Here is a 1,153,433-nt window from a genome sequence, read left to right as displayed (position 1 = left end):
ATAGGAGGAAAGATTTAGTCACTGAGGAATGGAGAGTATGTTGGCCACACCAGTGTGATACCGAGGTCATAGACTATTTTCATTTAGCATTGGGGCATAGTGGGCCAAAGAAGTGTTTGGACAAATTGAATAATGTAGTAGTGATTGCTGGTAGTGTCAGTAGGAAGGTAAAGGAACGAATTAAGTCGTGCGATGTCTGTCAAAGGGCCAAAATACTGAACAGAACTAATAGAGGTCCAGTGCAAAGTACATTACCTGAAGACATCCTAGAATTATTATCGGTAGATTTATATGGTCCCCTCCCAAAGACTTCGGGAAATTGTGCATATATTTTAGTAATTTTGGAAGTATTCTCAAAGTTTGTGAAATTATACCCCTTGAAAAAAGCAACAGCAAAAGCTGTATTTAGTAGGATGGTTGAATACTTCAGAACCATTGGCAAACCCAAGGCAGTACTATCTGACAATGGTTCCCAGTTCATATCCAAAATTTGGAAAGAAGGGATGGAGCAAAATGAAGTAGAGGTTAAATATATCGCAGCCTATCATCCTGCTAGCAACCCGGTTGAAAGGTACATGCGAGAAATCGGAAGATTATGTAGAACGTACTGCAGTCATAACCATAGGGCCTGGGGCAAGTTTATAGCGGACTTTGAGACTGTCATGAACACCTTACATCATGAATCTACTGGATTCCCACCGGAAGAAATTTTGTTAGGCAGCAGAAGTAAAAGTGTAATTGAGGAAAAACTAGAGTTTCCACCTTGAACAAGCTTGGGGTTGAGTCAAAAGAAAGAATTAGTCAGAAAAGGGGCAAAGCAAAAAGCAGAATCTAGATCAAAAAGACACGATAAAAATCTGAAAGTTTCAAAATTTAAAATTGGGGATTATGTTCTTTTAAAAACCCACCAAAAGTCTAGTGAACTGAACCATGAAATTTCCAAATTTAAATATATTTATAAGGGACCATATATAATACAGAACATTCCACACGATAATGCTTACTACCTGACCTACCCAAAATCCAAAAGACCTTTAGGTGTAAGAAATGTTGTGGACCTGAAACTGTATGTTCCTAGAAATGAGTGACATAAGGATACTCAGAAAGCAAATTGCAGTAAATGTGCTGTACCCTATGCTGAAACTATTTTATTCAAAATGTAACTAATCTTTGTAAATGTATGTATACCACTGACAGTGTGCTAACGTAGTTATGCGAGTTTCAGATTACCAAATGGACTATAAATGTAAGAATGTATGGAGAAAAGGACTGAAAAGGAAAGGGTAAATGCCAAAAATCAAAGTGGACAGTATATGAGTCATAATATAAAGGACTGCCAAACACCAATGAGGGCAGATAAATAATCAATGGAGAATTGTAAGTGTGATACAGGAGATGTGACAATATGACGTGAAAAGGACTGCCCAAATCTGAATAATAGGCAGCAAATATGTGTAGTAAATTTTCTGAATATTATTGTGTGTGTTTGTTTTTTTAGTAAGTAAGGAAATGGACTGCCATTCAATGCAAGTGGCAACGAATTGTCTTATAGTGTATATAAATATTTGTGTTTGCTATTATAGTTAAGTGGTTGTGTTCCAGATTCTGAAATTATTTCTTTGAAAAATTTAGTAAAAATGAGTAATTTGCTATTTTAATAATGTTGTGATGGGAGGTTGGACTGTGCAAAAAAAAAAAAAAAAAAAAAAAAAAAAAAAAAACACTTAAGTAAATGACAAGTAAATGTTCTTGATATGTTAAATAATATAGACCTATATAATGTGAGTGAAAGGAAGTATGTGGTATAAATTTTTTTGGACATTCACATAAAGATTCAGAACAACTGTATAAATGTAAAATTAAGTGTTCCCATAAAATTTATACTTCGTGAAATTTTCTGGAAACAGGGGCATGTGTAACAACAACTACTGTACATATAATAATTTTTTCTTCGGATTTTTGATAAATTAGTGTAAGCAATGTTTTGATTTCATTTCTTTTTCTTTTCGTGTCATTATGTGAAAGAAAATGTAAGCAACTTTAGATGTGAATATTAATATTTATGTCAGATTTCAAGCAATGCTATAACAAAATTGAAGTGTAACCCCTGTTGAATCTATTGTAACATGTTTGAAATTGTAATTGTGCGCCTGGTCCATGCGTAGGCAATGTATTAGGATATGTGGAATGTAAAACCTTTGGTGAATACCCTATCTGTAGGGGAGCGGTAAAAGGTGGATGGCAGGCGAGCGCGGGAAAATGCACACGGGCGCGGCACGGCATAACGGGCTCAGCAGTAATATAGTCGGAGTTGGGCATCGGTCTGAGGAACACGTTCCGGATCGAGGAGGCTATCCTGGAAAAAGTGGTTTCATTAAGCCTCGGATGTACCGTTTCCGACGACTATACAGCATGGCTATATTCTATAGGCACTGGATTGAATAGGATTGCGACGCTAAGAAGAAGCAAAGTGCCGATACAGCAAGAGCCATAGCTGTAATTGTATGTGTGCTGTACGCCTCGCCATCTCGCCGCCCGCCAACCGCCGCATCGACTCGCACAGGTTGAATCTTTAGAATTGTATTCGGGTGGACCAGTGTTAATTTTGTTCCTGACTGTTCAATAATAACTTAACTTTTACCAGATTTGTCCTATCAATGAATTATCCTCATCACTAACCTAGACAGGGTCCTTTCCACATGTTGTGCAATCCGAGTGTCCCGAAATGAAGATTTAAAGTTTATGTTAATAAGAATTACCTGCAGACCTATTTATGCTAGAATGAATTTTAAGGAGCTTTATGGTTAATGAAAATATAAGTAAAGAGCAAAGGTCTGACAAAGTACTAAGATAATTTTGGAATTGGCTTAGTAAGGAAGCTTAATTAATTTGAGACAAAAATAATGGTAGTTAAATGAGGAAGTAATTGGACAATAAGAGTAATAATTCATATTTTGTAAATCTTGAGTATTTAATGTTTCCAATAGTTAATGGTTTCAACACCGTGATCATAACAGTTTCAGGCCCCCCCCCCCCCCCCCCCCTCGTTCACTCTTTTCTTTTCTATTCATTTAAATTCTGAAGTGACTGAACTGATTTGACCAGCAAAGTTAAAGTCAATATAAAACCTAAATTTATCAGTGTTTTACCATTATTAAAATTGACGTTGTATGTGTGTGTATCAAGAGTGCTATTTCTAGGGTGACCTATGTCCGATTTCAGTCGGATCAATAGACAAAACGCAGTTCGTAGTAATCATTGTAGTGTAATGTTGTGTATTTATAACTTGTTCAAATTAGTGCAGAAGGGGAAAATCTTAATTCAGTAGATTTTTCTGGTTCTAAAATTCACCATATAATACAGTATTACTACGTGTGGTTATGCTTGTACGTACATCCACTTGTACAAGGGAAAAACTCACTCAATGCCTAATTAGGCTGGCGACCGTATTATTAACCATTTGTAACATCTGCGGTGTATGTTTCTTACCCGTCCTAACGTGTAGTTGCACTTATACTTGCTTGACGTATCATTGTTGTTACTGACTGGGTATAAGTCCGGTTTTGCTTCCATGCAGGTACACGCGGTCAACATATTTACTAAAATCCTTTCCTATAAGGTGAAGCCCGTCAACTTATCATACTACAGGCTTTAAAGAGTTAACGTACGCCCGTGCGTGGACGTTACAACCTGTTTTTTGTAGCATGGGGGATCAGTTCCATCTCTTACCAATTTATGAGGTATGAATCTCTCAATTGCTGTTGCTACTATATCTTTGAATTTGAGCCACATCTCGTCTACATTTGCATAGTCAGTTCGGAAGGAATGGAGATTGTCTCTTAGGAAGGCTTCTAGTGACACTTTATCCGCTTTTTTAAATAAAATTATTTTGCGTTTGTTTCTGGTGGGTTTGGAAGAAACGGTATTGAGCCTAGCTATAACGACCTTGTGATCACTAATCCATGTATCAGTCATGATGCTCTCTATTAGCTCTGGACTGTTTGTGGCTAAGAGGTCAAGCGTGTTTTCGCAACCATTTACAATTCGCGTGGGTTCGTGGACTAACTGCTGGAAATAATTTTCGGAGAAAGGATTTAGGACAATCTCGGAAGATGTTTTCTGCCTACCACCGGTTTTGAACAAGTATTTTTCCCAACATATCGAGGGAAGTTTGAAGTCCCCACCAACTATAACCGTATGAGTGGGGTATTTATTTGTTACGAGACCCAAATTTTCTCTGAACTGTTCAGCAACTACATCATCGGAGCCTGGGGGTCGGTAGAAGGAGCCAATTATTAACTTAGTTCGGCTGTTAAGTATAACCTCCACCCATACCAATTCGCACGTAGTATCCACTTCGACTTCACTACAAGATAAACCACTACCGACAGACACAAACACTCCACCACCAATTCTGCCTAATCTATCTTTCCTGAACACCGTCTGAGTCTTCGTAAAAATTTAAGTTTGTGCCACCGTCAGGTGGTTTGCGGAGTATGGATGTAGATGTAGATCTATTAAATTCCTTACACACACTGGCTGAGTGAAGCACAGTGTAAATGATTCCTCCTTCTATTACTATAACTGTTGTTTTCAAACTACGATTAATTGCTGACAACGAACATCGTAAGAGAGTAAATGAGTGTGTTACATTTTAATGGTATTCACTTTCAAAAAGAAATTGGCTCTGATGACCTGACTGAGTCTAAAATGAAATTTATTCATCCAGTCATCCTTGCTTAACTTAATGACGTTTATCACGATAAATATTATGGGAAAGTCTAGTAACAATAAAAAATAATATTTAGCTTCGTACGTGACACAACCATCAACTAGAGACAGGCCGCGGGACAGGACTAAGGGTTATTTTTACGGAAACACAAACTCATTGGTAACTGAATAGAGGAGCTAGAATTACATGAAATAAAATTATTCAACCATCTTCCTGTGCATTCCAGATCCTACACTATAAGTTGAATAATTTTGTTCGACGAAAATTACCAAAACGATTTTTGATACCAAATGTTTGCCCTCTACGACCAACTCATGGTTCTATGCAGGATCGTTCCTAGAAACATTAACAACACTCAGTACTTATAGCAGGTTAGCTTGTGACTGCGCCATTAGACTCACGTTGGTTTCATCTGGTCTTGTTCTTAAAGCCCTCTTATTCCCAGATACTCTCCACGACCAATCATCGGTCTTATTCCCTAATCTAATCTATAGTCTTCTGCAACTTAGATATTATTATGATGATTCAACTGAGAAATGGGGACAGCCCAGTTACGCTTTCACCGTTACTGCGGCTGCTCAGAGTCATCAAATTCGGAATCAATATTGGACAGACGCTAGACGACTCATTATGGTGTGAAATATCTTTCGAAGTACTTGTCTAATAAAATAGTCTTAAAATTGTTCTGAAGCTTCAAATGTCTCCAGTTCGCATAATGATTAGCTCGTCGTGTATCAAGTCTGAAAATGAGTTTGTCATCATATTGTGGCATCTTATTTCACAGCTCCGTCTTAATCAAAGATGCTTTTACGCTTCACTACTGCCGATTTCGGCTATTGCCATTTTCAGACCTGTTAAAAAACGAAAACAAGGTGTAACTAACTAAGTTTAATTTGCTGATGCTAAATCTATAAGAGACTGGTGCTACATAAGAAAAATAAAAAGTATTTACACGATTAATAGTCATGTATACCAGACATACATACCATAAAATATTCTGATGTAGGTATTATCGTCAAATTATACATGTAGGTACAGAGTAAGTGACGATAAGGATGCGTCTGGTGTTTATACAAATAACTGAGGTCAGCAGAAGGCGCTACAGCTAGGGCAGATGAGGAACCAGTGCTGCAAATTTAACAGTTAAAATGCAGTAAGCGTAGTCATTAATTAAAATTGCTTCACGTGGCAAAATGAGCGTCTGACAATAAAACATGTACTGACATGCAATACCTGGAATTAGATCCATACTTAAAATCCACATAAAAAGTGGAAATACACTACTGGCCATTAAAATTGCTACACCAAGAAGAAATGCAGATGAGAAATGGGCATTCATTGTACAAATATACACTACAGGTCATTAAAATTGCTACACCAAGTAGAAATCCAGATGATAAATGGGTATCCATTGGACAAATATATCATACTAGAACTGATATGTGATTATATTTTCACGCAATTTGGATGCATAGATCCTGAGAAATCAGCACCCAGAACAACCACCTCTGGCCGTAATAAAGGCCTTGATACGCCTGGACATTGAGTCAAATAGAGGTTGGATGGCGTGTACAGGTACAGCTGCCCATGGAACTTCGACACGATACCACAGTTCGTCAAGAGTAGTGACTGGCGTATTGTGACGAGCCAGTTGCTCGGACACCATTGACCAGACGTTTTCAATTGGTGAGAGATCTGGAGAATGTGCTGGCCAGGCCAGCAGTCGAACATTTTCTGTATCCAGAAAGGCCCGTACAGGACCTGCAACATACGGTCGTGCATTATCCTGCTGAAATGTAGGGTTTCGCTGGGATCGAATGAAGGGTATAGACACGGGTCGTAACACATCTGAAATGTAATGTCCACTGTTCAATGTGCCGTCAATGCGAACAAGAGGTGACCGAGACGTGTAACCAATGACACCCCATACCATCACGCCGGGTGATACGCCAGTATGGCGAATACGAATACACGCTTCCAATGTGCGTTCACCGCGATGTCGCCAAACATCATGATGCTGTAAACACAACCTGGATTCATCCGAAAATATGACGTTTTGCCATTCGTGCACCCAGGTTCGTCGTTGAGTACACCATCGCAGGCGCTCCTGTCTGTGATGCAGCGTCAAGGGTAACCGCAGCCATGGTCTCCGAGCTGATAGTCCATGCTGCTGCAAACGTCGTCGAACTGTTCATGCAGATGGTTGTTGCCTTGCAAACGTCCCCGCCTGTTGACTCAGGGATCGAGACGTGGCTGCACGATCCGTTAAAGCCATGCGGATAAGATGCCTGTCATCTCGACTGCTAGTGATACGAAGCCGTTGGGATCCAGCACGGCGTCCCGTATTACCCTCCTGAACCCACCGATTCTATATTCTGCTAACAGTCATTGGATCTGGATCAACGCGAGCAGCAATGTCGCGATACCATAAACCGCAATCGCGATATGCTACAATCCGACCTTTATCAAAGTCGGAAACGTGATGGTACCCATTTCTCCTCCTTACACGAGGCATCACAACAATGTTTCACCTGGCAACGCTGGTGAACTGTCGTTTGTGTATGAGAAATCGGTTGGAAACTTTCCTCATGTCAGCACGTTGTAGGTGTCGCCACAGGCGCCAACCTTGTGTGAATGCTGTGAAAAGCTAATCATTTGCATATCACAGCATCTTCTTCCTGTCGGTTAAATCTCGCGTCTGTAGCACATCATATTCGTGGTGTAGCAGTTTTAATGGCCAGTAGTGGAATTTTATTTTTAAACTTTTTATACTGTCTTTTACACAATTGTATGTTTTACTTTGCCAGGCTAGGAGCTCCCCATTATTACTACCGTAAATCTATAAAACGAAATCTTCGAGCATGACAAAACAATTAAACCGCAACCGTAAGTGTAAGCTAATAAACGAAAAAGTGACTATTAATTAAAAAGTCGACAGTCGATAATACACCCGGAGTGGCTTCTCTGTATGACGTCCTTGTTTTCCTGCGGAGGAAGGCCCTGACGCCTCGTCGCTGGCCGCTGGCGCGCAGACCGCACACCAAGCTCCAGCGGCGCTCAAACTTGTAGATTTCTGAATGCATCAAAATAATCGTTCAGGTTAAACTCATTGCGTTCATTCAGCAGTAATTCCGGTTGCCGTTTTCTGTGTACATAAAACTCTATTTCCTCGAGTAGCCATCTGGAGATGGCAGTAGCCGAAATCGGTAATAGTGAAGCGTAAAAGTTTGTGTGAGCAGGACGGACCTGTAAAATAAAGTAGCTCGTCGGATTTCTGTTTGGGAGAAATCTCCGTTCGGATTTCCGTAGTTAAGGCTCTTGAGCCAAATTCCACTGCGGCTACTCATGCATGGCCATGGTAGATTTCTACCCCATACGTATCTTTCCTGAATTTGCGCTATGTTCATATTAATCGATCGTTGACTAGATAAAAAACTCTAACATTCCATCATTTCCAAGTGAGTTCCTGAGGCTATCGTACAGGGTCGATTTCTTACACTACATAAACGGCAAATCTTTCCAATGGGCTGGACTACCCGTAATCAGGGTAATTCTAGAAGGAAGGCCGAAAAGAAGACTTAAACTTTAACGTACTGTCGGCAACAATGGCATTAGAAATAGAGTATACACTCGCATTGTTTCTTCCTCAAGGGCGCCATCGTAACATTCGTCTTAAGTGATTCAGGAAAATCACAGAATACCTAAATCCTAGAAACCATGAAGCGACATGAACTTCGTTCAAACCAAACGCGAGTCCAATGTCTTGCGCCGCCTCGCTTTATTATCTGTTGATTTTTTGTCGTGTGTTATTAGTTGGCCAACAAAACAGTCTATGTCATCCCCTTTAAATGGAGACGCGCAATGAGATGGAGGACATGGTGAAATATTTCTCCTGTTAGGGAGTACAGTAGGTCGAAGCTACAAAAAAAATGTTTCAAATGGCTCTGAGCACTATGGGACTCAACTGCTGAGGTCATTAGTCCCCTAGAACTTAGAATTAGTTAAACCTAACTAACCTAAGGACATCACAAACATCCATGCCCAAGGCAGGATTCGAACCTGCGACCGTAGCGGTCTTGCGGTTCCAGACTGCAGCGCCTTTAACCGCACGGCCACTTCGGCCGGCGTCAAAGCTACAAAAAGGATGGTAACGTCCCAGAATTCTTCTGGATGACGTCAATGCCAATGAAGCACATTTTTGGTAATGTTTCGTTAAAGGGTCCGCTGAACACCCCTCTTCATCTCTTCGCCTTCATTTTTTTTCCACGAGTACAGTATTGCGAGAGTCTAAACTTCTGTTCCATGTCGGAAAGTACAACATTTTCCAGACTTGCTTGTACAGATTTTGCAGCGGAGGGGAGTGGGGCGCTCTATGATCTAACAGAATGGCCTCCATAACCACCTGGCCTACCTCTTAGCATTCCATTGTTGGTAATGTTATTATTGTAACATATCAGGTAAAACCTCTGTTACGTTCTGTTCATATCTTACAATAAAGATCATTACAGGGTGATGCATTGATCGTGACCGGGCCAAATATCTCACGAAATAAGTACCAAACGAAAAAACTACAAAGAACGAAACTTGTGTAGCTTGAAGGGGGAAACCAGATGACGCTATGGTTGGCCCGCTAGATGGGGCTGCCATAGGTCAAACGGATATCAACTGCGTTTTTTAAAATAGTAAACCCCATTTTTATTACATATTCGTGTAGTACTTAAAGAAATACGAATGTTTTAGTTGGACCACTTTTTTCGCTTTGTGATAGATGGCGCTGTAATAGTCACAAACATGTGGCTCACAATTTTAGACGAACAGTTGGTAACAGGTATGTTTTTTAAATTAAAATACATAACGTAGGTACGTTTGAACATTTTATTACGGTTGTTCCAATGTGATACATGTACCTTGGTGAACTTACCATTTCTGAGAACGCATGCTGTTACATCGTGATTACCTGTAAATACCACATTAATGCAATAAATGCTCAAAATGATATTCGCCAACCTAAATGCATTTGGCAATACGTGTAACGACATTCCTCTCAACAGCGAGTAGTACGCCTTCCGTAATGTTCGTACATGCATTGACAATGCGCTGCCGCATGTTGTCAGGCGTTGTCGGTGGATCACGATAGCAAATATCCTTCAACTTTCCCCACAGAAAGAAATCCGGGGACGTCAGATCTCGTGAACGTGCGGGTCATGGTATGGTGCTTTGACGACCAATGCACCTGTCATGCAATATGCTAGTCAATACCGTTTCAACCGCACGCGAGTTATATGCCGGACATCCGTCATGATGGAAGTACATCGTCATTCTGTCATGCAGTGAAACATATTGTAGTAACAACGGTAGAACATTACGTAGTAAATCAGCATACATTGCACAATTTAGATTGTCATCGATAAAATGGAGGCCAATTACCCTTTCTCCCATAATGCCGCACCATACATTAACCCGCCAAGGTCGCTGATGTTCCACTTGTCGCAGCCATCGTGGATTTTCCGTTGACCGTTGCCCGTTGCCGTTGCCCATTGTGCGTATTATGCCGGTTTACGTTATCGCTGTTGGTGAATGACGCTTCGTCGCTAAATAGAACGCGTGCAAAAAATCTGTCATCGTCCCGTAATTTCTCTTGTGCCCAGTGGCAGAATTGTGCACGACGTTCAAAGTCTTCGCCATGCAATTCCTGGTGCATAGAAATATTGTACGTGTGCAGTCGATGTTGATGTAGCATTCTCAACACCGACGTTTTTGGGATTCCCGATTCTCGCGCAATTTGTCTGCTATTAATGTGCGGATTAGCCGCGACAGCCGCTAAAACACCTGCTTGGGCATCATCATTTGTTGCAGGTCGTGACTGACGTTTCACATGTGGCTGAACACTTCCTGTTTCCTTAAATAACGTAACTATCCGGCGAACGGTCCGGACACTTGGATGGTGTCGTCCAGGATACCGAGCAGCATACATAGCACACGCCCGTTGGGCATTTTGATCACAATATCCATACATCAACATGATATCGACCTTTACCGCAATTGGTAAACGGTCCATTTTAACACGGGTAATGCATCACGAAGCAAATACCGTCCGCACTGGCGGAATGTTACGTGATACCACGTACTTATACGTTTGTGACTATTACAGCGCCATCTATCACAAAGTGGAAAAAGTGGTCCAACTAAAACATTCATATTTCTTTACGTACTACACGAAAATGTAATAAAAATGGGGGTTCCTATTTAAAAAAAACTGTGCTGATATCCGTTTAACCAATGGCAGCGCCATCTAGCGGGCCAACCATAGCGCCATCTGGTTTCTCCCTTCAAGCTAGACAAGTTTCGTTAGTTGCAGTTTTTTCGTTTGACGCATATTTCGTGAGATATTTGGCCCGGTCACTATCAATGGTCCACCCTGTATATATAAACATACAGACACTTTGTAATTCTATTCTATGAAATATCACAAATAATTCATTGACTTATGTTATAACAACTTTTTCCAAAATGTAAGGCTGATATTAATAACGTTAATTTGCAAAAGTATAACCTAACAAGTGTAACATCAGTAGCGAAAGGAATAGCAAGTTAAAACAGTGACGAAAATATACATATGGCAGCACGAAAGATGTGTGATGAAAGATAAACTGTCTAGAAAAAAGGAAGAAACTGAAACACAAGGAATACAAGTTAGGAGAAGAAGAGTAAAATGCGAGGAGAAACTGAGAATCGGGTCGCACGAAATTGCCCAACAGCCTTCCATGTAATAAACGATATCTCACAGTGACATTTTCCGTATCTAAAGCTCCAATGCGTAAATAACACAATCGCTCTTTCAGCTGCGAGAAAGCTTGGTAGCTGCTTCGTGTAGCGTGCAGGTCACTTAACCAACACTCTCTGATTGCTGTTTCTAATAGGTAGAGCAATATTATGATGAAATCAGAAATGTTCCATTTCCCTTTTTCGCACAGTGTGTTAAACTGAAATTAATTATACGTTCATATGCAAACAAATGTGAGCTCCCGGTTACAACTAAGGAGACTGCTCGATAGAGGAGAATGGTTCAAATGGTTCAAATGGCTCTGAGCACTATGGGACTTAACATCTTAGGTCATCAGTCCCCTAGAACTTAGAACTACTTAAACCTAACTATCCTAAGGACATCACACACATCCATGCCCGAGGAAGGATTCGAACCTGCGACCGTAGCAGTCCTGCGGTTCCGGACTGCAGCGCCTAGAACCGCACGGCCACCGCGGCCGGCCGAGGAAAAAGGAAGAAATGAGGAAGAGATCAGTGAACGTGGCAGACAGGCAGAGGCAGTCCTGTGAAGTGTTAGGAGCCCTGTTTGGAACGAAGACTTCCTACCGAAAACAGCAAATGAGTAATATATACAAGTTAAAACATCCCAGTTCTGACCTACGCATCTGAAACTTGGGTAATGAAGAAAAGAGATGTAAGCAGATTGCAGGCATGGGAAATGAAGTTCATCAGACGTAGGAAAGGAGTAACAAGAAGAAACAGGATGAGGAACGAAAGGATAAGGGAAATGATGAACGAGGGAGCCTCGCAGAGAAGGATAGAAACATCAAGACTAAGATGGTGTGGGCACTTAAAAATAATGGAACACAAGAGGATTTCCGAGAAGACACACGAAATGGAGATGCGAAAGAAACGACCAAGAGGAAGGCCGAGGGATAGATGGCTGAAAGGCGCGCAGTAGTGTGTTGAAACAAGAGACGAGGACTAGACCAGAGGCAACACAGAAAGGTGATGGAAAAACAGGAGTTGATGGTGACACTTCTATTCCAAACAGAGCCAGTCTGGATCTGGAAAGTGTTGAAGGTGATATTTATGAAGATGATGATCGTTTAAAAACAGAGCAGCAGTTTAGATGAACTGTCTCAACTGTTTTTCTTATTTCGAATATCACTGAGGAGTTTCTTGTCGTCGTTTCCGGTACAACGAAACATTTTAATTATGATGTTACCGTTCGTTTCCTGAAAGTAACAATAACAGTAGATAGAAGAAACAGACTGTAATGTACTTCTGTTTTGAGTTTCGTTTCTATTTTGTAGTCCAATCAATCTGTCACGCCCATGTCCTTAGTTTCTGAAAACTAAGCCAGCCGTTAAATACCAGTTACGAAACTGCTGAAAATTTTAGTTCCGATCTTCTTTCATAGCTGACAAAGACATTCAACTAGAGATTTCTATTTCTCATTAATTATTCTCAGCGCGGAGCGCAGCTTTTTGTAGAAGCCATTAGTGAAGTACGAAAGACACTCTTCTAATGGACGTTAACGGACCTCAAGCAGACCATACATTCCTATAAGTTTCTCTGAAAGACATTTTACGTTTCAAAATATTCGTGATCGTAATAAGAATACCTTCGTGAACGGTAACTGTCGAGTGCTGGTTTCATACTCTGCAAATTTCGTGCGCTTTTAATACAGTGTCTCCTACGTGACTATTTAATATCTAATGCGCCGGTGAGAGAACGCTTCGATGGGGTGTTAAACTGCAATATGTTGCACGGTGACGTTGCTCATGCGCCAGGAATTTTTTAATATGTAATTAACAGCCTCATTTACTGCTCAGCCTCGGAAAGGAACATTGCAACGCGTGGAGTATTTGTGTTTTATTGTGCAATACAGTTTGTTTAATAATATACATCACTGGCAACAAATCATTTCCTTAACCTTCGTTGAGATGAGTGATCAAGTGTTGGTTCGATAGTTCCCTTTTCAAGCTAAAGGTTTTTCAGTAAGGGTGGAATCAGTAACAGCTGCCATGTATATCTTTCTCACCTTCTATTCTCAGGATATTGTCCTGAAATCGCTACCACATTCAGCTGCAGGTTATACATTTGTCAAGCAATAGACTAGGTGATATTAACGAGAGTTACTTCTTTTGCTCTTTGTACCCATTTCTGAATAATATCTCTGTAAAATACATAGAGCTACAAATCACATATAAAACATTTCAGAACAGTCCAAGTGTATGTTGAGTATTACATATTTTCTCACAGAACGACATAGATACACACGATTTTGGTTTCGGAGATCTTGGAACACATTAGCTTACAACAATTTTCTTTTACAGATTTTCCGTCACACATCCGCATTTCCTCCCTTACTCCCTCCCCACCCCATCTCTTTCTCTCTCTCTCTCTCTCTCTCTCTCCTTCATATACACACACACACACACAAACATACACACACACACACACACACACACACACACACACACACACAATGCAGCTACCCTCTTTAAACAGGCCAAGTGACACAGAGAGAGATTACACCAATGGATACGTATTCGAGGGGAGTTAATACCAGCCCAGCATTCTTATTTTAGGTTGGTTGGTTGGTTTGTGGGATTAAAGGGACCAGACTGCTACGGTCATCGGTCCCTTAGGTTTTCTGTGGCATCCAATAACCAAAGGTGACCGTCTGGATGGTTTTTTTAAACAAGTCTGCAGTTAATTCTTGACTTCATCCCTACACAGCTGAACTTCCATTAATGTCTAATGAGATAGAGAAGGAAGTGTTAGCAGTATCACCATCACTTATGAAAAGTGAGAGAAAACTAAACAAAACGTCGGTTCAAAGAAATCAAAGGAATATTATTTAACGCACAAACGTGTATTATATCTTTCTAAATTCAATCTCTTCCACAGTATCTCCAGATTCACGGGATGTGGAAGATTCTTTTATTCTGCAATTGAAAATGTGTTATACTTACATAATAGCATTAGAAGTAGTTAGATATGCAAACAGTTTTGGAGCTAGCTGTAATGCAGCTGATATCACAGAATTCACTCGTCAACACAATGCAGAGCGTTATCCGTTACTAAACACATGCCAGTGAAGCTCATAATGCTACAGGCACTTCACGAAAAAAATACAGGGTGTAACGGACATAAGAGCAGATATTTTTATATGCGTGTTACCCAAAAATGTACATACGTCAGTGTATTGGTTGATTTTTCCCTGCTTAGAACAGTCTTCCCGCAAAAACGTCACAGACCTTACGACCTGATGTTTGCTTCATGGCTGTAATTGGACCAGAACATGGACAACTCCTGTCAGTACAGGCTTACTGTTTTGCGTCCTTGTGTCCACACTTCAACACCTGACTGCTGCCCAGGGGAAAATAAGCATTAATGGCGTTCCTTTACCACTAACCAACCTAAAAACATACTACTCCTAACAGCTTTAATTATTAGTCTGTAATTGAAGGAAATGCTGATGTAATGTTGTTCAGTACATCGTCCTCTGTCACCAACAGAAATATTTACACTTGTACCTGTTACACCCAGTACATTTGTCATTACAAAATGCTAAAACTTTCTAAATGGAGCAGTTTATGTTTTGAAAAACAGTGGTAGACTTACAATGTAAATAGCACAGACAAGTTTTGAGCTTGAAATTTAGACATATCGGTGGACCAAAACCGAACATGATTTCAAAGTATAATAAAAAGGATAATCTCAGGATCGCATCGATGTAGCACAAACTGTAGAACAATAAACAGAAAGTACGAATTTGTGAAGCTGTTGGGTAGTTTAGCCACAGTGCAGTCGAACTAGCTTACGGGTGCTGACTGTGGCAATATCAGCAAAACCTGGATCCGATTGGTGCAACACGAACTCCATAGCAGTGACTGCTCGTCATTACCAAACACTACCACAAATCCAGAAATACACACTAATGTGAACCACGAAATGATCATTGATCAGTTTGTAAATATAATACTATAAACTGTGAAACAAAAATAAGTTGATATATATTTGTCGAGTATATCAGGTGAATTACCTAAAACTTGCACCGCAGATGTTGCGAAATGGAAAAGTGCTTTTGACGTGCGGTTTTCACAGAATGGACTGGTAGTCAGAGGCTCATATTGTTAGCCAATCGCCGATCGCGGTGGTCGAACGATTCTAGGCGCTACAGTCTGGAACCGCGCGGCCGCTACGTTCGCAGGTTCGAACCCTGCCTCGAGCATGGATGTGTGTGATGTCCTTGGGTTAGTTATGTTTAAGTAGTTCTAAGTTCTAGGGGACTGATGACCTTAGAAGTTAAGTCCCATAGTGCTCAGAGCCATTTGAACCATTTTGTCAGGCAATCAACAAAGTATAATAATAGTTAGACAATATATTTTTGTGCAAACAACCCATTTTTTAAAAGGAACAACGTCTATTCACATAAACGAACTAAGTGTATGGTAAATTAGAATGTACGTCGTGTTTGTTGCAGGAAGCTAGTGCGAGTCATTTACGAAATACTGCAATTTGAAAAGCTCCCATACTGACACTCGTACAGGAATAACAGAAGTGCATACATTAAAAAAATGGTTCAAATGGCTCTCAGCACTATGGGACTTAACATCTGAGGTCATCAGTCCCCTAGAACTTAGAACTACTTAAACCTAACCAACCTACGGACATCACACACATCCATGCCCGAGGCAGGATTCGAACCTGCGACGTAGCGGTCGCGCGGTTCCAAACTGTAGCTCCTAGAACCGCCGGCCACACCGGCCGGCCGCATACATTAGCTATGTGGATTCTGAAAAGTAAAGAGACAATTGACCATCACAGAGTGTGTTCAAAATTACCACCGGCAGCGACAATAAATGCTTCCAGTCTGGTAAGGAACGGCTGCTGTACACGTGCTAGCATTTCAGCGGAGATGTCCGAGCAGGCTGCAGCAATACGCCGTTGCATATTATCGAGTGTTGTTGGTACGTGCTTGTAGACATCGTCTTCCAGCTTTCCCCACAGAAAAAAGGCTACAGGCGTCAAATCCGGGGAATCGGCCAGCCAAGGTACAGGTCCTCTGCGTCCAATCCAAGGATTTGGAAACAATGAGTGAAGACATGCTGTAGTACTTAGTGCGTCATGGGATGGACAACCATTATGTTCGTACTATAGATTCCGCTAGTCTTCACAGGAACGTGGTGTAGTTTCCGTGGAAGATGGTCTGCTGGAAGGCTGCTATACTTGCACGCGTTCAGTGTTCCATTTACAAAAATGGAGCCTATTCGCCGATGGTTCACTATGCCACGCCACACGTTTACACCCCATGGATGCTGACGCTCCACCTGAGGAAGCCAACAGGGATTGTCAATAGACCAACAGTGCATGTTTCGGCGGTTTACCAGGCCATGAGTGGTAAATGTGTATTCATCACTAAGCCAGATACATAGATACATGATAAGTCTGGAGCATCCTGTCTTAGTGCCCATGCACAGAGTTAACACGATTCTCATTATCGGTTCCACGCAGCTCATGATGGAGAGAGATGTGATAGGGAAGCAATATATGTCGATGGAGAATGCGTAGGACATTTGCCTAACTCATGCAACTTCCTCGCGCGATTGCGCGGGAGCTAATGGGCGGATCTACCGCAACAGCAGCAAGAACATTAATTTTCCCATCCTCTTTCGTCACTTGTTTACTACTGTTATTTTGTCTAGGTCTTTCACTACCGCTTTCGTATATCTCGTAGAAGAGGTTGATATATAATAGCCGAGATGGTTCTTGTCTATTGGGATATCTTGCTGCATACACTGTAGAAGAACGAACTGCATTCTGATTTTTCTCCATAGGTAAATCCCACCGTCCACTCAAGACCTACTTCTTTTACTGTCACACACTAACTGACTAGCAAGTCGCGAACACACAAACACAATGTGAGCAAACATAGTATCGTACCTAGCAACTGCCCAGGTTAAATGGCACAAGTAAGTGTCGGTGTGGAAGCTTTTCAAAATACAATATCTCGTAAACGACTCGCACTAGAATCCTACAACAAACACCACTGTACTTTTAGTTTAGTAATGTCAATAGGCACTGTTCCATTCAAAAAATGTATGTTTGCACAAGAAATGCACTTTGTAAACATTATTACAATCTGTTTATTGGCTAACAATACGAGCCCTTTACTACCAACCCATTCTGTGAAAACTGCACATCAATAGCATTTTCCATTTCCGCAACAATTGCGGTGCAAGGTTTAGGTGATTCACCCCATATAATGCGTGTTAAAAGATGTAATGATTTTCAGAAATTGTCGGTAGTAATATTAAGTGGAATGACAGATGGATGTACTCCACGGAAGAAACAGAATTGCTTCAGAATGAACAATAGCGCTAAAAAACTTAGCTGAACCTGAATTAAATGTTTCTTCTCGAAGATGAAATCTCATAAGAAAAGTTCGGAATGATGGCAGAGATGGTGTCAGTCTTTTGACAGGTTGACGACTTTTATTTCGTAGAGTCCTTCTGCATCTCCTGGCGACCGAGATCTACGTTGTTACTGGTGTAGCAGAGACAGGGACGCCAGAATTTTTCATTCTGCTGATCTTCTCGAACAAAAATAAGCATATGGTTATGGGTAAATGTTTTGAAGCAGTCGTCACTTCCATAATTACTGAGTGGAGATTTGTACTCTCGTCTACATGCGTTGGAGTATGATGTGAATGATACGTAATAAAACGCGACTGTTAGAATCTGTAGTTGATAAGAGTGAAAAAAATACTGAATAGCGGATCGCCAACAGTATCGGCAACGCCACTAAAGAGAACAGCCATTGATATTACTCTGCGCTTCCCTTTTGCCGGCTTAACGGATACGCTCGGCTCAGATCATTTTATAGCTGATATAAAACTCAATTTTTAGAGGGAAAATATGAGACAACATCGGTACAGAGGCAAATGGGAAAAAGTATCGGGGAAACATTTTAGGTTTAGTATACGTCAGCCATGAGAAAATTATTTAACCAAATAAAATTTATGTCGTCCCATATCACTGTTAGCCGTTATCGAATATAAGAAATATCTCTACAACATTTTCATTTTCATGGAACATAGAAAATTAACGACATTTCCCAACTACGGGGCACAACGAGGGATTTTCCAGGGCTGTGGCACGACAACATTCGAGAATTACTTGAAATACGATGCTTAAATGCCAAAGTTGAAATGGCTTTCGTTAAGGGAAGGAAGGTACGTTGTATAGTTCATTTTTCACCTCGTGACAACGAAATCAATATGACAGGAAGTGTAGACGAAACTAAAAAAATTTGGGTTTAAAAGTGAAGTGTAGCAATGAAACAAATGATCTTTCATGGCTGTAAACTTACGTAGGTAAAATGTTGTAAACGACAGTACCACGTAATTTGAGCTCAGTGCTACACGATGATGTAGACAGATTTAAGTTTCTCGTCATGCTATTCACAGAGAGGAGATGATAAATGCTATAGCCATCTTCACCAGGAAGCTAGTCCATTCTTATTAATTCAGATATGATGCCAGAAGAAGTTGAATTAAGAATGGCCACCACAGATTGTTAGTCCTGTATTCCAGACAAATAATAATCCCTCATTACCCGAATCTTATAGGCCGTAGCACTGCCATCTAGAATAGGAAGCTGGAACCGCAAGACCGCTACGGTCGCAGGTTCGAATCCTGCCTCGGGCATGGATGTTTGTGATGTCCTTAGGTTAGTTAGGTTTAACTAGTTCTAAGTTCTAGGGGACTAATGACCTCAGCAGTTGAGTCCCATAGTGCTCAGAGCCATTTGATTTAGAATAGGAAGACATCTAGACAAATCGATAAAGTCGAGATCGGAATGGTCACTGAAGTCAATACATGCTCTCACAGAGTTTCGTATCACTTTAAGAAAGTGAAACTAAGAACAGGTATCTTAACTCTATTGTGTGCTGATCTACTCAAAGCTTTTAAACAACAAGAAAACCAAGGAGAAATTCTGAAACGTTGAAGTTCAGGAAGAAGAAATAAAAACTTTGTGGTTTGTCGATGACACTGTAACACTGTCAGGAACAGCTAAGGACTTCAAAGATCAGCTGAATGGAATGGATAATTTCCTGAAAAGGGAATATAAAAGGAACATCGATAGAAGTTAAACAAGGGTGATGGGTGTAGTCGACTTAAATCAGGCGATTCTGAAGGAATTAAATTAGGAAGTAAGACGCTAAAAGTAGTAGATTACTTGGGAAACTAAATGACTGATGATGGCCGAAGTAGGGAAGATTTAAAATGCACATTGACAATAATTTTTGAGAAAGAGGAATTTGTTAACATCAAATATAAATTTAAGCGTCAGGAAGTCTTTTCTGAAGGTATTAGTTTGGAGTGTGAGGTAATACGAAAGTGAAACATGGACGATAATCAGTTCAGACAAGAAGAGAATAGATGTGGTGCTATTGAATAATGCTGAAGATTAAACGCGAAAACTAAACAACAAATGTGGAGGTACTGAACTAAATTGGAAAAAAATAAATTTTTGGTAGAACTTGACTAAAGAAAGGCACATCCTAGGGCAGCAAGGCATTCTCAGTTTGGTAATGGAGGGAATTGTGGGAAGTAAAATTTGTTGAGGGAGACCAAGAGATGAATACAGTAAGCAGGTTACAATGACGTAGTTTGCGTTAGTTATGCAGAGGTCAACAGGCTTCCACAGGGCAGACTAGTATGGAGAGCTGCATCAAAGCAATCTTCAAACTGAAACCACAACAACAATATCTTAACGGAGAAAATACTAATAGAACTTCTTTTATATAAAGCATATGACACACTAAAATAAACTTGTCATCTCAGACACTGGATTGGCTTGGTATGGCAATAAATTTCTTGCAAGGAATCTGCAGTTTCTTAGCAGATAGAATGTGATTAGTCAGATTAAAATACAGAATCTTTGGTCCGGGAGTATTCCTGTAGGATACAGGATGTCACACGTGCGAGGACCTCGATAGGATTATTCTCCCGCAATGAGTTGCGGACATCGTGTCAAAGTCGATAGTAGTGGTGTCCACAAGGTGACACATTAATTACAGACCAGCAAAACATGATTTAGATTCTCTGCTTAGCGACATTAAGTAATAAACTAAATTTTCAGAACAATTGGTGGATCCCCTTTTATCATGGACTTCTCACGTAAATGATTCAACTCTTCGAGAAAGTTGTAAATAAATTTTGAACAGTATCCCACCTACAGTGGGGAGTTTGTTCTAGAATATTAGTGCTATTCATTATCTATGGAGCACGTACAGTCAACTACAGCTTCTTTTCAGTGGATAGATTTTTCTGGTCACAAAGCTATGCAGTGATGTTTGTCTGGATCATTCGATAGTGAGTCTCCTGACCTTTCCTCCGTTTTAATGGTTGTTGGGTACCAGACCAAACCAGTCAACCAAGGAGGATCAAATTACACTGAGGTGGCAAAAAGTATGGGACACTTCCTATTACCGTGTCACCCCTCCTTCTGCCCGGCATAGGGCAGCAATTGGACGTGACATGGACTCAACAAGTCGTTGGAAGTACCGTGCAGAAATATTGAGCCATGTTGTCTCTATAGCCGTCCATAATAGCGAAAGTGTTGCCGGTGCACGATTTTGGCCACACTCGTTTCTAAATTCGCTCGAATTGTCCAGAATGTTCTTCAAACGTATTGTGAACATCTGTGGCACGATGACATGTCGCATCGTTGTTGGGAACATGAAGTCCACGAATGGCTGAAAATGATCTCCTTGCAGCCGTACATAACTATTTCCTCTCAATGACCAGTTCAGTTGTACCAGAGGACCCAGTCCATTCCGTGTAAACACAGCCCACAGCATTAAGGAGCCACTACCTGCTTGCACAGTACGTTTTGACAACTTAGGTCCATGGCTCCGTAGGTTCTGCGCCACACTTGTGCCCAAGCATCAGCTCTTAACAGCTGAAATCGGGACTCATTTGATCAGGCGGGGGTTTTCCAATTGTCTAGAGTCTATCCGATATGGTTACGAACGCTGGAGGGGGCGCTGCAATTGATGTCGTGCTGTTTAGCAAAGGCACTCGCGTCGATCGTCTGTTGTCATAGCCCATTAACGCCAATTTTCACCGCACTGTCCTAACAAATACGTTCGTCGTACCTCCCACATTGATTTCTGTGGTTACTTCACACAGCGTTGCTTGTCTGTTGGCATTGGCAACTGTACACAAAAGCCGCTGCTCTCGGTCGTTAAGTGAAGGCCGTCGGCCACTACGTTATCCGTGATGGGAGGTAATGCCTGAAATGGAATGTACCATGTTCCTAGCTCCAAACACCATTCCTCGTTCAAAGAGTGTTAATTCTCGTCGTGCCCCCATAACTACGCCGGAAAACTTTTTACATGAATCACCAAATAACAGTTCCGCCAATGCACTGCCCTTATACCTTGTGCACGAGATACTATCGCCCTCTGTATATTTACATATTCCTATGTCATGACTTTCGCCACCATGTGATGTAATCGATAGGTGTATTGCTGGCACCTGCTATCGACACCTCAAAGATGCTCCTTGCTATTGGAGCATTCCTGGCCACACCAGTGGGACGGAAGTAGCAAGACACGCCCACAGACGTTCTCCGCTCCCCCATCGGCAACCTGTCCTAGACGCCGACACGAGGTCAGTTCTATGCCAGGCTACGTTCCAGTGGACGCATAGTAGGGAGAAGAGTACCGTGTCCAGCGACAACAGAGTTAGAGACAATCAGTTAGACTCCTCGAATTAATCTGCAAGTCCTTGCAGATGATCGTGAACTTTGTCTTTGAACACTGCTATGAAAAAATGATTCAAATGGCTCTAAGCACAATGGGACTTAACTTCTGAGGTCATCAGTCCCCTAGACTTAGAACTGCTTAAACCTAACTAACCTAAGGACATCATACACATCCATACCGGAGGCAGGATTCGAGCCTGCGACCGTAGCGATCGCGCGGTTCCAGACTGAAGCGCTCAGAACCGCTGGGCCACACCGGCCGGCACGTGTTAGACTGGTCCTATCTACAGGGTAACAATTATTGAAATATATGAAATGAAATCGGCATAACTTCTGAACGGTTAGCGTTAGGGCGTTCAATCTGCACGGTTCACCGCAGGGCATCATGGGAATTATTATGCGGTTGTTGTTTGGTTTAACGATGAAGCCCACTTTTATTTGGATTGGTTCAATAAGCAAAATTGGCGCATTTGGGGGACTGAGAATCCGCATTTCCCGACAGAGAAGTCTCTTCACGCTCGACAGGTTACTGTGTGGTGTGCAATGTCCAGTCACGGAATAATCGGTGCAATACCCTTGATGGCACGGTGACTACCGAACTGTACGTGAAGGTTTTGGAAGATAATTTGATCCCTGTTATCCATCGTGACCCTGATTCCGACAAGATGCTGTACAAGCAAGACGGAGCTCGACCCCATCGAAGCAGTAGAGAACTTGATGTTCTGGAGGAGCACTTTGGGGACCGCATTCTGGTTCTGGGGTAGCAAGAGGCCACTGGCATGGACCTCGATTGGTCGCCATATTCTCCGGATCTGAACACATGCGACTCCTTTTTGTGGGGCTATATTAAAGACAATTGGTGAGCTGAAAACAGCCATTCAGGAGGTCATCGACAGCATCGATGTTCCGACACTTCAATGGGTCATGCAGAATTCCGCTATACGTCTGGGCCACATCAGCACCAATGATGGCAGGCATATCGTACATGTCATAAACGGTTCAAATGGCTCTAAGCACTATGGGACTTAACATCTGAGGTCATCAATTCCCCCCCCCCCCCCCTCTAGACTTAGAACTACTTAAACCTAGCTAACCTAAGGAAACCACGCAAAGCCATGCCCGAGGCAGGATTCGAACCTGCGACTGTAGCAGCAGCGCGGGTCCGGACTGAAGCGCCTAGAACCGCTCGGCCACACCGGCCGGCGTACATGTCATAACCAAAATCCGAATATTTGTAGTGACGTTTACGTGTTGAATAAAGTGTGTGCGCGCCATCTGTAGTTTGTAGCTGATTTAGGTTTTTTCCATATAGTTCAATAATTGTCAACGTGTATGTATATACATGTTCATGTATACTGTGACGCACAGTCACAGCAAAGAAGAAGTCATTTAACAAAGGTTTGGTGTTTGAGTGTATATATATTTCATTTCTTACATTTTACATGTGCAATAATCATGCCATTTATCACCTGTTCAGAACCCAAATCATCTGCTTCACTGCCATGACTAACGTCAGTGGTCGAGGATCACTTAATCACCTGGTACCTGTTCTACACCATCAAGAGCGCCCAAAAGTCATCAATGTTTTTTTTTTTAAATTAGTGTATAACATTTTGCCGGTGATATTGTATGGGCATAATGGTGTGTTGTTGGAGCCGATAGGGACCGTCGATGTTGGATCCGTTGGATTAAATTTCTCCTTATAATTGTAAGGGTACCAAGCGTGAGTTTATAGATTCTTGGCTAAAGTGATGATTGTATGAAAGACATTGTTGACAACGTTACACTTGGGTTTAGGCTCAGGAAAGTTCTACGTGGCATCTCTGTTGTTTAACGAGGACGCCATGAGTATTGAGGTTGTCTATCATTCGCGTAGATTCTGAAAATTCATGTACAAAGAATGTAGAACCAGAGTTGTTGTGAATGAGGGGTCCCTTTCAGGTCCAGGGTTTAAGGCTAGAGTTACAGCACCTCTCATTCTCCTCAGCTATGATCGCCCCTTGATCACTCCAGTGAGAATGGTTGGTGTTGTGAGAGATGAGGACGTCTGGAATGTAAGAGGCCAAGTGAAAGCAAGAATGCACGTTGTTGAAATTTTTGGAGGAGAGTTTGCGCAGTAGGATGGAATGGAAGTAATGAACTGACGACGTCAATATGTGGCATGAGTTGCGTAATTTTGAGGTTAGGGAGATATTTTATATTTATTTTAAAACATAGGGCCTAAGATTTATAAGCGTTTTGTCAGATTGTGCCAGCGAGGAAGCTTTGGAAAGTTTATTGAACAGTGGACTGGGACTTCTGACGACTAGATGCCTTATCTGAAGTGTAGTCCATCTGACGAAATGAAGTGGATTCAGATAACAAACGTACTGAGGCGACTGATGCGACTATGTCAGTTGCAGAGACTAGCTTGGTGGTACCTGGTGAAGACAATCTTTCAGTATTGGGACTACACCTATTGCAAGGCTGGGCGCGGGGGCTGCCCGCAGGCGCTGAGGACATTTCTATCTCCGTACGGGCATGATGTGCGCGCATTTTCTCGCGAACAGAACTGAAGACTGCCGATAAGGCACGATCGGCAGCTGACGCTAGTGTTTTTAATCATGTTCATATTCCTTACATTGACGTAATTACTACAGTACGACAATGAAATGAATACCTACGACCCAAACTAAGGTGCGCATAGTAAATTGAGGTGACAAAAGTCATCGGATAGCGAAATGCACATATAAGAAAGGTATAAAAGGGCAGTGCATTGACGGAGCTTTCACTTGTACTCAGGTGATTCATGTGAAAAGGTTTCCAACGTGATTATGGCTGCACGACGGGAATTAACAGACATTGACGCGAAATAACAGTTGGAGCTAGACGCGTGGAACACTCCATTTCGGAAATCGTTAGGGAGTTGAATATTCCGTGATCCACAGTGTTAAGTGTGTGCCGAGATTACCACATATCAGGTATTACCTCTCACCACGGACAACGCGGCAGGACATTGCGGCGAAATTTGACGTCAATGGCCTCTGGCAGCAGACAACCGATGCGAGTGCCTGTGCTAGCAGTACATCGCCTCCAGCGCCTCTCCTGGTCTCGTGACCATATCGGTTGGACCCTAGACGAATGGAAAACCGGGGCTGATCCGATGAGTCCCGATTTCAGTTGGTAAGAGCTGATAGGTTTCGAGTGTACTGCAGACCCGACGAGGGCACGAAGCCAAGTTGTCAACAAGGCACTGCGCATGCTGGTGGTGCCTCCATAATGGTATGTGCTGTGTTTACAGGGAATGAACCGATCATTTACTGGAAATTGTTATATTCGGCTACTTGGAGACGACTTGCAGCCATTCATAGGCTTCATGTTCCCAAAAAGCGATGGAGTTGTTATTGATGACAATGTGCCATGTCACGACTTGTTTGAAGAACATTCTGGGCAATTCCAGAGAATGGTTTGGCCTCCGTGATCGCCCTATGTGATTCCCATCGAGCATTATGTGACACAATCGAACGGCCAGGTCGTGCACAAATTCGTGCACCGGCAACGCTTTCGCAATTATGGACGGCTATAGAGGCAGCACGGCTCAATATTTCCGCAGGGGACTTCCAGCGACTTGTTGAGTCCATGCAAGGTCGTTCTGCTGCACTACGCTGGGAAAAAGGAGGTCAGACACGAATTTAGGAGGTATCCCATGGTTTTTGTCAGTGTATTTAACGAATACAGCAGGATTTCATCTCTTGCAGTCAACGAAAGTGTCCTTAAAGCCGGCCGGAGTGGCCGAGCGGTTCGAGGCGCTACAGTCTGGAACCACGCGACCGCTACGGTCGCAGGTTCGAATCCTGCCTCGGGCATGGATGTGTTTGACGTCCTTTGGTTGATTAGGTTTAAGTAGTTCTAAGTTCTAGGGGACTGATGATCTCAGAAGTTAAGTCCCATAGTGCTCAGAGCCATTTGACCATTTTTTGTCCTTAAAGGCCAAACTTGCATTAAATAAAAATGCCATCGCATGATGAAGTAATTATAGTTAGATTTCAGACAGTTCTGTTGTGAAGACCAGTAAATGAATTTACGCCAGTGTGCGTGCTTACATGAGCCATCTCATCACAAAAGGCTTTGCATGTCAATTATTACGTTGTAAAACAGCAAAGTTTTGATTGTTTTCTCTGTGCGACCAGCTCGTACTTCCTGTTCCACTTTCTTTTGAGCGTGTGTGTATCGTTCTACTTTCGTTCGAAAAACTAAAAGCAGGTACACACGTTCAGATTACACCAGCAGACGATAAAAAAGCAGTTGACCGTCTGCAGTTCGATAGAGGTATAACTCATCGACATAGAAAAAAATGAAGAATAATCTCCTTAGTGCATAATGTTCTCATGAGTACTGCGGCGCCGCATACATTGGATAGTTTGACAGCAATTACAAACAGTGTTAAACCTTCCAAATTCTGTCAAGTTCAGCAGAGAACGGGACAATGGACCGGCGGGGGAGGGGGTGGGGAGGTACAGTGATGAAGAAAAGAGAATACAATATGAAATTTTCTAGTAGCAAATACAACACAGACATAAAGTAATAAGCAAACAGCACGTGCTTTTTTATGAAACAACTACTGACTTAATACATTTAATTTTAATGGGAAGTGTTTAGTTCTATTTTCAGCTTGTGCCTTATCAAAGCAACGACACAAGACATTTGATCAATCATTGTAGTAGCTCCATCTGTTGCAATCAGCGAAAGTTTTTCCCAACAGATGACATTTTGTCAACAATATTTCCTAAGCTGGCCGCAGCTGTATAGTACATTGGCACTTAATCACGGAGTTTCTCCATCGAGCTGAACTCAACATCTCTCACAAACACAGCAATCCGAGCAAGAAACAAGACGTTTCTCGTTGCAGCGGGAACATTTCATGAAATTTCAATCACCTATTTTATCCGGCGAATGAGAAAATATGTGGTTGGTACCGACTTACATAGGGAGATATGATCATCATAATAAAATAAGGAAATCAGGGTTCGCACGGAAAAATATAGCTGTTCGTTTTTTCCTCACGCTGTTTAAAATGGAATAAAAGAAAATTATTTTGAAGGTGGTTCGATGAACCCTCTGCCAGGGACTTAATTGTAATTAGCAGAGTATCTATGTACACTCACGCTCAAAAATTAAGGATAATGCTGATACATGGTGAAACAACGCTCTGGTGGGCGGTTTGCGGGTTTAAATCACCTCGGGGTATGACATTTCGGTGCATTTGACCTGCGGTCGTCGCACGGTGGCGCTGGCAGCAGTCCACATAAGCACAGGTGTGTTTGGTGTATGTCAGACTACGGTGCAGCGAGTAAGTGTGCAGACGTGCTAATGGTGACCGTTTGTTGAAAATGGCTCAAAGAAAACATATTGATGACGTTGTGAGGGGTAGAATACTAGGGCGACTGGATGCTGGTCAAACACCGCAGGTCGTAGCACGGGTCCACCGTGAGCCACAGAGTGTGATCTCAGGGTTATGGGAACGATTCCAGCAGACAGGAAACGTGTCCAGGCGCCACAGTACAGGACGTCCACAGTATACAACACCATAAGAAGACCGATATCTCACCATTAGTGCCCGCAGAAGGCCACGGAGTACTGCAGGTTGCCTTGCTCGGGACCATACCACAGCTACTGGAACAGTTGTCTCCAGACACACAGTCCACAGACGACTGAACATACATGGTTTATTCCCCCGGAGACCTGTAAGGTGCATTCCACTGACCCCTGGTCACAGGAGAGCCCGTAAAGCCTCGTATCAAGAGCACAGTACATGGTCATTGGAACAGTGGTCCCCGGTTATGTTCACGGGTGAGTCCAGGTATAGTCTGAACAGTGAATCTCGCCGGGTTTTCATCTGGCGTGAACCAGGAACCAGATACTAACCCCTTAATGTCCTCGGAAGGGACCTGTACGGAGGTCGGTGGGGTGGGATTATGATTGGTGCACGTACATCCCTGCATGTCTTTGACACAGGAACTGTAACAGGTCAGGTGTATCGGGACGTCATTTTGCACCAGTATGTCGGCCTTTTCAAGGGTGCAGTGGGTCCCACCGAGCTGCCATCGTGGAGGAGTACCTTGAAACAGAAGATATCAGGCGAATGGCGTGATCTGCCTGTTCTCCAAACCTAAACCCCATCGAGCACTTCTAGGATGCTCTCGGTCGACGTATCGCTGCACCTCTTCAAACCCCTACGACACTTCAGGAGCGAATGAACTTTTTTTATTTATAACAAATTTAAAAACAAACTGAAGTGAAAAGATCTGAAGCTAAAGATATTACAAAAATAAACATATTCATCCTGTTTTATATATATATATATATATATATATATATATATATATATATATATATATATATATATATATATATATATTCAAGAAAAAACTGACAAATAAAAAACATTTTTATTCAACACGCATTTGGTAAAGTCTAAACTACAGAGAAAGAGCACACATTTACTTCTACATGAAAACTGTAAAATCTTGGCGACAGTGCAAACACGCATATAAAGAGAGACAATAATCAGGAGTCTTGTAGATGTGCATTGCACTGAACGCACAATTTCCGTCTTCTCTTACAGTAACCTGCAACTCATGTTAGTCAACAGATTCATCGCCACAAAGTTCAGTTGCTGATTCGCGATAAATTGGAATAACATTTCCGATGGTAATGTTTCCCTTGGGTTAACCAGCTTGTTCTGAACTGTCAGCACCATAGTCTCCCATCCATCTCCATCTCAGTAGACATTCCTCAAAGTTACGATCTGTAGCTCGTGAAACGTCTGAACATAGGATCGACAAAAGAAAGATGTGGAAGGGCCAACCCAGACTGAGCACATCATTTTTCCCTACGTAATTACAAATTTATTTCAAAATATGCCGACAATCAGAATGATAATTAAAACCACAATCTTCACTTGCACCTAACATATGATAATGAACAGGAAGTTTCTCTTACATAATCAATCTTAAAGATGAGAGAAATACAGCAAGCTACACTTACACAAGCAAATTTAAAACGGAAAAACAATAATTAAAGTAACTACTGTTTACCACAATAAGTAACCCGAAGCCACCCTTACTCGAAGAGGGTCCGCTCTTAAAACTTTGTAGAAAAATTAAAGTAACCCAAAATTTTAAACGGCCGTAAGAGCCTTAAGTAAAACCAACACAAGAATAACAGTGTTCCTAAGTTAAATTACACAACAACCAAGAACAAGAATCAATCACCGAGCGAGGTGGCGCAGTGGTTAGCACACTGGACAAGCATTCGGGAGGACGACAGTTCAATGCCGCGTCCGGCCATCCTGATTTAGGTTTTGCGTGATTTCCCTATATCGCTTCAGGCAAATGCCGGGATCGTTCATTTGGAAGGGCACGGCCGACTTCCTTCCCCATCCTTCCCTAAGCCGATGAGACCGATGACCTCGCAGTTTGGTCTCCTCACCCCCAAATCATCCCATCTCGGATACAAGAATCAGTTCTCCCAGAAAGAGGGTAATCTTCAAATGAGTTACAAGAAGTATGCAACCAAATTAGGTCAAACAATTAATTACAGATGTAATTTAAACGTTCAAAACCTAAGTACAGTAAATGTTCGTAAATTCAAGTACAGAAAATAGATTCTTTGGTTCGTTATGTCAGAGAACAAGGCAGGGCAAGTTCGAAAAGGTAGTTACTTAAAACCACCCATCAAATAGAATATCCGGAAAACTTAACTTGTTTAGCAGCTGCAGCTGGAATCAAAACTCCAGGGAGAGCTAACTGCCTTCGGAGAAACCGTTCGGGTACATGCACAGGCCGAAATGCAGGAGTACGTAGGCGCGGGCAAGCGCCGCATCAATTACAATGTCACAACTCAGAAGCCAAGCCTGTCAAGAAACAGCATACACATTATGGCAAGAGCTCCCACAATAAGGTCTTCAGGTCTTTTAAGTCTTAATAATTCCCTTAAAGCATCGCTAAGACTTAAACCTTTTAATTACAGGGTTATTACAAATGATTGAAGCGATTTCACAGCTCTACAATAACTTTATTATTTGAGATATTTTCACAATGCGTTGCACACACATGCAAAAACTCAAAAAGTTTTTTTAGGCATTCACAAATGTTCGATATGTGCCCCTTTACTGATTCGGCAGACATAAAGCCGATAATCAAGTTCCTCCCACACTCGGCGCAGCATGTCCCCATCAATGAGTTCGAAAGCATCGTTGATGCGAGCTCGCAGTTCTGGCACGTTTCTTGGTAGAGGAGGTTTAAACACTTCACCATTAAGAAAAAATGTTGCTTCATCACTGAAAACAAGTTTCGCACTGAACGCATCCTCTTCCATGAGCTGTTGCAACCGCGCCGAAAATTCAAAGCGTTTGACTTTGTCATCGGGTGTCAGGGCTTGTAGCAATTGTAAACGGTAAGGCTTCTGCTTTAGCCTTTTCCGTAAGATTTTCCAAACCGTCGGCTGTGGTACGTTTAGCTCCCTGCTTGCTTTATTCGTCGACTTCCGCGGGCTACGCGTGAAACTTGCCCGCACGCGTTCAACCGTTTCTTCGCTCACTGCAGGCCGCCCCGTTGATTTCCCCTTACAGAGGCATCCAGTAGCTTTAAACTGCGCATACCATCGCCGAATGGAGTTAGCAGTTGGTGGATCTTTGTTGAACTTCGTCCTGAAGTGTCGTTGCACTGTTATGACTGACTGATGTGAGTGCATTTCAAGCACGACATACGCTTTCTCGGCTCCTGTCGCCATTTTGTCTCACTGCGCTCTCGAGCGCTCTGGCGGCAGAAACCTGAAGTGCGGCTTCAGGCGAACAAAACTTTATGAGTTTTTCTACGTATCTGTAGTGTGTCGTGACCATATGTCAATGAATGGAGCTACAGCGAATTTATGAAATCGCTTCAATCATTTGTAATAGCCCTGTATAAGCATAAATTTCAATTACTCTCGAGCGCTCTGGCGGCAGAAACCTGAAGTGCGGCTTCAGGCGAACAAAACTTTATGAGTTTTTCTACGTATCTGTAGTGTGTCGTGACCATATGTCAATGAATGGAGCTAGAGTGAATTTATGAAATCGCTTCAATCATTTGTAATAGCCCTGTATAAGCATAATTTTCAATTACTGTACCAAAACTGCCATTATAAAAGGATAAGACACTTGTGATAACCAATAGCGGATTTACCAACATACATCTAATGTTCTTTTGAAACTACAGAATAGTAGATACAAGATTACCCGTGTGGTACGAACTTTAGGCTTAACATTTACAGATAAGATTGAGGTTGCACAATCTCAAGATTTAAGCCCATCTTAAAGAAATTTAAAAGAACATTAGTTTAAAACATCAAAAGTTAATTCAACATTGATTGGTTGCTTTTGGGGCAGGGGACCAAAGAGCGAGGTCATCGGTCTCAACATTGATCAATACTTACAACAAATAAGGAATGACTTAAAGCTGCGGAACAACAAATGGAAACACCAGTACAAAATCGGAGCAGAACAGTACAAAGATAATTTTACCTTTTCAGTCAGTGGCCCATCTAAGTAAACATTCATGTAACTCGAGACCAACTTGGAGATTCTAACAGACCAGCTGAGTGTACAACACTTCTTATACACACAAAAATAGAAATCACTAAGCAAATCAGCAAGGTTACACTCGTGGCTTCATGTAGGTTACAGCAATTGCAAGAAAACCTCATATTTCAAACATCGCAGGCGACGTTCACTGAGGAAATAAACACAATACGCACCGTAACTTCTTTAGTACTCCATATGCCATCATTCAATGCACTTTTCCTCCCGGTAACATTCAAACTGCACACGGTAAGAACATCCCAGAATGCAAATTGCTGATGCACGCTCTCTCCAAAACCCAGATATCAGCCACAGTTGTTGCTATCGTGCATACGGCTTCGAACACACCAAAGGTCCCAACAGCCACAGTGCCAACAGACTGGCCCATCAGTCCGTAACTACTGCCACCTCGTACCAACACCAAATCGCCAGCCGCGGCGCGGGTCCCACCCTTTCCTCACTCACAAACAGTGACAAACCGTGCGAATCAATGCGGCATTCGCGCCTCCTACCGGGACGCCAGCCAACCAGAGGATCCAAAGATAGCATAATGCCGCCTCGGCACAGCTTTAACTTTTTTTTTTTTTTAATTCGCTGACATATTCCCTAAATCAAAATATTACTCTAACTCCACCGCGGAGGTCCTGGGACTCTGTGTTCATTGCTTACCAGTCTTGTCTTGATAACAAACTGCAGTCCCCTGAGCACGCGACGTGTCTCCCCAACATTTATATAAATGATGTGCCTTCTAGTATTACGAGTAACTCTAAAATATTTATATTTCTATATTAGTAAATAATGTCGTGTGCAGCATTGGCTCGGTTTCAAATAGTGCAGTTCATGACATAAGTTCATGGCTTGTAGAAAGTAAACTAACGCTAAATCACAGTAAGACTAAGTTTTTACAGTTTCTAACACACAATTCAACAAAAACTGACGTTTTAGTTTCACGGAATTGGCATAAGATTAGTGAAACTGAACAGTTCAAATTTCTAGGTGTTCAGACAGATAGTAAACTGTCGTGGAAAGCCCACTTCCAAGATCTTGTTCAAAGACTTAAAGCTGCCATTTTTACTATTCGAACGGTATCTGACGTGAGTGATCGTACGACACGAAAATTAGTCTACTTTGCTTATTTTCATTCGCTTGTGTCCTATGATATTATATTTTGGGGTAGCTCTTCCCATTCTAAAAGGATATTTTTGGCTCAGAAACGAGCGGGTCGGGCAATAAGTAGTGTATGTTCGCGAACCTCTTGTCGACCCCTGTTCACGAGTCTTGATATTTTGACATTGGCCTCTCAATATATTTATATATATGCCTTACTGTCATTTCTTGTTAACAATATTAGCTTATTCCCAAGAATAAACAGCTTTCACTCAGTTAATGCTCAGCAGAAATCAAACATGCATTTGGATCGGACTTCCTTAACTCTTGTGCAGAAAGGTGTGCGGTATACTGCTGCATCCATTTTCAGTAAGTTACCACTATAATTCAAAAATATTAGCAGTAATGCACCCGCTTTCAAATGGAAACTGAAGAGTTTCCTCATGGGTCACTCCCTCTATTCTGTCGAGGAAATCCTTGAAAAATTAAGCTGATTCTTGTTGTATTGTTGATTGCGTTTACTTAAACTTATGGATTGACATTTTTCGGGTTCATAAACATTTTATTTTTACCTGTTATTACTTTTATGTTGTAATTTCATGTACTGACACGTTCCACGAACTTGGAGATTTGCTCCTCAATTTGGTCCTACGGAACTTCACGTGTAAATAAATAAAACATAGGCAGGTACAGAAAATGGTATGCTCCCTAATCAACAGATACAAAATTTACTACACTTCATACTTCCCTGGAGTCAGAGAGACTCTGCAACGCCAGTTAAGGGTTAATAGCGTTTTGTTCCACCTTTGGAACGCAATACAGCAACATTTTCTAAGTGACATGGATTTGATAAGTCTTTGATAGGTCTCCAGAAGCATGTGGCACCAAATATCTAAGTACAGGCCACTAGTTTGTGGGCACACAACTGGCACCCGGTAGCGTACCAGATGCGTCCCATCTCATTCGGATAGGAAGAATTTGGTGCCCAACACATCAATATTCGTTCACTGCCATGCTCCTTAAACGACAGTACTACGGTTCTGGCTTTGTGATGTTGACAGTGACCATCAAACCATTGTAACAAGAAACGTGATTCATCTCAACAAGCGACACGTTTCCACTGATCCGAGGTCTAACATTGAGGATCCCGTGGCCACTGAAATGTAATTGACTATGTCGTTGGATCGACGTTGGAATACGTAAGGGTCATCCTCTGAAGTTGGTTGGTTGCTCTATTTGGGGCGAGGGGACGAAACAGCGAGCTCATCGGTCCTATCGGATTAGGGAAGGATGGCGAAGGAAGTCGGCCGCACTCTTTTAAAGCAACAATCTCTGCATTTGTCTGAAGCGATTTAGGGAAATCAAGGAAAATATAAATCAGCTTGGGTTGGCGCGGGTCTGAACCGTCGTCGTCCAGAAAGCGAGTCCAGTGTGTTAGCCACTGCGCCACCTCGCTCGGTGGCCGTCTTCTGTGGAGCCCCATGTTCTCCAAGCTCCGCTAAATGGAGTGCTCCAAGACACTACTCTGCAGTCACATTTACTACAGATCACCGCCTTTCCTCCTCTACAGAGGCTCACCGTCCACCAACCACATTCCGTAGACACTCATGACAGGAGCACGCGAAGGGCCGACCAGCTTCATTGCTTCCGAGATGCTCTTCCTCAGGCGACGGGCCATAAAAATAAGACCTTTGGCTTGTCGAAGAAACAACTGCAAGAACCGGCCACTGTGGCCGAGCCGTTCTAGGCGCTTCAGTCCGAACCGCGCTGCTGCTGTGGTCGCACGCTCGAATCCTGCCTCGGGCATGGATATGTGTGATGTCCTTAGGTTAGTTAGATTTAAGTAGTTCTAAGTTCTAGGGGACTGATGACCTCAAATGTTGTCCCATAGTGCTTCAAGGCATTTGAACCAATTGCAAGAGCTGAAAACAAATCAGTCGCAAGGTCCGGATGGAATCCCTTTTCGATGTTGCAAAATATACTTTACGGCAATGGCTACTTACTCAGCTTTCATTTATCGTCAATCTTTTTCCCAGTGCAAAGTCCCAAGGGACTGCAAAAAAGCGCAGGTGACTCCTGTAATGAATGGTGAAAGAACGGACCCACAGAATTACAGATCAATATCCTTAGCATCGGTTTGATACTGTATTATTGAACATATTTTCAGTACGAATATAATATATTTCCTAGAGACCGAAAAGCTTATTTCCACGAATCAGGCCTAACTCGGGCGATACTCGGATTGTCCTTTTCTCACATGATATACTGGAAACTATGGATAAATAGCAAATAGGGATATTTCATACTTCTAGATTTCCGAAAAACAGTTGACACGGTGCCCCACTGCAGACTGTTAACAAAGGTAGAGCATATGGATTAGGTTCTCAGATATGTCCTCGGTTCGAAGGCTTCTTAAGTAACAGAAACCAGTATGTTGTCTTCGATAACAAGTGTTCATCAAAGACAAAGGTATCGTCAGAAGTGTCCCAGCGAAGTGTGATGGGACCACTATTATTCTCTATACACATAAATGATGTGGCGGACAAGATAGGTATCAATCTGCTGTTGGTTGCCAATGCTGTGGTTTACGTAGAGGTATCGAGGTTAAGTGACTGTAGGAGAATACAAGATTATTTAGACAAAGTTTCTAGTTGGTATTATGAATGGCAGTGTAGAAAAATGTAAGTTAATGCGGATGAGTAGGAAAAACAAACCCGTAACGTTCGTATACAGTATCAATAGTGTCCTGCTTGACACAGCCACGTCGTTTAAATGTCTGGACATAACGTTGCAAAGCGACATGAAACGGAACGAGCATGTGAGGACTGTGGTAGAGAAGGTGAGTGGTCGACGTCGGATTATTTGGAGAATTTAGGGAATGTGTGGCTCGTCTGTGAAAGAGACGCATGTAGGAAGCTGCTGCGACCTATTCTCGAGTATTGCTCACCTGTTTGGGATCCGCACCGCGTCGGATTGAAGGAAGACGTCAAAGCAGTTCAGAGCCGGTCTACTAGATTTGTTACTGGTAGTTTAGAACAACATGCAAGTATTACGGAGATGCTTCGGGAACTAAAATGGGAATCCCTGGAGGGAAGGTGACGTTCTTCCCGTGGAACATGAACAGGCACTTTAAGCTGACTACAGAAAGTTTCTAATGCCGCCAACATATATATCGCGTAAAGACTGCGAAGACACGAGAAATATGGGCTCTTATGGAGGCATATAGTCAATCGTTTTTTCCTCGATCTATTTACGAGTGCGACAGGAAAGGAAATGACTAGTAGTGGTACAGGGTACCCTCCGCCACGCACCGTACGGTGGCTTGCCGAGTATTTTTGTAGATGTATATGTAAATACTGTTTTATCGTTTTATATGGATTTGCTGTGAAATTATAGCTCCGGGGCAATATGAGTGCTGAGCTTTACGGGGAACCAGATATGTGGGGTTATTCGAAGAATCCTATTAAAACTTTCACGAGTCGCTATCAAATATTAAATAACTGCTATTTATCAGAGAAGTGTTTTGTATTTAGTTACCTTTGCAGGTATTATGACGTAAATCTGCCACTCCAGAGAGATTAGTTACTCCATATTCAAAATGTTCCAACGCGAATTACTTGCTCCTTTAACGTATAATCATGCGTTAAGTATTTATTTAATGAATGCTCAAATCTCTACGAAAACAATAGCGATTATACCAGTGAAATGTTAATTTTTTGATCATTGCTAGTTCATTCTCCATATTGAAAGAATTGGATATCTTCTTCTTTTGCTACGTATCACATTTCTTTGCAAACTTTTACGGGATACGACTGGCATCACAGCATATCATCTGTAACACTGGCGCTTCTAGTGACTGATATATACTGATCTAATTAAATTAGCTTCAAAGTAAAAAAAATGTAGTAGGATGTTTAGAGTAACATTACTGAAAAATACGATTGATTACTCTCGCAATTTTTTTATTTTTTGTGTCTTTGACAAATACGAATGACTTAACCCCAAATTCGGTTGTGTGTTTTGAACAACTGTGGACTAGCAATTGCCAGTTAGAAACTTACAGCGACGTGCTATCTGTATGAAATTTATTAAAACTGTTAAAGGTATTAAAACGTATCTGTCTTGTGTTTCGCTAGTGAATACACGGACACACAATGCTTGTTTTGGCTGACACGTTCACAAACGTAAGTTATCGATCTCTAATTGTTATACCATTTTCTTCTGGGATATTAATCGTGAAATACGAAAAACAAGGCGGCATTCTCGCGTGACTCTGATCAGCGGAGAGGAATAAAAGGCGATAACTCTCTTTTCCTTTTTTTTACCAAGGAAAACCTAAAACTGCTACACTGTTTCTTGCAGATGCAGTTAAGTCAGCAGAAGAACATGAAGTGTAATGTTAAAAGATAATAAAGTCTGATCTCCCGTCGACAAAGACTTCTTTAGAAATGAAGCACTAGCTAAATTTCAGAAGGGTGGACGAAGAATGCGCCTGTGGTCCTTTCGAGAAACCATCTGACATTTCAGACGTACTGATTTATGACAACCATGGAAAATATAATTCAGGGTTCCCAGACGTTCACTTCCACCCTGATACTCCCGAACACGAGTTCCAGTTCTGTAACCATTGCGCCAAGGCTCCCAACACTAATTTAAGTGACTCAGCGATAGAGGTAATGGCTTACAAAAGTGTTGTATTTGTATGCATAATATTTCATAAATGGTTCAAGATACGGAAAAACTTGGTGTACTTCTATAGATTTTGAAATGAGTAGAGGAGGATAATAACCCTAACTAGCTTCCACTGTCTCAAGGTAGCGTCGTTGTCTCTTATGACGTACCTCGGAGATTCCGGACACCCACCAGAAAGACAGGCCGTGGCGCGTGCGTCACAGCATGTGACACTACAGGTCTTACGAATGGCAGCGGCCGTCCCCGACGGGGTGTGAGTAACTGTTTCTGACGATTTTATTAATTCTGGAGTGCGTGTTTAAATGGTGCAAAATTGAGACCTTTAGTGGGTACCTTTTCAATTAAATATTGATTTTCAGTGGGCCCTCCAAGGAGCCGACCTTTCGCGAAGTGTGGCGGAAAAGGTGACTAGCGTGACGTCAGAATCTCGTTACGGGGGCAGTGTATCTCGTTGGCCCCAGGGATTCCACTATCACCTCAGGCATGAGTGTAGGCTTCCAACGCGTCATTACTCCACGTATCCTTGACAAGATGTCAATAGCAATGTTAAGCGATAAGTACAGAAATGAAAAGTAATAAGCAAATTTAGGAATTTAGAAATGAACAAGTTTGAAACCCAACAGCTGCTGTTCAATGATATGTACATAAGAAACTGCTAAGTTGCCACAAGTGAGTACACTGCTGGTCATTAAAACAACGCCAAGAGAAAAGAATAAAATTTTACTTATTGAAGTGCACAGTAAAGTAAGACGAAAAAAATGGCTCTGAGCACTATGGGACTTAACTACTGTGGTCATCAGTCCCCTAGAACTTAGAACTACCTAAACCTAACTAACCTAAGGACATCACACACATCCATGCCCGAGGCAGGATTCGAACCTGCGACCGTAGCAGTCGCGCGGTTCCGGACTGCGCGCCTAGAACCGCTAGACCACCGCGGCCGGAGTAAGACGAATATATGATTAAATTAGTAGGTGATTTGAGGGTATACAGAGGGCGAAATTTAGTAGATTGAGCTGTCTCCTCTAGCAGCTACAATGCGTCTAACTAGGTTGGGCCTCTAGTCGAACTGAGCTCGGATGACACATATGAGACCGATACGATACTGTGGTACCTGTTTTGTTATGAAGAATGATGTAATGTTTCTTCGGACATGCATGCATGTCCATAAGATCAGGCACTGCGTTATGAAACACATGAAAGGTATTCGTAGTTGTGGATACGAAAAACCGTGAGTTGTATAAGGGAATGACGACAGTAAAAATCTGTGGACTCGAACCCGGATTTGTCGCTTTACGCTAGCAGTCGCCTTAACAGCTTTGAGTATCCGCAGATGACTGACTTCTATGTCTCGTCGTTCCTACGTCACAACTTGCACTTTTACACACATTAAGTAGTTCCTGTACAGGCGAAAACATTCTAATTGAAAATCGACGCCTGATATCGGCAGATAAATACGATACTCCAGTGCCTATGTTGTTAAGAAAACCGATGCAATATTTCTCAAGACACGCACGCACATTCGAAGGAATAATCACTGAAGCGACTATAGCCGTTATGAAACACATGAAACGCATTCCCAGTTGCGGCCGGCCGCGGTGGTCTAGCGGTTCTAGGCGCTCAGTCCGGAGCCGCGCGACTGCTACGGTCGCAGGTTCGAATCCTGGAATCCTGCCTCGGGCATGGATGTGTGTGATGTCCTTAGGTTAGTTAGGTTTAAGTAGTTCTGAGTTCTAGGGGACTGATGACCACAGATGTTAAGTCCCATAGTGCTCAGAGCCATTTGAACCATTTAAACCCAGTTGCGAATACGATCAATCATCAGCTGTAAAAGAGAACGACAACAATGAAAGATTGTGCCGGATCGGGACTCAAACACGGATTTCTCGGTTTGAGGCTAGCGGGCGCCTTAACCGCTTTGACTACCTGCTCACGATTCACGGCCCCACCCAGTCTTCCATATCCTGTTGTTCCTACGACACAACCTGCACTCGTACACATATTATGTAATTCTAATGCGAGGGACAACATTTTAATTGAATGTCACTGCCTGGAATAGGCGGATATATACGACATTGTATTGCCTGTGTTGTTAACAAGAACTATGAAAAATCAGGTTTCGAGTCCTGGCCCGGAAGAAATTTTCATTATCGTCGTTCACTGATACAGCTGATGGTTTCTCGTATTCACAAGTGCGGATGCATTTCATGTATTTCATTACGAGTGGAGCCACCTGTTTCTTTGGACTTGCATGCATGTCCGAAGGAACATTGCTTCGTTCTTATTAACATAACGATACGAGCATGAAATATCGTATTTATCCACCGATACCAGGCAGCGATTTTCAGTTAAAATGACGACCGGTTTAAGGGAATTACATAACGTATGTACAACTACATATGATAGTTTGGTTCTGGTAGTGAGTTTTGCACGGATAGCCAAAGCTTTTAAGGGAACCGCCCCTGTAAAGCGGGAAATCCTGGTTCGAGTCCCAGTCCGGCACAAATTTGCGTTGTCGTTATTCCCTTGTACAGCTGATAGTTGATGGTACTCGCAACTGCGTATACATTTCGTGTACATATGTGGACAGCATTAAATGCTGCTTAAACTGGGCAGCAGAGTTCACGAATAGTAGTGGCTCATAAGGGTAGACTGCTAGTTTATCGGCAACCCATGGCAAATTGTTTTCAGGGGTTGAGAGCGTGCTTGCCAGGGCAACAGCCGAATAGCCTCGGTGTAGAGGATGGGATGACAGCGTAGGCAACATAAGTCTTGCGTTATCTTGTTGGAAGACAACGTTAGTGGCACACCGACGACAGGACACAGTCACCAGCGTGAACAAGTTGGAAACCCAACAGCTGCTGTTCAAATTACCAGCTATGCGTACCAGAGGTGACGGTGTTGTGAATAGTACCATGACGCCAGGTGCTGGACCCGTATGACAATGACGAATACAGTCTCGCAACGTAACTACATTTTTTTATTATTATCAAGATTTTTGCCATCATAATTGAATATAGATTATACGATGGACATTCAGTAAGTGTTGCAACACATTTTTTTTTATTAAACAGGTTGCTTATATTCAGAATTCCAGTACGTCATATTATTCCATACTCTTTGCGCTACAAAACTATTTTTCAACACAATCTCCGTGCAATGTGACGGCCTTAGGCCACTTTACTGGGAGGGTCTGTACACCCGTGTGGTACCACTCGACTGGTCGACGTCGGAGCCAACGTCTTTCTGCATCAGTAACCTTCCAGTCATCCACGTACTGCTACCCTCAGACCGCACCATTCATTGGGCCAAACAAGTGGAATTCGGATGGTTGGAGATCCGGGCTGTAAGGTGAATTAGGAAGAACAGTCCATTGAAGTTTACTGAGCTCCTCTCGGGTGCGCAGGATTGTGTGAGGCCTTGCGTTGTCACGGAGAAGTTCGTTTGCATTTTTGAGCAAGCTGAAGTCCAACATTGCAGGAGCCACAGCTCTGTGTGTTAGGTCGGCAAGCGAAAGATGAGACAGATTTACGTGACCTTGTTCTCTTCTTGGAACGCACCGCCGTTACAGATGCCATTCTGAAGTCTCTGTATGGCGACGCCACCTATCTAAACTTCATGAAACTATAGGGGCTGGAGCGGGAACATTCCACGATGTCACTCAAAAAATTCCGCACTTTTTCAGCCGAAACTGGCCGAGAAAGAAAAATGTGTTGCATTACCTATTGAAAATCGCTCATATTAACATGATCACCTATAACGTACGTTAGTATTACTTGAAAGCTTATTATTTCCGTTCTCCAATGTCATTATCAAAACTCAGATTATTAATTAGAAAGTATTTACATGCAGTACAATTGTTTGGACAGTAATGCTAATGTGACTTAGCAGAAATATTAGTGAAATGCCTTGAAGATACAGGAAAAATGGTTTGTTAATTTCTTATTGCAAATTGCTAATTTTTTTAAATTTTGAATTGAAACAGAAATAGTCACAGTTTGAAGATAAACCAAAGTTTTGCCTAGGTACTGGTTTACTCGCGATGCCAAACTGGATGGTTAATCTGACAATTAAAAACTTGAAAGATTAAGGTGCAACAACAAAATCAACTGACATAATTTCTGTTCAAATAAGGTCAATAATATTCGTGGAAAAACTAGCGAAGTAAATTTGTGCTTTATTCACTAAACTCAGGCAAAATTCCAAGAAAATTATGTCAATGATTTTTGAGTGCGGATAGAGAAACAATTTTCAGTTTTGCTCATTGCGGGCTGGCGACCGAATTGTTCGGGAAATAAAACTTTTTTTTATATTGAAAAGACACAAGTCAATATTTTTATGATTCTCATCCCACTATGAAATACAGGCACTGAAGTTTAGTGGATGTCTCAAAGTCCTTTTATTAATGACTAAGATAAGTGGAGCAGTGTGTGTTACTATAGAGTTTTATAGGACGACCCAACCAAGCATCTTTTAAATTCTTCAGGATAGCCGGTCAGTGTGGCCGAGCGGTTCTAGGTGCTTCAATCTGGAACCGCGCGATCGCTACGGTCGCAGGTTCGAATCCTGCCTCGGGCATTGATGTGTGTGATGTCCTTAGGTTAGTTAGGTTTAAGTAATTCTAAGTTCTAGGGGAAAGATGACTTAAGATGTTAAGTCCCATAGTACTCAGAGCCATTTGGGCCATTTTGTTTAGAATAGTACGACTGCCTTAATAATAACAGTGTAGTTAATTGTAGGTCATGGTTAAACAATTTTTAAATCCAAAGACATTAAAATCTTTGGTTTAGACTGACCGCTGCAGTGTGTAGTTGTAGCGTTATTAACCTATTCCTAATGCAGAGATAACGCGGGGTTCAAATGGCTCTGAGCACTATGGGACTTAACACCTGAGGTCATCAGTCCCCTAGAACTTAGACCTTCTTAAATCTAACTAACCTAAGGACATCACACACATCCATGCCCGAGGCAGGATTCGAATCTGCGACCGTAGCAGTCAATCGGTTCCAGACTGAAGCGCCTAGAACCGCTCGGTCACTCCGGCCGGTGCGTATGTAGTATTCACGTTAGTGTAGGTAGATCACCCGAGTGCAAAACCGCACCACGACACCCGGAAGTTTAAATGTCGTTTAAAATTCAATACCGTTTATATAGATAAAACTAAATTAAAAATAAATACATTATGATTTCAAGAAAGCGTGTAACATTTGGTTTCCTGCTGAAACATGAAGTTTAAATTTCCTTCAAAACTCAAAGGCTCGTGTTACACATTTCCTCGGAGCACGGATAAGGCCATCATAAGGCTGTGTGCATTTAGGGAACCGGCCTGACAAGACGACGTGTGCGGCAGACGTCGACGCATTGCACGTGTGAATACTTAGCTTGCTGCAAACAAGCTCATTTACTGCATGGCGTTATTATGCCAGTTAAACCTGAGTGTTAACACCGCTCAAATTAACCTGTTCCTAAAATAGCCCATTTTCGATTTTTATTCTCTTATTTATGCTCTTCTCAAAAGCAACTAGTATCCGAATGCAATTTCTGAATGATATACCCGTTACGTGACATTTTTTACATGCATAAAGTAGATGGCGTTATTCGTGCTTAATTTATGAGGTAACGTCGAAATGCTAATCATTTACATATCCAAGCACATAGTACATGTAGTGTCACCGCCAGACACCACACTTCCTAGGTGGTAGCCTTTAAATCGGCCGCGGTCCGTTAGTATACGTCGGACCCGCGTGTCGCCACTATCAGTGATTGCAGACCGAGCGCCGCCACACGACAGGTCTAGAGAGACTTCCTAGCACTCGCCCCAGTTGTACAACCGACTTTGCTAGCGATGGTTCACTGACAAAATACGCTCTCATTTGCAGAGACGATAGTTTAGCATAGCCTTCAGCTACGTCATTTGCTACGACCTAGCAAGGCGCCATGTTCAGTTACTATTGATATTGTGAATAATGTACAGTCAATTGCGACGCTCATCATTAATGGATTAAAGGTTTCCACCAGCTACGTCCGCTTTTCTGGAGTCAAGGCGCCATGTTCAGTTACTATTGATATTGTGAATAATGTACAGTCAAGAGCGACGCTCATCATTAATGGATTAAAGTTAAGTATTCCACCAGCTACGTCCGCTTTTCTGGAGTCTAATTTCCTTGTCCTGTTCCGGACCTCGCGCCGGCCTGCGTGAGCTGAGGCGCGTGCCTTTCGGCTTCCTCTGGTACCCGGTGTTGGCTCTCCTGCCAACCCACAACAGTACATGTCATGCTAATTTCGCGTATTTTTGGAAAAGTGCTAAACCTGAGGTCGAAGCCGCTCCTCTATGTGACATTTACTCTGAGGTGACGAAACGCATGGGATACCGCATAATACCGTGTCGGGCCTCCTTTTGTCCGGCGTAGTGCAGTAGTTAAACATGGTATAGACTCAACAAGTCGTTGGAAGGTCCCTGCATAAATACTGAGCCATGCTGTCTTTTTAGCCGTCCATAAGTGCGAAAGTCTCTGTCTGCTTAGCTGAGTTCCAGTCTGCCTTTGGCAGGGCAACAGTGTAGACGCGTCCGTGTTTTCCGTGTGCGGATCGTGAGCTCGCCTTCCTTACATTATGACGGCCGTTGCTTAAGTGCCGGTTTACCGTATACAATACATAGCGAACCGTTATCGTAAATCTACACTGCGATTTACTTCCTGCGACGGTTATTCCTGACCCAAAGCACTAGGGGTGGAGCGTTTCCGGCGAGAGGAAGTGAAGATCCCGGTGACCGATATTATCGTCATACATTTGTCGATCGTGAGCAGCACGGTCTATGTTAAAATCATTAACGACGCGGCGGGCGAACGCATCCTACGTGAGACCTAACAGGGCTCCGCATCCGTCATGCTGACGGCAATGTGGGGGCGGTAACCGTCGACCACGTGGGCTTAGGCATGCGTACGATACGCATTTTCGAACTGCCATTCGAACTTCCTGCAGAGGAAGTTGTCGCGGCACTCCGACCATACGGCACAGTCCACGACCATACTGCGGAGAAGTGTACACAGTTTCGGACATATTCTGTCCTAAGCGGCGTCCGACAGGTCACAATTGATCCGTCCCGTCCTACTTACAGATCGGCGGATGCCGTGCAATAATTATATACGACGGCCAGCCTCGGACCTGTTGCGGGTAAGGCAAAGAAGGCCACCTTAGGTCGGAATGCCTACAACGGCGTACTGCGCAGCTTCCATTGCCGAAGGACCACGCACGTCGCAACGTACGGTTCTACCGGTGACCTACGCCGCTGCTCTTGCTTTTCCTATCGCTTCGCAGCGCCGGCCAGACGTCACAAAAGACGCCGCAAACGAGCCCGACCAGACCCCGACGGAGAGCGCCTCGGTCGGCGCCGCCTCGGCCGGCCATCGACGCCGCTCCGACGATGCCGCCGCGACCGGCCGCTGACCCAACACGCCGCAACACGATGGAGATCGACTCGCTCATCGTCCCTATAGCATCCTTCTTGCCAGAGCGACGCGACTCCCTACCGTCGTCGGACACGAAGGGTCGCATAAGGAAACAACGTTCTCCGAAACGTCACAAGAGAAGGCGCCGCGTCGTTTCTGGCCAAGAGGAGACGTCGCAAGTCGAAGACGATGCAACCGTCGACCAGCACGACGCCCCAGAATCCGCTACTGCCGACGAAGACGTCATGAGTGCGGAGACATCCACCGGTGTGTCTACGCTCGTCCCCTCGACACCCCATGGGGACGCTGAACTATTTAATGGACGTATCACAGCCTACACCACTCCACGAACCATTACATCATCTTTTGCAGACCAAATGGACGAGACACCGGTACCCGCCTCCATGGCGTGGCACGAGGAGGAGGCCGAGGAGCAGGACCCGTAACAGGGCCCTGTGCCGTCGGGGCCGATAAATTAATCATACTCTCCCCAGAATCCCCTGCAGGCGAGAGGAATAACGCTCTACTGCGACCCCCCACGCCCTTGCGCTGACGCCAGAGTGGACCAGCCTCCAGCAGTCAGCCATCAGGCCTACCGGATAGCAACCAGAACACCAACAACATCCGTTCTAGGGTGAAAATCCGCCTTATGCAAGAGATGTTCTGGGCTTCTGATATTGATTTCGCCTTTCTGCAGGAAGTTCACTTGGCCAGTCTCCTGCATATCAATGGCTACACCGCCCACTTCTCTACGAGTAATGCTACGGGCCGTGGAGTGGCCACCTACGTTCGTCACGGGATATCTTCCACCGACGTCGCCTTCCTTCCATCAGTTCTGGGCATGGCACTCACCGCCATAGGGACGCGCATCATTAACGTCTACACTCCTTCAGGCAACAACCAACGACATGAATGGGCCCAGTTTCATTCAGAGGAAATCGCCCACCTGTTTTTAGGGCGATATGACCACTTTTTTTTGTGGTTTTAGGACTCACAACTTCAATGGTCATTAGCGCCCAGACTACGTTAGGAATGCACCGCGAGGCACAAGTTTAAAACAGCAACTAAAAGGGAAAACACGATAAAAGACAGATTGATAGGCATAGGATTAAAAAAAAACAGCATAATCAAATGTCCTTAGAGAGGTTTGTCAAGTTGATAAAACGAAGAACGCGAGCAGCTGCTCCTGGGTCATCCGCTAAAATGGCATCTAGAGTACATGGCAGGCCAAGGTCAAGACGCAGTGTATTAAAATCCAGACAGGACGTTAAAATGTGGCGGACCGTCAGCAATTGCCCACATGGGCAGAACGGCGCCGGCGCAGCCGTCAGGAGATGGCGATGGCTGAACCGGCAGTGTCCAATTCGTAACCGGGCCAAAACGACCTCCTCCCGCCGACAAGGGCGTGAGGAGGACGTCCAATCCGCGGGAAGAGGTTTCAAGGCCCGAAGCTTGTTGTCCGTAAGTGCAGCCCAATCGGCATGCCACAGCGATAAAATGCGCCGACAAATGACCCTGCTACAATCTGATAAAGGGACACAACAAGAAGCTGTCCGAGGCTGGAGGACCGCAGCCTTGGCCGCGGCATCTGCAGCTTCGTTCCCAGGGATACCGACATGGCCAGGAACCCACATAAAGCTAACCGGAGAACCGTCGTCCACCAGCTGCTGAAGAGAGCGTTGGATCCGGTGCACGAAAGGGTGAACCGGATACGGATCACTGAGGCTCTGGATGGCGCTCAGGGAATCGGAGCAGATGACATATGCAGAATGTCGGTGGCGGCAGATGTAAAGAACAGCCTCGTAGAGGGCAAAGAGCTCAGCTGTGAAGACCGAACAATGGCCATGGAGCCGGTATTTGATACTTTGTGCCCCGACAATAAAGGAACACCCGACCCCGTCTTTGGTCATATTAATGAACTTCGAACGAAGTTCGACAAACGGGAGTGGTATACCGAACCGGGGGTAACCTCCTTCGGGAGCGAGCTGGGTGAACGCGAACCTGAGACTGGAGCCAAGGTGGCGTTTGGCTCTCGCCCACTCGAAAGGCTGCAGGAAGTGAAAAATCAAGGTGTTGAAGGAGGCGACGAAAGCGAACTCCAGGGGGTAGCAGGGCAGAGACATACAACCCGTATTGACGGTCGAGAGAGTCGTCAAAAAAGGAACGATAAGACGGGTGGTCGGGCATTGACAGTAGCCGACAGGCATACCGACAAAGCAGTATTTCGCGCTGGTAGGTGAGTGGCAATTCACCGGCTTCAGCATGAAGACTCTCGACGGGACTAGTACAAAACGCTCCGATCGCAAGACGTAAACCCCGATGTTGTATGGAGTTGAGGCGGCGTAAGATGGACGGCCGTGCAGAGGAGTATACGAAGCTCCCATAATCCAGCTTGGAGCGGACGATCGACCGATATAGGCGAAGTAGGACGGTTCGATCCGCTCCCCACGACATACCACTGAGAACACGGAGGACATTTAGAGAACGGGTACAACGGGCAGCCAAATATGACACATGTGGAGACCAGCTAAGTTTCCTGTCAAATGTAAGACCTAAAAATTTGGTTGTTTCCACGAATGGGAGAGCCACGGGACCGAGTCGTAAGGACGGTGGGAGAAACTCTTTGTAGCGCCAGAAGTTAATACAGACCGTCTTCTCGGCAGAAAAACGGAAGCCATTGGCGACACTCCAGGAGTAAAGACTGTCAAGAGAACGCTGAAGACAGCGCTCCAGGAAACATGTACGCTGCGAGCTGCAATAGATGGTAAAATCGTCCACGAAAAGGGAGCCTGATACATCAGCTGGGAGGCAATCCATTATTGGATTGATCGCTATGGCGAAGAGAGCGACGCTCAAAACTGAGCCCTGTGGCACCACATTCTCCTGGCGAAAGGTGTCTGACAGGACAGAACCCACACGTACCCTGAACTGTCGATTCATTAAAAAGGAACGAATAAAAAGAGGGAGGCGACCGCGAAGGCCCCATGTATGCATGGTGCGGAGAATGCCCGCCCTCAAACAGGTGTTGTAAGCCTTCTCCAAATCAAAGAACACAGCCGCGGTCGGGCGCTTCCGCAAGAAGTTATTCATAATGAAGGTCGACACGGTAACCAGATGGTCAACAGCAGAGCGGCGCCTACGAAATCCACATTGTACATTGGTAAGTAGGCGTCGAGATTCGAGCAGCCAAACCAAACGAGAGTTAACCATTCGCTCCATCACCTTACAGACACAGCTGGTAAGCGAGATGGGTCGATAACTGGAAGGCAAGTGCTTGTCCTTCCCCGGCTTAGGAATCGGTACAACAATAGAATCGCGCCAGCATGCGGGAACATGTCCCTCAATCCAGATGCGATTATAAGTACGAAGAAGGAAACCTTTACCAGCAGGAGAAAGGTTCTTCAGCATCTGAATATGAATAGAATCAGGCCCTGGAGCGGAGGACCGTGACCGGGTAAGTGCGTTTTCGAGGAGCTTTCACGATTCGAGGAGCGGAAGTTAGGTGGCCTAGCCTCCTCTGCCTGTTTTCGGGGGAGGAAGGCAGGGTGGTAATGAGCGGAGCTCGAAACCTCTGCGAAAAAGCGGCCGAAGGCATTGGAGACATCCTCAGGGGCCACAAGGACGTCATTCGCGACCGTCAAGCCAGAAACTGGTGAGTGGACCTTAGTGCGAGATAGCCGGCGCAGGCTACCCCAGACAACAGAAGAAGGAGTAAAACTGTTGAAGGTGCTTGTGAAAGCAGCCCATCTGGCTTTCTTGCTTTCTTTAATAATACGACGACACTGGGCACGTAATCGTTTATAATTGATACAATTCGCCACTGTAGGGTGGCGTTTAAAGGTGCGTAAAGGACGTCGACGAGCACGTAAAGCGTCTCTACATGCTGCGGTCCACCAGGGGACCGGTACGCGACGTGGAGAAGAAGTAGTGTGAGGGATGGAATATTCAGCAACAGTGAGAATGACTTCCGTGAGGTGTGCGACCTGACTATCGCAGTTTGTGAAGGTTTGATCCTGAAAGGTCGCCCTGGAAGAGAAGAGCCCCCAGTCTGCTTTGGAGATGTTCCAACTAGTTGAGCATGGAGAGGGGGTATGATGCAGGAGATGGATAACACACGGGAAGTGGTCGCTCGAATATGTATCAGAAAGTGCATACCACTCAAACCGGCGTGCAGGTTGGGTAGTACATATAGAGAGGTCTAAATGGGAATAGGTGTGAGATGTGTCCGAAAGAAAAGTAGGGGCGCCAGTATTGAGGCAGACAAGATTGAGCTGGTTGAAAAGGTCTGCCAACAAGGAGCCCCTCGGGCAGGATGCTGGAGAGCCCCAAAGGGGATGGTGGGCATTGAAGTCTCCAGTTAACAAAAATGGTGCAGGTAGCTGAGCAATAATTTGCATCATGTCTGCCCTGGTAACGGCAGACGACGATGGAGTGTAAACGGTGCAAATGGAAAATGTAAAAATGGGGAGAGTAATTCGGATGGCAACTGCCTGCAGGCCGGTTCAAATGGTTCAAATGGCTCTGAGCGCTATGGGACTCAACTGCTGTGGTCATAAGTCCCCTAGAACTTAGAACTACTTACACCTAACTAACCTAAGGACAGCACACAACACCCAGCCATCACGAGGCAGAGAAAATCCCTGACCCTGCCGGGAATCGAACCCGGGAACCCGGGCGTGGGAAGCGAGAACGCTACCGCACGACCACGAGATGCGGGCCCTGCAGGCCGGTGTGCAATGTGATGGGATCGTAGTAAATATCATCCCGGACCAGCAACATAACCCCGCCATGAGCCGGAATACCTACCACAGGGGTTAGGTCAAAACGCACAGAGGTGTAGTGTGCCAAGGCAATTTGATCGCATGGGCTTCGTTTCCTGGAGGGCTACGACGAGCGGACGGTGCAAGCGGAGCAGCAACTTCAAGTCCTCTCGGTTGGAGCGAATGCTGCGAATATTCCAGTGAATAAGTGCCATCGTGAGAAGAAAAGGAAGATGAAAGAAGGGGTCACCTCGAAGGCCACTGAGGGCCTGGCTTCGAGCGAGCACTGCCGCCGCTATCAGTAGGAGGACAGTCATCGTCCATTGGTTCTATAGGTTCATCGGCCATCTTGTTAAGATGGCCGGGAGGGGGAGCTTCCTCTGCAGGTGAACGGCCAGATGTTCGGCTACCAGCGGTGCGTCCAGGCGAAACGGATGACGGCATGGGGCGGCAACCGCTGGGTGGCGCAGGAGAAGAAACGCGCCGTGGCGGAGAAGGAGAACCGTGCTTCCTATGAGCCTTCTTGGAAGGTCGTTTTGTGGAAGTACTGGTCGATGGCTGGGAGTTCGAGGTACGTAGGAAGTCTGCACGGGACGGGTCCTTCTTGTAGGCCCGTGTATCTGACTTCTGGGTCTTCGTCTTGGCAGAAGCTGATGGGAGTGCTTGTGTCTGAGGGGTGACGGGGGGAAGAGGAGACGTCGACCGCGCGATCTTAGCACTGGCCGAACGGACGACCGTGGTGCTGAAGGTCAGATCGCATGTCTGTGTCGCCACCTCCCTGGTAGTCCGAGGAGAGGCGAGGACAGTACTGTATTTCCCCACTGGGAGCAGCGTGGGCTTCCTACTAGCAAATATCCTGCGAGCAGGCGAGGTGGACACTTTCTCTTTTACCCGAATTTCTTGGCTACAGCGTTCTTCCATATAGATGGGACAGTCGCGGGAGGACGCTGCGTGGTCACCCTGACAGTTCACACAACGAGGAGACGGAGGTGGACAGTCACCCTCATGGGCATCCCTGCCACAAGTGACACATTTAGCCGCATTGGAACAAGACTGGCGAGTGTGATTAAAACGCTGACACTGGTAGCAGCGCGTAGGTGTCGGGACATAGGGGCGAACATAAATAACCTCATAGCCCGCTTTGATGCGCGACGGCAGTTGAACACTATCAAAGGTCAAGAAAAGTGTCCGGGTCGGTACAAGGTCATTGTTGACCTTTTTCATGACCCTACGGACAGCCGTCACGCCCTGCTCAGCGAGGAAAGACTGAATCTCCTCGTCAGTCAATCCGTCGAGTGACCTAGTATATACCACATCACGAGACGAATTCAAAGTACGGTGAGCCTCCACCCGGACAGGGAACGTGTACAGGAGTGTGGCCCGAAGCAGTTTTTGTGCCTGAAAGGCGCTCTCAGTTTCTATTAACAAGGTACCATTACGTAACCTGGTACAAGACTTTACAGTTCCGGGTATGGCATCCACGCCCTTCTGGATAACGAATGGGTTGACAGAGGAAAAATACTTTCCGTACTCAGATCGAGAAACGACGAGGAACTGTGGGGCAGGCGGTAGTACTTTTGTCACTGGTGGCTGGTCAAGTTTCCGTTTGAGGGCAGAAGTCGAGAGAGAAGAAGAAGAGAAATCCATTGCAGAGGAATCCCCCATGATTACCAGCGTCTCCGATGGCGCGCTCCTTCCTTGTGGGTATCCTCTCAGAGGGCACTCCCGCCTTAGGTGAATGTTTACACCTCAGGTCACACCTCCCGAGAAACAGACGGAGGGACCAATCGGCATGGTCAGAAGGTATCAGCTCAGGCAATCACCCCTCCCTGGGCCTGGCCTTTACCAGGGGGTACGTGCGTGCCTTACTTGTCTACCCAGGGCGGGGAATCACGCGTTACCCCGTCACCGGCTACGCGTGCGAACGCGTGGGTCGGCCTTCAGGAGCGCACAGGGAGGAAGGAAGAAAAGGAAAAAGAAGAGAGAGAGGACAGACTGTCTCAAACGCCGAGGTGGAGACCAGAGAAGGCAAGGAGAAGAAGGCAAGGAAAAAAAGGCAAGGAGAAGAAGGCAAGGAGAAGAAGGCAAGTGAAAGAGTAAGGAAGACAGTGAGATGGAGAAGAACAAAGAAAGGAACCAACCAAAGGAAGGAAGAAACGAGAAGAAGTGAAAAACCAAAATGACCGCAAATATAGGTCGTGGAACCGTCCGTCTCCGGACGCAGGCGCTAACTACCCCCTTGAGGGGGAGGGACTCCTTTTAGTCGCCTCTTATGACAGGCAGGAATACCTCGGGCCTATTCTAACCCCCGGACCCGCAGGGGGTGATATGACCACTGCCTACTAGGAGGTGATTTTAACTGCGTTCTGCACCCCAAAGAACAGGTTTCACGCTAGACTACATGCCAGGAACTACGTATAGCGGTGCGGAACCTCCCGCTTCACAATACCTTAGAAGTTCAACAAGGAGACTGTTCTGGCCATACGTTTCTTACCAGTCATTCCGCAAGCAGTCTGGACAGGACATATGCCTCCCAAACTCTTAGATCTGAGATATGGGACGCCAAACGCTGCCCACTGGCCTTTTCCGACCACTGCACTGTACGGTACTCCTTCCACCACAATCTCTATGGCGCAGCTGTGCGCTATGGAAACTAAATACTTCTCATCTGCATAAACTGACTTGTCGCCAACAAGTTACTGAGACATGGACAGCCTGCAAATGACGCCTTTCCTGCTACCGACATGGTGGATGGACTACACCAAACCAGCGATCCGTGGCACACTGATGAGCTATGGGAAGTACTTGGCCGACTGGCATTGCAACACTGTTGACTTCTATTATGCGATTCTCTGAGATCTGGACATTCAGCTGCCAACCCCAGACATGGAGTTGTAGTGGAAAGGAACTGACGCCAGGATAATTACGCTGACATGCCGAAATCTGCAAGGGGTGGTGATACGGACGCGGCGCCACGACCTTGCTGGTTAAGAAATTCCATCCATGTATCATATAGTGTCCGACGAACGACGGCGTCGTCGGCAGATCATTAACACTCTGACCACGCCTCATGGCACGCAGATGACCAATCAAAATGACATCGTCCACTCATTCGTCGAACACTACCGTCATATTTATAGGGAAGAAGATGCTGATACTGAAGCAGACGACTCCATTTTACATTACGTCACGCGCAACCTCCCCCACACGGAGCGGGATGCGTTGACAGTGGTGGTCACACGAGACGAAGTCGACAACGCAATCGACAAGGGTGCAGTCAATGGATCGCCTGACATTGACGGCTTACCGATTGACTTCTACCGTGCCTTCTGGGACCTCATGGCACCATGGTGGACGACTATGTATCAAGAACTAATGATATCTGACCAAGCAATCCGACCCGCATTTGTTGACGACATCATCGTTCTGGTCCACAAACCAGCCCGTGGTTTGACGGTCACGAGCTACAGACCGCTCCCCCTACTCAATGTGTATTACAGGATTTCCTGTTTTCGGTGGTGATCCGAATGGGGATCCCCCCTCCGTTCCTCGACGTCCTCCGGCGTCCTTACAACAGTGCCAGTTCACGTGTCCAAGTCAATGGGCATTTAGAAGGACCGGTACCCTTCTGCCGTTCCATATGGCAAGGGTGCCCCTCTCTACCCTCCAGTATACCATTGCCCTTGAGCCCCTCGTTGGGAGTTTGACAACCACGCTCTCTGAGCTCACCTTTCGCAAACACGCTTTTCGCTATGGGTCAAATGCTGATGACCTCCTCCTCTTCACTCGCTCCGGCTCTGAGATTCGAGCAGTCTTCGAATTGATCACACATTAGGAGTCTGCCCCCGGCAGTGTCACAAATGTCGCGAAATCATCTGCAATGTACATTGGACGAGGCCTCCAGGAAGGTGAAGTGGCATCCCTACCACTTGTACAGACTTTCTGGTACCTGGGTATTACCTTTACCCCCATGGTATCACGCACAGCTGCAACGAATTTCCGTCGCATTTTACATGTCATCTTCAACGATGTCCGCCAGAACCTCTTGCGGCGCCAGGACACACTTCAATGCGTTCAGTATCTTAATCGTTATGTAGCATCAAAATTAGGCCGCATAGCGCAAGTTGTCCCTCTGTCTGGCGTAGGGTCGAATGAGTTGAGCACGGGTGCAAGCCTGCAGTTCCTCAGTCACTTGACGGTGCGCTTGATGTGGGCCAGCCCGCCGCCGGCGCGCTGTAAGGCACGGAATCTCCCACCAGGGAGTATCGCTTGTGGTCGGGCATGCCCGCGACAGGCCTCACATGGGGAAGTGATGCGCCATACATAACCCCTCTTTCCGCTTTCCCGTGGTGCCAGACGGCAAGCTCGGCATTTCTTGGGCCCACCCGGATGTTGCCTTGCGTCAAAAGGGAGAGTTGGGACCCAACTGGATGCGAAAGAGAAGGGTACATGGCACAGAGGGAGCTGCGTCAATGGACGGAAGATCAGTCCCTTGGTGGGGAGGGTTTAGTGGGGCTGATAGGCTGCGGGAGGTGTTGCTCACTCTATGTGCGACCTGTCTGCACTGGGTGGTTGTTGCTCCTCTCCCTCTCTTTGTGCAGAGCACAGAACATCAGGTGCTCTGCATGCCGGCGACCTCGTTTGTCGGCGTGGGATCTTGGCGCGAGTCTGCAAGGACGCTTCGCCGAGCCCGTGGGTAACTGGGTTGTGTTCTGCCAAACTCAGGAGGTGATGGCATCGCCTGGGCCAGGTTTACTGGGTCCACACCGCCGAGCGACTGGGTGACCGGCCCACCCACCACCTGAGTAGGAGTGGGTCCCTGGCTGAGAGATGGGAGCTCGGGCCAGTAGGCGGCGAAGGACGAGGAGTGCATCCGCTTCTCCAGAGTGCGGGGTGTACTTGCCGAGGAGCGCCAGGTGAAATCACCAATGATGGGGCCACCGAGGGGACTAGTGCGTTGGCGATGGCGCGTTGAACCCAGCAGCTCAGGAGTGCCCTTAGCCTAGGGGGCCGAGGTCGGTGGGCGAGCTGCATCTGTCCCCCCCACCCCCTTATGCCAGAGAAGCTGATCCGGGGTAAGAGACAGGCTCCCAACCTTTTTATCACTCGTAATCAAGGTGGCTGAAACTGAAACGCCGGCCGCGGTGGCCGTGCGGTTCTAGGCACTACAGTCCGGCACCGCCGGACTGCTATGGTCGCAGGTTCGAATCCTGCCTCAGGCATGGATGTGTGTGATATCCTTAGGTTATTTAGGTTTAAGTAGTTCTAAGTTCTAGGGGACTGATAACCTAAGCTGTTAAGTCCCATAGTGCTCAGAGCCATTTGAACCAATTTTTTTTAAACTGAATCGAGTAATGTGAGTGCGCCTACACGGTCATCTATGATGACTGATCCCTCTCCACACGATGAGCTGGGACAGGAAAATGATGAAAACGTTACGCAGAGGCCTGCTAGAATTACGCTGCTGTTGGAGCAGAATATTGAGAATGGTAAGATTAGTCATGCACCTTGTCGAGTATCAAAAACGAGTTGGCTGCATGGGCTATTGCCAATGCTAAACTCAAAGGCCGCATTGAGGAGTTGGAAAAAGAAAACGAGAAATTGAGAAAGTACCAACTAGGACCTGGGCTGGAGTGGTCGAGCAAGTGCTACCTAAGCTGCAGACTACCAAAGACACAATAGCAAGGGTAACCAAGCGGCCGGACACGGCGGTCTTCCTTAGGCCCCTGCCTGGCCAAGACATCAAGAAGGTCCAAGAACTTTTTACAACAACTGTCAATCCTGTCAAAGATAAAATTAAGATAAATAAGGTGAAACCAGGCAAAAATGTGGTAATTGTAGATGTAGCTACTGAAGAAGATAAAGAAAAACTGTTAAATAATCAAAAGCTGAATACGGTGGTCAAGCGTGAGCCACCCATAAAGAGAAACCTCTTAGTCATTTTATACGATGTACCTACTATAATGACAAACCAACAACTGTATGAGACAATAAGAGGACAAAATTTGAAGAGATGAGTGATGAAGAATTCAAAAAGAGTTTCAAGTTAAGATTTATAACGTGGACTCGGGAGCGTGATGTCATCCATCATGTTGCTGAGCCCACATCAATGTGGAAGAAAATCATGACAATGGGCAAACTATATATAGAATTTCATGCGGTCAGTATAAGAGATTACCTCGTGGTACCTCGTTGCCACAATTGTGGTGACCTGGGCAGTGCACCAGGGGGTCGGCGTACTCCAAGTATGATGAGGATGGTCATACCCGGAAAGATTGCAGGGCAGCGAGCGTTTGTATCCCATGTAAAAGACGAGGCAAAAGATCATGCAGAGCTACTGGACGGAACTGCACTACCTACAGAATGCTCGAGCAAAGACTTATCTCAAGAATAGGTTACGGCTGAATACGGTAAAGGAAACAGGCTGCCAAAGCAAAAATCCCCGAGTAAAAGGAGGAAGGATGCTGTAAGGGCAAGTAAAGTTAAAGAATTTTGAGGTCGCTCTCAGGCACCCCCAAAATTGAAATGGTTGATATAGGGATATAAACAGAGCTTCCCATGATGATCACAGCTCCCAAATGAGATCGACAAGAGACCAACAGCGGCAAGGGCATACTGTGATAGTGGCCCCACCGGTGGCAGTTCAGAAAAACGAACTGCGCAGAGCAGAACAACAACCACTCCCACGCAGTACAACAACCATTACAAGTGCACATCTAACTGCAAAAGACACCCCTTTAGTGAGCTTACCGCCTGCTGACACAGTCAGGGTGTAACCTAACAATGAGTGTGCCATCCAATTGGCGAGGTTGGAGCAGCCGACTACTCTGACCGCTGCCTTGCGACATGTTGTCCGAGTGGGACATGTAAACGGTAGAAAGGTCACCTTCTCGGTGATGGAGGCTGTAGACAGAATACAGCTAAAGACAATGAATCTCCCCACCATCTTCGGAGCCCTGCGGGACTTGCTAAAGAAAGTTTTCGAATGATGAGGCGAAAAATCCGACCTTGATGACATTTACAATCAATCAGTCTTGGCAAATGGACGTATCGCGTTCGACTGAAAAAGAACTAGCCAGACGATCATATTCACACATATTTTCCGTAATGACTAAAATAATCATTGGTCAACTTAACACTCATAACAATAGACTAGTGATGCAGGAGCTGCGTAAGGAGGTGGAGGCGAAGAAAATGGACGTGCTCTGCCTGCAGGAGCCGTACTCTCAAGCTGGGAAAATAGCTTTTGCAGCCGCAACATGGCAGGTTGTCAGCACAGGGGATGACGAATAAAGTTTTGCGGTTAACAACTCTCTCGCAGTACACTAACAGTCACTGCAACTTCGTGGAATTGCAATCTCCCGTTGGAATAATTACTCTCGTAAATATGTACTTTCAATATGGAGATAACATCGAGCAACATCTGGACCATCTGACAAGAGTAATTACGGCGTTGCGGGGGCGAAAAGTGATCATAACTGCCGACATTAATGCAAAATCCCCACTATGATACAGTGGCTCAAGATATGCAAATGTAGAAAAAGTAGAAGTGTCAATTATGACTTAGCAACTTGTGGTGGCCAACAAGCCTGGCAACCCTCCTACCTATAGAGCGGGAGGGGGACAAGGCATAAATACAGACGTGACCTTAGTCACACCAAACGCCGTCATCATCATACAAAACTGGAATGTTGAAGATAATTCCACCACAAGTGATCATAATCTCATAACTTTCACATTAGGTGATAAGGAGTGCCACTGGACCATGGGGTGGGAGGTACAGATGAATTATAAAAGAGCTGGTTGCGTGCGCCTAGCGAGGGAGTGCGACATTCCTGCATTGCCAGAAGGTGACACACACCAGGACATAGATGTGGACGAGAGAGCCGATGAACTGGTGAGTGCGATAACCAGAGCGGTGAAGGCAGCCATACCAACTAGGACGAAGGCTATAGCAGCCTCTCTGTCACCATGGTCAGCCGAACTGGAGGATATGCGTCAGACTGTTAGAAGGCTAAGGATGCACAACCAGCGCAGTGTCGTCTGGTGGGAACGGCAAAGATGGTTGGTGCAATATCGGGAGGCAAAGCAGAGGATCCAAAGGGAACTACAGGCGGTAAAGGTATGGAGCTGGGAAAGCTATGTTTTGAATCAGCAAGCTATAGACCCATGGGGAGTACCTTATAAGTTAGTTAGGGAAAAAATCCGCTCTCCTATGGAGCTGTCAACAGTCAGGCATGGGGACAAGATGACAGAATCTTGGCAGGAGACTGCTGACGTCCTCCTCCAGTCCCTGCTGCCTGATGACAGTGCGGATGGGGAGACTGAAGGACAGCGCCAATTAGGAAATGAAGACCTTGGTAGATACATCAATGATACGGCAGTCTACCCCTTTTCTGAAGAGGAGGTGATTGCCCATATAAAATCGTTGAAGTGAGGGAAAGCGCTTGGGCCAGACGGCAATTGTGGCGGAAGTGGTGCAATTCTTGGCCCCCTGGCTAGTGGCACCACTCACTCATCTGTTCAATGACTGCCTCAGACAGAAAAAATTCCCAAAGATCTGGAAAATTGCAAATGTCGTGATCATTAAGAAGGGACTCAACAAAGGCCGAGCTGAAACAAAATCTTACAGGCCCATCTGCTTATTGGACTTATTTGGGAAGATACTAGAGAAACTGCTGGCTGACAGACTGGCAGCACACAGAGTGCTGTGTGGGATGAGTAGCAGCCAGCGGCTTCAGGCCTGGGTGGTCGGCATCTGATGCAATCGCCCTGGCGGCTGAGGTCTGTGGCTCAATCACATACAAATACATAGTTGACATCATGGTGGACATCAGTGGCGCCTTCGACCACCTGTGGTGGTCATCGCTCTTCTCCTGTTTGCGGGAGAAAGAGTGTCCACAGCCACTATACGGTTGTCTGAGATGCTGTTGCGAGGATCGGGAGTCCGGCTATCATCCCCTGGTGGAAGTGTGGGAAAAACAATAACAAAGGGATGCCCTCAGGGTTCCGTATTAGGCCCCCTATTCTTGCACATCCACATGGAGCCACTGTTGTACAACCTACAACAAAGTGAAGAAGTGCTGGAGGGTATAGCCTATGCGGATGACCTCCTCCTGTTGGTTGGCGGCCGAAGCCGAGAAGACATAGAGCCAAAAATAGGAAGTGCTATAGGAACATTACAACTAAGATGCCAAAATACAAAGGTGACAATTTCACTGGGCAAGTCTACAAATCTTTTTCTGAAAGGACAGCTGATAAAGAATACCACTGTGAGAATTGAGGGCTCACCAGTTCTTTGGTGACACGAGACACGCTACCTGGGAATCATCATTGGCGAAAGGTGGAATTTTGGAAAACACACTGAAATCATAACCCAGAGAGCCCTGCAAGTGCTTAACAATTTTATCTCCATGGGTCATAAAAGATTTCATTCATCTTCCAGCTCATCTCATAAAGCTATATCATAACAGCATCTTAACATCAATAGTAGGTGGGGGCCTACAGGACATCTCCAGTGGGGCCCTATTAGTTACAATGGGGCTCTGTCCTCTGGACATTAAAATTATAGAACAAGTAGCATGGTACTGGGCCAAAAAATGGGATAACATGAAAACAGGGGACATACTGGGCGTTATGGTTGAGGACAAGGGTGCAATAAGGAGAAGAGGTGAAGAGTTGTGTCAGGAATCGTGGGAAGCGGATGAAACTGGCCAAAGAACATTTGAATTTTTAACAGATGTGAAGAAACCCGGGGATTGTCCCATTTTCTCACTGGTCATGGGCCCTACCCGACATATCTGTGTCAGTTTGGGAAAAGGGCTACACCCACGCGTGACTGTGGAGCACGGAGGGTACTCCTGACCAAGTGGTTTACAAGCACTCCCTTTTCAATGATGTAGCAACCACACTACGAGACCAGTTACCTAACAATGACACCACTTACTGAGACGTGAAGATATTTTTAAAACTCTGAACAGTTTGGCAAACGAGGTATCATGGAAAGTGTTCACAGATTATCTGAGGGACATTAATTAATTATTAACCTGTGATTAATAACAAACACCAAATGTGCCCAGTACCCTAATCCTATACCGCCTGTGCATGGACAGTCCGACTTACATTATGGTTGGAATCCGCCACATGCAGGACTAGGGGGGCAATAATAACAAATCAGGATATGCACCGAACTTGACATAGAATAGAACTTTAGTTAGTAGGACTTAGAAATAGGAAATTAAAATAGGAACCTGCTACGATAGACATCCTTGGCCTGCCTAGTGTCAGGGGCACGCTCATCGGGGTCAGCTCGGTGAGCAAGGCTGCATAGTAGGTTTATATGCTTGCTGATACACTTGTGACGCTGCAGGCAATAGAGATTAGACATAAGTAGCCATTACAAAGTAGAGTATTAATAGTAATAAAGCAGCCCATTATAATTCTGTACTGGCTGTAGTTCACTTATAACAACTGTAAATTAGCTACAATTGTAATGATATGTAACATTTAAGGACCCACTAATCATGTAAGGTGGTGGGTTGCATATGTATAATTATAAAGATTTGTGAATAAACAATTTTTTTTAAACAAAAAAAAAAAAAGGTTCTCCATCTGCCGACGGCGATTGGGCGCAACCTTAAGGCGGCCTTTGGCTGTTATCTCACGGCTGGTTCCATGTCTAAAGTCCGTTATAAGACACTTACCCTGCCCCCAAGGGATGGTGACCTCGGGCTCGTCGTATCCGTATGCGAGCTGCGGCCTTGTATATGAGTACCATGAGAAGACAGAGGACCAGATAGGGCACATCTCTAGCGTGCAGCTTGCCTGAGGGCCTCCTGCCTGCTTCCACCTCACCACCAGTGTCTGTCGGCCACATCGTGCATCATTTGTCGCACATTTCGACCTTTTTCATCGACTACAGTTACACACATACCAGTCTCCCAGATATGCACCCACCCTGGACTAAGGATTTTTACAGCCTATTATTGCGCCGTGTTCCCCAGCATGTGATGGAGACCAAACATACCTCCATCCAATGGCCCATAGTGTGGACTACCATCCACTAGCCCTCCCTCCCTACGGATGTCCTGGCACTTTGGTATCATATAGTCAACAGAAAATTTGCCACGAAACAGCGATTGCACAACATTGGCTTGTCAGATTCCACTCTTTGTCTCTTTTGCCAGCAACTGGACACTGATGACCACCATCTGACATGCGCTTCTTCACAAGGTGGCTGGCGCTTCGTGCAGCAAATCATTGCCTGCTATCTCCGAGTGCCACCAGACACAATCGAACGCTAATGTTTCTATACCCGGAGGACAAACATTTTCCCTCCGCCAAATGTCATGCAGTTACATGGGACAACGGGCGAGCGGTCGCTTGTCTCTTTCATGAGGGACCTAAATCCCACCTCGACTTCTGGACCTATTTACTGACAGCCCATGCACCTATCGAAAACACGCCACGGTACCGAAAATAATTTGCTAACTATGTTCAAGCCGGCCTGAGTGGCCGAGCGGTTCTAGGCGCTACAGGTTCGAATCCTGCCTCGGGCATGGATGTGTGTGATGTCCTTAGGTTAGTTATGTTTAAGTAGTTCTAAGTTCTAGGGGACTGATGACCTGAGAAGTTAATTAAGTCCCATAGTGCTCAGAGCCATTTGAATCATTTTGAACTATCTTCGAGGGGTCTTTGTTAGGCCTCCACTAAGTGGGAGGGGGGGCGCCTGGAGCTGAGGGCACTTACCCCTCCCCCTTGGCCCACACCCCGGCGAGTCTGAGTATAAGCCGCCTGTGATCGATTCTACTTCTGATCTCCACGGATGAGAGAGCGCGTCGTGGATTGCGAGGATTTGATTTCTTTTTTCTTTTCCTTTTCTCTTTTCTTTTTCTTTACCCACCATTTCTATTTTTTTCTCTGTCGCTGATGTGTGTTCCACATAATTTCATAATAACAGTGAATATTACGAAACAAAGTGCAAATAAATAAACAATAACAACGCCTTCTACTTCTGTTGATTCCTGTATCTTTCACTTCCTTGTACCCCACAAGCTCGGTGGTGGTGATGGAGACACTGTGGCCTGGCCTCGTGTTTCGACTCCTGCACACTTTGCCCCTGGAGCCCCCACCGGTCCACTATCCCCAAAAAAAAAAAAAAAAAAAAAAAGTGGTAGCATGTTTGCTAACCACACTGCAGATCCGGGTTCGAATCCCGCCCCGGTTGGAGAGTTTTCTCCACTCGTGGACTGGATGTTGTGCTGTCCTCATCATCATCTCATAATCACCGACGCGCAAGCCGCCAATTGTGACGTGACCTGAAACAAGACTTGCACCTGGCGGCCAAACTCCTCCAGATGGGGTCTCCCGACCATCAATGCCAGACTACCATTTAATTTTTTCATTGCAAAAGTGTTGTCATTGTGCACGAACTGACCTGTCGAATACGTCCCGCCAGCCGGAGTGGCCGGGCGGTTCTAGGCGCTACAGTCTGGAAACGAGCGACCGCTACGGTCGCAGGTTTGAATCCTGCCTCGGGCATGGATGTGTGTGATGTCCTTAGGTTAGCTAGGTTTAATTAGTTCTAAGTTCTAGGCGACTGATGACCTCAGAAGTCGTATAGCGCTCAGAGCCATTTGATTATGTCCGATAAATATTCGATGGGATTCACTTCGGGCGATCTGGGTGGCGAAATAATTTGCTCGAATTACCCAGAATGTTCTTCAAACGAATCATGAGCAATTGTGGCAGAGTAACATGGCACATCATGGTTTGGAAATATGAAGTCCATGAAGGCTGCAAATGGTCTCTGGGTAGCCAAGCTTAACCATCTCCAGTGAATGATCGGTTCAGCTGGGCCAGAGGACCCAGTTCATTCACCGTAAACACAGCCCACCCCATTTTGGGGCCACCACCAGCTTGCGCAGTGCTTTGTTGACATCTTTGATCCATGGCTACATGGCGTCTGCGCCACATTCGAACCGTACCATCACCTCTTACCAACTGAAATCGGGATTCATCTGACCAGGTCAGTGTTTCCCAGTCGTCTAGGATCCAACCGATATGGTCACGAGCCAGAAGAGGCGATGCTGCAGGCGACGTCATGCTATTAGCAAGGCCACTCACGTCGGTCGTCTGCTGCAATAGTCCATTAACGAAAAAATTTGCCGCACTGTCCTCACGGATACGTTCGTCATGCGTCCCACTTTGATGTCTGTGGTTATTTCACGCGGTGTTGCTTGTCTGTTAGCATTGACGGCTTTATGCAAATTCCTCTGACCTCAGTCGTTAAAAAAGTCAATCGGCCATTGCGTAGGCCCGTAGAAAGAGGTAATGCCTGAAATTTGGTATTATCGACACACTCTTGACACTGTGGATCTCTTAATATTGAATTCCCTGACCACTTCCTCAACGGAATGTCCCATGCTTCTAGCTCCAACCACCATCCCACGTTAAGAGTCTGTTAATCCCCGCGTGCGGCCGCGATCACGTCGGCAAACTTTTCACATGAATCACCCGAGTACGAATGACAGCTCCGCCAATGCACTGCCCTTTTATACCATGCGTATGCGATACTACCGCCATCTATTTATGTACATATCGCTATCCCATGACTTTTGTAACCTAGGTGTACTTGACAGTTGAGATGAGACTGTTCTATCCTGGCCGCCTTCGTCTTCACATTTTGAATATTATCCTCATATTTTTTGTTTCTTCCGATCATGTACCCGGTTTATAACACTGTTCTTCTTGTATCAAAGGATATAGAATCTTATAACACGTTTTAAAGATTTAAAAAATTCTATAACTTGTACTAGGTTTTGCTTTTAAAAGAGCCATAGATGCTTCTGTTGGCCAGTGGATAAAAGAGTAGCGGTTGTGATTCATATAGATAAATAATCGCCACAATGTGTACTACCATACGTGAGAACTTCGATTCTGCATCGTAAACTGCTCGTAAAATAGAAAAGAGTCTTTGATGCACGTGACTCCATTTATACATACCGGAAAGTAGACGCAGAGATGAAAACGTTAAAAAAGTCCTCACGTGGCCGGCCTTTGTGATCGTAAGCCGACCGGCCAAGACCCATGTGCAGTACTAGCCCGATAAAAAGGGAGCTTTGATCCCCGGCTTAAGGAAAGTACGTCGCTACCGTCAAAAAACAAGCGGCTCAGAACGGGACGTTTAGGTGTCCTTTGCGGCTGGCACGCTCACCTGCCCCGGCTGCCGCGTGTTCCATGTGACGGAGCCAAACCCCTCAAAGTGATGCGAAGTCATCGGAAAGGCGCAGCCGCGCCGGTAGCCGCTCACACCGTTCCTAGTGAGTTTTCATAGCCGTTCTTGTGAATGTGGGAGTTTTTTTCACACTTCCGTTTCGCATACGTGACTCCCTTTACTGAGAGATCCAAAACCGACCGTACAAGAGGGAATTAGCACGGAAGATATTTCCTTCAGCGCGATTTTCACACAGTCTAACAGAAGATGTGATAACTTTTTTAATACTGGCAATAAGCGTTCCCATTTAGGTTTTGTTTTCATGTAGATATTAAACGGACTGGCTATGAAAACGACAACAACAACCTTAATCTTCATGGGAGTGAACTCTGGTTTTTTTCTGTATCTCCACATAAATTACCGACGTATCTGAGATGCCTCTTGGCTGTGCTAAATATAACTTTTCTGTCAATAAAACGTTCTTTATTAAATTTCGACTCCAGTTTTTGCTTGTGATTGAGTTTTAGTTACTAAGTTTTCGATATTTTCTGTTACTTTTTTATTATTTCGCATTTTCGAGCGTTGCTCCTTTTAGCAATGGGTACGCTCCCGCTAGCAATATCATCTACACTGATGATCCAAAACATTATGACTACTGCCCACCGTGACAATGGCTGCCACCTGGTGGCGCTCCGGGCATGTGATGCGGTAACAGAAGTATGTATGAAGAGAAGGAAGGACGGGGGACCACCCTAGCGAAGATATGGGCTGCAAATGGGGAAATCCGCTCAGACAAGCGATTTCGACAAAGGGCAGATTATTATCACGTAGAACCTGTAAAGAGGATCTCGGAAACGGCGAATCTGGTCCAATGTTCACGTCGCAAATTAGCGACCCATTATTTACGTGAATTACATGACCTGTGCGTAGACATCTAATGCCTTACAAGAAGCAGTAAAAGCAGGGTACATATTCCAAAGTGTAATAATATAGATAGGTTGAATCAATGTCTTGTGTTCAAGTATTGTAACTATAGATATTGTTGAAGTTGAATCAAATGTTTTATCAAGATCTATGACAGAATGGTATATCATACTCATTGTACCGTTACACTTTAAGTTGACGACCTGCAAGTCATCTATCATGCTAATCCATGTCTAGAAGAAACCTGTCCCTTTGTCTGGTAAAAATATGATTTTTTTTCCCGAAATGTTACTTTTAATGAGTGTCTCGCACATAGTGGAGAGGAGGCTGACAGGTCTATATTTCATGTCTTGTCTGCCCCCGAAAAGTCATGTCTCGAAGGGGTCTTAGTGTCTATTTAACAGTCTCGTCGTTTTTTGTTTGTTGCCTCAACGTTGCCTGTGTCAGCTGTGGTAAAATCTTCAACGTAACTATTAGCCTCGGATTGACTTAGGAAATGGAACAGTATTCTCCGTTCCAGATCGTTCTGATTCTCTCCACATACGTCCAAAGACAGAAATGTACGTTCGTTTAAAACGTTTGCAACGTCACTACTGTGTTTAGGCTCATTGTTTACATTCTATCATTAACTGGAACTGAATTAGTTTCAGCTGATGTTTATTACCAGTTCTCTACTTATTCGTGCTACGAAGTCAGAAAACAAAGGTTTCCGTTTAGTTAGGTTGAGCTCAAGAAGGAATTTCCGTCTGGGACAGTCCTGTTTAAAGTCGTCTGTTTCATTGCGTATGAAGAATGCTGGTGGTTGTCCTATGTATGTGATGTATGCTTCATACGCTCCAATAATCATTACGGACGGAAGCCAACTTCCATCTTGCTAGGTGTTATTCCATTTGGGACGGGGAACACACAAAAATCTACGCAGACTTCGTTCCGAATTTCCGGATGTTTCCATTTATTTTTTCGTTGGGATCTTCCACCGGGATGTTAAAGACACGCACATTTGTCAAGCTACCTTCGACTGGACTAACGGTAAACTTACAGACAGAACTTGTTGCTAATGTTAACTCGCGAATTATTCGCTCTAACACTAAATCAGACCAAAGCTGAAAAATTAAACTCACTGGTTAGTAATCTCTTGTTAGTTCGTAGGCAGTTACGCAATTCTGAATTTCGAGAGCTCGTTGTTCTTCCTTGCCGATTTTCAGTTTCACGGTGTTCTTCCGGGGTTAGGTTTCCATTATTGTTTATACTGTTCACACATTTGAGTAGATGTAAAGACTATCATTTATCGCGTAACGATGCTGTGTAACAGACGGTACGCCAGACGGTACGAATAGCACTTAACTTGTAAACTCTGGCCGTAGTGCACTGAGTGATCGACCGCTGCGACCATTGAACTGTGACAATGCCACTTGACTTCCATGTGAGATGTAGAATCTACGCAAGCATATTGGTCTCAGGAGTTTTAGGTAGATTTTTACATTACTGTTTCTCTTTCCAGATACCGTGTGTTCTGTGGCTGAGCAGCTTGTAGCTCCCATTATTGTCATGAGATGTCATTCCAAATGCCAATTAAGTATGTAACAAATAACAACAATACGTATGTTACACACTCATCATTACTTACCAGTAGTACATTCCTTGTGACTCAGTCTCTCAGTTAGTGAAGACCGAACAAAGCCTAAAGCAGTTTCTAAAATTAGCCTGAACATGCAGACAAAAACCACGAGGGGGAGGGGGGGGGGGGGACGACTTCAGTTTATATTATGTGCAGACGTAGATATAGAAGAAGAATATATGAGAAAAAAGCAACAGTAAGATATATTATGTAGAAACTTATATACCAGACAATCCCGCATTGTCATCAAGGACAGATTAAACGGGGACGGGGGTAGGCGGGGGGATCGGAAGGGGTGATACTCCCCTCCTAAGGTTTGAAAGGGTAACCCTAGTGGGAGTATACAAATTGATTGAGAATGTTGGCATTATTTTAGTGTTTTAATAACATTTATTCTTTCTTTAAAACAGGCATAAATTACTCTAAACAAGTTATTCATTGAATACTGTAAACAACTAAAAGGTGTCCGTCTCCGGTAGCTGAGTGGACAGCGCGAAGGAATGACAATTCTAAGGGCCCCTGTTCGATTCCCGGCTGGGTCGCAGATTTTCTCCTCTCAGGGACTGAGTGTTGTGTTGTCCTAATCATCATCATTTCATCCCCATCGACGCGCAAGTCGCCGAAGTGGTGTCAAATCGAAAGACTTGCACCTGGCGAACGGTCTCCCCAATGGGAGAGCCTAGTCACATGACATTTATTTACTGACAGGTAATTGAAGACTACACTGGACAAGGATCCTAGGTGGCACAGACTTTAAATGATCAAATATACTGTAGTTTCTCTACGTAGGTGCAGCTGAGAGCAAGTGGCGATTGAGATCTGTACGCCCTGACAATGCAGGAGCGTCAGTGTGTTAAGGCCGGTTCCCACTGCAGCGCGGCGTGTGGTAACGGCAGCGGCAAGCGTTTTCCGCTTTGACGCGGCGGCTCGCGGAATTGGCGTTCCTATATGGAAGCGGCAGACGTTAGCGGTAGCCAATGAAGGAGAGCCACTGAGGTACGGGGCGGGACCCACTGAAACGCCCGGTGCGTTTGATTAACTATATCTTACACCTACATGAAGGAAAGACGAAGTTGGGTGAAACCATACCAATTTTTCATTTTCTGTACAATGTACTCTTTCACATATTTCATTATTCATGTTTCCTCATTTCATCATAAACAGATTTCATGGATACCATCATGATTGTTCGCTATCTCCTAACACATTGAAACAATGTACGACAAAATAGATTATTCAGATAGTTAAGCGAGACAAAAATTTAATATGTGATACGGTAGCAGGTACACGAAAACAGAACACAAAGGCTAGGGGGAAGGGATGAAAGTGGAAGCTACCTAATATAATTTCCCACAGAGCATAATGTAATCATCGCCAGCACCTTGCTTAAGAATCATGAAAGGGCTAAGGCGCTGCAGTCATGGACTGTGCGGCTGGTCCCGGCGGAGGTTCGAGTCCTGTGTGTGTTTGTCCTTAGGATAATTTAGGTTAAGTAGTGTGTAAGCTTAGGGACTGATGACCTTAGCAGTTACGTCCCATAAGATTTCACACACATTTGAACATTTGAACCACGAAAGAATAATATATATTTGGAACAGAGTTTTCGAAACCAGATTTTAAATTATAAGACATTTCCCGGTGCAGACGCAAACCTACAATAATTTATTGGTTACGAGCTGCTGTTTGCAACTAAAGAGACAGTAAACGGTAGCAAATTAAGGAGATGGAACTTGACTAAGTCAAGACCCACAGTTTTTCGGTAATCTTAAAGTTACCGTAATGCAACGACTGACTGAAACAGAGGAAGGAATCCGCTAGAATACGAATGGATATCTTTGAGAGAAGAAGTGGTGAATGCAGCAGAGTATCTGAACGGGAAAAAGGTACAGTAGAAATCGTCAGATAAAACATGATATATTAAATTTGACAAGAGGGAAAAATATAAAAATGCAGCAAATAAAGTAGGCCATGGGAAATAGAAATGTCTGAACATGACGTTGACAGAAAGTCCAAAATCGCAACGCGATTTTGCACTTGGAAAACACAAGAGAATGAAAATGAGAAAGAAGAAAGAAAACTTTGCTCAAAGGGGAAGCAACTGTCAAGAACTCATCTGGCAAGCCAGAACTAAGCAAATAAGAGAAGGCTAGAAACTGGAATATGTAGAGAGGAGAGGGGGAGGGGTTGTACATACTAACATAAGCACAATGTTAGAGTCCTGTGAAATGTCTGAATACGCAAGGCAATACTGATCCTACCATTTAGCTAAGTAGACAGACTGAAAAACTGCGAAACTGTGTTTATAGCATTTGCATGTTTAGAGAAAGGTTTTGACAGTCTTAATTAAAACATTCTTTGAAGCTCTGGAGATGTCATCGATGAAACACCGGGAGACAAGATTATCTATAACTTTTACAGAAACCAAACTGCATTTCTAAGACTTCTATGACTTGAAAGGGAAGCAGTAATTGAGAAGGCAGAAGTAGAGAGCATATAAAATGAAGACTGTCAAGACCAAGAAAGCGTTCTGAAAAAGAATTCTAATGGTTGGGTACTATTTTACAAAGGTATTTGTGTTGAGTGCAGCCTTGTATGTAAGTGAAACGTGGACGATGAACACTACCGTCAAGAAGACAATGGACGCTTTCAAAACGTGGTGATCAATAAGAATGCTGAAGATTAGATACGAGGATCGTGTAACTAAAGAAGAGGTACGGAATTAAGTACGGGATTAAGATGAAATTACGACACAACTTTGACTACAAGAGGGGTTAGTTGACAGGACATATTATGAGGCGTCAAAGAGTGAGAACAAAGGGACTGTGTGATAGTATTCTCATAATAATCATCTGTTGAAATGCTATTCTACTATTTTATCTGTTAATGTAAGCAGTGAATTTACTCATCCTTGCACTCCTCCACAAAACATTTAAACCAAAACTGAAATCAGCTGAACACCAAATGTTTCAACCACTGTCTGACCAGTACTGCATTCACTTTCAACTTTCTGTAACTGTCACTGGCTTGCCACGTACACATACAGATAATAAACAAACCAAACATGAAGGGACATGAGGTAAACACACTGTAGTTACCACTTCAAATCAGAGTTTTCGGTAAAATGTCTACAGCTAGTGACAGAAGAAAAAAGAGCGAACATGAAAATGTGCTTATGTTCTATAATATAAGTTTTAGTTCAACCTCCAGCACGTGACCATGTGATGGGAAACGCAGATGTCCGCCAAAAACTCGATTCAGTGTAAGTAATCAGTTATTCACGTAAAAAAAGATGTGAACTGTTCTATAATCTGCAAGTATCACATATCAAAACAAAACTGAATCATTCTAGATTCCACCGAAGATGCCTAAAAGAAAAAGGCGAAATGCGTCTTGAACCAATAAAGTACACTGGATCAAGGAAAAAAAGGTTTGTTACTTACCTAAGGAAATAATCAATAGCTGTAGGTACTTAGCAAATTACATCTTATGACATACCAGCAAATTAGTTTTGGTTTAACTTCTCATTCCACATGCTATTAAATGCCGTTTAAAAAAGTTCATCTATCACTTCTGAAAAACTGTAGTGACTTTCATATCTCGGTAGATAAATAGATTTTGGATATTTATCATGTGATGAAATACATGACTTTTTACAAGTTACCGCTTGCAAAAAAAAAAAAAAACAGGTTTCGATTTCTTGAACCGCTTACGAAATTTGCGGTTGATACAACCACGTGGCTTACGACGAGCAGGACAAAGTATCGGTCGCATCGCGAGCGACCCGCGCGCCGTCATTCAATATGTCGAGAACAGAGATAGCTATCGTTCTGTTCTCAGCTTTAGAAACAATTTCGATATGTTGACTGAATTTCATACGCAGTAATGTATTACCTAAAGTGAACTGTACGCAAAGTCCACATGATGCGTTTCTACCTCTGCACACGCATTAAAATTTCGTGTAAAGGTTTACGTAAATGTGATACAGCAAGTAAGCAAGACGAATAACGAAAAGAAATTCGGTCTTTTATCGAGAGAAGATATCAGGCTGTAACATGCACAAGAATCAAATGTTTCTACCGAATAGTTCCCTCGGAATCGGATGAAAAGTATTTCATAGCTGCCGCCGCGTCCGCGCCAGCGGTTCGACGAAAGTTCGTGTGGCCCGGGTATCCGTAGCCGACGTCACGTTCAGCGCGTTCTGTGATTGCCGGCGCGGACCTGGAGCGCGGCACACGGCAGCGGTTCGTCATGGGCAAACCGCGACGCAGACCCCGCCGTGCCGCGCTGCGCCGCTGGCGGCGTTTCCATGGCAACCACGCCGCTGCCGCGCGGTTTTGACGCGCGGCATCCCTAGTGGGAGCCGGCCTTATTACTCTGTTTGCTTCATGCGGCGATGTAACTTGCAGCTGGCGAGATGTGTGCGGCGGAGGTTAGGCGTGGAGGCGGAACCTGTGAATCGATCGCCGGCCGAAGTGGCCGTGCGGTTAAAGGCGCTGCAGTCTGGAACCGCAGGACCGCTACGGTCGCAGGTTCGAATCCTGCCTCGGGCATGGGTAGTTCTAAGTTCTAGGGGACTAATGACCTCAGCAGTTGAGTCCCATAGTGCTCAGAGCCATTTGAACCATTTTTGTGAATCGATCGCGGCCATGAAAGAAATGCAAAAATCTCACGGTCTAGCATTCAGGCGAACGGATCGCAATTTACTCTCTACCAGAGCCCTGAAATCACGGTAGATTTCAGTGTGTGACACACCCATTCGCTGGTGGTACCAAGACCAATTTGGCACTCTTATACGACAGAGCGCGCAAGGGTACCAAACGTCGGGACCGGTAAACCAAAAACGAATAAGTGTGCCCTTGGCAAACGAGTAGTCTGAGACGTTTTAAGTCACACTGTCGGTACAGTAAGAAGTTTGCCACAGGCTCCCCAGTCCAAACTACTCGCAAATGAAGTCAGTCTCAGGACAGGTCCCAAGTACCAACCACACATGCCAGAGCTTCGGCCAACAAAGCTTACCAGACCAATGTCCTGCACCTGAGTGTCTCACATCATTCCCAGAAAAAAAATCCGTTTTCCCGCAAAGTGCACAAACGACACCGCCTTCACCCCATCTTGAGCCAATCACAGGACTCTAGAGGCGCTAAACCTCCCCTCCCACATGACAGGACAAACTCATCTCAAACCAGGACAAGAGTTAAGAAACCTGTGTCTATGGAAAAAAATGGAACTGCCAGTTACTCGCTTTTTATAGGCTTTCGCAGAGGGGGAAGAGACGATTTTCTCCGTAGTTGTGTTGCTTCCCACAGCAACAAGTGAGTAAATACAATCTTAAAGATCTTTATCTAAATCGCCTATGCCTTGGATCTTGTTAGTCCTAGCTATGAGATGTAATAAAGATTCTATCTCCAAACATTTCTCAGATGCCGGATTTTTTGTTATACAACCGAGGCGGCTGGGAAGTGGTTCACTGGCCTGTTTGCACTATCAGCAGGTATCGCAGCATTGTTCTGCTGGAAACCTGTCTCGACGAGGGGCTGCCCTGTCTGCCCTGTCTGCTCTGTATGGCTGTGGACCCGTCCGGCAAGATTTACTAAGGGATGGGCTCATCGCCAATTGCTTTCAGTTCCCAACATGTCATTTCTATGAGCAAAGAATCACAAAAATACCTCATACTTTTAGCGATCTACCAGGTTTGATGAACATCTGCTTAAGCCATTATCTTTCTGGAGTCTCGCTCGAGGAGCATCAGGTTGTAATGAAATGTTTCATAATTTTCCGTATGTGAAAAATAGGTGAGAGAGTAACGTGTCCTCTCTCAAGTTGAAACTGTATTATTATCAAATGGTAATTTTTGTAATCTGCACAAAAATTAAGTTCGAGAATTTAGAGTCTTGGTCAGGGGATTTAGTCATTTAATTCAGTATTGCCCAAGCTATCTCACTTTGTGTGCCCAAGAGAATGTACTACCTGTACTAGCGACTTGTGCTCTTGCTCCCGTTCGAATTGTGGATGCCAGATATTAGCAGGGATTCCTGCAGCCCACTTTACAATTATAATTTTCGATATATATTTATATAAATAAATGGGCAAAAATACAACTGTCAACAAATTGAAAGTATTTTATTCTAATTTCAGTGTTTTCCTTTTAATTTGATAATCAAGCTCAAGGCTCGTGAGCTTGTAGCTGTGTGTTAACAATTACATAATAAAAGTTACACAGAAAAAGTTTGTGAATGCTACACATTTCAAGAAATTAAAAACTTTTTTTGTCTAAAATAAAACACATTTTTGCTATTGTTCGATATTTTTAAGCATTGAAACAGCACAAAACATTAGTTTTTCGAGGTTTTTTCCTTAACTTTCAAAGAGAGTACTCCTAGGTCTTCTTCCTCTTCTAGGCAACCACCCCCAGCCGCAAAACTTCAGTAATCCGTCCCTGATTGTCATCAGGCTCAGTACTGAGTGTGAAGAAGTCACCTTTATAGTCTCGTAGGCTTCCACGGCCGTCGTCAGTAGACATAAAAGTTTTGAAAATACGGTACCCCGTCTCAATGTAGAAAAAACTGTACTGGAGAAACCAATGTTTCAGCCACGGTTAGAGTGACCTTGTTCTGGGTCAACTGGTGTGTTTTTGCTGTGCATAGTCACTTATATATTGTTATTATTAGTCATTGAGCATGACAATACGTCACGACTGGTCTCTTGAGGCGGAAGGAGAGTGAACTTTATTGTAACTGGTTACTACGGTGGAAGGACTGGAGATCTGCTATGTTTATTGCTTCTTGCATTGTGTATCATGATTGGTGGTCATCGCTGAATGAGACGTGTGCTCCTGTTTTCCCTCTGCTGGCCGCAGACCGTGTGGCGGCGTGCGCGCCTGCGGTTGTGGCCGGTAGCCAAGATGGACACGACTGTGTCCATCATCTCTGTTCATGGTGTTAGGGTCAGCGATCTTTTAAACAGTGACATCTGACATGTCCAGTAAGCAGCCCAGTAGATCCAACTGAAGGCCTAGTAACTATTACCGAAATGTTGGTCTCTTCAGTACAGATTTTTTCATATTATGAAGCGGTGCCATACTCAGAAAACTTTTATGTCAAATCAGCGTTAGGGTCCTTAAATAAATCTGAGAAAAAGCCGGTTATTAAGAAAGGTCGCTGACGATCATTTCGTTCGTTCTTTCTGCAATGATCTCGATGTTGGTGAACCTAAAAAGAAAACATGGTTCTCCATTTTCTTGCGGAAACATTTAATAGTGTTTCCTGTTTTATGCCACACTGCCGACGGTAATTATAACACAGGAATACAGACAGAAATACTCTGTAATAGAAGATACTTGCAGTTTTCATTCAAAACCGTAAAAAGTTTCAATACTCGTCAATATTTATGACAAGACATTTCGTTCAGTATCTTCAGGCACGTGCTAAAATATATAACACGCATACCTGCTATTTCTTCACGAGAGTTAGAAGAATACCTCACCGTTTTTTATTACTCCATGGAACATCCTGCTGTCTTAGTAACTCATTCAACTGATGTCCTCTCCTGGGTTTATGTTAGACGTTTCTGCTGTTGACCATCTCACATTCTATGTCTACTTTATTTGTTTGTTTGAAGTTGTTAGTAAGTCATTTAGTTGCCAGTCAGTATAAAATGAAAGATTAATACGTTGAAGCAGATTTCCCAAATCAATGCACTTTAATTCACATATATGAAAGATTTTATATCGTACAAGATATCAACTACGCTCAAGATATCTCGGATAAAAATGTCAATATCTTTTGTAACCTACTTTGGTTAATGTACAGGTCCTCAGTAGCTCGTACCGATGATCATAGAGGTACCAGATGTCAAATTTGGAGATACTGCTCCACGCGAGCACCATCTGTTCTCTCAGTGGGCCAAGAAGCATCGTCTATAACGCAGACCTTGAAACCTCCCCTTAAAAAAATTTAAGAATTACTGTGCCTGGATACCCCTTACGTTCTTTGATTTTCAAACAGCTGAGCAAAACTGAACGTACTCCGACATTTCGCTCTTTACTTATCCTGATCAACACTAAACTGACACACAATATTTTTAGCGCAACGCAGTCTGACTTTCAATAACCCCTACAAAAGAATGGCCCTGACTAACGATAACCTATACCTTTCATGAATCACTTACCTCACAAAAATCTTCGTTACTCGAACTACTGCAATACAGCGAGCGCCAATACTGCCAGCTAAATAAAAGATACTAACTACTGAAGGCACTAACTGCTGATAGGCATACTTAGCAAATGAAAGATTTTGATAGAGATCAAAAAATGTATTTACCTTAATAGTGTTCAAAAGTCATAAAATATATATATCAGTTCATGACATCCAGTCTTACAAATTTACTGTCTCTGATGGACACACGTCCAGATCATCCGCTCTCAAAACTCCGCCATCTCTCTCCCCACATCCACCACTGCTGGCGGCTCACCTCCAACTGCGCAATGCTACGCGCTGTTCACATCCAACTGTCCAACACTACAATAGCGAATATTCCAACAAGGCCAAGCAGCCACAGACTGCACACAACAACCTAAACAGCCTACTTACAACCTGAGCGTGCTGGAGAACTGCTGAGTAGAGACAAGGCTGAAAATAATGCCAGCAGTTTGGTAACAAGAGAAATGTGTCCACAAGCGGTGTTGCTGAAAAAGCAGCTCTCACTGATGTTCCAGTATCAGTAGCTGAAAGGGGTACGTAATGTTCTGGATCTATCTTACGCTATTCAGTGTCCACTCAAAAAACCACCAGACCTGTACGGTTACTGTTCCAACGACTCCTCTCGTCGTGATTTCCAGATCTGGTCCTGTATGACACTGTGTGATGCACTCCACAAGTTAGACGCAACTGGTCTACGTCGCAGTCATAAATGGCCACCACTAATGCCATTATAGTATCTACTCTACAATAATTACTTTGTGTTATTTGCCTGCTTAACTGAATGGTAACGTGCTTACCTCCCGTGCAGCTGTCCCGGGTTCGATTCCCGGCTGGGTTGGAGATTTCCTCCGATCGTGGACTTGGTGTTATCTTGTCTTCATCATCATTTCATCGTCATCACCGGCACGCACTTCGCTCAATGTGGCGTCTACTGATTTAAGACTCGGACTTGGCGGCCGAACTTCCCCGAATGGGGGCTCTCGGCCAACAATGCCACATGGTCATTTCATTTTTTCACTTTGTGTCGTTCATGCTCCAGGTTATGTCACCCTCTGCTCTGTCAGAGACGGGCCGCACGGTGACGTGGTATGAGAGGAAGCCTGTCGTGTTGCGATATTTCTCACAGTAAATGGCGGCAATGATCCTACCGTGTGCTTAGTTGCCGACAGATCAGAAATTGTTGACGACTCAGGTGTACGTTCATGTCAAGTCGACAATCATCTGCACGTTTCTTGCATCGATACTGGCACACAGCTGCCGCGTCACTTAGAACTTGTGGTACAGTCGTAAGAAGAATCGTTCACTATCCAGAAGGCCCTCACCAAAACTCTTCTCTGAAACACGTAATTGCACGAAATTCGACCGTCAGTACCTTCCTTGTATGTTTAGAATGTTCACCACACTAAGCCATTCAAGAGTAGTCTCTCGTTCAAGCAGAAACAATTTACTTAACGCATTAGAGTTTGGAGACCAGTAGAGTTGACCTACTGAGAACGCTATTTGTATGTTCACTTGTCAAATATTACACGGCCTTAATGAAACAGTCCCGCTTGGTATTTTTAATGATCACTGCAAGGCGTCTCATTGCGTAGATCATTCTACTCTCTTAGAAAAACTTAAATTTTATGGAACTTCTGCCTTTATACACAGCTCGTCTGAATTATACTTTACAAACCGAATGCAAAACTTTATGTAGAATAATTCAAGTGCTGTTAGAAGGGGAGGAAATTTTAGTGCCTGTGTAGAAATAACAAAGGGCGTCCCACAGGCCTCAGTTTCAGGCCCACTCTTATTCCTTAACATATCAATGCCCTTCCACTTAACTTTGTGTCATTTATACCCGAGGTTACATCTTTCTTTGCTCTGTCAGAGACGGGCTGCACAGTGAAGAATTGGTACTTTTGCTGACGATAGTAGTATTGCAATAAATCCCATTGGAGAGAAAACAATAGAACAAATTGTAACAATCTCTTACAACAAATTATTAACTGGTTTTCTGAAAATGGGCTCGCTCTAAATTTTGGGATAGTGCACGATGTTCAGTTCTCTAGAACAAGCAGTCATACCAACAATTGATGTGGCACATAAACAGAAGTCAGTAAGTAAGGTACAATGCTCCAAATTTTTGGGTGCGTATATCAGTGAAAAGCTGAAGAGGTAGAAGTGTATTGCTTAGCTGCCCAAACAATTCAGTTCAGCTGCGTTTACTTTGAATATAACTGCTATCCTTGGAAACAAACTGCAAGACGACACTGGTCTTGCGGTTTGACTTGATAGGCTACAGGTGACTGTTAGTTTATTCCCTGACAGCAATCACTTTAACTTGTTAGCATTCCACTTGTCTACTTGGCCATGCATCTGCTAAACTGATTTTGTCCTCTATCAGTGGTTGTTGTTGCTAGCCTGCGTTGGAGGTCATCACATTTATCAGAATCTTAAATAAAACTTGTATTCTGAAATGATAGGTAAATGGTGGCCCTTTCATTATTGTAGTCAATTATTGATGGTTGATTAATATATCAACACGGGATTAATCTTTCATACAAAATTATAGCAAAAGTATAATGACCATAAAATAGGATAAACAACACAAGTTAAGCGACATGACAAAGATATCATGAACTGTAAGCAAGACAAACAGATGCAACAAATAATCATCATTCCACTGGGTGGTGATTGGTTGGCAGAGACAAAGGTTTATCTGTTTAATCTGTTTACTCTCTCTCAAAACTAGAGTAAAGAAATCTGAAATTATCTGACGCTCAATACACTTTGATGGATTTATTCTACACAGAAGTTATACAACTTCGTTGCAGCTGAGAACAAGTGGCAAGACTGTGATTCTGTTCGCCCTAACATTCCAGAGCAGCGGTACTACACTCCTTTCTCGATGCATAGCGCCGTCTCAGGTGATGGTCATAGTGCAAGCATCTGCAGTGCAGCGACGTGCGGGACATGTAATTCATTATCATGGGCACGAAATAAGCAAAGCCGAGGGCTGGCAATCTGTTAGATGGATTGCAGTTACTCTCTGATGGCGCCCTGAAATCTCGGCAGATTCCAGCGTGTGATAGTCCAATTCACCAGTCGCACCATGAACCAATTTGACTCACTTATATGGCAATGCATACAAGGAGATACAATATCAAGGCGACAGACCTGATATGGATAAGTTTGCCCTCAGCACTGGGCTAAACTTATGGTGCAGCTAAGACTTCTCCGCCATTTCCATAAAACCTTGGTAAAAGCACTCACGCAACCACGTCCACAAGGTTTTCGTGCCAATCACAAGATTTCACGCGCGCCAAGTCTCCACTGTAACTCGTCTGCTCTACCCTTTGGCCCATGCTAAGCAAAGCAAATTATATTGTTTTCCCTGCTGGAGATATAGCCAATCCGTGACTCGTAATTTCCCGTGCATGGAGCCAAAGATGTTACGCTCTGGAACTATTTTCCCCACAGCCACCTTAGGCACCTTTTTTTCCATTTAGTTCTAAAGTGAACAACACATTTATCACAGAGATCATTATGTCGACGGGCCTCGGATAAAATAAGAGAAGTGCTTTTGTGTCCCAAATAAGACCATTTCAGAGCTGCCACAGATGTCGCATGCCATTCTAAAATACTTCTGCAGGCCTGAGGCTTTCCAAAACACTTGACAGGCACAGGGACGGCACCTCCTGATGGTTCCATCGATAGTGTCCGGTCCACAGTGAAACGACGGGAACCAGTGTTACCACTGCAGCAAGGCCGTTGGCCTCAAGTATACACCGAGGTAACGAAGGTCATGGGATAGCTCCTATTATACTGTCGGACCTTGTTTGGCCGAGCGTGGTACAGCAGTTGTGGCATGGATCAACAAGACGCTGGAAGAAATACTGAGCCGCGCTGCCTCTATAACCGCCCACAATTGCGAAAGTGTGCGGTGTAGGATTTTATGCATGAACTATCCTCTCGATCAGGCCCCATAAATCTTCGAAGGGATTCATGTTGGCCATGTGGGTGGCCAAATCATTTGCTCTAACTGTCCAGAAACCAATCACGTACAGTTGTGGCACGGTGACATGATGCATGTCAAATTTCGTATTCATTTGGGGACATGGTCTCCAAGAAGCCTAAAATAGCTATTTCCATTCAATTATCGATTCAGTTGGACCGGAAGACGCAGTCCATTCTATCTAAACACAACCCACACCATTACGGAGCCACCACCAGCTTGCACAGTGCCTTGCTGACAACTTGGGTCCATGGCTTGTGGAGTCTGAGCCACACTCGAACACCACCATCAGCTCTTACCTAGGGAAATCGGGTCTCATTTGGCCAGGCCGCGGTTTTCCAGTTGTCCAGGGTCCAATCGGCATGGCCACAATCCCAGGAGAGTCACTGCAGGCGACATCGTGCTGTTAGGTAAGGCACTGGTGTCGCTCATTCGCTGCCATAGCGCATTAGTGCCAAATTTCGCTGCACTATCCTGACGGATACGTTTGTCGTACGTCCCACATTGATTTCTGCGGTTATTTCATGCAGTGTTCCTTGTCTGTTACCACTGAAAACTGTACGCAAACGCCACTGTTCTCAGTCATTAAGTGATGATCGTCGGCCATTGTGTTGTCCATGGTGAGAGGTGATGCCTGAAATGTGACATTCTCGGCACACTCCTGACACTGTGGATCTCGGAATATTGACTTTCTTAATGATTTCCAAAACAGAATTCCCATGCTTCTAGCGCCAACACCATCCTGAGTTCAAAATCTGTTAATTCCTATTTTGCGGCCATAATCATGTCAGAAAGCTTTTCCCACGAATCTCCTGAGTATATACGATAGCTCTGTCAATGCAATGCCCTTTCGCTCCTTCCGTACGCGGTACTACCGCCATCTGTATATTTGCATATCGCTAGCCCATGTCTTCAGTCCGCTCAGTATGCAGTGGAAGTGTTACCCCACACGTTAAAGAGTCTGTTACCCCATGGAACCTCATTTCTGTCAACAGAACAGATTGTCTCGTATCTCGCTAGTTACAAGATCGATACACAATTGAGTCATGTGAGGAAGTCGCAACCGCTGAGGCAAATGTTTCGGCTGGTAACAGTGTACCATTAATGTCTTGCTAGTGCAAGCCGCACAGCAACCGCCACTTCCGTACTCTTACTTTGCCATAACCTGAGACAATCACTTCTGAGAGTCGGCATTCGAAAGTAGGGATTAGAAGATTTATACAAAATATGCGGTATGGTTCATGAATGCTTACGGGCAGGGAGCAATAGAGATGATGAAGAAATGGAAAGTTCATAGCACTTGCACAGAGTAACATTTGTAAGAAGAGGGAATGTGTTGATATTTGTACGGCGCTCAGGACACTGTAGGCAGCGTAAGGGTGTTCCAGAAGTAGGATACAGCTACCTGTCTACTGCTACATGCAGCAAAGAGGCGGGCAAACGAAACAGACGCTACAGTTTCAGCAGTTTTCTTTGAAGAAGCAGGGTAGATCTTTAATCGAAGCTATGAATTAGTAACGTAGTTACCACCACACAGAAGAGCGAAACAATCGCTACATCGAATTAAAAAAATATATATGGGAACTACACAAGATCCCACCGATTCTGGGGGAATATTTTTATAGAAAATGATTTACTGATTAATGACAGTAGTAATCTTTTACTTGTATATGATATCAGGGGACCGAATGACAGAATACTGCTGTTTGCAAGCGAAAAAGGAAAAGCGTGTACAACAGACTGCGAATCATTCTTTGTGCATGGAACGTTCAAGAGTTCGAGCAAGCAGTTTGGAGGTTGTTTATACTCCACGCCGACATTAATAGGGTTCGGGAGCAAATAAACACCACTCCAGATATTTACGCTTTGATACCAAATAAAAAGCGAGAAACATATTAACGTTTTTTAAAGTTATTGAAGCGAACGTTCTGCGCCGGCCGGTGTGGCCGAGCGGTTCTAGGCGCTTCAGTCGGGAACTGCGCGACCGCTACGATCGCAGGTTCGAATCCTGCCTCGGGCATGGATGTGTGTTATGTCCTTAGGTTAGTTAGGTTTAAGTAGTTCTAAGTTCGAGGGGACTAATGACCTCAGATGTTAAGTCTCATAGTGCTCAGAGCCATTTTTCGAACGCTCTGCACCTAACCTTGCATCTCTGATGATGAACCTCAAAATTGCCATCGTCCAAGCAGCTAACTGTTTGTTCCATGGAACAGAGATTACTGGTTGCAACTATCATTTTATCCAATTACTGTAGAAACTCGTTCAGTGTTGCGACCTCGTTCCAGCCCATAAGAAAAACAAGGAAATACGCTGTCAGATAAAAATGTGTTCTGCTTCAGCACATCTTCCCCTGGACATGTCGGATGATGGTTGGCTGTGTATCCAGGACAGCGTGCTTGAAAACTAAAAGCTTTAGGGCTTTTATGACTATTTTGTAGTTCAGTAGATTCATAACGAACATATTCCAAGAGGAATGTGGAACTGCGGTGGAAGGCGCCATCGCACTTACTCGTCTTAGAAGGATGGAACCGAAGAATAAATGCATTAATATAAAAAGTTCATCCGAATGTTTACTTATTAGTGAAAAATCTTCGAGAAGAAACAGAGTACCATGGCAACCAGTTTGACCTACTAATTTTAAACTTTGATGGAAAAAGAAGAAAAAGTCAACACTGAAGACTGACGAAACGATTGCAAATACATTAAAGAAACTCCAAACTGATGGGAACTTAAAATCGTTTCTGACTTTTGTGGCTTACACCGAGAAGCTATAATGACGAAGAAAAGATCAGAATCATTGAAAAATTTGTAAACTAAGAAAAGTAATTCAATGTAATCATTGGCAATCATATAAATATTGTAAATAAATTAAATGTGAGACGAAAAGAAACCACCTTCTCGTGGTGTTCTCTGGAAACTACACGAAATTGACTAAATGTCTCTTGAACTGTGTAAAATATCCCGTGCTGAAGATTATCTCAAAGGACAAGATTTTTCTAGGGTCTAATCGCAGCATTCGCCTTGAGATGTTCTTAGAATCAAAATATGTATGGGTGGACACCGAATACGAAATCTTTGCACCGAAAACTCAGGCAAATGAAATGCAATTAAATCAATACTTTCTCCCTCTGTTCTAAGGCGCTGCAGTCATGGACTGTGCGGCTGATCCCGGTGGAGGTTCGAGTCCTCCCTCGGGCATTGGTGTGTGTGTTTGTCCTTAGGATAATTTAGGTTAAGTAGTGTGTAAGCTTAGGGACTGATGACCTTAGCAGTTAAGTCCCACAAGATTTCACACGCATTTGAACATTTGAATCTCCCTCTGTTAGAATATGAGCAAACCATCATAAAACTGGTATACGCAAAATAAATTGTCATAAAAAAGTGACTGGTCGTAGTTTTGCAACCTTTCAACATATGTTAAAACTAATTTTTAGTAACACATGTCGTAGACTACAGCAGGCCTGGTGAGGATGCTGCTAGGTGAGCGAGAACGTTCAAGCTCGCTCGCTGCCTGGGTTGTGAGCGCTTGCGGTAAAATGTGACGATCAGTCGTCTTTACTTACCGCAGCACGCCGACTGGTAACGCAGGAGAAGTGCAAAAAATGTGCTGCCTTCAGAGCAATGACCACAATTAGATTCGGCGTGGCCTCACGTACGAACATTCAGTATACAGGGTGGTGCATCGATCGTGACCGGGCCAAATATCTCACGAAATAAGCGTCAAACGAAAAACTACAAAGAACGAAACTTGTTTAGCTTGAAGGGGGAAACTAGATGGCGCTATGGTTGGCCCGCTAGATGGCGCTGCCATAGCTCAAACGGATATAAACTGCGTTTTTTTAAAGATAGGAATCCCCATTTTTTATTACATATTTGTGTAGTCCGTAAAGAAATATGAATGCTTTAGTTGGACCACTTTTTCGCTTTGTGATAGATGGCGCTGTAATAGTCACAAACATATGGCTCACAATTTTAGATGAACAGTTGGTAATAGGTAGGTTTTTTAAATTAAAATACAGAACGTAGGTACGTTTGAACATTTTATTTCCGTTGTTCCAATGTGATACATGTACCTTTGTGAACTTATCATTTCTGAGAACGCATGCCGTTACAGCGTGACTACTTGTAAATACCACATTAATGCAATAAATGCTCAAAATGATGTCCGTCAACCTCAATGCATTTGGCAATACGTGTAACGACATTCCTCTCAACAGCGAGTAGTTCGCCTTCCGTAATGTTTGCACATGCATTGACAATGTGCTGACGCATGTTGTCAGGCGTTCTCAGTGGATCACGATAGCAAATATCCTTCAGCTTTCCTGACTGAAAGAACTCTGGGGACTTCAGATCCAGTGTACGTGCGGGCCATGGTTTGGTGCTTCGACGACCAATCCATCTGTCATGAAATATGCTATTCATATACCGCTTCAACCGCACTTGAGCTATGTGCTGGACATCCATCATGCTGGAAGTACATCACCATTTCGTCATCTTGTAGTAACATTGGCAGAACATTACGTAGGAAATCAGCATACATTGCACCATTTAGATTGCCATCGATAAAATGGGGGCCAATTATCCTTCGTCCCATAATGCCGCACCATACATTAACCCGCCAAGGTTGCTGATGTTCCACTTGTCGCAGCCATCGTGGATTTTCGGTTGTCCAATAGTTCATATTGTTGTGGATTGGCAAGAGAGCCAACCCGTTTTTGAGAGGAAGCCGAAAGACACGCGTTTTAGCTCACGCAGGCTGGCGTGAGGTCTGGAACAGGTCAAGGAAATTAGACTAGCAAAAAAGGACGTAGCTGTGGAATACTTAACTTTAATCCATAAATGGTGAACATCGCTCTTGACGGTACGTTATGCATAATCTCAATAGTAACAGGCAATGGCGCCTTGCTAGGTCGTAGCAAATGACGTAGCTGAAGGCTATGCTAACTATCGTCTCGGCAAATGAGAGTGTATTTTGTCAGTGAACCATCGCTAGCAAAGTCGGCTGTACAACTGGGGCGAGTGCTAGGAAGTCTCTCTAGACCTGCCGTGTGGCGGCACTCGGTCTGTAGTGGCGACATGTGGGTCCGACGAATACTAACGGACCGCGGCCGATTTAAAGGCTACCACCTAACAAGTGTGGTGTCTGGCGGTGACACCACATTCCTCCCCCTTAAATCGGCGGACGGTTGTGGCATAAGGCTTCCGCCCGCCGCGGGGAGGACCCCATGTTGACGTATGCGATGAGGTGGGGAGCCTAACAACAGGTAAGGCTGACCCACCCGCACCCTGCCATTCGGACCGAGGGGAGCTAGGAAACGCCTGAAGACCTGCTCCAGGGTGAACGCCAACATGCGGTGTATGCGCCCATAGAGAGACAGGAGGGGCCGAAGGGTCTACCTCCATTAGGCCGGGGCACCCGACGGGCGAAGACGACATATGGTCCGGAGCGGGCAAGAGGTCCATGGCGGAGGGCAACCGGTCACGGGAAGCGATCGGCGGCGCGTGGCCCAGGGAGGCGCCCGGCGGTTGCAACGACACATCCACTGCGGGCGTCGCCGGCGGGAGAACAGGCGGCGGCGGCGCGTCGCCAAGGGGCAAAATGGTAGGCAGCGTCGGTAACACCTGGGGCCGAGGCGAGCCAGTAGATGGGTCCCCAGGGCGCTGACCGGACGGCACCGTCGCTGAAAGCAGACGGGGAGCGACAGATCCCGTGCGACGACAGAGGCGCAGCTGATTGAGATGCCGACGCACCTCACCAGAGGCCCCCAAAACCATATACATAGCGCGGCCGAGGCAGCGAAGAATGCCCCTTCGACCCAACGCCATGAACAACGATAGTTGCAGTAGTAGACAACGTCGCCTGGGGCAAAAGCAGGTGTCTGTCGCTGCACAGGAACCTGATGCGACGGATGTAGCAAAGACATCAAGGTGCGATGAGGGCGACCGTGGGGCAACTCAGCCGGCGAGCGACCATCTCGGGGCTGAGAGCGATACGAGGACACAATGAGCAATAACGCGTCCTCCCGAGAATGCGACTCTTTCAACTTCAACATCTGGGACTTGAAAGTCCTGACCAATCGTTCAGCGGCACCGTTTGACTGTGGCGAAAACGGCGCGGACGTCAGATGTTGAATACCATTGGCCTTGCAGAATGACTGAAATTCTGCGGACATGAATTGTGGGCCATTGTCGGAAACAATAGTCTGTGGAAGACCTTCAATGCAAAATATAGCGGATAACGCTTGGATGGTGGCAGATGACGTCGTGGAAGACATCCGGACGACAAAAGGAAAATTACTGAATGAATCTACCACAACCAACCATCGAGCATTCCGGAATGGACCAGCAAAATCGATGTGTAAGTGTTGCCAAGGGGAAGTGGCTTTTGGCCACGCAAAGAATTTCCGCGGTGGTGCTGATTGTTGTTTGGCACACACTATGCAAGAAGAGCACAAATCGTATTCGCGGCATCGATTCCAAACCAAGTACAGTGCTGTTGAGCAAGTTGTTTCGTTCTCACTATATCCCAATGTCCTTGGTGGAGAAGCCATAAGACAGAGGACTGTAACGAACGTGGGACAACGACCCTGGACTGATCGTTATCAGAACGCAACAGCAAAACACCATGTCGTACAAAAAGTCTCTCCTTGTGAGCAAAAAATCGGCGAACCAACGGATCCCTGACCCGTGACTTTGACGAAGGCCATTGAGTAGCAACGAAACGCAGAACGGTAGCAAGGACAGGGTCGGCAGCTGTGGCTGTAGCTACATGACGAAAATCAATCGGAAACGATTCGACCACGTCATCGGTTTCCGAATCAATGAACATGCAAGCAAGGTTGGAGGAATCGAATGCTCTATCCTCAGCAACAGGCAAACGGGACAACGCATCAGCATTTCCGTGCTTAGCAGTGGACCGATATAAGATATCGTAGAGGTATTGCGAGAGGAAAATAGACCAGCGAATGAATTTCTGCGCTGTACATGGAGGTACAGGCTTGGTTGGATGAAAAAGCGATGTCAAAGGTTTGTGGTGTGTGATGATGGTAAAGTGACGACCATACAAGAAATCATGAAACTTTGTAACACCAAATACGAGAGCCAATGCTTCTTTCTCGATCTGTGAATAATTTCGTTGCGCAGACGAGAGCCATTTGGACGCAAAGGCAATAGGGCGATCGTGTGAACCATCTTTGTGCACAAGCACAGCACCGATCCCGACATCCGATGCATCCACCATCAACAAAAGGGGCTTCCGGGGATCGAATGGCGAAAGGCAAGTATTGGAAAGCAACGCCGATTTTAACTGGCGAAAGGCGCGTTCGCATTCCGTCGTCCAGAGGAACGGAACACCTTTATGGCGTATGCGATGAAGCGGAGCTGAAATGGAAGAGGCGTGTGGGATATAACGGTTATAATAATTAATTTTTCCCAGCACACTCTGTAGCAGCTTCAAATTCTGCGGCGAAGGCAAGTCTTGTATGGCACGGAGGTGCTCTGGACTGGGATGTATGCCTTGGGCATTGGGTACATGTCCCAGATAAGGTAAGTCACGAGCAAAAAACACACATTTGTCCTTCCGCAAGCGAAGACCATTTTGTCGCAAGACCTGAAATAACGTTCTGAGATTGGCTAAATGTTCTTCCTCCGTCTTTCCGGAGATCACAATATCGTCCAGATAGTTTGCTGCAGTAGGGACCGACGCACAAACAGTTCGTAGATATTGCTGAAACAATGCAGGGGCGGATGCACACCCGAATGGCAGTCGTTTGAATCGATACAAACCAAGATGCGTGTTAACCACCAAAACGCGCTGGGATTCTTCGTCCACCGGTATTTGCAAGTACGCATCTGCTAGGTCCAACTTCGAAAAATATTTACCCGGGCACAGTTTGTCAAAAAGATCTTCCTGGCGGGGTAAAGGAAAAGTTGCAGTCACTAGTTGTGGATTCACTGTTGCCTTGAAGTCCCCACAAAGTCTCAATTTTCCGGAAGGTTTTTTGGAAAATTACTAAGGGTGATACCCAGAGAGAAGCCTGCACACGTTCAATTACACCTTGTGATTCCAAATCGTGTAATGTTTTTGCGAGCTCATCACGCAATACGTGGGGAACATTGCGCGCTCTAAATAATTTCGGTTGCGTGTTTACTTTCAGTTCCAAATGTGCTTTATAGTTCTTAGCGCAACCGAGACCCGGTGCAAAAATGTCTGCAAATTCGGCACATAGACGAGAAACACTGTCTCAAGGCACACCCTGGTTCACTGATAGGACCTGATTTACTATAGACAAGTTAAACAACTGATATAAATCGAAACCAAACAAGTTGACTGCAGAAGAACGAAGGACGTAAAATGACACAAGCTTTGTTCGTCCCTTGTATGTTGCAAGAAGGCTGCACCGTCCTAACACAGGGATCTCTTTACCTAAATAGGTACTTAACGTAACATTTGCGGCACACAACGGAGGTGTGCCCAGCAGTTTGTAAGTGTCTTGATTGATCAATGAAATTGCAGCCCTGGTATCGAGCTGGAATGGTATCACTTTGCCGTTAATGTCCAAGTCTACAAAAAGTTTATTGTTCTGTTGATGACAAGAGTGACTGTCTCGTGCAGCGTGAACTGACACTGGTACAAAATCACTTGCGACTTGACTAGAGTTCCGGCGATGTCGACGCACACTATTTGTGGGACAAACACAGTCACTGTTAGAGAGAGTGGCACTGGGCGGAGTGGCATGAACTAGATGAATTTCCATGGGCGAAGTGTCGCGAGCCTGAGTATCCTTGGTTCAATTTCGATTCCGGCGCGAAGCAAAGGGCCTGGAATGGTTTTGAGCTTCCGATCGGAGCTTTTTCTGGCAAACACTTTGAACATGTCCTTTTTTATTACAGAAAAAGCAAATAGCTTGGCGTGATGGGCAATTCTCACGCGAATGGCTAGTAGCACACTGAGGGCATGATTTTAGCAGTGCATTTGCTTGCCGGCGCGGTACGCGTGGCTGAGAGCCTGGCGTCTTTGGCGCGGCCGGGCCCGAGGACTGTTTACTGTTCCGTGCAGCTCGCCCGGCGGGCCGGTTAACCTGACACACGGGTGGCGAAGTTTCAAATGATTCCTGAACAAAGTCAAGTGTGTTCTGCCGATCCAATATGTCCATCACTTGTTGAAGGGAGGGATTGACTAGTTTCAAAATCTGTTCCCTTATATGAATAACAGAAACGTTCTGTGCAATTGCATCACGCACCATAGTATCTGAATAAGGGAGTCCACATTGACACTCAAAAGCGGTTTTTTAGGTTAGATGGTCTTGGGCAAGTACAGAAAGGGCAACAGCCTCAACGGGTGTGGGGCAAAGTCAGGACATGCGGGGACCAAGCAGCAATCGGTATTGTAATTGTCAACTGTCGAAGCTGCGTTGGTAAAGTACCGGAACTTCAAGCGCTGATAGAAAGCACCGAAGCTGAAATCGTTATAGGTACAGAAAGCTGGCTTAAGCCAGAGATAAATTCTGCCGAAATTTTTACAAAGGTACAGACGGTGTTTAGAAAGGATAGATTGCATGCAACCGGTGGTGGAGTGTTCGTCGCTGTTAGTAGTAGTTTATCCTGTAGTGAAGTAGAAGTGGATAGTTCCTGTGAATTATTATGGGTGGAGGTTACACTAAACAACCAAACTAGGTTAATAATTGGCTCCTTTTACCGACCTCCCGACTCAGCAGCATTAGTGGCAGAACAACTGAGAGAAAATTTGGAAAACATTTCACATAAATTTTCTCAGCATGTTATAGTCTTAGGTGGAGATTTCAATTTACCAGATATAGACTGGGACACTCAGATGTTTAGGACGGGTGGTAGGGACAGAGCATTGAGTGACAATATACTGAGTGCACTATCCGAAAATTACCTCGAGCAATTAAACAGAGAACCGACTCGTGGAGATAACATCTTGGACCTACTGATAACAAACAGACCCGAACTTTTCGACTCTGTATGTACAGAACAGGGAATCAGTGATCATAAGGCCGTTGCAGCATCCCTGAATATGGAAGTTAATAGGAATATAAAAAAATGGGAGGAAGGTTTATCTGTTTAGCAAGAGTAATAGAAGGCAGATTTCAGACTACCTAACAGATCAAAACGAAAATTTCTGTTCCGACACTGACAATGTTGAGTGTTTATGGAAAAAGTTCAAGGAAATCGTAAAATGCGTTTTAGACAGGTACGTGCCGAGTAAAACTGTGAGGGACGGGAAAAACCCACCGTGGTACAACAACAAAGTTAGGAAACTACTGCGAAAGCAAAGAGAGCTCCACTCCAAGTTTAAACGCAGCCAAAACCTCTCAGACAAACAGAAGCTAAATGATGTCAAAGTTAGCGTAAGGAGGGCTATGCGTGAAGCGTTCATTGAATTCGAAAGTGAAATTCTATGTACCGACTTGACAGAAAATCCTAGGAAGTTCTGGTCTTACGTTAAATCAGTAAGTGACTCGAAACAGCATATCCAGACACTACGGGATGATGATGGCATTGAAACAGAGGATGACACGCGTAAAGCTGAAATACTAAACACCTTTTTCCAAAGCTGTTTCACAGAGGAAGACCGCACTGCAGTTCCTTCTCTAAATCCTCGCACAAACGAAAAAATGGCTGACATCGAAATAAGTGTCCAAGGAATAGAAAAGCAACTGGAATCACTCAATAGAGGAAAGTTCACTGGACCTGACGGGATACCAATTCGATTCTACACAGAGTACGCGAAAGAACTTGCCCCCCTTCTAACAGCCGTGTACCGCAAGTCTCTAGAGGAACGGAGGGTTCCAAATGATTGGAAAAGAGCACAGATAGTCCCAGTCTTCAAGAAGGGTCGTCGAGCAGATGCGCAAAACTATAGACCTATATCTCTTATGTCGATCTCTTGTAGAACATGTTTTTTGCTCGCGTATCATGTCATTTCTGGAAACCCAGAATCTACTATGTAGGAATCAACATGGATTCCGGAAACAGCGATCGTGTGAGACCCAACTCGCCTTATTTGTTCATGAGACCCAGAAAATATTAGATACAGGCTCCCAGGTAGATGCTATTTTTCTTGACTTCCGGAAGGCGTTCGATACAGTTCCGCACTGTCGCCTGATAAACAAAGTAAGAGCCTACGGAATATCAGACCAGCTGTGTGGCTGGATTGAAGAGTTTTTAGCAAACAGAACACAGCATGTTGTTACCAATGGAGAGACGTCTACAGACATTAAAGTAACCTCTGGCGTGCCACAGGAGAGTGTTATGGGACCATTGCTTTTCACAATATATATAAATGACTTCGTAGATAGTGTCGGAAGTTCCATGCGGCTTTTCGCGGATGATGCTGTAGTATACAGAGAAGTTGCAGCATTAGAAAATTGTAGCGAAATGCAGGAAGATCTGCAGCGGATAGGCACTTGGTGCAGGGAGTGGCAACTGACCCTTAACATAGACAAATGTAATGTATTGCGAATACATAGAAAGAAGGATCCTTTATTGTATGATTATATGATAGCGGAACAAACACTGGTAGCAGTTACTTCTGTAAAATATCTGGGAGTATGCGTGCGGAACGATTTGAAGTGGAATGATCATATAAAATTAATTGTTGGTAAGGCGGGTACCAGGTTGAGATTCATTGGGAGAGTGCTTAGAAAATGTAGTCCATCAACAAAGGAGGTGGCTTACAAAACACTCGTTCGACCTATACTTGAGTATTGCTCATCAGTGTGGGATCTGTACCAGATTGGTCTGACGGAGGAGATAGAGAAGATCCAAAGAAGAGCGGCGCGTTTCGTCACAGGGTTATTTGGTAACCGTGATAGCGTTACGGAGATGTTTAATAAACTCAAGTGGCAGACTCTGCAAGAGAGGCGCTCTGCATCGCGGTGTAGCTTGCTCGCCAGGTTTCGAGAGGGTGCGTTTCTGGATGAGGTATCGAATATATTGCTTCCCCCTACTCATACCTCCCGAGGAGATCACGAATGTAAAATTAAAGAGATTAGAGCGCGCACGGAGGCTTTCAGACAGTCGTTCTTCCCGCGAACCATACGCGACTGGAACAGGAAAGGGAGGTAATGACAGTGGCACGTAAAGTGCCCTCCGCCACACACCGTTGGGTGGCTTGCGGAGTATCAATGTAGATGTAGATGTAGAATCCCTAGTAAGGCCTTGCAAGGTTGCAACCCACTCCCTATTAGTCTGACCTTCCGTACATTTTGTACAAAAGAATGTATACCGTTTGGCAACTACATTGACTGATTCTTTGAAATATGCATCTAATGCAGACAAAATTTCGTCGTAGGACAGAGTTGCTATGTCGCGTCGGGGAAATAATTTGACTATCACACAGTACGTGGTCACCCCGACGGAAGATAATAAGAAATGCTGCCGCTCGTTACCTTGAATTCTGTAGGCGGCGAGATGGAATCCAAATTGGCGTGACCACTCCGTCCAGCTTTCCAGTGCAGCATCAAAAGGACGAAAAGTTGGTGCAATTGCGTGTTGTGGCTGTGTTAGCGGTGGAGCGGCGGCTGCCGCATCGTTTTGCATTGCACGTTGACCCTGGACGAGCTGTCCAATGGCATCCAGTAAGGCCTGCTTCTGCTGATTCTGTAAGCAATAAAATTCGGACAGTACATCTGGAGATTGTGGTGAAGCCATTACACAAGTAAAACAGGGCAATATCGATACGAACGCGCATTCCATCCTCTTCGCCAAATGTTGTGAATTGGCAAGAGAGCCAACCCGTTTTTGAGAGGAAGCCGAAAGGCACGCGTTTTAGCTCACGCAGGCTGGCGTGAGGTCTGGAACAGGTCAAGGAAATTAGACCAGCAAAAAAGGACTTAGCTGTGGAATACTTAACTTTAATCCATAAATGGTGAACATCGCTCTTGACGGTACGTTATTCATAATCTCAATAGTAACAGGCAATGGCGCCTTGCTAGGTCGTAGCAAATGACGTAGCTGAAGGCTATGCTAACTATCGTCTCGGAAAAGGAGAGCGTATTTTGTCAGTGAACCATCGCTAGCAAAGTCGGCTGTACAACTGGGGCGAGTGCTAGTAAGTCTCCCTAGACCAGCCGTGTGGCGGCGCTCGGTCTGCAATCACTGATAGTGGCGACATGTGGGTCCGACGAATACTAACGGACCGCGGCCGATTTAAAGGCTACCACCTAGCAAGTGTGGTGTCTGGCGGTGACACCACACATGTTATGCCGGTTTACGTTACCGCTGTTGGTGAATGACGCTTCGTCAGTAAATAGAACGCATGCAAAAAATCTGTCATCGTCCCGTAATTTCTCTTGTGCCCAGTGGCAGAACTGTACACGACGTTCAAAGTCGTCGCCATGCAATTCCTGGTGTATAGATATATGGTACGGGTACAATCTATGTCGATGTAGCATTCTCAACACCGACGTTTTTGAGATTCCCGATTCTCGCGCAATTTGTCTACTACTGATGTGTGAATTAGCCGCGACAGCAGCTAAAACACCTACTTGAGCATCATCATTTGTTGCAAGTCGAGGTTGACGTTTCACATGTGGATGAACACTTCCTGTTTCCTTAATGAAAGTTACTATCCGGCGAACGGTCCGGACACTTGGATGATGTCGTCCAGGATACCGAGTAGCATACATAGCACACGCACGTTGGGCATTTTGATCACAATAGCCATACATCAACACGATATCGATCTCTTCCGCAATTGGTAAACGGCCAATTTTAACAGGGGTAATGTATCACGAAGCAAATACCGTCCGCACTGGCGGAATGTTGCGTGATACCACGTACTTATACGTTTTGACTATTACAGCGCCACCTATCACAAAGCGAAAAAAGTTGTCCAACTAAAACATTCATATTTCTTTACGTACTACACGAATACGTAATGAAAAATGGGGGTTCCCATTTTAAAAAACGCAGTTGATATCCGTTTGACCTATGGCAGCGCCATCTAGCGGGCCAATCATAGCGCCATCTGGTTTCCCCCTTCAAGCTAGACGAGTTTCGTTCTTTGTAATTTTCTCGTTTGATGCTTATTTCGTGAGATTTTTGGCCCAGTCACTGTCAATGGACCACCCTGTATATGGCGCAATGCTCAAGGGAAGATTCCATCCAAAATTTAAGTTTTCTTCTGCATTGCTAATAGCAACGAAAATTTAAAATTGTGCCTATTATATTAAGATATAACAATACGCAAGTTTTCAGCTCCGTAAGTTCATTGTTTTTCGAGTTTTGAATTTTTTATATGATTTTAATGGTACTCTTGAAAACCAACTTTTGGCACTCACACCACAATTTTGACATGCCAGGTTTTGTAGGTACATTCACAAGTCATAGCTCAACTGTTCTGTGTATTCATTTTGTGAGAAATATTAATAATTTGTCCTCAGTGTTTATTTTAAATTTCAACATTAAATTGTCTTTAATTACCAATATACAAATGTAATGACAACATAAAATTACATTTTCGATAACATTATTGCACAGAAGTATGCAAATACATCAATATTACTTCCTTCAAAAATTTCATTGAAACTGGTTAGTATTTATGGTAAACCAGTTGGCACTGAGCTTAGAAAAACAAATATATGGTAAATGGGCTTCAACATTTTATTGAGAAATTAATGTCACTACAAGACAAATAGCCATTAAAATTCACCAGCACCATAACGTTTACCCTTTCAGTTGATATGAGGTTTCTTCTTGTAATTTCAGCATCAAGATAGCCTTTTTCTTGAATATTTACTCATGGTATTCTTGAGGAGTTGCAGTGATAGGGATGTCTTATTGTAAGCGAATGCGTATTTCCTTGGACCTTGTTGATTGTACTGAATAGGACTTCAGTGCATCCCCTAAATTTATATTTACACAGTCAGCTATTCACGCAGACTAAATTGACAGACGGCGCGGTAGCTGATGGAAGAGACCGTAAAGACATTTCCCATTTACAGTCACTCCCATTATCCACCGCGTCGGGTGTCAACTTAGATTGCGGGAATAATAATTGATTTCCAACGTCTGGCTACCTTCAGTTTTCCTGGAAATCTTGCAACTGGTTTTTCCCAGTTTGAGTTTGTACCAAATTCGGGGTAAAGATGGTTCTGTTTGATGGTGACAGAAACCATAAACTATCTTTAGCATCTTTCGGAGTGCCACGGCACATTACGCAGTCCGTATTTCAAACATTTGTTGAGATCTGAGAGTAAACGCTCCAAAGATGTGAAATAGCCGTTAACTTTTTTTTTGAAAAAATTGAAGTTTTAGGGTTGAGTTTCCCCGTAAAAATAGAGAGTAGCTGTTTCTAAAGGGATGAAAAGTAGCATGATGGTCGGGTTAGGAACTCCAAAGCGGTCAGACGCATCAGCGTCTACGTATGAGTGCAGGATGCCTAGTCTATATGTCTATTGTATGTGATGGTGTCTTGATACGCTAAGTGTTCTGTTGATGTGCTTCGACACTTTGAATACAACGAGAAAATTCAGGTTACAACAACATTACAATAGATTGCACACAAAAGATTATGGACACTTGGAAGGCGAACAGCGAGAAGCCGATGTGAAAAAAAAAAGTTTTTAAGCGATATGACTGAAGAAAGTATTATTACATGGGAGCAGAGAAATAAACGTCGCAATAATTTACCCAACATGTTCCTTACGAAAATATATTTTTGTTTTCAGGAGGAACACTCAAGGAATGAATGTGCAGTTAGATCAAATTACCATGCTGCTTTTCAGCTTGCAAAGGGTTGAGCAGTTTCACTGATTTTCGAGTTATGTTGACAATGTGGAACTCGGCTACAACTGAAACTTATACACCTACAGTGCGACCTTTGCATGGTTAGTTTCATAACAAAATTAGTCACGTGGACTTTTGTTTCCTCACTGTAAATTTTCACGGCTTTACAAGTGTGCAGCTACGATTATGTCGATGTTTAAACAAACATGTGCATGCTGCGTTTTTACGCAATGAAGAGCACGAAATACACCCTCAGAAGCTCCCTGGCGGACTTCAACTTAGAAGCTTGCCTTCCAATTAGCGTTACTCGAAAAGTGAAAGGCAAAATAAATAGTATTCATCGACATTCTGTGTTTTTATGTTTAATGTTTAAATAAAAGGGTAACCAAATATAAATTGGTCAATTTAAATTTCGTCCGATAACGACAGTCAGCATAAGGCTGCAACAGTCGTAAGAAATATTGTGTTGGTGCCTCTGTTCACTGCATCATTAAAATATTAAAAGAGTTAATGAAACCACTCTGAAGTGAAACATGGTTGCTCACTGCTGTGGTGTGAGCGCGAGCCAGCTCACACTGGCAGCTGTGCTGAACTGCTAGAATTCTTAGTGTGCCTGTACCTGCGAAAATCCGGTTAGTCCGGCAACAGCCCCAAACTGCGTGCAAGTGTCACTCCGTGAAAGTGTTCTAGCCCCGATATCGGTGCCAAGAAGAAACTCATTGGGGCAGGTGAGACTTAGAAAAGACTAATCCGTTTCCTTCGAACAATGCCCACTGCCGACGAGCAGCGGAACACCGATGACGAGGAGACTAACACACAGTACCAAAATTAGACACACCTGCAGACTGCAACAGTACAACCACCGAACAGACTTACAAGCTTTCTGGCTCCACTGGGTAGTGCGTACTCGATTTTCTCCCTCCAGGCAGATAACGTCAAGGAAAGACATTACTCCACCGATCTGCATTTTAAAAAGGTACTTTATTCATTATTCAGCGTTACCAGTTTCCGTGAACAACTGTTTTTTTTTTTTGTTTTTTTTTTTTTTTGCATCTACGCATCACGAGATCACGCTTTTTGACTACGTTCTACGCACTATTACGCATGGCATACGATTTTTGTATGATGAGACGAGGACGATGTATCCACATCTGTTATGGATACAGCCCAATGACCTCGGATACATCGAGGCTGCGGTGCCCACCAAGAAAAAAATGAAGATAACGTTGAAACTTCCTGCCAGATTAAAACTGTGTGCCGGACCGAAACTCGAACTCGAGACCTTTGCCTTTCTCCTGCAGGAGAACTTCTGTGAAGTTTGGAACGTCGGAGACGAGGGACTGGCGGAATTAAAGCTGTGAGGAGGGGTCGTGAGTCGTGCTTGGGTAGCTCAGTTGGTAGAGCACTTTCCCGCGAAATCCAAAGGTCCCTAGTTCGAGTCTCGGCCCGGCACACAGTTTTAATCTGCCAGGAAGTTTCATGTCAGCGCACACTCTGCTGTAGAGTGAAAATTTCATTCTAGGATGATAACGTTGTTTTGTGTCCTTAGTTTCGCTGTTACAGGGTGACCATTATTGAACTGTATGAAATAAAATCGTCATGACTTCTGAACACTTTGAGTTAGGACGTTGGTTGCCGCGCATTATGGGAATTAGAATGTGAATATGCTTTAGTTTAGCGAAGAAGCCCATTTTCATTTGGATGCGTTCGTCAATAAGCAATACTGCGGCATTTGGGGGACCGACAATCCGCATTTCGCCACCGAGAAGTCTCTTCACCCTCAACAGGTTACTGCGTTGTGTGCAATGTCCAGTCACAGAATAATCGGTGCGATATTCCATTATTTCGTGACTGCCGAACGGTACGTGAAAGTTTTGGAAGATGTTTCATCCCCATTATCCAAAGTGACAACGATTCTGACAAGATGTGGATCGTACAAGACGGAGTTCGAACCCCATCGAAGCAGATGAGTGTTTGATGTCTTGGAGACCGCATTCTGGCTCTGGGGTACCAAGAGGTCACTGTCATGGGCCTCGACTGGCCACCGTATTCTCCGCATCTGAACACATGCGACTCCTTTTTGTGGGGCTATATTAAAGACAATTGGTGAGCTGAAAACAGCCATTCAGGAGGTCATCGACAGCATCGATGTTCCGACACTTCATCGGGTCATGCAGAATTTTGCTATTCGTCTGTGCCACATCAGCACCAATGATAGCAGGCATATTGAACATGTCATAACCTAAATCTGAATATCTGCAATGACGTTTACGTGTTGGATACAGTGTGTGCCCTTCGTAGTTTGTAACTAATTTGCATTTTTTCATATAGTTCAATAATTGTAATCCTGTCTATCTGTCTTCTTAAGTAAATCAGTCGTGTCTAGTTCCACTTCTCATATCGTGTCTTAGGCTGTGAGTAGTATACATATCTGTTCACCCCGTAGTCGTCAGTGCATGACGGAAGAAATGAATTTCAAACCCCAAGTCTTCCTGTCACTACCCGCTCCCTATGCCTTCATGCACAGCAGTTAATGACTTCGCCGTAGACGGGAAGCTTAATTCTGCCCAAGCCTCTCTATTTCGCCTTGACAAAAGTCTGCCTAGAGCTGAGAGTGTACTAACTTACCACAGCTGTGTTTTTATTTACTACGAAGGTTTAACATACCGTGCAGTATTCAAAAGTGAAGACTTTTTCAAAAACTCGGTAAAAAAGATTCTCAAAAGCAGTATATGGCATATAGTACATGTAAAGCGGCATATAGTACGCCTCATTATCTGTAAGGCTATCCATGCATCAGAAGGATTGCTGTGTGCTTATTCCCTTTCACGACAAGTCTGGTAAACATAGGCCTAAAAGGAAGCCTAACCTAATGTTCCATAAAGAAACTGAAATTTTGGCTGTGCACTGGCTGGACATTTCACAACACAAGTTACCTGGTAAGCAGGACCCGATCACCTGCTTTGTTGAATCCATCGCTTGCTAAGCGTCCTTGACAGTCTATTATTCTCACTCCTGCTTTTAATTTTCAGTGATACATGCGTCCCACGTAACGTTTCAGAAGTAACTTTCAAGTTTTCATACAATTGTTTCACTTTAAATGTTTCCAGCAAAAAAAGTAACGCTGAAAGTAATCCTTTCCTTTTAACTGTGCTTACGGACGATCGTTTGGATCATGCCAATATGGACAGGTTCATTGTGTTTATAACAAAGAAACTATCAAACAAATCGAACTATAGTCGTTTTCTCAGCCGGTTTTACAACAGTAAGGGTAGCACAGTTATGCAAGGTGGAGTGTTATGATAAATCATTTTAAATATATTATCTTCAACCCTTATGACATCAGATGTATTCAATGTTTGTTAGCATTTAACTCACCAATAACTATCAGCTCATTGTTGATGAATGTGCAGCTTGTTTTTAGCCTGCTCGGGCATCACGGCACGGCAAGTATTTGTTACTGTTTCTACTAATTTCACGTCTTAAACGTACGTTCAACAAGCTCAGTATGTACTTTGATAGGTACTTCTGATTTCTAATTACTTTTGTTAATTGAATTAAAGTCTCTACGCTGTTTTGGAATGTCATTGTTACACAAGTCATAAATTACAGTATTGTGCTGTATAAAGCTATCCACTTTATTGTTTCATCGTAACTTTGTTTGTGCTCCATTTTCCCTACGCAGTGCACTTCAGACCTACCACAGGCAGGAAAAGGGTGGGCACGCGTCACCCAGATTTCTTTGTCTGAGGCCTCATCTCTTCTGCCCGTCGTAAACTTGTACCGTGACCTCGATTTCGCCAGACCTCGGGGAAGAATGTCGCTAGTATACCCTCCGGCCTATCGCCCCGACAGCCAACGCTCGATTCGTTGAGGCGGCGCTGAAAGAGCACTCCCAGTTTACTGCCAGAAGCGAGAGCTATCTCCTCTCAATCTCACTGGAACAGTTCCACGTTTCCACAAAAGCAGCTCCTGCGTCTCCTCGCCTCTTTGTCCTCACCACCTCGCAGCGTCACGCTTTTCTCACTTCCGCTGACTTCACATTTACATTTGAGTTCCGCAAGTTGAGGTTACGCGTAACGAAAGTACTTTCCGCCTTCTCTATTGAATTCTCAGAATGCACACGACAATTGGTACACATCATATTACCACGAATACTTTTAATTCTATCGTCGTGGTCATTACGTGAGATATATGTGACGTTCATAGCTCATGAAATTCAAGTGCATGTTTGGTCATTCGGCACTAATTCCACTTGTAAGTGCTGTTATTCTAGCTTTTTCACGGCATAAAGGTTTCATGTCCAGATATGGTATATAACCGCTGTAGGAGTAGGATTGTCAACACTGTTGAGCATGGAGGGAAGCAGTCTTTTGTTCAGAACACAGTGGGAACATGTCCGTTGTCACAGTTTGCATGGTTTGTTCTGTCAGTGTGTGGGATGTAATTAAAGCGGACTGATGATTATGAGTGATTTTTCTGAAGATATGGAAGATAACACGTAGTAATACCAGCGTCTAGCAAAGGAAAGCTAATAATTACTTTGTAAATTTAATGAATGAGAATTAACTAACGAGTCAATAACTAATAACAATATTATATGGTACTTTCGCCGGCCGCGGTGGCCGAGCGGAACCGCGTGACTGCTACGGTCGCAGGTTCAAATCCTGCCTCGGGCATGGATGTGTTGATGTCTGTAGGTTAGTTAGGTTTAAGTAGTTCTCAGTTCTAGGGGACTGATGATCCGATGTTAAGTCCCATAGTGCTCAGAACCATTTGAACCATTTTTTGGTGCTTTCGCAATCATTGCGTGCTGTATTGGCACATTTTTAGTTTAACGCAGAAGCAGAATAGGAAAATTATTGTTTATTATTGTAATGTCCTTGCATATTTGATTAATTATTGTCAATTACTACTTGTACACTCTTGCTTTTAGTATTTTGTTTCCTTTTCCGCCAACGTAGTTGTAGACCTGATGAGGATGATTTAATATTCGCGCAAACAAAGTTGACATTCGGCGCGGTGGCTGATGACAGCGGCTGTAAATGGGAAATACCTCTGCGGTCGCTCCGATCAGCCACCACGCCGAGTGTAAACTTTGTTTGCGCGTGGAGTATTCATTACATGGTCATCATTTTTATAATGTTTTAAAATTTTGTTCTTACACATTTAACATGCAACCAACTATTTAATCCTACTGATATACACAGACTACATTAGCGATGTTTTTTATTGGTTTTATTATAAGAAAAATTTCCTTCTTCCTAATTATTTATGAAAAACTTAAGAAAATCAGTTCCTGTGTGAATTCCTCCCAGGAAATAGTGTGATGAAAGGGACACATCTTTTCGTCAAGTTTAAGGTTGCGAATGTCGTCAGTTGTTGTTGTCTCTACTTCGTAGCTGAAGTTGTACAGATACTTGGGAAACGGACACAATGGAGCGGTTCTGCTTTATTTCGTTTGAGATCAGCAACCCCTTACTTTGTCGCTTACCACACCTGGAATGTCTGTCGGTAAAATATGGATGCATGGGTGAGTGTTTGTCGGATACATACAGCAAGGTAGATCGCAGAAGTTTCCTTGGTTCGGAGTGTAGTAATACCAACCCGAACATTTCCGTTCCATAGATGCTTGCTGCAAATCTGGAGTCTTCACGCTTTTTCGTGTCCATTCTATTGGCTAGCCAAATTCTGCCGTCCCATCCTTGCAAAAAGCGAGGCTCGTCGTCAACGGATGCCGGAAGATTGGTTTTTTGAGTCACTCTTGCGGCCGTCTTCCTGGTGTGTAAGTATGTCTGTTGCATGTTGCTTTGTGCAGGCTAGGATGTAGGTAGATGTGAGTAAATCATTGTTTTCATTTCGAGCTAGTAATCATTAATGCTTTTTGTGAGGTTCGCGCTTTCATTCTAATTAAATTCGTGTATTAGTGCGATTTTGCGTATATGCTTTGTCCCTTGTCCGTTACCGACCACATGGGCTTAGTATGTTCATTGTTGCTAAGAACTAATATTTCATGTTCCTTATCTATATAAACGACTTAGGAGATAATCTGAGCAGCCGTCTTAGGTTGTTTCCAGATGATGCTGTCCCTTATCGTCAAGTAAGCTCATCAAAAGATCAAAACAAATTGCAAAACGATCTAGAAAAGATATGTGTCTACTGCGTAAATTTAGCAACTGACCCTGAAAAATGAAAAGGTCATACACGCGAGTGCTAAAAGGAATCCGTTAAATTTCTTTTACACGATAAATCAGTTGAATCTAAAGACCGTAAATTCAACTAAATACCTACGAATTACAGTTACGAAAAATTTAAATTATAAAGAACACAGAAAATATTGTGGGAAAGGCAATCCAAGGACTGCGGTTTATTGGCAGAACACTTAGAAAATGTGACAGATCTATTAAAGCGACTGCCTACACTACGCTTGTCCGTCCTCTTTTGGAGTACTGCTGCGCGGTCTAGGATCCTTACCAGATAGGATTAACGGAGAACACCGAGAACGTTCAAACAAGGGCAGCACGTTTTGTACTATCGCGAAATAGGGGAGAGAGTGTCACTGATATGATACAGGATTCAGGGTGGACACCACAGAAACAAAGGCGTATTTCGCTGCATCAGAATCTTCTCATGATATTTCAGTCACCAGCATTCTCCTCCGAATGCGAAAATATTTTGTTGACGCCGACCTACATAGGGAGAAACGATCATCATAATAAAATAAGGGAAATCAGAGCTCGCACAGAAAGATTTAGGTTTTCGTTCGAATAGTCCACGGGTGTACTGCCGGTCCATAACGCCCAACGGGCACAATATTTCGGCGATCAGACATCTCGCCATCGTGACGATGGTGACATGTCTGATCGCCGAAATATTGTGCCCGTTGGACACTATGGACCGGCAGTCCACCCGTGGAATGTTCGAGCAAGAAATACACCGGGGGAAACTGAAGAATCACATAGGTGTTCGTTTTTTCCGCGCGGTGTTCGGGAATAATAAAGAATTTTAGTGAAGGTGGTTCGATGAACCCTGTGCCAGGCACTTACGTGTGATTTGCAGAGTATCGATGTAGATGTAGATGTAGATGTTACGATATAATTGTTCAATGCCAGGGTCTTTGCGAAGAGTTAATTTGTTGCGTGCAATATGAATGAATTTATTCCGATGAAGGTGGATATTTTTGTGAGCATCATGAGTGATGGTTCACCATACCGTTCTCTTGAAGACTTTTTGTGAACATCATGAGTGATGGTTCACCATACTGTTCTCTTGAAGTCCAAATTTCCTTTTGTTATTCTTTCGTCTAATCGCCTTCAATGATCTTCTCTCACAATATTCTAGCTTGGTCTTTTGGTTTCTTGTTTACATATTTTACACCTGCTAGTATGAATCCATTCTTTGTGTAGCACCATCCACCACATGTTTGCGAATGTACGTTTTACATTTAAAGATCACAGAGTGTAACGGTGCTAGTGGAATGTTACAAAGAGTAGAAGCCAATGTTTACGGCCCTCAAGGTATGTTTAAGCAAGTAGTAGTAAATGGGAAACTTTTCTCCGTCGCAGTCATCAACGACATCGCCTACGAAAAGTAACAGACCTCCTTTCGTGTATATTGTCAGTTCCTGGGTCACTACGTCTCACAAATAACATGGCTCTGTTTCATTCTGCAATAGTAACGCAAACGTTCAGGAGACTGTCTCCTTCCTTTTCTTCCTCGTGAATGGGTTATTCAACTGAGTATGGTGGCAAGAGTTTCAAGAAGTTATCGCTGATTACTTCGGAAGCGTTGTTCCAAGCTCTACGTATACACTTAGTTCGTTGACAGATGGTTGGGCTGGGTACATTTCTTTTAAGATTATTACAGACGTTTATCCATGTAGTTTTTTCCTTGTTTTTGAATAGTTACTTTACTTTCGCCTTTATTCTACTGAATTAATGTGATTTTCTTCCGAAGCGTGCTCTCTGTACAGTTTTAGAGCACTTCTTCGCTACAGTTATGTATCATTGCACTTCCCATCCCTTCACACTGATAATGACTTAGTTTCCAGAACATAGATTTTATTTTGTGGGATAGATGCCGTAGCGGTTTCTTCTATAATAGTGTAACACCCCACCCGTCACTTAGCTGGTTTTGGCGTGTGTTCACCCCAGGTAACTGACTAACAGATCAACAGAGAGTGCAAAACTGCCGCAATATCGGATAACGCAAAAAAGTAATATGGCCCTGTGACTCCTGATTGAACTGAGGTGGCAGTGTTGACATTAATTTATTCAGAATTGATCACTTTTAATTAAAAAGGGGTGCACATTGCTGTTATATTCAGCTATTGAACACCACATGCAAATGTTGGACATAAAATTAATTAAGAAAGTGACTTGGGATTTCAACTACTTGATTGAAAACAGATGCAGTCGATTAGCACAAATTTATTTTAACTCCCGACTTTCAATCATCACATTACAAGACTCTCCTATCAGGTAGTGGTAATAAATTGCGTTTGCATGGAGTGAAGCGCGATATCTCAAAAGTAATTCGTAACGACTGACCCAGGCATAATGTGAAGTGCGAGAATAATTCTACAATACATGGCCCATGAAACCCTCGTGGAAACTTTGCCGATGTGATCCAACAAATTAATCAGTGGCCAGAGCGGGCGCAATATCACCGAATACAGTGTGGCAGAGCGGCATCGTTGTGTGGACATCGGCCGACCTTGTGGTGGTGCAAGGCTGTGCTCGTCTATTCACTCCTAGCTGTCTTGCTCAGTACATAGCTGAACCAAAACTTCCTATCTCCAAGCTCAATCGTTCCATTTGCTAAGTCCTAAACTGCAGAGATGCTCACTCTTTCTCAGGCAAACTTAGTAAAGAACGCCACGTCCACACTCTAGGCAAGCTGGGAACGGAAGACCACTACGGAGACTTCTGCCAGTCTGCTCTTTGCCTCAGTTTCCCCTTCAGCAAAATCACTTATGCCAATTGCAGCGCAAGTCACGTTAATTATGCGTCGCTTCCCAGCGCCGACCAATGCCTGCTCTTGGAAGTGAACAAATTCCCACAAAATTTCCCTACCTCTCAACTTCTGCTATTTATCTCCTCCCAGGCCACCCATCAAGGTTAGTGCCTGCACAAACATAAATTTTTCCGGAATTCTAACTCCCAGGAAAGTACTTCAAATTCCTTGGTCCTACGTTCCCATCGGAGGCAGGCGTATTTCATTCTGTCGCTCTTCACCTGATTTACTTCAGGCTCTGCAGACCGTGAATTCAGCGTGAAGTTGCTATAGTCACAAACACGCATATTTTAAACCTATGTTGACCGCTCCACTGTAGCTTTGCGTGGCTTTCTAGCATGTTTCACGGAAAACGGGATGGCGGACATTTATCAACAGGCATACAAGTTCTCCGTCTGCTTCCCGGTACACCAGCATGGGGTCAACCACCGACTCACTGTCACTCATCTTAAGGCAGCTGGAGGCTGCGCCCCGTTTCCGCTTTCTCAGAGCTTGAGCCGCCCTAAGCTGCCTATTGTTGCTTCCCTTTGCCACTCCCCGCCGGCCGGCCACGGTCACTCTGTATACTTCCCTGGGATAAACTAGGCTCCAGTAAATCGACGCCTTTTGACAAAGTTTTTCATGTCGTGTGAATTACTTTAAAACCATCACCCAACATTAATTATTTCAATAAGTCCATACTATACCCTCTACAAGATGCATTGTGCCTTATCAGTCATTTTTTGTTCAGCCCTACTGTTCGCTCAATGTGAGTTAGGTGATCTTTAATGGCTTCATGTAAGGGGCATAGTTCTTGCCATCTTACATAGACCCTCTCTTCAAATCAATTTTGTAGTACAGGTGATGACTCCTATGGTGTTACCACCTGTTGTACAAAATTAATATCTCCATAGCTGGTATTTTTAATCCATTCACGTGATTAGTTTCGGGCGATTGATTACCACTGCCTCCTCTCTGATGCATACTCCCACTCATTCCTAGGGTACCTGCCTTCAATGACTGAATTTACTGGTAAAGACGTGGTCATTATTTAGTCTTAATTTTACTTTAATCTCTGCCGATTCCTGAGACAATTATTGGTCAGAGTACTCAAAAGAAAACTACAATTATATTACAAGGACATACGTCGCAAAGGGCAAATACACATGTTTAAGCACCTCTGTGCTTGTCATTTGAATGGTAAGATCCACAATTATAACTTAAGGTCCATTCACTCTCAGTTATCCATCCATACTCGACATAAATTACTAAATTACTAAAAACATAGATGAACAATATTCGTTTAACATTTTGTGAAGTTGATAGTGGTTGCTCTCATTCAATTATATGTGAACGCCCGTTTGACATTTTATAAATAAAGGTCTTTTTTGTGTCTCACTGCCTCTGGACGTTTATATTGTGCATGGTGTAAGTGTCATCTTTACACAATTCAACAAGGTCCGGCCCAGTCCAGTGTCTGGGATTGTGTACACACATGTACCTTTTTTTATATATATACATATCTATAAAACACAACCAAAATAACAAGAATCATTGCGCATTGAGCAACCACTGTTGTGTATTTGTAACAAGGTATAAGTATGAAATCTTATTCTAACACAAAGAGACATAGCATGACAAATATATGACGTTTTAACAAATGGCACATTTATAAAATCATAACCTTCTTATTACATAATTCATAAACAGAACAAATGAGTACTTTACGTTCGTTGAGGTGCATGTTATTCATTTGAATCCACACTGACACACTCACACACACAGCACAAGTTTCTTGCAGGAACGGAAGTGACATTAGTTCTGACTAGCAAGTTGAGGGATGGCTAACAGCTTAGAAGAGAGCAACGTCGATTACGGAGATGGCGCCACAGGCACCCGCATCTTCTTGAGGCAGGATGGCTCTCACCTAGGAGCTCGTTGACATCTCGTCCGACATGCACAAGACTCCATCGGTGCATCTATTATCGGTGACCTCTCGCGGCTCACCCACAGGTCGTTGCTCGTTCTATAGACGTTTTAGGGCAAAGGAGGGACTGTGATCAGACAAGAGTCTATTTTTGCTCAGGCCTTCAAAGTTGGTGTCATTAGGCACAAAAGGTCAGATGGGCTGTCGCTCCACCTGACGTGGCGAGCAACAAATATACAAACCTTCTTGGACCTCTTCATTGCTGCCCCCGATCTGTACCGTGTACAGAGACCAGGACCGACCTCTTTGTCGTACAGAGAGGTGCTGGATGTCACCTCTCCTTGGCTGCCGAGTTGACCACCGTCACCATCGATTCAGGGCGTGGTCTGCATGCCATCACCACCGTCAGCTGTGTGCTCCCTTCATTGCTGTCGTCCTCGTTCCTTGTCAGCTCGTGTGTGGTGTGCCAGGTGTCGTAGCTTCAACTCCCTTTTGCTCAGTTACGCCACCTTAACACACTAAGACAACTAATTTTAGTACATAGAAAGTGCTCAAGTTTAACCACCAGTGCCATACATTTATTTTTTTTAAGACAATGAACTTGTTTCATTACAAAAGGAATAATTTTACTTGTTTGTAAATCAACTTCAGGATCAATTAAAATAGAAGTGTAACAGAACTTTTTTATACATAAACATAAAAATGTACAAGACAACTTGCTTCACAGTCGTTCACACACACACACAACCAAGGGATAGGGAATCAAGATTATCTGGCCAGGATCCCATCACCATTTCTAACTACCAATTCCTACGACTAACACGGTGTTGGCCAACCCGACTACATATCTACTATTTACTACTTGTTATCTCTAATCTTGTTTTTTCTTCTGAATTCCCTATGTGGCAGACGTCCTTCTTATTGTGCCTGCGAACATGTATAAAACACAACAAACTTAGACATGTGTCAGTCTTACCAAGGTTTTTGTTGAAAGTTTGAATAGCGTCCTTTATTATGTTTTATTGCGACACTTCTTCTCCCCTCTATTTTCCTTCCGTTTTCTCCTTCTGTCACGAATGGTTTTGTAAGGCCTGTGAACATTTTTCGGATTAGCAATGTCACAATGGCACAACACAAATATAGCTCACTGCTCACACTCGCAGTTGTTACACTATCTTGGTATCAACAAGTATTTCTGGCGTATTAATGCTCCTGTTTGCTCTGTAGATGATTACATCCGGTTCTTTTTAATATGCACTGGGTGCGCTAATTCACGCAACTGCACATAGCTGTCCACCTCTTACGTATTCAGGGGCATACGAGATGCGTCGGTGCGTCCTAGTAACGACCTACGGGACTGGCCGCCTTAAATATGTTCTCCAATGACGGAGATACAATTACGGAGAACTTTTCTGTAATTTACAGAGTTCCTAATCTATCTTTTTCTAGGGGTACGCCCGGAAATACTTGTTTTCCATTTTTTAATCATATGTTTTTACAAAATACTCAGGTGCACTTCACTTTCACAACATCGAGAGGCGAGATATCATTATTAATAATAAAAAACGCAAAATATCGGCACATATAAACGAGACATTCTACCACTAAGATCAGTACATACACAAACAAACAAGACACTTTAGAAAAAATTCTTATTCTAAGCCTACATTTACTACGTCCGCGCTCTGATCTAGTCATTCGTAATCCTGCCGTTAAGGTGGGATGGACCAGGCTTCGGAGGGCGGACTTCGACCTCTTCCTGGTTGTTATTTTGGTAACCATTATTCCTGTTCCTTCCCGATTGCTGGTTACCGCCCCAAGTCCTTTGCAATTTATTATGTTCCACCGGAGAGTGTCGCTCTTCTTCCGTGTACCTTCTTTTCCAGTTTCCATAACTGTTATCTTGATTGTGGCCGCTGCAGTTCAGCACTGGCCTACTATCCCACTGAGGTCCATTGTTGAGACGGTTGTTATTTTGTTCACGCTGTCGGCGTTTCTCCCGCGTCTGTTCCTCTTGAAATGCGAATTCCAGTTCGCGTAAAATGCCCTTAAATACCTCAGTATCGCTACCACAACGACCGGAAAGTGATAGTTGATACGAGATGGGAAGTTTCAGGTAGCATAATCTGATGATTTCCGCACCGCTACATCGGTTGTCTACGTACTGGTTCCTTTTAGTCATATTTTCAAAAAATTTGACCAGACTCTGGTACCCTGCCCCTTCCATATCTCTGTACATCATAATTTCTTGTTTGATCCTTTCTTGGGTTTCTTTAGAGCAATACTTGCCCAAGAAGGCATTTTTGAATTCTTCGAACGAGACGCTCGTCTTCGCTACATTTCTCATGTACTCAGCGGTCGCGCCCTCCATATGAGAGCACACAAAATCCAGCTGGTACATCAATGGCCAGTGTGGGGGCAAAGATAACTCGAATTGTCCCATAAAAGTTTTTGGATGCAAGCTATTAGCTTCGTCTTTGTAGTGATGGAACTTTTGGACTGATACAAAATGCTTGTAGTCAAACCGGTCATCATTCCAGTTATCATTTCGCCCGTTCTTACGATTCGTATGAACTTCGGGAAGTGGACTAATTCGTTCCGACACGCTATCGTCATCTCTCCCCCTCTGTATTTTCGACAGTTGTTCGGTACATCTAATCAGCTGACAGCAATTGTGCTCACTTGACTGCTGCGCGCTGTCCGTATTTACCTCGGTCGTTGCCTCAGAGCTGTGAATGAAGGCGTGGCTCCCGTTGCTTATAGTGTCAACTTTGTCACACCGTGAAGCGGTTATCTGTGTTCCGGCAAGTGACGGTTCAGCCGACACAGTAATTACACCCTTCTTCTTTCCTAATGTCTCTATAATGAGACGTTTTACGTCGTCCTCTATATTTCTTTTTAATATCGCCACCTCCTCTTTCAACAACTCGTTAGGCCCTATGTCCGGTTGCTCTTGTTGCTTTTCTTCGACACGTTTTACCCGGCTTTGTAGCCTTGATAACATGACCTTTCCTACTTTTGCCGTGCTTTGCGTGGAGTCCCGAGTTTCTCTCGCTATTTTCCTTGCACCTTTCGCAATTAATTTGGCTTCAATTGCCGTTCGTTTGATGAAGGCAATCTCTTTCTCTATTTTGACGCCGAGATACTTTACCTCCTCTTTTACTTCCCTATGAACTTCTGTGAGCCTATAGTTCAGCTCCGAATTCACCTTTTTAATTCCGGAATTAAGGTTGGCGCTCTGCTCTAAGTTCACCGCTTGCATCTGTTGCAACAGGTCCGTAATGTTTTTGAGAGTAGCCGCATTTTGATCCTCGTCCTTTTGTGGTTGAAAATGCGACTCTTCTCCTCTGTTCCGAGAAACCCTTCGATATCTAGACAAGTACCGTCTCCGCGCCCCCGTCGGATCACTTCTGAATGAATCGTTTGATAATGGTCGGACACCGTTTTGTTCCAACACACTCTGGCTTCTTAGGCTGGATCTTCCATACTTATGGATTAATCCTGTACTCCCTGTGTCCCCCAATCCCTCAGTATCACTGTCTGAATCAACGTCCTTGCTATTCAGCGGACTAAACCAGTCGTGAGACGCAGTTTCAGGAAGTTGCAACTCGCGTTCGTCATGCTCATCGGTAGAGCTTTCCCTACTATCACCCATGTTCTCCCGAGTAACAGCCTGATTATATTCTGCCGTTGTCTTGGTTTTCCCCTCGTTATCATTTGCACTTTTATGTTACACGAAAACTCAAAACCCAAGTACCCCTTACACTCAATAATTAGACAACGGAAAACATATATCAGGACACAAATTGATATACTGGGTGTGACCAGTGACCCGACAAATAGTTCATGAAGCATTCCCCCAAAAGGGATAGTACCAATGATTGTGTTCTGTGTGCTCAGCATCGTCTGATTACGGCACTGCCCATCGTAAGTACTCCAACAAATCACAAATATAATGCATAGGCACCTATAAATGTCAATTTGAAAGGACAGCACATGAAGAAGACAATGTAACTTATTGTAACTAATGCTACCCGTTTTTCAATTAACAATGGCTAAGCAAGGCAAAAAGGCTAGTACCAATGATTGTGTTCTGTGTGCTCAGCATTGGCTGATTATGGCACTGCCCATCATAAGTACTCCAACAAATCACAAATATAATGCATAGGCACCTATAAACGTCAATTTGAAAGGACAGCACATGAAGAAGACAGTGTAACTTATTGTAACTAATGCTACCCGTTTTTCAATTAACAATGGCTAGCATATCCCGAAGTATCGTATCCTGGCATGGGTCAGCCATATGTAACACCCCACCCGTCACTTAGCTGGTTTTGGCGTGTGTTCACCCCAGGTAACTGACTAACAGATCAACAGAGAGTGCAAAACTGCCGCAATATCGGATAACGCAAGAAAAAAAAATAAAATAATATGGCCCTGTGACTCCTGATTGAACTGAGGTGGCAGCGTTGACATTAATTTATTCAGAATTGATCACTTTTAATTAAAAAGGGGTGCACGTTGCTGTTATATTCAGCTATTGAACACCACATGCAAATGTTGGTCATAAAATTAACTAAGAAAGTGACTTGGGATTTCAACTACTTGATTGAAAACAGACGCAGTCGATTAGTACAAATTTATTTTAACTCCCGACCTTCAATCATCACATTACAAGACTCTCCTATCAGGTAGTGGTAATAAATTGCGTTTGCGTGGAGTAAAGCGCGATAACTCAAAAGTAATTCGTATCGACTGACCCAGGCATAATGCGAAGTGCGAGAATAATTCTACAATACACGGCCCATGAAACCCTCGTGGAAACTTTGCCGACGTGGTCCAACAAATTAATCAGTGGCCAGAGCGGGCGCAATATCACCGAATACAGTGTGGCAGAGCGGCATCGTTGTGTGGACGTCGGCCGACCTTGTGGTGGTGCAAGGCTGTGCTCGTCTATTCACTCCTAGCTGTCTTGCTCAGTACATAGCTGAACCAAAACTTCCTATCTCCAAGCTCAATCGTTCCATTTGCTAAGTTCTAAACTGCAGAGATGCTCACTCTTTCTCAGGCAAGCTTAGTAAAGAATGCCACGTCCACACTCTAGGCAAGCTGGGAACGGAGGACAACTACGGAGACTTCTGCCAGTCTGCTCTTTGCCTCGGTTTCCCCTTCAGCAAAATCACTTACGCCAATTGCAGCGCAAGTCACGTTAATTATGCGTCGCTTCCCAGCGCCGACCAATGCCTGCTCTGGGAAGTGAACAAATTCCCACAAAATTTCCCTTCCTCTCAACTTCTGCTATTTATCTCCTCCCAGGCCACCCATCGAGGTTAGTGTCTGCACAAACAAAAATTTTTCCGGAATTCTAACTCCCAAGAGAGTACTTCAAATTCCTTGGTCCTACGTTCCCATCGGAGGCCGGCGTATTTCATTCTGTCGCTCTTCACCTGATTTACTTCAGGCTCTACGGACCGTGAATTCAGTGTGAAGTCGCTATAGTCACGAACACGCATATTTTGACCTCTGTTGACCGCTCCACTGTAGCTTTGCGCGACTTTCTCGCATGTTTCACTGAAAACGGGACGGCGGACATTTGTCAACAGGCATACAAGTTCTCCGTCTGCTTCCCGGTACACCAGCATGGGGTCAACCACCGACTCACTGTCACTCATCTTAAGGCAGCTGGAGGCCACGCCCTGTTACCGCTTTCTCAGAGCTTGAGCCGCCCTAAGCTGCCTATTGTCGCTTCCCTTCACCGCTCCTCCGCCGGCCGGCCACGGTCACTGTCTATACTTCGCTGGGATAAACTAACCTCCAGTAAATCGAGGCCTTTTGACAAAGTTTTTCATGTCGTGTGAATTACTTTAAAACCATCACCCGACGTTAATTATTTCAATAAGTCCATACTATACCCTCTACAAGATGCATTGTGCCTTGTCAGTCATTTTTTGTTCAGCGTTACTGTTCGCTCAACGTGAGTTAGGTGATCTTTAATGACTTCATGTAAGGGGCATAGTTCTTGCCACCTTACAATAGCAATGAAGTTTTCTTAGCCTGTTCTTGTCTCTTATTCCAGTCTTCGTTCAGTATGTTCCACTTCTAGGCTTGCCATATGACTCCACGTATAGCTCCTGCGTCACGTTTGAGAACGGTGGATGCATGATCAGCTCTACCTTCCATGTGAAGTCAAATGTTAAACTAGATGACGCCAAACACCTATCTACAGCGCTCAGTCGCTGGTGTGATCCATTTATCCTCATCGGGGAACCGTAATTTAAAACTATTCCATTATAATTGTCGACACTTTTCCTCTAGTAGTTCGCCGACACTGTTTTCTCGGTCTGAGTCCCAAGCAGGGTGATGAACATTGAAATTATCTAATATTATCTTCGGATGCACTACCAAATTAACCAATATATTAAGTGTTTTTTTCCTTAAAGTCTCCCTTTTTATATCATTCTTATTCATAAACAACCTAGCTGTAGAAGCTTGAAGTGATATCTCTCGTGTATCGCCTCTTTCAATTTTATATGTAAGTCGTTTTCTTATGAGGAGTGTACTACGATCGTCTCTGTCGGCTCAAATTGCATTAAACCCAGCAAACAAGAATATCGCATATACTGATGTTTGGTTGGAAAATAAAAAAAATAGCATGCTCTGTTTATTACATTTAATGGAACTAGCTTCCCAGTGCAGTTCTTAACGTATCCCCCCATTGTTGAGACCCATACTCAGTAGCAACTGTACTATGCATTCTTTTACGTTACTATAGAAATCCACATGTGGCATACAGCAAATCAGTGCTTAACAGTATTGTTTAAAAAAACAGTATTGGTTGCAATTTTATTTTTTTTTATTTTTCAACGACGCGTTTCGCCTTATTTAGGCATCTTCAGGTTATCTTTTCTAGATGGACGCGAGAAGCACAAAGATCTGCATAACGCGTTCCCCTTCACAGGAGCGAGTAGCAGAGTAAGGTGGGGCTCAGGTAGTAAGCATAATCTTATATAATATAATATAATAATACTATAATAATGATGCTTACTACTTGAGGCCCCATCTTACTCTGTTACTCGCTCCTGTAAACGGGAACGCGTTACGCAGATCTTGGTGCCTCTCGTGTCCATCTAGAAAAGATAACCTGAAGATGGCTAAATAAGGCGAGACGCGTCGTTGAAAAATAAAAAACTAAAATTGCAACCAAGACTGTTTTTAACCAATACTTTGACGTTACTGCTGTTCGACCTTGCATGTGGGCTACACGTCAGCTGTCTTCGTAACGGACATTCATTACTATATTATAAATTGCCTCGATTAAACCGTCCTGAACAATTTGGCCCTGCTGAACCCTGTAGGGTTGCAGTGGATACGAGTCGTTTCGTACCGCAGTTGTGTGAACAGTCTTTGGCATCCATAAGCTTTTGTACGTATTATCTGGCACCGAATGTGCTCTTTCTTGTACCATTCCCTGTTGTACTACTACTATCTCCTTTATATGAATGCGTGGTATTTGTTGTTACCATGAATTCATGTAATTGATACCTCTAGCTGGGCAATGGCTCCACCTTCTTCAGCGCGGATGCACAAATACGTCCGATCTCCTGTCGGAATCTGAGAGTAGCGAACGCGGAGTCAGTGGGCAGGGACTGCGGATAGGTGGCTATCGGTGGGAATGTGGGTCGTCTGTGAGGGGTGCCGAGATAGTCCGCGCAGTTGCGATAACGAAGTGTCCCGGATGGCACAGTGGTAAGCAGGTGATCTCAGGTTCGAATCCCGGTCCGCTACACATTTTCCATCGTCACCGCTGATTCCGAGTAATGTCCCGCTGCAGCTGACAGCAGTGGTCCCCTTCAATTTACGTACTACCGTCTCCGCCTGAGCCCTATTTTTTCATAATTGTCTCTTTAATTGTTAGATCGAGCGAGGTGGCGCAAAGGTTAGCACATTGGACTCGCATTCTGTACGACGACGGTTCAATCCCGCATCCAGCGATCCTTATTTAGGTTTTCCGTGATTTCCCTAAATCGCTCCAGGCAAATGCCGGGATGGTTTCTTTGAAAGGGCACGGCCGACTTCCTTCCCCGTCCTCCCCTAATCCAATGAGACCAATGACCTCGCTGTTTGGTCTCCATATGTTAGAAATGTGATGTCGTTGACTGGTATATGCAGGCGGTATTGGTAAATCACGTGATGTCTGTTGAAGCGACTGACTTGCGGAAGAACTGTGTCTTCCATTGTGTAGTTTCGTGTTGTCCGGATGTATTAGGCGACTGTCTGTACTAGACTGAGAGCGTACATTTTTCTGGGAAGGCGCCAAGTTCCTTCTGACTACGTCTACGTACGTCATGAAATTTACTTGTAAAGATCCTCGCCAGTGTGTTATGCCACCTAATAAAGAGCTTCACAGCAAATGTGCTCCGCGAGCAGATCTGAGCAGCGAGTACTGTATCCCTTCCATTGTGACAGGGAGTAGGGTGGGGAGACGTGTGGAAACTTGCCTAAACGACGAGATCGAACCTGAGGGAAATACCGTATAAAGTTAGAATGTCTTTATATTCCCTGCTGCATTGCAGATCAATTAATTCACGCTGCAGATCATCACGTATTTGGTACTGGAAGGTTTTTAATTTCCCCACTCAGTTTTACTGCGAATCCTGATTTATTTCCCAAAATGAATGGCGCTCCGCCTACAAACACACAAACTAATAAATTCCAAGACAAACTTACATTTACTACAAAATGTACAACTTAGCTTCCGCCGTTTTTCCCCCAAAATTTGAGGCTTTAATGAAACAAATTGGTTACACATGTATCATTCAAAGTATTTTCCATCGCTGGCCACTACTTTCTCTCATCTTTCGGGCAGTATACGAATCCCGCGTCGAAAAAATGTGAAGCGATCCACGAATCGATCGAATTTGTGACTTCTTCATGAGATCGGAAGTGTTGGTCAGCCAGGCCATGCACCATTGATCTAAACAGGTTATAGTCAAAGGGAGAAATGTCTGGAGAATACGACGGGTTGGGTAGGACTTCCCATTTTATCGTTTCCAAGTACGTTCTGACCTCTTTTGCAACGAGGGGTCGATCGTTGTCATGCTGCAAAATCACTTTATCGTGCCTCTCGCTGTATTGCAGGCGTTTGTCTTTTTAATGCTCTGCTGAAACGCATTCGATAACGAGCACCTGTGATTGTTTCACTTGGTTTTAACGCCTCATAGTACACGACGCCGAGCTGGTCCCACCAAATGCAGAGCATGATCTTGGAGCCGTGAATATTCGGTTTGGCTGTCGACATGGAAGCATGACCGGGATACCTCCATGATTTTTTGCGTTTACGGTTATCGTAATGAACCCATTTTTCGTCCCCGGTCACAATGCGATGCAGAAACCCCTTCCGTTTTTGCTTCTGAAGCAACTGTTCATAAATCCATCAGAGTACGAGAGGGTGGAGATCTCTTCTGAAAATCACGTTGCAAGGCATCCCAGATGTGCTCAATAGCCGGCCGGGGTGGTCGAGCGGTTCTAGGCGCTACAGTCTGGAACCGCGCGACCGCGACGGTCGCAGGTTCGAATACTGCCTCGGGCATGGATGTGTGTAATGTCCTTAGGTTAGTTAGGTTTAAGTAGTTCTAAGTTCTAGGGGGCTGATGACCTTAGAAGTTAAGTCCCATAGTGCTCAGAGCCATTTGAACCGTATGCTCAATAATGTTGATGTCTGGGGAGTTTGGTGGACAGCAGAAGTGTTTAAACTCAGAAGAGTGCGCCTGGAGCCACTCTGTAGCAATGCTGGACGTGTGGGGTGTCACATTGCCTTGCTATAATTTCTAAACTCCATTGAAATGCTCAATGAACATAAATGGATGCAGCTGATCAGACAGGATGCTTACGTACGTGTCACCTGTCAGAGTCGTATCTAGACGTATCTGGGCTTCTATTTCACTCCAATTGCACACGCGACGCACCATTACAAAGCTTCCACCAGCTTCAACAGACCCTGCTGACATGCATGGTCCATGGATTAATGAGGCTGTATCCACAATCGTACAAGTCCATCGACGCGATACAATTTTAAACGAGACTCGTCCGACTAGGCTACGTGTTTCCAGTCATCAACAGCCCAATGTCGATGTTGACAGGCCCAGGCGAGGTGTAAAGCTGTGTGTCGTGTAGTCATCAAGGGTACACAAGTAGGCCATCGGCTCCAAACGCCCATACTGATGATGTTTCATTGAATGGTTTACATGCTGACACTTGTTGATGTTAGAATTAGTAGGAAGGTCAGCGGTGGCGGTAATTTTGATGATTTATTAACATCAAAATCGATTTTCGATCACATAACGATCATCTTCAGTGCTTTAGCTTACAAATTAAAGCTCATAGGCACTGGTGTCTAGTTATTATCAGAAGCAGAAGCTATGAAATGATCAAAATAACAATAACTTGTTGATGTGTAAGGTTGCAACTTGAATGAATGTTAATTTCTCACCTTACATGAGGTTTTATATGTCTTAACAAGTATATGAACATGCCACCTGATATACTTCAGTGGCAGTGAGCAAATTTGCCTATCAAAATGTACAGTTTGTAAAGCCAGTCTGTCACTCGTGCTTTTGTGGTAGCGTTCTCGCTTCCCGAGCATGGGGTCCCGGGTTTGATTCCTGGTGGGGTCAGGGGTTTTCACCAGCCCCAAGATAACTGTGTATTGTTGTGTCGTCTTCATCATCGTAATTCATCCCCATTATGGTCGGGAGAAGGCAACGGCAAACCACCTCCATTAGGACCTTGCCTAGTATGGTAGTGCGGGTCTCCTGCATCGTTCTTCTACACTCTGTCTGTAAGCATGGGACTTAATTTCCACTCCATGTAATACCAAAAGGGATGACACTCGATTTGACGATATTAAAAGTGTTGTGGGTTGGCAGGAGAGCCAACACCGTGTTATTAGAGGAAGCCGAAAGGCACGCGTTTTATCTCACGCAGGCTGGCGTGAGGTCTGGAACAGGACAAGGAAATTAGAATTTAGAAAAACAGACGTAGCTGGCGGAATACTTAACTTTAATCCATTAATGATGAGCGTCGCTCTTGACTGTACATTATTCACAATATCAATAGTAACTGAACATGGCGCCTTGCTAGGTCGTAGCAAATGACGTAGCTGAAGGCTATGCTAAACTATCGTCTCGGCAAATGAGATCGTATTTTGTCAGTGAACCATCGCTAGCAAAGTCGGTTGTACAACTGGGCGAGTGCTAGGAAGTCTCGCTAGACCTGCCGTGTGGGGGCACTCGGTCTGCAATCACTGATAGTGGCGACACGCGGGTCCGACGTATACTAATGGACCGCGGCCGATTTAAAGGTTACCACGTAGCAAGTGTGGTGTCTGGCGGTGACACCACATTCCTCCCCCGCAAATCGGCGTACGGTTGTGGAATAAGGCTTCCGCCCGCCGTGGGGAGGACCCCATGTTGACGTGTGCGACGAGGTGGGGAGCCTAACAACAGGCGAGGCTGTGCCACCCGCACCCTGCCATTCGGACCGCGGGGAGCTAGGAAACGCCTGAAAACCTGCTCCAGGGTGCACGCCAACATGCGGTGTATGCGCCCGCAGAGAGAAAGGAGGGGCCAAAGGGTCGACCTCCATAGGGTCGGGGCACCCGACGGGCGAAGACGACATACGGTCCAGAGCGGGCAAGAGTTCCACGTCGGAGGACAACTGGTCACAGGAAGCGATCAGCGGCGCGTGACCCAGGGAGGCCCCCGGCGGTTGCAGGGATGCGTCCACTGCGGGCGTCGCCGGAGGGAGAACAGGCAGCGGCGGCGGCGGCGCGTCGCCATGGGGCAAAATGGAAGGCAGCGTCGGTAACACCGGGGCCTGAGGCGAGCCAGTAGATGGGTCCCCAGGGCGCTGACCGGACGGCACCGTCGCTGAAAGCAGACGGGGAGCGACAGATCCCGTGCGACGACAGAGGCGCAGCTGATTGAGATGCCATCGCACCTCACCAGAGGCCCCCAAAACCATATACATAGCGCGGCCGAGGCAGTGAAGATTGCACCCTTCGAGCCAACGCCGTGAACCTCGATAGTGGCGGTAGTAGACAACGTCACCTGGGGCAAAAGCAGGTGTCTGCCGCTGCACAGGAACCTGATGCGACGGATGTAGCAAAGACATCAAGGTTCAATGAGGGCGACCGCGAAGCAACTCAGCCGGCAAGCGACCATCTCGGGGCTGAGAGCGATACGAGGACAAAAAGAGCAATAACGCGTCCTTCCGAGAATGCGACTCTTTCAACTTCAACATCTGGGACCTGGAAGTCCTGACCACTCATTCAGCGGCACCGTTTGACTGTGGCGAAAACGGCGCGGACGTCAGATGTTGAATACCATTGGCCTTGCAGAATGACTGAAATTCTGCAGATATGAATTGTGGGCCATTGTCGGAAACAATTATCTGTGGAAGACCTTCAATGCAAAAGATAGTAGATAACGCTTGGATGGTGGCAGATGACGTCGTGGAAGACATCTGGACAACAAAAGGAAAATTACTGAATGAATATACCACAATCAACCATCGAGCATTCCAGAATAGACCAGCAAAATCGATGTGTAAGTGTTGCCAAGGGGAAGTGGCTTTTGGCCATGCAAAGAATTTCCGCGGTGGTGCTGATTGTTGTTCGGCACACACCATGCAAGAAGAGCACATATTCTTAATCGCAGCATCGATTCCGAACCAAGTACAGTGCTGACGAGCAAGTTGTTTCGTTCGCACTATACCCCAATGTCCTTGGTGGGTGAAGCTGTAAGACAGAGGACTGTAACGAACGTGGAACTACAACCCTGGACTGATCATTATCAGAACGCAACAGCAAAACACCACGTCGTACAAAAAGTCTTTCCTGGTGAGCAAAAAATCGGCTAACCAGCGGATCCCCGATTCGTTACTTTGACAAGGGCCATTGCGTAGCAACAAAACGCAGAATGGTAGCAAGGACAGGGTCGGCAGCTGTGGCTGTAGCTACACGACGAAAATCAATCGGAAACGATTCGACCACGTCATCGGTTTCCGAATCAATGAACATGCAAGCAAGTTCGGAGGAATCGAATGCTCTATCCTCAGCAACAGGCAAACGGGACAACGCATCGGCGTTTCCGTGCTTAGCAGTGGACCGATACAAGATATCGTAGCGTTACTGCGAGAGGAAAATAGACCAGCGAATGAATTTCTGCGCTGTACGTGGAGGTACAGGCTTGGTCGGATGAAAAAGCGATGTCAAAGGTTTGTGGTCTGTGATGATGGTAAAGTGACGACCATACAAGAAATCACGAAACCTTGTAACACCAAATGCGAGAGCCAATGCTTCTTTCTCGATTTGTGAATAATTTCTTTGTGCAGACGAGAGCCATTTGGACGCAAAGGCAATAGGGCGATCGTGCCATCCATCTTTGTGCGCAAGCACAGCACCGATCCCGAAATCCGATGCATCCACCATCAACAAAAGGGGCTTCTGGGGATCGAATGGCGTAAGGCAAGTATTGGAAAGCAACGCCGATTTCAACTGGCGAAAGGCGCGTTCGCATTCCGTCGTCCAGACGAACGGAACACCTTTACGGCGTAAGCGATGAAGCGGAGCTGAAATGGAAGACGCATGGGGAACATAGCGATGATAATAGTTAATTTTGCCCAGCACACTCTGTAGCAGCTTCAAATTCTGCGGCGAAGGCAAGTCTTGTATGGCACGGAGGTGCTCGGGACTGGGATGTACGCCTTGGGCATTGAGTACATGTCCCAGGTAGGGTAAGTCACGAGCAAAAAACACACATTTGTCCTTCCGCAAGCGAAGACCATTTTGTCGCAAGACCTGAAATAACGTTCTGAGATTGGCTAAATGCTCTTCGTCCGTCTTTCCGGAGATCACAATATCGTCCAGATAGTTTGCTGCAGTAGGGACCGACGCACAAACAGTTTGTAGACATTGCTGAAACAATGCAGGGGCGGATGCACACCCGAATGGCAGTCGTTTGAATCGATACAAACCAAGATGCATGTTAACCACCAAAACCCGCTGGGATTATTCGTCCACCGGTATTTGCAAGTACGCATCTGCTAGGTCCAACTTCGAAAAATATTTACCCGGGCACAGTTTGTCAAAAAGATCTTCCTGGCGGGGTAAAGGAAAAGTTGCAGTCACTAGTTGTGGATTCACTGTTGCCTTGAAGTCCACACAGAGTCTCAATTTTCCGGAAAGTTTTGGCAAAATTACTAAGGGTGATGCCCAGAGAGAAGCCTGCACACGTTCAATTACACCTTGTGATTGCAGATCGTGTAACGTTTTTGCGACCTCATCACGCAATGCGTGGGGAACATTGCACGCTCTAAATAATTTCGGTTGCGTGTTTACTTTCAGTTCCAAATGTGCTTTATAGTTCTTAGCGCAACCGATACCCGGTGCAAAAATGTCTGCAAATTCGGCACATAGACGAGAAACACTGTCTCAAGGCACACCCTGGTTCACTGATAGGACCTGATTTACTACAGAGAAGTTAAACAACTGAAATAAATCGAAATAAAACAAGTTCACTGCAGAAGAAGAACGAAGGACGTAAAATGACACAAGTTTTGTTTGTCCCCTGTATGGTTGCAAGAAGGCTGCACTGTTCTAACACAGGGATCTCGTGACCTGAATAGGTACTTAACTTAACAGTAGCGGCACACAACGGAGGTGTGCCCAGCAGTTTGTAAGTGTCTTGATTGATCAATGAAATTGCAGCCCTGGTATCGAGCTGGAATGGTATCACTTTGCCGTTAATGTCCAAGTCTACAAAAAGTTTATTGTTCTGTTGATGACAAGAGTGACTGTCTCGTGCAGCGTGAACTGACACTGGTACAAAATCACTTGCGACTTGACGGGAGTTCCGGCGATGTCGACGCACACTATTTGTGGGACGAACACAGTCACTGTTAGAGAGAGTGGCACTGGGCGGAGTGGAATGGACTATATGAATTTCCATGGGCGAAGTTTCGCGAGCCTGAGTATCCTTGGTTCGATTCCGATTCCGGCGCGAAGCAAAGGGCCTGGAATGGGTGCGAGTTGCCGTTCTGAGCTTTTTCTGGCAAACACTTTGAACATGTCCTTTTTTATTACAGTAAAAGCAAATAGCTGGGAGTGACCAGCTTCTTTGGCGCTTCAGTATATTTTGCGGTTAAATCTTTCAGTGTCAAGGAATAAGATCTTGGCACTGAAGATTGAAATTCGACGGCATTGTTGGAGTCACACAACGCTGAGTCACCATTGCTGCCGTTAGATGGCGCCGCTGTCAATACTGATCTTCCCCTACTTCACATTCGACGCTCCTTCGGTGTTGTCGCTATCACATAGTGCGCGCTCATTTCCCTCACTCCCCACCACGCGAGCAAGCGCTTGAGCAGACGCAAGTGCTCGCTCAAAATCAGCTAATATCATGAACTGGTTAATTTTCATCTGTCGAACGTACTTCCGGTACTCTCTACAATTAGTCGGATGCCCTCGTGAGCAGTGAACACAAAAGGGAACTGTGTGTTTGTCACATTTGTTAATGTTGTTGGCCTAGAGCAATGTGGGCAGCATTTCAGACTACGACATTGTTTACTGGGGCGACGGTACTGTGGACAATTAAAGCATTGCGTAACAACTCTCACGTACGGTTCAACAGAGCGACGCACATCCTGTATACATAAAAATCAGGCCGTTTCTGCACTTTAAATGTTACAAGGTATATAGGCCACGGTGTTTCCCTAATTCGTGAATTTCCCTAGACTTTCTTAGCATACGGTTTGAGTTGGAGTACGGGATATTGAGAGTCAGTGACAGCCATTATTTCTTCTTCCGATAACACAGTCATTAAATCTTTTATTATTCCCTGTTGTCCGGTGTGGAAAGCTGGTATATACAGGGTGATTCTTAACAACGTTTAAAAAACCAGAAGCGGAGTAAATGACTCTGAGGCAAGTAATTTAATATACGATACATGGAGTCGCAAGCGTCGGAAAATGTCCTGGAAGTGGATAAGTGGATGAAAAATGTCAAACATGTGACGTCACCAGATGACGAACATCACCTCACATGCAGCGATCGGGCTTTTCGATCCCGTCCCCCGCGCTAGTGAGGCAGTGCTACACATCACTCTGCTGGGCTGGGCTGTTTTCCAACACTTTTGTAAATCTGATCTGTTGTAAACGTAGAAGTTACTAAATTATTGTCTTCGTTGTGACATAGCAAAATCTACTCTAATTCACTGACTCTTCAGTCGGTTCTTGGTAGAACAACATTATAATACGCTAAAAGCGCTAGTTTGCTTTTGTTCTACGATATTGCTTTTATCGTGTCAACCGGTTTTCAGCTTACAAGGCCATCTTCAAACATTTACTGACTATAGTCGCCAAACAAGTTAGAATGTTTGTAAACAACGCTGCAAAAGAAGTAACACATCTAGATTGAAGCAGAAACGTAGAGAAGAGAACATCTTTTACAGTGTGGTGGTAATGCAATGTAAAAAGTTAGACAGTAAATAAATAGAAACGGAGTAAACAGAAGAAAACTGGAACAGCAAGCCTACATAGCAGTTCATTTTAATCAACAAAACCGATAATCAAAATAAAATTAGTACTTGACGAGGCTACTTGAGAAGGTATAAAACGTGGAGAGCGATACACAAACCAATCAACTAACTGAAGAAAGAATTATCAATGTAACTGCAGAATATATAAGGAACTTAAGTGGCTTGTGTATCACTCTCAATGTCTTATATCTCCTGAAGTAGCCTTGTCAAGCACTGATTTTATTTTATTTACTATTTTTGTTTATTAATATAAACTATTATGTAGGCTTACTGTTCTTGTTTTTTCCTGTTTACTCTGTTTATATTTATTTATTGTCCAACTTTTTAGTTTTTACATTGCATTACCACCACACTGTCAAAGATGCTCTTTACTGTATGTTTCTGCTTCAGTCTAGATGTGTAACTTCTTTTCCAGTGTCGTTTACAAACATTGTAACCTCTTTCGCGGCAATAGTCAGTAAATGTCTGAAGATGGCCTTGTAAGCCGAAAACCGGTTAAGTGGTTCAAGTGGCTCTGAGCACTATGGGACTTAACATCTATGGTCATCAGTCCCCTAGAACTTAGAACTACTTAAACCTAACTAACCTAAGGACATCACACAACACCCAGTCATCACGAGGCAGAGAAAAACCGGTTAACACAATAAAAGTAATACTGTAGAGCAAAACAGACTAGTGCTTTTCATCTATTCAAATGTTCTAATTTTGTGTTTCTTTTCTCTTTTTTTACAGACTTTATGTAATAAAGAACTCACAGGTCATTTATTGCCAACGATGCAGTTCGGACAGTTATACTTATTTACTCGTGACGCAATACCATGGGTTTCAAATGGCTCTGAGCGCTATGGGACTTAACATCTCAGGTCATCAGTCCCCTAGAACTTAGAACTACTTAAACCTAACTAACCTAAGGACGTCACACACATCCATGCCAGAGGCAGGATTCGAACCTGCGACCGTAGCGGTCCCGCGGTTCCAGACTGAAGCGCCTAGAACCGCTCGCCGACCAACGGCCGGCTACCATGGGTTTCTGAGGTTTTTGTTGTACTGTACTTTTCAGTTAACCAGCGGAGCGAGATTTTGGGGTATTTCCCGACATTTGCGGCCCATGTGTCTTACATTAAATTATTTGTCTTAGCGTCATCTACGTCGCTTCGGGGATTTTTAAACGTTAATAAAAATCCCCCTCTATAATACAAGACCCTCATGCGTGGAAACAGTACTTTGAACCATATAATTAGCAGCCGCTGCTGTCTTCATTTCGCTTCTAAAACGGTTAACAAACCGTTCACACAGATTTCAGCAGTGCTTCCTACCTCTTGCGGGGGATGTTTCTGATTTTCAGTGAGGCATGTAGCCATCGCTGTGATCGCTGCTTGTTATGAAACTCCCTCAGGACCATTTGATGTTTTTATGATTTTGTGACTGCTAATTCGGCCATCTCCACGAACCCTTGCAAATTTCAGCGTTAATGCTTTTGATGTAACTGTTTCGACGATATCCATACCTGATTGGATACTGTCTTCTTCTGCCATTTCGATGTTACCTTATTTCTGATATAATACATCGCTTAATGGTGAAGTATAATATTTATAAAACTAAAATACTGAAACATTAACACCTGGGTCGATTAACATAGGCGAACACAAAACTAAAAAGTTCAATGTGCGCGGTCTATCATAATCATAGGGAACCGGGACATCCCATTACTATGTACACCCTGACAGTACGATCAAGACACCTCAGAGTGCACCCGCCTCATTATTATGCTGACACACATAGCTACCTCCTCCCTCTTCCTCCCTCCGCAGTTCATCTTTCTTCTTGCATCTCTGGTGGTTGTGTGGGGAAAAATGCATCTGTGCAACTGGGAGGAAGTGCAGGTGAGTGGTTCTAATCCTTTCCAGCTCATGCAGGTATGCTTCATTCATGACTATCGTAGCTCATCCAAAAAATTGTCCGTGACTACGGCCACCAATACCCATACTCTCTGCGGCTACGTCTTGGTCCCTGCACTTCACACGGCCTCCTCTGTCTTAGTTGTTCAGATATAAATAATAAAACCCCGGTTCTGCCATTTTAACTGATCTGTTTTTGTTTTTTTTAAAATAACCATTTCAGATTTTTCTCGGCAACGCTGCATGAGGAAGAGAGTGAGAGACCGAGGGGAGAGAGAGGAGAGGGGAAGGGGAGGGGGACGATGAAACTATTTAATTGGGAACTCAGATACCATGCTCTGGACTATATTTCGGTATGCAAAGATAATTACATTGGTGGCATAAAAGATCTTGCATAAATAATTTTATTAAGAAGTAGTTGGTAGGAGGAGCCCAGACCTGAATTAATCAGCATACTGAGTAGTTTATAAATTTTAGCAGTGTTCAAGCCATGTTCCTGAGTAAAGACAAAGAGTACGTCGAAATTTTTCATTAGGATAGGCTACTTAGAAAGTTGGGAATGTTGACGGAAATTCCAGTCTGAAAAGAAAACTTTCAAAGTCATCGTAGTGGGATCGTATTAACTGTCCCAAAGACTGAGTAGTCCACCGCCATAGTTGACTGCCGTGCAAGGAAACCGCGTCTGATTCCCGGTACTACCAGGGATTTCTCCACGGTGGGGGAACTAGTATAGGGAGCATTCGGCCTCATAAGGCCAATTGAGGACCTATTCGATCCATTAGTGATGTTTTCAAAGTCAATAAGTCCGAAAAAAAACGGGGAGAGTGGTGTGCTGACTACATGCCCCTCAATACCACATTCGATGTCGTCACTGGCTGAGGATTACAAGGCGGTCTGACCCGCTCGTTGCCCGTCTAGCGTCAGAACCCAGAAATTTTAACTTTAATGTCTCAGTAGAAGAATTTCTGAATTTAGTGGACAATATCGATTGAGCCCAACGTTTCAATCCAAGACCGGCAGGACATGATGATGATACTATTGCAAATACGATGTCCAGTCCCATTAATATGGCCACCAGTCAGTAGCCTTAACAGCCACCTTTTGTAGAGCGGACCGCTGCGAGACGTGCAGGAACAGTCAATGAAGTTCTGAAAGGTACCGACAGGGATGTGAGGTCATGCCTACTCGAGTGCCATGGCCAGATGCCCTACGTTTCTTGGCCAAGGATCCACGGCGAAAACAGCCCGATTGGGTTTTAATCCGGGGAGTTTATGGCCAGGGGAGTACGAAAAATCATGCTGGTAGTCTTACAACCACACATGTAGTACAATGCGAGCTGTGTGAGACGTTGCATTGTCCTGCTGATGGATGCCATCCTGCCTAGGAAAAACAAGTGCACATAGGGGTGGACAAGGTACACAATGATAGATCCGTACTTATGTTGATTTTTTGTAACTTCCAGACTGACAAGTTCAACCAGGGAGTCACGAAAACATTTCCCAGAGTGTTTCCTTTCAGGCGTTTCACGCCGTACACACCAACGGCCATCGGTCTGATGGAGCATCTAAAAAATTTCACCTATGGCCATTCAGTGGACGTCGAGTTACGGTACAGGCGTGCAAATTCCAGGCTCCTTCGCCAATGAACAGCAGACAGCATGCGTGTACGAACCAGACTCCTGCGAAAACACAGCAACGTTTGCTGAACTGTCATTGGAGAGACACCATCCGTTGACCCTCGGTTCATTTGGGCAGCAGTTACTCAGCAGATGCACTTTTATTCTCTCGTGCACAACTCTCCAGCTGACATTCACTCCTGGCATCTATGGCCTCTAGCGCAGCACAGTTGCCTCGGCGCCTGTTTTGGATAGCGTCATTTTGCCATGCAGGGTGTAATTTAACCATGGTGGCACCCGAACAGTTGACAAACTTAGCCGTTCTGGGCAATGAGAAATTGTGGGGTAGTTGGGATATGTGTGACAGGTTGTGTGGAAACGATATTCATTTAAACATTCTTGGTGGCCCTTTCTTCTAGAGTTTCACGATGAGTATGCTCTGAAGACACCTTTTTTCCCAGATTAAAATAGTTGTGTTTCGAGGCTGCAAGCATACACTCTTGATTAGACGAATAGCACATATTCCACCTCAACTGGCCCGCTAAAGCAACCGACCTCAACCCAATAATAATTGTCTGCGGCTATTTGAAACAACGTACCAATCAACGCCTGAGAAATTTGGTAGCTCTACGTGAACCAGTCATCAGCAAGTGCCTTGAGTGGATATGGCACACCTGTATAAACTTGTGGACTCTCTTGCATGTCGAATTGAGACCATTATCCGGGCTAAAGGTGGACTGAACTTTATTAGCGTGATGTGTTATTTACTGTCCAGTATCCTTAAGAGCATAAAACACACTGAGGTGACAAAAGTCATGGTATACTTCCTCATATCGTGTCGGACCTCCTGCTGCCCGGAGTAGCGCAGCAGCTCGACGTGGCATGGACTAAATTCGTTGAAAGTCCCCTGCAGAAATAGTGAGCCATTCTGACTCTATAGCCATCCACAGCTGCGAAAGTGATGCCGGTGCAGGATGTAGTGTACGATGAGCGACGGGATTCATGTCGGGCGATCTGGGTTGCCAAGTCATTCCCTCGAATTATCCACAATATTCTTCAAACCAATCGCGAACACAGTTGTGGCCCTGTGACATGGCGGTTTGTCATCCACAAGAATTCCATCGTTGAGTGGCGGGAAATGGCCTCCAAGAAGCCGAACATAACCACTGCCAGTCAATCGTCGATTCAGTTGGACCAGAGGACCCCAGTCGTCAAGGGTCCAACCGATATGGTCATGAGCACATAAGAGGCGCTGCAATCGATGTCATTCTCTTAGCAAAGGCAGTCGCATCGGTAGTCTGCTAGCATAGCCCATTAACTCCATATTTCACCCTGCTGCCCCAACGCACACGTTCGCCATACGTCCCACATTGATTTCTGAGGTTATTTCATGGGATGCAGCATGTCTGTTATGCTGACAACTCTTTGCAAACGTCGCTGCTTCCGCTCGTTAAGTGAAGGTCCTCGGCCACTACATGGTCCAAAATGAGAGATAATGCCTGAAATTTGGTATCCTCGGCACACTCTTGACATTACGGATCTCGGAATACTGAATTTCCTAACATTTTTCGAAACGAAACGTTTCTTGTGTCTAGCTCGAAATACTTCTGCGTTCAAAGTCTCTTAATTGCCTTCGTGCGGCTATAATTACATCGGAAACCTTTTCACATGAATAACCTGAGTACAAATGACAGCTCCGCCAATGCATTAGCATTTGATACCTTGTGTACGCAATATTACCGCCATCTGAATATGTGCATATCGCCATCGTAAGACTTTTGTCACCTCAATGTATGTCACAGTTTTCCTTGAAATCCAGTTAGTTACACTAATAATTTGTTATATCTGATGAGCCAAAACATTATTTCTACCTATTTAAAAATGTGTTGGTCCACTTTTGGAACGCAGTCAGGCAGGGATTCCGCATCCCGTGGATCCGGCAAGCACTTGATAGGTTTCCAGAGGTTTGTGGCACCAGATGCCTACGTACAGATCACACACTTCCCGTAATTTACGAGCAATTGGTTGGTGGGTGCGGAACAGGCGCGCGATAGCGTCCCAGATGGGTTTCATCGGATACAGACAAATCAAATTTGATGGCCAAGACATCAATGTGAGTTCACTATCATGCTCCTCAAACCATTGCAGCACGTTTTCTGCTTTGCGACACGGGCAGTTATCTTGTTGGAAGATGTCATCGCTGTGGAATACATCAAGCATAAGGGATTTCAAGTGGCCACTAATAACGTGACGTGCTCAACAGTTGTCATTATGGCTTACATTACTACCGCAGGTCCCATGGAAGCCGAGAGAATGTCCCCCATAACATAATACTGCTGCCACCGACCTGCCTCCGTGGCGCGCTGGCTGTTTCTAGCAGCCTTTCGCCTGGATGACGCGACCAGCGACCTGGTTTAACAATAAACGGGATTAATCCGACCAGGCGACACGGTTCCACTGATCCGTGGTTCAATCTCTATGATCCCCCGCTCCTTATAACCATGATTGAAGGTGTTGTTGGGTCAACATGGGAAACGTACAGGTCGGAACACCACGTTCAACACTGTGCGCTGAACGGTGTTCTCCAGAACACTTGTGCCTACGCCAGCACTGTGCTCTGTCGTCAGATCTGCCACAGATCGCCGCCTATCACGCATTAGAGGGCGGGCAAGCTTCCGACCCCTATGTTCTATGATGAGGTGCGGACGTCCAACTTCTTGTCGCCTACTCGTGGTTGCAGCATTCTTCAACCACGTTCCACAGATGCGCACGACAGTAGCACACGAATAGCGGACCAGCTTCGCCGTTTCCGAGATGCTCGCTCCCAGGCACTAGGCCACAACAATCTGGCTTTTGTCAAAGTCACTAAAGTTGCCAGATTTCCGCACTTGCGCCACTTACTGTCGCAAGAATCGTACCCCATTCGTCTCTGCTCCGCTCACATTCTTCTCTTACCGCTTCACGTGCCCTCAGCGCCACCAGGCAGCATACAACTTCGCGGTGGCAGTGGTCATCATGTTTTGGCTTATCACTGTATAATCTCCGTAAGTATACTTCATACCAGTGTTAAAAACTGTTTGTTATACTCAAGTTGAGTAGGGAGCGAATAAAAAATTGTGGTTATATATATACGATCGAGACAGTATGATTGTCCTCTCAAATTGTGGTTTCCTAAATTTGTTCTGCAACGTTTCGCGCGGAGAAAATTGCTTTTATCCCACAGATACCCATTTACGTTCACCGCGAAGCTGTGATTAACTTTCGTGTGTGCTACGCAGCTCTGATAAGGTAATACCAATTCATTTCTGAATTCTTTCATTGTCTGCTGTCAGGCTTACTTAATAAAATCCCCAAATCTGAGCAGTTCTCTATAACTGGTTACATCTATGTCTTAGATGCAGATCCCTCATCAGATTTTCAACACATACCCAGAATTGACATAATAAATCTGTTTCCTATTTACCTTCCAAACTTACAATTTCATGTGTTCTTTCCATTACATATCGCTCCACGGTCTTATTCACTGGTGTTTAAACGACGGAACATATTCCAAAAGTACAAACGGACACTGCTAAGTTATTTCTGCATCTACATCTACATCCATACTCCGCAAGCCGGTGTGTGGCGGAGGGTACCTTGAGTACCTCTATCGGTTCTCCCTTCTATTCCAGTCTCGTATTGTTCGTGGAAAGAAGGATTGTCGGTATGCCTCTGCGTGGGCTCTAATCTCTCTGATTTTATCCTCATGGTCTCTTCGCGAGATATACGTAGGAGGGCGTAATGTACTGCTTGACTCCTCGGTGAAGGTATGTTCTCGAAACTTCAACAAAAGCCCGTACCGAGCTACTCAGCGTCTCTCCTGCAGAGTCTTCCACTGGAGTTTATCTATCATCTCCGTAACGCTTTCGCGATGACTAAATGATCCTGTAACGAAGCGCGCTGCTCTCCGTTGGATCTTCTCTATCTCTTCTATCAACCCGATCTGGTACGGATCCCACACTGCTGAGCGGTATTCAAGCAGTGGGCGAACAAGCGTGCTGTAACCTACTTCCTTTGTTTTCGGATTGCATTTCCTTAGGACTCTTCCAATGAATCTCAGTCTGGCATCTGCTTTACCGACGATCAACTTTATACGATCATTCCATTTTAAATCGCTCATAATGCGTACTCCCAGATAATTTATGGAATTAACTGCTTCCAGTTGCTGACCTGCTATATTGTAGCTAAATGATAAGGAATCTTTCTTTTTATGTATTCGCAGCACATTACACTTGTCTACATTGAGATCCAATTGCCATTCCCTGCACCATGCGTCAATTCGCTGCAGATCCTCCTGCATTTCAGTACAATTTTCCATTGTTACAACCTCTCGATATACCACAACATCATATGCAAAAAGCCTCAGTGAACTTCCGATGTCATCCACAAGGTCATTTATGTATATTGTGAATAGCAACGGTCCTACGACACTCCCATGCGGCACACCTGAAATCACTCTTACTTCGGAAGACTTCTCTCCATTGAGAATGACACACTGCGTTCTGTTATCTAGGAACTCTTCAATCCAATCATACAATTGGTCTGATAGTCCATATGCTCTTACTTTGTTCATTAAACGACTGTGGGGAACTGTATCGAACGCCTTGCGGAAGTCAAGAAACACGGCATCTACCTGGGAACCCGTGTCCATGGCCCACTGAGTCTCATGGACGAATAGCGCGAGCTGGGTTTCACACGATCGTCTTTTTCGAAACCCATACTGATTCCTACAGAGTAGATTTCTGGTCTCCAGAAAAGTATTGTTTCTGAACACTATCTTCCTTCTATATACAATATAATTAAAAATGTCCTTCAGTGTGCCCTGTATAACTGGCGTCTATGCTGTTGTACATTTCCTTTCAATTATCGAGCGATGATACCTTCAAGCAGAACGTATTATTGCCAGCAATAAATCTAAGACTGCTGCCCCTATCAGAAAAATATCTTATGTGCACTGAAAACACGGTTCTTTTACACTTCCGTTCACTACTCCAAATATTACTTTCACTTCTGGTGAGCATTTGTCACAAGCCAAAAATTCTTTAAACTGATTAAGTTTCTAACAAGACACTTTCCATCATCGTTTTTTGGTTATCAGACAATAGTATCGCACAGTGTCGACTACCGTACAGATGTCTACAAACATGGGAACTTTCCTGCGTCTACAATTTGCAAGATGTCTTGTGTGTGAAAAGCAAGCTGTATTCCAAACGAGAGGTCTTTTTTTCCTGGCGTATGATAATTCACCCACAAAAGTTTATCTCCCTGCAGGAATGTCGTAAGACTGAGAATTAGAGTATCCTTTGAGAAACGAGTAGCGACGAGCAGAATTTTTCTGTTATGTCGGAAAAGTTTTCGTCTAGTGTCGCAGACTGGCTTAGCCTCTAACAAAAGCACTGCCGATTCCATTATCGGAGCCCGTAAAGCCGACGAATTACTCCGCTTCCGCTGCGTACGTGACGGGAAAACAGGAGGCTACTGCGGCGCCACGTTGCCGCCTGCTGCTGTCCTCGCCTCCGAAGTCTCAGCAGTCTCCTGACTCACCAGTTTCTTTCCAAATGATACAAGCGTGTTTTAAACTACTTGTACTGCTTAAAAGCTTAACCACACAAAAAGCTTTTGTATGGCTACGATATTTTGAAAATTCAAATGCGTTCACACTCTTCGTCAACAGATTGTCCTTGGACGACATTGTTCTTCTTCCAGTAACACAACGTGAAAATGAAAAGTTGTCGGCATTATAAACGTGGCGTTGAAGCCAGTGACAGATTGTTTTCCTCGTCCCATTACGTGTTTCGTAATAACAAAGTGGACTATCAGCTCAATAGGTGAAATATTTTCAGCATTTGGCTTTTTAAAGTAGTAGTGGTTTAAATTTTTCAATCAAATCTGTTAAGTGGAATATCACATCATACGAAATAATTTGTTGTGGAAGATACACTGCCAGTGGTAATTTATCCATAGTGGGTGAAGGTTTATGTGTGTACTTTCTTCATTTCCACCCAGTTAAAAGACGAACGTCTGATTTCCTTTATGGAATGCTACTCTTGAATGTAATCCACATTAAGCAATTCTCAATGCAAACACAGATGAAAATGTCTGATCTTTACACTACGGTATGGGACGACTGACGATTATAAAGGTCCGATCTTGCTAATGTCAGCTGGCCGGAGTGGCCGTGCGGTTCTAGGCGCTACAATCTGGAACTGAGCGACCGGTACGGTTGCAGGTTCGAATCCTGCCTCGGGGATGGATGTGTGTGATGTCCTTAGGTTAGTTAGGTTTAAGTAGTTCTAAGTTCTAGGCGACTGATGACCTCAGAAGTTAAGTCGCATAGTGCTCAGAGCCATTTAAACCATTTTTGCTAATGTCATATGGATGTGAGAAAGAGAGTAGTTCATTTTATACAAAGAATTAACAATGAAAAGCTATGTATAAGATTAATACAGCACGTTTGGGTGCTTAGCGACGTTTGGTACAAATGTGAACTGTTCAGAAAAGTTTGGGCCCTTTTGAAAAGAATACAACTCATTTTTAACACCGATTTCTTAATCTGACTAAGACATGGGTCCACCAATTCCTATCAGAAACGAAACACAAATGAAGCCATTACTTTAGTCTTACCTCAGAGTAAAAGCAGGTTATCAATAATATTGCTTGAACACATTTATTGTCTATTGCAAGAAGTACCGTTTTGAGTCTAGTTTCATTTATGTTACCAAATATTGCAGAACAATTGTAGACAGAGCTGAACAGTTTGACGACACATTTGTGAATCATACGACATTAGGCTAAATGAAGAGCCCGAAGAGTTTCAGAGACGCGTAGCTAGAGCTATTCTGTAGGTACATATATGCTGTGGAAATTTAAAAGAAACACCGTTGGGAGAGACAAAATGTTTCTTTCACTGATCAAACCTAGAAATAAGCATGATATTGAAGTGCCTGTGTAATTTTGACTTACGATCCATGCACGTCCAAAGAAACTTTGCATCGTAATTCAGAATACATGGGTGTTCGAAGGAAATATGGATTGTAATTCAGAATAACACAGACACTGGAATATTTTTCGCCGACATCGGGCAAGCTACTTTCAAGTAAAATGTCTCATCTGTACGGGAATATACATAATGAACATACAAATATAGGTTGCAGGCGCATAGTTGATGACATGAGGAAGTTTGATACTGGCCGTGGGTCGTGCACGGATAACCAAATGGTATTGCGACCGCTGACGATAACCGGGAAATCCGCGTCTGAGTTCCGGTCCGGCACGAATTTTCATTCTCGTCATTCCATTCTACAGGTGATGGTTGTCCATATTTGCAGTTGCAAATACATTTAAACTAGAAACAAGTATTCGAAACAGCAAGTCGACCAGCTATATTCAATATCATGATCCGCGGGAATCCTGGGCGCATTCCCACCGAAAGTTGTTTGGCGAGCATTTTCAAAAGTTCTTACTGTTGTGGATTGGCAAGACAGCCAACCCACTATGAGAGGAAGCCGAAAGGCACGCGTTTTATCTCACGCAGGCTGGTGTGAGGTCTGGAACAGGACAAGGAAGTTAGACTTTAGCAAAAAAGGACGTAGCTGTTGGAATACTTAACTTTAATCCGTAAATGGTGAACATCGCTCTTGACGGTACATGTTTTACAGCATCAATAGTAACTGGTAATGGCGCCTTGCTAGGTCGTAGCTAATGACGTAGCTGAAAGCTATGCTAACTATCGTCTCTGCAAATGAGAGCGTAATTTGTCAGTGAACCATCGCTAGCAAAGTCGGCTGTACAACTGGGGCGAGTGCTAGGAAGTCTCTGTAGACCTGCCGTGTGGCGGCGCTCGGTCTGCAATCAATGATAGTGGCGACACGCGGGTCCGACGTATACTAACGGACCGCGGCCGATTTAAAGGCTACCACCTAGCAAGTGTGGTGTCTGGCGGTGACACCACACTTACCATAAATCTTGATTGTACTTTGTCACTATACAAAAATGCAGTAAAATATCTCTGAACTGAAAGGTACAAACTGTTACAACTCGTGAAAAATCTGTTTAATACACATACGGTATTCAGAAATTTAGGAAAATATTTCCACCTAAATTAAACCAAATACCAGTCCAGCTATTAGATCCAGCTAATAAATAATACTGCGACGTAGTTCAACATGGCACAAATAGTGAAAACTCCATGCTGCTTGAGCTAGCCAATAACTCCTGCGTAAGATATGCATGTAACAGTCAGTTACTTGATCACGTGAACCCTCTTACGCTCGGTAAGAGAAGATGTGAGTGGATAGAACACGAAATTTTCACACGCTCTGTTATCTTTATCAACTGCGTAGTTACCGGTGTCCTCAAAACGTCTCTTCGCGTGCCAAACACCTGTAACTGCAAGACAAGATCTGTCCCTACGCATAGCTCACGATCAGACGTCTCTTCAACAAATTCCTTAATCACCTTCGTCTGATCCCAAACCACGTTACCTTCAAGAGGAGGTTAAAGCTTTTCCTTTAATGATCGGTGTAGCTTCCCTCTCAGCAAATCCCAGCTGTGTTCCTCCTCCCTCTTAAGTGCACAAGTATGTCTGTCACACTGTCAATTTTCTCGCTGCTGGCTTCTTCTCCTTTTTCCAATTACATCTAATGTTATTCTATTACTCCTAGCCCAGTTAGCTTCGTCTCTGGTTTCATTCCTTCTGCATAGTTTCACTGCACTTGTTAGTATCTCATTTCCAGGGTTCCGGGCCTCACTCTGTACAAACAAAACCCTTATATGATCGCTTTGCTGTCTGCCCATCTGCCTGTCTGTCTATTAAGACACGTTTTTCAGAGGAACGAATAGACGTATCAAGTTTAAATTTATGTCACAGAGTAAGGCTTACGGTTTCTTGGCGGTGTAAGAAACTGAGGCTTCTAAGTCATTGCAGTCAAACGATACGGCCATTTAGGCTCACCAAAACCTATAGGGTACTTCCCGATGACGAAGAAACATGAAATTTGGCAAGGACCAAACTCTCACAGCACAAGTAAAAAAAAAAAAAAAAAATAGAAAATAGTTAATTTGTTATTACATGAAAAAATAATTTCTTTTGTCCTTTGTTATCCGATGTCAAACATGAGATTAAAACGTTCTCGATGGTCTTGGAATCCCTGGGATCGATATTTTGCAAGGATAAATGTCGATAACAGGCAAAAATTGTCGAGATTCTCTATTCTCAGAATAGATGAACTGTCTATATACATAATTAAGTTTGTACGGAACCCTTAGACCGCAAGTCCTATTAACACCTGGCCGATTTTTCCACCATAATTTACTTAACACAATGCGAATACCAGTCACATTACTGTATTCATCACTAAAACTATATTTATTACTAACATTAATATTATCAGCCCATTTACTCTACATATGCAGCCATTTACTCTACATAAGTAGATTCTCTGAGTATGTTTGATGTGATGAAAGAGAGGGCCTGAAGGCCATTGTCTTGTCCCGTAACAATGATGCATAAATATATCAAAAAATTGGGGAATGCATTTGTGGCTACGGTCGCAGGTTCGTTAGGTTAGTTAGGTTTAAGTAGTTCTAAGATCTAGGGGACTGATGACCTCAAATGTTAAGTCCCATAGTGCTCACAGCTATTTGATCCATTTGAATGCATTTGTGAAATCGTTAGATCGGCAGCGACACTGGATGAAGAATCTTGTGCTGAAGAAACATAGCATTTCAGAAGAAAACGAAAATTTTTACTACCCTTACGATTGTTAAGGTTTCACTGAGCTGTTTTGTCTAAATGACAAAAACTTAGTCTCTTACTCGAGATGCTTCAAGTCTCCCTCTACTCACGCAGATTCAAACTTTCCATTTTTTCTAAATTCAAGAATGGGCATTTGAATACTACTATGCTAAATACATTCTGTCGTCTTTGTTAAAAGTGAGGATCTCACTGCCTGAGGAATGTTAAACACTTTACACCAACTTATTGTCTCATCGCCATCTTTCCTCCAATGATGAGAAAATAGTGTTGTCTTAATAGCTACATTCGTCACTGCTGGTGGCACTGTAGCTGTCTCTGGCCTTTTATTTAAAATTATTCTGTGAAAGGAAAGGGATTGTTAGGGTTTAGCGTGCTTTCGGTAATGTGGTAGTGAGACATGGAGCATAACCTCAGATAGGACGAGGGTGCGAAAGGAAATCGCCGAAATCTATAACAAATGAATCATCCAAGAATTCGACTTAATCGATTTAGCGAAAACTTAAACTAGGGGGCTTTATGCAAGGAAAGCGTGTTCAGTTGGCTAACCACTGAGCTGCTTCGCTAGGAAACCCTAGTTTTCCAGCCGATGTTCCTCGTAATATACGAGTTCTACATGAGATGGTAGCGTGTTCTATAGATAAGACTAATAAACCGAAACGTGTAAACTGAATAAAAGGCTTACGAATCCCTTAAATAATACATATTTAGGCCTACGTGACTATTTGGGGGTAGTTTACAGGATTTTATTATTTATTTCCGTCTTTTTTTCCTTTGCTATTGTTTCATCCCCATAGGCCCATAGAGGTGGGGTTGGGGGGGAGGGGGGGGGGGGCGGAACAATATTCCGCTCTTCGGCCAAGAGCATTTTTAGAAATATAACAAAGACGAGGAAAAAAATACATTGGTACTGTTTTCTTTCTTAAATTAAAAATAAGAGACGGGCAGCTAAAAAAGAAAAAAAAATATATTTTAAAGACACGTTACAGAATGGTAGAATTCTTCTAAGAAAAAGCATTGAAGCACTGCACTTTCACATAAAATCTAAAGGACCTGCGCTGGGAGAGAAGTGTTCCAGGAGGACAGAATTTGTTCCGGAGGGTTGAGGTTTGTGGATAGGAAAAGGAGGGGTCTGCTGGGTAGGACAATTATGGAGACGAAGGTGGGTGTTGAGGTGGATAGTACGAAGACAGAAGGTGTAAAAGACATAGGTTGAGGAGGAGTTAGGTGTGTGGGTAGGGCAGTGGTAACAATAGGAAAGGGACAGGGATGGCTGCAGAGGGAAAGAGGGAGAGGAGCCCAGATCTGTATGTGGATAGGTGAGGAAGAGTTAATGTTGATGGGAGGGATAAATATCGGGGCAGATCTCATTATCTGGGAGACAGAGTTGGTTGTGGTTACATTCGGGAAGGGTACGCAGTGTGTGGTGTTGAAGGGATGGTGGGACATTTTTGTAAAGGTGTAGCAGTATGCTAGGGTTGGTGATCAAAGGAGATAGTGGTGTCAAGGGTTGCAAAAGTGACTAGAAAGGAGTGGGGGCATTCTTTGAGATGTTACTAGGTAATACAGACGTGACTGGGGGGATTTTGTGTTGTTTGTGGGGTACCTGTTTACGTCGTATGCTGTGATTCGTGTATTTAATACTGTTTGTGACGTGTTGTCCACGTTCTGGAAGCTCGGAGCTAGGGTGAGACAGCGGTTTTTGCGTATTCATGGATGGCAAGGAAGAGGAAGTAACCAAAATGTGGGTCTTCAGGGATTGAGGAGATGTTGTAGAAATAGGATACAAAGTGGTCAGCATATCTCTGGTTGTCAGATGGTTGTGGAGGATCAGGTAGTGAGGGATGGGGTAATTGCCAGTAAGTCGATGGAAAACTTTCCAATACTTGGAACAGTTAATGGTGAGTGTAGCATTGGGTCTCTAGCATGTCTGGCGCCAGTCCCGAAGTTTTTTGCATTTAATAAATTCCTGATACGTCTTTGTGTTTGTAGGTGGCGTTTGTGTGCATCCCGGTCACGAATCCACAAGAAGGAGCACTACAAGTGATGATATTATTGCAGAAGGAGTAGGGCTTGTGGAAGGAGGGTGGGGTGATAAGGATATATGGTCTTGGTAGGAAGGTGGGTGGATATAGCGGCTGACAAGGTCTGCTGCAGGAATGACGTGGCATGAGGGAAATCGTCAGGTTTCTGTAAGGCCAGGGGCTGGTTTTTAGTCTGGGTTTCTGTAGATTTCTAGTAGACATCCCATTTAGTATGGGGGTGGTCCTGGATAACTCTTGGACAGAGACTGGGATGGGGTGGATGAGGATGAGGTAGTGTGGAAGAGATGGTGAGGAAAACCGGTATGTGGTTACTTCCAATTGGATCAAGGCTTTTTGCAGTGAAGTGTCCAAGGAGATTGAGAGATTATAGGATGACATCTGGAGTGGTGTTTTCATCAAGACGTGTGGTATGGGACGGAGACTGTGTCAACATGTAAACTGACACCACCACTGGAGTTCTGGAGGGCATCTACTATAGATGTTGAGATCAGCGGCAATAGTATAGGCGGAAAAGGTATGATATGTATGGGTGAGAAGTCATAGGCGACAGGGTGATTAGGTCAGATGTAAATAGTGGCATAGGTACAGTAATATTTACGGTGTTGAAGAATAGGATAAGAACAAGGTATTCAGTAGGAGTACTGTATAAGCGTTGTGGCTGAACACGGATGTTCTTGTGGTGGCTAGTTGCAGCTCTACCTCTGTCCAGTGGAATGGGATTATCTGTATGGTGGAGGATCCAGGAAGAGGTTGGATGGTGTGACTGACTTGGAGGAATGTTTCATTAAGGATAACGATACAGGCATTGCCTTAGGACAGGGCACGAATTAAAAGATGTTTGTTGGTAGATAGGGAGTAGATGTTGTGGTACAGGTAAGGGATAAGCGTAGTGTGTGTGTGTTTGTTAGGGCAGAAGGTAGTTTAGACTGGGGTGTCGAGGTAGGTGAAGAGGAAGTGGACCTAGTTGTGAGAGTAGGTTGCTTGGTTGTTGGGACAGAAGATAGAGTGGGCAGTGAGGGAGATTTAATGGAGAGTATGTGGATGTTGGAATGAATGAATGGTTTGCTAGACGACTTTCATGAATTTCATGCTGTTTTCAGCAGTGGGGGTTGAGTGGAGGGAATTTTTGGGACGAATGAGAGTATGAGTGGGGCGGATTGGAGCAGTGAGTTCATGATTTGTTTGCTGCGGCTTGGCTTTGTATTTCACAGAATAGGTGGGGTGCAGGTGTTACAGCTGGGAGGGGAAACAAGGTTAGGGTACTGTGAATGTATGCTTTCCCGGCGTATACAGCTGGCGAAGAGTTCTCGGGCTTCCAGCCGGGTGGCGATGTCTTCAAACTGCGACGTTTCGACGAGTGACATACTCATCATCTTCTGGCGAAGTGCCGAGACTTTGCTGATGCCGGTCCCTTTATACCTGCGGTGTGCCTCCCACCACCTGGCCGCGGGAGGCTGGGTCCAGCGGAGCCGGCGGGCGGGGTGGAGGGGGAAGCGGGTGCGCCGTTCGTGTCTCCGTCAGAGCATTCTGATCGCGTCTCGTGAGCTGGACGGTTCTTGTTGCGTTCCTGGCGTACTGCGGCTAATGCTGGATTCCAGGCTGCGCTCAGTTGATAGCCTTCGTCCCTGTTCACAAGATTCTCGTGGACCCGTATTTCTATTGATTCTTTAATGACGCTATCCCAATAGCTCCCGGCTCGGCACAGCACCCTGGTGTTTTCGAAATCAAAGGTGTGGTTTTCTTTGATGCTATGTTCAGCTATAGCAGATTTCTCTATCTGTCCAAGTCGAACATGCCTGATGTGTTCCTCGCACCTTTTAGAGATGCAGCGCTGCGTTTGACCAATGTACTGCACATCACATTCGCAGGCAATGCTGTATATACCAGGTGTGTTTAGTTTGAGTGGGTCTTTAGCTGAGCCCAGCAGCTCTTTCGTCTTCGGCGATGGTCGGAAGACGGTATTTATGTTTGATTTTATTAATAGCCTCCCGATTTTGGCTGATGTGGGCCCCAAATATGGAAGAAAGGCGAGTCTCTTGTTAACTTCCTCTTCCTGAAATTTGTCAGCCTGTCTCCTCTTGAAGGCCCTGCCAATCTGTGTTTCACTGTACCCGTTTTTCCGAAATACCTCTCTTAAGTGGTGTAATTCTTCTGAGAGGCTTTCTTTGTCACAAATGACGTGCGCCCTATGTACCAAGGTGGTCAGTACTGACTGGCGTTGCGCCGGATGGTGGCAGCTGGTTGCATGGAGGTACAGGTCTGTGTGCGTCTTTTTTCTATATACTGAATGGCCCAGCGTGCCATCCGTTTCCTTCCTGATCAGTATGTCCGGGAATGGAATACAGCCATTCTCTTCTACTTCCATCGTGAAGGTGATATTTTCATGTATGCCGTTTAGGTGGTCCATAAACTCCTCCAGTGCCTGCCTGCCATGCTGCCATATCACGAAAGTGTCGTCCACATAGCGGAAGAAGTGCCTGGGTTTACGGTGAGCAGTTTGTAGTGCCACCTCCTCAAAGTGTTCCATATAGAGATTCGCGATACCTGGAGCAAGGGGAGATCCCATGGCCACTCCATCCACTTGTTCATAATGCTCTCCATTGCACTTGAAGTAGGTGGTAGTAAGTGCATATTCAAAGAGCTTCACTGTTTCAGGCTCGAAGTACTGATTAAGGAGCGTCACGGCGTCTTGTAGCGGTACTTTCGTGAATAAGGAGGTGACGTCGAAGCTCACGAGTAGGTCATCACTCTGTATTCGGATGTCCTTCAGTTTTCTAACGAAATCTGCGGAGTTTTTCACGTGATGACTGCAGTGTCCCACCAGTGGTTTCAATAGTGTCGCCAGGTATTTGGCCAGTCCATAACTGTGCGAGTTGATAGTGTCCAGAATCGGCCGTAGAGGCACCCCATCTTTGTGAATCTTGGGCAATCCATACAGGCGCGGTGTCGTTGGCGCTCTGGGATACAGCCGTTTCTGCACTGCCTCTGGTAGATCTGAGTCCTTCAGTAGCACCACGGTTTTCCTGGTCATCGTCGACGACCCAGGCATTTCTTCCGCTATGTGGACGACACTTTCGTGATATGGCAGCATGGCAGGCAGGCACTGGAGGAGTTTATGGACCACCTAAACGGCATACATGAAAATATCACCTTCACGATGGAAGCAGAAGAGAATGGCTGTATTCCATTCCTGGACATACTGATCAGGAAGGAAACAGATGGCACGCTGGGCCATTCAGTATATAGAAAAAAGACGCACACAGACCTGTACCTCCATGCAACCAACTGCCACCATCCGGCGCAACGCCAGTCAGTACTGACCACCTTGGTACATAGGGCGCACGTCATTTGTGACAAAGAAAGCCTCTCAGAAGAATTACACCACCTAAGAGAGGTATTTCGGAAAAACGGGTACAGTGAAACACAGATTGGCAGGGCCTTCAAGAGGAGACAGGCTGACAAATTTCAGGAAGAGGAAGTTAACAAGAGACTCGTCTTTCTTCCATATTTGGGGCCCACATCAGCCAAAATCGGGAGGCTATTAATAAAATCGAACATAAATACCGTCTTCCGACCACCGCCGAAGACGAAAGAGCTGCTGGGCTCAGCTAAAGACCCACTGAAACTAAACACACCTGGTATATACAGCATTGCCTGCGAATGTGGTGTGCAGTACATTGGTCAAACGCAGCGCTGCATCTCTAAAAGGTGCGAGGAACACATCAGACATGTTCGACTTGGACAGATAGAGAAATCTGCTATAGCTGAACATAGCATCAAAGAAAACCACACCTTTGATTTCGAAAACACCAGGGTGCTGTGCCGAGCCGGGAGCTATTGGGATAGCGTCATTAAAGAATCAATAGAAATACGGGTCCACGAGAATCTTGTGAACAGGGACGAAGGCTATCAACTGAGCGCGGCCTGGAATCCAGCATTAGCCGCAGTACGCCAGGAACGCAACAAGAACCGTCCAGCTCACGAGACGCGATCAGAATGCTCTGACGGAGACACGAACGGCGCACCCGCTTCCCCCTCCACCCCGCCCGCCGGCTCCGCTGGACCCAGCCTCCCGCGGCCAGGTGGTGGGAGGCACACCGCAGGTATAAAGGGACCGGCATCAGCAAAGTCTCGGCACTTCGCCAGAAGATGATGAGTATGTCACTCGTCGAAACGTCGCAGTTTGAAGACATCGCCACCGGGCTGGAAGCCCGTGAACTCTTCGCCAAGGTTAGGGTACTGTTTAAGAAATTGGAAGCCTTTGCAGTGTGGAAAAGTGAGTGTGATTTTACGATATGCAGTTAGGTGATCTTTGTAGCGAAGACACTTTCGACAGCATTAGGACGAAGGATGGAATTTGGAAGGTTTGACCTTGTGGCAATGGTGGTATATCAGGGCTTTCTCTTCAGATAGAAGGCCTATGGTGCAGGCAGATTCAGTAAAAACACAGACGAGGCGAGTGGGACCATGATCACTGTTGATCCGAATGGCTCTTTGAACTTCTAAATTCAGGCAGTTCTTCAGCTCGATTTTACTGATCACTCCAGTGAGGGTAGGAGGATGGCAAGGAGAGTGAGGTTGTTTGGCACAGGATATTGTGGTAAGAGGTGTTGAGGAGGCTTTGGTATCAAAGGTATCATGAGTAATTTCGGAGGGGATGTCAGTATGGCAGTTGAGGTACAGGGTCGGTAGTAATACAGAGTCTTCTCATGGGATGGTTTGTTAAATGTGGAGGCTAGGTAGGGGTTTTGATTTGTAGAGTGAGGAATTTGAGTTTGAGGGATTTTGTGTCTGAGTTGGAGAGGATGGTGGTGCAGATGTTAGGAGAAGACGTAGGAAGGGGAGGAGTTGTTTCCATATCCCGAGTGACGTCAGTTTCAGTTTGCAGTTTCTTTGTGTGGAGGTGGGAGAGATGTCAGTGTTTTGTTGATTTTTGATGGCTCTTTGAGGAAAGGATGCTTGTGGGATGGGGGTGGCGTGATGTGACATTGTTGAGGATTACCGATGAGTTGTGCATGTCCTTCATTGCAGCATCTGTTGCTTGGTGCGGTGAGGCTTGAGGAAGTGATGCTTTAGATATCATGTGTGGCAACTGTTGCTTGGCGGGCTGTTATGGGTGCGGCAGTGGTGGATGTTGCGGGTGGTGAGTTGTGGCTGAAAGAGAAAAAGTGGAGGGAGCAGGGGTTGAAAAGAGATGCATGTGTTTCTGTCATGGTGGAAGAGGATACTGTAGGTAATGGAGGATAGATGTAGGAGGGTGGACTAGAGATCACGCTCTATGTGTGACAGTGAGAGCAGGGAAAGGGGAAGTATAGATGATATAGGTTGTGAGACGAACCGCGATGGTGGACAGTGACGAGCGGCATTGATTGGTGTGAGCGGCTGCCGAAGCACTGCTGGGACTGCGTTGACGAACTATGGCGGAGTTGGGGACGATGAGAATGTCTCTGATGTGACAGTGATGGAAGCAGCTATGTCAGGGGTGGCAGCGATAAACAGATGAAGGTGGTGGCGGCATGGACGGCGGCGGCGCTAGTTAATGGGTGATGGATGATTGACGTCGTCGTCGGCAGCGGCGGCGGAGGCTGCAGTGGCGGCGAGATGGAGACGGCGTCAGTGACGATGACGCACAAAATAACGTGACGAACGCACCACACACACACACGAACGCAGATACCACGCTGAAGAAAGTCTCGACGGCACAAAGTATATAGACGAACAAGTACGGACGAAAAGCATAGGGGAGTGCTTCTACCAGGCTACACGATAAAGAGAGCAGCAATAAGCGAAATTATGTCAGAAAGTACCACAGTCCATCCAGCTGGTTGGAGCTTGGGAAGAATGGTTATTTCTGCCACGGGCCTGTTCGTATAGTGTAAAGGGCAACGCACTTGCTTGCGGAGACGGAGAAGTGAGCCAGACCCCGATTAAATTCTCACCGCAGATTAATGAAATTGCGCTGGTAGAACGCCCAGCCGTAATGTGGTTTCAGACCATTTCTCACGCTTCTATTAGGTTTCTCTGACGACTGTGGGGTCTGGATGCGCATCCGACTACGAAATTAAATAATGAAATAAAATTTTTCAAATACTAAACAGCGGACGCCGTACGAGACCGGTTAAACACTAGGGAAAAGAAGACTTACTCCTGTACATGAATATCTTTGTCGAATAGAAGCTGTTACGACGTAGAAAGAAATTATGATTTATTCTGTCAGTCAGATCAGTTATTTTGGCACGAAACACTTAAGCAAGCTTACTCTATGATATTTTCAGTTTATATACTCATCTGTTTATACACCTTAGAACATTTTACCCTGCTTGTCACAACCAGTTAATAAATTTCATAAACACTTCTGTTATTATTTTCTTAGCGAATGCTTCTTTCCTCTATTTTACAAAAATACTTTTAATATCTGCAGAAGTTAGTGATTCTGCTACCTAATGCAGATATAATGGTAGACAACAAACATAGCGTAAGAACAACAAAAGACGCATGATCTATCCTTCTGGATTGTACATGTAAAATCTCCCCATGCAGATGATGTGGTGTCCCCTATGTGAGTTCGAACACTAGACTCATACACAACAGACGATTCTCACAGGTATCCCTACAAAATTCAACTTGTAGAACAGAAACCAACAGGTTTTGTGTAACAGCAAGAATTTGCTGACCACGTTTTCTAAAAATGAAACCAAAATTTAATTGTTTCTTAAAGGTAAAATTATGAAAACTTCTCCTCATTAGAAGGTGTGTGAGTAAGGAGGAGGGAGGAGGGGTGCTCCGTTTCACTGGCTCTTTGAGTCTTAGTTACATTTCATTTGGAGATAGCCGTATTCGTAAGATTCTGGAAGCATGCTCAGATAGCTTGCCCGACTTAGAAGACTTTTTCGGATAGGCAGCAGATTCGAATTCCAACCAAAATTTTCGTATCGTGGTATGACACAAACTGTAAATTGTCATGGCAGATGAAGTAAGTCCAGGTAACTCCATTTGTGAACTCATTTCATTGGTTTCTTTGATTTCAAAGTGTCCTCGTACTATAAACTCTCGTTTCCATTACATGTTCTAAAAATTTTTTTATAATGGTCCTTTAAATGTACCATAGGCATTCTGTTTCACTGAACATCGTTTACAAATGTTTCTGATACATGCATACATAGAGACTGACTGCCTATCTCTCTCCCAGGCTCCTCAGTGGAAAGCAGAGGCTCCCGAAGTAGTCTATATCGCTTCCAGGGGTCGACTCCAATTTTCCACCACAAAAGAAAGCAATTGGAGGTGCATTAGATGTAAACGGCACGAGAGTTGATCCCATTTAGTCAGGTCCCAACAAAAATTCTGAATTCTCACAGATCTGAAGCTTCCTCTTTGTGCATCACTGTTCATCTCATCGGGTAACGGGAAGGATGGAGCAACTACTAATTTTTTCTCTTCTTGGTGCAACATTGAGCGTAGTGGAATAGAGGGTTCATGTCCAGAGGTAAGATAACTCTGTAACTGATAAGTAGTAATTTTACTTTGCGGCTACGAGGACGATCGTATCTCAAGGTCATTCGTAAGGACTTAAGCACCTGGGCGACGTACATTCAAGATCAGCCCCACTCCGCTCCTTCCCCCTCCCTCCCCAGCCCTCCCGGGGAACTGATCATTGTCATCCAAGCAAACGCCTGTCCTGCACATCTTACACAAGTGTGCGAGTTATATTGAAGGTCACGAAGGATAGCCCCCACACTAACCATGCTCCTTAAACAAGTGAACTAGGTCATGATATAATTCGATACTGATCACCTGATATAAAAATAGGGAGAAGCTCCTTGGATGAACGGGAGCACATTAAATTGGCGCAACACCCCTTTCTTCATGCATCAATAAGATTTGAGCCTAGCTCCCAATCCACTCCTTCATCACCCTATGTAACTAGCTCAATTACATAGGCCTCTGTATTCGAGGTCTGTGCATCATGGTAACACATTCAGATTCGTAATACAAAATTATTGTTAACAATAATTCTACAGTGGAGGGATTTGGAGGTAAAAACAATGATATAACAGTTTATTTAATTTTTTTACAATCGTATTGACCGGCTAGGATCACGTTAACAACTTCAGTTCCTCTCCTTCCTTTGTTGTTGTTTCCTATTTTTCCAGTATTCCCTCATTTTCTCCCCATGAAGTCTCTTCCTTTCTTCTGTCCGTGTTGTTCCCGATTTTTTATTTCTTATCCTTTGAAAGCCTTCCAAATTTAGTATTTTGTTTTTAAAACGTTTTTTAATGCTATTTCTGATTCCTTGATGTTGTTTCTTTCAAGATCTTTTCTTACTTCTGTAATCCATGCTATTGTCGATTTCTTCTTCCAGAAATATAGAAGTATTTGTTTTGTTAGTCTGTTTCCATCCATTCGGTAGAGATGTCCAAAAAACGTTAATCTTTGTTTGGCCATTACTTCAGATATTTTCTCTATATTTTTGTAGATCTCCTCATTAGTTTTTATTTTCCAACCATCTGCAGTTTTCATTGCACCCATCATTTTTCTAGTAATCCTTCTTTCCAGTACCTCTAGTTTGTCCATCTTATAGTTCATCGTTATGCATTCAGATACATATAAACATTCTGGTCGTACTACTGTGGTGTAGTGTTTTAGTTTTGTTTTTCTAGATATACATTTCTTGTTGTAAATATTTTTGGTCAAACCATATGCTCTTTCCATTTTGTTAATTCTTACATCTATCGCAGATTTTTCTAGTCCATTTTGTTGTATAGTTTCTCCAAGATATTTAAATTTATTTACTCTCTCTATTTTTCCTGTTTGTGTTTCTATTTATTTTGGTGCATTTTTTATATTTGTCATGAATTTTGTTTTTTCAGCTGAAATTTTGAGACCAGTTCTGTTCGCTAATTTTTCCAGAATGTTTATTTGAGTAACTGCTTCTGTCAGGTTTTCTGAAAGTATTGCGAAATCATCCGCAAAAGCCAATCAGTTTACCTTATTTCCATTTGTTTTCCTTCCCAGAGTTATTGGTTCAATTTTGTGATTTTTTTAGCTCCAAATTCCAGATCCTTACAATTTTTTTCTAGAACACAGTTAAATAGTAAAGGTGATAAACCATCACCTTGTCTAACACCAGTTTTTATTTCAAAAGGTTGAGATACTTCTCCCATAAATTTGACTTTAGATACTGTACCTGTTAGTGTTTCACGAATTATGTTTGCTAGTTTTGATTTAACACCAAATTCTCTAATGACCTTATCTATCGTTTCTCTGTCTATACAATCAATTGCTTTCTTGAAATCTATAAATGACATTAGTATGGGTTTGCTGGTTAACATTCTATGGTGAATTATTGACTTTAAGTTAAAAATTTGTTGTGCACAGGATCTTCCCTTTCGAAAACCACCCTGATATTCTCCTAGTTGTTTGTCTAAAGTATCTACCACTCTGTTGAGGAGAATTTTTGATAATATTTTGTATGCCACTGGCAGAACTGACACTCCTCTGTAATTACTGACATTTTGTTTGTCTCCCTTTTTATGTAGCGGGTGGATTAATGCTATTTTCCATTCAACTGGAATCTTTTCAGTTTTCCAAATATTCTCAAAAAGCAGCTGTACATCCTTTATGATTTTTGGTTCTGACCACTTCAATTATTCTGCTGTAATTGAGTCTTCACCACTTGCTTTATTGTTTTTGAGTGTTTTGATGGCTTCATGAATTTCCAGCTGTGTTGGCGGGAAATCTTCCTCTAGATTTTGAGATGTCACTGGAAATTCTAATTTATCTGTTGAAACTGGACAGTTTAACAACTTTTCAAAAATATTTGCTAAAATTTCACAATTTTCTTTATTATTAAATCCTATTTTGCCATTTTCATCTTTGAAACAAATACTTGGTGCCTGATATACTTTAAGTATGTGTTTAAAGGTTTGGTAAAAATTTCTAGAATTATTTTTGGTGAAATTTTCTTCTATTTCAATCAGCTGACAATTTTCGAAGTTCCTTTTGATTTTCCGGATTATTTTTGATTTTTCTTTTTTGTTGTCTGAATTGTTCAAGGTCTTCTTGTTTTTTCGGACATCTCCATTTTCTCCATTTTTGAGCTCTTTGTGTTAGTGCTTCTTCACACTCCTCATTCCACCATGTCTTCTTTTTATTCTTGGCTAATCCTAAAGTTTTCTCTGCTGCTTGGGTTATTTTCATCTGGAGTTCACGCCAATCACGTTCTTTACTTGTCTGAATTTCTTCTCTACATTTTTCTATATTTTCTTTTGTAATATTAGCTGTAGTGGTGTTGTATCTGATCACTTTCTTGGTCGCCATTTTTGGTTTAGATGGGAGAAATTTTATTTTAATCTTAGAGAGGTAATGATCTGAATCGAATTCCCCATTTCCGACTATTTTAACATTCATAATTTCCGTGATGTACCTTTTAGATATGGCTACGTGATCCAGTTGAAATTCCCCTAGGTGTGGATTTGGATGTCTCCAGGTTTTGGCTTTTCTTGGCAGTTTGCGGAAATGTGTGGACATGCGTTTTAACTGGAACATTTTACATTCAGCCTGGAACCGCGTGACCGCTACGGTCGCAGGTTCGAATACTGCCTCGGGCATGGATGTGTGTGATGTTCTTAGGTTAGTTAGGTTTAAGTAGTTCTAAGTTCTAGGGGACTGATGACCACTGATGTTAAGTCCCATAGTGCTCAGAGCCATTTGAACCACAATGGAGCCTCCGCACCAGGAATCAACCTGAGTTTTTCAGTGCTGGCAGTAGGCCTGCCGCCACAATGTTCTCCTGGCAGCCCTGCCAAACTAGTACCTCTGACAGTTGGAAACACAGCATCTTATGGCCATTCCCACACTAGTGACAGAGCTGCCATGCCCTGTGTGTTGCTCTCCCAATGCAGTTTTTTCTCGTTTCTGTGTGGGCTATGGGTTGTTTAAATACAAAGCTTTGTCGAAATTTTTGGAGAGAAAGAATCAACTCTGGAAGTCAAGAAATACCTGTGTAATTGTTTGACAAACATTTTACCGTTCTTCACCACAATTTAGTGAACATAAGTACTGTGCCACTTATGGGGATAATGTTTAACAAAATACTTTGCAAATCTGTCTCTCATTGCAAGTGGAAATTGTTGGGTATGACTTCGCACACAATAGTAAAGAGAGATGAGCTACATAGTAGTGCAGCAACTGTCGTTGTACGAAATGTGGACAGGAGCAGAAATGATTTGCGAAGAAGTTAGTGCAATAAACCGAAGATTTACTTAACCTTTGTTTTTCCAGCTGTATAAAGACTCATTACAAATAAGGCAGCACGACCAGCGTTTTGCGCATGTGTTGGAGGCGTTGGATATTATCAGGTTGTCTCCAGACTCATTGCCTGTGATTATCAGAATACAAGCACATCAGAGATGAATCCATAAACAACACCTAGCAGCCATCCTGAAACGTCCATTCTGCTTGATTCCTTGCCCCTCTGTAACAGAGTCTATGGTGTTGTGGTATATGACGTGGTGTTCGCCATGATCGTCGGGAATGGAGATTCGCACCATGCAGTCGTCACTCACAGTCTGATCCGATACATGACGTTCTGTAGCCTCTTCGAACGCCAAATTCACTTCAGCAGCTCTCAGACCACGGTTCCTTTGACTCAAGAGTCGTATAGATCGATTTTCGTGTACACCTGTCGAACGTGGACGGGCTGCATTGTGTTAGTCCTCAACGATACCTGTCAATAGGAACTGATTCCATGTCGGCGCCACATTCTTTGACTGTAGCGCACACGTCGAGCAACTTTGTTGGACAAGTCGTCTACGCATAACGCACCCAATTGATGGTCGCGATTGACCTTCGTGACATAACGGATGTTTCCAGAAGGTAGGAGACGAGGTACTGGCAGAAGTAAAGCTGTGAGTACCGGGCGTGAGTCGTGCTTCGGTAGCTCAGTTGGTAGAGCACTTGCCCGAGAAAGGCAAAGGTCCCGAGTTCGAGTCTCGGTCGGGCACACAGTTTTAATCTGCCAGGAAGTTTCATAACGGATGTTCATTCTGATGTTCCACAGACGTCTCGAATGCGTCTCTGCTTGTGCTTTACTGCCAACTGAAATGCTGCAATCCATTTTGGTGTGGCGTTCTATCCACACGTAGCCCTCATGGTAACTGGGCGTACGTTTACGAACGGTACAGGAACAGTCACAGTAGCAACACACCTGTACGACATATCATGGTGATGCAGCACTTCTGTTGACGTGTATAGTTAGGAACTATACAAGTTAAAGTGAATCAGTCTCATATTATTTAGGAGTCCCAGAGAAAGGTAGGTAATTGATATATTTTTTTAAAATTTTCTTTTTGCAGTTCCTTCCACTGTGTAAAGTTGTGTCCTCATGATAAGAGGTTGAGAGGCTTAATTCTGACTGCAATGTCTTCTCATATTTACCTAAATACCTTTTCTCCACCGATAAGTGATACTAAGCATGACCGACTTTAAATAGAAATGTAGGAGGTACAGTGTTGATTATTTGAAGTTTGGCTTCATTCGATAATTGTCGGACAAACGACTACCTGTGTGCCATTTTATGCAACACAGTCTTAAGCAATGACGCTATGAAACCATCCAAGCCGGAGGATCATCTTAGAAGGTATTATCCTGACAAAACAGGTACAGATTTGAAATACTTTCGAACAACACTTCAAGAAAACTTCTAGATATTCCCACGGTTGACAGTATGTTCACTTCTACGCCACAAAGAGATGATGATAGTTTGTGATCTTGTTGCAATATTTCTTTACCTATAGCAAAAACTGGACAACTGCATACCACCGGGCAGCAGTAAATTTTGCAGCCACTGAAGGGGTTCTAAAAATAGTTCTACATAAACCTGCTTATGATATACTCAAAAGAATTACTTTGAGCAATAACGCTGTTAAAGACATGTTGCTAAAATGAGTAACGATACTGAAAGCATGTTGTGTAATTATCTGCAAACGACCAATTTCTCCATACAACTGGATGATTCTACTTTACCTGGCAGTAAAGCTTTATTATTGCCATATGTTCGTTTTAGTACAGGCCAAGCAGTCCATGGAGGACCACTCTTTGCGAGAACTGTAACAGACACTAATATGAATCAAACATTATTTCGTGGAAAAACGATCCTTCTATCAAATACAATATCAGTGACTATCGTGGATTTATAAGTAATTTAAAAGAAAATTCCTCCCAGGGGGAGGGGTGGGGGGTGGTGAAGGGACGGGGTGAGGGAATTTACAATACATTGCGTCACCCATCGACAACATGTACTTGCCAAAAACCTGAGCAAAGCATTGAATTTTAGGTTATTTGCGGAGTTATATAGAAAAAATCACGTGAACTAGGATCGATTTCGTGATTTTTCCACATAACTGCGCAAATAACCTAGAGAACTATGATCGATTCTCTCTCTCTCCCCCCCCCCCCCCCCCCCCCCCCTTATGAACCATGGACCTTGCCCTTGGTGGGGAGGCTTGCGTGCCTCAGTGACACAGATAGCCGTACCGTAGGTGCAACCACCACAACGGAGGGGTATCTGTTGAGAGGCCAGACAAACGTGTGGTTCCGGAAGAGGGGCAGGAGCCTTTTCAGTAGTTGCAGGGGCAACAGTCTGGATGATTGACTGATCTGGCCTTGTAACATTAACCAAAAGTGCCTTGCTGTGCTGTTACTGCGAACGGCTGAAAGCAAGGGGAAATTAAAGCCGTAATTTTTCCCGAGGGCATGCAGCTTTGGTGTATGGTTAAATGATGATGGCGTCCTCTTGTGTAAAATATTCGGGAGGTAAAATAGTCACCCATTCGGATATCCGGGCGGGTCTACTCAGGAGGACGTCGTTATCAGGAGAAACAAAACTGGCGTTCTACGTATCGGAGCGTGGAATGTCAGATCCCTTAATCGGGCACGTAGGTTAGAAAATTTAAAAAGAGAAATGGGTAGGTTAAAGTTAGATATAGTGAGAATTAGTGAAGTTCGGTGGCAGGAGGAACAAGACTTCTGGTCAGGTGAATACAGGGCTATAAATACAAAATCAATTAGGGATACTGCAGGAGTAGATTTAAAATGAATAAAAACAAATAAGAGCAAGGGCAAGCTACTAAGAACAGCATAGTGAACGCAGTATTGTAGCCAAGATAGACACGAAGTCCACGCGTGCCACAGTGGTACAAGTTTGTATGCCAACTAGCTCCGCAGATGACGAAGGGACTGAGGAAATGTATGATGAGGTAAAAGAAATCATGCAGATAGTGAGGGGAGACGAAAATTTAATAGTCACAGGGGACTGGAATTCAGAATATAGAATGGGGGTAAGGAATGACAGAGGAAGCCGACTGGTAAAATTTTGCACTGAGTGTAACTTAATCATAGCTAACACTTGGTTTAAGAATCATGAAAGAACGTTGTATACGTGGAAGGGGCCTGGAGACACTGGACGGTTTCAGGTAGATTATATAATGGGAAGACAGATTTAGGAACCAGGTTTTGAATTGTAAGACATTTCTAGGGGCAGATGTGGACTCTGACAGCAATTTATTGGTTATGAACTGTAGATTAAAACTGAAGGAACTGCAAAAAGGCAGGAATTTAACGAGATGGAACCTGGATAAACTGAAAGAACCAGAGGTTGTAGAGAGTTTCAGAGAGTTCATTGGCGAACGATTGACAAGAACGGAAGAAAGAAATACAGTAGAAGAAGACTGGGAAGCTTTGAGAGATGATATAGTGGAGGCAGCCGAGGATCAAGTTGGTAGAAAGACGAGGGCTAGTAGAAATCCTAGGGTAACAGAAGAGATATTGAATTTAATTGATGAAATTGGAAATTTGTGGGAAGTTCTATGGGACCAAACTGATGAGGTCATCGCTCCCTAGGCTTACACACTACTTAATCTAACGATAACTTACGCTAAGGACAAAACACCCCCCCCCCCCCCACACACACACACACACATATGCCCCAAGGGAGGACCCGAACGTCCGACGGGGGGAGCCACGCGAACCATGGCAAGGCGCCGCAGACCACACGACTACCCTACGCGGTGAATTGATGAAAGTGGGAAATATAAAAATGCAGTGAATGAAGCAGGCGCAAAGGAGTACAAACGATTCAAAAATGAGATCGACAGGAAGTGCAAAATGGCTGAGCAAGGATGGCTAGAGGACTAATGTATGGATGTAGGGGCATATATCATTAGGGTTATGACAGATACTGCCTACACGAAAATTAAAGAGACCTTTGGAGAAAAGAGAACCACTTGCATGAATATCAAAAGCTCAGGTGGAAAACTAGTTCTAAGCAAAGAAGGCAAAGCAGAAAGGTGGAAGGAGTACGTAGAGGGTCTATACAAGGGTGATGTACTGGAGGATAATATTACGGAAATGGAAGGGGATATAGATGAATATGAAATGGGAGATATCAAACTGCGTGAAGAGTTTGACGGAGCACTGAAAGACCTGAGTCGAAACAAGGCCCCGGGAGTAGACAACATTCCACTAGAACTGCTGATAGCCTTGGGAGAACCAGCCCTGAAAAAACTCTACCATCTGGTGAGCAAGATGTATGAGACAGGCGAAATACCCTCAGACTTCAAGAAGAATATAATAATTCCAATCGCAAAGAAAGCATGTGTTGACAGGTGTGAAAATTACCGAACTATCAGTTTAATAAGTCACGGCTGCAAAATACTGACATGAATTCTTTACAGACGAATGGAAAAACTGGTAGAAGCCGACCTTGGGGAAGATCAGTTTCGATTCCGTACAGAAGGTGGGACACGTGAGGCAATACTGACCCTACGACATGTCTTAAAAGATAGATTAAGGAAAGGCAAACCCCCGTTTCTAGCATTTGTAGACTTAGAGAAAGCTTTTGAATATGTTGACTGTAATATTCTCTTTCAAATTCTGAAGGTGGTTGGGGTCTAATACAGGGAACTAAAGGGTATTTACAGCTTGTACAGAAACCAGATCACAGTTATGAGTCGATGGGCATGAAAGGGAAGCAGTGGTTGAGAAGCGAATGAGGCAGGGTTGTAGCCTATCCCCGATGTCATTCAATCTTTATATTGAGCAAGCAGTAAAGGAAACAAAAGAGAAATTTGGAGTAGGAATTAAAATCCATGGAGAAGAAATAAAAACTTTGATGTTTGCCGACGACATTGTAATTCTGTTAGAGACAGCAAAGGACCTGGAAGAGCAGTTGAACGGAATGGACAGAGTCTTGAAAGGAGAATATAAGATGAACATAAAAAAACCAAACGAGGATAACGGAATATAGCCGGATTAAATCAAGTGATGCCGAGGGAATTAGATTAGGAAATGAGACGCTTAAAGTAGTAGATGACTTTTGCTATTTGGGAAGCAAAATAACTGATGATGGTCGAAGTAGAGAGGCTATAACATATCGACTGGCAATGGCAAGGAAAGTGTTCCTGAAGATGAGAAATTTGTTAACATCGAGTATAGATTTATGTGTCAGGGAGGCTTTTCTGAAAGTGATACATGGACGATAAATAATTTAGAATAGGAGAGAATAGAGGCTTTCGAAATGTGGTGCTACAGAAGAGTGCTGAAGATTAGATGGATAGATCACGTAACTAATGCGGAGGTACTGAATAGGACTGGGGAGAAGAGGAATTTGTGGCACAACGTGACTAGAAAAAAAGATCGGTTTGTAGGACATATTCTGAGGCATCAAGGGATCACCAGCTTAGTATTGGAGGGCAGCGTGGAGGGTAAAAATCGTAGAGGGGGACCAAGAAATAAATACACTAAGCCACTAAGCAGATTCAGAAGGATGTAGGTTGCAGTAGGTACTGCATCAAACCAGTCTCTGGACTGAAGACCACAACAACAATGCATGATCGATTTCTTCTTCACACTGAAGTACGCCGGTTGTCAAAATTCTCATGTCTGAAAAGAGGTTTTTCGCTTTTTAAGACTGGTTTGGAGTTTTTGGATTCTAAAGATTCAGTTTCAAAAGAAAATTTAATCAAGAGGAAACCAGATGTTGCTCATTTAACAGATTTGTAAATTAGATTTAATTAGATTAGTTTTCAGTTACAAGGTAACAGTCTAAATTTGATAAAAACAAACACCATTGCTTCAGCTTTTCTTGCCAGAATTAAACCAGTCAAGCATAACACTGAATGGTGTGAATTTTCCCAGTTTCTCCATTTGTCACAGACAAACTGCCAGGATGATTACGTTTCGACCTACGTCCAACATATAAATGTCTGTCACACAGACTTTGAAACTAGGTTTAGGGATGTTTTGACTATGGAAATATCACAGTGATTTATCATCCAGGCTGGCCGGGGTGGCCGAGCGGTTCTAGGCGCTTCAGTCGCAGGTTCCAATCCTGCCTCGGGCATGGATGTGTGTGATGTCCTTAGGTTAGTTAGGTTTAAGTAGTTCTAAGTTCTAGGGGACTGATGACCTCAGAAGTTAAGTCCCATAGTGCTCAGAGCCAATTGAACCATTTTTTTATCAACCAGTATGGCGATATTATTACAAGAACTGCTCGGAATAAATAGTAACGAAGATCTTCAGAGAGACAGACCTGTTAATTGTTTTGTATTATGGACTACCGTGAGAGAGTTTTTGAAACCTTTTCCACCTCTATTCTTCGTCCAACGCCGTTGCCGGTCTTCTTAAAAAAACTGAATCCAACTATTTAAAAACTGCTAATAAAGCTTCTGGTTCATCTCTCCCATTGTGTATTAGTTTTAATAGATTTGCATTTTGTGTAGTTGATAATAATAAATGTAGAAAACTTAAAATGATTTTTTTCTAAATTTTTCACTCTACGCTTAAAGTTAAAAGTATCAATGTGTGTGGCAGCGTATCAGTTATCAAAAATACATTTGGAGTTCATGAATTTGTATAATACCGATATATGAAAGGGAAATGATCTATCCAAAACTAAAAAAAGTGGCACCTGATGTACGAGAAAAAGAAGTTTGGAAACCTTTGGTGTTGAGGCATTATAGAGTAGGTATTTATAGTATCTAAGCATTTACAATAACATGTGTATCACTTAAAAAACTCCAATATTTTCGTGTCAAAAGGCGTCCCATTCCTTTTGGATCCAAATAATTTTCGTTTTTTTATGTTGTTTCTGGCTCTTTAGATCGTTTCTCGCAACCTTGTATCCAAGATTCTGGATCCTTCTACATATAGTCTTTCAAATTTCTTCGTGGCATATTCTCGTCCACTCGATTTTTCCATTCTAGACAGGGTCATCCTCTTTTTCCTCTTGTATTGAGGTGGGCAACATTGTATTTTTCTCAGCCATCGTTCATCCCCTAACCTCATCACATGCCCATTCCATTTGAAACGCCGTTTTCTCATCTCTTCGGTTATATAAATGGGATTTTTGATTCGCTTCCTGATTTTTTTATGTAGTATGTTCTCTCACCTTGTAACTCTACGGCTCTTTATCAGAAAATCCATTACCAGAGACTCAAATCTTCTTCCATTTTAGTTTTTCATTTCCCACGATTCCGCTCTACATAAACAAATTCTTTCTATTATTGATTTGTATAGCCTTTTTTGTCTTTTTAATAATTTTATATGCCCAAAGCAAGGAATTCAGATTATCGATTGCTTGTTTCGTTCGTGTTGCGTTATTTCTCCTTTACTGGAACCCTGATCTGAGATTATAACTCCCAGATATGTATACTTTTGACATATGTCGATGGTTTCTCCTGCCACGATAATGTCACGTTTGCTTGCTATAGAGATATTTGTTTCAGAGAAATTTATTCCTACCTCGGCCTTATTTTATGTCTCTACAATTTTCTTCATCACGTGCTATATATCATAGTTATCTACATGTAATATTATTTGATCATCGGTGAATAGTAAACCAGACAGATAATTCCCACACGTTTTAACCATTCTTTAAGAACTTCGTTCAGATAATATTTAAACATAGAAGGTGTTATACGCCATCGGTATTTAATGCCTTTGATTGTTGGTCTTACTCGGGAGATTTCTTTTATTACTTTGATTTTCATGTCTAATCCCTCGTAACTTTTTTTTTACTTCCAGTAACATATATCTGATTTACTGTGATATTGATGTGCACTTGTGTGCAGAACGTAAGGACGAAAGTAAATTTCACATGATGCGTCACAGCCAAGTAACGCAGCTCAATGACACTTGGACCATACACAGAAAGAACTGCTACAATATAGTACACAAACCAGCTGAAAGAAATACGCAGTGAGACGAACAGAAATGACACTTTTATTCTAATACAGGAATTACACTGAAGTCACAACGGTCCCCTGGACATTACAAAAGGTAGGACGTGCTCCCATGCTAGTCCATTCCTTCAACAGCGCAGTTGATAACAGCTGGATGGTCGTTAGTGCATGTGGACACCGTCTCCCCAACGCATCCCACACGTGTTCCATTGAATTTAAGTCGAGGGAACGAGTAAGTCAGTCCATTCGCCGAATAGCCTCTACTGTGAAATGTGGTCGCACACTGTTGGCGATAAAAGTGCAAAAAGTTTTTGACACTGCTGAGCCCCAGTCACGCAGTATTTTTTAAAGAATAAACCACCATTTGATTGTGTATTACTATGTTTATCTTCTGTACTATCTAGATTTCCGCTGTTATACCGTTATCGAGTGCAGTGCGAAAAGTAAGTGAGTGAATATCTCGCAATTTTATATCAGTGAGAATCCAATACTATTTTGAAAATCTACTGTTTTCTTTTTCCTACGTGCCGTACTATTTGTACGTTCCAGCTTTAAGCATTGTACTCGATAATGGCATAAAAGCCGAAATCTAGATAGTACATAAGGTAAATACAGTAATTCACAGTCAAATGACGGTTTATTCTTTCAAACAAAGATAAAAATGTAATCAGGGCTGAATGCACCCCTGAAAAGACTGACATGGAGAAGGAGTAGAGTGTTACATTGACATTGACCGGTGAGTGTACCGTGTTGTAAGAAAACAAGTCACCTCTGTGTAGACCTATTGGAATGCAATTTGGTCGGGCGCGGCGATCGAATCACACACTCGCGTGGCATGCGAGGGAAGGGGGCACCTGCGCTGCCTCTGGCCGCTGGCAGAGGGCGTTTTCTGCTCTGCCGGAAGCCGCTATGAATGCGAGGCCGCATTGAAGCCACGGTTACGTAGTATAAACATATTGTTCGCGTTTGCAATCCGTACTATGTACAGAGACTCAAGAGGTGTCACGTGATAGAGGGTTTAAATACACCTCTAACGTTATAAAGACATCATACTTTATATAAAAGAGGTTAAGGAGGCAAATAGATTTACTTATAACGTATGCACTTGATAACTTACAACTTTTAATGTAATCAAGCCACTAAAGAGGTTGGGCAATCAAAGTACTGCTTTTGATGAGCTGCATTGAGTGTGATATTGATATGATCCGTAACTCTAATAACATTAGAGAATCAATTTAATTGGAAGTCAATTAAATTCGACATAACTTATATGCGAAGGCAGATACACTGATAGCGTGGCAGTATGTGTCGGCAGCGAATACTATTAACTACATACACCATTTAGGTTAAAAGTTTTGTGGACTGGCAAGACAGCCAATCCACTAGGACAGAAGGCCGAAGGGCACGCGTTTAAGCTCACGCAGGATGGCGTGAGGTCTGGAACAGGACAAGGTCTTTATAGCAGCAAAAATAGTACGTAGCTTCTGGAATACTTAACTTTAATCCATAATTGGTGAACATCGGTCTGACGGTATATGCATCACAAGATAAATAGCAATTGATAATGGCGCCTTGCTAGGTTGTAGCAAATGACGTAGCTGAAGGCTATGCTAACTATCGTCTCGGCAAATGAGAGCGTAATTTGACAGTGAACCATCGCTAGCAAAGTCGGCTGTACAACTGGGGCGAGTGCTAGGAAGTCTCTCTAGACCTGCCGTGTGGCGGCGCTCGGTCTGCAATCACTGATAGTGGCGACACGCGGGTCCGACGTATACTAACGGACCGCGGCCGATTTAAAGGCTACCACCTAGCAAGTGTGGTGTCTGGCGGTGACACCACAAAATGATTATTATTTTATTAATCATTTTGACTGTTTATTGTTAAATTTACCTAGTTTTGCCCATAGTTTGAATTTCATCAAAGATATATAAATTCTGAGTACAGAAATGAAAAGGGGAGACAAAATCTGATGCAAATGATATGCCATTCGTAATTTTAAACGGAATAACAAAGACACCACAGGCATGGAAGCTCAAATTGTGAATAATTAAACTCTAATTTATAGGCAAACTATCGTACTTATAAATTATTATGATATATTTTCTGAAGCAGAATTTTAGAGCGCATCTAATGGCGCAATATGAAATTTAGTTAAACGTATGTATAAGACTGTAAATTTATACTGGTGATCACATGAGGAACTTTTTTGACATCACTGTGTGCATTTTTGGCGGGTGGGAGACGCCGAGAGTTAGAAAAGCAGTTCGTTTTTAGGGGGGCTGATACGTGTTTGAAAATATTTCGATTTCCGTGTGGAGTCCGATAAATTTTGTGCAATATCTCGACTTAATCTCTGGCACAATCCCAGTACTTGGGCTCAGTTTGGACTCTGATAATTTTGCCGAGGGCCACAGCAGCTTCTAGATAACGTTATTTGAATTCCATATCTAATAGACCTATAGAACAATAGGTTGTTGTGTCTGTTAGATAGCTTTGAGTCAGGACATTTCTTTGTAATTTGTAGATGTGAACACAGTCTGGTGTTTTCGAGCTAGTTTATTAATTTATTAAAATTATGTTGCGTTGTTATCCACCACTGAGCGCTCGAGTCATATCATTTACCGCTACACAGTACTTTCTGTTGATCATCAAAAATCTATAACGTGTGTTGAGTGGACAATAAGTTTTATCTGTGAAAACTTAAATCACTTGTAGTTGCGTTAGTAGCTTAAAACCCGTGTCTATGTTTCGGTCTAGCAGTTACTGGAATTCTGACCACTTGTCAGTATCCATTCGACAGTTTTATTTTAAACTGAAGTTACGCAATTTAGGTAATAAATCCTGCCCATAGACGGAAAGAAAAAGAGCAGAGGTTTAAATTAAATTAGCGTAATTAATTTTTGCCACGATAGCGTCGCAGTATTCAAAGATTTGTTGGTAAGCAAGCCCATGCAGCATTATGGGTCTCCACACCATAAAACCTGGACCACCGAAACGATTCCTATTCGGCAACTTTCCTGGTGCATTAAGTGTTCCCACCCCTCTATTCAGACCGAATCTGCTCTCATCCGAGAAGAGCTCCTCGCTGGTCCAAATCCTATCCTCCTGGCACCATCACAAATGGTGCCGCCGCTGTGCAAGTATCAACGGAACACAACACCGCATTAGTCGTCGGTCAAAGAGACAACCCCATGCAGACGCCGTGTCATTGTGGATCGTGAGAATTGCGTGTGTTGCAGTTCTGTTAAATGTGGTTGCAACTGCACCTGTCGTTTGACAAGGGTCCCGTCTTGCCTGTTGCATACTGTAGCGGTCATCTGCTTTTGCCGAGGTGGGACAGTGGTTAGCACATTGGACTCGCATTCGGGAGGACGATGGTTCAAACCCACGTCCGGCCATCCTGATTTAGGATTTCCGTGATTTCCCTAAATCGCTTCAGGCAAATGCCGGGATGGTTTCTTTGAAAGGGTACGGCCGCCTTCTTTCCCTAATGCATTGCGACTGACTACCTCGCTGTTTAGTCCCCTGCCCCGAAGCAACCAATCTGCATTCGTATCTGGCTGTGGTCGACCACCTCCTGTCCTCCGGGCAGCAGTGCCTGCGATTCGGAACGCTTTCCTCCACGTAAGATAATGCTGTGAGCAATTCTAAACGCCTGATCTACTCTCGTCACACTTCGTCCTTCTTCCACTTTTCCCACGGTCCTTCCCCGTTTGAAGTCATCCAAATGTTGTCTCCGCGTCATATTGTAATGCAGATCACCGCCACCGTGCATCGTATCTGCTCGCTGATTGACATAAACTGTTTTTTCCCGTACCTTCGGCTGGCCGCTGCGGTTCTAGGCGCTTTAGTCTGGAACCGCGTGACCGCTACGGTCGCAGGTTCGAATCCTGCCTCGGGCATGGATGTGTGTAATGTCCTTAGATTAGTTAGGTTTAAGTAGTTCTAAGTTCTAGGGGACTGATGATCTCAGATATTAAGTCCCATAGCGCTCAGAGCCATTTTTGAATCCGTTCCTTCAGCTGCCTCGTATAAGCCACAACTGGCGCTTCGGTCATGCTGTCCATCTACATCTACATCTTCATCTACATCTACATCTACATCTACACTACATCTACATCTACGTCTACATCATACTCCGCAAGCCACCTAATGGTGTTTGGCGAAGGGTTCTTTCGGTACCACTACCTGGTCCCTCCAACCCTGTTCCACTCGCGAATAGTGCGTGGGAAGAATGATTGTCGGTAAGCCTCTGTATTGGCTCTAATTTCTCCAATTTTCTTCTTGTGGTCAATACACGAGATGTATGTGAGAGAAGTAATATGTTGTCCAACTCCTCCTGAAAAGTGCTGTCCCGAAATTTCAGTAGTAAATCTCTCCGTGAGGCCCGCATCTCGTGGTCGTGCGGTAGCGTTCTCGCTTCCCACGCCCGGGTTCGATTCCCGGCGGGGTCAGGGATTTTCTCTGCCTCGTGATGGCTGGGTGTTGTCTGCTGTCCTTAGGTTAGTTAGGTTTAAGTAGTTCTAAGTTCTAGGGGACTTATGACCACAGCAGTTGAGTCCCATAGTGCTCAGAGCCATTTGAACCATTTTTTTCTCTCCGTGATGCACAACGCCTCCCTTGTAAAGTTTGCCAGTGGAGTTTGTTTAACATCTCTGTGACGCTCTCTCGCCAGCTAAACGAAAGCGTGACGAAACGAGCCCCTCTTCGTTGGATCTTCTCTATCTCCTCTATCAGTCCTACCTGGTAGGGATCCCAGATAGATGAACAATACTCAAGAATGGGGCAAACAAGTGCCTTATAAGCCACTTCTTTCGTTGATGAGTTACATTTCCTTAAGATTCTTTCGATGAATCTGAGTCTGGTATCTGCTTATCCCACTATCTTATTTATGTAGACATTTACAGAAGTGGATTTCTTTTCCTATGTATTCGCAGTATGTTACATTTATTTACGTTCGAGGTCAACTGCCAGAGCCTGCACCATTCATCAATTCTGTGCAGGTCGTTCTGTAAATTCTTACTATCTTCTGGCGTTGCTACATTGGTATAGACAACTGAATCATCTGCGAATAGTCTTACAGAGCATCCGACGATTTCTACTAGATCATTTATATACGAGTGTTAGAACTTAAATAGTGGCAACTATTTATTCACAACCGATACAAAAGACTTGTAAATAATAGATTTCAGCTATCAGTCATCCTTTTGAAATTTTATTGGCAGATCTAGATTTCAGCTAAAATCTAGCCATTCTCAATGGACTATCATTTTTTATCAATGCATGTAATGCCTGTTGGTCGGGCTTCATTTACAGTTCATTGAATACTGAATTGAATTGAATACTGAATTGAATTGAGTACTAAATGAACTGTGAATGAAGGCCGACCAACAGCCATTAGATGCATTGATAAAAAATTATAGCGCATTGAGAATGGCTAGTTTCTGGCTGAAACCTATATCTGCCAATAAAATTTTAAAAGGATGACTGATAGCTGAAATCTATTATTTACAAGTCAATAACAGTCGCTGCGTGCAACAGCCTCTGAATGGAGGGCAGCCTGACGATACAAAAGAGTTACATGTTTCCACCTATTACTCTCCTTCAAAGTAGTCACCAGCGCTGTGTAGGACCCGTTGCCAGCGATGTAGAAGGCGTAGTATACCGTTAGCAGAGCCTGTTCTCTTGATGGTGCGAATGGAGTGGCCTAAAGCTATGGCGATTCTCGTGTACGACTGTGCATGGGGGCCTAATTATTATTAATTTGAAAATCATTTTTTTATTTTTGGTGGCTGTAGGTCCGATTACGCTGTGTCTCGTAAACGGTTGGCCCTGACTAGTATTATTACGCAATCTGACTGCATAGAACAACAACAAAGAATGAAATGAAAATTTTCGTTAACACAATTAATTAATTAAGTCCCCAGCAACTATAAAACCTACGAAACCAAAGCACAAGTGTAATTGTTCTGTGTGTGGGAGTGTGACTCAACGTACACATCTGGCACGGTTCTTCTTCAACAAGACAAGAAATTTTAAATACCATTTATACTGAAGTAACTAAAAAATAGAAATACTATAATTGCGTAAGGAAAGCAGAATTACACTCTAATACAAGAACACAAGCCAGATGCTTTGTTGACTGAACCTGTAATGGCGCATTATTTAAGACATTGAGATAATAAAAAGAAAAGGAAAATTTTTTTTTCTTTTACCTTCATATATTGACGAAAAGCACTCTAATCATTACAATATATCTCCACACCGACTCGCCACTACCACATCTCAACAAGAACTTTTCAGTATCACATCTCAGCAAGCACTCTTCACTAGCACATCTCAACAAACACTGACTACTACGAGTTCTCCCCAAGCACTCTCCACTAGCACATCTCAACAAGCACTGACTACTACGAGTTCTCCCCAAGCACTGCCAGTGGAGGCGGCTGAATAATACTCTTTGGCGCAATCTCTGGCGCAGTGGCTCAGTGTAGCCACCTTTCATATGCCCCTCCTCCACGGGCCAGAATTTGATGGTATTTTTGCCAGCATTGGTGGTGAAAATACCACCAAATTCGTCCACAAAAATACAGACAAAAATAAAAGATAATATTAATACCCTAATATCACATAATTAGTTAAAATTTTGGCTTTGCACTGACCTTTCAATAACCTAATATATAAAATACAGTAAGCAATACAAATTCTTTCATACATGTGACTTTACATAATAGTTTACACAATACACAAAAAATCAGTTTATGCAAATGTTCACAAAAAATGCTTTTAATTATACAAAAAAAGCAAGTAGTTGATAGTTCCAGCAGTAGCACCCAGCAATGGTCAACAGGTGCAAATACCAACAATTGACATCATTTTAGCAGAAGCAGTCCATCAGTGGCACCCAGCAATGTTGAACAGGTGCAGACACCAACAAGTGACATTATTTCAGTAGAAGCAGTTCATCAGTGGCACCCAGTAATGTGAACAGGTGCAGGCACCAACAAGTGACATTATTTCACTAGAAGTAGTTCCATTAGTGGCACCCAGCAATGTTGAGCAGGTGCAGACAGCAACAAGTGACATCATTTCAGTAGAAGCAGTTCATCAGTGGCACCCACTAATGTTGAGCAGGTGCAGACACCAACAAGTGACATCATTTCAGTAGAAGCAGTTCATCAGTGGCACCCAGTAATGTTCAGCAGGTGAAGACACCAACAAGTGACATTATTTCAGTAGAAGCAGTTCATCAGTGGCACCCAGTAATGTTCAGCAGGTGAAGACACCAACAAGTGACATTATTTCAGTAGAAGCAGTCCATCAGTTGCACCTAGCAATGATGAGCAGGTCCAGAGAGCAGTCCATAATATTCACTATCACTGATCACACTGTTCATCAGAGAAATTAATCATTTCTAAGTGGCACCCATTATGTTGAAAAAGTGCAGGTAACAGTCCATAATATTCACTATCACTAATCAGACAGTTCATCAGCAGAAATTAAACATTTCTAAGTGTCACACATCAATGTTGAACAAGTGCAGGTAACAGTTCATAATGTTCACTATCACTAATCAGACAATTCAGGCATGAAAAATAGTTTGAATCCACATACAAATGCTTTTACACTAAACATACAAATCATAACAAACACACAAATGATGTCAGATAATTGTCACATTAACTATTACAAATACACAAATATCAGTAAACCTATAATATTTATGGGTGTCAGTGCAAGCCACTACATACAAATAAAATATTATTTAGGAGATAGGTGGGTAAGATTAGGAAAGGAAAACACACAAAACACACTCACTCATCTTTCATCCACATTAAGTACTACTGTGTAATTGAATAGTGTTAACTGTGTAAATGCAATTTTGTCAAAATTTGATGTTCATCATGTGTATCAAGTAGTAGTGGCAGCAGTGTGTAACAGTCAATAATAGTTAAGTCAACGTCATAGTCATCATGTCAAGACCAATGTTTGCCAAGCCAGATCAAATGTACTGTTGCTGAACAACTGTCAGTGAGCCAAGATATGCAATTACTTCCTCTCTCCAAAAAAAAAGTATATACTGCTTAGTGATTTAACAAAGTGTGTGTAGACAATCTTGCTTCTACTTGAGTGTTCTAGTCTGCTACCTTCATCCTCCTTGTTCCATATAGACCAGCAAAAAAAAAAAAAAAAATATGCTCCTCACTTACTTTACCTCTTATCCACCAAAACTCCAGTAATCATCAGCATCATATAATCTCAATACTTCAATAATACCTCTTACGTCGATACATATAAATCTTATCATCAATATCATTTATCTTACCTCTTGTCCACAAAAACTCCAATAATCATCAACTTCACATAATCTCAATAAAACCTCAATAATACCTCTTCAATACGTCGATACATATAAACCTTATTACCAATATCATTTCACTTCCATAACAACTCTTTCCTCTAGTCAGTCTCCTCGAACAAGTACAGATAAAATCCTAATGCAAACCTCATCATCCCATCCAATCCGAAGACACACTGTCAACACACAACCTCTGTGTAATCCATCTGAGCCAAATCTTCTACTCATTATGAATTATAAACAAAAGAAATGCATACATGACCTCTAACAGACTTAGTTCGAATAACTCTCAGTAATTAAGTACGATTACGGAGTGTGAATGATCATAATATTTCACAGTGTATACACCACTTCAAGAATTATGGCAAACAGAAGCAAACATGTGGAGTATTTCTTGTGTCGAGTGTCACTTCTTATTTCAATTGCTCACGAAAAATGCAGTGTAATAACTGTCAATGGTCTAAACCTAGTTTTGGTATGTCATGTCGTTAGCTTCCTTCCTATTAGCATACATTTATACAGCTTTCATAAAACCTCCAGCTCATGTGACTTCTTTGAAGTTTCTTGTACTAATGTCGTTTATGTCGAATTATAGCAGTTCATTTTCCTATCTTAAAAATATAAGGCACTGAGCGTAAGCAAAACATGCAATAGCGAGTAAATATACCAGTAGTGAACAGAATGTCAACAAGTGGATGCAGCACAATTCTTACAACGAGGCTCTGCCAAGCGAACAATCTATAATTAATACAATAGTGTGACCTAAACTCTCTGTTCGTACACAGTACATCAGCATTTCTATATACCAAATTAAAGAGTAGTTATGACAACAAACAGAAATGTATAAATATGCAATCCATAAGCAAGGCAGCAAATATGTTATCTAACATAATAAACAGGTCATTAGCATCATATCAGCATAAGCAAATAAATGTTCATATGTAATCTTAATAAGTAAACATGAAGGCGCAAGCAGATAAATCACAAAGTATAACTTACATACATAATCACAGTCAGCACAATTAATCAGGTTACAATTATAATTTAAATAAATAAGCACAGCAGGCACATAATTAAAAAAATATGACATCAGTGGAAAAGCAGTGCAGCCAAGCGATGCATAATATAAACAAATAACAACCCTATTCAATCATCAATCATTGTCAAAATCAGTTAATGTACGCAAGCACGTCGCTTCACAAGTAAATTCATAGAACATGAAATTAGCACAAAGTATGAATCACATAATTGCGAGCAGCAAATTACGTCTAAAGTACGTACCTAAGTGGAACTATGTTACCTGAAAAATAAACTCAATTAATAGTTACCTTTTTAGTTTATTAGTTTCTTCTTGGAAATTACATTCTTTCTGAAATTTTCTCGATAGCAAGTCCTCTTAACGTCGGAAACACACAGAATTTACCTGAAGTTCTTAAATATTTTATACAACCGTATCCTGAAAAATACTGAACGTTAATAACATAATTCATCAAGTCACTATAGCTTTATACTGAATTTAGTCGGAGTAATTAGACTGTGTATTTGTTTACGGCTGTCAGTGCATTCGCACTGAGCGCTCGATCAGCTGTAGGCGCGTGACGTAGGAAGCAATTGTTTACGGTCAACGACTGCCTTGTGCGGCGCGCAGACTTGACTGTTGCTTTGAGTATATGCCGGCACCAAAACACAGCGCGGTATCCTTGTATTCTCTGCATGTTTACGTAAACTGTTGGTTCTCTCAAAAGTATGTCATTCCACAAAAATTTTAACGTTTGATATATGATGTATTCCCTTAGAGCGTCGTGATGTAAGAGTTTCTACTTCAACAGTGTTATCATGTATAATTTTGCGAATTCTATATGGACCGTTATAAAGCAGAAAAAATTTGAGACACAAGCCTTTTCCTTTGTGAGACAAACGATGAGACTTAATTAACACTTTTTGACCAATTGACAAGATTTTTAAACGACCAGGATGTTTAGCTGATTTCTCTCTTCTAGCAGCCGCAGATGAAATATTTTGCAGAGCCATGTTCACAACTTCAGAATGCCGCAGTTTCCATGTAGGCGGAAAAGGAACGATTTCAGATATGCGATTTGTCGGTGCTTTGTTTTTTAATATCAGTATTGGCGGTAAAGAAGTTGAGTCATTAGGAAGTTCATTCAGAATGTTTTGAAAAATATGAAGATACTGATCCCAAGTTCTGGGATTCTGATGACAATAAAGTCGACACAATTTATTGATTTCCTTCATCCATCTCTCTGAAGCGTTAGATTGAGGGTGAAAAAGTGAAATGAAGATTGGTTTAATTTTACGACGTCGTAGAGTACGAAGCCAAATTTTAGAGCGAAACTGTGATCCATTATCTGATATAACCTTATCAACATGACCAATTTCTTTAAGAAAATGGTTAATGAAAGCATTAGATACTGAACGAGCTGTTGCTTTGCGTAAAGGTGTAAAACACACATATTTTGATGTCATCTCCACTGCTACGAAAATGTACGCAAAACCATTAGTAGAACGAACCACTGGACCGAACAAATCGACTGCAGCCATGTCCTTTAATTTCGCTGGAATGATAGGAAACAACGGTGCTCTGTGAGAAATTGTTGGCGGCTTAGCCTTTTGACATAATTTGCATTTGGCCAGAACAGATCGAATACGTTTTTCCATATTACTGAAGTAGCAATTTTCCCGTAATTTATGAAAGCATTTTCTGGGACCAAAGTGTGCATAACTGAAATGCGTATACAAAATCAGCTTATTAACCCACTCATCAGGAATACAAACTAACCAAACAGAGTTGTCGACCGATTTTCGTTTAAAAAGAACTTTCCAGATAGTTTGCCAAAACGAGGTGTGGCCAAATTGTCCAATCTAACAAAGCGTCTAGGAAAATTAGAGACACCAAGGAAACTACGAACATCACGTTTTGTGGTAGGAACAGCATAATTACGAATAGCATCTAGTTTCTCTGGATCAGGAAGAATACCTTCTGTAGAAATAATGTGACCGAGAAATTTCACCTGAGAACGACCAAATTCAGATTTTTCCAAGTTCACAGTAATGCCAACTCTTGCAAAAATACGTAACAATGAATCCAAAATTTTGTTATGCTCACTCCAAGAACGTTTAGCAATAAGAATAACGTCAACATATGAAGTAATATTGTCACGAAGAAAAACAGGTAAAATTTCGTTTAAACTAGGAATGAATGCTGCTGAAGGTACAGTAAGTCCAAACGGTAATTTCCGAAATCACTTTTAGGTAAAATAGTCATATCAGGTTATTGTTTACTTACTCTCTAGATAGATTGATAGTCGAAGGGTTGTTTTGACAGATGCAAAGAATAGTAAAAGAGTAGGCAGCGGTGCAGAAAACTAAAAGGGAAATAGCACCACTACAGCTCGGGGCCCTATGCTCGCTATGGCACATATTCAGTAGTGAATCCCCTGAGGACTTTAATAGCCGCACATAATTTCCAGTTTGTGTCTTAGTGGCCAACTCGGTGGAAGTGCGTACATAAATTGATCTAACCATGAACATGGATGTATGTCATTCTTAGAATTACGAACGATCTTAAATTTCCGAACAGTCAAAAAGTGTTTATAGTCAAAGTTTTCGCCTCGTGGCGACAAAGACCTACCGCGCCTGTCCCTGTCCGAATGTCGATTATTGTCAAGTTCACGCGCCTCGCGCTCTCTTATTGCATCCCGTAAATGAAATAAATTACTTTCTTCAAACCCCTCTGCTAAACTAAGACTTGTCAATTTATCTGAGATCTTCTCAACTCTTTCCGATGAGTCCCTTAATTGTCCTTTCTGTTTATTTACGTCTTCCGTAAGTGTCGCGACTCGGGTTTCAGTATTGACACATTTGGTAGTTAACCGTTCATATTGTTGTGTTATGTTATTTAATCTGTCATTTGATACGGACTCCTCGATTCTCTCAAGTATTTCTTCCTTATCGTGTGCACATTGTAAATTTAACTCTGAAAATTTCTGTACTATCACGCAATCTTTTTCTTCCTGTTCCCTGCCCTGTTCCTCTTGTCTGATTTCTGTTGAAATTAAGCTATTATTGTGAGCCTTCAAAATCGGTTGTACTTCTTCTCTAATTTCTTTATTTGATTCGTCTTTCATGTATTTGAAACATGTCCCTGTTCGTGAGCCTAACTGTGTTTCCATTGTTCCCATATCAGTTTCTAATTCAGATCGTAACTGTGATCCCACTGCTTTCATTTCGGTTTTAATTGTTCCTATTTCTGTTTCAATTGTTCCTATTTTTGAGCATAACCGTGTTGTCATTGCTTTCATCTCAGTTCTAATTGTTCCTATTTCTGATCCCAAATTTAATATTGCACTCATTAACTGCTCCATTCCTTCTGTCGTTAACCACGTAATCTGTGAATTTTCTGATTGAGAAAAATTTTGAACTGTTTCCGGACTATTTTCCCTGCTTATTAAATTGTTTTCATCACCATTATTCATGATACTGTTTTCCTCTGTTGGCGAGTTCGCCATGTTAACAATTTCGTCATTCTCACTATCCATCATTTTTGCCTTTTTCATTGATCGCGTAATCATTAACAAAACATAAAAAATTTGTCACTGTACGAAAATTACACACAATGACTCCTCATCCTCAACAATACCATTCACACGAAATATTTCCCTCAAACACGATTAACGAACAATTGAAATAATTGCACTAAATTGTCAAACCCGTAGACAAGACAACACAAATTAAATTTTGAAAAATACCATTAGAAGAATGCCAATTACCAAATCTACACATGCAATATAGACTACAATTACTAAACTACAAATTACTACAACAATACTACTGTCTACTATTTTTACAGTCAGAAGATTCCAAGGGACGATCCGAAGCAGCGGTCGCCACGTGCATGGGGGCTTAATTATTATTAATTTGAAAATCATTTTTTTATTTTTGGTGGCTGTAGGTCCGATTACGCTGTGTCTCGTAATCGGTTTGCCCTGACTAGTATTATTACGCAATCTGACTGCATAGAACAACAACAAAGAATGAAACGAAAATTTTCGTTAACACAATTAATTAATTAAGTCCCCAGCAACTATAAAACCTACGAAACCAAAGCACAAGTGTAATTGTTCTGTGTGTGGGAGTGTGACTCAACGTACACATCTGGCACGGTTCTTCTTCAACAAGACAAGAAATTTTAAATACCATTTATACTGAAGTAACTAAAAAATAAAAATACTATAATTGCGTAAGGAAAGCAGAATTACACTCTAATACAAGAACACAAGCCAGATGCTTTGTTGACTGAACCTGTAATGGTGCATTATTTAAGACATTGAGATAATAAAAAGAAAAGGAAAATTTTTTTTTCTTTTACCTTCATATATTGACGAAAAGCACTCTAATCATTACAATATATCTCCACACCGACTCGCCACTACCACATCTCAACAAGAACTTTTCGGTATCACATCTCAGCAAGCACTCTTCACTAGCACATCTCAACAAACACTGACTACTACGAGTTCACCCCAAGCACTCTCCACTAGCACATCTCAACAAGCACTGACTACTACGAGTTCTCCCCAAGCACTGCCAGTGGAGGCGGCTGAATAATACTCTTTGGCGCAATCTCTGGCGCAGTGGCTGCTCTGTCCGGTCGATGGGACTGGGAAGTATTGTACCGGCCACCATAATCTCCGGACTTAAGTCCTTGTGACTTTAATTTGATTCCGAAGATGAAGGAATCACTTTGTGGCATTCGCTTCTGAACTGTTCCAGAGATTCGACAGGCAGTAGACCGCTCCATTCGCACCATCAACAGAATAAGCTCTGCTAACGGCATATTACGCCTTCCACATCGCTGGCAACGGGGTCTACGGAACGCTGGCGACTACTTTGAAGTACAGTAACAGGTGAAAACATGTAACTCTTTTGTGTCGGTTGTGAATAAATAGTTGCCACTGTTTAAGTTCTAACCCCCGTATATTATAAACAGGAACAGTCCTATCATACTTCCCTGTGGTGCTCCGGATATTACCTTTGCATCTGTCGATTTTGTTCCGTTAAGAGCGACGTGTTCAGTTCTATCTGCAAGAAAGTCTTGAATCCAATAGCAAGTCTGCTCCGATACTCCGTAAGCTCGCATTTTTTTCCATTAAACGGCAATGCGGAACGGTAGCAAATGCCTTTCTGAAATCAGGGAACACGGCATCAACCTGAGCGCCGTTGTCCACTGCGCTGTGGATCTCGTGGAGGAACAGAGCGAGCTGAGTTTCGCAGGATCCCTGTTTGTGGAATCCATGTTGATTTTTATAGAGGAGATTTTCATTTTCCAAAATCGTCATAATTCTTGAGCATGAAACATGTTCCATAATTCTGCAACAGATTGACGTCAATGATATAGGTCTATAACTGTGTGAGTCTGTCTTTCTTATACCGAGCGAGGTGGCGCAGTGGCTAGCACACTGGACTCGCATTCGGGAGGACGACGGTTCAATCGCGCGTCCGGCCATCCTGATTTAGGTTTACCGTGATTTCCCTAAATCGCTCCAGGCAAATGCCGGGATGGTTCCTTTGAAAGGGCGCGGCTGACTTCCTTCCCCGTCCTTCCCTAATCCGATGAGACCGATGACCACGCTGTCTGGTCTTCCCCAAACAACCCAACCCCCCCTGTCTTTCTTACAAACGGGAATGACCTGCTCTTTTTTCCAGTCGTTAGGTACCTTTCGTTGCTCAAACGGTCTACGATAGATTACTGCTGGAAGAAGAGCAAGTTCTTTCACATAATCTTTATAGAATCTTATATGTATCTCATCTGGTCCTGACGCCTTTTCACTACTAAGCGATTGTAGCTGCTTTTCAGTTCCGCAATCGGTGATCTCAATATCTGCCATTTCGACGTTCGTATTATGTTGATTGAAAGGAGATACAGTGTTACGATCTTCTGCGGTGATGCAACTGCGTAAGACCTAATTCAGAATTTCGGCCTTCCCTCTGTTATCTTCCGTTTCGGTGCCGTTGTGGCCGCTGAGAGAATGAATATATGATTTTGAACCACTTACTGATTTTACATACGACCAAACTCTCTTAGGCGTTTTACTCAGGTCGGTTGACAGCGTCTTACTTTCAAAATCATTGAACGCTTCTCTCATTGCTCTTCCTACGCCAGCTCAGCTTTTGTTGGTCAGCTAGGGTTTTTCTAGTCTTGAATCTGGGATGACGTGCTCTGTGTTTACGTAGCGCTTTTCTAGTACGGTGGATCTTTCCCATCGCTTAAAGCCTTACTCGAAACATACTTGTCTAGGGCATATTACGATGCCTTTGAATTTTTCCGTTTGTTCTCCACATGTTCGTCTTCATTATCGAATATTTGATGCCGACTGCTGAGATACTGTGAAATTTGTATCCTGTCACCCTTGCTGAGCAAATATATCTTCCTGCCTTTCTTAACATTCCTTGTAGGACTCGTCGTCATAGATGCTGTCACAGCCTTATGATCACTGATACCTTCCTCTATGTTAACTGATTCGACAAGTTCAGGTCTGTTTGTTGCCAGGAGGTCTAAGACGTTACCCTCACGAATTTGTTCTCTAACTATCTGCTCAATGTAATTTTCGGACAAGACATCCAGAACAATGTCACACGAATCCCTGTTGCTAGCACCAATTTTGATGGCATAACACTCACAATCTAAGTTGAAGTCCCCCCCTATTACTCCAGCATGATAAGGAAAATTACTAATGATATTCTGCAAGTTCTGTCTGAAGCGCTCTACAACTACAGATCCTGACTCCGGTGGTCTATAAAAGCATCCGATCATCATTTTTGACCGTTCCTTGATACCCAGTTTCACCCAGATTAATTCACATTAGGAATCCGTTACAACCTCGTTAGATTTTATCGAATTTTTACTGCAATAAACACGCCACCACCATTGGTGGCTAACCTGTCCTCACGATAAACATCCCAATTTGAACTTAGGATTTCGATTTCAATGACGTCTGATTTCAACCAGCTTTCTGTTCCCAATACTATCTGTGCATTATAACCTTCAGTAAGCGATACTAATTCTGGGACCTTTCCTTGGATGCTCCTCCAGTTTACTAAAATCATATTAATCTTTTCTATCTCTGATCTAAGAGCACCAAGATTCTCTGAGGTCACTGTGGCTGATTTAATAGGCAAATCGTTTTTGATCCAAAGGGAGGGGTTCTCTAACCTAAAAAAGCCCCATGTGCACGCCACACGTACTCCGCTACCCTAGTAGCCGCTTCCTGCGGGTAGTGCACGCCTGACCTATTAAGGGGAACCCTATAATTTTGCACCCGATAGCGGAGGACGAGAAGTTCGCATCTAGTACCGTCGCAGAGACGTCTGAGCCTCTGGTTTACACATTCCACTGTGCTCCAAACCGGAGAACCGCGATCAACTCTGCATATAATGCTACAAATAGACGGGTTAGCCTGCGCCCCGAGTGCAGTGCTAGTTGCCTTCACCAGATCAGTCATCCGCCGAAAGGAGCAGAGGATTCACTCTGGATTCAAGCGGCGGGCGTCATTCTTGGCGACATGTGCCACTATATGCTGTCAGTTGCACACAGTACCCTCGATAGCAGCCGGCAGGGCCTCCTCCACATCACGGATGAGAACTCCCTGCAAACATACCGAATGCACACTGGTATTCTTTCCCGCCTTGCCTACTATCTCCGTGAGGGGCTCCATCACCCGCCTAACGTTGGACCTCCAAGCATACTCACCCTCTGTACTTGTCCGGACTGGGCAGGAAAATCGACCGCTGGCCTAACAGGAGAGACATCCCGTGCTGCCTCAGAGTTACCATCAACACTGGGTAACCCCTTGCACTTGCTAAGACGTAGGGAGGCAGCCGCACGGCCTGCTCCCTCTTTCGCCTTCCGCCGAGTGACACGCGAACCCACCATTGTCTGCCAACCACTCTGGAGTGAGGATGGATCGGTCAGTTATTGCATATCAGAAGTCGCAGCGATGTCCGGGTCACCAGGGGATTCTAGTGGCACCAAACGTGTCGCAGGTCTCGTCGCTGGCGCCCCGACGTCACCGAAACTTTGAGCATTAGCTAGAAGCTAGCCAACGCAGCTTCCAGCTGTTTACGGAAAGCAGCCAACTCTCCTTGTCCACATGCCATGTGACGTCTAACTTGCCGTGCAAGACTGGTAGATTTTCGACAACACGCTTCCGCACTATCATTCATCTGCAGCTAGCAATTAACATGTTACGTAACTTTATCTATCTCGTACTACGTTTTGCACAGCACTGTAGATCATTTATCGATACGGTGTCATATGCTTTTTGTAAGTCTATAGTAATCATTGTTTCCTCCCTGGTTCTTCTTTTCTCAGTCGCCTTTTTTATAGCAAATTTATCTACATAGGAAGGGCCTGCGGTGTAGCCACTCTCGTCTTCGCCTGTCATAGTTTCATTCCCCAGACATTCGACCGTACAGCCTTCCCGCTGATGCAGTAATGCTAACGGCCTTATACTTGTTGCAATCGCTTTTAGCCTTTCTTATGAAATGGGATGAAGTATACTTTTTCTTATTGCAGAGATCAGTTTGACGTCGTAGTTAGTAAAATTCTTTTCAGGGTTAATTGCCTAGTTCCACTAGGCTACGGATATTGTACGACGACGGCGCCTGCTGCTGAGTAACTGGCCGCGGCCACGCTGCTCTTGGCATCCGCCGCGGGCTGTAGGCGTGATCCCACAATAGCGAGGCTACACGTGCATCGCTGCTCCGCCACGGTCTCACAATGGACGCGTAACTCAAACGCCGAGCAATAATCCAGCGTAGCAGGCAATTACGGATCGTTAGATACATTACCCATATCACATGGGTCTCCAGGAAGTGGAATGTAGTCAAGACGAAAATTTTCATTAAGTGGAATACAATGAAATTAAACATATTACTCTAAATTATTGCATTACAAAAAAATGGTTCAAATGGATCTGAGCACCATGCGACTTAACTTCTGAGGTTATCAGTCGCCTAGACCTTAAAACTAATTAAACCTAACTAACCTAAGGACATCACACACATCCATCCCCGAGGCAGGATTCGAACCTGCGACCGTAGCGGTCCCTCGGCTCCAGACTGTAGCGCCGAGAACCGCACGGCCACTTCGGCCGGCCATTGCATTACAGTGATAGTGTTAAAATTAAAATAACCTAAGACATTAATTTTAAGAATGTCTCTGAATATACTTCCAATGAAGTAGAAAGAGGTGTCCACTGAAGGATCAGAAAGTTCACAAAGCTCTCAGAAGCATCCTCACAAATGAACTCCCTAATTCGAGCCGTGCTTTTAACAAATACTATTCGTATCTCCGAAGGAATTTCGGAATTTATGTGTAGCGCTTACTAATCTGTGGTTGGCAGTTGTTTGGAAACCACAATAATCCGAGACAAATTAATCTTCGAACGAAACTTGCGTTTCAATCTAGGAAGGCGAAAATTTTATTTGCCAGAGCATAAATATTGTATCTTTGTGAGTCGAATGTGAAACGTAAATGCATCGTCGGCATCGAAACCTTCAGAGATGAAGTGTTAGATTAACGAAGTAAAATGACGCTATCAAATTACGTACAGATTATAGCTACACAAAAGGTAAAAAAAAAGCTCTTAATGTGAAAACTGTTTGTCAGTTAATTGAAATGAACACACGAAAACACTAGCAAAGAGTATGTCACCACTGAAATGCGCATTCTTACACTGTCCCCGCACGAGTTGTATCGTCAGTGTATAATAACCGGTGCCTCCCAGCTACATTCTACTCCTACAAACAGGCTGATTCAGCTACACAGTTCACCTCAATTGTTTCCTAGACTGTTTAAGATATCGTAAATCTGTTTCGACTCAAATTAATTGTGAAAAAGTCACCAGTAAATGATTTATAACCTTTTCTCATAACTATAGTAATTACTGAAATATCGGTTTTCCTTTTCTCATAACTATAGTAATTACTGAAATATCGGTTTTTCAAATAGGAGTACAGTAATTTGCACTGTTGCTACCGTAGTTCTGATAAATTCGAATACAATACCGTTTCACTCTTCAAGATCTGGCAAGTAATTTAGGAGTAATTACAGTATTTATAACTTATGATTTATCTGTTCTGAAAATGAAACAGATTGCTGTCTTATGCAGAAGTTTGTGCTGTTACACGAAACTGGGCTGACAGGGCTGATGAGGCGCTCCAGCTTGACACTGCTGGGTCTAGTTTCAAAAAGGGAATACTAAAGAAAACTTTAATTTAAAACTGATTTAATCAAATTTGGTTACTCGGATGGACACACCAAATTGTATAATCCAAGGATAATTCACCAGTTAAGTAGAGTAACAGGTTTTCTCCTGATTCTGCCAGAGCCTTGAAAGAAAGTTTCACGTTAGAACCAATAAGCAATTTTATCGGGGCAATAAGTGTAGCGAATGTAACGACTATCGCTGGCTACAGACAGTTACGTGAATCTGTACGTACCGATGGGAGGGATTATCACACGGGTCCACCAAGTATTTGAGAGAGCCTTGTAGAAGGTAGGCATCCCAATGTTTATGCATTTATTATTTCCCTGTACATTATGAGGAATGTATAGGGTGACAATTATTGAACTGTATGAAAAAACGTAAATTAGTTGCAAACAACGGAGTGGACACAGTTTATTCAACATGTAAACGTCACTACAGAAATGCAGATAGCTCAGATTTAGGTTATGACATGTTCGGTGTGCTTGTGGCGCAGGCGAATAGCGAAATTCTTCACGACCTGCTGAAGCGCCGGAACATCGAAGCTGTCGATGACCTCCTGAAGGGCTGTTTTCACCTCAGCAATGGTTTAGCGGTTATTGCTGTACACCTTGTCTTTAATATAGGAGTCACATGCATTCAGATCCGGAGAATATGGCGGCCAATCGAGGCCTATGCCACTGGCCTCTTGGTACCCCAGAGCCAGAATGGGGTCCCCAAAGTGCTCCTCCTGAACATCAAACACTCTTCTGCAAGGACTGGGTCGAGCTCCGTCTTGCATGTACCAAATCTTGTCGAAATCAGAGTCAGTTTGGATAATGGGGATGAAATCATCTTCCAAAACCTTCACGTACCATTCAGTAGTCACTGTGCCATAAAGGAATATCGCACCGATTATTCCGTGACTGGACGCTGCAAAGTCACCCGTCGAGGGTGAAGATACTTCTCAATCGCGAAACGCGGATTCTCAGTCCCCCAAATGCGTCAATTTTGCTTATTGACGAACCCATACGAATGAAAGTGGGCTTCGTCGCTCAAACCATACAATTCCCATAATGCCTCGCGGCCAACCGAGCAGTTTGAAAGTCCTAATGCAAACTGTACAGACGTTACGGCGATTTTATTTCATATAGTTCAGTAACTGTCACCCTGTATACTACCTTTTTACCTACGACTACTGTGATTCCTTCGTACCCATTTCCACTATTATATCTAATAAAATTGTAACGGTTGACCCCTTGATGAATATTTTCACTCAGTCAGGTTTCAGATCTCATTGCTCTTCACTGGTGTGCAAAACGTTAGGACGAATGTATCTTTTGCATGATGTGTCACTGTCAAGTAACATGGCTCTATGAAACTTGGACCATGCGTACAAATGCTATAGTATGTACAGAAAGTAAAAATGAGGAATTTCTGGAGCTGCCATTTTCCTTTCATTTTTTTAGTGTTTAATTGCACGATACACCTGCCTGTTGAGGATTTGGTTTGTTTCCGAAAACAACCGTTGGTTGAAAATCACGTGCTATACTGTAAGAGATACGTCGATGACGCAATAATTTTAATTCATGGGAGTGAGGAAAACATCAAGCAGCTAGCTAAGGAAATGTGTACCATGCATCATAAATTCAATTTACTACAGAAACAGCGAAACATGGTATCCTCTATTCCTTTACTTAACCATTTCAGAAGCTAATGGTAGCAGTCGTGCACTGATACTATTAACCATGCGAAATCATGGCCTCCTAAACGATACAAGAAAGTATGTTTTCACTCACTATCGTGTAGAAGTGACGCGACTGCATTTATTACGAGACGAAATAGATAACGAAATTGAAAGCTTTAAGCAAACTTCAGAAGCAAAATGGCTACCGCAGCTCTACCGTTGCACGTGTACGCATTAAAGCGCAAACAACACGGACCTTAATTAAGAAAGAAATGTGTTTTTCTCAGCATGACGTACCGTGGCGAACCTCTTATAAAACAGGAAATTTCCTGTGTAAACGTAACCTATAAGTTGCCTTAAGAACCGAAATACGTTGGGACACAGGGTTCGTCATAACACAGGTGTTTATAATATAACATGTGGTGACTGCCAAAATGACTATATTGGACGTAAGGGCCGAACATTTGGAATTTGCTTCAATGAACACACGCTTATCCAAAGTATGCACTATGTGCATATTTGACAACACATAACCATCAAATCTCTAGTGCTGACAATAGCATGGAGACTGCATAAAGCAAATAGCGGTCTGTATCTTGACGTGCTTGAAGAATTTGAAATTTATACTGCCAAAGAAAGGAACCTGTCGACAATTTTAACGAACAGAATGAATTTTTCTGTAACGCTTACTTTAATGTTTACGATGACGTGTTCCTCTGGAGTACAATGGTTGATGTCCCTTCTCGTTCCGCGAACATGAATGTGTATATCATGTTCGTTGTCCATGGTGGAAGCTGGTTGGCTCAGACTGCAGCCTGTGACTTGCCTAAACCCACTAATGCATCCCTCATCACTCACTCAAGTGGCCACTCTATTTTTCTAACTTCTGTCACCTAATATCGTCGTTAATACGTATTGCTGTTTTTGTAGCTATATTCCTTTTTCTTTTCTTCCTTTTTCTCCCATTGTTTACGCGACTGTAAGAATTCTAAGTGTACTTTTATTTTCACTTATTGAAATTCAATCAAATTCTTAAAGTTTTAATTTAACAGATGGAGGATCCAAGCTATGCAAATGGGACGTGTCTATTAATTTTTCATTGTCTTCTAAAATACATAATGAAGAACGAAAAACTATGATTCACAATTTACTGTGAGCCTGCTTATAACATTTTTTTCTTTTTCTATATTGTTTGACGCATCATACACTCTAAAATGTATTACATTAACGTGTCTTCCAATTTTTAATTTTTATTAATTATTTGATTTTGTTTTATGATGGAGGATTCTCTTTTATACAGTTTTAATGTACTCATCTGTGACTTATGCACATTTCAAGTGACTATACGAAATTTTTTCCTCATCACATTGATGAACTTTACGTTATTTTTACACAACTATGCACGAACTGCACTTTGCGGTGCCAGATGTGTGTTGGTCTACAACACTTTTTGTTGATAATTATTACTTTGGGACGTCTAACAAAGGTTGAAGATGACATGTTTTGTTATTTGTACAGCATTTGAGTGTAGTGTACGTAATGCCACTCTTTTGTAATTTTTTAAAATTTTTGTTGCATTTTTTCTGTTCAAATCTTAATCAGACTGAAACCGGTAGTCGGTAATACCAAGTTGTAATCCATACGGTGTTTAGTTTTTTATGATATCATATTTTTATCTCTGTACTGTATGTGTATTTCAGCACGTGTTTTATGAACATTAAACCTAGATTTATGATATTCATAAGATAAATTGGTGTCAGTACAAGTACATAAATGCATCGATAGAAGAACTTTAAATATACATAATATAGCATATTGACTTTGAAATATTCTACATTTATTTAGTATTTCTACATTAATCACACATTTATTTATCGCTTCTGTACCTTTAGAAGTGAGTGTAACATGTCAAAAGTGCCAAGGAAGGCCGGCCTCTGTGGACGAGCGGTTCTAGGCGCTTCAGTCCGGAACCGCGCTGCTGCTGCGGACGCAGGTTCGAATCCTGCATCGGGCATGGATGTATGTGATGTCCTTAGGTTAGTTAGGTTTAAGTAGTTCTAGGTCTACGGGACTGAGACCTCAGATGTTAAGTCCCATAGTCCTTAGAGCCATTTGAACCATTTTGCCAAGGAAGTTACTGTTGGATACCTTGTAACTGGCTTGTGTAAGTCAGTCGACAGGTCAGAACAGGGCGAGGGTATACTATACCACTTCCAATAGCATTAGAGTTTTAAAGCAATGTGGGCTTTGAACTAATCTCCGAGTTGAGGTCAGTTTTATCTTTCAATGTATTGTGAAAATGTAAAGCATTAAAAAGGAAAGAATTCGAACAGAGTGAATTTCAAATAAAAACCAAATATACCAGTTACAGAGCTACATATGGCTCTGTGATAAAGCCCAATAGAAGCGTCGGCGCAGTGGTATTTCGAATGAAATAAAGGCATGTAGCAGCGGGACTGGCTGCGTAATTGGCTAGGCACAATACCAGTTCGTATATGTCAGCTGTTCACTGTGAGATCTGTGAAGTTTCAGTAAGACAAAGTATTTAGAAATACGGAAAGGATAACCAGTTTCCAGAAACATGACGAGGGAAAGAGGATAGACATCACACTGAATAGGAGAAACACCAGAATAAAAGACAACAGGTCGTCATGTGATTTATTGTCACTCAAATCGTCGTTTTGGGGGGAGTATAGAACGAACTATTCCATCCAGAAGGAGTGTCAGAATTATCACCTTGTGGCAACCTAACTGAAGGATTATCATGCTAAAGGGGCTAAGTAACACACCTTACTTCATAGGTTGTTCAGAGTAAACTTTAATAACAAGAACATAAATATTCACTGACTCCACATTAACATTTGGTTATTGACTTTAAGAAAACAAGTTATCACTTGGCATGATCCCAAAGGAACAAATAAATACTGAGTTTTCAAAATAAATTTGCACTGAAATGATGAATAGACTAAGTCCACCAATGAAGATTTGTAATATTTCTACATCTAGCAATATTTGTACTGTTCAGTCTTGGCACGCTTCATAGTAAGACTGTTTTTGCAACCCAGGCAGGTAGTCCATCAAACTTTTGAGCTCTCTTTCTGCTATGAACACAATCCTTGTGCTCCAGCGACCTCACCGAATGCTATGTCCGCCCCGATAGCTGAGTGGTTAGCGTGACGGATTGCCATCCTAAGGGCCCGGGTTCGCTTCCCGACTGGGTCGGGGATTTTCTCGGCTCAGGGACTGGGTGTTGTGCTGTCTTGCAACGTACAGTTATCGATATATTGAAAAATATCTACTGGTAGTCTTAGTCGACCTTGAGCTGCTAGCTGACTTAACTTGGCTCTGTTTAAACGCGCGGTTATGCCCCATTATTGTTTGCATCGAAATTATCATTACACTCTAATTATTAAACAAAACTATGGTGATTGCTAGCTACGAAATCAATAATACGGTGATTAGCATGTGATACCAAATTAAGATTTATTCATAAAACAGGATGAGCAATATTTCTAGCATAACATGACAATTCAATACCCTCGCTAACCTAACTAGCCTATCATTGGCACAATGTATGCCCTTTCCCTAACTCCTTAAGTCAACACTGAGCCCGCAAGTGACACTAGTGAAGTTCTGCCTGAACGGACACAGACTCAGAGAGCGCCAGTCAAAGAGCTAGTGGAATACGAACTCATTTAGAATTACAGTGCCCTACTTCGGCTGCTAATATCACTGTAATTCTCCGTGATGATTACGACGGTCGGCCCAGCCAGAATCGTGATGCCGCCTTTCCCGTGAGCGAGCTTGGCTTTAATCTCAAAGGTAGACGTGATTTGCGTCCGTAAACTCCTGTACGTAAGGGTTCAATTGCGGAGTTCGTCACGAGTCAATACTCAAGCTACTTGCACATATGCCAAGAGTAGTTGGTCGACTCAAGTGCGCGGCAGCAAAGGTACACTTCAAATTGCATATGAACACCACAAGTTAGTACAAACCTGTTTCTCTTCTCAGAGGAACAGATAATGCTACGTGTGTGGAGTCATATGCTCTACACTATTCTGACTTGGAGAGTAATCACTGGACTCAGTGCCGGTAATTTCTCCAACCTACTTCTCTCCACGCTCTCCAAGCAGGGGAGGCAGACACCGCGACTGTTCCGGTCCAGTGCCGATCCCAGAGTCCTCATTCAGATTTTTGCAAACCTAGCCGTTCTTCGCCGCATGGATCTGTGCGCGTTGGTAGCCAATCACGACACAGACTTCCATGTATCAGTGCGCGTTTGTACCCAACCACGACACAGAATTCTGCCGCGGTTACTGTTGCCGCCAAACTCTACGCGCTCTGCGCCGATCCCGTCACAGTCTTCCGCAAAATTTTCCACAGTGGCACGAAATCGTCTTTCTCTCTTTCGCATACACCTCCTTGTCACTTCTTGTTGTGATGGCCCAGCCTCTCCCAACGTCTTTGGTGACCTGAAGTGCCAGCCGACAAAGGGGCCACCCGTGTTCCAGCCTCTGCGGCCATCTCGTTAGTTTGACATGACACACACAATTTCCTTTTCCGTGTCCATTCTCTCCTACAGGTGGGCCAATTATCTTGTTTTGTTAAATGGCTATCTCTGTGTATTCGGTGTATTAGTACTGATTTAGCATCATGTAAGGTGCAAAATCTGCTACCTTATATTCTTCATCATCATTTCATTCCCATACGGCGCGCAGGTCGCCCAATGTGACGTCGAATGTAATAAGACCTGCACCAAGGCGGCCGGACCTGCCCCGCAAGGGACCTCCCGGCCAATGACGCCAAACGCCCATTTCCATTTTACTGACTGCTGTGGTTCTGATATCGTCACATCGCCACACTTTTTCAAAACTATTATCAATTCATCATTTCCCATCCTTCTACTTCACCAAATGTCCTTTTTACCTGAATCACCCCAGATTCGGTGGTTTTAATCCATGAGGCAGACCTTATATTAACCTTAGTTGTGTTAATGATCATATCAGCTGCTTGCTGAAGGTGTATAAAATAACTGTCTCTTATCTGAACAACTTTAAATGGTTGCTTACTGCGAGCTGTTGCTATAGTGTTCATTAAAAGTGTGTGTGAAATCCTATGGGACTTAACTGCTAAGGTCATCAGTCCCTAATCTTACACACTACTTAACCTAAATTATCCTTAGAACAAACACACACACACCCATAGTCGAGGGAGGACTCGAACCTCCGCCGGGACCAGCCGCACAGTCCATGATTGCGAGCGCTAATCGCGCGCGGCAAGTGTTCATTACAATGTAACTGTTTTGCTTGTTTTGTTTTGTATACTGTTCTCCCATTCTTTACTTCCGTGTGTGCATGTATTGCACTGACAACGTTCTATTAACTGCAGAATGCAAGTCGTATGCTTACATAAACGCTATCTGATGAAATGAGTCGCCAAATCCAACGATAACTTTGTAGCTGTATCCCAATTAAGTCTTACCAAAATTAATTATAAAACTTTAAACTACATACTAAAGGAGATCTCACGTGAAGTTCTATACTGTGCAGTGCAGTACCAGTGCTACAATGTGTTAACCCACAGTACCTGTCTTGCACTTCCGACACACAAAAATGCCAGAGTAAAATTCCTCCATAAAATTCAAAACCGAATTTCGAAAGAATAAATGACCAAAATACTTATGTTAAAACGCCATGCAAATTTACACATCCAAACTGACTAGTATCCAAACTGACTAAGTAAAACTCCAAGTTTTGAATGATCCATGCTCCAAATGTAACACTGCACTGTAACAGTAAGAATGATGGACAAAAGAAATGTATTGATCCACGCGATAATTTTGAAATCCAGTACTTGACTGTAAATGATCTTATGTCCTAACAGTGATGTTAAACTGGCTCAAACAAACTTTCGTGATTTACCTTGTGGCAACGAAAACTCGGTACTGCTCGAAAGTGGTGAATGTTAAAATGCAGCACAGCAGGAAACTTCGCCCAACGGCAACGCAAGGAATAGCAGCTAATTTAAGCACATCATACTTTATGCTTCGAACAACTATGTTCCACTATGTACAACGCAGTAACACACGATTACAAAATAAAATTTTAGTATCTAAACCGTGGGAGAAACTGAACTTAATGAATTAAATAGAAGAGACTAACCGTTAAAAACTGTTTCATGAAACTGACTTTTATCAATTACGACAGTTTTTACAAAATTCACTTCATATATAAAAAAAAAAATATAATTCTTTCATGCAATTTGCTAACGAAATGGTAAAGGCGAGGTGGATCTACAACTCTGCGTCCAAGCCATGTGAGAAGATAATTTTGTCTGATCTCGTCTCAACAATCAAACTAACCGACCGGAACCAATAAAGGAAAGAATCACACTGAACATTTACATTTCTCAAACTCGTCACAAATTACGTGCGAGCAAGCAATGCAGCGACAACACTACTTGAATATCTGAACACTTCTAAAATCAGTCTTATAACACCATATTTCCAAAAATAAACATCTTCCGCGTTTGCATCTCTGTGTCCTGCTAATTATCCCCAGACCGCTCAGCAGTGTGACCATCTCCAAGCCCTCTTAAATGCTAAGCCCTCTAATGCTACACAGGCAACGACAGTACTACCGACAACCAAAGATCACACTGCTTGGACTCAGAACCTCTATGGTGTAACAGACCGGAGGTGTCTCGCGCCAGTAAAACGCCTGGATGCGTTGACGTTTCGGACCAGAGACCGGCATCGCGTGACTAGCTGCTGTAAAAGCCTGGTTGCAACGACAGATCAACAGCTGACGTCGAGCCCCATGCTCGAGCGGAATATGGCTGTATATTGGTAGCCATAAAATGCGTTTTTTTCTTTATTTTTGTCTCTCAGGTATCCGTATGCACTAAACAAATTGGTGAGTATACTAACGAGGGAAACTCCTCATCGCACCCCCGTCCCTCCGATTTAGTGGTATGACAGCCCAGTGGATAGTCCGCAGCTGTACACAGAACAAGCATGAAAACAAGAAGGTGAGCTGAACTGTGAAAAAAAGAAGCAAAATAAAAACAGTGAACGGTCCAAGCTCGAGAAGTGCAACATCGAGCGATCCACTGTAGCCGTGGCTTCGTGGTTATGTGGTCACGTTGTTGGACTGCGAGAAAGGGGATCCCTGTTCAAACTTTCTTCGTGCCCCACATATATTCACAAAATTATGAACTTTCTTTCCGGGCACTGACGTGTCACTTCGCTGTATTCAAATTTGTGTCTGTGTGGTGATAGTGTAACGTCCGTTTGCAACAGCGAGGTATAACGAAGAGACCTCCAGACGTACGTACCTTCTATTTCTTCTACATAAGTATTACATCTTAAGACTCTTCTGCTCCGTCTTTTAAGTTTTAATTCTTGAATTCCTTTGTTGTAACGTAGTTCACGCCCGATGATTTATTGTTTTCATTTCATCACACTTACTTGCGACGGTAATATATTCTTATCGCGTCATCACACCGCATCGTCACACCAATATTCAACAAAGGTAGTATGAGCAATCCACTACATTACAGACCCATATCGTTAACGTCGATATGTAGCAGGATTTTAGAACATATACTGTGTTCGAACATTATGAATTACCTCGAAGAAAACTGTCTATTGACACATAGTCAACATGGGTTTAGAAAATGTCGTTCCTGTGAAACACAACTAGCTCTTTATTCACATGAAGTGTTGAGTGCTATTGACAAGGGATTTCAGATCGATTCCGTATTTCTGGATTTCCGGAAGGCTTTTGACACTGTACCACACAAGCGACTCGAAGTGAAATTGCGTGCTTATGGAATATCGTCTCAGTTATGTGACTGGATTTGTGATTTCCTGTCAGAGAGGTCACAGTTCTCGTAGTAACTGACAGAAAGTCATCGAGTAAAACAGAAGTGATTTCTGGCGTTCCCCAAGGTAGTGTTATAGGCCCTTTGCTGTTCCTTATCTATATAAACGATTTGGGGGACAATCTGAGCAGCCATCTTCGGTTGTTTGCAGATGACGCTGTCGTTTATCGACTTATAAAGTCGTCAGAAGATCAAAACAAACTGCAAAACGATTTAGAAAAAATATCTGAATGGTGCGAAAAGTGGCAGTTGACCGTAAATAACGAAAAGTGTGAGGTTATCCACATGAGTGCTAAAAGGAACTCGTTAAACTTCGGTTACACGATAAATCAGTCTAATCTAAAATCCGTAAATTCAACTAAATACCTAAGTATTACAATTACGAACAACTTGCATTGGAAGTAACACATAGAAAATGTTGTGGAGAAGGCTAACCAAAGACTGCGTTTTATTGGCAGGACACTTAGAAAATGTAACAGACCTACTAAGGAGACTGCCTACACTACGCTTGTCCGTCCTATTTTAGAATACTGCTGCGCGTTGTGGGATCCTTACCAGATAGGACTGACGGAGTACATCGAAAAAGTTCAAAGAAAGGCAGCACGTTTTGTATTATTGCGAAATATGGGAGAGGGTGTCACAGAAATGATACAGGATTTGGCCTGGAAATCGTTAAAAGAAAGGCGTTTTTCGTTGCGACGGAATCTTATCACGAAATTCCAATCACCAACTTTCTCCTCCGAATGCGAAAATATTTTGTTGACACCGACCTACATAGGGAGGAACGATCACCACAATAAAATAACGGAAGTCAGAGCAAGCACGGAAAGTTATAGGTGTTCATTCTTTCCGCGTGCTATACGAGATTGGAATAATTGAGAATTGTAAAGGTGGTTCGATGAACGCTCTGTCAGGCACTTAAATGTGATTTGCAGAGTATCCATGCAGATGTAGATATAGATTCATTCCATAATCAGTGCAGAGTATGACAATAGACAAGACTAGAGAATGAGGACAGACACGTCAATGACCGGACGGAAATTTCATAATTTTCTGAAAAAAAACACAGTTTCTCTTTTGCTTATTTTTTAGCAGTTTATTACACCTTCTTCCTGTTTTCATGTTTGATTTGTGTTGAGTTTTTGACGGGCTATACTGGACCATTTTACCACTAAATATAAGAGGGGTACAACGGGGGGTGCCGGCCGTGGTGGCCGAGCGGTTCTAGGCGCTACAGTCTGGAACCGCGTGACCGCTACGGTCGCAGGTTCTAATCCTGCCTCGGGAGTGGATATGTGTGGTGTCCTTAGGTTAGTTAGGTTTAAGTATTTCTAACTTCTAGGGGATTGATGACCTCAGAAGTTAAGTCGCATAGAGCTCAGAGCCATTTTGCAACGGGGAGTTTCCCGTGTAAGATGGCTGGCTGCTATTAAAGCGAAAAATATGGTGCTAATTACAGTTCAGTTGTGCTTAAGAACTTTCACCTGGTAGAAAGAAAGAGTGTGATTGCCAGTCTTGTAACAGAAGCTTGCGACCCCATCGTAGAAGCAGATGCAAGTTTAAACCGTTGTCAACATTTGTTGTAACGTATGCGGGCAAGTTAATCGTTATTGGTTACTGTGCACTGAATACTGAGAAGTGTATTACGCTACTGAAGCTTCTCGCAAAATTAATTCAAGACCATAAGAACGCTGCTGGCACTCCAGGGGATTACTTTAATTACTTTATTAGAGATAATGAGGACGTGCACTTCATTCACCATTCAGTACTCGTATTTCATTTTTCTAATCCCATCATTCTGGTATTCGGTAATATAACAATTCAGGCACTGTTAATAATTTCTATGGGTTGCCTAATTTATTTGACGATGTTTACAGTTTGTCTCACACTGATCTGTGAGAGGAGCTTGGCGCTAAGAATTTTCTTTATTTATGGGCGAGGGCAGCAGTCTTCCTAGCAGCCTTGACGGCTTCCAGTTTCCCATCCTTTTTCCGATCGCCAATATAGCACGTGGTGTCGTTTGAACGTTCAGTAGTGGCCAAAGTTTCTCCTGTTCTCAGTTCTCCAACTTGGCTTACCAACCTTGTAACTGCTATTTCTGCTCGATTTTAACGTCGCGAGGTCGCCTCCCTGTGAGATTCCGGCCCTCTGGTTGGCCAGTTCAGCTGCGCGCCCACCGCAGGTGGATAGTGGACAAAAGGCCAGTGGGCAGTTCTGGTGTGACCGTGTCTGAGGCTGGAGGTGCTGCTTCCAGAAGATGAAGTTTCGGCAAGCATGAGCGCCGACGTGCGCTGTAGCTTCGCACCCTGCGGCCCAGAGGGAACCTTGTAGGTCATTTTACTGATGTGCGTTCCTTAAATTATGGTTTACGTAATTTTTACGGATTATAAGACTGTAGATTTTCCGTGTACAGTTGGGTATAACGTGCGCGATGTGCTGGTTAGTCACAGTAGCTTGCAGTTCGGCACTAAAGTGTATACTTTCATGCTCACTTTTCCGCTTCGTCTGGCAGTAGCTCTTTCAGTTCTCCCGTGCAAAATTTGACTCAGAATTTAGGTCTAGCTTGAAAACTTGTGCCCTTTTTCCTATGCCACGTGGTGAGTGTCTGGCGCCCCTTCATGTTTCGTTAACGTAGTCGGACCGCGAGCCAAAGTTATCTAGTATCGCCTGTACGAATAGTTTCGTGTCTTGCTGGTTAGTACAGGAGGCTACCTAGTGATTCAGCCCCAGTCGCAACTTTCTTAGTCTTTGGCTGATTCATGGTGGTGGTCGTTGCATGCCGGCAACCCCTTCCTTTAGTAAATTGAACTCCATTTGATAATACGGCGATCTTTCCTAAAATTCCTTTTCTACTGCCATCGTGGCTTATAATGAACGTACGTTGGGGCAGGCTGCTGAACTCAATTCTTTCTTCCCCCATCCCCCATTGGATTGTATAATTGTTCAATATTCAACTGATAAATAAATCTTTAATCTTTATATTCTCCCTTTCATTACGTGAAACCACCCTTAATGTCACAGTAGAATAATGCAGAAGTATTCTCACGATAACGGTTGCTACAAGGTCGTGCAGATCTCTCGCCTTCAGTGATAGGATAAAGATTCAATATCGCGCCTGGCACGACCATTGCACGCATGGTACCGATAATAGTAATAACGATTTTCAATTATTCCCCATTAATAAACAGGGAAGTGTTCACAGCTCAGTGTGAGTACGTGAGCACTAAATCCATTTGACGTGGCGGAAGTAGTGGCCTCTGTTTTACCTTGCTGGTTTAGAAAAAAATATCAAAATTACAGCCCCTACAGCAAGGGATAGTAACATGCAAAAAAATGAGCCACTGCTTTTAATATTTTAAGTGTAATTATTACTCTATGCCGATACATTACGTTAATGTTGTATAATTGTTTACCTAAACCAAGTAAACATTCTTCACACTTCATAAACCCTTTTCTGTCAGCGCTTGGTGTGTGAACGAAACTCCCATATTTTTCTATGTGTCTGTATCACTGGTAAAGGTAGTTAATTGACATCTTCGTCCCAACTAAGTTAAGACTGTTAAATCCTGCCTAGTCGTCGAATGTGGGATGTCTAGGAAACCTGCTTTCTCGGATCACTAGACAAAATTCAGACAAATCCTATTAATGAGTTTTATTACAAAAAACTAAACGACAATACTTAACTTTGACTAGTACACAGAAGTGTCGCAAGCAAAGGGCGACATACAAAATAATGAAGCTTCTTCAGTATAAGCGATTCCTGAGTCGCTGCTATACAAGTGCCTGATCTTGAAGTTGCTCTTCAATTCGCTAGTCTTCAAGCTGCTGTTCGACTGGGCTGTGATCAGTCTCTTCGCGTAGAGGCCGCTGCTGTCGCGTTGTCGTCCTGGAGAGAGGTCGGTCAGAGTGCAATTGGCAGACGTCTTCTTCTGAGCCCTCTCTGCTCTATCGTTCCCGACTGGCGTGCCGGCGCATCACTTTACGCCATAACAAGAGCTATTATGAGTTATTCAGGCTAAAAGCGAAGTCTATCGTGTGTGACACATGTCTATATTGATCACGTCTTTGCGATAATGAGGCACCTAACTTTTGTTTACTGTTGGAATAAGGCATCTTTTTAGCGTACAACGATAATACAATTAAAAGAGTGGCCTGTATGATTTAGTCACGTATTCAGTATTCCTTTGATAATACTGGTTGTTTCCTTTTGCCACAGTACACTACAGTGTCCACAGAGAGTAATACAATTAAAAAAAATTTAACAGAAGAAAGTGTAGCATATAAACAACTGTTTTCCATTTACAGTGGTTCCTAATTTACAAAGGATGAATTCACTTTTAATAGCTTGCTATATAACGCCAATCTGAGATCCAGTTCCATGACTAGACGTCTAACTGAGCTTACTTATTAACTCTGTCACTGAGTTTGTGATGGAAAATATAAATAGCGCCAGCTCCTATGTTAGTTAAAATATGGATGCCACGTGAGAAAACAATGAAGAGTTTTCTTATGCCTACTTTCTTTCGCACTTTAAATATGGGCTCATATTTAGGGGTAATTGGGCAGCAGTTACCCCTGTTTAGATAGTCTACCTTCTACCGCGTATTTGCTTTACAGAAACACTCGTTTTTTATAACTAACGTAATGGGCAAGGAACAGTATACAATTTAACCGTGAAAATCATGGCAATTTGGAAATTTTGGAAATTTGTGGAGAAGTCCTATGGGACCAAACTGCTGAGGTCCTCGATCCCTAGGCTTACATACTACTTAAGCTAACTTAAACTAATGGGAGTGAGCCGCGAGAACACGTCTAGCCCGTGTGGCAGAATATTGGCCATTCCAGTGTTGTTGTTATTATTCACGTGATCTTGAGTCCGAAGAATAGTTTGATGCAGCTCTCCACACTACTCTATCTGGTACGAGCCTCTTCATCTCCAAATAACTACTGCAATCTGTATCATTTTAACCTACTTACTGTATTCATCTCTTCAATAGCATAAACTATATAAAAATAAGTAAATCCCAGCAGCAAATTTAAAACAACAAATAAATATCAAAGAAGACAAGCAAAGTGAGTATAAGCAATCGATATGGAAGTAAGTATTCGTAATACTTGTCTTAGTAGCTACAGCTATGTTCAGAATGGCAGAACAAGCGCAGCCAGATTGTCTCTGAAGCCAGGTGGGTATGGTCACATGAATCCAATTTCCAGTCCACAACGACAGAGCAGCTAGGCATTTTTACTGGAGCAAGACACTTCCGTAACATATCGACTGTGAAAGACATCTATCTGAAAAAATATCTAGTGAACAAGAGTGATGTATGACTTATCGAATGTGTTGTGTACATAGTTCCGCGTAGTCAGCGCGTACACAACTTTCCCACTAGAGCGCGCCCCCCTAAGCACAACAGCGCAGGCGCAGCGCTCGTCCGTCTCCGCACTACGAGATGGCGCTGTCTTGGAGACGGACCAAATTCTGCTTCCGCCGATCCGCGTATTAATATGTAACGCAGCCAATGAAATTGCTGCTAACGTAGAACCTTTTGTCCTAGCGGATCACACTCGCGCAGTGATACCTGAACACACGAGGTATTATAACGAGTGTACAGACCTTCGATTGGTGAGTCTGCATTAGTCTGCATTTGTCTGTACCAGTCTGTAGTCAAGTTTCAATCTGCGCTTAAGAAGATTACCATATTCCTGTACATAGCCATGAAGAGAAATGTATAGACACTTTGTCAAGTATTAGAGATATGTGAGAATAAGATTAACGTACGAAGACGAAAGGAACTTCAGATTGTCAATTGTAAATAGCATCCAGAACCAAGTTAAGTTATTTTTACGCTTGTTATTATTTTAATAAATGTGTGTGAAAATTAATCCAGTTCTGTTTAAAGTTGGTCACCGTCAATCTGCTACTCTAAGCGTTCAAGTGGCATTTCTATCGTCTGACCTAACGGCAGAAGATAAACACGCAACGATAAGACCGCGAGACATATTGCTGACACGCCTACTTCCCTAGAGCGACAAGTCAAATAATCTGATGGTGTGTGTACCGAAGGTCTTACAGTACGCACACCACAGAATGAAAAGAGAACTCACATCACTCTCATCGAACACCAAAAATAAGTTAAAAACCTTGCAACACAATCAGGAACAAAATGCCTCCTCACCTTTGCTCACACGACGTTTTAGAGTTACCAGTTTTTTTCACTGTCCATTGCACCGCCAATGAAGCCCACAAGAGACAGTCTACAAAGAGGCAAGAGCAAGCGAAAGTGTGTCATCTCTATTTCCAGTACAGTCAGCTCGTGGAACATATTCTGTACTGACCTCATTTAGCTTGAACAAGTTGTAGGATGATTATTACAGAGAAGATAACAGCAACCAGCCACGTTTTATAATGCTATTTATTTATTTAAATAGCGCCGTTACCGGATCGAACCGACAGGTTCATCACCAGACGGCTTGTTCACGATAAGAAACATTTTACATTAGCTTTCACTTTCTGTTTTCCCAAATGATGAAGTTTCCTTGGGGAAGTGGTGCTCTACAACCAATTGCTTGTACGGCGCCACCACCCCAAGGAAATTTCATCATTTGGAAGAACAAAAAGTGAAAGCTACTGTAAAATATATCTTAACGTGAACTATCCGTCTCACAATGAACCTATCGGTTCAAAACCGGTAACGGCGCTATTTAAATAAATAAATAGCATTATAAAATGTGGCTGGTTGGTGTTATCTTCTCTGTAAGAGTCAACCGATATTTTGTACACAGTCACTGGCTCAGAATATCAGTTTTCGACAAAACAGCATACAAGAGTTATCTCTCACACTATCTACTGGCATTCGTAGCACCTACATCAGCTTTCCTAGGGGATAGTCCTTTCAGTATGTAAGAGCCCTGTTCACATACTACCTAACGAAGTGGAAAATACAGTTTACGCAAAACTGGCGCTTAACCCCATTAGAATGATAACCCTTCAGTTGTAGACACGGTGTTGAACCGCAGCGGTAGCGAAAACAAAAGAATTGAAACGCAAGCGGACGTAGAAGGTCAGTACCAAGGCTCATCCCCAGTTGCTTCCCACGAAGTCGTTAACGAGGTAGCTTCGCTCAGGCCGAGCGAACACGGCAGGAAACGCGTAAAGCGACTGTCTGGAAAACTGCAGCACAACGTGGGCGTCACTAACAAGCATCCTGTTTCACAAAGGAAACTACAGTTTCTCGACACGACATTATGGATGACCTCGCATCTGTCACTAGTTCTGTTGTATATAAACTGGGTGAAGCAGATGTTACAAAACTATTATTTCCTTGCTCTAGTATTCACGACTGTTGTTATTAAAACTTCTTGGCGGATTGAAATTATGTGGCGGACTGGGAATCGATTCCGGGAGCTTGGCTTTCACAGGCAGTGCTTTTACTGCCTTATATCCAGGCACTTCCAAGGACAGTAACTCTGACAGTAACTCTCTCGTACCTCCTAGTTCCTAGTAGAAAGGATACTGCGGAGAAATTTTTAGAGCAGTATCAGCATTAGTAATCGTTGTTGTTGTTTTGCTGTTATTGTACATTCCACATACCTGCTTTTAACAAACAGTTTAGATTTAGAGTCAAGACATCAGAGGAATTGGGAACTCAGAATTGTATACCAGTTAATGCAGAAATACTTAAGAAACACGAACAAACGTATTTTTAGAGATACGGACAATTTCGTTATCGAAGGAAGAAATGAAGATTAGAGTTTGTATCGTCGATCTCGAGGTCGTTGGAGACGGAAAACAAGCACATGTTGGGGAAGACGGGAATCAGCAGTTTAGGGACATCGAAGAAAAACTAAACGTAAGTGAAAATAAACAGAAAAACAGGGAGTTCAACCACCATCATTTTCAATGTCAAAACAGTGTTTTACCACTGAGCCACCTCCCGCGTTTACTTTATAGTGTATACAGAAGATATCTCATTGTTAAGAAAGACAAAACACACAGATGCGCCAATAACAATAAAGACTAGGAGGGCACTTCGTTTATTCAAATTTAAAATGGTTGCAGTCGAGAAAAATCTTGTCAGTACTGTATCTAATAGTCTATTATTACTCTACTACACACTAATAATAAGTATGTGAAATCTAATTAAGAAGGAGTATTATCAAAAACCTGTTACAATTTACAAATATTTTGAAATAGAAACTATTGACAACTAACACAAATTTACATTTTTAAGACAGGGAAAATTGTTTGGACATTAAAGAAACTCAGTTCATTTGTAGACATAATCTGTTCCATGTTAGAAAAAATCTTTCTGTTTGAAGGTACAAGACTATGCAAGACTGATGAAGTACAGCTTTAACAACCTTCCACCCGCTATGTAACTACTGTTAAAATATATAGAATTTTACTCAAGAGAAAACTCTTTAACAGAAGAATTATCAATATCTTGCTTTAATGTTTTATCAAGCACTTTAATATATAGAACTCGTAACATATTCGAACGCTGGACAAAACACATCATATCTCACAACATCAAAAACAGTAGAAAATGTCGGAAACTGCTTATGGCTGTATGTAGGGCACAGTACTTCTCGTGATCCTAAAATCAGGCAGTGGATTGAAACGCCGACCAGGAAACATCACGTGTTTTTTTAAAAAAATTACACAGCTGTATGTGGTGGTGACAGATGTCTGAGACTATTGATTTCTTATCAGCATGGCGTTCTTAATTCTGTTTTGGCACCATTTACTTCAAATTGGTTGGCTCTGTGCAAAAGCTATACCTATCGGCCCTTCCACGAAGCCACACAATTTGAAATAAACGGTGCCAAAACCTACAAGATACAACACTTTAGTAGTGGAGCAGAGCCATTTGTGGTGCAATTTGTTAGTGCAGATTGCTACATCAGGGCAAGATATGCACTCAGGAGCAAACCTATGGTTCTCCTTTGATTGACAGGTACTTAACATACTGTTCTCCTTTGATTGACAGGTATGTAACCTATTGTTTTGCTAAAAGGATCCTTCCTTTTGATTGACAGGCACTTAACCTATTGCTCCCCCACCCCCACCCCCCACTCTACTGGAAATCTTCCCCCTCACTGCTATAACCGCTCTCACTCTTATCAGTTTGATTGATTAATTAATTAAATTGATGAATTAATTAACCTCTCCTCTCTGGTAAACTCCCTAGTTTCCCAACCTCCCTCCCTGAAATTGGCAGGAAAAAGGGTCAGTGGGGCAGTCATTTGGAGGGAATTCGGTTGCTGTGTGTGGAATATTGTTTAAACACTTTAGACGATGTATAGAATATTATTTAATTATTTATGGCAGTGTATGGACTATAGTTTATTTATTTAGGTAAAGAATTTGTCCAGAAATCGATTTTTGTGTGTGGAATATTGCTTAAACAATTTAGACAATGTGTGGAATATTGTTTATTTAAACAGTTTAGGAGATTCAAGGCAGTGTATGGCATATATAGAAACTGGTCGCTCTTTGGTCGAGAGGAAGAAACTCATAACAAGAAATTCAACGGTATATTGTTTATTTATAAAAAAATCTGTTTGTGTGGATTGGATTTCTCTTGCTCATCATTGTCTGCTGTTTGGAAACATGTAGGACTTGTAAGAAGTAATTACATGGGGCAAACATGTAGCATAACCTAGTGTTTGCCACTGTACTCTGGGTGCCTTAACCTAATGTTCGGCCCTTTGGTGGCACTCAACCTATTGTTCTGTTAATTGGTTTTCCATGTCACCCCATTTCCTTAAACTATTGTACCGCCTTTGATACCAAATTAAGTATTTAGTTAAGTCCTCCCACCATTATCTGGTACATTTTTCGAATGTAACATGCTTTTGAACGCCATTTCCGGAGCATTTCTCTTTGTCACTTATCCTCTTAAAATATTGTACTGTATTTTACATAAAAATTATGGAAAGTAACGTAGTGTTCTGCATTTAACCTCATGTTCTGCTCCATATCACCCACTCATGCACACCCTCCCCTTAACTATTGTACCACTAACACCACATTGATATAAAAAATTTATGCAACTTAATGAAATCGATATTCTTCAGATGTATGGGGTAGTCTTCTTTAATTCACAGCACCCTATTGGTAGGTGAAATCGACAGAATATATTTTAAACAAAATATTGCTAATAAAAAACACATCTCGCCAATGGGCGCCCAACGCCGACGCCGCCGACTCCGCACGCACACCCAGAAGTCGGGTTGCACCGTCGACGCCCGCAAAGTGACGATTCGGCTGTCAGGTGCTGAACCATGCACAGTTGTCCATTCGGGTCCCGCAAGCATGAGGCGGCAGTATCCCTTTCATACTTGACTCCTGAGAAATTCCTGTCCAAATATATGTTCACTTAGGCATTATTGCTGGTGCGATACCTCTCTACCTGTAGATACTGATGTCATAGGCTGCACTGTAGAAATCAGTTCCAGTGCTTCCCAGAATAGCACAGGGTGCATTGTTTCTAGTTATCCTAATGGGACAGCCCGTTCGTCACTGAATTTACCCGTGAAACTGCTGCTGCTGCTGGTGTGGGAGCACCATGCGCCGTTGTTTTCCGCAGATGAGACTTTCCACAGCAAAACTATTTTGTACAGATCGCCACATTGCACTGACAGTTAAACCCCACAAAAGTTGTATACAGATCATCAAATACATACAAGACTCACAAGAATATTGGGAACAAGGAACATATTTACCAGTGTAACTACAATGAAATATTACGATTGCTGCTGCAGTCTGACACCAATCGATGTACAGGTAATGTCTCCTCTTGATCGCTGTGGTTCTGGTACGAATCTCAGTATCTATAGTGCACATAATTTTCCATGTAAAGATCTCTCTCATATCCTCACTGTTATCGATGTGCTGAAACTATACATCCCCCACGATAAGACACACACTCATTTTCTCTGGTCATGCCACAACATAAGCCACAGTAATGTTACACTGCAATATATACACATTTTACACAAACACTGCAGTTATCTTTTACATATGTACAGTGCATAAATAAATTATGGTATGCCTACACTCACACTGGCTATATGACTCCATTCTACTTAGTCCTAGGAAATTGTCTACAACGTCTTCGAATCAGTGTTTCTGGAAGCTGCTGCATCCTGTCAAGATTCTCTCAAACAAGTGTTATTAAGGACAGGCTCCTAGCACTATGGCTCTAAGCACTATGGGACTTAACATCTGAGGTCATCAGTCCCCTAGACTTAGAACTACTTAAACCTAACTAACCTAAGGACATCACACACATCCATGCCCGAGGCAGGATTCAAACCTGCATCTGTAGCAGCAGCGCACTTCCGGATTGTAGCGCCTAGAACCGCTCGGTCACAGCGGCCGGCTCCAGCCAACACATAGTGACTTCTTTATATATATATATAAAAATTCAGACCTCCAAGTCGGGATTTGTGTCAGTGCATTCCATGCATAGCTTCCACCACCCAGATCACACAATTTTCCCCTGACTAAGAAATCACTGTGAGTGCAAAATATACTAGAGTACATTCATTCGAAGCTATTTTCACAGGCAGAGCATGTCGGTGAAGAAACCGCTAAACTGTTGTAGTCTAAGCGCAGTTTTAAGTTCATGTTGCAAAGCACAATACCTGTTTAACACTTTGGAGCAGGATTAGGATCACCGCGAGATGGATCTGTTGTTTCAGGTGGCAAAACTGAGTCTGTTACGAGAAAATAAACGAGGCTGTTAGAGCCTCATGTCTAGAGAACCAGCAAACGTGTCTTCCACTCATCTTTCCCCTGCTAGATGTAGACAACACAATCGATGTCCCCCAACTAAACGAAGGCGCGAAATGTGCAGACACAACCAACCAGACAATTTACATGGGAAGGAATAATGGTCCAGTGCAAACACACGTCCATATTGAACCTTCTCAAATTGCCACGCAATCACGAAAGCTATCCAACATGTACTAAGTTTCAGTTCGCTATTCGGCCGTCTAGAGGACGATACTGTTAAATCAGCTACATTCCTGCGTCTTAACTGTCCTCTCCATTCGGACAGCTCTTACCGTTAGCCGGTAACATGAATAATTTCCGCCACAGGCCGCCGTCGCGCACCAAGCATTCATAGACAGAATCGTCCTAGCAAACTGCCCATATATATATATATATATATATATATATATATATATATATATATATATATATATATTATCTCTGTACTTACAATTAAATATTACGACCGCCGTCCCAATAGGACGACATTCTACAGTGAGTGAAGTATCAGAAATACAGAAATGCCTGTACCATTCTTGTGACCTAACGTACTCTTCTCTTTCTATTCCACGTGACATCCATACCTTCCTTAGGACTGGACATAGTCATTTCCTTTGCACATGTCAGAACACACGCACATACACACATCCAAACACTTTATAAGTCTGATGCTCAAGGCGAACCTACCACGTATCCCCTACTACGAAGTATACTAAGTATTATACTTCACCAATAACTGATTTCTGCTGATAAGAAAAAATATCGACTGGAAATCAGCGATGGATGGACATGTCTCATAAGATTTCTCTGCAAGTACTACCACTGTGTCTTAGAAAGAGAGGCGTAATCGTCTTACAAACCGCTATATATGTTTAAAAAAAGAACACGATCGCCACGGCCATATTACTATCACAGTCGGTCTTGATTCTACAGTTGCACACAAGTATTCTTGCTAAAAGCTATACTGGCTTTATAAACCAACGTATGGTATTACCTCCGAATGAATTGGTTTCTCCAGACAAATACCACGACACAATATAGACAGTGATCGTAGGAGTGTATATCATCAGACCAGCAGTACGGTTACACGTAGCCCACGATGCAACCTCTTGATAAAATCGCTGAATTTTGAAAGTGATTCGGCTAAGGCGCATGGTATGAAATCAATACTTGCAAGTCCCTCATGCCACCGGTAGATATTTGTCCAGTATTTGTTATGTATTCTGCTTCGCTGCCATGTCAGAGGTTTTGTGACATATCCACTGGATATGCATGTTGCAACTGCCCCTCAGACTCTGCACTACAATCCCTGCAGCTTTCCACATGTGATCGTTCCAATTTTAGTTGGAACTGAGTAGAAGTCGGAGAAAGCTATGTCTACAGCCTTCTGCAACCCGTGTAGAAACAGGCTAAGCCGAATTAGTGTGACAGGACTGTGTTTTGACCATTCGATGGAAACGGGAACGTGTTGTTGTAGCTCTGCGAACAATGTACAATATGTAAGGTCAGCGCCAAACGATGCCTGCTCCTGTCACACAAGGTAGTTTAAAAGACAGTACACGAACTGGGAGAAGGACGAGGATTTTGCTACTGCACTGTGCTGTGTCACCAAACTTCATACAGATACTGCAGTCCAAAGCAAGTTTGCGTCCCTCAGGGCCCATTCACGTCTCTCACCCCAACATGCTATCATCGTTATTCTGTACCATCCAACAGAGAAAAATTACGAACTATAAAAGCTACACCAGACAGCTTCACCAGGCAGAGAACTCCACAAGATTTGTACTGCATCTCTCTCCCCCCGCATATCGATATCAAATACCATCTGCATGCCAGCATTGAGAACACGTGACGATCCTATTTAATATACAGGTATTGATCCATTGTACAGACCAGTGTAAAGGTGCATCGCCTGTGATGTAGGAGGATGACTGTATCCCACAAACTATACAATAAGTCGCAAGAGACGCTCCCTTTGACCCTGTGCTGTTGTTTGAAACTTTGCTTTTCTGCTGTAACACTCTTTGTATACTGCCATAGATTTTGGTTTTCCTTCACGACTTTTTGGTCTGTGTCAGGTTCTAAACTGATATTAATACATTCTGATATATTGCTTCTCACTGAAAACTAGACGTTGCGGAGTGTAGATGTTCTTGTTACTGCTGCTGCCACAACATACCACACACACTGGATGATTTTAAATAAATGACAGTTACAACATGAGGAAACTGTAAGAGTTTGGCTGCGTTTTCAAACTACTCTTTGAAGGTGATTGACGACCTCTATATTTAAACTCATCTGCCACAGTGACAGAATAGTTTATGGCTCTGCGTCCCGTTTCGACTGATTCCTCATATTGCAATCATTTTCGCGATCACTGTTTCGGTGCTAGCCATTGTCAGAAGGTGTTGCCCCTCCACCAAATCTCTTTCTCCATCTCAAATATGCGATGTCAGTCAATCATACACAGTTGGCGGAGCTATGACGACATGTTCCTGTTACCATCGAATGGTCAAAACACAGTCCTGTCGCACTAACTTAGCGAGCACTTGCCCGCGAAAGGCAAAGGTCCCGAGTTCGAGTCTCGGTCGGGCACACAGTTTTAATCTGCCAGGAAGTTTCATATCAGCGCACACTCCGCTGCAGAGTGAAAATCTCATTCTGGAAACATCCCCCAGGCTGTGGCTAAGCCATGTCTCCGCTATATCCTTTCTTTCAGGAGTGCTAGTTCTGCATGGTTCGCAGAAGGGCTTCTGTAAAGTTTGGAAGGTAGGAGACGAGATACTGGCAGAAGTAAAGCTGTGGGTACCGGACGTGAGTCGTGCTTCGGTAGCTCAGTTGGTAGAGCACTTGCCCGCGAAAGGCAAAGGTCCCGAGTTCGAGTCTCGGTCGGGCACACAGCTTTAATCTGCCAGGAAGTTTCTTAGCTTAGCCTGTTTCTACATGGGTTGCAGAAGGTGGTGGACATAGCTTTCTCCAACGTCAACTCAGTTCCGACTTAAATTGGAACGATCACATGCGCAAAGCTGCAGGGATGGTAGCGCAGAGTCTGAGGAGCAGTTGCAAGATGCATAGGGACTACCTAAAACCACAATTTTACTGTAGCAGACAGTTTCGAGAAAGGTGATTCGTTTCGAGATATGAGAGTGCATGAAATATGATTCACCAGTGGCTGTAATCATTAAAGGAATTCTCCACAGGATCCAATGCAGGTATGTGATTGAATGGAAAGACTTGGTTCCAAATCCCAGGCAGCATTTCTAGTGGACAGAGTAACACTAGAGATCTGTGAAGCCTGTGTACATTTCTTATGACCTCAATCAACACACCAGCTACCTTCGCCTACAATCCAGTGGATATATTGCGGAACCTCTGTCTTGGTATTGAGACAGAATACTTTGCAAATACTGGAGAAATATCTAGCAGTGACATGAGGGAGTTGCAAATATTGGTTTCATACCATGTTCCTTAGCCGAATCACTTTCAAAATTCAGTGATTTTATCACGAGGTTGCATCGTGGGCTACGTGTAACCGCACTGCTGGTCTGATAATATACACTCCTACGATCACCATCTATATTCACGGTATTTGTCTGGAAAAATAAATTCATTCAGAGGTAATACCATACGTAAATTAATTAAGCCACTATAGCTTTTAACATGAATACTTGTGTGGACCTGTAGAACCAAGACCGAGTGTGATAGTAATATGGTTGTTGTGATCGTGTTTTTTTAAACATATATAGCGGTTTGTTAGACGATTACACCTCTCTATCAGACACAGTGGTAGTACTCGCAGGAAAAACTTATGAGATATGTCCACCCATAGCTGATTTTTGGTCAGTATTGTTTTGTATCACGAGCAATCAGTTATTGGTGGAGTATAATACTTAGTAGTAGGGGATGCATGATAGGTTCACCTTGAGCATGAGGCTTATAATGTGTGTGTGTGTGTGTGTGTGTGTGTATGTGTGTGTGTGTGTGTTGTGTGTGTGTGTGTGTTCTGAAATGTTCAAAGGAAATGATTATGTCCACTAGTAAGGAAGGTATGGATTTGACGCGTAATACTGTGACAGCAAGACGAAGAGTATGTCAAGTAGTAAGAATGGTATAGATATTTCTGTTTCCAGGGCCACAGCCGTCAGCAGGGTGTATTTCCCATACTTCATTCATTCTCAAATGTCATTCAGCTAAGACTGCAATTGTAACATTTAATTGTAAGCATAGTAACCAAATATATATGTGGCCAATTTCCTAGGATGATGATTCTGCCTATGCATGCTTGACATGCCTGTGGTGGGAATGATTCTCGTTTCCCATTAACGGCAGGAGCCATCCGAATGGAGAGGCCTGTTGGGATACAGGAATGTAGCTGTCTTAAACGTCTCATCCTCTAGACGGCTGAATAGCGAACTAATTCTTAGTATGTGTTGGGCAGCTTTCGTCTTCACGTGGAAATTTGGGAAGATTCAATATGGACATGTGTTTGCGCTGGACCGTTATTCCCTCAAACGTAAATTGTTTAATTGACTGCTTCTGCACGTTTAACACCCTTATTTAGTTGATGGAACATCGATTGTGGTGTGTGCATCTAGCAGGTGAAAGACAGGTGGAAGAAACGGTTCCTGGTTCTCTAGACATCAGATACACCTTACTTGTCTTTGTAAATTATAAGGATGATTTGGAATCCGTTAAATCACCGACATCGGTATTTGCATGTGGATATATCAGTTTCCTCAAATTCTTTTTTACGAGTTTTTATGTAAAGGTCTTCGCAGACAGGATAAGTTCCTAGTTACTCAGTGGTTTACAACACGATGCACCTCGTTAAAGTTACGGGTTTCTAGAGAAATAATCTCCCCTCTGTATCTTCAGAATTATGTTGCTCGAGAAATACTGCTGTGCAAGCGATATTGCTATGTGCTTCATATCGAGGAGTATCGCGAAAATGCCATGATATTCTGGCGAACCATGTGAAATTACATATGTTCTTGTAATCCCAGAGTCTGGACATGGGCGTAGAAAAGCAAGCAACCAAGCAAGGTCGGGGTCGGAAGCGGTAACGCTTTTGTGCCGAGGGGCGCCGACCCCGAATTTGTAGAACAGTTCTCAGAGTGACTTCAGTCCACTGAGGGCGCTCTGGTCACGTATCGGGAGTGGATGACTGCCCTACCTCGTGGGAAATATCTACTGCAGCAAGGGGTACACTTATGGTGCATGTGTTTATGCTGTCTGTCTTCTTGGTATATGTACGAGTGTCTGGCAGCCGATGGCTATACGAATGGGCGATTTTGTATGGCGCCAGATACGAATTGTATGTTTACTACATTGACGCGATATGCAGTGATATATTGCTGGCTGTCCTCAGTGGCAGAACAGTGTAATTGAGTAAGAGTCTTCGCGTGTTTGACGATATGTAGGTCACTTTGCAGGGTTTAATTGTCGGTGCAATATGGTGATCTGCACAAAATAGATTTTTTTGCCACTGAATGCCTCATCTGCAGAAAGAAAAAGAAAGGCGGACAGTGCATCCACATCGGCGGCATCAGTAACTCGGCAGCTAAATTTAATAAGAGCCAATCATAATGCTCCATTCATTCACAAGACATCCTTTGTGCCGGGATGTAGGAGCCTCTACATTGCGGTGAGAGCTTTTGCGTTTTGGAGATGTTTGTTGAAGGCAAGACTTAACGATTTCCTGGAAGAGTAACATGTGATATATGGTGTGCCACATTAGAACCATCAGGAGGAATGCATTCAGCGTTATTCTGCGCTGTTTTCGTAAACAGGTTCTGTTAGAACAAGTATTTCTATGTAGACAAGCTGAGAGATCACAAAAGCTCCTACAAAATCGACCATTAACTATTTCTGGGACACTATACAATTTCCGAGAGGTCGACTTGGCTCTTTTTTAACATAGCCATGTGACACCAGTATAACACTGAGAACCTTTTCGATGGTGAGTCGCCACACGTGCATTTCATGGTGATGCGTCAGCCATGCTGGGCGGGTAAGCATGCGTGCACAGCTAGATGCACCTCGCATGTCCCGGAAGGATTGCTAGGGAGAAAGCAGTCGATGTTATTATGGAACATATTTCTATAGTGCGACCTGTGGCGTCAGTAACCATAGGTAGAATGGTATCGTGCCAGCAATGGTAAAAACATATACCTTGAGGCGTGTCGTGTATAGTGCTGAAATGAGCGCGCCGCCCAGTGTGTGCGTCTTGGAGTTCTGTAGCAGAGCAGTTTGCTGATACATCGTGGTTGACAATAGTTCGAAAGCGTTTTTTTACGTGCCCTGAATGTTTGTGCAGTGTATTATTTTCTGCTGTTTAAGCGTTGTGAGCATGTTGGTAGAGTGTTATATATGCATTATTTCGGTGATTCACGAGTTGTCTTCGTGTCTGTCGCATTACTTTGTGAACAGGTCGGTAGGCTGCATGATTTCGACAGTTGACAAGTAGCAATCGTGTTTGCAGAGCCTTTCACATGCATTATTTTGACAATTTACGAGTTGTTTCCGTCTCTGCACATCAATGTACTGCATTATTTCGGTGATTTACGAGTAGTTTGCAGGTCTGTAGACTATTTAGTGCTACCTCAAGCACGCCAGGGAGAGTGTTTTCTATCAATGTAAAAAATAAAGTAGGTGAAATCCACCCCTAAATAAATTGTATGCATTATTTAGACAGTTTATAATTAGTGAATGTGTCTACACATCAGTGAACTGCATTATTTCGGTGATTTACGAGTAGTTTGCAGTTCTGCAGGCTGTTCAGTGCATTATTTCGACAGTTTACTATAAGCAAGCGCGTTTGCAGAGAATTATATATGCATTATTTTGACAATTTCCGAGTTCTTTGTGTGCTTGTACATCTGTGTACTACATTATTTCGATGATTTACGAGTAGATTGCAGGTGTGTAGGCTGTGAATCGCGACCTGAAGCACATCAGAGCATGTGTTTTGTATCAGAGTAATAAATTACGTGAAATCCGTCCATAAATAACCTGTTCCAAAATAAATACACTCCTTCCTCTCTCCAGCAGCCCAGCACAGGTTGGGTTGAGTCTTTTTCCCGCCATTTTTCTCCCAGACCGCCATGGGATGAAAGTGCACTCTGGTAGCAGTACTGTTTACTAGGTCAGTTGGACTCCGAACCTCATGGTGGATACACTGGATGGAGGTATGGCCTCAAATTGTTTAAATAAAGACTGAAAATAAAGACCCATGTCCATCCTATCCAGCACAGGCTGAGTCCTTCCCAGCCAATTCCTAGGAAGAGGTGGTGGTAGGATAACTTAGGTTAGTGGAGGTAGCCCAAGTGACCTATTTTTCCACTATTTTCTTAGGTTAATGGAGGTAGCCGTCTTTTTCCCGCCAATTTCTGGGAGGGAGAGTAGGAGGAGGGGGAGTTTACCATAGGGGGAAAGGTTAATTAATTGATTAATTTAATTAAGTTGTTGTTGTTGTGGTCTACAGTCCAGAGACTGGTTTGATGCAGCTCTCCAAGCTACTCTATTTTGTGCAAGCTTCTTCATTTCAAAGTACTTACTGCAACCTATATCCTTCTGAATCTGTTTAGTGTATTCATCTCCTTGTCTCCCTCTTCGATTTTTACCCTCCGCGCTGCCTTCCAATACTAAACGCGTGATCCCTTGATGCCTCAGAATATGTCCTACCAACCGATCCCTTCTTCCTGTCAAGTTGTGCCACAAACTCCTCTTCTCCCCAATTCTATTCAATACCTCCTCTTTAGTTATGTGATCTATCCATCTAATTTGCAGCATTCTTCTGTAGCACCACATTTCGAAAGCTTCTATTCTCTTCTTGTCTAAACTATTTATCGTCCACATTTCACTTCCATGCATGGCTACATTCCATACAAATACTTTCAGAAAAGACTTCCTGACACTTAAATCTATACTCGATGTTAACAAATTTCTTTTCTTCAGAAACGCTTTCCTTGCCATTGCCAGTCTACATTTTATATCGTCTCTACTTCGACCATCATCAGTTATTTGGCTCCCCAAATAGCAAAACTCATTTACTACTTCTAGCGTCTCATTTCCTAATATAATACCCTCAGAATCACCCGATTTAATTCGACTACATTCCATTATCATCGTTTTGCTTTTGTAGATGTTCAGCTTATATCCTCCTTTCAAGACACTATCCATTCCGTTCAGCTGCTCTTACAGGTCCTTTGCTGTCTCTCTTATCCATGGATTTTAGTTTCTACTCCGAATTTTTCTTTTGTTTCCTTCACTGCTTGCTCAATACAAAGATTGAATAACAACGGGGATAGGCTACAACCTTGTCTCACTCCCTTCCCAACCACTGCTTCCCTTTCATGCCCCTCGACTCTTATAACTGCCATCTGGTTTCTTTAAAAATTGTAAATATCCTTTCGCTCCCTGTATTTTACCAATGCCAATTTCAGAATTTGAAAGTAGTCACTCAAATTGATAAGAGTGAGAGGGCTATTTCAATATCTCAAACCTGAAAGTGTACCTGTAGCAGCATGGAGGGAGGTTTCCTGAGGGGGCAGGATGTGAAGGGGGTGTGGGAACAATAGATTATGGACCTGTCAATGAAAAGGAAGGATCCTTTTAACAGAACAATAGGTTAAGGACCCGTCAATCAAAAAAGAACAATAGGTTAATGACCTGTCAATGAAAGGAGAACACTAGGTTTGCCCCTGAGTGCATACCTGCCCCTGATGTATGCAAACTGCACTAACAGAATGCGCTGAAACGATGTTGCCCTGTTACTCTGACAGCCTTCACATAACGACAGAGAGCAGCAGCGGCGGCGTGGACCAGCCGGTTGTAACAGATAAGAAACACTGAGTGAAATAACTGCAGAATTTAATGTGGGGCGTATGACGAACGTATCCGTTAGGGCAATGCAGCGAAATACGGCGTTAATTTGCAGACGACCGACGCAAGTGTCTTTACTAACAACACGACACCGCCTGCAGCGCCTCTCCCAGGCTCGTGACCATGAGCTGGTCTGATGAATCCCGATTTCAGTTGGTAAGAGCTTATAGTATGGTTCGAATGTGGCGCAGAGTCCACGACGCCATAAAACCAAGTTGTCAACGAGACAGTATGCAATCTGATGGTGGTTTCATAGTTGTGTAGGCTGTGTTTACGTGGAATGGGCTGAGTCGTCTGGGCCAACTGAACGGATCATTGGCTGGAAATGCTTGTATTCCGCTACTTGGAGATTATCTGCAGCTTTTCAACGATAGCGGTAGCGTTCTCGCTTCCCACGCCCGGGTTCCCGGGTTCGATTCCCGGCGGGGTCAGGGATTTTCTCTGCCTCGTGATGGCTGGGTGTTGTGTGATGTCCTTAGGTTAGTTAGGTTTAAGTAGTTCTAAGTTCTAGGGGACTGATGACCATAGATGTTAAGTCCCATAGTGCTCAGAGCCATTTGACTTTTCAACGATAGAATATTTGTGGATGACAATGCGCCATGTCACCTGGCCACTATTTATCGCAATTGGTTCAAAGAACATTCTGGACAATTTGAGAAGATGATTTGGCCACCTACATCACCCACCGTGAATCTCATCGAATATTCATGAGACATGATCGAGAAATCAGTTCATGCAGCCGGCCGAAGTGGCCGTGCGGTTAAAGGCGCTGCAGTCTGGAACCGCAAGACCGCTACGGTCGCAGGTTCGAATCCTGCCTCGGGCATGGATGTTTGTGATGTCCTTAGGTTAGTTAGGTTTAACTAGTTCTAAGTTCTAGGGGACTAATAACCTCAGCAGTTGAGTCCCATAGTGCTCAGAGCCATTTGAACCATTTTCAGTTCATGCACAAATTTTGCACCGGCAATACTTTTGTTGTTATGGACAGGTATAGAGGCAGAATGGCTCAATATTTGTGCAGGGGACTTCCAACGACTTGTTGAGTCCATGCCACGTCCAGTGGGTGCACTACGCCATGCAAAAGGATGTGCAACACGATATCAGTAGGTATCCCACGATTTTTACTACCTCAGTCCTGAATAAAACAAACCTGCTTTCAGAAGGCGAATGTATTGCATTACTCATTGAACGCCCCTCGTAATTCTGTCAGAGACAGCAAAGTTCTTGGAAGAGTAGCTGAATGGAATTGACAGTGTCTTGAAAAGAATTTATAACATGAACATGAACGAAAATAAATGCAGACGAGTTACATAGGTGATACTGATAAAATTAGATTAGAAACCGACGCTCTAGAAGTAGTAGATCAGTTTTGATATTTTGGCAGCAAAACAACTGACGATGGCTGAAGTAGAGGGGCTATAAATGCAAACTGGCAATACGAGGAAAGAGTTTCTCAAAAAGAGTACTTTTTTAACATCGAATATAAATATAAATCTCAGGAAGGATATGTATATGGGGTGTAACCTTATACTGAAGTGAATTGCAGACGACAGACAGCGTGTACAAGAAGAGAAATATGGTGCTACAGGAGAGTGCTGAATATTACACGGGTTAATCGAGTAACTGCTGAGGAGGTACTGAATCGAATTGACTAAAAACAATTGCAACAAAGCTTGACTAAAAGAAGGGATCGGTTGGCAGGACATATTCTGAGGCGTGAGGAAATCTTAAGTTTGGCAGTGTAAGGAACTGTGAGTGCTAATAATTGTAGAGGGAGATAAGGTAGGTTCAAGTGCATGTGTGTTGCTGTAGTCATGCAAAGATGAAGGGGCCTGCACAGAACAGACTAGCGTGCAGAACTGCATCAAACCATCTTCGGACTGAAGACCACAACAACAACAAAATGAGCTACAGGTGCAAGACATTCGAACGAGCATTGTTGTATTCCTCCTGATTCATTACGTGACATTTTTCGAAAGTCTATTGTATGGCTCTGAGCACTATGGGACTTAACATCTGTGGTCATCAGTCCCCTAGAACTTAGAACTACTTAAACCTAACTAATCTAAGGACATCACACACATCCATGCCCGAGGCAGGATTCGAACCTGCGACCGTAGCAGTCGGGCGGTTCCGGACTGCGCGCTTAGAACCACTAGATCGCCGCGGCCGGCGTCTATTGTATACGACTGAGGGAATGATCGGAGAATTCCATCAACAGGCAGCTCTAGAGAAATTTTGTCTTAAATATCAAGTTTGGAAATTTCATGAGTGCCACACTAAGGGCGTAGCTAGGTGTCGTCTGGGTCCACAGCCTTCATGTAATTGTTAAACATGTCGTTTCCGCTTACGACTGACATACTTATTTTATGTTTTATTACAACGAGTAAAAATTATGATAATTTTACTGCCCGTAACGGCAACGACTATGCTTTGCATCTTTTTCTTGACCCAGACAGCACCGTTATAAAGAAGCGAAGTTTCCAATTTTTCGTTCATGGTTATGAGATCTGGTTAACTGAGTTAATGGCCCTGTGCGTTAAGACTGGTCGATCAGTAAGTATCGGGAATCCACAGTTAGGAAGTATGTAGTCCGCTTTCTTCAGGCCAAGCCGCTTTGTATGAATTTTTCATGGTTTGCAGGTGGGATGTGTACAGCATTTAATATACCGTGTTAATCAACCGTTCCTAAAATTAGATCAAGAAATCTCACTGTCATTGAAACGTGATGATAACTACAGCCTTTCCTGATGGAAATTTCATTGCGATTGATGCAGGATATCCGGAAAGAAACAGTGACGTGCAATTTTCAAAGCTTCAAACTGAATCGCAGCAAACAACTAGGAACTCTCGACTTGCCTGAACCTTATGCATTAACTCACGACATTACAAGATCAAGGTTCACATTTAATTTTGTTGCTGATGAAGCATTTCCTCTTAAGAAAAACCTCATGTGACCATAACCTCAAAAAAGATTGAACGACGCAACGTGGATTTTCAACTACAGATTGAGCAGGGATCGTGTGCATTCGGCGTGATAACCGAAAAGTTCCAAATTTTACATAATGCTGTAGCTTGAGAAAAATGTCGACAGTGACCAGAATCGTGAAAGCTGTGCGCGTGCTGCAAAACTTCAACAGAAACGGAGATGAAAAAGCATATTTAGTAACTGATTATGGCTTTCACTGGGATCGTATCAGACACATAATGCAAGTAGCTGACCTCACTCCCGTTGATGACACACATAATGCCCAACAATTATAGGAGGTGATCAGAAAGTTTCCATCTGAGAGCGTTGCTGCAGCGTATACGCAACGTAGCGCAACTCCGATGCGGATGACATTCGTGACTTTCCAACGTACGTGCGGTAAATCCGCAAATGTGAACTATGGCGACGTTATTACCAAATGCGTCCAAACAGGACAACGTGCTGTTACTGTTTTCTTGCCTGCTGAAGGACGAACATCGGTAGACATCCATCGGATAATGAAAAATGTGTAAAAATGTCTGTCGAAAGCCACGGTTATGGAAGGGTGCTGGTCACGATTCTACATAAGACGCCGGTGAATCTGAGAGAACAGCCTCATCCATTACGGACAACTCAAGTGAAATACACTCCAACAGCGCTATAGTCCTGATCTCTTACCATGCTATTGTCTCGCCTTTGGTCTCTTAAAAAAGGCCTTGAACGGTAGACGATTCCTGACGAACAAGAATGTGCAGCAGGCAGTTACGGACTTCTTCACGTATCAGGATATGGTGTTTTACCAAACGAAATTCTTCAACCTGGTGCGTCGATGGTGTGATTGCCTCAATGCTCCTGACATTTTGCCTGATTGGCATACCGATTCTGAACTGTACGGCCTTAGAACCGATACTTTTTGATTGCTTCGTATACAAAAACATTTATCACAGCATTTCTTGACACTGAATGTTAATTTACTTTGGCACTGGAGCTACTATGTTAGTGATAATTAAATGAAAATATAAACAGTTATTCACTGCGCAGGCACTTGATAGGGTTCTGAGCGGCGTGAGTGCTATTCTGTCATTCTGCGCAACGGATTAATCTGATATGTACCCTTTACCCTGTGGCTCCTGCAAGATGCAATTTCCACCCCCACAATACTACAGAAGTCAGACAGACGCTCCTAACGTTCAAAAGAGAAATGCCTGAAAAACTTTCAGCAATAAATATCTTCTGGAGTCGTCCGCTATAAGGAAATGACACAAAAATTCACAGAATTTCTTACGTAACTAGTGGGATACTTGTGTATTGGAGTAGTGCTAGGTAGTGTAAGAAAAACATTAAACTAACGAAAATTATTATTTATTTTGGAAAAATTCTGAGAAATCACAATGGCACTTTTAGTTATGAACTGAACAAATTATTTCCGGGTTCTTTTCGGAATGTGAAGTTCCCTCTCAAGGATAGGATTCGCTAACGCAATTTCTATACAAAGTTGAAGATTGTTATTGACTTGGCCGAATGGCTGAGGGCCACTCCTACTCAACTTGAATAATTATCTATTAGAATGTTGTTAGGTACGGTCGAGGCTGTCGAGTGTGAAATGCAGTGAAGTGTATTGTTGTGGAGGAAATAGGGGCTCGCAATAGCTGTAGCGCACAATACCGTAAGCTGCGGTGACTGCTGTCTGCGCCGCATGCCGCTGACAAATAAGATAACTCTCGTTCTATCTAGATTGACACGTATTCTGTCCCTGAATATGTGGCAAACAAACGCGTTTCCTGTGCTCGTTTCGCTTCAAATCTTTGACATTTCCTACGTGGGCTATCTATTTCTGGCTCAGAATGTGCCTTAACTGGGATTTCATATTCTGGAAATTCGATATTCTCGTCCCTTCGATTCCCATCTATCTGATCTGTCTTAATTTTATCCCAGTCTAACTGAGCCTGCTGATTCGGCAGCTCCCCGACTGTCCTATTCTCTGATTCACCGTCTGTCCTGTTCTCAGGTTCACTTTCTGTCCTATTCTCAATAAGCTTGTTTACTTGCTGTCTATCTGGTTGATTCTCCCCCATCTTGTCTACTTGCTGTTTCTCACATAACCTTTTGGCTTCTGCTCTCGTTAACATGGAAATTCTTTCAACACACCACAACCCTATCTACAAAACTATACGATCAGTTACCAGTTGTTTGAACCAACAACAACAACAACAACGTCGTGACGTCTTGGCTAATGTTCTGTCTGTTCTGCTACAGTCTCTGTGAGCTTGCAAAGGGATAAAAATGTTATTTCTTAATTCTAACTTATATGATGCTGCGTCACACTGCGTCTCTGCGTCACTCTGCGTCTGTGGCTATTACCTGAAAATCCTATGCCCTAACAGCTACCCAAAAATTGTAAAAAAATGCAAAATTTTCCAACACAATAACACACGCCCTTTTTCCTACAATTCTGCTTTCTTCATTACCTGTATCTATTCTGATCCCAATCTTTGCAAATAGCTATTTAATACATGAAAGAAAATTCTTCAAAGTGCTACTGATGCACCTAACTATCCTGACACTTTCCTATCCTGGTAGCTTACCTATTTTACCTATCCTGGCAGGGTCGCCATTTTCTGTGAGTGGCGTGAGTGCTATTCTGTCATTCTGCGCAACGGATTAATCTGAGATGTACCCTTTACCCTGTGGCTCCTGCAAGATGCAATTTCCACCCCCACACTACTGCAGAAGTCAGACAGACGCTCCTAATGTTCTAAAGAGAAATGCTTGTAAAACTTTCAGCAATAAATATCTTCTGGAGTCGTCCGCTGTACGGAAATGACACAAAAATTCACGAAATTTCTTATGTAACTAGTGGGATACTTGGGTACTGGAGTAGTGCTAGTTAGTGTAAGAAACACATTAAACTAACGAAAATTATTATTTATTTTGGAAAAATTCTGAGAAATCACAATGGCACTTTCAGTTATGAACTGAACAAATTATTTCTGGGTTCCTTTCGGAATGTGAAGTTACCTCTCAAGGATAGGATTCGCTAATGAAATTTCTATACAAAGTTTAAGATTGTTATTGACTTGGCAGAATGGCTGAGAGCTGCGCCTACTCAACTTGAATAACCATCCATTAGAATGTTGCTAGGTATGGTCGAGGCTGTTGCGTGTGAAATGCAGTGAAGTGTACTGTTGTGGAGGAAATACGGGACTCACAATAGCTGTAGCACACAATACAGTAAGCTGGGATGAATGCTGTCTGCAACGCTCGCTGCTGACAAATAAGATAAGTCTCGTTCTATCTGGATTGACCTTCGCCAATCAAACTCTCCCTACGCCTTGAAGTCAAGGACTCCTATTCTCCCCTAGTCTAACTATTCGCGTGGTACACCGGTAAGATAACCAGTCCACCGTGATGCAACCCAAAATTCGCTCGCAGGCGTTTAACTATAACTCTGTCCGTTCACACCGCACAATAAGTGTGGCGGCCAACAAAGGGTTGTTGTCGTTCTAATAAAGATCAGTTCATAGTGAACAATATTGTATCTAGAGATAAGTGAAAGCTGCTGTACATTTTCCAGGATTTCACATGAACAGTGACACTAATGAGATGACAATACACTTACTTTCCACTCATATCCGTTTCCTTACCTACAGCTTCCTATGCCTTTCCCTCAGCAATTTTGTTTGAATACTCTCTATACAACCACAAACCGTGGTTGTATAGACAGTGATGCTCCACTGCTTCAGTCACCTTTGCACAAACTGCTGGTCTGAATCTGACTTTATTAACTATGAACCAACACGCAGAGCGAGGTAAATCGCATCAGAGTCGCTTAAGAGCCGCAATGCAGCTACCATTCAAGGTGCATTGGAGTGTTTGTTTCACTTGTCCGACGTCTGGCTGGAATTTTGAGCAGTTTCTAGTCGAAAGATGACATTGTCAGAAGACATTTTTAGAAAGATGTAGTGATCGTTAGAAAATCAAGTGTCAACTACGATAGTAGAAACGAGTAATTGGTTATTAGGCGCAATTGCAACTCGCTATGGCAACGTGGCTACACCAGTTACAGTCAAAGAGTATACAACATAGAACGAGGGATGCGACAACACAGCATTTGCACTCTGCAGCAAAGCAAATCGATGCTTTATTCTCACTCTTCCATTTGCATTTTGGCTGTTGAAGAATAAGGAAGTGGAAAGTTAACAGTTAATTAGCAGTGCCGAAACGGAAATGAAAGCTCAGTGATGCATTGCCGTTAAAATACGTTTTCAAGGCAGGAAGAAGGGCACACGAAGCACAATGCCTTATTCGTTCTCCAGAAATAGTCTCTGTTACACACAAATGTATGGTTATATAATAGGTTATTTTTCTTCTTAATCATTTGTGTTTGACTTGGACCGGCATATTGCTATGTTTATTATTTAAAGAGTTTCAGTTTATACTGGATGCTTTTGGTTGATTAGCATTATGTTCATAAGAGGAACTTTTCTCTTGTGGTGCGCAAGATTTGTAAGTACACCTGTCTTCTAAGAAACATTAAACTTCCCAAAATTCTGCCGATGCTTCACATATTAAAGATTCCTTTGCTCAATCCACACAGTCAGAATATCGAGTTAGCGCTGCAGAATCATCGCTTACACTTTTTAGTTCTCTTCGTGCATCATAGAAATCCATGGACTGTATGTCTAAACTAAATAGAAAAGTATACAACGATTTTGATATTGCGAAGAAAGTTTCGTGCTGGAGAACAAACATCGAATTCAGCGTTAACAATGTGCTTCCACTACATCCTGCTGACGTGACGATACAATGTCTTGAAGAAATTTCTAGTTTTGAGGTTAGTACGGACAGCAATAATCATGGTTACCAAAAAGTCATTCCTATTTTAATACAATATTTTCACCTTAGAGGTGGCAGTATGCAGACAAAGGCAGTCGAAATTGAAACTATTTCAGAAGGAAGTGATGAAACAGTATCATATCATGTTCGAGATACGTACTTTAATAGGGTTAGGAGTACGAACACAAATTTTGGCAGCATAAGTCGACCAGAGGCTAAAAATGTATTCATCAAATTGAAATTGTATATTAATGAAATTTTAGTTGAAGTGGGTTGCCCAGTTCACATTCTTAACAATGCCATTAAGCGTGGGCAGATAGTTTAATTTCGAATTTATAGTGTGTTGTTTTAGGGGTGCACAATCACTTTTCTACATATACAGTAAGGACTAAAGAAATCAAGCATTAGTGTGAATTTGTAGAAATTATTGTCAAACACCTTCTTAATCACAGCAAACCCCGATGGTTATATCTGCTCCCTATACTTGACGGAATAAATGAAGTGTACAATGCAGTCTAGCTTTTTGACAATATCCAGTGCTCCTAATTTTCTAAACATGTTATTTGAAAACGTTTGAGTAGGGCTTATTTATATCATGAACATTCAATGACGTCTGTTGTTTGATCATGGCATAAAAAAGCTGAAAGTGAACAAATATCCATTGTAGAGATGACTGCAATATTAACTGATGTGTGTTATTTCCTTAAGAACAGATTGGAGATTAAATTCCTGTCACAAAAGACGAAGAAACATTGAAAAATTCTAGGGAGGAGTGCATTGGTACAGGAGTTCAGTTTTACGCAGGAGGCTGTATCGTTGCATGGTGAATATCTGGATTATTTAGATAAATGGTGTGTCCCATTTTCAGAACTCAAATGTCTTAGCTAGTTACATTTAAATAATAAAGTATACATGGATTATGTGCAAAAGTGAGTACAGTTTGTAACGCCGGAAATGCATATCCTCCTATTTCCATCTATTGTACTATTATTTTTTTCCTTGTTTTGTTACCGCAAGATATGACATTTCTGTCTCTTTATATATTGTAATTGCTTTACTGTTTGGATATATATATATTTATGCACTTATGTCGATATATAATTGGTTTGTTTCGTAAATATTATTTGTATTTTTACGCTGGGTCTTGCCTAGGGAAAACTGCTATCGAACGATTACGTCGATAGGTCGTGTGAAGAATCAAAGTGTGTAGGATCTTTGGTAGTGTTAACTCTGCCGCGTGGAGCGGGGGCAGAGAGAGTCTGGCGGGAGTAGCGAGTGGAGCAGGTGTTGTGTGACGCTCCCGCGAGTTGCCGCGCTTTCGGGGTTTGGCAGCATGTAATTGCGCTCGACTCGCGATGATAGTTTCTGACATGGTGTCGCGGACGGGAAGCATTAGCTGGCGCACATCAAGAGCCCGTTTCGCCTGGTGACCGTGTCGAGAAGAAGGCGCGCCAACATCCAGCTTCTGCAACAGCGACGGCCGACAATGAGTGACTGTCGCCACCTCCTCGATCGACGGCTTCAAACCTTCAATCAACCAACAAGGAAGACTAAAAGCACGTAAAGTTTCAGAACTGTATGGCAGACCTCAGCTTTTCAAATTGTTCCATTTGCCTCGCAAAATTACAGCAACTTAGCATGAACCTTTGTTGCTCATTGTCCCAATTGCATTGCCAAGCAGGGTCCCTTCCTTTTCCGAAATGAACCCGAGTGTCGTTGAAATTCAAACGCCAGCATTAAAATAATATAATTAGATTTCACTGCTTTAATTTCAAAGTTCAATTCAAGCATTAGCTGGCTACAATAGTTAGATTACACAAGCACAACTTAAGAGTGCGAGTTTTGTTACCGTATTTTAGCTTACCTGTGACTGCAGCTCAGCTTGGTACGTACTAAATTTTACTATTGTTAATTGTTCAGAATCGTTTAATTCAAGTTCAAAGTTAAATCTCTTATTTCTAAATTGCGTAGATTCAAGTAGTTTTTGAAATGATTGTTGAGGTAGTCCAAGACTAACCGTATTTTACTGAATTTCGATGTGCTTCAGAAAGAAAGCTCACTATTAACTTCAGTCACTAAATTAACTCTCGATTTTCCGGTCATTAATTCTTTTGCTAAATTAAGTCAGGGTGTAGCGAAATTTATTACTTCTGACAAACTTTCAGTTTTCACACTACACGTGTCAACCTTCAGTTGCCACGCTTCTAGTGTTAATTATATGTGTAATAACCTTTCTTTTTCAGTTACTATAGTAATTGTCCTTAGGACTGGCGACCGTGATTTCCCCCAAATCTCAAATATCTAATTACCGCTAGTTAATTGTTAACGTAACGGCCGCACATTTACTTTCTTTATTAACTTTACCCCTTTTCAAAATTAATTTCCACCAGTTTCATTTGCATTTTTCCTTTCATTAAGATGTAACCCTTTCCTCCCTCTTTACCGACAGGTTAACTTCGGTGACGATTGCTTTTCCAAAACTCCCATTAGGTACACGCGGTTTCATTTTTCACTGTCATTAAGGTCGGTAAGTGAGGGGGAGGTTACACGTGGCGACCTGGTGACAGGACAATCTTCGGTTTTGAGGTTGTTCTGGACACGAATTTGGCATTGTGCAAATCTCGTAACAAAGTACTGGTTACGTACAGGCCGTTACGTCAGCGAGAATAAGTAGTGGGAGTAATCCTAATTACATTTGAGATTTGTCATTTATATTGAAAATTATTAAAATGAGTGAAGGCAACAATTACCAAAATTTGGTAGACTTGGATACGGAACAATCGGTCGAACAGTGGGAAACGCGCACCGCGGTACCCATTGTTCAGGGGCAGGCGGCTAGCATGAAAGACGCGACCGCCGAAACGCAACAAAGAGCAGAAATGGAATTCCAAACTTTAGAAAATGTTTCGGAATCGGAAGCGAAAATCAAATCTGTACCCCTTGATGATGAATACGGGGGAACATGTATAGAGGAACCAGCTACGGAAGTAAAACCGGTAGTCTCCGGGAATTTAACTGATTTATTGAATGTTTTGATTAATGAAATCAAGAGTCAATCGGCAGAAATTATAGCTCTGTCTGCCAAGCAAGAAGCTCAGTATGAAAAAATTGAACGAAAGCTAGACAATCAGAACAAAGCTATTAATGTTGTTAACAACAATGTTGGAGTTGTTAATACAAAAGTTGATAAAATCAAAGAAGATATTGTTGTAATTAATACCGAAATCGGTAATCTTAAACAGGAAATGATAGGCGTTCAGGCGGAAATTGCGAGCATAAATACTCGCTTTGATTCCGAAATTAGCAGAATCGAGAAAAGTGTAGGAGAAGCAGTTGCTCCGATCATCGAGAATAAGGTGACGGAACAAATTCAATTAGTGAAAAAAGAGGATCAACAGAAGGTGGAAACTTTAAAGGCTTTAGTGTCCGAAGCAGACACTAAAGTGAGGGAGCAGGCTAATACCTGCGAAGAGAAAAAGAGGGAAGTGGAAACGCTTGCGACAACCACTTGCCAAGTAATTACGAGAGTGTCGGAATTAGAAAAGAAATTTGATGAAAAACAGAGCTATGTGCCAATCTGTGCACATAGTTCGGAATTGTTGACGAAAGAGGAGCGGTTCGACCCCTTGAAAAAAGGCGGTATACACGCGACGGATTTCATTAAGAATTGTGAAAGAGTTTTACCCAGATCATGGACTAATGAGAGAAAAATTAATGCGGTTATTGATGTGCTGGCTGGCGATGCCAAGCGTTGGGGCTTAAACCTCGACATTACGAACCTGACTTTTGACGAGTTTAAAAATTTGTTTCTGGCTGAATACTGGTCAGAGCAAAAACAGCAAAGTGTCTGGCGCGAATTTGTCGTATCGAGGCCTTTCGATGCGAATTCGCGCGGTTCGATGAGGGAGTTTTGTGAGGGCTGGATCCGCAAGTTGGAATATTTGCGTGATCGCCGCACGGAATCCGAAATAGTCTGGGAACTCTACAAGAAGCTTCCAGATGATACAAAACGCTACGTAGGAAGCAATTACAGGACAATCAATGACTTCCTGGAAAGAGTTGAGGACGAGGACAATTGGCGCAATAATCGCGACAGTGGTAGAGGCCGTGGTAACAACAACGGGTACCACCCCAACCATAACAACGATAACCATGGGAATAATGCATACCGCAGCAATGACAGTAATGGTTCGGACCGTAATAACAATCGGTACAATGCAAATAATAACCGGAATGACGGAAACCAGTATCATACTAGCGTGATACGGGCTGCGCAGAATAGTAATAACGCCAGAGGGTGTGACCAGCCGCCTCAGCAGTATCCGGGGAGCGTATCTGCTGGGACGAGACAGGGAAACCATTAGCCGCGCCGGTGAGGGGCCGACCGGGCGTGGAGAAATTTTGGCGGCCCAATAACAGGAGAAAACCCAGGTGTCGTCGTTATGAAAATTCCGTATGGAATAATCAACGGCGGGAGAGTGTGCCAGTGTTAGGAGAAAGGAGTGCGCCCACAAGTAGTAAATCAGCTGTATACATGGCAGCAGAAAATACTTTCACTGTCAGTGAGAACAATTTAAGTAGTGTTCCGGAAATCGATTATAAAGTGGCAGCTGTAATACCCACAGCGGAACTGGAGATTGAGTTTAAGAATGATTCGCAATTGTTGAGAGAAGATCAGATGTCGGATAACACGTCCGTCATTGAGCGAGGGGATGCAGAGAGGGATGAGGTCTGGTTACGGCAGTTCGGTCGCTTATACGACGAACTAAGAGATTATAGGGGCCTGTACGGGAGAAGTGTTTATAGGGAGCGCGGGCAGGATTTGCCGCGTCTCGTCCCACAGGAGGATAGTAGTTGTGAAGTGATAGAAAGTTCTGGCCCTAACCGGCAGACTTTACTAGAAATAGTTGATGTTAATGGGGAGCACGAGCAAGATGCGTCGTGTTTCGTCCCGCAGGAATTGAATGTTGAAGTAGTAACGGAAAGTTCTGGCCCTAACCGGCAGACTTTACCGAAAGTTGTAGTGGTAGAAGTAGCCGACCCATCCGACGCAAACCTCCAGTTTAAATATTGCGAGAGTATCAAGGAGAAAGATTACGAAAATTTTAGTGATAGCCGGACACGATTGGTAGAAAAGCACGTAGATTACAGCGTGTACGAGGTTAGAGCTGACGTTATACGGTCAGACGGTAGCAGTGTGGGTTGCGCAGATCCAGAGGAAGTAATTGCAGATACTACTGGGCACATTTCTCCAGGTAGATTGGCGGATGAGATTAATCTGACCAAAGTGGAATCAACGAAGGTGACGATTAGTGAATTGATAGCAAAGCAACACTCACTAGTTGACGAGTTACAGGAAAATGTTTCGGTATTGGAGGCGAAGCTACAGACTAAGCCTCAGGACAAACGTGTTGAAATTAAAACTGTATGTGAACAGAGGCTGAAAAAGCCGCCAGATAAATCGGATTTAGGATCAAAGCCGGATGGTTTTTTCTGGAATGACCTGGATATAGACGAGGATTTACTGTGGGAAAATAAAGAAACAGTCGAGGACAAGTGTAGACAGATAGTAGTGTCCGTTAATATGCACGACCTACAACTAAACGTGTTGATTGACACCGGGGCAGAATTGAGTGCTGTATCTGGGAAAATATTTGAGTTACTGAAAGACAGACCTGGCATCGTAGTTATGCCAGTAACAGGAGTGAAAATTATCGGTGCTACTGGGAAGGCCAGTAAACCGGTCACAAAACAGATTTTTGTCAACTTCGAGATATGTGGGGCACGATTTGAACAAGAGTTTGTCGTCGTGCCAGACTTAACTACGGAAGTAATTATCGGGTTAGATTGGCTATTAAAGTACCGTGCAGTGATTAACTGCGAAAGCAAAACTTTGACATGTATGTCACTAGATAAAACAATGGTAGTTGGTTTTGACGAGGCAGGAGACGGTGTGCATAGGCAATACCAGCCTATACACATTGTTAACTGGCCGGATGACATTGACGTAGGAATGAGTTTGAACTGCCATAACATGAGGAATTTCGGCATTGACAAAAGTGTAGAAAGTGAATTGGAAGAGATAATCAAATTCCCTCCACGGATTAACATTAGTATTGGTGTGAAAAAAGATCGTTTGCGAGAAGTAATGAAGCTAAAAGCCGATGCTCGCATACGTCGTCATGACGCTAAAGCGCGTTTTGCTAAGTTTGCAATCGGAGACTTAGTACTTGTAAAAGCTCATGAGAAATCGAGCGAGATAGACCATGAAACTCTAAATTTAAGTTTGTTTATAAAGGACCATATAAAGTCATTGGTATGCCTCACACAAATGCTTACGGAATATTGTAGACTTGAAATTGTACCAACCTAGGATCGATTAATACCACACAATGGGTAATTTATACAGTATGTAAAACAGAGTGTAAGATTTAACGATTTGCTAGATTGCCATTTTAATCAATTTAATCATGATCTAATCAACTGAAAAATCCAAGCTGCTAGTTTAAGTTTTCAGCTGAGTCACAGTAGATTAAGGAATGTAAATATGATTTTGTAAATAGCTGTAAGATTTCATAAATATGTGATTTACTAGTCATTGCCGATGTACTTAGACGCTGTTTTAAGTTTCAGGCTTGTACATGTGTGATGATGGACAGTGTTGAGTTATCCACTGTGATAGTATTAAGGGACTCCTTGAGATTACTCGGGAGTGAGTTTTTCCTAAAGAATTCAGTGAAACGGACGTTCTGGAAACGCCGTCACAAGGGCGAGTGAGATCAAGCGTGCCGCACACGCGGGCGCAACAATACTGGCGAGGCGAGCCGCTGTCGGCTCTTGTGTCGCTGTTGGCTCTTGGGCCGCTGTCGGCATTCTTTGTACTTGCGAGTACGGAAGGCGGAATTGTTTTTCTTCCTGGACAGCTGAAAGAATTCTACTGTCAATATTTATGTTTTTTTCGATCTGATGTGTGTTATTTTCTTGTTTAGCGTTTAATGGACTCCCATGACGAGAATATTAATTATGAAAGGGTTATGTAAAAATGTGTATTCTATGTAATTAATTATTAATTTGCGTATTTTGATCTACCTGTTTTTATGACCATGTACTCTGATTAATTTTGTAAATAGTATTCCATTTCTTGATACTGTTGGGAATTTTGACAATTTTAGAATAACTAAAACATTTTCTATGTTTTCTATGAATTTTAATATGTTGTCAACCTGTTTTATTTTGTGCAAGATGACAGAGTGGAATAAGATTAGGAGTGTCTCCACTCAATTATTATGGTCTAAAAAATTGATTTATGCTTAATTAGACGAATGCTAAATTTTGTTGATGTTTTGAGCATATGCATTCCCGCTGTTTCTTTTTTGGGACATTTTCTGAGTCTGTTTACGTTACACGAACATCCTCAGACAATGTGGGGCACGTGTAACGCCGGAAATGCATATCCTCCTATTTCCATCTATTGTACTATTATTTTTTTCCTTGTTTTGTTACCGCAAGATATGACATTTCTGTCTCTTTATATATTGTAATTGCTTTACTGTTTGGATATATATATATTTATGCACTTATGTCGATGTATAATTGGTTTGTTTCGTAAATATTATTTGTATTTTTACGCTGGGTCTTGCCTAGGGAAAACTGCTATCGAACGATTACGTCGATAGGTCGTGTGAAGAATCAAAGTGTGTAGGATCTTTGGTAGTGTTAACTCTGCCGCGTGGAGCGGGGGCAGAGAGAGTCTGGCGGGAGTAGCGAGTGGAGCAGGTGTTGTGTGACGCTCCCGCGAGTTGCCGCGCTTTCGGGGTTTGGCAGCATGTAATTGCGCTCGACTCGCGATGATAGTTTCTGACATGGTGTCGCGGACGGGAAGCATTAGCTGGCGCACATCAAGAGCCCGTTTCGCCTGGTGACCGTGTCGAGAAGAAGGCGCGCCAACATCCAGCTTCTGCAACAGCGACGGCCGACAATGAGTGACTGTCGCCACCTCCTCGATCGACGGCTTCAAACCTTCAATCAACCAACAAGGAAGACTAAAAGCACGTAAAGTTTCAGAACTGTATGGCAGACCTCAGCTTTTCAAATTGTTCCATTTGCCTCGCAAAATTACAGCAACTTAGCATGAACCTTTGTTGCTCATTGTCCCAATTGCATTGCCAAGCAGGGTCCCTTCCTTTTCCGAAATGAACCCGAGTGTCGTTGAAATTCAAACGCCAGCATTAAAATAATATAATTAGATTTCACTGCTTTAATTTCAAAGTTCAATTCAAGCATTAGCTGGCTACAATAGTTAGATTACACAAGCACAAATTAAGAGTGCGAGTTTTGTTACCGTATTTTAGCTTACCTGTGACTGCAGCTCAGCTTGGTACGTACTAAATTTTACTATTGTTAATTGTTCAGAATCGTTTAATTCAAGTTCAAAGTTAAATCTCTTATTTCTAAATTGCGTAGATTCAAGTAGTTTTTGAAATGATTGTTGAGGTAGTCCAAGACTAACCGTATTTTACTGAATTTCGATGTGCTTCAGAAAGAAAGCTCACTATTAACTTCAGTCACTAAATTAACTCTCGATTTTCCGGTCATTAATTCTTTTGCTAAATTAAGTCAGGGTGTAGCGAAATTTATTACTTCTGACAAACTTTCAGTTTTCACACTACACGTGTCAACCTTCAGTTGCCACGCTTCTAGTGTTAATTATATGTGTAATAACCTTTCTTTCTCAGTTACTATAGTAATTGTCCTTAGGACTGGCGACCGTGATTTCCCCCAAATCTCAAATATCTAATTACCGCTAGTTAATTGTTAACGTAACGGCCGCACATTTACTTTCTTTATTAACTTTACCCCTTTTCAAAATTAATTTCCACCAGTTTCATTTGCATTTTTCCTTTCATTTAGATGTAACCCTTTCCTCCCTCTTTACCGACAGGTTAACTTCGGTGACGATTGCTTTTCCAAAATTACCATTAGGTACACGCGGTTTAATTTTTCACTGTCATTAAGGTCGATAAGTGAGGGGGAGGTTACAAGCTCCTGAGCGATAAAGGAATTCTAATATGTTATGTTAAGTGCTATGACGAAGAATGTACGAGTAAATGTGAACAAGTTTTTGCAGAAGCATAGCTCTGAACTAGAGAAAGTGCCCTGTAATGATAGGTGGGTCAAATATTTTAGTGGTAGAAAGTAAGGGGACTGCCATTCTGAACTTCTGAAACTAGTTCAATATTTCTTTCCTGTTCCTGGATACAATACAAATAAGAAAGAGTATTTTCACTAATAAGAGTGCAGTGGACAGATGAAAGGAACAGATTATTTATTGATTCAGTCAAAGATGTTGTTTTTGTATAGAAACATTTCAAAAACTTGAGCTGTGTGGAATTTCTTGATTATATTTCAGACAAATTAAATGTTTTGTGGAAGGTTAGTTCTTCAGAGAAATAATACTGACTACTGTTGATGATCACACTTAACATCGTGTGTGTCACGATTTTAAGAAAATATAAATGTATGCGCCTGTGGGTATATAACGAAATCATGCCTAAGAGTGCGCAGTTAGGAATAACCGTAAATATCTGGGTTATTATCAATAGGAAAACAAAATTATTTTACGTTTATAATTATTAACACCAAATCTACATGTTCAGAAAACTACAGCAACACTTTTATCGAACTCAAAAATAGAAAATAAAACGGAAATGCACACTCTTTCTGCGGTTAAGAGTACGCAAAACATGCCCAAAGATTACGTATTTAGCAAATATCACAAATGAACGCAGTATCACCCTCAAAAGAAGAACACTATTCGTGCCACCATCTCTCACACTTAATGGACTGGATCCAGTCCTCTGGAAACGCCAAAATCTATGTTTTCTGCTCACAGCTTTCAGTCTTTTCCTTAAAGCAGACTCCTTCGAATCCAAAGCAGCGGCAACTTTTACTTGCTTTATCCATTTTCAGTTCGTTGTCTGCCCCACTGAACAGCTCCTAAGTTTAGGTGAGCGTCCTGTACGGTTTTCGTATTTAGTTTGAAGTCATTCAGGAACAAAACCTGTCTTTTGGACTCCACAACGCACTCAAGAAGTACAAATTTTCAGCTGTGCCTTAAAGAGAGACCGAGCGAGGTGGCGCAGTGGTTAGCACACTGGACTCCCAATCAGTAGCACAACAGTTCAAACCCACGTCCCGCCATCTCATTTCGATTTCCCGTGATCTCCCTAAATCACTTCAGGCAAATGCCGGGATGGTTCCTTTGAAAGGGCAAAGCCAACTTCCTTCCCCATTCATCCCTAATCCGATATGACTGATAACCTCGCTGTTTAGTCCCCTCCTCCAAATCAACGCAGCAACCCTAAGGAGAACGCACGTACTCTTTGGGGACGTTATATGCAGGTTCTTTCGTACAGAAACAATGATTCCAAGTGAAGTCAACAGATGACAGCGCACATCACATTTGCAAAATATCTGGATGCTGTATGGTACATTGCAAGCCAGCCTTTCAAAATCCAATGAAGAATTAAAGGCTATTGCGCGTGTATTCTGTGCATAACTTATGCAACAGAGTACCAGAACAACATCAAGAAAGCTGAAAAGGATTATTACCTGTTTCACTTCGGAAACACAGGATTTCTTCACACAACTTCTGCGAGGCGTTTCTGGTACCACTCTGAACACAGCTACGTCACTGGCAAGCAGTTCAATTTAGTCAGCTGTTAGGGACACAAGCTGCGCTCTCTCTGGGACTCTGCAAACCTTTGGTACATTTACACTGAAGCGCCAAAGAAACTGGTGCAGGCATGCGTATTCAAATACAGAGATATGTTAACAGGCAGGATACAGCGCTGCGGTCGGCAACGCCTTTGTAAGACAACAAGAATTCAAATGGTTCAAATGGCTCTGAGCACTATGAGACTCAACTTTTGAGGTCATCAGTCCCCTAGAACTTAGAACTACTTAAAACTAACATATGGATATCACATACATCCATGCCCGAGGCAGGATTCGAACCTGCGACCGTAGCGGTCACGCGGTTCCAGACTTTAGCGCCTAGAACCGCTCGGCCACCCCAGCCGGTAAGACAACAAGAGTCTGGCGCAGTTGTTAGATCGGTTACTGTTGCTACAATCGTAGGTTATCAAGATTTAGGTAAGTTTGAACGCTGTGTTATAGTCGGAGCACGAGCATGGGACACAGCATCTCTGAGGTAGCGATGAAATGGGGATTTTCCCGTACGACCATTTCACGAATATACCACGATTATTAGTAGTCCGGTACAACATCAGATCTTCGACATCGCTGCGGCTGGAAAAAGATCCTGCAAGAATGGGACCAACGACGATTGAAGAGAATTGTTCAACGTGACAGAAGTTATCCCTTCTGCAAAATGCTGCAGATTTCAATGCTGGCCCATCAACAAGTGTCAGCGTGCGAACCCTTCTACGAAACATCATCGATACGGGCTTTCGGAGCCGAAGGCTCATTCGTGTACCCTTGATAACTGCACGACTCAAAGCTTTACCCGACGTCGACATTGGACTGTTGATGACTGGAAACATGTTGCGTGGTCGGACAGTCACGTTTCAAATTGTATCGAACGGATGGACGTGTACGAGTATGGAGACAACCTCGTGAATCCATGGACTCTGCCCGTCAGAAGGGAACTGTTCAAGCTGGTAGAGGCTCTGTCTCCTGCAGCAGGAGTGATATGCGACCTCTCACACGTCTAGATACGACTGTGAGAGATGACACGTACGTAAGCATCTGTCTGATCATCTGCAATCATTCATGTCCATTGTTCAAATGGCTCTGAGTACTATGAGACTTAACATCTGAGGTCATGAGTCCCCTAGAACTTAGAACTACTTAAACCGAACTAACTTAAGGACATCACACACATCCATGCCCGAGGCAGGATTCGAACCTGCGACCGTAGCGGTCGCGCGTTTCCATGGGCTACAACACAGGCAATTTAAAAGCTTTCTTGAGTATGTAGAAAGCCAGTATGGTAGCCTGCCTTATTACAGCGAGATCCGCTGACTTAGTCGTGGCGAATTATTAAATCGATTTTTTCCCTAATAGATGAGCTAAATATGTTCATGGAAATAAATAACATGTGTGTTCAAATGGTTCAAATGGCTCTGAGCACTATGGGACTCAACTGCTGTGGTCATAAGTCCCCTAGAACTTAGAACTACTTAAACCTAACTAACCTAAGGACAGCACACAACACCCAGCCATCACGAGGCAGAGAAAATCCCTGACCCCGCCGGGAATCGAACCCGGGAACCCGGGCGTGGGAAGCGAGAACGCTACCGCACGACCACGAGATGCGGGCTAAAATGTGTGTTCCTGAATTGAAAGAGCCTTCATGGAACTGTGATCTCGCGTCCTTAGCAGATTTAACTAGCCATCTGAATGCTTTGAACATTTCATTACAAGGTAAAGATCTGCTAATTACTCATGTATACTCACGTATGTTTGTGAACAACTGTTCTCTGCAATGAAATGTAACAAGACGCGCCTGAGAAACGCATTGTCTGATCGAAATTTAAACTGCACGCTGCGCCTACAATGCGCAAGAACATTACTTCGAACATAGACGCAATTGTAAAGGGCAAAAAGTACAAGATAACCGAGAATCCCACACTTCAGTGACACCTTTTATTGTGTAACAGTTCACAAATTAATACGAATGTAGATGCATACACTAAGCTAATAAAATTATGTGGCACGTGTACATTCTCCTTTATTTGTTTCATTTGTCGCAGTAATAATTCGTGACTGATATCCCTGCGGGTGGCCGCGGATTTTCATTGACTGGCGGCAGCCGTTGTGTGCCCCAAGTGACTCTCCCCACTCTCCGCTCTAGTCCGGTAGTGGGGGTAGCGTGCTCGCGCTGCTCCGTGCTCGCGCCTTGCTGCTCACAGCTTGCACCGCGAGCACGTATTTTGTGAAGCCCTGACTTAAACCTAAGTAACCTAAGGACATCACACACCTCCATGCCCGAGGCAGGATTCGAACCTGCGACCGTAGCAGTCGCGCGGTTCCGGACTGAAGCTACTAGAACCGCTCGGCCACCGCGGCCGGCCATGTCCATTGTGCATTGGGCAATTCCAGTTGGACAATGCGACATCCCACACTTCCAGAATTGCTACATAGTAGCTCCAGGAACAGTCTTCTGAGATTAAACACTTCTGCTGGCTACCAAACTCCACAAACACGAAAATTATTGAGCATATCTGGGGTGCCTTGCTGTTCAGAAGAGATCTCCACCCCGTCGTACTCTTACGGATTTGCGGACAGCCCTGTAGGATTCATGATGTCAGTTCCCTCCAGCAGTACTTCAGACATAAGTCGAGTCCATGCCACGTCGTGTTGCGATGGGCCCTACACGATATGAGGCAGTTGTATCAGTTTCTTTGGCTCTTCAATGTATAAATTTACATTATTTCTGCACTGATCGGTAATGTCCTACATTTTTGTCAAATGTCCTCCACTTTTTACCATTATGTCATACATTTCGATAAGATATCTTGATAAGCTACTCGCAAGCGACTGGGACGACATTGCGTTGCGCCAGTGGAGGAACGGGTGGCCCTGTGCCCGTGTGAGCGGCGGCCAGCTGCCAACACGGCAGAGGAGCAGCGATCGACCCGCACGGGCCGGCCCGCGCCCGTCTGGGACGACCAAATCCCGGCGCCGCCTCACTCCACACAGCCCGGCCGCACTCAACTGCTGCGCCTCTAGAGGATTCACGGAACGTCCATTAATTACATGAGGCCTTTTTTTAAATCTGATCCCTGCGTCTCCCCTTACTGAGATTTGGTGAGATGTTGTGGGACCTCTCCCTACAATTTCTAAATAATTGCACATATTCGATACGTTCGTGATTTTGCTCCGTACCACTCAAAAATCCTATTTGGTTACTCGGAATTAATTTTATAAAACAAAACGTTATGCGTTCTACTAATGGATATTCTCTCAATATTCACTGCCATGTGGCAGCAATCGAGCCAATTAATTTGGTTAATTTCATTATAGTACACCTTAAAGTGGTTGTCATTTCACTTACAGTTTTACAGAAGAAATGCACCTAGATGTAGAAAGTGTATTAAACAGTGCTTTTAAATTCGTGATTACAACAGTGTTTTACATGCCCATCCTAAGTAGCATTCGGACAGACAGAGAGACACAGGCAGCCAGGCAGACAAAAAGGCTTCGCGAAAATAATACGAGCCTTTTCTACAGGTTCCTAAGAAATTGAGCTTATGTGGATATATTACATACGAGGAGCGTTCAATAAGTAATGCAACACTTTTTTCCTAGGTCAATTTCGCTTGAGAAAATCGGAATAAATTGTGGGATATCATGCAGTATTCCCCCTTCAGCTCTTGTAGTTTCATAAAATTCCGATACGTGGCCGACCTATACATACCCTTGAAAAGGACGTCTGCAACGAAGGTGTGTTCCAAGCAGAGATCTGTCATTGAGTTTCTTTTGGTGGAAAACTAGAGCATAACGGATATTCGTAGGCGTTTACGGAATGTCTACGGAGACCTGCCAGTGAACAAAAGCACAGCGAGTCGGGTGAGGCGTCTGTCATCGCCGCAACAAGCTCGCGCAAACCAATCGAATTTCCCACGCGCCAACAGCCCGCACACAGCTGTGACTCCTGCAGTGTTGGAAAGTGCAGACACTTTCATTTGAGATTATCGACGGATCACAATCAAACAACTCGTTGCTGAACTGGATGTATCTATTGCTAATGTTGACACGCAAGTCTGCGCACCAGAGAGGAGCTCACAAACCTTCATTGGACTGTTCTTCCTCATCCACCCTACAGCCCGGATCTCTCACCTTTCGAAGTCCATTTGCTTGACCAAATGAAGGATGCACTCCACTGGCCGGCCGAAGTGGCCGTGCGGTTAAAGGCGCTGCAGTCTGGAACCGCAGGACCGCTACGGTCGCAGGTTCGAATCCTGCCTCGGGCATGGATGTTTGTGATGTCCTTAGGTTAGTTAGGTTTAACTAGTTCTAAGTTCTAGGGGACTAATGACCTCAGCAGTTGAGTCCCATAGTGCTCAGAGCCATTTGAACCATTTTGCACTCCACTGGAAGCAGTACGTGGAGGTTGTTGAGGCAGCAAGACGTTGGCTCCGACGTCGCCCACTAGAATGTAACAATGCGGGCATACGGGCCCTCCCAACCTGGTGGCGTGAGCTCGTTGCATTGAACGGAGACAAAATAGGGTTCTGCAGCCAAAAGAGTGGGAAATAATGTGCTGCACTGGAATCCTGAATAAAACCAACCAGCTGTTGGAAAAATAATGTGTTGTATTACTTGCTGGAAGCCCCTAGTACATTAAAGGCAAAGTGTACCAACCTCGATTAAAAGTTAACTGCGGTTAGGCCGGCATTTAACGCTGCTCAACGCAAAATTATGGTGCAGTGACTTCCATCAGAGTTAGATGAGGGAACTGACCGCAGTCGAGTTTGACTGTGGCTCACGCCCGGTTCTTCTCGAGATGATTACAGTTTTACAAGTGTGCGGTATTAAGATGGCAATGCGTTTGATGTTATGGATGACACTGAGAAAGAATGTTATCACTTCACCATTTAAATTGTGACCGCAAACATACTAGAGCGATTGCGGAAAGGGAGATCGCTTTTGAAGATTATGGTGACGGAAAGTGTGAAGAGAAAGAAACAGTGTGGTGGTTGTTAAACCAAATTAATGATAGGCTAGAATTTCCTACTAATCGAAATAACTCTATTTCGACGATGACTTGACTTTTGAATACTTACAATTAACAGCCCCTCATGTCTACAGGAATAATTACCACTGCTAGACATAAGGTAAGGAGAATTTTTACATACAGAAAACACGAAAAACAACTTTGTGAGTCTGTACTGTAAATAATGGTAACAAACAACTGTTGACACTTGACCCAGCTATCCAGAAATATCACACATTTTACACACAACAAATTGTACCGGTGACAAAGAAACATCAACGAAACCATCTTTACAGTTACAAAGATAAAAAAATAAAATAAAAGAGAATTTAAAGCAGTCTTATAAAATGTGGTGTTCTGGGATTATGTCGTCCTCATTTACTAGATAAAAGAAAAGTTTATAATATTGCGGTTAAATAACAAGACTGTTGAAGTTTTCGACCGGCCGGAGTGGCCGAGCGGTTAAAGGCGCTACAGTCTGGAACCGCACGACCGCTACGGTCGCGGGTTCGAATCCTGCCTCGGGCATGGATGTGTGTGATGTCCTTAGGTTAGTTAGGTTTAAGTAGTTCTAAGTTCTAGGGGACTTATGACCACAGCAGTTGAGTCCCATAGTGCTCAGAGCCATTTGAACTGTTGAAGTTTCTGCATTTATAAGTTTCACTACTAAACCACTCGTTTGTGGTTGGCGAAATGAAAAACAAAACAGGAACACCAATTTTTTCGACGTACGGGATAGTCATAGTGGGACCAGCTCTTGAAAATAAAAGAACTGTAGTATAAAATAAGAACTATATACAGGCTCATTATTTGTTTGCGTTTTCTCCATTCAATTCGAATGCCTGTATCATTTAAACATAAAATTAATATAATATGTACTAATGATAACATCTATTAGTAATTTTCATGAAAATGCACGTTTCCTTGTTTCTAGTGCACAAAATATCCAGTTTTCATTGCAAACAAAAACTCTTAATTATCGATCTTTCATAAAAAATTGTTAATCAGGACTGTATAATTAAAAAACTACAAAATAATTTTTCTGATTTTTTTGTATTTTACTTTTCATGTAAACATTCATAGAACATTTACCTTTGTTTAAAAATTTGAATCCACCAGGAATTGAAACCAGGTCCCCCATGCAGCGAGCAAGCATGTTACCAGACAGCCAGACTGTTACTCGAAAAAAAATTTATGATGCCTTGAGTATGCCTCAGTAGATCGAAATGTGAATCCATCTACTGAACACTGTACCCTGGTCACCTCGTGAAAACTGGGCGTGAGCCACAGCAAAATTTAACCGCAGTCAACTCCCTGGTTTAACTTCGATCGAGTTTGGTGCACCAGAATTTTGCGTTGAACAGGCTTAAATGCCGACTTCTTCGCGATTAACTTCCAATGGATGCTGGTGCACTCACCCATTAGAGAGTTCTTGTCGGCGAACTTCATCTTAGCTATCTTCGACAAGCGAGTAACATCTTGCTGGTGCGCTTCCTTCGATTTGTCGGCATGCTGCTTAAGATACGCACTGTAAAAGTTCTGCTACAAATTCGTTTTGAACACAATAACATCGGCTTTACAAGCTCCGCAGAATGTCACGAGTGATTCACTGGCTGATACGCAGTGAAAAGAAAATGAAATGATCGTGTGGTATTGTTGGCCGGAAGCCCCCATCCGGCGTAGTTCGGCCGCCGGGTTGCAACTAATTGCAGGTGGAGCCACACTGGCCGACTCGGGCGTCGGTGATGAGGAAATGATGATGAGGACAACACAACACCCAGTTCACGAGCGGAGAAAATCTCCAACCCGTCCGGGTATCAAACCTGGGCTCGCTACACGGTAGGCAAACACGTTACCACTCAGCTAAGCAGGCTGACACTGATACGGAGTGATTCCTACCAGCGCGGCAGAGAACTACCCGTATGAACTGTGCAGCACTTCTTTCAAATCGGAGGCATCCCGGGCGTACACACTAGTGAAGCACACAGTTTAGAGAGACCATCAAGCTAGGTGGTCACTTGGTCAATGAAAATCTTTTAATTATAATAATTTATAATCTCTGAATAAAAACGTAGACGTGATATTTTCATTGCCCCGCTCCCTCTCCTCTTAAATGAGATTTGGTGAGATTTTGTAGGATCCCTCTCCCCTCCCAACATTTGAACTCACGTAATTAATGGACATCCCCTAGTAAAATGTAGAAGTATTTGTATAGATACGGTCACCCGGCCACCGGAAGACGTTGTGGTGACATGTGTGGTGCAGGGGACGCATAGCACGCGATAGTAAAATGGGCCATCTAGCGGATATATGTACACTACTGGCCATTAAAATTGCTACACCAAGAAGTAATGCAGATGATAAAAGGGTATTCATTGGACCCATATGTTATACTAGAACTGACATGTAATTACATTTTCACGCAATTTGGGTGCAAAGATCCTGAGAAATCAGTACCCAGAACAACCACCTCTGGTCGTAATAACGGCCTTGATACGCCTGGGCATTGAGTCAAACAGAGCTTGGATGGCGTGTACAGCTGCAGCTGCCCATGCAGCTTCAACACGGTACCACAGTTCATCAAGAGTAGTGATTGGCGTGTTGTGACGAGCCAGTTGCTCGGCCACCATTGACCAGACGTTTTCAATTGGTGAGAGATCTGGAGAATGTGCTGGCCAGGGCAGCACTCGAAAATTTTCTGTATCCAGAAAGGCCCGCACAGGACCTGCAACATGCGGTCGTGCATTATCCTGCTGAAATTTAGGGTTTCGCAGGGATCGAATGAAGGGTAGAGCCACGGGTCGTAACACATCTGAAATGTAACGTTCGCTGTTCAAAGTGCCCTCAATGCGAGGAAGAGGTGACCGAGACGCGTAATCAATGGCACCCCATACCATCACGCCGGGTAATACGCCAGTATGGCGACGACGAATACACGCTTCCGATGTGCGTTCACCGCGATGTCGCCAAACACGGATGCGACCATCATAAACACAACCTGGATTCATCCGAAAAAATGACGTTTTGCAATTCGTGCACCCAGGTTCATCGTTGGGTTCACCATCACAGGCGCTCCTGTCTGTGATGCAGCGTCAAGGGTAACCGCAGCCATAGTCTTCGAGCTGATAGTCCATGCTTAACAAACGTCGTCGAACTGTTCGTGCAGGTGGTTGTTGTCTTGCAAACGTCCCCATCTGTTGATTCAGGGATCGAGACGTGGCTGCACGATCCATTACAGCCATGCGGATACGATGGATGTCATCTCGACTGCTAGTGATGCGAGGCCGTTGGGATCCAGCACGGCGTTCCGTATTACCCTCATGAACCCACCGATTCCATATTTTGCTAACAGTCATTGGATCTCGACCAACGCGAGCAGCAATATCGCGATACGATAAACCGCAATCGCGATAGGCTACAATCCGACCTCTATCAAAGTCGGAAACGTGATGCTACGCATTTGTCCTCCTTACACGAGGCATGACAACAACGCTTCACCAGGCAACTCCGGTCAACTGTTGTTTGTGTATGAGAAATCGGTTGGAAAAATTCCTCATGTCAGCACGTTGTAGGTGTCGCCACCGGCGCCAACCTTGTGTGAATGCTCTGAAAAGTTAATCATTTGCATATCACAGCATGTACTTCCTATCGGTTAAATTTCGCGTCTGTAGCACTTCATCTTCGTGGTGTAGCAATTTTAATGGCCAGTAGTGTATATTGATGAGGCAAAATATTACGACCACATGCTTAATATGGTATTTATCCACCTTAGAACGCAATATAGCCGTGGTTCTCCATTGCATGAATACGACAGTTCCTTCGTAGGTTTCCAGAGGCACATAGCACGAAATACCTATATACAGATCACCCAGTTCCCGTGTAGCACAGACCGATGGTTTGTTCGATAGCGTCCCAGATGTGTTCTATCTGGCTCAGATTAGGCGAATTTGTTGGACAAGTCATCAACGTGAATTCATCATCATGTTTCTCATAGCCTTGTAGCACGGTTCTGGTCTTGTGACACAGCTGTTTTATAGGAAGATGTCATCGCCGCTGCGGTGGATTTCAATTATGGAGGGATGGAGGTGGTACACAATGACGCTCACAATGCCCGCAACTGTCATGGTGCTTTCGATTAGTACCACAGGTCCCATGGAACGGCCTCTGTCCGTGGCGTAGTGCATTTTTCAATCAGCCATCCGCTTACATGACGACGTACTAGACACGACCATTGACCTAGTGTAATAAGAAACGTGATTTATCCGACCAGGCAATTGATCTACTGTCCCAGTCTCGATGATCCAGTGCCCACTGCAAGTGCGACTGTTGATGGCGTTCGATCAACACGGGAACACGAAGGTGTCGTCTGGTGCGGAGCCCTTCGTGCGCTGAACGGTGTGCTCGAAATACTTTTACCTGGACCAGCATTCAGCCATGTCGTCATATCTGTCACAGATCTTGTCTTATCATGCTTTGCAGAATGAGAACTCCTCCGACAACTAAGTTTTGTGATGAGGCTTTGAGATTCAGCACACTGTCTCCTATTCGTGGGTTCACCGTCTTTCAGCCACATTGACAATAGAACCCGAACAGCCGATCAGCTTGCCCGTTTCTGAGATGCTCATTTCCAGAAACCTTGATATATCTCCCTTTTGTCGCGGTCGGTTAGGTCAGTGTGCATTCTCATTTGCGGCCAATACTTTTACCTGCACCAGCATTCAGCCATGTCGTCATATCTGTCACAGATCTTGTCTTATCATGCTTTGCAGAATGAGAACTCCTCCGACAACTAAGTTTAGAATTACTTTCCAATCGTCTCAGCTCTTTTTATGTACGAGGTGTGGTAAAAAAGTAACGGATTTTTTTTAATTTCACGGGTTTTATACATCTGATTTTCAAAAAAAAATTTTAAGTTGTTGATACACATGTTCCTGATATATGTTGGCGTTTTCAGCAGGTTTGAATATTGAGTTTATTGTTGGCAGTCGGAAAGATTATAGGTGTTTTCGAGTGCTCGGCGAGTTATTGCTTTCGAAACAGATGGATCAAAGAAACTGCATTAAATTTTGCTTAAAAAATAAAATAAATTGCAACACCGCATTCTAAACTGGGAATTTTGGCGAACCTACTATGAGTAAGACAAGCGTTTATGTATGAGTGGTATAAACTTTCAAAGAGGGTCGAGAAGGTGTTGAAGACGACGACCTCCCTGGATACCCTAGGACACCAATTACTGACTACGATGTGGGAGACGTAACGAAAATAGTTCTAGAAAATCGTCGAATCATCATCAGAGAGATTGCTGATGATGTTGGCGTATACTTTGGCTCATGGCAAGCAAGTTTTTCGATTGTTTGGGTATAAAACTGTAGCAGCAAAGTTCGTTCCTAAATTGTTAATTTCGGCCAAAATGACGTCACGTAGACATCGCCCGGGAATTGCTCAATGAATTAGACAGGGATCTACAACTTTTAAGGAAGGTATACAGGTGACGAAACATGGGTATACGGGTATGAGGTCGAAACCAAGACCCAGTCGTCCCAATGGAAACTGCCTCAAGAGCCAAGACAGAAAAATTTCGACAAGTTCGGTCACATGTGTATGTTTTTCTCACTGTTTTCTACCATTATAATCAGGTACTATGTCATTAGTTGCTGCCTTATGATCGTACGGTTAATATGGAATACTATCTGGAAATTAGGCGCTTTTTGCGTGAAGCAGTCCGAAGAAAATGACCAGAATTGTGGCAGAACCATTCGGGAATTTCCATCAAGATAACGCCCCCGATCACACCTCAATGCTTGTTCGTGATTCTGGCAAAAAACACAACAATTATTTCGACATAATGCTCCAACTCACACCTCAATGCTTGTTCGTGATTTTTTGAAAAAAAAAACACATACATTATGTTGCCACAGCCATCGTATTCGCTAGACATGGTCCCCTGTGACTTCTTTCTATTCCCGAGGCTGAAGACAAGCATGAAAGGCCATCGTTTTGCCACCATTGGTGAGATAAAAGGAGAATCGTTGAAGGAGCTGAACACCATAACGAAAAGTGAGTTCCAGAAGTGCTTGCAAGATTAGAAAAAGCCATGGCACAAGTGTATTACATCTGACAGTGGAAACTCCCCATCGCACCCACCCTCAGATTTCGTGGTAAAATAGCTCAGTGGATAGCTCGTCAGAAACTGAACACAGTCGAGCATGGAAACAAGAAGAATGTGTAATAAACTGTGAAAAAAGAAGAAAAATATAAACAGTGAACGGTCCAAGTTCAAGATGTGCAACGTCGAGCAACTCGCAAGAACCACGGCGTCGTGGTTCTTCGGTGACGGTGATGGACTGCAAAGCGGAAGATCCTTGTTCAAACCTCTCTCGTGCCCCCTTTTTTCCCCTCACTAATTTATTAATTTCCTTCCGGTTATTGACGTGTCTGTTCTCCTTCTGTTGCCTTGGCTGTTGTTATACTATACATTGGTTATAGAATATGAGTCATGTGGTAAGAATATATTATCGGGACAAGTAAACGTGATGAGTAGTCGGAGCAGGCGAGATACTACACAGACCTCTCAAAGAAATAAAAACAACAAATAAACAGGTGTGAACTATGTTACAACAAAGGAATTCAAGACTCGAAACTTCCAAAACGAAAAGGAAGAGTCATAACATGTGGTATCTGGGTAGAACAAATAGAAAGTACGTACGTTTGGAGTTCCCTTCGTTACACGTCGCTGTTGCAAACGGACGTTACACCACGATGCAGACAAATTTGAATACAGCGGACACACACGTCTATGACAGGACGGAAAACTCAGAACTTTGTGACAAAAAAGTGGGACATGAAAAAATTTGAACCATAACGCCACCGTGATTCAAAGTCGCTAAGTGCTGTACATGTTGATGTTGGACCGTTCAATGGTTCTATTTTGCTTCTGCTTTTCACAGTTCAGAACTCCTTCTTCCTGTTTTCGTACTTTATCTGTGTTGAGGTTTTGACGAGCTATCCGATGGGCCATCTAACCACTAAATCTGAGGGTGGTGTGATGGGGAGTTTCCCTTGTGAGGGAGATTACTTTGAAGGGAACAAAGTTGATGTTTATGAACTCGCTATGACAACTTGAACTCTGCTATGGACACTTTTATTGTGATACCTGTCTGTTGAGGAGTGGAACCCCATTTTTCCTGAAGAGCTGAAACCAGAGAAGGTTGTAATGTTGGACGTTTCGGTCTGGAACAAAGTCAACGTTCGAATTCATTCCAGACGTGTTTCGTTTGGTTCAGGTCGGGACTCCGGGCAGGCTAGTCCTTTTCAGGAATGTTAATGCCCACAGACCATTATCTCACAGATGCTGCTTCATGCAGGGTGCACTTCATGCAGATACGAATAATCATCGTCTCAGAGCTGTTCCTCTGTTGTACGCAGTACGCAAGACAGTGAAATGTTTTTTTAAACTTCCTTGGTTGGTTGATTTGGGGGAGGGGACCAAATATCGAGGTCATCGGTTCATTAGGGAAGGTTGGGGAAGGAAGTCGCCTATGGCCTTTCAAAGGAACCATCTCACCATTTGGCTGAAGCGTTTAAGGGAAATCATGGAAAACCTAAATCAGCATGGCCGGACGTGGGGTTTGAAGCGTCGTCCTCCCGCACTACCTCGCTCGGTCTTCCGCATTTAGTGCTTCCTTAAGCGCAGTAGGAGGGTCACACCCTCACATGCAACACCACCACCTCCTCCAAACGTCACGTTTGGCACTACACGTGATGGCAGGTAACCTTCGCCAGGCATTCGCCAAACCCAAACACTCCATGGGTTTGCCACAGGGTACAGCGTGACTCATCACCCCAAAACACTTACTTACAGTCATATCTACCAAAGATGTTCGAATGTGTGTGAAGTCTTATGGGACTTAACTGCTAAGGTCATCAGCCCCTAAGCTTACACACTACTTAACTTAAATTATCCTAAGGACAAACACACACACCCATGCCCGAGGGAGGACTCGAACCTCCGCCGGGACCAGCCGCACAGTAAATGACTGCAGCGCCTTAGACCGCTCGGCTAATCCCTCGCGGCTCATCTCTATCCAACGGCATCGCTCCTTGCGTCACCGCAAGCATCGTTTAGGACTCTACAGAAATGTGTGGCTTATGAGGAACTACTCCACCATCGTAACCCCTTCTTCTTAACTCGTTCTAGCTAGAGTGCAGGCAGCTGTTGTGGTGGACGAAAAACCGACTTGAGACAGCCTCGTTGGCATTTGTTGGGTGTCGCAGCAAGCCTAGATTTACTTCAGGAGAAGGTCTAGCGGTTACTACAACACACGTGAAATATTAGTTCATTTTACTATAAGTCTTTAATATAGGTCATGTAACTTAGATGCATTCCATGTCCACTTGAATGATAGTATATAGCATTTATGCCTGTCGCTGGGTACAGAAATACTGTTTATACTTGAATAGTAGTGAAAGACAGTCACGTATCAATGTACTCGTACTCTGGTACACACTTCTGACGAATAATACTAGCGCTGCTGGATCTGAACTATGTTGATGCTGCTCTCATAATCGGCGATCACAGGGTGGGGCTATCGGCGCTGCACTCTGACGTAAGTACAGGATGTCCGAAAAGACTTTCCCTGATTACATAAATTGATAACTCAGGCTAGAAGTAAGATACAAATATGAAACTTGTGACGAATTGTTTACAACTATCAAAGTTTTTTTCTGTTTTAGTTTCGCAGTACGTAAATAGTGGATGAGGTGCAGTGCCCAAGAAACCATGTTAACCAATCAGGAGGAGGCACAATGTGTAGTATGGTACCATGAGACACGATCACCAACCACGGTGCAGAGACACTTCCAGACAACATTTGGGAGGAATCCACCTGATGTCAAGAGCATTAAAGTCTGGTATGAGAAGTTCAAGAATACAGGATCGGTTGCTGATCTTCTGAGGTCTGGTCGACCAAGAACCTCAGCAGACAGGGTGGAAGCTGTAAGGTAGTCTTTTCTGCGAAGTCCGAAGAAATCGGTGTTACAGATGCCAAAAAGCCCTCTCCATGACATTTTACACAAACTTTTATTGTTTCGTGCATACAAAGTGCAAATCGTTCAGGCCTTGTTGCCCAATGACAGTACACGTCGATATGACTTTGCGGTCGAAATGCTATCACGTATTGAGGGCGACGATGGTTATCTCAGACGAATTGCCTTTTCCGACGAAGCGACCTTTTTTGTCAGTGGAGTAGTGAATCGCCATAATGTGCGCATTTGGGGTTCACAACCCCCTGGCGAGGTCATGGAGTGCATCAGAGGCAGTCCAAAGGTGAATCTTTGGTGCGCGCTATTGCACGATCGAATTATCGGGCCATTCTTCTTAGCTGAGGCTACCATCACATCTGCAGTGTATCTGGACATGTTGCAACTGTATGCTGTTCCTCAGCTGCTTCAGTATCACCCCGATGTCTTGTTTCAGCAAGACGGTGCACCGCCTCATTGGGGTTTGGACGTCCATGCCTATCTCGATATGACCTTTCGTGGGCGATAGACTGGTCGTGATGGCCAACAGTTTGGCCTCCACGCTCTCCTGCCATAACCCCAATAGACTTCTTTTTATGGGGTTATGTCAAGGACGAGGTCTACCGAACACGTGTACCAGATCTTGAAACCCTCCGGCAACGGATAACCACAGTCGAAGGACGAGGTCTACCGAACACGTGTACCAGCTCTTGAAACCCTCCGGCAACGGATAACCACAGTCGTTGAATCGATCCCTCCAGTGATGTTGGCTAATGTGCGGACGGAAATTGAATATCGCCTAGATGTGATACGTGCTACCAAGGCTGCTCATGTGGAAGTTTACTGATGTGTGAATTAACTTTGATAGTTTGTAAACAATTAGATACCAGTTTCATATTTGTATCTTACTTCTAGCCTGAGTTATCAATTTATGTAATCAGGGAAAGACTTTTCGGACACCCTGTAGATATCCAGCAGCTGTGGCGTGTGGAACGTCTTGAGGTCGTGCCTTCACCGATGTCTCTTACCAGTGACTGCGTCTGGCAGCGACTGTCTTTAGCTTGTGACGTTGTAGTGAGGTACCCACTGTAACCTGGGACTCACTCTACGGACGACACCACAGTACCACTTTGGAACGCACGGGAGAGTCCTTCCACTGATTTCATACGACACTTTATAAAGCACTCTACGCTGTCCATGACGGTATCTGTCCTTCAGTAGGCTACATGAGGTCTGTCTGGTCTGGGTGTAGCTGTGGTTGTTCCGTCGCGTTTAGTTTCACTGTGACATAACCACCAGTCGACTTGGCCAGCTTTAGAATGTTTGAAATGTCCCTGATGGATTTGTTTCTCAGGTGACATCCAATGACTAGTCCACGTCCGAAGTCAGTGAGCGCTCCTGACTGACCCATACTGCTTCTCTGCTGGCAACGTAATACTATCCACCTCCTCTTATACTAGTGGTTCCGCCTTTCCTGACATCTAGTGACCATTTTTTCATTGCATAGGGCTGTTTGGATTCTTTTCTGCGGATAGTGTACCTGACGTGCTCATATAGATAGGATATTACCGTGACATGTATTAAATAGACGCAAGATAAGCACTGCTCACCCAACATAAGCTAGAAACAAGTGCTAAACTAATGAAAACATTTAGGTTTAAAAACCATTCCTTACATGGCTTGACGAATATGATATTATACAATATTTCTCATGACTGTCAGCCAATTTAGTAAGTTCACGTTCATTATGCATTACATTGCAGGAAAATATCGACGTTCTCTGAAAGGCCTGTATAGTGTCGGCTGGAGCTCTGGGAAGCATGACTACCTGCTACCCTCCACCGTCATGTCACGCAGTAACACGACTGTGGGTCACGGTGCGAAGTTAGAAGAACTAAAAGCTGAAATTTCTATTTGCTGCTATGTAAAATGCAGTCATGGTTGAAGCAAATAATTAAGTCACATGTTAATTATAGCTTCATGTTTAACAGCCTTAATAGTTGATATTTGTAAGATACAGGGTGATTCCATGATGATGTTACAAACTTTCAGGCATGATGAAGTAAAGCAAACATGTAAATTTAAGGTAGGCAACCCTGGCACAAAAACAACCGAGAGGAAAGTTATAAGCGAAAATCGTTCTGATACCTCTAACAGTGTGCGATGTAGTGGGGAAATATTTTTGAATGTAAAATGAAAATGAATATTCACACTGCTCTTCCTGCTGCTTGCTATCGGAAACATAAACAACTACTGGTAACGTTAACCACTGTTGCTTCCACCAGAGGTCGACTTGTAAGCCCCCACATGCATCAGCACGAATAAAAGTTAAATAAAGCAAGAAAAACAGTGTTCGTAGGGTCTTCTAATGCGTGATTGAATTTCATAATATTGGCTACGTCACTCATCGTGGGACAACCAACCCATCCATTATTTAATAAATGCGCACACAGGAATTTGTGCTGAAATAATGCTCATTTCTCACGTTGATTTACTCTCTACACAAAGTGAGTTTAATGCAGAAAAAACAAAAGGAACATCTTTTCACACTTTTCACAATAGGTTATCATTAACATTATATTGTCAGTGGAAGAACCTTCTGAAAATGCACGAAAATTATTTAAAGTGTTTCAGTGCACTTCTAAATTGACTTTCTATGATCGCGAACTAACGATATTTTGACTGGAGATGACGATCACAGCTAACTGCAGAACAATTCATAGAGGTTTAGACTATTACGCCTAACCTGAAACTGTTCAGAGTGCTCACGTTGAAAAATGTTACCAAGTCTTTGCGGCTGACACATTCGAAATATTTACAAGTCCCTATCAACCAGCTCACGTGACGCGAATTTTTTAAGTACATACAAGCTAAAATCATTTAAGAGTGCCTCGGCATTGTCACATGCAAAATTTTTACAAGTCCACGGACAAATATCACCCCCCCCCCCCCCCCCCCCCACACACACACACATGAACCATGGACCTTGCCGTTGGTGGGGAGGCTTGCGTGCCTCAGCGATACAGATAGCCCTACCGTAGGTGCAACCACAACGGAGGGGTATCTGTTGAGAGGCCAGACAAACGTGTGGTTCCTGAAGAGGGGCAGCAACCTTCTCAGTAGTTGCATGGGCAACAGTCTGGATGATTGACTGATCTGGCCCTGTAACACTAACCAAAACAGCCATGCTGTTGTGGTACTGCGAGCGGCTGAAAGCAAGGGGAAACTGCAGCCGTAATTTTTCCCGAGGACATGTAGCTTTACTGTATGATTAAATGATAAAATAAATAATGGTGTGTGACGAGGGCCTCCCGTCGGGTAGACCGCTCGCCTGGTGCAAGTCTTTCGATTTGACGCCACTTCGGCGACTTGCGCGTCGATGGGGATGAAATGATGATGATTAGGACAACACAACACCCAGTCCCTGAGCTGAGAAAATCTCCGACCCAGCCGGGAATCAAACCCGGGCCCTTAGGATTGACAGTCCGTCGCGCTGACCACTCAGCTACCGGTGGCGGACGATTAAATGAAGATGGCGTCCTCTTGGGTAAAGTATTCCGAAAGTAAAATAGTTCCCCATTCGGATCTCCGGGCGGGGACTACTGAAGAGGACGTCGTTATTAGGAGAAAGAAAACTGGCGTTCTACGCATAGGAGCGTGGAATGTCAGATCCCTTAATCGGGCAGGTGGGTTAGAAAGTTTAAAAAGGGAAATGGATAGGTAAGTTAGATATAGTGGGAATTAGTGAAGTTCGGTGGTAGGAGGAACAAGACTTCTGGTCAGGTGAATACAGGGTTATAAATACAAAATCAAATAGAGGTAATGCAGGAGTAGGCTTAATAATGAATAAAAAAATAGAATTGCGGGTAAGCTACTACAAACAGCATAGTGAACGCATTATTGTGGCCAAGATAGACACGAAGCCACGCCTACTACAGTAGTACACGTTTATATGCCCACTAACTCTGCAGATGATGAAGAAATTGATGAAATGTATGATGAGATAAAAGAAATTATTCAGATAGTGAAGGAAGACGAAAACTTAATAGTCATGGGTGACTGGAATTCGACAGAAGGAAAAGGAAGAGAAGGAAACGTAGTAGGTGAATATGGATTGGGGCTAAGAAATGAAAGAGGAAGCCGCCTGGTAGAATTTTGCACAGAGCGTAATTTAATCATAGCTAACACTTGGTTCAAGAATCATAAAACAAGGTTGTATACATGGAAGAACCCTGGAGATACTAGAACGTTTCAGATAGATTATATAATGGTAAGACAGAGATTTAGGAAGCACGTTTTAAATTGTAAGATATTTCCAGGGGCAGATGTGGACTCCCTCTATTGGTTATGAACTTAGATTAAAACTGAAGAAACTGCAAAAAGATGGGAATTTGAGGAGATGGAACCTGGATTAACCGAAAGAACCAGAGGTTGTACAGAACTTCAGGGAGAGCATAAGGGAACAATTGACAGGAATGGGAGAAAGAAATACAGTAGAAGAAGAATGGGTAGCTTTGAGGAATGCAATAGTGAAGGCAGTAGAGGATCAAGTAGGTAAAAAGACGAGGGCTAGTAGAAATCCATGGGTAACAGAAGAGATACTGAATTTAATAAATGAAAGAATAAAATACAAAAATGCAGTAAGTGAAGCAGGTAAAAAGGAATACAAACGTCTCAAACATGAGATCGACAGGAAGTGCAAAATGGCTAAACAGGGGACAAATGTAAGGATGTAGAGGCTTATCTCACGGGGGGTAAGATAGATACTGCCTACAGGAAAATTAAAGAGACCTTTGGAGAAAAGAGAACCACTTGTATGAATATCGACAGCTCAGATGGAAACCCAGTTCTAAGCAAAGAAGGGAAAGCAGAAAGGTGGAAGGAGTATATAGAGGGACTATACAGGGGCGATGTTCTTGAGGACAATATAATGGAAATGGAAGAGGATGTAGATGAAGATGAAATGGGAGATATGATACTGCGTGAAAAGTTTGACAGAACACTGAAAGACCTAAGTGTAAACAAGGCCCAGGGAGTAGACAACATTTCATTAGAGCTACTGACAGCCTTGGGAGAGCCAGTCCTGACAAAACTCTACCATCTGGTGAGCGAGATGTATGAGACAGGCGAAATTCACTCAGACTTCAAGAAGAATATAATAATTCCAATCCCAAAGAAAGCAGGTGTTGACAGATGTGAAAATTACCGAACTATCAGTTTAATAAGTCACAGCTGCAAAATACTAACGCGAATTCTTTACAGAGGAATGGAAAAACTGGTAGAGCCCGACCTCGTGGAAGATCAGTTTGGATTCCGTAGAAATGTTGGAAAACGTGAGGCAATACTGACCCTACGACTTATCTTAGAAGAAAGATTAAGGAAAGGCAAACCTACGTTTCTAGCATTTGTAGACTTAGAGAAAGCTTTTGACAATGTTGACTGGAATACTCTCTTTCAAATTCTGAAGGTGGCAGGGGTAAAACACAGGGAGCGAAAGGCTATTTACAATTTGTACAGAAACCAGATGGCAGTTACAAGAGTCGAGGGACAAGAAATGGAAACAGTCGTTGGGAAGGGAGTGAGACAGGGTTGTAGCCTCTCTCCGATGTTATTTAATCTGTATATTGAGCAAGCAGCAAAGGAAACAAGAGAAAAATTGGGAGTAAGTATTAAAATCCATGGAGAAGAAATAAAAACTTTGAGGTTCGCCGATGACATTGTAATTCTGTCAGAGACGGCAAAGAACTTGGAAGAGCAGTTGAACGGAATGGACAGTGTCTTGAAAGGAGGGTATAAGATGAACATTAACAAAAGCAAAACGAGGATAATGGAAAGTAGTCGAATTAAGTCGGGTGATGCTGAGGGAATTGGATTAGGAAATGAGACACTTAAAGTAGTAAAGGAGTTTTGCTATTTGGGGAGCAAAAGAACTGATGATGGTCGAAGTAGAGACGATATAAAATGTAGACTGGCAATGGCAAAGAAAGCCTTTCTGAAGAAGAGAAATTTGTTAACATCGAGTATTGATTTAAGTGTCAGGAAGTCGTTTCTGAAAGTATTTGTATGGTGTGTAGCCATGTATGGAAGTGAAACATGGACGATAAATAGTTTAGACAAGAAGAGAATAGAAGCTTTCGAAATGTGGTGCTACAGAAGAATGCTGAAGATTAGATGTGTAGATCACATAACTAATGAGGAGGTCTTGAATAGAATTGGGGAGAAGAGGAGTTTGTGGCACAACTTGACTAGAAGAAGGGATCGGCTGGTAGGACATGTTCTGAGGCATCAAGGGATCACCAATTTAGTACTGGAGGACAGCGTGGAGGGTAAAAATCGTAGAGGGAGACCAAGAGATGAATACACTAAGCAGATTCAGAAGGATGTAGGCTGCAGTAGGTACTGGGAGATGAAGAATCTTGCACAGGATAGAGTAGCATGGAGAGCTGCATCAAACCAGTCTCAGGACTGAAGACCACAACAACAACAACGACCAAATACTTAGAAAATGTTTCTGATGCAGACGCGATGTGATGTCCAACCACTCACGCGTCCTATCGGTCTATGAATTCCGCTCCAGCTGCTGCTGAAATTCAAGTTCCCACGTGAAAATGGCTGCCGTTATTTATGCCCTCGCCCTGACGTGATCAAGCCAAGACTTCTAAAAGCATTCATAACCTATATATATATATATATATATATATATATATATAGCTAATAATATAGCTAAATCCCCATATATATATATATGGGGATTTAGCTGCCCCCATCGATGTCGTTTTAAGAAGCCCCCAATGTTACTTACCGCTTTCAGGAACTACGCATGAGATTTTCATATTCTCTTGCTCGCTACACATGAACAATTAGCCCATAGACAAAAATAAGCAGGACATTATTTGCGGGAAATGTAATGTAATTAAATTTTGTATTGGGATACGTTTTCGCTGGAGGCCATAGTTTTCGAGTTATTCAAGAAAAGCATACAAAAGCGACTTTTAATCGTATCCCCACTACCACTCTCAGTCACCACCTGTCAGCTTTTCTAGTAGGCTCCTCGTGGCACTCCTTCCTACCTCTGTACAGATATTTGCTATTACACGAATTATTTCGCCCATTCGACTTTTTTTGGTCTTCATTGACTGGACGTATTACACTACCGGCTTAGTCAAGTCAAACTGACGTTTGTGAAACTTTCATCTAACAATTCCGTGACTTTAGCAACAAAAAATAAGTAATTATATCATATCATTCGTAAAGCCGTCTGACTATGATACTTCTGTGCTTGTAAGGATTAAATTCTTATCGAACTGTCAACGTAATTAGTTTTAGCGTAACATTTACGAAAGTCGTTTTTCTTTCATTACCCTCATGTGCACGTCTAAATGAATAATTTTTACAAAAAAGCCAACAGTGATGTTGTGCAAATCAATAGGGATCCAAAAAGTTCGAATATAGGGAATAGTTCGTGTAGTCGGAAATTTTTGTTCAGTAGTAGGAACGAGTGCCAAGCACAACATACTAGAAATCCTGACAGGTGAAGGATGAATGTGGGGGTGGTGACGCGTTTGAATGTCACTTCAAACTTTTTTTCCTTGAGTAATTCGAAAATCTTCGCCTTCAGTGGAAACGTATCCCAGCACAAAATTTAACTGAAGGCTATCCACCGCCCGCATCAGTCGGCCGCCGCCGCCGCCGCGCCCTACTCTCGGACATTAGTCTGCCGGTGGTCGGCTGGGCGCGCGCATAAACAACGTTGTCATCTGATTAACTTAAGTTTACCTTTATTTGTAGTAGGAGCTCAAAATGAAGTCCCTCTGTGGTAAGAGCAGCCTCACAACTCCTAAACACATTAGCAAACACTCGACGAATTTAGTCTGCCGAAATCTGGGAAATGACTAGCCGAACCATGTCTTCCAACTCCTCGAGCGTGTAGGGATTGGTTACCTACACCTCGTCTTTTAACATTCCCCTAAGATAAAAATTACACGGATTTAGAACTGGAAAACGAGGAGGCCAGTCAACCGTTCTCTCATCAAAAACGCTTCGTACTGCTGTCATACACTGAAGCGCTTAAAGAAACTGGTATAGGCATGCGTATTAAAATACAGAGATACGTAAACAGGCAGAATACGGAGCTGTGGTCGTCAACGCCGATGTAAGACGAAACGTGTCGGGCGCACTTGTTAGATCGGTTACTGCTGCTACAATGGCAGGTTATCAAGATTTAAGTGAGTTTGAACATGGTGTTATAGTCGGCGCCCGAGCAATGGGATACAGCATCTCCGAAGTAGCGATGAAGTGGGGATTTTCCCGTACGACCATTTCACGAGAGTACCGTGAATATCAGGAATCATGTAAAACATCAAATCTCAGACATCGGTGCGGCCGGAAAAAGGTCCTGCAAGAACGGGACCAACGATGACTGAAGAGATTCTTTCAACGTGACAGAAGTGCAACACTTCCGCAAATTGCCGCAAATTTGAATGCTGGGCCAACAACGAGTGTCTGCGTGCGAACCATTCAACAAAACATTATCGATATGGGCTTCCGGAGCCGAAGACCCACTCGTGTACCCTTGATGACTGCACGACAAAAAGCCTTACGCCTCGCCTTGGCTCGTCAACTACAACATTGGACTGTTGATGACTGGAAACATGTTGTCTGGTCGGACGAGTCTAGTTTCAAATTGTATCGAGCGGATGGACGTGTACGTTTATCGAGACAACCTCATGAATCCATTGACTCTGCAAGTCAGCAGAGAACTGTACAAGCTAGTGGAGGCTCTGTAATGGTGTGGGGCGCGTGCGGTTGGAGTGATATGAGACCCCTAATACGTCTACATACGACTCTGACAGGTGATACGTACGTAAGCATTCTGTCTGATCACCTGCATCCATTCGTGTCCATTGTGAATTCCGACGGACTTGGACAATTGCAACAGGACAATGTGATATCCCACACGTCCAGAATTGCTACAGGTCGGCTCCGGGAGTCCTCTTCTGAGTTTTTTTTTTCCCAAGGGACCAAACTGCTGAGGTCATCGGTCCCTAGACTTACGCACTGCTTAAACTAACTTAAATTCACTTATGCCAAGGACAACACACACACCCATGCCCGAGGGAGGACTCGAACCTCCGGCGGGAGGGGCCGTACAGTCCGTGACATGACTCCTCAAACCGCGCGGCCACTCCGCGCGGCTCTTCTGAATTTAAACACTTCCGCTGGCCACCAGACATAAACGTTATTGAGCATATCTGGGATGCTTTGCAGAGTGCTGTTTAGAAGAGGTCTCCACGCCCCCGTTTTCTTAGGACTAATTAACAGCCCTGCAAGATTCAGTCGGCCGCGGTGGCCGAGCGGTTCTGGGCGCTTCAGTCCGGAACTGCGCGACTGCTACTGTCGCAGGTTGGAATCCTGTCTCGGGCATGGATGTGTGTGATGTCCTTAGGTTAGTTAGGTTTAAATGGTTCAAATGGCTCTGAGCACTATGCGACTTAACTGCTGAGGTCATCAGTCGCCTAGAGCCTAGAACTAATTAAACCTAACTAACCTAAGTACATCACACACATCCATGCCCGAGGCAGGATTCGAACCTGCGACCGTATCGGTAGCTCGGCTCCAGACTGTAGCGCCTAGAACCGCACGGCCACGCCGGCCGGCAGTTAGGTTTAAGTAGTTCTAAGTTCTAGGGCACTGATGACCTCAGATGTTAAGTCCCATAGTGCTCAGAGCCATTTGAACCATTTTTTTGCAAGATTCATGGCTTCAATTCCGTCCAGCACTACTTCAGACATTAGTCGAGTCCCTGCCACGTCGTGTTGCGGCACTTCTGCGTGCTTGAGGGGACTAAACGATATTAGGCAGGTGCACCAGTTTCTTTGGCTCTACGGTGTAGAAGCATTGGCGATGTGTGGTCTTGCATTGTCCTGCATGAAGTAACTGTTGCTCTTTTCGCTAAGTGTTAGTTCTAGCAACACAAGGACGCAGTATATTGTTCACATACTTGTCAGAACGTATTGCCTCGTGGAAAAAGATTGATCCAATAATTCGTCTTGCAGGAATTGCACACCACACTGCTGTTTTCAAATCATGCTGAGGTTGTTGATGTAATTAATGAGGATTTTTGGAGTTCCAACGTTGATTGTTCTGAAAATTTATGTACCCTGACAAGTGCAGCCATGCTTCATCAGAAAAAAAAGCATCTCAGGATCTACTTCCCCATCGTGCACAGAATGTAACAGCCAGTTGCAATAGCGACGTCTAGCAGTAGGATTTGAGTTCCTCAGTTGTAGCTCTACCTTTATTTTGTATGGTTTCAATTTCAGTTTGTTCACAGATCTGTGAGCAGATACTCTTAACACAATAGTCTGAAGTGCCAAATGGCGCAGGCATTTCCGCGGACTTCTTTCCAAGACTTCCCCTGTCTCGCCTAATTTATTTTCGGTTAAAACACTAGGTTCTCTCGGACTTCGTTTGTGTAACACAGATCCAATCTCTTGAAATTTCTTCACTAATCTGCGTATTGTCGAATCATTGGGAATATACACACCGGTAAATTTTCGTACGAATTCAAGCTTTTTTTTTGCGCAGTTCAGCACAAGAAACACTCACGGATCCTTCGTGTATACCATACCGAATGGAAACTGAACAGGAAACTCAAAACAAAACAACCGAACACTCCGTCGCACAGTGTAGAAGACACGCGCACGGTGTTTCTGTCTGAGGACCAGGCCCAGCAACGTGCGGGCAGGTCGTTATTTTGGTGTATCCATAATTGTTTTCTCACAAACAGTGTATTTTTTTTATATTTTTCATTCATTTCATTTATTCAGTATGCCCCATTACAATGTGTGTAACACTACATGTTTAGATACATAAAGAAGAAGTTTAATTATAACGAGCGACAACACTATGGATGAACAGTATTCACAATAGAAAACTTCGGTATGATCGATAGGTTTCCAATTAGAACATGATAAAATGTATACTAATAATTATATTCACAACAGCAAACTTCTATATGATCGATATAAGGTTTTCAGGTAGAACATGATTTTTTTAAACTTTCAGTAACATCAATATTCATATGCTGGGAAACGCTATTAAACTGCAAAATTTGTGAAATTCATTCATGTATTTTTTAGTTCATGCGCAGCAGTTTCTGCATGTGCTTTCGTCCATTCGAAATAATACGGCATTTCCTCTGATGCAATTCCCTAATCTTTTTCTCTGATGTCTTCTGATGATATTGAATAGATTATGTCGTGACTTTTGGTCTCTCCAGTTGCAACATAATCGCTGTCTACAATAAAACAGGATCCGCCTGTGCATAAAACGGATGTTCCAACTCACAATTAATGACCTATACAGTTAGCCTGTGCAAGTGTTACACAAACTACGGACTTCGGACCACTTTTGAATCTCTGAATACAGTGATATAAATAGCAACCTGAGTGCGTGTGTACAGTTAGCTGAATGGGATGCATCAAACAGGGCGGTGCAGTGGTGGGATACTGAACTTGTATTTGGGAGAGCAGCGGTTCAAATCCCCGTTTGGTTGTCCAGATTTAGGTTTCCCCTGGATTCCCTAAATCGTTTAAGGCAAATGGTGGGGTTGTTTCTTTACAAACGACAGGGCCGATTTCCTATTCCATCCTTCCCCAGTCGTCGACAGGGCTTTAAATCCTAACCACCCTTTCTTCTTAATGTGATACAGCAGTTTCTTCCATTGACAGACAGACTAGCGGATCTGGTGACACTGATAAAACGTACAGATAGCATTTACATATGCTGAGAGACCCAGAGATAAAAGAAAATGAGATAAATTTAATAACTTAAAAAGTACGGTCAAAAGTAGTGTGGCACCCATACAAACGCATGGAAAGAACGAAATTCTTTCACGATGAACAAAAATCCTACATTGGGAAGTTGTATATTTCATCGACACGGGATACTACATCAGTTCTAAAGTTACTCCTCCTCGTAATTTAAATAGATTTCCTGTGTGACAAAAGTAAGGATATTGCGGGCTGGTGATTAAAAGTCTAATGGGCGAACGAGTTACATTTTTCATGCAAAGCACACACATGGGACTATACTACACCGCTATAAAACTACTGACTCAACTCATCCCCTTTTTTTTAATTAATTTAGCGTAATTCGGCTGTTGTGCATATTACAGCTGCCATTCTAACATTTTTTCCTTGTAAGTTCTCTAGTTTCTCTAAGGCTCACAAGAATGCTAATTGTTCTGCTTGGTTAATGGTGTCATTCTTGCTTTAAATGATAGGCAGGTGTGCCATTAATGATTATTACCACTCCTGAACCTGTTTCATTCTCTGAATAACTCCAATCAGTATTAACCTCTATAGGATATTCCTTAAATTTGTAGTCTTCTTCTACAATTGCCGGCCGAAGTGGCCGTGCGGTTAAAGGCGCTGCAGTCTGGAACCGCAAGACCGCTACGGTCGCAGGTTCGAATCCTGCCTCGGGCATGGATGTTTGTGATGTCCTTAGGTTAGTTAGGTTTAACTAGTTCTAAGTTCTAGGGGACTAATGACCTCAGCAGTTGAGTCCCATAGTGCTCAGAGCCATTTGAACCATTTTTTCTTCTACAATTACTGCACTTGCTGGATGGGGCTGCTGTTTGTAATCTATAGAATAGGCCACATGTTAAAATTTTGTGATTCTGTGATTTTATTGGCGTAGGGCCTGTCAGAATTCACAATGCTAGTAGTGGGACTACAGGGTTATGGCCCCACTCTGCATTGTTGCCAAATTTATTAAAATGGGGCATCCAAGATGGCCATGATAGATGTGGCAATGCCGCAATGAAGTCATGGTGAGAAGTTCAAATTTTGGCAGGAAAATACACTCCTGGAAATTGAAATAAGAACACCGTGAATTCATTGTCCCAGGAAGGGGAAACTTTATTGACACATCCCTGGGGTCAGATACATCACATGATCACACTGACAGAACCACAGACACATAGACACAGGCAACAGAGCATGCACAATGTCGGCACTAGTACAGTGTATATCCACCTTTCGCAGCAATGCAGGCTGTTATTCTCCCATGGAGACGATCGTAGAGATGCTGGATGTAGTCCTGTGGAACGGCTTGCAATGCCATTTCCACCTGGCGCCTCAGTTGGACCAGCGTTCGTGCTGGACGTGCAGACCTCGTGAGACGACGCTTCATCCAGTCCCAAACATGCTCAATGGGGGACAGATCCGGAGATCTTGCTGGCCAGGGTAGTTGACTTACACCTTCTAGAGCACGTTGGGTGGCACGGGATACATGCGGACGTGCATTGTCCTGTTGGAACAGCAAGTTCCCTTGCCGGTCTAGGAATGGTAGAACGATGGGTTCGATGACGGTTTGGATGTACCGTGCACTATTCAGTGTCCCCTCGACGATCACCAGTGGTGTACGGCCAGTGTAGGAGATCGCTCCCCACACCATGATGCCGGGTGTTGGCCCTGTGTGCCTCGGTCGTATGCAGTCCTCATTGTGGCGCTCACCTGCACGGCGCCAAACACGCATACGACCATCATTGACACCAAGGCAGAAGCGACTCTCATCGCTGAAGACGACACGTCTCCATTCGTCCGTCCATTCACGCCTGTCGCGACACCACTGGAGGCGGGCTGCACGATGTTGGGGCGTGAGCGGAAGACGGCCTAACGGTGTGCGGGACCGTAGCCCAGCTTCATGGAGACGGTTGCGAATGGTCCTCGCCGATACCCCAGGAGCAACAGTGTCCCTAATTTGCTGGGAAGTGGCGGTGCGGTCCCGTACGGCACTGCGTAGGATCCTGCGGTCTTGGCGTGCATCCGTGCGTCGCTGCGGTCCGGTCCCAGGTCGACGGGCACGTGCACCTTCCGCCGACCACTGGCGACAACATCGATGTACTGTGGAGACCTCACGCCCCACGTGTTGAGCAATTCGGCGGTACGTCCACCCGACCTCCCGCATGCCCACTATACGCCCTCGCTCAAAGTCCGTCAACTGCACATACGGTTCACGTCCACGCTGTCGCGGCATGCTACCAGTGTTAAAGACTGCGATGGAGCTCCGTATGCCACGGCAAACTGGCTGACACTGACGGCGTCGGTGCACAAATGCTGCGCAGCTAGCGCCATTCGACGGCCAACACCGCGGTTCCTGGTGTGTCCGCTGTGCCGTGCGTGTGATCATTGCTTGTACAGCCCTCTCGCAGTGTCTGGAGCAAGTATGGTGGGTCTGACACACCGGTGTCAATGTGTTCTTTTTTCCATTTCCAGGAGTGTAGATCAATTGGCCTACCTCCACTAACATAACCTCCTTCCCTTCCCCCCCCCCCCCCCCCCCCCCCCTATAATTGCCCTCCTCCTGAAAATGGTGGGAAGTTGAAATTTTGGCAGGGAAAAAAGGGCGCTTGGGCCACCTCCACTAACCTGAACATCACCTCTTCCTTGGAATTGATGGGGAAAGGAGTCAACCTGTGCTAGCTGCTGAATAGGATCAACGTAAGTCTTTATTTTGCATACAGCGTTTATTTAAACAATTTGAGTTGTCATAGGCAGTAGCTCCATCCAGTGTGTTCACCATGAGGTCTGGAGTCCAACTCAACTAGTACACAGTACTGCCACCAGAGGGCGCTATCATCCCATGACAGTCTGGGGAAAATGGCAGGAAAAGGACTCAGCCTATACTGGGCTGCTGGAGAGGGGAAGGGGTGTACTTCATTCATTTTGGAACAGTTTATTTAGGGACGGATTTCATGCAGTTTATTTATTACACTGATAGAAAACACTCGCTCTGACGTGTTTGGGGTCACAATGCACAGCCTACAGACCTGCAAACTACTCGTTTGTCACTGAAATAATGCAGTACACTGATGTACAGACACGGAAACAACTGGTAAATTGTCAAAGTAAAGCATGTATGCAGTCCGGAACCGCGGGACTGCTACGGTCGCAGGTTCGAATCCTGCCTTGGGCATGGATGTGTGTGATGTCCTTAGGTTAGTTAGGTTTAAGTAGTTCTAAGTTCTAGGGGACTGATGACCACAGAAGTTAAGTCCCATAGTGCTCAGAGCCATTTCCAAAGCATGTATAATGCTCTGCAAACACGCTCACTAATTGTAAACTCTTGAAATAATGCATTGCACAGCCTACAGACCTGCAAACTACTCTTAACTTAGCTAAATAATGCAGTACACTGATCTACAGACACCGCAAACAACTCGCAAATTACCGAAATAATGCATAGCACAGCCTACAGACCTGTTCAATAAATAATGCAACAGACACAAATTGTCAAAATAATGCATATATAACAATCTGAGCCGGCCGGAGTGGCCGAGCGGTTCTAGGCGCTACAGTCTGGAGCCGAGCGACCGCTACGGTCGCAGGTTCGAATCCTGCCTCGGGAATGGATGTGTGTGATGTCCTTAGGTTAGTTACGTTTAAGTAGTTCTAAGTTCTAGGCGACTGATGACCTCAGCAGTTAAGTCCCATAGTGCTCAGAGCCATTTGAGCCCATCATAACAATCTGACAACACACCCCCAATGCTTAAACACCTGAAACGTAAAATCGGTTTCGAATTATCGTTATGAAATGCGACCACGACGTATCAGCGAACTGTTCCCTACAGAGGCTCCAATGCGCGCACGCGCCGACACCGTCGTCTCCGCACACAAGCTTTGCAGGGCCAGCTGGACAAGAGCCAGTGCCGGCAAGACGAACGCTGGGGCGCAAGCTATCGCTATGACGCCGATGCCGCCTGCAGCAAGCAGGTGAAAGTCGCCTCTATACAGTTAGAATTCTTCAAGTGTTATACTGACGTCACATGTCTATGTAAATAAGAGCCAAGTCTCCCCCTGGATGCGCACGTGCTCACCTAGCCACCATGGGTGATGCACAACTGCAGGTCCAGCACCGAGAGAAATGTTTGCATAATAGCTCACCATCGCAGGCGCACCTAGAAAGTTCTCAAAGTTATACTGACATCACATGTCTATGTAAATAACAGCCAAGTCTCCCCCGAAATTTTGCATAATATTGTCAAATAATTTCTTTAATTTCAATGTCTTGTTATCTGAAAATACTGTCATATATATATATATATATATATATATATATATATATATATATATTAAAAAATCTTGTAAAAACTGGGCCAATATAAAAGAGGAAGAAGAAGGGGAAGTCACCATAAGAAATAGGGATGTGAGAAGGGAAGTGTTATTGGTCTGCCACGCACTGCTCGCTGATGAACTACAGTAGATACGGTATAAACTGTACATGGGAATAAGAACATTGAAACTGCGTTGAAGAGGTCAAGGGTGGCTTTTTCATTCATTATGGCTATTTTTAGTTGAGTTGACACGCAGTACAAAACAAAAGGGCCATCACTCTACAGCAGTGCTACAGCTGCTACATCAATGAGATCGGCAGCACTTGTGAGTGCAGTCGACGGGGAGGCGCACGTAGCGGTGTAAAGAGCGCAGTGCGGTATTAATGAAGGATAAGGAAGGATGCGGTGAGAGACAGCAGTGCTGACACCTTCACCCATCATACCGATGTATTCCTATAATATATCCGCCCCGCTCAAAGTTTGCACTTGACAGAACCTGATACATAGCTTTTCGTTGGCGATATGACAGGTTCCGTTATACAATAGCTGAGAGATTTCCATTACCACTGGATAGTTCCGATTCGGTTAGCAAGGCCTAGATTTACAACTTGCTATCGTTAGTCTTTTTTGACAATTATATGCATTTATATTGAAGCTCTTTTATAAGCACCGAAAGTTTTAATTCGGTTCTGATTCATGAACACAATGGAAGCACTTCCTCATAAATCGCCACAAAAGCAAGTTGTTTATATTCTCGGTAGACAGCAACACAGTAATTGTAACGCCAATGCCAGCTGATTTTGCTATGCTGTATTTATTTTGGTTCAGACGGTGTTGGGGTTCGCGTTCGTTTCTTATATGTTAGTCTGGTATCGTAAAACTCTTAAGTGAAAACTATGGGTGCGGAAGTAACAAAGTTTTGAGAAAGAGCGTTATAGAGACATCTAGGTTCAAATGTGTAGCTAATTTATAGTAATGAATAAGCAAATGTATTAAGCCTGTTGTAACGCAATTATTCAATGATTTGTTACGGCTGGCGGTGTCCGTAAACAGAACACAAATGACACGACGGCTTCAGATTTCTATCGACAAGAGGAGTGAGGGGGAGTGGGGGCGGGGAGGGGAGGAGTGAAACTGGCAAGAAATACCTTACAGGTCACGCTGACTTGATTTACACTGACATGTACCGATCACAAGAATGAAACGAAACTGAGCATGACATTGACGAGTTAAAGGAAGAAACTTTTAATAAGGATGAAACTAATTCTTCGTGTATAATAAAGTGACAAGTCAATGGTATACCTTCATTCACGTTATTCTTCCATATGACGTTTGTAACACTAAAAAAAAAAAATACATTTTGTAAGAGCTTCCCCTGATTTATTTTTTGTGTCTTCTTATAGTTTTCAGATCAGTAAACGTTTAAGTGTGGTTTATCTGGCAACTCATATCTGCTGTCTAAGGCATAAACAAATTTTTTCAAACCTTAATGGTCGGAAGTTCTGAACCGCAGCATATCGATAGCAATTATTCGTGCATGAAGAGAATCAAGCACTTTTTTTTACTTTTGAAATGGAATCGTACAACTGACTTCTCTTAAAATAATTTTTATAGAGCTTCTCAGTTCTTTTGGTTGCACCTCTTGCACTTGATCTAGCTCACAAGTTGATCCCTCACATTTCAGTTCTATTACTAATTCGTGGTTGTTCCTAGTTTTTCGCCCGCATCTCGTGGTCGTGCGGTAGCGTTCTCGCTTCCCACGCCCGGGTTCCCATGTTCGATTCCCGGCGGGGTCAGGGATTTTGTCTGCCTCGTGATGGCTGGGTGTTGTGTGCTGTCCTTAGGTTAGTTAGGTTTAAGTAGTTCTAAGTTCTAGGGGACTGATGACCATAGATATTAAGTCCCATAGTGCTCAGAGCCATTTGAACCTAGTTTTTCACCGTGCTTTCCTTTAGTGGTCTCTTAAGTTAGTCCTGTACTCTATTCATGTTTATAATCTTTAAAGTCGATGGTACACTTTACAGATTGACTTTCTTGAAAAAATTCACGCAGATGATTGATTTTTACGGTTCATTTTTAAAACAATACCAAAAAAACTATTTACGCACCTCTTACATAAATCAACAAATCTTGGAGGCGCGGAATTTCCTCAGCCAACAGAGACTATTGGTGGCGTGTGGAAAGTACTGATAGTTTCATGTCGGCAGCACTCGGAACACTTCTTCGCTACACTGCTCTTTGTCTCACTGTTGCCAACGACAGCGATTCAACAGTTGTTGCTCTACAGTTGCGTGTTGAAGAATAATCCTGCTGTTATGTGGCGTTTAAATAAACAAATTAGTGACGAAGAAGCCATTGTTTTCTCATTGAGGTCACATTCTACGATACCCCATAGTGCCAGAAGCTGTAGGCGCGGGATTCTTCCTCGTGACGTTCCAAAAATTTTTGATCAGGTTGCAGAATGATGCAAACACGAAAAAATGAAAAAAAAAATGAAAATGGTAAGCTTATTCATTCGCTGCACAAGTTTCAAACGAGGAGTTCCAGCATTAATGGGCAAGAGCTTAAAAAATATGTACAGTACAGGATTTGGAGTTTTGCAAAAATACTCCTGGACATTCATAGTCAACTCTTCGCAAGAAGAGATTAGTTTTGTTTCACATCTACTGAATCGTTCACATCTCGCCCGACTTACTTATGAGTATGCAGTGCAATTCTGTGAAAGCAGATAGCATGTAAATACAGCTGTATATTTTGATGATTTTGTCCATCCGCCATATAAATAAAAAAACTTGACACTCGACGGGTTGTGCTTTTACTATATTCAGTTTTGCAGGAGCTGATGTGTTCTTGAAGGAACAAGCTCCGCTAATTGACCGCAACATGGGCAACCAACATATGAGTGATATTTGTGCTTCTGCAAAAGCAGAAGTGTCGCAGGGGCATTAGGATTGCGTCAGTGGTTTGTGGTTTCGAATCACTTCCCACATTAACATGTACAACTGAAAACACTTGTAAGTACCAGGTTTGGAACTGTAATAGTTGCAACTATTTATTTACAGCTAGTACAAAATAGATACGTGTTTCAAAGTTTTACTAACCTTCAAAGTAATCACCAGAATTGTGTATAAAGCGTTGGCAGCGATGTGGAAGTCGTAGGATACTCTTAGCAGTGCCAGTTGTGTTGACAGTTCGAGCGGCGCGGTCTATTGCCCGACGAATCTGTAGCAGTTCTGAAGCGAATGCCGTGAAGTGTTTCCTTCAGTTTAGAAATCGAGTTGAACTTACGAGGGCTTAAGTCAGGGGAGTGCGGTACGTGGTACAGCACTTAGCAGCCCCATCAGTCAAACAGATCAGTAACAGCTTTTCATTTTTGGAACAAAATCTACGACCAGCTGAGAGACAGAAGTGATGACACTTTCTGCAGGACCTGACCATCATTTTGCAGGACAATGCTCAAGCACGTACAGTGCAAGCTGTTACTCATGTATTTGACTGATGGAGCTGCTCAGTGCTGCCGGCCGCGGTGGTCTAGCGGTTCAGGCGCTCAGTCCGGAACCGCGCGACTGCTACGGTCGCAGGTTCGAATCCTGCCTCGGGCATGGATGTGTGTGATGTCCTTAGGTTAATTAGGTTTAAGTAGTTCTAAGTTCTAGGGGACTGATGACCACAGATGTTGAGTCCCATAGTGCTCAGAGCAATTTTTTTTTTTTTTTTTTGCTAAGTGCTGTACCACGTACTGCACTCCCCTGACTTAAGCCCTCGTAAGTTCAACTCGATTTCTAAATTGAAGGAAACACTTCACGGCATTCGCTTCAGAACCGCTTCAAATTCGTCGGGCACTAGTGCGCGCCGCTCGCACTGTCAACACAACTGGCACTGTTCAGAGCATCCTACGACTTCCACATCGCTGGCAACTGGTTATACACAATGCTGGTGACTACTTTGAAGGTCAGTAAGACTTTGAAACACATATCTATTTTGTACGAGCTGTATATAAATAGTTGCTGCCATTAAAGTTCCAACCCTCATACAATAAGGACTCGGAAACAAAAGAGGATAGTAGCAGGTGTGTTTAATTAATAATGAAAATAATTGTATTTACTTTAAAATGCATTATACCGTTCAATCAGAAACACTTAACAAATTTTGAAAATGTCATTTTTTGCTCTACTAACTTGCGTTGTATTACAACAGCCTTATTTACATTTCTATTTTTTGCTACAACTAAGTAAGCTCACATATTTGAAAATTAAAATTAGTATAATGCACGTTCACAAATCTATGTTATTTATGTTTGTAGTTTTACCATAAGCATCTGATCGGTACGAGATGAGCACGACCGTGAGTTGTCATCACTGGAAGACAAACAAGAAAATGCCCTCTTTCATGAGTCCTCTCACACTAGTCTATTAACAACATAGATTATAAGTAACTTAGACTGGCTAAGGCTCCACCATATTTGTTGTTGATTAGATACTTACCTCCACACCATCTACTTTCCCTCTGCACTCCAAACTCTATGGAGGTAATAGGAACTGACAATTTTTCAGGCGCCAATTCAAAAAGAATTACATTATAAACGATAGGACTATCAATAGGTAAACCAGACTACCGATAGTGACAACAGTGAAGGTACTATCGATTAATAGATAGTTTATCGGTGTTTAAGTAACACTATATATCAGACCCTCACAGAAATCGTGAAGTGTTGCAGAAATAGTTGACGGTCGCTTTTGTTGTTTATGTAGGAGCTTTCGTGATGTCCCAATTTGTCTGCATGGAATTTCTTGCCTTAACAGGAGCTGTTTACGAAAATAGCTCAGAATAACACCGAATGGTTTCCTAATGGAGCTGACGAGACATTCCGGCCTACCCTTCCAGGAAATCGTAATGTCCTGTTTTCAACATACGTCTCAGAAACGGTTAACGTTCTCGCCGCTATATAGAGGCTCCTACATCCCAGCACAAAGGATATCTTGTGAACGAATGAAGCATTCTAATTGGCTCTTGCCGGCTGCTGCCTGTGTAGGAACACTGTCCGCCATTTTTTCTGCAGGCGAGACTTTCAGCAGCAAAACTATTTTGTACACATCGCCATATAGCACTGACAGTTGAACCCTACAAAAGTGGTCTACAGATCGTCAAATATGGAAAGACCCTTGCTCAATTACATTGCTCTGCCACTGAGGACGGAAGCTTCAATATTACAGCTTGAAACTGATCACCAACGCAGCAATATATCACCACATACCGTGTCGATGTAGTAAACATTCATTTCGTATCCTGCGGCATAGTAAATCGCCCATTTTGCATCATGAATATAGCTGTCGACTGCCGGACTCTCGTACATATGCCGCGAAGACAGACAGCATAAACACATGCAGCGTATATACTCCTCGCGGCACTACATATTTTCGGTGAGATCGGGCAGTCATCCAGCGCAACCGACGGTCACAACTCATCCGCGCCCAATACGTGTCCAGAGCGCCTTCAGCGGACCGAAGTCACTCTCCAAACTGTTGTACAAAGTCGGGGTCTGTTCCCCTCGGCACAAAGGTGTTACAGTTTCTGGCCCCGGCCTGCTTCCTTTCTTGCTTTCTGCACCCATCTGCAGACTTTAGGATTACAAGAACATACGTAATTTCACATGGTTACGAGAATATCATACCATTTTCTCGATACTTCTTGATATGAAACACGTAGCAATATCGCTTGCGTAGCAGTATCGCTTGCGCAGTATAATTTTGATGATATAGACCGGATATTATTTCTCTAGAAATTCGAAAGTTTAGTGAGGTGGAGCGTGCTGTAAACCACTGAGTAACTAGAAACTGATATCGTCTGTAAAGACCTTTACATCAAACCTCAAATAAATAGAGGAAACTGATATTTTCACTCTCGAGTACCGACGTCGGTGATATAACAGATTAAAAATCATCCTTATAAATTTACAAAGTCAGCTAAGGTGTGTCTCATGTCTAGAGAATCAGCGAACGTGTCTTCCACCCGTCCTTCACCTGCTACATGCACACAACACACACCACAATCGATGTTCTCTCAACCAAATAAAGACGGGAAATGTGCAGAAGCAGCCAACCGGACAATTTCCATGGTAGGGAATAATGGACCATTGCAGTCACATGTCTATAATTGAATCTTTACAAATTTCCACCGAGAACACACGCATCACGAAGGCTGACTAACACATACTGATTATTAGTTCAGTATTCCGCCGGCTACAAGACGACACGGTTAGGTCGGCTACGTTCCTGTACCCCAACCAATCTTTCCATTAGGGCGGCTCCTGCCGTTAGCGGGAACGTGAATCATTCCCCCGCCGCGCGCCGCACGCCCCTAGACAGACTCGTCCTTGGAAACTGGCTACATATATATTTTATCACTGTACTTACAATTAAATATTACGATGACGGTCTCAATTGGACAACATTCGACAGTGAGTGAAGTATCGTTAATACACCTTGCTGACTGCTGTTGCTGTGGAAAAAGAAATATCTGCGTCATTCTTATGACTTGTCATACTTTTCCTTTTCCTATCACAGTACTCCACGTCAGATCCATACCTTCCTTACGATTGGACATAATCATTTCCTTTGCACATGTCGGAACACACACACACACACACACACACACACACACACACACATACACACACACAGACACATACTTCATAAGCCCGATACTCAAGGCGAACCTACCGCGCATCCCCTACCACTAAGTATAATACTTCCCCAATAACTGATTGCTGGCAATACGAAACAATACTGAGCCAAGATCAGCGATGGGTGGCCATGTCTCATAAGTTTTTCTTACGAGTGGCACCACTGTGTCTTAAAAAGAGTGGTGTAATCGTCTTACAAGCCGCCCGATGTAAAAAAAAAAAAAAAAAAAAAAAAAAAAAAAAACACGATAGCAACGACCATGTTAGTGTCACAAGCGGTCTTGATTCTACAGGTGCTCACAAGTATCCATGTTAAAAACTATACTGGCTTTATAAATTGAGGTATTGCATTACCTCCGAATGAAGTGGTTTTTTTCAGACAAATACCTCGACACTGAATATAGACGGTGATCGCCGAAGTGTATATTAACAGACCGAATGTGCAGTTACACGTTGCCGACGGTGTAAGCGTGTAATAAAGTTACCGAATTTTGAAAGTGATTCGGCTAAGGATCGCGGTATGATGCCAGTATTTGCAGCTCCCCCATGCTGCCGCTAGATATTCCTCTAGTATTGTAACGCATTCTGTCTCGATGCCATGTCAGAGTTTTCTGCGATATGTCGACTGGGTTAAAGGCAGTGGTTCATCGAGAATGGTCACAAACAGCACATGGTGTGCTGATTGAGGTCGTAAGAAATGTATACAGGCTTTTCAGTTCGCTAGTGCTACGCTTTCCAGTAGAAATGCTGTTTGCAGTTTGGAATGAAGTCTTTCTATTCAACAACATACCTGCGTTGGATCCTATGGAGAAGTCTTTAAATGATTACAACCACTAGTGAATCATATTTCTGGCACTCTTATATCTCGAAACGAGTCACTTTTTTCGAACTTAACTACTACAGTAAAATTTTAGGCAGTCCCTATCCCTCTTGCAACTGCTGCTATTTCTGCAGATTTGGGCATGTGATCGATCCAATTTAAGTCGAAACTGAGCAGAAGTCGGAAAGAGCTATATCTATCACCTTCTGCAACCTGTGCAGATACAGAGTGACCTGATTTAGTGCGACGGGACTGTGTTTTGACCATTAGGTGGAAATGGGAACAAGTTGTACGATGTGTAAGGTCAGTGGCAACCGAAGGCTGCTCCTGCAACATGAGGTAGTATAAAAAGACAGTACGGGAACTGAGAGAAAGATGAGGGCTTTGCTACTGCATTGTGATGCGTCCCCAAACTATATACAGGTACTGCTGTCCAAAGCAGATCCTCATCCCTCAGGGCCCATCACGTCTTTCATCCAGACCTGCTATCATTGTTGTTCTGTACCAACCAACAGAGAAAAATTACGAACTATAAAAGCACCACTAGCTTCATCCAATAGAGAACTCTGTAAGATTTTTACTGCATCTCTCTCCTCTCGTATATCAGAAACAAATACTGTCTGCATGCCGGCATCAAGCACATGTGACGATCCTATTATATATACAGGTATTGATCCATTGCGCAGATCAGTGTAAAGTTGTATCGCCTGTGCTCTAGGAGGATGACCGTATCCCACAAACTATGCAATTAAGTCGCAAGAGACGCTCCTTGTAACCCTTTGTCATTGTTTGAAACACTGATTTTTTTCTGCTGTAACACGCTTTGTACACTGCCATACATTTTGTTTCTTCCACCACGGCTTCCAGGTCTGTGTCAAGTTCTAAACTGACATTAATATATTCTAATCCGTTGCCTCTCACAGTAAACTAGACATCACACAGTGTAAATCATGTTGTTGCTGCTGCTACCATAACACACCACACATACTGGATGATTTTAAATAGAAGACATTTACAACATAAAGAAAATGGAAGAGTTTGGCTTCATTGCAGAGCGTTTCCAAACTGCTATCCGAAGCTGATTGAAAACCTATACATTTAAACTCATCTGTCACAAGGATGGAATGGCTGATGGCTCTGGGTTCCATTTCGAGTTATTCCTCATATTGCAGTCATGTACGCGATCACTGTTTCGGTGCTAGCCGTCCCCACTAGGTGTTGCCCCTCCACCAAAACTCTTTCTCCACCTCAAACAAGCGATGTCAGTCAGTCATTACGTGGTAACCAACAGTGTACCAGTGGACGGTTGGGATGGAAAAGACACCATCAATGTACTGTAATAATAAACATCACAGTTGATAGTGCGAACAATTTTAGCAATTTTACAGTAGCTTGAACACCGACCAATGATAAGAGAGCATGATTCCCAATTTCAGTATCATCGCTCAAGTGCTCCTTCTCTACTTTGCGAGTGTGATTGCGAATGTAGATGGATGACTACGCAGGATGTCCATTCATTGTTAATTGTCGAACATATACATCATCAAAGTATACCAGACAGCGGTCTGCATATTTCTAGCACCTAATGCATAGTTCATAATTTATTATCTGTCCCTTTGCAGATGAGAGTCACAGGGCATTCTTGCAGTCTTACGATAAAGTTAGAGACTGAAAGATTCCTTCGCAATGTCTTTGACCAACCTGCCCTGCACACTGTTACCGATTTAATCTGCAGCTGACCAGAAGTAGACCGCTAGATTCTGCGTCTCGTGAATGAATGGAGCTTGCCGAGTCGCGCCCATCCAAGTGCACAATATTTCTCCACATGCGTCCATGTGGTGGAGGTTAGCACCCCCTATCGGTGTATAGTAGTATATTTGAAAGTGTTGTGATGTAATAGCAGACGGTTAAGAAGAATAAGAAACGGGTGGTTTTCATGCATGATTGAGCTCCAGACGGATGGAGCTCGAGGCATTTTACGTAAATCCACCACGCAATCAATTTTTAAAATATTGTTCTAGTGTCTGGAATCAGTACCAGAAGGGTATTGCTTGGAGAGAACACAAACACATGCACTCCTAAGGCTACACGTTTCTGCACTTAAAGCAGGGTATAATGTTAGATCACTTCAGTTTCCGATCTGTTTTAATCGCATGGAATGCAACTCTGTAAATATTCCAATGTAAGAAACAGTGGGGATTTTCCCGTACGACCCCACTTCATCGCTACCTCGGGGATGCTGTGTCCCATCGCTCGTGCGCCGATTTTAACATCATGATAACATGGCATTGTAGCAGCAGTAATCTATCTAACAACTGTGCCAGACACTTTTTGTCGTATTATAGGCGTTGCCGACCGCAGCACTGTATTCTGCCTGTTTACATATCTCTATACTGGAATACGCGTGCTTATACCAGTTTCTTTGGCGGTTCAGTGTATAAAGCGGTAAGATAGTTGGGAAAACGCTATAGAATCACGACGTAACTTACTAATAACCCCATTTTCACCAGAAGTCTTGTCTGCAGGCATGTTTATTATTATTTCCTCTATTTCTGTCTGTGTAAAAGCTACATCACCAATCGTGCCGTTGGATCGTAGTGTTAGAGATATGTGTATGATATTCCGCGTTTGAAGTCTGATAGTTCTCAGGCATAAAATATTTGAGCTTATTGGAGGGAATTTCGATTAAATCCGTAACTGTCGTGTTATCACTTTTCCTTAGCGTTGTCATTTCTGATTTCCCTGATGCATTTCGATAGACTGCGTTCCAGGAGTTATTTGTTTGGGTCAAACTGCAGAATTGCTCCCGAGACTGTGTTTTTGCTTCGTGTATTGCTGTGCTATATTCCTTCTTCTCTTTACAATGTTGTTGCCCTCGTAGATCCCCCAGCTGTTCACTGTCCGTTGGCCTTTGATAAATTCACCTTAATGCGTTTTTTTCCGCATTGCGTTTAATTCAGATGTTCACCAGTGGACAGGTTTTCTTCCAGTTCTGTACTTCAGCAGGTTTAGTATCTTGAACATTTTATTGGATGAGGTATCTAGAACTTCTTCAAATTCTGTAATAAGAATTTCAGTACTTGTTTCTGCTTGAACTTTTACTGCGAAATTCTGGTCTATTTATTTTAAGTCCCTGTTTGGTAAATATTTGTGCTGAAGTTCTTCCAACAAGTACCCATCAAAGTCTCTCAGGTCTCATCTCTAACAACAAATTTTTTAGTTTGAATTATACTTCCAGTATATACTGTTGGGCGCACTCCTTTGCTAAAAGTAATAATCTTGCGGTCAGAGCACCTCTCTTCTTCACCACACGTCCATTGGCTTAGCATCAGCAGTAGGTGTGAGGCAGCCATAGTTATATCACCATTGCTCTTTCCTTTACGTAGACCACAATTCCCCTCGTTCAGTAGGTTCAGATTAGTGGAAGCCAGAAATTCTTCCATTTGCTTTTTTCTGGTGTTTGTTACTATATCATGTCACATGCTAGTTCCTGCATTACTATCCATAGAAATTAGTAAACCAACTCTTTTATTATAGGTTATCATTTCGTCAATTTTTCTCAGGTCATCTTTGATGGTTTTTGTGATATCTAATTACACACCAGATAAGAAAAATCGCAAATTTTCTTTTACTATTTCTACAAATACCGGATCTTCGTTGGACAAGAGGTCGATCATTACGGAATGAATATCTTTATTGGTTATCTGTATTGCTGCCCTTTTCCTTATGTGTCTTGTAGCCTGTAGTGACTCCACCTATGTTTTGACGGTAACAATATGGTTCTCATATGAAAGCAATTTCGATCTAATACTGCGCAATTAGGTTAGCCTGCATTAGATCAGCTGTTACAGGTCAGGAGCACTAAAAATTGTTTAGTTTGCACTTGATTTGTATTTGGAGAGACCAAGTTGTTTGGCTTGTATTTGGAAAATTGAATTTCGTTGTAAGCTTCTATGGGACCAAACAGCCAAGGTCATCAGTCCCTTGACTTACACACTACTTAATCTAACTTAAACTAACTTACGCTTAGGACAACACACTCATGCCCGAGGGAGGACTCGAACCTCGGACGGAGTGAGCCGCGCGAACCGTGCAAGACGCCTGAGACCGCGCGGCTACCCCGCGCAGCGGCTTCTATTTGGTGTTGCCATTAATCAATGTACTGTTTGAGTTGTGTACTATTTACTTTGGCCGTATCCACACTACTTCATTGTTCTTGCCCGAACACAGAGGTAACGAACACCTGTTTTACTTAGCGGCGGTTTCTTTTTTAATCCCACTTAACAATCGCTATAAGTGACGGCGCTCGTCGATTTCTTTGGTTTTTGTAGGTTGTTTAACACTTAATCGTTGCAAAGCTACAAAATCTTTAGTGTACTGTTTTGAAGGGCGGAAGTGTTATTTCCTGATTCCTTGTTGCTTTCAAAAAGGCTTGAATTTCTTGAAGAGATGAGGTGATCTTTATGGATATCTTTCGGCAGTGGCGCACATCTGATCGAGGATCTGATACTCACGAACCACATTCGGATCCTGATGTGCCGACAGAAGTGCCGACACAGTGTTATTTTGAGGGGCCGATAGGCACGCTATCTAACGCAGACGGGCGTGAATTCTGGAACAGGATAACTATTGAATGGTAGCAAGAAAAGTACGTAGCTGCTTTATACTTAACTTTAATGACTCCTTGTGATACATCTCTCTTGACTATACAAATGCGACTCGTAATATACATGCACTATTACAATTGGCGCCTTGCTAGGTCGTAGCCATGGACTTAGCAGAAGGCTATTCTAACTGACTCTCGGCAATTGAGAGGAAGGCTTCGTCCGTATTGTCGCTAGCAATGTCGTCCGTACAACTGGGGCGAGTGCTCTATCGTATCTCGAGACCTGCCTTGTGGTGGCGCTAGGTCTGCGATCACACAGTGGCGACACGCGGGTCCGACATGTACTAAATGGACCGCGGCCGATTTAAGCTACCACCTAGCAAGTGTGGTGTCTGGCGGTGACACCACAGATCCCATGTCTATATTGTCATTGTTTTGTTGTGTGTAGCACCAGGGGCCCTATTCTGTACCGTTTATATCGATCGGTGCGGTAAATTAGCCTCGGCAGTGACGTCATTTTCGGTTCTTTATCCGAAGTTGCTATTCTTCAAGCTTCTAGGGCCTGGTACCGATCTATACTGTCCCCGATTTTCCGACAACTGTACCGGGCAGTGGCTAGGTTTGAGTATTGCCACTCGTTGGATTCGGTGTGATTTATTTGCAGTTAAAATTTGTTATTTTGAAATTACTGAGTGGTTTTAGCTTCGATTTAGTGGTTATGTTTTACTGAAGTATCACCAGGATGCGTCTGAGTAGAAAGTGAGTTCATAATAGACTGTTTCCCTTTGTTAGAATATGGCTTGTATTGTTGTTCAATATGTAACTATACAATAGCAACGAGTGGCAGTTCCGATGACTTAATATGCAAAAGCTAAACTCAGTTATGTTGAACTTGTACTTCTTCTCAGTGTCTATGTAAGTAGACTGCATAGGTTTTTTAATTGGTAACGCCACATAGCGCTCTGTATGAAAATCACTGGCCGTGCTGTGTGCAGTCTGTGGCTGGTTTGCATTGTTGTTGGCTATTGTAGTGTTGGGCAGTTGGCTGTTAACAGCGCGTAGCGTTGCGCAGTTGGAGGTGAGCCGCCAGCAGTGGTGGATGTGGGGAGAGAAATGGCGGAGTTTTGAAATTTGTAAGACTGGATGTCATGAGCTGCTATATATATTATGACCTTTGAACACTATTAAGGTAAATACATTGTTTCTTCTCTATCAAAATCTTTCATTTGCTAACTATGCCTATCAGTAGTTAGTGCCTTCTGTAGTTTGAATCTTTTATTTAGCTGACAGTAGTGGCGCTCGCTGTATTGCAGTAGCTTGAGTAACGAAGATTTTTGTGAGGTAAGTGATTTGTGAAAGGTATAGGTTAATGTCAGTCAGGGCCATTCTTTTGTAGGGATTTCTGAAAGTCAGATTGCGTTGCGCTAGAAAAATATTGTGTGTCAGTTTAAGCACAGTCATGTATAATTTTTCTAAGGGGACGTTTCATCTAAAATCCGAAACATCATTTACAGCATACTTCTGTGTTTACAGGAGTGTCAAATCTACTAGGAAAGGGACCTTATTGCTTTTTTTTATCATGATCACGAAGCAAATAATGATGGAAATAAGTGGAGCGAATCTTTTCTCAGTTGTCATTGGTGAAGCAACCGACGATTGTCATTTCTCGCAGGCCTCCTTAGTACCTCACTATGTCGCAACTGTTGGTGAAATCCACAAAAGGCTAAGAAGTCTTTCGTGAGGGAGTCCTCGATTAAAAAGTTCTCAGTAACTTGCCGCGCTATTTTTGGAAAAAAATCCCAAGCCTTCGACGCTTATGTGGCGTCATTCGCTATCGATACCACACCAAGCCAGTCCACGTTTCGAAGTTCGCAGCAACGACGTAACTGCACCGCACCCGCGCGGCCTTCGCCACCACAGATCTGAGTTACAGGATGCCGCACGTCACATCTGTCAGTTCAATTCAGTCAGTTCATTTCTGTCCGTCTAGTCTAATCGTTGTGCCTCGACACAAAGCCTCTGTGACTATTGTCGATGTACGGACTCGGTCTGCTTCGTGCTCTTCCATAATTGCGAAAGTGTTGCCAGTGCAGGATTTTGTGCACAAACTGACCTCTTGATTGTGTCCCATAAATTTTCGATGGGATTCATGTCGGGCGATCTTGGTATCTAAACCATTCACTCGAATTGTCCAGAATGTTCTTCAAACAAATTGCAAACAATTGTGGCCCAGTGACATGGCGCATTGTCATACATAAAAATTCCATCCTAGTTTGAGAACATGAAGTCCATGAATGGTGCCAAATGGTCCCCAAGTAGCCGAACATAACCATTTCCACTCAATGATCGGTTCAGTTTGACCGGAGTACCCAGTCCACCCCGTTTAAACACAGTCCACGCCGTTATGGGGCCACCACCATCTTGCACAGTGCCTTGTTGACAACTTGGGCCCATGGCTTCGTGGGGTCTGCGTCACAATCCAACCCTACCATCAGCTCATACCAATTGAAATCGGGACTCATCTGACTGGCCAAGGTTTTCCAATCGTCTAGGATCCAACAGATATGGTCACTAGACCAGGAGAGGGGCTGCAGGCGATGTCACGCTGTTAACAAAGGCACTCGCGTCGATCGTCTGTGCCATAACCCATTAACGCCGAAATTCGACACACTGTCGTAACTGATACGTTCGTCGTACGTCCCACATTGATTTATGCTGTTATTTCACGCAGTGTCGCCTGTCTGTTAGCACGGGAAACTCTGCGCAAAAGCCGCTCCTCTCTGTCGTCAAGTGCAGGCCGTCGGCTACTGGGTCGAGTAGATTTTTGACACAGCAATCCCTTTGATCATCATTTTCCGACTCAAGCTGCAAGTGATGATTGAAGGGATTGCTGTGACAAAAATCTACGGATACCAGTCATTGAATGCTGGCCCCTATTTTTACTGGACCGGAGATGGAAATGTTGCTGCACATCGGTCAGGGGGCCTGAAGATGGCGTAATATATGGCCGAAAGTGGTTGCTCAATAAAATATCGATTTGGAAATTTAGACGTGTGAAAAGTGTTTTTATTCGACGTTCTGTACCGAACGGCTGAGGTCCCGCAACGATCTATATAAAGATGGACATACTGAGATTTCTGCTTACGGTGGACATAACATTCCTGTACAGGGTACTTGTAGCCTACCTTCCACATTTCGTATCGTTACAAAAAAGGTGTCTTTGTCGATTTTGTGCTCACGTAAAAGTGAAAAGATTTTTAGAATTGGTTCTTTTCATCTGTTTGGTTTACACATTCAAGGCAATGTCCTCTCTGTGAATACAGAAAGCGTAGCTCAACTATGTCCTGAATTTAGTAGCATTTTTCAATATATTGTAGGCAAAGCTAAAAAGTTCGAGGCTCACATTATCATGAAAGGAAATGTGCAACCAGGATTGTCCCAAGTACAGCCCATCCCTCACTGTATCTAAGATCGTATGGCACAGGACAATGGTGTGTTTTCCCTGGTAACAGCGAGTCACTGGGTGTCCCCTTCGGATATTACAAACAAACCTTTACGAAAATTACGCTTTTTTGCAGATTTCAAGACAGTGGTAAATCCATAGACTGCAACTGTCTCTTTTCCTTTGCCATAGCCTGAGGAATTTATGGACAAGCTTGATGCAGGTCGCTTCCATACCAAGACTGATGTCTGCGACGCCTATTTGCAGAGTTCCTTAGATGAACAGCCCGAATGAGTTTTGTGATCAACACTCACACGCAGTTATTTACGTTTTTGCAGTTTCCCTTTGGTAATGTGTCCGCACCTGAAACTTTTCAATGTTACTGAGAACAGTTAGCTGTTATCGTTTTTCCTTGCACGATCTACTTGGACAACGGTGTACCTTTGGGTCGTACTCCTGACAAACGTCTTTCTAATCTCAGGTAATTTATTGGAGTTGGTTGATTGGTTGGTTTGGGGAAGGAGACCAGACAGCGTGGTCATCGGTCTCATCGGATTAGGGAAGGATTGGGAAGTAAGTCGGCCGTGCCCTTTCAGAGGAACCATCCCGGCATTTGCCTGGAGTGATTTAGGGAAATCACGGAAAACCTAAATCAGGATAGCCGGACGCGGGATTGAACCGTCGTCCTCCCGAATGCGAGTCCAGTGTCTAACCACTGCGCCACCCCGCTCGGTCAATTTATTGAAGTGCTCTCAGATGCAAAGTTAGAGTGCAATAAAGCCACATGCTCGTTCTTCCAGACTGTGACGAATATTTGAGAAGCGTTATGAACAGCCAGGTATCCACCCTTTGCAGTCACACTTCCATCTGAGACCTCCCAGATCCTCAGAATGTCAGTGAGTGTCCTTCAGTCTGTGTTTGGTAAGCTCACTTATTACATTTCGTTCATCCCACATGCTGTGCAGATTGTCATTGTAGGTTCAAGGGTTTGTTCCAGCTTCAAAGACTACCATTCAGAAATGCCCCACTCCTTCTAATTTTGAACATTTCTTGGAACAATTAATAGCCAAAGTCCATTCCTGTACAAACTATTTGAAAGATATTGTTGTCGTTGATCATAAGCCTGTCGAACGTTAGGCAAATATGGAGAGGTTATTTAATGTGTTCACTGAACTTGGCTTGAAGTGTAACAAATGTCCTTGCACAAAGAACTTGAATATTTAAGACATGTCGTAAATGCACAGAGTATTCATCGTGCTAATTCGCACTTGTTACCCACTAAAAATTTGCTGGTGCCCTTAACATCAAGGAGTTACAGGCTGTCACATGAAAATTAACAGATTACATTAAGTTTATTGCAACACTGCGCAAATTGTTGCTACCATGAACCACCTGTGCCAGGAAGGTGTTCCTCTTGTGTGGTCTCAGGAATGGTCTAGATGCATTTCAGTGGTTAAAGGATGCACTGTTAATTCATTGTCGTCTGATTCATTTTCATACAGCTAAGACTGTTATGTTAGCTGTGGCTGCATCTTCGTACAGAACTGGAGCTGTGCTCTCCCACATAATTAGTTTGTCTGATTGACCTAACGCTTTTGCTTAGGAAACTATCATCAAAACACCATCACAAAAATCAGCTTGAAACAGAGGCTCTCGCAATTACCTATGGGGTTACCAAGTTCCACCAATAATTGTATAGGCGTAAGTGCTATTTGCTTACAGATCATCAGCCCTTAATGACTTTGTTCAACGTTTACAAGTCTGTCCCATCATGGGCAGAACACAAAATGTTCTGTTGGGCTCCTCTTTTGCCTAATTATCAATATGAGAGATTGTACAGGCCCACTGGACAACATTCGGTACCAAAAGAGTGTTTAATTTGTTTTAGAGATCATGTTATCAAAATAATACTCAGGATTTAGAAACTCTTTTAAATTTTCCTCCCAATTTCTGCTGTATTGTTGGAACAACTGCTTCAGACCCAGCTTTGTGGGTAATTTTGCAATATGTGCGCCATGAGTGAGCACGTGCTTTGGAAGAAATTCCCCACCCAGTAGCACATCGCTATTTTTCGCTAAGTAATTCGCTATCCGCAATCACGTGTTCTGCTGTTGCTTTCAGAGAATGACAATGCGCAGGTTGTGATTCCTCACTCTCTCCAGTATGAAGAATCGTCGTTGACGCATCAAGGTCACTGGGGCTTTGTTCGCACAAAGCAACTCACCTGACGTCATTGTACTTGTCGGGGAATGGACGCTCAGGTTCAGCAAATGATCTCTCATCGTAGTGTGCGTGCCGAGCATCATGTTCACTCCGCCACAACGGTTTTTTCAGTTCTCAAACCATCTGGATCTTGGCAACGAATCTATATTAATTTTGCGGGTCCATTCTGGCACATGATATGGTTGTTGGTGGAAGACACATACAGTAAGTTTAATTTTATAGTCCACATGACGTCCACAACTACTGCTCACACTGATTTGGCTTTGTCTTGTAGTTTCCATCTCGAAGGTCTTCCTGAGGTCCTTGTCTTGGACAATGGAACGCGTTTCATGTCAGCCCATTTTCAATAGCTTTGTGCGAGCAACGGCATACACATGTAACCACTGCACCTTTTCACCCTCAGTCTAATGGTGAAGCTGAACCCTTTGTATGAATGTTTGAAAGTCACATGAAGAAACTCCGTTCCTCTCACACACGGGGTCGATTCTTAAAGATTTTTCTTTCACCCTACTGGTCCTTGCCATGTGATGGGATGTCACCAGCAGAATTGTTAGAGGACCATAATCACTGTATCCGACTACATCTTCTACAGGTGCCACAGGAACAGTTCGTTCCACCTGGTCAGACAAAGTGTCAGCTTTAGGATTAAGTTTCCTTTAAAGTTTTTGGCGTGAAACAGATATGGGAGCACGGAGTCATCATACGAGATTGGAACGTCAATGAAGGTTCCTCTGGGTGCTGGGTGCATGTCGTCACCAGAACCAGCTGTGGTCCTCTTGTATCAGTGATCCTGCTTCAGAAATTTTATCTATATACCCAGCACGACGCTGGGCTCCACAACAGCAGACATCTCCGCCCATCGTGGTTGGTGACATCCAGAGTGGTGCTGATGGAGACAGACGTCGCGCCTCTATGGCCATCGCTGCCACCGCTGTCGGTCTGACTGGCAGAGCCGATGTCTGTGGAGGCGCTGCCCCTGGACAGCTGTCACGAAACCCCTGAAGTACCAGCAGGAGTCTCTCTGATCACAGTGTCTGCGTCACAAGATGCAGGCGTGCACGCTGAGGCTGGTTTTTTGCCCATAGTTACCAGTCACTCGCAAGGTGTATACCGAGGTGTGGACAAGGAAATACCATCTACTGTCGCTACTGTCCCTGTCTCCTCATCTACGTCCAATTGAGACCTCCCGCTCCCCAGCCAATGTCACATTTCATAGCGCTACACGATTGGTGTGCGCAGGTTTGGGGAGGAGAAATGTGATGTCGCCACAGAACTAGGTCCCATGTCAAAATTGCTACCTTACAACGAAACCACAGCTAAGGACAATCATTGCCTGACGCAGAAACGAATGGAGGACGTCAATGTATACGCCTCTCAAGACGTTCCACATGCCACTGCTGCTGGACTCTTATTAATGTCAGAGCACAGTGCCACTCATCGCAATCATTAATCATCGTTTACAAATGCAGCATCATCTTACTTCAAATCCAGCAGTGTGAGCTGTACTAGAAGTCAGAACTGTCTCTCAAAGTTTATAGTCAATTGTACATCGAGATATGACTACAATTATGTATCAAACAAAGTGACAAATTTTACTGTTCAGCTGTAGTAACATGTATCTAATGAGTTTGCTGTGGACATGGATTGTTTCGAAGTTAAGTACTCTATCTTGTTCAAGTTTTAATAAAGAGATATAATATTTTGTGTGTGTTGTAACATCTGCTTGGCCTCCACCAGAAGTAAATCTAGAATTACTGCAACGCCACCACACTTTGTTGGCGAAGCCACAACCTCCCCTTTGCTTTCACCGTTACATCACTATCAAGGTGAGATGTCCGAAGGCGTTATTTAAGTTTTAGAAATAGATGGAAGTCGGATGTGGCCAAATCGGGAGAGTATGGAGGATTATCTATGACAGTGAACTCAAGGCATCAGACAGTTGCTGATGTCACAGCACTTTTGTGTGGTCTGGCATCATAGTTCTGAAGGAGAGAGTGCTCCATGTGTGGACGAACACTTCGAATTCGAAGCTTGATTACAGCAAGCTGTTTCTCATGAATCATAGTTACACATCGTCATGCTGCATGCTACAATTCGGAGCTGTCTTGGGGCAGGGGGCTGTAAATATTTGGACATGAATAAAGACGTTTCACACACATCAAAAAAAGTTTTTCATCACACCAGTTCCCAGAACTGCTGAAGATAGACCTTGACTGTGGATATTGTATTACAGACACAATCCTTTTGACTGTTCAGATGTGTCACTAAACCCGTCCAAAGATGTGAACACCCATGTAAGAGCAGCGCCTATTAGACGGACGGGGTCCGACAGCCGATCAGTTCCAATCATTCCACCAGGAATGAGGTACACGGCTCGTGTTGTCTGTGGTTCAACCATGCCTAGACGGTCAATACCGCGGTTCGATCGCGTCCGCATTGTTACTTGGTGCCAGGAAGGGCTCTCAACAAGGGAAGTGTCCAGGCGATCTCAGAGTGAACCAAAGCGATGTTGTTCACACATGGAGCAGATACAGAGAGACTGGAACTGTCGATGACATGCCTCGCTCAGGCCGCCCAAGGGCTACTACTGCAGTGGATGACCGCTACCTACGGATTATGGCTCGGAGGAACAGTGACAGCAACGCCACCATCTTGCATAATGCTTTTCGTGCAGACACAGGGCATCGTGTTACGACTCAAACCGTGCGCAATTGACTGCATGATGGGAAACTTCACTTCCGATTTCCATGGCGAGATCCACCTCTGCAACCACGACACCATTCAGCGCGGTACAGACGGGCTCAACAACATGCCGAATCGACCGCTCAATATTGGTATCAAGGTCTCTTCACCAATGAGTGTCGCATGTGCCTTCAACTAGACAATCGTTGCAGACGTGTTTGTAGGTAACCCAGACAGGCTGAACGCCTTAGACACACTGACCGGAGAGTGCAGCAAGGTGGAGGTTCGCTGATGTTTTGGGGCGGCATTATATGGGGCCAACGTACGCCGCTGCTGGTCAAGGAAGGCCCCATAACAGCTGTACGATACGTGAACGCCATCCTCCGGCCAACAATGCAACCATATCGGCAGCATATTGGCGATGCATTCGTCTTCATGGACAACAATTCGCGCATCCATCGTGCACAGCTTGTGAATGACTTCAGGCTAACGACATCGCTCGACTAGAGTGGCCAGCTTGGTCTCCAGACATTAACCTTATCGAACATCCCTGGGATAGATTGAAAAGGGCTGTTTATGGACGACGTAACCCACCGACCATTCTGGGGGATGTACGCTGAATCGCCGTGAGTAGTGGGACAATCTGGATCAACAGTGCATTGATGAACTGGTGGATAGTATACCACGACGAATACAGGCATGCATCAATGCAAGAGGGCGTGCTACTGTCTATTAGGGGTACCGGTGTGTGCAGCAATCTGGACTACCATCTCTGAAGGTCTCGCTGTATGGTGGTACAACATGCAATGTGTGGTTTTCATTAACAATAAAAAGGGTGTCAATGATGTTCATGTTGATATCTGTTCCAATTTTCTCTACAGATTCCGGAACTCTCGGAACCAAAATGATAAAAAAATTATTTTGGTTTGCGCATTTAAAAAGTTTTGGGAGTTTTTCCATTAAAAATGTATTACTTTTCGACAAGTCCTCGTATTGGTGACAAACCGCAAGCGTCTCACCCTCCTGTTCACCCCTAGATAGCCATCGCTCCACATACAGTGCAAAAGTTGCAGCTTTGGTCTCCGCTCCTCTCCAACTATCAGAATGAAATTGCGTACAGGTCAATGGCTAAGCATTAGAAAATGGACACTCTTTCTCGCCTACCAGTCGGAACTGATTCGGTATTCTCAACTCAGAAGGTTCTTGCTTTCGTATTGATGTCCAAGACAATGAAACACTTTATGGTTTTCGCACTGACCACCGATGGATTGCTCAGGCGACAGCTGCGGATCCAAATCTCAAGATCGTGTTGTAGTTCCTTCGCACCAGTTGGCCACATACAGTTAAGCAGATTAGCGATCCAGTCGTACGCCATTAACTGGCGCTTCAGCACAGCTTATCGGTCCAGCAGGATTTTATCCTCTTACATACAGATAATAATCAGTACCATGTGGTCGTGCTATGGTTGATTCAGAAGAAAGTTCCTTGCCTTCTCAATAAAGGCCACTTGGGAAGAGTATGCGCTAAGCAGCTCGCTGTACGTCATTGCGCTTGGGTCAGCATGGACAATTAACATCATAACGTACGGGATGTGTGGTTGCTCCACCACAAAGATTTTTCGATCGGTCCAAGCGCAACACCTCTTGACAAATACTGCATATTGACATTCTGGGTGCCTGCTGTTACTTCCGTTGGCTCAATGTTGTCAGTGCCTTTAGCAAGTTTCTCTTCGTGTGCCCATGCACTCCGCCACAATGGCTAGCGCTTTCAAAATCTAACGTTGCGTAGATGGTTTGCCAGAAGTACTGCTTTTGGACAATGGAGCTGAGATCACATCTGTGGAATTTCAGAAGTTTTGTGACGCCTATGGAGTGAAGCCTGTTACAACCACACTGTTCTATCATAAATCCAATAGCAAGCAGAACGCTTCATCAAAATTTTCAGGCTACAGATGAACAAATTACGTTCCTCCCTTGGGATCAACTTTATTGATCTTTATCTCATTCTGTCGTTGCCAATTACGTAATGGCAAATCACCGCCAGAGCTCTTGCACAGACACTGCCACATGAACTGCTTCAGCTGGTGCATTCTCCACAGTGGTCGGCCCTTCCTCCACAGTGCTCTGTGTTTTGTGTGCATCATTTGGCTCTAAGTTTAGTGTGCATGATTTGGTATTTTTCAGAGTTCTTGGCAGAGACAGGTGCTGGGAATGGAGTGTTATCACCAGGGTGTTTGTTTGTTCACTGCATGTTGTGGAGGGCCCCAGTGGGCTGCTAAATTGCAATCAAAATCAGCTTCATTTTTGTGGTGCCAATGAGGACCCCCAGGCTTAGCTGCCTTCAGCTCCCTCAGGTCTCACGCTGTTGGAGCTGGACATGGAGCCTATGGACATCAATGTAGTACCATCGCTGTCACTGCAGCACCAGCAGCCCCTGACGTTGCACTTGGTCTCCTTTCGCCATACTGCCTTCCAGTGCGCTGTCATATAACAACCCCCCCCCCCCTCTCCCAGGGTCGCCATTTTGCCTCCGCCAGTGGAAAAAGATGCTCCATCCACAGGCTTAGGTGCACTCACTATGGCTGGTTTTTCAGCTGATGTTTGCAGCCATTCGCAAGACGATTGTCGGGTTGTGGGCAGGAGCTTGTCATCAACTGAAGTTTCGAGCTCCTGCCTCCTCAGCCGTACCTGCACCCAGATCTCTACGCCCCCCCCCCCCCCACCATCCCCCTGCTGTCGTTTCCATCAGCACCACTCATGGTGAGGAGGTTTATGTGGAAGGTTGTGGGATCGTTCGTGATCGACACTGCGCCATGCCAGTCCATGTTTAGTAGTTGACAGCAACCATGTAACTGCACCGTCAATTGGCGTCTGGATGTGAGGCACACCCTCCTCAGCCTGCGTGGCCAGCGCCACCACAGAGCTGAATTTAAGGACACCGCACGTCCCATCTGTGAGTTCATTTCAGTCAGTTCAGTTCTGTCTGTCTAGTCTAATCACTGTGTCTCGACACACAGCCTCCGTTACTGTTGTGTTTCTCTCTGTCTAGCCTAATCACTGTGTGTCGACACACAGCCTCCGTTACTGTTGTGGATTCGGTCTGTCTCACGGACTTGCACTGCTTATTGATCTGGATTTAGCCACTGGAATTCAAATTTAGTAAACGATATTTATTAAACACTACGTGTGCATCTTTTTATTTTTCTCTCTTTCACAGAACTCACCAACTGCTTGTTATCCACCAGTGGGGTGACCAAACAGTATACACCCACAATAAATATATGACAGTTATTATTTTATATACTAGTTTTGTATGTGTTATTGACTGCACTTGCATGACGGAAATTTGTTGTTATGTTTACACTATGATATGTATCTGTTTTTTTCTTTCTTCTTATATACAGTGACTTATTTCTTGCGAGTTCACGTAGATTTTTTTAATTTTGATTACTACTTCATTTGCTCTTTTATGCAGTCTTTATTTTATCCACTAATCTTTTTGTTTAACGTTGAAGAAATTTATACTGTTACACTGTGATATATGGTTTCGACTTCTTTCCATTTACATTAGTGAATTATATTTAGCATTGTATTGTTGTGGATTCTGTTCACTTTTGCTTTCATGAGTTCAAATTTTCTTCTATGCTTCATGCACTACAATTCATTACAGTAGTATCTAGTAACTTATATGTTTTTGATTCCATTAATTCATTTCATGATTCATTTCATGAATAAGTATAGCGATTTTCTTGAGCATCAAGGTGCTGTTCCGATAATTTTCAGTTCATTTTGTTGTACCTGGTGAAAGAATGTCATTTTCTGGAAATTTTTCATTTAAAATTTGTTTCAGATGACATGTGTTTATGCATTTTTTATGTTTTTGATCATTTTCAATGTATGAAATGTTTTTTTTATGTGTCTTATATTTTGTATATTTTATGTATGACTGATGTAAAAGAGTTAACAGTTGGAGCCTACATTCACAGCTCTATTTGATATACTTCTAAGATCGGTAACATTTGCATTATTTTAGAGGCACTGTGAAAGAAACATAAATATTTTTTTCTAAAATGTTTGAAACAAACCTTCCACTGCAGAGCTGGTTCCAGCATATTTTCTTTTCTCCAGTGTGGTGTGATGAGGTGGATCTGTCAGATCTATCTGATGTATTTTTCTGCTATTTGAAATCATTTCCGACTTTTATTACCAATCGCTATTTGTTTATGAACGTAGCTTGCCTCTCAAAGCGAAGTCAGTCAATTTTATCTCACTATTAACTTCGGTATTTGCACACCTGTGTCTTTCCCATATTCTTGTCCAATTACTTAGTCCACCGTAAATGACTGGAGTGAGTAAATAAGCATTTTTCTAAGAGTTTGTGGTGCAGTTGTGCCAATAGTGGTAGCTTCAGCAGATAGCCGTAGAGGTTTAGCGTTACTATAGGTCAGGTAAGTGAGCAGGTACACATATGAGTTCTTAAGGAGGGACATGGTCATCTCTGGCTACTGCATTGAAACTGGAAAGCGGAAAGAGGTTACTGTTCGCTGGTATAGTACTCTGCCACTGGGAATAGTTTCACTTAAGGATCTTTATTCCAGCATTTTGAATATTAGGGAAAATCATGTTAGTTATGGTAGAAGAATTTTGGATGTGGATTTATCATTATTTTTGTGGTTTTGGTATTGAATTCTTAGTGTGTGTGTGTGTGTGTGTGTGTGTGTGTGTGTGTGTGTGAGTTTTTCCTAATTTAAGCTGATTTTCTCTGGACATAGATCAGTTTCCTTTGTATGTGCTCAATCACGAGTCACTCAAAGTACAACAAAACTCAGTTCTTGGTTGATCATTGTGTAGATATAAATTAACAGAGTAGAGTAAATACCTACATTGGTGGATTATTTTTCATTATTTTGGAGCTGTGTAATTTCATGCTTTTTTGTGGTTTGTGGACTTGTTCAGCTTATGTGCAATCCTTCACTAGTTCTTTTAGTTCTTTGGTAAAGTGCATGCACCTTCAGTGCTCATGTGATATATGTGCGGTTTTCTAATCTGAAGTTGAATTTTCTTGTGGAAGACACGATGTCCCTTTGTATGTATACCAGTGAGTTCCACCCTCAGAGAACATCTAAATTCAGTTCTTGCTAGTCATTTGATAGATCTAATTTCACAGTTTAGAATGAATATCTACATCCAGGGATTATTTTTCACTATTTTTGGAGTGTTGAATTTAATAGATACTCCATTGTTTGGCACTTGCTCAGGGTTGAGCTTAGACTCCTCTGTTTATTACTCCGTAGGTTTTTTAGTGGCTATTGGGAGTGGTAAAATACTTTCATCTCCATTTCTTGATACATGACCGAGTGTGTGATTATGAGATTCCATCCTTTTATGAACATACCCAGGCTACCCCCTATCACTACTCAGTGACAATACGCTAATAAATTTAATTCAACTTTACTGTGAAGTAGTATCATGCTTGTATAGTGTGTTTATGAGTGCACTCTCATTGTGCATATTTGGTCCGTATTTAACTTGTTTCATCAATAAGTCATTGAGATAGAATGTTTAAAAGAGCTTATATATTACAGTCCAGTCTCATCCTTAATGTATTCATGAAGTAATAATTTCTACAAGTAAAATTTGGTGTGATATTCCAATCTTTGATTGTACATATGAGTCAAACGAAATAAGGTTATCTGTTGCATTTTATGAGAACCATTACCAGAGTCAAGTCTTATGTGAGCCAGTAAATTAAATAAGTCGTTAAAGAATTAGCCAAAGAAATTAAAGTTACCGTTAGGTGTATAACGTGACTGCAAAGTACATATATTTCGTATTGTCACCCATGCCAAAATCATAGAAATTCTTACATAACGGTCCAATCTAGAATAGTGAGGATAGTAACAGCAATCTCGTATTTTCTTACGCTCCCAGGATACATTATTTTATTCACAGTTGTTATCTCTTTCAGTGTTGGATGTCCTGAAAGTTGCACCTTAAATCAAGTAGTAAAACTACAAGACATGGAGCACAATGTCGTCAGCTCCAGAAAACATGGGGCTGGACAGGTAACGAAGAAGGATTATTTGCAGACAATGATTTTATTATAGCTGTCTTTTAGAAGACAGGTATCATGCTGTCTAGTCAGTCTAAAATTCGCTGGCGCTTCCTTCAACAATTGTACAGGCGATTCTACCCACTGCCTCTGAAATAACTGTGTGAATGCCTTTCGCGACTGGAACAGACGTGTGGTAATCTTCCTGAGACGAGATATTATAAGATCACACTATCTGTTATTAACTCTTTCCCAGACAACTGAGAGAAACCATCAGAAATGAAGACAGTGAACTTGGCAGTACGTTGACACAGTGTTGGTTTTTATACCTTCACGATTATTACTCTTCACGCTTCATCTTAAAAAAAACACCTCTAATTTCAGTGCATTTTGCGAATTATATAGACAGATGGCGTGCTCCTAATCGAAGCTGGTGTCTTCATTCTTCTTCAGTCTCCTCACAGACATTTGAAACCTGAACATATTAGACCAAAGAAGAGTTTATGTTCACGTTGCCGTAGCTGCCCATCTTGTTTACTTGTTTCCAATATTGAAATTGTTTTACAGTCATTCACAGTTTCCTGATGCACTTTCTACATCGAAAGAAACGAAAATTTCCATCTGCCATTCATACCAAAGAAGCATTCAGCTTTGCGTGTCATACTTCAAATATAAGGTGGAATAACGCTGTCAGTTTCGGGATTTGAAATTGTTTCAGATGACAATGAAAAACCAGAAAAGTTCGAGTAAGACACGCGCTATGAGGGTCCAGACAAACTTAATTGTATATAGGTAGTTCATCTATAGGTTCTGATGAGTAAGTTTGCGAGTTTAAATATATGGGAGATAAATGGCCGTATCTTCTGATTGCTTTGACTGAGAAGCTTCAATTTTTTACGCTACCGAGGAACCTTAGACCTCAGTATTTGGCCTAAATATCAACTTGATTCCACTACCTGTTCCTAAGAAAAACTGGTCTTAGCAGACGTACAGACTGACAGGCGGACAACAAATAGCAAAAATCTACTTTTATGTGGTAATTACAAACTGACAATTTTAGGATTTTTTGCTTTACTTGTTCTGCAAAACCTTGCTTCTTGCCACATCTCATGATTCTAGGTCAACAGGAAGTACCCTTTAATTTTTTATGTGTGAGTTTGCGAGTATCAAAACATATGACATCAATGGCCATATGTCAGTATCTTTTTACTGCATTGATTTAGAAGCTCAACTTTTCACATCGCCAGTGGACCGTGGATTTGATATAAATTTCAATTTGATACCTGTACCCATTCCTGAGAAAATGGTGTCTTCACAGACGGCAGCAACGTGATTCTATAAGGACTCCGATTTACTGTGTGAGGTACGGAACCATAAAAAGGGAAGCAGATGCAGGAATCATCACCTTCCACTGAACGTCGCAGTATAACTGTTCCTCCGGCATAAAAAACAGGGGCTCTAACATGTATTTCAGCCTGTGGTGTTTAAATTTAGTTTCTTCAGATTTCTTCTTCCACACAATAGCTTGAAGAACGGCGTCTACTAGAGCGATTCCCCACTCAGTTGTTTTCAGAAACCCAAATACAATGAAAATATAATGAGATACTGTTTTCGTAAAGGGCTGTGTAGACGAGCTAGAAAAAGCTGACACGCTAATGATCCTATACTGAAATAATACACAAAGGAACCTGCGTCTTTCGAAAAATTCCTGGAAGCGCTCTCTCATTAACTGCTATTTGTTCCTCTTCTGCAGCATCCACAAAAGCCGCGCGCTGAACAGCGCGTACCTCATACTTTCCAAGAGCTGTAACGATAGATAATATTCGACGAAACTCCTGTTATCCTTTTATCAGCCTATCAATTAACACTGTCCTTGTTTTGTTTGCTATACTCAACGCACATAAACTCTCCTACCGATTACTGTAATTTTAGGAATGTTCTCTCTTCGTCTGTTTTCTCGTCTTCACTCTGTGCTCCTCCTTCGGCAGTACTGATTGTGAATTGGGTTTAGACCAGGCAGCAGGTGTAAAATCCATGTAGGTATACGCAGGAGCCACATTGCTTGTCTCTTTTGACACATTGAAACGCGGCGTTTCATAAGGCATTTCCATTATTTTTATATCTACTACTCTGCAGCAAAGGTCGTATGATGGCTTGTCGAGGACATATTGAGAGGTAGATGACACTGGCTTTGTTAATAACCACAATGAATATTACCATTCATATTGTTGATGATTTATTTTATGCAACACCTCGAGAAATACGTTATGTTCAAAGTTTAGACGGTAAGAAAATAAACATGCAAAAGCCTCTTTCCTGTTTTATCATCAAAGAAAGACAAAACGTTTCTGTGTTTGCAGCAAAACACGAAAATTCTTATTCAGTTAGGAAGCTGAAAATGTTTCTGCTATTCCTATATAATCTATTTTAAATTCATAAATACTACTAAACAAACTGGAGAAGGCTATTAAAATCCTTTCGTAAAATAGAAGTGAGCTAAGTGCGTTCACGATGATACAGTACTGAGTTCAACTACGTGCCATCTATATTTGTTACCTAAAACCTGATCTCTTTGTTTTGGAGCTACGGGTGAAAGTAATAAAGATTCACAATGCCTTGTATGTTACTAACCATTCACTTAACTTCAGAAAGTTATCTTCTCGTTTAATACATGATATAGAGCCCTTGAATAATGAAGTCAATTTTGTGTGTAGTAGACACCATACGACAACAAAATGCCTTATGATGCAACTAAAATGAAACATGACGTTATCCGTTATTTGTATTTAGCTTATGGATGAGAATTTCTGTTGTCTGACGAGTAGTATGGTTAACCAAACGGTAAGGCTAAGCCACAGCGAACATGTGTCGCCATCACAGCTACATGTGTTCTGTTGAAGTAACAATGTAAAGCCAGACGTGGTGGCCGAGCGGTTCTGGGCGCTTCAGTCCGGAACCGCGCGACTGCTACGGTCGCAAGTTCGAATTCTGCCTCGGGCATGGATGTCTGTGTTGTCCTCAGGTTAGTTAGCTTTAAGTAGTTCTAAGTTTCAGGGTACTGATGACCTCTGATATTAAGTCCCATAGTGCTCAGAGCCATTTAAACATTTTTTGTGAATGTAACCCAATGCCGTTTGACTGGCGACTGGTCCAAGGTGTCTGCTGAAGTATGCTATGAAGGCAGCAGCACAAAAAGTGATGGTGTATAAAGGCCTGTGGTAGAACAGTCATGAATCAGTCACGGATCAAATGCGACAGTTTGCGGAAGTGAGTTTTTTTTCCAAAATTCATGCATCCAGAGAGCAGGTTAACAAGTTTTTTCTCTATGTAAGTCGAGCTCTGCAATTCTCTTAGGTCAGCTTTGGTTATGTGGACATTATTATAAAGATTTCATTTTGACATCTTAGAGAAAACTATTCCTAATGCCAATGGTTACCTTGGGTTACTCAGCTCCAAAACGTGAGTGACTCTCGTCAAAGGACGTTTTCATTTCTTCCGTCTCCCCACGAACACTGAGCAACCTGCTTTATACAAGACTTCTAGAAGTGTTGGCTTAATGCAAGCTGTTATGCCTCTATGTAAGTAATTCACACCAACGTCCACTTCCTGCATGTGGACTGATATTTTCCAAAAGTACATTCTTAAACCCCATAACAATGTCTGTATGGTGATATGAGTGCTGTTTTGTTAGAATATTCAATAGTGTAGCCGGCGTACTGTAAATTAAAAGTTGTGTGGTGTGATTAAAAGTTAGTTAGTGCCTAACCGTAGCACGACAAGAGGTTTACATCCTTCACTCACTGTTCGATGGTTGACATGGTGCCATCACTGTCCGCAGTGCAGCAGATCATAGCTGAAAATGCTACCTACATAAGCAGCTGGGCGAATTTTAGAATAACGTTTTACAGGTACTGAAATAATTTGAATGTATTCTGACAGTTCTTCAGAGAGATTAGCCAACTGCACAGCACATAGAGGGTGATTTTTTCCTCCGTGTATCAACTCTTGGAATTGATCGATGGGAGGATATGGAATAAAAAAGGTTTAATGAACTTATGCCCAGGACTACATGGATTTGATGCTAGAGACAGTTTATTCAATCATACAGTGTTACAGAGGTTGCTGTTTAATACGCGCTGCACCATGCAGCCACAGTTACAGTATGTGATGAAAATGGTTGCCATGGCCGTGTACGCGCCGTAGCATGTTCTGTCTCACACGTTCATATCGGCCAGGCTGCATCCGAACTGTGTCAAGAACATCATGAATATGCTACTCCAGTGTCTCCACATCTGGAATGGGCTCTGCATACACGATGCTTTTGAGATGACCTCATAACCCGAAATCGCACGAGTTGGGAACCGGTGAACGAGCAGGCCATGCAGCTGGACCCCGTTGTCCGATTCATTGACGAGGAGAGACACGATTGAGATGCTTCCGGACGTTAACGGCGAAATGGGCTGGAACACCATCATGTAGCAGCTACGAAGCCCTTCGAATCATCAGGCACTTCTTCCAGCAGGGGATGCCAAGCCAACAGCAAGAAACGCCGATAGTTCCGGCCTGTTAGGCGACGTGGAATGAAAACTGCTCACAAAATACGGTCGCCAATCATCCCGGCCCACACATTCCGGCTGCACCGATGATAATAATTCGCTGTCATCATACCATGTGGGTTTTGCATCCTATCCCACAGGTGACTGTTATGAAAGTTGGAGATACCACTTCTCGTAAAGGTGGGCTCATCTGTGAATGGGATGGATGATACAAATCGTGGTTGCCTTGTGACGAAACCAGTGACAAAACTGCTCCCAATATGAAAAGTCTGTCACTAGAAAGCACTGCACACGCTGTAAGTAATAAGGGTAGCATCAATTGTCATGGAGAATCTTCCACACGGTCATTTGGCTTACCCTGTACTGGCGGGCCAATTGCCCGGTATTGACACGGCAGTCACTTTCCACAGTGTTCATCACATTTTCCTCCAAGTCTGGTGTCCGAATACTTCGGGTACGTCCTTCATGGTTTCCTTGTTCCTGAAACGACCGTGTCTCAGACAAACGGCGAAACACTGTTGCAAATATTGAATGCTGTGGTCGTTGTCGGCGGGGATAAGTCTCTTTATACAACCTTGCTGCCTACCGCCCGTTACCATTTCCCTTTCCGTAAGTACACTCCATATCGGTAAGCTCTTGATTGGAATACGGAACTATTGTGTACAATGCTTTATCACATCCACTACAAGGTGAGTCAGCAAGGAAGTGAGTCGGTGAGTCGGGACACAACATTACCAATTACTATGGCAAGAGAGGGTACTAGGACACGCCGTACGAGGAACAGTACCACCCTCTAGGAGGAAACCATGCATATTGTAACCGTGACTGCATGGTACAGCGCGTACTAGACCGCAGTCTCGTAACAAAGTGTGATTGAATAAATGGTCCGCAGCATGGAAACCATACATTTCCGGACATAAGTTCATGAGACCTTTTTTGTTTCGTACCCTCTCATTGATCTATCCCTAGAGTTTGTACGGTGGAAAAAATCACTCTGTATAGAAATGATAATGATGATGAAGCCCATACTCCTCGACAGAGCGTAGGGGACTATGCGGGAGACCCGCACCGCCTACTACGCAAGGTCCTAGCTGAGGTGGTTTGCTATTGCCTTCCTCCGTCCGTAATGTGGAGGAATGATGACAATGAGGACGACACAACAACACCCAGTCATCTCGAGGCAGTTGAAAATCCCTGTCCCCGCCGGGAATCGAAAGCGGGATCCCGTGCTCGGGAAGCGAGAACGCTACCGCGAGAACACGACCTGTGGACATAGAAATGATAAAAGTTCCATTAAACAGTTAGTAACACATGTGTGGCTAGGATATATTATACAGGATTTTCAAAAGAAGGTGTCGAATTCTTTAAGAGGTGGTAGTACTCATCGAAACAAGAAAAATAAGTGCTAATCACTCCTGTAAGGGATTTCTATTTACTTTTCTGTTTAGAAGTTGTCTCCTCTAATATTAAGTACAAAATCTTCTTAGCATTTTTCTTTTCTTTTTACAATCAAATACATTGTGCAGCACAATTACAGCGTCACTTCTTTGAAACCCTATAACTGTCTCCCTTTGCAACGAGAAAGTTTGAAATTTGGTTCAAAGGTGCCTACAGCCTTCCTCTGTCACGGAGAAAAATCACGGCGCTCTGCGATATCACCCCTCTTGCACATATTTCATCCCTTCTTTTGACGCCTCTGTGACCAAGGTCAGAACCGCGACGCTCTCCACTGAAACGACGCGGTTTTCTTATGGGTGGCCGAGGAAAATTTCAGACACACCACCTCACAGAATCGAACGAAAGGTCTCAGGAGTTGGCGTAAAGGTCGTCGGTGAAACTGCAGGTGTGCAATGTGGGTAAGAGGGATTGTGACGATCTTTCCCTTTGTGTGACATGTCCACTGTGCATGGGCAGAATTGTGGTGAAATTTGGTGCCAATGTGACATCGTTAACCGAACTCATGCAGGAACTTTTGAATTCAACCTTCTTTTGCATGTGTGAACACCTTGCTGGTTGAAATGTCGCTGAGCCTGAGGGTGACGTTACAGGGAGCTATGCTCTTGCACCATTACAGAGTAAAGGTGTAGGCACCTTTGAGTCAAACTTCAAACTTGTGCATCGCAGTGGGAGACAATTATGGGGCTTCATAAAAGTGACCCTTTAATAGTGTTGCGCAGTGTACAGCTGGTGTGTTAAGATTTCTCTAGGGAAAATGAGTTTGAGTTAACTGTTGCAAATTTCTCCCAGCCACATGTAAATGCTAAATCGTTGCAGCAAAGAATACGATGTACAGTTTTATTCATGCGAGTGACAAAACAAATAGATGTGAAATAGAATGAGTTCTCGAACTTACCCCTTTAACGGGTATGTTTCAGTTTGTCATGTATGCCGAATTAAGGTACTTGGGAATCTAAGAAAGTGGAACACTTATTCGTACAAAGTTTCTTGTGTATTTTCCATTCGTGATGCAAAATCAGCACATTAAGAATAATTGTGTATACTATACTAACATTTGCGAAAATTGCAACATACGGGATGGTCGACAGAAGTGAATTCAAACTCAAGCTATATGTAGAACAGCACGCCAGCAATAAGCGATTAAGATTCCAGAGAGATGGCATATACACTGTGACCACAGTGACCACTGGACCACACAGTGCAGGGAGGCCGACTTCCATTCCCCATGGCCTTAACGGCCTGCATACACTGCCTGACCAAACGTGTGAAGCACTCAGGAGGGAAGGAGGAAACGAAATGAAACTTAACGAGTTGATAGGATACGTAATATTATTTCAGTGCTTACAAAATCGTTCCAACTTTACAAAAATCTTTGCAGTACGAGTCTGCTCATCAGTATGATTTTGCACTCCCTCTGACCTGGCCCAAATTTCGTTGAGGAGGCTGTCGTAAAGCCTTTTTATCCTCTCTTGAGGCAAACTGGTCCACAACTGGTGTAACTGCTCTTTGATATTCACGATAGTAGCACTGGGACGGAGTTGACGTCTGAGCTGAACCCACACTTACTGTCAGGAACACATTTGAATACCTAGGTGGCAACAGGAGTGCCGCGACACCACATAGACAGTTCATAGAGAAACGTTCCGTGTGTGGACGAGCATTGTCCTGTTTAAAAAATTCACCACGATACTGTGTAATGACAGGAAACACACACTGAAGAGCCAAAGAAACTGGTACACCTGCCTAAATCATGCTGGGCCCCCGCGAGCACACGGAAGTGCCGCAACACGACGTGGCATGCACTCGAATAATGTCTGAAGCGATGCTGGAGGGAATTCACATCATGAATCCTGAAGGGCTGTTCATAAATCCGTAGGAGTACGAGGGGGTGGAGATCTCTTAGAAATAGCACGTTACAAGGCATCCCAGATATGCTCAACAATGTTCATGTCTGGGAGTTTTGTGGCCAACAGAAGTGTTTAAACACGGAAGAGTGGTCCTGGAGCCACTCTGTAGCAATTCCGGACGTCTGGGGTGTCGTATTGTCCAACTGGAATTGCCCGATGCACAATGGACATGAATGGACGCAGGTGATCAAACAGGGTGTTTACGTATGTCACCTGTCAGAGTCGTATCTAGACTTATCAGGGGTCTAATATCACACCAACTGCACACGCCCCACACCATTACAGAGCATCCACCAGCTTCAACAGTCCCCTGCTAACATGCAGGGTCCATGGATTCATGAGGCTGTCTCCATACCCGTACACATCCATCCTCTCGATACAATTTGAAACGAGACTCGTTCGACCAGGCAACATGTTTCCAGTCATCAACAGTCCAATGTTGGTGTTGACAGGCCCAGGCGTGGCGTAAAGCTTTGTGTCGTGCAGTCATCAAGGGTACAGGAGTGGGTTTTTCGCACCCTTACTCTTGTTGATGGCCGAGCATTGAAATCTGCAGAAATTTGCTGGACTTCTGTCACGTTGAACGATTTTCTTCAGTTGTCGTTGGTCCCGTTCTTGCAGGATCTTTTTCCGGCCGCAGCGATGTCAGAGATCCGATGTTTTACCGAATGCCTGATATTGATGATAAACTCATGAAATGGTCGTACGGCAAAATTCCCTCTAAATCGCTATCTCGGAGATGCTGTGTCCCATCGCTTATGCGGCGACTGTAACACCATGTTCAAACACATCTTGATAACCTGCTACTGCAGCAGCAGTAACCGATCTAACAACTGCGCCAGACACTTGTCTTTTATAGGCGCCGCCGATTGCAGTGCCATATTCTGCTTGATTACATATCTCTGCGTTTGAATACGTATGCCTACACCAGTTTCTTTGGTGCTTCAGTGTCTTATAAGGATTCAGGATGTTCGTGACGTACCGGTTTGCTGTCATAGTTGCCTCAGTCACTATCAATGTTTATCGATGGCCACCCGCACCATGACGCGGAGAGTAACACCGCTGTGCTTCTCCATAGCACTGGAAGGATGCAACCTCTCCCCAGGTCACTGCTATACTCGCTCATCTGGTGTATAGCAGAACCGCTAAACACAATGCGACGCCATTCGTGCTTTGCGATGACGGCACCACTCCAAACGCAGTCGCTTATGTTGCGGTGCTAAAGGCAGCCTATGCGTGGGACGGTAATTCCCTAGTCCAACTGCTGCTAGTCCACGACCAATGATGCAGGATGAGACAGATTGTTTCGAGGAGTCCATTACTTGTTCTCGGATGACAGGCGCATATTTGAAGGGGTACGATGTGCTTCGGCACAATACGACAGACCTCCCTTGTGGTGGTCAGACGTGGCAGGCTCGTAAGTGACACATATGCCACTGCGTCGGCATTTTTATCCAGAAATTATAAATACGTAATACTAACTTTTCAGCTGATTGCGCCTTAATCCGTAATTGCTATATTACACTATTTCCCTGGCATCATGGGTCGCGAAACCAGTGTCACACCTATGCAAAATTTAACAAACCCTTTCACCTACCGTCAACAGCGCTATCACTTGACAACTGGCACTAGTTCTGTTTAAACAGAAAGAGGAAAGAATTCGAATCTGGCCTCTGACAAATTAATCATCTTGCAGTTTTCTTTTAGTGCCTTCACGACTTGAATAATGCTCCCTTGTAACAGCGGGGTCAGCGACTCTTCATTTCATGGCTCACTGTGCATCCAGGGAGGCTGCGGAGTAGTTATTTATTTATTTATTTAACCTGATCTGATTAGGGCCTTCAGACTCTCTCTTACGTCGGACCAGAGTTCACACAAACAGTATCTATTACATCATAGGTACCTAAGAAATAACAATTTTAATATGATAACAAATATTAAAATGATATGAGTGTCAGAAGAGGCAGTGTGAGCGAATTTCTGGCTAAGAATTAACAAAGTCCATACTGGTATTACGTGTACTGCTGCAGCTGCTGCCACTAATGGTGGTAATGATAATAACGACAGTACTTGTGACATTAATAACAATAAGATATAAGAAGAATTTATACGTCTACAAAATAGATGTTCTCCGATGCAATGAGTCAGAATTCTGAAATACCTACCTGAGAGAGCTGACTACAAATACCCATTCGTTCTTCCTAACGGAGCTCTCATGTAGTATCCCTACATCACTTGGGCGATGTTTTTCACGTGCTTCTGCAAAGAAGTGAACCACAGCTGTGTATTTTACTGTGTAGAATAGTGGTTAGCAAATTACTCTAAGTTTTGTTTTTACGTACGTCTTGGTGCAGAGCCACGCGGAGTGGCCGAGCGGTTAGAGGCGCCATGTCACTGACTGTGCGGCCCCTCCCGCCGGAGGTTCGAGTCCTCCCTCGGGCATGGGTGTGTGTGTTATTCTTAGCATAAGTTAGTTTAAGTAGTGTGTAAGTATAGGGACCGATGACCTAAGCAGTTTGGTCCCTTAGAAATTCATACACATTTGAACATTTTTCTTGGTGCATATCGTTGTGTAAGGCGGCTTACTGGTGCAATTTTCCCGCAGCCAGAAGCTCCACGTCACGCCTCTAAGTTTAAATCTCGTACTGAACGAAGCATATACTTCAGATCAGTGCATTCTAGTTTTCACACTCATCTCGTGCAGTAGCTTTTGGGTAAGCGGAGTTTATAGTGACAGGTAACTGTAGATGCATCCACATCGGTAGAGAAATTTATTTCTGTTTAGTAGTTTGCCGTCTCAGGGTACAGTGAGAAATCTGCAGAGCAGTTTTTAGTGTTTCTTTATTCTCCTCATTATATTCTGCGTACATTCCGAATTCAGCAGCGCCATTTGATATTTTACATCTATTTTTACACACTAAGACGTGGCTAGGGACTGTACTTGTGAGCGGACACAAGGAGAATTGGCTGAAGTCCGTAAAGAACTCGAAGCTCCATTGGCTACCGTCGACATGCTTCTGGCTAATGCTCAAAGTTGAGGCGTCATCGGGGCGCTGGTGACGAGACCTGCGACACCTTTGGTACTGTTGGAATCCTCTAGTGACCCGGGTGTCGATGCGCCTTCTGAAATGCAACATCTGGCCGTTCCGTCCTCTCTCTCTAGAGTGGGTGGCAGACAGTGGTGGGTTCGCGTGTCACTGGGAGGAAGCTGGGAGGAAGACGAAAGAGGGAGAGGTCGTGGGGCTGGCTCCCTACGCCTCAGCAATAGGTACGAGGTGCTTCCCAATCTTGGTGGTAACTCTGAGCCAGTACGGGTATATTTTTGCCTTGGGGGGGGGGGGGGGGGGGCACTTCCGTGATGTGGAGGAGGCCCTGCCGGCGGCTATCGAGGGTATTGGGTGTATCTGGCTGCATATAGTGGCACTTGTCGCCACGAATGACGCCCGCCGCTTGAGTCCTGAGTGCGTCCTCGGCTCCTTGCGGTGGATGGCTAATCTGGTGAAGGCAACCAGCACTGCACGCAGGGTGCAGGCTAACCTGTCTATTTGTAGCATCATACGCTGAGTTGATCGCGGTCCTCCGGTTTGGAGTACAGTGGAATGTCTAAACCAGAGGCTCAGACGACTCTGCGACGGTACTGGATGCGAATTTCACGACCTCCACTATCGGGTGCAGAATTGTGGTGTTCTCCTTAATAGGCCAGGCGTGCACTACCCGCAGAAAGCGGCTGCTAGGGTAGCGGAGTACGTGTGGCGTGCAGATGGGGCATTTTTTAGGTTAGAAATTCTCCCTTGGGAGCAAAGACGATTTACCTATTAAATCAGCCACAGTGACCTCAGAGAATCTTGGTCCTTGCAGACCATAGATACAAAAGATTAATATGATCTTAGTAAACTGCAGGAGCATCCAAGAAAAAGTTCCAGAAGTAGTATCACTTACTGAAGGTTATAATGTACAGATAGTATTGGGAACAGAAAGCTGGTTGGAACCAGACGCCGATGACAACGAAATCCTAAGTTTAGATTGGAATGTTTATCGTGAGGATAGGTTAGTCAGTAACGATGGCAGCGTGTTTATTGCAGTAAAGGATTCTACAACATCTAGCGACGTTATCACGGTTTCCGAATGTGAATTAATCTGGTTGACGTTAAGTATCAAAGATCGGTCCAAAATGGTAATCGGAAGTTTTGATAGACCACCTGAGTCAGGAATTTTAGCGGCAGAGCGCTTCCGACAGCACTTGCAGAATATCTTTAATAATTATCCTGCTCATACAGTTGTAATAGCGGTGACTTCAACTTGTCAAGTATAGATTGGGAGTGCCGTACTATCAAAATTAGTGCCAGAGAAAGGGACAATGATTTGGATATCTCGTCTGAAAATTACTTCTACATCTACATCTACATTTATACTCCGCAAGCCACCCAACGGTGTGTGGCGGAGGGCACTTTACGTGCCACTGTCATTACCTCCCTTTCCTGTTCCAGTCGCGTATGGTTCGCGGGAAGAACGACTGTCTGAAATCCTCCGTGCGCGCTCTAATCTCTCTAATTTTACATTCGTGATCTCCTCGGGAGGTATAAGTAGGGAGAAGCAATATATTCGATACCTCATCCAGAAACGCACCCTCTCGAAACCTGGCGAGCAAGCTACACCGCGATGCAGAGCGCCTCTCTTGCAGAGTCTGCCACTTGAGTTTATTAAACATCTCCGTAACGCTATCACGGTTACCAAATAACCCTGTGACGAAACGCGCCGCTCTTCTTTGGATCTTCTCTATCTCCTCCGTCAAACCGATCTGGTACGGATCCCACACTGATGAGCAATACTTAAGTATAGGTCGAACGAGTGTTTTGTAAGCCACCTCCTTTGTTGATGGACTACATTTTCTAAGCACTCTCCCAATGAATCTCAACCTGGTACCCGCCTTACGAACAATTAATTTTATATGATCATTCCACTTCAAATCGTTCCGCACGCATACTCCCAGATATTTTACCGAAGTAACTGCTACCAGTGTTTGTTCCGCTATCATATAATCATACAATAAAGGAGCCTTCTTTCTATGTATTCGCAATACATTACATTTGTCTATGTTAAGGGACAGTTGCCACTCCCTGCACCAAGTGCCTATCCGCTGCAGATCTTCCTGCATTTCGCTACAATTTTCTAATGCTGCAACTTCTCTGTATACTACAGCATCATCCGCAAAAAGCCGCGTGGAACTTTGAGTAGATGGTTAGAGAACCAACGTCTTAAACCTACTGGCAACAAACAGACATGAACTTATGGAATCAGTTAACGCAGAGGAAGCTATCAGTGATCATAAGGCTGTGATAGCATCTATGAGAATGGGTCTTACAAAGAATGTTAAGAAAGTAGGAAGACGTTTCTGCTTAGCAAGAGTGACAGGATACGAATTTCAGAGTATCTGAGTGGTCAGTATCCAGTATTCCGTGATGAGGACGAAGATGTGGTGAACAAATGGAAAAAAATTCAAAGGCATCGTGCAATATGCCCCAGATAAGTAGACGGTGACAATTATTGAACTATATGAAATAAAATCGCCATAACTTCTGAACGGTTTGCGTTAGGGCGTTCAAAATGCAGTGATGGCCGCAGGGCATCATAGGAATTAGTATGTGCATGCGTATAGCACATAGCGACGAAGCCCACTTTCATCTGGGTGGGTTCGTCAATAAGCAAAATTGGTGCATTTGGGGGACCGAGAATTCGCATTTCGCGATCGAGAAGTCTCTTCACCCTCCATGGGTGACTATGTGGTGTGCAATGTCCAGTCACGGAATAATCGGTGCGATATTCTTGATGGCACGGTGACTACGGAACGGTACGTCAAGGTTTTGGAAGTTGATTTCAACCCCATTAGCCACAGTCACCCTGATTTCGACAAGATGTGCTTCATGCAAATTGGAACTCAACCCATCGAAGCAGGAGAGTGCTTGATGTCCTGGAGGAGCACTTTAGGGACCGCATTCTGGCTCTGGGGTACCCAAAGGCCACTGGCATGGGCCAGATCTCCGGATCTGAACACATGCGACTCCTTTTTGTGGAGCTATATTAAAGACGATGTATACAGCAATAACACCAGAACAATTGCTGAGCTGAAAACAGCCATTTACGAGGTCATCAACAGCATCGATGTTCCGACACTTCAGCGGGTGATGCAGAATTTCGATATTCGTCTGCGCCACATCATCGCCAATGGTGGCAGGCATATCGAACATGTCATAACCTATATCTGGATATCTGTAGTGACTTTTACATTTTGAATAGAGTGTGTGCACGCCGTAGTTTGTAACTAATTTACATTTTTTCATATTATCTAATAATTATCACTTTGTATGTTCCGAGCAAGGTCCTAAGCAATGGGAAAGACACTATAATTTAATAGCCATGTTAGAATACTGCTGCGTGGACAAAGAGAACTTCGTCCCAGATTCAGGAGAAGTAAAAACCTATCTGACAAACAAAAGCTGAACGAAGGGAAAATGAGCGTAAGGAGAGCAATTAGAAAAGCGTTCAATGACTTTGAAAGCAAGACTTTGTCAGCCAAGCTGAGTAAAAACCCTAAGAGCTTTTGGTCGTATGTAAAATCAATAAGTAGGTCAAAATCACCTATTTATTCAGTCAGTGACCATACTGGCACCGAAACGGAAGACCATAGAGGGAAGGCCGAAATACTGAATTCGGTCTTCCGAAATTATGTCACCGCGGAAGACTGTGACATGGTCCCTCCTTTCAATCATCGAACGAATGTGGAAATGGCAGATCGTGAAATAGAAGAACAACTACAATTGCTTAGTAGTGGAAAGGCGTCAGGACCAGATGGGATACCTATAAGATTCTACAAAGAACGTGCTCCCCTTCTAGCAGTAATTTATCGTAGATCGCTTGAGCAACGAAGTGTATCTTGCGAGTGGAAGAAAGTGCAGGTCATTCCCGTTTTTAAGAAGGGACGTAGGACAGAGGCACACGATGATAGACCTATATCGTTGACGTCAATCTGTTGTAGAATTGGGGAACATCTTTTATGCTTAATAATTATAAAGTTTTTGGAGAAATAAATAAACATGGATTCTGCATTACAGAGATCCTGCGAAACTCAGCTCGTTCTTTTCCTCCATAATATCCACAGCTCCGTAGACAATGGTGCCTAAATGGCTGCCGTGTTCCTGGACTTCAGGAAGGCATTTTACACCGTCCCGCACTACTGTTTAGTGAAGAAATGAGCTTATCAAGCTTCTGAGGAGATTTGCACTTGGGTTCATGACTTTCTTGCAGACAGAACTCAGTACGCCGCTCTTAACGTAAAAATCGACAGAAGTAAGGATAATTTCCAGAGTACCCCAAGGAAGTGTGATAAGACCGTTACTGTTTACAATATATATAAACAAAGTCGTAGAAAGTGTCGGTTGCTCTTTAAGGCTGTTCGCATTTGATTTGTCTACAACAAAGTAACAACGGCATAAGATAGTGGCGATTTGCAGAATGATCTCCAGAGTTCATGTCTGGCAGTTGACTCTGAACATAAATAAATGTAACATACTGTAGATACATAGAAAAAGAAATCCACTGCTGTACAGCTACACTATTGATACCAAACAGCTGGAAACAGTAACTGCAGTAAAATATCTAGGAGTAACTATCCAGAGCGACTTCAGTGGAATGGCCACATAAAACAAACTGTGGGAAAAGCAGATGCCAGATTCAGATTCATGGGAAGAATCTCAAGGAAATGTAACTCATCCACTAAGGAAGTGACTTACAAGGCGCTTGTTCGATCCATTCTTGAGTATTCTTCATCTATCTGCGATCCCTATCAGGCAGGGCTGATAGAAGAGGTAGAGAAGATCCAACGAAGAGCGGCGCGTTTCATCACGGGATCGTTTAGCCGGGGAGAGAGCGTTACTGAGATGCTCAGCAAGCTCCATTGGCAGACGTTATAAGAGAGGCGTTGTGAATCACGTAGAGATTTGCTATTAAAATTTCGAGAGAGAACTTCCCGGGAAGAGTCGGACAACATATTGCTTCCCCCCACATAGTCTCGCGTAGTGACCCCGAGAAGAAATTCGAGAAACTAGAGCCAATACAGAGGCTTATCGACAGTCATTCTTCCCACGCGCTATTCTCAAGTGGAGCAGGGGTGGAGGGCTCAGTTAGCGGTTCAAAAAGTGCCCTCCACCAGATACCATTATGTGGCTTTCGGAGTGTGATGTAAATGTACACTCCTGGAAATGGAAAAAAGAACACATTGACACCGGTGTGTCAGACCCACCATACTTGCTCCGGACACTGCGAGAGGGCTGTACAAGCAATGATCACATGCACGGCACAGCGGACACACCAGGAACCGCGGTGTTGGCCGTCGAATGGCGCTAGCTGCGCAGCATTTGTGCACCGCCGCCGTCAGTGTCAGCCAGTTTGCCGTGGCATACGGAGCTCCATCGCAGTCTTTAACACTGGTAGCATGCCGCGACAGCGTGGACGTGAACCGTATGTGCAGTTGACGGACTTTGAGCGAGGGCGTATAGTGGGCATGCGGGAGGCCGGGTGGACGTACCGCCGAATTGCTCAACACGTGGGGCGTGAGGTCTCCACAGTACATCGATGTTGTCGCCAGTGGTCGGCGGAAGGTGCACGTGCCCGTCGACCTGGGACCGGACCGCAGCGACGCACGGATGCACGCCAAGACCGTAGGATCCTACGCAGTGCCGTAGGGGACCGCACCGCCACTTCCCAGCAAATTAGGGACACTGTTGCTCCTGGGGTATCGGCGAGGACCATTCGCAACCGTCTCCATGAAGCTGGGCTACGGTCCCGCACACCGTTAGGCCGTCTTCCGCTCACGCCCCATCATCGTGCAGCCCGCCTCCAGTGGTGTCGCGACAGGCGTGAATGGAGGGACGAATGGAGACGTGTCGTCTTCAGCGATGAGAGTCGCTTCTGCCTTGGTGCCAATGATGGTCGTATGCGTGTTTGGCGCCGTGCAGGTGAGCGCCACAATCAGGACTGCATACGACCGAGGCACACTGGGCCAACACCCGGCATCATGGTGTGGGGAGCGATCTCCTACACTGGCCGTACACCACTGGTGATCGTCGAGGGGACACTGAATAGTGCACGGTACATCCAAACCGTCATCGAACCCATCGTTCCACCATTCCTAGACCGGCAAGGGAACTTGCTGTTCCAACAGGACAATGCACGTCCGCATGTATCCCGTGCCACCCAACGTGCTCTAGAAGGTGTAAGTCAACTACCCTGGCCAGCAAGATCTTCGGATCTGTCCCCCATTGAGCATGTTTGGGACTGGATGAAGCGTCGTCTCACGCGGTCTGCACGTCCAGCACGAACGCTGGTCCAACTGAGGCGCCAGGTGGAAATGGCATGGCAAGCCGTTCCACAGGACTACATCCAGCATCTCTACGATCGTCTCCATGGGAGAATAGCAGCCTGCATTGCTGCGAAAGGTGGATATACACTGTACTAGTGCCGACATTGTGCATGCTCTGTTGCCTGTGTCTATGTGCCTGTGGTTCTGTCAGTGTGATCATGTGATGTATCTGACCCCAGGAATGTGTCAATAAAGTTTCCCCTTCCTGGGACAATGAATTCACGGTGTTCTTTTTTCCATTTCCAGGAGTGTATATTGCTAGGGTGGTTCCTATGAACAGGTCACTGCCTCCTTCCTACCAGTTATTTGTACTTACGGGACTGTATTCCGTCTCTAATAGTTTCACTGTCGGTAGGATCTCGAACTCTAATATTCCTTCCCTCTCTGCGAAGGCATTCTCCTTATTCGATCGTAAAAATTATAACACAGTAGAAATAAGACACCACTGAATATTAGATGTGTCGGGAGATCGAATTTAACGTAACAATATGCTTCATACAGATGTGTTCGTGCATAACTACTCGACAGTTGCCACGTACAGGCATGGCAGATGGCTCGTTGAACCACTTTCAGACCATTTCTCTCCCGTTCCGCTCTCGAATAACATGTATCAAACACCAATACCTAAATCTTTCCATGCGAACTGTGATTTCTCTTTTTTATGATTGTGGTATTTCTTATCTATATATGACGAAGTCGATAAAATGTTCTTGCATTCGGAGGAGAAAATTGTTGGTGAAATTTTTTGAAAAGATCTCGCCTCAACGAAAAATGCCTTTGTAAAATGATTACCACTCCAACTATCTTATCGTGCCCATGACTCTCTCCCCCCAGTTTCACGATAATACAAAACGAGACGACTTTCCATGAACTTTTTCGGTGTCCTCCTTCAATCCTAACCGTTGCAGAGTACTCCACAAGAGGCCGCACAAACTTAGTGCAGGCCGACTATTTAATACTTTTTGTTGCATCTTCTAAGTGTTCTGCCGATAAAATGTAGTCTTTGATTCGCCTTCCCCACTACAATTTCTATGCGACGGTTCCAATTTCAGTTGTTCGCAATTGTAATCCCTAGATATTTAGTTGTATCTACAACTTGAAATTTGTGTGATTTATCGTGTAATCGAAATTTAACGGAGTCTTTTTAGTGCTCATGTCGAGGATGTCACTCTTTTTATTGCTTAGTGTCAGGTACCACTTTTTATAGAATACAAATATCTTGTCTAAATCATATCGCAGTTGGTTTTGATCTTTCTAATGTCTTTACTAGAGGGTAAACGACAGCTTCATATGCAGACAATCTAAGAGGGCTGCTCAGATTGTCTCCCAAAGCGTTTATATAGTTTACGACAGTGAAAGAAAAGTGTATTGCAGTCAAACACTCGCGTAAAATCTTGGCTGGCTAACAGGTTTGGAATGGGTCATTTTCGATAGACCATTCTTGGCGTATGCCGAGACACGGCATTTCTGCTAGTATCCTATCAGAAATGATAGAATGCGGATGGTTGGCGTATTTTGAAGCAGTCTTAGGTTAAGTATTATCGATAGACTATTGGGAATGACTTATTAGTTCAAACTGATTAAGCCACTATAAATTTTATGCGGTTATTTGACTGCAAAAAATATTGTTGCTAAAAGAAATTAGCTCGCTACTGACTGCTCTCTGCTAATAACAAATGATTCAAATGGCTCTGAGCACTATGGGACTTAACTTCTAAGGCCATCAGTCCCCTAGAACTTAGAACTACTTCAACCTAACTAACCTAAGGACATCACACACATCCATGCCCGAGGCAGGATTCGAACCTGCGACCGTAGCGTCACGCTGCTAATAACATCTCGAACACAGAAAAACTACCTAGCGGTCGAACTAAGACAGTTTACCCCTATAACGAGATCGAAGAATGTTGCAGAATGACATGAAATCTTTATAAGGCTGAGTCCTATGGCACAGGCCACTGGGAGTTGTAGCCAGGGGAAAGTAAAATGGTAAATCTGCTGTTGATCCCTGGTCACTCAGGAATCAGTGGGGAACGAACAAACTGATAGCCTGGCCTGGTGACGGACGATGACTACATTTGTTAGACCGAAAACGAAGACAGCACGTATAACGCTCGACCAAAACCCAAAAAATAAAAATATTGTGCGCTAGTGATGCCAAAACCATGACTAAAGAGAAATTCCGTAATGTTGGAGTTGAACAGGAGGCAGGATAAACTCTAGGTAGATTTAATGATCGGACATGGAAATCTCAAGAAACACCAGCACATGATGAGGATAGCGACACAAGCAAAAGCGCAGACCATGTGGTAGGAAGATGAAATTGCACCACATGTAGTGTTACAGTGCTTCGCACTGGAGCCCAAAAGACACAAAATATTTTCGTTATTCATTCCTGATGAAACTGTGGCCAACAGAGATGTAGTAAATGGACTTCCACTACTTTTTACGAGTATTGGTCGTCTTCTCGAGAATGGGACGGAGAGATACCGTGCAAAAAACTTTCGGTGTGGACCACAGGGTGCTAAGTCACTGCTGTTTTGTCTGCTTGGTTAAATCAAATCAAACCACACCAAGACGGTTGATGTGATTCACGGCTTCAATCCGAAGCAACGTCATGCTTCATTGTATCATTGCACTGGTGCGGTCAATACGACTATTGTATACATGATTGTGTAATTTGCCACGAATGATATTTGTGATGTGTTATTGGTGTCTTAACTAATAGGTGTAGTAAAACACTGTAATAATGATACTGTGTAGAATTCCGCATACATGCCTAGATTGAAATGTGGAGCCCTCCTGTTATACTCGATCGGAAAAGCGCAGCTGAGTGGTATCAGACACGGGCCACGGGGAGCTGTAGCTCGCTACTGCAGCCACATTAGCATTTCACAGTAGCAGTGAGAGACATTTACGACCGACCGTAAAACGCAAGTATGTGGAAACGTGTCGGGATCTGTGGTACAGAGGATACAGAAGTTTCCTCTCAACAGCTTGGTATGGCAACTTAACGAGCGAGGCAGTGTATCAGAATGAGAGTAATACCGATTGGGGGGAACCGAAATCATTTCCAGCACATTTCACTGCCTTCCCATCCTGGAAACGGTCGTAATACACGTTTTTATTGCTCTTATTTTGTTTTCTGAATCATTCCACATCATTTAGAGACATTTACATACCAAAAGTGAGTACGGGCGAGCGTGAGTGATTGTTAATGCGAAATTCGTATTTGGGATGAACTAAGCTCAAATTCGTAGGCTTCCAATAAGGTTTAGATTTTACCCATTCGCTTCAGACAACGCTGGGAAACCTTTGAAAAAGCCACAGAATATTATTTTCTCAACCTACTTCAACTCAGCTACACCGTCTAGTCACAGTAATGTGACCACCTGTTAAAAGCCTGAATCATCAGCTTTTGCAGTTCAGACCGCTGCGAAACGGGCAGGAAGAGAATCAGTGAGGTTCTGGCAGGTACCGACAGAAATTTGGAGGCATGGCAACTCCTGTGCCGTGGTCAGTTGCGCTACGTTGCTCGCTTGTGGATCCACGGCGCAAACAGATCAATAGAGATGGTCCCGCAGATTCTCGACTGTGTTTAAATCCGGCAATTTGGTAGCCAGGGGAGTATGGTAAACTCAACCTGGTGCTATTCGAAACATGCGCGTACACTGCGACCTGTGTGACACGTTGCATTGTCGCACTGATAGATGCCATCATGCCGTGGAAAAACAAACTGCATGTAGGGGTGGACATCATCCGCAAGGATAGATGAATACTTGTGCTGGTCCATTGCGACTTCCGGAATGACAAGAGCAGCCAAGGAATGCCTCCCAGCCTGGACCCTTCCGACGATTGTTGCAGGGTGTTTGACTTCAGACGTCTCACCCCGCACAAGCCAACAGTCATCTGCCCAATGAAGCACAAAACGTGGTTCATCTAAAAAGCCCACCTGTCGCCACTCAGCAGACGTCCAATTGCAGTAATGGCGTGAAAACTGTAGAGTTCGACGGCGATTAATAGCAGTCAGTATGGGTTCAAATGGTTCAAATGGCTCTGAGCACTATGGGAGTTAACATCTGAGGTCATCAGTCCCCTGGAACTTAGAACTACTTAAACCTGACTAACCTAAGGACACCACACACATCCATTCCCGAGGCAGGATTCGAACCTGCGACCGTAGCAGTCGCACGGTTCCAGACTGAAGCCCCTAGAACCGCTCGATCACAGCGGCCGGCTTCAGTGTGGGTGTATGAACCAGTCGCCTGCTGCGGCGGCCCATTCGCAGCAACATCCGTCGAACTGTTGTCGAGGACACACTGTTAATAGTGCCTTGGTTCATGTCGGTGGTCAATTGCTCGACAGCTACACATCTATTCCCCCAAACGCATCTACGTATCTGTCGTTCACCTCTGTCGTCTGTGGTCCATGGTGCACCACAGTTGCTACGATGCCGGATTTAGACAGTGCCATTTCAACATGAGCGGTATAGTTTAACCACCGCGGCAAGTGAAGAGTTTATAAACTTAGTCGTTTCGGAAACGCTTCCACCCTTGGCCAGAAAGTCAACAACAATACCTTTTGGATGTCAGATAAATCACTCTGTTTCCGCACTACGGAAACGACTGCACTATTATCCTCGTCCCCCTCACACTGATCAGCCAAACCACTATGACCACTGTACACAGCGACGTCGGATGCCGCCTGGTGGTGCTGCGGGCACGTGACTCTCTGGTAAAAGTATATAAGTGGAGCAGACATGGACGGGGGATCACTCTAAAGAAGATATGGGTTGCAAATGGGGAATTCCATTGAGATAAGCGACTTTGACATAGGACAAATTATTATTACGCAAAGCTTGTGAACGCATATATCGAAAACGGTGAAGGTGGTCGCATGCTCACGAGCTACTGTCGTGAACACCTATGGAAAGAGGTAGAAGGATAGTGAAACTATCACTGGGCGGTAAATGATTGGACGTCCATGACTCTTCACAGAACGTGTGGTTTCTGCTCTGTAAAATAGGATAGATGGCGATCAGTGGCATCTCTGGCGAAAGAACACAGTGCTGGTGCACGCACATGTGTTTCGCAGCACTCCGTTCATCGTACGACGATGAATATGGAGCTCTGTAGCAGACCCTCCCTACGTGTTCACATGTTGACCCAATGATATGATCAGTTACGATTGTAGTGGGCACAGCACCATGGTGATTCGACCGTCGATCAATGGAAACGTGTCGGCTCTCCGGTGAACCACATTTTTGCTACACTAGGTAAATGGTCGTCTCCATAAACGCCACTGTAAGGTGGCAACGGCCTTGCCCCTTACATGCGACCATTTAACGTGACACTTTAGGTTTTGTTGGAGTAATACTCTAAATTACGGTGTAGGAAATCTATGTGAAAACACATCGGCACGCGAGAATTCCGCGATTTTGTAATTATAAGATTTTGCGGCATGGCAGTACGCGAGACAGAGCTCGGCTACCTCGCAGCCTAGCCGCCGAAGGCCACAGCCTAACGGTATGAATGGTGAACTGCGGGATTTCTGTAATCCGTTTAGAGAGGCCACAGTCGTCGCCAACCTCTGAAGGACGTGCGGCTGCAGGTGTCCAAGTGTTTACCAAAACAGAGCAGTGGATAGCTGGACGGGCTTTCCTGTGCGTGCTCTCGCCTATGTCCCATTAATTTTATGCCTTCGAGTAACTCAAGTGAGGCAGGCCAGGAGTTCCGAAAACAAATTTTCAATGCAAGAATCTGTGTTCGCTACGACGGGGAATCTTGCCGGGAAAATCTCAAGTGGTCTCTTGGGAGAAAATGTCCAGTAAACGTGTTATTGCCCACAGCTGTGGTTCTTCCTAGCCGGCGAGGGCGGAGTTTACTTGCGAAATTTTGTAGAAATAAAAGAATGGTGGAAAAGAGTTCTGTTCCCAGGCCGTACATTGGTCGGCACTGGCAAACTGGGTATTTTGAGAGCTTCTAGTGATGTGATTCGCTCGGTAAAATTTGAGGGGAGAAAACAAAGGTGAAGAGCGATCTTGCTGGAATCTCGGTAATAGGTCTTCCGTTCTGGGCTCTCGTACTGAGAGGACGTTATACAAGTCGTCTCCCGTCTTGGTTTTTCGTTCTGAGTGGACGTTAGCCGCTCCAGCTCTTTGCTACCGGGAAGAGAAGTTTATGGACGTCGTCGCCGTCAGAGACCGCCGCTGCAACAGGAACATTACGGTGAGATCGCTCCCGCTCTGGCTTGTGTTAGGGGTAACGTTAAATAGTTGGATTACGTGCAATTGCTGTTTCCACAGAGGTTTCACGGTACTTTGGGGTGCAGCGGTTCTTCGTATTTTATGTTTTGTGTCGACGTCAGTCGGTCAGCCAAGTCATAAGAGATCGCGTTTTGGACCAATTTTAACACAGTTCACTGCCAATGCCAGTCAGGAGGATAATCTGTAAATTGTTCATTGTGTTTTATTCAGCATTGATCTGAAGGTTATAATAAAATTATTGTGATTCAGTAGAGCCTTTACTTTCAGTAGTTGATCCTGAATTCACCCTTTTGCGTTATTTTATTTTTTTGTATGTGCTTGATGTCATTGAACACTGTAAGTGTTCATGGTCATTCATGTTTGGAAGTAAAAACAGGTGTGATTCATCGTCAACGCTACCACCGCAGGTTAATTAGGGGTGACAGGGCCACATTTAAATCTAGCGTTATCCATTTTTGCGTACAGTTCCACTCCCAATTTCTCTGTAAGTTGTTTGTCAGGGGTGAACACACGCAAAAACCGGACAAGCAACGGGTGGGGTGTTACAACGCCATGGAGGTGAAAGGCGGCTTGAAACGTGCCGCGTGCCATGGACGCAGGCTGATGAGAGCGGTATTATGCTATGGGAGACATTCTCCTGCGCTTGCATGGGACCTGTGGTAGTAATCGAAGGCACGCTGACAGCTGCGAACCACGTGCATCGCTTCGTGCTTGCTGTCTTCCCCGGCGGTGATGTAGTACAATTATTCATGTCTCACAGCCAGAACCGTGCTATAGCGGTTTGAGGAGCATTATAGTGAACTCAACATTGATGTCTCGGTGACCAGATTCGCCTGATGTAAATCCTACGGAACCCACTTGGGTCGCTATTGGGCGCCATTACCGCGAAAGGAAATCAGCGGCCCGTTATTTACGCGATTACATTGCATGTACGAAGACATCTACCGCTACATACCTCCACAAATCTACCAACAAACTGTCGGATACCTGATAAGCAGAATTAGTGATTTATTTCGTTCCAAAGACGGCCAAACAAGCTATTAAACAGCTGGGCATAATGTTTTGGGTCATCAGTGTATATCTTCCAGTACTAGTGCTGCCACCTGCCCTCTGTGAATAGATATTGCACGTTGACGTCGAACATATGCGGCGGTCACATTAATGTGACTGCACCTTGTAGTATTCCGCATCTATTGACCTCGACGTTAGCGAGACTTTGAACTGCAGTATGACGCTTTTACATTAGTAACAGCAAATTCGCACAAACTTAAATCTCAGATTTAACTGAAATTATGTAGGCTTACTATTCCTCTTCTGGTAAACCTTCCGGATTGTCGTGAAAGCCTTCATACTATTACTATTCCTCTGCCTCGAAATTACCGATCCCAGTTATTCGCTCTGCTCTTGTGAGATAATTGCACACGATACTGTTGTCTATAGGAAGACTGTAGGGACTGGCAAGTTAACCCTAGGTCTCATGTACTGCGCGTAAATAGGCGAAGAGATCCTTTACTGTTCGTTTATGCTGTTGGTCAAAACTCAACGAAAGCAGCAAAAACCGTAAAATACAGAGCAGTAAATGGCCGGAGTGTCATAAAGTAGAATTGACCACATAAAATGAACTGTAGGAAAAGTAGATGGTAGGCTGGGAGTTAGTGGAAGAATCTTAAGCAAATGTAATTCATCCACGAAAGAAGTGGCTCACAAAACACGTGTTCGACCGATTTTTGAGTACTATTCATCAGTATAGGATTCCTATCTACTATAATTAATAGAAGACATAGAGAAGATCCAACGAAGAGCGGCGCATTTCGTCACGGGATCATTTAGTCAGTGCGAGAACGTTATGGAAATGCTGGATGAACATCGGTAGCAGATGCTACAAGAGAGGTGTTGTGTATCAAAGAGAGGGTAACTTCTCTAGTCCCGAGAGCGTACATTCGAAGAAGATTTAGGCAACATATTACTTTCCTGCACATTTGTCTCGCGAAATGATCACGACCGGAAAATCTGATAAATTATAGGTCATACGGAAGTTTATGAACTTTCGTTCTTCCCACGCAAGTAGAACAAAGAAGGGGAAAATGATAGTAATACCAGTGGTATCGTCTATCACACAACGTAAGTGACATGAGGAGTATAGATGTAGATAGTGAAATGATAATGAGTAAATTATAACTTATATCCCACATGTGATAAATAATCATATAAATAGATGTTGTTGTTGTGGTCTTCAGTCCAGACACTGGTTTGATGCAGCTCTCCATGCTACCCTATCCTGTGCAAGCTGCTTCATCTAGAAGTACCTACTGCAACCTACATCATTCTGAATCTGTTTAGTGTATTCATCCCTTGGTCTCCCTCTACGATTTATACCCTCCACCTGTCCTCCAATACTAAATTGGTGATCCCTTGATACCTCAGAACATGTCCTACCAACCGATCCCTTCTTCTTGTCAAGTTGTGCCACAAATTCCTCTTCTCCCCAATTCTATTCAGTACCTCCTCATTACTTACATGATCTACCCATCTAATCTTCAGCATTCTCCTGTAGCAGCACATTTCAAAGGCCTCTATTCTCTTCTTGTCTAAACGATTTATCGTCCATGTTTCACTTCCATACATGGCTACACTCCAAACAAGTACTTTCAGAAATGACTTCCTGATACTTAAATCTATACTCGATGTTAACAAATTTCTCTTCTTCAGAAACGCTGTCCTTGCCATTCCCAGTCTACATTTTATATCCTCTCTACTTTGACCATCATCAGTTATTTTGCTCCCCAAATATCAAAACTCATCTACTACTTTAAGTATCTCATTTCCTAATGTAATTGCCTCAGCATCACATGATTTAATTCGACTACATTCCATTATCCTCGTTTTGCTTTTGCTGATGTTCACCTTATATCCTCCTTTGAAGACACTGTCCATTCCGTTCAACTGCTTTTTCATGTACTTTACTGTCTCTGACAGAATCACAATGTCATCGGCAAACCTCAAAGTTTTTATTTCTTCTCCATAGATTTTAATTCCTACTCCAAATTTTTCTTTTGTTTCGTTTACTGCTTGCTCAATATACACATTGAATAACATCGGGGATAGGCTACAACCCTGTCTCACACCGTTCCCAACCAATGCTTCCCTTTCATGCCCATTGACTATTATAACTGCCATCTGGTTTCTGTACAAATTGTAAATATCTTTTCGTTCCCTGTATTTGACGCCTGCCACCTTCAGAATTTGAAATAGAATGTTCCAGTCAACATTGTCAAAAGCTTTCTCTAAGTCTACAAATTCTAGAAACGTAGGTTTGCCTTTCCTTAATCTATCTTCTAAGATAAGTCGTAGGGTCAGTATTTCCTCACGTGTTCCAACATTTCTACGGAATCCAAGCAAATCTTCCCCAAAGTCGGCTTCTACCAGTTTTTCCATTCCTCTGTAAAGAATTCGTGTTACTACTTTGCAGCCGTGACTTATTAAACTGATAGTTCGGTAATTTTCGCACCTGTCAACACCCGCTTTCTTTGGGATTGGAATTATTACGTTCTTCTTGAAGTATGAGGGTATTTCGCATGTCTCATACATCTTGCTCACCAGATGGTGGAGTTTCCTCAGGGCAGGCTCTCCCAAGGCTATCAGTAGTTCTCATGGAATTTTGTTTACTCCCGGGGCCTTGTTTCGACTCAGGTCTTTCAGTGCTCTGTGAAACTCGTCACGCGGTATCATACCTACCATTTCATCTTCATCTACGGCTTCTTCCATTTCCATAATATTGCTCTCCAGTACATCGCCCTTGTATAGATCCTCTATGTACTCCTTCCACCTTTCTGCTTTCCCTTCTTTGCTTAGAACCGGTTTCCCATCTGAGCTCTTGATATTCATACAAGTGCTTCTCTTTCCTCCAATGTTCTCTTTCATTTTTCTGTAGGCAGTATCTATCTTACCCCTAGTGAATCCGGCCGAAGTGGCCGTGCGGTTAAAGGCGCTGCAGTCTTGAACCGCAAGACCGCTACGGTCGCAGGTTCGAATTCTGCCTCGGGCATGGATGTTTGTGATGTCCTTAGGTTAGTTAGGTTTAACTAGTTCTCAGTTCTAGGGGACTAATGACCTCAGCAGTTGAGTCCCATAGTGCTCAGAGCCATTTGAACCCCTAGTAATACATACCCCTACATCCTTACATTTGCCGTCTAGCCACCCCTTTTAGCCATTTTGCACTTCCTGTCGATCTCATTTTTGAGGCGTTTTTATTCATTTTTGCCTGCTTCATTTACTGTATTTTTATTTTTTCTCCTTTCATAAATTAAATTCAATATCTCTTCTGTTACCCAAGGATTTCTACTAGCCCTCGTCCCATTCTTCTTCTACTGTATTTCTTTCCCCCGTTCTTGTCAATAGTTCCCTAATGCCCTCTCTTAAGCTCTCTACAACCTCTGGCTCTTTCACTTTATGCAAGTCCCATCTCGTTAAATTCCTACCTTTTTGCAGCTTCTTCAATTTTGGTCTACAGTTTATAACCAATAAATATATATCTGTCCCTGGAAATGTCTTACAGTTTAAAACCTGGTTCCTAAATCTCTGTCTGAAACCTTCTAGTGTCTCCAGGCCTCTTCCACGTATACACCCTTCTTTCATGATTCTTAAACCAAGTGTTAGCTATGATAAGTTATGCTCAGTGCAAAATTCTACCAGGCGGCTTCCTCTCTCATTCCTTACCCCCAGTCCATATTCACCTACTACTTTTCCTTCTCTTCCTTTTCCTACTGTCGAATTCCAGTCTCCCTGACTATTAAATTTTCGTCTCTCCTCACTATCCGAATGATTTCTTTTGTCTCATCATACATTTCTTCAGTCCCTTCGTCATCTGCGGAGCTAGTTGTCATATAAACTTGTACCACTGTGGTACGCGTGGGCTTCGTGTCTATCTTGGCTACAATACTGCGTTCACTATGCTGTTCGTAGTAGCTTAAACGACTCCTATTTTTTTATTCATTACTAAACCTACTCTTGCATTACCACTATTTGATTTTGTATTTATAACCCTGTATTAACCTCACCAGAAGTCTTGTTCCTCCTGCCACCGAACCTCACTAATTCCCGCTACATCTAACTTTAACCTATCCATTTCCTTTTTTGATTTTTCTAACCTACCTGCCCGATTAAGGGATCTGACATTCCACGCTCCCATACGTAGAACGCCAGTTTTCTTTCTCCTCACAACGACGTCCTCTTGAGGAGTCCCCGCCCGGATATCCGGATGGGGGACTATTTTACCTCCGGAATATTTTACCCAAGAGGACACCATCATCATTTAAGCAAAGCTGGATGCCCTCGGGAAAAATTACGGCTGTAGTTTCCCCTTGCTTTCAGCCGTTCGAAGTACCAGCACAGAAGGCGGTTTTGGTTAATGTTACAAGACCAGATCAGTCAAACATCCAAACTGTTGCCCCTGCATCTACAGGAAAGGCTGCTGCCCCTCTTCGGGAACTACAAATTTGTCTGGCCTCTCAACAGATACCCCTCCGTTGTGGTTGCACCTACGATAAGGCTATCTGTATCGCTGAGGCACGCAAGCCTCCCCACCGACAGCAAGGTCGACGGTTCGTTTCAAAAATTAAAAAAAAGTTCCCCACTGGTACAAAACCTATGTGTTGTTGCACTGTCAGCTGTTATACGTGGTTTTGATACTCTGGCATCGAAAGACAAAGACGCTACAAATGTTTTTCGTGTGTAACCTGCCTGGCTACTTCATATCGTTATAAAGGCATCTGGACGAATAAAGACACGTACTGCTAGGATTGTAATTGGACGATAAACCACATGCAAAAGAGTGTACAGATACTTAAGGTACTTAATGTGGATTGTACTGTATGGTGGCCTGTGGAAGATGTATGTAAACGTAGATATATTGTAAAATCAAATTTGCAGTTAACAATTTAATGACAGACTCTGGTACACGTATTAAATGGGGAACACGCCTTGTTAAGGGATGAGATAGAAAAGAAATACTATATGCCATATCTTTGTGAAGAAAGCTAGGACATTCTCCACAATGGAAGATCGTACTTCGTTCTACTAGGATCAAGTCATATGTAGGTAAGTCTACTGCGTATAACATCTCTAAAGTGCTAATTCTTGTTCAGCATGCCCGCAGTTCAAGGAAATTGTGGCACAGATGATTCGCAGTATCCACCGATATCCAACACCCAGGTATGAAATCTTCAACTTTTGTAGGTCTCTCGTCCTCAGTTGCGTATATGTTACGGTATGCTGATAATTATAGCTTTGGGACCGTCTAATCACAACTGAGTAAAACACAATTTTTGTGCCACACGCGTTTCGTCATTATTACTTGCAAGGCATCTTCAAATGCACATTTCATGGATATTGATCTATTTGTTTTCTTTCTCCTTTGTTATAGCCTTTCTTCGTCTGCTTACTGCCATTTTAAATTTTGTTTGCACAGCACGAGAAACTGAACTCTTGTTTAGATGTTACGTTTTGGATAACGAGTGTTCAATTCCTAGTGCTGTGAAAAGAAAAGTTGAAATGGCAATAAGTAGACGAAGAACGGCAAATCAAAGGAAGAACACACATAGAACAGCATCCACGTGACGTGCATCTGAAGATGCCTTGCAAATAATGAAGGCGAAACACGTATGACACAACATTTGTGTTTTATTCAGTTGTGATTGGACGCTGTGAAACTAATAATAAGTATCAGCATATCGTAACCCACGTACGATTTTGTACCCTCATTGACGATTTTGTACCCTCATTGGCGAAGATAAACCCACATAAAACAGCATGCGTTTGAGTGCATCGGTCTGACACACGATGCTTACTGACATGAGAGATAGAAAAGCCACTGCTCACACATGTAAACCCCTTCCCGGCGTCTGACCAAAGCTGGTGCCACTGCGGAAAACACGCATCGTCTATAGCAGTGGTCGCCAAACTTCTTATCTCAAGAACCAATACTGACATTGTAGAGCAGCACCTCGGGCCGCATACAGGGTGTTTCCCCAAGAGCGTGCAATAAAGTAACAGGACATAGAGAATGCTCCACTGAATGATTTGATGTAGGGAACCTGCGGTAGGAGAAGCCAGGTTATGGAGGTATGGAAGTTTGTCTACCGCTTTGTCCAGCATTCCTGCTTTCCAGCTTATTTACAACTAACATATGTACAAGTGTACACCTACTGTGCTGTTTATTTACTTGTACATTCTTTATTTCCTGCAAGAAAACAAGGAGGACGTGGCTGGTTACTACGAAGCCATGATGTAGGTTTTGTTTACATTACTTGTCCATAAGGTGGCTCTGTTGTCTCATATTTACATTGTCCCATGACAGAATGTGCTATGAATCAACGACAGACCCATTCATTACTCAGTGCTATTCAAAGACATACAGTATAATACGGTGGAGCGGTGCCGGCACAGTTGTACAGAACTTACTGACATGCACCTTGTGTATGGGGAAGTACGTTGCAGTGCTCTCGCTGACGAAAGGCTGTACGGGAACGATTTCCTAACAGACATCATCCGTCACGAGGAGTATTTATTTCTCTTGATCGACAAATGCGGGAGACTGGTTCATTGGAAAGAAGAAACCAATTACACCCGTATCACCCACAATGAATTCATGCAATGCTTGTGACTAACTTTGCACCAGTGGGCGCATTGTGTCAGTGGTCGCTCCAACAATGGATTGCACATTTCCTCCAAATCGTGCTGTTTACTGACGAGGTCTCATATGATTGTGATGATATTTCGAACAGCAGGAATATCCATGTGTGGGATGAGGAAAATCCTCAAGCTGTAGTAGAGTCACACCATCAAGTACGTTTTGCTGTGAATATCTGGGCCCTCATTGTAGGCGACAGTCCACCTGGCCGTCTGAATGGCCACCTATATTTGAGGTTTGTGCAAAGAGTTCTACCCGAGTTGTTGGAGAACGTACGCTCGGGTGTTCGTGAGAGGATGTGGATACAACATGACGGTGCACCGCCTCACTTCAGTTTGGACGTCTGCAGCAATCTCAGTGCTGTATTTCCTGGTAGCTGGACTGGAAGGGGAGATCCTATTCCAAGGCTCGCGAGGTCACAGACTTGAATCCCCTTGATTATTTCCTATGGGTGTATCTTAAGTCACTTGTGTAAGAGATCCCAGTGGACATGGAAATGGAATTCGTTCCCAGAATTGTAGCTGTCTGTGATATTTGTCAGGGAGCGTCAGAAACATGTTCGCCGATTTCATGCTTGTATTGAGGTTGACAGCCGTCAGTTTCACCACATTTTGTAAGATACAGTACAAATGGTACGTTCATTGCGTCAGTGATGGTATTTGCAGTTAAATAATGTAAATAAAAAAGTACACATTAATGTGATTTTATTCCTATTACCTCCATCAGCTGGCTTCTCCGATCCCAGGTTACCTACCTCAAATTGTTCATTGCAGCATCCTCTATGTCCCATTAAATTTTTGCACGCACTTACGGAAACACCCTGTGTGTACCGATCTTATTATTAACAGATAACCTAGGGAGATTAACATGTTATAAGCCGCCGGCCGGTGTGGCCGTGCGGTTCTAGGCGCTTCAGTCTGGAACCGCGTGACCGCTGCGGTCGCAGATTCGAATCCCGCCTCGGGCATGGATGTGTGTAATGTCCTTAGGTTAGTTAGGTTTAAGTAGTTCTAAGTTCTAGGGGACTGATGACCACAGATGTTAAGTCCCATAGTGCTCAGAGCCATTCGAACCATTCATGTTATGAGCCGCAGCGTACTAGCTGTAGTAACGGAGCGACAGGTTTGCCACTGACCTCAGAGTACTAATCGTTTAAAGTCGACAACTATCGGAAGACTTCGTGTTGATTGTTCTCTGTTTTTCTCGCAGATTTCTGCCACCATCACAAACCACAAAATTGTGACATAATAACTGACTGACAATGTATTCTTGTGTTGTCTTTGTGAGCGGGTGATTAACTGATTAATAACAGTAATAGTGTAATTATATTTAAAGGCATTAAACAACATGAGACACGATCGCAAATGATTAATAAATGTTCTGAATGTTATTTTTCATCTACTCATTATATTGTACTACAAAATCCTTAATTTTATTTCATATTCCTTGCTACAAATATGTGCCACATTTGAAGCAGACTGTTTCTATAATGTATATTCACGAATCCGTGTTGCTTCTGTTTGAAATATAGACCATAGCAGGTGACTGGTATGAGGCTCACACGCCCGTGAGTTGCCAACACTGGAAGACAAACGAGCAAACATACCCCATATCATGGCCCCTCATCACGCAATGAGATATCTATCTGCCTCTGCAGAGAACTTGGCCCCTGAGGTGATCGGCCAACTTTTCGCGCGCCTACTACTATTCTCATTTTTGAGCTGACCAAGGAGTCAGGTACAGCCAACAGCTACAAATGGTAAGTATTTATTCTTGACCGGATTGGGAGTCCGCCCTGGTAGCTGAGTGGTCAGCGCGACGGAATGTCATACCTAACGGCCCGGGTTCGATTCCCGACTGGGTCGCAGATTTTCTCCGCTCAGGAACTGGGCATTGTGTTGTCCTTATCATCATCATTTCATCCTCATCGACACGGAAGTCGTCGAAGTGGGATCAACTCGAAAGACTTGCACCAGCCGAACGGTACACCCGACGGGAGGCCCTAGCCACACGGCACCGGATTGGGATATAAATCACTTACCCTTCTGCAGAAGATATCCAACGTTAACACTTGTAACAAATGGATATGTATTTTCGAAACTGGTAAAGAATAAATACTTACCATTCGTAATAGTTGCCTTGTAACTGCGAGTGATCATGTGCTAGTATGCTGTAACACACTGTAAATATCGCACTTAAAATATGCCATTCCTCTTCGAATTCGAGCCGGAAATTGCTTTAAAAGTATGTCATTTCCCTTAGAATTCAAGCCGGAAATCGCATTAAGAGACGCCATTTCTCCTCGAATGCTTGCTGGTAAGCAAATAAAACGGACGAAAATATATTTTGTAGCGCTCTTTCCGCGATGTCGTTTGCTGAAATAGTGGTCAACACAGAGAAGGAGCGCAGCTGTCTGTTTCCGACTGTACATGCTCTGATGCGACGTCATCCTTCCCGGCACTATGAGTGCTACGTTGCTCACAGCACCAGGTCACTATTTTTCTTTGAAAGTGCGTTTAAACAATGGTGCAAGCAACGCGACGAATTCCGTAGATGATCTGGTAAAAAGGCACTTTTCCAGATCTTTGGAGGAGAAAGTGAGTAGAAGCAGGTAGATGGTCCTTTCAAGTTGGTAGAATATTTCGCCTGAGTGGTCCGTAGGAAAAGGTAAAACGTTCTCTAAAGATTTAGGGGTGGAATATGAGGGAGGTTTGAGAACTAGTTCACGTATGGGTGCTGCGGCCCAATAGTCAAGTGCACCGCGTGTCAATTCTTTCGCTCGCGCACGATTCCACCAGCTACCATAATTTTTTCTTCATTTTATTTTATTCCTCGTAACGTTAAACTATTAGTTATAAATTTGCTGTAGCCCTTTTGTAAAATTTTGCACGAGTCGCCACTGCAGTTGGCTGTACCTGATTTCTTCGTCGAATAAAATTACTGTCCAGTTCCAGTCAAAATTCAGCTGTGTTTACAATATTAAAATCCTACAACACAGGGAATAAGAATTTTAAATCGCCGCCCCCGATTGATAACAACAAGATTTTGAGGGAGGTATTCATAGGAGTCGATACTTCGCATGTGTCATTTTGACAACAATTACTTTTTTTCGTAATTATTCATGAGATTGATAGGCGTCGAGTGTTGGCGCCGATTGGAATAGTCGTTGTGGGAGCATGAGTCAGTGATGTGACTTGCCATTGATAGAATTTCACAAAAAGAGCGCCACCATATTTCCAAGTGTAGGAAATAACTTAAAGTGCTGCTAATCAGTTTCCAGTAAACTACAAGAAAGAATATAGTGAGTCAGTGTAAAAATGTCCAGCCTATTTTATCCCTGTAAAAATAAGGATAACCTGACTTGCGTAGTCTTATATCCGTCACGTCACTTAATACGTGTGTATGCATTGTGCAGAAAAGAAAGGGACACATCAGTAATTAGATCATTTTAAGTCACTGTCAAAAACGATTCTATTTTGTTCCTGATGTTGATTTCAAAGTACTTTTATGCAAGATCATCCAAAATTATGTTACATTATTCAAATGGCCAACTAAAGTTTATTCTAATGTTATTAACCTCAAACTTCTAAAATGACAAAAAACCGATGAGCTCCTTCATTTCTGACGCCCTTCACATGACAAAGGCTATAAAAGAAAGCTACAGTCTTGTTCCAGAATCTGGAATTTTGTTCTAATTCCAAAAAATCTTAAGTAAAGGAGTGAAATCTATAATTAATGTTAATTTTGATGACTTCTTCGGATAACTCGTGTCATGCAATCCTCATTACATCTTCTAAATGACTGGACAACCGATTATGATATTTAGTTTTCAAGTAATTCATTTTTTGAAAATGAAATTTCACAAAGGTAAGTGAAGGAAATAGTGTTAAAATAAACTATGCACAGTCTCGTAAAATTTAATAATTGCTGAGCACACATCCCAAATTCAGTGTATGCCTATAGTTCAAGATATTCTACTTGTATAAATGGAGCTTTAAGCTGTGTATCATGTTGAAGTTCGAATGTTTTATTTATCAATGGAGTTACATGAATGTCAAATTAGCAGAATAATTTGAGATGATGTTGTTCAACATGCCAAGGGTTCTCTTCGAGAATGAAAGAGAGCTTTAAGCTGTGCGTCGTGTTGAAGTTCGAATATTTCAGTTATAATATGAGTTCCATGAAATTCAAATTTGCGGAATAATTTGAGATCACCACATTCAACACGTCAAGGGTTCTCTATGAGAATGAAGCATCATCGAATATTTCTAACGTCTGCAAATCTGTTTTTTCATTTCTTCCAAATATACTTACAAATAGTACGCTATGTCTTGGGAAATACTTTCGCCGATAGTTAAGTCTAATGAAAGCACAGAAACAGTTGGAAAATCAGACAGATATTTTACTTCAATTTCATTTATATACAGTTGCAGTTAGGCTTCAACTTCAAATATTTTATTAGTCATTTGTCCACTTAAATTGTTTGGTCCTTGCAATTCCAAATTAAGTTTGTTGGATTTCTCTATAATATCAGACAAAAAACCTGTAAGTGCCCACCATTCATCATTATCAAGTTCAACATAATTTTTACTACTTTGTTGTATGAATAAAACAACTTCATATTTCAAATTGACATTCCTTCACAGCACTTTCCCTGTGCTTAGCCACAGCTAACACCAGTATGTTTGCAACGTCACCATAAGAAGCTTGCAATTCCTCCAGTGCTTCTTTAAATTCTCGGTGATGAATTTCACATGCACGAATGAAATTTGTAACGGTTATGACGGCCTTCCTAACATCCTCCTATCTGTTATTTGAAATCTGACATGCCAAACCTTCTTGATGCAGTAAGCAGTGAATGGAGAGTTAATTTGGTACATTCCATTCTCGCTTAATCAGCGCTGTCAGGCCACTGTTTATGCCCGTCATTGACGGGCAACAGTCTGTAGACACTAATAGTATATTGCTTGTAGACAAGCCATTGTTCCTTCAGAATCTTCAGCTGTATCTATAAAATCACAACCTTTCGTGTGACCTCTCATGTTTATCATTTCCAGAAAATCTTCTTCTACTACTCCATCATTTGTGTAGTAACGCACAAATAATGAGAAACGGGCCATCGAAGCTACATCTTTACTGGAATCGTATGCAAGACTGTAGCATTTGCGTATTTCTACATTATTAATTACTCCGTCAAATAAATATTTTGAAATGTCTTCTATGCGGCGGCGACAAGTAGATTCTGAAAACGCAAGCTCATTTATTTCGGCCAGCATTTGTTTAATGTTTGAGAAACGTTAAGACAAAGTTTGAGAAACAGTTATCACAGACTGTTTCAATAATTCAACATTAGTGAAAGTTTTCATGTTTTTTCAAAGAATATTACATACTTCGTATAATACTTGCGTGGCAACCTCATTTTGCCCAACTGTTGCTAACATAACTTTTCGTTGAAGCTGAGTTGTTGATCTTAGATGATCATTTTTTTCCTCTTTTTTCATTTGAATCTAAAGGAAAAGTTACCGTAAGTGAATAATGCTTACTCGTGCAGTGGCATAATAAACTGTATCTCTTCATTCCCACAATCGTTTCTTGGCGTATTAAGCAAATGGCAATACCTTCTTTGTGTCCAATTATAAAGCATAATTTTTCTTCCCATATTTCTCGGAAACTTGTTCTCTTCAAAAATGGTTCAAATGGCTCTGAGCACTATGGGACTTAACATCTGTGGTCATCAGTTTGTGTCCAATTATAAAGCATAATTTTTCTTCCCATATTTCTCGGAAACTTGTTCTCTTCAAAAATGGTTCAAATGGCTCTGAGCACTATGGGACCTAACATCTGTGGTCATCAGTCCCCTAGAACTTAGAACTAATTAAACCTAACTAACCTAAGGACATCGCACACATCCATGCCCGTGGCAGGATTCGAACCTGCGACCGTAGCAGTCGCGCCGTTCCGGACTGAGCGCCTAGAACCGCTAGACGACCGCGGCCGGCTGTTCTCTTCACTTATCTTCCTCTTAGATATTACATTTGACGGTATACCAGACATTATTTATTCCAGTAAAGATAATCAGACCAAGAACGAGTACAAACACACTTTCAACGCGACGAACGCTCAGGAGCACCGAGATTTAACGAAGATTGATTCTGGGTGACACGAAAAACCTGCGGGGAGACGGGGCGGGTACAGCCCGTCCTTGGCGTTTCCCTCGCGCGCTTCTGCGCAGGTACGCCTGTAATGTGAACAAGTTTTTGTTTTTGTAAGCTATTTAGTTCTTCGTAAAAATGACAATAGGTTCTGACGAGGAGAACACGGCAAGTGCCATAACTCTATCTCCCAGAAACTTCGATCATTGGAAGAGGGCTCAAAATACGCGAACGACGCGTGTCTCGGCTTATCCGTAGATACTCGAGTGTTGCTGAAAAACGTCGGTCAAAGTTATCGAGCTATTTGTGCCTTTTAATGGGCCTTACCCTCAGCGCAGTGGTTCGCGCTGTAGATTCTTAACTGTGCGTCCTGTGTTCGAAACCTAATTGACACCCTATTTTGTTTTTCTTTTGTATACCGCAGGAATGTTTTCCATTGTATATTGATATAATGTTGTCAGACGAATGAATTTAAAAAAAGAATGAGAAAATTATTTGATACTGTTTTCGGTAAAATTCCTGTACTTTGTCTTGACTCATAATCATTCGCATGCCAGTTTTCGTAAAAATGACCCATTATGTATGGTTTGTCGTGAAATTATTACCAGTGCGTTTCTTTCCCGAGTGAGAGCCATCCGAAGAAATGTCACTGTGGCAAACCTGCCTTCGCGCTAAGCTTGTGGTGTTATGAATATCTGTGTTTCGAATGTTTCTACGATCGGTATCATCCAAATGAATGCACCAAATTTTCCTGAAGCATAAAAAATATGAATAAAACATAAGAATTAATATAAGAATTTATATGAGAATGAAATAATCAGTATGTGAGAATTCAAAGATTGTAGCCCCTCGACATAGCATACACACATATGTTATATAATAAATATACGACACTTATTGTGAAATTCATTTGTAATAATACAATTAATATAACGCCCTTGTATCCCCACACTCGTGTAGTAACCTCCTCCGGACATGGATAGATTAAAGAAAACAATAAAAATAAAATCATTAAAATGAAAAGTCGGGTTTCTGACATTAAACTGTAATTTAGATAAACTAGAAGTACTAGAAAGGCGGATTATAAGGAAAATGTTAGGACCACAAAACACAGCAGAAAGTTGGAAATTACAAAGTAATGCTGAAATATACCAAAATATACACACATTAAAAAAAGTTTCGCATCACCCCAGTTCCCAGAACTCTTGAAGATAGACGTTGACTGTGGATATTGTATGACAGACACAGTCCCTTTGCCTGTTCAGAGACGTCAATAAACCCGCCCAAAGATGTAAACAACCACGCATGAGCAGCGCCTATTCGACGGAAGGGGTTCGACAGCCGATCAGTTCCAGTCATTCAACCAGTGTGGAGGTACACGGCTAGTGTCGTCTGTAGTTCAACCATGCCTAGACGGTCAATACCGCGGTTCGATCGCGTTCCCGTTGTTACTTTGTCCCAGGAAGGGTTTTCAGCAACGGAAGTGTCCAGGCGTCACGGAGTGAACCAGAACGACGTTGTTCGGACATTGAGGAGGTACAAAGAGACAGGAACTGTCGATGACATGCTTCGCTCAGGCCGCCCAAGAGCTACTACTCCAGTGGATGACCGCTACCTACGGATTATGACTCGGAGGAACCCTGAGAGCAACGCCACCACCTTGCATAATGCTTCTCGTGCAGCCACAGGGCGTCGTGCTAAGACTCAAGATGTGCGCAATAGGCTGCATGATGCGCAACTTCACTCCCGATTTCCATGGCGAGGTCCATCTCTGCAATCACGACACCATACTGCGCGGTACAGATGGGCGCAACAACATGCCGAATGGACCGCTCAGGATTGGCATCACGTTCTCTTCACCGATGAGTGTCGCATATGCCTACCAGACAACCGTCCGAGACGTGTTTGGAGGCAACCCGGTCAGGCTGAACGCCTTAGACACACTGTCCAGCGAGTGCAGCAAGGTGGAGGTTCCCTGCTGTTTTGGGGTGGCATTACGTGGGGCCGGCGTACACCGCTGGTGGTCACGGAAGCGCCGTAACGGCTGTGCGATACATGAATGCCATCCTCCGTCCCATAGTGCAACCATATCGGCAGCATATTGGCGAGGCATTCGTCTTCATGGACGATAATTCGCGCCCCCATCGTGCACATCTTGTGTATGACTTCCTTCAGTATAACGACATCGCTCGACTAGAGTGGTCAACATGTTCTCCAGACATGAACACCATCGAACATCCCTGGGATAAATTGAAAAGGGCTGTTTATGGGCGACGTGACCCACCAAGCACTTTGAAGGATCTACGCCGAATTTCCGTTGAGTAGTGGGACAATCTGGACCAACAGTGCCTTGATGAACTTGTAGATAATTTGCCCGACGAACACAGGTGTGCAACAATGCAAGAGGACGCGCTACATGGTATTAGAGGTACCGGTGTGTACAGCAATCTCGATCACCACCTCTGAAGGTCTCGCTGTACGGTGGTACAACATGTAATGTGTAGTTTTCATGAGCAATGAAAAAGGCGTCAAACAACCCTACCACAACAAAGGTCAAAAATTAATTATGATTGTAGTGTTGCTCAGGCTGCTAAATATTGCATTTTCGGGCAACAACAAAGTTATATTATGTGGCAGGTGTCATTAGAGTACAGTTAATAAAGTCATTTCATGAAATAATGGATAAACTAGGCACTCATCTTATCGTACTTCCCACGCTGGTCTCGTTGTGAATTCATGGCTCAATCGTCGAAAATCTAGGTGGTGATGATTCCAAGCTCGGATGTAAAGAGGCCTAGGTGTTATTCTGCGATATTCAAAAGTTTTATAGATGTGTTTCATAAACCATTCTTGAAGATTAAACTTTTGCAAGTAATCAGCACTCCGAATTTAAGTTACACTTCCTTTTCACTACTTTTGTTGCAACATCACTTCACAATATAAAACATACTTGAAAATATCTTCCTCACTGTTGAAGTTCACATTTCATAAACTGACTACAATTTGCGTCTTTTCAACATGACGACCAAGACTTGACTCTCTAATAACCGCTTACGCGCCCAAAAATCAGAGTTACAAGTACAACAAAGATCACAGTGACAAAAGAAAGAATACACATAAGAATAATACCATTCCAATATAAACATATCGATGTATCAAAGTACCTCTACATTAATGAAATCAAATCTGGATGTTGTCACAGAAATATGTTAACTATTTTATAGAAACACAGTAGAATATTGCTGGTATCGATAGGTTGAGGTGAGGTGCTGTAATGGTTACATAATTCAAGTGCCATTGCAGGCAGAAGTGACGTTTATGTTGATTTCTATTCCAATTTTCTGTACATGTTCTGGAAGTCTCGGAACCGAGGTGATTCAAAACTTTTTCGATGTGTGTAGAAGATACTTCAAACGCAATGAGAAAAAGAAGACTCATGTTTTTTAGACATCTACACTCCTGGAAATTGAAATAAGAACACCGTGAATTCATTGTCCCAGGAAGGGGAAACTTTATTGACAGATTCCTGGGGTCAGATACATCACATGATCACACTGACAGAACCACAGGCACATAGACACAGGCAACAGAGCATGCACAATGTCGGCACTAGTACAGTGTATATCCACCTTTCGCAGCAATGCAGGCTGCTATTCTCCCATGGAGACGATCGTAGAGACGCTGGATGTAGTCCTGTGGAACGGCTTGCCATGCCATTTCCACCTGGCGCCTCAGTTGGACCAGCGTTCGTGCTAGACGTGCAGACCACGTGAGACGACGCTTCATCCAGTCCCAAACATGCTCAATGGGGGACAGATCCGGAGATCTTGCTGGCCAGGGTAGTTGACTTACACCTTCTAGAGCACGTTGGGTGGCACGGGATACATGCGGACGTGCATTGTCCTGTTGGAACAGCAAGTTCCCTTGCCGGTCTAGGAATGGTAGAACGATGGGTTCGATGACGGTTTGGATGTACCGTGCACTATTCAGTGTCCCCTCGACGATCACCAGTGGTGTACGGCCAGTGTAGGAGATCGCTCCCCACACCATGATGCCGGGTGTTGGCCCTGTGTGCCTCGGTCGTATGCAGTCCTGATTGTGGCGCTTACCTGCACGGATGCCAAACACGCATACGACCATCATTGGCACCAAGGCAGAAGCGACTCTCATCGCTGAAGACGACACGTCTCCATTCGTCCCTCCATTCACGCCTGTCGCGACACCACTGGAGGCGGGCTGCACGATGTTGGGGCGTGAGCGGAAGACGGCCTAACGGTGTGCGGGACCGTAGCCCAGCTTCATGGAGACGGTTGCGAATGGTCCTCGCCGATACCCCAGGAGCAAGTGTCCCTAATTTGCTGGGAAGTGGCGGTGCGGTCCCCTACGGCACTGCGTAGGATCCTACGGTATTGGCGTGCATCCGTGCGTCGCTGCGGTCCGGTCCCAGGTCGACGGGCACGTGCACCTTCCGCCGACCACTGGCGACAACATCGATGTACTGTGGAGACCTCACGCCCCACGTGTTGAGCAATTCGGCGCTACGTCCACCCGGCCTCCCGCATGCCCACTATACGCCCTCGCTCAATGTCCGTCAACTGCACATACGGTTCACGTCCACGCTGTCGCGGCATGCTACCAGTGTTAAAGACTGCGATGGAGCTCCGTATGCCACGGCAAACTGGCTGACACTGACGGCGGCGGTGCACAAATGCTGCGCAGCTAGCGCCATTCGACGGCCAACACCGCGGTTCCTGGTGTGTCCGCTGTGCCGTGCGTGTGATCATTGCTTGTACAGCCCTCTTGCAGTGTCCGGAGCAAGTATGGTGGGTCTGACATACCGGTGTCAATGTGTTCTTTTTTCCATTTCCAGGAGTGTATTTCGAACGCAAGACAGTGACTTAACTAATAAGATTTTCAAATATTTGTGGGGTATGAAGTCCATAACAAGATGGGTCAACGAAGTAAAAGTGATTTAGAAAGAAACAATATAAAAATAGAAGATATAAACAACAGAGAAGCCTTTTGGGAAAAAGTATCGAAAATGGAAGGATTACAAGGCAGGGTAGCTAAAGAGATTGGTTCAGAATGGTCTGAAGACAGAAAGAAGAAAGGAAGAAACATATTGAACAGATGAATCCATACTGGGAGAAAAGAAAAAACAATCCGCCAGAGGTTGAAAATACTGTTTCAGTAGTAAATTTCTTTTATTATCACGAACGATTTTCGGCTGTCATAAGCCCATCCTCAGGTGTCGCAACTGTGCTGTGGCCCCCTAGCAGCTCGGTGGACATGTACTAGGCGCATGAGAACTCCCTGTACTGCGCTCGTAGGTAGCACACGGCGCATGAGAACTCCCTGTTCTGCGCTCATAGGTAGCACACCGTGCACGAGAACTCCCTGTTCTGCGGTCATAGGTAGCACACCACACATGAGAACTCCCTGTTCTGCGCTCATAGGTAGCACACCGCACATGAGAACTCCCTGTTCTGCGCTCATAGGTAGCACACCGCGCACGAGAACTCCCTGTTCTGCGCTCATAGATAGCACACTGCACATGAGAACTCCCTGTTCTGTGCTCATAGGTAGCACACCGCGCATGGGAACTCCCTGTTCTGCGCTCATAGGTAGCACACCGCACATGAGAACTCCCTGTTCTGCGCTCATAGGTAGCACACCGCACATGAGAACTCCCTGTTCTGCGCTCATAGGTAGCACACCGCACATGAGAACTCCCTGTTCTGCGCTCATAGGTAGCACACCGCGCACGAGAACTCCCTGTTCTGCGCTCATAGGTAGCACACCGCGCACGAGAACTCCCTGTTCTGCATTCATAGGTAGCACACTGGACATGAGGACTCCCTGTTCAGCGCTCATAGGTACCACACCGCGCACGAGAACTCCCTGTTCTGCATTCATAGATAGCACACTGCGCATGAGAACTCCCTGTTCTGTGCTCATAGGTAGCACACCGTGCACGAGAACTCCCTGTTCTGGATTCATAGGTAGCACACTGCGCATGAGAACTCCCTGTTCTGTGCTCATAGGTAGCACACCGCGCACGAGAACTCCCTGTTCTGCATTCATAGGTAGCACACCGCGCATGAGGACTCCCTGTTCTGCGCTCATAGGTAGCACACTGGACATGAGGACTCCCTGTTCTGCGCACATAGGTAGCACACCGCGCACGAGAACTCCCTGTTCTGCATTCATAGGTAGCACACCGCGCATGAGGACTCCCTGTTCTGCGCTCATAGGTAGCACACTGGACATGAGGACTCCCTGTTCAGCGCTCATAGGTAGCACACCGCGCACGAGAACTCCCTGTTCTGCGCTCATAGATAGCACACTGCGCATGAGAACTCCCTGTTCTGCGCTCATAGGTAGCACACCGCGCATGAGAACTCCCTGTTCTGCGCTAATAGGTAGCACACTGGACATGAGGACTCCCTGTTCAGCGCTCATAGGTACCACACCGCGCACGAGAACTCCCTGTTCTGCATTCATAGGTAGCACACCGCGCATGGGGACTCCCTGTTCTGCGCTCATAGGTAGCACACTGGACATGAGGACTCCCTGTTCTGCACTCATAGGTAGCACACCGCGCACGAGAACTCCCTGTTCTGCATTCATAGGTAGCACACCGCGCATGAGGACTCCCTGTTCTGCGCTCATAGGTAGCACACTGGACATGAGGACTCCCTGTTCAGCGCTCATAGGTACCACACCGCGCACGAGAACTCCCTGTTCTGCATTCATAGGTAGCACACCGCACATGAGAACTCCCTGTTCTGCGCTCATAGGTAGCACACTGCACATGAGGACTCCCTGTTCAGCGCTCATAGGTAGCACACCGCGCACGAGAACTCCCTGTTCTGCGCTCATAGATAGCACACTGCGCATGAGAACTCCCTGTTCTGCGCTCATAGGTAGCACACCGCGCATGAGAACTCCCTGTTCTGCGCTCATAGGTAGCACACTGGACATGAGGACTCCCTGTTCAGCGCTCATAGGTACCACACCGCGCACGAGAACTCCCTGTTCTGCATTCATAGGTAGCACACCGCACCTGAGAACTCCCTGTTCTGCGCTCATAGGTAGCACATGCACATGAGGACTCCCTGTTCAGCGCTCATGGGTAGCACACCGCGCACGAGAACTCCCTGTTCTGCGCTCATAGGTAGCACACTGCACATGAGGACTCCCTGTTCAGCGCTCATAGGTAGCACACCGCGCACGAGAACTCCCTGTTCTGCATTCATAGATAGCACACTGCGCATGAGAACTCCCTGTTCTGTGCTCATAGGTAGCACACCGTGCACGAGAACTCCCTGTTCTGCGGTCATAGGTAGCACACCGCACATGAGAACTCCCTGTTCTGCGCTCATAGGTAGCACACTGCACACGAGGACTCCCTGTTCAGCGCTCGTAGGTAGCACACCGCGCACGAGAACTCCCTGTTCTGCGCTCATAGATAGCACACTGCGCATGAGAACTCCCTGTTCTGCGCTCATAGGTAGCACACCGCGCATGAGAACTCCCTGTTCTGCGCTCATAGGTAGCACACTGGACATGAGGACTCCCTGTTCAGCGCTCATAGGTACCACACCGCGCACGAGAACTCCCTGTTCTGCATTCATAGGTAGCACACCGCACATGAGAACTCCCTGTTCTGCGCTCATAGGTAGCACACTGCACATGAGGACTCCCTGTTCAGCGCTCATGGGTAGCACACCGCGCAAGAGAACTCCCTGTTCTGCGCTCATAGGTAGCACACTGCACATGAGGACTCCCTGTTCAGCGCTCATAGGTAGCACACCGCGCACGAGAATTCCCTGTTCTGCATTCATAGATAGCACACTGTGCATGAGAACTCCCTGTTCAGCGCTCATAGGTAGCACACCGCGCACGAGAACTCCCTGTTCTGCGCTCATAGATAGCACACTGCGCATGAGAACTCCCTGTTCTGCATTCATAGGTAGCACACCGCACATGAGAACTCCCTGTTCTGCGCTCATAGGTAGCACACTGCACATGAGGACTCCCTGTTCAGCGCTCATGGGTAGCACACCACGCACGAGAACTCCCTGTTCTGCGGTCATAGGTAGCACACCGCACATGAGAACTCCCTGTTCTGCGCTCATAGGTAGCACACTGCACATGAGGACTCCCTGTTCAGCGCTCATAGGTAGCACACCGCGCACGAGAACTCCCTGTTCTACGCTCATAGATAGCACACTGCGCATGAGAACTCCCTGTTCTGCGCTCATAGGTAGCACACCGCGCATGAGAACTCCCTGTTCTGCGCTCATAGGTAGCACACTGGACATGAGGACTCCCTGTTCAGCGCTCATAGGTACCACACCGGGCACGAGAACTCCCTGTTCTGCATTCATAGGTAGCACACCGCACATGAGAACTCCCTGTTCTGCGCTCATAGGTAGCACACTGCACATGAGGACTCCCTGTTCAGCGCTCATGGGTAGCACACCGCGCACGAGAACTCCCTGTTCTGCGCTCATAGGTAGCACACTGCACATGAGGACTCCCTGTTCAGCGCTCATAGGTAGCACACCGCGCACGAGAACTCCCTGTTCAGCGCTCATAGGTAGCACACCGCGCACGAGAACTCCCTGTTCTGCATTCATAGGTAGCACACCGCACATGAGAACTCCCTGTTCTGCGCTCATAGGTAGCACACTGCACATGTGGACTCCCTGTTCAGCGCTCATGGGTAGCACACCGCACACGAGAACTCCGTTCTGCGCTCATAGGTAGCACACTGCACATGAGGACTCCCTGTTCAGCGCTCATAGGTAGCACACCGCGCACGAGAACTCCCTGTTCTGCATTCATAGATAGCACACTGCGCATGAGAACTCCCTGTTCAGCGCTCATAGGTAGCACACCGCGCACGAGAACTCCCTGTTCTGCGCTCATAGATAGCACACTGCGCATGAGAACTCCCTGTTCTGCATTCATAGATAGCACACTGCGCATGAGAACTCCCTGTTCAGCGCTCATAGGTAGCACACTGCGCACGAGAACTCCCTGTTCTGCGCTCATAGATAGCACACTGCGCATGAGAACTCCCTGTTCTGTGCTCATAGGTAGCAAACTGCGCTTAGTGCACGTCCACCGCGGCGCTAGGGGGCCACAGCACAGTTGCGACACCTGAGGATGGGCTTATGAGAACCCGAAATCCGTCGTGATAATAAGAGAAATTTACAACTGAAGTGGTATTTTCATCTTCTGGTATAATGCTCAGTTGCGGATGTTCTTCCAACAGGACTGTCTGTGGAAAAAAATCAGGTTGCGAACACAGGATGCAGCACTAATAAGCCACTATGTTGATCACTGCACAACCATTTCGTCTGAGGATCTCATCCGTAAAAGGCACATAAAATACGTAGAAAAATCTCAGAAACTTTGACAGTTTTTTTTCAGAAACGGTCGAGTATCTACAGATAAGCTGGGACACGAGTTCGCTTACTTTGACACCTCTTCCAGTGAGCGAAGTTCCTAGGAAATCGGGTGATGGCACTTGATGTGTTCTCCTCAACAGTTATATAATGGTAAAGCTAGGATACAGACTCTAAGATTCGAATTAAATATTTCAGATGAGCAGTTAGCGAAAGAAACGAAAACAGCAAGAATAAAGGACAGTCACAATTCCTAGATTTTTAGCATTGTTTTAAATACATTTAAAAAACTAGCTAACTACGTTTCACAATGGCTGAATGAATTTTATTTTAAATAAAAGCAGAAACGAAGGAAAAGAGGTACATGCAGAAAGGCTGAATTTACATTTGGCAGTGCAGCACTGGTCAGTAATGGATGGAGTTCATAACATGTTTGGTATTGAATATGGATCAGTATTTTCGAAAATTACAATATATATATATATAGGCCTTGTGATGTACTTTTTGGTATCTCTTTCGTATTTGCGCCTATTCAGTTGCATGCAGTCCTCACTGCGTCTTCTAAATGTGGAAACTTTTGGCTATCTTATGAGACAGCATTCTCATTATAGTGAGATTACAATTACTTTGCGCTTTGCAGCTGTCTGTTTCAGATTACTGCCAACCTCAGTGATCTAACAGGTGTGACACTACAGTGCACTTTGAAGTGCTGCTGGTTGTACTATGTGTGAAATAACAGAATACATAATATTTAAACGCACTGCTGATTATGAGACACTATCGCAGAAGTTTGATAAATGATTTAAATGCCAGTTTTCTTCTGCTCGCTGTGTGGTATTACAACAGCCTCGTCCTACTCGACCTACTTATAAGCACCGCCGATTTAAAGACAGTCTGCGTAATGGGCACTCACGTATCCATGTCAGATCCGTGTCAACATTTATACCACAGCATCTGATCTGCACGAGTCGCGCATGTCCTAATTTGTCAGTACTGGAAGGCAAGCAATACAATATATCCCCTCTCACACCCTCTAACCGCTCAATGGCCACACAAATTACCCGTACGGTTCGCGCGACTTCCCCCCGTCGGAGATTCGATTTCTCCCTCGGGCATGGGTGCTTGTGTTGTCCTTAGTGAAAGTTAATTTAATTTAGATTAAGTAGTGTGTAAACCTAGGGACCGATGACCTCAGCAGTTTGATCCCATAGGATCTTACCATGCAATTCAATCCCCGGTCGCAAATTTATGAAACTTTAAAATAAAATAAACTTAAAAAGAATTTGGACTGCCACGTCAAGCTGTTGTTCTGTGATGTCACGTGTCATCTCGCAAATTGAGATTGAAGGAGGCAATACACTGTGGTAGAAAAAATCATGTTATCAACACTTCATCAACTATCGTGGCACGACGACATGACATTCAGTTTCGCTCCTGCGATACTATCTGTTGTGATTGTAGAGGACACTTCGAGTATTCCCAAAGATCAATCAAATTTAGGGAAAACTACCTGGATGAACTTCCATTTCTACGAGAAGACAGAACTGTATATGAGGCAGTGTGTTTGATCATCTTGAGGCTGAAGCTCTTTTGTCTGTGTTTGCTTCAACAATAACATATTTTTTTGAGTGGGGTTCGCCTTTAGCAAAACACAGTTTTGTTTTTTGTCCCAGACACGTTTCTCTGCAGTTGCAGCATCATCAGTGGTTTTTTTTATTACTATGGCTTCTTACCACATGGTGTGGTTTTCTTGCTGTATTACATTTTTACAATGTCTGCCAAACTGTAAAGAAAAACTGACACTGTAAAAACGTAATACAGCACGAAAACCACACTATGTGGTAAGAAGCCATAATAATACAAAAAACAATGATGATGGTGAAACTGCAGTGAAACATGTCTGGGACAAAAAACAAAATTGTGTTTTGCTAAAGGCGGACCCCACCCAAAAACATATGTTACTGGGTTTGTTCTACAGGTAAGCCTGAAATATAAATAAATATAGTTATGTGGCAGACAAAATTCGTGCACACCCTGCAGCTTTGCGTCCTGTCCATGCGTGACTGATATCTTATACACTGAAGAGCAAAGAAGCTGGTACACCCGTCTAATATCGTGTAGACCCCCCACGTTCAAGCAGAAGTGCTGCAACATGACGTGGGATGGATTCGATTAATGTGTGAAGTGGTGCTGGAGGGAGCTGACAACATGAATCCAGCAGGGCTGTCCATAAATCCGTAAGTGTATGAAGGGGTGGGCATCTCTTCTCAACAGCACTTTGCAAGGCATCCCAGATATGGGATACACGAGTGGGCCTTCGGCTCCAAAAGCCCATATTGATGATGTTTCGTTGAATGATTCGCACGCTTACACTTGTTGATGGCCCAGCATTGAAACCTGCAGCAATTTGCCGAAGAGTTACACTTCTGTCACGTTGAACGATTCTATTCAGTCGTCGTCGGTCCCGTTCTTGCAGGATGTTTTTCCGGCCGCAGCGATGTCGGAGATTTGATGTTTTACCGCATTCCTGATATTCACGGTACAATCGTGAAATGGTCATTTGGAAAAATCCCCAGTTCAACGCTGCCTCGGAGATGCTGTGTCCCATCGCTTGTGCGCCGACTATAACATCAAGTTCAAACTCACTTAAATCTTGATAACGTGCCATTGTAGCATCAGTAACCAATCTAACGTCTGCTCTAGACACTTGTTGTCTCTTACACAGGGTGGTGCATTGATACTGACCGTGCCAAATATCTCACGAAATGAGCATCAAACGAAAAAACTACAAAGAACGAAACTCGTCTAGTGTGAAGGGGGAAACCAGATGGCGTTATGGTTGGCCCGCTTGATGGCGCTGTCATAGGTCAAGCAGGTATCAACTGCGTTTTTTTTAAATAGGAACCCCCGTTTTTTATCATACATTCGTGTAGTACGTAAAGAAATATGAATTTTTTGGTTGGACCACTTTATTACCTTTGTGATAGATGGCGCTGTAATAGTCACAAACGTATAAGTACGTGATATCACGTCCTTTGTGATAGATGGCGCTGTAATAGTCACAAACGTATAAGTACGTGATATCACGTAACATTCAGACAGTGCGAACGGTATTTGCTTCGTGATACATTACCCATGTTAAAATGGACTGTTTACCAATTGCGGAAATGGTCAATATCGTGTTGATGTATGTCTATTGTGATCAAAATGCCCACCGGACGTGTGCTATGTATGCTGTTCGGTGCCCTGGACGACATCATCCAAGTGTCCGGACCGTTCGCCTGATAGTTACGTTATTTAAGGGAACAGGAAGTGTTCAGCCACATGTGAAACGTCAACCACGACCTGCAACATATGATGATGCTCATGTAGGTGTTTTAGCTGCTGTCGCGGCTAATCCGTACATCAGTAGCAGACAAACTGCGCGAGAATCGGGAATCTCAAAAACGTCGGTGTTGAGAATGCTAATCAACATCGATTGCACCCGTACAATATTTCTATGCACCATGAATTGCATGGCGACGACTTTGGACGTCGTGTACAGTTCTGCCACTGGGCACAAGAGAAATTACGGGACGATGACAGATTTTTTGCATGTGTTCTATTTAGCGACGAATCGTCATTCACCAACAGCGGTAAAGTAAACCGGCTCAAATGGCTCTGAGCACTATGGGACTTAACATCTGAGGTCATCAGTCCCCTAGAACTTAGAACTACTTAAACCTAACTAACCTAAGGACATCACACACATCCATGCCCGAGGCAGGATTCGAACCTGCGACCGTAGCAGTCGCGCGGTTCAGGACTGCGCGCCTAAAAAAATAACCGCTAGACCACCGCGGCGCCCGCATCTCGTGGTCGTGCGGTAGCGTTCTCGCTTCCCACGCCCGGGTTCCCGGGTTCGATTCCCGGCGGGGTTAGGGATTTTTCTCTGCCTCGTGATGGCTGGGTGTTGTGTGATGTCCTTAGGTTAAGTAGGTTTAACTAGTTCTAAGTTCTAGGGGACTGATGACCTCCGCTGTCAAGTCCCATAGTGCTCAGAGCCATTTGAACCATTTTGAACCACCGCGGCCGGCCTAAACCGACATAATATACACTATTGGGCAACGGAAAATCCACGATGGCTGCGACAAGTGGAACATCAGTGACCTTGGTGGGTTAATGTATGGTGCGGCATTATGGAAGGAAGGATAATTGGCCTCCATTTTATCTAAATGGTGCAATGTTTGCTGATTTCCTACGTAATGTTCTATCGATGTTACTACAAGATGTTTCACTGCATGACAGAATGGCGATGTACTTCCAACATGATGGATATCCGGCACATTGCTCGCGTGCGGTTGAGGCGGTATTGAATAGCATATTTCATGACAGGTGAATTGGTCGTCGAAAAACCATACCATAGCCCGCACGTCAACCGGATCTGACGTCCCCGGATTTCTTTCTGTGGGGAAAGTTGAATTATATTTGCTATCGTGATCCACCGACAACGCCTGACAACACGCGTCAGCGCATTGTCAGTACATGGGCGAACATTACGGAAGGCGAACTACTCACTGTTGAGAGGAATGTCGTTACACATACTTCCAAATGCATCGAGGTTGACGGACATCATTTTGAGCATTTATTGCATTAATGTGGTATTTACAGGTGATCACACTGTAACAGCATGCTTCTCAGAAATGATAAGTTCACAAAGGTACATGTATCACATTGGAACAACCGAAATAAAATGTTCAAACGTACCTACGTTCTGTATTTTAATTTGAAAAACCTACCTGTTACCAACTGTTCGTCTAAAATTGTGAGCCATATGTTTGTGACTATTACAGCGCCATCTATCACAAAGCTAATAAAGTGGTCCAACTAAATCTTCATGTTTCTTTACGTACTACACGAATATGTAATAAAAATGGGGGTTCCTATTAAAAAGAAAACGCAGTTGATATCCGTTTGACTATGGCTGCGCCATCTAGCAGACCAACCATAGCGCCATCTGGTTTCCCCCTTCAAGCTAGACAAGTTTCGTTCTTTGTAGTTTTTTCGTTTGACGCTTATTTCGTGAGATATTTGGCTTGGTCACGATCAGTGGACCATCCTGTAGTTGCTGACCACAACATCGTATTCTGCCTGCATTTGAATACGCATACCTATATCAGTTTCTTTGGCCCTTCAATGTAATATTCGATAGTTACGTAGAGAATAATAACGAGTCACGGTTGATTGCATAGCTGTTACACACAAACACTTGCAACAACAGGAATGTGTGGACGCGGAATCGAAGCACTGCTTGGGGAGTTTTCCCTTTGAAGCGGGACAAACGATCGGCAGACACGTAACAGGTACGGCGAGCAGTGGCCGACTGGCGCTCGAAGCGCGTTCAGCGAGCAAATGCACGGTAATAGCCAGATGGCGCTCGTGTGGTGCGGCGTTACGGGGAGGACTGCGGACTGGCGCGACCGCTCCGCAGAGTGACTGGCGGTGGAAACGCGGCGCCTTTGACGCACGGCTCGCATTGTTAGCGGGCTGCGGTCCGGCAGTCCACTCTTGCATCTGGGGTACGGACAGTCGAGCGGAATATTTGCGGACCGTCAACTGCTCGGTAAATGGACGCTCTGCTGTGGCGCACGGGGTTGAACGTCTGCGGCTGCGGAATTTCGCAGCTTACTAGCCCGTAACGAGGCGGAAATCACGCGGAGCGGAGGGGCCTGCTGACAGACAGCGTGCAGTCCTGCGTTCTCCGTGGATACAAAGAGTGTATTCTGTACTTATTGAGAAAATCGACAGTCAGATTTTGATAATGGAGGACTAGAAGAGACATTGTATTTTCGACGTATGTGTCGATGAATACGAGAGCAGAACCAAAAAAGGTATGACATGGTGTGATATTTGCTGTCAACAACTTCCAGTTTTCGCAGAGCCAAGATGAGACAGAGAACCCGTTGTTATTCCTTTTCACATCTTCATTGTTATAAAAATACTCTGGGTTACACGATTAGTCGGAATTACAACAGAATTACCGACATACTTTCCCAAAATGGATTATCCATTTTATTTTGAAATTCGTCACTGTAACAAGTTTTGAGAAAACCGATTTCTCTTATTGTTAGCATGTTACATCTTGCTTCTTCTGACACAATCTTGCATAAATACTAATTCATTTCCAATAACGAGGTTAAAAAAATGAATGGAACTAAGGAAAAGGCAGATAAAATATTTACGAAAATTCACAGTGATTTGATTTCTGAGGTACTGATCTGTGGTATCGGCCGTTAATCCGGTCGGCGGCACAGATAATGTATTCAACGGAAAACAAAATATATTTACAATTTAACGATAATGTGGTTTGAACAATAATGTTTACAATAACTATTTAATGTTCAAGAAAATAAGAAACAACACAGTAAATAACCAAGATACTGATCATAATACAAAAATTTAAAAAAATACTAGACAAATATAACCTTCCTGGTTTTTGCTTGTGCAAACTCTTTCACACGATCTGTGTAATTTAAGTCCTCTGCAAGCTCGTGCTCAATCGATATTGTTCCAAGATCATTCAAACGAGTTTGGCTCATCGTTGATCGGAGGTATGTCTCCATCAATTCCAGTTTTGAGAAACTCCTCTCTCCACTCCAACTGTCACTGGGAGTGTTAGGCGAATTATCAGAGCAATGTTAACATTAGGGCAAAAATTATGTCTTCCTATAAACTCCAGAGTCTCTTTTGGATCTATTCCAGGTTTCAACAATGGTGAAAGCACTTTTAGTTCTTCCCTCAACTCCAGTGCATCAATGTCGCTTGACACATGATCTTGCGAAATCGCTGCGAGGTTTCTACACTTTGTGTCCAGGCCGTCAGGAGGTGCATTCTTCAGCTCACCGATGTCCAAGAGAAAATCAAAATAATTACAATAAGATTTCAGTTGACTGAATCTCTCATCCAAACATGTGGTTACTATATCTAAAAGATAATAGTAGAATTCAGTCTTGTAACGTTTTGCTGGGTCATCTATTGTCTCATCCCTTCCTTCATAGGTAAAGTGTATTGGCTTCTTACTTCGTCGCCGGGAAACACTTATCTGTGGTAACGTTACATCTTCTAGCTCTAATTCTGTAGCCAATTCTTTGAAATCTGTCAAGAAAGACACAAACTTTACTTCTGTTCTGCAAGTCTCAAAATATGCTTTCGTTTTTTCAAGCATTTATGCCAGTGGTCTGGAGGGTCTTACTGACTACACTGATGTGAAGCAGAACGTCGTACCAGATTTCCAGAGAAGTGAGAAAGGTGTAATTTTTTATTTGATTCGCAAGTGACGTAGCTTCGTGAGCGGCCATTCCATAGAATTCTTCTGATATCTGAACTAGTGCATCATAAACGCCTCCAATTTGAAACCTCAGGGGAGTAAGTGCATCGATGCGACTTTCCCACCTAGTATCGCTCAGTGGCTTCAGCGACAGGTTAGGCAGATGCTTCTTCAAGACATCCCAACAACGAACGGAGGACAAGAAGAAGTCATAAGCGCTTTTCACTGTCAAAAACATGGAAACAGCATATTTAGAAGACATAGCGGCATCGTTTACAACAAGATTCAATGAGTGACTGCTACATGGTACATAAAATGCTCTCTTGTTCATATCTGAAATTCTATTCTGGAGACCAGACTTCATGTTTGCTCCATTGTTGTATTCTTGCCTTCTCATATTACACAATAGGATTTTTTTATCTTCCAAGAACTTGAGTACGAGCTGTGTCAAAGTGGAGCTTGAAGAATCGGGCACTGGAAGAAATCCCAGGAAATGCTTCCGAATTCGGACATCGTATACCCTGTCGAGCCTTGTCTCCTGGATGAAACGTACCACAACTGTCATTGCTCAACTTTTGAAATATCTGGTGTGCAGTCCAGAATTATACTGTAATACTTTGCAGATTTCATCATTAATAGAATGTTGGTTATAGATGATCCAACAAGATGAATTATTTCAATCTGTGTTTCTTTTCCAAGATAATGATGACCCTTGTTCTCACCTTGCTTTGTTCTGTGCAGGTGCTCCATTATCACAGTGTCGAGCTTTCCGAATAATTCAACGAGTTTCAAGAAGTTTCCGTTGTCAGGCTGAAAGAGTGTATCTGTACTTCCTCTCAAAGGCAGACATTGCCGACCCAGGAGATGAATTATTGCTATTAAGCGCTCAAGAACATTTTTCCAATGTTCGCTTTCAGTATTCAGAAGCCATTGATGATGGGTGTCGACAGTTCGTGACTTTTTCACTCCCTCGGAAAAAACGATCCACTTTTTATGTGAATTCAAATGCTCGGTAGACTTCCCGTGACTTTCGAGATACGAAGCAAGGTGCCGCCAGTCGCTTATACCGTTGTTTAAATTTTTGCTGTAGATGACGAAAAAAGCCTGCAACAAATGCAGAATACAGCATCCTCGCTCTTTGAGTACACCAACCAATGTCTATCTGCTTCTTCTAAATTCTTCAAAGAATAGCTGTAGTGCACAGGGCTGAAACGCCGGTTGTCTGCGTTTTTAGGACATTCTTCAGCTTTCTTAATGCGCTCGGGAGGACCTCGCATCACCAAAGTCGTTGGAATGCAGTCGGTAATAATTTCCGGTCATCTACCGGGATCTGCGTCAATTGTGTCTTCTAGTTTAGGCTCACCTTAAATCCCTTCTCCGGTGGTGAGTACCTCGGCTGAGGTTCCTCAGGTATTTTCCGAATCGGATCGCCTAATTTCAGTTCTGCCTGATGTTCCAGTCTCGGAGCTTTCGTCACAAAGCAGGTCTTGAGTCCAGATGAGCCCTGTTGAACATGTGGATGGCCCACCGTCATCACTGCTACTGTATGCGGTGGTCGCAGTACTGTGTTCGTCAACTTTCTGGTCATGTCCTGAAGATAAAGATCTAGCTGCAGTAGCTCCACCAGTTTCTGTACTTTCAGGATCTATTTTTCCACCCTCGCAGCTGCTACGTCGTTCTCTCTTTGGCTTGAAATGTCGTTGTAGTGCATCCTTTTGCTTCTTATCGTCATCTTTCTTCAGCGCCCGTCTTTTCCTATATTCACTGCCAGACAGTCTTTTCTAAAGTCGGACATGTTTCGATCCAGCCTGTGAAGAACGATTACGTGAAACTAAATGTTGATGTCAGTGTACTAGCTTTATTTGTAACACACTTCGCTGAAAATTTCCTGATATTCCACTGCATGTAAACGGAAAATTATATTACTGTAGGACACAATGTTCAAGAGATGAAGTCATATGAATTGAGCCGCGTGAAATTGAATTTCAGGCCGAATTTCACCACAGACGCAGGTGAAACGGTCATAGAGTGGGGCGGAAGACAATGGAGAGGAATAATGAGATGGAGTAACATAATAATGCAAAAAATACAGACCTCGGCATCGTCGGGTACTAATGCTAGTCGAAATATATTAACTCACTGCACTGCGGGTGTTCATTTCAAAGAACTGACATTCGACACCTGTCGTAATTTCCATGTCACTCTTTCGTGTCTGATTATGGAATAAGGGGTAACAAATTAGCCATCGCCGTATCACTTCACTTTGAGACTTGGCGTGCTTATTTCCGACTTGCCAATTTTTGAAGTAACAGATCATAAGAAAAATAAATTTTCCTATTCTGCAATCTTGAAGGAGAAAAATTCTAACTTATGAGTAACGTGCATGCGCAATACTAATTCTACGTTATATGAAAAGCACATACCTATTACATCCCAAGTTGCAAGAAATTCGGACGCACTAATTCTTCTGTTCTTACGAAACGCAGCGAAAGTACTTCTGGCCAATCTTGACTCCCTCTGTAGTAACTGCGACCAGGACGGTCGCGGTGAAGCACTGACGAAAGGCGCGGCGGGACCCGCGAAGAGGCTCGCGAACAACAACACACGGAAGAGGACGGACACGACCAACGTAGGACAGAACGAATACAAGACCGAACAACAGAGTCACTAGGAAACAAACTCGTACACGAACCAGAAACAAAGCAGTCTAGCGCAAGCGAGGTGCAAACCGACGTAAGCGAGATAAGACTGACTTGATGTGCTTTTTTTTCCCTTTATTGTTATTTTAATACCTGAACAATCAGGTGGCTGTCAGCGGCATGCTACGCCGCTCTTCAGCCATAGTGTTGACAATAACAGTACAAGAATGGAGAATTAGAATGAACAAAGTGACGGGCAAAAAATAGTGGTCACAGATACACAAAAAACACGGAGCCGTTCACACTCGACGATAACGACACTGAAAACACGTCGACACGGCGCACATAACACTGATGAATCCGACGGCACAAGTGAACGTAGAAGAGTGACGGCGGACACTAAAAACACAAAACGACGTCACACACACGAGACACTGATGGTGATGATCTCCGGCGCGCGAAAGTCCACGTAGCGTGTGCGAGTCCGGGGACCTGCCAAGAGTGGAAGAAGGGTGAGGGGGGGGGGTGGAGAGGGTGGAGAGGGGAGAACAAAGATGCCAATGGCTGAGGAGATGGGAGGAGGAGTAGAGGGACAGGGGAGGGGGGCCCGGGGGAGGAGTGGGGAGAAAGGGAGGAGAGAGGGAGGGTGCCCAAAGGAACAGACACAGGAAGAGGGAGGGAGGATCAAAGTTGGTAGGAGGGATAGATGGAGGGGAGGAGGACATCATCAGGGAGGGGGAGCTGGCGGAAGCCACCGTGGGAGAGGGTAAGGAGGGTGGAGAGATGGAGACCGGGTGGGACGTGGGAATACAGGTGCGGCAGGGGGTGGGGGTGGGAGAGGATGGGTGAGATAAGCGGATGAGGAGGATCGAGTTTGTGGGAGGTGTACAGGATCCGTATCCTTTCAAGGAAAAGGAGGAGGTGGGGGTAGGGGATGAGATCGTACAGGATCCGCGTGGGGGAGGGGAGACGGATGCGATAGGCGAGGCAGAGAGCATGGCGTTCAAGGATTTGGAGGGATTTATAAAAGGTAGGGTGGGGGGCGGAGATCCGGGGCGGATGGGCGTAACAAAGGATAGGGCGGATGAGGGATTTATAGGTGTGGAGGATGGTGTAGGGGTCCAGACCCCACGTACGGCCGGAAAGGAGCTTGAGGAGACGGAGTCGGGAGTGTGCCTTGGCTTGGATTGTCCGGAGATGGGGAGTCCAGGAGAGGCGACGGTCGAGGGTGACGCCAAGGTTTTGATGTGCGAGTGGCCGGCGCTTAAGTACGCCCTCGCGGGCGCCGCTATTGGCCGCTGGGACCACGTGTTCCACTGGTGGCGCCCCCACACTAAAAGCGGGCCAGGAGGCGCGCGCCTCCACAGATTACGGTGCAGCGACCTCTATGGGTCTTCGACGTCCATGACGTCTGGCGCAGATTCAAATTCCGCAGCGCGCGGTACCAGACCCTTGGCCAACTACCGAAGAGAATTCTGTAGTTTTCGTTGTAGAGAAAGCAACAATACCTATTTGCTGGAAAGGCGAAGTGGTGACGCGGCAATGCCAGGAGCTAGGTCATTTGACGAGGTACTGCGAGGCTACGGTTAAACTAGGGCCCAAGAAGAAGAAGCAAGAAGCTCAAAATAAGTATGTGACCGATGATATGGATAAATGTATTATCAGGCAGCAATTTCCATGGCATTACGGATAATAGAAAGAAATACGAACTTTGCGAAAAACTGCACAACTTTTGTCAAACAGAAATGAGCTTCAAAGCTAGCAAGGAAACCCTTAGAAGCAATGTTCTGTCTATGAGTTTTCGTTTTAGAAGGTATCAAAATTAACTTTTTTTTGTGCGGACGAGAGGACATTGTTGCTACAAGACCATAATTTCTCAGTTTTTCATCAGAATCAAAGCGACCAGTAGTTTACTAAGGTGAAACATGGATTCACACGCATTATACGGTAAATAAATGTTGGCAAGGGGATAGTGTGCGAGTAGTATTGTCAAACAAAAGTGGCGGTCAGAGTTTAATTGTTGTTCATGCAGACGGAGACAGGTGTTTCATGGCTCAAAAACCAAAACGTCCTACTATCACTCAGAAACGGATAGCAAAATTCTCAAAAATACGTCGAAACCCAACGTATGCCAGGCTTATTAGCAATGTCTATATCCCTTGTAATCACTCGCAGCGTATTTACTCATTCGGAATGCTTCCAGCCATTGTAGGTGCTGGACATGTTTGACTGTAGTAATGTTCAACATTTTTTTCCATAATGCGGGAAGAGTAAAATACTCTGAAACTGCCATTGAAGGGCTTAGCCAAATTGCTTCAGGCTTAACATGTAACCGCAGTATCGAACATTGCATTCGAATTTCCAAATTGGATTTCGTCTTCTGCAAAATTAGTTGCGAGTAAACGCACGGCGCGTAACAGGCTGGCAGCGCTCCACTCATAAGAATACTGGCGTGTACGCCAGACTGCTTCTCCCTTTCTGTTCCTCCGGAGTAACCACGACGGTGCTGCCACAGTGGCGAGGGAGAAATTAGTCCTTCTCCCTCCCCTTGTTGAACAGGGGTGGCCGACATGTAGTCGAGGCGCCATGCCACAGTTCCCGAAGCCGCTCCCTCCGACTTTTGGTTTAGAATCCCCTCTTGGGCTTGAATGTTGAGTTTGTCCAAAAAAGAAAAAAAAAGGGGGGGCGGGCGGCAGATTTGCTGCCCCTCGGAAAGCGACGCCCCGTGCGGCCGCACGTTTCGCACATGCCTTGCGCCGGCCCTGAAATCGGTCGCTTCAGCGAAACATGGACCAATGATACCACAGTGGGAACAATGTACAGTGGAAGAACTGTGGCAGAAAATATAGGCAACAAAATGAACACAGATGGGAGCCACAAAATAATGGCGCATCATAAGGCGACAATAGAGAAACTCGTCAACTGTCTTACCAAGGATGGGTTGCAATGAATAACAACAGGAATCGGAAACAGTCAATTGAAATTAGACTATCTAACCTTGGGAGAGTACGCCAAAAATCTTTGGAAGAATTAAAGCGAGCTTGTATGGCGAAAGTAAAGTATATTGTATATAGTTATCACGTAAGTTAAGTTACTGCACTGAAGCGATATGTAGATTTATCAATATTTTCCGTGCTATTATCATATTAAAAGAGGTACTACAGTGCTTAAAAGGGCAGAGTGTCGAGAGTGAGAAAATTAGGGTATGTTTCTTTGTGTAGGCTATAACTATGTGCACAGCAAGCTGAGCGTACAATTTAAAATTTGTCTGGAGTTTAAGGTGTGCTGTCTGTCCATGGAGGAATAAAGCAAAAATGCGAAATGTCTGGTACTGCAAAAAAAATGTTGTAAAGATGTGTGAATAGGTAAGTTTGTTATTCAATAGATGTGGAACGTATTACCAGAGAATGTCAGCAGTTTGAAAAGATTTTAGAACTACTTCATGAAATGAGTGTCTCTTTTCCATGTCTAGCAATGGGATCTCAAATGAGTGACTTGCTGGTAGTGGTTTACGGTGACACGCAGGTGTTTTGTCCAAGTATGATTTGTCTCTATTCAGAGAAACGACAGTTCACTAGGTGGCCAGCTCCACGTGGCTACGTGAGAGTGCACCGTCATTTGTACATGGAAGTGTTGTATCTATGCTGTTCAGAAAGATGGAGGAATTGTGCACATGGTGGCCAGTTCTGCGGAATACCATACGAGCGCATCGATATATTGTTTGAGTGTTACAGCATCATGAAATGGACGTGTAATAAGGAGTTGCTGACACGTAAAAATAAATAAAGGAAAGTACAAAATGCTATACGTTCAAAACACATGACATCATGAGGCAAAGGCATGGCAGTCATGTTGATGGACAGTGATTTTATATAATGTACTAAAAATCTATATATTTCCAGGTACCACTAGTAAAATATAATGTAACTTTACTAACATAACTCCCGGCAGCTGGAGTTTGAATATGGCAAATCACTGTGCATGCGCAGTTTACGAGCATTCTTCGCGGGTGTGTTCTAAAAACGGGGCGTCGGTGTGCGGATACTGTCAGTCATACCCAGCCACGAGCAAGGTTGAACCACCTGAAGATGTCGGACAGTTGCTCCTAGGAAATATTGTGGAATTTGCACAATGTGATCCAGCGGCAAACCCGTGAAGACTATTTACAGTTTAACACGTAGTGTAACAAGTAGTATTTGCAATTATTAACATTGGGATCTGGTGATGATCATAATTCTACTGTTATGTGGATAACTAATGAACATGTAATTTTATAGAAATACAGGTGCCGACAGACATTTAATAATTAAATTACACAGGTTGAAGAATATGTTCTTTTATTATTAACAATAACATGAAATTTTGATCAGAATAATAAGAGTAAATAAGTGAGCATCTTCGCTGAACTGTGCAACTAGAACCATAATAAATATAAACGACCTCACTGATAAGTGCTGCTTGAAAGAAAAACTGTTTCATAAGAGAAACACGTCAATGACTTTGTGTTATTTATTGTATAGTATTTGTGTAAATCGGAAACTAATTCTATGTATTAGTGGGTACAGGTTTCACAAAAAAAAAACTTTTGCAAGACACACTGGAAGCAACAACATGATGTGCAGATGGAATGGGAGGCTAACGGCACAGCTGCAGAGAAAATCAGAAGCAAGGGACGCCATTGGTAAGCCAATGCCATGTCGCGGACGTGGGCAAACAGCAGGACTATTCAAATGCGGCTGCCTGAAGACCTGAGGGGGCAGAACAGGCAGTAAGCGGCAATCCCCAGCAGCCCTGCTGGGTCAGGTCAAGATGGGTGATCAAACGGCCACTAATGAATTGTCTTCACTGTTGTATTACATGATGGAGACGAGATGAGCAAATTGCATACATGATAGAGTCAGTTAATCCTACAGCTCAACTACTAATAGCTGTAAGGAACTGTGAACTCTATTTGCGTTTCCTTCTGCTGTTCTCTGCCAGACAGACACTGATAAAAATCATAATCAATCAGTCACCTGGCACTGACTTCTGAGGAATATGACCAACATACGACGACTCAAGTTCCATGTATGATATCACCAAACAGATAACCTACCTGTCCACAATTACCGATATCCTTATCCAAAATACAATATTTATATTAAGAGAAAGAAGCGACATGAAGAACAGGAGAGTAGGAACACAAACATAGTAAAAAATAAGAAACACAAAGAACTGAAGTCTAGATACCATTACAGTTCTCTTAGCTGACAGAAGAATTTTAGGTGACCTGTAAAGATCCTATCTGACCGTACCTTCCTCATACTGTGTGCAAATTCGACGAAAATTTGGCTGTTTCAAAAGATACACCCACATAGTTTGCTGTATATTCCGAGGATCCTTCCACATCATCAACTCTGTGAGAGACTTGTTACCTGACAGGATCAACAATGGGCTGAGGGTCCAAAGACTGATTTGCAAACCCACAATGACCGATCTCAGACAAGTTTTTGAACCAATCTTCGCTTCCTAAACTTCACAAAAACTGTAGCTTCCATCCCCGTACACAAATGAAGATGAAAGTGTGTTGTGAATTCCGAATCACTGTGTGACTCTCGATAAAAAAGGCATACAATTGATGAATACTGAATAGTTACACCCACAAACTAACAGATTACAATATATTTATCATTTTTGTAAACATCATGTACTCATTTTTTAGGGCAGTCTTAAGAAAATATGTATGTATTATTCATGTAAAATTATTGTTTGTCATTCTCTTTGATAATGATGCTATGGGTTTTAACATTTCAATGTATTACATTTTTATACACTGTGAACAAGAAAGTTGGTTAAAAATGGTGGTCGATCCGAAATCTTATTACAAATATTAGTTGTCACAGTAAATGTAAATGCACTCTGTCAAAGAACACTTTAGAACATAAGAGTGGTGAAATGTTTAGAGAGTATATACGTTAGGGAAACACTATACTTGAACAATCAGTTTGTTAAATGATGTTTCTTTCTTTCTTTAAAAAAAAGTGCAAGCCAAGAGTATGAATATGACAAAGTAAAATTACGCAAGATGCTTCACAGAATTTTATATAGTTTTATAATGACCAATAGATAACGTCTAGAATAGATGACATAGCTGCTTGTTTTTCATCTTAATGGCTAAACGGAGTACATGTACTTTATTGGACGACCACTTTGAAAAGATGAGGATACTTTAAAATTTCTTGCCTCAACCTATGTCTTAGGGATGGATGGATGACAGAGAGCATGGGCCTTAAGTCTAAAGAAAGGTGGGAACTGCCATTTTTGAAAGAGCGTAAAAATCATTTGCAATGTTAGTTACATTTATTTTGATAATATGGGTTATTTGGTGTGTTATTGTATATTCCCATTGTCATGTCTCAAAAAATGTTCCAAACATAAGGATCAGACAGATTAAGTAATAAACATGTAGTAAATAAATTTATGGCAGCAACCCCATGAATGAACGCAGAATGACTGTAGAAGAACACATCATGATTCAATCGTTCCCCTGCCATCGTATTCTTATTAGTTCGGCTGTACAGACAATTGATGGTTATATAATTTTGTACTGCATGAGAATAATACTATAAGAATTACCCCATCCTAGTTCAAAATAGTTCATTAGGTGGGGGTATTGTAAGGTGACTATAATTTCGCACCCTATAAGACTCATCTACATACTTCACCGTGATTCACAACCAGAATTAGGTATCATTTGATAGGTTGTACGTAGTATATACAAATATTTAAAGAAGACTGACATTGTCAGGTACACCTTGTAAATAGTTGTTAATGCTTATTGCATGAAAGGTGATTGATTGTCTTTATTATCAAAACGGCGTCATGAATGCCTATACTAGCAGAGGTTGGAACGCCAGCGGAAATGAAACGGCAGGTGTAACTCAGGGCCTGGGTGGAAAAGCCCGCACAGGTGTGTTGGTCCTGCTTAACACAGGAAGTAGTCCAAGACAGACGGTCGGGGCACCTGAGCGCTGAAGCACAATACAGCGGTGGTTGGCTGGTATTATAGTGAGGCCGGATGGATAACCGGAAACTCTGAAAATCCTGGCCGCAGCATAGAGGAACAAAGAAGCGTTACCTCAGAAATCACGCAGGCTGGGTTATTTCCGAGGATTTTTACTCTGAGAAGCGTACCATTGTATGAATTCCTAATTAACGGGGATAGGTATTTCCTCAAAATCTTTCCACGCTGTACGATAAAAGACTAAAATATGGTTGGTCAGTGTTAGCAAGAATCTTTAGAGAGGGAGAATATTCCATGGTTTCGAGAATATGATTCGCCTTCTGCGGTTACGACGGAGGGGAGCAGAGCTTTGCTGGAACGGTGGAGAGAAAGAGGTCTTCCGTTTTGAGCGCCCATGTTTGACGGTCGCTGAGTATCACCTTTTGTTGGTACAGACGGACTTACTGTCTTTGCTGTCAGGAGATTTTATAATTAGAGCGGTTAGTCACTGTACTGTAGTGAACTTAAACGATTCTGGACTTCGCCTCCGGGTAGGGAGTCGTTGTTGAGCACGCAACGTCCAGTGATTGAGAGCACTTCTTCTGTCTATACTCACGTAGAGACGTAATCTGAATTCCGTCCTTGTGGCTGGAAGTTAGCGTTTCTTGTTTGTAGAACACAAAGAGGAGAAGACAGTATTAGATTAAACTAGTCAGAGGACCGCCTTCTGCCGTCCTAGTGTTTGAATGAGTTTTTTATTTTGTGGCTGGAGTATTTCCATCGTCGCAGACATGTACGAGAACCATCACTCCGACACACCGGACGTAGTAAATACGGTGATATTGCTAATTGCTTGGGCTTGTTGGGGCTATAAAGCTAAACAGCTGTGACCACGTAAGTTTTATTTCCACTGAGGTTGCATACCACTGTAGATCATCTTTGAAAGTAGTCTTCCAGTTTTTGGTACGTAGGTGATGTCAGTCATCTCGTGTTATTTATATTAGATCGCGTAGCCATAAAAAGGGGCAGATCTGTGCAATTGATCAGTAATTTAAGTTAGGAAATTCATTTGTATCTCTTCATGTCCATTGCAAATTGATATATATATATATATATATATATATATATATATATATATATATATATATATAAGCATTTGTAATATGTAAAGGGGTTTTGATCTACAATAAATGTATAAGCAGAGACAAGATTTATCCTTTTTAGTTACTAGTTCCCTTAATCATTCATTTATCTTTATGCTGTAATTTATATGTTAAAGAGAAAGAAGGAGGAAGTAATATCACCATTAAGAGATCCTAAGTTCTGCTTCAGGGGGGTAGTCAGACAGAGCCAAATTTTCATTGTCGCGTTCAATATTTTCCGTTGCGCACATTCATTTTTACACCCGCCGGGGGTAGCACCTTGGAATATTCACTACATTTTACTTTATACACACCTGACATGTTATACTGATCAGTCAGAACTTTATGACCACCTGCCTACTTCTCGGTACGGGTAACAGCGGTGACGTGTCGTCGCATGGAAGTAGTGAGGCTTCGGTAGGTCGTTCGAGAGAGTTGGCACCACATCTGCACACACAGTCACCTAATATCCGTAAACTCCAGGTAGGGGGTCGATGAGCTCTGACGCCACATTCAACATCACAAATGTGTTCGATCGGGTTCAGATCTAGCGAGTTGGGGGACCAGAACATCAACCTCCTTTCACACCTCCGTCAAACTGTCATGTGACGCCACGGGACAAAATTCAACAGATCTGTTTCCACAGCTTCAAATGGTGTAACTCACACCGACCTCGCACAGCCTCACAGACGCCACAGACGTCGACAAACGAATCTGCAGTGTCACCTCGAGACCGAGCTTTTCAAAACATCTATTGACGTCTGTGGCCTCGCACAATTGCAGTAGTAACCCAACCATTACCATGTTGAGGTGTATCATTCTTCGTAAATGTTAAGTACAGAAATCATCCGCGAAACACCGACGGCCCTTACAGGACAACTTGTGCTCCAACATTACCAGCCGTCGTAACTTCCATATTATCGATGTTCTGGCGAGAACGTCTGAGTCTCCTCTTGTAGCGTGGCATCTGTTCGCCGTCCAATGCTGTTGCACGCCCAGCTGCACGACGAATGACGCCGCCTTTCCAGATTCGTTCGGCAGGCTCTTATATTGACAAATTATGTGCGAAATTTTTTCTAAGTTACGGAAAGGATGGTGTATTTGATCTCCCAGAAATTAGATTACCTTCAAATCGATTGAAGTACCGGGTGATCAAAAAGTCAGTATAAATTTGAAAACTGAATAAATCACGGAATAATGTAGATATAGAGGTACAAATTGACACACATGCTTGGAATGACACGGGGTTTTATTAGAACCGAAAAAATACAAAAGTTCAAAAATGTCCGACAGATGGCGCTTCATCTAATTAGAATAGCAATAATTAGCGTAACAAAGTAAGAAAAAGCAAAGGTGATGTTCTTTACAGGAAATGCTCAACATGTCCACCATCATTCCTCAACAATAGCTGTAGTCGAGGAATAACGTTGTGAACAGCACTGTAAAGCACGTCCGGAGTGATGGTGAGGCATTGGCGTCGGATGTTGTCTTTCAGCATCCCTAGAGATGTCGGTCGATCACGATGCACTTGCGACTTCAGGTAACCCCAAAGCCAATAATCGCACGGACTGAGGTCTGGGGACCTGGGAGGCCAAGCATAACAAAAGTGGCGGCTGAGCACACGATCATCACCAAACGACGTGCGCAAGAGACCTTTCACGCGTCTAGCAAAATGGGGTGGAGCGCCATCCTGCATAAACATCGTACGTTCCAGCAGGTGTTTATCAGCCAGGCTGGGGATGATGCGATTCTGTAACATATCGGCGTACCTCTCACCCGTCACGGTAGTAGTTACAAAAACAGAATCACGCATTTCCTCGAAGAAAAAAGGCCCTATAACGGTAAATGTGGTAAATCCAACCCATACCATGACTTTCTCGTCGTGCAATGGAGTTTCCACGACAGTTCTAGGATTTTCGGTAGCCCAAATTCTGCAGTTGTGAGCATTTTGCTGTCCAGCGCCATCTGCCGGACATTTTGTGAAATTTTTTTTTTGTTGTTGTAATAAAACCCCATGTCATTCCAAGCATGTTCAAATGGCTCTGAGCACTATGGGACTTAACATCTGTGGTCATCAGTACCCTAGAACTTAGAACTACTTAAACCTAACTAACCTAAGGACATCACACACATCCATGCCCGAGGCAGGATTCGAACCTGCGACCGTAGCAGTCCCTCGGTTCCGGACTGAGCGCCTAGAACCGCTAGACCACCGCGGCCGGCTCCAAGCATGTGTGTCAATTTTTACCTCTCTATCTACATTATTACGTGGTTTATTAAGTTTTCAAATTTATACTGACTCCTTGATCACCCGGTATATTACAAAAGAAGATGGTTATGCAAATATAAATCTTCCCGCTAGTCAATTAAATTTCTGTTACCAGCTGCACAAGTTTGCTGAGGGATGTACATCTGTGGTTCACTACGCGCAACCTTTCATGTGTAGGTTATCGCATAGAGAGAAAATTATAGAATTGTTTTTGCGTGATTTTCAGGCAAAGAGGAAATTAAGGTACCCTCTATACCTGTGTCGGAATCCATTTATTTGGTGATTCTTGAGCGTGGCAAGCAGTTCGTTGGTACAATGCGAGATACCTTAAGAATGAGGTAAGGAAAAAGCAGTTGTATTTATATGGAGATACAAATATTGGTAAATATTCAGTAATTGAGATGCTAATAGGAAAAACTAATGTATGTATGTCAACACCAGACCAGCTGGGTTTTAAAAGTTACGAGCCGGAAGTCATAAAAGTGCTAGTTTTTTTCTGTTATTTCTTGAAGCCTCAGAACCGTTCCACAGCTGTGGAAAACAGGTTTTGAGGAGTACAGAGACACTAACTTAAAGGACATAGCATGGGGTGAAGTAGACGAGCAACTGGGGCAAAATAGTAATTTGTTGTTAATTTACTAGTTTAAGCTAAAAAACTTCCATAATAGTCCTCCATAATAGTCTGTAGTTTAAAAATTTTAGTAATAATGTTAACACCATAACTGTATCCTCGAACCCCCAACAAATCGTGCAGTTTCCGATATGCTCGTGCCGAACCTCATCATAATTTGCCCTCTGTCAAACTCAGATCGATCGCGCGCCTTGCCCATTCTACACACGGACAAAAAAATGGTTCAAATGGCTCTGAGTACTATGGGACTTAACTTCTGAGTTCATCAGTCCCCTAGAACTTAGAACTACTTAAACCTAACTAACCTAAGGACATCACACACATCCATGCCCGAGGCAGTATTCGAACCAGCGACCGTAGCGGTCGCGCGGTTCCAGACTGTAGCGCCTATAACCGCTTGGCCACCCCGGCCGGCACACGCGGACAGAACGCTCACTAATACTACATGCATCGTGCGTGTCTCTGACTAGCAGTCATGTCTCTCCGAGTGACACTGGTATCGCGTGGACGGGTTTATATCGATAGCAGGTCGACAGTCATAAGGTTGTAGCTGCTCAGTGTATACGTTCGGCTCTTATCTGTATTGTGTACCTGACGCGCTCTTACATTGTTCTCTGCTCTGAAGCCAATCTGCAGCCTAGTTTTTCGAAACAAACGACATATATTGTAGGAAATGACCCCATTATGTAAGGTTATAAACTAATCTTTTTCTGTTTGCTTGGTCTTTTATAATGTGATGTGATTTCTATTGATTTCTATTCTTACTATGTTCTGTTTCGTGTGCGTGTGCTGTGCAAGTGTGTGTGTGTGTGTGTGTGTGTGTGTGTGTGTGTGTGTGTGTGTGTGTGACAGAGAGAGAGAGACTAGGTTTGGGTCACAGTCATTGTGAAATGCTACCTTTTCCAGTGTATGTAATTCAGCATTAGTATTCGCCTCTTTTAAAGGATATTTGACTAACGTGTCAATCTCTGAGCGGAAATATGTGTCTTTATGGGATCGCGGACGGCACGAACTGCTGTGAGTTACGCAGTCAGTTGCAGTGGGTGTCTGGGATATGCTGTGTGTTCTAGAATGTGTTACTACCGAGCGCATGCCCTAGCAGGAAACTCGAGAACTGTAGTTACTGTCCGCATGCTTGCGCTTGGTAATTTCTGCTGCTTCTGTCCGAAGCGCTTTGCTTCCCCTCCATTGTTTTCCCACCTGCGGCATTTACAACTCCACTCGCTACAGTTCTGCGTACTTAGGGGCTGCGAAGTTCCAGGCGGTCTATACGCACGGGACAATTCATGCTCCAGATGAGTGAGCCAGTCAGCAGTCTCATTGTGCAGTGGTTAGGTTAGCCGCGTGCACAATACGTGTGCGGGCGCCAGAGGGCCTACTGGAAGCATAAAGTTACCTGTAATTCCACATTCAGATGCAAATCCCAAAGATTTATACTTATCATGAGCTAAGGAATTCTAATTATTTTGTGTTCGTATCTTTATTACTATAAATGAAGCATTTTTTAGGTGCCTTATTTGACATGGCTACAGAAGAAGCCAAGAAGTGCGGAAGACGAAAACCGTTATACTAAAATTCGATGGACCCAGACTTCCGCTTTCGTTCGAAGTTAAACGGTATTCCGATCTGTCTTACTTACAAGCAGAAACTGGCTCATAAAAAAATCAAAGTTGGGGAGACGCTTTGCAGCTAAACACGTGCCATTTAATCCTCAGTATCCTGTCAGTGGTGCAATGATGCAAGGAAGAATGCAGTTGAGGAACTTAAGTAGGGTAAAAAAAATCATGTTCTATATTTAATAAGTGTATGTAACTTCCAGCAATGTTAATATGGTAAGTGAAGTGTTGGCAGAAGAGCCAACACCGTGTTGCTAGAGGAGGCCGAAATGCACGCTTTTAAGCTCACGCAGATTGGCGTGAGGTCTGGAACAAGGTAAAGGAATTAATAGTAGCAAATAAAGTACGTAGTTGATGTAATACTTAACTTTAATCCATAATTGGAGAACATTGGTCTGATGGTACAGGCATCACAAGTTAAATATCTATTGATAATGGCGCCTTGCTAGGTCGTAGCAAATGACGTAGCTGAAGGCTATGCTAACTATCGTCTCGGCAAATGAGAGCGTAGTTGTCAGTGAACCTTTCCTTGCAAAGTCGGCTGTACAACTGGGGCGAGTGCTAGTAAGTCTCTCTAGACCTGCCGTGTGGCGGCGCTCGGTCTGCAATCACTGACAGTGGCGACACGCGGGTCCGACGTATACTAATGGACCGCGGCCGATTTAAAGGCTACCACCTAGCAAGTGTGGTGTCTGGCGGTGACACCACAGTAAGTTTGACGATTCGTCAAGCGATTGCTGAGAAAGGAAAATCATTCACTGAAAACGAATATATTCGAGGGGGTTCAAAAAGTATCGTCACACGCCAAGGCCATTGCGCAACAAGAATTGCGCTTTGTTGGGACAGAGAGAGAGAGAGAAAGAGAGAGCATGTCCTGGGTTCCCTAAAGACAGACTTCTGCTGCATTACGGATAATAAGTGCATCAAAGTACAGGAGCGGAACTGCGTGGCAACTGGCAATACACTCCAGAGACGAAGTACGCGAGACAGTACGATTATGGTGGCAAAATGTCTAAATTGCACAGAGATTCAACGTAAAATTCTGGTGCTATATGGACTAAATGTAATGCCGCGATCAGCCGTAATGGAATGGTGTCAATAGTTTGACCAAGGCCGCACAGGCGTGGGTGGTACGTCGACATCGACCACAGACAACAAGTTCCAGCGAATCGAGGGACTGATCTGTAACATTCGCAGATTTTCCGACGATAAGGACGTTGGCACAGTGGTTCTCTGACGACTCTGTGACGTAGGATCGTATTTCCGTCGTCAAGAAATTGGACAGTTTGTAGGTCGTTCTGACCGTTGTTTACAGAGGCTTGGTGAGTAGGTCAAAAGATAGTGTCATGTATCTGTGTCACTTTCTAGTGTAGTCACGCATTCAATAAAAGTTGCTTCTCCCCCACAATAATTTCTTACTTACTTTTTGAAGTCCCTCGAGAAAATTTGTCTTATAAATGCATCCGAAGAGCTATTTCGGGATTTTAACAACAAAAAACATCTGCTACAGATATTAAATAGTCAACACTGACTGCTAAAATAGTGGGAGATGGAACAGGCAAAATACGCTGACGGGAAAAAAATTGCCACATCAAGAAGGAGTTGTGCGACATAAACGAAAGTTGTTAGGCGTGTGTCTACATCTGACAGATGACGTCTACTCAAATTTCGCGCCAGTCGCATAAGAGTGGCGTTAGTAGCGCCACTGTGAGGATGCAAATCAGGTTTGATTTAAATACGGACTGTAACAGTCGTGAGCGTTAGTTGCCTTTGCAACTGGACATGGTTAATTTATTTTAGTCAATAATGCATTTGAGTTGACAAATACGCCAATATCAACACCTCATTGAGCTTGAACGATGTCGCGTAGTAGGGCTACGAGAAGCTGGATATTCTTTCTGCGATACTGCAAAAAGACGTGGTAGGAATGTAGCCACTGTACACGATTACTAGAAGCGGTGATCACGAGAATGTATTGTCGTAAGAAGAGCAGGCTCCTGGCAGCCATGTGGCACTACTGAGAGGGAAGACCATCGTGTACGGCGTACGGCTCTGGCGCATCGTACTGCATCTGCGGCAGTAATTTTAGCAGCAGTTGGCACCACAGTGACACAACGAACTGTCTGTTCTAAACACACTGGACCTACACCTGCAGTTATGGTCCGGGGTGCGATTTCGTATGACAGCAAGAGCGGTCTCGTGGTTAGCCCACGCACCATGACCTCAAATTTGTATGTCAATCTGGTAATTCGATCTGATGTGCTGTCGTTCTTTAACAACATTCCAGGAGGTGTTCTTCAACAGGATACCGCTGCTGTAACCCGACATGCTTTACAGATTGACGGCGCGTTGCCTTGGCCTGCTCGATAGCCAGATCTGTCTCCAGTCGAGCACATATAGAATATCAGCAGACGGCAACTCCAGCGACATCCACAACCAGCATTAATCATTTCCTGTACTGACCGATCTAGAGCAACAGGCATAGAACTCTATCCCATAAACTGACACCCGTCACCTGTACAACACAATTCATGCACGTTTGCACTCTTGAATTCAACGTTCCGGCAGTTACACCGCTTATTATTGTGGCAACCTTTCACATTGCAGTGGCTTATCTAGTGATTACATTAACCTGTGACCTTGCAAGTTTAACCACTTAAATTTGTTACCTAGACAAATGTATTTGATGTAGGTTTCTTTCCGTCAATGTATCATCAGATGTCACCTACCAGGAAGTGAAAGATCTTTTCAGCTCTAACGCGACAGCAGCGGCCGAGTGTTGTGGCATAGATGCATCGGAAATTTCACTTTCTGTACTGTTTACATCATCTGCATGTGCTAAAGAAGAACTTTTAGGATTATTGCCACTCAATAGTCAAACACGTGGAGAGGATATAGCAAATGCTGCAATTCAGTGCATTGAAAAGTATCATATTCCACTCAATAAAATCATCTCCGTTTCACCAGATGGGACAGAAAGTATGACGGTGTAGGACAGGTGTTAATTTCTATTCTGTAGGGATAAATTAATCACGAGATACGTACTTACCATTGAATTTTTCATCATGAAGCGCTTTCTGCACAGACATTTTCGAAAGAAATTCGTGAAAATTATTATTAACTCCATTATAGCTAAAGCTGTTAACCATCACCAATTTAAAGAATTCTTAATTGAGGCAGAGAGCGAGTACACAGATCTTCTTCTGCATAACAAGGTACTTTGGTTCCCAAGAGGAAACGTTTAGAAAAATTTCGCTACCTTAGTAACAGGAATTAAAGCTTACTCTTTCACTATCCAGAAGTAATGAACGAATTGTGGATTCAGAAATTTTATTTCGCGGCAGATACTACGCTTCTTCAAAATCATCTCAGTCGGAAACTACAGGGGAACGGAGATTTTAATTTGCCGGATATAGACTGGGAGACTCAAACGTTCATAACGGGTGGCAGGGACAAAGAATCCAGTGAAGTGCTTTATCTGAAAACTCGTACAGTACAGATAGTGTTGAGGATCAGTGGACAAAGTTCAAAACCATCGTACAATATGCGTTAGATGAGTATGTGCCAAGCAAGATCGTAAGAGATGGAAAAGAGCCACCGTGGTACAACAACAGAGTTAGAAAACTGCTGCGGAAGCAAAGGGAACTTAACAGAAAAACATAAACATAGCCACAGCCTTGCAGACAAACAAAAATTACGCGAAGCGAAATGTAGTGTGAGGAGGGCTATGCGAGAGGCGTTCAATGAATTCTAAAGTAAAGTTCTATGTACTGACTTGGCAGAAAATCCTAAGAAATTTTGGTCTTATGTCAAAGCGGTAGGTGGATCAAAACAAAATGTCTAGGCACTCTGTGACCAAAATGGTACTCAAACAGACGATGACAGATTAAAGGCCGAAATACTAAATGTCTTTTTTCAAAGCCGTTTCACAGAGGAAGACTGCACTGTAGTTCCTTCTCTAGATTGTCGTACAGATGACAAAATGGTAGATATCGAAATAGACGACAGAGGGATAGAGAAACAATTAAAATCGCTCAAAAGAAGAAAGGCCGCTGGACCTGATGGGATACCAGTTCGATTTTACACAGAGTGCGCGAAGGAACTTGCCCCCTTCTTGCAGCGGTGTACCGTAGGTCTCTAGAAGAGCGTAGCGTTTCAAAGGATTGGAAAAGGGCACAGGTCATCCCCGTTTTCAAGAAGGGTCGTCGAACAGATGTGCAGGAGTATAGACCTATATCTCTAACGTCGATCAGTTGTAGAATTTTGGAACACGTATTATGTTCGAGTATAATGACTTTTCTGGAGACTAGAAATCTACTCTGTAGGAATCAGCATGAGTTTCGAAAAAGACGGTCGTGTGAAATCCAGCTCGCGCTATTCGTCCACGAGACTCAGAGGGCCATAGACACGGGTTCACAGGTAGATGCCGTGTTTCCTGACTTCCGCAAGGCGTTCGAAACAGTTCCCCACAGTCGTTTAATGAACAAAGTAAGAGCATATGGGCTATCAGACCAATTGTGTGATTGGATTGAAGAGTTCCTAGATAACAGAGTGCAGCATGTCATTCTCAATGGAGAGAAGTCTTCCGAAGTAAGAGTGATTTCAGGTGTGCCGCAGGGGAGTGTCGTAGGACCGTTGCTATTCACAATATACATAAATGACCTTGTGGATGACATCGGAAGTTCACTGGCACTTTTTGCAGATGATGCTGTGGTGTATCGAGAGGTTGTAACAATGGAAAATTGTACTGAAATGCAGGAGGATCTGCAGCGAATCGACGCATGGTGCAGGGAATGGCAATTGAATCTCAATGTAGACAAGTGTAATGTGCTGCGAATACATAGAAAGATAGATCCCTTATCATTTAGCTACAAAACAGCAGGTCAGAAACTGGAAGCAGTTAATTCCATAAATTATCTGGGAGTACGCGTTAGGAGTGATTTAAAATGGAATGATCATATAAAGTTGATCGTCGGTAAAGCAGATACCAGACTGAGATTCATTGGAAGAATCCTAAGGAAATGCAATCAGGAAATAAAGGAAGTAGGTTACAGTACGCTTGTTCGCCCACTGCTTGAATACTGCTCAGCAGTGTGGGATCCGTACCAGATAGGGTTGATAGAAGAGATAGAGAAGATCCAACGGAGAGCAGCGCGCTTCGTTACAGGATCATTTAGTAATCGCGAAAGCGTTACGGAGATAATAGATAAACTGCAGTGGAAGACTCTGCAGGAGAGACGCTGAGTAGCTCGGTACGGGCTTTTGTTAAAGTTTCGAGAACATACCTTCACCGAAGAGTCAAGCAGTATATTGCTCCCTCTTACGTATATCTCGTGAAGAGACCATGAGGATAAAATCAGAGAGATTAGAGCCCACACAGAAACATACCGACAATCCTTCTTTCCACGAACAATACGAGACTGGAATAGAAGGGAGAACCGATAGAGGTACTCAGGGTACCCTTCGCCACACACCGTCAGGTGGCTTGCGGAGTAAGGATGTAGATGTAGATGTAGAAACCGTTTTATCGATGCTAGAGGAAGTTATTTAATTCAAAAACGAATTATCTCTTTTTGTTGAATATCTTGAAGAAAAAACTTTTATTGCAAAAACAAAAAAAGGATACTGACATTTGCGATTTCAAAACAGCAGTTTTAAATGTGAGGGAAGATTTTTTAATGAGTTTTAGGAATTCAGGAATAGTGAAGTGCCGTTAGTCTTTGCTGGAACAACTTCTTCATGCTACTGTAACAGAATTCAATTTTCATCAGTTTAATGTTAACAATGGCAAATTTGTAATGCAATTACTGGATTAAAAAAAAAGAATTATAGTGCAAGACATTGAAAGGTATTATGCTGTTATGGAAATCTTGGAGAAAATCAGAAGTGAACTTAGTTCCCTGTACAAGTGGTTTGCTTTAAATTACATAGAGAAGGAAGATGTGTAGGTTTCTAACACCTCTAATAACATTACTGACTCATAGAATCAGCTGAAAAACCTAGCGTTTGCTGTTCTCTCTTTGTTCAGGTCAATATATTCGTGTGTACAATCATGATCTTTTGAACTTCAACGAGAGTAAATTGAAAAGTTGACTTTACGAAGAGAACCTGTGGACGTGCTTAAAATTAAAAACTTAAGAACTTACTTACCAAAGCATTCCAAGGAGATGCAAGGTCACTATTCAGATTTGTGTTTGACAGTCATTATAATGATTTAATTTTATGGATACTTGACAAATTAATTTTAGCAAATAAATTACACCGTTATTAAGCAAGATGTCATCATTTATTCAACGTACCTATAGTTTAAGTGGGACTTAAAATTTCGATCAAAGTTTATTAAGTTTATTTTAGAGAGCAATATGGACTGAATGAAGATGTAGTAAGTATTGGGGCAAGAGTGATTCCATCACACTCTGCACTTTTGCCAGATTTGTCCAAATTGATATGATGATGTCATCCAAGATGGCGATGGGTAGACTTGGCAACAGCGCATGACGTCATCCAAGATGGCGGCCATGACGTCATCAAATACGGCGGAGTTTGGTGGGAAGATAGGTAAATTGGGCCACCTCCACTAACCTAAACCCCCCCTCCCCAGAAAAAGGCGGGAAGTTCAAATTCCATCAGGACAATGCAGCCTTTACTAACTTAAGAAAATCGCAGGAAGATAGGTCATTTGGGCTACCTCCACTAACCTAAGTCATCCTACCTCCACTGCTTCCTAGGAACTGGTGCACAGTTTGAATTTTGGTTTTAAAGAAAGGTCAATTGGGCTATCTCCACTAACCTAAGAAAATGGTGGGAAAGAAAGGGCAGTTCCACTAACCTGAGTCACCTGACCGCCACCTGTTCCTAGGTATTGGTGGGAAAAGGATCCAGCCTGGGCTGGGCTGCTGGAGAGAGGAAGGAGTGTACTTCATTTATTTTGGAACAGTTCATTTAGGGGCGGATTTCGAGAGATAGTATATATATTACACTGATACAAAACACACTCTCTGACATGCTTGGGGTCACGCCACACAGCATACAGACCTGCAAACCACTAAAGATCTCTGCAAACATGCTTGTTAATCATCAACTGTCAAAATAGTGCACCAGTCTTTATTTAAACAATTTGAGGCACTACAGACATCTAGTGTGTTTGCCATGAGGCCCAGAGCCCAACTGAACAAGTACACAGTACCACCACCAGAGGGCACTGTCGCACGTTCCAGGATGTAATCCAATTTGGCGGCCATGACGTCAGCTGATGACAAGTACCATTAACCAGGATGGCGGATTTTCGCGGGAAGCAGTGTGTTCAAAGATGGTGAGGAAAAATGTAGGGAAACAGTGTGGTTGCCATGGCGTCCAGAGTCCAACTCACCTAGTACACAGTACTGCCACCAGAGGGTGCTGTCATCCATTCCGTGATATAACCCAAAATTGTGGTCTGGAGTGGGGGAAAATGGCGGGGAAAGGCCTCTGCCTGTACTGGACATAAGTCTTTATTTTGCAGGCAGTGTCTCCACCACGAGATCTAGAGTTCAACTGACCTAGAACACAGTACTGCCACCAGAAAGCGCCTGCATTGCTCCTGTGACATAATCCAAGATGGTGGTCTGGAGGGGGAAAATGACACGAAAATGACTGAGCCTGCGCTGGGTTGCTGGAGAGAGTAAGGAAGGAGTGTACTTTATTTATTTTCGAACAATTTATTTAAGAATGGAGTCTATTTAACACACTGATACAGAACACACACTCTGACATGCTTGGACTCGTGCCACACATCCCACAGACCTGTAAACTACTCCTAACTAATGCTCTGCAGACACGCAAAAAATTCCTAAATTACCGAAATAATTTCAGTACAGACATGCAATCTCCTCCTAAATAATGCAGTACACAGATGTGGAGACACGAAATCAACTCATAAACTGTCCAAATAGTGCAAAGCACAGCCTACAGACCTGCTTGCAAAATAATGCAACAGACACACAATCAACATGCACAAGCACCGTACGCCACCCCCTGGCCAGTAGACTGCACAGGGGGCTACCTGTAGCCTCACGAAGTGACACGGCCACCAGCTGTCAAACCATACGCAAGTGCCCTCAAGCATGAGGCAGCGACATTCTTTTCATACTTGGTACGTAATAAATTCCCACGAAATACATGTTCACCTGGGCACCGTTGCTGACGCAACTGAACAGGAGCAAAACTTTTTTTGCAGAGCGTGCTGACACAGCCGTGAGCGACTGCCTGTTGCCAGCCAATGCGATCCATTGCTCTCACACCACTGCTGGTGAATGTTGGGTCTATTTTCAAGTATACAGTCAGTGTTATACTGACATCAGGGAACTACAAGGCGCACTCACGCTGCTTCCATATGTGAGAGACATATGGGCAGCATGTGTGTTTTCCATTGATGACAGAGCAGCATAGTGAGCATTGTTTCTAGCTGGACATGCAAGCTGCGTCTAACCATGCATAACTGCCAGCGTGAGAGACGCAACATCATGAAGTGCGTGCGCATAGCTACAAACCATCACAAGCATATCTAACAAGGTTCTCAATCTTACACTGATGTCAGATGGCTATGCAAAATCAGAACCAAGTCGACCTCTCGGAAATTGTATAGCGTCTCAGAAATACTTAATGCTCGCATTCTTGATGTCTCAGCTTGTATGCACAGAAATTCTTGCCCTAACAGAAACTGTTTACGAAAATAGCGCAGAATAACATCGAATGCAGTCTTACTAGCGGACCTAAGGTGCCATCCCCTCCATCACATGTTACCCTTCCTGCCTTCAACACATACACAAACGTTCGCTCCACTATGTAGAGACACCTGTATCCCAGCACAATAGAATGCCTTGTGAATGAATCGAGCATTATGATTCGCACTTACCAAATTTACCTGCCGAATTACTGATGGTGTCAGTGTGGAAACAGAGTCTACCTTTTCTTTTTCTTTCTGCAGTCTAGACTTTCAGCGGTAAAAATCTATTTGCCATATTGCATCGAGAATTAAAACCTGAAAAGTGTTCTACATATCGTCAAATACAAAAAGACTCGTACTCAGTTACACTGCTCTCCCACCAAGGACAGAAGGTTGAATATTAGAATGTGAATCTGATCCCTGACCCGTCAATATATCACCACATACAGTGTCGATGTAGTAAACATACAATTCCTATCCTGCGAAACACATAGGGGAAACTGATATTTACACTCACAAATACTGATGTCCGTGATGTAACACATTCCAAATCGTCCCTATAACTTACATAGTCAAATAAGGTGTTTCTCATGTGCAGAGAACCAGCAAACAGATGAACGCTGCTTCACTTCACGGGGATGCAGGTAGCCCCCTGTGTAGTCTACTGGACAGGGGGTGGCAGATGGTGCTTGTGCATGTTGATTGCGTGTCTGCTGCATTATTTTGTGGGCAGGTCTGTAGGCTGTGCTTTGCACTATTTGGACAGTTTACGAGTTGATTTCGTGTCTCCACATCTGTGTACTGCATTATTTAGGAGGAGATTGCATGTCTGTACTGAAATTATTTCGGTGATTTAGGAGTTTTTTATGTGTCTGCAGAGCGCTATTTAGGAGTAGTTTATTGGTCTGTTAGCTGTGTGGCATGAGCCCAAGCATGTAGAGTATGTGTTCTGTGTCAGTATGGTAAATATGCTCCATCCTTAAATAAATTGTTCAAAAATAAATAAAGTACACTCCTTCCTTACTCTCTCCAGCAACCCAGCGCAGGCTCCGTCATTTTCATGCCATTTTCACCCTCCAGACCACCATCTTGGATCATATCACAGGAGTGATGCAGGCACCCTGTGGTGGCAGTACTGTGTGCTAGGTCAGTTGGACTCTAGATCTTGTGTTGGAGACACTGCCTGCAAGATAAAGACTTATGTCCAGCACAGGCAGAGGCCTTTTCCCGCCATTTTCTCCCACCCCAGACCGCCATTTTTGGTTACATCACAGAATGGATGACAGCACCCTCTGGTGGCAGTACTGTGTACTAGGTTAGTTGGACTCCGCACCCCATGGCAACCACACTGTTTCCTGCCATTTGCCCCCACCATCTTAGATTATGTCATGGAATGGATGACAGTGGTCTCTGGTGTCAGTACTGTGTACTAGGTCCAGACCTCGTAGTGAACACACTGTTTCCCGCGAAAATTCGTCATCTTGGATAATGGTACTTGTGTCATCAGCTGACGACATCGCCGCTAACTTGCATTATGTCACAGAATGGATGACAGCGCCCTTTGGTGGTGATACTGTGTACTAGATCAGTTGGGCTCTGGGCCTTATGGGGAACACACTGGATGGCTGTAGTGCCTCAAATCGTTAAAAAAAATTTGGTGCATGGTTTTGACAGTTGATGATTAGCAAGCATGTGGTTTGCAGGTCTGCAGGATGTGTGGCGTGACCCCAAGCATGTCAGAGCGTGTGTTTTGTATCAGTGTAATAAATATACTATCTTTCGAAATCTGTCCCTAAATAAATTGTTCCAAAATAAATAGTGTACACTCCTTCCTTTCTCCAGCAGCCCAGCCCAGGCTGGGTCCTTTTCCCGCCAACCCCTAGGAAGAGGTGGAGGTCAGGTGACTTAGGTTAGTGGAACTGCCCTTTCTTTCCCACTATTTTGTTAGGTTAGTAGAGACAGCCCAATTGACCTTTCTTTACCGCCAAAATTCAAATTTGACGCCAGTTCCTAGGAAGAGGTGGCGGTCAGATGACCTAGGTTAGTGGAGGTAGCCCAAGTGACCCATCTTTCGGCAATATTCAAACTTTTCGCCAAACTCCGCCATCTTGGATGACATCATGGCCGCCATCTTGGATGATGTCATACACTGTTGCCAAGTATACACACTGACATATTGGATGACGTTATCGCCACAATCTTGGACGCATGTGGCAACAATGCAGAGTGTGACCGAATCACCCTTGCCCCAATACTGTAGTATCGTGGGTTCAGAAAGATATGTAGACATCGTCTGGACATATAGAGAGGATGAACGAAAAGAGATATACGAAACTAATGTCTCTTTATCTTATTCATTTATCATACACCATTATGGCATGTGACCTGGGAAACTAACATAGGCAATACAATTAACATTTTCATGGATAATAAAAAATGTATATATTATTTATTGCTGGCACCTACCAACATTACAGAAAAAACTAGTATACGAGTGTGAATGGGATAGTTGGAAGGGCTCAACCTCAGTGAAATTAGCTCACTCAGAATGAGGGCGTTTTCACCGAAAAGCTAGCTTATGACTGTGTTAATTAAGTTAATAACAATGTAGCTACCTACGCAGTTTAAAATTAAAAGAGTTGGCTCTCAAAAAATTTCTGTCGTTTCCTCGAAAGGGGGGGGGAGGGGGGGGGAGCTGTGGTGCAAACTTATAAACATAGCAAACATAGGTGCATGGTCTACGTGCATTTCCGTGAAGTATAGAACACATAAAGAGGGGAAAAAATAATAGCACTGAAGACTGATAATCGAGTGTTCGCTGTTTTGAGTCTCATTTCGATAATTTTTTTTCTTTTTTTCCATTCAGTTCTAATACCTACCTCATTTAAAAATAAAATTCTTCGAATGTATGCTAATAAACACACACCCAGTTGTTATTTTTGTGAAAATGGACGTTTTCTTAGTTCTAATTACATATTGCACACAGAAATAAAATTTTTATTGCAAATATAAATTTTTATGATCGATCTTTTGTTAAAGATTGTTTATAGCGACTGTTAGCATTAAAAACATTGCAAATTAATTCTTTTAATCTTTACATGCTTTTCACCCCTTGTAAATCTTTGTAGAATGTACACCTTTGTTTAATAATTTGTATTGGTCGGGACTCGAACCCATGCCCCAACGTTGGTAGGCGAGTGTTCTACCATACAGCCACGCTGCCTGTCGAAAAACTTACCTTAACTTAGGTGATTAAAGACACTTGGAAAACTTCAAAGCCGATGTGCTTGAGAATTTTTGAGTCTTGCATCAGTCAGCTTTGGTTGTCAGATATTATGTTTCTGAACTTAATGTACCATAAACATTAAAAAAGATTCGAGAAATAGATTTCCGTGTAGTCTCCCTGTGAGTACTCAGTATTTAAATATCAGTCCTTAAGAACTTTCCAATCAGCTCTCAAAAATTCTCAAGAACACCGACTTCAAAGTTTTCTGAGCGTCTTTAATACCATAAAGTAAGGTTGAAATTTCTACAGGCTGTGTCGCTCTGTGTGTGGCTCTGTCCTTATGCTACCTCCCGTCCTCCAGACACAAGACAAGTCTTATGACGTTCATGACGCTTTCTTATGCATCAATGTTTGTAGCAAGAAACAGTATACATATCCGTATATATAAGATAATCATGTTGGTGCTGGAAGTTCCTGTTGCCTACACAGTACATGCACTGTCCAGACACATTAAGGAGACCTGTCAAAAGCCCGAAGCGCGAACCACTGCGAGATGGACAAGAAGATAGTCAATTAGGCTCTGGAAGGTGTCGACAGGGATGTGGAGCCATGCCAACACCAGTCTGTGGCCAGCTGCGCTGAGTTTCCTGGGTGAGGATCCATGGTGCGAGCGACTGGGTTCAAATTCGAGGATTTTGGTTGCCAGGGGAGTATGGTAAACTCAAGTATTCTTCGAACCATGCACGCACACAGCGTGCTGTGTGACATGTTGCATTGTCCTGCTGGTAGATGCCATCGCACTCACGAAAAACAGATGGCATGTAGGGATGGAAATGGTCTGCAAGCATAGATGAATACTTGTGTTGACCCACAGTGACTTCCAAAGTGACGAGATCCCCTAGGGAATGCCCTGCAGCCTTGACCCTTCCGACAGTTGTTGCAGGTTGTGTCCTTTCCGACGTTTCACGCCGTACACGCCAATACATATCTGTCCGATGGAGCACAAAACGTGATTCATCTGAAAAGGCCACCTGTCGCCATACACTGGACGTCCAGTTGTGGTACTAGCGTGTAAATTCCAGCATTTGTCGCACCTGCTACGGAGGCCCGTATCCAGCTACGTTCGATCATAGGTCGTTTAGGCGACACTGTTGGCAGCCCCATAGTTCATCAGTGTGGTCAATTGCTCACCAGCTGCACGTCTATTCGCCCGTATACATCTCTGCGTCAGTCATTCACCCCTGACATCTATGGCCAGCCGTGCACCACACTTGCCTCGGCGCCCTGTTTGGATAGTGTCATTTTGCCATGCGCGGTATTCTTTAACTGCGGCAGCACTCGAACAATTTGCAAGCTTAGCCATTTCGGAAATGCTTTCACCATTGGCCCGAAATCCAGAAAACATTTCCTTTTGGCTGTCAGAAAACTCGCTCCGTTTCCAGTATACGACAACAACTGTACTGTTTTGAGCATCCCACCGACATACTTTATATACTCCCCACAGCTGGTGCTGCCAACTGTCGCCTGCGAGTGGCTACTGCACGTTGACATCGAACATAGGCGGTGGTCACATTAATATGACTGGACTGTGCAGTAACATACAGCAACAAAGCTGTTCATTGAGTGGGGAACACTCTGAAGAAAGATGGATTACAAATATCATACCGCACAAAGAACACAGTACAGAAAAATCCCAACAACAACACCTCCACAGACAAAATCAACAAAGCTGTAATCTATCAGTCCTTGCAAACCTCCCTACGTAAGTCAAACTTGCAGGAACTTTTTAAAGCTAGGCATTTAAACATCTCTGAGCCTTGAAAAGTGACAGCAGACAGTTCACTTTAGAGATCGTCCCACAGAGGTAAATCACCACCCAAATAATATTGAAAGAGATCTGAAGATCCTTAGAGAAAGCAATAATCTCTACCAAGTAGTACAGGATCAGGTCACCACCACGGAGGTACAACTACTCCCTTGGTGTCTCGCAGCTCCATGCAGTAGTCTCCAGATGGCGCTCACAAACACGGATCTTGTAACACCTCACCCGTCACTTAACTGGTTTTTGTGCGTGTTCACCCCAGGTAATTGACTAACAGATCAACAGAGAGTGCAAAACTGCCGCAATGTCAGACAACGCAAAGAAAGTAATAAGGCCCTGTTGCTCCTGATTGAACTGCGGTGGCAGTGTTGACATTAATTGGTTCAGAATTGATCCCTTTTAATTAAAAAGGGGTGCACATTGATGTTATATTCAGCTATTGAACACCAGATGCAAATGTTGAACATAAAGTTAATTAAGAAAGTGACTTGGGATTTCAACTACTTGATTGAAAACAGATGCACTCGATTAGCACAGATTTATTTTAACTCACGACTTTCAGTCATCACATTACATGACCCTCCTAACAGGCAGTGGTAATAAATTGCGTTTGCTTGGAGTAAAGCGCGATAAATCAAAAGTAATTCCTATCGACTGACCCAGGCATAATGCGTAGTGCAAGAAGAATTCTACAATACACTGCCCATGAAACACTCATGGAAACTTTGCCGACATGATCCAGCAAATTAATCAGTGGCCGGAGTGGGCGCATATCACCAAATTCAGGGTGGCGGAGCGGTGTCGTTGTGCGGACGTCGGCCAACCTCATGGTGCTGCAAGGCTGCGCTCGTCTATTCACTCCTAGCTATCTTGCTCAGTACATAGCTGAACCAAAACTTCCTATCTCCAAGCTCAATCGTTCCATTTGCTAAGTCCTAAACTGCAGAGATGCTCACTCTTTCTCAGGTAAGCTGAGTAAAGAACGCCACGTCTGCACTCTAGGCAAGCTGGGAACGGAAGACCTCTATGGAGACTTCTCCCAGTCCACTCTTCGCCTCGGTTTCCTGTCCAGCAAAATCACTTACGCCAATTGCAGCGCAAGTCGCGTTATTTATGCGTCACTTCCCAGCGCCAACCAATGCCTGCTCTGGGAAGTGAACAAATTCCCACAAAATTTCCCTTCCTCTGAACGACTGCTATTTTACTCCTCCCAGGCCACCCATCAAGGTTAGCGTCTGCACAAACACCAAGTTCTGACTCCCAGGAATGTTCTTCAAATTCCTTGGTCCTACGTTCCCATCGGAGGCCAGCGTATTTCATTCTGTCGCTCTTCACCTGATTTACTTCAGGCTCTGCGGACCGTGAATTCAGCGTGAAGTCGCTATAGTCACGAACACGCATATTTAGATCTCTGTTGACCGCTCCACTGTAGCTTTGCGCGGCTTTCTCACATGTTTCACTGAAAACAGGATGACGGACATTTATCAACAGGCATACAAGTTCTCCATCTGCTTCCCGGTACACCAGCATGGGGTCAACCACCGACTCACTGTCACCCATCTTAAGGCAGCCAGAGGCCGCGCCCCGTTATCGCTTTCTCAGAGCTTGAGCTGCCCTAAGCTGCCTATTGTCGCTTCCCTTCGCCACTCCCCCGCCGGCCTGCCACAGTCACTCTGTATACTTCCCTGGGTTAAACTAGCCTCTAGTAAGTCGACGCATTTCCACAAAGTTTTTCGTGTCGTGTGAATTACTTTAAAACCATCACCCGACATTAATTATTCCAATACGTCCATAAGACGCATTGTGCCTTGTCAGTCATTTTTGTTCAGCAACACCAAACGAATTACACCAAGACACTTTCTCAATGAAATCATTGTACATCAAATAACTTCTTTTATCCAAAAACACTTGTTTCTCAACCTCTCCATTCTCTCCTCCTCCCGCCTCCTCTCATTTCTCTTTCTGTCTCTCATACACACACACACACACACACACACACACACACACACATACACACGACATAATAATAAGTTTTTCTCCCACCAGACGCACCATGAAAACTTGCACCAAATATTCAAAATCAGCGCCACACTGGACGGGTACGAGAAACAAGTGAGCGGCAACAATAAGACGGCGTCTGTTGATGAGTATAGCGACGTAAGTTTTCTCTCCCGTCTACTTCTGTGTATGAAAACGTGCGATACCAGAAGATGGTGAAGCGTTAAAGGTGTGAAAAAATTTGAGTGTAACTGCGACCAAACAACAAAACACGCCAATGATACAACACAGTATACACAATTTAAGTACAGGACATTACTACTCTCGGAAAAGTGTTTTCAGTATGCATAACTCTCTCTGCAAATTATTCCGAGTACTTTGCAGATTCTGTGCCATAAAACCATATAAATGCGTAAATGCAAATAAACCTGTAGAGATCCACTGCCCCAATTAATGAAGTTTCGGGCGAAAAATCAAAAAAATTAAAAAAAATTAATTGTTACATATTTAGGTCTGAAATAGAAAAACAACCACTAACTTTGTGCAGTACTTTTAGAGCAATAAATCGAGATCCATAGAACATCACCCATAGGTGTCGAAACATGACTGGGGAAACAGAAAAAGGAAATACATCGTGTTTTTCCAAGTACGGAGTCTGAAAACCCATATTCCTGTATACAATCGAATGAAGAAAATCATCAGTCTGACAGTGAAAAAGTGTATTTCTTACGTCAAAAATATCATTTTTTTAGTGCAGCCGCCTTTGAGATCAACGCACACTGTCCACCTTTTTTTGCAGTGAGTACATCCTCATCATCATCGTTCTCACCACTGTAATCCATCTGGCACCTACTGCTGGATAAACGCCTACTATTGATGTCATCATCTGTTACGTTCTTCAGTGACACGCATCTACATTACACCGAAATCTGTATCTACATCTGTACTCTGCAAACCACTGTGAATTGCACTGTAGAGGGTACTTGCTAGTGTGCTACATATTATGGAGTCTTCCCGTTGCGTTCAGCGATGGAGCTCGGGAAAATGACTGCACACGCCATGTAAAGTTGCAACCTGATACTGACTGTTTACGAAGATTCAACCGCGTCAGTAAATTTTACTGTTGACTGTTTAATGTATTTCGCTGTTGGCAGAAGTGACGCAAGGTGACTTTTATTTTATTTCACACCACAGTAAGAACATTGTCAGGTATGCTGTTAATAATTTTGTGATACCTGAAGATGCTTATACAGGGTGTTAAACACTTCTAGAAGTTGTAGAGGGGACTTAGTAGATTAGGTTTTGCATAGGAAGGCATGTCCGGAAACGTCATCCAGCTACGCTACAGAGCGATAAAGTTATAGGCGCTCCTCCAATAGAGATGTGTTTCACAACAGTGAAGGCGAACAAGTGCTCATAGCTCCTCAGGTATGGATTTTAGAGCTCATGTTCGCACGACATTTTTTCTCGTTTCGGTCCATACTGCCACCTCAGAAAGTTACAGACCCTAAAATCTTAGCAACAACAGTATTAGTACATGTATTCAACTGTCAGTGGTGTCATAACGGTTTTCGCTTATAACTTTCGACTCGTTCGTTTCCTGTACAGGGAACCCTACACAAATCGATATATTTATCCTCCTCCATGATCCCAGAAACTTTGTAACATCTTCACTGAGTCACCCCGTATACACATAAATTTACAGTTGCGGGAGCCTATAACTTTGACGCGGTGCAGCATTGTTGGATGACGTTTCTGAACATGGGTTCCTAAGTAAAACTTGATCTACTTAGCCGCTTTTACAACTTCCAGAAATGTATAACACGAATTTTAAAACACCCTGTATAATCGACACCGGTAGTAAAGAAATAATTATTTTCTGAAATACGAACTACTTTCAAATAGTTGTGTACTGTGCGCCATCACCAGCACAAAATGTATCAAGAAAAATATGACCATTCAGATCAACGTCAGCTGTACGCTAGGCCAAAAAATTGTCTGCTCGCTCTTTTAGAGCTGTAATTGCACTGAACTCACACGAGACGTCAACACCTGTTCAAGGCCACCTACAAGATTGTGTGAGGACTGCGGTCACCACAGCACGAGCCATATTGAGGACCGCCAGGGGGAGGGAACAACCATCGCACGCCGTTCGGCAGCGCATCTGCTCGTGACGGAAGCACAATGGGCCCCCACAAAGGCCACTCTCATCGACCTCCTGCGAGCCGAAACTCACTGAGCCACCTATACAATATTCGCTGGAACCTCGCCTAAAACAACGGGCACCAACTTTTTGAGCTGTACCATTTAAAATCTGAAACTATAGTCAAAGGAAGCAGCTACTACGTACTCTTTCTTCGATAATACAATAACAGCCGGATACAAGGAGAGCAGATGGAAAAAGTAGTTGAGAAAAGGCTAAGACAGGGCTTCCTACCCCTCATTCTATTCAGTCTTTACATTAAGCAAGCAGGAAAGAAAGTTCAGTAATAAATTTAGAAAACGGACTGAAGTTCAGGGAAAAGAAATAAAAATTATGAGATTTTGACAGTGACATTGTTATTTTGTCAGAGACAGAAAAGATTTTGGAAGATCAGTTTGACGCAATAGTGTCTTGAAAAGAAGTTACGAGGTTAATATAAAAAAAAGTAAATCAAGGCTAATGGATTGCAGTCAACTAAATCAGGTGACGCAGAGGGAATTAGGTTAGAAAATATTGTTTTTACTATTTGTGCAGCAAAATAACTGACGATGTTGATGCAGAAATTGTAGATACACTCCTGGAAATTGAAATAAGAACACCGTGAATTCATTGTCCCAGGAAGGGGAAACTTTATTGACACATTCCTGGGGTCAGATACATCACATGATCACACTGACAGAACCACAGGCACATAGACACAGGCAACAGAGCATGCACAATGTCGGCACTAGTACAGTGTATATCCACCTTTCGCAGCAATGCAGGCTGCTATTCTCCCATGGAGACGATCGTAGAGATGCTGGATGTAGTCCTGTGGAACGGCTTGCCATGCCATTTCCACCTGGCGCCTCAGTTGGACCAGCGTTCGTGCTGGACGTGCAGACCGCGTGAGACGACGCTTCATCCAGTCCCAAACATGCTCAATGGGGGACAGATCCGGAGATCTTGCTGGCCAGGGTAGTTGACTTACACCTTCTAGAGCACGTTGGGTGGCACGGGATACATGCGGACGTGCATTGTCCTGTTGGAACAGCAAGTTCCCTTGCCGGTCTAGGAATGGTAGAACGATGGGTTCGATGACGGTTTGGATGTACCGTGCACTGTTCGGTGTCCCCTGGACGATCACCAGTGGTGTACAGCCAGTGTAGGAGATCGCTCCCCACACCATGATGCCGGGTGTTGGCCCTGTGTGCCTCGGTCGTATGCAGTCCTGATTGTGGCGCTCACCTGCACGGCGCCAAACACGCATACGACCATCATTGGCACCAAGGCAGAAGCGACTCTCATCGATGAAGACGACACGTCTCCATTCGTCCCTCCATTCACGCCTGTCGCGACACCACTGGAGGCGGGCTGCACGATGTTGGGGCGTGAGCGGAAGACGGCCTAACGGTGTGCGGGACCGTAGCCCAGCTTCATGGAGACGGTTGCGAATGGTCCTCGCCGATACCCCAGGAGCAACAGTGTCCCTAATTTGCTGGGAAGTGGCGGTGCGGTCCCCTACGGCACTGCGTAGGATCCTACGGTCTTGGCGTGCATCCGTGCGTCGCTGCGGTCCGGTCCCAGGTCGACGGGCACGTGCACCTTCCGCCGACCACTGGCGACAACATCGATGTACTGTGGAGACCTCACGCCCCACGTGTTGAGCAATTCGGCGCTACGTCCACCCGGCCTCCCGCATGCCCACTATACGCCCTCGCTCAAAGTCCGTCAACTGCACATACGGTTCACGTCCACGCTGTCGCGGCATGCTACCAGTGTTAAAGACTGCGATGGAGCTCCGTATGCCACGGCAAACTGGCTGACACTGACGGCGGCGGTGCACAAATGCTGCGCAGCTAGCGCCATTCGACGGCCAACACCGCGGTTCCTGGTGTGTCCGCTGTGCCGTGCGTGTGATCATTGCTTGTACAGCCCTCTCGCAGTGTCCGGAGCAAGTATGGTGGGTCTGACACACCGGTGTCAATGTGTTCTTTTTCCCATTTCCAGGAGTGTATAAAGGGCAGATTGGCAGTTGCAAAAGATGCTTTTCTGTTTAAGGGATATTTGTCAATAACAAATATAAAGTTACATATTAAAAAGTATTTTCTGAAGGTATCTTTTATAGAGTGTAATCTTGTATGGAAGTGAAACTTAGGAGATAAATAGTTCATACAGGAAGAGAATACAAGTTTTTGAAATGTGCTGCTGCAGAACAACGCCGAAGATTGGATGGGTAGATCGGAAAACTAATAACATGGTTCTGAATAGAATTGGAGAGAAGAGAAATGTATGGCACAATTTGAATAAACAAGGGCTCGGTTGATAGGATCAGTTGGAGGCATCAGTGAATTGTCATTTTGGTAATGGAGGGAAATTTGGGTAGGCGGATGGGGAGGTAAAAATTGTGGAGGGAGACCACGGCTTGTTTATTGTAAACAGGTTCACATGGATGTAGACTGCAGTAGTTATTCAGAAATAAAGAGACTGCACAGGATATAGCGTAGGAATTGCATTACACCAGTTTTCGGACTGCAAGCTGCAGCAACATCAAAACGCTGGATAACACTATACAGGTTATAGAGCGAAAACGGTCCAGAAGTAAAATCTCAACAACCCTAGCTTAACAATTTGAGCTCATCATTGCGAAAGTTGTTCAGTACTGCTCGTACAACACTGTAATGTTGCAATTGAGTGTGCAAGGTTTCAAGGGGCTATATCATCTTCTGTCTTTTGCGTAAGGGAGATACACTCAAATAACGCACTAGAATATCTACACGTTTAATTCCAAGGAATATGGATGCCATAAGGAGCAATGACAAGAAATAACAGAATATTGCAATAGACACCGTGATTTCTTGCCAAAAAAAAAAGTTCAAATGTGTGTGAAATCATATGGGACTTAACTGCTAAGGTCATCAGTCCCTAAGCTTACACATTACTTAAATTAAATTATCCTAAGGATAAACACACACACCCATGCCCGAGGGAGGACTCGAACCTCCGCCGGGATCAGCCGCACAGTCCATGACTGCAGCGCCCCAGACCGCTCGGCTAATCCCGCGCCGCTCTTGACAACACAGTGGACAAGGTACAACGGTGGGTTTTGGCAGAAGTGATATTTTCGTATACTGATTCGTGCAAACTTTCTTATTTTAGTATATGAATTGCTTTCATCTGTAGAGAATACGAGCTAAGAGAGGACGACTTGGCAGGTCGGCTCTTCGCCATTTAATACACTGTCTAGTCACATTAACGTGACCACCTGTCAAAAGCCTGAATAACTGCCATCTGCAACGCCGACCGCTCTGATACGTGCGGGAGAGAGCTCAGCCCACTTCATGACTGCATCTGAAAGAGTCGACATCTTGATGTAAGACCAACGAGTTGTTTAAGTTTCGGATGAACTTGTACTTCAGAAAATGTTGAATATGTTACCTCAAGAGAACAGTTTGTTAATTACTGTATCAAGTGATGTTTTGTTGGTCTATAACAGTTGTGAATTAGCCATCACTCCTGTGGCAAAGAAAGGTGTCAAAGTTAAGTAAATCTTTTATTGATTAATGTAATGAACTCATATTTTATGTTGAGCCATACAGACTCCATTGCGCTATGTTTCTCGGTTGAAGTACATGGCGGGTACAGCTCGGCTTAGGTGGTCCCACTGATTCTCGACTGTGTTTAAATCTGGGGAGTTTGCTGGCTAGGGGAGTAACGTAAACTCATTCTGCTGCTCTTCGAACCACTCAGGTATACTGTGAGCTGTGTGACATGTTGCATTGTCCTGCTGGTACATGCCATCGTGGCGAGAGAAAACAAACCGCATGTAGGAATGGACATGGTGTCCAAGGACAGATGCATACTTGTGCGTTACAGAAGGCGAGATCACCTAAGAAATGCCGTCCAGCCGGGACCCACCCGACGATTGTTGCAGGGTGTTCGCTATAATTCCAGCCTTCGACGCCGATGAACAGCAGTTAGCATGGCTGCACGGCAGAGGAAGATGTAGAAAGTTAGTCTTAGTTTCCTCCACTTTCTTTAAATTGGACTCGGCCTGGGCCAGCCTGGTCAGGTTGCTTTCTACTACTTTTGAAACCCTCCCCAGCTGTTCATCCACTGCATTCAGTCGCCCATCGAATTATCTTCATACGCAGCCAACTCTTCCCTAACCCACCTTTGTCCTCCCACACTTCAGTCCTGTCTACTTCTGCTTTTATCCTATCTTCTTCGGGCTTCCTGTCTCTCTCGTGTGCTTCTTTCCTGTCTGCCTCTGCTTGTTTTCTATCCGCCTTTGCTTGTTCTTTACCTTATCCCATTTCCCTATCTTCGAAATTTCAGCTGCTCTGCGCTATAGTCGACTGTATTTTGAAAGTCGCGGTAGGTTAGCCCTGTTCTGTCGTAGGTGCGTTTTTTGGATTTCAGGCAAAGCAACTGCTGTTGACGCCTCCACCTCAGAGAATGGTGACATGCTTCCCTGTGATTCCACTGAATATTCCTTGTTAAAAACTTTCCATTCCACTCTAGATCACGACCAGCTCTATCCATGTATAAAAGAAATGAAAAAGTCTGTTACACAGTGAACTATCCCTATCATAGATTTAAAATATGTGAATGATACCTAGCACAAAAATATCTTCACACATAATACAAAGAATCTTCACACGTGATGAAAAATTTACCAATAAAATCCTCTAAAATACAGGTACATATATAAGAAACAAAAAATTTACAACACGTAGTTCCCACGCATCATGATAGCATATGCTGCAGCTGCAGATGAATGCACAAGCTACAACATGAAACAAAAATAGATGCTACAACTTTTTGCATCCCCAACCTTTGACTGGCTGTGCACTTCTAATTGCAAGATATCATATGGAACCAAAGTAGGATCCTGGATAAGAGTCGATATGAAATTTTATTAATGATTGACATTTGTATGCAATGTTTCTAAGTATTATGTCTGAGTACTACATGCTTGTAAGCCAAATAGTCATGAAACAACACAAAGTAAATTTATAATCCTAAGGGAAATCGACACAGCTTTCCCTAGTCAATAAACGCATTTATAATCAAACAAGACAAGTGAGTTCAATGTTCTTTACCTCCACTGAGTAATGATCGTTGGTTTGGCCAACGGGGACAACGATAGTCTCGTCAGTGCCAGGATAACAACCCTTGGTTTGCATCAGGTTATATTTATTATTAGTGGTCACCTAATCATGGAAAGTAGTAGAAAAGTTAAAGAATCTTGAAATCTAAGTAAAGATTGAGATGAACAGATGTTTTTCCTTTAATCAGCGAAAAATTACCAGAGGACAAAGTACCTTATAACTTAAATCAAATTACGTAATGACGCTAACAGTTTAGGGAGGTACCAAAAAGTGAGGAAGACTGCATGGAGAAAGTGCAACAAGATCTCCTCATCTGGGCAGCTAGTGGAATCAGAGATTATGATACAACAATAGTGGCAAATTATAACGAAACTGAGCATCACAAGTTGTGTTGCGAAGTAAGCAAGTAGCGAGTTGTTCAGAAAGTGATTCATGCTACTGCAGTTGCGATACTTTCCACAACAACAATTACCATGCACCAGCCAGCAACAGATGGTGGACCACAGATGAAACAGCAAAACCTTCTCACTCTTGACGTACAAAACACACATTAACAAACTGGAAGTTGGTACCAGACAGTACCTCAATGAGTCAGCTTCTTCATGCCATACGTTAGGGTGGGGCAACTAAGATCCACTGGATGACTAAACTTTTGGAGCAGAAGCATCTGTTTTTCTCACGCTGACCAGGTGGCGCCTTTGATGTTCGTGCAGAAAAGGCAAAAGTGACACACCCAATTATTCTCTGGGGATGGCACTGGCGGCACGATGTCCCTGTCCTCATCTAGGTCAGACGCCAGCTCTGCTCACAAACCAGTGAAGTAGTCCACAGCCTCACATTCATAAAAAACTGATCATCTCCCTAGGGAGGTCCGCCTCTCATAATGAAACTCACTGACTGCCCTCTGCCGACAACAGGACCCTGAGATCCCATCGAGAGTACACCTTCTCAGCGCAAAAAAACGCGAAGTCTTCTTCTGAAGCCCACATGTTCAGTAATCGCAATCAAATAACCACCAAATAGTGGCTAAAAACGAATGAATATCGCTAGATGTGGCAGTAGTGTCACCAACTACCCAGAAAACGCTACTCAGCAGAGTCGACGTTTATTAGGCAACATATTACTAATTTCCAGTTGTTTGCTTCATAGCAACGACTCCCAAATATGTCTGAACAAGAATATCAATGGACCATGCTAACACAACAGTGTATCCCACCTACACTGCATTCAGAAATTGATTTATCATTAACTAGTTACTGTTTCATAGCCAAAGGTGTTGTACCAAGCAAGACAGTGTAGTGGTAAAAAAACGAACTCGCATTCCGGAAGACTCAAATCTGTTCCCGGCCATTCGGGTTTATACACTCCTGGAAATGGGAAAAAGAACACATTGACACCGGTGTGTCAGACCCACCATACTTGCTCCGGACACTGCGAGAGGGCTGTACAAGCAATGATCACACGCACGGCACAGCGGACACACCAGGAACCGCGGTGTTGGCCGTCGAATGGCGCTAGTTGCGCAGCATTTGTGCACCGCCGCCGTCAGTGTCAGCCAGTTTGCCGTGGCATACGGAGCTCCATCGCAGTCTTTAACACTGGTAGCATGCCGCGACAGCGTGGACGTGAACCGTATGTGCAGTTGACGGACTTTGAGCGAGGGCGTATAGTGGGCATGCGGGAGGCCGGGTGGACGTACCGCCGAATTGCTCAACACGTGGGGCGTGACGTCTCCACAGTACATCGATGTTGTCGCCAGTGGTCGGCGGAAGGTGCACGTGCCCGTCGACCTGGGACCGGACCGCAGCGACGCACTGATGCACGCCAAGACCGTAGGATCCTACGCAGTGCCGTAGGGGACCGCACCGCCACTTCCCAGCAAATTAGGGACACTGTTGCTCCTGGGGTATCGGCGAGGACCATTCGCAACCGTCTCCATGAAGCTGGGCTACGGTCCCGCACACCGTTAGGCCGTCTTCCGCTCACGCCCCAACATCGAGCAGCCCGCCTCCAGTGGTGTCGCGACAGCCGTGAATGGAGGGACGAATGGTGACGTGTCGTCTTCAGCGATGAGAGTCGCTTCTGCCTTGGTGCCAATGATGGTCGTATGCGTGTTTGGCGCCGTGCAGGTGAGCGCCACAATCAGGACTGCATACGACCGAGGCACACAGGGCCAACACCCGGCATCATGGTGTGGGGAGCGATCTCCTACACTGGCCGTACACCACTGGTGATCGTCGAGGGGACACTGAATAGTGCACGGTACATCCAAACCGTCATCGAACCCATCGTTCTACCATTCCTAGACCGGCAAGGGAACTTGCTGTTCCAACAGGACAATGCACGTCCGCATGTATCCCGTGCCACCCAACGTGCTCTAGAAGGTGTAAGTCAACTACCCTGGCCAGCAAGATCTCCGGATCTGTCCCCCATTGAGCATGTTTGGGACTGGATGAAGCGTCGTCTCACGCGGTCTGCACGTCCAGCACGAACGCTGGTCCAACTGAGGCGCCAGGTGGAAATGGCATGGCAAGCCGTTCCACAGGACTACATCCAGCATCTCTACGATCGTCTCCATGGGAGAATAGCAGCCTGCATTGCTGCGAAAGGTGGATATACACTGTACTAGTGCCGACATTGTGCATGCTCTGTTACCTGTGTCTATGTGCCTGTGGTTCTGTCAGTGTGATCATGTGATGTATCTGACCCCAGGAATGTGTAAATAAAGTTTCCCCTTCCTGGGACAATGAATTCACGGTGTTCTTATTTCAATTTCCAGGAGTGTATTTTCCATTGTACTGCTCAATCCCTAACACAAATGTTGGGAAGGTCTCTTTAAAAGAACAGAGCTGTATCTCTTCCTCATGAGTCCCCAGTACAAGCGTGTGCTCCATCGCTAATGTCTTCATCATTAACAGGCCATTAAATCCTAATCGTTGTCCTTGATAACTGCGAATTCGGGTGGAAAGATTTGAGATAGATCACCCTAATGGAAGGACTGGCGTCCCCACATAACTGCTGCAGAGTACATCATTTTTAACACATATATGGCCTTTATTAAAGTCAAATGACTTTTAAAAACAATAAACAGTAAAATTGACTGATCAGACCTGAGAGAAAAAGACTTATAAACAGCTGCCATTAATTATGAGCCAACAGCCATTAATTATAGACCAAAAGTACAGACTTCCTGGGTTCGATTCCCGGCGGGGTCAGGGATTTTCTCTGTCTCGTGATGACTGGGTGTTGTGTGCTGTCCTTAGGTTAGTTAGGTTTAAGTAGTTCTAAGTTCTAGGGGACTGATGACCATAGATGTTAAGTCCCATAGTTCTCAGAGCCAAAAGTACAGAAATTTTAAAATAGTTAACTAAAAACAACAAAATTCACTGAGCAGTTTTTTTTAAGTAAATGATCTTTAAAGAGCTGCCATTAATTGTGAAACCACTGTCACTCAGTAGACAGTGAAGGGACAGAATTTTAAAAGGAAGTAACAGTCACCGAACAACGACCAACCCTACCAGTATTTCTGGGGCGGGCTGATACTCAGTTCAACACGTGATTACCAGTATCGAGCAGAAATTCCCTATGGTCTATGTACACTGCAGCACCAAAGAAACTGGTACCGGCATGCGTATTCAAACACAGAGATTGTGAAACTTCCCCTTTGAACAATTCTACATGATTGTGCTTAAACTGACACACAATATTTTGTTAGCGCAACGCAATCTGACTTTCAAAATTCCCTACAAAAGAATGGCCCTGACTAACATTAAACTATACCTTTCACAAATCACTTACCTCACAAAAATCTTCGCTGCTCAAGCTACTGCAATACAGCGAGCGCCACTACTGCCAGCTAAATAAAAGATTCAAACTATGGAAGGCACTAACTACTGATAGGGATAGTTAGCAAATGAAAGATATTAATAGAGAACAAACAATGTATTTACCTTGATATCATCATATATAAATATAGCAGTTCATGACAAATTTCAAAACTCCGCCATCTCTCTCCCCACATCCACCACTGCTGGCGGCTCACCTCCAACTGTGCAACGCTACGCGCTGTTCACAGCCAGCTGCCTAACACTACAATGGCGAGTATTACAACAATGCAAAGCAGCCACAGACTGCACACAGCACAGCCAGTGATTTTCATACAGAGGTGGCGTTACCAATAAAAAAACCTAAACAGCCTACTTACAATTGTAAACAGGCAGAATACAGCGCTGTGGTCCACAACACATATATGAGACAACAAGTGTCTGACGCAGTCGTTAGATCGGTTACTGCTGCTACAATGACAGGTAATCAACATTTAAGTGAGTTTAAACATGGTGTTATAGTCGGTGCTCGATGATGGTACACAACATCTCTGAGGTAACGATGAAGTGGGGATTTTCGCGTACGATCATATCATGAGTTTACCGTGAATATCATAAATCCGGTAAAACATCAAATCTCCAACATCGCTGCTGCCAGAAGAAGATCCTGTAAGAAAAGGACTACTGTCGACAGAAGAGAATCGTTCAATGTGACAGTAGTGCAACCCTTCCACAAATTGTTGCAGATTTCAATGCTGGCCGATCAATTAGTGTCAGCGTGAGAAAACATTCAACGAAACATCATCGATATGGGCTCTCGGAGCTGAAGGTCCACTCGTGTGCCCTAGATGACACAAAGCTATACACCTAGCCTAAGCTCGTCAACACCAACATTGGACTGTTGATGAGTGGAAACATGTTGCCTGGTCAGACGTGTCTTGCTTCAAATTGTATTGAACAGATGGATGGAAGAAATAGGGCAAAGTTCATACGAGCCCATTTGTTAGTGCGGGTTGCATACATCAGGGGCAAACCTTTTGTTCTCCTTTCATTGACAGGTAGTTAACCTATTGTTCTCCTTTGATTGACAGGTCCTTAACCTATTGTTCTCCTTTAATTGACAGGTCCTTAAGCTATTGTACTGCTAAGAGGATCCTTCCTTTTGATTGACAGGGACTTAACCTATTGCTCCCCTGCCCCCTCCCACTCTCCTCCCCCCTCAGGAGACCTCACCCCTCGCTGCTACATGTACAATTTCAGGCCTGAGTTACTGGATAGCTCCTCTCACTCTTATCAGTTTGATTGACTACTTAATTAAATTGATTAATTAATTAACCTCTCCCCCCTATGATAAGCCCCCCTCCCTTTCCACCCTCCCTCCCAGAAATTAGCGGAAAAGTGATATGCCCCCCAGCCACCCCCGCTGGTGGGAAGTTCAGATTCCATCAGGACAATGCAACACACAATGGCTAGCTCCACTAATATAATAAAATGGCGGGAAAGAAGGGCACTTGGGGTACCTCCACTAACCTAAGTCACCCAACCGCCACCTCTTCCTAGGAACTGGTGGGAAAAGGATATGGCCTGTGCTGGACAAGTCTTTTTTTCAGTCTTTATTTGAACAATTAGAGTCAGTACCACCATCAAGTGTGTTCGCCACGGGGTCCGGAGGCCAACTGACCTAGTACACATTACTGCCAGGAGAGGGCACCATTGCCCCTCCCGTGACGTAATCCAAGATGGCGGCAGAGAGTGGGGGGGGGGGGGGATGGCGGGAAAAGGAACTCAGCTTCTGCTGGACATAATTCTTTATTTTGCATGCACCCTTTATTTAAACAATTAGAGAGAGTGCCAGCATCAAGTGTGTTCACCACAAGATCCAGAGTCCAACTGACTTCGTACAACGTACTGCCACCAGAGGGCGCTGTAGTCCCTTCTGTGACATAATCCAAGATGGCAGTCTGGGGCATGGGACAGTGGAGGAAAAAGGACTCAGCCTGTTCTCGTCTGCTGGAGAAAGGTAGGAGTGTACTTTATTTATTTTTGGAATAATTTATTTAGGGACAGATTTGACATGGTATATTTGTTACACTGATACAAAACACTCGCTCTGATGTGCATGGGGTCACAATACAGAGTCTGCCGACCTGCAAACTACTCGCAAATAATGTACTACACTGATGTGCAGACATGCAAACAACTCATAAATTACCAAGATAATGCATCACACAGCGTACAGATCTGTCATCAACTACTCATAAATCACCGTGCACAGTGCACTGAAGTACAGACACGGAAACAACTCGTAAATTGTAAAAACAACATACGTAAAATGCTCTGCAGACACATTCACTACTCGTAAATTCTCCAAATAACGCATAGCACAGCCTACAAACCTGCTAGCAAAATAATGCAACAGACACAAGAACAACTCGTAATAAAAAGGCCCCAGCGTACACACGCACTGCCTTCACCCCCCCCCCCCCCCCCATCCATTGGACCGCACAGGACACTACCGCCAACGCTCCCAGAAGTCGGGATGCTCCAGCAGCCCCCGCAAAGAGACAACATGGCCGTCAGCTGCCCAGCCATGCACAGGTCTCTGTTCAGGTCCCACATGAGGCACCAGCATCCCATTCATACTTGACACGTGAGAAATTCCTGTCGAAATACGTGTTCACATAGGCCCCGTTGCTGACGCGATGATGCGTAGCCGTGGTGTGGGTCCAGTGCAGAGAGAGATGTTTGCATAGTAACTAAAAGGTTCGCAATGTTATACTGATGTCACAGGTTGCACTATAGAAATATGTTCGACTGCAATCCTACTGGGACAATCCATTCATCACTGAATTTACCCATCAAACTGCAGCCAGTGTGGGAGAACTGTCCGCCATTGTTTTCTGCAGACAAGAGTTTCAGCACCAAAACTATTATTTACTGATTGCCATATTGCACTGACGTTAAACCCTGCAGAAGAGCCCTAAATATCCTCAAATATAGAAAGACTCTTACTCAATTACGCTGTTCTGCCACTGAGAATGGGAGCGAAGACGTAATTGCAGAGTAGAATCACCCTTGCAGAAACTGCAAAAATCTGTTCCATTGCTTCCCAGAAAAGCACAGGCTGCTTTCTCTTCCTCACAATCCTAACGAGACAGTTGAGCTGCGTCTAGCCGTCCATGCATGGTTACCTGCCCAGCGTGGCTGACTCATCGCCGCAAAATGTGCGTGCGTAGCTACTCACCATCACAAATGCATCTAAAAAGGTTCTCAATGTTATACTGATATCACATGGCTATGTAAAATAAAAACCAAGTCGACCTCTCACAAATTGTATAGTGTCCCAGAAATAGTTAACGCTCGCTTTTGTAGGAGCTTTCATGATCTCTCAACTTGGCTGCATGGAAATTCTTGCCCTAACAGAACCTGTTTGCGAAAACAGCACGGAATAACGTCGAAAGCATTCTTCACGATCCTAACGTGGAACCCCATCTATTGCGTGCTACCATTCCTGCTTTCAACATATGCAAACGTTCTCACTGCTATGTAGAGACTCTATATCCCAGCACAAAGGATGTCTTGTGAATGAATGGAGCATTATGACTGATTCTTATCGAATTCACCCACCCAATTACTGATGCCACCAATGTGGAAGCACCGTCTGTCTTTCCTTTCTTTCTGCAGATGAGACTTTCAGTGGCATAAAACAATTTCACACAGATCGCCATATTGCACTGACAATTAAACCCTGCAAAGTGCCCCTATGTAACGTCAAATACAGAAACACTCTTAGTCAATTACAGTGCTCTCCCACTGAGGACGGGAGCTTGAATATTAGAGCGTGAAACCGATCTCCAACCCAGCAGTATATCACCTCATACTGTGTCGATGTAGTAAACATACCATTCGTATCCTGCACCATAAAAAATCGTCCCTTTTACTTCATTCGTACATGTACCATGAAGACAGACAGCATAAGCACATGCACCATAGGTATACTCGTGGCACTAGATATTTCCCAGGTGGTCGGGTAGTCACCAATTCCCAACGTGTGACCAGAGTGTCCTCAGTGGACACTGTTGCTGCAATGTTGACATTCATATCTTATCCAGCTTAATGCCTTCATCTTTTCTGTTAATATTATTCCAGTGTTTAGCAATCTCAATGGTCTCTCTGTACATTCACACATAATAATGCGACGTCTTTGCTATGACGGTCGTCTCACTAAACTTTATTTCATGATCACCTTCCTGAAACACATGTTCCGCTACAGCCGATTTATCAATATGTCAGAGGCGACAGTTCCTTTTATGTTCACCCAGACAGGTGTTGATGCTTCTTTTTGTTGTGCCTATATAGACCTTTCCACAACTCCACGGAATTTTATAGAGCGCTGCTGTAACTAGAGGATGTCGTTTATCCTTTGAGGATCTTAAACATTCTTTTATTTTCGTGGTGGGTCTGGAAACAGTTTCCTCATCGTACTTGCTTAAAATTTTTCCAATGCGATCAGTGACCTTACTGATAAATGGTAAGAACACTTTCCCCTTGGGTTGGTGTATGGACCACGGCATCTCAGCCCGGAAATGTTAAGTGCCCGCATCTCATGGTCGTGCGGTAGCGTTCTCGCTTCCCACGCCCGGGTTCCCGGGTTCGATTCCCGGCGGGGTCAGGGATTTTCTCTGCCTCGTGATGGCTGGGTGTTGTGTGCTGTCCTTAGGTTAGTTAGGTTTAAGTAGTTCTAAGTTCTAGGGGACTTATGACCACAGCAGTTGAGTCCCATAGTGCTCAGAGCCATTAAAAAATGTTAAGTGATGACAACATCTACCGTGAGAGCCTTCATTCTATGATCAACACTGAATCAGTTATGTGAGGCCCCAGTCCTTCCATTAGGGTGACCCGCTCCCAGATCTTCCCACCAGAATTGCTAGCTATCAACTGGTAGCCCAGAGCACGCTTATTTTCCCTTTTCAGATACACTCAGAAGCGGGGAGTGGCCATCATTTCCCTTCTTCCAACAACGTTCTGTTACTACCTTCCCTTCGTTAATTATAAACTGTATTTCTTTAATTACACAGTGCTTCCCAGGTAACAATCGTCAACATGGAAGCCAGGCCGTGCCCAGGGATAGGCTGCCTTAAGAAAGACCACCTTTTGTACAAATTACAAATTAGGCAGGAAATGGAAGAGGGCGCAGTGCCTGAATTGGCTGCTAGTCTGTACGGACCTTAGCCTCTGCTTAGCTAGTGAGGTAGGTGCTGTGCTCAGTAATGGTTCAGTTGCCTTGGCGAGATCATCTTGCGGGATAGAAAGCCCATGCTCAAACTAGTGTATAAGATTCAAGTGCGGGCAACACAGTGGGTGAATCTCCTTGGCGATTTAAAGCAGGCATCCCTGAAAACCTCGGAAAGTGCTGCCGTTGATAGCTTAATTAGTCAATTTATGGAGCTACAGATGGTGTAGGTGATAATCCGAGCCATCAGGAGAGTAAGCAGGAAACCAAGCTAGCAGTAAATGTGATCACCTCTAATGCTTTTTCTGGGTTACCGAATTCCATTTTGCACGTTCTACAAGGGATTAACGAGCTTTGTATCGAGCAGGTTGACTTTGTGTTGTGATTAGCGGTTCGTTTTGAAATTCAAGCTGATGCACTGTGCATTTCACACTGATCTTCAGCTTCTTTATGTGGTAAACCGTGGGATTTCAAGCAGAATTTTCTCTGAAATTATGAGGAGTGAAGGATCCCATTGTGATTTGAGACAGTGCATTATTCAAATGAAATTGTCACCCAGGATTAGGCTTGAGTTGGAATGCAAGCATTTTTGGCGTGTGCAGTACCGGTCACGAGACCTTGCTTAAATACACTGATGAAATCCGCACTGCTGTGCTAGCTCTGGGGTTGCAAGTAGTTGAAGGTGATGTGGTTAAAATCATATTAGGAGGCATGAAGCCTGAGGACCAGTTACATGTAGCTCTTTCTAGGAAACCTACCACCTTTGTGAAATTAGATATTTTGGTTGCCGAGATGGAAGAATGGGAGGTGAGTAACTGCCTAGTCACTCCATCTCAGGGCAACCAGCAGGATGCTGCAGGCTTTGCAGTCAGTAAGGTTAAACCTAAGATCTGTTTCAGGTATGATGGTAGTAGACATTTTGTGTGGCCATATCTGACGCCATAGGATACCGGTGGGAAGAGTTTCCTGTCTTCCTGTTAACAATTGCTCCCACATTAGAGCAGTGCGAAATCTAATGCATTCTTATGTGTATGCCCACTTGAATAATGAGGCCGTATGCGCTCTGTTGAATTCTGGGAGTTCTGTTTCACTACTTGATTATAATTGATACCCCGAATTTGGGAATGTATGTAGAATGTCTCCTCTATGCCTGCCCTCCCAGAGATGTCGTGTGGTTAATGGAAAAGAATTACCTCTAGTAGGGGAGTTGGGGGCAAGTTAGGCATACTGGATATTATATAGTCTGTCAACTTTGTAATTGCTAAGAATTTCTCAGTTAACTTGACACTAGGCTATGATTTTATAGAGTGTACCGATCTGGTTCTTGATTCTCAAAGTCGCGCCTTTAACTTCAGATTTTATCTTAATGAATGGATAGCATTGTGTTCAATGTCGGCTCTCTCAAACGATAAGCAATGTGCAGTCGGAGTCTTCTCAGTTTGCCGTTGATCATTTGGAACATGGCGAGGCTAGGCAACTGTTGAGTATGTTTTCCCAACGTCCTCACCAATAAATTAGGCATCACTCGTAAGATTAGATATAAGATTTGCTTGGTAGATCATATTCCTGCTCGTCAGGCGCCATACACATTGTCCCCATCCAAGATGCAGATTTTGCACAGGCTAATTTATAACAAGTTCCAGGATGGCGTCATTAGGCCTTCCAGTTCTTCCTATGCTTCACACATTTTTCTCGTTCCTACAGGATAGAGTGGCGATTACCGACCAGTTGTCAGTCATAGGGCACTCAACCAGAATGTTGTTTTGGAATCAGTTCCATTGCCCAAACTTCAAAAGTGCTTCGCCTGGTTGGTGGGTGCCTGTTGGTTCTCTGTACTGGACCTCAATGAAGTCTGTTACCATGTAACCTTGACCAAAGATTCCAAACCAGAAAACTTTAAAAGTTCTATCAGGTTCCTGTTGGACTGTTTATGGGCGCGGCCGTGTTGTATCGACTTTTGAACCATGTTTTGATAGGTCTTGTGTTCAAATCCGTTTATAACTATCTTGATGCCGTGGTGGTTTATAGTGCAACGTTCGCAGAGCATTTGGACAACTTCAAAGACGTTTTGTTACTTAGGGAAGCCAGCCTTACTGTCAATCTTTCTAAGATTATGTTGGCTTGCCCTTCTATACCCTTGTTTTGTCACTTGGTTACGGCTCAAGAGGTGAGCATCGACCAGGAGCAGACACGTTCCTTGTATGACTCCCGCGCCCCCAAGAGCAAGAAGGGAGTGGCCAGTTTTATTCGAATGATGAATTTCTTTCGGACGTTTGTTCCTAATTTCGCCCAATTAGCGGCTCATTTGAATAACTTGTGCAAGAAAGCCCAGCTCTTTCTTTGGGGAGAGAGTCATCAAGTTTCTGTCACGTCGAACGATTCTCTTCAGAACATCTGGGGGTGCAGCGTCTCGTCGCCTACACATTGCCCTATGTAGTTTGGGGGCACACCACAGTGTACTAGCAAAATCCTCGTCCTTCTCCCAGTTCCCGTTTCAATCGAATGGTTAAAACACTGTCCTGTCCCAGTAACTCAGCTTAGCCTGTTTCTACATGGGTTGCAAAAGGTGGTAGATTTTTCTCCGACTTCTACTCAGTTCCAACTTACATTGGAAAGATCACATGCGCTAAGTTGCAGGGATGGTAGTACAGAGTCTGAGCGGCAGTTGCGAGATGCATAGGGACTACCTATAACCAAGTTGGAATTTTACTGTAGCAGATAGGTTCGAGAAAGGTGACTCGTTTCGAGATATGAGAGTACCAGAAATATGATTCACTAGTGGCTGTAATTATTAAAGGGCATCTCCATAGGATCCAACGCAGGTATATGGTTGAATGGAAAGACTTTATTCCAAATCCCAGACGGCATTTCTACCGAAAGCGTAGCATTAGAGATCTGAGAAGCTGGTATACATTTCTTACGACCTCAATCAGCACACCATCTACTACTGTTTGTGATCCTTCTCAATCAACCATCGCCTACAAACCAGTCAATATATCACTGAACCTCTGACATGGCATCGAGAGAGAATGCGTTACAAATACAGCAGAAATATCTAGCGGCGCATGTGTTAGGGAGTTGCAATTATCAGTTTTATACCACACTACTTATACGAATCACTTTCAAAATTCGGTAATTTTTTACGATGTTGCACCGTCGGCGACGTGTAACTGCACTGGTGGTCTGATACTATACACTCTGGCGATCACCGTCTATATTCAGTGTCACGGTATTAGTCTGGAAAAAACCACTTCATTCAGAGGTAATGCCATACGTAAATTTATAAAGCCATTATAGATTTTAACATGGATATTTGTATGCACCTGTAGAACCAAGACCGCTTGTGGTGGTAATGTGGTTGTGTTTTTTAATATCTGTTGGTTTCTAAGACGATTACGCCTCTCTTTCTAAGACACGGTGGTACCACTCGCAAGAAAAAATTATAAGACACAACCACCCATCCTTGATTCTCGGTCAGTACTATTTTGTATTGCCGGCGAAGTGTTATACTTGGTAGTAGGGACTGCGTGATAGGTTCGCCTTTAACATCAGGCTTGTAAACCATGTGTTTGTGTTCTGACATGTGGAAAGGAGATGACTATGTCCAGTCGTAAGGAAGGTATGGATTTGACGTGGAATACTGTGATAGCAAAGGGAAGAGAATGTCAAGTCATAAGAATGGTACAGATATTTCTATTTCCAGAGCCACAACCGTCAAAAGACTGTATTTCCGATACTTCGCTCATTGTCGAATGTTGTTCAATTGAGACCGCGATCATAGCATTGAATTGTAAGTATAGCGATAAAATATATATGTGACCGACTGCCTAGGATAAATCTGTCTAGGGGTGTTTGGCGTGCAGAGCCGGTGTCCTGTGGCAATAATGATTCACGTTTCCCGTTAACGGCAAGAGCTGTCCGAATGGAGAAGTCTGATGGGAGTGTAGGAATGTAGCTGACTTAAACATGTTGTCCTCTAGACGGCCAAATAGCGAGCCGATACTTAATATGTGTTGGGTAGCTTTCATGATTGCGTGGAAATCCGAGAAGATTCAGCATGGACATGTGTTTGCACTGGGCCATTATCCCCTCCCATGTAAATTGGTCGGTTGACTGCTTCTTCATATTTCACGTCTTCATTTAGTTGAGAGAACATCGATCGTGGGTGTGCATCTAGCAGGTGAAAGACAGATGGAAGACACGTTTGCTGGTTCTCTAGACATCAGAAACACCTTATTTGACTTTGTAAATTATAGGGATGATTTGGAATCTGTTACATCACCGACATCGGTATTCACGAGTGGAAATATCAGTTTTCATTATTTTTTTCGAGTTCTCACGTAAAAGCCTCCGCAGACGGGGTGAGTTTCTAGTTACTCAGTTGTTAACAGCATGCTCCACTTCGCTAAAGTTTCGGGTTAGTAGAGATATAATTTCCAGTCCATATCTTCGAAGTTACGTTGTGTGAGTGATCGGTAGGATACCGCTGTGTGCTTGATATCGAGATGTATAGCGTAAATGGTATAATATTATGGAAAACCATGCGAAAATCATGTGTCCTTGTAATCCTAGAGTCTGGTGATGTGTGTAGAAAAGTAAGCAAGCAGGTCAGGTCGAGAAACGGTAACACGTTTGTGCCGAGGGGAAATGAGCCCATCTTTGTATAACAGTTCTGTTATATATACGGCGCTCACTCGCGCTCTCGTTGCAGTTCGCCAGTTGTCCTCGGAGGATGCCTCCCGCAGTCGAAGGCGAAACGTCAGGGGAGAGTTTTATGTATGGACCACGGCATTTCAGATCGGAAAAGTTAAGTGATGATTCAGTGTTCATCATCTTTAACACATAAATTGCCTTTATTAAGTCAAACGAGTTTTAAAAAAAGTCAACAATAAAATTGAGTGAACAGACTTTGGAAAAAAGACTTTCAAACAGCTGCCACTAATTATGAGCCAACAGCCATTAATTATACACGAAAAGTAAACTACAGTTAGCAAAATTAACGGGGCAATTTTTTAAAAACTAAATGACCTTTAAACAGTTGCCATTAATTATAAAGCCACTGTCACTCAGTAGACAGCTAAGGTACAGAATTTTGAAAAAAAGTAACAGTCACTGAATCTCACAACAAGTCACTGAATAGTTAGCTACAGTTAATCAAAGTTCCCTGATCAGATATTCAGCAAATGATTTTTAAACAGCTGCCATTTATTATGAATCCACTTTTACTCAGTACTCACACAAAGCTCAGAATTTTAAAAACAATTAACAGTCACTGAAAAAGCAGCTACAGGTAGCCAAAATCCACTGATCAGATGTTAAGCAAATGACTTATAAATAGCTGCTATTAATTATGAGTGATGGCTGCATAAACCCCATCTGGGAGGGGGCGGGGGGAATGGGAAGAACGAGAGGGAAGTACATACGTGTAGGTTACTTAACTTGCACGGGATGGCTGTCGTCCTTACACTCCTTAAGCGTGCGAGAGACCGGACCACCTTCACTAGTGTCGAACTGGCCAAATAATCTCCTAGACGCCCCTGGTATATGAGTGGTCTTAGATATCCTCCGACCAGCTTCTCTCGGTCCACCGATCAACGTGGCACCTATTTCTCCAGTATTGCACCATGTCGCCAATTGTTTCATAGAACTCAGCTACGTTAGGGCCGATCTTCCAGTCACCCGTCCTCCCCGTACAAAAGACTATTATCGTTTTTTTATACTGTTCAACCCTTGCGACCTCATGGTGCTTCAGCACACTGACATTAACTGGCGAACCGTTTGGGGGTGTGCATGCACCCTTTTTACCGTCGTCTGTGTCTACACTCTGATATGTTTCAGTCTATGGCAAATTCCCGGCTAATAGTCGACGTTATCGCATAGGACTGGCCACCTCCCCACTCTGCCCTGAGTGTCAGCTCGAATACACCGACGAGCACCGTCTTACGTTCCCCCTAAAACGAAAAGTTTGGCTCCTCATCCAACGAATCGTGGGCTTTTACCTCCGTGCCCCGCCAAAGACGGTTACTCCAGATCTCTTGTTGTTGCCCCAGACATTTCACTACCCTCTTGCTAACAAGGGAACCTCCCCGTCGCACCCCCCTCAGATTTAGTTATAAGTTGGCACAGTGGATAGGCCTTGATAAACTGAACACAGATCAATTGAGATACAGGAAGAAGTTGTATGGAACTGTGAAAAAATAAGCAAAATATGCAAACTGAGTAGTCCACGGGTCAGATAGGCAACATAATGAAAGTAGTGATCTAAGGAGCGTCGTGGTCCGTGGTAGTGTGAGCAGCTGCTGAGTGGGAGGTCCTTGGTTCAAGTCTTCCCTGGAGTGAAAATTTTATCTTCTTTATTTTTGCATAGTTATTATCTGTCCGTTCGTTCATTGACGTCTTTGTTCACTGTAATAAATTTAGTGTGTGTTTTGCGACCGCATCGCAAGACCGTGCGATTAGTAGACGAAAGGACGTGCCTCTCCAATGGGAACCGAAAACATTTGATCGCAAGGTCATAGGTCAACCGATTCCTCCACAGGAAAACACATCTGATATATTCTATGTTGAAGGGAGGGATTGACTAGTTTCAAAATTTGCTCCCGTATACGAACATCAGAAATGATCTGTGCAATTGCATCACGTACCATAGTATCTGAATAAGGGAGTCCACATTCACACTCAAAAGCACAATCCCTAGTAAGGCCTTGCAAAGTTGCAACCCACTCCCGATTAGTTTGACCGGCCGTGCGTTTTGTACGAAAGAACGTATACCGTTTTGCAACTACATTAACTGATTCCTTGAAATAGGCATCTAAAGCAGACAAAATTTCTTCGTAGGACAGAGTTGCTACGTCGCGTCGGGGAAATAATTTCACTATCACACGGTACGTTTGCACCCCTACACACGCCAATAAATGAGGCTGCCGCTCGTTACCTTGAATTCTGTAGGCGGCGAGATGAAATCCAAACTGGCGTGACCACTCCGTCCAGGTTTCCACCTCCGCATCGTAGTGCCGAAACGGGGGTGCAACAGCATGTTGTGGCTGCGGTAGCGGTGAAGCGGCGGCTGCCGCATCGGTTTGCATTGCACGTTGACCCTGGACGAGCTGTCCAAGGGCATCCAATAACGCCTGCGTCTGCTGATTCTGCAAGCGATAAAATTCGGACAGTACATCTGGAGATTGTGGCGAAGCCATGACACAAGTAAATTAGAGCAATACGAACGCGAAATCCTCTTTTAAGCCTCGTCGCCTCTTGTTATATTGCTAGCTAAGTCGTCCGTACAACTGGGGCGAGTGCTAGTAAGTCTCTCGAGACCTGCCGTGTGGTGGCGCTCGGTCTGCCATCACTGACAGTGGCGACACGCGGGTCCGACATGTACTAATGGACCGCGGCCGATTTAAAGCTACCACCTAGCAAGTGTGGTGTCTGGCGGTGACACCACATTCCTCCCCCGCAAATCGGCGAACGGTTGTGTTATAAGGCTTTCGCTCGCCGGCTGAGTTGCTCCACGGTCGTCCTCATCGAACCTTGAGGTCTTTGCTGCATCCGCCGCATCAGGTTCCTGTGCAGCGGCAGACTCCTGCTTTAGCTCCAGGCGACGTTGTATTCTATCGCAACTATCGCGGTTCACGGCGTTGGCTCGCAGAGCGCATTCTTCACTGCCTCGGCCGCACGATGTATTTGGTTTTGGGGGCCTCTGGTGAGGTGCGTCGGCATCTCAATCAGCTGCGCCTCTGTCGTCGCCTGGGTTCTGCCGCTCCCCGTCTGCTTTCAGCGACGGTGCCGTCCGGTCAGCGCCCTGGGGACCCACCTACTGGCTCGCCTCATCCCCAGGTGTTACCGACGCTGCCTTCCATTTTGCCCCATGGCGACGCGCCGCCGCCGCCGCCGCCTGTTCTGCCGCCGACGCCGCCCGCAGTGGACGCGTCGCTGCAGCCGCCAAACGCCTCCCTGGGTCACGCGCCGCCGATCGCTTCCCGTGACCAGCAGTCCTCCGCCATGGAACTCTTGCCCGCTCCGGACCACATGGCGTCTTCGCGCGTCGGGTACCCCAACGCGATGGAGGTCGACCCTTCGGCCCCTCCTGTCTCTCTACGGGCGCATACACCGCATGTTGGCGTGCACCCTGGACTAGGTTTTCAGGCGTTTCCTAGCTCCCCTCGGACCGAATGGCAGGGTGCGGGTGGCACAGCCTCGCCTGTTGTTAGGCTTCCCACCTCATCGCATACGTCAACATGGGGTCCTCCCCACGGCGGGCGGAAGCCTTATAACACAACCGTTCGCCGATTTGCGGGGGAGGAATGTGGTGTCACCGCCAGACACCACACTTGCTAGGTGGTAGCTTTAAATCGGCCGCGGTTCATTAGTACATGTCGGACCCGCGTGTCGCCACTGTCAGTGATCGCAGACCGAGCGCCACCACACGGCAGGTCTCAAGAGACTTACTAGCACTCGCCCCAGTTGTACGGACGACTTAGCTAGCGATGCAACACTGACGAAGCCTCGTTTATTTGCAGAGAAGATAGAATAGCCTTCAGCTAAGTCAATGGCTGCGACCTAGCAAGGCGGCATAGCAATTGATAGTTATCGTATGAAGCATGTCTCATCAAGAACGATGTATACAAATGATGGATTAAAGTTAAGTATTCCAGAAGCTACGTACTTCTCTTTATAGCATTCATTACGTATCCTGTTTCAGACCTCACGCCATCCTGCGTGAGCTTACAGCGTGCATTTCGGCTTCCTCTCATTGTGTCTAGGCTGTCTTGTCTAGACACAACATTCTATACGACACTGGTGACGGCATGTGCGTCACATGACAGGAATATGTTGTCGACCCACCTAACTTGTACACTTGGCGAAGGGGTAAAAAGATTGTTCTACCTTGCCCGATTTAGGTTTTCTTGTGGATGTGATAATCACTCCCAAAAAATTGATGAAAACATAAGAGTTTGTCACAAAAACTGGAAATAAAAAATTAAACTTTACGTACGATGGAAGATCTGAACCAAGGACCTTTCGTTCCGCAGCTGCTCACGTTACCACGAGACCATGGCGCTCCTGCGTTGCCAGTGTCCTTGACGTTGCATATCTTCCCATGAACTACTCAGTTTGTATATTTTTGCTTATTTTTTCACAGTTCCACACAACTTCTTCTTGTTTTCTCAATTGATCTGTTTTTAGTTTTTCAAGGCCTATCCACTGTGCCAACTTATAACTAAATCTGAGGGGGGTGCGATGGGGAGGTTCCCTTGTAAGCACAAAAAAAGATATGTTATATTTTGTTGTATTTAATGTTTTTCTAATATTTTTGTTAAACTAACAATCATTTTTATATGTTTAAATTGTACCTGGAAGAACTGTTGCATTGTATATATATATATATATATATATATATATATATATATATATATATATATATATACTGTTAGTTTGTTCGACAAAGATTATTGCATGCAAAAAAAAAAGTGGTCAGCTCGACAGACTGTCAATTCTAAGGGCCCGGGTTCGATCCCCGGCTGGGTCGGAGATTTTCTCCGCTCAGTGATTGGGTGTTGTGTTGTCCTAATCACTATCATTTCATCCCCATCGACGCGCAAGTCGCCGAAGTGGCGTCAAATCGAAAGACTTGCACCCGGCGAGCGTTCTACCCGACGGAAGGCCCCTGTCACACGACGTTTACATTTACCTCCAAGTCGCTGGTGTGTTTCCCACTTGCGGAAACCGCTTCGCAGGGCAGGTGATAACCGACAGTCAAAACCAGGCTCGGCGCCCTCACAGGAGCCGATTCGTTTTCTCGTGTACCATTCAGAACTCCAAACTTCTCGCGCTCCTGGTCAATTCACTCCACGCACCACGCCAAAACCTTGCTTCGCGGCTTTTGTACCCATCGATGGCGCCACCGACATACCTGCAAAAGTATCCAGACAAAGATCCTCAACGAGGGCCGAGATCGATAGAACTCTGAGCTCACTCCTTATTTTTCGATTTGCAGTGTGGCAAAACAGCTCATACTGGATTCACCAAATCCTTAGTACCATTTTATCGATTGTCGATCAGCTCCCTCAGGAACATGATATCTCCTCAAGTTCCTTCATATTCTGTAAAATTCATTTCCTCCAAATCAGCAATGATGCGGTCATTAACAGTTTGTTGGTGATGGAACGCGGCACATGAACGCAGCTGCTGCACTCAAAAGCGAGTTGCTACACGTGTCTATATTCCACAAGCTACCTTATAGTGTGTGGCAGAGGGTACTTTCAGTACCACTGCCTTTTTCCGTACCCTTCTCCCCTTTTCCTGCTCCAGCCGCGAATGTTCACGGGTAGAACTATTGTTGGTAAGCCTCCGAGTGAGCTCAAATCTTTCTCATCTTACTTTCATGATGTTTTCACGAGATATACGAAGGAGGAAGTAACATATTGGTTGACTCTTGCGGGAACGTATGCTCTTGTAGCATCTGCCGTCGCTCTTGGCTGATCATTTCTGTGATGCTTTCGCACTAACTAAATGAACCTGTAACGAAACGCGTTGCTCTTTTTTGGATCTTTTCCATTTCCTCAAATTTTCCCTCGACCGAAAATTTTGCCCCCAGGGGCTCAGCATTCATTTGCTGGGTACGGGCTTGGCGACCCCGGGGTTCCTGAGCTGGGGACTGGTAAGCGCCACCTGTCCCCCGTCACCGTAAGCTCTGAGTACACTTCAGCGACCACCGTGCGGCGCGGCGGTGGAATGTTGTGTGTCTCAGGGAATGGGGATCTTGGCTTGGCCGCCCGGATCGCGAGGATGGAACAAACCTCTATGCAAACCCCTCAATCTTCCGGTGTGCTCCGCGCCTACGAGATGCATGGCTGTTGAGGTGGAACAGTCGCAAGCGGGCAACCTCTGGGGCACCTGCCGCACCCCAGTTGTATACGGCTTACTCAGGCACGCGGGGCTCTGTCTGAGCGGACCTTTAGTTCCCTAGCTGCTCGTGGGACCGCAATGGACCCTTCGACTTCTACATTTCCCCCTACCAGTGGATTGGGTGGGCCGCTGGTAGGCAAACACACCCCTTCGAAAAAGCGACTTCGTGCTTCGAGTCCTCCAGCTCCTGGTGTTGCTAGAGATTTATCAGACTGTTGTAACAGAGCACATGCTGATAATCAGAATGTGTTTTTGATTATTAAACGAAAGGAGGGTAGCTTTGAGAGGGTTTCTCCCTTTTACATCCACAAGGGTCTTGAAGGAATTGCAGGTACACTGAAATCTGTTAAGCGACTGCGCAATGGTACTCTCTTAGTTGAGACTTCTAGTTCCCGTCAAGTCGCTTCTCTTCGGAAAGCACCCTGTCTCGGAGAGTACGCTATCGAGACCGAGCTCCACTCCACACTCAACTATAGTAAGGGTGTTGTGACATGTAGGGACTTGGTGGATATCTCCACAGACGAGTTGAAATCTGAGTGGGCTGACGAAGGTATTGTTGACGTGCAGAATATTATGAGGCGAGTCGATGGGGACCTAGTAAAATCCGACTCGTTTATTCTCACGTTCAGTTGCCCGAGACTTCCAGAGCATGTTAAAGCGGGGTTCTTACGTTTGCCAGTACGGCCATATTTCCCCAACCCAATGCGCTGCTTTAAATGTCAGCGCTTTGGGCATACTACATTGGGGTGCAATGGGATAGCCACTTGCGGTAAATGTGGTCAGCCTGCCCATGAAGGAGCCGATTGTTCATCGCCTGTGAAGTGCGTGAATTGCTTTGGGAGTCACCCTGTCTGGAGCCGGGTCTGCCCCATCTATCTCGAGGAACGGAAGATACAGGAGATCAAAACATCTAAGCGCATCCCCTATGGTGAGGCCAAGAAGCTCTTTAAGGCCATGCCACCTCCTGTGTTTACTACATCTTTCGCTTCCGCCCTGAAAAAACCAGTACAAATGGCCACTGTTGCTACGCAAACGGAGGTTGCTAGTGTTAGCACTAATACCTGCGTTTGCCAGTGCACTTGTGCTGCTGCGGTTGTTTTGCAACCTGCAGCTCTCCCCGCAACGTCGGACAAGGCCGTGGTTGCTGACATTGGGGTACTTCCTGCCTCTTCCCCTATGGCGCCTTCTGCCCAGGCGAGTAAAGCTCCACCTGTTGACAAGGCTCTGCATTCTAAGCCCCCTAAGACAAAGACGCCGAAGGTGAAGATTTTGCCACCTGCGGAGACTGATCAGGGTCGGTTCGATGACGAGGCCATCGTACTGTCTGACATCTCCCGTGGGTCGTCATCGGAGCTGATGGACATTGATGTCGACCGGGGGCGCTCTTCTCGCCCCAGGAATAAATCTCCGGCCAGTACGGGCTCTCCTCCAAAACACAGAGGCAGGGTGAAAGTTCAGCCACCCTGATCACTGGCTCCCATCTTACAGTGGAACCTGAATGGGTTCAGGACGCATGTGGCCGAACTACAACTCCCTGTACGTGAGTTCCCTTTGTGCTTATGTCTCCAAGAGACACATTTTCGGGCCACTGATGCTCCTTCTTTACGGGGCTATACCGTCTATCGGAAAGATGATCTGACGGGGAAAGGGCAAAGGGTGGTGTTGCGGTTTTTGTCCGTGACATGCACCCCTCATCTGAGCTCCCTCTCGTTACAGACTTGCAAGCAGTTGCAGTTGACCTTCTTGTGGGTCGGAGGCTCACAGTCTGTTCACTTTACTTACCTCCTCAGGATGCGATAGACTCTGAGGCTCTCTCAGACCTTATTGGCCAACTTCCCCGCCCCTTTCTTCTTCTGGGGGACTTCAATGCTTATAATGTCTTATGGGGCTCGTCGAATACTTGCCCCAGGGGTCGCATTCTGGAACGCCTCATGGTGTCTGAAGAACTGTGCATCCTCAACTCTGGTGCCCCCACTCATTTCTGTACTGCTTCTGGGTCGTCGTCAGCTATTGACCTTTCCTTTTGCTCTCCAGCACTAGCGGATTCTGCTCTATGGGAGGTTGATGCTGACCTCCATTCTAGTGACCACTTCCCCCTTTGGATTCGCCTCCTGGATGAGGCTATGGCATTTCCGGTACCGCCCCGGTGGCACCTCTGCAGGGCTGACTGGACACTTTTTAGCCACCTGGCCGTTTTGGAACACCGTGACAGCGTCCACGAATGGGTAGACCATGTTACAGCCGTGATCTCCCATGCTGCTGAATTGTCAATCCCACGGTCATCCGGTCATCCCCAGAGGCGTCCTGTCCCTTGGTGGACCCCTGAGTGCCGCTCAGCCATCCGAGCCCGCCGTGCCGCTCTGCGCCGCTTCAAGTGCCGTCCCACGGCTGACAATCTTGCAACCTTTCGGGTGGCAAGGGCTAAAGCGCGACGCGTGATTAAAGAGAGCAAACGACGGTCATGGCAATCGTTCTTGAACTCCATCTCCCGCTCCACTAGTTCTACGAAAGTATGGGAAGCCATCAGGAGGATTTCCGGGAAACTCGGCCAGCTACCCGTCACGGCCTTGCTGCATCAGGGAAGTCTCCTCACGGCGCCGAGAGACATTGCCCAGACACTGGCCATGCATTTTGCGGAATCTACCGCCACTATTAACTGTGATCCAGATTTCTGCCGCTACCGCACTGCCATCGAGAGGGGTCACTTGGACTTCCGGTCTCCTAATTCTGAACCCTACAACTGCCCCTTCACAATGTGGGAACTGGATTCGGCGCTGTCTGTGGCTCATGATACTGCGCCTGGTCATGATCAAATCCGGTATAGCATGCTGCGGCACTTGTTACTGCCTTCCAAGGAAGTTCTCCTGAATTGTTTTAATATGATATGGTTATCCGGCACGTACCCTGACTCGTGGAGGGAAGCGATTTTGATACCCCTCCTCAAACCAGGGAAGGACCGAACGCATCCCAGTAGTTATCGAAGTATCGCCTTGACGAGCTGTGTCGGGAAGACGTTGGAACGCATGGTCAATCGTCGCCTGGTTTGGCTGCTCGAGACCAGGCAGCTCCTTAGCCCCTCTCAGTGTGGCTTTCGGAGATGGCGTTCCACTATAGACAACTTGACCCTGCTTGAGGCGGCCATCCAGCAGGCCTTCCTGCGTAACCAGCATTGTCTAGGTGTATTCTTTGACATTCATAAGGCGTATGACACTACTTGGCGCCGCCATATCCTCAATCAACTCCATGAGTGGGGCTTTCGTGGCCGTCTCCCCATCTTCATTCGGTCCTTTCTTTCCCACCGCCTCTTTCGCTATAGGGTTGGTAATGTGCTATCTGATTTGTATGTGCAGGAGAATGGTGTTCCTCAGGGAAGCGTTTTAAGTGTCACCCTCTTTGCCGTCGCCATTAACAGTATCACGTCCACTATCCGGAGTCCTGCCCAATGCTCCTTGTTTGTGGACGATTTCGCTGTTTTCTGTTCTTCCTCCAGTCTTGTCACTGCTAGTCGACAGTTGCAGCTTACGATACAGCGATTAGAGGCATGGACTGCGAAGACGGGTTTTACCTTTTCTGCAGACAAATGTGTGTGTGTTCATTTTAATCGTTCTCGACGTGCTTTTACCTCCCCTGAATTGCGTCTGAGGGACACCATTCTTCCTTTTAGCGACACTGTGCGGTTCCTGGGCCTCACTTTTGATTCAAAGTTGTCGTGGTTGCCTCACCTTAAAGACCTCAAGGTGCGGGCCCTGAAGGCACTGAATATTTTGAAGTGTCTGAGCCATCGGTCCTGGGGAGCAGATCGGGCGCGTCTGCTGCAGTTTTATAGGGCTTTCGTCCGATCGCGACTTGACTATGGTTGCACCGTGTATGGGTCAGCAAGGCCTTCGTATCTGAAGATTCTTGACGCAGTACACCATGAGGGTATCAGGCTGGCCACTGGTGCCTTCCGTACTAGTCCCATCCCCAGCCTGTGTGCTGAGGCAGGGGAACCGCCGCTCGCCATCCGGCGGAAACTCCTCATGGTGCGACGGGTGTGTCAATTCCTTGCCTGTCCTACCTCCCCTGCGTACCCTACCGTTGCCCGACCGCCTATGGAACGTCTCTTTTCCAGTCGTCCCGGGGCAACGAGACCGTTTGGGATTCGTGTCAAGCATTTGCTTGAGTCCCTTGGTGTGGAGCGTGTGGCCCCCCAACGACAAGGTTTTACTCGCCTGCCTCCCTGGTTGCTCCAGAGGCCCAGCGTCGTTTTAGACTTGTCGGAGTACCGGAGGAGCTGCACTCCTGCGTTTGTTTTTACCGCCTTATTTTACGATATTTTAAACCAGCATCCCGACCATGTACCAGTATTTACGGATGGCTCTAAACAGGGGGACTCTGTTGGTTGTGCTGTTGTTTTCCCTGATCGACTCGTCAAGTTACGGCTTCCTGCGGCGTTTACCATCTTTGATGCCGAATTGTTTGCGATCATGCGGGCATTGGAGCAGATGAGATGTGTTCCCAGTCGTAAGTTCCTCATCTGTTCTGACTCCCTGAGTGCCCTTCAGACCATGCAACGCTTGTACCCAGCGGATACGGTCGTCCAGAACATCCATGATGCCCTACTCCACCTGCAGCGGCAGGGGAAGGAGGTTTCCTTCTGCTGGGTGCCGGGGCACGTGGGTATTAGGGGAAACGAGCTGGCGGATGTGGCTGCCAAAGATGCATGTTCCCTCCCTCACGTTGTTGACTGTGCCGTCCCTCTCCATGCTGTTACCTCCCTCCTGCGTTTTCGCGTTATGCGTCAGTGGGAAGAGGAGTGGCTGGCAGTCGGTGAAAATAAGCTGCGTCTGGTCAAGGCCACCACGCGGCCATGGCGTACGTCCTACCAGTCATGCAGGCGGGATGAAGTTCTCCTCACTCGCCTCCGCATCGGGCACAGTCCCTTCACACATGGTTTTTTACTCCGGCGGGAGGATCCCCCAATCTGCAGTGCTTGTGGCGTCCAGATTACTGTCCGCCACATTTTACTTGACTGTCTTTTATTCTCTGACCAGAGGGCGGTGGTTTCTTTGCCACCGGATTTGCCCTCTATTTTGAAAGACGACGCAACGTCTGTGTTTAAGGTTTTACGGTTTTGTGTCCTGTCCAATTTGTTGCCACGGCTTTTAGGGAGAGGTTTTTAATGTGCTGCTGGATGACTGGCTCACCCAGATTTTAGGTAAGAGGTCCGCCAGTCACGAATACCTCCTTGTTTCCCTTCAGTTTCTGTCCTCCCTTCCTTGTGTTTCCTTTCCTTTTTTAGTGCACTCCTTCTCCTCTTGTTTTGCCTCTGTACGTGAGGATTTGGAACTGCGTCAGGTCTGTGTCTTTTCGCTGTTCCCCTTGTTCGCTGTTCGTCTTAGTCCCTTCACTGCATGTGTTCCTGTTTTTATGCGTTTGGGCGCTGATGACCTCGCTGTTTAGCGCCCGTAAACCTCAAACACACACACACACACTCTATTTCCTCTGTCTTTCCCACTTCGTACTGTTATATCTCTGGCATCCTTCAGCTACGTCGATACCTTGCGACATCCACTATCAACGACTCCTCCAGCAGCCGGTAAAAGCCTGGACAGGCAAAACGCGGCCTGCCGGTGGAGTTCACGCTGCGGCGGGTAGCCGATGCGTACAGTTGCAAGGGAAGCCACACAGGCAAGAGCGGCTGGCCGCAGAAGCTACTGTTGCGTCAGCTATCAGACTGCGGAAGCCGCCGAAACCTCATTAGCAACTTGGATATGTAGCGCGCTATGACAGAGCTGCCGCCCGCCGCTGCTGCCACGCGGCAGTCAAATGCGCTCGCAAGTGAGCACAGCCGCTTAGGCCGCGGCGAATCTGTACTCCGCAGACAACTCTGAGTTGGCAGGCGCGGCTCACCTGCTGCAGCTGCGTCACAGCCGCACTCTGTGACCCGCACGATACAATTTCAACGGTGCGGCCCGGTGGCTGCGAAGCAACTCCGTTGGCCGTACCGGCAGGCCGCGTAGTGTCTGGCCAGTAGTCTTGTGTAGTTCGCGAACGAACTAGTTCGCAATAGCACTCCGACAGGCGAACTACGCGAACTACTTCACGAATAACCTCGCTACTTAGTTCATTCGCTCTTTCCCGAAGACCAACGGACAATAGCGAGACGGAGCGAGAGCCCGCAGTAGGCTTTAGAAAAATCACGTGCTCCCTCCCCCCCCCCCCCCCCCCCCCCCCCCGGCACCCACCAATGAGCGTCATATCGTGCTGAGCGTCCGCCAGCTGCAGTTACATACTTCAGTGCTGCGAATTTTCTGTTCTACGGTATTCTGCACTGCAGTGTCTGACATATAACCATAGTGTCAAGAAGTAAAATCGTACACAGTGTTAGGTATGTACAGTACCTAAAATGTGTAATGTAAAATGATTATCATCACATAACAATGGACTTCTACAATGCGATGATGTAGAGTACGGTAATGCGTATCGGTTGATTATAGTGTTACTATGTTTTGTTTTAGGCTGTTTATTACGATGTCATCAAAAAGGAAACATAGTTCCTTGTGGACACATTTCACTGAAGAAAAATGGTTCAAATGGCTCTGAGCACTATGGGACTTAACATCTGTGGTCATCAGTCCCCTAGAACTTAGAACTACTTAAACCTAACTAACCTAAGGACATCACACACATCCATGCCCGAGGCAGGATTCGAACCTGCGACCGTAGCAGTCGCGCGGTTCCGGACTGAGCGCCTGAACCGCGAGACCACCGCGGCCGGCATTTCACTGAAGACACAGATAAAAGAAAAGCAAAATGTAACCACTGCTGAACATTAATAAGTATTGAAGGAGGCTCAAACGAAAATTTAACCCGGCATATGAAAACAAAACACCCTTTAATCCCAATAACGATGGAAAGACTGATGTGTTGGTAAATGTGCCAACACCTTGTAGATATAGGAGGCCGAAATCTAACGCAGACGGGCGTGAATTCTGGAACAGGATAAGTAGTGAATTCTCATAAGAAAAGTATGCAGCTCCTCGAATACTTAACTTTATTCCATCCTTGTGGTACATCGCTCTTGATAATACAAATAAGACTATCTTCAGATACGGTTAATGGCGCCTTGCTAGGTCGTAGCCATGGACTTAGCTGAAGGCTATTCTAACAGTCCCTCGGCAAATGAGAGAAAGGTTCGTAAGTGTAGGCGCTAGCAAAGTCGTCGTACAACTGGGGCGAGTGCTATACCGTATCTCGAGACCTGCCTTGTGGTGGCGCTCGGTCTGCGATCACACAGTGGCGACACGCGCGTCCGACATGTACTAAATGGATCGCGGCCGATTTAAGCTACCACCTAGCAAGTGTGGTGTCTGGCGGTGACACCACAAAGACAACCACCGATAATGTCTAGTTTAAACTCACTGCGCGCGACTGCTACGGACGCAGGTTCGAATCCTGCCTCGGGCATGGATGTGTGTATGTCCTTAGGTTAGTTAGGTTTAAGTAGTTCTAAGTTCTAGGGGACTGATGACCATAGATGTTAAGTCCCATAGTGCTCAGAGCCATTTGAACCATTTAAACTCACTGCAAGCAAATCAATCTAGTAAACAATCAATCCACATCCTTATCGCAGAACGTTATTTCGGTGTCAGCCTCCCAACAATCAATGAACCAATATATTCGAAGAGCAAAAGGGCATCACGCTCTACGAATTGTGGAAGAAAAAGATTTTCGAAAACTGATAGAACTAGTTTCTCATTGCCCAAACTGCAAACTTCCATCAAGAAACACGTTATCGGAAAATTTAATATCAAGGGTTCACAATGACATAATGGATGAAGTACAAAAGAAGGTGCAAGCTGTAACTGCTTTATCTCTCATTACTGATGGTTGGACGTCGAGGAATAATGAAAGCTATATAGCCATTGTAGCCCACTTTATAGATGAAGAGACTAAACTTCAGTCGGCATTACTTGGTTGTATTAATTATAAAGAGCGGCATACCAGCCAAAACTTGTGCAATTTCATGAAAGACGTTATGACAGACTGGCATATTTCCCACAGAGTTGTTGCTATTGTCAGCAATAATGCTGCAAATATCTTACCTGCTGTCAGACTTGGTGAGTGGCGATCAGTCTCATGTTTCGCCCACTCTCTAAATCTTGTTGTACAAGAAGCTACTAAAGAAATATCTGACGTTTTGGCGCAAGTTAAAAATATTGTCGAGTTTTTCAATCGTAGTACACAAGGCCAAAAAAAAACTGATTGCTACAAAACAGAAAATCAATCTGCCTGTCCTCAAGCTCAAACAGGACGTCCAGATCCGCTGGAATTCTACTTTTGACATGCTTCAGCGAATAATGAGGATGCAGTGACTGCTAAGTTAGCAATTCTGCGCTCTGACCTAACAATAAAAGAAAGTGACTGGCAAATAATAGAAGGAGTTTTGCCCTTACTTAGTCCATTCTATGAAATTACGGTAGAAGTAAGTGCCGAAAGACACGTGACTTTGTCAATAGTTATTGTGTTTTGTAACCTTCTCAACAGTTTTCTGCAGAAGCATGCTTCTAACAATAAAAAAATTGTCGCTGTGCAATCAGTGCTCAAGAAAGGCATGGAAGACCGTTTTAAAGATTTAGAGAATAACTTTCTATACGCTGAGTGTACTATTCTGGACCCCCGATTAAGACAGAGAGGTTTCAGAAATCAAAAAGCTTGTGAAGTTGCAATACAACGCCTCAAAAATAGAGTTGGAAGAGTGCAGTTACTTCAGAGGGAGAATCGAGATATTGTAGTGGCTTATCCTACTGCTAGCGACCCTTCGGCGTCTTGTTCTAGTAGCAGCAGTAACGAAAATAAAAAAGACTCTATGTGGGACGAGTATGACCAAGAAATAAGAAAAATCACTAGACCAGATAACCAACTTGCTGCTGGTATTCGCGAACTCGATAAATACCTCAATGAAGAATATTTAGATCTGAAAGAAGATCCGCTTGAGTGGTGGCACGAGCATTGTCAATTATATCCTCATGTATATGCATATGTGTTAAGGAGATTTTGCATAGTAGCAACATCAGTGCCCTGCGAACGCGTTTTTTCGGCGACGGGACAAATCCTTAATGAACAAAAAAACACTGTTATCAACGAGCAAGAGCCGGCCAGAGTGGCCGAGCGGTTCTAGGCGCTACAGTCTGGAACCGCGCGACCGCTACGGCGCAGGTTCGAATCCTGCCTCGGGTATGGATGTGTGTGATGTCCTTAGGTTAGTTAGGTTTAAGTAGTTCTAAGAATAGGGGACTGATGATCTCAGATGTTAAGTCCCATAGTGCTCAGAGCCATTTTTGACTACCCCATTTTACCCATTTGTGTAAATAACTGGTTTATTTGCTTTTTCGAAGTCTAATTACTCGACATAAAACTGTAATAATACAGGCATTGGCAACACTGGTCATTATTTAAAAGACTAGCATAACAAATAAAAGAGCGTGTGCAGTAGCGGTAGCAAAGCGAGCGAACTGTCTTTCTGGAAATCGAGATGGGACCTAACGAACTAAAAGAGCGACCTAGTTCGCGACGGAACCGCGAACTAAACTGAACGTTCCCAGTGTCGAACTATTATGTGCAAGACTACTGGCCAGGCCTGAAGAGGCTCCAGCGGGCTGTCACAAGGGATTGTCCGCTGACGTGAAGCTGGAAATAAAATCTGGCCACCGGGCCGCTGAAATACGCCTGGAATCGTGCTGTACTGCAGTCTCTACCTTGCTTATTCCGTACTTTTATGACCTGGCAGTTTACTAGATTGAAACCGGACTACGTTTTGGAATTCTGTCCTATGGATCACTGGCGGGTGTGGTTGAACTATGACTTTCTGAATTATTCTCTTGGCATGCTCTAAAATTTGCAATGACACAGCACAGATTGATAATGTGAACTATCAATTGATTACAGCGTATCCATATTTTCTGTGTAATAAGGAGTGCCTTGCACCATAGCAGGTGTACGAGTTACGGGTCCCAGACTGACGAGAAACATTTAAGTACTGATCGAAAGACAGTTTTGTAAGCTACCTCCTTTATGGGTGGACTAGAATTCCTGAGAATCTTCCAAAGAATGTCTGTCTGGCATCTGCCTTACCTGCGACTGGTGTTATGTGGCCGTTCCCTATAAATCGCCCCCAGATATGTAATGGATGTCACTGCTTCCACTGATTATGTTCTGCAGTCGTGTAAGATACAGTCATAGGTCTTTCTGCCTGTTTATGCACAGCACGTTAAATTTGTGTACATTGAGTGTCAACTGCCCATTCCTGCAACAAGCGTCGAATTCCTGCATTTCACTACTGTTTCGTAGCTTAGCGATTTCAATGTTTACAACAGCATAATCTACAAAATGCCACACATGTAACTCAACTACTACGCGTTTGTATATACTGTGAAGATCAAAAGTCATATAAAACCTCCTTAGGAAGTCAAGGAACACAGTATCAACCTGGGAGCTGCTATTTACTCCCTTCTGTTTGTCGTGGACGAGGAAACTTTGAATCAAGCACTATCACTGACTGACGTTGGGAGCCTCCACGAAGAGTATGTGAATGCAATACACATACTCGGGCGTCCCCTGGGCGGTTGTATACCGGCTGATCCTTTCACTCCAGAAGCAACATGACAATCCTGCAGAAAAGGACCTTATCAGGCCCAGCACTGACGATTATCTCTGTAAATATTGAAGGCCTGTCTGCATGCAAAGAGCGTCTACTACAAGACCTCCGTCAGAAAGAGAAATGTGACGTCCTGTGTCTACAAGAAACTCACAGAGATAGCACACTCAAAAGACCCAAGATAAACGGCATGCGACTAGTAGCTGAAATGCCACAACGACAGTATGGCAGCGCAATCTTTACCACGCCAAACATACAGATCCTTTCAAGCAGTATAAACGACATCAATGATACTGAAGTGCTAACCATTGAACTTAGTGACTGCACTGTTACATCAGTGTACAAACCACCAACTGTGGACTTTTCCAGCTCCAACATAAACAATTTTAAAAAAGACAGAATTAATTTTGTAATCGGTGATTTCAACAGCCACAGTACGCAGTGGGGCTACCAAGAAGACGACGACAATGGCACAGCTGTGATCTGCTGGGCCGAGCTAAACAACCTAAAACTGATACATGACAATAAACTGCCTGCTTCCTACAACAGTGGCAGATGGGGGAGAGGTTATAACCCGGACCTCATCTTCGTTAGCCATCAAGTAACGTCCCAATGCTCAAAAGGAGTTCGCTCACCAATACCAAACACCCAGCACCGTCCAATAATGTGCCAGATCATATCTGTTGTTAAACCCCATAGCGTACCTTTTCGCCGTAGGTACGATTTTAAGAAAGCAGAATGGTCAACCTTTCAAAACCTCATGGAAGATTCTGTAAACAACCTACCACCTGAACCAAGATTCTATGACAATTTCGTGAAGGCTGTGCAGTGGTGTTCCAAGCAATCGATCCCTAGAGGATGCAGAAGTAATTATGTTGAAGGCCTTACGCCAGAATTAGAGGATCAGTTGCAGCAATACCTGACACTGTTTGACGCAAACCCTCTATCCGCGGAAACTATCACTGCGGGCGAGCAGCTAACCGAGTCACTAGCTAAAACCAGGGGAGAGAAATGGCTGAGGACAATAGAGGAATTGGACATGAAAAGGAGCAGTCAGAAAGCCTGGACACTCCTTAAACGTCTCAACAATGACCCGACTTTCTCTCCAGGACATGCTCCCGTCACAGCCGACCAAATAGCCCACCAGCTTCTCAAGAATGGGAAACCCGACACCAAAATCAGGAAGTCGGAGACCAAAATAGACAGGATTGAACACCAAGAAAATTCAACTCTGGCCACCCCCCTCACAATGGCAGATCTGGACAAAGCCATAGCGAAATGCAAGCTAAGGAAGGCCCCGGGCCTGGACGGGATTTTTGTTGAACAGATTAAACACTTTGGTCCCAACGTTAAACAATGGCTACTGAAACTGTTTAACAATTGCATGGAAACAGGTCAGATTCCCACAATCTGGAGGAAGGCTAAAGTTATTGCCATTTTAAAACCAGGCAAAAATGCTGATGACCCCAGAAATTTCCGACCCGTATCACTTCTCTGCCAGATCTTTAAAATCTTTGAAAGAATACTCCAGGATCGCCTTTCCAGTGCCATAGAACCCTACCTAATCCCCCAACAAGCAGGTTTCCGCCCAGGGAAAAGCACTACATCTCAGGTAATTAACCTCACGCAGCTGACAGAAGACGGCTATGAGAACCGGAAAATAACCGGTGTTGCCTTTATAGACTTGACAGTCGCATATGACACCGTCAACTTACGTCTGCTAATGAAGAAGCTGTATGCCATTACCAGGGACTTTAAATTCACATCCACAGTTACAAGTCTGTTAGAGAACCGTAGGTTCTCTGTGGAATTCCAAGGGATGCATAGCAGGTGGCGGGCCCAGAAAAATGGTCTCCCTCAGGGCAGCGTACTGGCACCCTTACTTTTTAACATATACACCAACGATCAACCACTGCCAGCTGGTACGGAAAACTATATCTACGCCGATGACCGTGCTATGGCCGTACAGGGTGACTCCTTTGAGGATGTTGAGACAAAGCTCACGGATGCGCTAGACATGCTCTGTCAGTACTACGCCGACAATCAACTCAAGCCGAACCCTAGCAAAACACAAGTTTGCGCCTTCCATCTCCGTAACAAGCAGGCACCCCGTAAGCTACGTGTCTTCTGGAAGGACACACTCCTCGAACACTGCGTTAACCCCAAATACCTAGGAGTAACCCTAGACAGGGCTCTGACGTATAAACAGCACTGTATTAACACCAAAATGAAGGTGAGCGCCGGCCGAAGTGGCCGTGCGGTTAAAGGCGCTGCAGTCTGGAACCGCAAGACCGCTACGGTCGCAGGTTCGAATCCTGCCTCGGGCATGGATGTTTGTGATGTCCTTAGGTTAGTTAGGTTTAACTAGTTCTAAGTCCTAGGGGACTAATGACCTCAGCAGTTGAGTCCCATAGTGCTCAGAGCCATTTGAACCATTTTTTGAAGGTGAGCGGCAGAAATAATATTCTTCGGAAAATAACGAACTCCTCCTGGGGCGCAAAGCCAGAGGTAGTGAGGACCACAGCACTAGCAGTTTGCTTCCCAGCAGGCGAATATGCAAGCAGTGTGTGGTACAACTCTACCCACGCTAAACAGGTCGACATTGCTCTGAACGAGACCTGCAGGCTCGTCACTGGATGTCTGAAACCGACGCCAACAGACTAGCTCTACCATCTTGCTGGGATTGCACCTCCTGCAGTGCGAAGAGAAGCGGCAGCCTATAGTGAAAGAGCGAGGGCTGAGATGGCAGAGAGCCACCCCCTCCACAAAACTCAGCCAGCCACCAAACGCTTGAAATCTAGACGCAGTTTTCTCAGAGCAACCGAAGATTTTAGCGACCAACCTGGATCTAGGGTGGAGAGATGGAAGCGGTCGGGAGAAGGGCACTGGATGGAACCAAAGGAAGAATTGGCACCAGGTTACGATGAGGATTGGGTGGTCTGGAGATCACTGAACAGGCCACGCACTAACACTGCACGGTCAAGAGATAACCTTCTGAAGTCGGGATATTCTACTACATCTAATCTCTGCGACTGTGGAGAGGTGCAGACGACCCAGCACATGTATAACTGCCCTGAATGTCCTTCACACTGCACTTTAGAGGATCTGATGTTGGCAACCCCAAATGCTGTCGACGTAGCCCGCTTATGCCTATAACATTTTGTTTCTGTGCACACATATTTGTATATATATTTTCATATGTCTGTAATTAATTTTTTTTCTGTGTGCTATTCATTTTTTTTTCTTTATATTCCTGTATCCATGGTGCTTCTGACACGAATAAAAAAAAACTGACTGACGTTGACAGATCTATGCACATAAACTTATAATAAGGAATGAAATTCAAATCTGACATTCTATCTAGCTGTGAATTATCACCACACGATGAATTACACTACTGGCCACTAAAATTGCTACACCACGAAGATGTGCTACAGACGCGAAATTTAACCGACAGAAAGAAGATGCTGTGATATGCAAATGATCAGCTTTTCAGAGCATTCTCACAAGGTTGGCGCCGGTGGCGACACCTACAACGTGCTGACATGAGGAAAGTTTCCAACCGATTTCTCATACACAAACAACAGTTTACCGGCGTTGCCTGGTGAAACGTTGTTGTGATGCCTCGTATAAGGAGGAGAAATGTGTACCATCACGTCTCCGACTTTGATAAAGGTCGGATTGTAGCATATCGCGATCGTGGTTTATCGTAACGCGACTTTGTTGCTCGCGTTGGTCGAGATCCAATGACTGTTAGCAGAATATGTAATCGGTGGGTTCAGGAGGGTAATACGGAACGCCGTGCTGGATCCCAACGGCCTCGTATCACTAGCAGTCGAGATGACACGCATCTTATCCGCATGGCTGTAGCGGATCGTACAGCCACGTCTCGATCCCTGAGTCAACAGATGGGGACATTAGCAAGACAACAACCATCTGCACGAACAGTTCGACGACGTTTGCAGCAGCATGGACTATCAGCTCGGAGATCATGGCTGCGGTTACCCTTGACGCTGCATCACAGAGAGGAGCGCCTGCGATGGTGTACTCAACGACGAACCTGGGTCCACGAATGGCAAAACGTCATTTTTTCGGATGAATCCAGGTTCTGTTTACAGCATCGTGATGGTCGCATCCGTGTTTGGCGACATCGTGGTGAACGCACATTGGAAGCGTGTATTCGTCATCGCCATATTGGCGTATCACCTGGCGTGATGGTATGGGGTGCCATTTGTTACACGGCTCGGACACCTCTTGTTCGCATTGACGGCACTTTGAACAGTGGACGTTACATTTCAGATGTGTTACGACCCGTTGCTCTACCCTTCGTTCGATCCCTGCAAAACCCTACATTTCAGCAGGATAATGCACGACCGCATGTTGCAGATCCTGCACGGGCCTTTCTGGATACAGATACAATTGAAAATGTCTAGTCAATGGTGGCTGACCAACTGGCTCGTCACAATACGCCAGTCACTACTCTTGATGAACTGTGGTATCGTATTGAAGCTGCATGGGCAGCTGTACCTGTACACGCCATCCAACCTCTGTTTGACTCAATGCCCATCTGTATCAAGGCCGTTATTAAGGCCAGAGGCCGTTGTACTGCGTACTGATATCACATGCTCTATGCACCCAAATTGCCTGAAAATGTAATCAAAAAAATGGTTCAAATGGTTCTGAGCACTATTGGACTTAACATCTGTGGTCATCAGTCCCCTAGAACTTAGAACTACTTAAACCTAACTAACCTAAGGACATCACACACATCCATGCCCATGGCAGGATTCGAACCTGCGACCGTAGCAGTCGCGCGGTTCCGGACTGAGCGCCTGAAAATGTAATCACATGTCAGTTCAAGTATAATATATTTGTCCAATGAATACCCGTTTTTCATCTGCATTTCTTTTTGGTGTAGCAATTTTCATGGTCAGTAGTGTATATGTAAGTACCACATTATTCTGAAGAGGGATCTGTCTAGACTGGTTCCATTGTTCCACTGAAGTGCAGCTACTCGTTAGAAAAACAAACACAGTCCTCGCTGATCCGTAAAGACATCTTTTACGGGACGTAAAATGCCAAATACAGTTACCTAACACGCCACGCAGACCTTTCTGTACAGGAGGCTAAGGCTAGGTAGTTGTGTAGCCGAAATATAAAGAGTAGCGATGCCAAGATTTGTATTTCTAGCTTTTCTCTTGATTCTATAGTGAAATCACATTTTGACATCCTTTTGGATCAACGTTAAGCTGTCTATATGTCTTATATTCTACGCTGAGTCCTATTACAACATCTTACTTTTTCTACAAGATGAAACAGAACGTAAGACTCCAAAAACACTTCGCTATTAATCAAGACAGCTGTCTTGATTAATTTTTACTACTCTCATTACTATTAACAGCATGAAACGAGAATAAGGAGTACCCAAGTCATCAATAATGAGGTGTAGAATGTGATGCGAAGCTCACGAGATCCACGTTAAAGCCATCCACACGGCTGAACTAAACGTAGAAGTAGCTGAATGAGTTCCTAGGTTGTAGCCAGTGTTAGCGTGGGTGTTCATGAATCGTCTCTCTTCGGTTTCTAGCTGAAACCTCTTCACATCCGCAGTACAGCATCGAAGAGGATTCATGTTCCTCGCTGTATAGTGCAGACATAGGTAGTGACGTACCATTACTCAATTGTTGAGTCAAATTGATATGATTCTTACAGGAAAAGGAACCTCACTCCACCGGAAATTGGGCACCGAAACCTCTGCATGGGAGTACCAGAGCATAGTTGCTCACATACACTCACTACCTCTTATTCTATTACTAGTGCCGTTGTGTACTGCTTCGTACACAATCGTAAGGAGATGTGGGCTAGAGTGTGGTGCAGCATCTGTCGTTGTAGGACAGCTGGACAGGAAATCCTCAGAATGAGACGTCTTTCAAAACCTACCACAGCTGGGCAACCATGAACAAATTTACAGGGGTCGGTATATAACCTAATGCTTATACTGATTCATAAAACAAGACGAAAACTACAGTTCTGTCGTCGGTAAAGCGACGTCCATTAATTAAGTGAGCTCAATGTGGGAGGTGGGGTTTGGTAAACTCGGCAAATCTCATTTATAGCGGGGGGAGGCGGGCGGGGCGACGGAAACCTCACGTCAACTTTTCAGTAAAGAAAATATTCATTCTTATCACGGATGTCATTTTATTTTATTAAATTTGAAGCAAGTGCCGCACAAGTGGCAGATTTCTCAGTAAAGAAAATATCCATTCTTATCACGGATGTCATTTTATTTTATTAAATTTGAAGCAAGTGCCGCACAAGTGGCAGATTTCTTTCTGGTAGTGCCGCACAAGTATCAGATTTCATTCTGGTAGTTCCCTGAAGCACCGGTTAAAATCACAGCGCGTCAGTCAGAGCCAGTCGTGATACTGTGTTCAAAATGAATTTATAGCAGACCTTTCCAGTGCGTAAGTTAACCAGCGTGCCGACAAGCCGGAGCAAACGCGCCAGCAACAAGTTAATCGTCTGTGGGAGGAAGCTAAGCTGAAGTTCACCGATGAGAATTCTCTTACTGATCATACAAATCGAGAGAGTGATCATCTACGTAATCATGCAGTTCGAAGAAAGGTAGAAACAATCTAGTTTTTCATCTGCAAAGTAAGCAAAGGTTCATTGAGATTTAATGAATTTAATATACAAATAAAACATCAGATTTCTGGGGATCTGTCCAAATGCTAGGCGCTTCAGTCCGGAACCGCGCGCCTGCTACGGTCGCAGGTTCGAATCCTGTCTCGGGCATGGATGTGTGTGATGTCCTTAGGGTAGTTAGGTTTAAGTAGTTCTAAGAATAGGGGACTGATGACCTCAGATGTTAAGTCCCATAGTGCTTAGAGCCATTTGAACCATTTGGACAAATGGTTAATGACATTTTGGCGGATCCTTCTTGTCCTTCTGTCTCTATCTGCGTGTCCGAATATTACTCGGAGTTGGTTTTATTAAAGTGTTTTAATCGATTCATGTAGGTATGTTCCATCTATGGAACTAAATGATAAGAAGTTGTTTTTTGCCATACGCGTTTCGCTTCTTTTATTTGTGAAGCATCTTCAGTGGCATGTAATACACGTTTCGTTTGATACATATAATAAATGTATTATGTAGTAGTTACAATATGTTGCTATGTTACATTTTGTCATGATTTTCAAATTAGAAACAACTTTTGTAACACAAATTTCGTGACTTTAAATTGTCATTTGGTGCTACGATTTCCAGTATAGTCATTCCATATATCCGGTCCTGGAGATGTGCTCATTTGGTCCCCATGCCCTAGCTGGCCTATTTCTGGCGTGTTTTCACTCACATTTATTACAACACATCACCTACATTTGTGTGTGTACAGTGTGTAATGCTGCCAAGTATCGTTGAGTGTTTGTATTTCGGCTTTTGTTTGTGTTGTGTATGTGGTCTCATATTTATCAATCGTTCTGTGTGAGTGTATTTTGGTATGTGTGAATGTATCGTTCACTGTGAGAGCGTTTTTTTATTGTTTTTATCGCAACAAAAACTCCTGACATTACTTTGACGTACAAAGAGCCCTTGCAGTGAAACAGAACGTAATTAATGGCCAAATCAATATAAGCAATAACTCATTGACCATGTTAGCCACTGAAACAACAACAAACGGAAGTCTGAAAAACAAGCATAGCTCTCGCCCCTCTCCCTCCTCTCTCTCTCTCTCTCTCTCTCCCTCCTCTCTCTCTCTCTCTGTCTCTCTCTCTCTCACTCTCTCTCTCCCACACACACACACACACACACACACACACACACACACACACACACAAATATCCACTTAAAAAGACCTCCAACGGCAACTGTTACCTGCAGTTTAAACAGACGACATCCCAGTAACCAATACGTGATGAAGACGTTTCCTATTGGGTGTCCTGGAGATCGAGTTCTGTGTTCTGCATCGCTCGTTGCAACGCAGCTCGCCCTATCCCTTGCTTTCCAGCTCCCGCGTCTGAGGTAAGCGATATGGTCTAGAGTGGGAGCGGGACGTCTTTTCTCTCATCTCACTCTGCGCCAGAGCTCAGATGCTAGGACTAGTGCGGTAGAACGTAATGCAGTAAACGCATCCCGGATGAAACCAGTACGAAATGAAATAAAATAGCGAGATCTTGTGATTCGAAACTGCCACAGACCGCATGTGCTTACGACGTAGCTGAGAGGTATACGAAATTTAGATTTAACTTTATCTTCGAGAAATGTCATGAGTTTGTGATAAATTTTTCAGTAGGAAGTTTTGCGCGTAATGTGTGCTGTTGCCTACGTGAAACGGGAGTACGATATGTGGTGAACTCATAAATCCGCCTGATGATGGAGGTTTAAGCCCTTGAAACGCGTTTTGGATACAAATAAATAGTGACTGGTGACTGTAAAGCTGTTGTTTCATTCGAAATCAATAACAGTCACATTAAAGGCTAACTGAAAATGTTCACTAATGTTTCTTATACGACAGAAATGTGAAACTATTCCAGAAATCCTCGCTGTCGTCTGACGATAGGCCTGGGACTGAAACTAGTTCCGGTGTAATAAACAATTCATTTAAAAAGTGTGGCTGATTGCAGTTCTGCTTTATAGTGGTCTTTTCAAAAGTAGCGGCGGTGCTCTCGAGGCATCATGAATGAAGTAATTTTCTTCTTTGAAATTTTTGTTTTGTGACTCTATTCTCAATGACTCTGTAAAGACGTCCCATGAAGCTCGATCTTCGTTCTGGTGTTAGCTTTTATTTTTTCTGTACATAATTCTCCCAGTAATGAAAAAATTCCATCTCACTTCCCTCGTTTTGAGAGCTGAGAGTTTTTGTAATTCTTCTGAAATTTGCAGCAGTAACTGTAAGAAAAATGGTTCTTATGTTTCAATTATGCTTCTTTTGGACAAATTGAAAACAAAAGAATTACTTTTACGTTGACGCATAGAAAGTTTCAGTTAAGCATTTATTAAAAAATGAATTACTTCCTGAGCAGCCGAATTCCTCAGCCCGATTACGGAGTAACTGGAACGCAAAGTTTCGGAAACTGCGACGTGAAGGGTAAGGCGAACGTCGAGCAAAGTCAGGAAACTTCTGCGCAGCAGCTCGTAGCGGAACGCGCTAATTGGGGTGACGAAGCCGGTGAGAGGGAGATGCATTTAACACGCATACAGAACGGAGTGCCATTTCTCTCTCTCTCTCTCTGAATACGCGTTCCAACAAACTTTGCAGAAAGCAAATTATTCCTCAGAAGTATGCGTGTAAGTTGAAACGGAGACATTATTAAGGCTTCTTCCAGTGAGGCGATTTCCCTGAAGGAAGAGAAAGTATTTTACATGAGGAGAAAAAGCCCAATGCATAGCTAGTTGGTAACAAAGACACAGCTACTTCAACAGAGTGAACGTATTTATAAAAACAAATTCACAGGGCGCATATACTTATTTAAATATTTTATTCTTCCACTGTGCACACGTGAAATTATTCCAATGGTGAGAGCAGTATTTTCTACTTTTGACGTCACAATTTTTGCCACTCGCACGATGTCGCAACAGTGGTAACATTCTGACAAGCATTCAGGTCCTTTCCCGATCATTATAGTTCATGTAGCACCTTGTAACAAAATCCAAAAGAATTAGTTGCATTACAGCTGCTCATTTCGGCTTTCGGATGAGACCACATGACAGAGTGAAGGAGGTTATCCTTTGTAAATGAGATCCTATAGTTTTTTTCCTGATACAGTTGCGACAGAGCCTATGTGAGTGCTGTCCACCGCTTACGTTATGCGAATAAATCGTTATAAAACAACGGCTGAGGTGCTAATATTTTTTTCTCTAACAACTGTCGAGCAGCTGTATTTGTCTCCCACATTCTCATATTCGCTGGAATACCAAACGTTATAATAATAATGACTTTTTCAACACATCTGCTTCAGCTTTTTCTTTGAAGACCGTAGACATTCTTCTCCATATTACCTGTTCTTATACACTACGTGAACAGTGGATACCGAGCGAGGTGGCGCAGTGGTTAGCACACTGGACTCGCATTCGAGAGGACGACGGTTCAAACCCGCGTCCGGGCATCCTGATTTAGGTTTTCCGTGATTTCCCTAAATCGCTTCAGGTAAATGCCACGATGGTTCGTTAGAAAATGAACGACCGACTTCCTTCTCCATCCTTCCCTAATCCGATGTGACCCCTCCCCCAAAATCAACCAGTGGATATTAATTTTGGATCGATGAATAGCAGCTCATTCTTCCTCAAGGGCCGAAACCACAGAAGTTGTGGAAGCTGTGGTCTGGAGCGAAGTCGATGTTCTGACTCATCCCAAAGGCGTTCCACTGGGTTCAATCCATTTCAGGAATACTGTTGTTCACACAGAATTGTCTCAAAGATGCTGCTTCATGAGAAGCTGACACAAACAATCATTGTCTGCGAACTGTTAATCTACTGTACGCAGTACTTAGAGCTGTCAAATATTGTCACATCCTTCCGCATTTAGCGTTGTCTCGAGCGCGGTACGGGGATCACACTCAAGCCATGAAAACATCGCTAGACCATAACACCACCTCATCTATACTTCAGTGATGGCACAACACGTGATGTACGTAACACTCTCCAGGCATTTGCCAAACACAAACCCATTTATCGGACTGACAAAGGTTATAGTGCGATCCACCACTCCAAATCACTCTTCCTACTCAGCCTTTCTTTACATCACGTCGTGTCTCTTAGCACTGACTACAGAAATGTGTGGCTTATGAGGAGCTGCTCGACCATCATACCGCATTGCTTTTAACTCCCTGCAGACGGCCGTTTTACCGGCTAGACTACTGGTAGTACTTTGAAACTGATGAGTGATTTCTTCCGCTGTTGTCATGCGATTTTTTTAACCATCGTCCGTAACATTCGACGGTCCCTGTCCATCAGTACAATGAGGTCTGCCTGATCTTGGTTTCGGGGCTGCCCGGATGGTTCTGAACAGATGGTGTAATTCCACACATACTTCTTTCCAAGGTCACTTTCATAGTCCTATTAAATCTGTTCAGTTCTTGCCATTCCATTTTTTGATCCACATCTAGACATATACTGCGCTAACCATTATATGATATGTGTGGGAGGGTACTTGCTACCAATATTATCGATTATCTGTCCCACCAAATTCGCGTGCTGCTGTCTGTACACCTCTGAACACGCTATAATCTTTCTCATTTTATTCTAATGATCAATACGCAATATACATAAATGTTGCAGCAGAATTCTTCTCCAGTCTTCCTCGGTTACCAGTCTCTGTTACATTTTTTTACTGACTATGTCGACTTGCTACAATGCTTGCGGTACGTCTTTGAAATCGTTCGATACTTGCCGCCCTTCCCATTTAACACGCACTTCAAATGCCCGAAGAGTACTATAGAACTGGCCGCAGCTAGTCTTGTGCACTTTAAAGAACGAAATGGCTCTGAGCACTATGGGACTCAACTGCTGTGGTTATAAGTCCCCTAGAACTTAGAACTACTTAAACCTAACTAACCTAAGGACAGCACACAACACCCAGCCATCACGAGGCAGAGAAAATCCCTGACCCCGCCGGGAATCGAACCCGGGAACCCGGGCGTGGGAAGCGAGAACGCTACCGCGCGACCACGAGATGCGGGCTTTAAAGAACGGAAAGTGGGATGAGGGCAGTATGGAGCAGGTGCATTTTCAAGTAATAAATACTCTGAGGATAATGTCTGCACTTATCGAATTTTCGGTTTCTAATTGGAACCCTATAAGAAGGGTGTAGTTATACCATACGCCAGTGACATGGATGACAAAAAGTTAAAAATATTTTCTAAAGGAACAGTAACATTTAAGTTTCGAAAGCTGAATAATGGACAGAGGGAGAGGAGCAAGTTATAAGAGACAGAGTGGCATTCGCCTAAGTCCTGGAGAAGAGGATATAAAAAATCTAAACTAAACTAAACTCTGCCAGAATACGCCACTAAGACCCAACGGTACTGAACGGCCGCCGTGTCATCCTAGGTCCACAAGTGTCGCTGGATGCGGGCGTCTGGTCGGCACACCGCTCTCCCGGCCGTATTTCAGTTTACGAGACCGGAGCCGCTACTTCTCAATCAAGTAGCTCCTCAGTTTGCCTCACAAGGGCTCAGTGCACCCCACTTGCCAACAGCGCTCAGCAGACCGGACGGTAACCCATCCAAGTGCTAGCCCAGCCCAGTAGCGCTTAGCTTCGGTGATCTTTCGGGAACCGATTTTACCACTACGGCAAGGTCGTTGGCGAGGAGAGGTTATGAAAAATGTAATTCACGTGTCTGTCTGTAAGAAGTAACATGGACTCTCTGCCCCGCATGTTGATCATCCTGGTTGGTTGTTAAAAGAATGTTACGCTCCCTCCTAGCACGGGCATCTCAGTTCGAGACCTGTACTGGCCTTGAAATTTGGTCGATCCATTCGGCACTCATGTAGCGGCACATATAGGACAACTAGGTAATGAATGCAACATCTTAATGACATCAAGTCAATGAAACTCAATAATTTGTAGTGCTACAGACTAACAGACCAGAAGAAATATTGAATTTAATTGATGAAAGGAGAAAATATAAAAACAAAGTAAATGAAGCAGACAAAAGGGAATACAAACGTCTCAAAAATGAGATCGACAGGAAGTGCAAAATGGCTAAGCAGGGATGGGTAGAGGACAAATGTAAGGATGTAGAGGCTTATCTCACTAGGGGTAAGATAGATACTGCCTACAGGAAAATTAAAGAGACCTTTGGAGAAAAGAGAGCCACTTGTATGAATATCAAGAGCTCAGATGGAAACCCAGTTCTAAGCAAAGAAGGGAAAGCAGAAAGGTGGAAGGAGTATATAGAGGGTCTATACAAGGGCGATGTACTTGAGGACAATATTATCGAAATGGAAGAGGATGTAGATGAAGATGAAATGGGAGATACGATACTGCGTGAAGAGTCGAAACAAGGCCCCGGGAGTAGACAACATTCCATTGGAACTACTGACGGCCTTGGGAGAGCCAATCCTGACAAAACTCTACCATCTGGTGAGCAACATGTATGAGACAGGCGAAATACCCTCATACTTCAAGAAGAATATAATAATTCCAATCCCAAAGAAAGCAGGCGTTGACAGATGTGAAAATTACCGATCTATCAGTTTAATAAGTCACGGCTGCCAAATACTAATGCGAATTCTTTACAGACGAATGGAAAAACTGGTAGAAGCTGACCTCGGGGAAGATCAGTTTCGATTCCGTAGAAATATGGGAACACGTGAGGCAATACTGACCCTACGACTTATTTTAGAAGCAAGATTAAGAAAAGGCAAACCTACGTTTCTAGCATTTGTAGACATAGAGAAAGCTTTTGACAATGTTGACTGGAATACTCTCTTTCAAATTCTAAAGGTGGCAGGGGTAAAATACAGGGAGCGAAAGGCTATATACAATTTGTACACGAAGCAGATGGCAGTTATAAGAGTCGAGGGGCATGAGAGGGAAGCAGCGGTTGGGAAGGGAGTGAGACAGGGTTGTAGCCTCTCCCCGACGTTATTCAATCTGTATATTGAGCAAGCAGTAAAGGAAACAAAAGAAAAATTCGGAGTAGGTATTAAAGTCCATGGAGAAGAAATAAAAAAGTTGACGTTCGCCGATGACATTGTAATTCTGTCAGAGACAGCAAAGGACTTGGAAGAGCAGTTGAACGGAATGGACAGTGTCTTGGAAGGAGGATATAAGATGAACATCAACAAAAGCGAAACGAGGATAATGGAATGTAGTCGAATTAAGTCGGCTGATGCTGAGGGAATTAGATTAGGAAATGAGACACTTAAAGTAGTAAAGGAGTTTTGCTATTTAGGGAGCAAAATAACTGATGATGGTCGAAGTAGAGAGGATATAAAATGTAGACTGGCAATGGCAAGGAAAGCGTTTCTGAAGAAGAGAAATTTGTCAACATCGAGTATAGATTTAAGTGTCAAGAAGTCGTTTCTGAAAGTATTTGTATGGAGCGTATGGAAGTGAAACATGGGCGATAACTAGTTTGGACAAGAAGAGAATAGAAGCTTTCGCAATGTGGTGCTACAGAAGAATGCTGAAGATTAGATGGGTAGATCACATAACTAATGAGGAGGTATTGAATAGAATTGGGGAGAAGAGGAGTTTGTGGCACAACTTGACAAGAAGAAGGGACCAGTTGGTAGGACATGTTCTGAGGCATCAAGGGCTCGCAAATTTAGCATTGGAGGGCAGCGTGGAGGGTAAAAATCGTAGAGGGAGACCAAGAGATGAATACACTAAGCAGAGTCAGAAGGATGTAGGTTGCAGTAAGTACTGGGAGATGAAGAAGCTTGCACAGGATAGAGTAGCATGGAGAGCTGCATCAAACCAGTCTCAGGACTGAAGACAACAACAACAACAACAGATTACTGTGATTGTATATTGCAGTTATTTTCCTTACAGATGCATTACAATTTCCCAGAATCCTATAACTAAGTTAAGTCTTCCATCAGACTTCCCTACTACTGATTTTAAGTGTTCGTCGCATTTCATATCGCATTTGATATTACCGCTACGTAGTTACAAATAGAATGTTAACTAGTTGTTTTTCCTTTTAATCGGCATTATATTGTATTTATCCACGTTTAAAGAACGCTGTCATGCATTATGCCGAGCGAAAATTTTGCCCAAGTCCTTCTGACGATGATACTTTTCTATTGACGGTAGAATTGTCAACGAAGAATTTGGTACTGCTGCAGATCCTATTTGATAAATCTTTCATACACACTGAGAAAATTAGAGGCCCTATTGTGCTTGCATGGGGCCTACCTGATGGTACTTTCACTTTAGTTGAACATTCGCTGTGTATCGGGTTGGAGTTGTCAGAAATTCATGTAGCGAATGGCTAGATATTAGCTACTGAATTCACCAAACTTGTTTCTATGGCCAAGAAATTTTCTTAAACTACCAAACTTAATACGTTCATACGTTCATCGAGATTTTATATCTGACAATAGAGACCTACACTGACCGACCTACTGTCGATAGAAACCCGTTCACACGATAGCAGCGTCACCTGGCCAGGAATGACTGCTAGTAGGACACACGCAAGGTGTATGTACTATCAGTGAGCTTGCTGTCCTTGCGTAGAATAGCGAAGTCGCGTGATCTATCCGAGTTTTACCGAGGACTTTTTGTGATGTCCCGGAGGCCTGACACCAGCATTTCGGAAACTGCACGACTTGTCGGGTGTTCATGCAGTGCTGTGGTGAGTGTCTTCAACACGTGGCGAAACCAACGTAAAACCACAACCAGACTTCGTGGGGCTGGCCAGCTGCCCCTCATTATAGACGTCTAGCGTCATGGGCTGGGCAGACAGGTAAAACAGAACAGGCGGTAAACTGTGGTGGAACTAACATCAGTCTTTAATGCTGAGCCGAGTACAAGTGTGTCTGAACACGCAGTGCACCAAACACATGTAAGGATGGGCATCAACAGCCGACGACCCATGCATGTGCCAATAATAACACCACAACATCAGCATTTACGACTGAAATGGGCACGTGTGCATCGGCACTGGACGGTGGCGCAGTGGCAGAGTGTTGAATGGTCTGATGAACACTGATACTTTCTTTATTATACCCATGGGAGGATGCGAATCCGTCGCTTCCAGGGGAACAGATATTTGACGCCTGTACTGTGGGATGGAGAAAAGCTAGCGGCGGCTCCATTATGCTCTGCGCATCATTCACGTGGGCATCCATAGATCTAGTGGAGCTCGTGCAAGGCGCCATGACGGTCAAAGAGTATCATACACTGGTTGCAGAATACGTACAACGCTTCATGACAATCATGTTTCCCGATGGCAGCGGAATTTTTCAACAAGATAATTAGTGATGTCACAAGGCCAGGAGTGTGATGGAGTGGTTCGAGGAACACAGTGGCGAGTTCCAATTGGTGTTCTGGCACCCTATCTCGCCAGATCTGAAACCAATTGAACTCATCCGGGATGTGATTGCACATGGCGTCAGAGCTCTTTGCCCCACTTTCTGGGATGTACGGGAATTAGGTGACTTTGTAAGATGGCAAGAACTATGCCCCTTACATGAAGTCATTAAAGATCACCTAACTCACGTTGAGCGAACAGTAGGGCTGAACAAAAATTGACTGACAAGGCACAATGCATCTTGTAGAGGGTATAGTATGGACGTATTGGAATAATTAATGTTGGGTGATGGTTTTAAAGTAGTTCACACGACATGAAAACTTTGTGGAAACAAGTCGATTTACTGGACGCTAGTTTACCCCAGGGAAGCATTTAGAGTGACCGTGGCTGGCTGGGGAATGGCGAAGGGAAGCGACAGTAGGCAGCTTAGGGCGACTCAAGCTCTGAGAAAGCGGTAACACGGCGCTGCCTTCAGCCGCCTTAAGATGAGTGACAGTGAGTGGGTGGTTGACCCCGACTCCATGCTGGTGTACCGGGAAACAGATGGAGAACTTGTATGCCTGTTGACAAATGTCCGTGTCCCGTTTTCTGTGAAACATGCGACAAAGCCGCTCAAAGCTACGGTGGAGTGGTCAACAGAGGTCAAAATATGCGTGTTCGTGGCTATAGCAACTTCACGCTGAATTCACTGTCCGCAGAGCCTGAAGTAAATCAGGTGAAGAGCGACAGCATGAAATACACCGGCCTCCGATGGGAATGTAGGACCAAGGAATTTGAAGTACTCTCCTGGGAGCCAGAATGCTGGAAAATTTGGTGTTTGTGCAGATGCTATCCTTGATGGGTGGCCTGGTGGGAGCTAAATAGAAGACGTTGAGAGGAAGGGAAATTTTGTGGGAATTTGTTCACTTCCCAGAGCAGGCATTGGTCGACACTGGGAAGCGCCGCATAATTAATGCGACTTGCACTGCAATTGGCGTAAGTGATTTTGCTGGAGGGGAAACTGAGGTGAAGAACGGACTGGCAGAATTCTCAGTAGAGGTCTTCCGTTCCCAGCTAGCCTAGAGTGCGGAGGTGGCGTTCTTTACTCAGCTTGCCTGAGAAAGAGTGAGCATCTCTGCAGTTTATGACTTAGCAAATGGGACGATGGAGCTTGGAGATAGAAAGTTTTGGTTCAGCTATGTACTGAGCAAGATAGAGTGAACAGATGAGCGCAGCCTTGCAGCACCAGGAGGTCGGCCGATGTCCACACAACGACGCCGCTCCGCCACGCTGTATTTGGTGATATTGCGCCCTCTGCGGCCACTGATTAATTTGTTGGATCACGTTGGCAAAGTTTCCACGAGAATTTCATGGGTCGTGTACTGTAGAATTCTTCTCGCACTTCGTATTACGCCTCAGTCAGTCGATAGGAATTACTTTTGAGTTATCAAGCTTTACTCCACGCAAACGCAATTTATTACCACTCCCTGTTAGGAGAGTCATGTAATGTGATGATTGAAGGTCGTGAGTTAAAATAAATTTGTAATAATCGACTGCATCTGTTTTCAATCAAGTAGTTGAAATCCTAAGTCGCTTTCTTAATTTATTTTTTGTTCAATGTTTGCATCTGGTGTTCAATAGCTGCATATAACATCAATGTGCACCCGTTTTTAATTAAAAGTGATCAATTCTGAATCAATTAGTATCAACACTGCCACCGCAGTTCAATCAGGAGTCACAGGGCCTTATTACTTTCTTTGTGTTATCCGATATTACAGCAGTTTTGCACTCTCTGTTGATCTGTTAGTCAAATAGCAGGGGTGAACACACGACAAAACCAGATAATTGATGGGTGGGGTGTTACAACTTGTCTGTACACATGTAGCGCCAACTCCCTACCGATCTACCAAGACCTCATTGTCTCCATGCCACGACGCGTCGCCGCTGTTATCAGTGTCCAAGGTGGACATACCGGCTATTAGGCATGTGCTCATATTGTTCTGCCTGATCAGCGTACTATCGTCGTTGGGTTCGCCACATATTGTACTCTCATTCCACATAGGTAGCTGCATACATTGCTTACGAAACTCCCTACAGGCAAATTTACCACAAACTTGGGGCATTTCTGCCACACTTAGTAAACAAAGGTTGTTTACAAAATGTGACAGTTTATATATGATGTATAAAGACGGAGAATGGAGCCTGTGACCATTGGAGAGTGCCACAGCTTACCCCAAAGCTGTAACACAACATACATACGTAATACTGAGACATATAAATCCATCTGATGATGGAGATTTAAGCGTTCCAAACGCGTTTGGGATATAAATGTACTGCGACTGGTGACAGTCACTATTTAATTCGAGAATATTACTGATTTTGTGGTTTACGAAAGCTTTCCCATTATATGCAAGGGACTATTACTAATCGAGGAGAAGTTTTATTTTATATATTAATACATAGAAATTTGCTCCGTTGGTATGTAGCATGCTGAAAAATGAGTTAGACCAAAACAGTACGTCGAACACATGTGACGTTTATTTCCAACTTCAAGTTGGCTCTATCAGAGGTCAAGATGGTGCAGTGATGGAGTACGTTTACAGCTATCAAGTCATTTACTGCAATGATTCATATTCATAGGATACATCGTAATTAATTTTTAAAGTTTGGAATCTACAATCCAGAATTTCCGTTTTTTCTTCTGTATTGGACTAATGTTTTGGTAACTGTGGCCGCATACAAAGTTTCTCTACCAAAACAAAATTATGGGACAAATTTTATAGCGAAATTTTGTTTCTAAATTCGAGCTGGCCATTGAAGATACAGTCACGGTTCTTGTGACTGTATATTGTCATTCCGAAAGAACAATCAAGTCCAAACACGTAGGCAAGGTCGGAAATGAATTACAAAACGTAGCACTGAAAGCACGTTTCTCACTGACACCAGAACAAAGCTGACCCTCTGGCTCAGAGAGTGCAGCTATTCATACAAACATGAAATATTCCAGAATGCTGGTATTCATACAAACACCGAATATTCCAGAATATACAAACAATGCAAACGTAAGGTACTGGAAGAACCTTTCAGAAATGACAATTACTAAACAACAAGTTATTGCTGATAGTCGCGTGAACTGGCGACCCATAGTACGTTAGGCAGCGACACTAATCACTTCCTTCATGTGTATTATTACCTCCACTCGCCAGTGGGTGCCTTCTCAGCGTGCCTTCTGTGACATTATTTTTCCATTAAAAAACAAAAATGAAGACTGTAAGTAGGCTGTTTAGGTTTTTATGTTGGTAACGTCACGTAGCCTTCTGTATGAAAATCACTGGCTGTGCGGTGTGCAGTCTGTGGCTGGTTGGGATTGTCGGAATATTCGCTATTGTAGTGTTGGGCAGTTGGATGTGAACAGCGTGTAGCGTTGCGCAGTTGGAGGTGATCCGCTAGCAGTGGTGGATGTGGGGAGAGTGATGACAGAATTTTGAGAACGGACGATCTGGACGTGTGTCCACCAGAAAGAGTAATTTTTTAATACTGGATATCATTATGATTTTTGAACATTATTAAGGTAAATAAATTGTTTGTTCTCTATCAAAATCTTTCATTTGCTAACTATGCCTACCAGTAGTTAGTGCCTTCAGTAGTTAGAATCTTTTATTTAGCTGGCAGTAGTGGCGCTCGCTGTATTGCAGTAGTTCAAGTAACGAAGATTTTTGTGAGGTAAGTGATTCCTGAAAGGTATAGGTTATTGTTAGTCAGGGCCATTCTTTTGTAGGGATTAGTGAAAGTCAGGTTGCGTTGCGCTAAAAATATTGTGTGTCAGTTTAGTGTTGATCAGAATAAGTAAAGAAGAAATGTCTGAGTACGTTCTGTTCTGCTCATCTGTTTGAAAATCAAATAACGTAAGGGGTTTATCAGCACAGTCATTCATAAATTTTTCTAAGGGGAGGTTTCATATGTCGACCCTTAGCCGAGGATACCTCACTGGAATCTTCTGATTTTTTCTTGTAGTTTGTGTGATTAGTGTAGCTATTGATTATTGCTAGCGCGTAATTGTAGAAAGAATCTTCTTTGTAGTTGTAATTTTTCATTGTTGTACAGTAAAACAGGTGTGGCATGGATGTAGATTTGCACCAAGTATTTCGCGGCTGTGCTTGCAATTAATTAGATATTATTCTCAGTGCTATGTAAATGTGTTTTCTTATTTTGCTCATCAAATTGTGCTTTCCTGTGTTATCGTGTGAAATATTGTGACAATAATGCCGTTTGAAAAACGTAATACTAGGCTCCAAAGTAAACTGAGAAAAGACAGTGGAGACAAGAGTAGTGTGTTAGCGCCACTGCGTAATGAATTAATTAATATTGAACATAGTAATTTGGTAATTGTTCATAGGGAAATGGACCAGGCGGCAAATAATGGTGTAGACAGTGTAACAATTAGTGAACAGGGAAGCATTATCGATCGATTGGTCGGCAACATCTCGCCCCAGGAATCCGAAATGACAGGACACAATCTTGCAAATACTGTAGATTCAGGTTTTGCGTCCTCACCGCTTTCTCAAATAAGTCAAGACACATTTTCTGCTTTTCAAAATGCGAATATTGCCGGTTCAAATGTACTGCCGAATAGCACTGAGGAACATGTTTCAGACACCAGCGCATTGTTATCACAATTAATGCAACAAATGGGACAACAGCTTCAAAAGTTAGACACAATGGAAGAAACGCTTGAACAAACATGCGAAGGTTTAACTGCTGAGTTACTTAAAATCGAATCGAAATGTCAAAAAGTCTGTAATCACGTAAAAACACAAATTTGTGAGCATTTTCAACCAATTTTTTGGCATCATGAGGAAGCATTACAGAATCACGAAGCAGCCATAAAGGAACTGCAAAGTATTGTTCATGAAAATCACGACATCTTGCAAGCTAAAATTGACTAAGTTGCATCTACCGATTTGGTTACGCAACTTTCAAAAACTCAGGAAAACTTAAAAGACACAGTAGATACTCTGAAAATTGGTTCAGAAAGACACATGGAGGAAATTAGTTCATTATCAGAGAAAGTAGTCGAACTTTCGGATTAGCTAAATAATTTATCTATGAAGGTAGATGATAATCTGAATGACACAAGACCGGTAGTCTTTAATGACACAGAAGAGTACGATCAAATTAGGAAATTCAAACAAAATCAGAATCAAATTAATACGCAACACAAAAGAGATATCCGGTAAGTACAAGATCAGTTCGCACAAGTAATACAAGAATTACATATTTCAGAGGAGACTCACGCTCCAACACGGGAAGAGGGACTTAGAAATACGGAAAAGCCACAAGACAATAACACAGGGCATTTCGGAAATTATGAAAGAAATTGGGAAGGCGCGCCGAATTTTGAGATGGAACCGCCGAAACGACGTAACAATGACCGATATGCGACTCGCCGTCACGATGACTTCGACTATAAGCTGTTCATTACTACACGTAAATTCAAAACATTTGAGAATTCTGGCAACGACAGTCATCCACAATCGTGGCTTCATCAATTCTCTCATTGTTTTCCTCCCAACTGGTCATTGGAGCACAGATTAGAATTTATGTGTGGCTACTTAGAGAATGAACCAGCTGTAAGAATGCGATCGGTCATTCACGATTGTCACAGTCAAGAAGAATTTTATCATGCCTTCCTCTCAGCATATAGGTCTCAAGCTACACAAGACCGAGTAAAACATAGCATCATAATGATGAAACATTTCGAACAATCAGAATTTTCCAGTCTTGTGAAATATTTTGAAGACATGTTACATAAGAATCAGTACCTGTCAAACCCATACAGCCCCTCAGAACTCATCCGCATTTGCTTAATCAAATTGCCTGAACATTTACGACGTATTATTTTGGCAGGACGTTGCAAAGTCGATACTGAAGCTTTTCAGGGACTGTTACAAGAATTGGAAATTGACACTGACGAGCACGGGATACGAAAACAGGTAAACAATCATTACAGGTCACATCCTTCATAATTCCGCGATGAAAGGAATAATAACTGGACACGACATGGCTATTCTTACAACGCAAATCGTGACCAAAACAGACACCACCCATATGACAACCGTTGGCAGAATAATAGTTAGCGAGAAAGATCGCATTTCCGTAGTAATGAATATGACAGAGATAACCATTGAAACAGACGATATGGGAACCAAAACAATTATTATCAAGGGAGACAGAATAACTTCAGATGCAATCGTTCAGCGCGCAGTTACGATTCAGGGAGAAATTCTCCACCACGTCACCGACAAGAAAGAAACTATGGAATCTACCGACATGACGACAGACGATATAGACATAACGACAGAGCCGGCCGCGGTGGTCTAGCGGTTCTAGGCGCTCAGTGCGGAGCCACGCGACTACTACGGTCGCAGGTTCGAATCATGCCTCGGGCATGGATGTGTGTGATATCCTTAGGTTAGTTAGGTTTCAGTAGTTCTAAGCGATTTATTATTCCATACACAGGCGCACTCTCGGGGAAAATCGCCCGCATTCTGAAGAAACACCGGGTCGGAACTGTGTTTTGTCCTCCAAATAAAACTCGTGCACTGGTGGGGAGCGCCAAAGATGACCTCGGTTTGAGGAAGGCCGGCGTGTACCAGATTCCGTGTCAATGTGGCAAGTCGTATATTGGTCAGACGATGCGTACCGTCGAGGATCGATGCCGTGAACACCAGAGGCACACTCGACTGATGTATTCGAGCAAGTCGGCGGTCGCTGAACATTGTTTGTCGGAAAATCACGCCATGGAGTATGACCGCACGAGGATTCTGGTACAGACGTCGAGATACTGGGACAGCGTTGTTAGAGAGGCCATCGAAATTCGCACCAATGACGACCTCATAATCCGTGACTGTGGCTATAATCTTAGCAAGGCTTGGGAACCAGCGATCGGGTTAATCAAGAGTAAATCGAGCAAACGTATAGTTGTGACGATCACGGCGGACAGAGCCATCACACCGACGTCATCTCAGACGCCGTCGCAATCTGTTCCACCGCGCGACCGTGGCGCGGGGCGCGGACGGCAGAGGGAGCGCGCCGCGGGCGGAGGGTATTTAAATCGGCCGCCGCCGCGACCGAACCCAGATCCCTCTGAGCAGCCATGGCGTACGGATCTCCATGCCGGCACGTTCACAGGAGCTCAGTCCGTCAGTTCACCTGATGATGGCGACGTGTATGATCGCCGAAATATTGTGCCCATTGGACACTTTAGACCGGCAGCACACCCGTGGATATTTTGATTATCAAATACGCCGGGAGAAACTCAAGAATCACATCTACCAGGACTACAGTGGGTCTGCTCTGTGATGACCTACCTACCAATGTTCTTCAAAACATTGACTGACTCTGCTGTGAGTTTGCTCTGTTGTGGCCCATTACCTGTCTGCACGACAAGAGTCAGCACTGTCTTTCCGTTGGAAGGACTGAGAGGCACCCACATGCCTTGCTCATACTGTGGCATCAAGCAGTCAGGCCTGCAAGATGAGTGGTCTACCAAGCGAGTGGATTCATTCTTATTTATCGAGTAACATGAACTCTCGTACTTACAATTAAGTTACAAATTATCCTCCTATATGAATAATACGCAACAGGAACGCACATCTGACTATCAGTAATTTACAGAACTCTGACTGTTCTCTACGCACTGGCAATACCACATTTTCTTTTTTTTTTTATTTAACGGCTTTTATCAACACGTGGCCATCGCACTGAATATGAGTGGCGCACACATTATAAATTCTGGATATCATGACAACATACAATTCGAAGGAAAGGGCCACCAATCTTTTTCTTTTCACTATCTTATTTATTCCGATAAATTCTATAACCTAAAGACACAAATTCTATAACCTACAACAATAACACACGAGAAATTCCGCCCAGTGGGCATGGCTTTACATTGGTGATTCTCTACCTTATGGTCTCGTAATTATTTAACGCTACAGTGCACTTTCTGGATAGGATGGTGGATCTTTTGCTATATCTCACACTTCGACTCTCACAACCATCATCACGAAACTTTCCTCCAGACCGAGCGGTACAAAAGGAACACGCATAACCCACTACCTCTGAAACTACCTTGCTACTCTCCCATGCAAACCACACATACTTAAATTACATGACATACACCACACTACAACATGAAATACAACACAGGGAACAGTCACAACATTATCACTTTCAGCTTTCCCACTTCAATTAATATTTATCCCAGTTTCACACGACCCTGCCCCACTTCGTAATTCTACTTTCCTACTATGAACTCTGGAGATATATGCACGTCTTCCTGTGCAATGCAAGCCAAGTGGCGTTGCTGGATAGACGGCTGACTCACCTTGCTTCTCTCTCAGAGTATTATAGTTTGAATCAAGCATCACACGGAAACATATCACGCAAAGTAATATTAAGAACATTTTCATCACACACACGAGTCCTCAACTGATACCATGGACGAGTACTTCTCTTTATCCTTTGTCTCATACACTTGAGACTCACACAGTACTCACCACGTGGAAGTACTCGTCTCTAATTTCAAGTCCTGCACACGCTATTTCTTAAATATTTCAACTTATAGTACACACGCTAGTAATTCAGCTTAGCTTAAGCACACGGAAGTATTTCAACTTATTGCTACACGTGGTTTCATTGTGACCGTTGGTCACTTCCGAAGACTACTACGATCCCATTAATATTACCTGCCTGACATTTAATTCTCCCCACAAAAGTTCCTCAAATAGAGAAATTATTATTTCAAACTGCTCTTAAGTATTCCACATGCATACCATGTCTCCACTCTTTTGCCTTTTCGGAGCACCCCTAAGACAGGTCTTAACAGCACAAGGTCCAGCAGCAGAGTGCTGAAACATGGCCGTTCATCAGGTCATCTCGCACCTCTGCCGAAGTGGGGGAGCACCTTGCTACCGTACTGGTCAGCCACATTTCAGGCGCTCAAAGCTCAGGTAAATTTCATCTCTTTGGTTCCACCAAAGGTGGCCAAAGGATCATCTCAAAGATGATCACATATTCACATTCACTACCTGCAGTTAGCAGACGACCATACATTCATTCATTTCACAGATCTCACCAAACCGGATGTAGGGATTTATTTTGTGGGAGTGCACATGTGATCAATTAAATAAATAAATTGTCATTCTTTCGCACACTGGTATCCGGCTTCGCTGTATTAATTGAAATCGAGTTATTTTACAAAAAAACGTGTTGTTCTGACAAAAATAATGACGTATGTTGTACCTATTTTCAATGTCGGGCGGTACTGTACCCTCTCACCACCGGCTACCCATGCAGAAAAAAATGGCACGGTACTATCCTTGCAATGCGAGGGTAGTTCTGAACATTTTTTTAAGAAAGCTGTATTAGAACAAACGTAGCAAGTCATCAAGATAACCAGGAGGAGACCTTAGCCCCTGGTGACCTCAAATAGTTACCGGGATCTCCGTTATTTTTAGGAGTAATCCAAACTTCAATAATTCTAAAGAAAATAAAAAAATACTAATTGTACTCACAAAATTTTAAATAGCTCACCGTCCAAACACAGAACAAGTAATCTGACATTCATAAAATGCGTTGTAATAATCTTTACACGGCAATGTCTAAATTCAAAACAAAATCAACAAAAGAAAAATAACTGCGTACACTAGTTACATGTAGAATATCAGGCTCCATACCATAACTCTAAAATGTACATCAAACCTACAGAGAAATTAAACTGAGAAAAAAACAACAAAATATACCACAAGTTACATACTGGTTACGTAATACAGTCAGTCTATGACATCATGTCATACCTCATTGACTATCATCACTTAAGCAATTGCCACCACTACTCGACTGTGAGTTTAACCTTATCCTTCTCCACCAGTACAAATACCTGCTGTTGAGCTAGTCAGCCCATCAACTTTGATCAATACACGCAGTAAATAGTTAGCAATAAGTGCTTGAATCCACCAGTAGCTCTCGTATCTTACTCTACTGCTCATTTCTGTGTTGTTACACGTTTAGACGACAAGAACTTGCATTTCAACTAGCCTTCGTTACACTTTAATGTGAAATATCACCACTGTGATAATGCAAATAATTTACTTCAGTCAACACACCAACAAGATCATTACTGTCCACGACATCAAAATGCATCAGTTAATTCCGATATTTGTTGTGCAATGCAAACTCTTGTCCCCTGTGACAACCTTACTGATCAATGCAACAAGAGCCGCTACATTAGTATTACGCCACTGGCTAATAATGAAAGCATCATTGTACCAAATATTCTAATAAACATGCTACGTGAACTGGTATCCCAGAACAAAAAAAAAAAAAAAACACTGACTATTCTAAACACAAATGTTAATGAAATACAATTACACTTGCTGTCCCGTCTGGAATGAAACATATAAAAAAAATACACAATTACAAGTACAAGTACATTATTCCCTATCTTGCGAGTCACACGGAATCATTTCATTCAGTGATTTTCTTGGGGTCAAAAAGTTGCTGACAGGCTCCCTAGTAACACTGTCTCAGTGTCAAAGCTCTCCCATGGTTAACCGGACGAAAGTCTTTAGGTCACTCAAATCGGCATTTTTAACACGCACTGAACAGTAAACTGTATCTCACATTAAACACAAATGTCATAGTCACTCTCAGAGTACCATCCACACGAATCTGGTCGTCCAGAAATGGCCCTACAACTACTATTACCCACGGTTCTGTCCTTTCAGTTCATGGTGTAATTAAAAGTCGTAAGTTCCAACAAACAGCACTTATTCCCGCACCAATTAAAGAAATGTCTCCTACTACAAATGCAAATGTCAATGTCCCACTTTAGTTTCTTGCATTCATACAATAATTAGTCACCAAACGACAACTGTCCTCTTTACGTGTACCAAGCACACAAAGCACACTTAACAAGTCACTGCCAAAAGTTTATGGATCCGACCGTTGAGTGGTCAACACAAAACAAAACAATCGTCCTGTCTGCTAAAGACAAAATCTTTTCCACCGCTCACAACGTGGGAACACCAGTCCTTCACTTTCCACTGTTTGGAGACATGCGAGCAGTCATCTTGTTTCACGGCTCCACAGTCCGGTACTAGTTAATAGTTGCTGGTAAAAAATGCCCGCTAGACTCTGCCGCGTGTCATTCATTCTGCCGTGGCGCCGCCACACGAGGTGTTGAGCAGAAGAAACCACCCGCTGTTGCCTCTGCAGGATACTTTCCCCAGTCGTAAGGGTGGCGGAACTTATGAATGGCCAGTGGTAAGTGTGTATTGCCCCAGGCCATTGACCTGCTGTAGCGGGCACGTGGAGTGTACCCCGACCGGCAGTGGAGTGGGGAGTGCCGCGGCTCTGTCGCCTCTCCCATGGTGACGTTAGCTTGGCCTCCCACCTTCTTATGCAAGTACGGGCGCGTTCTGCATGAGCACCTCAGCGCTACGACACCCAATCAGTCAGACCCTTCCGTGCATCTCGCAACATTACAGACAAAAAGATATTCTTACAGTATTTAAATACTCATTGATTACATGTATGATCTATTAGATACATTGGTAATAAAAGAATCTTTGTTCCAAAAAATGTAAAATCATACACCCTAGTTTTCTACACATACAACATCAACATTTATCCCATTTCTATATACGGCCCACACTTGTACTATTGATTGTACCTGTCGTCCCTCATACAAAACATGAAAGTGTAAAAAAAAAAAAAGGAATAAGAAACAATCTATACATCTCATAATTACAATATCAAATAGTAGACTACTCTAACATCCTATCACAGTGAAAATATTAGAAACTGTTGATTCTAAAACTACAATATACAGTGAACCTTTGTGCTTGTGACAGACTGAAATTAATACCCCTTGAAAGTGTTCTAACAAAAAAATTAGAAATAATCTACACATCTCACCATTACCTACCACATGTTATTAAATAGTAAACTACTTTAACATCCTAACACAGTAAACATTTTAGAAACTGATGACTCTAAATCTACAACATACAATGCACCTTTGTGCTTGTGACAGACTGAAATTAGTATCTCTTTATATATTTTACCTTTTTATTATATATAACAACATTTCTAGGACATGTATGTACCATCCACATGATGTCAGATCCTGACCTGCCATCGAGGTTCATCCAAATCAAACAATAAAATACAATAATGTTTTAATTGTGAATCGGTAGCATCCCCTTTACAGGAGTGTGTGCATTGATCACACTACTCTACGACTCTCACTCACCAGACATCACATTTTCCTTCTCATTCAATCCATTAATACACCAACAGAATAGGTCTAGAAGTCAGCTAACCTTAACACCACCACACTCACGTCAACATACCATACCTTTGCTCCCTTATACTCAACCGCATAACACATGAAGCTGTTTCGGAGATAGCATTCCAGTCTCTGAATTCGTCCTTTCACTCTGGCACCTCTCTCCTTCGGCTTACCTCTGCATTCACTTTACCGATTATTCATCCTGCTAAAAATCAACTTAGAATTGCGATATTTCATCTGAGAACAAAAAATACACAAATTATTCATCCAGCAAAATAACTGTACACATTCTTGGTACCGTTTTGAATAGTTATACTGGCACCAGGCTTCAGCAACAACAACAAAAATATTATTTTTTCAATATTGCAAATCTTATGGTAAGAATTAGATTTACACTCATATTACATCTTACGTCTGTATTCCACAACGTTCACCATCTGGATCTCATACTCCCTTTATGTCCTTTCACGTTGTGACATACATCCAAGACATCTCCACATTATTAATTCTACTCACCTTTATTTACCACTGTTTCATCACGTCGAATCTCTCTTTATTAATCACACTGCTCCACGTCGCTTCTCTCCTTAAATATCACCTTTATCCACTACTATTTATCACGTCGCTTCTCTCTCTATCTACCATCTTTATCCACTCATTAATCATCACGTCGTTTCTGCTTGATCCTTATTCATATGACAAAAAATACGTACATACACCACTCTGTCGACTCCTGTTCATGACTCATTCGACCAGTCTATTCCGTCATACTTCCTGACATCCCACCAGAAAATTGCTATGTTCGATTTGACCCTGCACAACGTTACACACCACAAATAAATACACTGACTATCTGCCATAAATTGCCTACTTTCGATCTATCCTTAACTTTTCCATAATTTGAAGTTAGAAATGTGATGAAGCCCACGAGATTATTTTCCCTTAATCGTCTCAATCAGTACAGGATTTTCATGGACAATCCGCCTCACTCTGAGTGGTCCACTATACACAGCAAAGAATTTGCTAGTTAGGAATCTGTGCTTACATGAAAATTAAATGTGTGCAGAGAATATACAAGCTGGGAGAAATGGGCAGCCCAAGTGTTAGAAACTTAGGTGCTAGTGGCCTCTTTCCCTAACACCAGACACTTCATTATAACTGTCACCACGACAATGACATATTATAGATCAGATGGCATCTAATTTAAAAACTTCTATCACAATGTTGACTTTTTACATTACGTGTTAAGTACCTGCAATAGTCAAATCGCACTAAATAAACTGGACTCATTGGCATTAACCTAACATTTTTAGCAACTGGCAACTGGTATTTGAGGAAACAGTCCTTTTACTTTAGTGTTCCAAATAAAAATTTGCAAATTTTCCTCTGAGAGACCAGCCTAACAGATGCCGTTACTGTTTTTTTTTTGTGATCAGAAGTATGGTATTTGCATTCCTACATATTAGTAGAGTATGTCTGCTACATAGACAATTTTCAGTGCCAGCGGCATGTGTTTTAAGGCAAGATGCTAAGGGCTGATATGTTGGATTAGTTTCTCCTATCCTTCAATCCATTATAACAAGAATGAAATGCCAGGATTCCATGCTCTCCTGTCATTCTCATAGTTTCTGCCGTTCCTATCCTCGACACTGTCTGACCTATGAGTCATGTCTCCATTCACGATGTTGCTCTCACTACCCAGTTCCTGTAACAAGTGCTGAAATGACGCGGAATCGTCTAAGCCTCTGCCTGCTATCACTATATCTCTGCGCAATCTCACTGTCAACTTCGTTATACAGATCCTAATGAGCTCCCCAGTTTCGTATGGCACATCCAAATACCTATTTCGTCTCAGCATTTCCTGATAGCACGACACTGGATCTCTTATACCACCTTCAATCATCACCACCTTGCATCATCAATATGCTTTGCTTAACCTGGTCCTGCTTACTTTTCGACCAGAATTCATTTAAAAACTTGTCACAAAATATCTTGTAGCTACCACAGTCTTTAATAACTTCCTGCATTTTCGCTCTAGCCTCGTCCCTCAAATGGTTACACACAAACTTCATTTTGAGGAGCGGTCCCCATGACGAAGGTAATGAATCTTGAAATTGAGACAGCCACAGGCATGGATGTTGGTAATTATCAGGGTCCGGAAAACAAGTGTACGTTTGTACTGACACGAAGTGCCTCCTACATTCTTCTTCCGCATTTATGTTTTCCGACCTTGGACTATACCCAGTTGGGTTTGCCACCTGTTTTATCCGACACAACCGTTCTTCTAACTCTCTGAGTTCGTCTTCCTCATTCTCCCTATTTTCGTTTTTTGAATTTATCCCACTCTCCCTCTGCAATCTACCTAGTGGTGTTTCACCTTCGCTTCTGCACGCTAATTGCAACTGTGCTAGTTCTTCCCTATGTTTCCTATTTGTTTCTAATTGTGCCTTTTTAAACTGTAATAGTGATTGTATCTCCTCCTGGTCGGCATAAACCTCTCGCTGCCTACTGTCAGAGCCTGTTTCGCCTCTTATACTGATCTTTTCTACATATGCGCTAATCGTATTCATTCTGACCACTACCTCCGCAACTTCATCCCTGTGTTTATTTAGCGCCACTTCCTGCCGGGTGACTTGAGCTTCCACGATGTCTGATGCCCCTTGTTTATCTGCAAGTAAGTCCTCCACTATCTCTTTGATTTGCTCATCCAGCAACACGTCCCTACATTCAGTAATATCGCTCTCTATTGCACTTATTCGTCCCTCCAAATTATTGGCTTTTTCTTTCACGGCATGACATACTTGCTTCAAGGCATCCAGATTCTTCTCCCCCTCATCTAACCGATTATTAACTGCGGACAGACGCTCATTGATAACTGTGTGTAGCTTCCTCATTGCCTCTTTATTTCCCTTATCCATTGCCTCCAATCTTTCCTTATTTGCTTCCAATCTTTCCTTAGTCGCCCTATCTCTCTCCTTATTATCTCTATCCATCGCTTCCAATCTTTCCTTATTTGCCTCCAATCTTTCCTTATTATCTCTATTCATCGCTTCCAATCTTTCCTTATTATCTCTATTCATCGCTTCCAATCTTTCCCTATTATCTCTATCCATCCTCTGTAAAAACTGCAGTAGCACATTGTCATTTGCTACTTTCGGTGTGCTCACCTCGTTCGCCTGAGAAACCGTAGCTTCGCCAAGGGTAGCTTCACTTTCACTGCATACCTCACCTAGTCCCGGCTCGCCCGCGTCGTCGGGAAAAGCCCCCGGTTGTGGACAAAGCCCGCCGCTTAAAGGATCACCTAGACGCGGTCCGCTGAACAATTCAGCCCCTTCCGAGTGTTTGCCGTTCTCACTCATTAACCCAAGGTTGACACCTACTTACTGCTGCACTGCTACGTTCACCCCAGAATCACTATTCTCCATGTTGACTACACTTTTCGACTGTGACATAGTTACTATGGACATTACGCAAAAAAAATTATGCAACGATCTTCCAGCCTTGGACGTTATAGCAATTAATTACATAAGAAAAATTAAAAATCCTAACCAATCCAGAAAGAAATTGCAAACAAAAAAAATTGTGCTTCTTAGTGCTGTCACAATATATTCCATCAAATAAAAAAATCTTAACAGCAAACCGTAACAGCAAAATATCCTTGCAAAATATCCTAGCAGGGTCGAAGATATGAGAGGCACCTACATGCCTTGCTCATATTGTGGCATCAAGCAGTCAGGCCTGCAAGATGAGTGGTCTACCAAGCGAGTGGATTCATTCTTATTTATCGAGTAACATGAACTCTGGTACTTACAATTAAGTTACAAATTATCCTCCTATATGAATAATACGCAACAGGAACGCAATTCTGACTATCAGTAATTTACAGAACTCTGACTGTTCTCTACGCACTGGCAATACCACATTTTCTTTTTTTTTTATTTAACGGCTTTTATCAACACGTGGCCATCGCACTGAATATGAGTGGCGCACACATTATAAATTCTGGATATCATGACAACATACAATTCGAAGGAAAGGGCCACCAATCTTTTTCTTTTCACTATCTTATTTATTCCGATAAATTCTATAACCTAAAGACACAAATTCTATAACCTACAACAATAACACACGAGAAATTCCGCCCAGTGGGCATGGCTTTACATTGGTGATTCTCTACCTTATGGTCTCGTAATTATTTAACGCTACAGTGCACTTTCTGGATAGGATGGTGGATCTTTTGCTATATCTCACACTTCGACTCTCACAACCATCATCACGAAACTTTCCTCCAGACCGAGCGGTACAAAAGGAACACGCATAACCCACTACCTCTGAAACTACCTTGCTACTCTCCCATGCAAACCACACATACTTAAATTACATGACATACACCACACTACAACATGAAATACAACACAGGGAATAGTCACAACATTATCACTTTCAGCTTTCCCACTTCAATTAATATTTATCCCAGTTTCACACGACCCTGCCCCACTTCGTAATTCTACTTTCCTACTATGAACTCTGGAGATATATGCACGTCTTCCTGTGCAATGCAAGCCAAGTGGCGTTGCTGGATAGACGGCTGACTCACCTTGCTTCTCTCTCAGAGTATTATAGTTTGAATCAAGCATCACACGGAAACATATCACGCAAAGTAATATTAAGAACATTTTCATCACACACACGAGTCCTCAACTGATACCATGGACGAGTACTTCTCTTTATCCTTTGTCTCATACACTTGAGACTCACACAGTACTCACCACGTGGAAGTACTCGTCTCTAATTTCAAGTCCTGCACACGCTATTTCTTAAATATTTCAACTTATAGTACACACGCTAGTAATTCAGCTTAGCTTAAGCACACGGAAGTATTTCAACTTATTGCTACACGTGGTTTCATTGTGACCGTTGGTCACTTCCGAAGATTACTACGATCCCATTAATATTACCTGCCTGACATTTAATTCTCCCCACAAAAGTTCCTCAAATAGAGAAATTATTATTTCAAACTGCTCTTAAGTATTCCACATGCATACCACGTCTCCACTCTTTTGTCAGGCGCTCAAAGCTCAGGTAAATTTCATCTCTTTGGTCCCACCAAAGGTGGCCAAAGGATTGTCTCAAAGATGATCATATATTCACATTCACTATCTGCAGTTAGCAGACGACCATACATTCATTCATTTCACAGGTTTCACCAAACTCGATGTAGGGATTTATTTTGTGGGAGTGCACATGTGATCAATTAAATAAATAAATTGTCATTCTTTCCCGCACTGGTATCTGGCTTCGCTGTATTAATTGAAGTTGAGTTATTTTACAAAAAAAGTGTTGTTCTGACAAAAATAATGAAGTATGTTGTACCTATTTTCAATGTCGGGCGGTACTGTACCCTTTCAGGACAACAATACTTCTTCAAGACTGCATGGAAATCCGCAACTTCCGTGTGCATTTTCTTTTATTGTTCAGACTTTGAAAAGTACACTACAATTACTACTGTGATGAATGATTAGGACTGTCTTTATGGACTGTGAGAAAATCTTTGCTTTTGACCAACAGTGTATCAGTAAGTGCGTGCATTTGATATCTTTGTTATTGTAATTATGAAAAATTTTTTCAAATCTGTATTGGCCACTGCCCAAAACAATTTGTAAAATTTTTGTCGGGAGCATGGGGGCTATGTAAGTAGGCTGTTTAGGTTTTTATGTTGGTAACGCCACGTAGCGCTCTGTATGAAAATCACTGGCTGTGCTGTGTGCAGTCTGTGGCTGGTTGCCATTGTTGGAATATTCGCTATTGTAGTGTTGGGCAGCTGGATGTGAACAGCGTGTAGCGTTGCGCAGTTGGAGGTGAGCCGCCAGCAGTGGTGGATGTGCAGAGAGAGTTGACAGAATATATATATATATACGAAGATTTTTGTGAGGGAAGTGATTCACGAAAGGTATAGGTTATTGTCAGTCAGTTAGTCAGGGCCATTCTTTAGTAGGGATTTTTGAAATTCAGATTGCGTTGCGCGAAAATATTGTGCGTCAGTTTAATGTTGATCAGAATAAGTAAAGAAGAAATGTCTGAGTACGTTCTGTTATGGTCAGCTGTTTGAAAATCAAATAACGTAAGAGGTTTATCAGCACAGTAATTCATTAATTTTTCAAAGGGGATGTTTCAAGACTTCTGCTTTTCTAAAATTAATTCAACATCTTCTTTTACAAAACATAATGGTTATTAGTCGTAAATTAGTATATTCTCTCTCTGTAACATAATTATATACACATTTTATGAAATTAATACAGTTCCCTTCTAGATGTAAATCGTCCTCCATAAGACATGAAACAAGTATTTAACATTTCTAAAAAATAAAATAAAGTAAAAAGTTAATAGTAGTTCAAAGTTTTAAAGGTTAAAAAGCTTCCTTTTGTCTCCTTCTCTTCCCTTCCCATCTTTCTGTAACTTTTTATATTTAAATGTAGAATTTTTTACTTTATCGTGTTATTTAAAAAGTTTGTGTAATTTTTCTTTTATCTTCTTCTCTAATTTTTAATTTTCCCTTTTAAGAGCTATCCTTTAATCTTCCTCAGTTTTGTCCTTCTCTTTTAAAGTGTCTGTCCTTCTATCCAGATGACGGCTTTTTTCTTGATTTTAAGGTACTGTATTAATGGGTTTAGGAAACACGACAGTTTTATAGAGTTTGTACCTGGAGCCTCAGTGGCAGTTGCTGGACGACCCCAGAAGATGTCTCTCGCAGATAGAGACGAAACGTTAGGTGAAAATTTTATACATCGACCACGGCGTCTCAGCCCGTAAGTTTCAGCTGAAGACAACACCGGCCGTGAAAGCCTACATTGCATGATTAAACTCATCTACGGGAAGGAAATGTCAGTTTTGGTTCGGCGACTGGAGCGACTGCGCAAGAAGAAAGCACAGCAACTGTGTATGCTTATTTTCCTGCTACGCCTGCCGGGACACCGCTACAGTGCCAAAGTTTCTGAAGGCGAGGAGACTGTTTCACTAGGCTCAAGCGAACCGTATTTAGAACCGCATGGATCTAGCGATGATACGGGAACGACTACACCAGACGCGAAGAGAACTAGCGGCAACTTGCAGTAAGCTGTTATATCTCCATTTATATATCAGTAACGTAATGCAGTGTTATGACTGGAATAAGGTGGACTGTCTAACGTTCAGGACCATGGAGCTCAGTGCAGAAATAGCAACTAATAGGCAGAAGAGGAAATTCGATATCCTACGGAGAGGTAGAAGTGAAACATCAGTCGCTGGCAACTCTCAAATTGTGATTAACATGGCAGGTAGAGAATTAACAAAAGAGGAACATTCAGTTCTATCGAAAGTAGGCAACTTTGCAGTCACGCCACTAAAGGTTCCTACGGAGGACATTATAGCGAATGTGGAGGCAGGAATCCATTTGTTATCATCGCATTCCGCGGATGAAATCAGGACTGAAACAGCCAGAATATTACGCTAAGCGAAACCACCTACCAGCAATTTGTCTCAAGCGGAAAGGAGGGCACTGAGGGAGATCAGTGTGGATAAGAGCATTATTGTACTTGTAGCTGAAAAAGGAAATGCTAAGGTTTTTCTAAACACCACAGATTATCACAAGAAGATTAGTGACATTTTGGATCCCACTACGTATAAAAACCTTCAGAAGGATCCTACAACCAAAATTTTGAGAAATACCAATCAACTGGTAAAACAATCTTCTCTTTCTTCGGATAATAAAAAACAACTCTGCGAAACGGAAGCTTCTCCACCCAGACTATATGGACTCCCAAAAATACATAAACCACAGGTCCCGATGAGACCGATTGTGGGTGCTATAGGATCTCCAACACAAGAGGTGGCCAGATATCTCGCCTGCTTGCTGCAACCATACATCGGCAGAACGAACAGTTACATTAAAAACTCGGCGCATTTTGTTGAAACACTGAGGCAGATTATCGTCAGCACAAGTGATATTCTTGTGAGCTTCGATGTAATGTCATTGTTTACCATGGTGCCTGTGAACGAAGCTATTTCATATATAGCAGATATTTTTCCGACTGACATAGTGGCTTTATTTAAACACTGCCTGACGATAACTTATTTCCAGTACAACAACGAGTTTTATGACCAGATCGACGGGGTGGCGATGGGGAGCCCTCTCATCCCAGCTGTTGCCAATTTATTTATGGAGATCTTCGAACAGCGAGCACTGCAGACTGCCAGTAAAAATCCAGCTAAATGGTACCGCTATGTTGATGACACATTTGTAGTGTGGACTCATGGTGAAGAAGAGCTGGATGTCTTCTTGGTGCATCTGAACAGTATTAACCCGAAGATACAGTTTACGATGGAGAAAGAGAGCAATGGTCAACTCAATTTCCTTGATGTGTCGGTAATTAAACGGGTGGATGGGACGCTGGGCCACAAGGTATATAGAAAGAACACTCACACGGATCGATACCTCCACAAAGAATCAAACCATCGTCTTAGGCAAAAATGAGGTGTCATGAAAACGTTGGTGGACAGAGCCAACAAAATCTGCGAGCCGGCTTACTTGCAAGATGAATTAAGTCACTTACGGTCAGCCTTCATGAAAAACGGATATACCAGCAAGGAAAGTGATCGAATCCTCCATCAAAGAAGAAAAGAAGCCAGAAGTCAATAGCAACAACGGTCACCAACTGGAAAATTTTTCCTACCGTTCATTAATAGGCACGGACCGTATCGGGAAAGTTCTGGCCAAGTATGGGATCGAAACAATCTTCAGACCCACCAAGAAGATGAAGGAATATTTAAGAACTGCTCAAGACGCCCGACACCCCCTAGCAACACCTGGGGTATACAAAATTCCATGCAGTTGTGGACAAGTATACATTGAAACAACGAATAGAAGTGTAAACAACCGCTTAGCCGAACATAAAAGAAACTGTCGCTTAGGAAACATCGAAAAATCGGCCGTAGCTGAGCATGTTTTTCGTGATGGGAACCATGAATTTAAATTTAATGAGACAACCGTTCTAGCACGAACATCCCATTATCATGCGCGCATGTATAGAGACACAATAGAGATTCATAAACACCATGATAATTTTACTAGAAAAGAGGAAGTTTTAAAGTTGGACAAAATATGGATGTCGACGTTGCGCCAGCAGAATGACAATCGATTACTCTTAATCGTGAATGATGACACCTTCCAAAGATAGGCATACCGTCAGAATCACTTGACGAATGGTGGTGCCCTCTATGCGCTCTAAAAATGCGTGAGTACCTGGAGCCTCAGTGGCAGTAGCCGGTCGACCTCAGAAGATGTCTCTCGCAGCCAGAGACGAACCGTTAGGTGGAAATTTAATACATCGACCACGGCCTCTCAGCCCGGAAGTTTAAACTGATGAATACTCCAAATGTTTTCCACATTTTTACACACGATTCTGTGTTCCTTATTATCGCTTAGTTAGCGGGAGAAACGTCTTGGTGAATCTGTTGGCTTTATTTTGTGGAGCTTAGAGTTTGTAGGTATTCCTCTGTTGACTGCTGTGTACCATGACGATCTCAATTGCAGTGGGAGGTCTTGATTATGCATATTGGTCCAGATTGCTAGCTGTTCGATATGTGGGAGTTTTAATTCAATATCACTCCTGTTCATACTTTCCACTAACTCTCTATATACTTCTCTGACGTTGGTCATTTCCCTTTTCCTTATTCTGAGTTGACTGCAGCTGCATCTGATTATTAACTTTTCTAATGGGAGAGTTCGTTCAGCATGCGCTGGAAATTTATTTGAGGACCAAACTAGTCTCGAACTATTTCATTCAACAAATGTGCCGTTACACTATTTGGTGTCATTTCCCGCTGTCCGTATATGTTGCACACACAGAGAGCTTTTTATTTATAAGGTTTAGTCTTCCATTGGTGGTAGCAAGCGTTAATGCATGATATGTGATTCTGAATATGTGACCTCGATACATGAAGTATCCTATCGCAGACACGATTCGTTTCGCCATTGTTAGGCGTTGTAGCAGAATTTGTACAACAAAATTAGTTTTGCTTATTATATAGGTACTGACAAGAATAGCTTTCTGGATCTCACCTAACTGTCTGTGACAGTTATTCTAAAATTGCCCGTATGTTTGTAGGTAGTTGTTTGTAGTTTGCGGTAGTTACTCTAAAGGCGATCCCAAGGTATTTCATTTTTTATGACGTGCTACATGCCTCTCATTCTGATTTCGTTTCCTTTCCCTATATTCACTATCACAGTTTTTCTTAAATTTATTTTAGTTCCAGGTGCTCACCCATATTTGTATAAGATCTGTAGGACTTCATCTGCTTCCTTTCCACTTTTTATCAAACGTCCTACATCGTTTACATATGCACTACATACTACATTTTTACCATTAATGTCAAACATTTATAGATTTTCTTCACAGTGGCGAGTAAGAGTTCGATCGAAGCAGTGAAAAGTGTCATTGACACTGGACAACCTCGTATCACAGAGCTTCTGCATTTTGATTTCTCTTGTTCGTTATCTGTTAACCACTATTTTTGTTACATCATTGTAAAACATATTTTATTTAAGTTGATAAAGTGAGGTGGAAAGTCCATTTCCTCTGTGAACTTGTATAGGTACTGATGGTTAATTTTATCAAATGGTGTTTCAAAGTCCAAAGAAGCAACTTCAGGTTGAATTTTACTGGCTTCGGAGTTGCAATTATATCTCTATATTTGCTAATGTTTTGCAGAAATTTCTTAGCATTGCCGACACTTCATTGGAAAGACCCTGTTAATATTTCTGTTATGTTAATATTTCTGTTATTGATAAATCAGATATATATACAGTATTTAACAATCATTTTCTGAGCATTGCTGGTGAATTAAATGAAACTTTAGTTTCTGCAGGAAACCATATAACTTTCTAGGCAAATGCCTTTTCGAAATTGATGTCTGAAATACTCCTCTGTGATATTGAAAAGAGGGAGACTGAGTCAATAATTAAATCACAGAAGACTAAGGACTCTCATGGTTGCGATGGAGTGTCTAGCAGAATATTAATGTACTGTTCTGCACATGTTAGCCTTGTATTTAGCCATATTTGTAATTTTTCCATTAGGAATGGTCAGTTTCCTGAACGATTGAAGTACTCAGTAGTAAAGCCACTTTATAAAAAGGGAGAAAGGCATAATGTAGATAATTTTAGACCCATTTCTATGCCTTCGGTGTTTGCAAAAGTTGTGGAAAAGGCTGTGTATGTAAGGCTAATTGATAATTTTATGTCACACAATTTGCTATCAAATGTACAGTTCGGCTTTAGAAGTCGTTTAACAAATGAAAATGCTATATTCTCTTTTCTCTGTGAGGTACTAGATAGGCTAAAGAAAAGGTTTCGAATGCATGGCATATTTTCTGATTTAACTAAGGCATTTGATTGTGTTGATCACAAAATATTGCTCCAGAAGTTGGACCATTACGGAATATGAGGAGTAGCTCACAATTGGTTCACCTCTTACTTTAGCAACAGGCAGCAAAAGGTCATTATTCACAATGCTGATAATGGCTGTGATGTGTTTTCTGAGTGGGGTACTGCCAAGTGGGGGGGGGGGGGGCTGCCCCAGGTATCAATATTGGGGCCACTCCTGTTCCTTATTTATGTAAATGATGTGCCCTCTAGTATTACAGGTAACTCTTAAGTATTTCTGCTTGCTGAAGACACTAGATTGGTAGTAAATGATGTTGTGTGCAACATTGGCTCGGTTTCAAATAGTGCAGTACATGACCTAAGTTCATGGCTGGTAGAAAGTAAACTAGCGGTAAATCACAGTAAGGCTCAGATTTTATAGTTTATAACACACAATTCAAAAAAACCTGACGTTTTAATTTCAAAGAACGGGCATATGATTAGTGAAACTGATCAGTTCAAATTTCTAGGTGTTCAGATAGATAGTAAGCTGTCGTGGAAAGCCCACGTTCAGGATCTTGTTCAAAGACTTAATACTGCCATTTTTACTATTCGAACGGTATCAGAAGTGAGTGATAGTCCGACTCGAAAATTAGTCTACTTTGCTTATTTTCATTCGGTTATGTCGTATGGTATTATATTTTGTTGTAACTATTCCCATTCTAAAAGGATATTTTTGGCTCAGAAACTGGCGGTTCGGGCAATAAGTGGTGTAAGTTCACGAACCTCTTGTCGACTCCTGTTCACGGATCTGGGTATTTTGAGATTGGACTCTCAATATATACACTACTGGCCATTAAAATTGCTACACCAAGAAGAAATGCAGATGATAAAAGGGTATTCATTGGACAAATATATTGTACTACAACTGACATGTGATTACAATTTCACGCAATTTGGGTGCATAGATCCGGAGAAATCAGTACCCTGAACAGCCACCTCTGGCCGTAATAACGGCCTTGATACGCCTGGGCATTGAGTCAAACAGAGCTTAGACGGCGTGTACAGATACAGCCGCCCTTGCAGCTTCAACACGATACCACAGTTCATAAAGAGTAGTGACTGGCGTATTGTGAGCCAGTCGCTCGGCCACCATTGACCAGACGTTTTCAATTGGTGAGAAATCTGGAGAATATGCTCGCCAGGGCAGAAGTCGAGCATTTTCTGTATCCAGAAAGGCTCGTACAGGACCTGCAACATGCGGTCGTGCATTATCCAGCTGAGATGTAGGGTTTCGCAGGGATCGAATGAAGGGTAGAGCCACGGGTCGTAACACATCTGAAATGTAACGTCCACTGTTCAAAGTGCCGTCAATGCGAACAAGAGGTGACCGAGTCGTGTAACCAATGGCACCCCATACCCTCACGCCGGGTGATATGCCAGTATGGCGATGACGAATACACGCTTCCAATGTGCGTTCACCACTACGTCGCCAGACACGGATGCGACCATCACGATGCTGTAAACAGCATCCGAAAAAATGACGCTTTGCCATTCGTGTACCCAGGTTCGTCGTTGAGTACACCATCGCAGGCGCTCCTGCCTGTGAAGCAGCGTCAAGGGTAACCGCAGCCATGGTCTCCGAGCTGATAGTCCATGCTGCTGCAAACGTCGTCGAACTGTTCGTGCAGATGATTATTGTGTTGCAAATGTCCCCACCTGTTGACTCAGGGATCGAGACGTGGCTGCATGATCCGATACAGTCATGCGGATAAGATGCCTTTCATCTCGACTGCTAGTGATATGAGGCCGTTGGGATCCAGGACGGCATTCCGTATTACCCTCCTGAACCCACCGATTCCATATTCTGATAACAGTCATTGGATCTCGACCAACGCGAACAGCAATGTCGCGATACGATAAACCGCAGTCGCGATAGGCTAGAATCCGACCTTTATCAAAGTCGGAAACGTGATGGTACGCATTTCTCCTTCTTACACGAGGCATCACAACAGCGTTTCACCAGGCAACGCAATTCAAATGCTGTTTGTGTATGAGAAATCGGTTGGAAACTTTCCTCATGTCAGCACGTTGTAGGTGTCGCCACCGGCGCCAACCTTGTGTGAATGCTCTGAAAAGCTAATCGTTTGCATATCACAGCATCTTCTTCTTGTCGGTTAAATTTCGCTTCTGTAGCACGTCATCTGCATGGTGTAGCAATTTTAATGCCCAGTAGTGTATAAAAACTAATCAAAATCTGTACTGATTTTATCAGCAGATGTTGTCCAATATTTCTCGTTAGGTGAGAAAACATGCACTCATCCCTAGTATGCAAATATGGCGATATACACATGCATAGATGGAGCAGCATGCATACTACAATGCCCTCTCAGGTCTTGGAAGAACAGTTAACTATGTGGCTGTTTCGTTTCTCCGCTGTCAGAGCTCATCGGCTCTTCAGCTAATTTCCAGCTGAATGTCAGCTGAAGTGAACACAGTGTTCACACAAAATTCCTCTTTTGGCATCATACAGATCGTGATGCGCCCTGTTCTATAGTTGATGCTGGTTCAGAGGAGAGTCGCTGAAGTTTTCGGTCTTCTGTCTCTCCTAGCAAACTGTCCCCCACTGGGACCAATAGGAGCATTCCTTTCATCTTGTGGAAACTACCTCTGCCAATCGCAAAGGGCCTACCTTCAAACTGCATCAAAATTTTGGCACTCTACTCCTTCCTAGTTCATTTCAGGCAATCGGACATTTTGTGCCCGATCCAGACACCTAAAAGTCACACATGTACATCACGAGTGTACCACGAGCATTTCGCATGATCAACTTTGTCGCTGGTCTGATTGTATCCACCTGGAAATACCGCAATGCAGTTTTCTGAAGCGTTTCTCCGTAGCATGCACCGCTGGCCCACTACCTGCTCTCCTCGAGGTGTTCCCGGCGCGTTCGTTGTCCCTGTCGCCATGGGTCTCCAGTTCCTTTTTTAAAAGCGTTCCGTTGTACTCGGGCCTTGATGGCGTAACTCATGTCTGCCCCCAAACTAAAACGTTTCCTCCAGCAGAATTTTTCACCTTTTGCTCATTGACATGCAGGATTTGGGTTCTGTGTGTTAATACCATCAAACTGAGTGTCATCCCTTTGCTTTGCATACTGTACATTTTAATAGGCAGATCTGCTCATTTTCGCCAAAGTATGTTGGGTGACATATTCACCTTCATGTGAGGTGCGAAATTGACATTCATTCAATCTGCCACCTTACAATGTTACTCCAGGTTATCCTGACTATCGTTGTCTGTATCTGCCTTACTGTCCCTTTTGTAAATCAATTCCTTACTAATCGATGAAACACCTGCTGTAAGAAACGAAGTCTGACGTTTGGGACAGAAGACCTGTAGGTTAGTGATCTGCTAGGGAACAGTGTTAGTCGTTGGTTCTTTGCTAATCTGTTACAGTTACATCCACCAACACCCAATGGCTACGGTGCTTTACAGTTTTCTATTAGTCACTAAGTGCATGAATTGCCAGTCCATTGTACTATTCAGCTAAAATGGCTGTCGATAAATAAAGACACATTATGGCAGCTTTTGCTGGTTTCACGATACCATAAATATATCAAGATATTATTCATACGGCCAAAATACGCCACAAATAAGCAGGAGTCGGATAAGAATATTAAAATTAAGGATGGCAAGTTAAAAAATTTTAGAAATTTAATGATAAAAAGTGGTACATATTTATTATACCTATCGCATTATTTGCGAGTGTCAGCAATAAGGTGAATACATCAAAATGCCATGGTTCTAAAAAAATATAGGAGCAATAAGTAACACAACACAGAATTCATTAATACAGTATTGAGTATTGTATTTCTTATTGCTCCTATATCTTTTGTAGGTCCATGGAATTTTCCTATATGCATCTTATTGTTGACACTCTCAAATAATGCGATAGGTATAAGTATGCACCACTTTTTATATTTAAATTTTTAAAATTTTTAAATTTTTTGTCCTTAATTTTAAGCTTCTTATCTGACTTCTACTTATTTGTGGTGTATTTTCAATTGCAGCCTTCTGAAGAAGGGCACTAAGTGCCCAAAATCGAAAAGAAATTAATATTCTTTTATGCAACTGGCTGCTAATTATTTCGTTATATACAACTATTGTTTCTGAAGATGGATAAAATACTAAAAACTAACTTGTTCCATCCGCTCTCGGTCTCGCTGTTATACACGATCTGATCAATAGTATCTGGACAGCCTTATATAACGTGAAATTCACCACTAGGTGCCTCAAGGATGGTGCCCCAGTATAATAGGTGGCAGGAATTATTGTGTTGTCAGTACAGTAGCAAAATGGTTCAAATGGCTCTGAGCACTATGCGACTTAACTTCTGAGGTCATCAGTCGCCTAGAACTTAGAACTAATTAAACCTAACTAACCTAAGGACATCACACACATCCATGCCCGAGGCAGGATTCGAACCTGCGACTGTTGCGAGTACAGTAGCAGCAACAGCAGAATGGGTGTCAGGAGAGTCCAGTGACTTCGAGCGTGGACTAATCATTGGTTGTCATATGAGTAACAGATCCATGAGCGACATTTCAACCCGTCTAAATCTACCCAAGTGGACTGTTAGTCACGTGATTATGAACTGGAAACATGAAGGAAAAACCATAACTAATGCAAAACCAGGCAGACCTCATGTACTGACATACAAGGACCGCTGCTGGTTGTAAGAAAATCACCTGAAATCAGCGGCAGGAATTACTTGCCATTTCCAAAGTACTGCCTGCAGTCCGGCTAGCATAGTGACTGTGCAAAGGGAGTTGAAAACAATGCGGTGCAATGGTGGAACAGCTCCTTGTAAGCCACACATTTCTGTATTCAGACGGAAGCGAAGCTTGACGTGGTGCCAAGAGCGATGCCACTGGACAGTGGATGATTGAAAAGAGCGATTTGGAGTGACGAATGACGCTTTACCCTGTGGGAATCAGGTGGGAGGGTTTGGATTTGGTGAATGCCTGGAGAACATTACCTGTTATCATGTGTAGAGCCAGCAATGAAGTATGACGTGATGTTACGGTATGGGGATGTTTTTCGTAGTAAGGGTGTGGTCCCGTTATTCTTCTTCTTTTTCTTATGTCTTTGTCTCGCAATTGCGCAGGGTGGCTGTGTTCATTTAAGGATCTGCCATGGTTATTTCAAGTGATGGCCGTTTGCCCTTCTCGTTTCAACTCCGTTACCTTCCCCTCCCCCCCCCCCCCCCCCCCACCACTCGCCGGACGGGATGTGTGTACTAGGACTGTTGATGTTTTAAAAATATCGGGTACCCGATAAACCGATATTTAAACAAATATTATCGACCCTCGATACATCGAGAAACGTACAAGATACATCGAAGAAAATAAAAATATCGGCAGCACATTGTAAATATAATGCCAGTTTTAAAGCTGCATATTTAAGTATTGATTTATTATTAGATATTCTGTACGTCAACAAGCTAGCTGCCCGCCTATCCCCCTTAAAGCAAGATTTGAAAGGAGAACGATTCGCGTTCCCGCTTGGGATAACCACTTTGCTAACAATGGTAACTGCATGTAAGTGGCACAATAAAAAGTGTCAGTCGTTCAGTTTCGTCACCTTAAAAGAGGTGCGTTGTCCATTAAAAGGGATTGGGAATGGCAGGGCCTACCCTTTCACCACATAACGTGGATTTTGCTCACAACTGCTCTGTCAGTGTGACTTTCCCTTATCTAGAACGGAGGACTGGGGTTGAATTTCGCACAGATAACCACATACAAGAGTCGTCGGCGCATCAGAAAGGATTAGGGCCTGGCGCAAGGATCGTCTATCTGGGGTCTTGCATTTCCTTGATATCTCTATAAATGGGGTTAACACTTCTCATTGAAAGTCGGATTGAAAGCACCACAATTTATTATAAATCGAAATTACACTTGTACAAACGAAGTATAATTAATGAGTATACATATCTTGTTAACTATGGACGTTAATACAAGACTGGGGGGGGGGGGGGCGTAGGGGGATATGGCCTAAATTCAGCAGTCACCCACAATACTAGCGTTCGAAATGGACAAGGAAAGGTGGGAACTGGCCATTCACAAAAGAATTTACTCGAATAATTAGCGAAAGGGAAGATACGGGATCCAATAGCCAATCGTAAGTATATTGAAAAAGGAAACTACGAACTATTTGTGGATAAACGTTATTAAAGCGGCCTCCCGTCCGTAAACTAATAGAATTCATAAAACTCATTCTGAAGCACCTTTGATTTACGAATATGAATAACAAGAAAGGGATGGAAGAATAACCAACGACATTAATAGGAGGTTACAGAAGGGAGGCAGTTTCTACGAAACAATGAAACACCTGATTTGGAATAAGGAAGTTTCAGAAAAAGCAAAACTCCTAATGTATAAGAATTATTACTTCCATATTGACACCTATGGTGGAGAAACATGGACAATGACAGAAAGGGACTGGAGCAGACTGCAAGCAGGGGAAATGAATTTTCTCAGAGCAGTTAAGTGAAAAACAAGAATGGACAGAATAAGGTTCAAATGGCTCTGAGCACTATGGGACTTAACATCTGTGGTCATCAGTCCCCTAGAACTTAGAACTACTTAAACCTAACTAACCTAAGGACATCACACACATCCATGCCCGAGGCACGATTCGAACCTGCGACCGTAGCGGTCACGCGGTTCCAGACTGAAACGCCTAGAACCGCTCGGCCACCACGGCCGGCCAGAGTAAGGAATGTAGAGATTAGAAAGGACTTTAAACAAGAAAGTATGAGAGAAGAACTTAAAAAAAAGAGATTAAGATGGTATGGGCATGTTAAGAAGGTGCATGGACAGAGACTCCCCAAAATTATGGAAGAACTAAAGATGGATGGGAAAAGACCTAGAGGGCACCCAAGAACACGGTGGAAAATGGGAGTGAGAATATCTGTGGAAAGGAGAGGTGTGACCTGGCAGCAAGTGGAGGAAGAAAAGTGGTGGGAGGACCGAGCCAAATAGAGATGACTCATCAGCACCCACACCCGGCAGTAGCTGGAGCGGGATCCGGATAAAGATAGATAGAATAACAAGAAACGTGGGCCATGCTACTTCTCGTTCAATTTAGATATGGTGTGCAGAACTACTCGCCACGTGTTCACACGTGGGTGACAAAGAAGGGAAAAACTAACACACAAAGGCCGTTATGAAATGTTCACTAATATCACGGAGTATTGGAGAAGGAAAGACGTTCGCTGAAGGCGAAGTAGTTGCGAGGGTGGTTGGATTATACCGAACGTGGTGACAGAGTGTTGTGGGTTGGCAGGAGAGCCAACACCGTGTTACTAGAGGAAGCCGAAAGGCACGTGTTTTAGCTCACGCAGGCTGGCGTGAGGTCTGGAACAGGACAAGGAAATTAGAATTTAGAAAAAAAAAAATGGACGTAGCTGGTGGAATACTTAACTTTAATCCATTAATGGTGAACGTCGCTCTTGACGGTACATGATTCAGAATCAATAGTAAATGGTAATGGCGCCTTGCTAGGTCGTAGCAAATGACGTAGCTGAAGGCTATGCTAACCATCGTCTCGGCAAATGAGAGCGTATTTTGTCAGTGAACCATCGCTAGCAAAGTCGGTTGTACAACTGGGGCTAGTGCTAGGACGTCTCTCTACACCTGCCGTGTGGCGGCGCTCGGTCTGCAATCACTGATAGTGGCGACATGCGGGTCCGACGTATACTAACGGACCGCGGCCGATTTAAAGGCTACCACCTAGCAAGTGTGGTGTCTGGCGGTGACACCACAGAGAGTCCCACGCATGTTTTGCATACTGCAACCGACTAGGCTCTGACGCCAAGTCCAAAAACAAAATAGCAAAATGAGGACGAAATAAAAGCAATGAGGTACAAATCCTCCCGAAATTAAAGATCACGTAACACTTTAATATGTATTCGCGACTCAGTCCACTTCTGAACCTAGTAAGAGCACGCATGCTTACCAGCTTGCAACCGTCTTCTTCTGGATCTCGGCACCGACTTCTCACGACTGCTAACCGCCTACTGGCCGTTGCTCCAGCGGAGCCGGGCCTTGTGGGGGTGGGAATTGGCGCATTTTTCGCCAGCCAATTAGGGGGTACGGATCTGTCGCCGAACTAGCTGCCGTTCAAGTAGACATTCCTGACTTGGCGGAATGACTCGTGATTGGATAGAATTTAGTCAGGGAGTCGTTAGGGAGGCCTCTTTACAGAGCCAAACGTGCAGGAGAAACTGAATTTCATGTTGGTACTACTGTTTACAAGAATAAGAAGAAACAATACTTTGGCTTCTCCAAGTCGTTCAAACTACCGGCCCATGCTTCCAAGCTCAAAGGTCAGCGCGGGAAAAGGAAAACCACCATGGCTAGCTGATGGAGGCTGCTAAATATGGAAATAAAATAAATGTACCTTGCTCCAATCCTCTCTCCCGTTACATTATGCTGTCAAAAAATCAGCAGAATAGCAGGCATGCTATTGCCGTATTACTAATGATAATAATATGACTACAATATCGTAAATCGTAAACAAGTGAAAGAAGTGCAGGGTAGATGCACGTCTTTCAACCTGTCGGATTTTCCCGGAACACTACGTGTCGACGTCCCTATTTTTTTTATTTCTGCCAATGCCAGCGACCTAGCAGTTGTAGTGTCGAAATTACTTGGTGAAGTTAAAAGCTGCAGATTCTGTTGGTAGCGTCGAGCGCCGAGTACATCAGTATTTTCCATAACACGTCTCCACCCACCGCAAAGACTAATTTTTCATTTAGATTTTTGCTCATCATTTTCAGCAACTGTTTTTGAAGAACGTGATGTGAAGAAATAGCACGGAAGCTATGTTAAAAATTGGTTTTTAACACAACTGTGTGCTGTTTCTTCACATCGGGGACCTCGATTTCAGTTACACGGCCACCAGCGCGTTCATTCGTATTTCTTCTATGTGCCACCTATACTTGCTTCACACAGTCAAAGAGAAAGACCGGACACAATGAAAGCTCAAAAAGTAGTAAGACTCGTTCCCATAGTTTTGTAAACACTCGTCACCAGTTTTATAAAGGCCTCGTTGCTACTGCTGTGGAGGCCGAGTTTGTGAGTTCGTGAAACGGCTTCTGGTGTACTATATCGCTAAGACAATTTCTCCCTGCAACTATTTGACAACTGTGCCCCAGGTTCAGGTAACAGGATAGGAGAATGAAGGTTCTATAACACTCCAACAAATTAACAACAAAGTCACACAAATGAGTTAAAATGTTTATTTGTCTTTGTGACTTGTTGAATAATTAAGTCTGCAACACTGCGTGTTATATAACAAAAAGAAAAAAAAATGCCCTCAATGGCTAAATCGAAATAATGGTAGGTAAACTTCACAGTAGATAGCAAATGCAATTACGACAACTGTCTGTTTTAAGAATTCACCATACGATGTTCCCTGTCTAAGTTAGCCCTGGATGACGATCTATAACTAAGTGGGCGAGAGCTGCTCTTCTATCTTCTGAGTAGGCTAGAGTCCGTTGTCGTCCGGTCATTGGCGAATTGTACTCGGCCGGCAACTGGCCGAGGCGAAGTCGATATCTTCATCCACAGCGTCGCCAGTGGCGCTGGTGGAACTCGCGAAAGTGGCTAGTCTCTGAGGCACTCGCACCAGCTCACATCTTTGCGCCTGTGGTGCTTTTGCCCTGGCTGTGTCTAGTTCGGACGACACAGCACATAGTGTCCGCCTGCTTAGCTGAGTGGCCGGCACGATAGCTCAGCGTGTTTGGTCAGAGAGCTGGCTGGGCTCTAATAAAAAACTGAGTTAATAGATCAACAACGAACTTCAACGGATGTCATGTGACGTCCGCTACCACCATACAACCAAATACAACGAACAAGAACGAAAAAAAAAGTGGTACGTGCTTGCGTCCCACGCAGCGGGCCCGGGTTCGATTCCCTACCGGGTTGGAGATTTTCTCCGCTCGTGGACTGGGTGTTGTGTTGTCTTCATCATCATTTCATTCTCATTACCGGCCCGCAAGTCGCCAATGTGGCGTCGAATGAAATAAGACTTGCACTCGGCGGCCGAACTTCCCCGGATGAGTCCTCCCGCCCAAGTTCATTTTTTACAGCAAACAGTGATAGTAAAATTATGTTCTACTATAATTTCAAAAGAACGACTTGAAATATTTACCGAAAACTGCAAAAAAATAATATAAAATTAAAATATCGAACCTCGATTTGCCATTTCGATATCGATATATTGATTTGTCGTGGAAAGAAATGCCGCCCATATGCCTAGTGACATTTATTGGAAGAGGTATTGATGCATCGATATATCGATAGTTTATCAACAGCCCGAGTTGTCTTCGTGAAGTGTTATTCGTATGAAAGGGTGCGGAAGTTTTTCTAAATGTTTGTGACTCTTGTAAGGGAGGAGGGATGCGCTTAGCAGCCCGGTATTAACCTAGATGGGTGTTGGAAACAGCCAAAAACACCACATCTGAGCTGGCCGGCACTCCGTCCCTCGTCGTTAATACGGTGGGCGGATTCGATTCGGCGCCGGCGCACATCCCTTCCCGGAACTGGCGCTTGAACGCGCACGGCTAGCAGGCCGAATGTTAGGTTTCGTTATTGCGCTAAAGAAAATGCTAATGCGGAAGGATGTGAAGACATTTTACAGCACTGTGTACTGCGCGCAGTAGAGTAACAGTTGGGAGACGATGAGTGTTTATATCAGCATATCAATGCACCCTGTTACGACGCAATAAAGCAGCATCTGCGAAGAATGTTTTGTGGACAATAACATTACCTAAACGGACTAATCAGCCCAGAGTTCTGACCGGAACACAACTGAACATCTTCCGGATGAGTTAGAATGTCGACTTCGTTGCAGACCCCAGCGTACAGCATAATTACCTCTTTTGACTTCATCTCTTGAAGAAGAAAGGGATGCCATTCTGCCACAGACATTCAGAAAGCTCATAGAAGGTATCCCCAGCAGAGTTTAAAGGCGAAGGGTGGACACAGGCCATATTAATGTCCACTAATAGGTGTTTGGATACTCCTGATATTGCATGCGCTTTACTTTTCACCCAGCAATTTGCATTCCGTACTGCTCACTTGTGTCTCGGATATGTTTCTCCGGCGGTGTTAGCTGCACGTTAAGAGTGATACATAGGAATATGCATAAGTTTACTGATGAAAAGATGGACGATGTGCACGTCATGTACGGGTTCACTGAGTACAATGAAAGAGTGGCGCAAAGAGACTATGCTTCACTGTTACCTCATTGACGGCAACCACATCACAATACTATTTCATTTTTATAAGGGTTGCTGTATTATTCTGTGTTTTGTGTTGTCGCTTTGGTGATTGGGTGATTGCATATTACAGGCATTTTCAATGCAGTGACAGTATTTCCACAGAAACAGTGGTAGTTGGGGTAAAAAATTGAATAAATCATGGCCGGCCGCGGTGGTCTAGCAGTTCTAGGCGCTCAGTCCGGAACCGCACGACTGCTACGGTCGCAGGTTCGAATCCTGCCTCGGGCATGGATGTGTGTGATGTCCTTAGGTTAGTTAGGTTTAAGTAGTTCTAAGTTCCAGGGGACTGATGACCACAGATGTTAAGTCCCATAGTGCTCAGAGCCATTTGACCCATTTTTTTTTTGAATAAATTATAGTTACATTTTTACTCACTCTTGAACTAATGGAGACCGTGGGCCTCTTGTACAAAATACTCAGAAAAAATCCCTGAACAAACCTCCGAAATTTTATCGGAGGGGTTGGGGTTCACACTGCATACTCTGCTGGTTTAGTCTTTGGAAACTGCGGTTAGTAAGACTGGGGGGGAGGTGAATGGCGTAGGAGAAAGCTTGCCAGACTGTAGAGTTCTAATGTGGTATGCTGTAGTCTTGATTTGTTACGAAAGCTGTTTGTACTGTGTAGCAGAGGGAGGCGGTGTCCTCAGATGCCAGCAGCGTCATCGCATGAGCTACCTGCTACCACCAGTGCTGGACTTGGCATTGAAGTGATGTTGGCTTGATAGCGGTGGAAATTTCTTTGGCCTTCGCTGTATATTTGTGGCAGAAGTAACTTCACACGTGTAAATTCCGTGTTCATCCGACGCTACTGCTTCTTCTGTTCTAAGATTGTTAGGAGAGTATATTTCGTTAATTTACTTGTGTTTGACGCACGATGGCAGATTCGGGATGTGAGACTGTAATCACCAATGCGCAAATTTGTTGCTTGTCCCACCCACGAATGTTGCTTTTGTGAGGCCTTCCAAAATATGCACATGTGGTGTTCTACTTCTTCACTGTTTGCTGTTATATCGATACATCATCCACATATAGTATTGTAAAACAGAATCTGCGTAAACATCCACTGCCCAACAAAACCAATGAATACAAAAAATATGTGGAAGCTGTTGTGCCCAGAATGTCAAAACACAGACTAATAACAGCTGTCTTATCTTTGGACCATTTAGTTTTATGATTTTACTAAATCATCAAACTGCAATAACTTCGCAGTCGAAAGCGGCCGCTTTATTGAAGTTTCTGCACCAACTGTAATCCCTTGATACATTCTGTCAGATTAAAAGTGTGTGCCGGACCGAGACTCGAACTCGGCAGCTTGGCCTTTGGTGGACAAGTGCTCTACCGACAGAGCTCCCCAAGCAAGACTCACAACACCTCACAGGTTTACTTCCGCCAGTACCTCGTCTCCTACCTTCCAAACTTCACAGAAGCTGTCCTACGAAACTTGCAAGAGAAGCACTCCTGGAAGAAAGGATATTGCGGAGACGTCCTTTATCCTGTTTGAAAACACTCCCGGGAATGCTGTTCATGAATGGCAACATAACAGGTTAAATCACTAGACTGATGTACAAATTTTCACTCAGTGTGCTTGGGGTAACCACGAGAGTCAGGTCTGACGACGCATTTGACCTTTACCTAAGTTCGCCTTATTCTCTCTTTCACTGTCTGTCTGTGTGTCTGTCTGTCTCTCTCTCTCTCTCTCTCGCATTTCCTCGTACGAGCTTCTCGTCTCCACGGCAGTCGGTGTGGCCGTTAAATTCGAGAGTACCTGAGCTGCTTCGGAAATGTCTAACGTAGAAAATTTTTGTACATTTTGCTCCAAAAAAGGTGAAAAATTGAAGTGTATATGTTAAACAAATGAAGTGTATACGTTAAACAAATTCCTAGATGTGTTAAAAATTCGGAACGATATTAATTTGCATTCGGCGATCGCTATACTGGCGACAAAGATTAATATTTATCGAAAGTACCACAATCAGTTTCACAGCTTTGCAGCGGAAACAGAGCGTACATGATCCGAAGAAGCAAGCTTCTTCGTCTTCGGAAAGAGAGTAAGTATTTATTTAAATGTGTCTGTAAACTGATTTTATTTTCAAACCATGTTACTTTATCCCTCATTATGCGCACGAAGTAGTTAGCAAAATTTCGAAAGAAAGATCATTTTAATATTTATAGTGGTGCTCATTTTAACACCATGTATCATACAGTATTTAAATATCAATATCATGTATTATAACTAATTGTAAATTATTTTTCAGGCAGAATGACAGTGCTCCAGAAAACGGGTTGCTGTTCAAGGTGAGGAGGTAGATTGGGTTCAAAATGGTTCAAATGGCTCTGAGCACTATGGGACTTAACATCTATGGTCATCAGCCCCCTAGAACTTAGAACTACTTAAACCTAACTAACCTAAGGACATCACACACATCCTCCCCGAGGCAGGATTCGAACCTGCGACCGTAGCAGTCGCGCGCCTCCGGACTGAACGCCTAGAACCGCTAGACCACCGCGGCCGGCGGTAGATTGGGGTGATGATGTTGCTGGTGTCGTCGGAGTAAACAACCAGTCCTCCTTTGTCATTTTCGATTATTGTGTTTAATTTTAAAAGACTTAAGGACTTCAAAAAAACGTCTCGTTGTAAGTTATACGCCTCTCATAAATAATATTCTAACTTATTTAATATTATGCTCGCGCATTACAGGGTATATCGAAAAGAATCATCCGATTTAAAAAATCATAACTATTATGTTATTTGAGATATGTGCATGAACGACGTACTGTTGGAGAGAGCAAACTCTGTAGTTTTACATGGTTCCAGCAAGGTAGCAGCATTATACGCCCACTTCAGTTCTTGTAAAAGTGATGTCGTGACAACAGAAAGTGTTTTGTGTTCTACGTTTTGCACAGAGCGTGCCAGTAACAACTTTTCAGCGTGACTTTCGTACTAGGTATGATGTGGATCCTCCTACTGCACAGAGCATTAGACGACGGCATGAACAATTCCGAGAAACAGGTGGCTTGCGCAAAGGCAAATCGCCGGGCCGTCCCCGAGTGTCTGACACAGACGTCGAAGACATCCACCATATTTTCACAAAGAGTCTGCAGAAATCCGTTCGCTGTGCAGCTCTACTACTCAACATCCCTCCGATGTCCGTCTTGTGTGTGTTGCGTCGACGTTTACACATGAAACCATACAAAATTCAGCTACTGCAAGCTCTTCGTGAAGGTGACAAACAACAGCCTGGGTAGTTCTGTAATTTCGTTCTTGGCAACATGGAGGATGACTGTTTTCTTCCACGCTTAGTGTTTAGGGGCGAGACAACGTTCCATTTAAATGGAAAGGTGAACCGTCATAACGTGAGAATATGAGGTACGAAACAACCACATGAAGATGTACAACATGAGAGGGACTCTCCAAATTTAATGTCTGTTGTGCAGTTTCACGAGAAAATGTGTATGGCCATTTTCCTTTGCCAAGAACACTGTCACAGAAAGCACATATCTCGATATGCTTGAGAACTTTCTTTTCTCACAGTTGGAGGCTGATTTGAATTTCATTTACCTTCAGGATGGCGCAAAACACACTGACATCTGGAAGTGCGGGAATTTTTAAATCAAAGGATTACTGAACTATGGGTCGGCCGCACTGGACCAAATGATACAGTCTTACATTACCGGACCTCACTGTACGTGATTATTTCTTGTAGGGGTTTATAAAAGACTGTCTGTATGTGCCTCCGTTGCCAAAAACAATGAATGAACTTAGCATTGCATAACAGCAGCTGTGGAAGCTATTACTCAAGACATGCTCGCTACAGTGTGGGAACAATTTGAATACCACATTGACATATGCCGTGCATCTCTAGGGATGCATACTGAACACCTATGAAAAGGCATGAATTTTTTTTTTTTTGTGTTTCCCGTTCAACAAAAAAGAAAATTCATTGCATATTTTTATTAGTTTCAGAAATACAGACGTGCCAAATCGGATGAATCTTTTTTATACAACCTGTACTACTCATTGAAAGTACACTCGCGGTTAGAAAGAACAGAACACCTTGAATGACTGGAGAGAGGACGTTCGCATTCACAGGGCATGTACATTAGTATATTTTGCAGAAATGATGAGCATTTTAACCAAGTCGGCCTGCGGGTTCAAGGTCAACATCGATATCGCGGCGCCATACCACCTACCTGTAAAATGTGCCTGTGGCTCTCGTTGTCGCCAGAAACCGAAGGTAATGGGTGAGTGTGACTGGACCAAACGTGCAGGACGCCTCGCAGACATATGCGCGAACCGTACTGTCTGATCAATGAGTTTGAAACCGGCGCATTATTGGCACGAGAGATATGACGCATCCATCCGGTAAATTGCTGCTCCTGTGGGACGAAGTTTTCGGCAGTGCAACGGATGTGTGCAAAATGGTTCACGGAAGGCCGTAGAACACTACGAGATGGGTCAGACCACATCACCCTTACCACCCCTCCCCTCCTCCCGAAAAGATCGCCTGCCGCGGTGGTCTAGCGGTTCTAGGCGCTCAGTCCGGAACCGCACGACTGCTACGGTCGCAGGTTCGAATCCTGCCTCGGGCATGGATGTGTGTGATGTCCTTAGGTAAGTTAGGTTTAAGTAGTTCTAAGTTCTAGGGGACTGATGACCACAGATGTTAAGTCCCATAGTGCTCAGAGCCATTTGAACCATTTGAACCGAGAAGATCGGCATCTTATCCGAATGACATTACGTGACAGATCTGCGTCCTCCTCGACTCTGGTTGAACAGTGGAACACATCGTACAGTGTCAGGGGTGACAGTCCTTCGCCATTTACTACGGCATGAGTTACGTGCGCGTCGTCCTCTTCACCGTCTACCTTTAAGTATGTGCAGAAACATGCTAGACGGCAATGGTGTATGGAACGATGTCAGTGGGTACGGGAATGGCATCAGATATCGGACGAATGCAGGTTCTGTTTGTTTGAAAATTATGGCCGCATTTTGGGGCGCCTCAGACAGGGGGAGCGGCATCACAGCGACTGTATTCGCACAAGACATACAGCGGCAACTCAAAGCCTTATGGTGTGGGTGCTGCTGGGTACAACCACAGATCACTGCTGCTGCATGTCTAGGGCATTGTGATCAGTGTGACCTACGTGAATGAAATCCTGCGACCCGTAGCCATATCCCTTCTGCACAACACTCAAGGCGCCATTTTTCACCAAGACAACGCACGACCACACATTGCTCCACGAACACGTGCCTTCTAGTTGCCACAGGATGTCAGCCTTTTACCCTGGTCCGCAGGTCACCAGACTTGTAACCAGTCAAAACTGTGTGGGATATGGTGAAACGACGAAACGATGGATGCTGCACTGTGACCCACTGCCAACCACCACAGATGAATTTTGGAACCAGGTGAATGCACCGTGGATGCCTATACCACAGAACGCCATTTGCACCCTACACGCTCCTATTCCATCACGCAGGTACGAAGTTGTGGTGTGCGTACTGTAAGACCTTCGGTACACACACCATCAGATTATTTGACTTGTCGCTCTAACGAAGTAGGCGAGTGTGAGCAATATGTCTCGTGGTCTTATGGTGGCGTGTTTATCTTCTGCCGTTAGGTCAGACGATAGAAATGCCACTTGCACGCTTAGAGTAGCAGATTGACGGTGACCAACTTTAAACAGAACTCGATTAATTTTCACACACATTTATTAAAATAATAAAAAGGCATAGATATTACGTAACTTGATTCTGGATGCTGTTTACAATTGACAATCTGAAGTTCCTTTGGTCTTGGTACGTTAATCTTATTCTCACATATCTCTGATACTTGACAAAGTGTCTATTCATTTATCTTCATGGCTATGTACAGGAATATGATAATCTTATTAGGCGCAGACTTAAACTTAACTATAGACTGGTACAGACAAATACAAACTAATGCAGACTGACTAATCGGAGGTCTGTACACTCGTTATAATACCTCGCGCGTTCAGGTATCACTGCGCGAGTGTGATCCGCGAGGAGAAAAGGTTCTACGTTAGCAGCGATTTTTTCTTCTTTATTGTGATTTTAATACCAGTATAACAGGTAGGCTGGCAGCAGCAAAATACGCCGCTCTTCGCCCAAAGATAGTACAATGATAAAACAGAGAAGACACATGGGTTGGAACAATACGGTGGGGAAAAAACAGTAGACACGTGAACATAAAAAACATGAAGCCGTTCACACTCGATGACAATCCACACTACAAACTGTTGACACGAAGCACAAACACTGAAGATGTCGATGGCACTGGTGAACGATGGAGTGTGACGGTGAACACTGAACACTAAACACGACAGCACACACGAGACACTGATGGCGATGATCTCCAGGGCGCGAATGTCCACTTAGCGTGTGCAAGTCCAGGGACGTGCCAAGAGGGGAAGAAGGGTGAGGCAGGGGAGAGGGGAGAACAAGGATGCCAATGGCTGAGGAGATGGGGGAGGAGGAGAGGGACAGGGGAAGGGAAGCCCGGGGGAGGAGTGGGGAGAAATGGAGGAGGGAGGGAAGAGGGAGAGAAGGGTGGGAGGGTGCCCAAAGGAGCAAACACAGGAAGAGGGAGGGAGGATCAAAGTTGGTAGGAGGGGTAGATGGAGGGGAGGAGAGCATCATCAGGGAGAGGAAGCTGGCGGAAGCCACCTTGGGAGAGGGTAAGGAGGGTGGAGAGATGGAGACCGTGTGGGACTTGGGAATACCGGCGCGGCAGTGGGCACGGGCGGGAGAGGATGGGCGAGACAAGCGGGTGAGGAGGATCGAGTTTGCGGGAGATGTACAGGATCCGTATCCTTTCAAGGGAAAGGAGGAGGTGGGGGAACGGAATGAGAACGTACAGGATCCGCTTGGGGGAGAGGAGGTGGATGTAATAGGCGAGGCGGAGAGCATGGCGTTCAAGGATTTGAAGGGATTTATAAAAGGTAGGGGGGGCAAAGATCCAGGCTGGATGGGTGTAACAAAGGATAGGGTGGATGAGGGATTTATAGGTGTGGAGTATGGTGGAGGGGTCCAGACCCCACCTACGGTCGGAAAGGAGCTTGAGGAGACGGAGTCGGGAGCATGCCTTGGCTTGGATTGTCCGGAGGTGGGGGGTCCAGGAGAGGCGACGGTCGAGGGTGACGCCAAGGCACCTAAGGGTTGGGGTGAGGGCGATAGGACGGCCATAGATGGTGAGATAGAAATCAAGGAGGCGGAAGGATGGGGTGGTTTTGCCTGCCATGATCGCTTGGGTTTTGGAGGGATTGACCTTGAGCAACCACTGGTTGCACCAAGTGGTGAACCGGTCAAGATGGGATTGGAGAAGGTGTTGGGAGCACTACAGGGTGGGGGCAAGGGCAAGGAAGGCGGTGTCATCGGCAAACTGGAGAAGGTGGACGGGGGGTGACGGTGGCGGCATGTCCGCCGTATATAAAAGGTACAGAAAGGGAGAGAGGATGGAGCCTTGGGGCACACCGGCAGAGGGAAAAAAGGTGTAGGAATCCGTGTTATGGATGGTGACATAGGAAGGACGGTGGGAGAGAAAGGACCCGATCAGACGGACGTAGTTAATGGGAAGGGCGAACGTTTGGAGCTTGAAGAGGAGACCGGAATGCCATATGCGGTCATAAGCACGTTCGAGGTCCAGGGAGAGGAAGATTGCGGAGCGACGGGAATTAAGCTGTTCGGAAAGGAGATGAGTGAGGTGAAGGAGGAGGTCGTCGGAAGAGAAGGACGGCCGAAAGCCACACTGGGTAGTGGGAAGGAGGTGGTGCTGGCAGAGATGCTGGTGGATGTGGCGGGTGAGGATAGATTCCAGGACATTACTGAAGACCGAGGTAAGGCTGATGGGACGGTAGGAGGAGAGGGCGGATGGTGGTTTACCAGGTTTAAGGAACATCAGGATACGGGAGGTTTTCCACAGGTCGGGTAGTAACCGGTGGACAGGACTACATTGTAGAGCCTGGCCAGGGTGGAGAGGAAAGAGACAGGAGCTTCACGAAGGTGACGGTAGGTGACACGATCCTGACCAATAGCGGTGCTGCGTTTCGCGTGGAGTGTAGCAATAAGATCCTGTGTAGTGATAGGGGCATTGAGTTCCGTGTGTGCAATGTTGTCGAAGTAATGGAAACCAGGTGCGAGGGGAGGGACAGAGGTGTCAGTTCGATCGCGGACATCCGGGAAGAGGGAGTAATCGAACTGGGGTTCATCAGGGATGGGAGACATCAGAGAGGTAAGAGGCAAAGTGATTGGCCTTACTAAGGGTGTCAGGGAAGGGGTGATCATGATGGAGAAGAGGATAGTAGGGGGAGGGTTTAGTTCTGGTAAGGCAATGGAAGGCTGACCAGAACTTGGACGAGTGTATAGGTAGGGTAGCATTTAAACAGGTTCATGTCTGTTGCCAGTCCCAGCGTTTCTGAGCTGCGAGCAAATTTCGAATGTGTCGCTGGAGTTGCCGGTGGCGTTGGAGTGTGTCCGTGTCACACATGTGGAGGAAGGCACGGTAGAGACGGTGAGATTCACGGAGGAGAAGGACGGCCTGTGGGGGTAAGGTAGGACGGTGGGGGTGGATGGCAGCAGTAGGGACGTAGGCCTCCACGGCCTCAGACAAGGCCTGCTGGAGAAAGGAGGAGGCATGGGTTACATCGTCAGGGTGGTGGTAGGTGAAGGGGTGGCTATCGACCTGGGTGGAGAGGCTATCCCAGTAGGCATTCCAGTTGGCACGGGAATAGTCATGGACGTACTTTGGGGGAGGGTCATTACGAGGGTCAGGGCGGGGGCGACGACTGTCTGAAACGGTGAGGAGGACAGGGAGATGGTCACTACCAATAGGCTCCAGGACATCCACCATTATGAGGCCAAGGAGGTTAGGGGAGGAAAGGATAACATCGGGAGTGGAGTTGGATTCAGGACGGGTGTGCTGGGGGATGGGGATGAGGTCGCCTTGAAGGGAGGAGAGAAACCGATGCCACCGCCGTAACTGTGTGGCAGACGATTATGGATGTTGAGGTCCATGGCGATCACGTAGGAGGAGAAGGTACGGTCAATGTGAGAGAGGAAGTCGTAGGGAATAGGGGCGTTAGGGCGGACATAGTTGGTGGCACAGGTGACGGTAAGGCCGGGGAAGAAGAGACTAAGGATCAGGTGTTTGGTGGGGTCGGGAAGGAGAGGTTGGAGCTGAACTGGGATCTGGCGGTGGTGACCAATGGTACCTCCGCCATGTGCAATCGGGAGGGGGTTATCGGAGCGGTGAAGGAGGTAGGGCGACGTGTGGATGGTGTGGTGGGGTTGGAGGAAGGTTTCATTGAGGAGGAAGGCATCCACGAGGTGGGTGGCAAGGGTGTGCAGGAAGAGGTTCTTGTTGGTGGGAAGGGAGCGGATGTTGTTGAAAAGGATATGGTGCTGTCGCGCCATGACAGGGATTTAGACAGGGGTGACAAGACAGGAGAAGGTGAAATGGGCCTGGTTGTTGGAGTAGGCGGCATACATTTTTAAGTGGAAAATGGAACGGGCGGCGAGGGAGACCTGTTGGAGGGTGTGAGGGCGCTGTAAAGGGTGGACGTTTTGTAGGACAATGGTGACGAACCTGATGATGTCCTCAGCGGTGGGGGGGGGGGATGAAGGGAATTACCAGGAGGGGTGGGGGCGTCCAGAGGATGGACAGGAACAGTGAGTTCAGGAGTGGTCGGAGGGGGTCGGGCTTTACACTTTTGGGAGTAGGTGGGATGGGGGAGATTGCAGGTATTACAGGAGGGAGGGGATTGAAGGTTAGGGCACTGCCAGAGGAAGTGCGCTTGCCTACAATGCGGGCAGATGGGGGCCTCGCGGCACTCGGCTGTTGGGTGTGCGTTATAGTACATGCAACTCTGGCAGCGCAGGGATTGAGGAGGGGAACAGGAGGGGTCAACCTTATAGCGCTGGTTGAAGAGGAGGGCACCCTCCTTCAGGAGGGTCAATGGAGGGGGCGTCCTCGGAGAAAACCCCCATAAGGCGGGTGGGGCCAGTCGAGTTGAAAATGCGGCGGACCGCCTGCACCTCTAGTGTGGGATGCGCCTTGAGCTCCGCCAACACCTCCTCCTCCATGATCGTTGGACTGAGCCGAGTGATCACGGTGGTGAGGGTCAGTGGGTGACGTGGGGGTTGGGGTTGGTGGATAGGAGATGGAGAAGGAGCAGGGGTGAGGGAGGTGTTGGGGCCAAACCGGGTGATGGGGAGGCAGGAGAGGATGTCAGTATGGAGGGTGGGGCTGGGGGAGGAGATGAGAATGGAATCCCGTCTAGGAGTGAGGAGTGAGATGAGGGTACCAGGGAAGTGTTGGCGGAGGAGGAGGGAGAGATTCTGGGCCTCGAGAAGGGAAGGATCGGGACAGGAGAGGAGGTATTTGTATAAAGAGAGGGGGGAGGAGGAGGAGGAGGAGGCGGAGGGAGCAGGGCCAGGCGGGGAGACATCCATGGCATCCTGGGGGGAAAGGAGGACGGGGCGAGGCCGTTTTGGGAGCGGAGGAGGTGGTGGTGCCACTAGGGCGTTTAACAGCGGCAGAAGGGTGGGTGGTGACATGTGGGACGGGAGCTATAGGGAGGTGGCTGGAAGGGGCAGGTCCCGTCGGTGCTGGAGATGGTGACGGCGACGGCGACGGCGACGGTGGTGGCGGTGAAGGCGAAGGCCACCACCCTAGCTGGAGCTGCAGTGACAGGCTGGGGGAGTGGGGGGAAAGGATCAGAGGGAGAGGAGCAGGAGGAAGAAGCTGGAGAGGGGGCGACAAAGAGCGAGGGCGAAGGGAGAGTGAGAAGAGGAGGGATGGAAAGAGGGGCGGTGTGACTGGGCACACCATGTAATGGTGGTGGTGGCAGCGGAGGGCGACGTGTACAAAATGGCAGTGGTGGTAGTAGTGGCAGTGGTGGTGGGGGCTGACATGACGACAGGGATAAACAAAAAAGCACAGGACGAAAAGGAGGGGAAAAACTGGGGACAGACGAAGACGGACGAAGACGGACGAAGACGGATGAAGACGAAGATGGAGATGGACGAAGACCAGAGTCCCACGCTGCTGGCGCTGGCGCTGGCGACGGCTGGCAGGAATGCCGCAGCTGCTGCTGCTGCCGCGGACGGGGCCGGGGCCGCTGCTGCTGCTGCTGCTGCCGCTGCTGCCGCTTGAGGGCTGGCTGGCTGGACTGCTGCTGCTGGAGGGCTGGCTGGCTGGATCGCTGCTGCTGGCCGGGATCGCTGCTGTTGGCCGGAACCGCTGCTGCTGCTGCTGCTCGGCTGGACCGCTGCTGCTCGACTGGCTGGCTGGCTGGCTGGCTGGCTGGTACCTGAAAACCTAGCGCTTCGATTAGTGCTGGAATGGCACAATCGAAGGGCGGTATCCTTTCAGAGTACCGCCGGAGATCTTAGCAGCGATCTCACTGGCTGCGTTACATATTAATACGCGGATCGGCGGAATCAGAATTTGGTCCGTCTTTATGGCAGCGCCATCTCGTAGTGCGGAGACGGACGAGCGCTGTGCCTGCGCTGTTGTGCTTAGCGGGGCGCGCTCTAGTGGGAAAGTTGTGTACGTGCTGACTACGCGGAACTATGTACACAACAGAAGTTATCAGGGTCCATGGCGGACTTTGTGCCTACTAGGCAACAGGGCACATGCTTAACCGAGGTGACTAATATGCTAATCATTTCTGCAGAACATGCTGATGTATATGTCCTGTGAATATGAACGACCTATGTCTAGTTGTTTAAGGTGTTCTGTTTTTTTCTGAACATGAACGTACAAAACGTTTTACGCAAAAAATTTTATGTAGTAATATATTATTATTATATTTCGTTACAGATGATGAGGAACAAATAATCGACTTTGATGGCAGGTATCAAGAAAATGACCATGAGTTTGGGAGCGATGATGGGGAATATTAAATTATGTCTTTCATTCGTCATATGTATTTTTAAATAAGTGTTTTTTAATAATTGCATTAAATGTATTATCATAGTTTAGCGTAATCAATAATATAATTTAGCCTGAGAGAGAAACAGCTGATGCAGTGACGGATACAATGCGTCCGCGTGCGTAGACATACTTGTCTTAGTAATCAAATTGAACAGATATCAGAAACCAAGAAAGCTGAAACTTCGTAAAATAATAGTTATCTATAACAGTTACATGAAAGAGATTTTCCGCTGACTTTTTCATAGTGGAAAGGTGCTCAGCTGATGCAGTAAAAAATAACACGCACTCGTGTGCATAGCGATGCGCCATATCATTGAGTCATCAACGTGCGAGGTGCCAGGGTTAATAGGTGGCCATGTCACCCAGAGTCATTAAAGAAATCCGTATTAGTTAGGCTAATACACTCAATTCCCCCTCCCCCTTTAACTACTACAGTTCCTATCGCGCAACGGATACTTTATGGAGTAAATTACGATATGACAGGGCGTGTGGGGTCAGTTTAAGGTTTGCGCCTTCAATATAATTCAATTTATGATAGTTTAATAGCTGATCACTAGTATCTGGCAAAGGGCTCTGACAATAAAGGTGAAATTCAACCACTAAATAATAAAAAATGTTGGTACCAAAAAGTGCCCCCTGTGGAGTGACGAGCGGGTCACATTCTGCTCTTGTCGCTTAGGTAGCCGTGACGCCACACATTGTCCCACGGCTAATAAAGAGTGACAGTCCCGTCACCTAGTTACTATGTAGAGAAAATCACAGCCTGGGGGATGTTTCCAGAATGAGATTTTCACTCTCAAGCGGAGTGTGCGCTGATATGAAACTTCCTGGCAGATTCAAACTGTGTGCCAGACCGAGACTCGAACTTGGGACCTTTGCCTTTCGCAGGCAAGTGCTCTATAATCTTTTTTTTTGTATTTTTTGTAACTTCCTGGTAGTTTTTTTACGTACCCCTTATTTTTTAAAATACAATTTTTGACCACATTTTTTCCGCCCCTGGACAGGAAAGGGAAAACTACAAAAAAAAACAGAAAACAATCTACTTGCCATCGCCACTTGAGTCCTAACAAAAAACAATAAATAAATAAATAAAAAATAAAGTGCATCTCGTCAGGCGTTGTCGCCTATCTAGGCCTACCCCAAACCAACAAACCTATTACTATAAGGGTATAGGAACGGAAGAAACTAGGGGGCAAAAACATAGAGAGCAGCAATGAAAATTAAAGTAGTTGTGTCTGGGCTCCTGTTTTTCTAGTTTATTTTGTTGCATTTTTTGTTTTTTTTTTTCGTTTTTGGACGTATATTTTTATTTTCCTTTATTTATTTATTTACTTATTTTTCAAATTTTTTAATTTTTTAAAAATTTAGTTAGTCTATGTACCAGAATTCCAGGAGTCGGTAGCGCCTTCCGATTGTCGGAACATCCAAACGTGTCTTCTCGAAAATTTAATGGAGATTCCGTTTGTAGGGCGTTCAGAACATTATGTCGGCAAAAAAGTACCAGCATCTCATGGCTTGGACGTTCCAGCTGGAAGGTGGGTCATGAAAAGTGCTCCGTAGAAAATTGGGATAGAACTATTCGTATCTTGGGTTGCGAACAAGTGCACAATGCCAATCGTTAATGTACATCCAATAACGTAGTTCTAATTTCTCGACGGGGCCAACAAGGTAACGGTCCGTATGACCGCGTATCCAATTCACAGCGTTAGTTTTTATTGCGGGGTAATGAATCACATCTGGGAATAAAAGCGTCAGGAAAGTGATCTGAGCAGGTTTCTGTCGGGTAAGGAAAGCCAAGACACGCTGCGCGAGTCTCCAGGCGTCGGACAACGGACCACATGAGACTCGATGAGAGTGTCTCCTCTACACCACAGCGAACACAGAGGGTTGTGTCAGCGAGGCGGATGCGCTGCAAACGAAACTGGTTGACCTGATTGCCATTGACGGTGATATACCAGGTGGACTGGACGCTGGTGTCGAGATAACCAGCATGCACCACTTTCCACACACAACGCCATATGATCTGGGGAAACTGTTCGATGGGGTTGGGGATTCGACACGTTTGTAATGTGTCACGTACAGTCTTTGTCCAAAGTATACGTGAAAGGGATAATTCAAGGAAGAAATGCCAAAAGTGATAAAAGCGGGGGTCGAATGTCTGATAACATGACTGCGGCTGACATGGAGGCTGGTGCATATTCATGCAAAAAGTAGTCCAGTCAGGATCGTCGGGCAGCGACGCCACACTTTCAGTTGGGAGCTAACAAAAAATGCCGTAACTCTGTCTTGCACATGGAATAAGCCCACTCCACCACGCTCCTGTTGGAGGGCAAGGGAGGAATATTGAACTTTAAATACCGTCCCGGTACAGACAAAGGATCCCATCGCCATCAACATAAGACGTGTGAGGGTAATTGGGACCGGGAACGCTTTTTACACATGGGGGATGTGTGAGGCGTGGTAAACATTCACGTATTGCACATGCTGTACAGTGTCGAGGGATCTAAGCCAGTGGTCCACAAGGCTAGCCTTCATCGTTTGGAGGAGATGTCTACTGTTGGTTGCCGCTGAACGACAGAGGTCATTCATAAAATCAATGCCCAAACAGCGGACGCTGGTGGCCACACTTAGATGAGCGACATATCTCTCAGGTAGAACCTCACCAATGAGCAGAACCTTCGATTTGGAAATGTTAAGAGAACTGCCCGATGCCTCCCCATATGTCGCCACCCAAGTCAGAGCCGCGTGAACATCGTTGTCATTTCAGAGGTAGAGGACTAGATCGTCAGCATAGGCTGTATAACAAGCGGTGCCCATGCAATGTCAGGCCCACCAGGGTTTGGCGAAGCCCCTGGAGTAGCGGCTCTAATGCCGAAGCATACAGTATCGTGGAAAGTGGGCAACCCCGTCGGACAGAGCGCTCGATCGTACTATAAGAGCCGGAAAACCCATGTGTTGGAGGACCGATTTCAGGAAAGTATGGTCGACAACGTAGAATGCCATACTGAAGTCAAGCGATGTTAATGCGCCAGGTAAATGTTGCGACCGCGCGAGCGTGATCATGTCTCTGTAACGGGAAAGGGTCGTATGGATGTTGATGTCAGCGCCTAGTGAGGTGATGTATCTTGCTGCCTTCTTGAGTCATGAGGCCAACAAACAGGTAAAAACTTTCACCTCACTGTTGAGCAGAGTGATGGGCCGGCAATCACAGATCTGTGATCACCCATGTGGCTTAGGGACCAGGATGATGATCCCATCAAGGAAGGTGGCTGGGATCGTCGTTGTGGATGGTACCAGTTCGCGACAGATGGACGTCCAAGTAGATATCAAAAGATAGCAAAAGCTCTTGTGAAATTCGAGCGGGAGGCCGTCAGGTCCAGGGGACTTGTTGGCAGCTCCCACGTTGATATAATCTAGGACTTCATCGGAGGTTACTTGTTCCATTAGTTCTTGACGTACATCCTCTGGCATGGTGTTGACAATCACTGCTGCTACCTCCTCAATTAGGATCGGAGGATGTGGGACGGCAGCGTACAGCCGGCGGAAATGGGAACAGAAAGCATGACCAATGGCGCATTGCGTAGAGTATCGACGTCCTTCCGCATCGGTGAAGTCGTGGATGACAGCTCGACAACGATGTCGGCGTTGTGTGAGGTGACGGTACATCGATGGAGTTTCATGAGTCATATGGTCTCGATGCAGGATCTGACAAGGGCCCCTTCGAAGCGTCGTCGCATGAGTGAAGTAATCTGCGCTTTAGCACGATGCACTATCGTCTGATGGACAGGAGAGAATGCGATCGAAGTGCAGTCACGAAGCACCGCGTAATAAAAGTCCATGGTGTACGCTTGCCAAGCTTTGAAGTCTTTGCCATATCCCATCAGTGCCCTGCTGAGGATAGCCACCAGGATAAGGTGGATGTGTATGCGGGGCAACGTCGACGACAGAGCGCCCACGCATCCTCAACGGTCCGTCGGGGACAGTCAGGTAGGAAACGTTTAACTTCCACAGGCTGTGGCTGTGCCACACCTGTTGGCGGGCGAGGACGACATCGCAGATGTAGGCATCGTGTTCAGAGAAAGCCGGAGGCCATACTTCGGCATGTCTACTGTCGGCAGCAAGTGAACGTGTGAGGTATATACGGTCGAGGCGAGTGAACGAATGCGCCGTAGAATATGTGAAACCTGCGCTGGTGCTATGAACCTTTGTCCACGTGTCAACAAGCTGAAGTATGTCGATGATGACAGAGAGGGCCGCACACGAGGAATGAAGTGGAAGTTGGTCATCAGGCCCTTCTGTGGATTTGAAATCGCCACCGAGGACCATTTCTTCCAGAGGACCCTCAAAAAGTGGCTTTACCTCGTCAGCAAAGAAGGTGTGTCGGTCACGACGTCGACTGGAGACGGGCGGCGCATATACATTGAGGATGCGGACGCCAAACAGCGTGAGAGCTATTCGTCTAGCATTAGGAAGGTACACTACATCTTCGGCAGGGAGTCCAGAATGGAGGAGGATGGCGACTCCGCTATCATTGTCAGAAGCATGGGAGGCGTGTGCCGTGTAGCCAGTGGGGGCGTAGAAATCAGCGATGGTCACTTCTTGGAGGAGGGCAATGTCGACATCAGCAACATAAATGGGCTCTCGAAACACTGTCAGTTTGTGGGAAGCCCGAATGGTGGCCAGATTCATCATCGCGATGCGGTAGTGTTGTGGGCGTGCTCCCACCATTGTCACAGATGTTCCGGCAGAGATGTCAGGCTGGCATGTAACATCCGGTGCAGTCACTGTAGCCACAATCACTGGGTGGAAGGCGGATCAGGCACCTCCAAGGGGCAGTGCCTAATGGGAGGGCCACCATCTCGATCTGCTCCATCGTTGATATCATCATCCCAGGAGACTGGAACAGGTGGCAAGCGTCTGTCACACTCATCGAGGACCAGATGTGGTGATGCTGTTGTAACGGGGTTCAGGGACTCTCCCTTCACGGGAGTCGATTATAATAAATTCTCTTGAGACTCTGAAGTTTATGTCCACAGATCAGCACAGTGTTTGAAAGAATCTCTCATGCGTAGCTCAGCTGGCCCTTTTCCCGCATGACATACTGAAAACTATGGAAGAAGGGCAACAGGCAGAATCTGTATTTCTAGATTTCTGGAAAGCATTTCACACGGTGCTCAATTGCAGGCTGTTAAATAAGGTACGAGCATGCAGAGTAGGTTCACAGATATGTGAGTGGCTCGAAGACTTCTTAAGTTATTGAACCCAGTATGTTGTCCTTGGCGGCGAGTGTTCATTAGCGACAAGGGTATCGTCAGGAATGCTCCAGGGAAGTGTGATTGCACTTCTTTTATTCTCTATATACATAAATGATTTGGTGGACATGGTGGGCAGCAATCTGCGGTTGTTTGTTGATGATGTTGTGTTCTACGGTGAGGTATCGAAGTTGAGTGACTTTAGCAGGATACTAGATGACTTAGATACAATTTATAGTTGGTGTGATGAATGGCAGCTAGCTCTAAATGGAGAAAAGTGTAAGTTAACGCAAATGAGTAAGAAAACAAACCCGTAATGTTCAGACACAAAAAAAAAAAAAAAAAAAATGGTTCAAATGGCTCTAAGCACTATGGGACTTAACATCTGAGGTCATCAGTCCCCTAGACTTAGAACTACTTAAACCTAACTAACCCAAGGACATCACACACATCCATGCCCGAGGCAGGATTCGAACCTGCGACCGTAGCAGCAGCGCGGTTCCGGACTGAAGCGCCTAGAACCGCTCAGCCACAACGGCCGGCTTGTTCAGATACAGCATTAGTAGTGACCTACTTGGAACAGTCACGTCGTTTAAATATCTGGGCACAGCGTTGCAAAGCGATATGAAATGGAACAAGCATGTGAGGATTGTGGTAGGAAAGGCGATTGGTCGGCTTCGATTTATTGGGTGAATTGTAGGTAAGTGTGGTTCATCTGTAAAGGAGACCGCATATAGACTGCTAGTGCGACCTATTCTTGAGTATTCCTCGAGAGTTTGGGATCTGCACCAGGTCAGATTAATGTAAGACATGGCAACAATTCAGAGGCGGTCTGCTAGATTTGTTGGACATGTCCGAAAGAACAGACACCACGCATTCATATAACTGATTCGCCTAGATGGACAACGGATCCACCTTCTTCAGTGCGGATGCACACGTACGTCCGACCTGCTGCGGGAATCTCAGAGTAGCGAGCATAGAGGAAATGGAACAGGGACTGCGGACAGCTGACACTCGGTGGAAACGTGGGTAGACCGCGAGGTGTGCCGAGATAGCCCACGCAGTGGCGATAACGATGTGTCCCGGATGGCGCCGTGGTTAACGCATCTCCCCGGTAAGCACGAGGTTCCGGGATCGAATCGCATTGCGGTATATATTATCACTCGTCGCCGCTGATTCCACGTAATGCCCTGATACAGCTGAAATCAGTGATCCCTACCCTTTCCTCTCCTTTCTTTCTCCTCCACATTCAATTTACTATTCAGGAAATTTAGAGAACCGGCGTTTGAAGCTGATAGCAGGACGATTCTGTTGTCTCCAGCATACATTGCGGGTAAGGTCCACGAAGGTAAGATACAATAAATTAGGGCTCATTCGGAGGCATATAAATAGTCGTTTTTCTATTTGTGAGTGGAACAGGAAAGGAAATTACTAGTATGGGGTACTATCCACCACGCACAGTACGGTGGACTGCGCAGTATCGATGTAAACCTAGATACTATAGACGCCCAAGTAGCATGTTGACATATTACGCTAAATGTAGGCCGAGAACGTAAAACTAAACTACTTGTTTTCTAGAACCTAGTGGAGTCGACACGATGGTGTGCTAATATCGGATCAGTTTCCAGCAGTATCAAAATACTATGTTGCTCTTTTGTTTTATATTTGACTGATGTCCCAGAGTTATCTATGTAAAACGAATCAATGCACACATTACATTTGTTCAGAGCGGAGAAATTGAGAATAATTTTTACCTAACCACTTCTTTCAAGTAGTTAGTGACAGAATTTTCTCGCCACCAAGATGTGATGTTGGTTGTAACGATTCACCGTTGTGCTACACAAGCCGTAATGGATCGTTTCTTAAACAGTATGTTGGGCACTGTTAGTGGGTACAATAGTATATTTGATTTCCTTAAGTTTTCATTATTAGTCTCTTTTAATTACGTTGCACTGACACCCATTTATAAAAGTGAAGTTTTGCAACGATATTTGACGTAGTATTGTAGAATTAGAATGTTAGTGACGTCTAAAATATTCCGATGACCTGTAGTGGCGAAACAAATACGACAAAAACCGTGACTTCTCCTTAAACGGTTGATAATAACCATCACAATACCATGAAGAACTTAAGACAGTAGATACGAAAGTGAACTAGATGTAAAATACGTTTCCATTGAGTAAAGAAATGTAGGGAGAAAGGAAGGGAGATAGAAGAGTTTAACGTACCGTCAACGACGTGCTGATTAGACATGGGGAAAGGAAATCTCGGAAGAATTGTTCAGCCGCTGAAGTGGAAGATCCATGAGAGACATGAATATAGTTGTAGCTAGGACCAAAATTCAGTAATTTTTATTGCCTTCTATCACTCAGTTACTGTTTCATTGACTGCTTAAAATTCAGAAACGTATTACAAAGTGGAGGATGTTCTGTGATGTCCTACGCAAGTGCGAACACACACACACACACACACACACACACACACACACACAGAGAGAGAGAGAGAGAGAGAGAGACAGACAGACAGACAGAGAGAAACAGCACATGTAAGAGCAGTCTAGGTCTCTAAATTATCAGTTCAAAAACCGGAGAAATTTCAATTCATTTGTTAGACATTCTTTGCTGCTACGAATAAATGCTGAGCCATATCACTCACGTTTTTATGTTTTTTCCGTTCTTTTGTAGCGCGCACGGATTAGTTTCTTCAGCGATGTACTTAACGTTAAACGGATTAGCACAGCTCTAGAGGTAATCTGATTACGCCAGTAGATCGTATATTTCACAGTTTCTCTTTAAATCCGGCAAATGGACTGCATCATTATATTGGATTTTAAAACTGCCACAAATTAATTTTTCTCAAGGGCATTTCATCCTGAAAGTTGATACTCATAAAAAGAAAACTCTTAATAAATTGCCCAGCATTTCTCACCAAAGTAATTCACATAAATTAAGCGACAAAGAAAAATTAAAACATAAAAATATTGTAATGTACTTGCTTTACGTTTAAATACTAAACTTAAAGTTTCGAAACGCTGTAGAAAGAGAACCACTGCTCAGAATGACGTCAAATTTGAATAGCATATTGTTGAGGTAGGGGGAAATGATATGCAATAAAAAAAATTAAAAAAGAATTTACCAATAGATAGCGCCGTAAGCGTCTTAACGTATATAAGCTTGGCTAAAAATTACAGATGAATCACATGGTTTGAGTTGCACATTTGGTACTGGTCGATGTGCGTGACTGTAGAAGTTCGGCAGTTGTGGCACTGTTAGCCAGGTTCGCTCATCCACCAGGGCAAAGTCGTATCACAAAGGATGGGGTTGGGGTTGTGTTGTTTGGGGCGAGAGACCAAACAGCTAGGTCATCAGTCTCATTGGATTAGGGAAGGACTGGGAAGGAAGTCGGCCGTACCCTTTCAAGGGAACCATCCCGGCATTAGCCTGGAGAGATTTACGGAAATCACGGAAAACCTAAATCAGGACGGCCGGACGCAGGATTGAACCGTCGTCCTCCCGAATGCGAGTGCAGTGTGCTAACCACTGCGCCACCTCGCTCGGTAAAGGATGGGGAGAAATCGGTTTTTAATTCTTCTGAGGGCAAAAACAGCATAAAAAGCAAACCAACATCAGTTTCCAACTGTACTGGGGCCAAAAACCGGATAAAAAACAAAATGACATCGGTTTCATATTGTTGTGAGATTGGCGCAGGACATGTTCAACATGCCGTCCACGGTTTTCCGCCGCAAGTTAAAATCGAGAAACAGCTTGTTCCACAACAGATCGCAGTGTCTCGGGAGTCACTCCATAACGCGTTGCGCAATTCTTGCCTTCAGTTCAGCTACGTTCGTAATTGGAGCATTGAACACAATATATTTCAGATGAGCTCACAATCAGCAGTCATACGGATTAAGACCAGGTGATGTGGACGGCCAGGCTGTAGGGAAATGAAGGCTGATAATTCTAGCATTTCCGAAATGCCTCTACAGCAGCCACTTCACTGCGGAGGAGCGCTATTTGCATAAAAATGATCCTACGCACACATCCACGCAGCTGAAGAGTTGGATGATGTTGGTGTGCAAAAGACTCTCACAGCGTTTACCTCTGGCAGTACAGGTAACAGGATCCGCAGGTCTCATCTCTTTGAAAAAATACGGCCCTACCATAAACGATCGGGAGGACGATGGTTCAATCCCGCGTCCGGCCATCTTGATTTAGGTTTTCCGTGATTTCCCTAAATTGCTTCAGGCAAATGCCAGGATGGTTCCTCCGGCCGGAGTGGACGAGCGGTTCTAGGCGCTACAGTCTGTAACCGCGCGACCGCTACGATCGCAGGTTCGAATCCTGCCTCGGGCATTGATGTGTGTGATGTCCTTAGGTTAGATAGGTTTAAGTAGTTCTGACTTCTAGGGGGCTGAAGACCTCAGAAGTTAAGTCCCATAGTGCTCAGAGCCATTTGAACCAAGGATGGTTCCACTGAAAGGGCACGGCCGACTTGCTTCCCCATCCTTCCCTAATCCGATGAGACCGGTGACCTTGCTGTTTGGTCTTCTCCTCCAAATCAACCCTACCCCAACGATAAACGATGCCGTCAACCTGAACTACATAGTCCGCTTTGTAGAATGAAGTGGTACCGGTCGATTTGCGTGTGCATTTTCCGTTGTCCATATTCTGCAATTCTGCATTTTGACATGTTCTTGGAGATGGAAATGGACTTCTTCTATCCACAGAATGTTCCATGCCTATTCACTGTCCACTACCGTGCGAGCAACAAATTCGAGAGCGGACGTTTGTCTTCCTGGCGGGTCAGCAGAAAGCAACTCCTGAACATGGGCGATTTCGTACGGATAGCAATGCAGGATGCTTTGGAGGATTTTATACACCGTGCTCGCAGGCATGTCCCAGCGTTCGGGAAATTCGCCGTGCACTGTATGTTTGCACACCACCTCTGGACATGTCCTGCTATGCTATGGCCACATGTTCGACAAAAGTCTGATCAACGGCTTTCCCCTCTCTACCGCGCTGCACTTCAAAAGAACCTGTATTTTCAAAATTTTTAATCATATACTCCAGAAACGTAGCTGACATCGGTCCAACGCCTTTTTTCCTACTCTTGAGTGTCCAGAACCTCTGCAGGACTACTGGCGCATACTCACTGTTCTTGTACAAGAGCTTTACTAGCAGCGCGTGATCCTTCACGTAGGCAGTCATGTCGGGCGTCTCGGACGCGAACAGAGCAACAGCCGTCTGCCATTTGTCTGTTTGTGTGCATACTCTCACGCTTACAGCGCCGTCTATTGGTTTTTTTTCCCATGACGTTTCAGTAATATGCTGTTGAAATATGAACAGCGGTTCTCTGTCTACAACGTTTTGAAACTGGAATTTTAGCTATGGACAACCTGTATCATGAGCTGTATGAACACCACAGTGACAGTATTAAGTGCTATCGGAGGTTGATGACTGTGCAGATAGCAAAGCGTGTTGGATAACCGTGTAAATTACATAAATTAAACACATATTCGAGCTGTATGGAACATTAACATACTACGGCACTTTAGCCCCTGGCTCTGAAAAAATAGTTTTATCTGTTTTCTACCATTGTAACTATTTCACCTACTCTGTACTGAGACAAAGGCGCATGAGCATGCTGCACGAGAAGTGGATAAGATTGTTGATTCTATATTTAATGTAATCTGCGCTGCACTTGGTCGCCAATGAGTTGTGTAGCCTTATTCTTATTGGAGGCATAGTAGCGAGCAGTTGAGTTTTACAGGAGATCTGATATTTGTGATCTGGGAGAAACTGACTGGAATACTTTATTATGGAGATGAAAATTTGTTTGCAAAGACTTTTTCTTGGCTGTATGGATGGAGAAGATTTTTGGAGGAATATTTCGAGGTAACTAGTGTACGTGTTAGAATGAAATGTTTGTCAGAATTATTAATTGAAGGAAATATTTGTCCCTTAGATAACTAATAATATTCGTAATTGGTGTTAATTTGATTTCTATGTTTTCATTACGTCACAGATAATGCAACTGGTTTAAATGTCTGTGATTTTTGTAATAAGTGAATTTCGTAATTGTTAGAGACTTCTTATGTTCTACAGTCTTTTTTTGACAATAATCAGAGTTTAATTTTTCAAATACGCTTTTCTTTAAACTAAAACCCATCTCCATAATTATTAGCAAAGTTTTAAATAAAACGTCGTGTGTGCATTGCACCTTACGCCACATGCATCCGAGGTTTGTTTCTGACAAGCAAAGACAAATGTAGTAGCGAGTTCGTCACTTTTCTTTAGCTATTGTATTTACTTTCGAGCACGACAGTACACCAGAAACAAAATAGCATGCTGAGCATGAGGTAAGTTACTTTTTTTTCGGGACAGATCTCACTTGGTATTCTAGTCAGCAAACAGTACAGAGACAGAATCTTCAGGTGATGTGGTAAGTAAGTAGATCAATTTGCAGCGAACAGTGTAGGTAATTTTAAATAGGACATTTCTTCCGAGTTGAGCAGTAGGCCTACTTCATTTTTCGGTTATTTCAAGTCAGACATTACACTTCGTGCACGTAACTTTCATAACGTACTTCATTATTGAGTTTCATTTAAATAATTTGCACTGAGTACGGAATTAGTTTGTTTTGTGATTTAATTAGATTCATTTTCACTATTCCAAATTCAGCATTTCCTAAGGCCAAAGTTTTCTTTCACGACGCTCTTCACAAGCGCAACACAGAGCCAACCAAGTGTTAGTATTGCTCAGAAGTTGAAAACCATATTTGAAGGACACTTTACACGAGTAAAAAGGTTTCTGAAAAAGAATATTGAGTATTTTATATTCAAATATATTACATAGGAAGCTTACAGCTGCAGGAAGCGGTTTCAGATTCAGCGCGCCTTTCGACCATATTCATAGTAGATCATGGCAGCCAGAACTGTGAAAAATACGAGTGTAACATATTCCAGTTCTATTAATGTATACTAAACAAAGCAAGGTCTGATTCTTCCAGACTTAAAATCCATGAAATCACGAACCAACAACCAATGATTCAGAACTAAATGGTAACTGCTAGCTGGCTGTATCCCACATCCTTGCTTCAGCCAGCACTTATTCGTTGATTCCTCCTGTCAAAGCGAATGCTACAGCCTAGTCTCACGTTACCAGCGTTTGTAGATTGAACAAGACTGAATAGCATCTCTCACTCGGAAATTGGGATAGCAGACATTCCTTTTCAGCTAACTTAGTATAGCAAAGAACTGGCTCACTCAGTCACTATGTAGCCTCTCATTGCTAATCTAATGAAGCATTTCCATCATTAACCGAGTCCACCAAAAAAGTGGAAAAGATGGAAGAATATGTTTTAGCGTTCCATTGGCTACGAAGTTGTTAGGAGCTCGGACGGAAGTTTAGGGTTTAAGGTCCCGTCGACTTTGAGGTCAGAGACGGAGCACATGCTGAAATTGAAAAAGGATAGGAAAGGACATCGGCTGTGCTTTTTCTAAGGAACCCTACCGACAATCGCCATGGACACTTTAAGAAAATCACAGAAAATCCTAATCTGAGCAGTCGGACGAGAAATTCAACGGCTGTCTTCCCGAATATGAGTCCAGTGTTTTACCACAGCGCTACCTCGTTCAGTCGTCACAGTCTGTTCATATGAACAACAAAACCCACAATATATCATGAACTAGTCCCTAAAGAGGTCCGTATCGAAACTGACGCAAAATGATTTATCCAGACACTAGTAAGGCATCCCAGACACAATCCCCACGGAGACGTTACATGATTGGTAACATGGTACACCACTTACTTTAGTGATTTCATGTATAAGGGGCAGTCAAACGAAGACGACACCGATGGATAAAGATAATTTAACTGTTTATTATTAGAAAAGTAATCCCCATAACTTTCAGACGAGACGATCAATGCCTTCATGAAAAAATGTTTGCGGTTGCCTACTGAATCATGATTGTACCCACGCATGCACCTCACCGTTCGAAGCAAATCGACGGCCAGGAATGTCTTTCTTCAGGACTCCAAAAGATGAAAATCACATTGGAAGAGATCGGGACTGTATGGAGGATGTGTAAGGGGTTCCTAGCGAAACTTATGCTCCTTATTCAAAACAACGTTGACAATATGCGGGCGGGTATTATCCTACAACACAATGATGCCGTCCGTCAAAATTCCTGGGCGTTTGGACTTGATGACAGGCTTCAATTTTTGCGAATTGTCCATGTCCACGTATCTGAGTGCGTTAACTGTGGCGCTGTGTTGCAGAAAGTCAATGACAAGTGGGTCCATTACACTATCTAGTGATGGACAGTAGCTACTACCATCTGTACAGCAATATCATTAAGTGGTCTATTTCAACACTAATGTTCCATAAGGTGGAGGTATTGTTTTGGAAGGACATCACCCTGTATACAGCTACAATTTCGTGACCACCATGTCTATTGAAGTTTTCTCTGTCGAACGTTATACTACTCCCTCCCTGCCTGAGCAAAGACAAAGCATAGTTGAATCGCTTCCGCCGCGAAGAAACACAGCCGTGAGGAAGCTCAGCTGCTGGAAATACGCGGGAGTCCATCTAACGGCAGCTGTGTGGCTTCCTCTGGGGACAGGTGTAATTCCGTTTGTGCTTATGTAAGCGCTCGAGGCGAGTAGGTAGGCTTCACGTCGACTGGTCTCACTGTTTCGGATAAAGATTTCTAGAACTTCGTTTATGGGAAGTCTTACCGGCACTGTTGTTTTGCAACACCGTTGTTACTGAATCGTAGTTAGTGTGTGTGTGTGTGTGTGTGTGTGTGTGTGTTGGGGGGGGGGGGGGGAGGACAGGGTAGATACGGAACCGTAATTCTATAATTATAACAAACAGCTACTACTCTACACGTAGGACAAAATAACAAAATGTTTCAGATGATGTTTTCATTTTTAACTCTGGTATCTCAAATGTCAATAAGTGTTCTAGCTATCGATATGACCAGTTACATTTCAGTCATTAATACGATGACGAGGAATCTTTACACTGTAACGCTTGAGAATTTAGGTGCACAGAACAAATTGTAACGTAACCTTCGTACTGTTGGTGGTATAGTTAAGGTCATAACTCGACCTGGTACGAAGATTACCGTCGTTATGTCCTACAGCTCCTGCAAGCTACCCTCTGTAGTAATGGTTTAACAAATTCGTGTGGTCCACGAAATTACAGGCCCCTACGAGTTATTTCCGGGTATTAATAATTTCTAGCGGAAGGCTTTAACCAACCGGTAAAAATTTGATGCAACGGATAATGCAATATCTTTTTAGAACCACTGCAGAAGGCACGAGCATAGAGCCATTATTTACTTTCATGACCCAGCATTCAACTGTGGTACTGTCTTTCAACTATTCTTTATGATGAATGGAGGAAATAAGCAGTCGAGGGTACAGGTTAATTGATATTTATTCAATATCGATGGTATTTTAATAACTAGCCGTGTGTCTGTTGGAATATACATCATCACAACTTGTCTCCCTAGTTAACATGATTCAGTTTCGCCATGTAATTATGGAAAGGGAGAGGGGGGCGGAGACCTGGCTTCAATGTAATTTTATGCAGGCACACTATTATACCTAAACTCAGGCTTACGATCAATCACTGTAGGTCACACAGAACAAGTTTAGCAAAGACGCTACAAGCGAACTCGGTCAGGGCGCAAGAGTATTTGCCTATTTCAATTTTCGTCAAAACGTACGCTGAAAAAATGGTAGCAAGTGGTGCACTTAACTATGAATGAATCTTGCTTTCAGAAACACCACCAGAGGGGCAGGCGGCTTCTTACCGCACGAGATAATTGTACGCAAAATCTATGAACGCTACTAATAATTCAAAGTACGGGTAATGTAACGGAAGATGATAAACAGAAGGCCGAAATTCTAGGCCTGGCTTTCAAAATCTTGTTTACGGTAGAGGACTGCAGCACCATTCCCCCTTTCAATTGAGGAGCGCCGGAATTAAAACCGATAAATCCGCATTTGCTGTTAATACAGAAAGTAACAAATAGTGATCTCTAAATGGCTCCACAAGCTACAAAAAGAAGAAACACACCGTAAAACGCTTCATGTCGCGTTGTGCTGAAAATTATTTTGTGGCAGCAATTATTATTACTCCAGTATCTCCCCCCTATAGCTCAAACAGGCGAATACAGCAAAAGTAGTTATATCGGGTTTTGTTCCGGCGCTCCTCAATTATCGAACATACGCAAGGATGGCTGACATAGCGTTTAGTGTATCTCGGATTGTAAAACAGTTAAGATCCGTAGACGGCAGGAATGTATCTGACCCAGACGGTATCACCGTAAGATTATATGTTGACTATGCAACAAATATAGCACTATTCTTATGCATAATCTATAAGAGATCATTGGAACAGCGGAGAGTTCCACGGGGGTGGAAGAAAGCCCAGGCCATAGCAATCTATTAAAAGGTAGAAAATCGGACGCACATAATTACCGGCCAATTTCACTGACATTGATTTGTTCTAGAATCATGGGACATATTTTGTGTTCAGACATAATTACCTTTCTAGACTCTGAGAAGCTCATCTCCAGAAACCATCACGGTTTTGGAAACAACGGTCATGCGAGACACAGGTGGCCCTCTTTGAGCATGATATACAACAGGCTCTAGATATTGGCTCCCAGGTTGATGCCATATTTCTCGACTTTCGAAAGGCGTTCGACTCAGTTCCGCACTGTCGCTTGCTCCAAAAAGTGCACGCTTACGGTCCATCCGATGATATATGCGGTTGGATAGGAAGTTTTCTAACAGACAGAGAGCAGTATGTCGTCCTGAATGGGGTGACTTCAACAGAAACAAGTGTAACTTCAGGTGTGCCCCAGGGCAGCGTAATAGATCCGCTGCTTTTTACGATTTACATAAACAATCTGGTTGATGGTATTGACAACGGCATTAGACTGTTTGCCGATTATGCTGTAGTCTACAGGAAAGTAGTATCACACGAAAGTTGTGAACAAATCAATGAGCATTTGCAGAAAATAAATGCTTGGTGGAATGACTGGCAGCTATCTCTCAATATTAGTAAGTGTAACCTACTGTGTATAACAAGGCGAAAATTCCCATTAATGTACGAGTACAAAATAAATGCCCAGTCTTTGGAAGCAGTAACATCCGTCAAGTATCTGGGTGTTACTGTTCGAAATGTCTCAAATGGAATGATCAGATTACACAAGCAAAGGGCAAGGGGAACTCTAGACTGCGGTTTATTGGTAGAATCCTGAATCGATGCAGTCCTTCAACAAAGGAAATTGCTTGCAATACGTTAGTTCGCCCAGTCTTATTGTTCGTCTGTATGGGACCCTTACTAGCTGGGTCTCATTCAGTAGATTGTGAAGGTCCACAGAAGAGCAGAAAGATTCGTGGCTGGTACATTTAGCCATCGCGAGAGCGTTACAAATCTCATAGAAAGTTTTAAGTGGCATACACTTGCAAATAGACGACGCGCTAAACGGAAGGGGCTGCTCACTAAATTCCGAAATCGGATCTTCGCTGAGGATGTAGAGCATATATTATTACCACCAACTTTCAAATCGCCCAATGATTACCACTAAAAGATAAGGGAAATTAGAACTCGTACTGTGGCGTTCAGACAGTCGTTTTTCCCTCGTGCGATCCGCGAGTGGAGCAGAGTGGGGAAATATGGCTGGCGCGAAGGTTGGTTGGTTGTTTGGGGAAGGAGACCAGACAGCGTGGCCATCGGTCTCATCGGTTTAGGGAAGGATGTGGAAGGAAGGCGGCCGTGCCCTTTCAGAGGAACCATCCCGGCATTTGCCTGGAGTGATTTAGGGAAATCACGGAAAACCTAAATCAGGATGGCCGGACGCGGGATTGAACCGTCGTCCTCCCGAATGCGAGTCCAGTGTCTAACCACTGCGCCACCTCGCTCGGTGCTGGCGCGAACTGTTCCCTCCGCCACACACCGCTTAGTGGCTAGCGGAGTATATATGTAGATGTAGATGTATAGTTATTCACTCGACTACTATACATTTTTAGACTGAAACTGCAGTTTACCAATGTGGCGGTTACTCCGACCGACCACGTGGCGGGAAAGCAAGTACACAAAGGAAACATATGAAAAATAAATAAAAATGCCCCAAAATATTACTGTAAAAAAGGACCACATTAAAATACATTAAATGAGAGGACTTCGTTAAATACAGAGCAATAATGCGACCGCGAGCTTAAGGCCTGACCAAGGCACAAACGCAAAATTTCTACTGAAATTTGACTAAAGTATGAAAATAAGCTCCGTTATGGGGGTTTCGTGGTAATATCACACCTGATTTCAACATCTGGATCATATTAACGAGCTCCCCATAAGGGAGCTTATTTTCTTAATTTAATCAAATTTCAGTAGAAATTTGCGTTTGTGCCTTGGTCAGGCCACGCACCACGGGCCTTAAGACATTCTGATACATTTGTTAGCATTACCAAAATCAAGAGTTGCGTCTCCATGTCTGTCCAGCGCCGCTACCCAGGAACAAGTGGACCTGCGGACACCTCGCCTAACTGTCGTTCGTTCAAAAGGTGGTGGATGGCGTGGTTCGCCAACCTGACAGAGCCAATACTCCTGCCTTCGCGACCTCTCTGACCTGACTTGCACACTATCTTTGCTAAACTTGTTCGCGTTTAGGGAGTTGGTACTATCCTACCACACAACCACTCTACTCATGCAATGCTACGACCTCTGACGAAAGCTTTCTGCTACTTCACATAATATCTCAGTCATACAGTTCAATGTCGCATAAGGGAAAAGATGCAAGGAAATGTGGAACACACGAAATAAAAAAATCAATGAATAGATAAATAAACACCGCTTGGTCCGTTCTCTCCTGCTTGTTACCCACGGATTTACTTCTGCAGAGTAAAAACACTCTCGCTATAATTATCCTGTAGCGGAATTTATTGAGAAAAATATGGAATGGGAGACCAAGTTCCGTTTCAAAATCATTGGTGGTTGTCAACAAAACAAATCATTGGCGGTTGTTAACGAACATTTTATACAGTAATTAGAGTCAATTGGCAGGATTTTATTCTATGAATGATACATCTGTTTCTGAAGTGTAATAAGTCGCTCCCGCCAAAACAAATCAGTTATAATTTGCTGAAAGTGGATTCTTCTGTTCTTTTTCTGAAAAAGAGTGATAACGTACGTCGACGCACAACTAACTGAGAATGTGTGTCTTAATTTAGCTGCTTAATAATTACTCGATTGCTTAATAATGGACATTAGGACGTTAAAAATTTCCTGCTGTTCTGTTTGATTTCCGTTGCGTTATTGTCTACTTACTCGAAATTTCTACGAAAAATTATAGATATTCTTTTAAACGACCACCAGTTAAATTCAACATTTGCCAAAACCGATATATCCCCCCCCTCATCCCCCCCCCCACCCCACATACACAAACACCTGAGCCAGAACATTATCTCCTCTCTTTTCACCACACCCTCCAATCAATCAAATGAACGTTAATTGGTCTTCTGGATAAGCTGTTGGTGAAGGTATAAAGTCTTCATAACGTAAATGGAGCTATGCCATAAATTAATCCCTCAATATGCCATTATTGCCTCACAGACATCATCAGCTCCGTTCACAGTAGGTGTGGGAATATATTCGCTGCGCTATGAAACACTGAAAAGATGTTGTGTGGTCACATAAGAAATTTTACCTGTTACACCAGGTCTACTGTCTTGTCACAACACTCGTTCTCCCAAGAGAACGCTTGCTCGACGTACGCACCATAGTGCGTGCATAGATTAGTGACAGGGTATCTATGCTCTAGAGACCTCATCTGAGCTTCCTTAGCACATAGGGTTGCTACAGACGGCGTTATAAAATCTGTAGATCGATTCAATACCATTGTTGTTTCATGAGTGAAGCATCCATAATCCGCAGTGCATTTTTCAGGGAGACAAGTGTTCATATTTCAATTCCAGAATCATAACGTAATATGGACGAGAGATGACCGTCATTTCGCTGCAGTACAATAAAATACAAGGCTGTCAGTGAGTCTTTGTTTAAAAAAAATAAAGAAAACACTACTTTAATGGTGGTGCTGGCAGCTGGTTCTAGGCGCTTCAGTCTTGTACCACGCGACCGCTACGGTCGCAGGTTCGGATCCTGTCTCCGGCACGGATGTGTGTGATGTCCTTAGGTTGGTTAGGTTTAAGTAGTTCTAAGTTTCAGGGAAAGTCTTGAGTACATAGGAAGTAAATATCCAAATTATCCATTAGTTATAGGTGCAGACTTTAATCTAGCATCCATTGACTGGGAAAATTACACGTTCATCACAGGGGACAGAGGCAAAGATTCGTGTGAAGTTATTGTAGAAGCGCTCTCAACATACAACCTTGAGCAATTGCTCATAAAACCAACTCGAGATGGGAACATACTAGATATCTTGGCGACAAACAGACCTGATCTTTTTGAGGAAGTTAATTTAGAAGAAGGTACTAGTGACCATAAAGTCGTTGTGGCTTCTATGTCAGTGGAAGTTGCAAAAAAAAAAAAAAAAAAAAAAAAAAAAAAAAAAAAAAAAAAAAAAAAAAAAAAAAAAAAAAACAAACAAAGAAACAGCATAGAGTTTTCTTGTTTGGGAAAGCAAATAAAAGTGTCATTAATGAATATCTTCATAGTCAGCTCCAAGCATTCACCGCGGGACACAAAGATATTGAGCATCTTTGGTCGGAATTTAAAGGTATTGTCCACCATGTGCTAGAGAAGTATGTGCCTAGCAAAAGTATAGGGGAGGGAAAGGATCCATCTAGGTACAACAAACATATTAGGAAGTTGCTGAGAAACCAGAGAATTATGCACAGTCGTTTTAAACGTAGTCACTGCCCCGCTGACAAACAGAAATTATGCGAAATGAAAGCAGCTGTCAGAAGGACAATGAGAGACTCTTTTAACGAATTTGAAAGCAATATTTTATTTGCATATTCCAAAAATAGCCCCAAAAAAATTTAGTCGTACGTAAAATCTATGAACGCTACAAATAATTCAATACCTTCTCTTACTGACAGTACGGGTAATGTAACTGATGATGATAAACAGAAGGCCGAAATTCTAAACCTAGCTTTCAAAAACTCGTTTACGATAGAAGACTGCAACACCATTCCCCCTTTCAATTATCGAACAAAAGAAAGGACGGCTGACATAGTGTTTAGCGTATCTCGGATAGTAAAACAATTAAGATCCTTAGACGCCAGGAAGGCATCTGGCCCAGACGGTGTCCCCGTAAGATTTTATGTTGACTATGCTGCAAATATAGCACCATTCTTATCCGTCATCTATCACAGATCATTGGAACGGCGGGAAGTTCCACGGGACTGGAAGAAGGCCCAAGTCATAGCAATAGCAGTATGTCGTCCTGAATGGGGTGACTTCAACAGAAACAAGAGTAACTTCAGGTGTGCCCCAGGGCAGCGTAATAGGTCTCTGCCTTTTAAGATTTACATAAACGATCTGGTTGATGGTATTGACAGCGGCCTTAGACTGTTTGCTGATGATGCTGTAGTCTACAGGAAAGTAGTATCACACGAAAGTTGTGAACAAATCAATGAGGATTTGCAGAAAATAAATGCGTGGTGTAATGACTGGCAGTTATCTCTCAATATTAGTAAGTGTAACCTACTGGGAATAACAAGGCGAAAATCCCCATTAATGTATGAGTACAAAATAAATGATCAGTCTTTGGAAGCGGTAACATCAGTGAAGTATCTGGGTGTGACTATTAGAAATGATCTCAAATGGAATGATCAGATTACACAAGTAACGGGTAAGGCGAACTCTAGACTGCGGTTTATTGGTAGAATCCTGAATCGATGCAGTCCTTCAACAAAGGAAATTGCTTGCAATACGTTAGTTCGCCCAGTCTTATTGTTCGTCTGTATGGGACCCTTACTAGCTGGGTCTCATTCAGTAGATTGTGAAGGTCCACAGAAGAGCAGAAAGATTCGTGGCTGGTACATTTAGCCATCGCGAGAGCGTTACAAATCTCCTAGAAAGTTTTAAGGGGCATACACTTGCAAATAGACGACGCGCTAATCGGAAGGGGCTGCTCACTAAATTCCGAAATCGGATCTTCTCTGAGGATGTAGAGCATATATTATTACTACCAACTTGCAAATCGCCCAATGATCACCACTAAAAGATAAGGGAAATTAGAACTCGTACTGAGGCGTTCAGACACTCGTTTTTCCCTCGCACGATCCGCGAGTGGAACAGAGAGGGGGTGGGGGGGGGGGGCGGGGGGGGGGGGGGGGGAGCGAGTTGTGCCCTCCGCCACACACCGCTTGGTGGCTAGCGGAGTGTATACGTAGATGTAGATGTACAATTGGATTCTCCTCATGCGCATTGTGTCTGTTATTTTGGAGATATTTTTATATATTTCTGCATTGGGTTTTGGATAATGTACATCATCTTTAGTTCTTGGTCCTAGGATTTTCCACATTGTTTTACGTTCTTTCACTTCTAATTCCCCTTTTAGTGTTCTGTGTTGCAGGTTTTGTGCCTCAGATGCGTAGAGAGCTTCGGGTTTAATTACTGTTGTGTAGTGCCGTATTTTGCAGTTACACGAGAGACTCTTCTTGTTGTAAAGGTTTTTTTGTTAACTGAAACGCCGTCACCATTTTCTGAACTCTTGACCTGATAGATTTCTTTTCATTACAATTTTCTGCAATCCATTCACCTAAATATTTTAATTCTTTTACTCGAGAGATGTAGTTATTACCAATATTGAGATCAGAAGGTGCATCTTTGATGTCAGTCATAAATTTTTATGTTTCAAATGTATTTTGTAATCCAATCAATAATTGTTAGTCTAAATACATTTATATAACTATAAACATTAATTAAACTGCAGAGCTTCAGCGTTGTAATTACAGTAAATATTTTGCTTTTTATGTGATCAATAATAGCCTCGGCGTTTTATCACATCTGTAATTTTAAAGTATGTTTCTCTAAATGCTGTCATATTAGCATCCATATATGAAATGAAGAGCGAAATGAACTGGTATACCTGCCTAATATAGTGTAGGGCCCTTCACGAGCAGTAACACGATGTGCTATAGACTCCACTAATGTCTGAAGTAGTGCTGGAGGGAATTGACACAATGAATCTTGCAGGGCTTTCCATAAATCCTTAGGATTACGAGGAGGTGAAGATCTTTTCTGAACAGTACGTTGCAAGGCATCCCAGATGTGGTCAATAATGTTTATGTCTGGGGAGTTTGGTGGCTAGTTGAAGTGTTTAAACTCGGAGGAGTGTTCCTGGTGCCATTCTGCAGCAGTTCTGGAGGCGTGTGGTGTTGCATTGTCCTGCTGGAACTGCCCAAGTCCGTCGTAATGCACAGTGGACATGAATGGGCGTAGGTGATCAGACAGGGTGTTTACGCACATGTCACCTGTCAGAGTCGTATCTAGACGTATCAGGGGTCCCATATCACTCAACCTGCACACACCCCACGCCGTTACAGAGTCCCCACCAGCTTGAACAGTCCCCTGCTGACACCCTGAGTCCATGGATTCATGAGATTGTCTCCATACCCGTGCACATGCAACCGCTCGATAAAATTTGAAACGGGCAACATGTTTCCAATCATCAACTGTCCAATGTCTGTCTTGACGGGCCCAGACGAGGCGTAAAGCCTTGTGTCATGCAGTCATCAAGGGCCTTTGGCTCTGAAAGCCCATATTGCTGATTTTTCGTTGAATGATTCGCACGCAGACACTTGTTGATGGCCAAGCACTGAAAACTGCAGCAATTTGCGGAAGGGTTGCTCTTCTGCCACGTTGAACGATTCTCTTCAGTCTTCGTTGGTCCCATTCTCGCAGCATCTTTTTCCGGCCACAGCGATGTCGGAGATTTGATGTTTTACCCGATTCATGATATTCACAGTACACATGTGACATGGTCGCACAGGAAAATAACACCACGTTAAAATTCACTTCAATGTTGATAACCTGCCATTGTAGCAGCAATGACCGATCTAACAACTGCACAGTATTTTGCCTGTTTACATATCTCTGTATTTGAATACGCATGCCTATACCAGTTTCTTTGGCGCTTCAATGTACAACATTGGGAACGCTACTGTAAGCCTAAAACGATTCTTGAGGTAAATAAATAGCCGAGAGACATTCAACGCTTTAACTTTTCATTTTTAATACGAAAGTTTTCTCTGAAGAAAAAATAGAAAATCCATTTAGCATTGTACATGTCTCTGGATGCCACCTACATTTGCACCAGCAGCCTCGCTGAATACACCGGTACACGTCAGATCACCAGAGCTAAAGGGTGACGTCAGTAATTGCATGGGTAACCGCACAGGTATATCATCAAAATGGTTCAAATGGTTCAAATGGCTCTGAGCACTATGGGACTCAACTGCTGAGGTCATTAGTCCCCTAGAACTTAGAACTAGTTAAACCTAACTAACCTAAGGACATCACAAACATCCATGCCCGAGGCAGGATTCGAACCTGCGACCGTAGCGGTCTTGCGGTTCCAGACTGCAGCGCCTTTAACCGTACGGCCACTTCGGCCGGCAGGTATATCATCCGCTGTTACAAATTTTCGATTTGCCTTTAAGTCAAAGAGGAAGAGGGGTGGTAGCGTAATGTTCCTGATGACCACACTTTGTGCCAATGTCCAGAATTAAATTCCAATCTTGTCCGCAGTGTCTCATGGAGTGAGGGCAAGTGACACTGTTGATGGTGATACGTCTCTCGGATGGTGGCCCCCTTGATGCTATTCGAGAGGATTAGGCTAAGTGTCGGCAACGGGTTTCACGCCCTACTTTCCCTCATCTTCACACAACACAAACACGACACCACACTACACATAGTCATCTACATGTATCGGACACAGTTAACACACAAATATCACACTTCGCAAAGGAAAGTTGCCAGTGTGCACGGAGAATAGGGAAAACCTTCCCAATCAGGCTGCTCCCAGCCAACTATGCCATACAAATGTACTTTTTCCTACATGTGTCACAGAAACGTGCTTATGTGACTTACCCCTCCCCCCAATCCAAGACCATCTTTTAGTCCAAATGAAGAAATTTTGTAGTTTATCTTAAGAGAAGCATCTTTCTCTCCTGAATAACGTGACAGTTCGCTCATTGGGCGAAACGCGTTTCTCTACTCTTTTCTCCTGTAAAATTCCGAAACCTTTCATAATCACGTAACAAATGGAACGTACGAGCAAACGCGGACACAAATAGTAAAGTTTCCTGAAGAAAAATTACCTCAAGATAAATAATTGTAACTGATTTAATCTCCATGTTCGACATTATTCTGAGGGTGAAGCTGCTAGACACTAAAATTAAGAATCAGTCGCGGTGTAAATTTTCACTGTGACGACATCGGCTCTGTTACACACATTGTTAGCTATTACCAGGTGATATATATTCCACTGCTGTTTACACTGGGCCTGAAAGGTCTCTAAAATTTAAAACAGAAACGTCAGGTTGTAGAACTTGTAATCAATTTTTAACAAATACCGCCTATACTGGTGCATGCAGCGAAGGAAGTGTGTGACGGAAACTATTTATTGAGTTCAAATGCTAAATTTAACTCTCCTAGCTCTAAGAAACACTACAGTGCATCATGTCGACACACGGCAACTCTATTACGCTACTTTTTCTCAGAAAATTCAGAAAATTAATGCACACAATAGAAAATATATAATGGTATCACTAAGCTGTTTCTACAAACTTGCAATTCCAGCATTTCAAGGTTCCTGACTTTCTTGTTCATATATAATTTCCCTACCTGAGTTCATAAGCATCACTGGGGTTGTTACATAAAGAAGTGAGCCTATCAGGCTTCAGCCTAAGTAGCTATTGATTGTTAATCTTTGTCTGGTGTCGATATAACACTGGATTAAATGTACATCACCGTATTAAATATTATGACATTGGTGAGGACGAGATTATGAAGTCTGAAAAAAAGAAAGAATGCGATAACAGAAGGGCAAATATATATATTAATAATCAGCACTTACTGATTGTGATTATGTCGAGGGTAAAAAAATCACAAACAAGACTTATAAATCGTCATATTATAGAAAACTGCGGTTGCTTCAGTATCTCGATATCGAAAGCTGTTACAGTCTTTGCCCATGCAGTGAAACACCACCCAGGTGAGACAAATCCAGTCGATACAGCAACTAGAAGAAAATTAGGGTTTAACGTCCCGCTGACGCGAGGTGATAAGAGAGGGAGTACATGCTTCGACTGGGGAAGGAAATCAGCTTAGCCCTTTCACAAGGAAACATCCCGGCAATATCTTTAAGCCACAAAGAAGTCCCAGGAAATATAAATCTGTGTGGCCGGAAGGTACTTTGAATCAGCTTCCTCTCCAGTTCAGCGTCATTCCGCTGCTCCTGTTTGGAACTCGCAATTACCAGCTCACATGTTCACCACATGACCATTTTGATGCTACGTCCTCTGCCACAGAGGAGTGCATCAGTACTTTCGTCCTACACACGGTCGCTATGATTGGACTACAAAGTCGTTGGGCGTCCAAGGATTCCACATGTAAGCAACATAGGAGGTGACTCGTCCACCAGGCATCCAGACACGAAGCAGTTGTATGACGACCTCTGATTCAGCAGTCGTCGCCTCTTACATGTTCCGGTGCACATCCACTTCTGTAATGAACAATCCGCTGCCCTCTTGTAGTTCGGCCCTCATTCGTGGGTGCAAGTCCCCAGTTCAGACATAAACGCAAAACATTACGACCACTGTCCACCGAGAGATTTAATGCCGCATGGTTTGCAGGCACGTGACATGATAAGGACTGGACACTGACGAAAAAAGTAGAGTAGCCAGAAGTGGAGGACGAAACGAAATAAAACTTCACGAGTGAAGAGAGTATGTTATGTTATTTCAGAGATTACGGAATCGAATCAAATTTACAAAGAACTTACCAGTAACACATAGCACCTCTTCTGACCTGGATGCATCCATTGATTCTGTTGGATAGGGTATCGCAAACCGCTTGAATCTTCTCCTGAGGTAAGCTGTCCCATAATTCGTGTAACTGCTCCTAGATATTATTGATACTGGGACATGGTTGACATTCGAGCTGCCACCGCCGATGTTCTATCGGGGACCTTACTTACCAAAGGTATAACTCAAAATCACGCAGACAGTTCATAGATACTCGTGGCACGAGCGGACGAGCACTGTCCTGTTGAAAAATGGCGCCATGATACTGTCAGCCGGCCGCAGTGGTCTCGCGGTTCTAGGCGTGCAGTCCGGAACCGCGCGACTGCTACGGTCGCAGGTTCGAATCCTGCCTCGGGCATGGATGTGTGTGATGTCCTTAGGTTAGTTAGGTTTAAGTAGTTCTAAGTTCTAGGGGACTGATGACCACAGCTGTTAAGTCCCATAGTGCTCAGAGCCATTTGAACCATTTGATACTGTCACGTGAGAGGTAACACCTGTGGAGGCAGAATGTCCCTGACGTACCATAATTCCCTCAGCCGCTACCAAACTTGACCTGAAATCATATCCAATGACTCCCCACACCATGGTTCCATGAGTAACACCGCTTCCCACTTACGGTACCACTCCAAATGCAGCCGTTTGTGTTGGGGCGTTAACGGCAGCCCATGCCCTAGTCCGGCTGCTGGCAGTGTCCGACCAGTGGTGCAGGATAGCACAGGATGTTGTGGGAACTCCATTAGTTGTTCTCGGATGGCAAGTGGATATAAACTTCAACTTTTCTTCATTATTCCCTCCCTAAGAGGACTATCAGCTGAGCCTCGGTTTCACAACCAGTCGGGTTTAACCTTTCGATGGCCAACACTTAATGCACACGGTTAATCGTTCAGACTACATCCTTGCAGCTAAAAACAGTATGCTTGGTGTACTATCAGAACCCTTTCTTTCGGGGCAGTAACTGGCAACGAAATTTAGCAGGCTCGTATATTGACAGAAATCTCATCTTGCGTCTCCACCGAAACGATGATAGCTTGCTCGTGAGTATTCGTTTCCATAGCGGCTAGCCCTTCAGTGTGACTGCTTCTGTGCTTCGTGCCATCGTTACTCAGCTTTACACAACAACTGTACGTGCTTCCATCTGATACCACAGGATTCATGGGCTCCAGGCAAAACGTCAGAAGCTTTCATTGTTTGTCTATTTGCTTTTGGTTCGATCGAGTTCCGCGAAGCATCGGAAAGAGCACACACTGATAACAACGAGTTGGAAGATGCAATCACGCCAGGGGTGATTTTCTGTTTGAGTTAAAGATTTTTTTGTAATTATTATTCTGTGAGGGCATTCAAAGGTTGCTCTGTCTCGTAGCTCCGCAGTTCGGAACTACCGAGTGCTTGTATTATTGAAAATAATATTGGCTCTGCTATCGTGATTTAAAAAAGGACAAGAGGACATAATTATACTTCTTCTCTTCTGTGATTTGTGCATGTAATTCTTAACATGATAAGTGAGAACGTAGAGACACATTTCAGTGTGTACAGCAGAGATAACCAGAAACAGCAGATTCATAGTGAGTTAAACACTTTCATGAAGTACCCATTCGCGTCTAAGATGTAACAGGAGCGGAGCTGCTACTTTTAGTTAAGAGCTGAGGTCGAACTGTTAAATTAAAAGATTATCGATCTGCAGTTTCCAAATAAGATAATACAGTAACTAATAGGCAACAGACTGGCCCACATGTAAAAATTAGTATTTTTGCATTTGATAAGAACGTTTTTTTATCTAAGATTTTTCGACGTGAAATTACACTGACTGAAAAAATCGCAACACCAATAATAAGTTTGTGGCAAATACACGAAAGTTGGTAACCGTGTTTCTTCATCTGAAAGATGATATCTATTCAAATTTCATGCCGGTCGCATTAGATTGGTACTAGTCAGGTTTGCTTTAAGTACGCGCTGCAACGGTCGTGAGCGCGTGCTACAGGCTGGGTCCCTGGAAGTGTTTTCTTGTACGAGTGCGTGTCCGTGTAGTATCGTTGTACTTTTCACTGTATGTCAGCGTTGTTTACCTGCCTTGTCGGCGTTGGTATTTCGTAGTTTTTGCCCCAGATTAGCTGGGAAGTTTTCGGTGTACATAGTCCTCTCGTGCTGTGTCCCTAGCTACGTCAGGCAGACCCATGTGTATCATGGAGGAATCCGCGGAGCAATTTTCGCGGCTCTCCGACTCTTCCACCGCCGCCCCTCGGGGTGAACCGCGTCGGAAACGCCACTTAAAACTATTTGGAAATGTGTGGTAAGGTCTTATGGGACCAAACTGCTGACTTCATCGGTACCTTAGCCTACACACTACTTAATCTAACTTATGCTGTGGACCACGCCCACACCCATGCCTGAGGGAGAACTCGAACCTCCGACGGGGGGAGCCACACGGACCGTGACAAGGCGCCTCAGACCGTGCGGCTACCCCACGCGGCAAACGCCGCTCACCCCGGCTTCCTGTTGCGCTAGATGTTCAGGCGAAGGATCGTTTGAATCTCGCCAAGCGCCACAAATCGCCGGTGGATACCACCGCCACTGAAACCGATAACCGTGACGACTGTCCACCGTCCCGTGTCAGGGACCGTTCTTCCGTGTCGTCGTCTCCCGACGACTCACCTGACCGCTTAGTAACTGATCTTTCTCATAGTGAGACGGCGAACGCCTCGGATGTGTCTGACCTCCACAGTGGCGAGCCTACTGGGCACCCTGACCCAGACGCTCCTCCGCCCACGCAGGCCGTGGTGACAGCGGATCGTGCTCCGATACCTCCCTCCTGGGTGACCCTGCACCGGATGGTCCTGTGGTTGAGGAAATGGCTCCTGCTCCCGACCCTCTCTCTCAAGAGACCCTGTCAAGGCCTCAGAAGAAAGAGAGGATACCCCCTACTGTGGTATATAATGTCACTAATAATACAAAATTGAACACTGAGCTCCAGCGGCTCATTCTAGGCCCATTGCGAGCTGTTTGCCCATGTGAAATACCTGCTCTACAGTAGGGACGACTATCTTACCACTGAAACTTCCTGGCAGATTAAAACTGTGTGCCCGACCGAGACTCGAACTCGGGACCTTTGCCTTTCGCGGGCAAGTGCTCTACCAACTGAGCTACCGAAGCACGACTAACGCCCGGTACTCACAGCTTTACTTCTGCCAGTATCTCGTCTCCTACCTTCCAAACTTTACAGAAGCTCTTCTGCGAACCTTGCAGAACTAGCACTTCTGAAAGAAAGGATACAGCGAAGACATGGCTTAGCCACAGCCTGGGGAATGTTTCCAGAATGAGAATTTCACTCTGCAGCGGAGTGTGCGCTGATATGAAACTTCCTGGCAGATTAAAACTGTGTGCCCGACCGAGACTCGAACTCGGGACCTTTGCCTTTCGCGGGCAAGTGCTCTACCAACTGAGCTACCGAAGCACGACTCACGCCCGGTACTCACAGCTTTACTTCTGCCAGTATCTCGTCTCCTACCTTCCAAACTTTACAGAAGCTCTTCTGCGAACCTTGCATTCTGGAAACATCTCCCAGGCTGTGGCTAAGCCACGTCTCCGCTGTATCCTTTCTTTCAGGAGTGTTAGTTGGTTGGTTGGTTGGTTTGGGGAAGGAGACCAGACAGCGAGGTCATCGGTCTCATCGGATTAGGGAAGGACGGGGAAGGAAGACGGCCGTGCCCTTTGAAAGGAACCATCCCGGCATTTGCCTGGAGCGATTTAGGGAAATCACGGAAAACCTAAATCAGGATGGCCGGACGCGGGATTGAACCGTCGCCCTCCCGAATGCGAGTCCAGTGTCTAACCACTGCGCCACCTCGCTCGGTCAGGAGTGTTAGTTCTGCAAGGTTCGCAGAAGAGCTTCTGCAAAGATTGGAAGGTAGGAGACGAGATACTGGCAGAAGTAAAGCTGTGAGTACCGGGCGTGAGTCGTGCTTCGGTAGCTCAGTTGGTAGAGCACTTGCCCGCGAAAGGCAAAGGTCCCGAGTTCGAGTCTCGGTCGGGCACACAGTTTTAATCAGCCAGGAAGTTTCATATCAGCGCACACTCCGCTGCAGAGTGAAAATCTCATTCTGGAAACATCCCCCAGGCTGTGGCTAAGCCATGTCTCCGCTGTATCCTTTCTTTCAGGAGTGCTAGTTCTGCAAGGTTCGCAGAAGAGCTTCTGTAAAGTTTGGAAGGTAGGAGACGAGATACTGGCAGAAGTAAAACTGTGAGTACCGGGCGTGAGTCGTGCTTCGGTAGCTCAGTTGGTAGAGCACTTGCCCGCGAAAGGCAAAGGTCCCGAGTTCGAGTCTCGGTCGGGCACACAGTTTTAATCTGCCAGGAAGTTTCATATCAGCGCACACTCCGCTGCAGAGTGAAAATCTCATTCTGGAAACATCCCCCAGGCTGTGGTTAAGCCATGTCTCCGCTGTATCCTTTCTTTCAGGAGTGCTAGTTCTGCAAGGTTCGCAGAAGAGCTTCTGTAAAGTTTGGAAGGTAGGAGACGAGATACTGGCAGAAGTAAAACTGTGAGTACCGGGCGTGAGTCGTGCTTCGGTAGCTCAGTTGGTAGAGCACTTGCCCGCGACAGGCAAAGGTCCCGAGTTCGAGTCTCGGTCGGGCACACAGTTTTAATATGCCAGGAAGTTTCATATCAGCACACACTCCGCTGCAGAGTGAAAATCTCATATCTTACCACTGTCTACTTTGTCAAATCAAGGGCGATGCTTTACTTTATCCACCAGATGTCAGGTAATCGCCAAACCAAAATCGTCATCAGGGACTTGCCACCAGAGGTTATGGCACAGGAGGTCAAGGAGCAACTGCTTCGGCTCTGTTTTGAAGATCCTTTGGTCCACCAGTATAGCAAGAGGGATCCTGAGACCCGGGTGTTGATCCCCTGCCCTATCCACATAGTCTCCCTTCCCCAGAGGTAGGATAGAGCGGATTTACCAACTCTGGTACCTTCTGTACACGAATGTCCGGATTGAATCGTATGAGGGCCGCAACAGGCCAATAATCTGTTTTGCAAATGCCAACGTTTTCGACATACTGAGAATCATTGCTCCCTGCCATTGTCGTGTGTTAAGTGTGCCAGCCCACGTTTAGTGGAGAACTGCACGGCCCCCACCTTGGAGAAATCTATCTGGACCAGGTGTTTGGGCACGACCCGTGATACACACCACGCTGGCCGAAGTGGCCGCGCGGTTCTGGCGCTGCAGTCTGGAACCGCGAGACCGCTACGGTCGCAGGTTCGAATCCTGCCTCGGGCATGGATGTGTCTGATGTCCTTAGGTTAGTTAGGTTTAACTAGTTCTAAGTTCTAGGGGACTAATGACCTCAGCAGTTGAGTCCCATAGTGCTCAGAGCCACTTGAACCATCCACACCACATGGTATCCTGGAGGAGGTGCCCTGTTTACCAGAAGGCACTGAAGTCTTCCCATTCTCCCAGAATGAAACGAAGAACAAATCGCCGTTCCCCACTGCAGTGGGACACAACCAACTTCCCTGTCTTGCAGGGCCAGCACGGTGCACCGCCCTTGGCAGCTGCTCTGGTACCAGAAACTCAGGCACCAGACAGTTCTGTTGCACCTGTGCCCTTTCTGCCCAGACCCACGTGACATCCTTTGCTGCTGCAGCCTGATCTCCTCCTCATTGTCCATCTTCCATGATGGCTTCCACTGCAGACCGACTACAGGAGCCAGCTGCAGCCCCCTCCAATACACCTGTGACTGGATCCTAGCCCTCTGCCCCTACCCCTACTCTGCCTACTACTACACCCGCCCCTGCCCATTTTTAATGCCAATTGCATCAAACAGATGAAGACGGAGTTGAATTCCTTTCTCCATGACCATTGTGTGGATATTTTACTGGTCACAGAAACTCGCCTCAAACTGGCAGACGACTTCTGCTTTCACAACATGGTGTGTTACCACTCTCACTGCCTCGACCACTGTGGTGAAGGCTTGGCAGTGTTCCTCAACAAAGCTTTTCTCCATACCTAAGAGACTCTCCAGCAAATGGAACACATAGAGGCCACAGCAGTTACTTTCTCCACACACCTTGGTGTCATTACCTTTGCAGCAGTGTATTGGATCCCAAACAATCCACTGCTGGAAGCAGACCTCCACACATTGACATCCTTTGACAGGCTCATCGTTGGGGTGGTCTCAATGCCAAACACCTGGCTTGGATTCTCAGGTCTCTAGCCCCAAAGGCCAGCTCCTCCTTTACCTGTAGGATACTTTAGCGCTATCGGTTTATGGCCCCACAAACCTACCCATATCCCAGTCCATTCTAACTGCCAGCCAGAATGTTCTGGATGTGGCCATCTTCAAAAACATTGCTGCTCAGTTTTCACAGGAAACTGTCCACAATTTGGCCTCCGACCATGACCCAGTACTCCTGCACCTCGCCGATGCTGCCCTTTCATTTGATGTTCATTCCACTGTGACCCTCACCGATTGAGACAAGTTTGCCAGGGTATTTAATAACACGACTCAACACGACCTCGACTTGACAACACCAGCCAATATAGACAGTGCCGTGGATTACGTTACTGCCAAAATACAGAAAGCTGTAAAACTTTCAAACACCACTGTATCTCCGGCGTTAACCCCCCTGAACGATTAGCTTCCCCTGTTAGAGGAGCTGAAGGTGCAAAAGAACCGCTACCGCCGGCGGTGGAAGCAGTTTCGCGATCCTCGAGGCAAACGTCAAATGAGACGCCTCCAGAGCTAATTCTGCCACCAGCTCGCTGACTGGAGGTCTGAACAATGGGAGGACAGAATGTCCGCTTTCCTCCTCCACCATAAGTGTGACTGGACTGTCATTCGTGCCCTCCGATGTTCTATGCCAGCTACTGCCCATCCTATTCTCATGGCAATGGGCTTGTTGTATGATACCCTCCAAATTGTGGAAATGCTTGTGGATGTGTTCGAGGCCCAAAACTGCCCCTCTGTCCAGGACCTTTCTCTGGACGAACTACAGGGCAAACATGAACACCATTGTCAACACCTCACGAGAAACTCGATGGTTCCTTTTGCAATACTGCCGGAAGCCATGGCAGGAATGTAGCCTCTGTACATGACTGCTGGCAGTGGTGGTCAAGGGGAGGTACAGTATGAAGAAGACCGGGCATCAGACAGCCACGTGGCGTTACCGAGAGGGAAGACTATAGTGTTCGGCGTATGCCGTTGGCACATCGTACTGCATCTCCAGCAGCAATCTGAGGAGCAGTTGGCACCACAGTGACACAACGAACTGTTACAAATCGGTTACTTCAAGGATAGCACCGAGCCAGACGCCCTGTAGCGTGCATTCCGCTGACCCCAATCCACCGTCGCTAGCGACTTCAGTAGTGTCAAGCGACAGCTCACTGGAGGACTGGTTGGAGGTCAGTAGTTTTACTGACGCAAGCTGGTTCTGCCTCAGTGCCAGTAATAGCCGTGTGTTGGTTAGAAGAATGTTCGCTGACGGCCTCAACCGAACTGTCTGCGTGCTAGACAAACTGGATGTACCTGGAGTTGTGGTCTGGGGTGCAATTTCTTTTGACAACAGAAGTGCTCTCGTTGTTATCCCACTGACTGCAGATTTTTACGTCAATCTGATGATTCGACCTGTTGTAGTGCCATTCATGAACATCACTGCAGGGGGTGTTTTCCAACTGGATAATGCTCGCCCACATACCGCTGTTATAACCCAACATGTTCTACAGAGAGTCGACATATTGCCTTGGGCTGCTACATTAACAGATCTGTGTCCAGTCGAGCACATGTGGAACATCATCGGACGACAACTCCAGCGTCATCCACAACCAGCATTATCCTTCCCTGTATTGACCGACCAAGTGCAACAGGCATGGAACTCCATCGCACAAAATGACATCTGGTGCCTGTATAACACAATCATGCACGTTTGTATGCTTGGATTCAACAATCTGGCGGCTACAATGGTTATTAATGTACCAGAATTTCACATTTGCGATAGCTTTCCCCCCGCTTACATTAACCTGTAATCTTGCAACGCTAATCACTTAAATATGTTACCCAGAAAGCTGTATTCGTGATATTTCATTACTCTTTACTAATTATTTCTTGGAGTGCAGAAATTTTTTTCGTCAGTGTATAATTACTTAATTTGATGAGTAACAACCCTTCTGTATAAAATAGGATTTGAAGAAAAATCGCTATCACTTTGCAGCGCAATTGCATTGCCTCTCTCTTAAAAGACTTAAAATAATTCGAATACAGTGCGTTAGTGAAACAGAGGATAGCTTACGTCATTTGTGCTCAAAATTCAGGCCCTTAGGCACTGAAGTTACAAAGGTGACGCTGCTAAAAACTGGGACAAGCTTTTCACAACTTCTTGGTGAGGATTAAGGGTACCGGACAGGGCAGCAAAAGCCAAACGTTCATATGGTACAGATATTAGTAACCATAAGAAAGCCTTCTTGATGTATAACTTTGTGGAGAATCAAAATGGATGGGATGGTCACCTACATGCACTGCAGACTGCTAAATGAGAATATTGATTGGCTACTTGACGGATCAGCCGATTCGTCATCAGCATGCGAACTGTTCTTGTTGATCTCTTGCTCTGGGACTTAACAGCAGTCTGGCTTGGACTGGAAATACTGTGAGTATACTTCCGCCAAGGTTTAACACTGTTCACTTGCCTCGCAAATCCGTTTGGACCCCGTCAGACTTGTGGATCATGAATGGGTTTGTGGAAGATCTTGCTGCCACATATGAGTTTCTGAAATGTTGGTTGAAAAAGCGTTGAGACTACTGAACTCAGGTACCGGTAATGGTTCTAAGGCCAAGAGGCACACTCAGCTACTTACTAGCCCTCAATTTTCTACATGAAGTATGGCTAAATGCACAATAACATGAGACCTATAAATCCAACTGCATAATTTTTAATTTCGTATGAATAGATTTCAAAACTTTAGGAAAAAACGTAAACCAAATGGAATTAAATCCTGAAAATACATTTTATTTCAGAAGTAACAGAGCAGAAAATAATTCTCGTGCATGCGCAAACATGCTTATGGCTGACGAGGAGGTTGAAGAACTCTATGAAGATAAATGTCAGAAAAAGATGATAACAGGGAAGTTCAGTTAATGCAAAAATAAGACAAAAAATAAAGAATGATTCTCCAAAGTGAAGCTTTGAGTATAGTAGCAGGAACGTCAGAGATAATTTATTATTAGAATTTGCCAAGCTTAGCAATATGTTTATCCTTAATAAATTCTTTAAAATGAAGGCAAATAGATAATGGACTTGGCGACGAATAAACTGAGTAAAAATTGAAATTAACTATATTTTATCAAACGATAACGAAATTTGAGCTCTACGTAAGACTCTTAAACTACTTTAGAAGTTAAAGTAATCATAGACTAGTAACATTCAGACTGACACATTTGAGACGGATCCATCCCATATATGTTTCTGCTATTGCAGGTCTGTCCCGTTTTGCATTAAGACTCGCTATCTGTTTCTGAAATTAGCATGTCTCTCGAAAGGGAGTTAGTGATTTTATTCTCGATATTTCTTACATCCTTTTGCTATTACTACATCGTGTATGTCTAATTAAGATGAGTAAGTGTGAGTTTTCTAAGGGTAGCCGGTAACTGTTGTCTCCTAGTGCAATTTTTCCAATAGTGGTAGCTTAGGTGGAAAGGCATAACGGTTTAACTTGACCATCAGGACAGGTTCTGAGCAGATGGTAGTTAGGTTGACAAGTGGGTGTCTTGGTTATCTCTGCTGGTTATCCCCATTACGTGTAATCTAGGGACAATTTCCACTCACCTGGTACGAGCACACATGGTTGTTGAGACGTGGTGAGAATGGACATGTATTCGGAAATTTTGCGGATGGAAGTATTTCAATTTACTTAGTGTGTGACGTTCACATTTAACAATCTTTGTTTCAGCATTTTGGATGTTAGGAGGAAATCATGTTAATTATGGTAGGATTAATTTCGGGTATAAATTAACATTTTGGATGGCAGGGGAAAATCATGCTAATTACAGTAAAATTAATTTCGTGTGTGAATTTAAGTTTTTTCTTGTGTTTTTGAGAGGCAGTGCCTTGGCTGTGAGTCTGTTCAGCACCACGTGGTGTTCACTTCAAAGGAAATTTATTTTCTGATGCAGTTAGTAATATGAATGTGCTTCCAAAGTGTGAGTAAATGCGCAGAGCACAGTTGGGCAAAGCGCAGAATCGGATTCTGTATTTGTCTCAGATTTTCTGGCCTTGAAAGATGTTAGCTTTGTTCAGTTAAGGTCACAGGTAGAAATCACGATCTTTCTTCCACTAAATGTTTGCACCTTCAGTGCTTATACAATATATGTGCAGTTTTCCGACTTCAAGGTAATTTTTCTCGTAAAACGAGTTGGGGCTTCCAAATGACAGAGTATGAGACGGCGGACCGTTGACATCTCTTGGACCTTTAGAGCCTAAATAAGGAAGTCATTATACTCGTATAGTATGTAACCAATAACGTGACAAAATTTCCTTAAACTGAATTATTTAAACCTTTCATCAACTCTGAAGACTTTTAATCCAACGATTATTTTAGTTCTCCGTCTCTCTGAGCATGGTCATAGTGAACCTTGGCGCACTAAGATATTTGGTGCAACATTACCTTACTGTGGCAAAGTTATCTGTTACCTAGTGGAACACGCGGCTGGTGGCATTTGAATGTTTTCTGGTGGCATCTTCATCCAATATGTAGGATCACGAGATTTTCTGAGTTGATATGTATCGCATAAAATACTAATCTACGCCGTATAATTATTTATTTCCAATGGAATTTGTCGCTTTCCAAAATTTTTTCCCTTAAATTTTCTTAACCTTCAACAAGCCAAACGACCACGCTTTTACATCGACTAAGTAGGTGTCAAATCCATTGTGTAAAAGAGAAAAACACAGAGAGAGAGAGAGCGATGGGGGTGGGGGGCGAGGGGGTGAGAGAGAGAATGAGTCTATGTGCGTCATTTCTTTTTGGGTCTAATATCTCTTCTGTTCGTAAGTCACTATAAGTACACGTGCAGTTGGGCACATTACAGAAATTAAATAACATACACTGAGGTGGCAGAAGTCATGGGGTACCTCCATATGTCGTGTCGGACCTCCTTTTGCCCAGTGTAGTGTAGCAGCTCGACGTGGAATGGACTCAACAAGTCTTTGGAAGTCCCCTGCAGAAATACTCAGCCATGCTGCCTTTATAGTCGTCCATAACTGCGAAAGTGTTGCTGGTGCAGGATGAACTGGTCGCTCGATCATGTCCCACAAATGTCCGATGGGATCCATGTCGGGTGATCTGGTTGGCCATATAATTCTCTCGATTAGTCCAGGAAGTTTTTCAAACCAATCGCGAACAATTGTGGCCCAGCGAGATGACATCGTTTGTTTGGGAACATGAAGTCCTTGAATGACTGCAAATGGTCTCCAAGTAGCCGAACATAACCATTTCCACTCAATGATCAGTTCAGTTAAACCAGAGAACTCTGTCCACTTCATGTAAACACAGCCCACACCATTATGGAGCCACTACCAGCTTACACTGTAGTGCCATGTTGACAACTTGGGTACATGGCTTCGTGGGGTTTGCACTCGAATCCTAACATCACTTCTCACCAACTGAACTGCGGACTCATCTGACCAGTTGGCGGCTTTCCAGTCGTCTAGGGTCCAACCGATACGGCCACGACCACAGGAGAAGCGCTGCAGGCGATGTCGTGCTGTAAGCGTCGGTCGTATGCTGTCAAAGTCCATTAACGCCAAATTTCGCATCACTGTCCTAACGGATACGGCCGCCGTACGTCCCACATTGACTTCAGCGGTTATTTAAACCAGTGTTCCTTGTCTGTTAGCACTGACAACCCTATGCAAACGCCATTGCTCTCGATCGTTAGGTGAAGGTCATTGCGTTGTCCGTGGTGAGAGGTAATATCTGAAATCTGGCTTCTCAGCACGCTCTTGCCACTGTGCATTTCGGAATATTGAATTCCCTAACGATTTCCGAAATGGAATGCCCTATGCGTCTGGCTCCAACTAACATTCCGCGTTGAAAGTCTGTTAATACCCGTCGTGTGGCCATTATGGCGTCGAAAACCTTTTCATATGAATCACCTGAGTACAAATAGCAGTTCCCGCCAATACACTGCCCTTTTATACCTCGTGTACCCGATACTACCGCCATCTAAATATGTGCATATCGCTACCCTATGACTTTTACGACCTCACTGTAAACTTTACTTTTTAATCTTTGTAGAACAACTCTACAGGCTTTGGGCCGGGCTTAGCTCAGCACCGCTTTAATAATATTATAATTGGTGCTAGCTTTCTTTAATGGACCATGACAGTTCATTCTCATACAGTCCCATACAGCTTTCATAACTCTTCTTTGTTTGATTTTATTGAGAATACGTAACTCCACGATGCATCACACCGTCTTTTCTGCCTTGACTGTTTACTATGCTTCCAGTGCCCCTACCCACCCGTAAGGTAAGTCCTTCTTTCGTAATTCATACTAACTTCCTGCACGTCAGGGAAAACAAGGACAACACAGGCAAGTAAAGAGCCTGTATCAGATGCATAAGGCAAGGGTTTTTCGCATTTCCTTAATTTGTGAAAGCGTTACAATTCCAGAACCACTCAATCTAGTATCTCAGAACAGACCAGCATAAGTACACGGTCCAGTCATATTAATATGACTACCTGTCACAAAACCACAATAATCATCTTTTGCAGCATGATCGCGCAGGAAGAGAGTCAGTGAGGTTCTGGAAGGTACCGACAGGGATATAGAGCCATACCAACTCCAAGCGCTTCGCTAGTTGCGTTACATTTCTCGGTTGAGAATCCGTGGGGCGAACAGGCCGATCGAGGTGGTCCCACAGATTCTCGATTTGATGTTGTGTACATAGTTCCGCGTAGTCAGCGCGTACACAACTTTCCCACTAGAGCGCGCCCCACTAAGCACAACAGCGCAGGCGCAGCGCTCGTCCATCTCCGTCTACGAGATGGCACTGTCTTAGAGACGGACCAAATTCTGCTTCCGCCGATCCGCGTATTAATATGTCTCGCAGCCAGTGAGATTGCTGCTAACGTAGAACCTTTTCTCCTCGCGGATCACACTCGCGCAGTGATACCTGAACGTGTGAGGTATTATAACGAGTGTACAGACCTCCGATTAGCACATCTAGAGGGTTGGATCCCCTCCTTCGCAAGCGTCAGATTGCAAAGCCTGGGCTACTCTCAGGGTGGAATCTCCGTCTTCGAAGATTGTGTGTGTCTGTCTGTCTGTCTGTCTGCCCGCCCGCCCGCTGCTGTCGCTGTTCGTTCGTTCGTCCGTTCGTCCGTCCGTCCGTCCGCCTGCTGGCTGTCCATCGCCGCCGCCGCCGCCGCCGCCGCCGCCGTCGCCTGCTGTTCGTCCGTCTGTTCGCCGCCGACGCCGACGCCGACGCCGCCTGCTGCACGTCCGTCTGTCCGTCGCCGTTCGTCTGCAATGAGTACTCCCACCTCCACCGTCATCTACACCTCCCCCTCCCCCTCTCCCACAGTCACTTCCTGGAGTGCCGCCTCTGGCCTCCCTCCTTCCACCTCCCCTTCCCTTCCTCCACTTACCCACCCCCCTATCTCCTCCCCTGCTGTATACCCACACCTCTACACCCTTCCTCCAGCCTCCACACCCTCAACAGCTCCCACTACTACCCCCGCCCTCACGTACGCCTCTGTTGCCGCCTCTGCTGCCGCCCCTCAGGTGGTTGGCTTCCCCTCTCTCACCGACCCCGTCGCGTCGTCTTCTGCATCTCCCGCACGCATCACGTTGCGCCGAGCCACCATCGCCACCACTGAACCAGCTGCTTCTCCCGGTGCCTCTACTACGCCACAGGGATCTGCCACCCGCCACCTCCCTCTCCTCCCCGTCCCTCTCCCCTCCTCCCAGCCTCCAGTCTCCAAAAAACCCCAAAAGCGCGTCCTTACCGACTCAGCTCCCGCCACTTCCCACAAAAAATCAACGCCACCTCCCCCTCCCCCTGCCGTCACCATGGACACCACCCCTCCTCCTGCCACCCCTACCTTGGCCCCCACCCTCCACACCTTTGTCCTGTCAACTCCCGATCCTAAGTTCCTTGACGCTCGTATCCTCACCAAGGAAATACGAAAGTACTTACCTGGTGCTCCCATCTCCCAACTCATTCCCCGCAGGGACTCAGTCCTTATCAAGTCCCCGTCCCCATCATTTCACACAGACCTCCTGCGAAAACTCCCACGAGTTATGTTTGGCCCCCACGTCTCTCTGACACCCTTCCTTTCCGCTTCCACTCCTCGTCAGCCCCAGCCTCCCCGTCGCCCCCCCCCCACCTACACCGCTGTGATCACCAAGCTCAGCCCGGTGATCACAGAGGATGAAGTGTTGGTAGAACTGAACTCCCACCCGGACTTGGAAATCCGCTCTGCCCGCCGTATCCACAATGCTTCTGGTCCCACCTACCTCATGCGGGTATTCTCAGAGTCCGCCCCGTCCATAGACCATCTCCTCACCCAGGGTGCCCTGATATACCACCGTCGCCACCCTGTTGAATCCTCCAAATCCCCTCCCCAATCCTACCGTTGCCAACGGTGCCTGATGTACAATGACCACTTGACTCCCAACTGCAAAAACCCCCCCACCTGTCCCCATTGCAAGGCCTCCCACTTTCTCAAGAACTGCCCCAACCTCGCTGCTCCCCCTTCCTGTAATACCTGCAATGGCCCCCATCCCACATACTCCCACAAGTGTAAAGCTAAACCCCCTCCAGCCACCCCTGAACTTACAGTCCCGGTTCGTACCGTCGATCCTCCTGTCCATCCTAACAATTCCCTCCGTCCACCCCCCACTGCCGAGGACATCATCCGGTTCATTACCATTGTACTCCAAAACATTCACCCTTTTCAGCGCCCGCACACCTTCCAACAAATATCCCTTGCTGCTCGCTCTGTTTTCCACCTGAACACCTTCGCCACTTACTCCCACAACCAAGCCCACTTCACCTTCACCCGCCTCGACACCCTAGTTTAAGTCTCTTCCCTTCCCTCTCTTCCCCCCCTCCTTCCCGTCATGGCGCGGCACGAGTCTCGCATCCTCTTCCAGAACATTCGCTCCTTCCGCTGCAACACATACCTCCTCATGCACACCCTCTCCCACCACCAGGTCGACACCTTCCTCTTGAACGAAACCTTTCTCCAGCCCCACCATTCTATCCGCACCTCCCCCTATATCCTCCACCGCACTGATGCTCCTGGTCCTCGTGCGCAGGGTGGAGTCGCGATTGGCCACCTTAAGCATATCCCCGTCCGGCCACAACCTCTCCTCAATGACCCCACTGAACACCTTATCCTTAGCGTCTTCTTCCCCTCTCTCACCATTACCTGTGCCACCATCTATGTCTGCTCCACTGCTCCTCTTCCTTATGACTTCATCTCACACATTGACCACACCTTCTCCACCTATGTGATTGCCGCCGACCTCAACATCCATAGCCGCACTCCTGCTGCCCTTCGGCGGTGGCATCAGTTCCTCTCCACAATCCAGGGTGGCCTTGTTCCCATTCCCCAGCACACCCGACCCGAAAGTAACACCACCCCCGATGTTGTAATTGCCTCCGCCAACCTCCTTGGGCGTATCACTGTCGCCGTCCTTGACCCCACAGGTAGCGATCACCTCCCTGTCCTTCTCACCATAACGTCTGCAAACCGCCCCCCTCCGCCTCCGCAACCTGCACCCCCTCCCAAGGTCGTCCATGACTATCGCCGTGCCAACTGGGATGCCTACCGGGACTCCATCTCCACCCAGGTCGAAAGCCACCCTCTTACCTATCGCCATCCTGACGACATCATCTGCGCCTCGTCCTTCCTTCAGACGGTAATTACTGACGCCGTGGAGGCCCATGTTCCTACTAAAACCATCCACCCACACCGTCCCACTCTCCCTCCGCGGGCTGTCCTCCTCCTCCGTGAATCCCGCCGCCTCTATCGCTCCTTCCTCCGCACTCGTGACAGGGATACACTCCAACGCCACCGGCAAATACAGCGACACGTACGGAACCTTATTACAGCAACGAAACGCCGGGACTGGCGCCAGACCTGCACACGACTCAATGCCACCCTCCCTATCAACTCCTCCAAGTACTGGTCTGCCTTCCATCGTCTTACTGGTTCCCTTTCCGCTCCCCACTACCCCCTTCTCCATAATGATCGCCCCCTTCCAGACAACCTCAGTAAGGCCAACCACTTCGCTTCCCACCTTTCCGAGGTCTTCTCCATCCCCGATGATCCCCGCTTTGATTATTCTCTTTTCCCCACCGTCATGGAACGTGCTGATACCTCAGTCGCTCCACTTGCTCCTAGCCTCCAGTACTTGGGGCAGTTGCCCCCCTCCGACGTCAACACTCCCATCACAGCACAAGACATTAAACTTCTCCTCCAGTCCAAACGCAACACGGCCCCTGGTCACGACTGTGTCACCTACCGTCACCTTCGAGAAAGTCCCTATTCCTTCCTAACTGTCCTCGCCCATCTCTATAATGTCATCCTCTCTACTGGCTTCTACCCTGACCTATGGAAGACCTCCCGCTTCCTCCTCTTCCTCAAACCCAACAAACCCCCTTCTGCCGCCTCTTCCTATCGTCCCATCTGCCTCACCTCCGTCTTCAGTAAGGTCCTTGAATCCATCCTCTCCCACCGTATCCATCGGCACCTTGCTCAACACCACCTCCTCCCCCTTACCCAGTGTGGCTTCCGACCCTCCTTCTCTGCTGACGACCAACTCCTCAACCTTGTTCACCTTCTGTCCCTCCAGCTCAACTCCCGTCGCTCCGCCATTTTTGTTTCCCTTGACCTCCAAAATGCCTATGACCGTGTATGGCATCCCGGTCTCCTCTTTAAACTCCAAAACTACGCCCTGCCTATCAATTTTGTCCGTCTGGTCGCTTCCTTCCTCTCGCACCGTCCTTCCTATGTCACCCTCCACAACACCAACTCCCGTATCTTTTATCCCACGGCTGGCGTCCCCCAGGGTTCTGTCCTCTCCCCTCTCCTTTGTCTCTTGTATACAGCTGATATGCCCAAGCCACCCCCACCAGTTCACCTTCTCCAATATGCTGATGACACCGCCTTCCTGGCTCTCTATCCTACCCTTCAACGGTCTCAACGTACCCTCCAAACCCACCTTAACCAGTTCACCACTTGGTGTAACCAGTGGCTCCTCCGTCTCAACCCCTCCAAAACCCAGGCAATCATCATAGGCCGTACCACTCGCTCCTTTCGCTTCCAAGATTTCTACCTCACCCTTTATGGTCGTCCTATCCAACTCACCCCCACCCTGAAATACCTTGGCCTCACCCTTGACCGACACCTCACCTGGACCCCTCATCTCCTGACCATCCAGCAGAAAGCCCATTCCCGCCTCCGCCTGCTGAAACTCCTGTCCGGCCGGACATGGGGATTGCATCCTTGTACCATCCTCCACACCTACAAATCCCTCATCCGTCCTATCCTCTGTTATGCCAGCGTCGCCTGGATCTCCGCCCCCACCCGCTTTTACAAGGCTCTCCAAATCCTTGAACGCCATGCGCTCCGCCTTGCCTTCCGTATCCGCCTTCCTTCCCCCACACGGCTCCTGTATGAACTGATCCCCTTCCCCCACCTCCTCTTGTTCCTCCAACATCTCCGCATCCTTTACATTGTTCGCAGGGTTGATCCCCCCCACCCTCTGGTTTCCTCCTTCCTCTCCACCCCCCGCCCGTTGCCGCGCCTCTATCGCTGTATCCCTCCCTCTCTCCACCTCCACACCCTCCATCTCCTTCATCAGGGCAATTTCCAACGCCTCCCCCTCCCGGATGACGAACTTCGCCGTGACATATACCCTTCCTTCCAACTATAACCCGGCCTTGTTCCCCCCCCCCTCCCCAGGGCCCCCTTCTCCTCTTTCCTCCTTCTCCTCCTCTTTCCTCCGTCCCCCCCTCCCCTGAGACCCTGCACCCCATACTTGCCTCTCTCCTTCCCACATCCCTCCCTACCTGGCCCTCTTCCGAGCGCCCCCCTTTCCCCTCCCCCATCTCTTCCCCTCCCTCCCTTCTTCAGGTCTCCCTCTTCTCCTTAAACCTGGCAGATCCTCTGTATTGATCATCATCAGTGTGCCACGTCAGTGTTGTGTTTCGTGCTTTTTCTCGTGTGCGTCAAGAGGTGCGATTTTAATTGTGTACTGCCTTGAGGTTCGCCGTCAGTGTTACGTTGTGTTCTATGCCATCCGTCAACACCTTTATGCTCCAGTCATACTGTGCCTTGTGCTCTTTTAATCGTCGCAGTGTGTGGCTTTTTGTGTGTGCTACTTTTAAACAGTTTTTTATCTCCATTTTACAGTCACCCCGTTTTTTGTATATTGCCTTCCATGATGTTCTCCCTTTTTTATATCTATGTTCGCCTTCTTCTCTCCTTTGCTGTTTTTAAATGTCTTCTATTGTTTTGTTCTATGTCTTTCGGCTGAAGAGCAGCGCATATGCTGCTGCCAGCCCGCTCCGATGGGGAATTGAAATACAATAAAGAAAAAAAAAAAAAAAAAAAACTCCGATTAGTCAGTCTGCATCAGTCTGCATCAGTCTGCATTAGTCTGTACCAGTCTATAGTCAAGTTTCAGTCTGCGCCTAATAAGATTATCATATTCCTGTACATAGCCATGAAGAGAAATGTATAGACACTTTGTCAAATATCAGAGATATGTGAGAATAAGATTAACGTACCAAGACCAAAGGAACTTCAGATTGTCAATTGTCAATAGCACCCAGAATCAAGTTAAGTAACGTTTATTATTGTTATTATTTTAATAAATGTGTTTGAAAATTAATCAAGTTCTGTTTAAAGTTGATCACCGTCAATCTGCTACTCTAAGCGTGCAAGTGGCATTTCTATCGTCTAACCTAATGGCAGAAGATAAACACGCCACCATAAGACCACGAGACATATTGCTGACACTCGCCTACTTCGTTAGAGTGACAAGTCAAATAATCTGATGGCGTGTGTACCGAAGATCTTACAGTATGCACACCACAGATGTAAGCCCCGAAAGTCTGGTGACCAGGGGAGTACGGTAAACTCATCCTGTAGCTCTTATTTCATTCCCTCAGTCATGAAAGGGAGGATGGTCTGACAGCAATTTATTTCTGCTCCTAAAGGCATGTATAAAAACAAAGACAAGATTTCTATGAAATTACAAATCTAAAAAATATGAGTAGGGAACAAAGCCAGCATGAGCACAATTTGTTACTACAGGTTGCCTACATTTAGGGGCAATCATACATTCAGGGACAAACTCACTGTCCTCTTTTGAGTGAGAGGTCAATAACCTATCGTTCTGCTAAGTGGATTGTGACCCCCTGGGGATAATCTCATTTTGATTGACAGGTCCCTAACCTATAGTTCAGTTAAGTGCCTTTCCATGTTATGCATCCTCCATCTCCTCCGCCTCCCCAATCTCTCTGGAAACTCCCCTCGCCGATACAAGCACACTTTAGATATCAGTTTCATTGCGTAATTAATTAAACTGATCAATCAATTAACCCCCACCTCATCTGGGAAACCCCCAGCGCTATTCCCACTGTGCCCCCCCCCCCCAAATCGGAAACTGGGAAACTGGCATGCAAGAGACTCAGTTGAATGGCCAGTTGGGGACAGATTGACTACAGTCTACGGAATTTTGCTTAAACAGTTTAGACAATATATGGTACATTGTTTATGGATGCAAAAAAATGGTTCAAATGGCTCTGAGCACTATGGGCCTAAACATCTGAGGTTCTCAGTCCCCTAGAACTTAGAAGTACTTAAACCTAACAAACCTAAGGACATCACACACATCCATGCCTGAGGCAGGATATTGGTGATGTTAATAATTAATTAATTACCAGTACATGATCTTCATGTAGGGAATATAAGGCAGGCACGGCAGCTATTTCACACACACTCAAACTGACGATGTAACAAACCTGGTAGCAGGCAGACTCGAAATAAACTGAAAAGAAATGATATTGCAAACAAAGAGAGAGAGAGAGAGAGAGAGAGAGAGAGAGAGAGAGGGAGAGTTGCAGATTGCTTTGCAGACGAAGGAGCTAGTATGGGATATTTCATTCCGCTATGGGCTCTAAACTGCCCCAGCCTTCCTGACGGGACAGTTTAGAGGTTTGCAGTGCATTTCATGAACTGCCTCAGGAGTTATTAAATCTGGTGCGGAGTATCACATCTTGAAGATGTCACATATGTTGCTTCAGAAGAAGTGCCACAGGAAATATTAATTAAATCGTTAATATAGCGTTTAAAGAATTGGTTTCACATAGTTCAAAACTACTCGAAATAAAAAATATCGACACTGCTCAGTAGTTTTGCGTGCATTAACAACAGTGTTATGTTTCGACGAGAAATTTCATTAAATAATGCAAACCTATTATTATTTGACGTCACGATTGGAAGTGGTGATGTATGAAATGATAGATGGAATTTCAAATTTGGACGTGAATTTATAACATCACGGTTATACAGTTCCCTATCACTACAGCTCTGCTAAGTCTATTTTCATTTTTAAAGGGCTATGGTATTTCTGAATTAACTGGTCCTCTCTGCTACACCAGGACGAAGGAGCAGGAAGAAAAGGGTCTACCACATGATGGGATAGTAGCAACAACAATGAAAAATTCCTAAGCAAGACACACGATCCAATCCATAGTAATTAGTTGTCATGGCTAGACGTCAGAGATCGCTATCAATCGGGAATTCGACGTCACGATTAGTTTTTAAAGCACTACAGAATTCCTAAATTGATTCTCTCCACTACATTCGGAAGGAGGAAGGCCTACTGCATGTTAGGATAGAGACATAAGCGCATACCACTGCAAGACAGAGTCCACTGCAATGTATTGAAAAGCACTAAACAAGACACAGTTAAACTACGATCCAGTCCATAGCAGTAGCAGTAATGGATATATGTCAGAGATCGCTGAAACACATGCACATCCCACACGCTCCCGTCCCGATGTCCACAGGAAGCGTGCCACCAGCGCCAGTGCTCAGAGCTCGATGAAAACTACTGCGGCAGCTGCAGTCGTGGATGCTCGTGTATGTGAGACTGCAATACCTCCGACCATGGAGGCCATCTGGGGATGATTGGAGTGGTAGGCATTCGGATGTTATCAATATGTCCAGTACAAACACATGCCCATGTTGAATCTTCTCTCACACAACACACATGTCCACTTCTGTCGTGCTCACCCAGCACAGTGGTCACACTGCCAGCCGTCGCTGTCATGAGCAAGATCACACAGGTCAGCTCATTCTTTGTACATGTCACAGGCTAGGCTAACCTGCAACCTTCGGTTGTTGAAACCTCGTGACCACCCTTGCAGCCAGCAACGGTACACAGTAAAACGTGAAGCTGAAGCTTGGATTTATAGGCTAATTAATTAATCTTTCTAGCAGTCAGGTTACACTCACCAGGTAGCTCAAATGGATATCCCTGGAGGCAAGACGGTGTTCTTTTTGTGGAACACTAATGAGAACCGACATTTGAAGCTAATCGCAGAGGAATTCTACTGCCGGCAACATAAATTTCATGTAATGACTGTGCTATTAAAAACACGATCACAATGGCTCTTTACTGACACCCTGCATAAAAAGCTGTGTTGGATCTAAGGCACATGCATGAGTCACAGATAGTGTTACGCTTCCTAGTAGAAATGCTGTCTGTGATTTGAAATCAAGTCTAATCCATTCAACCACATACTTCCTTTTGATCCTTTACAGATGTCTTTTAATGATTACAGCCACTGTTGGACAATTTCGGGACACACTCATACCTCGAAACGAGTCACCTTTTTTCACTATGCTACAGCAAAGCGCCAGTGTGGTTTTTTAGACAGTCCCTCTGCATCTCGTAACTATTCCTCAGTCTCTGCTGCGTCCTCCCTGCATGTTTGTGCATGTGACTGTTCCAATTTAAGCCGAATATGAGCAGAAGTCGGAAAGCACTATCTCTACCAAGTTCTGCAACCCGTGGAGAGACAGTGTGAGTTGAGTTAATGCGACAGGACCGTGTTTTGATCACTCAGGGGAAATGGAAGCATGTTGTCTTAGCTCCACCCACTGTGTACAAAGTTTAAGGCCAGCGCCAAACGAAGCTTTCTCCTGCAGCACGAGGTAGTAGAAAAGACAGTACGAACAGTTGCGGTGGTTTTTCTCATCGGGAACATTAGGAAGACACCACATCATACAGGAATTGGACGAAGAACAAAGACTTCGCTACTGCATTGTGATGCATCTTCAAATTACATACAGGTACCACAGTCCAAAGGACATCAGCGTCTCTCTGTGTGCATTCACGTCTGTCACTCAAACATTCTCTCTATCATTGTTATTTTGTACCATCCAACAGACATAAACTACAAATTAGGCAAACGCCGCTAACATCATCTGATAGAGAACTCAATAAGATATTATCGCTTCCCTCTCTTCAGCTATATCGATAACAAATACCATCTTCTGCAGACATCGAACGTATGTGGCGATCCTATTTTTGGTCCATTGGAGCAGGTGGCCAGTGACGGAAGTCGCTTCCAGAGGCCAGTGTAAGGTTTTGTCACCTGTGCTGTAGATGGACCATATCCCACAAACTATCAGTCTCAAAAGAGGGTCCCTGTGTGGTAGTTTAATACAGTTTTTCTGCTGTAACCCATTCAAGCAGTGTATGACTGCCAACTGCACTACATTTACAAACAGTTTTAGAATACGGAGTGAGGAGTGATCGCATGGGCAGAAGTGATACAAAATCTGTAAAATTACGAAAAATGACTACAGCTACATACACAACCATCATTTTATTTTTCCACAACGACTTCTACGTCTATGTCAGGTGTTAAATCTACATTAACACAGTGTCAGGTGCTAAACGAGAATTAACGCATTTTGACCCATTGGCTCTCACTGAACACTGGACATTGCACAGCGTAAATTATGCTGCTCCTACTTCTACAATACACAGGATAATTGAAATAAAAAACGGTGATAGTGTTTCTTATTGTCAAAAAGAATGTGGAAGACTTCGCGCCATATGGTAACTGGAAGAGTTTTGCGGCATTGTGGGGAATTTCCAAACAACTGACTGATAGTGATTGATAACATCTACACTGAAACTCATCTTTCACAATGACGTGGTAGGAGATGTCTAGGTGTCCCGTTGCGATTGATTTCCCATATTGCAGTCATGTGTGCGACCACTGTTTCAGTGCAGCCCATCCCCGGCTGGTGCTTCTCTCACTAAGACTGTCTCTCCATCTCAAACAAGTGATGTCAATCAATCACTGTGTCGTAATCAACAGCATACCAGTGGATGGATGGAATGGAAAAGACACCATCGATGTACTGTAATAAGTACCACAGCGTGATCAATTCTAGTAATTTTACCAGTTTTTCCCATAATTTCAGTGCAGACCAATGACACAGCAGCATGCTTCCCAATTTCTCTATCGCCACTAAACCACCCATCCACTACTTTGCAGGCACCATATACGCACATCATAAAAAGTTTTGCATCACCCTGGTTCCCGGAACTCCTGAAGATAAACGTTGACTGTGGATATTGTCTCACAGATACAGTCCATTTGGCTGTTCAGAAATGTCACGAAACCCTCCCAAAGATGTAAACAACCATGTATGAGTAGCGCCTGTTAGATAAAAGGGGTCCGACAGCCAATCAGTTCCAGTCATTCCACCAGGAAGAAGGTACACAGCTCGTGTTGTCTGTAGTTCAACCATGCCTAGACGGTCAATATCGCGATTCGCTCGCGTCCGCATTGTTACGTTGTGCCAGGAAGGGCTCTCAACAAGGGAAGTGTCCAGGTGGCTCGGAGTGAACCAAAGCGATGTTGTTGGCACATGGAGCAGATACAGAGAGGCGGGAACTGTCGATTAGATGCCTCGCTCAGGCCGCCCAAGGGCTACTACTGCAGAGGATAGCCACTACCTACGGATTATGGCTCGGAGGAACCGTGACAGCAACACCACCATGTTGAATGGTTTTCGTGCAGCCACAGGACGTTGTGTTGCCACTCAAACTGTGCGCAATAGGCACTCCCGACGTCCATGGCGAGGTCCAGCTTTGCAACCACGACACCAAGCAGCGCGGTACAGATGGGCCCAACAACATGCCGAATTGACCGCTCAGGATTGGCATCACGATCTCTTCACCGATGAGTGTCGCATATGCCTTCAACCAGACAGTCGTCGGAGACGTGTTTGGAGGTAACCCAGTGAGGCTGAACGCCTTAGGCACACTGTCCAGCGAGTGCAGCAAGGTGAAGGTTCCCCGATGTTTTGGGATGGCACTATGTGGGGCCGACGTACGCCGCTGGTGGTCATGGAAGGCGCCATAACGGCTGTACGATACGTGAATGCCATCCTCCGACAGATACTGCAACCATATCGGCAGCATAATGGCGAGGCATTCGTCTTCATGGACGACAATTCGCGCCCCCATCGTGTACATCTTGTGAATGGCTTCCTTCAGGATAACGACATCGCTCGACTAGAGTGGCCAGCATATACTCCAGACATGAACTCTATCGAACTTGCCTGGAATAGATTGAAAAGGGCTGTTTATGGATGACGTGACCCACCAACCACTCTGAAGGATCTACGCCGAATCGCCATTGAGTAGTGGGACAATCTGGACCAACAGTGTTTTGATGAACTTTTGGATAGTATGCCACGACGAACAGGCATGCATCAATGCGAGAGGATGTGCTACTGGGTATTAGGGGTACCGGTGTGTACAGCAATCTGAACCACGACATCTGAAGGTCTCGCTGTATGGTGGTACAACAAGCAATGTGTTGTTTTCATGAGCAATAAAAAGGGCGGAAATGATGTTTATGTTGATCTCTATTCCAATTTTATGTGCAGGTTCCGGAACTCTCAGAACCGAGGTGATGCAAAACTTTATTTGATATGTGTACTATACTGCTAATGTAGATAGATGACTGTGCAGTACATCCATTCACTTTTAATTCTCGAAAACATACGGTATATACCGAAGTATACCAGACAGTGTCCTATACCGATCTACATATTTCTAGCTCTTTTGTCATAGTATTTCATGATTATAATTGCACATCTTTCTTTATACGGATGGGAGTCACAGAGCATTCTCACACTCTTAGGACAAAGTTAAAAACTGAAAAATCTCCTTGCATTGTATTTGACCAACCCTTCCTGTAACACTGTCTCCAATTTAATTTTCGTATGACCAGAAGTAGAGGCTACATTCCACGTCACATGAAGAAACAGAGCGAGTTGACTCCGTAATGGCTGTTCCGCACCAATCTCACTTATGGCACCCGAATGTGCACAATATTTCTCCAGATTCGCGAATGTGAAGGAGGTTATCACACCTTATCGGTGTATAGTAGATCTGAAAGTGTTGTGATGTTATAACAGACGGTTAAGAAGAAGAAACTTTTGGTTTTTATGCATGATGGAGATGCAGATGTTCGTAGTTTAAAGCATTTTACATAAATCATCTGAGCTATAGATTCTAAAATATTGATCTAGTGTCTAGAATCAGTACCAAGAAGGTATTGGTAAGAGAGAAATGATCGTGCAACATAAACGTATGCATTCCAAGGTTACTCAGTTGTGTGGTTAAAACATGCTATAATGCAAGAGCAGTGTGTCTTCTGACCTATTAGTCGTGAGGAATGCAACGCTGTTAATATTACAGTGTAAGAATTACATTCGTAGCGCAGGTCATACAAGTTTCTCTACGGTAAACTATGATGACAAACTCTAAAGTGGAACACCAAATAAAATACCGATTCTTTGTAACTGAACACTATATAGGTTTCCAACGATGTATGACGCCTGCTGTGTGCGATGTTCAAGCACGATAATGGTTCGGAAATTATGATATGTTACCAACAGCCCTATAAAATAATAGATGACAGCCGAAAATGTATACAAAGGAATAGTGACGTCACTCTCAGTAGCCAGAGGAGAGGTAACACTCTTACCACAGTTTACCACTGCCTCTGGTAACCTTCCTTTTGCACATAGAGACCATGCCCCGATGTTAGGCTGTATTGCTCATGTGTGGGATAACATTGCCCTTTCGGTTTGAGGCTACGTCTCTAGAATGCCTCCTCTGTCCTCTATGAAGATGAGTATATGTAATATCAGTCTACACTCCTCCCTAAGAACACACTATTTTACTGATTTTGCTCAGTACCGTTAAATGGTATTAGTCTCCAATTTTATATATTCTCAGTCAATTTCCTTAATTTCACTAGGTTTTTGCGATTTTACATATTTCATGGTATTTCCCTCAATTTTTATGTGCCTCACATCAATTTTTCGTGGTTGTACCAGGTGTTCCTCGAATTTTACCGATTTTATGTCTTTTCCATTTTTTCCACAATTTTTTCATATGTGTATGGTCATATTGATGACATACCCATGTGCTGTTTGATTTTATACGAGGATGTTTGCGCATATTATACACCAACCTTCTAAAAAATCCTAAGACTTATCCTCTGCTCGACGATCCACTTGCATACATTTAGGATAGGATGAACATGGGAAGTATAGCTTTGTACCTATATGGAACTGAAGACTTGATTTATGTCCAATATGGGCAGAGAACCGGACTATTTCACATACATCTTCGTTCATCGAAAGGAGTGTGCCAAAACAGAATGGACATGTTTAATCATCATCACAGATGAGTTGGAATTCCTCTGATGACTGTGGTTTGGAGAGGTTTGCTGTTAACGATCACAGGTAGATAGTGCTCTCAGTCATACACATAACATCCAGTTCTATATGAATCGATTGCAGGTTTTGCCACACAACTGATACACCCTGAGAGAACAACAGAAAAAATGGTTAAATGAACGATAATTGGCCTGCAGCAACATATCCCTCTCTGCTTCTCAATCAATCACTCTATTTACTTTCTATACTCTTTAAAGCTGATCCATATCACTTTATAGGCAGATAGCTTTCTTTTCTCAGAAAGCACTAAAGGCAGTAGTCAACTTGCATGTGTCACTATTACCTCAACATTCATGCAGTAGAATGTTGTTAGGAAAGCCATACAGCAACTGTTTGTTAACTGACACGGCAATGTTGTGATTGGTGGAGAGTACAGAGAAGCACATTGTAATACTGTTTGTTAGGGTTTAATAGACCTAAACAGTCCTGCACAGGGTCAGACAAGTGATCCATTCTGCAGAGTATATTTCAGTCACACCAGCTGGCAATATAATACTCTTTAGCTAAGGACACTTTATAAAAATCTATAAGGTGGTTGCTAATAACTTCGGGGTCACACTACAGCTTGTGATCCAACATACAAAAAATTTTTACTCTGCATTTGCTGGTCAACCGTGTTAAACATTCTATTCCAACTTTCTTATCACTGCTGACGAAAAACAAAATGACTGCTTCCCTGGATCCCGGTGTTTGCATGTCAATTTTTCCTCGCATTCCTCTTGCTGTTGCATACTTGCTCCCATGTACAAGAATTGTCCTGCGCCAATCAGACGATATGCAAGTACTCCCTAGTTGTCCCTGTGTTTCAGCGTATTCTCAACTAGTTTATACATGTTTTCCGTCACTTTTTGTAATTTTACAGATTTTATATCACTTCTCCCCATGCAATCATGATATCACTCCTCATTATGTATTCTAAAATTGCTTGTAAATGCCGGCCGAAGTGGCCGTGCGGTTAAAGGCGCTGCAGTCTGGAACCGCGAGACCGCTACGGTCGCAGGTTCGAATCCTGCCTCGGGCATGGATGTTTGTGATGTCCTTAGGTTAGTTAGGTTTAACTAGTTCTAAGTTCTAGGGGACTAATGACCTCAGCAGTTGAGTCCCATAGTGCTCAGAGCCATTTGAACCATTTTTTTTGCTTGTAAATGTAGTACAGTTGGTAATCAAACAGTGCTTGGATGCGTTACAGCATAAAAAATATATGGCATCAAACAACAACACAGGAACCCACTCTTGCGGGTGATAGTCTGTGGGATGTTGTCCTCCCACAGTACAGGTTATGAAATCTTACACTGGTCTGTAAAGCAACTTCGATCACTGGCCACCTGCTCCAGTAAACCAATATCTCTATATTTATCAGGATCACCATATATATGTTTGAGTGACAGACATGAATGCACCCTGTAGGATGCTGTTGTCCTTCAGACTGCACTATCCATATGCATTTTGAAGTTACGTCATAATGCAATAGCAAAATCCTCATCCTTCGTCCAGTTCCTGTATGCTATGGTGTCTTTCGAATGTTCTAGATAAGAAACACCATCGCAACTGGTTGTACTGTCTTTTCTACAACTTCATGTTACAGGAGAAAGCTTCCTTTGGCACTGGCCTTACACACTGTACACAGTTGGTGGAACTACGATGACATGTTCCCGTTTACACCAAGTGGTCAAAACATTAACTCGGCTCACCCTGTTTCTCCACAGATCGCAGAATTTTGTATATACGGATATGGTGTTTTCCAACTTTTGCGCAGTTCCGACTTAAACTGAAACTATCACATACACAAAGATGCAGAGAGGGCAGAGCGGCGACTGAGGAACAGTTACAAGATGCAGAGGGACTGTCAAAAAAAGGGCTGGCGTTTTGCTGTAGCAGATAGATTTGAAAAAAGGTGACTCGTTTCGAGATATGAGTCTGACACGAATATGGTTCAGCAGAGGCTGTAATCATAAAACACATCTCCATAGGATCCAACAGAAGTATGTAGCTGAATGGATAGACTTGATTCGAAATCTCAGACAGCATTTCTGTCAGAAAGCGTAACACTGGCAGCGACTCTTGTGTGTGCATGTAGAACCAAGAGCGCTTTTTATGCAGGGCGACAGTAATATAGTCTTTGTGATCGTGTTTTTAATAGTGCGGTCCTTATGTGAAGTGTATGTTCCCAGCCCTAGAATCTTCTGTGACCAGCTTCAAACGTCTGTTCTCAATAGTGTTCCTCGAAAAGAACAGCCTCTTCTCTCCAGGTATACCCATTTGAGCTACCTTCTGAGTGTAATCCGACTTGTCACGTAAAGTCACTCTCATGATTAGTTTAATTAATTAGCATATACGTCCAAGCTGCAGGTACTTGTTTCGCCGTGTACTGCGGCTGGCTGCAACGGTTCGTTATGCGGCTTCAACGAACGAAAGTTGCGGATTAGCTCAGCCTGTGACGGGTACAAATGGTGCGCCAACCTGTCTGATCTTGCCCATGGCAGCGAGGGATGGCGAATTATTAGTGCGCTGGATGAGCGCGCCAGAAGCGGACGTGTGTGTTGTGTGAGAGACGATTCAACATGGACATTTGTTTACACTGGACACATTAATAACATCCAAATTCCTACCACTCCAGTCATCCCCAGATGTCCATGGCCGGGGATATCGCACTCCGGCACACACGAGCATCCAAGTCTGTGGCTTCGGTTCTCATCGACCTCTGAGCGTTGGCGCCGCCAGCACGCTTCATATGAACATCGGGACATGAGCAGGGGAAGTGTGCGAGTGTTTCAGCAATCTCCACCATCTAGCCACGACAGCTACTGCTAAGAAATGGATCGTGCTTGAAATGAGGCGCGTTTAGTGCTTCTCAGTACTTTGCAGTGGAGTCTATCTTGCATGGGTATTTGTTGTTGTCTCTATCCTATCACGCAGTAGACCCTTCCTTCTCTGATTGTAGTGGAGTGAACCAATTTAGGAATTCTATAGTGCTTTAAAAAAGAAAACACACTTGGGAGACTTGTAGTGGTCAGAAACTGTATAACCGTGATGGTATAAATTCACGCCAAAATTTCAAATTCCATCTATCATTTCATACATTACTGCTTCCAGTAGTGAAGTCAAATTGTAATAGGTTTGGATTATTTAATGAAATTCCTCGTCAGAAACATAACACTGCTGATTATGCACGCAAACTTCTGTGCAGTGTCGATTTTTTTTATTTCCAGTAGTTTTAAATTGTGTCAAGCAAATCGTTTAGTCGCTATATTAACGATTTTATTAAAATTTTCCGTGGCACCTCATCACATTTGTGACATCTTCAATTGTGATATTCCGCAACAGATTTAATGACTTCTGAAGCAGTTCGTGAAAAGCACCGCAAGGAAATGCGCCAGGAAGGCTACGGCAGTTTAGAGCCCATGGAGGAATGAAATATCCCACGCTAGCTCCTATGTCATCAGCAAAGCAAACAACACCTCTCTCTCTCTTTCTCTCTCTGTCTCTCTCTCTCTCTCTCTCTCTCTCTCTCTGAGTGAAATGATCTTTTCTTTTCAGTTTATTTCGGGTCTGCCTGCTACTAGTTTTGTTACATCGTCAATTTGTGTGTGTGGAATAGCTACTTCGTTTGCCTTATATTCCCTAAATCACGACCATGCAGCAGTAATTAATGATATATTAACACCACCAATATTTCAGGTTCCGTTCCCAGTCAGGTTGCGCTGGTATCCGACAGGTTGATTCCGCATACAGACCACTTGAGATGGCGGCCGACAGCCGACAGTGGTGTGGTAAGCCTGCTGGCGTTTCTGAAATCCATCTGGTACGTCATGACTCCGGGCAGCCTAAGTCCGTGGTGAGACGCGAGAAAGTTTTTCAGATATGTTTAAGCGGTCTGTGACAGTGTAAATACGTGTTTCCTGACGCAGTCGAAGTGAAAAGGCGTCGAAATTGTTTAAATATTCTATACATCCCCTCGTATTGTGTGAACTGTTTAAATAAGCAATAGTCCACACATTGTCTAAATTGTTCGAACAATATTCCATACACTGCAATAGAATTCCCACCAAATTCTTTACAGAAATAAATAAACTATTTCCATACACAGCCTCATATCACATAAACTATTTAAATAACCAATATTAGACACATTGTCTAAATTGTTTAAACAATATTCCACACACTTCAATCGATTTCCTACCAAATTCTTTACATAAATTAATAAACTATTTTCATACACAATCTGGTATCCTACAAATTATTTAAACTAACAATAATCCACACATTGTCTAAATTACTTGAAGAACACTCCATACACTGTAATCAATTTTCCGCCAATGGCCAATCAACTAAATCTTTTCCCGCCAATTTCTGGAGGGGCAGGGGTGCGGCTAAGGGGCTTTCCCAGGTGTCATTCTGATTACAATGCAAATTTCCTTTGGACGTGCACGCACGTCCACACAGAAATACGCCAGGGGACTGTAAATTATAATATCAATAGATATAAGTACGTATGGATTCTGGTCAAGTTTGTTTGCTCTATCGAGTTGCAGTGGCTGTGTACTTTATTGCTTTTCCCATCAGATACCGATGCTCTTTATCTGGCCAGCTCATATCTTCAGTCACCGCCAGGAGACGTCACTCCAATCGACAGTCAAATATGAAACCGGTAACAATGCACATAAGGGGCGAACTAAAAGTTTCCGTTTGAGGGCGTTGCTGCTGTGTACATGCAACGAAGGATACGTAAGCATCGACATGTAGGCAGGGGATTAGTGTGGCATTCGTCTCATTCTGAGGTGCCTGCGGTACATGCGGAAACGTGAACTATGGCAATTTTATTACCAAATGCATTCAACGCGCTGTTATCCTTTTCTTGGCTGCCGAAGGACAAACACCGGTAGCCATCAATTGGAGAATGTGTTTGTGGCAGCATAACTGTCGAAAACCACCCTTGGGGAATGGTGTGCCAAGTTCTGTGCTGTTCGCGAGTCGATAGAAGACACCAGCCGATCTGGAAGGTCAGCCTCATCAATTACGGACATGTGGGAGACAAAAAATGGCTCTGAGCACTATGGGACTTAACATCTATGGTCATCAGTCCCCTAGAACTTAGAACTACTTAAACCTAACTAACCTAAGGACATCACACAACACCCAAACATCACGAGGCTGTGGGAGACACTCGAGCACCCTCCCGTCCAGCTCTCTCCCCATGCGATTATCACGCTATTGGTCCATTAAAAAAGGCCTTGAAGGGTCGACGATTCCTATCGGACGAGGCTGTGCAGCAGGCACTTACGGACTTCTTCACGCAGCAGGACACGGTGCTTTATCGAATGTGTATCTTGAAGCTGGTGTGTCGGTGAGATGATTGTTTCAAAGATCACGTCGATTTTGCCTGATTGGCATAAAGACTCTGGACTGCACGCCCTTCTAACGGAAACTTTTTGATCTCCCCTTATACATTACAAGCTCATCATCAGTGTAATTACTCCGATGTGCAAAACATAAGGACGAAGGTAAGTCTGCAGCTCGTGGTCTAGTGGCTAGGGTTGCTACCTCCGGATCACGGGGTCACGGGTTCGATTCCCGGCCAGGGTGGGGATTTTCTCTGCCTGGGGACTGGGTGTTTGTGTTGTCCTCATCATTCCATCACCATTCATGAAAGTGGCCAGATTGGACTGTGTACAGATTGGGAATGTATACGGGTGCTGATGACCGCGCTGTTGAGCGGTCTACAAACCAAACATCATCGTCATCATCACCATCATCATCATCACGAAAGTAAGTTTCGCATGATGTATTTCTGCCAGGTAACATAGCTCGATGAATCTTGGACCATGCATAGGAAGAACTACTACAATATAGTACAGTACAGGATAGCACAGTACAGTACAGAAGCTAACTGAAAGAAATACGCAATGGGACGTACAGAAATGACACTTTTCTTCAAAGGCAATGATTACACTGAAATGACTGCGAGTCATGATGATTCACTGGACATTACGAAGGCTGGACAGGTTCTTAATAAATGTGATCATCACAGACATACTCTACAACGCGCTCCCATGCTGGCCATTAAACTGGTAAGGGCTGGCCGGAGTGGCCGAGCGGTTCTAGGCGCTACAGTCTGGAGCCGCGCGACCGCTGCGGTCGCAGGTTCGAATCCTGCCTCGGGCATGGATGTTTGTGATGTCCTTAGGTTAGTTAGGTTTAAGTAGTTCTAAGTTCTAGGGGACTGATGGCCTCAGAAGTTAAGTCCCATAGTGCTCATAGCCATTTTGAAACTGGCAAGGAGTAGTTGTGTTTGGGCGTTCCATTCCTCCCTAAGCTCTGATGACAATTGCTGGATGGTCCTTGGTGCATATGGGCGTACTGCAGTATGTCTCCACACCACAGCCCGCACGTTTCCGATGAATTTAAGTCTGACGAACGTGTAGCTCAGTTCATTCACCGAATATCTTTTTGTTTCAATAGCTCCCTAGCTTTGCACTCTGTGAAGCGGTAGCGCATTGTCATCCATAAAAATGGCTTGAGATCCGAATGCACACCTGAAAAGACGCAAATGGCGAAGGAATAAAGTGTCACAATGACGTTGACCGGGGAGTGAGTACTCCTATGCAACATTATGCTTCCCCACAGCATATCAGTTGGACGACCAAAACGATCATATCTGACAATATTTCTGGGTGCATTATGCGTTCCCACCTCTCTGTATATGAGGGTACTTCCAAAATTGTCGACAATTATCGTTTTTGTGATCTAGGTGTCCCCAACCGCTGTGGACAAGCGGTTCTAGGCGCTTCAGTCCGGAACCGCGCTGCTGCTATGGTCACAGGTTCGAATCCTGCCTCCGGCATGGTTGTGTGTGATGTCCTTACGTTAGTTAGGTTTAATTAGTTCTGAGTCTAGGGGACTGATGAACTCAGATGTTATGTCCCACAGCGCTTAGAGCTATTTGAACGATTTTCATCCAGGTGTTACGGCGTGAGGAGGCATAGTTTTGTGTGGGTGTACAGACCTCCAGATCTTTGAACACAGTCACTCGCCGGTCAGTGTTATTGTGACACTATAATCCTTCCTCATGTACGTTTTTTCAGGGAAGCATTCGGCCCTGACTTCATTTTTATGGATCAGAATACACGAACGTTTCGAACAGGGCAGGGGGTTGGAGCTCCTGGAACAAAAGGATTTTCCGTGAATGGACGTATGGACGGTCTCCCCGTTCCCCCGACTTGGTTGGTTGGTTGGTTGTTTTGGGGAAGGAGACCAGACAGCGAGGTCATCGGTCTCATCGGGTGAGGGAAGGACGGGGAAGGAAGTCGGCCGTGCCCTTTGAAAGGAACCATCCCGGCATTTGCCTGGAGCGATTTAGGGAAATCACGGAAAACCTAAATCAGGATGGCCGGACGCGGGATTGAACCGTCGTCCTCCCGAATGCGAGTCCAGTGTCTAACCACTGCGCCACCTCGCTCGGTCTCCCCCGACTTAAATCCATATGTGAGACAATCATGTATTGCGATGACTTGGGTGTAATTACTGCCCTAGAATAGAACTGTCATTTCTGCATATCTCATTGCGTATACCTTTCACTTATCTTCTGTACTGTACTGTACTATACTCTAGCAGTTCTTTCTATTTATGGTCCAAGTTTCACCGAGCTATGTTACTTGGCAGTGACACATCGTGCGAAAATTACTTTCGAGCTTATGTTTTGTACACCAGTGTATAAATTATAGACACAAACCTTCCACTTGACTCAGTCTGTTAGTGAAAACTATATCAACATCTCTATAGTAGTTCCAGAGATTAGCCTTCACGTACAGACAGAAAAACGGTGTGAGAGTCTTCAATTTGTAATATCTATAGATACGTCGCCGCGTGTCCCCTTCCTTCAATTCAGTGTCGGTACTTAAAAAAAATCCAATATTAGCCTGAAATTACGTAAAGCAGCCAAGCGAACTGACAGAAGAGCTTTGAAACTGATAGCTACCGCATAAGAGCTCAGCGTTCTCAACTGCGACATTTCGCTCGGGGAAGTTCGTAGAGAGAGGGAGAAAGAGAGAGAGAGAGAGATAGATGGAGAAAGAGGGGGAGGGGGGGCGGAGAGAGAGGGAGTAATCTAGCTTACTCGTGGAAGATTCTGTAGCTGCAGCCAGACGTGAACTTTATCGTGCCCCCGGCCGGAATGAGCTAGCGAGGGTTAGATAAACAAGTGGAAACTTAAATCGAAAGAGCCAGACCGGAAATGAGAATTTCACCTCCGCGGCGTATCGTGAGAGCCTCATTACGTCTTCAAGTTAAACTTATTTCTGCAAATAAATCTGTTGGTTTACCTGTATTTGTGCTCAGTCAAATTATTGCTCTACATCCGCTCTCTATGGTTGCTTTTCCATTCCGATTTATGTAGCTTTTCACTGTATAACGAAAAAAAAATTTAAAGGACATTTGTAACAAAATTGCAAATCTCTCTGCAAACAGTTTTATGTAAGCGTTCTCAAAAAATTCTCATAAGATTTACTACACATCCCTAATAGTTTATAATAGCGCAAGCCTTTCTTGTAAATAAATGTTTTAAGGAACCAACATGGCCTATACAAATTATATGCCTACAAATTAAGTGCCTATAGCTAAATATTTATGGAACCAATGAACACGAAACAATAGTTTGTAGCATTACCAAAAAAGGGTCAGTGCTCGATACTTTTTTGTACTCGTACCTACTGTGTGACTGACGTAACTATAGCTAAAAAATTAACTATGTAAATTACCTTACTGCCACAAAACAGAACATTCGACAGAATTTGCGTTTTATAGATTCGTAGGAATCAGTAATCAGTACGTAGAAATGTCTGAAGATGAGCAATACAAGCACTACTTAATTAGAGTATAACAAGAGCGTAATGTCACTTTGTCCATGACCGAATTGGAACAGTGGATTGGCTTACGGAGATAGTTCCCAAGATACGTGTCTCCTTTGGAACAGGCGAAGGTGAGGTGCCAAACGCCGCGGTGTGTGGATGTGAAATCGTACCGGAATGCTCGAACTTCCCAGACTCCGCCACAAACCCCTTAACAAGCGATGTCAAAATTTAACTCCCCATCGGAATCGCTATCTCAAAAATGACCCTAACATGGAATCCTAAGGTAGTGAATTACTATAAAATCCTACTGAATGACTATTCTTACTCAACTGACTAATAATAATAATGAATTGAAGGAAACTATAAGTCACTTGAAATGAAATACAAACAAATTTTAATTTATGTTTTATTATATTAAAAGCAATTACATAGCATTAGACTCAGTGACATGACTATTATAAAAGTGATTGCAGTAAAGGTATGAAGCATTTCGGGGGAGCACTGCCGTACTCTATCTGCATATTCAGTCACTAATGCAACCCACCAAATGTTTAGTTACTCAGTTGGTCGATTGAATGGTGAATGAAAACAATAATATCATGGAGCCGGGATTAACGGTACTGTGGCAACGGTACATACCCTCGGACAACGTCAACGCCCACTTACCGCCGGTGCTGATGCATATTCTCACCAATCTGCTGTGGTGGTAAGTCGGCTGTGCGTAAAAAGAATGAAATGATTGAGTGGCATTATTGGCCGGAAGGCCCTTTTTGGGGGGAATTCGACCGCCCGTGCAAGCCTTATTTCACGTGACGCCACACTGGGCGACTTGCGCGTCGGTGATGATGAGAATAATGCGACACCCAGTCATCGAGCGGAGAAAACTCTTCAAACCAGCCGGGAATCGAACCCGGGCCCGCTGCAGGGGAGGCAAGCACACAACCATTTTTTTTTTTTTTTACAAAAATTAAATTAAATGATCGTGTGCCATTGATGGTCGGAAGGCCTAATCCGGGAAAGTTCGGCTTGCCGCGAGCAAGCCTTATTTCAGGTGACGCTAGATTGGGCGAATTGCTCGTCGGTGATGATGAGGACGATACAACACCCAGTCGAGGAGCGGAGAAAATCTCCAACCCGGCCGAGAATCGAACCCGGTCTCCTGCATGGTAGGCAAACACGTTACCATTTTTTTTAATCGAGCGGTCGCCTTACCATTTTTTGTTGTTGTATTATATCCTTTTTCTGTCTGTCAACTTTTCTTAATTAAAAAAAAAGGGAAAGGTTTTGTCTGCTTTATCGCAAAAACTATTACTGCATTTTTTTCTACCCCATGTATACGGAAACGGAACAATAAATTAAAATCAAATGCATCGCCCGGAAATCTAACCTGGGCTGCCTACCAACTTTTTTTTTTTACCACTTAAGCGCACCATCCCAATTTTTTTTTATAAGAAGCAACAAAAACAAGGGAGCCATACGCCAAAAATTACGCCGATAATGTGAACTAAAAAAGGCCATATTTCCCGCTGGGTTCGCCTTATCGAAGTGGGCGGCCAGTAAGATGCCGTCGTCATTGCAGTGGACATCACCAGTTGTCAACCTTCGGAGTGTCCGGGGCCGCTGCACACAGTCAGAGACTGTATCTGTAACCGTAGAGGAATCGTGGAAATGTCACATCTGTAAGTCAATTTCTTCGCACACCCTGCACATCCCAGCTGGGCGGTGGGTCCATGAATACCACTCAGCTAGACAGGCGTAGTCGGCTATGCGTGGTCGCTTGTGAAGAATCAGAATTTCAGAATTTCACCCCTCAGGCCCTGTCACCGTGAAGTTGCGTTCACCATTTGAACTCAGAGTCCTCGAAGTCTAAAACCAGCGACCTTTCGCCTTCCACACTCAAAAAAGTGTGTCTTTTTCCACGTGTCACTGCTCCCGACTCTGCTATTTGCGTTGTTGTGGCCGCAACCGTCAATCGGGAAAAATGTTACTGTTTTTTCGCCAACAGTGTTAAAACTGCCACGTTTCGTGAATTACCACCACAGAAATATTTCCAGGCGCGGGTCGATCACAGCATATCTTCTTCGCCACTTTTCTCTAGAAATTCTCACCTCACGTTAGTAGGCGTTGTGCGAATCAGAGCGTTGTTATACACTTCTGAATTTCCAGAACCCTAACCAATGTGACGGGAACTCCGTAGTGTTTCTCCCACAGCGTAGGCCAATACATCACGAAACTTGCGATTTCTCACCATGTGTTATTAGGTGGCAGCCACCATTTGAGACTAGGGACCTGAGCCTTTTACAGAACCAGAACGTCCCGAATACCGCGGACCCTGTATTATAATGTCTGGCAGGGGAGTTCCGTGAGCCCTCTCAGGTGGCTCCTTGACAGGCGTAAGCCGGAACAATGCCTCTGAATGCCGTGTGGTCTCACCTGTCGCTTTCAGAGTTCTCAGTGAACTGAGTGGTTCTCGTGCATTCTTACAAGGGAACCTCCCCATCGCACCCCCCTCAGATTTAGTTATAAGTTGACACAGTGGATAGGCCTTGAAAAACTAAACACAGATCAATCGAGAAAACAGGAAGAAGTTGTGTGGAACTATGAAAAAATAAGTAAAATATACAAACTGAGTAGTCCATATGGAAGATAAGCAACATAAAGGACAATGATGGCTGATGGGCGCCGTGGTCTCGTGGTTAGAGTGAGCAGATGCGAACCGAAAGGTCCTTGATTCGAGTCTTCCCTCGAGTGAAAATTTTACTTTCTTTATTTTTGCAAAGTTACGATCTGTCCGTTCATTCACTGACGTCTCTGTTCACTGTAATAAGTTTACTGTCTGTGTTTTGCGACCGCACCGCAAAACCGTGCGATTAGTAGACGAAAGGACGTGCACCAATAGGAACCGAAACCATTTGATCGCAAGGTCATAGGTCAACCGATTCCTCCACAGGAAAACACGTCTGATATATTCTGTACGACACTGGTGACGGCATGTGCGTCACATGACAGGAATATGTTGTCGACCCACCTAACTTGCACACTTGGCTAATGGGTAAAAAGATTCTTCTACCTTACCCGATTTAGGTTTTCTTGTGGATGTGATAATCACTCCCAAAAAAGTGATGAGTTTGTCACATAAACTGCATCAAATGAATGCAACAGTTTCACAGTCGCACAGTTTTCCTTGTGCTCTGTCAAAACATATGTTTTTTACGTTTTCAAATGTTTCCGTGCGTAGACCGTCAAATCCTGTATATGTCCAAGCAAATCTGAACATGTCCTGGAATTTTGGAGAGCGAAGTTGATTATGTGTGAGTGCCTGAACTTTGATAATTATCTGAAAATAAAAAATTAAACTTTTCACTCGAGAGAAGCTTTGAACCCAGGACCTGTCATTCCGCAGCTGCTCACGCTAACCACGGGACCACGGCGCTTTTTTTTTTTTTTTTTCTTTTTTTTTTTTTTTTATTTTACCTAAAAACCACATCCAGGCTGAACGACACACAGGCCCACGTCGTTAATCCGCCGGCCGGATTCGATCCGGGATCGGCTGGCCTACCCGAGTCCAGGAAGCAGCGCATTAGCGCTCTTTTTTTTTTTTTTTTTTTTTTTTTTTTTTTTTTTTTTTTTTTTTTTTTCACTTCAGGTGTTGGCCCCTATCACCCATACTACCCCCAAAAACCTATCTAGCCTAAAAACAAAAACAAAGCTAGTGCCACCGCCACTTTCATCCTGAAGCTAACTAGGACGGCCGTTCGCCGCCACTTCAGGTTCCGCCAACGAACAAAAATTAAATATGCCTCTGAACTTTGTATAAAAAAATAAAATAAAAGAAGAAAGGAAAGGGTAGTCACAGTTAACCAAGCCTGGAAAACTAAAACAGAATGAAGACGCCATCGAAGATATGAGACATAAATAGCATGAAAAGAAAGCTACCACGTCGTAGTGAGGCTTCCCAGCGACTGCGCCCACTGATAAGGTTGTTCAATATATGGTCGTTTGCAGTTCGTTCTGACCTCATCTGCCACTGCCTGGAACATTCCAGCTACACGGCGGGCTGTGAAAGGCACTCCATAGGTAATTTGCGAAGCACTGTCGATATCTGGTATGCCCGGAAATAGCATGATGTCTTTCTTGCAAATAGAGCCAGAAGTCAAGGAAATCCTTGTGTCCGTCACGACAGAGGTAATGGACGGCATGTCCACGTATCCAGGTGACGGAGTTGGTTCGAGTCTTGGGGTAAAATGTCTCATCCGGAAACAATAACGTGCGTGCAGATATATGCTCCGGCCTAACTCGCAAGAGATAAGCCAGCATCTGCCGCACTAGGTGCCAAACCGGTTCCGCCTCTCCACAGCTGAGGCGGTGCTCGTCAGAATCTACTGTATTACAACCCACACAATTGGGAGATTCTGTCATGTGGATATTGTAGAGACGTTCTTGCGTCACGAGCTTCCCATTAACGACGACGTACCATTGAGAAACAACATCGGAATCAAGCATGGCATCGTGTACAGTCTTCCACACCACGCGCCACCGTACGTCAGGATATTTTAGTTCGACCACATTTAGGGGGCGGCGTTGCAGCATGTCATGATATAGGCGTCGAGTTGTGGCCATTTGTGGTGTCGTGAGCGCTACACTGCAATAACTTTGTTCTAAATAGAAACGTCCTATATAAAAGAGGGGCGCCGGGATGTCCTGTAGTGGCACCGGCGCTCTTAGTGAAGCAGGTCGTAGTGCCGTCAGAAGCAGACTCGTGAGGCTCGTAGGACAACGGCGCAGCAGACATAAATGTGAGCTAACATAGAGGGCAATGGCCCTATCATGGACGTTAACTAGGCCGAGACCACCTTTGTCCTTGGGGAGGGTAAGAGATACGTATCTGATCTTCAGTAACATACCAGTGGTGACGAAGTATCCCAGCGCTGCCATAATGCTACGAGCCAAGGGCTTCGGAATGGGTAGCGTTTGGGCGACATGCGGTATGCGGGACGCAAGGTATACATTGGCATAATACGCCCGCTGAACGATGTTGAGGGATCGCAACCGCTGATTTGCAATTCCGGCCCTAATTTGGTTAAGAAGGCGTCGATAATTGAGCGTCGTCGCGCGTCGCATGTCGTTCATGAAATCTAAGCCCAAGCAGCGTACAGTATCACTGAAGCGTAAGGGGGCAATGTGTTCCTGCGGTAGCCCAATCCCGATGCTCAAGGCGACGGACTTGTCAACGTTGATTTGGCTACCAGAAGCTGTACCGTAGGTTCCAATCCAGTCCAAAGCTGCGGCCATATCGTCAGCTCCTCGTATGACGATCATCAAATCATCCGCATATGCGGTGCAGCGATAGATGGAGCCGCCGAACTGTATCCCAGTGAGCCTGTCTCGGAGACCACACAACAAGGGTTCTAAGGCCAATGCAAATAACAATGTTGATAATGGACATCCCTGTCGCACTGATCGGCGGATCGGCATGGGTGCCGTCAGTCTTCCATTGACAAGAACTCGAGAAGTTGCACCATGTAGTAGGCGTGTCAACACTGTGATAAAGGGGTCGGGGTATTCCATGCGCCGTAGAACGGCCGTGAGGAAAGTGTGGCCCACACGGTCAAAAGCCTGGCTAAAGTCGATAGACACGAGGGCTGCCGGCAAACGTCTCACCCGTGCAAGGGAGATGAGATCTCTGTAACGACATAACGCAGTTCTGATGTTGTTGGGTCCCCCCAAGGACGTCTGATCGCCGGACAAGACGTGCAATAGTGTTCCGCGAATACGTTCTGATAGCAGCCTCGAAAAGATCTTGAAGTCGCTGTTCAATAACGTTAAGGGACGATAGTCGCGGACATGATTCCGTCCCTTCGGCTTATGGATGGGGACAATCAGACCTTCCAAGAATGGTGCAGGCAATGTTATACCCGGGGACATCAATTCCTGGCAAATTTCAATCAAACACGGTAGCAACAGTTGTTTAAAGGCTCGATAGAACTCTAATGGTAACCCATCGATTCCTGGTGATTTATGGGGAGCACCTTTACCAATGGCGTGGAGCACTTCCTCTTCTGTCACTTCTCCCAGTAAAGTCGGTACCATGTCTGGTGGAACTGTACCGTGGACATGTGCTGAAACGGTGTCTACCGTCGCCATATCAGGGAGCACTGCTGAATAAAGTTGAGCGTAATGCCCATAGAAGGCTTCTGCTATATCTGCTTGTTCTACCACATGTCGACCGTCGTCGGTCATCATGTCGGTTACCAGTGCCCTACGGCGCCTCCTGCGTTCTATGAGCACGTGGTGCATAGATGGCCTTTCTGATTGTATCATGTCTGGAGCACGCGACCGTATAACAGCGCCTTGTAAATGATGGCGTGCTAAGGAGACGAGCTGCGCTTTCGCGCGATTGACTGTGATCTGCCTGTCAGGTGAGGGCTCCATAACAAGACATTCCCGTAGGACGGTGTAATAAAAGTTTTCCGTGCTCCTCCTCCATGCCGCTGCTTCCCGGCCGTAAGTCATGAAGGTGCGTCTAAGAGCAGGCTTCGCACACTCAATCCACCAACTGAGGGTCGATCGGTACCGACCACGACGCCGTAAGGACGCGTTCCACGACTCTTCGACAGCACCTTTACATGCCGGCTCGTCCAGATGGGCGACGTTCAGTTTCCAGGGAGGCCTACTGCGCCACACACGTGCAGGTTTGAGGGCAATGGTGCAAATATAGGCTGTGTGGTCGGTGAATGCAGCGGGCCAGAGCTCTGCTCCTCTCGTCGCCGTCGAAAGGGTGCTTGTGACGTAAATCCTGTCCAACCGACTTGATGAATGGCTTGTATAATGGGTGTAACCAGGAGCTGGGCCATGGATGTGTCGCCACGTGTCAATCAGGTGGAGGTCACGCACTAGCATTTCCAATTCCGCACACGGGACGTGATGTGGCTGCTGATCAGATGGAGATAATGTACAGTTAAAATCTCCTCCGATCACCATATCGTCTATGTGGCCCATAAATAGACGCGTAATATCTTCCGAAAAAAAGCGGGCCCGATCTCTCCGTCTCCCTGATCCTGAAGGGGCATATACATTGATGAGTCGTACACCGTTGACAGTTACTGCCATGGCTCTTGCACTCGGTAGGTACAGTTCGTCCGTAGCCGCCAAACCGTCCCGTAGCAGAACAGCCACACCACAATCGGTAGAAGAGGCGTGGGAGATGTGGGCGGTATATCCGTAGAAGTCAGGGAAACTAGCGACACATACTTCCTGTAAGAGGGCCACGTCGATGTCCGCCGCATCAAGCATGCGATGTAGCATTGTCAGTTTGTGTGGTGCCCTTATCGCGTTGATATTGATTGTGGCAAGGCGAAAGGTGTGCTGCCTAGCCTCTTCACCTAGGGTAGACGCCATGGCAATAAAAGCTAACCGCAAGAGATGCCGGACCCACCAAACCCGTTGCAAATTATGAGTCTTTCACGCTAGTAGTGGCATCCCCAATGCCGCCCCCTCCCCTGTCACCCGTGCCCTCGTCAGGAAGTTCCTCAACATCGTCCGACCACAGTGGGTGCAACACGATGCTGTGTGGCTGATCGGCACCTAAATCTCTCTCACGTACGTCGTCTTTGGTAGAGGTAGACGGATCGCCATCCATCGACGCGACCTGCCGCGTTTGTGGTGCAAGAAGTAACTGGGCACTCGTAGTATGGGCAAGTGAACCGTCTACACCACTTAGATCCTCAGCAGGCGCAGCATCCATGCTGTCTGATGAGATGTCACCTTCTTGACCGGCCGTGTGTAGGAGGCAATCGTCAGACGGGGTCCGCCGACGTCGCTTGCGTCGTCGGGGCGAACGTTGCTTTCGAACGTGGACATCCGTATCCGAATGTGGGAGGCAATCCAGCGTCGTATCACCTTCCGCTAGGAAAGCCGCGGTCGGGACAATGTTCGCGTCCACGTCCATCGCGTTCTGAATGTTATGTTGCGTCTGGAGTCCGTGGGACTGTTGCTGCTGTTGTTGCTGTGGAGGGGGCGACATATGGGTTGGCACCGAGGGTCCTTCCTCTTCCTCCCGTGGTACTTCTGGCGTCGATGGATGTGTCTGATCGCCCGTTTCGTCCTCAACTATGGTGCGCATCGTCGTCTGAGCGTACGTGAGGGGCAGGATTGTCGTCCCCGTCGGGGAAACGGAGTCTCCCACTGGTATCTGCGTAATTCTACGTTGTAAGCAGCTCGATCGAACATGGCCTTCCTGCCCACATCCGGAACAGGTACGCGGTTGACCGTCGTACATGATGATTGCACGGCAGCCACCGATGTTCAAATAGGACGGCACATGTTTCTTGAGCTCAAGTTTAATTTGGCGCACACCATTGTAGACCTTATACGTCGAGAAAGTTTGCCACTTTTCTGCAACGTGGCTGATAACATTGCCATATGGTCGGAAGGCGTCCTTGACAACTTCCTCTGGGACCTCGAAGGGGAGCTCAAAAACTCTTACAGTCCTTAGGCCCATGCCTGCATGATCCACCGTCACTGCACCGATATGCCCGTCAGCATGTTTGAATCGGAGAGAGTTCGAGTATTTAGAAACCACTGTCGCGCAGACCTCTGCACTGGTCATTTTAACATAAACCACGCTCGCCGTTATAGAAAAATGTATTCCGACGACAGTCGCCGGATCTAAACGTAGATCGTCGCGTATGAACTGTTCGATTTCATAGGCTCGAGGACGCGCGTGATCTGGTTGGAAAGTAATTTTGATCGTATCGTGGCGCCATGTGTGTGCCATAATCGCACTGAACTTGGAACAAATACAACTCGCGCCGCGAGAAGGTAAACACAAGCAAGCGCTCACGGTCGCGCACGGCGAGGCGCAGCGGACGTCCTCGCCCCACCGCAGCCGAAAGCAGACTGACGCTCGTAAGCTAACACGCTCCTTTATGTTGCCTACCTTGCACATGGACTACTCAGTTTGTTTATTTTGCTTATTTTTCCATAGTTCCACACAACTTCTTCCTGTTTTCTCGATTGATCTGTGTACAGTTTTTCAAGGCCTATCCCTGTGCCAGCTTATAACTAAACCTGAGGGGGGTGCGATGGGGAGGTTCCCTTGTTAGAATGTAACTACGAGCCTCGACCGACAACAACTGAAGTTTATAAAATACATTCTCTACCATTGAATAACATCACTAGACTTCTACCACGGTGAAACTAAAGAGTCCTGCCTATCGCCAGTCGTGACAAGGGGCAGACGAATTTAGTGTATAAATGGAAGAAGACAAGCCTGACGGCTTTTAACCTTTCAGCTGGTTAAGATAGCAGCTGAGCTCTTCAGGACCTCAAAGATTTCAATTTGGGTACCGAAACTTCTTAAGAATTCTTCTCCAAAAACTCTGTTCCAGAGAATGTGCGTAAAGAACCATAAGGGAGCATAACTGTCCTAGCCTCAGTCTCCAGTAACTCACTATCCCCACATCCTCCACCCAATAGTTACTCCTTCCTCTGTTCTATCGCTTCCTCCCAGTACACTTCTCCATGCCACTTTCATTGTGCACTGCTCCCCGCCGGCTGCAGTGGCCATCCATAACATACCCAGCCTGTGCGCCTGCCACACTCCATAGTCAGCAATGCAGCTGCCCCGAGGCACTAGTCATCTACACCCAAACCTTTTTATCGTCTCTTGCCTCTCTGTATTTCTACCCACCCCACTCGACATAACACCCATCACATACTTGTCCAACTGTCAAACTGCAGTCCCATCCTTGTGTATTCAGCCTGTACTATGTAGGGGCACAGCCGAGAGTGTGAAGGCTTGTGTGTGTGTGTGTGTGTGTGTGTGTGTGTGTGTATGTGTGTGTGTGTGTGCGTGTATGTGTGTGTCTGTGTGTACTCTGACTCGAGAAAGGATTTATTCCGAAAACTAGCAAGTTTTCTATCTCATGCGTGTGGCTGTAGACGACTAAACGCTTCGATATTCAGTGAGTGGTCTCCTTTACTCCTAAATCGTTTGCTACACACTGATCGCTTTATGTTTAATGGAGCGTTGAAGGCAGCTCGAAATATTTTTGCTGTGTGTGGGGCTAGTGGTGGCAGAGAAATCACAGCAGAAAATGAGTTTGTCGTTTCACAAAGGATCGTTCTGGCATGAAAGATTTTCTACATTCAGGGAGAGCCAATATTTGACAAATGTGATGAATTTCAATCATTTAACCTTCGTGCGACATTTTCATTCAATAGCCAAGGTTCAAAAGTCAGATGCAGGAATACTGCATACTCTGATTCAAAGTAACGAAAATAAAATGAATGGTTATTGTACATCACCAGTTCTCTCGTTGAGCATCCCTAAGCAATGTTTCTACTAGTGATGTATGTTAACAGCGTAAGAAGAAACTAATAGCTGAGTTCGAACAAAAAAATCCTCTACCCAAGGACAATGTGAACAGAAAATATTTTGCATCTGCTGGCACAAAGAGGGTGTTGTGTACTTCGAACTGTTCCCCAAGGGTGTGTCTATTGCAACATAAATGTTTCAAGCTGCTTCCACTCGCTAACACCACTAATAAACTTAAAGCGAAAAAAATGTCGCAAATGTTAGACGTTTTTCCACCTGAGATTATATTCTATATCTTTAAGCAACATTCGTAACACTCAGGTGTGCAAAGTGAGGTGCGTCTGTAAGAGAGATCCCAAAGCTTCAAATAAAAAATTGACAACTATAGTCACAGCAAACTATCCACCTACACACCAAACATATACATAGCAACTCATGCACCAACATAATTCTGTTCTAGGTAGCTTTTAACAATGGTGGTACGTTAAACAATACAATATTTCTCACATTGAAAACAGTCTGAGCAATGGCCATGCAATGGTGTTGCTGCACAGTGTTTAGTCAGTTTATCAGAGTTATTGAGTTATCAGAGTTATTGACAGTCATAGTGCCATAATAAGTAATTTTATGCTTGCCACAGTAAATAATTTTATGCTTCTCACTGCAAGTGCTGAAACGTGTCCACGTGGCCTGCACTGCACGGCGCTCGCCTGTGTGGACTTCGGATGGCTTCAGGCGCTAATGAGTTAGATTGTAAAGCAAGTTATCTTCCTGCATCCCTCTGACTGATACCTCTAGCAGACAGGCCAACGGTGCTTCCGAAAATAAACTAATGGGATCGAATTCGTGACTTTCCATCTACATTGCGCAACGTTTACCTGTAGACCACGAGTAGAAATAGCACTACAACAGCTTAATCTGAAGATAACACTTCCGCATCCTATAGCCTTGCAATTTTGGACATACGGTGGCGATTAGGAGTCTTAGGGACGGTAATTCTTACTGCCGCCTAAGTGAAAGACCCGGTCTCGTAAACTGACATATGTTCGGAGAGCGGTGTGCTGACCGCATGCCCCTCCATATCCGCATCCAGTGACGCCTGTGGACTGAGGATGACACGGCGGCCGGTCTGTACCGTTGGGCCTTCCAAGGCCTGTTCGGACAGAGTTCAGTTTAAGTGAACGACTCAGATAAGTCTCTGCGGCAGCCGGCTGGCGGTCAGATTTTACGTCAAAAAACTGTGTGTGAAGATGTTCGAGTCGCTGTTCAACACACAGTTACATCTGTAACAAGTATTCAAGACGGCACATATTGTGCTAAGTGAAAGAAGATTTTATTCAGATAACCTACTTTGTCTCCGGTAGGATTCCCTGTTCGTGAAGCTGTGTATCGTAGGAAGTGTCGGGCAACGGCGTGTGCCTCATAGAGGAAGCCGTTAGCGTCCGCCCACGCGCTGGTGGGGACGGTGCGCGCGTCGGATTTCCGGCCAATTCCAGCTAATCAATCACGCCGATTCGATGCTCGCTACCGGCCGATGTGGGCGAGCGGTTCTAGGCGCTTCAGTCTCGAACCGCGCGACCGCTACTGTCGCAGTTTCGAATCCTCCCTCGGGCATGGATGTGTCTGATGTCGTTAGGTTAGTTAGGCGCTTCAGTCTCGAACCGCGCGACCGCTACTGTCGCAGTTTCGAATCCTCCCTCGGGCATGGATGTGTCTGATGTCGTTATGATAGTTAGGTTTAAGTAGTTCTAAGTTCTAGGGGACTGATAACCTCAGCTGTTAAGTCCCATAGTGCTCAGAGCCATCTGAACCATCTTTTTCGATGCTCGCTGTCGGTCAGTGGGACCACTGTCGCCCAGAATCTCGCTGTCCACTATACGCTCGACGTCCCACACCGCAATTTACCATATTGCTGTCCGTCATGATTACTGCTACATCTGTTATCGGCTTGCTCCGAAAATCGTCTACCTCAATGTCGCAATATTCAACCTCATTGACCCAGAAAATGTTAGATACAGGCTCCCATGTAGATGCCATTTTCCTTGACTTCCGAAAGGCGTTCGATACAGCTCCACACTGTGGCCTGATAAACAAAGTAAGAGCCTACGGAATATCAGAGCAGCTGTGTGACTGGATTGAAGAGTTTTTAGCAAACAGAACACAGCATGTTGTTCTCAGTGGAGAGACGTCTACGGACGTTAAAGTAACCTCTGGCGTGCCACGGGGGAGTGTTATGGGACCATTGCTTTTCACAATATATATAAATGACCTAGTAGATAGTGTCGGAAGTTCCATGCGGCTTTTCGCGGATGATGCTGTAGTATACGGAGAAGTTACAGCATTAGAAAATTGCAGCGAAATGCAGGAAGATCTGCATCGGATAGGCACTTGATGCAGAGAGTGGCAAATGACCCTTAACATAGACAAATATAATGTACTGCGAATACATAGAAAGAAGGATCCTTTTTTGTATGATTATATGATAGCGGAACAAACACTGGTAGCAGTTACTTCTGTAAAATATCTGGGAGTATGCGTACGGAACGATTTGAAGTGGAATGATCATATAAAATTAATTGCTGGTGAGGTGGGTGCCAGGTTGAGATTAATTGGGAGAGTCCTTAGAAAATGTAGTCTATCAACAAAGGAGGTGGCTTACAAAACACTCGTTCGACCTATACTTGAGTTTTGCTCATCAGTGTGTGATCCGTACCAGGTCGAGTTGACAGAGGAGATAGAGAAAATCGAAAGAAGAGCGGCGCGTTTTGTCACAGGATCATTTGGTAAGCGTGATAGCGTTACGGAGATGTTTAGCAAACTCAAGTGGCAGACTCTGCCAGAGAGACGCTCTGCATCGCGGTGTAGCTTGCTGTCCAGGTTTCGATAGGCTGCGTTTCTGGATGAGGTATCGAATATATTGCTTCCCCCTACTTATACCTCCCGAGCAGATCACGAATGTAAAATTAGAGAGATTCGAGCGCGCACGGAGGATTTCCGGCAGTCGTTCTTCCCACAAACCATACGCGACTGGAACAGGAAAGGGAGGTAATGACAGTGGCACGTAAAGTGCCCTCCGCCACACACCGTTGGGTGGCTTGCGGAGTATAAATGTAGATGTAAATCCCTCTCATGGAGGCCGTACTGATACATATAATATAGGATTTCCTTTACAGAGTGCTTGAAAATTCCAGTTACAAACTCTTAGAACTTATAGTGTGCCGAGTATACAATATTTTGAATAAGAATAGGCGTCTGGAGCGCCAGCCATTTTAAATCAGGTGTTTAGTTCACCCACGTCGGCTGTGGGAAAGAGTAACGTCTATTATTTGCATGTCGTGGAATGGAACAGCACAGCAAATGAAAGGTACGAGGTCAGACGCTCACCTAATGTCACATAATGCTTTTATGTGCCCTGTGGCCGCACGGTCTCAGGCGTCTTGTCACGGTCCGCGTGGGTCCCTCCGTCGGAGGTTCAAGTCCTCCCTCGGGCATGGGTGTGTGTGTCGTCCTTAGCGTAAGTTAGATTAAATAGTGTGTAAGCTTAGGGACCGATGACCTCAGCAGTTTGGTCCCATAATACCTTACCACGAATTTCCAAAAAAAAAAAAAGCCCTGTACATCCGATGCATATTTGTATAAAAAGTTTAATTCATGATAATTCTGCAGAGCAGAGGAAGATCTGCTGACACGAGTTCTAGTCGGTGGGCAATAGATTGATGAGGCAATAGGTGTGATGAATAGAGTGTATCAGAACATGATATGTGGGTAGAATGCATGTATCAGTGTTGGTGCTCGCCACATCGAGCGGCTATTGTTATGTAACAGTACCGTATGCCAACGAGCTGAACTTGTCTCTGGTTCCCTTTCGAATAATGTAAACAATTTTTAAATATCACTATAGAGAACAATACTAAAGCGATAAATTAATGATTTTTAATTTATTTTTCCTTTGAAACTGTTGATTGAGTCTTATAGTTAAAAAGGTAATGTGCTAAGTCATACCTAATTAAATTTCTTAAACAGAAGTGGAGGAGGAGTTAAACATTGATTCGAAATAACTGTAGAGCGGAAAGGATATAATTCTGTTCCTGGCTTCCTATTCACAATATTGCGATTGCTCTCAGATGGGTGAGAATTTTATTGTATGCTCTGTACTAGTTTTATTCAGTACGAAGCCATGAATTTACACCAGAGCCGGACAAAAGCAAGGAAACACCGCGATAAATGCATACTTGCACATAAATGCAGATGCTAGCCAAACGTTTGGTTACGCTGCTGTATATGACAACGAGCGGCACCTGTGCAACATCCTCAGTACGTTGCAAATATCAGTCGTGGTCAGAACAGTGTTCTATGCAGTTGTGGGTGCACTACGTCGGAGCTAAGTGAATTCGAACGTGAAAACTTGTTGATGTTCATATGGCGGGTGCTTTCATAACTAACGGGACCCAAATATTGGTGTTTCACGAGGCACCACATCCAAGATTTATACCGTATACAGGGAAAACGGAAAAACATCACCCAGTGCGCGTGACGGACAGTCATTGACACCGACTGTGACGAAAAATAAAAGTACGACAGATGCAAAAGTTAATGCAGAACTGAATATAGCACTCGTGAAACCTGACAAGTCCAAAACAACATGAAGGGAGCTCCATAAGCAGGGCGAGCTGGAATTCCATAAGCACTCACCAGTGATGCAAATGACCGCGACTGGAAAAAGTGGTGCCGAAGCCATAAAACCCGGCCGGCCGGAGTGGCCGAGTGGTTCTAGGCGCTACAGTCTGGAGCCGCGCGACCGCTACGGTCGCAGGTTCAAATCGTGTCTCGGGCATGGATGTGTGTGATGTCCTTGGTTAGTTAGGTTTAACTAGTTCTAGGGGACTGATGAACAAAGAAGTTAAGTCCCATAGTGCTCAGAGCCATTTGAACCATAAAACCCGGACTATGGAACAATGGAAGAAAGTCCTTTGGTCGGATGAGTCTTGTTTCACACTGCTCCTACCTCTGGTCGAGATTACGCCCCAAGAGTGAAATATGTTGGAGGTTCGGTGATGATATGGGCAGCCATATCGTGGTATTCCGTCGGCCCCCCGGTTACTTTGCAAGGTTGCGTTACTGCTGCTGATTATGTGACCATATTCGTTGATCAGGTTCTTTACATGGTACACTGTTAGTCTGTCCATACAGCTCGCATCATCCAGGCCTGGTTTTGTGAGCACCAGGATGAATTGAGGCACCTCCCCTGCCCACCGCAGTCACCAGATCTCAATATGGTTGAGCCTTTGTGGTCTTCTTTGGAGAGAAGGTGTGACATCGCTATCCAGCTCCGTCGTCGTTACCTGAAGTTGCCGCTGTTTGCAGGAAGAATGCTATAAGAGTTCCTAGAAACCATATTGGACCTGTATTTATCCGTTCCAAGCCAAATGGCAGTTGTTTAGAATGTCAACGGGTTTCCTATATGGCATTAGACGAGGGAATGTGTTCTGTTTTCGGTGTTTCCAAAGTTTTTCAATTAGACAAGTGTGTATGGTTTTCTTTTGTCGTGAGGCTTCTTACTCATTTGGCGAGTCTTTACTAATGTAGTGAGGACACTGGTGTTTACTGGCAAAGAAGTAGCATAGCGATTGAGGAAGGGGAAACTGCAGATTTGTCAAATTAAAAAGAAAATGCTAAGAATGACAGAAAAATCAGAGCATACATCTGAGTGTTGTAAGTCACTAGCTCAAAAGTCTAAACGTCCATAGTGTTTACTTGTCTAATAAATAGTCATTCTGAAATAAGTGGCAGCCCTGGTGTGTCAGACTCCCTCTGCCACTCTCACCATGTAGCTGCCCCACTTCTCTTCTTTTTTAAAACCGCGCGGTTTTGGTAGCCACGCTATCAATGGTAAATTTGCCTTATCTGAATACACGAACAGCAGAAAAGAGGACAATAATGATGTTAACTTGTTGCCGGCCGAAGTGGCCGTGCGGTTAAAGGCGCTGCAGTCTGGAACCGCAAGACCGCTACGGTCGCAGGTTCGAATCCTGCCTCGGGCATGGATGTTGTGATGTCCTTAGGTTAGTTAGGTTTAACTAGTTCTAAGTTCTAGGGGACTAATGACCTCAGCAGTTGAGTCCCATAGTGCTCAGAGCCATTTGAACCATTTTGTTAACTTGTTGCAGCTTCAATCAAAATTGAGTCGAAAGGGGTCTGGGATAAGCTAAGCCCGCAGTTGTGGACGAGCGGTTCTAGGCGCTTCAGTCTGGAACCGCGCGACCGCTACGGTCGCAGGTTCGAATCCTGCCTCGGGCATGGATGTGTGTGATGTCCTTAGATTAGTTAGGTTTAAGTAGTTCTAAGTTCTAGAGAACTGATGACCTCAGATGTTGTCCAATAGTGTTCAGAGCCATTTGAAGCATTTGGATAAGCTAAACATGAAAACCAAGAAACACACGGAGGGTCCAGAATAAAGCAGGTGAAACTAACATGTAGCAGCATTTGTGGGCTCCTTACTTGGAGTATTCCCTTCCATTTTTCGACAGTGTTCACTTCAAATCTTAACAAGCGCTAATCCTGTGTACCCCCCTTTTCATGAAATCTAAAATGCAGTTAAAATACATCATTCCATTTATATAAAACCGGAGTTGCTTCAGTATTTTGGAAGACAAGCATTAGGAGCATCGATAACACAAAAAATACTCACCACTTGAGGTACTATCACTAATCGAAAATCTTGCTTCAATAGCTGCAATGGCTTCCTATACACAGAGTGTTCCATATACGACGTAAGCGCTGTCCGGTATTGATCGGAAACCAATACCAGAGAGGCATCAGGCAGGCTCCTACCGCCACATACATTGTGGCTCGTTCCACAGACAGGCCGGTACTATTCCGGTTTTAGACGAACTAGATGAGTTCGTGGCAGTCTTAAAATGAAGTCCGGAAAAACATTAGCCACATTTAGCTCTTTAGACTGGTATTTCGGTAGCAGCTGTGGACAAACTGAAACGGAAGAGCATCAACAGACCACTACCATGCACGCTGTTGGTGTTGCTGAAAACGAAATTGTTTAAAATTCATTGTTCTCCCTTTATAGAAAATCAGTGTTCTTATAAGAAAAGAACTGATCCGCAAAAAATTAGATTATTCTTCTTTCTTTCTTTCTTCTTTTTCCTGGCCCTATCCCATGGCTGCACAGGGTCAGCATTTTTATCTGGATCTGACTATATTAGTAGTAGACGGTGGCCCGTTGCCCTTCCTGTCACCACCCTTTCCCCTCCGGGACGGAATTTGCGAACCACATCATCTTACATCTAGTGTTACCACAAGTAAAAGTATGAAGACGTTTTCAGAAAGTTTGCGAGTCGTATAACTGACGAGGGACGTGGGTACAAACCCAGTATTCAACTAGACCGATGTGGGAAACTGCCTAAAATCCATATCTAGTTCAGGCAGATTCGATTTGGGACCGGTGCACCCTCTCGAATCCTCGAAGCTAACGTGCGTGAATGTCCGAGGGGGTCAAACAAAACTTAGTCTTCCAAATCGAAAATAAAATTGCTTCTTCCAAGAAAACAAACAAATATCCTCTTCGATGTCTATATTCTTTCTCCGAAAGCTAAATACTGTTCCCCTCAATGGCTAAAAAGCAGGCCTCCCCTAAAGGTATAATATCTTTCTTGAGAATATAGACACCATTCTTACAAACTGAACACAGGATTTTTTGTTTTTTCAAGAAACAAAACTGTCTAACACAAGTGTTAAATATTCTTCTTACATCGATTATATTCCGCTTTCGGTAAAATTAAAAGCCCTTATACCAACAAAATATCTAAACTACTGTAACAGAACGAAAGATTTCTAGCCCAATTATTTAAAAATTATAGAACGAAATGTCCTCCTGACCTAAGTGGATGAATATGTCAGTCAGAGTTTAGAACTTCTGACCTCTAAGATTGTTAACAATGCTGATAATTCATCATCTACAAAAATAAAATAAGAAAAAAAACTAAGATCTGTTGAAGTAGAGACTGTTGAATCTCAATAAAAGTCAAACCCATAAGTCTTCATGATTTCAGACTAAGTCTACGTTTCGAGTATTGCCAGGCTATGGAGCTAGAAATGGATGCCATGCGTCGAGTATGATGATACATTGGGTTCGAAACCGCAACGACATAATGCAAAAAGTGTTTAGTAATCCACGTACTGCTGCTGTCTTCCCTGTGGGAATAAACACCAATCTGGATGCATCGTCTCTTGTATGGAAACTTGATCAGCTGCAGTTCGGCATATGACAGCTGGCTGTTTTCGAACCCATTTCTAATATCTGTTACCATTCGGTTAGAGCTCACTGAGTTTCAGTGTAGCTTTGAGGACAGGGAGAGGTTTCACACTCCATAAAATATAAATATCTTCCTTCGAGAACGGTTTCCGCATTTGTTTCACATAGCTGCTTGAAGTGCAGTGAAAGGTGGTAAGTTCCTATGGGACCGAACTGGTGAGGTCATCGGTCCCTAGGCTTACAAATTACTTAATCTAACTTAAACTAACTTACGCTAAGGACAACACACACACACACACACACACATGCCCGAGGGAGGACTCGAACCTCCAAAGGGGGGAGCCCCGCGAACCGTGGCAAGGTGCCTCAAACCGCACAGCTACCCCACGCGGCTACTGCTTGAGTATGGAGTATGTTTGGGACCACTTATCTGTATGAAAATGTGTTCTCAAGAACGAAATTAACTAAATCGAAGATTAGGAGTAGTTTTGTTGACGTCTATCTGACAGAGGGAAATACATTCGCCGATCAGTAAACTCACTCCAAACATCGAGACATTAGTTAAAAAAACATTTGAAACCAATTGTAGAGTGATGAAAATGCTCATCTTTCTTTTTCATAAGAGTAAGGCATCTTCGAGATCCGAAGTTACCCCTTGTCACTAAGACTGTGAGTATTAAGTTAACAATGTTTAATAGAAGAAAGCATGGGTTCTTTGCTTATTGCTTTATGTCTGTGCTGTAGTTGTGACCAGGAAATTAAGTCAACAAGAGTAGTAGTTTATTCTCTGTTTCTTGATCCCTGAACCCCCAGTTCTTCATTGAACAGTGACAGACTCTGGGACGTATTGAACGGCTTGTACCTGCGGTCAACCCATACAGTGTATTACTTTGCAGCGCAGCTCTGCTCATTGCGCCACTTCGTAGTGAAACGTTTGGTGTTACTTAAACATCGATAAACCATCGATTAATCAATAGCATCTGCACTATCGTCAGTACCGGTTGTTGGTTTGACTATCGATAGTCATATCGCTTATAATGTAATTCTTCTTTAATTGGTGGGCGAGAAGTTTTCGGGTCCTGTTAGCTCCATGGCTAGTGGACTGCAGAGGGAACGTAGGCTGCATAGAGGTATTTAATCAGTATCAAATATGGTGGTACCTTAGCCAGTATATGCTGTTTATAAACGTATGTTGTTAATAGACTGACGCTGTGGGGGAGGAGCCGAGAGAGAGGGAATTTTCGTTTTTTTCTTCCACTGATAACAACTCACAGTTGTCGAATGTCGTACCGATCAGATGCTTATGGTGAAAATTACACACCTAAATAACATGGATTCATGAAAGCACATTACACAGATTGTCATCTTTAGATGTGTGAGCATACTTAATTGTAGCAAGGAATAGAAATGTAAAAAACGTTGTTGTAATACAACATAGTTAGGAGAGGAAAAAAGTGACATTCTAATGCTTTGTTTAGCGTTTGTGATTGTACTGCACAATGCATTTTAAAATAAATATAATTATTATTGTTACTAATTAAACACACTCGCTATTGTCCTCTTCTGTTCCTGAGTCCTCATTGTAGCCTAAAAATTGATTTCAGACGTACATGTTAATGTATAAAGTGATTCGAAAACACAAAATATCGACGCAATCCTAACGCCCCTGCGTCACGTTTGCCTGTGTACAATCGCAAACATCGTTCATATGTTCGTTATCTGTGTTGTGTTCGACTATCGGAGTTGGTTCCTTCAACGACGCACATTTTCCCGCAAAACTGAATATAGTAAAAACACAACGTGTCGAGTGTCAAGGTCTTTATTTGTATGGTAGCTGGACTTAATCACCAAAACAAAACAAAGGGGCCGGCCGGAGTGGCCGAACGGTTCTAGGCGCTACAGCCTGGAACCGCGCGACCGCTACGGCCGCAGGTTCGAATTCTCCCTAGGGCATGGATGTGTGTGATGTCCTTAGGTTGGTTAGGTTTAAGTAGTTCTAAGTTCTAGGGGACTCATGACCACAGCAGTTAAGTTCCATAGTGCTCAGAGCCATTTGAACCAAAACCAAGGTATTTATGTGCTATCTGCATTCACAGTATTGCAATGCAGATTCATAAGTAATTCGGGCGAAATGTGAATATTTCAATGGATTTGAGGTAAAACTAATCTCTTCTTGCCAAGAGTTGACGGTGAACGTCTAGCAATGTTTTTGAAAAAACTCCTAATCCTGTAGATATTTCGTAAGCTCTTGCCTGTTGATAATGAAACTCCTTTTTTGAAACTTGTGAAATGGGTGAATTAGTTCACTTTTTTATTTTTTTATTGTTTCGAGTTTACAGCATTATGCGACCTGATCAATTATTTTTCTAGAGCCACGAAGAAGAATGCTGCCCCTAAGGCTACTAGTTTTTCGGCGGTGTCATAGGAGGTGACCTCAATGTGCCGACAATGGTTTCTTCGTCACTCTTTTCGTTATTTAAACGCTACACAACAACGTGATTATTCTTCGTCACACAACTACAGTGCTACAACTGTTCAATCGCTGTCGTTGGCAGCAGTGAGTCAAAGAGCACTTTCCCCAAGAAGTGTTCCGAATGGTGTCGACATGAAACGACCAGGACTTCACGTGCGCCACCGGTAGTCTCTGTTGGTCGAGGCAATCCCGCACTTCCAAGATTATTTTGTTTATGTGAGAAGTGCATAAATAGAGTTTTTTGTTATTATTTTGAAAATGAATCGCAAAAATCTATCATCTGTGTGGAATTTTTTTCAAGAAAGTGGCGGATAAGAATCAGTTTGTGAAGTGTACCATCTGCAGTAATGAATATAAACATTGAGGGAATAGACTAATTTAAGAGAGCACTTAAAATGAAAGCATGGTGAAAAAGCAGAGAACCACAGATTAGTAATAGGACTGAAAGGTGAGGAATCAAATTAAGAGCTGGATCAAGTGCAAGTGGTGCAACAAAAAAAAAAAAAAAAAAATCTTGTAACTGTTTAAAAAATTATTCTAACACAAGTCAGTTGTACCACTTCAAAAGTAAAATCAGAACTTGATCCTCTTTGTGCAGAAATGGTCGCTATCGGTATGCTGCCGTACAGAAATTCCGACAATCAAGGTTTAAAAACATTTGTTCATGCCACAGACAGCAGATACGAGTTGCAAAATAAAACCGTACTTAAATGTTCACTGATCCCAAAAATACACGAGGAGACAAAAATAAAGATTAGAAAAAGTTCTTACAACATGTAATTTGTTGAGTGTTACAACGCACATGTGCATAAGCAACGCAAATGAAGGCATACTGGCGTTGTCTTGCCACTTTATAATGAACGAAAAATTAGTTTCACTCATATTAAAAGTGACAAAAATTGCAGTTCATCACAACGCAGAACCTACGGCACATGTAAGTAATATGTTTTAAAATATTAACTTATTTAATTTGTCAATGACAGTCTGAGTTTCGGTCCATTCTCATGAACGGTACATGTCTCTACAATTGAAGTCTGTATAACTTGTAAAATTCCTCTCGGCAGCTTCACCTCCCCCCACACGCGCCCCTTTTGTCGGTAGAAATCTGAAGACATGTCATTTGTGCTCTGTTTACTGACACTGGGAACCTTATGAAATCACTTAATAACTGCGTTACAAGAGGTTTAATTTATTTTCTTGTTCATTACTGCAAATAAACAACACGTACGAACGCCGATGCCTCCATAATACGCTTTCTCAAAACGTTATTACTTCCGCGCGCCATTTATAGCGGACCGCCCACGGTTTACACTTGAGAGATGCATTTCCAGTTTGCATAACAACAGAGTAACAAGTGAGAAACGAACGCGAACCTAACACCGTCTGCACCAAAATTAAAAGAGTGTAGCAAAATTAGCTGGTCGTGTAGTCACAATTACTGTGTTACTGTCCTCCGAGTATATACACAACGTGCTCTGGTGTGCGATTTATACAGAATCGCTTACATTGTGTTAGCGAATCGGAACAGAATTAAAACTTCCGGTACTTATAAAATGGCATAAATATTGATGCATATCTTTTGCCAAATAGGCTAACCAAAGCAAGTTGTAAATATAGGCCGTATTAATCGAATCGGAATTTTCCAGCGGTAATGGAAAACTCTCGGCTGTTGTGTAATAGAAGCAGTTGTATTACAACTACAGTGAAGCCGGCGAAACGATATCTATCAGGATCTGCCAAGTACAGACTTTGAGCTGCTCGGGTATATTTTAAGAATGCATCGGTATGATGGGTGAAGCTGCCAGAAATTCTGTCTCTCCCCGCACCTTTACGTACCCTTCACCACTATTGTGCTCTTTATACCGCTCCGTGCCTTCGCTCGGCGAACGACGAAACTCCCAAGAAAATTTCCACAAGCTATATCGACTGCATTAAAATGACGAGTGCTGCCGACCTCAGTGACGTAGCAGGCGTAGCATTACAGTGAAGTGATGGCCCTATTGTTTTGTATTGAGTGTCACCTCAAATGAGAAACACCCCTGGTCTCTTCAATGCGCTTTCACTAAACCTTATTACTCCCGTGTGCAGTTTATACTGTATCTGCTGCAGTTCATCAAGCAAACATGCACACCTAAGGTAGCAGCATTGTATGGCAAATATAGATTATGTTTCCTTTGGAAGTCAGATCTGGAGGCTGGAGAGATCTGGAGAGACTGAATAAGAGTCTCTAACCGTTCTTTCCACCAACCTGTCGTCTTCTAAAGTTGTGTCCGCAGCGCAGAAGACAGCTCGTCGGTCGTGAGATCTTCTTCGGCGGAGGCTGCTGTTTTGTCATCTCGAGCCTGTGATTGTGCTTTCTTTTACGGGATGCCACTTGCCCAGGTTAGTGTCTGTATCTACAAAGGGCAAGATCTGTGGTACTGACAATGATGGTAAGCGACACTTCTCATTAATGTATCCTGTTTGGTTATTACTTAAATGGTTCAAATGGCTCTAAGCACTATGGGACTTAACATCTGAGGTCATCAGTCCCCTAGACTCAGAACTACTTAAACCTAACTAACCTAAGGACATCACACACATCCATGCCCGAGGCAGGATTCGAACCTGCGACCGTAGCAGCAGCGTGGTTCCGGACTAAAGCGCCTAGAACCGCTCGGCTACAGTGGTCAACATTACTTAAATACGCACACATTTTACACTGTCTTTTACAACACCCAACATAGCTGCTTTCTTAATTGTACGGTAACTTTCTATCCAACTTCCGAGATAGAATACGACATGTCCGTCCTTCCTGAACGTCCGAAACAGAGATACGTATCCGATCCTTCAGAACGCCCGAAACAGAGTTACATGGCGGCTCTGAAGAACGCCCGAAACAGAGTGACTACCGTAGCCGAAGTACTTTGTCTCCCAGGCGTGCCAAAGCAACCCGAAGATGTCCGAAGCACTTCGGTTGCAATATCGTTACTCTTATGTTTCTCAAAACTAGCGAAATTTAATAAACAAAAACGATGGACTCGTAGGATAACCATCAGAGATTGTCATACTAAAAACTGAGTTAAATACAACGAAAAGTATATAAGTAATAAATAAGAGAAGTTAGGTGTTTTGGCGCCCAGCAACCGAATCAGAAGCAAGTTCTAGCAATCAGAAGCAAGTTCAGTGCAGTTGGCGGACTCTCCTACGGGACTGGAACATGCTGTACCAACTTTCGCTTGTACCTCACTCCACTTTTGTACCATATGCTATTTCACGTGTATCAAGCTGCATCAAGGCGAACTTTTAGCAAAATAAAATACTGGTGGCCACAGCCAGGAAAATCACACAGACCAGTAAACATTTCCCTTCTCGCCTACCTATTCATCATGGTGACCTTCCTCTTCTTTTACTTTTCCTGCTTTCCTCGTGTTTCTAAGATGCTGAAGCTCAACTTATCACCGACAAGTAATATATTGACCCGATTTTTATAATAATTACTTTTTATATATGAAAGTAATTTTTCACGTAAGAACACGTTGAAAAAAAGTTTAGAAAATTAAGCAAAATTCCTGACGTATAGGCACTTAATTTTAGCATTACATTTTTTTCAGGTCATCATCCAAATCTTACTAGAATACAATATTCGTGATAAGACAGTAGTAGTGGTTACAGCCAACGCTGCAGTTATGAAAAAACACCTGAAATCTTAAAGTTTCGACATTCACCCTGTTTTCCCACTGCATCAACTTAACAGTACAAGTTTGTTTGAAAGTAGAATCATTTTCCGAAATTTTACTGAAAACGAAGGCTGTTTCTTTCATAGCTGTACACTAGCCAGTGACAAGCTGCGCAATGCTAAAAAAAAACAGCAAACAAAAAAGAACTTAAACTGATACAGGAGGTGTCGCCGTGATGGAACAGCTCATACTATAGGCTCAAAAGACTTTTGGAAGTTTGAAGTGAGCTTGCGATTGCGATCAATGAAAGTTCTAAAGCACGACCTTCTCTCACGACAGAAAATTACTAAGCTATACAAGAGATTATAGGTCTTCTTGAATCTGTGGAAGTAGCAACAACAACAGTCTCAGAGAAGTCATATGTCACTGCTTCCTTAATTATACCTCTTGTGCGAGATATTTCTGAAAAGTTCTGAGACTTGGAAAGCACCTGAACATCTAATGAAGCACGAAATGTTCTGGATTCGTTGATTAAATCAGTCAGTGAAAGACTGAAACCATTTAAAGCACGGACTGCTAATATGCTTGCAACGTTTTTAGATTCTAGGTTTAGAAAACTTGGTTTCAGGACGTTTCAAGAGGCAGACAACGTAGAACAACTACTTCAGAAAGAGTACGCTGCTATCACCGCATCAACACCAAGAACAATACCTGAAACAGCAGCATCCATGAGCAGTATTAATACGTCTACTGATACGTCTACCAGTCTGAAATCGGATGATTTACTTTTTTTTTTGCCCAATGACCAACATCGATGTCGTTCCACCAGTAATCCATAATTGGCCCATGTCAGTATTCTGAAAAATCTGTAATAGACATGCATGCTTGTGGATTAGAATACTGGGCAAAATACACTCCTGGAAATGGAAAAAAGAACACATTGACACCGGTGTGTCAGACCCACCATACTTGCTCCGGACACTGCGAGAGGGCTGTACAAGCAATGATCACACGCACGGCACAGCGGACACACCAGGAACCGCGGTGTTGGCCGTCGAATGGCGCTAGCTGCGCAGCATTTGTGCACCGCCGCCGTCAGTGTCAGCCAGTTTGCCGTGGCATACGGAGCTCCATCGCAGTCTTTAACACTGGTAGCATGCCGCGACAACGTGGACGTGAACCGTATGTGCAGTTGACGGACTTTGAGCGAGGGCGTATAGTGGGCATGCGGGAGGCCGGGTGGACGTACCGCCGAATTGCTCAACACGTGGGGCGTGAGGTCTCCACAGTACATCGATGTTTTCGCCAGTGGTCGGCGGAAGGTGCACGTGCCCGTCGACCTGGGACCGGACCGCAGCGACGCACGGATGCACGCCAAGACCGTAGGATCCTACGCAGTGCCGTAGGGGACCGCACCGCCACTTCCCAGCAAATTAGGGACACTGTTGCTCCTGGGGTATCGGCGAGGACCATTCGCAACCGTCTCCATGAAGCTGGGCTACGGTCCCGCACACCGTTAGGCCGTCTTCCACTCACGCCCCAACATCGTGCAGCCCGCCTCCAGTGGTGTCGCGACAGGCGTGAATGGAGGGACGAATGGAGACGTGTCGTCTTCAGCGATGAGAGTCGCTTCTGCCTTGGTGCCAATGATGGTCGTATGCGTGTTTGGCGCCGTGCAGGTGAGCGCCACAATCAGGACTGCATACGACCGAGGCACACAGGGCCAACACCCGGCATCATGGTGTGGGGAGCGGTCTCCTACACTGGCCGTACACCACTGGTGATCGTCGAGGGGACACTGAATAGTGCACGGTGCATCCAAACCGTCATCGAACCCATCGTTTTACCATTCCTAGACCGGCAAGGGAACTTGCTGTTCCAACAGGACAATGCACGTCCGCATGTATCCCGTGCCACCCAACGTGCTCTAGAAGGTGTACGTCAACTACCCTGGCCAGCAAGATCACCGGATCTGTCCCCCATTGAGCATGTTTGGGACTGGATGAAGCGTCGTCTCACGCGGTCTGCACGTCCAGCACGAACGCTGGTCCAACTGAGGCGCCAGGTGGAAATGGCATGGCAAGCCGTTCCACAGGACTACATCCAGCATCTCTACGATCGTCTCCATGGGAGAATAGCAGCCTGCATTGCTGCGAAAGGTGGATATACACTGTACTAGTGCCGACATTGTGCATGCTCTGTTGCCTGTGTCTATGTGCCTGTGGTTCTGTCAGTGTGATCATGTGATGTATCTGACCCCAGGAATGTGTCAATAAAGTTTCTCCTTCCTGGGACAATGAATTCACGGTGTTCTTATTTCAATTTCCAGGAGTGTATAATAGCATGTTGCCTGTAACGGTCACTAAATATTTGTGCTGTCCGGCGACTTCACCTGCAGCCTTCTTATCAAACAAAATTTTCATATCTTGTAACGTTATATTTTAAACAACAGACTAAACAGCAAAACAAAATTTGCGTATCTTGTATTGTTATCTTTAATCAATAAAAATTCTTAGTGAGTTATTTTTCGTTTGAAATAATTGCACAGAACAGTCGATAGTTAACTAATATATCGATATGTTATTAAAATGCTATAGATAATATCATATGTGTCAGCTATCGATGTCTAAGTAACATTATTTTTTGCCACTGTGCTGAGCCCCTAACGAACTGCAGACGGTCGTGAATCGCTTTTTTGTCGTCTGCTCGTGTCATCTGCTCACTAGCTCGCACTCCGTGTTCCACTTTCCTCTAAGCTCGAATCTACCGTTCTCGCTTACTTGTTCATGACAGAAATTGTTGTAAGTTAATACTACTACTTTTCTTTCGATGATACTTCTGTGTAGTAACTAAAACTCAGTGTGGTGGTGATAATGGAGTCTTTGACGCCTTAATGGCACTCTTTAATGACATTAACTCACCACGTCCAATTTCAAAGGTAATTATAGCTCACGAACGTTACGGGGTGTAATTAAAGCAAATCTGATTTGCATCCTCAAAGTGGTGCTATTAGCGCCACTCTTATGCGACTGGCGCGAAATTAGAATAAAAGTCATCTTTCAGACATAGAAACATTCCTACCAACTTTCATTTATGTCACACAACTCGTTCTTTGTGTTGCGATCTTTCTCCATTAGTGTAATTTCAATAACAAGCTAAATTCTAAATAAACACCAACATTAGCCCAGGCTAATGAATTAGATCCTTTATAAATGTAGCAAAAGTGGCCTACAAAGAGTGGGGGAGGAGGAGGGGAGAGGGAAGAGGAAGGAGTGATCTTGAAAGTGACAGATGGGGGAGGGGGGTTATATATGAATGCACTTGAATCAGCTCAGCCCCATGCCAAAGGCTCCTAAATAAACACCATCATCTGCCCTGTAACCAATAGGATAACAGCCCAGGGTAATAAATTAGATCCTACGTAAACAGAACAAATGGTCTACAAGAAGAGGGTGATAGAAGGGGAGGGGGCAAGGAAGGGGGTTACTTTGAAAGTGATAGGTGTGGGAGGAGGTCAAAATCCCTGCAGTCAGATAAGTTCAGTTCCCATACGCGAGTCCTTGATAGCAGTTACTTGGGTGTTTATTATTCTCGATCAATAAACTACCAGATTTTGTGAATGAATATGCTAAGCATATAATGCGAATGAAGGCAGACCACCTATTGTCTATTCTAGTGACTGTGACAAACATCTGTGTAGCTGGGTTATCTTCATCTTGGTAAAAGCAGTCTCACGATGGGAACAGTGTGCACTCACCTGCGATCCAGCATAATCATTAGCAGTGACCCAACCTTGTAACCTGATGATGCACCCAAGAGATACACCAAATATGGCTGTCCTAAACAGAAAGTCTTCGTACATCCATACTTAAATTGGATGATGGTGGGACATCAGCTGGTATAGTTTTATTAAAAATGAAACTCCTGTGTGGCTCAGTTATAAAAACCCGCGGTGAGAGACCGATACGTACTCCACGTATTGGTCTCACTGCAGACTTCTAGTACTCAGCCATTGATATCATCTAAGTCTACGTGCCTGAAGGTGGCGTTGACGCAACGTCGAAACTAGTAGCCAAATAAATGTGAAATCTTAAGTACAGCTGGAGGAGATTCATTTTTAATAAAAATATAAATAGAATGTATCCCACGACATGCTCCACCGCTGCTAGAAGAAGTCTGGATCGTAAATATGTGTGGGAAATAGCGCAAGCAGCGATTTGATCGTTGTAATTTTTTGCTCTTTCACTATCAAGAAGCCCTTTCAGTTCTTTCTGCATGGTACTGTAATGTCATTTCATAGCAAATTTCCAGCACCCATCGCTTATGCTACTGCACAGTATATATTGAGACTTCTCGTACCTCTCTTCTGCCATTCCTGTTGATTTTTAAACGCTTGTACGGTAGAGAGCTAGACTGCCACTTTTTATATAAACAGCCACTGATCGTGTGAACGTCCTTCACACTACAAACAAACAGCAGAAGGTAAAGAGCGCTGAGACCACGATTCTGTCGGACTGAAGATAGTTGTGCCGAACGACAAATGCCACATCCCATTACTGGATAAACTTCCAGCTGTTCCGAAGAACAGAGCAAAGCCGAGAGAGGGTGCGCCAAGTTCGGCACGCTGTGGCCAGCGAAGGAGGAAATGAGGAAAAACTGTTACCACTCGAAAAGAAAATGTTGGAATTCTTCGCTTGTAACAGTCGAAAAAGAAATATCAGAAAAAATATTTTTCACCTGTGATCAACGAAGATACTAGAGATTGGAGGATTAGAAGAAGTAACGAGCTACTAGATTTGTAAAAACACCATAACCTTGTGATAGCGTTAAAAACGAGAAGGCTGTGTTGGGTTGATCATATAGTAAGAACAATTAACATATCATACTGTAGATAATTAGATGGAACTTGAGGAAATAGATAGTACCTCATCTGGGATGTTGCAGCAAGGATGAACGCCAACACCGAATAGACAGACAGACACTTCTTTAGACTTGGGGAACAGCCAGATGGTCGAGAATCACCTTACCGTTTAAAATAAAATAAAATAAGATAGTTGCCTCTGCTTTGTTTACATCAAATGGTTCAAATGGCTCTGAGCATTATGGGACGTAACATCTGTGGTCATCAATCCCCTAGAACTTAGAACTACTTAATCCTAACTAACCTAAGGACATCACACACATCCATGCCCGAGGCAGGATTCGAACCTGGAACCGTAGCGGTCACGCTGTTCCAGACTGAAGCGCCTAGAACCGCACGGCCACACCGGCCGCCTTTGTTTACATCAACACCGTGTTTGAAACACTTAAAATTTCAATACAAAGTAAAGTTTTCACTACTTGTTTTCATGTTTTTGCTCACGTATTGTCTGATTGTCTTTTATGTTCGCTTCCCATCTTGCCCTTCCGAAATTTTTCGTGTTTAACTGACACTGTTGGTCCAGGTTTAGCAATTTACCTCCGGTTGCAGAAGCCAGGATAATTTCGATAAACTGAGCATTTTAATCACAGACACACCAGCTAAGTGGACGTCAACGATTTTTCATCTTTGAAAGACATTTCGTCTATAGAAGATTTAGTGTTGACTGTACCGGAAGTCGTCTTCAGTCACACAGGGAACGTTACCAGTCCTGAGGGTGCTACTACGCTTGTGCAACGAAACGGTCTTACAGTGCCGGATTTCAGTCATAAAAATTTAATTAGTATTAACCAGTTTTAAGCTCTGGAACATCCATATTTCCCAATATTTATACTAGAAATTGTGTTCTGTTCTGCAGTGATCATAACTGTGATTAATTTGGAGCCCATTGTAATAGAACACTTGCAGGTTAGAATTCACCCATAGTAACCTCTGCCTGCCGTAAAAGGCTCCTCCCAGTCTCGCCAGCCGTCTGCTCTGAGGACGTGGTCAGGGCGCTCTTTCGTCCTTGGAGTGAGAAATCGCCCCTAAACGTGGATGAACCAAAGCATCTTGATCAACAGCATAGAATAGGGTAGTCAACGGGAAACCACACTATTACAAATCTGAAGGATATCCCAAGTAGAATGCAACCATGGAATTTGATATTAATGAGGAATTGGCAACCAATCATGAGACACGGAAGCAAGATCTGGCAGGAAAGGCATCTCAGGTCACCATCAAGCGAAATCCCTCTAAAACCGCAATGGAGATAAGAACATGGAATGTGCAAACGCTACTATAAGTGGGAAAACTGGATGCAGTGAGACACCAGGTGAGGAAGGATAAGACAGATACATAAGGACTATGTCAGATAAGATGGGAGAGAAATGGAAATTTCTACATTGATGAGTTTACAGTAATGTATAGGGTGGTGAGGAAAGAGGAAAGCACGGAGTGCCAGTTGTAATAAGAGGAAAATGGTCAAACAATTTTGCAATAGTTAACGTATGAGTGATCGGTTAATGATGGCAAAAATAAGCAGTGCATCTGTGGACCTGAAAATAGTTCAAATATGTTTCCCAACATCGACTCACGACTTTGAAGAGATGGAGACTATGTATGAAGCTCCTGAAGAGCTACTGAAACTAACTAAAGAAAAAAGATAATATTACAGGAATGGGTGACTTTAATGACATAGGAAGATCCCATACAGACAATAGGACAGACAATTTTGGTTTGGGGGAAACAAATGAAAGACGTGAAAATTGATAGATTTCTTCAATCACAGTGATATGCTTATCATAAATACATTATTTGAAGTTCTTCTCAGAAGAAGGTACACTCCGGAGGCACCAGACAAAAGACAATTTCGGTCGGATTACACACTAATGAAGCACGAGTACAGGATACAGATAAAATCATGCCACAGCTATCCAGGTCCAGACATAGATTGTGAATATACACTAGTGTTAGCCACGTGCAACATTAGATTTAAAACAACCAAGAGATTTGTAAAAAGAAATTCACAGTATAAGAATTGAAAGAAGAAGCAATAAAGACGGTTATTGAAGAACGTACAAATAAAATAGCTAGTAGAAGTGTTGAGCCAGTGCAGTGAAATAATATTAAGTTGGTGATAATCGAAGCAGCAAATGAGGTTCAAGGGAAAAGAAAACTGGGCCCCAGAAAAGCTTCGGTGACAGAAGACGTACCAAACCTAGTTGAGGAAAGGAATAAGCTCAGGACGGAAAACAACGTAGATGACACAAAACAACTAAAAATCACACCACAACCAAATGCAGAGAAGAAAAAGACAAATGTATCAAAATCATTGCTGAAAGGAGCAGGACCAAAATTGTAAGGAAGTCAGAGGTCTTCAGTACATACCTAAAACGAAATTACCAATAGTTGAAGATAAAGAGGAAATATTACTTATAGTCTATGATGATGTAATGCATTCACTGGAAATAATGCATAGAAGACTGCACGATGATAAGGACGTCAAGAATGAAAGTAATCTAATTGAAGACATAAATGAGTGTGAAAGAGAAGTGCACGGTCGTCCCATATTTAGACATAAACTTGAACATGCCTTTTGGAGTCTCAAAGAAGGGAGAGTAACTGGTTTTGATGGTATTGAAAATCGGCAAGCCACTTAGCATGCCCCTTTTCATTTAATATGGGAACCACACTCTACTTAGAGGATCATGAGTGGGCGGAATATAGTAATAATGTTTTATATAGGCGAACTGTACTGCAGTGACTGTATGTACTGACTTCTAACTAAATTCATATCTCAACTTTCTGAGTGCATGGGAACAGGGAGCACTCCGGATCTGGGAAAGGTAAGGCAGTATCCAACGTAACGAAAAAGCGGAGCTGAGCAGCCAGCGGGGCTGTGGCGTTTGTATCGTCAGCTAGCATTCGATGTTGTCTCTGTGAATGTAGTCTGACCGGGCGAGCCCGGGAACCGCTGATATCGTGCATTTACGTATGGTCTCTAGGCTACCTGCCGAACAGTGGCGAGGGGAGGAAGTATATCAATGGGTCATCGGCGCTCCCCCATGTTCTGAAGAGTGCATTCAGCAGATAACAATGCTGCACTTTCCTAAGGAAACACGCCATGCTAAAAAATAAGGGCCTAGACTCAGGTACAGTTTTATACTTTCTGAGCATCTCTGATGCAAGGCTAGTTACTGGACGCGAAAACACACGACTGGTTAAAATGCTTGTGACATCAGGAAATTGGAGCACAAGCAGTAGTTCTCTGAAAAAGAGAGGTGGATCAGAAAATCAGTGGAGGTTTACACAATGCGTTTTTCTTGATAAGAGTGCCATTGACTGGGTAAGTGTTCTTTTTCAGCGACTGGTGCTCATATCATGTATGTCAGGAAGGAAGGAGCAGACTGTACGATTCAGCTAAAAAATTTGGTGTTTGTTCGACACACTTGATATTATACAGGGTGATTCAAAAAGAATACCACAACTTTAAAAATGTGTATTTAATGAAAGAAACATAATATAACCTTCTGCTATACATCATTACAAAGAGTATTTCAAAAGGTTTTTTTCACTCAAAAACAAATTCAGAGATGTTCAATATGGCCCCCTCCAGACACACGAGCAATATCAACCGGATACTCCAACTCGTTCCACACTCTCTGTAGCATATCAGGCGTAACAGATTGGATAGCTGCTGTTATTTCTCGTTTAAAATCATCAATGGTGGCTGGGAGAGGTGGCCGAAACACCATATCCTTAACATACCCCCATAAGAAAAAATCGCAGGGGGTAAGATCAGGGCTTCTTGGAGGCCAGTGATGACGTGCTCTGTCACGGGCTGCCTGGCGGCCGATCCATCGCCTCGGGTAGTTGACGTTCAGGTAGTTACGGACAGATAAGTGCCAATGTGGTGGTGCTCCATCCTGCTGAAATATGAATTGTTGTGCTTCTTGTTCGAGCTGAGGGAACAGCCAATTCTCTAACATCTCCAGATACTGTAGTCCAGTTACAGTAGCACCTTCGAAGAAAAAGGGACCAAAAACTTTATTGGCTGAAATGGCGAACAAATGTACAACTAAATGAAACTTTATAGCTCCCTTAATTCGCCGACAGATAGTGCTTAGCTCTGCCTTTTGTCGTTGCAGAGTTTTAAATTGCTAAAGTTGTGGTATTCTTTTAGAATCACCCTATATATAATATTATGCAATTCTCTACTTTAGGATCCACAGCTTGGGCCATAAATTCCTCGTATTAGACATTCTGTCCCACACAGTATTTTCATCTTGGGTCTTAAAAGTGTGTCCGCTTAATTAATTTTGCGGGTCAACGTAAGCATTTCAAATACAGGCAGGGATGTGCATATATTGGGCGGACCCTGCCTTGATCGCCTCAATATCGGAAACTCATTTTTCAGCTTCAGGTTTATGGTTTTGTGGATTCTGCTCCACATCTCTTTGGTTATTGGCGTGGTAATTGAGTGTTGTTTTGATATTATCATGATGGGCCATTATGTCAATGACTATGTTCTATTCTTTCATCTTGTACTTGTTCTATATGGCATTTGCACAATTCGCATTTCTCACTTGTCTTGCAATCTATTTTGAGCTACCGCATAATCACATGTTTTTTAAGGATCCAGTATCGCATAACGTTTGATATCTATTTTGCCTTGTTCACATTAGGCTTAGTACACTCACACACAATGCTTTTCACAGACAAACTACTTTAGTAAACTGGAACTTGCTTTCTTGTATGCTATGATTAAAATCACATTTAATAAGAAAATTACACTTCTCCTGTACATGAAAACGTAGTTAATACTAAGCACACAAACAGAATCATTTATTTGTTTTGTGTTTATGTCGATGTTGTCTAACTTGCTTTATACATCATTGTGCGCTAACATACTGTTCTTCATATGTGTCTCTTGTTATACTTATCGATGATTCCGTCTGTAGAATGTCCCCGCATTTTGCTAAAGCTGTATTCATACCATAATTTACACATACATCAGTGGACGCCATATACCCTCTGTACACTTTTGAGTAACTATATAAATATTCTTGTAGGGTATTTGGTACGAGTGGACCTTCTGTCACTACATGCTATCCTGTTATGTAACGGGTGAACAACGAACCACTGCAGTAACAGACATAAGTTGAAAATGTAAATGACTCTCATCTTGGGAAAGAGAATTTTGTGTTGAGCAGCTGGTGACAGAATCCTTATTTTTATTTGAACATTCAGTAACTGATCTATCTTTTACCATCTGAATTCAAGCCAGGATTAAGTACAGGTTAGGGTGGTTTCCTCGAGAATGTATGTGATTGTCTCTCTCACTTGGTCATTATTTACATGTTATGGTCGACAGCATTACTTATTCTCCCCTACTGACAGTTATTGATGTTGGTTGTCGATTGGACAAACTTAATATTCTATCTGAATCAGGTACATTGTAGGCAGTAAATTTTGCTTATTGCTGCCCCCTTTACCTACCTTGAAAGGGTCACCTCCGGTACAAAATTTAATTCCTCGGGGATGTTATGAAAAATGGCAGGCCATTTGGCATGTCCTTTTTCATTTAATGTGAGAATCACACTCTACTTAGAGGATAATGAGGAGCTGGGATATGATAATAATGTTTTGTAAAAGTGCATTAGACTACAGTGACTGTACCTACTGACTTCTGACTAACTTCGTATCTTAACTACATTTAACATGGTGCAGGTCTTTTTTTTCTTTTTACCTTCTGGGAGTACGTGGGAACAGGGCACACACTGGATCTGGAATAGACAAGGCACTGTCCGACGTGGCGAAAAAAGTGGTACTGAGCAGCCAACATGACCTCTGCCATTCTCACACACAGGTAGTGTCAGACGTTGTTTTTGTGGAGGTGGTCTCACCAGGCAAGCCCTGAGGACCGTTTATGACTCACCCCAGCCAGTGGCTGAACACTGGGAAAGGGAGGAACTCTATCAGTGGGCAGCCAGTGCTCTGAAGACTGCCGTCAGCAGATAACAATGCTAAACTGTACACACACAAAAAATCCGAAAAATGAAGGCCTAGCATCAGGTGTAGTTTTTTACTTTCTGAGATCCTCTAGTGCAAGGATAGTTACAGGGCCCAAAAACGCGCGATCAGTAGAAATGGTTGTGATGTCAAAAAGCCGGAGCATAAGCAGTAGTTGTTTGAAAAAGATGGGTGGATCAGGAAGTCATTTGAGTTTTAATGCAAAGCGTTTTTCTTCGCATGATATTTATAGAAGAAGCTATCATGCGATTGGGAAACTGAGTGTCCCTATTCAGTGACTGGTGACCATGTGTTGTATTCAGCAAGCTGGATTTTACCCTGGAAAAAGCTGCACAGGACAGTTTCTCAGTGTTACACAGTTCATAGAAGATGGGTTTGAAGTCCATAAGGCGACAGGAGTGGTGGTCGTGGACTTGACAGTAGTGTACGACACCACAAATTACTATTAAACAAGGTCTACCACCTAACCAAGGATTCCAAGCTCTTCGCCAATCTCCTGCAGAACCGAAGATTCTTCATTAATCTCCAAGGACAGTGCAGCCAATGGAAGCTATAGAAAAATGGCCTTCCTCAGGGAAATGTGTTGGCTCCAGTTGTGGTCAATATATATACTAATCACCTACCCATAGTCTCCAACTGCAGGAACTGCAGGAGTTTCTTGTATACTGATGATCTCGCTCTGCAACCCAAAGCACAAACTTCGATTCAATAGATTTCACCCTAAAGAGTCAGCTCTAGAATTTTGGAACACGTATTATGTTCGAGTATAATGACTTTTTTGGAGCCTAGAAATCGAGTCTGTAGGAATCAGCATGGGTTTCGAAAAAGACGGTCGTGTGAAACCCAGCTCGCGCTATTCGTCCACGAGACTCAGAGGGCCACAGACACGGGTTCACAGGTAGATGCCGTGTTTCTCGACTTCCGCAAGGCGTTCGATACAGTTCCCCACAGTCGTTTAATGAACAAAGTAAGAGCATATGGACTATCAGACCAATTGTGTGATTGGATTGAAGAGTTCCTAGATAACAGAACGCAGCATGTCATTCTCAATGGAGAGAAGTCTTCCGAAGTAAGAGTGATTTCAGGTGTGCCACAGGGGAGTGTCACAGGACCGTTGCTATTCACAATATACATAAATGACCTTGTGGATGTCATCGGAAGTTCACTGAGGCTTTTTGCAGATTGAAGAGTTCCTAGATAACAGAACGCAGCATGTCATTCTCAATGGAGAGAAGTCTTCCGAAGTAAGAGTGATTTCAGGTGTGCCACAGGGGAGTGTCACAGGACCGTTGCTATTCACAATATACATAAATGACCTTGTGGATGTCATCGGAAGTTCACTGAGGCTTTTTGCAGATGATGCTGTGGTGTATCGAGAGGTTGTAGCAATGGAAAATTGTACTGAAATGCAGGAGGATCTGCAGCGAATCGACGCATGGTGCAGGGAATGGCAATTGAATCTCCATTCAGACCAGTGTAATGTGCTGCGAATACATAGAAAGATAGATCCCTTATCATTTAACTACAAAATAGAAGGTGAGCAACTGGAAGCAGTTAATTCCATAAATTATCTGTGAGTACGCATTAGGAGTGATTTAAAATGGAATGATCATATAAAGTTGATCGTCGGTAAAGCAGTTACCAGACTGAGATTCATTGGAAGAATCCTAAGGAAATGCAATCAGAAAATAAAGGAAGTAGGTTACAGTACGCTTGTTCGCCCACTGCTTGAATACTGCTCAGCAGTGTGGAATCCGTACCAGATAGGGTTGATAGAAGAGATAGAGAAGATCCAACGGAGAGCAGCGCGCTTCGTTACAGGATCATTTAGCAATCGCGAAAGCGTTACGGAGGTGATAGATAAACTGCAGTGGAAGACTCTGCAGGAGAGACGCTCAGTAGCTCGGTACGGGCTTTTGTTGAAGTTTCGAGAACATACCTCCACCGAGGAGTCAAGCAGTATATTGTTCCCTCCTACGCATATCTCGCGAAGAGACCATGAGGATAAAATCAGAGATTAGAGCCCACACAGAGGCATACCGACAATCCTTCTTTGCACGAACAATACGAGACTGGAATAGAAGGGAGAACTGATAGAGGCACTCAAGGTACCGCCACACACCGTCAGGTGTCTTGCGGAGTATGTACGTAGATGTAGATGTAGAAGAGTGATGTTGAAGGTCTTTCAAAATACTACAGGATAAACCAACTTAAACCAAACCCATCAAAGACACAAGTGTGTGTTTTCCATCTAATAAATAGGGAAACCACCTGAAGATAAAAATAGAATGGTTAGGGGTTAAATTGGGACACTGTGACACTCCAAACTACCTAGGAACAACACTCAACGGATATCTAACGTTCGAAAAACACTGCATGATTTTCAAATCAAAAGTCTCCACCAGGAACAACCTACTGTGAAAACTGGCCGGGTCACAGTGTGGCAGGCAAGCTAAATCCATACGAACTTCTGCAATGGCATTATGCTACTCTGCTGCAGGTTATGCACGTTTTGTTTGGTATAAGTCAACACATACCAAATAGGTGGGTACTGCCGTAAACGACACATGCACGATTATAACAGGCTGCTTGAAGTCAACTCCAGTCGAATGACTCTACCACCTTGCAGGAATTGCACCATCTCCTGTCCGAAAAGAAATATCAGCAAACAGGGACAGAACGAAACTGGAGCAGGAAAAAATGCATTCCATGCATGAGCAACAACCATACCCACAACGGCTAAGGTCAAGGAAAAAATTCCTCAGAACATCAGAGAAACTACCACCTATTGATGAAGAAGCCAGGCTGCTACTACGGAGGGATGAGACATCCCAACCTCGTGGCTGGAAAAGTTTCTCAGAATCTTTACCTGCTGGTCATAATGAGAATTAGCCAGTCTGGAAGTCCTTGAAGAGACTGAGGTCTGGAGTGGGCAAATCACGAGTTAACTTGACAAAATGGGGAGACACTGAAGAAAATAAAACCCATTGCGACTGTAGAGAAGAAGAGACTTATCAGCATATTCTTCAGTGTCGACTGCGTCAAGCCAACTGCACAGAAGTTGACCTTCACCAGGCAACGGAATATGCACTGCAAGTGGTCAAATTCTGGTCAAAGATTATTTAAAATGAGTTGATTCTGTCAATAACTGTATAAACTATGTTTTATGTATGTTTCTGAGACGAGAATAATACTAATAATAATAATTTACTGTACGTCGGAGAGGAAAGAGCAGGCTGTACGATTCAGCTACAAAATTTGGAGTTAGTTCAGAGAGAGAGACGATGATAGATCTAGGTGCTCATCCGGAGATGGAGACGAGAACAAACTGTTGTGAGCTGCGCTCTCCACAGAAGCACCTGGTCAGAGTCTAGAGTTCGTATCACAGGAATTACGATCCTCGGCCAGTGCTTCAGACACACAGGCACGTCGGCGGCCTTCTGCATGTCTCACGCTGTTTATTCACAGGGAGCATTATTAGCAACCCTGCATCATAGGACAGACCTTAGTCCAGATTTAGTCACATCATTGCTGTTATCCGTCTCAAGTCGAGCATCGCTTTAGTGGATGCGTTTGTTTCTCAATCTAACTGTCACGCCAACAGTCACTACATTCATTGAATTAGAAGCTCGCGAGTCGTTTCTGAACGTCAGTTGTGTCTAAAGGGCATGTTTCCGTTCACCTACAAATAACGTTGGTAACCAGAAGGTTCACTTGTTGTAATTAGTGCAGAGCAGATTTGTAATAACAATTGAAGTTCTTTCCTAGTCAGATGCGTTATATGTTTGTAATCTGTTTCTGTTAACACCTTCACTTAATATCATATTTGATATGATGAGTTCTCCACTTTAAAATCCGCAGCTAGGGCCATAAATCCTTCATGTTAGTCATTCATTTGGGCACAGTAATTTCAGTATGGGTCTTAAAGGTGTGTCTGGCCCTTAATTATTTTTCTGGGTCAGGGTAACTATTTCAAACAAAAGTGAGGTCTTACAACATTCCTGATGAACTGCTGAAAAATGTAGATAACAACATGAAATACCAGTTATTCAGGGTAATAAATGACTGCTATGAAAGGGGTATAAGCACTGTTCATATTGTTCAATATCGCATCATAGTGAAGGTTCTTCACAATAACTTAAAATTTTTTCAGAATAATTATACAGGTTCTAACAATCAAATTCTCTTTAGTAAAATAAAAGCCTTACATTGCGATCAAAATATAAAGAGACTTTTTTTATATTACAAATTATTACACAAAAGTATCTGGGCAAGCAACTTTGGATATTGTAAACAAAAATTTACATATCTTTAAAAAAAGAGGTTTCTGATGAGCATACTATTGACCTTAAGAATTTAATTCAAACTGTAGGTAAACATAATTATTTCCATTTCAATGGGCAGCTGTATCAATAATGAGACAGTCTTGCAGTGGGCAATCCATTAGCTGCTATCCTTGCAGACATATTCATAAATTCCTTTGAAGAAAAAAAATTTTAAAAATTTCAGCTGCCACTTTTAGTGTTCTCTCATACCTCAGATATTCAGGCGACATTTTGATTATTTACTGACGGTCTAATAATGGCACTGATCACCTATTCAAAATTTTCAGCCCCCTTCAAGAAAAAGTTACTTTCACACGTGAGTTCAAAAACTAATGCCGTCAGCTAAATTATTTGGCTTTAACATTAACAGTCATCTGGTCACATAGTGTCCTCCTCTTCAACACACTCTCATTCTCACAAAAAGCCGATTCTTCTCCTTTGTCTTGTGAAAATCTCTAAGCTGAAATTAATTTCATTAAAAATATTGCGGTCAACAACATCCATAGCAATTATGTAGCAAAATTTTTTTAATGGTACAAAGCTGTTACTCAGAAACGTTTTAAGTTGAGCTCCTTATTTCCTCAGAGTAGACTCTGAGATATCGTTAACCGCTCTCTTTGTCATTTATTACATTATAATCGTTTCGTACAGAAGTGTACCTAATATTTGCCGTTGTATTGTCCAATATAATTTTTCATTTTGCATAATTCTGGCTATTGGTATTTTTGATGAACTCTTATATGCTATTTAAAAAATTTGAAACATTAGGCACCTGTTAAAAAAAAAAAAACATGTTTCAAATGGCTCTGAGCACTATGGTACTTAACATCTATGGTAATCAATCCCCTATAACTTAGAACTACTTAAACCTAACTAAGCTAAGGACATCACACACATCCATGCCCGAGGCAGGATTCGAACCTGCGACCGTAGTGGCCACGCGGTTCCAGACTAGGCACCTGTTATCGTCGATTGTTTCAACATCGCGTGACTTGTTTCGGGTCCATGTAGTGGCAACTTTGGCATATGTGCCTCTTACAAGGAGACCATCAGACATGTCAATCACGGATTTTGGTCTTAGGTACGTTGTAGACGGACCTGTTCTGAACATCTGGCTAGTGGCCTATCATGTGACGGCCCATAGTTTCCGAGAAAATCGATGTTGCCCCAAGTTATATGCGTACCTGCTATACACTTAACGGTAGTTACGTTTCGACCAGGGGAGCCTAGCGCAGCTGCTACTTTTGAAGATAACGGTTCATATCCTAGCTGGATAACTTTTTTTATCAATTTAGTCGTACAGAATATCATTAAATTTTGTATGTCACCCAACATTCTTCATAACAGCCTTTTCCGTCGTAGTAATTTCATTACTAAATTGATGATTACAGTAGTGTTTCTTCAGATGTGTTACAGAATTGTCTTACTCGCTATGGCTTGCATCACTTGCTGTGACAGCACAGAATTCCAGACGGTATTTGTCGTGGAAGTAACCGAAACACACATTGAAAGTGCACCACGCACAGTGAATGACAGCTACTGTCTTGTAGCACACGCATTTTTAGGGAGCGATACCGGAAAAACAGGATGTTTAAATTTTTATACGACAAGTATCATCCAAAATTCTGTGCTAGCACAGCAAGTGGTGCCATTGATAGCCTAAGACAATTCTGTAACAAACGGAGTATGCATCTGCAGAAATGCATTAATTAATGAAGTTACTACTACTTTTTGAATAATTTTCCATGACGTACTATTTAATGACACATTCTGTGCTATGAGTGTGAAAAAAAAGTAGCGTGGTATGTGTGTATTGAACTGGGAACCTAGAAACGACGGAGAGGCTTCGTCCCCGCCGTAGCCCTCAGTGGTACACAACCACCCAACAGGCTACAGCAGTCCATTCACCCATTCACCCCACCGCCGCCCCATACCGAACCCAGGGTTATTGTGCGGTTCGGCCCCCAGTGGACCCCCTCACCCCGGGATGGCTCATTGCAAAGGAGTTTAACCCCAATGTTGGCGTGGTAGAGTAATTATGGTGTACACGTACGCGGAGACAGTGTTTGCGCAGCAATCGCCGACATACTGTAACTGAGGCGGAATAAGGGGAAACAGTCCGCGTTCGCCGTGGCAGATGGAAAACCGCCATAAAAACTATCCACAGGCGGGCCGGCACAGCGGACCTCGACACTAATCCGCCGGGCGGATTCGTGCCGGGGACCGGCGCGCCTTCTCGCTAGGGAAGCAGCGCGTTAGACCGCACAGCTAGCCGGATGAGCTGGCTTGGTATAGTGCGCGCAAAATGCCGTGGTCGCTATATGCGCAATCGGCTGGGGAAGTGAGGGGAGAGAGGCAGTGGTGAGGGAAACATCGAGCGCTGGAGAGAAGTGCCGTTCTAAAATGAGACCTACGCCCACATTTTCTGTAAATATTAAGCGGGGCCCCTCCACGCCCGCATTTGCGAAGTGACTATGCAGAAAGATCTGTCACCTCTGCTTTCGTCAGTCGAAAATGCAGTGATTTATTTTCGGCTGGTTAGTTGACCATTTATTACTTCCAGAGAAGCATCACGAATGGCGAATTTTGGGTAAAACCTACACATTTCTCTGGTTGCCATGTCAAAATTTGCTTCTTTTGCCAAAGCACAGCAGAGTTTATACAATATCAGCTCACTAACATGTTTTGCAGACGCAGTTGCGAGAGAATTGTGAAACAGTGGATTATTAAGTGAGGAACTGAGGAATGGTAAAGTCAGTAGCTCATAAAAAGCACATCCTCACTACAAAAAAACGTGTAATGTCTTCACATATGTTGTTCCAAAACCCATAGCACTTCTTGTTTCACGAGCTATCGATGGCCCTTAAAAATTACACTCTTTCATCGAAAAAGTCTATGGTTAGTAGAACGGCACAGTAGATAATGAAGTTTTACCTAATAACGATATACAGTGCTATCGTTTGCCAAAATCTTATTTCGATATCTGAACCATTTATGAAATATGAGGAATGTTGTGATATTTCACTCTGGCCTTATCACTGGTGCGACCCAATCGCTCATGAGTGTGCTATATCAGGTCGTCAGATCGATTTTCTCTAGACTGGCGACAGACAGGTACCTCCACCCAACTCTAAAGAAAAATTCAATATGTTACCTAAATTTCATATGCGGTAACAGATTATGTAAAACGCATCAAACGCGAAATCATAGCGACCTCTATTTTTCATTGCATACGTTTCCGAATTTCGCAGTCGGCCGCTGTGACCGAGCGGTTCTAGGCGCTTTAGTCCGGAACCACGCTGCTGCTACGGTCGCAGGTTCGAATCCTGCCTCGGGCATAGATGTGTGTGATGTCCTTAGGTCAGTTGGGCTTAAGTATTCTAAGTCTAGTGGACTGATGACCTCAGATGTTAAGTCCCATAGTGTTTAGAGCCATTCGAACCATTTGAACCGAATTTACTTTCACGTGAATATCACATTAACTATGACTATTAACGAAATGGTAGGTGAATCATCATGAAACTGACATGTAAAGCCATAAGTAACACAAAAGTTAATTTTTTTTACCAAATAATTTATGTAAAACCGTTTGAGAAAGACTGCAGACTCCGCGCTTCGATTCAGCCATCGATGACTAACCGAAAGGTGGAAAACTTACCGTCCTCCCCTTCCGAGCAAATGAGTGATCTCGCTCAGAGCTTTGGACGAAAACTGGTCACTGTGCATCGGCCACGGTATCCTGCATGAACTATAGCCGTGAACCTTAGCCACTGTGGGATGCTGGCTTGCTCGGAACAGCGCTAACGTTACAGGTGTAGGATTACGCATAAAACTTCCATATCGATTTTCTCGGAAATTAGGGGCCGTCGCATGAAAAGCCGCTATGGAGGTACCCAGGACATGTCGCTCTACAACGTACATAACATCCGTGAAAATCCGTAATAAACAGGTCTGATGGTCCTCTTGTTAGTCTGATGCACTCCAGAGACTCTTTATCTCTTGCAGTCTTTACTGACGTGTATCGTGTTTCTCCATGTACTTATGGTTTTACTGGATATTTCCGTTTAAGTGTCTTTAATTTCTTCATCTACATATACATCTACATGACTACTCTGCAATTCACATTTAAGTGCTTGGCAGAGGGCTCATCGAACCACAATCATACTATCTCTCTACCATTCCATTCCCGAACAGTGCGCGGGAAAAACGAACACCTAAACCTTTCTGTTCGAGCTCTGATTTCTCTTATTTTATTTTGATGTTCATTCCTACCTATGTAGGGTGGGATCAACAAAATATTTTCGCATTCGGAAGAGAAAGTTGGTGACTGAAATTTCGTAAATAGATCTCGCCGCGACGAAAAACGTCTTTGCTGTAATGACTTCCATCCCAATTCGCGTATCATATCTGCCACACTCTCTCCCCTATTACGTGATAATACAAAACGAGCTGCCCTTTCTTGCACCCTTTCGATGTCCTCCGTCAATCCCACCTGGTAAGGATCCCACACCGCGCAACAATATTCTAACAGAGGACGAACGAGTGTAGTGTAAGCTGTCTCTTTAGTGGACGTGTTGCATCCTCTAAGTGTCCTGCCAATGAAACGCAACCTTTGGCTCGCCTTCCCCACAATATTATCTATGTGGTCTTTCCAACAGAAGTTGTTCGTAATGTTAACACCCAGGTAGTTAGTTGAATTGATAGCCTTGAGAATTGTACTATTTATCGAATAATCGAATTCCAACGGATTTCTTTTGGAACTCATGTGGATCACCTCACACTTTTCGTTATTCAGCGTCAACTGCCACCTGCCGCACCATACAGCATTCTTTCCTAAATCACTTTGCAACTGATACTGGTCTTCGGATGACCTTACTAGACGGTAAATTACAGCATCATCTGCGAACAACCTAAGAGAACTGCTCAGATTGTCACTCAGGTCATTTATATAGATCAGGAACAGCAGAGGTCCCAGGACGCTTCCCAGGGGAACACCTGATATCACTTCAGTTTTACTCGATGATATGCCGTCTATTACTACGAACTGTGACCTTCCTGACAGGAAATCACGAATCCAGTCGCACAACTGAGACGATACCCCATAGGCTCACAGCTTGATTAGAAGTCGCTTGTGAGGAACGGTGTCAAAAGCTTTCCAGAAATCTAGAAATACGGAATCAACTTGAGATCCCCTGTCGATAGCGGCCATTACTTCGTGCGAATAAAGGGTATGAAGTATTTTATGTAACAAGAGCATTATTGCTCTTAAATTCGTTTGTCAGTTACTATACGTCAGTGCAGTCTTCTTATAAATCTGTTCAGAACAAAAACTGGTTTTTGTCTCTGTCAGTGTTTATCATTCTGGGTTTAATTACCCGTGAGGGGAAAAATGAAATTTTCTGAGGGTTAAAAACTAAAAGACTCGATACTGTTTATGTCACGAAACTAAATCAATTTCGAAAGAACTACATAAAGGTTACTAGAGTGCTGTACCTAGTTTTATTATTATTATTTTTATTGTTATTATTGCTGTTACTATTAGTGGCTGTGGTCAGACACAAAGCATTAGCAGCCTGATGTCTTCCAGTCTGTGCCTGTTCAGAAGTAAGGAGTGCAGCAATTAAGTGATTTACGAACAGTAAGTATAGTCCATATGTTTTCACTTGGTTGATTTTAAATGAGGTTGCTGTGTGCAGGTCAAGCAAGTGCAACAATAGAGAGAAGCAATGCAGGGGAAATGTTTTGTAACAAGTGTCTATTCTCACTGTCGATAGTCAGCTTTCTGATCTGAGAAGGAGTTGTGAGGAGCACTTGCGATGCACTACGAATTCCTTCATCGTTCATTCTAACATACACACATACACACACACACACACACACACACACACACGCGCGCGCACACACACACACACACACACACACACAAACAAACACACGCGCGCACACACACACACACACACACACACACACACACACACACACAAAACTAAATATCATTCATCTTTCATCATTTTAAAAGTAAAAGAGTTCCGAGAGAAATCTTTCGTTCTAAAGTTTAGTTATGTGCTAAGGGTGGTGATAATGTGGGGGAATGGGGGCGTGGGGGGAGAGCAGGGGTACTAGTTAATGTCTAATTGCACTCCGAGGTAATGGTTTAAGATAGGTTGGGAACGACTGCTCTACGTTAATATTTATTTATAACTTTTTTAGGTAATAGTGAATTTTCTTATGAAGACACCCATAGTCAGTCTCAAAACCTGGTAAAAGTAAAATTTTGTTGCAACTAATTGGCTGGTTTATACATATCATATCCTTGTACCCAGAGAATCCTTTGCATAATCATTAGTATGGAGTACACTGATCTATGGAAGTGGGTTTTGGACTCTCGGTAAATTGGAATGGAATCGACTTGAAGCACCTGAAATGTGGATATGGCGGAAAATGACAAAAATCAGCTGGACAGAAAGCAAAGCCAATCTGGAAGTCTTGAGGGAAGTCAACAAAGAAAAGAGATTATTAAAAGAGGGAGCAGTAAGGTGTGGGACATCGGCAGGGCACAGTACACCTCCACCGCTGCACGCCCAGGTAATTTTCCAGTTCTGTTCTGCCAGGACAGAAGTTACCCAGGCCGTTAAGTTACGTGGGAGCGGACGGTGGGGCGGGTTTGGGGGAGGGGGGGGGAGGTGCAGCGTTGGTTACGCCACCTCTCTACAGGTCTTTCAACATTACATTAAGTTTGACACTTCGGTAGGGAACGTGGATCTGAGGAGCCGAGTTGCCACATTCCACGCAGATCTCATGCGTAATGTTACATTTCATTGAACTCGCTTAAACTCGCAAACTACTCATTTTATAAGTATGGAACTTGCATCAGCGTGTACTGGAAGAGGTGCTCTATATTATCATTGCAGTTTTATTTTCGGCAACAAATTATTAAGACCATATAAGAACAGTTTGCGAAAAAAATTTGCTGACGACGTTGTCGAATTCTCGACGTCAGAGGTTGGTTGGTTGTTTTGGGGAAGGAGACCAGACAACGTGGTCATCGGTCTCATCGGATTAGGGAAGGATGACGAAGGAAGTCGGCCGTGCCCTTTCAGAGGAACCATCCCGGAATTTGCCTGGAGTGATTTAGGGAAATCACGGAAAACCTAAATCAGGATGGCCGGACGCGGGATTGAACCGTCGTCCTCCCGAATGCGAGTCCAGTGTCTAACCACTGCACAGGACGTCAGAGGACCTTTTTTGTTGTTGAAGTTATTAAAGTGATGAAATCTTAAGAATACATCAAAGTTTCATCTTCTCCAAACCGGAGATGGTTCAAATGGCTCTTAACATCTGAGGTCATCAGTCTCCTAGACTTAGAACTACTTAAACCTAACTAACCTAAGGACATCACACACATTGATGCCCGAGGCAGGATTCGAACCTGCGACCAATTGCAGCAGTGCAGTTCTGGACTGAATCACCTAGAACCGCTCGGCCACAGCAGCTGGCAAACCGGAGATACATCAGAATTTTCTAACATGTGATAATTTCAGTTAAATATGATGAGCAACGGTCTGCTCACAAGTCAACTACTAAGCAGAAGCATGTATGGTTTCAATGCGTGAAACGGATCCCTAACTTTATACTTAATCTTTTAATATTTTTTTTATCCACCTAGCAGCTACTAACATAAGAGAATATAAAATTTATAGTGGTGAGAAAACTTATATCAAATAGACCAACCAGCATTAGAAGAAAGAACGAAAGCAATACAGAAAAAATTAGTTCAGTATTGCAGAAATTATATCGTAATCAGTAAAGCTTATTTTGTGTGACATAAGGGAGCAGGAGGACAAGGTGGGCATCAGTGCATTTTGTTAGTGCAGGGTGCCTACATCAAAGGCAGGTATGAACTCAGGGGCAAACCTATTGTTCTCCTTTGATTGACAGGTGCTTAACCTATTGTTCTCCTTTGATTGAAGGTAATGAATATATTGTTCTCCATTGATTGACAGGTGCTTAACCTATTGTTCTGGTAACCTATTGTTTCCCCCCACCCACTCCCCTCCCCCTTCAGGAACCCCCCCCCCCCCCCCATCACACTGCTCCAGGTACACTTTTAGGTCTAAGTTATTGGTATAACCCATCTCACTCTCATCAGTTTGATTGACTATGTAATTAAATTGATCAATTAATTAACCTCTCCCTCTCTGGTAAACCCCCTCCCCTCCCACACACCACTCCCAGAAATTGGTGGGAAACTGTAATTCTATCAGGACAATGCTACACTCCACAGCTACCTCCACTAACCTAAGAAGATGGCAGGAAAAAAGAGCAATTGAGCTACGTCCACTAATCTAAGTCACCCGACCGCCACCTCATCCTAGGAACTGGCAGGAAAAGAACTTTGCCTGTGCTGGGTATGTCTTTGTTTCCAGACTTTATTTAAACAATTTGAGGCAGTACCTCCATCCAGTGTGTTCATCATGAGGTCTGGAGTTAAACTGACCTAGTACACAATACTGCCACCAGATGGCACTGTGTACTTTATTTATTTGTGAGAAATTTATTTAGGGACGGATTTCACATAGTTTATTTACTACACTGATAGAAAACACTTGCTCTGACATGCTTGGGGTCACGCCACACAGCCTACAGACCAGCAAACTACTCGTAAATTACTGAAATAACATATGTTAAACGCTCTGAAGAAACGGAAACAACTCCTAAATTACCGAAGTAATGCATTACACAGCACACAGACACGCAAACTACTTGTAAATAATGCCGAACACTGACGTTCAGACCCGAAATCAACTCATAAATTGTCAACATAAGCCAGTACACAGCATACAAACCTGCAAAATACTCGTAAATCACTGAAATAATGCATATATAATGCTCTGTCAACACGCTCACAACGCATAATCAGCCGGAAATAACGTAGTGCACAAACACTCATTGCACGTAAAAACGCTATCGAACTATCGTCAACGTATCAGAGGCTCTAGAGGCGCACGCACATCGATGCTGCCATGAGCCACCATTCAATGCAAGCCAACACGGGCCATCACACTCACGCCACTGCCGCCTATAGTAAGCAGGTGAAATTCGCTTCTGTTTTCGTGTATACAGTTAGAGTTCTTCAAGTGTTGTACTGATGTCACAGAACTGCAAGGCGCACTCACACCGGTCCCATACGCGAAACGCCTCTGGGTAAATGTGTTTAACATTGATGGCATGATACCTGTGGATACTGACATCACAGATCTGTTCCAGAACAGCACAGGCTGCTTTCTCCCTAGCGATCCTAACAGGACATACGAGCTGAGTCTAACAATGCTTGCCTGCCCAGTGTGTCGTGCACATCGCTGCGAAATGCACGCATGTGGAGACTTACCATCTAAAAGGTTCTCCGTGTTATACTGACATCACATGGCTATGTAAAATAAGAGCCAAGTCCACCTCTCGGAAATTGTATAGTGTCCCAGAAATAATTAATGGTCTTTTGTAGGAGCTTTCATGATGTCTCAGCTTGTCTACATGGAAATTCTTGGCTTAACAGAACCTGTTTACGAAAATAGCGCAGAATAACGCCAAATGCATTCCTCCTGATGGTCCTAATTTGTCACCCAGTCCATTGTGTGTTACCCTTACCAGAAATCGTTAAGTCCTGCTTTCAACATACGCAAATGTTCTCACCACTATGTAGAGAATCCTATATCCCAGCACAAAGAATGTCTTGTGAATGAATGAACGGAGCATTATGATTGACTCTTATCGAATTTACCCGCCGAATTACTGATGCCGCCGGTGTGGAGCCACTGGCCGTTTTCATTTTTCTATCTGCATATGAGACTTCCAGCAGCAAAAAAATTATTTTGCACCGATCGCCATATTGCACCAACAATTAAACCTTTCAATGTGGCCTACAGACCATCAAATACAGAAAGACTCTCACTCAATTACACTACTCTGCCACTGACGACAGGAGTTGAATATTAGAGCATGAAACCGATCTCCAACTCAGCAATATAGCACCATGGAAAATACGTCGGAATCCATTCGTTCTCGACTATCCACCTGGAAAGATACAGGTTTTTAGGAAATGGATAACTTCATTGGTATTTGGCTTCTAATGGCTCGTATGTCTGGTACGAGAACTTGTGGAAAAATTTGCTACAGAACAGAGAAGAGATAGGAAAGGAAGGCGCTCTGACGATGAGAATCCTCTTTGCTTTAGTAGGATGCTATCATATCATTCCAGATGACCGGTCCAAGAAACACAGACTATGGCGTAGATGTACAGTCTGCTTGAAACAGAATGTGCACCGAGAAACAAAATATGAATGCAAAACATGCAATGCACCTTTGTGCGTTGACCCATGTTTTTAAACATACCACACAAAAAAGAACTTTTAGCCAAGTTGCTACAGCTCAGAGATGAAATTAAGACCTTTTTTCTGAAAAAAATTACTTAAAAATTAAAAACTACAAAAAATTTAAATTAATTTTTAACTTCGCCATTGCTGGTCCAAAGCTCAGATGAGAAAGAAGGATGGAACATACAAATGTGCAAAAAAAATCATCATTTAAGACTGATTATGCCTTTCAGCGTTCAGTCTTGAGCATAGCCCCCTTATAAAATTCCTCCATGATCCCCTATTCAGTGCTAACATTGGTGCCTCTTCTGATGTTAAACCTATTACTTCAAAATCATTCTTAACCGAATCCAGGTACCTTCTCCTTGGTCTGCCCTGACTCCTCCTACCCTCTACTGCTGAGCCCATGAGTCTCTTGGGTAACCTTCCTTCTCCCATGCGTGTAACATGACCCCACCATCTAAGCCTGTTCGCCCTGACTGCTACATCTATAGACTTCATTCCCAGTTTTTCTTTGATTTCCTCATTGTGGACACCCTCCCGCCATTGTTCCCCTCTACTAGTACCTGCAATCATCCTAGCTACTTTCGTATCCGTAACCTCAACCTTGTTGATAAGGTAACCTGAATGCACCCAGCTTTCGCTCCCATACAACAAAGTTGGTCGAAAGATTGAACGGTGCACAGATAACTTAGTCTTGGTACTGACTTCCTTCTTGCAGAAGAGAGTAGATCGTAGCTGAGCGCTCACTGCATTAGCTTTGCTACACCTCGCTTACAGTTCTTTCACTATGTTGCCATCCTGTGAGAATATGCATCCTAAGTACTTGAAACCGTCCACCTGTTCTAACTTTGTTCCTCCTATTTGGCACTCAATCCGTTTATATTTCTTTCCCACTGTCATTACTTTCGTTTTGGAGATGCTAATCTTCATACCATAGTCCTTACATTTCTGATCTAGCTCTGAAATATTACTTTGCAAACTTTCAATCGAATCTGCCATCACAATTAAGTCATCCTCATATGCAAGACTGCGTATTTTGTGTTCACATATCTTAATCTCACCCAGCCAGTCTATTGTTTTCAACATATGATCCATAAATAATATGAACAACAGTGGAGACAGGTTGCAGCCTTGTATTACCCCTGAAACTACTCTGAACCACGAACTCAATTTACTGTCAACTCTAACTGCTGCCTGACTATCCATGTAAAGACCTTTAATTGCTTGCAAAAGTTTGCCTCCCATTCCATAATCTCGTAGAACAGACAATAACTTCCTCCTAGGAACCTGGTCATATGCCTTTTCTAGATCTATAAAGCATAGATACAATTCCCTGTTCCACTCATAACACTTCTCCATTATTTGCCGCAAGCCAAAGATCTGGTCCTGACAACTTCTAAGAGGCCTAAACCCACACTGATTTTCATCCAATTGTTCCTCAACCAATACTCGCACTTTCTTGTCAACAATACCTGAGAAGATTTTACCCACAACGCTGATTAAAGAGATACCTCTGTAGTTGTTACAATCTTTTCTGTTTCCATGTTTAAAGATTGGTGTGATTACTGCTTTTGTCCAGTCTGATGGAACCTGTCCCGACTCCTAGGTCATTTCAATTATCCTGTGTAGCCATTTAAGACCTGACATTCCACTGTATTTGATGAGTTCCGACTTAATTTCATCCACCCCAGCTGCTTTATTGCACTGCAATCTATTGACCATTTTCTCCACTTCCTCAAATTTGATCCTATTTCCATCATCATTCCTATCCCATTCTACCTCGAAATCTGAAGCATTGCTGATCGTATTTTCACCTACATTGAGCAACTCTTCAAAATATTCCCTCCATCTGCCCAAGGCATCCACAGGATTCACCAGCAGTTTTCATGACCTGTCCAAAATACTTGTCATTTCCTTCTTACCTCCCATTCGAAGACTGCTAATTACACTCCAGAATGGTTTTCCAGCAGCTTGACCCATAGTCTCCAACCTGTTTCCAAAGTCTTCCCAAGATTCCTTCTTGGATGCTGCAATTATCTGTTTGGCTTTGTTTCTATCTTCAACATAACTGTCTCTGTCTACCTGAGTTCTTGTATGTAGCCATTTTTGATACGCCTTCTTTTTCCTTTTACAGGCTGCCTTGACTGTGTCATTCCACCAAGCTGTTTGCTTCATCCTACTTTTACACACTACTGTTCCAAGACGTTCTTTAGCCACTTCTAGTACTGTGTCCCTGTACCTTGTCCATTCCTTTTCCAATGACCGTAATTGACTACATTCAACTAACTGGTACCTTTCTGAGATCGCTGTTATGTACTTGTGCCTGGTTTCCTTATCCTGAAGTTTCTCCACTCTTATCCTCCTACATATGGACCTGACCTCCTGCACATTCGGCCTCACAATCCCAAATTCACTGCAGATTAAATAATGATCAGTGTCATCAAAGAATCCCCTGAATACACGTGTGTCCCTCACAGCCTGCCTGAGTTCCTGATCTGTCATTATATAGTCAATGACAGATCTGGTTCCTCTGCCTTCCCAAGTATACCGGTGAATGTTCTTATGTTTAAAAAAGGAGTTTGTGATTACTAAGCCCATACTGCACAGATATCCAAGAGTTGTTTCCCATTCGTGTTGGCCTCCATATCCTCTCCAAATTAACCCATAACCTTTTCATACCCTTCTGTTCGATTTCCAATCCTGGCATTAAACTCACCCATGAGCAGAACACTGTCCTTGTCCTTTACTCTAACAACTAAATCACTGTGTGCCTCATAAAAACTATCCATCTTATCTTGATCTGTCCCTTCACAATGCGAATATACTGACACAATCCTAATTTTCTTGCTAGACACTGTCAAATCTATCTACATCAGTCGTTCGTTTACACACCTTATTGCAACTACGCTGGGTTCCACTTCTTTCCTGATGTAAAGTCCTACACCCCATTGTGCTATTCCTGCTTTGACTCCTGACAGGTAGACCTTGTATTCTCCCACTTCCTCTTCTTTCTCACCCCTTACCCGAATGTCACTAACAGCTAAAACGTCCAGCCCCATCTTACTTGCAGCCTCTGCCAGCTCTACCTTCTTCCCAGAGTAGCCCCCATTGATATTAATAGCTCCCCAACTCATTACCATTTGTTTGCCAAGTCGTATCTTAGGAGTCCCTGGTTTGTTAGTGGGACTCTGTCACCTCCAAAGGTCCGAGGCATTTTGCTCTGATTGTTGCCAGCATCATATTTAAAGTACCAGGGAAGCAGGTTGCTAGCCTTACTTGCCCCTAGTCCCATTGAGTTTTACCCCTAACGGTTGAGGGACTAACCGGTGGATTTGGTAGTCTTTGCCGTATGTGCACAAAGGTGACCATGACTCAGAATATGTCCGAGGTGCCCAGCCTTATTCCAAAGTAAATGGTATCCCGACTGTCGGGACCACTTACTTGGCCACTCATACGTTGCCCGTGGTTCATGAACTAGGACATGACTACAGGAACCCACACCATGAATCACGTGCAAAAAAAAAAAAAAAAAAAAAAAAAAAAAAAAAAAAAAAAAAAAAAAAAAAATAAATAAATAAATAAATAAATAAATCACCGAATTATCTGAGTTCGTAGAGCCTCTCCAGATGAATTACTTTGCTGACAAACACCTTATGTATGAACATGTGAAACATCCAGTTTGTGCTCACAAATACAGACTGGAGTTTTCAAGTGTTTGTACAGAAGGTGCAAAAATTAAAACGTAGTAGAAACTTACGGATTCTTCCATAAGTTCTTGGTAGAAGTTAAACCTTAAACTTAGTGCAAATACCCTTAATTAAACAAAAAATTCTAGCATTATTATTATTACTACAAAATTGTTGACTGGGTTACTGTAAAAGATATTTATTTAAGTGGCGACTAGTTTCGGGCGATGCCCAATTTCCAACCACTATGTAAAACAAAGACTGTGACAACCACAATACAGCTGTTAATAAAACCATAGAAGATGGATAGCTATCAATATTCTATGGTTTTATTAACAGTTTGTCACATTCCTTTTCGACATGGTTGTTTGGAAATGGGCTTCGCCCGAAACTAGTCGCCGCTTAAATAAATATCTCTTACCACAACCCAGGCTACAATTTTCTAGTAATATTCAATAACAGATTGCTGTCCTATTTTTCCAGGACACTGGATTTGTGAAAAAATTCTAGGCCTATACTTGCAAAGGGCGTCTCGGCACATGTTGGCAGTTGCATACACTCGCCCATTTCTGAAGCACATTAGGAATTAAAGGTGATGTCTAATTAGGTAGTTTAGAAACTTGAGTATTTCCTTATCTAATACTCAAACAAAAGTTATAAATCATTGTTTATTTCTACAGTACAATAACAGTTGCATCCCATATAAAAAGAATTCAGAAATGTTGAATTTTTGGTTTTGAAGTTTCCTTGGGGATAATTTTTTGGGTTAATGCGCTCAAAATATAGTGATTAGCTTCAAAAGTGTGTCTCGGCATCCAAACACTTCGCTTGAAGGCTGTTTGTGGGCGAATTATTGTGCTAGTACAGATGAATGTCAACGTATGGTCGTTACGGATTCTACAGCGTTCACATCGTAAGTTGCGTACAACAATCTGACAATTAAGTATCAGTATGACAAATGAAACACAGATGTATACTAAGACCTTATGACGATTCTCAAGAACTAATTGCAAATGAAAGAAAGCTTTTGATGAGGAGTTACATTTTAGCAGCATAAGCAGTTTCAGTGTACATTAGGTATGTCGACCAATTCGTCTCCAGATTCAAAGCTAGGGAATAAGTATCCAGATGTCCTGCATTTATTTGTAATGTCAGCGATCACACTAACTGCGAGACTGTCACGACTGCTGTGGTTCCAGAGCTACTCAGGCCAGGGCGAGGACAGCCGAGTGGAGGGCTCAGGCACACACAATAGTCCGCGGAAGTGGCTGCCAGCGCAGGTACACAGATTAGGCAGCCCCAAGGGCAGGCTTGACATGGACAGCTGCACGCCCCAGTGCAGCAATCGAAGGGTTAATTAATTGATCAATTTAATTAAGTAGTCAATCAAATTGATGAGAGTGAGAGGGGCTATTCCAATAACTTAGACCTGAAAGTGTACCTGAGGGGTGACGGGTTTGGGGGGGGGGGGGGGGGGGAAACAATAGGTTAAGTGCCTGTCAATCAAAAGGAAGGATCCTTTTAGCAGAACAATATGTTAATGATCTGTCAATCAACTGGAAGGATCCATTTAGCAGAACAATAGGTTAAGTACCTGTCAATGAAAAGGAAAGATCCTTTTGCTGAACAATAGGTAGAGTACCTGTCAATCAAAGGAGAACAATAAGTTTGCCCCTGAGTGCATACCTGCCCCTGATGTAGGCAACCCACACTAACAAAATGCACTGATGCCTGTCTTGTCCTCCTACTTAAGGGGTGTTCATAAATAAAGTTCAGTTTGAAAACGCTGCAGAAAGACGACCACTGCTCAGAATGATGTCAAATATGAAAAGAATATTATTGATGCAGAGGGAAACGTCACCGAAGAATAAAATTTAAATGAAAAATTCGTCAGTACATGGCACTGTAAGTGTCATAATACTCACAGTAACGGACGAGCGTCACGTGGCTGTTCCTCAATTTGCATCCGAGACATCAAACAGGATTGGGCACTGCCATTGAAGTTCTTTTACAAGAAAGAAGACACTGGTCCTATTTCTGTTAAGGGTCTGGAGTGCAATGTGGCAAGGGGAAGAAAGCACCTGATCTGACACCAGCCGGAGATGTGGTCTTAGGATTTCAGGACAGGTCGAGTAGTGGTATGCAAACGTGTAGTGGCCAGTGCATGGGGAATCGCCCGAACGTTGGCCATACCAGCGAACACAGTGCTTAAAATCCTTCAAAACATCGTGCTTTGGTATCTATACAAAATCACTTTGCATTGCTATCTGTGCCAAATTACCTATATTTTAGAGTTATTTCCTGCTGTTCTTCCAGCAAGAGAAACATGCACTCTGGAATTTCTTGCCGGCATGAAATTGGGCAATGAATGGTAATGGAAAATTCTGTGGACAGAGGAAGACCGTTTCCATCTCCAGGATATGTCAATATGCATAACTGCAGAATATGGACAACGGAAAATCCTCACGCACATCAGCCGGTACCACTTCATTCTGAAAAGGTGCAGTTTGACGCCATCGTTCATCGTTCGGCCGTATTTTTTCGAGGAGATGAGTAATACGGGTCTTCTTAACTGTACTGTCACTGGTAAACGCTATGACAGTATTTCTCATATCAACGTAGTTCCAAACCTTCAACAGCGTGGAAGTGTGTGTAAGATCATTGTTATGCAAGATAGCGCTCCTCCATCCATTGCACAGTGAAACGGCTGCTGCAGGGGCATTTCGGAAATGCTACAATTATCAGCCCTCGTTTCCCCAAAGAATGGCAGTCCAGATCACCTGATCTTAATGCGTACGACTTCTGGCTGTGGAATTATCTGAACGATGATGTTTTCAGTGTTCCAGTTACTAACGTAGGAGAGTTGAAGCCACGCATTGCGCAGAGTATTCTGAACATGACCCACGAGACACTCCGATCTGTTTTGCAATATGCTGTTTCTCGATTTCAATTTCTGGCAGAAAACGGTGGACAGCATTTGAAGTATACGGAGGGTTTAATGCATCCTATTAAAATTAACAGCAGTTTAAAGGTATTATTAAGCACATAAGGGATGCTAAGCGTAAAGAATTCATGAGGATACGTCAAGTATGATTTTGTTGCACTCAGATACTACACACTGGGTTCCTGAAGATAATGCTTCCCACGGAAAAAAATGTGCCTGGATTTACAAACACGATGGATTTCAGTAAAGAATGTCCACTCTCACTATGCCTAGCATAACTGGAGGCAACCTACTTACCTCTCGTCTCGTAAAGATGCAGCTGTCGTTCCAGTTGGTTTCTTCTACGCTGGACACGTGCATGCAGTAAACCGTGCATAACGAAATGGCAAATGGGAAGGAATTCAGTGCTATTAAAATTGAAATTATGGAGTGTTGGGAGACCACTGGATTTTTATTTTCATGTATAAAAACCAAAAAATCAAGAAAAAGATTCTGACAGCCAGTCTATCGTTAGTATTCATAAAACGATCCCCGGCCATTAATCATTAGTTCCCAAACAACGCAAAAGACACAACAAAACTTCACACAATCTTAGAATCAACATGAGATCGCTCTACCTTGCACAAGAACGTCATCCGAAGCAACTCCAACAAAATATTCCGTCTTAACACGAGATCACATTTTACATGCGGATTCACGTATTGCCTCCTCCATAAATGCTCGTAAACTTGTAGTATACTATCCTAGCAGTTTGGCAGCTGCCCTCTCAGGATGAACATGTGACTGGTCCATCCTTTCCATAAATTAGCATTATGATAACTACAATTTTAATTAGTATTTACTGGTGAATAGAGTAATATTAAAATTGTTAACAAGTTCTCAGTGCAAGTAATTTCATCAGCATTGTTGGAGTTATATATTAGTATTTAAACAGTAAATACAAATAATAAAAGATTTGTTTCTTGGCGCCTAGCGTCGTAGGTGAATCCCCACTGTCTCTCCACTTCAGTGAGATACTGATCTCGCTCGCCTGGCCATTCTCACGCTAGGTGACCATCTAGTGGGGCGTTTGATGAGTCTTGTTTTTTATCCTACCGAACCGCTACCCACCCGTAACAAAATCATCCTGTACAGTGAATTAAAAAATAGCAACAAAATTTAATAAATGTGGGTAATTATGTAACATAAACGACAATTAGAAACCGATGTCATTTTGATTTTTATGTGGTTTTTCTCCCCAGGGCAATTAAAAACTGATGCATTTTGCTTTGCTTAAGATAACTAAAAACAGCTTTAACCCGTCTGGTGTGGTACAACACTGCATGGTGGAAGGGCTTACCTAACAGTGTCATAATTGTTCGATGCCGTACTTCTGCAGTCATACACATTGAACGGTACGGAGATGTAATGTGCAACTCAAACCATAGCCGTCGAACTGCGATTACGTTAATATGCTAAAATTTCACATATTGGGAATTGTCTTTAATGGTGACAAATAGTTCCATTAACTGCACAGAACCACCCTGTTGCACAATAACACCCACCCCACACTGCCAATTGGATGCGATTTGGTTGAGAAACACTGCAACATCCTTAGTACAGGCCAGATCTTTCGCCGTGTGATTTTCACATCTTCGGGAACTGAAGAAAGTCATCCATCGACTTGTCGGTTTCAGTCAGACCAAGAAGAGCAAGAGCGGCTGCGGTCACGTTTCCATCAGCGGCCGACCGCATTCTACGAAATAGGTATTGATCGTCTCGTCTTCCAGTCGGATAAGTGTCTTAACCTGTGTGGTATTTGCTTTTGAATGGAACCATATCATGGTCCCGTTGTGGCACGTGTTCGGTTTCCTCTTTTCATTTGACTGTCCCTTATACACTGCAGAGCCAAGGAATCTGGTACAACTGCCTAATATAGTGTAGGGGCCCCGAGAGCATGCAGAAGTGCCGCGACACGACGTGGCATGGACTCGACAAATGTCTGAAGTACTGCTGGAGGGCATTGACACCATGAATCCTGTAGGGATGTCCATGAATCCGTAAGATTACGAGGGTGTAGAGATCTCTTCTGAACATCAAGTTGCAAGCCATCCCAGATATGCTCAATAATGTTCATGTCTGGGAAGTCTGGTGGGCAGCAGAAGTGATTAAACTCAGAAGAGTGTTTTTGGAGCCGCTCTGTAGCACTTCTGGACGTGTGGGGTGTCGCATTGTCACGCTGGAATTGCACAAGTCCGTCAGAATGCACAGTGGCATGAATAACTGCAGGTAATCAGACAGGATGCTTGCTTACGTGTCACCTGTCACAGTCGTATCTAGACACATCAGCGATGCCATATAACTCCAACTCTACACGCTCCACACCATTATAGTGCCTCTACCTGCGTGAAAAGTCCCCCGCTGACATGCAGGGTCCATGGATTCATAAGGTCTCCACACCCGCACACGTCGATTCGCTCGATACACTTTGCAACTAGACTCGCCAGGCAGAACACACTGCCATGAATAAGGAAGAAGGGGATGCACTATTTAAATTACTATCTGTTAACTGTGGAAGCGAGGACTGCTTGAAAATGCTATTGAGGAAAGGTATTTTATCAGTGGGCTGCGACGGAAAGGACTTTCCTTTTAGTTCCTTATAGCTTCGGAAGATAATTCTGAAATAATTTATCTGAATGAACATCAGTATGTACACACAACCCTCACTGTACTAAATCCACATTCGTTTAAATAACCCGTGATTCAGTATTCAAATAGCTAATTTGGATAGTGCTTGGACTGGTGTATCGCGCATTAGAGTTCAGAGATTATCACCACCCCACACCTGCGGTTTATGCATTGTTAAATTGTTACGACAGTGTTGTGTGGTACAAAATACAGTTACAAGCACAACGGTGGATTCTTTGGTTTGCTCCAGAATGAGACGGAGTGAAACTATAACAAGTAAAGTATTAGTTCACTTCCTCACAATACAGATATGAAGATTTACTTAACTTTGTAGAATTCATTTCCACAGGAATGTTCTGAGTAGTTACAGTTGTCTCTGAATATTGAAGCATTACTTGACACAGACGAATTTACATGACTCTTCACTTGAAGCACACTTAACATAACGTTCACAATAAGTTCTGCATAAGGCATTTAATACAGCGGTGGCTTATCTAAGTTGATGCTCTCGTCTTCAGCGTTGACTAAGAACTGGGCCGAGAGTTTCTCCGCTCAGTCGTAAGTAGGCTACCGATTGTGGCAGCGTAGGGAAGCCGGCGTTTCCCATTCGTCATTTTTTCCCTTTATTGTTATTTTAACACCTTTACAGAAGGTGGGCTGGCAGCAGCATCCTACGCCACTCTTCAGCCACAGGTGGGGGAGGGGAGACGGGTGTGATAGGTGAGGCGAAGAGCATGGCGTTCTAGGATCTGAGGGAATTTGTAAAAGGTAGGGGGAGCGGAGATCCATGCGGGGTGGACGAAGCAAAGGAGAGGGCGAATGAGCGATTTATGGGTATGGAGGATGGTGGAGGGGTCCAGACCCCATGAACAGCCAGAAAGGAGCTTGAGGAGACAGAGTCGAGAACATGCCTTGGCTTGGATTGTCCAGAGGTGGGGGGTCCAGGAGAGGTGACGCTCGAGGGTGACACCAAGGTACTTAAGGGTGGGGGTGAGGGTGATAGGACGGCCATAGATGGTGATGTAGAAATCGAGGAGGCGGAAGGAAGGGGTGGTTTTGCTTACAATGATCTCCTGGGTTTTGGAAGGATTGACCTTAAGCAGCCACTGGTTGCACCAAGAGGTGAACCAGTCAAGATGGAATTGGAGAAGGTGTTGGGAGCTCTGCAGGGTGGGGGCAAGGGCAAGGAAGGCGGTATCATCGGCGTGCTGGAGATGGTGGATGGGGGGGTGAAGGCGGCGGAATATCCGCCGTATACAAAAGGTACAGAAGAGTCGAGAGGGCAGAACCTTGGGGCACACCGGCAGAGGGGAAAAAGGTGTATGAATCCGTGTTATGGATGGTGACGTAGTAAGGACGTTGGGAGAGAAAGGAGCCAATCAAACAGATGTAGTTAATAGGAAGGGCGAAGGTTTGGAGTTTGAAGAGGAGACAGGAATGCCACACGCGCTCATAGGCTCGTTCAAGGTCAAGGGACAGGAAGATAGCGGAGCGACGGGAATTAAGCTGTTTGGAGAGCAGGTGAGTGAGGTGAAGGAGAAGGTCATTGGAAGAGCAACACGGCCGAAAGCCACACTTGGTAACGGGAAGAAGGTGGTGCTGGTGGAGATGCTGGTGGATGCGATGGTTTAGTATGGATTCCAGGACCTTGCTGAAGACCGAGGTGAGGCTGATGGGACGGTAGGAGGAGACAGCGGACGGCGGTTTACCGGTCTTAAGGAACATCAGGATACAGGACGTTTTCCACAGGTCGGAGTAGTAGCTGGTGGACAGGACTACATTATAGAGCCGGGCCAGGGTGGAAAGGAAAGAGGCAGGAGCTTCACGAAGGTGGCGATAGGTCACACGATCGTGACCAGGAGCAGTGTTGCGTTTTGTGCGGTGTGTAGTGGTGAGATCCTGTGTAGTGATAGGGGCATTGAGTTCGGTGTGTGCAATGTTGTCCAAGTACCGGAAACCAGGTGCGAGGGGAGGGACAGAGGAGTCAGTTCGATCGCGGATGTCCAGGAAGAGGAAGTAATCGAACTGAGGATCGCCGGGGATGGTAAAGACATCGGAGAGGTAGGAGGCAAAGTGATCAGCCTTGCTAAGGCTGTCAGAGAAGGGTTGACTATCATGAAGGAGAGGATAGTAGGGGGGGGGGGGGGGGTTAGATACGGTAAGGCGGCAGAAGGCAGACCAGAACTTGGATGAGTTTATAGGAAGTGTGGCATTTAATCGGGTGCATGTCTTTCGCCAGTCCCGGCGTTTCTTAGCCAAGAGCAAGTTTCGGATGTGTCGCTGGAGTTGCCAGTGGCGTCGTAGTGTGTCCGGGTCTTATGTGTGGAGGAAGGCACGGTAGAGACGGCAGGATTCACAGAAGAGGAGGACGGCCTGTGGGCTAAGGTAGGTCGGTGGGGGTGGATGGCGACAGGAGGGACGTGGGCCTCCACAGCCTCAGACAAGGTCTGTGCTAGAGAAAGGAGTCAGCATGGGTAATATCATCAGGGTGGTGGTAGGTGAAGGGGTGGCCATCAACCTGGGTAGATAGGGTATCCCAGTAGGCATTCCAGTTGGCACGGGACGTACTTTGGGAGAGGTTCATTACGGGGGTCGGTGCGGGGGCGATGACCATCTGAAACGGTGAAGAGGACAGGGTGATGGTCACTACCAATGGGGTCCAGGACATCCACCGTTATGCAGCCAAGGAGGTTAGGGGCGGAGAGGATGACATCAGGAGTGGAGTTGGATTTGGGGCAGGTGGGCTGGGGAATGGGGACGAGGTCACCTTGGAGGGAGGAGAGGAACCGATGCCACCGCTGTAACTGGGTGGCGGAGCAATTATGGATGTTGAAGTCGGCAGCGATCACGTAGGAGGAGCAGTACGGTCAATGTGGGAGAGGAAGTGAAAAGGAATAGGGGCGTTAGGACAGACATAGATGGTGGCGCAGGTGACGGTACGGCCAGGGAAGAAGAGACTAAGGATAAGGTGTTGGGTGGGGTCGGGAAGGAGAGGTTGGAGCCAAACTGGGATCTGGTGGTGGTGACTAATGGCACCACGCACTATCGGGAAAGGATTATCGGAGCAGTGAAGGAGGTAGGGCGAGGTGTGTATGGTGTGGTGGGGCTGAAGAAAGGTTTCATTGAGGGGGAAGGCATCCACACAGTGGGTGGCGAGGGTGTGCATGAAGAGGTGCTTGTTGGTGGGAAGGGAATGGATATTGTTGAACAGGATACGGTGCTGTCGCGCCATGACAGGGATTTAGACGAGGGTGTCAAGACGGGAGAAGGTAAAATGGGCCTGGTTGTGGGAGTAGGTGGCATACATTTCGAGGTGGAAAATGGAACGGGCGGCGAGGGATATCTACTGGAGGGTGTGAGGGCACTGGAAAGAGTGGACATTTTGGAGAATGATAGTGAGGAACCTGATGATGTCTTCAGCAGTGGGGGGTGGGGGGGGGGGGTAGCGAAAGGAATAGCCAGGAGGGATGAGGGCATCCAGGGGGCGGACAGGTACAGTGAGTTCAGGAGTGGTTGGAAGGGGTCGGGCTTTACATTTCTGGGAGTATGTGCGATGCGGGAGATTACAGGTATTATAGGAGGGAGGGGACTGGAGGTTGGGGCACTGCCAGAGGAAATGCGCTTGCTTATATTGCGGGCAGGTGGGGGCCTCGCGGTCCTCAGATGTTGTATGTGTGTTGTAGTGCAGACACCTCTGGCAGCAGAGGGATTGAGGAGGGGAACAAGATGGGTCGACTTTGTATCGTTGGTTGAAGATGAGGGCACCTTCCTTCAGGAGGCAGTCAATGGATGGGTGTCTTCCGAAAAAACCCGCATAAGGTGGGTGGGGCCGGTGGAGTTAAAATTGCGGCAGACTGCCCGGACCTCCAACGAGGGATGCGCCCTGAGCTCTGTCAACACCTCCTCCTCTGTGATCGACAGACTAAGCCAATTGATCACGGTGGTGAGCATTGGCAGGCGACGTGGGGGTTGGGGTTGGCAGGTAGGAGATGGGGAAGGAGCAGGGGTGAGGGAGGCATTGGGGCCAAACTGGGTGATGGGAATGCGGGAAAGGATGTCAGTATGAAGGGTGGGCTGGGGGAGGAGATCAGAACGGAGTCTCTTCGGGGAGTGAGGAGGGAGATGGGGGCTCCAGGAAAGTGTTGAGGAGGGAAGGATCGGTACGAGAGAGGAGGTATTTGTAGGAAGAGGGGGGGGGAGGAGGAGGAGGAGGCGGAGGCAGCAGGGCCAGGTGGGGAGACATGCATGGCATCCTGGGGGGGGGGGGAAGGAGGATGGGCGGTGCCATTTTGGAAGCTGAGGAGGCAGTGGTGCCACTAGGGCGTTTGAGGGCGACAGAAGGGAGAGAGGAAACATGCGGCACAGGAGCAACAGGGAGGTGGCGGCAAGTGGCAGGTCCCAGCGTGGACACTGGAGCCGACACCGGAGTTGGGGATGGTGATGGTGAAGGCGCCGGCGATGACGTAGATGACGGCGATGGTGAAGGCGACGCTGGCTGGCTGGCAGGGACGCTGGCTGGCTGGCAGGAACGCTGGCTGGCTGGCAGGAACGCTGGCTGGCAGGAACACCGCAGCTGCTGCTGCTGCAGACTGGACCGCTGCTGCTGCTGCTTCTGGTTCGACCGCTGCTGGCTGCACCGCTGCTGGCTGGACCGCTGCTGGCTGGCTGGACCGCGTCTACTGGCTGGCAGGCTGGCTGGCTGGCTGGCTGACTGGCTGGCACCTGCAAAACCCTAACGCTTCGATTAATGACAAAAGCCACAATCGAAGGGCGGTATTCTTTCCGAAGTACCGCCGGAGATGTCTCATTCGTCGTTGCAGCAATGGGCAACTACACTCCTGGAAATGGAAAAAAGAACACATTGACACCGGTGTGTCAGACCCACCATACTTGCTCCGGACACTGCGAGAGGGCTGTACAAGCAATGATCACACGCACGGCACAGCGGACACACCAGGAACCGCGGTGTTGGCCGTCGAATGGCGCTAGCTGCGCAGCATTTGTGCACCGCCGCCGTCAGTGTCAGCCAGTTTGCCGTGGCATACGGAGCTCCATCGCAGTCTTTAACACTGGTAGCATGCCGCGACAACGTGGACGTGAACCGTATGTGCAGTTGACGGACTTTGAGCGAGGGCTTTACAGGGTGGTCCACTGATCGTGACCAGGTCAAATATCTAACGAAATAAGAGTCAAACGAAAAAACTACAAAGAACGAAACTTGTCTAGCTTCAAGGGGGAAACCAGATGGCGCTATGGTTGACCCGCTAGAGGGCACTGCCATAGGTCAAACGGATATCAACTGCGTTTTTTAAAAAAAGGAACCCCCATTTTTTATTACATATTCGTGTTGTACGTAAAGAAATATAAATGTTTTAGTTGGACCACTTTTTTCGCTTTGTGATAGATGGCGCTGTAGTAGTCACAAACGTATGACTCACAATTTTAGACGAACAGTTGGCAACAGATAGGGTTTTTAAATTAAAATACAGAACGTAGGTACGTTTGAACATTTTATTTCGGTTGTTCCAATGTATTACATGTACCTTTGTGAACTTATCATTTTTGAGAACGCATGCTGTTACAGCGTGATTACCTGTAAATACCACATTAATGCAATAAATGCTCGAAATGATGTCCGTCAACATCAATGCGTTTTGCAATACGTGTTACAACATTCCTCTCAACAGCGAGTAGTTCGCCTTCCGTAATATTCGCACATGCATTGACAATGCGCTGACGCATGTTGTCAGGCGTTGTCAGTGGATCACGATAGCAAATATCCTTCAACTTTCCCCACAGAAAGAAATCCGGGGACCTCAGATAAATAAGCCGTCTGTCATGAAATATGCTATTCAATACCGCTTCAACCGCACGCCAGCTATGTGCCGGACATCCATCATGTTGGAAGTACATCACCATTCTGTCATGCAGTGAAACACCTTGTAGTAACATCGGTTGAACATTACGTAGGAAATCAGAATACGTTGCACCATTTAGATTGGCATCGATAAAATGGGGGCCAATTATCCTTCCTTCCATAATGCCGTTCCATACATTAACCCTCCAAGGTCGCTGCTGTTCCACTTGTCGCAGCCATCGTGGATTTTCCGTTGCCCAATAGTGCATATTATGCCGGTTTACGTTGGTGAATGAAGCTTTGTCGCTAAATAGAACGCGTGCCAAAAATGTGTCATCGTCCCGTAATTTCTCTTGTGCCCAGTGGCAGAACTGTACACGACGTTCAGAGTCGTCGCCATGCAATTCCTGGTGCATAGGAATATGGTATGGGTGCAACCAATGTTAGATGTAGCATTCTCAACACCGACGTTTTTGAGATTTCCGATTCTCGCGCAGTTTATCTGCTACTGATGTGCAGATTAGCCGCGACAGCAGCTACAACACCTACTTGGGCATCATCATTTGTTGCAGGTCGTGGTTGACGTTTCACAAGTGGCTGAACACTTCCTGTTTCCTTAAGCAACTAACTATCCGGCGAAAGGTCCGGACACTTGGATGATGTCGTCCAGGATACCGAGCAGCATACATAGCACGCGCCCGTTGGGCATTTTGATCACAATAGCCATACATCAACACGATATCGACCTTTTCCGCAGTTGGTAAACGGTCCATTTTAACACGGGTAATGTTTCACGAAGCAAATACCGTCCGCACTGGCGGAATGTTACGTGATACCACGTACTTATACGTTTGTGCCTACTACAGCGCCATCTATCAGAAAGTGAAAAAGGTAGTCCAACTAAAACGTTCATATTTCTCAACGTACTACACGAATATGTAATAAAAATGGGGGTTCCTACTTAGAAAAACGCAGTTGATATCAGTTTTACCTATGGCAGTGCCATCTAGCGGGTCAACCATAGCGCCATCTGGTTTCCCCCTTCAAGCTAGACGAGTTTCGTTCTTTGTAGTTTTATGTTTTATGTACAGGGTGTTTCAAAAATGACCGGTATATTTGAAACGACAATAAAAACTAAACGAGCAGCGATAGAAATACACCGTTTGTTGCAATATGCTTGGAACAACAGTACATTTTCAGGCGGACAAACTTTCGAAATTACAGTAGTTACAATTTTCAACAACAGATGGCGCTGCAAGTGATGTGAAAGATATAGAAGACAACGCAGTCTGTGGGTGCGCCATTCTGTACGTCGTCTTTCTGCTGTAAGCGTGTGCTGTTCACAACGTGCAAGTGTGCTGTAGACAACATGGTTTATTCCTTAGAACAGAGGATTTTTCTGGTGTTGGAATTCCACCGCCTAGAACACAGTGTTGTTGCAACAAGACGAAGTTTTCAACGGAGGTTTAATGTAACCAAAGGACCGAAAAGCGATACAATAAAGGATCTGTTTGAAAAATTTCAACGGACTGGGAACGTGACGGATGAACGTGCTGGAAAGGTAGGGCGACCGTGTACGGCAAACACCGAGGGCAACGCGCAGCTAGTGCAGCAGGTGATCCAACAGCGGCCTCGGGTTTCCGTTCGCCGTATTGCAGCTGCGGTCCAAATGACGCCAACGTCCACGTATCGTCTCATGCGCCAGAGTTTACACCTCTATCCATACAAAATTCAATCGCGGCAACCCCTCAGCGCCGCTACCATTGCTGCACGAGAGACATTCGCTAACGATATAGTGCACAGGATTGATGACGGCGATATGCATGTGGGCAGCATTTGGTTTACTGACGAAGCTTATTTTTACCTGGACGGCTTTGTCAATAAACAGAACTGGCGCATATGGGGAACTGAAAAGCCCCATGTTGCAGTCCCATCGTCCCTGCATCCTCAAAAAGTACTGGTCTGCGCCGCCATTTCTTCCAAAGGAATCATTGGCCCATTTTTCAGATCCGAAACGATTAGTGCATCACGCTATCTGGACATTCTTCGTGAATTTGTGGCGGTACAAACTGCCTTAGACGACACTGCGAACACCTCGTGGTTTATGCAAGATGGTGTCCGGCCACATCGCACGGCCGACGTCTTTAATTTCCTGAATGAATATTTCGATGATCGTGTGATTGCTTTGGCCTATCCGAAACATACAGGAGGCGGCGTGGATTGGCCTCCCTATTCGCCAGACATGAACCCCTGTGACTTCTTTCTGTGGGGACACTTGAAAGACCAGGTGTACCGCCAGAATCCAGAAACAATTGAACAGCTGAAGCAGTACATCTCATCTGCATGTGAAGCCATTCCGCCAGACACGTTGTCAAAGGTTTCGGGTAATTTCATTCAGAGACTACGCCATATTATTGCTACGCATGGTGGATATGTGGAAAATATCGTACTATAGAGTTTCCCAGACCGCAGCGCCATCTGTTGTTGAAAATTGTAACTACTGTAATTTCGAAAGTTTGTCTGCCTGAAAATGTACTGTTGTCCCAAGCATATTGCAACAAACGGTGTATTTCTATCGCTGCTCGTTTAGTTTTTATTGCCGTTTCAAATATACCGCTCATTTTTGAAACACCCTGTATATTTCGTGAGGTGTTTGGCCCGGTCACTATCAATGGACCACCCTGTATATCTACCATAACACTACAATGAGCATGGAAAAGGAACATCTTATCGTAAAATGATTTCCATACGTCTCTACCATTATCGCTACCATTATCGGAATATTAGGACTGGCAACATTTAGAATATCGGACATTCACACATGTATTCAACGAATAATTCAGAATAAACTCTCCACTACAGTTACCACTGTTCTACGGCAAAACGAGGACAGAGGCACTATCACGTCAACATGCGGAAAGTTACAAGTTACCAAAAATAGTTGTGTCTAAAAAACGAGTTTAAACATCCCTGATTATTCCACAGAACTCATCAATAAATCCGAGAAGGGATCCTATTCTACCACTTGTATTGTTGATGCTGGCAGATTGTTTGAGTGACACGTGCCGTTCATCACTGCACTTTCACCAAGATATCAACTAAAATTCCGATACAAGATGGACAAACGTAACTGGAAGCTCTTCTAACAAACTTATCCTTATTCAATGTAACCCACACTGTGGTACACGGTACCAGAGATCGTACAAAAGCAAAGCTCTGAATTCGAAGACCAGTAATAAAAGAAAGACTTGCGTGAAGCGCATTATTTTGCGTTGATTATTCCTTCAAAGTACAAACTGAAAGATGTTTTACTGTGGTAAGCGTTGCCTAAACGTCAACTTCCTTTGCACAGTCACTACACGTGGCCCAGCGGTCCACTACTATAAGGAATGGTACAAATAAGCCAAGTGTTCTTCTAAATGCGTGATTTGTACACTTCTGAACATTGGAGCCTGTGAGGTAACGGGCGAGTTGTGGCGCCCTGAAAATTTTTTAAGTTCGGAGTTGGCGTGGCCGTGCGGGGGCCTCTTGGCGGGCCGCGGCTCGCCGGCAGGAGGGGTGGCACCAGCGCGCGGTCCAGGCCGACTGCGTGGCTGGGAATTGCATGTTGACGCTGTGATGAGGACTGTGGTATGTGTCGATGAATGAGATTTGTATGCCGGGAGTGCCAAAGATGGCGGACTTTGTGAAACCATAATGGCAGACATTTCACAGTTCATGTAGAAATTAATAATGATACTTTAAAAAGAAACATGTACATTAACATTATTGCACGATGATTCTGATGGTGAAATCATATTTTCAATATTTTTCTTACTTTAAAGTTTAGTATCTGACTATAAATTATAAAAGTAACACCCAGCAACGAATTTCCAAAATCTAAACGGTTCATCTGATTTTGTCGACTGAGGTGTCTTTAGAAAGCTATTAGTGCAAACCTAAATTGGTATGAACTACAGGCATGTAACTTGAATAGTACATGAGTTATTGGAGGTCAAAGTGGCCGATTACTATTGATCGCGTCAGGCCGTAAGTACGCCACAGTTAAACGAGAAAACGGTAGCTGCATACTTACAAGTATATTTATTCGTCTATGTCTTTGTTTAGAACCGATGTATACTATTTATGAAGAAATTGGTTAAATATTTACTGTGTTTTAGAAAGCACAGAAACATTACACTACTGGCCTACCTTTTGTTTCTATTCCTTTGATATATGTTTATTTGATTTGTTTATGTATTTAATTATGTGTGTTAGAGCATGATTATGGTTCAGCCATAGGAATATTTATTTAATTTCAAGTTATTTAAATGTAAATCCAGTATTTCGTATGTGTTTCAGTATGTTTGTGAATGTGCGTTGGCTAGAAGACATGGCAGGAGCGCTCTAGCCAATCACAGCCCTCGTTAATGGGGAGGGGCATAGGGTTGCAGAGGACACAGTGGAGTGCGGGACGCGAAGGTGCGACAGGCAGTCGCAGGATAGACTTGGAGAGCGGAGCAGTTTGCGCGTGGTCGTGGGGGATGGAAATATTTCGTAGTGACGACTTGTGCACTTGTGAGACTTCCGTGGCTTCTGCAGTGAAGGCGTAGTATGCGTTTAGAAGTGAATTTCTCATGAGTTATGTTGTCGTTCATAACTAATTACGTGAAGTAGGAATCTACTGTTTCCCTGTTATTCAACATATATTTTATGTAACTGCTAGACCATCGACACCAATACGTGTTTTGCAGTAATAAACAGCATTCTTAAAAGTACTTCTGTTATCGTACTCATCACTTAAAGTCATTAAAAATATTACCAGCTGACTTTATTTAATTCCAATCTTTCATTTATAAATTTCGATGTCACACTCAAAATTCGCAACTGCCAAGTGATGGGAACCTTCAACCATTCGATTCATGTGTACATTCATATTGTATACTGTAGAGTCAGCAGTATTCGGCTTTTATTGCGGCAACTACGTATCCCAGCCCCTAGACAACGAAACCAGCCAAAACTTTTAATATTTCAACTCTGAGTCTGAGGGTACGTAGCTGAGGGAGGGCCACATTTCGTTTTTTTTTCTTTTTTTTTAAGCCTACAATTGGGGGCTCATCTGGGATTTGTGTCCTGCAAAGTGTTAACTTGTTAATTCCTTTGTTCTTGGTTATTCAGCGTACTATGCAAAGCGTAAAAACCTTTGCAAAACCAGTAGAGATTTCTGTAGAGTGAATCTCTCACACAACACAGTGTGAGATCGGCTTTTTTTCGCAAGTAGGTTTCTGGAAATAGTGAAATTACGCAGTAATATTCACAACTAACACATGCTATCAATAGAGGTCCTAATCTCTAACGTTAAAGGCAATTTGCGTGGGGGCTCAGAGTCTAAATAAGTTGAGTGCAGGGAACAGTAGCGGTTAGCGCGTTTAACGGACAGCGGTATCGGAGACGGTTGGAATACGCGGTAACCAGCAGCAACTACAGTTACTTCAGGTGACTTCTCCAGTGGCGGACGCAGATCAAAAGCAGCACGGCGGCAGCGTCTGTGAGCACTCCAGGGCACTCTTCAATGTCGACTTCCACTACAACCGACGGCATCACCATAGCAGAGGGAACCATCTCAGATCAGATAAGCGCCTGCACAAATAGTGAGACAGTGTTTGAAGTTCAAGCTCTACTTATAGATCTCGCGAATATAAAACAGTCACCTAGTACGTGTAATTCTGAAAACGGAAGTGAGTCGGTTAGTCTTAAATCAGAGCGCTAAAGTGTAACTAGTAGGAATTCAGACGAGGGGAATGAATGCGTGGGATATGATGTATCACCTAATGCAGATGATCTAGGGATTGGGAAACAATATGAATACAATGGCACATAATATCAGTACAATTGGAACAGTTACGAATACGATTCGGACTGATATGGATACAATGCGAACTGGAATAGGTTCCGCTATGAAAGAGGAAGGTGAAAAAAATATGGGTAACCGTGAAAAAGCAATTGATGGTAAATTAAAATGTGTCCGAGTGGATATGGGGAAAATTACAGACGAAGTTGTAATAGTAAAATCTAAAGTCGAATTAGTAGAAAAAGATCTTGGGGACAAAATGGAGAAGATACAGATGGAACTTGGGGGCAAGGTAAGTGGCTGTATAAAACCGCAAGATGCTCACAAAAGCAATACAAATTTAGCAATTAGCGACATTGCCAATCGTGTAGGTGAGGAGGAGATGCAACAGATAAAAAGTGATTTAAATTCGTTAGCCTCCAAACAGTCCACGCCAGTTATGAACATCCCTTGGGCAAATACCGGATCTTTGAAATGTTACGCAGATGATGGAAGATATTACCCAGTAAATTTCTTGGCTGCGTGCAGGGGCGCTTTTGTTCACGGCAGGTCGGACGAAGCAAAAATAAAATACGTTAAACGGCCTTTGGAGGGAGACCCACCGAATCGTACGAACAGTTTGGAAAATGTTTTTTGAATAAATTTTGGAGCGAGACAAAACAGACACGGATCCAAAATGAATTCTTAAACGGGCCGAGTTACAGGTACAGTAATGAGTCGATGAGAGATTTTTGCATGTGACACATCCGTTGGGGCTTTTAACGGAAACCACCACGTTTAAAAGACGATTACCGGAAAAAACTTGCAGTGGGATCTTATCCATAGTCCTTGTGATTCCATGGACGAATTTCTAGAATTTGTGCCGGCCGAAGTGGCCGTGCGGTGCTAGGCGCTGCAGTCTGGAACCGCGAGACCGCTACGGTCGCAGGTTCGAATCCTGCCTCGGGCATGGATGTGTGTGATGTCCTTAGCTTAGTTACGTTTAACTAGTTCTAAGTTCTAGGGGACTAATGACCTCATAAGTTGAGTCCCATAGTGCTCAGAGCCATTTGAACCATTTCTAGAATTTCTAGAAAAATTACAGAGAGCTTTGAAGTTCAAACATCAGAGCAAACCGGGTGATAGTTATCAAAATGGGAATCCAAATAATCATCACCAAAATGATAATCGTGAGATAAATCAAAGGAATTCTCAGGGTGATAGTAGCTGGAATGAGCAGAATGGTCGAAGAACGAACAGGAATGATAACTTCCGTGAACGGGACCCAAGTAAACAACGCAGATTTTGTGGGGGAAATTCGTTCGAAGTGCAATAGCGTAACAACCGGTCGGGAAATTGTTGTTCGCCACATCTCACGTCTGGGGATGGCGATATGAACAGGCGATGAAAAGAACTGGAGATAATGGTAATGGTAGAAATGTTGATAGGTTTGGAGAAAGGCAACAAATATGTAATATGGAGTATGTAGGAAGGCTATATAGGTGGCTCTTTCAATAAAAGCAGGCGCGAATGGCGTAAGCATAGATTTGTGGGAGATTTAAGTAAAAGTAATGGGAATAAATTTGCAGGGCATGATGTAAATTATGAATGTGTAATGAATGAGTGTGTGAATGGTGAAGAATGGAAAGATTCAGTGGTTCAAAAAGAACTTGAAGAAGAGTTCAATTTTGTGAAAGCAAATTGTGTGGAGAGTTCTGAAGAGGTATTAGCAAACAGTAAGGAAGGTGTTGTAGTTGCAAGTATTTGTGAGTCAGCAATGTTAGTGAAGGCGGCGTAGCTTTGGTCTCGCCAACTGCAAATGAGGGTGATTGTGTTTCGGCGGAGAGCGTCAGTGTTACTAACGGAGGCCTAGCAATGGTCTGGCCAGCAGTTGAAGTTAAAAATGTATCGGCAGAGGTAGATGATATCTGTTTAAAAGAACAGAGTAAAGGTAATTTATGTAATGATGTAAAAGCTAATGGTATTGATACTTTGGGCCGGCCGGAGTAGCCGAGCGGTTCTAGACGCTGCAGTCTGGAACCGCGCGACCGCTACGGTCGCAGGTTCGAATCCTCCCTCGGGCATGGATATGTGTGATGTCCTTAGGTTAGTTAGGTTTAAGTAGTTGTAAGTTCTAGGGGACTGATGACCTCAGAAGTTAAGTCCCATAGTGCTCAGAGCCATTTGAACCGGAAGGAATTTACGCGTTTCTAGTCACGTATGAAGGCAAAACGAAACTTATTGATGAATGTGTGGATCTAAAACGTTTGTCATAGTATGAATGTGACAATGTATGTAAAGTATAATCTGGGGTTAATCAGGATGAAGAGTTTGTGGAAATGGCAGTGTGTGCTGATTTTTGTCCGATCACAGCGGAATGTAGCAAGTCTGGAAGTCTGAAATTGTACGACAAGGTAACAACAATTTGTACAATGTAGCGGCGGAGGATAAAGTTGTGTACGATTCACGTACAGTTAATTTGGAGACGGTGGGTAGCGAATCGGCGAAAGGTGTGGAAGAACTAATAGAAAATTTAGAGAGGGTTGAAGTAAATAGTGTGGATGGGTGTAGTTTGGGTAATGGTTCAAATGGTTAAAATGGCTCTGAGCACTATTGGACTTAACATCTGAGGTCATCAGTCCTCTAGAAATTAGAACTACTCAAACCTAACTAACCTAAGGACATCACACACATCCATGCCTGAGGCAGGATTCGAACCTGCGACCGGAGCTGTCGCGCGGTTCCAGGCTGAAACGCTTAGAACCGCTCGGCCACAGTTTGGGTAACGAAGTTTGTACGAATTGGTATATGAAGGAGTGGATTTTAGTGTGACTGATTGGCATTGGTATGGTAAAACGTTATGGTTGTTACTGCCGCACATGTGGAAACGAGAGAAGTTTAAAATTGCTAGAGGTTTAGGAAAGGGAAGGTATGAATTTGGGGTGAAGGAAATATTTAATAAATTATTTTGGGATGAACATGAGATTGAGGGATGGATAGAAGAGGATGTGTGTATGCTAGAATTGGAAGAGAAGGGACGAGTCATAGAAAATGATATATTAAGGGAAAAATATTTAGAACGAAAGGAAATGGTAAATGTACAGCCAATTATTGAAATTAAAGTTGGCAAAGAAATGGTAGAGGCAGTTCTAGATTCAGGTAGCAATGTGTGAGCGGTGTCGGAAAAATTTATGAACATGATCAAAAATAGGAAATCTTCGCAGGCACTGGCGTTCGGATTAAAACGGCAGTTGGTGGTATGAGTAAGCCAATAAAATCAACAAATAGTTTTAGAATTTAAATGTGGAGAAAATAAATTCGAGATAGAATGTTTTGTAGTGAGTGGTCAAGTAAAGGAGGTAGTTTTAGGTACTGACTTCCTGTGCAAATCCAATACTTCGGTTAATTGTGTAGGGAAATGCCTAGAATTTGAATTTCAGAACCAAAAAAGGCAAGTAAAATTTAAAAGACTTTGAACAGGTGACAATGAGATTGCTCATACCATAGTTACTGAGGTTTGGAGTGAGGAAGTCGATATGCATAACAGAATTAAGGAAGTGATTGATGCAGTCAAGAGTATATAGAGAGAGGGGAAAAGTGAAAAGCTGTGCTAATTTGTTATTAGTGGTATTAATTTAGAGGGATGATTTTATACATTTTACTTGGGGATTCATTAGTAATTTGTTAGTTTATTGTGGCACTGTTGGAGTCAAAAGTGGGAAGTTTAGGTGCAAATGGTTCAAATGGCTCTGAGCACTATGGGACTTAGCATCTGAGCTCATCAGTCCCCTAGAACTTAGAACTACTTAAACCTAACTAAGCTAGGGACATCGCACACATCCACGCCCGAGGCGGGATTCGAACCTGCGACCGTAACGGTCACCTAGAACCGCTCGGCCACAACAGCTGGCTACTCTTGGACTACCTGAGACCGATGTCTTGCTGATATCAGTGTCGATAAGAGGCAAAAATCGTCAAAATCCTCGATTCCCGGGATGGTTGAACTGCCTATATACATAATTTTGCACAGAACTCTCAGCGTGTGATTCCAGGGATTTGTGCAAATGTGAATAACAAGTTGTCTACCACTTACTGTGTTGAATAAAATAATTTCTCGTGTTATGCCACGTCATTGTCAAACACTAAAACAACAATGACGCGGCCTAACGCCCGAAATTATACTACTCAAAATTACACGGCTGTGAAAGCCTATGAACTTACACCATTGATTGTGATTTGTAAGGATTCTTTTTAAGTTTTGCTTTGCTGATCTACGCGTAAACAGCTTGTAAAGATTCGTTTGTAGAATATATTGTTAGCTTGAGATACAGCTAAGGATGGTAATTTCAGTGCGAAATTATAGAATGTATTTTGTCAATCTACAGGATAGTTATCAGTGCTACTTGATGGATTGCTGTTACGTCGCTCCATAGTACATGTTTCATTCCCCTCATTGTGACCTGTTAGCGACCTGTAGGACAAAATTGTATCTATTTCTGCGCCACGATACAGAGTCATTTGTTTATACTTTCCAATTAGTATGTCAGCAGCTCGCCGTCTTGATGTTAGCGTTGCTGACTCCCGGTCACAAAACTCGGCTTTGATTCCCGGTCGATCGGAGATTTTCTCCACTAGGGACTGAGTGTGTGCGTTGTTCTTATTGTCATTTCATCATTATCGACGAGCAACTCGCAAAAGTGGGCCTCGAATGGAAATACTACTACGAACACGTAATGTCAACGTCTATCTTATCTCAAAACTGAACTTCACTGAAGACCCAAAGGAACTCGTACCCCTGCCTAATATCAGGTAGGTTCCCCTCGTGCACGCAGAAGTGCCGCAACACGACGTGGCATGGACTCTGTAAGTAGGCTGTTTATGTTTCCTTATTGGCAACGATACGTAGCGCTCTGTATGAAAATCACTGGCTGTGCTGTGTGCAGTCTGTGGCTAGTTTGCATTGTTGTCTGCCATTGTAGTGTTGGGCAGCGGCAGCTGGATGTGAACAGCGCGTAGCGTTGCGCAGTTGGAGGTGAGCCGCCAGCAGTGATGGATGTGGGGAGAGAGATGGCGGAGTTTTGAAATTTGTAAGACTGTCATGAACTGCTATATATAATATGACTATTAAGGTAAATACAGTGTTTGTTCTCTATTAAAATCTTTCATTTGCTAACTATGCCTATCAGTAGTTAGTGCCTTCCTTAGTTTGAATCTTTTATTTAGCTGGCAGTAGTGGCGCTCGCTGTATTGCAGTAGTTCGAGTAACGATGATTTTTGTGAGGTAAGTGATTTGTGAAACGTATAGGTTAATATCAGACAGGGCCATTCTTTTGTAGGGATTATTGAAAGTCAGATTGCGTTGCGCTAAAAAATATTGTGTGTCAGTTAAAGCACAGTCTTGTATAATTCTTCAAAGAGGGGACGTTTAATATGTCGACCCTTAGCCGAGGATACCTCACTGGAATCTTCTGATTTTTTCCTTGTAGTTTTTGTAATTAGCGTAGATTTTGTTTATTGCTAGCGCGTAATTGTAGAGAGAATCTCGTTTGTAGTTGCAGTCTTTCATTGTTGTACAGTAAAACAGTTGTGACATGCATGTAGATTTGCACCAAGTATTTAAGTAGACATTATTTCCATTTCTATGTTAATGTGTTATCTTATTTTGCTCTTCAAATTGTGCTTTTCTGTGTTATCGCGTGAAATATTGTGACAATAATGGCGTGTGAAAAACGTAACACTAGGCTCCAAAGTAAACTGAGAAATAATAGTGACGACGAGCGTAGCTTATCAGCGCCGCCGAGTGTGGTGTCACCGCCAGACACCACACTTGCTAGGTGGTAGCTTAAATCGGCCGCGGTCCATTTAGTACATGGCGGACCCACGTGTCGCCACTGTGTGATCGCAGACCGAGCGCCACCACAAGGCAGGTCTCGAGATACGGACTAGCACTCGCACCAGTTGTACGACGACTTTGCTAGCGACTACACTGACGAAGCCATTCTCTCATTTGCCGAGAGACAGTTAGAATAGCCTTCAGCTAAGTCCGTGGCTACGACCTAGCAAGGCGCCATTAACCGTATCTGAAGATAGTCTTATTTGTATTATCAAGAGCGATGTACCACAAGGATCGAATAAAGTTAAGTATTCGAGGAGCTGCATCCTTTTCTTATTAGCATTCAATACTTATCCTGTTCCAGAATTCACGCCCGTCTGCGTTAGATAGCTTCCATTTCGGCCTCCTCTATCTACAAGGTGTTGGCACATTTACCAACACATCACCGAGTAATGAATTTACTAATGTTCCAAGTAGTAATTTGGTAACTGTGCATAGGGAAATGGAGCGGGCGTCAAATAATGGTGTAGACAGTGAAACAGGTAGTGAACAGGGAAGCATTATCGATCGATCGGTCGGCAACAGCTCGCCTCAGGAATCGGGAATGACAGAACACAATATTGCAAATACTGTACACTCAGGTTTTGGGTTCTCACCGTTTTCTCAAATGAGTCAAGACACATTTTCCGCTTGTCAAAATGAGAATGTTGCCGGTGCAAATTCACTGCCGAAAAGCACTGAGGAACATGTTTCAGACACTAATGCATTGTTATTACAATTAATACAACAAATGGGACAAACACAGCAAAAGCTTCAAAAGTTAGACACGATGGAACAAAATCAGAGACAAACACAGCAACAGCTTCAAAAGTTAGACTCATCGGAACAAACTCTTGAACAAACATGTGAAGATTTAACTACTGAGTTACATAACATTGAATCGAAATGCCAAAAAGTCTGTAATGACGTAAAAACACAAATTTGTGAGCATTTTCAACCTATTTTTTCGCGGCATGAAAATGCATTACAGAATCACGAAACAACCATAAAAGAACTGCAAACTATTGTTCATGAAAATCATGAGACCTTGCAAGCTAAATTTGACTCAGTTGCATCTACCGATTCGGTTACGCAACTTGCAAAAACTCAGGAAAACCTAAAGGACACAGTAGATACTCTGAAACTTGGTTCAGAAAATCACACTGAGGAAATAAGTACACTATCGGAGAAAGTAGCCGAACTTTCGGATCAGTTCACTAATTTATCTACGAAGGTAGATGATAATCTGCATGACACAAAACCGGTAATCTTTAATGACACAGAAGAGTGCGAACAAATTAGGAAATTCAATCAAAATCAAATCAATATACAGTACAAAAGAGAAATACGGGAAGTACAAGATCAGTTGGCATAAGTAATACAAAAATTACAAATTTCAGAGGACACTCGCGCTCCAACACGGGAAGAGGGACTTAGAAATACGGAAAAGCCGCAAAATAATAACACAGGGCATTTCGGAAGTTATGAAAGAAATTGGCAATGTGCACCGAATTTTGAGATGGAACGGCCGACACGACCTAACAATGACCGATATGCGACTCGCCGACATTATGATTTTGACTATAAGCTGTTCATTACAACACGTAAATTCAAAACATTTAAGAATTCTGGCAACGACATTCATCCACAAGCATGGCTCCATCAATTCTCTCATTGTTTTCCTCCCAACTGGTCGTTAGAACACGGATTAGAATTTATGTGTGGCTACTTAGAGAATGCGATCGGTCATTCACGATTGTCACAGTGAAGGAGAATTTTACCATGCCTTCCTCTCAGCATATTGGCCTCAAGCTACACAAGACCGAGTAAAACATAGCATCATGATGATGAAACACTTTGAACAATCTGAATTTTCCAGTCTTGTCAAATATTTTGAAGACATGTTGCATAAGAATCAGTATCTTTCAAACCCATACAGCCCCTCAGAACTCATCCGCATTTGCTTACTCCAATTGCCTGAACATTTACGACATATTATTTTAGCAGGACGTTGCAAAGACGACATCGAAGCTTTTCAGGGACTGTTACAAGAACTGGAAATTGACACTGACAATCGCGGAACGCGAAAACAGGAACACAACAATTACAGGTCACATCTGTCACAATTCCGTGATGAAAGAAATAATAACTGGACACGACAAGGCTATTCTCACAACACATATCGTGACCAAAACAGACACCACCCGTATGACAACCATTGGCAGAGTAGTAATAATTACAGGGAATGATCACCTCTCCACGGTAATGACTATGACAGAGACAATCATACACTCCTGGAAATTGAAATAAGAACACCATGAATTCATTGTCCCAGGAAGGGGAAACTTTATTGACACATTCCTGGGGTCAGATACATCACATGATCACACTGACAGAACCACATGCACATAGACACAGGCAACAGAGCATGCACAATGTCGGCACTAGTACAGTGTATATCCACCTTTCGCAGCAATGCAGGCTGCTATTCTCCCATGGAGACGATCGTAGAGATGCTGGATGTAGTCCTGTGGAACGGCTTGCCATGCCATTTCCACCTGGCGCCTCAGTTGGACCAGCGTTCGTGCTGGACGTGCAGACCGCGTGAGACGACGCTTGATCCAGTCCCAAACATGCTCAATGGGGGACAGATCTGGAGATCTTGCTGGCCAGGGTAGTTGACTTACACCTTCTAGAGCACGTTGGGTGGGCACGGGATACAAGCGGACGTGCATTGTCCTGTTGGAACAGCAAGTTCCCTTGCCGGTCTAGGAATGGTAGAACGATGGGTTCGATGACGGTTTGGATGTACCGTGCACTATTCAGTGTCCCCTCGACGATCACCAGTGGTGTACGGCCAGTGTAGGAGATCGCTCCCCACACCATGATGCCGGGTGTTGGCCCTGTGTGCCTCGGTCGTATGCAGTCCTGATTGTGGCGCTCACCTGCACGGCGCCAAACATGCATACGACCATCATTGGCACCAAGGCAGAAGCGACTCTCATCGCTGAAGACGACACGTCTCCATTCGTCCCTCCATTCATGCCTGTCGCGACACCACTGGAGGCGGGATGCACGATGTTGGGGTGTGAGCGGAAGACGGCCTAACGGTGTGCGGGACCGTAGCCCAGCTTCATGGAGACGGTTGCGAATGGTCCTCGCCGATACCCCAGGAGCAACAGTGTCCCTAATTTGCTGGGAAGTGGCGGTGCGGTCCCCTACGGCACTGCGTAGGATCCTACGGTCTTGGCGTGCATCAGTGCGTCGCTGCGGTCCGGTCCCAGGTCGACGGGCACGTGCACCTTCCGCCGACCACTGGCGACAACATCGATGTACTGTGGAGACCTCACGCCCCACGTGTTGAGCAATTCGGCGGTACGTCCACCCGGCCTCCCGCATGCCCACTATACGCCCTTGCTCAATGTCCGTCAACTGCACATACGGTTCACGTCCACGCTGTCGCGGCATGCTACCAGTGTTAAAGACTGCGATGGAGCTCTGTATGCCACGGCAAACTGGCTGACACTGACGGCGGCGGTGCACAAATGCTGCGCAGCTAGCGCCATTCGACGGCCAACACCGCGGTTCCTGGTGTGTCCGCTGTGCCGTGCGTGTGATCATTGCTTGTACAGCCCTCTCGCAGTGTCCGGAGCAAGTATGGTGGGTCTGACACACCGGTGTCAATGTGTTCTTTTTTCCATTTCCAGGAGTGTAGAAACTGACAATATGGCAACCAGAACTATTATTATCACGGGAGACAGAATAACTTCAGACGCAACGGTCCACCGTGCAGTGATAATTCAGGGAGAAATTCTCCACCACTTAACCGACAAGAAAGAAACTACAGGAACTACCGACATGACGACAGACGATATGATCGTAACGACAGACCTGAATTGCATCAGAACTGGCGGGATTCAAACAGAGCAGGGCCCTCTCGAGGAGGTGAATTTGTAGAAGTTCGGTCTCCTAATCCCAATAACGACGCCCGCCAACAAAGAAACAGACAATGACCCGCACCGCAGGGAGCCACGTGCGCCGGCTGGCTCAGAGAAAAATAACATAGACGCTAACCTTGAGAAAAAAATTCCAGTATTCTTTACCGACGTATACCATGTGACAATTGCATTCAAGTTCAAATTCTGAGTACTATGAAGAGTAAAGAATTTCACCACACTTCACATATAAAACCGCTTATTGAAAGATAATCTGCTTTTTAACTTAGTCTTTGAAATAGAACTTTTCACTTTACATTGCTAGTAGGCTTTGTCAGACTTAAGAAACTGTTAACATGCAACAATGTTTGAAGTTAAATATCCAGTCAAGAACCGAGAGAACTTATTTAAACAGAAATTACGAATGCATTTTTATAGTGAACAGACGACACAGTGTTGTTATTTGTACATTCTTGCTTGTTAGTTGCACGATTACGTAACGACTATAAGGCCTACATACTTAGAACATTTACCAGTACTGCTAATGAGATTTTAATGCAACATTTTGGTTTACTTGAAAATACATTCTGAATTTAAAGTACTTTCTGTGAAATACCAGATGACACAGTGGTTAGTTTATGTGACAGCTACACGATTTTATCACGACGCTGCTAATGAGTGACAATTTACAATAATGCTTTTGCGGTGTATCAGTTTTATATCTGCACAGTTTTTCTGAATTCTTCTGTAAAGTAAAACATGTTTTAGTAGTAACTTTTGTGGTATAGCTACAAGGAGACAACCTTTTCCGTAGGACAACAATACGATACAGCACAGTACTTTCTTCATCACAGCAATAAGCGTAATAACTAAGATATCTATACGCAAAGCATTTCACTTTTGTGTATCATGAGGTAAGTACATTGACTTCTGCAGAACGTAGCTTTCGGAGGACGATAACTACGACACTTTCACAGAGATTATCTTACAACAAGACGCACAGTTTAGCGCTACAGTACACGTATTTGAGTGATTAATTTTGTACTTAAATCATTTATTTTTAAAGATATTAGAAGTACAATGATACAAAGATTTTCCGTGATACATTTCATTCCATTGCTGTAATCTGTAACAGCTGAGGGTATAATTACATTAATCCTCAGGGGGGTACATGCCTACTTTGTGTACCATGTGTTTGGCAAGCACAAGGAGCCCTAGCTAATATGGTTTTTGCTTATACAACTTTACACATCGGTACCATATTTCTCTAACACACAAATTACACAGTTATCTGATCATTAAACTGAGAGATAAACTTTTTTTTACTACATCACTGACACATGTTTACGCAATTACACAGTTGGGTAACTTCACACTTACGAAATTGTATTTTGTCTGTACTTTGTGAACTGTTCATATTTTTTCAGAACCATTGTGATACTATGAGAGCTTTGAATGATGCATTTGGTATGAGATCATGATTTTTAAAGTACGTTTGAGGTAGATGACACTATTGAAATGAGCAGAGAACTTTTTTTTAGGTTTTGACATTATTGCAGAAAGCTACGACGTTTTTGAGATTTGACTGAGGTGTTTTGATGTTATTTTTACGACGACGAATATGTTTATGTGTAATAGGGTAAGGAATAATGAGTAGCGGTTAGGGACTCTGACTTGTGAAAAAGGTTGTTGAAAACCAAGAATCGTACTTCTAGAGTTATGAAATGTGTGTAAATGCGTGAATGTATCACAATGCAGGCGAAAATTTTTTGCACACTGTTATATTCATAGGATTTTGTTTCTACATATTTGTAACGCAAATTCTGTGATTTGTTTTCATATGAGACTGTCACTGTAGCGAAACTGGTGTCGTAAATATTTCGGTAAGAAAGTTAAGTGACCACCTGCACGTAATGCGTCGTGGGCACCCAGCTGGGCGACAGTCGCCTGGAAAAAAGCCATTAGCATGTGCCCCTTTCAGAGGCACAGGTAGAAAAAAAAAGGGAGGCCATTATCCTCGCTATTGACATACCTTTGTAGAAAGCACCGCAAATACGACACGTTCATTACTTGGAAAGATACTTACATCTGCACACCTGATTATGACAAGCGTCTTTCTCGAGAATTGAGAGAATTTTTTACTGCCTTATGAAATGCCATATGGCTAATGAATGATGTTTCATGCCTTCCTTTGTACATATTTGCTCATTTTCTTTCATATCTAGTTTCTAGCTGCACTGCAGCATTGCTTATTATAAAATTTAATAGATGTACTAATATCACTATATTCTGTCTACAGACCCAGTAAAGAATACGTTTCTGATAAACTTTCTTGGAAAAGAGAGCACAAATAGATATTTCCCTTCATAGGAATTGCATAAATACTATTTTAATGACTTGGTAATTTCTTTTCTAGAATAAATTGTGATGCATCACTCTAGTGTTAAGATGTGACATAGGTATTAGACATGGTAATTTTCAGTGTAATATTTTTTCTGCTTGCGCTTTGTCATGTTTAGATATAAGCTGCTGTTTGCCAGGCATAGTGCTACTGAATTTTAATTTGTGTTACTCTGCTAAGCCAGATTTATTTTTATTGTTTGCTGCACACTGCCTTATATTAGTTGTAATATTGCAATTGCTTTGCTAATGTCTATAATGCTGCTTGCTTCACAAATCTGCATTTTTTCATTGCTGTTTGCGTTAATTGTTTTGTGCTGCTGCATTGCCTCGTCCCTTAGTTTAGCATCTGAGCTCAGTATATTTAAGTTAGCTTAAGAGAGGGTAGACTATATAAGTAACTGTTTATGGACAATGGACAATTGAGAAGTTATATGAAAAAGATTTGGGCCAAAATGAGTGTTGTACACTGAGAAATAATTATTTTCAAAGAAATATGAATAGAATACAGAAAGCAGGTATAGACAGCACTTTTTGAAATAATGAAGAACGAGGGGAGATCTCCAAGAAGTAAAGAAAGTTTTGTTTGCAAGATACTGCAGTAAAACAAACCCTGTCCTTTCCCTTTCTGTTATTCCGCTGTATTTGTGTACTCTTGTATATTTATGTTCTTCCTGTCTTTATATGTTTACCTCATAATACTTATGTTGTAGAATTTTTCTCATACTCAGCTACATGAACTATGATGAGGAATACTGTTATCCTCAAATATAATTTGCATTAATAATATGTTATTTACTTTGCAAAGATGTTTAGACATTATTTATTCTGTTTTGTTTTAATGCTCATGTGTGAAGTTGATATTTCAAAAGTTATTCTGATCTTTTATGTATTTACTTATGTCATAATTCCGGTAACACTGATGTATCTATTTATTTCTATTCTTTTGTAAAGCCTGTTTTACTACAAATGTTATCTGTATTATTATTTTCTTTAATGATGTATTTTGTACCTTTGTTATTGTATTCTTATGTTATAAAATTGTAATTGACACCAGTTCATCAAAGAAAGTAACTTGTCAGTTACATTTCACTGCACACGTTTCTGTTGGTCATAGTATATGGACAATATGTGAGAAGTAGGGACTGTTAGTCTTTGCACGTGTGTTAATAATTCAGCAAGGGACTGGATAACAGCATTGCTGGTTCTAAGGACATTTCAAACAAATTTTTTGTGAGTGGACAAGTGGTGGTCTATGGACTTGCTATTTCTCCGCAAGACTCTTCGATGGTGATTGTGCACCTGCACAGTCGCAACAAATGGCTGCTGGCCATCTCTACAAGGACTACAGTGGGTCTGCATCTTTGGTGACCCACCAATACCATTGTTTCTACAAGGACTACAGCGGGTCTACACCTTTGCTGACTCGGCAATACCATTATCTCTACAAGGACTATAGTGGGTCTGCATCTTTGATGGCCCACCAATACCGTAATCTCTACCAGGACTACAGTGGGTTCACTCTGTGATGACCTACCTACCAATACTCTTCAAAACTTCGACTGACTCTGCGGTGGGTTTGCTCTGTTGTGGCCTATTACCTGTCTGCATGTCAAGAGTCAGCACTGTCTTTTCGTTGGAAGGACAACACTACTTCTTCAAGACTGCATGGAAATCCTCTACTTCCATGTGCATTTTCTTTTACTGCTCAGACTTTGAGAAAAACACTACTATTTTACTGTGATGAACGACCAGGACTGTCTTTATCGACTGTGAGAAAATTTTAGCTTTTGACCAACATTGTATCAATAAGTGTGTGCATTTGATTTCTTTGTTACTGTAATTATGAAAAATTTTATCAAATCATTATTAGCCACTGCCCAAAACAATTTGTAAATTATTTTGTGGGGGCATGGTGGCTATGTCAGTAGGCTGTTTATGTTTTCTTATTGGCAACGATACGTAGCGCTCTGTATGAAAATCACTGGCTGTGCTGTGTGCAGTCTGTGGCTAGTTTGCATTGTTGTCTGCCATTGTAGTGTTGGGCAGCGGCAGCTGGATGTGAACAGCGCGTAGCGTTGTGCAGTTGGAGGTGAGCCGCCAGCAGTGATGGATGTGGGAAGAGAGATAGCGGAGTTTTGAAATTTGTAAGACTGTCATGAACTGCTATATATAATATGACTATTAAGGTAAATACAGTGTTTGTTCTCCAATAAAATCTTTCATTTGCTAACTATGCCTATCAGTAGTTAGTGCCTTCCTTAGTTTGAATCTTTTATTTAGCTGGCAGTAGTGGCGCTCGCTGTATTGCAGTTGTTCGAGTAACGAAGATTTTTGTGAGGTAAGTGATTTGTGAAACGTATAGGTTAATATTAGACAGGGCCATTCTTTTGTAGGGATTATTGAAAGTCAGATTGCGTTGCGCTAATAAATATTGTGTGTCAGTTAAAGCACAGTCTTGTATAATTCTTCAAAGAGGGGACGTTGCAACTCGACTAATGTCTGAAGTAGTGCTGGAGCGAATTGACACAATGAATCCTGCAGTGCTGTCCATAAACCCATAAGAATACGAGGGGGTTGAGTTCTGTTCTGAACAGCACGTTGCAAGGCATCCCTCATATGCTCAATAATGTTCTGTCTGGGGAGTTTTTTGGCCAGCGGAAGTGTTTAAACGCAGAAGAGTGTTTTTGGAGCCGCTCTGTAGCACTTCTGGACGTATAGGGTGTCGCATTGTCATGCTGGAATTGCCCAAGTCCGTCAGAATGCACATTGGGCATGAATAGATGCATGTAATCAGACAGGATGATTGCTTACGTGTCACCTGTCAGAGTCGTATCTAGACGCATCAGCAGTCCCATATAACTCCAACTGTACACGCCCAGCACCATTGTAGTGCCTCCACCTGCTTGAACAATACCCTGCTGAAATGCAGGGTCCATATATTCATGAGGTTGTCTCCATACACTTACACGTCCATCAACCCGGTACAATTTGAAACGAGACTCGCCCGACCAGACAACATGTTTCTAGTCATCGATAGTCCAATGTCGGTGTTGACAGGCCCAGGCGAGGCGTAAAGCTTTGTGTCATGCAATCATCAAGTGTACACGAGTGGACCTTCGGCTTCGAAAACCCATATGGATGATATTTCGTTGAGTGGTTCACATGCTGACACTTGTTGATAGCCCCGCATTGAAATCTCCAGTGATTTGCGGAAGGGTTGCACTTCTGTCACGTTGAACGGTTCTCTTCAATCGCCGTTGTTCCCCTTCTTGCAGTATCTTTTTCCGTCCGCAGCGATGTCGGAGATTTGATGTTTTACCGGATTCCTGATATTTACGGTACACTCGTGAAATGGTCGTACGGGAAAATCTCCACTTCATCGCTACCTCGGAGATGCTGTGTTCCATCGCTCGTGCGTCGACTATAATACCGCGTTGAAACTCACTTAAATCTTTACAATCTGCCACTGTAGGAGCAGTAACCGATCTAACAACTGCGTCAGACGCTTGTCTTATATAGGCGTTGCCGATCGCAGCGATGTATTCTGCCTGTTTACATATCTCTGTATGTGAATAGTCATGCACGTACCAGCTTCTTTGGCACTTTAGTATGTTTCGCTCACGTCCTTCCCTTGGCGGTTACGAAGGCCGATTAATTTCAAGCAGCGTATGGACATTTCGTGAGCACCGATCTCGTTTTTAAAGTCCTGTACGCCACCCTGACACTGCCGCAGCGGGCGGGCAGTATCGGTGTAATTCGTGTCGATAACCGCGCGCGAGCGCTGTATCTCAGCAGCGTGGGTCTCGCGTGGACCTCTGCCCACGCCAACCTGACAGGCACCCCTGACAGCTGAAGTGGCACCACGCTCTCTACGACCACCGGTATCCGTGGGACACATTTCGCCAGCACTCGCTGACATCACAGAATTCTCGACTGACTTGTTTGCAGATCTGCTGTAGGCCGGCCGGTGTGGCCGTGCGGTTCTACGCGCTTCAGTCTGGAACCGCGTGACCGCTACGGTCGCAGGTTTGAATCCTGCCTCGGGCAAGGATGGTTGTGATGTCCTTAGGTTAGTTGCGTTTAAGTAGTTCTAGGGGACTGCTGACCACAGATGTAGATAGGGATGTCTTACGCGAAAGACTATTATCACCTTTACCTATCAATACGGTGGCACAACGGCACCCCGACGTTTGCTGGTACACGGTGTGGAGTGCAGTCTACACGCCTTTTCAACCGACACCGGTGCGTTCGTCGCGGTACGTGGCGGTGAACGTATAATTCGCTTCTTCTCAGCGGCTACGCTCCAGTTGGTGATTCGGATGCGCACCGCCTGACTTGCGACGCGACCGGCGACTACTTGCTGCTCACGCAACGCGTGCTGGCATTAATGCAGCGGCGATTGCCGGAGTCTGTCTCCCCTGACGATATACTGCGGCCAAACAGAGTACAATACCCAACAGCCAGGACAAGTGCCGTTAACCGGCTAAAAGGCGTGGCAGTATACTAGATATGTTATGATGTACAGAAAAGCACACTCGACTTTTGGTCCCTACTAACGAAGACACATGCGGCTTTCACCTGCCATCCGAAGTATAAGACCCCCTTCGTTAATTATTTAGGTTCGTTACTCCTGGATCCTCCCGCTCATTGGGGCGTTACGGGTAAAGACGCGGTTGCTGAATAAGATTGCCCTGGAGCAAACTGATCCACTACGGATTGAACTGGGTTAGGGGTGGGGTGCTACCAACAGACGAGAAGACGACGAGGACGCCCGTTACGGCAGTCGCAGCATCTTTAAAAGAATATAACATAATAACAACAACAAAACACAAGAAAAGAAAAAAGACAAAAAAGTGGCGTCAAGTTAAAAGACTTGCACCAGGAGACTGAACTCCCGGCGACTCCCTGCCAAAAATGCCATACACGCATTTCATTTTATTTACAGTTAGTGAGTTGAAATTGACGGTGGCGATAGCTTTCCTGAATGGGAGAAGGATTTTTATTGTTTCTTATTGTGGATCTATATCCAGTTCCATATAGTCTGACATTTCCGCCACGTCGATTGTCGTGTAATCCTTCCCGACGATTTCATCATCACGCTACTATTCTTTCCCGTCCACGTAGTTTATTACACCATCGAATTAGAACTCAGAAATACGTTCCATACCGAAACTGCCTCGAAGAAGATTAAAATTGTGTGCCGAGTCAGAAACCGAACCCGGAACTTTGCCTTTCGTAGGCAGCACTCTTAGGTACTTAACTGTCCAGGCACTTGAGTCTTGCCAGTACATCCCTTCTACATGCTGGTAACGTTCTATAGCATTCCCATGCCGTTTATTTATACTGAAGAGGCCAGATATCTGTAACGTTTCGCCGACTTCTTTCGTATGATACGATATTGCAGTGTTTGTGTTATTCCGAATTACGATGCAAAGTTCACTCGGACATGCATGCATGTCCAAAGGAACACGCACTGCGACAATTACAGACGTTATGAAATACATTAAATATATTCGCAATTGCGAATATGGACAACCATGAGCTGTAGAATGTAATGACGAGAATGAGAATTTGTGCCGGACTTGGATTCGAAGCCGGATTTCCCGCTTATCGCGAGAGGTCACCTTACCATCTGCCTATCTGCGCACCACTCACGGTCAGACACAAACTTCCATACGTCGTCAACCATGCATATACAACCTGTACTAGTACATCCACTACGTATATTTCCACTGCGCGACCGCCGGCCGGTGTGGCCGAGCGGTTCTAGGCGCGTCAGTCTGGAACCGCGTGACCGCTACGGTCGCAGGTTCGAATCCTACCTCGGGCATGGATGTGTGTGATGTCCTTAGGTTAGTTAGGTTTAAGTAGTTCTAAGTTCTAGGGGACTGACGACCTCAGAAGTTAAGTCCCATAGTGCTCAGAGCCAGCCGTATATTTCCGTAAAGGTGAGACGTTTTACTTGAAAGTCGATGCCCCGGTGTCGGCGGATACATACAATTTTGCATAGTAATTAGGAATAACACAGACACTGCATTAACGTATTTATCCGCCGACACCGGACAAGCGACCTTCAAGTAAAATGTCTCTCCTGTACGAGAATATACATAGTGAGTGTAAGAGTATATGTTCTAGTCGCGTGATTGACAACATACGGAAGTTTAGGTGTGGTCATTAGTCGTGCACGGATAGCCAAACGATAAGGCGACCGCTCGCTATAAGTGGGAAGAGTCACGGTCCGGCACACATACTCATTGTCGTCACTCCATTCTAGAACGGATGAATGTCCATATAAGCAATTGCGAATATATTTACTGTATCTCTTTCGTATAACGCGCAGCGTTATTTGGTGCGTTGCTAGCGTATTTCTTCGTCGTTCCCGCAACGGCACTCCCTGCGGCGGGGAAGCGGATATATTCCTCCAGCAGGCAAGTTCCCACGAGAGGTGCTTCCCCGTGCAGCAGCAGACAGCGACGTATCGAATGTGAATGCAGAGAGCCGGCTGGCTTCGATCGGTGGCCGCGAGGTTCCAGCGGTCAGCTCTTGCGTCACGAGCGAAGCCCTGGCCCACCGACATCCGCTGCCGTGCCACGCGTCCCGCAGGACCACCCGACACCCTTCCAATTACGTCGCTGTCGACGAGACGTTAGCAGATGTGAAGGGCGAGCCGACTACCGCACCTCTAGGTATTCCGGAACGCGCTGCGATCGGCTAATTGCTTTTTCTCAGTTAACGACGCCGTGTTGTTTGCCATCGGACGGGAGATTGCACTGGTATTCTCCAAAATAGGCCAACAGCACAGCAATTAGAGATACTACTAAAAAACATTCGACGAAATTAATTTGAAATCGTACCTCGGAATGAGGTCATAAGGCACAATTTGTTTTTCTTTTCCATAGCGTGATTTCCAATTGATAGAACAGTATTACGAAGACCACGTGCATCTACCGAGTGAGGTGGCGCAGGGCTAGCACACTGGACTCACATCCGGGAGAACGGCGGCTCAAACCCGCGACCAGCCATCCTGATTTAGGTGTTCCGTGATTTCCCTAGATCCCTGGGATGGTTCCTTTGAAAGAGCATGGCCGATTTCATTCTCCACCCTTCCTTAATGCGAGCATCTGCTCCGTCTCTGCTGACCTCGTTGTCAACGGAACCTAAAACACTAATTTCCTCCTCCAGCAACTGCATCTCTGCTTATTCTTGATTTATTTTGGTAAAGTACACTCGGAAATTATAATTACCTGCAAGAGCATAACACTGTTCTAACCATGTGAGTTTTATTTGTAATAGCAGCGTAAGTCAACAGTAACCTGCTCGTACAGCTCATCTTAAGCCGTCGGGACACGGGACGCGTTAGCTAACCTTGATTTCTCGTTCTACGAGTTTTGTGACGTTATTTCCTGCTATTTCACGTTGAGGACCCATTTCGTCACGTGAAACATGAAATAAGTTCTTCGATATTTCGCCAACGTATCACGTGAAGTACAACCGACAGGAAACAAGAACACTCGCCGCGGGGTAGCCGGGTTCAAGTCCTCCCTCTGGGATGGGTGCGTGTGTTATTCATATCGTAAGTTAGTTTAAGTTATATTAAGTGGTATGTAGGCTTAGGGACCGATGACGTCAGCAGTTTGGTCCCATAGGACCTTACCACAAATTTCCAAGAACGCTACCAGCGTCACAAGTAGAAAATACGAGGCCCACAGAAAGCAAGACACGACAGAAGCCCATATTCACCGGGTCTTACGTTGTACCTTACATCCTATGAATATATGCTGTTTGTAAGCACCAGCCCATTGAATGTCTCTAGAATGAATTGTTATTGGTACGATTTGTAATAAATTGACGGAAAACGTCATATTGGTGGTTAAAGAATTTTAGTATTTAGCTATTTTTGCGTTGGAACTCACTTTTTGCCGCGCGGTTAGAGGCGCATTTCACTGACTGCGCGGTCCCTTCCGCCGAAGGTTCGAGTCCTCCCTCTTGCATGGATGCGTGTGCTGTTCTTAGCATAGGTTAGTTTAAGTAGTGTGCAAGTCTAGGGACCGATGAACTCTGCAGTTTGGTCCCTTAAGAACTCACACTCATCTGAACATCTTTGAACTCACGTGTTAAGAAAGTAAGTTAAACCGTTTTAAGGCAACAGCACATTGAAGACTGATGAAAAACGTGTCGTTCTTGTCAAAATTTATTATAATTAAATGTCAGTTAATAATATTTCAACTAGTAAAGCCGATAGAAGTCTGTAACAAAACATACAAGGTCACTAGCTTGAAGGTCGCAGTGTAGCGTAGTGGGTTGAGGCGCCACGTTATGATACAGAAGGTAGAGCTGCTGTATCCAAGGTTTTTTTGCCTCAGCGTTTTCTAAAAGGTTGTGTGACTTTCTTAAGAATACAATAGAATTAATTTCGGTAATACTTGATATTATGTAAATAGAAGTGCGCTTTCTATAAGAATCGAGTGTGTTCGATTTGGTGAACTTCTATAAGCTGATGTCCTTACTGACTGAACATGTATCTTTCCTTTTTGTCTTATTACATGTTTACGGACATTGAAGGTTTTATTTATATATACTACTGAGAGAACAGCATAACTATCATAATGACAAAGGAGGAAATGTGTGTTTTAATAGAGGTAACATAGGAATTTTACACACGTCCATTTTCGTGAACAAACTGTATTGTTCGCGACCCAAATAAAACCGACAACTGCCTCTGGAGAGCGCTGAGAGCGCAAAAACAGTATTACCAGATCGGCGGTTAGCACACTGAACTCGCATTCGGGAGGACGACGGTTCAATCCCGCGTCCGGCCATTCTGATTTAGGTTTTCCGTGATTTCCCTAAATCTCTTCAGGCAAATGCCGGAATGGTTCCTTTGAAAAGGGCACGGCCGACTTCCTTATCCATCCTTCCGTAATACGATGAGACCGATGACCTCCCAGTTTGGTATCCTCCCCCAAACACATCAACCAGATCGGGACTGTGTGGTCAGCCTCACAAAGTGCGTGCTCTGCCATGACTGATTTCCCCGCCTACCCCAACCCGCAATGCCGCTTATGTTCTGTGATCCTTGTGTTGACTGATCGTCCAAGCATTCCAACATAAACTTTTTCGCATGTGCATGGTACATGGTTTGCGGTATAATCCCGACACTGCAAGTGCTTCCCTAACTGCGCAGCAACGTATCGTTCCGGTTCACAGTTCTTCCTCCGTTATTTAGGTTTCTACCTTGCTTATAATGCCCTGCTTAAGAGTAAGGAGCTTCGGGATATAGTTCCACCAATTTGCTTTTCACTTGGTGTTTCCCTCTTGCCATGATATTGATTATTTGTGCGAAGGAAGGAAGACTATGGTTTAACGTTCAGTCAACATCGAGGTCGTTAGAGACGGAGCACAAGCTCGGAATTTTCCAAGAATGGGGAAGGAAATCGTTCGTACCCTTTCGGAGGTCATTTGCCTTGAGTGATTTAGGAAAATCGCGGAAAACCTAAATCTGGATGCCGGAACGCGGATTTGAACCGTCGTGCTCCTCAATGCGAGGCCAGTGAATGAGAACTGGCTTTCCAGCTCAATAAACTTCACAAGAGTCATGAGGTAACTCCTGCCTAAGTTTCCTGCGTTACCTGCGTTTACATTGGCACGGCGAACAGTACCATGTTGTTGAGATAATCATATACTTTCTTTGATGGCGCCGCTGATTAAAAGTTTGTACATTTTACGCCTTCGGCTGGCGGGGCTTTTCTGCGCCGTGCAACCTCGTTGTCGCTTCCGAGATTTGTTTCAGATATTAGTTTCGTCCTGTTTACGTGCCGCTGTATTTCTTGCAGTATCTCTCCATAACGTGACCGGCTAATCGCGTTGCCAGTGGCTGCAGTTATCGTTTCATGCGCCATTCCCGTATTCATTGCTACACTGCCACGCTGGACGTGCAGATTTTGTGTAGCGTTGGCACCACAATCGCCGTCGCGCATGCTGGTGATCACGGCATTACAAAAGCTTTAGTGATTTACCAAAATATCCTAGCTGTTATAAGTCTGAAAAGGCTGTAGAAAGAGAACCACTGCTCACCATGACGTCGAATTTAAACAGCAAATTATTGACGCAGGGGGAAACGCCATGGAACAAAATAATTTAACGAAAATTTTACCAGTTGGTGGCACTGTAAGCGCATTAACGGAAAAGCGACGGATGCAAATAACAGATGAATTTCAACACTTCGTCTATGTGTTGAGTTGCACATTACACCATCCTTACTGTTCAGTGTGCGTAAGTGCAGAAGTTCGGCAGTCAACAGTTGTGGCATTATTAGTGGTAAGCTCATCCAACACGGCAAAGTCGTATCATATCGGATGGAAAAAAATCTGTTTTCAATTGTCCTGATGCCGAAAACCGCTTTAAATGCAGAGTGACATCAGTTTTTAAATGTCCTGTGGCCAAAAACCTAATAAAAAGCGAAGTAACATCGGTTTCTAACTGTGGTGTCACTGGCGCAAGACATGTTCAATATGCTGTCCACCGTTTACTGCCAGAAGTTGCAATAGAGAAACAGCATGTGCCACAACAGATGGAAGTGTCTCGGGGGTCACGTTCGGTTTCGGTTTCTAACTGTGGTGTCACTGGCGCAAGACATGTTCAATATGCTGTCCACCGTTTACTGCCAGAAGTTGCAATAGAGAAACAGCATGTGCCACAACAGATGGAAGTGTCTCGGGGGTCACGTTCAGAATGCGTTGTGCCACGCATGGCTTCAATTCCGCTACGTTCGTAACTGGAGCACTGAACACAAAATCTTTAAGATAACTCCACAGTCCGAAGTCACACGGATTAAGATCAGTTGATCCGGACGGCCAGGATGTAGGGAAATGACGCCTGGTAATTCTAGCACTCGAGAAATTTTTCTGCAGCAGCCGTCTGACTGTGCAGTGCGCTGAGCAGCGCCATCTTGGAAAAAAATGATTCTTCCCACGTTGGTGCGCTAAAGACTCTTGTGGCGTTTACAAGTGACGGAGCAGGTAAGTGGACCCGCAGGACTCATCTCCTCGAAAAAAGATGGCCCTGCTATAAACGATGCTGTCAACCCACATCACACAGTCAGATTTGCTGAATGAAGTGGTACCAGTTGATGTGCGCGCGGATTTTTCGTTTTCCATTTTATGTAATTCTGTTCATTGAGATGTCGTGGAGATGGAAATTGGCTTCGTCTGTCGGCAGAATGATTTTGTGATATATCAAAATACACTCCTGGAAATGGAAAAAAGAACACATTGACACCGGTGTGTCAGACCCACCATACTTGCTCCGGACACTGCGAGAGGGCTGTACAAGCAATGATCACCAAACGGCACAGCGGACACACCAGGAACTGCGGTGTTGGCCGTCGAATGGCGCTAGCTGCGCAGCATTTGTGCACCGCCGCCGTCAGTGTCAGCCAGTTTGCCGTGGCATACGGAGCTCCATCGCAGTCTTTAACACTGGTAGCATGCCGCGACAGCGTGGACGTGAACCGTATGTGCAGTTGACGGACTTTGAGCGAGGGCGTATAGTGGGCATGCGGGAGGCCGGGTGGACGTACCGCCGAATTGCTCAACACGTGGGGCGTGAGGTCTCCACAGTACATCGATGTTGTCGCCAGTGGTCGGCGGAAGGTGCACGTGCCCGTCGACCTGGGACCGGACCGCAGCGACGCACGGATGCACGCCAAGACCGTAGGATCCTACACAGTCCCGTAGGGGACCGCACCGCCACTTCCCATCAAATTAGGGACACTGTTGCTCCTGGGGTATCGGCGAGGACCATTCGCAACCGTCTCCATGAAGCTGGGCTACGGTCCCGCACACCGTTGGGCCGTCTTCCGCTCACGCCCCAACATCGTGCAGCCCGCCTCCAGTGGTGTCGCGACAGGCGTGAATGGAGGGACGAATGGAGACGTGTCGTCTTCAGCGATGAGAGTCGCTTCTGCCTTGGTGCCAATGATGGTCGTATGCGTGTTTGGCGCCGTGCAGGTGAGCGCCACAATCAGGACTGCATACGACCGAGGCACACAGGGCCAACACCCGGCATCATGGTGTGGGGAGCGATCTCCTACACTGGCCGTACACCACTGGTGATCGTCGAGGGGACACTGAATAGTGCACGGTACATCCAAACCGTCATCGAACCCATCGTTCTACCATTCCTAGACCGGCAAGGGAACTTGCTGTTCCAACAGGACAATGCACGTCCGCATGTATCCCGTGCCACCCAACGTGCTCTAGAAGGTGTAAGTCAACTACCCTCGCCAGCAAGATCTCCGAATCTGTCCCCCATTGAGCATGTTTGAGACTGGATGAAGCGTCGTCTCACGTGGTCTGCACATCCAGCACGAACGCTGGTCCAACTGAGGCGCCAGGTGGAAATGGCATGGCAAGCCGTTCCACAGGACTACATCCAGCATCTCTACGATCGTCTCCATGGGAGAATAGCAGCCTGCATTGCTGCGAAAGGTGGATATACACTGTACTAGTGCCGACATTGTGCATGCTCTGTTGCCTGTGTCTATGTGCCTGTGGTTCTGTCAGTGTGATCATGTGATGTATCTGACCCCAGGAATGTGTCAATAAAGTTTCCCCTTCCTGGGACAATGAATTCACGGTGTTCTTATTTCAATTTCCAGGAGTGTATATGAACAGTAGTACAGGGTGAGTAGTGAGACAGTTGCCAAATTTATTCAAGATGGCAGATCCCAGATGGCGACCGTATGTGTAGCAACGTCGCAGTAACGTCATGGCGGTAAGTTCAAATTTTGGCAGGAAATATGTCAATTGGGCTACCTCCATTAGCCTAACCCCCCCCCCCCTTACAACCCCTACCCCATCCTCTAATTCCCCCGCACCACCCCTCCCCTTTCCCATCTGGAAATTGGTGGGAAAACGACTCAGTCCAGACATAATTCTTTATTTCGTGTGCCTTCTTTATTTAGATAATTTGATTTGTCATAGACAGTAGCTCCAGCCAGTGTGTTCACCATGAGGTCAGGAGTCCAACTGACCTAGTTCACAACACCAACACCAGAAGGCGCTGTTAGCCCACCCCCCAACCCCTCCCGTGATGAAATCCAAGATGGCAGTCCAGGGAAAAATAGCGAGAAATTCGCTTAGTCTGTGTCTAGCTGTTGGACTGGGAGAACAGATATAATTGTTAGCTGTGTGTACTATATGTTCAATGGATGAGATGTCTGTGCAGAAAGTGGAGTTTAACGGGTATATTATCTGTAATCATGCAGCTGGCGACTGTGTCGACATCCACCTGCACGATGCTTGGAAAGCGATGACATTTGGTGAATGTCTGAAGAATATGAATATGCTTCATCAAATAATAAAGATGCAGCAGCACGGGGCTGTGTTATATTTTGCAACTCATGCTGATAAATGTGTGTGCTGTAACTGCAGATCATATGATAAAAGTCCAGTCAGTATTCCAAAGTACATGAGGCAAGATGTTCATCCCAGAGCCTCCGCACCCCGCTGGAAGAGACGCAACATACCAAGCCCCATACGCCGGCATGCGGTAGCGGCAGATGCGGTGGCGCGCTAAGCAGGAAATACCCACAGGCTTCCTCCTTCCCATCCCTGGCGCAGGGATAACCTTTCTCCTCGCACACGAACTGCTTCGGGAGTTATTAAATCTGGTGTTCAAGCAGTGTGCGGAATATTGTCACATACGTAACTTGAAGATGTCACAGGAATTAAATGTACCACTGCACAAAGAGAGTAAGAGAGCTTTGCAGATGACTCAAGAATGTTTAAAAAATTTGCGATGTAACTGCACATTTCATTCTGAGGAATACCACCATCGTACATAAATACAGACTCTAAAAGAAATGATCGGGGCATATTTGTGAAACCATCCCGAGACACTTCAAGCGCTTTTGTGGGAAATACCTTTGTCCTTGAGCTTGAACTGATCAGGAGTTACTAAATCCAATTGAATATATTTCTAAATATAATATCAAAAAAGATCACTGAACAGTAGTCTGCTTCAATTTTGCCGTGTAAACCACCACACTCGAACACAGACTCTAAAATGATTGCTGCACACTTGTGAAACCTCCCTGAAACACTTAACACGCTTTTGTGGGAAACAGATCCCAAAACTTATGTCAGCTGCAATAGGCCTATCTGATTTTTCACGCCAAAACGACGATATTTGGAATTCGAAATAAATATCTCTGTAACTCTAAGTAGGACGCTCACAACTTTTCGAGTTTCAGCTACTTCTTTGAAGGCACTGCTGGGGAGAGAGAATAATTTCTGTGTCCTACAGTTGCTGCAGTGTTCATCACTTTTCTGAAACCGTGAGTGGGCTTAGTTTATATTTTCTACTGGATTCAGGGACGTTATTTTCCTCACTCCTCGAAGCACACACTGGTGTCCAAGCACAAACGGGAAAATGAGAACAACTACACAAACAGAATTCGAAGCACTATCCTACGGTCAAGAAAAATGACTGGAATTTTCGGTGAAATTTCGATTTCCTACAGCAGATGCTGGTCTGGAGACGCTCTAAAGCCACAATGATGGGTGAGTGACAGCATCCCACCTGTCCGAACCAGGAGAGGTTGTCTGCTTGGACTTGTCTCTGAACACTCGAACAAAGGAGACATCACGTGACCCTCAGACGTCTCAGAACTTCCCGTAGATACCTTGTCCCCGTCTTGTTCATAATACTCTGTAGTGGCTCCTTTGCTCCGCACAGAGGATGTCTTGTTACTTTCTGATGCCACGAAACTGCTTGGGAATGAAGTATTCTGATTGGTTCTTACTGAATTTACCTGCCAAACTACTGCTGCTGCCAGTGTGGTAGCACTGTCCGCCATTTTCTGCAGACAGACAAATTACGAGAATTTCAGGGCCAAGCCTGTTTTGTATAAATCGAAAAAAAGCATACAGCAGCCATCTTGCATTGACAGTTGAACCCTGCAAAAGAGGTCTACAGATCATGAAAACGGGAAACCACGTACCACTATAGACACTTTCTCTATTACACTGCTCTTCTGCTGTCGAGGAAAGCTTGAGATCTCCAACCGAGCTATATCACCACATATCATATCGCTATAGTCAACACAGTTCGTATACTTCAACATACAAAATCATCATTTCTGCATCCTGCATGTAGCTATCGACCACCAGACACTCGTACATATGCTATGAAGACAGACAGACCCCCAAAAACACAAGTACATGCACCATATATTGTCCTTGCGGACTAGATATGCCGCGCGGGATTAGCCGAGCGGTCCGAGGCGCTGCAGTCACGGACTGTGCGGCTGGTCCCGGCGGAGGTTCGAATCCTCCCCCAGGCATGGGTGTGTGTGTTTGTCCTTACGATAATTTAGGTTAAGTAGTGTGTAAGCTTAGGGGCTGATAACCTTAGCAATTAAGTCCCATAAGATTTCACACATATTTTATTTGGAATAGATATTTCCCACGAGTTCGGTCAACCATCCACCATGAGGCCACATGTCAACTGCCCCTGCACATGCTTGCCAGATATGCGATCAGAGCGGCCTCAGTAGAGCGCAGTCACTCTCTGAACTGGTGTACACAGGCTGCCCTGGTTCCCCTGGCTCAAAGGCGTGACTGTTTCTGGCCCTGACCTGGTTGCTTACTTGCTGCCATGCTTGTTACAGCCATCTCCGAACTCTGGGATTACAAGACCATGAACCATAGACCTTGCCGTTGGTGGGGAGGCTTGCGTGCCTCAGCGATACAGATAGCCGCACCGTAGGTACAACCACAACGGAGGGGTATCTGTTGAGAGGCCAGATAAACGTATGGTTCCTGAAGAGGGGCAGCAGCCTTTTCAGTAGTTGCAGGGGAATAGTCTGGATGATTGACTGATCTGGCCCTGTAACACTAACCGAAACGGCCTTGCTGTGCTGGTACTGCGAACGGTTGAAAGCAAGGGGAAACTACGGCCGTAATTTTTTCCCGAGGGCGTGCAGCTTTACTGTATGGATAAATGATGATGGCGTCCTCTTGGGTGAAATATTCCGGAGGTAAAATAGTCCCCCATTCGGATCTCCGGGCGGGAACTACTCAGGAGGACGTCGTTATCAGGAGAAAGAAAACTGTCGTTCTACGGATCGGAGCGTGGAATGTCAGATCCCTTAATCGGGCAGGTAGGTTAGAAAATTTAAAAAGGGAAATGGATAGGTTAAAGTTGGATATAGTGGGAATCAGTGAAGTTCGGTGGCAGGAGGAACAAGACTTTTGGTCAGGTGAATACAGGGTTATAAATACAAAATCAAATAGGGGTAATGCAGGAGTTGGTTTAATAATGAATAAAGCAACAGGAATGCGGGTAAACTACTACAAACAGCACAGCGAACGCATTGTTGTGGCCAAGATAGACACGAAGCCCATGCCTACTACAGTAGTACAAGTCTATATGCCTACTAGCTCTGCAGATGACGAAGAAATTGAAGATAAAGGAAATTATTCAGATAGTGAAGGGAGACGAAAATTTAATAGTCATGAGTGACTGGAATTCGATAGTAGGAAAAGGAAGAGTAGGAAACGTTGTAGGTGAATATGGATTGGGGTTAGGAAATGAAAGAGGAAGTCGCCTGGTGGAATTTTGCACAGAGCACAACTTAATCATAGCTAACACTTGGTTCAAGAATCATAAAAGAAGGTTGTATACATGGATGAAGCCTGGAGATACTGACAGGTTTCAGATATATTATATAACAGTAAGACAGAGATTTAGGAACCAGGTTTTAAACTGTAAGACATTTCCAGGGGCAGATGTGGACTCTGACCACAATCTATTGGGTATGAACTGCAGATTAAAACTGAAGAAACTGCAAAAAGGTGGGAATTTAAGGAGATGGGACCTGGATAAACTGACTAAACCAGAGGTTGTGCAGAGTTTCAGGGAGGGCTTAAGGGAAAAATTGACAGGAATGGGGGAAAGAAATACAGTAGAAGAAGAATGGGTAGCTTTGAGGGATGAAGTAGTGAAGGCAGCAGAGGATCAAGTAGGTAAAAAGATGAGGGCTAGTAGAAATCCTTGGGTGACAGAAGAAATATTGAATTTAATTGAGAAAGGAGAAAATATAAAAATGCAGTAAATGAAGCAGGCAAAAAGGAATACAAACGTCTCAAAAATAAGATTAACAGGAAGTGCAAAATGGCTAAGCAGGCACGGCTAGAGGACAAATGTAAGGATGTAGAGGCTTATCTCACTAGGGGTAAGATAGATACTGCCTACAGGAAAATTAAAGATACCTTTGGAGAAAACAGCACCACTTGTATGAAAATCAAGAGCTGAGATGGAAACCCAGTTCTAAGCAAAGAAGGGAAAGCAGAAAGGTGGAAGGAGTATATAGAGGGTCTATACAAGGGCGATGTACTTGAGGACAATGTTATAGAAATGGAAGAGGATGTAGATGAAGATGAAATGGGAGATATAAAACTGCGTGAAGAGTTTGATAGAGTACTGAAAGACTTTATTCGAAACAAGGCCCCGGGAGTAGACAACATTCCATTAGAACTACTGACAGCCCTGGGAGAGGTAGTCCTGACAAAACTCTACCATCTGGTGAGCAAAATGTATGAGACAGGCGAAATACCCTCAGACTTCAAGAAGAATATAATAATTCCAATCCCAAAGAAAGCAGGCGTTGACAGATGTGAAAATTACCGAACTATCAGTTTAATAAGTCACGGCTGCCAAATACTAACGCGAATTCTTTACAGACGAATGGAAAAACTGGTAGAAGCCGACCTCAGGGAAGATCAGTTTGGATTCCGTAGAAATATGGGAACACGTGAGGCAATACTGACCCTACAAGATTAAGAAAAGGCAAACCTACGTTTCTAGCATTTGTAGACTTAGAGAAAGCTTTTGACAATGTTGACTAGAATACTCTCTTTCAAATTTTGAAGGTGGCAGGTGTAAAATACAGGGAGCGAAAGGCTATTTACAATTTGTACAGAAACCAGATGGCAGTTATAAGAGTCGAGGGGCATGAAAGGATAGCAGTGGTTGGGAAGGGAGTGACACAGGGTTGTAGCCTCTCCCCGATGTTGTTCAATCTGTATATTGAGCAAGCAGTAAAAGAAACAAAAGAAAAATTCGGAGTAGGTATTAAAATCCTTGGAGAAGAAATAAAAACTTTAAGGTTCGCAGATGACATTGTAATTCTGTCAGAGACAGCAAAGGACTTGGAAGAGCAGTTGAACGGAATGGACAGTGTCTTGAAAGGAGGATATAAGATGAACATCAACTAAAGCAAAACGAGGATAATGGAACGTAGTCGACCTAAGTCGGGTGATGCTGAGGGAATTAGATTGGGAAATGAGACACTTAAAGTAGTAAAGGAGTTTTGCTATTTGGGGAGCAAAATAACTGATGATGGTCGAAGTAGAGAGGATATAAAATGTAGACTGGCAATGGCAAGGAAAGCGTTTCTGAAGAAGAGAAATTTGTTAACATCAAGTATAGACTGGAGTGTCAGGAAGTCGTTTCTGAAAGTATTTGTATGGAGTGTAGCCATGTATGGAAGTGAAACATGGACGATAAATACTTTGGACAAGAAGAGAATAGAAGCTTTCGAAATGTGGTGCTACTGAAGAATGCTGAAGATTAGATGGGTAGATCACATAACTAATGAGGAGGTACTGAATAGGATTGGGGAGAAGAGGAGTTTGTGGCACAACTTGACTAGAAGACGGGATCGTTTAGTAGGACATCAAAGGATCACCAATTTAGTATTGGAGGGCAGCGTGGAGGGTATATATCGTAGAGGGAGACCAAGAGATGAATACACTAAGCAGATTCAGAAGGATGTAGGCTGCAGTACGTACAGGGAGATGAAGAAGCTTGCACAGGATAGAGTAGCATGGAGAGCTGCATCAAACCAGTCTCAGGACTGAAGACCACAACAACAACAACATATATTTTCACATGCTTTGCCAGAATATCATACAATTCACGCGGTATTTCTAGATATCAGCCACATAGGAGTACGCTACCGATCGCTTGCTCAGCATAATTCCGAAGATAATGAGTGGAAATTTTATCTCTAGAAACCCGAAACATTGGCGAGGTGGGACATGCCGCAGACCAATGAGTAAATAGAAACTTATCTCTTCTGTGAAGATGTTTACGTGAAAACTCGAAAAAATAGAGGAAATTGGTATAGTCCATCTGTTAACGCAAAAGGGAGCAGCGCTTTTGATGAGGGAAGCGGCCCTTACCGGAAGAACCCTACCACTGGCCTTCAGGGACATCCAAAATCAGCTGTCCGTTACCTGTCTAGCGGTGTAGATCGGCGTGCAGTCATATACGTCGTTCCTGTTCGTGGGATCTTATTTGCCAGGGTCAGTCAGTTAACTTTGTATTCTTACTGATATAATTCGGTATCCGAAAGTAATGGTTAATCGCCCTGCATTGCAAGAAAATGTGTAGAATATGAAGAAGAGGAGGTATCTGTGGAGTAACGAACGTCTGATCGTCTCTAATGTTATTACAGCGTGTGTTAAAAAGGTGGCACAAAAGAACTGTCGCCTAATATTACCAATCCTAATCAAAGGGCTGCAATTTATGCAAACGTCAGCCACGCCACAACACAACGCATAAGGAAGGAACGCGAAAATAAACCATCGCCACGATGGAAAATTAACAATTTTGGTAGGAAACTCATCGTTATAGGCAGTCTCACAAAATCGGTCATTCGACACACGATGGAGAACTTTTACATAAATCAAAAAATATTGCCGAAATTATGGAAATTACTTACTTCTGTGAAAGAAAAAAAATCATTTTCCTTGGCAGAAAGATGTTTTACGCAAGACACTGCGTGAAACAGGATTTATTTGGAAAAGATCTGTAAATAAACAAAAGATTCTCGTAGAGAGAACGGATATAATTCACTGGCGATGTAAGTACCTGATCCAAGTGCGAAAATTATGGGAGCTAGGTACAAAAGTCTTTTATACTGATGAAACTTGGGTGGACAACAACATTATTTATAGAAAATGTTGGCAGGTTCCTGGCGTTGATGGCATTATGGACAATGTGAGCGGGAGAAATAGGATTATAGTGATCAATATTGGATCAAAGGGTGGGTTTTCACCCAACGCACAGTTAATTTATAAAGCGGGATGCGCAACAGGGGACTGCCATGGGCAAATGAGCTACAAAAATTTTTCAACTTGGTTATCGACTAAAGTAATCTGCCACCGAACTGTGTTCAAATCACAAGGAGCATAACAAAGCACCAACTAGGTCCTCGAATATTTTGGCAGTGATTGAATGGTTATTAAAAATAAGATGGAAGCTAATTTGTCAATCAGAAAAACAAAATTGTTTGATTTAATTAAACAACATAAGCCGGAAGGCAAAGTATTTGAAAATAATAAAATACTTGAAGCTCGTGGACACATTGTGCTGCGACTTCCACCATACAACTGTGACTTAAAACCAATTGAAATGACTTGGGCAAAACTTATATATTTCGTCAGTGGAAGAAGTATTCTTGGAGATATTTGCATCACGAAGTTACTGCAGTTGGTGAAAGAACGTATGTAGCAATTTTCTGAGTTTCCGTCATGTATTTCAAACTAAATTTTGCAGTAACCGAAAAAAAGCAAGTACAAACACCTGTCCCAACTGTTACAGGTTTTGAAACGATAACTCAAGATGACTGGAGTGCATACAGCCTCTCCGTGGAAAAACTTGAGAGTACTAGGTTAAGGATGGGATTATTGAAAACATACGGTACAGTTATTAATTTAGAAAGTGACGACGACGACGACGATAATGACAGTGACACTGTTGATGATGACCTCTGAAATGCGATGTATGTTAATAGTTGTGTATGCTTTCAAGCCTGACTATACCAATACACTATAAACTCTTTTTTGGTAGAAATATACTACATAGTAGTAAATGTGTTAAGCAGTTTTCGAAGACCAATACAGTCAATTGTGGTACAAAAAACAAATACCTTTATTACTAGTTGTACAAAATCAGTAACAGTTTAAGAACTTCACGGTAAAGTTAATTAATTTTCCCCTAGTAGGATGTGATTCAATCACGTAAAACCTTTGATGCTTATGGAACAGCAGCATTTGATTGTACCCTGTCACTAAATCTCTATCTCGGTTACTATTCACCTGATTCTATAACATATTGCTTAAAACATGTACACAATAGCTATCCTAAACACAGCTGAAATGTCCTTCAAAACATGTACACCGATTCTATGTAAAAGGCTTGACATACGAAGTGCGGTCACATATTAACTTTTATCTTTTGGCAAGAACTTCGAATTCTGTTTGTGTAATTGTTGTGATTTTCCTGTCTGTGCTAAGACACCAGTGTGTGCTTTGAGAAGTGAGGAAAATGACGTCCCTGAATCCAGCAGCAAATATAAACTAAGCCCACTCACCGTTTCAGAAAACTGATTAACACTACAGCAACTGTAGGACTCAGAAATTTCTCTCTCTCTTTCTCTGGCAGTGCCTTCAAACATGCAACCAAAACTCGAAAAGAGGTGAGCGTCCTGTTTAGAGTTGCAGAAATATTTATTTCGACCTTCAAATATCGTCGATTTGGCGTGTAAAATCAAATATTGCAACTGATGCCGGTTTAGGGATCTGTTTCCCACAAAAGCGTGTTAAGTGTATCAGGGAGATTTCACAAGTATGCAGCGATCTTTTTAGTCTGAGTTCAAGTATGGCTTTATACACTGCAAAATTGAAACAGACCACTGCGCAATGATCTTTCTTGAAACTGTGTTTAGAGACATATTCAATTGGCTGTGGTAACTCCTCATGCAGCTCATGGTCAAAGGCAAGGGTGTTTCCTGTAAAAGCACGCGAAGTGTCTCAGGGATGGCCGGCCGTTGTGGCCGTGCGGTTCTAGGCGCTTCAGTCTGGAACCGCGTGACGGCTACGGTCGCAGGTTCGAATCCTGCCTCGGGCATGGATGTGTGTGTTGTCCTTAGGTTAGTTAGGTTTAAGTATTTCTAAGTTCTAGGGGACTGATGACCACAGATGTTAAGTCCCATAGTGCTCAGAGCCATTTGAACCATTTTTTTGTCTCAGGGATGGTTTCACAAGTCTGACGCGATCATTTCTTTTAGAATCTGCATTCATGTGTGACGGTGGTATTCCTTAGATAAGACGTATAACTACATTGCAAATGGTTTAAATATTCTTGCGTCATCTGCAAAGCTCTCTCACTCTCTTTGTGCAGTGGTACATTTAATTCCTGTGGCATCTTCAGGATATATATGTGAAAATGTTCCGTACATTGCTTAAACACCAGATTTAATAACTGCCAAAGAAGTTCGTGTTCATCAACAATGGGTATCCGTGAACCAGGGATGGGAAGGAGGAAAGCTGGAGTATTTCCAATGTGACAGTGAATACTTAGCGTGCGGCTGCACCTGCGGCTACTGCGTGTCGGCGCCATGAACCAGGGGCATAGCCTCTCCTCCAGTGTATGTGGAGGCTCTGAGATGAACGTCCTGCCTCTTGAGCATTGGAAGACTGACTGGTCTTTAATAAAATGATCTTCAGTTACAGCACACGTATTTATCAGCATGAGTTGCTACGTGTAACTTCGCACCATCCTGCTGCATTTCGTTATTTGATGAAGCGTATTCGTCTTCATCATACAATCACCAAACATCATTGCTTTCCAAGCATCGTGGAGGTGGCCTTCGACACACTCCTCAGCTGCATGATTACAGCTAATACACCCATTGAACTCCTCCTTCTACAGCACAGACATCTCATCCATTGAACACATAGTATGCACAGTAAACACTTATGTCCATCCTCCCAGTACACCAGTTAGACATGGACTGAGAGAGGTTCCCGCGATTTTTCCCCAGACCGCCATCTTGGATTACATCACAGGAGAAGAGGGGGAAGGCCAACAGCACCCTCTGGTCTTCATGTTGTGAAGTTTAACTCAGCTGGACATCCCAGCCTCATGGTGAACATACTGGAAGGAGCTACTGTCTATGTCAACTCATATTTTTTAAATAAACAATGCAAGCAAAATAAAGACCTACATCCATCCTATCCAGCAGCCCAGCAGAGACTGATTGCTTTTCCCACCAATGTCCAGATAGGAAAGGGGAGGGGGGAGGTGACTGGGGGTGGGGGAGGGAATGTGGGTTGGGGTTAGGTTAGTGGAGGTAGCCCAGTTATATTATTTTCCAGCCAAAATTTGAAGTTACTGCCATGATGTAACTGCGATATTGCCACATCTATAGCTGCCATCTTCGATCTGCAATGTTAAATACATTTGGCAGCGATGCAGGGTGCAGTGGTGCTGTCTCTGCCCCACTACTAGGGTGTCCATAATTACAGTTCTAGTTTCAAAGTGTTGTAGAAAGAGAACCACTACTCTAAATGTCGTCAAATTTAATCAGCAATTTATTGATGAAGGGCGAAACGTCATGGAACAAAGGAATTTAACGAAAAGTAGATGGCGCTGCAGGCGTCTTAATGTAAATAGGAGTGACTACAAATGATAGATAAATAGCTATTCATCGTCTGTAATGTGAGTTGTGCATTACACCGTCTGTACTGTTGAATGCACATGGCAGCAAAAGTTCGGCAGTCAACAACTATGGCACTGTTAGGTAAGCCCATCCACAATGGCAAGATCGTACAACATTGGATGGGAAAAAATCTGTTTCTGTCTCTCCTGAGGTCAATAACCGCATAAAACGCAGAATGACAATGGCATTTAATTGTCCTGGTGCCAAATACCGCATAAAACGAAAAATAACATTAGTTTCTAATAGTCATGAGATTGGCACAAGACATGTTCAATATGCTGCTGAAATCAAGAAACAGCACGTTCCACAACAGATTTGTGTGCCTAGGTGATCACATTCGGTATGCATTGAGCAATGCATTAGATAAAGAAATGGAAGGTTTTTTATCTTATAAAAAAGTGATCGTACTTTTAAAATACTGAGCTCGAACCTACAATTTTCTACTACTATGCCAAATGATCATTTCTAGTTCACTTTTTCATATAAAAATCATAAAAAATAAGTATTATTGTAAAATATTTATGAAATTAAGAGAAACGAAATGAGGAGTAATATTTTGTTCTTATGTACTCTTTTCCAGAAAAAGTCACGTTTAAGAAAATAAGCGAAATGGATTCCATTTATTGTATCTTATATGCTCTGCACTGACCATAGTTTGTTGATTTTTAGCAGACATAAGTGTTGTTCTTACATCTAACTATTATTTTGTGGTAAAAAGAGACATACATGGTGAAGCGAAATCCGCGCACTCGGGCTTCACAGCGCGACTCCTCACATGCCAGCGATAAAAAATGTCTCTCACAAAATTTCGTCCGGCAATTACATTGGCAGAAATACGTTAAAGAGTTGCAATCTGGCAACACTGTAACCAAATTTATAGTAACTATCTCGGTCAACAGGTGGTAGTTGTGCTGTACAGTTGGTGCAGCAGGTAGAGTTTTGGGTTAGCATGCAGGAGACCATGGGTTCCATCCTGGGTTCAGGAATATATTTCTCATTTGGTAAATGTAGTCCAAGTGGTACGGTATATGGTATCTTAATCGTCAACAGCGATTGCAGTGGGTCCTCTGAAAAACACTTACACTTACATGCGACAATCATGGAAGTGGAAGATTAGTCAGCTTTGTAAGACGTCCTTTCCACGTCGTGGGCTCGCATTTATTCACACCACTTCCTCTACTAGATACGTAACCGGTTTTCTTTATTACCCTCCTCTAATGGTCACGTAGAGTAGTACCAACTATTATTCTTGCCTCGCTCAGGTCCGTTACATCTTATTAGGGCCTTATGTTACCAGTAGGACTAGCAACATGCCTTAAGAATAATGTCCAAACTCGGTTACTATTTGTATGTGTTATCACCATGGTCCCATTAATTGTTTCAACTGTCTACTTCTTATTTGTCTAACCAAGTATTTGTTGTGTTCAGCATTCCAAAATGTTGTAAATTTTGGATACATGGGATATAAGGAACGGTGTACATTACAGTGTGGAATGTCAGAATGAAATTAGCAAATAAAGAAAATGCACCCCAACCCCAGATTGAACCCTCGACCTCTTGCATGCTAACCCAAAACTCTATGCATTGCGCCGACAAATAAAGTGCCCTGTCAGAGGTAGTTACCATATGTGTTGTTACAGTGTTGCCAGAGTGCAACTCTTTAACGTCCTTTATCTGCCAGATGTACTCGCCAGACGATATTTTATGAGAGATATTTTTTTAATGCTGGTGTGTGAGGAGTAGCGGTGCGAAACCCGAGTGCACGAATTTCGCTTCACGCTGTATACTATGATATACATCTTTTCGATCCTACTCTTTAGTCATACATCTACCACACTCCTTTAGCGAAAAGTTGTTGTCCTTTTAACCTTTTAACAGGAAAGACTAATTTTTTTAACTACAAATTCTAGGTCATGAAATTCATTATCATTATTTCTAAATTTTTTTCATTCCTTTATATCTTAGCTTAATATTTCCATCCTTAAAAAACAAACTCCCAGCCAACTAATTTCAAGTATCTGTGTGGTAAAATCTTAAATTTACTATCGAGCTCCATACAAATTTTTTCTCCATGACTAGTACTCAAATATTTGCAGCCAGTAATGTAATACAAATTATTTTCTCCCACCTCATTGATCTATTAAACAAATTAGAATTGCTGGAGTTGTTGAGCCCTTTGAATCCTTACAGCCTTCTAAACATATTTCATTTTTAGCGACACATTTCTTAGCTCCTTTAGATTGATTCTCTATCGTGTCACCAACCTTGCAGGCATATATTTTTGCTCTTAAACCACAAAATTCTTCCATTATTAGCCAAATACATTTATCTTTAATTTTTACTAAAACTTCCTTTTCTACTTTTACTACTTACTCCTTGGCTCTACAGTCCTTGTAGGGCCTTGGCCTCCCAGACAATCTCTGCCCACTCTTGTCTGCTGGCTGCATTGGCTCTCCATCTTCTAACTCCCATCCTTCTGAAGTCCGCCTCCACGTTGTCTAGCCATCTAGTCCTTGGTCCGCCCTTTGTACAACGTCCACCAGGTTGTTCTTTGAAAACTTTCTTGATTGTACTGCTCTCCACCATTCTTTCTACATGTCCCAACCAACGTAGTCTATTACTCTGTATTTCTGTCACGATATGTGGTTTGTTGTACAACTCTCTGATCACCTTATTATTTCTGAGTCTCCAAAACCCCTACCATTCACTGGCCCATAGATTTTCCTAAGTATCTTCCTTTCCCATCTCAGTAACAACTCCTCGTCAACTACTGTACAATACACAGTCAGCTTCAGATTCCTACTAACGCTCCTTGCTTTAAACACTTAAATCAGTGTAAAGCAGCTCCTGTTACCAGCTGCAGTCCTTGCTTGTATTTCTTTTCTCATATCATTATTCTCAGTTACCAGTGACCCAAGGTATATAAAGCTTTCATAGTGTTCATATTCTTTTCCCTTCGAAGCCATGCTTCTCTCTCCTTCACTATATCTTGTTCCGGATGTTAACGTCTACTTGGTCTTTGACTGATTAATGGTCAGCCCCATCTCTGCACCATATCTTTCTACTTTTTCAAGCTTGTCTTCCAGGTCCTGTTTCCTCCTGTATAACAAATCACAATCATCCGTATATGTAAGCTCCTGAGTCACTCTTTTATACAGTGCTCCCCCAAGGTTGTTGCTATATTGTCTTTCGCATTACACTCTCCAAGGTGACATTAAACAGAATAGTGGAGAGCACATCACCCCGCCGCAATCCTTGGTTAACTTCAGATGCCTTTGATAAAGTGCCTTCGATCTTTACTTCGGATATTGTTCTTCTAAAGCTCATTTGAACCCATCTTATCAGTTCTTTAGGAACTCTTGACTCTTGCATTGCCTTCCAAAGTTGATCCCTTTTGATATTATGATAAGCTTGTTTGAAATTAATGAACAGCTGGTGGAGATCTATGCTATACTCATAAAATTTTTCAAGAATTTGTCTGATAGTGAAAATCTGATCTGTAGTGGATCTGTTAGTTTTGAAACCACACTGGTAGTCTCCTAGATACTATTTTACATATGTTCTTAACTTTTCTGAATACTTTATATACTACACAGAGTAGTGCAGTTCCTCTATAATTCCCACAGTCAGCTTGTCACGTTTCTTATGTATAGGGCAGGGTATTGCTGTACTCCTCTATTTCGACATGTTTTCTTTCCGCCATATTTCCACTATAATCTCATGCAAAACCCTTACTAGTTTTTCTCCATCATATTTTATCATTTCTGCTGTGATATTTTCCTCCCCCAGAGCTTTATCATTTTTAAGAGTCTTCATTCTAACTTTAACTTCTTCCAGTGTGGATTCTCCTACTAATCCCTGGCGCTCTTCATCTCTGATTACTTCCTGCTCCACCTCTTCTGCCATACCACCATCAACCCCATCTTCGTTTTCTGATTCTGCATTCAGTAGTTCACTAAAATCCTCCAACCATCTGTCTAAAATCTGATCTTTTCCTCCTATCAGATTTCCCTCCTTATCTTCACAGTAAACGTCTCTGGGTTGGAATCCTTTCCTTACATCTTTAACCCTCATATAGAATTCCCTTGTTTCTTGAGCAGTATTTCTCTCTTCTAACTCATCAGTCCACCATTTTTCATATTCTCTCTTTTTCCTCCTGCATTCCTTATCTGCTTCCCTTCTCTTCTCCTGGTAATCTTCTACAGTACCTCTAATCCTCCTCTGCAGCATTCTTTTTCTTGCCTCATTTCTTTGTTCTATATTCCTTCTTCAGTCTTCATCAAACTATCTCGAAGTTCTTGAATGCTTCATTCTGCCCAGTACAGATTCTGCTGTCTCATGTATTATTCCTTTAATCATTTCCCCTCTTTCTTCAATATCCTCTCCTGCCAGCTATTTTTATTTTCAATGGAGCAATTCACAATTGCCCAACTTCATGATTACTGTAGAAGAAACAATGTAACTGGATTGTAAATAAACTAAAAATTTATATTTTTTTTTACCAAACCTATCATATAAAGACAAACTAATGAGTAAATGTTAAAAATGTACTCAAAAAAATATCACGAATAAGAAATCAGGCACAGCTCAATTTTAAAATTCCTTCACAAATTTTTTTTATATTCCATGGAACAATTCACGGTTGCCCAACTTCATAATTACTGTGGAAGAAATAATTTAACTGCATATAACAAATTAAATAAAGCTAATCTAACTATATTTGTTAACAGATGCCAGGGTACAGATTTTTGGAAATAAGTACATTATTCTGAAATTGTAAATGTTAATGAAATTTTTCAAAATAATGAAAGTAGACCACTGAAAGATAGATTATGTTGTAAAAAAGATATCAAATTATTTAGCATATTTAGATGCAAATAATTTCTATGGTTATCCTATGAGTCAATATTTACCTTATGGTGGATTTGAATGGGATGAAACAAATAATTTCGATTTTACAAAAATAATTGAGAATTCACATACTTCTAAAAGTGGATATATATTTGAATTAGATCTAGAAAATAGAAAGGAATCACATGATTTACATAAGATTTACTACTTGCTCCTGAAAACAAAATTGTACCAGGAACTAAAGAAGGGACGTTATTGACGGCTCTGGATGATAAGCATAATTATGTAGTTCACTGCAGAGATCTTACATAGTATCTCCCTCTAAGAGTGAAGATAACAGAAGCAAACAGAATTTTAAAATTTAAACAATCTGCTTGGTTAAAAAAATATATACTTGAACATAAAAACAAGAACCAAAGCAAAGAATGGTTTTGAGAAAGATTTCTATAAAATAATGAATGATTTGTTGTTTTAGTAAATGATGGAAAATATTGGAAACAGAGTTGGTGTACAATTAGTTTCAGGTAGATAAAAGTGTGAAAGACTTGTGGCAAAGCCAAACTTCAAAAGAGCAACAATACTTAATGAAAATTTTGCTGCTATCCATATGAGTAAAACAAAAACTGTTTTTAAGAAACCAATTTATATTGGAATGAGTATACTTCATTTATCTAAAGAACTGATGTGTGATTTTCACCATAATCTTATGAAAGCAAAGTATGGAGAAAATACTTAGCTTTCATATATGCATACCAACACACACACATGCAAGATACAGACTGAGGACTTCTATGAAGACAAAATCCGTGCTTCATCTCTTGATGCAAGTGATTTTCAAGAAGAAGATAATGTTTATGGCATTCTAAAAGTAAAGCAGAAAGATTTAGTAAAAATGAAAGATCAATGTAATGGGCTAATAATGGAAGAATTTTGTGGTTTAAGAGCAAAAATGTATGCCTACAAGTTTGGTGACAAGATAGAGAGAAAATCTAAAGGAGTTAAGAAATGTGTTGTTAAAAATAAAATATGTTTAAAACATTATAAAAATTGTTTGATTAACACTAGAGAACAATACAAGACCATCAATTTAAGACAATGCTTCAAACATGCAATGTAATCACTCAAAGTAAATAAAAATGCACTTAGCTCACATGACAATAAAATATATGTTTTAGAAAATAAAATACATACATTTCGATACTGACATTATTTGATCAAATAGTTTCATCATGAAAAATTAATCTTCAGGATGTGGTTTAAATTTTATTAATAAAATTTGTACAACATAAATGAAGGCTCTAGTGAAGAATCTCAACAACTCTAACAATTCTACTTTGTTTAAAAAGTTAAGTGAGCTAAGAGAATATAATTTGTATGAGTATTGCATTACTAGCTGTGAATATTTGTACACTAATCATGGAGACAAATTTTGGAAGGAGCTTGTTGGTAAATTTATAATTATTTTACCAGCCAGGTTCTCGAAATTAAATAGTTGGTTGAAAATTTCAATTTTCTAAAAATTTGAATATTAAGCTAAGATATAAAGGAATGAAATAATTTGGATATAATGATACTGAATTTTATGACCTAGAATTTCTAGTCGGAAAAATTTACTTTTCCTATGATCAAAAATGTTTATTATAAAATATATATCTTTTTACCACAAAATTAAAGGTACATCTAAAAATAAACTTTATAATAATCTTATGTCTGCTAAAAGTAAAGGAATTATGGAAAATGCAGAACATAAAAATATAATAAACGGAATTTGTTTCCATTATTTCCTTAAACTCAGTATTTTTCTGAGAAAATGAATCTAAGAAAAAATCGTTCGTATTTCTTTTCTCTTAATTTTATACATATTTCATAATGAAATTTATGTTTTTTAAAATTTCTATATGATAAAAGTGAGCTAGAAATGAAAATTTGGGACAGCAGAAGGAAATTGTAGGTTTGAGCAAAATTATTTAAAGGTAAGCTGACTTTTTTAAAAGATAAAAGAATCACAATGAGCAGTGCATGAATATTTATGAGACAGTCACATCAGGAGGGTGCGTTTCTGGATGAGGTATCGAATATATTGCTTCCCCCTACTTATACCTCCCGAGAAGATCACGAATGTAAAATTAGAGAGATTAGAGCGCGCACGGAGGCTTTCAGACAGTCGTTCTTCCCGTGAACCATACGCGACTGGAACAGGAAAGGGAGGTAATGCCAGTGGCACGTAAAGTGCCCTCCGCCACACACCGTTGGGTGGCTTGCGGAGTATAAATGTAGATGTGGATGTAGATGTAGAGCCTCAGATGTAAACTGAGGGAGAGCTGTCTGCTGCATGTCCGTTGGTGTGCATATTTTGACGCTCCATTGGTAATATAATCCTTAAATTTTTTTGTTCGATCACATTTCCCCAGCGTTAATACCATGCTTTTGAAATTTTGTCATTCTGAGCAGTTTTCTCGTCCCACAGAGTTTTGAAACTGAAAATTCAGTTACGGACACCCTCTGTATTTCAGCATGATAGCTGCGCTGTCACTATTTCCACTACTCGAGCATTCGCATGGCAGGAAGCGTCTACAGTAGTGCCGGCCAGAAATGCGGCACACGGTGGCCCTTTGGCTCGTGGACCCCTCCCTATCCTCTCAGTGTACACCATCCTGCTATGCTGTCTGAGCGGCCATGGACAGGGACTTGCAAACGCGCCGCTGAGCAACCGCGTACGGACCAGCTTTGCATGCTGCTTAGTTTCTTATTATGCTATGTTAGGGAAATCCAAAAACTTACGCTACTTACCGTGATGAGCAGTATTATAGTGTTACTGACTGTGGTTACAAGAGTATATACACGAAATAAATATAAGAAAATACAGTTGGGTTTGCAGCTGCATTATGCCAGTAAGGCTGAATATTTGATTTAATTTTAAATCTGAATATTTCAAGCGATTTAGGTGACATGTCAATTACAAGTGACTTAGCCTTGCAAGAGCTTGTAAAGGTGTGTGTGTGTGTGTGTGTGTGTGTGTGTGTGTGTGTGAGAGAGAGAGAGAGGAGGGCTTTACATACAATACTTGCACCTTACATTTATGGGAACTGCAATGTTTTTAAGGAATTATCATAAAACATTGAAACTGATCTTAGTACTTTAATTTTGGACGTGTCACAACACTAGAATTGTGTCTGGCCTTTTAAAAAAGTTTTTAAAAACTACAGCCAGTCACTTTTGAGCTTGAAATAACAGTTAACTAATTAATCAGTTTAATAATCTTCAACATTCTCACCATACTGTCACATTTTCAGGAATTACATTGTTAGCATGGTGTAGATCATTGCGGAAATAATAAGCTCTGCCATAGAAACGTGAAGCCCGCTTGAATTATTTGTTACGAATGCAAATAAGTCACCATTTATAGCAAACCCGTAGACACCCAACACCAGAATTCTTGCTCGTTGGTGATACTATAATCGTAGAAAATATATTTAAATGTCACACATCACAGTATTTTGTAATGTAATATGGGTACATCACTAGCTCACTGAGATAAAAGTTGGGGGGGGGGGGGGGGGGAGGTCGGGCGGCACGTGTCTACGTGTCTAGAAATACTAGATTTTTGTGCCTACATAAATCAATATTTCAGTATGGTAGGTAACTATTCCATCTTTTGCGACGGCAAAGTTCGACAACATATGGATGAATATCTTCAACTAATCATCAACATAAACAAATGTAACATACTGCACATGAATAGGAAAGACCCGTCTTTGTTTGATTAAACAATACCCAAACAATCACTGGAAGTACCCACACCCATTAAATACCAGGTAATTTGTTCTTGGAACACTTTAAAGTAGTGCCATCATATAAACTAAAGACTGTAATAGTAGTTGCCAGACTGAAACTTATTGGAAAGATCCTTGGTAAGTGTAGTCCAGCCAAGAATGGAACAGTTTAGAGAACTTTTGTTCCGTCGATACTTGAGTATTGCTTCTCAACCCAGGTCTGTTACTAGATTGGATTGATTGTTTCCCCCCAGGGGGTCCACAATTCTTTTGTGGATACGTGCGTAGTGAGCACGGGACCCCGAGCTAATGTGGCCCTCCTTCCTTTCCGGGCTGCATACCTTCCCTTTCTGCATCCTTCCCTGTTCCCCATCTTGGCCTCCCCCCCCTCACCTCTGGCACTTTCCTTCCCTTTCTCCCCCTCTGGGAGTATGGTTTGTGCCTACGTCCGGAGACGGACGCTCGAAACTGCTACAAATTCCTTGCTTTCTACACTTGCAAGTCTTCGACCTTCCTCTGTCCTTCTCTTTTCCTTCCCTCTTCTCTTTGCCCTTTTCTCCGCTGCGGCGTTTGAGACCCCTCTTCTTTCCTTTCCCTTTCTCTTTTTTCCTCCCTGTATGTGTCTGAAGGCCGACCCACGCACTTCCATGCATAGCCGGTGACGGGGTAACGCGTAATTCCCCGCCCCGGGTAGACAGGTAGGACACGTACGTACCCCCTGGTAACGGCCAGGCCAGGGAGGGGTGATTACCCGAGCTGATACCTTCCGAAAGTGCCGATTGGTCCCTCCGTCCGTTTGTCGGGAGGTGTGACCTGAGGTGTGAACAATCACCTAAGGCGGGAGTGCCCTCAGTGAGGGCCCCCACAAGGGAGGAGCGCGCCATCGGAGACGCCGGTAATCATGGGGGATCCTTCCGCAATGGTTTCCTCACCTTCCACTACGTCTGCTAACAAACGTAAGTTCACAGAGTCTCAGCCACAGACAGTTCTTCCATCGTTGCCCCAGTTCCTTGTTGTTTCTCGGTCTGGCGAAGGTCACGACTTCTCCACGGTCAACCCTTTCATTATTCAGAAAGGTGTCGACGCAATTGCAGGTCCTGTAAAGTCTTGTTCCAGATTACGGAATGGCACACTGTTGTTAGAAACAGTCTGTGCCCTCCAGGCACAAAAATTGCTGCGTACTTCTCTGCTCCACACCTTCCCTGTCCGGGTGGAACCGCACCGTACCTTAAATTCCTCGCGTGGAGTCGTTTATACACGCTCCCTCGATGGATTGTCTGACGAAGAAATTCAGCACTACCTATCTGACCAGGGCGTAACGGCTGTTCATAGAGTTATGAAAAGGGTTGACACGAACATCATTCCAACCCGCACTGTCTTGACAAAGTTCAACTCCCATCGAAAATCAAAGCAGGCTATGAGATAATTTCCGTTCGCCCTTACGTCCATACCCTACGCGTTGCTATCGGTGTCAGCGGTTCAATCACACCAGCCAGTCCTGTTCCAATCCGGCCAAATGTGTTACGTGTGGCAAGGATGCCCATGAGGGTGCTTGTCCGCCTCCATCCCCTCGCTGCATCAACTGTATGGGTGACCACGCTGCTTCCTCTCGAGATTGCCCCGTTTTTAAGGACGAAAAGCTCATCCAGGAAATAAGAGTAAAGGAAAAGGTGTCGACCTTTGCTGCTCGAAAATTATTCGCCAGTCGACAGCCCACCGTGCCTCAGACAGGAAAATACAGCACTGTCCTTGCTTCTCCTCGGCCGACAAAGGAGGCGGCCACGCAGACTTGCGACCTCACCTTTAGTGCCACGGTCGTCAGATCGGCCAGCGCAAAGATCGCCTATTCAACCTCACCACTTGCGCCTGCCCACTCTCTGGCGCACCCTTCGTCGGGTTCTGCTAAATCTCAAGCCCAAAAGTCAGACACCAAGACTTCGAAAAAAGAGCATACTCGTGAAGAGTTTTTACGTACCGCAACTTCCCAACCATCGGTTCCCCTTCATCTAAACATCATACTTTTAAGAAGGCTACAAAGAAACCCAGTTCCTCCCCCTCTCCGCCAAGGTGTGTCCCATCTACAGCACCACCTGGCGGAAATCGCCCTCGGCCGTCTTCTGTGTCGCCGAGGCGCACTGCTGGTGGCCGGTCAACCGGCCGATCGCTGGTGGCAGGAGCTGCTCCTGACCAACCTATGGATCAGGATCTTCTGCCTTCGGCTGAATGCCATTCCATGCTGTCGGTTGCAAGCTCTGAGCAGTCGTTGAGTTGACAGCACCCTTGGTCACATTCCTCCATTTTCTGTTCACCCTATGTCCATTATCCACTGGAATATCTGCGGTATTCGAGCCAATCGTGATGAATTGTCGATCCTCTTACGCTCCTACTCGCTGGCCATCTGTCTTCAGGAAACAAAGCTACGTCCCCATGACCGCTTTGTTCTCCCTCATTTTCAGTCCGTCCGAAATGATCTCCCCTCTGTTGAAGGCACTCCAGCACATGGAGGACTCATGATTCTTCTCCATAAATCTCTCCATTATTACCCAATCCATTTAAACACTTCCTTCCAATCTGTCGCCGTCCGTCTTTCCCTTTCCGGATACACGTTCTCTCTTTGTACTGTATATATTCCATCGTCCATACCAATGGCACGAGCTGATCTCCTTCACATTCTTGGTCAGCTTCCACCCCCCTATTTGCTGGTTGGCGAGTTCAATGCCCACCACCCGCTTTGGGGATCTCCACATCCTTGTCCACGTGGCTCACTATTGCTAGACGTCTTCCACCAAGTGGATCTAGTTTGCCTCAACACTGGGGTCCCTACATTTTTATCTGCCTCCACGACAAATTTCTCTCATTTGGACCTTTCGGTCGGTACTGTTCCGCTAGCTCGGCGCTTCGAATGGTTCGCCCTTGATGATACACACTAGAGTGACCACTTTCCATGTGTCCTTAGACTGCAGCCTCAACTGCCATACACGCGCCCGCGACGCTGGAAGTTTGCCCAAGCTGATTGGACACTTTTTTCGTCTCTAGCGACATTCGATGACCGTCACTTTCCCAGCGTCGACGATGAGGTCACCCATATTACCGACGTTATTCTTACAGCTGCGGAACATTCAATACCACGCACCTCCGAATTGCCCCGGCGCCCCCCAGTTCCTTGGTGGAACGAGGCATGCCGTGATGCACTACGTGGGCGGCGACGTGCTCTCCGCGTTTTCCGCCACCATCCTACTTTGGGCAACTGTATCCGCTAAAAGCAGTTCCGTGCGCGATGCCGTCGTGTCATCCGCGATAGCAAGAAGGCGAGCTGGAAATTCTTTATTAGCTCATTTAACACCTTCACTCCCTCCTCGGAAGTTTGGAGTCGGCTTCGACGGTTCTCAGGCGCGCCTAGTTTCTCCCCGGTCTCTGGGCTCACTGTCGCGCGTGATACATTCGTGGACCCCGTCGCATTTTCTAACTCGTTGGGTCAGCACTTTGCTGAGATTTCGAGCTCTTCAAATTACCCCTCAGCGTTTCTACCGAAGAAACGTGCAGCGGAAGTGCGACCTCTTGCTTTCTCCTCTCAAAATCGCGAAAGCTACAATACCGTTTTCTCCATGCAGGAACTCCAACATGCACTCTCTTCTTCTCGCTCCTCCGCCCCAGGACCGGATGGTATCCACGTCCAAATGTTGCTGCATTTATCAACCCATAGTCTGCGTTACCTCCTTCGCCTTTATAATCGAATTTGGACCGACAGTACTTTTCCCAGACGGTGGCGGGGAGCTATCGTCGTTCCTGTTCCGAAACCTGGAAAGGACAAACATCTCCCCTCTAGCTATCGCCCCATTTCTCTCACGAGTAGTGTCTGTAAGGTTTTGGAGCGAATGGTGAATTACCGTTTAGCATGGTGGCAGGAATCCCGCAGTCTTTTGACACCTGCCCAATGCGGATTCCGAAAGCATCGTTCTGCAGTTGACCACCTTGTTGCTCTCTCCACTTATATCATGAACGATTTTCTCCGGAAACGCCAAACAGTAGCAATATCTTTTGATCTGGAGAGAGCATACGATACCTGTTGCAGGACAGGCATCCTCCGCACACTGTTCTCTTGGGGCTTTCGAGGTCGGCTACCCCTTTTTCTTCGCGAATTTATGGCAGAGCGCACATTTAGGGTGCGGGTGAACACTACTCTCTCCCGTACTTTCTCCCAAGAAAACGGGGTACCCCAGGGCTCCATGCTGAGTGTTGTACTGTTTGCCATTGCCATCAATCCAATTATGGATTGTCTCCTTCCTGATGTCTCGGGCTCCCTCTTTGTGGACGATTTTGCGATGTACTACAGTTCTCAACGGACCAGCCTTCTTGAACGACGTCTTCAGGGATGTCTCGATCGCCTCCACTCTTGGAGCATCGAAACCGGCTTCCGTTTCTCTCCCAGTAAGACCGTTTGTGTTAATTTTTGGCGACGTAAGGAGTTTCTTCCGCCCTCCTTACATCTAAGTCCTGTCAACCTTCCGTTTTCAGACGTCGCTAAATTCTTGGGTCTTATGTTTGACAGAAAACTGTGCTGGTCCTCCCACGTTTCCTATCTTTCGGCTCGCTGTTTGCGATCCCTTAACACCCTCCGTGTCCTGAATGGTACCTCATGGGGAGCGGACCGAGTGGTCCTTCTCCGCCTCTATCGCGCCTTAGTGCGCTCGAAATTGGACTATGGAAGCATAGTCTACTCCTCTGCTCGGCCGTCTGTTCTTCGGCGTCTCGACTCTATCCACCACCGTGGATTACGTTTAGTGTCTGGAGCTTTTTACACTAGCCCTGTGGAAAGCCTTTATGCTGAGACTGCTGAACCTCCGCTGTCCAATCGGCGAGCAGTCATTCTGAGTCGTTATGCTAGCCATCTGTCTTCCATGCCTGCCAATCCAGCCCATGACCTTTTTTCGACGCCTCCTTTGATGTAGGGTATGCAGGCCGCCCCTCCTCCCTACTACCACCGGGAGTCCGCCTCCGTCAACTGCTCCATTCTCTTTCCTTCCGCTTTCCTAAAACCTTCTTGACAACTTGGGGTACAGCACCGCCTTGGCTCCGTCCCCGGATCTGCCTGCTCCGTGACCTTTGTCGATTTCCCGAGGATGGTACCCCTTCACTTGTTTATCGTCGGGCATTTGCTGCTCTATGTGCACAAATGACGGACGCCACATTTATTTACACCGACGGCTCGAAAACATCGTTAGGTGTAGGGAGTGCCTATATTGTTGGCGACACCCCAAATCACTTTCGGCTTCCCGACCAGTGTTCCGTTTATTCTGCGGAGCTTTACGCTGTTCTCCAGGCTGTCCACTACATCTGCCGCCATCAGCGGATACAGTACGTTATCTGCTCAGATTCTCTCAGCTCTCTCCTCAGTCTCCAAGCTCTTTATCCTGTGCACCCTCTGGTCCACCAGATTCAGGACTGTCTGCGCTTGCTCCACCTGGGGGGCGTCTCGGCGTTCCTCTGGCTCCCGGGACACGTTGGTATCTGTGGAAATGAGGCGGCCGATATTGCAGCCAAGGCTGCAGTCTCTCTTCTTCGGCCAGCTATTCAATCGATCCCCTTCGCCGATCTACGGAGCGTTTTGTGTCGTCGTGTTGTTTATTTATGGCACGCACATTGGTCGACACTTCCCCACAATAAATTGCGGGACGTGAAAGCTCTTCCTTGTGTTTGGACCTCTTCCTCCCGAACGCGTCGTCGGGAGGAGGTAATTTTAACTCGACTCCGGATAGGGCACTGTCTTTTTAGCCATCGACATCTTTCAAGCGGCGATCCTCCCCCACTATGTCCCCACTGCTCTCAGCTGTGGACGGTAAGACACCTTTTAATTGAGTGCCCTTATTTTAATCCGTTACGCTCCCGTCTACAGCTATCGCCTGATATATCGTCGATTTTAGCAGATGACACGCGCTCAGCCGACCGCGTTCTCCAGTTTATTAGTGCTAGTGAAATGACGTCAGTCATTTGAAGCTTTTTTTAGGGACAACCAACCCATTTCTGTAGTGGATTTTTAAGCCTTCCTTCTGCTTTTAGTTTCTCCAATTTTATGACTTTCGTTCCCATTGCTGCTGGTTTTCACTTTCGGTTTTTTACTGTTTCCTAAGTCACGGACCGGGCGCTAATGACCATAGCAGTTTTGCGCCCTAAAACCAAAACAAAAAAAAGATTGGATTGATAGAGCAAATAGAGAAGATTCAAAGAAAAAGCACCGCGTTTCGTAACAGGCTCGTTTACTAAATGCAAAAACGTCGCAGACTTGCTCACCCACCTCCAGTGGCAGACACAGCAAGAGAGGCTTTGTACCTCACCGGGTGATTCACTATTAAAATGCTGAGAGCGTACTTTATCACAAGAGTCAGTCAACATGCTCTTTTGTGGTATCGCGTCGTTAGATGTCGACAGCAGTCGCACGGGATCTGGCGGACTCTATGGTGCGTCCCCGCTGTCTACGCCTCCAACGATTCCATATAACGAGCGGTCCCTGCAACATAGGATGGCCGGCTGCTGCCACTCCGCCCCACTTGCACGTGGAACCTCAACGCTACCATGCCATCGTTCGTGGTTAGTTCAAGGAACCTCATGCTTGTTGATAATATGACAGCTGGGCTCTGTTTCTTGCTGTATCATTTGTAACAAGTCCGTGTATGCTTGGAGAAATGCAAGTTAAGCATATCTTCTGTTTGTTGTGTTAACGTCTGCTCCTGTCCAGCTTCTGTACGACGACAGTTGCTGCACCGCTCTGTAGCCCGCCTCTCCTCACCCTTGTGTACACAACACCTGTCTCCTACACATATCTCGCGAGAAGACCACGAAGGTCGAGTTAAAGAGATTTGAGCTCATCGGGGTAGTCATATGCCTTTCACCTACATACATAGAAGAGCCAAAGGAACAGGTACACCTGCCTAATATCGTGTAGGGCCCCCGAGAGCACGCTGAAGTGCCGCAACACGACGTGGCATGGACTCGACTAATACCTGAAGTAGTGCTGGAGGAAACTGACACCGTAAACCCTGTCCATAAATCGGTAAGACTAGGAGGTGGTGGAGATCTCTTCTGAGCAGCATGTTGCAAAACATCCCAGACATGCTCAATAATGGTCAAGTCTGGGGAATCTGGCGACCAGCGGAAGTGTTTGAACTCACATGACTATTCTGGGAGCCACTCTGTAGCAATTCGGGGCGTGTGGGGTGTCGCATTGTTCTGCTTGAATTGCCCAAGTCCGTCGGAAACAATGCACATGAATGGATTCAGGTGATCAGACAGGATGTTTACGCACGTGTCACCTGTCAGTGGTATCTAGATGTGTCAGGAGTCGTATATATCTCCAATTGCACATTCCCCACACCATAACAGAGCCTCCAACAGCCTGAAAATTCCACGGCTTACATGCAGTGTCCATGGGTTCATGAGGTTGTCTCCATACTCGTATATGTACATCCGCTCGATACAATTTGAAACGAGACTTGTCCAACCAGAGGACATGTTTCCAGTCATCAACAGTCCATTGTCGGTGTTGACGGGCCCAGGTGAGGTGTAAAGCTTTGTGTTGTGCAGTCATCAAGGGTGCACGATTGGACCTTCGGCACCGAAAATCCATATCGCTGATGTTTCGTTGAATGGTCCGCACGCTGACACTTGTTGATGGTCCAGCACTGAAATCTGCAGCAATTTGTGGAAGGGTTGCACTTCTGTCACGTTGAACGATTCTCTTCAGTAGTCGTTAGTCCCGTTATTGCAGGATCTTTTTCCAGCCGCACCGATGTCGAAGATTTGATATTCACGGTAAAGTCGTGAAATGTTCGCACCGGAAAATGCCCACTTCATCGCTACCTCGGAGATGCTGTGTCCCATCGCACGTGTGCCGACTATAACACCACGATGAAAGTCACATTAATCTTGCTCGATCAGTCCATGGGTATACTGCCGGTTCATAGTGTCCAACGGGCACAATATTTCGGTGATCAGACATGTCGCCATCGCCAGGTGCGTTGACGAACTGAGCTCCGGAAGGTGGGCGGGCCATTTAAATCCCCCCTCCCGGCGGGCCGCTTTCTCCACCGTTCGCGCCCGCGTCCGCGCGCCGGCGGTCGCGAAGGCGTGGGTGTCGGAAACTGTCGTAGCGTCGATGTGCTTGCTACATCCGCCCTGGTCGCCAGTTCGTACTTCTTGCTGAGAGTCTCCTTAATTACATTCAATGCCGGGTCCCAAACCTAGCTGGGATTGTAGCCGCAATCTCGGTTGATAAGATCTTCCCTGGTGCGAATTTCGCGGGCGCGGACGGCGGAGAGAGCGGCCCGCGCGGGGAGGGGATTTAAATCGGCCGCCTGCCCTCAGGAGCTCAGTTCGTCAGCACACCTGACGATGGCGACATGTCCGATCGTCGAAATATTGTGTCCGTTGGACACTATTAGCCGGCAGTATACCCGTGGACTGTTCGAGCAACAAATACGCTTGGAGAAACTGAAGAATCACTCCACATAAATCTTGATAACCTGCCATTGTAGCAGCAGTAAGCGATCTAACATCTGCACCAGACACTTCTTTTCTTATATAGGCGTTGCCGATCGTAGCCCCGTATTCTGCCTGTTTACATATCTCTGTATTTCAATACGAATGCCTATACCAGTTTCTCTGCTGCTTCAGTGTAGATCTGGCGAGAAGGTCATGAAGGTTAAACCAAAAAGATTCGAGGCCGTCGGGATAGTCACCAACAGTCATTCCTCCCGCATATGACTGAAAGTGGGGAAGTACTGTTACGCGACTTATTCTACTCCATACACTGTAAGGTGGCTGGTGGAGTGTAGGGTAGACGTAGCAAGAACTGTAAGCAATTCATATAGTGACATACTCTGTCTCACGCTTTAATTCCCGAGAACGTTTCTGGGTTGCTATCACAAGCTTTGTGGATCCTTTTATTTCTCCTCCACTTGGCACTCTTTGATGAACTTCTGCATATTTCGCATACGCTCCGAACAGCATTATGCACTGTAGGCCTCTTAAAAGCTCTGAGATACATTGTGTACCAGTCAGAGAAGGGGCGTTAACAGTAAGTACACCCTAATGGGGTGGGTAGTGACGAAAGAGGTGATTTTAATTTGATGGAGGCGGAACCTGTAGTCACCCATGAACCAAACGAAAGTCTTCGGATGATACATTTTCTATGCGTAGGGAAGCTGCACCTTCGAGTAGATACACAGGCTTAGATGTTTTTCCCATTGTAACTATAACTCCACTGGCCTGCACAGATAATATTCTCGAAGCTCACGTACATCCTTATACCACTGCAATTGTTGATGAATTCGTTCAACACAACGTTAACACAAGGTGTACTGCTACCTCCCAGTCTCCTTGGTGCACTGGCGTAGCCGAGCAGTGTTTTGTTGTCGAATGGTGTGTCGGACTTCGTTCTTATTTCTGGTGGTGATTAATCGAACTTACTGTGTATCTATTAGTGGGTATTATGGAGTGGAGGTGGGGTGGAGAGACCGTCCACAAAATAAAACAGTCATACCTCGATAAGATTTCAAACTGGTGCAAAGATTGGCAACTTGCTTTAAATATTAAGAAATGTAAAACTGTGCCCTTCACAAAATGAAATAACGTAGTTTCCTACAACATCAAGCAGTCACAGTGAGACTCGATCAACTCACACAAGTACCTGGGTGTTACACTTTGTAGGGATATCAAATGGAATGATCACATAGGCTCAGTCGTGGATATAGCAGGTAGCAGACTTCGGTTCATTGGTACAATACTACGGATATGCAGTTAGTCTACAAAGGAGATTGCTGATAAACGACTCATGCGTGCAATCCTAGAATATTGTTGAAGTGCGTGGGACCCGTACCAAACAGGACTAGCGGGAATACTGAACGTATACAGAGAAGGGCAGCACGACTGGTCACAGGTTTGTTTGACCCATAGAAGAATGTCACAGAGGCATTAGAAGAGTTGATCTGGCACACTCTTGAAGACAGGTGTAAACTATCCCGAAAAAGCCTACCTAAAAAGTTTCAAGAATCGGCTTCAAACGATGACTCTAGGAATGTACTACAACCTCCTACCTATCTCTCCCGTAGGGGTCGTGAGGACAAGATTAAATTAAATACAGCACGCACGGAGGCATTCTTCCCGCTCTCCAAATGTGGACAGAACGGGAAAAATGCCAATAACTGGTACAGTGGGACGTACCCTCTGCCATATACTTGACAGTGGTTTGCAGATAACGGATGTTGCTGCAGATGTACAACATCAATGTTACAGTGAAACCTCAAATGTGAGCAATGGGTTACTTACTACTGTACCACTCTGTGGGCGACAGCAGGATCTCACTGGAAACGTTCCCAAGTGCCAATAAACGATCTTGATCAGACTTCGCGGTTGTGTAGAGGAGGCAAAATAGTGCAATACGTATTTTTTTGTTTGTGCCCAATTTCACTTGTAATGGTTAAAACACGCCCAGAAAGGTAATTTGGCATTTTAGGTTTGAGGGAATGTCTTCGAAACGATGACATATAAAGAATATTTTAAGGAAGAAATTTCTAAGAATGTACGTTTGGAACATAGCAATGTATGCGAGTGAGACCCAGACTATGGGAAGACCGGAACAGAGGTGAATAGAAGCATTTGAGAAGTGGTGCTACAGAAGAATGTTGACAATTAGGTGGAAAATAAGGTAATTAATGAGGTGGTTCTCTGTAGAATCGGGGACGAAAGAAATATATGGAAAACACTGACAAGAAGAAAGGACAGGACGACAGGACATCTCTTAAGACAAATGGGAATAACCTCCATAGAACCAGAGGGAGCTGTACAGGGTAAAAACTGTAGAAGAAGACAGATTGGAATACATCCAGCAAATTGAGGACGCAGGTTACAGGTGCTGCCCTGAGATGAAAAGGTTGGAACAGGAGAGGAAAATGTGGCGGGCCTCACCAAACTAGTTGGAAGAATGATGACTCAAATAACAATGTAATTTATATCCTTGAAATATGTGTAATCAACCCCACCACCATAAATTAATTTTGAAAAATGAAAACTTCTGTTACAACATGAATTAAACAAGCTTTCGAGCCACATAGATCACTGTGTGATTAAGCTGGATCCTGAAATAGCATTTTCACAATGTGCTGTCAAAGTATTTTTAACATATCTGATTCAAATATATAAACATTGATTACCATTCTAGTTGTTTATTTTACTTATATTTGTTTTATGTTTTAAGCTGTTATTTTAAGTTTTACATTCAATGCTTTTTTTTAGTTTACCCTTTCACATACGTGTATTTTGTTAACTGAAAATAACAAGCAACTCAATATAGTGGTAGAAAATAATCTGTAAGATGTTTACAACATAATGTTCTTTTACACCATGCACATAAAATGAACATAATATCTTCACAAAATATGCACTGTGGAGAAGACAATGTAAGGGTAAAACAAGATTCAGTAGGATTTCAAATTTTCATGGATGTTCCTCCAAATTTCCTGATTTGTATCAGGCATATTTCAGTACACTGGTAAACCTTGTCGAAGATAATTGATTATGTACTAACGACTACAGCTTGATGATATTGTTTCTCGAGTGGAGATTCACGTCAAATACATTCAACAGAACTATATATGAAAATCTTCTCACAGAGGTCTTCCAACATCGAAAGCCGTATACGTTCCACGTCTGTACCTGTGCAGTCCAGACATCTGGGATCACCAGACGTGTTTTGTCCTGCGATACGACGCTCAAAACGGTTTTTTCACACTGACCACCCGCCTTATCATACTTTTAAAAGAAACTAATGGTGAGTTTGGACCAAGAATTATAGAATCTCTTTTTGAAGCTCAAAATGTCCTTGACAGAATCGAAATCTGGTAAAAAAGGTCTGACCAGATCAAAAGACATTTGCATGATTCTTCTTCCCAGTGAGGGAGAAATATCTGTATTATCATTAGATTCTTACGGTGGTCAGTGTGAAAGAACAGCTTAGAGCATGACACCTAAGGACAAGGAACTTGTTCATCTGGTGACCCCAAGGGGCTCGACGGTAGAGATACAGCCGTTGGACGTATACACTTTTCGATGTTCGAAGAACTTTGTGAGAAGTCATTCAGATCTAGTTCTGTCGAATGATAATGATCTCAACCTCCACTCGAGGAACAATATACTCAAGTTGCACTCATTAGTACTTAATCAATCAATTCTCTTCGACAACGCTTACCAGTGTACTGCAATATGCCAGATACAAGTCAGGATATTTAGAGGATCACCAGCTGCAGTTTGAAATCCTGCTGAATTTTGTTTTATATTGTCTTCTCCGTCGTATATATTACCTGAAGAAATTTCGTTCATTTTATGTGCATGGAGTAAAAAATGTTATGTTTTAATCATTTCTTTACAGATAACCGTTACTGTAACTATTTTCTATCATAATAATGAGTTACTTATTGTTTTCAATGAACAAAATACGCTTATGTGAAACTGAAAACTGAAAAACAAAAAAATGAAACACGAATGTAAAACGTGAAACGACAATTTGATACACAAAACAAATATAAGTAAAATAAAAAATGTGAGTAGTAATGAATGTTTGGGTATTTTAGTTAGGTATGTAGAAAGTACCCCGATGGCAAACTGTGTACAGCTTATTTTCCAGAAATGCTATTTCAGGATGTAATAGAGTATGTAGTTTTCAAGAACATTAATAACATATTAACTTTTATACGAAAAATGTTTATTATATGTCATCGTTTCGAAGATATTCCCACTAAACCTAAAATTTCAAATTACCTTTCAGGGTGTTTTTACCCCTTATAAATGAAATTGGACACAAACAAAATATACGTGTAGCACTGTTTTGCCGCCTTTACACATCCGCCCAGTTTCATCAACGTTGTTTATTGACACATGGGAATGTCCCCTTGTAAGCGATGTACTACAAGGAAAATGGAAAAAGAATCTGAGGATCGCAGTGAAGTAAGAGGGAGTTATAAAGTGAACTGTAGTGATGAAGGGGTGCCACGTTTAGCTGACAGAATGAAGGCACGACGACTGGAACAAAATGAGGATCGCTGAACTGTGGCGAGGTCACACTCGCTGCCAGTGTATTTTGGCGAGCGCATGGCCGCTTGACCAGTATCACACAGCAGGAATGTTGTCGCGTGTTCCAAATATTCCTGCCTTCGATGTGAAATGCAATAATGTTAAACATTCGATGGAAGCAATTGTCTGTAACTATAAAGCCTATTAATAGCCCTCGTTCTCAGGATATATAAGTATGTGGTCAGACAGTGTAATTCATTTTTCATGGAACACACTTATTAGTATTGTCAGAGACTTGTACATGTGTGTGTATAAATTGTAAATAACAGAAGAATAATATGAAGCTCACTGCAACACCGATATACTATATTTTGTTAGTCTTCTGATCCTTCCTCATTATGTGTCACTAAACTGAGTTAGCATCCGTATTACACATCTGACTAGAGATATTCTGAAATCAATAGGTTTATAATTCTTTGAGGTACGAAAGGAAGACACATTTATTATTGTTTTAAATTTTATAGTGATCTATTCGGATAATTTTTTGTTGATAAGAAAATGTAGAACATTTTTACCATAATGATTTCTTATTTGTTGGTCTCTTTTAGTGGTTTACTGTATAATTTTATTCCCTTGTGGAATATATTTATATTCATGTTGTATTCTTGCTTTGTTCGTGTCATCAGTTGATGTCCCCTGCCATGGGTTCTTTCACCTCAGAGCAGCACTTACATCCAATGCCCTCAATCTTTTGTTGGATATACTCCAGTCTCTGTCTCCCTGTACAGGATTTCCCCTGTAAGGTTCCCTCAAATAACGTGAAAGTTATTCCTTGATGTGTTAGTACATGTCCTATCATCATGTCCCTTCTTCCTTTGAGTGTTTTCCATATGTTCCTTTCCTTGCCCATTTTGCAGACAACCTCTTCATATCTTACTATTCCACCCAGTTTTCAACATGCTTCTACAGTACCACATTTAAATGCTTCGATTCCCTTCCTGGTTTTCCCACGGTTATGTCTCACCTCCATTCAATGTTGTACTACAAAAGTACATTCTCAGAAATTTTTGCTACTAGCAGACTTCTTTTCAGCAGGTACATCCTCATTGCCTGTGGTAGTTTGCGTTTTATGACCTACTTCCTACTTCCGTCATGTGTTATTTAGCTTCGAAGGTAGCAGAATTCGTTCCTGATCTTGACTACTCGGCCTAAAATTAGTTCTTTTTTGTGCTTCTGACTCTTACGTCTCGCACTGGAAAAGACCGAGATTTACATTCACATTATGTCATTCAAATTTAGGTTTTCTCTTTTTTCCATAAACAATGAAGCTGAATGCCGTGATGGTCCATTTGACAAAAAGACGACCCATTTCCTCCGCTAACCTTGCCCACACTCAGCTTGTGCTCCGTCTCTAATGACCTCGTCATCTACCAAAAGGTTTAATCGTAATTTTGACGGACTCTCCGCTATGGGAACAACATACTGATGGCATTTAATTTCCTGGTATTCACATCTATTCATCGCAGTTCGCAACGAAAAGAACGACTGCATCTCGTCTCCAAGAAGGCGACTGCCAACAGCTGACGTTAATTATTTATCATATGGCGCAAAAAAAATTGAAATAGAGAATTTAAAATGAATATGTAGACAGAAGAGCGGCGCGTTTCGTCACAGGGTTATTCGGTAACCGTGATAGCGTTACGGAGATGTTTAGCAAACTCAAGTGGCAGACTCTGCAAGAGAGGCGCTCTGCATCGCGGTGTAGCTTGCTCGCCAGGTTTCGAGAGGGTGCGTTTCTGGATGAGGTATCGAATATGTTGCTTTCTCCTACTTATACCTCCCGAGGAGATCACGAATGTGAAATTAGAGAGATTCGAGCGCACACGGAGGCTTTCAGACAGTCGTTCTTCCCGCGAACCATACGCGACTGGAACAGAAAAGGGAGGTAATGACAGTAGCACGTAAAGTGCCCTCCGCCACACACCGTTGGGTGGCTTGCGGAGTATAAATGTAGATGTAGATGTCAGATGTGAAAGAGAAAATATATGTGCCGTACAAAACCGGAACATGGTAGGCGCATAACAAAGACTAAATAAACTTTCGAACTATTCCTCAGGTGATGTCTAACTGAGGAAAAAAGTTCAAAGCTCTAGAAGTAGTCTTCTAGGACTAGCCTCTAAAAGGTCATTCCATTTCTCTTGATACGCACGAAGTGTACAGTCTCTCAGAATATGGTTGATACTTTTGTGGAACGCGCTGCAGTCATGCAACATGTCTACTACACGAAGCCGGATTTATGAAGAATATCAGCGCATGATCGATGACAATTTGGATTCTGCTCAGCCTAATCCAGTCATTGAAAGGCAACTCCGATCCTCAAGGAACAGCTCCTCAGGGAAATTCACATCGTAGGAAGTTTTTCCATCGGTCGCACCTTTGCTCAAATGAGCTGTAGCTTTTTGGCTGACAAGGTAACATTCCCAAGCGTCAATATACGATCCTAAAGAAAACTGGCAGGTGTGTAGAGGGGGAAAAATAGTGCAATACATATCTTTTTGTTTGGTTGGTTGGTTGTTCCGGGGAAGGGGACCAGACAGCGAGGTCATCGGTCTCATTGGATTAGGGAAGAACGGGGAAGGAAGTCGGCCGTGCCCTTCGAAAGGAACCATCCCGGCATTTGCCTGGAGCGATTTAGGGAAATCACGGAAAACCTAAATCAGGATGGCCGGACGCGGGATTGAACCGCCGTCCTCCCGAACGCGAGTCCAGTGTCTAACCACTGCGCCACCTCACTCGGTCTTTTTTTTTTTTTGTTTGGCCCAGTGTCACTTGTAAGGTGTAAAACACACCCCAAAAGGCAATTTGCCATTTAGGTTTAGAGGTAATATCTTCGAAACGATAATATATCAACATATTTTTCAGATAAGTCCTGCTGAACTTTGTTTTATATTGCCTTCTCTGTCGTGTCTACTACGTGAAGAAATTTCGTTCCTTGTATGTCCATAGTGTAGAAAAACGTTATATTTTACTTCACTACTTATTTACAGAAGATCATTGTTGTAATTATTTTCTATCGTAATAATGAGTTATTTATTATTTCCCATTAAGAAAATACACATATGTGAAACTGTAAACTAAAAAACACCATGAATGTAAAACGTAAAACATTTTAAAACATAAACAAGTATAAGTAAAACAAATAATTAAAATAGTAATGAATGTTTAGATATTTTAATCAAGTATGTTGAAAATCCACTGACAGCACATTATGTACAGCCTATTTTCCAAAATGGTATTTCAGAAACCAGCTTTTGTGGTCGGATATTTTGCAAAATTTCAAATTATTACAAAAGTTGCTTATGCAGTTTTCAAGAACATTCATTACATATCAACTTTTATATGAAAAATATTTTTATAAATGATCGTTCTGAAGATATTCACTCTAAAACTAAAATGCGAAATTAGCTTTTGGGGTGTGTTTTACCCCTTAAAAGTGAAATTGGGTACAAACAAAGAGAGATGAATTGCACTATTTTGCTCGCTCTACACACCCACTAAGTTTCATTAAGATCGGTTATTGACACTTGGGAATGTTCCATTGTGAGTGTTGCTTCTTGCCTAATAGATTATGGTGTAGATTTGAGCCCGTCTCTTTTGGAAGGTAATCGTGTTTGGCGGACTGAAAGGTATAGTTTCAGAAAAATTCTTTTGTACACTCTCATGAGGACATCTATTCTTAGGAGACCCAATTGCGTGATTGCTGATGTTGTGGGAAGCCACTGACTCGAAATAGATTTAATCGTTCCCATAATCATCTTCATTGTCTGATTCATCTGAACATTAATCAGTTTTATTTGGTAGCTTTTTAACCAGGCAGGACCATAGTGGCAGGAGGGCTGATTCGTAAAGTAAGCGCCTTGGAAACCCAACGTATTGCGCAGTTTTGTTTAATGTTGTTTCTAGTGCTGAGTTTTCAAGCAATATTGGTCAGATATTTCTTGAACAAAAATGTAAGATCTAAGGTAACTCCAAGGAATTTTTGAAAATAGTTGTGCCGCAAGGGCAGATTCGTGAAAGACACAAGGAACTGTAGATGTTATCATTACGTCTTCTATTTGTGTTTGCAAGGTACGCTGCGGATGAACCGAATCGTTACTCAAGTGAAGGGAACTGCTCTCTGCTTCATTTTCATCACCTTGTTTCTGTAATTATTCACTAATTTGCTTGCAGTAGTTTACTTCGAATGTTTCCGTTTCTTTGCAAGCGAATCAGCAGTTATGAATATAACGTTGCATGAGATCATTTGTTGGGCTAACTCATCAAGGCAAACTAAAGTTTTCAGGTACAAAAACGTAATAAGAATTTTTTGTGGCGTGAACACAGGAACATCCTGCCGAAGTTTGTTTAGTGAACTACGGTTATTAACTACTGCATCCAAGTATATTTATTCCTTAATGAAATTTGTCATTAAATATACATCTCTTCTTCAAACCAACAGCTCATTTTGTGGAATCAGTACTAGAAATAAGAATGATCTTCACAAATATTTAAAGTCACTTACTTTGGTCCAAAAACATGTTCATTATTCAGGGGCACACATTTTCAATACCTTTCCAGCAGCCGCAAAATGTTTAACTACCAACAAAGTTCAGTTTTAGAGGAACCTAAAGGATTTATTGGTGGACAAATCTTTCAACTCCATTTATGGATTTCTTAGTAGAAACAGCTGGTTTGTGTGTGTGTGTGTGTGTGTGTGTGTGTGTGTGTGTGTGTTTTGCTAATAATATAAAATAATGCGAATATTAGTACAACCTGACTTCTGTACAAATTCAGTGCAGTAATGCGATCATTGTGGATAAATGTTGTAAAATGGTTCTTGTATTCAGTGTTCATTACCTCACAAATGAAAATATGTTTAAAAATGTGTTGACTCATTCCATATCCATGACTATCATTCCACTTGGCGTCTATGGAAGATACATTAGCATATTTGTTTTTCATTGTAAATATTTATTGTGTATTCTTATTCTTCTGAGACATTCTGCATCCTGGAGGATCTCCTCACTATGGATTGATCGGAACGAAAAATACATCGAATCTAATCTATTCTGCGGCAGTCTCTGTGACTGACGAGCTACTTTCGTTTAGGTTGTTTACCATGTAGCTGGTTTGGCTTTGAGAGGAATTGAAATGAAAGAAAGAAATGAGTTCTGCTTATCACCATCTTCCCTACCATCAGATTAGAACGACCTCGCCTGATGGTCTGCTGCTCTCTGGACCGTGATGGCGTCGGGTGGTTCATGTACTGCAGGGATCTCGATTGACCACTGAAATTAGATGATTAATGAAGAGAATGCGGGCAGACTACAGACCATAGTCAGACAGCTAAAAAAAAAGGTGATACATTCTCGAAAACACATTGAATTAATAGGTAGTCTCGGTACAGACAGATGGTAACTAGCTAGTCCTCAGTTTCGCACTATGCAGGCGATCCGCAGGCTTGCTGTAAACCGAGCCACAAGTACATTGACAGACATAAAATATCACCATAAACGACGATAACCATACCAGTTCGTAGAGAGTTTAGATGCAGCATAATAAAGACGAACTCCAGGATTCAAATCACAAATGAAGGTAAAGAGCCATTAGAACACTCTACGAACACACGGACAGGGGCGATGCGACGAAACTTACCAATAAAACCGTGAAACTTATGTTCGCGGTTCACATCGAATATTTGCATCTTAAACACGGTCTGTTCCGCTGCGAACGTTGAATCGCATATGACTTGATACAAACTGAGGATAATTGTGCATGATTGTTTTCTAGCAATGAACACACGAATCGCAAAATGGCAGTTACTACAGTGCAGCTGCTGGTCAAGAAATAAAGCCTACCATGTACTGCAACATATGAGCTTAACAGATAGTGTAACGAATGGAGTCTACTAAGTAATGCCACGAACTGATGCAGAGAGGGTGGCTCTCAGCAGTTTTGTAACATTTGATCCACTGCAAATGTATGCTTCCTTGAGGGGCAAATGGTCCTGCTGCAAACGTGGATGAGCACGGGGATGTCGACGGTATCTTAGTTTTCCGGCCGAGGGGCCGTCTGGCCCGAACAATCAAAAGTTAATCGTGTACCACCAGACATATGGCCGCTACGGAGGCCGGTGTCACTCCGCGCAACTGTCGCCTTGGCTTGGATTTTTGAAATCAACGTCACCTGAAACTTATGCAGTTTTACAACATTTTAAGGGATTTATGAATTAACTGACTGGTGATCGCAGAAATTTCTCTGTTCCCACCATTTGATACCCCTCACCGAGGCAAGCTATCTGTGGTTACGGATGGTTTGAGAAAATTAATTTTAAAGCATAATTACAAAAATTAAATCCGTCGACTTTTTAACAAAAGGGTGTACAGCCCGTTCTTACCATCACTAAAGGCGTTAGTGTACACTGAGGAGACAAAAGATATAAGACAGCGATATGCACTTATAGAGATGGCGGTACTATCACGTACACAAGGTATAAAAGGGCAGAGTGTAGGCAGAGCTGTCAATGTACTCAGGTGATTCCTGTGATAAGGTTTCTGATGTGATTATGGCTGCACGACAGGTATCCACAGATTCTGAACGCTCATGGACATTCCATTTCGGAAATCGTTAGTGAATTCAGTATTCCGAGATCCACAGTGTCAAGAGTGTGCCGAGAATACCAATTTCAGCCATTACCTCTCACCAAGTACGACGCGGTGGCCGGCGGCCTTCATTTAACGACCGATAGCAGCTGTGTTTGCGTAGAGTTGTCAGTGCTAACATACAAGCAACACTGCGTGAAATAATCGCAGAAATCAATGCGGGACGTACGGCGAACATATCCGTTAGGACAGTGTGGCAAAATTTGTGGATAATAGCCTATGGCAACAGATAACCGACGCGGGTGTCTTTGCTAACATCACATCACCTGCAGTGCCTCTCCTGGACTCGTGACCATCTCGGTTGGACACTAGACAACTGGAAAACCGCGGTCTGCTCAGAGGAGTCTCGGTTTCAGTTGGTAAGAGCTGATGGTAGGGTTTGGTTGTGGCGCAGACCTCACGAAGCCATTGACCCAGGTTGTCAACAAGGCACTGTGCAAACTGGTTGTGGCTTTATTATGGCGTGGGCTGTATCTACATGGAATGGACTGTGTCGTCTGGTCGAAGTGAACCGATCGTTGAGTGCAAATGGGTATATTAAGGTGCTTGGAAACCATTTGCTCCCAAACAACAATGGAATTTTTGTGGATGATAATACCGATGTCACCGGGCCACAATTGTTGGCGATTGGTTTGAATAACATTCCGGACAACTCGAGCGAATGACTTGGCCACCCATATTGCTCGACACGAATCCCATCGAACATTTATCGGGTCACGCGGAAGCTGAGTGCCCGCCGGAACAAATGGATCTCGATGGCCGATAGAGGGCAGTGTCGCCGCGGCGCTGCACTTGCGTAGTGAGTGCGGTACCGCCTCGCCACGTGAATACACCGGTCAATAGTGCTCCTGGCAGCGTGCGTAAATACCGCCGCATATCGACCGTTCAGTTAGTCGCGTACTTCATCTGATAGCGTCCGTTACCATCTCCACCGTACTACTGACTAAACGCCGACGACTTTGCTTTGATATTGGTTTTGCTCTCTGGTCTCGACTTGGATTGTGGCTCGTGATTGATCTGCTGACAGCGTTGTGTCGAACGTCTGTCGCACTTCTTCGTAGCCTAGATTCCTATTGCCTTGCTGTGGTTGTGTGGGGCCCGCCGTTCGTCTGCCTTGTTGCTCGACTCCGGCGTGGGTTTGAGTCCCGACCGCAGGTGGTCTTCCCACCTCGCGTCGTCATTGTTTCTCGCCTGTTCTCTGCCGTGTGCATCGGTATCCGAGGGCTCGCGGATTTAGCAATAATCGAGACGTCAGTTCGTGCACAACATCGTTCACTGGCGAAACTATTGCAGTTATGAACGGCTACAGCGGCAGCATGGCTCAATATTTCTGCAGGGGACTTCCAACAACTAGTTGTGTCCATGCCACGTCGAGTTGCTGCACTACGTCGTGCTAAAGGAGGTCCGACACGAAACACACATCAAAAAAAGTTTTGCATTATCTCAGTTCCGAGAGTTCCGGAACCCTGTACAGAAAATTGGAATAGAGATCAACATAAACATCATTTCAGCCTTTTTATTGCTTATGAAAACTACACATTGCATGTTGTATCACCATGCAGCGAGACCTTCAGAGGTGGTGGTCCAGATTGCTAAACACACTGGTACTTCTAATACCCAGTAGCACGCCTTCTTGCATTGATGCATCCACGTATTCGTCGTGGCAAACTATCCAAAAGTTCAACAATGCAGTGTCGGTCCAGATTGCCCATTCCTCAACGGCGATTCGGCTTAGATCCCTCAGAGTGGTGAGCGGGTCACGTCACCCATAAACAGCCCTTTTCGATCTATCCCAGGCATTCGCTGGACAGTGTGTCTAAGACGTCCAGCCTGACCGGGTTGCCTCCTAACACGTCTCCGACGATTGTCTCGTTGAAGGCAATTGCGACTCTCGTCGGTGAAGAGAACGTCATACTAGTCCTGAAAGGTCCATTCGACATGTTGTTGGGCCCACCTTCACCGCGCTGCAAGGTGTCGTGGTTGCAAAGATGGACCTCGTCATGGACGTCGGGAGTGAGGTTGCGCATCGTGCAGCCTACTGCATACAGTTTGAGTCGTAACACGACCTCCTGAGGCTGCACGAAAAGCATTATTCAACATTGATGGCGTTGCTGTCAGGGTTCCTCCGAGCCATAATCCGTAGGTAGCGGTCACCCTCTGCAGAAGTAGCCCTGAGGCGGCCTGAGAGAGGCATGTCGTCGAAAGTTCCTGTCTCTCTGTATCTCCTCCATGTCCGAACAACATCGCTTTGGTTCACTCCGAGATGCCTGGACACTTCCCTTGTTGAGAGCCCTTCCTGGCACAAATTAACAAAGCGGACGCGTCCGAACTGCGGCATTGACCGTCTGGGCTGTAACCTCCTCCTCACTTATCGACCTTAATGACAGTGAAAAATTAAACCGCGTGTACCTAATGGGAATTTGGGAAAAGCAATCGTCACCGAATTTAATCTGTCGGTAAAGAGGGAGGAAAGGGTTACATCTAAATGAAAGGAAAAATGCAAATGAAACTGGTGGAAATTAATTTTGAAAAGGGGTAAAGTTAATAAAGAAAGTAAATGTGCGGCCGTTACGTTAACAGTTAACTAGCGGTAATTAGATATTTTAGATTTGGGGAAAATTACGGTCGCCAGTCCTATGGACAATTACTATAGTAACTGAAAAAGGAAGGTTATTACACATATAATTAGCACTAGAAGCGTGGCAACTGAAGGTTGACACGTGTAGTGCGAAAACTGAAAGTATCTCAGAAGTAATAAATTTCGTTACACTCTGACTTAATTTGGCAAAGAATTAATAAAACCGGAAAATTGAAAGTTAATTTAGTGACTGAAATTAATAGTGATCTTTGTTTCTGAAGCACATCGAAATTCAGTAAAATACGGTTAGTCTTGGGCTACCTCAACAATCATTTCAAAAGCTACTTGAATCTACACAATTCAGAAATAAGAGATTTAACTTTGAACTTGAATTAAATGATTCTGAACAATTAACAGTAGTGAAATTTAGTACGTACCAAGCTGAGCTGCAGTCACAGGTAAGCTAAAATACGGTAACAAAACTCGCATTCTTAATTTGTGCTTGTGTAATCTAAATATTGTAGCCAGCTATGAATACCTTAACTGAACTCTGAAATTAAAGCAGTGAAATCGAATGATATTACTTTAATGCTGGCGTTTGAATTTCAACAACACTCGGGTTCATTCCGGAATAGGAAGGGACCCTGCTTGGTAATGCAATTGGGACAATGAGCAACAAAGGTTCATGCTACGTTGCTGTAATTTAGTGAGAAAAATTTAACAATTTGAAAAGCTGAGATCTGCCATACAGTTCTAAAACTTTACGTGCTACCAGTCTTCCTTGTTGGTTGATTGAAGGTTTGAAGTCGTCGATCGAGGAGGTGGCGACAGTCACTCATTGTCGGCCGTCGCTGTTGCAGAAGCTGGATGTTGGCGCGCCTTCTTCTCGACACGGTCTCCAGCCGAAACGGGCTCTTGATGTGTGCCAGCTAACGCTTCCCGTCCGCGACACCATGTCAGAAACTAACATAGCAAGTCGAGCGCAATTACATGCTGCCAAACCCCGAAAGCGCGGCAACTCGCGGGAGCGTCACACAACACACCTGCTCCACTGCCCTCCTCCAGCCAGACTCTCTCTGCTCTGCCCGCGCTCCACGCGGCAGAGTTAACACTACCAAAGATCCTAAACACTTTGGTTCTCCACACGACCTATCGATGTATTCGTTCGATAACATAGTTTTCCCTAGGCAAGACCCAGCGTAAAAATACAAACAGTATTTACAAAACAAACCAATTATACATCTACATAAATGCATAAATATACATATATACACAAATAGTAAAACAATTACAATATATGAAGAGACAGAATTGTCATATCTTCAGGTGACAAAATAAGGAAAAAGTTTATAGTACAATAGATGGAAATAGGAGGATATGCATTTCCGGCGTTACACGTGCCCCACATTGTCTGAGGATGTTCATGTAACCTAAAAAGACTCAGAAAATGTCCCAAAAAGGAAAAAAGAAAAGCCAGCGGAAATGCATATGCTCAAAACATCTAGAAAATGTAGCATTAACCTAATTAACCATAAACCAATTTCTAGACCAAAATAATTGAGTGGAGACACTCCTAATCTTATTCCACTCTGTCATCTTACACAAAAGAAAACATGTTGACAATATGTTAATTCATAGAAAACATAGAAAATGGTTTAGCTATTCCAAAATCAACAAAATTCCTAACAGTATCAAGAAATGGAATACTATTTACAAAATTTACATGGTCATAAAACAGGTAGATCAAAATACGCAAATTAATAATTAATTACGTAGAATACATATTTTTATATAACCTCTTCGTAATTAATATTCTTGTCATGAGAGTCCACTTAACGCTAAACAAGAAAATAATACACAGCAGATCGAAAAAAACATAATTATTGACAGCAGAATTCTTTCACATTAGCTGCCCGGAAAGAAAAACAACTCTGCCTTCCGTACCCGCAAGTACAAAGAACGCCGAGAGCGGCACAAGAGCCGACAGCGGCTCCGCCTCGCCAGTATTGCTGCGCCCGCCTGTGCGGCGCGCTTGATCTCACTCGCCTGTGTAACGGCATTTCCAGAACTTCCGTTTCACCGAATTCTTTTGGAAAAACTCACTCCCGAGTAATCTCAAGAAGTCCATTAATAGTATCACAGTGGATAACTCAACACTGTCCATCACACGCATGTACTAGCCTGAAACTTAAAACAGCGTCTAAGTACATCGGCAATGAGTAGTAAAACACACATTCATGAAATCTTACAGCTAGTTACAAAATCATATTTACATTCCCTAATCTACTGTGACTCAGCTGAAAACTTAAACTACCAGCTTGGATTTTTCAATTGGTTACTAATCAGTTACTCTTAAATCATTTAATCAAAATTAATTACTTGTTAATGACAACTTCTTTAACGACCTCTAGGTCAGGCAAAAGCATCGCAACATGGCACATCCTTAAATATTACACTCTATATTTACATACTGTACAAAGTACCCTTTCTGTGGTATTAATCAATCCTTGGTTGGTACAATTTCAGGTCTACAATGTTCTGTATACCTAATAGCTTTCCAGAGCTTGGATACTCTAAGCAATAAGCATTTGTGTGAGGTATACCAATTGACTTTATATGGTCCATTATAAACAAACTTAAATTTAGAGATTTCATTGTCTATCTCGCTCGATTTCTCATGAGCTTTTACAAGTACTAAGTCCCCGATTGCAAACTTAGCAAAACGCGCTTTAGCGTCATGACGACGTATGTTAGCATCGGCTTTTAGCTTCATTATTTCTCGCAAACGATCTTTTTTCACACCAATACTAATGTAAATCCATGAAGGGAATTTGATTATCTCTTCCACAAGTCCCGGTTTGTCTGAAAACACCCTCTTATTCCTCATTATTACTTCATACAGGGCTCGTCTTTGTTCGTGTGTTACGTTTGACACACCGTCTACAATACTTTCCAATTCACTTTCTGCACTATTGTCAGTGCCGAGATTCCTCACATTACAGTAGTTCAAATTCATACCTACGTCAATAGCATCCGGCCAGTTAACAATGTGTATAGGCTGGTATTGCCTATGCACACCGTCTCCTGCCTCGTCAAAACTAACTACTATTTTTTTATCTTGTGACGTACATGTCAAAGTTTTGCTTTCGCAATTAATCACTGCACGGTACTTTAATAGCCAATCTAACCCGATAATTACTTCCGTAGTTAAGTCTGGCACGACGACAAACTCTTGTTCAAATCGTGCCCACATATCTCGAAGTGGACAAAAATCTGTTTTGTGACCGGTTTACTGGCCTTCCCAGTAGCACCGATAATTTTCACTCCTGTTACTGGCATAACTACGATACCAGGTCTGTCTTTCAGTAACTCAAATATTTTCCCACATACAGCACTCAATTCTGCACCGGTGTCAATCAACACGTTTAGTTGTAGGCCGTGCATATCAACAGACACTACTATCTGTCTACACTTATCCTCGACTGTTTCTTTATTTTCCCACAATAAATCCTCGTCTATATCCAGGTCATTCCAGAAAAAACCATGTGGCTTTGATCCTAAATCCGGCTTATCTGGCGGCTTTTTCAGCCTCTGTTCACATACAGTTTTAATTTCAACACGTTTGTCCTGAGGCTTAGTCTGTAGCTCCGCCTCCAATACCGAAACCTTTTCCTGTAACTCGTCAACTAGTGAGTGTTGCTTTGCTATCAATTCACTAATTGTCACCTTCGTTGATTCCTCTTTGGTCAGATTGATCTCATCTGCCAGTCTACCTGGAGGAATGTGCCCAGTAGTATCTGCAATTACTTCCTCTGGATCTGCGCAACCCACACTGCTATCGTCCGACCGTATAACGTCCGCTCTAACCTCATACACGCTGCAATCTACGTGCTTTTCTACCAATCGTGTCCGGCTATCACTAAAATTCTCGTAATCTTTCTCCTCAATATTTTCGCAATGTTTAAACTGGAGTTTTGCATCGGATGGGTCGGCCACTTCTAACACTATAACTTTCGGTAAAGTCTGCTGGTCAGGGCCAGAACTTTCCGTTACTACTTCAACATCCAACTCTTGCGGTATGAAACACAACGAATCTTGTCGTGTTCCCCACTAACATCAACTATTTCTGGTAAAGTCTGCCGGTTAGGGCCAGAACTTTCTATCATTTCACAAACACTCTCTTCCTGCGGGACGAGACGCGGAAAATCCTCCACGCGCTCCCCATAAACACTTCTCCCATACAGGCCCTATAATCTCTTAGTTCGTCGTATAAGCGACCGAACTGCCTTAACCAGACCTCATACCTCTCTGCATCCCCTCGCTCGATGACGGACGTGTTATCCGACATCTGATCTTCTCTCAACAATTGCGAATCATTCTTAAACTCAATCTCCAGTTCCGATGTGGGTGTTACAGCTGCCACTTTATAATCGATTTCCGGAACACTGCTTAAATTGTTCTCACTGGCAGTGAATGTATTTTCTGCTGCCGTGTCTACAGCTTATCTACTACTTGTGGGCGCACTCCTTTCTCCTAACACTGGCACACTCTCCCGCCGTTGATTATTCCATACGGAATTTTCATAACGACGACACCTCGGTTTTCTACTGTTATTGGGCCGCCAAAATTTCTCCACGCCCGGTCGGCCCCTCACAGGCGCGGCTAATGGTTTCCCTGTCTCGTCCCAGCAGGTACACTCCCCGGATGCTGCTGAGGCGGCTGATCACACCCTCTGGCGTTTTTACTATTCTGCGAAGCTCGTATCACGCTAGTATGATACTGGTTTCCGTCATTCCTGTTATTATTTGCATTGTACCGATTGTCATTACGGTCCGAACCATTATTGTTATTGCTGCTATGGTTGCGGTATGCATTATTCCCATGGTTATCGTTGTTGTGGTTGTTGTGGTACCCGTTGTTGTTACCATGGCCTCTACCACTGTCGCGATTATTGCGCCAATTGTCCTCGTCCTCAACTCTTTCCAGGAAATCATTGATTGTCTTGTAATTGCTTCCAACGTATCGTTTTTTGTCATCTGGAAGCTTCTTGTAGAGTTCCCAGACTATTTCGGATTCCGTGCGGCGATCACGAAAATATTCCAACTTGCGGAACCAGCCCTCACAAAACTCCTTCATCGAGCCACGTGAATTCGCATCGAAGGGCCTCGATACGACAAATTCGCGCCAGACACTTTGTTGTTTTTGGTCTGACCAGTATTCAGCCAGAAACAAATTTTTAAACTCGTCAAAAGTCAGGTTCGTAATGTTGAGGTTTAAGCCCCAACGCTTGGCATCACCAGCCAACACGTCATTAACCGCATTAATTTTTCTCTCACTAGTCCATGATCTGGGTAAAACTCTTTCACAATTTTTAATGAAATCCGTCGCGTGTATACCGCCTTTTTTCAAGGGGTCGAACCGCTCCTCTTTCGTCAAAACTTCCGAACTATGTGCACAGATTGGCACATAGCTCTGTTTTTCGTCAAGTTTCTTTTCTAATTCCGACACTCTCGTAATTACTTGGCAAGTGGTTGTCGCAAGCGTTTCTACTTCCCTTTTTTTTTCTTCGCAGGTATTAGCCTGCTTCCTCACTTTAGTATCTACTTCGGATACCAAAGACTTTAAAGTTTCCACCTTCTGTTGATCCTCTTTTTTCACTAATTGAATTTGTTCCGTCACCTTATTCTCGATGATCGGAGCAACTGCTTCTCCTACACCTTTCTCGATTCTGCTAATTTCGGCATCAAAACGAGTATTTATGCTTGCAATTTCCGCCTGAACTCCTATCATTTCCTGTTTAAGATTACCGATTTCGGTATTAATCATAACAATATCTTCTTTAATTTTATCAACTTTTGTGTTAACAACTACAACATTGTTGTTAACAACATTAATAGCTTTGTTCTGGTTGTCTAGCTTCCTGTCAATTTTTTCAGACTGAGCTTTAATTTCTGCCGATTGACTCTTGATTTCATTGATCAAAACATTCAATAAATCAGTTAAATTCCCGGAAACTACCTGTTTTACTTCCGTAGCTGGTTCCTCTATATATGTTCCCCCGTATTCGTCATCAAGGGGTACAGATTTGATTTTCGCTTCCGATTCCGAAACATTTTCTAAAGTTTGAAGTTCCATTTCTGCTCTTTGTTGCGTTTCGGCGGTCGCGTCTTTCATGCTAGCCGCCTGCCCCTGGACAATGGGTTCCGCGGTGCGTGTTTTCCACTGTTCGACCGATTGTTCCGTATCCAAGTCTACCAAATTTTGGTAATTGTTGCCTTCACACATTTTAATAATTTTCAATATAAAGGCCAAATCTAAAATATAATTGGGATTACTCCCACTACTTATTCTCGCTGACGTAACGGCCTGTTCGTAACCAGTACTTTGTTACGAGATTTGCACAATGCAAAATTCGTGTTCAGAACAACCTCAAATTTGAAGATTCTCCCGTCACCAGGTCGCCACGGGTAACCTCCTCCTCACTTATCGATCTTAATGACAGTGAAAAATTAAACCGCGTGTACCTAATGGGAATTTGGGAAAAGCAATCGTCACCGAAGTTAATCTGTCGGTAAAGAGGGAGGAAAGGGTTACATCTAAATGAAAGGAAAAATGCAAATGAAACTGGTGGAAATTAATTTTGAAAAGGGGTAAAGTTAATAAAGAAAGTAAATGTGCGGCCGTTACGTTAACAGTTAACTAGCGGTAATTAGATATTTTAGATTTGGGGAAAATTACGGTCGCCAGTCCTATGGACAATTACTATAGTAACTGAAAAAGGAAGGTTATTACACATATAATTAGCACTAGAAGCGTGGCAACTGAAGGTTGACACGTGTAGTGCGAAAACTGAAAGTATATCAGAAGTAATAAATTTCGCTACACTCTGACTTAATTTGGCAAAGAATTAATAAAACCGGAAAATTGAAAGTTAATTTAATGACTGAAATTAATAGTGAGTTTTGTTTCTGAAGCACATCGAAATTCAGTAAAATACGGTTAGTCTTGGGCTACCTCAACAATCATTTCAAAAGCTGCTTGAATCTACGCAATTTAGAAATAATAGATTTAACTTTGAACTTGAATTAAATGATTCTGAACAATTAACAGTAGTAAAATTTAGTACGTACCAAGCTGAGCTGCCGTCACAGGTAAGCTAAAATACGGTAACAAAACTCGCACTCTTAATTTGTGCTTGTGTAATCTAAATATTGTAGCCAGCTATGAATACCTTAACTGAACTTTGAAATTAAAGCAGTGAAATCGCATGATATTACTTTAATGCTGGCGTTTGAATTTCAACGACACTCGGGTTCATTCCGGAATAGGAAGGGACCCTGCTTGGTAATGCAATTGGGACAATGAGCAATAAAGGTTCATGCTACGTTGCTGTAATTTAGTGAGAAAAATTTAACAGTTTGAAAAGCTGAGGTTTGCCATACAGTTCTAAAACTTTACGTGCTACCAGTCTTCCTTGTTGGTTGATTGAAGGTTTGAAGTCGTCGATCGAGGAGGTGGCGACAGTCACTCATTGTCGGCCGTCGCTGTTGCAGAAGCTGGATGTTGGCGCGCCTTCTTCTCGACACGGTCTCCAGCCGAAACGGGCTCTTGATGTGTGCCAGCTAACGCTTCCCGTCCGCCGCGACACCATGTCAGAAACTAACATAGCAAGTCGAGCGCAATTACATGCTGCCAAACCCCGAAAGCGCGGCAACTCGCGGGAGCGTCACACAACACACCTGCTCCACTGCCCTCCTCCAGCCAGACTCTCTCTGGAGTTAACACTACCAAAGATCCTAAACACTTTGGTTCTCCACACGACCTATCGATGTATTCGTTCGATAGCATAGTTTTCCCTAGGCAAGACCCGGCGTAAAAATACAAATAGTATTTACAAAACAAACCAATTATACATCTTCATAAATGCATAAATATACATATATACACAAATAGTAAAACAATTACAATATATGAAGAGAAAAAATTGTCATATCTTCAGGTGACAAAATAAGGAAAAAGTTTATAGTACAATAGATGGAAATAGGAGGATATGCATTTCCGGCGTTACAAGGCGTGGTTGAACTAAAGACAACACGAGCCGTGTACCTCGTTCCTGGTAGAATGACTGGAACTGATCGGTTGTCGGAGCCTCTCAGTCTAATAGGCGCTGCTCATGCATGGTGTACATCTTTGTGCGGGTTTAGTGACATCTCTGTATAGTCAAAGGCACTGTGTCTGTGATTCAATATCCACAGTCAATATCTATCTTCAGGCATTCTGGGAACCAGGATGATGTGTGTATGAGGAGGAATCGCAGTGTATAAGCAACCCGAATCTTTGATTGGAACAGCAGTTTTAATTTTATTTTGCTATCTTTCTCTTTGTAAAGGGAGTAGGATGGACAGCTAGAGAGTGAAACTTGCTCCAAATGTCTGTAGAAAACCTCTGTGTTACAACCACATCGATTCTTGAACGCTATCGGAGCATTCCATCTCACAGTTGCCCTGAAATGGGAGCCACACTGAACTGGGACTGCTGCTGACAACAGAACTGCTTCCATCTTGACAGTGTTCCAGTGCGTACTTTAATCTTTGTCCATTTTCATAGAACTGTATTTTACAATTGTGTTCAAAAACGCATCAGTAACAGCACTTTCCAGTATTGTTTGGATGATCTTATAATCGCTGTGGCCACAAGTGTTTTTCTTTAAGACAAAAATGGTTCAAATGGCTCTGAGCACTATGCGACTTAACTTCTGAGGTCATCAGTCGCCTAGAACTTAGAACTACTTAAACCTAACTAACCTAAGGACATCACACAACACCCAGTAATCACGCTTCCCTAATCCGATGAGACCGATGACCTCGTTGTGTGGTCCCTTCCTCCAAACAATCCAAATCCAAATCTGCTTTGTCTTACCATTACAAACAGCAAAAATAGTCATTGCCATCTACTCGTAAGCCTCACAGGCATCTACAATGGAGTTTTACATTTGACACAGAACATTGAAATTTAGGAATGGAGAGGTGATGTATCGACAAATAAGGAAAATTTTCAAACGTAGCAACTGAACTAAACTTCAGGGTACCCCAACCAAAAATGTCTCATAATACGAATGCCACATGCAAAACGTCAAGTTTGTGAGTGAAGAGAGAAGCATGTACAGTCATACTTCGATAGCCAGTCAATGACCAGAAAATAGGTACCATAAACTGAAAACACTGACATCCGCCGGGGGCCACTTTCGCCAACTCACAACGCCAGAGGCCCGGGCGAGGAGAGAGCCGGGCCCCACGCGGTGAGCGCCCGAGACGCGGGCACTGCAGCCATTCTGCAATCACACAGCGGGAAGGTTGGAAGATGCCCTCGTCTCACTTAAGAATGGACACGTTGCGAAGAGTCTGGCGGAAAACGTGAAGCGTGCCGAAAACTGATGGACCCCTGTAGATACAAATGCGTCAAGAATGCTCGCGTGGAGGCATGTGAATCTTCTGGCTCGCAGCAGCCATTTTAGCTGCCTTAGAAAGCCAGAAGGTGTCGACAATTCCAACAACCTACAGGCACTGGGAAGGACCGTATCTAAAGCCCCAAAAATTCGCACTGGGAAGCGTGTGAAACTATAGAACTGCGAATGAAGTCAGCCTGCTTAAAAATATGTGTTCTGGACAGTAAGGACGTTCCTCACAAACCACGGACGGAAGCAGATTCGGAGACGTAGCAGAAACATGACACTGTCCAGGCCTCACGCAGACAGAGCCGTTACTGAGAAGTGTTGCGTGGCTGCTTTCACAACAACTTAGGAATGCAGAGAAACATAGAAGTAATGTACGGCGAACGCTGAGAACAGCCTTGACAGTGAAAACGTGAGAAAGACGACAATTCCCGACCCACACACAAGCCGACACAAGATGAGAATTTCCACCCTACCCTGGGAGGCGTGGTCACGAAATAGTGATCAGTCGTTGGGCGGCACTGCAAATTTAGTACGCCAATGGAAATGTCGAGAGGAGAAAAATTTCGAGGAGTGGTCGAGAGATGGAAGAGAAGCAAGGGGACAGTCACTGCGACAGTGCGGAAGCAAGAGGACGTGGGAGCTCTCCCATCTCCACTACTGGCCATTAAAATTGCTACACCACTACACCACGAAGATGACATTCTACATACGTGAAATTTAACCGACTGGAAGAAGATGCTGTGATATGCAAATGATTAGCTTTTCAGAGCATTCACACAGGGTTGGCGCCGGAGGCGACACCTAGAACGTGCTGACATGAGGAAAGTTTCCAACTGATTTCTCATACACAAACAGTAGTTGACCGGCGTTGCCTGGTGAAACGTTGTTGTGATGCCTCGTGTAAGGAGGAGAAATGCGTACCATCACGTTTCCGACTTTGATAAAGGTCAGATTGTAGCCTATCGCGATTGCGGTTTATCGTATCGCGACATTGCTGCTCGCGTTGGTCGAGATTAAGTGACTGTTAGCAGAATATGGAATCGGTGGGTTCAGCAGGCTAATACAGAACGCCGTGCTGGATCCCAACGGCCTCGTATCACTAGCAGTCGAGATGACAGGCATCTTATCCGCATGGCTTAACGGATCGTGCAGCCACGTCTCGATCCCTGAGTCAACAGATGGAGACGTTTGCAAGCCAATAACCATCTGAACCAACAGTTCGACGACGTTTGCAGCAGCATGGACTATCAGCTCGGAGATCATGGCTGCGGTTACCCTTGACGCTGCATCACAGACAGAAGCGCCTGCGATGGTGTTACTTAACGACGAACCTGGGCGCACGAATGGGAAAACGTCATTTTTTCGGATGAATCCAGGTTCTGTTTACAGCATCATGATGGGAGCATCCGTGTTTGGCGACATCGCGGTGAACGCACATTGGAAGCTTGTATTTGTCTTCGCCATACTGGCGTATCACGCGGCGTGATGGTATGGGGTGCCATTTGTTACGCGTCTCGGTCACCTCTTGTTCGTTTGACTGCACTTTGAACAGTGGACGTTACATTTCAGATGTGTTACGACCCGTGGCTCTACCCTTCATTCGATCCCTGCGAAACCCTACATTTCAGCAGGATAATGCACGACCGCATGTTGCAGGTCCTGTACGGGCCTTTCTGGGTACAGAAAATGTTCGACTGCTGCCCTGGCCAGCACATTCTCCAGATCTCTCACCAATTGAAAACGTCTGGTCAATGGTGGCCGAGCAACTGGCACGTCACAATACTCCAGTCACTACTCTTGATGAACTGTGGTATCGTGTTGAAGCTGCATGGGCAGCTGTACCTGTACACGCCATCCAAGCTCTGTTTGAATCAACGCCCAGGCATATCAAGGCCGTTATTATGGCCAGAGGTTGTTGTTCTGGGTACTGATCTCTCAGGACCTATGCACCCAAATTGCGTGAAAATGTAATCACATGTCAGTTCTAGTATAATATATTTGTCCAATGAATACCCGTTTATCATCTGAATTTCTTCTTGGTGTACCAGTTGTAATGGCCAGTGGTGTATCTCCAGCATCCGCCTTCCGACACAGTGATAACGCTGCTTCGGCTACGGCGACCTGTCAACGCGGACTCGTTTCGGGCCCTCGCTGCGTAGCCGCGGGTCACCGGGCAGCTCCTAGGCGACGCGCCGTCCCGAGCCAGCACATGCCGCCGTCATCACCACACGACATACGTCTATGAAGAACTGAGAAATGATTCATTGCCCTCTACTTTCCCTTAATAACTGAGTCGTGTCCACGCCCAGTTAAATCATCCTAAGATTTATAATTTTTGTTTTGTTTTGTGTGCAAAAATCACTGAAATAAATGCAGTCATTTCACGTTTTATTCATCTAAACAATCTGTTACATTCGCTTATGAATCTCATAACCTTTGTGGTTGATTTCATTTAATTGCTGACATCACTTAATTATTGGCTCCCATTGTGGTACAATCTCATTAATCTTCGCCGGCCGGTGTGGCCGAGCGGTTCTAGGCGCTACAGTCTGGAACCGCGCGACCGCTACGGTCGCAGGTTCGAATCCTGCCTCGGGTATGGATGTGTGTGATGTCCTTAGGTTAGTTAGGTTTAAGTAGTTCTAAGCTGTAGGGGACTGATGACCTCAGAAGTTAAGTCCCATAGTGCTCAGAGCCATTTGAACCATTTTTTTTTCATTGATCTTCACCATACCATTTCTTGTCAGAGAGCAGAGAAAAAGTCTAAATCACTACATTTTCTACGCCCAACGTGGCGCTTCTGTTTGATTTCAATCTCACGATTCTGCTAGTGTGATAATTTCTAAACTTTCAGGCACGACTCATGAAAAATTAACGTGCTGTACCTTTAGTAGAATATGTTAACCTCTTTGTGTGTGATGTCAAGCACACGGATGGTGTATTTGTGTGCTAAATGCGTTGCAAGTGTGCTGTATGAAGTAGGTACAGCAGTAGTTAAACTATTTACTTTCAGTTCCCACAGCCTGCCACGTATTTTCTGCAATGCTTTTAGGACATTTAGTTCGTTGTTGTGAACATTCTGTTCAACGTTTTCATTGTTCTGTTTGCGGATACCAGCGCTGCCATCAGCGTCGTATTGCCTGTCTCAGTTTGTTCTGTGGAGTGCTTTTACTTTGTGGTTTCCCTTCTCTGTGCAATTGAGGTTTGAGAGATTGGTAAACATTGAAAACGTCAGGCCCATGGAGGAGGATTCGGATCTGAGTGAGGAAACGACTGGCACGTCTATAGGGAGTAGACAGTTTCAGAGCTCACTAGAAACCGAGAGGCTATCTTAGGAAAGTTCGGGGGTGACGTAAGGCACGTCTCTGGGCCATACGCGAAGTCAAGAGTCCACTGGATCGAATTCTCACGATGTTAGAAAACCACACATCACAGTTAACCGCCGTGAGAGAGGAGAATGAAAAACGATTTGAAAGACGGGAAGCCGATATAAAACCGAAACCAAAAAGATACGGACAGAGATCACCAACAGCCTGGTCGAGGTGACAAAAGAATGTGAAATATTGGTTGGCAACTTAGAAACGAGAGTAAACGCGAAGATTTCTGACATCTCCGCACTCATAGATGAGGAAAGTAAATCGTCCAAGGAAACACAAACACGAGTGTCAGTTCTCGAGCACTAAGTGTCTGCAATGTGACAAGGGAATTTCCCTGTGATGCAGGTGACTCCAACAAATTTGCAGGCCGTATTTCCGGTGAACGTACCACTGCCTAAGATCGGTCGAATGCGCAGTCCCCACCCGAAGGCGTACCTAAAGAATTTAGACGCGTATCTGCGTGCGAAAAGAGTGGCGGAATTTAATGCTACGCTCGACCAGGTGGAGGCTGCAAGGTTTGACGTAACAGTTTGCGAGCACAATAGGTACAAGGATTTCTGCACTAAGTTTCTGGCAACATACTGGATCCCGGCCGCACAGACAAGTGCAAAGATGAGTGTACATCGGGGACAGAATGTGCCACATTCTGGCAACATACGCTGCTCACTTCATTTTGTCGGGATCCTTGAACGACAAAATGACAGATGAGGAATGGTGTAGCACGATGCGCTCACGTTTTCCTGCTCACGTACAACGTGCGCTCGTTGGGGCACTGTCGAGAGAACAGGTATTTGGACGACATCGAAGAGCGGGAGAAACAAAGGACGGCACACGCCGGAGGGCGGAAAATAGGGCGCCACCGCAGTGAAAGGCAGAATTGGAACAATAACGGACGAAAGATAGAAGGGAGTACGCGAGAGCGGGATAGACGCCGGGCTCCACACGAAGTGCCAGACCACTGGCGCCACGTGAATTGCGTGGGAATGTCGCACTGTAGTCAAGCCTTGGCATCCCTCTAAAATTCTTAACCGCATCCATTAGCTAATGAACTAATCATAATAATCGAAATATTCAAATTATTGTAGAAAAAAATCCCAGTTACCTTCGTAAAGAACTTTATTATCACTTATGATTACATTGGTTACACTCTCTTTCTTGGTCTTCCTAAACTTTTGCTCCCTCGTGGTTCATGTTTTCCACATTTCAAAGCTAGCGCGTTGTTGTGTCATCGTATACCGTATTTTGCGAACTATGTGACGCATTTCTTTCTTCGAAAACTTGCCTGCAAAATTGACGCGCGTCTTACACACGAAAGTAGTATAAAATTGCCCATAGTTTGATTTAAACCCACCAGTCTTAAAAATGGCCGTATATTCGATTCCGCGGGAAATCTACCTCTATAAGGCAACACTGCATTCAGCTGGAATCAGCAGTCCACCGCCGGCCAATATGGCCGAGCGGTTCTAGGCGCTTCAGTTTGGAACCGCGCGACCGCTACGGTCGCAGGTTCGAATCCTGCCTGGGGCATGGATGTGTGTCATGTCCTTAGGTTAGTTAGGTTTAAGTAGTTCTAAGTTCTAGGGGACTGATGACCTCAGCAGTTAAGTCCCATAGTGCTCAGCGCCATTTGAACCATTTTGAACCTAATAATAAAAATGGTAAAAGTGTCATTTAAAAACAATACTTAAAAGTGAGGTGCGTGTTATAGTACGTGGCGTCTTATAGTCTGTAAAATACGGCAATGTGCCCACCAGTGACATCGACGTCAATGGAATGCTAAATACTTTTGTAATGCTGTCATTCTCATTTTTTCTGCAAACTTATGCTGTATTTATTATGTTATAAGACAATAATGTTAAAAATAATATTAGATTTTTCCCAATCGAAATGGGTTCAAATGGCTCTGAGCACTATGGGACTTAACATCTATGGTCATCAGTCCCCTAGAACTTAGATCTACTTAAACCTAACTAACCTAAGGACATCACACACATCCATGCCCGAGGCAGGATTCGAACCTGCGACCGGAGCAGTCGCGCGGTTCCGGACTGAGCGCCTAGAACCGCGAGACCACCACGGCCGGCTTCCCAATCGAGATAACTTTGGAAGTAAGATATGTTATGCCGCAGTCCAGATTAATGGCCTGCTTCTTCTGCATTGAGCTAATACTGAAAGCACAGCTTTGTCAACAGAAAGAAAGATTTCCCTCCCTTCTCCACCGATACGATTACAGCCTCGTTCGCTGTTATTGCCGCTTGTTTCCTTTAGAAGCTACTGATGATGATAAAGGTATATATGTTCGCTAATTTTCTTGACATCATAATATCACTATTTTTTAATCTATATGATTTTATATGTACGAAAATTGTAACATTGTATTGTGGTTCTCTTATCGTTTGCTTGCAACAAGCAATACGCTTATATGTAATACCGTTGTTTCATACAATGACGAGATAAAACATTATAGCCACTGCTACAGCGAGCCTGATTGCCGCCAGGTGGCGCTGCGGGCAAGGAAAGTACACTGAAGCGCCAAAGAAAATGGTATAGGCATGCGTTTTCAAATACAGAGAGATGTAAACAGGCAGAATGCGGCGCTGGGGTTGGCAACGCCAACATAAGACGAAAAGTGTCTGGCGCAGTTGTTAAATCGGTTTCTGCTGCTACAATGGTAGGTTGTCAAGATTTAAGTGAGTTTAAACGTGGTGTTATACACTCCTGGAAATTGAAATAAGAACACCGTGAATTCATTGTCCCAGGAAGGGGAAACTTTATTGACACATTCCTGGGGTCAGATACATCACATGATCACACTGACAGAACCACAGGCACATAGACACAGGCAACAGAGCATGCACAATGTCGGCACTAGTACAGTGTATATCCACCTTCCGCAGCAATGCAGGCTGCTATTCTCCCATGGAGACGATCGTAGAGATGCTGGATGTAGTCCTGTGGAACGGCTTGCCATGCCATTTCCACCTGGCGCCTCAGTTGGACCAGCGTTCGTGCTGGACGTGCAGACCGCGTGAGACGACGCTTCATCCAGTCCCAAACATGCTCAATGGGGGACAGATCCGGAGATCTTGCTGGCCAGGGTAGTTGACTTACACCTTCTAGAGCACGTTGGGTGGCACGGGATACATGCGGACGTGCATTGTCCTGTTGGAACAGCAAGTTCCCTTGCCGGTCTAGGAATGGTAGAACGATGGGTTCGATGACGGTTTGGATGTACCGTGCACTATTCAGTGTCCCCTCGACGATCACCAGTGGTGTACGGCCAGTGTAGGAGATCGCTCCCCACACCATGATACCGGGTGTTGGCCCTGTGTGCCTCGGTCGTATGCAGTCCTGATTGTGGCGCTCACCTGCACGGCGCTAAACACGCATACGACCATCATTGGCACCAAGGCAGAAGCGACTCTCATCGCTGAAGACGACACGTCTCCATTCGTCCCTCCATTCACGCCTGTCGCGACACCACTGGAGGCGGGCTGCACGATGTTGGGGCGTGAGCGGAAGACGGCCTAACGGTGTGCGGGACCGTAGCCCAGCTTCATGGAGACGGTTGCGAATGGTCCTCGCCGATACCCCAGGAGCAACAGTGTCCCTAATTTGCTGGGAAGTGGCGGTGCGGTCCCCTACGGCACTGCGTAGGATCCTACGGTCTTGGCGTGCATCCGTGCGTCGCTGCGGTCCGGTCCCAGGTCGACGGGCACGTGCACCTTCCGCCGACCACTGGCGACAACATCGATGTACTGTGGAGACCTCACGCCCCACGTGTTGAGCAATTCGGCGGTATGTCCACCCGGCCTCCCGCATGCCCACTATACGCCCTCGCTCAAAGTCCATCAACTGCACATACGGTTCACGTCCACGCTGTCGCGGCATGCTACCAGTGTTAAAGACTGCGATGGGGCTCCGTATGCCACGGCAAACTGGCTGACACTGACGGCGGCGGTGCACAAATGCTGCGCAGCTAGCGCCATTCGACGGCCAACACCGCGGTTCCTGGTGTGTCCGCTGTGCCGTGCGTGTGATCATTGCTTGTACAGCCCTCTCGCAGTGTCCGGAGCAAGTATGGTGGGTCTGACACACCGGTGTCAATGTGTTCTTTTTTCCATTTCCAGGAGTGTAGTCGGCGCCCGATCGATGGGACACAGCATCTCCGAGGTAGCGATGAAGTGAGAAATTTCACGTATGACCATTTCACGTGTGTACCGTGACTATCAGGAATCCGGTAAAATATCAGATCTCCGACACCGGTGCGGCCCGCAAAAGATCCTGCAAGAAGTGGACTGACGACGACTCAAGAGAATGGTTCAACGTGACAGAAGCGCAACCCTTCCGCAAATTGTGCAGATTTTAATGCTGAGCCCTCAACAAGTGTCAGCGTGCGAACCATTAAGCGAAACATCATAATACGGGCTTTCGGAGCCGAAGTTCCACTCGTGTTCACTTGATGTCTGCACGACACAAAGTTTTGCACCTCGCTTCGTCCCATCAACACCGACATTGGACTGTTGATGACCAGAAACGTGTTGACTGATCGGACGAGTCCCGTTTCAAAAGAATGGTTCAAATGGCTCTGAGCACTATGGGACTTAACATCTATGGTCATCAGTCCCCTAGAACTTAGAACTACTTAAACCTAACTAACCTAAGGACATCACACAACACCCAGCCATCACGAGGCAGAGAAAATCCCTGACCCCGCCGGGAATCGAACGCGGGAACCCGGGCGTGGGAAGCGAGAACGCTACAGCACGACCACGAGCTGCGGGCAGTCCCGTTTCAAATTATATCGAGTGGATGGTCGTGTACGGGTATGGAGATAACCTCATGAATCCATGGGCCCTTCATTTCAGCAGGGGAGCTTTCAAGCTGGTGCCGTGCGGAGTGGCCTCGTCGTTTGAAGCGCCATGTCAAGGATTGCGGCGCCCCTCCCGGAGGAGGTTCGAGTCCTCCCTCGGACATGGGTGTGTGGGTGTGTGTGTGTGTTGATATTAGCATAAGTTAGTTTAAGTAGTATGCAAGTCTAGCGACCGATGACCTCAGCAGTTTGGTCCCTTAGGAATTCACACACATTTTAACATTTTGAACAAGCTGGTGGAGGCTCTGTAATGGTGCAGGGCGCGTCCAGTTGGAGTAATACGGGACTCCTGATTGTCTTAGATACGACTCTGACAAGTAACACGTACGTAAGCATCCTCTCTCATTACTTGCATCCATTCATGTCCATTGTGTATTACGATGGACTTGGGCAATTCCAGCAGGACAATGCGACAATGCACACATCCAGGATTGCTACAGAGTGGTTCCAGGAACACTTTTCTGAGTTTAAACACTTCCGCTGGCCACCAGACTCCCCAGACGTGAGCATTATTGAGCATATCTGGGATGCCTTGCAAGTGCTCTTCAGAAGAGATCTCCACCTCCCCGTACTCTTGCGCATTTATAAACAGCCCTGCAGGGTTCATGGTGTCAGTTCCCTCCAGCACTACTTCAGACAGTAGTCGAGTCCATGCCATGTCGTGCTGCGTTACTTCTGCTTGCTCGCAGGGGCCCTACACGATATTAGGCAGGTGTACCAGTTTCTTTGGCTCTTCAATGTATATAAGTTGAGCAGAGTCAAATGAGGAATCATTCTAGCGACGATACGGGCCACAGGTGGAGTAATCTGCTGACGTAAGCGACTATGACAAAAGGTAGATTGTTACTTCCCAGCGCCTGGGAATGGGCATCTCAGAAACGGCGAAGCTTGTCTGCTGTTCGTGTGCTACTGTCGTGAGCATCTATGTGTTTGAAGCGCAGCGAAACGATCACAGAACGTGGAGTTGACAGATTTTCCCTCTCTGTCAACTACAATAGGCGGCGATCTGGGGCAGATTTCACGGCAGAGTACAGTAATAGTAGTAGTAGAGGGTTTTTTGGGCGCACGACAGCAAGGTATTCAGCACCCGTTCAGTAACATAGTGAGACAGGTGTCAAGAAAAAAACTCAGAACAGTAATATAAAACAGAACATAAAATACAGGTAACAAGCTTTGAAAAATATGTGCCTACCCACACCGAAGCGTGGGATGAAGCAGGGCGTCAGCAGTAAAACATGGATAACACAGGAAGAAAGTGGTAGAGGGAGCTAAAACAACGTAGCAGATGGAAGTGGCTGGCTGACCGCAAGGAAAAAAGGGAGGAGTCAGCCACTCTGCAATAGACTAAAACCTCCAGCCTAGAAGCTTACGCCAGAGTCCAGGCACATCACAAAACTTTATAACCCTAGACACACACGTCTCATCGTTAGCTAAAACACAAGGCAGATCCCCATCAACTTGTGCTTCTGCCCTTGCATCACGGTATAAAATGCAGTCTGTTAAAATGTACCGGACAGAGATGTGCACACCACAAGCATCACAAAACGGAGGATCCTCCCGCCGTAATAAAAAGCTATGTGTGAGAGGACAGTGCCCGATCCGAAGACGTGTGAGGGCCACCTCTTCCCGCCTGAGCAACCGGCAGGAAGAACGCCACGGCCGAGTTGTTGACTTTACCAACCGCAGTTTATTGGCCGTCACCGGCAGCCATTCGTCCTCCCACAACTCCGTGCACTTCCTGTGGAGTGCAGAGATGACAGACTGCAAGGGGATAGGACACTGGACCACGTCCTGCTCTCTGCAGGCCTCCTTGGCAGCCCGATCGGCCTGTTCATTCCCCCATATTCCGACATGACCAGGCACCCAGCAGAAGGATACCTCCTTACCCCACCATTGGAGCAAGTACAGTTGGTCATATATCAGCTGGACCATCTGCTCAGTCGGGTACAGGTTCTGCAGTGATTGTAAGGCACTAAGAGAATCGGAGCAGAGAAGAAATCGATCGCCCCGAACACGATTCATCTGCTCCAGTGCCTTCAGGATCGCGTGGAGCTCCCCTGCGAAAACGGTATATTCAGCAGGGAGGCGAATCCGGGTAACATGATCAGGGAACACCACAGAACACCCAAGGAAATTCTCCTGTTTGGAACCATCAGTGTAAACGACGGTGAAACCGTGTTGCATATCTAAAATGTTAAACAGAGATTGGAATCTAAAATCTGGTGTGCTATCTTTCTTAAAAGTAGTCAAATCTAAAATAAGTTTGGGTCTCCGAAGGAGCCAAGGTGGAAATCTGCTCCAACCGCGACGTAAAACACGAAGACCAGCCATAGACATCGCAGCAAGGCAATCCTGTGCGCGAATCCCATAGGGCTGCGTCGCACGTTGCCGGTTATGAAATAACCGTGCCAGAGGAGGCTGAGCAACGGTATGGTATGCAGGGGTGTATGTTGTGGACAAAGTTTTATACGCCTGCCGTACTGTAAGTAGCCGTCGCCGCATATGAAGTGGCGGTTCACCAGCCTCTGCACAGAGTCTTGGTATGGGGCTAGTTCGGAATGCCCCAGTGGCCAACCGAAGCCCTTTATGGTGCACAACGTCCAACATCTTTATGTACGAAGGCCTCGCAGACCCATACACCGTGCATCCATAATCGAGCCGAGATCGCACAAACGCCCTGTAAACTGGAGCAGACAAGTCCTGTCAGCTCCCCATGTACTGCGGCCAAGACATTTTAAAATACTTAAAGCCTTAAGTGACCGTCTTTTCAGGTCTTTAAGATGAAGTAACCACGTAAGCTTAGAGTCAAATATGAGCCCCAGAAATCTCACCGTGTCTTTAAAAGTAAGAATAGTGTCCCTCATCCTCAACTCGGGAAAGGTTAAAATCGAACGAGAACGGTGAAAAAGAACACATACAGACGTCTCGGTGGAAAACTTAAAACCACTCTTCTGCGCCCAGTCATCCAAACGTCTAAGAGTAAGTTGCAACTGACGCGCTGTCGTTGCATGGCTTGAAGAAGAGAAAAACAAAGAGAAATCATCCACAAACGAGGAACACTGGACAGGACTTTTCGCTATGGACGTAATGCTATTAATAGTGATGGCAAAGAGAGTCACACTTAAAACGCTACGCTGAGGGACACCGTTCTCCTGCTCAAAGCGTTCAGACAGGACGTCACCAATTCGGTATCTAAAATATCGTGGCGAGAGGAAAGACTGAATAAAAAGAGGAAGACAACCACGAAAACCCCATTCGTGAAGCTGCTCCAGGATGAGACGCTTCCAAGTGGTGTCGTAGGCCTTCTCGATGTCGAAAAATACACCTAGAAGGTGATAACGGTGCAGGAAAGCTTGTTGTATAGCCGCCTCCAGGAGGGCAAGGTTATGGAAGGTGGAACGAAACCTCCTGAACCCACACTGAAAGCTACTAAGGAGTTGCTGGGATTCTAACATCCAGACAAGGCGGCGGTTGACCATCCGCTCCAAGGTCTTTCCCATGCAACTAGTGAGGGCAACACTACGGTAGCTACTCGGGCTCGTGCGGTCTTTCCAAGGTTTTAAAAAAGGAATTAAAACTGCCTCACGCCACGCGTCAGGAAAGTGACCCGACGCCCAAATGGCATTAAAAAGTAGTAGGGGGATTTCTTTGTTGCGCATTGTGAGGTGCCATAGCATACTGTAATGGATACTGTCGTCACCAGGGGATGTCACGAGCTGCAGACAATGCAGAATCCATCTCCCACATAGAAAATGGGCAGTCGTAAACTTCATGAGTGGTGGACTGGAAGTCCAGACTACATCTCTCAGCAACCGCTCTGTGGGGCTGGAAACCTGGATCCTGACTGGTTGTTGCAGTAACTGTGGCAAAATATGCTGCCATAGTCGGGGCAATGTCTCGCGGGTCCGTGTGGGGAGTGCCGTTATTCATTACAGCAGCTATGGGGCACCTCCCTCCTCTGCCAGAAATTTTCCTAATGGTCTCCCACACAATGGAACTTTTGGTGGAAAGATTAATGGTGTTCAGCAACTTTTACCACGACCTCTTCTTGCTCTCACGAATAATGCGGCGACATCTTGCCCTCGCCACCCGAAAGGCCGCAAGATTCTCAGCAGTCGGCCGACACTGGAAACGACGCAGAGCCGCACGCCTGGTCCTGATTGCAGAGCGGCATTCGGCACTCCACCAAGGGACAGGTGGCCTCTTCCGGTGGCCTGTGGACCGTGGAATGGATGCTGCAGTGGCGTGGTGGACCGTTGTGGTAATATGATCCACCCACGCCTCAACATTCGCACAGTGTTCGAACTGGGCCAACTGGCTATAAAGTGTCCAGTCGGCTCCACTGAGCACCCATCGTGGTAGTCTCCTTTTAGGGCCCACACCATCTGGCAGGTGAATCCAGATTGGGAAATGATCACTGCCGTGCAAGTCAGCGACCACTTCCCAATGAGCACTCGCGGCAAGAGGAGGAGAGCAAAGCGAGAGATCAATGGCAGAGAACGACCCAGTCGCTGAGCAGAAATGAGTGCTCTGTCCTCCATTGAGCAAGTAGGCACAGGATGACAGGAGAAGCCTCTCAATTGCTCTACCCCTGGGAGAGGTAATTGCAGAGCCCCAAAGCACATTGTGGGCATTAAAATCACCACAAATAATGAATGGCTGGGGTAGCTGTGTAAGAAGGTCGGTGAGGGCCGCTTCATCAAGTGCATCATGTGGGGGCAAGTAAAGCGAACATACAGTCAATGGATGACGCACGTGCACGGACACAGAAACGGCCTGTAAAGTCGTCGTAAGTGAGAGAGGTGAGGAGTGGTAGTCCGTCCTGACGAAAATACCGACGCCTCCTCTAGCTCTCTCCCCATGCAGGTCGTCCTTTTTGTGGAGTGTATAGACTCGTATCTCAGGGGAGTATGAGGGATGGAAATAAGTCTCCTGGAGACATGGACACAGTGGTCTACCCTGAGAGAGTAGACGATGTTCCTCCACATGCGTCCTGAACCCTTGCAAGTTCCACTGAAGTATGGGAGCCATCTATGATGGGGGTAGAACATTTATCCCGTCTGTCCGACGGGGCGGGGAGACCGCAGCAGGTGGAGGGGCAGGCGTGGGACGAGATGATTGCCCCACACATACATCGTATTCCATCAACTCTGGGGAAGAGTCAGATGAAGCCTCACGTAAAAAACCACATCCACATGTTCAGACGGTTTACCACGGGATTTGACCCGTTGTTGCTGCTGTACAGGAGCTTTCTGTGGTTTCGTGGGCTTTGGGGGAGCTGATGTTGGAGTGGTAATTGGCGCACTGGGCTTTGGAACAGCCTCAGCTCTTGGAGGCGCCGTGGGCTGGCCCAAGTTCGCCACTGTACCTTTGTCCGCCGTTCGAGTATGGGCTACTGGCTCTGAAATACTGGCTGCGTTGCAAGTGCACTCACAGCTGCAGGTGTTAGTGCCGACACTCACCACCTTGGTCTGCGTTGAGTCATCGACATTTGGAGTAGGCTTCTGAACCAGGGATGCAAAAGATGTAGCAAATGTGGGAGGTTGCATCGACTTATAGATCTTCTTGGCCTCACCATAGGGAATACGCTTGGTTGTTTTTGTTTCCTGTACTTTGCGTTCCTCTAAAAATATTCGGCAGTCCCTACTCCAAACAGGGTGGTTCCCAGAGCAATTGATACGTTTAGCCGGAGACGAGCAACCAACTCCTTCATGAGCAGCCTTACCACAGATGCCACAAGTCGCTTCGCCTGTACATCCTAAGGTGGTATGCCCAAAACGCTGGCATTTAAAACAGCGCATTGGGGTCGGAAAATAAGGCCTCACACTAAGGCGAAGGAAGCCGGGTTTAACATGTTCAGGAACTTTCATGCTACTGAAGGTCAGAATAATGGAGTCGGATTTGACAAGATTGCCATCAACCCTCTTCATGATATGTTGGACATCGATACCTTCCGGAGCCCACTCACATTTCAGTTCTTCCTTGGGAATGTCAACTAGATCCCGGCATGTCACAACACCTTTGCTGTAGTTCAAGGTGCTGTGCAGTTCAGTGTCTATGGCATACTCTCCAAGGCATTTAGCAGATTGGAGGTTAGTTGCTTGCTGGGAAGTGGAAGTTTCCACTAGCAAGGTCCCATTACGTAAGCGCTTCACAGATTTTAAGGAGCCACAGATTCCCTCCAAACCCTTTTGTATATAGAAGGGCGAAACCTTCTCGACACTACCCTCCTTCCGTTTCACAATGAGAAACACATTCGGATTACCAGAATGTATTCTGTTACCTAAGACTGGACTTGTCAAAGAAGTGCCAGAGTCAGGGGGACTGACTGCATGAGCCCTCTTAAGAGACCGGGTGTCAGAACCTTTCAGCTGGGAGGAAGAAAAGAGGATTTCGAAGGATCCATCTCGGTCCCACGAGCAGCTAGGGAACTAGAAGTCCGCCTAGACATAGCCCCGCGTCCTAGGTAAGCCTTATACAACTGAGGTGCGGCAGGTTCCCCAGAGGTTGCCCGCTAACGACTGTTCCACCTCAACAGCCATGCATCTCATCAGCGCGCAGCACACCTTGAGATTGAGGGGTTGTTTACAGAGGTTTATTCCATCCTCGCAATCCAGGCGGTCAAGCCAAGATCCCCATTCCCTGAGACACACAACATTCCACCGCCGCGCCGCATGGTGATCGCTGAAGTATGCTCAGAGCTTATGGTGATAGGGGACTGGCGGCGCTTACCAGTCCCCAGCTCAGGAACCCCTGGGGTCGCCAAGCCCGTACCCAGCACCTGAATGCCGAGCCACTGGGGGCGGCAGAGTACAATACTGGTACAGGCACATGTGTCTCGGAACATACCGTTCTCTCTTGAACATGCAGCTCTGTAGCTGATGACAGCTACTTGTTCCGATGTTGACCAATCGACCTCGTCAGTTACGACTGTAGTAGGCACATCATCACTGAGACTGGATCAAGAATCAAGGGAAACGTATCGCCTTGCAGATGAATGTCGTTCCACAGTAGGACAGATTGATGGTCGTGTCCGGAACTCAAGGGAAGGTTTGCACGTGCTGTGAATGCGGGCTGGTGGGAGCAACATTATGCAATGAGAGACATTCACCTGGGCCACCATGGGACCTATGATAGTAATTTAAGCCATCAAAACAGCTGTGGACCACGTGACTATTATGTCGGACCAACTGCGCCCATTCATGCTTGATGTCTTGCGCGATGGCATCTTCCAGCAGGATAACTGTTCATAACACAAGACCAGAACCGTTCTACAGTGTTTTGAGGGAACACGATAGTGAACTTGCACTGAGTTTGCATCGAGTTTGCCTGTTCGGAACCACATTGGGACACGGCTGGGACGCCATCAATCCGCGTCCAAATGGCTCTGAGCACTATGCGACTTAACTTCTGAGGTCATCAGTCGCCTAGAACTTAGAACTAATTAAACCTAACTAACCTAAGGACATCACACACATCCATGCCCGAGGCAGAATTCGAACCTGCGACCGTAGCGGTCACACGATTCCAGACTGAAGCTCCTAGAACCGCACGGCCACACCGGCCAGCAATCCGAGTCCATCAACCACCAACCCGTAGTTCACGGGAACTGCGTGACCTGAGGGTAGACGTTGGATGTCGCATACTCCTGTAAACCTAAAAAAAGACTCTCTCAAACCACGCCACGCAGAATTATGCTGTACTACGTTCCAAAGATGCAGCCAATGGCCATAATGTTTTGGCTCATCAGTATATATACTTTCATCTTCGAGTGAGTTTTTGCGTGTCGTTCAAACGTTCTAACAATAGAATCAGTCCTAGACAATACGTCAACTGAACAATGCAAGAAGCTGTTAATCAGTTTAGGTTATCAGAAGCAAAGTGATAAAAAAAGCAAATCTGTTGACGTTAAAACAGATGCACTCTTTTTTCGGATTCCACAAAAGTTTGACTATTGCCTGACGTCTCTAAATCTGTACATATTATAAACTGAAGTCCCCCTACCAGCGTTTTTCCTGAGTGAACGTTATGGATAATCTCAGGAACTTCTGTAGGGGTTCTAATATGCTTTTACTAACAGATTTTCACTAACAGACAGACTGATTGACGAGGACGATTTGTGTGTATAACTTATTGCGGCTGCGGGTGCAAAGCCGGGGCGACTCGCTGGTTGCTTATAAATAATGCCGGTTTTGCTGACCGTTTTTCGAACCAATTGCTGCTGAAAGGTTTACTGTCAGCGTTTTAGTTTTCAGAGCACTTTAAATTTTAAAACGCTGTTGGCAGGATCTGTTTAATTTTCAACGTAATATGGGTTGGAGTATGAGTAGCCCGGTAATGAACGGGCGAAGCAGTAAGTGAATTCTCATTCCATATGATTGGTCCTTCTATATCTACGTCAATATACATATTCCACAAGCCACTGTATACTGACCAATATTATCGATATTCTGTTCTATTCCATTCCCGTACTGAACGAAGCAAAAATGATTGACTGTATGCCTCTGTACGCGCTCTAATGCCGCAGACATTATTCTCATTATCCCTATGCGAGATATACGATGGTGTCAGCATAACGGTCGCACCGTCTTCGAATACAGGATATCTAAATTTACGCAACAGTGTTATCCGATAACTACTTCGTCTTTCTTCCAAGGATTGAAATTTAAGTTCCCTGGCCAATTTCATATGGGACCTGGAACGATTTTAGCAGTGCCTCTCAGAGTTCGTTTGTTCCTCGCTGTCAGGTCTATTTGCTGAAGGCTCCAAACACTGCAAAAACACTCTAGAATTGGTGGCACTAGGATCTGGTGCGCTATCTCCTTTAAAGATACATTGCATTTTCCCAGGACCTTTCAAAGAAATCTAAGTTTTCTATTCGCCTTCCCTAAGACTGATTTTACGTGACCCTTCTATTTCGTATCGCTTCTCAATATTAATTACGTCTAAATATTTATACAATTTGACATGTGCAAGATAGGTCGATTACGTAACTAATGAGGAGGTTCTGAACAGAATTGGGGGACAAGAAATAAGGGGCACATCTTGGCCAAAAGAACGGATCGGTTGATAGGACTCATTCTGAGACACCAAGAAATCATCAGTTTAGTACTGGAGGGAAGTGTTCGGGGTAAAAATCGTAGAGTGCAGCAGTTATTCGGAGAGGAAGAGGCTTGCACAGGATAAAGTAGCATGGAGAGCTGCCTCAAACCAGTCTTCGAACTGACGACGACAACAACAACAACAAGGTGTCCACCACTAGTTTTCACTGTTCAAGGCCGATGCGAGCTCATAAACCTCGTAGTGTTTCATTTATATGAGTGCAAGTGAACTTTGTTGTATTCAGGTTAGATTAGATTAATATTTGTTCCATAGATCATGAATACGACACTTCGTAATGATGTGGAACGTGTCAAGTTAATAAAAGATGTCTGTAAAAGATATTACAGTACACAAAATATTGCATGACACTAATTTTTAAGTTGGTTTTTTTTTTGTTTCTTTTTTCCTTAATTTATAACTAAAAATTCAGCCAATGAGTAGAAGGAGTTGTCATCTAGAAATCCTTTTAATTTATTTTTAAATGTTAGTTGGCTATCTGCCAGGCTTTTGATGCTGTTTGGTAGGTGACCAAAGACTTTTGTGGCAGCATAATTTACCCCTTTCTGTGCCAAAGTCAGATTTAACCCTGCATAGTGAAGATCATCCTTTCTCCTGGTGTTACAGCTGTGCACACTGCTATTAGTTTTGAACTGGGTTGGATTATTAACAACAAATTTCATAAGTGAATATATATACTGTGAGGTTACTGTGAGGTTACTGTGAGGATCCCTAGATCCTTAAATAGATGTCTGCAGGATGACCGTGGGTGGGCTCTAGCAATTATTCTGATTACACGTTTTTGAGCAATGAATACTTTTCTACTCAACGATGAATTACCCCAGAATATGATGCCATACAAAAGCGGTGAATGAAAGTAGGCACAGTAAGCTAATTTACTGAGATTCTTATCACCAAAATTTGCAATAACCCTAATAGCATACGTAGCTGAACTCAGACGTTTCAGCAGACCATCAATGTGTTGCTTCCAGTTTAACCTCTCATCAATGGACACACCGAAAAATTTTGAAAATTCTACCTTAGCTACAAACTTCTGTTCAGAGTCTATATTTATTGCTGGAGTTGTGCCATTTACTGTATGGAACTGTATACACTGTGTTTTATCAAAATTTAAAGAGAGTCCGTTTGCTGAGAACCACTTCATGATTTTGTGAAAAACATCATTTACAATTACATCACTTAGTTCTTGGTTTTTGGATGTTATTACTATACTTCTATCATCAAAAGAACTAACTTTGCATCTTCATCAATGTGGAATGGTAAGTCATTAATGTATATCAAGAACAGTAAAGGACCTAAGACTGAACCCTGTGGGATCCCGTACTTGATAGCCCCCCAGTTTGACAAATTAGCTGTTCTTTTAACATTACATGAACCACTTATTTCAACTTTCTGCATTCTTCCAATTAAGTATGAAGTAAACCATTTGTGCACTGCCCCCCTCAAACCATAATGATTTAGCTTATCTAAAAGAATTCCATGATTTACACTATCAAAGGCCTTTGAGAGATCACAAAAAATACCAATGGGTGATGTCCGGTTATTCAGAGCATTTAATATTTGATCAGTGAAAGTGTATATAGCATTTTCTGTTGAAAAGCCATTCTGAAAACCAAACTGACGTTTTGTTAGTACTTTATTTTTTTCAAATATGGGAGACTACTCTTGAATAGATTACTTTCTCAAAAATTTTTGATAGAGCTGTCAAAAGAGAGATTGGGCGGTAGTTGTTGACATCCGACGTATCCCCCTTTTTATGCAATGGTTTTACAATGGCATATTTCAGTCTATCAGAGAAAACACCCTGCTCCAAAGAGCTATTACATACGTGGCTGAGAATCCTACTTATCTGTGGGGAACAAGCTTTAAGTACCTTGCTGGAAATGCCATCAATTCCGTAAGAGCTTTTACTTTTCAGTGAGTTTATTATTTTACTGATTTCAGAGGGAGAGTTTGGTGGAATTACAGTTGTTTCAAACTGCAAAGGTATGGCCTCTTCTATTAATAGCCTTGCCTCTTCTAGTGAAGATCTAGATCCTATTTTCTCCACAACATTTAAAAAATGATTATTGAAAATATTTTCAATTTCTGATTGTTTGTTAGTCCACTTGTCAGTCAGTTTTATGGCACTAAAGTCTTCCTGTGCTCTTGGTTGCCCTGTTTCCCTTTCAGTAATATTCCAAATTGCTTTAATTTTATTATCAGAGTTACTGATCTCAGATATGATACACATGCTTCTGAACTTTTTAATAACTTTTCTTAGTACTGCACAATAGTTTTTATAATGTTGAACAATTTCGGGGTCAGTACTCCCTCTTGCTGTTAGATACAGTTCTCTTTCACAGTTGCAAGATATTCTTATTCCTTTAGTTAGCCAAAGTTTTTTATATGTTTTCTTCGAAATTATGTTTAACTATTTTCTTGCAAAAACAATTTTCAAATACCCTTAAAAATATATCGTGAAATAAGTTATATTTCAAGTTTGCATTGGGTTCCTTATACACGTCATCCCAGTCTAGCTTCTGTAGGCTTCCCTAAGGTTTGCAATATTTATATTGTTAATTGAACGCACTGCTTTGAAAGTCTGATTTGATATACTGCATGGAGCTATGTCATGTACTGTAACTAGCTGTGCACCATGATCTGAAAGACCATTCTCAACAGGATAAGCATTTATGTCCTTAAACTTATCTTGGTCTATAAAAAAGTTATCTATCAATGTACTGCTGTTCTTTGTTATCCAAGTAGGAAAATCAATGACGGAGCTCAAATTGAAAGAACTGAGTAATACTACAAGGTCATTCTTCCTATTGCACTCCTTCAGGGAATCAACATTGAAATCCCCACGAATAATTTGCTTCCCCCTGTCTAACAGATAGCACAACAAAGCATCGAAGTTTTCTAGAAATAGCTGGAAATTCCCTGAGGGGACCTATACATTGTTACAATTATGAAAGTGCCATCATTTAGTTTAAGTTCAGTGGCACATGCTTTCATATGTTGCTCTACACAAAATTTTTTAGTTTCTAAATTTTTTACACTGTGGAAGCCTTTGACATATATGGCAACTCCTCCTCTCATCATATTATCTCTACTTACATGTGTAGCTAACTTGTACCCATTGATGCTAACCTTTCACATATCAGTGACAATGTGATGCTCAGACAGGCATAGTACATCTATCACATTCTCAGTTTCTATATCTTCTAAACAAAGCAGAAGCTCATCAGTTTTATTCTTCAATCCCCCAATATTTTGATGAAATTTACTAACATTATTTTTCACTTTACTTTTGTATCTTGAACTTTTTTAACATCTTTAGTACTTGCCTGGCTGAGTTTCCCACTGGACACTGATCTTACACTAAAAAAGAGTTTCCACCATAAGATGTAGTTCCTCCCACCTTTAAATTTCCTGCTATCAGCCCAGCCAGTTTACCCTTCCCTTTCTTGTTGAGGTGTAGGCCATGTCTGGTATAGTCCCACCTACAGAGTGAATCAACAGGAACCACACCAATGTGTGACCCTGTACCAGATCCAAGTAGCCGTTCCAACTCTAAATTAACTCTCCTGACAGAAGAACTCAAATGAGGTCGGTCGTGGCGCTCCAGAACCGACACAAACCCAACACTGGTATGACTAGATGTTGGCTAGTGGCAATCGCTTGAAACGTTGTAGTGGGGGTCTGTTAATTTGGTTATCTTCCTCTGACATTTGTCATTTATAAAAGTGATCTGTATTAGTGTCCAAGTGAATGATAACTGACTGGCTACCTTACACAGGGGGACCGCACCTTCCAGCCAATAATACAGGACGTCCCAGGAGGAATCGTCAATATTCAGGGACATGACAGGAGCGATGATTGGAAGCAAAAATGCCGAGTAAACATGGGCTCTAAAATGCGTTCATTAGGAGCTATGAGCACTTGTTCAGTGGAACAGTGTTTCACGGTAGCAAAGATGAACAAGTGCTCATAGCTCTTAATGTATGCAATTTAGACCCCATGCTTACCGGGCACTTGTTTTTTGTTTTGGTCCATACTACCACCTTTCAAAATATGGAAAGAAATGAGCTTGCAGTAAAAGAAATTTGTTTCGTAGTATCGAAGACGAAGAAGTTCTCATAGCTCTTGAGGCACGTATTTTAGAGCCCATGTTTATTAGATCTTTTCTGCTTCGATTTATCGTTTCTGTTACGTACCTGAATACTGACCATTCCTCCTGAGACAGCCTGTATATTTTGAGTTTAATAGGAACTTTGTCCAGTGTTGCTGAAACGTTAACTATAGGCAAACAATGACAGCTTATTTCCTCAACAAGATCACTTGTATTTCAAAGATATCTGCAAGTAAGAAGTTGCTGCAAACTTCTACGTATCCACTCATGTGGTAATCGGAGCTGGGGCTGAGTAAAGGCTGCAGAATGGGTCTTTAATGACCATTAGCGTGAGATAGTATTTTATTTCTGAATGTTAAGGTACGTTTTCCTAGTAACGGAAATTAAACGCAGCGTGCTACGGAATGCGCTCGCTTCATCCCTTGGCCGATGCGGGCCGCAGGACTTAGCGTGAAACGTTTTCGTAGGCGCGCGGTGGTAGGCGGCAGAAAGTAAAAAGTTAAAAGCTGTGTTTTTTGTAGTTTGGCAAATGTACATGATAGAGTGATACCAGAACTATCTTCTGAGACCTTTGTGCTATTGAAATAGAGAAATACTTAATCTAACGCTACCCGATTTTTATCACGCCATATCACCTAAAATATGTGTCGTACAACAACATAATTTTATTGTTCACTTCACTAGTATATTTCGATAACGACTGCCAACTTTTTGACTAGGTGGACCATTAATTGTAAAGAAATATATTAAATTCTCACATTTGACTCGAAACTTTTAGAAAACCAACATCCAAAATGCAGTAAGCGATGATATTTATCCCTTCGGTTTTTATTTGAGGGGGGGGGGGCGGGGGAGAGGGAGGGGGGGGAAACGAGAAAATTTTTTAAAAAGGTTTGTTTTTGTTTTTGTTTTTACAGTTTGTCAGAAGTCGGTGGCTGCTACAATTTCTCCTCGACGAGAGCAATATTGTGTGGTTCACAGGCGTGACGTGTGTCCAACGCGGTGCGAGGAACATTTTGTTCTGGGGCGGGGCAGTGTGGCGCGACAGTAGTAGCGGAGACAGCAAAAGCCAGACATGCAGCGCAGTGATCGATCTACAAAAGCTGTTAATTTAGGCATTCCGAATGTACGTGGAAGTTATGAAAGAGGAGGAAGGCAGTATAATACTGGAAAGAGTAATCAGAAACGCTAAGCAGTCAGACAAATGTTCTCATATCATGAAGAAGAAGGTTCGTACATTTTAGTATACAAATATTTGCTCAGCGATACGGACAAGTTTAGGTCATTTTTCAGATTTACACCCAACCAGTTTCATTACATTCTTGCGTTAATTGAAGACAAATTCAGAAGTAGTTCTTGTTATGGAGATACGAAACCAATAACACTAGCAGAAAAACTCGCAGTTACGTTAAGGTAAGTTCCTCATTAATAAGTAAGGTTAATTTAAATTGTCAGGCGACGTGACGTACTATCGATTGTTATGTACTATCGATTGAGATGCACTGCTGTGAAATCGTTCCAGTAGAACAAATGCTGGTTTGCTGAACATCTGCAACGCATAACGAAGCACATGATCGTATTTGATTGCTTTCCTTCCATACTAATTAAAATGCGCGTGCATGTAGATTTATTGTTCCAGAAGGCGGGGACTGGAACTGTGACGTACTGTCAATTGGAATGCACAGTCGATTGTTATACACCATAGATTGCTTTATATACTGCTGTGCAATCGTTCCAGTAGGATAAATGGTGACTGGCCGAATATCCGCTACGTACAACGAAGCACTGGACATACTTTATTGCTTTCCTTCCACACTAATTAAAATGTGTATACCTGCAGTTTTCCTGTTCCTGAAGGCAGGGAATGAAACTGAGGATCGGACGAAATAGTGATTCTGTTGTCTGAATGAAATATATTGCAGCTTAAAGAAAGAAAATATTACTATATGGTGCAATACAGAAAGTATGTTTCACTTCTCGTAGGTAGCGAAATCTGCAGTAGTGACTTTATTGTCGTAATACGTTGGGTCTTGCCCACTGTCAACACTTGAGATGGAAGCAGGAAGGCAAGCTGTCGATGAGGCGCTTCACTTTTGTACCGAAACGTCGAATTGTTGACGTATCCTGGATCTCTCCGGTTTATGGTTTCCTAGCCCATCACAGTACTGCAGATTTGTTTTCTGGGCTTCGCATTTAAGGTCGGATCTAAATTTTTTGGTTGTTGTTGCCGTGGATTTGGAGATCAAATCAGTTTCGTCCTCAGTTTCGGGCTCTACTAGCTTGGGAAAAGGTCTGCCGGTACTTTGAGGAGTTTGTAATCGACCCCCTTCTTCCTACTTCCATCTATTTTCCACATTGAAGTCGTTTATGAAGACTTGAAAGGAGCGAAGATTACAAAAAAATGGCTCTCAGCACTATGGGACTTAACTTCTGAGGTCATCAGTCCCCTAGAACTTAGAACTACTTAAACCTAGCTAACCTAAGGACATTACACACATCAATGCCCGAGGCAGGATTCGAACCTGCGACCGTAGCGGTCGCGCTGTTCCAGACTGTAGCGCCTAGAACCGCTCGGCCACCCCGACCGGCCGAAGATTACAATAAACTTCCTAGCTTACTAGCTCGTCATGTAGAGTTGGCTCCAGTTCTTCTTGACTAGGGGTCTGATTCTTGAAGTTGAAAATGTTACATTTTAGGTCCTCACGGTTGTCTTGATCTAAATAAATTTGAAGATTGTTGTCGCAGAATTATTATTTTTACGTTAATATATTTTCTCACATTTTAGTATATCACAGCGTCTTTTGATTTTTCACGTTGACGAAGTCTAAATTGCATTGTTAGCACAAAATGCAAAAATACGTCCGATCACATCAGAGGCATGCTTACGACTCCCTCACTCTGCAGAAATAACTATATTACTTATTACAATTAAACAGTTACATAACACAATTAAACGGTTAATCTTGATGTGGGTCTATGGACGAGCGGAGATTGTCCTCCAGCTAAGCACGTCTCTGCGACGTGTGGGACAGGTCCCCCAGAAGCACGCAAATGATTCCCGCTGGGAGAGCCCGTAGCGGCACTGTGTTATCCGCGCTATAGGAAAACGGCCTCGTGTGTGGCAGCGCGGTCTCGTACTCTTTCCACGCAGTACGTTGCGGGAAATCGCCGCAGCTAGGAAAATGTAGCTTCATTTGTGTTGATTTGCGCGAGACTGGAAAACTATTTTGAGAAAGAGACATTTGATTACCTCAGAAACCTAGACACCCAACACTAGAATCACAAACTTATATATTGTGTATGCAACTGGAGCAGATCAATATGTCGAATCGCTGCAGAGCGTACCGCTCCTCCGAATCGACTCTGCTGTACGGAATCCTGTTTTGGCAGCAGCTTACTTCGTCACGAAGAAATCGAAATAAGGCAACTTGCCGGCGTTTTGTTACTCACAACAGCATGTAAACTCCATGGCGACTCGTCTTCATCGTTCTTTCGTCTGACGTGTGCAGTGAGTTGTACCATATCTTAATGTACTAACCGAGAGTTAATAGGCTGACGCATAAAAGCATGATTGTTGAAAGAAGGATGCAGTATAATGTCCATGAGGTCAAAAAGTTATTTAGACAGTCAACGGAAGTACGAGGGCTATCCACAAAGTACATTATGTTTTCGTTTGTGTACGTTAGGGGCGGGGCTAGCGCGGCCATCTTGGTGTCATGGCATTCCGCTGCTCAGTCGGCATCCTGCCGTGTTAGTGAGAGGATCGTGCTGTACTCCGTTGAGTTACTGTGACAGTTTGAAATGTCAGTGTTAATTGAAAATGCCGCGTAGTGTGATGTGCGTGCTGTAATAAGGTTTCTGACTGCAAAAAACTGTACACCGATAGAAATCTATCGGCAGCTTTGTGAATTGTATGGGGACAACATAATCACTGAAGGTGGAGTGCGTCAATGGGTCATAAAATTTAAAAATGGCCGAACTACTGGTGACGAAACATGGGTTAAGCATGTGAACTGCGAGACAAAATTGCAGTCAATGCAGTGGGGGCACACAAATTCCCCCCCAAAATCCAAGAAATGCATGCAGACAATGTCGGCAAGGAAGGTGATGGCGACTGTCTTTTGGGACAGAAAAGGTGTGATTTTTGTGGATTTCCTGGAAAGAGGCACTACAATAAACTCTCAAAGGTATTGCCAAACTCCGCACAACCTCAGAAGAGCAATACAAAACAAGCCCAGGGGAAAGTTGGGCTCAAAGATCTTGCTGATTCACGACAACACCCGGACCCACACGGCAAATGCCACTCGTGAAGCTCTCGAATCTTTTAAGTGGGAGTTGTTTCCTCATCCGCCGTACAGTCCCGATCTGGCTCCGAGCGACTTCCACTTATTCCCAGCAATGAAAAAGTGGTTGGCTATGCAGCGTTTTGATGACGACGCACAGCTTCAAGAAGAGGTAACCACGTGGTTGAAGGCGCAGGCGGCCGAATTTTACGACGAAGGAATTTCAAGCTCGTCCATCGCTACGATAAGTGCCTTAATTTCAATGGCAACTATGTAGAAAAGTAGTATTTAAGTGTGGCTTTCATCTGTATATAATAAAAAAAATTTCCAATACTTTATTTTTAATTCCAAAACGTAATGTACTTTGTGGATAGCCCTCGTAGTTAATCACACTAGACAAAATATTAGAAACACCTAGGAGACAGCACAGGAGTACCGTGTAACACAGGCTCGGGCCTCGATGACGGCCTCAGATCGCCGAGGAAGTGTCACAGGCTTCTTCAGGTATGCCATCTCCAGCTGAAGCCACTCAGTCATGTCCTCGGTGGTGGTGGTGGATAGAGCGTTTGCCATGTAAGCAGCAGATCCTGGGTTCGAGTCCCTGTCGGGCCACACATTTTCAGCTGTCCCCATCGAGCTCTATCAACAATACCTATAGTATCTGAGGGTTTCAATTAATTATTATTTATTGTGGAGAAGCTGCACGGTCATCAGTGGTATCTGTTCCTTTGAGAGTAGTTACTATCTTCACATATAGTTAAAGGCTACCCGGCCATTGACCTTCGTCTCGTTGCGATTGCGCACAGGTTACACAAACTCTTACGGAAATCGTCACCTTAGTGTGCGTGAGTAATGAGTGGATGGGCAAATATCTATTAGGTACATTACGTATGTAGATTGTGGACAGTGGGGAATGTGGGCATTACGGGAAGCGTGCAAAGGATAAGTCCCTGCTGTCGCGCTATTCATCTGTGTCCTCGGTGGCTCAGATGGATAGAGCGTCTGCCATGTAAGCAGGAGATCTCGGGTTCGAGTCCCGGTCGGGGCGCATGTTTTCTGCTGCCCCCTCCAGGGTATATCAACAATACCTGTCAGCAGCTGAGGGTTTCAATTACTTATCATCATTAGAGCCTGCGGAGGAACTAATCGCAGGCAACAAAGGTACGGTTATACGGAATAGCTTCCTTGATACGAGAGTGGCTCCAAGACTTCTTAAGTTACAGAACCCAGTACGGTGTTCTCGACGGCGAGGACAAGTGTATCGTCAGGAATGCCCCAGGGAAGTGTGATAGTACCGCTATTATTTTCTGTACACATTAATGATTTGGCGGACAGCGAGTGCAGCAATGTACGGTCGTCCACTGACGATGCTGTCGCTGTGGTGTACGGGGAGGAGGCGTCGTTGAGTGAGTGTAGGACATGACTTGGACAAAATTGCTAGGTGGCAGCTGGATCTAAATGTAGAAAACTATATGTTAATGCGGATGAGTAGGAAAAAACAACGCCTAATGTTCGAATACAGCATTAGTAATGTGCTGCTTGACGCGGTTACGTCGATTAATATCTAACCATCACGTTGCAAAATGATATGAAATGGAACATGCACTTAAGGTCTGTAGTAGGGAAGGAAAGTGGTCGACTTGAGTTTATTGGAAGAATTTTAGGAAAACATGGTTCATCTGTAAAGGGGACGTCCATTACTTACGCCAGGGCTTTTCTTTAAAATCTGGATCCCTCCCCCCTTTGGTAAGATGTGGTATAACCCCCCCCCCCCCCTCCCTCCACGTCACGTGAGGTTTACCACGTACTCGGGTAAAATTACTTAAAAATGAATTTATTTGTTTTAAACATTGATTAAAACGCTTTAATCAGACAATCTTTCATTTATGAAGTGTATTTAACAGCTCACAAAAAACGCTTATCTTGAAAATGCCAACCCTGAGCAGTATTCGCACGGACAAACAGACTGACAGGCAGGCACAGGTGGACAAAAAGGGTCCATGAAAATAGTATTAACCGTTTTGATTGAGTCCTAAAAAATTGGCCTTTTGCTGGTATATTATATATATAAAATGTCAATGAACGTTTACTTGCTCTGTAAATGAAAGACAACGTTGTATGTACCGTCCTTTGAACCATATGTTCACGTACCTTTCAGTGTCTCGATTTATGAGAATTATTGTCGGTCAATTCCAGCTTAGTTTCCTTCCATACACGATTAACTTCTTGCTCGCACGTGTATTTCGACTCGTCGACATGCCGCTTAACATGCGCATTGTAAAAGATTTGATATAGATTCTTGTAGAACAAAATAACAAGCCGGCCACTGTGGCCGAGCAGTTCTAGGCGCTTCAGTCTGGAACCGCGCGACCGCTTCGGTCGCAGATTCGAATCCTGCCTTGGGAATGGATGTGTGTGATGTCCTTAGGTTAGTTAGGTTTAAGTATTTCTAAGTTCTAGGAGACTGATGACCTCAGATGTTAAGTCCCATAGTGCTCGGAGCCATTTGAACAAAATAACATTGGATTTTTGTGCAATGCAGAATATCACCACTAAGTCACTGACTGAAACGCAGTGATTTCGACCAGCGCGGCAAAGAACTCACCGAATGAAATCTGAGACTTGTTTAAAATCAGGGAATCCGAGGCATGCGCACGTGTAAAGCATTCAGTTCAGACAGGACATAACAATTGGTGCGTAATATTGTCTATGCTCGGGATTAATTAGACAAAAAAAATGTTATCCATTATAATAATGCATATTCTCTGAAACAAAATGTTGACGTGATATTTTTATTCCCTTCCCCCTCCCCCCCCCCCCTCCCCCCCTCCCATTTAATGAGATTTGATGAGATTTTCTTGGACACCCCCATTCTGAGCTCATATAATTAATGGATGTCCCCAAACGAAGCAGCATGTAGACACTAGTGCGATGCATTCTTGTATATTGCTCGAGTGTTTGGGGCCCTCATGCGATCGGACTGAAGGAATACATAGAAACAGTTGAGACCCGGGATGCTATATTTGTTACTGGCATTTTAGAACAACACACAAATATTACAGATGTGTTTCAGGAACTAAAATGGGAATCCCTGGAAGATAGGCGACGTTCTTTTCGAGGAACGCTATTAAGAAAATTTAGAGAACCAGCACTTGAAGCTGACTGCACAACGATTCTACTGCTGCCGACGTAAATTCGTTTAAGGACCACGAAAATAAGAGACATTAGGGCTCGTACGGAGGCACATAAACAGTCGCTTTTCTCTCTCTCTATTTGCGAGAGGAACTGGAAAGGAAATGACTAGTAGGAGTACAAGGAGTAGGGGGACAAGTCTGTTTTCAGCACACGTTGCGGGATACTTACATCAGTGGCATGTATACATTCAGGGACAAACCTAATGTTCTCTTTCCATTGACAGGTCCTTAACGTATTGTTCGGTAAAGTGGTTTTCCAAGAAAGCCCCACCTATCCCCCTCCCCTTCCTCCTCTCCATTCCGTTCCTCCTCCTCCAACCCTCTGGGAAGTCCCATCACCGATACAAGCACATTTCTGATCTTAATTTGAGAGACTAATTAATTAAATCGATCAATTAATTAACCCCTCCCCCTCTACAAAATCTCCCCTACCCCACCCCCTCTTCCTGTCCCCCACCTGGATATTGGTGGGAAATAGCTTTCAGTGTATGTGATATTGTTTAAACAATTCTGACAATGTGTGAAATATTGTTTATGTAAATAGTTTACAGTATACAAAGCAGTGTTAGGAAAATAGTTTATGTACTTAATTAAAGAATTTCTCGAGAAATTGAGTGCAGTGTGTAGAATACTCTTTATTTAAACAATTTGTGGGTGAGAAGCCAGTATGAAATATTTAAACAATTTCTGTGCTTGTTTATTCTGAACGTGCATGGGAATGATAAGTAGTCTTATTTCATATCTGCTGCTAGCGTCAGGGATGTTAAGGCTCCTATTTTTTGTTTTCCTCCCTTTTCAAAGCACACTGGCGTATAAGCACAGACGGGATAATCAGAACAGCTACATATCTAAAAGTTCATGACATATATCTGAACCCACCGCCTCTTTCTGCAGATGGATAAATTACTAGAACCTTAATGGCAAACTATTTTGTACAGATCGAGAAACATACAGCAGTCATATTGCACTGACATTAAACCCTACAAAATTGGTCTACAGATCATGAATGAATGCAATGAAGTGCGGTATAGTAGCCACCGTCTGGGGTCTCCCACGTGTGTGTCTATCGTCAGCACGCCGCCACGACGGTCGAAAGCGCCCGATGTCCTAATTAAAGATCACGTTGCTAAATACCACCGACCACGGACCGCATAACGGTCTCCTTTGATCTCGCGACCCCCCAAAAAAGCATCATGTGGCACCTTTTTGTTAATCAGGAAATTCCTGCCTAGCTTTCCGTCTCTGTCATTCCCAAGGGGGCACTCCCTGTTTGTGTGAATCGACTTCCCAAACATACAGACAGAGCTTCTTTCATCTCTCCTCAGAATACAGTGTCCATATTGGCTAATGCCTGAGACGAAGGGAGAGCTGATGCAATTTCGGTATCAAAAATAGAGTGAATTAATTCATTTCAATACCCTATCAAATTTATTGTTTAACAATTTTCAGGAGTCAAGCAGATCGCTTAAAATACTCACCTACATCATACAATGGCCCTTCTTCGTAGTAAAACATATTTTCAACGTTTGAGTATCACAAACAAACATTATCCAGATCAAGTAACAAAATTTCCATCACAAATTGATCGTAGCACTAAATATATCAGAGGTCTTGTACACACCGACGTTTGAGAGCACAAATACCATCCTCCAACACAACGTTTCCACTAAACATATCTGGTGAAACAAAAAATCCTACTGATCATACAGACTAACGATAGAGAGGCGTGCGCCATCCTCGAATACACGGTAGCCCATTCCGCATTGGCTGGGAAAGAGACTAAAAAACACACAGCCCATGCTTGCCCCTACCGTGAGCTTGCGTGCTCACAATACAACTATTGGAAACAATAAATTGGTCACTCGGGAATTTGACAGTGTGATTGGCTTTTTAAAGCACTATAGAATTCCTAAATTTGTCCTCTCGAACACACTGGGAAGAAGGTAGGAAAGTGTCTGCTGCATGATAGGTTAGTAACAACAGTAAATACCACTGCGATATGTTGATAAGTACGATCATTTCACAGCTAGATGCCTGAGATCGGTGAAAAAACTCTTACATCCCTCGTACTCACCTTCCAACTTTAGGTTACATTATCTCCGGATGTAATTAACATTTTACAATGCAACAAACGGCACTGTTTACGTATTTGCTTATATGTTCAGATGTGCTAACAAAACTAACGGGGCTCCATTTAAGAAAACGTAGGTTTGTGTTAGAAAACATACTTCGGTGCATTTTTTTATGTTTTGTATTAACCAATTACACTAGCCCCTCTCCTCAGGTTCGGTCTGTGGAATCGATTCGTCAGTATTTGATGTGGTTTACGAAATATATCCAGCGATAATGTTAGGTGACTCACCCTGTATACACTTAAAAACTAATCTGACTTGAACGACTAGCAGCACGTGAAAACTTAAAAACTATTCTATTTACAAGATGCACTTGGCGAGTAGATATAAATTTACAGGGTGCACATATGCTGTGTATGAGTAAATTAATATAAATATTTTTTTCATGCTTTTGTAAGTTTTTTTCCACACACACATGGTGTGCATTTATATACATTTTTCCTTTTTTAAATTTTTTTTCCACACGTGTTATGTGTGTATATACACATGTACATAGTATACATAAATATTTACAAGACACACACACACACACACACACACACACACACACACACACACACACACACAGACACTCAGACACACAGATTTATATATATATATATATATATATATATATATATATATATATATATATATATATATATATATATATATAACTTAAACTATGGTAAAATTGTCATACTACTACTCTGCAGACACTCTCTCTCAATTTGTAGGCCGGCCGCGGTGGTCTAGCGGTTCTAGGTGCGCAGTCCGGAACCGCGCGACTGCTACGGTCGCAGGTTCGAATCCTGCCTCGGGCATGGATGTGTGTGATGTCCTTAGGTTAGTTAGGTTTAAGTAGTTCTAAGTTCTAGGGGACTGATGACCACAGTAGTTAAGTCCCATAGTGCTCAGAGCCATCAATTTGTGGGGGTTAAGATTAGAATCATAGGACATACAATTTGGTATGCTACTGCATATGGTACACGTTTTTCTGTAAAGGTGGGATGTGAGGTCGTTGGTTCACCTTCACAGCAGGTTACAAGAGCGAAGAGGCATTCGAAGTCAGCGTACACTACAAACGGGCATCGCTCCTAGTGGTGACCATTTTTAAACTTTATGAATTGGTTTCTCTCAATAGCTATAGTAACACATACTGCGTCCCTGGAAGCGTAATCTACTAGATGCTCTGCTAATAACTTGTCTGGGAAACAGGCACTGAGTCACCTTAAGCAAATATGCTGTTTATGTGCATGTTTGCTTAGCTGTGCAGAAAGGAGTTGGGCACGGATGCAAACATAATGATATTTATGTGTGAATTCCTAAGGGACCAAACTGCTGAGGTCATCGGTCCCTAGACTTACACACTACTTAAACTAACTTATGCTAAAAAATATACATACACTCTTACCTGAGGGAGGACTCGAATCTCTGCTGGGAGGGGCCTCGCAGTCAGTGACATGGCGCCTCTAACTGTGCGGTCACACTGAGTGACAGACGTAATGATAATTAGCACCTTCAGAGAAGAGTAGCATGTTTACATGCATCTCATCCTTACCAGCAAATTTTGAGAAACAGAGGGGCCAGACGACTGTATGCTTGTCCTGCTCATCTGGCTTCCTTTTCTTCTCCAAGCCATGAACACGAACTGATATTCTGGTATTCTGCGCCTCAAATTGAGGTATGGCCTGGATCTTGATGGGGAATTTGATACCATCAAAGTCATACCCTCCAGGGATAATATCTTTAGGTGCACTGCATTTACCTGTGCACAGCGGATTTTCCTCGTAATTTCTCTCGCAAGCCAGGACTGACCAAGCAATACAAGCCTGATCCTTTCTATTTTCGACATTTATGCATGCCCCTTTATCAGCTATATCTTTAACTAGCTCTGTTAGTTAGACCATTTACCAGATCATAGACATGTGTATCGATGTCCAGGTATAGTATTCGGCTGAGTGCTTTAGCTGACCCTCTCACTTCCATCTCGGTAAACCGAACAAGCATAGCACTCAAGGAGGATGTAAAGAGACCACTCTGGAATTGATGTGCTCTGCATTATCACACCAGTCCCCCACCCCCTCCCCCCAGATAATGAAGACTTGTCTCATCAACACCAGAATCAACTTTGAAGGGTGAGACAGTTTGACACACAGGACTGCACTCCATTTAATGGCAGGATACCATGGATCACTGATTACCTTGAGGAGCTCCTTTTCCATGACAGGAAGGCATGCCCTTAGAAAACCAATGAGATCATGGTACCCTCCCGCCAGATTCTTGATCCTCGTGAAAGGGATTCACTCCTTAATGGCGTCTGCAATCACTGAGTATTCTAACTGTGGTAACTATGGTATGGTGTCACTGACCTGGTGTCCTTCACTAAAAGGACAGGAGAGGGAACTGCCACTATCCACAAGATCATCTCTGTTGCTAATACTGTAACTAAAACTAGGTGATGAAGTTACTTGTGGTGACGTGTGTATGTGCTGTACCTCACGTAACGGGCGAGGATGTGATGGCGGAGGAGGAGGAGGAGGAGGAGACACTGTGGAGTCGGGCCAGTGCAAGCAACCTGGTTGCTGCAGCCCTGACCCGCTAGCCTGAAGGACGGCGATCCATGAATGCCAGTGTGGAGCTGGTGTAGGGGCGACGACGGGGGCAGCGGCGGTGGCGGCAGTGGCGGCAGTGGCAGAGGCGGCAGGTTCCAGTATGGCGACTAGCAGCGCTCTTACCGGCAAACCTTCTGAGAGTGACTTCGTTCCACTGACGGCTTTCTGATGTAAAGGGGATGATTTTGTATGGTGGAGGATATGAATTGTATGTTTACTACATCGACACAGTACGCAGTGATATATTTCTGGGTTGGAGATTGGTTTCATGCTCTAACATTCAAGCTCCTCTCCTCAGTAGGAGAGCAGTGTAATTGAGTAAGAGTCTTTCCGTTTTAACGATATGTATGGCACTTTTCGAGGTTTAATTGTCGGTGTAATAAGGCAATCAGTGTAAAATAGTTTTTTGCCACTGAAAATCATGTCTGTAGAAAGAGAGAAAAAGTGGACAGTGCTTCCTTAGGACTGAGGAGAAACGTGACATATAGCCGGTGTGACTGTAGGCATACCATAATTTTTTTGGGTGCTGTACAGATATAAGAGATAGCTGCACTGTTTGTGTAAAATGTGTATATATTGCATTGTAAACTTACTGTGGCTTATGTTGTGTAAAATGTGTATCTATTGCATTGTACAGTTACTGTGGCTTATGTTGCGGCATGACTAGAGAAGATGACTGTGTCGTATCGTGAGGGATGTATAGATTCGACACATCGATAGCCGCAAGGGTATGAGAGAGATTTTTTATATGGAAAATTATGTGCACTATAGATACTGAGATTTGTTACAGGAGCACAGCCGTCAAGAGGAGACATTACCTGTACATCCATCAGTGTCAGACTGTAGCAGCAATCGTAATATTTAATTGTAGTTACACTGGTAAATATGTTTCTGGCTTCCAATATTCTTGTGAGTCTCATACATATTTGTTGATCTTTAGGCAACTTTGTGGGTTTAACTGTCAGTGCAGTTTAGCGATCTGTGCAAAATAACTTTACCGCTGAAAGTCTTGCCTGCAGAAAGATAGGAAAGGTGGATGGTGCTTAGATACAGGCGGCATCAGTAATTTGGTGGGTAAATTCGATAATAGACAATCATAATGCTCGACTCATCCTTTGTACTGAGATATAGCAGTCTCTACATAGTGGAGGGAACGTTTGTGTGTGTTGAAAACAGGAAGGGTAACACATGATGGATGGGGTACCATGGTAGGCCTGTGAGGAAGACTGCATTTGATGTTATTCTGCGCTATTTTCGTAAACTGGTCCTGTTAGGGGAAGAATTTTCATGCATACAAGCTGAGACATCAAGAAAGTGCACAATAAGTATTTCTGGGACACTACACAATTTCCTAGAGGTTGACTCGGTTCTGGTTTTACATAGCCATGTGACTTCAGTATAACATTGAGAACGTTGCTGGATGTGCTTGCAGTGGTATGTAGCTATGAGCGTCAATGCATAAGCCACATGTCACACATGGTCCGTTAGAATCACTGGGGAGAAACCAGCTTGTGCTGTTCTGGAACGGATCTCTGCAGCGTCGCTTGGCAATTAGCTCTTCACCGGACCGCAGGTAGAGGGATGGTAGCAACAAACACACATGCTCACGGCCCACCTTAGAGCATGTGCACTCTGTAAGTAAGTCTTCGCTCCATCTGGTCTCAACCATGCCTAGGTGATCACATATGTCGAGAGGAATTTCTCAAGTACCAAGTATGAAAGGGATGTCGCCACCTCATGCATGTGGGACCCGAATGGGCATCTGTGCATCACTTTGCGGGGTGTGTAGGCACATCATGACACCTGGGAGTGTGTGCGGTAGCCTCCTGTGCGGTTCAATGGACAGGAGGTGGCAGGTGGTGCTGTGTTATTCGGACAGTTTAAAAGTACTGAGTGTGTCTACAAATCAGTGTACTGAACTATTTAGGAGGAGTCTGCATGTATGTACTGAAATTATTTCGGTGAATTAGAAGTTATTTGTGTGTTTGCTTAACGTTATTTAGGATTAGTTTACAGGTCTGTGGGCTGTGTGGCATGACCCCAAGCATGTGTTTTGTGTCAGTGTGATAAATATACTCCACCCCTAAATAAATTATTCCAAAATAAATAAAGTACACTCCTTCCTTACTCTCTCCAGCAACCTGGCGCAGGCTGAGTCATTTTCATGCCATTTTCCCCCTCCAGACCACCCTCTTGGATGACATCACAGGAGGGATGACAGCACCCTCTCGTGGCTTTACTGTGTACTAGGTCCATAGGAGTCCAGATCTCGTGGTGGAGACACTGCCTGCAAAATAAAGACTTATGTCCAGCATAGGTAGAGTCGTTTTCCTAACATTTTCCTCCACCCCAGACCGACATCTTGGGTTGCATCACAGAATGAATGACAACACTCTCTGGTTGCAATACTGTGTACTAGGTTAGTTGGACTCTGGACCCCACGGCAACCACACTGTTTCCCGCCATTCCCCCCCCCCCCCCACCATCTTGGATTACGTCACCAAATGGACAACAGTGCCATCTGGTGGTGGTACTGTGTACTAGGTCAGTTGGGTTCTGGCCCTCATGGCGAACACACTGGATGGTGGCAGTGGCTTTAATTGTTAATATAAAGACTGGTGCATGATTTCAACAGTTGACAATTAGTAAGCATGTTTGCAGGGTCTTTTAGTGGTTTGCATTCTGTAGGCTGTGTGGTGTGATCCCAGGCATGTCAGAGCGTCTGTTTTGTATCACTGTAATAAATATACTCCATCCCTAAATAAGCTGTTCCAAAATAAATACACTCCTTCCTCTCTCCAGCAGCGCAGCACTGGTGGAGTCTTTTTCTGCGAATCCCTAGGAGGAGGTGATGGCGGTCGGATGACTTAGGTTAGTGGAGGTGACCTATCTTCCCACGATTAGTAGAGATAACCATGGTGTGATGCATTATCCAGTTGGAATTTGAGCTTCCCGCCGTTTTTCTGGGGGAGGTGGCAGTCAGGTGACTTAGGTTAGTGGAGGTATCGCAATTGACCTATCTTCCAGCGATTTTCTTAGGTTAGTAGAGATAACTGTGGTGTGATGCATTATCCTGTTGGAATTAGAACTTCCCACCATGGGGGCTTGGAAGGGGGGCGTGGCACTTTCCAGCCAAAAGCTGCCATCTCGGATGATGTCACACGCTGTTGCCAAGTCTACATGCCGTCATCTTGGATGATATCATCATGGCCATCTTGGATACATTTGGAAACAATGCAGAGTGGGGCAGAACCGCCCTTGTCCCAGTACTCTCGACTAATGTCTGATGTAGTCTGGAGGCAATTGGCACCATGAATCTTGGAGGGCTGTCTACAAAACCGTAGGAGTATGAGAGGGTGGAGATCACTTCTGAAGGGCACATTGCAAGGCATCTCAGACATGCTCAATAGAGTTCATGTCTGGGGAGTCTGGTGATCAACAGAAGTGTTTAAACTCAGAAGAGTGTTGCTGGAGCCACTCTGTAGCAATTCCCGACGAGTGGGGTGTCGTATTGTCCTGCCTGAATTGCCCAAATCCGTCTGAATGCACAACAGACGTGAATGGATGCAGATGACTAGACAGGATTCTTACGTGTGAGTCACATGTCAGGGTGGAATCTAGACGTCCCATGGGTCCCATATCACTCCCTGCACACACCCCACACCATTACAAAGCCTCCAAAGCGTGAACAGTCACCTGCTGACATACAGGGACAATGGATTCGTGATGTTGTTTCCATATCCGTACACGCCCATCTGCTCGATACAATTTGAAACGAGACTTGCCCAACAAGGCAACGCGTTTATAGTCATCAACAGTCCAATGTCGGTGTTGACTGGCCCAGGCGATGCATAAAGCTTTGTGTCATGCAGTCATCAAGGGTACATGAGTGGACCTTCGCCTTCGAAAACCCATATCGATGATGTTTCGTTAAATGGTTCGCACGCTGACACTTGTTGATGGTCCAGCATTGAAATTTGGAGCAATTTACGGAATGGTTCCATTTCTGTCACGGTGAACGATTCTCTTCAGTAGTTGTTAGTCCCGTTCTTGTAGGATCTTTTTCCGCTCGCGCCGATGTCGGAGATTTTATGTTCTACCGGATTCCTGATATTCACGGTACACTTGTGAAATGTTGGTACGGGAAAATCTCCACTTCATCGCTACGTCGGAGATGCTGTGTCTCATCGCTCGTGCACCGACTATAACACCACGTTCAAACTCACTTAAATCTTGATAACCTGCCATTGCAGCAGCAATAACCGATCTAACAATTGTGCCAGACTTTTGTTGTCTAATATAGGCGTATTCTGCCTGTTTACATATTTCTGTATTTGAATACCCACGCCTATAGCAGTTTCTTTCGCGTTTCAGAGCATATCTCATAGTAATGGCACAAGCTGTGTAGGGAGCATGTAATCAAAAGCGTTCAGGTGACGACGACTCTTCATCAGTTTCATATAAATATGTGAGAGCACATTACACACATTTATTGCTTGAATCCGCTCAAACACGTTGTGAGCAGTAACGTTCTCTTTCCCCAGTGAATACGTAGTCCTCAAGGATAACTCTTACAACATATCGAGGAAGTAAGAGCTCCACAACATTATTTCTAATGTTTGGGGACAGCTGTGTTCTTGAACAAGCAGAGTTATGGAATCACTATCCCCCTTTAATAGCGATAACTAAAACATGACCGTACGTTGCACAATACACTCACTACCTCTCCTCAAATTCACTGTTATAAATACGGCATTACCTTATTCACAGACATCTTGCATACACTTGAAGTTAAGTAACTGAATGACGATGGATTCATAGTGGTTATTCAGTTACATAGAGCTGGCGCGCTTAAAGGGACAAACAGACGAATATTATATGCTTAGAATAAAGTATTTTTTGCATTAATGTTTATAGGAGGTATCTTCATAAAATGATTGTCCTTATTCAAAATTCAGTTCCCGCACAGACATGTTATTGGATCTAAGCAGGTCTGTATCATTAAGTCACCTTTCCTCGCACATGTAACAAATAAAGTCTTAGTATGACGCTCTAACACGATCTTTTGTTTTTCCGTAACAAACTCAATTTGGCCACCTGCAACAACAGATCCATCTCGTGGTGATACTCCTCCTGCTCCAATGTGTTATAGAGGTACGGTGCTTAGCAACAGAAACTTGAAAATGTACTTAGACTAGAACAGTTTTGCTTTTTCGTTACCCATTTTCTCGGCCCCTCCGAATAGACGTCTTCAACTGTATATTGCGCTCTTAATGGTTTCTTAATCAGGAGAAATTTGTATGATCTGCGTGGTGGTAGGTTGGTCTACTGCAGCTATGCATGGAATGGTCTTAAAGTATTTAAACACGAAACTGTTTCGTGGAAGTGGTGAAATCGATAATTTAAAAAAAGACGCTTGGCGCTTTTTTAAAACTGTAATTACACCCAGCTAGTGGGAGTGTGGACGTATCATTTTTTTTTTTTTTTTTGTTATACACGAACAAATGATAGTCAGAAACGTTGTGCTGCTGCTGCAACGTAAAGCTGCTGTAGCTTATGTTCCGACCTATCACCATACGTTTGTGGGAAGTAATCAAATGTAAAAGGTGATAGATTCATTTCGTAAACAGTTACACAATGTATCAATGCATGGGTTCAATTGGATCCCCTGTAGTACACAAACAGGACAGGCAATAATTTGGAAATTTATAGTAAGGTCTTATGGGACCAAACTGCTGAGGTCATCGGCCCCTAAGCTTACACGCTACTTCACCTAACTTAAACTATCTTACGTTAAGGACGACACACACACCCGTGCCTGAGGGAGGACTCGAACCTCCGACGGGGGTAGCCGCGCGGGCTGTGATAAGACGACGTAGACCGCGCGGCTACCCCGCGCCGCAGGACAGGCAGTACGTCTGTAGCAAAATGGTTACACAGAACGTCCTCTCATCGCCTCCCCTAAGCATATCCTCACGTTTTTCTTTTTGCTCTGTCGATTGCGATGTTGATTACAGTACACCAGCCAGTATCGGTGATGTCTTTCCAGCCCTTTCATCCGCGGGTGCACTATTGATTATCACATAGTGCCGGACGCGTGTGCTTTACAACATTTGTTTGAGAGACTCTTAACAGGATGCAGCACATTTTGGAAGCGATGAGTGGTAGACTTAAAAGTCATATAATTTCCGTGGCCGAGTGGTTCTAGGCGCTACAGTCTGGAACCGCGCGACCGCTACGGTCGCAGGTTCGAATCCTGCCTCGGGCATGGATGTGTGTGATGTCCTTAGGTTAGTTAGGTTTAAGTAGTTCTACGTTCTAGGGGACTAATGACCTCAGCAGTTAAGTCCCATAGTGCTCAGAGCCACATAATTTCCTAGAACTCAGGAGAAACGCTACACCTAGCCAGTGTGATTGTAACATACTATAATTTTTTCGGGTGCTGCACACATGTGAACGATAACTGCACAGCTTGTCTGAAATGTTGCTGTGCGAAGTTACTGTGGCTTGTGTTCCGGCATGTGCAAAGAAAAGGACTCATTTCGGTGGTAAGCGAGGTATAGATTCAACACATCGATAGCCGTAAGGGTATGAGAGAGATTTTACGTGGAAAATTATGTGCGCTATAGATTCTGAGATTGGTTCCAGAATCACAGCCGTGAAGAAGAGACATTTCCAGTACATCGCTCGGTGTCAGACTGCAGCAACAATCGTAGCATTTAATCATAGTCACCCTGATAAATATATGACTGGTTCCCAATATTCTTGAGTCTAGAGACGGCCATAGAAATCACAACAACAAGCAACCAGGTCAGGGCCGGAAACAGTATCTCAGCAGACGCCTTTGTTCTGGGCTGGAGCTGGCCCATTCTTTGTACACCAGTTCGAACAGACCGAGAAAACTTCCGGTCTGCGGTGGCTTATGACGATTTGGCTCGCGGCTGCCCCTGGATGGGTGAATAGTGAACTAATACCCAGTTTGCATTGAATCGCCTTCGGGACCGCTTGTGTAGCGTGTATACTCCGTGGAAATGTGAGAAGATTCAACGTGACGAGTGTTTACGCTGGGAGTATTGATAGCATTTGGACTTCTACCGCTCAGGTACTTCTGGGGTGTGGATCTCCACAGCAGGCAGGCCTCTCTCTGGCTGACACGCCCTTCCGCAGCTATGGCAATGGGCTGCGTTTACGGCAGTAGTTTCCTCCGTTGACGCTGTGCTGCGGCATGGTGCGCTGAGTGTAGAGGTCTGGAAGGTGAGCACGTGGGATGTAAGAATTTTTTCAACGATCTCCGGCATCTACCTGTGAAAGGATCGTACTTATCAATACATCGCTGTGGTATTTATTGTTGTTGCTACCCTATGACACAGTATACACTTTCCTCCCTCCTTCCGAGTGTGGCGGAGAGGATAAATTTACGAATTCTACAGTGCTTTCAAAGCCCAATCGCAACGTCAAATCCCCGAGTGATCAATTTATTGATTCCAATAGTTGTATTGTGACCACGCACGCTTATGGTAGCGGTAAGCATGGACGGTGTGTGTTTGGGTCTCTCTCCCGGCCGGTGCGGACTGGGGTACCCAGTAGTCGGCGGATGGTGCGTGACTCGCTGTCGTTAGTTTCTCTGATCGGTAGGGTTTTTTGTTTAGTGGAAACGTTGTGTTGGAGGAGGTTATTTGTGCTGTCAAACGTCGGTGTGTACAAGACCTCTGGTATATTTAGTGCTACGATCAATTTGTGTTGGAAATTTTGTTACTTGGTTTGGATAATGTTTGTTTGTGGTCCTCAAATGTTGAGAATACGTTTTATTAAGGAGAAGGATCGTTGTAATATGTAGGTGAGTGATTTAAGCGATCTGTTTGACTCCCGAAAACTTTTAAACAATTAATTTGATAGGGTACTCGAAATGAATTAATTCACTCTATTTTTGATATCGAAATTGCGGCTGCTCTCCCTTCGTCTCCGGCATTAGCCAATATGGACGCTGTATTCTGAGGAGAGACGAAAGAAACTCTGTCTGCATGTTTCAAGACGATACACACAATCGAACAGGGAGTGCCCTCCTGAGAAAGACACAGACAGAGACGGAAAACTAGGCAGAAATTTCCCGATCTACATCTACATGATTACTCTGCAATTCACATTTAAGTGCTTGGCAGAGGGTTGATTGAACCACAATCATACTATCTCTCTACCATTCCACTCCTAAACAGCGCGCGGGAAAAACGAACGTCTAAACCTTTCTGTTCGAGCTCTGATTTCTCTTATTTGCCCGCATCTGGTGGTCGTGCGGTAGCGTTCTCGCTTCCCACGCCAGGGTTCCTGGGTTCGATTCCCGGCGGGGTCAGGGATTTTCTCTGCCTCGTGATGGCTGGGTGTTGTGTGCTGTCCTTAGGTTAGTTAGGTTTAAGTAGTTCTAAGTTCTAGGGGACTGATGACCATAGATGTTAAGTCCCATAGTGCTCAGAGCCATTTGAACCATTTATTCTCTTATTTTATTTTGATGATCATTCCTACCTAACTGGGCTCGACAAAATATTTTCGCATTCGGAAGAGAAAGTTGGTGACTGAAATTTCGTAAATAGATCTCGCCGCGACGAAAAACGTCTTTGCTTTAATGATTTCCATCCCAACTCGCGTATCATATCTGCCACACTCTCTCCCCTATTACGTGATAATACAAAACGAGCTGCCCTTTTTTGCACCCTTTCGATGTCCTCATTCAATCACACCTGGTAAGGATCCCACACCGCGCAGCAATATTCTAACAGAGGACGAACGAGTGTAGTGTAAGCTGTCTCTTTAGTGGACTTGTTGCATCTTCTAAGTGTTCTGCCAATGAAACGCAACCTTTGGCTCGCTTCCCCACAGTATTATCTATGTGGTCTTTCCAACTGAAGTTGTTCGTAATTTTAACACCCAGGTACATAGTTGAATTGACAGCCTTGAGAATTGTACTATTTATCGAATAATCGAATTCCAACGGATTTCTTTTGGAACTCATGTGGATCACCTCACACTTTTCGTTATTTAGCGTCAACTGCCACCTGCAACACCATACAGCAATCTTTTCTGAATCGCTTTGCAACTGATACTGGTCTTCGGATGACCTTACTAGACGGTAAATTACAGCATCATCTGCGAACAACCTAAGAGAACTGCTCAGAGTGTCACCCAGGTCATTTATATAGATCAGGAACAGCAGAGGTCCCAGGACACTTCCCTGGGGAACACCTGATATATCACTTCAGTTTTACTCGATGATTGGCCGTCTATTACTACGAACTGCGACCTTCCTGACAGAAAATCACGAATCCAGTCGCACAACTGAGACGATACCCCATAGGCCCGCAGGTTGATTAGAAGTCGCTTGTGAGGAACGGTGTCAAAAGCTTTCCGGAAATCTAGAAGTACGGAATCAACTTGAGATATCCTGTCGATAGCGGCCATTACTTCGTGCATTGCGCAAGAACAGTGTTTTCTGAAACCATGCTGATTACGTATTAATAGATCGTTCCCTTCGAGATGATTCATAATGTTTGAATACAGTATATGCTCCAAAACCCTACTGCAAACCGACGTCAATGATATAGGTCTGTAGTTAGATGGATTACTCCTACTACCCTTCTTAAACACTGATGCGACCTGCGCAATTTTCCAATCTGTAGGTACAGATCTAACGGTGAGCGAGCGGTTGTATATGATTGCTAAGTAGGAAGCTATTGTATCAGCGTAATCTGAAAGGAATCTAATCGGTATACAATCTGGACCTGAAGACTTGCCCGTATCAAGCGATTTGAGTTGCTTCGCAACCCCTAAGGTATCTACTTCTAAGAAACTCATGCTAGCAGCTGTTCGCGTTTCAAATTCTGGAATATTCCATTCGTCTTCCCTGGTGAAGGAATTTCGGAAAACTGCGTTCAATAACTCCGCTTTAGCGGCACAGTCGTCGGTAACAGTACCATCGGCACTGCGCAGCGAAGGTATTGACTGCGTCTTGCCGCTTGTGTACTTTACATACGACCAGAATTTCTTCGGATTTTCTACCAAATTTCGAGACAATGTTTCGTTGTGGAACGTATTAAAGGCATCTCGCATTCAAGTCCGTGCCAAATTTCGCGCGTCTGTAAATTTTATCCAATCTTCGGGATTTCGCCTTCTTCTGAACTTCACATGCTTTTTCCGTTGCCTCTGCAACAGCGTTAGGACCTGTATTGTGTACCATGGGGAATCAGTTCCATCTCTTACCAATTTGTGAGGTATGAATACCTCAATTGTTGTTGCTACTATATCTTTGAATTTGAGCCACATCTCGTCTACATTTGCATAGTCAGTTCGGAAGGAATGGAGATTGTCTCTTAGGAAGGCTTCTAGTGACACTTTATCCACTTTTTTAAATAAAATTATTTTGCGTTTGTTACTGGTGGATTTGGAACAAACGGTATTGAGCCTAGCTACAACGACCTTGTGATCACTAATCCCTGTATCAGTCATGATGCTCTCTATTAGCTCTGGATTGTTTGTGGCTAAGAGGTCAAGTGTGTTTTCGCAACCATTTACAATTCGCGTGGGCTCGTGGACTAACTGCTCGAAATAATTTTCCGAGAAAGCATTTAGGACAATCTCGGAAGATGTTTTCTGCCTACCACCGGTTTTGAACAAGTATTTTCGACAACATTTCGAGGGAAGGTTGAAGTCCCCACCAACTATAACCATATGAGTGGGTATTTATTTTTTACAAGACTCAAATTTTCTCTGAACTGTTCAGCAACTATATCATCGGAGTCTGGGGGTCGGTAGAAGGAGCCAATTATTAACTTAGTTCGGCTGTTAAGTATAACCTCCACCCATACCAATTCGCACGGAGTATCTACTTCGACTTCACTAAAAGATAAACCACTACTGACAGACACAAACACTCCACCATCAATTCTGTCTAATCTGTCTTTCCTGAACACTGTCTGAGACTTCGTAAAAATTTCTGCAGAACTTATTTCAGGCTTTAGCCAGCTTTCTATAACTATAAAGATTTCAGCTTCTGTGCTTTCTATTAGCGCTTGAAGTTCAGGGACTTACCCAGCACAACTACAACAATTTACAACTAAAATTCCGACTGTTCCTTGATCCAAGCATGTCATGTATTTGCCATGCACCCTTTGAGATTGCAGCCCACCCCGTACTTTCCTGAGGCCTTCTAACCTAAAAAACCGCCCAGTCCATGCCACACAGCCTCCGCTACCCGTGTAGCCGCCTGCTGAGTGTGGCCTGTCAACAAGAAGGTGCCACATGATGCTTTGTTTGGGGATCGCGAGATCAAAGGAAACCGTTATGCGGTCCGTGGTCGGTGGTATTTAGCATCGTGATCTGTAATTAGGCCATCGGGCGCTTTTGACCGTCGTGGCGGCGTGCTGACGATAGACAAACAAGTGAGAGACCTCAAATGGTGGCATTCATGATCTGTACACCACTTTTACTGGGTTTAACTGTCAGTGCAATATGACTGACGTATTTTTCTCGACCTGTACAAAATAGTTTTCCGTTAAGGTTCTAGTAATTTATCCGTCTGCAGGAAGTGCCGGTGCGGTTCGTCATAAATTTTTAGATATTTAGTTGTGCTGATTTTCCCGACTTTGCCTAGATCCCAGTGTGCTTCGAAAAGTGTGGAAATAAGTGTCTCAACATCGCTGATTCTGGCAGTAAATATAAACTACATCCACTCAGCATTTCCATGTGAATCAGAATAAAAAAACCACCGCAATTGTTTTAATATTTCATACTGTGGTGTCACCCACAAATTGTTTAAATAAGCAGTATTCCATACACTGCACTCAGTTTCTTGACGAATTCTTTAACTGAATAAATAAACTATTTTCCAAACACCGCCCAGTACCCCATAAATTGTTTAAATAAACAATATTCCTTACATTGTCTAAATTGTTTGCACAGTATTCCATACACTGAAATCGATTTCCCGCCAAATGGCCGACCAACTGAGTCCTTTTCACACCAATTTCCTGGTGGGGGAGAGAGGAGGGCTGGGGGTTTTTCAGAGGGAAATTAATTTATCTATTTAATTAATTATTCACTCAGATTGAGATGAGAAGTGTGCTTGTATCGGCGATGGGACATCCCGGAGTGTTGGTGGTGGTGGAGGGGAGTGGGAGGAGGTGGGGGAGGAGGATAGGTGGGGGTTTCTTGGAAAACCCAATTAACCTAATAACAGGTTAAGGAGCTGTAAATAAAAAGGACAGATTATCCCCTGAAGGCCATAGTCCTCTTAGCAGAACAACTGGTTAACGACCTGTCAATCAAAAGAAAACTATAGATTTGCCCCTGAATGTAAACTTGCCCCTGATGTAGGCAAACTGTTGCGTGTATTGAAAACGGCCTTGTCCCTCTACTAGAAGATACCCTCCGCCATACATCATACAGTGGCTTGCGGAGTATTAGCGTGCATGTAGATGTTGAGTGCTATATTTCACCCATTACTTCAAATAGTTCAAGGCATTTTCTGTGGTATTTAAGATCCGGCAATTTAGTGGGCCACTCGAAGTGCAGTAGAGGTGCCTCATTCTTCTTCCAACCAGAAACGTACGTGAGCAGCCATGGCAGCTCGGTTATCATCATCTTGGGAGATGGGAGCGTCCATTTTAAGCCCATCATAATCATATGTATCACTTTGAAGTTCTGAGTTCAGTTCCTGCAAGTGCAGAAGAATAATAGTGAATTAAGGATGGGTCTGCCGTTTTGTAAACATGCAAATTATTGTTTTGTTGAATCAGCCAAACATGTTTCACAACAGGTGTGGCATCCTCAGTGGTTTTTTCATTATTTTCCTTTTTTTAGTTGTGTGTGTGTGTTCTGTGGCCGACAACAAAAATCAAAATTTAGTCCTGCAGCTGGTACATGTTCAGAGTAACCTGTATCAGTGAGTCCAAGTCGCGGTACGAAAAATAACTCCAAAACATCACAGAACCACCTCCGGATTGAACGACACCCTGCACACACTGTAGCACATTCGGCTGAGCAATCCGTATACTCGACATGAAGCATCATTTGAAAAGAACCACATCCACTCGTTGGACCAGGCCTCCAATCAACTCCTGTCTGGTTTCTGTGTTATTTGGCCCGTCGAAGAGGTGCAGCTTAATGTGTCATTACCCCTTTGCTGGATATATGACTCCAGTTGTAATTTGCATGCTGTTCCTTTCACAGTGTTCGCTCGAAAACTGGTTGAGATGGAACTGCATTTAAACTTCCTGGCAGATTAAAACTGTGTACCGACCGAGACTCGAACTCGGGACCTTTGCGTTTTGTGGGCAAGTGCTCCACCGACTGAGCTACCCAAGCACGACTCAGGACCCGTCCTCTCAGCTTCAGTTCTGCCAGTACCTCGTCTCCTACCTTCCAAACTTCACAGAAACACTTCTGCGACCTAGCTCGGGTCCTGAGTTCGAGTCTCGCTCTGGCACACAGTTTTAATCTGTCAGAGGCTTAATATCAGCGCACACTCTGCTGCAGAGTCAAAATCTCATTATGGGGCTGCATTCACTAACAGCCGCAGTTCTTGTCGGGTTTGTAACCGACTGACATTAACGAGGCGTTATACTCTCCTCTGGTCCCTGTCGATTACGATCTTGTTAAGACCAGTGCGTATTACATGACTTACAGCCACGCTGAATGGTTCCTGTTGATACACTAACCAATTGGGTTACTTCATTCACAGAGTGGTCATGGGCACGTCCAAATACGATAGCTCCATTCTACCGTTCTGTTACACCTCCAGGTGGGCCTTTCTTATTGCGCTGATTCAATACAACCGACTGGCACATAAACATCATTTCAGCGCCATGAATTACACTGAGGCGACGAAAGTCATGGGATTGCAATATGCAGATATACAGATGGCGATAGTATCGCTTACAGAAGGTATAAAAGGGCAGTGTGCTGGCGGAGCTGTCGTTTGTATTCAGGTGATTCACGTGAAAAGGACGTGATTAAGGCCGCACGACGGGAGTTAAGAGACGTTGAACGCAGAATTGTTGCTGGGTCATTCAGTTTCTGAAATCGTTAAGGAATTCAACATTCCACGACCCACAGAGTAAAGAGTGTGCCGAAATGCCACATTTCAGGCATTACCTCAAACCACGGACACCGCACTGGCGGGCGGCCTTCACTTAACGAACGAGAGCAGCGACGTTTGCAAAGAGTTGTCAGTGCTAACAGACATGCAACACTGCGCGAAATAACAGCAGAAATCAATGTGGGACGTACGACGAACGTATCCGTTAGGACAGTGTGTCGAATTTAGGCGTTAATGGGTTATGGCAGCAGACGATCAACGCACGTGCCTTTGTTAACAACGCGACATCGCCTGCAGCACCTGTCATGGACTCGTGGCCATATCGGTTGTCCCCTAGACGACTGGAAAACCTGGCCTGGTCAGATGAGTCCCGATCTCAGTTGGTAAGAGCTAATGGTAGACTTTGAGTGTGGTGCAGACCCCACGAAGTCATGGACACAAGTTGTCAACAGGGCACTGACCAAACTGATGGTGACCACATAATGGTGTGGGCTGTGTTTACATGGAATGGAGGTTTGAAAAACATTCTGGATAATTCAAGCGAATGATTTGGCCACCCAGATCGGCCGACATGAATCCCATTGAACATTTGTGGGACATAATCGAGAAGTCAGTTCGTGCACACAATCCTACACCGGCAACATTTTCGCAATTATTGACGGCTACAGAAGCTACATGGCCCAATATTAAACGAAGGGCCGGTCACTGTGGCCGAACGCTTCTAGGCACTTCAGTCCGTAACTGCGCTGCTGCTGCGGTCGCAGGCTCGAATCCTGTCTCGGGCATGGATGTGTGATGCCCTTAGGTTAGTTAGGTTTAAGTAGTTCTAAGTCTAGGGGACTGATGAGCTCAGATGTTAAGTCCCATAGTGCTTCGAGCCATTTGAATTTTTGTTACAAACGTTTTGGGAGCAGTGGGAAAAGTTGTCAAATTCACGTCCAATAAGAACCAGAAGTAAAATTCCATAACGCATTGAGGAGAGAATCTGAAATAACCGAACAGAAGACTCACATAAACAGACCTTCGGTAGATATATCTATAAACATTGGATAGGCATATTAATTCTACACTACTGGCCATTAAAATTGCTACGCCGAGAAGAAATGCAGATGATAAACGGGTATTCATTGGACAAATATATTATACTAGAACTGATATGTGATTACATTTTCACGCAATTTTGGATGCATAGATCCTGCGAAATCAGTACCCAGAACAACTACCTCTGGCAGTAACAACGGCCTTGATTCGCCTGGACATTGAGTCAAACATAGCTTGGATGACGTGTACACGTACAGCTGCCCATGCAGCTTCAACACGATACTACAGTTCATCAAGAGTAGTGACTGCCGCATTGTGACGAGCCAGTTGCTCGGCCACCATTGACCAGACGTTTTCAGTTGGTGAGAGATCTGGAGAATGTGCTGGCCAGGGCAGCAGTCGAGCATTTTCTGTATCTAGAAAGGCCCGTACAGGACCTGCAACATGCGGTCGTGCATTATCCTGCTTAAATGTGGGGTTTTCCAGGGATCGAATGAAGGGTAGAACCACGGGTCGTAACACATCTGAAATGTAACGTCCACTGTTTAAAGTGCCGTCAATGTGAACAAGAGGAGACCGAGACGTGTAATCAATGGCACCCCATACTATCACGCCGGGTGATACGCCAGTATGGTGATGACGAATACACGCTTCCAATGTGCGTTCACCGCGATGTCGCCAAACACGGATGCGACTATCATGATGCTGTAAACAGAACCTGGATTCATCCCAAAAATGACGTTTTGCCATTCGTGCACACAGGTTCGTCGTTGAATACACCATCGCAGGTGCTCCTGTCTGTGATGCAGCGTCAAGGGTAACCGCAGCCATGGTCTCCGAGCTGATAGTCCATGCTGCTGCAAACGTCGTCGAACTGTTGGTTCAGATGGTTATTGGCTTGCAAACGTCTCCATCTGTTGACTCAGGGATCGAGACGTGGCTGCACGATCCGTTACAGCCATGCGGATACGATGCATGTCATCTCGACTGCTAGTGACACGAGACCGTTGGGATCCAGCACGGCGTTCTGTATTAGCCTGCTGAACCCACCGATTCCATATTCTGCTAACAGTCACTTAATCTCGACCAACGCGAGCAGCAATGTTGCGATACGATAAACCGCAATCGCGATAGGCTACAATCCGACCTTCATCAAACTCGGAAACGTGGTGGTACGCACTTCTCCTCCTTACACGAGGCATCACAACAACGTTTTACCAGGGAACGCCGGTCAACTGTTGTTTGTGTATGAGAAATCGGTTGGAAACTTTCCTCATGTCAGCACGTTGTGGGTGTTGCCACCGGCGCCACCCTTGTGTGAATGCTCTGAAAAGCTAATCATTTGCTTAACACAGCATCTTCTTGCTGTTGGTTAAATTTCACGTCTGTAGCACATCATCTTCGTGGTGTAGCAATTTTAATGGCCACTAATGTATTTCAATTGACAATTTGGTGACGTTTGTGATATTTGCATCTCAAAGCAAAACTAACTCGAACGATTAAAAACTCGGAAGGTATGCAGAAAAGCTTATTAGCAACTAGTGGTGAATGTAGCAGAATAGTTGGCCTCACTGCAATGGATTTGTCGGCTCTTACAACGTGCGCTACGAAATAGCCGTCCGCATTGGAACTAATGGCAGAGAAGGATCCTACGCAGCTACGAGTGAATACTGGATCTCTCAATGAGACCACAGCATGGGATCCTAACCATCTGATCTGCTTGGCCGTAACGGACAATAACGCTTCGTCCACAACGTTGTCTCGACGCTGGAGAACAGTATCGGATGTGGACCTGACTGTGTCGATTCGACGCGGTCTGTTGCGATCTGTAACACTGATACCCATTTCACTGCATCGGCTTCACGTTTCTAGAAATTGTAAACGCCTACGCTGGTACTGAACAAGTGAACACTGCTGCTGGCGTTCTGTATGTCAAACTTTGACGTCTTTGGACGTGATTCGCTAAAATCAATCCTATATTGATGGCTGCAAACGTATTAGGCGGTAGTACGGTGTTCCCAATATGTCAACCGGCATTTTTTTAGTTACATAGCAGGCAAACACGGGGTTTCATGATTTTGGGGGACCCAACATGTGGAAGGTTCTTGAGCCCAGTCAACTATACATACTTCAGACAACTACACATGCCATATTTTTATTCGTACAGTGCTTCGCTAGCGTGGCAATCTTTCTTCGAAGAACCACGGGTCCTACAACTTCTCTGGCCTACATGTCTGCCCTATGTGTTGCACAAAGAATATGTCTGGGATGTGGATAGTCGCCATCTTGTTTCTCACTGACACCATCAACCGTTGTTGATGCATTGTGAACTAGCATGCCAACTGCATGGACTAAGATTGTTCAGAAATATACCTAGGTCCTCTTTGATTCTTTGCCACGAAGCTTAGAGAACCTGATTGCAGTGCACGAGGATCAGCTCCATTCTGAATTCTCATACCCCAGCATGGTGATGACAAATACACGCTTCCAATGTGCGTTCGCCGCGATGCCGCCAAACACGGATGCGACCATCATGATGCTGTAAACAGAACCTGGATTCATCCGAAAAAATGACGTTTTCCCATTCGTGCACACAGGTTCGTCGTTGAGTACACCATCGCAGGTGCTCCTGTCTGTGATGCAGCGTCAAGGGTAACCGCAGCCATGGTCTCCGAGCTGATAGACCATGCTGCTGCAAACGTCGTCGAACTGTTCGTGCAGATCGTTGTTGTCTTGCAAACGTCCCCATCTGGTGACTCAGGAATCGAGACGTGGCTGCACGATCCGTTACAGCCATGCGGATACGATGCATGTCATCTCGACTGCTAGTGACACGAGGCCGTTGGGATCCAGCACGGCGTTCCGTATTACCCTCCTGAACCCACCGATTCCATTTTCTGCTAACAGTCATTGGACCTCGACCAACGCAGCAATGTCGCGATACGATAAACCGCAATCGCGATAGGCTACAATCCGACCTTTATCAAAGTCGGAAACGTGATGGTACGCATTTCTCCTCCTTACACGAGGCATCGCAACAACGTTTCACCAGGCAACGCCGGTCAACTGCTGTTTGTGTATAAGAAATCGGTTGGAAATGTTCCTCATGTCAGCGCGTTGTAGGTGTCTCCACCGGCGCCAACCTTGTGTGAGTGCTCTGAAAAGCTAATCATTTGCATATCACAGCATCTTCTTCCTGTCGGTTAAATTTCGCGTCTGTAGCACGTCATCTTCGTGGTTTAGCAATTTTAATGGCCAGTAGTATATGAAAAAATCACCGAACACCAAGGCATTTGCTAGGAAATCTTCTAAAAGGACGAAGAAGGTTTTAAGTGTCTTCCTAGAACAAGAAATGTGGCCACATATACGAGGAAAAACCTTGTCTTGGTTGACTCCTGGACAGCCAGTAGAGATGAGGAACTATAACTGCAACTCATCAGTACTTGAAGGCGCTGAATTCATCAAGATGCTGATGTCAGCAAAGTGCACAGGCACTGAGCAACATGCCGACGTTTCCTTCTTGCGACCACACAAAAACTTTGTGAAATTTATCGCAGATACAGTTACGGTATTTTCTGACAACGACGTTAACATATGGCACACAGACCACTTATTTCGCCTTCAGTCGTTTGTGTATTTCTAGTTCTCGGCGGCAAAATTCTCCAATTTAATCAGATTTGCATTTTTTCTGTGTGTACACCAAAAAGGGTATTTCAAACACCTTGGGAGTACTGCTTCGAAGAAGGATTAACTGAGGGATGTTTCCATAAGAACTGTGACTGACCTGCTTTCATCGTATGTGCACGCTGAGAGAACTGTCTACACATTGACCATGTTTTATTGCTGACTTCATATTTCTCGCCTCCAATAGTGTAGTCACGTAAACACTGTAATAGTGTTTCATGTCATATTGAAAGGGTACAGTACCGTCCGATATTGAAAATAGGTACTACATACTTCATTATTTTTGGCAGAACAACACTTTTTTTAAAAAATAACTCAATTTCAATTAATACAGCGAAGCCGGATACCAGTGTGGGAAAGAATGACTATTTATTTATTTAATTGATCACATGTGCACTCTCACAAAATAGCTCCCTACATCCAGTTTGGTGAGATCTGTGAAATGAATGAATGTATGGTCGTCTGCTAACCGCAGATAGTGAATGTGAATATGTGATCATCTTTGAGACGATCCTTTGGCCACCTTTGGTGGGACCAAAGAGATGATATATACCTGAGCTTTGAGCGCCTGAAATATGGCTGACCAATACGGTAGCAAGGTGCTCCCCCACTTCAGCAGAGGTGCGAGAGGACCTGAAGAACGGCCATGTTTCAGCACTCTGCCGCTGGATCTTGTGCTGTTAAGACCTGTCTTAGTTGTGCTCCATAAAGACAAAAGAGTGGAGACATCGTATGTATGTGGAATATTTAAGAGTAGTTTGAAATAATAATTTCTCTATTTCAGGAACTTTTGTGGGGAGAATTAAATGTCAGGCAGGTAATATTAATGGGATTGTAGTAATCTTCGGAAGTGACCAACGGTCACAATGAAACCACATGTAGCAATAAGTTGAAATACTTCCGTGTGCTTAAGTTAAGCTGAGTTACTAGTGTGTGTACCATAAGTTGAAATATTTAAGAAATGGCGTGTGCAGGACTTGAAATTAGAGACGAGTAGTTCCACGTGGTGAGTACTGTGTGAGTCTCAAACTGTGTATGAGACAAAAGATAAAGAGAAGTACTCGTCCATGGTATCAGTTGAGGACTCGCGTGTGTGATGAATACGTTCTTAATATTACTTTGCGTGATATGATTCCGTGTGACGCTAGATTCAAACTCTGAGAGAGAAGCAAGGTGAGTCGGCCGTCTATCCAGCAACGCCACTTGGCTTGCATTGCACAGGAAGACGTGCATATATCTCCAGAGTTCATAGTAGGAAAGTAGAATTACAAAGTGGGGCAGTGTCGTGTGAAACTGGGATAAATATTAATTGAAGTGGGAAAGCTGATAGTGATAATGTTGTGACTATTCCCTGTGTAGTATTTCATATTGTAGTGTGGTGTATGTCATGTAATTTGGGTATGTGTGGTTTGCATGGGAGAGTAGCGAGGTAGTTTCAAAAGATTAGTGGGTTATGCGCGTTCCTTTTGTACTGCTCGGTCTGGAGGAAAGTTTCGTGATGATGATTGTGAGAGTCGAAGTGTGAGAAATAATAAAAGATCCACCATCCTATCCAGAAAGTGCACTGTAGCGTTAAATAATTACGAGACCATAAGGTAGAGAATCACCAATGTTAAGCCATGCCCACTGGGCGGAATTTCTCATGTGTTATTGTTGTAGGTTATAGAATTTGTGTGTTTAGGTTATAGAATTTATCGGAATAAATAAGATAGTGAAAAGAAAAAGATTGGTGGCCTTTTCCTTCGAATTGTATGTTGTCATGATATCCAGAATTTATAATGTGTGCGCCACTCATATTCAGTGCGATGGCCACGTGTTGATAAAAGCCGTTAAATAAAAAGGAAAGAAAATGTGGTATTGCCAGTGCGTAGTGAACAGTCGGAGTTCTGTAAATTACTGATAGTCAGATGCGTGTTTCCGTTGCGTATTATTCATACAGGAGGATAATTTGTAACTAAATTGTGAGTACGAGAGTTCATGTTACTCGATAAATAAGAATGAATCCACTCGCTTGGCAGACCACTCATCTTGCAGGCCTGACTGCTTGATGCCACAGTATGAGCAAGGCATGTGGGTGCCTCTCAATATTATTGACTATTTGTCCCAAAAAACGCATTTGCGTAGTGAATCATTCATACTTACAGTATTCTCAACGTAAATTTTACGACTGACATCTCCTGTCCACAGCGGCTACAATTTTTATCGCATATGTATATCTTGTTGCTCTATTAATTGAGCTATGTACGAATGTAATTTTCGCGACAACTTATCGTGACCTTTTCTTGTGAGACCTGAGTTTCTCCTGGTGTATACATTGCACCCGGCTGCATTTCCGTAAGTTATTTGGTAACAAACCTTATTGCAACTGCGGGAAATGCAACGGAAGTGCGCTTTTTATTAGCAAATTATGTTTCATAGTTGAGCTCTGGGACGTTTTGAAAGTAGCTAAAAGTTCGCAAGGGGCATAACAAAAATATGATTCTGTGTAGTTCGAAAAGAGATAAGTAAATAATTAAGATCGAGAGTCTATGAAAAGAGAAAGGTATTCAAGTAAGACTCGTAACAGACAGGAAACTTTTCGGAAGCTATCAAGCCACCGGTGGGAGAAGCAAAGTACTTCGCAATTATCGTAAGGGAAACTGGGGCAAGCGAGGGAATGGCAATTCCGAGAAAGTGGCACAACTGCTCTGGAGCGCGTGGAGAAGACAGAACAGAGGCGAGAGCACGCAGTAGTCGACAATAGCCGTCCTCTCACAGTAAATGCTTCTGTGGTCGGCGACAGGCGTGGCCTACGGCGACTGCATTTCGCGGTAGCGATAGCGTTAACCGTGCGACTTCGCTCTGGAGAGAGTGGAAATCCAACTACGAAAAGCGCTTTAAGCACATCACAGCGGCGGTCGAGGCATCTAGCTGCATTGTTATTGCCACTCGGCGAACTTGGCGATGGAGTATCACACGCCGCGCGGGATTAGCGGAGCGGTCTGGAGCGCTGCAGACATGGACTGTGCGGATGGTCCCGGCGGAGGTTCGAGTCCTCCCTCGGGCATGGGTGTGTGCGTTTGTCCTTAGGACAATTTAGGTTAAGTAGTGTGTAAGCTTAGGGACTGATGACCTTAGCAGTTAAGTCCCATTAGATTTCACACACATTTGAACATCTGATTTTGACTATCACACATTAAAGCTCCTTTATGTCTTTACGCATAACTGAAATTCTAATTCATCACATGTTTTTATTAAGATCCGTTTTATTTTAGATTACGAGAACTGTAGGAGTGTATGGGGTTGCCTTGAGAGAGAAAAGGAATTTGGCACAGATACAAGAGATATTTTCTGGCTCTTGGACTTATTACAGGGTTTGTCTTACAACGTAGAGTAGCATACATTTCTAGGGGGTCTTAACGGAGTGGCCGCCCCTACGCAAGATGCGAGTTAGAGTTAGTTGAAAAGCTAAAAGCTTCTCCAAGTCTATTCTCAGAAAGAGTTTTATGATGATTGAGGAGAAGTTCGAGAGGTGCATTTAGAAACGACGTCGCATGTGCGAATAACGCCATGGACGAAATTTCTTGACCAATAATTCCTGGTGGCACGTAAAGCGCCCTCCGCCACACACCGTTGGGTGGCTTGCGGAGTATAAATGTAGATGTAGATGTAGACATTAATGTGATTGTAAGATTTTTCAACGCCACATTACATCCCAGTCCACATTAGATTGTTATAGCCATTTTATGGAGCCAGCTATAAACTAGATTAGCGTGTTTTCTTCCACTCTCTTGCTTGTGTCGCTCTGTCTCCAAAGTACTACTTAAAATCCAGTTGAAAGCTCACTGCTGCAAAGAGTTAATTGGCATTAGGTTTCTTCTTTGTTTTTCTGTACATACTCTCTGAGTACAGAATAAATATCAACTAAATTCTTATAAATAGTTACAAATCAAAATAAACTCCTATTTTTAATTAGGAGACATGGGTCGTTCAGAATTTATTTGCCGTCTATCTTGCATGTCAATTATAAGACAGTTAGTTGAGATGCATACGACAATTTTCGTATCTTGACTTATTATGAACGTGCAGCAGCTTCGGCACATGAAATTTTTCTAAATTCATATTCCCCTGAAGAATAAATACATAAAGAGATGTGACATTTTTCCTTCTGCAAGCCTAAACTTTTCATGTTAGCAGTGAATCCTTTAAAATATAATCAATACATTCTTTGATATCATAAAACATTTCAACATTATTATATTTAAACAGACTAGTTTTATTTGTCCATGTGGATTGTTTCTTACGTAACACAAAAATTTGTCAGACTACATACTACACTCCTGGAAATGGAAAAAAGAACACATTGACACCGGTGTGTCAGACCCACTATACTTGCTCCGGACACTGCGAGAGGGCTGTACAAGCAATGATCACACGCACGGCACAGCGGACACACCAGGAACCGCGGTGTTGGCCGTCGAATGGCGCTAGCTGCGCAGCATTTGTGCACCGCCGCCGTCAGTGTCAGCCAGTTTGCCGTGGCATACGGAGCTCCATCGCAGTCTTTAACACTGGTAGCATGCCGCGACAGCGTGGACGTGAACCGTATGTGCAGTTGACGGACTTTGAGCGAGGGCGTATAGTGGGCATGCGGGAGGCCGGGTGGACGTACCGCCGAATTGCTCAACACGTGGGGCGTGAGGTCTCCACAGTACATCGATGTTGTCGCCAGTGGTCGGCGGAAGGTGCACGTGCCCGTCGACCAGGGACCGGACCGCAGCGACGCACGGATGCACGCCAAGACTGTAGGATCCTACGCAGTGCCGTAGGGGACCGCACCGCCACTTCCCAGCAAATTAGGGACACTGTTGCACCTGGGGTATCGGCGAGGACCATTCGCAACCGTCTCCATGAAGCTGGGCTACGGTCCCGCACACCGTTAGGCCGTCTTCCGCTCACGCCCCAACATCGTGCAGCCCGCCTCCAGTGGTGTCGCGACAGGCGTGAATGGAGGGACGAATGGAGACGTGTCGTCTTCATCGATGAGAGTCGCTTCTGCCTTGGTGCCAATGATGGTCGTATGCGTGTTTGGCGCCGTGCAGGTGAGCGCCACAATCAGGACTGCATACGACCGAGGCACACAGGGCCAACACCCGGCATCATGGTGTGGGGAGCGATCTCCTACACTGGCCGTACACCACTGTTGATCGTCGAGGGGACACTGAATAGTGCACGGTACATCCAAACCGTCATCGAACCCATCGTTCTACCATTCCTAGACCGGCAAGGGAACTTGCTGTTCTAACAGGACAATGCACGTCCGCATGTATCCCGTGCCACCCAACGTGCTCTAGAAGGTGTAAGTCAACTACCCTGGCCAGCAAGATCTCCGGATCTGTCCCCCATTGAGCATGTTTGGGACTGGATGAAGCGTCGTCTCACGCGGTCTGCACGTCCAGCACGAACGCTGGTCCAACTGAGGCGCCAGGTGGAAATGGCATGGCAAGCCGTTCCACAGGACTACATCCAGCATCTCTACGATCGTCTCCATGGGAGAATAGCAGCCTGCATTGCTGCGAAAGGTGGATATACACTGTACTAGTGCCGACATTGTGCATGCTCTGTTGCCTGTGTCTATGTGCCTGTGGTTCTGTCAGTGTGATCATGTGATGTATCTGACCCCAGGAATGTGGCAATAAAGTTTCCCCTTCCTGGGACAATGAATTCACGGTGTTCTTATTTCAATTTCCAAGAGTGTATATGACAGCTGGAAACGTTCTGCGTATTGTGACAACCAAGTATTCGTGAGGCCCGGTTTTCACAGGCTCATTTTATAATAATATGCATCCAGCAGCCAACCAACAGCCGAATCCAAAAAGGTCATCTTACGTTAAGACCTTCTAAAGATTGTAGTTTTCCTCCTCAGTAAGAAACATAAATATCTTAAGATGTGTCTAATTTTAATAGATGTTGGTGAATTTGGCCGTCAGCGAAGTAAAGTGTGTCGCTTACCTGAGGCGCGGACACGGCGGGTTAGAGGGAGGTTTCTTGTTTGTCTTACAGTGCTGACAATCCACGCGTGTGCGCAACTCGTACCAAGCAGCTGCTATGATATTAATTTCAAACAGAAGTGACATGATTCGTGGGTACGCATTGCAGAGACGTTCATCTTTAAATGCTGTACATATTTGTACCAAGCAATATGAAATTAAATCAAGGCTGTCGCAATACAAGACAATGAGTAGAAGAAGAAAGACATTCGAAACATTTAGTAAACATTTGTGATTGTGTCTCATACTGAATAATGCATTTAAATGTAAGTACAACTACTGTTATCTTATTAAGTGATTAATCATCCACTAACACAGGTAACACAACAACGCTTCGTCAGGCAATTAGCACATGCTGAGGGTGGCAGCAATCTGAAACACAGAACAGTCGACACGAAGTATTCCTAATGGAGCCAACTTTTACCGATGAGTACTCATCAGCGCACCATGAAAGCAGTCTTTTGGGGGGCACATAGGTTGGCGATTAATTATAAGATCGATACAGGTTCATTTCGGGCCGAGGAGCCACCCCACTGTGTCAAAATTGGCACTTGAGCAAAACAGTTTGATGATCACTATTCTAAAGCTTAAAGGCAGTTTACCGCATTTTGCAGCTCAGTTTATCATTCTTATCCATTTACCGAAATACTAAAATCACAATTTTTTGCACTTGTTTCAACAGTATTCTGGTCTGTATAGTGGTATAACGCTTGCAAAGGTTTGCCGAATCGTTTCTGTGTCTGAGTCACTAACCCGAGGGAGGAGGTGCTGAAGTATCCTCACCAGTTCCAGTCAAGAAACATATTACTTAATCCACTTTGTACTCGCAGAATGAGGATAAAATCGTATGCAGACTGACAGAAAAAAAACCTTGCGTCCTGTGTATCATCAGCCAATGGATGAGAAAGAGGGAAAATAATTCTGATGCCCTATGTACCCTTCGCCACACACTGTACGGTGGTTTGCGCAGTATAATCATAGGTGTACACATAGTACGGGTAGCAATTTTCTTGTCCAGTGTTGGGCCAGCAAGAAGAGGCAATGGTCTATTTTTCCTGGGCACCAGACTTTGCACCAATGTCATGAATTACATGCGAGACACCTCTTCAGTGTCTCATGGGGTTAGCATCATGCCATGAACAAACATGTTAAATCCAACAGCAATACTGATGTATATACAGTATTGAACCTTGGGTCTTGAGTTTTACCACGTGCTTCGCCACATTACCAACTGCATACTGTGTGTACTCCAGCACAATATTTGGAGTTAATACGTTGGTTTATGGCATGGTGCTTGTTAATAGCTATGATTTCTCACGTATCTAATTAATAATGTCCATTATACCCGAGTATAGTCCGTTTCTGCCTGAAACTGGCTGTTTAATCAAATGACAATGCGCTTGTGTGCAAACCATGATTTTCCACAAATGCTATTCATCTGTCTCGCAATAATGATCCGTTTATAACACTCTAGCAACGCCCGATTTTCGTGACAGAGACACGGCTGGGTGTCATTTTATCACAAATTCCGCAATTGCTAGCGTACTAGTAGTCAAATGGAGAAATGATTCCTGGAAAGGGGAAGCATGTTCTTTGCTGTCAAACACAATGGGTGATGGTATTAAGATGAGTCATTGTTATCAGGCGGGTAGTTTGTTTTCCAGAACACCTCCAGGATATTTATTCGGGTTCGAATTGCTATTCACAGGGTACCAACGCAAGAAATAGCTTTAGCATATCCCTTGAAATGTTTATATTCAATTTTGAAATGCTGTTATCCGAAGGAAAGCATTAAATATGATATTGAAAGTCACCAAACCTGAGTCGCTAAAAACGTCAAGTAACGGTTTGAAAGAACCTGGAAACTTATACGATACAAATAACAAGCAGTGATCCAATAATACTGTTGTATTAAAAACAATATGCTAATGACATTTAGCCTCTGATGAACATTTGGAGCAGTATATTTCCATTTTAAAACAACGACATGCACAAATACTTTACTACAATGATAAATAATAATCATTATCAGTGGAGACTGAAGTACAACGCTAAAAACTCTTTCTTAATTTGCACAGGGGAATAAAAATGTCTCACATATATTATTTTTTATTTTATTTATTTTCTGATTCTACTTAATTGATGAATTTCTTAGAAGAAACTACTGATGTGTATCTGTTATTAATAATATCAAATGATGGGAGTAATACGCACAATCTGACTTCTGTACGGTTTTAGTGTAGTAATGCGGTCATTGTAAGAAAATGCTGTAAAATGATTTTTCTCTTTGATGATGCGTAGCTACAATAGCCTAAAAATTATCTTACTCGTGTGCACCTCAATGTATTAAACATATACACAGTTGTGACAAGTGCTATTAACGTTTAAGTGAAAGTATGTTGCTTTTGCCCGTTCTACATCCACATGGACCATTTCACTTGGGATTGTGGAAGGTCCATTAGCATATCTGGTTTCGTCTGTAAATATCTATTGTGTATGCTTGTTTTCTGACATGTTCTACGTACTAAGGCTCTCCTTGCTGTTAGAAAGAAAAGTAAATCTAATCTAATATAATCCAGTGCACTGTGTAACTTATGTGCTAAAATAAACCGTACATAGTGTGGTACTGTGCTGTCGTAAATAATATTTAAAATTTAGTAGCGTGTTTTCACTATGTAATATGTAACCCTCATTATTAATAATAAAATAACCTAAATATGCAGTTTAAGAAAATGGCCAAGGCTGCATCATCTCGAACTAGAACTACCAACATATCCCTAACTTTGCTGCGCATATTGCACTATTAACCTCATATGTTATATTAATTGTTATTTATTTTCTAATTACACAGAACTTTGCAGGTCATCAGTTACACATCTGACTTTCGCAAATTTTTCGACTGTCTTAAATAGCTGATGTTATGATAAAAACATGTTCTGGCAGGGTCACCCGTATAAAACATTACTGTTGATTGAGAACTGAGCAATCCTGGGTAGAGTCGTCATCTGAAAGGTTGTTACTACTGCTCTTTATGTTCTAGCCTGGGCTACCGTACAAAAGGTTACTGCTAATGATGGAAATACGTCCTTGGAAGGGGAGGCATGTAGAGGGACCCTTCATTCTTGTAATTTAGGCAAGCATTGTGATAAGAGACGTATCTATCTTGCGGGAATAAATGTCGATGAGGTCCGTGAGTTTACTTTACACATTGAAAGCAATTTTACTTTACTAAATGGATTGGATAATATGGTTTCTTGTACTGAACACCACATGATAGCCAACACATAATAGTCCCTTTCAAAACCACAAGAATAATGTAAATTCACATCCAAAATTACTGCTACCATAATTAGCATGATTTCCTCCTAATAGTCCGCAGCTCGTGGTCGTGCGCTAGCGTTCTCGCTTCCCGCGCCCGGGTTCCCGGGTTCGATTCCCGGCGGGGTCAGGGATTTTCTCTGCCTCGTGATGACTGGGTGTTGTGTGATGTCCTTAGGTTAGTTATGTTTAAGTAGTTCTAAGTTCTAGGGGACTGATGACCATAGATGTTAAGTCCCATAGTGCTCAGAGCCATTTGAACCATTTTCCTCCTAATATCCAATCAGGAAGGTTAGTTCCCAACACTTTTCTTTTCACGAGATGTGATGAGGCGCATCTGTCACATCCATCTCACATATCCATCTCACATATCCATCTCACATATCCATCTCCTATATATATTTCTACTATTCCATATCTATCTTATTTCGCATTAAAACAAGCTATTTGTTTGTGAAGGTAGCGTGCTTGTCTAAAGGAAGTAATAAGTTTTCTTCTCGATATTTACGTTGATATTAATGCGTCTTTGTCGTTCTAGCATCCTTTTCCTATTATTTCATTCAGTATGTATAACTGACATTAGTGAAGATGGGTTTCTTAAGGGTGGCTCGTATCTGTTGTTTGCTAGTGTTGTTTTGCAGAGTTGTGGCACGTTAGGTGGAAAGACAGAGACGTTTAATTTGACCATCAGGGTAGGTGTCTGAACAGATAGTCACTGTTAGGTTGGCATGCGGGTGCTGTGGCCATCTGTAGTGGCTACCCCAACCATGGGTAAGTAAAGGACGGTTTCCGCTCTTCCAGTACGAACACATTTTGCTGCTGTGACTGAGTAAAAACAGGAAGTGTTCTTGGACAGTCTGTGGATGGAAGCATTTGAATTAACATAGTGTGTGATGTACGTATTTGACAATCTTTATTCAGTATTTTGAATATTGGGGAAAACATGCTAATTATAGTAGGATTAATTTCAAATGTGGACTTACCATTTTCTTGTGTTTGTGAGAGGGAGTTCTATGTCTATGTGTTGGCTACCACATGGTGTTCTGTACAAAGAAACTTTATCGTCCAATACAGTTAGTAATGTGTGATTGCTCCCATTGAGTACAGTAAACTAGCGGACTGTGTCGCAATTCTTTGTTTTGTTAATCATTGGAAATATCTAAAATTGTAGAATAGAATCAATACTTACATGTGTGATTATTGTACTTCGTTTGGAGGTCACATAATTTAATAGATTTTTTCTCTGTTGAGCACTTGCTCTGGGTTGAGTTAAGAATTCACTGTCGAGTATGCAGGTTGTCGGTAGTGAAACATTACTCTCATTTCGATTTATTTGATGAGCGAACGAGTGTGATAGAGAGATTCCTATCCTAAACCACGTGTTTTCTTTGTCAACATTCCCTGACCTTACCCACGCATTATGTTGATAAGAGTAGTTTCTTTGCTGTTTGAATCAAATCATATGTTCATCATGAATAAACCATTCATGTCTTTGTTATCTGATTGCTAGACAATTAAGTCGCAACTCTGTTGTGTCTTACGTGATAGGCATCTATGTCGTGACAAATCTGGGACAGCCTCTCATTCAGATGCATGCAGTTTGACAGCTACCAGTTTCAATGGGATGTCCACTTCAGTCGTCAACACTAGTCAACAAGCTACTAGCACCGAAATTGGTGTCTGCTAACTGCAGCCCTACCATCCACAATAATTTTTATGCTGGTAACTTAGCGTCAGTGACCAACGAGCTGGCTTACTTCCATTCGCTACCAGCCTCCTCCCCTAGTGGTCTACAGTTCGAGAATGGAGTCGAGCAGGCTGTTCATCTGCCTTTGGTTGTGCAGGTGAATTCTACTGCTGTTCGCCTTCACTTACGTGGGCAGGCACTGTTGCTGATAGACTTCACCTCCAGACTGGGTCCACGGCGTAATTCTGCGTGTTCCGTTGAGCCCTGCCCCAGTCTTTGTGGATACCTCTGGTCTGTGTCACTGCTATCGCAGCCTGCTGTCCGCGATGGGTGTGAGCCCTCTTGCCATGTCACTGGCGTCATCATTTTACAGGCTGAGTGATGCTACAGGCTGGCAGTGACAACAGGACACTTGCTCATAGCAGCACCTCCTCAAGGAGGAGCCTTGGTGGCGTTGGCGTCTCCAGCATGTCATCCCTGCATTAGTTTGCTGCATAATAAAATGAATGTTTAGCAACACTTATTTCATAATGCTACGTTAGTCAACAAACAGACACCCATCCCCCACTCCACTACTACGCTGCCCGGGAAGATGCACTACTGCCTTCCCGATTTCTGACAACCCAGTTTCACCACCCACCCTAGAGGTTATCCACTACTGGCCTCAACAAATGGTATCAGATATGGGATTTTCCCCTCTACATTTCCGTGTCAGAGGAACATCAGCGGCCGTCATTCCTTGAGAATATGGCTCGACTGTTACAAGTTTGCAGCTTCGTTGACATACAGTATAGTGAGCATAGAATTTTTTTTTTCCACTGCATATATCATGTAGAGCACAGTGTGTCTTCTACAAGGCTTTTAATTCCGTTCCCGTTTGTGGCGAGTAGCAAGTAACTTCAGACAGTGTAAGTACAAATGTTAGTTTCACCTGGTTAGTATGGGCAATGTATCTTATCATGGGCAGATAATGTGGCTCATTGTCTGTAAGTTTAAGATGTTAAGCATGTGTATCGATTCAGAAGATGAAGCTGAGTTTTGTCGAAATTGTTATAATAGTTTTACGTTTAAATGTTATTTGATTTTGTCTCCCCTGTAACTTCTATTTTGCTGTACCTGTTGGATAGAGGATTATTCGTGTCACTGGCGATACCACACTGGGCTACCTTGGGAGAAATGTTGCAAATTTTAGCAGCCCAGTTAGCTGAGTTAAGAGGAGACCAGAAAAATATAGCTAAGTACATAAAGGTTGAGGGAAAAAACATAGCTTTGCGCTGCAGAGCTATTCCAAGGTATCTGCAGACATTGCACAAAAATTTAGATGAATGGTGGGCTAAAAGCGAGGACAAGTATGTTTCTCCTATTGTAAGGAACATAAGGGTTTGAGAGGCTTCAAAGCAACAAAAAGAGTGGTTCTAGTGCAAAAGCAGAAATTAAAGAGAAAGATATTAACAATGTTTGTTTAGTTGATGCAGAAAGTAGTGTGTTTGTGGAATTGAAGGAGAGTGTCATAGAATTATCAGCTGCAGTATCTTATGAAAAAGGTGGATGTGAACTAGCTGTAGTGCCAGACGAAGCAAATTTGTGCTGTACTGGAGTTAATGAGCATGAGAGAGCAACATGGATGATATTGATTTAGGCACAATGGTATCTATCCCACTGGGCTATAATGGGTGTTGTTTGGAGACCCTAGAGCGTGACCCAGATTTACAGGTAAGCGCATATGCTCATGGTATTTGTGTCATGCAGAGAGAAACTGCAGACTGCAGTTTTGTTGTAGATATTACGGAGGTTGCAAAGAAATTTATTAATAACATTAATTGTGTTGCAAATGTTGTGGGTAATGGACTGACACAGACGAGTTTATTTTCGAAGGGCATGAAAGAAGATTACTGTTAATGGAGTAAAAGATCCACGCAGTGGCCACCAAATGAAAAAGCTACTCCTTATGTTTCTGATCTACACTGCCATAAAAATGCGAAGGAACTGTTATTCGGAACTCAGGGAGAAGTTGCAGTCTAATTCACAATCAATTTATTGATCTTAAACAAGACAAGACAACAAAATTATTAAAGAAACATCATACAAAAAATATTTATTTAACAAAAGCCTTACTAAAATGGGATCTATGGTGGACAAAGTGATCTGCTGGGGATCGACACACGACACTAACCAGAACACTACTCGCTTTATTTCACTTCATGCACGTGAATCCAGGTTATGGCATCAAACTATGCCACCACCAAGCATCTATATTCTACCATACAAAAAAAAGGAAAAATATGGTTCGAAAGAACAGGGTGCTGAGAAATAGATATTATAGCCCTACGTCGCAGCAGCGAATACTTTACCATCCTACTGGTCAAGGCGGCACACTACGATGCGTTCGGCGACTGAAGTCATGGACGGCGGAAATCTGTTATTAAATGCGCGTTCCCGAAAAATGCAAGTATGCGGTCTCGCGTTTGGTTAATCCAGAATGCAGGTACTTCCCTAAGAGCCTCTGAAACCCCGACGGATTCCAGTGTGCAGGTGGACCCGTTTGCTGGTCTGCCAAACCAATTTGACTACGTGCCACGACAGTGCGTGTCGGAATACGTCAAATGTTTAAACGGCCGACTCAAGACAAATAAGTACACCCACGCATCACTCGTTGTGACCATGATGATATAAGCAGTACCGTTGACGGTTCAGAAGGTGAGTGGCACAGGCTCTAAGTCGCACCCTAGCAAAGGACACAAGTCTCACCGTTTAGGTAGAGACCTGCAGTTCTTTACTAGCGAAGCGCCAGTACAAGAGACTTGTACAAGAGTGCCGATCTCCCTTTCTCCCCATTTCCTCGTCAGCTCGGTTGCAAAAGCACATTTCTCTTTTTTGACTTCCCCCATTTTCACACAAGCCAATCACGAGCTGGAGCCCAGCATTCTAAGCTCGGTGAATGGTCTTTGCACAGTAAACCGATTTGACCAATCAGAGACTTAAAGTTAATTGGCAGAAAACGGAAAACAATTCAGCTTCACGGCCTCTTTTGCACACGCTTGCAGTGTCTTTTGCTAACACAATACAGGGTGGAAGCACAGCCCTCCATAAACAGCTTGTTATCTCCCCTGTTGCGTCCATTTCAAAGTTTACAAAGAACGGCCATAAACTAGCATTGACAAAACATGCTTTGAAACAGAGTCTGGACATCTGGGTCCCAGTTTCCCTGTCCCATGGAAATTTTCAGAACGTTTACATTTCTTTTGGCGGCTTGATCGCTAACAAGGCTTGCAATGCGCATTGGCGACTTTTCAGCGCTAGGTCGTATACCTGGACGTCTGGCGCCAAAGCTAATGTGTTTTGCACAATGCGACCGCTGCACGCGGCCGTCTGGAAATGTCTCTTCATCGTTTCGCAGAAAAAACACGCTTTGTTGCCCCACCAATGCCGTGCTTTTACTGCAGTCGTTTAAGTTGGCACCCTGTTCCTTTGAAGGCAGGTAAAGCTTACTGTATTTCTCTCTGTAGAGCACGCAAACAAGACCATAAACTGCTGCCCACCATTTCATCACAATGTATGTAGTCAAATCGCCGTAAATCGTATTCCCTACACCGAATCAAAAGTGAGAGTGCCCTGCAAAAGAGGAAAAGTGCTTTTTGGACTACTGATCAGGTCAACAAGGCTGAATAATTTCAGGAGTCTGTGCCTGAGGATTGGTATGTTCGCGGAAGTGAACACATGCAATGTAACATGTACTGGAGGTAAGAGGAAGCGTCATGCAAACATTTTTCTTCGGCAACTTCCGGTAGACCCGAGGGGAACATCGTTCCAGCAGGGGAAAAGTGCTACAAGTAATGTACTGCCGCAATGTTCGTCACTCGTGATGGAAAAACAAATTCAACTCTGGTCAAAATCACTAAGACTCAGTTTGTGTGGTTTAGTATCACAAGGAAATATAGCATTGCCAGAAGAAGTCAATCTGTGATTAGCATTGAAGTAGGGGGAATAAGTGGAACTGCGGGTCAGCATATTGTGTTTGGTAGCACTGTTGTGGTTTATGTGTGAGCATAGATTTGCATAGTTTTAGAGGTGCTGTTTTCTGAGAAATCATAAGATGCACTGTTGCAAAGACAAACTTCCAGATGATGTACTAAAGCAGCGAAAAAAGAAGCGACTGGATAGACAAAAAAGAAATGCTGAGCATTGGAGGTCAGCAGAATAGTGGAATAAGACTTTTACTGTTGAAAATGATTGGTTAAATAAAGGTCGTGCGGTAGCGTTCTCGCTTCCCACGCACGGGTTCCCGGGGTCGATTCCCGACGGGGTCAGGGATTTTCTCTGCCTCGTGATGGCTGGGTGTTGTGTGCTGTCCTTAGGTTAGTTAGGTTTAAGTAGTTCTAAGTTCTAGGGGACTGATGACCATAGATGTTAAGTCCCATAGTGCTCATAGCCATTTGAACCATTTGGTTAAATAAAGATTTGGTCCAGTGTCTCCAGGTAAGCAAAAACGAATACTGAGAATGAGGAGTTAATGAAGTGAGACCATTTGTGTTAAACAAGTGCTAAAGCATTTGCCACGAGTGGAGAATGTAGTAGTGTTATTTTACTAGTTTGCAAGTGACTATACGACGTTTTCATGACGATGTGTGAAAAAGAGGAAAGTTTAGTGGAATCGTCATAGAAAATAACCTTTAAGTTAAAAATACAACCAAGCTGAATATTTTTAGCTGAGCTAGTGCAAGGGAAAAACTGAATGTACTGTACGTGGCTGTCAACTTGCAAGATGTACATCAATTTTTGGAGAACTGCCATGACCAGTGATCCAGTGTTCCAGATCGTCTCGAGAGAGGAGATACGTCGCGCCATAACTATTGTACTTGATATGGCTGAATAAAATACCAAATTGCTTGACGACCAAGCTGTGGTCCTCTTGTGGCTTACATGATGAAAACTGATGCCTTGGCAAAACAGGGATGAGCCAAGCCCTTATTAATAACACCAGATTTCTATACAGATTCACACAATCTGACAGTCACCAGTTTCAAGTAGAGGTCCACGCCGATCTTCGAGTCAACAGGAGCCAACCAGCTGCCACCATTGGACTTGATCTCTGCTAGCCATGGGCCTGGCAGCCATACTAAATCTCATGCTGGTGTCTTAGCGCCCTCCAGCTGGTGAGCCACAAATGGGTCTACTTCTAGTCGCTGCCAGTTAAGTCTGAGGCTGATGACTTAGTACCCTCGAACCGATGGGCCACCTGTGGGCCTACTTCCAGTCACTGTCACCCTCCTACCCTGGTGGTCTACGATTCGAGGATGGGCTACGCAAGCTGCTCAGCTGTCTTCCCTTATGCGGTTATATTCTGCTGCTGTTCGCCTCTGCTTGTGTAGGCAGGCACTGTTGCTGGGAAACAGCTCCTCTACGCTGTGTCCACGGCTTGATTCTGCACGCTATGTCGCGCTCTGCCCCAATCTCCGTCGCTGCCTCTAGTCTGTGTGGCTACCATCCGATGCGAAGTAGCTGGAGTCATCATTTCACCAGCTAAGTGACACGACAAGGTGCAGGTGACAACAGGCTGCTTCCTGATGGCAGACGGCAGGGCTTCTCACAGACAGCGCACAGCGTACACCTTGGGGGCACTCTCACCTCCGAGCACATCACAGCTGTAGTAGTTTGCTGTGAAATAAAATAAATGTCAACAATGCTGTTTTCATGAAACCACGTCGGTCAACAAACAGACTTCCACCTGCCCCTCCAATGCTACTCCACCCAGGATAGTAAACTACTGGCTTCCTGACCCCTGTAAACCCAATTACACCACACATCATAGAGGTCACCTACTCCTGAGCTGTAAACAACAGTAATGTTTTGTATAGGTGACCCCGCCAGCATATGTTTTTCTCATAACGGTAACCTTTCAACCTTCACTTTCTGTAGATGGTCTAATAGCATCTGACTTACAGAGCCTCTGCCATGGAGTCTGAAATCATAAGTACTCGTTTGCAGTTTTCACATTTCAAGCTGAGAGTTCTGTCTTCTAGCTCCCTAACGATGGCGCTGCAGATGAGAATGCCCCACAATATAAACCCAGGTTTTCTCGAAGGAGGCCTGTCTCCAACCTATGTTTGGAGTGACGTCCAAGACAAGCTCCTTATGTGTCGCTTTCATGTTCTCTGATATATCTCTATGCCACATACTGAGCAAGGTGATGCTATGATTAAGGGATTGTACTCGCATTCCGGAATATAAGAGTTCACATAGCAATCCGGCCTCCAGATACAGATTCTCCACGTTTCGCTTAAATTTCTTAAGATGATTGACAGGTTAGTTTCTTTGAAGTGGCCACGGCTAATTTACTCCTCCATATTCTTCCAATATGAGACTGAGCTCCACTCCCAATGACTTCTTCATTGAAAGGAAGCCAAATCCCCTTCTTCTTTCCTTCTGCATCAGACATTGTTTCGTTTTTTTTTTTTTTCTTTTTGGTCCCGATTTTTCAACTTCGGCCCGTGTCCCTGATCTGTCACTATTTGGTAAACAATGCAGGAGGCTCCATTTTTGGAATATGTTTTGTACTGTCGTGGTAATGTTTTATTCAAACAGTAACGTAGTTGGGAGATTTGTACAAAATAGAATCGTTTGCTCAGTCCATGTGTGGACAGGAATTTATTGACACCGAGTGACTGACATCGATAAAAGTACACTTTGAAACTGGCCGTGATTTCGACTTGATGCAGAAACAATCACCAGCATGGCAACAAGAGTTCACACAAAGTAATGACCACCAAGACAGGAGCCGTAGGAAACATTACACTCTACTTTTCATTAAACTTGCAATGCCAGGAACAATAGCAAATACCAAAATTTTACTTGTTAGTGCGTATACAGTATACTGGGAGGAATACGTGATTAAACTGTTAAGTGATAGGGGGTATATCCATATACCCCCCAAATATACTGCACAGTTCTGCCACTTCTAACAGCAACAACAGCTCTAATACAACTAGACATAGAGTCAAACCGAGCTGGGATAACAGATACAACTACGTCATTCCATCCTGCCCTAACTCTATACCAGAGTTCATGAAATGTAATGGCTGGAAACTGATGGCAAACCAGTCCGTCGGCAATGCGTAGCATGATGCTTTCTGTGGGCGACAGATCAGAAGAGCATGCTGACCGGGACAACAGTCGAACATCTTCTGTATCCAGGTAGTGCAGGTCAGCATGGTAACATATAGCCTTGAATTACATTAAGCTATCGTAAGCGCAGGTGACCGTGTTGTGTACACAGTGGCACTCCATACCACTGGGCCCATATGATGACAAATGCAATCTGGGAACATCTGCTTTATTCGGAAGTTCCATACACGGACGTCCATCGTGATGTTGGATGCTGAACTCGGCTGAAAGTAGATATGCTGTCACTACCGTGTGCAGTCTTGTCACTGGACACACCTCTGCCGGCGTGCCTCTTCTCTGTTGCTGTATCGAGGGAAGTTGCAAGAAAGATCCCTATGCTGACAGTTCCTGGTGCTCCATACATCACCACATTTTCAGTGTGTATGCGTGTGTAGTTGCAAACAGACCAGTTTCTTGACTTAAGGTGCATGACGTGGCTGTACAAACTTGCACGGCCGAGTGTACAGTATGTATGTCCGCTTATGCGCTAGTCACTGAGATACCGCATGGTGCTGAGTATTGTCCTTCAGAACGCATAGACTCCACGTTAGCATAACAGTCGTGGGATCGCGAACAGTGCGAGCAGAATGATAAAACACAGTCTCGATAGATCACGATCCAGCTACAATCGACTTCCGACTCTTGGTGATAGACGTTTCTTAAACGGGGCTCAAGACGTACTTTCGGAGTGTGTCCTTACAGCGGTCCAAACACAAGAAATGGAATATTACAATTGTTATTGGTTTCTACAATTCATGGCAGACATTATTTTAAGTGTACCCTGTTACGATGTAACATAGGATTAAGAGTCCGCCTGCTTAGCTGGGTGGTGACGTGCTCGCCTCCCATGCAAGCGGACCCAGGCTCGATTCCCGGTCAGGTTGGAGATTTTCTCCGCTCGGGTACTGGGTGTTGTGTTGTCCTCATCATCATTTCATCATCATCACCGGCGCGCAAGTGGGCCAATGTGGGTAGACTGAAATAAGACTTGCACTTGGCGGCCGAACTTCCCCAGATGGGGCCTCTCGGCCAACGATGACATTCACTCAGTTCCATAGGATTAAGAAAAGACGGATTCGGCATGAAACAAGATTTACAATCAGAGTATACGAAAACGAGTAAACAAGACGAAAAAGGAACACACGATACACAGCGATAGTATACTATAAAATTCCTACTGGTATCACATAAGAAATTATAAATCGTCGTTGGTACATGTTTGAGATATTCCCTATTTAGTCCACATTAATTACTATAACAATAAAACGTTATATGTCCTGTGAGAATTGTTAAAAAGCTGCGGATAGAAAGACGTACTTCTCGCACACAAACACCACTCAAATTATCTACCCTCACTTTTTTTTGCGGCACTGAAATGCAAACCATTCGCAATAGAGCACGTTAAAACGCGATTCAGTGTGGCTCGCTTCTCGCCGAGTGCGCAACCCATTATCGCCGGCACAGGCGCGTGGGGTGGGGATGGCTGACGCCACTCTACGAGACAGAGCTGCCGCGAGAATTGTCGAACCGAACGCGTGCCGGCCCGAGGCAATAACTACCGCATTATCGTAACGCAGCGGCAGGCTGCGAACTGTCACGGAACTGAATATGAGCGGTTTCGGAACCAGGTCCAATAACGATCATTGTGCAACGACTGCAATCATAAGAGATACTATGTTGTACAAACTTGCTGCTGGAACATACATTCTGCTAAATAAAATGGGAGTAATAGTGGTAGTTGTAGCTGGGAGGAATTCAAGGTAAGTCCTTCCAAGGTTACTAAATAACTAAAGAACAGAGCTTCAAAATGCGAGGCGTGATTAGTCGAATCGCTTCGTTTTCGTGGCATTTTTAATGAACTGACACGTTTGCTGTGTCCGTTAACTACAAGCAGATTGTTTTCATGAAACATACATGAATGTGTTTATTACGACTGTTTCAGGTGGTTGTTGACAGAGATACACATATTCCAGCTGGTTATGTTCGGTGACGAAATGAAAATTGTGGAATATTGCTTGTTTATAAAGGAAGCACAGTTGGAATGAATAGAGATAAATGTCACACTTGTCAAGCGTTGCAGCTACCAGTGCTGATAAAATATCTACTCGGAACAAATGCGTTTTGATGTGTGCAACAGACCTCCGACCTTTTCAGATTGTATGTGGTGAGGGACTCAGGCTTAAATGAAGAACTGATAAATACCGGGACAAAACATGGACAAAGCTATGTAAAGAAGCGCTGCCTTCTCCAAGGACTGTAGCACGATACAAAATGACTCAAATTGCTCTGAGCACTATGGGACTCAACATATTAGGTCATAAGTCCCCTAGAACTTAGAACTACTTAAACCTAACCACCCTAAGGACATCACACACACCCATGCCCGAGGCAGGATTCGAACCTGCGACCGTAGCAGCTTCCCGGTTCCGGACTGCAGCGCCAGAACCGCACGGCCACCGCGGCCGGCTAGCACGATACATTAAGCAATTGCCTGGTCAGGAGTGAACTTATTACACAAGTAAAAGACGCAATTGTTAAAAATCCAATGTTCAATGACGTGCGATCTGTAGATAGACAGCTATCGTTAGACACATTACTTGGCTGTCACATCCAGCTGTTTTGATGAGTCGACCAACAAATGGAAACTGAAAAACAGTGTAACTACAAGTTTTGCTGATGTTGCCAAGAACGGTGATCACATTATCACGAAAATAAAGGGTGTTGAACAAAAGTGTCGAATGCTTCGAGAGGTGGTAGTACCCTTCGAAACAAGAAAAATATGTCCAGCAAATATGGATCTGGAAACGCATACTTTCCGAGATAAGTACGTGTTTATAGGATGGGCTACACGATGTCTGGTTGAGGATGTTAGCACAGTCGTTGCTTTGGTGCTCCGTCAGATGTGTCGGCTGGTACTTACTCACAGTAATCTACCTACTATTACGGAGTCAGCAGTCAGTTGTGTGGCTCGAGACGTGTTGTAGGCTACGTTAGTTTTCGTCGTGTACGTGTCCCTTATTGTACAGTACTGTCAACCCTGGGTACGTATCATGCTGTTTTACCTTCTTCCGAATACGGAATCACATATGTGTTTACTGTTATTGCGCTGTTTGTATGTACAAATAATGTACACTACTGACCATTAAAATTGCTACACCACGAAGATGACGTTCTACAGACGCGAAATTTAACCGTCAGGAAGTAGGTGCTGTGATATGCAAGTGATTAGCTCTTCAGAGCATTCACACAATGTTGGCGCCGGTGGCGACACCTACAACGTGCTGACATGAGGGAAGTTTCCAACTGATTTCTCATACACAAACAGCAGTTGACCGGCGTTGCCTGGTGAAACGTTGTTATGATGCCTTGTGTAAGGAGGAGAAGTGCGTACCACCACGTTTCCGAGTTTGATGAAGGTCGGATTGTAGCCTATCGCGATTGCGGTTTATCGTATCGCGACATTGCTGCTCGCGTTGGTCGAGATCCAATGACTGATAGCAGAATATGGAATCGGTGGGTTCAGGAGGGTAATACGAAACGCCGTGCTGGATCCCGACGGCCTCGTATCACTAGCAGTCGAGATGACAGGCATCTTATCCGCATGGCTGTAACGGATCGTGCAGCCACGTCTCGATTCCTGAGTCAACAGATGGGGATGTTTGCAAGACAACAACCATCTGTACTAACAGTTCGACGACGTTTGCAGCAGGATGCACTATCAGCTCGGAGACCATGGCTGCGGTTACCCTTGACGCTGCATCACAGACAGGAGCGCCTGCGATGGTGTACTCAACGACGAACCTGAGTGCACGAATGGGAAAACGTCATTTTTCGGATGAATCCAGGTTCTGTTTACAGCATCATGATGGTCGCATCCGTGTTTGGCGACATCGCGGTGAACGCACGTTGGAAGCGTATATTCGTCATCACCATACTGGCGTATCACCCGGCGTGATAATATGGGGTGCCATTGATTACACGTCTCGGTCTCCTCTTGTTCACATTGACGGCACTTTAAACAGTGGACGTTACATTTCAGATGTGTTACGACCCGTGGTTCTACCCTACATTCGATCCCTGGAAAACCCCACATTTAAGCAGGATAATGCACGACCGCATGTTGCAGGTCCTGTACGGGCCTTTCTGGATACAGAAAATGCTCGACTGCTGCCATGGCCAGCACATTCTCCAGATCTCACCAAGTGAAAACGTCTGATCAATGGTGGCCGAGCAAGTGGCTCGTCACAATATGCCAGTCACTACTCTTGATGAACTGTGGTATCGTGTTGAAGCTGCAGGGGCAGCTGTACGTGTACACGCCATCCAAGCTCTGTTTGACTCAATGCCCAGGCGTATCAAGGCCGTTATTATGGCCAGAGGTGGTTTTTCTGGGTACTGATTTCTCAGGATCTATGCACCCATATTGCGTGAAAATGTAATCACATGTCAGTTCTAGTATAATATATTTGTCCAATGAATATCTGTTTACCATCTGCATTTTTCGTGGTGTAGCAATTTTAATGGCCAGTAGTGTAGTTCATTTACATTTTCTTTCCTCTGTCACTTCTTAACAACGGAAGCCTACTAGTCGACGAGTGAAATGACGGATATGATATTCTGCTACGGTTTAGCAAATGGACGTCGCCTGCGAGCCCATGCCCCCTGCGCTGAAAAATATCCACAGCGCAGTGTGCCCTCAGACGAGCCTTGCGACAGACTTTTCCAATGTCTGAGGAACGCAGGTACCCTTGTACCTCGGAAGACTGACAGTGGAAGGCCCCGCACAGTCCGCTCGCCTGACGTTGAGGAGCGTGTGCTGCGTTCGGTGGAAGAACCACCTGGGGCCAATGCACGACGAGTAGCAGCGGCAGAGGGCGTGTCTCATTCTCTTACCCGGGGGTGTTCCCTGAGCAATTGGTGTACCCGAATCATCTACAGTGCGTTCAGGCCCTAAGGCCCCACAGGCTCATCGTGGCAGACGGCGGCTCTGCCAGTGGCAGTTGCAGAAGAGTGCCGCAGATCTACTGTTCACATCCAAGATTTTATTCACCAATGAGGGAGGGTCCACGTAAGTCCGCAAGCAATTCAGGAAAGAGGGCATCAACTCCGATTCTCAGTTAACATATTAGGAGGCCACACGTGATACCACGAAGGTTAACTGTGGCGCATTATCTGGACTTTCTCACTAATGCATTGCCTACCTCACTGGAGGCTGTGCCACTGCAGCAACGAATACAAATGTGGATCGTACAATATGGCGCACCAGCACACTATCGTCACAATGTTCGCGAACATCTGACGAAGACATTTCTGGACCGTTGAATTGGTCGTGGGGAGGGGGACAGGGCTTACCATGGTCTGCTAGTTCTTCAGGCCTCAATCCCCTAGACTTTTGGTTATAGGAACACTTGCAGAAATTGATCTACGCCACGCCAGTCAACGATGTGCAGACACTACAGGGTCGGGCGTCCAATGCGTGCCAGCAGGTACAACAACAACCGCGTGTACTTCAAAGGATGCGTCATTCCTTACGCCAGAGGGCAGAGGGGTGCATCGTCATGAATGAATGGACGCTACTTGAACACCTCCTGTAAACACGAGTTTATCACAAAAAATGGTTCAAATGGCTCTGAGCACTATGGGACTTAACTTCTGAGGTCATCAGTCCCCTAGAACTTAGAACTACTTAAACCTAACTAACCTAAGGACATCACACACATCCATGCCCGAGGCAGGATTCGAACCTGCGACAGTAGCGGTCGCGCGGTTCCAGACTGAAGGGCCTAGAACTGCTCGGCTACTCCGGCCGGCACGTGTTGATCACAGAAAGTACACATGTTTATTGGACTTATCTCAGAAAGTACGCATTTCTGGACCCATGTTCATTGGACGTATTTTTCTTGTTTCTATGAGTACTGGCACCTCTCAAAATATTCGATCCTGTTTTTGAACACCTTGTATATAAGCAACGGCAGAATTACAGATAACTTCCTCGGAACTTAGACAGACCAGGGAGTTAACATCAAGGAGCTCTAGAAGCAGACTAAAGCCTTCTGTGCATGGTGCACTGTATCAATGCAGCACTGAGGCACACATTCAATGGAATTTTCTTAATCTGATGAGATCCCTGTAGTATATGACTCCATCCTGACCGTACGTAAACTAACAGGCTCTATGAAACGAGCAGGCTTGATAGCGAGATTAGAGAAAATCTTTAAGTCAGAATCTAGAAACTAGGTGGAACAGTGTGTAAATGATGTTGAACTCATTTCATTCACAGAAAGACCATATAGTGACCGTTTTGTGCGATTCAGACAAATACGTGATGATGACGTAGTACCATAGTGCGACTATGGAAAGCGTTATTTAATTTCTGAAGGTTTTCGAGGCGGCCAAGTTTGATTTAGAAGGCGAAAATGAGCCAACACTACCAATTGTAGTGCCATGGATTTTAAAACTATTAGATCTCTACCAAGCTGGAGCCGACGATGTGACAGCGTGCAAACTAAAGGAAAGGGCAGAACTGTTTATAAAACAGTAAGTCCCAAATGAACTACATGACGTTCATTACGTGGAAATGTTCTTGCAACCCTGTTTCAAAGAACTATTAGTTCTTCCCGAAGGAAGAACAGGAAAAATTCATAAAGAAGTGCGATAAATATTAAATAATGTTGTTGATATGAATGTAACCGGAGATTTATTGACCTCTCTCACAAAAAAATTCACAATCGTCGAACATCGATCTCAAAATCGAAAGATGAGCTCGAGAACTACATGAACATGGAGAGTCCAAAAGACGAGTTCTCAGACCTTCTTTGATGTTGGAAAGCAAATGCTAGTGCGCTTTCGATACTGAGCAAAGAGGTTTTACGTTTACATGCCAGTAGTGCCTCTAGGGAAAGACATTTTAGTAAGCTAGGGGTGGTACTGACTCAGGAAAGAAGTTGTATACATTCTGACCGCGTTAATGACTTCTCATCAGCGATAACGCTAATATATTTAAATCAAGCTAATTTTGAAGCGCAGAAGCGAAGACAGCTAACAACTGATTTCCTGAGACGTTGTGTACATAACCAAATATAGTGTTGAGTGCAGTGGATATCGTATAGTTCATATCAAGTAATGTGAATTGTTGTGTAAATAGGGCACGAGCAGAACAATATCAACTGCAAAGCACTACCTCCGGAATATGGGACAACTAATGATGTCGGACGGGCAAATGCCCAGTGGGCTGGACATTTACAAATGGGCATTTGCCCAGGAATTTGGCCAGTGCAGTTTTAGATGCCCAAAATCTGGGCATTTATAAAAAAAATACTTTTAAAGTTTTTACGGCTAGAATGTACCAAGGTACTGTACCAAAGCAGACGCGTGTTGCTGACAGCTGCTTATCATTTACAATGCCCTGTTTCTTTTTATCGGCGCTACTCTTCACGCTCGGTCTCTCCGCCCCGCACACACACACACACACACACACACACACACACACACACCGACCCCGTTGAACACTTAGGTAATAAGCAGAATAAAAACTTTGTCCTTAGGTCATCGCTTTGTAACGCAACGCACTTTATAATCCGTGTCAAATCTCTGAATATTATTGAAGAATGATTATTGATAGCAAAATTATTACTGAATGTATTAAACAGTTGGAATGTGTTTCTTGATGATAAATGTATTTTTAAATATTAGACTGTTCTCAGTGAAAAACAATATTGCTTTATTGTCAGATGTACCGACGTTTGAGACATACTGTAGTTTTCTAGTCTGCTCCTTTCTTTATCAACTTTCGTATGACTGCACTGCTGTGAAAATAAAATGACAACCCTAACATAAAAAGGATTTAACAACAAAGACTCGATGCCCAAGACGCTGAAATCGTTAGATTCCGATAATAGTCGATTCCTAGACAATCGATTCCTAGATAATCGTGGAATCGGAATGGGAACATGAGATTCCTAGTAAAAATCATTATGAATAATCTTTTCTTGCTGTAATTTTTTTGTAGTAGTACAGGAAAGTAAAAATGCTACCTACAGGCTAGGTACGTAATATAAACTATATTTTATTTCAAAAATTACTTTTAAACTTCAGTGTTTTCTTTTTTATTATGTACTACCTGAGAAAGTGGCCTCATTAAAGATACAAAATGTTACGTTCATAGTCCAATTTATTTCCACTAATAGCTCTCCCACAGCTTTCAAGCAGCTTCTTTTCCAACATGGTTATCCAACCACTACAGAAGTAGTGTTGCAAGGCACCTTTTAACTACAAAATATCAGTTTAAAAGTTTTTATAAGCACTGTTTATCAATTAATCTTTAAAATGCATAAATACCCGGGATTTTATGAATTTTGGCCATTTGCCCAGGCATTTATACTGCGCATTTGCCCCAACTTATAAATCCCAGGCATTTTACACCACTGGGGACAGCTGGACTAATGTTTCACATTAATTTGTCAAACCGTATTGTGCATTATTCATGTTGACTGAGTAAGGGGAAAATTGGTTAGTGCATAACAGACAACTTCTTCACTGAATAGCAGATTTATTTCAACCTACTGTTTTGTAAGCCAGTCGGTACAACAAAACGGCGTTTGCTATTTCACATAACGCATTTCTGATTGTTGAGTTGAAGCATTGTCAGTGTAATTTTCTTTCGGCATCAGCAACAGGTCGATCAAGCTTGTTGTAGTTTTACTTACGTCTGTTGTTATGATTTGTGTTCGTTTACTGAGAAGACACAATATAAACAAATAAAGTTGCAGAATGGTGATGGTGAGCTGCATCATCGCGCCTGTGGTGCTTTTGCCCTGGCTGTGTCTTGTTCGGACGACACAACGCTGGCAACTAACAATCTGACAACCTCATTCATTTTGGATGGTAAATTGTTCACTTATACTGTCACTGTGAAGATGCCATCAGGGCTTCTTGAGATAGACCTAGCGTCAATTTTGCTTTCAAGGAACACTATCCCGCCTTTTGATCGTGATTTGCTATAACCAATTAGCGTGATAGACGTCGACCGTACTTCGAAAGCTGGCAAGTCATTGCCTACTATTTCACTTACGTAAAAAAATACAAACCTTTACGTATGATGAACTAGGATTGTGTTCCATTTCAGCCCTTTCCATCAAACTTACATTGACTTAGATGATTTTTTTTCTTATCGAGATAGATCTTTATATTATGACTTCTACAAACCTTAGGGACACAGTTTTATAATTTTGTACGTCGTTTTTGTCATTGTTCTTACAAAGGAGCACATTTCTCTGCCCACTGGATCTACAATGAACTATGACTAACTGTGAAACTGATGCAGCTGGATTTCCCGAGTGGAAGATGATGGTTCCCCGTGGAACCACAAGAAGTTCTAGATTTTTATCCATTGCAAGTATATTTCAACTTCAATTTACACCTATACGTATCACAGAATTCCACAGTGTTATGAGTTGTGGACAATACATCTTTTAATTTATTTGTCGAGAATCGCCGGCGGGGTGCCCGAGCGGTTCTAGGTTCTACAGTCTGGAACCGCGTGACCGCTACGGTCGCAGGTTCGAATCCTGCCTCGGGCATGGGTGTGTGTGATGTCCTTAGGTTAGTTAGGTTTAAGTAGTTCTAAGTACTATGGGACTGATGACCTCAGAAGTTAAGTCTCATAGTGCTCAGAGCCATTTGAACCATTTTTGTTGAAAATCATCTGAAAACAGAATCGAGAACGTAGGCTGTCGCTCTGCTGTCGCGAATTTAATTTGCTTTGTATGGACACAAAAGCCCTGTTTATTTTCCTTAAACAGGTCACATCTAACAGTATATATTATTTTTATGTTTATTGAAATTAGCACAGCGCGTACAGAGAGAGAGCTCATTGTGAGCAACATATTTAATTTAAAGTTAACACCATGCACGAATTGCGTTTGCTTTGTACTGCTGACGAAAACATGAACCACATCCCCAATTATCTCATTTCCACGAGGACACAAAAGCGTTAAAGTTTAAACTTTTGAAAATACTTTAGTCTTACTTTACTGAATGTAGAAAACTTTGCAGAGCCGCACCGGAAACGATATTGAGGTATCGATTTCGTAAAACAGAAATTGTCAAATTGTCATTTTATCTATGATGGCTCTAGAACACCGCGGCTGTTTAGGTATACACCAAATGAGAGCAGGGGGGGGGGGGGGGGGGAAGGAGACTGCAACAAGCAAAGCTTTTCGTAGAATAAAGAGTTTATTTTTCCTTAATTATCTTCGATCATATGCTGATGTTTAGCAGCAGTGCTTGTTTCTCACTGGTACGCAATGTGTTACTCGATAACAGTTTTGAGAAAGTAGTTAAATCAGACCCTTAAGTGGCAAACGCAAACCCTAGACTTAACGAAGCGCCTTAGTTCATCTACTTTACCAGTACGCGTGATTACTGCTACAGCTTATTTTAAATAAAGAAATCACTGTACTCCGCATAATTCCACTCACTAATCAGTTACAGAAAAATTTTTGCGGAAAAGCAACTTACGACGATGGTATTTTCGGACTGCAGAAACGAGTTTTAAGAACTACGTCTGGTGTTAGTCTTAGAAAATCTACAACGATCTCGTAACCCATATTGATGTTTTAACAGCTGCTTCACAATAGATTTAGGCGCTACTATCCGTTTTTGTCACAAACATCCCTCTTTTCTCAAGTAGTAGTGTAAAATAAATCTGCAACATTATATCAAAAAGAAGCTCTACAAAGACTTCATGGATAATTAGAATAGAAAGCACGTAAATACACATGCATTTTCAACAGCCAGTCACAGCATATTCAATGTCTGGCAGGTAAATTATTGGAGCTTAAGACTGAATTAAAGAGGTTTCTGTTGTGATACTCTTTCCACATCTTTGAATATAGTCTTAAAATTAATATTTTAAGTAATTTGGTAATCGAGTCTCGGTCGGGCGCACAGTTCTAATCTGCCAGGAAGTTTCAATTATCATTGTTGTTGTAATAAAATTACACTTCATAATGATAAGTGAAATAATACAATTCCAAAGAAATCAGCTGCTGACAGTTGTGAATATTACTGAATTATCAGTTTAATAAGTCATGGGTGCCAAATACTGACACAAATTATTTCTAGAAGAATAGAAATACTGGTAGAAGCCGACCACGAGGAAGATCAGCTTGGGTTTCGGAAACCGACTGGAACGCGTGAGTCAATACTGACCCTACGACTTATTTTAGGAAACAGGTCAAAGAAAGGCAAACCGACGTTTATAGCATTGGTAGACTTGGAGGAAACTTTCGACAATGTTGACTGGAATACTCACTTTGCAATTTTGAAGGTAGCGGGGGTAAAATACAAGAAGTGGACGGTTATTTACAATTTGTACGGAAACCTGACGACATTTATAAGGGTCAAAGGACACGAGAGGGAAGCAGTGGTTGAGAACGAAGTGAGACAGGGTTGTAGCGTATCTCGAAGTCGATGGAAGTCCCCTGCAGAAATACTGAGCCATGCTGCCTCTATAGCGGTCTACAGGCTGGTCCATTGATCGTGAACGGGCCAAATATCTCACTAAATAAGCGTCAAACGAAAAAACTTGAAGGAGGAAACCAGATGGCGCTATGGCTGGCCCGCTAGATGGCGCTGCCATAGGTCAAACAGATATCAACTGCGTTTTTTTAAATAGAAACCCTCATTTTTATTACATATTCGTGCAGTACGTAAAGAAATATGAATGTTTTAGTTGGACCATTTTTCTCGCTTTGTGATAGATGGCGCTGTAATAGTCACAAACATATGGCTCACAATGTTAGGCGAACAGTTGGTAACAGGTAGGTTTTTTAAGTTAAAATACAGAGCGTACGTACGTTTGAACATTTATTTCGGTTGTTCCAATGTGATACATGTACTTTTGTGAACTTATCATTTCTGAGAACGCATGCTGTTACAGCGTGATTACCTGTAAATACCACATTAATGCAATAAATGCTAAAAATGATGTCCGTCAACCTCAATGCATTTTGCAATATGTGTAACGACATTCCCCTCAACAGCGAGTCGTTCGCCTCACGTAATGTTCGCACATGCACTGACAATGCGCTGACGCATGTTGTCAGGCGTTGTCGGTGTATTACGATAGCAAATATCCTTCAACTTTCCCCACAGAGAGAAATCCGGGGACGTTAGATCCGATGAACGTGCTGGCCATGGTATGGTGCTTCGACAACCAATCCACCTGTCATGAAATATGCTATTCAATACCGCTTCAACCGCACGCGAGCTATGTGCCGTACATCCACCATGTTGGAAGTACATCGCTATTCTGTTATGCAGTCAAACATCTTGTAGTAACATCGGTAGAACATTACGTAGGAAATCAGCATACAGTGCACCATTTAGATTGCCATCGATAAAATGGAGGCAAATTATCCTTCCTCCCATAATGCCGCACCATACATTAACCGGCGAAGGCCGTTGATGTTCCACTTGTCGCAGCCACCGTTGATTTTCCGTTGCCCAATAGTGAATATTATGCCGGTTTACGCTACCGCTGTTGGTGAATGACGCTTCGTTGGTAAATAGAACGCGTGCAAAAAATCTGTCATCGTCCCGTAATTTCTCTTGTGCCCAGTGGCAAAACTGTACACGACGTTCAAAGTCGTCGCCATGCAATTCCTCGTGCATAGAAATATGGTACGGGTGCAATCGATGTTGATGTAGCATTCTCAACACCGACGTTTTTGAGATTTCCGATTCTCGCGCAGTTTGTCTGCTACTAATGTGGGGATTAGCCGCGACAGCAGTTAAAACGCCTACTTGGGCATCATCATTTGTTGCATGTCGTGGTTGACTTTTCACATGTGGCTGAACACTATCTGTTTCCTTAAACAACGTAACGGTCCGGACGCTTGGATGATATCGTCCAGGATACCGAGCAGCATACATAGTACACGCCCGTTGGGCATTTTGATCACAATAGCCATACATCAACACGATATCTACCTTTTCCGCAATTGGTAAACTGTCCATTTCAACACTGGTAATATATCACGAAGCAAATACCGTCCGCACTGGCGGAATGTTCCGTGATACCACGTACTTATACGTTTGTGCCTATTACAGTGCCATGTATTACAAAGTGAAAAAAGTGGTCCTACTAAAACATTCATATTTCTTTACGTACTACATGAATATGTAATAAAAAAATTAGGGTTCCTATTTAAAATAAAAAAAAAACAGTTGAAATCCGTTTGACCTATGGCAGCGCCATCTAGCGGGTCAACCATAGCGCCATCTGGTTTCCCCCTTCAAGCTAGACGAGTTTCGTTCTTTGCAGTTTTTTCGTTTGATGCTTATTTCGTGATATATTTGGCCCGGTCACTATCAATGGACCACCCTGTATAATCGCGAACGTGTTGGCGGTGCAGGATTTTGTGCACGAACTGACCTCTCAATTGTGTACCATAAATGTTTAATAGGATACAGGTCTGGTGATCTAAGTGGTCAAATCATTCGCTCGAATGCTCCAGAATGTTCTTCAAACCAGTCGTGAACAATTGGGGCTCGATGACATCGCGCTTTGTCATCCATAAAAATTCCATCTTTGTTTGGGAACATGAAGTCCATAAACAGCTGCAAATGGTCTCCAAGTAGCCGGACATGGCCATTTCCAGTCAATGATCAGTTCAGTTGGACCAGAGGACCACAAAAAGCCACCACCAGCTTGCACAGTACCTTGTTGACAACTTGGGTCCATGGCTCCGTAGGGTCTGCGCCTCTCTCGAATGGTACCATCAGGTCGGACTAACTATAAGGAGGCTCAACTGACCAGGTCATAGTTTTCCAGTCGTCTAGGGTCCAACCGATATAGTCACGAACTCAGGAGAGGCGCTGCAGGCGATGCCGCGCTGTTAACAAAGGCACGTGCGTCGTTCGTCTGCTGCCATAACCCATTAACGCCAAAATTCGACACGCTATCCTAACGGATACGTTCGTCGTACGTCCCATATTGATTTCTGCGGTTATTTCACGCAGTGTTGGTTGTCTGTTAGCACCGACAACTCTACGCAAAAGCCGTTGCTCTCGGTCGTCAAGTGTAGGCCGTCGGCCACTGCGTTGTGCTTGGTGAGAGGTAATGCCTGAAATTTGGTATTCTGACATGGTGTCATGTCAGAAATCTTTTCACATGAAGTGCCCGAGTACAAATGACAGCTCCCCCAGTGGACTGCAATTTTATACCTTCTGTACGCGATACTGCTGCCATTTGTATCTGTGCATATCGCTATGTCATGACTTTTGTCACCTCAGTATACTGTCTGTACATGGAGCAGGCAGTAAAGCAAACTAAAGAAAAATTAGGAGAAGAAACAGAAATTCTTTTAGAAGATATAAAAACTTTGAGGTTTTTCGATCACATTGTAATTCTGCCAGAGACAACAAAGAACTTGGAAGAGGAGTTATACGGAATGGACAATGTCTTGAAAGGGGAATATAAGACGAACATGAACAAAAGCGTAGTAAGTGTGATGTAATGTAGTCGAATTAATTTAGGGAATTAGATTAGGACACGAGACACTAAAAGAAGTACATGAGTTTTGCTGTTTCGACAGCACAATAACTAATGATGGCCGAAGTGGAGAGGATATAAAATGGAGACTGGCAATGGCCAAAAAGTGTATCTGAAGAAGGGATATTTGTTAAAATCTAATATAAATTTGAGTGTTAGGAAGTCTTTTCTGAAGGCATTGGTGTGGAGTATAGCCTTGCTCGGAAATGAAACGTGGACGTTAAGCAGTTCAGAAGAGAAGAGAATAGAACTTTTGATATGTGGTATTACAGAAGAATGCTTCATATCAGATAGATAGAACTCGTAACTATTGAGGAAGTGATGAACAGGATCGGGGAGAAAAGAACTTTTGGCACAGGTTGACCAAAAGAAGGGATTAGTTGATAGGGCAGATTCTGAGGCATCAAGGAATCATAAATTTAGTATTGGAGCGAAGTGTGCAAGCAAAACTTGTAAAGAGAGAGCAAGAGATGAATACAGTGAGCAGATTCAAATGGATGTAGGTTGCAGTAATTATTCGGTGGTGAAGGGGACTGCACAGGACGGAGTAGCTTTGAGAACTGCTACTAACCAGCCTCTCGATTGCTGACCACAAGAAGAACAACAGCAACAAGTCATTTCACTCTGTTGAATTTAAACGAAATGTACGTTTTTGTCATCTTTCCACATCCCAGAGACATCTCGTTGCGGTACCCATGGAATATAACTGATGTAACATAATAAACTTTTTATGTAGGACATGTACATCTGACTAATAATTCTTGACGTATAATGAGAATTTAGGCACAGTTTGAAAAATTATGAGCCTTTTTTCCCATGCAAGAAAGTGGAAATGAAGCCGATGAAGAGGCCTAGACTTACACACTACTTAAACTAACTTATGCTAAGAACAACACACACACACCCATGCCCGAGGGAGGACTCGAACCTCCGGCGGGAGAGGCTGCGCAGTCCGTGACATGGCGCCTCAAACCCGTACGGCCACTCCGCGCGACCCTACGCCACTGTACATGTTGAATACAACTAGACACGAGTCGATCTATTTCTTTTTAGACCTCAATCTCTGTTACTTGAGTAGCCGTTCTGTTTGACTCAATGAAGGATGCACTCCGCGGGGAAGCAGTGCGCGGATGATGCGGAGGTTATTGATGTAGGAAACGTTGGCTGCGACGTCAACCAGTAGAGTGGTACCATGCGGAAATACAGACCCTTCCAACAAGGCGTAGTAAGGCCGTCGCGTTTAACAGAGATTATGTTGAACAATAGGGTTTACAGGTTGAAGTGTGGGGAATAATATGGCGTACTGGAATCCTGAATAAAATCAACCTGCTTTCGAAAAAAAAGTGTTGCATTAATTATTGAACGCCCCTCGTATTATGTACATTAAATGCCATTGAACTTTTACTTACCTTTCAGATAAAAGATAACATTGTTTTTACTTTCTTTAGAACCGTATGATTAGTGGCTTTTCAATCTCTTGATATATATGATTGCTAACAGTATTCTTGTCGGTGAACTTCAGCTTAGATTCCTTCCACAAACGATTAACATTTTGCTAGCACGTGTATTTCGACTTGTCGTCACGCCGCTGTAAAAGTTTTGACACAATTCATGTTGAACACAATAATATCGGGTTTATATGTGTTGCAGAATATCACTGACTGACACGCAGTAATTGCGACCGGCGTGGCAGAGAACTGCCCAAATGAAATTTGACACGTGTGCGGCACTTGTTTCAAATCGGGGAATCCCCGGCGTACACATGTGTAAAGCTTTTATTTCAGGTCAGAGAGGCCATAATGATTGGTGGGCACTTTAATACTGTCTATGCTCGGGATTAATTATATAAAACAAAATACTATCCGTTATTATAAGGCATATTCTCTGAATTAAATAGTTAGGGGAGATTTCAATTGACCCCTCCTCCTCTTTAAATGAGATTTCATGAGATTTTGCCGGACCGCTCGCCCTTGATTTTGAACTCACGTAATCAATTGATGTCCCCTAAGGGGCCCTGGTCTGGAAACGACTGAGGCGTGAGTTATAAGCGAAAATCGTTCTGATACCTCTGACAGTGGAATACATGTATCGCTATGGCTGTTGCTAATACTGCAGGGTAGGCAATTTTCAGGTGTAGTATGCACCAAAACAAGTAATGTGTTTCTCTTGAGCTTGGGCTTTAAAATGCATACCTTAAGAGCTACTATGGAAGACATCTTTTCTACTGAACAACTGACCGTAGCTCTTAAGTTATGCATTTTAAAGCCCATGTCTACCTGACATTTTTTTCTTATTTTGGTCCATACTATCACCTCTTAAAGCGTCCCCCCCCCCTCCCTCCTACAATCTTAGCATCAGTCGCAGTACACGTATTCCACTCTCGGAGATGTAGGGACGATTTTCGGTAATCACTTTCGACTTGATCGTTCCCGGGCCAGGGTCCCTTACCTCCAACTGATATATTTACCCCTTACCATCATCCCTGAAAGTCTGTAACATCATCATGAAACATCCCCGTATAGGGTGTAAAATAACTACATATGCAAAACTTTAGAGTGTTCGCAGGAGATAAAAGAAACAGGTTTTTTGTATGACAAAAATGTTAATAGTGCTCCGCTTTCCCCGCTATGTATTTCAGGCTGTCGTTTGTTCAAAATTACTTCTAGGGTGGACAGTTTGGCAGGAACACCTGGAGGTGCGTAGTCAAGATGCCACGACCCGCACGAAACTCCAGCGCAATGTTTCATTTCATTCAACTCGCTTAAACTCGCAAACCATTCCCTGTATAAATGTGGAACTGGCATCAATGTGCTCTGGAGAAGCTACACTATGAGTCCATTTTAGTTTGTTTTTTTTGCGGCAACAAATTATTAAGACGGTGTACTTACAGTTTACGAAAATGCATTTTCTAACGACGTTACCAAATTTTCGACATCCAGGAAACTTTTTTGTTATTGAAGTTAGGTGATCACATTAAGCGAATTAAATTTTAACAATACAACAGATTTTCATCTACTTCAAACAGGAACTCTGTCAGTGTTTCCTAACACGAGATAATGTCACTTAAATACGCCGCACAATCATCCGCTATTAAATATGGCGCAGAGTCATTTGCTAGCGAGTCAAGCGGTCGCCCGTATGGTGACGGATCGCTAGCTTTATAATAACTTGTTATTAAGTTTTCTGATCCACCTAATTATTTCTAACAGAACAAAAGATAATTTTATATGTGTTTAGCGCCATGAGAGAACTTATCTATAACAGGCCAACCAGTACTGGAAGAAAGAACGAAAGTGATTAAAAAAAACAGAACTTCAGTATTGAGCTAATTATAATGAAAATAGGGGTATTTATTTTGTGTGATATTTGCTGAAGTCATGACACGAACTTCATCTGAACTTAGTTGCTGATAAGAGCTTCTTATTGAAACTCACGAAAATATTTCATTATAAAGCTACATCAAATATGCAGCTCAGTCCACCTATCCATTTCTGTGGTGATAATGGAACTACTCTGACATCACTCTCGTTGGTAAAAAAGTGTAAATTTGTTATTATTTCTGCTAACGTAACCTTTAATTCGGGCCTATATTACCTCTAACGGATTGAAATAGCAGTGGTAATGTGTTAGGTTAAAGACTGTGAATAACAATGTGCGACTTCCGTGAAAGAGGCCTGATTCCTTAAGGGTGACAAATAACTGACTAAATGTCGGATGTTTCTTTCTGCTATAACATTCTTGAGTATGACGAGGAATCGCGTCCTCAGCAAATGATTCTGTGTTGGTAATACTCTTATCCACACAACGTTTTCTCCCCAGAGTTTCAAGCTTCGGTGTTTTCTAGCTTCCTTTTCTTTCTCTAACTTCTCCTTGCCAATCTTCTGAGTAGAATTTCTGTTTGTATTCAAAGCTGCCGCAGTTATGTCGATAATATTATTAACGAAACCACCATTAAGTTCTTCGATTTCAAAGTAGACGCGTAACCCGCAAACCATTTCTCTCGACTTGCGCCGTGTGGCAATCCCCTATCTAAGAGAAAGACGCCGAACTTTACCACTCATAACTTCTGACGAACTTCCCTCTGACGTTTAGTACGGCATCAAATAACAGTAACAACGTATAAAGTAATACGTCTTGCAACAACAATATTAGTAACCACCTTCCGTGCCTGCACGGTAGCTCAACGTGTTTGGTCAGTGAGCTGGCGGGCCTCTGTAATAAAAACTGTGTGAAACGACCGACAACGAACTTCTACGAATGTCATGTGACGTCTCCTAGGACCAAATACAAAGAAAGGGGTCGCTAACGCACGCTTTTGCGGTGGTGCTCCACGCGGTGGCAAGCCGGTTCGAAGTCTAGTGGTGCAAAAAATGTTCACTACAAGTGCTCAGCCGGAGTTACGTTCCTGAACATCAGACTGGTTTATGTACCAAATCGCTCCCAGTGAGGACATTTGACACTGTCGATGGTGATCCGTCCGTTGGGTGGCGACGTTAGATTTGACAGCCTCTTGGGTGCTATTCGCTAAGAGTAGGCTATGTGTCGGCACCGAGTTGCACCCTCTTCTTTCTCTCATCATACGACACAATCATTACACTCCACTTCACACACTCACAGTACGTATATGATGGAGCAAGTTGAAATAAACAAACAAAAATTTATAAAAATCAAAACTATGAGAGACAGAATCACAGGATGCAACGAAAACGTGGGACAGCAAGTTGCCTGATACTTCAGCACAACGTAAGCGGGAAGCGTTGTGGTGATGTGGGGGTTTGACAACTGCGTACGGTTGATGGGGCGACAGGCCTCGTGGGGTTGGCCGAATGCTTGCCATGCTTCATGTGTGCACTCCCCTCCGCTGCTTCCGTCGTAGCTGTCAATCATGACGTGATGAATTTTGTTTTAGAGACGTACGGATAACTTTCTGTGTGTGTATGTAGTTAGGGGGGGAGGGAATGGAAATGAAGCGTTTGGTGTACGAAACAGCGACAGATATTCGAAAAGCGCTTATTAACCTTTTGGATGAAGCTACGGCCATTATTCGCGAACAACTGTTTGTTTTGAGCGTGTTATACAATCATTAGCGCGCAGATACCAGTTGTCCGCTAATGTAAACGAACGATATTTTCAGCGACATCTCTAAAGTCGTATTCATCACAAGCAGTTTGGACACCCGCCTTGAACATCAGCAGCGTCGAAAATCCGCACGGAACCCTAGCGCGGAAAGGTGCAACTGTAACATTTTTTCACATAAAAATGTTTCTTTCTATTTCCACTAAATAACGTAATATTTTATGTGTGTAGTTATGTATTAATTCCAAACGCATAAATTCAGTAAGAAACAGAACTGAGACACATCCTGATGAATCATTAGACTGGAAAATGGATAATCTTTACAAAATTTAAATTACACAATGCTCTTTAGTAATTCTGTCTGTGATATTGCTCCAGAGAACGCACGGAACCAGCAGAAGCTTGTTACCTTTCTGTAAAGTTCATAGCGGTTTGTTGGCAACGTATGAAGTACAGTCAGGTAAAACGTATTCCACCATTTATATATTTTTATTTTGGAAGTTATCAGGAGGGAAACCATTCCGTTAACAAGTACACTGACTGCCTTCTTCAGTAACTTCGATGTCTATTCCTTAGACAAGTAAAATAAAATAAAAGCAAGTCGAAACAGTTCTGATTTCTTTGTTTTTCGTGAAGGTAATACATCACTGGGATGATATTTTCGGTCACTTATAACTGGTGTTCTCGCACACAGACGTCTTACTTTTAATGTTGTGTGAGGATGAACTGTAGTGGTAACTTAAATGAACAAAGAAAGATTTCTTAAAGCAAATTTCTCCTCATAAATACAAATTATCTCAGACGACAACTACAGAACATTAAATTTTAAGTTGCGCAATTATACGTTTATGATGCTTAAAGTAATCATCATTTTGGGAAGCAACTGCGCAAATTCACTTCTTGTTAACGAATAGTGATATAGTAATAACGGATCCCGGAATACGAGTCTCAGCATTCCTGGAAGAGTACTGAAACTCCCGACCACTTCCCAATTGGAACTGAGAGATTAAGCTTCATATTCCACACGCATCTTACAATACGTCTCCAACTGGTGATAATGTAAGGTCCTTTTTCTCATCCTAAAACTGACTCTCCTGGCAATAGTCGTGGAGAACACCGGCTTTCTCTTCTGAATCATCTCTATAATCTTCCCTTCATAACTTCTTCATGATTTCTTCCGCTCTACAATTGCTCCTGTCTACACTTTATCATATTTCAGTGCATATGTTTGGAACGTCGACTACTTGGTGAACCCAAGAAAACGTTTGTCACTGTGTTATCACTGTCCATCTCATGTCTGTGTTTTAAGTTGGAAATGAAGAACACACACTTCGTACACTCCGATCGCAGTATAGAAACTTTCATTTTTCCAAGATGGCCAGTTTCAACAATCTTGTGCTGCTATCGTCTGATCCAAGGGGAGAACATGACGATAATGAGGAGGGGAGAGAGATTACCATTAGCCCTAATTTCACCTATTATATAAAAGAAGTACAAAATTTCACGTAGCTTATGGAACTAGTTTTAAAAGTGCCATGTTACATTACATGAAATCAGAGCACAAGAAGCACTCCATACTTATACATATCTTGATAAAAAAGCACATAGTTGATAAAACGCGCGCAGTTGATAACATCCTCGCATATCTATGCATATCGGCATTGGACTTGACTTCCCAAGCTTAACGCACTGCATTGTACCACATACAGGCGGCACATCCGCTACAAAGTTACCTATCTCCAGGTTTGACGGCGGAAATAGGACACGCTAAACTATCACAAGCTGTGGTTACAAGCAGTGAATAGCGGTGCACCGGAAATAAAAGGGGTATTTTTCAAATTGCCCGATGTAACGATTAATAACGCCGACTGACAATGCGTTTAAAATTACAATGGCCCATGAACTTACGCTTGGCGTAAAATCTATTGTCATAATACTGCTTGCCTATAGCACAGAGAGGAAGTTACAGTAAAAATAAAAAAAATTGAAAAATAGCCCATATCTGTAACTAACAAGCAACGCGACGTAAAGAGAAAACAGCGATGGTGGAAGACTGCAGGTCGACCAAATTTGGGGGGCGTCCTGCAAAGTATTACTCACGAAACGGGTTAGCGTACGTAAGAACCACGCGAGGCTACCTTATTTCGAACGTCATCTAATTCAGATTAGGTGCGAGGTGTCAAATCGAAATGTGTACTAATGTGTGTTTTAAGTAATTTGAGCTCCTTGGGCGATCTGTTGAGTTACAGACCTGCATTCGTTAGGGAAGCCAATAACAGCTTTTCGATCTCCCTGAGTTGCACAGAACGATTATCGCCTTTGCGATATTTTTCTGTGAAATAGAGCAACAGTAAAAAGTACAGACCGCTTACCAGTAATGCATACAATACGATAATGGTGCGGCTATGGTACATCTCTCGTCGTGCTGTTCCACAGCTTATTTGTTACGTGCTGGAATATCTCCAACTCTGCAGAAATAGGCTTGTGTTCATAACTCATTGTCATTTGACACTCTGATGTTTTATCTCGCTTAATTCAAGAAAGAAACTGTGCAGAATCAGATGTTCCCAAACGTTTAAATGGGTACAATGATTCGTTCCCACACGAGTTTCAAAGACAAAAGATTGCATCACTAATGTATGTACATGAATACATTTAGTTGACGTTTCCCTAAAGAGAAAAAGGAAAATGCCTGAGATAATATACGATCTTGATTTATATAGTGCAGTGTGCCGCAAGTATTTAGTTTTCCGTGTCACATAAGAAATAAAATACACAGATTTTTAAATTTCGATTCCGTGTTTTTGCTAACGCAGTGATTCATCTCTGGAAATTCCCCAAAGGCAAAACATCACAGAAATCAATTGGGTTAAGGGGAAAATTTCTTTAAATTAAATAGTGTGAATCACATCTTTAGGTATATTTGTTTCGTCCTCACCAAGATAATCCATTGTGCGTCACTTTTGACGCATTCACTGCAATTCGCAGAAATTCTTGTTGCCACCTGGCAGCATCGTTTGTAAGACCTTCAGCCGTGCAGGTTCCATCGGATAAGCTTTCTGGGAAGAGAGTGCCTCAGGTGAAAGCGGTTTCAGTCGTCCCGCCGATGGCGGCGCACGTCGCCTGTGAAGGAATACCTGCGATTCAGGAGGTGACTGATAACAAAATACTTGTCAGCAGATACCTTGTCGGGACACGCTTTGCAACGTTCGCAATTAACAGCAGTATTGTCCTCGGTGGCGTAATTACGTTAGTGATTTTACTTTGGTGTGAAGCCGCAGCCATATAAAACTTTTTGAAAGATATAACCGCCATTTGACTGTACAACAGGTTTTATTCCACAATAGGCCGAAATCTAGAATGTGGAGCCAAACCTGTAGTACATTCAAATGGCGGTTATATCTTTCAAAAAGCAATTACGTTAGAAGTGTAGCGATCCGCAAACAAGACAAACAGAATCTGCTTCAGGGAAAATCGGTATACTTGGTCTTCAAGGCTAACTACAGGGAAAGTGGTACCTACGACGTTTAGCACGCCTTGCACCGCTGTAATACGAACAACTAACTGTCATTTCTCAGGGAAACTAATGAGTTTTAGTTAAAGTAATTGTACATAAAGTATGACACCAAGAACACTGCCGGTAAGCTGATACCATGATACAACTTTTTTCGTCACTTTGTTCCTAAGGATCGGATACATGCTTCGCCTTTCTCTCCTGTACTGAAGTGTTTAACTGCAAAAAGGTCTTTATCACGTGTGGTGGTAATTAACTTGCGGATACGTTTTAACTCGGCATATATGTCATTCCTGCAATTTTGTTCTACTTTCCTCAAGGTTGAATTTACCCGCGATAACAAAACTGCATACAGTCGCCAGGAAACATAACACCTCTGATACTGATATTAAAGTTGCAGCCCTGATAGATATTGCTCTGTCTACACGGAAAACTGAAGCATCACCTATGCCTCTGTCGGACAGCGAGCGCCTGCTCCTGACATCTACGAGGTGCGCTCTGTACTACACAGCTGTTTCTGCAGACTGCCGCTAGGTGATGCAGTTGCGCAGCACCAAGGCTATTGCCCCCTATTTGGCTAAGGCGGGGCTTTCAATATTCTAAACTAAGGCACACTAATGAGATAGTGTGTACGCATAAAGTAAAAAGTTCTTTTCAGTATTTAACACAAACACAGCCGACTGTAAACAGTCTCTGCTGTGCTCCTAAAATTACGTGAGGTCTAATATGCTTCTATTTCAAAGAGTAGAAAGATTTTTCTAATCGCCGGCCGGAGTGGCCGTGCGGTTCTAGGCGCTACAGTCTGGAGCCGAGCGACCGGTACGGTCGCAGGTTCGAATTCTGCCTCGGGCATGGATGTGTGTGATGTCCTTAGGTTAGTTAGATTTAATTAGTTCTAAGTTCTATGCGAATGATGATCTCAGAAGTTAAGTCGCATAGTGCTCAGAGCCATTTGAACCATTTTTTATCTTTCTAATCACATTTAGCATCAGGACAACACATGGTAGCCTGCTAGAGATAGTGTCGTTCATTTATCTGTACTTCTCCATCGCAGCAAAATGAGCTTTCTACACGAAACGTTCTGATTTTTTCCACAAATTAGTCATAGCTTAGTTCTGACTGTCAACAATCCGCTGTCATAAACCCGTTTTCAGTTGTGCGTAAAATATTCCTACACGAGTATTTCTGGGAAAGTGACCGTGTACAAATATTCTTGGAATAATATTTACTAAGCGACCGCCGAAATTTCATTTTAAGAGAATGACGCAGATCTTGCAAATTGACACCAGAACATTTGCATCTTCCACGCCCACAAGCAATACTGCAACATTAACCAGTCATAATTCAGCTATACTTTCTATAGCAGACGGCTTCTTCCTTTGGCAAGCACAATACTTTTTTGTCTATGGCTGTTGTTTTGGATTTTCTATTTGGTAGCAGAATTAGAGCAGTCGCCTGTTTGAAATGTGCAATGCTAAAACATAAAGGAAAAGTACGACCAAATAACTGGTTATCAGTATTTTCAGCGTGAAACTGCGACTATACAGTAAAGCGTGTATTGTGGTGGATGTACCTATAAAGTAACAACGTCCAGGATTCAAACACAAATCGTTGCTTGGAGTTTAAATTTAAAAGTTATTTTTGTTCTGTAGATCTGTAGCGAGGAGATCCTGAAGGATGTAAGACATTTTATAAAACAAGAATTCACAATACATATTTACAAAGAAGATATCCGTTTCACGGGTCCAAAGTGAAATAATCCCCAGTTCCCGATAGCAAAACTTAATGCCTGTGAAATGTACAGTCTGAGATTGAAGCAAATTTACATCAATCCATGGTGGACGAAGATTCATGTTCCAGTCGCTGTCAGCACACAAGTTTACTCTGTGACTTTCTCTGTGACTCTGTCACTCTCTTGTTACCTTCAGTCTTGTATACACATGGGGTAACATTTGGTGGAGATGAAATACCAAATTTTCACAATCAGTTCATGTGCGCAGATGAAACTCGTCGTCGGGAAACGTTCACGCCAGACATCATCAGCAGTGTCACGAATAACGCAATGGTTGAAATTGCAAATCATGATTTGGTAAATGTCTATATTCTCCTAGAACACGTCACAGGTGATGCGTGCTTTTACACTTGCTACAGGATGAGTTTCGGAAAGAAAGGGGAAACGTGTGTTTTATACATGATGGAGTTCGACATATGCGAACCACGTTTCTGGACATCTAGCTGACACCTGTCATGACGGGTAGCCAGGGGAAGATCAGTTCCATTGCCTGCTCGCTATCCCGATCTCAGTACCTGGCATTCTTATCTGTGGCTCTTCCAAGGCAATTGATACATGCAGTAGACATTCCTAACGCAAACACAAATAAAGTGCAAGGTAACCGTGCAAAAGCATTTGCCACAATTCAGTGAAGTCTGAAAGTTTGAGAGGGTCAACGATCTGACGAGTGTATGTGTGCATGTATGCAAGTCGAAGATATTTCGGACATTTCCAATCAATTTCTGAGTTTAGGCCTTTAAGAATGCTTTTTCATTATTAACTGAGGAAGAATTTGTGTACAGTACATACACTTGATCCGTTGACATCATAGGTCACCTGGGGAGCAGATGTACTGATAATGGTTTAAACGTCGTCCACCAACAGATAACGTAGTGGCATAGCTACCAGAGCGCCAGCTTTGTCTACCCTTTAATAGGGAATGCTCACAGCTAGAAGGCTCAGTATGGAGCAAACGTATGAAGCAAGCAGACAACAATGCCACGGAGACGCGCTCGTGCTTCCCACAGTCAACTGAGCGAGTTTGAAAGAGGTCAGATTGCGGCCTTCCGAGTGGTGGGATGGTCCTTTCGGAGATCTGCCATACAAGTGGGACGTGCTGCGTCAGTTGTGCGACGATACTGGTATCAGTGGTCACGTGAAAATACTCATGCCCGTAGATGAGGTTCTGGACGTCTACGCAGCACAGATGCCCGCCAGGATCGTCCTATTGTAAGGGCAGCAGTGGCAGATGGTTCAACTACCACAGCACAGATAAGAGGGTTTGTGAGCCCAGACGTGTCAACACGAACTGCTGCGAAGTGGTTATTAGAAGTGGGACTAGGAGCACGCCCACTTCTAGTCCGTCTTCCAATCACGCCACAGCATCGACGTGCGCGGCTCGACTGGTGCCGTCAGTGGATCATCTACATCTACATCCATACTCCACAAGCCACCTGACGGTGTGTGGTGGAGGGTACCTTGAGTACCTCTATCGGTTCTCCCTTCTATTCCAGTCTCGTATTCTTCGTGGAAAGAAGGATTGTCGGTATGCCTCTGTGTGGGCTCTAATCTCTCTGATTTTATCGTCATGGTCTCTTTGCGAGATATAAGTAGGAGGGAACAATATACTGCTTGACTCCTCGGTGAAGGTATGTTCTCGAAACTTCAACAAAAGCCCATACCGAGCTACTGAGCGTCTCTCCTGCAGAGTCTTCCACTGGAGTTTATCTATCATCTCCGTAACGCTTTCCGATTACTAAATGATCCTGTAACGAAGCGCGCTGCTCTCCGTTGGATCTTCTCTATCTCTTCTATCAGTCCTATCTGGTACGGATCCCACACTGCTGAGCAGTATTCAAGCAGGGGGCGAACAAGCGTACTGTAACCTACTTCCTTTGTTTTCGGATTGCATTTCCTTAGGGTTCTTTCAGTGAATCTCAGTGTGGCGTCTGCTTTACCGACGATCAAATTTATATGATCATTCCATTTTAAATCACTGCTAATGCGTACTCCCAGATAATTTATGGAATTAACTGCTTCCAGTTGCTGACCTGCTATATTGTAGCTAAATGATATGGGATCTTTCTTTCTATGTATTCGCAGCACATTACACTTGTCTACATTGAGATTCAATGGCCATTCCCTGCACCATGAGTCAATTCGCTGCAGATCCTCCTGCATTTCAGTATAATTTTCCATTGTTGCAACCTCTCGATATACTACAGCATCATCCGCAAAAAGCCTCAGTGGACTTCCGATGTCATCCACAAGGTCATTTATGTATATTGTGAATAGCAACGGTCCTACGACACTCCCCTGCGGCACACCTGAAATCACTCTTACTTCGGAAGACTTCTCTCCATTGAGAATGACATGCTGCGTTCTGTTATCTAGGAACTCTTCAATCCAATCACACAATTGGTCTGATAGTCCATATGCTCTTACATTGTTCATTGAACGACTGTGGGGAACTGTATCGAACGCCTTGCGGAAGTCAAGAAAGTTCACTTGGAAGATGAAATGGAGCGCCGCGGTCTTTAGCGATGAAGTGATACTCGTTTGCACGTAAGACGGAGACCTGGTGAGCGCTGTCTCGTAGAATGCATTACACTGGTCCCACCCAGGCCTTATGGTCTGGCGTGTGATAAGCCACAACTCTCGTTTATCTTTAGTGTTTCTCGAGGGGACGCTAACCAGCACTCGGTACGCGCAAAACGTTGTTAGACCTGCTCTTTTGCTATTCTTGGAGCAGGAAGGTGATGTGTTGTTCCAACAGGATAACGTTCGTCCACATACTCAACATGCTACGCGAGACGTGCAGTTACTTCACTGGCCAGTACGGTCTCGCGATTTGCCTCCAGTCGAGCATGTGTGGGATATGATGGGACGAGAAGTGACTCGTGCGACTCGTCAGCCAACAACTCTTCGCATCGTGCTTAGGCGCTGATCAACAGCATGTACGAGTTTTACAAAATGCATAACACTGGGCTGTCGGTGATAATGGTATTTATTCTGCTACCGTTTTTGGTCTTAAACCATCATCAACGACAGACAAATTATCGCAGATTTATCGCATGTCATACACGCTTTGACACACGTTACCACTAAAAACCATAACTGACAATACAAATGAAAAATTGTAGCGACATTAAAATATGATACATCTTCGATAATTTTTCTGCCGTTGATGATGGTTTAAGGCCTAAACTGGCAGCGGAATAAATAACATTATCACCGACAGCAGTGTTACGCATTTTGTAAAACAACAACTCTTGGAGAACTACGTGGATAAGTCGAGCAGGCGTGGCATAAAATATCGCAGGACAGTTATCTCCATCCGTACAATCGACTGAATGTCAGAGTCAGCGCCTGTATTGCCGCCCATGGAGACTACACCACGTTCTATCATGGGTGTTCCAGCATGCATCGGTCGGTACCTGGTAATTCAGAACCGCTTGTGCTGTTGATCTGGAAATGTAATCATTTCATGTGCACCGTATGCACTGTTGCTACAATAAATCTTGAGTGAATTGGAAATAAAAGGGTGTAGCTAATAATCTCTGTTGCGGCAATGTGCGTTAGTTGTATCTGACATCGTCGAAAAGGAAAAAATCAGTAAGCTTGATATGTTTGTTTTGGCATATTACTGCTATTTCTATCTTTGTAACAATTGTCACTACGTAGCGTATTTGTTTTATTTCTCTTGTTCCTATAGATTCTCGTCTAGTTGGTTGTACCTTGCTGGTTTACTCAGTTTTTTTATTGAAAATGTTACTTATATGGGTATGGTATGTTTTACTTTTTATACAATATTGTTATTTCATACAGGATTATCATAAACAGTTGAAAGGCTTGTAAAGGTATTGCAGGATAGGTCGCTTTGAGAAATAACTGTTAAGAAAAAAATTCCGTATATTATGCCGTTTCCGAGTTAATTAGCACTGAAAGTAGCCAATCAAGCAGTTGCGCGCGCATACTCAAAGCGGCCCGCCAGATGCAGTTAGTGTCAGTTGTTCTCATAGCGTAGATGGTAGTGCACCAGACTGCTCATCCTTTGGCTCAAGTTCGATCCTTATTACCGCCTCGTGTCCAGTTCTTGTATAGTTCCCTTGTTCTAATTTAGGAGACCAAATGAAGTACACGTTTTGCGACACCGTATCTGGCGAGCCGCTTGACTCTGCGCGCAACGGCCTGATTGGATAACTTCAGTGCTAATTAACTCAGAAAAAGCGCAACGGAATCGAATCTTTTCTCAACAATTATTTCTTAGCACAACCTGCCCAGCAACATCCTTACAAGCTTTTCAGACTGTTTCTAATCAACCTGAATGTAGACGAAGCTTATCCGAGGGCCGTTTCCGCTCTCTGAAATAGTTCCAGGGTTTTGAATACGCCATGTTTTACCAGGTATGGTCCATAAAACTTCAGCCAATGCGTTATTCCTAACACTGCTGATGGTCTGTAGCATAAATTTTTCGCAAAAAGGATTTTCATCTGCACGCATGAATTGGTTGTGAAAATTCGGCATTCCATCTCCTTCAAATATTACCCCATGTGCATACAAAACTGTAGCTAAACGAGAAATGTCTGTATTTATTTTATTTATTTCCTCACTTTCAAACTATCATGAGTTAGAGGTTTCATTCGTAAAATTTAACTTCAATTCACTCTACGTCTTAGGTTCGGATGGCATAATTTAAGCGACACAAATGTGTGTTGAATAGCCGATGCAGAGTAAACCTAGGCCCGTCATTCGGCGTGTGAATGGGTTAAACCTCTCAAAACCACAATAAAATTCGCCAGTAATAAGTGGCTCTTAGCGGCCTAGGACTGAAGTTTGATAATCCTTATGTCCTCAGTTTGACACGCTGCAGAACAGACCTGCCAATGTGCTGCTAGATTTTATAATTCTATATCTGCATGTAGAATGTATTGCCATCTTGTCGAAACATACACTGAAGCGCCAAAGAAACTGGTATAGGTATGTATACTCAAATACAGAATACGGCGCTGCGGTCGGCAAAGCCTATATAACACAACAAGAGTCTCGCGCAATTGTTAGATCAGTTACTGCTGCTACAATGACAGGTTATCAAGGTTTAAGTGAGTTTGAACGTGGTGTTATAGTCGGCGCCCGAGCGATGGGACACATCTCCGAGGTAGCAATGAAGTGGGGATTTTTACGTACGACCATTTCACGAGTGTACCGCGAATATCAGGAATCCAGTAAACCATCAAATCTCCGACGTTGCTACGATCGGAACAAGATCCTTCAAGAACGGGACCGACGATGTCTGACGAGAATCGTTCAACGTGACAGAAGTGCAAACCCTCCGCAAATTGCTGCCGATTTCAATACTGGGTCATCAACAAGTGTCACAGTGCGAACTATTCAACGAAGCATCATCGTATGCGCTTTCGGGGCCGAAGGCCCACTCGTATACCCTTGATGACTGCACGACACGAAGTTTTACGCCTCGCCTGGGTCCGTCAACACCGACATTGGACTGATGATGACTGGAAACATGTTGCCTGGTCGGACGAGTCTCGTTTCAAATTGTATCTAGCGGATGGACGTGAACGGGTATGGAGACACCTCATGAATCCATGGACCCTGCATATCAGCACGGGACTGTTGAAGCTGGCGGAGGCTCTGTAATGGTGTGGGGCGTGTGCAGTTGGAGTGATATTGGACCCCTGAAACGTCTAGATACGACTCTGACAGGTGACATTTACGTAAGCATCCTGTCTGATCACCTGCATCCATTCGTATCCATTGTGCATTCCGACGGCCTTGGGCAATTCCAGCAGTACAATGCGACGCCCCACACGTCCACAATTGCTGCAGAGTGACTCCAGGAACACTCTTCTGAGTTTAAACACTTCCCCTGGCCATCAAACTCCCGAGACAAGCATATCTCGGATGCCTTGCAACGTGCTGTTCAGAAGAGATCTCGACGTTCCGGTACTCTTACGGATTTATGGACAACTGTGCAGAATTCGTGGGGTCAGTTCCCTTCAGTAGTACATCAGACATTAGTCGTGTCCATGCCACGTTGTTTTGCGGCACTTATGCGTCTCGCTGGGGCCCTACACGATTTTAGGCAGGTGTACCAGTTTCTTTGGCTTTTCAGTGTAGAAGGTGTCAAATATTGGAGAAGACATCTTTTCGAACAAAATAAAATTTCACGCCATTTTACGTTTACTTCTGTAGTAGGAAATGGCGCGTTTCACTCCCGACTGATGCTTTCATGCCCATAGATGAAGCAAACGATAGCAAATCTGCCGTATAAAATTGTCGCGGCTTTCAGCGTTTGCTACAATCGTTCCACCACATAAAACTCGATGTGACGACACAAATCCGCCGTTGTCTAGGCTGCACTTGGAAAAAATGTATACATCTGAGTTGATTAATGTTGTGTAAGTTGGAGGGGGTTGGTGTCCTTCTGGGAAATGTTGACGGATATCGGCAGGTATATTATGACCACGTTTAAAGTTGTGCTGGTGTAGGAGAACAACAATGTCGAGGCAATTGGTGACCGACTTCGCGCAGCGGGTGCAGGATTTGTTTTTCATTTTTCTGGAGCTCATTAACGACTTGTATCATGGAAAGACTGGAAAAGTATAATGAGGATTTTTCACCTTTCAGCAAACGTTCGTATCCGTCTTCATAGTAGAACGGCGCCGAAACCACTACAGGCCATAGAAAACGACGTAATTTATTGCGGACAGCATGGCATGAAAACAAACTTAAATTATGGTTCAAAATGGCTCTGAGCACTATGGGATTTAACATCTGTGGTCATCAGTCCCCTAGAACTTAGAACTACTTAAACCTAACTAACCTAAAGGCATCACACACATCCATGCCCGAGGCAGGATTCGAACCTGCGACCGTAGCGCCTAGAAAAACTTAAATTATGTACTGACTGCAGAGAACACAGTATTTCCGACCACGCTCGGCAACTTAACGGTTGAACAAACTGATCCTCTCCAGTAGAACATAAGGCAATAATTTCTAGAAATATACGAGACTTCTACGATGTGTATGTTCCATATTCCAGGTCAGAGCGAGGTGCGTCCTCTCGCCACACGTTCTCTCCTTCCCACCTTACGAACGCCAATGTTTGTAATCCCAATCTTTTTTTTTTTATCTCTGTGCACATAATCTGTAATATAAAGTTAATTTCAGTTACACTGTATGTACGTTTATTGGTGTAGCAGTATTCAAAAACGTTAGTATATTTCCACAACGTGTTCTGCCTTAACAAAAACAAAAGTAAGTTATATTAGTACGCCATATTTAAGATATACAAATAAAATTGAGAATCAGTTTTGTTCTCGTTTACATATCATATCGATTACGTGAATGTTCTATTCCCAGCGTTCGGCAACCTGTTATTATTCACGGTACATCCAGATGGGCCTAAATTCAATACGGGGCACTAAACTGTCATGCTCTTCAAAAGCGTGTGAATCTTAATATAATTACGAATTATTACATCGTTATGTTATCAGTTACTATTATTATTATTATTAAACAGGAATGTACTCACGCATTTATTAACAAGTTATTAACTTTAATTCACTGTAGTAAATAGACATTTCTAATACGAATTTTACTCATACTTGCAACGTGATACTTGAGCCATTTTAGCTGCACACACACAGGGCTGATTCGTGGCGGAATCGTTGACAAAGCGAGCCTTATTTCTTCAGCGATGGATTTCAGTCTCTCTCTCTCTCTTTTTGATCTTTTAACTGTAGTCAACGCCGAGAATCCCATTTCATGCAAATATGTAGTTGGAAATGGTAATAACTCATTAACTTCCATCTCGGAGATAGCCGGGTATTCACTGCTTATTGACGACCAAAATTTATCCAAAGGCTCTTCGAAAAATTCTGATTTCAATGTCCTGTCTGCTTTCAGATCTGCCAGTTCCTTTCGTAAGCCTAAATCTAAATTTCTCGGAAGATGCTTCTAATACAAGAATGAAAGACAAATCCAGTCAGAATCTTCAACACTTTCTTCAAAATATTTTTTGAAATTCTGCAAGAGTACTAAATATACGAATAATTGTCAGTAAGCGACATACAGTTGGGAATATCTCACACGATCCATCTTCAGTTGTCTGTATCCACAAATTTAAATTCATAATAAATCCTTGAATATTATCCATAGACTAATATTCAGAATATTTTCGTTTCTGTCTTGCATTTTTTTGTTTAGTTCATTTAAGTGTATGTCAGAAAGATCCTTAGATACTCGGTCATCATATGCAAATAAATCCGCATACTCATGTCCCTCTATAGTCTAAAATGCAAGTACTTCATTCCTAAATTCTAACATTCGCGTTTACACTTGACCTAGAGATAACAATCGTGATTCTGTACATACCGGAAATGTAGTGTGCTGTGATCCCACTTCTTGACTCAAAACGTTAAAAAGTAGAATATTTAGGGGCCGCGATTTGATGAAGTTCTCGGCGTTTACTATTTCATCCAACACAATTTTCAGAGGAGATAGCAAAAACAAAGCAACAATGGCTTCGCGGCTACTGAGACAATGGTCTGTCCGTAAGTCAAGATTTACTTCGCATACTTCACCCACAATCCTTTCACTTGCCCTGGCACTGGAGCGGCTCCGTCTATACTTCACTAACGCAGTCCTCCAAAGTTAATTCGTTATGGGCCAAATATCCATTAGGCGCACGAAATATTTATTCACCGGGTGTTCGTTCCGACAGTTCTTTGCAAAAAAAAAAAGAAATTACTTGCGCTACCAGTACCTTGTATGGGAAAGAGTTTATGCGTGATGGCCAATACCGGTGGACTCGTCGATCTGAAGTAGGAACTTACGACTGCTCTGTATTTTCACCATCAAAATGTCTTCATGTCACTCGACATGTTACTAACTTAGAAGCTGATTGTGTCATCAAAAAGAAGAATTTTTGAAATTTCGATAGCAGCTTCTGAACAAAGGTTTTTACCATTTCCTTACTGGTGGGTGTTAACAACGATACTGCTATCATGTGTGGCTTTTTGGCCTTTACGATAGTTTCAGCTACCTTAGAGCTAGCATCTTGTGCTCTGTTTTACTAAACACGTACAGATGTATCCACAATGAAATATTCACTCTGCTGCGGAGCGTGCGCTGATATGAAACTTCCTGGCACATTAAAAGTGCGTGCCGGACCGAGACTCGAACTCGGAACCTTTGCCTTTCGAGGCAAGTGCTCTACCGTCAGAGCTACCCAAGTACGACTCACGCCCCATCCTCATAGCTTTACTTCTGCCAGTACCTCGTCTCCTACCTTCCAAACTACACAGAAACTCTCCTGCGAAACTTGCAGAACTAGCACTCCTGGGAGAAAAGATACTGCCGAGACATGGGTGTGCCCCAGCCTGGGGAATGTTCCCAGAGTGAAATTTTCAATCTGCAGCGGAGTGTGCGCTGATATGATATTTCCTGGCATATTAAAACTGTGTGCCAGACCGAGATTCGAATTCGAGATCTTTGCCTTTCGCGGGCAAGTGCTCTACCATCAGAGCTACCCAAGTATGACTCACGACCCGTCCTCCTCACAGCTTTACTTCTCTCCCAGGAGTGCTAGTTCTGTAAGTTTCACAGGAGAGCTTCTGTGAAGTTTGGAAGGTAGAAGAAGAGGTACTGCCGGAAGTAAAGCTGTGAGGAGGATTCGTCAGTCGTGCTTGGATAGCTGAGATGGTAGAACACTTGCCCACAGAAGGCAACGGTCCCGACTTCGAGTCACGGTCCGACACACAGTTTTAATCTGCCAGGAAGTTTCACAGACCTATGTAATCATGAGCTTCACCAGTTCTTTTTTATTTTGTTTCATCGACTGATGAAAATAATTCTCATCTTTGCGTGACAGAGAGGAATGTTTTGTTGACCAATGTCGTTTCAGTTTACTGGAAACCATAGCAGCACTACTAAGTTTTTCACCACAAATAACACACTCGGGGATTGAGCATATTTTGTCACCACACAAAAAAGTGTGATAATTAACTAATAAAGAACAAAAACAGTCTTGGTTACGAAAGTATTTAACATCAATGACATGTTTCACCTTTTTGGGGCACCAATTGATCGCGTAAAAGTTGCTGGGTGTGTAACTCATCCGCCATACAGCCATGTAAAATGGAAAATCGACGCAACAGTAAGTGGATACGTAATCCATCCGTCATAAAAACGTGTAAAATAGAAGGCGGACGTTGAGCACACCAGCTGACCCCGCCATGGTAGTACAAAATAAACGCGGTATGAGCCGCATGCAACACAATGTCCAATTGGTGTGTGCACAAATATTTTATTACTTGTAGTAGAGGACGGACCACTCCATACAATCCATATCGAAAAGGAATAGTTGAATAACTTTGTAGTAAAAAATACTGGTGTCGCAATCACAACATTTACGCTGCTGCAGAGCACAGCTGTGATAAAGTGAAATACTCAGTGGAAAGTCCAGAATGGAATAACAACAATATTGTTGAACTGAAATACTGTATTGTTCTCTGACAATGTGTGTGTATTGGGTCCAACGGCGGCGAACGAAAAGAGCAGTAAAGTGTAAGAAGCGGCTACAAATTGGACCAAATATCAAAACAAGGCAATAAATGTAATAAGAGCGGGACATTTTTGTTAATCGTCAGAATTTTAGGGAAAAGCAAGCTATAGGCAGCCGTTCACAATAGATGCAGTGTTAAATAGTGCTCTCATCCTAGCGGCGTAGCCGGTGCAGTGACATATGCGAGAGTACAATTAACTTAAAATAAGCAAAGTATAAGAACAATTTTGAGTAAATAAATTGCATTTAATTTCTATGAAAATATAATAGCTATCGGCATCTATTAAATAATTAAAGAACAAACGAGCATCTTCTCACATCAAATCGAAGGGTATAAATTACACTTGATATCTTTAAAAACGAGTTGTGACGTGTGTTATATGAAATTTTTTAAACGGCAGGGTTGTTGTCTATGGGAATTTTCGAGATGCCTTTGTGAATTTTGTGTTCCGTTCAGCTGATCTTCCAAGTCTTTTGCCGCTCCTGACAGAATTAAAATGTCATCAGGGAACTTACAAGCTTTTTTTTTTTACTTTATTTTCTAAATTCCTCTTAGGTTTGCTCAATGAACAAATTTAATAACGTAGGGTACAGACTATAAGCCCTGTCTCACTTCCTTCTCACCTACTGTTTCCCATTCACGTCTTCAACTCTTGTAACTGCAATCTGGTTTCTGTACAAGTTTTACATAACGTTTCGCTCCCTGTATTTTATCCCTGCTGCATTCAAAGTTTCTAAGAATTTGCTCTAGTCAACATTCTCAAAATCATTCTCCAAGTCTACAAATGCCTTATTCAGTCCATCTTCTAAGAGAAGCCGCGCATGTTCCTAAATTTCTTCAAAACGAAATCTGCTCTTCTCCGAGGTAGGTTTCAGTTAGCCTTTCCATCCTTCCGTAAATAATTCATATCACTAGTCTACAGCCATGACTTATTAAGCTGATAGCGCTATACTCCCCCTCAGTCCAAAACTTTCTGGACCTGATTAAGAAAAATTAGAGGAACGTTAAGGTGGTGGTTTTAACGCTCCTGGTGTTCTGCATAGGTATCATACAACCATGAGAAACTCTCAGGAAAGTCCTTGTTTGCGATGTTGTTCAAATCGCGTCTCACATTGGCGTAAATTTCGGTTGCGTCTTCAAAGCGTCAACTCTTCATGTGAATTTCTGCTGTCATTTTGTGATAGGGTCGTATTGACCACATCAAGTCTTGTCAACCGTGATGATTTTTTTGCAATAAAATATTTGTTCGCGTTTTTCATTTCAGTCAACTCACGGAAGGCGATCGCGCATCGTTGTTTTTGAGCGGGAGTCAAGATGTCTGGGACATACATTCCACACACTTTTCTCTTCTGCAAAACATTATCTAGAATGTGTTGAAGACTTGATTTAGAACTGTTGTTCCACTGCGATTTGTGACACAATAATGTTGATGCACTACGATCGCACGTCCACTACTTAAAACTGCCTGCTCACATCTGTTGTCTACAGTTGTTGGTTGAAGCTACTACCGCAGTTACTGCGCTGACGTCACTTATATACCAGGAATAAAATCAGTCTCGGAATTTTTTGGACGGACATGTATTCACATCTGCCAGTATCCTTCTTTTATATTGACATTATTACATTCTTCTTGAACTCTGAGGGTATCTTAATAGCAAGTGGAATAGTTCTATCATGGTATGTTCCCCCAAGGATCTCAATAATCTGCTGGAATGTCATCTACTTCAGAGGCCTTGTTTTGCTTATATTTCAGTGTTCTGCCAAATTCTTTTCGCAGTACCTTATGTGCCACTTCCTCTTCACCTACTTCCTCTCATTTCTGTAATACTGTATTCAAGTTCGTTTCCTCTGGTATAGCCCTTTTGCATATTCCTTCAACCTTTCAGCCTTTCATTCTTTGCTTAGTAATGATTTGGCATATGCGCTCTTAGTATTCGTACACGCCCTCTTCTCCCTTCGAAAGATTTCTTTAATTTTCCTATAGGCGGCATCTGTCCGCATAGTGACACATATTTCTACAGCTTTGCAGCTATTCTCTAGTCTTCACTTTGCCACTATGCACTTCCTGTCAGTTTCGTGTTTTAGACGTCTCAATTCTCCTTTTGCTGGCTTTACTTTTTTAAATAATTTCTGCTTTCGCCAACTATTTCAGAATCTCGGCTATTATCCAAGAAATTTTATAGGTTCTAGTCTCTCTGCCTCGTTGGTCTTCCGCTGCCTTTACTGCACTGTCTCCCGAAGGAACTCATTCGTCTCCCACAGAATTAAACTGTCCTGTTTCAGCCAATATTTGACTAATGTTCTGCATGAAACTCCAACATGCTTTCGTTCTTTCGAATTACCCAGATCACATGTCATTAATTCCCTACCTTACTGCAATTTCTTCATTTTCAATCTGCAGTTCGTAACAAATAAATTATGGTAAGTGCCCACCTCTGCAGCTGGAAATGTTTTGCAGTTTAAAATTTGGTTTATAAACCTCTGCCTCACCATTATATAATCTACCTACAACCTTCCGGTATGGAAATGCCGTGTGGCTAGGGCTTCCCATCGGGTAGACCTTTAGCCTGGTGCAAGTCTTTCGAGTTGACGCCGCTTCGGTGACTTGTGTGTCGATAGGAACGAAATGATGATGATAAGGTCAACACAACACCCAGTCCCTGAGTGGAGAAAATCTCCGACCCAGCCGGGAATTGAACCCGGGCAGTTAGGGACGACATTCCGTCGCGCTGACCACTCAGCTACCAGGGGCGGACATCCTTCCGGTGTCTACAGGTCTCTTCCACTTCGACAACCAGGTGTTAGTACTGACTAAACTGTACTCTCCGCAAAATTCTACCTCCAGGCTTCCCCTTTAATTCTTTCCTCCAATCCATGTTTTCCAGCTACTTTTCCTTTTCTTCGTTTTTCTGTTACTGAATTCCACTCCCACATCGCAATTACATGATCGTCTTGAGGCGTGGCGCCTTTTATCGCTCATGGCTAGAGCCCTAGAGCCTGTGTATCGGGAGAATGGCCGCGCGGTGTAGCCGAGACGTCTCGTCACGGTTCGTGCGGTTCCCCCCGTCGGAGGTTCGAGTCCTCCCTCGGGCATGGGTCTGTGTGTTGTCCTTAGTGTAAGTTAGTTTAAGTTAGATTAAGTAGTGCGTAAGCCTAGGGACCGATGACCTCAGCAGCGTGGTCCCATTGTCCTTACCACAAATTTCCAATTTTCGGGAGAATGACTCATGCGTGCACAGTGACAGATGGTCTGAAGCGGGTTCGGTCGAGTAGGTAGCTCTAGTTTTCATCTACCAGACTCCAGCAGTGCACAGAGACATTCAAGAAACAGGTCAAGAGAATGTTTTTTTGAATTGTTCTGTTTATTTCTTGAAGGCTTCTTTGTTTATTTATGTTTGTACAGTTTTGTATATGCTTTTAGTAGTGCGAATGATGCGTGGATGTAGTCTAAAGTACATATGTAGATCATTGTTCTACTGATGAACGCTGTACGAACTAAATGTGAGAAAGTTTTAAGACAGTGCGAATGCAGACGACGGGGAATTTGTGGTAAAAGGAAAGCTAATTCGAGTGCAAATAAAAATAGTTAATAAAGTAAAGTATAAACAAAATATCAGAATGTCAAATATTTATTTTGGTAGAAAAGTACAGTTCGAAAGTGTGTTATTTGTTTTTTGATTAGTCATGAAAAGCTCGGACTAACGCGGGAGAATAATGTTTTTCTATTGGCCTTAAGGAAAACTGACCAATCAGAACGGAGAATAATTCGCACCTGTGTTCTCTTAGAAATCAGAATGCTTACAGTAGTCTAAAGGGGACGGAGCCCAACCTTTCAATGGCACGGTCGTATGTGGTATGAGCCCCGAAGGAAGCTGTAATGTGCCGGTTTTAGTTGTGCTACAGGTTCCAAAAGTGTTTTAAAGTGAAGGAATATTTGTTCCGGTGTGTTTCAGAAGGTACGGATTTTTAAGTAATTTTGCGTATGAGAAAAGTTAGTAATTCCGCGAGACATATTGAGCAGATCGGTGACTAAAAACCTGAGTGCATTAGACACCGATAACCTTAATAGTATGGCGAGAATTTTAATTTAAGGACAATCCGTGCTTAGTAGCTGTTCAGCTTTCGGGGAATGCGTTGCCATAAACTTGCTAGAGATTCAGAATATACCGAAGTTTTGCCAGTATTTCCATCTTTAATTCAAAATTAAGACCTTGTTCCGATTCTTGGAATAGTTACCTTGAATTTCAGCCTGGTGCGAGTTGCAGTACGGTAGGTTTCTGCTCGACTTTCCTGCCGGCGATCTACTGCAACGAGTTCACAGGTAGGTGCAGGTAATGGACGAAAGAAACCGCGCCGCCGAAAATAAAACTTCTCTAACAACAACATTAAATTTTATGAAATATGGGATCGTGAAAAGACGTAGCTACTGTAGCTTAGTGATTAGTGTGTTCAGTTCCTGAACCAGGGGCGTAGAGAAGTTTTTTCTTCTGGGTGGGAGGAGGGGGGGAGGCGGTTCAGTTCTGTTCAAGTACAAGATGTTCATTCCCGTCAGTATCCCAAAATATTAATAGCTGCATTGTGATAAACTGTTGCAACGTTTAGAACTGGAACCCAAGTTGTATCTACTGAAAAACCTGATACAAATAAATGGAAAATGAAGGAACTGCAGTAGGAAATTTCGAGATTTATTGACGTTGATGTAAATCGCCGAGCCGAGAGGAGGCGCAGCAAAGCAGCAGCAGCACTTGTCTGATAAACTGTAAATTAATTTAGTCTTTGTTTTCCGTTCACGTGCTTCTGCAAAGAAGCGAACTGTACGTGTGTATTTTACTGTGTAGGCTAGTGGTTAGAAAATTAATAGTAGGTTTTGTTGTTGCTTAAGTCTTGCGAATATTTTTGTGTAGGGCGGCTTCCTAGTGTAAATTTTCCCGTCGCCAGAAATTCCGTCCCGCCACTAAGAGTTAATTTTGTGCTAGTAGACAGCACACAGTATAGATCAGTGCATTCACGTTTGAACATCTGTCTCTTGCAGTAACTTTTCGGCAAACGGGATTTCTAACAACAGGTACTTGTAAATACATCAATTTCAGCAGAGAAATTTATTTCTGTTTAATAGCTTACGGTTTCAGAGTACAGTGAGAAATCTGCACAGCAACGTTTAGTGTTACTTTCTTCTCCTTTGGTATATTTTCAAACTCAGTAGCGCCATTTGAGACTTATATCTATTTTACACACAGTACGATATGGCTAGGGACTGTGCTTGTTGTGAGCGGGTACAAGGAGAGTTGGCTGTTCTCCATAAACAGCTGGAAGCTGCGTTGGCTACAGTCGACAAGCTTTTAGCTAATACCCAAAGTTGCAGTGACGTCGGGGCGCCAGTGACGAGACCTGCGGCACCTTTGGTGCCACTGGAATCCCCTGGTGACCCGGACGTAGCTGCGGCTTCTAATACGCACCATCTCACCGCTCCGTCCTCACTCCAGAGTACGTGGCAGTGGTGAGTTCGCGTGTTACTGGGCGGAAGGCGAAAGAGGGAGCAGGCCATGCGGCTGGCTCCCTCCGTCTTAGCAACAGGCACGAGGTGCTACCCAATGTTGATGATAACTCTGAGCCAGCACGGGATGCCTCTCCTTTTGGGCCAGTGGTCGAATTTCGTGCCCAGTCCGAACAAGTACAGAAGGTGGGTATGGTAGTCATTCGGACCTCCAATGTTAGGCGGGTGACGGAGCCCCTCAGGGAGATAGCAAGCAAGGCGGGAAAGAATTCCAATGTGCATTCGGTATGTTTGCCGGGAGTTCTCATCCGTGAAGTGGAGGAGACCCTACCGGCGGCTGTCGAGCGCACTGGGTACAACTGGCTGCATGTAGTGTCACATGTCGGCACGAATGACGCCTGCCACTTGGGTTCTGAGGCCATCCTCGGCTCCTTTCGGTGGCTGGCTGATTTGGTGAAGGCAACTAGCAACACACGCGGGGTGCGGGCTAAGCTGTCTATTTGTAGCATCGTACCCAGGGTTGATCGCGGTTCTCTACTTTGGAGCGGATTGTAAGGTCTAAACCAGAGACCCAGACGACTCTGCGACGGTATTGGATGCGAATTTCTTCGACCTCCGCTATCGGGTGCAGAATTGAAGGGTTCCCCTTAATAGGTCAGGCGTGCACTACACGCAGAAAGCGGCTACTGGGGTAGCGGAGTACGTGTAGCGTGCACATGGGGCTTTTCATAGGATAGAGAACTCCTCCTTTGGGAGCAAAGACGCTTGCCTATTAAATCAGCCACAGCGACCTCAGAGAATCTTGGTCCATACAGAAGAGAGACAGAAAAGATTAATATGATTTTAGTAAACTGCAGGAGCATCCAAGGAAAGGTCCCAGAATTACTATCGCTTACTGAAGGTTATAATGCACTGATAGTATTGGGAAAAGAAAGCTTGTTGAAACCAGACGTCAATGACAACGAAATCCTGAGTCCAGATTGGAATGTTTATCGTAAGGATAGGTTACTCGCCAATAGTGGCGGTATGTTTATTGCAGTAAAAAATCCGATAAAATGTAGCGAGGTTATCACGGATTCCGAACGTGAATTAATTTGGATGAAATTAAGTATGAAAGAACGGTCAAAAATGGTGATCGGATGTTTTTATAGACCACCTGGATCAGGGTCTGTTGTTGTAGAGCGCTTCTGACAGAACTTTCAGAATATCATTAGTAATTTTCCTGATCATGCCGCTGTAATAGGGGTGACTTCAGCTTGCCAGGTATAGATTGGAAGTGTTATTCCATCAAAACTGGAGCCAGAGACAGGGAATCGTGTGGCATTTTTCTGGACGTCTTCTCCGAAAATTACTTGAGTCGATAGTTAGAGAACCAACTCGAGAGGGTAACGTCGTAGACCTCCTGGCAACAAACAGACCTGACCTTATCGAATCAGTTAACACAGAGGAAGGTATCAGTGATTATAAGGCTGTGACAGCATCTTTGACGACGGGTCCTACAAGGAATGTTAAGAAAGGTAGGAAGATATACTTGCTCACCAAGCGTGACAGGATACAAATTTCACAATATCTCAGCAGTTAGCATCAAATATTCGGTGATGAGGGCGAAGATGCGGAGAACAGATGGAAAAAATTCAAAGGCATCGTTCAATATGCCCTAGACAAGTATGTTCCAAGTAAGGTTGTAAGAGATGAGAAAGCTCCACCATGGTTTAATAGCCGTGTTAGAAAAGCGCTACGTAAACAAAGAGCACTTCATCTCAAATTCAAGAGAAATGAAAACCTAGCTGAAAACAAAAGCTGAACGAAGCGGAAACGAGCGTCAGGAGAGCAATGAGAGAAGCGTTCAATGATTTTGAAAGTAAGACGTTGTCAACCGACCTGAGTAAAAACCCCAAGAGATTTCGGTCGTATGTAAAATCAGTTAAGTGGGTCAAATTCATCTATTCATTCTCACAGCGACCGCACCAAAACGAAAGATAACAGAGAGAAGGCCGAAATACCGAATTCGGTCTTCCGAAGTTGTTTCACCGCGCAAGATCGTTTACACTGTCCCGCCTTTCAATCTTCGTACGAATATCGAAATAGCAGACGTTGAGATAACCGATCGCGGAGTTGAAAAGCAGCTACAATCGCTTAGTAGTGGAAAGGCTTCAGGGCCAGATGAGATACCTATAAGATTCTATAAATATTATGCCAAAGAACTTGCTCCCTTTCTAGCAGTAATGTATTGTAGATTGCTTTAGCAACGGAAGGTACCTAACAACAGAAAAAAGCGCAGGTCATTCCCGTTTTTAAGAAAGGCCGTAAGACAGATCCACACGGTTATAGGCCTATATGTTGACGTCAGTCTGTTGTAGAATTATGGAACATGTTTTATGCTCAAGAACTATGACGTTTTTGGAAAATGAACATCTCCTCTATAAAAATCAACATGGATTCCACAAACAGGGATCCTGTGAAACTCAGCTCGCTCTGTTCCTCCATGAGATCCACAGCGCAGTGGACAACGGCGCTCAGGTTGATGCCGTGTTCCCTGATTTCAGTAAGGCTTTTGACACCGTCCCGCATTGCCGTTTAATGAAAAAAAAAAAACGAACTTTACAGAGCATCGGAGCAGACCTGCGATTGGATTTAAGACTTTCTTGCAGATAGAATTCAACACGTCGCTCTTAACGGAACAAAATCGACAGATGTAGAGGTAATATCAGGAGTACCACAGGGAATTGTGATAGGATCGTTGCTGTTTACAATATATGTAAATGATCTAGTAAATAGTGTCTGATGCTCTTTAAGGCTATTCGCAAATGATGCAGTTGTCTATACCACAGTAGCAACGGCAAAAGATAGTAAGAATTTGCAGAGAACTGATGAATGGTGCAACTTCTGGCAGTTGACCCTGAAAAATAAATGTAACATATTGCGCATACATAGGAAAAGAAATCCGCTACTGTACAGCTACACTATTGATGACAAACAGCTGGAGACAGCGTCTGCCGTAATATATCTAAGGGTAACTATGCAGAGCGACCTTAAGTGGAATGACCACATAAAACAGATAGTGGGAAAAGCAGACACCAGACTCAGATTCATCGGAAGAATCTTACGGAAATGTACCTCATCCACGAAAGAAGTGGCTTATAAGGCGCTTGTTCGCCCGATTCTTGAGTATTGTTCATGTATCTGGGATCCCTGTCAGACAGGATTGATGGAGGAGATAGAGAAGATCCAACGAAGAGTGGCGCGTTTCGATACGGGATCGTTTAGCTGGCGAGAGAGCATTATGGAGATGCTAAACGAACTCCACTGGCAGACGATTAGCAGAGGCGTTGTACATCAAGGAGAAATTTACAATTGAAATTCCGGGACACCACTTTTCAGGAGGAGTCGGACAACATATTACTTCTCCCCACATACATCTGGCGTATTGAACACGAGGATAAAATTTGAGAAATTAGAGCCAATACAGAGGCTTACCGACAATCATTCTTCCCACGCACTATTCGCAAGTGGAACAAGGTTGGAGGGATCAGATAGTGGTACCGAAAGTACCCTCCGCCACACGCCATTTGGTGGCTTGCGGAGCATGGTGTGGATGTAGATGTTAACAATTGCAGACTGAATGCTAAGTGAGAGACCACTTCAAATGCTTTCTTCACAGTTACCCATATACTGTTTAATATTTCAAATTGGACAGAATCGCTTGAGTTACTTCTGTCAACGAACGAGGAAATGTCACTTTTTACAGATGGGATGGAAATGGAGGAACGTTAACACATACGTACCTATCTTCTGAACTGACTACATCAGACTGAAAACAGAACAAGGAAGTGAGCATCACACCCGCTCAAATTATGAAAGCAGACCACTATGTGACATGGCAGTTGGTACTTCAAACTGCATGCGTTGCGAGCTGTGCACCGGAAGCTCCCCATTAGATGACAGTGGTCTCTACATGTAGTTCTCACTTTTCTATCCAACGACAGCCCTCAAATATGACTATCAACTGCCTGTTCATATAAAGCATCAGTCTCCTGTGAGTCGATGATTGGAACGTCGTTGCGATAAATGCGATCATCTTCCCATTCTAGTTTCTCAAGATCAGGGAGTAGCCATCTTGGATGATTATCCCCAACGTATGACTCAAATGTGTTGCGAATGAAGTCATATTAGCATACAATTTAATAACCTCCCGCATACAGTATGTACCATTCTGTGAAGGTAGTATGAAAGGTGGTGGGGTGGCCTTCACAATATAGCACAGGAGTTAGGAGGCAATCGAAGTCAGCTTATGCAATGAAGAGACGTCGCTCTTCGCCATGGGCATTCTTAAACCTTAAGAACTTTTTTTATCCTTGGCAGGCATTTCCTCACATACCAGTTCCTGGGTTAAGGAGTCAGTGAGGTGCCGATCTAGAACCTCACTATTGCGAAAAGAGCTGAAGCATGTGCGGGCAAAATATCATTTACCTTCTCGTTTTCTCAGTTGAGAGGAATGTAGGCAGGACATGCCTTTGATCTACAGATAGTGTTGCTTCTCGCCCTCAGAGAATAGCAACGAATCCACGTGGTGGAAGCGTTGTCTGGCTAATTTAGAAAAGTAAAGCGTACCACTATTTTGTGCTTGATGACGTTCTTGTTCTGCACAGTGATCTGATGATCTTCTTCTTCTTCTTCTTCTTCTTCTTCTTCTGGCTCGCTGTCACCAACATCCAAGCCAAACATGTGAACTGAATAAACAGAGTTCTGCCTTTAGAATTTTGATAGGTACTACAGTTTTGCAGAGAATGAGATGCCTTTTAAATTACAATACCCACAAATATTTTATGTTTTGTATGTTCTCATATCACATGAATATTTTAGGTAATTTGTATTGCAAGCCAGAAGTGACCTTGGAAAGCAATATCCATTCCTCTCATCAAGGTTCTGGACATTAATGCATGCCGGTTCAGCGGAAATATTTCTCGGAAGTCCCAAGAATCTGGACCCCCTCTCCTCCTCCCCCCCCCCCCATTAAGTGAATCAAAATCACGTGAGTATACATCAAGGGGGAGTAAATGGCTGAGTGCCCTACCAGACGGTCTTTCCTGCATTTCAGAAAAATGAGGCTCATGGTAAAAGTTCCAAACTAGTCTGTGATTGACTTGCACCATGATATCATACCATTTTTCCTCCAAATTTGGACGATACTCTTTTCCTCAAAAGCATCTCTATCTACTTTTTTTGGGGGGGGGGGGGTGAGTTCAGAGTACAGAACTGCTTTGCATTTAACTGAGGAACACCACAGGTTTTTGACAGATCTGGGGAGCTACCTTTCCAAAACGTCTTAACGTCTTCACAAACATTGAGGGAAGTAGTAGGATCTCGAATCCCCTATTCATGTCGTCAGTGTACACCTGTGGGATACTGTCCCCAAATGTGACAGCAACAATGCTGTGCCACGGTGTCGATAACAGACTGGGCTGCCGTCTCATGGTGCTACATCAGAGTGTTGGTGGGTGTATTTTCGATGGACTGGAGTGCATCATTGATGGACAAGGCTATGACACTTCCAGCCATGAGTACATTATCGAAGGGCCAGGCTGTTTCATGTCTAGCTGTAGGTACATCATATTTGCCTGGCTCAGCTGTGATATGTCCAGCCATCAGTGCACGAATGTAGATGGGCCAGGCTGTGATTTGTCTTGCTATGGGCACATCACCAATAGGTCAATTGTTGAAGGCACAAGCCCACAGCCATACACTAAGATGGATCTATCTCTAAGCAGATGCAGTCATCCACCCTGTTCCAGAGGAACCTTCTCGGCCCACAAGGTCTGGGCATTCACAGAGGGTTTGCTGGTAATTGGGAGCTCCAACGTTAGGCGTGTAATGGGGCCCTTAGGAACACGCTGCCAAAGAGGGGAAGGAAGCCAATACGGACTCCGTGTGTATACTGGGGGGAGTCATTCCGGATGTGGAAACGGTGTTTCCGGATGCCGTGGAGAGTACAGGATGCAGCGAACTGCAGGTGGTGACTCATGTCGGTACCAATGACGTTTATCGCTTTGGATTGGAAGAGATTCTCTCTGGTTTCGGGCGGCTAGCGGAAATGGTAAAGACTGCCAGCCTTGCTTGTGAGATTAAGGCGGAGCTCATTATCTGCAGCATCGTCGATACAACCGACTGTGGTCCTTTGGTGCAGAGTCGAGTGGAGGGTCTGAATCAGAGACTCAGGCGGTTTTGTGACCGTGTAGGCTGCAGATTCCTAGACTTGTGCCATCGAGTGGTGGGTTTCCAGATTCCGCTTAATAGCTCAGGAGTCCACTACACACAAGAAGCGGCTACACGGATAGTGGGGGCTGTGTGGAAGGGACTGGGCGGTTTTTTGGGTTAGAGGGTCTCAGGAAACCACAGAAAGGGCGTCCGTCTGTAAGGGAGCACGTAAAACACAGTAAGGTAGTTGTAGAAACGATCGGTATTGTAGTTGTAAATTGTCGTAGCTGTGTTGGGAAAGAACCAGAGCTCCAAGCCCTAATAGAAGTGTGGTGTCACCGCCAGACACCACACTTGCTAGGTGGTAGCTTTTAAATCGGCCGCGGTCCGGTAGTATACGTCGGACCCGCGTGTCGCCACTGTCAGTAATTGCAGACCGAGCGCCACCACACGGCAGGTCTAGAGAGACGTCCTGGCACTCGCCCAAGTTGTACAGCCGACTTTGCAAGGGATGGTTCACTGACAAATGCGCTCTCATTTGCCGAGACGATGGTTAGCATAGCCTTCAGCTGCATTTGCTACGACCTAGCAAGGCGCCGTATTCAGTTGATATTGAGATTCTATTAATGTATCATCAAGAGCGATGTTCTACAAATGTGGATTAAAGTTAAGTATTCCAGAAGCTACGTACTTTTCTTTATAGCATTCATTACGTATCCTGTTTCAGACCTCACGCCGGCCTGCGTGAGTTTGAGCGCGTGCCTTTCGGCTTCCTCTCATTGTGTCTAGGCTGTCTGGTCTAGACACAACAAGAAGTACTGAAGCTCAAATAGTTATAGGCACGGAAAGCCGGCTAAAGTCGGAAATAAATTCAGTTGAATTTTTTTTCAAACGACCTAACAGAGTTCAGAAAGGATAGATTAAATATAGTTGGTGGTGGAGTATTTATTGCCGTCAGAAGTAGTTTACCTTGTAGTGAAATAGAAGTAGATAGTTCCTGCGAAATACTATGGGTAGAGGCTACACTTGACAATCAGAATAAACTATTAATTAGATTGTTTTACCGACACCCATACTCAGAAGATATAGTAGCTGAACAGTTCAAAGAAAACTTGAGTCTCATTTCAAATACGTACACCAACCATACAATTATAGTCGCTGGCGACTTCAATCTTCCCTCCATATGCTCGAAAAATTATACTTTTAAATGCGACGGCAGGCATAAAAGGTCATAAGAAATTGTACTGAACGCTTTCTCAGAAAATTATTTTGAGGAATTACTTCATGAGCCAACTCGAAGCGTGAATGGTTGCGGAACTATACTTGACCTCTCAGCAACAAATAATCCTGGACAAATAGGGAGTGTCATGACGAACACAGGGATTAGCGACCACAAGGCAGTTGCTGCTAGGCTGAATACCCTAACACCCACAACCATGAAAATGAAACGCAAAGTACATCTATTGAAAAAAAGCTGATAAAAATGCTCTTAACGCCTTTTTAAGAGACAGCCTCCACTCCTTCCGTCCTGATCATGTAAACGTAGAAAAGATGTGGAATGATTTCAAAGAGCTAGTATCGACGGCAAATGAGAGATATATACAACATAAATTAATAAGTGATGGTACACAAAACGGGTCAGATTTCTGTTGTAGAAGCAACGAAAAATGCACGCCAAATTTAAAAGAACGCAAAATCCCCAAGATTGGCAAAGTTTTGCCGAAGTTCGAAAGATAGAGCGTACTTCAATGCGAGATGCTTATAATAATTTCCACAACGAAACTCCGTCTCGGAAAATCCAGAGAGATTCTGGTCATACATAAAACACACCAGTGGCAAAACGCAATCAATACCTTCACTGCGCGATAACAACGCTGAAGTCAGTGATGACTGTGCCACTAAAGTAGAGTTATTAAACAAGGTTTTCCGAAACTCCACCACCAAAGAAGACGAAGTAAACATTCTTGAATTCCAATGAAGAACAACTGCCAAGATGAGAAACATAGAAGTAGATATTCTCGGTGTTGCAAAGCAGCTTAAATCATTTAACAAAGGCAAGGCCTCCGGTCCAGATTGTACACCACTCAGGTTCCTTTCAGAGTATGCTGATACAATAGCTGCATATTTAGCAATTATATACAACCGCTCGCTCACAGAAAGATCCGTACCTAAAGACTGGAAAATTGCTCAAGTTACACCAATGCCTAAAATGGGAAATAGGAGTAATCCGCTAAATTACAGGCCCATATCACTAACGTCGATTTGCAGAAGGGTTTCGGAACATATACTGTGTTCGAACATTATGAATTACCTCGAAGAAAACAATTTATTGACACATAGCAAGCACAGATTCAGAAAAGACAAAACAAAACGTCTTTGGGACAGCATTTATCTGACACTGGTCATTCCATAGGGAGCATTGAGAGTTGTATACGTATTCTTCACAGAGTCGAAAAAGGCCGTGCTCTTAATTTGTTAGAGGAGCTTGAAATTTGTAAAGCAAAATATAGAGAACCAACTAAACCGCTTAACTGGCAAAGTGACTTTGTGCCTAATGCCTACTTTGCTTTATTTGACAATGTTTTACTCTAATTACTGCTTTTTTTCCCTTTATTGTTATTTCAACACCTGTACAACAGGTAGGCTGGCAGCAGCATCTTACGCTGCTCTTCAGACCAGAGTTAACAACGAGAAAACATAAAGAAGACACTTATCTCATGCAGATATTCACTGAATCCTCCTCCTCCATTGACCCCCTCCTCACCGAGGGGGCCCTCATCTACAGTCGCCATCATAAGGTGAACCCCTCCCGTTCCCCTGTCCAATCCTACCGCTGCCAATGCTGCCTCACATACAACGACCATGTTACCTCTGCCTGCAAGAACCCCCCTACTTGTCCCCACTGCAAAGCTTCTCTCTTCCTCAAGAACTGCCCCAACCTCACCTCTCCCCCCTCCTGCAATACCTGTAATGAACCACATCCTACGTACTCCTCGAAGTGTAAAGCGAAACCTCGTCCAGTCACCCCTGAGCTCACTGTCCCTGTCCGTCCTGTTGATGACCCCATCCACCCCAACAACTCGCTCTGCCCTCCACCTACTGCAGAGGACATCATCCGTTTCATCATCATTGTGCTCCAAAACATCCACCCCTTCCAGTGCTCCCACACCCTTTCCCAAATCGCCTTCGCTGCTCGTTCCATCGCCCATCCTACCACCTACGCCACATACTCCCACAACCAGGCCCACTTCACCTTCATCCCCCTCACCACCCTCGTCTAACTCTCCCCTCCATGGTACAACAACTCTACTGTATCCTGATCCACAATATTCGCTCCCTGCCCACCCACAAACTCCTCTTCCTCCTCACCCTCTGTCAGCACCGCGTGGATGCCTTTGTCCTAAATTAAACCTTCCTTCAATCCCATATCTCCATCTACCCAGCTCCTTACACTCTTCACCGCAGTGATAACCCGTACCCTCTGGAGCATGGCGGGATTGCTATAGGCCACCTCAAGCACCTCCTTGTACGGCCCCAACCTCTCCTTAACAATCCTGCCGAGCATCTCACCCTCAGCCCCTTCATCCCCGCCCTTACTGTCACCTGTGCCACCATTTATGTCTGCCCTTGCACCCCCATCCCGTACGATTTCCTGGCCCATGTTGACCACACCTTCTCCACCTATGTGATTGCCGTTGACCTCAATATCCACAGCCATGATCGTGCTGACCTCCAGCGGTGGTATCAGTTTATCACCACCCTCCAGGGAGACCTGGTTCCCCTCCCTCAGCACACCCAACCCGAATCCAACACCACTCCTGATGTGGTCCCTGCCTCTCCCAACCTCCTTGGGCGCATCACCGCAGAAATCCTTGACCTCATTGGCAGTGACCATGCTCCTGTTCTCCTCACTATCTCTAATGGTCGCCCTCCCCGCAACGCTCCTCGCCCCACCATCCCTCCTAAACTTGTCCATGATTACTCCCGTGCCAACTGGGATGCCTACTGGGACTCCATTCACACCCAGGTTGATGGCCACGACTGTACTCACCAATCTCCTGATAACATCTCTCGCACTGCTGCCTTCCTGCACCAGACCTTGCCTGACGCCGTCGCCACCCATATCCCCACCAAAGCCATCCACCCTCACCGCCCCACCCTGCCTCCACAGGCCGTCCTTCTCCTTCGAGAGTCCCAGCGCCTCTACCGCTCTTTTCTTCGCACTCGTGACCGGGATACACTTGCCCGCCAACGGCAATTATGATGACACATCCGCAACCTGCTTACGGTGAAGAAACGCCGTGCCTGGCACAAGACATGTACACAACTCAACACTATGCTCCCCATAAATTCTTCCAAGTATTGGTCTACTTTCCATCGCCTTACTGGGAACCGCCCCACCCCCCAGTACCCTCGCCTCCTTGATGACTGTCCCTTTCCTGACAACCTCAGTAAGGCCAACCACTTTGCCTCTCACCTCTCAGATGTTTTTTCCATCCCAGATTATCCCCACTTTGATTATTCCCTCTTCCCTGACGTCATGGACCGTACGAATACCTCTGTTCCTCCCCTTGCTCCTAGCTACCAGCACTTGGGCCATACACCACCATCTGAACTCAACACTCCCATCACTAGACGGGACATCAACCTCACACTCCGCACTAAACGCAACACTGCTCCCGGCCACGACTGCATTACCTACCACCACCTCAAACACTGCCATCCCTCCTTCCATTCAGTCCTTGCCATCCTCTACAATGTCATCCTTGCCACTGGCTTCTATCCTGACCTGTGGAAAACCTCCCATATCCTGATGTTCTCCAAACCCAACAAGCCTCCATCTGACGCCTCTTCCTATCATCCTATCTGTCTCACGTCGGTGTTCAGCAAGCTCTTGGAATCCATCCTTTCCTGGCGCATTCATCACCACCTCCGCCAAAACCACCTCCTCCCCGGTACCCAATGTGGCTTTCGACCTTCCTTCTCTGCCGATGACTAACTCCTCTGCCTCACTCATCTCCTCTCCCTCCACCTTAACTCCCGTCGCTCCACCATTTTTGTCTCCCTCGACCTCGAAAAGGCCTACGACTGTGTCTGGCATCGCGGTCTCCTGTTTAAACTCCAAACCTACGCCCTTGCTGTCAGCTACATCAGTCTGCTGGCCTCCTTCCTCTCCCGCCGCCCCTCCTATGTTACGATCCATAAAGCCAATTCCCACACCTTCTACCCCTCTGCAGTTGTGCCCCAGGGCTCTGTCCTCTTCCCTCTCCTCTACCTCCTGCACACAGCCGATATGCCCCAACCCCCCCCCCCCCCCCTCCAGTACACCTCTAGCAATATGCCAATGACACTGCATTCCTCGCCCTCACTCCTACCCTCCAACGGTCCCAATGCCTTCTCCAGAACAGCCTTGACCTTTTTGCCGCTTGGTGTAACCAGTGGCTCCTGCAAATCAATCCTTCCAAGACCCAGGCAATCATCGTTGGTCATACCACTCGCTCCTTCTGGCTCCTGGATTTCTCCCTTACTGTCTGCGCCCGTCCTGTCCGCCTGACCCCCACCCTCACCTACCTTGGCCGCACCATTGACCATCACCTCACCCGGATCCCTCGTCTCCGCTCCATTCAATCCAAAGCCCACAACTGCCTCCGACTCCTCAAACTCCTCTCTGGCTGGACATGGGGGTAGCACCCCTCTACCATCCTCCACATCTACAAATCCTTAATCTGTCCCATCCTCTGTTATGCCAGTGCTGCCTGGATATCTGGCCCCCTCCCAAATTCTATAAGTCCCTCCAGATCCTTGAGCGTCATGCAGTCTGCCTCGCCTTCCGTATACGCCTCCCGTCCCCCACGCGGATCCTCTATGACCTCATTCCTTTCCCCCATCTGCTCCTGTTCCTCGAACATATCCGCATACTCTACACCTCCTGCCGCCTTGATCCCCCTCACCCCCTGGTTGCTCCTCTCCTCTCCCATCCCCACCCTCTGCCACGTCTTCACTGTTGTGTCCCCCCTACCTTCCATCTCTACACCCTTCATCTCCTTTCCCAAGGTGGCTTCCATCAACTCCCCCTCCCGGATGATGCCCTCTCTCTCTCCATTTATCCCTCCTATCAACTCTGATCCTCACTCCCCCTCCTTTCCTCTGTCCTTTTCCCGGGCTCCCTCTCCCCCCTTCCATCCTCTTTTTTCCCCACCTACTCTCTCTCTGCCCCCTTCTCTCCCCCGAGTCCTTTTGCATTTCCCTCCTCTGCCTTTTCCCATTCCCTCTCGCGTCTGCCCTGCCCCTCTCCCCCCTTATGAGTCCTCTCCCTCCTTTGGTTCCCCTGCTCCTTTCGTTTTTTCCTCTTTCCTCCTTGTTTCCCCCTCATCCACTCATCCAGGTCCCCCCCCCCCCCCCCCCATCTGCCCTTGGCTAGGGAGTGTCATCTTTGTGCCAACATTTTCGTGCAGTGTTTTACAGTGAGTGTTCCGTGTTGTGTGTCTTTTGGGAAGTGTTGCGAATGGCCATCATACTGTCGCTGGGTGTGATTTTTTATCTCTTGCGAAGAGAAAGCAGACTGTCGCCATGTTTTTTTAAATTGTGTGTCTACTTTATTACTTTTCTGATTCCTGTGTATTTTATTAACATTGCCAACCCCTTTGCTTTATGTTTTAACTTTCCACAATTTTCCGCCGTTTTACAATTTAAGTCACCGTTTTATCGCCTGTTTTTCTTGTTTCTTTTCTTCTGTAGTCTGTAGTCTGTAGGCTGTAGAGCAGTGTACTAAGCTGCTGCCAGCCCGTCCCCTTCGGGGGGATTTGAAATTCAATAAAGGAAAAAAAAAAAATTTCGCGACGATGTCGCAGCTTGTGAAACAAGTGTATACATTAGTTATGTAGAGTCTGACCAGTAAAGAGACAACTGACCATCACAGGATGTGTTCAGAATTGCCACCGGCAGCGACAATAAATGCTTCCAGTCTGGTGGGGAACGACTTTTGCATGTGCTAGCATTTCAGCGGAGATGTCCGAGCAGGCTGCAGTAATACGTCGTTGCATATCATCGAGTGTAGTTGGTATATCCTTGTAGACATCCTCGTTCAGCTTTCTCCACAGAAAAAAAGCTACAGGCGTCAGATCCGGGGAACCGGCCAGCCAAGTTACAGTTCTTCTGCGCCCAATCCAATGATTTGGAAACAATTCGTGAAGCCATACTGTAGTACTTCATGCACTATGGGCTGGACAGTGATTATTTTGTTACCACAGGTTCCTCCTAGTCTTCAGAGGAACGTCTTCAAGTTTCCGTGGAAGATGGTTTGTTAGGAGGCCTCTATACTTGCTAGCGTTCAGCGTTCCGTTTACGAAAAACGAGCCAATTAACTGATGGTTCACCATGCCACACCACATGTTAACACTCCATGGACGCTGACGTTCTACCTGACGAAGCCAACAGGGATTATTAACAGACCAACAGTGCATGTTTTGGCGCTTTAACAGGCCTTGAGTGGTAAATGTGGCTTCATCATTAAACAAGATACATGATAAGTCTGGAGAATCCTGTCTTAGTGCCCATGTACAGAAGTTGAAACGATTCTCATTATCGCTCCCACGAAGCTCTTGACGGAGAGGGATGTGATAGGGATGGAACCTATGTGGCTGGGGAATGCGTAGTTCACTTGCTTGACTACGGCCACTTCCTCGTGCGATTGCACGGGAGCTGGTGTGCGGATCAGCTGCACCAGCAGCAAGAGCACTAATTCCCCCTCTTTTGTCGTCACTTTTTTCCTTCCGTTACGATGTCTAGATGTTGCACTACCACTTTCACGTAACAGTTTGAAGAGGTTGATAAATAATTGTCGAGATGGCTTACGTCTATTGGGATATCTTGCGGCATACCTAGTACAAGAACGAAGTGCATGATTCCCACACTCTCCATACACGACGAGCATGTCCACTTTTTCCTCACTGGTAAATCCCATCGCCCACTGCCGACCTACTGCTTAGACTGTCACACACTAATTGACTAGCAAATCGCAATGCAGTCTAGGATCACACAAGCACACTGCAAGCAAACACAACATCGTACCCAGCAACTACGTTGGTTGAATGGCACAAACAAGTGTCGATGTGGAAACATTTTTAAAAAAATGCGGTATCTCGTAAACGACTCCCACTAGAATCTCGCAACAAACACCACTGACATTTTAATTTACCCTCCTTTTAGTTTATTAAACTCAATACGCACTGGTACGTTTAAAAAGTGTACGTTTGCACAAAAAATGCACTCTCTAAGTATTATTACACTCTGTTTATTGGCTGACAATATGAGTCCCTGACTGCCAAACCATTCTGTGAAAACCGCTCATCAGTAGCACTTCCCAACATATCTCTACATTTGAATACGAATGCCTATACCAGTTTCTTTGGCGCTTCAGTGTAACATCTTTAAATAAAGAGAAATACTAATTTGACAATAACACTCAAATCGTGTGACACTCACATGAGTCTTCTACACGAATTAGTGAATTTACTCGTGGCACTTTTGCAGCCCTATGCATATAATCACTTTCAGAAGTCAAATTAATAATCAAATTGACTAGTTTAATAATATTGATCCTTAAATTGCTGGCGTACCCATGTACCACCACAATAAAATAAAAACAGTGAATAGTAGAGGGAGTATGAATGGGAATAGTGGCGTCCTTAAATTTACAGCATAATGACAAGTTTAATAAAACTTTTATTAACTACAACTTTCTGTAGAAGCAGCTGATAAATCTTCCACAAAAATGACAAACACAAGTCGGTTAAGGAATGGTTTTTGATAGTCAAAGCATACATTGGGGTGGGGGCCACACAAATTCTTCCCTGAACTAATTCCTTTTGCAACGCAATCTAAATTTATTTACATGAATCCACTCTGAGGCCCAACTCTATTCAAATGGAAACAACTAAGATCAACTATACTACAAACTATGGTTCACCTGAGAACAGGGAACTATGAATATCATTTAACAACCTTACGCCGATGCAACGCAGCGTTTCAGCTTGATTCAGGCGGCAGCAGAAAACCGGGCGCTGTGGGCGAGGAGCGGTGCGCTGTGGCAGCTGTAATGTTCTGACGCGTCCACGAAAATACGCAAACTATGCGGTCTGGAATTATGGTTATCAGAACAAGGGAAACTTTCCTATGAGAACCCTGAAATCCTGGCAGATTTCAGTGTGAGATGCACCCGTTTGCTGGTCTGGCCAAACCACTTTGACTCACAGGCACGAAGGCGCATGCTGGAATTGTCAAACGTCAGATGGCTGATTCAGGACGAATAAAATCACCCTCGTGACATACGATATGTTAGAAATGATATGAAGTTCCACTGTCGGTGTAGTTGGAAACTACCACAGACACTTAATCCACCATGAGATACAGACCACAAGTGTCACCTACTAGACAAAGACCTGCAATTCTCCACTAGGAGAGGACCAGAAGACGAAGTCCATCAATGAATCACAGCCACTTTCCAACAAGACTCGGTATGGGAGCCGAATTAGGAAAACGAAACCGCCCCCACATTGCACAAACCAACTTTGCTCTACTCATTGACTCCCCACTCATGACAGTTCTGTTGGCCTGGTAGCCAATCCAGACACAGCACTGGCTTCCCACACTAGGGAGCAAGCCTCTCCTTTACGTAAACTGAGAGGAGCAAATCAGCGTCTCCAAATCTATCTTGTACGAAAAAATAAGACTTTTGACTAGGGCATGCCCATGTTTCGGCAAAAACATTTACCTAAATTGGAGCACAGTCCCTCATTTACGGAGTAATCTAATCTTTATAGGCAGACCATTTCCAATTTCTGAAAAAAAGGCTGTTAAGCTTCCCAGATAGTAGTGCCCATGAAATATATGTTTTGCTGCTCACTAAAAGAACCTGGCGGCTTCCTGCAGTCAGGGTGAGTGACAGTCCTATCTCCATTAGACATGTACATCAGCCGGTCTGACCATATCGTCCTTGCTTCTAACGTGAGAAATCATGGAGTTTTATGACCTTTACACCGTTTGCACAAAAGCTCAGTTTCCAGCAGTCTTTCTTAAATGGCTTCCTGCAGCCACTTTCAGCCATCCGGCTGTCTACTGCAATGGACTGACGCCTGGCCTAGGTAAAATGTTTTTCGAACTGGCGCCCTTCTGCTCGATCCTCAGCAGAAGGAGGAGAGAACTTCGACCAGAAGTCCCTCTGCAGGTAAGAAACACTGAACACTGTTTCCCAGAATCACTTGTACAACCAGGTTCCTGCACTCAGCATTTATGGCCCCAATTCATCTCTCTCCCTGTTCTCGGTCGCCTCCACTATGGCCTCCTGGTTACAAGCCCTCTACAGATTACACACATTCTGCCCACAGTTTCCTCATGTAGAAAAAGGCATGAACCACATGTTGCAAATGTAGTACCGGGAAACACCGATTTCATGACCTAAAATATGAATGTTAATCTGACTGACAAAACAAAGTGAGAGAGTGGTGTGCCACCTCTTAAAACCTCCCCATTACCTAATAATTTCTGTAAGGGGAGAGTCACGTTTCAATAAAGTTAGTGTGACACGCAGCACAAGAAATTATGACATTTTAACTGGGTCTTCAAGAATGACATGCCGGACCATGACAGCTTTGCCATCCATTAACCAAAAACTACCACACCCTGTACTTACCTCATTCAGCCAGGATCCATACAAACACTCACTACTGCATGCCTGCAAAAGTCATGTGATTTACTGGATGTTACAATTGTTCTTGTGGACCCTCAGGTCTTTGACATACACCCCAGACTATGAATACAATAACTGAATGGAACGATTAAAATGTCATGCAGGCATTTAACTAACCCATTCACACCGAAATTGAGGTCAGAAGTAATATATTTCCCTGACCACAATACAGTGTTGTTGAGCTTTGAGCATTCTCTGCTGCAGAGATTTTGTTACCCCTGCCCAAGCATTCACAGTTACTCAGTCCACTGCAGAGACAAATAACATGCATACTCTATTCAAGCATTCAGCAATTCTAGGCATGTCAAGTGTGTGTTCTTGTGACATTTGTCATTTGTTAAACTTATTTCATAGTAAGATGTCTGTTTGTTCTTTTAGTACAACAGTGTAAATGGTGTTAAAACAAAATAAACAACAATTAAATGACATGTGGAACATAGTACACTTTTACACAAATGACAAAGACAAAAAAACATGAGCCAATTTCAAAAAGTGGTTTGAATATTAATGTATTTGTTGTATGTGATCTTCTGCCAATCTTAAATTTTAGAAAGTATCAGCAAATGCAACAGGGCACACAAAAATAAGAATAAAAACACACAAATATATTTTAAGTCTCCTACTGCGCCCTTTTCAAGGGTGTTTAGGGAGTCCAAAATTAGCTTTACATTAGTCACATGAATAAATACAGCACTAATACATGCGGTGTGTAACAGGTTGGACATGGCAGCTGTGGGGGCGGGGGGGGGGGCAGAGGTGAGTTGGCGCTTAGCTAAGGGTTACCCCTTTACTTAACATCATCAGTGGTGGCAGCGGTGTCTGTGGCAGGGCCTGTCTCCTGTTTATGGCAGTAACAGGCAGGCTTTGACAGTCAAGAGATAAGGCAGCAGCTGACAAACTGTTGTTCTTGTTGAAGACAGTCCTCCAGCGGCAGTTGTCAGTGTTGTGGTGAGTGTCCAGAGATGTCAATCGCTTGGCACGGTGCTCTCTAGTCCCTTCTTTTTCGTAACCAGTGGCATTACATTCAGGTCTAGTCTCTCGAGACTCTTGTATCAATCAGCGGTGGCCCAGGTAGTCGTGTGACATTATGGGCGAGCCTTCGTTACCTGCTGATACTTTCAGCAGTGGTTCCTGGAATTCCTTTCCCTTTCTGTTGGCGCAAGTGGAAGAGACCAGTGGGAATCTGTGCACGCCTCTATCACCTATGATCCGCCCCAGTGTCATCACATCTGTTGGCTGCCTGCCCTGTCGCCTCTGGGGGTGGGGGTGGGGGGGGGGGATGGGCCGCCTGTAGCTTATAGCTGCCAGTGTGGCCAGGCAGTGACATCATGTCGGCTTGTCACTCATCCCATCTGGAGGCCATGTGGTGATGTCATGCTAGCAACAGTGTGCGTCATAGCTTGCCCAACAGGTGCTATGCCATGCCAGCCCTGTCAGCCGCACAGCAACGTGTGCCACCTGCCCAGTGCCCGGTCACATTGTGTGTCTCTCAAGCCACTGCTGGTCAAAGGTCTGCTTCTTACTCACTGTTCAGAATGCTGTAGTCCTATGCACATATTTTAGTGCCATGTTTTTACAGTGAATGTTAACAAAAGCACATACATAGAAAATCATAACAAAAATATGAACTGTTTTCAGTTCAAACTTTACAATATGATTAATACAAAGAATTGAAACGTGCCTTACTGCTTTCTTTTATTTAAAGAATGTTACTACTATGGTTCCTTGATGCAGTCCTTTGCGCATCTTTTTTGATTTTAATAAACATCGATCATTAACTGCTTATCTGAAAGGAATAAACTAATCATTTCCTCATGGTGAAGTCATGTTGCTGCAGTGTATGTTAGTGTTTTGTTAGTTTCCCAACAACGCTCATGTACCCCAGTGGACAACCAGCGCAGCCTGTACATTCATACTATGAGCACTCTCACGCCATGCAACACTTACTTCTCATTACATCTTACCCATTACCAAGTCTAGCTACCTCTAACACTTTCTACTTTACTCCAATCTGTACTTTTATACTTCTCCTGATGCCAGATTATTGGATGGTGACATTGATACGGCTATCTGGCGCAGAATCCCGGTTACATACCGCTCACTGCCATCTGTACACCCCTTACTATGCGTTCAGGATAGATCGAACTTCTGCACCAATTCACCTTTCCTTCTGAAACTCACCTACTACTCTTAGTAGTCGACGTACAGGTGTCGTCAAATAACAGCTGCTGCAAAGACATAAAATACCATCTCTTTTATAATTTGTAGTGCATAAGGATTTGTGATTATCTTACGTTTTTATTTGGTCTCATTCGCCATTTCCTTTCCATTCATCTAATAACGTACTACTGTGACTTTCACTCCACATGCTCATGTCACGTAATACAAAACTTTGCCAATGATGTGGCTCTGGTGTGGGCAATCCAGAATCGCAATAGCACAAGGCAAACATCATCACACTACTTGCGATACTCCATAAGTGATACCCACAGTCGAAAAAGTACCAGCAGCGAAAAAATATCACACCATAGGCAATTATCCATAAGGTTAACCGCACTTGAAAACCACCAATGAGAACACATCGCTCCACTGATGATAACCCTAGGCGAAGCACAGAGAAAAAACCATACTTAAACGTTAACAAGTCTCTGCTGTGGACAAACCATGTCTACTAGCAAGATACCCCAATCAGTATCGGTGTCGTGATAAAAATCACGCCAAGATCCACTATCAGATGGCAGTCAGCTTCTGTGGTACCACTATCGCCTCCTCGTTCCAAGTGATGGAACAGACCCTGTATTCGCCCATCTGGTAATGTACACAATATCAATGGAAGTAACCAAACCATTACTAAATTACAAGATGAATTTAGTGAAGAGTTATGTCTCTAAGACTTGTGCAATTATTTCTGAATCAAAACTGCAATTTTCACGCTTTTCAAACACATACCTCTTCTGTGGTGTGACAAGCTATAATATAGCAATGCTCAAGAAATGAACCAACCAATTTTATCATAAACCCGAGAGGTCTCTGCCAAGAAATCAGCTCCGTTCTGTCCATGAAATAATTTTCATCTCAAATTTGCTGTAAATTATCAAAGGAAAAATGCTGTACAGAAAACTACAAATGCCTAACTCATTGATCAAAAGTCAGACAAGAAGATCATATAGCTAATTATAAAAATAAATCATCCAAAAAGTGTAAGTGCAAACAAATAAAGAACAATATACTAAATGAATGCATAAACGAATTGGAAACAAACGATTCTTAACACTAATTTAATGATCTAACTGTAAAAGTCTTATTCTATGAAGTGTTTAATAAGTTAATGTTCCCCATACCGATATTATGTGTAGCTTTATCTTGGGCTGAGGCCACAGCAGCTGACTGTCAATTCGTAAAAGGACTTCTGCTGCGCCGGCCGAGGTGGCCGAGAGGTTCTAGGCGCTACAGTCTGGAACCGCGTGACCGCTACGGTCGCAGGTTCGAATCCTGCCTTGGAAATGGATGTGTGTGATGTCCTTTGGTTAGTTAGGTTTAAACAGTTTTAAGTTCTAGGGGACTTATGACCCCAGATGTTAAGTCCCATAGTGATCAGAGCCATTTGAACCATTTTAACTTCTGCTGCAGTTTCTGTTTGATGGGTTAGGTGGTCTGATTTCCACTACATCACTCTAGTGATCAGTCCCTCCATTATACCCTGTTTGCCCTGAGTTCAAGACCGGTTGTGTGAAATGGTTAGAATTTTGCATTTCCCTCCTCTTGCTATTTCTGTTTTCTTGAAAGCTACCACCATAGATCCCCTGTCTGCTTCTGTTTTTCCACTGTGGCTCTTTATCAAATGTTTGGCCTTCATATTGGTTTCTGATGGAAAGCATGGCCATGTTTTGGCAAAAAATATAATACCTAGATTGGAGCACAGTCCCTCGTTTATGGAGTGATCTAATCTTTCTGGGCTGATCATTTCCTATTTCTGAAGGAAGGCTGTTAAGCTTCCTAGACAGTCATGCCCATGAAATATTTGTTTTCGTTGCTCACTAAAAGAACCTGGCGACCTCCTGGTGTCAAGGGGGATTTAAGTCCTAGACATGTATTCCAGTTGCTCTATCTGTATCATTCCAGATAATACCATGAGAGTGCATAGAGTTCTATGACCTTCGCACTATTTACACAAAAGTTTACTTTACAGCAGTCTCTCTTATTGCAGTACCTGTGTTATTCTGATTACTGTGCAAAGTTCCTTTGTACGTGCATGCATTTCCAAAAGAACAGGCACTACCGCAACTACAGCCATTATGAAATACATTAAATGTATTCGCAATTGAAAATAATAACAACTATCAGTTGTAGAATGGAATGACAGAAATGAAAATTTGAACTGCATTGGGAATCGAACTCAAATTTCCCACTTATCACGAGCAGTCGCCTTACCACTTAGCTATCCAGGCACGACTCAGGGCCAGGCCCAAACTTCCGTATGTCGTCAACCATGCACCTAAGACCTGGTTGATGACATGCAACTACACTGACAAAAAATTGTAAAAAATTCTTTACAAAGGAAAATAGCTTGTAAAGAAACCAACAAGTATATATATATATATATATATATATATATATATATATATATATATATATATATATATATATATATATATATATATATATATATATATATATGAAACAAACCACTTTGTGAATAAAACCAACAAAAGAAAAAAAATTGTTAATAACGAATCAGACAATACTGATAACTCATTGTGCTGCAAAAAATTGTCAATAAGAAACCATTGATTAATTTGATATATCATTCTTATTATTTCCAAACCCTTTCACTACAAAATTATTGTTAAAAATTATTTGTATATGAAAAACATGAACCTCTCTTCTTGATGATGCCCGCATCTCGTGGTCGTGCGGTAGCGTTCTCGCTTCCCACGCCCGGGTTCCTGGGTTCGATTCCCAGCGGGGTCAGAGATTTTCTCTGCCTCGTGATGGCTGGGTGTTGTGTGCTGTCCTTAGGTTAGTTAGGTTTAAGTAGTTCTAAGTTCTAGGGCACTGATGTCCATAGATGTTAAGTCCCATAGTGCTCAGAGCCATTTTTTCTCTTCTTAATGCATAGACCTTGACTAAAGAGGCCAACACAACTGAAAAAACTGAAAAGGATGATAAGGGGGAGGGTGAGCTCAAATCTTATTGATCAAGGTCGGCAGGGGATGGTGTTTCCCATCGTTTTAATGTGTTGCCACTGGCTGACAGGTAGGAGTAGTTTCCTACCAATTTTATTTCACACAAGAACATGTGACCACACTCAAGTTACATCTTGACTTTGAACACAATGAGCCCAGTTGTCCCAGGTGAGTAGGTAATGCAAGGTTCTCCTGGCTGACCTTTAATCTACCACATACAAGTGCCAGTGATTCCCTTGGGGGAGAGGAGTATGGGGTGACCTTGAATATAAACAACCCAGGTGTGTAACGTGACATCAGAAGTTCTTATCAGTCACCTTGAGATAAGGTTCTTATCATAGCTTGTAACAGCCCTTGATAACTTCTGATGTCCTCTGTGACAACTAGTAATGCTGACACTGTTTGAAAGAAATATTTCTCTTCTAAATTGCCCATGATGAAACAGTGTTTAGTCAGGAAACTTCCTGGAAGATTAAAACTCTCTGTCAGACTGGGACCACTGGCTCACAGCTTCATTTCCACCAGTTGCTGTCTCCTACTCTCTGAATTTTACAGAGGTTCTCGTACACAACTTCCTGTTTAAGCCAGTGCAACCTCATTCAGTGGTGACCGACTTCCTTACTTAACCATCTTCATCAACTATGATTCACAAAATTGTTTAATGTCATGTTGAATTTTGAACTCCAGCATTTTTAAGTAGCACAAGATAACTATCTCTAAAATAGTACTACATATATAATACCAATTGAAATTCCTGCCCTTATGGACTTCTTGGATGTTTTTACACCAGTTTTAATTTTACTTTATTTTAATTGGCCTTTCTCACCATCTAGGACTTTCCCACGAGAAATGTGGCAATGCTGCATAGGGAGACAGAAGGGCTGAGTTTGATGGGGGTAGTGAGGGGGTGAACACGAGAGGTGAGAAGGAAGGGGTGATACTGAGTGGTGACCTTTAGTGGGGAGAGTGTGTGAGCTCTAGGGCTGCCCTTGGGAAGGAGAGAGAGGGCTGACGTTGCGGCAGAAGGGGGGGGGGGGGGCGGGGAGGGGTAGAGTTGAGCTGCCCTAGGAATGGTTGTATCCCACTACTTGCTCCCAGCATGTATAGCCACTAGAGACTGCTGGGGATGAGGGGGAAACCAAGTGTTGACTGGTAACTGCCACCAAAAAGCCCTTATCACTGGCGCTGTTGTATACGAATGTGTCATAGCGTTCATCGACTCTGTCTTTTTTCACTCAAATGATAAGCTGCGGTTTTCACGCAGTTCTTGCACGAAACCTGACTGACAGGCTATATACACAGTACTTTAGGGGGTAACAATAAACTCCGTCTTTATGGCAGCTACGAATTTCTCTATGGTATTAATTATTAATGCCATCTCCTCTACACGTTTACTTGAGGTAAACGTATTCATTTTGCGACTTCCTTTTCCTTATAATTTCCCGAATCTGTTTAACCAGGTCGAAAAAGTCTGGAAATCAGTAATGTTCATCTCACTTGGAATTCAAAGCGACCAGTGTCCTAGATCTCACACAATAACGGCGCATTGACTCTCGCGAGTTTTTTTTTCACCCTTTTGCGAGTTTCATTTTGGAGCATATTCCGTACTTCGTGTAAATATATATATATTTTTTCAATTTATATAGTTCATGTTCAGATTTTACGAAACGAAACCGGCTTTGCACACTGCTTATACCGGGTGAATCGCCTGAAACTTACACCGCAAATATGTATCAGTGGCTTACTGGTTCCACAACCATACATCTTTCTTCAGGGACCCCAGTGCAAATTAGGACCAAAAATTTTAAAAAATGGCTTTTAGTTGCAAAAACGTTGCAATCGTCGTAGCAAAATCTGGAAAAATGGGAGAGAGCAACTTTCAATATTACATCCGATACATCTTCTTACCACATTGCAGAAAATAATTCATTGTTTTTATTAGACTCTTGTCGTGGATATACCAATACCTCTGTCTTTAGGAGGACGACGAAAAGACTATGAATATAATTTAGATTCCACCTGGAACTAATAGTGTGATTTAGCCTAGCGATAAAGAAATTTTTATACATTGTGACATATTTTTAGAAAATAGTCGGAAAATATAACTTGGGATAACTGTTTGACATTTCAGGTTTATCAGCGGACCGGTGTTGTTAATCTTCAGACATTTGTCCATTGTCAGTTTACGTCAGCACGTTTTATGAATTTGATGAAGCATGCCTGAAATGCAGCATAACATGCAGAACAATTGCGACGAACATTTCTCCCTTAGTCCCAATTTTGTCTAAATAAAACTAGTAATTACTGTGAAGTGCCTGAATGTATTGATTTTTCTTCTATCAGTTGTGTTTGGTGTAAGAAAAATGTTTGTTTTGCCATACGGAAGACACTGCACATTTTTGTGACGACTGCAAGTAATAAAGAAGGAACTGTTTCATTGTTAGTAAAATATACATTGTTGTTGTTGTTGTGGTCTTCAGTCCTGAGACTGGTTTGATGCAGCTCTCCATGCTACTCTATCCTGTGCAACCTTCTTCATCTCCCAGTACCTACTGCAACCTACATCCTTCTGAATCTGCTTAGTGTATTGATCTCTTGGTCTCCCTCTACGATTTTTACCCTCCACGCTGCCCTCCAATGCTAAATTTGTGATCCCTTGATGCCTCAAAACATGTCCTACCAACCGATCCCTTCTTCTAGTCAAGTTGTGCCACAAACTTCTCTTCTCCCCAATCCTATTCAATACCTCCTCATTAGTTACGTGATCTACCCACCTTATCTTCAGCATTCTTCTGTAGCACCACATTTCGAAAGCTTCTATTCTCTTCTTGTCCAAACTGGTTATCGTCCATGTTTCACTTCCATACATGGCTACACTCCATACAAATACTTTCAGAAATGACTTCCTGACACTTAAATCTATACTCGATGTTAGCAAATTTCTCTTCTTCAGAAACGATTTCCTTGCCATTGCCAGTCTACATTTTATATCCTCTCTACATCGACCATCATCCGTTATTGTACTCCCTAAATAGCAAAACTCCTTTACTACTTTAAGTGTCTCATTACCTAATCTAATCCCCTCAGCATCACCCGATTTAATTTGACTACATTCCATTATCCTCGTTTTGCTTTTGTTGATGTTCATCTTATATCCTCCTTTCAAGACACTGTCCATTCCGTTCAACTGCTCTTCCAAGTCCTTTGCTGTCTCTGACAGAATTACAATGTCATCGGCAAACCTCAAAGTTTTTACTTCTTCTCCATGAATTTTAATACCTACTCCGAATTTTTCTTTTGTTTCCTTTACTGCTTGCTCAATATACAGATTAAATAACATCGGGGAGAGGCTACAACCCTGTCTCACTCCTTTCCCAACCACTGCTTCCCTTTCATGCCCCTCGACTCTTATAACTGCCATCTGGTTTCTGTACAAATTGTAAATAGCCTTTCGCTCCCTGTATTTTACCCCTGCCACCTTCAGAATTTGAAAGAGAGTATTCCAGGTAACGTTGTCAAAAGCTTTCTCTAAGTCTACAAATGCTAGAAACGTAGGTTTGCCTTTTCTTAATCTTTCTTCTAAGATAAGTCGTAAGGTTAGTATTGCCTCACGTGTTCCAACTTTTCTACGGAATCCAAACTGATCTTCCCCGAGGTCCGCTTCTACTAGTTTTTCCATTATTTAAAAATTATCTTGAGAATTGTGCTAAGGGAATTTATTTCATATTGCATGTCTACAAATTAAAGTACCGATTGATGGAAGTCCTCTGTAATGTTACATCATACATTGCCTTCATTTTCTTTCCTCTACTAGTCACTTGCGTAACACGTATATCTACAACCGTTAAGCTGTTGATATGATCTGCAAGTTATTCAAACAATTAATGATTTTACGCATTTTTGGTGTGGCTTAAAGTGCTTAAAATTCGCTTGTGAGCACTTTCAATTTCGCGCCACGCGGCGCTGTGTTCTCTTGTCACGGCTGTGTTTAATTATTCGTAGATTCACGCGCACGACAAGAAGGGTTGTACAAACCGCTTTTATAAGAGGCTCTTCGTGTGGCAAATATGCGTAATTTTACTATTTTTTAAGTACTTGCAGTGCGCCTCAGCAGCTAAAATTTTGACGGTACATTTCTATCGGTTGTTACAGTAGATACACCAAATATCTGCTTATAATAAATAACCTTTATTTTCATTTACGTCAGTCTGTTTCGGCTTACTCGCCATTTTCAAGTACGTCTACATTGATATGACGTCCATATTGCGTCGTTAGTTGACTGTTGTGTAACTGTCACTGTTTTAACAAGATCGTGAATGTTGTTAAGATGTTGAAATTAAATATTAATTACTACGTGACAGCAGTTTGACAGTTCCACTATTACGACGCTATGTGTTTAGGTAAACATATAGCGTCGTAATAGTGGAACTGTCAAACTACTTAGTAGTAATTAACATTTAATTTCAGCATCTTAACAACCTTTACGATCTTGTTAAAGCAGTGACAATTGCACAACGGTCTACTAACGACGCAATATGGACGTCACATCAATGTAGACGTGCTTGAAAATGGCGATTAAGCCGAAACAGACTGTCGTAAATGAAATTTAAGATTACTTATTATAAGCAGCTATTTGTGTATCTACTGTAACAATCATGTCATTATCAGACACATTACGCTGCTGGCCCTAAAGAAGAAAAATTTCTTTCGGTGTATTCTTCCCATGCGAAGGATTTCAATGTCAGATGGGACCATTCCCTTGTCAATATCCATTGACATGCCAGGCTGGAAGCGAGCACTTCGTATCAAAATTTAAGAATATATCTTCGCGCCGTCATCTCTTTTCACAGAAGCACGCACATCTTGCCCACCTCTCCCTCTCCTCCCATCCCTACACTACGTCGTATGATCATAGCTGGATAACGTTAATCAAAAAGTTAACTTCGCTAATTGTTAATCTGTTACTAGAAAAGTTAACTTCGTTAAACGTTAAAGAGTTTCCTTACAGGAGATTTATCGGGAGTTAATCGTTAATTGTTAGCTCGTAATAGTAAAATTTGTGTTGTGGTTGTAGTGAAATGACAAGTGAATCAAACGCATTACGTTGGTTAAATAAAAATGTTTTGGTTGGGGATGTTTGGGTAGGAGCTCGTAGATAAATAAAAAAACAGTTTAATCATTTAATTGTTTAGTTTCATAATCATTTAGTTACCAGTGTTAAATCACGACAGAATCAAAATACAGGTGAATCAGATAGTATCTGACATAAGATGCATATTTTCCTTCGTACACATCAATACGTTAAAGGATTTTCACACGAGAGTGAGGCTCGTTTAGGAGAAAATCCGATTTCATGATTTAGTTTCCACAACTAATCCAGTAACAAAAAGTAATATTTAACTTGAACTCAGTAAACAAACTTCCGACACCTTGTTGTTCTCTCTCGCACTCGATTGTTTACATCGATCGAGCGCACCCCCGCGTAGCCACATACCTACAAGAACCGAACTTGTCAGGAAATGACTTTCGTGGGCGGCGCGAGTTCATTTTTGTCATTAATAGTAGGTATCAAATTAACGACTAACGGAGTCAGAGAAGTCGACGGTAGTTAAAGAGTCCATCAAACTTTCCTAAAATTAATTTGAAAGTTAATCCGTTACTCGAAAAGTCAATTTCGTTAATTAACGATTTACTGATTAACGTTCTGGTGCCCTGCTATGCGTATTATCATGCAGTAGACTGGTGCAACTATGACTCTAACAAGGTGTGTGTACTATACTGAGAACTAAGAACTGCTCTAACCTCATTCTGAGACACCTACTTGTACAGAGTGAATTGTCACAATGGTCAATATATTGCATTCGTAAACCGGAGAAGAATATTTCAAACCAGTATGCATCTGCGCCGTGTTTGGTTTTCTATAGTTCCTTTAATTTACCTCAGGCTACTGTCAGAATGGTTTATTCAACAAGGGATCGCGTAATTCTTGCTAAGTCCTTGTCTTGATGAGCTAGCGTTCCGATATCTAGTAGCATGGACAGAGATATTTAATCTACCCTTCATACGCTATCAGAAATTTCTGCTACTATTCTCATCACACTAAAAGTAGTAGAAGAGTTTTCTAATTTGGACAGCGAAGCAACTGACGACGAACGAAGTAGAGAAGGAAGAGTTTGAACGTGGTGCTACAACAGAATGCTGAAGATTACGTGGTTAGAACACATAACTAAGGAGGATGCGGCTTGTAGTAGTTGTATAGCGATGAAGAAGCTTTCGAGAGCTGCAGCAAAACAGTCTACGCACAGAAGACCACAACATCATTCTGGTCACACCGCAAGCAATGGTCTGTGAACGATGAGGATTAACACTGCTCCTCCCGGTATCGGAGGGACTGGAAAAAGAGCAAGAGAATGGGCAATTCATCGCATTTATTTAACTGACTGCAACTACAGACGGATAGAGTGGGGATACGTCTGGCAGTGAAGATAGGGGCTCTGCTCGTTTTTACAGTGTGTATGCTGCCCCGGTGATTGGAAAAATCTGCCAGCCAAACTCAGATACCATTGCGATTTCAAACGCTGATGCGGATATCTACAGCACTGTGTGAAAAATGTCGTAGCTGATGTCAGGAAGATATACGCTGAGGTGAAGAAAGTCATGGGATACCTCGTAATATTGTGTCGGACCTTCTTTTGCAGCAGCTCGACATGGCATAGCCGGCCGGTGTGGCCGAGCGGTTCTAGGCGCTTCAGTCTGGAACCGAGCGACCGCTACGGTCCCAGGTTCGAATCCTGCCTCGGGCATGGATGTGTGTGATGTCCTTAGGTTAGATAGGTTTAAGTAGTTCAAAATGGCTCTGAGCACTATGGGACTTAACTTCTGAGGTCATCAGTCCCCTAGAACTTAGAACTACTTAAACCTAACTAACCTAAGGACATCACACACATCCATGCTCGAGACAGGATTCGAACCTGCGACCGTAGCGGTCGCGCGGTTCCAGACTGTAGCGCCTTTAACCGCTTGGCCACCACGGCCGGCGTTTAAGTAGTCCTAAGTTCTAGGGGACTGGTGACTTCAGATGTTAAGTCCTATAGTGCTCAGAGCCATCTGAACCATTTTTCGACATGGCATGAACTCAACAAGTCAACAAGTCTCCGGTGGAAATATTCAGCCATCCTATCTCTATAGCCATCCACAATTGTGAAAGTGTTGCTGCTGCAGGATTTTGTGCTCAAAATGACCTCTCGATTATGTCCCATAGATGTTCGACGGGATTGATGTCAGGCGATCTGGGTAGCCAAATCATTCGCTCGATTGCCCAGAATGTTCTGACATGGCGCATTCTCATCCGTAAAAATTCTATCGTTTAATAGTGAGTGATTGATGGCAAATGGTCTCCAAGTAGCCGAACGTAACCATTTCAAGTCAATGATCAGTTCAGTTGAACCAGAGAACTCAGTCCATTCCGTGTAAACTCAGCCCATATCATTATGGAGCCACCACTAACTTGCACAGTGCCTTGTTAACAAATTTGGCCCATGGCTTCGTGGGGTCTGCACCACACTCAAACCCTACAATCAGCTCTTACAAACTGAAATGGGACCGATCTCACCAAGCCACTGTTTTCTGACGTCTAAGGTCCAAACTATATGTTCACAAGCCCAGGAGAGGCACTGCAGTCGATGTCATAGGGTTAGCAAAGGCACTCGCGTCGGTCGTCTGCTGCTATAGCCCATTAACTCCAAATTTTGCCTCATTGTCCCTTCGGGTACGTTCGTCGTACGTTCCACATTGATTCCTGCTGTTATTTCAGGCTGTGTTGCTTGTCCGTTAGGATTGTTAGGAAAGCAATAGCAACTTTGGACCATATTTGACCTTTGACTGCCGGGTGGCCTACATTCAGAGGAAGGAGCAAACACATGACGTCATCAAGTCCCACCGCCCCATGCTCCACCACTCCACGCTTCTACCGTCCCCCCTTCCCCGCCTCTGTCACCACTCCCTTTCTAAGTCATGTCACTTCCCCTCGCCCTCCCCTTCCCTAATCAATGCCCATTGCTTGAAAATAGACTGCACTACTGGCCATAAAAATTGCTACACCACGAAAATGACGTGCTACAGACGCGAAATTTAACCGACAGGAAGAAGATGCTGTGATATGCAAATGATTAGCTTTTCAGAGCATTCACACAAGGTTGGCGCCGGTGGCGACACCTACAACGTGCTGATATGAGGAAAGTTTCCAACCGATTTCTCATACACAAACAGCAGTTGACCAGCGTTGCCTGGTGAAACGTTGTTGTGATGCCACGTGTAAGGAGGAGAAACGCGTACCATCACTTTTCCGACTTTGATAAAGGTCGGATTGTAGCCTATCGCGATTGCGGTTTATCGTATCGCGACATTGCTGCTCGCGTTGGTAGAGGTCCAATGACTGTTAGCAGAATATGGAATCGGTGGGCTCAGGAGGGTAATGCGGAACGCCGTGCTGGATCCCAACGGCCTCGTATCACTAGCAGCCGAGATGGCAGGCATCTTATCCGTATGGCTGTAACGGATCGTGCAGCCATGTCTCTATCCATGAGTCAACAGATGGGGACGTTTGCAAGACAACAACCATCTGCACGAACAGTTCGATGACGTTTGCAACAGCATGGTCTATCAGCTCGGAGACCATGGCTGCGGTTACCCTTGACGCTGCATCACAGACAGGAACCCCCGCGATGGTATTACTCAACGACGAACCTGGGTGCACGAGTGGCAAAACGACATTTTTTCGGATGAATCCAGGTTCTGTTTACAGCATCATGCTGGTCGCATCCGTGTTTGGCGACATCGCGGTGAACGCACATTGGAAGCGTGTATTCGTCATCGCCATACTGGCGTATCACCTGCTGTGATTGTATGGGGTGCCATTTGTTACACGTCTCGGTCACCTCTTGTTCACATTGACGGCACTTTGAACAGTGGACGTTATATTTCAGATGTGTTACGACCCGTGGCTCTACCCTTCATATTCATTCGATCCCTGCGAAACCCTACATTTCAGCAGGATAATGCACGACCGCATGTTGCACGTCCCGTACGGGCCTTTCTGGATACAGAAAATGTTCGACTGCTGCCCTGTCCAGCACATTCTCCAGATTTCTCACCAATTGAAAACGTCTGGTCAATGGTGGCCGAGCAACTGGCTCGTCACAATACGCCAGTCACTACTCTTGATGAACTGTGGTATCGTGTTGAAGTTGCGTGGGCAGCTGTACCTGTACACGCATCCAAGCTTTGTTTGACTCAATGCCCAGGCGTATCAAGGCCGTTGTTATGGCCAGAGGTGGTTGTTGTGGGCACTTATTCTTCAGGATCTATGCACCCAAATTGCGTGAAAATGTAATCACATGTCGGTTCTAGTATAATATATTTGTCCAATGAATACCCGTTTATAATCTGCATTTCTTCTTGGTGCAGCAATTTTAATGGCCAGTAGTGTCATCAGAGACCTTCTAAGCCAGTAGTGCTATACATTTCTTAGCTCTCACAGTAAGAATTCAGTAGTTAATTGCCATATCAGGTCGTCCAATCACATTTTTCAACTCCTTCATAAGCCACAAGTCTTATATGTAAAGACCAGTCAGAGATCATCTGAGCTAACACACATATTTAGCCCAGCCACAACTCAGTATTTTACTACCAAATCAGCTCATCCAATCATGTTTCTCAACTCCTTCTTAAGTCTCACTCGTTTCTTGGAAATAAGCCAATCAGAGAGATTCCTCCAACAAGGCTGGCAAAGCATAAGCTAATTCTCATCCAGTAGAACAGAAAATCGCATAGCGTATGCATGGTGTTGGAGATTTTCGCGTCACAGCCAATGTTAGTTCGTTTTCCGTACCCCGTGGGCCTAAAATGGTGAAACAGTATACTATGAACAATTTTAAAGGATATTATGAGGATTTTTGCAAGATTTTCTATTTTAGATGTACGTATTGGAAGCAGCATGTTGTTAAACACATGCATGATGACGTGGGTATCGCAAATAGATGCAAACAATGGACTAATTGGCTTCATTTGGTGGTTTTACGTTTTTGAGAAAAGAAGATTTGACATTATGATTATCTCCATAACCAAATCAACAATTTTTTAATTAATTGTATTTGGAAATGTGTCTCAGATATTTGTAAGCCAAATGTGAGACGGTTTTTTACAGCCTGTATACTATAATTTTAAGTCTTAAGTCACTGTGTTACAAGTAAAACTCCGCCAATTTTGATGGTACTGTTGTTTGCAATGTGAGAGCAGTGTCAGTTATTGCAAATGATGTTCAAGAACGGTGAGTGCTAAAATCGAACTTTAATCAACTAACGTTGTAGAAGTTCTTCGGTAATGGTTCATTTAATCAGTCACAATTTCAGAGGAGAAGAAGCTAACACATCACGTTCTAGAAAAACATAACAGACATTGTTGACTGATTAATATAGCTTTTTATTAGTTTCAATTTTTGGTCTACTTTATGTCATGGTCCACTCACAGTACAGAAACGAACATTCATCACCTGACGTTTTTTAGAAGTTTTTCAATAACTGTTCACTTCACATACCATCTTTTCAGAGGAGAAAATGATAATACTTCACACTCTACAAAAGAAAAATTTTAATTGGCGTTGTTTTCTGGTAAGTGTGAGATGTTATTCCTCTTTTCTCGGTTTCTATTTTGGGGCCCTAAAAAGTGTTGGCAATTGCAATTGCATAATGTATACCCGAAGTAGGAAACATTTGCACCGTTGGCAATGACAGTTCTTTTTCGGTACTCTGGGGGCTTAAGTCAGTGAAAAATTATACTACGAATATTTCCTTTGTATACTGTTCTGCAGCTTCAAAAAATTTTATGAAATACATACAGTCGTAATAGCAATCTACCAACTTTGGTGTAATTGTGACGTATGAAACGCAGACAGTGGTGGACTATTATTACTACAGTATGCATGCCATATAATTATACTATGAGAAATCTGAGAGGATATTGGCTTATTTTGCTAGATGTTCAGTTTTCAGTATAGCTTTCGTGAGCATTATGTACCCAAACAAATGCGTCTTAAATTTGTAGGCGTCTCAGAGGTGTGGTAACTTTATTTCGTTTTTCAACACTTCAAGAGGAAAAATATATGAAGTTACAGCTATTTCCACAGCTAAACTAATAACCCACTCCGTTTAGCTGTATTTCAAAGTGAGTCTTAGGTATTCGTGAGTAAAATATGAAACAGTTCGTTTATTAACTATGTACTGCAGTTTTGTGCTGTTAATATTCCAAGTAAAATGTACTGAATTTTAGTGATAGTGTTGTCTGTGATGTGGGGCCAGCATCTGTTATTGCAAGTAATGTTCAAGGAACGGATGGTACAAAAAACGAACTTTACTCAGCTGTATCGAAAATGCGGAGGCGAATGTCACGCCTCGTCGGTGATAATTGTTTTCATACCACACAGGGATTGCTGCTGTCAATGAATGCAGACCCATCTCAACCAGTTCCCGAGCGAAAATCTGGAAGGGATCTGCACACAGTCTTTGTTTCCAGTCGAATACCTCACAAAACACAATTGCTCACAGAGGCACTTGAAGCTGGACTTGTCCAATGGGCCAAAGAACACAGTAATTGGTCGCCAGGAGCTGACTGGATGCATGTATAGTTCGTCCGACGATTTGCGATGTTTCCGCGTCTCAAATAATGCAAGACGGCTGTCCAATGAGGCGCTAAGCGCGCAGCGTCTGGAGGATATACATCAGACTGGTCGTGCTTTAGCGATGTTTGCCGGGTGTTTTTCGTATCATGATGTGAGCGCACTCACTCAGGTTACCAAGAACATGGACGAGGATGTTCATTTCACCATTCTTGGTAGCCAAAAGTAATCTTTCTTCTACATCTTCATATTGAGTATGCTGTGGACATTTCTATCTTCTAAGATGACAACAGCCGTGTTCACAGGGCTGCACGTATACGTTCCTAGTTTGACGAATACTCAGCCACCCTGTTGCACCTCAGATGGCCCACCAAATCACTTAATCGTAATCCCGTAGAAAATATCTGGAATTACGCTTTCTAGACACATTAATGTGATCACTTGTCAAAAGCCTGAATAACCAACTTCTGTAGCGTGGACCACTGCGCGACGTGCAGGAAGAGTCACCGAGGTTCTGGAGGTACCGACAGGGATGTGGAGCCATGCTGACTCCAGTGCTGTGGGCAACTGCTCGAAGTTTCTCTGTTGAGGGTCTATGGCACGTACAGTGTGATCGAGGTGGTCCCACAGTTTCTCGACTGGGTTTTAATCCGGGGAGTTTGGTGGCCACGGGAGTACAGTGACTCATCCTGGTACGCTTCGAACCACGCTTGTACGCTGCGAGCTGTGTGACACATTGGAATGACCTGCTGGTAGATAACGTCAAGCTGAGGAAAAAGGAAACTGCATGTGGGGAGTGGACATGGTCCCCAAGAATGGATGCATACTTGTGTTATCCATTGTGCCTCCCAAAATGAGGAGATCACCCATGGAATGCCACGAAAACTATCCACAGACCATAACGCTACCTCCTCCAGCCCGTACTCTACCCAGGATTGTTGAAAATTGTTTGCTTTCAGGCGTTTCACGCAGTACATGCCAAAAGCCACATGTCAGATGGATTATAAAACATTATTCAGCTGAAAAGTCCAATTTCTGACACTCAGTGGATGCCCACCTGTGGTACTGGCGTGCTAATTCCAGCCTTCGTCGCCGATGAGCAGCAATCAGCATGGTAACATGAACCAGGCACCTGCTGTGAAGGCACATTCGCAGCAACGTTCGCTGAACACTTGTTGAGGAGACACTGCTGGCAATTTCTTTGTTGATCTGGGTGGTCAGTTGCTCAGCAGTTGCACGTCTACTGGTGCCGATTTTGTACAGCACCATTTTGCCACACGCAGTGTACTTTATCCAAGGTCGCATGCGAACAGTTTACAACCTTAGCCGTTTCGGATATGCTTCCATCTTTGTCCGAAAGTCGATGATCGTCCCCTTTGGACAGCAAATAAATCACTCCATTTCCATATCAAGACAACGACGGCACTGTTTTTCGCGTCTTCCTGACACGCGTTATTTGCCCATCACATGATAATGCTGCCACCTACCTTCTGTGAGCGGCTATTGCACGTTGTCGAACATATGCTAGTTATATTAATGTTACTGGACCACCTATTAGGAACGGAGGGTAAAACATAGCAGTTAAAATTCATTAATTTGGTAACTCTAATCAGCTGGATGTCGCAAACTTGAAGAAATCTGAATTCTCCACCACGTCGCACTGAGGCCATTATCGAGTCTAAAGACGGTGTTACGTGGTATTAGCGTCATGTTCCTATCTTTCCTAGCTTCACAAATGAGAGTGGGGAAAAAATACGCTGACAGAAAAAAAAATCGGCACACCAAGATGGATTTGTGCGATATAAACGAAAGGTGGTAGGCGTGTTTCTAACTCTGGTAGATGGTGTCTATTCAAATTTCGCGCCAGTCGCATAAGAGTGGCGCTAGTAGCGCCATTATGAGGATGCAAACCAGGTTTATTTCCAATACACTTTGTTACGGTAGTGAGCGTTAATTACTTTGGAAATTGGGCGTGTGAGTTGATGTTAGTCAAGGATGCATTTAAGGCGGCAAAGACGTCAGTATCAACACCTCACTGAGTTTGAACGAGGTCGTGTAATGGCGTTGAGAGAAGCTGGTTGTTCCTTCTGCGATACTCCAGAAAGACTTGGCAGCATTGTAGCCAGTGTACATGATTGCTGGCAACGGTGGTCGCAACAAGACCGGCTCCGGACGGCCACGTGGCACTACCGAGAGCGAAAGCAATCTTGTTCAACTTATTGACTGTTGCAATGTACTGCGTCTGCAGCAGCAGTTTGAGGAGCAGCTGTCACCACAGTGACACAACGAACTGCTACCGATCGATTACTTAAAGGAGAGCTCCGAGACAGACGCCCTGTAGCGTGCATTCCAATGATCCCAAACCACCTCCATTTGCAGCTTTAGTGGTGTCAAACGAGAGCTCATTGGAGGGCAGGGTGGAGGTCTGTTATGTTTCCTGATAAAACCTGGTTCTGCCTCGGCGCCAGTGATGGGCGTGTGTTGGTTAGGAGGCCAGTTGAGGGCCTGCAACCTACCTGTCTGCGTGCTAGACACACTGGACCGACACCTGGAGTTATGGTCTGGGGTGCGATTTCGTATGTCAACAGGAGCACTCTCGTAGTTATCCCAACGATCACCACGAATGCAAATTTGTACGTCAATCTGGTGATTCGACCTGTTGTGCTGCCATTCATGAATAACATTCCAGGGGCTGTTTTCCAACACAATTTCTCTTGCCCACATACTGCCGTTGTAACCCAACATGCTCCACAAAGTGTCGACATGTTGCCTTGGCATTCTCGATCAACAGATGTGTCTCCAGTCGATCACATATTGGATATCTTCGGACGACAACTGCAGCGTCATCCACAAACTGCATTAATCGTCCCTGTATTGACTGACAAACTGCAAAAGGCATGGAACTCCACAATAAAAACTGACATCGGGCATCTCGACAACACAGTGCATGCATGTTTGCATGCTTGCACTCAACATTCTGAAGGTTACTCCGGTTATTAATGTACCAGTCTTCCACATTTGCAATGATTCACATCGTACTTAACATAAATCTGTGACCTTACAGTGTTAATCATTTAAATATGTCACGTAGCAAATGTATTCCAAAAATTTCGTTACTGTACATTAATTATTTTTTTGTGTTGTGATTCTTTTCCGACAGTTTATTTGCTACCTGTATCAACAAAGTGAATTAATCTGCCGACCTGTATATGGCTACACAGTGTTTGGACATTTTTTGGTGAATTGCAGCCCAAGAAATGCTGAATTACATGTTTTGTTTCACGTATGATGGAAACGTTTTCTCTTAGATAGAAACAAAAGCAAACGTAATTAAAAGAATTGAAACTCTCCCAGTACCACTATTGATTGAATTGTGATGTGTAATTGTTACTGCCTTTAAAATCATCAGTTTACTGTGTGTTTAGTGTCTCCTTGGTAAGTCTCTATTTTAGGTGCGTTGCGTGATTAAGCACTGCAAGACCTGCAACATATCACCTTACCAGTTCCACCAGGTGCGAGAACATTCTACCTACCACAGACAAATAAATTGCTAACATGGGACACGACCCCAGGCCTGTACTAACACAGACCTAACAATTAGCATAACACATTCGCAAAATCTCAGAAGTTGCTGGCTTAAAGTCGTTTCCGCTCGAGACTTCTGTGGTATTAATAAATGCCTTGTGTAATGATTATTGATTTTGAATACATAATTAAATTAGCCCTGCGAGATTAGCCGAGCGGTCTAAGGCGCTGCAGTCATGGACTGTGCGGCTGGTCCCGGTGGAGGTTCGAGTCCTCCCTCGGGCATGGGTGTGTGTGTGTTTGTCCTTAGGATAATTTTGGTTAAGTAGTGTGTAAGCTTAGGGACTAATGACCTTAGCAGTTAAGTCCCATAAGATTTCACACACATTTGAACGCAGTTATATTAACTACACGTGATTTATTCCTGATCAGAAATCCTTTCAGGGCATGTCATGCCTTTCCCTCCTGGGTTTGCGAAATTTAATCAACAATGTATAATACGGGTAATTAAAGCATAGGAAGCCTTCAAGACTCGAAATGACGTAAATACTTGAATTTAATTTCTATTGCTTGGGTTTTGTTATTAGTTGTTTGTGTGAGGCCGTATTTTCCCTTAAATGTGAGCCCTTGTAGAAACTCGAACTATGCGTCGCGCATGGGTGTACCAGAGAAAGGATTTCAAGCGTTTTGAAACCTCAGTGTCTGGCAGTTTTATGCGTCCTAGCACCCTGCATAAGTTCTGAAAATGAACACGGTTGGTGTGGCCGTAGAATGTAACACCTCTCGGTAGTGTCGACTGTTTTCTTTCGCGTCCGAGGTTATAAACAGCGCCCAAGCCTAGCAGCCAGTCTCTCTTGCTTTTACAGGCCAGATGCGTCTTTCGCATTTAGTACTGTTCGGCGTTCACACTGCATGGAACTACAGTTTAGTCACCATATTGCAGTAGTTTACAGGAGCGCCTAAGGCCTCAGAAGATCAGTAAAGGGTGCCAGTTCTGTCGACCAAAACAGTTTACAATTTGATTCCTCGCTATTAGATACGAGGGCGTGTTGAAAAGTAATGCCTGCGAGTTTTATGGGAAATTCTTAAAGATTTTTAAAAAATAAAACCAACGTTATTAATATTCTACATCTTTATCCTTCATGTTTACGTATTTGCAGCCCTCTGCCGCTAGAGGACTCCAGTTCTAGCATGTAATATGATGTGTAACGTAGCTATGTCGGTGCGTGAGAAACAGTGTGCTGTAATGGAGTTTCGAATTCGAAGGGTTTGTCCACACATAAAACACGCTCTCCTCCTGCATGACAATGCCGCACCACACCCGAACGCTCTGACATCTGCAACCATCCGACGTCTTGGGTTTACTCTCATGGATCATCCTTCAACCTCCATAAGTCCCCACTTTGCCCCATCCGATTTTCATGTTTCCAAAACTTAAATAACACCTTCTAGGTCTTCCCTTTCATAGTGGTGAAGCAACGCAAGCAGAGATGAGGTTGTGGCTCCGTCAATAAAGTTAAACATTCCACAGTGACAGTGTCAACAAATTGGTCTCTCGCTGCGAAGAATGTGTTCGTTGTCGGGGTGACTATGTTGAGAAATAAATATGTAGACATGAGGAAGATGTAGAAGGTTAACAACGTTTGTTTTATTTAAAAAGTTTTATGAGTTTTCACATAAAAAGTTCGATGGCATTTCTGTTCAGCATGCCCTTATACATCGGAATTAAGATGGTGGCTCACAGTTATTACGGCATCTAAACACAGACGCCTCTAAGCCGCCGCTACGACAATCTTCATGAGACAGACTCTCATTCGCTCATCCATTATTTTGTCGTCTTTGATTTCTATATTTCTGTGACTTCCATGACACCTTGTACGCGATTTTCCCTTATTGACTTAGAGCTGTCTGCCGGTCTTTTCACCAATGATTATGTATATTAAAAGCACTTTTCCACTCATTTCAGTACTTTCTAATTTATTAAATGTGGAAGCCTTTTTGTATGCGTATGTGTGGGTCTCTACTTGAGTCTGTAGTCGACAGTAGTATAGCTACAAGTTTTCTGGTACACTTCTGCTGAGAGGAGTCGTGCCCCCTCTGACATCATAATCAAGATGGCAAAATCCAAGTTGTTGGTGGTGTGGAATTAAAAAACGCAACACGGCAGAACTAGCTCACTACCGCAAGCAGCCATTATGGCGCCATGTTTAAAACTATCCAAACGATCTGAATCATTTGTGAATAATTTGTAAAGATATAACACTGGTGTCACTTACAGTACTTTCACACCTAAGATTCTTTATTATTTATCAAAATACATAACCTTCACCTAAATTCCGTAAGTTGGTGCATGTTCAAAGGTATTCAAACAATATTGCTACCATGCTCAAAAGTGTCCAAATGATCTGAATTTTTAATCGAAAATATGAAAAGTGTATAACTTAAAGTATTTCTATGTCTGTATTATTTATGAAAATACGTATGTACAGAAAAAAATTTGTCGAGCACAAATGTGTCTTGTAACATGTAAACTTGTTTTATACCCATACATTAAACAATTACTGCTAAGATAACTTACAGGTTAAGCTGCATTTAGCAACGAGTGGAGTTGGATGTTTGTACCACACTTGGTGCAAGACACAGTGATCGCCAGAATTAAATATTTACATTATTAAAATGTCATATATATTAAAAGACACGTTCACTACTGCTTGTCTAACTTACAGGTTAAGGTGTACATGGCAATGAGCAAACTACGATCACTCTACCACACTTGGTGCAAGGTAAAGTCGAGTCCCAAATTAAACATTTCCACATCTAAATTGTTTGCATTATTGTTCCACAAAACACATGTGAGGTAAAATAATATGTCAGCTACTGGAAGAGTGTAGTTATTGTGTAACTTACATTTTAAGGCACATTTGTTGCCTAAAACATGAATGCGGACTCTCAAATTAAGCGCAGCGATGCTATTTTAACGACTATATTATTCTATGACAACACAAAACACATGCGGCTAAAATAATATGCTAAGCAGGCAATACACTAATAGTTGATTCTTCCTCTTAGGCCCAAATGAGGCTATGTACAAAAGCGAACCTCACGAAGCACCATTTTACAGGGGAAGGGGAAAAGATGATGCAACAAGAAAAATATAATTAACGTTATTAATTGACTAATATAACTTTTGATCTTCGGCATACCTGTTTTTATGTTCTAGTAGCATGTTTATTCACCGGCGTCACATTTTCCGGCACTTCAGCTCAACAAAATATGCTGATAATTGTATGTTTTGGCGAGATCTTTGACGTGTCTCATCACTTAAACTGCATATTTTCGTAATACGCAAGCACAACTTCAGAATATGCCAAATACGAAATATAAATACCAGCACTGTATTATTTATCAAAATACATGATGGATGCATTAGTTGTTATGTCAACCATATCACTGATCACACTTTGTTCGAGAAGGGTTGACGCTTCTTACGTACCTCAAATGTTCTGATATACTTCAAGTACTGCCATTACTACTTTATATCTCGGCATTTGGTCTTATCATCTGGGTAGGGTTTAGTCCGTTATTCATTGTGGATTTCCTTACACCTGTTCGTTGAGTAGCCCGCATCTCGTGGTCGTGCGGTAGCGTTCTCGCTTCCCACGCCCGGGTTCCCGGGTTCGATTCCCGGCGGGGTCAGGGATTTTCTCTGCCTCGTGATGGCTGGGTGTTGTGTGCTGTCCTTAGGTTAGTTAGGTTTAATTAGTTCTAAGTTCTAGGCGACTGATGACCTCAGCAGTTGAGTCGCATAGTGCTCAGAGCCATTTGAACCATTTTGTTCGTTGAGCTTAAAACAAACAAAAAGTTTAGTAGATCATGAATGTTCTACAATTTAAAAAAAAAAAAAAAACAGTATCCTCTGCGTGAGTTCTTCTGATGGTAGGGGTTTACATTTCTCCTTAACTTTACTTTCTGGATTGCCACGGATCCCTTGTCTTCTTGCACTGGTTGTGGGATCTCTTCATAATATCCTCACTCATGATCGCTTCATCCAACTTCTCTGAAAAACCATGAATATTAGCCCCAAGCTCTGAAATTGCTCCATTTCTATGACTTAATCATATTTCTGCTCTGACAGGCAATTATACCTGCCCCAAAATTAGCACAGTGCTTCATTTGCGACTGGCACTTAAAACACCTCAAGACTCGTTAACTCATAAGCAGGGTTAGGATTTTAACGTACGCACCTTTTTTCTTAGGCTAAATTAAAGCTGTTTGTAAAGATATCACACAGTGAAAATTTGTTTCTAGTTGTGAAAAGAAGCAATTTTTCATGCAGTTTCCTTTTTTTTTGGAATCTTTATTCCTTTTCCCCCAACCATACCCATAATCCTCCATTCCCCCTTTTTTCTTTAAAGTTTCATTCCAATTTATTCTATAAAATTTCTAATCGATATAAAATATCTAACTTTCAATTAACGTCTCCTCAGCTTGCTGTGTAAGTGCGAACACTAAGCTTACCTCTTTCAGTGAATGCCGCGCGACAGTTGAAAGCACACCTGCAACAATGGAAAATAATGGTGTGTTCGACAAAATCTCTTTCTCTCGCTTTATCGCTACAAAGTAGCCCGCAGTAATGCAGCTGACACTGAGTATTCTACCCCACCAGAATCAGTAGCTTGCTGTTCATGAATGTGAGTTTGTTACTGTGAGAAACGCCATCTGTTCACGTGGAGGCGGAGGTTGGTCACGCAGAGACGGCAGGAACCGCAGCCACGTAGTTCGGAGAACTGAGACTGGGTTCTACTCGAAGCTACTAGAAATCGCTGAGACTGCAGTTCCAGCATTAATGACAACATTCTAGTAATTGTAGCGGTGTTATAAAAGAGAGTGTGGACAGCAAGTGATCGAATGGGAGCAAGAGTGTTGTGTGACAGTAAGACTGAGTTAGCAATTGAACTGCTGTTAACTATTTGTTACATAACTAAACGAGTGTACTAATAGATTTTACCACGCCAAAGGTGCCCAGCTTCAGTTTTATTGTTCTGGTTCAGGAATTCAAAAAAGATTTCATAGCCACTGATGGAACTGTCATGCGATTTACTACTGGCGATTCAAGAATTATGTTAGATGAAAAACACCAGCGGGATCGCATCAGGCAACACATTTCTACCTCTAAGAATCAAATAAATAAGACTCTTCAAGCAAACGAAATGCGTTTCATCAGAGTTCTTCAAAAAGCCAAAATTTGAAGGAATGAAACATTGATTTGTGTGCAACTTTTACACAGGAAGGAATTCCACTCGATAAGGTGAACCATCCAGTCTTCAAGGATTTTCTTGATAAATACACAAAGACGTCAATACGCGATGAGAGTACTTTAAGAAAAACTTCATGGACCCTGCTTACCAGGAAACCACACAAAGAATCAAGGAGAAAGTGTCTGATTGCGATGTGGTATTCATTGGGGATGCAACCATAGGCTCAATGGAACAATATATTTTGAACATTTTATGTTCAAAAAGGTTCAAATGGCTCTGAGCACTATGGGACTTAACTTCTGAGGTCATCAGTACCCTAGAACTTAGAACTAATTAAACCTAACTAACCTAAGGACATTACACACGTCCATGCCCGAGGCAGGATTCGAACCTGCGACCGTAGCGGTAGCTCGGTTCCAGACTGTAGTGCCTAGAACCGCTCGGCCACCCCGGCCGGCGAACATTTTATGTTTTCCCTTAGATAGGGAGAAAGTTAGGCCCATGTTGTTGAAAATGTATGAGCTGCACAAAGCCTGTGCCAGTACAGTAATTAATCAGTTATGGACCTCTGCCAAAAACTCTGGCCTACTGGTACTGGGTTCGAAAAACTGCTCCTTGTCGCTACGCACAAGGTTCCATACATGGTTTCAGCTGTCAACCAATCGAAACCTTTATTTTCTAAGCTGAAGCATGTGACACGCTTGGTTCATGCCATTCACAGGGTTTCTGAATCCATAAGGAACAAATGCCACATCGCAAATCAGTTCATCTCTGCCCTGAAGAAGATTTTACTGAAAGCTCCGAGTCGTGTAGTTGCCTACAGAGAAACCACTGGCCTGCGGGTTCCAGATTTTCCAGTCATCACTTGTTGGAGATCTTGGATTTGCTGTGCTCCTGAGAATTTTGACAAAATTAGAGATTTTGTGCTTTCTTTGGGTCCAGCCGACGCAGGTGCAATTTACAAGGAACAGAAATTTCTGTTACCGGAGAAAATACGTAATTTGCAGAGAGAAATATATTGTGTCCATAGTGACAAGTAGCTGACTGCAGCTATTAAACGATTAGAAGAACAAGGTCTGGTAAAGGATAAACAATGGGATTTTTTTCCTTCCCTGAGGGAGCCATTAGACAAACTTGAGTCTAGCCTTCAGAGGAATCCAAACGTTGAGGAACTCGCCACATCTGTAGAAGTGCCATTCCGAATGAATACAAGGCTTGCCCCACAGGTTTCTGTGGATGTTGAGAGAAGCTTTGGCACCTGCAATGACATTTTATCTCCTAATAGAAACTGACGTACTTTTAAAGATGTAGGGGTGCTTAATGTTTTGAAGTACAACAGCTTCATGGCTTCAATTTCTTTTAATGAGTGATAATTTGATGTACCCTACCTGTCTGCAATTCATTAAAATGAATAGCGGAAAGAGAAGCCGTTGAATTAGTTGAATGAACCAGCACGTTTTGTCCCTTATTTGAGCATTTTTTCCCTTCCATTTTTATCTGAAATTTGCACATGACAATCTTAACCCTGCTCATGAGAAACTCATTATAAAAATCTTACTTCGCATCCATAATCCTATTTCATATTTGCGGCTCAGTAATCCTTCTCGTGACTTCAGCAAAACCTTCTCTTCTTGGCTTAATCAATCTATTTCGAAGGATGAAAACAGAGGGAAGCTCCCACCCTCCACATCCCATCTCAAATACTAGGACTAGAAATACCCAGGTTATTACTTCACATAATTAAAAAACGTCATGAATGCAGACTTACCTAAATCAATTAAAGACAAACAATGAATAGATATTAATCATTAATATGCTGTGGATGTTACAGCTAGACTGGGCGCCAATCATCCAGATTCTTGTTCAAAAAATTTAGTGCCTGACCCTTGTAAGGTTTGATATGTGATGCACACCGTATCTGATCGTGTGCAATGTTTCTATCTCGACCACATTTGGGTGGATAGCTCTGCGTACTCGAAATGGTCCCTATTATATATTAAAAAATTTATTGCCGAAGAACTTATGTTATCTCAACATACGATATGACTTGCCTAAAACTTTCTTTCCGACTACCAAGAGCGTGACACGGAGTGTGCCTTCTTGACTGTCCTTACATTTCTGTGCCGATCACTGTATTAGTTCAGTTGCAAGGCGAAAAATTTCTGATTACCTGTTCCTTTCAATGGATAGAAAACTAATTACCTGATAAAGCAATGTATTTCTTTACCATTCATCATAATCCTAAGAATTTGGTAAGCAGCAATTACATTACCTTCTTCTTCTTCTAATAACATATCCCCAGTTTCTATAACGCTTATAAATAAAGGCATGAACACCATTTCACTACCTACATCATCGTCTGGTCTCCTTATTTCCACTCATTTTTGAGAATGACTTTTCCATCCTTCACTCAGGGTATTTTACATGGATTCGCAGTCCACACCTCCACAGTTCCTTACAGTGAGTCATGATTTAAAACTCTGTCATTTCTACCGAAATTGCGCCTATCACTGAATTGATTCCGAGGAGATTAGTGGCCTCTCTGGGAATTATGACCCCACCTGTTATTGTTCTGACCCGAGTGCTGTCTATATTGCCACTCTGTCTGCTCTTCAGTGTAGTGATTCGAAGGTGGATTATTCTTCACTTGTTGTGCAGGTTCCCACACTTCTGTATTGTGGTCATACTCCAGCTCTTGTGACGAACAAAATGTTCAAATGCGTGTGAATTCCCAGGGAACCAAACTTCTGAGGTCATCGGTCCCTAGACCTACACGTTACTTAAACTAACTTATGCTAAGAACAACACACACTCCCATGCCCGAGAGAGGACTCGAACATCCGGCGGGAGTGGCCGCTCAATCCTTGACATGGCGCCACTAGCCCCGCGGCCACTCCGCACAGCTGTAACCAACATTTGAAAGCATTCATGTCATTCATATTTCTCCCGACTACGATGATTTCTCGCTATAGTCGGTGTGGAAGCTTGGTTAGACATATTCTTCTTAATTTCACCATGCCATATGGTGCATCAGGGTACTGGTTTCATCCGATCATCTCTTTAAAAAACAAAATTGGGTTCCTGTAGTTCGCGTCATTGTAAGCATCCATCATTAAAATACTTGCACAGATCAGCCGAAACCTTATGACCACTGCCCACCGCGAGGGTGGATGTTGCCTGATGACGCTGTGGGCACGTGACGCGCTATAAAAAGTATATATGCGCAGCAGAGACGGATGGGGTCTGCCTAGCGAACATATGGGCTGCAAATGGTAAAATCCACTCAAATAAGCGACTTTGTCAAAGGAGAGATTATTATTACACAAAGCCTGTTAACAAGTGTCTTGGAAAAGGGGAAGCAGGTCGAATGTTCACGTGCCACTATCGTGAACATCTACAGGAACAGGTAGAAGGACAGTGAAACTATCACTAGACGCTAAATGGTTGGATGTCCACGACTCTTCACAGGATTGTCTCCTCTGTAAAGTAGGGTGGATGGTGAACTGTGGCATCTCTGCCGAAAGAGCGAAATGGTGGTACATGCACAAGAATTTCGGAGAAAACTGTTCATCGTACATTGTTGAACATAGAGCTCCGCAGCAGACCACTGCTACGTGTTCACATGTTGACCCAACGACATCGTCAATTACGATTGCAGTGGGCACAGGACCATCGGAATTCGACTGTAAATCAATGGAAACGTATCGGCGCTTTGGGGGAATCATATTTTTGCTACACTAGGTCGATGGTTGTCTCCCCAAACGTCCTTCGAGGTGAAACTTGCAGCGCGTCACCGATGCAGACTGGGGCCCTATTCTGTATCTTTCCGCCATTTTGCCGATCTGTTCGGTACGCTTTCGAAAGAGAGCCCCAACATTATTCTGTAAGCATTTCGGAAGCGATACCGAACGGTCTTAGCGAACTGAAACGCTGTGGTCGGTTGTCCTTGCGCCAACCAAGCAAAAGCACTTTGCCTCAGATCCTCGCATGCACACTGCAGTGCCACAGTGGCACGAACTCGAAGCCGCTACCTGCCGACACAGGTATGCCGTACTTAACAGTATCGAAAAGTGTGGCTAGAGTACATAACACTGTTCAAATTTCGCCGATCATGTGCTTCCATGAATGCATGATAACGATAGAATATTGACTCTCTTCTGGAAACTGTCGTAAATGTTACGTTGTGTCATTTTATCCTCGTTCACATCGACGTCTTGTTTTGGATTTTCCGTTTCGGAATATGAGTTAGAAATGAAATGTAGTACCACACTGTACAAATACATCTATAGCGACACCCGAAAAATACGTTTTTTTCTGTTTTCTGTCGTTTCTTAGTTGCTTCAAAATTCATGAAGGCACGTTCCGTCTATGCAACTAATTGAAGGCAGTTTGTTTATTGCCATATGCATTTCGCTTCCTTTATTCGTGACAATGCTTCACAAATAAAAGAAGCAAAACATGTATGGGAATAAACTGCCTTCAATTGGTTGCCTAGACAGAACACATCTCCACAAATCGGAAAAATTGCTTAAGGGAACGTCACAGAATAAGAAGATGGAAGGAATGTTGTTGTAACTCGCTCCTAGAGATCAAAATGATGAAGTGGCCTACTTCACTAAATGACACAACGATTTGGTTCATAAAAACAAAATTTAAAAAATCGCCTTCTTGAGAGCATGTGGCGAGTGCAGCTATAGAAGTACATCATAGTTTATAACAGTATTGGGACAAAGCCTTTCTGGCACAAAGTACCGTTATCCTAGATGGCGGCGATGACGTCACCCAAGATGGCGACTGTGACATCATCTGATGATGTCATCCAAGATGGTAGATTTTGGCAGGAAGTTTGAATTTTGGCGGTGTTGTGTCTAGGCAAGACAGCCTAGACACAATGAGAGGAAGCCGAAAGGCACACGCTTAAACTCACGCAGGCTGGCGTGAGGTCTGAAACAGGATACGTAATGAATGCTATAAAGAAAAGTACGTAGCTGCTGGAATACTTAACCTTAATCCACAATTGGTGAACATTGGTCTTGTTGATACAGTATTATCAATATAACTTGGTGATGGCGCCTTGCTAGGTCGTAGCAATTGACTTAGCTGAAGGCTATGCTAACTATCGTCTCGGCAAATGAGAGCGTATTTGTCAGTGTCGTCGCTAGCAAAGTCGGCTGTACAACTGGGGCGAGTGCTAGTACGTCTCTCTAGACCTGCCGTGTGGTGGCGCTCGGTCTGCGATCACTGACAGTGGCGACACGCAGGTCCGACGTATACTACCGGACCGCGGCCGATTTAAAAGCTACCACCTAGCAAGTGTGGTGTCTGGCGGTGACACCACAGACGGGAAGATAGGTCAATTGGGCTAACCTTCTCCCCCAGAAAATGGTAGGATGTTCAAATTCCATCAGGACAATGCTACACACCTAAGAAATTGGCAGGAAGATATGTCACTTGGGCTATCTCTACTAACCTAAGAAAATGGTGGGAAAGAAAGGGCAGTTGGGCTACCTCCACTAATCTAAGCCATCCGACCACCACCTCTTCCTAGGGATTGGCTGGGAGAGGCCTCGACCTGTGCTGGACACAAGTCTTAATTTTGCATGCACTATTTATTTAAACAATTTGATACAGTACAGCCATCCACCGTGTTCACCATGAGGTCCAGAATCCAACTGACCTAGTACACAGTACAGCCACCAGAGGGCACTGTCGTCCACTTCGTGATGTCAGCTGATGACACAAGTACTGTTATCCGAGATGGCGGGAAACAGCGTGTTCGCCACGAGGTCAGGGTCTAGTACACAGTACCACCACCAGAGTGCACTGTCATCCCTCACATCTGTTTGACTGCTTTCTCTCTCGAGCGATTCAAATGGAACTCGTCTGACATGTATAGCTCACATGTGCGCGCATACTGACATCACAGTGTCTAGCCTGGATGCGCACACTGACATCACAGATTGTGTTGTAGAAATCTGCTCACGATTCTAATGGAACAGGTGCGATGTGTAGCTGATGCATTGCACACATAACAAAGCTATCAAGTAACAACACTATGTATAAATAAGAACCAAGTCGAACTCTCGGAAATTCTATAGTGTCCCACAAATATTTAACATTCGTTTTATTGATGTTTTCCACCGAAAAATTCCTGCCCTAACATAACCTGTTTACCAAAATAGCCCAGAATTTCATCTTTTCTGCTGTACACTATTCCTAAATACTAAAAAAAAATTCAGCATTTTATCACCTCAAGACTTTGTAAATGATTTGCATCATCATTTACGAAACTAAGCTAAATCTAACAAACACTAGTCTTAATACCAACAGCCTAGTATTACACATATATAGCATTGACGTTCGAAAATTACTAAGCTAACAAACACTAGTCTTAATACCAACAGCCTAGTATTACATGTATATAGCATTGATGTTCGAAAAATCACTAAGCTCAGAGACTTTGAGAGAGATGCAATAAATCCTTGATCAAGAATATATCTAATTGCAGATTTCTCAGATGAGTTCGTAATATATACATAATGACTTCAGATTTAAAGGCTGAATTCAATATCATCCAGTGTGTATTCCAAATACCATCTTCACTCATAATATGAATTCTTCCAGCAATGTATTCAAATTTATATTGCAAAGACAACGAGACCAAAACTACATCTATTTATCGTGATGGGAAATGCTTACTGCATTCACTCTCGAGTATATAGCCTGTAAGCTCCCTCAAAGACAGTAGTTATTCAGCTCCGACATTCCGATATATTCCAGAACACAAAGCTTCTAAAAATATTTGCCCGCTCTTAACACCTGGGGTGAATGAGGGAGAGACACTGGAATTCCCAGTATATGAATAGATTGCAGGGAAAGCCACATGCCATGAAAGAAGTTCACATTCCTTATCTCGCATCTGCCAGTTCGTAAACCACCATACTCTGTGTTAACTACGAACTTGGCTAAAATATTATCCAATTAAAGAAATTCTCTATGAATTAACCAAGTACTTAATTCGAATCCAGTTTTATTGATATTCGATAAATTAATGTATAATTTGGAGATTCAGTAATCAAATGAGAAGTTCGAGGTTTTCCTACTGGGATCACGGTCGTCATTCATTCATGATGTAGTACCTATTACCAACACCCATAGAATGCAGCGATCCTATTGGCTACTGCATCAGTGACGTGATTCGACGTCATAGAAGGTATATAAGTCCAGCCACAACCGAACTCACCCTCATTCTGCTCCTGTGCTTCTCTGAGTTCTACAGCTTGTTCCTTCGAGTTCCATCGCTTGTACTTCTCTCAAGATGAAGTCTACCAGCAGCAGCAGCAGCAGCGACAGCAGCAGCAGCGGCAAGGGCCTCCAAGGAGATGAAGATCAATTACCCGGTAAGTATTTTTTTCTACATTCAAATATCCGTTTGGGTCACAGTCCACGGATTGTTGTGTCATTTAATGGATTGTGTATGTGTTGTGTGTTCAATGTCCTTGTGCCAAATGTTATCTGTGTTCAAATATGTGTTTGAGCCACAGTCCACATACTGTTGGGTCCTTTAACGGATTGTGTGTGTGTGTGTGTTCAATGTCTGTGTGCTATAGAATTTTTTTTCCATACAGGATATTATAGTCACTCTTTTCCATCTTTGTAGAATGCATCCCTCTCACGCTGGTGGAGCTGGCCCATCAACTAGAAGTTGAGAAGGCTGAAACACAGTGCGAATGTCAATATATTTGTAAAATGCCGTTGTTAGATAAAATAATTTCGTGTAATGTATAGTGGTGTTCTAAATGCCTACATTCAGTTGTCTGAGACATTTTATGTTTTTATTTTCTAGGTGATTCTATGGATAGGGAGGAAGCTGCCAAGGGTGTGAAGCATTCAGACCAAGGTGGGGTGAAATCCCTGATTGGGTTCATCACATGGCGGCCACCGCAGAGGAAGAACCCGAAAGGCGCAGCCATCTGCCCTTTTAGATGAAGCGGATGTGATACCAGAGTGGGTGGGAGACCTGAGTGAATGAGCTGTTGAGTTTCTCAAGCCATGGAGCCAGAGTAGAGAAGGTAAATATTTTGGAACATTATCATGTGATACCAGAGTGGGTGGGAGACCTGAGTGAATGAGCTGTTGAGTTTCTCAAGCCATGGAGCCAGAGTAGAGAAGGTAAATATTTTGGAACATTATCATTACAACAAATAATTACCATCATTTATTGTTATTATTATTTTTTTTTAATCTAGAAAATTAAACTTTTTTTTGTATGCTACAGGGGCATCACACGAAGTACAGCGGATATCTAAAGCGATGTTTGCGGGGCCGGGAATTGGTTACACTCTGTAGAGACACACAGCGTCTTGTATAGTGCCGCTCATGGCTGCGTGAGAGGTGGCAGCTGTGGTTCTAGCACCCGCCAGCGTACCGCCACAAACCCTCTGGTGTCCATGGACAACTCAGCTGACAAAAGAAGAAGGGCATCTGTCTCCCACCTCTCAGGTCTGTAATGGGAACACCAGACCCCAGAAACCATCACCACAGCCCGGTTGTTCCCACTGACCATCACCACCTCTGCCTCCTCAGACAGTTCATCCCCGCCATCTGCAAAAGTGTATGTACCTCAGCGCATATCCCTCCCTGCAGCAGATGCACCCTCACCAGCCGCATCATCAACGGGGTGGACCCCTGGTTGTAGCATTAGTAATAGTAATATTGATTATTCTATGGCTAGCAGTAGTGCTCTCCCCCATCCTATTAATAGTGAAGGATATCAGAATAATGGTATAATGACCGCTCTAGAATACACAGCAGTTGCTAGGGCTTTTGAGGGATGTATCTCATTCACAAGGATTGAGAATCCAGGAGGGAGGTATCGCGACCCTGTCAGGTTTTTAGAAGTGTGTCTCCCTGTCTTGGAGACCGAGCTCCTCAAAGTCCTAGACGATCCGAGATTTAATGCCATTAAAAGCAGCGCAGTACTCTGCTGCGAGCTGAATCACCCACCTAAACGTCCTCGTGATGCAGAGGCTACAACTCTGCACTATATATGGGGTGATAATGGCATTATTTCTCAGAGCACATCCATTGCTGAGAGGTATCATGAATTCACCTTGAGTGCTATTACAGCCCAGTTTTCCGGATGGAAGTTAGAGGGTCAGCTAAGGCACTCAGCTACATACCACACCTTCACATCCATATCCATGTCTATGATCAAGTAACAGGAGGGTTCAGTTATATCAAGCTCCCTAAAGATATAGCTAATAAGCATGCCTGCGTTAATGTCGAAAATCGATGTGATAATGCTTGTTTTGCGTGGTCAGTCCTGACTCGTGAAAGAAATTACAAGAAAGATCTGCAGCGTCCGAACAGTTAAAAAGTCCGTGATATTAAGACATATTATAACTTCAATGGTATCGAGTTCCCTGTCAAGATCCAGGACATATCTATATTTGAGGCGCAGAATACCAGAATATCAGTTCACATTTATGGCCTGGAGAAGAATAACGACACGTCTGATGGGCAGGACAAACATACGGTAGTTGGGCCCTTCCATTTCTCAAAATTTGCAGGTGAGAGTAATCAGCATGTTAACTTGCTGCTCTTCTCTGAAAGTGAAAATTACCACTATGTTTGGATCAAAGGCATGTCCTGACTCCTTTCCTCCCAGATAAATAAACATGATCATAAACAACATATTTGCTAAAGGTGCCTCAATTATTTTTCATCAGACGAGTTATTAGTGATATATTTATTAGGTTGTGCTTCCAAGGACCCGGTACGTGTTATTATACCCACAGGGGAAAATAACTTCATTAAATTTCAAAATGATCACCACCAACAACGATGTCTGTTTGTAGTGTACACCAACTCTAAATGCCTTCTGGCTCCTATTGCTCACTGTGAAGGGAACCCTTTAGCCTCCTATGGAACCCTCGCACAAAGACACGTACCTTATATGGCAGCATCTCAAGTTGTATGCGGATATGATTTTAAACTTAACCGCTATGTCAGGGACGATTCTGCAGTTTGGCTTCACACTGAGCTTGAAAAACTTTCATGGGAAGTTGATAAGCTCTACAGAACCAACATTCCCATGACCAAATCACAGGAAGATGCTGAATTGTATGAAAAGGCGGTTAACTGTCATATTTGTGGGCTGCCATTAGATAGAAAAGTGGAAACTCCCCATACAGATCATTGCCATCTTGCGGGAAAGTTCCGAGGTGCAGCTCATAATGCATGCAATTTGAAGTATAAGTTACCACGGCACATACCTGTCTTTTTTCATAATTTGAGTGGGTATGACACTCATTTTCTGGTTGAGCACTTGGCTAATTTCGGTATGAAGAAAGATCAGGTCAGTGTCCTGCCTGAAAGTGTTGAGAAGTACATTTTTTCTAAAAACGAATGATGCCAAAATTAAGCTCCGTTTCCTTGACTCTTTACGATTTATGCAGACTTCACTGCAGAAACTCGTTGAAACTCTTCCTCAGATTAATATGCATATCACTCGGTCTGAATTTCCTGACGAGGAAAAGTTCTAACTTGCGACTAGGAAAGGAGTTTACCCATATGAGTATGCTGATAGTATGGATAAACTCGATGAAACCACACTTTCCGACATATCTGCATTTACCAGAACTCTCACAGGTGATGCCATATCTACAGCAGATCATGAGCATGCCGTGAATATCTGGCGGGAATTCAACATCCCTAATTTGGGAGAATATGCAAGACTATACATAGACACAGACATGCTTTTGCTTGCAGATGTTTTCGAAAATGTTTTTGAAAAGTTCTGGAGTGTATGTATGACCACATACACTCTGGACCCAGCGTTTTATTACACAAAAAAAAAACAAAAAAACGGGGTGCAGCATCGAACTTTTGACTGATGCTGCAATGCTTCTATTTTTTGAGCACGTGATCTGTGGGGGACTTTGCCAATGGATCCATAGGAATGCCAAGGCAAATAACCGACAGATGGGTGTCGGGTTTAACACATCCCTTGATTTTAGTTACCTTATGTAGTTATATGTGAACAACTTGTACGGGCACGCCATGATGCAGCCACTGCCAGTTGGTGGGTATTGATGGGTGCCCAAAGACGAATTGAAGGGATTAGGTGGAAAAATTATGGGTCTTGTGCCCGATTCTGATGTAGGGTATGTGCTTGAGGCAGACCTCACATATCCTTATAATTTGCATGGAAAGACAAGCGGCTTGCTGTTTTGACTGGAACAACAAATTCAGCGAGGAAGCACCATCCCTAAACTGATGGTTACTGTTGAAGATAAGCAGAGGTATATTATTCATTATTGTAATTTCCAGCAGTGTCTCAGCTTAGGGCTGAAGCTTGTTAGAATCACCCGGGCTATCTCCTTCAAGCAATCCCCATGGTTGAAGGAGTATATTGAACTAAATACCGAAAAGAGGGCAGTCACGACTAATGATTTTGAAAAAGATTTTTATAAATTAGTGAATAATTCCATTTTCGGGAAAACTATGCAGAATTTAAGAAATAAACGAGATATTTTGATTAGAACCACATGGTATGGGCATTATGGTGTGAGAAAGTGTATCGCCACGGCAAATTTTAAGTGTGGCACCATCTTCAATAAAAACTTTGTTGCTGTGGAGATGTCAAAGATTTCAGTAGAGTTCATCAAGCCTGCTCGAACAGTCCACGGGTATACTGCCGGTTCATAGTGTCCAACGGGCACAATATTTCGGCGATCAGACATGTCGCCATCGTCAGGTGCGCTGACGAACTGAGCTCCTAAGGACGGGCAGCCGATTTAAATCCTCTCCCTCCGCGGGCAGCTCTCTTCGCCGTCCGCGCCCGCGCGCCGGCAGTAGGGAAGACGTGGGCGTCGGAATCTGTCGTAGCGTCGATGTGCTTGCTACGTCTGCCCTGGTCGCCAGTTCGTACTTCTTGCTGAGAGTCTTCTTAATTACATTCAATGCCGGGTCCCAAGCCTAGCTGAGATTGTAGCCGCAATCTCGGTTGATAAGATCTTCCCTGGTGCGAATTTCGGTAGCCTCCCTCATAACGATGTCCCAATATTTAGAAGTCTGAGCCAGGATCTTGGTACACTCATAATCCATCTCGTGTTTCTCCGACAAATAGTGCTCTGCTACCGCCGACTTATTTGGATATTTCAGTCGATTGTGCCTTTGATGTTCTCGGCAACGATCTTCGATGGTGCGTACTGTCTGTCCGATATGTCTTCCCACACTCACAGGGAATTTCGTATATGCTGGCCTTCCTCAAACCGAGGTCATCATTCACACTTCCCAGCAATGCCCGTGTTTTATTGGGCGGGCAAAAGACGGTTTTAACTCGGTGTTTCATTAATATACCGCCGATTTTCCCCGATAGTGCGCCATTGTACGAAATAAAGGCAGTGGCTACCCTTTCTTCCGTGACTTCATCAGTCTCCACAGGTTGTGCTGTTGTGGTGGGACGGAGAGCGCGTCTAATCTGCCATTCCGAGTACCCGTGTTTTCGGAACACGGTTTTGAGGTGTTCCAATTCCTGGGTCAGATTCTCTGCATCTGAGATGCTGCGCGCCCTGTGTACTATGGAGACCGAAGCAGAAGGAAAATTACCATTCCTGGAGGTCATGGTCAAGAGAAGAGCTGATGGTACCCTGAGCCACAGGGTGTACAGGAAGATAACGCACACTGACCTGTACCTGCATGCAGACATCTGCCACCACCCTTCTCAGAGGAATAGAGAACTAAAAACACTAGTACACAGGGCGCGCAGCATCTCAGACGCAGAGAATCTGCCCCAGGAATTGAAACACCTCAAAATCGGCCGCCCGCCCTCAGGAGCTCAGTTCGTCAGCACACCTGACGATGGCGACATGTCTGATCGCCGAAATATTGTGCCCGTTGGACACTATGAACCGGCAGTATACCCGTCGACTGTTCGAGCAACAAATACGCCAGGAGCAACTGAAGAATCACTTTATCAAGCTTATTTATTTGGGGATATGCATACTGGATATCTCCAAATTCTACATGTACATCTTCCGCGACAGGTTTGCAAGACCTCATTTCGTAGAACCAAAGTTGTTCTATATAGATACTGACAGTTGTATCTACTGGATGAAGAACTGCGATCCATATGAAGTAATTATGTGCCACAGTAAAGAATTCGACACGTTTCTTACTTGACCGATAATATTTACGGTATTGTTCCTAAGAACAAGAAGGTTACCAGTCATATGAATGATGAGGCGAATGGTTTACCGATTGTATAGTTTGTGGAATTGAGGTCCAAAATGTATGCATATAGTACAATAGACGAGTGCACCCAGAGGCGGGCAAAGGGTGTTCGACGTGCAGCATCTCACGCCCTCACGGTGGAGGACTACTTGCAGTGCCAGTACGGTCGCAGCATTCAAGGCACTCGTCCGCATAAGGTTCGGCAAACTCGACTTTGATCGCGAGGTCACTGTACTGCAATCTAAATTTGGATTGTCTCCTCATGATGATAAAAAGAGTCATTTATGAGGGTGAGGTAGAAATCCTCCCATACCCACACTATTTACTTGAAGTGAAAGTAGGAGTGGGGGACTCTGATTGAGAGATGGAGAGAGGGAGAATGAGTGAGTGAATGGGATGGGGGTTTATGTATCACATAGTACATCTCTTTTATTTTAGTGTAACTGTTGTGTGTGATGTGTGTGTGTGTGTGTGTGTGTGCGTATGAGTGAGTGTAAAATATGTATGAATGTGTGTGTAAATACATCCAGTTTATATAAGCACCAAGTGCTGAAAAAAATTTAAAATAAATACAAAAAATACTTTCCTTATATATAAGCACCATGTGCTGGAAAAAAATATTATTGTCTCTCTTTCGTGATTCATGTGTGTGCGTAAATAGAGTAGTGTTTAAGCTTCACCTACCACTAGCCTTCCAGTCAAAGTAGTTTGAATTCCATGAGATAATTTTTTTTAGTACAGATGTTTGGGTTGGGCGCTTTAGATCCACGCAATTGATTGTTATTATTATTAAAGTATTTCAGCTGTCTGTGGTGGAAAATGTCTAGAGCCACCCGGTTCAAAAATATTTAGCGCTGCTCAGTTAAGTTGGAACCATCCAATTAAATGTTGTTATTAAAGTATTTCATGGGAAATGTCTAGTTCAAACATATATATAGAACTTGTCTCGTTAAGTTGGAGCCACCCAATTAATGAAGTTTGTCCAGGTTCATTAGTAATAAAATTCCACGTAAACAGACTATATTGAACCGAGCTGCTCAGTGAATTAACGTTCTCCTTCTTAACTAGATAGCTCTAAATATTTTTTGAACTGACTAAACCAGAGATTGTACAGAGTTTCAGGGAGAGCATAAGGGAACAATTGACAGGAATAGGGGAAAGAAATACTGTAGAAGAAGAATGGGTAGCTTTGAGGGATGAAGTAGTGAAGGCAGCAGAGGATCAAGTAGGTAAAAAGACGAGGGCTAGTAGAACTCCTTGGGTAACAGAAGAAACATTGAATTTAATTGATGAAAGGAGAAAATATAAAAATGCAGTAAATGAACCAGGCCAAAAGGAATACAAACGTCTCAAAAATGAGATCGACAGGAAGTGCAAAATGGCTAAGCAGGGATAGCTAGAGGACAAATGTAAGGACGTAGAGGCATATCTCACTAGGGATAAGACAGATACAGCCTACAGGAAAATTAAAGAGACCTTTGGAGAAAATAGAACCACTTGTATGAATATCAAGAGCTCAGATGGAAACCCAGTTCTAAGCAAAGGAGGGAAAGCAGAAAGGTGGACGGAGTATATAGAGAATCTATACAAGGGCGATGTACTTGACGACAATATTATGGAAATGGAAGAGGATGTAGATGAAGATGAAATGGGAGATATGATACTGCGTGAAGAATTTGACAGAGCACTGAAAGACGAAACAAGGCCCCGGGAGTAGATAACATTCCATTAGAACTACTGACGGCCTTGGAAGAGCCAGTCCTGACAAAACTCTACCATGTGGTGAGCAAGATGTATGAGACAGGCGAAATACCCACAGACTTCAAGAAGAATATAATAATTCCAATCCTAAAGAAAGCAGGTGTTGACAGATGTGAAAATTACCGAACAATCAGTTTAATAAGCCACAGCTGTCAAATACTAACGCCAATTCTTTACAGACGAATGGAAAAACTAGTAGAAGCCGACCTCGGGGAAGATCAGTTTGAATTCCGTAGAAATATTGGAACACGTGGGGCATTACCGACCTTACGACTTATCTTAGAAGCTAGATTAAGGTTGGTTGGTTGGTTGGTTTGGGGAAGGAGACCAGACAGCGTGGTCATCGGTCTCATCGGATTAGGGAAGGATGGGGAAGGAAGTCGGCCGTGCCCTTTCAGAGGAACCATCCCGGCATTTGCCTGGACTGATTTAGGGAAATCACGGAAAACCTAAATCAGGATGGCCGGACGCGGGATTGAACCGTCGTCCTTCCGAATGCGAGTCCAGTGTCTAACCACTGCGCCACCTCGCTCGGTGCTAGATTAAGGAAAGGCAAACCTAAGTTTCTAGCATTTGTAGACTTAGAGAAAGCTTTCGACAATGTTGAGTGGAATACTCTCTTTCAAATTCTGAAGGTGACAGGGGTAAAAAACAGGGAGCGAAAGGCTATTTACAATTTGTACAGAAACCAGTTGGCAGTTATGAGTCGAGGGACATGAAAGGGAATCAGTGGTTGGGAAGGGTGTGAGACAGGGTTGTAGCCTATCCCCGATGTTATTCAATCTGTATATTGAGCAAGCAGTGAAGAAAACAAAAGAAAAATTCGGAGTAGGTATTAAAATCCATGGAGAAGAAATAAAAACATTGAGGTTTGCCGATGACATTGTAATTCTGTCAGAGAAAGCAAAGGACTTGGAATAGCAGTTGAACGGATTGGATAGTGTCTTGAAAGGAGGATATAAGATGAACATCAACAAAAACAAAACGTGGATAATGGAATGTAGTCGAATGAAGTCGGGTGATGCTGAGAGAATTAGATTAGGAAATGAGAGACTTAAAGTAGTGAAGGAGTTTTGCTATTTGGGGAGCAAAATAAGTTATGATGGTCGAAGTAGAGAGGATATAAAATGTAGACTGGTAATGGCAAGGAAAGCGTTTCTGAAGAAGAGAAATTTGCTAACATCGAGTACAGATTTAAGTACCAGGAAGTCGTTTTTGAAAGTATTTGTATGGAGTGTAGCCATGTATGGAAGTGAAACACGGACGATAAATAGTTTGAACAAGAAGAGAATAGAAGGTTTCGAAATGTGGTGCTACAGAAGAATGCTGAAGATTAGATGGGTAGATCACATAACTAATGGGGAGGAACTGAATAGGATTGGGGAGAAGAGAAGTTTGTGGCATAACATGACTAGAAGAAGGGATCGGTTGGCAGGACATGTTCTAAGGCATCAAGGGATCACCAATTTAGTATTGTAGGGCAGCGTGGAGGGTGAAAATCGTAGAGGGAGACCAAGAAATGAATACACTAAGCAGATTCAAAAGGATGTAGGTTGCAGTAGGTACTGGGAGATGAAGAAACTTGCACAGGATAGAGTAGCAGGGAGAGCTGCATCAAACCAGTCTCGGGACTGAAGACCACAACAACAACAGTATTTGCGTGTAAGTTAGTCTATACCTCTGCTTTAGTTTTAAGTATGGCCCTATAAGGGATAAAACAGTCCCTTGGAGGAATCTCCAACATGTGTTGGATTCTAGTAATAAGTTAAAAGTATCTCTGTGTTGAAACACATCAAGAACTGAAATGTATCTCAATAACTATATATATCGCACATCACTAACTAAACTGTAATCTCAACAACTGAATCGAATTGAATAAGCGAAAAAAATTTGTTACCGTACATCATTGTTGTCATTTTTTTTAAAACCTAATCTTTCTATTTTTTTCTTTTGCTAAAACTTATCTGTGAACATTCTGCAGTCGTATCTGCATTGCACGTGCATGTGTACAAGACGTAGCGCCTTTAACACACAATTTCAGTGAATTCACTGCAGGTAAGGGCACAGGAATGTGGAAGCTTACCTATTAATAGCACAGGTACCGCTACTCTCTTGTTGACAGCGCACAAGCCTGTGGTAAGTAGGTCACACAGTTCCCTCTGCGGTCACACGTCTGCGAGATGTAGCGCCTTTAACCCACAATTTCAGAGAATTCACTGCAGGCAAGTGCACTGGAATGCGGAAGCCTACCTATTAATAGCACAGGTGCTGCTAGTCCCTTGTTGGGTGTGATAAGTAGGTCGCACACTTCCAGTTGATTGCAGGTATAGATGGAAACAGGTACAGTATCATGGTTAAACTTATTATACTAAGGACGTAGGTGTCAAAAAGAAGTATACACGGATTGTTGGAAAAAAAATATTTATTTTCATTAATCCAACTTAAAAGTAATTTTACATTTTCGTAAGCAGATACAGCAAAACTTTTTAGATACATGTTCTTGAGTCGATGGGGAGAAAGGACACCCGTAGAATTCCAGGTCTTGAATAGCAGAAAACCTAAAGATTCGACACATCCATGAGATCTTCTCCTTCCCCTTCACGTAGATGATGGTATCTGTCTGATCGAATAATTTATGCACAGTCACCATATCTTTATAAGGTATGCCAGGATCATCCCAGTGATTTCAATGGTAGAAATGTGTTAACCACTTTGCACTCTTCCGTGTCTGAGCACACCTCAAATACTTGAAAGACCTTGGTGATGCAATATTTGCTGCGAATGTTTCTATTATTCCAGCATCTTGTGTGTAAGCTACAAATGCAACATCTTTAAATACGAACTGCCTACGCTCACCATAATAGAAACCCTGAGCATCTGCAATGATTTTCACATCTTGAGACATCATTGTGAAATGCTCTAGGTATGGTGCAGCACCTATTCGTTTATACAGCTCGTTACACAACACTGGTGAGCAGGCATTAGTTGATCAAATGGTCATGTAGAACTAGAGCATAGGTGGCAGCGTGTTCTGGGAAATTTTTCGATGATTCCTATTCAATTCGCACGTCTATAGGTCCAGACTTAATTATCTCGTTCTGTTTCGAGCAGTCTATTGCGATCATCGGTGAAAGCTCCTTGAACTTACGTGGACTGAGTAGACACCCTCCTCCCTCTCCTTCATAGTAAGAAGCACAAAACGTTGCATACATGTCATACGCTATACTGTATACATTTTGATTCCACTGCAGATGTAAACTGTCATATGGGTAGAATTCCGAACTGAGGTAGACTTTGGCGTTAGTTAACTTGAAGTTGTCGAACACGGTGGAATGGTTTGCCATATTACCTCTTCTATTAGTCTGAAATGCAAGTATGATGAATCTAGGTGTCTCTAGATGGGAGGAGGTTTTAATAGCCCATGTTTGTCTACTCGCAGTCGGTAACACTGGGTACTCGGAAACCTCCCACGAGCGAAGTGTCAGTGACAGAAATGTACCTGAATGCAGGACTTTTAAAAGCTTCAAACGCTCTTCGTCTGATACACAGATGTGAGGCATTTTCCATATTATCTTGCTGATTGTGATCATATTCTCCCATTGAGCTCTTTGAATGTATGAGTTACTGTCCGCTGGACGCCGCATCAGAATGAGTTCCTGTTTAGCGTTCATAATAAACTGTCTCATGTCCTCAAAGTACCCCATAAGCATTTTTAGAGGTATTCATGTAGTAAATCGCTTGTACTCAGCAAGTGTTCTATCCTCTGGATCGTCTATGAACCATCCCACATTTTCTAAACTACGCAAATCTGCAGGTGATGAAGAGACGTATGTTTTAAAGGTTGATGTTTTCCTTTTTCTAACAGATTGCAGTAAAGAATTGTTCACATTAAGTAAAAGTGCTTTCCATCGTCGAATGAGAGGCCTATTGGAGGCGTTGGGGGCCTAGTCTGTGTCAGTTCGCCGTTGCATTCGCGCCCCCTAACCATTAGGGGTGGCTGTGTCACAAGACTTTAGAGGAACAAGTTGACTATACGCGCTACTGTGTTGACGTAGGAGACTCAGGAGTGTAGTAGCCAGATTGTGGAAAGCCGAGTGCTGTGGACCATCTGGACTGTTCTCCAAATGGGCGGGGTTTTGCTGGTAAATTTCCCGTTTACGTTGTCTAGGACCGTCGCCTCAAGGCATGCCGCGTATAGCGAGTGACCGCCAAGGGCCGAGTGCGGCAAGTGGCCCCAAAGGGTGCCGAAGCAGGGTTGCGACTGCCGTGGGTGGTCGTTGTTATACTGGTAAATTTCCCTTTAGTGCTAAGGGACCCGCCTCAAGGCAGGCCATGTATCGTGAGCGACCGGGGAAGGTAGTGCAACGCTTGGTACTTCCAGCGGCCTTAGAGGGGTGGTAGCGGGGGCGCGAGACGCTCTGCGAAGCATCTGGCCATTTGAAGAAGCGTGTGTCCTCCCTACAGGTCTATGGGGGGAAACAGGGGAGAGGGATGGAGGGCGGGGCGAGTGCTTCGGTTTTCGGCAGTTTGTGATTGTACATTAAGGAGAACTAATGTTCAGATACCACCCCCTTTGTAATTTTTTTGGACGGTAATTTTCCCCAGTAAATGTGCTGCATTATGACCTCTTCATTACAAGTGCTGGTTTTTTCAGGACAATTTCGAAGTGTAATGAGAACTGTGACGCATTTTTCTCCATCAGTTGTAACAGCGTGTACTTGCTTCGATTACCTGGGCTATAGAATGGTTGTTGATTAGGTGTCTGTAGCGAACTATGATGTGAAACAGTGATAGATTCTGTGTGCTTACAGGTAATACACTTTTTAAACCCCTCTCTGTCCAACACCAGCACCTTGTCAGATGAACGTATTTCCTGCCAAAGAGAATAAAGATAGTATCTTACACCCTTGCCTTTTTCCTGCCAGATTGTAGGTGTAGAGTAGACATTTGAGTGGTACTGTGAAACTTTATCCCAGTGGGTTAACACCAGTTGTATGGCATCATCAGTTTTTGAGATGTATTGCGATTTTATACCATCCTTGTGTAGCGCTGTGCACATAGTTGTGTAATAAGGCCAGATCATAGTGGTTAATTACGTAATTGGGAGCGATCTTTGTGTAGTTTCCTGACCAAAATCAATAAAGTACGCTAACCTAACCTTCCTGTCCCGCATCTGGACAGTTTCCATGTGTTGAGGGGTGCGCTTGGGCTTTCCATCCAGTAGAATCAGGGCTCGAGTCCCGGAAGGGACACCGCCGTTTTTAATTTCCCGTCCTATGGTGGTGTAATTGTGTTAGGGGGGGGGGGAGAGGGTGCACTTGAGCTTTCTGTCCAGGAGTACCAAGGTTCGAGTCCCAGAAATGGAACTGCTAATTTTATTTTCCCTCCAATTCCCTGTTGAGAGTGGAGTGGGATGTCAGCACAGCCCTGGGACAAAGAAATTCTCGCCAAAATTCGAAATTCCCACCAATACAGTAGGTCGTGGAGGCGGGACGGTGGGGAGGGGGCAGGCTGAGAAAAACACGTGATGTCCTCTGGGGATGGGTTTGGTCGGGGGCGGTGGTGGTCGCGTGCGGGGGTCATTAATTGATCATTGTAATTACTTTACATATTAAAAGTGTCCTCGAAAGCCCATCTCATTACTACTTATATTGTGTTCAAACATTATGAATCACCTCAAAGAGAACGGTATACTGAAGCACAGTCAACACGGATTTAGAAAACATCGTTCTTGTGAAACACAACTAGCTCTTTACTCACGCGAGGTGTTAGAGTGCTATTGACAAGGTTCAAAATGGCTCTGAGCACTATGGGACCTAACTTCGGAGGTCATCAGTCCACTAGAACATAGAACTACTTAAACCTAACTAACCTAAGGGCATGACACAGATCCGTGCCCGGGGCAGGATTCGAGCCTGCGACCGTAGCGGTCGCGCGATTCCAGACTGTAGCGCCTAGAACCGCTCGGCCACCTCGGCCGGCAATAACAGACGCTTTTTCACAAGTCAACACGTCACCACAGAGCTAGCGAACAGGGATATATTGACAAGGATTTTCAAATTGATCCCGTATTTCTAGATTTCCAAAAGGCATTTGGCACTGTACCACACAAGCGGCTTGTAATGAAATTGCGTGATTATGACATATCGTCTCAGTTATATGACTGGATTTATGATTTCCTCTAAGAGAAGTCATAGTTCGTAGTAATTGACGGAAAGTCATAGAGTAGAAGTGATTTCTGGCGCTCCACGAGGTTGTGTTATATGCGCTCTGCTGTTCCTCATCTTTATGAACAATTTAGGAGGCAATCTGAGTAGCCATCGTTGATTGTTCGCAGATGATGCTGTCGTTTATTGTCTAGTAAACTCATTAGAACGATTGCGAAACGATTTAGAAAAGATATCTAATTGGTGCGAAAACTGTAAATTGACCTTAAATAATGAAAAGTGTGAGGTCACCCACATGAGTGCTATAAGGAATCCGTTAAACTTCGGTGACACGATAAATCAGTCTAATCTAAAGGCTGTAAATTCAACTAAATACCTAGGAAATACAATTACGAACAATTTAAACTGGAAATAACACGCAGAAAATGTTGTGGGGAAGGCAAACCAAAGACTGCATTTTATTGACAGAACACTTAGAAAATGTAACAGATCTACTAAAGAGGCAATCTACACTACACTTGTCCGTCTTTTGGAGTACTGCTGCGCGATCTGGTATCCTTACGAGATAGGATTAACGGAGTACCTCGGGAAATTTCAAAGAAGAACAGCACGTTTTATATTATCGCGAAATAGATGAGAGAGTGTCACGGACATGATACAGGATTTGGGATGGACACCATTAAAACAAAGGAGTTCTTCGTTGCGCCGAAATCCTCTCACGAAATTTCAGTCACCAACTTTCTCCTCCGAATGCAAAAATATTTTATTGACGCCGACCCACATAGGGAGAAACGATCATCAGAATAAAAAAAGGGAAATCAGAGCTCGCACGGAAAGATATAGGCGTCGGTTTTCTCTGGGTGCTGTTCAAGAGAGGACTAATAGAGAATTATTGTAAAGGTGGGTCGATTAACCCTCTGCCAGGCACTTAAGTGTGATCTGCAGAGTATCCATGTAGATGTCGCTGTAGATTTAGATGTTGGAGGCCGTCCGCGAATCTGGTGGAGAGACAGGACCTTAGTGACTCTGGAAGAAGCAGATCCAACAGCCAGCACTGAAGATTCCGGAGACAGAAGTGAAAGGGGACTCGTGGACTTGATGTGTTAATCATTTCATTATGATCTATGTATGTCTTGTATTTGTGTATTTTTATCTTCTGCCATGGGTCTCAATGGCCTGTGTATATGCAATAAATGATGATGATTATTATTCAGACATTGTTATTGTTTACAAAGCACTATAGTGGTGTAGAGGAAGTTGAGAGGAACAATTTGATACAGGACACTTGTTGTCTATGAAGTCGGGATGCTACCTCAGATTAGATTAGATTAGATTAGATTCATACTAGTTCCATGGATCATGAATACGATATTTCGTAATGATGTGGAACGAGTCAAATTTTCCAATACATGACATAATTAGGTTAATTTAACAACATAATTAAGTTAATATAACAACTTTTTTATTTTTATTTTTTTTAATTTTAAATTTTTTGAATATAATTTTTTTGTTTGGTTTTTTTCTTTTTTTCTTAATTTATATCTAAAAATTCCTCTATGGAGTAGAAGGAGTTGTCATTCAGAAATTCTTTTAATTTCTTCTTAAATACTTGTTGGTTATCTGTCAGACTTTTGATACTATTTGGTAAGTGACCAAAGACCTTAGTGGCAGTATAATTCACCCCTTTCTGTGCCAAAGTTAGATTTAATCTTGAATAGTGAAGATCATCCTTTCTCCTAGTATTGTAGTTATGCACACTGCTATTACTTTTGAATTGGGTTTGGTTGTTAATAACAAATTTCATAAGAGATTATATACACTGAGAAGCTACTGTGAATATCCCTAGATCCTTAAATAAATGTCTACAGGATGATCTTGGGTGTACTCCAGCTATTAGTCTGATTACACGCTTTTGTGCAATAAATACTTTATTCCTCAGTGATGAATTACCCCAAAATATGATGCCATATGCCAGCAATGAGTGAAAATCGGCGTAGTAAGCTAATTTACTAACTACTGGCCTACAAAAACTGCTTCAGTTACAGTGCATTAAGCGTCGCGCGAGATTTCCGATATTTTCGGTCTCTCTGCACGCAAACTATTAGTCCTAGAGAAAAAATGGATAGGATTTTTTTAATAGGAAATTCAATGTAGTTTGACTCTGTACTGCGACCCGTTTTCGCCGGAGGGTGCGGTTTTAGAGTTATTCGAGAAATGTTATGTGAAGTGTGATGTATTTCGGAAACCTTTCGGAACAGCGCGTATGTTCATGCTATTTTTTTTTCTTTGTTCAGAATCACTAATACTGTCAGCCCTTAAAGCAGGTAACTTACCTCTTGTATAGCTTGTAAGGTAAGCGGTTCACCTAGTGACCGCCGAGGTCACGAGGCTGGAGGCGCTTCTGTGTTCCGGTTTACGACGCCGGAGACCGAGAGGAAATACAGAAGAGACGCGCCCACCTCAGAGGGCCGGACAGTCAGCGTCGAAATTGAGTGAGGCCTGGAAAAGGAAGAAGTTAGGGAGAGGGGCGGCGCGCAGCGGTCGTAAACGTGGTTACTGCTTGGAGTAGCCAGGCTCAGCCCCAAATGAAATGAGGCGCCCACAGGAGCCCGTCTCTTACCACAGGCTGTCATCTGGAAATTCAGGTCACATCGAACGGATACTAGCTGCTCAGAAGGCGGTCGTTCGCATAATTCCGAGTCTAAAGTTCATATTAACGAGTGTGTGACATTCAAAGGACTTTTAGATACTGGTGTCTGAAGTTAACATAATTCTCTTCGTTTGTTTATGATTTTGGCTAGTTGCTTTCCAAATGTGTGTAAATCTGCTTTAAATTTTTTTCTTTTTTTCGTTATTTGCCCTCTGAAGAATTGTAAGGTTAGCTCACTGCTGGCCATTAAAATTACGACCACAGGAAAAACAGCAAATACCGCAGTTTTAGTTATTGTGCGTATCCAGTGTGGGAGGAAGAAGGTATGACTAAGTTTGAAGGTGTTTGGGCGTATACAAGATAAGAAAATTAAGTACACAAAGCTGCCACCACCGGCAGAAAATTTGGAAATTTGTGGTTCGTTCCTACACGACCAAACTGCTGAGGTCACCGGTCCCTAGGCTTACACAGTACTTAACCTAACTTAAACTAACTTACCCAAAGGACAACACACACACCCATGGACGAGGGAGGACTCGAATTTCCGACGGGGGGAGCCGCGCGAACCGTGTCAAGACGCCGCTGACCGCGCGGCTATGCCGCACAACCAACTGGCAGAAACAATGGTCCTAGCCCAGATGGACAATGAGTCGTGCTGAGTTTGGATGGTCGATAAGGGTACGTCATTCCATGCTTCTTCAACTCTGCGCCAGGATTCATCAGTCGTAGGGACTGACGACTGGATCTATGGCAGTTTGTCAGAAATTAATGACAACATGTACTCAGTGTGTGAGAGTCTTGGAGAAAGAGTTGGGCAGAACAGCAGTTCATCACACAGGTCAGGGCAGCAAGGGGAACATGTGGTCTTGTGATATCTTGTTGAAAGACCTCTAAGATAGGACACAGCCACCGGACTTGGTACTTCAAATTTTTAACAGCGGCTATTCATATTCCCAGCTATGTGATCCAGAGCTGATCCCGTTGTGAACTCAATGGAACCCCATACATAACGCAAGATGCTGTGCCTGTATGACGAAGACAAGTGCTGTGTGAGGTCGTTTTAAATTTAGTTCTTCTCTCTACTCAAACGAGGCCTAACGAAACGTATCTAAATTTACCCTACAAAGTTGTGATGGAGGAGCTTGTGAATATTAAATGAAGCCGGCCGGAGTGGCCGAGCGCTTCTAGGCGCTACAGTCTAGAGCCGCGCGACCGCTACGGTCGCAGGTTCGAATCCTGCCTTGGGCATGGATGTGTGTGATGTCCTTAGGTCAGTTAGGTTTAAGTAGTTCTAAGTTCTAGGGGACTGATGACCACAGCAGATAAGTCCCATAGTGCTCAGAACCATTTGAACCATATTAAATGAAACGATAGTTATAATGACTTTGATTTATTACAATAAAATTAATATTAAATAGTGACAGCCTGTGGCAACATTAACAAAATAAAATCATAGACCAATAAGCAATTGAGTGGCAAACTGTGGCAGCTTTACTCCACTAGCCTTGACTTACCTGACATAGAGATCAGAGGAGAAGCCATTAATCTCCCAAGAAATTTACTTACAATCGCGGAATGGCGAGTGATTGTCATAAGATCAATAGAAGTACTGATACTACAGAAAGGAGAAGAATCAGACCTGTGAGGCTGTCAGTAAAGTTGAAAGCAAACGGTTTGTTAATGACAAAATGCAGGTCTTCATAGTGAAGCTTGAAATAACCGTATTTCGGAAGAGTAACTCTAATTTCCCTCTGCCTCGTCTCAGAGCTGCGGCACGGTATTACCATTACACTCACATGAGACGGTTCAAGTGGATATAGGTCATTGTTGGAGTCAACGATCCTCGTCAGCGACTAAGTCCAAATTGCCCTGAAATGTTTCGAAATCCCCTCACATCGGCTCAGGTGGCTCTGCAGCGGCTCTAAGGATCGAAGTCGAACGGAAGAGGCTCCAGATCTTGATCTTGATCTGAGCAGAAGAAGTCTACTTTCCCATTAGATTTCCAGTCGTATGTGAAGTAAGAGGAAACCTCGCATTGCCGCGTTTTCTGTCTCTCACAGTATTTGATGGCTTAGCTCCTAATCTTTCGAGTGTTGACCAGTCAGACTGCTCGTTAAAACAAGTTGTCCCCTTCCCCTGACTGTTTAACCATTGGCTTGTGTCCTACCATGCTCTTCCGGAAAAAGTCGCGTCACTCTCTCTCTGTCTCTTTCTTCGGCCAGTGAGATGCTCTGCCTAGCTACCGACTAGTGGCTCTTTCTAATTTAGAGTTTGTTTACGTTAGACAATAGCGGCAGGTTTTACATCAAATAAACATTGTTTTTCTGCAAAGTCATACCGTTCGGCAGTCTCCTACAACTTCAACGGTGCAGGAACGCTTCTGTGCTTTTCCGGGGAACGGCCAACTTTTACCACCTCGCGTACAAAGGTGTATTCCACTTAAAACACGTAAGTTCTCGCTCCATCTTCTGGTCGTAAAATGTTTCTATACAATGGCCCAACTTTCTGCGGCATCTGTGCATGGCAAAAGCCACTCCAATGGACAGGGACCTCTCAGAACACCCCCAGTAGCCTTTCAAAGAACTTTTCCTTGGGGCGCGACTGTCTTAGGGCTTGAGCCAATGCACGTTCCTGCTCATCAACTCGTAGTGCTTTCAACAGTTCCCACGGCTACGTTCCGTGCAAATATGAATTAAATGTCATAACGCTTTCTGACAATGTTCGTCCTCCTTGCATCCTGCACACATGGGTAAGTTAATCGTGTGGTGCTGTACGGATAATCTGACTGCTTTGAAAAGATGGCGAAGTGCGACTTGTGTGTCCAATGCTGTCATTGGACACAGTGGCTCTTCTGCTGCTGCACCGAAGAAAGCTGCAACTACGGTCGCCGTGCTGACAGTCCATAGTGCTCCTGGCGCCCTCTCTGTCTCTGCATGTCTAGCTGCAAAGAAGCCCATTTCATGATTCTAGCTACGTGGCGTCGCTCTACGATCCTGCGCAACGGATCGAACAATATGTCTGCCCTCTCGGCCGCTAATTGCGCTGGATCGCTGAGATCCAGTATGGTTCTGTCCATGGCCTTCCTGATCTCATCGATTCCATATTCGAACACAATCTTGGATCCCACCCAACGCATGCAACAATATCTTGGAGCGATATACTGTAGTCTGAGACACGTTTCTTGCCGTACAGAGTGAACCAGAACTTCGTTGACAAACTTTCAAAGGTGACAGTATGGAACAAAGCAAGGAAAATAGCCTCTTATCAAATGTAGCATACAACGAACTTATCACAAAAAACATAAATAAAATTCGATTTCTGCATGAGAAATCTGCTGCATAACCTTTCATTATACACAGAATGTAGATGACGCTATTCCCACCCACACTGTTGGGTTGTGATCAAATACTGATCATTTCTATACGCAAGCATGTAGAACATATCATGTGAATTTGACGTTTTTGCATGTCGTCTTCTTCGTATTACAGTTTTAAAAACATGCAGTGTACTTGGAAATTGCGATTGGTTAACTGTACAAGGTATTTTCGTGATGATGATACGCATAAGTCAACTGTACAAGGTATTTTCGTGATGATGATACGCATAAGACAAATATATCAGTTGAGACATGGAACCCAGGTCTGTAAACGACAAATTCAGATGTTATAAGTTTAAATGAGAAAACGTTAAATTTGCGTGTGGATTACTGACGATGAAAAAAATCTCAGAAAGCACATTTTGTAACAATTACATTTATCTTCACAGCACGCCCAAGTTGTTAAATCCAGCCTAGTCGTCGAATATGGGGTGTCTAGGAAACATGCTTTCTCGGATCGCTGCCGTGCGAAGTAGGCTCGCGGTTTGAAACGCCATGTCTTGGACTGCGCGATCACTGCCGCCGGCGGTTCGAGTCCTCCCTCGGGCATGGGTGTGAGTGTTGTTCTTAGCATAAGTTAGTTTAAGTAGTGTTGGAGCGATGACCGCAGCAGTTTGGTCCCTTAGGAATTCACGCACATTCGAACATTCTCGGATCGCTAGACAACATTCATACAAATCATATTAATGAGTTTTATTACAAAAGGAAAAGATTACACTACTTAACTCTGTGTTACACAGATGTGTCGCAAGCAAAGGGCGAGAGAAAAAATAAGAAATCTTTTCGGTATAACAATTCACAAGTCCGTTTTACATAGACAGTAAAAGCAATTGTTTAGAGTTGACGCTTCTACCGCTAAGGCTTTCATAGTCTGTTCTTCTGAATCCCACAGCGGAACGGAGATTGTACGCCATCCTGGAATGTCCAACAAATAATACAGACGTGGTAATAGTAACCACCTCAAATTCAAACAAAATTCATTAGAACATTTACAATGCCAGTGCGATTTCTCTTTGGATAACTTGTGTACAAGCCTATATTTCTTTCTACCCTGATCAGGAGACATCACTGACCGTGAGGCCATTTTCTAGGAAGGCCTTCGGCTGTGCGTCTGAGGTATGACTTTTGAGGTTAATTTATTGAGGTATATGACATTTTGTAAGAGGAAGGGAAATGTAACTTTCTGAATAAAAGTATTTGTTTACAGCTAATGTCTGCGTTGAAGTTTTTTTATGCCAACTGGGACCATATCCGTAATTACCCGGACGATCTACGCCTCGCCTTCCTTGTTCCTAATAATGAGCAGAGGATTGATGAACTTGGTATTACATTTTATGGCAACAGGATTAATTATTCCGCAGCTGTAATAGTGTTGGAATAATTGTGGTATTATAAGCCTAATTTGGATGATTTAGTGCGTCAGTTTCGGGACGCTTATAGAGAATATGTATTAATGCCAAATGGTATAAGGTGTGCAAACAGGTACTTTGATTTTAGGCAAGGCCGTTATAGGCCATTGTGGTATAATTCTTAGAACCTCAATAAAATAACCTCAAAAGTCATACCTCAGACGCACAACCGAAGGCCATCCTAGAAAATGGCCTCACGGGTGGTGAGGTCTCCATGGTAGAAGAAAATATAGGCTTGTACACAAGTTATCAAAAGAGAATCGGCATTGGTATTGTAAATGTTCTAATGAATTTTGTTTACATTTGAGGTGGTTATTATTACCGCGCTTGTATTATATGTTGGACATTTCGGGATGGTGTACAACCTTCATTCCGCTTTGGGATTCAGAAGAACAGACTATGAAACCCTTACCAATAATCACCAATCCACCCAAGATTCTGCACATAACATTACTAATTCTACGCTGGAACATCGGCCAAGTGAAGATGTTACACAACCTGAATTTGACGACGGATGGGAGGTGTCGTTTTCACGCATGCCAGCGTACCTACACGGAACTACAGGGGCAGTCTCGAAATAAGTGCTTCGTCTCCAATACTAAATTCATTCGATACAAATATAACCAAGCCACAGTGTGTAATAACCATATCAGGTTTATTCTTAACATTAACGGTCACTGGTCGCTAACGTATGTCGCTTACGTATGTGTCCCCTGTCGGAGCCTCCACCAGCTTGAACAGTCCCCTGTTGACATGCAGGGTCCATGGATTCCATATCCGTACACGTACATCCGCTCGATACAATTTAAAACAAGACTCGTCCGACAAGACAAGATGCTGTAGAACTGGACCGCGACCAGTCGGGCGCGGAGCGTCTGTTCTCTTCGCGCAGGGGCCACAGCTGTCGCTTGTCGTCCTGGAGAGGGGTCTGTCAACTTGCGATTGGCTGACTGCTTCTCACAGCCATTTCTTCTCTATCGTTCCCGACTGGTGCGCCGGCGCTTGACTTTACGCCGTAACACAAGGTGCCACATTGGCAATAGTTGTTCAAAATGGCATGACATCGTCGAACGAAGTCTTGCCGTACCCATTCGAACAACCTCACTGTTTTTCGAACGACGGCAGAGGCAGTGAGAGTTTTCGCCAGGTGATGCTCTTCAGTATAGACAAGTGTGGACTACACAAGACTTGTGTACACATAGCACCATAAGAAGAAAGTAAATGGGCTCATATCAGGCGAACGATCTGACCACTAAACGGTACTGCCCACTCCCCCTTTTCCTCCCCCTTCTTTCTAGGGATCGTCCATAGTAGGTGTCGATGAGCAAAGCTCGCTAAATGAGCTGGGACGCTATCATGTTGGAACTATATTTGTGCTAGAGCATGGAGTGCCATAACTTCCAACAACGTGGGGAATATGTCTCTCTGAACCATAGTAAACATTTTGCAGCTAATTGGAGAGAGAGTCGATACAAGCCCTAAACCAAGTCACGTCAGCATACAAATTTACTGCAGATACGTTTTGACTGATACTCACTGCTGTTACGTGGTGAATCTCAACTTGTGGGACGTAAGCATTTCGACGATTGAGTATTCTGTCTCTGGCGAAACAGACTTCATCCGAGAAATGTACGTCTGCATGAAAGTGAGGACCGAACGTACAACGCTCTAACACCCATTGGCTTACCAAGGAACAAGATAAACTGTCAGCAGAAAATGAAACTTGTAATTTCGGTGAATGGTAGCGGTGTAGCTACAGTTCTAGGTTTACTTACTGCGCACAACACCCACTTGATGTACAACTGTTCGAATGATGATGGAAAGCTCCTCACCTCCGCGGCCAAGCACTGTCTCTTCTGAGTAGGGAGTCCATACGTTTCGCTGCTTTCCTAGGTCACTGAAATGTGGTACCACTTGCTCTGACTCCATAAACCGTTGGAACAGGCTCGGAAACATGTGACTCAGAGTTCTCCAACTCGGGTACATGATATAATGCAACTGTTCAACTTCCCTACAGTTTCCATTAGCTTGTCTGTATCCGATAATCGAGTCTGCTAACTCCTTAATTTGGTAAAACTACTGTCTACGATGGTTGGTAAAGTTTACACTTCATCTTGTTAATACAAATTGCATGCTTACAGATCTATACACGAAAAACATAACTTATCACTGTACATATCACATCACATGTAACAAATTAGTGGAGTTCCCACACCCTGCTCTTCATTAGGGTTGCTCTTATACTTTTTCTAATTTTGGTAATATCTTTTGGAATACTCCACACTTTGGTTCGACTACACGTAAAAATGAGCTATGTGAAATATGGGCTCAGCAGGACAAATAGAAAACATGCCCCTGGGCAGTGAAAATTGGAACAATCATGGAAAGAAAACCATTTTCTTTTTCTTCCTTCTTCTGCTTCAGCGTTTGTACCGCAATGCAACGGTGTTCACTCTTATGGTTTTCTGTCTCTACTTGGGATGATCTTGTCCTTGGTCAGCACGGATACGCACTATCTTGACGTCTAAATGGAGGGTATCTGTCCAACGCTGTGTCGCTCTCCCAATAGATCATGTACCACTGACTTTAAACAAAACCCAGCTTTTTGCTGTTGTTTCTAAATCTGGTTGAAGTACGTGTCCATACCATTGTAGACGGCTTTTCCTCAACTTTCTAACCATAAGACCATTCCAGATCACCTGCACATTTCATTATTGCTCACTTAATCACGAAATATGAAGCCAGATGTCCACCGATGCATTTTGGTTTCCATACACAATTCATTTCTCTGCTTCTTTCGTTGTGGACCAACATTCTGTACCGTTAAAGGCAACCGGGTGAATTTCAGAACGGTTCATTTTCGACTTAAATCAATCCAGGATCTTCTTTCACAAAGCACACCACTTATTGTGCGCCATTGAAGGGATGCACTGCTAACGCGATTTGTGATTTCGGGAAGTAGTGAGCAGTTTGCAATGATCTTTGAGCCAAGATATTTAAAAATGTTTATCTATGACAGATCTATACCGTCGATATTGATGGTGTCTGTATTATTTGCATCTCTTGATGGGTATTCAGTCTTCTTTGTACTGAAACGTAGTCTGGACTGCTCCAAACGGTTCTTCCATGACTAGACTTACCACTTAAGGTCGCTGTTGACTTCAGCAGCCAACAGTTCATCAGCAGAATACAGCAGTGTCCAAGAAGATAATTTCAGAAGATCTCTGGTGGCCGTGTCTGTCATTATGATTAAGAGAGGAGTAGAAAAAGCAGATACATTACATACGCCTACAGAAATAGGAGAGCCGTCTGATACCCCAGCCACAGGAAGTGCTTGTCTTTTAGGATTGTTGTGGAGCAACCGGACTCATTCAATTAGTTCTTCAGGTACTTCTCAGTGGAAAGCGAAGTGAAGACGCGTAGATTCTCACTGTGTTTCTCAACAACAAAACGAGTTACATGGTTTACATCAGTGGCACCATAGCCTTTCACAAAACCACGCTGATTGCTGATAATGTTGGCGACATTGTGTGTTCTACTGTCTGTGATGTGCTCTAACATCTTCAATGTATGTGATAGGAGGCATACAGGATGATATTTGGAATCTTCAGTCAGTCTCCCGTTCTGCATACAAATTGGGGCAGTAGTGTTCAACGTCAGCTCAGGAGGTATCTTATTCTCTTTAATGATCTTATTGAGAAAACCTGTCAGCCATTCAGCAGGCCCAGTGCCTTGATTTCCACAGTTTAGCTTGACAAATTCTCTCATTACCTAATGTGGACAGGAGTTTCCTTGAGGCTCCTTAACTGCATGCATTCTCATTCCACAGATCACTCTGTTCTTCTGAAACGACAGGTCAGTGACCTCTATAGAGGTAGAGAGAGGGTGGGGCGAACAGAGCGGAGCCATACCTTTCTACTGTACGACCCAACCGGGACCAACGCACTCGTCTTTCACTTTCGAGGGAAAGCAGCATTTGCAGCAAGTACAACTAATTCGTCTTCAGTTCATTTACAGGAAAAAATTAATTTTTTCGGGTGCATGAAATTATTAGATGCAAACAGTCACGTGTCAAATAAACGTCAATGATTTTGTTTCACAATTTGTGGATGTTAAAATTAACTGTGGCTCATGATGCCACTCAGTATTTCCGAGAATGGATAATTTATTGGTACAAAAATCATATTTAGTCACAGGAGCTTAGATATTGCGTATCAGAAGTACAAGCTATGTACAAACAATAAAAGCGGCTTCATATACGTACTGGAAAGGCATAGGAGGTTCGTGGTTCATGAGCGAAGAGAAAAATGCTTTGTTGTTTTTGATTTAGCCCATGCTTATGCTTTCAGTATTACTACTATTGAAGAAGATAAGCAATTTTTGGTAGTGCAACACGTGGCTTTGCAAGAACTTAAAACTCATCTTTGGTACCTGTCTCCTTAATCTATCAGCTTGTCTACTAATTTGCCTTCTGAATCAAAAATGAAGATGATCTATGCACTGACTAGTGGACAGACGAACACATTAAATCAGTTCATGCAGGAGTCTATCAAATCTTAGAAACGCTCAGTAAGGGTGCTAAATAGTTTGTTTCTCATAAAACAACGCTATTTTTCTACCAGTTTTGAAAAGTGACGAATTCCTGAAGCAGATCCTTCGTTTTGGCATGAAATGAAGAGTTCACAAGCGCTCTAGGCAACTGATAACTATTAACGATTCGACTGAAAGTGTTGTCGGCTCATGGAGTATTAAAATAAGTTATCTGCATAGAACGAGAAACAGAAGCAGTATGTGGTTCAGCTTTTATCTGAATATCTTCATAAGTTTCCAGGTTACGAAGATAGAGACTTTATCAAGTAATAGATATTCAAACAGTATGGCGTGATTTTCACTTCAAAAATGGTTCAAATGGCTCTCAGGTCATCAGTCCCCCAGAACTTAGAACTACTTAAACCTAATTAACCTGAGGACATCACACACACACCCATGCCCGAGGCAGGATTCGAACCTGTGACCGTAGCAGTCGCGCGGTTCCCGTCTGAAGCGCCTAGAAACTCTCGGCCACCGCGGCCAGCCTTTTCACATCGTATTAGGTGTTTATAATCAAAGTGTAGTTACTCACCGAAGTCCAATCTGGGCTGTAAGTATCGTATAACAGCCAAACTTAGTAGATATGCTAATGCGTTTATACGGAAACTATTTACACGGAAAAAATTGGTACTAATTTTGGCCACCAGCTGCAAACCTGGGGCTGTACAATATCTCCTCATCGTCTCCAGTGCTCATATTGAACAAGCAGTGTAAGTGGCAGCTAATAATAATATCAGCATTATGCCTTTCTCACTCGTTATTTATTATTTACAACTGCTTTTTTAGAGTAAACTTTTAGATAATAAATTATTGAGATATTTTAAAGTAAGGGGCGAGAGGCACTCTATCCTCTTGTCTATTAAACTCAGATTTCACGCAAATCATTTTTCGGTCAATAGAACCAAACTGTGGTCGGGGTTGGGTGTTACTACAGAGAAAAATAAGAGCCAGCGTAGTCTATATGTTGGTCGGTTGTCCTACTGTGCAATGTCAGCAACAACGTACATAATAAAGCAATTTATTACATCGCGCGAGCAACGATGTGGGCATGAAGGTGTAGAGGATACAGTACAGCACTCCGGCTTTGGAGGCTCCAGGTTCAGTCCCAGAGAGGAGCGGGAATTTTTCCTCTTTCCAGCCCTTCACTCATCCTCCTATCAAACGAGTAGCGGGCACCTTCCCCGAAGGGACCCGCCACCCTCGCCCACGAAGTGCTGTACCGAAGATAGTTTGCGCTCTGCCTGCAGTCAGCCTAGTTGCCTCCTCGCGGGTTTTCGCCACGGACTTTACCTTTGCCTTTTACAAACAACGACTGTTCGTAAGCGTAGACCTACGCAGCTATTGTCACATTCAATAAAATTCTTCTGGGTATGTGATCACATTGTCAATGTGTAAAATTCTCCTAGGCTTCGTTCACTGTTACAAATGGGATCCTTCAGAATTTTTTTGGAAAAAAGTGAAGGGCATTTACAACAGTGGTCATAACGTCGGAGAATTTCATACATTGACAACGCGCTCACATACCAAAAAAATTTTACTGACTGCAACGACGCTTTGGTTGACGTAATCCACTGGCAGACTTATTCCACAACACATTTGGCTTCATAACTTTCGACTCACTCGTTTTCCGAGCAGCCTTTCTTACCTCAAGTTACCAAATTTGACCGTCTCTATCATCACATAATTTCTATTTTCTTATCACGAAAATGGCCTGTATACCTTAAAAGAAACATATGAGTCTACCGCTTCCGAAGCGGCTTACTACAGGGTGCGGCGCTTAAATACGGACAAATTTCAATCTGAATTTCCCGCCATATCGTATTCCGCCGGGGGTCGTTCTTAAAAGTCACAGGCATCTAGTTAACAGTCTGAACCTCAAAATGGCCGAGATGTTACGGACCAGTGCGGAGTACAATCGAAGAGCAGCGATTATCGAAAGTCTTCGCGCTAGGCGTTCTTACACAGAAATAGTTCATTTCTTCGAGTACCCGAGATCAACTTTTTACGATATTATGGCCAAAATAATGCTTAGGAGAAATCTGGGGGAGGTTCTGCTAACCCGGCGAGGAAACTTCATACAAAGGAACACGTGTGAAGAAATGTGGCAGTCATCAAAAAGGTCTAGGCGCTGATTTCGCAGGGCCCGGGGCAATCACTGAGGAAACTGACTTAAGTATTGAAAGTCAGTAAGCAAACAATGCGGTAGATGGCAGAGGAGGACCTCATACTAGCCATTTAACCCAAAACTGGCTTTCGGATAACGTTGAAATGTTCTGGTCAAAGGAGTTCTGGCCCCCAAATAGCCCGGATTAAAATGCCCTCGATGTGTGGAGCATAGTCGAAAGAGTTATCAATAAGACGAGGCACCCTAATACCGCAACTCTACGCATCGCTATCGAAGCAGCATTCGCGAATATGGACAGCGCTACTTTTAAAGAGTGCATGCGAGCGCTGCAGGACAAGATTTAAAAAGGCGGTTGTTGCGGCTGAAGGGGCTTACATCCTAGTAATGTTACTCTTCAAAGATACCACTACTTATATGTGAAAGGATTTTCGTTTTCATTTGTATTTTGTTTTAATAAATTTGCTTTTTTTTAAAAAAAAAGTTTCGTTTCTCCGGATTTAAGCGCCGCACCCTGTATACTAACAGTAGTTAGTTCTTCATTCAACTGGGCTTCTCGTCGGTTTTGTTTGACCGCAGTTTGACGTAACTATTCTAGAGCTAGTGCTATATTAACGAGAAGAACACGGCAAGGGCCATACTCCGATTTTCCAGAAACTTCCCTTATTGGAAGAGGGGTCCAAATAATCGAACACGTGTCTAGGCGAATCCACAGGTACTCGACGGTTTCTGAAAAAACGATGGTCAGTTTTCGAGATACTTTTCCAGGTATTTTATGTGCCTTTTACAGGTGACATCCTCAGACGAAATGGTGGCGCAGTTGTTAGCGACGCAGTTTCTTAATTTTGCGTCCCATGCTCGCAACCAGATTATTACTTCTGTTTTTGTTTTTCATTTACGTACCCATGTCTATAGAAGATTACTACAAGAATGTTTTCTCGTTTATATTGCTATAATGTTGGCCTTATTCGTCTATTAATTGTATGCCATATGAATGAATTTAAAAAAAGAGTGAGAAAATTATTTGAAATGGTTTTCGTTGAAATTCCTGTACTGTGTCTTGATTTATAATAAACAGCAACCGCCAGTTTTCGGAAAAGTGAGCCATTATGCATGGTTCGCGGCGCAATTATTGTTAACGCACGAAATCTTCACCGGTGTTAACGACGTCTCTTTCCCGAGTGCGATTCATACGAAGGAATGTCACTGTGCCTTCGTACGATGCTCGTGCACACATATATATTATTTAATAAACGTCTAACACTTATTGAGAAATACAGTTGTAATTTTACGATTAATATATCGCCGTTGCCATCCCTTAATTCGAAAAGAAACTTTCGTGTAGGAGCTTTCTATGGGCATTGGTAAAGAAATGAAAACAATAAAACTAAAATAATAATAATAATCGAGTTTCGAACACGAGGTGCAAAATTAGGAAGTCGCGGCGCTAACCACTGAGCCCCCATTTCCTCTCATCAGAGCGAGCGGTAAATAGCAGATAAATTACATCGAAAATTCCTCGAAAACATTGACCGTCGTTTTTTCAGAGACGGTTGAGTATCTACGGATAAGCCGAGACACGTTTTCTTTTATTTTGACACCTCTTCCACTGAGCGAAATCAGGTGATGGCACTTGCCGTGTTCTCCTCGTAAGACACCAATTACGTTTACGCCTTGTACAGGCAGCTGCGATGGGAACGTCATCTCCCACGCAAGAGAAAAATGAATCCAGAGACAGTTCTGTACATTTGACGCTCCTTTGATGGTGTCGTGGCGGTGCGCATAACGCTAGGCGTCGACGTAAATGCTGATCAGCTATTCACTGAAGACGGTATTCTCCATATCGCTGACAGCGCTCAGCACCCTTGGCAAGTGGTTCTGTGGTTGGACAAACTAGCAGTTAGCGAGCAGATAGAGAAGGGTTTGGACACGATTTTCTAAGTGGACACTCAGCGTTGGTAGGACATGCATGTAAAGTGAGGATGGATATAGTTGGTAATGTTTAGGTAGTGGAATTATGACAACTATATAATTTCTGGAACTAGATGTCACATGAATAAGGTAAAATCCTCCAAATACATAGTTCACTCTTCAACAAAATCTTTCTTTTGCTAGCCGTATGCCACCTAGTAGTTAGGGTCTATAGTATTTAGAATCTTATATTTAGCTGGCTGTAGTAGCTGCTTGCTGTAATTGCTGTAGTATGTGTTATGAAGATATTCTATAAGGTAAGTGACATATGAAAAAGTATGGGTTGTTGTTAGGATTTCCTGCAATTCAGTGCCATTCTTTTCTATTAATTATTTGAAGCCATGTTGTCACTGGATAGCAGTCAGATTGCATTGAGCTTGTATATTGTGGGTAATAAATGAATAGGTTAAGTTTGAATTGTCTTCATCAGGCAAAATTCTGTAGATCAGTGTTTTAAATGATAAAAATAAATAAAGACTCAGTAGTTTCACCTAGTAAAGAGACCAGGAGTTTCAGTCAGTAGTTTCACTTGGAGACCCTACCAGGATACTTCACTTGAATCTTCAGATTTTCTTGTATTTTGAATAATTAGCACATGATTAGAAACTACTTATTGTCTACTGATAGCGTGTAATGGTATGTATGGAATTTCCTTTGTAGTTGTAGTTTCTTATTGTTGTACTGTATTGCCATGAGCAAAGTAGTTGTCGCATGCATGTGGATTTGCACTAAGTATCTCACAGTCGCTTTTGTGACTAATTAGATATTGATTATTTTAAGTGCTATTTAAGTGGTTCTTCCCATTTTTGCTTTTCAAAACTTTTTGTGTTATTGTGTAAAATAATGTGATAATCATGGTGGGTGAAAAGCGTAAAACTAGACTGCAAAGCAAATTGAGAAATGACAGAGACAACAAGTGTAGCTTGTTAACACCACCTAGTAACGAGTCGACAAATTTGCAATGGAATAATTTGGTAGTAGTGCACAGGGACATGGACCAGACAGTACATAATGTGGTAGAAACTGAAATAATCAGTGAACAGGGAACTACAGTTGATCGATCCGTCGGTAACAGTTCACCTCAGGAATGTGAAATAACATAAAGTCTTGCAAATAACGTAGATTCAGGTTTGGCATCAATACACTTTTCTCAGTTAAGTCAAGACACACTCTCTGCTTTTCAAAATACGAATATTGCAGGTGCAAACGCACTGACGAAAATCACAATGGAACATGTTTCAATCACTAATGCATTGTTATTGCAATTAATTCAAAAATTTTATCAAACAGAGAAACAAACACAGCAACAAATGGGACAAAATCAGAAACAAACACAGCAACAGCTTCAAAAGTTAGACACAATTGAACAAACACGTAAAGATTTCCAGAATGAGATTTTCACTCTGTAGTGGAGTGTGCGCTGATATGAAACTTCCTGGCAGATTAAAACTGTGTGCCGGGCCGAGACTCGAACTCGGGACCTTTGCCTTTCGCGGCCAAGTGCGGTAAAGATTTAACCTCTGAGATACGCAAAATCGAATCGAAATATAAAAAAATTTCTGAAGACGTAAAAACGCAAATTGGTGACCATTTTCAGTCTATTTTTTCACGACATGAAGACACATTACAGAACCATGAAGCAGCAATAAAAGAACTGCAGATCACTGTACACGAAAATCACGACACCTTGCAGGCTAAAATTGACTCTGTTGCATCTACCGATATGGTTATGCAACTTGCAAAAAATCAGGAAATCTTAAAGGACACAGTAGATACACAAATGGTCAATCTAAAACTTGGTTCAGCAAAACACACTGAGGAAATCAGCACATTGTCGGAAAAAGTAGCCGAACTTTCGCATCAGTTAACAAATTTATCTACGAAGGTAACTGATGATTTGAATGATACAAGACCGGTAGCCTTTACTGACACAGAGGAGTACTAGGAAATAAGGAAATTTAAACACAGTCAGAAACAAATTAATACGCAAAACAAAAGAGGAATACGGGAAGTACAAGATCAGTTGGCACAGGCGATACAAGAACTACATATTGCAGAGGATACTCGCGCCCGACAGGGGAAGAGGGATTTAGAAATACGGAAGAGTCACACAGTAATAACACATGGTATTTCGGAGATTTTGAAAGGAGTCGACAGGGTCCACCGAACCTTGAGATGGAACCGCCGACACGACGTAACAATGACCGATTTGCGACTCGGTGACACGTTGACTTTGACTATAAGCTCTTCATCACAAGGCGTAAATTTAAATCATTCAAGAATTCTAGTAATTAAATACATCCACAAGCTTGGCTTCATCAATTTTCTCATTGTTATCCTCCCAATTGGTCATTAGAGCACAGATTCGAATTTTTGTGTGGCTATTTAGAAAATGAACCAGATGTAAGAATGGGATCGGGTATTCGTGATTGTCACAGTGAAGTAGATTTTTAACATGCCCTCCTTTCTGCATATTGATCTCAGGCTACTCAAGATCGAGTAAAACACCGTATTACAATGATGAAGCATTTCGAACAGTCTGAATTTTCCAGCCCTCTAAAATATTTTGAAGATATGTTACACAAGAATCACTGTTTGTCAAACCTGTGCAAACCCTCGGAACTTAGTCGCATTTGCTTAGTTAAATTACCTGAACACTTAAGACATATTATTTTGGCTGGACGTTGTAAAGATGATATCGATGCTTTTCAGGGACTTTTGTAAGAACTGGAAATCGACACGGACAATCGCATGATGCGAAAACTGGAAAACAACAACAATTACAGGTCACATAAATCACAATTTCGTGATAACAGAAATAATAACCATACACGACAAGTCTACTGTTATAACTCAAATCGTGACCGAAATAGACACTATCCATATGACAACCATTGGCAGAGTAACAATAATTACAGAGAAAGATCACATATCCGTGGTAATGAGTATGACAGAGACAACCGTAGCAATAGACAATATGGAAACCAGAATAATTATTATCAAGGGAGACAAAATGACTTCGGATGCAACATTTCACCACGTAATTTCGATTCTGGGTGAAGTTCCCCATCACTTATACGACGAGAAAGAGATTACAGAAATTACCGACAAGACGACAGACGTTATAGACATGGCAACAGACCTGAATTTAATCAGAACTGGCGTGATTCAAATTGGGCAGGACCCTCTCGACAAGCTGAAATTATAGAAATTAGACCTCGAAATCCCAGCAAAGATGCGCGATAACAGAGAGATAATAGACAATGACTCCCACCACAGGCAAAAAAATGGCTCTGAGCACTATGCGACTTAACTTCTGAGGTCATCAGTCGCCTAGAACTTAGAACTAATTAAACCTAACTAACCTAAGGACATCACACACATCCATGCCCGAGGCAGGATTCGAACCTGCGATCGTAGCGGGCGCTCGGCTCCAGACTGTAGCGCCTAGAACCGCACGGCCACTCCGGCCGGCTCACCACGGGCAGCCACGAAACGTACTTATGAAGCTAACGACGTAGCTGCCATGACTATCAATTACCTGGAAATGTAAGACATGAGGGACATTTTACTCCAGGAACATGACATGAAACAGAACAATATTGCATATCCTGTAATTCACATCACAACAAATGACAAAATTTACGGCGGTACTTGACTCCGTCAGTCCTGTTTCGGTAATTAGTGAAACAGCTTTCAGTAAATGCAACAAATCGAACGATTGCCCCACACTTCCTTTACGTAAGATTAAATTACAAGCTGCAATTTTTGGAAAAAGTGTAGATGTACGCCAACAAACTAACTTCCATTTCTTTTGACGAAGCCACAGATTTATTATGAATTTTCTTATTGTTCTATTATTGTCGACAGAGATTATATTAGGTGTAGATTTCTTGGATGAGTATAAAGCAATTTTAAACTTTCATGACGCTGAAATAAGTTTAGAAAAAGAAGAAAGTCAATAGCTTTGAAATTTGAAGATTGGCTTTCAAACAATGACCAGGAAATCAATCGGGTACACCTTTTGTCAGATCACAGTTTGGAACTTTCAACGGAATTTGACACTAATAATCACTTTGCAAGTACTGACAGGGATGATATTGATGACGTATTGGATACTAACATTTTAATTGAGAAAAAAATTCAAACAATTGAGAAATGTAATGACACTGATAGGCAGGACCTTTTTGACATTTTACAAGCACATTCCACAGTTTCTATTCACAAAACAGGAACAATTAAAGGATTTCAATACAAATTTCGTGTTCGTGATCGTACAAAATTTGCCCTCAGGCCATACGTAATTCTGACACATTATAGGGACCGTGTTAGAACGGAAATACAATCTATGCTTCATGAGGGCGTTATTGAACCAGCGGTCAGCTCATACAATAATCCATTACATGTTGTTGAGGACAAAAACGGATCGAACAGAATTGTCTTAGATTCCAGACAAATAAGTACCATAATCATTCCTAAAACAGACTGCAAACGTTGGAAGAACTTCTTCAAAATTTCAATGGCGTAAAAGTGTTGTCTTCTATTGATCTCAGATCTAGCTTATATCAAATTCTACTTCATCCATAATGTAGAAAATATACGGCTTTTCTTTGTTTCGGCGTTTGTTATCAATTTCGGAAACTTCCTTTTGGTTTGAACATGTCTTCGGCAGCATTCATTCGTGAGCTAAATTCCATATTACCTGCGTTTTTAAAACGACACATCACTTCGTACGTGGACGATATTTTAATAGCAGAAGCCTCTTGGGAACAACATAATCTTATCCTCAACAGTTTGTTACGTATTTTTGCCGAATCTGGAATTACAGTTAAGTTGCAAAAATCTGAATTCGGTAGGACAAAGGTGAAGTTTCTGGGTCACATTATTTCCTCTGAGGGCATTCAGCCGGACCCTGAAAAGTTGGAAACAATCAGAGCCATTCCTGTTCCAACCACAAAAAGACAAGGTTGCAGTTTTCTATGTCTCGTGAATTTCAACCGTCGTTTCCTGAAGATGCATGTTCTAGGAACTCCAAAACTTTGTTCTCTCACTGGCAAAAACACTATTTGGAACTGGGACGAACAGGCACAGTTGGAATTTGGTTGTTTGAAGGAAGCGCTACTTAACGCGCCAATCTTAGCTCACTCAGATCTGTCACAAGATTTCTGTCTTAGTACGGATTCTTCTTAAGTTGGTCTTGCTTCCCATTTATTTCAAGAAGCAATAGAAAATGACATTACTGTTCAGAAAACCATCGCTTTTGCTAGCCGCGTGCTGACAAAATCTGAGAAAGGTTATTGAACTGGAAGCTTTAGCTATCGTTTAGGCATTTGACAATTTTCGTTTCTTTCTTTCTGGCAAACGTGTAAAGCTTTGTAGTGATCATCGAGCACGGCAATTTCTTATGTCTTCAAAATTAAATCATGACAGGTTGAAACGTTGGACATTGTTTCTGCAAGAATTCAAATTCACAATAATCTACATTCCTGGCACAGAAAACATAGATGCGGACGCACTGTCACGTGCACTGGCTGGCCTTGAGAAAAAGCAACACAGAAACTAACCTTTAGAAAAATTTCAGTATTCTTTACATTCAAAAAGTAGCCTTTGAAAACTTCGTCACTGTATCTTTAAAGGACATTGCTTATGAGGAAGACAAGTATCCGATTTGGAAAGATATTAAAAGTAAATGGCATGAAAAGACACACACGCAGATTCGTCGTTATTGTCTGGTTGGAAATAATATACTCTTCGAACGTTACACTGTTGATGACAAGCTGTGCGTACTTTGTATTCCTGACGATTTTGTTAATAAGCTCATCTGATACAATTATTTCAGCTACGCACATTCTGGTCCACGAAAATGTTATCATGTTCTTCGGACAACTTGTTATTTTAACAACATGGAAAAGAGAATTAGGAGAGTTTTTCTATTTCCAACCTTTGTCAAAAAGCTAAACCGTCTACCATCTCACATAGTGCTCCATTGTTTACTATTATTCCTACTAGATTAAAAGAATTAGCTGCTGTTGATCTCCTGGGAACCCCTGGATGGATTTTCGTACTTTCTGGTCGCTGTTGCACATACTTCAAAATTTGTTTCTTTCACACCGTTAGGCAAAGCCTCTGGACGTTCTGTATTCAACGCGTTTGTTAAAAATTTCTTACGTGAAGTTGGACACTTTGATAAGGTCATTTCAGATAGCGGACCACAAGTCAGATCTGCTATTTGGTCACGCATGCTTCGGAATCGTAAAATCAATCCTGTTTCTGTTTCATTGTTCTCTCCACATTGTAACCCGTCTGAACGCATTATGAAAGAAATTAATAAGCTTTGCAAACTTATTGTCACAGGAAGCTATTAGTACTGGGACAGATACTTACACTTATTTCTAAACGTACTGAATGAAATGCCTTATGACTCCACTGCTTTACCACCTGTTCTTGTACTGAAGAATGAGTAACCAACGAACAGAATAAGAAAGTTTACCTTTTCCGAGTACACGTCAAACTTCGACATAAAGACATAATTGATTCGGTTATTAAAAATATAAATTCTGCTGCAGACAATAGGAGAAAACTACACGGTAAGACAATGCAAAGAAACTACACATTGGTCAAAAACTTCTCATTAAAGCCCATTCATTTTCACATAAGAAGAAACATTTGAGTCACAAATTCTTTGATTTACATTGAACCTTACAGGATTTGACGTATTGTAACAACAACTGTACATATAATAATTTTTTCTTCTGATTTTCGATAAATTAGTGTGAGCAATGTTTTGATTTCATTTCTTTTTCTTTTCGTGTCATTATGTTAAAGAATCTGTAAGCAACTTTCGATGTGAATATTAATATTTATGTCAAATTTCAAGCAATGCTATAACAGAATTGAAGTGTAACCCATGTTGAATCTATTGTAACATGTTTATAATTGTAATTGTGCGCCTGGTCCATACGTAGGCAATGTATTAGGATATGTGGAATGTAAAACCTTTGGTGAATACCCTGTCTGTAGGTGAGCGGAAAAGGGTGGATGGCAGGCGAGCGCGGGAAAATGCACACGGGCGCGGCACGGCATAACGGGCTCAGCAATACAGTCGGAGTTGGGCATCGGTCTGAGGAACACGTTCCGGATCGAGGAGGCTATCCTGGAAAAAGTGGTTTCATTGAGCCTCGGATGTGCCGTTTCCGACGACTATACAGCATGGCTATATTCTATAGGCACTGAATTGAAAAGGATTGCGACGCTAAGAAGAAGCAAAGTGCCGATACAGCAAGAGCCATAGCTGTGATTGTATGTGTGCTGTGCGCCTCGCCATCTCGCCGCCCGCCAACCGCCGTATCAACACGAACAGGTTGAATCTTTAGAATTGTATTCGTGTGGACCAGTGTTAATTTTGTTCCTGAGTGTTCAATAATAACTTAACTTTTACCAGATTTGTCCTATCAATGAATTATCCTCATCACTACCCTAGACAGGGTCCTTTCCACATGTTGTGCAATCCGAGTGTCCCGAAATGAAGATTTAAAGTTTATGTTAATAAGAATTATCTGCAGACCTATCTATGCTAGAAAGATGTTTAAGGAGCTTTATTGTTAATGAAAGTATAAGCAAAGAACAAACGTCTGACAAAGTTGGAAGATAATTTTGGTAATGGTTTAGTAATGAAGCTTAATTAATTTGAGACAAAATTAATGGTAGTTAAATGAGGAAGTAATAAGACAAAAAGAGTAGTAACTCATATTTTGTAAATCTTGAGTGCTTAATGCTTCCAATAGTTAATAGTTTTAACACAGTGATCATAACAGTTTCAGGGTCCCCCTTCCACTCTTTTCTTTTCTGTTCATTTAAATTCTGAAGTATACTGAACTGATTTGACCAGCAAAGTTAAAGTCAATATAAAACCTAGATTTATCAGTGTTTTACCTTTCTTAAAATTGACATTGTATGTGTGTTTCAAAAGTGCTATTTCTAGGGTAACCTATGCCCGAATTCAGTCGGATCAATAGATAAAACGCAGTTCGTAGTAATCATTGTAGTGTAATGTTGTGTATTTATAGCTGGTCCAAATTAGTACAGAAAGGGAAAAATCTTAGTTCAGTAGATTTTTCTGGTTCTAAAATTTATTATATTATGCAGTATTGCTACGTGTTGTTATGCTTGTACGTACATCCACTTGTACAAGGAAAAACTCACTTAATGCCTAATTAGCCTGGCGACCGTATTATTAACAATTGTTAGCATCTGCTGTGTATGTTTCTTGCCCGTCCTAACGTGTAGTTGCACTTTATACTTGCTTGACGTAACATTGTTGTTACTGAGTGGTGTAAGTCTGATTTTGCCTCCATTCAGGTACACGCGGTCAACCTATTTACTAAAATCCTTTCTTATAAGGTGAAGCCCGTCAACTTACTATAGTACAGGCTTTAAAGAGTTAACGTACGCCCGAGCGTAGAACGTTACAAGTGGCTTCCCGGTGACAGGACATCCAGTTTTTGTCGGTCACAAATTAATGTGAATACCGAACAGTGGATGTTCAGTGGCACGAATTGTAATAACATTCAGTAAAGTAAATAGCAGTGAACGTCAAGTACAGTGGAGAGGTGTAATTGGCATTCAGTATGGACAGGAACGTAGAAACAGTAGATGTGCCGAGCGTAATGGAAAAATCGGCTGGCAGTAGCAGGAGTTTACGCGGCCAGATAACAGATGGCGTTAGCGGAAGACAATTGGCGTACATACAATATCACGAACATGTTAACGAACAGATTGAAATGTCGCGAGTGCCTCGAACACAGCAAGGGATAAAACAAGAGGTAGAGGGTGACTTTGTAGATGATAGTGGGTATGTGAATGAATCCACTGACATGTTTGATTCACCACAGAAAAAGAAAGAACCGAAAGAAATTTCTGAAGTAGGATCGGAACACACAGATTCCGTAGAACAAAACAGTGTGAACATTTTAAGCATGAACGATTTATTTGAACAATTAACCAAACAAATTGCAGGACAGAGCGAGCAGCTCAAAACACAGAATGATCAGCTTAAAAAACACGTTGACGAGCAGCTCAAAACACAGAGTAATCAGCTCAAAACACACGTTGATCAAATGAAAGCACAGGTCGAAGAACAAGGAATTAAAATTAGTAAACAAATAGAACAGGTAGAACAAAAAGTGGGTAATTTAAGTTCTGTGGTAAATACTATGAAATTTGAAATTGACACCATTAACAAAAATATGGATACTATGCAGGGGGAAATTAGTAACATTAACAGTAGGTTTGATGTTGAAATTCTCAACATCCAAGAGAAAGTAGAGCCTCTGGTTGAAACAAAAGTAGACGAAAAAGTTTTCGGTCTTAAAACTGAGATCGTAAACGAATGTCGACACGGAATCTCGCAATTGAAAAATGCAGTTTCAGACACTGAAAGAGATTTAGGCGAGAAAGTTACCGGATGTGTACAAAAATGTGAACAAAATACTTCGAAAATTCAAGGCAAAATTTTCGATCTTGAGAATAAAATTAAAGATAGACCTGGTGTTGTCTGTAATGGCACACCAATTACAAAGATGTTAGAAGGTGAGGAACGCTTCGATCCCGCCAAGAAACATAACGGATGGCATCTGTTAGATTTCATCAAAAATTGCGAGAGAATATTTCCTGAACACTTGTCTGATCAGGAAAAGATAAACGTAGTAATTAGCGCCTTAGCAGGTGACGCTAAGCGTTGGGGAATTAATTTGAACACCGAACGAATGACGTTCGAAGAGTTTAAGCAAGGGTTTACGGAAGAATATTGGTCCGAACAAAAACAGGATCATTTATGGCGCGAGTTTATCATGGCCAAGCTTCATGATAACAGGGACAGGAATTCTTTGAAAGATTTCTGCGAATATTGGTACCGGAAATTGACACATTTAAGAGGAAGAAGATCAGATTCAGAAAATATCTGGGAGTTATATAAAAAGCTTCCAGAAGATTCAAAGAGATACGTTGGAAGCAATCATCGCAGCTTCCAAGCATTTCTAGAAAGGGTCGAAGACGAATACCACTGGCGCGAAAGTCGTGCCAATTATCAAAATTTTGGTAACCGAAATAATCGTAATAATGACGAAAGAAATGACGGCGATGGATTTCGCGTTAATATGATACAGAGAGGTAGAGGTAGAGGTAGAGGAAGAAGAAGTTATTCTGGTCGCGGTAGAGGGTACACAGCGCAAAATAATAACGACGCGGGAAACTGATTTCCGCGAACGTTGCGGGCCAAACGGAAGCGGACAATATATACCGGCCCCGATTTAAGAAAATTTACCGAAATGACAGTTATATTATGAGACAGGTTAGAGACAGGCGTGGAACGACGCAACCTGTTGTTGCGAAACAAGGGTCAGGTGCGAGCCAGAATGAGTCATCTCGGCCGCGCAGAGCGCTACTTGTGAACAGGCGAGTGGAGCATCAGGGGGCAACGGCCCAGCCTAGCAGAACAGCTGTTCAGAGAGAAGCCGCTAGCAATAAGGCAGCATTAGGTACGAACATAGCCGTAAGAGCTGATGAATATATTACGAGTGATAATTCCGTGGCGAAGGAAATAATAGATGAAACTGTGTATACACAGAGAGGTGCGGATAGCAGTGTTTGCAATGAAGTAAAAGGCTGAAGTAACTGATTGGCGTGTGCAGATCGACGATCTGTACAAGGGCCTAAAGCAATGTGAGTGGGAGGATTTTAAGAAGGAGTATGAGGCAAAGAAATTAGTTAGTGGAAAAGGAGATAGTAGGGACGTCGATAAGGTGGCGCGGCCTGAGTTTAAAGAGGAGAGAGTAAATAGCGCCGCGCAAAGTACGCGTGCTGCCGATAGGACGAAGGTGAAAGATAGGCAGGAATTGGAGGATGAAATCCTTAGCATTGACGAAGAAGTAACTTCTGTTAACAATTCGCCAACAGTACTAGCTGCTACCGAAATGCGCCGTGGAGAAGGGGCAGATGATTACCTAAAAGTAATTGAAGTCCACGAGGATTACACTGAATATGAAGTAACAGTGGATGTGAGTAAAGCTGATGATGAGGCCGTTTTGCCAAAAGAGGATACTGAGTTAAAATCAAAGCCTGACCAAAATACAAAGGAAGAACTTAGTGCCTGTCTCAGAAAAGCTTTTATGTTAGAACCTGAAAGCGACCCAGAATGGTCGGATTCTGATGATAGTTCAGACGACGAATATTTCGGGAATAGTGGAAATAATGGAAATACAGTTAACTGCGATATTGTATCTAATGATGACGAAGTTTCAAAACAAAACCCAGATGTTGAGACTGAACAAAGAAAGAAAGAGCCACCTGACGACTCAGGGTCTATTTTACAAAGAGTTCAAGTAATTAATGACTTTGAACTCCCGGAACCAAAGAAACTGCCAGATATAGATGAGGTGAATGTTAAAAGCATATCTTGGGACGATGTTATCGTCGACCCGGATTTGCTTAGGGAAGACAACAATAATGAAAAACATTCGACGGTTAAACAAACTGTAATACCAGTTGAAATTTATAATGTGAAATTGCAAGTACTTCTTGATACTGGATCTCAGATAAGCGCAATCTCCCAGTCGTTTTTCGAACACGTTTGTGATGAGCCTGGAATAGTAATTATGTCAGTGACGGGTGTAAAAATTGTTGGTGCTACGGGCAAAACTAGGAAGCCGGTAAAGAACCAGGTTTTGGTTGAATTTAATATAAAAGGACAAACATTTGAACATGATTTTTTGGTTGTGCCAGACTTGAGTACTGAAATGATTCTAGGAATAGATTGGCTGGATAAAGAAAAGGTTATTATTGATTGTAGCCAGGAAGTGATCAAAATTAATAATGCATCTAGGAATTTGGAATTAAAATTTGAGGAAAATGTGAAGGTGTTCGATTCAGAAATTGATTCTTTATTGTTGGAGATCGACCAAGGGAATGATGGTTTGACAAACAAGTATGAGGTGTACCATGTCCAGAGGTTAATAGATGAGAGTGACAAGCAGGGGCATGATTTTAAAGAAATGGTGGAAAATTTGAAGGGAATATCTCCCGAACAGAAAACAGAATTGCTTGGTATTTTAGATAGTAACAGCACCGTATTTTCGGACAAACCTGGCCTAGTTAAGAACTTTGAATACCAGATTGAGACAATAGAGCATAAACCTTTCTTTGTAAAACCGTTTTCGGTATCCATATCAAAGAGGCAGGCTGTGCAAGTGCAAATAGATAAAATGATAGAATGGGGTGTAATTGAACGAAGTAGCAGCGAATATAATAGTCCCCTTATCATCGTGAACAAAAGGGATGGGGGAGTGAGAGTATTTATCGACGCCAGGACTTTAAACAAAATTGTAAAGAAGGAAATAGATAGACCTGAAAATCTGGACGAAATACTCCAAAAATTTTATAACGTGAAGTATTTAACCAGTCTGGACATGACCGCCGGATACTGGCAAATCCCATTGAGTAAAGAATCCCGTAAATATACCGCTTTTCTATTTGCTGGGAAATGCTATCAGTATAAAGTAGTGCCATTTGGGCTTAGCACTTCTGTGGCAGTATTTATTAGGGCACTGGACTTTGTATTAGGGAGAGAATTGAGTTCCCGGCTAACCATTTATGTAGATGATTTACTGATTGCTACAGAAGAATGGCAAGAGCATTGTGAATTATTGCAGAAAGTTTTTGTTGCTCTACAAGTAGGGGGCATGACACTTAAGTGGAAAAAATGTGAATTCGTGAAGTCGGAAATAAAGTTTCTGGGGCACATTATTACTACGACCGGTATTGGCAAGGACCCAGAAATGTTAAGTGCAATAGCAGGGTGTCCAGCTCCTAGAAATAGAAAACAGTTGAAAGCCTTTTTAGGTTTATGTGGGTTCTATAGAAAATTCGTCAAGGGGCAAGTTTTTAATAGTCCTCATTTGAATAATCTACTTAAGAAAAATAGTGCTTTTGTGTGGACTGAAGGGTGTATGAGAGATTTCGAAAAATTAAAAAGTGAACTTTTGAATGACAATATAAGCATCACCCCATACTTTCAAAACCTTTCCATATGAGTACTGACAGCAGTGCTTATGGAATTGGTATAGAAGTTTTCCAAGAAATCTGTAATGGCAAAGAAATCGAACACAGGACTATCGCGTTTGCAAGTAGAACTCTAACAAAATACGAGAGAAACTACACTATATCAGAAAAGGAATCTTTAGCCATTATATGGGGGTTAAAGAAATTCAGAAATTATTTGTGGGGCCATAAACTCATCATACCTACTGACCACAAAGCTTTAACTTTTCTTAAGGATTGTCGTTTACTTAATGGCAGGCTAACTCGTTGGGCTTTGTACCTGCAACAATTTGATTACGAGATTTTCTATGTTAATGGTACTGAGAATTATGTGGCAGATGCTTTATCTGGATTGCCTAATGGTATGAGTGAAGTGCCCAATGAAAATGGTGAAGAGGGTACTTTTCAGATAAGGTATATGAAAGAGGTTTCAGGAAAAAGGAAAATTGAACGAATATGTAAAAATATGAGATACCATCAAAATGAGGATCCGACATGAAATCTGTGAAAGTAAATTTTGACAGTGTGCAGTATCCTCAAATTAAGAAGTATTACAAAATCTTTAAAGGCATTTTATATAGGAGGAAAGAATTAGCCACTGAGGAATGGAGAGTATGTTGGCCACACCAGTTCGATACCGAGGTCATAGACTATTTTCATTTAGCATTGGGGCATAGTGGTCCAAAGAAATGTTTGGATAAATTGAATAATGTAGTAGTGATTGCTGATAGTGTCAGTAAGAAGGTAAAGGAACGGGTTAAGTCGTGTGATGTCTGTCAAAAGGCCAAAGTACCAAACAAAACTAGTAGGGGTCCAATGCAAAGTACATTACCTGAAGACACCCTAGAATTATTATCTGTAGATTTGTATGGTCCCCTCCCAAAGACTTTGGGAAATTGTGCATATATTTTAGTAATTTTGGAAGTATTCTCAAAGTTCATGAAATTATACCCCTTGAAAAAAGCAACAGCAAAAGCTGTATTTAATAGAATGGTCGAATACTTCAGAACCATTGGGAAACCCAAGGCAGTACTATCTGACAATGGACCCAGTTTATATCCAAAATTTGGAAAGAAGGAATGGAGAAAAATGGTGTGGAGGTTAAATATATCGCAGCCTACCATCCTGCTAGCAACCCGGTTGAAAGGTACATGTGAGAAATCGGGAGATTCTGTAGAACATACTGCAGACACAACCATAGAGCCTGGGGCAGATTTATATCGGATTTTGAGAATGTCATGAACACCTTACATCATGAATCTACTGGGTTCCCACCGGAAGAAATTTTGTTAGGCAGCAGAAGTAAAAGTTTAATTGAGGAAAAACTAGAGTTTCCACCTTGAACAAGCTTGGGGTTGAGTCAAAAGAAAGAATTAGTCAGAAAAGGGGCAAAGCAGAAAGCTGAATCTAGATCTAAAAGACATGATAAAAATCTGAAAGTTTCAAAATTTAAAATTGGGGATTATGTTCTTTTAAAAACCCACGAAAAGTCTAGTGAACTGAACCATGAAATTTCCAAATTTAAATATATTTATAATGGACCGTATATAATACGGAACATTCCACATGATAATGCTTACTACCTGATCTACCCAAAATCCAAGAAACCTTTAGGTGTAAGAAATGTTGTGGACCTGAAACTGTATGTTCCTAGGAGTGAGTGACATAAGTACACTCAGAAAGCAATTTGTAGTAAATGTGCTGTATCCTATGCTGAAACTAATTTATTCAAAATGTAACCAATCTCTGTAAATATATGTATACCAATATCAGTGTCCTAATGTATTTATGTGAGTTTCAGATTACCAAATGTACTGTAAATGTAAAGATGTATGGAGAAAAGGACTGAAAAGCAAAGGGTAAATGCCGAAAACCAAAGTGGACAGTATATGAGTCATAATATAAAGGACAGCCAAACACTAATGAGGGCAGATAAATAGTCAATGGAGAATTGTAAGTGTGATACAGGAGATGTGACAATATGAGGTGAAAAGGACTGCCCAAATCTGAATAATAGGCAGCAAATAGGTGTAGTAAATTTTCTGAATATTATTGTGTGTATTTTTTTTTTTTTTGTAAGTAAGGAAATGGACTGCCATTCAATGCAAGCAGCAACGAATTGTCTTATAGTGTATATAGATATTTGTGTTTGCTATTATAGTTAAGTGGTTGTGTTCCAGATTTTGAAATTATTTCTTTGAAAAATTTAGTAAAAATGAGTAATTTGCTATTTTAATAATGTTGTGATGGGAGGTTGGACTGTGCAAAAAACACTTAAGTAAATGACAAGTAAATGTTCTTGATATGTTAAAAAGTATAGACCTATATAATGTGAGTGAAAGGAAGTATGTGGTATAAATTTTTTTGGACATTCACATAAGGATTCAGAACAACTGTATAAACGTAAAATTTAGTGTTCCCATAAAATTTATACTTCGTGAAATTTTCTGGAAACAGGGGCATGTGTAACAACAACAACTGTACATATACTAATTTTTTCTTCTGATTTTCGATAAATTAGTGTGAGCAATGTTTTGATTTCATTTCTTTTTCTTTTCGTGTCATTATGTTAAAGAATCTGTAAGCAACTTTCGATGTGAATATTAATATTTATGTCAAATTTCAAGCAATGCTATAACAGAATTGAAGTGTAACCCATGTTGAATCTATTGTAACATGTTTATAATTGTAATTGTGCGCCTGGTCCATACGTAGGCAATGTATTAGGATATGTGGAATGTAAAACCTTTGGTGAATACCCTGTCTGTAGGGGAGCGGAAAAGGGTGGATGGCAGGCGAGCGCGGGAAAATGCACACGGGCGCGGCACGGCATAACGGGCTCAGCAATACAGTCGGAGTTGGGCATCGGTCTGAGGAACACGTTCCGGATCGAGGAGGCTATCCTGGAAAAAGTGGTTTCATTGAGCCTCGGATGTGCCGTTTCCGACGACTATACAGCATAGCTATATTCTATAGGCACTGAATTGAAAAGGATTGCGACGCTAAGAAGAAGCAAAGTGCCGATACAGCAAGAGCCATAGCTGTGATTGTATGTGTGCTGTGCGCCTCGCCATCTCGCCGCCCGCCAACCGCCGTATCAACACGAACAGGTTGAATCTTTAGAATTGTATTCGTGTGGACCAGTGTTAATTTTGTTCCTGAGTGTTCAATAATAACTTAACTTTTACCAGATTTGTCCTATCAATGAATTATCCTCATCACTACCCTAGACAGGGTCCTTTCCACATGTTGTGCAATCCGAGTGTCCCGAAATGAAGATTTAAAGTTTATGTTAATAAGAATTATCTGCAGACCTATCTATGCTAGAAAGATGTTTAAGGAGCTTTATTGTTAATGAAAGTATAAGCAAAGAACAAACGTCTGACAAAGTTGGAAGATAATTTTGGAAATGGTTTAGTAATGAAGCTTAATTAATTTGAGACAAAATTAATGGTAGTTAAATGAGGAAGTAATAAGACAAAAAGAGTAGTAACTCATATTATGTAAATCTTGAGTGCTTAATGCTTCCAATAGTTAATAGTTTTAACACAGTGATCATAACAGTTTCAGGGTCCCCCCTCCACTCTTTTCTTTTCTGTTCATTTAAATTCTGAAGTATACTGAACTGATTTGACCAGCAAAGTTAAAGTCAATATAAAACCTAAATTTATCAGTGTTTTACCTTTCTTAAAATTGACATTGTATGTGTGTTTCAAAAGTGCTATTTCTAGGGTAACCTATGCCCGAATTCAGTCGGATCAATAGATAAAATGCAGTTCGTAGTAATCATTGTAGTGTAATGTTGTGTATTTATAGCTGGTCCAAATTAGTACAGAAAGGGAAAATCTTAGTTCAGTAGATTTTTCTGGTTCTAAAGTTTATTATATTATGCAGTATTACTACGTGTTGTTATGCTTGTACGTACATCCACTTGTACAAGGAAAAACTCACTTAATGCCTAATTAGGCTGGCGACCGTATTATTAACAATTGTTAGCATCTGCTGTGTATGTTTCTTGCCCGTCCTAACGTGTAGTTGCACTTTGTACTTGCTTGACGTAACATTGTTGTTACTGAGTGGTGTAAGTCTGATTTTGCCTCCATTCAGGTACACGTGGTCAACCTATTTACTAAAATCCTTTCTTATAAGGTGAAGCCCGTCAACTTACTATAGTACAGGCTTTAAAGAGTTAACGTACGCCCGAGCGTAGAGTGTTACAGTATCCCGCATGACAATTGCGTTGAAGTTGAAACTCTGCGTACTAAGAAAAGTAAACGATTGCACCACATTTCTCATGTACAGCCGTTTACTGAGAAACAATTTGCTTTCTGACTAAGTCTTTGTTGTAAAATTTTTTCTCTTCGAGTTACTCTTACTCGTTGTCACGTTTAGAAATTGTTAGCATTCAGTGATGTTTTGATGTTAATTATCTAGTCAAGAGCCTATGGAACATATTAAGACAGTAATTTTTCGAGTTCACTTTTATAGGGAACAGACGAGACAACCTTATTGTGTGTATATTTTCCTCTGTTAATTGCACGAATATGTCACGACTATATGGCTCACATTCTTGGAACACATACTGCTAATGTGGTTTTACTGCAACATTTTGGTTTACTTGAAAAAATGTTTTTTATTTAAAGCGCTTTCTGAGAGGTTACAGATGAAACAGTATTTGGTTTGTTAGACAGATACACGATTATATTATGACGCTGTAACGTGCGCGTGGGGCACACAATACTCATTAAAGCCTGTACTATGGTAAGTGAGTGGCGTTTACCTTACGAGACAGGATTTTTGTATAGATATTGACCGCGTGTACCTGAATGGAGGCAAATCAGACTTACACCCACTCGGTAATAACAATGATTCGTCAAATAAGTCCGAAATACAACTACACGTCAGGACAGACAAAAAGCAACACAGCAGATGCTATCAATTTGTTAATAATACAGTCGCCAGTCTAATTAGGCAATAACTGAGTTTCTTCCCTGTACAAGTTGATGTACATTCATGCAAAACAACACGTAGTAACACTGCATAATATAGTAAATTTTATAACCAAAAAATCTATTGAACTGATAGTTTCACTTTCTGTACTGATATGGAATAACCATGAATACATAACACTACACTATAATGTATACCACAAAACTTCGTACTGTCTATTGATCTGATTAAAATCGGGCATAGGTTACCCTAGAAATAGCACTTTGGGGTCACACATACAATGTCAATTTTGATACAGATAAAACACTGATAAATTTTGGCTTTTATATTGACTTTAACTTTTGCTGGTCAAATCGATTTAGAACACTTCAGAATTCAAATGAACAAAAATGGGGTGGGGGTGGTCCCTGAAACTGTTATGATCACTGTATTACAAAAAATTTGACTACTGAATTCATTATGCGCTCAAGATTTCCAGTATATGAGTTACTACTCTTTTTATCTTATTTCCTGCTTATTTAAATACCGTTTTATCTGTCTTGAAATAATTAAACTTCATTACTAAATCAATATTAAAGTTATCTTCCAACTTTGTCAGACTTTCGATATTCATTTACTGGTTCATTAACAAAACAGTTCTTTAAACACCATTCTAACATAGTTAGGTCTGCAAGTAATTATTACTAACACAAAATTTAATTTTTCATTTCGGGACACTCGGATTGCACAACATTTGGAAAGGACCCTATCTAGGTTAGTTGTGAGGATAATTAAATGATAGGAAAGTTCTGGTAAAATTTAAGTTGTTATTGAACAGTATGGAACAAAAGTAACACTGGACCATACGAATACAGTACTAAAAGTTTCAACCTGTTTGTATCGACGCGGCGGTTGGCAGGCGGCGAGATGGCGAGGCACAGAGAACACATCCAACCATAGCTATGGCTCTTGACGTACCGGCACTTTATTTCTTCATAACGTCGCAATACTTTTCCATTTAGTGCCTATGGAATTTGGCCATGCTCTATGGGCGTTGGAACGGCATACCCGAGGCTCAATGAATCTACGTCTTCCAGGAGAGCCTCCTCGCTCCGGAACGTGTTGCTCAGACCAATGCCAAGTTCCAACTACTACTGCTGAGCCCGTTGTGCCGTGCAGCGCCCGTGCGCATTTTCCCGCGCTCGCCTGCCATCCACCTTTTACCGCTCCCTTACAGACAGGGTATTCACCCGAGGTTTTACATTCTACATACTAACACATTGCCTACATATGGACCAGATGCACATTTACAATTTTAAACATCTTACAACAGTCTAAACATTTGTTACATTTCAATTTTATTACAATATTGCTTGACATTTGACATAAACATTAATATTCACATTGAAATTTGTTTACAGTTTTCTAAACACAATGACATGAAACAAAAAAGAAATGAACTCAGAACATCGATTACACTAATTTATCGAAAAATCATATGGAAGAAAAAAACATTTACTTATATGTACAATAGTACAGCGTTGTTGTTGTTACACATTCCCCTGTTCCCAGTAAATTTCACTAAGTGCAAATTTGATGGGAACACTAAACTTTATATTTATACAGTGGTTCTGAATCTTTGAGTGAATGTACCATCATAAATTTTTGTATCACTAAACTTCCTTTCTCGCACATTATAGAGGTCTATACTTTTTAATATATCAGAACATTTACCTATCATTTACTTAAGTGCCTTTGACACAGTCCAACCTCCTATCACAACATAATTTAAATAGCAAATTACTTATTATTAAATTTCTCAGAAAAATAAATTCAAAAGCTGAAACACAAACACTAACTACAAAGCATATACAAATACCTATATACACTATAAAACAATTTTTCGCTGCTTGCATTGAATAGCAGTCCACTTCCTTATTTACTAATAAACACACAATAATATTTAGAAAAATTACTACACATATTTGCTGCCTATTATTCAGATTTGGGCAGTCCATTTCGCATCATTTTATCACATCACTTGTACCACACTTACAATTCTCCTTTGACTATTTATCTGCCATCTTTGGTGTTTGACAGTCCCATCTTTTATTTAGCTTGCAGCATTTACCCTTTCTTTTCAGCCCTTTTCTCCATACATCTTTACATTTATAGTACATTTGGTAATCTGAAACTCACATAAGTACATTAGCACACTGCCATTAGTATACATACATTTACAAACATTTGTTACATTTAGAATAAAATAGTTTCAGCATAAGATACAGCATATTTACTGCAGATTGCTTTCTGAGTGTATTTAGGTCACTCACCCCTAGGAACATACAGTTTCAGGTTCACAATGTTTCTTACACCTTAAGGTCTCATGGATTTTGAGTAGATCAGGTAGTAAGCATTATCATGTGGAATGTTCTGTATTATATACGGTCCATTATAAATATATTTAAATTTAGAAATTTCATGGTTCAGTTCACTAGATTTTTCGTGGGTTTTTAAAAGAACATAAGCCCCAATTTTAAATTTTGAAACTTTCAGATTTTTATCATGTCTTTTAGATCTAGATTCAGCTTTCTGCTTTGCCCCTTTTCTGACTAATTCTTTCTTTTGACTCAACCCCAAGCTTGTTCAAGGTGGAAACTCTAGTTTTTCCTCAATTAAACTTTTACTTCTGCTGCCTAACAAAATTTCTTCCGGTGGGAACCCAGTAGATTCCTGATGTAAGGTGTTCATGACATTCTCAGAGTCCTATATCAATCTGCCCCAGACTCTAAATCATGCCCTTTCCTGTTTTTTCCACCACACACCTTGGTCGACTGTGACATCGTCCCAAGATACGTTCCTGACCTATGAACCATTTATATCTGGTGGCTTTCTTGGTTTCTGGAGTTCAAATTCTTTGCTTACTTCAACTCTTTGTAAAATAGACACAGAGTCGTCCGGTGGCTCCATCTTTCTGTGTTCAGTCTCAACATCTGGATTTTGTTTTGAAACTTCGTCATCAGTAGGTACAATATCGCAATTAGCTGTATTCCCATTATTTTCACTAGTACCGAAATACTCGTCATCTGAACTATCGTCCGAATCCGACCATTCTGCATCGTTTTCAGGTTCTAACATAAAAGCTTTTCTGAGACGGGCACTAAGTTCTTCCTCTGCAATTTCATCAGGCTTTAATTTTAACTCAGTATCCTCTTTTGGCAAAACGGCCTCATTATCAGCTTTACTCACATCCACTGTTACTTCATATTTAGTGTAATCCTCGTGGACTTCCGTTACTCGTAGATAATTACCTGCCTCTTCCCCACAGTGCCTTTCGGTAACAGCTTCTACTATTGACTGATCGTTAACAGAAGTTACTTCCTTGTCAATGCTTAGGATTTCATCCTCCAATTCCTTCCTATCTTCAACCATCGTCCTATCGGCAGCACGTGTACTTTGCGCGGCGCTATTTACTCTTTCCTCTTCAAATTTGGGCCACGTCACCTTATCGACGTCCCTACTATTTCCTTTTTCACTAATTAACCTCCTTGCTTCATACTGCTTCTTCAAATCCTCCCACTCACATTGCTTGAGGCCCTTGTACAGATCATCGATCTACACACGCCAATCACTTACTTCTGCTAATTCATTCTCGCCATTTACTTCATTACTAACACTGCTAACCGCACATCTCTGTGTATCCACTGTTCCACCTATTATTTCCTTCGCCACGGAATTACCAGTCGTAATGTATTCGCCAGCTCTTGTGGCAATGTTTGTACGTAATTCTGCCGCCTTGCTAGCGGCTTCTCTCTGAACATCTGTTCTACTAGGCTGCGCTGTTGCCCTCTGATGCTCCACTCGCCTGTTAACATGTATCGCTCTGCACGGCGAAGATGATTCATCTGCGCTCGCACCTAACGCTTGTTCCGCAACAACATGTTGCGTCGTTTCACGCCTGTCTATAAGCAGTCTCATAACTTTACTGTCAGTCCAGTAATGTTTCTTAGATCGGGGCCGGTATGTTCTGTCCGCTTCCGTTTGGCCAGCAACGTTCGCGGAAATCAGTTTCCCCCGTCGTTATTATTTTGCGCGGTGTACCCTCTACCGCTACCTGGATAACCCCCTCTTCCTCTTCCTCTGCCTCTACCACTCTGTATCATGTTGACGCGAAACCCATCGCCGTCATTTCTCTTGTCATTATTGCGATTATTTATGTTACCAAAATTCTGATAATTGGCACGACTTTCGCGCCAGTGATCTTCGTCTTCGACCCTTTCGAGAAACGCTTGGAAGCTGCGATGATTGCTTCCCACATATCTCTTCGAATCTTCTGGAAGCTTTTTATATAGCTCCCATACGATTTCTGAATCGGATCTTCTCCCTCTTAAATGTGTCAACTTTCGGTACCAATATTCGCAGAAATCTTTCAAAGAATTCCTGCCACTGTTATCATGAAGTTTGGCCAGGATAAACTCGCGCCACAAATGATCCTGTTTTTGTTCGGACCAATATTCTTCCGTAAACTTTTGTTTAAACTCTTCGAACGTCATTAGTTCAGTTTTCAAGTTAATTCCCTAGCGCTTAGCGTCACCTGCTAAGGCGCTAATTACTACGTTTATCTTCTCCTGACCAGACAAGTGTTCAGGAAACATCCTCTCGCAATTTTTGATAAAATCTAACGGATGCCATCTGTTATGTTTTTTGGCGGGATCGAAGCGTTCCTCACCTTCCAACAGCTACATAAGTGGTGTGCCATTACAGACAACACCAGGCCTATTTTTGATTTTACTCTCGAGATCGAAAATTTTGCCTTGAATTTTCGATGAGTTTTGTTCACACTTTTGTACACATCCGGTAACTTTTTCGCCTAAATCTCTTTCAGTGTCTGGAACTGCCTTTTTCAACTGTGAGATTCCATGTTGACGTTCGTTTACGATCTCAGTTTTAAGACCAAAAACTTTTTCGTCTACTTTTGTTTCAACTAGAGGCTCTACTTTCTCTTGGATGTTGAGAATTTCAACCTCAAACCTACTGTTAATGTTATCAATTTCCCCCTGCATAGTATTCATATTTTAATTAACTGCATCAATTTCAGACTTCATAGTATTTACTACAGAGCTTAAATTACCCACTTTTTGTTCTACCTGTTCTGTTTGTTTACTAATTTTAATTCCTTGTTCTTCGACCTGTGCTTTAAGTTGATCATTCTGTGTTTTGAGCTGATTACTTTGTGTTTTGAGCTGCTGATCAACGTGTTTTTAAGCTGATCATTCTGTGTTTTGAGCTGTTCACTCTGTCCTACAATTTGTTTGGTTAATTGCTCAAATAAATCGTTCATGCTTAAAATTTTCACGCTGTTTTGTTCTACGAAATCGGTGTGTTCCGATCCTAAATCAAAATTTTCTTTCGGTACTTTCTTTATCTGAGGTGAATCAAACATCTCAGTGGATTCGTTCACATACCCACTATCATCTACAAAGTCATCCTCTACTTCCTGTTTTATTCCTTGCTGTGTTCTAGGCAATCTCGACATTTCAATCTGTTCGTTAACATGTTCGTGATATTGTATGTACGCCAATTGTCTTCCGCTAACGCCATCTGTTATCTGGCCGCGTAAACTCCTGTCATTGCCAGCTGCATTTTCCATTACGCTCGTCCCATCTACTGTGTCTACGTTCTTGTCCATACTGATCGCAAATTGCACCTCACTACCGTTCTTGACGTTCACTGCTGTTTACTTTACTGAATATTATTGCAATTCGTGCCACTGAACGTCCACTGTTCGGTATCCACATTAATTTGTGACCGACAACACCTGGATGTCGTGTCACCGGGAGCCACTTGTAAACGTGGGCGTGGGCCACACAATACTCATTAAAGCCTGTACTATGGTAAGTGAGTGGCGTTTACCTTACGAGACAGGATTTTTGTATAGATATTGACCGCATGTACCTGAATGGAGGCAAATGAGACTTACACCCACTCGGTAATAACAATGATACGTCAAATAAGTCTGAAATACAACTACACGTCAGGACGGACAAAAAGCAACACAGCAGATGCTACCTATTTGTTAATAATACGGTCGCCAGTCTAATTAGGCATTAACTGAGTTTCTTCCCTGTACAAGTTGATGTACATTCATGCAAAACAACACGTAGTAACACTGCATAATATAGTAAATCTTATAACCAGAAAATCTATTGAACTGATAGTTTCACTTTCTGTACTGATATGGAATAACCATGAATACATAACACTACACTATAATGTATACTACAAAACTTCGTACTGTCTATTGATCTGATTAAAATTGGGCATAGGTTACCCTAGAAATAGCACTTTGGGGTCGCACATACAATGTCAATTTTGATAAAGATAAAACACTGATAAATTTTGGCTTTTATATTGACTTTAACTTTTGCTGGTCAAATCGATTTAGAACACTTCAGAATTGAAATGAATAAAAAGGGGTGGGGGTGGACCCTGAAACTGTTATGATCACTGTATGAAAAAAAATTTGATTACTGAATTCATTATGCGCTCAAGATTTCCAGTATATGAGTTACTACTCTTTTTATCTTATTTCCTGCTTATTTAAATACCTTTTCATCTGTCTCGAAATAATTAAACTTCATTACTAAATCAATATTAAAGTTATCTTCCAACTTTGTCAGACCTTCGTTATTCATTTACTGGTTCATTAACAAAACAGTTCTTTAAACACCATTCTAACATAGTTAGGTCTGCAAGTAATTATTATTAACACAAAATTTAATTTTTCATTTCGGGACACTCGGATTGCACAACATTTGCAAAGGACACTATCTAGGTTAGTTGTGAGGATAATTAAATGATAGGAAAGTTCTGGTAAAATTTAAGTTGTTATTGAACAGTATGGAACAAAAGTAACACTGGACCATACGAATACAGTACTAAAAGCTTCAACCTGTTTGTATCGACGCGGCGGTTGGCAGGCAGCGAGATGGCGAGGCACAGAGCACACATCCAACCACAGCTATGGCTCTTGACGTACCGGCACTTTATTTCTTCATAACGTCGCAATACTTTTCCATTTAGTGCCTATGGAATTTGGCCATGCTCTATGGGCATTGGAACGGCATACCCGAGGCTCAATGGAACTACGTCTTCCAGGAGAGCCTCCTCGCTCCGGAACATGTTGCTCAGACCAATGCCAAATTCCAACTACTACTGCTGAGCCCGTTGTGCCGTGCAGCGCCCGTGCGCATTTTCCCGCGCTCGCCTGCCATCCACCTTTTACCGCTCCCTTACAGACAGGGTATTCACCCGAGGTTTTACATTCTACATACTAACACATTGCCTACATATGGACCAGATGCACATTTACAATTTTAAACATCTTACAACAGTCTAAACATTTGTTACATTTCAATTTTATTACAATATTGCTTGACATTTGACACAAACATTAATATTCACATTGAAATTTGTTTACAGTTTTCTTAACAAAATGACATGAAACAAAAAGAAATGAAATCAGAACATCGATTACACTAATTTATCGAAAAATCAAATGGAAGAAAAAAAATTTACTTATATGTACAAAAGTACAGCGTTGTTGTTACAACGCTACTTATGAGTGACACAATGTTTTTATTGCTTTTACGACATACCTGTTTTATGTCTACACAGTCTCACATCAATACGTTGCAGTACAGTACTTTCAAGGTCACGACAATGAACATAATAACTACAACATTTACAGCCATAGCACTTTACATTTGTACATGACAAGGTAAGTACATTTATTTTTGGAGAACTTTGCTTATGAACGACGATAACTACGACACTTGGCACATTTTTACTGTTAAGCAATGACAGAAATTTTCTTGCAGCAAGAAGTACAGTTTGACGCTACATGACGCGCGTTTGAGTGATTACTTTTTGTACTTGAAACATTATTAGAAATATTTTTGAACTTCAGTGATATAGAGAAGGCTTTCGGTGATTCATTTCATTCTGCAGTTTTAATCTGTAAGATCTGAGGTATAATTACAATATCCCTCATGGGGGTAAGCCTATTCTGTGCACCATGCGCAGGGAGCTCTAGCCAATATGGTATTTGCTTATACTGTTTTATATATCGGTACCATATTTCTCTAACACAGAATTACTCAGCTATCTGGTCATTTAACAGAGAGAAATAAATATTTTTTTACTACGTCTCCGACATATGTGTTGATAGTTACATACACTCCTGGAAATTGAAATAAGAACACCGTGAATTCATTGTCCCAGGAAGGGGAAACTTTATTGACACATTCCTGGGGTCAGATACATCACATGATCACACTGACAGAACCACAGGCACATAGACACAGGCAACAGAGCATGCACAATGTCGGCACTAGTACAGTGTATATCCACCTTTCGCAGCAATGCAGGCTGCTATTCTCCCATGGAGACGATCGTAGAGATGCTGGATGTAGTCCTGTGGAACGGCTTGCCATGCCATTTCCACCTGGCGCCTCAGTTGGACCAGCGTTCGTGCTGGACGTGCAGACCGCGTGAGACGACGCTTCATCCAGTCCCAAACATGCTCAATGGGGGACAGATCCGGAGATCTTGCTGGCCAGGGTAGTTGACTTACACCTTCTAGAGCGCGTTGGGTGGCACGGGATACGTGCGGACGTGCATTGTCCTGTTGGAACAGCAAGTTCCCTTGCCGGTCTAGGAATGGTAGAACGATGGGTTCGATGACGGTTTGGATGTACCGTGCACTATTCAGTGTCCCCTCGACGATCACCAGTGGTGTACGGCCAGTGTAGGAGATCGCTCCCCACACCATGCTGCTGGGTGTTGGCCCTGTGTGCCTCGGTCGTATGCAGTCCTGATTGTGGCGCTCACCTGCATGGCGCCAAACACGCATACGACCATCATTGCCACCAAGGCAGAAGCGACTCTCATCACTGAAGACGACACGTCTCCATTCGTCCCTCCATTCACGCCTGTCGCGACACCACTGGAGGCGGGCTGCACGATGTTGGGGCGTGAGCGGAAGACGGCCTAACGGTGTGCGGGACCGTAGCCCAGCTTCATGGAGACGGTTACGAATGGTCCTCGCCGATACCCCAGGAGCAACAGTGTCCCTAATTTGCTGGGAAGTGGCAGTGCGGTCCCCTACGGCACTGCGTAGGATCCTACGGTCTTGGCGTGCATCCGTGCGTCGCTGCGGTCCGGTCCCAGGTCGACGGGCACGTGCACCTTCCGCCGACCACTGGCGACAACATCGATGTACTGTGGAGACCTCACGCCCCACGTGTTGAGCAATTGGGCGGTACGTCCACCCGGCCTCCCGCATGCCCACTATACGCCCTCGCTCAAAGTCCGTCAACTGCACATACGGTTCACGTCCACGCTGTCGCGGCATGCTACCAGTGTTAAAGACTGCGATGGAGCTCAGTATGCCACGGCAAACTGGCTGACACTGACGGCGGCGGTGCACAAATGCTGCGCAGCTAGCGCCATTCGACGGCCAACACCGCGGTTCCTGGTGTGTCCGCTGTGCCGTGCGTGTGATCATTGCTTGTACAGCCCTCTCGCAGTGTCCGGAGCAAGTATGGTGGGTCTGACACACCGGTGTCAATGTGTTCTTTTTTCCATTTCCAGGAGTGTAGTTGAATTATTTTGCATTTGTGAAATTGTACTTTGTATTTTGGGAACTGTTCACATATACTTTAGGAACCATTGTGATAGTGTGATAGCTTTTCGTGATGTATGTGACCTTGACGTAATGTTCTGCTGTGCTGGGCTGTGCGCTAGCCTCCTTGGCGTATACCTATTGTTGTGTTACCTGTTAACTTTACTGGTACCGCTCCAGCCGTTTTTAAGCTCGCCGCACTCTGCAAACACTCGCATAGATGTAGAAAAGAGAGGCTGTTTACCTCGCTCTAAATATTTCTTTACAGAACACACCACAAACACGACTTACACTATTACTTCTAAGTATCTAATTACACTTTGGAGTTTGTACTTTGTGCTGCTTACTGAAGTGCTCATGAACTGATGAGAAATATTCTTACATTTACACACCTAATTAAGACAGGTGTCTGTCTATGAGAGTTTAGAGAATTTCTACTGACTTATGAAATGCGACATCGCTGTTGAATGATGTTTTTATGTTTCGCTTTGTACATATTTGCTCACTTTATTTGATATCCGGTTTCTAGATGTGTGGCAGCATTGGTTTTATAAAACAAAATTCAGTACACTTTCTGTCAACAGATCCATTTAATAATAATTTTATGATTCACGTCTTAAAAAAGAGCACTCGGAAAGGAAAGAAGAATAACAAGGAGAAGGGACTATAATCCATTCATCATAAGAATAAACCTGATGTAAACATTGCACTATCTATCCTTCCTCATTTGCTGGAACCTCGTTGGATTTCCCTTTCATGTGGGACTGAAGCCAAGCTGTCTCGAGTAATGTCAAAGACGATAATTAGGGTACGTTTTGTGCTATGCGTTACACGCTCATCGACTTAGCGATAATACGGGACAACAGCTTTACCGCTGCATTTAACTTAGACAGCACTGGCCGGTCAGCTGGTACAGCTAGCTAGCCTGCAGTGATGTGGCCAGCTGCAGTTCACACGTAAAAAGAGACGAGAAGAGGAGCAATGCGGCTTCGAATATCATTTAATTTTTAAGCAGAATGAAGTAATATACTGCAAATCTCCGACAATTCGCTCCTTAGATGACTAGGTGAAAACCGCAACACGTTATCGTTTTTAGCTAACATACTATTGTAATTAAAAACAAGAATGATGAAAATTCCTGACTCAACCACAGGGTAATTTTTCTGCATAAGCTGTGTGTAACGTAAGAGAGTATTGAAGGATTTCACCGTATAGTTAAACACTGAAGCCACTAAAGGCATTACTTAGAGTCAGTCGTCTGGTAATCGCTTAGCTCCTTCCTTATCCGAATCTGAGAAATACATTTCAATTCTGGAAGTGTCACCTGCTACGTTGGTAACGAGCCTAACCACAACTGAATCCACAAAGCCAACCAGGTGCACCATCTTCTCTTCTTCTTTTATGACGAGCCGTTCTATATCCCTCCAGCGTTCGGCAGTGACATGTGAGAAAGCTGCGTGCGTTAGTTCCAGTACGTCTGGCAGCTTCAGTCTTGTTACTTCTCTTGCCAAATCCCGCAGCTTGGCTCCAGAACAGTTTTGTTGGGTTCATATTGTAATGGTACAGTATCAAATATAAAAATGTAGAATTTGTATGATGTGCTTGATGCTGTAAAAATGATTGTTTTTCATGTTTCTGCGATACTTATCTACCTCTGTGGTATAAAACTATGAACATAGTCCGAATAAAGAGGATTTGGTGTTTCAGTTTTTCCTTTAAACATTAAATTGTTATGTTTTCTTAATTTAAACAACTTTTATGAACAGTCTTGCACAAAACATAGATAATTAAGAATTTGTATTTGGAATGTAAACAGGAATTTCACGTCCACTATGTTATTAGAAACAAGAAGACATGCATTATTTATAAAAAAATGATGATGAGTTTCATAATTACGAGATGTAGGTATCTGAAACTGAACGAGATAAACAGTGATACTCTGCACTTTTTACCGTGTTCCACGTGTGTGTTTCACTACGGAACAGAAAGCAGCCTCAGCAATTTTTGTACTGTGCATTAACAGTGCAACAATCAGGTCACAACGCTGCAGAGGCTGTGACTGTACACGATTTTTGAAATAAAAACTACGTAGCTGAAGCGTGATTAAGAAAGACGTTGTGGCTGTTAATACACTTGAATATCTTAAAAGTTTCATTTAACATAACTTATTAATAATATATCTAATACATAAGTAGGACCTCTTTCAAGAACGTAACAACACCAGTGTACGTGAGCTACAGCTTCTCACCAATCATCGCGTTTGTGTTAGTTTATATCAGGTTTATTCTTATGCTGAACGGATTATAGTAACAGGACCTGCATACATAATTTTCTTTTCAAGAACATGCTAATTTTTTGGTAGAATAAGTTGTTGTGGCGCACCACTTTAGTGTTAAGATGTGACATAAAATCATTGCGTTTCACATGGGAGATAGTAAAGATCTTGTTCGTTATGCTGGCGCTTTGGATAGTTTTGATGATCACAGATGCACACATGCTATTGTAAGCTTACGCTTATATTTCCCTTATCTGCACTGCTGTCTTTACTGTAACATTTTTTCAGCTTGTGCTTCGTCATGTTTAGGTATAAGTTATTGCATTTGCTGCTGCTATTTGTCAGGCAATGTCCTACTGAACTTTACGTTGTATTACTGTGATAAGCCAGTTTTACCATTGATTTATTTTTCTTGTTTGCTGCATATTGACTTATATTAGTTCTTATGTTGCATTTGCTTTGCTAATTTAGATATACTGTTGCTTGATTTGCCAATTTGCATTTTTGTCATTGTTGTTTGTGTGGTTTTTTTTGTGCTGCTGCATTACCTCGTTCTCTATTTATGAATCTGAGCTCAGCAGATTTAAGTTAGCTTAACGGGGGGGGGGGGGGTTCTATATAAGAAAATGAGTTATGATGAATTGGGAAGAAATGCATTGAGAAGCTATAACGAAAAGGACTGGCCAAAAAGTATTGTATAATGAGGAACAATTATTTTGAAAAATGAAATGAACAGATATAACTAGGGTATAGTGACAACAGGTTTAGGTGGCATTATCTTGAAAACGAATGATGATGTAAGAAAAATATGGAAGTATAAGCCCTAGTTGAAGGTATAAATAGAGAAAGATAGGATTTTTTGTGGAAAAAAATGTTGAAGTAAGAGAGGTCTGCGAGAATTAATTGAAGTTTTAGTTGGAAATGAAGTAGTTTTGGTTGAAAGTAAAGCAGATATTAGCTTGAAGTGTATTAGAAAAAAATGGAAAAATGAAATAGAGGTATAAAATGCTCATCACAAGTACTGCAGTATCAAATGTTACACTTACACTTTGACACATTAACACTTGAAAACAGACCCTGTCCTTTCCGTTGTGTTATTCCGCTATGTTTATGTGCGCCCTTGTGTCTCTGTGTTCTTCTTATCTCTTTGTGTTTACCTGATAAGATAAATTTGGTAGAATTTTTTTCCTTCTAATACTAGGCTGCATTCGGTATGATGAGGAATACTGTTATCCTCAAATCTAATCTCTGTTTTTGTACCATGTTCTTTACGTTAGGAAGATGTTCACACATTATATATTCTGTTATGCTTCTACTGATATTCTCATTTTTCATTTATTTACTTATGTCGTAATTCCTGTAATACTCGTATATATGGTTATTTATTGTTTTTGTAAATCCTGTATTACTAAAATGTTATTTGTATTATCGTGTTCTTTACTATAATGATGTTTTCTTTATATTTTTAGTTGTATTCCCAAGCTGTTAAATTGTAATTGTATAGACGCCAGTTCTTCAAGTTAGATAAATAGTAAGGATTCATTTTGTTGCACACATTTGTCTGTTGGTCGTGCTATATGGATCAAATCTCAGAGATTTTGCGCCTGTGTTAGTGCATGCACCTGTGTTGATGATTCAGCAAGGGACTGGTTAAAAGCATCGCTGATTGTAAAGACATTGCAAAGAAAAAAAAAAAAATTTTCTTGTGAGTGCACAAGTAGTGGCTCAGGGCTCCGACACAGTCGCCATGGATGGCTGCTGGCCGTCCCTACAAGGACTACAGTGGGTCTGCACCTTTGGTAGCCCACTACTATCATAATTTCTACAAGGAGTACAATGGGTCTACTCTGTGGTGACCCATAAATTCTACCAATATTCTTCAAGACTTACGAGGGGATCTTCTGGGAGGTGCATCGAGTTATGAGCTCCCACTTCGCCTGCTTATAGTGTAGGTAGGCAACTATTGTAGGTGCCAATGCGGCCTCGTTTTTGAAATATTGCCTGTTAAAGTTTGGGCAGCTCTCTATATACAGAGAAGTTTCACTGTTGTGGCAAGTGAGCGAGTAGCCGAGGGAAAGTCTGCAGCCCACGCCGGCACTGATTGAAGGAATCAACGATCAACTTGAGCGAATGTGTTGTGACGTCCGCACAGGCCAAACGCAACAATCAACACCAAACGAAATGAAAAAAAAAGTGGCAAGCGAGCCAGGCTCCCGTCCAGGTGACGCTTGTTCGAGACCCGTCTATGGTACTTTTGTTTTTTGTTTTTGTTTTTTCAAATTCTTATTTTAATTTATAATTACTCATGAAAATTTTGCAAGGAATTGATTAAAAAGAATTATAAGTCTCTATAAATCAAAATTACAAATTGAATGTCATATTTTGTTTCAATCTTCTGCGGTTTTTTTCATTTTACCAGGAAATTAATCGTAATTAAAACGTTGGCATACATAAACTTGCCTATTTACCTGAAAATTGAGAGAAGTTGTTAAAATATTTCTTCGAAAATAGTCATAAGCCCGTCATACAAATGTTGGGACACGATCCTAGTAAATTTTATACCTGTCAGATCGTTGACGCGTCGTCGCGCCTAATCCTGTTGATGGTCTGCGACCGTTGGCGTTCCCCTATTTGTACATGCCGTTCCACGAATAAAGGGACTCTACTGTCTGTGTACGTGAGTAGCGAATAAACGTTTCTCGTCGGTTGAAAGCTTGGCTTTGAAGTGTGCAGACGTTTATCCTTTAAAATGGAGCAAAGTGCAAGTTGCTCACGAGTTGTCAGTGGGTGGAATTTTGACAATATTGAACATTTGGTGGAAGACCAAGGAGGTCTTTTGTGGGCTCCACCTAAAAATGAAGAACTGCAGGAGTTAACAGACGCACTGCATTGTTTACGGCAGTTACTTACCAAAAACAAATTTATAATGGAGTCAGTAAACTCCAACATCAGCGAACGATCTTCATTAATCGGCAGAGAAATGTTCAAAAGATTTTTAGACATGTACGGGACTATGATAGTCACGGACCAAGAAGTGTTATTTTCTGACAATGAAGAGGTTGCGAGTCCTTCCGAAGCAAGCCACGACGAAAGTGACGCATGGAAAAAACGAAAAATAGAAATAACACCTATTTCTTCGGATTACAATGAAGAAGATGATGGAGATGAGCGAATCCGAATCCCATATGCAGTGAAAGTCAAGGCCGTGGAGATGGCACAACTTCATCCAACGTGGTCATTGAAAACGTTACAAAAACATTCAACGAGATTATGGAAAAGCAAAACCCAGTTGTCAAAGTGGAGATTCCTAATCGCAGTAGGAGGGACGCGAAATGATAAACTGGAACTAATCAATTCGTATGTTTACGACCGGTTTATCGAGGCGAGAGACCAGAGGGCAGGCCTCGTAACAACACGGATGCTACCTCCAACAGTGGGCAATGGCTGCTGGTTTTCAATTTCTGGATGGAAATGTTGACATCAAAGCTTCGGAATCTTGGGTTCGTCGCTTCAAATCGATGCATCGGATATCTCAACGGCATGTAACAAAATATCTCAGCGAGAAAGACAAGAGAACTTTGGACGAGTTTCTGGAAATAGCTACGAAATATCAGCAGCAAACAAGCAATATAATCACGAAATTGAACCCTGATTATTTCATAAATACAGATCAAACAGGATATGAGTACAAAATAAGCAGGAGGCGCACTTTGTCCCACAAAGGTGAAAAAGTCACCGAAATTGACGCACTCATATACTGCTCAACATCCAATCGTATTGTTTGGAAAACTGCTGCCCAAAGTATTTGTTTGCCCACAAGAAGTAACTGGAACGTTCGGCCCCCGAGTCCGAGAAGACGTCGACGGATATATGGAGAAACACCAGAATGTTCACATCACATTGGCAAAGTCCGGAAAACTGCATAAACAAACGTTCGAAGAGTTTTTCAATAAAGTAATTCAACCATACGTGGAAAATAATCAATTCAAAAATGGCTCTGAGCACTATGGGACTCAACTGCTGAGGTCATTAGTCCCCTAGAACTTAGAACTAGTTAAACCTAACTAACCTAAGGACATCACAAACGTCCATGCCCGAGGCAGGATTCGAACCTGCGACCGTAGCGGTCTTGCGGTTCCAGACTGCAGCGCCTTTAACCGCACGGCCACTTCGGCCGGCAATAATCAATTCCCCTACATCGTTGACTCGTGAGGTGGGCAAACCTCTACGTACTTGAATCAAATGAAATTCAACGATGAAGATGGACTACCAACTTGTACTCTATCAGTGATACCACCGCGACGTACACCGTTTTGTCAGCCATGCGATGTATATTTTTATCGCTAAGTAAAGAAACATTCACCACTTCCAAAACGCTCCGTACCTATTGCAACACAACGTAGAAATTACATCCAGGGAGGACATGGTAAAAATTCAATCGCTGGTACATGACCAACTGCAGGCTACGACATATAAAAATATGATAAGGTACGTGAATAAAGCATTATTTTCAATTTTCTGATAGCTTGCTTGAATTTTCAGATATAATACAAGTTCATCGTTAATATTGTTACAGATACACCTGGCGTGCCGCGAAAAAGAATCATTTCATAACGTCAATGCAGTGGCGTTTCCTGCGGACTTGAGAAAATACAGATGCGACTGCGACGAAAATGAATGTGCATTCGTACAATGTTCGTGGTGTCCAAAGTACAAATGTTTTGATTGTTTTTATAACAAGTATCATCCGTCGGAATGTACTCGTCAAAATATAGGAAATATCGATTAACTTTCCATTAAATGAAACATATTTTTAATCCTTCATTCGTTGGTATATTTTTTAATATTCCGTATCTCAACGGAACAAAATTAAAAATACAACCAAAGAAATTGAACAATAATAAAATATTTCAAGACATTACATTACAGTTAATTTCCTGTTAAAATGAAAAAAAGCGCAAAAGATTGAAACAAAATGTGACATTGAATTTGTAATTTTGATTTATAGAGGCTTTAATTCTTTTTAATCAATTCCTTGCGGAATTTTCATGATTAATTATAAATTAAACCAGGAATTTGAAGAAAAGGAAACAAAAGTAGCATAGATGAGTTTCGAACCAGGATCACCTGGACAGGAGCCTCGATCGCATGCCACTCGGCTACTAGCTCACTTGCCACAATAATGAAACATTTCTGTATATAAAGAGCTGCCCAAACTTTAAAAAGCAATATTTCAAAAACTTGGCCGCATTGGCACCTACAATGTTATGGTGTGATAGTTGCCTACCCACACTATAAGCAGGAGAAGTGGGAGCTCATAACTCGATGCACCTCCCAGAAGGTCCCCTCGTTAGACTGATACTGCTGTGGGTCTGCTCTGTTGTGGCCCATTACCAATCTTACAACTCCAACTGAAATCTCCATGTCAAGAGTCAGCACTGTGTTTCCGTGGGGAGGGCAACACTACTTCTTCAAGACTGCACGGTTGTCCACTACTTACTTGTGCATTTCCATATACTGCTCAGCATTTGTGCGTAAAACTGGCATAGACTTCTCTTATGATGAATTATTAGAACAATCTCAAGGGACTGTGAGAAGAATTTTTACTTTATTGGCCAACAGCATATTACTTAACATTTGTGTCCATCTGATCTATTTGATATTGTTAACATAAAAAATTTTAACAACTTTGTCTTGGCCGCTGCCCGAAACATTTTGTAAAATTTTTGGAGGGGAGCAGTGGGGTTATGTAAGTAGCCTGTTTGTATGTTGGCAGCTCTGTAGACTGTATTAATATCGCTGGACAAAGCTCTGTGACCTCGGCAACAGATTCTGTAGTTAAATGGACTAGTAGTTAGTGAGCGGGTAGAGAAGGGTTTGGACATGATTTCCTTAGTGGAGACTCAGTGTTGGTAGGACATGCATTGTAAAATGAGGGTGGATGTAGTTGGTAATGTTTGGGTAGTGGAATTATTGACAACTATTTAATTTTTGGAACTGGATGTCACGTGAATAAGGTACAATCTTCTAAATACATCGTTTGCACTTCAACAAAATCTTTCTTTTGCTAACCATATGCTTCCTAGTAGTTGGGGTCTACAGTAGTTAGAATCTTTTATTTAGCCGGCTGTAGTTGCTGCTTGCTGTAATTACTGTAGTTTGTGTTATGAAGATTTTCTATGAGGTAAGTGACTTATGAAAAAATATGGGTTATTGTTAGGAATTCTTGCAATTCAGTGCTGTTCTTTTGTGTTAATTATTTGAAGTCGTGTTGTCACTATATAGCAGTCAGATTGCGTTCGGCTTGTTAATTGTGGGTAATAAATAAATAGGTTATGTTTGAGTTGTCTTCGACAGGCAAAATCCTGTAGGTCAATGTTTTAAATGATAAAAATAAGTAAAGACTCAGTAGTTTCACCTAGTAAAGAGACCAGTAGTTTCACTCAGTCAGTACTTTCACGCTCTAATTTCACGCATTACCCTCACTTGCCACTGCTCCAAATATCTCAGAGCGAGGTTATTCACTGCATAAATTTTGTAAAGGATGGTATCGGATGATTTGTCTATCGTATTCCATAATTCTATACTCTTTACCACATCTTGTACTGAACGGTCCAGGGTGACGTTCACATCTACATTATGATACACTTTGGACCATTGTCCACCGCGACATTGCATGCTGCCTGGTGGCGTTGCAGCAAGTCACGCGGTAACAAAAGAACGGAAGCAAAGCAGACACGGACAGGGGATGAGACAAGCGACTTTAAGAAAGGGCAGACTATTACTATTCAGAGCCTGTGAACGAGTACCCCAAAAACGGAGAACCCGGTCCAAAGTTCACATGCTACTGTGGTGAGCGTCTACAGAAACAGGTAGAAGGACAGAGAAAATATCACTAGACGCTAAATGGTTGGACGCCAACGACTCTTCAGAGAACGTGGTTCAAAAATTCAAATGGCTCTGAGCACTATGGGACTTACCATCTATGGTCATCAGTCCCCTAGAACTTAGAACTACTTAAACCTAACTAACCTACGGACAGCACACAACACCCAGTCATCACGAGGCAGAGAAAATCCCTGACCCCGCCGGGAATCGAACCCGGGAACCCGGGCGTGGGAAGCGAGAACGCTACCGCACGACCACGAGATGAGAGAACGTGGTTCGGAGGGTTTTCTGCTCGGTAAAGTAGGATAGATAGTGGTCTGTGGCATCTCTGCCGAAAGAGCATGCACAAGTGTTTCGGAGCACACTGTTCATCCCACATTATTGAACTTGGAGCTTCGCAGCAGACCGCCCCTACGTGTTTACATCTTGACCCAACGATATCGTCAATTACGATTGAAGTGAGCACAGGACCATCTGGATTCGACCGCCGATCAATGGAAACGTATCGGCTGTTCGGGTGAATCACATTTTTGCTACAGTAAATCGATGGTCGTCTCCACAAAAAGCGTCGTCGAGGTGAACGGCGGTTGAAACGGGCGCAGGCTGGTGGGGGCAGTGTTATGCTACGGGAAACATTCTTCTGGGACCTGTGGTAGTTATCAAAGACCCGCTCACAGCTGCGACCCACCTGCTTCTGTCCACCCTTGATGTCTTTCCAGACGGCGATGTCACTTCTCAGCAGTATAATTGTTCGTGTCTCGGAGCCAGAACGGCGCTTCAGTGGTTTGAGGAACGTACTAGGGAACACACGTTGGGGCCTCAGCGACGAGATTCGCTTGATCTAAATCGTGTCTACCCATCTTAGTCGCTATCGGACGCCACCACCGCGTACGCAAATCAGCGGTAATGCCACATGCCTCCACAAACCTAGCAACAAAATGTCGGATCCTTGAAATGCAGAATCTGTCGTATATTTCGCTCCAAAGACAGACAAAGAAGCTATTAAGCAGGTGACTCATCAGTGTATATTAATGAGTGCCACGGCCTGCACCTTTCCAAATGCCTCTTTCTTTGCGCTGCAACTGCTGTAAGTGAATTGAGTACAGGCAGTGTTCAGTAAGAAAGTAAACTATGAGTTGAGAAAACACATTCCTAACTACTCCCTAATATTAAGGAAGACAGTGCTTGGCCCTCTACTCACCATATCCCGCATACCACATTATGAGGACCCAGATACTGAATGCACAGCTTGTATACGCTGTGAAAATATCTCTGTGCCATAATCGCATAGAGCACTTACTTGCAGTCTGTCGCCAATGGAAATATCTCTTAACTTTATCTTTGGATTGTGGGTTAGTGAAGCAAAGACCACCGCTAGCACATCGACGCTCATTGTCTCTTGAACTTGGCATGTTATTCTCTTCCATCTGCAGAAGGGAGATTTGATTTGGCTGTCAAAGGATGACAAAATTATCCTACACCTACTCAGTTATGTTGAAATAAGATTTCATTAAACCTCTCGATTAGCCTTTGTTTTGTGAACAGGGACTCCCTCATTTTTAGAAGGAAAGGAGCCTATCTGAAACTGTTTTATCAAAGTCCATGACGTGACTGTCCTAAACAGCTTTAGGGTTTCAAGTGATACAAAGCTAGAAAGAAACTCAGCAGTCAGGAAGGCAAAAATGTAGATAGTGATAATATATTTTGTAGCAGAAAGTCATCAAATAACACATTATACATCATGTTCAGCATAAGTTATGTGGGCTAATAAGTTATGTAGGCTAATAAGATATGAAGGCTAATTTTGCGACTGCAATAAAAGTCTTATTATGACCAAGCTCGTTTCGTTTAATTTCGAAGCATTTTCAGCGGTCACTGTAATGGTATGGTTTTTCTTACAATTTTGTGTGTTAGATCATGAACAATTCTCATGCTTTAACTTTCTATAATAGACGGTATTAATTTATTATCCCTACTCACGGTTTCTTTGTCTCTTACATCATTCTTAACGTCCTTCTACACATACGTGTTAGACTTTTGGACACAGCACGTTCACTGAGACGAAATATATTTACATTTCTATGTTCTGCAGGTTCACTGCCGTCTCACCAATTTGTGTACTTTGTTTTGTATATTCCTGGATGCGCTCGTCTTTTGTTTTGTTTTGGTGGTGGTGAAAGCTACTGTTATTGCTCTGCTTATGGGTTTATATTTTTTGACTGGTGTGTGTGTGTGTGTGTGTGTACGTACTTCTAATGGTCTTAACAAGACATTTGTTACAGTCACAGAAGGTGGTATCAACCTATACAAGATGGTTAGAAACAGTCTGAAAAGCTTGCAGGGATGTTGCAGGGTAGAGTGTGCTGAGAAATAAATTTGATACGATACGCCGTTTTCGACTTAATTACCAATGAAGATATCCAATTCGGCCTTTGCGTGGAAATTCAAGTGGCCCGACAGATGCAAATAGTGTCAGATGTTCTCATAGAGTAGGTGATAGCGCACGAGGCTCCTCAGCCTTTGGCTCAGATACGATCCTTATTACCGTCCCACGTCCAGTTTTGTATCGCTCTATTGTTCTGTTTTGGGGAACCAAACGAAGTACACTTTTGGCTACGTAGTCTCTGGCAGGCCGCTTGAATTTTCGGTTGCAATGGCCTGATTGGCTAACTTCAATGCTAATTAACTCGGAAAAGGCTCAATGTATTCAATTTTTTCTTAACAGTTATTTTCCAGCATAACCTACCCTGCAACCTGTCTCCACGTACACGTACACCGTAATTACTCTACCACGCAAAATTCGGGGTTACACTCGTCTGGTATGAGACGTTCCCGGGGGATGTCCACTGGGGGCCGAACTGCACAATAACCCTGGGTTCGGTGTGGGGCGGCAGCGGGGTGGGTGGACTGCTGTGGCCTGTTGTGGGGTTTGTACGACTGAGGGCTACGGCGGGACGAAGCATCTCCATCGTTTCTAGGTCCCCGGTTTAAATGCACAATACAGTACACAATACCCTACAACACCCTTACCAGCTTTTCAGACTGTTTCTGACTACCCTGTATATATTGTATAACTGCAGCTGGGAGAAAAGAGGCGTAAAACAAAGAAGACAATATACGTAAGTTCAGAATCTCATAAAATAAAGATTGTATCTACAGAGACGAAAAGGGTAACTATTTAACTAGGGCACTTAGGCAAACAGCAAAAGATGTTAAGATGTGAAACAGGTAGAGGAAGGAAACATGCCGGCTGGGGTGGCGGAGCGGTCCTAAGCGCTACAGTCTGGAACCGCCCGACGCTACGGTCTCAGGTTCGAATCCTGCCTCGGGCATGGGTGTGTGTAATGTCCTTAGGTTAGTTAGGTTTAAGTAGTTCTAAGTTCTAGGGGACTGATGACCACAGAAGTTAAGTCCCATAGTGCTCAGAACCATTTGAACTATTTTTTTGAAGGAAACATCTGAAACATAACAACCAAACTATCAAAGAGAAGGCAAAAGTCTGAAGCAAACTATAATGGGAACTTGACAGAGTATGCAGAACTAAACAGTATCTGGGAAGGTATCCTAGATGATGTGAGAAGGTATAATGAAAATTTGGTACGGGAAACATTCGAAAACAACAGGAGAATGAAAAAATAATAATACAGAAATGTCAGATGGCCTGGAATACTTCGAGTGTCACCATCTGTGTAACAGTAGACACTGAAGCTGCAGTCTCCCTATCAAGGTTCCAAAGACAAGCCGATGATTTACTGGAGCAATATCACTACATTAGTTTAATTATTAGATTCTATCCTGGTATAAAACGATTGCTCTCTTCCTCCACGAATAGTCGTATTGTTCTGCCCTTGGCACACATTAGCTATTTGCTGCGACCGTAAGGGTTATGTGGGAATGTGCATGTGGTGTGGATGACGAAATAAAATACAATCTCTCTCATCAACTCACCGAAAATCAAACAGTTCACAAGCTCTATATCAGCCAGGAGTTCCTATGTGCTACTGCACGAAAAGATTTACAAACACATTACACAGCACAAACACTTCGTAAATGCAGTGGACTTGCAGGTTTGGCTGCGTTTCGTCTATGGTGCGCCAACTCACATTCGTCGCAACGTACCCCATGTTCCACAAAAGACATGATTTATTATGCAAAACCTACGTATGCACAAACGTATTTTTGAAGTTTCACAAATCCGAGTTCATTTCCAATGAGAACATAGAAAAATCGAAAGTCACAGTTCACAGTAAATTATTTTCAGAGCCTGACCGTGTGTCTTAATATCTTGGAGGCGGCTGACTAGACCACGATTAATTGCATGAGTTATCTTTAGAAAACCATTAAAGTTCCACACTATTTCAAACTATAAATTCCACAACGGCTACACATTGAAATCTTAAGTGTGGTTGTATCACACGCACCCTGAAAAATAACGAGTCCATCAGATACTGAAAAATTTGTTTGTCCGAATGTAGGAATTCTAATAAAATGGCACATGCAAACTACCTGCTGTTTTACTTTTCGTCACATAAAACTTTCTCCTAATACGGAATAATACAGCCTGACCGTCTCCAACGGCGTCCCAACCTCGTAGACCCCCACCAAAATGCCGTTGTTCACCCAAGAAACCTCAGTAAAGTACCACTGAGGTCAGTGCAATCACTGAACATGAATAATTGCTGGTATTCTTAATTTTAACGTTTTATTCACTTATGACACATCAAGTCACACAGAAATTTTCCAAGAAATATTATGCTGTTATCATTTTCTTTTATCTGCTATAATTTATTGATAAGCAATAATTTCTACGGTTTTCCTCCATTTTCGGATTTATAAGTGTAAATATTAACAATCAACTTGAATTATAGGTTCAATAATTTCCTATACATCGAACGTTTATATTTATGCTGCTACTACTTTTAATGTTTCTTTATATATTTGGTAAGAAAATCTGTTTTTAATTGTGCGAAATCCACTTTTCGGCGTCTCATTCGAATAATTTCAGTAAATTTACTATCACACTCCGATAGAGTTCTACAGGATGTATCCGTAGACACTTCGTTTGTTGCAATTGTATATTTTGTTGCCGCCATATTCACTTTTCAGTTCAAGAACCATTTGCAACATTTACCTTACAATAACTTATAAACTAATGCGGATATCGAAGGCGCGTCTTCACACGCGTAATAGCCCATTTTTTGCGCTTCGGTGACACACATAGTTCAATGTAAATTAATTGGGGGTAAGCTTTCATTTTGCACTGGATGCCATAGAAACGAGCAGCCATTGTGCTGCCTAACGGACGGGTTTTCCCGGTCACACGGTCGCCTTAGCAGCCGATGGAAGTCCAGAGATAACCCCATCTGTGGAGTATAGAGTGAAACTGGCCCTCCACGTGCTCCTGTCAAGCTGATTTTAGCTGTCACCACGAATATGACCCGGCCTTAGCAGCCGCTTGTGCGTCCGCGGTCGCGTGTTTGTAAATCAATAAAGTCTCTCTTCTCTTTACAATAGCCTGTCTGTGGTGTTACAATTGCACATTGTATTTTGGACGCCACCCAAAAAAGAAAAGAACGACTATTGTGTTCAGGAACCTAAATTTTGCTCCATCCCTCCGTGCCTCGTAGACAGGTGTGCCCTCTCTGCTAATGGCGTTTCATGAATTTTACAAAAATGGTTCAAATGGCTCTGACCACTATGGGACTTTATATCTGAGGTCAACAGTTCCCTAGAACTTAGAACTACTTCAGCCTAACTAACCTAAGGACATCACACACATCCATGCTCGAGGCAGGATTCGAACCTGCGACCGTAGCGGTTGCGTGGTTCCAGACTGAAGCACCTATAACCTCTCTACCACTGCGGCCGGCCGTGAATTTTACACTCCAGATGAATGTGATCAGGTCATTCCATAGGCTGCGCAAATATTCTGGATGTAGAACGTAACACAGCAAATAGTCGTGAAGCTCAGTAGGTAATTACTACCATTTGAAATGTCTCCCTGGCGTCTCAAGACAAAGAATATGTTTGCAATCCAGTGGCTGAGTAGTCATATCACTGTCGCCAAGATCCGAAGGCCACTCAATAAATAATGCGCCACAATTTTTTTCTCATAACATCATTATTAACAGTTAAAATTTGATAACAATATCAGTCAATATATCTTTAATATATACTATTTTGATACGTACTCCATCAAATTCCACAGCCTCATGCCAGGGGTGCGTAAGAGTATGTACGTACAAACTTTTGTCCTGTATTCTTATACATCCTTTCACTGCATGAATATGCTCTCATCCTCTTCAAGGTGTACCCCTGTCTAGAATCATTAAGAGACCCAAACAGATGGAGGTCCGAAAGTGCCAAGTGTGGGCTGCAGGTTGGATGGGGTAATGTTATCCAATCCAATTTGACAATGTGTTCCTGGATTCTGAGATTTGTGTGCAGGCATGCATTACCATGTTGTGGCAAGATTTCTTTTGGATTCTTGTGAGATCGAAAACGTCACAGTCTTGAGTTTGTTCAGTCGTCACATACAATGTATGATTGGAAAGTTTGAAGAATAGATCCGCTACTGCTTACTGGTTTGGCGGGCAGGTACACATAGGGTATGGAGTGAGTCATTGCCTTGTCCTTGAATGCCCTTTGACAGGAAACTGTGTTTCCTTCATTCAGTTCGTTGTGGTAGATGGTTGAGTGCGGACCCATTAGGGCTTCCTGCTGGATTCTGTCTGAGTGAAAATGGGCGTAAAAACGGAGCAACGAGTTTGTGTGAAATTTTGTTTTAAAACCGGGAAATCAGCTCCTCAGACTTAAGAACTATTAAAAGCAGCTTTTGGACATAATAGTATGAACCTATCAAATGTTTTTGTCTGGTTCAACAGATTTAAAAATGGCTGCGAATCATTTGAAGATGAAGCACGGTCTGGCCGTTCTTCTACCTCAAAAACGAATGAAAATGTTGTGAAAGTTAACAACTTAATGCGCTCTCATTGTAGACTTACAATTAGGGAGTTGGTTGATGAACTTAATTTAAGTTTCTATGCAGTTCAGTCAATTTTAACTGAAGATCTGAGCATGCGTCGAGTGTCCTCAAAATTCATTCCGAAAGTGTTGTCAGGTAACCAGAAACAATACTGAGGACTAAAAGGACCCAGATTTTTTAAACAGGATAATTAGAGCTATCGAATCGTGGGTATATGGATATGATCCTGAAACCAAAGTGTAGTCTTCACAGTGGAAGACCCCAGGTTCACCACAACCGAAAAAAGCACGGCAAAGTCGGTTGAAGGTAAAAACAATGTTGGTGACTTTTTTCGGTTCTGCCAGTATTGTGCATATGAATTTACACCTGGAGGACAAACAATGAACCAGGAATACTGCAAATCTGCCCTTGAGCGTTTGTGCGAAAAGGTGCAGAAGAATAGGCCTGCATTGTGGAAAGACAGGAGTTGGGTGCTACACCATTACAGTGCTCCAGCTCATCGCGCCTTCTCCATCGTTGAATTTTTGACCAAATTCAAAATTCCTGTACTTCCACAACCACCATATTCCCCTGATTTGGCCCCTGTGGACTTCTGCTTGTTTCCTAATTCGAAATTTTCAGTGAAAGAGAAGCGATTTGACTCGGTTGAAGACATCTAGGCAAATAGAGAGAGCACCCTTAACACACTTCAGGATAAAGATTTCCAGGAATGTTTCCCAAAGTGGAAACACCGTTGGCGTCGGTGCATTTAGCCAGAGGGGGGGGATTATTTTGAAGGAGATGCATCTCAATAGCATGTAAGCACCACCACTGTACAATTACAGGCCCATTGTTAAAACTTTCCAATCACACCTCGTATGCTTCTGAACTGGTGTTGATCTTTTTGACAAGGCATCCACAAGAATGACACCATCACTGTCACAAAATACTATCCTCCTGACTTTGCCAGCAAAAGCGAGCTGCCTTGAATTTCTTCTTTGTTGGTGATTGGGGGTGCTGGCACTCCTGTAACTGCCTTTTTGTTTCAGGGTGAAAACGATGCAGCCACATTCTGTCACATTTAATGATCTGTGACAGAAAGGCCTCTTCATTGGTTTCAAACTGCTCCAACAGTTCAGATGAAATGTCTTTTCCTTGACTCCTGCAGCCTATTGTGAGAATTGATGGGGCCCATCTTGTGTACACTTTGAATATCTAAGAGTCTCGATGAACAATGTAGGAAAAGATATATTGCTACTTACTGTAAAGGTGGAGAAAACAGAGCAAAAAGAAGAGAAGTGGGGAAAGATGGGCTGGTGCATTGGCAGAAGGTGGTAAAGAAACAGTGTGGCAGATGGGGGAGAAGATGATAGGACAGAAGGGGAAAAACTGTTGGGTGGAGAGTGTAGGCACAGTATGTTACCTTAGGTTGAGGCTGCGATAGTTGCATTTTGGCCACGCTGCTAGAACGAAGGCTGCAGCCAAAAGCTTATGTGCAAATATCATTTAATTCTGCCTGTCTGCAACTTAGCGTATTATCTTTACAGTAAGTAGCAGTCTATCTTTTCCTATGTTGTTCATATTCTTACCTGGAATTTCCATTGTTTAAGAGTCTCAGTCATCAGACATGTACTTCTAATGCCGGCTGATAGCTGTAGAGACAATTGTCGAGTTGTGATGCGCTAGTCTGCATGAATAATGGCATCAGCACAATTCACGATGTCAGAAGCAGTAGCTGTGACACGGTGTCCAGAACGTGGCTGACCTTGGATCTCAGTTTCTCTAATTCTTGATGCTTTAATGTTCTTTACCCATCGTCCAACAAAACTATCAAATGCAACATTACTATCAACAGCATATCAACGTTTTATGGATGTTCACTCTGGTGCCGCGCGCCTCGGAATTTGAATCCCTGCCAGACGTCATGGACGTCGAAACCCCTAGAGGTCTCTGTACCATCGCACCGTAAGCCGTCGCGGCGCGCGCCTTCTGGCCCACATTTAGTGTGAGGGCGCCACAGTGGAACATGTGGTTCCAGCGGCCAATAGCGGCGTCCCCGATAGAGTACTTAAGCGCCTGCCTCTCGCTCAGCCAGCGTCCCTCCCCTCGCCCCTGGGTTCCAGTACTTGGACAACATTGCACACACAGGACTCAATGCCCCTATCACTACACAGGATCTCATTGCTACACTCCGCACGAAACGCAACACTGCTCCTGGTCACGACCGTGTCACCTATCGTCACCTTCTTGAAGCTCCTGCCTTTTTCCTCTCCACTCTGGCCAGGCTCTACAGTGTAGTCCTGTCAACCGGCTACTACCCCGACCTGTGGAAAACCTCCCATATCCTGATGTTCCTTAAACCTGGTAAACCGCCATCCGCTGTCTCCTCCTGCCATCCCATCAGCCTTACCTCGGTCTTCAGCAAGGTCCTGGAATCCATCCTCACCCAACGTATCCACCAGCATCTCCGCCAGCACCGCCTCCTTCCCATTACCCAGTGTGGCTTTCGGCCGTCCTGCTCTTCCGATGACATTCTCCTTCACCTCACTCATCTCCTCTCCGAACAGCTTAATTCCCGTCGTTCCGCTATCTTCCTCTCCCTTGATCTTGAATGAGCCTATGACCGCGTGTGGCATTCTGGTCCCCTCTTCAAGCTCCAAACCTTCGCCCTTCCTATTAACTACGTCCGTCTGATCGGCTCCTTTATTTCCCACTGTCCTACCTATGTCACCATCCACAACATGGATTCCTACACCTTTTTCCCCTCCGCCGGTGTACCCCAGGGTTCCGTCCTCTCCCCTCTTCTGTACCTCTTGTATACGGCGGACATGCCGCCGCCTTCACCCCCCATTCACCTTCTCCAGTAAGCCGATGACACTGCCTTCCTTGCCCTTGCCCCCACCCTGCAGCGCTCCCAACACCTTCTCCAATCCCATCTTGACCGGTTCACCGCTTGGTGCAATCAGTGGTTGTTTAAGGTGAATCCTGCCAAATCCCAGGCGATCATAGTAGGCAAAACCACTCCTTCCTTCCGCCTCCTCGCCTTCTACATCACCATCTATGGCCGTCCTATCGCCCTCAGCCCCACCCTTAAGTACCTTGGTGTCACCCTTGACTGTCGCCTCTCCTGGACCCCCCACCTCTGGACGATCCAAGCCAAGGCACTCTCCCACCTCTGTCTCCTCAAACTCCTCTCTGGCTGAACTTGGGGTCTGGACCCCTCTACAATCCTCCATACCTATAAATCCCTCATTCGCCCTATCTTTTGCTATGCCCACACTGCCTGGATCTCTGCTCCCCCTACCTTTTACAAATCCCTTCAGATCCTGGAACACCATGCTCTTCGCTTCGCCCATCGCATCTGTCTCCCCTCCCCCACGCGGATCCTGTATGACCTAATTCCCTTCCCCCACCTCCTCCATTTCCTCGAATGGATACGGATCCTCTACACCTCCCGCAAACTCGATCCTCCTCACCCGCTGATCTCTTCCATCCTCTCCCACCCCCGTCCGCTGCCGCGCCTGTACTTCCATGTCCCACCTGCTCTCCATCTCTCCACTCTCCACACCCTCTCCCAAGGTGGCTTCCGCCAGCTCCCCCTCCCTGATGATGCCCTCCTCCCCTCTATCTACCCCTCCTACCAACTTTGATCCTCCCTCCCTCTTCCTGTGTTTGTTTCCTTTGGGCACCCTCTCTCCCTTCTCTCCCCCTTCCCTCCCTCCTCCCTTTCTCCCGACTCCTCCCCCAGGCTTCCCCTACCCCCATCCCTCTACTCCTCCTCCCATCTCCTCTGCCATGGAATCTCTGCTCTCCCCTCTCCCTCCCCCTCACCCCTCTTCCCCTCTTGGCAGGTACCAAGACTCGCACACGTTACGTGGACATTCGCGCGCCAGAGATCATCGCCATCAGTTTCTCGTGTGTGTGCCGTCGTGTTTGTGTTAGTGTTCACCGTCACACTCCTACGTTCACCTGTGCCGTCGAATCATCAGTGTTTGTGCGCCGTGCCAACGTGTTTCAGTGTAATTTTCATCGAGTGTGGACGGCTCCGTGTTTTGTATTTTTGCATGTCTACTGGTTTTTACCCGTCACTCTAACAATTATGTATCTTCTTACTGTTTTTCTCATTGGAAAATCGAAGGCTGAAGAGCAGCGTACGATGCTGCTACCAGCCTACCTATGTATCTATATAGGTATGAAAATTACAATAAAGAAAAAAAATCTCAGACAGCCAGTCTAACCTTCCGTACGTCTCTGGACACATCGCCTCGCATTAGACAGCTTATTTATTTTCTTGTTCTGTGTACGAGTGGACGTGGTTGTTAGGTTTTCTTGTTACTCCGTTGTTTCGGTCTTGTTGTTCATTCTGTCCTTCGTTGGTCGTGTCCATCCTCTCCCGTTGTGTTGTTGTTCGCGGGCCGCTCCGCGGGTCCCGCCGCGTTTTCCGTCACTTCAACCCCGCGACCGTTCCGGTCACTGTTACAACATTCACTGCAATCAGGAATTAAATTACAGCACGTTGTTTGTGATGAGTGTCTTGCTTGGACGCCATTTTGATGGTTAACTACATCCCTCCCATCTGTCAGAATTGTTTGAAACTTCGCACGTGTGGAGACGAAACATCAAATTTGAAGTACCTGTATATTTATACGCTACCTGAAAAATAAAGTGAAGCACCCAATAAACATGGTCAGATGTCAATATAGCTTTGCACATGTACACACAATTAAAGGGGAGGTAAATTATTAGAGTTGTAGTTCCCTATCACATGTAGAAAGGCCAACAGAGAGCATTAGTGTTGTTCGTGTTTAATACTGTTACCAGGCTTGGTACTGTGTGTAAGTGGCTTGAACAGCATTAGATGTCCACTGTTCACTCTGTAAGACATGGAGATGCTGCATACTTGTGTGGGCCAGGGTTATCAGCACTTGACAGATTCTGAAAGAGGACTCATTGTGGGTATCTATTTGGGGCCAGGTCTTGTAGCATCCAGATTTGTTGGGCATTCGGATGTGACAGTTACTCGATACTGGACTATATGGGAACGTGGGGGTGGGCATACTTGTCATCAGGGTTCAGAAGACCACTTCGACCACTGTAAAGGAAACATCAGAACCCCTCCACATCTGCGCTTGCCATCTAAGAACAACTGACTGATTCCCTTCATCATTCTGTGTCATCCGTAGCCATTGATCGTAGACTAGCAGAAGCCTGATTAGGGAATTACAATCCCATGCGTAGGCTGCCATTCACACTACAACACAAACAGTTGCGTTAGCATTGGTGTCTTTACCAGGAAGCATGGACTACTGATGAGTGGCATCACATTATATTCAGTGATGCATCGCGACTCTGTACTAACCTTGATGACCGTTGTTGGCGGGCGTGTAGACTGTGTGGAGAGAGGTCCTATTCTTCAAAAGTTTTGGAGAGGTGCAGCGGAGTTACTCCTGGCGTCATGGATTGGGAAGCCATCAGATATGGCTGCAGGTCATGACTGGTAGTGGCTGAGGGAACCCTGAAGGCACATCGCTACATCGCCGCCATTCTGCGTCCTCATGCGTTTTGTAAACCCTTGTCGCCAGTTTTGTAAAGATCTCGTCGCTACTGCTGTGAAGGCTGAGATGCCACTGGTGTTACGGAAGGCCGAGTTTGTGAGTTCTTGAAACGGCTTCCGATGCAGTACACCGCTAAGACAAGTTTTCCCTACCACTATTACACAACTATGGCCCAGGGTCATTTAACAGGACAGGATTGAACGAAGATTCTACAACACTCCCATAAATTAGTAACAAAGTCACACAAATGAGTTAAAAGGTTTACTTATCTTAGCGACCATAATCCGTTCATCGTAAGAATAAACCTGATCTAAACGAACACAAACGCGATGATTGGTCCGAAGCCGTTGCACACATACACTGGTGTTGTTACGCTCTTGGAAGTAGGTCCTACTTATGTATTAGGTATTTTATTACCAAGTTACGTTACATGAAATTTTAAGATATTCTAATGTAGTAACAGCCATCAACGTTTTCCTTAATCACCCTTTAGCTACGTAATTTTTATTTCAAAAATCGTGTACAGTAACAGCCTCTGCAGTGTTGTACTCTGATTGTCGCGCTGTTACTGCGCAGTATGAAAATGGCTGAGGATGCTCTCTGTTTCGTAGTGAAACACGCGCGTGAAACATAATTAAAAACTGCGAAGAAGCAAGCTGTTCTTAACGTTTTTCATGAATTTACGGAGATAATCGGCTTTGAAGTTTTCCCGGCGGTATATATACTACAATCGGCAATAAAAACCACGTTGAACATGTAGCGCAGTTGGCAGCTTAATGGACTGTAACTGACACCGGGGTGTTTGTGCGTTGGTTCAAATCTTCCCAGTATCATTTATTTCTCCTTCAGTTTGAAATACCTGCATCTCGCAATTATAAAACTCATCATCATTTTTTATGAATAATGCATGCCTTCTTGTTTCTAATTACATATTGGACGCGAAATTCCTGTTTCCATTTCAAACACAAATTCTTAATGTTTTAAGAAAGACTGTTCCAGTCCATAAAAGTTGTTTAAAATAGGAAAATATAACAATTTAATTTTTATGGCAAAAATGAAACACCAAATCCTCTTTATCTGGACTATGTCCATCGTCTTATACCACAGAGGTAGATAAGTATCGTAGAAACATGAAAAAGAATCATTTTCACAGCATCGAGCACATCATACAAATTCTGCATTTTTACGTTTGCTACTGTACCATTACAATACAAACCCAGCAGAACTGATTTGGGCCAGCCTGTGTGGCCGAGCGGTTCTAGGCCCTTCAGTCTGGAACCGCGCGACCGATGCGGTCGCAGGTTCGAATCCTGCCTCGGGCATGGATGTGTGTGATGTCCTTAGGTTAGTTAGGTTTAAGTAGTTCTATGTTCTAGGGGACTGGTGACCTCAGATGTTAAGTGCCATAGTGCTCAGAGCCATTTGAACCATTTTTTTAATAATCCGTTCATCATAAGAATAAACCTGATGTAAGCATTGCACTATCTATCCTTCCAGTTGACCCTTTTTTTTTTTACTGATCTGGAGCCAAGCTGCGGGATTTTTCCCGAGAACTAAACAGACTGCTCAGCTGTCGGACGTACTGGAGCCAACGCACGCAGCTTTTTCACACGTCAGTGCCGAACGCTGGAGGGATATAGAATGGCTCGTCATAAAAGAAGAATAGAAAATTTTGCGCCTGGTTGGCTTCGTGGATTCTCTTGTTGATGGGCTCGTTACCAACTTAGCAGGTGACACTTCCAGAATTGAAATGTATTTGTCGGATTCGGATAGGGAAGGAGCTAAGGGATTACCAGACGACTGACTGTAAGTAATACCTTCAGTGGCTTCAATATTTAACTATACGATGGAATCCTTCAATACTCTCTTACGTTACACACAGCTTACGCAGAAAAATTACCCTATGATTAAGTTGGGAATTTTCGTCATTCTTGTTTTTAATTAGAATAGTACGTTAGCTAAAAACGATAACGTGTTGCGGGTTTAATCTAGTCGTCTAAGGAGCGTATTGTGGGAGATTTGCAGTATATTGTTTCATTCTGCTTAAAAATTAAATGACATTCGTAGTCGCATTGCTCCTCTGCTCGTCTCTTTTTACGTGGTCACGCCACTGCAGCTAGCTGTACCAGCTGACTGGCCAGTGCAGTCTATCATTGCACCTGTGGTGCTTTTGTCCTGGCTGTGTCTTGTTTGGACGACACAGCACTCCTTACCCCCCAAATCGCCGCACCGTCGTCACGTACAGACGAGCACTATACCGATGGTAAGTGGGTTTGGCACCAGTGTTGGAGAGGCAACTGTTGCTGTAGTCGATGACGAGTACCTGCTCGCACCCCGATATCCGTCTTGAGACTGCGAGGGAACACTGGCCGGAAAACGACACACACGGTGCGTCCCAGCACCCATCGGCAGGGCATCTTCTTGATGGTGTGAATTCGCAAAGGCGTCTTCCTAACTGGAGGCTCGTTGGTGGGTCTCGGCGCTGGGTTGACCCAGTGGTGATGGGGTGGCAGGCACCACTGGACGTCCGCACTGGACGGCTGAGGCGTCAGATCGATGTCCATCGGCTCGAGGTCCGGAAACAGCGTCGCGTAATACCACTCTGATAGATGGTGCTTAAGTTGCGTCGACCGGGAAGGTGAGGAATCTGAACATACGAGAAGCGGCACAACTTTGCAAGTGACAAGGGCGAATTTTATTTTGGTGCCACTTCTGCAATCCATCAGGACCTCGAATCTGAAACATACGCAAATCAATTGAATTAGTAATGATGCCCTGCTCCCATGACTTCTTTCTGCCATAGATTCTGTAAAACACTGGTTGGCCAATCTGATACGTCGGCTGACTAGAATCTGTAGGCGCCGACCGGAGCGGAGGATGGAGCAAATGCAAGAGTGTGCCGTGGCGTCGCCCATGTAGCAACTCGGTAGACGAACGACCGTTGCGGGGCTGGGAGCTATAAGTGGACAAGAAGCGGATCAAGGCTTGTTCGCGTGGATGATGCAAGCAAAGCTTGTCCATTTGCTGTTTCAACATGCGAACAAAACGTTCAGCCTCACCATTCGATTGTGGGTAGAATGGTGCTGAAGCGAGATGGCGTATGCCGTTCGCTGTACAGAAATCTTCAAATTCCACAGAGACAAATTAAGGACCGTTGTCAGTGACGAGCGATTCAGGCAGATCTCCGATGCAGAGTATGGACTGAAGTGCTTGCGAAGTGGAGCGAGATGTCATCGATGACACGGGAACAGGAAACGGGAATTTACTCTATGCGTCGACACCAATAACCAGCGTGTGTTCCAGTAAGGGCCAGACAAGTCTACGTGTAAACGCTGCCAAGGCGCCTCTGCCTTGGGCCACTCAATAAAACGTTGTGGAGGGGCGACCTGATGTTCTGCATACGCTTCACACCGTTCAGCGGCCATGCCAAACCATGTGCAATGTCTGCACGCTAATTGTTTTGTGCGGACAATATCTCGATGACCTTGATGCAATAAGCTGAGTACATGTCCTTGAAGCACTTTCGGTATCACCACACGCGAATGTCCTGGTTGTGTGTAGCAAAATGACACCATGATCAAGAGAAAGATCATGTCGACGCGCAAAATTTCGACGAACAAGGGGGAAAACAACGTGCTTGATGGAAGATGCCCACCCGGTACGAGTGTTTTGGAGCAAAATTTGCAAATCGGGATCGGAAAAAGTGCTTTGCGCTACTTTGCGATAATCCAGGGGAAACCGCTCGACAATGTCAGTTTCTTGTGTACAAATTTGAAATCGTGCTGCTACGGAAATGTCGAAGTCAGCATCAGGTCCCATAGTAGACTTCAGAGATGGTTCAAATGACTCTGAGCACTATGGGACTTAACATCTTAGGTCATCATTCCCCTAGAACGTAGAACTACTTGAACCTAACTAACCTAAGGACAGTACACACATCCATGCCCGAGGCAGGATTCAAACCTGCGACCGTAGCGCTCGCGCGGTTCCAGACTGAAGGGCATAGAACCGCTCGGCCACACCGGCCGACATGCGTGAGAGAGCTTCTGAACTCCCATGCTTGGAAATGGGCCGATAAATGATCTCGTACCAGTATTGGGAGAGAAAAAGAGCCCAACGTTGCAATTTCTGAGCAGTACTAATAGGAATCGGTTTGGGCAGATTGAAGAGTGACTGCAAAAGGCTGTGGTCTGTGACCAAATAAAACTTTCAGCCATATAGGTATTGGTGAAATTTAGTCACTCCTAAAATGATGGCGAGAGCTTCCTTTTCTACACGGGAATAGTTATGCTGAGTTTTGTTCAGAAGCTTAGAAGCCTGCCTGACGAGCCAGTCCGGTGTGACAAAACAGCAGCAACGCCATAGGACGATGCGTCCGTGGCCAAAATGACAGGTTTGTTTGGATAGAAATGAACCAAGCATCGATCACTGAGCGATGTCGCTTTCAGTTTCTGAAAGGCTGTGTCACAATCTTGGGACCAAACAAAAGGAACACTTTTGCGGCGAAGGCGATGCAAGGGAGCCGCGTTAGGGATGAACCGAATGTAATAACTGAGCTTCCCTAAGACAGATTGTAATTCTATGACATTCTGAGGCAGTTTGAGATCACGTCTTGCTTGCAAATGTGCGCTTGTCGTATGAATACCTTCAGAATTGATAACATGACATAAATTATCTACTTCCGACTGGAAAAAGACGCACTTTTCCTTATTACACTTGAGTCCAGCCTCAGACAAAACTTGAAATGAAGTGCGCAAGTTGGCAAGATGTTGTTCTGCTGTGCGGCCAGCAACTACAGTGTCGTCCAGGTAACTTGTACATGAACGTACAGAAGTAGTCAGCTATTCTAGATGGCGTTGGGAAATGGCAGGTGCTGATGCACTACCAAAAGCCAAGGGAAGGAAGTTGAAAAGTCGTAAATGTGTATAGACGTCAAACACATTTTGCGAAGATTCATCAAGAGGAATCTGAAGGTAGGCATCGCAAGGGTCAGATTTTGAAAAATAGCGACCTGGTCCTTCAACGATCCATGAGCTCGTCAGAGCGAAGCAATGGATAAGTACCCACAGCTTTCCGAAGACTGACAGTGACTTTGAAATCAGCACAAATCCCAATTTTTCCTGGTGGTTTGCGAACATAAACTACTGGGGAAGGCCACTGACTTGCAGAGATTGTTGCGATTATGCTATTTTCTTGCCAGTGAGCCAGTTCTTGTGTAACCTGTTCACGAAGTGCAAGAGGCACTGCACGTGCTTTGAAAAAACACGGCTGTGCGTTGTCTTTAAGTATGACGTACGTTACAAAGTTACTGGCTATACCTACGCCAGGAGCAAACAATTCCTGAAATTCGTCACAGACCTTAGCAACACTGTCACTTGAATTGAAATGAGACACAGCTAGCACACTGGCCACAATGTTTAGTCCAAACAAGTCAAACAAATCGAGACCAAAAATTTTAACTGTTCGTCTACTTCGTACCACTTGAAAGGAAGCTATCTTCTACAGATTCTGATACGTGGCCGCAATGTTAAATGTTCCTATCACGGAAATGTTCTGGCCATTGTACGCTGTACGCGCATTTGTAGATTGACACAGTTTTGGCTTTCCTAACAATTTCATAGTTTAACAAGGACACTGATGCACCTATATCTAATTGAAGTTTTACTTTATGGCCTGCAATCACTAAAGGTACATACCATTTATTAGAGAGACGTTGCACAGGAGAACTAGTGTTCTGAATAACTGCACACTGTTGTTCTGTGGGAGCAACCTGTTCTGAATTTACAGCACCTGTCTATTCACTTCTAAGAGTTCCCTAAACAACGTTCCCTGTCACCTGTCTAAGTCAACCCTGGACGATGATCTATAACTGGGGCGAGAGCTGCTCTTCTATCTTCCGAATAGGCTTCTGTCCGTTGTCGTCCGGTCATTGGCGAATTGTACTCGGTCGGCGATTGGCAGTCGGCCGAGGCGAAGTCTATATCTTCATCTTGAGAGCCGCCCGTGGCGCTGATGGCGAGTCGCTGTGGCACTGGCACCAGCTCGCATCTTTTTGCCTGTGGTGCTTTTGCCCTGGCTGTGTCCTGTTCGAACGACACAGCAATACGTTACTCTAGTGCAGCAATATTGTGGTGTCATATTTCAACAGGACAACGGTCGTCCACATATGGCACATGTCTCTGTGCACTGTCTGTGAGATGATGAGGTCTTCCCATTGCCAGTAAAATCCCCAGAACTGTCCTCGATAGAATATGTGTGAAGGCAGTGCTGACGTTAGCTCCATCCCAGTGGCAGTATCTAGGATAGCAAGCACCAGTTACAACAGTTGTGGGCCAGCTTGCCTCAGGACAGAAAACAACGGCTTAATACCAGCCTTCCAGACTGTGTTAGTGCAGGCATCCAGGCCGGAAGGGGTGGAACGTCATAGTGACAAGTGGACTCATAATAGCTCAATAATAGCTCAAGAGACTGAACCGCAAAGACAATTTGCAGTGCATCACTTAATATACTAAAGACATCTGAGGAGAACTGCAAGCGGCAGTCACAACATAGACCGTATGTCATCCACCAGCTTAGTCTGTGTGCCCATACATTCGCTTCGTACCACAAATTAGTGTGTGTCGAGAAGTTTAATCTCTCATCCAGGTTACTGGCTAAGTACCACAGAAATTTAAGGTTCTGTGTAACTTGTCTTTGCCATTACAATAGGGATGAGGTGTCGGAGGAGAGATTATTCAACCCGTAATTTTATGTACTTTAATTGCGATGCGGCAGTTGTCAAGACTGAGGGACAACTCAATACGATTTTCGGAAGACGTTCCGGGTTATTCATTACTATACCTTCATTTAGTAAGTTTATTTCATGGAGCTATCGGGTGATCAAAAAATCTGCATAAATTTGAAAACTGAATAAATCATGGAATAATGTAGATAGAAAGGTACAAATTGACACACATGCTTGGAATGACATGGGGTTTTATTAGAACCAAAAAAAATACAAAATTTCAAAAAATGTCCGACAGATGGCGCTTCATCTGATCAGAATAGCAATAATTAGCATAACAAAGTACGACAAAGCAAAGATGATGTCCTTTACAGGAAATGCTCAATATGTCCACCATCATTCCTCAACAATAGCTGCAGTCGAGGAATAATGTTGTGAACAGCACTGTAAAACATGTCCAGATTTATGGTGAAGCATTGGCGTCGGACGTTGTGTTTCATTATCCCTAGAGATGTCGGCCGATCACGATACACTTGCGGCTTCAGGTAACCCCAAAGCCAATAATCGCACGGACTGAGGTCTGGGGACCTGGGAGTCCAAGCATGACGAAAGTGGCGGCTGAGCACACGATCATCACCAAACGACGCGCGCAAGAGATCTTTCACTCGTTTAGCAATATGGGGTGGAGCGCCATCCTGCGTAAACATCGTACGTTTCAGCAGGTGTTTATCAGCCAGGCTGGGGATGATGCGATTCTGTAACATTTCGGCGTACCTCTCACCCGTCACGGTAGCAGTTTTTGCTGTCCAGCGCCATCTGTCGGACATTTTGTGAACTTTTTTTTTTTTTTTTTGTTCTAATAAAACCCCATGTCATTCCAAGCATGTGTGTCAATTTTTACCTCTCTATCTACATTATTCCATGGTTTATTAAGTTTTCAAATTTATACTGACTTTTTGATCACCCGGTATTTCCTGTATTTTCTCCTCAATCCGATTCAGTACTTCTTCATCAGTTGTCTGATCTATCCATCTAATCTTTAATGTTTTTCAGCAGCACTTCATTTCTAAACTGCATGAAATGTATTCGCAGTTGCGATTATGGACATCCATCAGCTGTATAATGGAGTAACTAGGATGAGAACCTGTGCCGATCGGGGCCTCGAACCGCGATTTATCGCTTGTTGCGAGCGGGAGGCTTACCATTAGGCTATGTGAGCACGACTGACGGTCAGACGCAAATTTCCATATGTCGTCAACCATGTGTCAACAACCTGCACTAGTACATCCACAATGTATATTCCCTTACAGGTGAGACGTTCCAATTGAAAGTCGCTTGTCCGATGTCGGCAGATACGATACTGCAGTGCGTATGGTGTATGTCTGAAGGAAAATTGTATCTTACTTCTGAACAACACAGGCACTACAGTATCATATTTATCAGCCGACACCGGTCAAACGACTTTCAATTAAAATGTCTCCCCTGTACAGGAATGTACATAGTGGGTGTGCGGGTACTAGTTGCAGACACATAGTTGACGACATACAGAAGTTTTGGTCTGACGTGAGTCGTGCTCGGCTAGCCTAATAGTAAGGCGACCACTCGCTATAAGGCGGAAATCTCGATTCGAGTCCCGGTTCGGCACAAATTTTCGTTGTCGTCGTTCCATTATACAGCTGATGGTTCTCCATATTCGCAACTGCGAATAAATTTCGTGTGTATCATAATGGGTGTAGTCGTCGCCTTCGGACATGCTTGCATGTTCGAAGGAACATTGCATTCTGAACAACACAGGCACTGCAAAAATGTCGCATCGTATCGTAACGTCGTCTTTTCTAAAGCTTGTATTCTCTTATTGTCTGTATTGTTTCATCATCCCCGTTCCATTTCCATGTAGGGCTATGCTCCAAATAAATTCTTTTGAAAATACGCATATTTGATGTTAACGTGTTTGTCGTTTTCAAGAAAGCTTTTCCTGATAACGCCATTCTACATTTAAATCGTCTTTACTTCTGGCATCTTCAGCTTGTCTGTTGCACAAATAATGCTCGTCTACTAGCTTCAAAGTCTCGTTTCGTAATTTTAATTTCTCAGGTAATAGCTAAGTAACTGAACTAGACTCCATTACTTTTACTGTTGTTCTTCTTACAACACGTTTTCAAGACGCTATCCACAGCATTCTTCTGATATTTCTAGTCCTTTGCCGTCTATTATAATGTCATTAGCCAGAATTGGACAAAATTTATTCGTATGATGAATAACGAATACAGCTAAAAATTATTAGTCGTTACTCTTGAATAACAAATAAAAATACTTATTCAAAATATCATTCATTTACATGAATAAAAACATTTATTCGTCATTTGTGAATAAAAACTGTTACGAATTATAGATAAATTTGAAATACAATGACATATATTACTCCGTTTTTTTGGTCATTTAGTAAACAAATGTACATTTTGTTGCATTGAAATTAGTTTCCAGAGCAAATATCTCGTCAGAAAGTTTTTTTTTTCGAAATTTGCCATTGTGGCATACTAAAAGTAGATTCTACATGTGCAAAGATGGTGGTGGTAAGTTATATCTCCTGAAATCACTTTTATTTCAGGATAACGATATAGGACATTCAAATCATGGTCTTCTTCAGAAAAAAATTGAGCGGCATGTAAAAACTATTCCATCTTCTAGCACAAAGCTTACTCAGAGTTAGTTCTAAAACTCTTTCGAATGACTTTGGACGTCTGTTTTCATTAGCAGTCACTGAAATTTTACTTTGTTCAGTAATTTTGCAGTAGTACAAAATAAGAACTGTCAACTCAGATGATTGTTGGAGAGACAACTTCACAGTTAAAGAACGTCTGAGTAAACCAGTTGGCCGCTAATGCATCGCATTTATGGATCGTGATAACCCCTTAAGCGTCAACTATGGCCTGAATATGGCGCATTGAAGCGCCGAAACTGGTAGCTGCGCAATAAATGACGTCATAAGGACCGCTATAGTTGTTTCTTTTTCTTACAATCAAACAAATAATGTCCATATCCGTCATCTACAAACATTAAAGTTTTTATTTCTTCTTCCTGAACTTCTCACAGACTGTAGAGGGAGGGGGGGGGGGGGAGGGGAGGGGGGCACTTGTCAGACAATAGACTCGTTTTTGGGAGGACAGCGCTTCAAATCTGCTTCTGGCGTTCCGGTTGTACCGAGCGAGGTGACGCAGTGGTAAGACACAGGATTCACCTTAGTAAGACGTTATTTCAAATATCCGTCCAGTGTTCCAGATGTAGGCTTCTCGTTGTTTTCCTGTCACTAAAGGCAAATGCTGGAATCGTTCTTTTGGAGGAGGAAAAAAAACACGACCAATTTGAAGTCCTTCTTCAGTCCCCGTTATTAATGACATTGTCGTCGACGGGACGTTAAACCTGAACCTTTCTTTCTATCCCTGAACGTCGGTTCATTTTCCAAATTTTTCTTTGGTCCCCGTAACTGCTTACTCTAGGCACAGACTGAATAATTTATGCTGTGATGTTTCTAGCTGAAGGGACGCTGAACCGATGAGAAAGACAGAAATTATCCCAGTACTCTGCAGTTACAGCTTTGGCATTACGAAATGATCATATGGCATAATCGGCTGGAAGAACCCATCTCGGGTTGTTTGGTGGCATAGTACAAGTCTTTCTATTTGACACCACTTCGGCGACTTGCGCGTCGATGAAGATGAGATGAAAAGATGACGACTACACAAACACCCAATCCCCGAACGAATAAAATCCCCAATCCGAACCCGGGACCTCAAGATCTAAAGGCAGCGATGCTAAGCACTAGCCCACGACGTGCGGGTTCGTAGACTGACTTGGATCCTACCTTCAGTAATCCTAATGCATGTTTAACAGCTTCCTCAGGGGTTCTATCTTTTGAAACCATACATCACAACAGTTTCGCTGCTGCGAAATTCAGTCCTGTTGTTTAGGTCTTCTTCAAACAGTATACCAGGAATATTTAGCCACCAAGTGAGTCTACAGGTTATGTTTCTATTTTCAAGATTATTACCTCTTTAGATATCGAGATAGTTACAAATTTTCCATTTCAAGTCTCTCATTGGACAGTCAGCATAGTGCGGGAGCAGTGAGTGACCCGAAGTACTTCAATTCTCGACAATAATGCCACATGGTCGTAATCTCCTGTTGTTGTTCCATGTGTTAAAAAATGGTTCAAATGGCTCTGAGCACAATGGAACTTAACTTCTGAAGTCATCAGTCCCCTAGAACTTAGAACTACTTAAACCTAACTAACCTAAGGACATCACACACATCCATGCCCGAGGCAGGATTCGAACCTGCGACCGTAGCGGTCGCGCGGTTCCAGACTGTAGCGCCTAGAACCACTCGGCCACTTCGGCCGGCCCATGTGTTAAGGATCTCTAGAGTTAGAGAGTCCGGTCACTTTCGTACTCCTCCCCTCCCCCAATCAGATGCTCTCTCAGCATATCATAATAATCACTATCTTGTTCACACCATTCATCTGGCAAAAGTGGCTTCAAGAGTAGGTCCGTCAATTTCTGGAAACTAGTAGCAAGCTGGCTTTCATCCATCAATGGGCTGTAGCTGGAACTGTTGCAAATGAGAAACCTTATTTTTCCAGAACTTCAATCATCGTAAGTAGCCTAGCGATTGAGTGAAGTTAAGAGTTGTCCGTCTTTTTACTTCGTTTATTTATTTACTCTTGAATTTGGCATTATTTCCCCGTTGCCAGATGGTACAGTGGTGAAGACACTCGCCTCGTACTCAGAAGGACCCAGTCTGGCTGCCTCGGTTTAGGATTTCGTGGTTTCCCCATTCCGCCTTATACGACGCCGCCTGAATCTGGTCAGTGGCCTATTCTTGTTCCTTTCTTGAACGTTGCGAGTTTGTGCTCTGTATCTAATGATCTCGTCGTCAAGGGAACATTAATAATCCTTCTTTACTTCAGAAAGGCGTATCTGTATCACCAGCGGCGTAAAACAGTAGCACATGGTCCATCCTCTTATGCATGCATTCCTCGGACACTTTCTCTTGCGCTTTAGGTACATCATTTATTAAAAGAAGTTACTTTTTCGCATCTAATGAAATATTTGTGCTCTTTAGCAATTATCACATAAAATATTTTCATTGAGAGGGATAACGAATATCTCATATAAATATTTCTTAAGCTGCATTTCCACATGTGCGCCTAGCGCCTAGTCGCCGTGCGACTTGGGTTGCCCCACACGGACCGGCCGCTGTGACAGACCGGTTCTAGGCGTTCAGTCCGGTACCACGCAGCTGCTACGGTCGCAGGTTCGAATCCTGCCTCGGGCATGGCTGTGTGTGATGTCCTTAGGTTAGTTAGGTTTAAGTAGTTCTAAGTCTATGGGACTGATGACCTCAGATATTAAGTCCCATAGTGCTTAGAGCCATTTGAACCATTTTTTTGCCCCACATGCAAGTAGAGGCACGCGTGTAGGTTGCATGCGTATTCATCAACATGTGCGTGCGACTAATTCCATTCACACCTGTATTCACATTGGGCGCCTCTACTTTCGAGTGGGGGAAGCTATAGCCGCACGGCGCACAGATGTAAAAGCACCTTTATGCTGTACCTTATGAAATGAAGCATTCGCTGAATTAATTACACAACCCGTGTCACTCTTATTTTCCACTTTTTGTTGACATCTTATTCCAGAGAACTAATAAAAATAGTCTCCGATACATTTCGATAAATTAGCAAATATGTTTTTGAAATTATACATGATAACGTTTTACAGCTATGAACCTCTGTGACAGCTACACAGCATGTGAAACATCTGCGTTTATGGAGAGCTTTGACCTGCCTGACGAACTTTTCCGGCTTAAGCGACAGTTGTTTGTAACTGGCGGGAGAAGGCATAATAGTGCAGTCGCCATTCAGCATTATGGAATCGGATCGGTCAGGAAATGAAGTCTTTGATCAAGACAGCGAGCATTCAGACGAAGAGGGAGCAATGAGGCTTGGTGACGTTTACATTCCACCGCCTCCAAAACCAGCTTGTTCCCATGACAGGCCGGGTCCAAGATTAATCATCTCACATATTGTTTGCGAGAATTTCAAGAGCTTTGCCGGCAAGAAATACATTGGTCCTTTTTCTGAAGTAAGTGCCTTTCTTCTTTTATTACTTAAAAATTTGAAAAAGTAATTCTTGTTTCAATGGGTCTAGCTGCGTCTCCTTAGTTATTCTCACTTCAGCGTCATATGAAGGATAAGCCCGTGTAGGTGTGTTTAGCATTTCGGATGTTAAATGTTTACTGTCTGAATTCCACGCTAGGTGAGATAATTCGTTCTATATTAACCATATGTGTTTCAAAACTGTAGCTGATATCGTCTGTAGGAAACAAATTTGTTAACATACCAACTGTGGCAACAGCTTGACGTGACTGCAGATTTTCAAAAACAAGACTCGTATTCTGAGTGAGTGGAATTAAAATTCTTGTCCATTAATCCTGAGAGTTCGTTTTCTGAAATCCACACGAACACTTTAACAGTTAATTTATTCATCCACGGATCGTCACAATGGTATAGGATTTGTCACCACAATGCAATGAAAATAAATAGCTAATTTATACATAGAATATATAAGGCTGTTTTTACGACGGTAGGGCACACGGTAGGCCGCGGCTTTGCTGAAGAACCTTCCTGGCATTTGTCTCTAATACATTAGAAAAACCATGGAAAATGTAAATCAGGTGGTAGGACAGAGCAGACTTCATCTTTACCAATACGAGGTTAGAGGCTTAACAACTGCGCTGCCTGATTCAGTTGATCCACCTTGTACAACGTTCTTTTACTTAGTTTTCTCCAGATAACTTATAACAGGAAACATAGTTTTGCTCCTCATCGCTGCACACACTAAGCACATCTACTGGCGACTCGTGCACAATGAATATTCTGCTATGCCAACTGCACTGTCTCCAGTGTTCCGGAGAACTGCCCCCAGGTGTAAACATGGTCTACGAGTCATTCACGTCTTCCCGTTCTCATCTCACACCGCCTGAAAAACCGAGTCAGTATCTCACCATGATAGATACTGAGTTCAGGAGAATGACATTACTACCATATCTACAGACGTTGGCACTTCTTGTAGAAGCATTAGTTTGTGGTTATGTATTGTAATGTGACGGGCTGTTGTAATTACCTCCTTCCATTAATAACAACTACTGAGTCCTCTACATAATTTTTGACTGTGTAGTATGCATTACTTACGAAAACTGTTCTGCCTTTTTAAACGCATGTATTTGGATAACCTTTTGCATTTCCTCGGACAATTCATTATACAATTTGAGAAAGAGCCGAGAGACTGGAATACGCGAAATTAAGGTAGTATTTAATAATGTATTGTGAGGAGTATTTAGTTGAAACAGTAATGTCGAATTGTCCGCGGCTATTTCAGAGTGAATCGTTCTTGGAATCTGTCAGTTTCATCAAGGTGAATGTGTGTGTGTGTGTGTGTGTGTGTGTGTGTGTGTGTGTGTGTGTGTGTGTGTGTGTGTGTGTGATGCGGGTAGGTGTGTTTCTACGTTCGGAAATTAGTTTATTTATGTTAGAGAACGTAATCTTTTATTCCAGAAGAACCTTCCAATCTTTTATGGTTACTTTTGCAGTAAATAAGACATATCGAGCACAGTTAAGCTGCAGTTTACTGTTGTAAACCATCGGGGTTGCTGGAAGCCTCCCTCTCAAAGGTCCGATAACAAAATCGTTGTTACGCGGCCAGTTCACTTAAAATTACGGGGGAATAGCTTGTTACAATCATCTACTCGAATTATTTCAGTATACTTTGTGTTGATGCTTTTCTATTTGCAGTACGCCCACAGTTTACCTTACGTTGACTCTGGTTATATACCTCGAGGTAAAGCAGAATAGACGAAACAAAAGATGTTCGTCTTCACTTTATCAATTTATTCATGTGCATATGAGATGTCCTTGTAAGTTCAAGAAACTCATTTTAGATTGGAAGGAAGACTACAAATTGTGAGGACACGCATCTAATAAATGCAACAACAGATGCAGAAGAAATGAAGCATTTAACTGTTAGAACTAGAAAAAAAATTCTGCCCTTTGATTTTCATACTAGGTGGTTTGGATGTGGGCTGAATTTTTCAACGATGAAGCGAGTCTATATTTCGTTTTTTTTATGTTTTCCTTTCCGATATATATTGGAAATGAAATCTAAGGTCTAATCTATGGTATTTTGGTTTTGATTTCATTTCCCGTAAGTATCGGAAGTAAAACCTAAACCCCGAAATGCAGAATCGTTGACGGACTATATTATTCATAAAGTGTCTTTTACTTTGTGACATATGAAATCATTATGCATTCGTTAAAAAATGAAAGACGTGCTACATTTCCTGCATCTCTATTGCTATATTCCTCGCACGATGAATCAAAGACATACAGTTTTTCTTATTTTGGCTCGGGGAAGGTCGTTCCACGTAGAAGTCTGACAATGCTCATTTAGTTTACCAATTCCACGCACGTAGAAACCCACACGCTCGGAGATAGATATCGTCAAGCCAGGTTTGAAGTGTATTTTCCCATAGAAAGATATTTAGTGGGAAAGGTGAAAATTTTAGGGCATAAGATAAGTGCATGAGGATGACATCACAAATTAACAATTGGATATACTTTTGTGAAATCAGTGGATGCATTATCACGTAGTAACAACACTAGAAGTTTTGATCGTTTTTGTCATACTGCGGCTGAAACGTGTCCCAGCTGTTTACAACAAATGGCAGCTGCAATTAATATACTCGTGCGGAGGAGTTCGTGGCGCAGAGCACCCTTTTTGTGACACCAGATGTCAAGTATTTCCTGTCTCACTACCCTTTGCTCGAGGAGATGTCTTTCATGAGTACTCAGCCATTCATTTATAGATACAGAGAAATTAAAGATGTCAGCTGCCAGTGGACATTGATTTAAATCAATGGGGAAAGTTGAAAATTCTGCCGGACTACGACTCGAACCCAGGTCTTCTGCTTACTAGGAAGCCTAGTAAACACGGTACACGGGTTCAAATCTTGGTCTGGCACAAATTTTTAACTTCTCCCATTGATTTAAGTTAATGTCCACTGGCAGTTCATGTCTTTAATTCCGTTGTCTTGATTCATAGAGGCTGCAGGATGAAAATGGTGTCTGGCCTTTCGAAACAGACGCTACATATAAAAATGCAGTAATAGTCATCCCTTTGCTTATGTTATTTGCCCGATATTATTTGCCTCTTAAACGACAGTAATGTTTCAAGCTGCCTCCGCTGACTTCTACCGTCCACTAAACCCAAAGCGAACAATATGTCCCAAATGTTAAACATTTAGACACTATTTGATAACGTTTAAACAACGTTCATGAGATTAAAGTAAGCAAAATCAAGTTCGTAACTGCAAGATAAATACTAAAACTACAAATGAGAAAATGAAATTGATAAATACTAATAGTAACCAGAACATGTTGCGTAACTAACTCACTTGGTTTATCGAAGTTGTTTCGTGCGAAAACTCAAACAACTACTCGGTCCAGTCATTGTGATCATCACCAGTGTTCGACGTCAACGTGCAATAACTCTCAGACGGTATGTGGCAGCACTAGCAGTGGAGGGTATATAAAGCGTGTCGGGGGAACACGGAAATCAGTGCAGTCTTTGTCATGATGCGGAAACGGAGACATTTATCTGACGTGCAATAGGACATGATCATTGGCTTTAGGGTCAAGGGTGAAAGCATTTACGAAACGGGCAAGTTTTGAAACCGTTCGGTCGCCGCTGTGGTTAAAGTACACCGTGCATGGCAACATGACGCTATCCAAAACCGGCGCCGAGGCAAATGTGATGCACCTCAGGCAATAGGTGTGAACGACGGCTGCCGAGATATGTACGGGCAGATAGACGTGCAACTACTGAGCAACTTAAGGTACCCAATAGGGGCTACCACTAGAGTCTCCTCAACGACTGATCACCGAACGTTGCTGCGTATGAGCCCCCATAGCAGGCACCCGTGCTGATTGCTGTTCAGTAGCGGCAAAGGTTGGAATTCGCACGTCAGTGCCGCAACTAGACGTCTAATAAATGGTGACAGGTGGCCTTTCCATATGAATAACATATTATGCTCCATCAGAGATGGCCATTGGCCAGTACTGCATGAAACGTCTGAAAGCAGTGTGTCCAGATCGGATGAGGGAAGGTTATGGTCTGCAGAATGTTTTCGTGGCATTCTCTGGCTGATCTCGTCTTTCAGGAAGATGCTGTAGATAAACCCAAGTATGTATTTATCCTTGGGGACGATGTCCATCCCTTCATGCAGTTTATCCTCGGCATTATGGCATCAACCAGTAGGACAATACAACGTGTGACATAGCTCGCAGAGTAGGTGCGTGGTTCGAAGAGCATCAGGATGAGTTTACCGTACTCTTGGCTACCAAACTCCCCGGATTTAAACCCAATCTAGAATCTGTGAGACCACATTGCTTGGTCTGTTCGTGACATGGACTCTCAATCTAGTGCAGCTGGCGACGACACTGGAATCGTCGTGGTTCTGCACCACTTTTGGTACTTCTCAGATAGTCATTGACTCTCTCCCTGCACGTCTACTACTGGAAAGTATGGTTATTCAGGCTTTTGACAGGTGGTCACTTTAATTTGACTGGACTGTGTATGAGAAACAATGTTTTCCTTACCAGTGTGATACAGAAACGTGTCAAAAATGAGCAGCACAGCTTTCACCCCGTCGGACGGCAGCCAGCGCCATGCGGCTTGTGGCTCTTGTAGGACAATGAAACTCTCGAGTTTAAGCAGTTCTGACCGTGATACAGCCACTAGCTCTTTCTCGGAAGGATTGGGCGAGAAAGTGAAGCAAATCATCTTTGAGGCTCCATCAGACGGATACCATTAGCAGCCAGTTGAAATGCTGTTAAAACGCAAAGTGATGAGTGGGCTCAAACTCGCGACTTTGCATCTACATTGCACGACATTTACCACAGACCACAAGCAGATAACAGTACTGGAACAGCTCTAGTGGAGAGGATAACGCTTCCTCCAGATCTTTCCTCATCCTACAGAGGTGCCAGATCGTGTAGATGGGCGGACTTAGAATTCTGAGGGGGAACCAGTTTTATTGGCCACTTATGTGAACGGCTCACTTAAAAGGGGAACGCTTCAGAAATGGCAAACAGATATGGATCAGATTTGGCAGGTCCTTGTGTACAACTTAAAATGAAAGACTTAGTTATTTTGGCCGTCCCGTTTTTGAGGAAACCACCCCTAAAGTTTGACATGTAATCTACTCAAAAATGACGGGATTGGTAGATTTTTTCTGCTTGATATATGGAGTTTGCTAACACAATTTTCTTAAAAGTCAAGGAGAGAAACTCGTTCTGATGCGGCTTAATTACCGACAATGCAATGAAAGCCCCGCTGGCGTAGCGACCAACGTGCACGTCTGGGAAGCAGAGAACTTGTGTTCAGTTCCCAAGTCTAGGGGCTCTCCACTCTTTGGTGAGTTCATGCTTGGCTACCGCAGTCCCCAGCCTTTGAAGCATTTTTTCCCTTCTGCGCTGCATGTCTATCCTGTTGCTATTCTTTTTCCCCTCAATTGGGGAACTGTCTGGGATGTTATTGGGAATGTTCTGCACTGTCTGTCACTGATGTAAGAACAGACTCTCCTTTGTTTTTCGCTCCCTTTTCCTTTCTTTCCCTTCTCTCGTTCCTCTGCTTCCGCTTTTGAGGTTCCTCTTTTTCTTCTTCCTCTTTTTCTACTTCCTCCTGGTGCGTTCCTGAAGGCCAGCCCACACGTCTGATACATAACAGATGACTGGGTAACGCGTAATTCACAGCCCAGGGTCAATGGGTTGGTCCCTCTGTCAGGTGTTCGGGAGATGTGACCTGAGGTGTGAACAATCACCTACAGCAGGTGCGCCCCCTTGTGAAGGGGAAAGAGAGTGCCATCGGAGACGCTGGGAATCATGGGGGATATCTTTGCGATGAGCCAATCACCTTCAAAATCGACGTCTACAAAACGTAAACATAATGAGGCTAATGATTCCAAGACCCTTTCCGCTGCACCATGGTCAGTCTGTCGCCACGGTAAATCCGTTTTTTATTCAGAAGGGTGTTGATGCAATTGCCAGACCTGTGAAATCCTGCTCTTATTTACGAAATGGCACTTTGCTTTTGGAGACTACTTCTGATTCTCAAGCACAACAAGTGCTTACTGCGTCGCTTCTCCACGGCTACCCTGTTTGTGTCGAGGCCCATAGAACTTCGAATTCTTCCTGTGGTGTAATCTACACCAGGCCGCTTGACGATCTAACTGAGGCCAAAGTCCAATCTTACCTCTCTGACCATTGTGTCATCGTTGTCCATCATGTAATGAAAAAGGTAGATTCCTCCTTAGTGCCCACCAGCACTCTTTTCCCCACCTTTGATTGAGTTGTGGTGTTGTCCAAGATCAAAGCAGGCTATGAAATTATCACAGTCCAGCCGTACATTCCGAACCCGACGCGCTGCTACCAGTGTCATCATTTTACCCACACTAGCATCTCTTGCCAACACGCAGCCAAATGTGTAACCTGTGGTTGGGGTGCACAGGAGGGTGATTGCCCGCTCCTTCTCCTGGCTGTATCAACTGCAATGGCGGCCATGCTCTTCCTCTCGGGATGGTCCCGTTTATCTTGATGAGTGGGCTGTCCAAGAGATCCGGGTAAAAGAAGTGCCTTACAACGTCACTCGAAAGTTACTGGCCTGTCGCAAACCCTGTATTCTCCCGTCTGGCACCTATAGGTCTGTTCTTGTTACCCCTCGCTCCATGAAGGACATGGCCATGCAGACATGTGACCTCCAATTCAGCTCTGAGGTTCTGAAATCACCCAGTGTCAAGGTAGCATCGCCATCCCTCTGTCCAGCTGTGCAACAAGCCGTCAAACTCTCACCTCAAGAGATGAGGCCACCAGCTACACAACTGGTAGGCCAGAAAGGACAGAATGAGTACTCTCATGAAGACTTCCTATGTCCCTCCAGCCAAAGAACACCAGAGTCTTCCTCTAACCAAAAAGGCTCAAAGAAGTCCACCAAAGGCAAACGGGCTTCTCCTTCACCAACTCGAAGGCTCTCTTCAACAGTGTCACCACATGGTACCTTAGTCTGGCCGGCTTCTGTATCGCTGGTGTGCTCCACCAACCGTTTTCCGGAGTTGGACTCCACAGACCGACCACACAAGCAAGCTGCTGATTCTGTGAACCTCATGGAGCAGGATACTCCTGCTTATTTGCTCTGTAGTAGCGACTCTACACCAGCTATCACTTGGCAGCCACTGAGTTGACACCTCTACATCTCTTCCTCCTCATTGCAGTCCTCCAATGGAATGTTCGCGGCCTTTGGTCCCACAAAGAGGATTTACGGCTGCTTTTAGCATCGCAGCATCCCCTTGTACTCTACTTTCAGGAAAAGAAATTGCGCCCTCACGACTGCTTTGAGCTTTCACATTACTTACCGACTCATTTTGCCTTCCCCCTGAGGTCGACATCCATCTCATGGGGGCGTCATGCTGCTCATACAGGATGACATTCAAAGGCAGCCCATCTCCCTGTCTACCAGTCTTGAAGATGTTGCAGTTCGGCTTTTCCTTGCCCACCTGACTTTTTCCCTCTGTACCAATTATGTCCCACAGTCATTTGATGTCCCCAGGGCAGCCATCCTTCGGTTTATTGGGCAGCTACAATACCCATTCTGGCTACTCAGTGACTTTAATGCACATAATCTCCTTTGGGGTTCCCACAGGACCTGTTAGAGTGGTACGCTCTTGACTGACTTTCGTAACTAACTTAACCTCTTCTGCCTAAACATTGGAGCTCCCACTTTTATTTCCAATTCCTCGCACACCTATTCCCATTTGGACCTATCCTTTGGCACTACCCAGCTTGCCCATCGTCTTGAGTCGTTTGTTCTTCCTGATACCCACTCGAGTGACCATTTCCCATGTTCTATCTGCTGACTCCTACCCCATCCACGTGCACGTCCAAATGGCAGCTTACTAAGGCTGACTGGCGGCTTTATTCTTCCCTGGCGACCTTCAAAGAACAAAATTTCCCCAGTTGGGATGACCAGGTGGAATATCTCACAAACGTTATCCTTACTGCTGCAGAATGTTCCATAGCTAGAAACATCTGCTAAGATATTTACGTGAAAACTCCAAAAAAATAGAGAAAACTGATGTTCCACTCGCAAATACCGATGTCGGTGATAAACCAGATTCCAAATCATCCCTATAATTTACGAAGTCAACTAAGGTGCTTCTCATGTCTAGAGAACCGGCAAACGTGTCTTCCACCAGCTAGATGCACACACCACAATCAATGTTCGCTCAACCCAATATAGGCAGTAAATGTGGAGAAGTAGCCAGCTTGACAATTTATATGGGAGGGAATAATGGTCCAGTGCAAACACACGTCCACATTGATTCTTCTCAAATTTCCACAGTGAATACACGCGATCACGAAGGCTTTCCAACAAATAGTGGGTATTAGTTTACTATTCAGCCATCTAGAGGGCGATGCACCTAAGTTAGCTACATTCTTGTACCCCAAACGGTCTTTCAATTATGACATCTCCTGCCATAAGCCGGAAACGTCAATCATTCCCACCCTTGGCCACCGCCGCCGCACGCCACGCACCGCCATACAGAATCGTCCTTGGAAATCGGCTACATACACATTTTATCACTGTATTTACAACTAAATATTACGATCGCAGTCTCAATTGGACGAAATTCGACAACAAGCGAAGTATCGGAAATACCCCTCCTGACGGCTCTGGCTCTGGAAATAGAAATATATTACACATCCCCTACTACTAAGTATAGTACTTCGCAACTAGCTGATTTCTGGCGATATGAAACAAGACTGACCAAAAATCAGCAATGGGTGGACATGTCCCACAAGTTTTTCTTGCGAGTGGTATCACAGTGTCTTAGAAACAGAAACGTAACCGTCTTTCAAGCCACCAGATGTTAAAAACACGATCTCAATGACTATGTTACTGTCACAAGCGGTCTTGGTTCTACAGGTGCTCGCAAGTATCGCTAACGACATGCATGACAAAAACTATAAAAGCCTTATAAATCGAGGTACAACATTATTTCCGAATGAAGTGCGTTTTCCATGCAAATACCGTGACAGTGAATATAGACGGTGATTTCTGGAGTGTATATTAACAGACCAACAGTGCGATTACACGTCGCCGATGGTGTAAGCTCATAATAAAAATCACCGAATTTAGAAAGTGATTCGGCTAAGAAATGCATATGAAGCCGGTATTTGCAGCTCCATCATGACACTGCTAAATATTTCTCCAATATTTGTAACGCATTCTCTCTCGATGCCACGTCAAAGGTTCCACTGGTTTATAGATGATGGTTGGTTGAGAATGATCACACAGTAGACAATATGCTGATTGAGGTCGTAAGAAATGAACACTAGCTTTTCAGATCTCAAGTGCTATGCTTTCCGATAGAAATGCTGTCTGCGATTTGGAATCAAGCCTTTCCATTCAATCACACACCTGCGTTAGTTCCTATGGAGAAGTCTTTTAATGATTACAGCCACTAGTGAATCATATTGCTGACACTCATAAATAGAAACGAGTCATCTTTTTCGAACATATCTGCTTCAGTAAAATTTTAGATAGTCTCTATGCATCTTGCAACTGCCTCTCAAATTCTGCACTGCCATCCCTGCAGCTTTGCTCATGTGATCGTTCCAGTTTAAGTCAGAACTGAGTAGAAGTCAGAGAAAGCTATATCTACCACATTCTGCAGTCCGTGTAGAAATGGGCTAAGCTGAGTAAGTGCAACAGGACCGTGTTTCGACCATTCGATGGAATTGGCAACATGTTGTCGTAGCACCGCCAACCATGTACATCGTACGATGTGTAAGGTCGGCGCCAAACGAAACCCGCTCCTGCAGTACGAGGTAGTATAAAGAAAGTACGAATAGTTACGGGGATGTAACTTATTGCGATAATTACGAAGGCTAAACATCATACTAGTACTGCAGTCCAAAGCAGATCTGCGTCCCTAAGGGTCGATTCATGACTATCACCCCAACATTCTATCATCGTTATTATGTACCATCCAACAGAGAAAACCTTCGAACTATAAAAACTCCGCTAACTTCATCCGATAGAGAACTTCATAAGATTTTTACAGTATCTGCCTCTTCCCATATACCGAAAACAAATAACTAATGCATGCCGGCAAGGAGCACATGTGGCGATCCTATTAAATACATACGAGGTGTGGCTAGAAAAAAACCGGACTAGTACTGGTGAAACAATAAAACGAATGCAATAAGGCTGAAAGTCGCGTGGCCTGTCACGTGACTCTCGCTCCGCCTACTGCTCGAGTTTCATCTGCCTCCTGCACTCAGTCTGCCCGTGGCGTCTGTTTTAAGTAGTTGACGTTTTGTCTGTGCGTCGGAAAATGATGAGTGTACAGAAAGAACAGCGTGTTAACATCAAATTTTGTTTCAAACTAGGAAAATCTGCAAGTGAAACGTTTGTAATGTTACAACAAGTGTACGGCGATGATTGTTTATCGCGAACACAAGTGTTTGAGTGGTTTAAACGGTTTAAAGATGGCCGCGAAGACACCAGTGATGACACTCGCACTGGCAGACCATTGTCAGCAAAAACTGATGCAAACATTGAAAAAATCGGTAAACTTGTTCGACAAGATCGCCGTTTAACAATCAGAGCAGTGTCTGAGTTAACAGGAGTTGACAAGGAAAGTGTTAGGCAGATTCTTCATGAAAGTTTCAACATGAACAAAGTGTGTTCAAAAATGGTTCCAAAGTGTGTCACAATTGAACAGAAGGAACGCCGAAGAATGATTTGTTCTGACATCCTGGAAAACATTGAAAGTGATCCCACCTTCTTAAAAAATGTTATTACTTGCGATGAATCGTGCTTTTTTACTTACGAATCCGAAACTAAACGCCAATCGATGCATTGGAAAACTCCTGGTTCTCCACGACAAAAAAAGCACGAATGTCAAAATCGAAATTCAAGGCAATGATGATTGTTTTTTTTGACATCAAAGGGATTGTGCACATTGATTGGGTACCAGAGGGACAAACAGTGAATCAGCATTACTACATTAGCGTCCTGGCTACCCTACGTGAGCGAGTACGGAGAAAACGGAACGGTTTGTGGAGAAAAGTCATGGATCCTTCACCAAGACAATGCCCCAGCTCACAGTGCGTTGTCAGTGAAGACGTTTTTGGCAAAATACAACATTCCCATCTTAGATCATCCACCCTACTCACCTGATTTGGCCCCCTGTGACTTTTTTCTTTTCCCTAAAGTCAAGTCAGCTTTGAAAGGAACTAGATTTGAGACTGTTGAAGCAGTAAAAGAAAAAGCGACGGAAGTAATGTATGGACTTACCGAAAATGATCTGCAGCATTGCTATGAACAGTGGAAAATTCGTATGGAGCGGTGTAGAGACCGAGGAGGAGAGTACATTGAAGGAGATAACATGAAATTGTAAATAATTGTAAATAAATGTTTTTTCCAGCATCAGTCCGGTTTTTTTCTAGCCGCACCTCGTAGGTATTGAGCCACTGTATAGACCAGTGTAAGGTATCATTGCCTGTACTGTAAGAGGATGGCTGTATCTCACATGCTATACTAACAGTCGCAAGAGAAGCTCCCTGTGACCCTCTGTCATTGTTTGAAGCATTGTTATTTTTTCTGCTGTAACAAGCTTTGTACACTGCCACACGTACTGTTTTTTCTACCACGATTTTGAGGACTGTCAGGCTCCAAACTGATACGAACATTGCCACTCACAGAAAGCTAGACATCGCATGGTAAATCATGTTGCTGCTGCTGCTGCTGCTGCTGCTGCTGCTGCTGCAAGCATAACACATAACACACACTGGTTGATTTTAAATAAGACAGGCAAAACATAAAGAAACCGGAAAAGTTTTGCGACGTTGCGGAGCTTTTCCAAACTGCTCTCCATAGGTGATCGATACTGAAACTACACTTAAACTCATATGTCACAGTGACAGAATAGCTGATACGGCTCAGCGTTCCATTTCGATTGATTCGTCATATTGCAGTATGTACGAGTTTGACACCCAGGCGCAATGCTCCTGTGGGCCCAGGGGTTAGAATAGGCCTGAGGTGTTCCTGCCTGTCGTAAGAGGCGACTGAAAGGAGTTTTAAAACTTTTGGCCTTTATGTGATGGTCTGCTGTAGGGTTTCACCTCCATCTTTCTAAATTTTCCCGAAGAGTGAGCCAATTGGGCAAGGGCACCTTACGTGGTGCATCATATCCATTGTGCATTGAGATCTTTAGCCCACTTTCTCGTCGTGGCATTGCAGTCCCACTCATCCTCCATCTCTTGGCCGAAGACACCTTCCTGGGTGCGGTTTCCTCCAACCACTATGCAGTGTCGTTTTCTGTGCCGATTAAGACCATGGAAATATTGGCACCTAATATCCAGCATGGTAGACAGTCCACTGTGGTGGGGCCGCCATGTACATTGGTGGTAGTAGCCCCTTGACCGCACAGGGATCACATTGCTGATTCCTGCGTCGTTAATTCCCCACGTATGCCATGGAGTAGATTTCCATCTCCCTGGGGAATCGGGACTCTGGGCAATGGCCATTCTGCCAGGTGGCCCTTACTGAGGCTGGGCAGTGCCCGTGGGGAGGCCCCCTGGTTGGAGTGGGTGGCATCGGGGTGCATGACATGCCATGAAGCGTAGTACGTCATCTCTTGCTGGTGGTCTGCCGCCAGCAGTCTCTAAGCGGACAAATTCGAACTTCAGTACTAAGAAATATGACCCCAAATCGTTGCCCTCCCTGGAAACACCATGGTAGGAACGCCAAGCCAAGTATGGCAGTGAAGTTGATTCACCCCAGTACCTCGTGTGTACCAGAATTGATGGGACATCTTTCATGTCCATGAAGCCTGAGTTTTTTGTGGAGCATTTGGAGGACATGTTTGGGGAGGTGAAGGGCTTGTCCAAAATGCGGTCTGGGTCAGTCTTGATAATAAAAGCACCCTCTGCCCAGTCATGGGTATTACTCACTTGTGACAAGCTGGGGGATGTTTGTTACCATCACACCCTGTAAGAGCTTAATTATGGTGCAGGGTGTTATATTCCACAGGAACCTTCTTCTGCAGACTGAAGACGAGCTGTGCGCCAATTTAGAAAAGCGAGGTGTTAATTTAATCTGGAGTGTCCATCGGGGTCAGAGGGATAACAAGTTGCCACCGGTGCCTTTATCTTGGCCTTCGAGGGTGACACATTGCCCGAGAAAGACAAGGTGACTTTAAGCCATATATCCTGCCCCGATGCGGTGCTTTAAAAACTGGGAGTTTGGCCATCTGTCTGCCCACTGTACTTTGTGTCACATGTCGAATTAATGGACGTCTATCACATATCAATACTCCATGTGTCCCGCCTTCCATCTGTGTCAACTGTGAAGACCACCATTCACCTTGCTCGCCAAACTGGAGGATTTTACAGAAAGAGAGGAAAATCATGGACTATAAGACTCTGGAGCCACTGACGTGCACTGTAAATTTGAGTGCCTACATCTTGTGGCTATGACCTTGTCTTACACCACTGCTATGACAACAGTTGTCGCCCCCATCAGTTCCTCGCATGCCTGTCGTTTCTCAGAACAAGACGACTACACTTGCCCCTTTGATGGGGGCGGGGGGACCTTCCATCCCTGTTGGTCTTGCACCACCTACTTCGGGAGCAACACCTCCCCCCCCCCCCCCCAACCCTCGGGGATATCAGGCCCCCCTTCTGAGCAGAAGAAGCACTTCTTTGGCTCTTCTAACTAGGAAGGGGTCCCTTGAGCCACTCCTTCCCAGGTTTCTGCTAGTGGGAAAGATGACGCCTGCCAATGGTTGATGAGCCCAAAGCAGATTGTCGTAGGGCTTCACGCTCATCGTCAGTCCCAGAGACTGAATCAGTGAAGTCCTCTCAGCCAGGGAAACTCAAGGAGCAGCAAGAGAAAACCAACAAGAAGGCCGCCAAGGCAAAGGGAATTGCAGTGGCACCCACACCACCGCTACCTTCAAGTTCTGTGTCGGTGGATAAGGTGGAGATTCTGATGTCTGCCGAGGATCTAGATCTCCCCAGACCCTGAGACACAATGGATACAGACTGCTCAGGCAAAACGTTGGTGGCAGCAGGTGACCCTGAGACGTAAACTGTCTCATTGAATGTTCCATGCCTTCCCAGTCTCACGATGACTCCATCTTCCAGTGGAATTTCAGCGGTTTTTTCCACTGCCTGGCTGAGCTACGGCAACTGTAAAGACTTACACCAGCTATCTGCATTCCCCTCCAGTAAACCTGGTTCCTGTCAGTGTGGACCCCTTCCCTCCGCAGATATAAGGAATATTACAGGAACCGTAGTGACTATAATCGAGTGTTTGGTGGAGTTCGCATTTATGTCTTGAAATCAGCCTGTAGTGAAACTGTCCCCTTCAAACCCCTCTTGAAGCCGTGGCTGTCAGAACAAGGATAACACAGGAAATAACTGTCTGCAATGTATACATTCCTCCAGATGGTGCAGTATCCCTGAACATATTAACAGCACTAATTGATCAACTCCCTACACCTTTCATACTTTTTTCGGATTTTAACGGCCTTAATCCCTTGTGGGATGGAACCGTGCTTACTGGCCGAGGCAGAGATGTCGAAACTTTACTGTCTCAGTTCGACCTCTGCCTCTTAAATCCTGGGACCGCCACACATTTCACTGTGGCTCTTGGTAGTTACTCGGCCATTGATTTATAAATTTGCAGCCCAGGACTTCTCCCATCTATCCACTGGAGACCACATGACGACCTATGTGGTAGTGACCACTTCCCCATCTTCCTGTCACTTCACTGCCCCGCCGTCAGGCCCATGAATGCCTGCCCAGATGGACTTTAACCTAGGTGTACTGGGAAACTTTCACCTCTGCTGTCACCATTGAATCTCTCTCCACGCTAACATTGATGTGATGGTTGAGCAGGTGACCGCAACAATCGTTTCTGTGACAGAAAACACGATCCCTCGCTCTTTAGGGTGCCCCCAGCGAAAGGCAGTCCGTTGGTGGTCTCTGGAAGTCGGTGAAACAATTAAGGGGCGTGGGCGAGCTCTACAGTGGCATTAGCGGCATCCTTTCTTGGAGCACCTCATAGCTTTTAAACGGCTCTGTGCCTGCACTCGCCAACATATCAAACGACAGAAGCAGGAGTGTTGGGAGAGAAAAGCAAAGGTGAAACGTGTTTTCAGGTACCAGACCCCAACAGGTGTTCCCAGTGTTACCATAAATGGCGTGTTATATACAGACGCAAACGCGATTGCCAAACATTTTGCTGAGCACTATGTTCGAGCCTCTGCGTCAGTGAATTACCCCAAAGCCTTTTCCACTCTCAATCGGCGGCTGGAAGGGAAAGTATTCTCGTTCACTACACGCCACAGTGAATCCTATAACGCCCCATTTACAGACTGGGAGCTCCTCAGTGACCTTGCACATTGTACCGACTCAACTCTTGGGCCAGATCGTATCCACAGTCACATAACTAAACATCTCACATCTGAAAACATCTCATCATCTTCAACGGGATCTGGTGCGATGGCGTCTTTCCATCGCAGTGGCAGGAAATCACCATCATTCAGGTGCTCAAACGCGGTAAAAGCCCGCTTGATGTGGATAGATATCGGCCCATCAGCCTCACCAACGTTCTTTGTAAGCTGCTGGAACATATGGTGTGTCGGTGGTTGGGTTGGGTCCTGGAGTCATGTGGCCTACTGGCTCCATGTCAGGACGGCTTCCACCAGGGTCGCTCTACCACTGATACTCTAGTGCCCCTCGAGTCTGCCACTCGAACAGCCTTTTCCAGACGCCAACACCTGGTTGCCATCTTTTTTGATTCACGAAAAGCGTATGACACCATCTGGTGACATCATATCCTTGCCACATTATAGGAGTGCGGTCTCAGAGGCCGCTGCCATTTTTTATCCAAAATTACCTGTCGCTTTGTACTTTCCGTGTCCAAGTTGATGCCTCCCATAGTTCCCCCGATATCGAGGAGAATGGGGTTCCGCAGGGCTCTGTATTGAGTGTGTCTCTATTTTTAGTGGCCGTTAATGATCTAGCAGCAGCTTTAGGGCCGTCCGTCTCAAGTTCTCTGTATGCAGACGACTTCTACATTTTGTACTGCTCCACCAGTACTGGTGTTCTGAGTGGCGCCTACAGGGAGCCATCCACAAAGTGCAATCATTGGCTGTATCCCCCTTTTTCCAGTTTTCGGCCGCAAAGTCGTGTGTTATGCACTTCTGTCGGTGTTGTACCATTCATCCGGAACCAGAACTTTACCTTAATGACATCCACTCACTGTAGTGAGGACATATCAATTACTAGGACCAGTTTTCGATGCACAATTGACTTGGCTTCCTCAGCTTCGTCAGCTTAAGCGGAAGTGCTGGCAGTACCTCAATGCCCTCCACTGCCTGAGCACCACCAATTGGGGTGCATATCGCTCTACGCTGCTGCAGCTCTACAGAGCCCTTGTTCAATCCCGCCTTGACTATGGTAGTGTGGTTAGTGGGTAATCACGGCGCAGGAGGTAGCTGTGATGGCCAATGCAGAGCTGGCAGATAACCACAGAGTCCCTCCAAGAGGCCTACATGGAGTACTGCCACACATTCATAGTCTCTTTAATGGCACGCAGTTTGTTGTGGCTGCTGAGGTTATGCCATTTGGTCTCCCAAAGCCGCAAAACCTTGTGGGCTAGTACTGAACGCAGGTCAGTTGCAGAGAAGCTGATCTCCAGAAGCGGTTTCTGCATAGCCTGTTTGGCTAGCCTGTCGGCAAGTTCATTGCCTGGGATTCCGATGTGACCTGGGGTCCAGACAAACAACACTGAATGACTGGACTGTTCCAGGGCACAGATGGACTCCTGGATGGTCGCTGCCGAAGGATGACTAGGGTAGAACTGGTCGATAGCTTGTAAGCTGCTCAAGGAGTCAGTAAACAGAAGAAACCACTTCCCAGGGCATGAACAGATGTGCTCAAAAGCACGAGATGTAGCCACCAGCTCGGCTGTGAAAACACTGCAGCCATCGGGTAAGGAATGCTGTTCAGTGTGGCCCCCATAGAAGCCCCCATCAAGCCATCGAGCCATCGGTGTAAACCACTTGAGACCCCCAGAACACGTCAAGAATCGAGAGGAAGTGGCAGTGGAGAGCCGTGGGGTTAACTGAGTCTGTAGGGCCATGTGAAAGGTCCAGGCGAAGGCGCGGCCTAGGTGTACACCATGGAGGTGTACGTCAATGGACCTCAAGTATAGGTGGTAACCGCGAGGACTCCAGTTCAGAAAGGAGGGATTGGACACATACTGCAATTGGAAGCCCTGATCTGGGTCGCCGATGCGGGAGATGAACCGCCGTGGGTGGGAAAAGGAGACAGTAATTCTGGTGCACAGGCGAACTACGAATGTGTGCCACTTAACTGGCAGCAGTTGTGCACACCTAACCTGCAGTGGAGGGATTCCAGCCTCCACGAGGCCCCTGGTCACCAGACTCGTCGTAAAAGCTCCCGTCGCTAGGCGAACGCTACAGTAGTGCACAGGGTCAAGTAAACACAACACTGTGGGCTGATAGCGGTCCATATCTTGGTGAGCTGCCCTTCTTTGGCTGACCTGCAAGACACTCGTCAGTTACCTGACTCGTTGCCATTAATTTTAGCTGACAACGCCTCAACAGCTTATTTAGTTTTACATTTTATGCGTGATGGTGGGTTTTATAATTCTATAGAAGTTTTAGCGCATGTCCTGCGCTCTAATGCTTTTAGGGTGGATATTTTAATGTTTCATAGAGTGTCTGGCTTTTCCTTTTTACTCTAGTAGTCAGCCAGTCATGGTCATCTGATCTCTTGGTTTTACCTCTTCTACCTGTTTCTTGCTTCTCCCTGTGGTTTCATTTCCTGTTTTGTCCATAGTAGTGTTGGTTATTCTTCTGTTGCTCTTGTGGTTCTTCCTTTCTCCTGTTATTGTGCTATATGTCTCCTTTCTTTTCTTCATTCCCTTGTGTAATAATTTTACAAGGAACAAGGGACTGATGACCTTGCTGTTTGGTCCCTTTCCCCCACCCCCTCTTTTAAACCAAACCAGCCAACCAGGCATGTCAATGTGTGTGTTTTTTATCAGCATAATTAATAATTAAAGTATGTGAAAAACATCCCTAAGTAAATTGTTCCAAAATAAATACACTCCTTCCTCTCCCCAGCAGCCAGGCACAGAGAGTCCCTTTCCCGCCATTTTTCCCCAAGCTGCCAAGGGACGACAGCACCCTCAGGTGGCAGTACTGCGTACTAGGTCAGTAAGACTTCAGACCTCATGGTGAAGACACTGGATGGAGCTACTGCCTATGATAAGTCTAATAGTTCAAATGAACACTGCATGTAAAATACTTACCTCCATCCTATCCAGCAGCCCAGTATAGGCTCGTCCTTTCCCACCAATTCCAAGGAACAAGTGGTGGTTGCATTACTTAGGTTAGTGGAGGTACCCCAATTGACCTCTTGTTCCCGCCAAAATTTGAACTTCCTGCCATTTTCTTGTGGAGGGGAGGGAAGGGGGCAGGGGGCTAGGTTAGTGGAGGTAGCCCAATCGACCTATTTTCCAATTAAAATTTCAGCTTCTCACTATGAGTCATAGCGATATTGCCAGTGCAAAGTGGGGTTAAGCTCCCCTTTTACCGCTACTATTAAGCTCTCTATATATATTATTTTTAAAATTAAGTCTTTCATTCAAGCATTTCTGCTATAATGTTTCAAAAGGGCACACTTACTGTCTGCGTGCGATAGGCGATGCAACTCGTATTCTTTTCCTGGCAGCAATGTAAGCCATTGGGCTTGCTCACTCTTCTGATGATACCAGCTGGGCGCATGTGGCGAAGGCTACAACATTGTTTTACTTTTGACAGGAGCGTAGCTGCTCCAAATTCTATTGCTTTTTAGCAATGTAATTTTATGTAAGTAACCTTTGTGCATCATGAAAATCTTCATTGCTGACCATTGTGGCCAAGCAGTTCTAGGTGCTTCAGTCTGGAACCGCGTGATCACTACAGTCGCAGGTTCGAATCCTTCCTCGGGCATGTATGTGTGTGATGTCCTTAGGTTAGTTAGGTTTAAGTAGTTCTAAGTCTGGGGGACTAATGACCTCAGATGTTAAGTCCCATAGTGCTGAGAGCCATTTGAACCATTTTTTTTAACTCTTCATTATGTGTTCTTGTTCGTACCCCATTTACTCTGTATTGCCGTTCAGCAACATTTATTCTGATGAAGGCACTCCCACCCCCTCCCCCCGTATGTGTCGAAACCTAGGTCCATATACCTACCATTTATGTGGAACCAGTTGGCTTTTTAATCCTATGTTGAAACCAGTCTAGGGTTTATGAATAAGAGCCATGTTTAAAACTCTAAGCCTGCACTGCCTTTCAGAGAGAGACAAAAATACAGGAGTATAAGACTCTGGAGAAACTAACATACCAAGAGGCCAAGCAAGTCTGAGTTTCTACATCCTGCACATGTCAGAATGATGTACGCTACAGCTCTGACAACATTGTCCTCTCTGACGAGCGTACTCTTGCCCTTACACCTCCTACTGTGTGCCCTCGGGGCGCTCAACTATGTGTACCTTCCTGATGGTTGGGGGCTCTCCTCTTGCTGCTTCCCTCACTCCCAGTTTGGGAGCAATAGCTCCCCAACTGCTGGTGACGTCTACCCCCATCCACCAGCCAGAGCTGCATCACATTCATCCGACTTCCCACGCCATAGAGGGGTTCCTCGGGACACTCCCTTCCAAGGTTTCTCATGGTATGCAGTACCTTCCAGTACAGCCAGTAGCTGAAGGAGTTACTACAGGCTGCAGGCTGTAGGGCTTCACAATCTTCCTCAGTACCTGGAACAATTTCAGAGAATTTCTCCCACTCATCTAAACGACCCAAGGAGGACAAAGATAAAAATGTCTTCAAAGACAGAGATTCTGGTGACCCCCATGCAACTGGATCTCATATTCTCCTCTACTGTGCCTGAGTTGGAGATGCTGGTAGGACTTGAGGCAGCAGACAGCACCACACAACGAGTCTCGTGACCTGTGTGTGCTGATACAATAACCTCTCACTCGGTGGCAGCAGGTGACCCTGGGACATAAGCTGCCTCCTTTGCCCCTGCACGCTCTCACAATACAGACAGCATGATTTTCCAGTGGAATTGTTGCATTTTTTCCACCACTTGTCTGAGTGACATCTCCTAAGCTCTTCTTCTGCTTTTGTGCATTGCGCTTTGTGGCTGCCCGGGATATTTTAAGAATATCGCAGACTATGATAGGGTGTTGGAGTTTGCACAAATTGTCTGGACTTTGTATATAGCGAACTTGTGCCTCTTGATAGAGCTTTGGAAGCTGCGGCTGTTCGGATAAAGGGCATAGCCGGATTGTACCATCTGTAACGTTTATCTCCCTACTAATGGTGAAGTGTCTCAGAACGTAGTGCCTACATTGGTTTCTTAGCTTCCTCCACCTTTCGTTATCTTGCTTGACTTCAGTGCCTATAACCCTTTGGAGTGTGGAACCATGATCACTGGCTCTGGTAAAGGCGTTGCAAAATTACTGACAGATCTTGATTTTCTTCTCTTAAATACTGGTGCCCCCATACACTTCAGTGTTGCATGTGGAACATACTTGGCCATTCATCTGCCCATCTGCAGCTGTGGTCTTCCCCCATCCTTCCACTGGAGAGTCAAAAGAATGGAGGTACTGACACAGCTGTCCAGAATGCAGCAGCAGCAGCCATTCTGTCGGAAACTGATTAGCTATCCCCTATTCTTGGGCATCCCCCCTCACAAGACAGTACCTTGGTGGATCTCCGAAGTTGCCAAGGCTACTAGTGATCGCAGATGGTCTCTCCAACGTCATAAGCAGCATTCATCGATGGAGCAACTGATTTCCTTTAAGCAGCTCCATGCCTGGGTCAACTACCTAATAAAATGAAGAGGCAATAATGCTGGTAATGGTACATTTCAACCATTGGAACACATGCCACTCCTTGGTAAGTTTGGGCAAAGATCACAGGTGTACCTGGTATTTCCTTGAACAGTGCTGTCTTCGTTGATCCAGATGCTATATAAGTGTTCATTCAGTGAGTGGGAATTCTTCATTGCCCTATCCCCTAGCCCTTTTACCTGTTACAGGTGTAGGGCCAGATCACATCCACAGCCACATGCTCGAACACCTATTGGTTTGTCAGCTTAGTTTCCTTACCATCGACGATTGTATCTGGAATAAGTGTGAGTTTACATGTCAGTGGCGAGAAAGCATCATTGTACCAGTACTGAAATTGGGTAAGCACCCTGTAGAGAGTGTGTGTGAGCTGATGGCTGTGTGGCTCCTTGAGACTTGCAGCTTTCTGGCTGCCCCAGGACGGTTTTCGCCACGTCCATTCCACTGCTGATAATCTGGTTTGGCTGGAGTCTGCCATCCAGACAGCTTTTGACTGGCGTCTACATCTTATTGCTGTCTTCCACAACCTACAAAGGCTTACGACCCCACATCCTCACTGTCTTACATGAGTGGGGTCTTCAGGGCCCACTGCTGACTTTCATCCAGAACGTCTTGTCACTGTGTACTGTCTAAGCTAAATTTGATACTTCCCACAGTATCTCCCATATTCAAGAGAATGTGGTTCCACAGGGCTCTGTACTAAGTGTTCCTTTCTTCTCTATCGCCCATCAATGGTCTATCAGCAGCTGTGGCATCCTCAGTACCACCCTCCTATTATCCTGACAAATTTTGCTTTTACTACTGTTCCTTTAATAAGAGTGTTGCTGAACACTGTCTGCAGGAAGCCATTCAAATGGTGAAGCCACAGTGCCTCACCCACAGCTTTCAGCTGCCAAGACTCGCGTCATGCACATTTGTCGCCATTGTACTGTTCATCCACAACCAGAACTTTTCCTCAACGACCAATTACTTAATGAGGTGGAGACTTATCGCCCTTTAGGACTGATCTTCAATGCCTGGTTGAGGCTTCCCCATCTTCGCTAAATTAAGCAAAAGTGCTGACTACCCCTTTGTACTCGTCACTGTCTCAGTAACACCAGCTGAGGTGCAGACTGCACGACCCTTACAGACCCCTAATCCTGTACCATCTTGGTTATGGCAGGTTGGAATATGGCTCAACGTTGTGCTCAGCATTGTGGTCACTGGATCAAATACACCACTGTGGGGCACGACTTTCAACAGGAGCCTTTCGAATTAGCGCTGTTATCAGTCTACTTATGGAGATTGAGGTCCCTTTATTGTGGCTCAGGCGCCAACAACAGCTACTCAGCTATGCTAGACACAGTCAAAGCTCCCCTAAGGATCCTAACTACCATGTCCTTTTCCTACTTGGGAGATCCACCTCCCACAACAGAGACCCAGTGTTGGGGTCACAATTGCAGTTCAACTACAGTGTCTCTGCTCTGAACACCAACTTCTCCCACTGTCACCTCTTGTCATGGAGCAATCATGTCTGCCCCCATGCCGTGAACCCCGACCTCGGATCTGATCAATTTAACTTTTGGACGAAAGATTCAGTTAACCCCATATTTTTTGCTGCCTTTTAGTAGTTGTCCTCGATGCATTTATTGTTTTGGATAGTGACCCACATCCTACTACACTTCCAAAATTTGGCTCCTTTGCGGCGATATCTTAAACTTTCTGACACACAACCTCTGGTGCTAGTGGACGACGGCAAAGCGGCTGACCTGATTTCTACTCATCTCTGCATTGACCACCTGAGAAACTAGGGCACACCACGCCTGCTCTGGCCCAGCGGACCCGCAGCGGCGCTGGGTTGTTAGTCCAACCTGGCTTCTCCCCTTACCACCTTTTTACTCTCCTTATTCCTTTACACCCTAAAGAGGCAAAGAAACTTTTACACCTACCAAATATCATGTACTCCCCCCAGGAGCACACGCAAGTGCCACAACACGATGTGGCATGCACTCGACTAATGTCTGAAGTAGTGCTGGAGGGAATTGACACCATGAATCCAGGAGGGCGGTCCATAAATCCGTAAGAATATGAGGGGGTGCAGATCTCTTCTGAACAGCACATTGCAAGGCATCGCAGATAAGCTCAATAATGTTCATGTCTGGGGAGTTTGGTGGCCAGTGGAAGTGTTTAAACTCAGAAGAGCCACACTGTGGCAATTCAGGAAGTGTGGGATGTTGCATTGTCCTGCTGTAATTTCACAAGTTTGTCGGAATGCACAATGGACATAAATGGATGCAAGTGATCAGACAGGATGCTTACGTACATATCACCTTTCAGAGTCGTATCTGGATGTATCAGGGGGCCCATATCACTCCAACTGCACACGCGCCACACCATTACAGAACCTCCACCATCTTCAAAAGTTCCCTGCTGACATGCAGGGTCCATGGCTTCATGAGGTTGCCTCCATACCCACACAGATCCATCTGCTAAACACAATTTGAAACGAGACTCGCCCGACCAGGCAACATGTTTCCAGTCATCAATAGTCCAATGTCAGTGTTGGCGATCCACGCAAGGCGCAAAGCTTTGTGTCGTGCAGTCATCAAGGGTGCACGAGTGGGCCTTCTACTTTGAGAGCCCATATCAGCTAAGTTCCGTTGAATGGTTAGCACGCTGACACTTGGTGATGGCCTAGCACTGAATTTTGCAGCAATTTGCGAAAGGGTGGCACTTCTGTCACGCTGAACGATTCTCTTCAGTCGTCGTTGGTCCCGTTCTTGCAGGATATTTTTCCTGCCAGAGCTATGTCGGAGATTTGATGTTGTACCGGAGTCCTGATATTCACGGTACACTCGTGAAATGATCGTACGGAAAAATCCCCACTTCATGCTATATCCTATCGTTCGTGCGCCGCCCATAACACCACATTCAAAGTCACTTAAATCTTAACCTGCCATTGCGGCAGGAGTAACCTATCTAATAACTGCGCCAGACACTTGTTTTATATAGGCTTTGCCTGCCGCAGCACCGTATTTGCCTGTTTATGTATATCCATATTTGAATATGCCTATAACAGTTTCTTTGGCCGTTCAGTGTATTTGCCATTTTTAATATTTTTTCTTTCCTAAAATTTTATCATGGTCTGTGCTACTCATTTTCTTAGGGTAACGGAGGGCAAGGTAATGCTGGTCAGATGCAGAGAGTGCGTCTGTTACCAAATTCCGTGCCCCAGGTACTTCCAACTGCATTGTGGGCACAGCGGCTCTTCCAATGTACTCCCTGTCACGCCTCTCCTTCCCCCTTGCTTTTCTCTCTGTCTTATTGCATCTTGGCTACAATCGGGCTTCCCAGGGTTTGCCTTTGTGTCCTTCGTCTGAGGAATATTCCCGGTTCTATACCCATAGGATGACCACGCAGTCTGATCCGCTTAACTCCAAAAAATCAACGAGAATAGAATGAGAGTTCTTCTCGATTAGCCTCCTCTTGCACCAGACCTAAAGCCAGTCGAAAACTTATAGGCAGAGACGAAACGGAGCATGTGACAAAACTGGTCTGACCACTGTCAAGAACCCGTGAAGACATTTGGAAAGTTGTTGTAGCTGTCTGGGAGGAGATGGTAGAAAATTAAAATTTGATATCTATCTCATAGATTCCTTCTCTTGCAGACTGCTGTAATTAATTGAAATTGCAGGGCTCTGAACGGGATATTAAGTGGTGAAGAAGCCACATTCCGTGCCATTTTGAGGGCCGAAAATATGTTATTACGAACAGCGAAGTATTCTTTCTGTTTATGTCACGATTTCAACTGATTACACAAACTGAGGGAATAACACAAAAAATTACTCCAAGCGAGATGTTAACCAAACCTTGTCGCCAGGCAGCTGCCTACTAGATGCCGACAATGCCACTGAACGAATGCTTTACGCTACAGACGCCGTATTTGGTCCACTCCTGTTCCTTATTTATATAAATGATATGCCCTCTAGTATTACGGGTAACTCTAAAATACTTTTGTTTGCTGATGACACTAGCATGGTAGTAAAGGATGTTGCGTGCAACATTGGCTCGGTTTCAAACAGTGCAGTTCATGACATAAGTTCATGGCTTGTAGAAAATAAACTAACGCTAAATCAAAGTAAGACTCAGTTTTTTAAGTGTCTAACACGTAATTCAACAAAACCGGACGTTTTAATTTCACGGAATGGATATATGATTAGTGAAACTGAACAGTTCAAATTTCTAGGTGTTCAGATAGTAAACTGTCGTGGAAAGCCCACGTTCAGGATCTTGTTCAAAGACTTAATGCTGCCATTTTTGCTATTCGAAAAGTATCTGAACTAAGTGATCGCTTGACACGAAAATCAGTCTACTTTGCTTATTTCCATTCGGTTATGCCGTATGACATATTTTGGGGCAACTCTTCCCATTCTGAAAGGATATTTTTGGTTCAGAAACGGGCAATAAGTGGTGTAAGTTCGCGAACCTCTTGTCGACCCCAGTTCACTAGTCTCGGTATTCTGACATTGCCCCCCCCCCTCCTCTCTCTCTCTCTCTCTCTCTCTCTCTCTCTCTCTCTCTCTCTCTATATATATATATATATATATATATATATATATATATATATATATATATATATATAAAATTGATAGTGACAGGGCCAAATATCTCACGAAATAAGCATCAAACGGAAAAACTAGAAAGAACGAAACTTGTCTGCCTTGAAGGGGGAAACCAGATGGCGCTATGGTTGGCCTGCTAGATGGCGCTGCCATAGGTCAGACGGATATCAACTGCGTTTTTTAACATAGGAACCCCCATTTTTTATTAAATATTCGTGTAGTACGTAAAGAAATATGAATGTTTTAGTTGGACCACTTTTTTCACTTTGTGATATATGGCGCTGTAATAGTCACAAACGTATAAGTACGTGGTGTCACGTAACATTCCGCCAGTGCGGACGGTATTTGCTTCGTGATACATTACCCGTGCTAAAATGGACCGTTTACCAATTGCGGAAAAGGTCGATATCGTGTTGATGTATGGCTATTGTGGTCAAAATGCCCTACGGGCGTGTGCTGTGTGTGCTGCTCGGTGTCCTGGACGACATGATCCAAGTGTCCAGACCGTTCGCCGGATAGTTAAGTTATTTAAGGAAACAGGAAGGGTCTAAGGCGCTGCAGTCATGGACTGTGCGGCTGGTCCCGGCGGAGGCTCAAGTACTCCATCGGGCATGGGTGTGTTTGTCCTTAGGAGCCGGCCGGAGTGGCCGAGCGGTTCTAGGCGCTAGTTTAGAACCGTGCGACCGCTACGGTCACAGGTTCGAATCCTGCCTCGGGCATGGATGTGTGTGATGTCCTTAGGTTAGTTAGGTTTAAGTAGTTCTAAGTTCTAGGGGACTGATGACCTCAGGTGTTAAGTCCCATAGTGCTCAGAGCCATTTGAACCATTTGTCCTTAGGATAATTTAGGTTAAGTAGTGTGTAAGCTTAGGAACTGATGACCTTCGCAGTTCAGTCCCATATGATTTGACACATTTGAAACAGGGTGTGTTCAGCTACATGTGAAACATCAACTACCACGACCTGCAACAAATGATGATGCCCAAGTAGGTGTTTCAGCTGCTGTCGCGGCTAATCTGCACATCAGTAGCAGACAAATTGCGCGAGAATGCTACGTCAACATCGATTGCACCCGTACCATATTTCTATGCACCATGAATTGCATGGGGACGACTTTGGACGTCGTGTGCAGTTCTACCACTGGGCACAAGAGAAATTACGGGACGGTGACAGAATTTTTGAACGCGTTCTATTTAGCGACGAAGCGTCATTCACCAACAGCGGTAACGTAAACCGACATAATATGCACTATTGGGCAACGTAAAATCCACGATGGCTGCGACAGGTGGAACGTCAGCGACCTTGGCGGGTTAATGTATGGTGCGGCATTAGGGGAGAAAGGATAATTGGCCCCCATTTTATCGAGGGCAATCTAAATGGTGCAATGTATGCTGATTTCCTACGTAATGTTCTACCGATGTTACTACAAGATGTTTCACTGCATGACAGAATCGTGATGTACTTCCTACATGATGGATGTCCGGCACATAGCTCGCCTGCGGTTGAAGCGGTATTGAATAGCATATTTCATGACTGGTGGATTGGTCGTCGAAGCACCATACCATGGCCCGGGGGAAAGTTGAAGCATATTTGCTATCGTGATCCACCGACAACGCCTAACATGAGTCAGCGCATTGTCAGTTCATGTGCGAACATTTCGGAAGGCGAACTACTCGCTGTTGAGAGGAATGTCGTTACACGTATTGCCAAATGCATTGAGGTTGACGGACATCATTTACGAGCATTTATTGCATTAATGTGGTATTTACAGGTAATCACGTTGTAACAGCATGTGTTCTCAGAAATAAGTTCACAAAGGTACATGTATCACATTGGAACAACCGAAATAAAATGTTCAAACGTACCTACGTTATGTATTTTAATTTAAAAAAACCCTACTTGTTACCAACTGTTCGTCTAAAATAGCGAGCCATATGTTTGTGACTAGTACAGCGCCATCTATCATAAAGCGAAAAAAGTGGTCCAACTAAAACATTCATCTTTCTTTACGTACTACACGAATATATAATAAAAAATAGGGGTTCTTATTTTTAAAAAATGCAGTTGATACCCACATGACCTATGGCAGCGCCATCTAGCGGGCAAATCATTGCGCAATCTGGTTTCCCCCTTCAAGCTAGACAAGTTTCGTTCTTCGTAGTTTTTTCGTTTGACGCTTATTTCGTGAGATATTTGGCCCGGTCACGATCAATGGACCACTATATATATCCTTTACTGTCGTTTCTTGTTTATAATACCAGATTATTCCCAAGCATAAGCAGCCTTCACTCAGTTAATACTCGGCAGAAATTCAACCAGAATTTGGATCGGGCTTGCTTAACTCTTGTGCAGAAAGGTGTGCAGTACACTGCTGCATCCATTCTCAATAACCTACCACAAAAATTTATAAACCTTAGCAGTAATCACGCGCTTTCGACTTTTAACCTAAGTGTTTCCTAATGGATCGCTCCGCCTGTTCTGTTGAGTTCATTGAAAAATTAAGCTTATTCTAATGTTATTTTGTTGACTACGTTTACTGAAACTTATGGCTTGATGTTTTTTTTTTTTGCTTCATAAACATTTTATTTTTATCTGTTATTACTTATATGTTGTAATTTCATGTACTGTCCCGTTCCATGACCTTTGAGATTTGCTCCTCAATTTGGCCCTACGAAACTTGACGTGTAAATAAATAAATAAATAAATAAGCATCCTTATGCTAATGTGCCAAAAATGTTTTAATCTTTGTACTACACTCAGAATTACAAATGTTCTTCATGTTTATGAGAAGATCTATACACCCATAATGTGAATGGTTCCTGCATAACATAGAAGGTAATTCAAATTTCAGCGACGGTCATTTTTTGTGCTGTCATGTGCACATAAGTTTGCTTATTTCATTCTGCTAAACCAGTACTGAATTCCGAGAATGACAGATTAATCTATCGAAACATGTTACGTGAAATAAACATTCAAATTGTGCCGCTGACGACCAAATTTTGTTTTGAGATAATTATATATAAAACACAGTTGCTGAAAAAAATGACAGCTATGAACGAAATCATGGCTGTACGCGGTTTTCTGCTCATGAAATCCCTTAGGCTTTGATTATTAAAGGAAGAAGGGACGGATGACCTCACTGTTCAGTCTCTCTTAACTCCACTGGTCAATCAATTTATTGCAGTAAGGTCTGGCTGGCGATCCTGCCCACAGTTTTAACAATTTTTTTTAAAGTTACGTAATAATACACACCCCGACCTCTGCTGGGTGGAATTAGCTATCTACAGCCGTACGACTTGTCTGGCGTAGACTTTCCTCGTAAATTGGTCTGTTTATTAGTGAAAACTGTGTCAAATTCACTATAATAGTTGCTAAGTTTAGCTTTCACGTACAGGCAGAAAAAGCATCGAAGACTTAAAATTATATGTAAGCAAAGTTGCAGCTCATTACTCTCCTTTTGTTTACGCACCAACATTGTTGGAAACTATTAACTCCTTATATAAAATTTTCCATTCAGCAGCAGTTCTCCTTAACCCTGTCCATCATTTGCGGTGCGTCTGGCTATTGGTGCCTTTCGCACTGGCCCTGTTGATAGTCGCAGCACGGGATTAGCCGAGCGGAGGTTCGAGTCCTCCCTCGTGTGTGTGTGTGTGTGTGTGTGTGTGTGTGTGTGTGTGTGTGTGTGTGTGTGTGTGTGTGTGTGTGTGTGTGTGTGTGTGTGTCCTTAGGATAATTTAGGTTAAGTAGTGACCTTAGCAGTTAAGTCCCATAGGATTTCACACTCATTTTTGTTGATAGTCTCCTCACAGAAACGAGGATTCCCCCTCTACACATCTTTGTTTCTTACCCAATCGCCATTCGCCAATTCCCTGGCCATCCTGTGTACCCTGTACTCTTCGCCAACGAGGGATGTCTCCCTCCTAACACGCGCCCACGGGTGGGTTTGTAGGTTGCCATGCGTCTCACTTCCCCCTATCGGGATCTCCATCTCCACTCACTCGACTGCAGCCTGTGGCTTTGCTCCAAACCCCCCCACCCCCTCCCCCCCCCCCCCCTCCGCCACTTGGACGGTGGCCAGACCACAGATTAGGACCGATCTATTCCAAGGTCCCAAGGTATCTGTCACGCTTATGGTTTTCCAGCGTCTTGTATGTGTCATCCTTGCAGAGTTCCATGGTTCCATCAAATTTTACACTGATGGTTCTAAGACAATCGATAAGGTGGGTTACCCTTTCACGTCTCCTACTGGCTTCAAACACCATTTATTGTCGAGGTCATGTAGTGTGTTCACAGCTGAGCTTCTAGCCATTCACAGGGCCCTCCTTTTTGTTTCTCAGGCCACCCTCCACAGTGTTTTAATTTGTTTAGACTCCATGAGCAGCCTTCAGGCTATCGACCGATGCTACACTCGTCACCCTTTGGTCTCTGCTATCCATAACCTTCTCTCTGCCCTTGAGCGTGCTACCTGTTCTGCCCTCTTTCTCTGTGTCCCAAGTCATGTGAGCATCACAGGGAATGAACTGGCTGACCGTTTGGCTAGACAAGCAGATACCTACCCCCCCTCCACCCCCCCGATTTCCTTTCATGATACCATTTACGAATATGCGGATCAACGTCAAATCTCTCTTTGCCCAAAAGGGGAATGCCATCTGGAGCGCTACTGCTCATAGTAATAAACTCCGCACAATCAACGTGTCTACTGCAGTTGGCCCTCTTCCTTCTGCTCCTCTCGGAAGGAGTCCTCTAATTTATGTGCGGCTCACCCATTGTTTCCTCCTACATAACGGCTCACCCCCACAATATGGTTGTGGAGCCAGACTGACGAATCTCACATATTGGTGGAATGTCCCCTTCTTTCGGCGCTCCGTGTTAAGTGTAGTCTTCCCGATCCCTTAAATTTAATATTAGCAGACGATCCATGGATGGTTGAACTGGTCCTCGGTTTCCTCCGTCAGTGGTTTTTATTTCCAGGATCTACTTTAGTCTTGGAGCAGGGGCAGGTAAGTGGTGGTTGGGACTTCTTTCACAGTTTTCTCGGTCTGTGACCCGATGACCGCCCCCCCCCCCCTTTTGTTTCCAGGTTTTATATTTGGTCTAACCTTTCATGTTTTTACTGTATCTGATTAATGTTCATTATTTTATAAGTTGACTCCTCTAACTGGATCTGTCCACTTTAAGCAGACCCTCTTTCTTCTGTAGCTTACTTCGGAATTGCGGAACTGATGACCTCGCAGTTTGGTCCCATAAACCCTCTCAATTAATCAGTCGTCAGTTAGTCATTCAGCAGCAGTTCAAAAGTAGCATCCTTAGCAAACTCTCCAGAGTTGTAAACACATCAGCACACTTTTGTCTCCTCCTGTGTGTGCCACCGAGCGAGGTGGCGCAGTGGTTAGCACACTGGACTCGCATTCGGGAGGACGACGGTTCAATCCCGTCTCCGGCCATCCTGATTTAGGTTTTCCGTGATTTCCCTAAATCGCTTCAGGCAAATGCCGGGATGGTTCCTTTGAAAGGGCACGGCCGATTTCCTTCCACATCCTTCCCTCACCCGAGCTTGCGCTCCGTCTCTAATGACCTCGTTGTCGACGGGACGTTAAACACTAATCTCCTCCTCCTCCCTCCTCCTGTGTGTGCCATCCAAGTGGCTTTTATCGAGCTACTCAAGCTCTCCGTAGTCACACACATTGCCGTCCAATACGTCAATGATGCTTTTCCTTACCGCACGCCCTTACGCAAAGATCTTAATACTTCGTCTAGGCACAGCCATTTCACTTACGTATTTTACAAGGAGTGCCAATGTGGTGTGGTACGGCACTGTTACAACTATTATGTGTGTGTCCTTTTTCTGGCTGAACTACATGAAGCCGTTTGCTGTTTTCCTCCCATTGAGTTAGGCGAAACAGTGGCTGAGACGTTGGACTCCGGATGATCTCCTTTGTTGTTGTGCTTCGAAATCCAGAAGCTTGTTTAGGAAAAAAACTAATTTTCGAAATTAAAAATCGGTATGAAATAAGATTTCTTGACAAGTAAAATGTTTAAATGAGCGTAAATTTTCTTACAAAGTTAAAACATTTTGGGACCTAAAACCTTCTTTAAATATTTTAAATTTTTTTTTTGATAATACTTGGCTGTTCTCCCTTTGAATAATCTTCTGTCTGAATCAATTTTTCTCTGCTAAACTAAATGTTTCTTTTACAAGGCAGACATTTCAGAGATAATAGGAATAATCCTCGATCATTCTTCCGTCACTCACGTGGACAGGGTCAAATGCCTTCAGTATTTCTCTCTCTCTCTCTCTCTCTCTCTCTCTCTCTCTCTCTCTCTCTCGTAAACAGTATCAGCAGTCCCTGGCATCTTTATTACAGCTTCATTCTCTTCTGCTCGTGTTCTATTTTGAGAGTTTTCATGTGCATTCAATGAAAAAATCGGGCTGTTATTTTGTTCTATAGGATCAGAACAGTTTAACGTAGTTTCGTTTTTGTTTTAGTGAGAGCACATTTAGAACTCCTAGTGATTCACTGGAGCAAGCGTAACCTAATGGATATTAATGTGTCATATACTACATTATTGGTTGAGCACCTAGTTATTTCCGCTTACTTATTTACCCCAATGTTCTCTAAGACAGTGAAAGGAATCTAATCTTTCTGTAGTCTAGACTGAGATTAATTTTACGTTCAGAGATTTGAGAGGGTAAATACAAATAATATAGTATAATCTTTTAACAGTTCACTGATGTTAATTTAATACAATGCATTTAAGTTTACGTTGCTGGGTGAACTGATCCTTCAGGAAACTACAGACAGATGCTAATAAACAAAGTGATCTAAATTCACGCACTCGGGCGCTCTTTGGTTGTCGTTCATTGTCAGAAATGATCTGGTCCGAAGAGGGCATCTGAAAGGGTCTACATTTGGTTTGTACAGATGTTGTTGGTGAATGGACTCCCCTTCGTACCTCGTTGGAGCCAATAGCTGTGTGGGTACAAACGCCCCCAGCGATTACCATTTGCAGCGTTTCCCTACGTACGTTCATTGGACCACTTACGTTGAAATGACCACATTAATCTAATAACCTCCACCTCTACCCTCCCCCCCCTTTCTCCTGCATGGGGCTTCAGCGCATACTACCCCTGATGGGGAGCATTATTTCGTCTTGTAAGGACCTTGCAATTGATCAGATTCACACAGACAATGATTTGTGTCTCCTCAATGATGGTTCTCGTACCCACTTAAGTGCCACCCATGGCATCTTTTCACCTATAGGTATAACGAAGTCTTTTCCTAATTTTGTAACGTGGCTACACTGGTCACCACACGACGACCTTCGTGACAGTGACCAGTTTCCGGTGATCCCATTGTTTTCTTGCCACTGCTAGACAGACCAACTACCACACTGGGAACTTCAGAGCCAATTGACCTTTGCATGCCTCTGCTGTTACACTCACTGCCCCTCTGTCGGATTGTACTGATAAGGTTATGCAAGACGTCCGAGACGCTATTATCCTCGCCGCTGAAACTGCTATTCATTCCCATTTCTATGCGCCTCTCTCATGGTCGACCAATGCCACGATGGACCAAAGATATTGCAAAAGCTATTGAGGGTCACCAATGAGCCCTGGAACGATTCAAATGACATCCTTCGCAGACCAAACTTGTTTTAATGAACTTCATGCTAAGGCTCGCTGCTCAATCAAATACAGTAAGAAGGAATTCTAGGAGCTCTGTGTCTCTCCTCTTTGGGGATGTATGCCTCATCTCAGGAGTGTACAGAGTTCCATGGTCTTAAGGCCTTCTAACATTCAACAGCTTTTCGTGGTCTTGTCCTACACAGTGAGCTTTGTAACATTACATTGGTTCTTGCAGAACACCTTGTGACCCACTTCGTGATAGGATCGGTGTACTCTTCTTATTCGGTCACCTTTCTACTGCAGAGGCGACATGTTAGACATCCACTTATGCTTGACTCTCCACCAAGCTGCATTCTCTAATGAACCCTTCACTGACAGGGAGTTCCCGTGCGCGATGCCGTCGCGTCATCCACGATAGCAAGAAGGCAAGCTGGAAATTCTTTATTAGCTCATTTAACACCTTCACTCCCTCCTCGGAAGTTTGGAGTCGGCTTAGACGGTTCTCAGGCGCGCCTAGTTTCTCCCCGGTCTCTGGGCTCACTGTCGCGCATGATACCTTAGTGGACCCCGTCGCAATTTCTAACTCATTGGGTCAGCACTTTGCTGAGATTTCGAGCTCTTCAAATTACCCGCCAGCGTTTCTCCCGAAGAAACGTGCAGCGGAAGTGCGACATCTTGCTTTCTCCTCTCAAAATCACGAAAGCTACAATACTGTTTTCTCCATGCGGGAACTCCAACATGCCCTCTCTTCTTCTCGCTCCTCCGCCCCAGGACCGGGTGGTATCCATATCCAAATGTTGCTGCATTTATCAACCCATAGTCTGCGTTACCTCCTTCGCCTTTATAATCGCATTTGGACCGACAGTACCTTTCCCAGGCGATGGCGGGAAGCCATTGTCGTTCCCGTTCCGAAACCTGGAAAGGACAAACCTCTCCCCTCTAGCTATCGCCCCATTTCTCTCACGAGTAGTGTCTGTAAGGTTTTGGAGCGTATGGTGAATTACCGTTTAGCTTGGTGGCTGGAATCCCGCAGTCTTTTAACACCAGCCCAATGCGGATTCCGAAAGCATCGTCCTGCAGTTGACCATCTTGTTTCTCTCTCCACTTATATCATGAACAATTTCCTCCGGAAACGCCAAACGGTAGCAATATTTTTTGGTCTGGAGAGAGCATACGATACCTGTTGGAGGACAGGCATCCTCCGCACAATGTTCTCTTGGGGCTTTCGGGGCCGGCTGCCCCTTTTTCTTCGCGAATTTATGGCAGAGCGCACATTTAGGGTGCGGGTGAACACTACTCTCTCCCGTACTTTCTCCCAAGAAAACGGGGTACCCCAGGGCTCCGTGCTGAGTGTTGTACTGTTTGCCATCGCCATTAATCCAATTATGGATTGTCTCCTTCCTGATGTCTCGGGCTCCGTCTTTGTGGACGGTTTTGTGATCTTCTACAGCTCTCAACGGAACAGCCTTCTTGAAAGACGTCTTCAAGGATGTCTCGATCGCCTCCACTCGTGGAGCATCGAAACCGGCTTCCGTTTCTCATCCAGTTTGTGTTAATTTTTGGCGACGTAAGGAGTTTCTTCCGCCCTCCTTACATCTAGGTCCTGTCAACCTTCCGTTTTCCGACGTCGCTAAATTCTTGGGTCTTATGTTTGACAGAAAACTGTGCTGGTCCTCCCACGTTTCCTATCTTTCGGCTCGCTGTCTGCGTTCCCTTAACACCCTCCGTGTCCTGAATGGTACCTCCTGGGGAGCGGACCGAGTGGTCCTTCTCCGCCTCTATCGTGCCTTAGTGCGCTCGAAATTGGATTATGGAAGCATAGTCTACTCCTCTGCTCGGCCGTCTATTCTTCGGCGTCTCGACTCTATCCACCACCGTGGATTACGTTTAGTGTCTGGAGCTTTTTACACCAGCCCTGTGGAAAGCCTTTATGCTGAGACTGCTGAACCTCCGCTGTCCAATCGGCGGGCAGTCCTTCTAAGTCGTTATGCTAGCCATCTGTCTTCCATGCCTGCTAATCCAGCCCATGACCTTCTTTTCGACGCCTCCTTTGATGTAGGGTATGCAGGCCGCTCCTCCTCCCTACTACCCCCGGGAGTCCGCTTCCGTCAACTGCTCCATTCTCTTTCCTTCCGCTTTCCTAAAACCTTCTTGACAACTTGGGGTACAGCACCGCCTTGGCTCCGTCCCCGGATCGACTTGCTCCAAGACCTATGTCAATTTCCCAAGGATGGTACCCCTACACTTGTTTACCGTCGGGCATTTGCTGCTCTGTGTGCACAAATGACGGACGCCACATTTATTTACACCGACGGCTCGAAAACATCATTAGGTGTAGGGAGTGCCTATATTGTTGGCGACACCCCAAATCACTTTCGGCTTCCCGACCAGTGTTCTGTTTATACTGCGGAGCTTTACGCTGTTCTCCAGGCTGTCCACTACATCCGCCGCCATCAGCGGATACAGTACGTAATCTGCTCAGATTCTCTCAGCTCTCTCCTAAGTCTCCAAGCTCTTTACCCTGTGCACCCTCTGGTCCACCGGATTCAGGACTGTCTGCGCTTGCTCCACCTGGGGGGCGTCTCGGTGGCGTTCCTCTGGCTCCCGGGACACGCTGGTATCTGTGGGAATGAGGCGGCCTATATAGCGGCCAAGGCTGCAGTCTCTCTTCCTCGGCCAGCTATTCAGTCGCTTCCCATTACCGATCTACGGAGCGGTTTATGTCGCCAAGTTGCTCATTTATGGCATGCGCATTGGTCAACACTTCCCCATAATAAATTGCGGGAAGTGAAAGCCCTTCCTTGCGCTTGGACCTCTTCCTCCCGAACGCGTCGTCGGGAGGAGGTAATTTTAGCTAGACTCCGGATAGGGCACTGTCTTTTTAGCCATAGACATCTTTTAAGCGGTGATCCTCCCCCACTCTGTCCCCACTGCTCTCAGCTGTGGACGGTCAGACACCTTTTAATTGAATGCCCCTATTTTAATCCGTTACGCTCACGTCTACAGCTATCGCCTGATCTATCGTCGATTTTAGCAGATGACACGCGCTCAGCCGACCGCGTTCTCCAGTTTATTAGTGACAGTGAAATGACGTCAGTCATTTGAAGCTTTTTTTGGGGACAACCAACCCCTTTCTGTAGTGGATTTTTAAGCCTTCCTTCTGCTTTTAGTTTCTCCAGTTTTATGACTTTGTTCCCATTGCTGCTGGTTTTCAATTCCGGTTTTTTACTGTTTCCTAAGTCACGGGCTGGGCGCTAATGACCATAGACGTTTTGCGCCCTAAAACACCACAAACAAAAAAAAACAAAAAAAAAACTGACTGGGAGGTCCTTCAGGATCTTGCCTGGGCTATGACATAGCCCCAGGCCCTAATTGAACTGACAATCAGATGATCAAACACCTGTATGTTCCCCAAAGGCAACATCTCCTCACCGTCTTCAACTGTCTTTGGGCTGCGCGGGGTTAGCCGAGCGGTCTAGGGCGCTGCAGTCATGGACTGTGCCGCTGGTCCCAGCGGAGGTTCGAGTCCTCCCTCGGGCATGGGTGTGTGTGTTTGTCCTTAGGATAATTTAGGTTAAGTAGTGTGTAAGCTTAGGGACTGATGACCTTAGCAGTTAAGTCCCATATGAGTTCACACACATTTGAACATTTGAACTGTCTTTGGCTTCAAGGTGCCTTCCCCTCGCATTGGTGAGATAGCATAGTTGTCCCAGTCCTTAAGTCAGGCAGGAACCTAATGTGTCTCGTCAGTTACCGACTGATAGTCGGACCAACGTGCTCTGTAAGCTGCTTGAAAGGATACTTGCCCACAGATTATGCTGGGCTCTCGAATCTCAGGGCCTTCTTTGCCCCCTATCAGTGTGGTTTCCGGGAGGAGCAATCCACAACCGACCATCTGCTTGCATTATAAACAGAAATCGAACGGGCCTCTTCCAAACGCAATCGCCTTGTTGCAGTCTTTTTTTGACCTACAGAAGGAATATGATACTGCTTGGCGTCATCACATATTACTCATCCTCGATGACTGGGGCTTTTGAGGCCCCCAGCAGATTTTCGTCTGTTTTTATCCCACTGATTGTTGCAGGTTAATCTGTACGTCACTCAGCTCCCCACAGGTTTAAGAGAATGGCGTCCCACAGGACTCTGTGTTGAGCATCACTCTTTTCCTCATCGCCATTAATGGGCTAGTGACCTCTATTTTTGGCCACTGGTAACCCCTGTGTTGTATATCGACGAATTTTGCATTTGGTGCAGCTCCCACTCAGTAGCCTCTGCTGTACACCATCTCCAAGGTTCCATCTAGTAGCCCTGTACATGGGCTGATCCTGTGGTTCCCATTTCTCTCCTACAAAAACACGGGTCATGCATTTCTGCTGTCATACCATGGTCCATCTTGACCCAGAACTCTACTTAGGTACCCATCACCTAGGAATTGTAGCATAGTCTCGGTTCTTGGGCATTCTTTTTGATAAAAAGCTGACGTGGCTGCCCCACATTCGTCACCTGAAGACTAGTTGCATGCAGAAGCTTAATGCTATCTGCTTCTTCACTCTCAATTCTTGCAGTGTGGATCGTGCTATTCTTACGCATACCTGCTGGGCCCTGGTTTCGTCTTGAGTGGATTGCAGTTGCCAAATCTATGGTTTGGTGACGCCTTCTGTCTTGAAACTGTTAAACCCAACCCACCATCATGGCGTGCATCTGGCCACCAGCGCCTTTCAGACGAGCCCCATAGCCATTGCCTTGCTGAAGTGGGCACCCTCCCCCTTTAGATACGACAGTACCAGATCTTGCTCTCCTATGCAATTGCCATTCGACAATTCCCCGGTCATCCCACCTATTCCATTCTCTTTACATACAAGGGGGTGTCGTCCTACTGGTACTGACCCATGGGTGGGACTACCGTTTGGAAAGCACCTCTCTTCCCTCTGGCCAAGATCTCCATATTCCTTCTCCCCCATGGATTGTGCTTTCAGTGTTTTCTCGCGCACTTCTACTTGGATGGTGGCCAGGGCACAGCTTAGGACCGATATCTTCCAAGGTACTAAAGTCTCGGTCGCGCCCATGACCTTTTGGCGACTGTTATGTCCAGTTCTTCCAGAGTTACAGGGCGCTGCCATCTGTTATGCCTACAGCTCGGAAGCTGTCGCGGAAGCAATCCACAGTTCTACACATGTAGACTCTGCATTTGTCATACGAGCTTAAGCATACTATTCTTTCATGTAACGAGACACCCCAAGTTGTGGTTGTAGAGACTTACAATCAATAGCTCATATCTTGGTGGAATGCCCCCTCCTTTTGGCCCTACATGGTAAGTATGGACTTCCATGCTCATAGCCTCTAATATTCGTGGAAGATTTATGGATGAGTGAACTGGTTCTCCGTTTCCTCCATGAAAGAGGTTTTTATTCTCAGTTTAGTCTATTACCGAAGAAGGACCAGGGTGGTTGGGGATGGGGCGTCTCCTGCTATACACTAGGTCTGGGAATACATGATCCTATGTCCTTGACAGAGGCTACTTTTTTATCCCTCTCTTACTCTTTTTTAGTCGCTTTTAGATTCGGTTTGCCTCATTTCTGCTGCATCTAATTTTTTGTTCTGGGTGTTGCACTTGGTTTAATAGTAGGCGCTGTTGACTTTAATGGGTCAGTAATGGGACAGATGTGGGTGGAATGTTTAGTGTCACATGCACAGCCTCAGAGATGTCCACCTGCTGACTTCCCTATCTCCTTCATTTTGCTTTTCTTAATGATGGTACAAAATATGTCCATTATGTTTTTAACCTTCACACTTTCACTGTTATGAATCTCCCAACTAGATCAGAAAATGTTCTTGGTTGATGTCTCTCTTTCTGGATGCACCAGTCCTGGATCAAGGGACTGATGACCTCTTTATGTGCTCCCTTACCATTCGAACCCCCTGCCCCACCCAAGTAGCCGACCCACCTAAATCCTAGGATCCAAAAAATTTGTTGACTATTCTATAGTAAGAGAAATGCATGATTTCCTTAACCTCAATAAAAGGGTAATGACCTGCCCTGATGTACTGGAAATATTGGAAATTGACCCCACTGAATTCGAGGATGAATGGCAGTCACGGAGGTAAGCATTTTAAAGACTGTAAGTGACTCAGTAGGAAAAATACTGAAATATGTATTAACATTTAAGCACCACGTACTACCAGCATAATCTCGGCCCGTATAATTAATGAAAAGGCCGTTCCAGCTGCTCTGTAGAACTTTGAGTGTCTTATAGTCTGTCTGTACATAAACATATGTTTTATTTTTTTGTTCTTATTAATCTTCAGTCGTATGGGTGTATACATCTTTTATATGTATGGCAGTTTCAGATCCACTTGAGAATGGCTTAACAAAAAAGCCGAAACTGGTAGTTGACTCAATAAAGTTCCACAGAGTAACTGGAGCGGCCTTCCCATTAATTAAACACACAGTTGTAGTGCACATGGAGAAACTAAAACAGCTGCGTTTATCTACCTCAGTGGTAAATCTATGCATCGAACCCTACATGATTTTAAATACCAGAATTTGGACATGCAGCTAATGCTTACAAAGGCGAAACCGTGTGTGACAGATGAAGATAATCAAACTAGTCGTGTACATCTCCACCAAAGTGTTGAAGTTTGTTCTGGTGATAATATCGAATTGAGCACATGGGTTGCCGTGTTTATGTCAAAAGAAAGTAAACTTCAGGGACTAAATGTGACGATGAGAGTCCCGCATGGTGAGGCTAAGAAAGGCTTCATGGTAATGCAATCTCCAGTATTCTCTACAGCCTTTGCGACAGCTCTTAAAACAGTGTTGGTGAATCTACTTAAACACAAACACGAATGCAGCAAATTAAGGCTGGTGAAGCCTGAAATTCTGCCATTACGAATGTTTCTCCAGTCTTGCAGGTGGAAAGAAGTGGCTTCAACAAGACTGAAAATAGGATGCACTGTCTTATGACACACACACACACACACACACAAAAGCACCACCTGTGGTGAGAAGAGCCGATAATGGGTGGCGCTTGTACCATCGCCGATGCCCCACATTTCAGTTGGTTCCATTTTATATTCTAGCAATAGACCAGCAATTTTCCTTGATAAAGATTTGTCCACAGCCTTAAATGAGACGAATGTGGAAAAGGTTTTAAGGTTTTTATGGTATCAAGACTCCTTTCCAAATAACATGGGAAGTTATTTTAATATATCTAAGAGTGGATGGATTATCTTTATGTAGTCAGTGATACAGCTAACCACGATTATCTAAAACAGTCTTCAATTTTAGGGTACATTAATTGAACTGTTGCCGAATATTTACTTGTTCTTCTCACAGTGGCTGGCTCTTGACCTATTTTTATTAGTGGTCAGCTAGCCATCAGTACCGTGGAGTAGCTTTCGATATTTTTCATCTAATTGTCCAACTATTTAGTGTTTTGGCATGACTATTTTACAGTTCATTTATGGACGAGGAAGGGGCATGAACGCGCGGATATTATCCATTGTAACGCATTCATGAGCAGTCACTGTCTGTATCGTCATTATCAGTCTGTCTTCAAAGTTTGTAATGTGTATTAATGGGGCCATATCCCCAAGAAGACTGCTTGCGAGGAAACAATTCCTCCTCAAGCATTTAGTTCATATTCCGCAAGGGCGTTGATAACCATACTGTTGAGCGCCACGAAAATATCATCATCCTGATTAAAACCATCGGATTTCCGAACATTCATTTTCTGATGGCGAAGGCAATGTTGCGTACATCGTTATCGCCATAGAACAAGAAAAGAATCAGACGACTTTTACACCTGCAATCTGATGCACATCAACACTGTAAAAAGAAGTGAAAAGAGAACCCTCACTGACCAATGTCTCCCATTAGTCAATGGAACCGCAATTAATTCAGAGTTCATACAAAGGAGCTAGAACTCCTAGCATAGAAGCAGTCCCTTTACGTGTGTCTGCAGGACACACACTTGATAACTGTGGTGTCACCGCCAGACACCACACTTGCTATGTGGTAGCTTAAATCGGCCGCGGTCCATTTAGTACATGTCGGACCCGCGTGTCGCCACTGTGTGATCGCAGACCGAGCGCCACCACAAGGCAAGTCTCGAGATACGGACTAGCACTCGCCCCAGTTGTACGACGACTTTGCTAGCGACTACACTGACGAAGCCTTTCTCTCATTTGCCGAGAGACAGTTAGAATAGCCTTCAGCTAAGTCCATGGCTACGACCTAGCAAGGCGCCATTAGCCTTACATAGTTTGATAGTTATTGTATGAAATGTCTCATCAAGAATGCTGTATTCACAACAAGGATAAATAAAAGTTAAGTATTCGAGGAGCTGCATACTTTCCTTATTAGCATTCAATACTTACCCTGTTCCAGAATTCACGCCCGTCTGCGTTAGGTAGCGTGCATTTCGGCCTCCTCTATCTACAAGGTGTTGGCACATTTGCCAACACATCAATAACCACTAATGCCCCTATGCTAGGAACCTACTTTCTCAACAGAGAAAGATGACTTGATTGGCATGAGGGCTAAGGATGTGGTTGTGTTGTCACCTGACCCACTCACCACCAGCTTGTGGGTAGTAGCTGTTGTCATCTATGCTTTGCTGAAAATCACAATAAGCACAGCATACTTCCCACCACATGAACCACTTGATAGAGGAGCTCGTAGACCTCCTTAGAAGCCCCCCCTCCCCCTCCGAGCTGCCATTCGTAAGTTTTGGAGATTTTAATGACGCAAAGAACTGCAGGGTTCCCCAGAAGACAACTGCCTTCTGAAAACAGGTCAAGCAACGCATTTTGCTCAGCCACAATGTTGTTTTCGGCCATAGACCTTTTTGCCTGTTCACCTCATGACCTCACAGATAGTGCAAACTGGACGCAGATCTGCACTTAAGATCACCTGCCTATCGGAATAAAAGTCCCAGAGGAAGTCCTCAAGATTGGTGACGCATAGTGTGAAATGCAAACTCTATGGCCAGTTAGGTAGGTGCAAATGTGAAGACATCGCTCAGGACTGGGTGGGTCATGCTATAAGTGTGGTCCACCATGCAGCTGAGATGGCCATACCGAAGACCTCTGAATACTCCAAGAGGCAATCAGTTCATTGGCACTGTTGCACTGCAATCAGTAAAAGGTCGGCGGTACAGCGATGGTTCAGACTCATACATACAGGTGTCAATGTAAGAGCCTTCCAACTCACGAAGTCAAAAGCACAGCAGACAATTAAAGAGAGCAGAAAGAGTTCGTGGCAAGAGTGTCTGTATTCGATTAATTTATATGGGAGTATCAGAATGGTCTTCAGCAAAGGCAGATCCCCCCCCCCCCCCCCCCCCCCCATCTGCCTCTGCCTCTGTTGTGCGTGCGTGCGTGCGTGCGTGTGTGTCGTACTGAATGGCATAGCTAGGGTAATGGCTAATTCATTCCGTAACACTAACAGCAATGCAGAACCACATATGTACGTCGGAAAGAGCTCCAGAGAGGGCGCAGATGGAATTAAGTTCAGACAGTCGAGAAAAATTAACTGTCCTTTCTCTATGTGAGTACTGGAAAATTCCTTGTCTGTTACTGAGGATACAGTCTCAGGACCAGATATTAATATGCGTAACAGCTGTATGTTGTCAGTTGTGTAAAGTCACAACAGAAGTCCTTCTTGATCTTTTAAACTGCATAGGTCACAGGGACTATACAGGTTAATAGAGGGCATATTTATGACACGCCTCATAAAATCAGTGAATAATATCTCCACAAGCAGTTACCGTAATATTTTCGTTAAAATGTAAGAAAAGCCATAGGACACATGGTAAACTGCCGTCTAATGTGGTTGTTACAGAGGAAGCAGCTCATTAGCCTCTAGAAGGAGCGCTCTGCACTTGATAATCTGACGCTTCTGGATGCAGCTCTACAGGAAGCTTTCCTGAGCACATAACACCTTGTGCAGGTATTCCTTGATACTTGAAAGGGATGTAACATAACGTGGAGGTAAAACATATTCGCCCATCTTCATGATAGGTGCATATATGAAATGTTGCTAATCTTGAAATCTTTCCTTGCAAAGTGGTCATTCCGTTACCTTATAGTACACTCTCGAGTCGTTTGTATACAAGATACACGAGACTTGTGTTCCTAAATTGAGCACTATTTCACCCTTTTCGCCATTACTATAAGCAACATGAATGACAGAATGAAGATTTCAGCGCTTGTTGAAAATTTTATGATTCACTGCTCCACATCCTTCCTTTCATCAACAGCTGGTAATTTACAGTAAACACTTCAGGAATTGTAGGATTGGCCACAAGAGACAAGTTTTAAGTTTTCAGCAGACAACTGAAGATTTTCGGACATTTTAGCCAGAAAACAGCGGAAAACCACTACATTCTGACTATTACAGATCATTTCTTCTGATATGTGGCAATGATCACTATTCCAGATCAACAGGCATACGTGGTAAAGTAAATAACCGGCTATTGAAGTTCGGTGTTCTGGAGACGGTAATTACGATCTAGGGCACCAACTTAATCAGACCCGATGCAGTTATGTCATTTGGTACATTCACAAACTACGAACTACTCCATTACATCTTCAGACTATCGGAAAAATAGAACACGTTCATCGTATGATCGATAAGGTGCTGAGCTATTATGTCAACAGCCATCATAACTGGATTGTTTTCGTACCACAGATAGTAACAGCATATAATTCTAAAATACACGATAGCACAGGTCTGTCGCCATGCGAGGTATTGTGTGGAAGGAGAATGTCTTCACTGTTGAAGGTAACCTTAATTTTAGATGGAAGGGAAGAAGTGTGTTGATGTCAGTAGATGGACTACGTCGTTGACAGAGAGCGGGTCACGATGCACCTGACTCAAGAGATGCAGAGGGCTTGTGAGGTGCAGATATTCTTGGGAGAGCAAGAGCCGAAGGTAGACCATGAGGCATGCTGGCACAGCAACCCTATTTTCAAAGAAAGAGCAGGGGAAATTTGTATGTACTCCATGTGCAAACTAAACTACTCGCTGCGAGCTGTTATAGGTAAGGTCAACCTAGGGGCGCTATTTGACTAGAGCTGCAAGGCAGAGGTCTGTTACTTAACGGCACAACTTGTGGCACATCTAATCCAACTTTCCGTCTCCCGACTACCTTATCCGGAACTGCTATTGTTAATGTGACGGAACTTTTGTTTTACTGACCAGATAAATCACTGAAAGTACTCCTGCCCCAGAACCTACAGAACCTAAACTACCTCAATGACTCCCTGGAAACCGACCTTGTTCACTCACTGGACGAAGTAACAACAACTCAAAGGAACACACAATTGCGAATCAGATGCTCCAGCACATGCAGCAGTACCATAGTGATCGGCACCAGAGAGTCGTGATAAATGTTTGTTTCAGGAGCCATTATAGTCCTGACTCTGGAAGAGATCTGTCGGCTCCCTCTCAACTATTTTTGCTTATTTCGACTGTTCATTTGATTTTACTATTTGTTAAATGTTTGCGAAAATAACCAGCCTCTAGGATAGGCCATTTTCTCCTTTAGGGTTGCATTTTTGATAAATGATAATCTGGGTCCACACTCCCTTCTTTCTTCCTAATCCAACTAATATGAAAGTCCAATCTGACAATAAATAACAAAGAGTCAGATTAATGAAAGGAACATGGGAAGATGCTGGTGTGTCTCTCATCACTTGCATTTTGACCCAGACATCCTCCTGCTGTGATTGGAAGTCGGTTCAGATTGGTTTCCACTGGTAATTAGATTCTTTTACTAGGATCTAGATAGACAATTTGATACTCCTCTTAACAGGTCAAGGAACAATCAAGTCAGATCTTATTGAAATAAGTTTTTCGTTTGTATGAGATAACGTTAAGGTGGCAGTTTCACATGCGAGTTGCACACCCTTTCTGGCAAGACAGCCCTCCAAATGTCCTTCAGACGATGCGAAGACTTTGCATAACTCGTACAGAGGAGATGCTGCCCAGGGTGGTCGTATTACATGCGTGGTTGGGGTTCGTCATGGCCCGTTATCGGTAGAATGCTCTGGAGAGGACATTTCACTAATTAACGATGGAGACACACCTCTTGCAGATGAGATGGTTCCAACCCCAAAAGACAGCTCAGAATGGTCTTGTAGACTCCCAGGCGACATACTGGCGCTACGAGAAAGTTGACGGCCTGTGATTGAGTAGGAATTTACGCCCCTGGCAGACATACCGACGTCAAAGATGTTTAAAAACTCCATTGGAAATGTTAAGACGCTCTCGAAAAATATTCTGGATGATAGGGGAGGAACGAGCGTTTGCTCATCTCTCATATGCTAACGCCAAGACTAGAGCTCTCATTGGCCGCTAACATGTGATGTAGATCGATCTTAAGCTCGCAAGATGAGAAGAGAGGACTCGAGCAAAAAATTGGTTCTCTTCCGATAGGTCCAACGAATAAGCACAAGCCCTGGTTAGCTGACGGGAGTTTTTGGTGGAATTACTTTTTTCACACCCCAAAGTTAGAGATACGAAAGAGTACAGAGAAAATTCTGTTCTGGAGAGCGGTAGGGAGAAACTTACTTTGGAGATCAATGGAGACCAGGTGGTCATAGTTAGAGACACAAGGTGGCAACCAGAATGATGAGTATTCTCAATGCAGTATTAGGATCTGAGATCAGAACTGTTTACAGTTTAGGAAACTTGCGGCCAATTTAGAGTCCTTTTATAGCCATAGTAATGATTTTTAACTTTTCCTTTCAGTTCTTTCGACTTTTAGCATGCAGCGTTTGTTACAGTGAATCTTGACGTACCTCTGACTTGCTCCTTAATTCGCCTAGAGCACACATTAATTGTGGTCCATGTCTAACCTCTTTTTAATACCATGGGTAATGCAGTTATTTCTGCCACGATTCGAAGTGTATGCAGTCGTGATCTCTTGAAGTAACACCCCTTCTACGCCGTTTTTCCCAGGACCTTGTAGACTCACATGTGCCTTACTAGCAACTAAGATAGTTTAAAACTTCATGTATTTCTAGTTATGTTGAACGATGACATTTGCCGTGTTAAGCTTTTGCTGTGTGTGTGTGTGTGTGTGTGTGTGTGTGTGTGTGTGTGTGTGTGTGTGTGTGTGTGTGTGCAGATCTGTCTAAAATAAATGTATAGTAATTGAATTCTTCTTGATATCATTTCGGTTGTTATCTGATCGCATTTTATTTAAATGTGAGTTAACAAAGGCTGTCACTCATACTTACATGTGGGGGCATTGTTTCCTATACAGTTCTACCTTTAGCGCAAATCGTCTTTTAAATAACAGACAGCTTCCAATCAGCCTACAGGCCATAGTATATAGTCCTTTAGTTTGTGTTAATTACTGATACTCAGGCAGCTGACGACCCTTGTATCAACTCATTAGCAGAATGTAACAATTCTTACTACTTTCCCACATATAGGATAGTAGTATACATCTTTCATATAGCTCACCCTTCCAGGTATGTTGTCCCCACATTTTTTTTTAGCTCGCCTTTCCAGGATATCCACAGAAATCCCACCATAGTAGATGTCTTTCACCCTTTTTTGTGCTTTATATATCAATGTAAGGCGAAAACCAACCACCCAGCTGAGCTCCCTTCTCACTTTTGTTACCTGTTGACTGGGTCAACCTTAGGAATAAGAATTAGTTAAGTAAAATGGTCGATCAAGTGAAACAGAGTAAGGAAAATCTAAATGTGTTGTTCATACGTGTAAGGGGTAGTAGATGTGCCTAGACTTTTCTTAGGAGGATGGACAGTCTGCATCTAACAAAGAGGCAGATATGTTACACCACGGCCCTGCTAGCCTAGCAGAAGAGACATGTCACTGACTCAGCTGACAGACGTCATTGCAAGGTAGCGCAAGAAACCTCAATAACAATGTTTCTGGGCAAGAACTGTCATATTATGCTGACACTGCAGAAGTCGACATCTGGGTCTCCTGAAAATCAAAGCACCCTCATAGCACATGAGAGTAGTAGGGCAACAAAGGCATAACCAAACACTGCATTGTTGCGAAACTTATTTAAGATGGCGATTCCAAGATGGCGGCGGTAGATGTGGCAACATCGCAGTGACGTCATGGCCAGAAGTTTAAATTTTGGTAGAAAAATAGATCAATTGGGTTACCTCTTCCCTCGCGCCTGCCTGCCCCCATCGCGCCTGCCTGCCCCCATCGCGCCTCTCCGCCCCACCCCCTCTCCCCTTGTACTATGATGTAATCCAAGAAGGCGGTCTGGGCAAAAAATGGCGGGAAAAGGACTTAGTCTTTTTCTAGCTGCTGGACTAGGACAGACGTAATTGTTCAGTGTGTTCAATCGATGAGATGTCTGTGCTGGAGGAGTAGGAGTAGTATATTAGCTGTAGCCATGCATCTGAGGGCCATGTTGATAGCTAGGATATTTGAAGCATGTGCACGAATAATGCTGCATGGTACATTTTGCAGTTGTTGGGAAATTGACAAAAACTGTTAGTTCCAGAGAATTAATATGATGTAATAATGTAATAGCAGATATGTATTGTTTGGCCGTATAGGCTGTGGAAAATACCAATTTCTGGTTTTTAAAATTGCGCTAAGCATAGATTTTTCGAAAATAAGTAAATTTTAAAATGGAATAACACGGTATGGCAATGGAAATACAGCATTATTCCAGATCAGCCAGTGCTCTACTGTAATTATAAGGTGTCTAGAATCCAAAAATAGTAACAGATTTAAAACAAGATACTAAGTGATATTTATTGTAAACTGAACTGCTTGATCTTAATAAAAAATACAACATAAATTTATCAAGTTTAGGCTCAAATGTAGTACATTAGTCAGTTGTCACACTGCAGGTTTTCATAAAACTGCCTGTATTTTGGTTCCATATATTTCGCCAAGTCCAATAGAATCCTTTTCTTCTCCTTCTGAACTTTGTGTCCCGCTATAGAGCAACCGGAATTCAGAAGGCAATGGACAATTTTTTACTTCATGTTCACAACCATAATTTACAATAGTGTCTTTCCCATGGGCGAAGCACATTGTGGGTATGGCGCAAGCTTAAACTTCGAGGATCGTCACTACACAGCTTCAACCAAAATACATCGGTAATTTTCAAAGCAGACGGCGTCTTCAAAAGTAACTCGGTGGATCCTATGTCCTTGAAGTCTTCCATCATCATCTCGTGAATGATCAGTTTTCAAGGATCGACAAAGGCCTCAGCAATGACGTGCTTCCATTCTGAAGGAACCATAACTTTTGACATTTTCTTTCTTTTCTCGATGACTGCAAAATCCCCGTCACAAGGTAGGAAACTGTGACCCGAACATAAAAACTTCTGATGTATTTCTGTAAAGTTCTTGCAGCTGGTCAGATAGAAAGAAAGCGCTAAAACTCTCCAGTTGTTGTTCTGCCCGACACAGCGCTCTGACCAAACAATCAGTTTTCGTTCCATACCTTCTTCAAGCGTATCATAATGGTGCGTCACAAATTTAAGCAGACGGGAAACTATTTCGGCTGAACCTCTCCTCCTTGCGGTGGATTCATCCCACAAATTTACGGTGATGTTTCCAATACCAACGTCATGAATCGTGAAATTATACGCCGACAGCTGTCTCTGGTAGAATACCGTGGAATGAGTCATTGTAGGACAAAGTAAAACCTATTGTAGGTCAACACACATAACATGTATATTATTGTTCCTCTTAGCCATTTCCGTATCGTTTTTTAGGGCTTTGTATGCTTGGTCTGCCCTTTTTTGAATGATGCAACTCACTCTCGATCTTGTGCAGTTCTATTTCATCTGAAGCTGCAATCATTTTGTTAAACAACAAATCGCACAGTCTGCAAATATCTGATCTAGGTTTTCCGAAACGCAGATTAAAATCTGTTTGAAACACATTTTGATAGTATGACCTGCTTATTGACTTATCAGGAAACTTTTCGGTAAACAACCGATACATTCTACAGAGGTTGAGATCGGGGTGCAGACATTCTTTTGAGGATTTATTCCTGCTGTAATGTCTCATCTGCTTTGGGAAACTCAATATGTGTTGCCGAATAAGAGCCCTGTCATTTGATATGGCATGTGGCCTATTGCAATGTTTTCCTCTACCGTCTTTAGGAGTGGTTATTCCACTTTTTACTTTACGTTGCAGAGTCTGCGTTCGTCCCTGGGTGATGGAGAATATGTCAAGCAATATTTTTTGACACTTTCCTTTTGAGTAAACTTTGTATTTGAAAGTAGCCTGTCTTGCCTCTCTTGCGCCTGGCTGGCACGCCTATTTCCATGGATTTTATTAAATATATGGACTACTCATCGTATGTTAAGGCATGATATTCTTTGTACAGCTTTAACTTCATTGCATCCTTGTTTTGAGCACACTTCTGCATTACATACACGATCCCGAATCACGAAAACGATCACTATTACTACCTAATATTCAACTACATTATCAAATTTCACATTCTCTTTTAATAATATAGCATTGCTCAGACTGAGTATTCTATTTTTTCGCCAATGATAACTACGGAACTGTAGTTAATTTCATTCACGTTAGATACTTTTACTGTAATGTTTTCAGAATATACACATAACATGTCATTAGAGCCATGTACTCTACAGGGCACATCGCCGCTTTACAGGACACATATGCTTCTCTAAAGACATACACCTTTCTACAAAAGCCATAAAGCATTATTCCACTCACCTGTGTTGGAAGCTGTTTCGCAGGAACTACCTTTTCTTTTCGTGATTTATGTTCCAGTCCAGCATCACGAAGCCTTTTCCTCTTAATATCCTGCCAGCTACCAATGTTAATTTTCCTTTGCCGTGCATTATTTGCACGTTTCAAACCACTTGCGGTAAGCGTCACCTTGCTGCACTCCACCATTCTTGTAACATACAGCATTGTTCGCGCAGAGGCGCGAAAACTGTGCGCGTCTCGTCGCTCTTTAGTGCAGCCCTCGGACGGTGAACATGTCAATTATAACAGCAGGTGAAGCAGACTGCCGTATACAGCATTATTCCATGCGATTCTACGAGATGTCAAAATGTGCCATACAGCGTTATTCGTGGGCACGCTTCATTTGTTGAAGATAAATATGCTTCAAGAAATAATGACTATGCAGCACGATGGGGCAAAGTTATGCTTCACAACTCATACTGATAAATGCATGTACTGCAACCATAGACCACTTGATAAAAGTCTAGTCAGTCAGTATTCCAATGGGCAAGAGGAAAGACGCTCATTCCACTCCTGTACGTGTGAGTGTGCAGACTCGGGCAGGGAGTGTGCTGGCATACAGCATCACCACACAGTAGCCACAGGGCCATACGCAAAGCAGTTCCTGTCGCATTGGAAATACCCATGGCCTTCCTCACCCTCCCGTCCCTCTCACACTCCGCCCCCCCCCCCCACCTGTCCCCTCCGCCAAATGTCACCTCCATCTGATATTCCCCTCTCCGTCCCATCCATCCTCCTGTCCCCTCCCCCTTCCTCCATGCCTCAGCCTCTCCCCCTCCCCTCACCCCTCCCACTCATCATCACTTCCCCTCCCTTCACCCAGCCAACTCATCATCCCGCTCCTACTGCCCGCTCCTACTGCCCGCTCCTACTGCCCGCTCCTACTGCCCGCTCCTACTGCCCGCTCCTACTGCCCGCTCCTACTGCCCGCTCCTACTGCCCGCTCCTACTGCCCGCTCCTACTGCCCCTGGTGGAGCATTTGGAGGAAAAGTTTGGGGAGGTGGAGGGATTGTCCAAAATGTGCTCTGGGTCAAGTTTGATAAAAACAGCATATTCTTCCCACTCGCAGGCATTACTCGCTTGTGCCCTAAACTCAGTCTGTAGTGAACCTGTGCCCTTTCAAAGCCCTCTTGAAGCTGTGGCTGCTCCCTACACCTTTCCTACTTTTGGGCAATTTTAACGTCCATAACCCCTTGTGGGGTGGTACCATGCTTACTGGCAGATGCAGAGATGTCGAAACTTTACTGTCTAAGTTCGATATCTGCCTCTTAAATATTAAGTCCGCCGCACATTCCAGCATGCCTCGAGGTAGTTCCTCAGCCATTGATTTATCAGTTTCCAGCCCAGGACTTCTCCCATCTATCCACTGGAGAGCACATGGCGACCAATGTAGTAGTTACCACTTCCCCATCTTCCTGTCACTGCCCTGGCGTCATCCCGACGGACTCTTGCCCAGATGGGCTTTAAACAAGATAGACTAGGAAACTTCCACCTCTGATGTCACCATTGACCATGTCCCACATGGTATCATCGATGTGATGGTTGAGTAGGTGACTACAACGATCCCTCGCACTTCAGGGTGCCCCCAGCGAAAGACAGTCCCTTGGTGGTCCCCGGAAGTCGCTTTGGCAATTACAGAGCGTCAGCAAGCTCAACAGCGACATAAGCGACACGCTACCCTACAGCACCTGATAGCATGTGAAGGACTCTGTGCCCATGTACGCCAGCTTATAAAACGACGGAAGGAGTAGTGATGGACGAGGTATGTCCCGACCATTGGTTGCCATACGTCACCTTGCCAAGTCTGGATGGAGATCAGATGTCTTTTTGGTTACCAGACCCCAAATGGTGTCCCTGGCGTTACCACAAATGGTGTGCTATGTACTGACGCAAATGCGATTGCCGAGCACTTTCCTGAGCACTATGATCGAGCCTCTGTGTCCGAGAACTATCCCCCATCCTTTCGAACCCATAAATTGTGAATGGAAAGGAAAGTCCTCTCGTTCACTACACACCACAGTGAACGCTATAACGCTTCATTTACAGAGTGGGAGCTCCTCAGCGCACTTGCACATTGTACTTGCGGTGTCACCGCCAGACACCACACTTGCTAGGTGGTAGTTTTAAATCGGCCGCAGTCCGGTAGTATACGTCGGACCCGCGTGTCGCCACTGTCAGTGATTGCAGACCGAGCGCCACCACACGGGAGGTCTACAGAGACTTACTAGCACTCGCCCCAGTTCTACAGACGACTTTGCTAGCGATGCTACACTAACAAATACGCTCTTATTTGCCGAGACGATAGTTAGCATAGCCTTCAGCTGCGTCATTTGCTACGACCTAGCAAGGCGCCATTACCAGTTTATATTGAGATTATAAAACATGTATAAACAAGAGCGATGTACACCAATTATGGATTAAAGTTAAGTATTACATCAACTACGTACTTTATTTGCTACTATTAATTCCCTTAACTGTTCCAGACCTCACTCCAGTTTGCGTGAGCTAAACGCGTGACTTTCGGCTACCCGTCACTGTGGATTGGCTGTCTTGCCAGTCCACAACAGTGCTGACACAGCTCCTGGGCCAGATCGGATCCACAGTCAGATGATTAAATATCTCTCATCTAGCTGCAAGCTCAATCTCGTCATCTTCAACCAGATCTGGTTCGATAGCGACTTTCCATCGCAATGGCGGGAGAACTCCATCGTTCTGGTTCTCAAACCCGGCAGAAACTCGCTTGATGTGGATAGTTATCGGCCCATTACCCTCAACAACGTTGTTTGTAAGCTGCTGGAATGTATGGTGTGTCGGCGGTTGGCTTTGGTCCTGGAGTCATGGGGCCTACTGGCTCCATGTCAGAGCAGCTTCCGCCAGGGACGCTCTATCACTGATAATCTAGTGTCCCTCGAGTCTCCCATCTGAACAACCTTTTAGATGCCAACACCTTGTTGCCTCCTTTTATGATCTACGCAGTGTGTATGACACCACCTGGTGACATATCCTTGCCACATTATACAGGTGAGGTTCTCTGAGGCCCGCTCCTGATTTTTATCCAGAATTTCCTGTCGCTCTGTAATTTCTGTGTCCAAGTTGGTGCCTCCCATAGTTCTCCCCATATCCAGGAGAATGGGTTCCTGCAGGGCTCTGTATGAGAGTATTACAATTTTTAGTGGCCATTAACGGTCTAGCAGCAGCTGTAGGGCCGTCTGTCTCTCCCTCTCTGTATGCAGACGACTTCTGCATTTTGTTCTGCTGCTCCAGTACTGTTGTTGCTGAGCAGCGCCTCCAGGGAGCCATCCACAAAGCGCTGTCATGGGCTCTCATCCATGGCTTCCAGTTTTCGGCCACAAAGTCGTGTGTCATCCACTTCTGTCGGCGTCGTACCTTCGTCCGGATCCTGAATTTTATCTTCATGACGATCCACTCAATGTAGTGGAGACATATCGATTCTTAGGGCTGGTTTTCGATGCCCGATTGACTTGGCTACCTCACCTTCGTCAGCTTAAGAGAAAGTGGTGGCAGCACCTCAATGTCTTCTGCTGCCTCAGCAACACAAACTGGGCTGCAGAGCGCTCTACTCTTCTGCAGCTCTACAAAGCCCTTGTTCAATCCCGCCATGACTATGGCAGTCTCATTTATGGTTCGGCATCGCCCTCTGTACTGCATGTACTCGACCCAGTGCACCACTGTGGCGTTCACTTAGCGATGGGAGCTTTCAGGACGAGCCTGGTGGCCAGCGTCGTTGTGGAGGCTGGAGTTCCTCCATCGCTGATCCGACGTGCACAGCTCCTCGGCAGTTACATTGCACATATTCGTAGTTCTCCTGTGCATCCAAAGTTCTGTCTGCTTTTTCCTCTCGCAGCAGTTCGTCTCCCGCATCGGCAGCCCAGGTCAGGGCTACTGATTGTAGTTCGCATGCGATCCCTTCTGTCTGAAATGGAGTCCTTCCCTTTACATTACAACCTCCCATCCAGGTCCATCTGCATACACCTCCATGATGTACAACTAGGCCACACATATGTCTGGACCTTCCGCATGGCCCTAAGGAGTCAGTTACTCCTGCTGCTCTCTGCTGTCACTTCCTCTCGATTCTGGACGTGTTCTGGGGGCTCTGAAGTGGTTTACACTGACAAGTTGATGGCTTATGGTCATTTTGGCTTCGCCTACGTCCACACAGGCCATTTTGAACACCATTCATTGCCCAATGGTTGCAGTGTATTCACTGCAGAGCTGGTAGCCATCTCTCGTGCACTTCAGTATATCTAATCATAGCCTGGGGAATCGTTTCTTTTGTGTAGTGACTCCTTGAGCAGCCCACAAGCTATCGACCAGTGTTACCCTCTCCATCCTTTGGTAGCGTCCATCCAGGAGTCCATCTATGTCCTGTAAAAGTCCCGTCATTCAGCAGGGTTTGTCTGGATCCCAGGATACAACGTCATCCCAGGCAACAAACTTTCCGACAGACTGGCCAAACAGGCTACACAGAAATCGCTTCTGGAGATGGGCATATATGAACCTGACCTGTGTTCTGACTTACGCTGTAGAGTTTTTCGGCTTTCGAAGATGGCATGGCATTACAGTACACACAACAAACTGCGTGTCCTTAAGGAGACAACGAATTTATGTAAGTCTTCCATGTGGCCCTCTTGCAGAGCAGCAGTTGTCCTATGCTGGCTCCACATTGGCCACGCTTCGGCTACCCACAGTTCCCACCTGCACCATGAAGACCCATTTCAGTGCTGGTCCCATTATTTGCAAGTGGTCACTCAGCCACCGTTAATTATTTTTACCTGTTTTGTTCTATTTTATTTTTAGTTTTATCTACCTGTTTTGCTGTGCTGTGTCCAGTCTTGCAATTTGAACATTACCAATTCTCGCAAAGATCGGCTCTGAATTGATCTTTTGGGAACGGGCGCTGATAACTTCGTTGTTGGGCGCCCTAAAAAACTAATCATCATCATCATCATCATCATCATCATCATCATCATCATTCAGTGCTGGTGCGGCGCCCGGTTGACAGTGGCCCATATTCTGGTACATTGTCCCACTTTCCCCCCCAGGGGGTCCACAACTCTTTTGTGGACACGTGCGTAGCGAGCACGGGACCCCGAGCTAATGTGGCCCTCCTTCCTTTCCGGGCTGCATACCTTCCCTTCCCTTTCCGCATCCCTCCCCGTCCCCCATCTTCGCCCCCCCCCCCCCTCTCACCTCTGTCTCTTTCCTTCCCTTTCTCCCCCTCTGGAGGTATGGTTTGTGCCTACGTCCGGAGACGGACGCTCGAAACTGTTCCAAATTCCTTGCTTTTACACTTGCAAGTCCTCGTCCTTCCTCTGTCCTTCTCTTTTCCTTCCCTCTTCTCTTTGCCCTTTTCTCCGCTGCGGCGTTTGAGACCCCCTTTTCTTTCCTTTCCCTTTCTCTTTTTTCCTCCCTGTGCGTGTCTGAAGGCCGACCCACGCACTTCCATGCGTAGCCGGTGACGGGGTAACGCGTAATTCCCCGCCCCGGGTAGACAGGTAGGACACGTACGTACCCCCTGGTAACGGCCAGGCCCAGGGAGGGGTGATTACCCGAGCTGATACCTTCCGAAAGTGCCGATTGGTCCCTCCATCCGTTTGTCGGGAGGTGTGACCTGAGGTGTGAACAATCACCTAAGGTGGGTGTGCCCTCGGTGAGGGCCCCCACAAGGGAGGAGCGCGCCATCGGAGACGCCGGTAATCATGGGGATTCTTCCGCAATGGTTTCCTCACCTTCCACTATGTCTGCTCACAAACGTAAGTTCACAGAGTCTCAGCCACAGACGGTTCTTCCATCGTTGCCACAGTTCCTTGTTGTTTCTCGGTCTGACGAAGGTCACGACTTTTCCACGGTCAACCCTTTCATTATTCAGAAAGGTTTCGACGCAATTGCGGGTCCTGTAAAGTCTTGTTCCAGATTACGGAATGGTACCCTGTTGTTAGAAACACACAGTGCCCTCCAGGCTCAAAAATTGCTGCGTACTTCTCTGCTCCACACCTTCCCTGTCCGGGTGGAACCGCACCGTACCTTAAATTCCTCGCGTGGAGTCGTTTATACACGCTCCCTCGATGGATTGTCTGACGAAGAAATTCAGCACTACCTGTCTGACCAGGGCGTCACCGCTGTTCATCGGGTTATGAAAAGGGTTGACTCGAACATCATTCCAACCCGCACTGTCTTCTTGACATTTGACAAAGTTCAACTCCCATCAAAAATCAAAGCAGGCTATGAGATAATTTCCGTTCGCCCTTATGTCCCAAACCCTACGCGTTGCTATCGATGTCAGCGGTTCAATCACACCAGCCAGTCCTGTTCCAATCCGGCCAAATGTGTTACGTGTGGCAAGGATGCCCATGAGGGTGCTTGTCCACCTCCATCCCCTCACTGCATCAACTGTATGGGTGACCACGCTGCTTCCTCTCGAGATTGCCCCGTTTTTAAGGATGAAAAGCTCATCCAGGAAATAAGAGTGAAGGAAAAGGTGTCGACCTTTGCTGCTCGAAAGTTACTCGCCAGTCGACAGCCCACCGTGCCTCAGAAAGGAAAATACAGCACTGTCCTTGCTTCTCCTCGGCCAACAAAGGAGGCGGCCACGCAGACTTGCGACCTCACATTTAGTACCACGGTCGTCAGATCGGCCAGCGCAAAGATCGCCCGTTCAACCTCACCACTTTCGCCTGCCCACTCTATGGCTCACCCATCGTCGGGTTCTGCTAAATCTCGAGCCCAAAAGTCAGACGCCAAGTCTTCGAAAAAAGAGCATTCTCGTGAAGAGTTTTTACGTAACCCAACTTCACAACCATCGGTTCCTCCTTCACCTAAACATCATATTTTCAAGAAGGCTAATAAGAAATCCAGTTCATCTCCTTCTCCGCCAAGGCATGTCTCATCTACAGCACCACCTGGCGGAAATCGCCCTCGGCCATCTTCTGTGTCGCTGAGGCGCACTGCTGGCGGTCGATCAACCGGCAGATCGCTGGTGGCAGGAGCTGCTCCTGAACAACCTATGGATCAGGATCTTCTGCCTTCGGCTGAATGCCATTCCATGCTGTCAGTCGCAAGCTCTGAGCAGTCGTTGAGTTGACAGCACCCTTGGTCACGTTTCTCCATTTTCTGTTCACCCTATGTCCATTATCCACTGGAATATCCGCGGCATTCGCGCCAATCGAGATGAATTGTCGTTCCTCTTACGATCCTACTCGCCGGTCATCTTCTGTCTTCAGGAAACAAAGCTGCGTCCCCATGACCGCTTTGTTCTCCCTCATTTTCAGTCCGTCCGATATGATCTCCCCTCTGTTGAAGGCACTCCAGCACATGGAGGACTCATGATTCTTCTCCATAAATCTCTCCATTATTACCCAATACATTTAAACACTTCCTTCCAAGCTGTCGCTGTCCGTCTTTCCCTTTCTGGATATACCTTTTCTCTTTGTACGGTATACATTCCATCGTCTACACCACTGGCACGAGCTGATCTCCTTCATCTTCTTGATCAGCTTCCACCCCCCTATTTGCTGGTTGGGGACTTCAATGCCCACCACCCGCTTTGGGGATCTCCACATCCTTGTCCACGTGGCTCACTATTGCTAGACGTCTTCCACCAAGCGGATCTAGTCTGCCTCAACACTGGGGTCCCCACATTTTTTTCTGCCTCCACGGCAAATTTATCTCATTTGGACCTTGCGGTCGGTACTGTTCCGCTAGCTCGGCGCTTCGAATGGTTCGCCCTTGATGATACACACTCGAGTGACCACTTCCCATGTGTTCTTAGACTGCAGCCACAACTGCCATATATGCGCTCGCGACGCTGGAAGTTTGCCCAAGCCGATTGGACACTTTTTTCGTCTCTAGCGACATTCGATGACCGTCACTTTCCCAGCGTCGACGATGAGGTCACACATTTTACCGACGTTATTCTCACAGCTGCGGAACGTTCAATACCACGCACCTCCGAATTGCCCCGGCGCCCCCCAGTTCCTTGGTGGAACGAGGCATGCCGTGACGCAATACGTGAGCGGCGACGTGCTCTTCGCATTTTCCGTCACCATCCAACTTTGGCCAACTGTATCCGATATAAACAGCTCCGTGCGCGATGCCGTCGCGTCATCCGCGATAGCAAGAAGGCAAGCTGGAAATTCTTTATTAGCTCATTTAACACCTTCACTCCCTCCTCGGAAGTTTGGAGTCGGCTTCGACGGTTCTCAGGCGCGCCTAGTTTCTCCCCGGTCTCTGGGCTCACTGTCGCGCATGATACCTTAGTGGACCCCGTCGCAATTTCTAACTCATTGGGTCAGCACTTTGCTGAGATTTCGAGCTCTTCAAATTACCCGCCAGCGTTTCTCCCGAAGAAACGTGCAGCGGAAGTGCGACATCTTTCTCCTCTCAAAATCGCGAAAGCTACAATACTGTTTTCTCCATGCGCGAACTCCAACATGCACTCTCTTCTTCTCGCTCCTCCGCCCCAGGACCGGATGGTATCCATGTCCAAATGTTGCTGCATTTATCAACCCATAGCCTGCGTTACCTCCTTCGCCTTTATAATCGAATTTGGACCGACAGTACCTTTCCCAGGCGTTGGCGGGAAGCTATTGTCGTTCCCGTTCCGAAACCTGGAAAGGACAAACATCTCCCCTCTAGCTATCGCCCCATTTCTCTCACGAGTAGTGTCTGTAAGGTTTTGGAGCGTATGGTGAATTACCGTTTAGCTTGGTGGCTGGAATCCCGCAGTCTTTTAACACCAGCCCAATGCGGATTCCGACAGCATCGTTCTGCCGTTGACCATCTTGTTGCTCTCTCCACTTATATCATGAACAATTTCCTCCGGAAACGCCAAACGGTAGCAATATTTTTTGATCTGGAGAGAGCATACGATACCTGTTGGAGGACAGGCATCCTCCGCACACTGTTCTCTTGGGGCTTTCGAGGCCGGCTGCCCCTTTTTCTTCGCGAATTTATGGCAGAGCGCACATTTAGCGTGCGGGTGAACACTACTCTCTCCCGTACTTTCTCCCAAGAAAACGGGGTACCCCAGGGCTCCGTGCTGAGTGTTGTACTGTTTGCCATCGCCATTAATCCAGTTATGGATTGTCTCCTTCCTGATGTCTCGGGCTCCCTCTTTGTGGACGATTTTGCGATCTACTACAGCTCTCAACGGACCAGCCTTCTTGAAAGACGTCTTCAAGGATGTCTCGATCGCCTCCACTCGTGGAGCATCGAAACCGGCTTCCGTTTCTCACCCAGTAAGACCGTTTGTGTTAATTTTTGGCGACGTAAGGAGTTTCTTCCGCCCTCCTTACATCTAGGTCCTGTCAACCTTCCGTTTTCAGATGTCGCTAAATTCTTGGGTCTTATGCTTGACAGAAAGCTGTGCTGGTCCTCCCACGTTTCCTATCTTTCGGCTCGCTGCTGCGTTCCCTTAACACCCTCCGTGTCCTGAATGGTACCTCTTGGGGAGCGGACCGAGTGGTCCTTCTCCGCCTCTATCGCGCCTTAGTGCGCTCGAAATTGGATTATGGAAGCATAGTCTACTCCTCTGCTCGGCCGTCTATTCTTCGGCGTCTCGACTCTATCCACCACCGTGGATTACGTTTAGTGTCTGGAGCTTTTTACACCAGCCCTGTGGAAAGCCTTTATGCTGAGACTGCTGAACCTCCGCTGTCCAATCGGCGGGCAGTCCTTCTGAGTCGTTATGCTAGCCATCTGTCTTCCATGCCTGCTAATCCAGCCCATGACCTTTTTTTCGACGCCTCCTTTGATGTAGGTTATGCAGGCCGCTCCTCCTCCCTACTACCCCCGGGCGTCCGCTTCCATCAACTGCTCCATTCTCTTTCCTTAAACCTTCTTGACAACTTGGGGTACAGCACCGCCTTGGCTCCGTCCCCGGATCGACTTGCTCAGAGACCTATGTCAATTTCCCAAGGATGGTACCCCTACACTTGTTTACCGTCGGGCATTTGCTGCTCTGTGTGCACAAATGACGGAAGCCACATTTATTTACACTGATGGTTCGAAAACATCGTTAGGAGTAGGGAGTGCCTATATTGTTGGCGTCACCCCAAATCACTTTCGGCTTCCCGACCAGTGTTCGGTTTATACTGCGGAGCTTTACGCTATTCTCCAGGCTGTCCACTACATCCGCCGCCATCAGCGGATACAGTACGTAATCTGCTCAGATTCTCTCAGCTCTCTCCTAAGTCTCCAAGCTCTTTACCCTGTGCACCCTCTGGTCCACCGGATTCAGGACTGTCTGCGCTTGCTCCACCTGGGGGGCGTCTCAGTGGCGTTCCTCTGGCTCCCGGGACACGCTGGTATCTGTGGAAATGAGGCGGCCGATATAGCGGCCAAGGCTGCAGTCTCTCTTCCTCGGGCAGCTATTCAGTCTCTTCCGTTTACCGATCTACGGAGCGGTTTATGTCGCCAAGTTGCTCATTTATGGCATGCGCATTGGTCAACACTTCCCCATAATAAATTGCGGGAAGTGAAAGCCCTTCCTTGCGCTTGGACCTCTTCCTCCCGGTCGCGTCGTCGGGAGGAGGTAATTTTAGCTAGACTCCGGATAGGGCACTGTCTTTTTAGCCATAGACATCTTTTAAGCGGTGATCCTCCCCCACTCTGTCCCCACTGCTCTCAGCTGTGGACGGTCAGACACCTTTTAATTGAATGCCCCTATTTTACTCAGTTACGCTCCCGTCTACAGCTATCGCCTGATCTATCGTCGATTTTAGCAGATGACACGCGCTCAGCTGACCGCGTTCTACAGTTTATTAGTGACAGTGAAATGACGTCAGTCATTTGAAGTTTTTTTTTGGGGGACAACCAACCCCTTTCTATAGTGAATTTTTGAGCATTCCTTCTGCCTTCAGTTTCTCAAATTTTATGACCTTGTTCCCATTGCTGCTGATTGTAAATTTCGTTTTTTTCCTGTTTTCTACGTCACGGGTTGGGCGCTAATGACCATAGAAGTTTTGCGCCCTAAAACCACAAACAAAAACAAAAAAAAAACAAAAAAAATTGTCCCACTTTGACTGCCCAGTGACGAAATCTTGGGCCACTGGACTGGTTGCCACTAATTTTATCTGATATCGACTCATCAGCTGATAGTTTTATGTTTTATTCCTGAGGGTGGGTATTATCATTTGATCTGTTTTAGCTAATGTTCTTTGTTCCTGTGTGTCCTTCACCCTATGCTTCTAGGGCGGGGGTTTTAATGTGTTGCCGAGAAGCTGGCTTCTCCTTTTTTCTCATGGTCAACCAGTCATGGTAATCTGCTTTGTTGTTCTATCCTCTTCATCCTGTTTCTTGCATTTCTGTGGTTTTCTTGTCCCCTTTTGTCCATTTACATGTTTGTTGCCCTTCATCGTTCTTGTGATTTTTCCTTTCATTCCGTTTTGAGTTGTCAGTCTCGTTTGTTTTGTTCTCACACATGTGGCATTGTTTTATTCAGAATAGGGGACTGATGACCTCGTAGTGTGGTCCCTTTCCCCCTCTTTTTAATCAATCCATCCAACCAACCAAGTGTGAGCACGCAAACCATTTGACGAAACATAATTTGTTGTGGCGTAACAAGCTTGCTACGCCACACTGGGAAGGGAGCCGAAAGAAAGGCACGCGTACACACACGCCGACTGGCGTGAATTCTGGAACAGGATAGTATTGAATGGTAGCAAGAAAAGTACGTAGCTGCTTTATACTTAACTTTTAATCTTGGTTTGTTCACAACGTTCTTCGTGAGAAATTTATACGATAACTCTAAAACTATGTAAGGCTAATGGCGCCTTGCTAGGTCGTAGCCATGGACTTAGCAGAAGGCTATTCTAACTGTCTCTCGGCAAATGAGAGCTAAGGCTTCGTCCGTATTGTCGCTAGCAATGTCGTCCGTACAACTGGGGCGAGTGCTATATCGTATCTCGAGACCTGCCTTGCGGTGGCGCTAGGTCTGCGATCACACAGTGGCGACACGCGGGTCCGATATGTACTAAATGGACCGCGGCCGATTTAAGCTACCACCTAGCAAGTGTGGTGTCTGGCGGTGACACCACGTAATTGATATGGGCTCTCGGAGCCAAAGACACACTCGTATACCCTTGATGACTGCACAACACAGTTTTATGCCTCACCTGGGACCATCAGCATCGGCATTGGAGTGTTGGTGACTGGAAACATGCTGTTTGGTCGGACAAGTCTCACTTCAAATTGTATCGAGCAGATGGATAAGTCTCTTATGGTGACAACCTCATGAATCCATGTATCCTGCATGTTAGCAGGGCACTGTTTAAGCTGGTGGAGGCCCTGTAATGGTGTGGGGCGTGTGCAGTTGGAGTGATATGGGACCTCTGATACTTCTCTATACGATTATGACTGCTGACACGTATGTCAGCATCCTGTTTGGTAACATTCATCCATTCGTGTCCATTGTGCATTTCGATGGACTTTAGCAATTCTAGCAGGATAATGCGACACCCCAGACGTCCAGAATTGGTACAAAGTGGCTCCAGGTACACACTTCTGAGTTTAAACTCATGCGCTGGCCACCGAACTCCCCAGACATGAACATTATTGATGATATCTAGAGTGCCTTCCAACATGCTATTCAGAAGAGATCTCCACTCCATTGTACTCTTAGAGATTTATGGACAGTCTTGCAGTATTCATGGTGTGAATTCCCTCCAGAACTAATTGAGACATTGGTCGAGTCTGTCACGTCATGTTGCGGCACTTCTACATGGCCGCTAGGAACATGCACAATATCTGCAGGCGTGCCAGTTTCTTTGGCTCTTTAGTGTATTTCCTCAATAACTGAATGCTGGTGACAACAATATTGAGTGAAAATCCGCGATGGATGTATATGTCTCATTGATTTTTTTCTTTCTTTTCGAATGGTACCAGTATGTCTTAGGAACAGATACGTAATCGTCTTATAAACGACCAGCCATTAAAAAAATACGATTGCAACGACTATGTTACTGTCACAATCTGTCTTGGTTCTATTGGCACACTCAAATGTCGTTAACGATATCCATGTTAAAAAGTACAGGAGCTTTAGAACTCGAGATATGGTATTGCTTCTGAGTGAAATGTTTTTCCTTACAAATACCTCGACGTTGAACATAGACAGTGATTGCTGGGTGTTTATTAACGGACCTAAAGTGTCGGTGCACGTCGCTGGTGGTGTAACCTCATAATAAAATCACTGAACTTATAACGTTATTTGGCTGAGGAACATTGTATGAAGCCGGTATTTGCAACTTACTGGTGTGTATTACTCCAGTATTTGTAGTACATTCTATCCTGATGCCATTTCAGAGGTCCTGTGATATATCCACTGGATTATGAGTTATGGTTGGTTGAGAATGTTCGCATCCAGTAGTTGGTGTGCCATACGATGAATCACTTTAAAAAAATGTAATGCTAGATTGAGGTTACATGAAATATACACCAGCTTTTTAGATCTATAGTGTTACACTTTATTCTAGAAATGCTGTCTGTGATTAGGAGTCAAGACTTTCTATTCTACCATATGCATACATTGGATTCTATAGTGATGTCTTTCAATGATTACAGCCACTTGTGAATCATCTCACATCTCGAAAAGATTCACCTCGTTCGAATCTGTCTGCTATAGTAAAATTCCAGTTTGGTTTTAGACAGTCCCTATACGTCTTGAACAGTTCCTCAGACTCTGCCCCCCGCCCCTCCCCAGGGGGTCCGCAACTCTTTTGTGGATACGTGTGTAGCGAGCACGGGACCCCGAGCTAATGTGGCCCTCCTTCCTTTCCGGGCTGCATACCTTCCTTTTCCACATCCTTCCCTATCCCCCCATCTTCGCCCCCCCCTCCCCTCACCTCTGGCTCTTTCCTTCCCTTTCTCCCCCTCTTGGAGTATGGTTTGTGCCTACGTCCAGAGACCGACGCTCGTAAATGTAACGCATTCTTTGCATTTTCTGCTTGCATGTCTATATCCTTCCTTTGTCCTTCTCTTTTCCTTACCTCTTCTCTTTACCCTTTTCTCCTCTGCGGTGTTTGAGACCTCTCTTCTTTCCTTTCCCCTTCTTTGTTTTTCCCTTCCTCTTTCTTCCTCCCTGTGCCTGTCTGAAGGCCGACCCACGCATTTTCGTGCATAGCTGGTGACGGGGTAACGCGTAATTCCCCACCCCGGGTAGACAGGTAGGACACGTACGTACCCCCTGGTAACGGCCAGGCCCAGGGAAGGGTGATTACCTGAGCTGATACCTTCCGAAAGTGCCAATTGGTCCCTCCGTCCGTTTGTCGGGAGGTGTGACCTGAGGTGTGAACAATCACCTAAGGCGGGAGTGCCATCAGAGAGGTGCCCCACAAGGGAGGAGCACGCCATCGGAGACGCCGGTAATCATGGGGGATTTTTCCGCAATGGTTTCCTCACCTTCCACTATGTCTGCTCACAAGTGTAAGTTCACTGAGTCTCAGCCACAGACAGTTCTTCCATCGTTGCCACAGTTCCTTGTTGTTTCTCGGTCTGATGAAGGTCACGACTTCTCCACAGTCAACCCTTTCATTATTCAGAAAGGTGTCGACGTAATTGCAGGTCCTGTAAAGTCTTGTTCCAGATTACGGAATGGCACCTTGTTTTTAGAAACAGTCAGTGCCCTCCAGGCACAAAAATTGCTGCGTACTTCACTTCTCCACACCTTCCCTGTCCGGGTGGAACTGCACCGTACTTTAAATTCCTTGTGTGGAGTCGTTTATACACGCTCCCTCGATGGATTGTCTGACGACAAAATTCAGCACTACCTGTCTGACCAGGGCGTAACGGCTGTTCATAGACTTATGAAAAGGGTTGACATGAACATCATTCCAACCCACACTGTCTTCTTGACATTCGACAGAGTTCAACTCCCATCCAAAATCAAAGCAGGCTATGAGATAATTTCCGTTCGCCCTTACGTCCCAAACCCTACGCATTGCTATCGGTGTCAGCGGTTCAATCACACCAGCCAGTCCTGTTCCAATCCGGCTAAATGTGTTACGTGTGGCAAGGATGCCCATGAGGGTGCTTGTCCACCTCCATCCCCTCGCTGCATCAACTGTATGGGTGACCACGCTGCTTCCTCTCGAGATTGCCTCATTTTTAAAGACGAAAAGCTCATCCAGGAAATCAGAGTGAAGGATAAGGTGTCGACCTTTGCTGCTCGAAAATTATTCGCCAGTCGACAGCCCACCGTGCCTCAGACAGGAAAATACAGCACTGTCCTTCGTTCTCCTCGGCCAACAAAGGAGGCGGCAACGCAGACTTGCGACCCTCACTTTTAGTGCCATGGTCGTCAGTTCGGCCAGCGCAAAGATCGCCCATTCAACCTCACCACTTTCGCCTGCCCACTCTACGGCTCCTGCTAAATCTCGAGCCCAAAGTCAGACACAAAGAGTTCGAAAAAAGAGCATACTCGTGAAGATTTTTTACGTAACCCAACTTCACAACCATCGGTTCCTCCTTCACCTAAACATCATATTTCCAAGAAGGCTAATAAGAAATCCAGTTCATCTCCTTCTCCGCCAAGGCATGTCTCGTCTACAGCACCACCTGGCGGAAATCGCCCTCGGCCATCTTCTGTGTCGCTGAGGCTGGTGGTCGATCAACCGGCCGATCGCTGGTGGCAGGAGCTCCTCCTGAACAACCTATGGATCAGGATCTTCTGCCTTCGGCTGAATGCCATTCCATGCTGTCAGTCGCAAGCTCTGAGCAGTCGTTGAGTTGACGGCAACCTTGGTCACATTCCTCCATTTTCTGATCACCCTATGTCCATTATCCACTGGAATATCCGCGGCATTCGAGCCAGTCGGGATGAATTGTCGATCCCCTTACGATCCTAGTCGCCGGTCATCTTCTGTCTTCAGGAAACAAAGCTACGTCCCCATGACCGCTTTGTTCTCCCCCATTTTCAGTCCGTCCGATTTGATCTCCCATCTGTTGAAGGCACTCCAGCCCATGGAGGACTCATGATTCTTCTCCATGATACTCTCCATTATCACCCAATCCACTTAAACACTTCCTTCCAAGCTGTCGCTGTCCGTCTTTCCCTTTCTGGATATACCTTTTCTATTTGTACTGTATACATTCCATCGTCCACACCAATGGCACGAGTTGATCTCCTTCATCTTCTTGGTCAGCTTCCACCCCCCTATTTGCTGGTTGGGGACTTCAATGCCCACCACCCGCTTTGGGGATCTCCACATCCTTGTCCACGTGGCTCACTATTGCTAGACGTCTTCCACCAAGTGGATCTAGTTTGCCTCAACACTGGGGTCCCTACATTTTTGTCTGCCTCCACGGCAAATTTATCTCATTTGGACCTTTTGGTCGGTACTGTTCCGCTAGCTTGGCGCTTCGAATGGTTCGCCCTTGATGATACACACTCGAGTGATCACTTTCCATGTGTCCTTAGACTGCATCCTCAACTGCCCTATATGCACCCGCGACGCTGGAAGTTTGCCCAAGCTGATTGGACACTTTTTTCGTCTCTAGCGACATTCGATGACCGTCACTTTCCTAGCGTCGACGATGAGGTCACACATGTTACCGACGTTATTCTTACAGCTGCGGAACGTTCAATACCACGCACCTCCGAATTGCCCCGGCGCCCCCCAGTTCCTTGGTGGAACGAGGCATGCCGTGACGCAATACGAGAGCGGCGACGTGCTCTTCGCGTTTTCCGCCACCATCCTACTTTAGCCGCTATAAGCAGTTCCGTGCGCGATGCCGTCGCGTCATCCGCGATAGCAAGAAGGCTAGCTGGAAATTCTTTATTAGCTCATTTAACACCTTCACTCCCTTCTCGGAAGTTTGGAGTCGGATTCGACGGTTATCAGGCGCGCCTAGTTTCTCCCCGGTCTCTGGGCTCACTGTCGCGCGTGATACGTTAGTGGACCCCATCGCAATTTCTAACTCCTTGGGTAAACACTTTGCTGAGATTTCGAGCTCTTCAAATTACCCGCCAGCGTTTCTCCCGAAGAAACGTGCAGCGGAAGTGCAACCTCTTGCTTTCTTCTCTCAATATCGCGAAATCTATAATACTGTTTTCTCCATGCGGGAACTCCAACATGCACTCTCTTCTTCTCGCTTCTCCGCCCCAGGACCGGATGGTATCCACATTCAAATGTTGCTGCATTTATCAACCCATAGTCTGCGTTACCTCCTTCGCCTTTGTAATCGAATTTGGACCGACAGTACTTTTCCTAGACGATGGCGGGAAGCTATCGTCGTTTCTGTTTCGAAACCTGGAAAGGACAAACATCTCCCCTCTAGCTATCGCCCCATTTCTCTCACGAGTAGTGTATGTAAGGTTTTGGAGCGTATGGTGAATTGCCGTTTAGCTTGGTGGCTGGAATCCCGCAGTCTTTTAACACCAGCCCAATGCGGTTTCCGAAAGCACCGTTCTGCAGTTGACCATCTTGTATCTCTCTCCACTTATATCATGAACAATTTTCTCCGGAAACGCCAAACAGTAGCAATGTTTTTTGATCTGGAGAGAGCATACAATACCTGTTGGAGGACAGGCATCCTCCGCACACTGTTCTCTTGGGGCTTTCGAGGTCGGCTGCCCCTTTTTCTTGGCGAATTTATGGCAGAGCGCACATTTAGGGTGCGGGTGAACACTACTCTCTCCCGTACTTTCTCCCAAGAAAACTGGGTACTCCAGGGCTCCGTCCTAAGTGTTGTACTGTTTGCTATTGCCATAAATCCAATTATGGATTGTCTCCTTCCTGATGTCTCGGGCTCCCTCTTTGTGGACGATTTTGCGATCTACTACAGCTCTCAACAGACAAACCTTTTGAACGATGTCTTCAAGGATGTCTTGATCGCCTCCACTCTTGGAGCATCGAAACCGGCTTCTGCTTTTCTCCCAGTAAGACTGTTTGCATCAATTTTTTGTGTCGTACAGTGTTTCTTCCGCCTTCTTTACATCTAGGCCCAGTCAACCTTCCATTCGTGGACGTCACTAAATTCTTGGGTCTTACGTTTGACAGAAAACTGTGCTGGTCCTCCCACGATTCCTATCTTTCGGCTCGCTGTCTGCGTTCCCTTAACACCCTCCGTGTCCTGAATGGTACCTCTTGGGGAGCGGACCGAGTGGTCCTTCTCCGCCTCTATCGCGCCTTAGTGCGCTCGAAATTGGATTATGGAAGCATAGTCTACTCCTCTGCTCGGCCGTCTATTCTTTGTCGTCTCGACTCTATCCACCACCGTGGATTACGTTTAGTGTCTGGAGCTTTTTACACCAGCCCTGTGGAAAGCCTTTATGCTGAGACTGCTGAACCTCCGCTGTCCAATCGGCGAGCAGTCCTCTTGAGTCGTTATGCTAGCCATCTGTCTTGCATGCCTGCTAATCCAGCCCATGACATTTTTTTCGACGCCTCCTTTGAAGTAGGGTATGCAGGCCGCCCCTCCTCCCTACCACCACCGGGAGTCCGCTTCCGTCAACTGCTCCATTCTCTTTCCTTCCGCTTTCCTAAAACCTTTTTGACATCTTGGGGTACAGCACCGCCTTGGCTCCGTCCCTGGATCTGCCTGCTCCGTGACCTTTGTAAATTTCCCAAGGATGGTACCCCTTCACTTGTTTATCGTCGGGCATTTGCTGCTCTATGTGCACAAGTGAAGGAAGCCACATTTATTTACACTGACGGCTCGAAAACATCGTTAGGTGTAGGGAATGCCTATATTGTTGGCAACACCCCAAATAAATTTCGGCTTCCCGACCAATGTTCGGTTTATACTGCGGAGCTTTACGCTGTTCTCCAGGCTGTCCACTACATCCGCCGCCATCAGCGGATACAGTATGTTATCTGCTCAGATTCTCTCAGCTCTCTCCTCAGTCTCCAAGCTCTACACCCTGTGCACCCTCTGGTCCACCGGATTCAGGACTGTCTGCGCTTGCTCCACCTGGGGGGCGTCTCGGCGTTCCTCTGGCTCCCGGGACACGTTGGTATCTGTGGAAATGAGGCGGCCGATATTGCGGCCAAGGCTGCAGTCCCTCTTCTTCAGCCAGCTATTCAATCGATTCCCTTCGGCGATCTACGGAGTGTTTTATGTCATCGTGTTGTTCTTTTATGGCACGCACATTGGTCGACACTTCCCCATAATAAATTGCGGGACGTGAAAGCTTCTCCTTGTGCTTGGACCTCTTCTTCCCGAACGCGTCGTCGGGAGGAGGTAATTTTAACTAGACTCCGGATAGGGCACTGTCTTTTTAGCCATCAACATCTTTTAAGCGGCGATCCTCCCCCACTCTGTCCCCACTGCTCTCAGCTGTGGACGGTAAGACACCTTTTAATTGAGTGCCCCTATTTTACTCCGTTACGCGCCCATCTACAGCTGTCGCCTGATATATCGTCAATTTTAGCAGATGACACGCGCTTGGCCGATCGCGTTCTCGAGTTTATTAGTGCCAGTGAAATGACGTCAGTCATTTGAAGCTTTTTTTTGGGGACAACCAACCCCTTTCTGTAGTGGATTTTTAAGCCTTCCTTCTGCTTTTAGTTTCTCCAATTTTTTGAGTTTCGTTCCCATTGCTGCTGGTTTCAATTTTAGGTTTTTACAGTTTCCTAAGTCACTGACCGGGCGCTAATGACCATAGCAGTTTTGCGCCCTAAAACCAAAACAAACAAACAAAAAAAAAGCTCTGCCCCACTATCCCTGCAGCTTTGTGCACGTGATCGTTTCAATTGGAACTGAGCAGAAGTTGGAGAGCGCTATATCTCTCATTTTCTGCAACCCGTGTAGAAACAGGGTAATCAGAGTTAATGCAACAGGACTGTCTTTTGACGACTCGATGGAAATGGGAACATGTCATAGATCTGCCAACCATGTACAATGTGTAAGGCCAGCGCCAACGAAGCTTTCTCCTCCAACACGAGGTCATAGTATAAAAACACAGTACAGGAACTGGAGCAGGACGAAGATTTAGCTTCTGCAATTGTGGTACATCTTCAAACTACATCAGGGTACTGCAGTACAAAGCAGATCTGCTTCTGTCAGGGTCCAGTAATGTCTGTCACTCAAACATATTATCAGCGTTGTTTTGTACCATCCAACAGAATAAAAAACTACAAAATACAGAAAACTCATCAGATTCATCTGATGGAGAACTCGGTAAGATAATACTGCATTCTTGTCTTCAGATACATGTACATCGAATAACGTCTGTGTGCTGGCATCGAGCATATGCGCTGACTCTATTAAACATACAGGTATTGATCCACTCAACGACCGTTCTCGCTTCCACAGACCGGTGCAAAATGTCATCGCCTGTACTATAGGAGGACCATATCTCACAGATCATCAGTCTCAAGAGAGGCTCCCTGTGTTGTTGTTTTATACATTGGTTTTTATGCTGTAGCACATCAAAGCAGCGCATGAGTGCACCTTTGATCACCGCCATACGTTTTGTTTTTTTCCGTTATGACTTCAAGGTCAGTGTCAGATTCTAAACTGACATTAACACATTTCGATCCAGTGGCTCTGACTGAAAGCCTTAAATCATGCAGTGTAAATTATATATTGTGCATGTATCACAAAGAATCAATGCTTTGAGGAAGTAGTTTATTCATTTTACAGTTTGCCACCGTAGTTTATCGTAGAGAAACCTGCAAGGAGAATGTATGTCATGTCTGGAAATATACATTGGAATATTAATGGTGTTGCATTCCATATGACTATTAGGTCGGAAACAGCAACGATCTAACATTATAGCGTGTTTTAAGTGCAGAACTGTGTAGCACCACGAGTGCATGTGCTCTCTGACCAATACCTCTTAGGTAATGATCCCAGACACTATAACAATACTTTAGAATTGATAGCGCAGCTGTTTTTTGTAAAATGCTTCAAACACCATCCGTCTGGAGCTCCATCATGCATAAAAACCATCCGTTTCCTCTCTTAACTATCTGTTATATCATCACAACACTTCTGTATCTATTCTACACCAATCAGGGGTACTAACATTCTCGACACACACGCTAGAATGCTCTGTAACCTCCATCCATGTAGATAAAGATCGAAAATTACGTCCAATAATCGAAGCACTAGAAATATGTAGAACACTGTCCGGTATACATTGGTGTACATTTTCGAGAGTTAACAATGGATGGATGTAGTGTACAGTCATCTATCTACACTCGCAATCTAGTATATGGCACTCACAAATCAGAACAGGTTACAGAGCATTCTCGCATTCTTAGGATAAAGTTAGAGATTGACAAATCTCCTTGCGTTGTCTTTGACCGACCTTCCCTGCAACAATGTCACTGATGAAATTTGGAGCTGACTAAAAGTAGACGGCTACATTCCACATCTCGTCAAGGAACAGTGTGTCAGTTTAGCGATAATATAGAAACTGGTAAGCATACTGTCATGTCGTTGGTCACTGTTGAAATTACAGTAAAATTGCTGAAATTGATTGCACTATCAAGTGGGATGCCAATTATTACGTTATTTCGATGGTGTCTTTTCCATGCCATATGTCCATTGGTACGCTGTTGATTACCATGTAATGATCGACTGACATCACTTGTTAGAGATGGAGAGTGAGTCTCGGTGGAGGAGCAACACCTTCTGAGGATAGCTAGCACCAAAACAATGATCACATGCATGACTGCAATATAAGGAATGAATCGAAACAGAACACCAAACCATCAGCTGTCCCGTCACTGAAAGATGAGTTTAAACGTAGATGTCGCCAATCACATGTGGACAGCTGTTTGGAAACACTGCACAATGCCATAAAACTATTACAGTTTCCGTATGTTTTGACTGTCCTTACTTAAAATCGTGTGTATGTGTGTTGTTGCGATTCAGTCAGAGCCAATGGATGAGAACATGTTAATGTCAGTTTAGAAGCTCACACAGACCTCAAAGTTGTGATAGGAAAAACACAAATGTATGGCACTGTACAAAGCTGCACTCATGCGCTGCTTGGATGCGTTGCAGCAGAAAAACAAATGTATCAAACAACAACACAGGGAGCCTGGGAGCCCCCCTTGCAACTGATAGTCAGTGGGATATGTGCCTCCTACAGTACAGGCAGTGACACTTTACACCGGTCCATGGAAGTGACTGCAGTCACTGAGTGGATCAATACCTGTATGTTTAATGGGGTCATTGATGATGATCGGTGCCATCATGGAGATTGCATTCGATATATACACATATCAAAAGTTTTGCATCACCTCTGTTCTGAGAGTCCCGGAACCTGTACATAAAGTTGGAATAGCAATCAACATAAACATGATTTCCTCCCCTTTTATTGCTTATGAAAATTAAACATTGCATGTTGTACCACGCTACAGTGAGACCTTCAGAGGTGGTGGTCCAGATTGCTGTACACACTGGTACCTCTAACTCTAATGCCTAGTAGCACGCCCTCCTGCATTGATGCACACCTGTATTCATCGTGGCATACTATCCACGAGTTCATCAAGGCACTGTTCGTCCAGATTGTCCCACTCCTCAACGGCGATTCGGCATAGGTCTCTGAGTGGTTGGTGTGTCATGTCGTCCATAAACAGCCCTTTTCAATGTATCCCAGGTTCAAAAAAATGGCTCTGAGCACTATGGGAATTAACTTCTGAGGTCATCAGTCCCCTAGAACTTAGAACTAGTTATGTTGTGGCGTAACAAGCTAGCTACGCCACACTGAGAAGGGAGCCGAAAGGCACGCGTACACACACGCTGAATGGCGTCAATTCTGGAACAGGATAAGAAGTGAATTCTAATAAGAAAAGTATGCAGCTCCTCGAATACTTATCTTTATTCTATCCTTGTGGTACATGGCTCTTGATAATACAAATAAGACTATCTTCAGATACGGTTAATGGCGCCTTGCTAGGTCGTAGCCATGGACTTAGCTGAAGGCTATTCTAACTGTCTCTCGGCAAATGAGAGAAGGCTTCGTCAGTGTAGTCGCTAGCAAAGTCGTCGTACAACTGGGGCGAGTGCTATATCGTATCTCGAGACCTGCCTTGTGGTGGCGCTCGGTCTGCGATCTCGCAGTGGCGACACGCGGGTCCGACATGTACTAAATGGACCGTGGCCGATTTAAGCTACCACCTAGCAAGTGTGGTGTCTGGCGGTGACACCACATTCCTCCCCCGCAAATCGGCGAACGGTCGTGTTATAAGGCTTCCGCCCGCCGTGGGGAGGACCCCATGTTGACGTATGCGATGAGGTGGGGAGCCTAACAGGCGAGGCTGTGCCACCCGCACCCGGCCATTCGGTCCGAGGGGAGCTAGGAAACGCCTGAAAACCTAGTCCAGGGTGCACGTCAACATGCGGTGTATGCGCCCGTAAAGAGACAGGAGGGGCCGAAGGGTCGACCTCCATTGCGTCGGGGTACCCGACGCGCGATGATGTCATGTGGTCCCGAGCGGGCAAGAGTTCCATGGCGGAGGACGGCTGGTCACGGGAAGCGATCGGCGGCGCGTGACCCAGGGAGGCGCTTGGCGGCTGCAGCGAGCGTCGAATGCTGGCGGCGCCGGCGGGAGAACAGGCGGCGGCGGCTGCGGCGACGCGTCGCCATGGGCCAAAATGGAAGGCATCGTCGGTAACACCTGGGGATGAGGCGAGCCAGTAGATGGGTCCCCAGGGCGCTGACCGGACGGCACCGTCGCTGAAAGCAGACGGGGAGCGGCAGAACCCGGGCGACGACAGAGGCGCAGCTGATTGAGATGCCGACGCACCTCACTAGAGCCCCCCAAAACCAAATACATCGCGCGGCCGAGGCAGCGAAGAATGCGCCCTGCGAGCCAACGCCGTGAACCCCGATAATTGCGATAAAATACAACGTTGCCTGGAGCAAAAGCAGAAGTCTGCCGCTGCACAGGAACCTGATGCGGTGGGTGCAGCAAAGACATCAAGGTTCGATGAGGACGACCGTGGAGCAACTCAGCTGGCGAGCGACCATCTCGGGGCTGGGAGCGATACTATGACAAAAAGAGCAACAACGCATCCTCCCGAGAATGCGATTCTTTCAACTTTAACATCTGTGACTTGAAAGTCCGGACCAATCGTTCAGTGGCACCGTTTGACTGAGGCGAAAACGGCGCGGATGTCAGATGTTGAATACCATTGGCCTGGCAGAATGACTGAAATTCTGCGGACATGAATTGTGGGCCATTATCGGAAACAATAGGCTGCGGAAGACCTTCAATGCAAAAGATAGCAGACAACGCTTGGATGGTGGCAGTTGACGTCGTGGAAGACATCTGGACAACAAAAGGAAAATTACTGAAGGCATCTACCAGAACCAACCATCGAGCATTCCAGAATGGACCAGCAAAATCGATGTGCAAGCGTTGCCAAGGGGAAGTGGCTTTTGGCCATCCAAAGACTTTCCGCGGCGGTGCGGATTGTTGTTCGGCACACGCCATGCAAGAACAACACATTCTCGTAATCGCAGCATCGATTCCGAACCAAGTACAGTGCTGACGAGCAAGTTGTTTCGTTCGAACTATACCCCAATGTCCTTGGTGAAGAAGCCGTAAAACAGAGGACTGTAACGAACGTGGGACCACGACTCTGGACTGATCATTATCAGAACGCAACAACAAAACACCACGTCGAACAAAGTCTCTCCTTGTGAGCAAAAAATCGGCGAACCAACGGATCCTCGATCCGAGACTTCGACAAAGGCCATTGCGTAGCAACAAAACGCAAAACGGTGGCAAGGACAGGGTCAGCAGCTGTGGCTGTAGCTACACGACGAAAATCAATCGGAAACGATTCGACCACTTCATCGGTTTCCGCATCAATGAACATGCAAGCAAGTTCGGAAGAATCGAATGCTTTATCCTCAGCAACAGGCAAACGGGACAACGCATCGGCGTTTCCGTGCTTGGCAGTGGACCGATACAAGATATCGCAGCGGTACTGCGAGAGGAAAATAGACCAGCGAATGAATTTCTGCGCTGTACATGGAGATACAGGCTTATTCGGATGAAAAAGCGACGTCAAAGGTTTGTGGTCTGTGATGATGGTAAAGTGACGACCATACAAGAAATCATGGAACTTTCTAACACCAAAGACGAGAGCCAAAGCTTTTTTCTCTATCTGTGAGTAATTTCTTTGCGCAGACGAGAGCAATTTTGACGCAAAGGCAATAGGGCGATCATGCGAGCCCACTTTGTGCGCAAGCACAGCGCCGATCCCGAATTCCGATGCATCTACCATCACCAAAACGGGTTTCTGGGGATCGAATGGTGTAAGGCAAGTATTAGAAAGCAACGCCGATTTCAACTGGCGAACAGCGCGTTCGCATTCAGTCATCCAGAGAAACGGAACTCCTGTACGGCGTAAGCGATGAAGCGGAGCTGAAAGGAAGAGGCATTGCGCACATTCACTCACACCTTGTGATTCTAAATCGTGTAAGGTTCTCGCGACCTTATCACGCAATGCGTGGGGAACATTGCGCGCTCTGAAAAATTTCGGTTGCGCGTTTACTTTCAGTTCCAAATGTGCTTCATAGTTCTTAGCGCAACCAAGGCCCGGTGCAAAAATGTCTGTAAATTCTTCACAAACGCTAGAAACACTGTCTGGAGGCACAGTCCGATTCACTGAAAGGACCTGATTTACTATAGACATGTTAAACAACTGAAATTAATCTAAGCCAAACAAGTTCACTGCAATAGAAGAACGAAGAACGTAAAATGACACACGTTTTGTTTGTCCCTTGTATGTTGCAAGAAGAGTGCACTGTCCTAACACAGGGACCTTCTGTCCTCAATATGTAGTGAGTTAACATTTGCGGAACGCAACGGAGGTTTGCTCAGTTGTTTGTACGTGTCGTGATTGAGCAGTGAAACTGCAGCTCCGGTATCGCTGGAATGGTATGACCTTGCCATTAAAGTCCAAATCTACAAAAAGTTTATTGTCCTGCTGACGACAAGAGCGACTGTCTCATGCAATTTCAACTGACACAGGTACAGCATCACTTACTAATTGACGTGATTTCCGGCGACGTCGACGCACACTTTTTGGGGGACGAACACAGTCACTGTTAGAGAAAGTGGCACTGGGCGGAGTGGAATTAACTACATGAATGTCCATGGACGAAGGTCCACGAGCCTGAGTATTCTTGGTTTGATTCCGGCGCGAAGCAAAGGGCCTGGAATGGTTGTGATTGTCTGATCTGAGCTTTTTCTGGCAAACACTTTGAACATGTCCTTTCTTATTACAGAAAAAGCAAATAGCTTGGCGTGACGGGCAATGTTCACGCGAATGTCTAGTAGCACACCGCGGGCAAGATTTCACTGCAGTTGTATTCTGTCGCGGCACACCTGGTTTAGAGCGTGGCGGCAGCTGCGCAGAAGTGTGCGAGGGCAGTTTAACGGGCCGCATAGTGCGCCCGGCGGGCCGGTCAATGTTACACACGGCTGGCGAAGTTTCAAAAGATTCCTGAGCACAGTCAAGCGTGCCTTGTCTATCTAATATGTCTATCACTTGCTGAAGGGAGGGATTAACTAGTTACAAAATTTGCTCCCGTATGCGAATATCAGAAACGTTCTGTGCTATTGTATCACGCACCATAGTATCTGAATAAGGAAGGCCACAGTCACATTCAAAAGCACAGTCCCTTGTAAGGCCTTGCAATGTTGCAACCCACTCCCTATTAGTTTGACCGGCTGTACGTTTTGTACGAAAAAACGTATACCTTTTTGCAACGACATTGACTGTTTCTTTGAAATAGGCATCCAATGCCGACAAAATTTCATCGTAGGACAGAGTTGCTACGTCGCGTCGGGGAAATAATTTCACTATCACACGGTAGGTGGACACACCTACACACGAAAGCAAAAACGGCTGCCGCTCATTACCTTGAATTCTGTAGGCGGCGAGATGGAATCCAAATTGGCGGGACCACTCAGTCCAGGTCTCGTGCTGTGCATCAAAATTGCGAAACTGCGGTGCAACTGCACGTTGTGGCTGCGGGAGCGATGAAGCGGCGGCGGCCACATCGGTTTGCAGTGCACGTTGACCCTGGACGAGCCGTCCCAGGGCATCCAATAACGCCTGCGCCTGCTGATTCTGCAAGCGATAAAATTCGGACAGTACATCTGGAGATTGTGGCGAAGCCATGACACAAATAAATCAGAGCAAAGCAAGTAGAAAGAACACGATCCTTTAATCCTCATCGCCAATGTGTTGTGGCATAACAATCTAGCTACGCCACACTGAGAAGGGAGCCGAAAGGCACGCGTACACACAAGCCGACTGGCGTCAATTCTGGAACAGGATAAGAAGTGAATTCTAATAAGAAAAGTATGCAGCTCCTCGAATACTTAACTTTATTCTATCCTTGTGGTACATCGCTCTTGATAATACAAATAAGACTATCTTCAGATACGGTTAATGGCGCCTTGCTAGGTCGTAGCCATGGACTTAGCTGAAGGCTATTCCGTCTCTCGGCAAATGAGAGAAGGCTTCGTCAGTGTAGTCGCTAGCAAAGTCGTCGTACAATTGGGGCGAGTGCTATATCGTATCTCGAGACCTGCCTTGTGGTGGCGCTCGGTCTGCGATCTCTCAGTGGCGACACGCGGGTCCGACATGTACTAAATGGACCGCGACCGATTTAAGCTACCACCTAGCAAGTGTGGTGTCTGGCGGTGACACCACAAGTTAAACCTAACTAACCTAAGGACAACACACACATCCACGCCCGAGGCAGGATTCGAACCAGTGAACATAGCGGTCATGCGGTTCAAGACTGAAGCGCCTAGAACCGCTCGGCCACTCTGGCCGGCAATCTATCCCAGGTATGTTCCATAGGGTTCATGTCTGGAGAACATGCTGGCAACTCTAGTCGAGCGATGTTGTCATCCTGAAGGAAATCATTCACAAGATGTGCGCGATGGGGGCGAGAATTGTCGTCCTTGAAGACGAATGCCTCGCCAATATGTTGCCGATATGGTTGCACTATCGGTTGGAGGATGACATTCACGTATTGTACAGTCGTAACAGCGCCTTCCATGACTACCAGCGGCGTACGTCGGCCCCACATAATGCCACCCCAAAACAGCAGGGAACCTGCACCTTGCTGCACTCGCTGGACAATGTGTCCAAGGCGTTCAGCCTGACCGGGTTGCTTTAAAACACGTCTCTGACGATTTTCTGGTTGAAGGCATATGTGACATTCATCGGTGAAGAGAACATGATGCCAGTCCTGGGCGGTCCATTGGGCATGTTGTTGGGCCCATCTGTACCACGCTGCATGGTGTCGTGGTTGCAAAGATGGAACTCGCCATGAAGTGGTGTTGTGCATAATGCACCCTATTGCACACAGTTTGAATCATAACACGGTGTCCTGTGACTGCACAAAAAGATCACCATCGTGGCGTTGCTGTCAGGGTTCCTCTGAGCCATAATCTGTAGGTAGTGGTCATCCACTACAGTAGTAGGCCTTGGACGGGATGAGCGAGGCATGTCATCGACAGTTCCTGTGTCTCTATATCTCCTCCATGTCTGAACAACATCGCATTGGTTCACTGTGAGATGTCTGGACACATCCCTTGTTGAGTGTCCTTCCTGGCACAAAGCAACAATGAGGACGCAATCGAACCGCGGTATTGACCATCTAGGCATGGTTGAACTACAGACAACACGAGCCATGTACTTCCTTCCTGGTGGAATGACTGGAACTGATCGGCTGGCGGACCCCTCCATCTAATAGGCGCTGCTCATGCATGGCTGTTTACATCTTCAGGCGGGTTTAGCGACATCTCTGAACAGTCAAAGAGACTGTGTCTGTGATACAATATCCACAGTCAGCGTCTATCTTCAGGAGTTCTGGGAACTGGGATGATGCAAAACTCTCTTTGATGTGTGTGTATATCAGAAGACGAGGACGTAGTAATATCTTATCGAGTTCACTGTCTGATAAATTTAGCAGGGTTTTTATAGTTTCCAGTTTTTTATTCTGTCGGATGGTACAAAATAACTGTGATAGGGAGAAGTTTTGGGTGACAGATGTGAATGGACACTGAGGGAAGCAGATCTGCTTTGGACTGGAGTACCTGTGTGTTGTTTGAAGATGTACTGCAATGCAGTATCAAATTCTTGTCCTCCTTCCAGTTCCCGTACTGTCTCTTTTTACTATGACCTTGTGTTTCAGGAGAAAGCTTAGTTTGGCGCTGGCCTAAAACGCTGTACACGGTTGGCAGAGCTACAACATGTTTCATTTCCACCAAGAGGTCAAAAGATGGTCCTGTCGCATTAATTCTGCTTACCCTGTTTCTACACAGGTGATAGATATAGCACCCTCGTACTTCTGCTGAGTTCTGACTTAAATTGGACTGATCACATGCAGAAAGCTGCAGGGATGGCGGGGCAGAGCGTGAGGAACAGTTACAAGATGCATAGGGACTGTGTAAAACCACTTTGGAGTTTTACTATAGAAGATAGGTTCCAAAAAGATGACTAGTTTGGAGATATGAGAGTGCCACAAATACACTCCTGGAAATTGAAATAAGAACACCGTGAATTCATTGTCCCAGGAAGGGGAAACTTTATTGACACATTCCTGGGGTCAGATACATCACATGATCACACTGACAGAACCACAGGCACATAGACACAGGCAACAGAGCATGCACAATGTCGGCACTAGTACAGTGTATATCCACCTTTCGCAGCAATGCAGGCTGCTATTCTCCCATGGAGACGATCGTAGAGATGCTGGATGTAGTCCTGTGGAACGGCTTGCCATGCCATTTCCACCTGGCGCCTCAGTTGGACCAGCGTTCGTGCTGGACGTGCAGACCGCGTGAGACGACGCTTCATCCAGTCCCAAACATGCTCAATGGGGGACAGATCCGGAGATCTTGCTGGCCAGGGTAGTTGACTTACACCTTCTAGAGCACGTTGGGTGGCACGGGATACATGCAGACGTGCATTGTCCTGTTGGAACAGCAAGTTCCCTTGCCGGTCTAGGAATGGTAGAACGATGGGTTCGATGACGGTTTGGATGTACCGTGCACTATTCAGTGTCCCCTCGACGATCACCAGTGGTGTACGGCCAGTGTAGGAGATCGCTCCCCACACCATGATGCCGGGTGTTGGCCCTGTGTGCCTCGGTCGTATGCAGTCCTGATTGTGGTGCTCACCTGCACGGCGCCAAACACGCATACGACCATCATTGGCACCAAGGCAGAAGCGACTCTCATCGATGAAGACGACACGTCTCCATTCGTCCCTCCATTCACGCCTGTCGCGACACCACTGGAGGCGGGCTGCACGATGTTGGGGCGTGAGCGGAAGACGGCCTAACGGCCTAACACCGTAGCCCAGCTTCATGGAGACGGTTGCGAATGGTCCTCGCCGATACCGCAGGAGCAACAGTGTCCCTAATTTGCTGGGAAGTGGCGGTGCGGTCCTCTACGGCACTGCGTAGGATCCTACGGTCTTGGCGTGCATCCGTGCGTCGCTGCGGTCCGGTCCCAGGTCGACGGGCACGTGCACCTTCCGCCGACCACTGGCGACAACATCGATGTACTGTGGAGACCTCACGCCCCACGTGTTGAGCAATTCGGCGGTACGTCCACCCGGCCTGCCGCATGCCCACTATACGCCCTCGCTCAAAGTCCGTCAACTGCACATACGGTTCACGTCCACGCTGTCGCGGCATGCTACCAGTGTTAAAGGCTGCGATGGAGCTCCGTATGCCACGGCAAACTGGCTGACACTGACGGCGGCGGTGCACAAATGCTGCGCAGCTAGCGCCATTCGACGGCCAACACCGCGGTTCCTGGTGTGTTCGCTGTGCCGTGCGTGTGATCATTGCTTGTACAGCCCTCTCGCAGTGTCCGGAGCAAATATGGTGGGTCTGACACACCGGTGTCAATGTGTTCTTTTTTCCATTTCCAGGAGTGTATGATTCACTGGTGGCTGTAATCATTAAAATCCATTTCCATAGTATTCCAAATCGCAGACAGCATTTTTTGAAGAAAACGGAACACCATAGCTCTTAAAAGCTGGTGTATATTTCTTGTGACCTCAATCAGGCATTGAATTTCTTTAAAGTGATTCATCGTATAGCACACAAACTACTGTCTGCGATCATTCTCAACCAACCATCACCCATAACCCAGTGAATTTATTGCAGAACCTCTGACGTGGCGCTGTGACAGGATGCCTTACAAATACTGGAGAAATATCTAGCAGAAGTATGAGGGAGCTGCAAATACTGGCTTCATACCAATGTTCCTTAGCCAAGTCACTTTCTAAGTTCGGTGATTTTATTCTGAGGTTACATCACTGGCGACTTGAATCCGCACTTTCGGTCTGTTAATACACACCCCAGCGATCACCGTCTGTATTCAATGACGAGGTATTTGTGTGGAGAACCACTTCGTTCAGAAGCAATACCATATTTCGAGTTCTAAGGCTTGTGTAGTTTTTAACATGGATATCGTTACCGATACTTAACGGGCGCCAGCAGAACCAGGACCGCTTGTGACAGTAGCATAGTCGTTGCGATCGTTCCTGATTAAGAGTTGGTCGCTTATAAGACGATTATATTTCTGTTCCTGAGACACACTGGTACCACTCGCAAGGAAAACAAATGAGACATATCCATCCATCGAGGATTTTCACTCAATATTGTTTGGTATCACCAGCATGTTGGCGAAGTAATATCCTTAGTAGAGGATGTGTGATAGATTCGTCGAGATCAGCAGTCTTATAAAGTATGAGTGTATTCCGACATGTGCAAGAAAACTGTGTCCTGTCGTAAGGAACGTATGGATTTGATGTGGAAAACTACGACAGCTGTAAGGGAATGAAAGATTTTCTTTATGCAGGAAATTAAGTCCAGTCATAAGAATGGTACAGATATTTATTTCCAGAGCCACAGCCGTCATGAGGAGGTATTTCCAATACTTCGCTTATTGTCGAATGTCATCAGATTGAGACTGCAATTGTAATATTTAATTATAAAGACCGGTGCAGTGCTAAAACATATTGCTGATTTCCTATGACAATTTTGTCTGGAGTACCGGAGTACACGATGCAGGGGTTGCCGGTCACCAGAACAATTGACATTTTCAGCCTACGGCGGGAGCCATCTGGACTGGAGAAGCCCTCTAGGCGGGTCAACAGCGAACTAACACTCAGTATGTGTTGGGCAGCCTTAGTGATCGTGTGTGTTGTCTGTGGGAATTTGAGAAGATTCAACATAGGAATGTGTTTGCGCGGGACCGTAATTCCCTCCCATGTAAATTGTCCGGTTGACTGCTACTGCACATTTCCTGTCACTATTTTGTTGAGAGAACACCGATTGTGGTGTGTTGTGTGCATCTAGATGATGAAAGACCGCTGGAAGAGACATTTGCTGTTTCCCTAAACATGAGAAACGCCTTAGTTGACTTTGGAAAGTAGGATGATTTGGAATCTGTGTTCATGAGTGGAACTACCAGTTTCCTCTAATTTTCCGAGTTTTCAGGTAAAGATCTTCGCAGACGAGATAAGATTCTAGTTACTCAGTGGTTTGCAGCATGTTCCACATCGCTGCACCTTGCTAAAGTATCTTGTTTCTAGAGCAATAATTTCCACTCTTTATCTTCGGAATTATATTGTGCAAGCGATGCTGCTATCTGCTTGATATCGAGAACTATCGCGTAAATGGTGTGATACTGTGGCAAACCGAGTGAAGATACGTGTGTTCTTGTAATCCCAGAGTATAGAGATGGGTGTGGAAACCATGGTAGCAAGCAGGTCAGGGCAGCGCAAGGAAGAGTAACGCCGTTGTGCGAAGGGAAACCAGCCCAGCCTTTGTACAACAGTTTGGAGAGTAACCGCTTTTCGTGAAAGACACTCATATCGCAATTTGGACCAGTGTGTTTGTAGGGGCAGTTGACTCATGGCTGTTGGCTGTGGTGGATGACCGACCGACCTCGCCGGAAATGTCTAGTGCTGCGAAGATTATAAATGGTGCATATGCTTATGTTTGTTTTTTGAGATGTGTCTGTCTTTGCGGTATATTTACGAGTGTCTGGTGGTCGATAGCTATATGCAGGTTGCAGAAGTGATGATTTCGTATGGCGAAGGATACGAATTGTGTGTTTTCTACAGTGATATAGTATGTGGTGATGTAGGATGGTTGGAGATCAGTTTCACACTGAAATATTAAAGCTCTCCACGGCAGTAGCAAAGCAGTATAATTGAGGAAGTATCTTTGGCAGTAGTCTCCGTATTTCATGATCGGTAGATCACTTTTGCAAGGTTTAACTGTCAGTGCTGTATGACTGCTGTATGTTTTTCCTTTTCGATCTGTACAAAATAGTTTTTCCGCTGAAAGTCTCGTCTGCAGAAAATGGCGGTCAGTGCTCCTACACTGGCGGCGGCGGCGGCGGCGGCGGCGGCAGCAGCAGCAGCAGCAGCAGTAGTAGTTTGGTGGGGAAATGCAGCAAGAACCAATCAAATCCTTCATTACAAGACATCCTTTGTGTGGGGCATAGTAAGCTCTACATACTGGTTCAAACAAGATGGGGGCAAGGTATCTATGGAAAGTTCTGTGACTTCTGAGAGGAACTTGATGTTTTCTTTGTTAGAGTGTTCAGATACACATCCAAGCAGACCATCCACCTCTGGCGTTACGCCACTTCTCGGTCATGTCACGCTTTGTCAGCGTTGTGAGATGTCACACATTCAAATATCGGAGGCAAGTGTGTGCCTCAACCACACTACCGCTGTTTGTAATGAATCACTGCGGAGTCCTATAATAAAGGAATTTGAAAGGCTCAAAACAAGTCTACTGACTACAGTCCTACTTCACAGCAGACACACAGCCAACATGCATCCCTATTAGCGAACTGCGGACGTGGCGATGCCAGTGGGAGAGGGAAGGAGCAAGTTTAATGCCCTGCATCGGCTCCTAGGCAATCAGTTAATCAGCGCACCTGCAGACTGCAATGTTGGTGGTTGCCAAAATAATGTTCCTGTTAGACACTAACATCATGCCACCCACCAGTGAACTATTTTGTCATGAATTATGCTAGGAGTAGTTGAAAAATCATAGTTACAATTAAAAAGATGTTTCATGCTGTTATGCTGTGGTCGAAGGGATTTCATATTAGAAAAGAACGTTTCGTCTCCATCTGCAGTGGACATATTCAAGGGGGATCGTATCTTCTTTGAATGTCGGATTCACACCCGGCTCGCTACTGACTGCAGCAAAATTCCGCTTCTGCGCACTTTCGCGCAGTGGCGCGACGTCAGATGTTTTGGTTCTAAAATGAAGTCCATTCGACCACGGCATAATAGCCAGGAACATTATATTAATTGTGACATTTTCGGTCACGAAAGTTTACGTTTTACAATTGGAATCGTAGTTGTCAGCGTGTCGTTGAACGAGAAATACTTAAAGGTGAACGAAGGTTGCTGAAATGCTAAGCTGACATTTATTGTTCTACGACAGCGACTGCCAAGGATTTGGCACGCAAGAAGTGCTGTTGCTCATGCGTCATAGCTCTTGCCTGTCTGCATACTTACTCCACCACCACGCCACCCTTTCTGAAGAGGGAAAGGGGGGGTATGGGACTGCGAAAGCACTGCATTTAAAAGGCAGTGCATTCACGTTGCAGATGATTTGATTTCATATTTCTCAACAACGTAGATCACAAAACAAATTTTCTGCATTATTCAGTTATTTTCGGCAGGCTGAAGGCATAATTTTTATCTGGTACAAACTGTACAATTAGGGATAATGGGATGGCCAAGGCAGTTAAGGCGACTGCTCCCATGAAGTGGGAAATCCGGGTTCGTACCAAGAATGACAGTTCATGGTATATTAAATGGTGGTAATTGTCGACATCTACGCTCTTCGTCAATTGAATTTAAGAGTTCCAGTTTTTGCAGACGAAAATTCTGGTCAAATGCATAGCTGCAGCATACCAAAACAATTAAAGTGGTTTACAAAATTTTAGAATCCGAGAATGCAGGTAGCTGTTTTTTACTCACACAACCCTCTAGCCACAGGCATTTTAAAGTGTGTCTTCATAAGCTCTGCAGTGCAGATATGTCTTTAAAAAAATGTATACAGAGGGTGTCCCAGAAATGTTGCAACAAACTTAGTGTCTTTAGCGGTTGTAGGGATTGTAGAGGGTGTCTCGATGAACATACGAAGATAGGAACCTGTGTCCAGAAACGTCATCCAACGATGATGTCGTCCCTTGGGGGCTCACAATTCTCCGGTGAATTCGTGCTTGGTTACCTCTGGGCCCCAGCCTTTGCAGCACCAGTTCCCTTTCTGTGCTGCATATCTGTTCTCCTGCCACCCTTCTTCCCATCCCTTGGGGAACATGTCTTGGGTAATTTCGGGAATGCTTTCTAAAGTTTCGGTAGCCCAGCATTTGAATAGTCCCTCGTCTGCCTTCGTCTCCCCCCCCTTCCTCCACTTCGGCGTTTGTGGTTTCTCTTTGTTTCTTCTTTCTCTCTGTTCGCTCCTGAAGGCCAGCCCACGCGTCATACACTTGACATGTAACAGCTGAATGGGTAACGCGTTATTACCACCTCCAGGTCGACAGGTAGGGTTCATATATATACCCACTAGTACTGGCCCGGCCCAGGGAGGGGTGATTGCCTGATCCGTTACCTTCTCAAAAGCCAGTTGGTCCTGCTGTCTGAAGTTTGGGATGTGTTATCTGAGGTGGGTGAGCCAGCCCCCCCCCTTCCCCACTATCCCTTGAGTCGCTCCCCCATCAGAAGGAGTGAGCCATTGGAGGTACTGGCAATCATGGCGCATTTTGTTTGCAATGACCCAATCCTCTTCATCTCAGTCTATGTCTACTAAATCAATATTAACGAAATAAGGCTAAAGATTTATCGACTCTCCCAGCTGCACATTGGTCCCTGCACTTTGCTTCTGGAGACCAATTGTAATTTTTGAGCCCAGCAACTGCCAACAGCTTCACTCCTCGACAGCTATCCTGTTCATACTGAGGCCCAACGTATGCTGAAATCTTTGCATAGTGTTATTTACTCTCAGCTGCTTGATGGTCTGAACAAGGGGGAAATCGAACATTTTCTCTGTGATCACGGCATCACTGTCGTCCTTTGGGTAATGAAAAACGTTGACGCAAACTTAATGACTACAAGCAATCTCTTTCTCACATTTGATTGAGTAGTGCTTCAGTCGAAGATTAAGTTCAAAATGTTCAAATTTGTGTGAAATCTTATGGGACTTAACTGCTAAGGTCATCAGTCCCTATGCTTACACACTACTTAATCTAAATTATTCTAAGGACACACACACACACACACACACACACACACACACACACACACACACACACACACACACACACACACACACACACACACCTTTCTTCTAACTACCACCCTATTTCTCTCAGGACTTGTGTTTGTAAGGTGATGGAACATATGATTCATTGCTTCCTGGTATAGTGGCTTGAGTAGCAATCTACTAACCACTGCACAATGTGGATTTTGTGTGCACTGTTCTGCAGTTGACCATCTCGTCACTTTGTCAACTTGTGTTGTGAACGGTTTTCTGCGGAAATACCAGACTCTGGTCTTTTTTTTACCTCAGAGAGCTTATGAAGCCTGCTGGAGGACCAGTATCCTCCATAGTCTGTACATGTGGGGCTTCTGAGGCCTCCTGCCCAATTTCTTTCAGAAATTTTTTAAAGACCAGGTTTTCAGGGTATGTGTGGGTTTGGCCTTGTCAGACACCTTTCTACAGGGGAACAGGCTGCCTCAAGGGTCTGTCCTGAGCATCGTCCTCTTTGTTATAGCCATTAACCTTATTATTGACTGTCTCCCACCAGGAATCTCTGGTTCTCTTTTCGTCGACGGCTTTTCTATCGTTTGCGCTTCTCCCTGGACTTGTCTTCTTGAGCGGCGTCTTCAGCGATGTCTCCATCGTCTTTACTCGTGCAGCATCAACAACGGCTTGCACTTTTCCACTGATAAAACCATTTGTATGAATTTTTGGCGGTGCAATGGATTTCTTCCTTCGTCTTTATATCTTGGACCGATTGCTCTTCTGATCGCTGAAACTACGAAATTTCATGCTTAATACGAAACTTTCTTGGTCCACCCACGTGTCATACCTGTCTGCACACTGTACCCAATTCCCTCAATGTCCTACATGTCTTAAGTGGTCCTTCCTAGGAAGTGGATCGGACCACCCTCCTCCATTTATACCGATCGCTTGTCCGTTTGAAACTAGGCTATGGGTGTTTCGTTTATTCATTTACACTTCCATCCATATTACACCATCTTAACAGAATCCACTGGCATGAAATACGTTTGGCCACCGGCGCCTTTAACACTAGCCCAGTTGCAAGTCTGAGTGCAAATTCTGCCGAACTGCTACTGTCATACTGGTGTGATGTCCTCCTCAGCAAATACGCCCGCCATTTGCCTTCCGTGCATGCGGCCACCCATATTATGCCTCCTTTTTCCGTGACTCCCTTGACCGCCAATATAGGGTGCGCTCTTCTTCTGTAACCTCGCGGAATTTGCTTTCGGCAACTGCTCCGCCAGTTTGACGCCACGCTACCTGCCACATTCCCATAGGGTGTGAACCCTTCACTGCCTTAGCTTCGTGCAGTGGCCCATGTTAATTTTGGACTTCAATTGCTTCCCAAGGACATTATTCTCACGAAGTAGGCGAGTGTCAGCAATATGTCTCGTGGTCTTATCGTGGCGTGTTTATCTTCTGCCATTAGGTCAGACGATAGAAATGCCACTTGCACGCTTAGAGTAGCAGATTGACGGTGACCAACTTTAAACAGAACTTGATTAATTTTCACACACATTTATTAAAATAATAAAAAGGATAAACATTACGTAACTTGACTCTGGATTCTATTTACAATTGACAATCTGAAGTTCGTTTGGTCTTGGTACGTTAATCTTATTCTCACATATCTCTGATACTTGACAAAGCGTCTATAGATTTATCTTCATGGCTATGTACAGGAATATGATAATCTTCTTAGGTGCAGACTGAAACTTGGCTATAGGCTGGTACAGACTAATGCAGACTGGTGCAGACAAATGCAGACTGACTAATCGGAGGCCTGTACACTCCTTATAATACCTCGTGCGTTCAGGTATCACTGCGAGAGTGTGATCCGCAAGGAGAAAAGGTTCTACGTTAGCAGCAATCTCATTGGCTGCGTTACATATTAATACGCGGATAAGCAGAAGCAGAATTTGGTCCATCTCTAAGGCAGCGCCATCTCGTAGTGCGGAGACAGATGAGCGCTGCGCCTGTGCTGTTGTGCTTAGCGGGGCGCGCTCTAGTGGGAAAGTTGTGTACGTGCTGACTACGCGGAACTATGTATAAAACACTCAACCTGCTAGCTCTTCTGTTCCTTTGGACGATCTCTGTGTTGAAGTCTGTCGGCAACTGGTGTCGCTTTGGCATGACCACTGATCTTCTCTTCACAGCAATAAGCTGTGGGGAATTAAACCTCTCCCAATGGCTTGGCCAACTTACTCTCAGCCCTCTCTTGGCGAGCAGATCATTTTAGCTGGGTTGTGTATTTGACAGCTTCTTCTTAGCCACCACCATTTGTTAAGTGGTGTTCCACCACCACTTTGTGCCCATTGTCATCGACTTTTGACGGTTCGCCATATCCTGACCGAAAGCCCTCTTTTTATCTACTTACGTTGTAGTGTACGTTTGCCGTCTGAATTACCGGCCGTTTTAGCTAAGGACACGCGGGCTGTCGACCGCGTTTTGCTTTTACCCCTTCGTAGCAGTATGGCGAAGGACATTTAATTTTGGGTTAGAGATCTCTACTCTCTCTCTCTCTCTCTCTCTCTCTCTCTGGGTTATTTTGTGGACGTTTGTTCAAGGTGAAGTCGCTGTTTTTAGCTCTTTCCTTCCGCTGATTGGGCTTAAGTATAGTCTCTTTTAACTTCTTTTCCTTATTGGTGTTCTAAGGCTCTGACATGGGCGTTTATGACCTCAGTTGTTTTTGCGCCCTAAAACAAAAAAAGAGAAAATACTAGACCAGTCTATGCAGCAGCTAGTACCATCATGATCACTGTCGATCGTGGCAATAAATCGAGATCACTTAATAACAAAGTTGCGAGACGTTCCGCCAATGGTCTTCAGTGTACAAAGTCATGTCTGCTGCCGAAGGCATGGCTATTGGTAGGCGCCGGCGCCTATAACTTCGACGCTCCATAGAGTCGTTGGATGACATTTCGGGACAAGAGTTCTTATCCTCGATTTGTTCCTCAAGACATCCTCTACAACCCTTCGAAGTTTGTTGCAACATTCCTGGGTCACTCTGTAGTATTTATCTGGTTTTGCTCAAACTGCAGGTGTACCATGTATAGGCTTTGTGCTGTAGTCAGCGAACTACCATTTCCTATCCAACAGTAGCTCCTAATCATACATCATGTCTCAAGACACCCAACGAGGTATGCTGACGCAGTGATTAGCACACTTAACGTGCATTCAGAAACGCCATGGTTCTAATGTGTGTAAGGCATATGCCTAGATGATTCTTCCAAAATGGCATGACAGACATTCTTCCCCATCCTTCTATAACCAGTGCTTCTGCCCCGTCGCTGATGAACTTGTTGCTGACAGGGCGTTAAACTCAGGTCATCCATCTATCCATCAAGAGACGATCCACATCTTAAACACTCTCCAGCGTGCACCATCATTGCTCACCAACCAGCTAAGTAACTATTCCTGGATTGCCCACCAGCCAGGAAGCCATTTGTCGTGGTCAGAAAGGCGTTTATTGTATTTGTGAGTGCATTATGTGGCAGCTAAGTGAATTCTAAAGTGGGCAAACTGTTGGTGTCGCATGGTAGGTGCTTCCATAACCAAGGCAGCGAAATGTTTGGTGTCAAGAGGCACCTCACTATAGATTTACACTGCATACGGGGTAAGCAGAAAGACATCAGCTGCTAAGTCGAAGTGGACGAAAGTGTGTAGCGAGTGATCATGATGGACGTCCATTGAAGAGGATTGTGACAAAAAATAAAGATGACAGTTACAAAAGTCAATGCAGAACTGAATCTCGCACTCACAAACCCTGTCAGCACCAAAGCAACATGAAGAGAGCTCCATAAGCGGGGTATTTTAGGACGAGCTGGAATTCCAAAACAACTCATCAGTGATGAGTGTGTCTGTAAGAGGTAATCATGCTGTGGAAGCTACCAAACTTGGACTATGGAATAATGGGAGAAAGTCATCTGCTCACATGAGTCTTACTTCCCAGTGTTCCCAACTTATGACAAAGATTACGTTACATTCCAAGACTGGAACATGGTGTGAGCATGGTAGTGATATGGACAGCCATATCGTGGTATTCCACGGGCACCACGGTTACACTGCAAGGTCGCGTTACTGCTTATGATTATGCAACCATTTTACTTGATCAGGTCCATCCCATGGTACAATGGGAGTTCTGCGATAATGGTGCTGTTTTCAAACGCAACAGGGCCCCTATTCACACTGCTTGCATCACCCAGGACTGGTTTTTTGGGCATGAGAATGAATTGTGATATCTCTTCTGGTCGTCACAGTCACTAGATCTGTCATTGAGGCTTTGTGGTCTACTTTGCAGAGAAAGGTGCATGATCGCTATTCACTTACATCATCATTACCTGAAACAGTCACTATTTTGCAGAAAGAATGATATAAGATTCCCTTCACACAGGACCTGTATTTACCAACTTTTAGAGGACTAGAAGCTGTTTCGACTGCAACAGTTTTCCTACATCATATTAGACATCGTAATGTGTTATGATTGCAGGGTTTCCATATTTTTTTTGCCACCTGGTGTACCCAGTTTCCTGCCTCCTTTGGGTCTGGGGGTTAGAATAGGCCTGAGACATTCCTTCCTGTCGTAAGAGACGACTTACAGGAGTCTCCCACGTTTCAGCCTTTATGTGATGGTCCCCTGTGGGGTTTGACCTCCATATTTCAAAATTTTCCCGGAGAGCGAGCCAACTGGGGAAGGGCGCCTTACATGGTGCATTGTGTCCATTGTCCACTGTGACCTTTTGCTTCCTACATTGGCGTGGATCTGCACTTCCGCTCATTTTCCAGCTGTTGGGCGAGGTCACCCTCCATCCACTGTGTAGTATCGTTTTTTGCGCTGATGATGGTAATGCACTAGTTTGCATTTGATATCCAGCATGACAGCCATTCTCTCGTGGTGGGGTCGCCATGTACCCTGTTGGTTGTAGCCCCCCTGACCACACAGGGATCGCTCTGCTGATGCCTGCGTTGTTAACTCCCCATGTGTGCCAAGAGGTAGATGCCCATCCCCCGTGGCATCGGGACTCCAGTCAATGGCTGTTCTGCCAGGTGGCCTTTGCTGCAGCTGGGTGGCGCCTGTGGGGAGGGCTCCTAGTCGGAGTGGGTGGCATCAGGGTGGATGACACACGATGAAGCACAGTACATCATCTCTTGTTGGTGGTCAAATACCAGCAGTCCCTAAGTGTTCACGGACTCAATTCAATGCACAGAAGTACGACCCCAAATCGTTCCCCCCTGGCCACATCATGGGAGGAACTTCTAATGACAGCAGCGGCTCTTATTCGCCCCCCTCCAGTACTGGTGTTGCTGAACGTCGCCTACAGGGAGCCATCGACAAGGCTCTAGCCCATAGCTTCCAGTTTTCTGCCATGAAGACATGTCATGCGTTCCTGTAGGCGTCGTACCGTTCACCCGGAACCAGACCTTTACAATATTGACGATCCCCTGACTGTAGTGGAGAAATATCGATTCTTAGGTCTGGTTTTCGACGCTCGTTTGACTTGTCTTCCTCATCTTCGTCAGTTTAAACGGAAGTGATGGCAGCACCTCAGTGCTCTCCACGCCTGAGCAACACCATCTGGGGTGCAGATCGCTCCACGCTGCTGCAGCTCTACAAAGCCCTTGTTCAATTCCGCCTTGATTGACAGTGTGATTTATGGTTCTGCGGCGTCCTCAGCGTTGCGTTTGCTCGACCCATTGCTCTATTGCAGAGTTTGACTATCGACAGTGACCTATTAGGACGATTCCAGTGACAAGCGTACTGGTGGAAGCTGGAGTCCCTCCATTGAAGATCAGACGTGCACAACTGCTCGCCAGTTACGTTGCACACATTCATAGCGCTCCTGAACATCCTAATTATCGTCTTATTTTCCCAACCACGGCGGTTCACGTCCTGCATAGGCGGCCCATGTCAGGGCTAACGATTGCGGTTCGTGTGCGATCGCTTCTGTCCGAACTGGAGTCCTTCCCTTCACTACCTCTCCTTGAAGTCCATTCACATACACCTCTGTGGTGTAGCTGCAGGCCGAAGCTTCGCCTGGACCTGTTGGAGGGCCCTAAGTACTCCGTTAACCGTATGGCTCTGCCCTGTCACTTCCTCTCGATTCTTGAAGTGTTCCGGGGCTCTGAAGTGGTTTACACCAACAATGGCTCATGGTAATGTTAGCTTCGCCTTTGTCCACAGAGGTTATATTGAACAGCATTCCGTGATGTTGGTTGCAGTGTATTCATTGCAGAGCTGGTGGACACATCTTGTGCACTTCAGTGTATGCGTTCATGCGCGGAGGAATCGTTTCTTCTGTGTACTGACTCCTTGAGCAGCCTACAAGCTATCGACCGATGCTACCCTCGCCATCCTTTGGTGGCATCCATTCGGGAGTCCATCTATGCCCTAGACTGATCGCGTCGTTCAGCTGTCTTTGTGTGAACCTCAGGACACGTTGGCATCCCAGGCAACGAAGTTACTGACAGGGTGGCGAAACAGGCTACGTGGAAACCGCTTCTGGAGATAGGCATCTCTGTACCTGACCTGCGTTCTGACTTACACTGCAGGATTTTTCGGATTTGGGAGATGGCATGGCATTACAGTACACACAACAAACTGCGTGTCATTAAGGAGACTATGAATGTGTGGAAGTCTTCCATGCAGACCTCTCGCAGTGATCAGTTGCCCTCTGCCAGCTCCACACTGGCCACGCTTGGGCGACTCACAATTATCTCTTACGCCGTGAAGACCCACCTCAGTGTCGGTGCAGTGCCCTGTTGACAGTGGCCCATAATCTGGTCCACTGTCCCACTTTGACTGCCCATCGACAAAATCTTGGGTTACTGGACTCGTTGCCGCTCATTTTATCTGACAACGTCTCTTTGGCTGATTGTTTTACATTTTATTCGTGAGGGTGGGTTTTTCCTTTAAGTTTTACCACATGTCCTTTGTCCCTCTGTGTCCTCCACCCTAATTCTACTAGGGTGGAGGTTTTGATGTGTTGTAGAGTGGCTGGCTTCAACTTCTTATTCTCGTGGTCAGCCAGCAACTGTAATCTGCTTTCTTGTTTTACACTCTTCTTTTCCTAGCGTCTCTCTGTTGTTTTATTGTCCTGTTTTGTTCCTTTGAGTGTTTGTTGCCTTTCCTTCGTTCTTGTGGTTTTTCCTTTCTCTCCGTTTTGTGTTATACATATTGTCTGTTTTATTCTCACACTTGGGGCACTGTTTTATTAGGAACAAGGGACCGATGACCTCATAGTTCGGTCCCTTCCCTCCCTCTCTTAAACCAACCAACCAATCTTATTCGCCCCAGTACCTTGTATGTTCGATAGCTGATGGTGAATCTTTCATGACGATGAAGCCTCAGTTTTTGTTGAGCCTTTAGAGGACAATTTTGGGGAGGTGGACGGCTTGTCCAAAATGAGATCTGGGTCAGTCTTGATCAAAACAGCATCCTCTGCCCAGTCACGGGCGTTACTCGCTTGTGACAAGCTGGGGGATGTTTCTGTAACCATCAAGCCCCTCAAGAGCTCAAATATGGTCCAGGATATTATATTTAACAGGGACCTTCTTTTGCAGTCGGACGATGAGTGCCGTGCCAATTTAGAGCGGCGAGGTTCGTTGTGGCCACTGGTGTCTAAGGGATAGTCTGGTTGCCACCAGTGCCTTTATCTTGGCCTTCGAGTGTGATACATTACCAAGGTTGGCTTCTACCACTTTTTCCATTCTTCTGTAAAGGACTTGTCTCAGTATTTTGCAGCCATGATTTATTAAACTGATGTTGTTGATAATAACGTCAGCACCTGTTTTCTTTGAAATTAGAATTATTATATTCTTTTTGAAGTCTGATGGTATTTCACCTGTCTCATACATCTTGCTTACCAGATGCAAGAGTTTTGTCATGGCTGGCTCTCCCAAGGCTATCGGTAGCTCTAATGGATTGTTGTCTACTCCATGGACCTTGTTTAACCTGAAGTCCTTCAGTGCTTTGTCAAATTCTTCATGCAGTATCATATCTCCCTAGTTGCCTTCATCTGCCCCTCCCCCCTTCCATTTCTATAATACTGCCCTCAAGTACATCTCCCTTGTGTAGACCCTCTATATACACAACTTCCACCTATCTCCTTTCTCTTCTTTGCGTAGGACTGGTTTTTCATCTGAACTCTTGACATTTATAGAGGTAGTCCAATTTTGTCCAAAGGTCTCTTTAATTTTCCTGTAGATTAGATTAGATAAGTATTAGTTCCATAGATCATGAATACAACACTTCGTAATGATGTGGAACGTGTCAGGTTAATAAAAGTTGTATATACAAGATTTTACATTAGACAAGATATTACATTAGACAAAATATTACATGACACTCAATAATTTTTAATTTTTTTTGGAGGTTGGGAAATTACCCACTTACTATATCCTAAAATTCATCTAATGAGTAGAAGGAGTTGCCATTAAGAAATTCTTTTAATTTCCTTTTAAATGCTATATGGCTATCTGTCAGACTTTTGATGCTATTAGGTAAGTGATAAAAGACTTTGTGGCAGCATAATTAACCCCCTTCTGAGCCAAAGTTAGATTTAACCTTGAGTAGTGAAGATCATCCTTTCTCCTAGTGTTGTAGCCATGTATACTGCTATTACTTTTGAATTCGTTCAGATTGTTAATAACAAATTTCATAAGTAAATAGATATATTGTGAGGCTACAGTGAAGATTTCTAGCTCTTTAAATAAATGTCTGCAGGATGATCTTTGATGAGCTCCAACAATTATTCTGATTACACGCTTTTGTGAAATGAACACTCTTTTACTCAATGATGAGTTACCCCAGAATATGATGCCATACTAAAGCCGAGAATGAAAATAGGCGTGGTAATCTAATTTACTCAGATGTATATCGCCAAAATTTGCAATGACCCTAATAGCATAAGTAGATGAACTCAACGTTTCAGCAGATCCTCAGTGTGTTTTTTCCAGTTCAACCCCTCATCAATGCATACACCTAGAAATTTTGAATATTCTACCTTAGCTACCGCTTTCTGATCGAAGTCTATATTTATTAATGGGGCCATTCCATTTACTGTGTGGAACTGTATATACTGTGTTTTGTCAAAGTAGGCAGTGTCTATCATAACCGCAGTGATATGTCTCTACATCCTTACATTTGCACTCTAGCCATCCTTGCTTAGCCATTTTGCACTTCCTGTCGACCTCATTTTTTCAGACAGTTGTTTAGTTTTACCTGCTTCATTTATTACATTTTTGTATTTCCTCCTTTCACCAATTAAATTCAGTATCTCTTCCACTACCTAAGCCCCCCTGCGGGTCCGGGGGTTAGAATAGGCCGAGGTATTCCTGCCTGGCGTACGAGGTGACTAAAAGGAGTTTCACAAGTTTTGGCCTTCATATGATGGTCCCTTGTAGGGTTTGGCCTCCATTCTTCAAAATTTTCCCGAAGAGTGACCCAATTGGGGAAGGGCGCTTTACAAGGTGCATTGTGTCCATCGTTCATCGAGATCTTCAGCCCACTTTCTCCTCATCGCATTGCAGTCCTGCCCATTCTCCATCTCTTGGGCGAGGACACCTTCCTGGGTGCATTGTCGACCTTGCACTATGCAGTGTTGCTTTCTGCATCGACGATGAACATGGACTACTTGAACCTGATATCCAGCACGGCCGCCAGTCCTTTGTGGTGGGGCTACCATGTACCCTTCTCGTTGTAGCCCCCAGACCACACAGGGATCACTCTTCTGATGCCTGTGTCATTAACTCCCCATGTATGCCAAGAGGTAGATGACAATCCCCCTGGGGCATCGAGACTCCTGCCAATGGCCATCCTGCCAGGTGGCCTTTGCTGCTTCTGGATGGCGCCCATGGGGAGGCCCCCTGGTCAGAGTGGGTGACATCAGGGCGGATGACACGTGATAAAGTGTAGTCCATCTCTTGCTGGTGATGAAATACAAGCAGTCTGTAAGTGATCATGAGCTCAATTCAACAAATAGAAGTACGACCCCAAATCGTTCCCCTCCCTGGCCACACTGTGGGAGGAACGTCAGGCTAAGGATGGTAGCAGATCTTATTCACCCAGTACTCTTGTATGTTAGAGAGCTGGTGGGGAATTAGGGGACACATTCGGGGAGGTTGAGGGCTTTTCCAAAATGAGATCTGGGTCAGTCTTGATCAAAACTGCATCCTCTGCCCAGTCACAGGAGTTACTTGCTTGTGACAAGCTGGGGGATGTTTCTGCAACCAAAAGAGCTTAAATATGGTCCTGGGTATTACATTTCACAGAGACCTCCTTTTGCAGTCCGACGGTGAGCTGCGCGCCAATTTAGATTGGCGAGGTGTAAATTTCATCCGGCATCTCCACCGGGGCCGGCTGGAGTGGCCAAGCGGTTCTAGGCGCTTCAGTCTGGAACCACACGACCGCCACAGTCGCAGATTTGAATCCTGCCTAAGGCATGGATGTGTGTAATGACCTTAGGTTAGTTAGGTTTAAGTAGTTCTAAGTTCTAGGGGACTGATGACCTCAGATGTTCAGTCCCGTAGTGCTCAGAGCCACTTGTCCACCAGGGTCTGAAGAATAATCAGGTTGCCACTGGTGCCTTCATCTTGGCCTTTGAAGTTGATACATTGCCCAAGAAGGTCAAGGTGATGGTCTACCAGTGTGATGTAAAGCCCTACATCCCTCCCACAATGTGGTGCTTTAAGTGCTGGAAGTTGGCCCATTTGTCTTCCTGCTGTACTTCCAGCATCACATGCTGAGATTGCGGATGCCCATCACATCCCAATATTGCATGTGCCCTGCCTCCCATCTGTGTCAACTGGAGAGAGCACCATTCGCCTTGCTTGCCTGAATGCAGTATTCTCCAGAAAGAAAGGAAAATCATGGAGTACAAGACCCTGAACAGACTGACCTACACTGAAGCTAAGAGAAAATTTAAATGCCTGCACCTGTGTGTATGACATCTTACGCTGCCGCTACCACAGTTCTGTCACCATCAGCTCCACCAACCCAGGGCACCTCTCAGAGCTGGATGACTGCACCTGCCACCTTGATGGTGGTGGGGGGGGGGGGGCAGTAGCAGTAGCAGCAGCAGCAGCAGCTTCTTCATTCATCCGTAGATCTCTCTTTGCAAGTGTATAGGACATGACAAAGTATTAACAAGTTTATACCAATTTAAAATAAGCTAATTTGTATACACATATATTTGCAGACTTCTAGTTAGATGCAGTCTTTAGATTTACTCCTGGTATATAATACTTTTGTTTGCAAATAACTTATTAAATAATGTAATGCCACACTGTTCACTCACATCTCACTATCAGTCACTGAACACGCTACACACATTGTTTCATAACACTTCACTCACTACACACGCACACATGTGTGCACCTTGATAATGGGTGAGGTGTTGAGCTCAGAAAGAGGAAGAGGTGTTACTAGTGTGCTATGCATAGCTCGGGGGTTGGTATTTCTAGAAAGGAAAAAACATAAAGTGAAGCTGTGATGTGATGTGCTGTCATGTGACTTGGGCCTCCTGTCAGGTAGACCATTCGTCGGGTGCAAGTCCTTAGATTTAATGGCACTTCAGCAAATTGCACATCGATGAGGATGAAATGATTATCATTAGGACAACACAACACCCAGTCCCTGAGTGGAGAAAATCTCCAACCCAGCGGGGAATCAAACCTGGGCCCTTAGGATTGACATTGTGTCGTGCTGACTGCTCAGCTACTGGGGGTGGACAAGTGAAGGTGTTACATGGGATATTGGATGTTTTATAATCGTTATTGTTACTGTTATTATCATCATCATCATCATCATCATCATCTTCTTCTTTCCTTTCTCAGACATTATGTCTGGTTAAAAATGGAAATTGACACTTACCTTGATCAAGCGTGACTTCCTTTTAACTGTACGGTATATGTTACATTGCATTTAGGAACTTTCGGGTAATTGAACATGTATCAATAATTACAGATTTATGTAGTTGTATATATACATTTGGATGTAGCTGTATTGCGTTGATGTACTGGTGGATATTGTGTGGTATGACTCCTGTAGTTGATACTATAATTGGTATAATGTCATCTTTATCCTGATGCCACGTGTCCTTGACTTCCTCAGCCAGTTGGATGTATTTTTCAATTTTTTCTCCTGTTATCATTTGTATATTTGTTGTATTGGGTATGGATATTTCAATTAGTTCTGTTAATTTCTTCTTTTTATTGGTGAGTATGACGTCAGGTTTGTTATGTGGTGGTGTTTTATCTGTTATAATGGTTCTGTTCCAGTATAATTTGTATTCATCATTCTCCAGTACATTTTGTGGTGCATACTTGTATGTGGAAACGTGTTGTTTTATTAGTTTATGTTGTATGGCAAGTAGTTGATGTATTATTTTTGCTACATTGTCATGTCTTCTGGGGTATTCTGTATTTGCTAGTATTGTACATCTGCTTGTGATGTGATCTACTATTTCTATTTGTTGTTTGAAAAGTCTGCATTTATCAGTTGTGGTGTTGGTATCTTTAATAATGTGCTTGCTGTATTATCTGGTGTTTATTGTTTGATCCTGTATTGCAATCACGAATCCTTCCATCTCACTGTATATATTGCCTTTTCTTAGCCATGTGTTGGATGCGTCTTGTTCGATGTGTGGCTGTGTTAGATGATACGGGTGCTTGCCATGTAGTGTTTTCTTTTTCCAATTTACTTTCTTCATATCTGTTGATGTTATGTGATCTAAAAGGTTGTAGAAGTGGTTATGAAATAACAATGGTGTAGCCCATGTATTTATATGAGTGATTGCTTTGTGTATTTTGCTAGTTTCTGCTCGCTCTATAAAGAATTTTCTTAAATTGTCTACCTGTCCATAATGTAGATTTTTTTATGTCGATAAATCCCCTTCCTCTTTCCTTTCTGCTTAATGTGAATCTTTCTGTTGCTGAATGTATGTAATGTATTCTATATTTGTAGCATTGTGATCGTGTAACTGTATCAAGTGCTTCTAGGTCTGCGTTACTCCATTTCACTACTACAAATGAGTAGGTCAATATTGGTATAGCGTGAGTATCTATAGCTTTTGTCTTGTTTCTTGCTGTCAGTTCGGTTTTTAGTATTTTTGTTAGTCTTTGTCCAGATTTTTCTTTTAGTTCTTCTTTAATATTTGTATTATCTATTCCTATTTTTGTCTGTATCCAAGATATTTATATGCATCTGTTTTTTCCATGACTTCTATGCAGTCACTGTGGTTATCCAATATGTAATCTTCCTGTTTAGTGTGTTTCCCCTTGACTATGCTATTTTTCTTACATTTGTCTGTTCCAAAAGCCATATTTATATCATTGCTGAATACTTCTGTTATCTTTAGTAATTGGTTGAGTTGTTGATTTGTTGCTGCCAGTAGTTTTAGATCAACTATGTATAGCAAATCTGTGATTTTGTGTTGGTATGTTCCAGTAATATTATATCCTTAATTTGTATTATTTAGCATATTGTATAGTGGGTTCAAAGCAAGGCAGAACCAGAAAGGACTTAATGAGTATTCTTGGTATATTCCACACTTAATCTGTATTGGTTGTGATGTGATATTATTTGAATTTGTTTGGATATTAAGTGTGGCTTTCCAATTTTTCATTACTATGTTTAGGAACTGTATCAATGTAGGATCTACTTTGTATATTTCCAATATTTGTAGTAACCATGAGTGGGGTACACTATCAAAAGCTTTTTGGTAATCAATGTATGCATTGTGTAGCGACCTTTGTTTAGTTTTAGCTTGATATGTCACCTCTGCATCTATTATCAGTTGCTCTTTACATCCTCATGCTCCTTTCCAGCAGCCTTTTTGTTCTTCATTTATAATTTTATTCTGTGTTGTATGTGTCATTAATTTCTGTGTAATGACTGAAGTTAATATTTTGTATATTGTTAGTAGGCATGTTATGGGGTGATATTTTGCTGGGTTAACTGTGTCTGTTTGATCTTTAGGTTTCAGATAAGTTATTCCTTGTGTAAGTGTATCATGGGCTGTGTATGGGTCTGCAATGTAACTGTTCAATAATTTAGTTAGATGTGAATGTGTTGAGGTGAACTTCTTTAGCCAGAAATTTACTATATTACCTTTCCCAGGGGCTTTTTAATTGTGCGTAGAATTAATTGCTCGGGTGGCTTCATGTTGCAAAATTATCACTTCAGGCATTTGTGGTATCATCTTGTATGTGTCTGTTTCTGCTTGTATCCACTGTGCATGCCTGTTAGGTTGTACTGGGTTTGACCATATGTTGCTCCAGAAGTTTTGCATGTCTGTCATGTTTGATGGATTGTCTATTTTAATGTGTGTGTTATCTATTGTCTGGTAAAATTTCTTTTGGTTTGTGTTGAATTTTTTGTTTTGTTTCCTTCTATTTTCACTTTCTTTGTATCTTCTAAGTTGTTTGGCAAATGCTTGTAATTTATGCTTCTTTTCATCTAATTGCTCTATCACTTCTTGTTGTGAGATTTTTACCTAACCTTTTTCGTTTCTTGTCTGATATTTCATTTTTTATAAATTGTGTTAGCTGTCCAATGTCTTTTCTCAGTTTTTCTATTCTGATCTGTAGCCTGTGTTGCCATGCTGGTTTTGTGGGTTTCTTCTGTGTGTTGGTTGGTTCTGATCTCTGCCTAGTGTGTATATTTAGTGTAATGAATGCTCCTGTATAAACCAGTAGTTGTAACTCTTCCATAGTTGTATTTTCATTGATTTTGTTGTGTTTGATTGTGTTGATAGTTGTTATTGTTGTTTAGACTTGTGGGTTATTTAGTGGTTTTTGCAAGAATGGTCTAATGTCTGTATTTGTGTCTTTGTATTCTATATATGTCAGCTGAAATTTTTCTTCTATATCTAACATGAGTGTAACTTCGTGTTCTATTTCTGCTTGTTCTGGTGGCTGTCTTAAGATTTTGTTTTCCTCTGATTGTTTAATTGATGCGTGTTGTTCTTTGTTTGTTTGCTCTGGGATGTTTGAGTCGAGTACTGTATTTTCTTCTTCTTCTTCTTCTTCTGATTGCACATTATTTTGTTTCAGTATTTGTTGTACTTTTTATTTGATGTTTTCTAATTCTGATTGGGGTATCCTGTTATTTTTGATTATTACATGGATCTGATCAGCTACTCATTGTTCTGTTAAAAATTTTAATTCTGCGTATCTGGTAATAAAAGTTGTGTATACTTGTGATCTGTATCCGTTTGTGTTCATTCCTAAGTTTGTTGCTTGGTAATAACAGAACATGAGGTGTTGGTTAACTTCATTTGACCATATCATCGTCTGTCTTTGTTTTCCTTCTAGAGTGGTTGCAGGAAGCATATCCTGCAAAACACCTCTATTTGGATTTAAATCATTTTCCATGTTGCTAGCAGTGTCGTTACCATTGTGGACGGGTATAGGGTTCAAGTGACATCCCTGACCATGACAGTGCTTGTCCGACGCTTCATTAGTTCTGTCCTGAACCAACTAATCTCACTAAAAGGGGGGTTAGCCCTATTAGTGGTTTGTTCTTTTCATTGCCTTTTACGACTGGCCAAACGTACCGGATGCATCTTCTTTTCCCGGGCCTCCACGGGAATTATTATTTATTTGTATAACTTTTTTATCAAATACCTACTCAGTTTTATCTACTAAGTATTTCATCAAAGTATAAATTGTACTGCATAACAGGTACATTTTAGCTGCCTTTTTAAATAAGTGTATTTTTGCAATTTATTTAATCTCTCTTGTTAATTTATTGTACAGTTTTATTCCTTGGTAGAAAATGCTGTTTTGAGTTTTATTTTTATTTGTACTTGGTAAATGTAAGTTGAGTCTCTCTATTGTTGCATGGTCATGGAGAGAGCTGTTTGTGCAGTAATTACCAATGTTATTTTTGATGTGTACAACTGACGTGTATGTATTGAAATGGAGCAATTAAAATCCTCAGTGTTTTGAACAGATCTTTACAATGAGCTTGACTAGTATTTTGGGTTATTATTCTTACAGCTCTTTTCTGGAGTTTGAAAATTGTGTTCAAATTTTGTGCATTTGTTCCCCAAAAGGGAATGCCATAGCTAAGAACTGAGTGTACAAATGAATAGTATGTAACTAAAAGACACTGCATGTTACACACTGATGATAGGCTTCTTAGGGCATAAAATGCTGATGACATTCTGTTTGCAAGTACCTTTGTGTGTTCACACCATTTCTACCGAGAATCAATATTTATTCCTAGAATTTTAGCATTTGTTACCCAGTCTATAGAGGTGCCATATACATTTAATTCAAAATTGTAATTTCTCCTCTTCAAACTGAAATTGATGGCACTAGTTTTCTGTATGTTCAATGTCACTTTATTGCTTATTGACCAATCATAAACTTCCTTCAGAGTTTCATTTGCTTTCTTGGCAAGGAGTTCTCTCATTTTGTCAGTGTTTATAATATTACTGTCATCAGCGACGAGAATTTTTTCACCATGAGTAACACTACTGGGAAAGTCATTGATGTATATCTGGAATAGTACTGGTCCTAATGTGCCACCTTGTGGAACCCCTATATTAATGTATTTTGGTTCTGATAAGTGTTTTACTAAATTTTTAGATCTATTTGAGGTATGTGTTATCTCTACTCCTTGTACCCTATCTGCTAGGTATGATCAAAACCAGTAATTAGCTACCCCTCTTATTCCTAATGTTTCTAATTCATTTAATAGAATCTTGTGGTCAACTGTATCAGACACCTTAGAAAGATCCAAAAATATGCCTGTGACATACTCATCTTTGTCAAGAGCATCAAGTACAACTTCTGTGAATTCTACTATGGCTGTCTTCATATTTTTGCCACTTTGGAAACCAAACTGTGATTCACTTAAAAGATTGTATTTATTCAGGTAATTCATTAATCTGTCTTTCATAATTGCTTCTATTATTTCTGAGAATGCTGACAGCAGGGAAAAGGGCTGGTAACTTTCTATGTCTCCTGCATTACCTTTCTTAAGCAAACGTACAATTCTTGCCTGTCTTAACTGCTCTGGAAATGTCCCTGATGTGAAAGATTCATTTATTATATATGTTGAGTGGCCTTGAATAATCCCCAGCCATTGTTTCAGTACACACATTGGTACTTCATCTAAGCCTGACTTTTTATTTTTTAGCTTTTAACAATTTTATTGATTTTGTTCTCTGTGATTGGAAGTAACATCATTGTAATTAGTGCAACATTATTTACAGGTGTTATATTTGTTTTGGGGAATTTGTGCTGTAACGTCTCTGCAATAGTTGAAACATGCTCGTTTACATTGTTTGCTAAGTGTTGTGGATCATTTATTACCTTATCCCCCTCCCATAGCAGTATGTTATTATGTGTTTGTTTGCCTCTCCCCAGTTCCTTTTTTGAAACACCCCAGACTGCTTTTCTTTTATTCTCAGCATTATGTATTATTTTGTCATTCAATGACTCTTTTGCAGCAATCAGCACTTTCCTATAGATCTTTTTGTATCTATGATAGAAATTTAAGAATTCTGGATCATTGCGAATCTTTTGCATGGAACTGAAGTATTTAAGTGTTTGGAAGGACTTCTTAATACCTGCTGTTATCCATCTGTTTCTGTGAGACGTTGATACAGACATGCATACTTTTGGAAATGCCTTTCCAAAGTTCAATTTAAACAATGTGTAGAATTTAGAGAATTTCATATTCACATTGGTATCCTTAGACACTTCATCCCAGCTTTGTTTCTGTAGTTATTTTGAAAAATCTTTTATTTTGGTTTCTGATAGATGCCATTTGTAGGCTTGTAGTTTAGGGAATGATTCGATGCCTGATTTTACTGTTGTTGTTTGACAGAGATGGTCTGATAGTCCAAGATCTTTTATAGCTACATCTCATTTTTCCTGTCCATATTCATGGCCACATGGTCAATTATGGCCAACAGAGGCACATGCCGTGAATTTCTTCTTTTTTTGGTGATTGATGGTAGTGCCACTCCAGTTACAGCATTTTCATTTCCAGCTCAAAGTAAACCAACCAGTTTTCAAGACTTGTAATGATCTGTGACAGAAAAGCCTCTCCATTGGCCTCAAACTTCTACAACAATTCAGAAAAAGAAAAGCTCTTTCTTGAAACTTATGGTTTGTTGTGAGCATTTGTCAAACACATCTTGAGCACACCTCTGAATATCCAAGATTCATACCCCCTGCCCGTGTACTTCCAATGCTCACTGATATCTCTACAGCCAGCTTTCAAGTTGTGATGCACTATTCTGCATTCTGCATGGAAAAATAACACCCAAGTGATTCATCACGTCAAGAGCAGTGGTTGTGACAGGATGTTCTGAATGTAGCTGATCATGATGCTCAGTTCCTGCAATTAGTGATGCTTTCTCCCAGCAGTCATTACCGAACAGTTCTCCTATCAACTGTGTCATTACCATACTCTGCACACAAATGTTTATGGATATTCACAACTGCTTGCTTTTCCACAAATAAAAATTCAGTTACAGCATGTTGCTTCTAAAGAGTGTCTTCCAGAGATGCCATTTGGATGGTTCACTATGGTTCTGCCATCAGTCAGAATGATTCAAAACTTCGCACATATGCAGAAGATACATCAAATTTGAAGCACCTTAAAGGATGTTGTGCCATATGGCTGCAAAAAATATTAACTATTATTTATTGAAAAAAAACCTCATTTTCTTAATACATCCTGAAACACACTGTACATTACATCTACCTTCTGGTTATACAAGTGTGTCTATTTTATTATTAATCTCCTGCCTTTTACATGGCATAGCCTTCATTCACCTATTTTTTCTTTTTTTTCATTTGCAGTTTTTCCCCTATTATTGTTTGTGTTCTCACTATTTCTTGTTTTCATGTGCTTGATATCATGTACACATTTGTTTTGTACACTGCATCATGTTCATTTGTTTTACACTTTTAATGCAAGTAATAACGTTTTTCAGTTATGCTGCACTGTAGGCTGGTTATCAGCTATGTTTATCAATGACAGCTATGTTATTCATGGCAACAATAACAACTAAAGAAAAAATGACAGCTAAACCAATTAGAAAGATATGCATGTTCTGTAAACTAGATGAAATGCCAGTAATGTCTTATCTCAAAGAGGAAGTTGAAACTTTCAGTACAGAGCAGGAGCATGTAGAGGATCTATGACTCAAGTTTAAAAGCATATAGCCACTGTAAAGAAACTTCTAAAGAAACAGAGCCTACTGCATAATAGGTGTAAAGTGAAGCACAGGACTATCGATAGAGAGATACTGAAGGAAACTCTTTTGGCTGTCAAGTAAGCAATTTGTGAAGCCTTCAATGACTACCATAGCAGAATATTGTCAAATGATGGTTTCACAAAATCTAAAGAAATTCTAATCATATGTAAAGGCTGTTAGAGGCACCAGAGTTAGTGTCCAGTGAGACAGGATCTGAAATTGAAGGTAGCAGAGCAAAAGATGAAATGCTTAACTGTGTTTTCAAATGTTCCTTTACAAAGCCATTCCCTTCATAGTGGTTTATTATGTATGTATGTAGATATACATACATGGATAAATAAGTAGATAAATAGATAACTGGTACCATTTGAAAATTTGAAAATAAGCAGCATGCAACTGTAGCAAAACAGAACCTGAATTTTAAATGGGAAAAGGAGCAGTCTCCCATAGTAGTGGTTCTTCTGTAAACCCCGCATAGGGCAGTGACTGTTTTGTTCTTACATGTGTGTTGACCACAAGGCACTGAACCAACATAGTACAACTTTTTTCTGTGCTGCAATTACTGTCTCTTCTTATTCTATTCCCTCACTCTATCTTTGCCTGCTCTCTTGATGATAATCTAGATCTCACCTTGGTCTTGTTTTGGCTTTTCCTTTTTGAGGCCTTATGTTACTTCCTACCTTTCTTAACTTGTTCTAGTCCCTACCCTTATTTAAAATCCATTCTTCTCCAAATTTCTCTGAAGTATGAATTGTGCAGAAAAGGCCAGATGCTGTGGCACATAGGTACCTGGCAGGGTGCTTCAACCCTGACATCCAGTTCTGGGTGAACCACCTATTAGACTCAGAACCTAATTGGGTAGCCAGTTCATTGGAAGGAACTATCATGAGCCTCCACAACTTCAGTCTACCTAAAAAAGCTGGGATTGTATTGCTGGCATCTGAACTTCAATGTGCATTTATATCAAGGAATAGGTGGTCATTCCCATTGGGGCACTGGTACTTCGGGCAACACTCATAGTGCCAGGTGGCTATTGCCATGGCTGGGTGGTGCCCATTGAGAGAGCTCCTGGTTATAACAGTACACACCAAGCAGTCAGTCTGCCATGTAGCTACTCAAACTTATTGAAGCTAGCATTTGTGAGACTCCAGCAATCTCTCCATTTTGGAACTCTTACTGCGATAGATTCCAGTAAGGCATAGTTCCGACTGGAACTATATGATATTTAATATGATATGCAGTGTGACTCACGATATTCCACAGAACCAACCTGCAGCAGTGGAAGCACCTTAACTGGTTCACATTGAGACACCAGTGATAGAACACAGAAACATCTCTGTTGTATCACCCAGCACAACACAGAATGCCAGATTCTCTATGCAACATGAGGAGAATCTCATGTCATCAAATGAACTAAAAAAAATTGTTTTATATAGATAAAGCAAAGCTATGCCCATCTATGTGGATGTGATGTACATGTACACAACAAACAAACAAATAATTAAAATTTCAGAAAAATTGGATGGTTCATTTGAGAGAAATTGCTTTAAAAGTTGAGCAGGTCAGTAATGTATTGTTCCTCCACTGGCCCTTGTGCGAGCAGTTACTCTGGTTGAAATTGATTGACACAGTTGTTGGATGTCATCATGTGGGATATTGTGCCAAATTCTGTCCAATTGGAATGTTAGATTGTCAAAGTCCCAAGATGGTTGGGGGACCCTACCTATAATGCTTCAAATGTTCTCAACTGTGGAGAGATCTGGCAATCTTACTGGCCAAGGTAGTATTTAGTGAGTACAAAGATAAACAATAGAAACTCTCCCAATGCACAGATGGGCATTACTGGGGACAGATCCAGAAACATCTTTGGCCTGTAATCTCATTGGTTAGAGTAGAATTGTCTTCAGTGATGAGTCCCACTTTGAACTGAGCCCTGACAACCAGCAAATATGTATCTGAAGATGTGCTGGGTTGCAGCAGGATGCAAACAGGACTGTGGCCCACCATACAGTCCAACAACTGGGAGTGATGATCTGAGATGCCACTTCTTATCGTAGCAGGACCCCTTTGATTGTCATCTGCAGCACTCTTACAGCACAGAACTGCACTGATGATATTCTATGACTTGTTTTGCTACCCTTCATGGCAAACCTGGGCCTACAGTTCAGCAAGATAATGTCCACCTACACATGGCCAGAGTTTTCACTGCCTATCTTCATGCTTGTCAAACCCTACTTTGGTCAGCAAGAACAATGGGTCCTACCGAGTTGAGAACATTTGGAGCATTATGGATGGGGCCCTCCAATGATCTCGTGATTTTGACGATCTACAGTAACACACCAAATGGACAGAATTTGGCATGATATCCCTTAGGATGACACCAAACAACTCTATCGATCAATCCTGAGCTGAATAGCTGCTTGCATAAGGGCCAACTGCTCAGTTTGTGAATCTTTTTCTGTTGAATAAATCACCCATTTTTTCTGAAATTTTAATCACTTGTTTATCTGTACATGTACATCACATCTACTGTGTTGCTACAACAGGATCCAAATATATTACTTATCCTAGTAATTACTTATTTTCAAGGATACCTTTGGTGGATTTTATTTATAGATTGGCAATCATCCATCCTCCTCACAAAGTAGACCACATATGCTCAATAATATTGAAACCTGGTTACTGAGCTGGCCAGGGAAGATGTGGCAGTTCATTCTCGTGCTCATAAAATTAATCCTGGATGATATGACAGTTCATTCTCAGGCTCATAAAACTAAGCCTGGATGATGTGAGCTATGTGAATAGAGCCCCTGTCATCTTGGAACACTGCATCACCATTGGGGATCAGAAATTGTGTTACAGGATGGACCCAAACCAGCAAAATGGCCACATAATTACAGACTCATATCATTAACATCAATATGCAGTAGGATTTTGGAACATATATTGAGTTCAAACATTATGAATTACCTCAAAGAGAATGGTCTATTGACACACAGTTGACACGGATTTAGAAAACATCATTCTCATGAAAGACAACTACCTCTTTATTTACACAAAGTGTTGAGTGCTGTTGACTAGGGATTTCAAATTGATTCCATATTGCTAGATTTCCAGGAGGCTTTCAACACTGTACTTCACAATTAGCTTGCAGTGAAATTGCACGCTTATGGAATATCATCTCAGTTACGTGACTGCATTAGTGGTTACCTGTCAGAGAGGTCACAGTTTGTATTACCTGTTGGAAAGTCATTGAATAAAACAGAAGTGATTTCTGGCAGTCCCCAGGCCATCTGCCATTCCTTATCTACACAAATGAATCGGGTGAAAATCTGAGGAGCCGTCTTAGATTGTTTACAGATGATGCTGTTGTTTATCATCTAGTAAAGTCATCAGAAGATCAAGGAACATTGCAACAAAATGTTGAAAAATATCTGTATGGTGTAAAGATTGGCAGTTGACCATAAATAATGAAAAGTGTGAGGTCATCCACATGAGCACTGAAAGGAATCCATTAAACTTTGATTACACAATAAATCAGTCAAATCTAAAGGCCACAAATTCAACTACATACATAGGAATTACAATTAGGAACAACTTAAATTGGAAGACCACCTAGAAAATATTGTGAGCAAAGCGAACCAAAGACTGTGTTTTATTGGCAGAACACTTAGAACATGCACTAGATCTACTAAAGAGACTGTCTACACTATGCTTGCCTATCCTCTTTTGGAATACTGCTACCTGGTGTGGGATTCTTACCAGATAGGATTAATGGAGTACATGAAGAAAGTTCAAAGAAGAGCAGCAAGTCTCGTATTATAGAGAAATATTGGAGAGTGTGTCTCTGACATGATACAGGATTTGGGGTGGACATCATTACAACAAATGCATTTTTCACTGTGGTAGAATCTTCTCACAAAATTTCAGTCACCAACTTTCTCCTCCGAATGTGAAAATATTTTGTTGACACCAAGCTACATTGGGAGAAATGATCAACGTAATAAAATAAGGGAAATCAGAACTTGCATGGTAAGACATAGGTGTTTGTTTTTTTCCACAAGCTGTTAGAGTGTGAAAAATAATTATTGTGAAGGTGTTCTATGAAACCTCTACCAGGTACTAAGTGTATTTGCATGGGACCCATCAAGTACGATGATATGGCTCCCAAAGTCATCACTGAACCCCCACCATGTTTCACTCTCAGGATGTAAACTCAGCCAGAAAATGGAAACCGTGTGAAACAAGAACATCCAACCAAATAACATTCTTGTATTGGTCCATAGTCCAGGTTTTGTGGCTTTGGCACCATGTTTTCCTCATATGGGCACTTGAATCATTGATGAGTAGTCTTGGAACTGTAGTTCACACTGCAGTTCCATAATTATGGAGCTGCTTTTGTGTTGTTTTGGTGCTGAAAGTATTAACAAGTGGCACATTCAGTTCTGCGGTGACTTCTGCAGCTGTCATCCCTTTATTTTTCATCACAGTTCTCTTCAGTGACCATGTGTCATGATCATTCACACATTGAGACTTAGAGGATGATGATCTCCCACTTTCCCTTGTGCTGATAAATCTTCAATTCGGTACTCCTTGAAACACCATACACTTTGGCTACCTTGGTTACAGAAAGCACCCACAATATCAGCATCAACAATTCACCTATGTTTGAATTCCCTTAGCTCTGACATAAGACTTGAAACTACCCAGAACATTGTTTTGACAACACCTGATGCTTACAGCGTATTGAGGACATTCCACAGGTGCCGTTCATTGTCAAATACAATAGTGCAGGCTCCAGGCTTCATTAGCATTTGCATTTACGTTCAAGCATGTATTTCTTCTGGTGTTCCCATATTTTTGTCCATCCACTGTATTTATGTAATTACCACAAAATTTCATTTTATTATTACATCTTTCATATTAGGGGACTTCAAAAAGTAAGATACACATTATTGTGGCAGGTCAAGTCACTTTAATTGAATGCTCCACTACACTCAAATGTGACACAGAGATATGACACTAGTTTTCAACATTTTCACCAAGTCTCTGCAAATAACTGTCAGAACATCCTACCAATTGTTCAGTTCCTTAATGATAAAAATCCAATAGTTGGTCATAGTCATTCAAGAACCAATGTGCGAACATCTTTATCAGGAAATCTTAGATTGCCTGAACTTTCCCATCCATGGTCAGTGTCAACGTTGGTGGCCTTCCTTATTTAATGGCATCACCCACGTCTGTGCCACCTTGGTTTAATTGTTGGCAACATTTCACATTGGCTGGATGCAACATTGCTTGTGGTCCACAAACTGCCAAAGTTTCATGGTGAATCTGTGTGCAATTCAGATGGTTCTCTCACAAGAATCATACCATCCTGTATACTTGAAATTGAGTATATTCCCAGTTGACACACCATTTCACTCCCACAGTGCAATGCATTTGTTATCCAAACCACAGCAGAAGTGTGTGTGTGTGTGTGTGTGTGTGTGTGTGTGTGTGTGTGTGTGTGTGTGTGTGTGTGTGTGTGTGTGTGTGTGTGTGTGTTGTTATCCAAACCACAGCAGAAGTGTGTGTGTGTGTGTGTGTGTGTGTGTGTGTGTGTGTGTGTGTGGTGTGTGTGTGTGGTGTGTGTGTGTGCAAAAAACCCTCAACACATACTGTCCTCTAATAATGAGCTACTCTTATCCTGCAATGGCCTTAGCACACAATGACAAGCATAACTTACTTTTTGAAGTCCCTGTATAATGGTCTATTCTGTTATTTTTTATGTAACTGTAAAAAACAGTTCCATTTTCCTGCAAAAGAGACAAATTTTGCATCTACACAAATGTGAAACCCTTATGTCCATACAACCCACCAATGAAATGACTTTCTGGTTTTATCTGTCATCTTAGGTAGATGCATGTCATGGAACATCCTTTCTGTTGGCGATGACATAGGCTTTGTTGTTCTGGAGTATTCCCTCATTGGAAATGCATCATCTGTGCCATCACATTCCTCATTTTTTTCTGGACTCTCATCTTCCTTTTGCATTCTCTTATCAGAATGAGAAAGTATAGGTCATTGCCTAATGTAGAACCAGCTCTGTTTCAAAGACAATATATTGCTGTATTTTTTTTTTTATGACATAAACTATCACTTAATGATAAATAGTACATATGTTGGAACTTAAATAGTGACAACACTGCTTTGCAAACACTATGCAATGGACTCTACTATTGTTGCTGATACCACACGTTGTTGACCTACCTTACCTACGAGCAAATGGACTCGCATGTCCCACATCACTGGCGAGTGCACAATCAAGGGAAACAGTCACTTGTGAGTGAGCAGTCTAACGTAATGGTGTCACTACATTTGCAAAACAGGAACAACAGAGCTGGATCAAGATTGAATGTGCCAGAGGTCATACAGCATGACAGTGTCATAAAGGTCTTCAAGAGGCATGTGGGGAATCAGTATTGCCATACAGAACAGTGGCACATTGGGTAAAAACCTTCAAAAAAGGTTGGCAAACTGTGGCAGACATGCATCAGGCAGGTTGTCCTTGCGTTTCTGAAGTAGTAGTGCATGCTGTTAGTGCATAAGTGGACAGTGATCAATGCCATATGATTCGTGAGCTTCCCCACAAAACCGGATTAGCATAAAACTGTGTCTCACAACCTGAAGGAACACCTGGGCATACAAAAAATAGTATCCCAATGGGTTCCGCATGACTTCATGGAAATGCAAAAATGGATGCATTACGGTGCTGCTCAGATGCCCTTGGAGGTCTATGAGTGTGAAGGAAAGGCTTTCTTATGCCAAATCATAACACTGGATGAGACATGAGCCACATCGTATGAGCCAAAACTGAAATGCCAATCCAACAAATGGCGTCATTATGGGTCACCGCGAAAGTAGAAAGTGCATCAGAGTCCTAGTATGGTGAAAGTTATGGTGATTCTCATGTATGACTGTGATGGTGTTATCCTAACGCATAACATTCCTTCACAGCAGACTGTCAGTGAACAGTATTACTGTTCATTTTTGGAGCATCACCTGTGACCAGCTTTGTGAAAGAAGTGGCAACACTTCCTGCGCAACCCACCCATCATTTTGCACAACAATGTGAGGGGCCCATACAGCACAAGCTTGGCTACTCTGGTCGATGTACTGTGCCATTTATCATACACCCAGACTTACATCCTTGTGACTTTGATTTGATCTCGAAGATGAAGGAACCACTTCGTGGCATTTGCTTCAGAACTGTTCCAGAGATTCGACAGGCAGTAGACCGCTCCATTTGCACGATCACCAGAACAGGCTCTGCTAATGGTATGCTACACCTTCTGCATTGCTGGCAACGGGTTCTACACAACACTGGCGACTACTTTGAAGGACAGTAACAGGGAAAACATGTAACTCTTTTGTATCAGTTGTGAATAAATAGTTGACATTATTTAAGTTCCAACCCTCGTATATAAGCATGTTACAGTATATTGTGGAGATATGACTAAAACAAGCTGAAATTACCATATTTCTTGAAGCCATGCTAAAATGGTGATAAACAGCTTTCTACAATAGAGTCTGAAACCTACTGGGAGCTTGCAGAAATGAAAAAAAAGTGATGCACAGAAAGCACATGCAAATGGTGGAAAGTACCTCCTACAGTGATGCACAGTAGCTGTAGTTAATTGCCTGAGCTATAAAAATATATAATAGTACATATGTTGGAACTTAAATAGTGACAACACTGCTTTGCAAACACTATGCAATGGACTCTACTATTGTTGCTGATACCACACGTTGTTGACCTACCTTACCTACGAGCAAATGGACTCGCATGTCCCACATCACTGGCGAGTGCACAATCAAGGGAAACAGTCACTTGTGAGTGAGCAGTCTAACGTAATGGTGTCACTACATTTGCAAAACAGGAACAACAGAGCTGGATCAAGATTGAATGTGCCAGAGGTCATACAGCATGACAGTGTCATAAAGGTCTTCAAGAGGCATGTGGGGAATCAGTATTGCCATACAGAACAGTGGCACATTGGGTAAAAACCTTCAAAAAAGGTTGGCAAACTGTGGCAGACATGCATCAGGCAGGTTGTCCTTGCGTTTCTGAAGTAGTAGTGCATGCTGTTAGTGCATAAGTGGACAGTGATCAATGCCATATGATTCGTGAGCTTCCCCACAAAACCGGATTAGCATAAAACTGTGTCTCACAACCTGAAGGAACACCTGGGCATACAAAAAATAGTATCCCAATGGGTTCCGCATGACTTCATGGAAATGCAAAAATGGATGCATTACGGTGCTGCTCAGATGCCCTTGGAGGTCTATGAGTGTGAAGGAAAGGCTTTCTTATGCCAAATCATAACACTGGATGAGACATGAGCCACATCGTATGAGCCAAAACTGAAATGCCAATCCAACAAATGGCGTCATTATGGGTCACCGCGAAAGTAGAAAGTGCATCAGAGTCCTAGTATGGTGAAAGTTATGGTGATTCTCATGTATGACTGTGATGGTGTTATCCTAACGCATAACATTCCTTCACAGCAGACTGTCAGTGAACAGTATTACTGTTCATTTTTGGAGCATCACCTGTGACCAGCTTTGTGAAAGAAGTGGCAACACTTCCTGCGCAACCCACCCATCATTTTGCACAACAATGTGAGGGGCCCATACAGCACAAGCTTGGCTACTCTGGTCGATGTACTGTGCCATTTATCATACACCCAGACTTACATCCTTGTGACTTTGATTTGATCTCGAAGATGAAGGAACCACTTCGTGGCATTTGCTTCAGAACTGTTCCAGAGATTCGACAGGCAGTAGACCGCTCCATTTGCACGATCACCAGAACAGGCTCTGCTAATGGTATGCTACACCTTCTGCATTGCTGGCAACGGGTTCTACACAACACTGGCGACTACTTTGAAGGACAGTAACAGGGAAAACATGTAACTCTTTTGTATCAGTTGTGAATAAATAGTTGACATTATTTAAGTTCCAACCCTCGTATATAAGCATGTTACAGTATATTGTGGAGATATGACTAAAACAAGCTGAAATTACCATATTTCTTGAAGCCATGCTAAAATGGTGATAAACAGCTTTCTACAATAGAGTCTGAAACCTACTGGGAGCTTGCAGAAATGAAAAAAAAGTGATGCACAGAAAGCACATGCAAATGGTGGAAAGTACCTCCTACAGTGATGCACAGTAGCTGTAGTTAATTGCCTGAGCTATAAAAAAATAAGTCAAGGCTAGCACATATGATAAATGAGGACTGAGGACAACTCACTGAATAGTGGAGACATTTATTAATAAGCAGACACACAAAAAAATAAAAAATTTGCCAGATTTTGGACAAAATGTTTAATGAAATAAAGTATAAATACAGGTGTGTGCATGCTGCCCCCCTGCCCCCACTACTCCCCTGTCCATTCACTACTCCCCACCATCCCTTCCACTTACCCCTGCTGCCCTGCACCCCCTCCCTCCCCACTCGAAGTGGTGTCCATACTTTGCAAGCCACCTGACAGTGTGTGGCAGAGAGTACCTTGAGTTTATCTATCAGTTCTCCCTTCTATTCCAGTCTCGTATTGTTCATGGAAAGAAAGATTGTTGGTATGCTTCTGTGTGAGCTCTAATCTCTCTGATTTTATCCTCATGGTATCTTCGGGAGATATATGTAGGTGGTGTAGGAGGGAGCAATATACCGCTCCTCGATGAAGGTGGTTGTTGTTGTTGTTGTTGTTGTGGTCTTCAGTCCTGAGACTGGTTTGATGCAGCTCTCCATGCTACTCTATCCTGTGCAAGCTTCTTCATCTCCCAGTACCTACTGCAACCTACATCCTTCTGAATCTGCTTGGTGTATTCATCTCTTGGTCTCCCTCTACGACTTTTACCCTCCACGCTGCCCTCCAATACTAAATTGGTGGTCCCTTGATGCCTCAGAACATGTCCTACTAACTGATCCCTTCTTCTAGTCAGGTTGTGCCACAAACTTCTCTTCTCCCCAATCCTATTCAGTACCTCCTCATTAGTTATGTGATCTACCCATCTAATCTTCAGCAGTCTTCTGTAGCACCACATTTTGAAAGCTTCTACTCTCTTCTTGTCTAAACTATTTATCATCCATGTTTCACTTCCATACATGGCTACACTCCATACAAATACTTTCAGAAACGACTTCCTGACACTTAAGTCTATACTCGATGTTAGCAAATTTCTCTTCTTCAGAAACGCTTTCCTTCCCATTACCAGTCTACATTTTATATCCTCTCTATGTCGACCATGATCAGTTATTTTGCTCCCCAAATAGCAAAACTCCTTTACTACTTCAAGTGTCTCATTTCCTAATCTAATACCCTCAACATCACCCGACTTAATTCGACTACAATCCCTTATCCTCGTTTTGCTTTTGTTGATGTTCATCTTATATCCTCCCTTCAAGACACTTTCCATTCCGTTCAACTGCTCTTCCAAGTCCTTTGCTTTCTCTGACAGAATTACAATGTCATCGGTGAACCTCAACATTTCTATTTCTTCTCCATGGATTTTAATACCTACTCCGAATTTTTCTTTTGTGTCCTTCACTGCTTGCTCAATATACAGATTGAATAACATCGGGGACAGGCTACAACCCTGTCTCACTCCCTTCCTAACCACTGCTTCCCTTTCATGCCCCTCAACTCTTACAACTGCCATTTGGTTTATATACAAATTGTAAATAGCCTTTCACTCCCTTTATTTTACCCCTGCCACCTTCAGAATTTGAAAGAGTATTCCACTCAACATTGTCAAAAGCTTTCTCTAAGTCTACAAATGCTAGAAATGTAGGTTTGCCTTTCCGTAATCTAACTTCGAAGATACGCCGTAGGGTATCTTCCCTAAGGTCAGCTTCTGCTAGTTTTTCCATTCGTCTGTAAAGAATTCACGTTAGTATTTTGTAGCCGTGACATATTAAACTGATAGTTCGGTAATTTTCACATCTGTCAACACCTGCTTTCGTTGGGATTGGAATTATTATATTCTTCTTGAAGTCTGAGGGTATTTCACCTGTCTCACACAACTTGCTCACCAGATGGTAGAATTTTGTCAGGACTGGCTCTCCCAAGGCCGTCAGTAGTTGTAATGGAATGTTGTCTACTCCCGGGGCCTTGTTTCGACTCAGGTCTTTCAGTGCTCTGTCAAACTCTTCACGCAGTATCGTATCTCCCATTTCATCTTCATGTACATCCTCTTCCATTTCCATAATAATGTCCTCAAGTACATAGCGTTGTATAGACCCTCTATATGCTCCTTCCACCTTTCTGCTTTCCCTTCTTTGCTTCGAACTGGGTTTCCATCTGAGCTCTTGATATTCATACAAGTGGTTCTCTTATCTCCCAAGGTCTCTTTAATTTTCCTGTAGGCAGTATCTATCTTATCCCTAGGGAGATAAGCCTCTATATCCTTACATTTATCCTCCAGCCATCCCTGCTTACCCATTTTGCACTTCCTGTCGATCTCATTTTTGAGACGTTTGTATTCCTTTTTGCCTGCTTCATTTACCACATGTTTGTATTTTCTCCTTTCATCAATTAAATTCAGTATTTCTTCTGTTACCCAAGGATTTCTACTAGCCCTCGTCTTTTTACCTACTTGATCCTCTGCTGCCTTCACTACTTCATCCCTCAAAGCTACCCATTCTTCTTCTACTGTATTTTTTCCCCAATTCCTGCCATATGTTCTCTTACAGTCTCCCTGAAACTCTGTATAACCTCTGGTTTAGTCAGTTTATCCAGGTCCCATTTCCTTAAATTGCCACTTTTTTGCAGTTTCTTCAGTTTTAATCTACAGTTTGATGAAGGTATGTTCTCGAAACTTCAACAAAGGCCCATACCGTCTCTCTTGCAGAGTCTTACACTGGAGTTTATCTATCATTTCTGTAAAGCTTTCATGATTACTTAATGATCCTGTAACGAAACGCGCTGCTGTCCGTTGGATCTTCCCTATCTCTTCTATCAACCCTATCTGGTACGGATCCAACACAGGTGAGCAGTATTCAAGCAGTGGGCGAACAAGTGTACTGTAGCCTACTTCCTTTGTTTTTGGACTGAATTTCCTTAGGATTCTTCCAATGAATCTGTCTGGCATCTGCTTTAGTGACGATTTATTTTATATGGTCATTTCATTTTAAATCACTCCTAATGCCTACTCCCAGATAATTTATGGAATTAACTGCTTCCAGTTGCTGACCTGCTATATCATAGCTAAATGATAAGGGATCTTTCAGTCTATTTGCAGCACATTACACTTGTCTACATTGAGATTCAATTGCCATTCCCTGCACCATGCGTCAATTCGTTGCAGATGCTCCTGCATTTCAGTACAATTTTCCATTGTTACAACATGTCGATGTACTACAGCATCATCCACTAAAAGCCCCAGTGAATTTCCGATGTTATCCGCAAGGTCATTTATGTATAATGTGAATAGCAATGGTCCTACAACACTCCCCTGCGGCACACCTGAAATCAGTTCGGAAGACTTCTCTCCATTGAGAATGACATGCTGCGTTCCGTTATCTAGGAACTCTTCAATCCAATCACACAATTGGTGTGATAGTTCATATGCTCTTACTTTGTTCATTAAACAACTGTGGGGAACTGTATCAAATGCCTTGCGGAAGTCAAGAAACACTGCATCTACCTGGGAACCCATGTCTATGGCCCTCTGTGTCTTACATTAGGCAGCCTAAAACGCTTAATGCCAGCATTGCAGTTTGGCAGGTACACTAGGGTGAGAGTTTATGTCTAGGTGAGAGGCAAAAGATGTAGGGGATAGGACTGCACGAGGAAGTGGCTGCAGGTTCATTGAAGAGGGATGTGACACACAAGAGCTTGCGAGTTCATGAGACACCCAATGATGAGAAGGGATGATCCGGTAGGGTACAGGACAGTGATAGGGGGCAATGATGGTGAAGTGCCACACAAACTCACGGGCTCTAGTGCCCATGTGTCACATTCCTATCTTGTGCTCCTGCTGCCTCTCCCTCGTGCATATACCTTTGCTGAAAGTTAGCAAAGTTTTCATTCTTTTTTGTGAGCCTGTCAACCATGCATTGCCTCTATGCTGAGTTGTCTCCTTTATTCTTAAAAATTTACTAAGTAGTTAGTGATTTGATGTGTCTTATGAGTTGCAGATACAAACTGAGTGAATGTGAATTCTTCTGAATTGTCAAATTACCCATGGTGTCAAAATTTGTGATGTTGAAAACTCAGTGTCAGGTGTTACTCACAGTAATGAATGAATGTTAATTGATCTAAACAGCATTCTACTTCTGTCACCTTGCAGTCGCTATAACACAGTAATATTTGTGAAGTTTATAACAAGAAAATGACACACAAACCTTTCAATAATATGTAGGGGCTGTCAGCCATTTCATTAACTTGATCAGTTTTCTTAGGAGTCAATGACATAAAACTTCATTCTTCTAGGGAAAAACAACAAATGCTGGAAAGATTCCCTGTTGTGGAAAAGGATTTAATGCTGGCCAAAGATGAAAAGAAACAACTGGCACATGAAGAGGAAATATGTTCAAAACAACTGCATGTTATTCAAATGAAATTACATGAAGCTCATCAAACAATGACAAAATCAGTTTCAAGTAATAAAGTTGTCGAATATTTGACGAACTGCAAGTTGGAGAATAAGTTACCAAGTTTCTTTGGAAGATTGGTAAGTCATTGTACAGGAAAGATGCAATTTTTATCGACTTTTTCCCAATTGATGTGTGTAATTCTTAAAGCTATCTCAACTTTTTCATGTGAAACATTGCAGGGAGACCTTGGTGCCATAGACGAGATGTACGATGTGGCAGTTTCAACAGCCTGTGGTTATTTAAACCACATGGTAGTTGATACAGTGAAAACAGCACAGGAAAGCATTGAGCTGTTGCGTCAGTCAAACATCGGCCAGGCATCATTCATTGTTCTTGAATACCAACAAAAGTATCATTCACCCTGTTACACTCGGCCAGAAACGTTTGTATTCCCTTCTTTAGTTAATGCCAGCCAGTCGGTTTTAAGAATTAGAATTAATAAGTGCCATGCACTTTAGTGACTATATGGTTTTGTTTTTTGTCAGTTTGTCAATAAGAAATTAATCGTTTGACTAAAGAAGAGCTGGGAAGGAAGATGTAGAGATGGGGAGGCTGAAGAGCCAGTTACTGTAAACCTGTGGAAAAATATGCATAATTTATTGTAACAAATTAACACCACCACTGTAATTGCCAGGGCAGTTATAATATGCTGAATGACATCTTTTGTGTTAGCAGAAGAGCCAACACCATGTTACAAGTGGAGGTCGAAATGCACGCATTTTAGCTCATGCAGGTTGGCATAAGGAGGGAAGAACTATACTGACGTCAGGTCTGGAACATGACAAGGAATGAGAATTCAGAAAGCGGACGTAATTAGTTTGATACTTAGCTTTAATCCATTAATGATGAACATTGCTCTTGATGGTACATGATTCACAATGTTATCTGTTCAGTATACATTCTTGAAGATAGTAATTATAGTAACTGAATATGGTGCCTTGCTAGGTCGGAGCAAATGATGTAGCTGAAGGCTATGCTAAACTGTCATCTCTGCAAATGAGTGTGTATGTAGACAGTGAACCTTCGCTAGCAAAGTCAGCTGTACAACTGGGTTGAGTGCTGGGGAGTCTCTCTAGACTAGACCTGCCATGTGGCGGTGCTCGGTCTGCAATCACTGATAATGGCGACATGCGGGTCCAACGTATACTAATGGACCGCGGCCGATTTAAAGGCTACCACCTAGCAAGTATGGTGTCTGGCGGTAACACCACAACATCTATAATGGTATTGAAGATATCATACAACATATTTGCTATCAACATAGTGCAAATAAATTAAAAGTTTATTTAAACATATTAATACTTGATGCTTCAAAAGATTCAGTAGTGTGGTTTCACAATTTAAACATGCATTTGTTATATAGTGTCAATTGGTTATGAAGGTACCTTCATAGATCCAATCTCTCACACTTAGCAGGGTAGTGCAGGGTTTCACTGGTTCAAACCCCACATATAGCCATCCTGATTTAGGTTTCCCATAATTTCCCTAAATCTCTTAAGGCAAATTCTGGGAAGGTTCCTTCAAAAGGGCATGGCCACTTTCCTTTCTCATACTTCCCTAATTTGAGCTTGTGCTCCATCTCTAATGATCTCATTGTCAAAGCGACGTTAAACACTAATCTCCCTCTCCTCCAATCACACACAGGACATTTTTTGATTCATTTACTAATACCCATGACATAGAGTTATTCATGAGATGATGTAAAGCTTTGTAGCTGCTTGTGACTCTGACAATTTAGTCACCATGACTTGTAACAAGCCAATGTGATCATTGCTAATTTACGTTATATTTATTTTTATAGTCAGTATTGATTGGATCATTGGCAGCAGTGTGTAAATCATTTGACACACTGATTTTACAGTCTAGTGACTACTTTCTAAAAATTGTCCTTAACCCCCCCAAGTCGACATGCCTGCATATAAAGTGCGCCAACCAACATTAAAATGATTTTGCGCGGTTCCATTTTTGTTTCACAGCTGCAAACCCATACCTATTCCTTAATTACTCCTTCGGGTAGCACAGCAATAAATTTTGTTGTCATGTGTCCAAGCAAGCAGCAGTAATATAAAATAAAAGTAATCTAGGCGAGAAAAAATTTATGATATGTGCAAAAAAATGACCCCACCTACCAACATAATCCCACACCGAAGCAGTTGTCTAAGAGATAATTAGTAATCAAATAAGTGGCTGGCTGAGATTTGATACAACTGCACTGTTTAATGCTTTGAGTGGGCCATTACTGTCTCTGTAACACCTGTCCTTGGCAACAGTGTGTTACAGTAAAACTTTATTTCAGTATTGTTTAATATAACAGTGGTTTAGCTCATATTATGTAAGTTTCTTTTCTTGTTATTTATTTAATTAAATTAAGATTAAACTGTAATTTTGATAATACATGTTTACCTTGGTAACATAAAGACAGCTATTCTGTACATGTGTACAAAGTGCTCCACACACCCACTTGTATTACGAAAAATGGTGCCCCTGCTCGAGGAATAATGTTATGAATGGGAAGGAAACTGACCCATAGTAATGACTGCGCTATAATATTGATTACTTGATGTTGTTAGTAGGGCAATGACAACAAAGTCAATTAAAAATATATTGTGGTATTCCTTTGGCATTTTACCTGGATGTAATTGTCGAATTTGCTTACTTTTCAAGTGTACATAAAAGAAAAAAAATATCAATATTTTTCAGGCCTGAGAATGCACCACGGTTAATTGACTTAATCAAATTAGCAGATGAGAGAGTTCGTGTGGCATTTTACTTTGCTCTACGTAACACACTTGTTGCAAATGATGTAGCACAAGCAACAAGAATTGCTTTTTCTGGAGGAAATCGTAACAGAGTAGTTACTTTACAAGGACACATCATTGAAGCTACAGGTGATTAATTCAGAATTATTATCAACTGTCTCCCATGTTTAATATGACTAATTTTGCAGAAATTTTGAACATCGAGTGTAGTTATGTAAGTGGGTGCCACAGGTGGGACTAAACAGCACTGCCATTCCAAACCTGCAACACATATTCACATGAAGTGCTTCCTTTTTCACAGTGAAGTTTAGATGCACAAAATTTCCAGAATCCACTATAAGGTAACATACACTGATCTTCAGACAACCTTGAGCACTAAAGACAATCAAATGAAGTGACAGCAATACTTCACTCGAGGATTCAATAATTTATGAGTTACTTTATGCATTATAACTGTTTTGCAAACTCTGTAAAAAAAACTGGTATCCTCTGCTGAGTAACTGCCTATCACCCACACACACTTCATTAATAAAGGTCAGGGGCACTCTCTCACATGATCAATAGAATGATGCCACTAAACAATGAAAAATTTCGGACACTTTGTAGAGTAATGGTGTGCTGGGTTATATGATACTGTAATGGCAGAGTGTGTGTGTCTGGATGATCATAAATATGTACAAAGGAAGGACAAAACATTTTAGGCATTCATCTGTTAGGAGTGAATAGAAGGTAATGCCTTTATTTTTATAGTTTGCAAAATATTGTAAGAAATCTCACTGATGCAATTTCAGAATATTCGTTCGGTAAGTGATATCACTACATTGTTCATGAAAATGACTGACATGTAGATGGAAAAGAAATAATAAATTATGGTGGAATTCCTGAATTTTGAATGAACATTATAGCTCTATAAATTGGATATGCATGCATGCACATGCACTGACACACTGTAAACTGCCTCCTGCAGCTTACTTAATTTAACTGCTATGATGTTGCTTCAGTAGCAGGTGTACAACTGCTATGATGTTGCTTCAGTAGCAGGTGTACATCTAATTTTCCATAATAACTATTTGTTTCCAAGACTTGTGCCTGCAGTCCAGTTATTACTGTGTATCAGATGATTTTTTTTAAATAAATGACTACCAAAACGCATAGCAGGTGCAGTTGTTTTACCAATTTTTGAATGTGTTGACAAATTTTAAAAATTAAACTGACAGTGTGCATTAAAAAAACTGGTTCAAGACTGTCTCATATTATCTCTGCCATGGTCCGTTAAATATAATCAATGCAGCACTGATGGTGTCTATGTCAACTACACATGCAGCATCACACACCACTCATACCTTTAAAGAAGAAACATTTAAATGAGCCACGATGACCCTCTGCTATAGAGGGCTTGCCATATGCCACCAGATTGCATTACTGCAAATAGACCACAGAGTACAAAGTTCTAGAGCTGCTAAAAGTTTTGGGATTGTGATATGCACATACACAGATAGTGGTAGTATATCATACACAAATTATAAACGGGCAGTGCATAGGCAGAGCTGTCACTTGTACTCAGGTGAATCCAGCGGAAAGGTTTCAGACCTGATTGTGGCCACACAGTGGGAATTAAGAGAATTCAAATGCAGAATGATAGTTTGAGCTAGGTGCATGGGACATTCTATTTCAGAAATCATTAGGGAATTCAATATTCTGAGCTATTTAGCTTAAAGAATGTGCTATGAATACCAAATTTCAGGCATTACCTCTCACCATGGACAATGCAGTGGCTGACACTTTCACATAATGATCAAGAGCAGTGACATTTGTGTAGAGTTGTCAGCACTAGCAGATGAGCAACATGGCATGAAGTACTGGAGAAATCAATGTGAGATGTACAATGCACACATCTGCTAGGACAGTGCAGTGAAATATGACATTAATGGGCAATGACAGTAGATGACTGACGTGAGCACCTTTGCTACCACCACATCATCTCCTGCAGCACCTCTCCTGGGCTCATGACCATATCAGTTGGACCATAAATGACTGGGAAACCATAGCCTGGTAAGATGAGTCCCAATTTCATTTGGTAAGAGCACCCATGAACCACAGACATTGCCGTTGGTGGGGAGGCTCGCATGCCTCAGCGATACAGATGGCCGTATCGTAGGTGCAACCACAATGGAGGGGTATCTGTTAAGAGGACAGACAAACGTGTGGTTCCTGAAGAGGGGCAGCAGCCTTTTCAGTGGTTGCAGGGGCAACAGTCTGGATGATTGACTGATCTGGCCTTGTAACACTAACCAAAACGGCCTTGCTGTGCTGGTACTGTGAACGGCTGAAAGCAAGGGGAAACCACAGCCGTAATTTTCCCCGAGGGCATGCAGCTTTACTGTATGGTTAAATGATGATGGCGTCCTCTTGGGTAAAATATTCCAGAGGTAAAATAAACCCCCGTTTGGATCTCCGGGCGGGGACTACTCGGGAGGACGTCGTTACCAGGAGAAAGAAAACTGGCATTCTATGGATTGGAGCGTGGAATGTCAGATCCCTTAATCGGGCAGGTAGGTTAGAAAATTTAAAAAGGGAAATGGACAGATTAAAGTTAGATATAGTGGGAATTAGTGAAGTTCGGTGGCAGGAGGAACAAAACTTTTGGTCAGGTGAATACAGGGTTAAAAATACAAAATCAAATAGGGGTAATGTAGGAGTAGGTTTAATAATGAATAAAAAAAATAGGGGTGTGGGTAAGTTACTACAAAAAAGCACAGTGGACGCATTATTGTGGCCAAAATAGACACGAAGCCCACGCCTACTACAGTAGTACAAGTTTATATGCCAACTAGCTCTGCAGATGATGAAGAAATTGATGAAATGTATGACGAGATAAAAGAAATTACTCAGGTAGTGAAAGGAGACGAAAATTTAATAGACATGGGTGACTGGAATTTGAGAGTAGGAAAAGGGGGAGAAGGAAACATAGTAGGTGAATATGGATTGGGCGTGAGAAATGAAAGAGGAAGCTGCCAGGTAGAATTTTGCACAGAGCATAACTTAATCATAGCTAACACTTGGTTCAAGAATCATGAAAGAAATTTGTATACATGGAAGAATCCTGAAGATACTAGAAGGTATCAGATAGATTACATAATGATAAGACAGAGATTTGGAAACCAGGTTTTAAATTGTAAGACATTTCCAGGGGCAGATGTGGACTCTGACCACAATCTAGTGGTTATGAACTGTAGATTAAAAGTGATAAAACTGCAAAAAGGTGGGAATTTAAGGAGATGGGACCTGGATAAACTGACTAAACCAGAGGTTTTACAGTGTTTCAGGGAGAGCATAAGGGAACAATTGACAGGAATTGGGGAAAGAAATATAGTAGAAGAAGAATGGGTAGCTTTGAGGGATGAAGTAGTGAAGGCAGCAGAGGATCAAGTAGGTAAAAAGACGAGGGCTAGTATAAATCCTTGAGTAACAGAAGAAATATTGAATTTAATTGATGAAAGAAGAAAATATAAAAATGCAGTAAATGAAGCAGGCAAAAAGGAAAACAAACGTCTCAAAAATGAGATCGACAGGCAGTGGAAAATGGGTAAGCAGGGATGGCTAGAGGACAAATGTAAGGATGTAGAGGCTTATCTCACTAGGTGCAAGATAGATACTGCCTACAGGAAAATTAAAGGGGCCTTTGGAGAAAAGAGAGCCGGTTGTGTGAATATCAAGAGCTCAGGTGGAAACACAGTTCTAAGTGAAGAAGAGAAAGCAGAAAGGTGGAAGGAGTATATAGAGAGTCTATACAAGGGTGGTGTACTTGAGGACAATATTATGGAAATGGAAGAGGATGTAGATGAAGATGAAATGGGAGGTACGATACTGCGTGAAGAGTTTGACAGAGCACTGAAAGACCTGAGTCGAAACAAGGACCCGGGAGTAGACAACATTCCATTACAACTACTGATGGCCTTGGGAGAGCCAGTCATGACAAAACTCTACCATCTGGTGAGCAAGATGTATGAGACAGGCGAAATACCCTCAGACTTCAAGAAGAATATAATAATTCCAAACCCAAAGAAAGTAGGGGTTGACAGATTTGAAAATTACTTGACTATCAGTTTGATAAGTCACAGCTGCAAAATAACAACACTAATTCTTTACAGACGAATGGAAAAACAGGTGGAAGCTGATCTCGGGGAAGATCAGTTTGGATTCCATAGAAATAAGGGAACACGTGAGGCAATACTGACCCTATGACTTGTCTTAGAAGCTAGATTAAGGAAAGGCAAACCCATGTTTCTAGCATTTGTAGAGATAGAGAAAGCTTTTGACAATGTTGACTGGAATACTCTCTTTCAAATTCTGAAGGTGGCAGGGGTAAAATATAGGAAGCAAAATGCTATTTGCAATTTGTACAGAAACCAAATGGCAGTTTTAAGAGTTGAGGGACATGAAAGGGAAGCTGTGGTTGGGAAGGGAGTGAGACAGGGTTGTAGCCTCCCCCCAATGTTATTCAATCTGTATATTGAGCAAGCAGTAAAGGAAAGAAAAGAAAAATTTGGAATAGGTTTTAAAATCCATGGGGAAGAAATAGAAACTTTGAGGTTCGCCGATGACATTGTAATTCTGTCAGAGACAGCAAAGGACTTGGAAGAGCAGTTGAACGAAATGGATAGTGTCTTGAAGGGAGGATATAAGATGAACATCAACAGAAGCAAAACGAGGATAATGGAACGTATTCTAATTAAATCGGGTGATGCTAAGGGAATTAGATTAGGAAATATTATGAAACTGAAAGTGCAGGTAATCTCATGATTGAAAATGTAAATAATCGGTGAAAAGCAGTGTAAAATATCAATAGTTAGGAAGCCACTCAACCAGTGACACACAGTGTAAATACATAAAAGCTGGCATTGCAGCTATTCACCAATAAGAAATGTGAATAATGTCGTGTACTAACACAGGGAAGAGAGAGTATGAGATTTGTGGTCATCTGCAACTACATCTACATATATACTCCACAAGCCACTGTAAGGTGCATGGCAGTGGGTACCCTGTACTACTACTACTACTACTACTACTACTACTACTACTACTACCTGTCATTTCTTCTCCTGTTCCACATGCAAATAGAGCAAGGGCAAAAGGACTGTCTGTACACCTCCGTATGAGCCCTAATTTCTCTTATCTTTGTGGTTCTTAAACATGATGTATGTTGGCAGGAGCAGAATCATTCAACAGTCACCTTCAAATGACAGCTATCTAAATTTTCTCAGTAGTGTTTCCTGAAAGTAACAGCACCTTCCCTCCAGGGATTCCCATTTGAGTTCCTGATGCATCTCCACAACACTTATGTGTTGTTCAAACGTACCGGTAACAAATCTAATAGCCCCCCTCTGAATAGCTTCAATGTGTTACTTCAATCTGACCTGGAATGGATCCCAAACACTGAAGTAGTACTCAAGAATAGATTGCACCAGTCTCCTATATGCAGTCTCCTTTACAAGTGAACCACTCTTTCCTAAAATTCTCCCAGGAAACTGAAGTTGACTATTTGCTTTCCATACTACAGTTTTTGCATGCTTGTTCCACCACTTATCACTTTGCAAAGTTGTCCCCAGATATTTAAATTACTTGATTGTGTCAAGCTGGACACTAGTAATACTGTGTACAAATATTACAGGTTTGTTCTTCCTACTAATCTGCATTAACTTGCATTTTTCCACATTTAGGGCTAGCTGCCATTCATCACTCCAATTGTAAATATTGTTTGTCATCTTGTATCTTCCTACAGTCATTCAACTTTGACACCTTACTGTAAACAATGGAATCATCAGCAAACAACTGCAGAGTGCTGCCCATCATGTCTGCCAAATCATTTATGTATACAGAGAACAGCAGCGGTCCCATTACACTTCCCTGTGGCACTCGTGACAATACCCTTGTTTCAGATGAACACCCGCCATTGAGGACAGAATACTGGATTATATTATTTACGAAGTATTCAAGCCACTCGCATATCTGTGAACTTACTCTGTATGCTCATACCTTCATTAACAGGCTGCAGTGGGGCATTGTGTCAAATGCTTTCCAGAAATCTAGAAATATGGAATCTGCTTGTTGCACTTCATTCATAGTTCTCAGTATATCATATGAGAAAGAGGCAAGCTGAGTTTCTCATGAGCAATGCTTTCTAAAAGGATACTGATCTGTGGTAATATGCTGCTTAGCCTCAAGAAAGCTTATTACATTCAAATTGAGAATGTGTTCATGGATTCTGCTGCAGACAGAAGTTAGGGATATCAGTCTGTAATTTTGCGGGTCCATTCTTTTACCTTTCTTATATACTGGTGTCACCTGCACTTTTTTTTTACAGTCACTTGAGGCTATGTGCTGGACAAGAGACACACAATAAATGCAAGCTAGGTAAGGGGCCAATATCATAGAGTAATCTTCATAAAATTGAACTGGGATTCCATTTGGATCTGGTGATTTATTTGTTTTCAAATCTTTCATTTGCTTCTCTACACCAGGTATGCTTATTTCTATGTCATCCATATGGGAGTCTTTGTCATGGTCAAATGACTGTATGTTTGTACAGTTCTCCTGTGTGAATGATTTCTTGAACGTGAAATTTAAAACTTTGGCTTTTGTTTTGCTATCTTAAACAGCCACACCAGACTGGTCAACAAGGGAGTGAATGGAAGCATTAGACTTGCTTTATCTGTCTTACATAACATCCGAATTTTCTCGGGTTCCTGGCTAGATCTTTCTTTAAGCTGTAATGCATAGATATTTTCACACACACACACACACACACACACACACACACAAATCTCTGCTAACCTTTGTTCATCAGCATTTGTGTGTTTCCTTTTGAACCTAGAGTGCAGCAGCCTCTCCTTTCTTAGCATCTTACAAATTTTATTATTAAACCATCCATCTTTCATCCACTTACTAGGCACATAACTCTCCAGACCACAATTTATAATCTGCTTAAACTTTGCCCTTAATTCCTCTCCATCCATCTTACTGCTACTAAGTGATGCCAATCCATGGTCAAAGCTAGATGTTAATAACTGCTTATCTGCTCTACATAGCATAAAACTTTCCTAGCCTTCTTGATTGATTTATTAACTTTTGTAATCACAGATGCTATAATGAAACCATGATTTCTAATCCCCATTTATATACTGACATTGTCAATAAGGCCCAGTCTATTTGTAGCTACAAGGTTAAAGGTATTTCCATTGTGTGTGGGCTGCCAAGCTAACTGCTCAAGTCACGTTTTAAAAAAAAAAGTGTTATATACTGACATTGTCAATAAGGCCCAGTCTATTTGTAGCTACAAGGTTAAAGGTATTTCCATTGTGTGTGGGCTGCCAAGCTAACTGCTCAAGTCACGTTTAAAAAAAAAAAGTGTTCAGAAGTATTTTGCATGATTGTCTGTCTGTAACCCTCCTCCCCCTCCCCCACACCCCCACAATGAATCCATTGATGTCCCAGTCTGTAGTCAGCAGGCTGAAGTCACCTCCAACTAGTATTGAACGATTTGAATATTTGCGCACTACTGACCATAGATTTGCTTTGAATGAATCTAGAACAGCCACACTCAATTTCGACCTCAATGGAGACAACATTTTTGTCAACTGCAATGAAAACTCCCTCTCTCATGGCCTCTAATCTGTCTTTCTAAAACATGTTCCATGACTGGCTATATATCTCAGTTTTCCACTCTGGGTTTAAGCCAGCTCCCAGTCCCAAGAATAATTTGAGTGCAAGAACTTTCCTGGAGGGCAGTAAATTTGGGAACTTTATTATAAATACTTCAAAAGTTGACTGATAAAGTTGTAACAGTCGAAATGTCTTTATTCTGAGCCCCGTTTGACTTCTCTTGCTGTTAACTGACTGGCGGGTGTTCATCAGGGCACCTCAAACTACCGCCTAGACAAAAAAAAAAAAAAACCTCCATGTGCACTCCACAAGTAATCTGCTACCAAAGTAGCTGCTTCCTTTGTGTAGTGCACCCCTGACCCATCAAGAGGAGGCCTATAAAGCCCCACACAAAAACACAGGTCCAGAAATCTGCAGCCATGACTGTCACAGAGTTGACGAAGCCTTCGGTTGATATACTCCACTCAGCTTGCGGCATTGCTGGGTTAAAATTCACGTAACCGCTTACTGCTTCTTCCGTCGTACTGTCAACCACAAAATTCCACCTACCTCTGTATGGCGTCTGGCCACCAACCCGCTTCTCTGCAACATAGATACTGTTCTGGCAATGTTAAAAGCAGCGTTGAAGAAAAACATCATCAATACTTTTGTTAGCACAGTCCGCATTAACTCTGTATCTAAATGTTATGTAAATATCTTATAACAATTTTTGGGTGGAGGGCGATTGTTTCATTTCTTAGAAAAATGTCAAAATTTGGCAATTAGTTCTTTATTTGCTTTAGATACCAAATTAAATAGGTGCCATGAGCTCACATTTAAAACTAACAGCTAATATCATTGTCCTCATCTGACAACTCACACCATCTAGTACACATGCAAGACATCCAGAAATGTACCAAAGTTCAACCTGAATTGTTGAGATTTTCACAGTTTATACTCAGCTACAACATGAGTTTTACATTCAGTCCTTTCCGGTGGATTTCTTTAAAAGAAGTTGCTTGCCAATTATTCCATAAACAATTACAAAATATGTCAGGCAGAATTCTTCACAAAGGCCAAGACTTGACACACATTTATCTCTCCAACTAATTTCTTCACAAAGCTCAAATTTTCTAATCTGTCCGTAAATGCATCTGATTTCATGGCGATGTAAAACAAACACAAAATAGCAGTACCTTCTTCATTTTACACATAGCTTTTTCGGTAACATTCAACATGACTTGTGCGTCAGACAGTGAGAGTACGACTGCCTCCATGCCGTTGCTCACAGCACATATACCACTTGATAGAGTGCGGGACAGACTTTACTCTGATTGGTTGATCAAATGAACAGCCAATCAGATCAGTCTTTCAAGATCATATTTGCCCCTAAACTGTTTTACTCCAATCAACATTCACAGACACATTTACGTCATTTTATGCTGCAAATAGTAATAAAATGTTCAACCAAACCAAATGAAAACTAATCTTTAAATAACTGTAGAAAAAAATTACTGTTCAAATAACTATTGTGGTTGCCTTCGTACGAAAACAAGCACAATTGGACATACGTCATCAGCAAGTAAGGGGAATTACAGCTTTTGTTGCAACAGCTTGTTGCACACTTTCCCTTGACCAAGTAACATAATGTTTAACAGGAGATAATATTGAATCTTTACATATGTCCCACATACACACTTTCATTTATTTACACAACAAAATAGTTACTAAATAAATATCAATACTTACTGAACTTTCTATTAAGAGAACGAAAAATAGTTCACATTATTTACCGGTAAGTATAAAAATTCAAACATACTGTCCGAACATTTTGTAAACTCTAGTTACGATTCCAACTGATAGCGAAGGACAAACTGTTATGCATCTGAATTGACTTTAATCTTACTAGTGCTGATTTTTGGGATCTTTGATCCTTTTCTCTAACTTTGAAAGCATCCCAGCCAGAAAGCTGACATTTTGCAACCAGCTTTTTTTTTTTTTTTTTTTTTTAAATATCAAGACTAAAAAGTTTTTTCGAAATTGAATAAGATTTAGTATTGTGTATTAAAATTCTTAAAGGTTTGAATAGTGTGTATCTGGAAGTGATCCCCCTGCGGGTTTGGGGGTAAGAATAGGCCCGCAGTATTCCTGCCTGTCGTAAGAGGCGACTAAAAGGAGTCTCAAACGTTTCGGCCTTCTGTGATGGTCCCCTCTTGGGTTTGACCTCCCTTTTTTTTTTTCCAAATTTCCGTTGTTAGTGTGTGCCATTTAGGGAAGGACACCTTATGTGGTGTTTTTCTATTGGTCCATCATGCTCCACCATCTTGCATGTTACCTATTGTCGTGTGGGGGGGGGACTACGCCCAACATCATCTGGGTTGTCTCCTTCTCGCCTTGCGCGCACTCTTCTTCTTCGCACCCACGACAACTGTGGACCCTTTCAACATCTAAAATCCAGCACGGTAGCCAGTCCGTTGTGATGGGGTCGTCATGTACCCTCTTGGTGGTAGCCCCCTGACCACGCAGGGTTCGCACTACAGATGCCAGAGCTGTTTCCTCCCCATGCATGCCAAGGAGTAAGTGCCCATCTTGTCTGGGGCACGGGGGCTCCGGGCAATGGGATATCGGCCAGGTACCCGTTGCTTTGGCTGGGTGGCGCCCTTGGGGAGAGCCCTCATTCGGAGTAGGTGGCATCTGGGCGGATGTGGCGCAATGAAGCGCAATAAATCACACCAAGCTGGTGGTCGCACGGCCACCAGCGTCTCTAAGCGAGGTAGAGTAGACTTTGATACTGCGCAATATGACCCTCAGTCGTTCCCCTCGTTGGCTGCGCCATGGGAGGGACGCCGATCTAGTGCCAAGTGGGAGCGTTACGTACCGCAATACCTTGTCTGCAGCAGGACTGATGGTGACTACTTTCTTACGATGAAGCCTCTGTTTTTTGTGGAACACCTGGAGGATAAGTTTGGGGAAGTGGCGGGGTTGTCTAAAATGAGGAATGGGTCCATCCTCCTCAAGACGTCCTCCCCAGCCAAGTCACGAGCGTTGCTCTTGTGTGATAAGCTGGGGGACGTCCCTGTTACCGTCACTCCCCACAGTAGCTTAAATACGGTCCAGGGGATTATTTACCATCGTGACCTCTTGTTACAATCCGATGACGAGCTGAGAGCCGACTTGGAACGACGTGGTGTACATTTTGTCCGTTGTGTACATAGAGGACCCAAGACTAACAGGGTGGCCACCGGTGCCTTTATCTTGGCCTTCGAGGGTGATGTCTTGCCCGAGAAGGTCAAGGTGATGGTTTACCGTTGCAACGTCAAGCCATACATCCCTCCCCCAATGCGGTGATTCCAGTGCTGGAAGTTCGGGCATATGTCCTCCCGTTGCCCATCCAGTGCTACATGTCGAGATTGCGGACGCCCCTCTCATCCCGATTCTCCATGTGCGCCTCCACCTGTATGTGTCAACTGTGGGGAGCACCACTCTCCATGCTCGCCGGATTGCCCCGTTCTTCATAACGAGTGGAAGATCATGGAATTTAAGACTCTGGACCGGCTTACTCATCAAGAGGCAAAACTGAAATATGAAAGGTTGTATCCTGCTTCCATTCGAACATCTTATGCTGCAGCCACGTTATCGTCGCCCACGCAAGTGACGGTTGTCGCCTCATCTGTGCCGCCTTCATTGGGCCCTCGGGGCCATGTATCTCTGTCTGCCCCCCTCGTGTCTGGGGCAAGCCTTCCTCTGTTGCCCCCTTAGCAGTTGGGGGCAAACCCTCTTCTGTCGCTCCCCCCACGCTTACTTCAGGAGTGACATCTGCTCCACAACCGGGAGGCTCGATCCCTCCCCCTCCTTCTCTGCCGGCGTTGCCTCCACCGGTTCCTCTCTCACGGAAGGGGTCCCTCGGGGCTCTCCCTTCCTACGTTTCTTCTCCTACCCAGCCGGATGTCAGCCAGTGGCTGAAGGTTCCGCCACCTGCTGGTCGTAGGGCTTCTGCGTCGTCGTCAGCCTCCGACGCTCCTTCAGAGAAGCTCTCCCAGCCCTCTCACCCTAAGGGCCAACGTGAGAAGACGGAACGGCATGTGTCCAAGAAGAAGGACGTTCCGGCAGTTTCAGCACCGCCTGCTGTACATAGTCCTGGCTCCGGGGATGAGGTGGAGATCCTCGCCTCTGCCGCGGATCTCGCCCTCACGGAACCCTTGGGGGCCTCTCCTATGGACTCAGCTGACTCTCCCCCGGTGGCGGCAGTTGGCTCTGAGGCGCTGTCTGCCTCTTAGTCGCCTTCACCCCCTCCCAGTCCCTTCCTGCTTCCATTCTCCAATGTAACTGCGGCGGTTATTTCCGCCACCTGCCTGAGCTCCGGATGCTTCTGAGTGTTTCCCCTGTTCTCTGCATTGCTCTGCAGGAAACTTGGTTTCCTGCAATGCGGACCCCCGCCCTTCGCGGTTATCGGGGATACTATAAGAACCGTGCTGCCTGTCAACGAACGTCAGGTGGGGTTATCCTCTTTGTTCACCACTCTGTCTGTAGCTCACCAGTACCCTTTCAGACGCCTTTAGAGGCAGTTGATGCCAGGGTTGAGCTCTCGCCGGCTATTACTGTTTGCTCTGTTTACATTCCTCCGGATGGGGAGCACCCCCGACGTGTCTTGGCTGCGCTGCTGGCTCAACTCCCGCCACCATTGCTGCTTCTGGGCCATTTCAATGCCCACAACCCTCTACGGGGTGGGACTGTCTCTGATGACCGTGGTCGGGCCGTGGAGCATTTGTTGGCTCAGCTCGACCTTAGCCTCTTGAACACCAGTGCTCCCACGCATTTCAGTGTGGCCCATGGCTCGTTCTCGGCCATCGATCTCTATCTTTGCAGCCCCGGACTTGTCCCATCCCTCCACTGGAGGGTGCACCCTGACCTGTGCGGCAGTGACCATTTTCCCATCTATTTGTCACTGCCCCAGTGTCATTCTTCTGGGCACCTGCCCCGCTGGGCTCTCCATAGGGCTGACTGGGCGGCTTTTACTTCCGCTGCAACCAGTGAGTCTCCCCCACAGGGTGATATTGACGAGGTGGTCCGCGTCTTAACCACGTCAATTATTTCGGCGGCCGAGGCTGCCATCCCCTGCTCTTCTGGCCTCCCTCGGAGGAAGGCTGTACCCTGGTGGTCGCCGGAGATTGCTGAGGCTATTCGCGACCGTCGGCAGGCTCTCCAGCGTCGTAGGCGGCACCCATCTCTAGAGACCCTCATCGCCTTTAAGAGGCTCCGTGCCTTGGCCCGTCGTCTTATTGCACGGCGTAAGCAAGAGTGCTGGGAGAGGTATGTCTCATCCTTGGGTTCCCATGTCTCCCCCTCGCTCGTGTGGTCCCGGATCCGGCGGATTTACGGATATCAGACCCCTATGGGTGTCCCTGGGCTCTCCTTGGACGCCGCTGTCTGCACAGACCCTGCCGCCATTGCTGAATGGCTTGCCGCGCACTTTGCTCAGAGCTCTGCGACTGCATCTTATCCCCCCACCTTTCGCTCTCTAAAGGAGCGAGCCGAGCGGACGCCGTTCTCATTCCGCACGCGTCGTTCTGAAAAATACAATGCTCCTGTCAGCGAGAGGGAATTCCTCGCTGCCCTCGCCGATTGCTCTGATACAGCACCAGGACCAGACTGCATCCACTCGCAGATGCTGAAGCATCTCACCAGAGACACATTCTCGCGATATTTAATCGCATTTGGAGCGAAGGCGTGTTCCCATCGCAATGGTGAGAGGGTGTTATTGTCCCCATCTTGAAGCCTGGTGCGGACCCACTGGCGGTGGACAGCTATCGTCCCATTACCCTCACCAACATTTTGTGCAAATTGCTCGAACGTATGGTGGGGCGGCGTTTGTGTTGGATCCTTGAGTCGCACGGTCTCCTCGCTCCATCCAAGGGTGGCTTCCGTCGGGGCCGGTCTGCAGCGGACAATTTGGTGCGGCTGGAATCTGCTATCCGTACGGCCTTTGCCCAACGTCAGCATCTCGTTGCTGTATTTTTCGATCTGCGGAAGGCGTATGACACCACATGGAGGCATCACATCCTTGCTACGTTACATGACTGGGGTCTTCGTGGTCAGCTCCCAGCGTCTCCTCCCCCTTGGGGTTTTACCTGCTCCGCGACTTTCTCACCTGTTTTTGGAATGGGGGACTGATGACCTTAGCTGTTTAGTCCCCCTTAAACATCCCAACAACCACCACCATCTGGAAGTGACGCAAGTGGTGCTTCCCATGGTTGTGTTAGCAACAGGTGTGAGTGAATCACACCGAGATACAAGCGGCTGTCACTGCCACCAACTACAAAGCTATGAGCCCATACTGCAAGGTAGTTTACTTCATTAAAATACTATTGCAGATTGACTTTGCGACGTTACACACCCCCTAAGATCCCAAAATTTCTTTTACGAATGTTTATGGTTCTTACAAAATACGGAGCGAATATTAGTAATTTCAATATCCATATGAACACTGTCAAATCTAAAATAGTTCTTACAAAAACTCTATGTTGAACTAAAGTCTTTCACAAATAAACAGAATATTTCAGATTACATTATAAAATTTATATAATTACGTCAAATAATCGTTGGCTAGGGCTTGATGGCATACAGAAAATTCTTATACAAAACAACTTTCAATTCTTTTCTCTCCCAGAATGCAATACTACATCATTTTTCTTTCAATTAAAATTTACAAAACACTCATGTGGAAACTTTTTCATTTTGTACCTAATTTTTAACCTAAAAACACATATTCTGTTTCATCACTTATGGAGCGTTCTAAAACTTCACTGAAACATAATCTTTTATGGCAGTGCATGGGTCGTACATCCCTGCAACACTTTTCCAAACAAAATTGGGGTCTCGACTACTTTTGCTGATAAAACAAATGGGTGTGGATCACTAACACTTAGATATGGCTCATATCATGGCTTGTCACTGGGTTACAGTGTTCAGCTCTCTCTCTCAACAATCAGGTTCTTTCTCAGTACCGTTTCTGGTTCTGTCATGTTATTCATACCAGCAATATACAGTATGTGTTAATGTCCATTCTTAGTATCTACCTCCTAACCTAACACGCACATATATCCTAATTACAAATTTCTCATTGCTTGACTCTCAGATTCAGAGGTAAAAGCAAAACTTTGTCAAAGAACTTTTCAAATTTTTACTCTTTCTTGGGCAAATTCATATTCATTATTAATCAAACAATTCTTTACATTTAGTATTTACTAACTTGGTGGAGAATGAATTGTCTCCCTCACATCTTTAACAGTACCCGAAATTGGCACTATTACTGAAACTTTTTTAAAATCTGTTAATGATATAGCAAGTTACTGTTACAAAACCTGCTGATTCACAAAAAAAAAAAAAAAAAAAAAAACTGCTTCACGTCATACAAATAAGCTATTGTACGCAAAGAAAAAATATAACATCATTACACATACTGAAAAACTACTTTCGCCACCCCTTGCGGTTTTGAAAAAATGTCATTACAAGCTATATAGGAAATGCCAAAATCATTAAATTCACTGAAAAATCATTGAGTTCACCTTCTGCAGTTTAGCAACATTTCCTATATACAACACAGAAAAAGAGAGAACAATTTCAGAAAATCGCTAAAATTACTTATGTCCTCTTCAGTAGCCTTGAAGCACATCTTACATACTACTATATACTTCACAGAAAGTCCTTATATAAATTTACTAAAAAATTCCCTTGCCCTCATCTGTGGTTTTAGCAAAGTCCTCGCACATATCCCATATACAAAAATTTACTATATTGTGGTTTGCAGACTGAAAATACTTTGTCAGCTTCTGTGGCTTAAGCAACACACATTACACACATCTTATATAACGAATACTCATCATTGTTGGTATACAGAATTACCAGAAGTCCTTGTAAAAAATTTGAACATGACTCATGCCACCTCTGTGGCTCTGTACATCTCATACACCATATTCCAGACAAATATAAAAAGTCCTTATAGAGGATTACTGAACCTGTTAGCTCATTACTATGGCTCTTCATTACACATAACTGAACCTAACTCCAGCCAACTTCGTGGCTCTCACAACACCTCTAATAAAAGCCAGTTACTGTGGCCCTTCGTCATTCATGATCCAACTTACAATATATATATAGTACATACAGAAAAGATCATAACTCAGGCCAACATTTGTGGCTCTTCATTACCATAAAATAAATATATATTTTCATGATCACTTCTGTGGTTCTTCATTATTACCTATACCAAAATACTTATTAAACACACATTATATATAACAGGTCCTTACAGAAACTACTACGCATAACTCAAGCCAACTTCTATAACTCTCAAATTCATCAAACACAACTTCATTCAAGAATTACTGACAATATTCTGTGGCTTTCAAGTCATCTCATTTACATTTTTGTTAGTTTTGGTCACTATCTCAGTTCACTATTAGAACAAATGTGTCAATGTAGATTTGTGTTGTTTGCTTGAAAAACAGCTCTGCTGATCGCCTAAGCCAGGGATAGGAGGGCAGAGCATTGTTGCCTCAGTCATCTCATCACTCAACAAGTCCGTAACGAGATGGTATTATTACAAGTTCATACAAGGGCCTGGACAAGAATGGGAAGACCATATAAGGAAGCTGTCAATGGTTTAACCAAGAAACAGTGCTGTAAATTGGTTTTGCTTCTTCCTTGAGCCAGGGAAAAATGCAGGAAGCATTGTTGCCTCAGTGTTCACATCACTCAACAGATCCGTAACCCATTGGTAGTGCTAAGTGGCAATACAAGGAACTGCAATGGGTAGATAGAAAAGTGTTCCTTCTGCACTCCCAAAGGAGGGGGGAGAGGGGCTAGCAAGGATGCATAGATTAAAGAGACAGGTAGGTGACCAGTTTACAAAAACCAAAACTGAAGGAATAAACCAATCATCTGGGCACTCTGCAGGTGCTAACAACAATGTTCAAGACACACAGCCCTGGAGGAATAAGACAGGACAGAGAATTGGGTAGTGATCCAGTGTAGTTACTATGGTTTTAGACTTCTTTCTGAATGTATCTCTTTAAATCAATAATTTTTCTTAATCCAAATAGTTTGTGGCTTCACATACTCCAGTCTATAGGCATTAGCATGCGGTTTCTCTATAACTCTAAAGGGTCCTGCATATTCATTTGTAAATTTTTTTAGTTTCAGCCATAAACTTCTTAGATTTTTCCTAAATCTTTACTATCACTAGGTCACGAATCTGAAAGTTCATTGGACTAGCTCTCACATCATGTCTCCTTTTTATTTCCAATGCCTTTTTTATAATATTGGCATGGGCTACCTTCTTCTTTTCTTCCATAGCCAATTTTGTAATTTTAGGGAATTCCAATAAATAAATAGGAAATTATTAGGTCTGATTCCCCCCGATTAATTCTACTTGTGCTAAACCCGTGGCTTCGTGTTTCAAACTGTTAAGTACCTCCTCAAAATATTCCAAGTAGCTAGCCCAGGCAGAGTGTTTCTTATGCCAGTATGTTCTACAGAGATGATTAAGTTCTTTCATGATTCTTTCACACGTTACCCTGTAGAAAATAGGCAGAAATTTTAATGTGCTCCACATTTTTCTTCTTTAAACATTTCTCAAAATGCTTAGAAATAAATTGAGGCTCATTATCTAACAAAATTGCTTTTGGAACCCCAATGTTTACAAAATGGTCCTTTTCCAATTTACTCACTATTACCTTAGCACTGGCCTTTTTAATTGGATAAAATTTTACATACTTAGTAAAACCATCTGCCAGTACGAACACCTACTCACAACCTTCTGTCAAGACTGGTAAAGGGCCAAAAAGATCCACTGCTGCTAAATCTAATCTGTTTTGAGGTTCCACAGAGTACATCTGTCCTGCCACAATTCTGTTGTTTGCTTGTACATTTTGACATCGGTCACAGTATTCTAGCCTCTTTTGCATTTGACGCCACATGTTATCAAAAATCACCACTTCACCAATTTGGCAATACATTTATGGGCTCCATAATGCCCATACTTCCCATGTATAAAATCAATTAACAAATCCACATGTTTGGAGAAGTAAATGTGCCAGTTCTCCTCACTGTTCTTTCTCCTTCTGAAAAGTATATCTTTGTACACCTGGTAATATTCAGCTATCTTTCGAAAGTCAGGGTGAACTGTTCTGCTTTTTGCTAATTTCAAATTACCATCATGGTTTTGCTCCCATCTAAGATTCTTGCAGATGTACTTAATCACTCCCTCTTCATGCAGCTGAATTACCACCAGCAGAATTTCATCACAGTTCCTGTTTCTTAATGGATCCACACCTGTTCCTTTTCATTACACTTCTAGAATAGAATAGAATAGAATATTTTTATTTGCCTTTCAGTATTTTTCATACAATTGACTTATTGGCTAGATAATGCATCTGCCACAATGTTTTCAGAACCATTTATATACTTCATCTCATAGTCAAACTGCTGTAAGTACATTGACCAACACCTCAGTCTGCTATGTTTAAGCTGACAAAGTATCTAAATATGTTAGAGCATTATGGTCTGTAAGAATCGTAACTTTGTCCTGAAAGATATTGCTCGAATTTCTGCAAACCGGAAATAATGGCTAATGCTTCCAGTTCCGAAATGCTATAATTTTTCTCCACTTGTTGCAACAATTGACTTGCAAAGGCGATTGTTTTGTGGACTGGCTCTTCACCAACCATTTTGATTTGGAACAATTCCACCCCCAGACCATAACCACAAGCATCTGATCCTAAACAAAAAGGTTTTGAAAAGTCAAGATGATTCAAATTCTGACTGTTCACCAGTGCTTCTTTAAGTTTTTGGAAAGCTGTTTGACACTCCTGGGGTCCATTTATAAGGCACATTCTTCTTCAAAGGTTCCCTCAGACACGGTTCATTAAATAACTGACCTGGTACAAATTTTCAGTAAAATCCGAAAAGGCCAAACATACTCTTTAGCTCTTTATGCGTACTTAGGGCTGCATAATCTCTAATAGCCTTTAATTTACCTGGATTGGGCGTAATCCCTTCACCACTAACTATGTGTCCCAGGAATTTAATTTCTTTCTTTACAAATTTGGTTTTGTCTAATTTCAGTTTCATTCCCCCTATTTTAATTGCCTCTAATACCTTGTCTAACAATATGCAATGCTCTTCCCAAGTGGGAGTCAAAACTAATATGTCATCCACACAAACAGTTAGCTGCCTTAATAAGTTATCACCTAAGACCTGGGGCATTGCCCTAACAAAAGCACACACACTGATGTTCAACCCAAAGGGCACTACCTTGTACTGGTAACATCGTCCTTCAACCAGGAACACTGTGTACTTTCTGGATTCTTTAGCCAAAGTTAAATTCCAGTAACCACAAGTTACATCCACAGAAGTAAAAAATTTTGCATCTTTAAATTTTTTTAATAATTCTTCTATGTTTCCAGGTCTATCACTTTCTGGTAAGATAATTTTACGTAATACCCTCACATCCCAAACTAGCCTAATTGAGCCATCCTTCTTAGGTACTAGAACCTATGGATTATTGTAGACACTAATTGCTTTTTTAATTATCTCCCATTCGAGCATGTTCTAAATCAAATCACGAACAGCTTCCTTACGTACTTCTGGAACAGCAAAGGGTTTTCAGAAAAAATGTGTATCTTCTTTCACAGTTAAATAGCATTCACAGTTCCAAACTAATCTGGGCTGGTCCAAAAATACTTCACATTGCCTATTTAAAATTTGCCTCAGATCTTGTCTTTGTACATTAGTCAAATCAGTTAGTTCCTCTAATTTTACATTGATTCTGATTCTGACATTCTCTAGCTCAGAGGATCTACTCCCTTCCTTTTACCATATTCATTATAACCTTCCATCACCACAGCAGTCCTACAGTATCGGATCAGAGTATCACTTACTTCATTATTCACACTATGTCTTTTACTATAAACATTATAGTTACTTGTCTTCCATTTACCCTAATCATTGCATCATTGGTTCCAAAATTTTTTCAATTTATTTATTTATTCAAGAAATTGGCACCTACTAACATTTCCACACTGAGTCCATTGATAATTAAAAAATTCAATTCGATCTGTATCCCACCTACAGTGATTGGTAACAATATTTCTTGCTTAACTACTTTCTTGCTTTTACCTGTGGCCACCACAATTTTTAACCCACTCACAAGCATTATCACTATTTGTTTACTTTTTGGAAGAGCATTCACAAAATTCTGTGACAATGTGCAAACTTCTGATCCAGTATCTATCAAACAAGGAACCTTTTCTTCAAATACAGTTACTTCTACTATAGATTGTCCCACGTATTCACTTCTGATTACAGACTTAGGTCCTTCTAATAAATCTTGCACTACTTTGCGCCTGTCATAGCCTACACCTTCTGTGGAAAGTACATTTAACTTAACTGGCCCCTTCTTTCACTTCATTATTTGTGGTGGCTTTTACTATCTGTTCCACTATAGACAAATCAAAACATTTCCCTAACTTCTCAACCTCCAGAATAATCTTTGTTTCTGCAACCCTATCCAAGGTGTCATCAAAACTATCTAAATAATTTACTACCTCTTCCTCTTCTGTCCCTTCATCCTCACTCTCCGAAATTACTTGATTCAGTCTATTAACAACATCCTCTTGTACCCCCATAGTGTCACTTCCACCATTTACATGTAGTTTCACATTGGTTTCGCAGTGCTGATTCACTCCCACCTCCTGACCTGAGTCTTTACTTTCTCTATCAAGTTCCTTCTCAGCATGGTTCCTGCGATTTTTACTAAAATTTTCCTTTACACAAAATGCTACTTCCTTTTCTAAAGAAATAAATTGCTTCTCAGTGTTACTCTCCTCTGCCCTTCTTATTTCATTAACATTACTTTCAGTACATTATTTAGTAGGTGCCTTCTTTACAAAGGGTTTAGTCTATACGGTTGCAGTCTGCAAACACTAGTGTCATCACAGATCGCTACGCATTTCCCTGTCATGCGATGCCATTGCCTCTGACATTTCTATTACCTGATAGGTGATGCTCGTCCATTACGTCATCGACTCGTAGCTGATTGCAATCAAAATACTGTACTCTGTCATTGAACCTACTTCCAGCAGCACCACCTCTTCCTCTGTACCAACCCCGGTATCCATTACCTCTTTGTATGCCTATTCTATTTACATTGACTTCTGTCCTATTGTCATTGGGTCTCATGGGAGGCCTACATTCTCTCCTATTATTTTCCTCCTCTTTCAAAATGTTTTCTACTCTTTCAAAATGTTTTCTACTCTTTCAAAATGTTTTCTACTCTTTCAAAATGTTTTCTACTCTTTCTAAATGTTTTCTACTCTTTCTAAATGTTTTCTACTCTTTCTAAATGTTTTCTACTCTTTCTAAATGTTTTCTACTCTTTCTAAATGTTTTCTACTCTTTCTAAATGTTTTCTACTCTTTCTAAATGTTTTCTACTCTTTCTAAATGTTTTCTACTCTTTCTAAATGTTTTCTACTCTTTCTAAATGTTTTCTACTCTTTCTAAATGTTTTCTACTCTTTCTAAATGTTTTCTACTCTTTCTAAATGTTTTCTACTCTTTCTAAATGTTTTCTACTCTTTCTAAATGTTTTCTACTCTTTCTAAATGTTTTCTACTCTTTCTAAATGTTTTCTACTCTTCCTAAATAATGGATAAACCTATCAATATCATCTCGAGGAGCTGAAATAATCTTATTCCGCCAATATAATGGCAACATATTCTCTATGCCCATAATGATCTGCTCTGTTTCTACCTTTGCATTTAAATATGATAAGGTAGTCACCCACTTTTGTACAAACCTTTTGATGCTATCTTTCTTTGGGTCATATTTTTTCCCGAACCAAAACTTGTTTAAAACTTCCATCTGCTTTCTCTTTCCCCAATATTCTTTGAAAAAAGCCTGTTTGAAATCCCCTAAACTATCATACTTATCAGAAGCTAACTTCGCCCATATTCTGGCTTCCCCCATTAAATTTGACCTAAAGAAACCAATCTTTTGCTCGTCTTCCACACTTTAGGCAACACATCTTTGAAATCACTCCAAAACTCTTTTGGATGAACATTCTTATTTGGCTCAAATTTCAAATATTGGTGCTGCATCACATAGGCAATTTCAGTAGATTCCACAACACCATTAGACACTACACACACACTATTCTTGTTAGCTTTCTGTTCAACGATTGTTAGTCTACCTTCATGGTTACATGGCTGTCCATTTACCTCAGTACTAAACTGATTAATGTTAGTTTCTGTATTAGTAATTTTATTAGACATTTGCACACCAACCTTCATACACACATTTCCTTCCTTAATTTTACTTTCTAAGACAATGTGACAAACTTCACTGCATTTTTCTACATTCTAAATATGTTCATAAACTTTATCTAATTCAGGATTTACTCTTTTCTCTAACTTAACACTATACTCAGAAACTTGCCTTATCTGTGACGTTAGTTCACTTTCCACTGTTACAATTGCAGCATTACATTCTTGCCTCACCTGATTAATGTCAATTTTAGTGTTATTACCAAACAAAGTCAGGTCATTTTTCCTTGAATCCCTCAAATTCGAAATTTTATTTTGCATTTTGGATTCCATTTTGACCACTTCATATGTAATTTGTTTTATCTCAGAACTTAGTGAAGTTTTTATATCTGACCCCATTTTTGTTGTTTTTGTATCAATGTCATTACCAATTTTATTCATTTTATCATCAATATCAGAACTCGATGATGTTTTAATTTTGGAACCCAAATCATTCATCTTACTATCAATATCCAATTCCATTTTACACATATTAGCATTTATTTGTCCCATATGTTGCAAGATGCTTGCCAACATATCTGACACATTGTCCTTCTGCTTCCTAGCAGCTGACATTGGCTCCTGCTTTATTTCTTTAACATTGCCAGGTGTAAGCGGGACACTAGGTTCCAATATATTGTGCTCACTAACTGGTCCATAATTAGCATACATTGAATCTGTCAAACTGCTACTCGCATTAGCTTGTGACATATCAAAACTGAAACCAGTACTCATGGAATCATTTCCAGCTTTAACTCTTCCCAAACCTACCTCCAGTTTCTCATCTACAATTTCCTGATTGTTTTCAGCCATTCTGCTTAGTTTCTTAGCACATGCACACAGATAATAAAGTAGAGCACTACATATCTTTCATCTCATCTGGTTGACTGCATGCCGAGATGAAACTGCGTATCCATCTGCCAAGCTCTGCGCCAACCAAGTACAGTGTCCAGGCCCCTGCTGCATAAATGGCCGCCAACTGCCCCAGATGCTGGTCACCGCAGTATAATGACACCTGGTGATCTTCAGCTTTCAGCACGTCATCTGCTACTGCATACCGTCAGTTGTTCTCACTGCAGTAGAAATGACACCTCTCTCTGCCAAGTGGTCACCGACATACTCTGCCACCTCATTTCAATGGCTGCCGATTCTTGATGCACGTTCATTAGCGCATGTGTCTATTGTCCTAATATACACTACTGGCCATTAAAATTGCTACACCAAGAAGAAATGCAGATGATAAACGGGTATTCATTGGACAAATATATTATACTAGAACTGACATGTGATTATATTTTCACTCAATTTGGGTGCATAGATCCTGAGAAATCAGTACCCAGAACAACCACCTCTGGCCATAATAATGGCCGTGATATGCCTAGGCATTGAGTCAAACAGAGCTTGGATGGCGCGTACAGGTACAGCTGCCCATGTAGCTTCAACACGATACCACAGATCATCAAGAGTAGTGACTGGACTATTGTGATGAGCCAGTTGCTTGGCCACCATTGACCAGACATTTTCAATTGGTGAGAGATCTGCAGAATGTGCTGGCCAGGACAGCAGTCGAACATTTTCTGTATCCAGAAAGGCCCGTACAGGACCTGCAACATGCGGTCGTGCATTATCCTGCTGAAATGTAGGGTTTTGCAGAGATCGCATGAAGGGTAGAGTCGCAGGTAATAACATATCTGAAATGTAACATGCACTGTTCAAAGTGTCAACAATGCAAACAAGAGGTGACTGAGACGTGTAACCACTGACACCCCATACCATCATGCCGGGTGATACGCCAGTATGGCGATGACGAATACACGCTCCCAATACGCGTTCATCGCGATGTCACCAAACACAGATGCGACCATCATGATGCTGTAAACAGAACATGGATTCATCCAAAAAAAATTACGTTTTGCCATTTGTGCACACAGGTTCATCCTTGAGTACACCATCACAGGCACTCCTGTCTGTGATGCAGCATCAAGGGTAACCGCAGCCATGGTCTCTGAGCTGATAGGCCATGCTGCTGCAAATGTTGTCAAGCTGTTCATGCAGATGGTTGTTGTCTTGCAAACATCCCCATCTGTTGACTCGGGGATTGAGACGTGGCTGCATGATCTGTTACAGCCATGCAGATAAGATGCCTGTCATCTTGACTGCTAGTGATACGAGGCCGTTGGGATCCAGCACGGCATTCCGTATTACCCTCCAGAACCCACCGATTCCATATTCTGCTAACAGTCATTGGATCTCGACCAACATGAGCAGCAATGTCGTGATATGATAAACCGCAATCACAATAGGCTACAATCCGACCTTTATCAAAGTCGGAAACATTTCTCCTCCTTACACAATGCATCACGACGACGTTTCACAAGGCAACGCTGGTCAACTGCTGTCTGTGTATGAGAAATTGGTTGGAAACTTTCCTCATGTCAGCATGTTGAAGGTGTCTTCACTGGCGCCCACCTCATGTGAATGCTCTGAAAAACTAATCATTTGCATATCATAGCATCTTCTTCCTCTCAGTCAAATTTCGCGTCTGTAGCACATCGTTTTCGTGGTGTAGCAATTTTAATGGCCAGTAGTGTAGTTCCTTTTTCACTCACATGTCAAACATTTCAACAAGTTCATTGAACACTGCTGCTTTTATATACAGTACCTACTCTTCCAAACTCTATATTGTAATTCCTGGTCGATAAAGCACCAATTGCAGCATTGCTTGGCTAAAATTCGTGTAACTGCTTACTGCTTCTTTTGTCATACTGTCGACCTCAAAAGTCCCACCTACCTCAGTATAGTGTCTGGTCACCAACCCACTTCTCTGCAATGTAGATACTTTTCTGGCAATGTTAAAAGCAGCGTTGATGAAAAACTTATGTTAGCACAGTCTGCATTAACTCCGTAGCGAAATGTCATGCAAACATGTTATACAAATTTTTGGGTGGAGGGAGATTATTTCATCTCTTAGAACACTGTAAAAATTGGGCATATAGTTCATTATTTGCTTTAGATGCCAAATTAAATAGGTGCCATCAGCCTGCATTTAAAACTAACAGCTAATATCACTGTCCTCATCTCACAGCTCATACCCTGTAGTACTCATGCAAGACAGCCAGAAATGTACCAAAGTTCAACTTGAATTATTATGCAACTTTCACTGTTTATGCTAAGCTACAACATAAGTTTTACATTTGGTCTTTTTCAGTGAATTTCTTTAAAAGAAGTTGCTCACCAACTATTCCATAAATGATTATAAAATATGCCACGCAGATTTCTTCACAAAGGCCGAGACTTGACACACATTTATCTCTCTAACTAATTCCTTCACAAAACTCAAATTTTCACAATCTGTCTGTAAATGCATCTGCCTTCACAGCGATATAAAATTAACACAAAATAACAGTACCTTCTTCATTTTACATATAACTTTTTCGGTAACATTCAACATGACCTGCGCATCTGACAGCGAGACTACGACTGCCTCCATGCTGTTGCTCACATCACATATACTACTTGATAGAGTGTGGGAAAGACTTCACTCTGATTGGTTGATCAAATTAACAGCCAATCAGATCAGTCTTTCAAGATCATATTAGCACCTAAACTGTTTTACTCCAATCAACATTCACAGATGCATTTACATCATTTTATGCTGCAAATAGTAATAAAATGTCAAACCAAACCAAACCAAACCAAACGAAAACTAATCTTGAATTAACTTTCGAAAAAACTTTACTCTTCAATTAACTATTGTGGCAGCCTTCTTACAAAAACAAGCACACTTGGACATACGTCATCAGCAAGTAAGGGGAATTACAGCTTTTGTTGCAACAGCTTGTTGCACACTTTCCCTTGACCAAGTAACATAATGTTCAACAGGAGATAATATTGAATCTTTACATATGTCCCACATGCACACTCTCAGTAATTTACACAACAAAATAAATAGTTATTAAATGAATATCAATTCCTAATGAATTCTCTATTCTGAAAATGAAAAATAATTTATGTTATTTAAGTATAAAAATTCAAACATACTGTCCTAACATTTTGTAAACTCTAGTTACGTTTCCAACTGATAGCAAAGGACAAACTGTTATGCATCCGAACTGACTTTCATCTTACTAGTGCCGTTTTTAAATATCAAAAGACTAAATAAAAAGTTTTTTTCGAAATTGAATAAGATTTAGTATTGTTTATTTAAATGCTTAAGGGTTTGAATATTCTGTCTCTGGAACTGACACAAGTGGCGCTTCCCATGGTTGTGTTAGCAACAGGTGTGAGTGAATCACACCGAGATACAAGCGGCTGTCACCGCCACCAACTACAAAGCTATGAGCCCGTACTGCAAGGTAGTTTACTTCAATAAAATGCTATTGTGGTTTGACTCGTGATGTTACAAGCTCAATCAACTCTGGAAACATTGCTGCAGATTGCAAGCTCTTCTTGCACCCTGTGGTTGAGGCCAGCATCACCACCTCCACCAGCTGCCTGTATGAACTGAGGATCACCTCAGTACCATGCAACAGGCATTGTTTGTGCTGGCATGAGCCACAACTTGCAGGTGACTGCACCCTGTATGCTCGATAGCCACTGGCAAGGCTGGTTCCACATCTTAGATGAGGCACCCCACAGACATATTGAGTGAACATCCACTTTCTTTCCAGCCCTGAATCCTATCTGCCTAAGAGGCTCCATTACGAGCCTAACATTGGAGCTCCTAATAACCAGTAAACCCTTCCCCTGTGAGCCTGCTTGGACCCTGCTGAAGGAGCATCCACCTGTCCACTCACAGGATGAATGGGCAAGGCCAGGTGGCCAGTCTCCACATTGGTCCTCTGCCTTGAGCAATGCGAACATGTTACCACCTGCCAATCACCTTGCTGTGAGGGCAGATTCACCTTGTTGTGTACACTAGGAGGCCCCTCGGAAGCAGAGCCTGAGGGCAAAAGAAGTGATACCTGAGGTGTCTTGTGTGATGCACCAGATTCTCTGCCTCTGTTGCAGCCTGAGGCAGCAGCCCGAACGTGACTGACTGTAGCCAACAGCACGTTCAACTGTTCACAAACTGTGGCCATCTACTCCTGCATCCGCATGCAGCATGTACACATCCAATCCATCTTAGCAAGACTAACTGAAGAAGTGAACTATAAAAGCAGTTGATCTTAGATATGTAGCTTGCAACCCTCCTGCCATGGGACCAAAGCATGCTGATGCGTTAAAGAGCTACATAGCTCGTTGTTCAGTGAGCAACTACTGTGCTAAAGACTGAATGAATTTACACTTACAAAAACGCAAGTTAATCCTCTTAAATAGAGAAACATGCATGAAATTTAATAAATGTACTATGTGGAAAACACAGAAAAAGATAAACCCTTAACTTGCCACTCTGTAGGCATACTCATATCACAGACAAGAGCTGGAACCTGACTAGTCAATCTGCAATTTCCGAGTGGTGAGGAGCAAATGCAGAAAGACAAATTCCCAATGAAGGCAGGTTGATGACTTGAATTAAGGCCAAACACTGTCACAATGCACCTATGAGAGGCACGGATTCTGGGATTTGGTAGGATGCTTGCAGCAGGAGACCCATGGAATTCAGGGGTCTGATTAACTCCATGGGAGTAGGCACTGACGGAGGTAGCAGACACTGGCAGCATGTTAGGTACAAACTTGAGAGCAGCACTCAAAGTGAAAAAACAGGCATGTTTGCACCATCATGGTTCTTTACAGACCCAAGCTTTTGTACTCAAAGGGAATTCTCACTCAGATCATTGGGGCATTGAATCCATGTTGCTTCTGGCCAGCCTCAGTAGGCTTTACTGAGGCTGGCCAGAAGAAACATGAAGTCAATGCCCCAATGATCTGAGTGAGAATTCCCTTTGAATATAAAAGCTTAGATCTTTAAAGAATCATGATGGTGCAGTGTTACTCTCTTCCTATAGTCATCCTACCAATCCACCAGCACTTAAGAAGCTTCAGCTAATCTGACAAGTTGCTCTGCACCTCCAGGGCACCACTGGCCAACCATATTTAGATTCCTCCCATTCTCCTAATTGGTAGGTAGGTATGTTTCTGGACTTCAAATTAACAAACTCCAAGTTTGGTAGCAGTAGCGTTCAGCTGGAAACTAAACATCACTGCCACTCCTATTATGGCCAGTAACAACAATGTTTTACATCACTTGGCCCCACCCTCAGTCCTTTTTTGGGTGAGGACTGCTGCAGTAGCAATCTGACCTGTGTAAACCCACTGACATTGCAGTCCTTAGGAGCATGTATCAAGCTTGCTGCCCCTGCTAAGATGTGCCTTTTCATGGCCATCTTTTACTGTGAGGCTGTACGACAGTGTCTAGGTGGTGGATGGTATTACCAGTTAATTCTCTGAAGTGAAAGTTCTCCCCTGTAACAGCTGCTCAGTGTGTCTGCAATTTTCAGGGCTCCAGTGCTACTATTTAGCTACAGTAACCTAAAAACTACCACCTTTGTCTGCTCTGTGCATTGTATCTCTGATCTCCTATTTTGGAATGGCCTTGATGACTCCAGTAATCTTAATCTAATACAGACATACTTATTCTTAATCAGACATCTCTTACTGTAATTTTACAAAACACACTAACAAACAACTATCTTGATCTTTAAAATCAGTGTTAATCAGTAATTCCCATACATATGACAACACCTAATCCATACATTGCAGATTAAATTCTTTCTTAGAAATAAATGTTGGAATTTGGGAACTTGATTTGTTAAACTGTACATTTTTTTGTGTGTTTCTGAGTGGCTCTGCTGCTACACATCATAAAGCACAGTACACTGACTGACAGAAGTATTTTTGTATACATAGTAAATATTTCATAACACTTGCTAAATCAACATTTCTGTAGAGAATTCATTAACAACATATTTGCAATGAAATGTGCAAGAGCTGTCAGTATTTTTTTTGTCCTAACTTGGATTTGTGATTTTTACAGGTGAAATGACAGGTGGTGGCCATACTGTGAAAAAAGGTCTAAGGAGTCAAAAAGTACCTGAAGCTCCAGTTACTCAGAAAACTGTGGAGGACCTTGGAAAAAAGATGCAAGAATGCCAGAAAAAACTTGAAGAGTTTACTAGGAAAATTCATGAGATTGACAAAAAATGTGTTTCCTTACACCAGAGATAAATAATATGAAAACCAAAACACAAAAGTTGGAAACTGAAATTATGGTAAGATGTTTTCAGGCATGCTATATCAGAGGTAATATCCTGAGTTAGTCTTACTTCTCTTTGAAATTGTCTCCATGTCCTACTTTTGCCCATTTCTAAAATAAAACATCTCATCCTGAATGTCTAGATTTGAGAACAGTCATTTTATACACTTTGTAATGAATCAGAGATGTCCCATTATTTTGATTAGAGTGCATATGAGGAGATGATGTAATAAATGTTTCTCTTAAAAGTTTGTCTCATGATTTTCACAACATAGACCTTACAGCTATTTTGAACAGTAAATAAATTCTGAATCAGTCTCTTGGGAAAGACACAGATATCAAAGCCCTGCTGATTAATACTGTTAAGGTGTATGGATAAACCTTTCAAAAATTTTACTTGCATTTTCATTAGGATAAAATTAACTTTTTTTACTTGGTTTTGTGTAACTTGACTTGATTCCAAATTTATCATGAAATAACAAAATGTCTATATTTTTTTTTATAATCTGATATTTTTGCATAAATATTTTATTCACATATTTGCTATTCATGAACAGTTTCTTGCCACTTAAGATAATTATTTTCAGACACTTCAGAGAGAACACCCAAAACTCGAGCATGAAGTAAAGAATCACAAAAAGAGAGTGTTAGAAGTTTCAGTTGATCCAGCAAAAGTTGCAGCTCTCACATTGGTTATGGGGAAAGCCAAAAAAGGTATGTTAAGTCATTCACAAAAGTTGTGAAGAAGTTATGTTTATGTCAGCAAGAGTTTTAGAACAGAGCAGGACTCCAGTCAAATCTGTGTAAAGAATATGACAAAATGTAACTTGACAAAAATTTAAATATGAAGCATATTTCAGTCATCTCATTTCTGTACTCACTGCAGCTCATAGACATCTTGTCATACTGAGTGAGGTGGTGCAGTGGTTAGGACACTGGACTCGCATTCAGGTGGACAATGGTTCAAACACGCATCCGGCCTTCCTGATCCAGGTTTCTTGTGATTTCCCTAAACTACTTCAGGGAAATGCTGGGATGGTTCCTTTGAAAGGATATGACTTACTTCCTTCCCCATCCTTCCCTAATGTAAGGGGACTGACGACCTTGCTGTCCGGTCCCTCCCCCACAAATCAACTTTTACACAGTTTGGATTCAACAAGTCTTTGGTAGGTTTCTAGAAGTGTGTGGCACTAGCCACAAGTCACACAATTCTCATAAACTATGGCGGTTTGTGGGAGTGGAGCTGGTGTCCAATAGCATCTCAGATGTCTTCCATTGTGGTTCATATCATGAAAATTTGGCTGGAGAGATATCAACTTAAGTTGACTGTCGTGCTCTTCATACCACTGTAGCGTGATTCTGGTACTGTGATATGGACAGTTAGCCTGCTGGAAGATTCCATCACCATCAAGGTCAACATCAAGCCTGAAGGGATACAGGTGCTATGCATGAATGTTCAAATAGTCCACATCTGTGTTGGTGTGTTCAATTTCTACAAGTCTGTTGTATCACCAGTTGAAAGTCTTCCCTAGTATAATACAGCCTTTACTGGCCTGCATCCATGGCAAAATGTTAGTTTGGAGCAACTAAACATAGTGCATACAGTTTCTGATATGGAACCATTGTAGATGTAAAATTTTATTGTCACACAGTAGTTGAACAGTCAGTGAAGTCTACCACTTTGTCTTTGCAGGACTATGGTGGATGAAAAGCCTACTGGGAAGTGTCAAGATCTTGCATGGAAAATGTTTAAGAATAACATCCACTGTCTCAGATACTGAAACATGAAAACTTGTTAATTCACTCTATAATTTCCTGTAGTATCTTACTTTGGGGCAGTTCTATACTCTTTTGTTTACAGATTTTCCATGCAGTATTCTGTAAATACATACTGACTCATTCCATGAACAAGTAGCTTTGACTGACTTGGTTCTATGGCCAGTAGATAAAATATTTAATGAGGCATGAATTTATCTCAAAAAGACAGCTTAGACCCCATATAAGAGGCAATGTTTGTTGAAATAGACAAAAATATTGTCTCTGTGAAGGTAAAATTAAGTCTGACTGTGAAGTTATCTGGACATACATGATTAGCCATGGTGAACTCAAGTTAATCATTGGATGTTTTTATTGGCCATCCAATTTTCTTGTAACAGTTGTATAATCATTCAAAGTAAGTCTGTGTTACATAGCATGGAAATACTGCAATCACATAATATTAGTTGGAGGCAACATTGACCTACAGAGTATAGACTGATATGTTCGTGGATTTATTGCAGGTACTGTGGACAATCTGTCTTGAGAAGTAGTCATGGACACATTTTTCCAAGACTGTCTTCAGCTGCTAGTTCAACAATTCACTCTCTATGAAAGTATTTTAGTCCCTATAGCTACAAGCATGCCTGATCTTATCAGCAGTGTCAGTATAGAGATAGGGACTAGCAATCATGTCATCATAGTGACTATGACCACTGAAGTTCATAAATCCATCAAGAAAGTTAGGAGAGTTTTCATTATGGGAAGAGCTGATAACATTGTTAACATTCTACTTAATCAATGAATGGACATAATTTAGTTCAAATATGGTGGATGTAGAGGAATTTTGGATGAAGGTTAAATTGTTTGCAAACCATGCTCTTGAGAAGGATGTGAAAAATAAGGGTATTGAGGATGGAAAAGACTACTGTGGTTGAATTACAAAATTCAGGGATTGGTGTGGAAGCAAAGATTGTTGCATTCTCAGGTCAAAAAAGAATGCAGAAATAATAATAAGATTGATGTCAAAGCATATAATTTCCACCATCGTGGCTTAGTGAAGGAACTTGCTGGGAACCTGAGAAAATTCTTGTCCCACATGAAGTGGCTAAGTGGATTGAAGGACTCTATCCAGTCACTCATTGACCAATCTGATGTGGCTAAAAAAGACAGCAAAAGGAAAACTGAAGTTTTAAATTTTTAAACTTTTTTTTCTAAGATGCCTCTGAAAAATTTGTAGTTATTACAATAATCTGCAAAAAGATATCATCACCATACAGTCAGACTGGCTCTAATGTTAATGACAAATATTTTTTTAAGTTCATTAAGCTAACTGGAGACTTAGCACTTAAAAATTTCAACCTAATTCACCAATTAAATCTGAAAATTGTTCAGGTGAACTGCGTGTTGTATCGGTTGCATGAGGCTGTGGATCAGTTTGAAATGCTACATACAGCCAAGGCCAACATGCCCATTGATGCAATATGAACCAAGTTAGTAATTAACAAACTGAAACAGTCACTGGAAGCAACTTGTGTATACAGTACTAATGACAGATCACAATGAGTGCTAATCAATTAACTCTGATAAGTATGGGAATTTTTTCCAGATACTTTTATATATTTATTTTGATCCGACATCAACTGATTACAAAATTTTTTTTTTTTTTTTTGTTCTAATCTTCTGGATAAGTCAGAGCCTTACTTACTAGGGTTACATATTATTGGCTGGCACTTTTATCTACACAACTTTTTCTAAATTTAGTTGAGAGAACAGAGTTACATATATGGACTATACATAAAAAAAATGTGTTATTGCCATACTTAGATCAAGGAATCTACAGTTTGTAACACAGTATTCATATCTGACATTCAACTATATACAGTTTGTGACACAGTCTAAGATCTGAGATTACAAATATTTTTAGATAGATGGTCTTCCATCATACGAGTGTACTAAATCTAGAAACTCATCTATTGAATATGCAGGATTGTTTAGGAGCCATCATTTTAATTTCATTTTTAGTTTTGGAATGGGCAATTTGGAGATACTAGGATGGAAGCCATTCAGTAGTTTTATGCCTACATAGTGAGGGCTTCTCTCATAAAGTGTTGTTCTATGAGAGATGATGTGGGGTCTCTCTACCTCTAGTGTTGTGATCGTGTATTTCTTTATTAAGTGTTTTGTTACTGTTTACTGCCAAAATGATTATCTTCAGCACATAAAGTTCCTTCTTTTGTAAGATAAATACACTTTTCATATTACCTTTACTGCTGGATCCCCATACCTCTATCCCATAACTTAGATGGGATTCAAATAGTGCAAAATATATTTGCCTCAGAGTGCTGGTGCTACAAAAAGGTGTCAGTTTTTTTAGGACATATATGGTAGTACATAGCTTTTTGCAAATATCATTCACATGATCAGACCAGTTTAACTCTGCATCAAGTGTCAAGCCAAGAAATTTGGTCGAGTATTGTTTTTTAATGTATTTGTCACCCATTAAGATTTGGTTTTCATGAGTTTTTTGCCTCCCTAGATCAAATTCAATATAGACAGATTTATTTGTATTTAATTGCTATTTACCTCAGCAGGAAAGTAACTTCTCTGAACAAAGCTGTTATTCTTCCTCTTTCAAGTACGTATTTGCCTTTACTGATTTCAGAGACCATTATAATGGCTTATGAACCAAAGAAATTAAAAATTATTTCGATATAAACTTTTAGTGTTCGTAACTTATGTCCCAAAGTTTAAATATTCTGCTAACTTGTAGTAGTAGTAGTAGTAGTAGTAGTAGTAGTAGTAGTTAACAACCCCAGCCAGGTTCATATAATTTCCATGGAAATACTTTTTGTTTCTAGCACTGTGGTTGTGAATTTCACAGTATAAACAGACTCCACTTTTATTATTAATCGCGAACACCATTCATCAGTAAATGAATTTCCACATAAGCGCAAAAAGCATGAAGTCCCTGCAAAAAAACTTTTTCAAAATACTTCGCAATTACCTTTACATAATACTCCTACTGCAAATGTCTGTAGAATAAATAAATTTTTTTATTTTAACTGCATTTCCCTAGAAGATTATGCTGCAGGGCAGCAGTGAGTGTGGACACATCTAAAGCGTACTAGCAATATTGTATGTAGGTCAACACATTGTGAGAGTTTTCAAAGTACAAAGTGGGCATAACTAAATTTTCCTGATGTAAACTACATAAAAACAGGAGTTCAGAGACATACTATGAGCGATTTAATTTTTATCAATCCAGAAACTACAACTTCTTTCTGAAGTTCTTGTGTATATACAGGGTGACGATTATTGAACTATATGAAAAATCAACATACATTGGTTACAAACTATGGTATGCGCACACACACACACACACACACACACACACACACACACACACACACACACACACACTTTATTCATCATGTAAACATCACTACAGATATTCAGATTTAGGTTATGACCTGATCCATATGCCTCCCATCATTGGCGATAATGTGACATAGACAAATAGTGAAATCCTGCACGACCTGCTGAAGTGTCAGAATATCAGTGCTTTCAATGACCTTCTGAATAGATGTTTTCAGCTCAGAAATGATTTTGGGGCTATTTCTATACACTCTATCTTTAATAATGCCCCACAAAAAGGAGTTGCATATGTTCAGATCTGAAGAATATTGCAGCCAATCAAGACCCATGCTAGTGGCCTTTGGATACCCCAGAGCCAAAATTCGGTCCCCAAAGTGCTCCTCCAGGACATCAAACACTCCTGTTTTGATGGGGTCAAGATTCATCTTGCATGAACCACATCTTGTCAAAATCAGGGTCACTTTGGATAATGGGGATGAAATCATCTTCCAAAACCTTCATGTGCCATTCAGTAGTCACCACGCCATCAAGGAATATCATATCAGTTTTTCTGTGACTGGACATTGCACAACATACAGGCAACTATTGAGGGTAAAGAGACTTCTTGATTATGAAATGTGGACTCTGTCCCCCAAATGCACCAATTTTGCTTTTTGATAAACCCATCCAAATGAAAGTGGGCTTCATCACTAAACCAAACCATACCAATTCCAAATATGCCCCATGGCCAACGGTGAAGTTTGAAAATCCTACTGCAAACCATTCCAAAGTTATTGTGATTTTATTGTGTATAGTTCGAGACCAACCTGTCGCACAAGTCGTGGGAGATGGGCAACGGCTTGAAGTATGGGATTGCCTTCAGAAGCGAGGTACAGTGGGGACTGCGTGTGCCCTGGGACTGCTACAGTAGCTGTAAAGGTCCTACAGGAATCCTGAAAAGTGATGGCTAACGGGGCTCTGGTGAAGCTATCATAGGCCTATCAAGCCAGTAGTGGAATGTGATTTCTGCTTTCAAAAATAGAATGGACCTCAGAAAGGACGGATTGAATTGACAACAAACTGTCTATAAACAAGGACTAAAATTTGGGACATTAAATATACAAACATTGACTGGAAAGGTGGAGGAGATGGTAGACATGATGGATAGAAGGAAGTTAGATCTATTGGGGTTAGCTGAAATGAAATGAGATGGAAAGGAGAAGGAAGAAGAGAACTGAGGAAAGGCTACTGACTGTACTGGAGTGGAAATGAGGAGGGAAGGAGAAATGGAGTTGGAATAGTAGTAAGAGGTGGATTAAAAGAGGAAGTGAAGAGAATAAATGATAGGATGATGAAGACCAAAATATCACTCGAGGGTACAACCATAGAGGTAATAAAAGTGTATGCGCCACAGGTGGGTTGCACTTCTGAGGAGAAGCAAGAGTTTGAAGAGGAAACGTAGAAGCAGAGGGGAATGAAGAATATGATAGTAATTGGGGATTTAAACACACATGTTGGAAGAGAAAGACAAGGCTGCGAAAGTGCACTTGAACCAGAGGGTTGGGGCTGCCGAAATGAGGAAGGTGAACGACTGTTGGAGTTCTGTCAAAGGAACGGCTTGCTGGTTGGGAACTCTTTGTTCAGGAAAAGAGAGAGCCACAAAATTACCTGGTACAGTCAAGACTTAAAGAGAAAGTCGGTAACTGATTACTTCCTGTACGATAGTGAGATGAATAGGAACATCATTGACATTAAGGTAATACCATCAGAGGCATTGAATAGTGACCACCATTTGCTGGTAATGAACCTGAGAGGGACTTAGGATAATAAAGGGACAGGAAAGCAGGAAAGACACATAAGGGTGTGGAAGTAGGAGGAAGAAAGCAGGCTACAGTATCTGCAAGTAGTAGAGCAAAGCATTCCAAAGGATGAACCAAAAATGGTAGAAGAGGAATGGGGTAGATTCAAGGGAACATTAGTAAGTGTGGCAGAAGCAATATGTGGGAGGACAAGCAACAAAAGAGATGGAAAGAAACACCCTGGTGGAATGATAAAACAAAGGATATAGTACAGAAGAAGAATGGAGCTTTTAGGGTATGGTTCCATAAGAGAACAGTTGAGTCAAGAAAAGAGTATGAGACAATAAAGAAAGAAGCAAAAAGAGTGGTGGTGGAGGAAAGAAGAAAGTGAGTGGAACAGTGGATCAGAATGATGGAGGAGGATAGTGAAGGTTAAAAAAAAAGTGTTATATAGGATGATTAAAAGTAAGAGGAAGAATGGTTCTACAGATTATGCTCAAAAGGTGAACAAAAGTGGACAAATGTAAAGAAAGAGGAGGAACTCAATAATGTGGAAGGAGTATTTTTGAAGAACTCCTGAACCTGAATATAGACCTGGATGAGGAAGAACAAGCCAATGAGAAAAAATAGGAGGAACAGCAAATAGAAAAAGACCTTATTTTGGGGGGGGGGGGGGGGGGAGTGGAAGAGGCATTGGGCAATTTGAAGGGAGGGAAGTCACCAGCTCTGGATGAGGTAAGTGTACAGATAGTGAGAGCAGCAGGAGAGGTGGGGATACAATGGCTATATTGAGTAATGAAAATTGTGTGGAGACAGAAGATGATCCCAGAAAACTGGAAGAAGGAATAATTGTTCCGATCTTTAAGAAGGGCAAAAGGAAGAATGAGAGAAGAGCAACATGACTTCAGAACAGGAAAGTCCACAGTGGATCTAATTTTTGCTTTGAGACAACTGCAGGAACAGCACTGTGAATATGGAACAGATCTGCTAATGACCTTCCTGGACATTGAAAAAGCATATGATAGTGTACATAGAAGCAAAGTGTGGAAAGCCCTGGGTAACAGAGGAGATGCAAAACAGATTATTTGGAGGATAAGAGAAATGTACCATGGAAGTCTGAGCTGTGTGAAAGTGGGAGGAGAGAGATCAGCTTGGATTGAACAGAAGAATGGCTTGAGGCAGGGAAGTGCACTTTCACCATTATTATTCATTGTAGTGATGGATGATATAATGAGTACAGTAGCACAAGTAATTGGTGAAGGAAAGATGAAAGCTATGGTGTTTGCAGGTGATCTGATGATTTGGGAGAGTAAGGAGGAGGAAGTACAAGAGCAGTTGGACATATTGGAACAAACAGTACAAGAATATGGTATGAAATTTAGTATAAGAAAGAGTGAGATGGTTATCACAGCAAGAAAGGAGGAGAGAGGAACAACTGGAATAACAGTTAGTGGGGAATGATTGAGGAGAATGGAGAGTTTAAAGTACCTAAGAAGCTTGATACAGGAAGATGGAAAAAAATGACAGAGAAATAAACGCCTGGGGGAGAAAATCGGAAACATTTCAGAAGAGTGTCAGTAGCCTGATATGGATCAACGACGTACTCCAAATCAGTAAAGAGGTTATATACTGGTCATTCTATGTCCCGATCCAGACATATTCATCAGAAACCTGGGTTATGAAAGGAAGAGAGAAAAGCAAAGTAAAAGCTAGTGAGATGAAATTCTTGAGAAACGGCATTGGAGTGACAGAGACAGGCAGGTTAAGAAATGAGATGATCAGAGAGGTGGAACCATTACAGGAGGAGGCAGAGAAATCAAGCCTGATATGGTATGGATATGTTAAGAGAGTGGAGGAGAAGAGGATACCCAGGAGGATACACGAGATGAAACTGGAAGGAAAGAGACCAAGAGAAGACTGAGAGACAGATGGCTGAAAGGAGTAGAGGAATGCGCCCAGAGGAAAGGAGAAGACTGGACCAAGGTGAAGAGATGGTGGCAAGACAGATGATGGAGAGTCCTATGTTCCATACAGCCCTGGCCAGAGGATGGAAACTGTCCAAGATGATGATGATGATGATGATGATGATGATGAAATAACTTCAAGAAAATAGGCTGACTTTATACACTCTAATACAGTTCTTAACTGTTTCATTAATTAAACTATAATATGTTCACAAATCACATCTCTCAACTGACTTGCCTAATATAATATTCATCTTTCTACAAAACACTGTGAAAAGGACTAGTAATCAACAACACTATGATACTGCTCAGTTAAAAAAAGCTATTTGTTCATGTTAAATTGGGGTTTAATAACAATGCATTAGAGCTAAAAGCAACTTTCTCATCAATGTTATAAGCACTTGGTACAGTTTGTGCTAGCTTTACAATATAGTGTACTCTCAGCAATGTCATTATGAGAATTCCTTAGATGGGTTGAAGCATTGAGTCTAAATGAAAAGCAATATTAGCTGAGTTAACACTTAGATCCAATTACTAATGTAGTAAAACAGACTTAGCAGCTTTGTATGTGCAGGCTCCAAATAAATTTGCAGTTGTTGAAGATTTTGGTAACCCTGTAACAAACTGGAATATTTGGTTTAATAATAATGTATACAAAATTGCTTCCTCTGACTCTCAATTCTTTTAAGCAATAATATTATCATATGAAGAGGATCGATTGCTACTTACCATATAGTGGAGGTGTTTAGTCACAGACAGGTACAACAAAAGACTGCTATACGTTTAAGCATTTGGCCAAAAGAACGCCTTCCAAACTAGTTGATGTTTTGGAAGAACACATTTTGATCAAAAACTTAAATGTGTAGCAGTCTTTTCATTACCTGTTTGCAACTCATCATCATCTAAATGGTGAGTAGCAGTCTCTCTCTTTCATAATGTTGTTGTTATTCCATTCTGGACATTCCATTATACAGTTTTGTAAACAGGTTTTCTATCAACTAAATTATAATTAAAATATAATACAGTGACATGCTAATTAGTTAGGACAAGATGATTAAACTATAACTGTGCACATTTATTACTATATGTATATTACAGTTAGTAGCTAACTGAATATTAATAACTAATGTGTCTTCCTTTTGCTTTAATGAGCTTCTGAACATGTTGTGGCATAGATTTGACCAGGTTAGAGCAAATATTTCAATGTTTGTCATGAGACCACTCTTTTACAACATTTACTAACATGCAGTCTTTTGTTGAATAGTCCATGTTGCCAAGATGCATTTTCACATTACTCCACAAATTCTCGATGGGGTTTAAGTCTGGTTTATTGCGGGGTCACTAAAGCACATTAATGTTGTTTCTTCCATGAATGTATTGACTGCTTTAGAAGTGTGACACAGAGCCAGATCATATTGATATGTTCCTCCTTCATTTACAAAGGTCTGTAGGAATGGCACAATCCTGCACCTAAGGATTTCCATGTATTTGGTTGAAATTGACATGCCATCAACAGGAACTAGTGCCCCAGGGCCCCTTGCAATGAAGAAACCACAAAACATTTTTTTTGTTGTGGGCAGAGTATTTTACAATCTCCTTGAGATGGTCAGCTCTCACTGAACCATGGGCACTTCCCCTAACAACTCTTGCTCTGTATCCTTGAACAGTAAAACGTGATTTGTTACTGAAAATTACATGTTTCCAGTCATTGAAGGTCCAAGATGTATATATTTTGGCCCATGCCAATCATTTTTTCTTAATGGTAGGTGTTAACAAATGTTTCTTCTTCATTGTATTTCACGCCTTCCACTCACGATCAAGAAGACTATGCCATACTGCTGAACAGTCAGTTTCAGCTCCAGCAGCCAATAAATCTCCATGAATGTCCATACTTAACTTGTGAGGACAAATTCTACTGTTAATAAATGGTTTGGTCACTTATAGGGGTGGATTTTAGTTTCCATTTACATCTGTCTTTTCTCTTTGGAAACAATGGCGCAGTATTACTATATGCCCTGAGATGTCTTGAAATACTAAATGTTCCCACGCCAGCAACAGAGGCACAGTCTCCTATAGTCACAGATGTATGTTCATGAAAAGCAACTATTTTTGCCAGCTTGTTAGGTGAAATATCAATTTTAACACAAACACAAAGTTTTCCTTTTGAGAGCACAGGAATAACAAATGCTGTTTCAACATATACAAGCACTCAACTGAACTGGAGGGGACTGACGACTGTTGTTCATAGTTAAGGCAACATCGGTGCACTAAGAGTCCAACAATTTGGCAGATGAAATTCATTACAGCTAACGAGCGTAAATTCTTTTTAAAACATGAGCTGGTCCCAGTTAATTTCCACACTACTCTAGAATGTTTATTGCTATTCCTACAGGTTGTATATAATTTAAATGTATACATTTCACTTAAGAAGCAGTAGTCTAAAACACAATAGTGGCAGACATTCCTAATCAATTGCTCATATACAACACAGAGCCATTACCTTGTATTTCATTACCTAAAGAAATACAATTTTATTTAATTATTTATGTACTTATTTATTTATTTTACAAATTCCATGTCTTACTGTTTGTTAATGTTTAGGAAATATTGAACTGGAGTATTGTATTTGAAAAAACCTCACAACAGAATAAGGTGGTTGACATATTCATAGAACCTGAAGATCATACGTAAGTATGTTAGTTTTACTATTCAACATAACGCAAATGTCTGAGTTCAACTTGTTTCCATTCCAGTAAATAATTTAAGGAGTACTTATATGTAGTCAAAACTGCGTTTTTTATTTCTGTTAAAAAAGTATCTTGGTGTATCAGAAAGTGTCACTATATTTATTATATTATGTACGACAAATGGTTGATGTACTGAATAGAGAATTATCTCCTAAAATTATGAAAGTGTAAACTTACTAATGATTTCATCTGAATGTTAGTTGCATTTCTCAAAAATCTTACACAGTTCACATTATCATCTATTCATTTGATGGATATTTATGAGATTTGTACCTAGACAGGAGGAGACAATACAGTTGTGAAGCTATGAAAATGGAACATTTGGGCAATGTTTGTAAAGGTTCAAAGACCAATAAATTCAGAAATTGATTTTTGAAAAAAATAGTTCTCAGATCCCTGCACTTGCAGTTCCTTCATGGTTGTTCTGCTTTAGCTGTGACCTCGACCTAAGTGGCTAGGTGTTGTACTACCAAAGCAAAGGTCCAAGGTGCAATCATTGGTCTGTCAACTTCTACTTTTTTCAGTTATTGCAACTTTCACTATAACGTTAGGTAACTCAGTTCAAATGTTGCAGGAAGACGTGGACATACCACATTGAGTACATCCATGACTAGTAAAATTGAACTTCATGGTCAGAATATTCTAATTTTTAAATGTAACGACAGCTTAAATGCTATTTATTGTTAACCATAATCTGCTATACTGGATGAAGAATTTGTTCTTTCAGATGATGATGATGCAATGCAAAAGGCCCAGGAAGTGAGTTCAGAGGTGAACTGCTTAAGTAATGAAATAGAGGGTATGATTAACAATAGAGTTGGCTTAATTAAGAAAAATGTAGAAGAAAACAAAAAGAAACTATCAAGCAAGTGCTATGAAATAACAAAAACAAAAGCTGAAAGGTGAGTTATGGTAATCAGATCAAATTTCATATTATATAACAACACACTACATTTTAGGATTTTGCTTTTGTACAGATTTACAGATGAATTTGGTATAGTTGCACACCCACTCGTTCAGGGTGTCGTACCAAAAATAGGACTACTGCAGCAACAGACAGAAATTAAAGTAAACATGATTACCAGATTTGGGTTAGTTCTACCAACAGTATTTAATATTTGACACATCATCTTGGTAATTTTTAACATTTTTATGCAGAAACAGCAACTGATATTGTTTATATAAAAATATACAGCCTACAGTTGCAGGTTAACTTTATCGTTTACCTAGGTTTCAACATTAGTAATAACGTCTTCTTCAGAACTGCCAAAAGTAAATATTATAATGTGCTAGTAAATTATATTAGATATGGTCATCCTACAGGATGCAACGTTTTGTGGTACTTACATATAATATTATTTAAATGTTTGCCTAAAACAAGCCATGTCCTAAGTCAACTTTATAAAACTTGATGCATAACCAAAAGTTTTGTCACATCTATTACACTTATATATCTTATATATACATCATCTTGGGGCATCTGAATAAAAGGGACATTTTATGAAGTTCTGAACAAATGAAGAATGTCCGCATTGTAGATGGCTAAAAATTTGATACCTACTCAAGTACCTGCAAGTATAAATGTGAAATGTGATGATGGAAGCTAATAAATTTGTTACACACCAAAAAATTTCAATAATTCAAATGTATTATTAAGGGTGTTATATAACAAAAACAGCAAAATTCATAAGATATTAAATGTTAATGGAGAACCATTAGCAGATTATAAATAAATGAGAGCACCTACTGATAGGGATTACATGAAATTTTTATAAATGATTATCAATTCACAATTCATATTGATGTATGTACATTGAAGGAATAAACTGATGTAAACATTTTCTCTTAAACATTGACTGGGCACCCCTGGGTACAAAGCTCACCAACAAAATGTACCTGTGCCTTTTAGCATCCCATTTTTGTTTTACAGTTGTGAACCCATGCCTATTCCTTCATTATTGCTTCGTCTAACACTGTGATAAGTAGTGTTGTCATATTTCCAAGTGAGCAGCATTAATACAAAATAAACAGCAAGCTCAGTCAGAAAAAAATTTACAATCCATGCAAGAAAATCCCCCAGACTTCACACTACCAAGTCCTCCAATGAGGTAGTTGTCTATGAGATAATGGGGATCGAGATGTTAAATACAGTAATATCGAACCCAACATTAAGTATCTGCTCGTTTATAATGAATTAACTTTATTTTGATCATGTAGGTACAAACACACCCGCTCGAATACAGTGTTTGGAACATAATGAGATCAACAGTTTTCAAAGAAGTTCGTTCTCAAAGATGAGGCGGTCGACTCTTGCAGTCGATAACTGCCACAAGATAATTAGTAATTGATTAAGAATTGGGCTGCAATCTGATACTTCTGTGCCATTTAATCCTTTGAGTGGATCATTAATGTGGGGCAACTTTTGTACATAGCAACAGTGTGATGTAAAGGAAGTGTATTTTGTTGTTGTTTAATTATACAGGGATGTAGCTCACATAATATAAGTTTCTTTTATCATTGTTGAATTAAACTAAGATTACAGTGTGAGTTTGCTCATATATGTTTACCTTGGTATCATAAAAACAGGTATTATTCATATGTGTAGAAATTATGTCCCACACCTGCTTGTATTACAAAAATTATGATGCCCACTCTAGGGTTAACTTAAAAATGAGTTTGTTTGAAGGCCTAGAATCAGCACTCCAGATAAACATTTTTGTACACTTTAGTGGCTATATGAGTGTGCACCAAAGTGTGGTACTTCTGGCCCATATAAAGAGAACTTATAGAAAGTAATGAACGGGCAACATAGTTTCAAGGCAGACCTACTGGCTGAGTGGAGGGAAGCATATAATGTGACAATGTCAACTGAAAATTTAATGTATTTACAGATGGATTTCTATCGATGTTTATCAGCTGTTTTCTGTAGTAAGCTATAAAATATAGCACTAATGACATTAAAAAGTCTTTGGATGGCTAAAGGCATCAAAATATTATGTGCAAGTGAAAGGAAATTGTACAGAATGATTAGAAGAAACATAGAAATGATATTTATTTCATATTATGAGAAATACTGTGCTTTTTAAGGAAAGATGTTAAAGAATTAAATAAACCTCTTTGTAATGTCAGAAATTAATCATTCAAATAATGAAATTAAAATTATATGCAAAACTTTTTAACAAAAATGAGTACTTTGTTATTAATGATGCATCCAAATAACAAACAATAGCAGTCAGGTAGCCAATGTATTTAATGATCATTTCTTGGAAGTAACTGAGAAGATTGGCATTGGCAGCTCAAGGAATAAAGAAATAGAATATATGCAAGAAGCAATGCTAAAGTCTCATAAATACAGGCCAATCACAATAACACTATAATCTGCCCAATAAATTAAGAATGTAACTAACCCTCTCAGAAACAAAAATTCTCATGTAGTTAAGCATATCTCTGGGAACATATTAAAAATCCTGTTCTTCACATACATCACAAGGGATATTTCCTGTCTGGCTGTGAAATATGCTACTGCTGAACCTCTTTACAAGAAAGATAAGAAGGCATGGATTGATAATTATGAATCAGACACTCGACTTGAAACCTCCTTAGAGGTATTTGAAAATCTTATGCATGCAAGAACAAGTACACTCTTCCCTCTCAAAATATGATAGATATTCAATCTCAATTTGTATTTCATAAGTTTATGTCCACATGACATGCAATTTTTACAGTTCAACAATCAGGTGGTATAAAATGTAAAAGACAAATTATGCCAATTGCTATTTTCTTTGACATGACATTACATTACATTACATTACATTAATATTTGTTCCGTAGATCATAATACGACATTTTGTAATGATGTGGAATGTGTCAGTTTAACATAAGTTTTCTTTACATGACATGTCTTTTTTTTCAGTTACTACTTCATATCTAAAAATTCATCTATTGAGTAGGCATTGTCATTAAGAAATTCTTTTAATTTGTTTTTAAATGCTGGTTGGCTATCTATCAGACTTTTAATGCTTTTTGGTAAATTATTAGAGATTTTTGTGGTAGCATAATTCACCCCTTTTTGTGCCAAAGTAAGATTTAACCCAGAATAGTGAAGATCATCCTTTGTTCTAGTGTTGTAGCCATGCACTTTGCTATTATTTTTGAAATGGGATGGATTATTAATTATAAATTTCATAAGTGAATATATGTATTGTGGAGGTAATGTGAATATCCCAAAGGGTAAATAAGGGCCTGTGAGGTGATCTTGGGTGGGCTCCAGCTATTATTCTGAGTACATGCTTTTGTGAAAAGAATACTTTTTCTCTTAATGATGAATTACCTCAAAATATGATCTCATATGAAAGCAGTGATATGCAATAACCCTAATAGCATAAGAAGCTGAACCTAAACATTGGAGCTGATCATCAATGTGTTTCTTCCAATTCAATTTCTCATAAAAGCCCTCACCCAGAAATTTGGAATATTTTGCCTTAGCAACAGACTTCTGTTCAAAGTCCATATTTATCAATGGTGTTATGCCATTCACTGTACAGAACTGTGTATACTAGATTTTCTCAAAATTTAGTGAGAGTCTATTTGCAGAGAACCACTTAATAATCTTCTGAAAGATGTTGTTGTTGTGGTCTTCAGTCCTGAGACTGGTTTGATGCAGCTCTCCATGCTACTCTATCCTGTGCAAGCTTCTTCATCTCCCAGTACCTACTGCAACCTACATCCTTCTGAATCTGCTTAGTGTATACATCTCTTGGTCTCCCCCTACGATTTTTACCCTCCACGCTGCCCTCCAATACTAAATTGGTGATCCCTTGATGTCTCAGAACATGTCCTACCAACCGATCCCTTCTTCTGGTCAAGTTGTGCCACAAACTTCTCTTCTCCCCAATCCTATTCAATACTTCCTCATTAGTTATGTGATCTACCCATCTAATCTTCAGCATTCTTCTGTAGCACCACATTTCGAAAGCTTCTATTCTCTTCTTGTCTGAACTATTTATCATCCATGTTTCACTTCCATACATGGCTACACTCCATACAAATACTTTCAGAAATGACTTCCTGACACTTAAATCTATACTCGATGTTAACAAATTTCTCTTCTTCAGAAACGCTTTCCTTGCCTTTGCCAGTCTACATTTGATATCCTCTCTACTTCGACCATCATCAGTTATTTTGCTCCCCAAATAGCAAAACTCCTTTACTACTTTAAGTGTCTGATTTCCTAATCTAATACCCTCAACATCACCTGACATAATTCGACTACATTCCATTATTCTCGTTTTGCTTTTGTTGATGTTCATCTTATATCCTCCCTTCAGGACACCATCCATTCCGTTCAACTGGTCTTCCAAGTCCTTTGCTGTCTCTGACAGGATTACAATGTCATCGGTGAACCTCAACATTTTTATTTCTTCTCCATGGATTTTAATACCTACCCCGAATTTTTCTTTTGTTTCCTTTACTGCTTGCTCAATATACAGATTGAATAACATCGGGGAGAGGCTACAACCCGGTCTTACTCCCTTCCCAACCACTGTTTCCCTTTCTTGTCCCTTGACTCTCATAACTGCCATCTGGGTTCTGTACAAATTGTAAATAGCCTTTCGCTACCTGTATTTTACCCCTGCCAACTTTTGAATTTGAAAGATAGTATTCCACTCAACATTGTCAAAAGCTTTCTCTAAGTCTACAAATGCTAGAAACGTAGGTTTGCCTTTCCTTAATCTTTCTTCTAAGATAAGTCGTAAGGTCAGTATTGCCTCACGTGTTCCAATATTTCTACGGAATCCAAACTGATCTTCCCCGAGGTCGGCTTCTTCTAGTTTTTCCATTTGTCTGTAAAGAATTCGAGTTAGTATTTTGCAGCTGTGACTTATTAAACTGATTGTTCGGTAATTTTCACATCTGTCTACACCTGCTTTCTTTGGGATTGGAATTATTATATTCTTCTTGAAGTCTGAGGGTATTTCGCCTGTTTCATACATCTTTCTCACCAGATGGTAGAGTTTTGTCAGGACTGGCCCTCCCAAGGCCGTCAGTAGTTCCAATGGAATGTTGTCTACTCCGGGGGCCTTGTTTCGACTCAGGTCTTTCAGTGCTCTGTGAAACTCTTCACGCAGTATCGTATCTCCCATTTCATCTTCATGTACATCCTCTTCCATTTCCATAATATTGTCCTCAAGTAGATCGCGTTGTATAGACCCTCTATATGCTTCTTCCACCTTTCTGCTTTCCCTTCTTTGCTTCGAACTGGGTTTCCATCTGAGCTCTTGATATTCATACAACCGGCTCTCTTTTCTCCAAAGGTCTCTTTAATTTTCCTGTAGGCAGTATCTATCTTACCCCTAGGGAGATAAGCCTCTATATCCTTACATTTATCCTCCAGCCATCCCTGCTTACCCATTTTGCACTTCCTGTCGATCTCATTTTTGAGACGTTTGTATTCCTTTTTGCCTGCTTCATTTACTGCATTTTTATATTTTCTCCTTTCATCTATAAAATTCAATATTTCTTCTGTTACCCAAGGATTTCTACTAGCCCTCGTCCTTTTACCTACTTGATCCTCTGCTGCCTTCACTACTTCATCCCTCAAAGCTACCCATTCTTCTTCTACTGTATTTCTTTCCCCCATTCCTGTCAATTGTTCCCTTATGCTCTCCCTGAAACTCTGGTTCTTTCAGTTTATCCAGGTCCCATCTCCTTAAATTCCCAACTTTTTGCAGTTTCTTCAGTTTTAATCTACAGTTCATAACCAATAGATTGTGGTCAGAGTCCACATCTGCCCCTGGAAATGTCTTACAATTTAAAACCTGGTTCCTAAATCTCTGTCTTACAATTATATAATCTATCTGATACCTTTTAGTGTCTCCAGGGTTCTTCCACGTATACAACCTTCTATCATGATTCTTAAACCAAGTGTTAGCTATGATTATGTTGAGCTCTGTGCAAAATTCTACCAGGTGGCTTCCTCTTTCATTTCTTAGCCCCAATCCGTATTCACCTACTACATTTCCTTCTCTCCCTTTTCCTACACTCGAATTCCAGTCACCCATGACTATTAAATTTTCGTCTCCCTTCACTATCTGAATAATTTCTTTTATTTCATCATACATTTCTTCAATTTCTTCGTCATCTGCAGAGCTAGTTGGCATATAAACTTGTACTACTGTAGTAGGCACGGGCTTTGTGTCTATCTTGGCCGCAATAATACGTTCACTATGCTGTTTGTAGTAGCTTACCCGCATTCCTATTTTCCTATTCATTATTAAACCTACTCCTGCATTACCCCTATTTGACTTTGTGTTTATAACCCTGTAGTCACCTGACCAGAAGTCTTGTTCCTCCTGCCACCGAACTTCACTAATTCCCACTATATCTAACTTTAACCTATCCATTTCCCTTTTTAAATTTTCTAACCTATCTGCCCGATTAAGGGATCTGACATTCCACACTCCGATCCGTAGAATGCCAGTTTTCTTTCTCCTGATAACAACATCCTCTTGAGTAGTCCCCGCCCGGAGATCCGAATGGGGGACTATTTTACCTCCGGAATATTTTACCCAAGAGGACGCCATCATCATTTAATCATACAGTAAAAGCTGCATGCCCTCGGGAAAAATTACGGCCGTAGTTTCCCCTTGCTTCCCCTTGCTTTCAGCCGTTCGCAGTACCACAACAGCAAGGCCGTTTTGGTTATTGTTACAAGGCCAGCTCAGTCAATCATCCAGACTGTTGCCCTTGCAACTACTGAAAAGGCTGCTGCCCCTCTTCAGGAACCACACGTTTGTCTGGCCTCTCAACAGATACCCCTCCATTGTGGTTCTACCTACGGTACAGCTATCTGTATCGCTGAGGCACGCAAGCCTCCCCACCAATGGCAAGGTCCATGGTACATGGGGGAAGTTCTGAAAGATATTATTTACAATTTCCTCAGCTAAGTCTTGTTTATTGGGTGTGATTTCTATACTTGTATTATCAGCAAAAAGAACTAGCTTTGCCTCTTCATGAATGTAGAGTGGCAAGTCACTAATATATATTAAGGGGTGTTGGAACACCCTATCCCAATAATGTTAAATTTAGTAACTTGGCTTTCCTCTATTTCAGAAACAACTGTAGTCATTGACATGAAACTTGTACAGGACATTAAACTGTGTATTCTGAGTCTACTGAACTACAATAATTGTATTTTAGCCACTACTTTTGGAAATACAATTTTATAATTACACAGTTAAAATTGTGTGAACTTTTTTTGTACGTTATCCTAAATAATTTTAATGTACATAACATTATGTTCTTGTTTAAGTTCAGTAGACTCAGGATATATATGTTGTTACTCCCTGAAAATTTGAATACTGTACTCAAAGTGGTTTCTGAGATTTATAGAAAAATGCAACAGAAAATGTAAATTTTCAGGAATGCCATCTAAAGCTTCAAAAGACTGTAACTCACTAAATATATTCTTAATTAATTTTTTATTTTTAGTCACTCAGAAGCACCCTGCATCATACCGTATATCATCCTCTTGATTTTTTCCAAGTTTCTTCTTCTTTTCTTCTTTCTGGACTCAGTGGCCAATTGTGCTGCATACTCTGCTTTATCAATGCAAACCTTCCAGAATGATATTTTCACTCTGCAGTGGAGTGTGCGCACTTGCCAGTGAATGGCAAAGTTCCCGAGTTCAAGTATCGGTGCAGCAGACAGTGTTAATCTGTTGGGAAGTTTCAGTGCAAACCTTGTCCCCTGTTCAAGTTTTCTGATGCAGTTTACTCCAGGATTAATTCCCATATGCTGTAGCACTTTCACCCTACCAATGTTGCCATCATTAAGAGCAACAACAGCGTCAGTGACCCCTCACTTTAGTTTCTTCATTCCAACAGAAACATTTTTTGGTAAGCAAGTCCATATAAGATTATTGATTGGGATTTTGAGTCTAACCATGTACACACTTCAATAATTCAGGATTTGCCAGGTCTCTGTAAATAGGTTTTATGATATCCATAACTGCTGCTGGGATGGAATGTTTGTGGCTGTATGAACTGTTTGAGTACTGGGCATTGCAGTAATAGCATCATTAATCACGTCCACGTCCAGGAGGGCAAAGGTGGTGTATTGGTTTTCATCAGTTGACAGTCTGTGGAAGAAGGTAGCCCATACTGCCTGCCTCATTTTCAACAAATCCTCAGTATTAATTCTAATGGCCATCCCATAATATTCTTGTAGTTCATCAATCATTTTGCCTATCAGCCTGCCTCTTATGGTTTTACCATCATAAAGATTCTTGTCTCTCAAAATTTGTTTCAACTTCCTCAACCTGGGGCCAATCCTCTTCTGGACACAACCAACACATTCCAGTTTTCTGATAATGCTTTTGAGTCTACATCACCTAAGAACTTACTGTAACACACTCCCATTTCATTCACAGATTGACTAAATATTTCAATAGCTGCAGAGGCCTCCATATCACCACTTGCCCCTTCATAATTTCTGTCACAGATATACCCTTGCCAGCCGGTGAGGCCGTGCGGTTCAAGGTGCTTCAGTCTGGAACTACGTGACCGCTACGGTCTCAGGTTCGAATCCTGCCTCGAGCATGGATGTGTGTGATGTCCTTAGGTTAGTTAGGTTTAAGTAGTTCTACATTCTAGGGGACTGATGACGACAGATGTTAAGTCCCATAGTGCTCAGAGCCATTTTTGATATACCCTTCTTCATTCCCTGATTCAAGCTTATAACATTGTTTAGTTAAAACCTGGAAATCTGTTACCTTTCTAGTATCCACACTGGTCACCATAGCAACAGAGCCCTTAGAACTGTAGTCACACTTCTGCCAACCAAGTGCCATCAAGAACTACTGGTATATCAGTCATACCATCATTTATTTCAACATCATCTTTTGCAACACCCTTCATTGACTCACAAGCAACAGATTCCACAGCAGCTCCAATAAATCCTGATACTTGTCGATTTTACAAGGTGGGTGTGGAATATTCATCATAGCACACATTTTTTCTGCTGCACTGTGTCCTTTGCCAAAAACTCTCAATCCATAAAACCACCTAACATTTACTTCAAAATAATTATCTTTACACTTATCAGAATTCCAAAATGAATGAGTATATTTATGACTGGCACAATTAATGATGAGTTTCCTAACTAGCCATTTGATACCTCACTGTCTTCATGTAAACTAACTAGCCCTCCACTATTTTACAACACACATTCACCTAACAGCCTTGTTAGGATGTCTAAATCTATCCGAATATAATCTATCCTACGATTTACATCACTTTCATTTTGAGAAAACTGTGTATCACAACATTATTTTTAATCTTCAAAGCACTAATGGGTGTTTCTCTAGATACTGATGAGTTTGCCTGTATTTCATTGTTGGTAACTTTACACACCACATGTTGAACATAAAATTTAAAAATTTAAAAAATAAAAAAAAATTAATTTAAAAAAGTCATGTATTATTGTTTTTCCTGACATGTTCTACATCCTGGAGGGCCTCCTCACTTTGGATAAATTGGAATGAAAGTAAATATAATGCAATCTAAACTAATGTTTCCCTTTATTCAAAAATCTATTACCATGAAACCCATGCATATGCAATGAGAATATTGTACAATGCTACCAGTATGGGCATAAGAAAAGTAGTATATTGCAGCTACTTTGAGTCAGCAATATGGTGTGGAATTGTATTTTGGGGTAACTCAAACCATATGTGTTGAATACTAAAACTTCAGAAGACTGTCATTAGTAACATGCGCAATGTAGGACGAAGAAAATCATGTCGCCCACTCCTAAAGAATCTGAGTATACTAAGTGTTCCCTCACTATACATATATGAGCTGATTATCTTTGGACATAGTAACCCTGATTTATTTGTAGCAAATCATTTTCAACATGATTTCAACACAAGAAATTAAAATAATTTTATGCTGCCCACCCACCATTTAAAACTTTCTCCACATTATATGGGTATGAAAATTTATAAGAAAGTGAAAGGAAGAGAATTGCTCAGCATAAATTTAGAAACACTGAAAAAAATCCTTATATGAGAAACTAGTGCAGAAATGTTACTATTAATTAGAAGAATTCATAAATGACAACCTGAAAATTTGAGCAGTACTTAGGACTGTTAATCTTAAAAGTTTGTTACTTTTGAAGAAAAATTATTAATTGCTTAATTAAGCAATTATTCAGTACTGTGTATTATGGTACTGGTTTTATATGGAAAGTTGCCAACCATTTATTGTGTTTTGACAAGTCTCCTGTACTTTTAAGTCAATGGCTTGAAATTGTATGTTATGACACAATAAACTTCTGCGTCTACTTCTGCTACTACTTCTTAAAAACACTTCATTTGGCGCCATACTTTAATTTTTGAGAGATTTACCAATCTATTCATCACTTTTCCTCAGAAAAACATTACTATGATACAATACAATACTGTTTTTGACAGTGCTACCAATACAAACATGTAATTTAACCTTTATAACACAGCAATTCACAGCCTTCTATATAAAAAATTAACAAATTTATTAGATCTTGAAGTAAGGCACATAAAAATTTTAACATTTTCAGCCGGTGTAGATTATAATTCAAAAAAATAAAATAAAATGCTTCATAATTTTATTTGGAAAATTGCAAATTTTATAATGATATAAAGATCCAAAAACGTGAAAAAAGTTTTTTCCATTGTAACTCGCCTTAATTATTATTATTATTATTATTATTATTATTATTATTATTATTATTATTCCCGTGGAGGCCCGGGAAAAGAATAGGCCTCCGGTACGTTCTGCCAGTTGTAAAAGGCGACGAAAAGAACAAACCACTAATAGGGCTAACCCCCCTTTTAGTGTGATTAGTTGGTTCAGGACAGAACTAATGAAGCCTCGGACAAGTGCCGTCATGGTCGGGGACGACGCTTGAACCCTATGCCCGCCCACAATGGTAACGACACTGCTAGCCAACTGGAAAATGATTTAAATCCAAATAGAGGTGTTTTGCAGGATATGCTTCCTGCAACCACCCTAGAAGGAAAACAAAGACAGAGGATGAGATGGTCAGATGAAGTTAATCGACACCTCATGTTCTGTTATTACCAAGCAACAAACCTAGGAACCAACACAACTGGATACAGATCACAAGTATACACAACATTTATTACCAGATACCCAGAATTAAAATTTTTAACAGAACAACGACTAGCTGATCAGATCCGTGGAATAATAAAAAATAACAGGATACCCCAGTCAGAATTAGAAAACATCAAACAACAAGTACAACAAATACTGGAACAAAATAATGTGCAATCAGAAGAAGAAGAAAATACAGTAATGGACTCAAACATCCCAGAGCAAACAAACAAAGAACAACACACACCAATTAAACAATCAGAGGAAAATGAAATCTTAAGGCAGCCACCAGAACAAGCACAAATAGAACACAAAGTGACACAGATATTAGATATAGAAGAAAAATTTCAGCTAACATATACAGAATACAAAGACACAAATACAGACATTAGACCATTCTTGCATAGACCACCAAATAACCCACAAGTCGAAACAACAATAAAAACTATCAACACAATCATACACAACAAAATAAATGAAAACACAACTATGGAAGAGTTACGACTACTGGTATATATAGGAGCACTCACTACACTAAATATACACACTAGGCAGAGATCAGAACCAACCAACACACAGAAGAAACCCACAAAACCAGCATGGCAACACAGGCTACAGATGAAAATAGAAAAACTGAGAAAAGACATCGGACAGCTAACACAATTTATAAGAAATGAAATCTCAGAAAAAAACGAAAAAGGTTAGGTAAAATCTCACAACAAGAAGCGACAGAGCAATTGGATGAAAAGAAGCAGAAATTACAAGCATTCGCCAAACGACTCAGAAGATACAAAAAAAGTGAAAATAGAAGGAAACAAAACCAAACATTCAACACAAACCAAAAGAAATTTTACCAGACAATAGATAACACACACATTGAAATAAACAATCCACCAAACATAAGACATGGAACACTTCTGGAGCAACATATGGTCAAACCCGGTACAACATAACAGGCATGCACGGTGGATACAAGCAGAAACAGACACATACAAGATGATACCACAAATGCCTGAAGTGACAATTTTGCAACATGAAGTCACCCAAGCAATTAATTCTACTCACAATTGGAAAGCCCCTGGAAATGATAAAATAGCAAATTTCTGGTTAAAGAAGTTCACCTCAACACATTCACACCTAACTAAATTATTTAACAGTTACATTGCAGACCCATACACATTCCCTGATACACTTACACATGGAATAACTTATCTGAAACCTAAAGATCAAGCAGACACAGCAAACCCAGCTAAATATCGCCCCATAACATGCCTACCAACAATATACAAAATATTAACTTCAGTCATTAAACAGAAACTAGTGACACATACAACACAGAACAAAATTATAAATGAAGAACAAAAAGGCTGTTGCAAAGGAGCACGAGGATGTAAAGAGCAACTGATAATAGATGCAGAGGTGACATATCAAGCTAAAACTAAACAAAGGTCGCTACACTACGCATACATCGATTACCAAAAAGCTTTTGATAGTGTACCCCACTCATGGTTACTACAAATATTGGAAATATATAAAGTAGATCCTAAATTTATACAGTTCCTAAACATAGTAATGAAAAACTGGAAAACCACACTTAATATCCAAACAAATTCAAATATCATCACATCACAGCCAATACAGATTAAGCGTGGAATATACCAAGAATACTCATTAAGTCCTTTCTGGTTCTGCCTTGCTCTGGACCCACTATCCGACATGCTAAATAATACAAATTATGGTTACAATATTACTGGAACATACCCACGCAAAATCACACATTTGCTATACATGGATGATCTAAAACTATTGGCAGCAACAAATCAGCAACTCAACCAATTACTAAAGATAACAGAAGTATTTAGCAATGATATAAATATGGCTTTTGGGACAGACAAATGTAAGAAAAATAGCATAGTCGAGGGAAAACACACTAAACAAAAAGATTACATATTGGATAACCACAGCGACTGCATAGAAGCGATGGAAAAAACAGATGCCTATAAATATCTAGGATACAGACAAAAAATAGGAATAGATGATAGAAATATTAAGGAAGAGATAAAAGAAAAATATAGACAAAGACCAACAAAAATACTGAAAACAGAATTGACAGCAAGAAACAAGACAAAAGCTATAAATACCTATGCTATACCAATATTGACCTACTCATTTGGAGTAGTGAAATGGAGTAACACAGACCTAGAAGCACTCAATACACTTACACGATCACAATGCCACAAATATAGAATACATCACATACATTCAGCAACAGAAAGATTCACATTAAGCAGAAAGGAAAGAGGAAGGGGATTTATCGACATAAAAAACCTACATTATGAACAGGTAGACAATTTAGGAAAATTGTTTATAGAATGAGCAGAAACTAGCAAAATACACAAACCAATCACCCACATAAATACATCGGCTACACCACTACAATTTCATAACTACCTCTACAACCCTTTAGATAACATAACATCAACTGATACAAAGAAAGTAAATTGGAAAAAGAAAACACTACATGGCAAGCACCCGTATCATCTAACACAGCCACACATCGATCAAGACGCATCCAACACATGGCTAAGAAGAGGCAATATATACAGTGAGACAGAAGGATTCATGATTGCAATACAGGATCAAACAATAAACACCAGATATTACAGCAAGCATATTATTAAAGATCCCAATACCACAACAGATAAATGCAGACTTTGCAAACAACAAATAGAAACAGTAGATGACATCACAAGCGGATGTACAATACTAGCAAATACAGAATACCGCAGAAGACATGACAACGTCGCAAAAATAATACATCAACAGCTTGCCTTACAACATAAACTTTTAAAACAACACGTTCCTACATACAAGTATACACCACAAAATGTACTGGAGAATGATGAATACAAATTATACTGGAACAGAACCATTATAACAGATAAAACAACGCCACATAACAAACCTGACATCATACTCACCAATAAAAAGAAGAAATTAACACAACTAATTGAAATATCCATACCCAATACAGGAAATATACAGAAGAAAACAGGAGAAAAAATTGAAAAATACATCCAACTGGCTGAGGAAGTCAAGGACATGTGGCATCAGGATAAAGTTGACATTATACAAATTATACTTTCAACTACAGGAGTCATACCACGCAATATCCACCAGTACATCAATGCAATACAGCTACATCCAAACTTGTATATACAACTTCAGAAATCCGTAATTATTGATACACGTTCAATTACCCGAAAGTTCCTACACGCAATGTAACATATACCGTACAGTTAAAAGGAAGTGATGCTTGATCAAGGTCCGCGTCACTTTCATTCCGAACCAGACCTAAGGTCTGAGAAAGGAAAGACAATAATAATAATAATAATAATAATAATAATAATAATAATAATAATAATAATAATAATAATAATCCCTGAATAGGCCTTCAGTATGTTCTGCCAGTCGTAAAAGGCGACAAAAAGAAAATCACTAATAGGGCTAACCCCCCCCTTTTAGTGTAATTAGTTGGTTCAGGACAGAACTAATGAAGCCTCGGACAACTGCTGTCATGGTCGGGGACGACGCTTGAACCCTATGCCCGTCCACAATGGTAACGACACTGCTAGCCACACGGAAACTGATTTAAATCCAAATAGAGGTGTTTTGCAGGATATGCTTTCTGCAACCACTCTAGAAGGAAAACAAAGACAGAGGATGAGATGGTCAGATGAAGTTAACCAACATGAGGGAATATGGTATAGTTGTAGGTAAACAACTAGAATTCTCCATATACAGATTTATTCACACTTAGCGTCTACACAGATACAAGTCCGGAGGCTAACTCGGTTAGCGTCCAACATGCTCTCCAAAGCCCTCTCCTCAAAGATAGCACGCTTACGCACAGAACAAATATCGATTTTTATGGCGCTCTACACCACAAACACCTCATGTTCTGTTATTACCAAGCAACAAACTTAGAAACCAACACAACTGGATACAGATCACAAGCATACACAAAATTTATTACCAGAGACCTGGAATTAAAATTTTTAACAGAGCAACGACTGGCTGATCAGATCCGTGTAATAATCAAAAATAACAGGATACCTCAGTCAGAATTAGAAAACATCAAACAACAAGTACAACAAATACTGGAACAAAATAATGTGCAATCAGAAGAAGACAAAAATAGAGTAATGGACTCAAACATCCGTGAGCAAACAAACAAAGAACTCCACGCATCAATTAAACAATCAGAGGAAAATGAAAACTTAAGACAGCCACCAGAACAAGCACAAATACAACATGAAGTGATACACATGTTAGATACAGAACAAAAATTTCAGCTAACATACATAGAATACAAAGACACAAATACAGACATTAGACCATTCTTGCATAGACCACCAAATAACCCACAAGTCGAAACAACAATAACTATCAACACAATCATACGCAACAAAATAAATGAAAATACAACTATGGAAGAGTTGCAACTACTGGTTTATACAGGAGCATTCACTACACTAAATATACACACTAGGCAGAGATCAGAACCAACCAACACACAGAAGAAACCCACAAAACCAGCATGGCAACCCAGGCTACAGATCAGAATAGAAAAACTGAGAAAAGACATCGGACAGCTAACACAATTTATAAGAAATGAAATATCAGACAAAAAACGAAAAAGGTAAGGTAAAATCTCACAACAAGAAGCGATAGAGCAGTTAGATGAAAAGAAGCAGAAATTACAGGCATTGGCCAAACAACTTAGAAGATACAAAGAAAGTGAAAATAGAAGGAAACAAAACCAAACATTCAATACAAACCAAAAGAAATTTTATCAGACAATAGATAACACACACATTAAAATAGACAACCCACCAAACATAACAGACATGGAACACGCCTGGAGCAACATATGGTCAAACCCGGTGCAACATAACAGGCATGCATGGTGGATACAAGCAGAAACAGACACATACAAGATGATACCACAAATGCCTGAAGTGATAATTTTGCAACATGAAGTCACCTGAGCAATTAATTCTACGCACAATTGAAAGCCCATGGAAAAAATAACACAGTAAATTTCTGGCTAAAGGAGTTCACCTCAACACATTCACATCTAACTAAATTATTGAACAGTTACATTGCAGACCCATACACATTTCGTGATACACTTACACAAGGAATAACTTATTTGAAACCTAAAGATCAAGCAGACACAGCAAACACAGCAAAATATCACCCCATAACATGCCTACCAACAATATACAAAATATTAACTTCAGTCATTACACAGAAATTAATAACACATACAACACATAACAAAATTATAAATGAAGAACAAAAAGGCTGCTGGAAAGGAGCATGAGGATGTAAAGAGCAAATGATAATAGATGCAGATGTGCCATATCAAGCTAAAACTAAACAAAGGTCACTACACTAAGCATACATTGATTACCAAAAAGCTTTTGCTGGTGTACCCCCACTCATGGTTACTACAAATATTGGAAATATACAAAGTAGATCCTACATTGATACAGTTCCTAAACATAGTAATGAAAAATTGGAAAACCACACTTAATATCCAAACAAACTCAAAAATATCACATCAGAGCCAATACAGATTAAGCGTAGAATATACCAAGGAGACTCATTAAGTCCTTTCTGGTTCTGCCTTGCTTTGAACGCACTATCCAACATGCTAAATAATACAAATTATGGATACAATATTACTGGAACATACCAACACAAAATCACAGATTTGCTATGCATGGATGATCTAAAACTACTGGCAGCAACAAATCAACAACTCAACCAATTACTAAAGATAACAGAAGTATTCAGCAATGATATAAATATGGCTTTTGCAAGAGACAAATGTAAAAAAAAATAGCATAGTCAAGGGAAAACACATTAAACAAGAAGATTACATATTGGATAACCACAGCGACTGCATAGAAGCAATGGAGAAAAACAGATGCTTATAAATATCTAGGATACAGACAAAAAATAGGAATAGATAATACAAATATTAAAGAAGAATTAAAAGAAAAATATAGACAAAGAGTAACAAAAATACTGAAAACAGAATTGACGGCAAGAAACAAGACAAAAGCTATAAATACTTATGCTATACCAATATTGACCTACTCATTTGGAGTAGTGAAATGGAGTAACACAGACCTAGAAGCACTCAATACACTTACATGATCACAATGTCACAAATATAGAATACATCACATACATTCAGCAACAGAAAGATTCACATTAAGAAGAAAGGAAGGAGGATGGGGATTTATCGACATCAAAAACCTACATTATGAACAGGTAGACAATTTAAGAAAATTGTTTATAGAATGAGCAGAAACTAGCAAAATAGACAAACCAATCATTCATATAAATACATCGGCTACACCATTGCTATTTCATAACCACTGCTACAACCCTTTAGATCACATAACAGCAACAGACACAAAGAAAGTAAATTGGAAAAAGAAAACACTACATGGCAAGCACCCGTATCATCTAACACAGCCACACATTGATAAAGACGCATCCAACACATGGCTAAGAAAAGGCAATATATACAGTGAGACGGAAGGATTTGTCATTGCAATACAGGATCAAACAATAAACACCATATAATACAGCAAGCATATTATTAAAGATACCAATACCACAACAGATAAATGCAGACTTTGCAAACAACAAATAGAAATAGTAGATCACATCACAAGCAGATGTACAATACTAGCAAATACAGAATACCCCAGAAGACATGACAATGTAGCAAAAATAATACATCAACTACTTGCCATACAACATAAACTAATAAAACAACACGTTTCCAGATACAAGTATGCACCACAAAATGAACACAAATTATACTGGAACAGAACCATTATAACAGATAAAACAACACCACATAACAAACCTGACATCATACTCGCCAATAAAAAGAAGAAATAACACAACTAATCGAAATATCCATACCCAATACAACAAATATACAGAAGAAAACAGGAGAAAAAATTGGATAATACATCCAAGTGGCTGGGAAAGTCAAAGACATGTGGCATCAGGATAAAGTTGACATCATACCCATTATACTGTCAACTACAGGAGTCATACCACACAATATCCACCAGTACATCAACGCAATACAGCTACATCCAAACGTATATATACAACTACAGAAATCTGTAATTATTGATAAGAGTTCAATTACCCGAAAGTTCCTAAATGCAATGTAACAAATACCGTACAGTTAAAAGGAAGTCACGCTTGATCAAGGTCCATGTCACTTTCCATTTTTAACCAGACATAACGTCTGAGAAAGGAAGGAAATAATAATAATAGAACTGAGACTAAACCCTGTGGGACACCTCTTGATACCTCCCAGTTCAAGGATTTGGCTGATTTTTGCAGACTACCTGTACTGTTAATTTAACCCTTCTGCATTCTTCCAGTTAAATGTGAATTAAACCATTTGTGCACTGTTCACTCATACCAAAGTACTTAAAGCTGATCTAGAAGCTTTTCATGTTTCACACAGTCAAAAGCCTTTGAGAGATCTCAATGGGTGATATTCAGTTATTCAGAGCGTTTAATAGTTGATCAGAGGATGCATATATAGCATTTGATGTTTAAAGCCTTTCTGAAAATGAAATTGACATTTTGTTAGTGCTTCAGTTTTACAAAATGTGAAGCTACTCTTGAAGACATTACTTTTTCAAGAAATTTGTATAAAGCTGTTGGAAGTGAGATTGGGCAGTAGTTGTTAGCATCAGACCTATCCCCTTTTTTATGCAATGCTTGAACAATAGCATATTTCAGTCTATCCAAGAAAACGCATTGTTTCAGTGAGCTACCACATATGTGGCTGAGTGTCCTACTTATCTCTTGGGAACAAGCTTTTAGTACTCTATTGGAAATGCCATCAATTCCATGCAAGCATTTACTTTAAAGTGAATTTATTATATTCCTAATTTCAGTAAGAATGTTGGGCTGAATTTCAATTGTATCAAATTGCATAGGTATTGCCTCTTCCATATATAACCTCACATTTTGTAATGAAGAGCTATATCCCATTTTTTCTATGACACTTAAAAATGATTATTAAACTATTTTCTAGTTCTGAATTATTGTTAAAATTTTTATTGAGTTTGATAAAAAATAGTCTTCCTGTGCTCTGTTGTCCTGTTCTATGTTAACAATATTCCAAATTGTTTTAATTTTATTATCAGAGATGCTAATCTCAGACATACTGTACATACTTCTGGATACTGACAATCTACCATTATATGGCGAGAGATGGGAACATGTAATGCACCAAGGAACACTGTCAAACATGGATTGATTGGTGGTCCAGGTATTATGTTGTGAGGAGGCATAATGTTGCATGGGAGCACATACCTCCAAATCTTTGAACATGGTACCATCAACAGTTAATGTTATTGTGACCCTGTACTCCTTCCCCATTTGTGTCTTTTCAGGGATGCATTCAGCCCTGACTTCATTTTTATGGATGACTGTATTGTTGTCACTTGGGGTCACATTGTGAATAGAAGGCTGAGTATGGAGTGTGTGTGAGTGGTCCTGTTCACAGCCAGAGGCATTAGTGGCACAGTGATATCTGTAGTAATATTTATTGATCATGTAAAGGTTACAGAGTTATAAGTGTATCCAAAGTGATGGTTGGCAGCCTGGTGTAAATGTGTGTGCCACAAGGAAGTGCTAATGCTACATTAGCAAGATGTGATATCACACCACAGATGAGTGCCACGGCCATGTGCAGTATTGGTGGCAATGGAAGTGAAAAGGAGGTGTCACCAGCCCAGAAGTTCTGTGATGCAGTGCAACTTCCACCTCAGCACTCTGGAAGACAGTTCATCATATGCTTCAGTGGAGGTTGCTGACTATGGTCCATGATGTCAGTTGTTGTGAAGACGGTCCTGGTTATCCACCATGGATGAACCAAGACAGCAGCAGATGCTCATAAATTGACCAGGAGCCTATGTGAAGGTGCAATCCCTGGTTGGTGAGGGGATGACAGCTTGCAGATAACCTGCGATGATCCATAGTAGAAGAGGGATGGCTGCATCCTCGTCTTCTCATCCATGATGACTCAGTGGACAGGAACAGCAGGCCATGGCTATGATATCCTTGCGTATTCTCGTATTTGAGAGGAGTAATATTGTTTATTGATAGCTGTAGAGTATAAATTCACGGAGTCGTTAGATATTAGCAGTAGGATGGATAGGGTGTCTGCGTGCTGCGTGTGGGCACAGGAGGAACCGGCCGCGGTTCACGAGCAGCTGAGCATGCTGTTGGCCATGGTCAGCCGTCTTCAGGCTGCTGCCTCAAGGTGCAGTGACGGTGGAGGTTCTGGCGAGTGACTTGAGACACCCCAGGTGTCGCTTGCTGCGTCCGCTGACTCTGCTGCCGAGGCACCTTCTACTGTACCCAGCACGTTGGGGCCGCCCTTACCTCAGTGTGAGCGGCAGACTGCAACACACTTGTGCCACTTGAGGCAGAGGGTCAATGTGAAGGCTGTCTGGCTGGCATCGCCCATTCATCCTGCCAGTGGGCAGGTGGCCACTCCTTCAGCAGGGCCTGAGCAGGCACACGGTGGCAAAGGCTTGCTGGTTAATAGGAGCTCCAACGTTAGGTGGGTGATGGAGCCCCTTAGGAAAATGGCATACAGGGCTGGAAAGAGATCCAACGTGCACTCGGTTTGTCTGCCGGGGGGCCTCATTCAAGATGTGGAGGCAGCCTTGCCTGCAGTTATTGAGCATACGGGGTGCAGTCGTCTGCAAGTAGTTGCTCACATTGGCACCAATGGTGCCTGTCACTTGGGATCTGATGTGATCCTCTGTTCGTACAGGTGGCTGGCGGATTTGGTGAAGACCACTGGCCTCGCACGTGGGGTGCAAGCAGAGCTCTCTATTTGCAGCATCGTTCCCAGAGTGGATCGGGGTCCTTTGGTTTGGAGCCGAGTGCAGGGTCTCAACCAGAAGCTTCGTCGACTGTGTGACGGTCTTGGCTGCAGATTACTAGACTTCCGCTATTGAGTGGGGAATTGTAGAACACCCCTAGATTGGTCAGGGGTGCACTACACAAAGGAAGTGGCTACTCAGATAGCAGATTATTTGTGGTGTGCACATGGGTTTTTCTTAGGCTAGGCAGTAGTGTGAGGTGTCCTGATGAACACTCAACAGTCGACTTGCAGGCAGGGAAATCAGGATGCGCTCAGTGTAAAGACACTTCATCTATCAAGATATTAGCAGTAAACGTTAAGAGTGTTCGGAATAAAGTTCCTGAATTTACTGCCCTCCAGGAAGCGTGTGGCACGCAAATTATTCTCAGAACTGAGACCTGGCTGAACCCTGAGATATTTAGTGAGGGTTGGAACATGTATCGGAAAGACAGATTAGACACCGTAGGAGGTAGTGTCGTCATTGCAGTTGACTAAAATAATGTCTCTACTGAGGTCGAAGTAGAGGGTGATAGTGAAGTTATCTGGACACATTTAACAGGACTAGGGGAAATAAAGTTAATTGTGGGGTGTTATTACCGGCCACCAGGTTCCACCCTGACAGTTATAGAATCATTCAAAGGGAGTCTACATTCTGTATCGCAGAAGTACCCGGATCATGGTATATTAGTCAGAGGCAACTTCAACCTACCTAGTATAGACTGGGATGTCTATGTGTTCATTACAGGTGGTACAGACAAGCCGTCGTGTGAATTACTTTTGAACACATTATCCGAAAACTGTCTTGAGCAGCTAAATCGACAGCCAATGCGTAATGGAAATATTTTAGATCTGGTAGCCACAAACAGACCAGGCCTCATTGACAGTGTCAGTGTTGAGACAGGGATTAGTGATCATGATGTTGTCATTATGACTATGGTTACGAAAGTTAAAGTCAGTCAGTCAAGAAGGCTAGGAGAGTATTCTTACTATGAAGAGCAGACAAGCAGTTGTTAGCATCCCACTAAGTAAATGAATTGACTTCATTTACTTCCAATACGATGGATGTGGAAGAATTATGGGCAAATTTTAAACACATTGTAAATCACGCATTGGACAAGTATGTGCCAAAAAAGTGAGTTACTGATGTAAAAGACCCACCGTGGTTTAACAGCGCAATTCGAAGAATGCTCGGGAAGCAAGGGCAGTTGCACTCGCGGTACAAGAAAGATCGGGAGAATGAGCACAGGCAAATGTTAGTAGAGATTCGTGCTGCTGTGAAAAGAGTGATGCATGAAGCATACAACCACTACCACTGTCATGCATTAGCAAAAGATCTTTCTGAAAACCCAAGGAAATTCTGGTCTTCCATAAAATCAGTAAGTGGGTTGAAGGCTTCCATCCAGTCACTCACTGATCAGTCTGGCCTGGCAACGGAAGACAGCAAAACAGAAGCTGAAATTTTAAATTTAGCATTTGAGAAATCTTTCACGTAGGAGGATTGTACAAACATACTGCTGTTTGGGTCTCGTACAGATTACCATATGGAGGACATAGTGATGGACATCCCTGGGGTTGTGAAGCAGCTGAATGGGTTGAAAATAAATAAATCGCCAGGTCCTGATGGGATTACAATTCGGTTTTACAGAGAGTACTCTACTGCATTGGCTCCTTACTTACCTTGCATTTATTGCAAATCTCTTGCCCCGCGTAAAGTCCCGAGTGACTGGAAAAAAGTGCAGGGTATGCCTGTATATAAGAAGGGTGGACGGACGGATCCTCACAATTACAGACCAATATCCTTAACATCGATTTGTTGCAGGATTCTCGAATGTATTCTCAGTTAGAATATAATGAATTTCCTTGAGACAGAGAAGTTGCTGTCCATGCATCAGCACAGCTTTAGAAAGCATCACTCCTGCGAAACATAACTCGCCCTTTTTTCACATGATATCTTGCGAACCATGGATGAAGGGTATCAGACGAATGCTATATTCCTTGACTTCCAGAAAGCGTTTGACTCTGTGCCCCACTGCAGACTCCTAACTAAGGTATGAGTATATGGGATTGGTTCCCAAGTATGTGAGTGGCTCAAAGACTTCTTCAGTAATAGAACCCAGTACGTTGTCCTCGATGGTGAGTGTTCATTGGAGGTGAGGGTATCATCTGGAGTGTCCCAGGGAAGTGTGGTAGGTCCGCTACATATTAAAAATATACATAAATGATCTTTTGGATAGGGTGGATTGCAATGTGCGGCTGTTTGCTGATGATGCTGTGGTGTATGGGAAGGTGTCATCATTGAGTGACTGTAGGAGGATACAAGTTGACTTGGACAGGATTTGTGATTGGTGTAAAGAATGGCAGCTAACTCTAAATATAGATAAATGTAAATTAATGCAGATGAATAGGAAAAAGAATCCTGTAATGTTTGAATACTCCATTAGTAGTGTAGCGCTTGACACAGTCACATCGATTAAATATTTGGGTGTAACATTACAGAGCGATATGAAGTGGGACAAGCATGTAATGGCAGTTGTGGGGAAGGCGGATAGTCGTCTTTGGTTTATTGCTAGAATTTTGGGAAGATGTGGTTCATCTGTAAAGTAGACCGCTTATAAAACACTAATACTACCTATTCTTGAGTACTGCTTGAGCGTTTGGGATCCCTATCAGGTCGGATTGAGGGAGGACATAGAAGCAATTCAGAGGTGGGCTGCTATATTTGTTACTGGTAGGTTTGATCATCACGTGAGTGTTATGGAAATGCTTCAGGAACTGTGGTGGGAGTCTCTAGAGGAAAGGAGGCGTTCTTTTCATGAATCACTACTGAGGAAATTTAGAGAACCAGCATTTGAGGCTGACTGCAGTACAATTTTACTGCTGCCAACTTATATTTCACGGAAAGACCACAAAGATAAGAGAGATTAGGGCTCGTACAGATGCATATAGGCAGTCATTTCTCCCTCGTTCTGTTTGAGAGTGGAACAGGGAGAGAAGATGCTAGTTGTGGTATGAGGTACCCTCCGCCACGCACCGTATGGTGGATTGCAGAGTATGTATATAGATGTCGATGTAGATGTAGAAATGCACCACATTGAGTGCATCCCAGTGTTGAAGTTATAAAGCAGGCAACAGGCAGGCTATCATCATTCAACTTGTCATGGTTTCACTGAAACTCAGTAGACTAGTTCTCTCTGGATCTACTAACACAGACAGAATGGCGGCATCACTGAATGTGTCTCTGAGTTATGAAAGCCTTGTTACTTAAAGGGTCAAACCTGTGCCTGTGACTCAGTGCTTCAGGGTGTGTGGACACATTTGTCCGCCTCTATCAGACCTGTCAGCACTCATTGCCTTGTTGTGGTAATTGAGTAATTATTCTGGCTCACTGAGCTGGGTTCTTCCTTTCTACATTTGATTTTGTAGTGGTGTTCAGGCACTGAAGTTATGTTGTGTTACCTCACAGTGCTTTGTTATGTAGTATGGCAACATTTGTTTTTCTGCCTGCCTAGCTCTGATGATGTGTGGCAGTACTCAACTCTTGCCCTGACATCTGTTACATTGACAGTATGCCCTTTTGACATTCAAATTAGCAAACCATACCAGAGCTAACCTTCCCTGTTCTGTGATCATCTGGTAGACCTTTTAAAAATGTTAACATACACAATGTAATTATTCTGCTGACATTCCTCCCCTGTTTCAAAAATTCATCCTGGATTTTGCCTTCAATAATCCTCTGCACTAATTTCATAGATGTACTTACATAATTGTACAGTGTGCCCATTGCACCAACACTTTTGCTCGTGAGAGCTGACATACATAGATTGTCTTTTTGCTTCCCAATTCTATGTCATTCTTAAGTTTTAGTTTACTGAATCTTTTTCACAGTTATGCTACATTATCCTTATTTTTTGTACAGATTACACAAATTTTAGCTTTTTTAGTATATGTTTCTTGGGTTGTGACAGTCAACCACTTGACAGGTATCTGATGTGTCAGTAGGTGTGGAGAATGAATAGTTGTATGTTTGAGATAAAAGTAACACATGCAAATTGCTATCAGATACATGGCAAGACTGGTGGTTGTAATGCCTATGGTTACCAAATAGGTCCTCTTGATACTGCTGAACATGTTGCAACATTTACCCCTTGCTGAAATGCTATTAGTGTGTCTGAATAGTGTGACATCAGGATTCAGGGATTTGTTAAGCTAGGTTAGACTTTGTATTGGCAGTGCTACCAATGGTTTACCTGGCCAATTACAATGCACAGCAAGTTAGTTGGCATACAGTCATACCTGTGAGAGAAGCTGGAATTTGGAAGTTCAAAGTGCCTATCTCACGTGCCTTTTACCAAAATATCACTAATTAGTTTAAGTAGTGTGTAGGTCTAGGGACCGATGACCTCAGCAGTTTGGTCCCATAGGAATTCACACACATTTGAACATAATAACTAAGAAGCAACATGTAACCAATATATTACTGTATGACCAACGGTAACCAGCACAAATTCAAATTACACTCAAACAAAAAGAGAAAAACACATGCATTAAACAGCTCTTTGACATAAAACAGATATACTTGAATACTACTTGTTGTTTGTTATGTGTCATCACTGTGTACATTCTGCTTGTCCACTGCTCTATGCCTTTTGATTTTTTAGCCTTATTCTTGCACCCTGACTCTGTCATCTGGACTCATGGCAATGTATCCACCATTCCTCTAAAATGTTTAACCATACATGTCTGGAAAATGGAGATTTTAGTCAGAAACTGCACTGTAATGTTTACTGGAGAAGTTATCTCGATGACTTGATAAGGGCCCTAATATTTCGTCAAGGATTTTTTGACTTTTCCTTGTGCATGAAGGGGTTAGTGACTAATATCCATTGATCCACTTGCTATTATGGCAATTTTCCCACACTTTGTGTGGACTGTTCCTGTCCATTGATATTCTGGCTCAAAATATAACCAACTACCACAAAACTGGCATTACATGAGAGGATAAATTCCTTCTCAAAATCAGAAAGACTAGCACTGAATCAGACACTAACACTGCTGTTGATGCTTCAAATGCTGTTTGACATTCTGCTGACCACTGGAGTTCACGCACTTCCCATACAATCAATTCAAAGTTTCTGCAGGCTGCTTCAAGTTATTTACAAATTTTTAATACTAATTGCATAAAGCCATGAATGACTGTAGTTGTTTCATGGTTTATGGCATTGTAAAGTTCTGGATTGCCTCTGATAGGTGAACGCACATAGACTCTTTGCTAAACTGTCAAATCTCGTGAGAAGAATATTTTATGTTTCAGTTCCAAGTATGAATAGCAAAAGAAATTTTAGTGTGTTTTGGAAAGTTATCTCAGATGGATGAAGCAAACGTGATCCAAAATGAGTCAATACATTGTAATTATGCCAACAGGGAATAATTTGGAGACAATTATGTTCTTGTTAGATTTCTAATTTGTTAGGTGCTCAAGTTTGGATGTGTACATTTGAATCAATAAAGCAGATGGAGTTATTTAAAAAAAAAGCAATATGATTTATCATTATGAGAATGACGAAACTTGGTAGTTTCATTGTTTTCTTGTGAAACTCCAAATGGTTTCCACTGTTTCATTATTGCATAAAGCATGCTATTTTCTCTGATGGATCATAATAGTGTCACTATAGACACTACCACCCAGGAATATATGTCTACAGCATAACTAAAGTGATGTGAGTGTAGGTCCATCAGCTGGAGGGAGTATGTAAGGGGCAACTCCAGCATGTAGACACACACTACGAATACTGAAATGGTCACAACAGCAGCATGCAAGCATGCCAGATCGGATGGCCTCTGCCCTTCCCTCCCCATGGCACCTCATTTGACTACAATCTACTCACTTTGACCAATCATACATGGGCAAGCCATGAATGTTCGTGCTGGGCTCAAGCAAGTATGTGTGAGTGATACGCCCTATTTGCAGACCTCTAGTGGGAGGGACAAGGAATGTCCTTGCCCTGAAGTCCTGTGACACATCACGGCTTCCACTTCAGCACTCTTAAAGACAGTCCATTATGTGCTCAGGTGCAGGCTGCTGACTGTGCTCCAGGATGTCAACTGTCAGAAGATTAGGCCCTGGTCATCCATCATGGATCAACCAAGGCTGCAGCAGATGCTGAATAGCTGGCTAGTATACTGTGGAAATGTAAAACACCTGATAAGTATGGGGATGACAGTTTTTAGATCATCTTTGATTACCTGCAGTATAAGAGGGCTGGCCGCCCACCAGTGCTCTTACCCACAAAGATCCAGTAGACAGAAGTGGCAGATCACAGCTGTGGCATGCATCAGGTTGGCTGCACCTCAGTGCTAAAGTCAGCAAGCAGGTTATAGGCTGGCCATCATCAATCAGCTTGTCATAGTTTCATTGAAACCCAATAGACTCTCATTCCCTTTGGTTCTAGTGACACAGGCAGAATGTCAGCATGAGTGATGTGTCTTTGAGCTCCAAAAGCAGTGTTATTAAAAGGGCCAAGCCTTTCTGCCTCTATCTGAGATTGTGTGGCAATGCTCACCTTTCACCCTATTACATTGGCAATTTGCTTTGTTAACATTCCAATTGGCACACTGGTGTACAGCTAACCTTCTCTGTTCTGAGATTACCTGGTAAAACTTCTAAAACCTTTAAACAGATGCAATAAAATTATTCTGCAGTGCAACATTATGCAATTGCTTAGAACAGAGCAGGTGGATGAGCTCTTGGAATGTGAGGATAACCAATGAATCGGCTAGCCTGCCCATTCCCCATTAAATCCCATCAAGCACATCAGAGATGCATGAGGGAGGTGTATTGCAGCACATACACATGTGCTAGTGGCCATCCACTTACTGTCAACTGCACAGGATGGACAATGGAATGATCTACCACAAGAACGCCATTCACGGTAATCATATACCCCATTAAGAACTGTGTCCTACCTTTTGTAATTTAGGGGACAATATAACCTCATATCAAAAGGATAGGCTAATAGGAATATTTGGGCAAGATTTGGTATAAAGGGCAGCGTGAGTTAGACAAAATTTTTCTACATGGGCAAAATGATATTTTGTGCCACTGATCTTACCCCTACTCTGCCCCTGCCCTACATTCTTGCACTAGTGTCAGATTTCACTACAAATTTTATATGCTCTATACCACTGTATAGGCCTTTGTGGCCAGTGTCAGTTAATGCAAGTATAATCTGGGTAAGGTACCACATCATATTTTACAGTAACTATCACTTGATAAAACTGACAGTTTGATATAGTTCCCATGCTCTTCTTCTGGGACTATTGGTGTATTTTGCTGTCAAGAATCCATTATATTTTGTTGTCAAGAGTCCATTACATTTTGTCATGACTCCTCTACAGAACTTGACATTGTTACAACTTTAACATCATTGATATTATTGCTCTCATGTGATGGAATGAGTGGGAAACTTATTGTAATTGGTTTCCTGTTGTGGAGGGAGTGGGGATCTGCTGCTTATAATGTGCCATGAGTGGTAGGGATGTGCACTGTAGTTTTCTTCTTGTGGGTACACGGGTCATATAGTGGCTGTAGTTCATTGGAATTCTCACATCTCAAGTTGTTTGTGCAGCCTTTTGAACTCTGATGGCTGCCAGCCAGGATGCTGCAAGCCTACCATCATCCTCTATGTTCATATTGTTAGGATATTTTAATACTTCAGTGAACACTCTGATTCTGTGTTTCACCAACCCTGACTGTCAAGAACACAGTTTTTGTTGAATTTTATTTTCTTGCTGCAATCTTTCTGGTGTTCAGCCACTGCAGATTTGTTGTGCTGCCCAAGCTGAGTGTAACACTTGTGCTCCTGAATGTATAGAGCTACTGGTCTGCTGATGTAGACTTCTCTACATTCTTGGTCCACATTGATCCCTGATGGATCCTAACACAGCCTGTCTTCTACAGCACTCACATGGTCCAGGATGTGTTAGGCTTTAAAATTGTGTCATAATAATTTCATTCCATCATAATGATATGTAATGAACCCTGAACAACATAATGCACCATTAGATTGATTAGAATGTAACTGTAACTTTGATCAAGTAGTCATTATTTTACAACATGACCTAGCACCATACCCAGAAAAGCTGTATAATAAACGATACATTCTGTACACAAATACTGCACTTGGACACAACAGGTGTTCCTCTCAGTGGCCATGATAATGGATTGACATAAACTTGTGACTCAATCTTTTTATCAATACCAGACTCATCCCCAAATGTAACCAGAAACTTTAGAGAAGACCTCATTCCCCTAGTATGACTATTCCCAATCAGTGTCATCACTGGAGGAGCTTTTAATCATCCAACTATCAGTTGGAAAAAATACCATTTTGTAAGAGGTGGACATGAAAAGACATTCTGCAAAACATTACTAAATCCCTACTCTGAAAACTGCCTAAGACAGATAGTTGGGGAGCCAACCGATGATGTAAAAATACGGGTTCTGATAGCAACAGATAGACCAGACCTCTTTGAGGATGTCCATACTGAAACCAGTAATAGTGACCAAAAGATGTTGTAGTGACATTGATTACTAAAGTATAAAAGGTAGCTGATACAAGCAGGAAGATTTCCATCCTAAGGAAGTTAAAGAGTCAGCTGTGTCACATCACAGGAGAAGTGAAATCATTTCCCTCTGGGGAGCATGTAGGAGAACTGAGGCTCAAGTTTAAAAGAATTCTCATGTATGTAGAACAACAGTTTGTGGTGGAAGTGTCCTCCAGCATATAAAGTCATTGGTAATGAATTACCAACATCTTCATAATAAGTATAGAGACACAGCTTAGCATCAGTTGTGGACTAGGACTTGATGTGGGACATCTGTGGCTACAAGTGCACTGGCCAGGCATAGCTTTGCAATTCAGGGCAGGGTACTCTTGTGGATGCAGAAGCCCTCCTTGATTCTTGCTGTTGAAGACAACCCTCCAGTAGTGGTGATGGCCTCTGTGAGTGGTGGCATACAGCAGCAGTTTGCCTGCATAAGTGCAGGAAGTAGGGTGGCAGCACCACACTAGACATGAGTAGCTGCCCTCCAAGACAGAAGTCCAGCTGTGGCTGAAATGAACCCGAGTGGTCCACCAGATGGAAATCTCCAAGTCCACAGGTATGGAAAAATAGTACTGGAACATGGCTCCACGATGATGGAGCCCAAGTGTCATGGTGGCAGCTTGCAATACCATGTCACCCCATTGCTTGACATGGACCTCCTATCACGTAGGTGATACCAGACTGTGGGTACCTCTATTGAAAATCTTGGGTATTTATACAGCTTTAATGCACACATGTTGTGCTGAGGCACTGCTTACAAGTATGTATATCAAAATATGGTGATTGCCAGTAGGTGCATCAATGTGCTAGCTGCTGCTGCAAGCACTGGTCCTTGGGCTGAAATGTAGAAACCAAATGGTGGTATTTACTGTGTCTGATGTGATGGTGTTTCGTGTTGCATCCTGCCTACTTGTCGAAGATGAGGTGCCTAGGAAACTTGCTTTCTCGGATCACTAGACAATTCAAGCAAATCAAATTAGAGTTTTATTACAAAATATAAATGACAATACTTAACTATGAGAAGTACATAGATATGTCACAAGCAAAGGGCAACAGACAAAATAGGAAATCTCTTGAGGATGGACTATGCTACATAGAAGTAGTGAAATGACTAGTCTTGATACTATTCTTGGACTTGCTGCTGTAGAACTGGCAGAACTGGTAGCCTTCAACTGGCTGTGGTAAGTCAGGTGCAGCGCTTATGTTCTCTTCATAGAGTTCACAGCCATCTCTTTGTCATTCTAGAGAGGGGTTGGTCTGCGTGCAATTGGCTGATACCTTCTTTACAGCCTTCTCTGCTCTAATGCTCCCGACAAGTGTGCCAGTGCTTGACTTTACACAGGAACATTCCTCCCCCACAATGTGACAGACTGTTGTCATATAAGGAGCTTGACAATGAGAGGGGAGGCAGGATCATGGATGCTGTGCTGGACTGGAAGCCGTAGCTGCAGGGGATGTCAGGCTTCTGGTCATACCCTGCCATCCGGCCTTTGCTCTGGCAGAAATGTCCCCTGGAAAGTGACCAGAAGGGTACGTGTCCACCTCCTGAGGCCCATAACCTGATGTAGAAGGTGTCGGCTAGTTCAGTGTGGGTGTATCCAGCTCCATTGGTAGGACCGAGAGTAGGCAAAGGAGGTGAAGGCTCCATCTCTGTAGGGTCATCCCACAGTGTTGTGATGTCATCCTCAGGTGGCTGATGTGGCTGCACTGTCCTCAATACCAATGAATCTCGGGGAAGAGACACAGAAGGATCACCGTGCACATGACAGTAGAGAATTTGATTGTGATGTTAGTGCTGCAATCCATCTGCGCCTGAAATGAGATACATGCATGTGCCAAGTCAACGAAGGACCTCGCCTTAATCTCGCCATCTGCTGCCACTAAAAACCCTGTAAAACACAATATCATGTGGTGCAAAGTGATACTTGTGGCCTTCCTTTGGTGATGAATGCTGAGAAGAGCGCAGCAGTGTCTGATGGCAGTGGCTGTGAATCAATTCCACCGGCAATGGTCCATCTTGTGGATGCAAATAATAGGAGGCAAGAAACAGTTGCAATGCTTGATTCCTGGTGTGTGTTGTGCAAAGTTTGGCCATCTGCTGCTTGAATGTTCCGACGAACAGTTCCACCTCACCGTTTCACTGTGGATGGAACAGTGCACTAGTTAGCCATTGTGTTCAAAGAATGTTTCAAATTAATTTGATGTTAACTAAGGTCTGTTGTCTGACACTATGACTTCAGGCAAACTGTTGAGACAAAAAATAGAGGACAACACCTAAATTGTGCTATGTGATGTTGTTGAATTCATTGGTAGAGCAAAAGGAAATTTGCTATAAGAGTCTACCACAGTCAACCAACGAGTATTCTAAAAAGGCCCTGCAAAGTCTACGTGTGCATGTTGCTGTAGTGATTGCCATTTAGGCCAAGCAGAGAATTTTTTTGGTGGATCAGACTGATTTGCCACACATGCATGACACTGTCACATCATCTAGTGTTCATACCCTGTCATGTGACAATGGGAATTAGTGAAGTTTGGTGGCAGGAGGAATAAGACTTTTGGTCAGGTGAATACAGGGTTATAAATACAAAATCAAATAGGGCTAATGCAAGAGTAGGTTTGATAATGAATAAAAAAATAGGAGTGTGGGTAAGCTACTACAAACAGCATAGTGAACGCATTATTGTGGCCAAGATATACATGAAGCCCACGCCTACTACAGTAGTACAAGTTTATATGCCAACTAGCTCTGCAGATGATGAAGAAATTGATGAAATGTATGATGAGATAAAAGAAATTATTCAGGTAGTGAAGGGAGACGAAAATTTAATAGTCATGGGTGACTGGAATTCAAGAGTAGGAAAAGGAAGAGAAGGAAACATAGTAGGTGAATATGGATTGGGGGTAACAAATAAAAGAGGAACCCATCTGGTAGAATTTTGCACAGAACATAACTTAATCATAGCTAACACTTGGTTCAAGAATCATAAAAGAAGGTTGTATGCATGGAAGAATCCTGGAGATCCTAGAAGGTATCAGATAGATTATACACTACTGGCCATTAAAATTGCTACACCACGGAGATGACGTGCTACAGAAGTGAAATTTAACTGACAGGAAGAAGATGCTATATGATATGTAAATGATTGGCTTTTCAGAGCGTTCACACAAGGTTGGCGCCGCTAGCAACACCTACAAAGTGCTGACATGAGGAAAGTTTCCAACCGATTTCTCATATACGAACAGCAGCTGACTGGTGTTGCCTGGTGAAATGTTGTTGTGATACCTCGTGTAAGGAGGAGAAATGTGTACCATCACATTTCCGACTTTGATAAAGGTCGGATTGTAGCCCATTGCTATTGCAGTTTATCGTATCACGACATTGCTGCTCGTGTTGGTTGAGATCCAACGACTGTTAGCTGTTAGCAGAATATGGAATCAGTGGGTTTGGGAGGATAATATGGAATGCCGTGCTGGATCCCAATGGCCTCGTATCACTAACAGTCGAGACGACAGGCGTGTTATCTGCATGGCTGTAACGGATCGTGCAGCCACGTCTCGATCCCTGAGTCAGCAGATGAGGACGTTTGCATGACAACAACCATCTGTACGAACAGTTCAACGACATTTGCAGCAGCATGGACTATCAGCTCGGAGACCATGACTGCAGTTACCCTTGGCGCTGCATCACAGACAGGAGCGCCTGCGATGGTGTACTGAACGACAAACCTGGGTGCACGAATGGCAAAATGTCAATTTTTCGGATGAATCCAGGTTCTGTTTACAGCATCATGATGTTCACATCCATGTTTGGCGACACCATGGTGAATGCACGTTGGAAGCGTGTATTCGTCACTGTCATACTGCCATATTACACAGTGTGATGGTATGGGGTGCCATTGGTTACACGACTCGGGCACCTCTTGTTCGCATCGATGGCACTTTGAACAGTGGACATTAAATTTCAGATGTGTTATGACCCGTGGCTCTACCCTTCATTCGATCCCTGCAAAACCCTACATTTCTGCAGGATAATGCACGACCGCAAATTTCAGGTCCTGTACAGGCCTTTCTGGATACAGAAAATGTCCGACTGCTGCCCTGGCCAGCACGTTCTCCAGATATCTCACCAATAAAAAACATCTGGTCATTGGTGGCCGAGCAGCTGGCTCGTCACAATATGCCAGTCACTACACTTGATGAACTGTGGTATCGTGTTGAAGCTGTATGGGGAGCTGTACCTGTACATGCATCCAAGCTCTGTTTGACTCTATGCCCAGGCATATCAAGGCCGTTATTACGGCCAGAGGTGGTTGTTCTGGGTACTGATTTCTTAGGATCTATACACCCAAATTGCGTGAAAATGTAATCACATGTCAGTTCTAGTATAATATATTTGTCCAATGAATATCCGTTTATCATCTGCATTTCTTCTTGGTGCAGCAATTTTAATGGCCAGTAGTGTATAATGGTAAGACAGAGATTTAGGAACCAGGTTTTAAATTGTAAGGCATTTCCAGGGGCAGATGTGGACTCTGACCACAATCTATTGGTTATGAACTGTAGATTAAAACTAAAGAAACTGCAAAAAGGTGGGAATTGAAGGAGATGGGACCTGGATAAACTGAAAGAACCAGAGCTTGTAGAGAGCTTCAGGGAGAGCATAAGGGAACAATTGACAGGAATGGGGGAAATAAATATAGTAGAAGAAGAATCGGTAGCTCTGAGGGATGAAGTAGTGAAGGCAGCAGAGGATCAAGTAGTTAAAAAGATGAGGGCTGGTAGAAATCCTTGAGTAACAGAAGAAATATTGAATTTAATTGATGAAAGGAGAAAATATAAAAATGCAGTAAATGAAGCAGGCAAAAAGGAATATGAACATCTCAAAAATGAGATCGACAGGAAGTGCAAAATGGCTAAGCAGGGATGGCTAGAGGATAAATGTAAGGATATAGAGGCTTATCTCACTAGGGGTAAGATAGATACTGCTTACAGGAAAATTAGAGAGACCTTTGGAGAAAAGTGAACCACTTCTATGAATATCAAGAGCTCAGATGGAAACCCATTTCTAAGCAAAGAAGTGAAGGCAGAAAGGTGGAAGGAGTATATAGAGGGTCTATACAAGGGCAATGTACTTGAGGACAATAATATGGAAATGTAAGAGCATGTAAATGAAGATGAAATGGGAGATAAGATACTGCATGAAGAGTTTGACAGAGCACTGAAAGACCTGAGTCGAAACAAGGCCCCCGGGCGTAGACAACATTGCATTAGAATACTGACGGCCTTGGGAGGGCCAGTCCTGACAAAACTCTACCATCTGGTGAGCAAGATGTATGAGACAGGCGAAATTCCCTCAGACTTCAAGAAGAATATTGTAAATCTGTCAGAGATGCAAAGGACTTGGAAGAGCAGTTGAACGGAATGGATAGTGTCTTGAAAGGAGGATATAAGATGAACATCAAGAAAAGCAAAATGAGGATAATGGAATGTAGTCGAATTAAGTGGGGTGATGCTGAGGGAATTAGATAAGGAAATGAGACACTTAAAGAAGTAAAGGAGTTTTGCTATTTTGGGAGCAAAATAACTGATGATGGTCGAAGTAGAGAAGATACGAAATGTAGACTGGCAATGGCATGGAAAACATTTCTGAAGAAGAGAAAGTTGTTAACATCGAGTATAGATTTAATTGTCAGGAAGTCGTTTCTGAAAGTATTTGTGTGAAGTGTAGCCATGTATGGAAGTGAAACGTGGACAATAAATAATTGGGACAAGAAGAGAATAGAAGCTTTCGAAATGTGGTGCTACAGAAGAATGCTGAAGATTAGATGGGTAGATCACATAACTAATGAGGATGTATTGAATAGAATTGAGGAGAAGAGGAGTTTGTGGCACAATTTGACAAGAAGAAGGGACCAGTTGGTAGGACATGTTCTGAGGCATCAAGGGATCACAAATTTAGCATTGGAGGGCAGCGTGGGGGGTAAAAATCATAGAGGGAGACCAAGAGATGAATACACTAAGCAGATTCAGAAGGATGTAGGATGCAGTAAGTACTAGGAGATGAAGAAGCTTGCACAGGATAGGATAGCATGGAGAGCTGCATCAAACTAGTCTCAGGACTGAAGACCACAACAACAACACAATCCTGACAAGTACTGTGCTGACGCGCTAACTGTTTTGTACGAACAATCCCCCAGTGTCCCTGGTGAAGTAACTATAACACATCTTTTTGCAAAGCTTTGAGGATCAACTCATATGACTGTCCACCTTTCTGTTTAGTTAGGCTATTCTGATATGCAAAGTATCAGCACACTACAGAATTCTTTATGCTATGCAAAGATTGAGGCCAAGATGTGCAAATGTAGTTTAGCAAAATTTTCCAATCAGTTTCCGTGGTCTGTGCACCATTGTTCAGAGGAAAGTACTGAAACAATTGAGAATCCTGAGCATTGATGTGACAACAAGACACAGAAGTAGTGTCAGTCTGTATCAGGACCAATTGGAAGATGTGAAAGTGTGTCCGCATTACCATGTTGAGCTGTCAGACGATACAAAATCTCATACTGATACTGAGACAACAACAAAGCCCATATTTGCAATTTTTGGGCAGTTCGAGAGAGCTAGCTTCATCAGATGAAACAAGCATTGCAATGGCTTGTGATCTGTTACTAAGTAGAATTTTTTCCATACAAATAGTGGTGGAATTTGGTAGCACTATACACCATATACAATACCCAATGCTTTTTTCTCTATTTGTGAATAGTTACACAGAGCTTTGCACAACACTTTAGCGTGAAAGTAATAGGCCTGTCTTCATCATCAAATCTGTGTGAAAGCGCTGCACTGGTTCCATAGGAAGAAACATCAACTTGCAAAACAACTGGCTTATCAGGATCAAAGTGAACCAAGCATTGTTAACTTAGCAATGCAGCTTTAAGTCATTGAAAAGTTTCTTGGCACTCATCTGTCCAAACAAAGGGTACATTCCCTCAACACAAGCAATGCAATGGAGCTGCAATGTGTGCAGCATATGGTATGAACTGAATATAATAGTTAATTTTCCCTAAGACTGACTACAATTCTGTAATATTGTGAGGACTGGCAAATCACGGCTGGCTAACAAATGTGGCTTAAGGGGATATACACCTTGACTGTTTGACATGACCAAGATACTGCAACTTTTGTTTAAAAAAATTACAATTGTTCTGTGTACACTTTAGTCCTGCATCAGATACGACATGAAACAAAGCACACAGTTTTGCAGTGTGTTCTTCAGGTGTACAACCCGCTATGACAATATCGTCCAAATTGTTTGTACAGTTCGGTACTTGAGCAGTCAGCTGTTCTAAATGCTGTTGGAAAATGTTAGGTGCAGAAGTACTGCCAAAAGACAGACACAAATATTTAAAGAACCCCAAATGAGTGAGTACAACACAAACTTTTTGAGATTCTTCATCTAGTGGGAATTGGAGATATGTGTTGCACAAATCAGTTTTAGAAAAGTAGCAGGCAGTGCCTAATCTGGCAATGAGATCCTCTGGGCATGGCAATGGATAAGTATCTGTCACAGGTTGTGGGTTGACTGTAGACTTAGTCAATACAACCTGAAGGTTTGGGGAGCAAAGCCAGTGGACTTGCCCACTGACTAGTTTGTATGGGTGCAATAGCTCTGCTAACTTGCATTTCTTTAAGTTCAGTAGTGACTTTGTCCTGTAATGCAATGGGAAGAGTTCTGGCCTGACAAAATTTTGGCTGAGCATTGTCTTTCACAGTAATATGTGCAACAAAATTGTTAGCCTGCCCTAACTCTTAAGAAAAAAGTTCAGGGCATTCTTTCCGAAATCTAGCTACACTGCCTTTTGCATTGAATGCAGACACTGACAACACATGGTCCTGAATGTGGAAACCAAACAAATCAAATGAATCAAGGCCAAATATGTTCTTACAATCACATGATTAGAGCACAATGAAAGTTACAGTTTGCGTATGCAAGTGATACATGGCAGCCAAAGTACATTTTCCCAATACGGGAATGGCTTGTCCATTATAAGCTGTTTGGTGTGTGCTAGATTTAGACAGATGTGGGGAGCCTAACAGTTCATATGTGTATGAATCCTCAATGTAACAGAGGCATCCATATCCAACTGAAATTTCACACATTTTCCACTAATATACAAATGAACCAAAAGTTTGTTCGATTGACGTAGCACTGAAGAAACTGTTCACTTGCTAGTTTTGTTAATGCCTGAGGCAGGCTTTGAATACACTGCATTAATTACATTGGCCTTGTGACTAGATTTTTGTGTGTGGACAGAATTCATATGTATGTTTGTTCTGATGCAAACATATGGATTGTACATGTCGTTCCTTGTCACAAGCTTAACACTGTGGTTGTCTGGATGGGCAGTCTTAGCATTTGTACCATGGATAGCACCAAGGGCATGACTTAATTCTGTTCACCTGTGAAGCTGCCTGTATAGAGAACTGTTTGTGGCATGCATGTGCCCAATGGGTTGGTCATGAGCCAGGGGAAACTTGACCTGACAAATTGTTGGCTGCTCAAACGTATTGACTGACATAGCACCTGAATTGTACTGATGTTGCACTATGGACTGGTATGATGGATCAGATTGTTTCTACATCTGTTCTCTAAGTCTGACGTCAGTTACATTGTACACAATTACATCACATAACATTACATCTGAATATAAAGGACCACAAGCACATTTGAATTTGCATTTCCTCATCATACCCTGAAAATCTGTTACCCACTTGCTATAAGTTTGTTCTGACCACTTCTTGAAATTAAAGAATTGGTGCCTAGCTGCTACCACATTGACTTGTTGGTCACAATAGTTAGTTAGTGAATCTACAATCTGTTCATAAGAAAGTTCACTCACAGTCGCATTACGGAGTAGTTTATAGATGAGGTGGAACACTGCACTTACTACTGTGAGCAAAAAATAAAGAACTTTCACAGTACCTGTTATGTTGTGAGCAATTACAGGGGATTCAAACTGCTGCAACCCCTTGAGCCATCCCTTGTCTTGTTCTTGAAACTGGAAGAAAGGTAGTATGGCACTCAAAGCCACTGTAGGTGTAGTTCGTTCTGTTGGGCATGCAGCACCAGCCAGTATCTGCTGCACTGCATTGAGCAGGATTGATATTTGTTGGCTCTGAAACTGAAGCATCTGCATTAGCTGTGTTGCATCGAACACTTGCAGCTGAGGCACCCTTTAGCAAGGGGTGTGGTAGGCCGGTTGTTCATTGTTAGAGAAACAAATGCAATTAACAGACAAGCCAAAGCAAGAAAAATAAGTACAAAAGCAAAGAAAATTTATGCAATGCCCACATGAAAACACTGATTAGCAAAAAATAAAAGGTACTGTTAAAGTAAACACACCCCTGCAAAGAAAAGCCAATTAAGGTGCCAGCAAAACAGAAAATTCCACAAAAAGAAAACATAGAATCTGTGGTGGCTGTCAGCTCTGGGTTCATTGGAAGACTCATCGCCAGTGTTGTATCCTGCCTACTTGTCAAAGATTGGGTGCCTAGGAAACCTGTTTTCTCAGATTGCTAGACAACAATTCAAGCAAATTGTATTAAAGAGTTTTATTACAGAAAATAACTGGATGTGGCTAGTCGCATGCAGCGCTTACATTCTCCTTGCATAGAGTGCGCTGCCTTCGCATTGTAGTCCTAGAGAGGGGTCAGTCCATGTGCAATTGGCTGTCATCGTCTTCACAGTGTTCTCTGCTCTAATGTTCCTGACCAGTGTGCCGGCGCTTGGCTTTATGCTGGAAAATTTTGGTCCTCTATGTGCCTAGTATTTGCAACTGCTGTGGCAGTGCTATTATTACTTAGTAGCACTAAAAAATAGTGATGGCATTACAATATCTCCCTCCTCTGGTAAATTCAGGGACTGGATATTAGCTCCAGGTAGCTATTGGAAACTTAGAATATATGCCAATACTGACAGTGGTATGGGATACATTTTTTTTCAATTTTTTCAGTCTCTACCACAGGTATTGTCAACCCTGTATTAGCCTGCTGGCTTCCATTTGTACCTGGTCTGAAATCTCTTTAAGAGGCTTCTTATCTACTACCATACTAATGTTACCAAACTCTTCTATTTCATTGGGTATCCCTTGTCATTCATTCAACAGTAAATTGGCTTAATATGTTCCTAACATCACAAAAAACTGAATACAAGTGTTCTACTAATCCACATAATCACTGGCTACTCCTTAAAATGTCATACGTGCACACATCTTTCATCGTTACTACACAAAAAATCATTTAAATCATAGTGTCACTAATCTAATAGGTGTTCATTAGTAAAAGAAAAGATTTAGCAACATTATTTATTAATTATCTTTAATCATAGATACACACATTCCTACCATTAATCACAATGAATTTTGTTCGAATTAATGCAGCACTGGATAGATCTTTCAGTATTAGAAATTCTCACTTGATCATATCCTGTGCTTGGCAAGTAACTCAGTCTGCTGATAGCTTTGCCCCTCTTAACAAATTATCCGTAACAAATCATTCTTAACAGTATATGGTCTGATTCCATTAATCTCTTATGTACAACATTTCTGTTGGTTTGGCCGATGGTTTCTTTACTCACTTTGGCACATGATTTGCAACTACATCTCTGTGCCAAAGTCTCCTTTATGTTTTCCTAAGAAACAGTCCCCTACAATCATGCTCATACATAAAACATGTGTTACTATCACACACAATACGCTGATAGGTAGTTCTATTTATTTCCCTCACTGTAGTGCTAATCATGAACTGAATTCTTCTCACAGCACTAGACTCCCTTGTACCCCCACTCACTGGTGCAACTTCCTGGTGCCTTGTGGCACTACATTCTGTGTATGGAGCCTTAGTGAGCCTGCCCATTATTTACATGACTTGTCCCTTAAGGTAGAAGAACTGGAGGCAGCGTCCCATGACTGGAAAAATGTTCCCTCAGGTTCCATCATGTGTCACAGGTGGTCAGTTTGGTGTGATGCTTGTGCTGTATCTTTCACATAGATCACATTCATTTTGCACAATGAACTTACGGCTAACTAGTAAACAGCTCACCATCTGTGTGAGCAGGCTGCACTGTCTGCAACCATGCATGACTGTGACCTGGTGCTTGCACTGTGGTAACATTCTGATCCTCAGGCACACCTTTCTCAAAGTATTATACCACGTCAACCTGAACATTTCTCTTAAAACCCCATTTCCTCCTCCATCTCCTATCTCCTTCCTGCTTCTGAGGAGATAACACAAGTCCAGATGGTAACAAATCTGCATCCTTTGGACATAATGTGTGTGTATACTATTTCATTAGTTACAATTCAGTTAACCTCAACAATAACCTCCTGTGCATCCTCCACAATATCTACGGCAAAATTACTGTATATGGTTCTATGCTGCACAACACAAAAATTATCATCATATAAATTTGCCAGTAGGTCTTGCCCAGGCTCTATGGCTTCTAAGCAACACCCATTATCACCCAGTGGGATAGATACTACTGCAATTAAAATCACCCATGTTGCTACCCATGCATTTACTTACCTTAGTTGAGCCGCACTTACTCTGTGTGGTACTCCTTGTTGCTTCAGATTCCACATTTCCACAATACCTCATATCTGATGATTCATTATTGCTTTCCTTAATTTCTACACAATTACAGCTCAGTGCCTCAGCTAAACTTATGCTACCAACTTCTTTCTCCTTACTTTCTACTTTCATCTTTATTCTTAATTCCCCCAAAATCCTCACATTTGTTACTTTGAGGCCTATATTTAGTCATCCATCCATAACCCCATTTCTTTTTCTTCTCTGCATACTCTTTGAGTTACTCTTCAGTGAGAAGCTCTCTTCCACTTTCCTTAAACATACACACACTGTCTGCCTGCAATTGAGCTGCTTCAGCTGTCAAAATCCATGACATTTCACACAAGATAGTCCCCTGTAGCATTGTAAATTACATATATAACTCTTTACCTGTTACATGAATAACAAAACAAGACAAACAGAGCAACAAGAAAGACACTTAACCCTTGAGCAGGCACGCCAATTTTCATAACACAAGCAGGCACGCAGCACACATTATACACATGTAGTCAAAAGCTATCAGCATGCTACCAAGGGAAACATGTATGAGCTAAATCACAGTTTCATTTTAGTTTATTTAAACAACAATACAAGAAATGTGTATGACATTGCTCATTTACTATTTGATTAAATGAATAAGAAATATTCATATCATTCTATTGCCACAGCTGACATATCAATCTATTCAAACACTTTTTTAAGCACATACTGAATGCAAACACTCTCTCATTGCAATATAAAATGACAAAGGTTTTATGTATTGAAGAAGTATCAGTTGTCACACAGATCCTTCCATCCAAACCATTAATTGTCTTACGCATTTTCAGGAAATTCCTTACACTCCTCACATGTACTCACTGTTTTTACATTTTTTACAAACAAAGCTATGGCATGAGCTACCTTCTACTGTAGTAGATGTGTTTCTTTCTCATCCACATGTCAGACACTGACTTCTTTTTCTTGGTGGTAGGCTTATCAGTTCTTTCAAGATGTTGATCTTTGTATTCCACGATGAAAGTTGCAATGTCAGCAGGAAGTGAAGGAATATTAGCTCTTTCCACTAGTTGAATCTTCATTAGAGACAGTGCTAAATCTTTCAAGAAAATTCTTTTCTTCATTTTTGGATTTGCCTCATTTGCATGAAAAAATATTTGAGCATTGATTCCTGATATATCCATTACAGCCCTCGCATTTGATCAACTGTGTCGATTTCTCCATTTGTTAAATTGTAATCCAAAACTCAGGTTTACCTGTAACTTCAGCAATGGTTTCCAAATCATGCATAGTTGAAAGTAATATAACTGCCTTCATATTATTCTAAAAACCAAATAAAGGGGAGTGGATAGCCCTACATTTCCCAGGTAAAAATTCTTGTGGGATATCATGTTTGAGAAAAAACAATGTGCTGGTGCATGCTAGTTGCTTTTTCAACAAGAAGTTGGCTGAGGAATAGCTAGTGTACCAATTATCCATTGTAATGTTTCTTCCTGAGCCTTCAGTGTGAGTAACTAGCCTTCCTTCACAGGGAGAATTAGGAACATTGTATAATCCTTTACATTGTTCTTCACAATATACTTCAATATTACTACTGAAGAATGTTTTAGCATGTGCTAAAAAGAAAAAAAACTTTATCCCATACTTTGCTGGATTGTTTGGGATGTACTGAACAAAAGAACAGCAACCCTGGAAAGCTTGCAACTTTTCATCTACTGTCACAAATTTTCCTACACTATAAGCATTCTTGCAGTTACCACAAAGGCATCCAATATTTGCATTACTGGAGCAAATTTATCAGTTATTCTTCTTTCTTGTCTTGTACTCTTGTTGTCAAAATGGATACATCATAAAAGGAACAGAAATCTTCTGTAGCTCATCACAGCTCTCGTAATCTCCATACGAGTACCATCTGCTGTCCACAGTTCATAGACATTTGTGTTATTGTCTTTCTTAGTCCAGATGAGAGACAGCAATCCCAACAATGCCATTATTTCACACCTTGTAGTTTCCTTAGTGTCCCTTTATCTGGAATATTGTACACATTCTTTCTTAGAGTGAATGTATATGTTCATGTATTTTACAATTGCATCAATCATTTCCAGGCTAAGTATTGTTCATAAAGCCTCTGCTTGACTTGTGAACCTACTGGCAACACGTGTAGGCACAGGGAATATTTTCACAATATTCTTTCTTTTTATTTTCGAGGTCACATTGGAACATATTTTATTCCATTTACACATTTTGTCCCTCCCAATAAAAAGGTCGTCAGTGGAGAGTGACTCTTCAGTCATCATCTGAATCATGGACTTGATCAGAATCTGAATCATGGTCACTTCATGTGATAAATAGTTTTCGTTGTCTGGTACAGAGTGGAACTCTGGATCCTTGTTGAGTAACCAGTCAAGCTTGTTGTTGGTCAGCTTTGATCTCACCCTGCACAGTGATACACCCGCTTGTTGTGTGTTATCTTTTGATTTGATTAAAAAGGAACAAAATAAAAGTAAGGGAAAAATTATGTACAAGGCCAGGTGCATGGATACTTTGTACACTAAGATGACACACTCGCAGTTTATTTTAAATTACTGTAGCTCATGTGAACCTATAACAACACAACTTTTCATTGTCCTAGCTGAATCAATAATGCAGGAATAGGTAGAGGCTTGCTATTGTAAAACAACACTGGAACAGTGCACAACAATGTTTTTTGCAGTCAGCGCACTTCATACACAAGGTTAAACATACCACTACCCTAGAACCACTTTAAATGCTTACAGAATATTCCTTGCATAATGAGAAATACATCACCCTTTCCAAATGGTACAGACCAACATACATTTCTTTCAATTCTCAGACCCTGGTGTCATAGAAACTCTATTCAATAAGTACAACAATACAGCAAACAAAACCTAACTACAAAAAGGACACTGAATTAAAACATTATCATAATACATTTTGACAAAAATTGGCTTCACTTCCTAAATTGCTACTCGTGGCTAACACCTTACATGCCTCTACACAATAAGTGACATATCCATCCCCATAATAAAGCATATTACCATATTGAAATAAGTGACATACCCATCCCTGTGATAAAGCATATTACCACATTAACTGGAAAAAACTAACAGTTATATTTATACATCCACATAGCACAGTCTGCTTTTACCTGACATACTGAACCTACAAAGACAATTTAACCTCTGGCAAAGGACCCATTGACTTGCCATATCCCTTTCAATTGAGGAAAATGAACCCCACACACAAAAAGGCATTGCACTCACCTCACTACATACTGGCACTGTGAGCTTTAACTGGAGACACTGTTTCTAGTCTAGCTGCAAACATTGATCCTGTGGCTGATCAAACTCTAGAGATGTAGGAAACTGCTTCCTCCTTGTAGCTGACAATTGTCACTAGTTCTGATCCAGTACCTGTCACCAAAATGCAGATGCTAGTGATGGTTCACCTCTACAGGAACAGGGTAAGATGAGGTGTTGGTACAACTTCAGGATGTTGAACAGGGTTGGCTCATGAAAATAGCATTAACAATAATACATTTTATTAGCAAACAAGTCACAGTCCTTATAATGCCATTCTGTACTACGCTGATGACAGTGAGGCCAGCTGTCACTGAGGTAGCAAGTGACCAATGGTAGACCTACCATCAGTGGTGGACAAGGATTGCTGATGCAAAATGCCTGTGGCAGCACATGCACTGATCTGGCACTACTCTGCAATTCACTGCAGGCTGCATCTGGAGATGTGGTAGGCTGTCATGGTTCTTGTAGTGGAAGACAGACCCCCAACAGTGGTGGTGCCAGCCTCTGTTGAGTGGTGATGTACAGTGCCAGTCTGCCTGCAGAAGCACAGGCAGTACGGTGGTCGCACCACCCCAGACATGAACTGCTGCACTCAGAGGTAGAAGTCCCGGTGACTCAACAGGTAGGAGGCATAGAATCTACAGATGTGGAATCATTACCAGAAGATGGCTCGTCAGTGATGGAGCCCAAGTCTCACAGTGGCAGCTTACTGTTGGCAGAAACTAAATCTCATATCTGTGCTGTGCCTGTTGATGCAATTGGGAGGTGGGGTTACACTAGTCAAAAAAATGGTTCAAATGGCTCTGAGCACTATGAGACTCAACTTCTGAGGTCATTAGTCCCTAGAACTTAGAACTACTTAAACCTAACTAACCTAAGGACATCACACACATCAATGCCCGAGGCGGGATTCGAACCTGCGACCGTAATGGTCTCGCGGTTCCAGACTGCAGCGCCTAGAACCACACGGCCACTTCGGCCGGCTACACTAGTCATGACCTGCACCTGAATGGGAGGAAGGAGGATAGATTAGTTGATCTTGCAGAAAATGTAAGGGGGGCCACATGCACACAAGGCAAAATACCTGTGATTACTGGAGTCAGAAGGACACATTTTTTTAGGTTAGGTTAGGTTAGGTTAGTGTGATTACTATACTTGTATCATCAACAAAGAGAACTAACTTTGCCTCTTCATGAATATAGAATGGCAAGTCATTAATATATATTAAGAACAACAAAGGACCCAAGACTGACCCATGAGGAACCCCATTCTTGATAGTTCCCCAGTTTGAGGAATGTGCTGATCTTTGCATATTGTGAGAATTGCTTATTTCAACTTCCTGCACTCGTCCAGTTAGGTACGAATTGAACCATTTGTGAACTGTCCCATTTATGCCACAATATTTGAGCTTGTCTAGCAGAATTTCATGATTTACACAATCAAAAGCCTTTGAGAGATCACAAAAAATCCCAATGGGTGGTGTTTGGTTATTCAGATCATTCAAAATTTGATTGGTGAAAGCATATATGGCATTTTCTGTTGAAAAACCTTTCTGGAAACCAAACTGACATTTTGTTAGTACTTCATTTGTACAGATATGTGAAGCTACTCTTGAATACATTACTTTCTCAAAAATTCTGGATAAAGCTGTTATAAGGGAGATTGGACGGTAATTGTTGATGTCAGATCTATCCCCCATTTTATGCAAAGGTATAACAATAGCATATTTCAGTCTATCAGGGAAAATGCCCTGTTCCAGAGAGCTATTACACAGGTGGCTGAGAATCTTACTTACCTGTTGAGAACAAGCTTTTAGTATTTTGCTGGAAATGCCAGCAATTCCATGTGAGTTTTTGCTTTTAAGCAAGTTTATTATTTTCCTAATTTCAGAGGGAGAAGTGGGTGAGATTTCAATTGTATCAAATTGCAAATTCCATTAACAACCTAGCATCTTCTAATGAACACATTTAGAAAATGATTATTAAAAATATTTTCAACTTCTGACTTTTTGTTCGTAAAGTTTTCATTCAATTTGATGGTAATACTGTCTTCCTGTGCTCTTGGTTGACCTGTTTCTCTTTTAATAATATTCCAAATTGTTTTAATTTTATTATCAGAGTTGCTGATTTCAGTCATGATATACATACTTCTGAATGTTTTAACAACTTTTCTTAATATAACACAGTAGTTTTTATAATGTTTGATAGTTTCTGGGTCACTACTCTGCCTTGCTGTCAGATACATTTCCCTTTTCCGGTTGCAAGATATTTTTATACCCTTAGTAAGCCATGGTTTGTTACAAGGTTTCTTACGAGTATATTTAACTATTTTCTTGGGGAAGCAGTTTTCAAATGCATTTACAAAAATGTCATGAAATAAATTATATTTTAAATTGGCATCAGGTTCACGGTACACCTCATCCCAGTCTAACTGCTGTAGGCTTTCCCTGAAATTTGCAATTGTTAAATCGTTGACTGAACGTACTACTTTGGAGGACTGTTTAGTATTGCTGAATGTAGCTATGTCATATATTGTAACTAGCTGTGCACCATGATCAGAAAGACCATTCTCAACAGGCTGAGCATTTTTCTGGTTAAACTTATCTTGGTCTGTAAAGAAGTTATCTATCAGTGAGCTGCTATCCTTTACCACCCGAGTAGGAAAATCAATAACAGGTGTCAAATTGAAAGAACCGAGTTATACTTCAAGGTCATTTTTCCTATTACCCTCTATCAGAGAAGCTACATTGAAGTCCCCACAAATAATAATTTGCTTTTCCCTGTCTGACAGATAGCACAACAAGGAGTCCAAATTTTTCAGAAATAGATGAAAATTTGCTGATGGGGACCTATATACAGTTACAATTATAAATGTGCCTTTATTTAATTTAAGCTCACAGGCACATGCTTCTATATATTTCTCTACGCAAAACTTTTTTGTTTCTATACTTTTTGCACAATGATAACTTTTGACATATATGGCAACTCCTCCTTTCTCCATATTTTCTCTCATTACATGTGCAGAGAGCTTATATCCACTTACATTCACCTTATCCATATCAGTAACAACGTGATGCTCAGACAGGCATAGTGTATCTATTTCATCCTCAGCTTCTAAATCTTTCAAACAAACCAGAAGCTCATCTATTTTATTCTTTAAACTCCCAATATTTTGATGAAATATACTTACATTATTTTTAATTATACTTTTATGATAACCTTTCCTTATTCTAACATTTGCAGTACTCTCCTGTCTGAGTTTCTCATTGTGCTTAGGCCTAGTTCCTATACCAGTGGTCACATGGTGTTCAGAGAGGCAGATTATGTCAACTGGGTTGGGTGACTTTAATTCATCAATGCGATTACCTAGGACTGAGATACACCTTGGTGGAGATAAAATTTCTGGTGATTGGTGAAACTTTATAATTGACAGCTGTGATTGGTGATCCAATGTGCTAGAATTCTGCTGTTTAATTTCTTTCCTAAACTGAAGATTTGTTTCAATCCTGACCTCTCGTAGAACTTGACATCTTTCTGTGTTACCTATCCTAAAAAAGGTGCTGCTCCAACACCTGTAACCACTGGTATTTTACCATTCATGGCAGTGCCTCCCCCCCTTAAATTTCCTGCTATTACCCCAGCCAGTTTCCCCTTCCCTTTCCTGTTGAGATGTAGGCCGTGCCTGGTATAGTCCCACCTACTGAGAGGATCAACAGGAACCACACCAATATGAGCCCCCATACCTGACCCAAGCAGCCGTTCCAACTCCAAATTAACTCTTCCAACAGAAGAGTTCAAATGAGGCCGGTCATGGCGTCTCAGGACAGATACAAATTCAACATTGGTGTGTCTCGATGTCGACACCATCTTTACCAGGTCACACTCTATACTGTACCCAGGATCTCTGTCAATACTGTTCCCTGGCACTCCCACAATAACCACGGTGTCTTCTCTGGTAAATCCTTTACAGAGTGAACCTAAATCCTCTGTCAACTGATCCAGACTAGTATTGCAAGAGATTAAAACAGAACAGTGCCGTAATGTGTGTAGCAGTATCCAAAGATGAAAGCCACACTTAAATACTACTTTTCTACATAGTTGCCATTTAAATTAAGGCACTTATTATAGTGATGGACGAGCTTGGAAATTCCTTCGTCGTAAAATTCGGCCGCCTGCACCTTCAACCACGTGGTTACCTCTTCTTGAAGCTGTGCGTCGTCATCAAAGCGCTGCATAGCCAACCATTTCTCCATTGCTGGGAATAAGTGGAAGTCGCTTGGTGCCAGGTCGGGACTGTACGGCGGATGAGGAAACAACTTAAAAGATTTGAGAACTTCACGAGTGGCATTTGCCATGTGGGCCCGGGCGTTGTCGTGAATCAGCAAGATCTTTGACCCCAACTTTCCCCTGCGCTTGTTTTGTATTGCTCTTCTGCAGTTGTGCAAAGTTTGGCAATACCTTTGAGAGTTTATTGTAGTGCCTCTGTCCAGGAAATCCACAAAAATCATATTTCTACCGGGTTGCTGATTAACCACGTGGTTGAAGGTGCAGGCGCCCGAATTTTACGACTAAGGAATTTCCAAGTTCGTCCATCGCTATGATAAATGCCTTAATTTAAATGGCAACTATGTAGAAAAGTAGTAATTAAGCGTGGCTTTCATCTGTATATAATAAAAAAAATTTCCAATACTTTATTTATTTTTAATTCCGAAACGTAATGTACTTTGTGGATAGCCCTCGTACATATATCTTGTAATCTGACTTATTCCACATCATATCGATAAAATAAATAGGAAAATGATCTACAGAACATGACATAACTAAAACTAAGCTGTGGCATTGCTACTATTGCTGTAAAACAAAGCTTAAGGCAATAGATAAAGACATACTGAATGAAACACATTTTGCTATCAAGACAACAGTGCATGATGTCTTCAATGACTACTGTAGCAGCATCTTATCGAATGGTCTCTCAGAATATCCAAAGAAAGTGCGCTCATGTGCAAAGGCTGTCAGTTGCACCAAAGTAATTAGTGTCAATCATTCACAAATGAGACAGGAACTGCAAGTGAGGGTTGCAAAGCAAAAGTAGAAATATTTAACTCAATTTTCAAATGTTCCTTTGCAAAGAAAACACAGAAGAATTGCCCCGGGTTAAGCCTTGCACTACTGAAAAGATAAATGCTATAGGTACTAGTGTCAGTGTCATTGTGAAACAGCAGAAAGTCATAAAATTGAACAAAGTTCCAGAATGTGATGAATTCCTCAATAGATTCTACACTGAATCTAGATCTAAGTTATCCCTTATTTTAACTATAGTCTGTTGCAGATCCCTCAAAAGTATCTTGCCCAGTAGTTGAACGAAAGTATAGGTCATACCCACTTACAAGAAGGGTTGTAGAAGTGTTCCACCAAACTGCCATCCAATATCCTTGCCATTGATTTGTTGTAGAATTTTACAATGAGGTATTATGAACAGAATGATCTGTTCTATGCCAACTAGAATATATTCCAAAAACATTGATCATGTGAAATCCTGCTTTCACTTTCCTCACATGATATCTGGAGAGTCTTGGGTCAAGGAAGTCAGGTAGATGCAATATTTCTTAATTTCCAAAAAGCATTTGACTCAGTATTTTATTTACACTTATTATCAAACATATGATTACATGAAGTATCAAGAAAATGTTTGACTGTATTGAGGATTTTTTTGCTAGGGAGGATACAAGAAGTTATGTTGGATTGAGAGTCAACAACAAATGCAAAAGTAACTTTGGGTGTGGTCCGGGGAAGTGTGTTGGGACCACTGTTGTTAATATTGTATATTAATGATACTGTGGACAATCTTAATAGTAACCACTTCATTTTTGCAGATGATGCAGTTAAATATAATGAAATGCTATCTCAAACAAGCTGCAGAAATATTCAATCTAATCTTGATAAGATTTCAAAGTGGTGCACAGATTCCCCACTTGTGTTAAAGTTCTGAAATGTCAAACTGTGCACTTCATAAAATGAAGAAACAGAGTACCCTATGGCTATAGCATTAACGAGTCATAGCTGGAATTGATCAACTAACACAAATGCCTGGGTGTATCACTTTGTTGGGTTATGACTTGGAATGATGACATATGCTCAGTCATGGGTCATGTAGATGACAGACTTGGTTCATTGGTGGAAAAGTTGGGAAACACAATCAGCCTACAAAGGAGTCTGCTTACATATCACTTGCATGACCCATTCTGGAATATTGACAAAGTGTGTGACATCTGAACCACTTGGTCCTAACATGAAATGCAGAGAAGAGTAGCATGAATGATCGCAAGGTGTCTTTAATGTGTTGGAGAGTGTAACAGAAATGCTGAAGAAACTGAACTGGCAGACTGTTGAAGATAGAAGTAAACTACTCTGAGAAACAGTACTTACAAAATTTCAGTAACTGGCTTCAAATAACTCTAGGAATATGTTAGAATCCCCAACATACTGCTCCCATACTGCCATGAGGACAAGATCAGATTAATCACAGTGCGTGTGGAGGCATTTAAACAGTGATTCTTCCTGTAGTCCATAAATGAATCGCATAGGAGAAAGCTGTGATAACTGGTACAGTATAACAGGATGTTCCATCTGCTGTGCACTTCACAGTAGTTTGCAGACTATTGATGTATGTATATTTAGACATGGATTCCAAAAACATCAGTAATGTGAAGCCCAACTTGCACTTTTCTCACATCACATCCTGAAAGCCATGGACAGAGAAGTCAGGTAGATAAAAGTCTACCTGACTTCCAAACAGCATCTGACTCTGTCCCACACTGATGTTTATTAACCAAAGTATAACTATACAGGGTATCAAACAAAACTTGTGAATAGACTGAAGATTACTTGGTAGGCTGGATGCAGCATGGTATTAACAAACTACAAAGTTAATTCATGTGTGTGCCATGGAAGTATTATCAGATCTTTGCTGTTCAAATTGTATTTTAATGACTTCACAGGAAATATTATTAACAACCACAGACTTTTTGCAGATGATGTAATTATGTATGATCAATTTCCATCTGAAAAAGCTACAGAAATACTCGATGAAATTTTGATAAAATTTCAGTTAGGTGCAAAGATTAGCCACTGCTTTAAATGTACAAAAATTTAATATTATTCATTTCAAAAAACAGAAAAATTTATTACCCTGTGACTAAAATATCAGTGATTCAGAATCAGTGGATTCATAATTTAACTTTTCCATCTTTGGCACTCTCAGTAGCTGGTGTCTCTTATTTCATTAGTTGTAACTGTCTGAAAACTGTCAGTGACAAAAGGATAGTCCCTTTAATGTAGCCTACAGTGTTTAAAGTTAGAAATTACTCACTTCTACTGTCCACATATCTCTGATCAACAGAGTGAAGTGGTCATATGAGAAATTCCCCACTTCATCACTATCTTGGAGATACTGTGTCCCAATTGTTCATGCGTCAACTATACCACCACATTCAATCTCTCTTAAATCTTGATAACCAGCCATTGTAGCAGCAGTAACTAATCTAACAACTGCACCAGACACTTGTTGTCTTATATAGGCATTGCCGACTGCAGTGCCATATTCTGCCAGTTTAAACATCTCTGTATTTGAATACACATGCATACACAGGTTTCTTTGGCATTTCAGTGTATATTGGTATAAAACATAATCTATTACAATGTAGTGCACTAACATCGGAACAACACAAAACTGGACACTGGTGGGTTTTTTTGCTGAGGGAAGAATTCGTGCATCATAGGAGAGAGAGCCCTATCTGATGTAGAGAGCCCTATCTGATGTCTCTTTAAAATTTCTTCTTTCCACTTCAAAATCCAGGAGGAGGAATCTCAATCCCATGGCTGTCACATTTGTTTTGCCAGCCACAGCTGGTTTACTTCAATCCTAGTTATTCTTTCTACTTCTGATGCATAACCCTGTGTCTCAGCAGTGAAGTTACTGCATATACCTTGTAAAGTCCCATAACTTTACATGAGCATTTAAGTGAAACTGTAGCCTCATATGCATTTTCTTTCAATTTTACAATAAGCTATGAAAGGAAGTGTTTTGAATTGATGAATAACATGGAAAACGTAATGTTCATGCTAACCATTCTAAACAGTTTCTAGTTTCTTTACTTTCTCTTTAACGTTGAGAATATTAAATAAGAATACATTTCATTCCTTTTATGTGTTTTAGAATTATATATGGAAAGGTAGGCACCATTAAAACAGGATTCTTCATTTAATTATGGTTCTTGAAATTTTGTATGTAGGCATTTGTGGAATACTTTGTGTCTGTCTTCAGTAGTCTGCCAATTTACGTTTTTCAACATTTCCATTACTCTCTCCCACATGTCAAACAAACCTGTGACCATTTGTGCTGTTCTATTTCATATAGATTGAGCATCCCCTGTTAGTCCTATTTAGTATGGGTCCCATGCACCTCAACAATATTCTAAGAAAATGTTACAGAAGCTGTTTGTAAGCAGTCATCTTTGTAGACTGACTGCATTTTTCCCGTATCTTGCAAATGAACCCAAGGCTGTCTTTCCTACAGCTGAGCCTATGCGATCATTCCATTTCATATCCCTACAAATTTTTATTTATATTGAACCATAGGAAGTTGGAAACTCCTCCAACTGTAATGTTTTCTATTCCCGTGAATATTTTTTTTTTTTTTTCATGTTACATCTAATGCAGCTGCACAAGTAGGAATTTATAGTTCAGCTGGTCGCATTTATGGTCCTGATTCCAATGAGACAATTAGTTTCAATAGAAGCTCATTTACTTAAAGGTTATGGCTAAATTAAATTCTGACTATAGTAAGTACTGCGGAAGAATTTTGAATTAATAGACAGAATATGAAATACTGTTACCATTCATTGACAAATAAGTCTTTCATTCCTTCAGAAAAAATACTCTAATATACTTTAAACTAATTAACTTCTTATATAACTGGCATTAAAAATTCAGGTCCTTATAATTTTGATAGCCTATTTTGCCTTAACGCTAACAAGAGTCTGAACTTCAATGCTGTACTTTTGTTGCTATATCTTACTGAATCAGACAACACCTGTCATTAATTAAGATGCTAATTAAAATTTTGAATAATTTATATTAACAAAAGATTAGTTTCAAGATTGATGCCATACCAGTAAGTAGGAGATTTCAGACAACAGAAACATAATAAGGTTCCACATACTTTTATGATTTACTAACCTTCAACATTTTTAATAATGAACCAGGTAATAGTGAAGTTTTACAGTCTGTACAAAATAACAAATTCTAATGTAACCCATTTTAAAAAATTAAGCAGTTTCAAAAATCACATCACATTCTTAGACCTGTCTTTAAATAGCCACCTGTACCCCAGTTATCACCAGTCATTTGAGCACTGTCGAACAAGCAACACTTACCGAGCGAGGTGGCGCAGTGGTTAGCGCACTGGACTCGAATTCGGGAGGACGACGGTTCAATCCCGTCTCCGGCAATCCTGATTTAGGTTTTCCGTGATTTCCCTAAATCGTTTCAGGCAAATGCCGGGATGGTGCCTTTGAAAGGGCACGGCCGATTTCCTCCCCGATCCTTCTCTAACCCGAGCTTGCGCTCCGTCTCTAATGACCTCGTTGTCGACGGGACGTTAAACACTAACCACCACCACCAAGCAACACTTACGTATCAAAGAAGTTTGCAATCAGCAAGCACTCGTGTATCGTAATTAAGTCAGCTCATATCAGAGTCTGCCAACAGAATCAACTTTAGCAATAACTATGTATGTAAGACTCTGTGACCAGCATTCAACCGTGTAACATTATGTTGGCTCAGGTTACTAACACCTCCATGTGGGTACGAGAAAGTCTCTAGTGTGATTTCCATAGTGTAACGACAAGATCACTTGAAGTGAATTTCTGTCATCAGAATGTCTTAATTAATGTCAACCAATCTTACCTTTCAATCATATTTAGCTATGCTGTTTTTGTTCAACCTGAAAAACAGAGTTTTGTTCTTGTGAAATTATTGCATCACTCAACTCTGTGACTGTGTTTGTGAGGGTTAAGATGATTGTCATTTGCCACAGCGAATTATTGTTAATTATTTCATCAGGAGCTGATCTACTGTGCAACAGCTTTACAGCAAGAATTGCACCAAAGAGTAGTATGTAGTTTTCACTTACCTATTTGCAAAAGAGAATTGTGAAATCAATGGCTGGCTATCAAGATTTAAGAGAGTTTGAATGTGGTGTTACAGTTGACGCATGAATGATTGGGACACAGCATCTCCAAGATAGTGATGAAATGGGGAAGTTCTCATATGACCTCTTCACAGGTGCACCATGAATATCAGGAATCCAGTAAAACAGCAACTCTTGGACATTGCTGCAGCTGGTAAAAGATGCTGCAAGAATGGGACCAACAATGAGTGAAGAGAATTATTCAACATGACAGAAGTACAATCATTCTGAAAACTGCTGCAGATTTCAATGCTGGGCCATCACCAAGTGTCAGTGTGAGAACCATTCAACGAAACATCATCAATATTAGATTTTGGAACTGTAGGCCCACTTGTGTACCCTGATGACTGCATGACACAAGGCTTTACACCTCATCTGGGCCAGTCAGCACTGACTTTCAGACTGTTCATGAGTGGAGACATGTTGCGTAGTCAGACAAGTCTCATTTCAAATTGTACGGAGCAGGTGGACATGTACAGGTATAGGGACAACCTCATGAATCCATGGAACCTGCATGTCAACAGGGAACTATTCAAGCTGGTGCAGGCTCCGTAATGGAGTGGGACATGTGCAGATGGAGTGATATTGGACCCTTGATACATCTAGATATGACTCTGACAAGTGACATGTATGTAAGCATCCTGTCTGGTCACCTGCTTCCATTCATGTCCATTGTGCATTCTGATGGACTTGGTCAATTCCAGCAGGACAATGCAACACCCCACACATACAGAGTGGCTCCAGGAACGTTCTTCTGAGTTTAAACACTTCTGCTGGCCACCAAACTCCTCAATGATGAACATTATTGAGCATATCTGAGGTACCTTGCAACATGCTGTTCAGAAGAGATCTGCACCCCCTCATATTCTTACACATTTATTGACAGCCCTGCAGGATTCATGGTGTCAGTTCCCTCTAGCACTACTTCAGACATTAGTTGAGTCCATGCCATGTCATGTTGTGGCACTTCTGTGTGCTCATGGGGGCACTACATGATGTTAGGCAGGGCAAGTGTACCAGTTTCTTTGGCTCTTCAGCATTTGACAGTTGGTACAGGCTTACCAGCTGATCTTTCATCTACTTCAGGAAACAGTGAAAACAATTTGACACAGATTTTAAGATTCTGTGTAGCATCTCACGTCCTACACAGTCTATTATGTAAAAGATTTTAGTGTGTTATCCAGACGACTGGCTCGTCCTACATTTTTCCCAGATATCAACCACTTGCAGTTCTCTATTACATTATTTTAACTACTTTATGGTCATAGTATGTGTATTTGAAGACCTCCCTCAAAGGAGGATGTATAACATATTTTTTAACAAAGTTGAATTTTCACTGGAATAAAGTGGTACCTCACATGAGACATGCTATTGTATCAACAAATGTCTTTTTTCTGTTTACAAGTTGAGCTATTTGTAGCTGAAAGTTGACCATCCTGGAAGAACATTGTATGTCAATGAAAATAGCAGACGTGGTTGACATAAGTTTCAATCCATAGGATATTGTATCATTAAATAAAAGCATAGAAAGGAAAATAGATCCATTAAATTGGAAGCAGAATGTAATGAAAAGTAGGAGGTACAGTGGAAAATCTTATATTTGTACTGCTGGTAAAGATGTGCCTGAAAAACCACATCAAAAGTGTTACATATAAGAACGTTGTATGTCATTATAACATAAAAATTGTACACTAGAATAATTTGCTTGGTTAGGCCACTGGTTTGGGCACAAAAACAACTAGACAATGATACTTTTGTAAAACTTCCTTGTTTTAATAGGATATTTTAGAGCAGTAGATCTTACGTTTGTTGTTTCTGGGCATAGCTTTCTGTCTTGGGACCATAATTTTGCATTAATGGATGTCATGATTATCTATGAATGGAAGTATGAAATATCGTAAGCTTGTTTAAGTACACCTTTCATTACAAAGGAAATGGGCCAAAATGTTTTTGGTGCTGTCAATGTTCTTGAAGTGATTATATCATCTGACTCTAACTTGAAAATTACTAGTTGTGTGGTTGAACATCAGGGCAGATGATCCAAATGCAGTGTGTCTGGAGCTCAGTCATAATCTCAATTAATCTTTCATATGCCATTCTCTGTTAAAAATAAAAGAAAAAATCAGCCTAAAATTAACAACCCTATGCCTGTGTAATCTCCTCAATACAAGTGTCAGAACAGTGTTCTGTGCAGTTATGGGTGTATTACATTAGAACTAAGCGAATTTTGAACTCGTGTGGTGGGTACATCCTTTGTTGAATAAACAGCTTCTTGATCTGTCTGCTGGGATGGTGGTCTTGCTGTATGTGTGTCAATTTCTTGATGTACAAAATAAGGAATTTTATGTGAACTTACCTTTTGACTGAACAGTTCAGTTTATTTTTCCTGTGTTAAAGTTTTTCTCTATGTTTTTGTTTCTTGTCCTATATATAACTAGTTACTTTTTGATTGTAAGTTAAATAAATAAATAAATACCTATTCATAATCTGACAACAGTTTGTGTGGGCAACCAAGTAAGTAGGTAAGTACTATTTCTGTATCTTGGATTATATGTTATGTTAGTACTTTTGATTATTTTTGCCACTGTAATAGAAAATTAATATTTTTTTATATATACTGTACTTTTACAGGATATGCAATGTTCTTACAGAGAAAGATGTGTAAAAATTAATATAAATTTCTAAATATTGTAAAATATGCAAAACACACATTGCTGTTCTATAATACATACTGTATCTCATGATCATACATAATAAAATGTATAAATAAGTAGTACCAAAGAAAACAGCAATTATTTTTACTTCCTGAAAAATTATACAGTTGTGATATGTAACTTCCTTTCAGGGAGATCATTTTAACAATGAATGTTACAAAATTACTGTTGACTGAGTATTACATATTTTATGCTTCTATGACAGTTTTTTTTTTTGGTAGGGTTTAAGGGCGCTCAACTGCTGAGGTCATTAGCGCCCAGTCACTGGTGTTAGAGCACATGGAATCTGCTAAAACTCAAGGGGATGGGGGGACATCAGAAGGACCTGACAAAGATGCAGATCAAATAAGTAAAAAGGTTAAATGTCTTTGGACAAGCCAGTTAAAGTTATAAAACGCAGAATACGAGCAGCTGCTCGAGCGTCATCAGCTAAAACATCCGGTAAAGTAGATGGCAGGGACAGGATAACACAAAATTGACTAAAACGGGGACACGACAATAAAACATGGCGCACTGTTAATGCCTGACCACAAGGGCACTGCGGGGCTGGGTCACCGGAGAGCAGGTAGCGGTGGCTAAACTGGCAATGCCCAATCCGCAACCTGGTCAGAAGGACCTCCTCACGCCGAGATGGTCGGGAGGATGTTGTCCAAGCAGTTGGGAGCGGTTTTACTGCCCGGAGCTTGTTTCCTTGGAGGGATGACCAAACATCCCACCACGACAACACAAGCCTCTTACATACATCCCCACGAACGTCAGATGATGGGACACAATGGGAGGCTGGCCGAGGCAGGACGACTGCAGCCTTGGCTGCAGCATCCGCAGCCTCATTCCCAGACACTCCTACATGTCCGGGAACCCACAGAAAGCTGACAGAACCACCATTATCAGCAAAAGAATGGAGGGAC

General features: G+C 43.4%; 1 non-coding gene across 1 annotated transcript; it reads left to right on the top strand.

The window, feature by feature from the left end:
- Positions 1-149,394: 149,394 nt before the first annotated feature.
- On the top strand, positions 149,395-149,469 carry Trnas-aga. Its single transcript has one exon. It is a non-coding gene; the product is annotated as a tRNA-Ser (tRNA).
- Positions 149,470-1,153,433: the final 1,003,964 nt, after the last annotated feature.

The sequence above is a fragment of the Schistocerca americana genome, chromosome X, assembly GCF_021461395.2.
Source record: "Schistocerca americana isolate TAMUIC-IGC-003095 chromosome X, iqSchAmer2.1, whole genome shotgun sequence".
In the NCBI taxonomy this organism is placed as follows: domain Eukaryota; kingdom Metazoa; phylum Arthropoda; class Insecta; order Orthoptera; family Acrididae; genus Schistocerca; species Schistocerca americana.
This window is presented reverse-complemented; position numbering and strand designations above follow the sequence as displayed.